Genomic DNA, 1,153,433 nt, shown 5'->3' with positions numbered 1-1,153,433 from the left:
TATATTAGCCATAAAATTAATAGACAGTCCCTTTCCTTCACTTTATTCAATACAGGATGACAAAGAGAGCCTGTGTTTTGTTCCTTATCTGAAATAATCTGTTATTCAACTTGGGATAATGTATCCAAATGATTTTTACACAATGAGCTACATAAGCCTATTGCTAATATTTAAAAGCGATAGATGTAAATGACCCTTCTATATTTCATCCTTTTGCAATATTTATTCGGCATAAAAGAGATGCAAGATGGGAAATGAACTTTACAAAGTAATTACTTTTGATCTTGACAAAATCTATTCAAAGGCCTTCAGGTAAACATCAGCTTGATGGGTGCACTGTGGTTTGCAACATTTATGTTTCATGCTTAATGGAATTGTGATGTACATTAAAAGTAACAGCTGGTCCAGGGAATTACAAAAAGTATTTAGGAAAAACAACGTGAACCACTGGTAATCTATCCACTAGAAAATCAGCAAGAGTTGCTTTCAATTTGCTTTTATTTTTGTGGAAGTAAAGAAAGCAACTTGAATCAATAGGAAAAAAAAAAGTCAATGCTGCTTCTAACGCAACAAACTAAATAAACGAGGAATATATAAATTAAAAAGATAATCAATGTTAGGCATAGATTCCACCATGTGCCACATGTTTGTATTTAGCCCCATTGTCTTTAAAAGAACAATTTAGACATATATAACATATGTTTGAGTATTTTGCAGAAGTCCTCTACAGTTCTAGTTGTAATAGTTTTGTGAACAATAAGGAAATTATATTGCTTTCAATATCTCCTGAGCCCCTTCCCAAAAGAAAAAAAATGCTGTTGATGTTGAAAATATGATTAGTTCTCAGCTTTTTTGAACTCACAGAGATGAGGATAGATCCTTTTCACCCCTATTCTTATCAATATTTCCACTAATTTCCATAGCTCTGCTTGCTCATGTGATATCTGATATTGTTTTAGGAAGAGTTTGGAAAACTTGTCAGCTAGATATGGCTAATGGAAAATCATGAATTTTATATAATAGCATCAGCAAAACTCAATTTTTACAAAGAGAACATAATAAATCTACATCAGAGTGACAGTTTGCTCCCTTAAAATATCTTCATTTTACAAGAGAAACCAAAATACCATAAAAATTATTTTTTCATAAGGCCACAAAGTGTATTGCTTTTTTATCTATTACTCCCTTGCCACTTCAATACTGAAATTCTGTACTAGCACAACTTGCAGTTGGATATCCAGACCATTGTGGTTATGTGCATTGGACTTGAACTCTGAACGCACATACTGTCTGGTTCCACTGCAGCTGTGTCTCAGTGTTCATTGTGCATTTACAGGAGATCTTGTAGCCAAAGGGAAGCAAAACCTGTCTACTAGGGGCTCACGAGAAAAAGAAGGTAAGTGTTCTGTATGTAGGAGGCAGTTCTAGTGATTTTCAGAAAGGAATGTAACCGTCCAGTTCTGAAGCTGATGCTTAAAAGGAGACCTTGCTGCAGGTACTTTCCCAGGCAGTCCGAAAACAAAACCAAGCCAACCTAGTAGTTCTCTGCTCTTGAAATGATGTAGAGGGTTGCTTTCCCTCCCCTGGCTCCTGGTCATGTACTTGGTGAGCTAACTCAGTTCACTTAGCCAACAGAAAATTATACATGTATATTGTTTTATCCCTTCAGGTTATTTTTTCTGGATTAACTCAGTTTAACAAAGGGCACCACAGTCAGTATAAAGGCAGCACTGCAGAGGTATGTGATTGTGAACAAAAATTTGTGATTATTGAGGCTTCTGTTTTTCTTGGCAGCAAGCCGTGGGAGTTTAGTCCTTAGTGTGAAGTCACACCTTTAGTGCGATTCCCATTAAGGACTTATTAGTACTTTTATTAGAAGGCTATTATTTTTGAACCTATGAGGCCTTGTGCCCATCCTACAGGAATCTGACAACATTGCTAATGGATGCTCACTTTCAGTTGGGAACCACATGTGTAATGCTGTTGGATGCTGTTTGATAGTACAACAATACACATGAAGTTGGCTGCATTCTACATTTCTGTATATAAAAGTCTGAAAAGCACATTTGGATCATCCAGAATGAAAAGTGTTCTGGAAATGTAAACGATTATAAATTGGTGTTGTTGAATCTGAATAAAATTTACTGCGAGCAACAGACTTTACATCTCTTTCACACACGAAAACACGTATACATGCAAAGAAAACTGAGCATAATGGAGCATTCCAATGGGAATAATTAGTGTCAAATAGGAACACAAGAAATTGAAAGCTCCATATTACAGTGAGCAACACTGGTATGAAATGTTTTATAGGCATATTTTCCTTATTGTACTTTAGCCATATGAAAAAAAAAAAGTAAAGTAAATTCAGTTGCAGCAGTATACTTGGTATGGTAGTTTTATGGCTCTAATGATTTTCTTCTAATTTCTTCATAGATAAGCAGCAATAAAGAAAAATTGGTCAATAAAACATTACTCCTTAATATTTTGCACATGCTGCCTACTATAGGTTACATTCTCAGTGTTCCTAAATAAAAATCTTCTCATTTAATGATCTCTGTTATTGGTTGTTATGTGAAGAAACAGAGCTGAGAATTCGAGAATGAAGAGTCTTCCAGATGGAGCTTACACATTAGCATTTAATATTTATGACATGGAAAGGCCACCATACAAAACTTTATACCAGCTGAATGAAAAGTAAATTTAGAAATTAGGGCTTGCTGATGCTCAGTTCCTGCTATGGATGTTACAGTCTGGGAAATGAAAAGTAAAATTTGGGGTATGAGGAAACTGAAAGAGATTCACAACTGGGGTAAAATTTTTGAAGAATACATTATTTAACAATTTGTGCTGTGCTGGGATAGGGAGCCTTTAATGAACTACATTATCACACTAGCTGTTGTAGAAGTGTAGAAAAAAAACACCTATGTCCAAAGAGTCTGCAATCCAAATAGCTGATAAAGAAAGAAGCAGAGACAGATGGTAAAATTCAAGAAAACAGTAAAACTGTTTTTCAGTATGAAAAGTAGAAGACTATGCTTACTGACTGTCTCTATGTTATCTCATATTTTAAATCCTTATTATACATACACATGAGATTTAAATCATTCCAATGTTACGGTATTGAGTTGCAAGCACTGTTGATGCTCATCCTGGGCCAACACATTATGATTTGCAAAAGGTCACAGATGGGTCCTGAGTATAGACCTCAAATAAAATGTCGCTGACATAACAGCATTTGAGAACTGGAGTTTGAAGGAGATGTACATGGAGAAAAGGCATCAACTTGGAGAGAAAGTAAGTGTTCAAAATATCGTGAAGGATAGTTCAGACTATTTTTATTTTTCTAAAAGCTTGTAGTTTTAAAATACTCTTTTTTATCAATCAATTCTAATAACTAACTAACCAACTAACTAACTAACTAAATAACCCAGAAGACTCTCTCTGCATATTACTGTGGAAACTGAAGTAGATTAAAAAATAATGGTTCCCAAACAGTGGCTCTCAAAGCAAGGGAATGAATCCTCTTTGGTGGCATGAATGTATCCTGGGAGAGGATCCTGTAGCAGAAGCCTCTGAAATCCCCCTTTTGCTTTTGTCTCTCTCTTCCCTCCTCCTCTCACTCCCTTGACATTTGCTTTTCTTTGGCAGGCACGCGAATAGTGTAGCATTTATTTCAAGCCAGCTGGAAAAAAAAGGATGTTGGTTTACAAACTCAGATTCTGTTCTAAATTTTCAGCCTCTGTTTCCATTTCCAGAAACATCTTTTCTTGCAGTATATTTGCAATTCTGTTACATTAATTCTAGTTTTGCTCAAGTGAAGTCTTATAAAAGAAGAAAAAGTGATGGTTTTATATAACGTCTCCTAAGAAGTCCTTTCCTTTGTGTAAAGGATCTGGAATAAGCCAACAAAGTACAAGTATTTGTCTCACTCTTACTGAAGTGCTATTTAATTTTGTCCTTATTCACTTGTTTTTTTTTTTTTACACAAAACAGAAAGGTGCAAGTGAGTGGGAAAGTGAGGAAGAACATCATATTTGGAAACAGCACTGTTTGTTTGGGAGAAAATCTGTAAGTAGTAGCTAGGGTTTATTAACAGCAACACTATGCAAAATATGCATGTAAATGATCACTTTAACTGATTGGGCAGGTGAGGATTCCTCTCTAACGTTGCAGATGTGCCCTTAGTAAAGTCTTATCTATTAAGTGAAATGGGCTAGGCTACAAATGATCCTGAAAGGCATTTTATAGTGTTGATATTGACATATCTGTGCTGAGACAATTGCTGATCTTTTGGTATCTTTTGCTCTTACAGCTTAAGAAGCCTTCCCTCTCTGCCAAAAATGGTAAGTATCAGTAAGATTTTGTCAGCTTCTCTGTACCAGAAACACAAATATGCAGCAATGCAAATGGAACTTCTCACCTTCATGCCTTCTTCCCACCACAGCAACAAGAAGAGGGCAGTGCCTGCAAATCACTGCAGGTGGAGCAGTGACAAGCCCCACAGGATGCACTGTGCAGAAAGGTGTGAGAATGAATGTCACAGTGTGAAAAGAGCCTTTCAGTACTGGAGAGAGCATTCTGGCCCAGGGTGTTTTTGATATGCCGTTAAAAGGTGAAAAACCCTATGACAGTGTTTCCCACCAAGCAGTAAACACACACATTAACAAGTGCATAGGAACATGTAGATGTATATTAATTACTTATGTGAATCATCATGATCATATCAATCATATCAGTGATCTTGGAGGTCTTTTCCAACCCAAATGATTCTATGATTCTATGCACACAATAGGATGTTCCCAGTGAGGTTTGGGAACATCCTGGGGATCCTCTTTTGATACAGAGGGAGAACAAGGAGTGTTTTGGAAACCACCAGGATTGTAAGACAGTCAGCAGTGGGAAGGAAGGAGGGAAGGATGATGAGAAGAAGGGAGAGAGGGAGGGACAGATGGAGGGAAGAAAGAAGGAAGGGATGGAGAGAAAAAGGAGGAGGGACCGTACTGCAAAATTACCTAGTAGATTTTAAATTAATTTCTAATTCCAGAAATGTTCAAATGTTTTTGTAAGACAATAAACAACATTTCCAACTGTCATTTTTATGATTTAGAATGAACTAGGCTAGCTTGATAATCTGGTTTTCTCTATTTGTTGGCTCAGATATTTGCCTTTTTCCATTTAGTATTTTCTTAAACCCTATACTAAAAAGGAAGGACATATATGTTTTGCCTTTCAGCTAGATTCAGAACTCTTCAAACAAGAAGGAAGAGTTTTCCCTACAGAGTCACTTTTTCAGAAAGGTAACACTTTGAAGGATAAAGAGGTTTTCTCACTGCTGGGGACATAAGAGCCTTGCAGGTAGAAGCTGCAATGTGTATGCGATCAATCAAAGCACCCCCATGCTGGCCCCCAAAGCAATGCTACTTTAACCTCCCTCTGCAGGACATCCTGTCTTGAATACTGCTTTGTTCCAGTATCACCAAAATGAGAATATGCCTCTGTGGACATGTAATCCTCTGATACAGATGATTATGGTTATTGCCATTTTCACAATCCACCCCAAAGATTACAAAGTTCTGATCATCTGGTTCAAATGTCTGGGAGCAAACTATATCATGAAGCAATTTTAGTAAGTGGAGACATCCCACTAATGCCATCCTTTCTGCTATTTAGACGCCTTTGGAAAACAGTTTACCATTGTAATGGGTTACCTGGTATGATTATGGAGGAGTTTCACAAAATCAATCACATCAAATAACCTATTTTACACTGTTGTTGTATTTTGTACTTAAGATGAACTGGCTAAACTCTATTCAAAATTGGCTTCAAAATTATATAGCAAATCATAAATTGATTGCAGTCCTCTTTGCCACACCAACACTGTATTGACATCTCCAGGTTACACTGAAGTGTATAGCTCTGAGTATACAAAGCACATCACTTTTTGCAACTGCAATAGCACAGTGGCTGGCACGTTATGAGCTCTGGCAAGCACCAATACTGAAGCTTTAGTAAGTTAATGCAGGTAAGAAACTGCTATGATGGCCAAATATAAAGCAGCCTTATTTTAAGGTAACTCACAGTTTCCAAAAGATAAAAACAATAATGAACTAATAATAGCTAATACTAATGAATAAACTACTACTAAAAATAAAGAGAAAATAATAGAAAAACATTAAGCTGCAGTGCTGCTTCTCTGCAGCTCATTCTAAATCTATACGTAGTCTCACAGGCCACCTCTTCCCACTTACCTGCCTAGACAGGTTTCTTATCATTTCAACATGCTATTGACACAGTGCTTATCCCTTGTCTTGTCTGTTTGTCAGCATTTTGCCACATGGTCAGCTCTCAGGTCAGAACAAAGACTAAAGTCTTGAAAATCTGGACCAAAGTAGTACTGAGCAGATGTTTGTGACTGGAAATATTTTTTCCCCCCAATATTATATGCCAAGCAAAAAAAAAAAAAAAAAAGAGTTTCATTTAGGGTCAGTCCAAGCAGAATTTATTTTTCCCTCAGTTTAGCAGCTGCATCAAAAAAAAAAAAAATAAAAAAAAAATAAAAAAGAAAATCAATTATTCACAGAGCCCTAGGAGCCTTGCTTTCCCCACCAGGGAACAGTGTTCCACTAATGATTTTTTTTGGAGTTATTTTGGTTTAATAGTAAAAAGGCTGGATCTGAGTTAAGCCAAGAGCCTTTTGTAAGGTTTGTGTGTCAGCATTACACTGCTTTTATTTTCTCTTCTCTAAAGTCAGATTGTTTGAAGCCTAATACTGTGATCATTTATTTACACATAGCCCAGAAGGAGGCAGTTCTGGTTGTTTAATATGCAATACAGCTTTCTGCAAGTGACTGTGGGCTGCATCTTCCACATTAGACATATGCTGTAAGTTTATTGTGCAGAAAAGGATGTTGTTCTCAACATGATATTATAATTTTGTAATGAACTAATTTTCATCTTAACCTACTCATGGATGATCTATTGGTAGTGAATACAACTGTCAGGCCCTTCTGGTCTTTCTAGAGCTACCACAAGAGCATCCAGCACTTTACAAGTCCTGACATTGCTTCTATGTGAACCATGCTTGTAGAAGAATAAATACTGGAAGAGGAATAATTCTCATGCTTCTTCCCAAGGAAAAAAAAAGGTAATTTTTTCAGCTGTATTGAAACACTTTCAACAATTACATGACCAATATTTTACCCAGTATTTGCTGAAACCAATGGAGCTGCCTTGATGAACTTCATACAGAACACCAAAGCCAAAAGTTAACACTCAGTTTAGATGAAAAACACCACCATACACTAGGACATGCTGCTGCCACTGACAAATACTGGTGTTGTACACACAAGCAAACACAATTAAGTTTAGCTGCAGGTGTCCCATTCATACCACACAAGTAGTCTTTGCAAGGATATATTTACCTATATTTGAAAGTTTCCTTAATTAAGAGAAAAAACAAGTGAAAACTTTAGTAGTACTTTAGCCACTGAGTGACTATTATGGAGTTGCATGCTCTCTCCAGATTTTGTGGTTGATGTTATTTTTTTCTTCTTCTTCTTTTTGCAAAAGCAAAAATTAGGTTTCTAGCTCTGGTGAAGGTTTTAATTCAAGAGCAAGAGCAGATAGAAAGGTTATTAGAAAAAAAAAAAAAAAAAAAAAAAAAAAAAGATGAGTTCTGAATATTATTTCTTTGCCTGTGGACTATTCTGGGCAGGAGGGCAAGAACTGGGTGATAAGTATGGATTAAGTATATCTGAGCTTCTCTTCTCTTCTATTCTTCTATGATAATAAACATTATAAAGATTGTAAAGTAGAGCTACGGCAATTTCATGCAGTCCAATCTAGTAGTCAACCAGCTACCCAGTCTGATTCCACTTTCAGTTTTATACATGTAAAGTTCAGGAAACAAGAATTCAGCCAGTAAGTTAAGAAGCTATCCTGAGAGTAGCTGAAAAAGTGGCTTTGAATATTTTTCACTGTATGTAGGTTAGTGACATAATGCAGGTTTTATTGCTGTATCATCGGTAAGATGTGTTAATTTATCTTGAATCTTTTTTCTGGTGTACTTGTCTTGTGGTATTTCTAAGTGCAAAAATTGTCATAGCTGATGCTCGCTAAATGCAAATTACATGCAAGCTGTTAAAACAGAGCCTAAAGGCACGCATCAGGGTGTTGAAGGTTGTACATGTTTCTTTTGGTTTGAAAGAAGGGAGCAATTACATATAGGACTGATTCAATATATATACTATACCTAATACAGCATAACTGGCATTTTATCAGCTATTTCAAGAGTATATCTCACTAGTGAAAACAATGTGACTTCTAATCCTAAACCTCATCTCTCTTCACTGCAGTGCTGAGCAAATCCTCTGAACAAGATTGTAAAGTGCATTTTTGCTTGGTGGAGTTCAGCAGCTTCATGCAAATAGGCACTCAAATAATTTGTCTAAATAGCCTAGGAGGATAATGTGACCAGAGGTCACAGAGAGACCGGAATATCATAAATTATAAAATGAAAAAACACACAAAACAAACACATAAAAAAGCCCTTTGGTGTTTGTAGGAAGAAAGAGGAATTAATTAACTATTATAGCAGTACTATATAAAAGAACTCTTTGCAGTTCTTCATCTTATGTCTATAAGCACACTGGTCATGGATATGTAAGCCTAAATAAGCAGGCAGACATGCTTACTTTGCATAATTATGTTATCTCTTGGGAAAATTATAATATTCATAAACCACGAGAATAATGGTTTAACTCTGGAATAGGTCAACTTGCTGGACATAAGAAACTCACTTTTCTCCCACAGTGGCAATGCTGGATGAATCCAATAGCAACTGGGTTACTTGGAGATTCAACAAGATCAAGATCACAAATCAGAAACAGTATATTTTAATATTTGCAATTATTTCCAAAGAAGGTTATGATTTTGAGGTGAAGTTTTACATTAGTCTACATCCAACCAGATGTTATGATTAGCCATCTTTACCCTTGAAATCCTTGAGCAATTTTTTTCTATTTCTGGCGCAAAATCATTATTCAGCTTCTCTTTAACCTCTATGATTTTATTTTAATTTCATTAAAAAAACTGTTTTGCTCAGTTTATCATCTCAGCCATGTCATCCCCTCCATCTCTTTTCCATTCATGCCAAACAATTATTTTGACATATATCTATTGAGGATCTGGTTAATTATCTCCCGAAGAATATCTTTTTCTCAAATGTCAAAACAAAAGTTAGTATGCTCAGCTGTTCTGCAGAAATTTGCAAACTAATGGACCTTTCACTCTAGAAATAAAGGACTGTGATTGACTATTTTAATGTGGTTAGGAGGATGTGGAAGATTGATGAATGAAAGTGATACATCTTTTACCAACAAAGAGTAATGTTGAGAGAATGTAGGGGGAAGTACATAATTAGTTTCATCAGAGAAGACACTTAGATTCCAGAAGGTCTGAACTAAAACAATTTGGGTATGTAAAGTTTTCAAAAGGGATTTTTAATGCTTATCTACAGCACAAGTAGTTTGGTGAAGGATGGTTTTCACAATGCATATTAAAAGTAAAACAAGTTGGATGATTTTTTTGCCAGACTTTTTTCTAAATGTTTCTATTTTCTTGTAAGGGTAAATTATTTTAAATTATATTTACATCCATTCTTATGCTAATGGCTTTCAGGAACAGCATCTTTCTAATTTCCCGCTCTGATAAGTCCTTGTCATGGGATCTCCTGCCCATGAAATGAATCATGTTGTATGCTCCTACCAGCGGGCATGAGGTATCATAGCAACAGCTGTTAATGTGGAAAATTCAAACAGAAGAAAGACGACGAGTACTGAAGTGTTATTCTGGAAGACCTCTTAGAAAGCTCCTCAACTATTGAAGGCTTTTTTTTTTTTTTAAAAAAAAAAAAAGGATTTCAAAACCACCACTCTCTCTATAACATGAACCTGAACATCAGGAATTTGCCCCAGCACTGAGTAGGGATGTGAGTAAAAGAAGCTTTCCACAGTTGGAGACCACGCCGCATGTTGGATCCCATATGTTCAAGTATCTCAATGATCAAATCAATTTTGGGGAACAGATAGCAGAAAGCTGGGTAAAATTTTCTCTGTCCTTTTCACTGCTCTGAAAACTATGCCCAAGTGCAACCAAGTTCAAAAAGTTTTTGAGCTTTAAGAACAATCCACGTTTCTCCCTCATTTTTTGCTTATCTTTATACCTCAATCTGAATTAAGTTTGTGAACATGTGCTGAAGTACAACCAAAAAAAAACCAAATAATTTTCTGTGTAAACTCTCACCTATGAGACTAAACAAGTTTTCTTTAAAATTAAAATGTGAATTCTTCTACAAATTTCTTGTAATTGATATATATAAATACTTTGGTTACAGAATGTGTGAGTGCCTGTGGGTTAGGTCTCCTGAAAGTCATTAGACCTGCTAGTTAGGTCTAATGAAGCACTTGAACAAGCACTTTGAACAAGCACTAAAAGGACTTATGCTTTCTAGTGTCAAGGGACTGGCAGAGACAGAAATGAGAAGCTTGTCTCCTGTAGTGCAAAATTATAAACAGTAAACCAAATGTCTATCCATTAATTTTTCTGACTAACTTTGTAGACTTTATATTCCTGATAATTTTGGAGTGCTTCAGAATCCATCCAGTGGTAAGAATGGTAGAAATGGAGGGAATTTATCACTGATGCTGTCAGCTAAGTCATCAAGTACAGAGAGAAACAGTCTTTCCAAGAATCTGGCAGCCATGTCCCATGTCAGAAATGTTTCCATCACTGTTTCACAGCAGTCCAGCAGTAATTAGACAGACTATAGACCAGTGCTACAAAATCCAAGAAAATGTAATGAGAGACCCTTCTCACCAGTGCACCATCTGTTCTTTCTGTGCAAGGATATAAAATTGTTTTGTTATTTACATTAAAAAAAATCCAGCAAAGATCCAAATGATGGTGGTTTGTGTTTATTAAGATCTGATGCATCATCAGGGAGATTTTCAGCATAACTAGAATGCAGATGCTCAAAATGTACTTTAGAGGTAGAGAGGCCTATATGGGACCACACTGCACAGAGCAGAGTAGTTAATACATTTTGGTGTTTTTTCATTACAACATGGTGGTTAAATAAGCTTGTTTATGATTAATTCATTTTTTATTTTATTTTATTTTATTTTATTTTATTTTATTTTATTTTATTTTATTTTATTTTATTTTATTTTATTTTATTTTATTTTATTTTATTTTATTTTATTTTATTTAGTGGGGCTTCTTTCCCAGATATACAAATACTTTTCAGCTGGTCTACCATGGGTCAATATTGCCAAGAGGCCAAATGTATAATATGGGCATACTGGGAATCCTCTATTCCTAAGACTATTTTTATCTAATTTCTATCCTCTCTAAGATCCCATGATCTTAAGTCTAGAAAATGCCCTGAATATTAATGAAAAGAGCTGAAGCTCTATTTCTTGGCTTAAAAATTCTGCATTAAAGAGAAGAATGGGTCTGTCCCTCATCCCACAGCAAAGTTTCATTTCTCATGGTATTGTCGTTTTGATAAAGCAAAATAAACATGGAATTTTTCTGTTTAAATCATAAGTCTGAGGAAAGTTATGGCAAATTGGAAGTGAATGCAACTTGTTTGTTAACAACTAATGTTTTGAAATAATTTATCATATAAACAATTCCTGGAAAACAAAAGCCACTTATGTGCAGGCAACTTATAAAATGTAACTTGTTTATCTAATAAACTACCCTGGGGCCAACAAGTACATTAGCATTGCACAAACTTTCTGACTTATTCATCATCACTATTTATTATTAAAACTTTATCTGTTTCAACTTAGTGAATAGCTGCCTTGGGATACACTGCTCAGAGCAGAAGGAACAAAATAAAGTTTACGCAATTTGCATAATATTGTACAACAGATATTAGCTCAGAACAATATGAATCCCCTGGATCATTTGCACAGCCCCTTTGGTGTTTAATGTTGGTAAATATTTAAATAACAGCAAGCCTATATAATTATGAAGATTCCTCTTCCTAATCTGCACAGATTGTACAAAATGTTGTAAATCATGTCTATTACATGGTTTTAGCTAGACTAAGAATAGACAGATGATTTAGAAACCCATGTTGCCTTATCTGGGAGTTTTATGATCCATCATTCAAGAACATATTGGCTTACTAGCAGAACGCACACACAGCTGAACACTGCACAGTGCATACACTGTGCATGTAGACTTAAGATGGGTGAGTACAGCATGCATTAAAAGATGAGGACTGTTTTCTTCATTGTTCTTTTTTTTTTTTTTTCATTATCACAAATCATATGTAAATCAATACTATTCTCCTACTGTATAAATTTTGTACTGATGTACAAAGCATTGGACAAAATGGAAGCAGAAGAGATTTTTTTACAGAATTGGGATCACTTGGGAAGGGGACATCGCTATGCAATGTCGATCAAATTATTCAGCAATGGGAAACTACTGTTAGCTTCCAGAAACACATTAAAGTGCCTAATTCTCAAAACAGCAGAACACTTTGGGATTCATAGTGTGCTGAGGAACAGAAATCTTGTAATCCTTACTGAGACTGAAATTCATAGCGTTCACAAATTACATGTTTGCACATGCACATCTTTTTAAAAATTATTTCCTTCTATGGTATGTTCATTTAAAAATCTTTTCCATCCAATACTGAGCAAAGGCAGCTCCCATGAATGTCAACAAAGTTGGGACATTTTCCACGTTATATAAAATGCTTAGTAACCACAAGGATCAAGTTCAATTTTAAGGTCCTCTGAAGCAGATTAAAGATTATAGTTTATGATCTTCAGTATACACAGTGATATGCATATTTTTGTGTCTATAGATGGTTGAACACACCTCTATTATTGTAATAAAGAAAAATAAAATCAAACCAAGGTACACACAAATTAATTTTTACTGTGCTAGTGATTCTAAATTTATCCAGTCAACACAGCTAATTTGTAATCTAGTTGATAAACTAGTCCAATATCACCCCCCTCCCCCTTTTTTTTTTGAGTGGTACAAGGTATGGACAATTATTTATAAAACACAACTCCTCTTTTTCAAATCAGTAATCATCCCATCTCAACAGTACACAAACCTGGTTAATCTGCAGCTTCTATCGTGATCAGGAAAGTCTAAAAAAATTGAGAGAAATAGGTGCTTTGATGTATCTAACACATATCACTTTATTCCCTTAAAGACAGGCACTGGGATTTAAATAGTTATTTGTTTGTTTGTTTTCAAATAGACTAAAGGGAATACCTCTGCAGTAAATAGAATATCTCACCCTTGAAGAGTGATTATGTTTCTTTCACTCATGAGAAAGGCCTTCATAATTCATTCATACCTGAGGGTCTTGTGAGTTATGGGTCCTTCACACTCTTGAAAGAAACATAATACTCACCCTTCATGGATGACATCTCCTATATGTATTTAAATTGTAAAATTAAAATGTGGAGGTTTTGAAGGCATATTCTACACGTAAAACATAAATGCAAGTATAGAATGTTTCCTTCTTGTGTTTGAAGGGTCTGTTAGACCTTATGAGAACATGACAGCATGAAATATGATAGTGGAAACCCACGTAGGATGTGCTGTATGCAAGACAAGAGAGAAGAAATAAGAAATTAAGTTTTGTATTCACCTATGTCAGCAGGATGCGCTACTATAGTTTTCTCTGCAATGCTTTGGATGTATTTATTTTATACTTTCAAATTGCTAATATAATCTGAGAATTTCTCTTGAAAGTATCAGTTTCATATTAGCAAAATGTCCTAATAATTGAGAGATATTTTAAGGGCTAAAAAGGTAGAAAATGATGTAGAGGAGAGTGAGGGAACATAACAGAGCAATGAGTACTGCACTGAATTTGTGAATATTGAAAATATCACACAGATGCCTCATTTTATTGAGATTTGCACCAAATTTCCTCTGTTCTACTTTCCTTTTACAGTTAACTTTTACTTAATTATTGCATGATACTATTTAAATGCTTAAATGGGTATGCTATCTTTCAAACTAATTCCAGAAAGTCCTCACAGAAGAGGAAGATAATGAAAGAAACTCATTTTAAGATCATACCACAGATGCTATAGTCATATCACCACCACGTCTGCTTTTCCTGAAGGTTCAAGATTATATGGATATCAAAAAATATTTATAAGCCATTATTCTTCGGCCCAGCCATTACAACAGCTCCAGAAAAAACAGATACCATTCTGTCCACCAAATACTTGTAAAGGTAGGTGTATTCAGTCAAGGTAAGGAATTCATTCTGCTGTGGTCTGTGTCAATGGTTTAACACAGATTGCCACATGGGCAAACCTCACACTACAGCAGGGCTCCAGGCAAGGAGAAGGGGGAGACTGGGCAGAGCTCACTGCCTGAAGCTCTCTGCATAGGCACTGACCCTGTTATTTCATTAGCCCCTAACCTGTAATCTCATGTGCCTTCATTACCCTGAACAGCTCCACCAATTTGAACTGGCAGAAAAAATAAAATTTGCATGGCAATGAAGCATATGTGTAAGTATATAGAGAGCTGTCCAAATAAATTTTCACTGTCAATAGCATGCATAAATGTTTTTTTTTTCTCTCTCTCTTTTTTTCTGGATATAACTTGAGTGTTCATGCCCCTATATGCATCACTAATCATTGTGATGCGTTTGAAAATACAGTATGTAAATGAATTACTAATGAGCACTTAGACATTTTGGAGTAAAATATGAAGGAAAAACAAGGGGACAGATGTTGTGCAGAAATATTTTAAATAAAAGGACAAAGTGTCACAGTAGAAACAGAACTGTCAGCCTAGAACGATACAAGATTATAGATGGAGATCAACTGTGAGATGACCAAAGACACGCATCAGTTAGGATCACGTGGCTGGAACCATACAAAAAGTCATAAGGGAATGGTGAAGTCTGGAAGGAATTTCAGTTCCAAAATAAAACAATTAGAAGGAACAATTAACTCATCCATTTTGAGGAGAGGTCTTGTCAGCACATAGCCTGAGTAACATTAAAATGGTAGTTAGCAGTGATTCTAATGTATTAAGGCAGAATAGGATAATTCTGTTTTATTGAGATCATTACTGTGCTTCTGCGTTCCCAACACTTTAATCTGTTACTGGCAGAAAATATTAATGCAATCCTTCAGACGGAGGAAATCAGCATTGTCCTTTCCTAATGCCCTTAACTCCTCCAAGTTCTCTATATCCATGACATACTAAAGGACCTGTATTAAGGTTTGGCTACAGGCCTAAAACAAATGGTGTCTGTGTAGTCTCAAGCTGTCACATACAGTTGTGGTCATGAGTCCACATGTACAAGGAATCTGTAAAACAAAGCAATAATAAATAGGGGTGGAGGAGAAAGTCTTCATTTTGCTAGTGTTATTCACTAAGGGAAGAGGGCAGCATAAGCTTTTTCCCCACCTTCTTAAAATCAGGCAGAAGAGAAAAGATTACATACTATATTCTTCTGCCTTTTCTTTCATTTACAGCGTTTCTAACAGGAGATGAGTCAATGAGGGGCATCTCTTGGTGGTGAGATATGGGCAGAACTAGATGCAACATGAGTGGCCTTATACAGATGAATTAACTCTCTGATCCAATAACCTGTTATTGGTATTGACCGGGAACAAATTGTATTCTCTTTGTATTGTAAAGCAAAAAACAGAGAAAAGATTGTGACCCCAAGGCTCAACATAAAAGATACTAAATGAAGACTAAAGTAGTTGTCTTTGGTTCACCTGATGGGAGGAAAAACAAGAACCTTCTCACTGAAGGGAATGATAATGAAAGGAAGGAGGAGAAATTGAAGCTTTTGGGGAGAAAACTATACTTTATTTTTCCTAGGGCAGCAGGAGGTTAGACGAGGCAGAAACAAGTCCTTCCTTTCTTATTTCCTGGAAAAGAAAGGCTACAAGAACATTCCCTAGACCTTATATAATGCATTGGTTTATTGGTGATTGATCATGATGGACTGATGTTGGAAGATGTTTTCTTTCTAAAAAAAAAAAAAAAAAAAAGGGGGCTAGAACAAGGGGCACTGGAACAGGCTCCCCAGGGAAGTGGTCACAACACTAAACCTGTTGGAGTTCAAGAAGTGTTTGGACAACACCCTCAGATGCATGGTTTGTGTTTTGGGTGGTCCTGTGTGGAGCCAGGATTTGGACTCAATGATCCTTGCAGCTCCCTTCCAACTCCGGATAGTCAGAGATTCTACTCTGCTGTGCAAAGGTGTTTCAAATGGAGTCAGATGGACTAGGGTAGTATTTACTTTTAAACAGGATAGCGTTTGGGTTTCAAATTTTTCTAAGTTTTGTAGAAAAGCTTAAAATGCCATGTATTATATAGGAGATATATTTAATTTTTGGAAATATTTACTACTCAAACAAATTAGCAGAGTTTTCTGTAAACAGGACAAACAGCAAATGTTGCTTTGGCAAGATATTAGAGGAAAATGGTCCAGAAGCATCTTAGCTAGATGTCTCACACAACCGTTATGGTTTACTGTTCATTAAGACATTTTGCACCTTAAGAGAACCTATGGCACAGTTGTTTGGCCTCACCTTTTGACCCTTGCTCTATGGTTTTACTATATCCGCTTTCTGTGTGGTCACTGAGACAACACTCCTTTCACTAATCTTTCTGACATGCCCTTTTTCGTAATATAATAAATAGATAATTAAAAACAATCAAATAAAATGCACTATGACAAATACGTATCATTCTTGGATGTAGACTAAAGAAGCTAAAAAAAGGTATTCCAGAAGAGGAGCTCACATGAAGCAATATTCTGTCTGCAAAACAAAAACAAACAAAAAAAAGGAGCAACTTCTTCAAAGACAAGTAAGAAATTATGAAGTTTTCTCTCAAAGTTGTTTCTTCCAAGTACATTAAATTTAAGTTAAATTAAATTAAATAATCAAATAAGTACATTAAATGAGAGGTTAATTGTATCAGTTACCTTCTCTATGGGAAAAATCTCCCAGATAAATACTTTTTTTTTTTTTTTTTTTTTTTTGGCCAGCATATAGCATTTGTATTTTCAAGCAAGTCAGCGTTTTTAATGCGCAGTGCAGGTGGTGTTGTACCATTCTTGTAGCTTCCATAGCAAATGTACTCTTTAGTACCATAGCAATTGAATTTAAAGAAAGTGGCTGCCTAGAATCACAAATGTACACTCCATGTCTAAATGAAGCATATGGTGAGACTTTTCGAGAGTATATTGGAGGACATACATATAACAATTCATATCAAAATTTTTAAAAATCTGTGTCAGAAGTTCTGAAATAATGTACACACTACAGGAAAAAAATAAAAAAAAATTGAAGCTAACAGAGAGTTAATGCAGATATTTCCATACATGGAATGACAAAGAAATACGGGTTCTTTTTTTCTGTGACAAATTTTGCTTCATATATCAGTTTTGAAATTATAGTTACTCGCAAACATATACTTAATAACAATTATTGTCATAGAAGTTTGAATTTTATTTGCAAAATGTTTGATGACAGTTTATCAAATAGCCAGGAAAATTAAAATTATACTAGAAGAAAATAACTGAAAAAAATCTAACGATTGATCAAACCCTGGTGTTGTAATGAAGGCATTTTGCTTTTCTAATTGAACAGACAAAAATGTTGCTGTTGAAAATCTACCACCATTAAAGAACAGAGATGCCAGGAGTGGCAAGGATGTAAAATCACGTCAGTCCAACAATATTTATGGTGGTGTAGCTGTATCTGAATGTGAAAAATAACCCTGAGCTTCCTTTTCACTGTCATCCATGGCTGCATTCTGAAAACACTTGGAAGGATTTGTTGTGAAAACAGCAGGTCTGTTCTTACTGATTGAAAACATCTGGGGAATGCAAAAGGCTCAAGAAGACTAAGAGGTCTGAGAAGCTAAGCTCAGATGAAACTTTGGGCACCTTCATCAGACTTCAGAACAAATGAAAAAAAAATCTCAAGACTTTATTTTTTATTTTTTTTTGCAATCATCTTACTTTTCCGTAAAAGTCTAAGGGTGAAGTCACACACATCTTCTATCATCTGTAACTGAATTTCCTTGACATATCTTACAATGAAGGGGATGTTGAGTCTGTCCTAGAGATGGCACTGTTGCATTACTGTGATTACTGCTAGTTTGGTAATGGAAAAGTCCTAATTGGGGGGAAAAAAGGAAATTAGACTATGTGCCGTCATGTTACAGTAGTTTTAATATTGAAGTTGCTTCAAAGATCAAAATCCCCTCACCTTTCTTCCTGTCTAACTGAGATAACTTTTGGTCTACCTAAACTTAGAAAAAAGGAAAAGATTATATTTGACTGTGCAACAAATTGTGGCATTTTGCACTTTGAAAAATGAATTTCTTCAAATAATTACCTTAATTTTTATAAGAAAAAAAACCAAAAAACCAAGGCTCTAGTTACATTTGTTCTACTGCTTTAGATATTACATCTTATTTTTATGCATGTGTAGGAGTGGGCATAAAAGTGTTACATTCTGGGAGCAATACTGACTGAGCACACTAAATCTGAGACATGGAGGGACACCAGGAGCTTAAGCTTCCCACCTTGGTGGTGTCATTTAGTAGCTGACAGAACAAGATGTAAAGCATTGGAAAATAAAAATGTAAAAAACTTCAGCTTTTAAAACCCAGAAATCACAAATTTAAGAGTTTATATTCTTGTTTTGGGAGCTGCCCAGAGTTCCAAAATGTGAAACTTCTCCTCTTGGAAGTAAGCATCTACTTTACCAGTAACAAAGAAAAGTCGTGGCTCTACCTGCTCATGTGTTATCCAGGTATCCCAATAATGTGCCTGGCTCTTCCACCCAGCTCATTCATAATCCTTTACAGGCACAAATACACTAAGGAGAAGGCAGAGTTAGAAAGCAGTAGATAATAGAAAAGACAAGGGGGTGGGTAGTGGGGCCCAGATCCAAGCTGATTTCTCTGAAAGAGGAAAGATCAAAACTAGACCTCTGCCTCTTGGCTTGCATGAATAAAAGTGACAAACAATCAGAGAGAGTAGATCATGTGAAATCTTGCTTTTGCTTGCTCGTCTGTGGTCAGAAATTGTCTGACCTTGTGGTTTGCTTGTTAGATGCCTTGATAAAACTGAGTTCATTCGCCAAATAGAAGAGATGTATTCTGGGCATGAACTGATCAGCTCAATTCTCTCAACTCAGCCAAGCTGCCTGCTCATGTACAGTTGTTTCAACAACTTTCTTTAAATAAAATCTACCGCTGTAGGCTTATATTTAAAAAGGAATTCAATGATGAGATGTACAGCCAAGTCAAGCTTAGAATACAATTAAAAGGATGGAAATCATTGGAAGACACTTTTCCTTGCTCAGATATGTTTACTTTTTCTCTTAAATATGATTTAATAGGGCATTTAAAGATTGTTAGCAGTTCTGCTTTGTTACAACTCAGTGTACAAAAATTATATACACGATTAACTGCTCTGCAGGATCAGATCCTCAGTTTCATACTGTTTAAAAGAAATAGCTCCTGTAGAGTCAAGAGATTAGTTAAAGGTTTTCTCAAATTAGAGTTATTAAAAATTTGCTTGTACCATCACTGTTGTAGAGCTGTACATGGTTGTTCCAAATAATGCTTAGCATATTTCGTTAACTTATTAAACATACATAGTGTTTTAAAAGTCACAGTTTTGCCAACCAAGCAATAGTTTTATTTTGCCCAAAGAATCTAGGAATGGTTGTATAAAGAAGTACAAACACAAGAAAGAGTAGGTTACTGTCATTAAAGCTGAAAAATATTAAAGAGCAGGCAAGTTTAGGAAAATAATCTTTGGTTTTTGGCAGCCAAAAGTAACAGGTGACTATACTGTAACCCTTATCTTGTGCTTGTGTTGGAAAGCAACACAACTGCATTGCAGCATCACATGTGGACTCCTGTCTCTGAAACAGACAGATGGGCTCTAAAATATCTCTAACATGATTTTAAATATCTTTTCAGTAGCAAGGAGAAGATATGCTTCCACCATAATAAAATCTGGACTAATTTCAAGATCTTTCCAAATGGTATCCTATCAGATGAACGTGGTCTTGTATGAACAGAAATTCTGTGTCTGATGAAAAATGTTGCTTACATACACTTGTTATGAATTGAACAGGGAACACATGGAAGCATCTACATTAGGAAACTTTGTGCTCTTTCCTTCATATATATATAGATCAATAAGTACAATGCTTGCATTTTGGGAGAGCTTAGAGCTGAAGTTTCATAACAAATTGTGTAAGATGCTGCAGCTGAAAAGACATTATCTTTCAAGACAACAGCAGATGAATAGCTGTAAGGTTTTCTGTCCCCTCTAACCTGTATGTCTCCCATTTCCCTTAATGCTATAGGCTATTTTGTCCACAAGTGAAAATACAACTAACTTGTCCCAGGAAGCAAGCAAAATTCAATATTGCACCTGTAAACAGTTACGCATTTCTATAGCAACTAATGTTTGCCAGTGTGGCCAAAGAATTCCCTCTATTTTATATATATATATAAACAAACAGAGCAGTAGGAAGAAAATCCATTACTGAAGAAATACCCAATTCCAGGTAGAAAGCTCAAAATTGCTTCTGGGTTCTCAACATGGGATGTACGCACCTTTGGGCACTTCAGAAATCCACTGAAGTGCTCAAACTGCATTTTTTTTTTGTACCACCCACAGGCTGCTACTTGAAGAACAATATTTTTCACAGTCATATAAAGAAAGACATTAGAGTTAAATCCAATGGACTGTAATGATTGTGTCACTTTTTTCCTACCCTTAATGTTTCAGAGATCCTCAACTGTGTTAGAAACAGAACATTCATTAAAATGTGATAAGGTAATCTGTGACTTTAAAGTTTTGTGAAATAACACTGAGAACCCTTCATGACCAAAACCCTGTATGGATGCAGCATAAACAGTTCTAGGTTGGTGGTACAAATGATTAATTATGAGCCCCAGCACTTTGGCTGTTATTAATACTGTCCCTGGAATTTAATATGATGCATATTCAAGTTAGTGGAGAATACCAGGGGTGTTTTGCAAAAGCAGTTCAAATGAAAAATAACAGGGAGAACTCTCAGAAGGTTTCCAAGTTGAGTGTTTTTCCAAGATCAGTGTTTAAGATCAGAGTTTAAGATCCAGTCTGAAAATCATGATGCCACAACAGGTTACTCAATATCTCTAGTCTCATCTGCATTCAGGAAAAAATTGCTAAGTACATAGAACACAAAGCATAAGTCCTGCCAGGTCATGGTAATGATCTGTGTTGCTACTCCTTCCAGTGATCTTGGAATAAGAAGGCAGAGGTCAGGACTGGTGCTGTACATTAGAACTGAAAGTATATTCATAGCTGAACTAATAATGGTTTGTTATAATCTGCTTTACACAGTTAAAAGCACCATCACATGCAAGATGCCATGATGCATGATGTTTTGCCTGATTTCAGTAGGACTATGAGTAGGACATATGCCCTGCAGAATAGTATGGTGTAGCTACAAAAGCAGTATACTTGAGTAAGTGTGGTGTCACCAACCCTTCTGTCTTACCGAAGTTGCCATCAAGTACCATGCTTCTGGAGTATGAGCTAATCTGGAGAACTGTAAAACAGAAATGCTTTGTGCAGCATAAATAACATTTCACAGTTTCACGTCATTTTGGAACTAGCAATCCAGAGAAACACAAGTCTCAGCTTCAGTTTTCATGTTAAGCATTGCCATGAATTTGTTCACCAGTCTAAATAGTGTTCAGACATACACTGCAGCGACATAACTTCCTTGCAGTCATGCATATTCTCAGTTGAGTGCAGTTATAGTGTAGATTAGGAAAGGCAAAGACTCCTTTCTATGCTAAGGAGCTGTACAATCAAAATCTCATGTACTTCATGTACTCAGCACACCTGACAGCTCTATTTGTACCTAAAAACTGATGATAAAAGCAAAAATCGCAATTAGCTAAGGTCAAGGATGAAATGTTGGACATTACACTGAAAATAGTTTATAAGTGGGCTATTTTTCAAAGGCAGTCTGACAGTGTTTCAACAGCAAATACTTTGGACTAGATTTTCAACAGTACTCAACACTACATATAAATCCAGTGACAAGGAGTACGCTGTGCTGAAATTAATATTTGTACAGTTTTAGCATATGATATTCCCTTCTCCAATAAATTATTGTTTTGGATCTAGAAACAGTGAAATAATTCCAGTATAATTAAGAACAACTTCAGGACTACCTACCTTAATGATAAGAAACCATACTACAAATAGCCAATAGACAGAAACAAACAAATTCTTCAGTGAAACAATACACAAGTTGTACTCTTAAAAGCTGTTTCCATGAAGAACTACTTTGTCTATTACTCTACTTTGTCTATTACTCTGTGCAAATGCCCAACATCTGGATCCATATAAATTGCCATGAAGATTCATCATGCTCTCTTGAAATGTCGCTGTAAGAAACTGCAGTTGTACGAGTTGTCTGGTATGAGATACTGCTACAAATAAATCTGACAAGCAAACAGCTACAGCAAAATGGATTGCATCTGATAGAGTGTCAGCTTGCTCAGTAATCTGTGGTTTTTAGGGTGGAAAAGAATGAAAGAACAATTTTGGGGAAACAGTGAGAGAGAGCTGATATAGTCAGTAGTCAGGTACAACAATTTTAAAACACCCCAAGTATTAACTATACGTTTACCTGCCCAGTCAAATGATATGATCAATGAATCCTACTAATACTGAGAACTAAGGTTTGATAACAAATCTGATAGATCTAGGTGTTAGTCTGTGTACCTTGAACTCTATTTTAGAGAATGCTCTAGAGATGCAAAAAAAAACCACAACACACTTACTTATGCAAAGTGATACCTAATATTTTATTTGCAATAACTTTACAAGAATGGTGATTTGAAAATGTACTTTAAAATAGTTATTAAACTGATAATGATCTCTGCCAGGGAAAGATTAAACACTATTATATAGACGTATGTGTATGAGAATTGTCTTTCCCTTTTTCCAGTAAAATATGACTACAGGTTGATGGGTTTCTTTAACAAAATACATGAAACTGAAAAAGATATCCCTATGCTGGATGAAATGCATCCACTCTGAATTTAAGGCATAAGGACAGCATATCAACTTTGAAGTATAACATTAAAGATGCCTTTTAGACTCAATATTGTAATTGTTTCACATCTTGTCTTTCTACCATTCCTTATTTTGCAGGAACAGCAGGGTTCCCCTCTCCAGGTTTGAAGCTACTGCCCTGTTCACAAGTAACAAAATGGTGAGCTGCATTTCAGAAATTATCAGTGCTGTCTGAACTAGTCTTGCTCACAAGCCTAGCCTGTCAATGTCCTGGGAAACTGTGTTTCTATCCGACATTTTCACTACTTTTGATTACAGCTGGCCAGAAAGGACAACAATGTTGTGACTTCATGCTTTCATTTTTAGTTAGGAGTGACAATGCTGATACATATAAAATTAAAACAGAATATTTATGTAGAGGCAATGTGAAATATGAAAGAATGCTTTAGCCTGAGATTCAGGAGAGTTTAAATTTGCTTTGGGCTCAGCTATTACTGACCTTCGCCCATGAATGAAGGCAGTTGCCCTCTATTTCTTCTGACTTGAGATCATATGATGCTCAAAGCCTGATGTGCTTCTCATTATACCTTGACCTTAGCACAGAAGGCAATAAACTTGGATTAATGATACCATGCAATAAATAAATAATACTTAAATATTGACTGTAGTTAATGAATTTAAATTTACTGGTTTGATTAAGCCTAAAAGTCCATTCCAGAATTAGTGACATAAGCAAATATTCAGACTAACAATTCTTAAACTGCATGAATTTTAGTCTAAGTCCAAGGTTTAACACCAAGGAAAATAGCACATATTAAAATGTTTTAAAAGACATTACATAATAATTCATGATGCTTTGATTTAAAAAATAAATATTGTATGTGCTCACCTACGTGAAGAAAATGTTATTCTGATAGTAAGGGTATGAAACAGGTTGTTGTGCATTTTTGCAACACTTCGCTTTGCTTCATGATTGTGTGTATTTGTTCCTGTGATTACTGTAAATTTTTTAAGCCCATGTAAGATCAATTCAAAATGTTTAAAGAAAGATCAAGGAAAATCAAACACCTGAACCACTCATAAAAAAGAAATAATAAAACAAACCACAACTGGAAACATATGTATCATTATAGAAGATTAGCATTTAAAAATAGAGTCTATAAAACCAATATAAATTCATGGTATAAGATTAAAAGTTTTGAATATACCTAATTCAGACTGGATCATCATTTAAATATTTTCTCATTGCTTCTAGCAGTCAAATATTAATTCAATAAGTGCACATCTCTAAGACTATTTTACAAAAAGAGTTAGAAGAATAATTCAAATGACAGCATATTTTACTTGGTATTTGTTTACTATAACTGTGTGTGTAAAATGAAAAGGTATTTCTGCTTTTGGGGTAAACGTAGGCCCAGATTTCTAGTCACTGGAATTAATTCCAGATATACAGTAGTCTGGCTTGTTTTTGCTTTGTTTCACAAACAGAAGCCTCTTGCACACAATCCACTTTGAAAGCAAAATATAATATTCTTAAATATTAGAAAATAATACACTTATTTCAGAAGCAGAACATCAGTCACAAATATTGGCTATTTAACAAGCTGTCTTAAACATAAGCCTACTGAACTACTTTGTGTCATTTTTCCTGAGAAAATGTCCACTTTTCAGTAAACTGCATAAATCAGATTAATGAAAATATGGAACGAATGAAAAAGTACAGTCCAATTTTACACCATTACACATCTTTTTATATTACATCATATAAATAAAAAGGAACTGTAGTGGCTAGCATTTGCATCTCTACTGAAAAAACATGTCACTTGTCTCCTGTTCACCCCTCTGGAATCAGAGATCAACCTTTTTTTAAGAGTGCATTGCATACAAGGCACCATGACATTTTTCAGCTGCAAAACTGTGCAGACTAGGGTGTTTATCGGAGTCTCATGTGCTAATTCCCCATCCTTTCCCCTCTACCACCACTAAAAATTATTTGCTTACAAAGGCTTTGTCTACACTGCAAGTAATTGGGTGTAAAAAGAAAGCATCAGCAGAACAAAGCTGTTGGTGATGCAGTTTGTTGAAAGCATCTGTAGTTTGGATTTTTACTCTGGACTGGATTTTTCTTGAATGGAAACCTCCCATCAGGCATATAGACCAAACCTGTCTAAAGGAACAAATGCTGGTTTTGACTCAGTGTCCACATTAATGGTTGGATGGCATGTGGTAGCAGAGTTTCTGATTTATTTTCTCAGAAAAGAATCTATTTTGGATTTATCAAAACTATTCTGCAACTGACCCAACACATGGCAAGTGGGGACAATGGGGGAATTCATTTAAATACTGCACTGCTGCTGTGAGCTGATAGGCTAATGGCGATGTGACCTGTTAGTGTGCAGTAGATCATTTTTGGGAAGGCTGGGAAAAAGTCTGAAATTACGTTATATATACCTGAAATTACATGTTATATTGCCAACAGTAGCCAGTTCAATGAAACAACATATCCAGTACAAGAACTGAAACCACTGAGCTATTTTCCAAGTTTGGGAAGTGACAAGAAAGAATCTGCAAGATGAAAGTAATGTCTTCATGTTAAAGCATTCATTTATCTGGCAATAAATAGGAGTTATTTGGTGATTGAGCAGTGTTATGCTGTGAGTTTGAGACTAACATTTGGAAGAAGGTGAGAAGGAACTCTAAAATAAAAAAAGCTGAAGAGACACTTCTGAAAGATGTTACATATAAATATTATAGAACAATACTAATTTGAAGCATGTCCTGGTTTTATCTAATGAATTAGATCTAGATTAGAAACACAGATTGTGTTTCTATATTTTTGTTTCAGGGAGTGGATTAATTTCTGCTTGTGGATTCCTTACACATTTCACTCATCTGCCACTGTTAGGGTTAGATTTGTGTCTTTTATGCTGATGCAACAGGTTTTCTGTTTATAAGACCAAATTTCCTACGGTATAATAGAGTAGGAGCATAAAAGTCTCTGGAAACATTAAGACTGTGCTGAACTATGACAATTGTTCTTGCTAACTTTGCTGCTTACAAGTGCTGAGGCTTTCTACTGAGCAAAGAATTAACATCTGCTGTCACAAGTTGATTCCAGAAGTAACAGTAAGTTGCACACTGAAAAATGCTTGCACGATTTCCCTGTATCCCTTAAAATGAAAAGCATTTATGGAATTCACTGACTATGTGAAGTCAGGCAGTGTTCAGTAATTAATGGCATATTTAAAATCCATGGCACACATCTGCATTTGTCTCTAGAATAAAATGACAGCATCTAGATAAATACTAAGCAGAATTTCACACTCACAGGATTCTTCCATCTCAGTAATCTGTATACCTGCTGTAACCAACTAAGATTATGTTTGCCCCACTGGGAAAAAAATCATCTATATTAAAAAGTTTTCTGACAGTTTGTGCTATCATAAAATATTCTTATATTCTTCTCTCTCTCCTCTCTCTCTCTTTTTTTTTTTTTTTTTTTATTTTTCCCCTTTCTGGAGTAGAAAACAATTTTCTATTTAGGAAAAGAGTCTAAAAGAAGATTTCCAACTTCAGGATGGCATGAGGTGGAGTACTGGCTGGTTCACTCTCTGTCACTTTTGCTTCTTATTTTGAAATCTACTGATGGGAGTCGATACTATCAGTTTGCTGTGAAACTGTCAGCTTTTCAGAGGTCAATAACACCTACACTCCTTTCCAGGTGAATATATGAGACAGAATGTGAGGACAGCAGACTTAAATGATCACTGCCCAGAAGTAAAATCCAAATTTATTATATTCGGCTCATGGATGCAATGCAATTGTATCTCTAGATAACATTAATAATTAAGAGAAGAGAGAATGATCTGTTTAGTTATCTATAGGTAATGAATCAGTGGTCTTGAGCCCAGGTACAACTGCACAAAATGTTCAAATAAAACTGCAATTAAACATCCCTGTCTCTGTAATTCAAAGTTTTGTGGACTTGCTGTACTGGGTCTGGCTGGGATGGAGTTCACTTTCCCCACAGCAGCCAGCATTTTCAATCTTTCTTTTCCCTTTAATTACATTATTCTTATCTCAACCTGCAAGCTTTTTTGTTTCTCATCATGCTTCCCCTTTCAGGAGGAGGAATAAGAGAGCACTTGTGGTGGTGGTATTTAGCTGTCCATCAGGGTGAAATCACTACACTACACTTGTCTTACCCCATCTACATGAAAGTGAAGGGGGCAGAATTTGTTTACATGCTTTCTTAAGTTCAAAGCTCCTTCCCCAAAGACTATTTTTTGCACATTATCTACAAAGTCAATGGATCTTTTAGAGCATATAAAGTATGGAAAAGAGGGCTTGCTGCTGTAAGGAAATAGTTGGGATGATATCTGAACTTGCAGTTAATAACTATGTTTGTTATCAACCTTTAATAGTTCGACTGCAGCCCTAAATTTGTAATTTCCATGGTAAAATTAGCCAGAAGACACCAAATTGGTGTCTGTATGAGAAAAGCTGTGCCACAGCTGCAGGTTCTCAATAGTCTCCCTCTCAAACAGCCAAGATCAGAGGAAGTATGAAAAGCCATTAACCCTAATGAAGAGCCCTTCAAGTCCACATTTAAGCATTACTGGTAAAGGGCATTAGATTTCAGTTTCTAATGCTCTCAGCTCAACACCTCTCACAGGCTACATATTATGAAGTGATCTGTTTTTCAGCTCAAGGTGTTAATAAGAGATGGGAAAAGTCTGGGTTCACTAACCTGATGTTACCCTAAGTTTAATGGCCATTGGAGAAGAAAATTGGCTCATTGATTTTAAGAACAATCTTTTTAATGTGCCTGAGTGGTAAAAGACAAATGTTTTGCACCTAGTTCTTCACAAGAATGAGAAATTACTGATGGGAAGTGGCGTGTTAGTAATAAACATAGAAACAAACAAGTCTTTAAACATACTTCATTCAGAGGCTTTAAGATAATATATTCGTCTGTAAATATATATCTGAAAATATATTCTTTCGCCACAGCTATTTTAAGAATAATATGGAGAAACACTCCCGATATTCATATAGAGAAAGGGAAGTCCAGCTTTGTCTGCTTGCTCCCAGAAGACACAGTTTGGTTGTCATTTCAAATCATATTTTAAATGTGGGTGGGAGGATGTGTGCTATGGAGAAAGGTAAGATAAATTACACTTAAATATGACAAAACCAAGCCTTTATATTTTAAACCTATTACTTTCTTGTTCCTACCAGTTCCACTTCCTTTTCTCTAAACTTTCCACTTCCTTTCCCTTGTTAATGTTTCCTACAGCCTCAGGTATTGCACTCTGGCAAAACGCTGTGCTAAACAAGAGCTACGCTTTAAGACACACAGAACATATCAGTGGTTTCACACAGGAAAAACACATTCAGCAGACAGCCTTCAACAATAAGTAGCATTAAGTAACAGCTTCTGAAACCTTCCTGGAAGAATAAAAAAACCCCTGACTGACAATTCATTCCTCATAATATGGTAAGATTGATTGCCTTAGAAAGCCTATGAAATCACATTCACGGTGGTATTATTTGAAGGCTCTGTATAATTCATTGACTACCTTGTCATGCATTGTGCATGTGATGTTATATTTTGGATACACTGAGAAGTATTAGATATAAAATTATTTTGTATGATGCAGCCCCGATGTTAAAAAGTGCACTGCTTGGGACTACATGATTCAGTGAGAAAATATAAATGGGAAATTACTGGAGCTGAAATTTTATTGCAAAGTTATTTATCTTTGTTATTATTTTCTGAATCCTTTTGTGCTTATTGTTTGCTGCAACAGATAGAGCAACTATTACTTATGCTTTAAGCTGAGGATTATGAAGGCAGTAGTAGACACTGCATACCAAAAGAGATTAACATGTGGTCCAAGTTAGTGTTTATTCTCCTAATGCCTGAAATTTTGGTATATTTTTACATATGTATCTGTGCACACGTACACACAGTCATTCAGTCTGATTTAACAGTTTCAGAATTATGCTGAACATGAATAATTACATTATTTTAAGAAAGATGTGAAGACTACCTGATTGTAAAAAAAAAAAAAAAGGGGGGGGGGGGGCGTCTAAAGTGGGTGTCTTCTGATTGTGAGAAGAAATTGCACACACACACACATATATATATATACACAAGGCCTGTCTGTCCATAGATGCCAAACTTAGAAATGCAAATGTTTATAATAAAAACATACCTATTCATGAAGGCAAATGAACATATATATATATATATATATATATTCTTATTCTAGTTCTGTAAAACACAAAGCATGCTCTTGGTTTCTTTCATTTTAATGAAAGCCCATCTTAGGATTTTGGTCAAGGTGCATCATTTGTACCATTTAGGTTGTCAAATGCATTTCAAGTTCCTGTATGTAATTAGAGCACCAGAGTTCCAAAATTTCATAAATGGACTTTTATTTGCATTCTGAATGTAAACACCGGTGATCACAACTCTACCGTAACTCAGTTGTGTGCTAGCACTACATGACAATTTGTTGTTCCTACTGGTTCCGCTTCCTTTTCTCTAAACTTTCCAAGCCAAACACAAGCCAAATTTGGCTTGTGCCAAATCTAGTTTCTGACCATTTAAACTTCTGAACTCTTTTCATAAGACTGACTAATGATGTGCAACAAGCTTGAAAATAAGATATCATTACAATCTGCACACAGTTTGCAGTGAACAAAGAATGAAGCACCAGGTGACTGCAGTATGCTACCAGAAAACATCTTTGAACCACTAATTCCAAAGCCATCCTTCCTTCTCTTTTATAGAAGTTCCCAGCATGTGATCTATCCCTCTGGAAGAAGATAGTAAGGAAAAGAACATTCATATTTAAATATGGCCTGTTCTCCCACGTGCCTGGTGACAGGACGAGGGGGAATGGGTTTAAGTTGAGCCAGGGGAGTTTTAGGTTAGATGTTAGGAAGAACTTCTTCACTGAAAGGGTTGTGAGGCACTGGAACAGGCTGCCCAGGGAAGTGGTGGAGTCACCATCCCTGGAAGTCTTCAAAAGACGTTTAGATGTAGAGCTTAGGGATATGGTTTAGTGGAGGGCTGTTAGCGTTAGGTTGGAGGTTGGACTCGATGACCTTGAGGTCTCTTCCAACCTAGGAAATTCTGTGAAAAATTCTGTGAAATATTATAATCTGCAACTGGATTTCTCTACTGCATAAGAGTAAAGGGAATTAGGGATTTACAAAGGAGGCTTCAGCACAATATAAATCTCCAAAGGCTTGCCCTTTGCTCCAGCTACTTCCCCAGTCGAAGCTGAACTGAGTTTAACTCATGCTAGTTGAAAAACATCTTCAACAAATATGAGAAAATGAATTAAAAACAGGACAGGGAGAATCACATATGATGCATACAGCTGAGTTCTTCTGCATTATTTCTTATTCTCAATAGTCTGAAAGGATTACAATAATGCTAATTTCTGTGAAGCCTCATCATCGCAACTTGAGAAGATAGCATATACTACATAGTTTTATGTGGCTTTTACAGAACTTTCTGTAGCTAAAGAAACTTAAGAGTCCATGAACCACACAGCTGTTCATATATAGGACAGCAGCAGAAATGCTGAGATACATCAGGAAACAGATTTTAATCTGTAACACGTTAGAGAGTGGAAAATATCCTGGACAACCCAGGATCTGGTAAGTATGTAAAAAGTGAATAGAAGTAAAAAAGAAATCATAGCTACATGTTTCAAAAAGGATATTTGCAAAGCTGTGCATGCTTACAGTTATGTAAGTCTGAACCTTCCAGCTGGCAACTTTAGTGCGTATTAGCCTTTGCTCAATGTATTGCTCTTAGCTGCAGCAATGTGACAATGATGTTAAGCGATCCAGTAATTTATCTCCCATAGGTACTTCTAAAGGATCTACATACTAACATGTAAGTGCAATTGCATTCGTGGTAGTGACATCTTGGATATAAATCTGAAAATTGTACTTAATTCTTACAGAGGGATTTATCAGCTTCAGGGAAATTTTTGATATGTTCCTAAAAAATAGGAACCCTATTTTTTTTCCCCAGTGAAAGGGTCCAATATGCTGATTCAGAATAGCTAATGAATAACTAAACAGATTGTGCAGAATTCCCTACCAGATTAGGGAATATATACTTGGTAGAAAGGGGTATTTTGAAGCTAAAAGGTAGTGAAGGAGAGAATTTTTGATTTGAAGAAGATAGTACCATTTAGTGCTTAGGACAAAAATAAATTATTTCTAGCCTTTCCCTTGCTTGTCATTTTCCTGTCCATGTCAAGTTGTGTGCAAGCCTACATAAATCAGTTAAAATAAAATCCAACTCACAGAAATAGTATGAAGTAATTTAAGCATACCCAGAAAGAAGATGAAGGAATGACAAGTACTGCTTTTAACTATGTAACATGTTCATATTGTCTAGCAGTTGTTCAATTAATTTATATTTTTATATATATATATATATTAAAAAGTGAGATTTACAACTCTATTTTCATTATCCTATATTCAAGTGATAGATAAAAAGTCAGGAGAATGCCTATGTTTGGTTAAGACATAGTTTGCTCAGGTCCTTAATTAAATACAAGTATTAAACCAGAATTTCTCACTATTCTGCCATGCTCATTTTTGTTCAAAACCTCATCTGAAAAGTTTTAGTCCTGCATAAGTTTTGGGGAAAAATGCATTAGTACATTGTTTAATAAAAGAGAACTATTTTAACCTTTTGTAAAGTTAAACCCATTTTCCAAAGATTAATATTTAACATGGAATGAGTACTGAACAAAGATTTTACCCCAGCCACTGTTAGCTGAGTGTTTAAAAAACACCTTTTCTGCATGAAAGGATGATTCCAAGTGACTAGACCCCAGGTATTCAGATAGCTATTTAAGCAAATTCTTCTATCTATCCATACTGATTAAAGGACTGAAACATGCTTACACATGAAGTCATTTTAATAGCAGGCTGCTCACAGTGGTGGATTGCTGAATTGGGGCTTTCCCCACTCATCCCAAATTCCACCTTTATACCCTCACTGATACAATTTTTATTAGAACTGAAACAAAATACATATCCAGAACAACTTAACTATTTATTTTGTTATAGCAATGTATGCTTCAGTCTCAACAGGAAATAAAAGCTGGACCCTACATGGAATTTCCAATAATTTAAATATTCATTGCTATGTAAGATTAATTTATTTTCTTTGCAGTGCACACAGAGCCCTAAAAAGCATATTCAAGCTCCATGCAGTTAAAAAATATATAAATAACATATATATATCTTTTCACCCTTTCTCTTTTGACTTGGATTTATATATATTTTTTTAAATTCTATTTTTAATTGTACTGTATCAGCATGTTCTTTTTCTGTATCAATTCATCCATAAAAGTGGTTGCCTTGTGAAAACTTGCCCTAGATTAGTCCACACCTGAGTTTGTGCTAACTTCTTTTATATCATGATCTCGACTGGCACCTTAATCTGAAGAGACATGTCCTCTTAAATGTGTTCTTGCTGTTGCAGTTGATTTTTTAAAAAATACTTCCCTGTGCAGACCTCCGTAGCATACTCTTCAATCTAGCACAGAGAGACAGCCTCATAAACTTTGACAGTTTTATGAAAAAGCTCTAGGTTTTCATTGTTTACTCTGCCTCATCTTTCTTTGTAGAAAGAATCTTTTTTATCTGTGATTACCAAGTTTTACAAAATTATTTTAGGTCCATGATGACTTGTATCAGTATTTTACAAGCAAACAATATTTGGAAAATACAATTGAATTTTTGATACCTTATATTTTTCCTTTGCAGCATTATAGTTTCTTAATTTCAAGATTAAATACGAAAGGCAAGAAGGGCCTGTGGCTCTGCTGCTGATTTAGCAGCTGACCAAGAAAAGTTTCCTTTGTCCATAACTCTGCTTTCCCTTTTCTGAAATTCTGAGCCAGCAAGAAAGATCAAAACCTAGGACTGGAAGCTCTAATTAAAGCTTAGGGAAAACTACCAGTAAGCACAGGCCAAACTACCTGTGCATCTTGTACTAGCGAGTCTGTGACACATGTTTGAGATGTTATGATTTTGTGTGGTGAAAAGCAATGGTTGCTCTAATTATGCTCTAATTAGTTCATTATTGTCTGCAAAGGAAAGTGCATATGTCTGTGCATGTGTTCTGCTGACAGGTATATGAAAGACAAAAAGAGAAGAGTAAAAGCACAATATTTTCAGATATTCCCAGACATACCAACTAATATATCATTCCAATAAATTTCAGTTTTGAGATGAATATAAAAGCTGAGCACATTCTATAGAATAGCTCTAGACCAACTGCCAGAAATAAAAAGATCTTGAATTCACAGTGTTTAATATATGATCACATCTCCAACTACAGTAACTCAGAAGTGGGAGGGTACTGAGGGAATGTTAAATGTAGGGCATTATATATTAATATAATTTCTTTCCTTCCCCAAGATAAAGAATATTGTTGCTCACGCAGCCTTAATTTAGATGGCCTGTCAAGTCCTCCTTTCTGCAGTGTCATGATGAAAGACACTGATGTGTGCCAACACAGGCAGTACTGGGGCTTTTCAACTATTACTGTATAAATGCTAATGAATCTCCTCCAGTAAAAGGCCCCAGCAAGTTCCCTAATCTAGACCCTCCATTATAATGTCCATAAATTACCCATTTGTTTTCTTGTGATGAATCTCAGAACATTTTGGGATCTGCTGAAGGCAACGGAAGGACTCAGACTGATTTCAGAGGGTGCTGTAGCAGTCCTTAATGCCTGGATCCTGCCATGTGTTCATGTTTGTTAACCGGTTCTGCATTAGCGCCCATGGACTGTACGTGGATTCAGATGATTATTTGTGCAAAGCCCAAGCAATGACTGCATCTATTGCAAAACAGAGATGCACGTTCAGCTGGGATTGTGCCCACTCATTCTAGCTAACATGCTTGCAGGCCATCCTTATCCTTGTGTCAATTGCTAGATGCTAAGAGGAAATGCAAGTCCCCTGACCCTGCTACCTATTTCATCTTCTTTAGAGTCCCGGCAAGCAAGGGAAACTCAAATGACTTGAGAAAGGGACAAGGCTGGGGGGGGCAACAACCAGCACCCAGAGGGGGTTAAGCATGCTCGGTGAACAGTCCACAATCTTTCCATTTCCATACAAAGAAACAATCCAGCCTTCCATGGGCCTCTGCCTCATCTGTCACGTCACCCTGTCAGCTAGAAGTCTATGTCTCAATTTGCCACATGACAGGTATGTTAGGACCTTAGGTCCTTCAGGGAGCCACAATCCAGTTTTGCCTGCACTGTTGAGACAACCTGAGCCTGCTCAGCACAGTTAGCAGTGGTGGTGGTACACTGGAACACCTGCCTTCACCTGCATCCTCCTCATTACACAAGTGTCTTATCAGAGAATGCTACAATCACACCTTTGCTGTTCAGAGTAGACAAGTGTCTTGATGCCTTTCCTGTCATATTGCAGTAGACATTTGCTGGCTTGACCACCCTAATTAAGCAGCTTTTTTATAGCCCGGCATTGCCACAGTACAAAGCCACTTTAAGCTCCTTTACAAATAAAACAGTTTATCATTATTAACTGCACGATGGGATAGAGCTCCCTAAAGACAACTATAAATATTGGTTCCCTGCTACTGACAGGCTGCTGGTGAGGATTTGCCACTAGGTGAAAAAAACATCTATTTTTTACTATCTGAGGTAGCAGAGGGGGGTTAACCAGAGCAGTAATTGCAATGATCATGCTCTTTACCTATTGATTTGATTGTGCAGAGAAATATTCAGTGACATCACTCGAGAGTGGTCTCTGCTGAGCAGGATCAGTGGTGATGCAGCAAGGACTGGAATTTTAATAACTTGCAGTAAAATCAGCCTATTTATGTCCTCATCAATCACTATCTCCACAGATACCAGAAATGCACTAAAAGAATTTCCATTGAAAGACTAGCTTTAATTAACTCCCGCCCTCACTCAACACTCAGAAAAAACGTGCCTGATTCAAACTGCTCTAAATGTGCTTTTTTGTGCTTGCAAAGTGGTTTGATTTAGCAGTGTGTGTGTCTCAGGTGGCTCATGCAGACCAGTGTTTCCCAGCTGGGAGAGCCAGGAGAAGAAATCAGAAGGGCCAAAAAGCTTTGAAAATTTTAATGTAATCTAATTCAAAGGAAACCATGTTCATCCACTGCCTTTACATTTTCATACTTCAAGGTCAAGTATTTTCTGTAAACTTTTCAACATGCATGCAGAGAAAAAGATGCAGATTTATCCTTGCCACAGAGCCACTTCAGCTCTCTCATGGTATGTGTAAAGAGTGTAACAAAAAATGCAAGGAGGGAAATGGAAAGACTGTGGGATCTGGGATACTCAATCAATATAATCATAATAGCCATTTCCAGTGTGAACAGTTTTAAACTAGATCACTGATTGTGGGCACCTTCATTTTCAGATGAAACTCTGAAGTCTGCCTGCTGCAAGAACTGGGAGCACAGAACACCTCTGAAAATCAGGTACAATGTGCTCAGATTTAGAGCACGTTGTTACCTTAGTGATAAAGAATAAGAAATCTTGCAAGTCTGCTGTGATGCAGAACTGTGAACTGACCCCCAGAAGAAACAGGAAATCGGACTGACAGACAGCAAAAGAGGCAGGAGTCTAAGCCTGGTCAAAAACCACAGTGGTGTTTTACCTCCAACAAAGAAAGTACTAAAAAACAAATAAAACCTTAAGAATGAGAAAGTCATCAGCTCGAGACATCACATGCTCACTGATTCACATCCTTTTCTTATTTTCCTGCCACCACCCTTAATCCCTGGTGTCAAGAATCTCATCTAATTCTTTCATCTATATCTTGATGCTGCTTGAATATATTCTCTTATATTGTTACGCAAGGGTGTATGCTTATTACTTGCTACATGAACCTGCTCTGTATGGTTTGTATTTGACTCTTCATTTCATAAGCTTTCAGATTAAGTCCTCTTATTGTCAGGCTCTTTTGGATCAACTTTATCAAGATTTTTATTTCTTCCTTGAGTTATTACTTTATTAAATTTAAATCTTTAATAAAGTCTCCTTTCCCCCATGACAATAAACTTAACATGAATAAACTTTTCTCACAACTTTTGCAATTTTCCAAGTCTATTATTTTCTCACCCTAATCTGAAAGATTTCCACATAAGATGCATTATTTCTTCAGTGTACAAAAAAAATAAAAAAATTACAACAGAAGCATGAATCTTGGGTTCCTGTCTTCAGTGTACTATGTTCTAGGATTTACACACAATATCTGGACTGTTACTGGAATGCCTGCTCTAGATTAGAGGCATCTGTGACAGCGTCATTCCAACTCTTACTGATTATACACACCTGCGTAAGCAAAAGCCAGCTCCTTAGTTATGCTGTGTTTATGGATGCTTTTTGCAGAATCCTTGTTAAAGAGTCTGGTATTTATAATAACGGCTTCATTTGGTTTGTGATAGAATAAAACAAAATAAGATTCTGAGATCTTTACCTCCCCTACTAAACAATGACTTGGAGCTTTGTTTTGATTTACGCCTATTCTTTATCAGCATCTAGTAGCGTAACATGGCTGCTGGGCAGTTCCTCATCAGTCCAAGGAGAAGGCAGAGGTAGACTTCTTTAAATGGCAGACTGCACTTCTTCAGGAGCATAAAATCCAAGTCAGGTCATAAAAGCAACACCTGCGGTGTTGGGGACTCCATTATTCTTTGGCTAGTTTCCCATTAGACCTACGAGTTCACCTCTCAAGTACAAGCTAATTAGAAATCATCCATGAAATTATCCAACTAGCGCCTCACATCTCTGTATTACTTCTTCAAGTACACTTGAGAGTATGTTGTCTGGATCTAGTGGTTTGTCAACTGGAACTCAAGTCTTAGTGTCTTTAATTAGGGATGTGCCAAAGTACCTGAATATAGTGGAGACGACTAGCAGACAGCTCTCTCTCCATTCCACTTCCATTTTAACAGTTTTGTTGCAGAGGTACAACCACAGGGATAGCCTGTACACACACTTTACAAAACAGCTGATCTATTGAAGTGCTGCTGGTTTGATTTATGTCCCTGCTGTGCTGTGCCACATTACAACACTTAAAATTCCCTATTATGCCAGGCCACACAGAGCGTTGACATGATATAATGTGGCATGACATTGCATAAGCAAATTAATAGCTTAATAACATGACACCTGGTGTCCACAATTACAGTGGCCACTGCTCTTAAGTTTAGCTCCCGGTAAAGGCAGGAATAATGAATTATTCATTGACTGCTCTGATCATCAGATAATTCAGTACTCATACCTCTTTAGCCTTCAATAAACCTTTTCACTATTATTTATAATAATCCTTTTGCTTTGTAAAGATAAATGCTAAGTAATTGTAAAATATCTCTGCCATTTCCTGAATAAACAGAAGATACTGAAAAATAGTACTTCCTAATAAATTTGCAACATATTCATTTTTTAATATTTGAATTAAAATGCAAGAAATAAAGAGAAAGGAGAAAATATTATACAAGAAACCAAGACACCCTGATCAGTCCAGTCTTTGACAGAGAAAAATACTCGTCTGTTGACATCAATACTTCTTATAAGTCAGTAATGATATTATTGCATTCTAAATATGAATACAAAGTGCAGCAGCTCTTAGTCATAAATTAGATGAAATGCTGATGCAATCTGCTTTAAACTTCTGTAAGTATTATTTTGTTATTTAAACTAATACATCAGACTGAGATAGGATCAGTAACTGCTACTTTTAGTCTCCATAGTGAATTCACAGGGCCAGTTTTGCTATGTGTATTGGGCCAATTTATTACTAAAAAATCTGAGTAAAGGAGTACTGCATAGTGTGTCTCAGAAAAGTTAGACACACTTTTTTTTTTTTTTTTCTCCTCAGCTCACTGTTGCTGTTTCTATGCTATACTTTGATTCTATTGTGCTTCTTACTGTAAGCACACATACATTGCAACGGAGGTCTTGGGTAACAACATGGAATGAAACTCTATCTGCTGTGCTGAAAACATGTCTTTGCCTTTTGAAAACCATATTCTTTCTTCCCTTGGTATATAAAGAAGACATACTAGTGAGTAACAATGAATTCAAAAATGCCCTTCTTCAGGTTTCTTACTTCTTTAAATTCCACATGTAAACAGCTACTTAAGTATTAGTATTTTCAAAGTCACTGGCTATTTATAGCCTCCTCTATCTAGCTGTGTTTCATTCTTTGATATTGTGTTTGGCTTGAGAGCCTAATTTTTATCATCCAAATTTCGAAATATTTGTCCAGTTTGTCCAAACAGGTCATAGACCTGTTCTGAGACTAGTTTGTAATATAAATCTTCACTGGAAGTCCATGGCAGTGTAAGATAATATTTTCATTGAGTTCTGTAAACCATGGATTGAGGCAATGTGTAAAAACATTAATCCAGACAATACAGACATTTAAGTCATTTTACAATTCATAAGCTAAAACCCATAAGAACTTTGATCAATTCAGTCCTGACTGTAAGAAGTTCTGAGCAATTCTTGCAATTCTTGCTTCCTTCAAAATCAATAGGTGGCACAGCAGCACTCAATCTCTTTTAATTTGATCCACAAGTAAGAGTTTAAGAATTTGACACCGTAAGGTAAAACTTTTTCTACATAATCAATATGCAAGACAGAAGCCATATCCAAGATAGCTCTGCTGCCCCAAACCCTGTTTTAAATTTGTATCAGTGTCTGTGCTGTAGGTAACCTCAGGCTCCGTGGAATTTCAGAAAAGCAGGGAGAATTATCAAGTATATAGAAATAGTTTTCAGAAACCATACAATGGAGCCTTTCATAAATAGGAACTTTCTGCAATACTGAAATATAAATTACTGCATAACGATATTTTTCCAAAGACAATCTCCCTCATTACTGTGTGTTTTTGACTTGTCTATTCTGGTACCAGAATCAATATTGTTCTATCAAGCACAGGACAAAAGAAGGGAATTTCCAGGACCCATAGTTGAGCTCTTTTTAGGATGACAGCACATACTCTGATACGACAAAGTAATAAGGTTCTCTACATTGATGCAAATGAATTCCTAAAGGTCACCTTAAGTTTAAAGAAAGCGTTGTGAGGAAAATCTGATTTCTCAGTGCTGATTCAATAGCACAATGTGTTAGCACTTTCACAATGTGCTAGCACTTTTCGGGAGACTTTGCCACTGGCACTTGCTATTTTTATCTACCCACCAGGCAGCTCAGCAAAACCCAAGAAACAATTTAACTTTGTTCATTTTCCCCCCTTGTGTATATAATAACATAGGAAGGAAATAAAGGAAAAACATAAAATGATCATTAAAAATGAATGAGAAGGGTGTGAATAGAAGAATTATGGGTAAATGGACTGTAACCTCATTGGCACATGTTACTTTTACTTTGCTATATGTTAAATAGAATATTAACTTTTTGCTCTAATTAAGCTGTATTATGTTATTGCACTGGAAGAAAAACAGGGAATAAATTCTGAAAAAGAGATCAATATCATGGATGGTGCTTCTCCTTTGCTCTGAAGGGGGGAGAAATTATGTATCTTTTGTTCCACAACCTACTTCTATTCTGTGCTAACTCAGTTGTTATATGGCGCATGAGGTTAGGCTATGACTCTTCACTGGTTACTTGCCCACCTGTTATTTACCCATTAATGAAAAAAAGTACAAACAGGAATACAGCATGGTGTCTGTAATCTTTTTTCCCATGTGCAAGTGGTTGGTAGGTCATGGCTCTGATCTTAAATCCACTATATGGAAAGATCCCTGAGTTTTGCCACTGACACTATTTTGGAAGATTTTTGGAAGATTGCTATTATAATACTAATATTATTACCACTGAAAGTTCTAACTAGCAAAGTACACTGCATAATTTATATCTTAAAATAGTTCTGCTGTCATATTTTGGAGTATTGGTATCTTTAAAGTGCTTCACAGCATAGTCACCGAAGACTATGAAGACTAAACAAAATAGGAATATATTTGGGATAGCAATTCATGCTATGCTAATCAACAACCTAAAAGCTCTCTTCCTTGAACAAGGAATAAGAACAGCCACATCAAAGCTTAGTGTGCAGGATTTTGTTCAAATTCACACCCAAGTTCATTTCACAACTGCTTTCTCACACAGATAAGTAGAGTTCACCAAGAATTGGAGGCAAACCTCTAACAGAGTAAAGGTGCTTGAAAATAAATGAACAACCTTTAGCTATCTTTATGGTAAAGAGGAAGCTAAGGACGTCTTTGACATGATACCAATGAAAATGCAACCTATGTGTCTTAGGCTAAGAGATGAAAGGTGAGAAAAAGCAATTTGCACTCCAAATACTTGGAAAGAGGTGGTCACCAAACGGTAACTATTTTGCTTTATTTTTTATTTTTTTGTTGTTTGCTATTGGAGTCTCAGTTACTACTACAGCTTTCCTAAGCTCAAGGAGATCAGGAGTTTGGGTATAAACTGTAAGCCAGGGAGCATTCCTACAAAGTTCAATCTATCCTACAAATCCCTGACCATACTTAACACTTAGCCAGCATTTAGTTCAAAACATGAACCTTACAAAAATAGTTTCAGTGGTGTTCACACAATATTGCAAAGCAAAAATCACAGTTCGTGGAATACATGTGAATAGCTTTCGAAGGCATTCACAAGAGCACTGATAAAACAGAGCAGCACCACAGAATACCCCCCCCCTAAAGCTGATGAACTGTAGAGCTTTAAAATTGCTTTAGTTCCAGAATGATGGTGAAACAACAGATGGTTTGACAAGCATTTTCCTGAAGTGCAGTTAGCTGACAAAGCACAATTCTACCCCCTCCCCTGTCCACCACAACTTAACTGTCTTCTGATCAATGTGAAAACTCCAGAGCTAATAGTAATACTCCAGAATGAGAGCCCCTAAACAATACACTGTATGCCAATGCATTTATAAGATGGATTTACTAAAGTTGCTGCAGGCTTCAGCTTCCTCAGGTGAAGTAAGATCCACCTGCCTGAACAGCAGATCATGCAGAATTAGGTCATCTCAAAACACCCAAACCATCCATGCCTACCAAAAGACACAAACTACAAAAAATGTTCTGTGTGGAACAATTTATGCACAAGCAGATATCTCAATAAAAGTTTGCAGGAATGCAGCAGTGGGATACAGACCATTGTTGCTTTAGTAAGTACCCAGATAGCAGTCACAGTATGTTTCAGAAATAAGTGACCAGAAATGCTCAGTGCTCAGCCTCTCTATTGGTTATGCTATTATGAGGAAAGCACCCTACTCTTTACAAATTTGTTATACTTATTTTTCACATAATAGCAAGAAGGCAGGTGGGAGGGAAGAACACATTGTTGCTTAGCAATGAGATGCTCATAGCATGGTTGATTTTTAAAAGCTTTTGCTAAATATACACTTACAAAACAAAGATAAAACTGCCTCAAGTACAATGGAAAAGTAAAATTGCATTCATAAGAACAGAAGTGCTTGGTTAGGCCCAAAGTCCATTTCCCTCTGTATCCAACAGCTTAAAAAGTCAGGAAAAGAGTACGAGAAATGTGACAAATGTGGATCGTGGTCATTTCCTTGTATGCTCTCTTTTTTTAACCTACTTACACTTTTTGGCTTCTTTGACATTACAACACAATGAGTTCCACAGTGCAGTTACACAATGAGTTAAAAATACTTCTTTTGTTTGTCTTAAAAAAAGCAGACTAGTGATTTCGTTGTCCCCTGGCTCTTTCATTGTTCCTTATTCACTTTCTCCTAACTAGTATCTCAGGCACTGTACTCCAACAAACTACCTCCTTGGAGCCACTTTGTGGCTCAGGGTTGGGACCAGCCACGATGCTGGCTGTGCAGAGAGGAAGGAGTTACGCACGAGCATCTCCAGAGCAGGTGCTCAACCAGGACCTCCACCTGGAAGGAGGCTCAGCAGCACCACCTACAAAGGGGGACTCCAAAGCTCCCAGCCAGGCCCTCCCAGGGACCTCACAGCAAAGTGAGATGCAAAGTTTTCCTGACCAGCTCCTAAATGAAAATACATATTCAAATACTTAGGAAATACATGCAACAAATGCATGCATTTGTGGTAGATGCAACAAATACAACTTCCTAAAAAAAGACCAAAAGATCCCGTTGGCCACAAAGTATGTATGGAATATCAGGCTTGGCAAATTAACAATAAAAGTATCTGTATGTAGAAATACACATAAATTTTTATCTTTCCTACAAAATTAAACAAAGTACATATTTTTCACTTAACTGTACAAATAAATCAATTTGCTAATGAAACACCAATAAAGATTTGGTTCTGTTTTGCATTACTTTTCTCAATTTTTTTTTTTCTTTAATCTTAGAATATGCTTAATCTAAGTTCACGATTTGTACTATTTCCCATAAGATTCTCTTTTGCTATGATTCAGTAATATTCAAGCGGATGAAAGAAAATCTTATCTACTTTTTCTGCCTAATTAAAACGTTAAGAATGCACAAAAATGAAGAAATAATCAAGGATATTTTTCTGGTCCTTTTTTTTTTTTTTTTTTTCTTCCCCTGCTGGAATAACATTTTGAGAAGAGGTCTTTCTTGTTTTTATGCTATTAATAATTCACCATTTGCAAAATCATCAATGTCTGCACAATTATAAGACTGTAATTTCAATTACTGGAGTATGAACAAGTGGAATGAAAGCATGAGTTATGAGGGAGAAACACTGGTTTTTTTCTTCATCATTTCACTATTAAATCAGGAAACTAACAGTCTGTGAGTGGTAAATGGACTTATTTCTAAACAGAACATTGGGTAAAATTAGATTACACAGGCAAGTAATTTCTGAAGCTAAGCAGATTTGAAGTACTATCAGCTGGGTGGACAAGTCGCACAGCTGGTGTACTTATAGAAGTTTCTAAGCACTGGCAAAGAAGAGGGACTCAAGTGAATATACAGTACTTTAAGTATTTTGGCTGCTACTCTGCTATGTTTTTCACACATCTTCTAGCCTCTGTGATGGGAAGGGGGGAAGCAGACTTCTTTCTTACAGAGATTAGCAAACGGTATTGCTACAAGTTGTGTAATTGAAACCAGCCTTACTTTAGACGCTTACATATCTTATGTGCAAACAAAAACAAACATCTAAATCGTAAGTGTACACGAGTTGATGATGATCTGAAAGCTCAATGTCTCAATGCACAAGGTGTCTGTCTTTTTAGAAACTGGAGAAAAGATAAAACACTGTCAAAACAAAGCAAAAACAAAACAAAACAAAACAAAACAAAAACAAAAACCACACACAAATATCCTGTCTTTCTTCAGAGGTATCTTTCACCGGAAAAAGCAGAACTATGAGAAACTGTCACTGAGTAAGTCCTGAAGTGCCGAGGGAAACAGGGTTTTCACCACCACTGGAAAGTACAAAGCATGACCTCCATGCGACCTCTGTTCCACCTCTCTCTCTCCAGAAAGAAAAAAGTTTTATTTGAAGTCCTTTAAGGAAGAGAATTACAAATCTCCAGAGCTGTAGAAGCCCTGGGCTAATACAAGAAATGATAAAAAACATTTGATTTTCTTTATGCAACCCAATATCATTTCATAAAGATTTACAATATAGTAAAACTACAGCGCACAATTTGCTAGTGCTGGTTTACTTGCATTCACTGCAGCAACTTCTGAAATAGGAGAGATTTTATTTTGGAGTGTGATGAGCTACATGCTCTCACAATAAAGCTCTCTTCTAGGCAAGCATCTCCTGTGGGCAATTGTAAAATAGGTAATTTAGATAGCATTTACAGCACACACACATGATATGTAACTATTACAGATTTTAACAAGGGAAAAAAAAAAAAAAGAAATGACAAAACCATCCATAGTTGTAAAAGCCTGCCATTAGCAACTAGAAATATATACTGTAACACATTTGATTTATAGTATCACATCTTAAGAGACTGAGCTATACCAGAGCAGCTGGAGCATTCCAGGAACTGAAAAAGTTTTGACTGTTTTTGGAACTGTTACCTTTAACACGAGAGAAATATTAATTTCAGAAGAAGAATGTTCTCAGCATGATTTTTTGAAACTAGCAAGTCACCAACAATGCATTAAGTCAAGCACAAAATGAACAATACATAGCACACAGAAACTGAATGCATAGGTTGACTCACAATTTTTATTACAGAATCAGGAATGACAAAACAAACAAACAAACAAACAAACAAAAAAAAACAACAGCCAAGAAATTAAGTATGCATGAAAATTTTACCAGGTATTCCAAATATCTCTGAGGCAAATTTCACAAAGTGTACCAATTGGACTGATTATTGCATCAGTACAAATCTGCTCAGAAAAAGAGAATGTCTCTCTTTAGACAGGGCAAGTAAAACATCTGTTGGGCATACATTTTGTATACCTCTAAAATTCTTTTGATGGCCAAAGACTACAAGAACTATTTGTCCTGCAGATACTATTGGCTCCCTGTTTCCATTTCCTTGTGCTACTTTCCATAAGATGATCCAACTGTCTATTTCCACACAATATCAAAAACAGAGGTGATAGATCTGGCAGGAAAACAGATTGCTTTGGATGTTTCACTTCAAGAATGCAGGTCTAAGAGTTCCCTCTTACCCCATAGTTCCCTCTTACTCCATGGATAGTCCAAAAAAGACATGCAAGATAAATAATAAGTACTATAGTTTTAGACTTTTTTTTTTTTTTTTTTGGAGTGTGTGTGTGTATATAGTTTACACTAAATATATTACCTCGTGGCCAAAGGAAAGCATGCAACTGATGTTTGGCATTAATAAGCATGTAGGTATTGCTGCTGATTTTGAAGGTATGTAGTGGAATTGTGTGATTTATTCCTGATGTATTTAGATATATATAAAAAGGAGTCCTAATTAAGTTGAGTCATTTCATGATAGATTCCATTTCTAAAATACCAAGAACCTGACAAGAAAAGTTCTGATTGGAGAAGGTGTTCTGAATTTATTCTCAGCGGAAACCACTATTTTTAATCCCTTGTCCTAATAATAAAACTTCTTGTGTTTTAAAATGAAAACTGCAGTTTTTCAAAACTGAGTTTACAACTTCCAGCCTTCTACATTCTGCAGCTTCTGTGTGCAGTGTTAATAATCATACACAAGACAGATAATTAAACAGTGGAAATCACTGCATTTCCACCCCTCATCTCTCCTTGGTTAAAAACTTAGCACATGAGATTTTGTCTCAAGTGCTTTCCCTCCCCCCCCCCCCCCCCGCTATTAAAGATGCTTCTCTGAAAGGAGCACTTGCTGTTTTCATGCTATTAATAATCCTCTATTTGTGACATCAGCCCATCCCCACAGCAACACACTGTTTCAACTACTGGCTCAGATCCTCTGGCTGGTTTTAATGATAAGATGACTAAAATCATGGAAAGCTGGATCCTCTATATGTGAGGCGGGGAATATGGCTAGTCTTTGTTTTTATTCACCAGGTTAGTGTTTTCTTAATAAGAGGAGTGTTCATCTATTTAATAGAGGAAATCTGTGTAGAAATTTACTGATGTGGTGCCCATTTGCCCTCACATACATAGAGATTAGTTACATCAGCCCTACAATTCACCAGTTAAGTTTGTGTATAGGCTGATAGTAGAAACAGGGAGAGGATTGATGCACCTAAGTGGAAATTCAGACAGCTTGTCATGTACAAGCCTATTGTGTTCTGCACAAACCTCTCTGTGGGACAAAAAAAACGAAAGAAGGAATAAAAAGAACAAATCCCCATGTGATATTTACAGTATTTTAGTGCTGAATCTCCCAAATACTGTGTTCAGGAGTTCTCATTAACATGGATTTAAATGGAAGATATTTGCCTGAGCAGCTAAGTCCTTTATGCTTACATAAGGCTGCTATTTACAACAAGTAGTATAATGGCATCTTTGAGCTTTTTAATTAAAAATTAATTAGGAGATTTAAGAACAAACTCATTGGGGGTTACTGTACAATAACATGTTTACAAAATTAGGTCTGGGCTTTTTGTTTTCGTTAAGTGTTTCAATCAATTCTGTGTCTATTAAATATAATTACGTATGATGCTTCCTCAAAATTATAATGTAGCATTTAAAGAGCAGCTGGGAAAAGTCTGTAATTTTAACTTCAGAACTAGGGTAACCATTAAAATGCAAATAGGTGGAAACAGCAGTTTACTGATGAAGAAAACCCTCAGCATAAACATTTTATCCATTAATCTTTAGATTACAAAGATTCCTTCTGCTTTATTACTACTTATTACTTTTGCCAGTTAGGTTTCCTAGCAAATGTCATATTCCCTCAAGAATAAGTCACTGTTAGGAATAAAAGCCTGTACTTAACTACAATGTGATAACACTGATACAAATATTCACTTTATTCATGTATGTATACTGACAGTGTATGTTTTACGGAAATGGTTACAGTGATTTAAGCAAAAACAAAATTAAAAAAACCCGACATATCCAATATTCATTTTTCGTAATAGACTCAACACTTTGAAAAAGGAGCTAGGTATTCCACTTCTACTCGAGATTAAGTGAATAGCCTAAATCAGACTAGATCAGACTTCAAACTCTTGTCCTGATTTAGGAAGGCATTCAAGCATCTGCTTCATTTTATTTTAAACAAGGAAAAGAAAGAAAGAGTTAAGGTTTCAGAAATATATTTCTGGCCTGGGGATTTGTTTATGTTAAATTTATTTTTTCAAAGCTTATAATAGAGTTGTTCTAATTTGCTACTGCTTCTTTGAGATCCACTGCATTCTTCAATGGAACTATCTGGGTGAGTGGGTAAGTAAGGTGTATCTCTTTGAAATAATTTATTTCATGAATTTAAGTAAATTCTGCTTTATATCAGTTTATCCAACAAACGTTACATGGATTTAGTTTTAAATGAGATTTTAATTATGTATGTCACACTGTGTTGATATACAGAGATCTTCTGAGAGGTGAAGGATACCAACTGTACACAGGTAAACAAAAAACCTGGCCATTCAACAACTCAGTTGAAGTAGAAAGCAACATGTAAATCAGACATGCCACTTCTGTTAATGATGTCGACACAAGTAAAGTATTGGTCACAGTGATACAAATTCACCTCCACTGTGGCTTTAAAGCTTGCCCTCCCAACTTCTCAAACCTATATCTAGGGAATACATTATTTAATGGTTTCAGCCAGTCAATTCCTATGTTGTGATTCCATTGTCAGACATTGAAACAAACAACCCACCACAGACACCGCCCTCGCCATCCAAGAATAGAGGATCACGTACTTAGTGCTTTGACCGTTTTCCAGGGCTGTTCGTTCTACTGATTTCATTGTCAGTATCATGGTGTTTTACCATGGTGTTAAGCCCATCTCTGGGTGTCCTTCTGTTAAAATCAAGACAAAGTGTTCTACTCTCATTATTACCAAATACAAAACAAAAAAACAACTTTTACATTGATCGAAGAAAAAATGCTAAACACACTATTTAAAAAGAGGACGTGATAACTTTGGACTGGTTAAGGCTAACTCTAACATACATCACACAATGTCTTAAACACTGGATAAAAAGAACAGACTACACCCTCTTCTACACATGCTCTGCCCCAAGCACATACTGGTCAATTGATTCATCCTAACTGTATCTTTTCTGCTTTCTTTTTTGTGTAAATTATCCTTAATTAAGCATGGTTCAACAAATTCTCCATCCAAATGCCATATCATGCAAGGCTATTCTTTCTTTGTGAGATCATTTCCTTGAAGACATTGCTTAGACTTCTGATATGCAAAAGCCAAGAGAGGGCTGTGCAGTGAACAAAGAACTTAATTACTGAACTACAAAAGGATTCCCCTTCTTGTCTGATAAATTTGTGACTCATCCAAACAATTCATTAACAGGCAGATGTTTATATTAGAGGTTTCTGGGGGATGATGAATCATTATTACACTTATAATGACAATGCTTGGCCAAAGGCTACCAGACTTAAATTTTGATGAGTTCTGGGTTCAGAAAAAATACCACCAATAAGGGATGGAGAAGGAAACAGATTTTGCTGATAGAATCCCAAATTTAGAGTAACACTTTATGACAGACAAACTTGTTCAAGGAGAGAACTGAACCGTAAAGATAAAGTTTCATTTCACTGAAGTCAGTGGGAACTTTTCCTCGCTTGGCCACATGAAAATACAAGAGAAACATTCTGGTATTGACTCCCCATCCCTTTTTGACCCCAAAGACATGAATTTTCATGCAATTCAAAAGCATAATTTCAAAGTGAAGATCAAGAGCTAGCATGATTACAGTGTATGAATACCTTCGTAAAGAGGAAACTCAGAATACCAGAAGGGTTTTTAATCTATCAGGAGAAATTATCTTAAATAGAAGTTGGCTTTTGATTTTAACAAGAAAACACAGGTGCTTATTTTCGGCAGGAATGCTAGTAAACTATAGAAACAAATTTTCAAGGGAAGAGACAGTATCTCCATTTCCTTTTGTTTCAAATTAAATTAAAATTGGATTCATTCTACTTATTTTCAGGCTTCTAAACATCTTCCAAACCTTACAGTCATATTTACAGTCAGCTTCTATGAAGTCATAGAAAGAGAGAATCACCTCCATGGAGTTATTTAGATCTCAGGATGGATTAATGCCTCTAGAGGGGGCATATGGTAATATGTAACACCTTATGCTGACCATACCTCTATTAGGAATATAAATATGTGGCATGAAACTTGGACTATCTGGTAGAAACACTCAAGTCAAACAAAAGTTGAATTTAAATTAAAGAAATACATCAGAAAACTAGTCATATGCACATCTGGCCAGTGATGTAATCATCTTAAATTGTATGAAATGATCAGTAACACCTTACTGCTGTAGAGTCAACAATAAATATTCCCAAATTAAAAAAGAATTATAGTTTTAAATAAATAAATAAAACTCACTGGAAATTGTTCAGACTGAAACTGAAGTGGTTTCTGTCAGATTTACAGCTACCTAGACACCGCTTTGCCAGCTCTTGCAAGTTATTAGACTTACCCAGGGTAGGTCACTGAGAGAATTGGAAAGAAAATTCAGACTAGAAAATATACCATATTTTCTGGGCTCTGTTGCAGATTCAAAACTTTATTCAGAATAGGTTTGCTTCATTTTTCCAATAACACCTTTTGTTCCAGGAAAACTTTTCAGCAAATGTCTCAAAGGTAAAAACTAATATTGTGTACTATCAAAACAATCTTTTTTTTTTTTAATTTTATTTTTACAGTTTTATCTCTTTTCACTATGTCACATGTATCATATTATTCTAGACAAATTAATAGAAAATTAACTGCAGCCACAAGTGCTAATGGAGCTTGCTGATACCATCCTAGGCCACTCTCAATAATCTTTCAAAGGTTGTGGAGACTGGGGAGAGTTCTGAGGATGGGAAGAAACTAGAGAGCAAGGAGGAGATCTGAGGTCTGTCAGCCTCACTTCCATATGGGAAAGAGGCAATGGGCACAAAGTGAAATGCAGGAAATTCCATTAAAGAAACTAAACAACTTTTTTTTTTTTGCTGTGAGGGTGGTCAAACACCAAAACGGTTTGCTTAGAGTTTGTGGAGTCTCAGGCCTTGGAGACATTCAGTGCCTAGTTTGACAGTTCTGAGCAACCTGCTGTAGATGAGCCTGCTTTGAGCTAAGTGGTTGGACTAGATGTTCTCTACAAAGAGATAGGTTTGAAATGTGACGTATTTTGTAGCCATTAGACTTATTTATTACATACGCAAGAAGTAAATAGATGACTTTTTCCCTCTCTGACTTTAGCATGTAAGATACTTCAACATTTTCCATAAAACAATTACAGAACGATAAATTGTTGTCCAAGTACAAGCCTTCTGCTTGTCTTCAGCTGAAAAATCAAATTACTTCAACAGCTTTATTGAACTTTAAATGGGGCAGAAATAACAGAACTATTTTAAAAATTGTTCTCTAAAACAGAGCAATTTCTTCATTCCTCCCTCAGGTTAAACTCCTATTGCAGACACTTAGAGAACAGAAATAAAATGAGATCATTTACTCAAGCTAAAAAATTCTACTAAAAATGACATGATAAATCTAAGCTGTGACTTTTTTTTTTTTTTTTTTTTCCAGCTTTATTGGTGGATAACTGAGCCAGAGAGATTCAAAGCCACACTTGAAACTTCAACTAAACTAAAACTAAACTAAAAGAATATTTTAGGAACTGCACCTTAGTCCAGTGCCTTTCCAGAAGTGTTCTGAGTGTCAAGGTTGAATCTAGTGCAAAGAATGAAAGAATGCAATCAAACCAAAGCAATAAAATCCAACTGGCAGTAGAACTGGAGTGCAGGATTCTAATAAATTGCATTTTAAACAGTTCTCCTTACTTTAAAATTCTGTAGAATTTGTTTATCAGGCTTGGGACATATTAAGCAATGCAATGTTTTCAGGAAACTTTTGCACTGCAAAGTGTATTATTTGTCTGATACTACTGAAGCTATTAACTCCTTTAAAGAAATCATGAAACCTGCAGCATAGATGGTCTTTGAAAAGGTCTTTGAAAAGCAGACATATTAAAATAGAGCAAAATGGCACATCATTAAAAAGTAGCTGTTCCCTTTTTTGGGGAAAAATTAAAAAAAAAAGTTATTTTGTCTCCTTAGAATTTGACGAAAAACCAATCTAATTAGAAGAACATAAAGATAATTATTTATATATATTCCCACCTTTAAAAACAAATTATATTTTGCCATTTTTACTAATTTTGGTCTCTGTAAAAAGAAAAAAACTTGCCAAGATTTTTGGAAAGTTGACAAACAAGTATGAAAATTCAGAATTGATCATGTGTGCAACTATTATCTTTTATTTCTAGCATGCTTTTATGCAATAATGCCGATTTCCAGCTGACTTTCACCTTCTCTGTACACTAACCTTCAAAACTAAGATTCTTGGTTGTATCAGAAAAATAGTTGTAAGAAGACAACTATTGTGTGAAATGCATATAAAAACTTGACCAAGATACAGGACAGGGTTGGTGAGAAGAATAAAGAGGAGGAGAAGTACATGCATGGGCCTTGCGCTGTGTGAAACGTGTATTTCTTATTCACAGTTTCAACAGTGTCTGGAATTTGCTGTTAAAAATTCAATTTTCAGTGCAATACCTTTAAACTAAGGCTGCATTTTTCAAGGGTACAGAGTGACTTTTCATATAGTCAACTTAATTTGTCATACTCAAGCAGCTACCATAATTAAGAGTTTAATTATAATTTGTAGAACCAAAGAACTACAAGGAAAAAACAAAATTTAATATTTTTTGCTACTACAAGGTAATAAGCTTCAGCAAGTATTCATTTGATACAACTTGTCATGAGAAAGTAGCCTTCTGGAACAAATCACTGCATGCAGAAAACTGTATGCTATTCTTTGCTGCAATTCTGAGAGTATGTGGGAGTAAGGGAAATAAATCACAAGACATTGCTAGTTAGAGTAAAGGTTGATGATGCAACATTTACTGAATGAAATCAGACTGCAGTGGTTAGCTGGCAGACAGTAGTCGGTGTTCCTAAATAACATTGTGCCCTGGGCATAAAGCAGATATGGTCTCCAAGTCTAATTATAAGAATATTAGATTGCAAGATAAGATTCTATCATGTGTCCAGAAAATAGATATACCTAGAGTCTGGAATTATGGACCACAAGAAGTTCAATACACATGTGAAATAAAAGAAAAATGCCGTAGCTTTCATTCCTACAAAGAAAGGAATTTTAATTTTCTAATTTATTTTCCATGCAAGTTTCTGCCCCCCTCATTTCTTTAGCACTACTAAACTCTTTAGAGTCAAGTAGTCAGAAAGATCCTTTATGCCTCAACTTTAACTTGCATGGATGAGGGAGACAGAGTATATTAGTCAGCCTCATTAATGTTGTGAAGAAACCGTCGGTCCCAATGAAACTTAAGACTGCCACTCTAATTCAAAGCAAGTAGTCTGCAAGAGAGAGTTGTGTTCTTTCCTTTTTCTTTTCAATAGTCAGTCATAATTAAAAAGTTATATCCTCTTATTAAAAGCTCAGTTTTCAGAAGTAAAATGTGCATCCACAGAAATGTTTGCAGTAGCCAAGAACCTATTCATTTGCTGTTATTCACAGAAGCCAAAGACATGCTTTTATTTAATGTTGTGAGGACAGAGTTGGATGAGAGAATGATAGTTTTCACCTTAGATAACTTAACGTTTTGTGAAAAAAAGAGAAAAGCCTAACTAGAACAGCATTTCACATGTGTTGAAAAAAAATCAAAATTTTTGGCAGAAAAGTCCACAACTATTTTTTTTTCTTCTGCCAAATAAATTTAGTTAAATACACATGCCCTGTTTGGTCAGAAGATACTTTCTGAAAAATACATCATTACTCCTTATTCCAGACTTTTCATAGGAACTGTAGAGATGAAGCAGCACTCAGTAAGAGCGAGCTTTACAGGGAGTAGAGCACTTGTAGTCTTTTGAAATGAATATAAATGGCAGCAGGAGGTGTTGACCACCTTTGAACAGCAGAATTCTGAATACAGGAAAAGTCACACACCTGCTGAGATATCAGTTCTTCATCCTTTTTCACTTACATATTTAATTCCCAAAACATGACTTCTAGGTATGTCATCATTAACAATTTTAACAAGACTATAGAGGCAATGTGGTGTAAATACAAAAATGTTTTAATCAAACAATATTTGACATACATTTCACTTCCTACAGTCTTGCTGTAGTCAAAAATATTGTGAGGTTAGAAAAATATGAGTAAAAGGTACAGTTTTATAGATGGAATTTATATCTTTGTAATACTTAGTACATGGTAGTGCCATGGACATCAATACAAGGTTAGTGCATTTGAATCTTGTAGAACCTGGCTCCTGAAACAAATCATTTATATTAGACTTCTAGCAAATTGTACTTCTGTGAGATTCCTGAAGTGTTCATAACTTTTTTGTTCTATTCCTCTGCTAAATTCCCATGGGGAGAGTTTATAAGTATCCATCAAAACAAACAAACAAACAAACCCAAATTATTCAACAAAGCTTTGAAACCTACTTGACATATCTGCCTCTACATATTGACACTCGTGTAGCTGACCTGGTTATAAAGTCTTTTAACCATTATGCTAGTGAAAGTAACTAGGACAGATCGTTTTTAGACAGACTTACCTTGTCCTGAATACATTTGTGTTTCAGCAAAATGATGAAGGAAGAAGTTGGTCACCCAAACTGTAAAGCAAGCATCCTTGTAGTTGAGCTCAAAGAACTTGTGGACTGCAGTTGCCAGGAAGGATTTATACTTAATATGTGTTCAAATTTTCAACTTCTGCAAAGAAAAACAGTAAGGTTTTATACTAGCTGTAAAAAATATGAGTTATACAAAATCAGCTAATCATCTAATTTTGACCTACTAATAATGTTAATGAGTACCTTCAAAGGAATGGCATATCTTGTATCAAATGTTGTATTTTGATATAAAATTTGCAACAAAAGGCCATGTTTCATGGACTATGACCTGGTAAATTATTCAAAATTATGTTAAGTAACAAGGGCAAAGACATTTACGTGTCTTGAAGTACTTTGTTTCTAAGAGATGATGTAATATAGTTTAATCAATAATCTCAACATGTGCTCATTTCCATTGCCAAAGGAGTAATTTTAAACAGGATAGAGTTTTACCCCTTAGAATTACAATAATATTCCATTCTCAGGCCTGATGCAGCCTGAGTATCTAGAAAACTTAGTTTTTAGGAGCTGAAATACTGTCTATGTTGTATGTTGGCTATTTATTTATTTATTTATTTATTTATTTTTGCTTCCCCTATAATAAAAAAGATACATATAACATTGAAATGAGTGATTTATATGAGCACATAAAAAGAACACATTTTCTGAGCAAGTTGCTGAAGTTTAATTTAGTGATGGAGGACTAGATCAAGGAATACATTTTAAAGCCATTTTTCTTTTTCTCAAGATTTACACATCCTTTTCTTTCTGGAAGCAGCCATGGTCAGTGTAAAGCTGTGTTTAGGCGTATTATGTAGAGCTGGAGAGAATTCACATAACTGATAATATAATAATAACTGATAATACAATAACCAGGATAACTGTGATTAGTCAAATTGTGTTATGGACCCAGAGGTTTCATAATATTCAGTGGATACAGGTTCTCTCATAAGAATTATTTTCAACCACATGTACCAAACTGATGGCATTACTAACCAGAACTTAATGAAATCAAACACATTTGAATAGAAACCTAGGATGTTACACTCAACAGTAGTACCAAGAGCTTTGAACAGAGTGATCCCTTACAGGAACTTGTAAGAACTTGAAATCATAAAAATACTAAATACTTTCAGTGACTACTGTAACTGAAAAACAGTAAGTCAGGGTGTTGAATGCCACCTATTTCCAAGGGTGCATGGGATGACTAAAGGCATTGTTTAGATTAACTTCATATCACCCTTAGTTCTGTATTAAGCATAGTTTGAGATTCATTGTTTGCATGCACAATGATTTGAAACAGCATGCCATCTTCTACCTCCCCCACTGCCAGAATTCAGGGCTTGGTTTATCACCTCATTGCAACTCTCAACAGGCAGTGTTACACATAGACTAATACTAAAGACTTGCAGCTAACTGTCTAGAAAGAGTAATAAAATTTGTGCTGCATAGATTCTTTTTGTCTGTTATTTATACCTTCCATAATTTCATTGGATTACATTATGGCTATACAAACATGTGAATTAAAATAACTGTACTAAAACAAGCCAGAGGCACAGAATTGCAAATAATTTAGACTGAAAAGGACGTATGGAGGTCATTGTCCAACCTCCTGCTCAAGACAGAGCTGACATACATCAGGCTGATCAGGACCTTGTTCAGCTGAATTTTGAATACCTCCGAGGACAGATATTCCACAACCTTTCAGAATGCAATATTCCAACATTTGGCTCTAGTTATTGTGATATTTTCCCTTAATGTACATTCAGAATTACCTTTGTAGCAACTTGTGCCTGTTGCTTCTTATTTCTGTGCACATCTGATAAGTCTGGCTGCATTTTCTTTATACCCTCCCATTAGGCTGTTGTAGACAGCAATAAAATCTCATTCTTGATATTTTACAATTTTTTGGATTAAATTTTTATTTAGGTCTATTCCATATATTTCTGCGGTGAACACGTGCATAACACTCATTTAACTGTATAAGAGTCTCGTTATGGCTTGGGATAAAAAACTAAGGAGAGCTGAAAACTCAAGCACAGTCTGAAAATAACCCTCAAAACTCTGTAAAGTATTTTTTAAAAACTAAAACCAATGGAGACAAAAATAGGAGCTTCAAGGATGGTCAGTAAACACAGACATAAGCGTCTGAAGACTATTTAGAGATTATTCCACAATTAGTATAATATGTGTATAATATGTGTGTGCGGAACATTTACTCCAGCAAAGAGTAAGAGTGCTATGAGATAAGAGAGTGTTGAGGAAAATGTGATCATGCTTTGAATTTTTTGATGATTTGTTGCCAAAAATATCATGTGGTATGGTAGCTTCTGAGTTTATATGGTATTTTTTCTAAAACTTCAGTATTTGATATATTGCCTTCTCTTTGCCACTATGTTAAAATAGAAATAATATTTTCAGAATGTTAGAAGTGACATACACTGTCATCTGCTCTAGCAAGGTTAGATGTTATATCAATAGAATCAAAATAAGATGCAATTTTTAAGTGGCTTAGATACCTAGTCAAATTTGCTTAGATGAGTCCTGGATTTTTGGATAAACGTATAAAAATGACTTGAGGAATTAGTGGAAGGAAATCATTCAAATAAAACACAATTATCACACTACAGAGGTCTGTAAGAGGTTTCATGATTTCTTTTGTTCTTCAAGCCCTGCATATTTGTTTTTTATGTGATTCAGGCTGGAGAAGAGCATGCTAAGACCTTCGGTAAACAAAATGCTCATCCCATCAAAATAGTTATTAAGAATACCAAATCTTCAATAATATAGAAGGTGCTAATGTTACTACTTTTCTGGGCCAAGGCTAGATCTTTGAAGACAAGTGCGATTAACTAAGTTGGCTAGAGTAATTTGCAAGAAACATGAAAATAGGAAACAGCTATTATTTCCCAGTACTTGATAGCTTTTATTAATTTAACACAAATTTTCTGCCAATGTGTAGGCTGGTACGAATTAATGCAGCCTCATAACTATGTTAAAACATACTCATTGGTAGAAACCCACAGAAGGTCTAGAAGAGGGAGATACTCCAACCAAATGTCTCTTTCAGCTGACTCTCCACTTATGCTGTTCGTATGCAGAGAATTAAGAAAGATACTTGGGTGGGCTGTAACACCAGATCTCAAGGGGTTCAGAGAAGAATATACTGTGTTTTATCTCATGCTTACTGCTGTCCAAGGAAGATAAATGAAGAATGCAAAAGTACCTCTTTTCACCTTTTCTCTCCAAGCACACAGCAACTTAGCTCTGATGTACCCTTGAAATGCCACTTCACGGATTCTTGCCACAATACATTTTGTGAGTTCAGTCCATAGCATAAATAAGCTATTAAATAGATCATCCCCAGGACACACTATGAAACCTTCCAAGTAGCCATTAGGGTATATTGTGTCAATCTGCCCTGTGGAGACATTTATAAAAGGCTCTTTTGCAGAGTACAATGTAATGGCTCCTTCAGGGAATGTAAAAATGAATAAGATTAGTCACAGTATGGAGTCTTAATAGTATGAAAAGGTGATATATATTAATACATTATGATGAATTACCATAGAGAAAAAGTAGAGAATATCTAAACATGGTTTGGTTTATGTTACATTTTGGTAAAAGAATTCTAAAAGCATTAATAAAACCACCTATTTACTTACAGTGGACTGAATCCTGATTTTTTAATTTTTTTTAAGACCTCATTTTGATGATTTTTTACCCTGAATAACATCAATCAAAGATTAATTAAGACACCTGAGGGAAAAATATCATTCAGAGTGGTTTGTTTAAAGCAATCAAGTCAGTAATTACAATGAAAGTAAACAAGAACAAAAATCATAATTGTTTGCTGGAAAAACTTGTGGTAGTGGTCTATTTGAGTAGTGAGGTATTGACTGTAGGTAAAAAAGAAAACAGCTGCAGACATTAGTCTAGTAATTTTGAATAAGTGTTTTTACACGTCAACTGCAGAGACAACTTTTTACTTTAGTTTAAGACTCACTGTCACCGGACAGAACTTCTTCCCAAGGTGATTTACATTTGAAATTTCAGACACAGTGAAAATTAACCTTTATTAACATTTAATAATAATTAACTTTAATATACCTTTTATGGTTTATGTAAGCCATGTACAGAAACGTACATTTTCAGGTGTTAACTTATTCATAGATATTTTTAGATACAAAGCTACAAGCATGGTTTGTTCAAAAATCCATCCAAAAATTCTCTGTATATACTTTTTGGGGGATGGTGTAAAAAGCACCATGCCAACATCTTTGCATGAAAGCATTTCAGTTTGGAATATTGCACAGAATTTCTCAAATGCCAGGATGATTATAATTCTGTATAATTTATCACAAAGAATCTATTCTGGAATATACAATGAAGGTAAAAAAATACTGCTTTCTATACAGTAAGCATATGATGTTAAAGCATATTGCTACATGCTACCTAAAAATGCTACAGACATAAGACAGGCAAAGGTGAGGCATCTTTCCTTTCCTCTGCAGAGCCACCCTACAACATTAAAATTCACAGTACACATTTTCAGGAAACTAAGAAATCCTACACATATTGCTAAAATAAGAGTGTCTAAAAGAAGCAATGGAGAATCTCTTCAGGCAGACTATGCTTGATTAGGTTTTATTTGAGGGTATTCCTTACCTGAGCCCCAAACTGGAAAGTATTTCTGTTAGAACAGGTCTTAAACAGGAGATTTCCTAAGGAGGGAGACTGCTTGACAGTCGGCGAACTAGCTTCTTCATACCTACTTTCCCCATATAAAAGCGAAGAGAAGTGACAGGAAAACGAGACTTGAAGTAACCATAAAACATTAACGCTGTCCCTTCTTACAGGGATGACAGCAAGTACACACAGCATTTCCACGAGACATTTATACAGTATGTTTTTTAAAAAAACACACCTAATGACAAAATTCATAACCCCACTACTGAGCATATTGCATATCTGTTCTCACCATTAAAAATGTTTTTCCTAATGTCTGTTCCCCACTATAACTTAAGCTATTACTTGCCTTTTCCACAATGCCTGTGGAAACCATTTAATTTCTCTCTCTCTTTTTTCTTTCCTTTTTTTTTTTTTTTTTTTTTTTTTCCCCAGCATGCAAAGGGTAAAAATTTCACTTTCTAGACTAAATAATCCCAAACCTTTCAGTCTGTCCTGTACATTTCTAGTGATACTTTTTCCTCTCTAGCCTGTATACCTTTTGAAGTGATGTGGCCAAGTTAGACATATTACCCCAGCTGAGGCCTCATTAAAGTAATCTCTATTGAAATGATGTGAATATCAATATATTAAAAACAGTCAGGCTTTTCCTTGAAATGCACACAGGAGCATGTATACATATACTTATCTTTCTCCTTTCTGAGAACAGAGGATGCAGCAGACAGGAGCAAAAACTGCATTTCTCTGCAGACTAATGGGGACCCTGTACATTAGAAACATAAAGGTAGAGTGTGGCCCATGGAAACTAGCAGCTTCTGCTACTCCAGATGTATTTGCACTCTACAGATGGTGTTTGACCCTACTTTCTTCTTCCTTCCTTAGACACAAGTGCTGCCCCAGCACTTCAGACATAACCACACAACTGCTCCTAATGGCTGCACACATCCTGAGCACACCCCCTCCCTTGTCTTCACAGCTACAAAGCTCTTATTCTGCCAGAGGTGGGCCAACACTGTATGTCATAACACTCTCCTCCTATAGAAATCCAACAGCAGAAGTGTAGGCTGTTCCTCTGTATGTCTGATGCAAAACCTAGTATGAATTAGAAGAGTCTGGGTCTCTTTGTCCTCCCATTATTTCAGGAGAACCTGGTTCATCTTCCTGTTCTAGTTTTCTTGCTTTGTTTCAGTGTGCAATTTTGCACACAATTAACAAACTATGAAAAGTGAACTAATCTGCTTCTGTTAATTGTTAAAACACTTCCTGTCTTTATATTTTTATTATTATTATTAATTTTTTAAAAAAGCAAAAGGCAGCCTTCATATATATAAACCTGTAATTGGCTTAATGCTAATGGTTACTAATGACTGAGTTACATGCTGCAAGTTGGCAATTAGGAACAAGGACTGCAGGCAACATGGTCTTCCTCTACCTAAGAATTAATTTATACTAAAATTAAGCTTTTATCTGGAGCAAAGTTATGTGAATTTAGGAACCAGGTTAACCACTGGGCCATACAGAAACACAAAAAGCAAACAATGCCCCCTCATTTCACTCTTGGTAACAAAAAACGTCTGATAGGCTTTACATTTCCTATAGCTACAATTAAGTTGATGGCAGTCAGGGTGAAAGATATCTATTCCTGTATTGCTACAAATTAAACAAAAATCACTTACAGAAAATTGTGAACAGAGCCCTGGAGAGCCAAAGAGCAGCTTAGCACATTTCAGAAAGTAATTTTCTGCAAGAATATTGCATGGGATAATAAAACCGCAGATAAGAACCCCATTTTAGTGCATATCTTTTGCCTCTGCTGTGTTGTTACCAAAGATTATGGTAGTGTTTTGGGAAGATAGGAGACAAAAAGGAAACCCCAAAGAAGATATGTGTCCTCATTACTCAGACATTGTGACGAGAGGTGACATAAAAATGCCTATACACAATGAATGAGATACTCAGTGGAACCCTTCTGCCAGGTGTTGTCAGGTTCAATTACCTGGAGGCTCCAGCTGGAAAATTAAACAACTCTGGCGTAAGCCCCCACCCAGAAACCTGAGAGAACAAAATTACCTCCCCTAGGTGCCCTTGACAAATAAAGCTTCTGAAAGCTCTGGCTTTACTAATTTAAAACAAAGCATGCTATCCAGTGAACAAAAGAAATTTCAGAAAACAACAGGTAAATATTAACAATTTTTCTAGGTAAGACCCTAGTGCCCTAGAATTTCCTGCCAGCAATTTTTACCTTTTTTCCCTTCTCACACACTGGAGTAGTTAATGAGGTAATGTTTATAATGGCAGTTTCTCTCTTGTCCCACCTTCTCATGCTGTTTATCCTCCAGTACTGCCGGGACTCTTCAGAAGCCCAGGTCAGAGATAACACATCCCACTTGGGAAGTTACCTGTGCTTCTGGAAGTGTTGCCTGAGTAAGGCTAGTGCTCCTGTGGGTCTAGGGCAGTTCTGTAAGTCTGGCCTGAAACCCATGATTCTCCTCTAAGGCATGGGATGTCTGTGACAGTGGAGGAGGCTTCATTCTGTTTCTGCTTTCAGCTATAGCGTTAGTGCTTGATTCAACTTATAGTAAATACTATAAAATATGCATATTATAGAAATAGAAATATATATATTATAAAATACACATATTACTATGTACCACATACCAACGTGGGTGATGCAGAATTAACATGAGCCTAAGCTGTACTGAAGCATTGTTTGCCTCTGTGTGGAACGTTTCTTCCTCATCCTTAAATTCTTTTTTCTATTGAAGGAATCAAACCAGCATTTTTACATATTAGGACTGGAGGATAAGTCCTCTGAATATGGAGAATGCTGACCATCTCAGGACAATATTATTTTGCTTTTTAAGAGGTACTCTTTTACTGTGCATTTCCATAGCGACACTGGGCAAATTGGCAACAGAAAAGGAATGCTCAGCAGCAGAATGCTTCTCACCTGAGAAGCCCACAGAGAACTAGGTTTCTAGTTCCCTTCTCTGAAACACCCAATTCAGAGACTTTATACAAGTGACATAAAACACCTACGCTGACAAGCAGGACAGGCATGCTGTGGCCAATTCATGCACAGTAATGATTTGCCAGTTTAAGAGGTGAATAGGGATAACAAAACTTGGTCCTGAACAAAAACTGAGGATTTCATTGGAGGGAATGAAATAATTCAACTTCAGCAAGCAGTAAGATAACATAATCAATAAAGGGTCATATTAGAGATTGAATACATATGGCTTTTCAGGAAAAGTCTAAAAATAATATCCCATACATTAGTAGACATCTGCTTTAATTTTTGTTAAATTAAATGCATGCTAGATTCATCTGACTTGATCTCCTGTTTGCTTTGAGAGATGATAACAAAAACATTTGCTTTTTGCATGCCTTAAGGCTTTTATTATGGGAGTAAGTTAGGTTACATTATAACACATCTATTGTGTGATTCTATGCAACAGATTGTAGCTTAATAAGGTAAGTCAGGAAATTCAAGATATAGGTAAGGTCTTTTGTGATTTGGCAATGTCTGTCAAGCTATTGGATAACTGAGCTGAAATACAAATGACAAGGAAAAGATGAGTGCAGGACAAAGATATGGTTTCCATATCTTGCTGATTTAGTAAATATCCTGCGGATTGCTCAGGCAATGCCATTACTGTCCCAAGGAATCACAGACTAATTATGCCAAAACACAGAAGAAGCCTCTGTTGCTCCTGCTGCTGTCCATAGCCAACAGAGAGACAGCGTCAGGGATATTTCATTTGTGTCTGGAACCAAAGTATAAAGACATGCAGAAAGCTAGATCATGGCATTTTCAGCATTGCTATGAGCAGGAGAATAGAAAGACAAGGACATCTGATCCGCTCTTTCTCTCTCTTTTCTCCCCACACTACTTAGGTATGCCATACAGTATCAAACAGCACTCCTTAAAGAACAGGAGTATTAGAGATGGGGTGTCTTTATATGTGTGTGCAGCAAAAGGTCCACAGTCTGCCCAGGGAAAGCAAAAACCTTCCAGACCTGGTATTTTGATCTGTGACTGAGATGGTGCTTCTAGCGAAACTAGTCATCTGCAGTCCAACTCTTTGACTGCCTGAAATACTAGCAAGCTATCCTAATAAAGAAAGAGTGGGTAGGACAAATCTATCATTCAAGCTATTTATTTTCATTTATATCTCAGACGTAGAACAGTACTAAACAATGTGCCAGCCTTAACAGCAGAAATGTTTGAACATTTAGATTCTCTCCTTTCTGCTGCTTCATCTTCAGGCTATGTCACTATTGACAGTTGCCTGTGTGTGAGAGATCTTGGCAAGAGAACATCAGGTTTTCCTGTTGGGGCACCATGCTCTTAATGTATAATTCTCACTCAATTTTATCATCTGGATCAGGGCAGAATAGATGCAAAAACAAAAGGTAGAGACTACACTGGCAGATGGATCTGGGTAACTACATAACCCCCCTTAAATTATATCATAAGCCTCTGAGACGGAAAATATAGCATAAACCTAGAACTTCAGGATTACAAATTGGAAGTGTGTAAATTAAGCTTATAGTTTGTCACTGAATGAACCCAGCTTGTTGATTTAGCAATTTATATGTAGTCAAAACTGTGAATGGCACACCTGATATTCTGACACTGACCAGGAAACTTGAAGTAATACACTTAATGCATATAAGACTTAGATGTTTATGTAGGAATCTGTTATGGGAGCACAGGCTGATGAAGAAATGTTTTATAACTGGTCCAAAGAGTATCTGTAGAATACTTATCTAAAGAAAACTGTACCACTATCATCAAATAGATATATTAGATGAAAAATGTGCTGTTACAGGGGAAGGAGTGTTCTAAACAAAAGACTATTCAAGAAAACTACACTACAGGACCTTCTAAGAAGAGTGAATTGGTATTTTATTCTCTTGTGGACTTTCAAAAGCAGACCTGACAGCTACTGACTAACTGGACTAATAGTACATACCTATGCTGCCTATCAAAATCCTCAACGTTAACTGACAATTGATATCAAAATGAGGGACATATGCAATGAACAATTCTCTAGCACTCTGAGCTTAACTCCATGTTTCCTAAAATTCCTTATGCTATATTGGTCTCACACCATTATTAAAAATAACACAATAGCTGTCTCATGGTTGAGAATCACTTTTTCTAACATGCATTAATTCTTTATTTTCATTTATTAGAAATGATATATTATTTGTCTGGCATACGTAGCTAAATATATGTCAACTGCAGCACATATACTATTCTTAATGGAAAACACTTTTATTATGTGTGAAAATACTTTCAGAATATACTTCAATGATACCCTAAATAGCACTTACTTTCAATCTGAGAAACACAGTTATTCTTGGTATAAATTCAAATTAGTGACTAGCATTGCCAATATAATAAATGAATAATTGGGGAATATTTAGATCTATCAGTGGAGTGCATGCTGTACTGAAACAGCATTATGTCCTTGCAGGTATAGAATTTTAAATCAAAGTAACATTATTATCAGTGTCTAGCTTCATGCACTTTGCTTCACAGACACTATTATGCATTGAGCAGCAATTAGTGAGTCACCAGGGATACCTTCCTAGATTCTTCAGGTCAGAAAAGCTAATTAACCTTCCTCCTGTATTCTGAACAGACTAACAATAATCAGTGCCAAATTTTATCCTTCTTCTTCTTTTTTTTTTTTTTTTTTTTTTTTTCCCCTTCCCCCCCCCCCTTTTTTTTTTAAATCTATTTTAAAATATTGGTGGCAAATTAGGAAAAAATGTACAGAAGCTCTCTTGATGAAAACAGAAAATCCACTAAAGAGGTCAAAGAGCTGAAACTGTGACCCAGGCTTGTTTGTTTATACCAGTGATTCTTTGTTTAATAGATTTTTTTACTAAGCTCCATGAAGGCAATTTAATTAACTCTCCATTTACACTACAGGTAACAGCAGACACACAGTGGTGACTGACATGTGAAAACAACTGTATTTGCTTTGACATGGTGTGCAAATGCAATGACATTTATAGTAGCTGTCCTTGGAAAGAAGGAGCATCTAACCATCCAGGCTGGTGATATAAAGTGACAAAAGAATTGCGTTATGTCAATACGCATGATGTTATGACAGGTCAAAGTGGGATGACACCACTGGAGATGAACTAGCTCCATACAATGCTGTCATGCTGTATCTGCCAGTTTAAAGGAGATAGTACTGTTTTTTGGAGGCATTTATCAATAGGTCAACAGTAGCAGCCAATGTCTCCAAGCAGGTGGCCAGAATGTCACTTCTAAAATGATGCAAAATGCTGATTAGGTGTAATGGAGTCAAGTGGAACTTGCATCATTTTTGAGTAGCTCCATTCTATATTTAACACTTTGTACAAGGAAATACAAAAATATATGCTTGCACAGAACATCAAAACTATACCACAGAAGCAAAATGACAGCCTGAGCTTTCTTGCATTTGATGAACATATGGTTTTCTTCATGGCCTCTTCCCTTCTAGTTCCTTCTGAAAATGATGAAGACACCTATTTTCTCTTCATCTGCTGTTCTGGCCATGTTGCAGACAGCTTTCATTTAATCTATAACTATATAATGATTTTTCAGATGCAAGAAGAAGAACCTCCTCCTGTCCCCACCTTTTTAAAAGTGAGACTATATCACCACAATGTTATAATAATATCTACATACTGTAGTACTATGTAAGAGTAACTGGGTAGCCATTAAAAGCTGATTGAGCTGGCAGCTGACCACAAGTGTAACCATGCTGTGTATAAAAACTAAAGCTATGAAAATCATTAACATTTATCTGACTTCATTTTTGATTAGTTCCTAAATTTTCTGATCTCTCTACACACAATGACACTTAAAGCAAACCCTGGTTAGATCTTAGTTTGGATATTCTTATTTTCATGGGACTTGTGACTTTCTAACAGGGCATGGACAATGCTGTGGATGGATCCACAAATGCAGGAAAGGAGTGCAGTTTCACCCCTGTTTCCTATGCAATGCAAAACCCATATAAAAAACTTTTATGTTCCACTGCAATTCCAGATCACAGCTATGGGGTGGATTTAGAAGGGTAAGGTACATAGTGCATCACTTGAGAATGATTGTCAGATGTTTTCTCTACCTCTCACACTACTATTTAGGCCTCAGAGATTCTACTTTGGCTTGGTATTTCAATATATTTTGTGAGCACACTGACTGCTTATTTAGTTACATCCTGTGCATTTCTGTTTTCTCCTAGAACTTCCAATTAACAACTGGCTTAAAATCACCTGTGGGCTTGAGGAACATTCATGTACTTTGCTGGCAAACTAAATACACAGATAGTGAACACCCTACAGAGGTGGAGGGAGGAGGGCAGTAATCATTCACAATGTGAAAAAAGATCTACAGTCAAGATTTTGAGAAAAAAGGAAGGAAGAGGTAATGTGTGTATGAGGAAGAGGTTAGAACAGTTTTTCTGCAGCATTTAAATATAGGAAAAAAATTCCAGATCCCAGTGAAATGTTCCAGGTGATTTAAGTAAAAGGGTCGATTTAATGTTTTCATTGTTTTACTATGCATTGAATAGTGTGAGTCACAGGACTTGAATTATATTAGAGCAGCCTGGCATATCTGTAAAACTAATGTTTCAAACTCCTATGTGATAAATTAAAATAATTCCACTCGTCATACTGCAAACAACTTGCTATTCAGAAGCCTTTGAAAAGTACTTTCAAGATAAAATATGTGCTTGTTGTTTCTGTGCTTTTTTTAAAAAAAAAAAAAAAAAAAAAAAAAAAAAGTGCTGTATCTTCTTCACAACTTCAGTGGTAGAAAAACATTTCATGTAAAATGTGTTTTTCTCTGACATTTAGACGTCTTGCAAAGTGGTTTATTATAGATCTTGTGGACGTTTGGATATTTAATTAAATGTCAGAAACATATTCTCTGTCCTCATATGAATGAATATGAAGAGTTTATTTATTCATAGTCTATTTGTTATTCTTTTTCTGTTTCTCACACAAAATTATCAGTTGGAAAGTAAGTCATCAGAGACACTTAAAATTTTTAGGGGTCAGAAATCTAATTAACCTCTGCAACTGTGCTTAAAATGGTGAATAATATTAGACAAGTTTTTGCAGGAATCTATAGAACCATTCAGACTTAGCAGTACATTTACAACTGGTTCTTTAACTGACCTTTAATGTTATTTTCAAAACACCCATGGAAGGCATTACATGAGAAGCTGAGAACACAGAAACCAGGCTAGAATTAATTTTAGCTCTTAGCAAACACATTTAGGACTTCACACTGCAGGCTTTACTCTAAATTGTGCTTATTTGCAGGAATAATTCAGTTAAAAGTGAGGACTGCTGCTGTAAGCCCTGCTAAGAGCAAAGAGCATGATACAGCTGAGAGCTGTCAGATATTAGCTGGTTTGTGTATTTAATGAATGAGTGAAGAAATAAGAAGCAATAAACTATAGAAGGCTGAAAGCTAATAATCTGGAAAGATTTAATTTTATTTAGGTTAGGTAGATATGAAGTAAATTCTATGTTTTATCTTTAACTGTGAAAATTTTGACCAGTTAGGCCAGATGAATCCTAAATTCTCTTGCACTGTAGAATGTATAGTGGAAAAATATGCATTTTTTTCTCTGTTTTCATCATAATTGATCACTCTGTAATGATGATGTGGAAGAATGTCTATATTTTGTACTTATCAGCTTAAGCAGTGACCTGTGGTTACTGTTGTCCAGTACCATCTTGTAGGTACAGGCACATATCTCAGACCTGATAAGCTGACAAACATTAAATATTGAACAAAGTGGACACTAAGAGACCATTTAACTGAAAATTTACCAGTAGAAAACAAAAGAATGTTTTGTATAATTTAAAGTTAAAATATACAGAACACAAATTGTGCAAAATAGATAAATGGTTTTGACTCAGAACAAAGGGATAAAACTATTAAGAAGCGTTTTTTTGTTTGTTTGTTTGTTTTGTTTTGTTTTTTATTTTCTACATATCTGACATCAGATCAAGATTACACACACTTATGCATCAAAATTAATGACATTAAATGTGAATGTAACTCATGGCTTGGGCTCCAACATGCATTTAAACCCTACTGAACACAGGAAAAATGCTCACGTATTTGCTGAACCATTCTGTGAGTAGTTAAGAACATTTGGTCCCAATGCAGTACTGCAGTAAGGGCAGACCAAGGTTAAACATGACCCTAACTTCAAAGATAATCAATTCTAGACTCTTTATGTAAGGGACCTTTCTGTTTCACAGAACCTTTGCCTCATCGTACACTGTGAAATAGGATAAAAACTCAAAAGAGGAAACAGATAAAGATATTCTGATGAATATGGAGACTAAAGATATTCTGATGAATCTGGTCCTGAGTAAGGAGTTACAACACTTACATAAAAAAGGATAACAGTGCTAACTGATGTCTCCAACATTATGAAACAGAGATGGTTGTTGTCTTCATCAATTACTTTTGATCAAGTAGAAGGATGTTTGAAAACTATTGTAAATAGTATATAAAAATTGTGTCAGAGATCCTGAAGAGATCACAGTATTTATATCTATGTTGAAAGCCAAGAGGTTCTTCAGATGATCTGGTTAATGTTACATTGTGCTCTGAAACTTGCACTAAAAAATTACTTCCACATTAATTCTTCTTTTTACTGTTGGAAATGAAGCAAAAATTATTCTAATTTATGCAGCTACACCCCAAAAAGCATTCAAAATCTGCTGGGCATGGTTGAATAGTTTTTGTATTATTTTTCACTGGCATATTCAGTAAAGTTTACAGCATAGCTGAAGACTTAACTGCATTGAACATTAAAATCCCTCAATATTTGTGTGTCAGTTTTTTTTGTCTCTGTGGTACACTAAGACTGACAATTTGTAGTACTTGATATTTTTACTACAAAAGTACCGAACAAAAAATAACAGAGGTAGACATCCAGTTAGGCATGATTTGATTTTCTGCTGTAGAAAAAGAATTAATAAATCTATGAAAAATAAAATTCTAACCAAGTATCTAATTGATAGACACTGGACTGTGTATGTGAGGAGATTCAGCTGCAAAAGATAGAAATGTACTGCTTGAATTATGTTCAGATGGGAATTACCTATCTTATATGTTCTGAGCTTTCTTTATCTTTCCAGGGATAGTTAAACCTAGGAAGTTTTAGGTGTGTAGGACCTGTGATCTTAGTATAGCTGAGGATCAAAGACTGAACCAAAAAAATAATATATATTATTGGATGTTACCAAGGAATTGTGTCCACTGTTCCCTACTAATTTCAGATGTGATAAAAATACATAATAAAGAAAATCCAATTAGATATATTGGCATGAATGTCTGGGAAAAAAATAATAATCAAACTTAATGCACACATTTATGTCATTATGTATGTTTTGAAAGCAGTAACTGGTCCTTCCACTGTACCAGTGCCAGTACAGGTTGCTCTGGCAACAGGATGCACAGGCAAAAAGACTCCACTCAATACAAAAAGAGAGGGAAATTTTACCTCTGATAATTATAGCCAAACATTTGAGCATACACTTAACTTTAAACATGTAAGTAGTTATCCTTGATTTTAGTTCTCCCTTCTCACAACAATGGTCAATTACTTTAACTACAACAGAACAAAAATTAACCACAAGTGAAATTTATTCTTCTTTCTGCAGTCAACCTACTCAACTGCTCAGGTTAAAGGTCAGTTAGAGAGGACAATTGCTGATAGAGTTGTTTTGTTTTTTCTTTTTTAATGGATTAGTGTTCAGTTTTTTTTTTTTTTTTTTTTTATATAATATTTTCATTACTAAACTGACAAAAAAGCTGTGACAATGCTCATGACATTTGGTGCTGAAACGCAGATGAGAGACACCAAAGGAAAGCAAGAGTGGAATACCTTACAGGACAATTTGGATGACATTGAGAACTGAAGTAATGGAAATAGGATGAAATGTTATAGTACAACATACACAGCCATTCACATAGGGATGAATAACAAGAATTTCTGGTACAACTGGGGAGCTCATTAGCTTGAAAATGACAGAGGTGGCAGAAAACCTGACTATATTACCTGATCACAGAATGACTATGAACCATCAATATGGCTGTGGCTATGAAAAAGGCAAATGTTATGTCAGGACATATCAGGAAAAAATCTCTGTCAGACTATGAAAGTGGAACTTATTAGGAGTACAGTATTAATCATAGTAAAGAAGTCTGCGAGCATATTCTTGTGTTCACAGCTCTTTTTTTTTTTTTTATTTCTCATCTGAAAAGACATTTATTGATACACGTCTTTGTCATAGACACAGGTATTTATAAACTAGACTAGAAAAAAGGTGCAAAAGCAGTTAAGTTTCATGAGAGATTCTCATACATGGACTAATGGAAGAAACTAAAAAGGGTTGTTCATTAAAATTACCTAGTATCAAACCTGTTTGCAGGGTTTATATGGTATGAAAGCATCATGGAAGACTTCTCTTCTGCTCCAGCAGCCGTACCCAACCTAGTGGATTGTAAATAAGATGAAGAAAACAGGCACACACATGACAAGTTAGATATTTAAATACTTTCACTGTCATCCAGAAGAATCAATCATGATACTAATGCATGGCTGGGACTTCAGTTCTTTATTTTAAACTCTCTATCAGAGCCCACATGCACCCCTTGCATACGCATCGTTCCACAATCCCACTAGGAAATGCATTTTGAGGACATAATTTTCAAGGCAGATTTCATCACTGCAGGAAAAATGATACTGGAGTTGATCCAATCTGGCTAGAAAAAACTGTGTTACCTCATGTTTCCCAGTGACATACTGAAACATAAATATGAAGGGCTGAGTACATAAGCCAAGCAAATAATCACACTTCTGCAAATGAAAACTGTTTCTGAGAACAGCATTTTTCAACCCTAGCCTATTTGACTTTACAGATTGTGAAAAAAAATGCCACAATTAAGACAACGATGGTAAAGCTAAAAAGTTTAATGATACAGATTATGGGTTAGACTGTAAGACCATTAAAAGATTTCTCTACATATGAATGCATGTAGTACTTAAAGAAAGAAATGCCAGTAGATGGCACTCAGAAATATGTAGTTCAGTTTTGTTTGATCACTGAAATCTATTATTGCTTTTCTTTATGCATTTCTAGAATCAATGTTAAAACTTTTAGTTTTTAGGCATATTGAAGATACACTGAGAACAATTAGGCGTTCAGAGTATGCTACTCAGTATCTATCATGGCATTACACTTCATATGAGAAAAATGTAAGAATACACATACAAACAAATTACACAAGCTTTTTTTTTTTTTTCTTTTTCTCTGTTCTAAAATATCTCATATTTTCAAAAATTTACTAGTGAAATTCTGATCTAGTAGCCCAACAAATTAATATGATTTGCCATTTCATGAGGCTTGGATGTTATCTTGCTTAATATGTTAGGGTTATATCAAGTATAAAATAAACCAAATTAACAAAGTAGTTGGATCTCCTTCAGTGTCATGGCATTCTACAATAAAGTATTCTTATCCCCTTTTTGCATGCTATTTTTCTTTTTTTATGAATACCATTGCTATTTTAGCAAAGCGTTAACACATGTTGAATTTGATCACCAAATTGCAGCCCATGTTCATTCCTATGTATTGTGTAGCAAGTTTCAAGAATGGAGACTGCTTAAAATAATGTGGACTCACTGATCGCATATAGGGGTAGGCAATTCTGTTGTTTCTAATCATGGAGATTAGAGTTGCAAAGGAAGACAAGTTTCCAGATAACTTGTGTGTATACCATAGAAATCTCTACATGGCACTGTAATAACATTGACACTGTATTTAGCGAAGAGACAAAAAGTCTTTTATATATGCTCATGGATGCTACTGCACTGGAAGATGAACAAGACAAAGTCCATTCTAGGAAAAACAGGCCATGTAGAATAGAATACCAAATGAAATACAGACCTTAAAAAACAACAAAACAAAAAGCAAACAACAATAAAAACAAATAAAACCCACACCATGCACAGGATTTAAAGAGAAACACTGAAGAAAAGACAAAACAAAAAGAGTTCATAGGAGAATGCCTACGTGCTAAGAAGGTTGTAAAACTTACATATTGGTCTTCTACAGTCTGCTTGGAATGCTAGCTAAGTACTTTTTCCCAGTGACACCTATACAAATATTTTACCCTTTAAAAAATGCAGCATGAAACACATTTTGCTTTCTTTCCACACATAGGAATGGCACACAATAGCCAAAGGAAAGCCACAATATGCTCTGAATTTTGTTGAAGAGGATCTAGATGTTCAAAAGCTGGATTCAGCATTGTGTGTAATGTGACACTCAGCTTCCTGGGGCTTAACCTTGTCCCAGATCTGCCAAGGTTATAGCTACACTGAGATCGTAGCATAGATTACTGATGAAATACATTAGATCAGGCTTTAATCTATGACAGCAGGAAAACAACCACTCAAATATTTCTGAAGTAAATAATTACATACATTCAGGATTTAATTGTGTTCTATGCCGAAACACCATCACTAATATCTGTGAATAATGAGAAGAATGGACATTTCTTATTTCCATAGTAAAACATGCACCAACCTCATGCAAGGATAGATGTGTTTTACCAAAGGTAAGAGGCTGTGACTCAGACTGCTGGATAGAAGCCATTGTCATGATAACCAGCAACTAAAACATCCCTTCTAGCAAATGATACTTCCACATCAAATACAGTCATATAAAACACACAAAACACAGCTGAGATGCGTTAAGTGGTGGAAGCTAAAGTCTTAACAAAATTATTCATGTTACATATTATGCAGGAATTGGAGGTCTCAGTAATGGTTTTCCCTTTTATAATTATTTATTTATTTATATTTATATGAGATCGTTTTTCTAATTTCAGTGATCAATCCACAGACCAAATTCTCCTGCCAGCATAGAAAGAAATCTTGAGGACAGGTGGGCAGAAGTGCAAGACATTTCTGCCTATGCTGCTGCACTAGCTAAGCACTGTGTCAGATTGAGAAGCAGCAGGTATGGGAATTACAACAGTAATGCAAGCCATCTTCCTGAGGGGACAACTCCATCCCACCTAATCATATTTGCCTGACTGCTTCCCAAAGACTTCTATTCTGCAAAGGGCTGTGTGTTTTGATTTCATTTCTCCTTAAATAGGTAACATACCTTAGCTGTAAGAACTTGTGCTGTCAGATAAACTACATTAAAAATAAATAAATCTGACAATTATATTTCTTTTAGTCTAACACTTGCACAAAATTCAAAGTGATTTTAAATAGTTTGTTCAACCATTGTTTGAATCCCTTAGTTTAAAGTCAAGTGAAACGTGTAACTATTTCTACCTTAATTAAAAATGAGTAAAGGCACTACAATAACTATTCCACAGCTGAATAAAACAATTGGTTTGACAGCATTCCAGTAATTACAGAAAATGCATTGCATGCAATTCATATACATAGGGTATAAAAAGGAGTACAAAATCATTGTACTCAATAAACAACACATTTTTAATTGTCCAGTTAGTACTGATGGAACTATAAAAAAAGTGTAAACAATGTTTGATCCAAACACAGTAGCTCCAGTTCAAAGTATTTTCTTTGAGAACTGTAGCAATGGTAGTGAAAATTGATGAAATATATTTCATTGTCTGTAATTTCATTTGTGACGTGTCAGAAAATAGCAGCTAGCAATGATGTTGAAAGGAGTAACTGCAATTTTCCATGCAAATGTTTCTTTCAAGTTCTTAAATCAACTGCAATTTAATGCATTGAGAAAAAGGTCAAATGGTAAACCATGAAGCAGTATCTACACACAGAGTAAAGAGTAACTGGTGATAGATACAGAGCTTTCTAGATTTCCAGAACAATGTTTATACACAGCTTTAAAATGATATGCAAAGCTTTAAATATTTAAATCCCATGATCTTCTTGTGCAAGTTACTGTAGAGATAGAACAAATACTCCAGTAACTTTTTCTTGAGGTAGAACAGAAGCCATAATGGATGGACAGAAAAAACGGTCAAGGAGAGCTCATACATTCCTTTGTTTTTATTTGGTTTTACTCTGTTTTGCAGAAGATCAAGCACCCCAGCTGTTTTCTGTTTAGCACTTAACATGGCTTTCAGGTTGACTTGTGTTATACTGTAGTAGCATGTAATGCCTAGTCTTTATCTGGGACCTTCCTTTGATAAGTAGTGTATGGATATTGTACAAAAAAGACTGTCTTCATACCAACATATATTAACTTTTGAGGAAAGACATTTTCTTGTAATTTTTTTTTTTTTTTTTTTTGAGTTTCAGCATTGCCTACTCTCTGAAGAAAGAGAATCTCGGGGTATCTAGAATGGAACAATATATCAATAAATCAATATATCAGTTTTGGGAGAATGTTCGCACAGACAGGCTATGCTAGAGTGGAAAAAATAAGACAGACATAAGAATGAGTGAGAGAGACATCTTTACATTTTAGAGATGACAGTTGTTTGTCTTTGTATACAAATATTGGAATAAATGTGAAAGAATGTCTTCTGTACTCTATCCTAGTCATTTAAACTCAGAGAAATTGACTGGAAAATCAACTTGTGTAGTAAATTGGGTTAGCAGATAATAACCACATATTTGAAATGTGTTTCATTGTTCTGAACATGTCTAGATTGCAGCAACTCCATTTTCGCTATAATTATAAATCTGCATTGTTCTATGTTACATATTGTAGTCTGGCTTCTACAATGAGAATTGAATTGCCTTGTGAACTCTGTCCAAGAGAGTTGGTGTGCAAGTCTGTTCTATCCTATCTTCCAGCTTATTGCCAATAGTGCTTACATTGTGGGGTAAAGCTCTGCCTTCCATGCAGTTTATGAGGAAGTGGCATAACTACTTAGCATACTCAGCTAAGACAGCAAGACGGGTCACCACCCATTCCCATTAACTGGAACTACATATTCAAAATTTAGAAGATAAAATTAGGCACCTATAATGATAACCACATGTTTAGATCATCACATAAATTGAATCTGATGGCCTGGTTTAACCTTGATGGGAGCTGGGAGAACTCAGCACTTCTAAAAACCAAGTCAAGCTTGCTACATACAGATTAAGCATCTAAACAAAGTACCAACAAAGTAGTCCCAACCCATTAGAAATTGAGATCTATTAGTAAGAGCTAATAAGATCTATTGCTAAGAACTAAATAAATAGATTTTTGCCTCTCACACTGATAGAAAGACTCAATAGATCATACCCTTCTGTTGGCATTAACAGAAACTAAAACTGATCACTGATGTGTGAGCAGTGTCAGACATTTACTGACATTCTCCTGAAAACTGTTTCAATAGGATCAATCAATAACAAGTATATATAAAAACATCTATATCATTTTAAAAACAAGGTATGAATAACACTAAAGAGCACATGACTTCCTTAACTTTGATAAATGGCCATTTTATTTTTTTTAAACAAAATTTTATCCCAGATACATATATGTTACTGCCAAGTCATAGACCAAATTTTATTAGGCAAGTTTTAAGCTCCTGAAAGCTGGTATTTATAGTAGAAATGCAGACTAACTGCCATGAATAGAGCTCTCTAATATAAAAGAACTATTACTGAAGGACACTTATTTTTCATGACTAGCTCCTTATTTCAGCAACTTTTTCTTTCAAGTATCCCTTCTATAGTGAAATAATTTTGTATTCAGCAGTAATCTTCATGAATTCACTTGGTATTCATGTAGATGTCACATGTATTTCCACTGATTTTCCACTGCTGTTTAGGATTAGTTAATGGGCACTTAAAATAGAGTGTTACCCCTGTGGGAGTAAAATAACTTCAATCTCAGTGCACATGTTTCCAAGTCGAAGCATAAATGATGACATTATATTGAGCACAGCTCAGTCAGTTGTTAGCTTTTCAAATAATATGCCAACAGCCTCTTAAAAAAAAAAAAAAAAAAAAAAAAGTAAGAGAAGACAAGTAGAAAGATAGCTTTTTATCTCTGAGAGAAATACACTTATGAATAAAATCTTTGCTTAGTCTATAAGTACAATGGGACAGCTGCTGTAAATCAGTCTGGCTGCACTAAGGTCAATGAGGCTATGTTGATTTACAACTATTTGTGAGGATATGTTTTGTTCAATTTGATTGCAGTGGTTAGTCTACAACAAATTATCTTTTATAGTAGATTCAGTCATTTTACTTGTTTTCTACCTTTCGTATTAGTATGTCTAACAGTGGTAACAAAGACACTTTACAGCCAAGGAAAAGTATCTCACTTGTGATTCATTGATTACTTCTTATAATCTGAATTCAAGTATGATGAAGAATTCTTTTCAAACAACCGTAAATAACTAAGGAACATAAATTTATCTCCCAATACATTCTGTTAATGAATACTGTATATGACCAATAACTACTAGTTTGCCTCAAGCTTTTTGGTCTTCTATTGAACGGTTACAGGAGAAAATTAATACAAGAAATGAAATAATACAAATATTCCTTTTGTAAAATATTTTGAGGCCAGTTCCTTTAAGTATTGCAGATGCAGTCTTTAAATAGGTCATCATTAAAAGACCAGAACATTCTAACAGTTTTGATAAATGCCATTTGGGACATCAATATGATTGTTGAAATAACCTTTTAGCTTACAGTCCAAATTCCCTGATGAATAGTCCAGTATTCATAATATTCAGCCTTTATAGAAGGGGAAAGATAGTATAACAATAGACACCCCAGGCATCAGAGCCCATCTGGACATGGTTACACATGTTCTTGCATGCTGTGAGCCCTGCAAAGGTAGCTATTTTGCCAAGCTCGGGAAAGGCAGACACCATACAGGGTGTATGGAAGAGATGTACAGCTGCATTTGCAGGGGCAGTGGCTTTTCAGGGCAGGCAGGCACAGAGAAGTAGGTTTCTGATTTTGCTTGTAAGTCCACTCGGCAAGCCTGCTCCTTCCTTTGGTCCCCATGTCTATGAGCAGAGGCACACGTACTCCAGTTTGGAGTCTGTGAGTGTGTGTAGACTACTGGAAATATTCAAGTCTGTCAGTGACTGGCATACAGCTGCTGGTGACTTCCCACGCTGCCAACCTTTGCTCTTGAGGACCTGTCTCTGAACCTCCCCAGCCACACTCTATAGCTATGAAGGACCACTACAGCTTTCTAGCAAAAGGGGGAATATTTTTACTCAATTCTTATTCTGAATACAGTGAAAGGAACTGGATATGCTTCTCTGCTGATGCTATTAATGAACTACTGAAGTTGCCATGGCCTGATGAGGCATCACCATACCTCTATTCTACTCTTACTATTTCCCCTTTGACTGGGTTCTGGTTACCGCATTGAGTCACTGCTGATGTGAATAAGGAGAACAGGGGGGAATACAAGCATTTACTAATGCTTTGTTCTGAATTTCAAATGATCCCAAGGAATCTGGATGCTAGATATCCATTAAAATTAATAGGAATTGGCATCCACCAAGTCTCTGTGGTTTTGATGTCTCAGCTTTAACATTCTGTTTGTTTGTTTGTTGGCTTGTTTGAAGTGTGCATAGCCTGAGCTGAATGTTGCTGCTAAGATCTAACATTGTTTTCACCAAGGCAGGATAACTGCTTCTGTATTTGCACTGTTTTTATTTATTTATTTATTTATTTTTAATTTTTTTAATCCCCTTGTTCATCGGTCAATTCTACCCCAAAAGTTCACTTCAGAACAAGTCTTTTAAGCTGTCTCTTTTTCATTTAATAGAGCAGCCTAGGGGATGTCATTGTCCCAGTGTTTTGTTACTTGGATCCTGCCATCAGTTTACACATTTGATAGATGAAGCTATGGAGAATTGTAATATTATTCATATTCACACCCCTGAGAGATACAAACAGCAAATTGAGACAGGAAATTTTGAAAGCTCTCCCAAGAGGCAAAATCACTTCTTTTTGCTGCTGATTATAAAGAAGATTGGCTGGCAGATGTTAATATTGGCAGTTACTCTCTGACAAATTTTCTCTAGGTAGGGCTAATCAATTTTTGTTGCATGGAATGAGAAATGGAGCTTGAATATTCAGATGTCTAGACATGTAAATACATTGCCTTTATAAATAGATTTAAATGATTAATATCTATGAAAAAATAAACATGACAAATGGATAAACTAGAAGTGTTGGATGAAGATTCATGGACTATTTGGATGATGGATAGTAAAATTTATACATACATTAGGAGGGTGAAATCACCTATGCAGTTATCCTATATGTATTTATAGACAATATTGGTCTTTCTAAAAAAAAAAGAGGCTCTTGACTAAAAAAGTCTGTGACTGTAAGGACAGTTTAAGGGCTGATGTTATTAGCGAGAGACCTGTTCTAGACAGAGATATTATCAACATAAAAAGGATAGTGGAATCTGACCCATTAAGAATGTAGAAATAGATGTTTCCTCAGTGCAGGGTCCTGCAAATACTTAAACTAATTTAATAGACCCAAATGGGATGCTCTGAAGGCTAGAGCTGTTTAGAGTGATGGAAATGATCCCATAACTGTAAAATTATTATTTCATTCATAAATATTCTTACTTCATGGTAATTGACTACAATCCTCTGGAGGAAAAAGATGAAATTTCCTCCCTAGAGATTAGCTGTATCATCGCAGTGACCATTCCCTGATGTGTTATTAACTTCTTTGATCTGCCCATGGGAGAAGTTTATAACACTATCATGCATCCCCAACCAAGCTACCCTGATAGTTTTACACACCAAATCCCATCACATTCCTGTAAGTGACTCTGACAATCCTTGGCAGATCGCCATAGAGCAATTCTATTATTTCCAGGTAACACAGAAGATACTACCTGCTTTACCTGCATATCTGCTCACTTAGCTATGGTAATATGATTAACCTTATTATTTCTGAATCAGTCCACTGTGGCAAATGATGAAGTACCATATGGCTTTCTGAGAATGAGAGCAACATGTCTATGTGGTGCAAGAAATTTTTCTGGATGGGTGGGTGAATTATGCATTATGATTCATTGCTAAATACCAACCTAAAAGAAAATTCTTTCTATAGAGACTATTTAGACGGTTTCTATATTTTATAAAAGGCAATGGATCAAAGAAGTCTGAAGCAGCACCGCGTACTTAATGACCTGTTCCGAGGAGTAAATTATGGCTGGATTGTCAGGGTATTAAACTTAGTAGAGCAGAGCTTATGCAACAGGCATGGAAATTTTCAAAATATAGTTCATTCTTTTACAGTGACACAATAGTAAAATAAAGTAACCTCTGACAATATGATTTATTGAATAAACTAAACAAAAGATGTTGGAGCTGCGGTGCACCAAAGTTATTTAGCTGTTCTATTACTTTTAATGAATAGCCAAGATCAGTGAATATATTCAGTGAGATAAGGCTCAGTGCATTTCTGATAAGGAGAGAAAGGTAAAAAAAAAAAAAAAAAAAAAAAGAAAGAAAAAAAAAAGAAAAAAAACCTGCATCAATTTTTCATTCAGAGATGTATTTACTGGAGGTTTATATATATAAAACACCAAGCAAACAACAAAATGAAACATCCTATTTTCTCTCTGGTCCATTTATCCATTTAGAACTAAGGTCTGACTGTAGAAACACGTGCGATAATGTTTTAGGAAAAGGTCAGATAAAAATCAGATGAGAGTTTCAGAAATTCGCAGGTGTTTGGGACATGTTTCTCTTTTTTTTTTTTTTTTAATTTTCAGTGGGACATGATGCTAAGACAAATCATGGCCTTTAGTTGTAGCTAGTGGCTAACAAAAGCATTTTGCAGCATTTTTTTTTTTTCCTGAACAATGACCTATGGTTTAATCAATAAAGGATTACCATTTCTAATGGGGCTGAGCCTTCAGTGACTGAAAAAGCTTGAGTAAGTGGACTTGCTGTCCCCAAACTGTGCCATATATACAAACAATGACGGAATTTGTGGACTTGGGTTATTTTACCAATTAACACGGTAACTTTTCCACTGTTAATGAGGGTGAAGATGTGACCTGCCTTTCTTTCCCCAAGATAACAGATCCACACAACTTTCTTTGTGTGGGCCTGCTTAAAACTGTAACATTGATTTCATTCTATTATATTTTTCCCTCTATCAGTATCCCAGGGAAATACTTCCTGCAGGTCCCAGGGAAAGTAAAAGAAACAAAACATTTCCATTACTCTCAGTTGCACAGCTGCATAGAATGGTCCATGAACTGACTCCAATGATGTTTTTAATAACAGATGAAAAAAACACGTTAGAACTCATTTAGGCCTCCTAAATATATCTGTATATAAACACAGCATACTAATTACTGATTTTAAACTGTTTCTAGGTATTGAATTGATAATTGATCTAATAAACTATTACATACTATTAATTTGATGACTAAAGTCAGTAGCCATCACAATTTTAGTAACAAGTAATGGCTCTTTTCAGACTGGAACCCCACAGTCCCTCAAGTACTGTACATTTGTATAAAAAAAAGATTCAAGAGTAACTGGAATGACAGCATTGTCAAACTCTTCATAAGGAATCATGGTAAATGCAAGTTACAAGAAAAAATTAGGAGGGTACTGTAGAAACTTTACATAGTTTCATAGGGATCACATTCCTGGCATATGAGGCAACAAGAAGATGCTTGTGGGAAATTCAACTAAAAATCTCTTAAAGCTGGCATCACTGGTCAAACAGACAAAGAATATGATGACAGCATGTAAGAACTGAGTAGACTTTATTAATAATCCATTAAATAGCTTCATAAATATATAAAGAGCTACACAAGACCTAGATTAATATATAGATCTCCTCCAAAGAGATTATTCAAGAGCCTCAATTCTGCTCCCAACTGCAGTCAATAAGAAAGCTGCTACAACTTCATGTCCAGAGACATAAAAGCCAAAGTGTAATACAATATTTTAGAAAAAGAAAAAAAAATCTCTCCTTAAAAAAAAAAAAAAGGAATAAAAGAATTCTTGGAAGCCAGAGCACTTCAAAAAATAACTGCAACAAGAGAGCATGAAGTAGACTTTCTGAATCACAGGTCTGCATGAAGGACAGATCTGAAGAAACTATCTTAAAGATAGTTTAGGAAGTTACGCAGTTTAGAAAATCCAAGCTCTATTGTACCTGTAAGGTTCAATGTTAAAACCTGCCTAACATTTGTTCTAGAAGAGATTTTTTCTGTGACAACGAGACCTGAGGTCAGGTGTTGACCAGTCTGACACTGGATCTGACTATATGAATACTACCCACTTAAAGCAGTTCTCCTGCTTCAGCCCTACAGTTCCCATGAGGACACACTGATTATTACAGCATATCTGAGACCCCTGTAGCTATATTTTGCTATTGATCTTCAGCTTTTACTGACATTAATAGGAGTTTCTGTTCATCATGGATAGTCTTGTAGAAGTATTTAGAGAATCCTACCAGTGACTGTAAAATCTTTTAAAAACTACATTAAAATAACATGAAATTAATTATTTAACAAAATATAAAACAAAGAAACAAGACAAAAATGAAGGTGAGTCTTCTATAAATCATTCATACTTCTGTGCCATGAATCACTTGTAACTTCACAATTAATCTTAAGTCTGCATTGAAAATTGACATTGACAAACATTTTAAGTCAGTTAAATGGGAAAGTATTCTGTCTGTTTAGGAAAAAAATCAATAAAACCAGTGAGGAAGCAAAGGTGTAAAAGATATGTAATGGATAGCAACTAGATGTGGTACTGTCCTTGTAACACTTCATTGTAGGGCCTTAATACATCTCACAATTAAGCATACCAGCTGGGTCCTACATACTTCAGTGTCTGAAAGTTTAATGGGAAGAGGCCTGTTCCTTTGTCCTCAGAACCCAGTGGCTTAATGGTTGACAATACTGGGAAACTCAGCGTTAAAATACTGAACCTTTCTCTTTAAGCAAGTCTGAGCATTTCTGTTTAAGAGCATCTCTGTGGCAGTGGACCTGTGACTCCACTTTTCAGTAAAGAGACTCTCTCATTTGGGACCACCTAGAAAATGATGGACTAAGAATTCAGTGAATAGTGAAGTCTCCTGTCTTGTAATCTTTACTTTAAAAAAGGGTGACTTGACTCATGCAATTTTGTGGTTTATTTTTTCTGTAACAAGTTGTGTATTTCAGATGCTATGCAGTAGCTGTGCCAGTACTTTCTGAATATGACATAAATACATCGTTTGGAGATGTTCACTATCAGGCCACTATTTGTTCAGTAGCTCATGAGGTCCACTTTACACTGCTGAAATGCAACATGGAAATGCAATGGCAATGTAATACATGACTCATTTAATGGCAGTAACACATGCCTTCCTTGCAAGCAGATTTGTAACCAGTTGTAGGAGCTTTGGGTGAATTAGGGGTATGTTTGCAATTTACCTGGGTAGGACTATTGCTCCAATGCAGTGATTCTTTAACTTTTGGCTCATGTGTCGTTTTACAACTGCCTGAACTGTTGCCACCAATTAATGGTAGCTAATAGGTCCCTGACTACTGAGAACACTTGAAGCCAGTAATTACAGCCTGATCACACTCCTCTGCCCTGTAGGAGCAGAACTGCTGCTGACTCTGCTGAGTAGCAACAGTTTATGACCTCTTTTAGAGACTTGGGAAGGTTGAGATCAAATATTTGAAAAAAAAAAAAAAAAGAAAAAAAAAAGAACAAAACATTGATCTAGTATTTATAAAAATATATTTTGTGGGAATGTGTAAAATGTGTTTTGTGTCCATTTATACACCTACATAGTAGGTGGGTGGAACAGTTCTGAGTACTTTTATTTTCAAGAAAAAGTTTGCTATATAAATTATGCATTTTTTCCCTTTTTCCTGACAACATCTTAAATAAGAAGTGGTTTAAAATTGCATCATTTCCCACCACTGAATAAGGACAGGAGAGAGGAAGCTCTAGTTTTCATGTCCTTACTACTTAAAAGCCAGTTCCTCAACACAGTGGTACTGCTGTATGGATTACCAAAGGGCTTTCTTCCTGTGCTGGATTTAGTTCTTGCATGATGGGATGATGTTTAAGGAAGAGAGTAGGTTATAGAGCTTCAAGTAATCATCCTTCCCCGGACGGCAGTCATCTCAGATGGAGCTGTAAGCAGTACTACAAGAGCTATTGGAAGACCTTATTTCACTTGTTATTGTGAAATTGAGACTTGAACTGTGGCTTTGTGAATGACAGCTGAACTCAGTGACAACAGAGGATATTCTTTCACTAGGTTTCATATATTCTACCTGCATTTGCAGGGCTGAATGTAACATCCCGGTTTTACCTTTGGTGTCCTGGGTATCTACAGCATTGCTTATTATTCTGAAACAAACCAGAATTAAGAATCAGAATTGTTTCTTAATTTCTCTGGTGTTTCACAGGTTGGGGATCTTAGTGCCAAAGAAACTGAGATGCAAATTCTCACTTTATTCGTAGTTTTACAAAACTTTCTTGTTTGCATAGCACAATAATAGACCATTTTCTCTCTAGCTTCCTCTATATAAACAAAGGCAAATCTGATGAAAAGACTGGACATACTGACATTAACCCAACATTAGTTTTCTCCACTATCCCATTTCACTTATCTTCTCAAAATTTAAAGAAGCATTGTACATGTATAGCTATATCATCTGAATACTACGCCCTGCTTTCATTTGCATCCATACCATTATTAAATCAATCGTTTTAGAAATGGTATGTGGATTTATAGAATATTTGACTCGGTTTTCCCTTTCTTCAGAATAAAAACTTTCTGGGCATTAGGAAATCACTACCAATGTACATTTAATTTACTTATATACATTTAGGCTGATGAAGGCAGCAGGTATCTCAGTCCCAATTATCCAAGCATGTTCTGCAACAGAAGGTTTTATATCCCAACAACTGACAGAGACATTAGGAGTCCTGAGGCTTTTGACAAGTTTTCATTGCACGCTTTTTACCCCCTCCATGTAATTGCATGATCCAACAGCCACAATCAGAATGACTGGGAAGAGAAGCAGTTTCCTTTGGGGTTCTATTATCCTGCCTCTGGGATCTGATGAGGAAAGGCAGAAGAACAAAACTCCAAGCACTTCTCTCTGCCTGGTGTCTACCTCCACGTTGCTCATAAAATGTGCTGTACAGCATTACAACTGTTCACAGAGGAAACAAATTCTTTCTCAACTTCTGCACAGGGAATTTTTAAACCATGGATACAATATCTTCAGGAGACTACAGCCACTAGTTAAACTCACTAAGTACTCTTTGTAGAGGAGAAAGACCACAAAAGTCACTTTCAGTTAACCAGAAGAATTAGCAACTGTATAATATTTGTATATATTATGCATACAAATATTATACAAACTGTATAATATTTGTATAATATTCATTATACAAATGTGATCTACACTGAGGATATATTTCTTTCTGCCTCAGTGCACATATTTCATCTTCATGACTTAACAAATACCGAAACCTGGGTAATTCCAAGTACAGACTTGGATAAATCTGTTTTAAACCATTTTGGCAAATTTATACTGACTTGTATAGATGTAAACTTCTGAGGATGGCTCCTAGGTGAAAAGCCTTTTAAGAGGTCATGATGTTCTTGGAGAAGTCTACCAAAATAGATAAAAATTGGAAATAATTTTACATCAAGACAGCATAGAAAGGTGCCTCAGGGTTAGCAGACTGAGTATACCTCTCCAGCAGTCTGTCAGGAGGGATAAGCTATCTTACTTAAACAACCCTATTTTTAACAAAGAGACAACTCTATTAAGAAATCAATAAAAAGTTAATTACCACTTGGTCATCTCTACTTTGCACTCATAGTAGCGGCAATCAAAACTTCCTGTAGTCTGAGTTATACAAGCTGTTTAAAAGCAACCGCTTACCCAGGAGTTCTGCGTGTTTCCATGAGATTGCTCCTGGGACTGGCTATCGCTTAGGAAGCAGCTGCACAATACAGTATCACTAAAAACAATATTTCAACCCCTTTACTCCAGAAATACAACCCTAAATGGCTGTCAAGAAAAAGAGGTACATAATCAGTTCTAATTCCATCCAGAGGAGGGCAGAATTATACATACACATAAACTAGTTTGCTGACTTCCTTCAGACACAGCAGGATCTCACCTCTCTCACATGTGTGAGACTGGAGCCTCCCCCAAAAATTCAGTACTTCACATGCCAGGTAATGACAGTGTTCACAAGGTACAACACAAACTAGCTTTTGTACACTGAAGTATTTGACCTGTTAAGCTCCCCTGGTAGTATATTTCTAAGATAAAGAAAACAACAGAAAACAAAACACAACACCCTCTAAATTTAACAACATATTTCCATTTCTCAATCAAACAAACGACCCAAACATAAAACAAGATCCCCCACCGTAATGAAATATCCCTGTCAATGTAGTATAATAAAACTTCTTCTAGTATTCAGAGATTAAATCAATCTCATGAAAAGCTTTTGATGGTTGTGAATGAACTGTTTAAGCTAAAAGAGATAGAACTTCAGTAGTTTGTACAGTGATTTTGCTCAACAGGTTTGCCGTTAAGTGTCTTCTTTCTTTTTATTAACTCCCCAAGGATCTCTGTCATCACTGAGAGAGCAAGAATGAAATGCTTCATCACTAATTTCTTTGTTTCAAATAAAAGACAGAAGTCATCAAATACTTTATTTTCTATAAGACTAGTAGCTAAATGGAAACATATTTCCAAACCACCAGAAGCTCAGCTTTTCTTGGCAAGTTCCTATTTTGCATTTGGAGACTATTTCTCATTCATATCTACCAAAACAGCTTTGTTTATCAACCTTTATGTCCTTCACTCCTATGCATTCCACTTCTGTTGCTGAATAAATGCAACAGAAATCATTAGCGCTTAAAGTGTTAGGATTTTTACCTCACTTACCACATTCATCCATATCCTTGGTTTTGCTAACAGACTTCTACACATAGTGCCTATTCTAGGGGAACTGTTTCTTTCCTACTACTATTAATAGCCTTCCTGTGCTATTTTTCTATAAATATCTGCTATTATAAATATGATGTAAAAAATACTCCCTGAACATGTCAATTTGCAGCTTGTCTGTTTTAAACTGTCTCTCCCTTGTTCTGTAAAACTGTGGGTAAATCTGATTAATGCTGTAAAGCAGTGAGAGAGGCAGATACTGCAGAGCTGAAATAAAAGCCTTTTACTTGCAGGAACTGATAGCTAAATTTGCATTTTCAGGACCCATGTAGCTTGACTGTGACTTCAGCTCAGTCCTTACACACAGCTTACCCATGACTGCTGCTTAACATCAGCATCACCTCACTGTTGCCTTGTGCGCTCGCTGCACGGTTTGCCACCCAGCATCTGCTAGGGGTTTGTAAGTAGGTTGCACCGTCTATGCTCTGCTCCACATTCAGAGCAGCGTTCTCCATGCTGAAGTGCTGGTCTCTAGCTGCTACTCACTGCAAGCAAATAATTGCTAACTCAGAAGTGGCCAGAATAAATGGGCACTGTCATCTGGGTGAGGTATGGGCAGAGCTGAGAAAGGGCCTCAGCTGCTGCAGAGGGAAGGGAAGTTCTACCTCCATCCCTACAGCAGGGAAAAAGACAGAGTCTGGTGTCAGACACTGCTCCATTGAGGTCAGCAACTGAAATCATCTTTCAACCTTCAATTTGTTTGTGCCAAAAAATCTGAAATGGCACAATGCATTCTAGCAATGCAATCTACAATGCATTTTCTTTAACTTTCACAGGTCTTCTGATAATATTTTGCAATGAATTTCAAGCATGTAATAAAACCTGAAGCAGGGCTACTTTCTCACTATTTATCTCAGAGAAAGGGTGCTGTTCAAATATATTGTGTAGCTCTCCTCCCAGTCTTTTGTGATAAATGCAACCTGTAAGATTTTTCCTATGGAATCTATGAGAACAGACACAGGAGATGAATCACAAGTATTTTCCTAGGATATCAAAATGTGTATATTTTCCTGAAACTCATTTAATAAATTATGTGGAAAACAACAGCTTGACTTGCTAAATGCAAATGAAAGTGGGTCTCAAGTTGTCTCTCATCTAACAGTCACTTATTTCAATGATGCACAAATGAGTAGTTCCCACTATACAAAATTATAGATTGACAGAAAAACTTAATAAAACAAGCTGCTCTATCAAGATGTCTAGGTAGTGTCATCTGTGATAAAACTGTTGACTTGATTTTCCTGTTTTAGTAAAGATTTTATGATAACAAAATATTAATGAAACTTTTGAGGTTTACAGCCTTACAATAAGAACATCCCACACCTTGGATAGAATCACATTCATCTGTTCACATTCATCTGATCCACAATCAAAGGCAGCTAGAGAAACAATTTTATCAATAAACTTGATAATCCCACCCAGTTCATTCCTATATATAACAGAACATGACCTACTTTGAGGGGGAGGCACCAAGAGCTAGCGTTGTGAAGCCTTTATAGTCCTCTTTCAGAGAGAAGAAAGAGTTAAACAACGGACTTAGTTTGGAGGCCAAATTCTGAGCAGGACCCTAGGTCCAGGGTCCAGGCAAGGTCATGTCTATGGTTTAATCTCCTTGTTTTAGAAGCAAGCAACTTTGTCTTTTCTTATACTGTCTCCAGATTATCTTGTCACTGAAGGTCATTAAGTTGTACAGTGAGACCAATGCTCTACCCATTCCTCAGACATGCAAATCAGGGGCTGGTGCCTTGTAAAGGCAAATATGTGTATGACAGGAATATGTGTAGGCTACATAGGGCAAGCCACAATGATATTTTTTATTTTATTTTTTCCCATAAGAAATTGGGTGAGATCGAAGCAATTGAACCACTCCATTTTATATTGCTTGAAAAATATGTTAACACTCCAATGGGCAAGTCTTCTATTTACACATTTTTGTTTCAATTCAGTAGGTATAGAAAATCCCTGATTTCAAGCACTGCAATGTAATCTTGTAAACAATAAAAACTTCATTAGGGCAGTTGTGACCCACAGCAGACAGAAATATACAGCTTCTTGGTCAGGCTGTTTGCCACAGGATTAACCACTACGTAGTGAAGGATGCTTGACAGATGACTATCAAGAATCTCCCTGAATTTCTACTCAGCAATTTATCCACAGGGATGATTGTGATCTCTTACTTTGTTTTAGAAAGAAAATCCCTTTCTGAAATATTGCTTGCTGCTTGAGCGCATGTCATCTTGTCAATGCATTCATCACCATTATCATATTCTCCTAAAAGATTGGCAAATTTGTTCAGCTGTGTAAGATAGATATTATGGTATTTGACAGATGATTTCAGTACTGAAATGATCTTTTTCGATGTGCTGTATACTTTGGCACTTCATTATGCAGCACAGGAGTGAATTTTCTCATTGTTATCAGACAAACAAGCTTTGAAAAACAGGAGTCATCAGGGAAGAATTATTCCTAAAGCCTGAAAATGGATTTTCTGAAAACCGTGGTTTCAGTTCTAATTTCCTTATTATAAGATGGCTTTGGTCACTGATTGCTTGCTTTCTGATTGGCTGGAAATAGGTTTAAGATGGTGTTGTCCCTTCTTCTTTAACTCTCTAGAGAAGATGTTGTTTGGGGAGGATGTCTCCCAGCTCATTTCCATAATGGGATTAGGATGCCTAATGCATCTAATAAGGAGCAAGATGAAAAGCAAAATAGTAGAGAAAATAAACTTGTAAGGGATTACTGCTCACAATGAAATACTTTTTCGCTATTTTTACTGTCTAAAACCTGAGAAAGAAACCCAGCTTCCTATTAACTAAAATAGTTTTTATGATTAAAATCTCTTGCAGCAGCTACACAGCCTCTTCAGAGGCTCACATGGTGCACATTATAGTTGATACAGTGGCTGGAGGGACAGCTTTCAGACAGCAGAATTCAATCTTTGTTCTATTGCAGATTCCTTATACATCCACTACCTCCTCTGTACTGGGTTTAACACTGCTTCCCTACCTTACAAGGGATTTGTGATGGTAAATACATTAAACCCTAAGTGGTGCACTGGCACTGAGATGAATTGCATCAAAAACTGAGAAAAGAGGGCATAAGGACTGAAAACCTTCACAACAATCCTGTGAGGCAAGCTGATTTGATGGTTGCCATAGATAATCACCACTTTACTTGTGTGAAAATTGGAATATATGATAGTTAGAAATGAACTTTAGGAATTTGAGTTTCACATTTGTAATTTTTTCATTGCATCACATCCATGGGAATGGGGAGAGGCATTGTTTTGACTTTTAAGACAAATGAAGGTATAAAAAGTCTCACATTTGATACTGGAAGTTGGAAAAAGTAATAGCCTGTTAAGGTACCAGCTTTGGGATAGATCTGAAGTATTTGGAAGCCAGGTCCATACGTCTAGTGCCCTTCTCTGAGCCACCTCATCACAGCAATTCCATCTTTTAATGATAAATGCTTGATTACAAACTTCATGAACTTTTACTGAGAAGTAAATTTTTTACAAGCCGTACATATTTGGAGGTAGGCAGCACCTCTAATATCTTCAACACATTCTGTTGCAGAAGAAGGAAGTAATATAGATAGCAGATGTTCAGCCTGCTTGTTAGTACCTTGCATTTTCCAATGTAGGGTGCTCTAGCTTAAGTGATTCTTCAATTATTTTCAAGACGGAGTGCTTTGTTTTGTTTGGTGTTTTCAGTTTTCCAGTAATTAACAAATGTGGCAGAACATTTGTCTTGATTGCACAATGAAAACCACTCACAATAGTAATTGCTCTATAAAATCCCATAAAACTAATCTACTTTGCTTGTGAAAAAGTACCTCCCAATAAAATATTAATGCAAAAATTTCTTAAAAAGCCTATGTTATTACCAGAAAACTTCTATGTGTAAACAACTAAGCACTTTAAAGAAGACAAAAAATGAGTGATCATAAGAAAAAGCGGCCAGTAGTGTGGAGTGTGAACCATAACAGGGATTTGTTTAAAAATACTTTATTGGATGTTCCTGTATTAGTTTTGTAGTCATTAAATTAACCTGTTTAAAGATATACTCCATTCTAGATTGAAAATAAGGGTAATGATGAAAAGAAGCCCATATAACGTGTAGATGTAGAAAATAGGGCAATTGACCACAAAATAGAGTCCAAAAATACAATGTTACCTCAGATGCATCTAGAATTCAGCAATGGTCCCAAACAACTTTTGGCTGCTTTAGGAAGGGATGTCTGAATCATAGAATCACAGACCAGTTGAGGCTGGAAGGGATGTCTGGAGATTGTGTAGTTCAATCTCCCTGGTCAGAGCAAGATCACCATGAGCAAGTTTCTCAGGGCTATATCCAGCTGGGTTTTAAATATATGCATGGGGACTACAGCCTCTTTGGGAAACCTATTATGGTATTTGACCACCCACACAGTTTTTATATATATGTATGCATATGTAAATTTTAATGTTTGAATGTGTGTGTGTGTGTGTATATATATATATATATATATATATATATATATATATATATATATATTTGCATTTCAGCTTTTGTCCTCTGGCCACCACTGGGCTAATTTTGAAAATACGGCTTTTTTATTTTTCACTTCAAAAATTAAAGCTAAATATCCTCCTAATTTGGTTGCTTCCGATTTTTCATGTAAGATCTATTGGCCTAATTTCTTCTAACCTTTCCTTTCACTTACAGATAGGAATCTTAAGAGACACAGCTGGAACTATAAATAAATCTTTTTGGAAAATTTCCATCAAGAAAAAAAAAAAGAAGAAAACAAAACAAAAGAGGCATCATGAAAAAAAAAAAAAGTAATAATCTTTACTTAGAAATAACATCCTTTTATTCTGTGATGCTAGGCTGCCATGATGAATCAGCAGAACTGCGCTGCATTGATGTGAAATGCTCCTGAGCAAGACAGTCTTTTAGAGTTTTCAGAGATTAAATAACTGCATATTTCCCATTTTACAAATAATCACTAGTACTTTCATCTGTAAACCAGGGCTGAAACTTGGTACCTCAAAAGCATTTTTTTCAGAGACGGAAAGAGAAGAACAATATGTATAAAAAAAAAATGTAATGAGATACATTTGTCTTTCTTCACAGCAACTGGAACTTAAAGAATTTCCTTAAATATATATATTCTTAGATTGTGCCTCAGGTTTGATGGTATCATCCCCTTGGTTAACTGAATTAAATCTAGTGGCAATAGCAATGACACATGATGATAATTATTTTATTAGTAATATTGACATTTTAAGTAAGATATAAAATGCTTATAATTGATTTTAAGTGTTTTCTTGATGACATGATAAAATTCCTCACCTTATCAGCACTGAGGAAAAACCCATAAAACCAGGTTTTAACCAAACTTTCCTATTTAAGTACATTCCTTGCATGACTGGATATCTCATTTAAGACAGTGGAAATAAACCAGAGGAATCGTCATGTGAAAAATGGACTAGATGCAGCCAAGACCCTGTATCTTTTTTGGACAAACAGTCAGTGCAAAATACTTCAGAAAAGATGGAAAATGCTTGAAGTGTACAATTATGAAAACATTTGTCTCTGTATTTGAGCTTTCATTGAGATTTTCTTTATACTGAAAAAAATGGGAATTCAGGTCTGGAAATTGTGTACTCCCATTGATTTTTATAGTATATATATCTATATATGAAACTTAACATGATATCTAGAAAAAGCAAGATATTCAATCTTCCTATTTAATTAAGGGTTTTTACAACTGCTAATCAAAAGGCCATTTTATGGTTATTCATGAAAAAAATGATCTAAGAATGAAAAGATCTCGTCTTACCACTCTCTTCATATTTTCAGGGTAAATTACTGATTGAATATAAAAGCTAAAGATGCTGTCTTTGAACAACAGCTTGATAATCTGAGAAAAAGTATGAAAAGATATGTATGTATTTGACACACAGAAAAAGAAAAAAAAAAAGTAAAATTTTTGATATTGTAACTTTTGTCTTATCTTTCCTACTTCTTTTCTTCACATTCCCCTACAACATATCTTTTCAAAGTGGTTAAAAATTATTTTTGCTGTATTTAAAACAACTGCTAACCTAAACAACACTTTTTGCATTAGAAACTCAACATTAGATGTTCATGTGGCAATAACAGAATACAAAGAATATGTCCCACAAACAAAGGAATTTGGGTTCATAAGACCACTGCCTCTATATGGTGAGTGACTTGAGTGACTTCAGAGTTCATTTTTGTACCTAAATTGTACGTGGAATATACATGTCATTTTAGTCTACTTATATTTTCTTCTACTTATATTTTCTATATTTTCACAGTAAGATATCTTTTCTTCTTGGGTTTGAAGAAAAGAAAGCCATAGACTTGGGTTTGAAAGCAACAGTTCCTGAAGTTTTTTCATCTTGTAGGTATTCTAAAAGCAATTCTTAACAGTCTCTTACCATATTCACAATCCCAATAACATAGTAGAAATAAAAACTAAAGATCCATAGGATCTATAGGACTACAGGAGTAGCTATTGACCTACAGATACAAGCAATTTTTTATCAGAGATCTAGCTTAGCCTTCAAACGTTGTTTTTCTCCCTAAAACATCTAATTTGTACAAGCACTATAAATGCATTTGTAAGTCATATGAAATGGCTACCACTCTCCAACTGGAGTACCTTGCTTGTTAACCTAAACATTTAGGTTTTCCCCATAAAGGTTCCAGGCACACAATGTCATCAGATACTGACAACTGTCTCATAAGTAACTTTGAAAATACAGCTTAGTGATATATAATGACACAATTCTAGAAAATCATTATACCCACTTGAAAGAAAAATCAAGACTAACGTGTTGTTGCAGTATATTAACTCTGGCATATCAGCATGTTTTTCTAATAAAGTTCTAAGTAGCTCATTACTTCATTGATAAAAACTATCACCTTTCTCATACCATGTTAAATGCCTAGGCTTATTTTATTTTTAAATTCAACATCCAAATGATCTCTAATATATTATGGAAACTAATGAGCTTTTAGCTACATCTCTCAAAGGGGCAACAGAGAATTTATCACAAAAAAATCAACTTTATATTTGTAATCTTTTTATCATAAATAGCATATATGGAAATATAGTCAAATATCTAATGTTTGAATTGCTAGAATTGGGGAAGAAAGATGGTTTCCAAAAAACAGCCATTGAACAGTTTCAAAGTTGCAGAATTAAAGTAATAAGTAGTATTATGGAATGGTATTTAATTTAGTAACACTCATTTGAGAAGGAAAATTGAAAGATGGAAGGGTAGCTGAAGAGACCATGTAGAAGAGAAGGACACGATTCTTTAAGAGAAATGGTATATTTGAATACAGACAGTAGGGCTTCCTGAGCACTCATCAAACCAATACAAACATAATATCACTTGACTTAATGGAAAAATTACAGCAAACATTTCAAAGTACAAATAGCAATCAATCTCAGGGGAGGATTTACTTATGAATAATAGATAAATGTGAACAAAATAGTGTTCTTTTTGATACTATTCAGAATGCAGAAAAAAGAGGTCAAATTTATTTTCTAAATTTTTCATTCAGAAGTATTGACTTCTTATAAACACGGGGCTGTTTGCGTGGTAGGACCTTTTGTTCATTTCTGCTGCCTTTTGCTGAGTTTATGCATTGCCATTTTTTAACACAGGCCTAGCTGTCTGATCTGTACTGAGGGACTACTTTGCTTTCCCTGATCTTGAGGATTTCTACGTCAAGAAAAATGCTACATCTGAAAAGATAGAACAAAATAATCTCTCCCATTTACAGGTGAATGTAAAAATATTTTCATCAGTAAGCTTCAAAGTTTAACCAGGACTGTGTGGACTTCATATTTTCAGGTGAAAGAACATTAGATGTGGAAAAAGCTAGGTATCAGTTAGGTACCTCCAAGGACTGTAACCTGAACTGTATTTGAAAGATTACCCAGGATGCTGTTTCACATGATTAGATGCAATTCCAAAACAATTATTTAACATAATTTGTAGAGATCTGTGATAAAATTGTACCTGATTATGATAATACCTAACTATAGGTTATCAAGTGTCATGAATCATGATTAAGACATTTAACACACAAAATTGAAGACACAGAATAGACTTAATCTATGGCACACCTGTTTAACAAGACAATTTTCCACTTTTAAAAGGCACTGTACGTTATACAGTGAGATTGTATACAGAGGGTGGAGATGGAATGAAAAGGTTGTATTTTGAGCATGAATTAAATATGCAGGTAATTTATTCACAGTCTCTCACTCCTGTAATTTTAGCTAAAAGCCTCAGAAAGCTTCTGCCAAAGTTTTTTCTGCTGGCTGGAAGGAGTTACCTAAGACTGTTCATTGACACACGGGGTGGGGGATAGGTGCATTTGCAGTTATGCACTCATGGATGCAACTTTCAGCATAACGTGAAAAATTTAGCTCCAAATTGCTGATTATTGACTGTACAATATACACAGGTAGAACTCAACTGAAATACCATCAAAATACATGATACCATTCTATTAACTTCAGTGCATTTAAGATCAGACTAGTATTCTCCATTAAATAAATAAATAAATAAAAAGTCTTAGGGCCACAGCTAGCATTTTATTTTAAGTGAAAATGTTGACATGCTTCCCAAGATTTTATCTCAATTGCTGCTTATAGCAATATACTAATTACTTTTTGTCTTTCTTGCAGATAATGAATTATTATTACCTAGACAAAATTAAGAAATTATTCTGTTCTCCACCTTAACTATGCATGCTTCAGTTCTTTTGAATGTCATGACAACAACATAATTAATAAATAGAATACCCCAAAACTACAGAATAACAAAACTATATTTAGCTTTAATTTACATTATAGTATGCTGAGTGCATGTTCTTCCAGCAGTTAAGTAGGCACTTAGAAAATTCACAAAGCTTAATTCATGCATCTGGAGATTAACTGACTAAAGAGGATGGGCATAGTTAGTAGATAAATGAAGCATTTTGCCTTTATGACACTGATACTTGGTTTATGTGAGCTTTTTTAACGTCGTGTTAGCTAGGACACAGAAGTTGGGGGCCCTTCTGGACTAATATAGAAGTAACACAAAATAAGGTCAAAAATAATTAGACTGTAAAATGTACAGCCTATATTAGGAAAAGCCCAGAAAACAGCAGCATCAGACAAGGGAAAGACAGCTATGAAGGTGAAAATGGCCAAGACACGGAAGGCATGCTAGATAACGGGAATCTGCATAGTAACCTCTTGCCAACAATTGCATTAGAATCACAAATTTCACTGCAAATCCCTCTTGCCATCCTTACATCAGGATGCATCCCAGAGTGCCACAGTCTATATGGCACAAGAAGATAAAGTTTTCAATAATGTTGGTTTATTTAGTTTGTGACTTGCAGTGACAAGGGACACTGCATCAGATACTGTCACATTAATAGTCTTTTCCCTCCATAATGAACTATTATCATTTGTCTCTTAAATAAACCTACTCTTATCAAGTGAGCATGTTTGCGTTGACTTGCAATAGATTACTGGCTATTTAATAGCTCTTTCATGGTATAGTTCTATGCTTCACAAACTAATCCCCAGTAGGATAATATTCCAGGAGTAATGCCTATTCAGAGAATGTAGAAGTTGACTTGCACTCTCCTCGTGAGCCCTATTGAAAGTATTTGTAGGCCCTAATGATCCATATGGTGCTGTAAATTTGTAATCAGTAGGATAAAATACCCCATTTTTACCAATGATTTTACTTAAAAGCTGTATTCCAAGGGATACAGGTGAAGTGAATGAATAAATGGTTTTAAAATGTTTGTCACGTTGTCTGCAAACAATAGCTATCACAAACCAGCTTTGGGCCACACAGTCATAGTTGAAATGTATTTATGTACCTAGCAGACCTTAAAGCTAGTTGCAAGAGATAGCAACTTATTTCAGTGTTCATAGATCGGAAGAACAGGAAAAATGCACCAGTAAAGTTCTCTCTTCTGCCTTTCTGTTTCAAACCTCACACATTCTCAGCCTTAGCCTAACTCTACAGCAAGAACTATTTGCATGTTAGGTCTTAGCATTATAAAGGCAAAAGTCACAGTTTTGAAGGACAGAGAAATGAAGCATTAGCAACTGAGGTTATGGAAGCAAAGCAATTCAAGTATTAGTGAAAAATATCAGCGCAACATCTGTTTGCCTGAAATCAAAACACATACTGTAAATTGGTATTATGTGATGGAAGCTATCACCTGCCTAAGATATATACCCAGACATTTGTTCTGCTTTGTGACACACATTATCATCTAAACACCGAGTGACTGTTTTCCTTCTCCTTTCTAGGTCTTGTATGCCTGCTACAACAGATTCCATACAAAAAAAAAAAAAAAATCTGCAAAATTCCTGTCATTGCTTCTAGACTGCTGTATGTACAATACTACTGGAAGTACTGCTACATGGTACCAGCTTGGAAGGATCAGAGTCTTCTGCTAACAGTGGGAATTCTTGTACTGACTTCAGTGAGCTAAGCCTTCACAAAGGATAAACAAAAGATTCAGTAATATACTCAGATAAGCAGACTAAAATCCTATATTGCCAGTGGAGAAACAAAGGTACATGAGGCAGTGAGATCTCCAACAAAATCAGTACTTGAGTTGCAATGGAGCACTGAATAATAATGATGCAGAATTACGTAAACCTTCCAACATGAAGTTGAAAAGCAAATGAAGTCTGATTTGGCTGATTTCCAAAGATTAAAATTAAAATAGGTTAGATTGATTTAAGAGCAGGATGGCTCTTCTGAAACATCAATTTCTTGAAAGTTGACAAAGAATAGGAATAAAACACAATTCTATAGCTATTTTAGCAGTTGTAAGCATGTCCTGAAGTATAGTTTTGTTAAAAAAAAGTCTGCTTTTAATATTTATAGAGATGTGTATTCAGCACTGTAATCCCTTCCTAGACCATCAGCAAATTATTCATACTTAAAAGCCTTGCAGCTTTTTCATGGCTTATTTTCATTTTTTTTTCCCTGTGACAGAAGGAATTAATCATAGTTCAAATGTTTTTTGGCAAATGCTATTTAAAAACAACAAATGTGTTTGAAAAAAAGAAATTTTCCTGCACAGTTTAGAGTTAAAAAAAAAAAAAAAAAAAAGTTAAAAAAGCTAGTGCTTCATAAAGTGTTTGGAGGCTAAAGAAAATATACACTACTAATGACAGAAAAGAATGATATTAATGAAGTTGTCCTTAACAAAAGTACCCAGTAACTAGTTTAAGTCTGTGAAGAAGTAACCTGTATTACAACAGTGACAGCAAAGTTGACTAGTCAGGGAACAGATTGGAGTTGAGATCTCAAAACAGTGTTGCAATCACCTCTGACTATGAATAAAGTAAATATTTTTCCTTTTTAGTGCTTCAGCTTCAACCATCTGTAAAATGGGAGTGATGATATTTTCTGTAAAGAAATTCCAACGTTCTATGTTTTTGAGAGAAACATTAATGTTTTCTCTTACTTGTATGCACACCAAAAAGGTGCTCGTTTATGTTTTCCAACTTGATTTTCTTGCCAAATTAAAATAATTCTTTATCCAAATTCCTTCAGTATTCATTCGTATTAACTTTGGCAATAGCAGTCTTCAACTAAATCTCCTTTTATTAAAGCTCGTTTCTGATGTGCCCATATAATTCAACTGAGATAAGAGGAATGTGAGCTAGCAGAGTGCATTTGATTAATTGTATTTCCAGAAGCCTTTACACTGAACTACCACATGGGGGAAGTGTAGATACTCTAGACTTCTCCCACAAAAAATAAGCACCCAATGAATTTTTTTTAAAAAAATCTAGTTAATGGATTATGAATGACATGTAATTATTTTCCTTCTGAAAGTCATGTTAATTTTCAAGAAAAAAGGCACAGCAATAGAATTAGCTATCGAAATGTGATAATGTAACACTGTTTATTGGTAAAACAGAACAAGATTTCCTAACCCTCTGTAAATCATTTCCATCAATCCCATCACAGGTGACACCGTTGTATTAATGAGAATGTGTTTTGTCCTCCAGGTACAATGCACACAAGTTAGTTCAGATTTTTGTGTCAGCAACTTCAGTCTAAGCTGTTCACAGATCTAGGCTTTTGGCTGAGGACTTTAACTTGAGATAGACTTAACTGTATGTAACAGCCATCTTCCATTACAGTTTGGCTTTGTCTCTCTTATGGCCCAGACCCACTGCTGAAAGACTGACAAACTTTCTATCAGACAATCCAGATAAACAGAACAGTGAAGTGGAAATACTCAGCATCGTGATACAATCTTGGAACAGCAGCTATCAGCACAGCCCACTGAAAACATACCTGTAACAAATGAAATCCTCTTCTCAAGTCTGTATCACCCAATTGTTAATTCCTCTGGTACAGGAGAGGTTAGATGATTGTAATGTGTTAAATGTTCCAAAGATGGGTTTCCACTGACACTTTCTTCTAAATGTACCAAAACCAACAGGCAATTCTTTACTACGCATACACAGTCCTCAGTAAACGTGTTATGTGTTCAGCATTGCACATTTAAAAAAACAAAAACAAAAACAAAACAACACACAACAAATCAACAACAAAAATACTGCTGCAAACTCTCTCACATCCCTTGAGGAACCAACTGTAAAGACAGCACTGACTATTTCTAGTTTTTAAAATATATTTAGTTCTTTAAGATTGTAAACTAGAAACAAAATCAGACTTGATGTCATGCTGCATTTTATTCTCATGGCAAATAGTTAAGGTTGTTCTATTGCAAAAGGACAATTATTTCATAAGTAATTGCTAAAGTATAACAGTATAGGTAATCAATCAGGTGAGATAATGATCCAGTTTCTACTTGAGTCCTGCTAAAAGCAATGACCAGGAGGAATACATTCATTACTATGGTATAATGCACATTTTCTAATTTTCCCATTTCAAAATTTGTCTACTTAATGAAGAAAAAAATCCTTAAACTTTATTTCCATTCATCCTCATTATTTTATTTAGGCTCCTCGGTACGATTGTTTTGTAGGAAACGATAGCATGTTGATGTTAAAATTCAGTTTGTAGATGCACTTTTCCATCCAAGTAGTAGAAGAATTCTGGAGCGAAAATACTAATACAAAATACTAATGAATTTAATAAATACTAATACTAAAATACTAATACTAAAACTAATGAATTTAACCCAAACTGTGTGGACTTCAGAGATTTACGGTCTGTCAGATTTTGCAATGATCTCAAAAAAAAAAAAAAAAAATCCTAAACTTTAGTTTAAATAAAGAGCAATAGCCTACCTAGCTGCCACTCTAGACATCATTATGTAAGGGAGTACACTGCTATCTTATTGAATTTACAGCCACGAAGACTGAAACAACATCACAACCTGAGCTGTGAACTTCATTTATTTCTATTTTGAATCAAACTTTAAATTAAAAGAATTAAAACTTAAACAAGCAAAACATTAGTCTGTGTAAATTACAAAACAAACTGGCAACCACTGCATGTATTGTGAAATGGGAGTACAGCTCAACTCTGTGATAATGTTATAATTAAGACGCTGATGGAAAAATGTGAGAATTTTCCGTCCAAATCAGGAAAATAGTCTCCAGAAACAGCAAACAGTTGTTTCTGCGCCTGACCTGAATAAGTCTTCTCACACAATTTATCACCAGTGGTTTGCGGAAGAGGTAAACCAGAACGTGAGGAAGTTATCTGCAATCCCTTTTGCTTCACAAATGACCAGGCTGCTTAGACAAAGCTGCTTGAGCTGTAGCCTGGGTTCTATTCAGATTTCTTCTTCATAAATCTTTTTCTTCTGCTTTCCTTCTTCATATTCTGTTCCAGAGTTTTTCCTTTTTACAAGTCTTTTATTTCATTCCTGAGCTGGGAATTTTTTGATCCAGAAGAAATCTAACTAATACATCAACAACTTGAAGTCCTATTGCAATTGGCATTATATTTCAATTAACTTGCAATTCATAAAGTCAAGGAGATATAGATGCTGAGCTCTAGCTTTTATGCTGGAAAGATGCCATGGAGAAATAGCATAAAGGATGGGGAGACAAAGAGATAAGTGCAACAGGCAGAAATAGGGACAGGACTTTAAACTGGTGCAGGGATAGTGCAGAGTTTCCTATCTACCCTACCCATCATAAGATACCACTTTCTAGTCACTTGTCAATGGAGATTTCTCCTGCCTGTTGTTCAGAATATACTGATTTATGCATTTGCATACTTTTACATTGCACCCTGAAAGACATATTTCCAAATGGATTGTAAGGTTACATATACAGTTAGCAATATCACAGAATCACAGAATTTCTAGGTTGGAAGAGACCTCAAGATTATTGAGTCCAACCTCTGACCTAACACTAGCAGTCCCCACTAAACCATATCCCTAAGCTCTACATCTAAATGTCTTTTAAATACTTCCAGGGATGCTGACTCCACCACTTCCCTGGGCAGCCTGCTCCAACATCTAACAACCCTCTCAGTAAAGAAGTTCTTCCTAACATCCAACCTAAAACTCCCCTGGCACAACTTAAGCCCATTCCCCCTTGTCCTGTCACCAGGCACGTGGGAGAACAGACCAACCCCCACCTCGCTACAGCCTCCTTTGAGGTACCTGTAGAGAGCGATAAGGTCGCCCCTGAGCCTCCTTTTCTCCAGGCTGAACAAGCCCAGCTCCCTCAGCCGCTCCTCGTAGGACGTTTGCTAGCCGCCAGTCAACTGGGACCTCCCCCAATAGCCATGACTGTTGATAAATGAATGTAAGCGGCTTGGCCAGCTCCTCTGCCAGTTCTCTCAGTACCCTTGGGTGGATCCCATCTGGCCCCATCGACTTGCGCACATCCAAGTGCCGTACCAGGTCACCAACCATTTCTTCGTGGATAGTGAGGGCCACATTCTGCTCCCCAAATATGGTTTTATTTATTCTTGCATCCAATTTTATATTTGTGTTTTTATTATACGCAGGTCTATAAAACATTTAAGACTTAAAGCAATGCCTAAAGAAATACACTTCCTCGCTTCAAAACCATCCATCCCACCAGCTGACCCTACAGGTTATCAGAGCCTTTCATCTCTGCCTCCCTTCTTCCAACACTGCTAAACCACCCACAAGTAATAATAACAAATACACTTTTTGTAAACCAAAGTATATTTTTTCAGGATTTTTAAGTTTCTTGTTGTACACTAGGCACAATGACCCATCCAGCCTGTTACCAGAATATTATGACAGAAAGGTTTTAATATTTTATCTTCAGTTCCCCTTGTTCACTCCCATCATGATGTTATGGAAATATCCACTGATCTTCATTTAATGTTTTGTATAATGCACTGAAGATAAATTTTAGAAAATATTCCTTACAAATGATTACATGCATTAACATTTCACAATAGCACAAATAGTTAGAAAACTAATTTCCTGTGAAGTACAGTATGTTTTCTTATTAATAATAGTGTCCCAAGTTGTATATATTACAATTCTTTAAGTCATAATTCAGAATAGTATTCTGTTTCTTTATTTTTAGATTTCAATAAACTTGACATTATTGAAGAGCATTCATAAATTTTGCTGAAATTCAATTACTGTAACAATTGGTTCTTGCACAGTGTCCTGACTGAGCCACTGGTATAAGTATGAGGATTATATATTCTCACCTCATTTCACAGGCAATAATGAAAGAGGATGAGATTAAATCCCTTCTATCTAGGTCTTTATTTAAAGAAATAACAAGGGATTGCTAAGATTTGCTTTCCACTCATAGTTGTTTCTTTGCTTTCAGAGCAAAGAAAACAGAAGTATTGAATGACTAATTAAGAAAAAAGTCTCAAATATTTTCTTCCTATATGATTTTTTTTGTTTGTTTCAAACACATCAGTTGAAATTAGAAATAGATGGTTCCACACATGATCATCTACCTTTTGAAGATAGGAAAGATCTTTAAAATAAATAAATAAAGGTTTTGGCAGAAACCCAAAAGCTAGCATCCCCTAGCTTCCCCATTCCTTGTTACTATATGGTTGAATCAGCAAGTACAAGGTGAGCATTGGCACTGTGCACTGGGATTCACATCCCGTTTCCTTTGAAATGGAGCAGTTTATGCCCCTGGCTAGCACAGAGTGAGGCTGCTCCATGGCTGAGGGCAACTTCAATAGCTCCTCTGTGCTCCCAGAGCTTATCTGCCTCACTTGAGAATATGGACTAACATTTTTCTGGGTTTGGGAATATTTTTACCTACTGGATTGCCTATGTCAGAATGTACTTTATTTTTTTTCCCCGGTTCCTTCTTTAGTAGGCGTAATAAAAATCCTTATTATTGTCCTGTGTTTAAAAAAAAAAAAAATGCAGAAAATGTATCTGATGGATTCTTTTCTTTAGATCTTCAACTGATATTACTGATATTCAACTGATATAACTCTTATACACACAAGGCATAAGAGTTACAGAACCAAACTCACTTTTCTATTAAATTACAGATTGTCTGAAAATTTAGGAAAAATGATCTAGCAACCGAGCATTCTAACATGAAAGTAAACAGATATGTGCTAAGTTAGGGTGGACTTTGAACCTCTGAAGTGGAAATAAACAGTGCTCCATGTTAACACCATACCTTTAAGTAGTAAGAGAGGTGTTAGAAGAACATGGTATTGTCTTCTAAACTATTTAAAGTTTTTATTACTTTTCCTTTTGATAACTTCTCCCTGGTTTTATTTAAGATAAGAGCAGATGCTTATAATCACAAAGACAGCTGATCATTCTAGAAGCATTATTCCAAAGAAAACTGTTACTCAGTATGCAGAACAGTATAAGATATGTTCTTTAGGAAAAACACAACAAATTTAAAAAAAAGTTCTCATACCACATTCATCACTAGGCATAGAAAATTCAGGCCATTACAAGGTAAGCTTATAAAGAATGCTAGATAAATCTGCTGAGTATTATGACCCATTTTGGCAAGGAAGAGTGGCAGTCTCAGCTTTTGATCAGAAATAACTGTAGACTCCCTAGGAAAATCATAAAATGAAACCTTTTGGGGAAATCTTGGACTGAAGTTCAAGTTTAATTATTGTTACCATACATGCTAAATAAAATCAAACAGTCTAACATTTCAAAGTGAGAGAATATTGCCTATTCTCAGCTATTGAATTAAATATTACTTTTTTTTTTTTTTTTAGATTTGATTTCATTTTCTAGTATATATGTCACAGGATGACTGCATTAATCTGGCTACCTCTGAGTGGTAACTTTACCATTATTGTCACAAGGCACAATGGAGCTCAGGTATTTTTAAAAATCTTATTTATTACTAGGATTCTCAGTGTAATATTTTAAAAAGGGTATATACAATATACCATATGATACCAAAGCTCTACAAGAAGTTCATCTTTAACAACACATCTATGAGAAACATAATTTCTGTTTTATTAAATAATATATATTAACTTACCTTTATTTTATTTTAAATGGTAAAGAATGTCTGACCTTTCAAAGCCTTTCATTTGCTGCAGTTTAAGAGAAACATTATAAATGCCAGAAGATACTGCTGAATGGGAAGCACAAAGGATTCAAAGAAATTAAACTTTGGTATGAATACAAAAGACAACTCAAGCTGGCATATGTACACACTTCTTGCTATTGTATTAGGTTTCTATCAAAAAGCTGACATTCAGAACATTCAAGAAATATGACTGCCCTTTCAGACTTCAAATTTGGATTTATTTCCTTCCCATACAATGTTTATTTGACCTTGTATTAATGTCAGACAGAATCATGTTGTGATGAAAATGAAATATTTTATTTGACTTTTTGATTCATATATACAGCAAAAATGTCATTAGAAGAAGGTAGTGATATTCTAGATTTAATGCACTGGTAGCCATTTGGAATCTGAAGTTTAGTACTGATATCAATTTTAGGTGTAGATGTTTAGAGCCAGAAATGCTAATAACTTATAATCAAATAAATAATAATAAACTTATTTCCTTCAAAGAAAAATCTCCAAATGTTTTAGAATGAAGGAATATGCTATTAAAACACCATCCTTTAAAGAACAGTGTTTGGGAAAGATCCCACAAGATATACATTGGGACTAAGTGTGGACCGTTCCATACTCTTTTCTTGAAATTGTTAGGGATTTTGTAACCATTCATTTTTAGATCTCCAACTTCAGGTTTTCAAAGCTTTAAACATTCCACTATTCTGCAGTTAAAGTTCCGATATCCTATTATCCAGGAAAGAGTCTTTCAATAATATAAATAAAATATTTATTACAATCATCACCTTGATTCAGCAGACGTTCAGTTATTCATTCTGCTTTTCTGCATTCATTCTGCATTACTTCAAGTCATATATGATGGCTGATAAAACTTTCTATTGGCATTTTTTACTATATTAATGTAGTCATCCAAAACATATGTAATAAAGTTTGTGTTAAGGCTACCACATTACCATACAGTTGTTATCCATCAGTATGAAATCATAATAGAATAAATGAAAATATATTTTTCCAATTACCAAATAAAAAAATATCAAATATAATCACTTAGGAAAATGGGAGACAGTATACCTGCTGGTGCAGCTATGTTTTCATTGCTAAAGCAAAATCAAACTTGTTTAGCATTTGTTTTTGCATGAATGGTAATAATGAGATCGTTTTTTTTTCTGAATTTTATCTGAATTTTGTAGTTTTAAATGTGGAATGGGACGCTAATATCATTTACACTGCTTCATCAGTTGGCTTGTCAACTGTTTCTTTATTTCCATCTTTTTTTACTAGGTATTTGAACTGACAATAACCTCAACAGAAAATGTTTAAGGTGCATCATGCAAAAGCATTAAATAAATTGCCTTAATTTTGTATTATTCAAGGATAACATGCAAATTCAAGCTGATATGAATCACACATTTTTGCACTTTCATGTGCATACATCTTTCAGAATGCATTCTGAGAGCCATTCCTTAACATATGTAATGATTCCTATAAATTGTTAAAGAAAAATCTTAGTAACAAAAGAAACTGGGATGTCAGTTTGTATAAAAATTAACAGCAAATGACATAAGCAATTTCTTGTGTTGCTGAAAGAATAATAGGACTTCTTCAAGACACTCGATACTCTGCTATGAGGCATAGTGGGAGTTTTATTAAAGAAATGTAGTATTTGACATTCTGTGTTCTGTTGATCATGTACAATTCCTCCCAGCAAGCACATTAGTTATTTATAACTGTGTATATGACATGAGTAAATTTCTGCATGACATCTGACAACAGAACTCTGCAGAGGAGATACCTGTCACCCAGTTTGTGCATAGCATATACCTCAGAAGAAACCTGCATGCAGCATAGCTTCTCAAAATTTCTTTTCATTAGTTTTTTTCTTCCACATTGTTAATTGACACTTAGCTTTAGATGTTCAGATTTTTCAAGTCAAATAGGCTTCTTCTGGTCTTCATTTGTTTTTGTGACTGATCAAATATTAGTTCAGACTACTGTACACTGCACACAGATAATATTCTGCAAAATAGTAAAAGCCATACCATAATACAGCTATCTGCCATTGCCTATGCATCTGAGAAAACAAGCAAATCCATTCCACTTACTTACTTTAGCCAAGTCCCTTCTCAATGCTCCAGAGAAAGGTTACAAAAATAGAAGTTGACCACCATACTCCAGATCAACTGCTTCCAAATTTCAAGAACAGTCATGGGTGGATACCTTTTGTTCCATGAAGTGACCTTTACCAATGCAAAGCACTCTGCAATTTTGTATATTAGTCAGGAAAGTTGGTTTGGTATAAGTATAGATAATCCCATAATGCATAAGGCTAAGCAAAAGGTTTTCTTGAGACTAGTAATATGTTGATCTAACTAGAACATTAGAGTTCTGGCAGAACCAGGAACAGCTCTGTTGACCATTCAAGTACATGTAGAATCTTGGTAAAATGCACATTTTATCCCTTTTTGCACAACAGAAAGACTTTTTTTTTTTTTTTTTTTTTTTTTTTTTTTAAAGGGTATAATCTGTATTCCTCCTTGCTGAAAACAGATGCAGAATTGGAAGCTTCCAGGAATGTTACAGGGCAGTGATAAAGCTTTAGGTCTGCTCCAGTCCTGAGAAGTTTCAGTAACAATCCCTTCATCTTCAGGCATATTAATTTACAAATAATAATTATTACCTCATTAATTTTGGAGATCATAAATAAAAATTAAAAATATCTGTAGAATAATAGAGAGAGAGAGACTAAGAGTGGGAGGCAAATACACTGAGCTACTGCAAACTAAGCATCCAGAATAATTGCCTTCTTGTTCAATTGGTATATAGTTCATTTTCCATGAAGTAAAATCATTTTCCTGCTGCAATAAATGCTACAGTTTGTGTTTATAACAATTTCTCTAGCCAGTCTTTACTTTTCTTTTTTAAATTACTCCATCCTTGCTGATTTTTCAGTCTGATTGTGATAGTTCAAGCATTATTGAAGGTTGCACCAGTGCTACTAGAATAGCAGGAGACCTTCCTAGCAGCCTCAGAATGTACAAAGATACAGAGCACAAATTTCCAAATGGAAATTTGAGCTACAAATCTTTAGCACAGCTACGTGATATCATGCTGACAAACCTTTGTGAAAGTGGACCCTGAAAAACAAATTCTTCAGTCTTTGCCAAAAGGAGAGACAGATAAACATTTCCAAAAAAAAAAAAAAAAAAAGACACACAGAAAAAGGGGTCTAAGATTGCAAATACATTTTTCTCATTGTTAACTGCCTTTTTCCCTGAAAGGTGACTACAAGTTCAAAAGAAACGTATATTAGAAGAGTAATAGATAAATTATTTAAATTGATATCTTTTGAAAGAAGGGAACTTTTAACCTTAAGAGTTTCAGGATCAATTAGAATGGCTTCAGGACCTTAGAACAATGACATCAATTTAATTAAAAACATTTTGAAAAGCCCCAAATGTTGCTCTTTGAATAACTAAGTTTATGGTAGTGCAATATTTATTTAAGAAATAGGACAATGATCATGTAGAAGCAGTGTGATTTACTAAGAAGTAAAAACTAACAGGATGTTCTACCACAATCATCCATGGCGTCCTTGGTTAGTCCTTAAAAGAAATGGAACAATTCACTAAAACTGAGTTAGACACCAGCACCAGTTCAGTGGGGCATGCTGATGGAAAGAGTAAGGCTGGGGCAACCTTGACTTCAAAGTGTTTGGGAGCAACCTTTGGGTAGTACTGTGCAGATAGAAACTAGCAAGAGCAAATCGGGGGAAAAAAAGCACGGTGTATGCATGACATCACAGTTCCGAAGAGGACAATTCTTGCACAATACAGGGCTTTTATAGCACAAATAAATGAGTCCACCAACCCTAACTAATATTTATTTGGCACCTCTGCCCTATTAGAGTTGGTGTATCACCTTGTGAGCAGGAACAATGCCATGGTAACAGATGGTATGGCTGGTTAGCCAAAAGGCCATGTCTGAGCATCAACTGTGTTTGTAGAAGACAAGATCCCTATCCAGCCATGTCAAACACTGCAGTTCAGAAACTGTGAGGGAGGAATGCAGCCTCTAGTGACAAAGCACTTCAGCTAAATGTAACCCCTGAATTAGATTAAGTCATTCAGAGGTATTAGTAATGAAGGGACTGCCTGCCTTTGGTTTACACTGTAAATCTCATACAGAAAACAGCTTCATAATATTGCAAAACTGCCTTGCGTAGAGCAAAAGGAATGAGTGATTTTCTTGTTCTTGGGAAAAAGCTGTAAGAATTTCAGTGGGACTGAAACTATCAAAATACCTATTCTTTTCCCTCTCCACACTCTTAAGCAAGAAATCAAGACAAAGAAAACAAGAACTGGATGCAGAAATGGGAGAAAACTTTCTAGACTGATAGAATAAAGAAACTGAGGAACATAAAATATCAAAAATAAAAAGCACTGAAAGCTATTTGCTACAAAAGCTACACAATGTTAAATCCAAATTAATCTTACTAGTGGACAATATATTCAGCAGGCATACACATATTCTAGAACAGTTTAAATATAAAATGAAATGCAAAGTCATGCAATGTAGTACTGTTGTATTCCATATGCCAATAGCTAGTAATATTACAGATGTTCCTGAACTATTTTACTGTTTTAAAGCAATGGAAGACCTATGATTTTTCTTTTCTATCACTGCTGATGATGCTCTGTTTTTTCTCAGACATTAAAAGCAGTTTTAGAGAGGAATAAACTGAGGCACAAAGAACTGAAGTCATTTGCTTAGCTCAACCAATAAACACGTGGCAAGTTTGTGAAGAAAATTCTTTGAACTCCAGATGAGCAAATGCACTAGTAACCTGTACTGTCATTCCCCCCCTTACTGATGTTAAGAATCAGCAGGAATTAGGACATAAAGAAAGCTTTTATGAAAGTGGATTTCAGTACAACACTGCAAGGCCTTTGCAGGATCAACACAGTTTATTTCCAGTGAAGTCCCATGGAAGTTGCTGTGGCTGTTGTGTATAAGCTTGAGGATGTATTATCTCTACAGAAATAGGGATTTGGTTTGCATGTGTCATCTTCTAAAATGCCAGTGGGAATCATGCAGTCCCTGACAGGGTGATGACTGGATAATTTCTTCTCTACTTACTACTTAGGCAACATATTTCAAATGATAAACTTACTGGACAACCTGACAACATGTTTTTATCATAAAGCACAGAAGCCAGTTTTGGGTGAAACTTTGAACACTTTAAAAACTAAAGCATTTTCAAAATGTCTCTGTAGGACATTTTCATTATTTGCACTTTAAAAGTCTACATTTAGGGAACAACTTTTATGTTCTATTAGCATTTTTTTTTTCCACATTGGGTGTAGAACAACAACAACAGTTTTGCCCAGTAAATTAAAATAGACATTCTGCAAAGAATGTGAAGAAAATTTTAATTTTGCTGGAGAGCAAAGAAAAAGGGGAATGAAAACAATTGACCATCACAAAAGTCATCAGAAATTAAAGCAGCTAAAGCAGCTGCATGTTTTGCAAAGCCTGTCATGACCAATCACGTTTGAGAAATACATGACAGAACAAATGGAAATAAAAAAAAAAGGCTGTGGTGTTCCGAATAACACCTTTGAATTTAACCCTTGAATTACAAGATTAACTATTGCTTGACCATTCATTTTTCACTCAAGCTTGACAGCATAGAGGCAAAATTTAATTGGACAAAAAAAACAAACAAGTAGGATGAAAAACAAAACCGTGCCTATTGAAGTAAACTAACCTTTAGAAATGGCTGTACTTGACACAATAGGGCATTAGACAATCCACATAACAATATGTATTCTTCGAGTAACTCACCTCAATGCTACAAAGTTGGCCTTTAGGTAAGGACTGATTCTACATAAAAAGTAGCTGAAGCTGAGTCCATACTGGACAAACATTAGAGGGCGGACAAACAAAACCACTTTGAAAAGTTTGTAATCACAAAGAAGATTTATCTGGTTGATGGAAGCAATTTATTTCTTATCTAAAGAGTGCTCCTGGATTTCTCAAGCACTGCATTTTCATTCCTTGCATCTATGCATAATCAGTATTTGGTGTATTACTTTTTAAGGCATGAACAGAAATTCCAGCTGATCTGAGCTGCAGAGAACCGTGCGTGTGTTATGCATGTATGTTTGAAAAGCTGTATCAGTAGAAAGCTTAATTTACCCTTTCTTGTAAAATCATCCTAACAACGGTCTAAAGAAACATAATGCATTCACAAAGCAGAAGTTCTCACTATAGTTTCATAAAGAAACACCATCCTACTATGTCTGGTATGAAATTTGTCAAATGACAGCAGTGCAGTATAAGTGGTAATGAAGCCATCTGTCCTTGAAAAACACAGATCTCTCAGGTTTACCAGAACCTAGAAGTAAAAACTAATGCAGAAATTTCCTCTGAATCATTCTGATTTACTTTCACTCTGTTAAAACATCTATACAAAAAATTCTCTACAAAACATAACAAACCTAGTGAAACCCAAACAGCTTCCAACTATATGCCTTCAATTCATATTTTATTCCCATTTTCCTTGATTTATTAGTTTCAGCTCAGTATTATCCCACTTACTTGTTTAAAACTATTGCAGCAAAGCAGAACCAAAGGTTTATTTTAAAATTCTGTGTTGATTCAGTTTTAAGAGCCTGAATTTCATCAATCAGAGCATAGATTAGAACAAGAAGTCCATTCACCTATTCACCTTGCTATCTCTAGGGTTACCTTTAGTAGCCTACAATGAGTCAAAAGTGTAACTGCAACTCACATTGATATACCCAAACTAGCTTTCAACTAGCTTTGATACATCCATGGGGGATGCAGTCATGCATTTGGACAGCTAATCTTTATGTCTAGGACAGAAAGTGTTAAATCTGAAATTCTCTTGGCATAAAAGGGATATTGAGATGAAAGAATAATCAATCTTTCATAAATAATATACATGGGTGGATACATTATATATTCAAAGCTACAGTCAAATGGTTGGGGAGAATGATAATTTATTCTGTTGAATTTCTTCAGAATGAATCCTAGAGCAGATCAAACAAAAAAGTTATAAAATAGGAATTACAGGTAATGAAGGGCTCCTTGATGCACAGGAGATCTGCTAGCTCTTATACATAATTAAAATATATGAGGTCAGGGGTAAGCTTAAAGGTGATTATGTCAGGAATCATTTTGTTATTCTTTTATTAAACAATACTAGGCCTATATTTATTTTACCAATATATGTATATGCAACATGAAATGTGTGGGATTGAAATGCATATTTTAAACTAATATGTTTTGATCAAGCACAGAAGACTCTGTACTTTAATGTTTGTATATTGTATCTGTGGCAGACTTCTTCCAGATCTCTAAATAATCTGCTTTATTGAAATTTTACTCCAGGAAATAGCATGTCCAGTAGTAATTTTCTTGAGAAATTTTCTGGAGAAATGCTGTGACAGATTTGCTTTTTTTTTTTTTTTTTTTTTTTGCAAGGATTTTTAGTTGGTCTGCAGAGAAGGTGATTAAGGTGATTTGACTGTTTGGCCAAATAGCACTCGCTACACTTAATTCATCTACCATGCATAACATTTGGTATGGATTATTTCACTATATTAATATACTGTATAGTATACTGATGAACAGTAACTCCAATATGACTATATCTTACAATATTCCCAAATATATAAAACAAGTAGTTCTGATCTACAGGCATGCTGATGGACTGACTGGTACTTCCATGGCCAAAATGAAAGCACAGACTTGTTTGTTTTTATACCTGTTCATCACCTGTTTGAAAATAGTCAATGGTTCAGTTCCGTTAGATAAGGACTTGTAACTTGAATGTCACCATTGCAGCAAAAGCCTAATTTCCTTGTGAAACCAAAAGGAAAAGACCAAAAGATGAATAATGTTGGAAAAAAAACTTTAAAAGTGTTTCTTGCAGAATTCCACTTTCATTTTCAAAAAGGTGAAAACAGAAGGTCTTGAAAAAGCAGTGATCTACAAAAGACAGAAGTAGGAAAGAAGCTAGAAGGGTTGGATGATAGGAGATGGACAAAAGAAAAAGAAAGGAACCTGAGGTAACATCCTCTTGTGAATTGCAACACTGTCAGAGAAAAGTAAGAGAGATCATATCAAAATTCTGCAGTCACAGACTTAAAGAGCTTGACAGTCCTTTGGCAGATGCTCAATTGCATTTGAGAGAACAGTACTATGTTTATTTGTCCCGTTCAATTTCTAAGAGACAACAAGAGGAAAAAACTTTTAAACACCTCTCATGCTTCCAACCCAGATTATAGTCTCTTCAAAGACTAAAGCATACTTTTCCAAATATTTTAAAGGATATGTACGAACTAAATTTTGAGGATTTCTATGCCTCTCTCTGACAGACCGTAAAAAAATTAAAGCAGTAAATTCAAGAAGTTTTTTTTTTTTTTTTGTCTTTGTTTTATGGTTCTTTTTTCATTGGCACTCACTCAGAAAAGCATAAACAATTCTCTTTGTACTGGCCACATAAGGACTTACTTTCTGGGGGAGATAGCAATATCCAGGGAGATAAGAAGCTTTGGATTATTTTCCTGCATTGAAAAAATAAAACAAGTCTGACTTGGTGTTAGATAGTAACCACCTTTTTCCAGATTTAATTTTGCAATAGATTAAATTTAATTTACAAATACTTTTAAATATAAATACAAATGTATTTGGATGCAAATTAGCAGAAGGGCCCACCTGCATTTCAGATCTGGATCACATTCCTTGTAGAGTCAACTGTTTGTGTGAACCAAGGGAAGGAAAAAGAACACAGGTGGCTGCACCTTTGGAGGCCTTTAAATTATTGCTGACATTTTTGGTGCTTCTTGAGTTCTGATGGGTTAGTATTGACTTCCAGCATACTGCTGACAGTCAGCATCAGTTCAGAGAAAACACTAGGAGCAGAGCGATGGATGCAGTAACTAAGTGAGCAGAAGTATAAGCTAATGAATGTAAATGAATGGAGATAAATGTTACTGTTTATTCATAACTATAGCAAAATTATGTAGAATAGATCCTGTAGGATTCAACAGCTTAATTTTAAAAATTAAAAGGAAATTGCAAGTTTCGGATGGGGTATTCAAAGAAAGCAGGAATTTCCATTTTCCTCTTTTTTTTTTTTTTTTTTTTTTTGACATAGACAAAAACTTATAGATTTAATTAAAATTAGAAAAATTAATAGTTTAGTTTTACTTCACCCCTGAAAGTCAACAAGGGAAAGATTCTAATAAAAATTCTAAATTGAGAAAGTCCTGGTTATATATAATTTTTTAAAACTCTAATAAACCACATTTGTCTGAAATCAGGTTCCACTTTAATGCAATTTCTTCTGCCTTACCTCATATCAAAGAGGACAGATTTAATATATAATAACTTGCCTCATCCAAAATCTCGTCTAATACTTCTGCTTTGATTGCACACATGGATCCCATATTCCAACCCTTTGGAATACAAGAATACATGTAAGTGATATCCAACTGTTCTGGTACTTTTATGACATATCCATTAATGTGACTACTTACTATATAAGTATTTCATAGATCAAATTAAAATAAAAACTGAATAGAACATTACGTATTTTGTGAAGTAAATAATCACACCACCAAAGTGTCCATTCAAAATAAATTCCCAATCTCCTATACAGGGATATGCTTTTTTTTTTTTTTTTTTTTTTTTTTTTTAAATAAAAAAGAAGCCCAAATACTAGGATTTGGCAACCTTATTTTCTAAGTGTTGTTTGCCAAACCAGTGTTTATCAGACGACAGATTAAGAAGTAGCTTCTGTAATAGCAGAATTTAGGTTCTCGTCCTCAAAATTCAGAAGCATGTAATTCACATTTCAATAAAATTGTGCTTAATTAAAGATTTTCAATTCCTTACAAATACAAAGATAACAAAAACTGGCATGAATTGTGCCTAGGAGTCTATTCAGAGCACAGATTTCAATCTTTTCAGATTGAAAAGAAATAGATATAGATAAAGTTGAAAACTGATGCATTTTGGTGCTTTTCAGGCATGTTTTTGCTTAGGGTCAAGATCCCCAAATTCACCAGGCTATATCCCTTACATACTTGCAAAATAACATCCACCCTAAATGATAAATCTGTTAGTGCTTACTGCTGCTTTCTGAAAGAAATTCACCACTTCTAATGTTAGAAGCTGAAGAAAAAAACACCACCAAGAATCTGTGCTAGGTTGGCTGCTAGCACGTAATACAACAAACCCGTAAAACTTCCCCTTTACACAGTCATGCCTCAGGCACAGCCTCTAAGTGATCACAGCCTATCCCCCGGGGTTTGCCAAACACACAGCAGGTTGAATGCAAAGGACAATGAAGGTATTTGTTGAAATCTGCACATGTTTTTTCTTCATCTTTCAACCTATTACATTTTATCAAGCCAGTGATTTTCAAAGCAGGGTGCATCTAAATGCTTTCCTTGTGAGCACTAAAACCGAAGCGAACACAATTACAAAGGCAGCTCTTCTATCACTTCCTATGTAGAACAAGAATTCTGATCTCCCCCCCCCTTTTTTAAAAAAACATTTTTCCTGAAGTACTACCGAACACAAGATTTCAGAATCTGACAGTTTAAAAGAGTATTTGCAGAATTAAAATGAAGAAAACAGCTGAAGTTTATCCAGCATTTACCATAAAACCAGTTAGGTCTGAAAAACCCAAGCAACTGCTCATGCTACATTGCTTCTTCTTGCATGATACTGCCTTTATTTTGACATGTTCTGCCTTTCAGAATAATGACTACTGGTGAACCTCTACAGTTTTTCAGGATTCATTTGAGGATTTTAGATTTTGTTTCTGACTTTTTCCTTGCTTTTATATTCTTCCTTGATTTTGATTAAATTCTAGCTAGCTAGAGGTTTTGATGAACATTTTACACACTTCCCTCACCCCCCCCCCCCCCCCCAGATTAGTTTCCACAGTTGGGAAAAGATTTCCTATATTACTCTTGGACGGCCTGGTTCATTTCTTGTGGTTCTCATGCCTTTAGTTTATGCTGACTCAGAGCCTGATCCAGTTCTCAGTTTCAGTCCAGAAATCAGTTTCCAGTTCTTAAACAAAGCCTTTGACCACTGAATTCAGAAAGAAAAAAATGCCAGGGTGACACAGAGACATGTCCTTACTCTGTGGCTACCGAGGTGTTACTTCCAATTTATTCCCAATTTACCAATTTACATCACAAGTGAGAGAAATGAAACCAGCCTCCTTTTTTTTTTTTTTTTGGGGGGGGGGGGTGGGTTGGGGAGGGGGTGAGAAGTAGGGGGAGTGATAGGAGAAAACCCACAAGTTTATTTTGTTACTAAATAGCCGGAACCTGTATCTGGTCAGATTAGAATACTCAAATTCAGGTCCTTCCTTACCCCTCCTGTTCCTTTCCCCCATTGCCTTCTACCACATCTTCACCCATTTAACAAATTGCTGTTTCCCTTCACAACTGTCAAGTAAAACTAAGGCACTTAATAGGAAACACAGTAATGAAAGACTTCCTTTATGCATTTATTCCCCTAGGCTCACTTGCAAAGACACTGAAATGGTCCCAGAATGCTACAAGATTTCAAACACCAAACTGACAACAGTCAGACTTCCAATGAATGCTTGGCTGTAAATGCTGCCCAAGAGGAACTTAAAGATGATATTACTTCACTGACAGCTATAATAACTATTTTAATTAAAGAAATACATCTTTGAAGAAAATTGATGACATTGGAGAATAAATTAAATGCAAAAACTCTTGCAAGCATGAAACGGGACATTAAAAAGTGGGGATTAATTAGGGTATTTTTGAATTTTTAGAACTTCTGTTCTACACTAAATTTATTCCTCTTCAGAAAAGCTTTTAAAAATTCTCAATTCCTAAGTGATATCTTTACCAATTCTTGAAGTATATTCATCCCATCACTGCTGTTAGGAGCGAATGGTTCATACTGATCATTTGATTTGATCTTCAGATTAACAGCAGGAGGAAATGCTTCTGTTGTACGAGGTGAGTGCAGGAACTCAGTTACAATTACAAAATGTGGAAAATTCAAGAAATCTGATGCTTTTTTTTTCAGAATAGCTGAGACAGGTTTGGTAATTATCAAATGAAAATAGTGATGTTCTAAGCAGTGTTTTCCAGCTAAGATTTAAGCATCATTTGGAAGAGTCAATACTTTTTTTTTTTTTTTTTCCTGTTGTTGTTAATACAATGGTGATGCAACAAGCCTTCCTGGTGTAAAATAATAGTTTATTCACAATAATTAAAAGATGGCTTCCCTTGAAGACTATTTATCCCATAGTTTTTGAAGTTGGATATTGATATATGCTAGCTTAGGTGTCGTGTCATGTCCCCCCCACATCCATTTTCTAAACCTTTTAGGGGAAATGCATATAATCAATAATTCATGCACAAGAGTTTGAAGGCTGGAAATATTGACTTGCACACAGTTTCACAGGGAGGGATCTTTTCCTTATCTGTGCTTCTTTCCTGATTTTTTAAGAGTTGACTGAGTTTCTAACTCCATCTTTAGCTCCTCAAATTTCCCCATATTCCTTCAGTCAAAGTGACTGAAGTGTATTTTATGAGAGAATAAGGAAGAAGGATGTTTTCAATGATTATTTTCCTTCAAGACAGTTTCCTAATTGTACAATATTTATGGTGTTTCATAATGGATGTTTCATTTTAAGCATCAATGCCCCAGTATGCTAAGAACTGCACAAATATATAGCAGAGCTATTGCCTTCCCTAAATATCACTTACACTGACAATTAAGATGCAAAATTAGTCATTTTATGCTAACATAAAATTATATGTAAGCAAGAAACCTTATTTTCCCGTAGTTTTAAAGCATGAGCCAATGCATGAATGCAAGGTGTAACTCATAGCTGCAAGTCCTACTGAATGTTTCTGCATCTTATGTTTGAGTGTCTGATGGAATATTTAAATAACTTATCACCAAACAAGTTTTATTTAGAAATATTAAAAACTTATCTTACCATAAGAGCCCCAAGACATTAAAATTATACTGAATATGTTTATGAATTCAATTTATAGAAGTTATAATTTTTGTTAGTAATTATTTGACAAATCATGACAAATAAACTGTTGGCCATGAAATGTTTACTCAGTTTCCACACTACATGAAATAATGCTTTGACATCATATTGACTACCCTGAATTTCCTTTGGGTCATTAGCTGAGAAATAAGCCTGGCAGTTGATTCTTGATGATAATTCTTTCCTGAAGATAATTAGTTATTTTTCTTCAATTAAAACTGAGGAAATACAGAATAGACTTTTTTTTTTTTTCCCAGTTAAAATGTAGTGAAATTCATTCTGTGATAATAATTACTCCCCAAAGGGAGATTAGTTTATTTGTAGGGTTTATATAGACAACTATTCCTATTTGGCTGCTTCACCTAAATTTAATTCAGTGATATTATTCCCTTCACCAAGCAAAGCTTGACACAGGGCTACTGGATTGCTTATCACTGACTTTAAGCACATTTTGTGAACAGCACGAATTATTAAGTCTTGAATGCTGCTTCTGAGGGCTTTATATAGCCTTCAGTGACCAGAACTTACCAGCTCTTGGCTCCTGTTTGTTATAGCACTTTTAAAAATAGACGCCTATCGCACACATGAGCAAATGCTGATTTGCTTCTTAATGGGACCTGCCCTGTATATTTTCAAGCAGGAATGAAATGAAATTTGTGAATCTCATCTCAAACAGCCACAGCAGAAAATGACAGCAGCACCACAGGAAGGCTGCAGACATCATATGGAAAGGTTTATATTAAATGGAAGTCACTTTTAAATTGCAAGGCCTCTACTAAGATCCTTCTGCACAATACTGTAAGCACAGGCAGCCTGTAAAATACTTTGAATCATAGCCTGTGAGTCGAGCTGTTCCATTTAATCTCTCTTCCCTTACTATAATTTTCTGAAATTTTGGGGGGCTCACTCTAATAAATTTGTTCTGTTCTCTTTTGGATATTCTAACTTACTGAAATACTGAAGTTCAACACTGCTCCCAGTGAAGCGCCAACAAGAATTTATCCTTGAGCTTAGAATGCCTCACTAGTTTGTACTGTTACTCCTCACTTGACTAACTTATCTGTACAATTCATAGAAGCTATGTTGGATGCAAAACTGCCTGGATCACACAAATATGAACTTGACCTTGCACTGAGCCAGTTTCTTTCTTCAATCTAAAATCTTCATGCTCAGGTAAACCATTTTTCATTCCTGAAGATAAACTAGTGTCACAATTTCAGTAGCTTCTGCAGTACTTACAAGTAAGCTCTGATTTTATTTTTTTTTTTTTTGATAGCAAGAAATGACAAAATGTGCAAGATATGAGTCACATCACTCCTAAAGGTGCTCACATACTATTCTGAAATCCTCTACACACTAGTCCAGAACATGTCTGATATACAACTTTAACAGGTAGAAAGAAAGTTAGGGTTGTTAGTTGCCAGCACTATTACAACTAGAGTGATAGTTGTATTAGTGACTGGAGATACTAGACTTGAGGCATCATTCCTTTTGTGACTCCAAACTAAAGTGTTTTTATTATTATTATCATTATCATTTTATTATTATCATTATTATTTTATTATTATTATTATTTTTATGTTCCTTTCCCCTCCTTGAATACACAAAACTACTGAGCAGAATTTGAGAACAGCAAGCTGGTATCCACTACCCTTTTTTAATTCCCTACTTCCATTTTTACATTTTATTATGTTTCCCTCAACATAATTTGTACACACATATGCACTGAAGCACATAAAACAGTGTTTTAAAGTAGCATTTATGGAATTTTACGGCAATTCAGAGCAGGCTAATGAATTCAGCCATCTTTGGGCAGGAAACATTGCCAGCCACAAAGTTTTTATGTGACTATCTTTGCTGCTTCAAGATAACTAGAAGGCATTTTTTAACTAAATGATTCTGTGGTGCTCTCATTGATGATGTATAACTCCATTTACAGTTGTAATCTGGGTAACAAAACGAATAATCCATCATTGTACTGTGAATAGCAAATTAACCCAGATAAGTGTTGAACATCCAAACACAATCATTAAGTAACCAGAAGACTAAGATTGGTGAGGACACATTGAAAGCAATTATAACTAATGAATACATTAACTTCAGGCATAAGAATGGCATGGCTGATATTCCAGTCCATCAAAATAAAATTAGATTGGGTGAGAGCAGACAATATGGAACAGTCTGTGAAAATAAGCAATTATCTGTGAGTATAATTATTTTGAAGAGAAAGCTTCCTAGCAATGATGTATATATTACATCATGGACAACCTGGTGGATTCACGGAAAGCAATGCTGTGTAAGAATAGAAGACAAGTATTAGAAAATATGCTGCGATAAGCAAACACAAGAGGTGAGCAAGAAGGAAAGACAAAACTAGTTATAAGTGCTTTCCCATATAATGCCCAAATTGTTAATTAGCCGATGTGAAGATCGACTATGTATTATACTAATTACATCAATTAACATGTAAGGTAATAATATAGCAGCATATTGATTGAAAAGTCTTAGCAGCATCAAACTGGTTGCCAAACATCACAAAGTAATTAAATGCTTGTCTATACACCTAATATATAACAAGAGGATCACTAAGTTTATATTAAGAAGTTAATTTCCTCAAGCATAAAACTTGCTTGAGGAAGTAATGTTACCACCTTGCTGAACAATAAAGTGCTTCTGGTTACACCAACATCTACCTATTCACTGGGTCTCCTGCTAGAGTCCAGAGTTCATCAGTGAAACTACTTTGTTAAAGTAAAAGTAAAGAAAAGCTTGGAAGTTGCATATGTGCCTCTGCTCATTCCAATGATAACAAATTTTGACATACCATAGCAAATGACGACTTTTTGCATGTATGAGACTGCAACATTCATTGACAGCTTTAAGTCAATAGAATTAGATTTGGGATTCAGCTGTTTTACCACAATTCATTGACAGACTTCTTCCTCTGACGGTACTGTGCAGGCTGTATAGGGTTAAACAGCTAGCCAAGCATTGTATTAAATAATCACTTCATCCAATTAAATGCCTAGTTCTTCCCCACAAATACACGTAACAGTTTGTTTACATAAAACTCACACAATTATTTCTTTTCAAGTAATTTTAAAATAATTTAACAACTATAATAATCAGCTTTTCAGCATTCAAGAAATGAGATACTGTTTTCTTGTTTATTGTTTTAGACACTATTAAAGAAATCTCAAAGATAGAACAAACTCAGGGCAATAATTAAACCATGAGATTCTACCGGAAGAAATATAGACTGAACCTTCATACCTACAACAGCTTAGCAATAAATTAATTATCTCCAATTTTCAGTAGTTAACACTTACAGTAGGTACTGAATATTAGACATTAAGGCCTGTACATTAGCCATTCATCATTTGCATTAGATACTGAAAATTAAACATAAATGCCTGAGCATTAGGCATTCACAGTGGGTTCTGGAGTTGCAGTATTTTCTTCACAAAATCAGAAGTCCAGCAGTATGAAAGCTGGAAGCAGGATCAGTAACTACCTACACAAATTTAGACTGGAATCACTGATGTTGTTATGCATTAGTGGTAGCTCATTTCTAGTTCTTTCAGAATCAAAAACAAAACCACCCACACTCAACCACCACATTTTTTTTGTTTTAAAGTTAAAGAGTTTGGCAGCTTTCAGTCATGCATCTAGATCTGGTCCCTAAATAAAATTAGAAGATTTCTTAGAAATGTTGTTCATTTGATGCCTTACATTTAATCATGAATGGTCATAAATCAGTATTACCTATTAACTATTTGGTTCCAAAATGGTGTACACTATAGAAGTATGGTTTCTTTTTCAAGACTTATTTTTGCTGAATTTCAAATAAGCTTTACATAATAGCCAAGCTGGAATTACCTTAATTAAGAATAACAGGGAAAGATTGATTTTACTTAGCTAAAATAACTTGACGTCTTCCTTGTAACTGGTTACCTGTCAGTTTTTAATGGGCTGGTAATTACTCATTTTATCTTAAGGCAAACAGCACTAACGAAGTTTTTAAAACATTGTTACTGCAGAGCTACTATTTTTGTTGTTGGCCTAATACACAAGTAATTAAGCCATAAAACTGGAAAAAAACTCTCAACTTGATACATTAGCCTATTCTGTTTTTGACAATATGATTAAAATTGCTATGAATCTTTCTCCACCACCAAGTTACTCTAAAGCTTTGAAAATGCTGAGTATTGCCATTTGGAGTCTAAGGTTTCCTTGAACAGAAATGACCAATTTATAATATACAAGGCGGCAAAAATGTTTAGAAAAAGACAGCTGGCAAAAATAGCATAATTGATTCAAGGAGACTGCAATACAGCATGCGCCTTCAAGCCTTTAGACCTCCTGAAGAAGCAGGCATCAAAATTCTTAGGAGTTGAGTCTTCAGTTCTCCCATTTCTCTAAGTCACTTGTAGTTATCCTAATTCTCAGTTGAATCTTTTAACTTTATTTAAAAATAAGTTAATTTAAAATTAAAATTAAAAGTTTAATTTTTTTTTTGTCCTATTTAAATAGACAGATATAAATAATAGTGGTTATATCAAAAAGAGAGTTGAGTTGTATTTCACTCCTTTGAGGTAATTAGAATACATGTTCTGGTCCCTTCTACCTAGTTCTTAAACTCTGTAGTTTGATTTTTCTAGGCATTAATGATTACTAAAACCTTCTAGGTTTTATAGATATTCATAACCTCCTAATTTAAAAAAAAAAAAAAATCAGCCTCTGCTAGCACAACAGACTGGAAATACAGAACTGACACAGTCACCTTTTCACTTTGTCTGCTCAACCCAAATATGAAGCAGGAAAAACAACTTATTTTTTTAGATGTATATTTCAGTTTGTACAACTGTCACAAAAATCTTGACTTGTAAGTGCTGTGTATCTGATATGAGGTCACTGATGAGGAATGAATAAAAGATACTAACCTGTCATTCTTATAGTTACTTTTCTGTTTATTGTAATATTTGAAAATAGACATCCTATTGGATTTATTTTATTATTTATTTACTTAAGTTTTTCAGTAAATATGCTTTTTTAATGCCCTGCCCAAGCACATTTCCATTTTGGAGGATTATATGACTTTTCTTCCTCAGATTGTTGAATTGATCACTTGAAAAATCCCTAGTTTTAGTAGGCTATTCTCAGTACTTTATTTTATTTTATTTATATTTTCTAGACCAAAGTACAATCAACTGAATATGACAAACCTAACTGCAGTTACTTGGACTATCCAAAAGATAATGCAATAGTTTGTTTAGAATATCATCAAGTCCAACTGCCTGACCACTTCAGGGCTAACCAAAAATTAACGTATATTATTAAGCGAATTAACCAAATGCCTCTTGAACATTGGTAAGCATAGGGCATCAACCACCTCACTAGGAAGCCTATTTCAGTGAGAAAAAACAGATGTTTTTTATAGCAGTGATCACATGAAATTTTAGAAAAACAAACAAAAAGCACATTATCTCAGAAAGGTCAGAAAGGTATGAAAGGTCAACAGCTGAACCCCCTTTGTTCTAGGATGCATCACTCGTGAACAATTTTTCTGCAGCTACTAAGCATTTTATTTTGACAATTAGAATTAGTTCTGATTATGCACAAGAAGGAAGCCCTACATGATAAATCATGCAGAATAGCATCAATCTTCTAACATTTCCATCACTGAGTCATCTTCCTTATGCTAAAAATTCAGTTATCCAGGGCAATTGCCTCCCATTGTCTGCCTTCACAGCAGTAATATTCTGGCCTTTAATTATTATTTCAAGGATAGTATACCATTCGTTGCTTACCAAAGCAAAGTTATTTAGCCCAAGGTCTTCACTCGCCAAAGTATATTTACTTTAATTTTAATTTTTATTTTTTTAAATAGTGATTAGTACATCAGATTACCATAGTGAAAGTATATCCACTTCAGTCAAGTTCAATGCTTGTATAAACTTTACTGATGGTTAAGAAACAAACTGTTCAAGGCTAAGTTTGACTGTTGAAGTGAAGGACGCAATACACTGGAGCTATCTAAAGAAACACTGTGGCATTAAATTTGTAAGAAATGTAAAGCTTTCTTTAGTAAAATGGAAATGAAGCAGTGAATTTCTGCCTTACTTTAAAGTACGGATTTCAGATACTCTTATTTTCAACAGTGGTTGAGCCATTTATAGATGAGTTATACAGAAAAAGTAAATGTGATGCAGAAAATGAATGCTTGTCTAAATTCCCATTGAGGAAACATTCTTTCCTATTTAAAACAATGCATTTTGATTTTATTTTCCTACTGCAAATTACAGAAATACTAAGATCTCACTGGACTAACACTACTGAGACTAAATGTTCAATTTCTTACATATTTAGTTATTTTTCAAAACACAAGTGAAACATCTATGTGGCTAAAATATACTACCTAGCACCATATTGCAGATTTGGGGAATCCACAGGATTCAGTATATTATTTACTGAAATAACTTCTAAGTTCAGACAAAACGAATGACCCCAATGTGGCTGGTTAAAATATATACATATACACACACATATTAAATATCTTCACCACCTGCACTAAATGCCCTTGCTTGCCTTTTTTTCTTCTCTATGGAGTTAGTTACTAATAAGTCCTTTATATTTGCCTAGTACTGCCCATTAGCTTCATTTGTACATTCCACAACTGCCAAAACAGGCTTAGTAGAGCCATTCTTATGTCAAGAAAGGCACAATTTCACCTCAGTATAAGGAAAAGTACAGCTTTTTTTTTTTTTTTTCTTCTCAATTCTATTTATTTGACTGCTAGAGTGCTGGTAATGTTTTCAGACCTAGGAATTTGATATTCCTGCACAAAATCAGTAATCTAGTCTGGTACACACATCTGCCCTGGAGAACTGGAAGGACCATCATTATCTTTTGCATGAAGTAACAGGCTTCTCACTATGCAGAAAAGACGGTAGCACCAGTTAACATTTATCTTTAAGCCTTTGCTGGAAAACTTACCATTTATCATTTGAGATTTCTTGTAACCTCAGGATAATGTAAACAGAGTAAGTTTTGCAGCTGGAATTTACTTATTTGTCCCTATTGTTAAAAAAACATAAATAAAAAATAAATAATTTCAAGGAGGTCTTATGTAGTACTTAAAATCTGAAATAACTCGTTTTAAGAATCCCCAATCTGTTTTAATTACCTTAGAACAAAATTTGTACTCTATCCAGTTTACAAAAAAAAAAGTAATTGTGATAAGGTTTTGCCACATTTTTTATTATTAAAAGACATTTTAACTCAGAACCATTTATTTCTATAAAGCAAATGCAACTTTAAGTTTTGGTTCCCATGCAGTCCTACAGAAAAAGTAATAATGACAGGAGCTCAAAGGTCCATTTCAAATATGAATTAGGCACTGAAAGCTTTCACAAAATATGCACTTCTCTATAGGCTGCCTATACAAAGTGTAAAACTATATACTACAACACCTAACTGTACCTTTATTTCAGCATATGTTTGAGTTGTAGGATAATGTACTTCATTATAAGAGGTGCATTCCAAATTCTTTGGAAGTCAGCCGTAACACTTTCATAGATTTTGGTAGAAATGCAGTTCACCTAGCCCTAAATATCATGTCCACAACGTGTCTGATTTACTGTACCATGGACGCTTAGGCTTTAGCTGCACTGATATCAATGACAGTTTTCAAGTGTTCCAATTTAAATTATCCCATTTTCAACTGAGACACATTCACATTGTAATAAAACACAGCACAGACTGCAGTTTTATCCATAGCCCTATTCATGTACTGTTTTGAAAGATCTCCATGACCTACTACAATTAAAACATTAGCATTAGCTGCACATCGCATAGATATTCTGCTTGGAAGGATGATTTTAAGTACATTTGACTCTTGTCATAGAAAATAAAATAAAAATGTCTAAATAGAAGTAATTCCATGTCTACATTTTATTGCAATCAGCCAGAAAAAAAAAAAACAAAAAACAAAAAAAAAAAAAACAAGAGAAAAAGATATATATATATATTATATTCCTAATCATAAAAACAGCCTTCATTTGAAGCCTATACTTAACCTTTTTCTATTATTGCAATTTGCTGAAAATCAGAAGCATTGAAAAATGAAATTGAGCTTAAAAGTGTTCTTGCTTGTCTGAAAGGAAATGCATCAATACAGCATCAGGCATTTCATGATATTAAAATTTTTCTTCTGTCTTCTTCTCTTTGGATCTTTGCCCTTCTGTAATTATACCACATTAATTTTCCCTCAAACAAAAAGCCAGATGTTTTCAGGCTCTGTTCTCAGACTGATTTTCTCTGAAAAAACATTAAGTCCAACATTAACTACTAATGGGTGCCCTATCTGGGTACAGGTAGCACTCCAGAAAGATGAAACTGTCAGCATCCAGTTTTTAATTATTTTCTAGGAGGATGTGAACCACACATCCACTAGTCCATTAGAACACAGTCAGGATCTAAACAACTACTTAAATAAATACCAAATACACAATCAGATAAGATCAGGGGTCTTTGTTGTTGTTGTTACAAAACAATTCAGGAACTGCTAAAATGCTGCTTCTGAGAAGTGCTTAATTTAATTAGCTTATTACTATGAAAACAAATTTGTAAAAATTGTTTTTTTTTATTACTCTAATGGTATAGAGGGTTTAAAGTATGTTTCTCGCTTGCAGTCACACCTAGTTTAACAAAGAAAAAAGAAAAGAACTTCATAATAAATTCAGTATTTACTGTGACAGAGAAGCTTATCAGATGCATGAGACAAAAGTTCAAATCTCTCTGAACCTATGCCTTTAACCCAGATTTCTCATACACATAAAAACTATTTATTTCTCTATGTATCCACAGACTTATCTCCAAGGACTCTTCTTTTGCTCTCCAAAAAAATAGGAAAATTTCGCATGTTGAGGGAAAAGATGTTTTCTGTTGAAACATACCAATGTTCTCAGCACTTCTGCTTCTCTTACCAGTAGTTCAAGTATTACTGTCTTGGCTGCTACCAACATTATTACCTCTAGACACATTAATGGATCTTGTATTAATATAACATCAAGAAGTCACCATACAATTCTGCAAGCAGATGATACAGTTACCATCACTTCCATGGATTTTTAAGTTCTATATATTTTTTTTTTTTTTGGAATGGATTCCTTCTGACAGCCTCAGTTAGTGAATAGCACTCAACAGCCAGATTCCCTGTATTAGCATCAAAAGTGATACAAAGCCAGCACAAACAAGCAGCCTCCACCACTTCAGAGGAAAATGGCAGGCCTCTCACTTTTATTTCTCTTCATTGTTTCATGAGAACTGATCTTATCTTACCAGAGAATGCCTTTTCCTTCTGGTTTGAAAACCCCTTTTCTGTCTCATTTTGTATTTTTGTTTCCCCTTCTTTCTGATGTCTTATTCCACTCTGCCTAGAGTTGAAAAAACACTGCTGCCAACTCTAATTTTAGTGATCTTATGGTTCCCAACTGAATTGTTATTAAAACCTAAAAATCTGATTAAAACAGAAAGGATTTACATGCACCGATTTAAAGGAAAACCAGGAATCTGCACTAATAACTACAAGGAGCTGAAATTGTTGTAAAAATCTGCATATAAAATGATCAAGACTTGCTGCCTGAAAATATTCATCTTGTTCAGGCCAATCACATGCTGATATAACAATGCCTATCATGCTAATCAGGATTGTATTGTTCCTGTTCCCTGTTCTATTGCCTTGTTTTACAGTTAGGCTTTTGTTTTACATTTTCTGCTTGGCAAGTAGACCATCATTTCCAGTGTTCCCTGACAGAATTTATCCATATCTCCTTTTGGAAACCTTACCCAATAAGGTTAGTATGGACTTTTCAGGTTAATTTAATAACTGCGAAGTCATGAAACTAAAGGAACAAATACTGACGAGGACACAGAGGCAAGATTAGATCTATCAATCATGCACTATGAAGTGCTCTCCTGCAACTCAGAGATAGAATACCACTACACTATCCATGTGCAGAAGCACTGAAAGATGACTCTGGCACTATGCTCTTGATATCCTGCAGAGGAAACCTGAGGTACCTCTGATGGTTGGTCCTTTTTTTCCACATATGCTTATCTGTGCTGCTGAGAGTCTGAGCTGCCAGCTACTCTGTCTTCCCTTTACAAGGATAGAGCAACCCTGGTGGTGGCCCTAGCATCCTTCTTAAAAAGGTGCTGTATATATAGCTTAGATACCTAAACTGACTTGTGGGCAAGAGGGTGCTTGTACACAGTCAAGGGCTAAAACGGATGCTTGGGAACAAACCCAAAGACCGTACTTGAAGGCTCACTCAACAAGCACAGATATAGCCAACTAGTCCCAAGCATAAACTAAACTTCTGTATAAAACCTGAACAAAATAACTTTATTTTGCTTCTGTATTTTTTCCCCATATCTATTAATTTTTTTTTTTTTTCTTCCCCTGCTAGCTTCTAGAGCTTTCTACTTTAGCTATTCATTCCAAGAACAGAAGTCACATTTAATCTAATCCATTGATGTAATTCTGAAGTCAGGATGTATCAACCACTGTGTTAATAAGACAGACTTCTCAATGGCAGCTTTTTAACGATATTCCAAGAGACCATTTCTCTGTGCTAGCATGTAGAAATACAAAGGAATGCATCAGCAATAATAGAAACGTAATAAGGAAACATTTAAAATTAAATTGTGGTGGATCAAGAGTAGAACAGTACTTTTATTCCCTTTGGATGCATTTGTAAGTTAATCTAATCATCATTCAGAAGTAGATACAATTCTAGTCTACATCAAAGCAACTAAAATACTGCTTTGATGGTTTAATAGTAGCTGGCAGTGTAATGACAGATGGCCACAACCACAACCTAATTTGAAACAAGCTGCAATCTTGGTTGAAGACAGAACTCTTTGAAATGCATTCCTTTGAATGAAGAAATAAAAATCGAGACGAGACTATCGTAAACTTTGAGTACTGTGCTTGATATACCTTCCTCATTGACACTGCCTTTACCAGCTGCTTCAGTGAGTATATTATTCAATGGCAGCAATAATATTGCTGTTTAACATTCATTTGTGTTAATTCAAGAATATGAATGAAAACTGTCATTGTAAGAATTCTGCAAGACACCAAATAATTGCATTAGCAACTGGGCATAGGCTCTTGAAAAATTAAGAAAAACACATGACTAGCCACAACGGTGTGGCTTTCATTGCCATGCCCTCCATTACTGGACACACCAAATTTTCCTTATTAGACAAGAAAAAAACCACAGCATCCACTTTAATGAGGAAAAATATTTTTTTCTACAGTTACTTTCTGTAAGTAGTCTACTTCAAAATTTCTTTAGCAAAAACTTACTATAACTGTAAGATTGCCAAAACTGGAAAAAAAAAAAATAATTACATGCACTACAAGTTGAAATTACAAAGTGCAACAGAAATTGCTTATATGCTCCAAAGTTTCACAGGAGATGATGCTTTTGAAATATTGTGATTTTGTTATTTAAGGGAATTTATTTATTTTTGCTTGCAAAATATAGTTTCTAAACTTGATCACAGTGAAGACAAAGCATCATTGAGTACTAAGGGAGTTACTCGAGTATCCATAGGTTAAGTGTATAACACTGCTACACAAAAGAAGCTAAAAGTCACACAAATGTTCCACGTTTCTCTGCCTCAGCTTAGTATGTAGACTACATTCCATATTCCACAATAATAGCAGCTACCAAAGTCCTAGAATGTTCAGGAATTTAATGGCAATTAAGAAGTGTGTAATTTTATGGGGCTATTTAAGCTAACTGACTTTACAGATGAACTTTTCATAACCTGTAATACAACAGGTTATGAAATACAACATTAGAGCATCAAGTGTGGATGGAATGGAGGTGGGTGAATGCACCACAATCCAGCTCTTCTGATTATACTTGCAAAAGATCAGGATTTCATAACTTTCCGCAACCTGTCTGAAAACCTTAGTGAAACACTAACTAGGAAAAGTGTTTTTCTTAGGAAGAGATATTCCCCCATCACAAAGAGTAGCAAAGTATATTTACCCTTCAAAATATTTTATGTATGGCATTAAAACATAACTGCTTTGAAATTCAGTAGGTTTCTTCAGGGAAATAGTATAAAACATAACAGATTAAAAAACCCTTTCATAAAGCAGTGAATTAGATCTACTTGTTATCAAAATTCTGTGAGCATTCACGAAGAAGAGAAAAAAATTGTCAAGATTAATCGGCAGAGACAAGATCTGCTCTTAGTAAAATAAATAAATAAATAAATAAATAAAACCACCCTACACTACAGTGAATCAGAGAACCAATTTCCTACAGATCTTTTACTCAAACAACAGCAACATACTCCTATAAATGAGATGCAAAGAATACATTATTTTGGATGCTTATGCTACTTTGGTAGAAAACATGTATTGACTTAATAAACAACTTCAAATGATATCTTTAAAAAAATATAGCTGGCCAGTAACACATTGATAATTACTGTAGCAGAAAGTCTTGACACTAGAATAAAGATTAAATGCCTTATCACTTAAATGAGTTGTCTCTAAAGTTCTGTTATTAAAATTAATAGGTGGACATTCTGCCAGCTTTTGAAACACATCTTCCTACAACTTTGAGGAAATCTTGACAAAATAGACAATGTATAAGATCAAGGATCTTCGGATTTTTACTACGTACTATACATCCATACAGCTCTCCCCTTAGATGTTTTTATATTGTAGTGATTAGGAGTTTTACCACAGAAAGAAGAAAAAAAAAGCAGTCTATGTATTTCCCTTAATTTATTTCTTTAGATTTTGAAATGGTGCAGTTTGACATTTCAGAGAAAAGAATGAACTGGTTGATATAATTATAGGCATTAGAAATATAGTTTGACATATTTTGCTTTGAAACATATGTTGTCCTTTGTATTACTGCACAACCCTATAAGCAACGTATTTAAAATGAGTTTATTGCACTGATCTTCTAAATAACACTAAAAAAGGGTAATAATGGATCTGCATTTAAAACTCATAAAAATCCCAATTAATGACATTGTAAACATATAATGCACACAATGGAGAAGGCATTATTATCATCTAAGTTAGACTGCTTTCAAGCTCAGGAATTTGTGACAAAATGTTTTCAAAATGCCCTGGAAAGGTCAATAACATTGCACAGGATGTAAACTGTTTAAGTTTGCTTCTTTGAACATCTCTTCAAATTATGGGCAATGAACATCTTAGTCTTCCAAGAAGCCCTCCAGACAACCTAGGAATGCACCTACTTGACTATTATTTTAAAACGTGTGCAACTTTAATCCACAGCTAGAGGAAAGCACTGTACTTTGGCAGCTCCCCATCTAGAAATATTTCTCTCTGACTCCTAAGGGCCATTTTGGTTGTGATGAATTGCAGGACACTATCTGTTTTTTCTAGAAAATGAAAATGAGGAACCCCCGTTTAGAAAGAATTATTAGAATATATTTGGATAGGCAAATTTTGGAATTTTTAAAAGCTGGCTAGAATTTATAGTCTGAGTCTTCAGATTAATGTACTACAAATCTACACGTTTATAAAGAAGCTTCAGGTCTCTGTCACTATAAATGTCCACTATATTTGTTTATCAACAATGTAAAACTAAAGTACTTGCTGTGAGAATTTCTAGTAGCACTGCTTTCTTGCAGGATAAAGAAGTCTGTATCTTGTGCTGCTTAACAAAGCTCAGTTGTATCACAAATAGGAAGGATGTATGAGTGTGTGTGGGGTGGGGAATATGTTCTGACATTTCTGTTGCAGTTTGTTTAAACCTAAGCAGAAGAAAACAAGGGCTCTGGATAACCATCTACCATCCAGTTGCACTACTGCATAAGTGGTACAGTTCTCCCATAGCTAGTAATGTGCCGGTCATCCCAATTTACAATTTCCATACAGCTAGAATGAAAGCTCTGCAGACAAACCAACAATTCCACAATCCCTGCCATCAAAAGAAGTTGATCACACGCAGAGATCTTTAAACATATGATAATCTTTCATTGTGTTTTATGTTGCTTTACACTAGACTCAAAAGACTGCTTTCATAGACCTTTGAGAACTTCTGGCTGCACTTAAATTCTAGAGTTCAGGATGAACAAGAGTCATTTAATGTACTTTTTAAACTGCTTTACTGAAGAACACTCAAAACTTAAGGTGAACCAGAGGGGTTCTTAGAAAATTTGGAAAAGTTTGTTAGTGATAATGACCAATTAAAACAAAGCAGCCTCCTAAAGCCCTTTTCTTCTACTCCACAAATATAATTAACTCTAATTCTGTCCTGTGCCCTCACTTTCAGTTTGGGAAACATAATCCAGATTCCAGCCCATTATCTTCTCATAGAGTTTTTAACGGAGAACTTGTTCTTAAGTGAATGAGGTGTTCTTAATTTTATACATACATATAAATAGCCTCAGTTCTCTGCAATACATGGAATTATGCTGTAAAATGTACACAGTCTTGTAGCTGGCAAGTCCTTGATATAAATCTGACTCTCCACAGAAAAGTACCCCAAAACAAAACCCAAGAACCTTGAACATTTGTTATATATTCTTTATTTTTTTTTTTTTTGTGAGCACTTAGCACATTACCCTTTGTTTTGATTTCTTTCTTGAAGTCTAATTATTCCATATGTCCTTTCATATTTTGTCTGATTTGTAATTGTATTTCTCATTATCATTTTTTGATGATATGTTGCTATTTCCTCTGCTTTCATTCTCTCTTTTATGTTTTGCTTGTACAAAATTAATTACATTGTACCTTCAAGCATAATTTTAACAGTGTCTCCGTTGCACTGTCTGCCTTTAATTAATGCTCTTCTAATGTAGGTTTTAGAGCCAAATGGTGCAATAGTCAGAGCATCAAAGAAACAAAAGATCTAACAAAACTGAAATGAAAGAACCAGACAAAGCAGCAGACAATGTATTCTCATTTGAAAAATATCACATCAATTTTATTTTAGAAACAATCACCCATATTTGTGGTAAACCTCACTCCAATCTGGGAGTTAATCTGTAATTTATGAAACGAGATTAATTTCTGAAATGTCAGCCTGTCCACTACACCACCCTAATCCACATCCCTGTGGTGGGATTTTTTTTTTTTTTTTAAATAAAAAACTGTCTAGTCCCAGAGTTCTCCCATCAAACACAAGTATTCATACATTCACCCAAAGCATGAAGGCAAAGAGCATAAGAGTTCTGTTGGTGGTCTGCTCAAAACAGCAAAGTCTATGGATTGGACTTCTTGCATGTTTTGAAATTTATAGTGTTCTCTTAATCATTGACCTAATACATATTCAACCAGAAATCTAAGCCTATCAGACAGTGAGGTATATAACTTGTTATATGGGATTCCAGATTTTAGACTCATTCAGATCTTTGCTTTTTGAGGTACTTCAAAGCTAAACCCTGGGTGTTTCTGTTTCTACTTGGCTTTTTTTTTTTTTCTCTTTAATTGAGGTCAGTTTTCTAATCACTAACTTTCCAAAATTCATTTTCAAAACATAGAAAACATGAAAAAAATGAGGTATTACATCTTTGAGCAATAGAAAATAATTTGTCAGTTTTACACAACTATTTACTTAAGTGAACTTGGGTAAGTACCAAGATCTGGGCCATGCTTTTAGCTGGATATTCGGATAAAAATGACAATGTCAAAAAACAAACATCTTTTACAGTTGCAGAACCCAATGAACAATAGTGTTTGAATATACCAGCCTGAATTTATTACATACAAAGGTGGTACACATTTTTCAATATGACCATCTTTTGGGCCACAATAAAAAGAAAATTTTAGAAGTAAATCATTATGGTTAATTAAAACATTAGGGATTTAGTTTCGTTGGATAGAGGTATTCCATTTCAGAACAAAAGTATGCATTTGTTTTTATTTTTTATTTTTGATATAAAGGCATCAAATTAAAAAAAAAAAAACAAAAAAAACAAACAAACACTTAGAAGGGAGGTGAGCTGCCTGACAATTATTGTGGTGGAAGATATTTTAATGGGGACAAAACCTGTCCTGGGATTTACATGACTGGCTATCACTGACTTTGATCAGCAGTGTACTCACACATCAAAAGACATAACTTGTCCTAAATCACTTTTGCTCATTGTTTGGTAACCACCAGCCAGCTGAAATGGATTTTACACACTGCAATCACCTGCCTACATTGAGCCCAAGTATGCAGAAATCACTTGAAACAAGCTTCTGGAATTTTATTTGCTTTTATTTATTTATTTATTTTAAAGCAAGTTTTGACACACTATGCATGGAAAAGAATCAAATAAGCTTTGTAATAGAATAGAATAAGAAGTAAAGGAAACAAAACTAGGTGGGTCATATTTAGAGCCTAGCACACTTGACAGTGTCTCTTTAAGGTGAAGGAATAATACAGTCAAAGTTCCACCTTTCATAGTCTTATAATGTCAAGAGAAAAGGATTTCAAAGCAGGACATTACACAGCCTCGGTCTTTTAAAGAACACAAAAAAGCCCTTTGATTTCAGAAACAAATGAAAGGAAAAAAATGTGACTCTGAAACAAAGCACTCCACACATGTATATTTTTAGTGCCATGTGTTCAGACTAAAGAGCCATATGCCCTCACATTAGTTAATGCAGGAAAAAATTATTTCCAAAAAAAATTATTTCCAAATCACCTTTGAAATTTCAATTCTTAAACAGTAAATTTGAAACTAGTCAGTAGGCAGGGGCTAGAAACATTTTGAAACATTAAATACCTTAAAAGACCCTTTGTATCCCAGTTTTGCTTTCATCCATGATCTTTTTCTTTGAGGATTTAACAATGGATTTTTTTTTTTTTTTTTTTTTTTTTTTACTCCTGCAGCTTCCTTCTAGAGCCCTAAACTTTCCATACAGTCAAAAATATGGCAGTTACTTTTCATATCCCAAAAGATCAAAGTGTTCAGAGAAAAATAAAGATACTATTTAAATATTGGCTTATAGATGTGATTGAATTAGTTTCTTCTCTTTAACCTTTGCTAATATTTGTTCTTCTAGGAATTACAGTAGTCATATAATAGTGTTATATCACCTTCAATCCAGAATATATTCCTTTTACTTTAGTATCTTAGCAATAAACACTTTCATGCCAAAGTATTTTATGCCTCAATAGCTTTCATTGTTTATGGGACAAACATTTAATAAAAGCAGCATTCCAAACACAATGTTATTTGGGTAACATCAATTGCAAATACACTGCACAGAAGAGACTAAGCAACAGAAGAAAAACAAAAGATGCATGAGATCTGCTTTGGGAATCGATAAAACATTGGGACTTTTTTTTTTTTTATTTTTATTTTTTAATACTCACTGAGTATTAAAAAAATAACCATTTAGTGTCAGATTATTTTAACTTTTTTCAAAACATTATCAGTTGTAGTATCTGAACACTCTTGAGAAGTGTTCAGAACTAAGAGTACACTATAAACTTAAATGCAACTTCTGCATGAACAGGTTTGTACTACCAAGAACACATTTTATCTGACTGCTCAGACATGTCCACACTTAAATTTAGCAACCACATATCTAACGGGCAGGATTTGGGCCTGAATATTCAGCGTATTTAACACAATTGAACGTTGAACTATATCCTCCTCGTTTTCCTCCTAGTGTTTTTTTTTTTTTTTTTTGCCATAACTTCACTTAAAAAAATCTGAGGTGAATTTACTCTAACCCTAGCTAAATGATCAAGATTAACTGACCTCCTGGCTCTCTGAAGTTTTCACTAGAGAGAATGATCCTGAAGTTGGCTAGGTAGCTATTTTTTCTGATTAGGTCAGACAACAGCTTCCACTTCAAACAGTATTTCATCTTCCAGAACAAAACATCTTAGAGCTTTGTCAACTTCATGGTGCCAACCTTTATGACTCCCTAAGTCATACTTGTTTCCTCATTTGTAAAAGAGCATTTACCAAGTCAAGCTAACTGAAAAAGCTAGCTCAACTTCTTAGCTCTTGCACTACATCAAAGCATGACTATAAATTTCTATCAACTATTTTTCAAATATTGCTGGTATTCATACCTCAAAACTCTTCCCTATACAGTGAGGAGTCCCAGGTCACACAAACTGAGCTGCACCCATAGGACAGACTGGGAGTTTTTGCAATTAGATGATGGAATGGGTAGTCTCCCAAGTGCATATCCTGCCATTGGACTGTCTGTCCAAATGTGTATCACTATTTTTAGTCAATACTTGCTCTTCCAGACAAGCGTGCAAAAAAAAAAAAAAATGTCGAAGAGGAAACTGTGATTCCACAAAAGAATCCCATACAGTTGCTAGATTTACAGTTTTAATCATTCACACAATGCACACAGCAGGATGGGTTAACGGGGAAAGGGTTTTGGAAAAGATTACCGACAAAACCGCGTTCTTACAATTTTGACCCATGTTAATAAGATTTTCCCAAAGAAATCAAACTTCCAAATAGAAATGTAAGATTTCATAATTTGAATCTCAGCCACCTTGATCACGTGAATGCTCCTTAACTACTCAAAATCAACCCACGTATACAGCAATTATAAAAAGGAGTTGGCTTACTAAGGAAATGGAGTATCTGTCTTTAGGGACAGAGGCCTATTTGCTCTTAGAGGAGGAAGCAGTCTATTTTAGATAGCTTATGCAGAATGTGTTTCTTCAGTCTGGATTGAAAAACAGCCCAAGAGGGGACTGTGGAAAGATTTCTATGATAGTGATGAACAATGAAAGAATTCTGGCTAATGTGAAATGGCATGATACAGTAAGAGAACATGCAATGAACGTTAAAAAAGGAAGAGTCAATAAAGCAGGCAGAACACTATGATGCATCAGCTTTTCTGTCTTTCTGGTTATATTATACTAATTCTGAGAAATGCAAATCCTACTTTGACAAGAACAGATTGTTACCAAAGACAGAACTTTGGTCTTTTCTGTAAGTGTAATTCTAACTGCAAATAGAGACAGATGTTGCAGCTTTCAAAAGAAAACTCTCTTGTTCTGATTTTACTAACTGAATGTTGACCAGCTAACAAAAAAAAAAAAAAAAAAGGAAACTGAAGTCAACCAACTAGCTTCAAGAGTATTATGAAGCTACTTGCCTATATTCAGCATTTACATTCTCCTACAGTAGGAAACTGTTCCTCATGCACACTAATATTAGGAACTTCTGTACCCCCTCCATAAGAAACAAAGAAACAGCCACAGAATTCTGCTGCAATTTCTACTTTTCTATGATCCCTTAGGCAGAAACTAGTAATGAAGTTTGGAATAGGCCTCTGATAACTATTACTTTACTTTATAAAAGACTACTTCATCTCTGTAATCACTTGGTATTCCATTTAAATGCAATTCGATATCCATTATTTTGCCATTGTGAATTACTTGTGCATTTGATGAGATCTATAACAAAACATAAGGGTATTTTAAATATAGTAGTGTCTGAAAACAGAAGCATTGTAACCTTATTCACTTTAGTAAATGAACTGTTGTGCATTTTGACCAATTACTGTGCTAAACTCATTCTGAACCCCAGGAGACATGTAGATAACATTCCTAAATTGGAATGCTGCAATTTTGGGGAATAAAAAATATGCCAGGATATCAGCTCCTAGTTCCCTAAATTCTATTATATGTTCAGTCATTGAGTCCCAACAATGAGACAAGACAATTGTCATGCAGCATGAGAAATGGGTTTAGGGCTCAAACAGTTTTGGCAAGAAGTCAGACTCACCTAGTCTTTGTGATCAATAGTGTCACAATACACTTCACAACAGAACAGCTAAAAGTACACAGTGATCAAAATGATCATTCATGGTATGGAATCTGACTCATTTGTCACCCTTAGTGCTGCTATTGTAACTGTTTAAAGCACTTGAAAAATCCCTCTTGTCTAGCTTCAATTACACAATTGAAGCTTAATCCTTTAATTAATTGTTTAAATGAGACAAATGTTCACTTGGTGGAAGTTTGAGGTCTGAGCTGTGTTATACAATCACTTACAGATACATGTTACCTATGTTTCCAAATTCATCATTCAGTAACAAACACATGAATTATATGCTTACCTATAGAACAAACTGATTTGGCATTGCACTTGTTCTCAGTTCAAGCACAGAAGCACTGATGTATTATGACGGGGAAACTATGATCTCCTCACTAAACCCACTGTCTTCATATAGGTATCTAATAATAAGTTAGAAAGTTCTTATTCTAATGCCAAAACTAACGAAGTACTGGAAATCCCATCGATTTCAAAATTTTCTATATAGACATCTTCAAAAAACCCTACTTAAACACCAAAATCTGTACTTATCTAATCAGAGGATTTGCATGCATTCAGTTAGCAGATATTTATATCCCAGACACATTCTAAAACCAGTCTCATGTAAGAGAAGTGAGGTAGTCTTAAATTCACAGCTTGATTCCTGCCCCTCTTCTTCCTTCCCAGCATTTTTAAAACATTATAGCTTTATGGATATCTCCTTATTCTTTTAATGGGAAATGTTTTGATTAAGGTCCAGTTCTGAAGTCAGTTTTGCCTAATGCAAAAACAGTTAATTTACTACTCTCTACCTTTAATCAGGCATAACATGAAAAGTCTTTTTTGTAGCCATATCTTTAACGGTGTGAACCATCCCCTGCATCATCCAAGTCTTTGAACAACTTCAGACCATGTTGGATTGTCTAAGACTTAGCTGACTATTGCTCTGATAAAATACATTCAGAGAATGGGGCTGTTCATTTACTCATGCTGCATCCACAAGGCAGAACTTCATTGCTCTAGACTAAGATGTGGCATTATGTCACCTAAGTAAAAGCCAAAGGATATAGACAGCTCAAGTCATGTTCAAGAATGGAGAGAACAGACAGAATAGAAGCTACTGCTTAAGCATCTCTGCATGCATTGTTTGCACTATCTACTATTTTTTTTATCTAATCTTATCTCACAACATGCACATTTCAGTGGAGAACTATATCTCTGTGGAAGAGGCTACCAGACAAATGGTTGGAGAACTTCATAAATATACCATTGCAAAACTCCAACACTTCAAAATAAGTCAACCAGCAAACTGAACAGCTTCAACACAACTGCAAAATGCTGTGCAAGATAGATCTCACAATATTTCTTGCTGCAGTTGAACAACTGTGACAACTTCGTATCCTACTAAAAGAGGACAACCCCTCATCATGAATTATTTTTGGATAGTTCAGAGAACTTACAGCACTTGAGAGCTAATTTCTAACTCTTTCACATTTAGTACACAGGCTTAAAATTCTGTACGCTTTGTTCTTTTCCTTTGCAAGAGAGGGAACAATACCATAGCGCACAAGTTCTAAAATCAAAATTAAATAAAATTAAAGACACCGTTGAAACAGATTTTTTTGTACTAAAAAAAATCAAATAGGGATAACACATCTTTGACTCAGAACAGAACAGATCAATTGTTCGACAGTTGGAGTTTGTGCAGTTTTATATAACAATGTGCTCAAGTGACAGTTCTTCTATGCTTTGTTTCCCAATGGCAATGTATGATAACAGAAGAAAAGCCACACAATATACTGTAACAATATCATGTTTTGATGCTTACATTTAAGAGAAGGAAAGCACTGGCTGTTAACTTTTCTAAGGAAGGAGACTGATGGATGGGTGGTCTCTGCAAACTAAGCCCTCATGAATACAGCAAGTATTCTTCTGTAGCTGAATCAACACAAACACTTGCATTGGAAAACAAATCAATTTGTAGGCCCTTGGAGGCTTGCTTGCCAAAAGCAATCCCAAGAACTTTTATAGGCACGGCTATTTACACATGATCATCTGCAACACATTCACTAGTATACAAATACAGTAAAAATCCATCTTCACATTTGGATGTTGATCTGACTTAGGTAACTACAACCAATATTTCAACAGTGAGTAAAATATCAAAGACCATTTTTTTAATAAAGACTATCTTTTGATACAGGTGGGGCATCTCCAGAGGCAGACTCAATTAACCAACAAACATTACAAGAGAAAGTATTTGTTAAACTCTAGCCATATAAACTACTAAGTGGAATATGCAGAAAGATTCAGGTACTTCTGAAAAAAAAAAAAAAAAAAGGGGGGGGGAGGTGGAGACGGATGTTTATTTTCCAAACCTATATATATATATATATATGAAAAATCAAAAAACCCCTCTTGTTGCAGAGCTCCCAACAAGCTGAAAAATTTGGCCCACAAAAGGAGAGATCTAAGGTATAATGGATGACTCCATCCTTTTTATCCTTGCCAAGTGAAGAAAGTAGTATGCATTTTCATGTCCCTGCATAAAGCAAAAATTCAAATTCCTAAATACATGTATCTTTTTATAATAAGATGGAAACCTCCCTGAGCCCTTATGTCATATATGTAAACACGTGTACTGACTTCAAAGCATATGAATCTGTTGATGTCTGAATAGCTCACATGAGCAACACATTTTCACTGTGAAATTGCAATATCCAGTATCCCTTTGATAAATGAATTGTACAAAATTTAATTTCATATAGAAAAATTGTTTCTTTTTTAAACTTTGAGTCCTAATTAGCCATTAAAAGAAAATACATTCTCCTTTGTCAGTGTTAGATACGACATGTTCCATTTTAAATCTCTAAAGGTATCTTCACTCAAAGTCACAGTGCATTTAACAAACAGTTTCATTTCAGCCTAAGATCTAAGGAACTAACATATTTATTAAAGCATTTTGATCCTTCAGAGACAGATTAATAAGGAGCTTGTGACAGTCCAGCATGATAAAATGAGTCAATAAACAGGAATGTGTGCTGACATTAGATATACTGATCCACAAATAATATAATACATATTTGGTTTGTCACAAAGAAAAATCACCTGAAGAAGCCATTGCCATGATTAAGTACTTTCTGCTACCTCAAGTTTCTGTATTCTGTAGAAATTTTCCTTACAAATTCTCTTGATGAGCAAAAAGTCTTTTTTATGCATAAGGAAAGTGCAGCTTTTTATGATATCTATATGGACATGGAATAATGAATCAAAATACAGCATGAAAACAGGTTTAAACCTTGTATGGATTTGAGAGCTGAAAATGGAGCACTAGTTGCTAGATGTATCCAACATTTATTCACTATAAAACCCGTGTTCAGGCTTGCCTGAATAGCTGACATTTACTTGTGAATTATTTATAGTATGCATTTGTTTTACATTAACACTTAAAATATTTAATGTGGATGTCAGTAACAATAGGGGTTCTAGATTTAACTTAGAACAGCCTTTCCAGTCTAGTGACTTCATTAGAGTGATGAACATAAAATTGCTTCTCAATCCACACGAGAAATAGTTATTTTACTATTTTGAGCAGATGTCATGACAAGGTCAAGCTAGAAGCGACCTTGTTACACAGTTCATTGTAATTTCTCAATCAATAAAGTCATTTAACTGAGCTATCGGTACACATTATAGACAAAAAGATCAAAACATGTGCATGTACAGGAGACTAATGTCATTACGTCCAAGTTTCACACAGAAGACAAACTCAAGAACCAGAAAAGAAAAGAATGATGCTTGAATGAATGGGCAGATCACGGTGAGCACTGCCTTTTTCTTGCAAGGAAAAAATTACATTTTCTGTCCCCGTTCTTGTCTGTTTGATGATTCATATCATGAAAGACAGCTTGGGAAATACAAATGCACATGCATGCTTCAAACACATTTATGCAATTAAACATTGAATAGTTGGGTCAATTCATTTCCCATTTTTACTGTTTTTACACCAGTGTTGCCAGATGACTTTCCTGATGTCCATTATGAATTATGATGTGAGAACATAATGAAACTAATTTATACCAATAAACGTGAATTGCTCCATTAACATCTATACGGTCTGGTTTACACTAACAAAGAAACCATACTGGTATACTTAGAACCATTTCAGAGTATCACCTAATGAAGATAAAATGTCATTCCTAAAACTAGCAGTGATGAAAAGTTTACAGTAGTCATCTTGAGGTTCCAACTGCTGTACATAAAACTTAATGTAGTGTACCACATTATACACTAATGCTTAAAATAATGGCTCCTGAGGTTCTGGTTATAATGATCCTGTTCTGAATATGAAAATAGCTTAATACATTTTTCCTTCAGTCATTACTTCCTAATCAACTTAATCTCTCTCTTCATCCAACCCATCAAACTGATGAGACTTTATGCCCCTTCAGGAGGGGACAGAGGAAATGGAATACATCCTACAAGTTGTTGGTCATTTGGCATAAGGAAATTCATGCTTGATTTCTCTACCACTGATGTGTAACAGTACCAGTTCACCATACTACAATGAAATACGTAGCACATCACAAAACAATACACAGTAAATAGTAAGAAAGAACAGAAAATTAAGCTGTAAGAAATTAAGTATGCAAGGTAATTAAAATCCCATAAGGCGATCACTTCAATTTTGTTCATTAACCAGTGTTTTTGAACTCAGCCTGAAACAAATGCCAAATTCATAGTCTAGAGTTTTTCATACCTTACTCTTTCTCACTGCAGAGTTTAGGAGAGAACAAACAGCTTAGAAAGTGCTGACCTCATCTCAGCATACGAATCAAACCTTCTTAAGTGACCACAGGTGTTACTAGGGCTAGTCTTTGCCTCAAAACTGTCGTTTAATTTAGAAGGCTCACTGCTGTAATCCCTTGGTCAAGATAAGCTAGAGAGCTGTTCAGACCATACAGAGCAGATTGATCTATGCTTATGTCTTTCCATTCGTTATGAGCACCATCACAACTTCATAAAGCTTCAGCTCAGATGCAACTCACCATGTTCTATCTACTGAAATGCACAGCTTCAGTAGAAAAAATTCCCACACCTTGCACAGAGATGTGCAAAGTGCTTATTTCCTTTCGGGTACAACAAGCAGCAGTAATTTATGAATTTTAAGCTTGAGAATTTTTCATCCATTCATTTCAGTTCAGGAATAGGAGCTATTACATGCAGTTATCAATATCAAAAGTTTCTCAATAACAAATGAATTTTACCTTTCAGAAAGTTGGAAGAATTTAACTTTTGGAATTTCTTGAAACCTTCATCACTTGGGCACGAATACAATTTGTTGTCTGCTTCTCTCATCTTCCAGTAGTAATGCAATGGGTTTCTCCTTATATAGATGTCCTAATTTTGAAAAGGAAAAGCCATAAGCCATGTAAACTCTATTTACTTGTCTTATTGCATAGGCTAGCAGAAGCCAGATCCTGTCATAAGCAGATGTGCTCTAGAATTCTCCTCCTATATTTTTGGTAAATTTTTTTTTTTCCAGTTACTTGGGTGTTCTCAAAGACTTTAGCGGCTGTAAATATTTGGATACAGTTTAATCATCCTTCCATACTGGCATAGAAACTTAGATTTTAAAACTAAGCAATGGTAGCTCATAATGATTAGAAAGTTGCAAAATTGTTACTCTGACAAATTGAATTACCAGGACAGTGGTATTACATTATGATAATTTATTGTAATAAATGTATGTCTCGATGTAAATACTTGCAACTCCCTTCTCTGGAATACCTCAGCAGCACACAATGCTAATTAAAATACCCTTCCAACATGCCAGTTAAATAGAGAGCCTGGTTCTCCATACATACATTTAGGAAATGGACAGATAAAAGTGTTTGATCCAAAGTCAACTGAAGCTAATGGAAAAAGTCTTACTAGTCCCAGTGGCAATTTCTCAGGCGCACTGTGCCCATAATTAAAAGCAGATGGGTGCTGAAAAGCTAGCCCTGGTAACTAACACACAACCCTGGGTCACATAATGAGTCTGGCTCAGATCTGAGAATGGAACTCAAATCTACTGAATTTCTACCCAGGGCTTTAATCACAAAACTACTATTCTTAATTTAAAATCAAGAGGTTTTGAAAGAAATATTAGCAAGGCACTAATTTTTCACTTCAGGGGAATATATTGTTTCTCAGCTAACTAGCTTTTATATTTCAGGCCAAATAAGAAACCAAAGCTCTTTGCTATTGCGTTAATTAAGGATTTTTATTCATACCCCTAAGCAATATACTAACCTCTAAATGATTTTCCAACTAGAGCCTGAATAGGAGCAAAACTGAAGTACAATTAAGGTTTGCAGATTTGCCTATATTATAGCTTTCTAACTGTAACCTTTCCACGCAGCTCTGTAATTAGCAAACCAGTTCATAAGTTCTCCAAACACTGGCATTTGTGTAAAGCTCAAGGCTTCACTATGAACCCTGGAATAACCATGCCATGAAAATAAAGCAATTTTGAACCAGAGAAATAGCAATACCATATATTGTTCCTTTCTCCCATCTTGTGGTCATTGAGATTTCCCACCCCCCAGCTTAACAGGCCACAGATTTTAAAAAGACAAAAAAAACAACTTGGACTTTTTACTTTTCAATTTTGTTATGCATACCAATTCTTAAAATAATTTTTATTTTATTATTTTTTTATTATTATTATTCCACATGCAGTTGACTAAACCAGATATGCATTTACTTTAAACACAACAACAGAGAGAAGTGGCTTCCCTCACACCTCACCTTCTTTAGGAGAGGACTTAAAGGACCACCACATCTTGCAAGGAGCCTGTGAGAAACACATGCACATGAAGGCATTGCAGGCCGCTCATGGGTTTCAACATGAAGGCACTTCTGTATTATTTCTTTGAGTCTGTGAAAGTAGGGCTTTGGGGTCAAAAAAGAAGCTTCTTCCTTTCTCCACACCCAGGAACTTATAGCAGCCACGTGTTAATAAAACTCCGGTGAGACAGAGGCTTACTGAAATCCAGGTAATTCCATGCTATGGCATCTGAGAACTTGGGCTGCTAGCTCCCTCTGTAGTAGCATCTATCCCAAAGCCACAAGCAGCACCCCAACGCAGCAGACTCTCCACAGCACACCAGAGCTACACACTAGGCACAAGCAGTGCTTACAGTCTACAAGGCTAAAAGACAGATTCGTCCAGATGCACGGCACTACTACTTGCAGACTTGGCTGACCATTTTGTCACCAAGAGGGAAGCCACAGTACAGTAAGGCCTAAACAAGTTGCGCTAGCCTTGAAATAGAAGACCCCCTCACCAGGCCTCAGAAGCACCCACAGAAACCATTTTAGTTTGGGGCCTCACAGACCCTCTTATAGTCTGTGAGGCAATATGATGAACAACAACACTTGCTGCAACCCATTAGCTCTCCCTTCCAGGTGTGGAAATTCGGTGCTCACTTCAGCCAGGCTGGAGCTGCACCTGAGTGTGTTCAACCAACACATCCTGAAATCCTAGCCAAGACTGCCCCCCATAGCAGGGTGAGGGATAACAATATAAACACTCTTCTCCCCCTTCAAAAAATAATAATTCGGGCTTTATTTCCTTGTTTTATATCCTTTTAAACTTGTCTCTGAAGCTATAAATCACGAAGGGAGAGACTAGCCTGGCTCCTGCTCAGAAGCTAGGAGTAGCTGGTTGAGGTAGGCCTTAAGAGGTTTTTCTCTCACAGAAGGTGACAGCTATACAGTAACTCAATGATGGTTCAATAAGAGCTCTTCTTGAAGCATGTTGTTTAAGCAGAAGTTTAGTCAATATTTTCAGTGTTATTGTAACAAACTGTACAGAAACATTCTTCAGCTAGATTGTTCTCTGGTAAAGGTAGCTAGGGCAGAGTAGGTGTTGGTGGAGTTGTTTTCCTGCACTGAGGTGAACGTAGGAGAATATGGTCTGGAATGTTCTTCCCAACAGGGTCCTTACAGGTATCCTGAGTGAAGGTGGTTTGTTGAGTAACCTCGATGGCAAAATAAAAGTTCAAGGCTGGTTTTGGTGGAGGAGACTGCATATAAATAGTATTGTCAGGTCACAAAGCTTGCATAAGCAAGTGGGCTATATCACCGAAGTAAAAACAACCCCAGTGCCTCCCTCTTTACACATCACTGTTGTGAAAATGTGATAAAACTGAGGTAATGTCACTGGCTGTTTAATACCATCCATGTGCTCATCTTGACAGTATTTCCCAGAAATACGTGACCTCTTCTACGTTGCACCAGGCTTGCAACACTTGTATAAAACACATGCTTACAATCAGAATGCAGCACTTACGGATAATAGCTTCATGAAGCCTAGCAATTAAGAGAAAATAATAATAAAAAAAAATCAACTTATTCAGAGAATACATTAAGAATTTTATTTTATTTTTTATTTTATTTTATTTTATTTTATTTTATTTTATTGGGGAGTGGGGGCTGGTGGTGGTGGTGTCAGGATAAACCTTTTCTTTGCCTTTCATATAGAGCTTTTAGAGTACACTTGAGTCATGCTTTCATACTGTTCTCCAGAATCTGAGAGCTAGCAATATAAGGATTTTTAAATCGAAGTTGGGATTCTCAAACAATCTTAAGAGCCTGAGAACAGGGACTGTAGGGGAAATAAATATCACCAATCAAAATATCATGAGTTTGATAACGCTGAACGGGGATCAAAACAGTTTTACAGGTGAATAGAATAGAAGAAAAAAGCTTACAATGAAAATAAAAAGTAGCTTTTCAGCCTATTTAATATTCATTTTTACTGACTAGCTAAAAGTCAAATCAGGAAGCTGCTGATGAGAAAGTAAAGGGAGAACTGAGGCACACATTCTATTGTGCTCATATACTGAAAGTGAAATGGCTCATTATCAGAGTGGATGAGAAATTGGTCATTCTTATAATCAAAAGATATCTGGCCATGCGAGATATTTGACTGCTTACTTGCAACCATAATTTGGCCAATCACATTGTTTTTGTCATTGTGTTGGATATCCAAGAAAATACATAGAGAAGATACTCATTTTATCTTGGAGAAAACAAGTTGCTTAAATAGCCCTTTCTTTGCTGTCTCTAATTGCAAGGAGTATAATAGAAATCAGATTGAAGGAAAGCATGTTGATGATGTGCCTACAATATTAACAAAGGAATAAAAATTCTATCCAGATTTGGAGGAAAGATGTTAAAAACACATTTACTATTACTTTTTATTTATATATATTTTTTTCCTCCTGTAAACAAAGATATGCTTACAGAGTGGCTAGCTTTACGCAAGCTGTTCTTTCAAACCTGTTAATGTGTCATTTGGATTTATGGCAACAACTGGAAAAGTAGGAATACTCATTCCCCTGAGTACAGGCAAAGCAGATCTGTGGCAGACCGCTATATTCTGTGCAGCATCTGCAACCAAGGTTTTATCATCAATCAGAGCTAGTGAAATAAGTTCTGGAAAAATGAGAAAACTTTTAAAATATTAATACAGCCATCATTGCACAAGGCTTTGATTTTACAAAACTGGCTCTGGATAATATTTCTTTCTTAGGAAACCACCACGTATTCAGGCAAGTTGTCTTAGCCTAATGTCATCATTTTCATAATGACTGAAAGTGCTGCTCTAACAGCACTTAGACAAAACAATTGCTTTGATCTTTGGTTATAAATTATCCACTTCTGTCCATCTATGAATTAATGGTAGTGGTGCAAAATGTGTTTGCCAAATAATGAAGGTTATATATTTTTAGTATCATGGCTTTTGTCCCTTAAATCACTGAAAATTGGATGTTTTGCTCAGTGCTCTTGTAGATCAACTATTAGAAAATAACTTGAATCTTGATTGAGTGTCCTCTGAAGCAGAAAGACCCATGCCAGAGTTGTGGGCAGTAGGTAAGAACTGTTTGAGTCATTTGGAAGCAAGTCTTCCAAAATCCTGTTTGTAGCTTTGTGATTGGTTCACTGTAATTGCCTAGTCATATGATCTGGTTGTCAGTTCACCTGACTATGAAATATGAATAGTAAGGGTCTTCAGAGATTATGTGAATTTTAGTTGTTTAATGCTTTTAAAGTACTCTAAGGGTATTTGACAAAATATGTTCCCTGCAATATTTTTGAAACATCATTATTTTATTTATACTGATTATATAAATGTATATAGGAACATCCTGTGTGAGACAAACACTGAGGCATACATGATTCAACATTTACTTTACACAGTAGATATTCGTGTGCTGCTTTTTTCTTATTCATTTGATAATTTTCCATATTTGAGCCATATAATTCACTGTATATCAAAATTAGACTCAAATTTGGAAAGGACTAAATAGTGGTCCTGGTGTTACATGACTTGTACTAGTTTAATCCTTCAATCCAATTTAACAGTGAAACAGTGTAAAGTAAGCTCTTTGATCTTCTCTTTGGGAAACTTCATTTTGCATTGTGTATATTTGGTGTGTTTTAAATACTTTTTCAGGTGACTTCTAAGAAAAGAGAACTACACAACACAAGGTGCTTCACTATTAGGAACTGGCATCATAATTCTTTTGGACTGTGTAAGCTGGCATCTGAAAAAAATACAAATAACCTTTCAAATATTAACATGAGCCAAAAGTCAACTTAGTCATCTGATGAGGCACTGACAAATTCACAACCTAAATGACATTTGTCACACTGAAGTAGAAACAATTATTAATAATTTTCATTTCATTAGAAGCACTACAATGAAATGTCAACAACTTTAAAAGTGTAGCAGAAGTGTACAAATTAATTTTGATTTTCTGAAGTGTAATTATCTTTGTAAGTACCACACTGTGTAATCACTTTTGGCGCTATTACTTGTGCAATCAATAACACTTAAATGTACTTAGCTGTTTTCAAACATGGTTTCCTAAGGTCATCCCTTACTGGTGAGGATGTTTTAGTGTTAGTATGTAAGGAATTGTTTTCCAACAGGTCAAAAATGTAGGGCATTTCTAAAATCTATTTATGCATTTTCCTATTTTTTTTTCTTTCGAATGGTTGTTTAGAAGGGTGTGTGTAATATATATATATACATATATAAAAAAAAAGTCAATGTTCATTGCAAGTCCATTTCTATACGCTGGGTGGCAGCATTAGCTCTCTCACATGTGCGTGCACCTCTTGGGGCTCATCCTACTTTCCAAATGCAACCTGACTGCAGAGTTAATTATATTCCCTTGAGCCAGGCAGTCAGGCCAAATTTGGCCTCACATTAGCCAGATGAATGGTTTGTAATCATCTAGAGAAGTACATCTAGTTCCCACAAGCTTAGCCAGTCCTCAAGTGTCAGCGTTTGTAATAATTCAGGAACTTATAATACTTAAATACAGAAAGACCACTAGAAGACATGTCTTGATGGAAAGTTACTTTTCTACCTCATGGCTTAAGACCTATGCAATTTCAGCTGACATTGATAGGTACACATCCGTGTTTGGACAATAGTGTTATCAGCATTTTGCTAATGAATTTGTTTAACTCTATTATTTTACCAAATTGCTGGAGATTTCCAGGACCAATTTGGTCTATAATCCTCTGCCAACACTATTGCAGAGGGTAGGAGCAGAGGTGGTTGCCAGTTCAGCCCACTGGCGTCAGTTGCCTGGATCAAACAGGATTTGAGTTGGTTTCTGGAATCAACAGCAGGCCTTTGTAGGATCCATTTTATGATGTAACCTGAATTGATGCTGGAGTTTTGTCTTTAACACAGCTTTCAACCTTAGCTAATATCATCTACAGAATTGTATCAGTGATATATCTGTATTGGTAGATATCACTTAGAAGCAAAGCTGATGTAACCAGTGATAGGAATGGAAGAATATACTTCTTCAAAACTACTGAAATTACAGATCCTGTGCCCATCCCTCCCTGCATGAAGCTAAATCTTTGGCTTCCAAGTTCCTTAATGCAGAATAACTACTGGCCCTATTTTTGCTTCAAAATGAAAACACTGACTTTGAAGGCAGACTCTTTGAACAGCCTATAATATAAACAATAAAAATAAATTGGAGTTTCCTTTCTGATTACTAAATTATCCATGAATATTAAGGAATAAAAACAGGAAGGTTTCTTTCTTATGCCATGGGGAAAACCGACCCTGAAAATGTATTAAACCAAAAGTATTAAGTGTCATGGTCAACAGTAACAAGTCTTGCAATTTATTCCTTTTTAGTGATATAAGTATCATTAAAAATAGCAGATCTTCAGCCATTTTTAGTAACATGTTAATTTAAGAATGCAGCAGACAAAACATTGCAGGCACTAACTTACTTAGAGGCTGAATATGCCAAAATTCAGGGCAATATTAACATAAAAGGAACAGTACACATTTTCTTAATGTCTCTAGTTTTCTTTTAGAAGTAATTCTCTGCATTTGTAATCTACATGGAAGAATAACTTCCTCAATATGTTTTGGGCAAGTGTCTTATATTTAGAATAACATCTTTCACATACAGCATAGGAAAATGCAGTTGCAATTTGGAGTAATACATGTATGAATGCACCAACTTACTAATTGTGCCAGAAAATTCCTGTCTGGATAACTTACTTTGGCAAACTTTCTGTTCAGTATGTAGCCCTCCCTACGATTTCAGTATTACAAATTTTCTTTTGATTCTTGGGACAACTAAATCATTCTTTGCAAATACTCTAGAAAATTCTTTGCAGATACTCTAGAAACCATAGTTTTTATGACTTTTTTTATGAAAGAATATCTGCTGGATAGGCCATATGTAGGCCATATCACAGGTTCAGCTGCTCTGTAACATACAAATAACTGAAGTTTTTAGTTCCCCTTCCATTGAGATAAACACGGAATTTGCTTTTGGAAGACAATTTGTATTAAAAACAAAAAAAAAAAAAAACAAAAAAAAACCCAAAAAACAAAAAAAAGCACAATACGTCTGCCTGTTTTGAAATTTATGGGTAAGAGATGCATTTGTATGCATCTTTCATTGTGTTAGCGTAAAGATGTTCAAAACACTGTAGCAGATACCAATCTTGTGTTATTTCCATTGAAGAGTTGAAGAGATTATCCTGTTTGTTTTGCAAAAAATACTTTTCTAATGAATTACAGATGAAATTTTCACTGCTAATCAGGTTTGGTTAGATACTATAAATATTCAGGATTCTGGATTACTGTTTCAGTTTAGTATGTAGCACTGGAAAAATTAAATTAAAATTTGGATTGAATTTTTAAATTTTATTTGAATTTTGTTTTTCATTACATATGCCAAAGAACATTATGAATGAAAAAAAGGATATGACAGATAATGTGCTCATCCTTCTAGGAATTATCAAGATACTTCTGTTTGATCTTACATGGATTGTATTTTTACAAATTTAATTTACATGCCTGCTGGTGACTGTGCTAACAGAAGAATATCCGTTTCATGTACTGAAATGTAATTTCAGGATAATAGTTTTTTTCAGTGAGTAAAAGCAGGAACAGTTAGCAGACTGTTTTGTCTGCAGTCCACCAGACTGCTCATGAGATGTCTGAACCATATTTAGTAGATGAAACAGAAACATTGATTGTGTGACCTGCTGTGATGCATCATAAGTCCTACAAAATAAAGTATTTCTTTTGGCCACAGAGTATTGAATTTAAAAGGCAGGATCTGTTAAATAAAAATTGAAAAACAGAAGAAATAAAGCAGACCTTGTCAGGTGCAATTATATCTTCTTGTTGCTGAAAGATAATATAATTCAATGTCTGTGTTAGCATTCAATGTTAACTTATGAGCAAGTAATTTAGATGAATTCTCAATGACATATTGAATTTCAGGTGAATCAGCAGGTAAATCAGTGTGTTCTGTAATTGAATGGAAAATAGTTGAGTCAGTGCTGGCAGTGTGCTTGATGCCAATGCACATGCCATGAAGGGACTTACTGGTTTGACATGTATTATGTTATTTCAGATTATGAAATGTGGAGTTACTTCAATAAAATATGGAGTAATTAAGTATTAAAGAAAACCTCAATTCCCAAGTTCAATGAAAAGCTTCCAACCTAGGCAGAAGCTAGGAGGTACTAATACAAGCAATGTTTCATGTGTAGAGTCTCAATGTTGATAGTTGATTCTGCCTTGGGATATGAGGTGAGATGTTTCCTGGCCCTTATGAATTTTTTTCACATTTCTGTGGTCATTAGATTGCAACATTCAAATAAACATTCAGTACGAATTTGAGTTATGGAAAGTGAGAAATGTCAGTTCACTTTTTTGCTCAACTGTTTTGCTGAGGAACAGGTGAGCTTCATCTTTGTCTAACCCAAGTACAAGACAAGGGAAGCACCTGTCCAAGGGAACACGTTTTTGGAGCACTGTAAATGCATGTAAATGTGAACAATCTCAGGAAAGGAATGACTAAAAGGAAGTGAATAAAATTGGTTTGGCAGAGTAGGAAGTCTGAGTCTGGATGTATGAGCATTTTTAAGCTGCCTATTTTTTTTTTTTCTTTTATTTCAAATAAGTTTGTAGGGTAGTGGAACCAAGTTTTTTAGGAAGGTCTTGGCTGTTCATTTAACTAGACTTGCCCATGTAAGCAGAATTGCTATGTCAAGAGTTTTTTCAGCTCCACATACTTTCACAGGCTTGCTTGTTCGCTAATTCTCTAAACGAAATGGCTAAACTGGGTGTATATTCCCATAGATTTACTTTCCCATTTAATATTGAGGCTTTAGCCTGATAACGCAGATCTGTGTTAGTGCTTGAAATGCCAATCTCTCCATTGTAAAATATGTATGATATTTCCACCTTAGTGGAAAATATCACCAAGGCAAATATTGTAACAAACAGGTAATGTGTGACAGCTCATCGTGGTTCTTGCAAAGATGTACTAAATAGCAGATGACTATCAATAGAATTACAAGGGCTTTTTTTGGATGTACAGCTATCTGCATTTTTAATTTTTGTCAAATGCTTTAAAAGAGATGCTAAAACCTGATCTAAATGTAAAAACGGATGCCTTCTTTTGAACAAGGATTAGAAAGCAAAGAATTAATCTTACATACCTGAGGATTTATGTAAGCTGCTACTTATTAAATAAAAATCATAAACATTCAAATGTAGTCTCTCTACCTATTTTGCATCCTCCTGATTTTTTTTTTTTTTTTTTTTAAACAAAAAGGAAAAAAAGTGCCTGGATTTGTCTGGTAGATGGCACTTGACATCAAACGAAAAATGCTAAAATTTTCTTGCTACTTTATAAAAAATAAAATTCTTAACAAACATATATATATATATATACACACTATGTGATAAGTGCAAATGCTGGAGCTTGTAATCTATAGTGCTGATTTTGTAAATTGGACTTGGAGTAACTGGAGGGTTCTGTAGACCTCCTACATCAATGAGGTTTAATTTGCATTCACTAACAAATTGAAAATTTGCATGAGCATTGTGAAGAAAAGATTGGTTGGACTGAACAGGCTTTTAAGTGTGATGGGAAGTGTATAAAACCGGCTGGTTTTGACTTCAAGCCAGGTGAAACCAAGTTGATTTCACAGTTATGTTTTTGAATCCTCACATCAAACCAAAATCAAAAGGCCTGGATCTGTGGGAAGTGAAAGAGAAAAACAATTTTTTGCATGAACAGCTACAGGATGAGATCACCAAGAGTCGCATATCTTTAGTGCTTAGTGCCAGTCTCTGCTGCATACTGTGAGAAAGGGCTATACTCTTTGTCCAGCTGAGTGAGTTTCTAGAAGTTCATGCCTTGAAGTGGCATAACTGTTTTTATGAATAAGGATACTTTCTCAGAAGACTGCTGGGATTTGAGGGACCAGTACTTTACATATCACTTTATTGAATTCAGACTGAACTCCCAGAGCTATAATGATCGGTTTAAGCTTATGGCAATAAGGCTACCTGAATTAACATTTTCAAACACAAAGGCCTAATTCTAGCAAAGAAAAACTGAATGACTAATCTTTGTTCAAAATTTGGTTCATATTAAATTTGTGTCCTGTTACTCCTGTCATATGCATGCTTCATAAAGCTTTTACTTTCTTTGCACTTCTCTGCCAGTTAAACCCTCAAGACACAGAATTAAATGTGATATCAGGGTGGAGGAATGAACAGAAGCACGAGGAAGATGGAAGGCCTGGCTGCCACTCTCAGGATTCCTACACATGCATGTTCTCTTGTGCTCTCATCCTATTCTGTCAGAATAATAATCCTAAAATGCTTATCTTCATTTATGAGGAACATTTTAATCTTATTGCTACCTTGTTGCTATGTTCGTGTATTGTAGCCATGGTAGTTTTATTTATTTATTTGTTCTGGGCTTGTTTTCCTGGGTTCTTTTTTAATATCTCTGATGAAACTGAATACTTGGGGTTTTAAATACCATAGTCAGATTGAATAGATGAGGAGAGAGGGTGTCTGTGAGCCCAGTCTCCACAGAATACACACAGTGTCCCCTATATTGAGAGTCTTTAAATGTGTCACTGCTTTGAACATCTCATGCTTCTGACAGTAATGCTTTTGTAATATGTAGAGTTCACTTTGTCTTGTTTGAAGGACTGGTAATGTCCCTGGAATACTTCTTAAAGGAGAAATTCTTGTATAAAGTCTTCCACTGTTTCAAAACTGCATTTGATGAATATTTTTGTTAAAGTGTTTATTTCAGTAAGTGTTACCTTATAAACTTTTAACACTGTACCTTGATAAAATAGCCACTTCAAGGTGGGAAGGACTGTATAGAATATACAATCTGCACTAAGATGGAAAAAAAGAGCAGTATATGATAGCTGGTTTTCTTTTTAAGGTATGGCTATGAATCTCCTTGTTTACAAAAGTACCACAGGATTCGTGTCCTGTGGATCCACATAGACTTTAGGCGATTCATAATCTTCTGTTTCTCCTCTCAAGTTGTGAATTTTCATGGTCTCATCAGTTGCAAAGCAAGTTGAGGGTTCATCAGAGCATCAGGGATGAAAAATTCAGTGGAAAAAGATTTGCACTGAAATCTATAGTGATTGTTTGTGATTGCAGTCTACAGAGACAGTTTTTAAACTTCACAGTTGTAAAACCATTTTTAAGCTTGTCATTTGGAAAAAAAAAAAAAAAAGTCTACAGGAGAAGACAAAAGGAATATTTTCCATAGCAGGCTGGTATGCAACAGCTATTGCTAGGAGCAGAATGCTACAACTTCTGTGAAAGGCTTTAGTTAAGTAAGTGTTTTCTAGCAGTCATTAAGTCTTGCATCTCAAGAGCTCCATAGAAAGCATTAACTACAACTAGTGCTCTGAACTTTACTGATGAACAGCAGTTTGCCTTCCAGCAATTTAAGCCTTTACACACACTGGTACATGTGTCCAAGCTACCCTTATCTTCACTGCTTTCCCCAGCTGGAAAACACATTTTGAATTGTAATACTTCACTATCAGTCTTGTGAAGAGCAAAGGCAATATACTGCTTATGTTTTCAATAAATGGGGCACATGTTGACTCTCTGAGCAGTGGAGGGTATTCATAAACCAACTGCATACTGAAAGGATAAAACCAAACATATAAGGATTAAATACTTCACTGAGACAGAAATTACTGCACTTTTTTTATAGGAGCGAACAGGTGGTGCTTTTAATCCAACCAAAATTAACCCATGTTCAATAATTTATGCACTCAAATTGACTCTAACAAATGCTGCCTAATTATGCATTCTTGGAAGGATGTGCTTTACAGTGGGTTTCAAATTGGAATTTGGATCCAACTGGAGTTGTGTTCTCACAGCAGTTTTAGTATATAATGGAGTAAGGAATTCAGAATATAAAGAATATTCAAAGTAACTTTGCTCTGAATCCTTGTGTAGTTGTCACATTTTCCAACAGTAGAAATTAATAACAAGCAAAATTCTATCTATGGTTTTCTTAAAGAGCTGTTCATGCCAAAGAGTGTCCTCACAGAAACAAAATAAAAGTAGAAAGGCTCATTAAATCTGTAGCTTGTCTCAAGAAAACATGAATGCAGGAGTTAGTCTGTGCTTGAAGTGGGAAAAGGAAGATAAATACACAAGCCATCGCTAATCTGTAAAGCCTTTCTACTATATCATTCTGAAGTAAAAAATAATAGAAACTGTTAAGATAGGTTTACCCACATCTGTAGGGCAGTGATGGGTCTTTTTTGCGAGTTCTTTTCTGTTTGCACAGGGAACATCTCTTTAAATGGCCACTGTATTCTTGAACCATATAACTGAAATATCCTTACTGTATATATTTGTAATTTTTTTATGTGGCAAGAAAGTTTTTATTCTATTTAAGCTTTACCTGTTTGTCTTAGCCAGTGAGACATCATGCCTATCCTTTTTCATCTGTTGAAGGAGTGTGACCTTATTTTAACATGTAAGGAACAAGGATGCAGGAAGATTAAATGATATTCCCAGAAGTCTATGACAGATACGGTCACAGAGCATATAACTTACACTATCTTTCCATTGCTGCCCCCCTTGACCTTCGCATCTTGATTTTCTATTTCAGATTCTGCACAAAATAAAATTAAAAAACAAAAACAAAAACAAAACAAAAAACCTAGCCATAAACTTCCGAAAAAAAATCATCTAGAGATTATTTTCACTTTGCAGTTCAATGTATGCTTGGTAGACAAAGCTGATAAAACTTTAGGCATTCTCAAATAAAAGTATAATGAAATGTTTAAGAATAGTAATCTCCACAGTATTTTTTCCTTTCAAGTGCTTAACAGTTTAATTCTCCCTTCTTCTACTGAATCCAGTGCATTTCTATGTCGATTCAAGGAGCTTTCTCCCACTATAAGATCATCAAGTACATTTATTTCTTTTGTGTGCTGCTTTTGATAAAGTGTTATTGAAGTCCAAGAAAATTATGTACTGCTCTTCCTATGTTTGACTTACCATGAATTTTAAATTTTTTTCCCTTGAAGGATTCTGTCACAAATCAGACATAAGATTTCTTGATGAATTCATACTAGTGGACTGCCTCTTTGCTGCCCTGATCAGCACTGTGCATAGTTTTTCCTTATTGAAGTAAATGTAAAAAAAAATTTATTATTTGCATATCTTGCTATTCTCTTCTGAAGAAAGTGTTTCTGCAAGATGATAAAACATAACTTTTCTTTCCAAACTGTAGAATACTGAAGATCCTGTTTTTCTGCTGCTTTTAAGAATTGTTATAGAGAATTATTTCTTTTTTATGAGAAAAAAATATTTTTTTTCTCATAATAAGAACCAGAATAATACTGTAGCAGTGAGTTAGTATTCATTGTAGCATCAATGAAATAATCATGCTTTTAGATTTGTGAGTTTGAGGCATCAGTGAGATTGTTTACATAAATAAAATCAGATGTTTTTAACTGACACAAGGCTGAGCAGTAGCACACAGATTGAGGGCCCCAGCCTTTCATTGGATCTACCTGGATGACTCTGCGTAAGCAAATTACATAGTTACTCTAAAACTGTATTCTCTGTGACTTCTGTGGGGCATGTCCTCCAGAAAGGCTCAAATTTTCTTCTACAGCAATAAAGATTTTTTTTTTTTAAACCATCACACTTCATTCTAGTGGCAATTTATGAATAATACACTCTAAGCATGTTATTAGAAAAGGACAATAGTATATTTTTAGTCTGGAGAAGGTAGTTATGCTCGTGTAATTTTCAATGTTTTGTTGTTCAGTTTCACTGAAAACTGAAATTTTCTCTTTAAGCCTAGAATTCTGCATATTTATTCAGCTAAAACTTTTGAAATAACATTACAGTAAACAACTTACAGTAATTATTATATAATTACTGAATACAAGTATTAATTAGTAAATACAATTTGTAAGTATATTGACCCTTTCAAGTTTGATACTTAGCTAGTGGTTATCATTTCCTTTGCATTCTACTTGTAGCAAGTGGAAAGGAGTTCTAAGGGGAAGAAACAAACCTTTGGGGGAATCAAGACTGACCACGGCTTTCTCTTGTTGTTCCTGTGAACAGCTAATAGTAGATTAACTGTCTCATCTCTGTACTATATTAAAGTTCACAGTGCAGAAGTTCATTTTTTTCTGAGCTCTCATAAATTGCTCAATATATGCTGTTAATTATCAGTCAGTATGATTCACTGAAGTCATAACCTGTCTCCTTAATGACTTTCCCATAAATCTGTTCTATTCATTAGAGGTCAAATTGATAACTACTAAGAAGGAATATCAATGCTGAATATATTCTATAAGGATATAATTATAACTAAAACCACCCCAACCCTCATGTCTCCCTCGTCTCTGGATCTTTGTGTCGAATTCAAAGCTCTCAAGTAACTGGTGGTTCTTAACAAAACAAGGAAAGAGCAGGAGGAACAGTGAAAAAACCTGCAAAGTTATGGGAAAAGTGGAAATTTCTTATGATATGCATTTTTAACTTATTATTTAATGCATGGGTACATGTAGTGCATCTATGGGGTGGTCATGTAATGGTCTGAACATTCATTATGGAAAGCTTAAATCTTTGACCGACGCTTTTTGTAAGTACGTTATCTGTTATAGGAGACAGTAGTGTGGAGAAACTTCACCCTGGGAAGGGAAAAATAGAAGGAATCAATATCAGCATTCAGATACTCTGTGAAGATCTACTTATTTTCTTCATATTTCAAAGAAAACCCACTTTTCTAATTTTCAGTGGTTGAATGATTAGAAAAAGCAGTTATTTCCATATGCCTTTTGCCACTGGATAGCTGGCAAAAATGTTGACACATAATTTATAAGACTAATAAAGCCTAGAAAGATTATACCAGAATGATCTCGTATATTTTCACAGATAACAGACACTATCAGGAGTTATGAGGCATGCTTGTATCCAATATGGCCATGAGTGTAAAGCTGAAACTTATTTAGAGCATTTTAAATTAGACCATTTCTTCTGTGTGCACAGGTCAAATAAATTTGAGGAAAGCAGCTTGAAAAAATCAAATCAAATTGTGAGCTGGAAATGTAATATAAACATAGTCTGAAATTAAATCATGTACTTCATATATATCATATTTTGCAAATATGAGCTTTCAATAAGAAATAAAACAATGGAACTTTTAGGTAAAATTTTAATTTATTATTACTTGAAATATATATTTAATATAAATATGCGAGTTGTTTTTGGAAAAGAGTTGATTTAGACAGATGTAAATTTTTACTTCTGAGCCTTTCTTCCAGCGTTGCTTTCTCTAATATCTGTATATACTTATGGATATTGTATTGGAGAAGTAATATTGCATCAATTTCTCAAGCTCTGCTATAAGATGGAGTGGAAGTGTTCTCCTTAAAAAAAAAAAAAAAAAAGAGATAAATTTGGCCAAAAGAAAACTTATGTGACTTTGAGAGTAACAGAGGATAAGATGTACTCGATTTTCTTTTGATGTTTTTAATCTCTATTTAAAGTGTGACCAAGCATAACCACGTTAAAATCATGAGAACCGTGTTTATGTACAGCTGTTGATAGCCTGGTTTTATGATTCAGGTGCTTCTGGAGATTTTGGAGAGTGGTTTTTGAAAGGAAAAAATGTGCACAGTATAAACGCTTTAGTATCCGCAGTTCTCTCAATGTTTTTTGATGGCATGATTTTTTCATTCAAGAGCCTTAAAAAAATATATAAAATAGGATAAATTGCAGTAAAACAATGAGAAAATTCAAGACCAAGCATATTCGAGTTCTGATGAAAGGAAACAAAAATAGTTGAGAGACGAGAGGAAAGATTGTTTTAAGTGATTTTGCTGGCTGTAGGAGACTAAGTTAAGGTGAGCAATTATGGTTGTCAGTCATAGTGATCACATATGATTACATTAAATGTCAAGACTTAGAATGCTCGTATATTATCAAGATTGAAGTAGGATGTTCACACTGAGTAATGAAAAACATTTACACAACTTTAGCTAAGCTAACTGCAGTCCTTCTTTGCTCAGCTATATTCATGTACTTCATGACAAGTGATCCTCAGATTCTTGTTTTCATTTCACTGGAGAAGCAGTGCATACTAGATGAAACTGAAGGAGGTATTGACAGAGGAGTTTCTATCTTTCCCTAAGATTGAGTGATAGGAGGTGAGGCAATGGCACAAAACCAAGGACAGGTCTGACAATGGAAGCCTACAAATTATTAACATATTTATAATTGGTTTAATGGAAACAAATATAATTGACAAAGTTGTGCATAGAATTGGGATTGCACCTGCATCAAAAGCTTAATATTGCTTGAAAGGGTTACAGGAAAAAAGTCAGTCAGTAAGTGACAGTGGTAGATCTGCTTTTAATTTTCCTTCCAATTTTTCAAACAGGAAATGCAAGCTTAAGAAAAACTCCCTCATACACAACATTACCAGTATTTGTATGCTTTGTGTTTTATCTATTTCAGCACTTAATTTGCCCGTATCTGAAAACTTTTTTTTCTCTAGGTTGGTTGTATGACAACTTTTTACTTTTGTAAGAATTTTTTCTGCCACAAATCACTTCAAATTTATCTTGAGTTTCTGTTAAAGATTATAAAGGCCCAGCTCCAGTTTCAGAGAAAACAAAACAAAACAAAACAAAACAAAAAACCTTTTTGCAGATTTTTAATTTTTTTAATTTTTAATTTTTTTTTAATTTTTTTATTTTTTTTTTTTAGGCTTTTTTAGCCATCAGTCATAGGTCTCTTACAAAAGATGCTCCAAGGCCATCTTTAACCTCTTTTTCCTTTCACTCTCTAGCTGCTGCACAGCAGGTAAGGGATTTTTAAATACATGCTAGTATCTGTGGAAAACTAATTCCTGATAAGTAACAGTCTTTATGAATTCAATTTCTCTTCACAAAAATGACTTGTATTATTTTTCATAGGTTTCAGTATTTTTCATAGGTTTCACTTTTTAACTCTTTGAAAATAAGTCCAATGGGATGCTGCCATAGTTTACTGATAGGGGACCCTGTATCAGAGGTTTTCTCAGCTGGGCACTGAAAAAGATTAAAGGATGTGAAACTCAAAGTATTCACATCACATAAGCTAAACTTGAACAAATGCAGTTGCTCTGTTTCTGTTGTACATCTTCCTATTTTAGAATTAATTTTAAAACATCCCTTTCAGTTATAAGTATCTCTTGCTGACCTTCAGAGTCTTAAGTCCTTTGTCAATCTATTGTTCTTAATGTATTTGAAAAATATCTTCAAACCTCAATCTTTTTAATTCTGTATTTTTTACCTTTGTTAATATGTTTAAAATTTCTGTGAATCTCAGCCTGTGGCTTATCTGTTCCTTAAGGGCTGTATTATTTTCATACCTTCAAGTCTTCCTGCTTTTCCTTCACTTTTTCATCATCAGTTCCCCTAATGTACTTGCTGTGGGCAAACGTATAGTTAGGGAATATACATAACCCTTGAGAGTATGTTATATAGAAATACCTCCCTGGGAATAACACAGTACAAAGCAGCAGGATAAATATTGAAAAACCACTGTTCTCACATAGCACTTAACACAGAGAAAAAAGTTAAAGTGAAGACTAAAATAAACGGTATTGCCCGTGCCCTCATCTTGTCACCTAAGTAGAGAGATTTAGGATTGGTATTCTGTGATGAACTCAATCCTTCCAGTGGTATTTTGGTTTAGATAATATAGTTTAAAAGTCATTGACAGGACAAAAGGAAATATATTTTATTGGAACATCTGATAGAATAATCAGGAGTACTTCTCAGCAGGACCTATATTAGGGTCATATTTGAGGATTTTTGTTTTTAAGTGCTACTCTGTAAATAGTCAGTGTCTGATTTGGGGGATTCAGAAAGGACATGGGGAGTGGTAAGGCTTTTGAAGACTGTTCTTCAGTATTAGGATCCCAAAATGCTAGTGTTTTCTTTAATTGTCTGCTTCCTGGGATTTTTGAAACTGTATTATATACATGTACCCAGGCTGTAAATATGACTTATTTTGCTACCAGGCCCTAGTCTACTGCAAATTTATTCCTAGACTTCCTGATAAACTAATTCTCTCTCAATTGAACCTAAGCATGGAACAGTCAATCAGAATCCTCTGTCAAGCTGGCAATCTGTGAGCATTTTGAGCTGAAAACCACAGTAAAGCACTGTGTCTCAGGGCCCCAAGAGCAGCATCTGGGATTGAGAGAGAACCTTGCCAAATCCTGTGTGATGTGGATGTGGCCACTCTCCAGAATGTGTGAGCCCTGGCAAGCGTGGATATTAGCCAGATTCATGGGTCAGGTTGTCTCCCTAAAGAAACCGAAGTATTGAAGTTACTGGGGAGAATATAAATAATTTGATAACACCTGCTTAGATGCTCTCTAATAAAAATATAAATCAGGGCACAAAGGGAAGTCTCAGAAGTGCCATGTACTGAATAAACACCCACTGTATCTATTTGTATCTATTCTATTATCTGTTTAAATTGAGAGATTTAAATTTACATTAAGTTGCTTTTTCTTATTATGAAAATGGAAAAGTCTTTATAGCATCCAACTTAACACTATTTTAAGAGTTCTGTATAGCTGGATTAGTACAGTGTATATAGAGAAAAATTCTGGTCTTTAGATCTGTACGTACAGAAATGAGGGCTGGACACCCAGTGATTCACTGCATAAAAGCCAGTTATTTTCAGATGCTAGTTCAGAGCACTAGGTTGTGGATAAATGTTAAATAAAGGAGAAGAAAGATTAATGGCAGAACTGTTATGAAGCTAATGTGGTCCTAAATAATAATAATTTAAATATAGTAGACTACATTGTAAAGAGCTACATTTGAATTGCACGTTGTGTTACTAGGAGGATAAGATATGATCTGTGTATGTCAGTGCAGGTGTAGGGGTCCCCCCCCCCCCCCTTTTTTGTTTCCTGAAGTAAATAAAAGCAGAGACCCAAACAACAACAATCACCAGCACCCAAAACCAACAATCAATCAATCAAATGAACAAACAAAAAAGCAAGGGATGGAAAATAAGATGTGTAATAAAAAAATTAATTGATATTTTAGGTTGTTTAGGATTTTGTGGTATAGGGATTGCAATTTGTGTAGGAACATTGGTACAGGTAAAACTAATACTTGTTTATTTTCTGGGAAAAAAAAATCACATTAGTTTACAGTTACATCATCAGCATGTTACAACACAGAATGAATTGTTTAACAATTAAAAAATTCTCCACATATACTTGATTAATGTAATCTTAGTAATATATGAACTGAGTTGCATGTTTGTGTATTTGTACTTTTTTAAACATGCAATTTAAATAAGTAAATAAATTTAGTAGTGGAAATAAACCGTGGAATTTTTTTATGTTCATTAATTGTACAATTATACAGAGTACTAATTGACTGTAGAATTTATAGTGAATTGGAATACTGCATTAGGGTGAATAGTTCTACTCCATTTTTTCATTGTGAACATTTTTTTTTTTGTAGTATCACCCCCTGAAATTAGTTTTTGCTAAATTTTATTGATTCATAAATCATTCCAGTATGGAGATTTAGTTTAGGAGATTTAATCCTGAAAAATATGGTTGTATCATCTTGCTCTTGCTGCAAATAACACATATTAGAATACTTTTCATTATTGCGGTTGAATATTTGGAAGTTTTGTGATTATGCAGATTTCAAAGAACAGACCAGATCAGTATCCACCTTTGGTTAAAGCACAAGTGTCACCAATTATTCAAGTGTCAGGAGGAAACTACATTTTTTTCCTCATGTTAGATTTTTTATATTAACAGAAATATATTTATATTAACAGAAATATTTTTTTTTCTTATAGAGCCCTAAAAATTTGTTTCTGGTATATTACTGCCATTTTAAAAACAAAATTTCAAAACACCAAAATCTAGTTTATGTTATCTTCCAGTTCTCAAAACGTCAAATTCACATGAATGAATGTGGTGAATTCAGTGTAAGTCAATGTGTTAACAGCTACCAAAAATAAAAACTGGTATTTAAGATTTGTCAAAGATGTACATTAGCAAATATGGAAACAGAGAGCAGGCCAAAGAAACAGATAATCTGTAGTATATTTGCTGATTTGCGTTACATTTTTTTTCAGTTAATTTTAACAAACTTCTGAATATTTGTGTCTGATTGCTCTAACAATCTGAATTAATGTGGCTAATGCTGCATAACTATTGGAGAAAAATAATCTTTTGAAAACTAATCACAACAGAATATTCAAAATAATGCAATGTACTTTAGAAAAACTGTATATGTCTGAAGATTCAATCTATAAGATGTGCCATGACACGCTGGACTGAGCTTTTGGAACCTGCCAATAACCCAATAACTTTTTTTTTTTTTTTTTTTTTTTTGATAGGCACCATTTTGTTCAGTGACACAATGGGGAAATACATCTGATTGTGGTCTTTATATATTTTGACACAATATACTTCTTTCTTCCCTTGCGAGCATTCAGGTATAAATACAATTGTTACTTGCAATGCTCCAGCTAAGCAGACTTCTAACAATAGATTTGGTCTCTGAGTTATCTGGCAGGTAGGTATGGGAAGAGAGAGTTTACATTATGAACACATGAAGTCTCTGAAGAATACATCTCAAGTTGATGAGATTGTAGTTAACACAGAGGTATTCATGTAGAGAAGATGCTCAAAAAAATAGCTCCTAAAGCTCCTAATAGCCTATAAAAGAAAATAAAAAGAAGTGTGATTCTGTGATTCTGGTTTAAAGAATAATGTTACCTTTTACTGTTAATTGCATTTTATTAGGTCTGATAAAATGGTCAGAATTAAAAGAACATAAAATAATGCTTTATGTTATTTAGAACATATAAAAGTTAAAATGACATCAAAGCTAATTGATATTATAAAAGGAGAGTTGAAGGCCAAAAAACAGTTAACAAATCTGGCCAGCTGTTTTGTTGGTACACTTAAGGATATAGTGTCTAAAGAGAAAGCAGAAATTATTCATTATGTCATACTGCATTAAGAATCTATTCTTCATTTGTTAGCAAGAACACTATGTTTGTACAGTTTATATAAAACCGGTATACATACTTTAAAGTCTTGATTCTTGGCATTGTAACTACAAAGTGGTCAATGAATTTTGCTATTCTGAAATGCGTTACATTTTAAAGAGAAAGGGGAAAAAAAAAAAAAGTTAAATATAGTCATTTCTCCAACAAAGCAACAAAAAAATTACATACAGATTTAGCGTAGCAATTGAAAACAGAAACCTAAGAAACTCACTTTTTTTTTTTTTTTCTTGGCCTTTTGTAGCACTGTTGCTTGTACAACTTCATATAGTGAGAATTACTATCTGTTTGCTGCCTTCACAGATAAACAGCTCTTTGGGATCAATATGCTCCAAGCTTCATTGATGCAGTGTCTGTCCAATAAAAATAGGATAAGAAACCTCAAGACTTTTGCTAGAAACTTTCATTATATGTTTTAAATAATCTCTATGAGAAAGCTTCAATGTACAAAGGCTTAGGGCAGCTGAAACCTTATTCAAAATATTTCTAAAGAATACTTCCAAAGAGCACAGAACCGAAGTATGAAAATCTGCAAGTTATACCAATGAACGTATTTCGCAATGGAGTTTAAGAGTTTAAGAGAATGCTGTTAAATGATGGATTTTATGTTTTGATTTCATGCATTTTCTATGCATCAGATTTGCTCTATTCATAAATATATATTGAAATATATATGCTAAACTTAGTAAAAATTAGTAGTTCAGCCAATTTTAGCTCAGGAACAGTCTATTGATTTCATAAAACTGGTATAATTTTACTGGGGGGAGTATGCCATTAAGCATCATTATACCAAAATGAAACAAATTGTCAGTTTCCAGAAGTGAGTATTGCTTGTATTGCTTTTCAGAGATTTTACAGTGTTCACTAAAAAGGTGAATTCTAAATTTTATGCGAAGTTTTTACATATTCCATGTAATCTCTTGGTTACTGAATATTATGCTTCTACTTATTCAGCAGTCATTTTTGCTACTAGTTATACTGCTGTGTAGAACATCTGAAGTATTTCAGTGTAGCATCTGAAGGATTTCAGACTAGTGGTTTTCTAAATGTTCTCATGCTACAGTGCATCGTTCTGAGAGTCCTCTTCAGAAGAGAGTTAGACCCATACACACCTATTCAGCAGAAACTTTTTCAGACATGATAAAGGTATTGTGAGGTTTTGTTAACTTTTTTTTTTTTTTTTTTTTTTTTTTTTTTTTTTATCTTTTATGCCTGTGGAGATGCAGAGAGCTGAGACATCCTGGAATAGAGTTTTCTGTTCCAATTCTTGAATTTTAGCATTGTTTACAAGCAGTGGAACAGACTGTTCTTAGTTTGTTGAAATGGATATACCATTATCTCTGAAGTCCAAACTGTAAAGAAAGATGTTTGATTCAATGAGCTGCCTTTAGAGAAAGTTTGCCTTTTTTCTTGATGATTAGGATACCTAGTAGTTTTGTCTGGAGAACATGAAGGATGTGCCAAACTCTTCACAGAGACTAAGCGTGAATATTTTGACCAGTTCAATAAATAGTTACTATTAAAATACACTTTTCACAAAGGCATAAACGTGAAGCTTGAGAGTTGGGATATAGAAGGGATTATTACAGTTATCCAGCCTAACATCTTGCATGACAGGTCAAAATAGACAACCCTGTAAATTCTTCATCAGACCACAGAGTTAAGGTTGGTAATACAATCCTGAGGAGGTAATGATGCTTAGAAAATAATGAAACCAGTTGATCTAGCACTAACAGGTGTTAGTAGCAGAGTTGAGTGTGTTCTTTTTCATTTTTAAAATTCTAGTGGCTATACTCATTTCCATCTTTAAATACAGGGAGTCTGTATGCTCATCTGTATGCTTTATCTGTATTGTGCTATGGTGGGCTGGACAGTTCTGGCTATGGTAGGAAAATAAAAAGGATGAAGATAACAGAAAGATAAAGTTTATTTAATTTGAGTCCCTGCAAAGTCTTCCGTGTGGCTGTTAGGGGAGTCAGCCTGGCTTGTTTCTGACAGTTGACTACATGGATTTCATTTGGATCAGGCAGATCCAAACAAAACATCTTCCAAGCTCACGAAGTACCAAAAAATTATAAAAATAGCTGGGAAATCTGTACGGTTTTGTTGTGTTAGAATATTGTCCAGGACTGACCAAAGATGGTTTGTACTGCAGCAGAAGTTGTAGTCTATTCATATCAAGAATGAAGAAGCAGTGTTGCAGACTGCCCTGCAGGTTAGTACATTGTGTGAAAGATAGAAGTTCATCTTAAAATTAAATACTTTCTTTATAATTTCCTCCATATCTGAAGATGGGATTTTACTTTAGAAACTGAACAGGACTCTGCCTTCATTGATTGTATCTGATGTTTGTTGCAAGTCAGTTAGATGGAAGCCAACTACGGGTCAGAAGCTAGGCACGTGCAAGCAGCTGGTTGCTGAACCTAACCTCATAAATTCTGTCGAAGTACAGACAGTAAGTTGAGCTGAGTACCACACTAATATGAATTCCACAATTTCAAGGTCAGGGCTGGTGCCTATCCAGGCAGCCTGAGGCTGCTACAGAGTCATATACTTGTCCCAGAATACCTTGAAGACATATTCTAAAAGATATTGAAGATTATTACAAAACTGGAGAAGGAAACTAAAAAAAATAAAATAAAAAATTAGAAAGTAGAGAGAGATGTACCATTGTAAATGATGATTTTGTAAGAAAGTGCAAGATTCTTAAGCAAAGTTGTTACATTTACCTTTTTTCATTTCTTAGGCCTAGTAAATAAGTTGCATCTATTTGCCTGTCCATCCTAATTAATAAAAACTGACTTAACCAGCAAAGAATATCTAGGTTGGGGTGCCAGAAAGTAGAGAGCTCGCACCTTCCATCAGCTGGTAGTGGCACAGTTCCACATTACCTTGAGCAGATAAACAGGATGAACATCAATAAACATTTGATTTGGTATTCAAAAATGAAGCTTCATCATTTATTTTGAAAATAGTATATCTGCAAAAAATTAAGAGCTGCAAGGATCCAATTAGCTCAATGAAACAGTAATTTATGTGTCATGAAGTAGTCAGAGAAAGGAAGCTAAAGGTATGTTTAGAGAGGCTGAATATGTGGCTCTTGCTGAGTCACAGCTTGAAAGCTATCATGATGTAGAACTCATTAAACATCATCAGCTTAAAACCATTCATGATGATGAATAAAACTGATATCAACTTCACACCAACAGGAGATCTTAGCCTTTTTTTTTTTTTTTTTTTACCTCAATGGAGCAAAGAAGGGATGTTTGGTACATTATATAAGGTGTATTTCTTATGTATTGAGCAGTGCAGTAAACAAGTGTTACATAGCTGGAAACTTTAATCCAACACCCATGAAGATTTTTCCTGGTGGAATGAATGAAAAGTGAAAGTCATTGCATTTGCTCACTATTTCCAGTGTGCTGGCAGTCTTAACTCCACATTTGCATTGATTTTTTTTTTTTTTTTTTTTTTAGTCTTTAGCAAAATAGAAAGATAAATTGATAATTGTCAGTTGCTGAAAACTTCAGGTATATGTTGAAGAACTGGATGGTCATCTTTATGGTAATGGAGAGGTTGCTCAAAGCTCAAAATTACCTTGTTGAATAACACCTTATATAGCAGTGTCTATATATATCGATATATACACATGGTATACATTGATAACTGGCAGGTCATTGTGAAAAGATGTTTCCTATGATTAATCTAATTTAGACAGTTTACACAATTTGTGTGCATATGTTATCATGTAAACACCACGGAGTAAGCAGCTATGTGTATATTCACACAATTGTACTGCAAATGGTTTAAAAATGAAGCATCTTGAAGCAACTTTTTTTTTTTTTTTTTTTTTTTTTCAGAACGTTCACTACAAATTTAATTGCTCACAGTAAGAGAAAACAGTTTTCAAGCTAAAAGAACAAATGACCGGGGAGGCCAAGATCCTAGAGATGAGGCAGCAGAAACAAGACATCTGCCCCTATTGTGAAAAGCTGTGTGCAGTTATCAGTAGTGAACTAAGAACATAAGTAAATAGCTGCTCATTATAATTTGAATGGGAAATGCAGAGTCACTGAGGCTGGAAGTGATACATAAAAGTGCTCTCGCATGATATACCATTGATTCTGATATCTGGAGAACAGGAATTTGGGAAGAAAGGGTAAAGAGGGAATTGTTTTTGAGGCAAGAAGTGATTAAAGAGGAAAACAAAAAAGAGCTTTACAAACTGTAGGAAGAGTAAAGGATAAATTCTAGCAATTTTTCCAGAAGAAGTGATAGGCAGATTTATAAACAAGAAAACTGTGGGAGCTGGGAGAGACATTAAACAAGAGATAGTTCTCCAACACAAGACATACGTTTTTGCTGTGGGTTGAAAGAATGTAATTTGAAAAGTGTCTATCATCTGTTTTGTGGAATTTTATCCCTCTATACAAAAAAAAAAAAAAAAAAAAGCTGTTCCTTGAGAATTCAATGAAAAATAAGTATCTAGACTTTACTTATCGCAATACAAGACCACTTTCATTTTCAGGGAGATCTTAGTTCAATAATTATCATTGATGTAAACCATCAGTCTTTTAAAATGTTTTGACTGTTTAGACCATTCAAATCACACACAGCAAGAAAATGGATCATTAGCATCAGTACACTTGGAAAACATGGTCAGCTTTGTTTGATGGAAGTCAGATGCCCTTCAGATGTCTATGCTTTATTTCTGAAATGTAAATGAAAGAGACATTTGAATAAATTATGAACCTCTACCAACATCCAACCCTTCTTTGATACCATATTGTCCGTTGATATTTCGGAAACCCACTTCATCATTTATTCAAAGAAAAATGTTAGAAAAATAAATTAAAATATCAAAACACTGTCAAGTACCAAATGTCTCAAGAAAATAAAGGAATAAATTAAAGAAAATTAGGAAAAGGATGAAGAACTGAGTTGTTTTAATCCCTTGGTGGTTGGATAAAGAACTTATCAACAGTTATATACTCTAGTTTATTACAGTATACTTTTCAGGCATACTCTAATCCACTAGTTGACCATCAGCTGTATGATATGGGGGAATTTGGGAAGGATTTTTCTATACTTATCCTGAGATGGGCTAGTTACATTTTCTTCAAAGTACTCCAGCCATTCTGATCAAGGCACTCATTGAGTGCTCAAAGTCTGCATCTCTATTCTGGTTTTGGAGGAAAGTGGTGTTTGAACATTTACATCCAGATGAATGCTTATAATAATGGTGTATAAAAGTATTGTAGGTATTCAATTCTGAGTATCTTTTCACTAAGAGTGGTTAAAGAAAATGACATATTTCCAAGAACACTAAAATTGTCCTCAAATTCCAAAGCAATTGTTTTCTTAACAATTAATAATGAAGAAATGGAGAAAAAAAAAAAAAAATAGGTTCAGGGTTTTCTGTTTATTTGTTTCCGAAAAACAAAAACTTTTATTTAAAGCTCTTTCTCATTTGCAGCTATGACATTATTCAGTAGAATGAAGAAAACAATTATATAACTCTAACATGTATATCAAGTTGTGTTTTTTTTTTTTTTTGATTGAATGTTTTTAAAGACTAGTTCAGATGTTATCTTTTTGCATTACGCTGTAGACAAAATAGGATGTAAGATTTAAAATGTCATTTTGCCTTCTACTGCCATCGAATGAACCATGCACTTGAAGAACCTCTAGGGATAGTGATGTTTACTGATTCTTCACACTTTAAAAATATTCATTTGCCTCCATGCAGTTTATTAAATTAAAAAATATTACGGTGCAATTTACAAGAATTTTACTCAGAGGATGCATAATGATATATGTTTTAGAGTCTTGTTGAACTATTTTATTTGCTGTTTCTCATGTCACTGATAAAGGACAGTTATCAATAATTTACACACTGCCTTTGCTTCAGGTAAAAGTCTGCATTCACCTGTTTTTTTGTGTTGCTAAAAGCACCAGATGGTCGCAGTGGGTCACAATGAAGTGTCACCAATGTAAGATATAAAGGAAGAGAAAAATACAGAACGTTAAAAATATCCTCCCTCCTCCCCCCCCCCCCCAACCCTCCATGAGCAACAACAACAAAACAGCAAAGCACCAACATCAACAAAAAAGAAACAAAATAGAACACATAGTGCCTTATGATTATTTAAGAAGGCAGTGTGACCTAAGATACCAGTATAAAACTGAGTGGTAAAACATTTTAATTTGTTGGCCAGGATACTTCACAAACCTTTTTGAGTAGAGCTCCCTGATGAGATCAGTAAAAGTTTAGCCTAGAATGTGAAGGCCCAATACAACTCATAGCACTACTTTGAATCATTACAATGATATATCATTATTTATCTTGCTGGTCATAAATTGTTTCTGTTTGAGTTACTTAGGTTCCCTAGCCTGCCACATCATTTGAAAAAAAACTGTTCAAGACTCCACTGAAAATGACTACCAGGTTCAGAAAGCCTGAGAAATTAAACGTGGATTTCTGACCCACAATATTTTGTTTTTCTCTAAGGACAGTTAAATATAGTACATAATTGGGATGCTGTTTCATTGTCCATGTTTTGAAGAAGCTGGTCTATGAACAAGCAGCATATGTGAGTAAATGTGAGAATTAGTCTGTTTTATTAGGGTGATACAAGTAAGGTCTCTACTATTTTGTGTTAAGGAAATGCATTCTTGCAATAAGTATGGTAAAACTGACCCCTTTCCATCATGTAGTCATCTTATCACTTGTCTATAACTTAGGCAAGTCACCCCACTTTGTTTCAGCAATTTTATCAAACACCTCTGTGTTCAGAAAATGTTATTCAAAAACTTTAATTATAACAATATTGTTTACTGAAATATTTTAGACTGAAACCTAATTAGTGTGTCATGGCACATAGAGGGCTGGCTGCTCCCGAGGGATAGCAGCTGAGAGAGATACCAGGATAGGCAGGGATTTAATCAATCATCAAAAAATCAAAACTTTGAGAAGCATAGTTAAAGACAAAACCAACAATGTTTTGATAACAATGTTGTTTAATTTCTGGCAGAATTCTGGAAATACATACCAAATTTTAGTGAGGAAGGCCGGGAAGAATATTATTTTCAGTATTTGAGCATCTTCCTGATTGGTTTCAATTTACTGAAACTATGTCAGAGTACCATAAATCGCCTTAAAAATGCAATAAAAAAATAATCTTAGGAAAATAAAAGGTAGATAACATTGAATTTTAAAGTACAATAATTTCTAATTTTAGTTAGAGAAAAAGAGCAAACAAGCAATCAATAGGCAATTTCCCTCACCAGTTGCTTATTTTGATTTATCTAAGATCTTGCCACTTATACCTATCTGATTTTCCAGATCATGAAAATCTATTATTTTCATTGTCTTCCTTCCTCTGCTGTTGAATCTTAGTCATTCTGGCTTAGCATTTAATTGATCAACCATTTATAAATTTTAAAATAAATCTCATAGACAGTTTTTTCCCCCCTCCTTTTTTTTTTTTTTCCTGACAACACTATTTTTCCCCCTCTCTCCCTCCTTTTAAAAAATGTTTTTGAGTGGAGTCTTCTTCTTTCTTTCATCCTTTTCACTGTGATCTTTTGACCTATCAGAGCTTTCCATTGTCACAATAACAATGAGGTTATGTCTTCCTGCACAAAATGAATTTTAAGAGCTCTCAACCTTTTTTCTTTCTCAACCAAAATCTACTTTTTTAATTAAACTATCAAAATATCCAAAACATAAAGCCTAAACTAAACCACAGAACATGCAATTGTTCTGAGAGCCATCTTCTTTGCTTGCTTTTCTTTCTTTCCTTTCTCTCTCTCTCTTTTTATTTATTTATTTATTTATTTATTTATTTTTATTTTCTTTCCTCTTAGAGCTTTCAGATATTTAAGCTGATAAAATTGCTGGGAACTGCAGAAATCCTGAATCCTATCAGGTACTTCTCCAAGGAAGTGTTGGGATCTCAGCAGTCAGCAATAACTAGATAACAAAACATTAAAAAAATAAAAATATCCACACTCATTTTGGTACACAAAATGGGTATTTCACTGGAAATTTTCAGGAAAACAACACATTTTCAACAGATGTCACTTGCTATTTCAAGAAATGTGTGAACTGCAGCTCAAAGGTAACTGTTGATAATTGTTAAAACTGACATGGCTATTTATTAGCAGAACAAAACAGTATCCCATACAGCCTTACTATTACATACAGTGGGAAGGGGCAACTTCTAAAAATTTGTGTTAGGTGGGGCTTTTTAGTCAGTTATCTTTTAGGGTCTGTGGTGTTTCACTGCTCTTAAAATTATCTGCACTGATCTTCTCAAGCTTGGTCTATACTTCTGGGGTAATGGGCTAATACTCCTATTAGATCAGAGTTGCAGTCAAAATTTTTAATAACTAGAAAATAAACAACAGCTTTCACCCAGAAAAACAAAACAAAAACAACAAAAAACCCTGTCCACTATAGACAAGTAAATGGCCAGTCTGTTTAATTCTTCTAGCCTCCTTGTTTTGCTCGGGACTGCCACCTTCACAAAAGTGCTTCACAAACCAGTCACTCTAGCAGTTTTACATTAGTCCAAAGATGCAGCTACATGTATCACTGGCTGTCTTGAGCCATCCAATTCTCACCCCTACTCTGCACATGTTAACATGTTGATAATCATATTTTCTCTGGGTTCAAGTCCTGCATTATCAAGATTAACCTTCATTTTATTCTTCATTCTAATATTATATCTTCAATGTTAAATCTTCAGGGATCTCTCATAATTTCCTTAACCCTCAATTTAGTAAATGCTACTTATTCATGCCCTTTTATTCTATTCAATTCTTTTAAGAATATCTATTCTTACCTAGAATTGTCAAGGAAACCACTACCTCTGGCTTAAACAACATCCCCAGAGTTTGAAAGAGCAGTGTTATTAGATGGAAGAGTGCAAATTGTATTTTAATTCCCTTCCTCAATTACATTAAATTATGTAGGATCTCTCTTTTGCTTAGTGCATCCTTTAAATTAGAAAGTTAAATAGAAAAGGACTCTTTTTTTTTTTTTTTTTTTTTTTTTTTCATTACTAGTTTCCTGATAATTAAGCATATATTGACATCTTTTCAAAAACCATGAAAGGTTTGAAGTGGAGTCTCTAGATCCCTACATCCAGAATACATCCCAACCTGTATCAATTATTATTTTAATTATTATTTTATTTAAAATGCCAGTTCAAAGTTGCTTTTCTTTTCACTTTGTAGTCAGAACAATTATGGCACTTGAAAAGAGAATAATTTTTCTGAGAGTTCCTCTTTCCTTTGCCCTGTAGAGACATTTCCCCTTCCTGCCCACCTGCTGGAAAAGAGTATTTTTCCTTTAAAACAAAACCAAAAATCATTTGTCAGTTAATAATTTTTGAAATCCAGGGAATGGATCAAATATACTGAATACATCTAATTTAAAATTGTAAATGAGTGGAAATACAATGTATAAACGATTATAATGTTATCAGGTTTGTCTCAGACATACATCATCTTGCTTAATTTCATAGTTGTTAAAAGTGATAGCACACGGAGACTTCAGCCCAAAGTTAGGCCTTCATTTCTCTGAACTCTCTTTGCTTTTAAAGTACAGGTTTGTGCTTTTTTTAAATTATTTTTTTATTTTATTTTTTCACAAAGAAATTATAATATGCAAACTGTACAAGATTACCAACAGAAACAAAGACTAAAAGGAAAGCACAAAATTTTAGCAAGTTGGTGACAATTTCTCCATGACATATATACTTGTAATGTTTTTATACAGGGGAAACTGGTGAGTAATATTTTTCTACTTATGGCTTAAGTGTAAATTGTGACCTCTAAAACTGGAGGACAGAGCGTGTCACAATGCAAAGCAAAAGTTGAGACTAGTCTGTTTATGAATTTTATCTTCTATTCACCTACCCTTTTCCTCTAGGCATTAGGCCCTAGCTGAACCTCGAGTCTATTAATCTATTGAACTTCCAAACTACTAACTTTCATACTCTTTCTAGCATTCTAGCAAGATTTAGGGGTTTGAAAGTAGTGTCTGACTTGACTTTTAGATATCATTATAGAAAGAGATGTTGTAGTCAGGAATAGTCTCTTTGGCTTCCCCAACACCATTTTTCTCCATTTTAATTTTATTTTTTTTATTGTTATTATTTTTTCTGCTTTAGGTAAGCATGAGAGGTTAAGAGCATCTAAAGTGTGAAGATTTTCACTTGTTTTTCTGTCCTCTTGGGTTTTATTAAACCATAACTGATTTGGTCTTTAGTAAACATCAATACTCCAAGCGTTTTGCGGAAGGGAAAAAAAATGCATGTATATCTTTGTAACAACACTAAACGAGGCAAGAAAAGTGACAGACATCCCATCAGGCAGTATAATTAATACCTATCACTTCTGCAATGTCCTCAGCTATACGTTTTTCTTTTGTACTTTCTCCAATCCTCCACTTGAGTGAATAAGGTTATCTACACCTACACCCACAGATGGAACATAATGTAATTATAGACTTTCTCTTTCAAATTTAATATCGGGTAACATGTGTGTTCCAGAGATGGAGCCTGGCTTTGATTACCTGTAAACATGGACTGTAAACATGGACATTTTCTTAAGCTTAAGACAAGAATATTTTTCACATCCTGACCTAAGCTGAAGCCCGCTTGGAGTGAATCACAGAACTACTTACTGAGCATTGAGAAATGGCAGGATTGACAAGTAATTGTAGCAGTTTCTTTCATTTTCTTTCACTGATAATGCAATAGCTAAAGACTAAAATGAAGCTCCTGCAGCTGCCCAGGGAAAACAAAAAGAAATCTAAGTATGGAGTTAAAGAAAGACTTGGGTATTTATATTTTACCATTTACTTTCTTTCAATCTCTGGTGAGACAGCTTGTTCGTAAAATAATGTTTCTTGTTTCATTGGCTTTGTAGTGCTAGACTTTTGTACAAGTGGGAGAGGAAAGTGAAATTCAAATTAGAAAAAAAAAAATATATTAAAGAAAGGGTATACTCTAATAATTTTACTGATAGCCATGGTAGGATTACAAATAAAATTGCTTCTGTGTAGCCATCATCACCTGCTTTAATTTAAAATCAAAAGTTTGTAATGATGTGTTTTTTATATTACTAGCACTTATACTGATGAACATATGTGTGTATTGTGGATGAGTGAGTACATAAGCTGGCATTCTGACCACCAACAGACATACCAGCAATCATCCTAATAGGATAAACAGAAACCTGAAATAGCTTGGCCTCCCTAAATAATTATGCTTCTTCTTCCAGGACAGCCACTCTTCCAGTGGGCCTACAGTGGGATGTGCTTTTTTGGACAAAATACAGTAATAGCAACCAAACACTTCCTCCTAGGCCTGTGCTTTGAGTCTGAATTGCCAAGATGAGTGAGAGGATATTCCCATCACACATGTATGCTTTGTCTGGCCCTAGGACCTGAATCTGTTGTGCCAGTGCAGCCTCATGAGATGGGTATGAAAATTCAAAGTTCTGAATCTAATGAGGGTGGGCCTCTTAGGTCCCAATTTCAGTCTGCTCACTCTTGTTTTGCCTTCAGAAACACTTAGAAGTTTCAGATATATCACAGTCATTATGTATCATCCATTCCATCACCTTGTGCTCTCCTCCAAAACCAGGCAATCTTGAAAAAATAGGTCATTTTTTTGCAAGGAGATCTTCTGGTAAAAACGGAGTCTGAAACAAGAGCTGCTCATGAACAGGAGATAAAAGCTCTTCTTCTAACATAATTTGGTGATACATATTGTTTGGTGATGGTAAAATTCAGAACAGACTTAACAGAATTTATACGTAACATAGCATATAACATAAATATAGTGCAGTAAAGGCACCTGTAATCAGGGCAGCACTCCACTTCATACTACATTAAAACAAGGAATAATGAAAGCTCTTTGATGGTGCAATCATGCATGTTTCACGTTTCTTTACATATCTGAGCTACAGAGGCCAGGATTTTTAACAAATTAACATTAAAAAAACAAAACACAACAACCACACCCAACAACAAAAATAACCAGCTTACATTCATACTGAAGAATACATCAGAAGTTATGGAGTACCAGCTAGGGTAGAATAAATCACCTGTTACCAAACAAGGTAACTTTTCATTGTCCTAGTCCATAATATATTTCAAATGAAGGGCTGCAGTTTTGATGGGCTTTTCTCCCTTTTCCTTTCTGTGGGAAGATTTAAGATGGTCATACAACTCTTAAACTACAAAACAGCAATTTGCAATTGATTGCTTGGTACTATGTTTTCTTGTCTTTATGCTGATGAGTTTTGTTAACTATTGTTATGTACTTTATTTCTTATATAATTTTTATAAGTATTTTTTTCAAACATAATAGTGGCAGTTAAAAGGAATAAACATATTATACGAACTGTTACATAGTAGTAGTACACCTGATAGTTCCACAAGGACAGGGGGAAAAGTAATATTTTCATTAATCGCACACACAAAAATAGTTTCATTGGAATATGTACTTTAAAATAACATTCTAATAGCACAGTAAATCCTCAAATCCTTATAAAACATTATTTCCAAATTGATTCAGAGTCTTTACTAAACTGAAATAGCACGTGGATTTTGATCTAGTTTGGTTTACACAAAGGATTTAGAACTGGTTGGTTCAAAACACACAGGAAAGAAGGAGGAGAAACATCTTTCTTCCCTCCCTAACCTCTTTATGAATATGTATGTACACAGATGGTACCTTAGGAAGTTTACCATGTACCTAGAATTTTACTTATTACAAATCACACTGTCTATGAGATTTTCCTTGGTTTATTTACTATATTGTAAAAATATTGTAAAAGCTGTCTGGGTTAGCCTGTAAAAAATTCTCCAAGAAATCAGCTTTGAAGTATGTAGCTGCTACTCTTCCCCTGTCCCTCCAGGGTAGTAGTAGCAAGGGTCAGAACCTTCACAGGTGCACTCATCCCTTGCAGAGACTCCAAGAGAAAGTGCTCTGATTCTTTGTGTTAGATACTCTGTACTTGAGAAGCTGGAAGGGTGAGACACAGTGGGATCTGATAGAAGACAGATCAAAACACATGAGAAAGGAACATACAGTCAATATGTATTAGGGATAAAGAAACCAGATTATTTTTTTTTTATTATTTATTCTATCTATATCAAATCACTTTTTTTTTTTTTAATGATAACTAGGGCTCTGAAATATATATTTACAGTACAGTCCTGTTGACATCACTAGAAACAGGATTAAGCTTTAATCCTGAGTAAATGGATTTAAAGCACCTAGGTCACATGCATAATCATAGAAAGGCCACTAACCAAACACTCCAGCTTGGTTTTAACACAATAGCCACCTGATACTCTAAATTCCTTAAATATGGTAACACATCTGTCAAGAATTAAACCCTGATCTGGTAGAGAATTGTGTTAAGTAACTGTAACATCTGAGCTTCATTTAAATTCCTTAGGCTCACAGGTGTCTATTGAAGCTAAATGGCAAATGCCTTAGTTTCTGTGATTGTTTCCTCTCCCTGAATCAGCGTGTGGATTGTTTTAGGTATGAAGTATTTAGCTGGAAGTATTTTTTTTGAGAGAGGTGGATGTATGTGTTGATGCAAGCAGACTACGAATTCTTCAAGGTAGTAAAATTTCATCAAATTTCCTAAGGGTTTTTTCCAATTCTTGTGATATTAATAGGGTGAAGTAGTTGTGAATATCTTTATCTCTCATGCATGTTCTTGTTTTAAAAGGTAGATGTCTTACTGATACCTTTCTTATGGGTTTGCTTTGTCTGTCCTTTGAAGATACTCATAGTGATCCTCATAGTACAGAAATAAAGATTATTGTATTGTAGTAAGCTTAAGAGCTCTTTAGCTTTTTTTATATAAACTTTGGGACTTCTGTTTATTTCTCAGCTTTCTCAGAGTTCAGATTAACCTATTAAATATTCTTCTAAATATAGCAAATACTTTGTATATCAATATCTCCATTTGCGTTTATTTTTCTTTACATCAGATGTTGTTGAAAGCAATATGCTATCCTTTAATGTTGCAACTCTCACTTTATATCTTTATTTCCTTGATCATTGCTAACTCTGGGATCTTTTCTGTACCTCCTTCCTAATTTACTTCTTATTTCTTCATTTATTTATTTTCAGATTTTCTTCTTCCCTAAAGAAGCGGGGAGAGATGAGGGGTGGGGAGAAGAGGAATATTTTTGTATTTTGGCTTACTATTAAATGGGCTTTATTCCTACTCTTTATGCTGCCTTAATTTTAAAGGTAACAATTAATGTAATAGAAACTTTTCTAGGTTGCTATGATTCTGTAATGTTTATAACATGGCAGTATTTCCTTGTTAATCTATAGCTCATATTAATTTCAGAAGCTAAAGTCAACTCTGCTTTAAGTTTTCTCTTATTGAACTTGGTCTGTGTGTTTACAAAATCTTAGCCAGGTAACTTCCCTAAAATTGCTAGGAATAGGTAGCTTACTATGATGTTTGTGGCAGTTGTTGTGGGTGTGGTTCTGTTTCTTAGTTAGCATGAACTTTTGTATAATGAGTGTAATAACTACTGTGCAAGGGCAAAACACGTAGCTGGGATATTTTTCTTTACTGAAGGCAGACAGAAAACTCACTGTCTGAGTCAGTGGGTGGAGGTCAGAACAACATCTGCTTTATCCACAGGAGTACAGCCTTTTACAGCTTGCTGTTGTTCAGTGAATCAATTGAGCATGTAATAAGAGCTCCAATATAGACAAGATGCATGGAACATATTGATTAGAGCCTAAGTAAATCTGACCACGGAGCATGTGCAGAGGCTCATTGTACCCCAGGCAATTTTCTGCCTGTGGTACAGGTAGTAGCAGCAGCTTTTCTACAATATATGTGTTTTGTATTTTTTAATAATAAAAAATAATGAAGTCTTTATCTGATAAATGATGTTTGTCTCAGATTGCTCTAAATCCGCAAGTATAAAAGATCTTCATTTCCCTGACTGAATATGTGATTCTGGGTACTTCTATTTTATGGCAAGTCAGATATGGGAAAATGTTCATCTCATGAATGTTAAATGATGTGAATTGAGGTAGACTTTGAATTACTTTCTCTGTAGTAAACTTATAAATGCCTTTTATTTTTGTCTTCACCTAAACTGAAGGAGCAAGCTCTATGTTATTTATTTCTTTGTAGTTTCTTATTTGGGCTTTGCTGGGGGGAATGATGCATTGCAAGTTATGAAAGCCATTTTGAGGTAATTTGCATTAAAACTATCAGCAGCTGAGAAATTCTGCTCTGAATTAACTGTATGTGCCAAATATTTTTACATTATTACCTAATTACCAAAAGTTTTGCTGTTTTAACAGAAAAGGCATTCTTTAAATGCAGTATTTGGAAGTCCATGTCAATTTTGCTGAGAAATATGAAGGCAGATTTTTTTTTTTTTTCTAATAATATATTTAAGTAAATAAGGTCTTCTGCTTTTTATGGTGACTCAAGGCACCTCTTTCCTTATACAAAAAAAGTGTATGAAATAGCTGACTAGGTAGATGTTCTTTTTCAACTGGCATTAACATTAATTACATCTGCAAAACTATATTATAAGGTAGGTGTGTAATAGCTCCAGTACTGATTTCGCTATTGTTAACTAAAATAATAATCTGTTCTTAAAGTTTCTTCTTTTTTCATATTTCTGCACAACTATTCCTTCTTTTTAAATTTAATTTTGGTTAGGAAAACGCTGTCTTAAGGACTTTATAGCTGAAATTCTCCAATGTCTTCAAAAATGTGGAAGTCTAAATTCAAAATTACTCTGACCGTTTTTTTCTTCCTGTGTAAGTAGATGCCTAAACACATCGAAATACACACTTGGTGTTATAGAAGTTCTACTCCAGCTGGTAGTATCTCCATAGTCTCACAAATCCCAATCTGAATTTTATTGATTGTCTGAATGATCTTTTGAGAAATTTGCCCAGTGTGGGTTTTGATTCATGCCTCTTCTTGTTTTTACTCTGTATTAGTCTTCCTTCTAAGTCCAGAGTAAAAAGCAGCTTTTTATTTATTTATTTATTTTATTTTATTTTTTTTACTGCATTGTACATTCTGTTGAAACTAAAGGATATTTTGGAGTGGGTGGGGTGAAGGTGTATGACTAGGTAAGGATACTCTAAGAAAAGAGCAGATGTAACTTTTGAAATGTGTGTCTGATTGCATAGATGATAAAATTCCTAAATAATTTTGGGAATTAAATAGATCATCTCTGCACTTTAAGAGAACTGGTTTTAGCAGTTTCTCTGGAACCTTCTGAGCGCTGAACTGACATCTTTTTCCATCTCTCCACTTTTTTTCTTCTGTTCCCAGGGGTAAGAGGAACCCAAGGTTTTTGGGGTGGTTCCTTCATGTGTATGTAACATTTCATTAAGCAGGCTGAAGTTGGAACATCGCATAGCTACTGACCGTAAATTTGTAAGTTAATATAGCAGTGGCAAATCAAAAATCTGGGGGGGCTAGAAGATAACCATACATCATGTATGTTTCAGAAGTACATGGAAATACTAATGTTGATTTTTTTTTTTTTTTTTTTTTTTTAAGAAAATGTATATAGAAGATATAGAATGCAACAGCCTGACAACTTAATGATCTTCTAGTTCACATTTTTTAAGGATATGATATGAATGAGCTTTTATAATCAATTTGAATTTGTCAACACTGTTAATGAAAATGTTAATGGCTTGTTAGCTGTTGACTAATGATAGTGGAGGTTTTCATGCCTTACTTAATGGTGGTATGGAATGTAAGAAATCATGATTTATAGCCTGCAAATGGAATAACTGAGTAAGCTTTTCTGATCAGAGAACTCCCTGAGCTTACCTCATAACGGTGCTGTACTGCACAAGGAGTGATATTGATGAATAGTTTTATGACTCATTTGGTAAGATCTATGAAGGCAGTTACTTCATAAGGTGGCATTTTATCACAGTTGCTTTCGACCTGCTGCAGTTGACTCATTGATTAGAGTTAGTCGGGGGAAGCAAATGCTAGAGACTTACTAGTGAAACTGCTGATAGTTGTATCTCTTTTTTAAATACCCTATTTCTGACAATGTGCTAATGATTGCTCTATGTATGCCTAATTATTCTGTCATTAGATGAGGTTTTGTAATTCTGTTTGGAGTGGCAAAGTCTGAGTTTAATATTAGCAGATGCTGTTTTTCTTTCTTTTTTTTTTTTTCTTTTCTTTTGCCAGGCCTACTTTGCAATGCCTTCTGGATTTTTGATTGAAGAAATTGAACTTTGAATCTATACACATTCATGCATCATTTAGTTAGCTTGCAGAACTCAGCTCCAATTAAAATTCTGAGCTGAGAGGAAGAGAGATCTGTGAAGACCCCTTTCCTGAAGAAATAATACAGGTTTAAATACTATTTTGTGGATGGGGTTTAGGACTATTGGTAAGATGAGCAGTTTAAATGAAGTACTTGCTTTCGGAACTGCGTCTTATTAAATTTGGACTTCATTCTTTAAATACTTGACACACTAAAGAATTCTTTTGATCCATGTTTGGCCTTGTTTTTAATGCTCGGTGATCAGTAGTTGTGCTGATATCTGCTTCTCAGCTCTACATAGTTCCTGAGTCTACTTTTGCCTTTGATTGGGAAGATTACTTGTTCTCATTTCAATGCCTTATTTCAAAATAGAGTGTTGTGTAGCTTGTTTTGAAAATGTAGTACTACATTTGTTCTAAGATCTGTCTAAATTTTTGCACTTAATGCACGGTTTACCATAAACAAGTAATAAATCAAATTATGGTTATTTAATATTAGTAGTAGGAAAAAATAGTAGTAGGAGAAATTAATGCAGTTACAGAAACTTTTTATTCCTCACAGCTTCTTTTCCTATCAAGCTTCTTAAACTCCTGTTTTCTGAAAAGTATGTGTTATGTATTTTGAAGATAGGTTAACAATTTGAAGCAATTTTCATGTACTGGTTTTCTGCTCTTACCAAAGTGTTTCCCAAGTGGATTTAATTTTCAAGATTTTTATATCAACCACAAATGGAGGACGATTATTTTATTTCATTGATTTATATTGAAGTTGGCATGGATTTCTTGTCTAGAAGGACTGGAAATGGGTGGATGAAATATTAACACACAAAACTAGTCTATTGTTGGATAGAATGAAATAGTTTGGGACTACCTGTGTGGAGAGAACAGATAGCTAGGTAGACAACATAAGGCATAATTTCACAAACAAATTCATGAGTGCTTTGATAGCTTTGTTCTTTTCAAAACCATTCAAAGAATGAATGGGATTTTTCTGCATCTCTCACTTAAAAATTCCTAGCCTAATGTGCCTGTATAAATGGTGGATTTCTGAACTGAATCTGAAGCTTATTTCTTGGTTCTTATATACAAGGAGGATCTAAATCCAGAAGATCCCTCTTTATAGGACTTGTCCAATAAAGTCCAAAAAGACTTGCATTTACTTCAGGAGCAGTGTTGGTTAGGAGAAATAAGTACCCACATTCAATCAGTACGTCCAGAACCTTTCTCTGGAATCTTTATTCAGAAACAGAACTCTTCATGTTTATTACTCGGAAATGATGACTATAAACACAACAGCAAAATGCTGAATTCTATTATCCATTTGTCTGTCTTCTAAACTTGTGATGTTCTGGAGCACTGAAAAACAAAGCAGTGAACGTGACTGTCCATAGCAAATTGTTACCAAAAGTACTCTATTAAAGAACTGATTTGTTCTTTTTCCTATGGGGTTTAGATTTCAGTTTACAAAGTTGTGCAGAAGTAGCTGGTTGGATATCAAAGAATTTAGATTTAAAAAGTCTATGAACAGATACTGTAAACATATGGGAATAGAGGCTGAAAGAAAAAAAATCTTTTTATAACAAGAGCTGCCTTTTTAAAAACTGGTCAGTGTCGTAAAATGGATGATGATAAAAATAAAATTAAAACTTGATGTAGCTGGTCACTTGCTGCTGCACACTTTACTTTGCACTATTACTCTTGAAGTACACTCCTAAATAGACATTAGGCACAGGAAAAGCTCTTTAAGTTCTGGTTAAAATCTTGTTTTAACAATATTCCACACTTGGGCATATTGTTTCATTTTCTATTCATAATATATTGACTAATAGCCATAACCAATACTTATACTACTGCATGGAATAGTCTCTGCATTTGTCTGGAGGTATTACATGGTATTATGACTGGAAGAAGGTTAAGCTATTCTCTGAATGCTTTTGTAAGTTTTCTAGAGCACATTTGGAAAGGAGTGGGGATGGTGTGGTTGTGGGTGTTTTTTGTGTGACAATGCAAAGGATGGGGGGGAGGGTGTGACGAGGGGTTTGTTGAACAGAAGTGCCCCTAGCTGTTGATCCAGTGGAGATTGACCTGTACTGTGCTTCTATTAGAATGATTCTCACTGGTTTTTAGAACTGCCCTGTTGTCCTTTATTTTCTGTAATGAGAGCTTTCTGTCTCCTTGGAGCTTCTGATTCTCATGTTATGTTTCCCACCCTCAGTTACATGGGGTAGCTACAAATCTAGGAAAGCTGAAAAAGACAGATAAAACTTGTTTCGGACATGTTGTACACCATCCCTTGTTTGAGAGCCACTGTCTCAGCATGAAGAATGATCTCAAGTGAGGACAGCTGAGCCATTTGTAAAAAGAACCTAACTTTGATGCAATCCAAATGATAATTGGACTACTCTGGAAAAGCAAAACACCAGGTGTTTGACAGTTCCTGTTGAATCATTGAAAGCATACAGGAGCGAAGGAAGGCAGAGGTTTGATGAATTAGTTCTGCTGGTTTTAGGGGGAAGAGTATAGGGAAATAACTAAGAAATTAAATCAGATGTGTGCCTAAACACGATTTCTCTAGTTACCTTGCAAAATACTTCTATTTTAAAGGTCAATACTTTTAATATTTTCATTCTTAGTTTTCCTTCTCATAGAGGAGATACAGTCAAGAATTCCAACATACTAGATTCATATGGAACAACAACTTGAAGTTAATCAACTAATCAGAACAGATTGGAGAGTGTCTGAATATATAGTTTTATCTTAAAATCTGATAAGTCTCAAAGCCTAGATAAAATTGGCTAGCTGTTAAGAAAGAATAGAATCTTAAAACGTATAACTGAACTTCAGAAATATAACCTGTTTGATAAATATTCCTTTCGAAGATCCATACTTTAAACTTACGGCTAGTTATCTACTTGTAGAAGGCTTTCTGATTGGTGTGGTGTTTCTTTCCATCTGGGTAGTAATTTTTCCCAAGTCCAAATGGTTAATGGACTTTTGGCTCAACTTCATTATTTAGGGGTATCTTCAACATATTAATTATTTCCATGGGAGGATCACAGAACAGTTATTAGATAATGCTTTCCAATGACAACCTTAACTTTTAGTTCTTGAGCCTAATAGAATGTTGTCGTCCACTTGCAAAAGGGTGCTGCTAAATAGTAACAAGTTTAGCAGTTGATATGACAATTGATTATCATAGAAAATCACCTACTCTGGTAGGTGAGGCAAAATCATTCCAGTTACAATAGTGGTAAACTGAAAATATTCTTATTCGTCACTTCTAAGCTGTAGCACAGTTAGGGTTTCCTAGCACTGTTTGAAATTGCAGGATAAGCAAAAGCAACCAGTTTGGAATAGTGGAACATGCTGGAGACACCCTGCCCTCTCCTTGGTAGAATGTAGGTGTGTGATTGAATGCACGTACAGGTGGATGTGAAGATCAACAGGCTTCTGTTACTTTGTGACATCTAGCCCTATACTAGGCCATTGTGTTGTCAGGTTTTGCAGCAAGGAAACGGAAGTGCCTGTTCCAGCAGAGTGTACAAAATAAACCTTTGCAAGAGCACAACAGGGTGTTTCCACAAGCTGGAAAATGTGGTGGTGGTGGGGAGTCTCATTGTATCTTCTTTTCTCCCCTTTGACTGTTGTGCTATGTATTTATAAAAACAAAATAAGCTCACAGATAATTATTATTATTATTTTTTTTTTTTTGGAAGTTGGCTTTTACAAAATCAGAGACTGTCAACCAATATCTTTTAAAATACAGCTTATTCTGAGCTGCCTGTGTTGAATACCATCAGAGTTAAAACTTATGGCAAGTAAATAAAAACATAAAACTGATGAGCCTGAGAATAAAAGCGGTTGCATGCTGTATTAAGTTAGTCAGTGCAGCAGTAAAATACCAAAGCATATTGAAGAGATCCCTACTGATATAAAGCTGAAAGTGAATTGCTCATAACAGTATCACAAGGAGGCAGAGGTTAGTCCTATGCACTACACTTACATTTCACTTATAACTTGACTGTGTATGGTTATTTAATTTTTCGTTGGGGAACATTATGAAGATGGCTTCCACCTTTTCTTTAGAGATTTGAGTGCTTAACCTATTCTCTGTACTTGTTGCTCAGAAATAAACTATGCCTGGAGTAAAGGAATGTGGCTCACCAGATCATACATACTGTGATTGTAGCTTTGAATGCAAAGTTTGATCAGCTGATGTAGTATGAAGGTCAAGCAATGTTTTTGGATGAAAAGCTTTCAAATGCTTGTGTTTTCCTGGTTTTATGATATTAATTTTCAAATCCTGACCTTAAACACTAAGGTTGGTATTAGGGTGTGGATTTACAATAGAAATGCTTTGACTAGCCTACTCTAACTTTTAATCAGCAACTTACGTAGGCTGCCATTTAAAAAATGAAAATTTGCATATATTTCTCAGTTTTCACCCCTGGAGTTATACCTGTACTGCAGATTTCTCTAAGTGCCATAGAAAGGCATCTTTTTATCTTGCTCTTTAGGAAGAAACTTAAACTTGCAAGATTGTACTACTAACCACTTAACGCAGAGAAGTCATTGTGCCAACAAATTAACTGTAGTGCTGAATTCACAGAATTGTCACTCTGTCCTTGTACCCTGAGCTCAAGGACAACACAACAGCAGACAGCATCAGATGTCAGAGCAGCAACTTTAAAGTGTCCACAGATGCTTGATGCTCTGCTCATGTGTCTAACTGGTTTATTCAGCCAATTACTTGAAGCAGAAAAAGTTCTCTTGCACACCGAGTACAATTTCTAGGCAAAGAAAGATACATTTGAATGTTTATAAGTGGGTGTTTTTAATGCTTCTGGCCTTAAATGCTGGCAAGTTATTGCTGTGTGCAAACATCCTTACTAGAGGCAATGTTTGCTTCAAAATAAAGCCTCCCACTATGTCTTGTGAACAGTCCAGGACATGCAGTAAGAGTGGTGATCTAAGGAATCTGGGTAGCCGTGAATTCTATGTGATATTTTTAATTGTATTGAAAAGAGTGTTGATAGTTAATGCATAATTACTTTCTGGTCAGCTCATCTAGTTGAGTGGTGTAATCCTGATTCAGTAAACTAATTAATCAGAAAAAAATTATTTGGATGTCCAGTAGGTACTACATTTCTGACAGAATTTGAAACTGCTTAAAAGGCAAATGTGTAGTGTTAGTGTGTGTTTTTAATTTAAACAAAAAAAAAAAAGTTTTGATCATTAACTTCAATAACAAGAGTAATGCAAAACTAGCAATGAAATCCAAGATTGAGGCTCCTCCCTGTATTTCAAATTCTGTTCAAAGTAACAATTACATTGAATTGGAGGGGAGGGATATATTTGTGAAGACCTTATGTATAAGACAGGAAAAGAAAAAAAAAAAAAGTACTTCTGCAATATCTTTTGCAAGGAATAAAGGATATTTTCTATTAGTTCAGAAATAGGACTGTAAGTTTAGAAAAGATTTTGAGAAGAATGTCAGAATCTAACCTAAATCTGTGTTAAAACCTTCTTGCCCTTCATTCTAATAGTGACTTTGCTATTGCTCACAATCCACATCAAATGAGGTCAAGTACGTTTCCATGGAAAGAGGTTAAAGTACAGGGATGCTTCCCACAGCTGCTGCTTTGCTTATTTCTTCTCTGCCTAGCCTTCATCTCTGCTGATTTTTATCCATGTCCCACTCCCTAGTTTTCATTTGCTGTTATTACGTTTCTCTCTTCTATTCATCCTTCTATTTCTTGTTTATATTCTCCCCCTTTTTTTCTCTATGAAGGTAGAATATAGATAGGCTAGTCAGGAAGTCAGACGTGTATGTTGCTCATTCTTGGAGGCTTTCCTGAAATTGAGTGAACTTGGTTCCTTGTGTGTTCTTTTTTTTTTTTGTTGTTGTTCTTTTTTTTTTTTTTTTTCCAAAGTCAGCTGCATTTGATGTATTTCCTGTTTGGGGGAGTTTTCTATGTCTTGCTCAAATGCATTCTGCTAACATGCTCCTCTTGGAGGGAAACTATGAAAACTGTCTTTCAGTGAAGAAAGCTAGTACTGGAAGAATAGCACAAGCTGGGAGTGGTGTTTTGTTTTCTTCAAATAATAGTTAATGGGAATTTAAATCATGAGGTGAATAAGTGCAGAAATTATGGCAGCTTGCCCAGTTGCTGGAATAGCTTTAGACTTGTCCCCAGGTTTGTTCTGGAATAACTCCTAATTCATTTGCCAGCTGGTCAGCCATACCCTTCATTGCTGTTTCTGCAGGTGCCAGCTTCATTCCAGCTGCTGGAATCTTTATTTACCTATTTAAAGGTTCAGTTGTTTTAAGCCTTTTTCTCTTAGCCTGTGTTACTTGTTTTGCTAGAGTGGTTACTTGTGATTATAGAGAGCAATAGAGCTTGATACAAACTCCTTGGAGTCCATAGGAAGGATTGTTTTATTTTGAAATAGCAGTTGGATCAGGCCGATGGAGAGATCAGATAAATGTTTTGTTCTAAACATATATCTATTATGATTCTTCCGATTTTCCTGGTTAGGCTAATGTGAATCTCTCAGAAAGGATTTTAGGATTTTTCTTTGTTAGATTTGTTTCTGCTGCCTTCTTTGAAAGGAAAGGAGAAAAATACATTCAAATTATTTTATCAGCTTTATTCAAACTTTAACAATTTTATACAGTGAAACTCCAGAGTATCTCAAGCTGCTCACATTTGAAATGAAAACCCCTGTAATTTGTATACTGTCAAACTTAATACAAGATCTTAGTGTTAATAGGATTTTATTGACTTTTACCACCAGCAGAGAAAGAGGTTGATAAAGTATGACAAAAGAAATGAAGATACAATGCCTATTTTACTTGCATCTCCAGAGCCATGTAAATTTGATTGCTGAATTTATGATAATCTAGTTCATTGGCCATAGCTCTTCTGAGAGAGTGGGGACAAGAGAGGATTTCTGGAAAGTGACTTTACAGAGCTGCAAAATCAGACTGGAGATTTTTTGAGGAAAATGGTTGGAAATCTAGCTACCATGAGAGAACAAAAAAATGCACAGTATAACTTATTTCATATGATTTTTGCTGATATGCTGCCATTTTCCTTTTCTCTGCTCCCATATGCAGCTTCATTTGCACAGGGTTGGGTCCCATTAATGTAATTAGTGCAGTAGAATGAATAGTAGTAGCACAGTGGAAGTACAAGACTAAGAATGTTACGGAAGTGAAGCAAAGTGACAATGTGAACTAGATGGCACTTGAAAATTAAGGTGTTTGGTGGTGCTTTTTTTTTTTTTTTTTTTTTTGCATTTTCACTAAGGCAGAACCAAATATTCTTAGGTTTTAAATACCCCGTTCTTGGGGAGTGTGAGTAGTTTTTAAGTTCAATGCAACATGAAGGTCCTTTGAGGTTATAAAGAAAAATGAGATGACTAGCACTTACTGTAACATCAATTGTCTTTGGAGAGTAAAAGATGGTCTCTTGCCTTTTTAAAGGAGCTATGTATTAAAGCTGAGTGTTACAAGTCTTTTTTCTTTTTTTTCTGTTCTGCAAATTTGTGGTTAGTGAATGTGCATAGTTCTGAGAAGGGAAACAGAGAATTTCTTCAGTGGGTATCAGTTCCTTAGGCAGCCTTACGCTGAGACTGCTTACAATTTCCAGAAAAATGATAACAAGCAGCTCTTTTTTAACTTCAATTGCTGTAGTATTTCCCATTTTTTTCATGTCTTCCTCACTTTCATTTCTTATTTTCAACACTGAAGATCTAATTGGTATTATTTTCAAACTCTACTTGCTTTACACCTGTGGTAACTTCTTATGGGGGGAAAAAAAAACAACAAAAAAAGAACTTCTAAAGTGTGTTCATCCATGTGTAGTTATTGCTCCTAATAACAAAGGAAGGGAGGGCTAGGGTGATGTATGAACCTCACTCTTTCTGGACAGTAAACCTGAATTTATTTCGGATTCCATAACTGCATCAGTATGTAACATTCAACATAAAGCTGGCAGTTGCCTGATACTGTCAAAATCTAACTTTAAAATTATGACACTTCAGGCCTTCGTATGTTATGAATTTTGGATGTCTCCTGGAAAGGAATAGCAGTTCACTGTTTCAACTCAACAAGAATGTGAAAAGTTCCCCGAATTATGCTTGTCAGACACTGTGAATAGAACTACTTTCAAAATCTGCCTTTTCACAGAAAATCAAACTCTGGAATGTTTCACATAAGCAGAACATTTCTGATGCAATTTCCACTACACGCGTGGTATCTTGGACTTTTGAGGTGACTGTCCTTACTGGTCTCCACCCTAGCTGTGTGTTTCTGACATATTCCGTCTGCTGAAGAGAAGCAGGAAAGGAACAGGAGGCGTTCAAAATTAGCTCCTTTGATTAGCCAAAAAGCTGTGTTCTCAGGATTTCTGGTTTCAGCTAGGGAATATAGAGAAATGTATAATCTCACTTAAGTACAGTATATTTCAGTACCTACTTCTTTATCAAGGCATGTGAGTTTTTAATTTCCTGTTTTTTACTGTAATTTTCTCCCTGGTTCTCTCAAAGTCCCTAGTTTTCCTCTAATGCAAACGTAGCCATAAGCTTTTCTTTTAAATAAAGGAAGATTCCAGACTCAGTTTGTGAAGGAACTGTCCTCTTAAAAGGTTCTTCGAGACATAGTTACAAGGGGACTGATTTGCTTTATCTGTTTTCATGATAGGGCTAGCTGGCATTTGTTTTGCTTGCTTCTCCAGATTTATTTTCACCCTATGTGTGCATCTTGGAATACTTTCTGTAACCTCAAAATATTGCCTACTCTACAGCCCTCAGATTTGCAGGAAATGCAGCACAGTCCTAGAAAACATATTGGTGTGCTATCACAGAGGTATGTACAGAGCAAAGATACTGAGATATGAAAGCCACACTGAGTTGGCCGTATGTGTGTTAGTTTTAAGGAATAGGCTTATTAAACAAGTATGAGAATTTTTAAAACAAAACCAACCGAGCAAACAAAAAAATAACACAAGGCTGAACAGGAACTCTACCAACCTGACTTCTTCAAGTTCTTATAATAATAATTTTCTATATTTATGAAATTTGCACGAGTGATCTCAAATCCTAGTGAAGGAAAACATATATTCCATAATTCATTATGCCCCAAAGGCTTTTTACATATATTACCATTTGAAGAAAAAACTAAAAAAAAATCTGTTAACACTTAGGGCAGATGATTTTCAGTGTAATTAAGGAAATTAATTGTGGCAGCAAAACTGCAAGGCTTGAATAACTAAACCACAATCTTTTATCTTTTTTCACCACTTCAGTGCAAATTGCAAATGGCCTGGGTAGTGGCTCCAGCAGTTCCTAACTGACCCTTTCTCAATGTGTGCAATGACTGCTCTTTCTGATAGAGTTCTTATCACCCTTGAATTACTCTGTGTGGTGGTTGTGGTAGTGAAACCCACTACCAAAGCCATACCCTTCTACAGCAGATAGAAACTTCTCAGAGGTACAGTGGCATGCATACTCAGACCTGCTTATACAAAATATTTTTTCAGAATATAAATCCCTAAAAGGAGGAACTGAGCCTGGAACCTCAATAGCTGCATTTTCATACCAATGGAATGAATGATGGGGACTTTGAGGGGCAAATTCAAAGGTTATCTAAGTCACTTTATTTTGTTGGTCTCCACAAGGAGCCCAACAAGGAGCCCATTTAAGCCTCAACAGGGAATGCAACATCTTGCTATCTTCTGTACATTGAAATGATCTAAAACTCCCATGGTATTAGAAGCCTGGTGTCTCAGGCTTTTATGTGGCTTCAAAGGATTTTAAGCAAATCTTTTAAACTAGTTTTGGGTCAAACATATAGATACCAAATCTGAGTATTTAAGTGGAATTGTGGAATTGAATTACATGTTTCTCAGAAGTAACTGAGAGAAGAGTTGTGCCCTTTTTTTTTTTTTTTTTTTTTTTTTAAAAAAAAAAAAAAAGGAAAAGTCCCTTCTGAATATGTGCTCCTTCAGCAGCAATGTATTTCCTCCAGCAACAATCTTGCACTACAGGAGAAAACAGTAAATCATTACTTTTTATACAAGGAGACATTATCTCCTGGTATTTGAATTCAAAGGAACATCTAGATATAAAAGGAATTTTCTTCTTCATTGATCCTTTCTTGACAAATATCCGTTTCATTTCTTCACCTAACATTTACTGTTAGTGTAGTAAAAATGTAGTGGAATTCATTATGTAATGAGCGAGATTGGATTTATTAATTTCCACGAATATGTTATTGCTCATCTCTTTATAAACCAAGACCACTATGTGATATGTTCTCCTATATTTGTTGCAGTCTGACCAAGACAAATAAACCCTTTTGGCAACATCTGTATGGAAGCGTGAACGCTTTTAATATAATAAGTGGCAGGCTGCATTTAAGGACTTGTCTTGAATTTTCTTGAACAATGATAGTATCAATAACTAACTTGCCAACATCTAATCAATAATATATTTAGTGTGTGTGAACTTCATGAACAGGATGCTGAAAGAGAAAATTTACTGAGCTTATAGTAGTTTTAATGACCTTGCTACTAAAGTGTTCATATTTTCATTTCTTGAAACATGAGAATTCCTTCTCCAGGGAAGGAAAATTGTGTTATTTTAACATATCATGATTCTTAACAATAGATGCATTCTGTAATTTAAAACTATGAGGCATTGTAGCTGCTAGATAAATTCAGGATAGCATTTAGATGGTTATAAGAATGATTCATAGCCCTGAACTTGGCTTTTAGATTCATTTTGAGAGAGATGACAATAGCTGCAGGAGATGTGTTGTCAGACCAAAATAAAACATGGAATTTTTTTTTTGCTGGCATTTAGACAGTGTGAACATTGACTGTTAAACAGTTATTGTTGTTGAGAGTGCATGGCACAGTAGCATTGCTACAGGTGAAGAACAACATATTCCTCAGTTTGACTAACTGCAAATGTTAAGACCCTTCCATATATTTTGTTGTAGGTGGCTTGTATAGGTCCCAGACAAAACAAACTTAAATCTCAAATAATTTTGATTTTATTGGTTTTGTTCTTTTTCTCCCAATTAAAGTACATTAGCACTTCATAATTCATAACTGCACTTATAATTAAAAAATAAAAAAAAAAAGTACAAGCTGGCAGTACATAGCAGTCTTCAATGCAGGAAGAACTGAAGGAAGCTAATTGACTTAAGTCTTGATTCCTGACTGAGAACAGATGAAGATGCCTGCAAAACTAAAAAGCCAAACTTTCTAAGTGATGCAGTCATCCCTGGTGGAGCAGCTGGAGAGGTAAAAATGTAAAAACTTTAGTAAACTTTAACTAAAGTAAAAACTTTAACTTCCTGTGTAATCAGTTTTGAAAGCCATCCAGCTACTTAACATGCTATAAATAACATTTTCAGTTACAAATTTCCCTGCGTTGGATGTGGCTGCTGGTTTGCAGCTAATCATTAAAGCTGGGTGTTTGAACAAGAAGGAGGCAGACCATAACATGAAGATGTTGCACAGTGAATTTTATCATCTTATCTCTTCTGCTGGAGAGATTAATCAAAAAACTAGTTTATTCAAAAATCAAAGCAAATTCTGAGTAGCTCACAAAGAAGATATTGATCTTCATTTCAAAACATACAGTATCTTACTTTATCATGTTCTGGTTTTCCCCTCCTGCCAACCCCATGAAATTAGGAGTTAATTTTTCCAAAAACCTGGAAAGGGCTGCTAGGATTTGGAAGAACTTTCCTGGAAAAGTTTGCCTTCTTACCAGCATGTGGCGTTGCTTGATTTAAATGCAGTCATAACTTCTGTTTCAAGGTTTCATAAACTGTCTGGCACACTGGGTGGTGCTAGATTGATAATGGGGTCAGATATTTCTTTTAATTGCAAAATTTTGTGGAAATAATTCAAGTATGTGTCTAGAGAATGCTTTTTTTTTTTTTTTTTGGATTTAGCATCTAAAATTATGAGAAGTATGCTTATTCCTTGCACAGGACTTAATTCCAGGAGTTTTAATATAGGGCTTTCTTCTAGTGTTATTAATAGTAAGCGGTGGAAGTACTGTGGTCTATTAAGAAAGTTCAGCAATAATGTTGTAGAACTGCTTATGTCCCAGTCCTGTTATTGGCTTCATCTGTTTTATTTCTTGTGGTTCAAAGGGTCTTCTGTGGCTCATTCGTGATTTTTCTCATTTATCTCAAAAAAAAAAAAAAAAAAAAAAAGGGAGAAAATATGCATGTATTTTCATGAACAATAGGTTATTACCTAGCAGATGGGCTTTTATTCCTATCACTCGAGCATCAAAAGTACTTAATGAGTTGTGGCTTAGGAGTTTCTATGCTATGTTCTATTTTCTCAAAGTTTATCTACATATTGTTAACAATAGGTAGATTTAACCAGGGTACCTTCATTCTCTGGTTGCCCTTGGTTGGTAGCTGCCTTTGTTGGAGGAGATGATGAATGGAAAAAGAAGGGGGAAAAAAAAAACTTTCTATAATAGTTGATAAAATTAATATGATGTTTGGGTAAACTTTACAGTATGAAGTTTGAACAAAGTGTGTCTTTTTCAGGTATCCGGGGAACAGTAACAACCAACTTGCCATCTAAATACCAAATAAAACAAATTCTTGACATAAAAGATTTGCTAGACACCTACTGGAAAATGTGGGCTATGTGGACTGTTAACTATGTGAAACAATGAAGTCAGGAGGGACCATTTCAGTGGTTGCTGTTAGTTTTTTTAAACTCTGTCATGGATATTTGTATCAACTTTAAAAAAAATAAAAATAAAAAAAAATTCTGAGAGGGCTGTGAGCTTTTTGTCAGACCTTAAGACTACAGTATGTATCTGCCAAGACATGGAATTGCATGTGTGTCGAGTGGCTTTCACTTATTAATTTTTTACACAGAAATTACAAGAAATTTAGTAATCCTTAAGCTGTTACATTGTTTAGTTTTTCAGCTTCATTATTCTGAGCAAAGTTTTCTTAAACAGGGTGTACATAGATGTGTATACATACTTTTGTTTATTTAAAATTAGAAAATATTGCCCTAAATTTGACAAATCGAATGGATTGATATTTTGAACACAGTTAGAAATAATCTGTGGGTGACTGGGTTTTCTGTATACCTTCCTCAGTGTTTCCATCTACAATAGTTTGTGTGAGAGAGCACACTTGTGTTTGTGTAACCTGTTCCCACAAAAGAGACTTTTAAAAACAATGATCAAATTGTCCACTTGTTTCTGCCCCATTCAAACAGTCCTGTAGGCTAGTATCTACATAATCAGCTTAGGAAATTTCATTTAAAAAAAAGATAATTCCTGAATGGATAGTACTTATTGATCCATAATTACTAAATTACTTGTTATTCTTAAATTCAGCAGAGTAATTTATAGCTCATACTTATTACTGTAATTTTGGGAACTGATATCTTTGGTAGACATTGCTTTGTCTTATGGCTATAGGATGCAAAGCTGGTAGCAGTGAAATAAAATATATATATATATATATATATATATATGTAACTTAGTAGAATCAGAATATTAAAGACTAACCTTATTCTCTTGCCCACAATTCTCCCCTTGGAGACTTCCAACTTTAGAATTAGCATCCTATCAAGAAGAAAAGCTGCTCAAGTACTTCAGAGGAAGTAGTTCAAGGTGAACAAATAAACATTTGAGGACTTGCTTGTTATACAGCACTGATCCAAACAGATTTGGTCTAGATATGTCAAGGAAACAGAAGAAAAGACTTATGTAGAACAGACATTTTTTTGTATTAGGTGTTCTGTTTTTTTCCCCCTTTTCAATAAACTAGAATTCAACCCCGCCTCACCACACCCTTCACCTCTATCTGCTTTTAATAAATAACCTTTTTTTTTTTTTTTTATCATTTCAGTCATTCTGGTTCAAGTTAAAAGCTGAACTTTGTACTAAAAATGTAGTTTCACTAAATCAATAAGCTTCTATCTACTTTTCATCTCGAGTTCTAAAGGAAGCTTGTTTGCACTGTTTGGTTTACTTTGAATGTTAAATATCAAATCAGCTTGACATACAAGGTAAAACTTCGGCAATGCCTCCATGCTTCTCAAAATGAGTTTTGATTTGTTTTCTTTAAGCAGAGACTCAAGATAAACTATTATAGATTCATTGTTCTTTATTCATATCTACCTCTTTCTGCCTCAAATTTGAGAAAATGGATTACAAGTTATGGAAAAAAAAAGTATAAAATACATGTAAATTGCATCTTGGGCTTGTTTAAGAAAGAACACTTATATACATATATTTGTTGTCTTCTAATGATTTATTAGCATTTAGTTTATTTAAAAAACAACAACAACAACAAAAACAAAATTCCTTAGCTTTTTTATCATTAGGTAATAACAACCCACTCCCAAAGTAGTTTTTACTTTAGGTCCAGTCCATAGGCATCATGTCTACAGATAACTAATTGAAATACTCAGTGTTTTATTTCTGAAAGCCAAGCTTTTACCTAATAATTTTGAACTCGGGTATTTGGCTTACATGTTGCTTATGAAAACGACTGTTGGTAAGGTTGCTTTTGGAATATGAGCTTTGAATGATTTCTTCCGTGTATATGTTCTGATTGCTCAGAACATCATAAAGTGCAAGATAACATACAGAACACAGTCTCTTAGCAGCAGCTCCTAGAAAAATACATAGGTTATAATTTTATGCAAGCATGAGAAGCATTCATTTTCTATTAATACCCCTAATATCAAACAGTTATTCTAATAGTCAGAAACAAGAGTCCTCAATAGTATGAAATACAGAAAATCCATGATAAAAACTACAGCATTTGCAACTATTGACTTTTTCCAGCTGTAAAGGTCCTTTCAAGTCACACTGTCAACCTGAAAAACATTTCCTAAGACTTTCAGAAGACTTGCTTTCATTGTCTTATTTCCAGTGAGGTGCCTGATTTGGGTAAAAAAAAATTCAAATCAGGTAATTTAGGAGCATATTTCTTTGTACTCAAGGAACAAATCTTCTGTATCTTTGTGGAACAAATTATGCTGACTGTTTAGGATATCACTTTCTGCTTGTTGAATCTAGATGAAAGATAAATGGTGCTCATAGACAGAGAAACATCCCTCAAGGCAAAGAAGCCAGCTCTGCAGTCAGCTATCCATATGTAGCTGCTTCCCTAGCACTCTTTCAGCAGCAAGGTTAGAGTTTACTGCTGAAGAGGGGCCTTTCATCTCTCTGGTATTCCATTTGATGCATATTTTAGAAATTTGTATCATTTACATGACTGAAGATAGCTTTCCGGCTCTAATCATCTCTCCATGATATGGGGCACATCACCAGCCCTGCTTTAGGCATTTCCATTTTCTCTAGGAACTTCATTATATGTTCCAGTTCCATCTTGTCTCTCCAATATAGTCATGTTAATGTTTATTGTATTATTTTTTGTAACATCCTAACAGTAAGCTTCATATCAAATATTACCTTGAAAAATAAATTATGGGCTCTTAGTTTTTTGCTATTCCAGTACTATTTCTTCTGTGATATATAGATAGTTTAACACTCTATTTGAAGTGTGTGTTATGTGGTCATCCTGTTTTTCTTCTTTGCCCCTCACCCCAGACCCTCCTCAGTTATAAATTTTCCAGAGTTGTTGTTCTCTTTCTAATGTCTGTACTGTGGCTTTTCAACCAGTTTGAGCCATGATACTATCTTTGTCTACTCAGAGTTCTTCCCTAAATTCTTTATTTTTGTATCCTGACCTCCTAATGTTTTACTTATCCTCTCACTGAATCAAATCTTCCATTTGAAATGGACCTAGCCTTAATTTGGCATGGTTCAGGCACACTCTTGGGACTTGGAATGCTAGACCAGAAAAACTTGGTTTTGGCAAGTTAGTCAGCAGAACTAATTGAGCACCTGCAGGTAGGAGATCTGTTGAATATGAAGTTGCCATGTGGACTATTGATTTTCAGAACTGTATGTTAATCTTTTGAAAGAATAAATAAATCAACCAGCATGAAACTGCAGAGTGAATATCCAGTTATTTTCGTAAGATCCACTCTTAAAATGATGCGCAGAGACACTGATTACACAACAGCAAATGCTAATATCTAGTGACACTGCTGAAAATCTTTACTAGAATATTTCATACTTACTAAACTTACCAACCCTATGTTAAGAGAGGAAGGCAACAGCTGAAGTAATAGACTAAATGTCATGTGGTATAACAGGTTTCAGTTTAGACAACTCCTATGATTGTAATGTTCAGTGGGGAAAACTGGAGTTTGATCATCCTACTGATGAGTATCTTCAATCAAATAGTGGCAAGCACTTTCCCTGCAAGAGAGTACTTATTGTTTAAAACAATAAGTGCATAAGGAAATCCTCATATAAGCCTTTTTCTTTATCTGTCTACACATTTTGTGTCTGGAAATACTTGTAGAAGAGGGTGAACTTCTGACTGTAATTGATAAAGTTCATCAATATCTTTCTGGACATAATAAGTAAAACAAGATATTAAAAAAAACAACAACAAAAAAAAAAAAACAGATGTCGGATATCTGTTTTTGGATGGATCTTCTTATCCCTGCTTGGACAGCAGCAAAAGTAATATGGTCCAGAAGCCACTGCCACTGCCTGAGGCAGCAGAGAATTTGGCTGTCAGCTTCTACTGTTATGATAATGATAATTAGTGCTAATATACTGCTTAAATAGACATTAAAATGGTGTGAATGTACATGATTGCACAATTTCTTGGGTTGCACCAAGAAATTAATCTTTCTATCAATTTTGGCAGACATTTTGTTTGGAAATAATTCCTTCATGATGGCACACCAAGTCCTCTTATATAATTTACCTGGGAGGACACCTTTGAAGCCATAAACATCAACACAAAGGATCAGAGTTTCAATAGTAGCTTAAATTCTGCATCATCTTGTTCCTCTAAAAGGAATGAGGATGGTAGTTAAGGGTATAGCTCAATAGCAATAAGTGAAGTTCATATGCACTTCGTTGAGAGTAAATTAGTTTACTAAGAATAGGCTTTTATTCAACTATATATATATTGTTCAGTAAATAATAAAACTTTCCTGCTAACAATTACTGTTTGGTGTATAAATAGGTTGAAGACAAAATTTATATTGTTGATAAATTTTCTTTTTAATGCATCAGATCTAATTTCTTCAATGTACAAAAAACCAAAACAACAACAAAAGAATTCTTGACAGTTTAATTTGTTTTTACAGTAAACACTTACATCTAATATTTTGAGCAATATAACAGTCATCTTGTCTCATGAAGCTCATGTTTCTTTCTCCTCTTTCTAGTGACAGAAATTGAGAGTTCTGTGCTAAAAGGAAATTCCTGACCTATCTGCATTCATTTAATACTTATGCTCATCTTTAATAGTTTAGTACAGTCTATAATAAATATTTGGCCAAGTTTTATATACTTCTCAATGTCAAGAAAAGAGAGGGTAGGTGCAAAGCCTCATGCCTGTGTGACGGTGTTGGCTGGCACACACAAGTACACTTTGAATAACTTTTTAAAATCAAGATGCTATTTGGTTTTCTTTCTGAGTTCAGTGAAGGAGAACAAAACTGCCTCACTGCATAAGCACAGTTCTTGCATAAAGACTATGGGATATTTTTAATGCCACTGAGAGTGTGGAACCATTTATTGCTCCCCTTGTGTTGAACTTAACCCTGAATGAATAAAATGCAATTTATGCACCATGCAACAGAGACAGCAAGGAGGTATTTCGGCATGTATTTGTGTAATTTCTCTTCCTTGTGACTGAATAAAATGCAATTTATGCACCATGCAACAGAGACAGCAAGGAGGTATTTCGGCATGTATTTGTGTAATTTCTCTTCTTTGTGACTTTTTTGAAGTGGTTCGTGCTTTCAGTTATTGGTTAACTATAGCAAGTTCTTAGAAAATAAGGGCATGGAGTTCATTGTTCTTACTGTAGGTAAGAATCAAAAAACTAGAATAAAAAAATAGATGCACCTTTTTGTCTAATAATGCTAAGAGGTAAGGTATTCTCTGAGTCAGACTTCTGAAGGCGTGTTCAACATATCTGGATTTTGATATGCCTGTGCATAAAATGGAGATGAGAACACTTTGCAAAACTTTTGGATGTGCTGCATCTATTTAAATAATGCTATGTATTCTCAGTGGACTCTCAATGGAAAAAGTGTCTCACAAGGTTGGAGATCTACCAGTCTCAAAATGTGCTATGAAAACAGAGAGCTTATCTCTGGCTTTTCACAGTGTATCAATCCCTTTTTAAATGAAAAAAGAAGCATTTTTCAAAAGCACTTGAATAACCAAGGAATCTGCAATGCTTCAGTGCTTTTTGAAAATATTACCCCAAGAAATAAAAAAGGAAACGGCATTTTTTCATTGTTTAGAATTGATCAGCAGGTGTTCCTAACACATGACATACAAACTATTCCAGAGTGTTTAAATGATCAACTTTGAGGAAATACTACATTTAAATATGGAATTTCACTGTGGAATTGGTTATACCTGCAAGAAAACTCAGACTTATGCATCTTTGATAGATTAAGTGTTTTTTTGCATGTACAACATTTGACACCTGCTAGTAGTTTGAACTATTTGTCTAGGAAGAGGAAGATCAATCTGATTTCTTCTAATTTCTCACGTGTCAGTGAAATATGACTTACTAGGCTGTCAGTTCAGTACCGTTTGGCAGGCATTTCAAACATCCTACAAGGATCTGAATTAATTTAATGATAATGAGGTCATGTCAAACTGCAAAGCAAAACAGTTTAAACAGTGCAGCCCAAAGGCTTCCAGTCAACTTCCACTGGACAGTATTCTTTCATGAAATTAGGAACATACTGCTATTGGAATAACTTTACTACGTGTATGGTCTGTAATATTGGGGTTGGGTTTTCCAAAAGAGTAGCAAAACTGAAGACTACTTTTTTTCCCTCATTCTTCTAGAAAACCTGATTAAATTTCTTTCTAACCGTTACTCCCTAGAGGTCTCATTTACTCCTAAGAAATTTTAACACTGCCATTTTTTTTCAGTTGAAAAAGCAACACAAGCAAGATTTTAATGATTACCTGGTTATATTTAACATCCATAAAAATTCTCTTGTTTAAGTAGCTCAAAATAATTGAAAATATATTGTTTTTGAATTATGTATGGACTGCAGAAGTGGAGCACAATCAGGAAAAATGCTTCTTTAAAACGGCTTCCTCTGAAAGAAGCATACCAGTTTTTATCTTTTCTTGAACAGTGCATTTTTCTAATGCGCACACTTGCACACACAAGATCTTTAATTCAAATGCAGAATACATAAATTCAATACAGAATAAATTTATAAAAATTCATAAATAAATTCAATACAGAATCTCTGTATTTAAAAATAAGTTTCTGTGCATGCAGAATCCAGTCACAAAAGACTCTAATGTTGTCCATGTGAACAGTCTTGTGGAGACTGCAGTCTTCTGGCTGCACCTCTGAAAAGAATAATAGTACTGAGCAAGCCATATCTAATGGTGGCACAGCACAGTGAGATGCTGGGAACGTTCTTCACAAGCATGTTACTTATATGCATGGAAGAACTATATACATACTTATACACTACATATATATATATACACATACTTATACACTATACACTTGACCTGTTAGGCATGTAATGCTGTCCAGGTCAGTGAATTTGAAATACCATGATGTGATATCTGTCAGTGCTAGATTTTGGTCACTACTGTTTGCCTCTCTTCAGCATACAGTAAAATTTTGACATGTTAACAGGTGGCATTAAAACAGGTAGTGGGTAACTGTTAAACTTGGTGCCCGTCTTTCTGTGGTATCAGTATATCATAGAGTCTTCAATATGTCCCTTAAATGTATCCTGTTTCAACACTTAAATACATTCCAAAAACTATAAGGTTTGAATTCATGGTGTAATTTGCTGAGACTTAGAGGATGCGCCACTATGTTCAAGCATGTGGACCAGTGGAAGGTTACATAGTTCGTGCTGGTGTCTTTCTGCCTGCCTTTGTAGCTGCTGTATTTTGTTAACTGCCAGGATGATGGTGCATCTGTCACAGCAGATGGAGTGACATAAGTGCTTTTGTAGAGAAGCCTAAGCTTTTGTACTGGATTTGAACGCTTTGTTCTGGCAAGGGATTAGGAAGATGAGAAGGAAAGTAGAGGAAAGGTGCTAGTGTGCAGAGCAATGACCAGGAGAGTGGGTGTCTGCTGCCAAATTTGTTATATATAGCCTGCTGCCAAGCTATTGTACGCGTAGCAGAGACTTTCTACATCTGAAATGTGTGTTAACAGTGAGTAGTCTTTCACATTCTGAATCAATGAATGTTTAATTACGTAAAGTGAAGCATCTGTAAGAGGACAGTAATAGGGACACTTCAGGGTAGTCAGTAACTGAGTAAAAAAGGCACTTGTTTGTTATTAATAATCATAATCTTCAAGTTTTTCTGCACTTTTCTCCCCCCACTTAAAACTGAAAGAGATTCTAAATAACTCTCATTTCATCCCTTCAACTATGAAAAGTCTTAAGGTAAGGAAGTAAGTAATATTTTTGTTATGTCTGAATGAACTCTTTAAAAGTTTTAACTACTCTTTAAAGTAGTTAGGCTATCCCATTGCTAGTGATGGTATCCATACTAAATGCCTGTGTAATGGTAAAGAAGTCCAATAATGCCTGGCTTTTGGGATTTTTTCCTCTCAGAGTCCTTTTTGGAATGAACTTATGTAAATAAATGTAGTTCATGATTATTTCTCTTATATGCACAGCCTGAAATATTTTTGGTTAATGCAGTATTATGCTAAGAAAGCAATGTTCAGATATGTGTAGAAATACCAGTGGAAAAAAACCTACACATATGTATATACTAATCTTTAGAGACTACAATTTGTTTTATGATCTCTTTCTAAAAATGAATCTTTATCTATTGGAACAGGCTATAGTAGCAAGAAAAAACGTTTTATTTGACATTTTTGAAAGATGATTATCTTAATACTGAAATAACACACTTTGGGGATCAGTATCTTCTATTAAACACCAACTGATACGACAAGAGGAAATGGCCTTAAGTTGCATCAGGGGAGGTTTAGGTTGAATATTAAGAAAAGTTTCACTGCAAGGGTGGTGAAGTATTGGATCAGGCTGCCTAGGGAAGGTCCTGAAGGTCTTCAAAAATACGTAAATGACATATTAGGGACAAGGTTTAATGATGTACTAGGCTGTGCTACATTAGAGGTTGGACTAGATGAACTTAAGAGATCTTAGAGGTGTTTTTTTTTCCAACCCAAATGATTCTACAATAATAAAACATCACATGATAGATAACACATTTTGACGGAGTAAAGCTAGTGTACATTCCCCCACCCAACCCATGCACCTTGTCTGCAAATACATTTCCAAAAAACTCTTTTCTCTAGATGGATTGTTGGTCTTGTAGAGCTAACGTAGTTGAAGATTTCATGTTCAGTGAGAATTATTTGTATTTTGTAGATGCTAAAAATATATTTGTGAAACCGTCTGCTTTGTAAGGAGTCATTTCAAAGGTACTTGACATTCATACCTTATTCAATGAGAAACACCTTCCATCAGAGAGATCTGGATCCTTTTTTATCATTCAGTTCTGTGATATTTTCAATGACTTGAATTGTCTTGACTCAGTAAGATTGTACTTGTGAATATATATATTCATCTTACTATATAAAGACCTGGCTCTTTTTCGTCTCTATTCATGATACTACAAAGACATGCAAGAACTTGGTATACCTGAAAAACTTCTGAAATAAATGCAAGTTATATTCACCAAAAGATTTCATAGTTGTCATTGTATTTTGAAAATACTTTTAGTTTTGTAAAATGGATGTTTCTGATTTTTATTTTTTTTTTAAAGGGGGTGGGGGAAAAAAACAAAAAGACCTATCAGTTGAAAACGTCTGTTCTTTAGTCACTTTTCCCTGGACTTCAGTTGAAATAGGGGAGTAGAAAAATGCATTTTTCTTTTTTTTTTTTTTTTTTTTTTTTTTTTTTTTTTTAAAAAAAAGAAATTTCTTAGTGTAGACCTTGTGAATGGTGCAGTTGAGACAGTTTTCCTTCTGCTTTGCCAGCTAAGCTGGGCTTTGCTGTTACTATGATTTAAAGTGAGAAGCTTCTGTTTCTGATGTTGAGGAGCCTTCAAGAACTCTTCAGGCAGCGTCTGATGAAGTCAAGATAAGGTGACAAAGACAGCCTGTTCCTGAGGGAAGTTAAATATTTTTTTCTGGCTAATTTATGTGACACCTGAAGGCTAACTGCAGAAGAGAAGCATTCTGTAGCATTGTGCCTGCCTACAACTGCCAGTAATAGAAAGGGACAGTAACTTGTACATTGTCTGATGCAATTTATTATTTTGTTCCACACTGTTCAGATACAGATATGTTTTTTCATTTGCATTTAGTTTTCCTTGTGCATTGGAACAGCAACCTATGAGAAGTATAAGTCTGTTTGAATGGCATCTTTAGTCTCTTGTTGGTATTTCTGTATTTTAAAATGGAAAATGTTGGTAGCCAGGCTTGTGAGCATGTGTTGAAAGATTTGATCTCAATTCATACTAGGTACGCAAACCAAGACTTCTATTAACTTTCCAAATAAATCATGTATGTAAGCATTAAAACCATGGGGGGGAGGGGGAGTTGAGGGAGTGAAGGGTGGTGAGTGGAAGTAATGTTACTGTAAATCTTAGAAATAAAGAAGTTTTTTTTTGTTTTTGTTTTGGTGCAACTCAACTGCAAGCAAAGGAATCCTAATTCTACTAAAAGCAAAGCAAAAGGTTTATCTTATTATATCAGAAGCTGGATAAAATTAAATATTTGAGAACTGACTATTGAAGAACACTGATATGAAGAAGGGCAATGGCAGCTGTGATACCTTCAGCAGTTTTCTGAGCAGATCTGGTGCCACTTGATTCAGAGAAGACATCTGTCTGTGCTTCTGCCTGCCCACTCAGATATGGCTAGAGCTTCAAAGTGTAGCTGTTGAATTTGTCAGGAAGAGGAGGTCTGAGTCATTATGGATAGACCTTGTGCTGCTGGGGAAGGTAACTGCTCTGTTCTGATGCCTTTTGCCCTTCTCTTTTGGTGAGTCTTCAGCAGGAATATGGAAGAGAAAATGGCATTCACCCTCCCTGAAATAACAGTGATGCTGAGAGGCCTTAATGCTTCCATTTTACTTCTTAAAATGATGCCTATGTTCATTAAAATCTGAAAATCAGAACTCGCTTGTTAGCAAACTGCCCATGAATAGCTTCAAGGGTTTTTGAAGTGGAAGAAAATACCTTCCAGCAATACAGGTGATAGCTGTGTGTTGTGTGTGTGTATATATATTTAAATAGCAGAAAAAAAAAAAGTTACTGTACTGTTCTGAGTGCAGAATGCTCATTACCAACAGGAAGATTGTGGAAGCAGACTTTATTTTCTTTAGTTTGGAAGTAGAAAAATAGAATGATTTTTTTCATTTGTGTTATTTCTAGACAGCAAAATAATGGATCAAAACTTTTCTTGCCTCATTATTTTGTTCATCTGTAATAGTGTATTTGTTGGCATCCTTTCAGCGCACTTTTGCTACATTTGTGTGTAAAAATAGGGACTTGCTGGTGGGGGAAAAAAAGCATGGCAGAATTCTCCTAAAATGATTGTCTCAAGTACAACCACACAACCTGTTAAATTCAGATTATAAGAATGTCATCCAATTTTTAATAATGTCACAATTTAAGGCACAAACAATAAACAGTGTTGATAACTGGATTCTAGGAGATCTGTGCAAATGTAACATGTTTTTGCCATTTGTGGGACTAATACCTACTAAAATTTTTAACTGCCCTTTCATGCTCTGAGGTTTGTCAGATAACATTTTCACATAAATAATATATTCACATGAATGTTATCGTTTTCACTCACTAAATCAATTGCTCTCATAGCTTCTATAGGTACACACTCCTAAACTCCCAGGTATTAAACTGAAGATATGTGAAGCAAGCCAGATCTGGCTTGCATCCCAAGTGGCTAGCAGAGCAACTGGTCACTTAATGTCATCTTAGTTGCTAAAAAATATCTTTGTGCAGGGACTAAGCCCTGAAGGACTGAATCTTCTAACCTGATTAAGAGCATATCTACCTATGCCCTTACATGTGTGTACCCTCTTAAACACCTGCAAATGAGAGCACAAGAGTTGTTCTAGCTTTTGTACAGTTTTGCAATTCATAACTATGCAAAAATTGTGCCTCAGGTTTTTGTATGCTGAGCAAGTGAATAAAGGTAACTATCCTCTCAAGCTTTGTGGTCAGTTTCTTAGCATTAATAAGCTATTTGTTGTTGCACCAGCCTAGTGCAAAGTCTCACCACTTTCCTCTAGTAAAATTACTAATAGTGTAAAGGTTTTTTTTTTTTTTTTTTTTTTTTGCAGTACCTCATGAGCAGGGTTTTATACCTTTTTTATTCTTTTTTTTTTTTTTTTTTTTTTTTTTTTTTTTTTTTAATGTTCTCTAAGATCTAAGCCGATGTCAAGGAGCAAACTTTAAAGTATCTGAATTGGGGTCATTTCCATTATGTGACCTGAACTGAGAAATTTGTTTCACAAAATATGATAGTTTTTAAGAGTCCTTTCTGATTCTGGCATTATGTTTTACCTCTTACTCAGTCATACGTGGTTTGAAAATAATGTAATTTTTAATATATTTATCCCTGCCTCCTTCTAGCTACGTTAGGGGTGTGCCGTGTTGAAGCAGGTTTATTTCTTTGCTACCAAATGTAACCAAGAAAAGAAAAAAAAAAAAAAAAAAGCCAGTTTCATTTTGTAGAAGCTTTATAAAAGCATTCAAATGAAACGTTCTTGTCTAAGATTTACATGCTGGAAGGTGGTAAAGCTCAGTAGGCAGGAGATACTTGGCTCAGAAGACTACCTGTCATCTACTGAATTGTTAAATAATGGCTGCCATAGAGTATTTGCAATAGAAATTTGTAGAGATAAATTGGTGAAAATGCTACTTGCTGTACTTATTTATTACCAAATGCAGACTTTTCCCACTAAGATATCTCAGCTGGAGGAAAGGAAGCATGTAACATTGTCTGGAAAAGCCATATAGTAATTTACCTGCATGTATCAACCACTGTGGCTTTTAGAAATGCTTTTACCATATGGTATACTCTGCCTGTGAATTGTTCTGATCTTTTTCCCCCTCTCTCCCTGTACAGTCAATTATAGTGCAGTTTCTGTATTTGGATGCTAATAATTACTGCTCACCGTCTTTGTAAAAACTAAAACAGCAAAGACCATAGTTAATGCTATATACATGTACATTGTATTGGATTTGCTCTGAGCAGGGCAGGGGTATGCTGTAGAACATCTAAATATCCCATCTGTCAGCAGCAGGGGGTATATCTGGGGAGAAACAGATGATGCTTATAGGACCAGTGAGGCTTTGTGATACCAGGTTCTTCTTTTAATGCCTTAAGTCCTGGAATCATGGGATTATGCAAGAAATTCAGCAAAAATTACTAAATAATACACTGATGTCAGACAAAAGTGTGAAGTGTGTAACGCTTCATATTTTCTGTATTCCAAAATCTTCAATGATCTCTGTCTTTTTGTCTCAGCTATTCTTGTTTTATAAACTTTTCTTTCCTCTTTAATAAAACTTTTTTTTTTTCTTTGTATCTTGACGAAACATTACAGGAAGAGCAAAACTGACTCTCATACAAGTCCTCTCGGGATCCTGTGGCAGAGTATTGCAATTTACAATTGAAAGTGGAACTCGGGGTTGCACTAGGGACAGGACAAGCTCAGAATGTGCTTGTTGAATAAGCATACCACCTCATTTTTATAATCATGAAGCAAAACATTGGGCTATCAGTGTAAAAATTGCAGAAGTAATTGTAGTTATTCAGACTTCTATAAACAGATGAGCTCTTTGAGAAATATTCCTTCCCTGATAAATCAGGGTAACTGCACAATGTTGATAACAACAGATAGATGTGAATGTACTATCTCTCATAGAAGGTTCAGCTTTAGCAAATTCAGCCTAATTCTACAGTCCATGCAACACAAGACATGAAAAATAGTAAAGGAACACACCTGGATATTTAGAGAGATATTTGAAACTAATCTGTCTACTTCTTTCAGGCTTGAGATGTGATCTAGAAGTCTCCCTCTTTCTCTTTTTTTTTTTTTAATTCTTTTTATTTTTATTTAACCTAGCTTAAGGCATACAGAATGCTTAGTCACTCTGGTGACACATGACTGGACTCAGGAAAGAATGGATGTGCTATATTATTTTCTACACTGTTCCCTCTGTCCCTGCTACCTCCCCAAAGAATTTTAAGGAGGTAAATCTTGGCCCAGCTCACATCAGTGAGTTTTGCTCAGCTGGAAAGGAATATTCTTGGAAATCACTTCCTTTAAGAGGATAGTTGTAGCTTTTATATGAGGCTGAAGATGTGTAGAAATTTGCAAATGATTTTGTAGGAGTACTTAATTCAACTTTTTTTGAACCTTCAAAGACGTTTATATTTGGTTCCTATCAAATTTTGGAGGCATATTCTCTAATTTAAAGAGATGGATAAACAGGAAAATGTCTGAGTTGCAGGGAAAATAAAAATCAGTTGGAAATGGTCTTAATAATGTTGCTCTGAAGTACAAATATTCAATTAAAAGGAAAAATAATGAAGCCTTTATTAAACAAAAGAGCACCAGCAGTGAATATTTCTGAAGCCCAAGGACAAGTGTAACTCTTGTACCAACAATAATGCAGATTTTTGTGCATATATTATGGATTACATTCTCTTTTCAATGCACATGCATTAGCATTAATCAGCAGAAACAAGAGGATAGATCCATTTGCGCTGCTACCCAGTATCAGCAACAAAATTCATTACATTCACGCACTCTTTGGCTCTTTTGATTCCTTCTGAAATAAATCCAAATATGCATCATTCAAGGACATTAGGGAATAAATTATTTTCTACTTCTAGAATGTCCACAAAAAGATCAAAATGATTTCATTTGGTAGTATAATTTGCTCAACAAAGTTTGCAGCTTATTTTGGTATAATTCTGTTGATTGCGGTAAAGGTTTACTGTAAAATCAGTGCTGCAAATATTGGTTGGTAATGATTGATCATGTAGTACTGTTTCTTTTCTCTTCTGACTTTTACAATGCAAGTAAGAGGAATGCTTTTATGATTTGATGCACTTTTCAATGAGACATCTGATAGAAAGATTTTTGGGAACCACTTCTCTTCTCAGCAGCCAGCACAACACAAGTTCAATCTGTATAAAATGTCTCTAAGGCATTGCCTGTGAAGTTCTGCAATTTTCTCTGACCTTCATAGTTAATAGTGGAAAAATAACTTCATTTTCTGTCTACTTCATTTGAAAAACATATTTCTGAAAGTGTTGGTAAATACCAAGACCTTTATTGTTGTTTTCATGAAAGATTTGTTGTGAGATTTCACTGTTCCATGCGAAGTATGTTACTTTTGGAGCTCTGAATGCAAGATTGAAATTTATTTCCAACAAATTTTTAAACGTCTGTTGAGCTCCCCTGCTTGCCCAGGTTGGATCCTAGTTTTAAAATACAGTGTATTAGAACCAAATAACTTGTGAACAACAGTACATCTTATGGTGTGTCTTCAACCCAGAGGCAACACTCCTTATATTAACATGTTACCAGCCTGTAGACGCATGCATTCTGGTAACAGTCCAGACGCACTCAGAACTTGCCTAGAAGAAGAAAAAGAAGAATAAGGGAAACAAAAAAACATAACACTGATTTTAGAATCAGTGGATTGTTAACAGGAAACTGAGACCCTGTGGTCCTCATGGAAATCAGAACTGGTAAGATTTAATGTATGAGGCTTGAATAGGAAATTTCTGAAAATGATATTTAAAAATGTTACTGGATTTCCATCTCTTCTGGGCATATAAATTCTGCATAAATATACAAAAGTTTTGTTTATAAAGTGCTGGCTGATCAGATCTTAGATGTTTTTCAGATTAAGAAAAATTGTGAAACTGAAATTCTTCCTAATTATGAACAAAGAATAAATTCTTTGTAGTTAACTACTTTCAAAAAGTGTGAGGAGGTTAATAGGTAGAATAGAAGACACTAATTATGAACTAAAATTTTGACTTGACTGAAGCATGAGTTAACTGGAGAATTAACTACAGCAATAATAATAATGATTATATTATTTAAAATGTAAAAGAATGAAATTGGAATACTTGGTGTTGAGAAAATACCACACACTACTGTTGCTAATAATTCTGGTCATTTCTTTAGTGTATTGCACAAGTGTATTAACCCCCTGTTTCCCTTCAGATTACACAGTACCAGCAGAAAGGGGAGGGTAGGAAAGGTGGGTTGGGGAAACAAGGACAAGGCTGGCTGAGTTTTGCAGCAGCAGAATGTCCTTGTAGAAAATGCATTATTGCAGGGGTTGCTCCATAATGGGGAAGAAGAGACATTTCAGGAAGAGTAGCACCCGACACTCCAGGTTTGTTGGAACTTTACTGTCCAGTGCTGCTATCGAGATGTCAAGATTATTTCAGTATATCAAGCTAGTGCTACAAATTCTCAGCTTGTATTTAGTAAATAGGTAGGGCAGCCTTGTAAAGGTAGGAACTTTTAGCAGTTAAATATCTGCAGAGGTGAAAGGGATAAACCATACATATCTCATTCTCAGTTCTAGGCATGCTTTAGATGCATGCATCTCCTCTCCAACAGAACAGCAACTCAGATGTTAGTATGCTTAATGCAACACTGAAATGAAAGGAACCATTTGGTATTTGTTTACAGAGCATAACTTCATAGAGCAAAGTTTCTCTGGGCTCTGTTGGTTTGGCTTTGCTGCCTTCTCTGTTAGAACACATGACAGTGCTGTCTTTAGGTGGGGAGCATTTATTGAAATGTTCAGTCTTAGGAAACATTGTAGATCAATGTGCATTGATTGTGAAGTGGTTTCTTTACTACAACAAGAATTTTTAAAGTTCCTTCTGGAAGGCAATGCAAGTTTATGCCTTTGACTAGCTAAGAGCTTATTTGCAGTGAACTGGTAACAAGACAGATAACCAGTGCTATAGTTTTTCTTGTTAATACCATGCATAATTCTTTACTTGAAGAGGATAATGAAAATAAGCAAAGATATTTGGGAAAAAGATATACCTTTTAAATACATAATAAGATCTTAAGCATGCCAGGACCCTGAATATTTCTTTCTAAGCACTGTAGTAAGAATAAATATAACATCATTATTTGAGTTTCAAGGGTGTTTATATGATTCTGTTATTGAAAGGAGAAAAAAGAAGTTAATGTAGTTTTAAACAGGGCATAGGGCATGCATTAGAGTTATTTATTATGTCATGTCTTTCTGTTATAAAAATTAAGAGCACCAACAAAGATTCTTTTGGATCATTCTTTAGGGAGTAAGTCAGATGTTTTGAACATTCAAAACCTAGATTAGAAACACCATATGCTGTGTGTGTATACGAGATATAAAAAAGAGCAGCATGAGATACTTTAGACTATCTCAATCTTGGGTGAGGTCAGACAAGTTCTTATAGGAAGAAAGCATTCAGAGAAGCTCGTGTTGTTAAATGGAGATTCAACCTTAGACCTATGGCTGAAATCAGTCCCAGAATTCGCTGGATACTACTTCTCCAAATATCTCAAAATATACTTTCACCATGTCTGGAAATGGATTCAAAAAAGTAACATTCTTTTTTGTTTTCCCTTCTCACCCTTCAAGATGGAGAACATCAGTGACATTTTTGATCTATTCCATACTGTTATGTCTTTTACATAGATAGCTGGAGCTTTTTTAATTTAATTTTATTTTATTTTTTGCTGTTCTTTATTTTTCATCTATTCATGTTATCCTGTGATATGTGGAAGTAATGTCTACACGCAAAAACTGAATACATCGACAGATTTTTTGTAAAGTCTCCTTCAGAATGCAGTTTCATTCACTGCTATAAAAAAGAGTACTTTCTACCAGTTACGCTCAACATTGCTCTTTCTAGTGTAGAATGCAAAACTTCATTCATTCAAAGAAAATATTTTCCACCTGTGCTGTGAATAATGACTTCTTTCTTTAAATGCAGGCAAGCCAACAATTTATGGAAATACAATTGCTTGGTATTTATTTAATTTCTTGCCAAGCCTATCGCAATAACACAAAGCTATTTAATTAGGTGACATTCTTGATCAGCCAAGAGGCAAAGTTCAACCCATTTATATCTAGTGTAATATTTTAAAGAGTTTTTAAAAAATTCAATTGTTCACAAAGGTAAAAATAAAGAGTGCCTCCTGTGAACAGTACAGGCCAAAGTACAAGCTCTCTGAAGCAGAAATATTTGCTAGTGAAAGGAATGCTCAACTTTTAAAAAGTAAATAATAATAATAAAAACATCAGAATAGCTTATTTCCGTTTTCCTACACAGATGAGAGGGGCGGGTACCCTTACTTAAGAACTGGGAGATATTATGGTACAAGAGAATATTTTGTCCTATCATCGAACCAAAATCAAACTACTTCTATTTATGGTCTTCACTCTGTCAGCTTCATCGTGGAGTGTATGTGTGGAAATTTTCTTTAACATTGCTTAAAGGTATTAAAAGGGCTATTTGGTATCTGAATAGGATAAAAGTAACTCATGTAAAAGAATGTTGGCCAGCTTGAGCACAGGTCATTGAAAATTCTAATTTGCCTTAAATCCTGAATTAACTCATGAAGAGGCAGGAATATACCCAAGATGATCTTGACCTCCATTATTTTAATATTTAATTATTAGCCCTTCAGGGCAAAAGTCTGGATGTTCACCTCAATATCATTCATCTTTCTAGAGTAATATTATCCTAATAGAAAGAGGTCTACATAGGATTTTTAGGATTTAGGATTAGTATTTAGTAGGATTTTTATATAGAAGTGCATGGGAGAATTCAAAATTTGCCAAACTCAACAAAGAACCATAACAGACTATAACAGTAGAATTTGGAAAAACTGTCCTTGTGTATTACATTGATATGATAAGCCTGAATCACAATAAGTAATGGAGCTGCTAACACCCAGTGATATATAATATTAGCTGCAAGTAATGGAAAGGCATGTTGTGTTCCTGTTGTTCCTTGCTGTCAATGACAGTAGCAAATTCCTGAACTCCTTAATTGTTGAAACAGTTGTTACACCAACACAAAGAACTGCTGGTAAACATATACAGGAATTAAGAGACTATTTCAAATCTTTCCACCTGTTTTAATCCACTGTGATCCTGAAGCTTTTTTATTTATTCGTATTCAATATCAGATAAGACTTCCTTTCCACAAAACCAAGGAATTGCTTTTTCGAGCAGTTGCAAGAATTTTAGTATGTAGTACTATGGGTTTTCTCATTGTGCCAGATGCTGCCAGAGAAACAAGAGGGAAGTGAGACTGTAAGATCTTTAATGGGGTAGATCCTCATGTCAGAGAGGAGTAATGTGGTGGAGGTGTAGTACTCACATCATCTGTATTTTCATAACTGCGCTTGGCAGCTGGAAAACTGGTAGAGTGCAGGTGGTACTTCGCTCTCATTTTAGAGACGAAACGCTATAGCCAAAAGGATTTTCTCAGGATGCTTTTATCAGGAGCCTAAAATCTACTGCTTCGTAACTTTCCATAAGAATGTGAAATCGATGTGGATTGGCACATTACAGATGCACTTTAAAACCTTGCAGATTTGAAATCAGTAGGTGTCTTTCTACAGTTTGGTATCCATCTGCCACTATATTAAATGACAATGGGGGGGGGGGGGAGGGGGGAGGGAGAACTTATTGGTATGTTTCTTTTATATAAGAAAAAACCTAGAGGCTGAAATACAGTTGTAGATATAAAAATACTTGCAACAAAAGGGAACAGAAGGAGAGTTCAGATTTTAGGCTACTAAACTTCTGGGAATAGAGGAAAAAATGATAAATTGAGAATCTTTATAAATATCTGAGAAGTTCTTAAAATGATGACTGGACTGGAAGGAAAAATATAAAAGTAAGGTGGAAGGTAGAAAGAAATTTTTCTAATTTTTTTCACCCCAAAAATGACAAATTTCTTTCTGTTTAAAGTCGCCATTGGCAGAAATCAGGAGAGTGGCCTAGCTGGAGATGGTACCAAGAAAACAAAATTATTTCCAAATGCAGCAAAGGAGAGAACATATTCTGTAAAACCTGAAAGGTTTTTATCAATATGTCCTTTTCTTTCTTAGCAAAAAAGTGTAATTTTTGTGTGATACAGGCCTCAGGCAACAAATATTTAGTGTCAACAAATTATGCAGGATTCATATGTTGTATTTTTTTTTGAAATTTCTGCCATTCAATAACAAAAGTTTGTTACCATGGCAACCATGATAGGATCTGAAATGTATACCATATTAGATGCAAAGAGTCAACTTCAGGATCTAATATCTCTTTATGGAAGAAAGCACCTTGTGCACCAAGATTGTTCCAAAAAAGAAAAAAAAAAGGGGGGGGATGGTCCAGTGAAATAAAGTCAACTGGTTAGCTTTTTTATCACCTTCTTCATAGCTGTGTTTGGATTTGTAGCCAAGAAAAAAAAAGTGCCATGAACCTAGGCTTATCTTCCTTTTGTGCTCCCAGATTAAGAACAGATAATGTCTTGGTCATGTAGTAGCATTGACAGCATCCTTTAAGTCATAGTGCTCTATGTTTTCAGACTTCTGTAGACATATCACTTACCCATCTGTGGCTATATTTAGGCTGTTTTCTTTCACGGATGGTCAAAAATGCAGAGCTACTCTTCTTCAGTCAGAGGCAAGCCCAGGACTAGTACATGGGACTTCCTGACATCTGATCTCATACATTACCACGTAGTCAGATCTTTTAATGTATCGCAACATTTAAATGAATGCGGATCTACTTATTACTGTATCATATCTAAATAAAACAGGTAATATTTTCTGTTGCAAAACAAGAATAAGAGCAAGGTGTAGTAGTAACTGTGTGCCTCCTCTTTAATACAGATGTTAAATGATTCATGTTCAAAACTCACTATTAGGAAAGAGAATATCATAGCCTCCGTAAGTTCTTATTAACTGATTTTACTTTCTTTAAAATGTATTTTGTTAAGCAAGCAAAACCTAAAACCTTCACATACCCTGTGATTGATTGACCTTTTTCATGGGCTCTATGAACAGAAACAACTGAAGAATATTGGAGCAATTAAGTTTCTGTGCAGGCTGTACACTTATCAAAATGACTTGGACAGGCATTCAACTGGATCATTGCCCCTTATACCTTAACTACTGTCAAATCAGGTCTAATGGCACCCATGAAGACTATTTTAGGCAAATCAGCAAAATGCCACTGTGAACTTTGAGCAGCAATTATAGGCATAAAATATATTGGCCTTGCAGTGATTTAAGATGAACTCCTCAACAGCATCTGTTCAGACATGAATATCTTACCATTTACGAGTTTTCCTCACCTTACAGGTATTAGCTGTTAAGTTAGCATTCACATTTTTTCCAGACAGAAAACAGACTTTTTAAAGTGTAAAAGCTAAAATCAAAATGACACAGGGCATTTGCGTGCAAAGGCTCCCTTTGAAATGCCAGTTATTTATGCAAGTAATGTAAAAGAAAGAAATTTAGGCCACCTAGCCTCAAAATGAATGGTTCTATTGGATATTAATATCTGATGTTCTGAAATTGTATTTTCAAAATATTTTTTGGGAATGTAAGACAAGAAGAAACCTCAGACATTAAGTCTTGCTCTTGCTATCAACGGCACTGTCATCTTCCCTGCTTTTTCCATAATGTTTTGAAGCAGTGAAGTTTGTATACCTTCCATTAGGGGGCTATTCTAAAAGCAAATGGTTTTAACACAGTTTAAAATACAATTCTAGAAAAGTTGACTGGAAGGGACCTCTTAGGCCATGTGGTTGGGCTTCCCGCTTGGAGCAGGGCCAGCATAGCTCAGGCTGCTCAGGTCCTTGTCCATCAAGTTTTGAGTATCTTCAAGGGTTAATATCAACTGAAATATAAAATTACTGGGGCCAAAACTACCCTTTAACTTGAATAGATCATCTTGTTCTCCAAGGATGGCGCCCTAATTTCGTTTAGATATTCTAGCTCAGCCTGCATATTTGTATGGGGACAATTCTCTCATTTCAACTTGTCTCTATGTTTTTATTTTTTTAAACTGTATTTTTAGTACTCTCAGTCATTGACAACCAGTTGGCTTCTAGATAATACCTAAAGTGTTCCAAAACAAACTTCTTTGTATATTGTATTCTCTCATCTCATGGTGACATCTTGTGCATCATGGTGACAAGTGAATTCCGCCTAGTAAGTCTGTGGAACTCTCATTTTTCTCACTCTGAATGTGATCTCTGGGTAAATGCTTCTGTAATATTTTGAGTATGCAAGCCTGATCAATGGTATTTTTCCAGTTACCCTTTCCAGATACTCCAGCAGTGTATAACATGAGCGGGTTGTAGGTGTCTGCGGTGGTGGTGTGGTTTTTGTTGTTTTTAGTAGACTGGCCAGTAAGATACCCTTCCATTTATTTCTCAAATTCTTTTTGTGCTGCCATATTCTGAAAATGGAGTCTTGGAGTGCTATCACAAGGGTATAGGGTAGCTTAAAAAGAAATTAATGGTACGTATTAAGCATAAAAGGGTATCCAAAAAGTTTAGCACTGTCAAGTGGATACCAGTAATGTATTTTTGAACTTGTTTTTTTCTTCTTTTTCCCTCCCCTTACAATTCTACTCTTCTTTTAAATTATTTCATTGTTTCTCCTATAACTTCACAAATTGATTCACTGTATTTGAGAGGTTTCTAAAATGGGCAAAATGGCCAATCCACTTTCCATAAAGAGAAACATGAATTTCAATTGTCTGTGGTCTTTAAGTCCTTTTATTTCTCAGGCTAAAATATCATTGCAGTTTATGAAAGAATGTTCTCAGAGTGTGTACTGAAGGCTGAACTGGCAGGAAAGAAAAATAAATAAACTCTATACTATAAAAAGTTCAGTTTAGAAAGATTTTTAGCTAGCAAAGTTATTAGCAGAATAAGAAGGTAATCATTAATCTCCTTGTTTCTCCAGCCACAAAGGAGAACCGCAGTAAGGAAGAGGGACAACTTCTTTGAGAGAATGGCAAATGCTGAATATGAAGCAGTGCTCACTGAAGTCAAGGGGAAGCAAAGAGAAATGCAAATAGAACTATCTATTCCCTGGGCAACAGTTCTGCTGTTTCCATTATGCATGTGATAACCGTACCATGATATTAGCCACTTTGTACCTTTCTATGCAATGCATATATTCTCCCTGTTCTTAGCTTACTCTTGCCATGGTACACTTGTTCTTTCTCTACAAGGCTGCAAACATAGTTTTTCTGACTGATGATGACCTCTCAGTAACTCTGTCTAGGTTGGAGGTGGAACATCTTTATCCACTAAATGAAGGAACTTTCTTTCCACAAGGGACATTGTGTTGCTTTGCTGAATGCATACAATATAAATCAAAGTATGTGCCATTATTAATATATAAGGCATTGGATAGGCTTTATCTGGAAGTCTTGTTGAAAGTACTGATTACTATCCATAACTTCTGAAAAATGCATAATTGCCCTTGGGATATTGGAGCATGGAATAATTAGAGTGCAAGTTGGAGAAAGAGTTGTAACCACAGAGGAACAATATGAATGCTACAAGTGATTAATTTTATGGTTAAAGATTTTTTCTTTCCAGACTTATCTGATATTTTTGTTTTATTTTATTGTTATATTTTTTTTCTTCTGGCTAAATAACCTAGCTATTAGTAGGAGAGATGGGGGGTGATGGGATTTTCTGTTTGTGGAGCACTGCCTGCCTGCATCCCTCCTGCCTTGCTCGAGAGGGTGAGAGCTGGTCCTTGATATACCTGTTGTTTTGTCTACTTTCATCTCCAGATCTGTCTTCTGCAGGGCAAATTGTTCACAGCTGTGAAAAGGACAAAAAAGGTGTTTAATGTTGTCTTCCATGTTATTTTCCAGTCATGTTTGTACACTTCCCTGGATATGGAGAAAAACAAAAACAAGCAAACAAAAAAAGTATTAAAAAATAAGGATAATGGAATAAAAAAAAAAAAAAAAAAAAAAAGTAAAATATTAATTTACTGGGCAAAGAATGAGCTGAAGGTAAAGAATTTCCAAAGGTTAAGCCAACTTGCAAAATCTACGGTAAGAACTGCTGCCCAGGTCCCTCTCTGTAATATCTGGTTGATAATCCCAGTACATCTTAATCAGTCACAATTTCATGAAAAAGTGCATTGCCTCATCTGTGAAAGGGATAAAGTTGGAGGTAAAGAGAATATTTAACACCTAACAATGATAAGAAAAAAACACCATGTAAGTGCAGAATAAAATTGTTTTCTGTTAGGCTATTAAGCTAGTTTAGACATTGCAGTCTTGATGTTAAAAAAAAATATATATCTTGTAATTGGCACTATTTTCTAATGGTTTGGTAGCCTTTAGGCTGACTCTTACAGTGTTGCTTCCCCACCCCCTTTCCCATTTTTTTCCAGTTTGGAAATTCTCATGCTAAAAATCTTTCAGCAAACTATACTCACTCTTTGAATCTCATTTTATCTCACAAGAAAGAATGTTACAATTTGCAATTCAGAACTCTTTATATCTTAGTAACCATGCATAAAAATTAATTCAAGCAAAGTGTAATTTAGAATAATAATAACATGCTTTCCAAATGTTTCCTACATTAATCATGATGAAAACAGTTACTATAGTACCACTGCTGAATTCTACTGAAAACAAAGCAATTCAATGTGCTATGTGTTCTCTTGAGTGAGTGTTACTGTTTGTTTAAGAGAAGTAAAGGATGCAAGTATGAGACAGTAAGAGAACCTTCTGTTTTCTGTTGAGTGAATTCATTGCTTTGTAACGTTTTGATACAAAAGCAATAGAACAGTATTTATTTTCAGGGAAAGGTTCTGAACTTTGCTATTTGTCTGTGGATATTTCCAAAATTTAGGTACATATAACAGTCAAAAAGAATAAAGCATGTGTACCAAGTTTTCTGCCAAAATAAATATTAGGCTTATGACAAATAGTTCACCCAAGTTATTAACTGTGTAGTAAATAAACCCATTGAAGTTTGCTTACTGCTGTTTACCCAAGGCATTTTGCTGACATGAGGCTGAATGCACTATCCAGACTTCCAATTAAATGCCACCAAGGAGCCTGTTAAAAGGGTTGACTCCAAAAACCTCCACAGGAGACATAGGCAAGATTTACTGATAAATGTGATTGGAAATTAGTCACTAACTTTCAAAAATGGATTCCTAATGTATTAATCAAGGTGTCAGTACAGCTCATAGATAACAGTCTTCATGGTGTTTAAAGCCTCTGCATGACTTGTATAACAGCAAGTAAACCTCCCACCCCTCAACGGGTGTTTTTGTGGGAATAAATGTAACTGAGTTGCTTGAGAACCATAATGTGATTGTCATGACATAGAATCTCATTCATCGACATAATTTGACCTCTTTTTTTTGCCTGTTTTTTGATATCTTCTATCAGTTGGATTGTCTGCCTTCCCCCTATAACCCCATGAGCTATTTGCCTTCTTTCTGTTTCCCGGCTGGAAATTTGATGTACCTGCTTTCACTGTTTGGACCACTGTTTAGTTGTTTACTTCAGCTTGTCATTTATGCTACTTTTGAATTATGTTAAACTTGATGTTCCAGGATCAGGTCTCTCTCATAGCATCATTTTAAGTACATACTACATACTACAGATATGTTAGATGCAGTCATTTGGCACTGTATGTGTCATGGTCACAGGGAGTTTCATGTCACTGAACAGAAAAGTAATTGAAGTCTTATTAATATCTGGCCTGGCATACACTGGGCCTTGAGTCAAAGTAGAGACAAAAGACCTATCCTGGTCTTTAGGTTCCTGGAAGAGCTCAAAAGAAGGTGGGGGCAGGAAGAGGCAAGCTGGAGAGTCCCCCCCCACCTGTGGAGGGGAAGCGTTGAAGAGTTGTGCAAAACTATTTTTTGGCCAGTGGATGGGACATGGCAAGGCAGAAGAAAAGAGCTTTGCGAAGGGTATTTGTGTGACTAGCAGCCAGGATGAATGTGGCACTCCTGAATGTCTCACTTTCAGGTTGGTAAGTTCTTAGCACAAGACCAGCTGGATAGCATCTTTTCTTCTTTCCAGTAGGTCCTCTTCTGCAGGTGTTGCATTTCTGTACTGTTTATGTAAACTGTTCTGTAAAATTTGCAGTTTGGGAAAGGAGACAAAAGATGAAGTTAACCTTAATTCCAGGTTAATAAAGCCTTTTCACCAAGCTTTTTGTCCAGGCTCTTGAAACACTAAAATTCATTCATCATTATTACTTAATGAGGAGCTACAAAAGCCTTTGTTTTCTTTCCCATTGTACATAGTGTTCATTAAAGTGAGATGGGAGAAGGCAACAGAAAAAATGGCCTTTTTGGCACCTACGTTGTACATGAAAAAGAACTGCTAAATCATTATCTTAACTCTAAGTGTTAATTACTTGATTTGATTCACATCACATTAAATGTATAGCTTTTTTTTTTTTTTTTTTCTCTATCTGCTCTCTGTGGGCAGTTGACAAATGATGTAGCTTTCCAAGTATTTCTTATTAGGTAATGCATGTAGTGTTTGTTTGTTTGTTTGTTCTGTAGCCATTTTATATTTAAACCTATGCACTAGGTATCTAGTGGAAATGTGAGTCTTCAGCTGAGCCTTTAATGCTTACTTAACTTCAGTTTGTGAAGAGCTTTCACAAAATCTAACTGAAAAATACTTTAGGGTCAGGTAAAGTTTCCCAATTCATAAGAAAAGTGCATCTCAGTGAGGAAATTCTTGAAAGTTTAGGCGGATGCTTGGGCAATCTGAAGTAGGAATTTACTGAAGTAGGAATTTAGGATTTATTGTTGGATCTAGACCTGACTATAGGCATCTGATCTTACACATATTTTCTATATTTTTTCTATATAGACCCAGGCCACAGTGGCCCTGTAAAGTATCCAATTTTGTTCCTTAGCTATTTCCTGGTATTCGCAGAGCTTTCATTTTCTTTCTGGCAACAAACAGAGCTGGTTCTGAAACTTTTTTTTTTTTTTTTTTTTTGTAATTCTGCAGTTCATGTCTGTATGGAATAGCTAAGACTTGTGTGACATAGAAGAGGCAATTGTAGATAAGAGAAAATGGATAGACTGTAAAATAGCACCTAGAAGAAAAGTAATTTTGTTAGATTCCTAAATAAATTGCTCTCTAATTCACAAATAATGCAGTATGTATTTAGGTTGTCATAAAGAATGATTACTGAATATGAAACTCAAAATTTGTAATAGAGCAAAAGCATATAAGGAGCTGTTGAGGAAAAACTGAACTGCAAAAAGACAGAACTTCTAATACTTAACTGCTTTCTTTCATAAATCACTTGCTAATAAATACGAAACAATAGGACAGCAGAAACAAAATCAATTCTTTAAGGAAAATGACTTTCAAAAACCTACCTGGCTATCATAAATTCTACTGCAAATAGTGGATATAAAGTTTCTCCTTTTGTGTATTAAAGAAAACAGGCCGTATACCATTTTTGATTTCTATTTTCAATCAGAAACAAGAATCGCCAGATCTAGTCAAGATAAACAGTTGACCCAATCTTGATGTACCTTAACAATGAAATCTTAATTAGATCCCTTAGATGTAAAGGTACCTATTGGGCTGCTAACAGCTTCGCAGCTCAGTAGGTATAACGAAGATACAGTGGAACCAAGACATTCAAAGTTGCTGAATTTGCTTAGTATGTAGCTACATCTAGCTGGTGCTACTCTTGACAAGTGAGAGTGTCTACCAAAATCCTACAAGAGAAATAAATGTCTATATGTAATTACAGTTTATGACAGATTCTATTAAAAAGCCCTTGTACATTTGTGTTTTAAACCAGTGTTGGAATTCAGTTTGTCCTTAAAATTGTCATATTTATGAAAAAGATACAGACTCATTCTACACTGCTTGAAGAGAACTTATAAATGTATATGTTATATATATATTATATAAGTTTATATATATAGAGAGAGAGAGAGAGAAAAGCAGAATCAGAATGTTTAAAACACAAAATACTAAGGCAAGAATTCTATGTGGTACCACAATCAGTTTTTAAAATTAAGCTGCTCTGATACTTAAATTTGAGGTCACCCATAGGAGTATTTTTGCACCTCAAAGTTGCTTCTAAGTTGCTTGGTCGATAGTAATTATTTACTAACTTTATCTTTCAGTCTTGACAGACACTTGTTTCTTACTAGTGTCCAAAATATTCTGCCTCCACCACAGAAACATCTTTCCAGACATAGCCAAGACAGAAAGCATTTGAAAAGTCTCAGAAAGATGGAAAGTTTCATAGGAATATGGGAGCAAGAAAAGGATGAAATGTTCTCTTCTGTATTTCAGTGAATCAGCTCATTTAGTAGCTGATGATTCTTGGCACAATGCTGGTGTTTCTTTTTTTTTCTTCCTCTCCTTCCCCTGCTAACCTACTGTCAGTCTCAATGGTGGTTTTATTCAAATAAGGACTAGAGCACTGAGCTCCTATCAACAGCCCTGCTGACTCCCTGAGTTTGACTCACCAGCACGTGTTTGTTATCACAGCATATTGTTCCTACTTTCTCATTTCAATATCCTTGATAGGACCTTCTGTCTCTGATACAGTTTTTGTTATTGGGAGGCAGAAAATTTTGAAACACTGTTATTGCTGCTCCAATGGCTTTTGTGCTACTCCACCCATGTAATATTGACCACCACAGACATTTTCCAGACCCCATCAAGTGCACAAGGACACTCGGAGGGAGTGGAAATAATAGCAGTGACCATCTGTGTTCTGTGTTATTGTCAGTGTAGAAACAGTGAGCCTGTTCACTATTGCAAGCCTGATATGCACCATGGCAACAGAAGGATGATTATAAGTAATGCAAGTCAATGGATATCTGAGATGTATAGAATGAAAGAAGTTCCCCATTCTGAACTCCAAAGCTAACCTTGAAACAGCTGTTGATAGTTGTATTTTCAGGACTCTAAGTTCTTCATGTTTCCCTGCCTATTTAATCTCGGGGGAGCGAAGGGGAGGAGGGGGATAGAGGAAAGAAAAGTCTGTAGAAGCTCAATACAGACAGTATTAACAAAGTTCTAGAGAGGTAAGTGGCTTTAAATTCCACATTATATTCTCTAGATTGTAATGGGGCTAAAGCTAAATGGTGAGGCCAGAATAAAGACAAGATGAGGAAAAGTAGAAGCTGTCTTTCAGAATAATTGTAGTATTCATCAAGACCTAAATATGCAAGTTTAGGGCTGGTGTAAATAGAATCAAATTAATCACTGTTTGCTTCTGAGTGGTTACTGTGGTTCAGCAAAAATTGTGTTAGAAACCAAGTCTAACTAGATGCAATTAGGAAGTCCAGATGCCAAATGAATTGTGGTATTCAGGAAGTTCCAGAAGTGTAAACTGAGAGTTGGCATAAATGACTTTGATTTCTTTAGTCTTCATTTCTGAATTATAGTGTCTAAAGCTCATGTTCAGTCTAGAATTACATTTATGATTAAGGATAGTGTAGAAGTCTGACTGCAAATTCTAGAAAATAGACTGAGACCTAGTGCCAGAATTTTCAATTTTCTTGATTGATTTATTTTTTTTTGTTGTTGTAAAAGGGCCTTATGTACATGTAATTATAGAGCTTTGCGTCAAGAATGGTAAGGACAATAAAGTGAATGGTTACAGTATTTGTTATGTTCTAAAGAGGTTTCTGAGGTTTGGGTAGTAATGGCTTCCTATTATTTAGTCTAATCAAAGAGTTGTAATAGCGTCTTACAACTTCATGCTCCTACTGGAGTTTCTGAATGTCTTTGAAAGCTCTGTCCTCAGTTGGAAAACAAATATACAGTCTTGGGAGTTAGCAGATAGGAATTCAAGGGGCACGATTGTGTTTTCTTCACGCAGTTGCTGGTTTTCAAGCTTGCATTTTGTACAAAAGGCTTTCTTAAACTTGGAGTTATGTCCTCTTCCCTATATGAGTGAAGTTTTTTGTTGTTGTTTGTTTGTTTTTCACTGATGAATTTTCATATCCAAAAGTTGTCATTCCTCATACAATCTTGGAGCCAAATGTTATGTCAGAAGCTTTCCATACAGGCTTTCAACCTTATCTTCAGATTCTCAGCAGTATCTTATAGCACTTTTCACATTGATGCTGGCAAGAACATTGTCCATTACAAAGTCTAAACCTAGCTCAAATTAAACATGGTGGAGAATGTCCTGAAGCTTCCCACAGGAATATGTGCATGCAAAAGCGTGCATCTGTTGTGTGTGCTGGTGCAAATTCTGAGCTACTGCATAAAGCTCATGTTCTTTCTATATATTGTAGTTACATGATAAGCTCCATTATTAACAGTTTCTAGTTGAAGTTCTTGTTTTCTTTTTATGAGAATCTTCCTCAAAGGCACTGACTCTATGCCACACATACTTTCAAGACAGAGTTTCAGAGAAGTAGTAATTGGTATAAAATGGAGATCCACTGACTGTTGATCATGCAGCTACTTAATTAAGCACTGTTGCAGAGTTTTGGGAGGACCTGACAAATTTTCATTATTGTCGATAGGACAATAAGGGCAGTCCTTTAATTGTGATGCAGTCTGAGTCCTGAGATGCTGAGATAGCCCTGTATTACAGCGTGCTCAGATTTCTTCCTTTTTTAATTGTCGTGGTTCAAAAATTTTGATATAATACATATATGAAAACTTGAGAGGTTTTGCAAGTGTCATTAATGCAGTGTTAAACGGAAATGTGATGTAATTTCTCCACTTAAGGAGGCATTTAAGAAGATTAAATAATGGTGTCCAGATAGGCTTCTCTTTTTCAGTGGAGGAAGTCCATATGGACGTCTCCAGACTTTTTATAAAGCTTAGTTTTTAATAGGTGGTTTCCTCAAAAATACCACATTTTCATGTCTCATAAAACAATTATGGTAAATTCTGCTTCCTTTTAACGAGGGCTAGCATTGGAAGTGCAATTTCCTTAAGATGTAAAGGACTGGTTTTAGCAGAAAAAGCCTGTTCAAGAATAAGAACTGTTTACAGTATCTAATGAAATGAATAATGTAATTCTTGTTGAAGATGGACTTTCTAGCTGCCTATTCCACAGAAGGTAAAGAGAAACATTAAAAATACATTTGCCACTGATAGGTTGAATTCATTTTAGCTGGCATAAATAGGACAGATGAGCTATTCAAATGTCTGATGAGTACTATATAATGAAATATTTATCACCTTGTCATGGTCACTGCATGAGAGGCCAATAATTTGTTTTCTCTCAGCACTGGTATTTTGTGGCGCTTATAATAAATTATACATTGCAAGCTTACATCCTTCACCCTTTTTTCTATTTACCTATCTAGTCTGAGATCTCATTCATCAAAAATGTAGCTGGTTCTGGGACAAAAGTGAAGCTATAAATTCATGTATTCTAAAGAATCATGGAATTCATAATACATAATGGTACTGGGGCAACATGGATAGAGTGTAACATAGGGAGCGGGTGACCTTTAGAGCTGTAAAGTGGGAAATGGAAAGAGCAAAATTTTGATAAAGGTATAAATAAACAGAGACATATCTTAGCCTCAGTCATGCTGTCTGCTGATCTTGATTTAGGATAACACCTCTGGACAATCAAAGCTGTTCAGGTTTTTGCCTATTACAGAGCTTAAGCCAATGCCATGGATTTAGTTCTTATTAGAACCATCAAATTCCCTAATGTATTCCTCCATGTCAGAGGTACATGAATGATCTTTCATTTGCATTGCATTAATGCAGTGGATTTAATGCAGGAAATATTAGGATGAAATGGAAAAAAACTACCCCCAAATGGCAGTCCTTGCATTCAGTATTTAGATGTAAAGTCTATGGTGCTGAAGAGAAGAGGTTGTATTTCAAAAAATGAAAACTTTATTCTCGTATTCCCTCAAAATGTTAGGAAATTTAGCATGCTTTAGATGTCAAACATCATTTTTCTTCAGTGTGTGTAGGAAATAAACTTCTTATTTTCCATTGCCGCTTTTTAGCAAAGGCTTTCCTTTTATAATTCTCAAGAATGACTGCTCTAGACATGACTGAATTGTGTTCCCGTGTAAGAAGCAGAAATGTGGTCTTAGAACTGTATCATTATGTTTTGGAAATGGAGGATTTTGCCTTATAGTTTTGCTGCTTCCAGTCATAAGTCATTTGACCTGAGTGTAGAGATAAGACCACCACTTGCCTCACTTACTCGGGAAACTAAATCATTCAATGTTGAGGGGGCTGACAAAGTTCATTATCAACTGCTCAAAAAGTCTTCAGAGATCCATCATTTCTGCTAAGTCTATAAGCCTGTAAGTTAATTTCTCATGACAAAATCATTCAAAATAGACAGCCTAAAAGATTTTTCAAATGACCTCCTACTTGGGCAGTACAGGGAAAATAAACCTAGATCCTTTCTCAAATCAGTTGAGATATTGTAGACATTTTCACCAGACAGTCCATTAGTAAGGTAGCATTTGTGGGGTTTCCCAAAGGTATGTGAAATTTATCATTCACACTGTTTACTGACAAAGTAAGCATCAGGATTCTTGTGCATATGGGAGATAGTGTTTCAGTTGAACAATCTTCTATTTCAGGGATCATGATTGCAGGTTTTGGAAAGCCACACTTATATTTTAGAAATCCCAGCATTTTGAAAGTCACAGTATGGCTACCAATCCCAACATTTTTACAAGTTGACAGGGACCAATTTTTAGTTCCAGATTTTCACTCAGACTTCTGAGCATGTGCCAACAAATCAGTATGTGTTAGGTCTGGAAGCAGCAGCTTGTTTTCATCTTGCTTTTTTTTTTTTTTTTTTTTTTTTTTTTTTTTTTTTTGACGTCCTTGGAGTGGAGATTCTATTGTAAAAAGTTTCTGTACCCCGTGTAAGTCCCAGGTTGGCAAATAGATGCTTAAATGAAACCTGTGAAGTCCATGAAACTTTGAAATATTAACTATATAGCTGAAGTAGATCCACACAAAGATGATTGGTTTCTGTAATTTGATTTTTAAGAAGGTATGCTGTACTGATATTTAAAGCTATTTGCTTCATTTTCCTTCATTTGATGCATCATTTTTGTATAAAATACTTCCAGAGGGAAGAACATTTCCAGGTATGCAGTACCTAATCTACTGGTAACCTCTTCAACTTATTATTTGTCCATCAGTCCTGTGGTCTCACTGATATAATTCACCATTTTATAAAATCCATGTGTTTTTTTTAACTTGTAATGATTCCCAGCATTTGTAATGAATAAAGGTCTGAATACTTTCTCAAAAATACTGCAGAAAACATGATATGCTAAGAATCCTTCCTTATAACTGCATAGAAAGGTTTTGTTAATGCTAAGTCAGCAACATAGTGACATCCATTAAGATTTTTTTAAAGTAAATATATCTTTATGAAGAGTGCAAATGGAGAGGGAAAAAAAAAAGAAAAAAAAAAAGAACAGAAATAAAAGCTGTTAGTCCTGCATCAGGATCTCATTGTACTTAATACTGTGTAAACACAGAAAGCACATGTGTTTTTTTTGCATATTTTATTAACACACAATTCTTTATCCCTTTAAAAACATTTGAGGAGTTAGTGGAATAATTTGTTGTGAATTATGCAGAAAGTAGGCTTTTTCTTTAGTTGTGTGTTTGTATATACACATGCAGACAGATACATATAGGTATAACTGCTGTATGTGTTTGTTACTCCTGCAGGCAATTTACACTGCCAACTATTTTAGAACTGCTCTCTTTGCAGTTCATGGAAGGTTGGGATTATGTAGCAAAAAAAAAGAGGTGCTCCAACCGTTGCTGACTTTCAACCCTAACTTACCTGTTATGCTTTCAAAAACTTTTCCTTTTCTGTCATGCTATTGCTTTCATAGTCATTTACATAAAACTTCTGACTGAATTTCATGGTTTGATTTTTCTTACACACACCACCCACCACCCTTATGTGGAAAAAAAGAAATCATTAAAGGGTAATTACTTCTTGGTAAGAAAAATATATGGAGTTAGTGCTGAAAAATTTTGGAAAGCTTGGGGAAAGGCAGTATTTTGGCTTCATGTGAAATTGTAAAATTATAAGATTATTTGGTATGACAATGTGCTCATGAATAATTTTCTAAATTATGCTACTTCATTTTTGTCTGTTGTTATAACTAGTTTAATATTTCAATTAATGTTAGAAGTCTGTTAATAAACTGTATAACTGAAAATCATTGAATCATATCCTAGAATAACAATTAAGTTCTCAAGCTTCAGCCTTCTTTCACATTGCACAAGGATAACATGAAAAAAACATACGTCTGATCTTATAGTTACCTTTTTTCTTTAGTCTAGGTTTTAGTTGCATAAAAATCAGTTTTCAAATTTCTGTCACAATTATGGCATCAAAAGGTACAATACTACTTCCAAGAAAAAAAATGAGAAAAAAAGTACACAACCAGTGTAAAATCAGACAAATGGCAGAGCATACAGATTGGAATATGACAAATAAACCTAGATACTTGTGTATTGAAAAGTACCAATATACCAATATACAATAAAGATAGTGATTATACAGTGATTATAGAAAGAAGTTAACCTGGAAAGATTGCTTTTTAAATTTTCTATAAAATTCAATAAAAAATAAATAAATATGTATTTCACAGAATAACAGAATTGAAGGGGTGGGAAGGGACCTTGAAAGATCATCGGGTCCAACCCCCCTGCCAAAGCAGGGTCCTTAGAGCAGGCTGCCCCTCCAGACAGGCTTTAAATATTTCCAGAGAAGGTGACTCCATAACCTCCCTGGGCAGCCTGTTCCAGTGCTCCATCACCCTCAGCGCGAAGAAATTTTTGCATGTTGGTGCGGAACTTCCTGTGCTCCATCTTGTGGCCATTACTCCTTGTCCTGTCCCTGCAAACCACTGAAAAGAGGTTGGCCAAATCCCTCTGTCTACCACACCTCAGGTATATTGATGAGATCCCCTCTCAGTCCTCTTTTCTCCAGGCTGAACAGACCCAGGTCTTTTGGCCTTTCCTCATAACGAAGATGCTCCAGGTCCTGTATCATCTTTGTGGCCCTCTGCTGGACTCTTTCCAGGAGATCCTTGTCTTTCTTGTACCACGGAACCCAGAACTGGACACAGTACTCCAGGGCAGAGTAAAGGGGGAGGATCACCTCCCTTGACCTGCTGGCCACACTCCTTTTAATGCACACCAGGATCCCATTGTCCCTCTTGGCCATGAGGGCACACTGCTGGCTCACAGTAAATCTGTCGTCCACCAGGACCCCCAGGTCCTTCTCCTCAGAGCTCCTCTCCAGCAGGTCGTCCCCCAGCCTGTACTGATACATGTAGTTGTTCCTTCCCAGGTGCAGGAATCTACACTTGCTCCTGTTAAACCTCATTTGGTTTCTTCCTACCCATCTCTCTAGCCTGTCCAGGTCTGGTAGCACAGCCTTCTGGCCTGTCAGCCACTCCTCCCAGCTTTGTGTCATCAGCATACTTGCTGAGGGCAGACACTATTCGCTCATCAATGAAGATGTTGAATAAGACTGGACCCAACACTTACCCCTGGGGAACACCGCTAGTCACAGGTCTCCAGCTGGACTCTGCTCCTCTGATCACCACCCTCTGAGCTCAGCCAGTCAGACAGTTCTCAACCCACCTTACTGTCGACTCCTCTATCCCACATTTCCTCAGCTTTGCTATCGGGATGTCATGGGAGACAGTATCTATGCTAAAGTCAAGGTAGATGACATCTACTGTTGTCCCCTCATCTGCCCAGCTGGTGATGCCATCATAGAATGCAACCAGGTTGGTCGAGCATGACTTCCCCTTGGTGAATCCGTGCTGACTACTCCTCATAACCTTCTTCTCTTCCAATTGTTTGGATATGGCATCCAGAACAAGCTGTTCCAGCACCTTTTCAGGGACAGAGGTGAGATTGACTGACCTGTAGTTTCCTGGATCCTCCTCCTTGCCCTTCCTGAAGGCTGGAGTGACATTGGCTATCCTCCAATCTTCAGGCACCTCTCCTGTTCTGCAGGACCTTTCAAAGATGATAGAGAGTGGTTCGGCAATCACCTCTGCCAACTCCCTTAGCACACAAAATGTGTTTGTTTCTATACTTATAGACATGTCTTCTTGGGAAAATAAATACTATTAATCTGAACATCTTCTGCTTCTTTAACCCAGCTTTTTTTTTAAAAAAGTACCTTAACATCACACTTGAACTTTGCCTTCTTTTTTTTTAATCTTCTCATCTGTGTTTTCTCTTGTTATTACAGACCACTTTAAATACATATTGTGAACATATATATATATTCACAATAAAATTTTGCAGGCACTTTCTGACTGATTTTAGTAGCAGATTTGTTGAAAGAGGGCGGGCTACAGTGGAATTCCCATCTGTGGTTAGGATAGCTCTATGCAGCTGATGTTTTGACTTATTTGAATGACAACTAACTTGAGATCTGCCTTACTGAGAACATGTATTCAGGATTACACAGTCCTGACAGACTTCAGTGAGAAATTGCTGCAATGCCCTCTCTACATCAAAAATACCTAACTAGACTGGTTTTTCAATTCATATTCATATCATAGTAACTGTCTCAAAAAGAGCAACTTCATACAACTTAACTACAGTATGCTTTTCTTTTTTCTTGGGGTGTAATAATGGAAAAGCCTTAGAGTCTGTTGAGCAGTTGCGTGGATAAATTATTTAATGGTGGAAAGGAGCTGACTACTTAAACTTACTCAGCCAAGATGAATTACCAAATTGATTGAATTTTTATGTCAGGCCACACAAACTGAATTGCTTATCTTATACACAAACCTCTGTTTTTTCTAATGCTTGTCATTGAACTATGGACGCCTTGATCTCTTGCAAGTATTTGTGCTTGTTTCTGCTGGTGAAGAAGTTCTAATATTTGTCTGTTGCACAAAGCAGTAGTATTCATGGGGGCTGAGGGTGAAGCTGTTAAGAATTTGGCAATGGTGAAATTATGCAAAGTACTGCTCTGTGTCAGGATTATTAGAGGACGTGTTGATACTCTGATCAGTAAAGATTAAATGCAGGCATGAGCAAATATTAATAGAAAAGAGACAATTTTTTTCAAAACATTTCTACTTAAACATATATTTTGCATATTTAAGTAAGAATGCTCTTTTGATGATTGACTGGCATATAGTTGCATGCCCATTGTTTATGCCTGCTTTAAGGAAAAAAATGTACCGCTATGATTATGTGAAATGAAAGATATTTTTTCTAAAATACAGTATAGGTTGTCTATGTATTCATGCTCAGTTTGATGATACAAATGTTTAAAAACCAAGCCCCTTTATCTTAAGTGATTATGAAGCTCCAACAAGAGCAACCAAAAGCCCAAGTACTATCTTCTGTGTCAGGAGAAAGCTACAATGCTTTTTCAGGAGTACCTCAGAAAGGGTATAGTAAAATAGGAGATCATGTCTTTGTGATATGTCACCTATAAGGGTAATCTAACATTTTTACACCAAAAATATTTTTAGTTGAAAACTGTCTTCTTATTTCTGGAAAGACTATTGTTATGTAGAATTAATATCAAATTGTTATTACAAGCAATTTTTGTTCTGCAGTTTAAAAATCACCAAACTCAGTTTTCTATATTTTTTAATGTCTCTTACTAGCAGATGTATGTGATGAATGCTAAAATATTACTTTTGAATGAACCTCTGCAGCAAGTCATTTTCAAGAACAGTTATTATCATGTTGTTTGTATTGAAAACATATTAAAACTTAAATAGTTTAAAAGCATAAACAGGCACAAAGCAAAGCCTATTATGGTACTGTTTACTAACACATTCATAATTACAAAATAAATTAAGCATGAAATGGAACACTTCTCATTTTCTGCAATAATAGTATGAAATATTTGATGTTTCTTTACAGATTATTCTGGAAAAGCTTTGAAAGTGAATAATTCTGAAGGTTGTCATGGTATTTTAGCAAAACCTAAACATATCTCTTTGAAAACACTCATGTCAATTTTTCTACAGATAATCAGACTGCCTGAGGAAGGGAGAGAGGCTATTCTAGAACTCAGTCCTCTAATCAGAATAATTATACTGCATAACATAATTAATTTCATAAATACAAAATGCTAATCTTTTCTCTCTTATACCTTCATTTAAAACCACAATATAAAATTACGGGACAGCTTAAATAAGAATTGTAAGATTCTTAATTCTTAAGTAAGAATGGTGCTCTTTCTGAATGTGAAGTCTGTATCTGAACATCTTTAGACCAATCTACCTACAATTCAGATAAAGAAATTCAGATTTTTCTCACTTCATCTCTTTCTTTACATAAGCAACATGCTTTGTGCATAATATATCATTGGAGATTTTTGTTTCACTCATCATTGCTCTTAAATGAAATTTGTTAGTATGCATGAAAAAAAAAAAAAAAAAAATCATTTTGAATTTGGGAACTGCATCTTCCTCTGAAAAGCAGTGTAACAGCAAATACAAGCCCCCTGCTGTATCCATAATAATAACAACAGCTACTCTTTGCATACAGGTTTATAATAACATAGCTCAAGACATTTTAAAAAATGAACAAAAATCTAAACTTTAGGTGTGGGGAGTTGTTTCTTGTTTTTCTTTTTTTTCCCTGTCAAATGAAGAAGCAATTTATGCCCAATTTCCCTGCATTGGTTATGCTTCTTGACTCTTGGGCTCTCTGCCATGACCCTTTCTGTCTTTCTGTTCTACAACCAAAGATATGCAAACCTAATTTTGATTGATGTATATCTTACATAATTTCTACTTAAATGAACTCTGCTTTCCCCTTTTTTTATGACCTTCTTTCCATGTGAACTTAAGCTTGAACTACAGTGCTTGGTAGAAGACACAAAGTAAGGGAGAAACATGCATTTGTTCATGGTAACATGGAGACTGGAAATATGAAGGTGAAATAATGTTTTGAAATGTAGTTTGAATATTGGTAAGTCTAAACTCAATCTGTCCCCCATGTTAGAGGTAAAGGAATTGAGAGAGATGCACATGTGCTCACAGGCATTCAGGTGCAATTCTTGGTACTGCATGAAGTAAAAATAAAAGGCTAGAGAGAAAGAACCCTTACTCCTATGAGCAAATTTTGCTTTTTTACACCTACCTAGGTGTAAAAGAGCTCAGAACTGTTCCATGCAAATTGAATTCATGACAGAGTTTTTTCAGATCATGTACAAGTAATGAGAATGTTCCCCTTATTCCATGTGGCTTTGGGTGTGGCCTTTTAGATCTGATTTATCTTTATATTAGAAGCCTGCATCAAGTATTTCCAAAGTTTGTTTCACTTTGTTTGTATTACTTTGTCTTTTTGTAATTACTGAGGAAAGACTTGGTATCATCACGTTAAAATCAAGTGAGGTACCTTGTAGAAAATAGGCTAAAGAAACCATGCCTGGACACTGAAATCTTGTGTACAAGCTAAATATACTGTACAATGAAAGTCATTCCTAGCTGTTTCATATCTCAGCATCCTCTTTGGCACTACATACTGCATACCTTCTCTTCAACAGTTTTATTTTTGTCCTTTATATCTTTGTGTTTGAAGAGGACATTTAATAAACAGCCTTTCCGAATTGGTCCTTAGTAGGATCAAGAATTTCATTTGTAGGATAGGTTTAAAAACCTGCACTGGTACCTTGAGCCTTCTGTTGAAGGGAATGTATGACCTTTTCAGTCTTTCGGGCTATATATGCCTTCAGAAAGCTGCTGCTTCAGGTACAACAAACAATTTTTCTGCATTCATAGCTATTGCTTGTATTGTTCACCCATGTAAAGAGCAGATATCTCCATTTAACACTTACGCAGTGTAAGTAGCTGCTGTATACATCCAGCAGTAACCGATATCAATAGCTGACTGCAGCCGGGAGCTTCCTGAAGGCCAAATTCCTGTTGTCTCGAATAGAGGATGATCTCTGCACTGTGTTCCACACATGGCTGTTAGTGGCAGGGTCATTTATGTAATTAATGCCTGAGTTGATTCCAAAGAATAGACTACAGGAAAGGCAAAGATCTCAGTATGAGTTTTGTATTTGTAAATAGCTTACCTATGTGCTGTAATCTAAAGAACTCTTCTCCTCATTTTTCTACAAATCTAGCACATATGTTTCACTCAGAGGAAGTCTGGCTATTTTCCCTGTTTCTGACATCTCCTGATTTTTCATTTTCAAACACTCATTCTAATTCAGGAAGATAATGAATATACAAGAATTCATCTCCTCCCAGATGTTAGTATTTTAAAAACCTGAACCTAGGGTTGTGGTCTTTTTTTTTTCTTTGTTCTAGTGGAGCCAAATTTACTTGATGTGTCCCCAACCTCCATAGAAAGGCTGTTCTAAAAGTTAGGCTATACCACCTGACAGTCTTGCTCATCCTTTATTTGTTCCGTTTTCTGACAAACACTTCTCTTGTTCAGTGGTATTTTTGCCTTTGTAAAAGTTTAAGAACTGGTGAAAATTTTCAAATAAAGAATTTTGAACAGTGGCCAGTGATTCCAGTATTGATGAGACCAATGTGAAACGTAGAAGCAGGACTGACTTTGCTTTTTTTCTGTGCTGTTCTTGTGCTTGACAAAGGCTCCCTGTAAACATCTGGAAAGACACATTCCTCTTCTTCTCTGCTCACCTTCAAACTCTCCTTTGCTGCAAGAAATATCACAATAGCAAGGCTTGCTGTAGCGCTGAGTCTTTTGCCCTCACTAATGCTGTGGTTTTTTTTTTTTGTTTGTTTGTTTGTTTGTTTTTTCCCTTGGACTCTACTGTTCGTTTGTATCCATCTTTATTTTTTTTTTTCTGTTTTGTAGTTTGATTGTAAGCCTTGGCCTGGGAGTCTCTTTGTTACATATTTGCACGGCACCTAACACAATGGGGGCCAGATCTATTATAGTATAGTGATAACTCACATAGGAATGGTGAGTCTGTAGAGTTCAAAATGGCAATTGTAAGAGCACTGTCTGTTTTTTTTCTTGGAGGCTCTGGGATTTAGGTACCTAGTTATCAGAGTAATTTAAGTTGGCCTGGCCAGTCTTCGGGGCTTAGTAACTTTTGTTAAAAGTAGATTTATTGTGAGGATTCATTCCCACACACTGTCTCCCATAGTGATAGGGGAGAACAGAAGGTTGTAAATCAAGCAGATTTTAGTGTAAATTATTCAGAGTTTTTTTATTTTCACTAAAATTCCCTGCAGAATATGTCTGTCTGATGAGCTACTCCTGATTATTTCTTGAAGTCCACTAACTATATGTAGCTCACATAATATATATGTTCCTTTAACAAGAAAGTAAAATGCACGTTTGCATTCCTTTCTCTCAAGAAATATAGCAAGTCCATTGAATGAATGATTAGCATGCAGTGGAAGTCTTATTGCTGAGCTAATGAATTGAAAAGATTTTGTGACATAAGCCTTTAATACATACAACTTGATGGTTCTGCATCATTGCTTTTTTTTTTTTTTTTTTTTTTTTAAGTGCATTCAGTACTATTAAGATTACATGTGGCTAGTTGCTGGCTTTATAATTAAAATACTGACTTTATTAACAAGATTTGCATGAATAAAGGTTACTCATATGCAAAAGGGTTTGTTGGATCTGTCTGTAGGTGTGGCTTGCTTAAAAGACAAAGAGCACTGTGCTTTACTGATTTCTAATTTTCCAAAGTGGTGTTGCCTGTTATTGGAGGGTAGACAAACAGTAGATATTTTAATGGCTGTTGTTTCCCAGACAGGAGAAAGCTGTTTCTCTTTACTTCTCATATACTTTAGAAACTAAATACAGGAACTCACAATGAATTAACTACACAATTTTGATATGATAGAGTGAACAAAGATGTATAGCATGTACTATTCAAGAATGGAAGTTGCTGAAATATTCTAGATGCAAAATAATGAAATTTTAAGTTCCATTAAAAAAAAAAAAAAAAAAAAACATATCAATCTCTTTAATCAGGGCAAAAATTGAAGCATCCCTTCTATAATAATAATTCAGGCACAAAAGATTAATGAAATATTAATCCTATATAGCTCTTCCAGTCTGTCTTTCAGAAAATTAAAGTTGAATGCTCAGAGGTAGTCAAGAATGCAATTTAAAATGAATGCAGCAAAGTTTTCCATAATAGCTGTGAATTTCCTTTGTGGTATTTTTGACTCATAAAACAAATGTCTGTATGTCAAGCTATAGGCATGATCTCAGAGCAAGCAGTTTTGTCCTATGTAACAGTTTTAACAAGAAAGAACAGAACAAAATGAAAACTGACAGTGATTCTGAAAATCAGATGTATGTACAGTGCTACGTTCTCCCTCTGTGGTAGCATCAAGTTTTTCAACAGCTAATAAATTTAATAATGAAACATGGAGTGTGAGTAATCAGGAAAGCAAAAATTGAATTTAAATATTATTGTGACCATTGAGCATAATTTTTGCAACAGCTGTCGCTAATATTTTAATTAACAATTGACTTTGCAACTTCAGTCCAAAGGGTTACTGAGTTGGATTGCCTGCTTATTTTGTGCTGAAGTTACGTTTTCATTTTCTGAAGTTGTCTGACTTGCTTGTCTTCAAATAGCTTACGTATAAATGTGTCTGAGTCAAACTAATTTTCCCCATAGAAACTGGACTTATCTGCAAAGGGAAATATTAGCGTTAGGTTTTAAGTAGCCAAAAAGTTTCTTGTGCTGTTCCTTTCCTCACACATATTCAGATAAAATAAACCTGCAGTTAGCAGTACTGCATCCACCCTCAACATGATTTTAAGAGAGAAAGTGTGAGGTGTGAAAAAGTGATGGTAAAAAAAGTATTTCAGCACATAATAGACATCTTTTTTGTTTGTTTGTTTGTTTTGTTTTGTGTTTTTTTTTTTTTTTGTTTTTTTTTTTTCCTTCAAACCCAGCCAGCCTTTCCTTCATTGTTCCACTGCCACAACCTTCATTTTCCCCTTCTTGCATCCCTCTTTTCACTGCCATGCTCTATATCCAGGTCTTTTTTTCTTTCTTTTCCAACTCAAGTACTACTTCTCCCTTGATAGTCCTATTCCCCACAACCCTGTATATATATTTAATATTATTTAAACAGCTAAAAGATTTTAAACAATTCTACAAACAGTTAATTCTAACTTGTTTGGGAGGTCCTTTTTCTTCCTCTTTCCTTACTCAATAGCTTTTGTTAAGCACGCTTATGGCTTTTCTTTGATTGGATGTTCAACAAATTAGTCTAAATAAAATCAGGTAGACTGAAAGAATAGTTTTGTAGTTAAGTTGCTGGAGTAGAACTCAGGAAATTATGTTCACTTCACAGCCTTGCCACTTATTTTGTGTGTGCCCTTGAACTAAGTCATTTAATCTCTACATTTTTCTATATTCCTGAAGCAGAATTACTTGTACTGCCAGGCTGGATAGGGGTTTGAGTAACCTGATCTTAGTGGAAAGGTAGAAGGTGTACCTGCCCATGGCAGCAGGGCTGGAACTAGATGATGTTTTACAGTTCCATCCAAATAAAACATTTTTATGATCCCATAATTCTATTACACACTTTAGCATATAGTCTAAATTATACTATGTACTTGAACACTGTTTAGAAAAATGGTTTTTTATCCTGAGATACCATATTCATAACAGCCACTGAAACTAATAACAGTGATAGTTGATAACTGAATTGGTGACAGGGATCTCTAAGGTAAACTGCAGTGATTAGAAATGTGTATGATACATTGAAAGAAAATATGCCATAGGAGAGAACAGGTTTTTTTTGTTTGTTTGTTTTGTTTTTTTGTTTGTTTTAGCACTTGTATAATCATTAAAACTAATGCTGAAGGTGTCATAGTATGCATGATCTGTTTCAGCATGGAAACTTGGTGCGTTTAACTGTCTCACCTTAGATGGGGTCTAAGCCTGCAAGGAAAGAAACAACAACAACAACAGCAAAAAAAAAAAAAAAAAACAAAAAAAAAAAAAACAAACAGAAGATCAGGTTGAATCACAGAATCACAGAATTTCTAGGTTGGAAGAGACCTCGAGATCATCGAGTCCAACCTCTGACCTAACGCTAGCAGTCCCCACTAAACCATATCCCTAAGCTCTACATCTAAACGTCTTTTGAAGACTTCCAAGCTAAATATTGACAAGCTAAATATTGAATATTTCCACTAAGAAAATACGAATTACACAGATTGCATACTCCATATATCACTTAAATGTTTAGAAAAAGGTCAAAGTAGAAACAGCACTTCCTGGAACTTAATGTTGATGGGATTTGTTGATTCTGTTGCTGAACCCTTTCCTCCATGGAAAATTTGCTATGGTGTTCACTGCTTTTCATGACGCTCACTTGCCAAATAATGCAGTAGGAACAGCTTGGCTGTCTTTGGAACAAGTTATCTAGCTACTTGAGTGGTAGTTTTATGGAATCTTAGAGGAGTTAAGGCTACTCAGTATCTTAATATGAGATTTCTAAGCAGCTTGAAGTGGCAACTCATTTTCTGCTACTCAGAAATATTTGGAAAATTATTACACCTCTAAGTCTTGAGTAACAATGCCAAGAAAAATGGTTTTGCACCTCCTCTGACAGGTATTGCAAGTTATGTGCTATTAACATGTAAATCAGAGGAATAATAGGGTATTTCTATTTGCTTTGTATTGCTCTGGACTTAGATGAAATGTATTAATCACAACTGAATAGGAACTGGTGTTGTATTGTGATGGAGCATCTGTATTTTGTGATAACAGTGCACACCTGTGTAGAGTTCTGAGATGGGTAAGGCACGGTGTGATACAGAAGAGGAAACAAGCAGAGACTAGGGATGCTTGTATCTTTTTCTTATATAGAGAAACATTGGATGGTATTAGTTTTGAGATCTCACATACAAATTGACCATACTTTGACCTCATTGTTGCTGAAATCTGTTATAATCTGATGAATGTTAGGTGGCTGTGCTGGCCATAGGCAGCTTTTTAGTACTGATCAAAACAAACTGTGGTCAGTTACTTATGGTATGTGACAGAATCACAGAATGGTTGAGCTTGGAAGGGATCTCTGGAGGTTATGTTGTCCAGTCTATCTGCTTAGATGACATCCAAGCAGCTTTTGAATATCTTCAAGGATGTAGATTTCATGACCTCTCTGGACAGCGTGTTCCAGTCCTCAGTCACATAGTCCCCTCTGTAGAGCTTTTCTAGTCTGTCAATTGTAAGAATCTTTTAGGAAGAGGAACTCTTATAAGAAAGGCAATTCCAGGATAGCATTGTGCAGTTGCAATCAAGGATGCAAACAATGACACTGTAGAAATCTGAATTCTGTCTTCTGGTATCTGCGATAATTTTAATCAAGAAAACTCTGTTGCTGTCATTGAATCTTGAGCCTGAAGAAGGATTGTCAGAATATGAACCAGGAGGTGGGATTTGGATCTTTGGTCTAGACTTAATGGGAAAACGAACTCTTCTTATAGTTTCAGCTTGAAGGTAGTTATTAGTCTTTTGAGCAGATAAATCATAAGTAACCAATCATGATGATAATAATTAACCAGCATCTTTTTTTTTTTTTTTTTTTTTTTTTCACCTATCTAAAAAACTGATGCCTATTAATTACATTAGTTTAACAAACTGTCTAGGCTTAGGAAGCCATTTGATCACCAAGACTAAATGCAAATACCAAGCAGGTCTGTTTGAAGTAGGCACCATCTCTGCAGGATGAGTTGGACATGCTTTGAAAAGGCTGTTTCACACAGATGTTTCCAATGTCATGTGAAGTGTATTCACACCCTTTGATTTTAGGATTTTAATGAAAGTTCTATACAACCTTATACATGCTTCGCTGCTACTCAGTTATAGTAAACATCCAGCTGGTCATTTTGAATGACTTTTTCTGCTGCCAGGAACATGTAACACATTTAGTTGTATGCAGAATTTTAACTTAAATAGAATTATGAATCAATTAAGGAAAAGAAATTATGAAACAGGAATCTCTGACACTATAGTAATTACACCTGTGTGAAAGAGTCATATCTTAATCTGCAACCACATTTTTTTTTTTTTTCCTTCTCCTGGAGTACTTGCTGCTTTCTCAAACAAGGGAAGCATGCATTACGATACTGTGTGGCAGCTAATTCTCCAGTTTTTTTCACAACTATTAACATAAATGGTGTGTTTGCAGTTGCATTACACCTTCAATTTGTGTTTCCAGTGGGGAAACTTCAAGTCATCTTCTAGCAACTAGCTTGGGACTATCTGCCAGAAGGTGGGGGAAGCAGAAAGGTGCTTTGTTTGAAAAATGAAATCTAAGTTTCTCATTTAAAAACTAAAGAACAACATGGAAGTAAAATAGTCATACTGAAAAGTATACAAGTAAGCAGCTGAATGAGTCAGATGCAAATATTTTCAATAAACATTTATACCTTTAAATTATTTATTTCTTTCTTTAGTACAGATGTATGCTTTTGGGGATAGAGTGTTGAGCTAAATCATTTTAAATCTGATTGCAAAGAGGGTAACTGAATGTTTCCTTAATGAATGCATGTGTGGTGCTATTGCTATGATTATAGGCATGGCGTGACTAGAATTTAAGTTACTCCTCCTCCCCAGACTTGCATCCTCAACTTATTTCCTATTATATTCAAGCCACCTGTTTTTCCTGTTAGGAACATAAAATGTTAGTTGAAATCATAAATGGAACTGCATGAATACATGAAAGGCAGTCACCTAGTACAATTTTAATAATTCTGTAACATTTATTAAATTCTCTGTTGAATCACTTCATGATATTGATGGCATAATTTAAAGTGACAGAAATGAGGGAACATGACCTTTAATGTCATGACATGAGTTGTCAAAAAAAAGAAAAAAAAAAAAGAAAAGATAAGCTTAATTCAGCCAAATGGCTTACTAGGAAGTTGTGGTACATAATAAACTGAGATTTTCCTTTTGCTGAGATGACACAGTTCAAGCTGTAATTTTTCTTTTAGACAAGGAACTGAATGAACTAGAAGAGGGAACTATTCTAATTTTCATCTTCATATGGTATTATAGCATGCTAATTCTAGCTTATATGAGGGGATATGTGCAGTATGATAACTTGCAACAGAAGAGAGCTAGATCCATTGATCACCAAGATGATTTCCAGAACAGTATCCCGTGTTCATAAATAGAAAAATACAACTGCTTCTTTACTGCTATCATTAGACAAACACACAATCAGCTGTCTGAAATCACTGTATTTTCCATCTATTGGTTAGAATTCTCTCCTATTGATGCACTTCCTGTAGTGGAACTACAAAAGAAAAAGTATTCAGTGATTGTCACAGATGATATTCAGTTGTCTTATAATTTTAACAGCAAGATGAATAGAAAGAATAGATTTCTTTAAATTATTCTGCTAATGCAAATGGAACAAAATCCATTTCCTGTTTAGACTTTATATCAAGTATGGAATGAGATGAAAATATCTAATGTAAAGGTTCTCAAGTCCTGCCAGCTGTAATGATTGCTGCTGGTGTTGTGGCCTTATAAGAGGACCTGGATATATGTGTAGGAAATAGTGGGTGGAAAGAACATAATGGACAAGGAAGACCATTGAGGAGAGATGCTGGGATGTAACAGAAACATTAGTTCAGGTCTTTGTAACACAGATCAAAATTAGTGTCACAGTTAAAAAATATCTCAAACTGACTTGCTCAGTTGTGAATGGGATCTGATCTGTATAAAGAGACCCAAGCAAGGGTCTTATGTCCTAGATGTTTGTCTCCATATCTACTGTATTTCACTTAATGTTTACCAAAGGCTTAAAGTATTTAAGCTTTTAGGAGGGGTGAAAAGTCTGTCTTCTATTTATTTTTGAGGTAAAAGTCAAGGCATTAAAAAAAAAAAAAAAAAAAGAAAAAGAAAAGAAAAGGAAAAGGCTGTCTTTAAAGTAAACATTGGTCATAAATGACTTCCAAGATTTTTTTTTTTATTTAACCTAAGTTTGCATAGAAAGCCAACAAAATAATAATTAAAAAAAAAAAAAAAAGTGGGAACAAAATTCAAAAATTTCTCTTATTCAAAAGATCATATAGCACCTTCATAAAAACTTGTTTTCAAAATAAACAAGTTGATTCAACTTTAAAATGTTATCATATTTAATCCTCTTCCCTTCCCCCCCCCCCCCCCCCCCCCCAGTTTTCTACTATCTTCTTCAGGATAGTATTATACATAATTCAGAGAATAACAGTGCACGATGGCATAATGGTTAGCTGATAACCTTTTATCTCTTTTATTACATTATTGAATAAGGGTTGGGGAGGGTGTAATCTGTGTCATAGTCTAGGCTAGTTGAATCTGAGCATCTTAGATTGTCTTCTAGATCTAAAAAGCAGTGCAAGCATGTTTTGCGTTGAAATGAAACACTAAATCACAGTGGATCAGTTGTAGTCTTTCCTTCTTTGTTCAAGTATTTAATTTTTCATGTTATTGACTCTTTTGGAGTTAGCTAAGCATTAAGGATTTTTGGAATTATTTGGTCAGCAGGTTTTTTGTTACAGACTGGAAGGTCGGTCTTTATTATTAAGTTGTCGTTTATTTAAACAGAATGAGAATCAAATGTTCCGGAATATCAGGAAGGCAACAAACTTGCCATGTGATATCAGTAGGTTTGCTACATACACCAGTGGGCAGCATGGCCGCATGATTACTGTTCAGCTGGCACTTAAAGAGAACCATTAATGAGCATTTTTTCCACAGCCTAACTGGGTAATGATTGGAGTTATTTCTATCTGACAAACTCTGAACAGACCTAGGATGTCTGTAGCATATGAAACTAGCAAATTCAGTATCAGTGTGTCAATTTATGAAAGCAGTAGTCACTCCAGGGCATTTACTAGCACTAACATTCATGTAGACACATATATTGGAAGTATCCCTTACCTGAACTAAGAGAATGTGAAACACAAGCTGAAGTTTAATTTTCCGTGGAACCTCAGAAGCAACCTCTAAGTAGATCTATTTACTAAGTGCTAGTTTTCTTTTTGTGAAAAATCACATTAAGAATAAAATATAAAATACTCTACAGATACAGAGTTACTGCAAGAAAGTGGAAGAAAAATTAAAAAAAAAAAAAAGAAAAATCCGGGAAAAAAGTGCTGATGAAAAATAAAATATGTACGTTTAAACTGAAGAAAACTAATTGACAGAAGAATATATCAGCTATATCATTTGCACACTGCAGGTTATTAACAACAAAAGTTGTCAATAGATAAAATATTGAACAGTAATTATAAATTGAAGTAGGAAAATAAGTACTAGCTTTATTAAAAATAAAAAGTAAAAATTAAGACAAGATAGCTTGAGGCAAAGAGAAGTCAAGAGAAGTCTGTCTAAATGAGTATGTAAAGCTTCAGTCAAAGAGCCTGAACTTGGTTTGAAAGTGTTTTTTTGCTGTAGTAAGTGTGACTTCTTCTATGACTACCATAGTTTCAAAAGGCACTGTTGACTCAAAATAAGAAGCACTAGAATAGCTGGCACATAGTGTCAGTTCTGCAGAGGCTTCAAAGAAGCTTTGGTGATGAGACAGTTTTGTACATTTGGAACTTGGTTCACAGCAGGGTCTCTTGTAGAAAGTGTCCATTCCTCTTACTTTGAGGTTACCCAGTCTACTTCTGATGGGCTTCTAAATAATACACTGTCCTGTAGTTGCCTGCAACATTCAATATTGTGTAAGACATACTATGAAGACAAAATTAGACGAGAAAGTAGATAAAAAGTTCTCGGTCTCCTTCATTAAAAACTGATTTTTTCTGTTTTTAATTCTGTTATTTAATGAGAATTATAATAGAAGACATGTAGTTCAAATAATGTAAAGGACTTTCCCCATGTAGGCACAGCTTTACTACTTCAGAAGCAAGGAAATAGCTTATCAAGACAAGAAGAGTTTGCAAGAAGAGATTCAGTTTTATGAATCTATGTGTTCAACTGTGAAAGCTGATCCCTTTTGGTAATGTGTACACTACATACTGTTTATTACAGAATTAGGATTCAATTAAGAAAAAAAAAAGGAAAAGAAGGAAAAACATGTTTTGTTTCAAATGTGTGTTATCTGCCACAGAAAACGCATGGCTACAGGTCTTTATATAGTGATATTGTACTCATCAACAGAATTATCCCGCAGCCCCTTATTTAGAATGATCCATCATTTTCTTAAGCAGGCTATTGCTTTTAGAAGATTTTATCCTGTTGGATGCGATTTTTTTGTTTTTGTTGTTTTTCTTTTTTTTTTTTTTTCTTTTCTAATTATACCAGTATATTGATGAGAAAAGTAAATTACCAACTTAAATACTGGCTAGTTTGTGTGATAGTTGACTATAGCTGGATGTTATTTGGATTTCTATATCTTTTTAAGAACAGTGCCAAGAGCTAATGACTGTGATTTGATCCCACATTAGCAGGGCTCTTCTTATTGAAAGGATTCATCATGCATAGAAATTTGTGCTTTAGCTAGAGGCCATATTCTATGCTCTCAGTATTCAGAATGGAACATGCTGTCTTCATTTCTACTCAGTTACCCGTGAAACAAATGACAGAAGGGATGGGACAAATGCAGCCTATTTGTCATTTTCCCTCTGTGCCTTCCCTCCCCCCAGATCAATAGAAGAGGGAAGATAATAAAGAACAATCCTACTAAATACATAACTGAAGAAAAAGAGAGGAATGTGAAGCGATCCTTTTGGTTGTTTGCTTTTTTTTTTTTTTTTTTTTTTTTTAGGGGGTGGGAATGGGGGCTAGGGGAATAGGCCCAAATACATATAAATAAATAGAAAGTCTAGCAATAACAAACTCCAAGCTGTTTAGAATCCCACTGCCTTCCAAGGTTATTGTGTACCTGTTAGCATTTATTATTAACAAGGGAATTGCAACTATGCTTCCTGACAGTTGAGAAATCCTAATAAAGTTCCAATAACCTCATGCTGTTTGAGGAATAAAGTTTTCTATGAGAAGCCAATATCCATTGGTATGTCCCCTACTATCCCTACTGCCGTTAAAGGGAAGTCTTTCCATATATCAGAGTCAGTAAGAACATTTCTTGTTCATTGAAGAAATACAATAAATAGATCATGCCACACACACACACACACACACACAAAAAAAAGGCACCAATACATCATGGGCATAGGTCCTTACCAGCTGAAGGATAGAACAGGTGACTGAAAGGTACATATTGATTGAAGCTGCAGTACATAACCTCTATAATGGTGAATATCCCTGTAAGTCTGTACTATAGATGTAGTATTTTTTGTGGATCTCAGGAAATGTAAGACATAAAATGTTAACCAATATTCCTTCCCAAGCAAATTAAAAATATGTTTCAGTACAACTTCAAGATCAAATTCATAAGGAAATATTTTACTGATAGTGCATATATCAACAGATGGAATAAGCTAGAAGGTAGCCTAAAACTAATAATACATATATTTAAATGTAGCAGTTTGATTTAAGTAAATTAATTAGAGATGTCAACAGAGCTTCACCACACTTAATGAAGTGGCAGTTTAAGCAAACAAACTCACTAAATACTTTATAACTTTTGGGTGTAGGTGCAAAATCCTATTACCTGTTAAGTCACCCTATAAATGATGATACCTCTGCATATATGCATTGTGCTGCTGTTGTAATCTTGTCGCTGAAAGCAAAACAAAATCCTTAGACCTTTGAGAGGGCTATCATTTTTCTCTTTCTTTAAATTAACCCCCAGCAGAGTAATAGAGACTGCACATTTTACATTAATCACGGTAGCGGAATAAATTCTATTCTTGTGTATGAATAGTTTTACATATAGCAGCCTCTGATAGTAATTGATCATCTTTACTGTTTATTTTTGAATGTGGAGAAATCTTCTATTTGAATTTTATTGACAGTTGAACATGTACTTCAAATGAATCTAGTCATTTACGACTAGAAAATGTGTCTTTGTGATAAAGCAAAATTGATCAGAAGATAGGAGGCTTAATCCACGATGTATGTCATAGATGAAGTAGAATCTGCATTTTTTTATGCTGTGACTCAGAGTGACTTGGTGCTGTTTTTCCCATTCCAATTTTATCTGTAGCCCAATTACTTCCATACATTGAATATTGAAAATCTTTCCCCTAAGCAAGCACATGTTTGGGCTTATTACTCTTCCTTGATTTCAGTAAGTGTGCTTACTGCCAAAGCAAACCCTTGTTCACATCCCCTAATATGAATAATTTGTTCTATCCAACTTAATCCTGTTACCACTTTATCACCATTAATTTTTTCCCTTAGAAATGTTTAGGTTAATGTTTTCCCCTTGCTCCTGAAGCCACACTTCTCGGGAGAGCTCTCTGTTATATTGCCACACATCGCTCTCTGGACCCTGCAACTTCTGGCATGAGCCTCAAAATGACATCCAGGAGATCCATAACAACAGCAGATTATGCTGAAAGGAAATCTTTTCTAACAGTGCCATTTGGCACCCGCTGTAGACCGTGGACGTTGTATATACACTCAGAGTTGTCATCCATATGCAGGAGAGAAACTAAATGTAACTTCTTCAGAAGAGATGAGAGTTTTGAGGCATTGCTGCTGCTTTGTATTTTTTGTCATCATCATACCTAGGAACTGTAGTCAAAATCTAGTTTCTTCTCCCAAAGTCTCAGGAGAAGAAAAAGACCACAGATGCTTATGAAGGATCTTGAATAGCCCTGGAGACGATATTTCTTAAAATGCAATACGGCAATGTCAATATTCAGCTGTCCAATTCAAGCTGTCATTGTTTTTGTAGGTCCGTTACAGCACTGGAGATTTTAAAGAGGGTTGTAAAGGGAAACAACAAGTGCCTTTGCAGATGTTACTAATCATTCTGTTCAGGGGAGCAGCAAGAAGAAAAAAGTTTTTCACACTTGATATTTGGGTCATGAAGGCTTTGCTGGAGTTTGTATGGGTCTGGCAAAGCCTGCAAGGTGTGCTTTCTTAACCAGGGCTGTTCTCATGGGCTCAGTCATGTCTCTTCACTCCAGTGTACTTTCTGATGAAATGTCATCTGTTTTCATTTTTTTTTTTTTTTTTTTTTTTTTTTTTTTGTCCTGGTGAAAAATAATGTATATATTTTTATGCATATGTACCAAAGTATTTTCAGTATACCTAGTTTGTTACCAAGGACTTCAGGTTTTATCCACCCCTTGCTATTTGGATGCTGGAATTCCTTTCTGGATGCTTCTAGCTTCCATGCTTTTGTTTTTCCATTGTCCATTCTGTACCTTTGCAAGAATCGAAAAATGGCTGAAAATTCCATCATAAAAAAAATGTGGAAGAAAAAAAAAAAAAAGAAAATAAAAAATAAATCTGGGTATTTATCTCTCTTTAGTGTATGTACATAATGTTTTTACAAAAGCATAAGAACATAATTGAGAAAAAAAATCTGAAATTCAGTGATTTTTTTTTTCCTGCATAACTATATTTTTTCAGCTGAGTTCATTTCCTTGAATATGCATAGAGCTGTTCTTCAGGATAAAGGAATATTCCTAAGTTAGCATCCATGATTTCTTCAGCTGTGGTAGAACAGAAGTACTTGCTTGCCCCATTAAGCAAAGCCCCATGGAGTTTGCGCTTATTCAGTTGCTTGTTAAACAGGGACATATTTTGCTGGAGGGACTTAAGAGTTTCTTTTTCTGGAGGAGCAAAAGGCCATTATCATCAGTAGGTTCTCTTTTCACCTTGTGAAAAATGAAACATGCAACACAGCAGGGAAGGAGAGAGACTGATGTTTAAAGGATACAGTCTATTTATGGACCCATTTTCACAAGCCAAATCTGCAAGCATTAGCACACAAACCCATCCTGGGTATAGTCTAGAAACATCAACAGGGATGTAAAAGAACAGGGCCAGAAAGAGTGCCAAATATTTGTTTAAAATGTACCTATTTCTACTACAGCTCCCTGACTTCTCATAATAATTGTCATGAGAAATTGGAAGGTAAATGAGTGCAAGTTTCAGTATTGGATACGATAAAGACAATAGGGTAAAAAAACATGAGTGAGAAATCAAATGGTAAGCTGATAGCATTTCCCTGAAGTACCATCCTACCCCTAAAGGGCTGCAAAAAAAAAATTAAACCACCACCTTTCTTCCAAGTTCTGTGTGTCCTTTTAGGCTACTTAGTATACAAGGTTGCCTCGTATATTAAAAAAAAAAAAAAAAAACAAAAAAAACAGCATACTGCATGTTTTTGTAGCACCAAGGTACTATGGTGACTTTAATTCTGGTTACAATATCAAATACAGTAAATAATTTGTTATTTGAATATTGTTATTCTCTTTTATATCTTACTGCCAAATTTTAGGACATTTGAGAACAATGTCATGAAATCTCTCACTGCTAGCTACTGTTTAAGTGTCTCGTATGGGTATTCTCTAAAAATGCAAAATGAATGGAAGTATTTCCATGTTATTTGCTTAAAACATTCACAGGACTATAGCTATGAATGTGCCATAGATCATGGTGTTCTAAATGTGAGGCTAGTTAACTAGTAAAGTTACCCAAATGAAAATGCTTTTCCTGCCCATACAGTTTCTCCTTGTAAGTCATTAAAGGCTTGTGATTAATAATCAGCTTATGTAAACACTTATTGTTTCTTTCAAAACAGATGACCCAGACTCTTCAGAACCATACATATTAAGTTTTTTTGTTTACAAAAATTCCACACAGACCTACATGGGGCTGGATTCGCTGTGCACACCATATCCTAAATAGAATGGTAGCTGGTGGTATGGAGATAATGGTTATTATTCAGAATATCTCCTCTATAAAGATATTCTGGTAGTGTCTCTCCCCTTATGAGCTATTCATCTAATTCTTTCCTAAGGCTGTGAGTCATAGCACATCAGATTTGGGTTTAAAATTCAGAACCAACTGTGCTAATATCATATAGTGTCTTTTTGGCAAACACTGCAAATTCTCAGAACACACATCTGCAATTCTAAACATGCTAGAGACTTGGTTTACAAAGTTTAGTTTAGAAGCAAGCTGCCAATATGTACAGAAAAGTTACCACATCACAGAAACAAACTGTAAGCCAGTTCCTGAGATGATTGCTAGTTCTGTCTGAATGTGGACTAAAAGCCTTGATGCTAACAGGTTTATTTGCCTTTCCAGGTAAAGTATATTTTAAATTAGGTTCCGAAATCACTCAGAATGACCACTCCTCCCCACACTGTGATGCATCCTGGGTATCACCAAACGTGTAAGATTTTTACATTACACATTTTATTGTGTGGAATCTGTATGATAAAAATGAGTCATGAATTATATGTCTCTGTTCTGCTACAGAGCTGCCCAGAGGAAAATCCAGAGAAAATATATGCAGAATTAATGATCTGCTGTTTTTATTCGTGTGGATTCCCTGTTTAAATTGTATGTAGCGACCACACATGTACTACTGCTGGATAGCAGGATCTCAGCAGTTGTGGATAGAAGAGTTGTAGCTGCATTTTGAACCTCTGCTTCTTGAAAACCTATGAACTGTTCAAACTTCATTCAACTGGTTATTGTCTCCACTGCTTGAGCTGTTGCACTCAATAAAATTAATTAAATATTCATCAAGGGATGAGAAGGTCGGATCAATAATGTTTGAGGGAAGGTGCTGAAAGTATAGACAAAGTATTTTCACCATGTTTCTCACTGTTGTGGATAATCATTCAAAGTCTAAAAACATTACAGTGAGAATCAGGCACCTAACAATCAGGAACTCAAATAAATACATGATGTATTCTGCAAGACAGCCCCTTACTGCACTGAATACAATGAGAAGCCCATGATCTGATGCTGGAAGCATTTAGCAGTTTGGTTGGTGGAATAACCTTGGATGCCCACTGAAATTTTGCCTCTTTACCTCTGAAAACCTCTGAAACATGCTAAAGTTATGTCAGATGTAATATGTATCAGGCTTATGTTTATTCATAAACACCCCCACATTGTATTTATTATGTATTTAATTTAGTGCTTTTTTTCCAAGTTCCAATTTAAATGAGTGCCTCTTTCAAGTTCTAATTTTATTGATGCAAAGAAAAGAAAGATACACATGCTATGTCATGACAACAGGATAACCATATGCCACTCAATCATTTGATTTACATTATGAAAACAACATCGGGGTTTTCTGAAAACTGTCATTTTGGAATGTCTAAACTAACAGTTAAGTCATTCTAGTCACATAACGAAGTTCCCAAGCCTGGAGTGTTTCATCAATGACACTTCAAACTGAAGAATTTTAAAAATATGCGGATTTGTTTGAAGGAAAAAATGTTTAAAAATATCTGTGAAAGAAAGTTCTGAGGAGATTTTGATTTATTTTTTTTTGCCTTTTTTGAACACATATTTGAACAGAAGTTTAAGTACTTGTCTTGAGAATCTCTATCCTTTATATATGGATAGTGATTGGGTGTATTTAAGGACATATATGTTTATGTAAGTACTTCTACAGATGTTACACTGCAGCACATGTTCAAAGTTGGAATATTTTTAGTCAAGATACACCGATACATCTCTTGCTCTCATGTCTGAAACAGCATCATAAGTAGCATGGGTCCGGTCATTACATAGGTCCAGCTCAGTGACTGCTCAGTCTGCTATCATTGTCCTTGACTTTCTGATACAATTTGCATTTGTTTACCTGGTGAAATGAGCAGCTACTTAGCTGGTAACATCCACAGAATGATGGTGAGTTATTGCCTTTCTTCTTCACTGCAAGACAAAGGAAAGTATCTCACTCTTACTTTCGAGGTGTGCTCTCCAAAGCAGTCCTTGATTTTTACCAGATTACCTTACCTTTGGTCTGAACAGGACTGTGCTCCAGGTTGCAGAGCAGTATAGGCAGAGATTTCACACTAGCAAACATCAGGTTAGGTAGGATGTGCATCCAGCCTTTCCATAGATATTAAAGACTGTAATTGCTGGGTTTGCCCCTTTATCAAAGGTTAAAAGAAGTCTTAGATTTATAATTAGACTTTTGGGCTAATCTGTCCAAGTAGAATATTTAGCATATGGCTTATGATCTTATTTACAAGAGCTCAATTCATTTAGGAAGTGAAAAGTCTTCCAGAAACAATGTTGTAGGGAATGTAGACATGTAGATAAGTCTGTTAATATATAATGAAAAAGGAAAGAAATAATAGATACAACAGCACCTTTCATACGGAGCACTCACCCAGGAATTAGGAGAACTAAATTTAAATCCTAGCTCTGTCTTTTCACCCCTATGTAACATTAGGTAGTTGTTTATTTTTTCTTTCTCTCAATTCCACACCAGTAAAATGGAGGTAATATGCAATTTACAGAGAGGCTTAGAACAGATAAAGATTGCAAGACAGAAACACCAGGAGAAAGGACCCACACAAGCAACAGAGACAGACGTATATATCATCATTATGGATTTTTCCCTCATGGCCCAGCAAGGTGGCTCTTTACATGTATAATTCCCATGGTAAAAATCATCCTAGTGAATTAGACATTTGTGTGCTGTGCCGAGAAATTCTCCTTATGTGAGAAATCTCTACCTAAATAAGAATGCTCTAGAGACACTTAAGGTACAAATAAAAAATGGTTATGTCAACTGCTGTGTATCTTTTAAGCAAGAGAAATGTTACTTTTTCACATTGCCTCAGTCTTTCTCCTGATTTAACTGTCAAAAAACTCCTCTGATCGCAACAGTGCTGTTGTATAGCTTGACCTGCTGTGCTGATTCTAAGTACTGCAATATATTTTAAGGTGGAATGAGCTGTGAGCATTTTAAATTAGGTTATGTGCCTTAAGGTGGCAGTTGCTGCTCCCAGGCATAATTAGAGTAATGAAATGAAAGCTAATTTAATGGTTACAATAAAAAGAGAAAAAATAGCGAGGTCTGGCCAGGCCAGTTTTTATTCAAGTATCTGTTATGAAAGAATGGAACTGTAATAATGTTTTTTCATATCAAGATATAGGCTGGGTATGCTTTTGGTGAGATTTTTTTTATATATATGTCATCTTTGCTATTTATAATCAGCACCAAAAATGTATTTCAGTGTTTTCTGCCATAAGGAGGCTGGATTGCATTTATCTGAAATAAATTTTGTTGATAAAGCAATAATAATATGTAGATATACACACTTGAAAATATTTTAATGGACTATTTGTCTCTCCTATCATCCTTGATCTGTAGCAAGAGGGATTTATGGATGACGGCCTGGGGAAAAAAATCTTACTGGGTTCCAAAATATGTGAATACTTTTTTTTTTTTCTTCTACATATTCTTATCTATATGTGATAATAATATCTTACTAATTATTTAGGCCTAGTTATTGTTAGATATCTAGATATCTATGTGATTTTAGATATTAAATTGGCCAGTCTTACCAGAAGACAGATAAGTAACAATATATTCCATTGATACACTGTAATTTCTCATTTGTTTCACATTTCGGTCTAGAATCCTAAGTAGCTATGAACAAACCTTCATTTTAGAGGTAATGAAGAAATAAGCTGCAAGAGCTGAGGTGACTCAAGAAGACAGCTGTCTTGTGTGATAGAAACATCTTTTAATATAGCTACTCTGTCGTAGAAACAGGTGACTGGAAAAAATGGCAATGTCCCCGTGAGAGTTGTTAACAGAGGCTTCTTTTAAGCACACAGAAGAAACTCCAGCCACACTGCTTAGCACAGCAGTCTAAAGTTCACACAGATAAGGAGACCTTTTCTAGGATGTCATGTGCAAAACAATGTCTTTTAAAATAAAATGTTAATTAAAATTGACATTTCTTTTGGTGGTAGTGCTAGAAAGTGCTGTCGTTCGTAATGCAAATTCACTGTGGACCAAATTTGTCTGCTGAATGCCTATTTTACATTCATCAAAATGACAATTAAGAATTTTAAGCAGCTCAAAGCATTCCAGACAACTCAATATGATTTCCTGTGCAGAACACCTAAAACTTAAAAAGATTATTGAAGTCTAAGTTGCAAGTTAAAAACACTTCTGTGTTACCTACCCTACTCATAGTTCCTATGTTTTCTAGGGTGGGTAATGTTGCATTAAGCAGAGCAGTACAGAGGAGTTAAACTGGGGACTAGGCCCTTCAACAAAATTTTGGAGGAATTGTCTGGGCAACAAGGGACATTCAGCCAGCTTAATGTGGAACCATCTAACTATATTACCAACAGCCATATTGGTCAAACTGTGATTCTACATGGCGATCCATAAATATATTTAGACATGTGACAATTTGATATGTTAGAGAAGAGTTGACACAAGGTATTTTTGCCTTGACTTTTCTTTATTCTTCCACACAGATAGGATTATATTTATATTTTGCAACTTCTTTCTGTAAAGCATTCCTATGATATTTTTCATTGTCATCTGCAAGTATTGTTCAAATAACTTATCACTTCATGTCCTTGTTATTAGTACAGCATTCTTTTCTCTTGTATTGACCAATACTAACTACTAACTTCATCGTCTCATTTCCATTCAGGCTATTGCTGTTGAAATCATGCCCTAGATGGTGTGATTGTCTCCTCCTCCACCACCCAGTGAACTATTAATCATTTTCCCTTTGTAAAGCCATATCCCACTTTTCCTGTCATCTTCTAGGAAGTATTAATTGACTTCTATCCCTAGCCTGACAATCTCTTCTTAAACTGTCTGTAGTTTATTGACAATTTTGACAATATTTACCATTGACAAAAATGTTTTCTTTAAAGGTCTCCTGATGGGATTTAGGCTGCTGATGTGCTGAGACCACTGCCTAAATTGCTGACCAAAGCTATGTCATAGCTTCCTTGAACTGTCCCTGTTTTGTTTGTGTGTTGTTTGACATCTTCTGCTATAAACCCTTCCGGTCAAGGACTGATTTATTTTATTTGCACAGTGTGTTAAGGCCATAGACCATAAGTGAGGCAATTTTTTTTTTCACAGTAGTGCAAGTAATAAATGTCTGAGACTGGACTATGCCATGCAGATCACACCTTTTCCAGATAAGTAAAACTTAGCAAATAAAATAGGTTTAACTTGGGAAATGTATTCTAATATATACAGAAATACATCTTCTTGTCACCAAAAAAAAAAAAATATATATATATATATATATATTTCACTTCATGACTACTTGCTTAAGTGTGTAGATTGAAGTCCAAATGTGCACTTGAACTTTGACTCAAACAAAGTCAGAGCTAAGCAGCATAATTCCAAATACTGTCCTGGGATATTTATTATTTTTTAACATGCAGATTTTGCTCCCATCAAAGGATGGATTTTGCCAGTGGTCCACTGGGACAGTCATTAAAAATAAACTGAATTAACGTGTAATTATTTTATTCCTGTATAATATATTTTATCTAGTCCTTGTAGTTATGTAACTTATAGTAACTGTGATCTCAGCTTAGGAATTTTTTCCGCTCTCTCAGGCGAGTTTTGGACCAGGTCCTCAATAGAGGATGTGCTAGTTTTGTCTGTTTTTAGCAATTAAGAGAAGATCTGATTTAATTTGTATCATCAGGAGGCAAGGTTTTGCAACTCATCCTCCTCTGGCTGCTTTCAAGCCTCTTCCTGAACTTTGAACAACCGTTATTGAAAATGTGAGTCATGATAGCATATTAAATATTAAAACCAGTTTAAGATTTAATCCCAATTTATAGTGCAGCTTTGTCTAATTTACTGCATATTACACAATTTCCTTTACAGATAACTTTTAGTGTGCTATATAAATAATAAATCGGCCTCATGATTCTCAATTGTTCTAATATGGCTTTATATTAAACTTACATTTGCCATCATTTAAGCGTTGCTAGACCAATTTATTTTATTTTTCTTTTATTTATTCAGCCTGCACATTTAATTATTTTATAATGCTATAGGTTCTATCTAGAAAATTATGGGAATTCAAGCATTTTAAGATCTTTGTTAACATTTCATTTTAAGCAGAATAGAAATAACTTTAGCATGTATAACTGCTAAAGCAAAATCATTGGTTCATTAGTTTATAGAAGTTCATCCCTAATAGGTGACAATAATTCTGATATCACTGCATTCTGCTTATACAATCAACTGAGAACACTAGATTCTCATCTTCTCAATGCTTGCACTGGCCTCTCATGTTTGGTATTAAGCACTTATAGCTACGGAGGTTACTTTGCCTTAGCTTCAAAACTTTAGGTATAAGTGTTATAGCTGCCTAACTCTCAGCTGAAATACACTAATCTAATTTACTTAGGCATTTAAAAATTGAATATGGTAGCTTTGAACAAAAAAAAAAAATAATACCAGCGATATTTCTTTTCTCTGTCAGGTGCTCTCTATGATGTGAACGTGCCATGACTTTATGATAAATATGAGCTTTTGTCTCACAACTGGATGGGTTTACTGTAGAAAGTATTAGTGGGAATGAATGTTGAGAAACAGAGCAAGCCAAAAAATACAAAAAAAAAAAAAAAAAAAAAAAAAAAAGAAGAAGAAGAAACAGAAGTATGCATTTGGTCTGATGTTGATGAAATTCTTAGATCTGTGCCCAAATGAGTATGGTTTTATATGCCGGGCTGTCTTGTTCCTTCTCAGTCTCACTTTCTATTTTTTTCCTGTTCACCAAAAAGAAATAGATCTGGCGCGAGTAATGTATGGTGGGTTTAATTGCTGCCTCAAGCTGACACTGTCTTTCATGTTTTTTCAGCATACATGCAGAATGTTGATGTTTATTTCATATTGTGTATGGTAAGTGAGGTTTTTCTAATGTTTAGACGGTAATCATTAACAGCAAGTTTTTATCAGTGGGTACTGCCAACCATTTTTTCTTCAGACGTAAAGGAATGTGTTTCTAAAGCCTGTTCTATAGAGAGTAAGAACAAAATTCTGTAATCTTTTAAACATTTCTGGTTGATGGATTTCTGTGTTGATGGATGAAAAAGAAATTAGGAATGATTTAACTGATGTTAATTTTCATATCATATGAACAAAGACATAAATGTACAGAAAGCAAGCACATTAAGGACAGAGTTTGGATCTTGAAAATGGCTAATTGAATATAGAAAAAAAAAAAAGATTGTCTTTAGGGCAAGAAAAGTCATTAAAACTTGCTTTTCTCCCAAATAAATTAAAAAAAAAATAATAATCTGAAAGCAGAAGAAAGAAGTGGTGTATTATACAAAGAGGGTAGAGCCTATGGGTATTCTAGAGAACAGAACTTGAGACATAAAAGAAGCCAACAAGAAATAATGATGTGTTTAAGGCTCAACATCTCAATATTTTTTATTCCTTTGCACTGAGCAGGTGGTTCTGACATTATGCACATAAATATTTTATTTCAGGCAGTCCTTCAACCTAAGTGTAAACTTGGAGGCGGGGGAAGATGTTAAATATTGAATACTGACTATTCTGATAAACTCTCTTCTAAGAAAATGAGTATCTATAAACTTTACTCTGTTCTTTAGACATTCATGTGTAGAGTGTGCCTGGGATGTGACCTGCTCGTAGTATCAAAGCCTTGTGCCTTGCTTCTGCAGCAGTTTTGCCTGACATCCATATGAATTAGGATTGAGAATCATGAGGTTTCACAATCTCGTTCATTGAATAAAAGTCACATAGTCAGGTACAGCACTTGCTTCTCACCCTAACGTAAGGACAGCTTACAGAACCATTCACAGAAGAAATTGCAATGTAATGTGTTGTGGAGATTGCAAAGGGCTAAGCACTTTCTGAAAATCCAGCCTGTTTTTGTTATTGTTGTTGGTTTTATTTTTTAACTTTTAATACTTTACCATTACCTGCAAAAAGTGACAGGCTTGTTTTCTGGGTACAGGAACTAGCTGAAACTCTTACACTTAGCAGTCCAGAGATCCAAATCCTGCCTAGTCTATCACAGAATTGGCAAATATCCACTTTGAGTTGTGAAATTGCTGCAGAACTTACTGAGTAAGGAAAACTTTGGTGAGAAAGCTTCAAAAGAGAGATTGGCATGTCTGGTCATCACGAGGTGAGCCCACGTAAGAAATGAGACCAAGATAACAAGCTCTCCGAAGCTCAAGAAGCAAGAGGCAGAGCTGAGACGGTTAAGGTGACAGATGCAGAGGAATGGTACAAAGGAGCTGTAACAGCACCAGGATATGTTACAGTAGGCCAGAGAAGAAGGTAACAGGATTCTAAACACTGAAGCAGGGGAATATCAAGAAAACTGTGATCTAAATGGCAGAAGCAAGGAGGGGAATGTTGTGAGTGAGACACACATCCAAAATACATTGGGGACCGCTGAAATAGGAACATCTAGATCCTGCTGATGAAATTATATAGCTTTGGTATTTTCTAAAGTTATGAAGTAAGGTGTTTACCTCCTTTGGGGTGCTATGGCTTGAAATACTTCTTTTCATCTGCTTTTACCTGGTTTATAGTAAAGTTGCTTAGCACTTGAGGTGACTCTCATAAAGAAGAGTAGTAGTCTTATTTCAATGATGACATGCAGCAGTTGGCAGGAAAAATTAAGCAGACAGCATTTTCTTATAGTGGCATTTGGAGGTGCTGTTGTAGGCAGCTCCTAGGGGAGATGAGCGTTAGGCCGTTTATCACTTATGGCACAGAATGCATCGTGGGCACACTGAGAGCAACCACAAAGCGATGATACATGAGTTACAGTTTCTGCTGTAAAACTTCACTTCGTACTGCTATTTTATCACTTGCTCATTTTATATTCTATTAAAATGGGAAGGGAGTCTTTCCTTTCTCTTCTCCGTTATTCTGAGCATAGCTAGTACATAAAAGGAGAGAATGGAGTACTTACACCTCATTTGACATCATTCTCCTTCACACAGTGTTCTTCATCGAACTGCTGAAAACAAATGGGGGACAGAGGCACTTTACCCTACCTGATGCCCATTGGTACAAGGAAGCCTTACAAGGGTGACAGTGAGGAAGTGAGCAAGATGCCTGATGTTGTAGATGTGCTCAAGACTGACAGGCACAGCCAAAAGCAGTCATGGGGGGCTGGAAGAGGAAATCTAGATTGTGGGGGTGTAAGTACAGGGGAAAGGGGCCTGTCATCTTCGTTTTCTTTCTTAATTTTCTAAACGTATCTCTGAAACTTATAGGCAACTGACTAGTGTATTCGGACCTTGCTTAGTAGTAACTGGAAGAATAGTAAGTCTGTACAACAGTCTGTAAGCTTTCTAATTTTCTAGCCATGGAAAATTACTTAATAATTAGCAATTACATCATAATACTAAAGATATTCCATAGGCTATACCTCTCTTTCAGAAGAGGTGGCGTTCAAAAAACAGCGAAGGCATTGCAGACAGATGTAAAAGAAGAGATTATAGTCAAGTATTGAATTAACTGAAATAAGAACTGATGGATTATTGATGATTTAACCAATAAATATAACTTAGTGAAAATTAAGGGGTTTTAGGGTCTGCATGATAAAATACCCAAGGAGTTTTATTTAAGCAAGCACTGAACATTTTTTGTTTCTTGTTACAGAATTTGGTATATAAGCAAGTTTTATGTTGTGATTTATACTGTAACAGAGATGTTACATGCATAAAGTGGCACACCATTGAAGCATTTATTATATTACTATGAATTACTCCAATAAATGTAGTCAGACTGGGAGAAACAATTCATGGGTAGCTGTAGTAGCCTTTTCTATGTGTTGGGCAATGCAGTAATGCAAAGGTCAGAGAAACTGTTTTCTGTGCTGACTGAAAACTTGTCAAAGAAACTGATTTTAACTACTCTTTCTTATCATTTGTCTCTGTGGTATCTAAACACAGTTCTGATACTTCAAGAGGAACTGTGCCCTTCTGAGTTATATCTGAAATGAATGCCAACATATGGAACTCGGGGGTGTAAAAATACCTATGGGCTCTAGTGGTTCCATGTTCTAACAAGGTCATAAGCCTTTATAACTATAACCTTTGTCATATGTCTGTGAGTAGGTCACAGAGTTCAGTCTCCTACCAGTGCTTCTGAGTTACAACTTCATCACAGAAGGCATGTGGTGGCTGGCAGTGTCAGCTTTAAGATGCAAAATATAACACTAAAGCTCTGGCCACCTCTGGTCATTAAAATTCTCATGAAAGCTTATTTTTGTTAGAGAAGCAGTTATCAATCCAGTGTGCTGGCAAACTTCCAGCTTGGGTCAATTACATTCAGCAAAAGTTTCCCTCCGTAGAAAAGTTATTAATTGTTTCATAATATGGAACATTTGATTTTCTGTGGAGGTGACTGACAGTACTTTGATGGGTGAGTTCTTAGGATAACTGATGCTCAATAAAGTAATTTTTAGACAGAATGAATGGAATACATCACCTTTCTGTAGCACTCTGGATCTCTGAATTACGGACTTCTTAATTGTCCCTACTGTGTCTGGTTATGAACAAAAGATAGAAGGCCGAGCTAACTTCTGGAGATTTAGTGTTGCTACCATTTACAGTCAAGATTTTCATTTTGACGTTGTAAGTTTATAAATATTCTTTTTTTTTTTTTTTTTTTTTTTTTATTAGTTCAAGTACGCAGGGGAATTGGTGTTGCTCTAGCTAATGTCCTTAAACGTGAAAAGATTTTTATAGCTGAATTATTAACAATTTTAAGGACAAATTTTTCCAGATCCACACTTTCTCTATTTATGAAGAAGCTTCTCTGTACCACAGTCCTATCTTTATTATTGGTATATATTATTTAAGACATTCCTTAATATTGCACAGCTATTATTTATCATTCTGTATACTTTTAAAATATTTGTGGAATTGTCATGTTTTCTGTGGGTATTTCATAGTCAATTCCTCAGTCTCTCCAAGTGTTCTGAACTTTGATCAATAATTTTTATGCACTGTCGTAAGAGCCGACTGCAGCAGTATCACAGGGCTAAATTCTGCTTTTATATCATCATTAAGTGAGTGAGTGCTGATTGTGCTTATTTGAAGTCAACTTAGTTTGCTGAAGGTTAGTGGCAGACAGCAAGATAAGTGGTCAGATTTTCTAATAAAGGTAGGCTTAAACTCAAATTCTTCAAAAGACAGCACGTTTGGTCTCTGGAGAGTTGTTCTGCTATCCTGTAACCCTAGATGAACCAGAAGATACTGCAGGGTTAGATTCAAGGCTAGTAGTAGAAGAGCTACATTGGTATTTGTATCTGTATGTTTATAACCACTATGCAATGTAGAAAGAACCAGGGCATCAGATAGAGTGTGTGTCAAAAGAAATCAAGCACATTTGTCAGAACAGCTCAGATCTTCCTTTCTGGGGGCCCAGTGTTTCTATAAAGTGTGTATGTTTTATAAGAATATAAGTCTGTGTGTGTGTATATATCTGACATTGCTATAATCAGGGAATTGATCACTTGCAGATTTTATTGTACTGTCAGCAAAATACTAAGTTGTGTCATTTTGGAATCTAGAAATCTACCCTTTTTCTACTGGATGTTGGCTTTTCTTTTATAATTGTTTATCCCAGTGCTGCTGTTTAATTCCTACAAATTTTTTCCTGCTAAGTGATATTCTAGCATCAGTCCAGTAAGCTGACCAGTTCTCTGTGGATAGCAGCTTCAGAGCTATCAAAACATCCATGGGATGTATTTGAAAACATGGCTAAATTTCTAAGGTAATCATAAGAGGTATCCGAGCCACATGAAACTTAGCATGAACATGCTTGTAAAAGCTTTTAAGCAGCAACCCACAGTGTGACTGCCTCTGATCATTCTGAAGGAAACTTTGTTCAAGATTTTTCAAAGACTGAACATTGATCGAATGTATTATTTGTGATGCAGAACAAGTGTGTTTACATCATGATGCCTGGAGGAAATTTGAACTTCAGTGAGATTTTCTTTAATGTTTTTACTCTATTTTTTTCAGCTTTAAAAATGCATGTGGGCATGCAGATTGTTTATCTGGACAAACTGCAGTCTTATCTGTAAACTGTTGATTTACACTGTGTTTGTTTGTGCCCCTTCATAATTACAGTAACCACTGAAGATGGGGGGCTAACCAGGGTAGAGTATTCCATGACAATCCCAGACACGCAGAAAATTAGGGGATATGAGCAGCATGTAACAGTGTTGTTAGGGTTTCTTTTCAACTTTATTTAAATTGTTGTTTCTTAATGTTGTAGTGCATGCACTAATCAAGCCCCCTCATTTAGTTTATTCCTCTTCTTTCGTAAGTGACTTTTGCTCAATGGCTAAAATTAAGATATTCTGCTGAAATGAAACCAAGAGATGTGTGGGTTTGTGGGTTTGTTGGTTTGCTAATTTGTTTTTGTGTGTTTGTTTGTTTTTGAAATGGATGACGTAACTGATTACTGGCTGGGATTAGATGTGATGAACCAGAATTAGCAGATGACTTGATGATGCAGATTCCAAAGTATCTAGATATGCCACAGATTCTTCATGATATCGATTCACTAAGCGCTTGCAAATTAAGGTATGGACGTAATGCAGAAATAATTCTTGACTTTGAGGACATAAAGCATGTGCACTCAAAATGGTCCCTTTTGGCTTTAAGCCTACATTTAGTATTTTGTAACAGTATTTCTTTTTGCTTCATATCTATGGTACGTAATTTGCAAATAATTTATGTAGCAGTATTTACATATTAGAGTTGCTTTGTGTAACTCCCCACAGGAGAGTCAAGTCAAATTTCATTTTTGTTATGTTTTCAACAAGTTACACTTAGGAATTGCTCACCTTCTTGAGTTTTATGAAAATCCTTTTGAAAAAAAAAATCAGACAAGTCTCAAAACCGTATGAAAGGTATAACTGTGGAAACCATCAAGTTAGAATAAGACCCTAAAAGAATCAATGCATTATCGTCATTCAATGCAAGAGAGCAGATACAATCAGAAAAGTCTGCGATTCATTTCATCTCAGCTGTTTTTTTTCTAACATAGTTGAAGAAAAAGAGTTTAATCTGAAAATAACAACAACAAAAAACACCTCTGTCAGTCCTGTTTAGTAAATATGTCCTAAAACTTCAAGTATTTATCATGTGTTCCTTACTCATGAAGGCACTGAATCAGTGAGATTCATGTGCCAGACATGGTATAATGTGAATACCACACATATTGTAGTCTGTCAACCAGTAAAGATCTAGTCCCCAGACTGTCGCAGGACTGTGACTGATATGGTGGGGAAAAACCTATTCACATATCTTGCTGTATTAATGTATGCAGTATCGTCTGATCACATGGGCCCATGTAACTCTTGCCTACGTTTTCAGAAGAATGACCATCTTTCTGAGTTTGTGTCCACCATGAAGTAATTTCTCATGCAAACTGGATGTTTTAGCCAGCTGTTTAATAGTTCCTTTTTTGTGAACAGTTGAATGAAAATAATTCCAAACATTAATATCAGTGACCAAAAAAACAATCTTCAGTGTTCACAAAGACTTGTACAAAGAATTGTACAGAGTATCCAGTAATGGAGACAGTTGTCATCTCTAGTGGAGGCATTAAAAATATATATAAAAAGGAAAACCTGACTTTAAACAGCCTTTATGACTCCCATGCCTTGGGAAATCTGGTAGCTTGTGTAGCTCACAGTACAAATTAGAACAGCCTTATGGTTACTGTCATCTGTACCAGCTAAATCAGGGGTGGCTGGAGCACAGCAGGGTGCCAGAGGATTCCCTGAAAAGTCCTTCTAATCTGTAGACCAAGAGAGGTCTGGCACAGAGCTGATATGGCTGACTGTCACCTGCTCAGATTTCCTGATCAAACATCAGATCAGATGTTCAGAGAGGTGGTAGAGTCTCCATGCTTGGAGATACCCATATGTTGACTGGGTATGGTTCCAGACAACCTCTGCTGGGTGCCTCTTCTTGATCAAGGGGTTGAACTAGAGGATCTCCAGAGGTGCCTGCCAGCCTCAGTCATTGGGGGTGTGATTCTGTGTAATCCTTATCCATTCTTCTGCCCACTATTAACTGAGGTTTTGGGTTGTTTTTAAATGAAAAGCCTTTGGTACTGTTCTGTACAACATTGTTGTCTTCGAATTGGAGAACATGGATGGATGGACAACTTGCTGGGTGTCTGGAAGGTCACATTCCAAGATTTGTGGTCAACAGCTGTCCAAGTGGAGACTAGTGAATAGTGGTGTTCCTCAGGGGTCTGTGTTGGGACCACAATTATTTAACATTTTTGTCAGCAATATGGACAGCAGGGTTGAGTGTACCCAAAGCAAATTTGCAGATGACACCAAGCTGTGTGGTGGAGGGAAGGGTTGTCCTACGGGGGGACATTTAAAGGCTCGAGAAGTGGGCCTATGCAAACCTCATGAAGTTCAACAATGCCAGGTGCAAGATCCTGCAAAACACTGGGAGTAGCCTCTGCCTCTGCATGAATGCACATTCAAATTCATCCTTTGTTTTAAGGAGCTTCAGGTAGTGATGACATAAGGATCTCATAATAAGAGGCATTTTAGAGGCATAATAAGAGGCATTTTTCTTACTCATGGAGATAATAATGAAGGTTCTATGTAGGTCCTACTAGCTATTGTCTGAAGCAGGGTATATGCAGGCAGGACCAGTGAGGTGTACAAGGCAAGAAATCAGGTGTGGTTGCAAGGGTTTCTTTTGTATTTTTTTTTTTCTTTTCCATTCTGCCTCCAAGACTCCTCTAGAGATTTCTCTTGAAAGTTTTCATGTTTTATATTGGCCTAATAATTTGTAAAGCATTGCTTCACTGTGAGCAGGAGGACAAGAAGCAAAGGAAAATTGTTTTATATTCTTACTTTTCAACTTTATACATTTTTCTTATCAAGTATTCACAGTTTGCTTGAAGTGAAGAACAGTATGATAAATTCATTTTTGTTTTGTTTTCTGTACAGCATAGTACTTGCCCTGCAGTAAGAATCAGCATCTCTGGATCACTTGTTAGCTGCAAGAGCATTCATTTGAATTTTACTATCGATCTGCTCAACCCTATGACTCACTTTTGTGGTGCTTAATTTCTAACACACTGCTTATATACTCCAAAGTATTCTGGGGGGGTTTGTTTGTTTGTTTTGCCTTTTTATTTTCTGTTGCCCACTTTAATCTTTTCCTAATGAGTAAGTTCAGAGAAAAACACCGCCTGCATGGATCAATATCCTAAGCAGTAATTTTGCAAGCAGACAAAATGCTATGTTTCTGAAGGGTAAACTGATGAAATTTTAGTTTGCAGAGACAGAATAGAATCCCATTTACTGTGAGTTAAAAGATACGGGCCAATACACCCATAGCTGCTTGAGTAAAATACAGATCACTGGGGATAGATAAAAATTTCTGAAGTATTTTAAACAATGTCTTGTCTTAATGTATTTTGAAATGCTAAAGTCATTAATGTAATGTCATACTTCTATTCAAAATGTTCTCAATCTCTGCTTTGGTGAAGAGCGTGCAGAGGGGCAGTGCAGACACCTTCCCAGGCACCTGAATGCAGGGAGAGGATACAACTGGCTTACAGAGTGGGCTTACATATGAAGTGTATAGGATATAGAGCAAACAATGGTACCTGTTCTGGGGAAGCTGCATGGATCATATGTCAGGCTTAAAATCATACTTGTTATATAGTGAGCTTGGAAAAAAATGTGATTTGTGTTTCACTTAACAATGTTTCAGAAAATATGTTAGTTTTCCCCCATAGCTTGCAGTCACATTGCCTGTGCGCTACCTTTTAATGGAGATGTAGCTTCTGTGTTGTGAGCTATCCTTGGCTTGAGTGCCAGTATTTATAGGATTCCTTTGGGCTACCAAATACAGTCACAATACTTACCATTTTACTTATCCAAAAGAGACTGCAGAAAATCTTAACTTTTCTTTTATTGTGGAGATAAAATTAGAAAATATACCAGTGTTCAGACTCTCTCTCAAAAAATACTACCAATAATAAAAAAATAAAATTAAAGTGACCTGACCTCTCATTAGTGTATATTCTGAAAGAACACTCTGTTCTTTTGCAGGGCACAGGTGTTGTTTTTCTTTCCCTATCATGCTTAGAGGCAAACTTCAGATGTGGAGGGGGTTTGAGAGCTGTTTTGAAACTGACTCATAAATGCAAATGAATAATAAGAACACAGTTAATGTTAGAGAAACAAATATAAATATTGTACAAAGAGAAATCTGTGGCATTGGAGTGTATACATCAGGCTATCAAGACTTCATGTAGTTGTTTGATTTATTCCAACTTCTTTTCATCCTGTGAACAGCTGTCCCTTTATTTCTAAAAGCTATTTTAATGTGACAAGGGTGTTTTTAGTTTAATCTGCTACAATAGTCCTTTTGTCTCCTTGTCATACTTTCCAGCTTTAAAATATTAATCCAAGCTAGCAAAGAGAATTTTTGATGTATTCTAAAATCCTGAATGCAATGTATAATTTAAAAATAAAAACACTTTATTAGGTTATGTTCATATTCAGATCCAGAAATGTTTTGGCTTGATTTAGGCTTCTACTTGGAGATGTTTTTAAAGAAATAAATATTTATTGGGTATTAACCATCTCCCTAAGCACAGCTATTTACTACACTGTTAAGTGCCCTTTCGATGCCTAGTCTGTAGAGGTGCTGAATCTTTGCATTCCTGTGGTAATTGTTTAAACAACTAGCCCTATCAGTAGATTTCAAATTCAGTTCTTGTCAGGAGCAAACTCCATGTATCTGTGGGTTGTGTTCTCCTCCCCACTTGGGGGTATGCAAGGCAATGCAAGTCTAGCTGAAACACTCTTCGGTCCCCAAATCAGAAAGTTTAGCACTAACTTTATTTATATAAATATGTATCTATCTTGAAAGTGATTTATTAGCCCAAAAAATGGTTGTGACTTGCTCTGAAAATTTAGAGTAATCAATTCCCTTTCAGATATACAAGCAGCTTTTCTTGTTATTTGTAAAATAAATCTCTTGGTATTTAGGTAAGAGTATTTCACAGTGAAAGGATTCCAGAAATAACTCATAATGCCACTTTCTAGTTTTTTATTTGCAGCATATTTGCAATTAAAAACTATAAGGCAGGAAGTAATATGGAATTTTCTTGTATTGTGCATCTTGACCTCACTGGTCAGAGGTTTTTCAGGAGGAAAAGAAACAAAGAAAAAACTACTGGAATTACCTATTTGTAGCATTTACCATTGTAATTGTTTTGCAAATGGCTAATGTAGGGTAAATCACATGAGACTTTTTAGAAGGGATGCTTTGCAGTGGTAGAGCTGCATTATGTGATTAGTTGAGGAACTCTCCTGTTCCAGGACTTGCAGGGTAATCCAAGGAGGAAGCCAGCCAGTGCCTTTTGTTGTCAGCACAGCTGGTCATCCTGGGACCTGACTCTCCAGCTCCCAGCAAGGCTATGATGGCTGGGGTCTCAGGCAAGCCTGAGTTGTACCTGTGAGCAAGCTCCTCTTCCCTCAGTTCTCTGAAACGTGCATCTTGTGTCTCTTGATGTGCATGTGGCCTAGCAAGTCTGCTGCTTCTTGGCTAATATGGGACCAAAATACATTGTCTGAAAGGCTAAGGAGAGAAATATGACAAACTCAAACTCCATGGTGAAGAGTAAATTTCTCATTGGTGATCATGTTAGGATCCAAGCTGATCACTTTTTGAGATCAGCACTTTACTGAACTGTATTCCGACTAGAAGTCAGGGACCATAACATCTCGAATGATATGCTTAGGATACAAGTGATTATCTGCTTAAGTGTAAACACACAATCACACAATGAAGTGTTTTAATTCAGCTCAGGGGAATTGCTTTGTTTTTAGTTTAGTTTTCTGGAACCGAGTGTTTGCCAGAAGGTTCTCTGATTTATTTGGCATTTGAGGCAGAACAGTTTGTACCTAGCAAAGGTTTAAGGTTTAAGCTCTTTATTTTTTTCCATTGCTGTAATATTCTTCAAGAAAATCTATCCATTTGAGATATCCATGCCTTTCTGGCAGAGTTATGTCAATGAACAGAGGAGCTTGCCCTTCCTGTAAGCATTTACATTTCTCCACACTTAGTCTTTCATCTGCCTCCTCTTTGAACCAGCCCCTGGTTATCAGTTGTCCTCTTTTTGGTACAGTCTCTGCTGGACCTGTTTCAAGGGAAACAAGATTACATTTCTTCTTCTCAACACAGGAATAATGTTCCTTGCACTATTGCCTTGTTAGTCTTTTTGTTGTTGTTAACAAAACTTATTTGTTTTTATGGGTCATGACTTAAAAAATAAGCAAAGAAATACTTCTCAAACTTATAAATAAATTAAGCAAATAAATACTTTTATATTATATTTATTTATATGTTATAAAAAGATAAAGGCAAAGTCCACCCCCATGTGCAGGGACTTTTGTTTTCATGAGGTTTTTAAGGCAGCATGAAATGCAATAAAGTTAAGGCTTGAATGTGCACTAACATGAAAATTAGACTAGTATGGTGAGTGTGCTGCCTCACATATCCTATCACGTTACGATGTGGTGACAGAGGGTAGCCACAAGAACTGCAGCAGCAGACAAACTTAATACCCTTTTGGTTCCTGTAAATGTATTGTGATAGAGGCCAGTTAATTGGATTGTTTGTTGATTTTTTTCTGGCCTGATGGATATTGTTTAGAAGAATCAACTGAATTTCATGGTTAGTTAGAATTTCTCTTATGTCCATACTTGGTATCCCAAGGTAAGTAAGCAATGTAGTGAATCGTTTATAATATCTGCATGTTAAGGGGGCTAGTGCATAAATTAACAGCTGGAGGTGGCAGAAGATGTGTTTGATGATCAGGAAACGCTGGTATGGAGAAAAGACCTTACCTTTGCATGTGGATTTGGACTGTGATAGAACTGAAATACCCACAGTGATTCACAGTGGAACTTTTTATATCTTCTTTAAGATAAATAACAACCTGGGAGCAGATTTTGAAAGGATGTTTTGTAAGAGGACAGAGGATAGAAAGAAATAAGGTTCATTTTTAGCACGTAGTTTTAAAGTTCCTGTAATAATTATTTCTGTGAGGCTGATGAAATATGAATCTTGACTTTATTACTCATTACACACCTGAGATACTTTTTGACTCTTTTACCAAGGCCCTGTGCTAGCTTTCTGTTCTGGATGCTGTATTTCAGTTTCGGGAACTAACCAGTGCATCCTGAGTTGGATATGAACAAACTGACTTTTTGGGATGCTCTCTTATAAGATGTTTACCTTTGAACTCAATGCTTTGCATAAACTGGAGACGACACTTGTTTAAGCTGAAAGTTACTGTGCAACTGTACTGGACAAAAATGCAGAGCAAAGTGGACAGAGAAGGGAATGGGAACTCCATAAAATGTCATCTAAAGCAGGACTTTCCAGCTCATTGGAGCTCTATTTGCTGCATGCTCAAGAGAGTACTGGAACAACAGAAAGCTCTGCATGAGTGTGTAGGAAAGAAAAAGACAGCTGTTGTGCTGTCTTCAACTAAATGAAACCTGATTGCTAGGTTGGTTGCCCTTCTCCAGTTATTAGAATGACCATCTGGGAAGTCAGTAACAATTAGTCATTGTTTGGCCAGATAGTGCCAGGAATCAGCTGTCTACATGGAGCAGCAAATAAGCTGGGGCTTAGTGCAAAATAAAAGGGGGAATTTATTTATTTATATATTTTCCAGGACAGCATGTAGATCTCTGAACATGAGGGAGTAATTTTATTCTCTAAAATAAGAATAGATACAGCAGAACTGAAGCTTTTAAACACGAGCTACAGCCCCTTTTATGTCAAAGAAACCATTCTCAGAACTTCATCCTATAACTTGTTGTAATGGCCAAAGGCCCCCACTTGTAGTAGACCTGCATGTGCTTCTGCTACTTGGAAGAGAGGGGTCAGAACAGGGTTTGTGTGTCTTGTGCCCTTCATGCTTAATGCATTTCTCTTACATACTACTGTCCATCAGAGCATGGAAGTAGTAGCTAGAGTAGCTGGAAGAGCAACAATGAGGAAAAGTGACAGATCGTTGGCTGCCTGGATCTGTTGCTTTTAGCTATTCCCTCCTCCCCTCGCCCGCCCCCCCTTCCCTGGCCTTTGTGAGGAAAGATGATTGCATTTGCAGAAATACACTTGTGTATGGGTGGTGTAGTAGAAAAGATTTCCAAGACCTCTTTTCCTCTACAAAATATGGCTGTTTCAGCTTAATAGAGGAAGGAATTTTGGTCCTTTGTCTGTCTGCAGGTAATACAAGGACCTCAGTAAAAAACCCCAACCCTGCTTCTGAGCTACAAATCTGTGTACAGGCTACTGCACACCAGTGCTTTCTACTCAGGTTCAGAATGTCAGACGTTTTTGTGCTCATCTCTGATAAAACTGTTTGTTTTTCTAATGAGATAAATTAACAAATTTGAAAGCCTTCCTTACAGAAAAAAAAAAAAAAAAAGCTGTGCAGCCACCTGTAACACCCTGACCTGTATTGTTTGCTCTGTGTGTTAGTCAATTGACAATTAAAAAAAAAAAAAAAAAGTGTTATATAATTACTCCATTATTTTTAATCCTTTAAAAGTTATTGAATTTCATTTTATTTATTTTTCATTTTTGTTTGGACTTAGCATCTTTACATTGATTTTGCATATTGTCTTATTTCAAGTAACCTTTTTCTCTGTTGATTTCTGTGTAATTTTGGTTGCTTACCTTTCATTTTTCTGCTTAAATTATATGAGTGTATATTTTCCATTCTATTTCTTCCCTCTGATTCTATTATTACTGTTTTGTGTGTTGTTATATCTTATCAATTTTATCCTCATTTTAGAATACATCTCCTATGCCCTGTAAATTATAAATGTTTCGTAATATCTTGTCGTGAGATATCTTGTCGCAAGTTGTTTCCTGGATTATTTATTTATTTTTTCCTAATAGAAAAACAGCTTTTGTTGGGATGGAAGAAGTTTTTCATTCTGATATGCTCATGTCACAATTCATGCTATATAGTTACTAACAACAATACTCTGTATCTATGATACCTTAATTTAAGCACTCTAAATTATTCGGTTTTAAACTTAGAGGTCAATGTTAAAATTAGGTGAATTGGTAGTAAATTTCCTTAGAGATAAATTTTAAATGTACCACCTACATAAATATATTACAGATTTCAAAATGTCCACATCGATGTAGATTTTATACATCCACTGGTGAAGCTTTGAGAACCTCAGTGCAAGTACAAACCCACAGTTAGTGACCTAAAAGCAGGAAAACTCAGTGTTCAGGTGTGCATTCAATGTTTTTAAAATGATTTGGCTTGTCTGAATAGAATCAAGTGTATGAGAGGAAAATAGAAAATACAATTCAGATATGAAGGATATAAGGAAAGTGAAGTGGTTGAAGTGTTCATGGTGAAAAAGAATTTTTAATCTATAAAGCAGGTTTCAAGGTTAGTCAAGTGTGCCAGTTCATTTATTCTAAAGCTCTTATTGCTTAGATTTTAATAATCATTATGCACTATGATAGATTATTGTTAATAAGAAATGTATTGGATAAAATGAATAGGTAATGGTATCACTTTTTAAGTGCTATTGAATGCATTCTTCAAAATGGAATTAAACAGTTTGAACCTTATGTAATTTTTCTCAGTAGGCTGAGTGGTAACAAGGAAAAGAAAAGAAGAGTAGAAATTGAAATGTTTGTTGCTTCCCCTAAAAATCAAGTTTTTCCACTGTTGTGGCCTTACTAATTAGAATCAGATATGTAAGTCTGAACCTTGTTCTCATCTATACAAGCAGCAGAGACTTGGATGAAATAGGTGTTTTAGTATAAAGATAATATCTTATATATCTTTCCTGATATATCTTTCTGCATGGAGTGCAGAAAGGCATCATTTAGTTGTTGGTAATTTATCAGATTTACTCTCTTGTCTAGTACAAATAGAAGGTGTGAACTACCGAAATAAGCACATTAAAGGTTAGTAAAGAAAAATCTTTGATATTATTGCTGTTCCATTGTCCTTAACTACTTAATTTTCTAAAAAAAAAAAAAAAAAAAAACTATGTATTTTTCTAGAAAGAGCGGTTATTGACAATTTCTAAAAATAATGGATAAAATGTCAAAATAGGTGATCCCTTCAAATGTACTCTAAATAGCATCTCAGCTGTTCTGAGGAATTCAAAAAGCTCTTTGTTTCATCTACAGTTTAATTCTTAAGTAAGCATTTAATAATGGTTGACTTTTTAGCTCCTGTGGGAGACTGAATATTCTCATGGTGCCTTAAAAACCTCAGGTAACCTCCTGTTCTGTCTGCAAATAAGACACTTCAGCAGATACCTGTCACAACCCTATCTCCTCTCCCATGTCCCATCAGTGCTGATTCTGCACAGAAATTGAAGCAGCCCCGCAACATTGCACTGCCAAGAAGAAGCTGGCCCAAGACCTTTGTTCTTGGCAGGCAGAAGCTGTGGGGGTCGATCAACTGTAGACACAGCAAACATGTTGGAAGGGTTGCAGGGGAAAAGTGGAAGAAAAGAGACAGAAAGGGAAAGGCTCCATAAGAACACCTCTCCCACATCTTCTCCCTGAATTTGCAGTGATAAACGCCAGATGGCGATGGCCTCTCTTCTTTCCATGCAATCTGGAAACATACTAAAAATCCAAAGTTTCTGTGTGTCTTCTTAATCAGGAATGTATCTTTGCTCCCTCAAGTTTCTGTGTGTCTAATCAGTAGTCTATCTTCCCTCCCTCTGTCTGATAGACGGCATGCATGGCAGTGTCATCTTTGTGTGTTCAGTTCTCTGGAACATACATTCTAGTTGTAGCAGTCTATTTAAAATGAAGGTGGTTTTCTGTGCAAGCATGTTCCAATGAACCCCAATGTCCTCCAGCTGTTGGTTGCTGTGGGTGGTTATCCCTATTTCTCACCTTCTGCCTCCCTGATAGAAAAGGAAATGACGAGCATAAGGTGGCTTGCTGGGATCTGGCTGTACATGGAGCCGGTGAAACATCTGAGCAGTGAAGAATGCGGCCCTTCAAATTCAATGTCAGGATGTTGTCTCAGCAGTTCACATGTGGATAGACTTGAAGCAACATATTATGCTACTGTACAGTAATGCTGTTCAGTAGCTAATTCTTCTTGGCAAAATTAAGTGATTCACTCGGGGAGTAGGACTTTCTAGTGTTGTTTTTTTTTTTTTTTCCCTGCCTGTTCCAATGCTATTTTTAAGAGTTATAGTTATATAAAAGCCTTGCTAAAACCACTGGCAATCCTCTGTGTTATAAAGTGAGATAATTCCTTCAAAACTAAACCCCAGCAGCAAAGGATAAGAAGTGAAAGGTATTACATGATGCACATGCACGTGTGCTTTGTCACTGCAATATCTACAAAGGGCTCCTTTATCTTTTCTCTTGCTCAGCAATCCCGTTGGGCTGCAGAATAACAGCAATCAAGTCACCTGACTGGGGCAGAGTCCCTGTTTGTTAGCTTGCTTTCTTCTGAAATTCTTTTAGTGTATCAAACCCTCTGTGGTACTGACATGAGCAGAAGTCTGTTTAGGAGTGTTTCAGAGTAAATAATCTCATTGAGGCATTGAAAGAAGCTGTTGCCTTCCCTTTTATCTAGCTGCATGTTGGCCACATCTGCTCTTCCTGGGTGAGCACAGAAATCATGTAATGAAGTGCAGTGGGGGGCAGAGCACTGCATCTTGGTAGCATGGCAATATAGAGGCTGCTTTTCATGTTCAGGTTCAGTTCTTGCTTGTAATGTGCTCACAGACCAAGATATGTAAATTGCACAGAACAAACTGCTGGGAAGAGCTTTGTTTGTTTTAAACAACCTTTCTAATATTTAGTGATGCTGAAATGACCAAGTTTTAAAAAACATTGAAACCATGGTCTTTTGACTGGGTTAAAAAGATATATCTGAAAATCTAGCTTGTTCTTCAGACTACAGATTCAGCTGCCAGAATGGAAAATAGTAAGTGCTAAACAATTTTCAAGCCTAGCCCAGGCTTGTGAAGACTAAGTTAACAGTCTTGGTGGTTCTTAATTGTGAAAGGAGCAGATTTTTCTTGGAAAGCTTCCTGGACAGTACAAGAAGTTGGAATTTTTTGGCACAAAATTGCAGGGAAAGCTATTATTTTTCAGTCCCTATTACTTCTGGCCCCAGTTTGCCAGAGTATTCTTGGTGTTTCTTCCTTTGTTCTTTGCTTGCCTTAGTGATACCCCTGGGCAAAGAATACATGGTATACAACACCTAAAATCATACTGTGAAATTGAAATTAACCTCATTTATCAGTGAACCTTTTCCCCTTAAATTTGATTCAGGGGATCCAGGCAAGCAGCTTTTGTTAAAAAAAAAAAAAAAAAAAAAAAAAAAAAAAAGGCTTCATGAACATTTTCTATCAGCCAAGATGCAATGCCATACTGCAGTTCAGCCTGACCTTCTTGGCTTGAGACTGCTATTCTCCCTAAATGTTTCCTTGTGCCATCCACCTTCAAAGAGCCAAGGGGAAACCTTGTCTTGTTTGAATTCACTGGCAAAACCCCCATTGACTTGAATAATGTCAAGATTTCACCCTGGGAACATTTCAGCCCTTCAAGAGAGATTGAAGCTGTTACAGACATAGAGATGCGGCTTCCTGAAATACAGAACAAGAAGCTATCCAGCCATCAGACTGAGCTGGAAATATCGTTACAGGTTCTTCTTAAGTTTATCTAAAAATTATACCATGCCTGCTGTAAGGTTCAATTCTTTCACGTCTATTAAATTGCTTTGCATGAAAGTGTAGTTCTCAGGTGCCATGGCAACCATGTTTTCTAATCTGATTTTAAATTTTTACGGTGCAATGCATAAAATATTGGTACATTTTCTGGTTTTTGATTTATAGGTGGGAGTAAAGTTAGGGATAGCAATTTAAAAGGCATATGATTCTGTAGAATTAAATGCCTTCTTTTTTAGATGATATATGGAAAATGATTTCTTATTTTCTCATGAAAGGAGAGTATTGATTGGCTAATTACAGATGTGTAGATTATGACTGGCATTTGAAGTGGTGATAACAAGTAGTATTTCTAGACACTACGTAGGATGTTTTTGACTGAGACCAAATAGATTAAGAAAATACAATTGTTTCATTTATGTCCATACATAGAGTACATACCTGCAAATATCTAACAAATCCTACCTCTTACAGAATGTGTATCTTGTGTCTCAGCAACGTAGAGATAATTTTATTGTTTTAATAATGATTCTGAAAGTCCTGTTAAATTGCATATTTGCATTTTATTTATTTATTTATTTATTTTCCCCAGGAAAATTTAAAGATAACACTTTAGATTTCAACCTTGTATTGTACTATACTCTTAATATAATCTGCAAATCATTATGTTTCCAGAAATCTATTCTATAAAGAAAATCCCATTGTGCTTAAATGATTGTACATGTGAAATGTGTCATGGTCAGTATGAAGCCTCTGTTATCAATTGAATTAAGTTGGCACAGAGCACATTCTGCAATTCAGATGTGCAAGAATGTCCCTGAAAGATGTCAAGTACAATTCATCTCAACATTTGACCTGATGCCCATTACATGTACCTGCAATGGAATCACAGCCTGCGCTAATATACAAGCTTTGAATTTTGCCTCTGTTGAGTTTTATAATTGGGGAAATTGTGGGTTAAGGTGGAGAGAGGACACAAAGGAACTTTTAGTACTGACTCTTTGCATGAGGAAAAAAGAAAGGACAGAAATATTTGGATAGTGTTATAATACATCAATTAACTTTTAAACCAGGTATGCATGACTTGCTGTTTTGTCCGAATAGCCCTCCTGTGAACCTTATTCCTGTCTCTGCATTATGCCTGTTACATTTATAAAAGTACAGTCAGTAGCACAAAGAGATAAGTGAAAAGTAAGCTTCCTATTTCAAAAATCAGTGAAGAAGAAGCCTAATTTAGCAAGAGAACTCCTAGCAAACTACTTTGGGGAAATTCCAAACAGCCTTTGTGTACGGGGTTTGTAGGAATTAATAGAAGAATCATCTGAGGTGATAACTCAGTCCTATCCAGAGAAATAACTTCTGATCAATTTAAGAAAGCAGGAGTATGTGTGTATGTCAGTTCTGCTCCTCCTGAATTAGATTTCCTTTGGCTTCATGTGTACAAAGGCGGTTAGGAGATGACAGACATGAGCATTGCACTAGAATCTATGTGTATGTCACACAGAGATGTAATAAAATCTGTAGTAGCATCTAGAGCATATATGCTGTTGTATGTTTTTTTTAGGCATATCCTTTTGTATTTTTTTTTTCAAGTCAATGAAATTTTGTTCTTAAATTTGCATTTGCCTAAGCTATAGGGTTGGTAAAGAAATAATTCGTTTCTAATTAGTTTCTTTTTTTTTTCTTTTTTTTTTCTTTTTTTTTGGTTGAGACATTCTATTGTGCTAAATCACATCAAGTTGTGTCACTCATGGTGAATTGTGTCACAGAATAAAGCAAGAGTGCAACCTGACATCACATGCCACAGTATAATCCAGGCTGAAACTCAGGCTTTCCATGAAGAGGGAAGCAGCTTTGAATGAATTGCATGCATTAAAAGTCAGTACTGCTAAGGGAGAAAAAAAAGCTGTTATTCCATTACTTTTCTTAGTCTGAGAGTACTTTTTGAGTAACTTAACTTCAACTCAATCCATACATCTATATACCGAGAATAAGTACACTGAAATCAATGAGAAGATAAGTTACCTGTTGTCACATCTGGTAACAGTCAGGCTTTGGAATTTTGACCAGTTCCATTTCTAGTAAAGTAGATAATGATGTCTTTGGAACATTTTTGCATTTTCCCCAAAACTTCAGATTTTCTGCTAAGATTTTATTGTCTCAGTTGGAAAAAGCCTCTAACTGATGTTTATTATTAATAGTGAATCTTCTAACTGTATTACAGAGTGACCATTTGAATCCCTCTTTATAAGCAAAGCTTTTTCTTCACCCTGCATTTCCACTCTGAAGATCTATCACTAAAATTGCCTCTTCAGAAATAACCTTTGGGAAATCAATAACAAATCAAGCAGCTATTCAGTCAGATTTGTTGATGTAACTAGGTGAGGCTGCCAAAATCCCCATGAATAAGTTGTTGACTATCAGGATGGTTCTAGAGATCTATCTGTGGCTATATCTGAGTTGATTTGATACACTGACCTGTGCCGTTTGTTAGTATGTTCATGACCTCATTAGTTCCTGGGGATACAATAGTATACATTATTCCAGTTATTAAATGGCTGTATCCTAACATATTTAATAAGATACAGGTCAAGAAAATGAAGTCGCACATGGAAATATTTCCATCTTTTAACTATATTTTCATGTGTCTTTTTAATATTTGGATTGGGTGATATGGATCAGTTTAAATATTATCTACTTCCTTTCTAGTAGATCATCGTCACAGCTTTTGGTGACCTGCAGTGATATGGCTTGCTAGGCATGAGTTTGGGAAATGATGCATCAAAAAATCACGGTGGAATAATTCAGAATATTTGCTCACTGAGGGCAAATCTCCTTGGCAGAGAAACCAAGAACCAAACTGTCAGAAAAAGATGTTTTCAGTAGTTAATTCAGAGTGACCAAATGGTCTGCCATTCTATGCCAGTGTTCACTAAGGTCAACGGGGAACTGAATCAGCAGTCTGAGGAAGGAAAACTGACCTTGGCCTTGTCAGAACTGTGCCCATTCTGTGTGATCGGTGAATTCTCTAGGTAGTATTTTTTTTCAGTAGCACTGTAGCTTGTTTAACATAAGGTTGTTATTCTTTTAACTTTATAACTGTTTGCTGTCAGTGTAAGTGTGGAGAGTTTCATATAAATCTGATGAGTATATGAATTTATTAAGATTTGAATCCACTGTATCTTACTGTGCTTTTTTAGATAAGAGATATAAACAAATATATAATTATTTACTGGCTTGAGTCAATCTATACATTAAGTGATGCAAAATATCTGAAATAGAATTAGTATGTATTTTCCAAAAGTTGGTTCAGCTCAGAACTTTGCAATACTGTCAGATTGGATAAATGTAGTATATACCTTCTCCTTGCACATTTAACTTATATGTCTCTAAGGTTTTATTTGTGAATGAACACTCCCATGTTCATGGGTGCTTTATGGAGAACACATGCTTTGAACTATTACTAGAGTATATGCTATTAACCTTTCATTAACATCACAACTCATTTCAGAAATGCAACACTGCCGAGATCATAAAACTTTTAACTGGGGCACAGTCACAGTACTTTGAATGAAGTCTGTCTGACAGTATCGTCTGATTCTGCCTGATCAAGTGTCAGGCCTCTTCAGGCACGGAAAACTACATTTAGAATCTTATGAACATATAAATAATACTTTTTTTTTTTTTTCCTGAAATGTTCACTGATAACAAATAGAACTCTGCATAAAATGCAAATAAACTACATGCAACATTCTTAAAAGACAGTACAACTAAAAGATAGAGATGAGGAAAGGAAGAGAATATACTTTATCTGCTGTTACCTAGATTAAATCTGAAGGGTGTCTTTCCCTGTATCCAGCTGCTGACATACACCTCGTTACAGATTCTGTACTCCTGCATCCCTGTAAGCAATGGGTTGCATTCATCAGAGCAACCCTTTTTCTGACAGAGCTTTTGTCACCGTTTTCAGAAAACTATCGAAGGTCCAGTCTGATTTAATACCCCCCTCTTTCCAGTGTGTTCTGGAGATAACTCACCCCTCCCCTACTGAAGAAAACCATTTTCTTATGTATTTGGGGGCCTATGACATTTTGTTAGATCACAGTGTTATCTCTTGTATTTGACTGGTTAAGCTGCTTCAACAGGAGGGCAGCTTCCCCTTCATTTCCCTCAGTGATGCAATGGGCATGTTTTATCATTAAGTATCTTCATTAATGGAGCTTTGAGGTTTAGATCTGGCTGTGTATAAGCAGGATGGTTATTTTTCATTTCTGGGGTTACGCTGGGCTTGGGGGAACATATTCCTCCTAAGGACTAATAATAATATGCATCAGATGGTTTTTAAAAATCGATGTGTTGAAAATCTGAAACAATCATCACTCCCTGCTAAACTTATGTGCAGTAGAATACTGCCATACCTCAGCCTTTGTACTCATGGTGTGAGATGCCAAGGTTTGTCAAAAACAAAATAAACTCCAAATTACACTGGGAATATTGAACCTGTAGAAAAGAGACGTGCATCCCTGTTTTGTAGCTCTAAATTAGGACAGATTGACTGTTCAGTAACAGTCTTTATTCTCATCTTAAAGTTGTTCAGGAGCTATGGAAACTATTTCTCTTAATCTTGTATTTTGTTTCCCTTTGCTTGCTTTTATTGGCAGACTTCTAATTTCTTAATTGGAAGACTGTCAACAGATTGTTAATGTAATAATCAAAATGAACATATATACATAATCTTAATAAGTTCAGATAAATGAGCATGGTAATTACTTTATTTTGTTTGTTTGGAAGTTTAATTAGAAAGGATTTTACAGAACAGATTATACTGACTGTGATAGTAAGAGTCTACATAAGAGTTCTGTAATTGTGAATGTCCACAACAATGCTGTGGTATCCCAGTAAAAGATTTCTTTCCCTGTGCCTGCTCTTTTGAGGAAGGCTGCTAGTCTGTCCTGAGGACTGCTGGTTTTGTTGGGATATATAGCTTTGCTTTGTTGGTTGCCAGGCTATTCATATTAATATTATAATTATTGTATTAATATTATGTTCATATTATAATAGCATAGAAATAATTCTGCATTGGCTTCTGGATCTGGATCTTCAGTGAAGGTTTTCCTTTATAAATGACTGGAACATAGATGACTTTCCTCGGCCTTCTTGGTCTCTGACCAATGTTTGTGCTTCCTGATAAATGTGTTTTTTTTTTTTTTTTAATTATAGAAGCAAATATTTTGCATACGTATTAATTAAGGGAACAGACTAGGAAGTGAAAATAGAAATCCAGAAACCTACCAGTTAGAAACCCTGTAGAGAATATAGTTACCTTCATTGTGCCCCAGCTCACCTACCACTTAAATTTGTATGTAGATTGTCAGTACTGGAGAGAGAGTTTGATTCTTTACTGGTGAAATGCCCAGAATTTTTGAGATGAAGTGCTCAGTGTAAACCCAGTTTGAGGTGTAGAGGGTGGAATTGTAAATGTCAGAATAAAAATGAATACAAGTTACTTGCAGTTGAACTACACTGTAGTAAGAAGGCAGTCTATATGCTTTTACTGGATGGGAGAATGCCTACACTTCTGAATTTGCCTTCTTTATCTAATTACCTTTCTTCCTAAACCAGTGCAAACAAAGAGTACTATGTTCATGACATCTATGCACCAAACTTCTGTCATTTGTACGTTAGAATAAGCTATCTCTGGTCTTTTCTAGTCACCTCTCACTATCAGTGGCTAGAGATATTTAAGAAACATGTCTCTGTCCTGGCTGAGATACAGCTTTGCTGAATTTGTCTGCCCTTGGAACTGGGAATATGGATTTAGCACTTGCATAGCTAGCAACCTGGCATATACTCATAAATCAGGTCATTTTCCATTCAAATGTTAATATTTGCACCAGCAATTCATGTGCAGATGGAGGTATAAATTGTACCCCCAAAATAAAGCCTTGCTTTTGAAAATGTGCATTTTAAATGCAAGCAATTATTCTTTACCACGTCCCATCTATCATTGGTCATACACAGAGAAAAAGAAGAAAAAAGGGGAAGGAGACTGCAATTTTTTAAATTAGTTCAAAACACTGTAGTCAAAGTTGGGTGAACAAGAGTACGGACCTGTAATTCTGTAGAGTATTAATGTGGTTAGGTGCTGTTCAATCTGAAATCATGGATGAAATTTTGAGTCTTTTCTTAAAAAAAAAAATAAATATATATATATATATATTCTGGCTTTTAGAATGGTCTATTCTGTACTATGGAATTAGTCCATCTTCTTGGCTTCTCTTTGTTCAGCTTTTGGGAATACATCCAGCACAGATTTAGGCATCTGTGTAATTTTGTACAGTGAATATTTCCACTGAAGCCAAAGGGAAATACAAGGTTTTTATAAAATAAGGCACATACATAAAACTCTGCAAGCCTGTGGTCTTGATCCCTGAGCTGATTTCTAGCTTCAGCTGGATCACTGATCTCAGTCCAATATTTGTTTTGCATATTTCCCAAAACATTTGCCATGACTATATTAGATTTGTTATTTATTACAAATTAATGCCCAGGCTGGTCTGTATCAGCACAATTGAAACAAAATAGTAGTTATTTCAAGGCTCCTTGTAAACATCAGGGAATCATGTGCTATCACATCAGAGAGTTGACAGATTGTCAGGGGTTTTGCATTGTCATCTTAACCCTGCCACACATAATGGCTGTTGAATTGCACTCAGTTCCGCAACTGCATCTTTGCAGATGTAGTGTACCTGTGGAGAGCTTCAGCATCTGTGTTTGATATCTGTGTTTTAGTTTGTGCAAAGCTTCACAGATATATTCTGTGTTAAGTTACTTGATAAAGAAAGGATGGTTGGTTGTTTAGGTTTATGCAGCAGTGGCTGTGTTTAACTGTTGTTTTTCTCGGAGAAAGATTTTGCTAAGATTTTGAAAGCTACCTATATTCAAAACATGGACACCTGAAGATACCACTAACAGCTTTCAAACAAGTGTGCCCTCAACACACTGTGAGAGAGCAGTGTGATTATAGTTACAGCTGACAAATAAATGAAGGCTGTTTGAGTTGTCTGGGACCATTATATTTCTGCACATACCTGTTTAATCCTGTGTTTCTCAACCATTGTAAGTCAGAGAACCAGCTACACTTTTTAAAATATATTGCAAGAAAAGTCGAAGAGCTGCAGATGATGTTGAAAATGCTGGCATCTATAACCCCCACAAAAGGCTCAAATTTAAATATTTGTGTATTGCTTCATTTTTCTTCCATTGTGTTTCTTTGTTTGTAGGATTTATAAGGAAAAAATAAAAAGTCTTTGTAGATCAACTTTAATTTCTTTCAGGATGTTATTGGGCTCCAGACAAGGAACACTGGCTTGCTTTACTTTTTTCTATGGTCTTACTATTCTGAAGAAAATTATTAGTTGCTGCTTTTTGCATAAAATATGGACTGAAACCATACTAGCCAGGCAGAGGATTTGTTCCCACCTGTTCCAGGATCAACAGTAATGTGTTTTCAGTTTGAGCTGCATTAGGAACAAGGCTCTGTGATGCACCAAGTGCCCTCAAGTTCTATTGACACCAAAGAGAGTTTAGATCTCTGAACACCTTCCTGTATCCAACCTCGGATTTTTAAGACTCTTTGCAGACCCCAATATATCCCTCTGTTTTATGACGGCTCCTAATAACTTACAGTATCTGCTACAAGTTTTTAGCAAGTGAGTGAAAGCACTAGAGACAGAAAAAGGATGCTTAAAATCCACCTGTCTTACAGGAAGCATATCCTTTCAGGTGTGAGATAAATGGCAGTTGCACTGAAACCTTCACAAAAGCTGCAGCTTAATGAGAATCCATCAGGCAGAGCTGCTTACTAACATACAGCTGAAGCCTTTCATGGAGAAAGGTGGGAATAGACTGAGTAACAACTATGGTATCAGCCTGTGTCTGTGTAGAAGATAAAAAAAAAAAAAAAAAAAAAGAGAGAGAGAGAAAGAAAAAGTCTGAACACACACAATCTTACAATCTTTCTTAGACTCCATAAGTAAAAAGGACAACATGCTGGCAGGAAAAGTACAACTTGTTATACTGATTTTGTTCACAAAACACATTCCATTAATTTAACACTGCAAAGAATTTGCAGCAGCAAGAAAAACAACCACAGAACATTTCAAGAGTTGTTGTTTTGCTGAGACAAAGGCATAAGGTTAAATCTTGGTCTTGCTAAAAAAAAAAAATAGGCTAATATGAAAATCTACTTGATATTATCAATGTACTTCAGAAGCATTAAATGTTTTTTTTTGACAGGGAAAAAAAAAATAGCAAAAAAGCTCAAAACTTAGTGCCAATAGCCAAAGAATAAGGATGCGAGTTGATAGGTTTCTGTTTAGAATCAATCTTTGTGAAAATGTATTCAATATTGACATAAGACCTTCCTCAAGGAGGCTTTTACTGCATGGTTCTTCCATCTACTAGGTCATAATCATGATATGCATAATATTGAAAAGTTATAATTGAAAATGTCTTTGTATTATCACTGCTGGCAAAATTTGTTTGAGAGCTATCAGTTGAATCTAATAATGCCTATAAGGAAAGCATGAAACTACATTAGAGACAATGCTGTGATTACCTCCACTCTCTTCCCTTCTGTACAAAAAAAAAAAAAAAGAAAAGAAAAAAAAGATAAATATAAACATTCTCTGAGATTCTTTTGTGGTAGATTAAGAAATAAATCATTATGCATACTAAACATTTGAGAATGGGACTAAATGAGATTTCTGAAACAGAGCAGGCAAATTATTATATGGCCAATAGCAGATATTTTAAAAATCTAATTTCTTGAAACAAGATCCATGCATAAGCAAGTATGTTTCTTAGGCTTATTAAGCATCTTACTACATTTCATTTTTGTTTTTCCTGGGCTATGATTTTTGAGAATCATTAGTTATTTGGTCTCTGCCCTCTGCTTGTGTTTTCAAGCTGAGATACCTTAAGAAACTGATTAAAAAAAAATAAGAATTGGATCCACTGTGATGGCTTTTTCTTCAGCTACTTTTCTCTTTTTCTACTTATCTTTATACAGGACCTGCTCAAAACATGTTCCTGAGTCAGACACCAGATCTCTTAAGAAGCTTATTGCTTGATCATGCCTGGGGGAACACTTTCATCGACCCCTTCTCACCATCTTCATCCCTCTTCTTTTTACTGGGTTTTCCATCTCAGATTCTCTAAAAACAACAACAACAAACAACCCTCAAACTCTTCTGAAATGTCCCAAACAAGGTCTTTAGAACTGTAAATTATTGTGGAATTTACAGGCCCAAGATAACAGACAGAAAGACAAATTCATTCCTGAGTACATGAAGTCCAATGCAAGACTTCTTGCTTTTCTTACGTGTAGTTTGAAAATTGGTCAAAGAGGGTATTCAGCATGGATATTTCCTCACAGATTAAATATGTATATATATTGGTTAGTTTCCCTTTGGTTTATTCTTGCTCTTCTTAATGCCCTGAATTACCAGGTGTGAGCTGTCTACTTTGCTATAATCCTTTTCAGGCTTGTGTTCCAACCTTGTGTTCCATCTGCATTACTGAATTCAGTAAACTTGAAAATCCTTGATTAGCTGGGAGGGAAGGAGTTAAGGAAAAATTAGTGATTTCCATCTTTAGCACTCTATTGAGACCCTGGTTCTTACAAAGCTTGAAGCATGTGTGCCTTTCAGGGCTTTAAAATGCTGGCAGAAGCCCCAGAGAAGTGTCTCAGAACACATCAGCAGGAGCTCTTAAACAGTTTCGTCCTAAGGTAGCTATCTGGGATTGTCTGACAGTGCTAGACAGGGCAAAATGGCACTCCAACTGGTCAGATGCAGGACAATGTTATTTTATATTATAACATGTTTTAATGCACATCTGTGATCCCTGGTAGGCAGTCACCTGGATTTTACAGAGATGTCAGCCATTTGGGGGTCCAGCGGTTCTTTTTAAAACTCTGCTGGTTGCTGTTCTATTGCTGAAAATTAATACAGCAAAAAAGGCAACTGTAGTTTTTGTTCAATGGGTATCAACAACCTTTCCTGGCTAATCCTTCCTCTGAGCTGAGCCATAAAAACTCAATCTCCACTTTAACCTTTTCCTTTGCAAGAATACAATCGGCTAAATTGTATTATTTTGTCCCTGTGCAGTGTTCTGCTGGTAACTTTGTCAAAGGGCACCCACAAAAATGTTCCTCTTTAGCTTGTAATAAATTGTTTTTCCCCAGGATGCATGTATTTGCAGACAAGGAAGTAGCAGAGTAAAGACTGCAGAATATCTATACTATCCTTTCCATCCATGTTTAAACTGAAATTTTCCCCAATATTAAGATGCAGCCCTGGAGATAAAATCTATAAATGTGCTGGGAGGAAAATATACGTACTTGTTTTTGAAAAGTATGCAGAAAGAAACCACATGGTATTGACCTAAAACCGCTCCCTCTAAGGCTAGGATTTTTATTGTTGAATTCAGTGGGTATTGAGTTAAACTGAAACCAAGTCTTTGAAAATCTAGAATATCACTTCACGATTTGAATTTAACTGGACTGTTGACCTCAGATAGTTGTGTTGTGGAGGACTGGGCTCTCCAGAATGCGTGGTTCAAATTACTTATATTCTAAAGAGAAGCAAAAAAATAAAATAAAAATTAAAATTAAAATTAAAAGTACCAGTGTAGTTATCTGTAAAAATAAATATTTGAGAATTTTTGCAGCTGCTGTTCCTACAGAGCTAGGTGAGACAGCTAAACGCTAGAAGAGCTAGAGCCACTAATCTGCAAGATTGCCTACTCCATGTTACAACAGAGGCTGTCCCACATGCAACTCAGAGCACTTCAACAAACAAGGGAAGCATCAGCATGGCCATTTTTGCCTGGGGGCTGTTCTGTGTGCGTTTTGCACAGCAGTGCAGATTGTTGAATAAAATGTGCCTCCTGAACCCTGCTCTCTTTTAGTTCTGACTGACAGTAATATGAGGACTGTTTGCTGGCTGATTTTTCAGGATCGTACAAAGACATTTCAAGCATTCCTTATGGCTTTTATTTTGGAATATTTTGGCCTTTAGAGGTTTTTGTTGTTGTTGTTTCCTAAGTTTACATCACAGAACCAAGAATAGAAACCATGTCTGCTGGACCGTGGAATAAAATTTATATCCATTTTAAAGGCTAATATAACAAGGTCATGCCAGTCCCTTGAGATACTTTGAGTGTACCCTCTAATCACACTGAAATTAATAGATGACTTAAACAACTTGGACAAAGTGACTGGGCTTACTCTAGCCCTAGATGTGACTTGAAGGATGGGGAAATTCACAGTTGGTATGAATAAGCTTTTCCAACCAAGGAGAAAAGATGACAGTTGAAAGATTTGTCTTTATAAGAGTGACATATCATTTCAATAAAAATGTTAGTCTCTTGGTTGGATAAGATGAAAGGGATCAGAATTATTCAACTAACCTCCTTCTTTTGCCTTCAGTTACCATAGTGCTATTGACCCTGTGAACTTAAGGTTATAATATTTTTTATCTGTAAGTCACCATACGTGTCCCTGATGCTTTAAAATAAAATCAAGGCAAGCATCCCTGTCCACTAGAACTTAGATGCAAATTACTCAAATATTTCACAAACAGATGAAGGGAATCGTAGTGGAAAGGTTAGCACAGTATAGAGAAATGGTTGTTTGATGTTTGGGAAGATGTGTTAGATGTTAGGGAGCAAAGACCGAACAATTTCATGCTCTTATCAGTCTGAAATCAATCAGATGATATTTCATATGAAACATTTGTATATTTGTTTCTTCTTAAAGGTGGAGTTTTTTGAAGAGCAACAGAGTTCCCTTTGAGCAAATTGAAAAGGAACGTCATAAGGAGCCATCACTTTATTTGAAAAGTTATATACTAGAAATATTAAACTATTGGAGAAATAGTGCTTCTTGAACTAATTTCGCAGCCTATGAGTAGGGGGCGCTATGTAAGCATTCTCCTATATGAGAAACAATCATTCCACTCTCCAAGTATGCCTTACAATTCTGGCCTGATTCTGGACAGAATCTTCTATCTGTAGATATATCTGTAGATATCTGCCTCTGGATGAGAGAGTAGCTTTGGAAACATTGCTCTAAGAACAAAAATCTTGATGAAACTGCTTATACTTTTCTATTGAATTTCTTTCTTGTGGTTAACATTCAAAGACTATCATACAATGATTAAATAGTCTCAAACAATTATAACAAGTGAATTGTTATGCTGTTTTTGTAATGGCTGTGCTAATCTTTCATATTTATATGGAATGCACTTATTTTGGCTTTAATCTTTTTTGCAGACTTTGCCCTTTTTACTATTTAGATGTCTGATGAAGAACTAGCCTTTTCAAGCTATTTGATAATTAAAATTTTGGTTTTAAACTGAAGCTTGTGGACAGTTTTCAGGCTTCTTGTAAGTACTGTTTCATCCCAAATCTCTTCACTACAGAAGATCTCATAATAGAATACCCTTAATAAAGCAAGTCCATTCATTTTATACAGTAGTATAAAAATTGAACAAAATGCTAAATTAGAACATTTGTCACTGCTAAAACCTTGTACATGAATGAAACCTTGACTTTCTAAACCTGAGGCCTCAAGTATTTCTAGTCTATTCTGAAGTACTTTGTCTATCTTAAAACTGTAAGCAAATCACTTGGTACTCAAGAAGCAAATTTCCAAAAAAAAAAAAAAAAAAAAAAAAAAAACAAAAAACTCTTGTACTTCTAATAGTGATTTTCAGAAATACCAGTGCTTTTCTAGCACAATAACTGCATCAGTTGAGCAGGAATATATCACTGGAAGAACCAAAAGAATAAGGATGATACCTGAACGTTTAAGCAAAACTCCTTGATTTTTTTTTTAAAACTCCTTAAAGCTTAATTAATTTTTTTTTTTTTTTTAAACAGGCTGAGTATTGGTAATAATCCAAACAGAGAAGTATTTCCAACATGAAAATGAGAGACAGAACTGAGAAACAACACCCAATTCAACCTTTTACTACTATAGTAATCTGGGAAAGTTCAGATCTGGGTCTTGACACAAATTTTTCAGTTTTGACCCTTTCTAATTAAAGTGTCGTGTCACGTAACTGAGGCTGACAATGGAGTATGTCTGGTTTGAACTCTCTGAGCTCTGGTCTCTTCTCACACTGAATGCTCTAAGTGGATTCCACCTAATTGTTCAGAAAAGGTCTCCGAGCTATACACTGTGTAACCCCTCTTCTGTCTCCTTTGTAGGGGGGAGCTAGGGAAGCTACAAAGACAGGTTCCAAGCTCTAAACATTGCAAAACAACAGCTTCATAAGGACCTACAGATTTTGCACTTTGGAGTAGGTGGGAACAGGTGGTAACTTGATGTTTGGAATGAACTGTTGCGTACTTGATGAGACCATGAAATATATTCAACGTTGCTGCTTGACTCAGTCACAGCCCCACATTATACCCTCCTGCCCCCAGGATGTTTATGTAGTCACTGTTATGAAGCCTTTATTTTCAGGCTTTGTGATAAATACAGCAGCAAATAACAATGATACGGAAAAGGCTAATTTCACCTGTATCTATGCTACTGGGTAATATTTAATGCTTCTATAACAAATAAAAATATGTGCCTATACAGAAATACACGTGTATGCTCACACATACATATATTTTAATTAATTCCTGCTCCTGTGTTTAATTTCATGCCTTTGTATCTGCAGATAGTGGCTTATAACGAAGAGATAAATTGATAATTTGTCAGGGTACCCAAACATCTTTAGGAAATCATAAATAAATTGGCACACAATATGAAATTTTATGACTCAACAATTGCTACCAAATTATAAAGTGAATAAAGCATATACCTCTTTCTAGATTTGAGTATGCTAATGATTAACTGAGAATATTTTCTGAGTGATTTGTTACATTAAAAAGCACTAAAATTACTTATGTCAATAAGTATGTTATAGTTAAACTCTATATATTATTTAAACAGTTTGGTTACTGCTAGCATGATTTATAAATTCAATATAAAAATGCTCGGATTTTTCAGTGGTTGTATTATTAGTCTCTTGATGAAAATTCCTTGCTTTTCTTTCATCTCAAGGGAACTTAATTTAAATATGAATAATGGAAAAAGCCCACTTCCAGAAATTTAAACTAATCATGCTTTTAAAGGCAGAGAAATCTTGGATTGAATTTAGGAGGTAGTATAAAAGAAAGAAATGGTAACAAATCATCTTATAACTTGACATGTGATAAAATGCTGTAGATATTTGATGTAGCATTCATGTTTTGCATGTTAGATGAGTATTTCTGTAAAATGTATTTAAGAAGATGGTAGTAGTTGATAATTAGTTTTAAAAAGTGTAAATTGACAAATCTCTGATGTCAAAGTTTTTTACAATATTCTCTAGTTGCACAGTCAAGTAATACTGAAGGAAAAGTGCAGATACAGGGTGATGAGAAAAAAAAAAATCATTATTTTTGAATAGATAAAGGTATGGGGCTATTCTAATGTGGGGGAATAGTTCAAGCTCATCACCGTAGAGGAAAGCACTATGTACAGTATAACACTATGTACTAATTTACTGGAAATAGTGTATGTCAAAGTAAGGATAGTTTGTCATCAAAATCAGATACTAAGGCTTTTCTTAGGCAAGGTCTCATTGTTATCAGCAGAAGTTCTGCCTGAAAGGACTTCAGGATCATCAAAAAGGCAAACAGTCTTCAGAAAAGAGGAAAACATTCTGCTTTAAGTTTACCATAAGCAACATTGATTCTACATATTTTTTGATATATTGAAATAATTTGTTCTTTTGAAAAAGTCCAAAAAGCTTACTCACAGGAAAACTCACTTACATGGAGAAGAAAAAAAAAAAAACTTTTGCTGATATCAAATTTATCAGATTTATTTGGTTGTCTTACTGTTGCTTAAATCTGGGGTTCTGTATGAGTAAAGAAGAGTCTGATTGACCTCCCATGTGTGGATGCCCTAAAACACATGTCAATAGTGATTGAAAGTTGGTGGAAGAAAATATCCAATGGAGTCATTAGGAAAGTTCCATAGCAGTATTAAAGTTAGGCTTAATGGGTCCTGGAGAAATAATTTTTATCTATCCAAAATTATAAGCTAGATTCAAATCTTCATTGTGAATTTCAAGAAAAAATTCTGAATGCAAACAAATGACATTTTTTGAATAATTTAGGAAGGCCATTGACTGTTCTGATTGTTGCCCTGAATTTCTTCTGCAGTACTAATGTCTTCTAGTGCAGCTTGAGTTTACAAACATTATTGATGCTTTGTCAGTATATAGTTCTTTATTTCCTCTTTCTGCCTTCCCAGACTCGCTTGTGTTTTTTTGAAGGTTTCACACATACCCACTGTCCAAAAATCACAGCGTTTCCATTGCTGGCTAGTAAAATCCCTCAATGTGATAACCTGCATGTTTTGAAGATGTAGTTACTTTTGTGAAAGTTGTATTGTTCCCTGCTCAGGATTGGAAATTTGATATCCTCTCTCTCCTTTCTTGCTTTGCCTTCATTTCCTTATTTCCATGGAATTTGTGAAGGGAGTGTCTGATAAATGAAAATTAGCAATCACTATTAATAAGCCTACTGTATATGCAAATTCCAATATGACAGCCTATCCTCTAGTATAATTAATACCATTTGCACTACTATAGATAAGGTTGTGTCAGCTCTCCTCTTATCCAGTATTTTATTATTATTACTATTACGTGGTTTTTTTAGGAGCTTAAACCCTGGGAAACAGATCAATTTATGTAGAAGATCTGTCTCTAGCAAGCAAGGACTGCATACTTCATAAAATTTGGTTCAAAAAGCATTCAGTTATTTTTCATTAGAAGATGGTAAAAGAATATTTTGTTTATGATCATGCTTAATATCACGATCATTTATTTTCTGTAACAACAAAAAAAATGTCCTTATTAAATAAAATAAAATAAAATAAAGCTTTTGGTGAATATATTTTTAAACAAATAAACATATATTGCAAAGAAATGAAGAAATAAATGACTGTGATATCACAGGTCATAAAGTCACTGTATATACACAGAAAATATTCTGTCATTTATTCCAAGAGTTTTTCCTTAAATATTTATCCTCACTGAGTACCAAATCCAAACATTAGTCTGTTGCTTTTCCTTCATCGTGGCAGCCTCAGAAGCTGTGATCTCCAGCTATATTTACTGATTGTAAATCATGTCATTTAATCTGGAGTAACTGAGCAGTGAAGTCAGCGTTCTTCATTAGCATACAGCAGATCTTGCGATGACTATGATTTCTGCAGCAGCAGTTTCAAATGAGCTATTGAGGATCCCTAGTGAGATCCCATCAGAGGGAATTACTCTTATTTAAGACCATAATTCAGCACTTATTCCTTTCACCCTACGATTTGTCTGCTCAAAAAGTGAAAAGTCCAGAAGCGTGATGTTTCCCAGCAGAGGGTCAGGTTCCTGCCATTCCATCTTTGATTACACAGTTGTTTTACAAAAACTGTGCAATAAAATGTGTTCAATTTCTTGGTCTATCCCTCAAAAGTTCTTGGAATATGTGACAGCATCTCTTCTGTTTGCTTTCAATGTGTGCATTAAGTTCCTTTGGGAGAGCAATGTCTTGTTCATATAGGGCATTTTGGAAGAAGGAGGTAACACAAAAGCTTTTGTGATTTGGATTACAAGAAAGAGTCATACTTTCTTTTTTTTTCTTTTTTTTTTTTTTTTTTTTCCCTAATGATAAAATTTTCATTCAAAAATTATTATTATTTTGTTTGGCTTCCAAAATCCCATGTCTCACTGAATATACCTTTTGGGGCACTTGTCAAAAAAAAAAATCTAAGTAAATGGAAAAAGTTGAAAATAAAAATAAAATCCATATTGAAGTGAATGTCTTACTTACCAAAATAAATTAACACAGCTCTTCATGCCACTTAGGCATGAAGATAGACTTCTATCCTTCTTTTCTCAGAAAGACACTTCTTATGGCATTTATAATAAAACGTAGATCAATGCTGTATTCAGAACAACAGTTAAACTTTTTCAGCTGATGTGTCACACTAGAAGACAATATTTCAGGTGTGATTAAACAAAGGATCCAAACATGCAACAGTAGATAAAGATTAAGGCAGTCTTTGGGGATCTGTTGAGTGAAAAAGAATTCACTAAATCACTTTGGGATTCAGTATGCTAATGATTCTACATGTTGTTTTGGGCTTTTTTTTTTTTTGCCTTTTTTTTTTTTTTTTTTTTTTTTTTTTGCACTTGTGGTCCTTTTTCTTGTTGAAGCGTGGTCTATTAGTAAAGCGATGTAGCAAACAGCCTATATTAGTGACTGGCTAGTGGAAATAAATAACCATATGTTTGTGAGCAGTCCTTTGGCTACTTGCCATGCCCAAATTATCGTGAACAGCCAATGCTTTGCAAGCTACCACATGGTCCCTGCTCTAAATGCCTCAGATTAATTTGATCACTTAAGAGAGGATTCCAGTGCGAATTTTGATAAAACAGATAAATAAGAGAATTAAGGAATGTAGTAATTTTTCCTCTTAAATTCATCAAAGCTGGGTAAGTGACCATAAAGTTATTAGACAATCAAAGGGAGAAAGATTTGGTCCAGGATAACTTCATTATGCTCTAAATTGGTGTATCTAAATGGGTGTATCTTTCCACTTTAATACAAATCTCATAGAATGCTTTGCTGATGGAGCAATAATATTAGCTTAAGTTGGAACCCAAAATGACCCTCAGTTTTAGTTATTGTGCTAGACTTGGGGACAGGAGTCAACACGTAAGAGTTCAACAAGCAATTGCTTCTAGCTGAAAACAAAGAAAGTCAACTTTAAAACTCTGTATATACAATTATATATTTGTGGTTGGTAGAACTACCTGAAATTGCATATATCTATGGTTTATTTCTGATGGTTTATTTTTAAATTTACATTTTAAAAGTCTATTTCTGGAATAAGTCTTCAACAATGAAACCTAAATATGAAAAATTAGGAAAAAAATGTGTATCTGCATTTACGAGCATATACAATCTTTTCCATCCTTCCTTCTAACTTCATTAATACATAAAAATTAGGAGGAGCAGTAATCACAGCAGGTTCTGCTGTATTCACCTTGAACTTCATACAGTCTGATTCTCAGTCTGAATATGCACTCAAAGCTTCATCCCTAATTTACACATCCAATATTCTTAGGGATGTCACCATTTAGATACTTACGTCTGCAGGTCCTGAACTTAGGTATGGCTATGAAGAGTAAATGTTCTCTTACATTTGCATATTTCTGCATAGGGAAGGAAGGAAAAATAATTTCTGTTTTACAAATGGACAAAAAAGTTCAATATATTACATGAACTATTTTGAGCATATATATCAGGCAGAACTTTACAACTCCTGCATTTTAGATTGCTCTACCTTTAGTATTTATCAGCCATGTATCTCATCTCCCTAAATCATCATTCCCAAGGGTGTGCTATATGATCTGCCTGAGGCAGTAATTGCACAAATTATGATACCATGATGTATCAGGGCAACAGGCAATAGCTGTAATCAGTGTGTAATAAAGTTCTGATGCTTCCTATCTGTTGCATGAGGATCAGTCTTCAGAATTAACAGGATTGAGTTTTCTGTCTAGATTTCATGGATCCCATTTATCAAATCTCATATGAGAGGCAAGAGTACTATGCTTCCCATATTTCAGTCCCACATCTTCAGTCCCCAAAAATAACTTTGGTGGAAACTTGGCAATCCAGCCCTTTTCTGTTCTTTAAAAAATTTTAGTGAAGTATCTTAAATTTTTCATCTGAATTCCAAGCTATTAATGATGAAATCTGGTACAGAAGAGTAGCGGTTTTGGTGTACTCCTTTGTGGTTATTACCAAGATACACTGTGTTACTCCTTTCTTCAATCTTTGAAAGGCCTAGAATAGAACAACATGCATCTCTGTCTTCTTTCCACATTGGACTGTATTCTAGTTTAAATCTCTGCTGATGCCAGTTCTGTGGTGAGTCTCTAAGATGTAGCATGTTGAACTAATCATTTTGTTTTACATCCCTGCTGCAGTGCTATGAGTAAGAATGTTTCATTTTCAGTAGAAAATAATTTAAAACAATTTATTGAATTGTTCATTCATTGTCTTACAAATTCTGATTATTCTGGAAGCTCTATAAACCTGGATGCAGGTCTTTCCCTGCTGGCTGGCTTACTGAGACCCCTAAGGTTTTTTCTATCCTTTAAAAAAAATATATTTTCTCTTCTTGTGAGTCTCCAACAGTAGGTCACCAGCTCACCTGTGCTGAAAACCAGTGAGCATGCTTTTCATAATGCTGATGAACAGGAAGCCTGAGCCAGAGATTTCTGGCCAGAAAATCTTTCCAAAGTGGAATGATTCATTTTTAAGTTCTGTGAGACTCTTCCTGCATGTGGCTTTTCTGTGCCATTATAATTTAAAAATGTCCAGTACAATATTAATTGTGTATGTATATCTTCCCATGAAAAACTGTGACTTGAACATTGGCAGGATTAGACCTCCGGTGATAGCAGATTTCAGCACGGCTGTAGCTATTTACTTCGCATGGAAAAGGATATAAAAATAAGATTTATAGAATGATGTCTGACTTCATTCCACTGTTATTAAGTAAAGGTTCATTTTTACTTAACGGCTTGTTCTCTGTTTTTCTCCATATTAGAGGATATCAATGAAAAAATATGATATTTGATGGAAAGTGACATCTGGAGCTGCATAGTAATGTTTGGTTTTCTCAGCAAACTGACTTTTCCAAAAGGCTCTGATCTCTTTCTTGTACTCTCACACTTTGAGGAGACACTGCTTCTGAGGTACTTGAAAGTACAACCTGGTGACATTATGACTTAATAAATATATAGCTTTCCACTTTTGCTGCCACTGACAGAATACTCTTTTCAGATTTCATTTACCTAACTTTTAGTATGCCTATCAGCACTGAACTGGCCTGTAGCTGCTCCCATAACAAGAGAATTTGTTCTCCTAATTCTAGCCACACTGTCTCTCAGGCATCAATTCATCACCTAAATTTGTCGTAAGTGCATTAAATAGAACACTGAAATTGTTCTTGTCAAATAATCTCCAAGAAGTATAGAGTATGACTCTGCTACATCCTTGAATTCTGCTCTGACATTTTACACTGTCAAAATAAAACAGACGTTACCCTCCTCCCCAGTAAAAATTCTTTAAGCCATTAAATTACATTATCATTTATACATATTTTTATCTGCTCTATTTGCATGGCTATAGTTATGGATCTGTCAGTATTTTCACTATAAACCCCCATTTCCAGGGATTTAGACAGTAACTCTGCCTTAATAATTTGCTTCAGGCTAAAGCTTAAAATGCAAAAAGTCTCAGGCTGAGAATAGCGTGCTTTTTTTTTTTTTTTTTTTTTTCTTTCTCCATTTTGAAAAGCAAATCATTTTGCCTGGTCTTAAATATGGGAGCTGCAGTTGTGCCCTCAGGGAAGAGCTCCCTGGAGGGCACTGGGATGGCAAGGGGGGTGTCTTCCCAGGCAAATGAGCCTGCTCAAGTGTTCCCTAAACAGTGGGGCATCAAATGGTTCAAGCAAGAGAAATCCTTCCTAGTCCTCACAGAAAAAAAAATGGGGGGTCTGGAGGGCATCTGTGTAATAATCTAAAGATTGAATGCAGTTCGCAAAAATGTATGCGAAACAGATTTAAATTAGGTGGTTGGATAGGAATGGAAGTATAGCTCTGGCAATGTAGAACTCATCACAAGTTTGAGGGTATTTTTTATTTTTATTTTTATTTATTTATTTTTTGGTAGTGTTCTGAGCAGTGTTCCCAGATAGCTTTTGCTACAACTGCTAAAACTTGACTGTGCTTTGGCATAGAAGTGGAAGCAATCCCCACAATCCCCACCTCTTGCCAGCTGCCATGGAAACAGTGTCTTGCCCTGCTATTGGAAAATCAGAGTTATCACCCCAAAATTAGAAGTGGCTTTGAAATGAGATGAGATTTGGGGTCTCCTTTTAATTAATTAATTAATTTATTTATTTATTTATTTTGAGGGGGGCTGGGGGTTCACTTTTCTGAAGCTTCACAGGTTTTTGTTCATTTCAAGCTTATTTTGAAAACATGCTTTCAATCTTTTCATTTTCAAGAAGCTGTTTTTTATTATTATAATTAATAAATGAAGTCTGAACTAATCAGGTGATTCTAGAAGCTATGATTTTAACAAAAATGTAAAAATGTATTGCAGGGCTTGAAGAAAAATTATGAGTTGGCAAGGATAATTTAAATGCTTTCTGACACTTTACACATACTCACTATCTAATTTCTCTCCCTGTCCCTAATCTCTCTCTTTCTCTCAGTGCCATAGACACAAGAGCCTAAATTTCAATTCATCACCAAGGAAATCAGATGGAGGGTGAATAAATTGATCATAAAAAGAGAAAACAGACAGTATTTGCCTGATAATTTCTGGTAATCAGCAATAATGGGAACAGAAATAGAGAAAGTTCTTTCTAATTACATTATTTTTTCTGTGCAAAATGTTACTGTTTTCATGAGAGAGGCAGCAAACATTCAGAAGAAAAGGGTGCCTTTCCTTAGAATATTTGTTGCAGGTGGCTATTGTTAAAAAGGAGAGTTTCTTTCTTTTTATGTCTCATGTAAATTATTTAAAATGAGCTGCTGTGATATTTAACTGATCTTGAATTGCAGAGGTTTCTGGAAAAAAATATTTTTGCTTTGAAGTTTAAAAAATGGGAATGGCGGTAATGAAATAACTTTGAGAAACAAGGAAATAAGGTTAGAATTGACCTTGCTGCTATGAGGACTCCTCTCAGCTTTAGTGAAGGGGGAAGGGAAAAATCAAAGATGTTAACCTTATTCTCTTTTTTCCCTTGCCTGCAGAAGGCCTCTTGGCACACACATCACATCTAATCTTATTTCTCTTTCTTGTATATATTGCATTAACCTCAGTTTGCATTTGGCTTGTTTTCTACCTTTAAAAAATGATGTGTGGGGAGTCGTACCTTCCAATTGGCAGTCTCTAGTGATTTGGATCTTAAATTTCACCAACAAATAATTTGGTTGGAGGGTAGGTCAATTGGCCTCCAGGCTAACTTAAAATTGGTTTTGAAAATGTACCACATGCATCTGTTGACAAAAGGGTCCATCAGTAAGCAGCAGGGAAAGTCAGGCAGGTATCAGGATGGCACCCGTGGCAGTTGGTAAAAATTATCTTCCAGGTTAGCTTGAGACATAACACCACATACCGCATCCTGCCATGTTTTATGACACTGTGGAGCAAAAAAAAAAAGTTGTCTTAGAGATATGTACAGATCTCACAACTGCATTGTTGTTGTCAGAGATGTTGCACTTCTTTACTAGTAGGTGCATCAGCCATTGTTCGGGACGTGGCTGATCATGCAAGACATCAGGAGACATCACTGTCTTGTCTCTGTAGTCACTGCAGTTGTTGAACAATTTGCTGATTCTTCAGGTTTTTGTTATTAATCCTCCTTAAAGACAGTGCCCTGTGGATAAACATCTGTGATTGGTGTGTGCTGAATTCTATCTTACTGCTTGCACACTGAAACAGCAGGAAGGAATAGCGCTTACACCTTAATACAGGCAAAAACCATATATCTGTGCTTGACCTTGTTGTTCGGCCAGGAAAACTACAAAACAGGTACTCTGGGGAGTCCTCTTCCTATGTGGCTGTGTGGAGAAGCAGCAAAATCCAAAGCAAAATGAAGTTATGTCATGCCTTTTAACAACAGAACCAAGGCTTGCTCAAAGGAGCAGGAAAAGGAGCTCATTTGCTTCTAACAAAGTAGTAACTTGCAGATCTGCTAACATAATAACAGAAGAGCCAAGAATTTAGGACTATCACAAAAAGAGAGCTAACCAAGGAAAATACTGTTCTGAACTCTCTGAATTTCACTGGAAATCTCACAGCAATTGGGAATGTTTTTTTCTTAGAGTCCCCATGCTCCAGTGAATAAACCTCTGATAACTGGGAATAATAAATGTGAATGATCTGAGTCTTCCCTGTACCTCCCTTATCTACTCTGAGCTTTCTGAAAAATGAGAGTTTTGGCAGTAGGAACAGATTTCGACACAGTATTTGTAGGATTGCTGCTTCTTGGCAAGGGCTCAGTTACTGAGAAAAAGATCCTTGATCTCAAAGAAGTGTGTATATATATGTATACACATTTGAGATAAAAACATTCTAAAAGTAGAATTGAACAGAAAAGTCAGCAAAGTACCTGTCAAGGAAATATTTGTGTTTTGGTCTAAGAATGGGAATATACTGCATTTGTGGTAGAGAAAACAGAGAAAATATGATGGTTTATGTTATTCTGCGTGTATTTAAAAACAGAAAACATGAAACTGACATCTACTCTATGCCTTCTGCTTTAAATGACAGTAAATTCAAATTTCAAGCTAGTGAAGTATCCAATTTTTTTTTTTTTTCCTCTTCAGTATTTGCAGCATATTTATAAATGATCAAAACATTCCTAAACCATGAAAATATTGAGGCATGTTGTTTTCTCTATAGAAATACGGGGTTGTTTGTTCTTTAAGTGAGGAAAGGGCCAGGGAAGGGTTTTGAAATCTACTTTTAGATATCTAAATCATTTGATGATTTTCTAAATGCTATGTACGCTAGGACTTTTACTGAGGCCAGTTATTATTGTGACCATCTATAAACAAACAAACAAAAACAAAACAAACCTGAACTCTCACTGCAAAACCTGTATGGTTGAACTCTTGCTTTTCATACCTGCTGAGGAACGGTATTTTAGAGTGCTTCTATTTTGTTTACTGTTGTGTATTGATTAAGTAACTCAATACTTGACAACAAGAAGCTTCTTTTCCTGAGATATTTGTTACAGAGAATTTATGCCTTTCCATTTACAATGAAAAGAGTTAACACACTCCTCACTGTTTGTATGGCTTCCTAATGGTAAGAGATGCAACCAGCACTGAGTAACTGCACTCAGTTGCTGTCAAGAAAAGAATCCAGCATCTGAATAACTGGTCAGTTCATTCACGTTTTTCCTAAAATGATATCCAGAATTATCTTTAAAAAGTAATTTCAACTTAGATAAAATAATCATTTAATGCATTTATGTTAGGTTTGTGTGAAAAAAAAATAAATCTGCTTTTATTGTCTGCTTTGTTACTTCTCCCCTTTCAATTCAGTTTCTTTGCTCCCATTATGACCACGGCATACAATTGTACAAGAATTCAGTGGTCTTGAAGTAATTCTGTCAAACAGTTTTGCTTACAAAGATCTGTAGGGTTGCATATTTCTTTATTCTTATTAAGAACTTCTGGAAGTATTACAAATGATCCTCATCGTTTTGTGAAAATCAGGAAACCTTCTGTCAGAGTTAGCCTGGCTACTGGGGTGAAAACTATATGATACAACTATATGTGAACAGTTGCAGTAACTTGTAAATTATAAATGAATGGTGTGATTCCACATTCTGTAGCAGTCAGGTGCTGCATATGATCCTTTCTTCTGTCCTTGCCTATTCTCTGACAAAATACAATATTAAGTTTCAGTATAACCACTCTCTTTTAGCTTTAGTTTATAAATATGTCTAGTAGATATTAACTATTGTCAACTCCTTTAAAATACATGTGATCTTCTCTTAAAGGATGAACAGATGACTTTTTTTTTTTTGTGTTCTTTCTTTAAATAACTTTCTTGAATGTTCTTTTGGGAGACATCAAAACTCTCTCTCTAGTTAGAGGTGGCAGTGTACATACCTGCTACATCTTTTTGTTTTGTCCTTTTCTTTCAAAGTTGTGCAAGAAACCTCATGGGCTTCTCAAAAACCTTCACACAGAGACATAACACCGGTTTTGTATTAGGGATACAATAACATGCACAGATGTCTTAAAGGGCAGGATAGGAATCTTGCAATTTGTTAAGGGGGATAAATACACCCAGAATTAAATTCAATAGGAGTAAATTCTTGCATGAATGTGCATGCATGCCTACCTAGTCATGACTTCATTAGTCAGTCATCAAAGAGAGCTGTGACTCATGTTCTGGTAGTACTTAGCTGCATTGCAGATATACAGATTAAATAAGACTTAATTCATATTTAATTGGCAATTAGAAAAAGAAGGTTTTAAGAAGTTCATTTCCACTTTTTTTTTTTTTTTTTTTTTTTTTTTTCAGCCTTCTGGGCAACGTTAGATTGTTAACTCCTAGTGAAGGTTATTTTAAAGTAGGCTGAAGCAGAAGAACAGGAAATATAGAAAGAATTAACTTTGAATGATTTCAAACAACCCATCTCTTCTACCTCCTTCATCACATGTGCACATACTCTTCTAACAAAAATAAAAAAAAAGATACACCGTATATTGTTTACCACGATAAAAGTAAAGACTGAAGTTTGATCATAAAATGTACTTCTACATCAAGAAACCTGACAGAAGAAATCAATAAAAAAGAATTGCTTGTCTTGTTTTTGTTTTTTTTTTTTGTTTGTTTGTTTGTTTTTGTTTTTCCAAAATAATGCTCAGAGAATATATGATAACACATCTTGAAGCAGGAAGGGCAAGTTTAACTGAACAGAGGCATCACATGAACAAAGCATGCGACTAATCCATATATTCCTTTATTGTCCGGGCACTCTCTTTCCTTCTCTGTTGGACCAAATGTAAACATCTTTTAACATTTTGTTTACCCGTCTCTTCTACATCCCATGTTTATCACCACTGAATTAGCAAGATGTCAGTGGCATACCGAAATGTGTCAAGTTTAATAACATTTATTTCTACTGTCGCGTGCTTGTACTCCCATCCATGCGCTGGGTGAAATTTCTTGCATGAATGTGAATGCATGCCTACTTCATGCATGACGCAGAGTCTCATTCATCAGTTATGCTCACGTTTGGTGTGTTATTCAAACAGCAGCGGCTGCAAGTGCTCAAAAAGAGGAGAAGGTTTTGGTTTTCGATGATTCTTCTTCTCCCTCCTCATACGAGTGCAGGCAAAATGGTTGGGTACCACTGTCTGTCATAACCACGTTTCATTTCTACTTTACCAACCCACTTGCACATCATCAATTCTAGCCTGTATCATTTGGGTTCTCATCTTCAATACTGTCAGTGGTCCTGCTTCTGAATTTGCTAATGTCAGTCTGCAGCCAGTCCTCATAGGTGGGTCCAGAACAGCTACCTGAACCTTCCTTGCATGCAATTAGAGACAATGATGTATGCTGTTAATATGTCCTCTAGTAGAACATGGTAGTTACCAGCTACCAGAACACTGGACTCTACCAGCAAAGCAGCTGTAGTTTGGTTTGCCAATGTTCAGAAAATGAATAGTTTTGACTTCTATGGTAGAAATGACTGCAAGAAACAAAATATCCTGAGGCAGAATTGCATTAAGGTTTATTCATCACCTGCTTTGAGTTTTGTGAGAAGTAAAATGAACATGCGAGAAGGAAGGGATTTATTTATTTTTTTCCTTTTGGCATAGTTGTATATTTGTAGCAACATCTGTGGATTGTGAACACAGTATATGATGCAAGAATGCAAAGCAGGATGCAACATGCAAAAAAATGGCAGAGTTCTTCATTTGCTATCTTTACCAAATTCATCACCACTCTTTCTCTGTTGTCTTCACCATCGTTTCTTGACAAAAAATTGCTTCTTCCTGTGGAAACAGGTATATTAGTGGAAGCTTCAGGCTCTATGCACTCTAGGATGTTTGAAGTTTAATTTAGACTCAGAGAAATGAAAAACTGTGAAGGAAAACTTGTTTTTTTTTTCATCTATTGAAAGACACTAAACTATATTAGCTTTATGCAATGACTGTTGCTCAGCCTACAGATTCATTTTGTGAAATTGGTAATACTGAAGCAACCTAGGAAATAGCTATAGAAAGACATCAATGGTGCTTTATAACAAATACAGTCACCACACCACATCCAGCTTCCCAGGAGAGTGATTAACAATTCATAATCTTCAACATTTCTTTATTTGGATGGACTAGAACTCAGATCCTGGAGGTGCTAAATCCTTTTTGTAAATATGAAGCTATTTTTCTATATATTGAAGCTTTTTTAATATTATTATTATTTTTATGTTGTTATGTTGTTTTGTTTTTCAATGGGGTGGTGTTATTTTGGCATCTTGTAAGTCCTGTGCTTTAGCAATATGTTATCATTCTCATTCAGACAATTAGGAACTAGGATATACAGAGAGGAAAGGTCATCCACAATGTATATGGCAGCCCCTTGAAATGAGAACATTATCACCTGACTGCTGGTGCAGCACTGTGGTTACAAGACCCTCTTCCCCCATTGTGTGGCAGTATGCAGATTTCTAATGACTTGTTGGGAAAAGGTCAAGAATACAAAGATAATGAATATTTTCAGTAACAGTGGTAAACATTATTATTATTATTTTTTTATTTCTTTTAAATTTCAATGAGGATTAAGCTCTGTACAGAGTCATGGAAGCCTGCAGAGCTTTAATTGCTCTGCACTGGAAAAGCTTAATTTCACTGAATAGAGTCTTTCATGATTTAGGATGTTTCTGATACGCCCTTGAAACATCACTCACAGAAGACAAATAGTCAAAAACAAAATTACAAATTTTAATGCACCTGCAGAGAGTTTTAATGAAATTTTGTAAAAACACTGTGAACTTGTCCTAAAATTAGGTAAACTATTCCGTATGTGATCCTGATAGTTTAATTAAAACACCAGTGAAAGGAGTCAGTTAGTTTTGAATTTTATGGAATTACTAAAAATTAACTGCAGAAAAAGATTCTTAGAGGAATTTAAAAAAAAAAAAAAAAAAGTATTCTGAGAGTTGTTCATCATTATCTTTGTAAAAATGTGTGATTGTAACACATTCCTCTAGCCTGCCTTAGCTATTTTGAATGAGGCAGATTCAGTTCTGTATTGCATTTGTGGCTCTTTTTCCAAGTATTATTCAGTCTATTGTGCCACTTCATAGAACAGCCTATTGGGGCTGGTCATTAGCTCCTTTAAAGATTAATCTTATGTCTGTTGGCAGAGAGTACAGAAATATTATAAAAGCACAAAATTCTGCTTTCTTTTTAACTCAGAAGTGTGTTTAAGATTTATTTGGCTCTTGATTGTCATTTTCATATTTTCATAGGTTTATATCATTTGTTCCTTGGAATTTCAATATCATCACATATCATTGTATGATCTGTTGATGAAATAATTGCAAAAAATTAATGAACCAGCCTTTCAAAATTGTATGTCTGCACATCTGAAAAGCCTAAAGTGCAGTTTTCAGAAGCTAAATAAAAGCTAAACTGAAGGGGAGGACCCTTCTTGAAAGAAAATTAAATGACACTATAGATGCTATTATGTTCTAAGAAATAATCTTTTATACTGAAAAGAAAATCTGTTCAGCAGCATAGGACATACTACTTATGACAAAAGATTGGAAGGCAATTTAAAATTTCACAAAAGGGCATATGCCAGCATATTCCAAACCTCTGAAAACTGGGATGATGTTGTAGGGTGCTTTTATTTATAGACCAAAATTTTATCAAACTCAGACAAATAGAAAGTACTAGACTAAGTACAAATCTGCAAAAATGTTCAGTATTTTAATACTCAATGCTGAGTAAAGCTGTGGGTTTTTGTTTTGTTATTTTTTTCTTTCTTGCCTCAAGACCAGCTGTAGGATCACCGATAAGAAGTTCAGGGGAAAGACAGCCTTTAGGCTACTTGTTCCATTATCTATGGGTGAAGATACCCTCGACTGTGGATGGATTTTATATCCACCTCTATCTGAAGATAGGGAAAATATTTTTCAAAAATACTTTACACTGAATAATAGTGAACATGCGATTTCAAGGACTTTTTTTCCCTCCCTCTCATAATACAGAAGTAATGTCCTTGAGGGAGGACTGACATTAAGTCTGTAATGAAAAGTAGGAGCACCTGTCTCAAAAATCGCTTCTGGATTTCCCACTTATAGCTGTATAGAGTATGAAAACCATGCAAGACATTCTCCACAGACTCACAATGGATATTACGTCTTCTCTATTTGCTGTTCATAATGACTATGCCACCACCGAAGGGTGTCAGACTACCTTGCATGTAAGCAACATGTTTTCTGGTGTAAGACACCTTGTCCATTAGGTAGTGTTGTCTGTTACACTAACCCTTGCCATGTTCAATGCATTATGGATGTCAACATTGATTTGCTGTCCTTGATTCCCTTCCAATGAGATGACAAGTGAGAAGGAGGTTATGATAGTATTGTAGTGTGAGGATTCTGTTTTTTACCTGCACTTTCATCTTTGTGGTCAGACCATTTTCTTTCTGGTCATGGCAATGATATCTGGCTACAGAAACAACCAGAATCCACGTTTTTCATAAATCAACCCATGTGTGTTTTTAAGGTTTCATTCAGCATGAGATTTGTGTACTTAAGGGTCAAAGGAGATTATGTCTCTGGTTCAAGAGGTAAATGGCTCTTGTTCAAATTCTCTCTGTTCTTCTCTCTAAATAACCTTCCAAAATTTTTAGCTTTGTTCTTGAGAATCACATGGCTGAGAGATTCATATGATGACATCAGGTGGAGTCCATCATGCATGCCTTGATGTCATTACTCTGGGGGGGTGGAATCTTTTCAGAGTGACATGGAAGCCAGCCAAGAGACATCTAGATTTACCTTAAAATATCCTGCACACTGAGGGCATTGAAAATTGTGTGTTTCCAAAAAAAGCAAATAAACAAATAAACCTACAGGTGCCCAATGGCTCTTTAATTCCTAATCCTTCTTTCCTTTCCATTTATTGTCCAGCTTCCTATTTTCTTCCCATCCTACCTCTTTGTAACACTTGCCTTGTTTCTAATTTGCTTGTCCCCTTTTCTCCATTCCCTCCTCCCCACTCAGCTAACTTCTGCCCTTCTCCTTTCCCTCGGGTACTCTCTGCTGAGTCCTCGCTAACGTGCTCACAGACATTCCTTCCACTCCTCTGCTACAAACTTGAAGATGAAGGAAGTGACAGGCAAAGTGGACAGCTGGAGTTTGTATGACATGACAGCTTTCCCCTGTGCCAAAGATTAGTATTGCCACTGTGGTAGCACAGCCAAATTTAAAATACAGCCATAGTCTTTTCCTGAAATATATTCCAGTCTTTATATTCCTATATAAATTCCAGTCTTTGGCTGAGCAAAAATTTGATATTTGGTATTTTTGGTATTTTTTGGTATTTTTTTTTTTTAATGTGAACATACACAATCTATATATACTTTTTGTATATGAGCTGCCTTTAAACCTGCACAGTCTAAGCAGTAGCTCATAAGGCTAAAGTGAAATGCAAATATTTAGCTTTTAAATCCTGGTTGGTATTCTGTGTTAATTGATAACTAATATCAGGAATGTCTGCATCAATATTTAGCACAACCAGACAGTAGCTAACAATGTTTACTCTAATCATGAAAATGAGTTAAATTTATCTTTGTGGGAAAAAACGTTTCATTTATCACTCCATAAAAATGCTGAGTGAGCTACAATATTACAAGTCAAGATGACCTGAATTTTATTTGGTACTGACATATTTTGGGAAACTTATTTAACCCTTTTGTTTCTTAGTTTGCACATATACCAGAAGCTTAATAACCTCTTTCTCACTCAAGTTGTAAAAATTAACAATTGGTAACTGCTGGGAGATTTTCAGATAAAAAGTGCTAGATCAAAAGTACCATACAGATATCATCATAACTGCAATCAGCAGTTCTCAAGAAAGTAAAAATGATATTAAAAAGATATCTATGTGCATAATAATAGTATCCAATTACATTAAATCTACTTAAAACTACAAGGAATAGCAACCTTCCTACTTAAAACATATAATATTATTTGCCTTTGAGAAAGGAGGATTTGAGAATCCCAAATAAAATCCCAAAAATTCCAGATGGGAAAACTGCACTTCCATCCCCCCCCCTCCTTTTTTTTTTTTTGTAGCTGATACTACTGCCCACTGCTTACAGCCACTATCTTCTAGCCTACGTTTAGCTGTATTCTATTATTTGGTTATGACAATTCTCTTGTTCCAGTTACAGATTTTTTGATTATTCTCTCAGTGATGTTAATATAAAGAAGCACAATAGCATCTTTATTTTACTTACTTTACAGAATCCCATCATGCAGTAAAATCAGAATCTGCCTCCTTAAACAGTTGGAAATGTAGATATAAATCTCAAACCCATGTAAGAGGTAGAAGTTTTCACTTGATATCACAAATGTTTTTCAAAATTATTTTGGACAAATTTTATGTTTTTTCCTGTACCAACGTGAAATTTCATGGGTTTGTCATAGTTGATCTAAATTAATAACTAAAATGCTAAAGCTTTATTGTCATAAAAAGATTTCTGTTTCCTAAATGATAAGAGCATTATGACATGTATTGATCTACTGAGGTGGTAGTAGTCAGTGAAAAGACGGATCTCCCCGTTTATTTTTTGTCCTTTTGTTATTACTATATTTATTAAGAACGTGTCAGAACAATTGGCACAAAAGCTTGAGATGTTGATAAAGTGATAAGCCGTGCATATATTTGATGCAGTAGTTGATCAATGTATATTAACTATGGTTATTTAGACAGGGAAATGTAATACTTTCCCCATCTCCTCTTGGAAATAAATTTAATAGTCTATCTCACCTCCCATGTGTTTCCCAGTAATCGCCTTCAGTTATTTTTTTCCCAATTAATTACAGTCATTTAGATGATGAACAGAGTTTCTCTCATGGGGACGTGTAGTCAGAATATGGCTTGGAAAAAAATCTTCTTTGAACAATGCAGTCTTACATTCAGATTATTTCTAAGCAGATTTTTTTCCCTATGTCATACTCATTAAATGTGTATCTGGAGACTCCAGAATGTATTCCAAGCTGGTTTACAACTAAAATGGAGCACCAGAAGGAAAATTTCATCAAGTTTGTCAGTGCAAGCTCCTAGCAATTCAGGAATTATTCCCTTGTTTTGGTGGGGGTTTTCTGATCTTTCCTCTGATTGAGGCAGGGAAGTGCATAGGATTTCTAGTGTATTATTTTTTTTTTCTGTTGCACGTGTGTGTGCTTCCTTCCTCATTGTTCATTGACAATGCTTGTTTATTGAACACACGATGATGGCAACATTTAGTAGCTGCAAAAGTTTTTGATTGCAGTCATCCAAGACAATGACGAACATAAACAATTGTATGTGAATTATGTTGCAGCAGAGAATATAACTGAAAAATAATAAGGAAGCAAACAGAAAATATTTGTTGGAGGTCAAAACTGGAAACAGGCCAAATTACAGATTTCTGCAGTACCTTTTTCTTAAGCCTTACACCAGCCATGCTACAAACACATCCAAGAGCGGTAATTAACTGTTTAAGAAGGTCATGTTAATGGGGAAAATTTTAAACCATCAGGATGCATGCTGTCCGTGTTTCACCACTAGTAAAAGAGGTATCATTTGGAAGCATATTATAGTATATCTGCTAAAGGAAATCTTAATGTAGACATCTCCTGACAGGCAAGAATATGTGATATGCATAAATAAATAAATACAGTGTTACAGGATTCTCATGGAAATCACCATGTTGTGGAGAATATCTTTTAAAAAATGTTCAGGATATCAAGAGCACATCACCCACTATGCTTCTTAGTTTCCTCTTGGATATCAGGGCACACTTAAAATCTCTCTATTTCTAATGCTTTTAGTAGGCCAGACCCATGGTATCTAAGTGACTGAGTCCATGTATCAGCTTTTCACTAGGATTTTTTCACTTTAATATCAAGTTAGAGTGATATTTTTTGTGATCAGATTTATGCAGTGTGGGTTTCAGTCAATAGATGAACCAGATTACAGAATTGATTTGCATGGAAATTAGAATTGATTAAAACTAAATTATCGATTATTTCAAGTTGAAAAACTCCCTCCTAAAATTTACATTGCCACAGAGCAGCTCCTAACTGATATGTTTTACCATTTTATAAATTATAACAAGATAAATGTATGCAGGTAGGTTGAAATTTGCTGATCTTTTTGAACATTGTAGAATGGACAGTCTGAATCAAAAGAATTCTTTCAAGAATTCAAATGTTCTTTAAATGCTCTGAAGGCCTTCTGATACATTCCTACATGTATATCACTTCTAACTTTAGTTAGGAATGAATAACATTTGCTGTTTCACATTAAAAATGTAATTTGATTTCTTATTTAAATATAGAATTGAAAATATTCTTCCCTCTTTTTTTTTTTTTTGTGGTCAGATTAATTTCTTTATCATAAGTCTATTCCCTACATTAAATTGCATTAAGTTTTGTTTCATCTAACCCTTCCAATTCTTTATCTCGAGTGACAAAATACTCCTCTTCCCTCCTAATTTTCCGTGTTAAATAATTCTTATTTAAAGAACTCACAACCTATGACATTTATTTGAGACCTACAAGAACAAAGTTTAATTCTTTAATTCTTAATTCTTCTTCAGCTCTGCTGTGTGATCCTTTTATGACACTGAACAAGTTAGTCAGGCTCCCTGTATACTCTTCCCTATCTATAAAAAGTAGATAATAGCACTTTACTAACTGAAAAATCTTAACAGTGAAGGTATTAAAGGTTATGTGTACTCATTCTGAGGTATAACCAGAACTTTTAAATAGATGGAATTTTTAGGTAGGTTGAGAGACATTTCCTTCCTTCATTTTGCTGCAAACTTCTGAAAAGGTTTTCTTACTGTGTTCCCAAAAACAGTTGTGTCTTTAGAAATAGCTGCAAGCGTTGTAGCTGGTCATAAGTATCAGAGATCCAATTATGAAATTGTCTAATTTAAGAAACTTTTGAAGTAAATTTGTCACATTTCACCTATTTAGTTTCCATCTGTGGGAAGTCTGTACAGAGATATATCTTGTTGGTATTCAATAATCTGGTTATTACTTTGATTTTGTTTTGGTAACTGAAGATAATAGGGAGTAGATGATAAGTTCAACAGAATTTGTCTTGCTGCATACCTCTCTTGTGATGGCTTTTCTTTGGTTATTGGGGTTGGAGATTGCTTTTTTGCCTTCTGAGCTACATTCAGGTCATCTAACCTGCCAGTAATTTGAATACCAACAAACTGGGTCTTTGTGACAGCTGGAGCTTGACAGGCTGCTCTGAGTCCCTCCAATGAATTGTTGGTCTGTCACGCTGTTTCTCCTAGTAATGGTATAAGAGCTGATAACAAGTTGAATACCTATAAATAGATGGAGAGAATAGGTCTTAAACTCTGTAGGTGGTATTTTATCATCTTGGCTCCCCCTGCCATTGCATGGTGCACTTTGACAGCTTAAAATAACTGAGTGCCAGTTTTGTGCCAAAAATATAAAATGTCATTCAGTATTACAGTATCCATTTCAGCTATGGACATTCCTAACACTTCCTACAGCAGATTTCCTAGCACTGCTAATTCCAAAGGCTGTCAGAAATAAAACTCTTGCAGGTGACCAAATTTATTCAATTCTTACTTTCAGGTAGAAAAGAAATTTCAGTCCATCTGCATCTGTGTCTTCAGTTTTTCTAGACTGTATGCATAGCATATGATCTTAGATGGTCCTTACAACAGCTGCTTTGTCTTTCCATCACAAGGCAGGCAGTGTGTTAAAGTAGAAAATCTGCCTTGCTGTTTTAGACTTTCCTCATAGTCATGAACTAATTTTTGATACAAGGAGTGCTCATGCATATAATGAATATACAGTAGATTTGATGAGCTGGAACCTTCTGCTTCAGATGGTGTTTCAGCAAGTTTAGTTGCTGTAATGCAAACAAAATGTTTTCTTGTTTTGACAGTGTGTGTATTGCTACCACAGTTTTAACATGCCTCTCCTGAAAAATATATCATGTGGTAGAATTACTCCTTAGAAAGCCAAGAGGCATTTTTAACAAGCTTAAAGATATGGAACTGTGTCGTCATTCATTTACCAGATTGCCTGAGCTACACTGCTATTAATCTCAGGATAAACGCTAGATGAGCACTTCTCATCAGCTTTATCGTTCTGATACAATCAGATAGGGGAACTGGAGGTGTAAAACCAAACAACTCTGTGTATTACAAGCCTTACTTTAAATCAGATAGAGGGACTATTTTTGCTGTTAAAATATCTCACCCACATCATTCTCTTTATCCTTCCTGTAATTTCCACAGTGCCTTTTGGTCTGCTTAGGTCTCTGCCAGTGCTCTGGTCAGAGAGGACACACTCCTGCTGGTTTCTCAAATACAATCTCTGCAGTAGAGGATGTAACTAATGACATGGAAGGGAAGAGCTAAATTTTTCTGTTTTACTGGCACAGGATTTTTGAACACTCTTCTACTGTTCTCTTGCATTTGAGGGTCTAGCCTGAGAGCTCTTGATAGGTTGAGTTTACAGGTATTTACTAGTTGCAAAGTCTTTGTAGTTTGTCTAAACTTTTATTTTTCCTCTTGGGAATGCATTGATACCTCTTGTAACTGTCAGACATTTTAGTTTTGCTGTAGTGAGGGTGGGAAGGGGTGAAACAAGAACTGTACAGTGTGTATTTTATCTTGAGAAATAATTAGTGGGTAACAGAGCTGGGCTGTCATAAATTTTTATGCCTGTCTTAAAGCAAAATGAATTGCTAGACAATGAGGGAAAATAGCATTTAGAGGGCCCTGTGTTTTTTTCATTTTTGATACTTTTGCTTCATATAGTTTCACTAGGTCCAAGTACTGCACTTCATCCTTTCTCCTCTCATTCCAATTGTTTTGGAAGTGCCAAGAGCATCTTGTTTGATTTAATAAATGTTTTGTCAATCACAGGCAGATTGTTTGCAGAGCTCTAGTTCTCTTAGGTATCTGTTTATGAAGTATATAAGCCTGTTAGTGATTATTTTTCTTCATATTCTCTCGTGTTTTGTATTTTTGTAGAGCAAAAGAGAAACATTGTATTGTGATAAAGTTGGGATTGTGACTGACTCATTTCTCTTTTCATCCTCCTGAGTGGTAATTTTTTGTTTTCATTTTTTGTTCTAGCTTGGCAAGGATAGTTTGATTATGCACTTCACACTTAGCGCTTCTGAGGTAATGTTATGGATCTTGACTCTGTCATGAATTTGGATTCAACACTTCCCTGGACTGAATATTTGGATTGTCAGAAGTGTTTGAAGTGTGGCAGGATGGCCATTTTATCTCATGAAAGTAGGTGAAAAAAATAATGAAAGAAAACATGACAGAGGCAAGAAGTAATTCACTCAGGGTGGAAAAGTTGGCTTTCAAAAGAAAAACTAACTGCTCTCCAGAAGAATAATACAGCAAGTTGCTGAGCAATCTGGCTGGAATCTAGAAAAGCCTTCAATCGTGTGCTTAATTTTAAATATTCAAGTAGTGGTTTAGCTTTACAAGGAAATGTGAATGTGTATGTGAAATAAATTTGAATACAGTCTTCATGCAATCAAGCTCTAAAAACTTACTCCTGACTTTTGTTCCATGTCTTCCAAGTGGTGATTCCACCTTGAAGTGATCTTGCATTTCATAGCACACATCAGCTTGACTGCAGAAGTCTCATTTTCTGATGGCTCCGACTGAACAATTTCCGGACACTCACATACAGAATTCTCAGAATTAAGTTTATTTCCTATGAAATAGCAACAGAATATTATTTTGTTCCTGAAACTGAACAAATCAGTTCTCCGTCCTTCTCAGAGTGACAGGTTTCAACTTTTCATTACAGGAAAAGAGGACTGCTCACTTAGAAGAAAGTTCCTGTTGATAAGAGTATATATACATTAGCAGTTAGCTGCTGTATGATGGCTAGGAAAACACACATAAAAGTTTTGCATAATAAGTTTCGTTCAGGAGAATGTTTCTAAAAGACCTTAAGGCCAGATGCTAATTAGAGAATGACAAAATTGTTCAGAAAATAAGACTAGAACTGTAAGAATCTTGCCATAGTCAGACTACCATCAGCAAAGATGCTTAATTATCCACTGCATATAATAACTCCCTTGTGAAGTTGTATGATAAGTATAAAGGGCATTGAAGTCAGAAATACTCTGAAAGTCTTTGGCCTGAAAAGCAAGAGTAATGAAAGATGATATAACAATGAAAACAGTGTGAAACAAGTTGCATCTTTTCAGTAACTTCTTTTTAGACCCTTGGAAAATAACAAAGCAGAGAAACAATGAAAAAGTGTCGTGGGCTGGAGTCTGTTCCCTTTTACACAAGCTTAATTGTGTTTCACTGTTCTATTCCTGATTTTCATTAATACTAGCAAGAATGAAGTCGGAGCTTACCATTTCTTAAGCTGTTCAGTACAGATCCATGCAATTCTTTGAAAATAACAGGAGCAAAGCAATCTTTGGGTAACATAATACAACCCCTGAACTTTGATCTCAATCAAGGCAATCTACAAAGAAACAATAATGTCATAACTCTTTTAAAGCTTGCAACCCTGAAAAATAAAACAGCTATCAGAAACCTACTCACAGAACACTGAGAAATAATTCTCCTGACCTACAGCACTATTCCATATGTTGTATATACTGAAGAGTAAAACTGGTTTGTATGTGTACCTACAGTTCCCACCAATTATAGCTGAAGTTCTTGGCTCCCTGTGTGTTTTCATTGACACAGATAAAAACAGACACAGTGAATAAGATAAAGAATATTACAACTCACAGCTTTCAAGTTATGCCATAGGCATGATTTAATTCTTTTTGTACCTTTTTTAGCCTGAAATGTGCTCTTAGAAACAGCCTGACTGGGTGGGGTCTGTGTAAAGTAAACCTTAAGACTTTGTGTATCCATTCAAGCTTGAAGACACAACAGAAGGAAAACGTGATCCATCAGGGCTAAGGGATACCAGAGTTGTAAGCCATACGTGGGGAATATAGGCACTGCTCATTAGTGGGAAATGGATCAAGACATTCTGATCCATCAAGATGACCAATTGCATAATAAGTGATGTACCTGCCAGGCAGAGGTCTGATTGTACTGGAGAAGTGGTGGCTTGAGTGGCAAATCTATCTGGGGTACCTTATTTGCCCCCTACTTCTTCACTACTGCTGCTCCTCCACAGTCCTCATATCCTCATGGAGACAATGTGCCTGTTGGGGCAGCAGAGGCAGCAGGGCGTTCCTGTTGAAAAGCCGGCAGGGCCCTCATCGGCCAGCACTGGGGGCCAGAGCTGGCTCGTTGCTTGGTTACAGCTTTCCACAGCCGCACTGGAAAGTGCTCCGAAAAGAGGACCGCTTCATCCTAGCAGCAGTTACTGGGGAGGCAGACTGCAGCTTTTACTTCAGAAACCAAACGGGCCTGCTTTTGCAGTTATCATCTCATTAAGGTGTCAGCAGGCTTCCCGTGGTACCAGATGAGTCGTAAGGTGACAACTGAGATCCTAAGTTTGTGTCAACTGCAATCCAGTTCACCTCCAAACTATAAACTGTTTTTAAAAAAGGAGAGAGGTTCTGGAAGTAGCTGAAGAACTGATTAGGATCTGACTCTCCTAAAACCACACCTTAGTCATTTCTACTTCTGTCATGCATCTCTAGAATTTTGTGAATGAAAGCCTCCTGTCCTGGATCTTATCTGCCCCTTGGTTTCTGGTAGGGTTTTGCACAGTATTTACCTTAAATAAAAAACTCAGGAAAGAAAAAACAGGACTCACTTCAGTAACTGCATGTGTGGTGCCAAAAGTCACACTTCCTGACACACAAGCCTACAATAATAACTGATTTTAAAATTAGAAGAATGATCACTACATATCAGAAGCCACGGGAGATTTGCCTAATTTTATAACCAGCTTTAGGGTTTTTGTTAGTTTCTATATCTCTTAGATTTTCTATTCATCACAAGTGCAAAGTGGTGTTTAATGACCTTTTGAAATTTGCTTTAATGAAGTCTTTAAACTGTGTCATAACCACCCTAAGTATAAGTGAAATTATTACTTTAAACTTGCAAACACAATGATCTTGATAGGTATGAAGGCAGGTAATGTTACATGGATGTGATTCAGACTTGTAGCTGAGAAAAGTTGTACCTTTAAAATGGGATGTGGGAGATGGAGTGTGTAATGCTTTAAAAAGCAATTGTCCAAAGCATATGCTTTCAGTTTAAAAACATTGTATTTTGTGGTATCAAGAGTAAATGCCAGGAGAGCATAAAGGAATGAGAATGGACAAAAAGCTTATGAAAAGCAGGTAAATTTGAGGAAATACTAAGTGATTACTTCACACTGTACTCTCCACATTTTTGTTCTCTGCAGACCTGTGGCTTAGTCCATAGACATAGAAACTGAAGGATATGATACAAAATAAGAAGTGATATTCTGAGAAATACTGTGCTTTGAGGGGAGGACTCAGATGACATACAGTACCTTTTGCTATTCTCGAAGAGATAATTTCAGTTACTATTGTAATATTAATCATAAAATTTATAGCTAAGATATCTGAAGTGATTGGCTCGTAAACGAACCAAAAATTGCATGCCAGTGTTTCAATTTAAAAATACATTCTTGGAGATTGGAACTACTTCTTAATGATTTAGAAAACAGAAGTAAAGTAACCCAAAATTCATGATGCATGTAATTTGCTGTGCATAGTTTGACAAGTTCCCACTAATTGCTACATATTCCCTGCAGAATAAATACCAGCTTTGGTGCCACTGAAGCTGGGACATTACTTATGTTGGTAAGGGGCATTTTAGGTGTCATTATGAAATTGCTGCTCAGCTGCTGAGAACTGGCTTGGGGTGACACCACCAACTACTGACTGTTTCCTTTAGCTTCAGTGAGAGCAGAGGTGATCCAGACTGGGCCAGGTCAGGCTCTTTTTTTTTTTTTCTGCAGCACAGGAAGGCTGCTTCTCAGAGTGTCTGGTGTGGTTCTCTAGGTAAATGTTTTGCTGTGAAGGAAAACTTCATCTCACAAGCATGTTTGTGAAATAAAGTAAACATAAACACTTGCTAATGTTTATGTGAAATTTCAAATCCAAGGTAGTCATTGTGATGGGAAGCACCTCCATTTTATATTTCTTTTTTTATACAGCATCAGGGGAAAAAAAAAAAAAAAAAAAAAAAGTTCTTCCTATAAGACTTTTAAAACATAATCAAGAGCACTGGGATCTGCTGATTCCTCCATCCTCCATGTAGCTTTGTGTGACTATAACTCATCCACGACATTGACAGCTGTCTCGTTATCTTTAAATGGTGGTCCCTGGACTTATTTACTAAAACAGTAAGGTTACAAATGAATGGTGAGGTTGAACTATGACTTGATTGCCATTAGTGTTTATCAGTGCTATTTGCATTTGAACCAACAAAGGAAGATTGCAAGAGGCAATAACTGTGCTGATCCTGCTCAATGCAACATAATTACAGGGTCAGACTTAACATATTTTATATCAGTATGTTCATAAAGCTGAAAAGGCTTTTAGGAGTCCACGATAGAGCTGCAGTAAAGCATTTGACCAGCTAACCAGTAAAGATGAAAAGGTCATCGCAGTCCATGTTCTTCAAGAACATTTAACTAAAAATTTTTTATTTTTAATGTGCATGACTGTGGGGATATTTTTGTGCTGTGAAAAATCAGTTTCCATGAAGAGTTCCCAGCAAATACCTTATGTAATAAAGTTTCGAGAATTAAAACATACAGATAGATGCATGTAGGCAAAGCTGCAGTGATCAGGCTTCTCTGAAGTTCTTTGCTGATACTGTCTTCAGACATTGCTATACTCACATTAGAAAATCCGAGGAGAAAAAAAAAAAAAAAAAAAAGGTAGAAAGCAAGAGCATTTAATGATGAATTCTAAGATCAATTTCTTCCCTGTCCTATCCCCTCACACCCCCACCTTACAATGGATTGTTTAGAGAAAACACCTGAGGACAGAAAAAGCACATTGCAAAGGGAGATATCTACTAGTCTGTCTGTTACCACTTTATACGACAGCATATGGTTATATATATAAAAATTCATACTGCTTGAGCACATATTCCCATTACTAGTGAGTTTCACTTTTGCAGCACAGTCTGTGGTTCCTATTTGTGGAATTTTTGTTTCCTATAATTACATGTTTCAGAAAGAAGAGATCTGAGTCTCTGGCAATGATACTGGTTTGCCTCTGTTTAAAGAGCCGTGCAAAATGTTGTGCTTGGGTTTGTTGATGGTCAGTAAAACTAAATAGGGATAATGGGTTAAGTCTGTGATGCCAAAATGGTGACAATAATAACACGTAAGAGGAAGAAGGTCCAACTGCTGTGTCACGATCTCATTTAGACTATGTCTTTTGTGAGTGAAGACTACAATCCAGTAGATGTGTTCACTGAGCAGGGGTACAGAATGTTCTGTGGGTTGAGCTGGACTTAGAATGCCACGTTTCTGTGGTGTTGCCTATTGGTGTGGATGGTTGGAAAGGAGGGGATTAGGCTATCTCTGAATTGTTTTCCTTAGAAAAAAATCAATTCACTATCAGACATTGTTTATCATTTATTATCAATTGATGTTTATAATTGATTATCAATTACTAATGAGTCAACTACTGCTTTGGTGCAGTCCTTTTTCTTTCTGAAGAGTAGGCAAAGTTCTTTTCCACAGTTAGCTGTTACTCTTTGCTACTGACTCTCTGTAGCAAAGGAATAGCCATGTTTTTCTGTGGCTACACAATACTTCAGCTATGCATCTTTCCATCTAGTATCACTTTCTCTGTTTTAGAGAATTAATTATTGGAGATTGCCAGAAATAACCACAAATCAAACAGCGTTTACCCCTTCCATTAGTATGAAAGTGTTTGCAGTCACCTTCTCCTGAATTACTAAGCCAAGAGGTCACAAGCAACAAATGCAATAGAAAGCCATTTGCTTTAGGGTTATTAGCACATTTTGGAGATAATTACATAATTTTACAAATATTCCTGGGGATTTACTTCAGTAACACAACCATGAATGTGAACTTCAGCAAAAGAAAATTATAGGTAATTTCTGTTTATTTTGCTTGTTTCTATAGTAACAATAGTAATTATTAATAAACAGAACACTCTGTTCTGGCAAGTCATGTTAGGAAAGCCTCTGAAATTAAAATGAATTCTAAAAGTAGCTTCCAAGGAGGTTATCCAGTTACATTTCAAAATGGCAATGCATCCTCCAGGCTGTTAGCAGACAGTTATACAGTCCTCATCTTCATTTGAAACTTCTGCTATCAGTGGAGCTACGCTGGTTTACATCACTTAGGGGTATAACTAGCATGTTTTAAATACACTGGAAACTAATATGACCTAGATACTTATGCCTGCTTGTACTGTGCATTGGTATTAGAAGTCTATTATTAGGTGTCTAGAGATATTAGAGCTCTAGGTAAATCTCGTTTTGTGGAAATGAGAAATATACAAAAATGATCACGTGCACATGACTTTGTTCAGAGATTGCTTTATTTAACATGAATTGTTCTCCATATCCCTTTTTACTGAGGAGACAGAAACTTGCTACTTAACTGTGGAAGTCAGAAACATTTCATAAAAGCAGGTGACTCTGTAAGTCATCAGGTGTTGGCATACATCTTGCGTAAATAGAGAGGTTTGCTCAAAGGTGTCGTCAGACCCACAAGTCCCTCAAAAATCTTGAGCCGTCTTTTATTCTCCATGGGGTTACTCATGGTAGTTCCTGGCCTGCTTTATTCACTTGTCCACAGATCTAAACAAGGACTTAAATAACTTTTTAAAAGTCTGTATCCAACAATGTATTCTCCATCTTTTGTTTCCTCTACCACCAGCTTTAGTACTACTACTTCAGAAGAGCTATGTTTTCCTTACTGTCTTTCCTGGAAGACAACCATAAATTTTGTAGGAGGTTTTCAGGACAAAAATAAATGTGTCTTTAAGTCCAGAGAACTCAGGGATGAAAGCTCAAGAAGTACAGTTATGCTCTGGAGTCAAGTCTAAAACATTAGCAATAAAATAATTTTTCTGGTGTACCAGTAGATATTGCTGTCTGAATTCAGCATTGCTTTTGCTGGGTTTACAGCACAAAACAGGGACCTGCGAATATGGGGGGCAGGTTTGAGAGGGGTAGTCTACTCTGAGTCTGGCTTATACATCAGTAATAGAATTGTTAACAGTGTTTTGATTACAGAATCATTTATAGCTGCTTACACAATATCAGAGACATTGATATTAAATTTACAAGTTTGTTTATCAGGATGGTACGAGGGAAAACTTCTTTTTCTGTGAAAATCATTACAGTTTTAAATGAATTCATTGACATAAAGCTTCTATGCCAAATTATTAGCTGTGAGCTCTAGCTCTGCCAAAGTAAATGAATTTGTACCACTTTACAGTGTCTGAGACTTTGGTCCCATCAGTTCATTTTTTGATTAACTTTTTGACTCTGTATTTTAAAGTGTAAGATGGAATAAGGAAGGATGCATTATTTTCTTCTACTCCCTTAAAAGGATCCCAGTATGGCAACAGAAAAAAATAATAAATAAAAATAAAAATAAAAATAAAAATAAAAATAAAAATAAAAATAAAAATAAAAATAAAAATAAAAATAAAAATAAAAAATTAGGCAGTTTCCAAAATTGCAGCTCTGCAAAAAGGAGGAAAGTGAGTTGTTTATATATAAAAGCATTCATAAATTGTCAAGCAAAGCAGCATATGCAAAAAAATAAAAATAAACAAAAGTGGTCATATCCACACCAATTAATCTATATATATGAGCAGCACACATGCATAAGTCCTTTGGCAGTATGCACAAAAGCTTGTGTATATACAGAAAGCTGCCCAGCCTCGCAAAATGTTTGTGGGTTTGGGGTAAGTTTTGCTTTGCATTATGCACACTTAACTGTACCTAACTGTGCACACATCAAAAACCTAACTCTTCTATCTACTAGAAAAATTACTTTGAGAGAGACATAGTCATCCTTCTTGGATATATATGAAGATGAAGATAATGTCAAGCAGTTTGGTATATTCACTTATGAATAATTCATCCAACTGCACACAGTTATTCTTTATTATTATTATTATTAATTATGTGTGTATTGCTGGAAAAGACAGAAAGGCTGTAACCACTGCCTCATGAGAGATCCTTAATGTTTGAATTTGGTTAGACCAAGATGTGTGATATGAGGAAAGGGAGAAAGACAATGATAAATAGATCACAAGACACAAAGGCTTTAATAATGTTGATGGGGAGAAATATCATTTGTTTGAGATGATAGCCTTAGGAGAGCAGGCTACTCCTAGTTGCCTTGTCAGGAGTTCAGTTTTTTGTTGTTTTCTGTGAGCTGGGTATACTTAGAGTAGGCTTGCCTGCACTACAGCACGTTTGGCTTGGATCTGCAAAAAAGTTTGATCTGTACATGGTATCTGAGTTATGCAAGTATGTTTGGAAAAAGGGCAAGAAGTGTTGCCTATTTGAAACGAAACTTCCAGAAGACTCTGCATGGGCCCACGAGGAGCCCAGGTACCAGCAGTGGTCTCGATACCACATTATTTAACTCTCTGTGTGTGTAATAAATGTTTGGAAGCACAAAACAAAGATGCAAAAAGAATCTTTACAGCAATCAACTACTCTCAGACATCGTCTCACTTTCATATCCCCCATGCAATTTAGAGGTGTCACAAAATCCTGGCTGAAATTACATCAGATGGAATGCTTGTGATGTATTTTTGTTACAGCTCAAAGAAAATCTTTGCATTTCATGACAGGGCTGAGTAAAGCCATAATAATGATTAATCTCCATAGAGATACTTACAGTACCTATTTTCTGTGTTTAGACTTTTAGGAAAATGTATAAGGATGTAAATTGATCTGAGTTCTAATGGAAGGTTATTAATCTGGAATCCTTCATTATGCAGCAAAAATGTAGCATAAGAGTGACCCTTCGGGCATCTTAATTTTTTTCATCATAACACATAAAATTATTGAAAACTTTTGCAAATGTAACTGAAAATCAACAAAATATTTCAATGTCATTTTGTCACTGTATATCTACCTTTAATATTTTTCCAGGCTGTAGAACTGCTTGTGTCCTTTAGGCGTGATATTGATAGTAACCATAATACCAGTAATCTGTATAGAATAGCATGGACCCTGCTGAAGCCTCACTTAAGTGCACACTCACGATGATGAGAGCATGAAAGACAAAATCTGATAGCCTGGGCTGCTGCTCAGGGAACTTTATGGTCACCTGTGACCAGAATTAGACTTGTACTGTGAAAAGTCACTCTGACTTCTGACTTTCTTTTTCTTCCACTTCAGCTCAGCAAGTCTGGCAGCTTACTCAAACACTCACAAGTGTACTGAGACCAGCGCAACCTACACATGACCCACTTCTGTGCTGTATCATTCTTCACCCTGCAAGGACACCCAAAGACTGCTTTTGACAGAGGTACCTCCCCTCATACATACAGATGGGAAAAATATCTGTGCCAGTATTAGATATTTTTCAGAGAATTTAATTTCAGTTGTTATTGACTAGACTGGGTCTATGCTATGGTTTTCGGGTTATGGGCAAAATATTATTTAATGATATCTATCCCATTTGTTATAAAGATGTTTTAAGTTGGGATAAAATCAGTCACGATTTGTTCTCTCTTTGAAATTAAGACTGAATCTGAAACTCAGCACTCTGGATAGTTTGTGGATTTTCATCACTCCCTTATCCCCACCCCTTGCCTTTTTTTTTTAATAAGCCATATTTGAGAAATTTAAATTTAACACCATGTACAAAAATTTCTTTAATTTTCAGTTTTTATAAGGAAAGTGGAGTATTATTTTTGTGTCTGAAAGTGTTTCAGTTACTAAATGGATGAAAGCTTCAAAGTTGCCTCAACAGGGAAAATAGTAGTTTTGCTTCACAACAAGCTAGGTGTTGAAACCATCTCCAGATTCATTAAAGCTTACTGTGGAAATAATTTTCTAGTGGGAGACGTAATGAATGTGCAAGGCATTTTTACAACATACAGGAGGCTATAAATTTTTAGAGAGCTTTTTATTATTATTTCTATGCTCTAAGTCATATTTTGCTATATGTCATAAAGGTTTGAAAACTTAGAATGCTTTGTAATTACTCAGAGAAAAATAACTCATTACATCTTAAATTCAGATAACAAAAGAAATGCAGTGTTTGTGTAGGTTGTTTACTAGTTCTGCTTATTCCAATGGGCCTAGGCCAAGGGCAAACTGTTATAAAACTGTAGCTGTGTAAAACATCCTTTGCTGTTTGAGTGCACACAAACAATAACAGAATTCATCTGAAAGTGATGGCTGATGGGATTCAAGGTGAAAATGTCCTTAGTAAGGATGTAGTTTACATAGTAAGGCATCCACCTTTTGTTTTGTTATAAAAGCTCTGCATATATTTTTGCTTTGGTGACACAATCACTTCCTTTTTTTCTGCAGAATTATTTATATGTATGTACACTATATCATTTTTAAAAAGAAGCATTTCCTCCTGAAAAATTAAAAAGCATTGATTTAACACTATTTCCTAGTTAATTTTCTAGTCAGTAAACATGCAATAGAATAACTCCTGTGCAAGATATACACAATAAGAAGGCTTTATAAGGATAGCCATGGGGCTAGTCCCTTGGTTAGCACTGGTTGGTGTGATGTACACTTCTGTATTGTGTGGTATGGCTCTTAGTCCAACCTTGAAAATGTAAGTATGAAATAGAGGGGAACATATTTCATACCAGTAACAGAAGAATGCCACCTAAAAAATATCCAGAAAGCACTGCAGATGTCAATCTGCACTATCGGTGAAAGGCTGCGGATTCAGGTTCTGAGGTTGTGTATCCCCTTCGATTGCCAACTCCTGCCAGCTGTGACACAGTGAAACTCTCCTGACTTCTTGTGCTGTTATTGTGGGCTAGGGTGCAGCATCTGTTCACACATGTTCTGAATCTCCTTTGTTTTTATGTCATGTGTAAACTAGAGAATGTTTAGCGCTCTTTATTGCTAGAAGAGCTGATCAGTGTATTCACTGCACTAAATTTAACAGCCATAATACTGAAAAAAATCTGCTTGCAGTTATAGTGTGGGTTAGGAAGAGCAGTATGTAGGAATTATAGACAAAAATGTGACATTTCCAAGGATGTACTAGTTTGAGACTGAAAGGGACAGCACATACATGGTACTTCATTTCCAAAACATCATTTTCTTTGGAACACATTTGTATGAATTGTATGTACTTAAAGTCTGATTTTGTTAAGACTTGAAGGTGTTTGTTTACATCTTTGCACAGATGTCTGAATACATTGGCTTTTGTTTTCAAGATGCTGTTATGTTTTTGGAAGTTTTAGTCTTGCAGAGAATTATTACTTTAGAAGTCACAGTGAAATTTCAGAGCCAGAGTGAAACCTTGCTTTTAAACATGTTCAGTGGAAAATAGGACACAAATCAGTAATTTGTTAAAGACAGTTCATTATATCATGTGCATGACCCTTTGTATTTCACCATCTGCAGTAAACATTTCCAAACTTTCATTTCTTTACAACATAAACCATTGGAAATAGTTGTATTAATATACAAACAAGACTCTGCCTGCCACAGAAGTTCTAAGTCTACAGAAGAGGATAGGATGCTGACATGCTTTGCATGTCAGAATAGTTGTTGTAATGCCTAATGAGCTGATCTGTTCCTCAGCATAGGGCTTGAGAACAGCAGGAAGCTCCTTCCCTGTGAAAAATTACAGCATTAGCCCTTGGAGTATAGAAAAGTGAAAATGAGTGCAGCATTAAACACTCTGTTAATGTGTGTTGGTACAAATGAACCACAGAGAGCCTTATTCCACCTTCACATCTGGAGCCTTAGAACTTTTTTAAACCTTATTTTCCACTATACTACCAAAAGAAAAAGGGGAAGATCTCTGTATTGCAACATATAAATTTCTGTCAGTGAAGGACTTGACAGTCTGGTCAGACAAGAGTGTTTGTCCTATTGTGAGTCAATTTTGCTTTATCTGCTGAAGAATAAAGGAGAAATAGCATAGGAAGAAGTAGCAAGAAAAAAAATAACAAATGGAAAAAAAGAATGTAGTGAATAATCCCAAAGTGAATTACCCAAAACTATGTTCTATCTCCTTGTCAGATAAAAATATATGTAAATATTATTTTTTGCCAGTGAGGATTAGGCTTCCCAGGGAATGAGAGAGAATTCCAGGATCAGTAAGTCATAGAATGTGATAGCATATTGCTATCCTCATCTGAAAATTCTTATTCTACTGTATTTTTGCTATCTCTTTTTTTTTTTTTTTTTTTTTTTATATATTGCAGTATAAAGGAAATCATAATTGAATGTGCCCTGGAAATATTTTAACTATAAATCAAAGAAAGGAAGGATAGAATGATGGATTTTTTATTTTTTTTTTCTAATGGCCTGGTTTAGTTTTTTTTTTTTTTTTCTTTTTGTCAGTAACAATATATCTGCACACTTCTGTATAGCTGTCTACTTATGGTGCAAAAAGCTATCATTATATACAATGGAACATCAAACAACTGTTTCATTAGTGGTCCCATTATGAGAAAGTACAGTGACATTAGAATATCAGCAAGTTGTTACTATAGATACCTGATTTCTCTGCAACACTCATGTTTTTATATACCCACATATATCTGTGTGGTTTTTATATTGTATGTGTGTGTGTGAAAATGTATATGTAGGTACATCTCTCTTTCCTTCAAGAATAAAGGTCTTCTTGCCTTTTTAAGTATTTAGCATACTTTGGTAGACAGCATTATCCAGAATGCTTGACAATCTGAATTTGAATGGTTTGAATTAGATGAAAGTGTTGTAAATGCAAATGTTCAAGAAAATAACTTTGTAATTCATCTTATCTAACAGGCAACATATTTACTAAAGACTCTCAGACTTGTCTCATCTGTTTTACACATTTGCATCGTAATATTTGCATGTTGAGAGCGGGCGTTTTAAGGGAGATCAGGTTTGGGTGTGATCGCTTTAGTTGAGGCACAGAAAATTGTTTTAAATGTGCCAGAAAATGAAAGCTATGAATAATTACCATTCTTTTCCTTAGTTGTGCTCAGATAATATGTATTCAAAGCATCTCACAAACAGTAATTGTTTCTCACAATTTGTATGAGATAGGGAAACATGGGAATACTATTTTCCTGACCATGTGGTTAGAAAAAAAATAAAAATAAAAAATGTCAGGAGCTACATTATTTGATTGAAAAGAGGGGTGGGTGTGCATGAGCGCAGGACCAGGGGGTTATTTTCATAGAGTAAATCAGTCGTGAGCAGGGATGAGATTTTGACACCTATTTATATACTATAATTACTGGACCTAGAAAGACAAGATTACTGAAGGCCTCAAGTGGGCATCAATAAAACACCCTTTGGATTTTTCATATTGGTTCATTGATTTGTTTGTTGGTTTTTTGAATATTTTGAGGGTGCTGCTATGTTTAGAGATAAAAGCCCATTGCTAAGTACCAGCATGCCACATATTGGTATTAAAAAAATGCTGGCTTCAGGAAGCCAGTTGGACCAGACCTTACTCATTAACTTGGTAACAGCTGTATCAGCATAAGAGAGGAAAATTTGTCCTCCAGCTAATGAGAAAGCCATATAGTCCAAATTGTCTATGTTTTAGTATGTATTTACTGGAATGCCTTTGAAGGCTTATTTTTTGCTCTTTTTTGCTGATATTTTTTTTTCTATATTTTACAAAAATTGTTATTAAAATGATGTGGCAACTTCTAATGTGAAATATAGGCACTCTGCACAGCTGATGTCCGGAGCATGCAGAGATTTAAGCTCTTTGCATTTCTCTGACCTTGAAGTCATTTTGTTCCTGTGCTGTCAGTTGGAGTACAGTCTGTGAGATGCTGAGCATCTCTGGCAAGCTCCCTTTACTTGACTGGAGCTAGTACTTTGTAGGATTAGCCCCCCTTTTGCACTTTCTTGTGAAAAATTCTATCAATAACCGAATGCACAAATGTTGGATCATAGTTGGAAGACTTTTTCTACTTATTCACCACTTAAGCCATAGAAAGAAAGGGAAAGGAGAAGCTCTGAAGTTGTACCACAGCAGCCAATTTTCTTTTGAACACAGCTGGATTGTGATGAATTGTGTAGTAGTTTTGTGATGTAAGCAAAAGCCATTTAGAGGTATAACTGTTATCAAGTTCCTTGAGAGAGAAGGGAGAGAGAGAAGTTGGAGAGGTACAGAGTATTCCTTCCTGTGTGCCAGTGCAGGACACAATTGCAAATTTGATTTCATTCAATGGGTACACGGAAGAGCAGAGAGAAAAATGTGGCATTAAATTCAAATCTTTATTCCTGCTGGTTAAAAATTGTGGTGTTAATGTAACCAAGTCACTTTGCTCTGACTTAAAACCATTTCTTTTCAAAAGAAATACAAGGCCTCAGAAATTACAAGTAACAATTATTCTTGATAGGCTGTACTTTATCCCAAAGTTGGACAGGAAAAGGGGATAAAATATTACATTACACTTACCTTTACAGAAACATAAATGCATATGTAATTTGTTTATGACTAATTATGCCTTCATGTTCTGTATTACTGCTGAAATTTGGAGACTTGAAAAATGAGAGACAGCATCATCTAGACTTAAATTTCAGTGCTAGCTAAAATTAAAATTAAGGGGTTTTGTTTCTGAGATTTTCTTTTACTCCTTTCTAAATGCTACCATTTCACACAAAAATGGGTTCTGTTTGGATTAATACATTTGAAAATTAAGTTGATTTATAACCAATTTTCTCCTCATTTAAACAGCGACCTGCAAGTGTTTCTCCCGGGATCAAACAGGATCAGAGAAATTATGTGCTGTTCAAGTTGTTCACTGAAGCAGAATCCCTCACAAACATGTGCATATGGTGCTAGGTGCTTTAGGGATCAAACTAATACATTTACCTTGTTGTACATTTTTCTTCTCATCTTGAACTTGTATGTTCTCCTTACTAGGAATTAAAAAAAAAAAAAAAAAAAAAAAATCTACAACAACCTCCTAATAACTTGACAGCTGCAGAAATAACATATTCATTCTTATTCTCTTATTCAAGTCACAGTCTTGAAAGAATGTAATGTGCTAATGCTGAATGCATCTGTTTGGTTACCCTGGTCAGCTGCTTGAGGACAGTTGGCAATTCCCCACCTCAAAATCAGAGGAAACTGGGCAGCAAAACTACGCTCCCTAAAGCTTTGAAATAATGAAAGTGTTTTCTCTTTATACAGTCAATATTTAAATGCAGGCTATATTTAGAAAGCATAGCCATATGTCATCTGAGAATGAGACAAAAAATAAATGAAAACCCTAAATTGTTCTCTAAGCAGCAGAATTAACAGGACATGAATCCCTTTGGTTTATTGCCTACAGTCCCCTGAAGTTGTTTCTGTCCCTCCGGTATTTTAAGTCTGTTGAATACTATTGGGCAAAGCCAAAGTGCAGTGTCTGTCAACTGCTCTGCAGAAGCTTCCTGTACAGATGCACTCACCTACAGTAACTTCTTACTCTACAGCGACCTGTATGTGCATACATTGCCTATAATCCTGAGATATATGATCTAGCTTTGATGGTAAATTATGGAAAAGAATTTGCAAGACTTAAAAACTGTCAATATAATTTCTCAAATGATCTAATCAGCTTTAGTGGTAGTCTTGTTTCTGCTAGTAGATAGTTCCCATCCCAAGTCATTCAGTATGTTCCCACAAACCATCCTTAAGGGTGTGTCTCAATGCAGCTTGTTTTGCATAATTGCCACGTGTATCCTAAATATGTTGGATGGCTTGCTGCATATAACCACAGCGGGAAGTTCGCTTGCTGCTTGGCTACCTGAAGTGATAATGCATGCCCAAAAGAATGATTTTAATGAAAATATTTAGGGTATCAAATTCAGCATCAGGGATGCCTAGAAAAGCACTTACCTATGGAGTAAGGGCAGCATAATTATTTAAGCTTTTGCAGAAAAGGTCAAGGCTTAGAATTTATCCCGTGACTTTTATGAAGGGCAAATTAACAATAACTAAAAAAAGTCATGAGAAAGCAACCCTAATTTTTGTGTATTCCAAAACTCTAAGAGGCTTATTTTCTTTATTTAACTTTTTCTAATTAATATAATGAAACAGTCTCAAACATTGCTAAATGAGAATACTGATTTGATAATGAGTATGAATTATCAAAACCTACTGTAAAATAATTCTTTCCTCTACATTTTAAATATTTCCACTGTAATCATAGGAAGGGATGTTTTATATATTGAAATTCCCTGAAGAGACAGGGCTAGATTTCTCAAGCAATTCCCTTGGCTTAGTTACCTGTCTGAAAGCTAAAATAAGTAGTCAGACTTTCAAATGTCAGGTGTCGTCAATGTGGAAGCATTTCATTCTGAGAGCTGTGATGATTTATGCACATTAGCAGGTTACATTTAATATTGATAATACCACACACAATCTTGCACTGAAACAAATGAAGTTTTATTATCCTGCTATTGATTGTGAATGATATTGTGGAGTCATTAATGAGATGAGTTAAGGTAGCCACAGATTTCAAGTGATTACTTAGAGCAATAGTGGGAGCTGATTCCAAGCTCACTGGTGCCCGTAAGCATCTGGTGCTTCTGCCAGTTTTGGATCAAACTGTGCTATGGCATGCCTCTGTAGGTTAAGATGTAGAGGTTCACAGACTGAACCAAAAGAGCTAACACTGACACACCTTGCAGGGGAAAGATTATTGCAGCCAGAGTGACTCTCTAGTGCCTTCTACTGTTTCCAACATGCTTTGCTAATTATTTCAGATGCAACGAGATGAGGGGAAGTAAGGGAGCAACACACTCTATTTGTAGTTGAATTGAACTTATGAGTGAAACAGGGAAAGGATATGAGATGCAGAGTTATTATATGAGAGAAAAGTTAAAAAATAAAAAGGACGAAAATGGCTGGGTAGGGTTAAGGTTAGTCTTAAAGCTAAGGATTCAAACTTGAATGAGGGGCTCATTAGGCTCTGAATAGGTCATCTCCTGCTTTCTGTAAAGAGAACAGTGATGTTCCCTGGTGCTCCTGTAGCAGAATGCGGGTGGAAAGAAAAGCATAGACAATGATATAATAGGGAGAAAGCAGGTATTGCTATAGAATAATGTTTCCATCTTTCAGTCTTCTGTTACTCAGGTCAAGAGCCAAGGAAGAGGAGAAAAGCCAAGAAATTTGCAGGCTTTATTTCAGACCTCAAACTGTGATTGCATTTTTTCTGATTTCTTTTTTTTTTTTTTTCTTTCTTTCTTTTTCCAATGTGCAGAATTTTAAATGGCTATTTTTTAAGATCACGTGTCTCTCATTCAATTCTCTCTTGATAGTATGCAGCATTACAGAGTAAGGCAAACAATATGAATACCAAATGAAACATATACTTAAGAGTCAGACACTTAAGGGACTTGTGGAGGAAATACCAAAACACTGAGATGAGCAGACACAGAGGCATGTGGTAGCGGGAGGCAGAACTCCTTGCAGGGGCAAAGCCAGTACTCTGACTCCTGATGCATCCTCACAAAGATACAGCTCTGGTCAGGATAGGCTCTTCACAGTCTTGGATTTCTGAGTCATGGCCTTGCTCTCTGAGCACATCAAACAATGTTTGTTGTAAAATATAAAACATTTCTTAGGGATTTCCAAGAGTTGGCTGCACTGTTCTCAGCTCCATATCCTTGTTTGATGCATACAGGGAATTGCCAGGGAAATGGTTATGTACGTTTTATATATATTTTTAACACCATTTATATTATAAAGAGACTTTTAAATGGATATAACAAGTGCTTTCTGGATGCTTCTCTGAACTGCAGTGCAGTCTTTAGAAGGCAGGAGAATATAAAGCTGGTAAGACCAAGATGGTTTACACCTGATGGAAATTTAGTCCTAAGAAATGAGGTTTAAACGGCCATTGCTTTTGCATGTTTCAGTGGAGCTTGGAGCATGTTCAATTTTATTCCTTATCTCAAACACCTTAAAAAAGGAGAGAATTAAGGACAACCCTCCCAACCTGAAATACTTCCATTTTTCATTCACTATTGTGGTCTGTATTTGCCTGATGACAGATGTTAGTTTCACTGCCATTCAGTTCTTCTTTTTTTTTTCCCTGTACAGATGTGATTTACTAGATCATAAATCAGTCACTACTTTTGGAAATTCAGCTAACAGATGTCCTCTTTAGAGATTTTAATATAAACACCGTTAACCCACAGATTCTTTTTGAAGAAATGCCAGTTCCATAGAAGAATGCCAATTGGCATGAATATAACTTGAACATTTGACATATTAATAGATTTTTTTTTTTCTGAGCAAAATAGATTTTTTTTTTTTTATAGAGAAGGCATGTCTGCTTTACTTCTCTATTAGAGTCCCAGCTTGCAATATCTGTTTGCTTACAATGATGTCATTAAATAGAAAACAGATGCACTCATGAGCATCAGAAATCAATCATTGCTGTTGGCACTTTAATAAACAGCTGCCTTCTTAAATGGTTTGGAATAAACACTGATCATCACCAGCTCTTTTTGAAGGAAGATCGGTAGGTTATAAAACTGCTGATTGGGGGAGGCAGGGGGGACCTTGAAATTATAAACTCTGATTGAGTTATTTTAGACTGTCAAAAGATTTACAGTAGAAAATAATTGCAAGATACTGGCTGCACTGTAGAGTATCTGTCATATGGGCATCGGAATAGTGCCTGATATATTTACATGAACTTTCTTCTTCAGAAATAGATCTAATATAGGGGATTCAATTGTATTAATAAGTCATTTATCAAACTTGAGCACAGCAGAATCTTATTGCTTTATTGTGCAGTTTAGAAGGAATTTGTTTAAATATATCAAAATTCCTTCCCTCGCTCTCAGATGCAAACTAAGAGAAAATGTGCCATCTTCCTCCTTTTCAGGAGATTCTTCTATATTCAGGGCCTTTTAATGACCTTTGTATGGGCCAAGGGATTTCTGTTTGAGATAGCAGCTGCAATTTACAAAAAGTGCCTGGAAAGAGAGGACCGAATATCAAACAGTGGCACAGTGAAATAGCACATCACATTTCTCGTACAGTACTCAGATTAGCTTCAACTCTACCTTGCTAAGTAGCTTATCAACAGAAGAGTTGTAAGAATAATTCTACAGCAAATGCTTCATATGGCTTAGTGACAAAAAGGAGAGATATGTTACAATATATCCTGCTGTTGCTGGTAATCTGCTTGTTCTGGTCTCTGTTGCTGATGGATGTGCTAGGTATAACCTGCCCCCTCTATAGCTTCTGTGATTTTTATGTATGCTGTATTGTAGAATCAGGTCGTAATCTGAACCCTTTCATGGTGTCCCTGGACCGTGCTAGTGTAACTCCTGCTATTGTTGCAGAAAGTTCCTTGTATCTCTTTGTCATGGTCCTGTAAAAATGTCTGCAAAACAGATTAGAGCTGAGAAAAGGAGTTTATCTGAAGCTGAGGTTATAAGCTGTGTGAAGCATAGACACGGGTTTGACATGTGCATTTTGTGCAATGCTTTGCACTTTGGGATTGTGATCTATGGCTACAGCTTTTGGGAACTAATACAGATTATGATAGTGATAAAATGGCATTCATGAAAGTCTTACTGGATCCTCTGGAAATGTTACTCATCTCACCCAGAGCACCCATATATAGCAGTTCCATGCTGCATTCTATTATGAAAAATATTTACTCTAGCATGGTTACAAATGCTATTTGAAACCATATTCTTTGGTTCCAGACTGATGTATTATTTCATATTTAGCTCCTGTTTCCAAGTGGCTTGCAGAGGCCTGCTGAACTAGTATTCAGTGGAATCAACATCACAGCCTATCCATTTCCCTGGGGTCCTAATCTCTCTCTATTCCCTATCCCCGAGCATTTCACTGCGGCTGTTTCCTCCTTCTGTCTGTGCTGCTTGGACTCTGCCAGAGGGCTTTTTTTTTTTTTTTTTTTCCTCTCAGATCTGATGTTTCATACTGCTGTAGTCCCTGGCAGCAAGGAGAAGGAAAGAGGAAAAGTCCTCAACATCTTTCTGCATTGAGCAAAGCCAGTGCAGAAAGAATTATCAAAGATTTTAGGTGCCAAACTCTAACAAGTTTTTATTGGTCATATATGTGCTGAGATTTCAGGGGATGACCCTAAATGGCAGAATATGAACAGATTTGGATAACATATTTCTTGTGGGAAGTGGTAGTATCTTTTATTAGTTCAACCAGTGTCAGAAACAAAAATAGGCTGGCGTTATGGCCTAAGAGTTCTAACACAAAAAAGGACTTTTGTCTACCAGAAACATCTCCCCTTCCACTCCCTGTTTGTCACATTTAGTTTAATAAAAGAGTGTTACTTCTGACAATAAGCCTTGTCTGCCTACAGTACTAGCTGTTATGTTCTTCTTTATAGAAGTTTTTCACAGTTTTATTACTGCATAGGAAAGCCCTGGAGCCTTTAAGTGCTTGACTGAGTGTGCAAATCAGATATTACATATACACACAGTTTTTATTTGCCTGTTGTTTATTTTGTGGACAATAGCATGTAAACATTATCAAATCAAACTTTCTCACACTGCAAACTTTTCCTATAATAAAAGTAATGACTCTAGGAAATTCTGGAAAAGCTCACTGATGCCTTTGACATCAGCTGTCATGCAGTGGATGACAAACAAATGGTTTGCTTCGTTACCGAATATTTGACTACTTTATGTCCCACTCTGCCTTCCCCACAAAAATGTCATACAAACACTTTGTCTTTCAAGTTCTGTCTCTATAACTGCCTAATGGCTGGCTGGGTTATCTGTTCTGGTGGTGTGCATTGCCATCATCGTGGACTGGTATGTGCTTCATTTATTCTCCAGGAATTTTTCACTGTATCTTAGAAATCCACTTAAAATCATGGAGCATAGTTTCTAGGTTTCATTAGCTGCAATACAAAAGAAGATTATGCTCCTTTTTTGTTGCCACTTGGACCTTGATGCACACTAAAAGCAGCTCTCCAGGAAATGAGTAGTGTAGGGAGCTTACATGGAATTGTTATTAGCACAGCTGTGTGGTGTCATGGAAGATATAATTCAGGGCTGGCTCAGATGAAAAATATTTTCAAAGGGAAATTTCTATTGCTGACTTCTTTGGGTCTGCTTGTAAAAATCAAGACTGAATTTCAGCTTTCTCAGAAGACAAAATTAATGAATTGGCTTTTACCTTGGCCTTGCACCCAGGTTGTCAGAATAAAAAGCTTGATTTACTAGTTTTTATTATGGGTGTCATTTATCCAGAATTTAAATTTTTCATTGTTAAACTGAATGGCATACCATAGAGCGTTATATTTCTGTGACATTTTTAATAATTCTAGATATAAGTCATTTTTTGTGGCTTTTTGTTCTCTAAACTCAAAAGTATTCACAAACATAGACCTGAAATTCAGGACAAGGTACATACATTTCCTGTAATGCCAAAACATTCATGGTAAGCAGAACGTATTTTATATTTGGTGCTGCTTTCATGTTACAGACCTGGATTTAAACCTAGATGATGGCAAAAAGATGATGTGGAATCTAGGACTATTTTTCTTAGAATCTGTATGAATATCCCAATGATAACACAGGCATGATTTGCTGACATTTTAGTCTGAATAAAGCAGTGTGCTTCCCTGGTTTTCATGCACAACAGAGATAAGACTGCGGTGTGGAGGATTGAGGAACAAATCTCCTTTTATGTAGTGAATTTTAGAAGTGAATTCAATTTCACAGAGACTTCTATGCATGAGTAGTCCAGTGCACTCTGTGAAGTGATGAGTGAAATTCTGGTAGTTCATTGGCACTCACAGTTGCAGCTGCCATTGTGCACTTTGCCATTGCTCACACACAGCCTTGGATATTAAGGGGCTTCAAGAGAAATAGTAGAGTTAGATAGAGAGGGAATGGCAACAGAATAGCAGATAATACAATAGCTTCTCCTTCACCCACTGCCCGCTATTCCATAACCTCCCTCCATGTCTTTGAAACTTTTTTTTACTAAAGATTGGCCTGAAACCTAACATCTTTTGACCTTGGAAAGTCCATTCAAATTTCATGACTTTTAGCCTGTATAATAAGCCAGGACGAATCCTTGTGCTTGAAGAAGCTTTGGATCTGAACTCTCACTTTGTGGCTCAGATGTCCTTCCGTCTTTTTTTTATTTTCCCTCCCAATTTCAACAGTAAGCAGGGGAGCAGGGAAGGCACAGAACATTAAAAGATGTAATAGATGATTACGCCACATATCTCTGTTACATGTGGGTGTCTGTGAAGCTTTCATTGGCATAAGTGAAACAAGGAAAAGCCTCTCTCTCCTAATCAAATCCAGAAATAGGCATTACCCTTTTTTAGTTCTTCCATCTAATACTGAACCTGTAGTCACTGTCTGATGGGTATATAACATAATCTTAGGATTTGCAAAAGATTTAATTACACTGTTAGAGCCTAAAGATGTTTCTCTCTTTTTCTAACATGTTAATTTGCCTGTAGCACTCCTGTTTTATAAGCCATCAACTTGATATGGAGGAACTGTTGAAGAAGCATGTAAAGATTAAAGATCAGTTCTGTTGTTACACATAGCGCAACACTTTAATAAGACTGTATAGGCTGCTGAAAGATACTGCATAGCTAATTCATAGCAGGAAACTGATGGGTGTCAACTAGCAGTACATCACGGGTACGTTTCCGTGACTCACCAGCTGTGCATGAGAGTTTAGTTTTGTTTGGTGCAGTTATCTTACCTGCATCGTGATGTTATAATATGCACATCAGTAGATAAATGTCATACATGGCTAATTAATTTCTTTAAAGGGCATGTATTGCACAGCATATAAATGACAGGAGAACGTATCGTATTTTGCACAACAGTATATTTTGAATGAAACATCTTGCATTTTTTTTCACATCAGATGTGCTTAATTTTGATTTAAAATATGCATGATAAATGTTTCCTTACTAGTGTTGGTTTTTAACTCCAACCTTTTATTTCAAAGAAGAGAGTCATATTTCATGGGCTTCATGTGCATAGGAGAGGGTGAATACTCTGCTATGTGTGTCCAAGCACCGCTTGGAAGGCCAGCAACTTTCTGCTTTGTTTGCAAACTGAGTGTCATTGTGATACAGATTAATAAGGAAGCATATTGCAAGTGACTGAAAAGAGAGAGAAAATCAGAAATAAGGCCAAGGACTTCACAATATGAATATTACATTTTCACTAGCCAAATCAAGGTCAAACATGGTCAATAAGAACATAAATCTAAGCACCTGCCCACAGCATTTGACATCTATTGTAGCAGCAAGCATAACATTTTAGAGGAATTAGGAAAAATTCTAGTCTAGATAGTTTTTCTGGGTTTTGATGACCTGGATCGAAGCATTCAAACTCCAGAATTACTGATCATAGCTGAGAACAGTTTTGACATGTAATTCATGAAGAAAAATGAAAGTAATGATAATTAAGCTGCAAAGCCCACCCCTCTAAATCAGTAGAAAAAAGGAAAAAAAAAAAAAAAAAAGTAAATCATCGGAGCTATGTCTTTCCTCATTCTTTGCACAGGAGAAAGTAGCATACTTAATATCAAAAGAGCACTTTAAACTTAGCAGGGTGGCTTTATTCAGTCATTGCTCTCTTCCAGAAGTCTGTCCCTTCAAAGTGAGCAATATTGTTTCTTCCACTCCCTCATTTCTTTTTTCTTTTTCCTATCTTTCTCTTGAACTGAATCTTCTGGCACTCAGGTACATGTGGTCCTGTCCCAGCGCTCTCCAGTGTGTGAGCTGTGGACAACAAGGCATCTACTATCAAAGCAAACGGGTTCCCTCACTTCACACTGTGATACTGTTTTTTCTGGCTACAAAGTTCTGAGCAGTTTGGGAGATGGGAGCATGCATCTTGCACTTGGTGACTCATCTTCAAAGTCACGCCTGTTGTTCCAAGAGCCTTTTAAGACTTTTTCCTCAAAATAAAATAAAAATAAAAATAAAAAGTTCATACCTAATGATCATGAAGTGATTGAACATAGCAAATGTGTACAAATTCTGTCTTATAAAATAGCAGTCTGGAGAAAGATGGAAGGTTGGTTTTATATCCTTTGTATTTAGAGCCAAATTCTGGTTCAGGAAAAGGATTTTGGTGGGGAAATGGATTATCTCCCAGCTCCTCAAATCATCTGAAGCTGTTCCTCTTTCAACCATACAGTTCTGGATGGAATTATAACTTATTTCAGCTTCCTCTTCACCTTTTGGCATTGATGTAAAGTGGGAGGCTGAATTTACTACTGCTAGAGCTTATTAACATTACTGCTCTTGCTCAGAAAGGATAATAATGCAAATTATGTGAGGAGACTCTCATGTGATATAAACCAGCATCAGTTTAGTGAAGTCAGTAAAGGTATGACAGTTTGCATCTGCAGAAGAGCTACTCCATTAGTCCATTTTATGATTGCAAGTTAATGAATTTCAGGATCATAAATATAACTGCACCGGTAATGTGAACATCAGTGACAGCCATCCATATCTAAGTAAGGCAGACAGTATGGGAGAAAAAAAAATCAGTCTTGTTAGGACATTACCAGAAAGAAATCTCCTTGGTATAACTGAAACTTTTGCTGCCAGCTCAGAAATTTGGCAAATATATTTGCAGATTTTTTTCCTGTATGCAGAATATTTCAGCTGTTACTGGAAATTAGAATAGTGGAGTCTTTTGGCTGATAACTAAGACAACTGAACACTGCTGCAGAATTACAGTTTTCATTTTCACAAAGGACTGAATTTTTGTTTGAAGACAGAGGCTTGAAATACAGTTTGACAGAGAAAACATTGATCGATCTCATTCATTGCAGTCCTCTATTTTATCTAATATCTTTGTCAGACATTTCTGTGACCTAGGCTCATTTTGGGAAATCCTGGACTGTGCTTGTAACTTATTGTGTATTTACATAGTTCTGTATAGAATAGCTTGGGGTGAGTTAGTTTCCCTCCTCTCCCCTAAGTAATGCAATTTTTATCAAGCCCTCAGGGAGCTAGATGCCCAAGTCTCCCTGAAATTCCCCCAACTCCATGAGGGTTCTTTGAAAATCACAGCCTAAATTCACAGTTTTTTCAGGTGGAATTCTCCAAACAAGTGAAATCAATGCCAGTGTATCTCACAGTTACACACCTGCAGCTCATTTTCTCTTAGGAACAGCTCACCACAAATAGCACAGAGAATGTAATTACTCGTAACTTTTTCTATTATTTTTCTATTAAGGAATTCCTTAATGCAAAAAATCCCACTTTTTTAATGAGGAACGAACAGAGAGATGTCTAAGCATCAAGAGGGTTTTAATTAGAAATCCTACCTGTAAGTACATCTAAACAGTCGGTAGCAGTCATGGAACACTTCTAATTATAATCATCATTTTGTTTTTCTCTCAGGTAACTTGGCTCATTAATTACTTTAAAAAAATCAGGTCTAGCATTCAATACTACTGTGCAATATAAAATTCAAATTAGACTAATATCACTACCAAAATATTATGAGCTGATTTATATTAATGATATTCCATACACACAAATATCAGTAGGTTAGTGTCTATAAATAAGTTGGATGTCATAGTCCAAATTTTTTGATTCCAGAAATTTATTTTCAGATACCAAAATTTTATTCCAGATACTTTTCTCAATTATCCTCTCTAGATTTCCATATACATATACATATATATATGCTGACTGCATGAAAACCCTTTTACTGTATGTGCATGCCACTGTAAATATATAGAGTTTGGATAACTACAGTTCTCACTAAATGTGCCACTGTGGTTCTGTAGGCACCAATTGGTCTGAGCATGTTGGTTTATATACACCCAAGGAATTCAGGACTGACAGCAATGATCTGTTTTAGGATACCCGAGCAGAAAACACAGCCTCAACAGACAGATCAGTTGACAGAAAGCAGTCTGGCCTTTGAGAGAGTTCATAGAACAAAATGGAGGTATCAAGATAATGAAAGTAAATGAAGAGTCTGTGAAAGTTCATTTTCTGAAGATGAATGTTTTCTCTAATTTCCCCTTTTTTATGTTTACGAGGAATCCCTAAATAACTTGACATGGAAAAGCTGGAAGACCTAAGAAACACAATTGTCTTAAGGGTTTGTGGGAACAAACTCATTGGGACATTATCCTTGAGCAGGTCAAAGGCCTGAAGTGGAAGGAGCCATCTCAATGTTTCTTTCTTGTCAATAAAGCCTGATATAAATGTGGATTATTACATTCTATGACTTTGAATTAGCCTCTGCATTTTGCTGTGCATCAGTAGCTTGCTTTCTCTGCAGAAACAGGACCCTTGGTTTCTGACATTGCCACATTCATTTCTCTGATGGCAGAGAAAAAGGCTCTGCTCTGGTTTAGTTGAGCTGATAGATTTAATCAATGCAAATAGCTTGATGATCAGTTTTTTATTATTTTGATGTATGCAGAGCAAAATATCTTCATGTATGTGGGCCTTCAATGCTGCTCCATGACAAATAGTGCATTACGCTAAAGTATTGCATGTGGCAGTAAGCACAGTACAGCTACACCAGCCTTTGCTTTTCAAAAATGTGATAGGATGTTTGTGAAAGTCAGTCAATGGTAGAAGGAACTCCAGGTCAGGAATAAGATGGGCACTGAATTTAATCCATTTTTTTGTGTATGACAGGGATGAACGGCATGTTTTGCAAATTGTCCATGAAGCTTTTATTAATTATGTATATTTCTGTGTTTTCATCTGTTTCATAGTCATGATTATAGATGCATTATGATACCTTTTTGTCAGATCAGTAAGCTCAGGACGTGGCAAGTGGTACAGATTTCTTTTCTTTCCTTGAAATAATGTCCTCACGTGGATAGTATCTCATGGGGCTGAACTTGAATTCCAGAATTCTGTTGGTTAAAGGAGTTTTGAGCTCAGCCTGCTAAAAATACAGGTCCTATATATTTGCTTTACTTTGCTCCTTTATGCCCCATTGACTTAAATGAGGTCACAATAGAAAATTGCTTTGAGTAAGACCCTGATAAAAACTACGGCTTTGAGAAAGACCCAGGCTAGGCAGAAAAAAGTGCTGGAAAATGGGACTACACAAAGCTTCTCACCAATTCACTCTCTCCTGTCTCTGATGGAGCCAGCATGCTCAGCCTTACAACCCCTTTGCATCTGGTGGCTTTGGAGGGTTTTGATACCTGTTGGAGATGTGAGATGACAGAATCATTGTTGCAGATTTGATATGCAGAAGTGCAGACATTTTAAGGAGCCAGACCTTCCTTCTAAGGGTTCTCCTTTTGCTGTGCTATATTCAGCCCAGTCTTCATGGAAATGTGTTATCTGGATGTCTGCTCAATGAGCCCATTATCTATACAGAAAGCATCTTTGCTTTCAAGTTAAATATTTTCATAACACAGTGCTCCTTCTGGCACTTTACTCAAATTCACTTAGTTCCATGAAGAAAACTAACCATGAAAAGTCACTCTACTTAAAGTGACTGCATCAGAATATTTTTTGTGCTAGTTTTTCTTAAAGAGCAAAGGAATGCATCACCTTCACCCCAACTTCAGAAATGCAGTCCTTTCTCCCGCTTTGTGATTGTTTACCTATTCATTTGTTCAACAGATTATTTTTGTACTGTAAACAAAGACCTGGTGTTTAACAGAATTAATTTGACAGTATGCAGTGTTAACATATCACTAATATACAGTGGTGCTTGTTAAAAGATGTATTGAGCAACTAAGCTGTATTGCATTCAATAATAATGATGCATCTATAACAATGTCCATTTACTCACTGGGTGGCTGAGGGTCAGAATTGCTTGACACAAAGTTGTCTGATTTTTCTTGCAAATCTTGGTAAAAAATATACAGGTGATGTGTTTAGTAGGTTTGAGAACTGGTCTGTCTTAAAGTAGAACTAGGCTCTCTGTAATTTCTGTCCCAATTTATGCAATGGCATAACTGGAAAAATCTATTCCCTTAAGGAGAAAGAAAAAAAAAAAAAAGAAGGTAAAAAATAATAATAATAATAATAATAATACCCATTTGGTTAAATTTATCTGAACAGTGTCTAAACGGAATGCTTCAAAGATGGCTGTATTTTGTAACTTTAGCCTATTGCTCTGCAATTTAAGTCTTAAACTAAGTCACGGTATCAGAAACCTTACACTGAACCCCTGGTTTACACATTAGTGTCAAATTCAGATGACATCTGTTTCTTGGAAAGCCACCAGAATTTCTATGGGAGATGGAGTCCTTGCTCTTGAACAAACCAGGATGAGAATTATGATTAAGACTGAAATTTAAAGAGAACTGAGAAATTGGATTGGGTGCAAAAACATTCTTAGCTACTTTCTGTTTTCAAGTGCTTGAAATAAGTATCATTTTACAGAGGGGAAAGTCATTACTGTAAACGTCTTCCAGTTCAGTATATATAATAGATATGTCATACAGGAGATAAACCATGTTTAATTTTATTTTGCATTGCTGTTTATATATTTCATCTTCTGGGGAGGAGGGCAGGTTTTTTCTCTAGCCCTATTGTTGCTAAAACTGTCATATTCTGTTACAGTGCTGTGTAATATGTGCAATTTTTTCTCTCAGGGATCCAGAAGCCTTGTGTTGGGAAGTGCTGAAAGTTTAGGAGCTTCAGAATAACTGGAGGTAGTTTAAGACCTACTGAAGAGTGTTATGCCTTGGAAGATTTTAGATTGGATTTTATTTGCGGCAATGATGTTGATAAATTCCATCATTCATTTGGAAATTATATACCCATTAAGTAGCTGGATTGCACCTGAAGGAAGTGCAATGTTGTTCACTTTCTCCTGTTCTACTACTCAGAAGTGTGTTATCACATAGGAGTAGTTAAATAAACAGCTGCTAAAGTTGGCATGGTATGCCAGCAAGAAACAGCTTCTGTGCACTAGACTGTCTGGTGCATTTGCACATTGCTGCCTTCTGCTGGAAGGCGTCAGAGCATCACAGCTGTCTCAGAACTGCAGCCAAAGCTAAATGGTCTTTTTCAAGTGTTTAGATGTCTGTGATTTAGTTAATAGAACAGGGATCTATATCTGGTTTTGCTGCTGACAGGAAGTACAACAGTTCATGTTCGTCAACAGATAAAATATCTTCTCATGTTTTATAATTAGATTTTCTCTGATAAATGCTAGTGCATTGAGGTTTTTACCTTAAAATGTCCTTATTTACAACTCAAAATCTGAAAGGATGTGGGGTTAATCAAAAATATGGGGCTTTCTTTTAAATATTAATTTGTTTACATGCTGGTGAGACTTTGCACGGGCACAATTCAGCAAGAATGTGCACTGTCAGGAGATATTCAGACAGCACATGCTGTGTCCTGGTGATGGCCCACTCACTTTAATTGTACAGGACTTTTGCTTGGAGAAAAACTGTACACGTCTGTTGCTGCACCAATAATAAGGAAATTCACATAAATTTGTTTTCCTGTTATTGTAGTTACGTTTTCTCTTTTCTGTCTTAAAACTAAACCCGAACTATGCCCATAGTTGATGGATTACCTGAATGGAACATTATGGCCCTTATTTACTTGTGGATGTCACCTGGCATTTTTGGCATGTGGTAGTAGGACTGGAGCTGCCCAGTGACTATTTCTGTGTGACTGGGTGGGATGGGCAGATTGATCCCTACTGCAGGGTCATATGAGTATGCCTGTATGGTAAGGCCTGGGGGAGGAGAGGATTCATCAGAATTTTCTCTTGGGAAGGATCATTTCCTCCCCTTCCTCTCCATGGCGATGCAGTGGAAGAACTTAATCATATATTTAAGAATTATCTTCCTGTTTGGATTTCTGTGGGATGGTCTGAGCACCCTTAGAGATGGCTGTTGCTGAATCACAGTCTTCTGGGATTTGAATTTTGACTCCTTAAAATGCACTAACATCTAGCTGGAGTATCAGCTACTAACCTTCATTAATTAATGCTAGTAACCTCTCCCCTTCTTGTCTCTGCTTCTGCATATGGCATATAGTCATTTCATGCAATCTGCCTTCCTAGAACAAGCAAGGTGTAAACTTCATTTTTATTGCTCTCCTCAGTAGTGTCTCTAGTTTATCAATGTACCTTCTGGTGAGGAGAGCCCTAAAATATATGTACTATATCAACCTTGAGCCAAGTTTGTGTAATTGGGAATTAATCACTTCCATGGTGTAATCCACTCCCTTCAGGTGCTGAGGTGCTGAATACCTTCTGTTAGATGTCAGTGTTCCCAACTTCTACCCAGTTCACCCTGTGTAAAAAGTTCTTAGCTCACAAAACTGAATCTCCTGTGTCTAGGATAAATTAGCTTATGCTTTCTATATGGAAGGACCATGCTGGTCATTCATTTTCAGTCTTTCTGTTAGTGTACTCCTATTACTCTTCTCTCCTCTTATTATTTTCCACCAACTGATGCTCTTTGTTCTTTTATTTCTGTTTGTATAATATTTTTTTCCTGTTCTTAGGAAATAAAAGGAAAAGATAAAATAGAAACTGTCCTGGATTTCTGCCCATCATTTAAAATTTCTTTGTTTCATGTAAGCTTACTATCTGTTCTCTGTTATAACTGTGGCAATTTCCAAAGCCTATCCAATTATTCTCTGTAGATAAATCCTAATTTGACTGGGACAATAGTGAATAAGATATCACACCATGAATATGGTTATTGCTTTCATCAGCTGTGTTATCTAACAAAGCTGAAAGAAACATGTCAGACAACTACGTGTACTAAGGACTCAAAAGAGATAACTTGAATGTGATTCAGTGCCACTAGATGACAAAGGTTACCCTAGCAAAAAGTCTTAACCTCCACCTGCCAGAGATCAGCAAAAAGTAGTCATTGTCTGTGTGCAACCGGAGCAAGAATTTGATACTTTCATTATAGGTATTTGCTGTAGTAATGCTTGTAAGGGAGTTGTCATCTGTCTGCCAAACTTATACTTCAGTATGGAACGTTTTTACTTTAATTATGATTTATTTTTATGTTTTTAAAGAAGAGGCTTGACGTTCTGCTCTACAGATCCAGATACAGGAGCTAAGCAAGCACATATTAATAGTACAAGAAACTCTTTCATGAATGTGAAAGGGCTACGAAGATGGTGAAAGGCCTGGAGGGGAAGACGTACGAGGAACGGCTGAGGTCACTGGGCCTGTTCAGCCTGGAGAAGAGGAGGCTGAGGGGAGACCTCATCGCAGTCTACAACTTCCTCGTAAGGGGTTGTCAAGAGGCAGGAGACCTTTTCTCCATTAACACTAGTGACAGGACCCGCGGGAACGGGGTTAAGCTGAGGCAGGAGAAATTTAGGCTGGACGTCAGGAGGGGGTTCTTCACAGAGAGGGTGGTTGCACACTGGAACAGGCTCCCCAGGGAAGTGGTCACTGCACCGAGCCTGTCTGAATTTAAGAAGAGATTGGACTGTGAACTTAGGCACATGGTCTGAACTTTTGGGTAGACCCGTGCGGTGTCGAGAGTTGGACTTGATGATCCTTAAGGGTCCCTTCCAACTCAGGATATTCTATGATTCTATGATTCTATGTGTACATAATAAGGAGATGCACAGTGAAATTGAATGACTGCGTAGCTCTTGCTCTCATTCAGAGAACACACAGTTAGAAACTGAAGTTTTGCATATCCAATTTCTGAAAACTGCATTCACTGCCCTCCACCCAAAAATAAATAAATAAATGTTGTGGTGATCCAGAAATCAGAAAGGAGAAGGAGACATGGCATCAGATATCCAAAAAACTTTTTAAATGTTCAGAGCAGTAGCTGCTATAACATTGCGTCAATACATGATTTCATCTAAGGTGATGAAAGTCACCTAATGATGAAGTGACTGCCTGCTCTGAAAAGCTGGGGGTCACTGAATTGTCCACTTCCTTTCTAGGAAGATTACAGCTTTATTTCTTTAATACTTCTGAATTTTTACTTTGTAGAGGAAATTATAGTTTAGTCTCTAATCTAGCCCATGTGTATACTCCTTTTACGGTGGACACTTATCAGGCTATTCTACTTAATGTCATTAAATAAGACAATTGGGAAACAAAGTAATTTGTCACTAATCATCTCTGCTTCTTTGACAACACATACTGTATTTGTCTGTCCTTAAATGCAGTTCTGAACCATAACTTTAACTGGGAGATGTGTTGTAACGTTATCAGGGAATGATTCATAGTATTAGATACTACCATCCTGTTGCAACGCATCTTCTCTGTTACACTTTTTTTTTTTTTGTCGCATTAATGTGAGTTGTGAGCAGAGTTCCAGAGGCAATATATTGCATACAGGAGTTGCTATAGAACATTAAGTCCATCTCATAATTAAATGCTCTATCTATTTTCTTGTAAACAATAAGACTATAAAAGAGGTAATAGAAAAAAATGATGTCCCGAGTGTAATGGTTTATACAAAATATTGCCAAAAGATCACAGCATTATAGCCTGCTAGGAGTGCCAAGTCCTTTGGCTTCGTCCTTAACCCCGTAGAGTAAAGTTAGTATCATCCATGGGCTTTTGAACACAACAGATCGTCTCTTCATGGGTTTTGAGCATTGCATGGCAAGGATTCCCCAGCTAACGAGTGAATACATTTCTCTGGATACAAAAGTACTTTAAAAAAGGAATTTTGTAATCAATTTAAAAGCTAGATCTGAATTAGTATTAGATTTTCCTTATGTTTAATTAAGTCTAATTAAACAATGCAGACATCTTCCTGTCACCTGTGGCATGATTATGTTAAATATTTAATGCTTGTGAAGGATTAGACTGCACATCTAATCTATATCTAGCAATCTGTTCTCTCTCTGGAGTATTTTTTTTATTTAGTTCTGCATTTGTATAATGAGTTGCATTTCAAAGGAAATTGTTAAATACTTTGGTGGGAAGGGGGACATGTCATGCTGTACTGTTTGGAGAGGAGAATATTGCTAACTAGGCATGCAATGTGTAGGCTGTAGTGCACTGCCAAAGCGGTATAGCAGGGATTCTTGCAGCCTTTCTGCAAGGAGAGGGAAACAAAATCAAACCTTTCAGTTTGTTTTAGGAGCTTCAGTTATACCCCTTTTCTACAGCATAGCCAAATGATTAAGGACTTTGAAAATAAGAACACAGGGTTCACATTGAAAATATCCCTTGCAGCATGCACACATTTCAAGGTTGCACATTTCTTAGACTTGTTTTCCCAAGGGGCTGTCAACTGTGTAATAGAAAAATGTATTTGTACATCTTTCCCCTTCTGAGGCCCCCTCCTCCTTCCTAATCTTTGCAGTGCTTCTGAAACACAAGAATGCATATCTGGTCACCTCTTGGAACTAACCCGTTTAAAGGAGAAGCCAAGGGTGTTTTTCTGGGAGCAACAACTTTAGAACATGGGGGTTTGCATCTGGTCCTAATAATCATTATCTATATCAAAACCAGTGAAAAAAAATATTCAGATATTCCTCAAAAGTGGGTAAAATATATTCTTATTCATGCTATAAAAAGCCTATAAAAATCCTTTGCTAACAGTTTATTTGCATTAGCCATTATTTGTATCTAAGGACAAAAGACAAATTCACATAATTATTTTTCAATTGGTTGGGTCTGTGTCTGTGTAATCATTTTTTTCACAGTGTATGAAACCTTTTCTCAATAGACCATAACAATAATAGCTATTTCTTATTTACAACTTGAGGAGAAGTTCCAGCAACCGGATTTTATTATGCAGAGTGAACTTTTCAAAATTAAATTAGCAGAGCTAACGTGGTGGCCCATAGTAAACTAATTAGTTGTTAGACTGTTGGCAGAGGTAGTATCAACTCTTTCAGGCTTCCTAACAAATATCCTTAAAATTGCAAGTAAAGCTTTTATATTATATTTTGGGTAAGCAGACACCCATATGAAAGTATGCATCCTCTTTAGTCAAAATAAGAAGATAATGTCATATAAGAAGCAGCTAAGGAGAAGAGAAAATAACACCCCAAAACACACTGATCAAAAAAAAAAAAAAAAAAAAAAAAAGCAAAGCTCAGTCAGTTGTATAACAGCTTTTCATTACTACAGTTTAAGTAGCCTGAACACTGAATGGTAGCTTTATGATCTCTAGATAAGCCCACATGCTTTGATCTACAAAAACTGTATAACGTTCAAGAGGACTTTATTAAACAGAGCTCAGTAGGGTAACCAGAGTCAAACAATGATACTCAAACAAATGAACACACCCACTGATATGTACGGGGGGGCGGGAAGGAGGGGTAGAGAGAGAGAGAAGGAGGGAGGCTATGACTTGAATAATGTCTTCCTGGCACCTGTTGAGAGGCTACATCATGTATATTCAGCAGCCTAACTGGCTTTTCAGAAGTAACTTTGCACTTATGTAAAATTAATAGGGTATTCATTATGAAATCCATGCAGCATCTTATTAAAAGTGCTCTGTCACTGAAAGGAGAAGGTGGAGGCTTTTTAAGCTGGGGTTTTGTTGCCCTCTAGTGAATGAGGTCAGCATTATGCATGTGAAATTATTTTGATCACTGCATAATTAATGTGTTCTGAATTGGTACAAAAGTGCAGCCAAATTGCATCCTGTTCCCACTTGAATTAGTTAACCTAGAGATACTGCTTCTTACAGTGTGTTGCTTCCTTTCCCGTTCTTTTCTTTTCTTTTTTTTTTTTTTTTTTCCTTGCAATGAGAATGCATGATTGTGCGGGTATCATGATAAGGCAAGGTAGCCAGAGACAAGGAATAAATCAACTAAATGGATCTGCAGCACAGTAGCTTTAATACATTGGTATATACTTAATATGTCTCCAGAAAAGAATGTCTAATTATACTGTCATGGCACAAAATGCATTTTCAATAGTGATAAATTATGCCATCATTTACTTTCTGAGAACATGCTGAGATTTATGAAAGATTACTGCAAAATTATCATGCTAGGATTAAAAAAAAAAAAAAAAAAAAAAAAAGCCAAATGCAGTTACCACTGGCATCAAGAAAGAAAGAGAAGAAAGAGAGAGGAAAAAACTTTCTGTAGTGGAAAGTTGAGTAGAATTGATAAAATGATATGCAGTATAAAAATATGCTACTATAGAATGAAATTCAGCTTTACATCGTGCTTTTATTCAGAATTCGGTACCTGCTAGAGCATATCAGTTAGGCTCAGACAAGTAGGTTGTCCCAGTCCTGGCTATGGGGCCTAATTCTTCATTGATCAGAACTTGACATTTTTGCTTATCTGGTATAAAACAAGTGTAGTACCAAGCCACAGAAGGGCATGTTAGAAACTATGAACTTATTCATACTGACCTTTACTCAAAACAGCTGCCAACTCAACACCACTCTGCAGTGCACATATGGAGGCTGCTGGTTCTGGACATACGTGTTTGTTTAAATCTTCATTCTAAGGGGTTGCTAGAATTTATCTTTTTTCCATCACATTTTTTTAAATAAATCTACGCGTTTTTTGTTTGTTTGTTTGTTTGTTTTGTTTTGTTTTGTTTTTAATTTAGTAGGAATCTGCACTGCCATTGCCATAACCTGTCTTTAGGATTGCCAGTAGTGTATGTGGAGTCACCCCTGTCTGCAGGCTCAGTAGTGACATTATCAGGAAACTCGTCGGCTCCATCACCTTCTTCACATTCAAAGGGAGCATCATGCTTCATGCAGTGTGCTTTTTTCAGCATCACATACAACCCAAAAGTGAGGAAATTCTTTGCTTCCCTCCACACGTCCTTATACTTATTCCTTTTGTGAGGTGAAGCTTTCTTCACTTGGAAGTATCTACTATGGCCTTGACTCAGAGACCAATTTTTTGAATAAGATTTTTTTTTCATTTGTTCTAATGGGATTGGGAAGAAGCATAGTGTTTTCATCATACAGGCACCACAGTCACCTCATGTGATTAGAGAATACAGTGTTGAAACAACAACTATTAAGGATGAAGATAGTCCACAATGATATGGGACTGGGTAACCCGGTGAGGTCAATTAGAGGTTTGGATGAGGTTCACAGAAAGACAGCCAAGTCCTTTATTGACCACTCTGGGAGAAAAACAGAACTTAGAAGCAAAGAGATAAATAAAATGTTACGGTGTTTGCTGAATTCCGTGAAAAATGGAGAGCGGGTAAAGATCAATATTCTCCAAATAGAGAAGGACAAAGTTAAGGCAAAAGTATTGCTTTCCAAGGCACTGAGGTGTGTACAAAATAGGGGCACAAATTCTGAATTCTCCATGCAGAACAACTTTTGCTGTCAGCCTGTGGTGAAAGCACTATGGATTCCCCCATTTAATCCCAGTTTCAGGGATGGAAGGTGGGGTTGGGGGGTGAGGGGAGGGTGGAGGAAGGGGGGAAGATGGTATTCTGATCTGTAAACTTTTATAACTTTTATGAGAATTTTATCTGCATACACACCTTGGGGTTCTGCCAGGACACCTGTAAAAATAGTCCAATCTGATTATTTGAAAGTGTATGAAGGGTTGCTAGTTCTAATGTAGCTTTTATTATTATTATCACTATTACTGAGTGCTTAGAGTACTACTGAGTGCAGAAAGCCTGGATGGGGATGGAGTGGTTGGGAGAAATAAAATATTTGATCAAGATTCTTATTTACAATAAATCAAATACACTCAGGACTACCCAAGCAGACTCACCTGCTTTCCAATAAAACAAGATACCACTGAGTGTACTGACAACATGATGGCATCTTTAAGTAATCCATTTACAAAAAAGAAAGAGAAAGAAAAAAGACTTTTCACCTTTCACCTATATTCTTACAAAATTAAAAAGGAGAACTTTTCAGCAAATCTTTCATGGTACCATTCAATTTTTCCACCTATTGGCTATTTTTATTTCCCCAGCTGTTCACTGTAATGGCACTTTCAGTACCATCACATGATAACAGCATTTACAGTAATATATAGTATACAGTTCATAGTCAATAATGTTGCTACATCCACTTGTTTTGCAACATGTATGATCTAAAACTAGGAATGTGAAATAAAAATGTATATGTTATTGACTGAAATGTTAGAATATGGGAACAGATTCTGGTCTGTGCCATGTTATCGCAGATGTGAGGTGACAGTATTGACTTTGGTGCAATTTGATCGCATTTTGTTAAGCATAAGTGATGTTGGTTCAGGCACATTTTATCGTCTTTGCTTGATGTATGCTGCATAGCCTCATAAACTGCAGCACCTATTGCTGAATTGCCTTTCAACATTCTAGCTCTTCTGTAGCCACTACAAGACATTTTCTTGCAAACAAAGGTGATTGGCAGTTGTTTCATTAGTGTAAGCTATCTAAGAGACACCAGCCTCAAATTTGTTCCTAAAAAATTTTTATTTTTTTTTGGAAGCTCTTACTTGTAGTCAGTAGTGTATACTCATGGCAATACTAAGATAAACAATTTTGGTATACTTTTTTTTTTTTTTTAAGAAATTCAAATCCATCTTTTAAATGCTTTACACTTTCTCCCTAACATTTATTTTTTTTTTCTCACATGGTGAAATTTTTTAAATATTGCTGGCTTCCTGTATGAGTCTACATACTCTGGAAAATACTAAAAATAGATGGGATGGCATTGAAAAGTAATATTTACAATATTTACTGTTTGTGAAATCTAACATATTTCTTATGCTTAAAATAAAAAATATTATTGCAAATATTACAGTGAAGGTTGGAAGTGTTTCCTAATTATATGGCAACTACATTAGGGAATTTTGTTGCTGTTCACAAAATGGCTGAAAGAATGGGCCTACAATGTGTTTTGTTTGGTTTCTATTTTTTTATATTTTATTTTTTATTATTATAATTTATTTATTTTTCTCTACCTGCACATTCAATACAGAGGTGATAATTGCCTTTTTTATTATTATTTTATTCACAGCTGGCTCTAGATGATAAGCTTTCTTTTAGTTAAGCACATACACTACTGATGTACTTGCTTAGTTTCTTGTTTCATCAGATGTGGTCTGAGCTGATTTTTGTATCTCTAAAATGAAGGATACATTTTGTCTGAGTATGAAAATTAAGTACTTTTGTAATTGAAACCCACTGATTAATATTTTCTCTGGGAGGAACAGGGTATTTTGAGAGTTAGGTATTTCTCCCATTCATTCAGTAATGAAAGAACAAGTAAATCAAATGTCAGAATACGCGATCAATGGGAGCAGGAGAGCGATCCAATCAGCAAGCCACTGAAGCTCTCCACTGCAGGAATCTTTGTGTCAGGAGGTGATGAACATCTATGAAAACAAAATTAGATGACATTTTTGTGCTTTGTATTTTTATTTATTTTTGAACATCTCTGGACAATCAATAATGGAAAAAAAAAGCAAGCAAACAAACAAACATACAAAAAAACCTTGAATGTTTCCACATTCACCAATCTTTACTTTCAAAATGAATTTTCAATTTCTTCATATTTGCAGAATCATATTTATTACATTTATTACACTGAGTACAATTTATGCAGAACAAATATTAGTTGCATCACAAACTGACCTACTAAGCTCAAAGTCTACATGAAAAAAAAAAAAACACAGTTGTGCTAGTAAGATTTGGCTTCATTTACAACACATCTGCAACATGAATCACTTGAAAAACTGCTTTTTTTCTATTACTGAATGAGCTTAAAACAAGACATTAAAAACCAAAGAGATATAATTTATGCATGTATGTTTGTTCACAAATGCCTTTCAATACAATACGTAATTAAGGAAGTCATATCTGAGTGTGTTGTTTCCACCACCCACGTAGCACTTACTTGCAACCCTAGCTCAGAAATGTCATCTCATCATTAGTGAACTTTTGTATCATGATTGCTGTAGAGCTTTCACAGTTTGCTGCATAAAGTCTGGGTGACCTACAAATTATTCTCTATCTCCGACTGGTGGGAATAATGGAGTGAGAACTTGGAGTCTGTAATTCTTTCAGACTTTATGGTTTTGATTAATGTTGTGTATTCTTATCATGGATCTATATAGCCCACTCAAATTTTGTTGTTGCAAAAATTTTGACTGAACACAGGCAATATTTGGATTTTCACACCCACCCACACAAGAACTCTTTATTGGGATGCTATTGTCATTGGGAAAGATTGTCATAAAAATAAATAAATAAATCAAGAACTTCTTTTTATTTTATTTTATTTATTTTATTTTATTTCATTTTATTTTTATTTTTATTTTACTATTTTTTAAGGAATACCTCAGAATTTGAAGGGAAAAATAATATCTTTCCTGCTGAATTATTCACACATTTTCTTGGTCAAGAAGGCTCTGATCTCCAGTTAGATTCTTTAGAAACTGTAAATACAAATAAAGAGAAATAATGTTTGCTGTCATCTCTTAAAAATCTCCACTGGTTGCTTCATTAAACTGCATGCAAAATCTTAAAGCTTGGTTCACATATAGGTCCTTTCCTTTCTGCAGTATTTTTCAGTACTCTTTTGCTGTTTGTTCTCCTTATTATTAGTGATTCTGAGGATATTTTGTACCTTGTGCACATTTTTCTGTATTAAAAAATCTAGGGGTAAATGTTGCTCTTGGCTGTTTTGGAGCAAATCCAGAATTAACTTTATGCTGTCATGGAGCTTCCTTCATTTCTGTAGTGCTTTATATCAGTGCTTTGAGCCAGAGTCCCCACATAACATGAAATTTAAATTCTAGACAGCAAAAATATTTCAGTGAAATGTTTTTTGATTTTTTTCTCATTAATCAAAATAACACATTTCAGAGAAAAACAAGCTCTGATCATTCTGTTTATGAAAAACTGAAAATGGATTATCTTTTTATAAAATGTAAATCCCTGAAACCTGAATGACACATTTCAACTACCCACAAATCAGATTTTCTTTCCCAATAAATTTCGTTTCTAGTTTTGTTTTGTTTCATTATAAAAACCTAAAGCCTGTCAAAATCTCAGAATGACACATACAACAGAAAATCAGATTGCTGCCCACCTCTATTAGTTACTATAATAGTCTTCGACTATGAGGAGGAAAATTGAAGCACTAAGAACAAAACTGTTTCAATGACAAGATGATTCTGAACTTCTTATTTTCTGACAAATAAGAGGAGTATCTTTACTTGTGCCTTTTCTACTTTCCAGTTTTCTGACAGTTATTTCTTTGCCTTCTTCAGCCCAACAGAAATGAAAATATAAATCTTCTTGATTTAAAAACTGCAAATACTTTTCTGTGGCTATACGATTGTGCATATATGTGCTAGGTACATTTTTATATGGTACCAATTAGAATTATGCATGTATTAAGGCTTATTTTTTATCTGACCCTGCCATGATATGCATTTATAATAAGAATTTGTGTGTTTTTCATGAGCACTTTTTGCTCCCTCAGAGAAGTAGTAGGTTGGTGTGTCTTACTTGACAGATAAGGGTGGCATTCACTCAAACAGGATCATCAAAACCAACATTCTTTGACAGAACAGGCTGCATAAATAATGTGCATCAGCTTCTACCCTGACAGTGTAAGTGTATATCCTCCAGTACTAGTTTCCACTTGTTTCATCCAGATTGTTTAATAATAATGAATAGATCATGGTCCCGTATACATGTATGTATGCATATGTATGTATGTATATTTATACATAATTCATGTCATAAATATCTAGTTTGGTGTGGCACAGAGACCATAAGTAAAAGTAGTGATGTGCTATATAGACTCTGGTCTTTGCTTGACCTAAATGGTAAATCAAGATTCATAATCCTGCAGATCATTTCTCTTGGCAAGAGAAATAGATTAATGCAGGTTATGATGATAGAGATTTTAGAGATTTTTTTTTTTTTTTGGTTTGTTGGTTTTTGTTTTGATTTTTTTTTGTTTGTTTGTTGTTTTTTTTTTTCCTTAAAGAACATGCAGAATTCATGATCACCACTGGAAAGTTCTTTTGCTTATCACTCCTGGCTTCCTGGCTGTTTCCAGTCATTAATTGGTCCCAAATTGATCATTAAGTTTTTTTTAGTCTACCAGTTCTTCTAAGCTGTATGTGGTGCTTTCTCTCTTTGGTTCTTCTGTCACATAAATCTTCATAAACAAGAGTCATTGTCTTTCATTCCATGTGTCTTTGGGTTTTGGTTTGTGTCAAGTTTTTCATGCCATACAGAGGCATAAGTTCTTGACATACTCCCTTTTATTTATAACACACCAAACAACATGACAAAAATAGGACACTTTTTTCTTTTTCTTTTTTTTTTTTTTCTCGGAGCTTCATTTATTGGGCAGTTTTTATACAACCTTACTTCAGTAATAGTTAATGTACATGTGATTAGTATACAAAATGGATAACGTCAGCAGAAGATTTAGTCTCTGTAATTACTACATCCTCATATGGCCTTTAAGCTCCCTTCTCTGTTCTGTCTTCCCTCTCTCCATGGGACAAGAGACAGCCTTTGTTTTATAAATCACTGTGCAAATCCCTGTTAATTTGTAAACTATAATTTACACAGCATTGCAGCACTTCAGTACTGAAGCACCTGAAAAAAAAAAAGCTGTATAGAAAATGTGCAATATTGTCTGCAAATTAGCCCACAAGATTGTGGGGTGTAAGGTCCAGATTTCTGTGTCATTTACTGAAAAAGAAAAGAATTTGTACATTAATGTACAATTAGTAACAAAAAAGTAATATCTTCATTGAACAGGAAGGAAGGAATGGAAAAGGGTCCCCAAAAGAAAGGTTTCTAACTAGAACTGTTGGCACCATTCACTAGAACTGTTGGCTAATTCAGATGCTACTGAATTTTAGCAGATATGATACATTAATAAAGGTATTTGTCCTGCTGAGTCCCAAACCAAGTGCCCTCCACACAAGAATAGATGGCAAATGAGCTTTTCTACTTTATTCTTTCTTCATTATACTTGAAATGCAAGACTTGGTCTTCTTGAACAGTTCTAGTCTACCTTGATCTCCCCACAATATGGGCCAATTCACAATACTTAAAAAGTGCCTAGTCTAACATAAGTTTAGTGTATTCTAGGACATTTGTACCTTTCAGATTAAACCTGATTATTACCACGTATTGTGCATTCTTGATGGCTAAGGGCTACTATGGGAGATTATTTTTTCAAATGCTTTCAAATAAATTGTAAGAGAAGATAGAGGAGATACATTTATCAAAGATGGCTTTAACATTTCTGCTTAGGCACCAGAGGAGGGTTTAAATTTTCAGGAGGGTTGAACACCTTCTAAATTTTTGACAACTGCACTATATTTGGATAAGCAAGTCTTTTCAGAGACATGACCCTTTTGCAGGTATCTGACTGGAAGATGAATTCTTTCCCAAAATAAATAAATAAATAAATAAAATTATCAGTCATTGGAAGAGAGAATTTTGTCTGAAAACTGGAAAGTCTAGCTTTTTTCTACCCATGTCTGCAGACGTGTTGTAGATCACCATAGCACCTGCATACCCCGCAGTCGCAGTGTATCTCTCTTACCTGGTAAATTCACCCACACTGAGCTACACACTGCCACCCCTAAGCTGTCCCAAATCCCTAAGCTAACACGTTTATATAACTCTGAAGTAGTCTGTAGCTGTGTACAACTGACTTAAATTTAGACTGTCCCACTGACCGGTATTTGCAAAATGATGCATGGAAAGTTGTGCAGATAGAAATAAAGACAGCTCTCTTTCAAACGATACTTAACCTCACCTTTTTCCTAAAAGTAGTTAGTGTCATTGTTAACTGATTATTAATGCCACCGTCTGGCCTTCTTTACTGATATGTGCCATTAACCAAGGTTGTTAAGTCCAGTTACGTGCTCACATCTTTGTTGGCCCTGGCTGGCTACAAATACCATCATTGTGTATTGCCATAGGAAGCTGTGTAATCATTCCACTACTCAGTCAGCTGTGAAAACAGTTCTGAAATCCAGCACTCAGTGCGGATTTTGTAGAGCAAGTACAAGTTAAAGCAGTGTAAACAGAAAAAATCTGCACCAGAATAGCAGTGATTCAGTGGTGTGCTGCTCTATGAAGAAAAGGATCTACTGCTGGATCCAGTATTTGTTAAGATTGGTCAGTGTTTTCCCATATATCTCTGTGATCTTTAGACATGTCTTTTGGCAATTGCCATATTTTCCATCAAACACAAGGTTGGAAGGAAGACATGCTCAAATCCACCATCAGTCCAATGTGATTTCATTACCACCACATCTAGTCTTTCACCAGTTTCAGGAATACAATTAATCCAAGTTATGTAACTGATTAGCAAGCTGTATATTCAAATTAAAAATATATATAGTAGATTGAAAATATGGATGGTAGAGGGCTTCATCTGAAATCTGATCGTTTGAGTATGAAGCAGCTTAGCAGGAGGGAGGTTGCACCTAGCTTGGGTTGCTGGTCGGTCGGGAAGCTTGGAGCAATCACTGCAAAGCAGAGCAATGGCTTTGTTTGCTGTTTGTTCTGGTGAGAGTTGCACTTCAAGGTTTTGAAGGAACATTTGCATTTCCCAGTCAGATATGGGCAATCAGTGGTCTGGTAGGGAAAAAGCAAAACTCATTTCTAATTGAATGTAGTATTCAAGGGGGAGAAACAAGACAAATAGATAGATACTTACGTAACACTAAATTCTCCCTGTTCCTTCTTTTGTCCTAACCTCCCTGGTTTCAAGTCTCAAAGTGTGAACTTAGTGCAAGCTAACTGTTTACACTGGCTCTGTACCTTCTGTGCAGTGTGAAAATTTCCTCTTTCAGGCTTTGTCCAAGAATGTCCAAACTGAGAGTTGGTGGGAAGTGCTGAGAATGCAGTGAATCCATCCCAGAGTATGCATGCTTAGATAAAGTGCAGCTAACTTAGATATGCTGCCCAGAATTCACTGGTAGGATTTCAGAGATGGGACGGGGTTTGTGCTTGGATTTGTTTGCTTCCTTGTTTGTTATTTTTTGGCTTTGAGGGAAGAAAAGTAGGTTTAAGTTATGGTCAGAAACTTGGCAAGTTTAGAATTGTTTGGCAAATCCAATATATTTCTTGCAAAGTTTGTGAAACATCAAACTGCTTGAGGTTGGAACATCTACAATAACAAGTAAGAAGCAAATCATGACAGACTGACTAGGGTGTTAAATAAAGTCACAACAAAGCCTGTTGCAGGTTTTCTGAGAAGCTTTGGAAGAACACCTGACAAGTCACATTAATAGCAGCAGTTATTGTTTGATTACTTTAATGCTGTGAATGCAAAGGGGCTATTATTTTGACTTGCTGTCTCCTCTAGAAACAGTCTTTTGGTCATCACATCCTAGCTTGCAAAAGCTGCTGAGCAATTTTATTTTCATATTAATTTACAATGTCCCTTTTCTATGGGGAGATGATTTTATTTTGACAGAGTGCAGTAACACTCCAGAACTCCTAATACCTAACGTATAGAGAAGGTCATGAATTCATATCCACTCTGGGGTGAATATAATAGTGTATATGCCAGAGATGGATGGCACTTGTGTTATGCTACACTGCTATGGAAGACAGTAAATCATAAGATGTTACTTCTCACCTTGCCGAAGTTGTAATATGGATATAACATTTTTTTCTATTGAAATATCCAGTTAGGGTTGTGGAAGGGCAGGTCACACAGAAATGGGCTTCCCAAAAACTAGCATTACCCCTTCAGGGTAACTGATGCACCTTTTGAAGACACAGAGAACAGTTTTGACAGTCAAAATCAATAAATACTTGGCTGTCCATCACTGTCTCCTAGCATTGTCGTAATGAAGTTTCCTCTTGACATCTGATTATAAACAAGAGATTGCATTGCTATTGCTGTTAACACGTTCTTGTACTGCTCTTCTTGCAGGTCAAACCCACAGTGCACAACTGGTTAGACAGTCCATGAGAAACCCCATGAAATTATACTTGGGGAATACTTCAGGGTTTGGGGATGTATATTTTTTCCTTTCCTTTGCTCCTCTCCACTGCCTTATCTAGCTGTAAATACGACAGGCTAATCGTAGGCCACAGTTACTTTCAACAAGGCTGGCCAACACATTTCCATCACCATAAAAGGGAACACTAGCACGGTGTGTCTTGTCCTTTTTGCCTGCCAACATAGAAAAGAGCAGACTTTGCTGTCTGTTGCCTCTAAATGAAAATGCTTTGCTCCTGGGGAACTCAGCTCTCCCTGAAGTCCTGAGAACTGGTAAATAGCAAAGCTGAATTTATTACATTTGGAGATACTGGGGTGGGCTTAAGTGTAAAGGCCAATTAAGTGTACAGCGGAGAGTGGGACAAAATGTTAGGGACAAACATGCTTGCAGTAGCTGAAGAAACTGCCGCACCTGAAAAAGAAGTGATGGACTGGTTTTTGTTCAGAGATGGGTTCCTGGACAGGGCTGACCATCTCTCCAGCCAAAGTCTTACATTTTTACTTTTGTTGCTTAATTTGTGTTTGACCAATAAATCATAGATCAGAATGAGAGATGAAAGAGGTTTTTAAAGAAACAAAATGGTTCTATATCCTTTCCTTCCTTTATTTTTACTGACTTCCTTCATCTGGATTTTTCTGTCTTTGTCATGTTACCCCTCTCTTTTCCACTTGTCTGCTATTCTCCCATATTTATTTTGGACATTTAATAATAGAAAAGCAGCTAGAAGATTTAGGAGACCTTGGTCTTAGGTTGCCTTTTTTGTGAATGCTGGTGGCAGAGTAATTGCACTTTGCACCTTACTTTAACCACCTTTAAAAGGAGGATACAGATATTTGACCCACAACTGTAAAACATGTTTCAAACAGAAAACAACACCTGCTGGAGAAGGTGTTGCTGATTTTATTTTGCTTACTTGACCTATCTGCCCTAATATTGGGCAGGAATACCATTAAGGAAGCATTTTAGTATTACTTGCTTTTGTGGGAGCTCAGATATTTAGCATTAGCTTAAGACAGATATGGGGCTTTGCTAAGGAAAATTCAGGTTAGTAAAATCAATTTAGTATACATGGACTAATTTCTGTTTAGCACACATCCATGTCAAAATACTTTGGTTAAGTGGAGGAAAAAGACCTAGAGTGTATTCTGTGTCAGATTGCATTCATTTATTTTGATTTATTTCATAAACTTGAACTTTTTGTTTCATTTTTGTCTTAGTTTGCAGTGTTTTCACCTTGCACTTAGAATTTGCAGACCTTTAACAGACTGCTCAATCCCCTTCATACCTTTTGCAACAATCAGCCTTTTACAGCATTCAAAATACTGTAGTGACCTAAAGATAAAATGGCTTACAAAACTTTGGAAAGCATTGATTCAAACTCAGATTTTATATTACCATCTTTATTTGCTGAAACAAATAGGAAGAAAAGGAAGCTACTGCCACAGGCAATCTGTGTCACCAGTTGCAATGTGCATCTTCACAAACAGTTCATAAGCAAATTCTTCAAAATTGTTTCTATCTATTTTGAGTTGGTTTCTCTTTTTTTTTTTTTTTGTTTGTTTGTTTGTTTGTTCCTATCATATATTTGGATCCATCCTTGATAGCATATGAAAATAAGATGGAATCCAATGATAATATAATATCTTTACCTTCAGCCAATGATTTAAATACATTCAGTTGTGGGCATAGAAGAAGAGTTGCAGAGTACAAACCAGTGGGAAGAAGGATTGGTCTCTGGGAAAGCAATTCAGGGTTTGTCTTTTATGTTTGGTTCAAGTATATATCATTCAGCAGTGAAATGTGCAGTAGTTACAACATCAGTTGATTGGATAGTTAATAACTTTGACGCAGAGAAATTAACAAAAGAAAATAGATGGCATTTCTAATAGCAGTTAAGGGGAATAATTGTTGTATCTAACAATTAATTGAACAATATGTCAGGCAATATCAACATGAAAAGGAAGGTAAATGACAAACAAATAAATGAAACAATGATAGCTTTTCAAGCTGTAATATTTGATTGGGAAATAAACAAGCTTGGCATTACATAGGAACGTGTCCACAGGGAGGAATTCATCAATGTAACTATATTGGTATAATTATACCTTTCAAAGCAACATAAGCTTTGAATATTTTTATAAGGGGTCTTATAAAAACAATTGTGAACAACTTTTTGCTTGGACAGACAATGACAGGAAAGGGGGGAATGGTTTTAAACTAAAAGAGGGGAGATTTTGGCTAGGTATTAGGAGAAAATTCTTCTCTCAGAGGGTGGTGAGGCACCAGAACAGGTTGCCCAGGGAAGTTGTGGATGCCCCTATGGTTCTGTGATGAGCTGCTGTCCCAGCTACCTTTGCACAGCCTGTGGCTTTTTTTGAGTGCATCTAAGCAGGGTGAGGCTAGATGGCATTCCCAACTCACCTCTGCCTCGTAAAACTAAAGACTGGAGTAGGGTCAGTGCTATGTGAGGATGCAAAACCAATCATGGTGTAAAGTGGCAGACCTTCATGGTAAATGCATTCGGTTTTACAATACACAAAACAACTCCCCTGTTGCCATATTTTACTATAGCATATTTTCCAATTGTAATATTATAGTTTTTTTTAACATTCTCTAACCTGCTTGGCTAGAAAGAAAAATAAGAGTCTGTTGTTTGCTGCACCATAATTAAGTTGATAAATATTATCTTGATGGCATTTGAATGAAAAGTTTACAATGAAGTCTGAGCTATATGTTTCCAAAGAGTCAGTAATTGTCATGACTCAAGTTTTGATAAGATGAATCTGAAACCCAATTAACTGGGGAGCAGTGATTTAAATAAATAAATAAAATGTAGCATTTCTTTCATTGGCACCTCACGTCCTTGGCTATGAATCTCTAAAACATTCTCATGTACACAGAATAACTCTTTCAATAGGAAAATTCAGATCTAATGCTTAAAAAAAAAAAAAAAAAAAAAAAAAAAAAAAAAAAGACAAAATTAACAGATCTGAAAATCACTTGCTGTCTGAGAAAGGCAATATTCATCTCCTGTCTGAGGGTTTGAGCACATTCAGTGTGCAAAGATGGGTTAAGAGGAACAGCTAGCCTCGTATCTGCCTGCCTGCTCCCAAGCATTTGAAAAAAAAGCACTAATACAGACTATGCCAACAAAAAATGTCAATAGTTACACTTCCTAAGAGCTTCTCTATGTTCTGTTCCAGTGAATGCAGTTAGGCAGAGTAACACCCAACCTGTACACGTAGGAGTGTCTTTTGTTTTTTGCATCTGCAGATACTGCAACCTCTACTTAAAGGAGACTAAAGACAGCGTGGCCTGTAGAATATTTTATGGTTTTAACATACTTATGTACTATGTGGACTTTTTTTTTTTTGGAATCACTGTAAATGTATAAAGATTATAGGTGTTCATGTACGCTATACTTTACAAGAAGAAAATCAATTTTTCATTCCTCTGCGGCAGCTTGCAATACAACTGGAATATTACCTGAACCAAGTAAACAGAATTATCTTCTAACCTGAATAAGAAAAATGTAGCAGAAAGTCTTTATCTCTCTATTTTCAACTTTTATTATCTAAGTTTGACTGTGATTTAAAAGAAAGAAGGGAGGGGAAGATGAGCCAAATGCAGAATTGTTATGAAAGAAGCTAAAAGAAGCCCTGCGAAAGGCCTGTGAAAGGTTCAGAATGGAAATGATTTTCAGTTTAAATTACTTTTGCAGGACTGGAATGTGGCAGTCAGGAAGCTTCAGTGAAAAGTCCATTCTTTTTTTTTTTTTTCCACCTTTGTTGGTTTGTGTTTGTATGAATTGCCTGTGGTCCAGGCTAAAAAATACCTATTTTAAATGTTCATTCCCATGTATCTTGTCCTGGAGTATTATTAATATTTTCTCTTTTCTAACATCTGTAAACATTATATTGTTATTGCTATCCTTATATTCACAGATCTAAGTTCCTCAAGGTCATACTAAAAGAACTGTGGATCAGACTTTTGTCATAAGCCACTTTCTTCTCTGTACACTTATGATGTATATTTATTTGTAACGTTACCTACAGTCCTCAAAAAAAAAAAAAAAAAAAAAAAAAAAAAAAGAAAAAAGGGGTACATTGGTTTAAAGGTCATTCCACTGGTAGCATACTGCAATGCAACCAACAGAAGAATTGGACCTAAGACAGAAGAGCCCATTCACTCGAACAAAGGAAAGAGGTTTATGACTTTTAGCTCTGAAACTCCATGAAGATGAAGTGGACTCAAAGGCATTGTCTAGGTACAAGTCTGAGTATTCAGATCATGACTTAAAATAGGACTTTTGTGCAAGAAAACATCCATGTCACCCTATACAGTGTTTCATCTCTATCAGTACATTTTTTCTTCTTAAATGTCGTCTTAAATATTCAGCAGTATACAGTTCTCTTTACTTTCGACACTTAAGTAATTTTTAAGGGTGTTGCATCTTGTTTTAAGACTTGGTACATTGTTTCCAAGCTTTGGCTACATCTCAGTGACTGATACAGAGATGAAAAACTCAGTTTGTGATGTGAATAAATTTTGTTGTTTTGAAGTAAGAATTGGGATTCTTTAAAAAAAAAAAAAAAGTTACATAAACTGTGAAAAGTTGTATCAGAATTAATAGAACTGCACCAGGGTATGTCAGTGGAGTGTTTTACTCAGGAGATTTTCTGTATTACATCCGTATCTCACATTTTGGAGGAATATTCATCCCCTTCAATAACACAACTGGCCAATTATCCAGTGCTGCATATGGAAAGAACAAATGAAAATTCCTGCTGTGACCAGATGACTTTCACAGGGAAGTAGTTATGTTTTTTTTCCTTCTGAATGTGTAAGCAGAAATGTCTTTAATGTCTTTAAAATGTACATTATATAGTCTCTCTTACTTTACTCTCCCTTATAAAATCCAATTATAAAACTTTACTTCATGAGCTTTTTTGTGCTTTAGTGAAGTCCGCATGCTCATATATTCCTAATAAAAATAAGAAAATGTGGTTATCATTTTTCATTGTATATTGAAAACAACAGAAATACCATGCTGACTCTATACATGCAATATAATAGTAGTTCTCTTGCTCTCAACGTGGAGTGATTTAACAAACAAGGTACATGATTGTCATGCATAATATTCAGCAACTATCCTGGAAACTGCTCTGTGCTCTTAACTTCATGGACTTAAGAATAACTGTTTCTTTTATGTACCCAAGATTGCAATTCTTAATGCTTTGCATTATTTATTTTTGTTGTTGTTTATACTCCCAGATTTATTTTTAGTTTAAGAATTTTGAAACAGTATTGTTTTCTTTTCTTAAATTTCTAGATGATGATTTCACCTCCTGGAGCTTTTATTGTTTCATCCTGTGTCTTGGAAATAGCTCTCTATTGATGTGAAGATGATAATTGTTATGAAAAAATGTTTTTATTTAAACTAAGGTTATTTCTCCCTATAAATATTTCTAGATTATTTTCTTTATTCTAAACTCTTTAATATATTTCTTGAGTCAGCAGAAGTTTATTGTGTGAACTTATTTATTAGTTGCCAGTGATCTTTCCTGGAAAATGGATAGCATCTGTTTTTTGGTAAGACTGATCTTGTCTTGTTTTTTAAAGACACCATCTGCTTTCCAGTGCTCCAAAGGGGACTGTGGTGTCCAGCGGGATTTTTATCATATGCTTGCCTCCTTTTCTGAACATCTGAATATTTTAGAGAGCAGCTAAAGGCATAATTCTTCCTAAACTCTATATTTCTTTATATATTAAAATCACATGGAAATATTTTCAACAAATTGAGGCTACAGTTATAACATGCTTCTTATACTTTAAAATTTAATAATGGGCATTTAGTGTATATTCATGAAAAGCAATTCTCAGTACAGAGTCATTGCAAATATATTAAATTGACAAACAATGGACACATTTCCTAAAATGGGAGCTTTGGAATTGGTCCCCTAAAATTGCTTACAAAAATGCTCTCAGAAATGCTTTTTAGTATCCATTCACATCTACATTTTTAAAAGAACAAACGAAATCTAGCTTTATTCAACTGTAAATTCTATTGACCTGATTGAGCAACTTCTGCTCCTGTGAAAAAAAATCATTATTTGCATGCTAATTAGAATAAAAACCTTTTGTCAGGATCACAACCGCTTATGGGTGAGGATTCTGCTGGAATTTTATTTCCCTTAAGTCCAACTGAGATCCTGGTCCTTTTCAGCCATGCTGAAAATGCTGACATTAAGTATGTGCTTTAGTATTTTGTTGAATTAGAGACTTGGCAACTGCCAAGGGTGCTAATCTGAGTTAAATAATATAGGTGCTTAAAGCTAGAATGATCTGAGACATAGAAACAAGAGAAAGGTAAAATATAATTACATCCCCAATCTGAGGTCCCCCTATATTCTGTGATTCTGAAACAAAATATGAGAACTGTGGTACTTGCCACTCTAAAACTATATATCTCTGTGTGTGCATATATATATATAACCAACTTTGTGAACAAAGAACAAGTGAAGTTTATGATGATTACTAATTTAATGCAGTATTTTCCTGTAGAAAATCTGAAGCAGTGGCTAAAGTATCTGAGCGGATTGTTATCATGGCTCATTCCTTAACAACGCTCATAAATTTAGTAGGTTATTCGCACATAATTTTTCTTTGTTTTCCTGTATGTTCAAGATGTGCCAGATGTCATTTCCAGACTGATTTTGCGCGTGTGTGAAAGATGCACAACATGAGGGACAGCCAAGCAAATGCATTAACGGATGCAACTATACTGATGAGCAGCAGCGTCTGGTGTTCAATGGCATCAGGCTGCATTCCCCATGGATAATCACAGGAAATGCCACCCCAGCCCCATCTGTTCACATTGAGGAGGTTTTACAAAAATGGAGAAGTCACATACCTGCCTTGTTTTATGACACTTACTTATACCACATCATGTGTAATGTCTTGCTTTATGAACAACATATTCAGCATTTGACTGTCTTCATGCCAATTGCATTGCGTGTCACTGTAACTTTCTACACTTCAGTTATGTAGATGCACACACTTGTATAGAAGATGTTAAGTACATATGCCTTCCGTACCACATTAAAAGAAAGAAAAAAAAAATTATTTTGCTGCATAAATAAAAATCTCATTGTTGAATAAAAAATATTCCAGAGAAGCAAAAAATTGTTTAATACTTAATTCTTCCTTCTTGCATAGAATGGAACAACTATATCAGAACTCTTGATACAAACCTGACCATAATACAATGAATTTTAAACCTTATTTCATCCACTATGAAAAAGAGATTATTATTAATAAAAGAGATTATTAAGGTGTGACTTTATCACATAATGCCAGTATATGTTGTTTGGTCTTTATTTTTACTATGGGTGTTAAGTAGGTGATTAAGAAGTTAAGAAGGATATATACCTGTTTAGTGACATTCTGTCAACAAGTGCTATTGAACGCAGAGATCCTGGCTAAATACTGTTCCTTTTAACTTTTCAGGTCATGCCACTCCTGTCTGTCAGACAAATACAATAGGAATTACTCAATTTAACACCATTTCAGTTCTAATTGAATTCCATTTGCTAAATCCTGAATAAATACATTACAACTGCTGCTTTGGTCAAACAGAGAGAAATAGCCATCTTTTAATGACTCCCCTGTGGATTTAATGCCTATTCTATCTGTTAGAATAATGATTCCTACATCACTGGAATATATTTAAAGGATAATAGTTATTTAAACATGCCAAGTCTTTATACAGCAGATAAGTATTTTTAATTTGCATTTATGAAATCAAAAGGTTGGCTAGAATAACTAGTTACCAATTTGTCTGTTTTCTAAAGTATCTCAATATCAAAGAAAAGCTACAGGATTATGAAAGAGTTTTGTATTTGCTTTTAATATCAGTCTTAGGTGGAGAAAAAGTATCACATCAAGGATGGGATTCATGTCACCAAATATTGATAACTACCATGTAAATACACTCCCTGCTCATCACCCTTGATAGTCTGTGGAGGAAAGTAGGCCACCTACATGTGATTCATCTTTTTGGACAGCAGATATACAGAAAAGCTTAGATGAATGACTCCATAAAAGTGATCTCAGGAGAATTAAATTTAAAGAGATTGTCTCCGTTACAGGCATCTGAAGTTATGTGAGATGACTCCCCATAAATGAGAAGTCTGTTGAAATCAGTAGGCTTACCCTGGAAAGAAAGCTTATACCTTATAAGGTATAATTTTAAGGGAAAGGAGGCAGTGAAAATACCTCACTTGACCAGAAACAAGCAAACCCAGAATGTGGAATCTTGTTTGTTTCAGACCTGTTGAATATTTCAACTCAAAATATCACCATTTCTTTTTCTTTCTTTTCATAAAAGCTCTGATCCTTTGATGCTGCTGATCTCAATCATGTATCTGATAGACCAGTGGTCAAGCATTCATCTGAAACATGGGATATGGCACTTCCCAAAATCCTTCTGTGGGCTAAGCAGAAGGAAGACTTGAACCTACATGTCCCTTCATTAGAACTGAAAGTCTTCATCACTGAGACATGGTGGGCACGCAGTCTTCTCTGCCTTGCAAGTTTTGTGACTGGTCACTTAAGTCCCACTTTTGTTTTTTAACTTAGCCAAAGATATTCACCAAATTTGACTCAAAAGACTAGAAAATTTCAGTTCTAATTAACTTTTTTTGAATAAACTATTCACAGCCTCCTACTCTCTCTGCCTCCAAAAATCCATCTTTAGCACAGATCTTGAGAAACAACGTAGATGATGAGAAAGAGAATCTAATATAAATCATGTACTTTGTAGAACTTCTTTTAAATGTAATGTGTTAAACATAATGGTCTTAAATATATGCTCTTAAAAACATATCAATGCTAGATGATTTTTAGGGCTGTGTGCCAATTAAACCCATTGTAGCTTGAGGTAGAGGTAATAGGTTGAAGACTGATACAGAACTTGTATGACACTTTCTACAGAAGTCGATTTCATCTGTTTGAATAAATGTGGTCTACTCTTTGGTTAAGGCACCACACAAGAAACACCCATTCCTGCTCTGCAGCAGGATTTCTGTGTGAGCCCTGCTCCCTTAACCTCTCCCACCCAATTAGCCAGCTGATGATATTTGTGTCTTGGTAGCAACATTTTTATGAGGAACCTCTTTGCCCTTTCTGGTGTAGCAGAGGCTGACTCTCAACAATGAAGAGTTCAAAGACTCATGTTATGTTTTGTCTCAGAAAGTTGCCTCAAACATTAAATAACTAGAATGAATGCTGCAATTGAAAGTGTTCTCTTATCAACCAGAACAGAGAGAAGAGTTACTTCTCCCACTACCTTCAGGCGTGCTTCTTTTTCTTCTTCACTATTGCCTCTTTTTTGCTGCACAATTTTCAAAATGTTCAAAAACTCCTTTGATTTTTGTTTCACCCTGAAGAATTTTTAATGTTTTACTAATGTTCTGAATGCAGATCACTAGCAGGATATAATTCACCCAGAAATTAGCTAAAATGTAGTGATGGCAAAAATATCACGTATGGTATGAGCTAAAAAATGTTTGATCTGTTGTGTGTAATTCATGCTGTTTTATAGTTTCTGTTCAGTCCTTTCAAGATATAACTTTAAAGGTATGCAGGTGGCAGAGTGGCTCATGCCCTCTTTGCCCCTGGACAGCTTGCTGACAACACTTCCTTGCTGACAACACCATAGGATAGTTGTTTTAAAATATATTCACAACTCACTGAAAATTTTATACATATATATATATATTTGTTTAATCATAGATGTCAGCAAATATACAGCCTGCGGTGCATTGACACTAAGGTGCATTGACACCATGGATTATGAAAATACGTTTAGTTCAGAGCTCTTAGCAAGTAAAGGAGTTCAGCAAGAAAGTTTTATTTGAAAGTTTGACTTACAAATGAATGAATGAAATACAGAGCTGATGACGATCTGCCAAGAGACCAGAATGCTTATTCATTTCTGAAGCTAAATTTTGATTTTACATTCCTCAGGGACTATCAGCCAGTACTACCTTCCTGATTTCCACTTGTTGGTAGACACTTCCCTCATAATACAATCTGATTCTATTTCTGATTCAGAGCCCTATGAATTCTTTCAAGACTTTTATAGAAATGGTAAATATTCTCATCAATAGCATGCTGTTATTGGAGAATTCAAAGGGTTACTTGTTGTCATCCTCAAGGTGATGCTGCTTGCCTTTAGGTTTAACAAGGAACGAGTTTGATGTGATTTTTGAAGTGATTTTTTTTTTTTTTTTGAAGTTTTTACCCTTTATTTTGGCATCCTTATTAACAAGCTTACAAAATCTTATGAATAGCCTATTCCAAAATAAAAGATCAGAAACTACTAGCTTCTGTATCTCTGTGTTGTTTTAACATCTGATGGTATTTCCATTGTGATCAATAAAAGGAAAAAAAATGCAATGATTTTGCCTCTTAAATAACTCCAAATAAACTCTGAAGTGAGGTAATTAGGATCCTCTGACCATCCTATTTGATCTTTTGAATAACGTGGTCATGTATTTGTCATGTCATGTAAATGTATTTGTGAAGAACTGCTAAGAGATAGTATACGGGTAGGTGTCCAAAGGATCCCATCTGAGGTTGTGTACTTTTATTTTTTCTATTCCTAGACATCTAAAATGAGTAAGAAAGATTTGATGAGGTAGTGAGTTGCAGTGTTCAGTTATGTCTTATGTAAGAACATATCTGGTTCAATTTTCCAGATTTATTTTAATCTTTTTCCTTTCTTTGCCTTTCTCATTGTTTTACCTTTCATTTTTCACATTCTCTCTTCTTTCTTCTTTTTTCCTTTCTCTCTTTTTTCCTTCCTCTCTTTTTCCCTTCCCTCCCCTCCCGTCTCCTTCCCCTAACTTCCCCTCCACCTCTCCCTTTCCTCCCTTTCCTTTTTTTTTTTTTTCTTTTCTTTTTCCAGGGTGACCTTAAACTAATCTAATCTATGGAGATAAAAAAAAAAAAAAAAAAGTCTTCTACCTAATGAAAAGATAAGATAAACCCACACAGATCTAAGGTCTATGATACAGTGTTATTTGCTTACAAACAACAAATGTGTTGGCAGCACACCAAAAGTGTCTTAGAAGACACACAGAAATAAGATTGGCAGGTAGAAACAATTATTGATCAAGACCTTTCGTACTAGGAGCCAAAGTTAATAACATTTTATACCCAAATCAAGTGTGGATCCTCAGGGTGGGAGATGTATTCTGAAAATGTTTACTGATAGTTAACTATGTGCAGACTTGTGGGGAAGTAGTTCATACTTAATAGCATGGGGGCTATTCATTAGCAGAAAAAAAAGAAGATCACATATACTTAGGAAAAACAAAGTGCAAATCAGTCATTATTTTTTCTTAGCAGAACTGGATTGGATTCTTTTTTTTTTGGATATAAAATTCCTTGATACACAGAACAACCATTTCAGGAAGGAATGGTCAAATTATTATATTTGCAATGTATATTTCAATTATTCTTCTCATTTGTTAATGAGAAGAAGAATGTGTGAGGAAAGGAACATGTATGGGACTGAGGAAGCCTCAGATTTTATTTTGAACCTGGTCATTGGTTAATGGGATAAATATTCTGTTTCTTCTGTGTACAGATATGACAGAAGAGGCATAAACTGTCCTCAGGTCCTTAGGGATTATCTCAAATGGACAGAAAACTTTGACAAGCATGGACCCAGTCTAGCCAACTTGTCAGCTTTCCTTCCCATGCCTGTAGTGTTGAAGATTCAGCAGCCTTAGGAGCAGAAAGATCAGGCAGGTGTAAAAAGGGTGGCACAGATGATACTGTGATGTTCATGCTGAAGTACAGCATTAGTTTGCATCTAGGCAGGGACATGGAAAAATTCCAGGATTTCTCCCTTGTTGCTGAGTGCACCATAGCCTGCATGCAGAAGAGAATAGTTTATTGAAGATATCAGGCTGTAGGAATGGTCTAAAGTAAGGTTTTTCCATCAACGTTTTGTCTCTGCCAACTAAAGTAGCTTTGCTTCAGATTGACACAATTGTGAGCAAGGGGGAAAAAAAAAAAAAAAAAAAAAAAAAAAAAAAAAGGCATCCAGGCTGCATTTAAACCTTGACACTTTGAACTAAACTAACAATACTCCAGATTTTGATGTTAGGAATCATCTGTAACTCTGAATTTATATTTTCACAGTGGGAGGTTTGAAAACAATTTCCAAAGGCTGACAGCAGTCCTGTCTATTCACAGCTCACTGTTTGAAGGTATCTTTTTCTCCCTCTCATTTCAAATTTACAAACTTTGTGTCTTTCTTTGGGTCTGACCATCTGGAGGCATGTTGTTCGTGTATTGACAGGTGCAGGATAATATTTCTTTAATGTACAATTATGAATTATGACTGGGCTACTTTTTTTTTTTTTTCCAACCAGAAGTGATTTTCTTCTTTCTATATCCTACACTGTAAAATTCTTTATTCTTTTTTCTTGCAAGCATTTAAAACTATGCTATAATTAATGGCCTTCCTCTTTTCTTTCTGTTACATTTGAAAAAGGATGCCTAGAGATGGCATTACCTTTAGGAAAGGTTTCTAGTTACAGAGATTTCTATTCTCCCAACATCACTCAACTCTAAGTTTGTTTTACTTGAACACTCTTTTTTTTTTTTTTTTTTTTCCTTTATATAAAATACCCTTCCTTCAAAGGAAAAATTATATCTGAAATTTCTCTCAGACTTTGGAGTTTCCCCTGCATAAAGAATATTTCTTGTTTCAGGAAGAAAAAACAGAAATTAACATGTTCTCTTTTTCCTGTGTGTCTGATCTGCATCACTGAAAGCTCTGAGAAAAATGGGCATTGGTAAAAAATACAGAAGTATCTAAGCGGAACAGTATTTCATCTGTTCTGGCAAATTAGAATAGCAATCCTCTGTCATACATTTGAAAAATGTGCTTTTAATTCTTTTCATCTGTAATCCACCTCCAAACTGATATTGCACTGGTCTGTTTTTCCTAAAAGGTATTTTGAAAACAGACTAATATCAGGTCTTACATGATCTTCACAAGGCCATAAAGATGCCATAAATTTCCACAGTAGCCAGATTCCCAAAGGGTCCAAACCACCACCTTAGTGGAGGAACTCTTGCACTAAGGAAAAAAATGTCTTACCACTGAGCTAATTTTAACCTAATTAAAATCTTATCTTGTGAGATTCTTCTTGAGGCTGTATCGCTAGTTCCTTTCCTTGACACCATACACAGATAGGGATCAGCTTTTGGTTATATTGCACTTGGCGTGTTTCTTTGCCCTATAAACCTTTCTGCTTTTCTGGTGACCACAGTTAAAACTCACACTCATTCATATTGAAACAGCCACATTTTTCATAGCACGGATGCAGCTTTTAGTCTTCAACATTGTGAAGCATCTTGCTGGCATTTTGCTTCTCCTTTCTCATTCCTGAGTCTGAATTCTTCCTCACCTCATCAGAATATGGAAATCTACACACAACACCTTTGATCACTCAGAGCTGCTCCCACAGAATACAACCCAAGCCTTGTAATCTTTGTAAGATCAGTTATAGATGGAGGTATTTGGCAGTCTGATTACTGCAACAACAAGATCCCTTCCTTTGTTTACAGCTGGGAATGCCACATCTGCTCTCCCAGTGCACTGAACAAAATCTTCTGGGTTAAGCAAGAGACCAGAAGGCAGAAAAGAAGCAGACAGACCCCAGAGGGGAGCCCCGCTTTGCTCAAAAGTTACCAAAGCAGAATTTAATGGTGCTACTGCAGTTTCATGTGGCAGAGCTAATTCTAATAGGGATCCTACAACGATGCTGTCTTGCAGGAATGGAGGCAATAAACTTTATAAGAGTAGGTGGTCTTGTGCCTTTAGATGTTGGAAATAGAGTCTTTGGGTTCTCATGTGTGTTTATTTACCAATTTAATTGTCCCTGCTAACTCCTATGTAGGTAAGCAAAGCGAAAGTCTCAGACTTGAGCTTCTTTTTCCAGTTAGATTTCTACACAAAGTGGGACAATCTGAACATGACCTTAGATGTTAAAACTAAATTGCATCCATGCTTGCTTCATTTGAATACATCTCTGAACAGTTGAGCTAACATACAGTGAAGATACATACTGCTTTTTCATCCAGAGAAGCTTTGCAATATGAGCTGCTGAAAGAGACCATCTAGCCACGAGTTTCAAGTGAAGATTTGTCATAAGCTGGGGCAGTTACTGTAATGACTATGCTTTCACTCTATTGATTCTTGGCCCACCTGAATAAAATTACTTTTAGCTTCAGATAATTCATTTTCTGTACCTGAATATCAGTTTACACTCTGCTGAGACCTATAAGCAAAAAATACAGTTGGTGGGCTAAATGGTAACATTTTTCTCATTCTGAAATCATCTCATTATAGATTTAAAAAAAAAAAAAAAACAAACCTACAAAAACAAAACACCACCATTGTGATATACAGACATGTAAATGCTAGCTCATATTTGTACCTTGTGAGATTTATTTTCAGGAGTCAGGCTGCTTACAGACACCACCGAAGTAATGAGAGGAGTGATGTGATGGGTCCATGAGCCAAAAAGGCACAGAGAGTTAAAGGACTGATAGTAGCAGTAGATGAGTTAAAAGGATGCACGGAAATTTGGATGAGGTAGTGTCCTACATATTGGACTTAGTCACTGGCTGTCTAATTTGTGTCACTGTTGATTAGTAATGTAGCAGCAACCATTTAGAAGGCTTGAAGAAGCATTCTAAAAAGGTTATGAGGTGTGTTTTTTGTCCAAGTTGCTGATCTTCAATGTTTGCATCTTCTCTGCACATTATCTGCGCTTAGTCCCTCAGGCACCTGTTTTTTGAAAGCAGATGCAAATCTTCAGCATTAATAATTGTACATATGCAGTGAGGTACTCTGCTGAGTTGCCTCTGTGATCATCAGCTGGCGTGAAGGGAGCACCACTTAACTTTGGTTCTGGCTCATGCAGGAAACTTTAAGGATTCCTTGAATAAAGAGGATGCCATGTCTTGGTGAATGCAGACTGATTTATACCAGTCATTGTACAAGGAAATGGAAAACACAGTCTGTAAGTTTGGCAAACAAGTTGATATGTTTAGTGCTTGTAATAGAGTTTTTGTTGTTGTTGTTGTGTGTTGGTTTTTTTTTTTTGGTGACATATCTGAATCCAATACTGTACAGTATTCAGTCATAACTGTTATTGTCTGATGCACAGATCCAGTAATCACAAAATGCTGTGCATTAATGTATGAGAAAGCTACATTTGAGATGGCTGGAAATGGAATGTTTGATTCTCCTTTATCTTGTGGTTATTTAGTACTAGTCTAACCTTCTCAGAATCAGCAATGTTTAAATTTCTCATTGCATATCCTTACTGGTGTAAGGCTGAAGGCTTCCTTGATTATTTACTGGTGGTTAAAACATAACCATTTCATTATATTGTGAGAGATGCACATAGCTCATCATATAGAAGTGCTGATATTTAACAGGTTCAAACCATTTTCCCTGGAGGTTAATAAAATGATTCCTGTTGATTTCAATGAGCATTGGACTGGGCCCTTAGTGCTGCTTTTCCCCATATGTTTTAAAATTAATGCTTCTTGCCAATATTTTCAGGTTTATTGTAGCTTCCTTATGCCTCAGGCAAGAAAAAACAACAGGACACAATGACAGCACATTATTGGAAGTAGCATGATAAATTCTAAATAGATATAATTAGCATGTGACCCACGAGAGACCTGCATATAATTAATATTGAAATATGGTGCATGCATTATATAGGAAAACATATTGTGTATTCAGAGCAGGGTATTTGGAGAATGGAGGCCTGTCTGTAAATGGCTTGTCATTTTTTCATTTTAATCAGAATTGAAATTTCTGCACTTGAAGAAATACAGCACGATCATTAAAAACACTTGGACTTTAGAAATGACACCACCTGCTTCCTTTTCCTCTTTTTTTATTGTGACAGTGGAAAAAAATCCTTAAATCTTCAACCGGGGAAATAAGCACTAATGGGGAAACAGATCTCTGAGGAGCCAGCAGACTGACAAGCTGTTCATGAGGATGAGGCTTTTCAGCAAATAACATTCGCTACTCTAGTAGCGTTTGGTAGATTATGTCGTATCTAGAAGTCCATCCTTATTCGAACCCAGCAAAGTGAATGAGTAACAGATACATAATGAGCATCCATGAAAAAGGGAAAGAACATCTCAGATATAAGGTGAAGATTAAGAGGGGTAAAGCCACAAGTGAACTGTGAATGCGTTGCCTTCTGAGTGACATTGAGTTCATATCACACAGCAGCTCATTACACATTCTGTTTATACCAGAGAGAAACAAATATTAAAGTTACTCCTTTATATTTCACATTAAATGCAAAGAGTTCAAGAGAACTAAAAGACTTCATTATGGAATCTGATACCACCCTTTGTGTTATGCAGAGTCCTATTTTAAGTAAACTGCATAATTTTAGTGGGTTTTTAAAAGAGTATATATCAAATATTTAATTAACATTTATTCCGCAACATTAGAAGCTGAAGCTTTGGATCCAGGATATAATTTTTGCCAGAATGAATAAAAATAAAACAGATGTTAAGCAGAAGCAATAAATTTCATCTTAATTGTAACTCTAGAGAAGTCTTTCTCAGCAAAACACACATTATTTTTTCTCTCTGTAACTAATTCTGGTCTCTGTAATTGACACAGGGCACTGTCCAGCTACACTTTGGGTTATATTAGTTCTCCTAGTTATATTTTTGCAGTATGAAGTGCAAGTTCATAGTTACAGATCCAAGCAGTAGTATTCACAAGCAGACTATGTTATGGTTTAATACTTAGTTGCAAATTCAACATTTTGGATTTTATGGCAATTTTGGCTGATATGGCTGCTGCTACAGAAGATACCCGGTACTTTTGCTCTTAAACTCCTGCATGTGTGGTTGTATAATGGACTAATGGAAGCCTGCTATCTGCAGGCAGACTGTCTTGCATTGTGACCTTGCTGCATTTCCATAGTTAAATGAAGTTGGATTTGAGTCAGAGCTATACAGAAGCTATTTAAGGTAAATCCAGACTGCTGGTGGAAGTGCTGTCAGTACGCTGAAGTCTGGCACTGTTCATGCTTGGGACTGATGTCTCTGGTTTTTGAACCATGGCCCAATACAAAATTGAGCTTTCAAGTGTGCGTTCATTAAAGACTGCGTAATAGTGTTCACATTAGTGGCATAATTGGACCTAATAGTTTGTTTCTCCATGTTTCATGTGTTCTGAGTGTTTTCTTCAATTAATAATTATTCCGCATTATTCTTTCCCTTTGCTAAATAGTTGTGTAATATTATGGTTGAAAACAATGAAATTCTTCCCTTACTGTGATTTTCAGCCAATTAGTTCTGGGCAACGGGTTGCCTTTGAAAACTCCTGACATGTCTCATGGCCAGAAGAAATAAAAAATAAAGCAAACTGAGGTTATTATAGAGCAAATTACAGACTTTTGCACGATATTGCTCAGCATCGTTGCCTCTTGGCAAGCAAATATTTGGATGGCTAGCCTAGAAAAAAGCAGAACTGTTTCGTGTGCATTTATTGACATTAAGTGTTTTTAGATTGAATCTGATACAGATTTAAAAGAATGCTGAATAGTTTACAAACATGGAAATACAGGGAAAAAAGGGCGAGAGTGAGGTTCTTTGTGCTGGTCAAAATAATAAATTTATTTGGAAATGTTTATTAGTTGTGCCTTCAAAGTGATCGAATCTCCAGACTGTCAACTTTTCACTGTGTGACAAAAATGTCTTTTAGAATAAAAGTTATTTCTTTCTTTTTCCAAATACATGCATACATACCTACATAAACATTACTGACTTAGATGCCAACAATCAGGTTTCTTTTGGAGCAGAGAAGTATCCAAATTTCAAGAGAATGCAAAATAAATTTTATTTTTTTGCAGAATGTTTATTAGCTCATGTCCAGGATTGTCCCGTTATTACTCAGTGCTGATAGCAAACAGTTAATCTTTGGTACATAATGTACAACATGGACCTTCAGTTTTCAGCGAGACAGAAGTGTTAATATGTGAAGTGAAACATTTCCTAGGCAAGTGTTGATTCATCCATGGCAGAGCTGCTCTGCAGTTTTTTTATGATGCTTTGATTAGCGATGAAGCAAAGAAAATTATATTTCAGCCCATTCATATTGAAATCTACAGGAGCCATTAAACTGGACAACTGAAGTGGATGATTGGACTGGACTATTTCTGAAGACCACCAAACTTCTAGCAGTACTCTGTCCAAACAGTGCATGGCTAGTACCAAAAAAAAATCCAAACAGTGCATGGGTAGTATTTACAACATTTATTGTTAAAAAAAAAAAAAAAAAAAAAAAAAAAAAAAAGTACAGTGCCCTCACAGTTTCCTTGATTTCTCTAGTCATATAGGTAGTCCACTAGTTTTGCTTCTATTGTTGTTAAATAAGAATTTTTGTCAGTAAATATTGCAAGTGTTTGTACTTTACACTTTCAAACAGTGAATGCCATTTTAAAGTCGTTACAAGGTGCTGGTAGTATACAAAATAATGTTTCTGATGGTAAAATTGTCAGTTACATGTAGTAATTCCTTCGTTGACTGTCAGACCTGTCATGTTGCAGAAAGGTAGGTCACTTGAATTGGTTATTAATGGATCTATTCAAAAATAAGCATTTAGATTTTTTACACATACACACACACACACACACACACAAAAAAAAAAAAAAAAAAAAAAAAAAAAGCTGCATCATTTTCTGTGTGAAGCAAGTAATGTTTTTATTCTTTTTAGCTGATTAATAACCTGTGATACCTAAAGCAGTAATTTCAGGATCATGCCATTATTTGCAAATTTTTCAATTTTTCATTTCTTAAGAAAATATTAAAATTGCAGTTGGACACAGTAGGACAGGCCCATGCATCATTGAAGGAATCAGTAATTTATGATGCAGTTGGAACTCTATATTAACATTTCACGCTGTAATGAAGTTTCATATCGAACAAGTTCAGGAGTGATTTTATGATTAAATAATTTAAAAATGCTATTACAAGTTTGTATTTCTCTTCAGATTTTCAGTAGGTCTTGTATTATTATTATTTTGGAGCACTCCATTAATGAAACCCACATAAGTTTTGTTAGGTCATGCTCCTTCCATCACCTATTTATGCAGGCATGTAATGATCAGGTGAAACAACGTGGGACTTTTTTGTATGGTTGGTTTAGTTTTTGTTGGTGGTGCTTTTGTTTGTTTGGTTGTTTGTGTTTGTTTTTTTTTTTTTTTTTGGTATGGTTGGTTGTTTTTTGTGGGTTTTGCTTTTTTTTTTTTTTTTTTATCTTTTCCCTAAAACCTGGGAATTAGATATAAAATAAACACTGCTCTACTTTTAATCATTTGGTGGTGGTGAGGTCATCCTTATACTCAGGCCATCACACTGTGACTTATTCCTCAACTAGGTGTCTGTACCTTTTGAATAGTTAATATTCATTAACTATTCACTTCCTTTGTTATGGAGCTCTCAAGGCACAGAGCTATGTACCGAGTAAATACTGGTGGCTCCAAACCTCATTGATATTTTGGGTATATCTGGTCCTTCAGAATCTGACAGATTTCTCCTGATGCTACCTCACAGCACTGTGATCCTTCGCATGAGGAGAAGCACGCACTGAGCTGAGAGGACAGGTCTGAGATTTCTAAGGGCTTCCTGAGAAGAGGGCATGCTTGACCTCAACTCTCCTAAATCACTTGCTTGAACCTAAGTCTGTGTTTTGGGAAATAAGTAGAATCATTCTGCATGTCCATGAAGTGCTGATGGTAACGGATGTACACCAACAAATGTGGGGTTTGAGCACAGGAGCAACTGTAGGTGCTTTTTTTGAGTAATAGACACTTCAGTCTATACAGCCCAATAAAAATAAACTGGGGTACAATGCATTAATGCCTTATGCACTTTTAATTAAATAGGAGTTTTATTGAGTTTGCTGGTTGCCAACCCCCATTAATATCCCCATTTCTCGTGTGGAGATCTGTGAAATTGAATCCTTCCTGCAAAATTATACAAAGCCACCTTTCATCCTGCAACTTAGCAAAGACCTTTGGTCCTTGTTTCTCGCCTCTTTTCCTCAGCTATAGCACTTGTCAGTTTGTATTATGCATACTTGTAAATAACAGAAAATGAAAAAAAGATATTATCTAGGTGGAAGGTGATGGAGTTTTAGCAATGTGCGCTTTGAATAATCTCAAAATAGAATTGTAGTGTTAAATGTGTATATATATATATTTGTTATGCAAATATATAGTTGTATTTTTATTTTTTATTATATATATAATTATATATGTAAAGTGCATATATACCTATATATATAAATAAATAAAAATATAACTTTATAAGCATTTACTTTTCCAGTAATAGCTAAGCACTGGTCCAGGAAGATACAGCAGGAGTTTTGCCATTGATATCAACAGTGTTGTTACCAGCATGCCAAGAGGATAAAATAAAAAATAAAACTGTCCCATAAGCTTTTTTCCCTGTATTTACTTCCATTTACTTCAGCAGTAGAGCTAGCCATGGTCTTTGTGAAGTCAAAATACCTAATGAGGAAGGAGATCCATAAATGAATGCTGTTGTCCAAGTCAATCCTGCAGTTGAGAATAAGGATTGGAAGGCTGCATGCACAAAATACAGCAGCTCTGACTTTATCCAGGAAGCTCATCAAGACAAAAAGACCTTCAAAGCTGGTGTTTTTGCATTCACAACAAACTCATAATGCCGAGAGATGTGGTTATAATCTGAATGGAATGAAATGTGGAGCATTAAATGGCCAGTCTCTGCCCTGTTCTCCTCTCTTTGTAAAGGTTAAACTCGGCAATCCGATAGGGATTTCTTGTGTAAAATTGAATTTCTGATGTTTTTAATCCACCTACCAGTGGTTTATTGCATAAGAAGCACGTCAGGGACCAGAAAGGGAATGTCTGGAGGGTTCAGCAATGCCAACAGAATGGTTCCAGATGCTGTGAAGAGGAACAGGCTTCCAGCTGTTGCAACCGTCAGTGCAGACTAAATACCCCGTCCCCCTGTCCTAAGGAAAATGCGGGTGGTATGACACCCAAGACACAGCTGAGATGGATTTGCTGTCATTTTGAATCTGAAAGTTTTGTTCCTCTTTTATCACTGAACTGTAAAATAAAAAATATGCATTTGTAGACTGTTATCTGTGGGCCTTGCCAGAGATATGTCATCTGATTATGCATGTAGGTAGCGTTTAACATAATCTGCCCTGACACATTCATAAGATAAAGACAAAAATAATATTTTATCACCATGCAGTAACAGCTCCTTATGAAATTCCCAAGTCTTAATTAGGGATTTCTCTCCAGGTTCCCACTTGTCTGATGACCACATAAATGTCTAAATTAGATAATTAATACAGTCCATACTGCATGATAGCATACAGCAATTTAAAACCCTAAGTCCAACAGAAACATTTCCCTTTTATATTGCTTGGGATTCAACTAAATATTTTCAGCTAGATGTTCCTCTTATGATATTGATTTCACTTTTAAACTTCTTTATAGTTTCTGTGAGGGAGTGCTATTGTCTCCACTCCCCATAAAATCTGATAGATGAAAGGATTGAAAGAGTAGTTTATGATATTTGGCATAAATGGCATTTTATATTTTCTCTCTGATTTTAAGCAGTATTTGTACTATTCTGTGGTCTGTAGTGTGCAGATTAGTAGACATATAAAATGTACTCCTTCTATAGTGGGAAAATCTACCTGGTGCTTCATTTATATTCCAAATCTATTATCTCTATTTTTCTTAGCAGAAAGCTTCTTGCAAATTCAAACTGGAGCTTTCAAGTTTCTTATCCATTTCTACCACTGCAGGAATTATGTCTAATATTTTAAAAAGTTTTTAGTGAGACTAACACTGAGAAGTAATATCTTAGTCTCTTAGTAGTATAAAGCCATATTTTCAGATTTTTCCCTTGATTGTTCTTTCAACGTAAGTAGTTGTATTCATTTTCCAAGTAATTACTAAAGATAAAACAGTCCATGAAAGCAAGTTTTTAGAATATTAGAACAATAATTGTAATGCCAAAAGCTGTACAGTTTATAAAAGCAATGGGCTGATGTATACCAAGCATTCTCAAAATTTATTAGTGTGAATTGGCAGGAGCTGAAAACTTGATTAAAATGTAGTAGATTTAGGTAGGCAAGATGGCCAGCCTTCAGCCAGAGTAGCATTGAGTTAGACTTTCAAAGAAGAATACATTCTTGTAGTTCCTGAACCATTGTTTTGAAGCCATTTCAGAGAGCGTATACGAAAAAGGCAATTACACAGGGTATAGCACACATACACAGCATGTTCGTGTTGGCACCAGCAATGATTTCAAATATAAGTACTGATGCCCCAACAGCATCAAACTGCTCATAAATATAGCATCTCTTTAATGATGAAGGGGCTTCAGAACTGAACTTGGGATTAACAGCTGTGGGCAAACACAGCTGTGAATTCCCAAAGCCAGACAGTAAATCACTATAGGACTGTGTTCACTGTCTAATGCACTCTTGTACAACTTGTGTCTCCTAAATGAAGAGATTCAAAAAATAACTTGAAAGTCCTTGCAGGTCCAACGAGGAACGAGGTGGATGATACATGTGGGAAAGGATTTTAGGTTAATTTTCCAGTGCAAGGCAGCTGGATAGGTGGGACCACAATTTTGGAATGCAGAGGTGCTAAGGATCTGCTCTGTGATGATGAACCCACTGATAGTCAAACGCTTGCCAGAGAAATTTTGGACCAATGTAAATATATTTTCAACTGAAAACGTGTAAATGGATGTTTAAAATATGTAAATGAAATATTTCAAAATTTGTGAAACAATATGTTAACTAATTCATATATTTGATCTAGGATTTATTTATTTACTGAGATTTCAAGTTTTTACTGGCTTGGGACAGCTTATTACTTTAATATGTGAAAAGTTTAATATGGATGGAGAATAATTTCTAGGACCACCTAACAGTTATCTGTTAGATCATTGTTTTATGCAAATTCTTGATTTCTTTTTTAATATTTTTAGAGGTGCATGGGAAAGAAGTAACTGTCAGAAGAATCATGTTGCTTCTGAATCTGCAGCTGACCTTGTCTGTGACACTCTAATTTTGCATTTCTCCTGCTCTCTCCTTAGGACATTTTAAATTAGCTTCTGCTTCTTGTTATGTGTTTACATCTAGCTACTTTGAGGGATTTAGAAATGATTTAATAATATAAATAACTCATATAAAGTTAATTGGGTGTTGTCATTTCCTCTAAAATTGAAAAGGGTTCATTCTTCTGTTAAAAGTTTACTTATTTTTCATCTCTTCTATTCATTGTTATCAGATTTTCTGGTATAAAACTGATTTACCTGTGATATTTCTTTCTCTCCTGAGAAATTCACATCTGTCTCTAGCATCTGTCTCTAACTTCATTTAAAAACAGTGGGGGAGGAACATTAATTTTATGGATATATTTGTTTCAGTGTATTTCAATAAATCATTTGTTATTTTCGAGGAGAACCTGAAACTTCTACCTATCAATATTTTCAAAAGCAGAGCTGATGCACAGCAGCTAAAAATAATCTCATGGAGCAAAAATGAAAAATATTGAGGAGTCATTGTTGTGAGTTAACACTAGCATCTTCTGAATAGTTCCACCTGAAAACAACCAAAGAATCAGCAAAGCATTGGTTTGTTTCAGGAAAATTTATAGCAGTAATCGGTTCCTGTACAGCTTTGATACCCTTTCAGCTTGTGACTCTTGATTTAAATCACTTCTCTGGGAAGACGGTGTATAAGCTGGCACCCTGCACACAAACACAGCCCACAGAAGGTGCAAATCCTCTCCGCAGAAGTTCCACCTCTTTTCCAAAGGCAGTTAGCTCAGCAGAACAACTCTATAGGCATATAGATCAGGCTTCAGAGTGAGGAAATGTTTTAGGGTCCTTTGGTCTGATCAAATATGCCCAGTCCCAGATGTCGGATTGTGTCTGGGACCAGGAGGGGGTAATGGAACATGAGTGATGGTTCACTGCTCCGTCCTTTCTCCTCATCTTTCCTTTTTCTAGGACATACCAGTAGTAGAGAAGAGAAAAGGAGAAAGCTGCTTCACCCACTGAGGCTGAATAAACTGCTTCTTCTTTAGAATAGGAGGCAAGTCTTGTGATTCCTGAATTCTTGGATATCCCATTCTTGGGATAGCACAGTTTTTTCAGCTGATCCATACCCAGGATGTATTGCACCAGCCACGACTGAGAGGCAACGTGTATAATTGCTTGGGGCAAAAGAGTGTATGGGTATCAAAATGTCAGAATAGTTCTTTTCTCTGCTGTATTTACACTTCTCCTGGGACTGAGGTAGACAAAGTTGCAAGCTTGCATTCTCCTTCCGAATTTACATCCTATTTTTACAGTGCACATTTTCTGGAGGGTGAGAGGGGGTAAATACACATGTAGATATGTACTCCAGAAGGAACATACTCTTTTTGTGTGTGTGTGTAAATTGATATAAAGTAGGGCATGTTTTAAAAATAATATTAGTTGTTTGAGAATAATAGCAAGTATTAATTAAAACCAGTTTGTTTCTCTGGTATTACTGGGTGTGTATTTCAGGTTTAAACACCCATAAGCTTGGAGAAGACAATACTAATAATTTTAAAAGGGACAAAATAAGCCAGATAAAGATTTTAAAAAATTAGAATTGTTTTCTGTAATTGTTTTCCTCCATTTTAGATGTTGCATGCCTGGGCTCAGTCTTTGGATTTCTTTAATCATCTGGATTGGCCTGTTCTTCCTCCTGATTTATCCAGTGCCACAGAAGGATTAAACCAGCATAATGGACACTTGTTAAGTGTCTACATCAGTCTAATCAGCTTGACAGTGCTCTGGTTTATTCCTCCCTGTAAATGCAGTATCATAAAGATGCTGTACTGTATATAGCACCACTTAGTGGCAGAAAGTCTACTTGAAAAGCTCTCGAAATCTAATCCGAAAAAATTTGTTCCAAGTCAAAACAAAACAAAACAAAACAGCGTGTCCCTTTTTCCTTCTCTCTGACTTTTTACATTCAGAGCCTCAGATTTCAAAATGCTGCTGGGAGTCTGTCTCCAGCACAACTGCACTTTGGCTCTGAGCAAGCAGTCAGCACACCACACTCCCTTTTCTTCTGTCCCCTGTGTGTGTGTGTGCCTGATTCGGCTGTGCCCAAGAAGGCAGACAGGTATCCTTTGCCTATGTTAGTGGCTGACAGAAACAGTAAACCTTATGTTGTACGTCTTGTGTAAACAAATAGGTGCTACCCTTACTGCTATTATACTCAGTTCTGAATACAATGCACAGAACAGAAAATAGGAAAATATCACAAAGAAGATATATGCCTGCATTCAGCAGTCAGAGCATATCAAAACAATACAGACAGGTAGTTTTCTTCACAGGAGATTGGGGTCAGGGATGTTTATCATGTGACACTTGCAACAATTTGTTTACTGTACTGCATGTTAATAGTGTTAGCATGAACTTTCTAACTTTTCGGATACAAAGAAAATCAATCAGTATTTAGAGGTAAAGGAACCTATAATAACTGATAATGCCTGGAACATTAAAACAGACTGATGCCAATATTTTCAACAAAATGCACCGAACTTTTCCAAGGGATATTGTCCTGTCATATTGCAAACCCTGCTCTGGTGAGAAGAACTGGAACATAATCAAGACACATGAAGTAAAATTTACTGTTTATTTCCAAAACACATACAGAACAGGTAATAGTAAGGTTCAAACCTCGTGCTTAAGTTTACTGTCTCTTGTTCTGTAACACTAATTTTGTTTTGCTGAGTGTTTCCTTACAGTACTTGTAGAAATGGCTCTTTTCAAACCATAAATTCACGTGTTATGGTTATAAGGAAATTGGAAAATGGTAGTGCTAGAGATGGCAGATTCCATTCATTTTGTAAAATTCATCACAAGTTTCTGCTGTTTCTTTCAAAAGTCCTATCAGATGTCGTATTTCTGATCATGTGCATCAGTTATTCCAATACAGTATCGAGAAACAATTTTTTCAATCAGTTATGTGTCCAAAATACATATGCAATCGCACATCTGAGTTGTGTGTACAATTACGGAGAATCCATGCGTGCATTGGGTAATTTCTCACATAAATGCACTTAATTAGTCATCTGTGCATGAGTTTTCCTATTTGCATACATACTTACAGCAATTTTGCATGCAAATTAAGCACTTTATATATATATATGTAAAAGTTTGACTCTCATCATGTTTACTAAACAGAAGCTTATGTTAGATCTGGAATAAAATAATTGACTTGTCTGACAGTGTACAACACAATGTGGTAGCTTTCATATGGATTATCATAGCATCTGCATCCTGCTGAGGTTTCATAGCAAGGTTATTGGGTTTATCTCTCATAAAAGACTTAAGGATCAGCTGTGTAAATGACCATTCTGTCAAAATATTCAGGTAGCTAAAGTACAGGTTCCTGATTCAGCCTGTAACTCATACCAGGCATAATTTGTGTTTGTTGTTAAAACGTTGTAATAAAAATGTCCCATCTAAATCCCGTGCTTCTTCCCAAGCTGTTACATGATTTTGCCATCCCCTAACGATGGATTAGCACAACCACAAAAACTGAAGAAATGTCATTTACAATAAGCTTTGCTGTGCCACAAGCCTGCCACCTGTAGCTCACAATGGAAGATGGTTCAGGCACCTGCCCAGCACTTCTCCCTCACAGAGACCAAGAGCACACCCTCATCCACTGCCTCTCAGTTACTCGTTGGCAGGGGATCCCTGTCTTGGATGTACTGATATTTTTAGTGCCTACACATGTCCTAGACAAAGTTAGAGCCTGGCTTGAAAGCATGTGTGTAGCTGGTGATGTGAGACCTCAGGATCCACTCATGAGTGCTAACAGGAAAATCACAGATTATAGCATTAGATGAATGCACGAGCTTGAAAAAATCATCTTTAGAGTTCAGATATTTCTAGACATTGGCAAACGAGGCGGTTATCCTGTAGACAGAACTCTTTGGGCTCATGCAAGAACCTCACCAATGTCCAGAAATAGAAAGTATCAGTTGAACAGAAGAGTTAGGTGATGACTGCCAGTGGTAGTTAGCAAAATTTTAACCCGCGTGAGTCTACACTTCCTTTCTGTATGTGTGGGTGGAGGACTTTTTGTTTTTATTATTCTTGGCTCACAGTCAGTCCATATCATTCATTTGACAATGCATACAGAATTCCTAAATAGTTCCCTTCCTTGCATCTCTCAGCTTTATTTAACGTAGGCATGTTATGTTATTAGTAGAACTCCTCCACTCCATATTATTACCCTCATTTATAGATAAACCAGGGATTCAGAGGTTCACAGAAATTTCATGCACATCTTGAACTTGACTGAAGTTATACAACGACAAACTCGATACATTTCTCACTACCTTTATAATTGGGAATATGCTGAATCTCTCTCAGTGTGATATTTTGTCATAAAGTAATCTCTTACACATCTCTTCCTCTCTTTCTCCTCTTTTCAAATTTCCTCATTTTTACAGTTCTACTATCCATGTCCATTTGCTGTCAAAGCTATCTCCTGTGAAATGCTTTGTCTTCCAGGTGTTTTTTGACCAAAAATGCTGACAGCTCCAGAAAATGACTTATTTTTTAAAAGGTAACTGGCTTTCTCCAAGGAGCTCTGCCTCAGCATTTAGCATGCACACACACACACTATTTAGAGTATCTACTGAGGTGCTAAAACTGTTGGATATATTCAGGAGGATAAAATATTTGGGAGGCATACAAACAAGCTGGGAGCCACAAAAGGTAGAGAGTGCTCAGAATGTAACTTCTATTTAAGCTTTACCAATCTGTGCAGAAGAAAACTTTTTTCTTTTTTTTTTTTTTTTCTGATAAAGAAGAAAAACACACATTGTCAATAATATAAGAAAGCCTGATCTGTACCCTGTGCTTTTGCTAAATGAAAGCATGTTTCTTTACCAATATTGTTGCTTGCACTGGACTGGAATAAATTGTATTAATATGAGCACTTCAATGTCAATAGAGCCATGTCCTCCAAAAGTGGGGGGAAGGAGGGAAGGGAAGGAAATGGTGAAGTGATGAGAATTGCTGCTATAAACAACAAAACCAGAAAATTGCGAGTCTAGAAAACCCTCATTCTCCTTCAGCAGTCCCTATAAGAACCCAGGGACATAAAGTTAAATTACATTCATATTCATTTGGAAATGTTTGTTTGTCAAAGAGTAGAAATTAGAGAACTGTAGATGTTCAGAGGTTAAATCCTGCCACTTCCTCTGGTATCTTGTTGAATTTGTAAGTGGGAACATGGCCAGAGGCAGGAATTGTTAGATAAAGTGTCCCCTCCTCAGCCGCTGAGGAGGGTGCATGGAGAGGATGAGAAGGAAATAACTTGTTTTATATTATTTCAATGATGTTCTTTTCAGATTGCTGTTATAATGCAAAGGCTACTGTGAATGCAACCATTTTAGATGATGACTACTTTATGTAACTCTTTGTTTCTGAGGTGATGGCGCAATCATGCTTAAACACATGCTTGTATGAAGAGCACCTTAAAATCAGTAAGTTTTTTGAGGCTGCTTGGGAAATTGGGAAACTATGGTCTTCCACCCACTTGTGAAGTGGCACAATGGATATTAATCTTTTTTTTTTTTTTCATTAAATCTGGTGGGGTTTCATTGTCTCTGTGAATAAGAGGCATTGCATCACAGAGCAGCCTGGGAAGTTAACTGAGTCTTGTGCTGTGTTAGGCATCCCTTGTGATTTTCTTTGTCTGAGGAACACAGGTTGTCTCTGAAGTTGTTAGCAAGGGCATCTTGACATAAATAAGCACCCATTGTATCTCCTGAGAATAACACAAATTCTGTGTATTTTTTGTTTGTTAGTTTGTTTTGTTCCTGGTTTTTAATAACACTGCATTAAAGTGCAGTTCAGTGCATTGATAGAAATCTTCAACTGCTCAGACTACTGTTGCCTTATTCCTTAATTTTTGCAAGAATACAATAAATGAATAATAATAATAATAATAATAAAAAAAAAAAAAAAGTAGTTCTGCATAGGTCAATTGGGTTTTACAATACTAAAGTAAGAATGACATTAGTTTAAGGTGTGTTAGCTCACCTATGGTGAAACATATAGAATTGGGATCTCTAAATTGATTTTAATATAGCCATTGCTGGCAAGCTGCCATCAATGCCTGCACAGTTCAGTGAGGAGACCACAGTGTGCCTCATAATTGGAGGTCAGACTGCACTAACGTTGGCCTCCCTTGGTCACTGTAATTAACTGAGCAGGAAGGTTTTCTATAGGGCCTCTGAAGTCATATTTTCCTCATTGCCATTCACACTACTAACTCAGAAGGAGAATCAATAGGAGCCACAACATACTGATGAGAAGGTAGTGTAAAAGAGAGAAAGTTCAAATTCCTTGGCATCACAGCACATCTGGCAGGACTGAAAATGTGACTTCAAAAGATCTGTTTAACCAGAAAGATAGCTGCATCGTTCTTGCCATCCCTGCACACAGGTAGCACATGCAGGGGAGTACAGAATCAGCTTAGTTAATGAATATTCTGTCCTTGTTCTGCACTCCTTTTTACTATGTATTCTTTCTTCAATTCATTTTCTCCTCTGTGACTCATCATTTTGTCTTTAGATTTGTACTGGAGCCAGATCATAAGAGAGAGCCAGGATCTTGAGCTGTGCCCAACCATTCGCATAGTTCCTCCAATTTGCTGTTGCTTTTAAGAATTACATAAAGGTACTAAAGTCTGGTTTTTACTGTTAGTTATTTTCCCTCTGTGGCTATTCTCTTCCTATTCAGGAGCTTCTTTGTTTCCTGTGTTGGCTTCTGTCTAGATCTGGTAGGTACTTACATCTCTTCCCGATATGTAATTTCTCCACAGCTTTGTCTTATCTTTAACTTTACTCGTCAGTTTCATCCTGTCCCACCTGCCCTGTACATTCTAAAAAGATCCCACATGTGGAGTAAATTTGAAGGCATTTCTCATTCACTTTGGTTTTGAACTGCTGGCACAAATTCATAGTTTGCCATTATCAATCCAGAAGCAGGTTGCACATATATGTACTCCTTTGTTATTGCTTTTGACACAACCCAAAATTTGTAATAATGACTCTCTGATTCACCAGTTAAGTAGCTATCTCCTATTTAAGAAGCAAGAATCATCAGATCACATAGAAGATACCTGAAGTGTGGTGTACGCAATGTATGTTTCATTTCTCCTTGTTTGTCAGATTTTTTAATAAAAACACTTATTATCCTTAGCATCTAGGCCATAAGTATGTAGTTGAGTTCAGTGTAACATTTACTTAACAGAGAACTGAACAGGTTAAGCCAGCAGGAATATTTCCCAAATAAGAAATTCAGATATCAGCCCTAAGCTAGGAAGGGAAAAGTCTCTTGAGACTTTGTTTTCTCACTTCCTGTCCATTTAATTTGTTATTCCCATGCTTTCATGTATTTGATAGCTGCTTGACAATTTTATTGTGTGTTGTACTGTCCCTCAGTGATCACACCTTCCTCTCTCTTTCTCTACCCATGGAAACACAGCTCACATCTGATACTCATCTCCTCTACTAACAGTTCTATTGTCCCCTTGATATGTACGTGCAACTCCCACTGCTGTCAATAGGAATTACGTATGTGCATCAAGGAGAGAAAAATCCCTTGTGTACTCTGTTCTCCTCATTATCTTGGCACAGTCAGTTCTGTAGATGTCTCATCTATGAGCCTTTTATTCTCTTGAGCGTTGTGTAGTATAGCAAGTTGGCTCTTAGGATCAGCAGTTTTGCTCTTGAGGTGTTTAGCAAGTTGATTTAATGTGCACATATACACTCTTAAATGTCTTCATCCAGCTAAATCCACATATTGTAGCATTCGTATGTTAGACGGGAGAGCTTCCTGTTTCCTTTTTTATGCAAGAATAGCAATTGATAACCAGTCTCCCAGCAGACTCAAAGTGAAATAAGAGTCTGAAGCTAACCCTCTCAAATAACGCATGTTCAGCCCCAGCTCAGTCCTGTACTCTTAAATGCAGTAACTTGTGAAAGTTCAGTAGCTACAAAAACGTAAATGGCATATTTTAATTTTCCTTAATGACATGCAGGAGGGCATTTTTTGAACACTTTACGTTAATAGCTTCCAAACAAGGAGATGGTTTAGAAGTTAGCTAATCAGTTAGCAAAACTTTAATTCCTTCCAGAACTTCATCAGTGTTGAGGGTTGATAGCAGAAGGTAGAGTGAAAACCACCACACCTATAAACCAGTGATTTCCACTGGCTGAACACTGGACTTGTATTCTCCTTTTCGGATTATCTGATCCTCCTGGAAACACCTCACTTTGTGAAATTACCTTTGGTCTCACACAGGTCAGTGTTAATGAAGATGCAATTGGAAAACATACCCAGAAAGAATAACTCACTCCATTTGCAGTCATTCCCCACGAACAGAATTAGTAACTACAGCTTAGGAAAGAGGGATGGCAAACTAGTTTGGGAAAAAAATCAATTTGCCATCAGATTAGGAATCAACTGTAAACATGTTGAAGAATTCTATTTTTTTTTCACTACTGCTCTGCCTTTTCTTCACAATCTGTTGTGGTGTCAGACTTATTTTGACAATACTTGTAGAACTTGTCATATTAACAAAGTTATCAAAGAGAGTGAGCACATGCATAGCAACAGCTGTAGTCCAGCAAGAGTCAAAATAACTGACCATGGGTATGCAGAAGGAAATATTCACGCTTTAGTTGCACAAATCCAAAATATCCCCAGAAGTCTCCAGAGTACTTGTAGTTCTATTTACATAGCATGAGCAGCTGCCCTTCAGCCTAGTACAACCTCCTCCAAACTTTGGAATTTAGGATAAAAATAAAAGGAACAAATTTAGATTATTGTATGTATATATAAGGATTTATTTTTGCTATCATAGTGTCAACTGACTATTTTTGTTAGTTTCATAAAAAAGGGTATACACTAAATTCAGTACAATGATGGAATTTATTTGATGTTATATAATGTACTCAGAAATTCTAAATTTTAAATTCTAATTTAAAAACTAAACAAACCCTATAATCCACCAAGACTGTAAATTGGTGGGATAGGAACAGTCTTTTCATTATACGTGCCTACAGAGCTTACTACAGTTTGTCGCTAACATCTCTAGGTGTTAACACAATGCTATTAAATCTACTCAATAGCAAAAGATGCAGTCAGTGGATTTATGTGTCTCATTCCTTAGAAAATGTGTGAATCTAACAGAATAGTTTAATGGCTAGATTTTTCAGCTGCGATGTCTGATTTTGCACGTACATCAGATAGTATGCATCTATTTATGCAAATCGATGTTGGATTTATATGCACAAAATATACATGCCTGAGAACGCTTATTTGCAGAGTTGAGCTGCATTCGGAAAGGGAAAAGATCATATTTGGATGCCAGGTTCAGGCTGGATGGGAATAATAGGAGCCGTACTTAGCACTTGAAATCGCTGCTTTCCCTTTCCAGAGTACTGCGCAAACCCAAACTGACTGGAGTGTTGCTTTCCAGGCCTGCTTTGATCTGCCTGTATTTTTACAGCAGGAACCCTCTCGTTTAGTGGAGTTAGCTTTACACCCTACTGATGTGAACATGGACCGGGCCTGACACGCCTGTTTCCCTTGAGGTGAAGGACGGGGTCATTTAAACCACCGAGGAGCCGGTTCCTTTTCCTCCCTTTCCCCTTTTCCTGCCCAAAGCTGGACTGAGGCGAGGGCAGTGCCCGAAGGCGGGGGACCCGCTGTGAGGGGCTGCCCGCGGCTGAAATTTGCCACAGGCCTTTGCAGCGAAGCGGCTGCGTTTCCTCAGGGCAGGCCACTTTTCCTCAGATATTTGTGCTTTTTTCTCCCTGAGTACGCTTTTCTTCTCTTCGTGTATTAGCTTTCCTCACTGACACACCGGTTTCTCCTGTGGATGTGCTTCTCCCCCCGCACACAGCCTTCTCCTCATGGCGTAGGCTGGGCTTTCCTCACAGAATCCACTCATCTTTCCCGTGTGATCTGTCCGTACAGATATATGAGTTTTTCACCTGGATGCATTAGATTTTTCCCCACTGGTTGCCTTTCCCCTGAGTACTTTACTTTTTTTCCCCTGAAGACCCTACTTTTTCCTCAGCGGATACATTTTTTCCTGCTGTTACACTAGTTTATCCCTCACTGGACATAGCTTTCCCTCAGATATGCTGTTATTTTGCCTACATACTCTAGCTTTTCTGTCAGTTTTTTTCCCTGAGCTTTCTTGCTGGCTGTCCCTGTGTGCTTGCAGAGCTCCACAAAGCATGGGCAGGTTCAGGACCAGGACCAGGACCTCGACCTGGACCAGGACCTAGACCAGAACCTGGACCTGGACCTGGACCTGGACCTGGACCAGGACCAGGACCAGGACCAGGACCAGGACCAGGACCAGGACCAGGACCAGGACCAGGACCAGGACCAGAACCAGAACCCCCACTACCACAGCCGCCTCCTCACCCCGCCAGGCGGCGGGGCGGTGCCTGCCGCTTTAAGGCGGCGCGTGCCCGCGGGGCCGGGGGGCGGGGCCTGGCGGCGGCGGCAGCGGCGGCGCGCAGCGAGCGCTTCACCTGCAGCCCGGAGCGGGCGCTCAGCGGCGGCGGCGGCAGGAGCGGGGCGCGATCGCGGCGAGCCGAGCCGAGCCGAGCCGAGCCGAGCCGAGCCAAGCCGCTGTCCCCGGCACCGCGCGGCACGGGGCGGCCAGCCGCACCGCCACAGCCCGGCGGGCGGGCGCCGCCGGGGCGATGAGGACCGGCTCGCGGCTGCTGCTGGTGCTGCTCGTCTGGGGCTCGGCGGCGGTAAGTGGGGCGCCCCGGGGAGGTTTTGGGGTGACCGGCGCTCCCCGCGCCTCCCCCCCGGGCTGCCGCCCCCAGCCCTCAGCATCCGCAGCAACTTCGGGCTCGGGGTCGCCGGGAGGGGATCGGCGTCTCGGCAGCTTGCCCGGGCTCTCCCTTCCCTTTTACCCATGCGTTCATTTATTTAATTTTATATATATATATGTTCTTTGCAGTGATTATTTTCAGCGCCATCGCTCGCCCGAAGCCCGTTACCTCCGCGGTGCCGGCGAAACTTGCCCTCCGCGCTGCGCGGCGCCGCCTGAACTTGCGGGGAGCGAGCATCCGCGCTGCCCGCCCCGCGCCGCCGCCAACTTTTATTTTCTTGCGCCCCTCGACGCCCCCAGGGGGCCTGAAGCGTGTGACGGGCTGAAAAGTTTGTTGGTTATTCTTTATTTTTATTTTTTTTCCGTGTTTTTTTTTTTTTTAATTATTGTTATTATTTATTTATTTTTCTATTCCCTCCCCCTGGTGAGGGGCTGGCTGCGGAGCATCACCGGGTGCCTGCCCGCGGTGTCACGGTGCGAGCGGGGCCGCTGCTCCGCGCCGTGCATGGGCTGGCAGCAGGGACAGGAGCCGCTTATTTTCCTGTTTAAATCCCCCAGCGCCGAGTTGGGTCGGCGATGTCCCGAGCCTGAGCCCCGGGGAGGGGCTGGGTGCGCAGGAGCGGCCCCGATGCGCTCCCGGCTAGCGAGCGCTGTTACGGCAACGGGCTGATCTCCGATCCGGAGCTTGTTATCTTCAGCCAGCCCCTTTGAAATGTTTCCTAATTGCAACGTCTTGCCAGCGACGGTCAGAGTCCCCAGAGCCGCTGCTTTCTTGCACTTCCCATGCAGTAGCTGGCATCCGTCTCCCGGGCGTGATTTTTTAGCAGAGTCCGTTGGCTTGCGTTCTGCTTACTAAGCTCGTCCGAAAGGACCCTCCGCTTCTCCTCCCTCCTGGCTCCGTAACGCTGCGATGTCTGTGCCCAAGAGCGTGTCGGCAGCCTGGGGGATGCGGGTGGGCGCCCGGAGTTGCACTTTCTCTGGGAAGTGGCTCTCCTGGACCTCGGGCTTCATCCTGCCCTGCTGGGACCGGAGGAGTCTGGAGCGCAGCCGGCATCGCAAAGCGATGCTTTGGCTAGCCCAGCTGACAGCCCAGCACTGCTAGAAATCCCTCGCCACCAGCACTTGCTTGTGCATAAATCACCTGGTGTGGATCGCAGGCTGGTGTGCTTCCAGGGAGCTGGAAGCTGGAAGTCTGGACCCTCCTTGCTTGGGATGGGTGTCCCCATCCCAAGGAGCCCCGACCGCTGCGGCCAGGCAAGCCTGTCCCTGTGGCAGGGGCTGTCCCTGGCTGCATGGTACAAAGTCAGAACGGAGCAGCTGAGCGCTGCCCCTGGACCCCCGCAGGATGTGCAAGGGGCTGCACTAATTGCTAGGTTTTAATTGGGCTCCCCTCCATCCCTCCCTGCAGCCTGGGCAAGTGTAGAGCCTGGGGGGTCACAGGGCAGCAGCCGGCAGAAGCTCAGGGGCTGCTGCAGGGGAAGCGAGGGGGCTTTAGGAGGCTGTGAGCTGCAGAGGCTGCTGCGAGCTGGGGGTGCTTCTCCTCCTCCAGGCCGGGGCCTTGCCCAGTTTCTCAATAGCAAAACTCGGGTGATTTGGGTGTTGCAACATAAGGCCTTTGCGTGGCTCCAGTGTAAGCGCTGCTCGCGTTGATGAATTGCTGCTCTTTGTTTCCTCCCCTCTTCTGACAGTGCCCAGTATCCCAGCCTTCCTACAAACAATGATTTCTATTGTACTCAGGCAACTATTTTCTGGCCCATTTTATTTTTGCAGCTACAGTATGGATCCTGTCCAACAGATAGGCACTTTAACATAAATGTTTTCTACTTGCACACTGCTTTACTGTTCACATTTGCCCGTGCCTAAACACATAGTCATTGGGCACAAGGCGTTGTACCAAACCACAAAAGTCATGGTGTGTGCTTTTCTTGCTTTGATTTTGCAGGCACGCGATGGGGATCTTACAGTTAGAGCCACATGCAAGCCTGGCTTTTCAGAAGAAGACTACACAGCATTCGTCTCCCAAAGTATCATGGAAGGGCAGAAGCTACTGAAAGGTAAGTGGAATAAAATGCTTAATGGGTGCTGCAATAACTGTGTTTTGGGGAGGTGAAAGGAGACTTAAAGATGCTGGGTTTGATGGTGAAATTGTCTGCAGAATTATGTTTGTAGGAGGATGAAACACTAAGTGGTTTACCTGAGCACAGTTTTGAATACAGATGAATCATTCGAAGTCCACGTGCTGTCTGCTTCAGGTGGATGTTTGCCTATAGTATGCGAGGTCATCACTTCACTTTTAAGTCTCGCACTCCCACCCTGTCTGAAGGGACTCTACATTTGATATTTTAGAAAGTATTTTTATGTATGAAATTCAGAGATCCTTAAATTATCTCTGCTTTGAAATGCATGATAAAGCAGACGTTGTTGTTGGAAATGTGGTAAACAAGCCTACAGACATTCTGTTCACAAATGTGGCATTCATTTTCATTACTGCCCCACTGACAACATGAAAACACAGGCAAAAAGAAACTACCAATTAGCTTTATAGTAATTGCAGGATTATAACCACTTTTGTGATTGTAAACTCTGAGACGTCTTCGTAATCTAAATAACAATAGATTATCCGGTGTATTGATCTGTCTCTCTTTCAAGTTAAAAATAATTAAACTTTGTATTTGCATGATGCAGAAAATCATGGTTTTACTCTGAAGCGGATTTTTGAAGAGCAAAATCCCCACCCTCCCTCCTTGGCCCCCTTTAAGTTAAATCACTAACCACTAGTGGATGCTGCAGCAGTTCTGAAAACATAGTACACTGCAGGAATTGAGGAGCACAACAGGTTTTGGTACTCTACACAAGGGGTTATAAACCCTTTGCTACTTTCTCCTGAGAACATTTACTCACATGCATATTCCTCTGCCAGAAAGCTGGGATTTCTGTCTTCCTCCAGAGCAAACACCTGCTCTGTTACTTTGATTTTCTAGGGAGAGGGGGAGTTGTATTCTTTCTGGCTTCAGCGGAATCCAGGACTGGATGCTTTTTCTCTACATGAGTTGGCAATCAGTTATGTTTCTAAGCTTGATTGTCTTTGTTTTGCTGTTTAGGAATTCTCTTGACTGGTCTGGCATAAGCTAGGAGATGTTTGTGAGTTTATTTTTAGTTGAGAAGCTGTGGACTGGACATAGACAAACCTAAGAATATAACAAAATAGTAAAATATTAGAGACCTAGTACCAATTGTTTACATATTTAGTAGCAATTTTTCCCAAACTTATAAATAGTATGGCCTTCCAGGTCAGTTTGTAAACTGAGTATATTTCACACATTTTAGCTTTGAAAATCATTTGATATACAGAGTACTTCAAAGACTAGGAAATCATGTCATTAATATGTGCCTGAAGAAGTAGTTTTTTTGCGGTTTAGCGCTCAATATATTGTGCTGCATGTTTATGTAGCTGGGCAATAGGTATGGAGCAGAAGGTCTGTTTAGAGGAGTTAGCTAGCAATGACAGCATAGTGGCTGTCATTTCATTTTAGCTGCAACTGATTATCTTTAAATATGAAATTATGTTTAGATAGGCTGTCAAGTTGATTTGAATGAAAGTATATATTTAATGAATGCTAATTTTATCCTTGGGGTCCAGTTGTAGTGTTATATTAGTCATGGCAAAACTGCCATTCATTTAGGGCTGAACTGGCCCTCCAAATATTATGTATGCATGCGCCACTTGGAGGACTCATGTCCTGATAACATTCTCACTAGTTACATGATTTATAAGAATTTTGTCAACTGAAGGAGAAAGAAAAAAGTGCAAATGCTGTGTTTGCTAATAAGTAAGCTATCATCTTTACACCTTCTAATCAGCAGTCAAATACATGCTGCTATTTATCATAGGAAACAAATATATCTAATTAACTTGTACAATAATGGGGGAGAAAATCTGCTGCATAAAAATTCTTCGTGCTTGTGTTGTTCTTTATATATACTCTAGCATGTAAAATTGGTAGTTTTCCAGTTTAGGTTTAATTTTACTTCCTAACACTTGATATGTCTGAAGCATAAAATGTTTATCTCTTTCTTCCATCTGGGTGAAGTATTGTACAATAGATCAGACCAAAAATGGGTTCAGATTGCTTACATTAACATGTTTGATAGATTGACATATGTACTGTTTCACACCATCTTACCACGCAAAGCTCTGCTGCCAGCTACCACCATCTTATTCATCAGCATTCAGTAATTCATCTTCAGGCCAAATGGGACTGTTTGCCTGGAGGAAAAAAAAGTAGGTAGGGATTCACCTGTCAATGATTTTATGGGTTTGGGGAAAAAGTGTGTGCATAGTTCAAATTGTTTTCAGGGGATTCCAGCAAACACAAAATCTGTATTCTGTGTAAGCCTCACTTTGTCCTTCAGAAGGAGGTATGAGGAGTCCTGGGACAGTTTACACTGCCCAAGGATTTGTTCATCAGAAATTATGTAGGATGTAGCCCTCAGCACAGCGATCAACCTCAGCCAGTGTCAAGAAGTTTAGATGCTACATTGCTCGGGGATAAACTGTGTGGCAATAAAGCAAGCATTTCCCTTTTAAGCTTTATAATATCCAGCTCTTAAATGTATGCAGTGTTATGAATGTATCAAAATAAAAGTGTGTAAAGTATTCTAGGTTTGAATCAAGTTTAAACAGATAATGGCTGCTTATAATTGACTTATTCCAATGGAAATAGCTTAGCCTTAATTTGACAACAAGAGCTTTTACAGAGTCATTGTTTTATTATAAGTATGCCATAAGCTATTAACTACTACTTTGTGGTTCATCTTATTTGCCTGAGTCAGCTCTCTAACATCCTCAAAACATACAGATTCTAGCAGGAGCTATTTGTTACACAGTAATTAACTTGTTTATGATAAATGGATGGAAGAAATGTCATGGCATTTTGTTTTATGTATAAATGAAAAGCATTTGCATTCTAAAAATTTCATGTTAATTAGACTTAAAATAGTTTTCCCCAATAGGGCCACAAATGCCACATACTACACATCACTGCCAAACATTGTAGCCTGATGATGGGATATTAGCTAAGACAATTTGTGAAGTCTGTACCTTCCTCTGAAATGCCATCTCCTAATAAAAGTTAGTGAAATATAATCAGTTGATTTTTGTTACTGTTTTTGTTTGAAGAATAATAAACTTGGAGTAATCACTGATGCATGATAATGTTTAAAAGGTTGGTTGATTATTTTCTTCCTTAGCCTTAGGAAAAATCTCAAAGCTGCTGTATGACAGAGGACAATTACAGTGTGGGTATCTTTTTCTCTTTGTTAATTATTAATGTTAACTTAAAGTGGTGAGAACATTGGTCCCGGGGGGAAGGGGAGGAGCAAAGACATGCAGTACTGCACTGAAGACAGTTCAAGACTGACTCAGGGGATCTGGTCCCTGAGCTGATGCTCAGGTGAGTGGGAACGGTGACCAGGTGGTCTCATAGGGAAAGAAAAATAAGAAGTAGGATTCTGGAACTGGTATGCAGCATGATCTAAGGGGAATTATACTGTTGGTACAGGATTAATGCCATTTTCGAAGATTTTTAAATATTATAATTCAAAAAATAACATTTTCAAAACTAGAATTTCAAAATTTCTTGACATTGGTCACTAACAGTACTACTAACAGTAGGTGTAATGACATCACACAGTTAACTGCATTATTTTTATAGCCTAGTACCATCACAGTTATCCCCGATCACCTTCCAGAAATACAGCTAAACAACATTACTAACATGCGTGTCATAGCTTTCCCTACAGCCAAGAAGACAACGTAAGCAGTTGAGACATACGGCCCCTTTTTTGTTTTTCTTTGCATCTCTTCATCTGCAGTGATTCATGTTTCTGTTGCCCATCCGAAATAGTGCCTATACAGAACAACTTTGCTTGTGTAGGCAGCTACGTTTGGGTAAAAGCGTGTGGAAGCACAGTTTATTTTCATACAGGAAGATGAATAAACTGTGCCAGCATGTGCTGCTTTAAGCGAGTGTGTGAAACCAAAGGTAGCCAAACTTCAGGCAAATGTATAAAAACATAATTGTTTCAACACAAGGGTTTTTAGTGACATACCACTTGATTAAAAACAAATAAATATATACATTTTACTGAAATACGTGTGTTTTTTCATATGAATTCAGAATGGAAGCCTTTTATTTTCCCCACAGAGGCTTCAAAACCTCCACTTTGTTCAACCCTTATCACCTCCAGCCGTAAAACTTAAGAAGGCTGTGAATGCTGTTTAGGAAGTACAGAGCAGCTAGACCCAACACCCCAGTCTTCATTTGATGGTCTAAAAGCAAACCTTCAATTAAAAGAAGGGGTGTGTGGGAATAGTGGTGGAACCTGAACAAACCTTTGCAAGCTGTGTTTGAGGCTGGTTGCTAGTGATTCATTTAGCAGTAGCTGCAGGGATATGTGCTGTACCTCCTTCTGGAGGTAAATGTGCTGCATTGTTGTGGCAAAGATGATACTGGAAACAGTGTGTCCTGTGGAGTACGAGTGAAACAGACCAACAGATCTACTTGAAGATAATCACACAGCCACAAAATACTACTGCATACGTGAAGTCTGGGCCCTGAGAAAGAGTGTTATGGGTAGGCAGGTATCTTAGGAGGAATGCTGATACGTCAGCAAAATGCCCTGAAGGAAGGAGCATGCCCTGGTCGTAACAAATGCAAACCTAGCAAGTGCCAAAGATTCACTGGGGGTATCAACTGGGAGCGTGCAGCTGCAGTACTGCATGGCTCCGACACGTGAATTGGCTAATGAGGATGTTTGTCCATTTTTATATGCATGGTTTCCCACTTCTTGGATGTAGAATCCAAAAAATAGAGAGGTACCTGACTGTGGTTAACTGTGGTGGGAGCTTGGCTCCTAAAGGCCTTTGGAGCATGGCTGGGAGGATGCCCCATGCTGGTGGCCACAGTGCCCCGCTGGTAAGTAGGTGCTCTGTTATGCCTCCGTTTTCAGAGTGCCTTTTGGTGTTGTGTGGACATTTTTAGGGAGCACGGGCTGTGAGGACTGCTAGGGCTTGTGTCAGTGTTCAGGAGGGCTTGGAACACCCTGAGGGGTCACTTGGTCCATGCTAGGAGGTTTGGCTTCAGCCTGCTGCCGTATCCAGTGCCTTCTGTGAGCTGCTCCAAGTTTAAAAGGGAGGCTTTTCCATTCATGTTTTCTTTATTTTCTGGTCTGTGATTCTGCATGAAAAGTAGTTACTGAAGTTATCATACACATAATTAGCTTCACAGTTTCATAATAAAATCTGTAAGCAGGCGTAAGTCCACCGGGAACCTGGGCCTCTTTCCCTAACCTTTCTTCATTCCCTTCTTGGAGGAAAAAGGCAGAGAGACACCAGCTTTCTGCGCTAAGCTCGTACATGCTTGAGTGAAGCTGCTTCTCAGAAACCCTTCTCCCATTTCACAGGACAACTTCTTTTTAAAGCAGTTTCTCTTGATGGGCGTGTAGCAAATGAAAATCACAACTTCAATCATGAATTTCAGGGGAGACCCCAGAAAGAGCTGCTGTAGACTGGGGAGCTGCTGATGCATATTCATTTGTAACGTTATTCTTCAGATCTAACTTCTGACGCAAAAATATGATGTTTAACTTGACATTTTTATCTAAATAAAATGCCAGTTAATGAGACCAGAGTAGTCAATAACACTCTGTAGAGTTAATCCCCTTACGCTGTTTAATAACTGTATATATTGCTTTCTAGTTCAGAGCTTTGAACCAAATTCCTCAAACCCAAGTAAAATTACTTTTTTCTGCATTCTGGAAAGGCAACTGATTTTTATCTGAATAAATCTGCTTCTCCAAAAACAGACTCAGAGCTTCTTTTTTCTTTCTTTCCTTTCTTTTTTTCCTTTTTTTTTTTTTTTGGTGGGTGGGGGGAAGTTTGTCTGAAGGATTGAGCTGCTTCAAATTAGGCACTCTGAACAAACAGATTTTAAGGAAGAAAATGAAACAACAATTTCTAATGAATAATTTATTTTTTTATGCTTAGGCTGTTAGGAAATAAGCCATGCCTGGAATGGTATAAATTTGTTGTTTATTGTGAAATACCTATTGTTTTGAAGTCCAGACCAATAAGATGAGGTCTCTTAAGGTTAGAAAATGTTAATTTCAAAGTCACTTCTGTGTTCAGAAGCTGACTGCTGCTGACAGAGCTTGCGAGCTCTGATCTTACTGGGCAGATGCTGAAAGCATTCTGGAAACTCTGTTTCTGCATCTGGTAAATGCAGATTATTTATTCTAGCAATGAAATATTTTCTTTCTTAATTTTCGTTGACCTAATGCCAGTTCTCATAGCCTAATTTCATTGATATTTACGTGCAAGCCTCTTTCTGCCTTAATTTTCTCTCTGAAAATGAACATAATATTTTTCTAGAGGTAGCTTATTTCATTGCAAACTAAAGATTGTGAACTACTTAGTTCTACAGTAGCCTGGGCCATGTGCATAGCCCACAGAATATTGTAGTAATTTAGATAGTACTAAAGTGTCTCATTTAACGAGTAGGAATAGATTTAAAGTACAGAGGATAGGATTTCATTAGAAATTTACTCTTTAATATTTTTTCATCTCATAAAATGAATTTGAATAATAAAGGGAAAGAGAGATATTTCTCTTCAATTTGAGGCTACAGGTATATGCAGAATAGTGCAACTTCTTTTTTCTTTTTTTTTTAATATTTTTTTACATAAATGGTAAGAGTAAGAGCAAAGGCCAGAAAGCAATAATTGAAAAAGACTAGTATTTGCGTTTTGGAACTGTAGTTTGGAATGGTTTGACAAGGAAACTAAGAGCCTTTACCAGGGACCAGAGACTGTCCCCGCAGGCCTGAAATAGGAATTTATGCTGGCTGGATGGACTCAAACTGTACCTGGATTTAGTGTATGTAAGACTTGTATGCACTAGATGAAGACCATTCTGCTTCACATTCAATTTTCCTTTTTGTGATTAAGTGACCCTCCACACTTTGTTTTTTCAGGTAAAGATCAGAAGTGTCATGGGCCAGCTGTGCCAACAGATGTTTCTCTTATGGCTGAGATTACAGTGAGATTTGGTTTTGATATTTTGTTTACTATTTATTTATTAGTATTTCTGCAAGGAGAGGCTGAGTAAGCTGGGATTGTTTAGTGTTGAGAAGATAAGTCTTTAGAAGATTTCATATAATCTCATATTTCATATAATTTCATATGAATACCTCCTGGCACAGTGTAAGGTCGACAGAGCTGGGTTCTTCTCAGTGATACACAGAGAAAGGGCAGAAGAAAAAAGGGGCAAACTGAAAATCAGGAATTTCCATTTAAACAGAAGAAAAAACTTTTGGTTCAAGGGTCATTAAAAACTGGAACAGGTTAATTGGAGAGGTTGTGGAATCTCCATGCTTGGAGATGTGCAGAATCCAGCTGGATAGAGTCCTGCAACCTGCTCTAGCTGACCCTCTGCTGAGCAGGATGTGGGACCAGGTGCTCTCCAGAGGTGCTTCCAGCCTCAACATGCCTTGGTTCCATGAAACACTTCACAGGTGAGTATATGAAAAGTTAGAGTGGTAAACTGAGCTTTTCCACAAATATAGATCAAATAGCTTTAAAGAAAAACATTGCAACAGTCTGCAAAAAAATGATTCTTACAGGGAAATGGTGTTTCTGTAGCTTCTTGGAAGCCTAACTTCTAAAGAGAGAATAATTGAAACACCAGGGACCACTATTCTGCGATTTGCTTCCATTAATGTCCAGACTTAACTCAGGCATAGTTTGTCTCCCGGCATAAGGAAATGTTACACTTAAATTCAAAAAGCTCTTGATTTCCTCTTTATTTTTAGTAGAATAAAAGGAGAACATATGGAGTTTCTGTTTTCCCAAAATATTTGTCATTAGTACTGGCTGCTTCTCTTCTTTCAGCAGAATCTTTCCCAAGTGAGTTTTCCTGCAACATAAAAAATAGTTGGGTTGAACAAGATTTCTTTTTTGCCACAGGCTTTGTGATTTATCTTGCTTATATTCATTGTCCCTAATTTATTTATTAATTTTGAATTGTAATTGCACAGAGGGAGAGAGAAGGAGCAAATGTTCTGGCATATGGGCTGCACTGTCATTGGAAATGGAGACTTTCAGCCGCTCTTGCTGCCCTGTGCCTTATGACCCCAGGCTCCAGATTCTCTTTTTGCCTGCCTGTTTAGATTCCTGCTTTCTGCTCCCTTCCAATACAAAAATTTAATTATTTTTGCTTTGCCCTCACTACTTTCCTGCCACTGTTCCTCACCAGTTGCCAGCATTTTGTAATAGAGAGCCAGTGGCAGTAATTCAGCACTCTGCTAGTTACGCTGCTGCTCAGAGGGTCATATATACTACAGCCTATTAACATTAGCATAGTAATAGCAGCCAGTATGTGGAACGCACAGTGGGAATGTTGGAAGCTCCTCCAAGGACCCTGAAGATATGTATGGGCCACCCATGAAGCAGAAAAAAAATGCCCTTTCTGCTTTGAAATGAGCCAATCTGTGCGTTTCATTGATACCCGGAAGCACTGCAATCATTAAGGCTATTACTATGCCTATTATAAATCACAATTTCGTAGCAGTTCATAGATTAGTCATAAAAATTACTTTTAGTCTAATATTTTGTTATACTGAGTTTTTCTAGTAGCAATTTCAATCCTTATTAAACAAAATTGTCTTTAAAATAATAATGAATATAGCAATTATCCGAAGATAAATTGTCGAGATTACAAAAATTGTTCTAGAGAAAGCTGTGTATCAGCTCCTTCTGTCAGTTCATGTCTAGAGAATCATAAAAGGCAGGTCAGTGAAATAAACATTTTTTTACTCACCATTTAGCAGGAAAAATATGTTGGGATTCTTGGTATATGAAGTTAAAACATCAACAAATGAGCTTGTGAGGTTCTTAGAAAATAAAGAAATGAATGCACTTCAATAAGTGCAAATTAGGACTAATTTAAAGCATAAAATTTAATAACCTCTTTGTTCCCAGTATGATCAAAGCAATTGTTAATAGATGACCCTGTATAAATTAGCCCTGAGTGGTTGAGAACTAGCTGCCATGCAGTTTTGTGTGACCACAGAGCATCCTCACAAAGTCTCACTGATTTCACTGAGAACTGTCTGTGATGCTACCTGAGCCTGCTCGTGCTAGTTGCTGTCTGTTCTGGGGTGTTTCATGGGCTCAGAAGAGTTCATGAGGAAGTCTTGTTAAGCACGCTGCTTTGTAATCAGGTGGTCCTCAGCATGGCCTCAAAGGTGACCCCAGCCATTACACTGTATTGCTTCCTTCTCTTTCCTTCACATTTAGACTGAAAGTCTCTTAATACGATTTAAACCCATAGTGATTTGTCATATTCATCATACATGTAGAACAGTTGTTGGTTTTTGTTGTTTTTTTGTTCGTTTCTTTTTTCAACACACTTAAAAATGTTTTCTTCTCAGCTTCTGTAGGCTGGCCCATTTACTTGTTCCATTTCATGTGTTGTGCCTGGGCTCCCTCCTCTGAGCCCTCATCTTTGCTGCTAGCACGATGACCCGAGTTGATCTGACTGTGCCAGCCAAGCCTTGCAGTGCTGACCAGACAAGGATGATTACTTCACCTGTTTTGCAGGCAATATTCCAGTTGATTTATCTTATATGAGGATTTTTTTTAACAGTATGGCACTGTTGACTCATGTTCAGCTTGTGATCCAGTATAACCTCCCACATCATTTTTGAAGAACTGCTGCCTACCCAGTTATTTTCTATGTGCACAGTTGATTAATCCTCCTGAATTGGGTTACCTTGCTGCTCTTCCATTGAATTGCATCATTTTATTTTATTTTTTTTAATCAGTCTGATCTCTGTCTTTAGAATTGTTTTCAATTCTATTCTTGACCTCCAACAGAGCTGCAGTTACACCCTGTTTTCATATCACTCATGGATGCAACAAACATATGCTGCATTCCTTTATCTGTTCTGTTAATAAAAGCAGTGAGCAAAACCAGTTCCAAACAGACTATTGCTGAGCCCATGTGATATAGCCTTCTGCTTCGGCCATGAACCATTGAAACTTATGTTCTGGGTATAGTTATTGAACTAACTAAAATTACAATAGTGATTTGTAATCTGAGCCTTTTATGTCTTTAAATCATTTGTTTGCAATCTGTAGGAACACAGCTAAATCTAAACGACTCAGTTTGTAAGTAATTCTCCTAGTGTTTGTAACATGAGTTACAAAAACTGGGATCTTCAAATTTCCTACATCTAAAACATCCCAGATTAAAAGCCTGGGATAGATTCATGCAAGTTAAATACCATGCTGTTGCTGTGGGAGGGGAAGGAGTGCTTCAGTTCTCATTCCAGTATTGGGCACACTCCATTTACAGTTTGTTTGCTTAAATGCCCCAACCCAGCTGATGGAGCTGATGGACAGCACCAGAGGTCTGGCTGTGGCTACAGGACATGTCCCCCAGGCAGGCCTTCCCCCGGGCTCCTGTGAGGTCTGCTCAGAAAAGGGCATTTTGGTTGAAGGATATGTTACTAATCCCAATGTGAGTTGAAAGAACAGGATTAAATTAAGGCCAGAGGAGTAAGTGGAAGTATTATTCCTATACAAAGAGTGTGGATTTTTAGGGTATCATCTGTGTTCTTACTGTACCAAGGGTTGGGGATTTGCAGTGTCCCATTTCCACTCCTGTGATTTATGTCTGATCTTGTGATGAGATGAGGGCAAGGCGTTTGCTCTACGCAGAACTAGTTAGATACAGCACTGTTTCTATCGTAACTGCATTATTCATTAAGCTTGTTAGAAGGCCCAGCCCACACTTAAATATTATACAGTTTAGTGTCTTCAATTTTGCCTGTTTTTTTGCTCATACTTCTGCTTTTGTGTGGTGCTTTTTTTTTTTTTTCTTTTTTTTTTTTTTATTAACTGGAAAGAGCTGGATGCATGCAGATCTGCACAAACTCCCTCTGCTGATAAGATCTGTGTCTGAAGCATCTCACTTCAGGGGGAAGGAAACAGAATAGGGCTAGTGAATTTCAAGATGGAAAATTATTTATCTAGTATTTCGCCCCAGTGAAAGTGCTTCCTTGGGGAATCAGAAAAAGTCATCATTTCAGGTCCTGCATGCCTTGCTACTTGTCTTTCAGGAGGCTAATTATCAGTGGCTGGTTGCATAGCTTACTTGAAAACAGAAGGTTTACAAAATTACACATGAAAGGCAACTGTTTTGCTCAGCTCCAGCAGCTTTTTTGTGTGTGTGTGTGCGCCTGAATTATTGAAGTGCATTATTCTTTCATTTCTTTTTCTTTTTATGAAGACTTTTTCACTTGATTCTATGCTTTTTTTTTTTTTTTTTTCCTTTTCGATTTTCTGTAGAAGATAAAAAAATGTGGGTAAGTGACATTAAAAAATGTCTTTTTGATGTTGGATTTATTTTTCTTTTCTGTGGAGAGAAGAACAGGTTGGGGATGAAGAAAGCTATGTGTACAGTTCTTTGGAAAAAGGAAGAACTATAGGTCATGGTAAGACTTCATGTGATGCAATCTTCTTCAAGGATGACAACTGCTGAAAATATTTGGATTGCGCCCAAGGATTTCCTGTTACTGTGTTCAAACTACAACATGAAACCATCATGAGGAGAAGTTTAGTGATCTCCGGATCACGAAAACTCTACACACTTGTTCAAATAACTTGATAGTAGATTGATTATCTCTGTGTAAAGTTTACTGAGAGAGATTTTTGTTGTTTGCTTGGAGTCTGAAACATAACAGAAATTGAAAATTAAAGGACTGGTTGCTGTACCTGATAATAAGCAAGCTGTTCCAGTCATACAGTGTGGTTTTTACCATGCTGATTAGAAACCATGAAGAAGGATTGTATGGGGCAGTTAGACATGTTGGGTTTTGTTGCAGACATAAAAGAGGGGTTTAATCCTGAACAGATCACTGAATACCCATTGCCTGAGTCTGTGCAGGAGTTTCTGTGAGTGGGGAATTAACTGCAGTGTTTTATTAAAGCTTGATGCAGGCAATGCATTTTACTAGAATATTTTTTCTTTGCATTTTCAATAAAACAAAGTTTTATTTTCCCTTTCTACTGTGTAATGAGACATAATGTTGGTTGTATCCTGTTAAAAAGCAGCAGAATTGAGCAGTAGTGGCACAGCTGGTTTTACCTTTATAAGAACATATCAAGTTTCATTGCCTTGGGAGACATGATGACAAAGCAAAGTTCTGTTAATTCAGCAGTAGCATCTTTTTGGCGAAGCAACTGTAAGAGGGGAATTAAACATCTGTGGAGTGGGGTAGGATCTTAATTAAAAATATATATATTAAAAAATAAATAAAGAAGGTGGTGGGGTATGACATGGAGAGAAGAGGTGTGCAATGCAGAGTGCCAGGAGTCCTGGGTGCTCCACAAACCTGCTGGGCCATGGTTCCTGTTGTGCCTGGACAACTCAAGAAAGAGAGGGTGTTACAAAGATGTAAAGAGAAGACAAGATTGCTGCCACAGTTTATTAACTATCACCAAGTTGATTTTTCAACTTTTCAGCTGCACAAGTGTCTCTTGTGACCAGTTTCTGATGGCAATATGTATCTACACCTCAAAATGTGCAGGGAATCCACACACCAAGAACCTACTGTTTGTTGTAGGGCAAGCTGTCCTAAAAAATAAATGCATTAAATAAAACTAAAGGTTATATACCCAAATCAGTAATTCACGCTCAAAAACCATTAGTATGTGATCAATGTCACTTAAATATATCCCTAGCTAGTAAATAGCTTAGGAAGTATAAAATAGAATAATTCTAATATTCTGATAGTATTCTAAACCTTTGAAGAATACTTTTACTTAGGACATTGGAAGGAGGAGAGTTAATACTCACCTGTTCGGAGATAGTACTGAAAAACATATGACAGATTGAAGCTACATTTCTTGAATATAGACACATTTTAGTTTAAGCTCCTGAGTTTAAACAATTAGCTCTTGAAACATTTTTTTTTAAGTTCTTGGGTAACACATCAGCCAAGCTGCACTAGTAAGCAGTCTTCTGTGTTTGTTTTTTGTTGTTGTTGTTGTTTTTTTACAAGCCTAATCTGAAGTGTTTCTAAATCTCAGCTGGCTTTGGAGTGGGTCATTGTGCTACAGAAATAGTGTGAAGAGCAACTGCATGTCATTTTTAACATGGCCGTGCCTGAAGGATCTGTTCACTTTCAGTCTTAAAACGTACATCTGTTACCCATCGAAGGATCTCATGTACCAGAACGATTCTCGCTTGCCTGCTGTTCTTTTCTCATCATGGTCACCTGTGATTCTGCTGAGGAAATAAATTTGATATGTGTGCATTTCTGAGGCTCTCTCAGTCTTGGATAAAGAGCTTTTTTGGTTTTATTATGGAGCTCTCCTTGATAGCTGAGTAGATAAGCAACAGAAACTGCTCTGAGTTCACTGAGACATTATGTAGTAGTTATGAGTTTATTTAGAAATCGGAGCAAACCAAACTTTGACCCAGTTGGCTTGTTTCCTGACAAGCAATACCCCCTCGTTTTTCCAGTCATGTGTTTTTTCCTAATCCCAATGGCAATCACTTCTTTGGCACTTAAAGTAGGGAGAAAAAAAAATAAAATGAGGTAATACATGGCATTTATTTTGGCCTTAGTTGTGACTCATAAATAGGGACAATATCTGTACTGGTACTTTTCATGGCATATAATCAGATCAAATGAACAAAGTTTTCATTCTTCTGCTTTTTTGTTTGTTTGTTTGTTTGTTTTGCCATTGTTATATTTATGTAGGTCCAAAGAGGAAGAATGTGTTCATGTATATTACATAAATTCAGATCTATACATCAGTATGTCTTGTGAATTTTAATTTAGCCACAGTTCTTTTTACACTAGAAAAAAAAAAAAAAAAAAAAAAAAAAAAAGGCTTATTGTCTCTCCCTGAGCTTTACAAAACTTTTTCCTTCCTGAATCTCGGTCCGTTGAAGACTCATAATACTGCCAAGTCTACATTGTTCTTTTAATTAAAAGACAAAAAAAAAAAAAAAAAAAGTGAAACTTCCAGTGGATGTAAATCCTTATAATCCTGAAATGATGTAAATCAGTGCAACTCCTGAAGTCATTGGAACTCTTCTGACTTACATCTACTGAAAATCTGGCACATAATATTCCTGCTGGTCTTTTCTTTTACCCAATAGTTGCTCTACACCGAGTTGGCACTACAAACAAAGCTTTCTCTTACTAAGTGATAGAGGGTGGCATGGCTTCCAGCACTGCTGATTCAGCACAGCAGAGGCCATTTTCCTCATTTCTTTGTGAGCTAGATTAAATTACTCTGCAGGCTGGACTGGAGCCACAGGCCATGGTTTTACAGTCTTATAACATGGTATCCCAGCCCATGGCATCTGAGTGGTCTGGCTGTGTGCAAAGCTCTTCTGCTTCACTGCAAAGCATTTTTCGATTCATCTGTGTCTTTACAAGGCTAATGCCAGCAGTGTTGAAAATATTTTGATTTTCTGGTTGATGCAAAATAAAATAAGGTTCCATTAATTGAATGAAGGGATATCATGAGGATCAGGTTAGTATAAAAACTCCACTGTATTTGTTTGTCATGGCAACGTTTCTTTAGATTTGCCTTACAGAACTACAGGAAAATAAATAAAGACTGTAGTTTTTTAATGAATGTAACACAGTGAGTTATCCTGTCTGAGTTATCCTGAGTTTGGGGGATTGTGCCATGAGAGCTGTTTGAGTGGTTCACCAAAATTTTGGGACCTGGAAATCCTTTTTGTGTGTGTGTGTGTGTCTCTGTATAGGGACATTTCTTGTCTATTCTGAATGGGGTTGGAATTGAACCAAGGGGGTGAGGCAGTGGGATGCACTTTGTGGGATGCATCTTTTTCACATCCTTGAGGGCCGAGATGTGGTACGTCTGTGACTGCAGCACATGGATAGAGAAATAAAGAGTGTTTTCTGCTCAGTGATGAGTGCTGGCTTCGTGTATTCAAAAAGTGTGCATATTCTGCTGTGCTCTCCAGTTGAGCTTCCTGATTGCAGCTCATAGCAAAAAGGCTTTCTTTAGTGGAGCATGGATGTTGCTTTGATTTACCCTTGCTCCTCCAATGTTCACGATCAGTCCAAAAAGGATTCTGTTCTGGTGAATGGAGAAAGCAACACTGTTAATGAGGGGATAAAAGGTCAAACAGATCAAAAAGTAAAAGCCAGCCTGCTTCCAATGTAAAGAACAGTTTAAGTCGATGCTGTCTAATCCAGATGTTCAAATGAAGCTGAGACCAGGCTTAAAGAATTTTCACAATAGGTTTAGAAATTTCACTCCATCTCTTCTCCCAAGCCTGAGTATCTAATCACATTGTTGGCTGTCTTCACGAACTTGCAGTATATCCAAAAGACAGGGACACCATACATGTGGTTATCTTTGACTTGCCTTACTGCTTTTCAGTGTTATCTATGTTGCTTAAACACACACAATTCTCCTGGTTTGAACACAAAGATGGATGTCTTTTTGCGATTAAAAAATATTATACAGTCAGAATATTTTTCATTACAATAATTCCCTAAGTATGGTACAGAAATAAGGTTCATGTTGCCGGTTTCAATTCCAAAACAAAAATGGACAGATCAGAAAAGTTGTTTCAGTTATTTCTATTTTCTGAGACCTAGTTCCAGTCTCACAATATCAGGTAGTGTAGCTGAGCAAAGGGTTTATCTATTGATTTCTGAGTGTATTGTGCTGTTAATCTAAAACTTCTTTCCCCAGTGGAATTTCTATTCAGAAGACTCTAGCCAAGTTCAAGAAAGTTATTTGATTTTGGAAGTTTGAAAGAATAATAATAAAAGAAGGATTGATGCAGTTGGATTTTCATGAGCTTAGTCATCTAGTAAAATATAAAGGCTCCTGCCTCCTGCACGTATCCTTGACAGTTTAGTTTATTATTTAGGAGCAAAGCATAGTACAGAGATCACTGAAGTTTTACTGTATGAGAATTTCCAATTATGAAACATTTTTGGAGGAAAGTTTCAATCTTTGGTGATGTAACAAATTATTAAAATAAAAAAAAAAAAGTGCAGCTTTTCATAAATTTGTGCCTTGTTTCTTAATAATTAGACCTTTTCTGCTAACTTTTAAACAATTAAAATTCATGCTAGAAATGCCTTAATGTAATTTCCTAATAAGAGAGTTGTGGTAAGGAAATGGCACTGTATATACAGAGTATATATTACATCTGACATTCCTTAAGTACTTAAGGAAACCAAATGTTTTACAGGAGCAATAACAGGAGAGTAGATGGTGTAAAAGAAATGGATGAGGTGTAATTGGTAGCAAAATTAGGCATTTTTGTGTTTGGGGGATACAGTCCTGTCTTGCTGAAGTTGGTTGTCTGGTCTCATAATAGGATTATCCTGTTTCATTGGGATGTTGTCAAATTAAATCAAGGAAAGGGGACTTGTGTCTGAAAGAGCTTCTTTGGAAACGTTCCCTGCTCTGGAGTACAGGAGTTTGTTAGAAATGACAATTATTACTTCTTCAGCTTTGAAAGTGTACTTGTCTGCTGCTCTTTATGCAAAAAATTGAGCTCTTTGGAGGTGTCCGATTAACCTGAGCTGCTGTCTTGTGGCATACCCAGATGGGAAGCTAGATGTTAAGAGTGTGATTGAAGAACTACTTGGTATGTGTTAATGTTGTATTCATGATACAGTTGGTTTTTGTTGGTAGCATTTACAGTTTCTTCAGCCCTCATGGTGAGTAACACAGCAAAATTTATTCCTGGATAGTTCAATTTGCTTAAATGGGCTAATTTTCTTAAGTAGGTAAATATTACATTTTATTTTACGCTTCAGATTTACTTTAGATGAAAGCCCAAAGCCAGGTTAGACTTACTTTTCTTTTCAAACTCCTATTGTAGTGCTGGGTGAATTGGACAGAGAGGATTTGGCCTGGTCAACTGTTAAGAGTAAATGAATTTACTGGAGCTAGGGTAAAAAACCTCTCACGTTTAAAACTGTGCTAAAGATACAAGTTTTTGAACCAGATAGAAAACAGTGATTTTTATTTTACTTTTTTTTTTTTAATCCCCATGTAGAAATAAGTGCTCCAGAATATCTGAAACATCCACCAGTATCATTTCACTGCTGAGAATTGGGTAACTGTGTAAAATTATATTGACCTGAGGGGATTGAAATACAGAAGTAGCCATACGCTTAACTGTGCAGGAATCAAACTGTTTTACTGATAGCATTTTATTGATTCATCTTCTCTCGGTGTTACATATAGCCTGAAGCTTTGCAAAATGACCTGGCGATGTTTTTGTTTCGTGGACATTGCAATATTGCAGCTCTTCATAGGTATTGAAATTTCATATATGGACTGAGAGCTCTCATAAATATTGAGATATGTAATGACTGAGACTGCAGATGGGTCTTCCAGAGGTTTCATTTCCAGCTAGATAGCTGGCAATTCCTCTCTTCTGTTTAAGGATCTGCTGTCCTGCCTTTTCTCTGCAGCTATTGAGGCTTCTCCCTGTGGAAAGCTGAACCGTAGCTTGGACTTAATGAAGATGCGTAAATGATTGAAATTGCCTTAATAAGGCAGCACTTCATATACAGTAGCAATGAAAATGTTTCTTGCTGTTTGCAAGGGATACTTTGTCATCTTCACAAAGGAACCATGGTTTCCAGCAGTATTATAAAAATAATAATAACAAAAAAAAAAAAAAAATCCTTCTTATGACAAAGCTTTAAGAAAATGAATGGCTTAAGAAACCACAATGGCAGATTGTAAATTTAACCTGCATATGTTAACTAATTAAATTCTTTTGAAAGAGCTAATTTCATGTATTTTATTTAATGAAGGCTTACTTAAAATTTTAATGATGTGGGTCTTTTCTCTTCAGTCGAATGCCATATTGACTCATGACATATTTTTACACAGGCTTCATTCTGCCGTGAACAACAGTAGTTGAAAATGTGAGCGCTTGATAAATTATCATTAAATTAGCGTATTGTAGTTGCAGATTTCTGTTAGGGTAGTTCAGTGTGATATGAATTGATCGCATTATACTTGCTGTTTTTTAAAGGTACAGCACTACTATTGATTACACTTTATCTCAAGTGTTTCATCAGCCTGCTGGCAGGCTTGTTCCCCACACAATTTTAGAAAGTACAAACCTTTGTGCATTTCTTTACTGCATATTTCCTGTGTGTGCATGTCCTTTTCCACTGTGCATGCTCTGAAAGAGGCTGAGCTGCTCCGAATTTGTGCTGCACCCTCGTGCACAGCAGCTCTGCCCCATCCTGGGGTTTTGGGTGCTGCTGCAGGGTGCTGCCAGGAGGCTCTCCTGGTGCCCAGTCCTCCTGGGATGACCTGCAAGACTTCCTGACACCGAGGGTGAAATCAGTTCTGCGAAGGTTTTCTGCATACGCACGTGTGATGGGGGGTTCACTACAGCAGTTGGTGTAATTGTCTGTAGCTGTGATGTGTGGCACAAATGATATCGGAAAAGCAAGAACTTACATCTTGGATAGTCAATGCTTTCAGATGTTTTTCCCCATTAACTTGAATAGTGGATTTCTTCTGTAAATCTTGGAAGATGCAGACCTATTTCAATACTAAATGTATTGGAAAAGGATTGCTGTCAAGGCTTGTCCATCTAATTAAATTGCCTTATTAGCACTGGGAAACAGTCTTCCAAAGATGACATTAGATGAATAATCTCCCTAGCTTCTGTAGGTTAAAATTGTATGGCTTTTAATTAAATACAAAACTAAAATTATATGGCCTTTAATCAAAAGCAGAAACTAAAAGTCCAACAACAAAACACAGAAGTGTTGCTCTAATCACCCGTTTTGTGTGATCTGTGGTAATTCAATATTGCTTAAATACAAATTGGTATTTCAGCTGTCTGTGAAATGTTTTCAGACTTCAGTTACCACAAGTGCTCAATGCTGTGAGGGCTCTGTCGCCTTATGCTTCGGGATGATGGCATGCCGGTGCTCACGTCTTTTGCACACTAATAAAGTTTGTCATGATTCATTTTGACGTGCTTAGCCACACGTATGAAACTTTTTGTCATAAAGTCCCATGATCCACTGGGTTTCTTTGCAGTCCATCTTGGTAATTATTGTCCCTTCAGTCCTTACTGGAGAAGGAAGTAACAGGAGTTTGACAGAAAACCAAAATCCTCAAATTTATTTAAGTAAGAGCCCTGATGTTGTTTTTGGACAGGTGGAGGACTTACCATGGGAGGAAGCTACCAAGTGAAATCAAATACACTTTGACCCTTGAGCTTTGCAAATCTGGTTTGAGTGACTGCCAGCAGATGTGCATTACCCAAATATAAACTACTGACCCTGTGGGACCTGAGAGGCCAGTGAGAGGATGAAGGGGTGCTGCTTCCCTTTGACTTCATGAGCGCCCTGTGCCTTCCACATGGGAGGCCAAGGATGTTGTGGAGGCTGAAAGCTCGCTTCCTTTTACAAATGGGAGAGAAAACTGTCACTGTGGCAGAAGAAAGGTGCATATTTGGGGCTGGTAACAGAGAGCATCATCATAATACTGAGCAAAAGACTTCTAAAATTTGTTAGAAGTTTCAAAAAACAAATGCTTGTGTTAATTAGACTAGTTGCCTGTCATCTTTATTCACTAATTTAAGCAACAAAAAAAAAAAAAAACTGAATGGTAGAATGTATTTCTTAAGTCTCCATGATCAAAGTTTACAGAAGGAGGAAGAATAGTTATGAATACTGCTCATAACTACTTCCTCAAATGCAGATTTGAGATATGTTTTCTATTGTAGCATGAGGACTTTTTTGTAAAATCTAGTTGATGGTGAAGTGTTGATGAATGTTGTTCAGACATTAGTCATCCTGATCACTTTCAGATGTACATTGTGATGACATTGAGGTCATACAGAAAGAAATGTCTTCAAACAAGCGATTAAAACCTATTGTTAATGTTTATGTGCCTACACATATTGACTAATAGTCTCACTGTGTCCTTGTCTTCCTCTGTATCTAGCTCTTTATCTTTAATTAAACTGCAAATAATCTTTGAAGTGCAGATTCTAGTTTTCCTGACCTGTGTTTATAAACCATCAGCATAGTGGGATCCTGGCCATGTGTGGAGTCTCCCAGTTTATTTCTTGAAATGAATGATTAAGAAAAACAAATTGGAGATGTATTTGGGTAACTGTTCAATTTCCTGCTCAGATATTGTGTCAGAGCAGGTTGATAAGAAAATCTGTCCAGTATTTATTTATTTACTTTTATAGGTCTGGTGTTTGTTTGTTTTGAAAGGACTGTGAGGCAGGAGAAGGAAGACAGCTGCTAGCTTTGACTAATTATGAGGGTTCTTCAAGGATGAATGGATGTAAATGGGAGAAAATAATAAAAGAGCTACGGCAGTGTGTGCATTTGGAGGCAGGTGGGAGGTGGTGATGGTGCCCGCGGCTGCCAGGCTCGGAGGGACAGCCGGAGCTGACTGTGTGATGCTGTGGGAAGCCAGCCTGGCTGGTGCCATAGCAGCGAAAGTTTCCAGTGGTCTCGTTTTGCTGTCTTGAAGGAGGATAGAAAATGCCAAGGAAACAGAAAGAAGCCTGCCATAATCATGACACAAGATAACTGGGAAATAATAGAGTACAGTGCAAGAGCTCATGTGCTGTCAGCCACTGATGTACATCTTACTCCATTCGCAGCTTCATAATTTGCAGTGAAAATCTTTAGTCAGAAACCAGCTGATTTCTTTGTTTCTTTTCATTCTGCTCCTTCTAGATAAGGGAATGAAAGGATTACTTCATAGAGACGTAATTCAAATGTTGATGTTCTGGCTCATTACAGAAAGCAGCACAGCCTCCTTAAAAAAGCAAAGCATCAGAATGATACCCCGTCTGATCACCTACCTAGCCATACTCTTAGCAAACTCAGAAACCCCATTAGCCTGGAGGATTCGCTACTATGTGAATTCCTCAGGTGTGTTTGTCTGTAGCCAATTTGTTCTGAATTACAGTTCCCAAGTTGGGTGTGCTGTTTCTGTGAGGATTACTTTGAAGTAGCTTTTAATTTATGTCCTTGAGTCCACTTATACCGCTCTACTGCTGTGTCCGTGGTCACTTTTAGTTTTTAGGTAAGTAGATGAAGGTAGAAGAGGAGGAAGTGGGTCTACTATCCTTAAATATATTATATATATTTATTAATCTGTGAAGAATAAAGAGAACATCTAAAAGTTGGCCTTCCAACTTTATTTTGGTATTGGACTTCCCAAAACTTGATTTGTAGAACTGACTTTTGAAATCATTGTCTTCATTAAAGGATTTAGTTAAATATCTTTCAAATTTAGTTGTTGATTTTTTTGTTTGTTTTTTTTCCTTCTTCCCTTTTTTGCTCAGTTAGATGAATACTTAGTAGGGAAGTGTGTGCATTTCTGCTGAAAGGCATGCCTAAAACAAGAGACCAAAAGAAAGAAAAATAATCTAGGAGAATTCAGTTAAGTGTCCACTGGGTTTCAGTGATAGTTTACATTATGATGTTAAGTTCTTTTCAGCAGTTCAGTTGCTGCGACCTTAAAGGAAACTCTTGCAGACTGAGCTTTCTCTATTTCTGGGAGAAGAAATTGTGTATTTTGTGCATGCATGCTTTTCTACCATATATGGTTCCCACTGAATTTGGACGCAAGGGGCAGTGGCTAAAGGTTTAGTTTAAGGATGAGAGTTGTGGGATGGCACTTCCTCATGGTGAGTTTCTAAAAATAAAAATAATCCTAATAAAAAATGTGTTTAAAGCTTTTTAACAGCACTTTGTCCGGTTCAGAAGATTTTTTTTTAATTATAATAATAATAAAAAAGGCATAGAAGTGTCTCCGAATAGCTGATAGGTTTGTTTTTCTTTGTTTATGGGTAAATGACAGAGGTACATCTGTTCCTCATCTGTATAGTCAATATCTCCAGTTTTTAAGATATTTCTTGACATTCTTTCAAGTTTTAAAGCCAGGTGTAAGATCAGATAGAATTACAGATATCCCCAACTTTCAAAACAATGTTCCTGCCTGAAAACTCTTTTACTTGTATTCGCGGCTTTAATGAGGCACGGTATAAACATCATACTAACTGAAGCAGTGAAAAGGAAAAAAAGCCAACCCAACAATCCACAAGATCCACATGTTTACAGTAAAGCCAAAATAATTGGGCTGTGTTTATTTAACTTAAATGCTCAGGGATATGTCATCTTATAAAAATGACATTACTGGGCTAAACCAATAAGTAGCGTGTAAGTCAAATGCCAGAACAGGAAATACTTAGCCTGACTCAAGATTTTATTATTTTTACAAGTTGCATATACTGCTGTCAATAAAGAGGGCAAATAACTGTAGATAAAGCTCTTTGTGTGCCATTAATTGTGAGAGTAAGTATGTGCCTTTAGATCACAAACAGCCTGATTTGCATGTGCAATCAGGCAGCTAGGTATCCTGTAGCTAGCCGTTCTACATCTTAATTGTATCTGCAGTATTGTGTCTGCAGCGTTGGAAGCTTTCTTTTAAAGATCACACCCCTAAAAGTGAAGAACACATAAGCTGTCTCACTGGGGATTTTTGTTTGCTTTGCTTTTTTTCCTCTAAATTCAATCACTCATTCAAGTAAATATATATACCCTTTGAAAGAATGGCCTGAGGAATCTGACACTGGCCATCAGTTAGTGGATTTTGCTTAGTAATTGCTTCATCTATTCAATACTATTGAAAATACCCTTGAGCAGAATATAGCTGCAGGGGAACAACACTCTGAAGCAGCAACCTAATTAATGAATCTTATTGCCACTTAGACAAGCATTATGCAGTTGCCCTTGCTTGTCAGTATAGATCTGTTCTTGCGACATTATATATTTGTCCAGAAAACTGTTCTGATTATTAGAAAAATGAATAAAGAGGATTTGCGAGGCTGTTGTTAGGGTCCACAAATGAAGCAGATTGTATTTTCAGCATGCAGTTGCGTTCCTAGCATTACAGGTGTCACCAACATCTTACAGCTGCGTGGAACAACAAATGAATTCTCTTAGCGTTTATCTCAGGAGCCGTGACCAAGATTATTCACTGCATTTAGATGAAGTGAAAACAAAGTCATCACAGCCAGAGTCTGAAAGCAGATAAATTGTTTTCATATATTAGAAATGAGAGCAAAACAGAAGTAAAAAACATATGTGTTGTTTTTTGTTTTTTGTTTTTTTTTTTTGTTTGTTTGTTTTGTTTAAGGTTTAAAATATGCAAGCCTTTGGGTGCCTACAGTGAGCACCTGGATTTTGTAGACAGGTTGGTGGATAAAGAATTTGTCTCCAGTTGGATATATTGGACAATAATGTCTGCTGGTGATGAGCCTTTTCTGAATATCTTTTGAAGGAAGTTACTTTAATAATAGTCATCCTAATAGTCAACAAACAATTAGTCTCTAAGAAAATAAATTATGTTTATTCTTGAAATCATTCTAGTAGCAAAAACTGTAACTTTGAGTCAGAGCTTGTATTTTTAACTGTGTTGAAGTCACAGATGAATTTAGTGACCAGTCAGTAAAAAGGTGTATACACTTTTAAGAACTGTAATTTGAATCAATGGCTATAACAATCCCCTCTTTATTGAGAGGTTCTCTTCCAGAGTACAGTTCTGCAAGTCCCCACTGCCATGTCCTATGGCTTCCATGCATATGAGACCCCACATTAGGGGGTCTAGTATTGCTTATAAATCCTTTAAATTTATGCAGCATTTTAAAATGTAAATTGAGCCTCTGTGGAGGTTCACTGAAACCTGTGATTTCTTCTTATGCTTATGAGAGCTCTTTGAAAAAAATCACTTCCATTAGTAAATTCCTCTGATGGAACGTGGACGGACCTTTACTGTGAGACAGTCACTGGGCCATTTTTCTGTTCTCTGAAGTGACCCTAGTACATGGAGAATTTTGATCCTGAGGCATCATTACTGCTTTTACTGCTTTGTGTGTTGGTGGTTAGCATGGCAGCTTCTCTGCTTCAGCCTGTTTTGGCTTCTGGGCTTCTGGAGCTCCTCAGTGAACAGCCTGGGTTGGTGTGGATCTGCCCCACTTCTGCCTTCCCTTCATAGATGAGGCGAGCATTCCTTGGCTACCTCTTACTGTCTGGTCTTTGCTTCTTTTACTTTTTTTTTTTACTTTTTTTTTTTTTTTTTCTGGGTGAGACAGCACATAACACACCTAAACATGAAATTTTGTGAAGAATTTTTAACACTTGCAAGTGGCATTTGAGTGGGTAATTCCAGCAACTTTGATAGTCAGTGAAACAGTCTTTGCCTAACGGTTTGAGTAATAAAAGTAGTATGGGTTAATATTTGTGGCTCTATATCATAAAAAATAACTTACCTAGCTGTTTTGAATCATTTTTCCCCAGCGGACATGGCCACAACATCTTTCAGTGCTGGTCAGTCATTTTCAAGTCAGTGAGCATCTGGGTTGGTTATTAGCCAGCAGAGAGATCAATTAGGGCTACTGGGGGTATGTTAGAAGGAAAGGATTGAAAAACATGAATTTTATTGATCAATTGTCCTGTACAATCAACATCGCTACAAGCAGGTCTTAAAGCTATGTGAGAACTAGATGGAAGTTCTTTTCTGCTCTTGCGTGTCTCTTGAATCGAGAGTGAAATACTCCAGTCAACGGAGACTGCAAATTACTGAGGTTCAGAAATACAAACTTTGATAAAGCAGTAAGCTAATTAATAAAGCATAAACAGTATTGTTAGCTTTAATATGCTGTGCATTGCTGAAGATCCTTTATTTTATGGAGTATATTTGTCTTAAAGTGATTATGTTGCTAATTATAAGGCTCACTAGTCTGTTTAACAGGAGTCCAAATAATTATAATTTGTTTGCAGCTCCCACCCTATGTATTTTCATGCACTAAGACAAATATTTTGCTGAATGATTGATCTTCTGCATGCCTTTTTGTGTGTTTATGAAAATTCAATGTTTCAGTTTTGTACTAAGAAAAATATTTCCAATTTTGTTGCTAGTGTTCTGACAGCATGTTAGTAAATTGAAGAAACTTGAGGATAAGGCCACAGGAGGGATGATTGACTCTCAGAACTGTAACTGAATGTGTTCCTAGTAAAGTTCATAACAAAATTCCTTTTCCTGCCAACTACTTTTGTATAATGCATTTTGCATTAAAAAAATGGATGGAAGTTCCTTCATGCTCTTAGTTATTGGTTGTCTTGAAGCAAGAATAAACCTTCCAGCCAGTTCCAGCCTTGAAAGCAATTTGGGAGACAAGTTCCACAACTCTCATGGGAGTAACATGAAGGACAAAATTCTTAACAGGCTTTTCTATGAATACTCAAGTTAGGGCCTCTTGAAATCAGCAGCAAGCATCTATAAACCTGCATGAACTTGAACACCCAGAGAATGGGTCATTTAATCTTAGGAAAAACTTGTCAAGTTTTTATAAAAAGATCAGAAAATTGAAGCTAAACCACCGAAGTCACTGCTAGAACTGGAGCTGTACTTCAGAAAATGGCTTAAGTGAGAAGTCAGCGTTATGAAATTAACTCTTTGTTTTGTGGCCAAAAAAGGTAAGTAGAGTTGTTTCTCTGAATCTAGTTGTAAGTTTGCTGAAGTTTAGGTAGCAAAATGGTTGCTTGAAAAAATACCTAGCAAAAAATTCACTACCTCAGACTTAGATAATAGTTTCTGAAAATAGCTGGGCTGCCAGAATGTCAGTATTTGGAATGAGAAGATTGCTAAGGGGAAATGGCAAGTAATAAGGGGCCTAAAGAGACATGAAAAGCTAGCAGCTTCATTTTACTTTGAGGGGAGAGAAAATTGCTTAGCACTACTTATAGCATCTTTCATTCAAAGATCTCAAAGCTTGCTGAACCAAACATAATTCTTTGAAGAGAGGTATAGACTAATGATCACTTTACTCATCATTGAAATGCAGCCGTCTGTACTGGAGCATACTGACTATTTGGCAGCAGCCATCAATGCTACCTCGAAGTTCAGTACAGAAGGTAAAGAGCAAAAATGCAGCTGAGAAGAGGCTAGAACAGCAGAATGCACTGAAATGACATCAGTTATGTCTGTACATCACAAAGCTTAATTTAAAGGAAAGAAAAAGGCTAAAAGTGAAAATACTTCTTCTCTTCTGATACTAGCATTTGTTATTCTGCCAAACTTGTCCTTTATTAGGAAAAAAATGGGGCAGACAAGGTTCTTGATATTAAAATACCCTAGTGGAACTGTTAGGATTCCATTCTGCTCTAAAACTGGAGTGCCAGTTGGCTGTATTAGCCCTTAATACTTTTCTTCTTCAGTGTACATGTAACTGCATTAATTGGTCATTTACCAACAAACTTGAAAGATGAATACAATTTAGCTAGGAAAATAACTAGATTTTTAATATATATAATGGAGAAAAATTGAGTTAAGTTGTTCTTTCTTTTTGGATGATTGTATCTTTTTTCCTCTCTCCCCCCACCTGTTTCTTAGAAGGACAGGAACTCTGGTTTAACTTACAATACTGTGAATCAGAAAAGTGCAGCCTTAACTGTGATGTATAAATATAACCGCTTTTACTCTGCAAGTAATAGCTGCACCTGTAGCTCTATTAAGAGCTGTTAAAGTGCATGAACAAGTCCTGAGAGGCTCCAGCATTGATGGTCTGGGTGCTGCAGGAAGAACCCGTGTGTGCCCTTTGCAGCACCAGGCTTCAGAGGAGGCGGGGGGTGAGAAGACAGAGTGGGAACAACTGATTAACTGCGGCATTAATCGGAATACTTTCTCTGAGTCCTGGAAAATCTTTGCAAGCAAAGTATTATTTGATCACTGCTGATTATATATTGTCAGGCGTTTAAGTACATAACTGTGTTTATGCCGAGCTCTCTGAACCAGAAGGAGAAGGAAACTTCCTAATGACCTCCTAGAGAGTCAAGCCCCAAGCATTAGGTCTAGCGCTGTGTTTTTCATCTGATGCCAGACGGTTCTAAAGAGGTCTTAATGCAGCTCCAACAGTTTATGCTATTTAATAAATCTAATCTGTAAAACAGGTCACGTAAAAAAACTAAAAACTTTTCTTCTAATTACAGTAAGATTTTATTGAATGCACATTATACATATAGATCATAATACTTATTAAAAAAGACTATTAAGATTTTACAGTTCAAGATTTTACAGGCAGTGGGAACAGTGGAAGCCTAATGCTTTCTGAGAATCATATCTGCATTAGCAAGATAAAGGACAATTTAGGAAGATTACAAAAGCAATGATTTAGAGTACAACATAAAAATCTGCTGAGAACTAATTCGTAATGCCAGCTGCTGCTAAGCTTCTTAATCTTTATCTAGTTCAATTAAAATCTGAATGTTTGGGATTTCATTAACAACTGGGGACTTGGAAATTACATGCACTTTTACACTGTATTCAACTGCTTATGCACATTATTGGAAGTTGCCTGGAATGTCTTCAGGTAGACTGAGATATAATTAAAACTTAAGTACTTAAAGGATAATGCAGAGGTAAAAGAGGATTATTTTAATTTTTCTGTCAGATCCAATTGACAAAAAAAAATCTTGCACAAGTCAAAATGAGTTACAGACCAGTAAGAATTTTAATGCAAGTGATATTTGTAGCTGATTGTGCAATCAGATGTGCAGATCAAATAGCTTCACTGGAGGGCGGAGTGAACTGGATATTGTAATTGTGGTCTGTACTGATTGTGTTTTGTGTAGGGAAGAAAATACTTCACATCTATCGTTCACTTCTGTACTGATGTAACCACGCTGCTATCAATTAATTATGCATTTCAAAGAATCTGCAAGTAGGCCTTTCTAAAATTAAACTAAGCAAAGTGATGAACAAGCTTTTAATCACTTAATACTGTGTATAAAAAATAGTTTCTTTCCATTAATTCTTCAAGAATAATTCTTCTAAAAGATTTTTTTTTTTTTCAGAAGTAGAAAGAGACTTCATTTTTTTCCCTCTTTATTGTTTTTCTTCTTTCTATTTTCTGTGAGCATGTTTGCCATCTCTGGAATGCCTGCTGGTTTAAATAAGTGGAATTAAATACATGTTGGAGTTTAGTAAATTGTAAATATTTGGAAGCAGTCCTTAAAAAGATGAAGATTTAGTTATTTGATGGTATTCTTTGATACAAGAACACTGACTGATCTTTCTTCTCCATGTAATGGGGCAGGATTCATGCTGGCAGTATTTCCAAGGAGAGCAGGATGCTGGCAGGGTGATGCCTGCTGACGGGAGTGAAGCTGGGCAGGGTTTCCCCGGGTCAGGGACAGCACCGTGGGATTTGCTGTCTAAGCTCCGGGTCAAATTCTTAGCTGGTCTAAATTTTTCTAAGTTTCATACTGGATTGGATTTCTTTCTCTTTAATTATTTAGATCTAATGATCTTGGGTGCCACTATAGGATGTGGAGATGAGAATATTTCAGAACAAATTAGGGTATTTAAGGTGGTGTAGGTACTTCAGGATAACTGGTACAAGATGTAGAGACAGCCTGGACGTGTTTAAATGGTGTATTTTGATCAAGTTAACTTTTAAAATGCTAAAATTATAAAAAAAGAAATTATTCAGTAGTGAAATTACTTAACATGTTTGGGGAAATTTTGTTGACTTTTGTCTTTAGAAGTCAAAGACTATTCTTAGCAGAAGAAAACAAGTGAGGTTTTGCCTACCTGGCTCCTTGATCTATTTTTTTTCTCCTTAAGTTGTACTTACAAAGCAAGACCAGTGTGTAGGATTGCTACCATATATAATTTCAAAAAGCTATATGCCATTTTTTTCCCCTCCATGCTTTTTAATGGAAGCAAGTATGGCAGGGATCCTCCATAAAAGTGAAGAGTACAAGAAAGGGAAGTATAAGAATTTTCACTTGAGTATGCTTTGGCCAAAGAGAATAGCAAATGTGTTCTGCTGCCCTGTTTAACATTTGTGCCTGGATGGTTTTTTATATGCTAGGTAAAAAGAGTGAAGCTACCCTCTGAAAGAAGGTTATATTTTATGCAAGCAGTTATCATGATGTTATGTGTATTCACCATAGTGATGGAAAACTTTCTTTATGGCTGTCTGTACTGCTGGAGGAATCATGGTGTGCTTCCAGTGTACAGCTCCTGCATGGCAAACCACAGCGATCCCAAGCTCTGCCAGTTACACTGTTTCCCATCCGCATTTGCACAGGGTGGCATAGGTTAGCAGTATGATGAGCACACCTTGAGCAGATCTTTCACCTCTGTTCAGAGGGGTCCAGAGAGCCTTATTGGCCCCTCTTGGCCTTCTGCCAAAAACCACTGCAGTCTTGAGCATCCCTGCAAGGTGAGTGCTACATGGGCATAGCTGGAAATGGGTCTTCGAGCTGGCAGAGAAGCAGGGCTGAGTCATTTTTGTCTGGAGTTGATCCTGTGACTTGAATGAATTCATCATCCAGCTACAGCGTTCCTCGTATATGGAGCCCAGTGAGGTATGTAGTACTTCGGCTTTATAGTTCTTAATTTGTTCTGCTATGTGCTGGGATATGTGCCCTCAAAAGAGCAGAAAATCTGTTCTCTCCTCTGACTACTGAATGCATTTAGTATATAGGGGCGTTTCTTTAATTGTAGAGTTTATTTTCTGATTTCAAATGGATCAGCCATTAAGTAGCTGACATAGTACGACAATCTGGACATAAGATCCCTCAGCTTCGGTGTTTTCAAAATTTAAGGGTTTTTATCAAAGATTAAAAATAGTAATAAAAAGGGCAAAAAAAAAATCCTTCCCTTTTTCTTTTGTATAATGAGAAAACTGAAATAAATAAAATGAAGAATATTGATATATCAGAAATGCGAACAGTAAATGTGTCGCTAGGGAGACGAGTGGGAGTTGAGAGCAAAGATAACTACAGATCTGTACATTTGGCTTCAGATATGAAAATCAGTTCCACAGATTGATCCTACAGGAGTAATAAATACATATTATCTGTAATTATTCTCAAACTTCATAAACCTTATTTTAATAACATCCTTTGCATCACTTTTTTCTGAGATCTTTCCTTTTTATGACACTGTCAAGCATTTTAATTTTAATTTCAAGAAAATTGCTCCAGCTGTTATGGATTTCGTTTCAGCTTCCATTTGAGCATTTCTGTCATTCTCTCAGAACCTGATAAACTGTCCCACTTCTTTCCTCTTGAGGCTAAGAGTTTCCTTTGGAGAGTTCTGGCAGCAGCTTGGAAGGTTTCGGTTTCTGAGTTATACCTAAATGGTGGCTTTGTTGTTTGTTCATTTCTTTGTTTTAAAGGGACTGAAGGCTGTGAATTTGCAACTTCTTTTACAAATGCTATTTTGGATGTAATTCCACCTTCCAGTATTATCCTGCAGTGGAAACTTCACAAGATTTTGAAGCTTGCACAGCTTTTGCTGCAATCACTGAAATCACGTAAAGAGTTTTATCTGTGGAACTCCAGTCGTCTGCAATACGACAAGCAAGGAATCATCAATACTACCCTGAAGGTGAAGGATCAGCCCTTTGTTAGGAGTCACTTGGTTTTGAAGGGCTGGAGGCAGACCTCTGCTCATGCATACCAGCACCTGCTGGTTGCTGAGGGCTGCATCTCATTTGTGCCGATGGTTCTACCAGCAGTAATGTGGTAGCAGCAATTGCAGTTAACAAAGAAGTCTGTTCTTGTTGTTTTTGTTTTTCTGCTTTGTTTGTTTTGTTTTGTTTTTGTCTGTGGCGGTGGTATTTTTGTTTTATTTTGTTTTGGTTTGGTTTAAGAGGATTACAAGTTTACCTGTGGAATGCTATGTCTGAAAAAATGTGCTTGTTCAAGTAGAAAAGTAGGAAAAAAAACGGTGCTCAAGCAAGTTGAGTAAGTACTTCTGAGTAGATGTGGGAGGCGACTTGGAATAAATCTCATGCAAAGTGTTGATGTCTAAATTTGGTAATATAAACAACATTTATTTTTTTAATTTACATTTTAGAAATATTTTTATGTCAAAATTTTTTGTCAAATAGGAAATACTCTTGTTGAATGTGTTACAAAATGTTCTTTTATCAACGGACTGAGTAGCATGGTATATGTGCTACCAGCACTCCTGTGGCTGCATGTTGAGCTGGGATCGGCATCGATATTGGAAGTGTTATTGGGTTTCCTCTACTGTTAGAAGTGTGATCACATTTCACGGTGTCCTGAGGTCTGAAGTAATCATGAACTGACAGTAAGCAAAATTTCAAGTGCTGCTTTTTTGAAGATCGGAAATTAAATATAGAGCAGTGTACTCCTCTGCATATCTGTTGATGTGTTGACCACGTTTTGAGATGGAGATGCTGTTAGATCTTAAACCAGTAAATTTCAGTACTAAGTTTTCTTTGCTTTCCTAGCAGCAATGAAACAGTGAAACTTAACTCATTTACATTAGTGTGATTCTCCATCTATTCTTCCCTAAGATGGGGTACCCAGGTGTAGGCCTTGTCTGCTCAAACAAAAAATTCTTTTACCCCTTAACTGCTACATTTTTGTCCTCTTTCCCAAGGGCTTTGCGGCACTTCTCTCATTGTGTAGCCAGAAGCATTTGAACAACCCGTAGACACCCTCCAGTACAAGATACAAGTAGATGCACATTCACATTCCTGTTGCACAAATTCGTGTGATGGGAGCTGCTGCAGCTTGGGTTTGACCTGGCTGTGCTTATGGCCATGTTGGAGACTTGCAGGAGGATCAAAACTGTGAATTTTAATGAAAAACTGAAATACTCCACTTGTCCAGAAAAAAAGATGCAATTTTCAGGTTAATGTCTGTCTCCATCCTGTTTTCCAACTTGTTAATAAACAAATAAAATAAAAATACATTTTTGGAATGAAAAATAAAAATAAACTTATAAAACTCTCCTGGTTTTTGTTTTTGTAAAAATGAAACTTGAGTAAATGTGAACAACATGCAAACAATTTCTGTCCTTGAATAGAGTATTTTTTTAATGTAATTCAGTTTCAATTTCAAATTTTATATTTTATATTTGTTAATAACATTTTTTTACTATATCTAAAGATTGCCATCTACTGGCATGTAATAGCTTTGGGGTCTGTTATTGTTCATAAATCTGAAAATTCAATAAAGTTATTTTCTCAGCTGATTCTGTGATTGCATTTTATTTCATAGGATAGGGGCAATAGTTGGGGAAACATCAACAGCATTTACTTTATCATGCCAACTACAGTGCAATATATGGTTAATTAAAAGGCCATTATAGCAAAGCACTGATTTTTCCCACGTGAATGAGCTTTCTCTTCCCCCAAATTAAGCCATGTTTCATATTCCTCTAAGAACAGAACACATGATTTAAGTTAAAAATGTACTGTTTCTTTAAACATTTGAAGCAATGCTGTCCTCCTAGTATATAGTGGTTTGGTGGCTCCATAAACAAGACGGGGGTAGAGCTATGCAAATTCCAAAATTGTGGGAGACTCCTCCCCCTCCTCAAGTGAATTTTTAGTTTACCCTAAAATTCCTTAGATGTCTAGACCCTAATTCATCACAGCTTCCCCTCTAGTCAGCAGAGCATGGGGACCTCTGGAGGAACGTATTAGCTGAGAAGAAGGAGCAAATTTGACCCCAGACAAGCTTTGAGCAGGTAAATAGGATTACTGAATCACTGTTGCAAGGTTCTGTGTTGATATGCACCTGAGACTACTACAGTCTTAAAAATTAGTGGCAGCTGTTGGTAGCTACTCTTACATTGATTGCAGGTTGGCAGAATGTACTCCAGGTGTGCAAAAGGGATTGGTCCCATGTACAGGGACCTGTTTTTCCTCAAGAAGGTCAGGGAGGGGTGGGATCTGGTGTTTGCTGGGATAAGCTGAGGATGTGGTCTGTATGTCTTGTAGGAGCTGCGATTCCAAAGCAGGTGAGTACACCCATAAGATAAGCAGAATTCTGGTTTTACCTAGTTCCTTTATATTTCTTAATGGCAAATTGCTCAGCATACTGGTTCTTCTGCGTCTTATTTTTAGATCTGTTTTTGTGAGGAAGCACTTAGGTGCCTGCATGTGGCTTTGCTTTCCCTTTCAAGGACACAGAGCCTAGAAACTTAGCTTTGCCTGTTCCTAGTCACCTGCGTGGGACATTAAAGCTGCGTAGTCTAAAATTTTTGAAGTAATTTGCAAAGGCCCATGCTGGTTTTTTTGGTGAAAACAGTGTACTTTTATCTGTGTGGAGAATGTTATGATTGCTTCTTCAAGAGAAAACAAACCACTTATACCAAGCAGATCATATTGTAAATGTGAACATACTGCTACCTTTTCCACTGTTATGAAGCGTGTAAAATACTACTTCACCAGAGAAAGTGGTCTCTACTTCAGGGGTAAAGCCTAGCTTTCACGTGATGTAAGAGCTGTTGCTATTCAAGCTTTATTGAACTGTAAAGGAAGTAGTCATGTAAAACTTGTGTAACTTATTGAAGCATTAACTAAAGCTGCCCTAGGGCTGCCTTCACACATGTGCTACTATTGTTGATTTCCTATCTGTTATTCTTATGTTGTGTAGGGATTTGCTACATTTGTATACTTGCAGCTGTCTTGTCTGAGGTCTTCACCTCTCTCGGTTTCTGCTTTTTCTGGTCAGCAGAGTGAAGAATGTAAAATAATTTAAAGACGACAACAACAAAAAAAATGAGTGTTTAAATAGAAATTGTCCTGAAGTTATTCTGTATGAGCCTCATAAAATATACTTAGTCTAGATAGTCAACTGTTGACATCTTACTTGAATTTCTGCTAGATAAACTACTTCCAACTGTATGTCTGTGTATGTATTTACTGGTAATTATAAATCATATTCTTGGCTGTTTAAGGCAGATAGGCTTTCCACCATTTGCTCACATAAGCCTGTTCTGTAACTTTGATATATTAGGTATTAGGCATATTTTGGACGTAGAAGAGTAGGGAGATGTACTGAGAGGCCATATGGCATGAACCTATAATCTGAAGCAAAGTCGATAAAGATAATTGAATGCAAAGAATAAGAACACAAAATTCTCCCATCTTGTGTAGGTGGAGATAATTTTTGATGTGCACCAGCTTGTGGAAACACAATATTCATGTAGTGGTGCTCCTGAACTGTAGTCCTTTGTGCTCAAGGGATGTGGCAGAGTGAGTTAAGCCATCAAACCCGAGAGCTGTTGTACTGTCTGCCTTGTGAGGGGTGAGAACTCTGAGGCAAATATTCTCTTTGGTGAGATAAATGTTGGCCTTCTCAACTCTTCAAGGCAGAGGAAGCCTTTGAGAGGTAAGTGCTGACTCTTCCCTTCTATAGGTGTCTTTCATAAGTGAACGTGTTTGCAATAGAAAATAGCCCATTAATGTGGTGATTGATTGACATGAAAATGCAGTTATAGGTTTGGTAAGACAAATGCATATTCACAGAAGCTCTGATGAAATACTGTGTAGGCCATACTCTCTTATTACAGATGGTTTCCTGATTTTTAGTGTTTTTTTTCTTATTATAAGCAGTCAATTGACTTCCAGTTACAATATGAAATGCAGTAAATCTTGCTGTTGTGGTGGCAGTTAATCGCAGATCAACAGGCATAAATCGTGTGAGGCAAGTCCTTGCTATTAAGAGGTGAGCCATTCATTAACTTAAGAAATTGCATTATTCTGGGCTCCTCTGTGGCATACTTAAGTCTCATTTCTCTTAAGATATTCCGGGTGCTTGCACTGGCCTGTAATACCTTTCAGTATCATTTGACTTGCTGTGGAGTGAAAATTACCTTGATTACACAGAATGGCAGAAACAGTTTGAAGTTTCTCAGTGATTTGCCCAAAAATTTTTCTTAAAAACCATATCCCAAATTGTTCAGGCATACACCTGTTTTGAGTGGGGGTCAGTAAGTGTGTTATGCTGACAGGAATGAAGGAAATGAATCCTACCTCACTTAGTCTTTCTTCTTGTTTTGGTGAGAGCAGTAATGGCTGTCCTTCTGCCCTCCATGCTGTTAGATGTTCCCTCATGTCTCTCATGTTCTTTGCCATCTTGTTGATCTTTGCATGTTTAGAGTTGTTCACTACTACCAAAGAAATCTGCTTGCTCTGGTGCGTTTAAAAAAATAAATAAATAAAAAAAGTTTGACCAGAGAAGAGAACAGGGATGGCAAGTGAATATGTGCCTCCTGGAGGTTGGAGTCCATAGTGCCTTGGAAGCAACTTCAGGTGCAGCCTCCTTCTAAATCTCTCTGAGAGACTTCTCATGTGCCAGACTTCCCAAGCTACAAAACTAGAGAGAGATACCTGAGCTGTCTTTTGAGATATTATGAATGTAAGTATATTTAAAGCTTGTGAGATGAGAATCATAAATCGAGAGTTTTTTTCACAGTGATAGTATCTTACTCTTGAAGTGGCCTGAGCTCGGCCTTAGCAAAAATTTCATGTGGATTGCTTCAGGTTTCTGAATCAGTGTTGCTTTTGTGATTCTTGTAATATTTGGGATGATTTTGGAGGAAATCTGATAAGTTGTACTAGTGTCTGCTGGGTAGATTTACCACAGAGGCTATCAATGAGGTACGCAGGATGCTTTTAGCACGGTCGATGCAGCAGGAAGCAGGGACTGTTCCTGCGGCTGCAGTATGCTTGTGGTGTTCTGGGCTGTTAGACGGGCTGCTCAGCAGACCATGGGAGAGGTCAGAAATAGAAATAGTCCACCTAGAAACAAGAGATGTCAGAGCCTTTACAACAGGCTGGGTACACATCTGAAGTCTGTATCCAGACTGGATCGCTCATTTGAGTAAAATTGTATTTACAGAATACATCCCAAGCTATTTGGCAGCACCTGAGTGTTCTAGCCTAAGAACATATATATAGATGGTGTTCTTAACTGTATAGAAAGAAATCCTTGGAATTTATTACTGCTTCTGTTTTGGTTCCCGAAAAATCTGTTTAAAGGAAGTATGGAAGGAATCTTATTTATTGAGGGGGCAGGTAAGCTTAATTATGGGAGATGATAATTAACAAATTTTAAGGCTCAACATGATTGTCATGTGCTACAAGGAGAGGTAGTTTATTCTCCTAAATCAAGTCTCTGGGAACAAAACAAATTTTGGACTGTTACGTAAATTAGCAGAAAAAAGAAAGATAAATTCAGCTTCTCAGCTGTTATTTATTTATTTTTGTTCATTCTCATTGAAAAATTCTGCATCTTTGGAAAAAAAATGTCACTGCTTGCTGAAGTTAGAGTGAACTGTCTGGCTGTGATGATTTACTAGGTGAAGCCATGTCAATGATTCCAATATTTGACATTAAATGAACTTGTCAACAAGTAAAATTAAAGATGAGACTGTAATTTATATATTTTCCCTGGTTTGTTCACCAGTATGAAAAGGGTTCAGTAGAATGCCCATCCCAGTCAATGGGAGTCTTTCTGCCAATTTTGATGGGCTTTGGAACAGGCTTTAACTATTTACAGTTTTTTGGTTTTGCTTATTTACAATACAGGGTGCTTATAGTTAATTGTATGGTTTTTAAGTCCTTTGGATAGCTGACTGCGGATAATGCCTTTAAACATAGCCTTTAATAACAAACAAAGCGTGGGAAGGGAGGGAGCTGCTTGGTCTGAAATGCCCTGCCTCTATTGGCAGTACTTGCAAGAGCAGAAGCACTTCTCTCAAAAATATAAATTTTCTTGCTGCACTTTGTCTGCCTCAACAGCTTCTTATCTGTGAACCCATGAAAAATGAGTCTGTGTCATGGATCATCTACCATTTGCATTTTGATTTGCATTCTGGAATATGGCTTAGATCTGATATAATGGGTTCCTCCTTTATTGTGGTGTCTGTCCCTGGCTACACGCTATTACCTCCTCACAGGCTTTTTGTGTGAGTCTTACGCTTGCCCTGAGCACCCCCTTTTCGTAGGTCTATAAATTACATGTATGACCTCAGGAAGTTCTTTATCATCTCTGTCACACATGGAGGAATTGCACAAAGAACTTCCTTATCTCATTATGGCATTTTCTGGATAAATTTGTATGGGGTAAATACAAAGCTGGTGGTGGTGCTGCTGCTGTCAGTAAACTAGTCTGGTAATGCTCATGTACGGGTTCAACTCTGTTCCATGTTTTCATGTGTGAAGGCATGTTTCCTGTTTGAAAGCATTCAGGAGGCAGTTATTGTACATATTTGCCTATTTTTAATAGGTTTAAAAATATAAAATAATTAAAAAGAAAAATAGGAACTATAGCATGCCTTCATTAAAATATCCAGCCTTGTTCCTCTTCCTGATAAAATGGTAAAGTTGATTAATTACAGTATTTATTTTATCAAATGATAGACTTCCCATCCCTAAATTCAGCACAATAATACTTAGAACATAATGTGTACCTGCAAGAGGGCATCCTAGGATCTAGTTACCTAAATTTATATTTAGGCAATTTATTGTTCATTATATGTAAGCTTGACCTCATTAGCAGTGGTCTTTCTATTTTTGTTGTCGTCCCCAGGATGTAATGGGGAGGATAACATCTCAATCTGTGCAATCAGACAAAGATTGTGTTGCAAAATTAGGGGAAATTGTGTCCTGAATAAGAACAGCAAATTAAATTACTGACAATGGAGTGAGTACAAAATGTTTCTGCATGCAGTGTTCTGGACAATGCACTGCTTCAAAAACCATGCAACTTCATCTGCACAACATTACACAGGGAAGAGTTACTGGATGGTAATCCGCTAAACTGAGGATGTGTGTTACTGAAAGGCTAGTGAAATGCTAATGCATTTTTTTGAGTGAAGCCAATGAAATAGCGAAACATCTAAAGAGCAAATATCAAACCCTGATATTTAGGTAGAAATAGTATTGAGAATGGGAACACTGTTCACCTGTATTTCCAGGAAAGCATTTTGTGTACAGAGAGCTTTATTTAAGGTGGTTACCTTACCACAAGAGCATACCTAAATAACGGTGCTGTGGTCATTCCTCTGTAGGAAAAGGGCATAGGTGTGTAAAGGCAGGAGTCACTGAAGAAACATTGTACATATAAAACCATTCTGTAATAATTCTACTTAGGAACTATCAGGTTGAGACTCATACAGCACCGTATTTCAGAGCCTGTGCATCCTGACAGTACCTGAAGGGGGGAAAAAAAAAAGAACCAGAAGTTGATTACAAGCTCTAGTTCTTCCAGGACTTGTAGAACAGCTGCCTGTTGCCACATCTCTTGCTGTCTGGGAGATGTATCCCAATGTGCTGGAGGTAACGACCTTCTGGATGCTTTCTAATAAAACAGTGAAGAGCCGACTTTATCATCCTTAAAGCAAATTACTTCTGAAAAATGTTTTACAAATACCAAGGGTGCTCTTTAGTTAGGAATGTCTCCTATTAAATAGGTTTGAATGTTTTTCTGCCCTTAGGTGGAAAAGTTCTCCCAGTTTAGCAAGCTGTGTAGGAACAGCTCATACAGGGAAGGCAGGAGCAAAGCCAGATCTATATTTCTGTCCAGATCTATCAAGAAGAGCAGGGCTATCAGATTGGTTTAAGTTGTCTCAGAGAAGACAGGTTTAGTAAATCCAGGTTCTTGTCTTCATCAACTAATGATATTGCCTTCATTCTTTCATCTAAAATGATCTTGGGTGAAGTTCAGTCTAGTAGTGTCTAAGTGTTTGTGTCTGCATGTTGGCAGGATGACAGCAATAATGCTGTCAGACCAGGACTGGCTTTACAGAAGGGAAATTGAGAGATTTCCTGATCAGTCTGAAGGACACACAGAGCCCAGACGTCTGTGAGTCTGTCTTGTGACTCAGCCACGTGATGGTGCAAATTCTGGTGTTGCCTGTACTGGTTACACAAACAGCACAGTTCGAGTACTTTAGTTATCTGTTTATGTTAATAGCGGATAACAACGAAAACATGAGGCTTGGCCCCAGTGTACTACTGTGGGCTTCCTGCTGACTTGTTTACGCCTTCTCATCCCACAGGTTTGTCTGTTGTCATAGCTCCCATTTTCTTTCAGTTTTTGAAAGCAGGACACGAGGTCTCTATGGAGACAGACATCAGTTCCACTCCATGCACTAACTGTAGGGGTTGCTGTAAGAGCAGAGCTGCAAACATGCGTCTTCCCTGTGGAAACCAAAACATTGCCACCTTGACATCCCAAATCCCTAATGGCTCTGGAAATTAACACTCCAAGGTCACCACGGCTTCACTGTAACAATACTGTGTGCTATTATCTTCATTGGATCAGTATTATAATAACACTAGCATAATTGCTTTGCTATAGAACATCAAACAACTTTCAGATTTTTTCATTACCTGCATGAAAGACACCAAACCTTGTTGATGTATCCTTAGAAGCAGGACTCAGAAATTTCATCTGAAATGAGAAAGTTAAACTTCGGTCTAAGCTTTGTGTAGGTCACTGGGACATGGGCGAAAGATATTTATTTTTAGCTGTGGTACTGCCACAGAGTAGGAGGATCACAAGTTCACTTATCCAATGTGTGTATGTACTCAAATGTCTTGTATCCAGAGGAGCTGTGCTGCTGAAGAGCCTTATATATATGTAAGGAATGCCTGATGGTGCATAAACCAGGCAAAGCAGCTCACTGGAGATGGGGAGCTATGTCTTGCACGCCATCTTGGTTTGGGGTTGGATGTTCCTTTGATGTCAGCTGTGTGATGGATATGGTCAGTAATGCAGCCAGGTTTGCTGCAAACAAATTCTAGTCACATCGCAATGAAGTAGGTGTTAGGGGTGCAATTTTCAGAAGTACCTGAGCAACATGGGAACCAAAATCCAATCCTGAAAACTCTGTTGGACCTAATTCCTCCCCCCACCTCCCCATGGAGGAGAAGGGTACTGATATTATATGAGAATTTATTTAATAGAGATTCCTTAATGGTTTGGTTGTCCAGTCTGACACGGTACTGGAAAAAAATATCATCTTGTTAGTTTGCAGCATATGCTATGGAGCAGCAATTGAATTTTATAGTGAGTTTACTGGATAGCACACACATAACGAACCATGTGTAGATCGTAGATCTACAATCGTAGATCGGCTAAGTGGAACTCTAGGGAGTATTTAACAAAATGAGTGATTGAAAGGTGACTTAGCATTTTGTTCAGTGTTTGGTTCAGTGTTGTGACCACAATGAGAAAATGATTTCTGGGATCTGGTGTCACATAAAGCATCCAAAATTTGTTAATGCAGATCAACAGCTTGCCTAAAAGAATGTCTGAATGTTGTCTTTCTGGACCAGTGGTCCTTGTGCTTGTCACTAGTAAAAACAAATCTGTGTAGCATCAGATTTACAGACAGAACGGTGAGACTGACCGTATGGTATGGGTTATGAAACGAAGGTCGTGTTCTGCCATCCGATAAATCTGCTTTCTGTCAACCTCTTTGTATGCTACAAAATTAAAATTAATTCAGATGAAGTCATCAAAGAATATTTTGGTGAGTGGAGGGTTGGTGCAATAATTCCTAACCTGCCGTGTTGCTCATGGGAGGGAGGGAGCAGTCCCCAGGGCTGCTGGCTAGCAATAGAAAGGCACTACAGCTCTAGGAGTATGCTGCGATTGCTTCTTGTTTCCCACCAGCTGCTTAGGGGCAGGTTCTTAGATCTCTTTATGCATAGGAGCATATCAGGTTAATACCAGCTCCCTTGGAGTTTTGTACAGCTCAGCTTCTTTGCATATTTTCATAAATGAAGACAATTAGGAGGACAAGAACCACCTTTACATTGTAATTTAAGTTGGTTTTGAGGCTCTTGGTGTAGTCTATAGAGACAGGAAGGCGTCTCCAGAGACATTAATTTTGTTTTAAGATTGTCTCTGATTTAGGTCGTCCCCTGGGAATGTTTACTGGAAGGACTCATTTGCTATGTGCTCTGTCCTGTGCGGATGTATTTGGTTTTATTTCTCTGAAGATACTTTTAGAATATCCCTGTTTCTTTAATACGGGTGAAACCCTTCTCAAATTGTAATGATTGCTTAAGGCTGTGACTTTGTTTGGCCTGCACGTAGTATTGAAAGAGTGTCATAAGATTGTACTCCTTACCCTAGGAGGAAAAAATTAATAGAAAAGTCTTCTGACTTACTAACATACTTCGATTTTCTAGTAACTTATAGGTATGAGCAAATATAGGAGCAAATAAGAATAGGCACCAAATCAAATAACAAAATTTTGAAAAGGTCAAATTAATATATTTTTTACAGCTATCTTTCACAGTGGATGAGGTATTAAAATTCTGATTACAATCCCCTCTCACGAGAACTTATAATGAGAACAGGAACCAGCACATTATGAATCCACTCTCCTGGTGATAATTTTAACTAGAACAGTGGCTGGTACAAATGTAATTTGCTCTTATGACAACTTAAAGATTGAAATCTGGTTGTTATCATGTGGCCTTTTTGTGCCATATCTAGGACAGTTAGACTAGTTAGAGTTGAGCATCTTACTGTTGAGAATAAGACATTGTGGAAAGGTATGGTTGTAAACTTCCTGAGTCTATCTTGTCACAACTGCTGCCTTTGGTAAAGTTCTTCTTTCAGTTAAGATTGGGTTGAAAAGGATGTTAAAAAGTAGTCCTGATTTGTGTTTGTTTAGGACAGATGGCTAATTTAACTTGTCTGATCTCAGTTTCTCATTGGACTACATCCAGTCATCCTTGGTAGTCTAATATCTGAATTCAACATTTCCTGAAGCCATCAGATGCGAATAGCAAATGTAATTAAAAGACTGCTTCAAACTGTAAATATCCATTAAAAAGTGTGATTTCTTTGCTAATAACATTTGTGGAGCTTTCGTTATTTTGAGGAGTTTTATCTGCGCTGACAGTAAAGACTGACACTAAATATGGTGAGTGGTTTTATTTGTGTTATTTTTCCCCTGCTGCTTTCAAGTATCTTAAAAAAGACACAGTAATACGCCTGATGGTCACAAAACTTCTTGCCCTTGTTTTAGCAGGGGAAGGGGAGGGGTGGAAGGATTTTAGGAGTTGGAGTTGTCTAAGATTTAGCAGTAGACAGTGTCAGTCCTATCCTCTGGAGTTCCCCATAGCTGTCTAGACAGAGATTGGAGCATTTTGTACACTCCACTATCCTTTCGGGAGCCACTGATGGATGTGACCTGTGTGACTGTCACAGAAGACTTTCCTATGACAAAATTACTGTAACCCATCAATTTAAGGCAGCTAGTTTTATTATATGAACTTTCAATACAAGAATTACGTGTGATCTGTCAAAAAAAAAAAAAAAAAGATTATAGCCCATTCTTAATAAATATTTGTGACTGGGGAAAACCCTAGAACAATTAAAATCTGCATTTTAGTCCACAGTGCGTATACATCATGAATAAAGCCCTGGCTCCACTGAAGTCGGCAACAGAACTCTTTATTGATTGTGACTGGATCATTAGAAAACCTGAAATTATAAAATCCATGTTACTTGATCTTTTTTTTTGTTCAAAATGCTCAGCAAATTTCCTTTGCCCAGAGCATCTACTCCATATGGAGTTCTCCCCATTCTGCTTGTCTGCGTCAGGTAAACTGCCTCTTGTGTATCAGGTAATAGCTTACTGTAACTGACTTTTCTGGTATTTCCCCCATGGGATGTACATCTTTATTAAGATGTCCAGATGAACTCCCATCTGAAGAACTGCAGCTGGAGAGTTTGCTCTTAGCACCTAGCTCATGCATACCAAATAATTGGTACTTCCAGGATCTGCACCAGTATTATAAATGCTTAGAGGTGTTAATGATGATCTTTATTCCAATCATAGACTTAATAGAAGATTGTTCTGATAGGCCGTAAGATGTATATAACTACTGTTAGGGTGTCTTTACAAGGATTGCTTTAAGTATCTATCTATTGGAAAGTAATAGCTGTTTTTGGAATTATTAAGCTGTAGACACTAATAGATCTTTCTCATAAATAACGTTTTTTTCATGAACTGTCCACGTTTTGTGAAACATAACATTCTTCACACTATCTAACCATATTTTTGGTGTTAATCTTATAAATGAGAATCTAGACCACCGAAATTGGCAAGTTTTGTATCCAAGCTCTCTATCCTTCTCACTCATGACAGTCTCAGTGCAGGTTTTCTGTTCTAAACATTTCTTTAGTACCAGACTCTTGTATTATTAAAAAAAAAAAAAAAAAAATCGAAATATAGATCTTGCAATAAGCAAAACTGCAGTCATAACATGTCCTGAATGACGAAATAAAGGTTCTAAGAGTATAAGCAATAAATTGCTTTCCATAAACCATAGATTAATTGAGCAGTAGCAGCAGATTATTCTATGAAAGAACACTCATGCTGTGTCGAAGTGCGGTACAGGTTGGTTAAACTGAGGTAATAAACACTACTATGGATTAATTGTTGAAAAAATAATTTTATGTGGGGAGTACCTGTGAGTAGTTAATCCCAGCAGCATGTGCTGGTTGGTGTAGCACTGTGAGGTAACGGGGCTGAGTTGTGGAGCAAGAAGAAGGGAAGCAGCTGCTGTGTGCTGCGCTTGGTAGCGCATCAATGTACTGCAGCAGCCAGGTGCCATGTGTGTCTCTGCATGGGTCCCAGCTCGGTATTTCAGGGAAGTGTGTAAAAATAAAAAGTTTATAGACCCTTATGAACATGACTGAAATTACTGCTGTAGGCTATTGAGGGAAATATGGTGTGAAAGTAGGGTGCATAATACTGAAACATCCTTATTTATGCTACTGTAAAGTGGAGAGGGGGGTGGAGGGATGTGTGTGGTACTGACTCCCTTTTGCATTTTGGCAGTTTAGGGGCTGAGACCGGAGTTCCTGTTGGTGGGTGCCAACTCTTATCTTCATGTGTGGTAGCTAAGAGCTTCAGCTGTCCTATTCCCCATGTCAGTCTGCAGTTGCCCAACACAGGCACCCTCTTCTTGCTGTGTCTGTTACATGCACTCACTGGGATAAACTAATGTAAAACTGACCTAGTATCAGAGGGCTGTAGATGAGCTCAGCAGCCCAGTTGCACAAATGCCAGACTTTTCTGCTGAGCCACAGCGCTTGAGTGTGCAGGTCTCAGCTTTAAGATGCTGCAGCAGCCCTTTAATCAAGCCTGATGCACCAGTGCTGTCTGTGCAACTTTCCTGTTGGAGCAAGATGTGCTTTGCTGTGGATTTTGCCTTTGCTGGGAGTCTATTAAGACATTAGTATTTGTAGTGTAGCTCTTGGTGCCCAGAACAATTTCCATTCCATGGGAGTCACCCTGATGGTAGATGTTGATGCTTCCTGGTATTCAAATCACTTTCTACTGTAAGTCAGCGTAACATCATCAAAATTCGGCTTTCCAACTGGAACAAGTGGGAGGTGGTTGATCTTTGGCTTACAGAGGTTCTGGGAATCCCTCGGTCTGCATTCTGGGAAGGTCACAAAGTTCTTGTGAACTGGCGGCTGCTCAGCTTCTCCAGCCAAAGAAGCTGCCGGCAGCAGAGCGGGGGAGTGAGCCATCTAATGTCTTGTTTTCTGTTATTTTCATGGCTATCTGGGCTTAACTGTGGAGTATTTTTGGTGCCTCAGAAGAGTGATGCAAGGTTTATTTCTGTCAGATGCAAAAAAGAGATAGGAAGTGCTTGAGTTTTCACTTAAACTTCAGAAGATCTCGCAAGGAAGTAGAAAATTCTGCAATGGCAAATCTCCCATAGGTTTTAGCAGGATGCAAGAACGATCTGTTTTAATAAACGTGATGACTGATAGTATTGCTGAGTGAAACTAATAAGGTAAAGTATGTTAACAAGCCAGAGCTTCATATTCGTCTGGAGTAATAACCTGAAAAGCCAGCAATACTGGACAAGTCTGACCTCTGAAAATGTGAATATATTTACATGATTTGATATGTAATGTTGAAGTCAATTGTTGGAGTTACCCATTAACAAATTGGCTTTATATATAGAATAAAAAATAATAGGTAACATAGAAATGCACATTTTATTTTGGCTTTCTGTTTTTAGGATTAAGCCACATATTCAGCGTAATAAGGTAGCAATAACCTTCTTTTGATTTGATGATATATGGCACCTTTTATGTAAACCCATGAAAAGTGCTTACTGGTATCATGAGAAAACAGCACCTTAGGGAGATCGCTAGGCAAGGCAGACAGCTGGAACCCATAATCTCCTCAAAGTCTCATTGTCTGTGGATCACCATGTCTACCCTACGGTGCTGTAAGATGCTTTTTTTTTTTTTTTTAATTATGCAAAACAATAAATTCTTTGAGAATTTTGACTTCAGAATTGCTGGTAACCGTGAAATTTAACCGTGTGTGAAGCCAGATGTTCAGCAGAAATTGTTCTTGGGTTAGTGCTTGGCAGAACTTGGTTTTGTGTGTAAATATGAGATTTCCTTTTTTTTTTATTTTGACATTTAAGATTAATTGTTCCATCAGTTTAACTGAAGTTTAATTTAACTGGAGGAATACATGTATGTAATCTATTTGACAGTAGTTTTTTTCCAAGTTAATTTAAAAGAAATGTAACTGCATCTTTAACTGAAGTGAGTCTGGCTTTGTGGGTATTTGCATTGATTTAATTAGATAAGCTTAGAAAAAAAAGAAGGGCAACTTCAGTGAAGATGGAGTGACTGTATTTTTCTGTTTCAAAGAGTAAGCCTCTTGAGAAATGTTTCTGTCTGCCTGTCAGCCCTGGTGGTTGTGCCTCCTCATTACTGCTGTGCGTTGGTGTTTCCAAGGCTGCGGTCGGCGCAGCTTCCTTACAGGGTTTACTCCAAGCAAACTCACTGAACTTATGAAGCATGAACTGTGTTTTCAAAAAGCAAAGTTAGACCAATCTTAAACCCTTTTCTCAACCATTCTTCTCGTATTTTACTTACTAGGAAGGTGAAATACCTGGACCGCCTCTAGCACACCAGTGATCCACAATAGTTTAGCGTGATGGAGGCAGTGCAGAGCCCAGTGCCCCAAGCGGTATCCTCTGCCTGCTCCCGGCTGTGCAGTACTGCACTGCTTATGTTGAGGGAGCACTGCTCTTGGTGCTAATTGCAGAATATCGAGCTCCTAGCGTGGCGAGACAGTGCAGTGAAACAAAAATTACTGTTTTCAGTCAGACATCCTGCTCCCTGTTGACTCAAAAGCTTTAATGTCACATTGCACGCTGCTGATTCCACAAGTGTTTTAGAGAGGATTGTCATGGATTCGGATACCTGCTAGAGATAGATGGCTGTGTTGTATGTTTGTCTGTCAGCTTTAACAACATGCTAATTTTTCTGGACATTGGCATCACTTTCTCCCAGAATTCTAGTGCCACTTGCAATGCTGGCTCTGGTCTGGATCTAAGGGGCACCTAGGAGAAAAAAAGGTGTTTGAGCTTTAATTGTTAAAATCTTACTTTCTGGGAGTCATCCAGGAGGGTGTTCCATTATCTCTGCAGCTAGAGGTGCTACTGAACTTTTCAAAGCCAGCTGTTGGACTTAACAATGTAATTTGCACCTGAAACTTTTTTCTTCTAACAGGTGATAATGGTTAAGAGTTGGATATTAAAAATCTGTTTGTTTTTTTTTCCAAGCTTTTATTTTTCTCACCAGCATGAGGTTTTAGCCAGTCATCAACACAGGCAGAATGGCTGTGTACCTCTGCCTCTTTCTGACATCTTAAATGTCCTGTTGCAAGCAGCAATATATGGGTTTCTATATTCAAGTCAAGCTTTTTATGTCTGACAGAACTACCAGTTATTTCATAAAGCCTTGAGCTTTCCTCATCTTTAAAGTTCCTCTGAATATGTATCCCTGAACAGAGACAACAGTTGAAGTTCCTCATTGCATGACTTCTTGTAAACATTTCTTATGTGATATTGATTTTACCTTCCCAGTATTGTAAGGTACATCTTCATGAAACTGGACTTGCAGGTCAGGCTAAAATTGTGTGCTGAGATGCTTTTTCTTAGACAATTTATATCTATCGCCTGTTGGCAAGAGGATGGATTATTTGGACTAATTGTTCTAGCCTACCTCTAATTTCTCCAGTTTTATCATAACTAGAACATTAAAAATTATAATGGGCAGTAACTTTACGTGCCAGCTGCTAGACGACTCATAAGTTCTACTCTGGGACCAATACTTTCTTTCTTACATTTTATTCATTTTTTATTCTTAGTTATTCTTGGTTTTAAAGGTTTCTTATTTCTTCTTTTCCACATTAACATGCTGTGTGATTTTCTAGTCTGTGTTGTTAAGGGATATTGGAAGAATCCGGAGGTAGAGAAGGACAGACGTGTAACCTCAATGGGAGGGATAGATGGTGCTTTAATAACCATAACGCTTGTGGAATTTTAATAAGTTTTCTCTAGGTTTGGTATGTTGATACCATCTTAAGTAACAAGAATTCATGTAATGTTGTGTTGAAATAGTGCCTTAGAGCCTCGTTGTTGTGCATAGACACCAAAATTGGAGTGAATGATCTTGTGTTGTTAGGCTTTCATTTTCAAATGGTCGTGGGTAATTGATACAGTCATTTTTCAGGAGGATTTAATGGTCATTTTTTGGTGTTATCTGAGAAGCTATAGATTCATCAAGTCTTTCTTCAAGGTCTTGATACCTAGAGTCATATGAGAATACTTAAATTAAAGGAATTATTTTGGATTCCAGGTTTCTTGTGTGCTAGTTTCTTTCCTGATGTGCCTTACCTGGAAAAACAAGGTAGAGGTGTGGGGGGGGAAAATATTGCAGAGGTGCACTGAGCAGCTGCACTCCATTTATGAGGATTGCAATCCTGCTCAGGATTGTAGGGTAGTTTAAGTTGGATGGAACCTTGGCTGGTCAACAGGTATCAGTTCTGCTCAATAGTACAGGCTGGCTAAATTAAAGCTGTTTCATGGGTTTGATGTGGCTGCATCACAGAGCTTTCTGGTGGGATAAAACAAGCAGCTTCTGCTCCCCTGTCCGTTCTTGTGCACCATTCCTGCATTGCTTCTAGGTTCTCTCTTAGGTTCTAGTCCGTTGTTAACTCACACAATAAGAACATGGATTGCAGATATAGATGGTGCATGTAACACGTGTTACAATTTCCTAAGAATGAACAGGATGACGATGAACATCTGTGCAGTTGTGAAAAGCTCCTGAAACTCTGCACATGTGCAGAGAGCAGGACATCTGTCTTGTTTGAGAGACTAAAACCCAATTGACAGAAGGATGCCACTTCGGCCAGTGCAGAATATGGGCTGCCTGATGGAGGGGCACCAGTGTGTGCGTGGCAGGAGCCTCATATTGGTCCAGCACAGCTGAGGTCAGGCAGCTTGTGCAAGTGCACTGCCTGTGCTCAGCCCACCTGCATGATACAAGTCATGGAGTTGCTTGCTCTTCAGTAAAGATGCTTGAGGTGGCTTTGGGAGACGCACATTTGTTCTTGCTTAGTTGCTTAATTTGTGTGATGAGACTTTTTGTTGCTTTTTTAATATTGAAATTACAAAGCTTGAAAAACGTGTAAAGTGTCAGTGTACCACTTTGAAATGCTCCCATCTGGGAGAATACTTGGTATATTGCAACTGTATTCTCTTTTTAAATCTATAACCTTATTTAAGAAAAAGTACCTAAAGAATTTACCTGGAGAAATACTTCCAGAACACAGTAACACAGTTCCTTGTGAAATGTTAATGAAATTCTGGCTGTGACCAGCTCTGTATTTCTCCATTCAGGAACACAGCAGTAACTCTCCTTAAAGACTAATGTTTGATTTTTATGACAACGTTGGGGGGGGAGGAATTCTGATTAGGCTGCTCCAGGCTTGCCCTTTCGCTTTCCTCTTCGCTTTACTGAGCGGAAGGCAGCAGGGATGATAGTTGCACAGAAGCAGCTCTGTGTCTCCACGTTCTTTGGAAATAAACAAAATATCCTGCCCTCACAATAAATGAAACTGCATGGGCAGCTTTCTTAGTTAAATAACCAATGGGCTGTTTTATGTTTTTTATTTAGAGCAGGGAAAGAAGTAATTTTGGAATCGGGTTAGTAAATGCTGCAGTCTAGCAATTAGGGAATTGATTGGGGACCTAGTTCACTATAGCATAGTCCATCTTTTGCCATGACTGTAAATATCTCTTTATTGCTCAATTCTACAACAGCATGAATCGGAACCCTGGACACTTGTAAGAAATCAGCAGACCATGCAGTAGGCTCATCTGTTTGTCTTGCTATCTTCTTTTAAATGTTTATTCTCAACAAAAACAAGTTGGTGACAGATTAGAAAGAGCAAATGGTACGGTAATGTGTTTGAAGCTGAGAGCTTTTAACACTTGAGCCCTTGGAGTGGAGGATTTGGGGATAAGGAGACTTTACTTATAGGTTAGATTTTGTTCTGCGCTTGGCTTTTTTTTTTTTTTGGCTTGGTTTTCCCATAGCATTAGTGGATGGCAGGTTGCTTGCAAGTAAAGATACTTAATTCTAGGGTCTCGAGCTCATAAAACACTTCTAAAAATGCAAAGGCAGCACTCACTGGAGGCCCTTTGGCACCCATGACACTGTGTCAGGATTATGGATTACTGCCAGTCGTGCATTTCAGTCTGAAAAATTGTGAGTTTTAGCTTTCTGAGAACACATTGATTGTAAGAGCAGTCCATGCCACTTAAACTACTTAAACTAGGCACCCTGGGCCTCCTGAATTCACAGTAGCTATATGCTTCACTTGAGGTTTGCAGCGTAACTTTGAAGTGATTTTGTGAGAAAAGGAATAAAAATGGGACTGTAATACTTGAAAAATATATATCGAAAAAGACCGTGTATGTTGCTTATGTACAGTGGATTTCCTGTTTGTTCCCTCAGACTTGAAAGTGGGCAATTGCAAGGCCAAGGGAAAGTGTATTTACTAGAGCCAAACAGAATCTGAATCAATTCCAAAGTGAACTTTTATACCCCTGGCTTTTGAAACCTATATTAAGCAACTGGGAAAAAGTATTAACGAAGTTAATGAAAACTCAGGCAGAGTCTTTGCTATTAGGGGCAGGACTGACACTTGCAGCAGCATCTTAGCCCTTCAGGAGAATGTGCCATGCTGGGGGGGGGCAGCTGCATGCAGCAAACCAGGGGCAGTAGTGGTGAGAGTGGGGCTCTGGGTGGGCCCCTGTGTTGCTGCTCTGTTTGTCCTCATGTCCTGGAAAAAATTAAAATAAAAAGCTATGACCTTAACAGCTAGCACCAGTGTGCCTCACTTGCAGAAGGCACAGCCCTGTCACTCTATACAAATACACACCTACCTGTATTTGGAGACAGGTTAAGAATAAGGTGTTTGTTTTTGTAATGTATTTGACACTTCTTCCACTCACATTAACAAAGAGGAAGAACAATGCTGGGTGTGGACTCCCACGATCATTCTCTGTGCTGCCTAAATATAAATATCTATGGCAAATCACACAAGGAAGCTTTAATGGCAGTTGTCAGAGACGTTTAAAATGGATTAGACCTTTTCAGTTTTCTCTCTAATAATGAATATTTAGTGAGACTTTTAAAGCTGTTAGCTATTAATTATAGTACCTAAAAATATGATCATGTTCAGTCAAGTAGGAATCGGCACATGACTACATGCTGAAGCTTCTGTCTAGCTTTAGTGATACAGCTTACTACTTTATGCTTTCTTTATAAATAGAAGAAAAATTTAAGTGATGACAGCTGGTGATGAAGCAGCCTTGCAATTGAAAGTTGTAAGCGGGCTGAGAATATTAAAACTAAGGAGGTAAAAGGATGGATTAATAGTTGAATGTCCTGATACTTAAATAATATATGGTAAAATTAGATTAGTGGAAACTTAGTTTCATTACAGACATTAATATTGTTCTGAGGCTAGAAACTCGAATGTGGAAATAAAAGGCTAGTGTTTGCATTACTAAAAATGCAGACCATTGTCCTTTGCTGGTGTTGTCGCTGCTTTGTGCAGATAAGAAATTGCCTTTCTCTTTAAATTCGTTTATACTACCAGGGGTTACTCTTACAGATTGGAAATAAATAGGGTTATATTTCTGCAGCTAAAATAAATGTTTCTACTGTTGAAATAAATGACTTATTCCAACAATAGAAAGCTGATTATACTATTGATAAAGAGGCTGTCAGTCAAATAATTCTCATTTATGTATTCAAAAATCTTAACTAATAGTGCAATGAAAAAAGCTCTAGTGGCTTTATTAAATTCTTGCTTTTCAGGGTAATTTCTTTTCTCTTTGTAGCTGGAAATCATCTTCTGTTTGCAGCTTGCAGTTATTTCCCTGAGTAAAGCGTTGGTGGGGAAGGTTAGGGTCTTTATGCTTTGGTTTCTTTGTGTTTGTGTGTTGTGTTTTTTTTCCTCCCAGTGCCTGACTAACATGGGTGTACCTGGCCCATGGGATCTCTGATTCCTTCCAATATTTGCTGGTCTATTTACTTTAGAAGAAATCAGTTCTTCAGAAGACAGCTTGGCGATACCTTTGTGCTCCAGGGAAACCTGCCCCACTAACCCCTTTTAGTAATCTGTTAGTCAACTCCCACCCTTTGCAGGCTCTGCAGACCATCCATCCTGCATCGCTGCCGGGCAGTGTGCTGCTCTTGCCCCTGGTTTCCTGGCTGTGGGACTTACCTCCTCTATGTCCTATGGTGCTAGGCAGGAGAAGTTGGGTATGTAGGCAGCACTAGTTTTGTGTGTTGTCCTGCATGGTGCATGTCTTCTCCTGGTGGGCTCATCTGATTGCTTTGTTGAAGGTGTCTTGCTCTGGTCATTGAGGCTGATTGCGACTCTCCATCCAAAGCTTAGGGTGAGATGAGCCTCACTGAAGCGTTGCACAGTCGCGTAGGATAAGTCTGGTCAACCTGAGTCCTACGCTCTGTCTTCTGTGTATCGTGGTCTGATGTCCTAGCCAATGGATCTTCCTTTCCCTGTTTGACCCAGCCAGGGATATGGCTGCTGGACAGCCCTGGCACTACATCTTCCTTTAGGGGTGTACACCTTGTTCAGGTGTACAGCCCGCCAGCTCAGCTGGTGGCAGGAACGGGACCAGAGCCATTCCTGGTGCGTTGGAGCACACTGCTCTTCTTATGGGAGCCACCGCAGCTCCAGAGGGGATGGTGGGGGAAATTGTAAGCTTGTCTCCTGTGTATTTGAATGGTTTCCCAGTTAGATTTTTGCTGTAAGAAGTGTAGAAAAAATGAGAGCCACAATGCATAGAGGGGAAACCTGATGAGGAAGAGGGGAAAAGGAGCCCAAGAATTTATACAGAGTCCACCTGTGTGTGCATGCGCATTTATTTCTACTTAAGAGCTGACACTCCTCAAAGTACTCTCATTTGATAGCTCTCAGTGCCCTAATGATAATTACATTTACACTAAATGTGGAGCGGTGTCAATACTGATATACAAATAATTCAAGTCTGCCAGCCAGCAGTCTTAACTAATCAAATGGAGATTGCCCCCTGTCTCTTCCAGTGAAGACAGAGAAGAACTCATCTTCTTTAAGCAGGAGCAACAAGCACTGTGAGTGTGATGGCCCTTGAAGCCGGTGACAGCGATGTGACAACAATATTGGCTGACTAGATGGTTACCCCAGCCTCGCGTAGGATTGTGTTTGTCAAAGGGCTATTTTGAGCATCAGAGAACTAATTTTTTTTCACTCTTGCTCAATGCACAATGTTTTCCCACTCCTCCCCTGGTAGAGTGTGCTGTTGTTACTCAGGGAACATACAGTAAAGGTTTAATTTTTGAAACATCCTGTACAAGGAATAGTAAGTCACAATGTTTTATGTATAAACCAAAAGTACCAGATCAAGCCCAAACTCTGAATCAGAAACAAATGTCTGTTAAGGGTGCCCTAACAGGGAAAAATGATGTAGAAAGGAGCAAGCAGGCTTTGTCTGTAGCCTGAAGAAAGTTGGGCTGACCAGCTGTGGGGTCTGAGGTCTAGTTGTGTAACTTAGAGAAAATTGTTAGTTTATAAATTGTTCAGATATAATAGCAGTGATTTGGATTTTATATATCTCAGACAGAAAAGTTTCCAATCTCATTCCTTGTTGCAGCCATATTCCACAAGCAAAATCTACTTCCTCTCCTTTTTGGAAGGAAAATAGGCTTTAACCTTGAGGTGCTGAAACAGCAAAGAAGATACTGTGCTCAGATACGGGTCTGTGACCTGTAACAGGTGTGAGGGGCTGCAGAAGTGACCTGCTCTTACTTCACAGCATAAAGTGGAGGGAACCTTGCTGAGTGCTAATTAATTGTTGCTTTCATGCAAAATAATTCTTACCTTCAAATGGCCTTGAAAAGAGTTTGCCCAGTCTTCTAATTGAGTAGAAGTTGTTATTCGATTACAGCTTCATAAAATGGGATCTAACTCCAAGGTCTGAGCTTATTAAAATTCTGGATTTTAAATGTAAATGTGTTTTCTACTATTTAAGCCTTATTTAATTTAAAAATAATCCTATCTGTTTCAGTGTGTTATAGTGGAAGTTGGGGGGGGGGATTGTCTTTTTTTTTCCTTTTTCCTTCTACAGAATACCTTTTTTATTTTTGATATCACCTCTGGTCTCTTGGGGGCTCTGCCTGGAAGACTTCTACAGAACTAGTAATATCATCCGGCTCTGTGTCATGAACTTGCTCCTCACATAGATGCTCACAGTGGGATGGGGACAGCACTCAAGCACCATCGGCAGGAGAAGGAGAACCGGCAGCCAAGGTGGATATGAGTACTTGGATGAGACCAGGCTTGCTCCAGACAGCCTCCATACAAGGCTTATTTCATCAAGCTCATCAGCAATTTTGAGGGTGCAGAAGTCCATGTTAGAGTACAGGTGATATAGGCCAGCTGGCACCCTGAGTTATGGGATGGCCAACTTGCCTTTAAGTGTGTCAGTAGCTATGTGTGAATATGTACACTTGCTTTTGTTCATCCTCTTGAACAGTGGACATCATCCTGAGAAATGGAAAGAGTTTTGTACAAAAGGAACCACCCACTCAAAACACACAAATGAGACTCTTTGATATGTAATACTTCAAAACACAACAGAGCACAGGAAATTTCCAAGGAGTTCCAGAGGTTTCAGTGTTTATTATGGTGACAGGTAGAACCAACTGAGTTAAAAGCCTCAGTTGGCTCTCAGTTCTGGAAGGTCCTCATTTGTGATTATAGTCATGATGATAAAGCAATTAAATGCCAGTGCACATATATTTCCATGTCTGTGAGGCTTCTGGCGTAATTATATAATCAAAAATGCCATTAAAGAGCAATAATGTTATTAGCGCATCACTTGGAAATGCACAGCTTGGATGCCAAGTGTACAAAACAACAAAAGTCCCAAACATACTGCAGTGTTTAGTGTAGGACATGCACGATTGGCTGGTGCAATTGAGCTCTCTGCTGATTCCTAACGAATAGCAATTACCTAATCTTGTATGGCACCTTGATATTTCAATGTTGCATAATTAGAGTAGAAAAGAATGTAAGTACAGCTTTTGTGCTTTATATTTCCAAGCTGATTAATTTTAGGACTATCTTTAAAACATTTGTGGTTCTGTTATGGTGGGAGCCCTGTTCAACACTGATGTGGTCTGGTCTGTTCACGAAACCTGTTCTGGATCTTGTGACCAGAACTGTCTCCCTGTACATTAAGACCAATTTGGTGCTGAGGTGAGAATTTATGAGGTCCTGGGTCAACTAATCATCATTTACATTAGAGCTTTAAGCTTAGCTCATAGGAAAGTGAGTTTTGAGTAAGTTCTTAATTTCTATTGCTGATACAGAGCATGACATGCACTGGCGTCAGCTATTCTGGCTGAACCATAACCAGTTGAAGGTACACTGATTGCTTCAAGGTTAGACAGCATTAAATCAATGAAGACCTTGATGCACATAGTTTACTTCTTAAACCAGAAACATGGATGGAGCTAGCAAGTCAAGTGAATGTGAATCCATCAACTTTATTTCACAGATATTAGGGTCAAAAGAGCCAACTAGAATTTTTTTTAATTTCCTTTGTAGCACGTCAAGGAATGAAGGAATGTCATTCTAATTCATTCATGTATAAGGTCTAATAACTGTATTTAACTAATGTATAAATGTGTTACAATAATGCCTGTGTCTATCACAGATTGAAATATTCAGCTGTATTTCTATGAATGTTTGAGTGGAACAATTCTTTTTTCTTAACCTTCTCCTTTCTCTGCAGAAAAGAAATATGACTGAAAATAAATATTTAAATTAAAATGAACATGTTACTGAAATTAAAGGCAAATAGACAAATATAATGCTTTTCTACATTTTTATTATTAAAGTGCTAGCTGAAATGTATTTGTGTAAAATATTTTGATTTGTGAACAGTGTACTTTGGAGGAGATTTAAAAAAAAATAAAAAAAATAAAAAAAAAATCCAACCATACCGAGCTTAATGGTACCAACTCCAAAACCATGGGGAGGGAGAAAAAAATCATTCTGATCTTATTTCCATGACGGGGGGGGAAGTATCTACTAATTTATTTTGTGTGGTAGATCTCTTCCTACCTGTTCTCTGTCAGGGGCTGAATTTGGATCATTTGCTTTTTTTTCCCCCGCATTGATTTCTGTGTGTGTTTGTTAGGAACACACGACTGTGAACTTAGGCACATGGTCTGAACTTTTGGGTAGACCTGTGCGGTGTCAAGAGTTGGACTTGATGATCCTTAAGGGTCCCTTCCAACTCAGGATATTCTATGATTCTATGTCAGTTTCTTCAAAAAGCATTTTGTCTTAAGTATTTGTAAACTAAGGAGAGATGACAAACAGAAATGCACTGTGACTTTACATTTAAATTAATCTGTATTGATTGTGATTAATGTAAAATACAGTTGTAAACAAACACTAATATCTCCCAGGTATGTAACTCAAACTATGAACAGAAATGTTCTGTGCCTGTTAATTTATTGTAAATACCTTTGATGCCACAGAATATCTTACATCTCCAACTAGTTAAATCCTCTTAGCTGGGAATCTTTGTAGCTTGGAAAATCTAAAACCCAAGTTTGGCATAGTCCATATTTGAAAACAAACAAAAAGATGCTTAGTGATAATGCCAGTATGCTAGCTAGAATCTCTTTGTTCAGTATAACCGTGTGCAAGATAAGCCTTTTAAAAATATAAAGACATTTCCAGAGTGCGAAGTCTATTTTATTCCAAATTCTGCATGCAGATGCATTTCTGTTCACATATATGAATACGTTCAGTCACTGGCACAATACTTTCTTGTATCTACTAAGATGTGCTTCATCACTACTGAACAACACACAGGCTGCTTTGGTCCTATCACTCCATTGTTGAGATAGTCCTGAAGTACTTGGAAGTTACTTTGAGTAAGGGAGGGGTCTCAGGATACCTAATTCCATTTAATCATATCAATGGAAGAGTACTTGTTTAAAGATAGTAACTTGTATTCCCTACCTTTAACTTTTAACTTTTTTTTTTTTTTTTTTTAACTTTTTGATGATTTGTGTGAGGGACAAACATGAAAAAGTTCTAGATGTAGAAGAGTTTGAGGGAACAGCTAAAACCGGTCATGTAAGAAACTCAGAAAATACATAATGTGTTAAGACATATCTGAAGGAAAAATATTCCAGAATTTGACCTCTTTGTTTGACTCTTGAGATCATGGTTTGATTCATGGCTCCCGCTGCTGTATCACCACTCTTTTGTATGATAGAGGAGGGCATGCCAAGAAGCAAGGGCTAGTCAGTGACTCTGAACTGATACGTGGAAGGTCAGGCTGTGACTGCTGGCCTTGAACTCCGAATCACCTCTGGAAACTTAATAGTACCCTGCATGAAAGGGGCGAAACATTTAGAAAGGAGGTCAGGCATGTAATTAAACTCCAATGTAATAGTTTTGCTTGTAGTCTTTTTGAAGTCAGAAGTTAAAAATATATCAAAAAGCAAATGAACATTGTACATTTATTTTCACTGATAAAAACAAAACACCTTTTTAGAAATATTTTAAGAAACAAATTGCCCTCTAAGTGAGTGTATATTTATGTCTTTTAAGGCTTTTTTTTTTTTTTTTTTTTTTAGATGTGAGAGTAACACCAAATAATGGTGCAAAAGACAGTCTGAATTACTTGCAATTAATCTGGCTAAAAAAGCACAGATAGCGTGGTCGGGGGGAAGAGGCAGCATGGAGCTGGTGCTGCCTGATTCATCACAGCAGTGCCAGCCCTTCTGTTGTGTCTGGAGCCTGCTTCGATTTGCCACTGACTACGGAGAGCTCTGTTCTGTACAAGGGATGCAGCCAGCTCAAAGGCACCCTGCCACAATGACTTTGTCTCAGCATGTACGTCCCAAATCCAGCAGCCTAAATAAACTTATTGTGGGCTGATAGCCATTGCAGATCCGTTAGACACACTTGCAGCCCAGGCTTTGTGAGAGGAGAGCGAGCCATGTGTGGGTTTGGAGTAGGGGGTGGATTCTCTAGCTTGGGTTTGTAACAAGCATGGGGCAAGAAGATCCCAGCTTTATTTAGACAGTGCTTACTGACACATGTAACGAGCCCTTTAATTAAGTTTTCACAATGTGACAAAAAGTAGCTCATTAAAATATTTATAGTTGGTTTTTGATTCAAGTCTTCACATACATAAAACAAAATTTGTCATCTGAGGTAAAGCATCTGGCGAGTTGGTAAGTGTTAGCTCATGAATCGAGTGGGACTATTTTGGGACTGGGGAGTTACTCAGATGTAGTAGATGTATCCCAGAAAGGGAATAGCTAGAGCAGGAGTTTGCAGGATGGCAAGTTTAGGGGATGGCAAATTTAGGCTGTGGTTTTTCTTAGGGCTTTAGTCAAGCCAATGGGTTTAGACACCAGCTTATGCAGCTGCTTTTCTGAAGCTTGTTTGCAGCTAATAGAGACCCATGTCTGTGCTGTGGTGAAGGGAAAAATGTAGAATTCATCATTATTTATGATTTGAAGTATCATGTGGTTCAATGCGTTGTCAGGAGAACAGAGAAACCAGCTGCGGACCTAAAGGTGAAAAGCAGCACCCTGGGGCCCGTCCTGGCCCCTTGGCTCCCCAGCTGGCTCATGGCTCCTGATGGGCAACCTGGACAAGGGGCCCCAGAACAGGAGCTGGAAATCCCTAGCTGAACAGAAATCTCTCCTGAGCTCTGCCTTTGGGGAGGGAGGGGAAGAGCTTTTTTCTCTGGAGTTCTCTTAGATCCATTTTGAATCCTGAAGTGAAGCAGAGAGCCAACTATATAAATTTTCTTTTAATTTCAATGGAACAGTTTACTATGTTTCTGCTTTTTAATTTTTATAAGCATTATTTGTAAATCCTTGCAGAAAGTCTTTCTTTCCCACAGCAAGTCTTTTAAGAGTGCTTGTTTGATCTGTTGTCTTATCTAAGATTATGGCTAATTACTCAATAAAGAACTTTCTTTTCCGAGGCCTTTTTCCCCCTCTTTTAAGTATCATCTCACGGGGTGAAATATCTTCCGCTTTTGATTTCACTCCATCACAACCTAGCTTTCATCAAGACATGCCTCGGAATCTGAGGGGAGCAGTTAGTGCAAAACGAAGCTTTTAGTTTTTTTTTCCTTTTATGCTAAAGCTGAAAGATGAAGCATATGGGAAAGAAAATAGCATTAAATCCCCCACTCTGAAGGGAAAGGCACTAAGGATCTGGCCACTGCAGGAGAGGTTTGAGCTGCATGCTTCATTTACTACTTTGTGTAGACATAACAAAGAATTTACTTTAGTCCCCTTGGTACTCTCACAACCTATTGCGCTGTAGGCAGAGAGAAAGCAATGAGCCTAGTGTTGCAGTACAGCAGCGAACTGGGAATTGAGGTGGTTTAAAGACAAATGTTTCCTTAATAATCTCACAGTATAGACCTAGTTCCTTTCCATTTTAGATTTCCTATTTCTAAAAAAAAATAAAAAGAGCTTTTGTGCAGTGCACTGGTAGCTGGAATTTGGATGGAGCATAAAATGGGGCCCGTAGGAGAAACTTAATAATTCAGAAACTTTAAGGGGGGAAGTCCTATGATAGGAGATCTTTCAGGATTATGTTACTGTTTTTCATGAGCTGAAATTGAGAGCGGAATGTCCAAGACCTGATGTGTGATTTTACTTGAAATTTGTGAAGTAGCTCTGTTGAGGAAGAAAAAAATGCTGGCGTGTTGCTCAGTCTAATTTTTTTATTTGAGATTTTATAATTTGTATACGTTATTTGCTTCTTCAAAGTCTTAAGATTGAAAAGCCGACAAAGCATTAGTTGCTGGGGGAAAATGTCTAAGTTTCTAGTCTGAAATGAAGCTTAATACCTTGGAAGATTGAAACACACAATGAAGCTCATCATGGTCATTTCTGTAGTACTGTGTTATTATGTCACAAAACACAGCGCTATCACTGGAGTAATGGGACTAGATAAAAAGGCTGATTTAAAGGCAAAGCTTTTGGTATACATGCATCTCGTTATATTGACAAGGAGAAAAATACTGAAAAGCACTGGAGCATTTAATTGAGTTTGTGAAAAATGTCCGGGTATGTATGGTGAGGCTGTATGTGCAATTTAAGCATTTGTGCTTGTAAATGAAGTGGGCACATCTTTTCTGCAGGTTGTTTTTAATGTCTTTTTTTTTTTTTTTTTTTTTTTTTTTTTTTTTTTTTGCATTAGGAATGCCAAGTAAACAACTCGCTGCTGTCCTACCCCTGCCTCAAGAACCAAAACAGCTTTTATGTTTTTTTATTAGACATCCATTCAGATTTAGAAAATAATGAGCAGAGGAAAATGAGTTCATCTATATCCCGTGGAGAATAAAGTGGTAGAAATAAGGGAAATTTAATTAAAAATAAGAGGTCAAATGGATTGAGCTTTCCCCCTCTCCCGTCATGTTGCCTAGGACTAAATTGTCTTACTGAAGGAAAGGTGTGTGTTGGGAAGAGGCACAGATGGGATCTGTAAATACTGACCGTAAAAATTATTTAAAGCCCACTTTAAAGAGTACTGCATCATCTACTCTGGAATAAGGTTTCCTCAGTTTCCATACAAATTTTTAGGTGAAAGACCAGTTTACTAAGGTCTCGAGTATTCCCTGAAATACTGGAGTTAAGCCCAAAAGTAGTTTTGAAACAACTCATTTATTCAAACTGAGAAAAGCCACAAGTTTGAGCATAAGGACTTGCAAGCTTAATTATTTGTTCCGCATGTGTTTGTAGAACGAGACCCAGTGAAGAAAGGATCATGTATCTCAGGGAGTACCTTTATGGTGATGCTGGGGAGAGAAGATTTAGCAGATCTTGGGGCCGGATTGCTAGCAAACACAGGCCAGTTGGCATGTACCACTAGCATCTGTCCTTGATACAGAACTTTTCCTGATTAGACATTTTGAAGCACATGTTGGTGCTAGTGAGTGAAAAAATCTGCTTTAATTTTGAACTTAACCAAATTAAAGAGTATAAATTTAAAGTTGGCTTCTGAGAAAAGATTGCCTCTTTAATTGTACCCATTTTTGGCAAGCAAAATCTGCATTTGCCTGTTTAGCCTAGTTTCAGACAGATCTCTTCACTTTTGAATGTGAAAATGAAATGAAATCCAAGAGTTTTGAGGTCTATTGTACTGTGTTTTTCCAAATTTCACTCAAATTGCTAGACTCTGTTTTGCATTGTGACCAATGTTTTTTCCTAGCTCGATTGTGATTTATGTCTCTGTGATCAGTTTGACACTTCGCAACAAGAATGTTGCAGTTATCAATGTTAGAGGTCTAATTTCATAAGAACTTTGAAGATTATTTAGAGAAATGAAAATTTAAAAGTTAATTTAGAAAATTGATTTTAAGCCCTATTTCCCCTGTGCTTCATGAAGCTTCTCTGAGTAATCTTTGGCTCTGGGAATTTCACTTCTGACTTATATTCTAGTGCTGTAATATTATTATTATTGACTTGTGATTTTGATACAATAAAAGATTTGAGAAAAGATTTGAGCAGTGGTGGCATTGAGACAGAGTCAAATGTTGCAAGCCACACCATTAAACTGCCTAAGCTCAGAAAAGGGAATGTGTCTTGCTTATTCTATTCTTGAAGAAGCACTTAAATAAGATTTTTCCCCCCAAACAGCATGTGAAATACTAGCTCTTCAAATTGAATTCTAGAAGGTGTGGCCAAAGACATGCACTATGCAAGCCATTAAGGCAGCAGCTGAGGTATCTTGAAAGCTGCTTAATAAAATGATTATGGAAAGAAAAGCCACCACGTGTACTCCACCTGCATTCTGATTACATCCTGCAGTGTCTGTTTTGACGGTAGTTGTGGCAGCCAGCGCAGACACTGTTCTGCGTGATTGTTAGCTGCAGGAAGCTGGTGCTTTCATTTATCCGCACACCACCAAGTTTCCCACAAATGTTGTACACCTGCACTACCTTGTTCAATAACTGAAAATTAGTTAAAGCCAGATGTTGGGATATGGAAAGGCACTTCGTCATACGTCTCTTATTTTTGATGTGTTATGTAGGAGCTTTCTTCAGGGGTCTAAGGCAGCGGCTTGAGAAGATGAGTCAAAACCCAAATATGTTCAGCTTGAACATTCAGAGTTTGAGGGGAAAATGTATTGCCTTTGTGGAGATACCTGTATGCTCTGTGTTTGACTACAGGTATCTTGATTCCCTGTACATTGGCTGGAATTGTTATATTAGGAGAAGCACTGCTCATCTGCTGTAAGGCTTCTGATTAAGTATGTGATCAGGTTTCTGTCATCAAAAAAAAGCCACACAATAGGGCCTTGCTTTGGTCAGTGTTACAAGTCCATTCAGGCTGTCACCAAGTAGCTGTGCTACATAACCAGATAAAACAACCCAGGTCTAAAGAAATGGTTTGACTCACTGTTAACTGTGCTGTTTAGGTCTAAAAAGGTAAGTTTATATTATTCACAAAGCTGAAGGGGAGCCTTTTCACATTGTTGTTATTCCTATAAGATGTTCCTCCATCCTATATATTTGGAGGGTGAAGAGAGGACATCTTCAGGGACTACAGTCAGGTTTAATGGATTGGGATGTCCTGTTTCCCCAAGGAGCCTCAGTACAGGAGGCGCTGCATGCTCATCCTTGTGGCTCCTGCCCTGCTTCAGCTGTGGAAAAAGCATTTTCCATGGCTATCCACAGGGATTTGCTTCCTGGATTTGCACAGGCCATGTCGATTTTTTCCCCTGCCTCTCCTTTTAGCTTTCTCTAGTTTTAGTTCAGAAAGCCAATAAATCCTCCCCCGTCTCCTGTAGGTATTGGTGATGTGTATCAGTGTTTTTGGCATGGAGGGCAAAGCTGGATGTGATTCTTCCAGTTACAGGGCATGAAGAGTAGTAATCCAGCATGGTTCATTGCAGTATTCTGAAAAACCCCTATTTACCCAACTTTGTACTCAGTAAAATTGTTGCTTTGCATGTAGCGAAATTGGTGCACTAAGTCATCTGCATGCCTCTTTGAGTACCATTATTTTTTTTGCTCAGAGTTTTAGAATGGTTGGAGATTGAAAGAACGGGTATTGAGTGGTGAAGATGTGATGACAAATAAGCTCCAGAAATGCTGATTGTATTGATTGTTTTGAACATAATTCAGTGCTACATTTTAACAGTGATGTTTTACCACAAATTCAATGAAAGCTTTCTCTTTGACTTCACATTAATTCCTTCAACTAGAGGACAAAATTTAGTTACTCAAGGTAACTTATTGTACAACAAGTTGGGCTGGAGTTAATACTCTGTTAACCTAGGAATTGCTTCATTAACCAGATTAACTTTTCCACAATCAGAGTATGAAAGTATTTATTTAATATATCATTTAATTTCAGCTTTGTTTACAGCTCTGTTGACACTGCTGGAAAACCATGATGCTGTGTCAGCAGTTATTCTTTCTTTATACTACACAGACCTTTTAATTGCCCTTATTATTAAGGAATTAATTCCTACCGAATTTTAAAAAGAGATAGCTGTTGAAGCATGTAGTCAGGTTGGGAAGCGTTCTGCAAACAAGGGTCGGTAGCTCCTATTGCAGCAGCTGTTGTACCACCTTTGTCTCTGTGTGCGTTGCAGAGATAGGCACAGAATGAGCATCGAGGAAAAGAAAAGGAAGATGTTTGACTGGGTCAGCAAGCTTCATTTCTGCATTTGGTGAATAATTACACGGTGCTAATGCTATTGTGTTAGTTGAGACAAGACTTCAACTCAGAGTTCTGCTTTGAATGGAGGTGTTTGCTATTTATGCTGCAGTGATCTGTATATAGTACCAGTACTTTATGTTTTTTTTTTTATCACCCCAAAATTAATTTTTGAGATTAAATTTCTAGTGGTGAGTCATGTTTTTTTGAGACTTTTTTCTTTGTTTTAAGAAGTACATTAAACTCTACTTGGCTTATCGGAGCATGCAGTGTGCCCTGCTGCGTGCTTGAACAGCGCACCCCCAGCTCTGTTGGTTGGTGACTCTTCTCCATCTGAGTCCCACTGTCAGCGCTAGCAGCTGTAAGGGGGATGCTGTGTTTTCCATGAAGTTTGGAAATGATACTTTGATAGGGTTCCTGGTAGCTTACAAATGTGGACTCACTTTTCTCACTTTCTGACCTCCCATAATGAGCAGAAAACATGTGGGTTGCTGAGATATCGAACGCTCAGTTCTGTTTCACAGAATGAGAACCTTTCTGGTTCTTTCATCATCCTGGACCTTTTGTGGACCTTCATGGACCTTTTGTCATCCTGTGAGTTCAAGTACTGCCCTACAACATCCTCTTGGATACAAACCCTATGGAATGGGACAACGGCTTTACCATGGCCATTGTAGCAATGTGAGCAGTCAGTATAACTGACTCCTGAGTCCTCAGAGAAATATCCAATGGTTAAATGATCATATGAATCCTTCCTAGGCAATACTTTAAGAAGAAATGTAAATAATTGTATTTATAAATACCTTTACAAATTCAGGAGACTTGAAAGATTAAACATGGGCTACTAGAAAGGTATATTGATTTTTTTTCCCTTGTCCCTTCATAGCTGATGAATAGGTGACATGACAAAACTAGCTGGATTCTGAACTTGTTAAAATACAAGGTTTTCTGGGATTCTGTAGGGAATATATGCTTATATATATATTTATATTTATATTGAACACTGGCTCCCAGAACTCCTCCTTATTTGAAGTAATCCATCAGCTTTTCTGTATGATGTTTTTGCAGCCTGGCTGTATGAGTGCTTGCTGTGCCCACTGCCACCAGCTCCCTCCTGGCGGAGCATTCTTTTGGGTCACTTTCCCTCCACTTCTGGTACTTGTGGAGGAGGAGGTATTGGCAATTTGCGTGCACTACTAACAGTAGCTTAGTAGGAAACTAAGTACAAATAGCGGGGCTGGGAAGGCAAAAATGTGGCTTTCTCTTGGTTTTGGCCAAAAACATAATGTTTTCTCAGTCGTTGTCTGGAAGAAGGATTTGTTTTTGGGGGTGAGGGGGGGGTTGGTGGTGGAAGGAATAAATTGCTATCCCTGTACACTGATATGAAGCTAGGCTTATGTTTAAGGTGCTTGGTGTTACATGCTGGGCTGGCCCCACTGCACAGAGCAGCCGCTCTTCATGCAGCTCCTGCAGGGAGGTTGTGCTTGGGTCCTGGGCAAGGAGGCATTGCCCTCACGTAAAGGTCAAGGTGGAAACTGGAGAGCCTGGCTGGACTTGTGGCTGTGTTGCCAGCAGCCGTGGCTCGGGGCCCTGCAAGGTCAGTGACCTGCCGGTAATGAGAGCCCCATGATAAATTCCTTGCTGGAGCAGCAGGCTGTCAGCAGCAAGCGCCTGACGGCTATCAGTCTCTTAAGCGCCCTCCCAAATAATTTTTTCCAAGCTAGAAGAATGAATTGGGTGCTTTTAGGAGAATAAATACAGGGTATGTAAATGACAAAATATTGCATCCTTGATAAACCTGTGAAGTAATCCTGAAATCCTCTTTTAATATTCTCCAGTGTGTTTTGTCCTATTTCAAGAAATTACACTCACTCCGTTAAGACTGTTAATTTTTCTCCCCGTTGCTGCTACTCTAACTTGTGCTGTTCTGTCATCTATAAAAGTTCAGTTTAATACTAGAGACAGGAAAATAACCTCCAAAATGCTTTTGCTATCTCTGGAGGAAATAGGGTTTTTATTTTATATATAAACATTGGATAAATGTGTGCATTGCCACTGCAACTACCACCTGTAGTTAAATGGCTGCTGTTTCTGCAGAGAAACAGAAAAGCTCTATTTTCCAATTACAAATGGGGAAATCCACAGGGTGATATTGGATTAATTGACAGGCAGCCACGCATGAGTAATCCTGCACTTCCAAATATAAATAACAAGTGCTTTGGAACAGTTAGAATAAAGATTTTTATATTTATTGAAATTAATCCAAAATTCAGAGATGTCTGTACACAGCAAAGAAGTAAGTGATCATTAAATAAAATCCGTTCCCTTGTCTATGCTGCACAGAACTTGTGTATGAGCTTTTTAAGAATCATTGTTAGAATAATTGGTTTTCTTTCTGCTCTATCATATAGCGGCTCTAACATCACAGTTTAAAATGGGAAGAAAAATGTGCTTTAAGTAGTTTTACTTAAATTATGTGCCTAACCATATAATTAGTTAAATAAAATGGCTTGATTTGTTAATAAGTTGTTTAAATTAATAGGAAGGGGGGAAAAATTGCTCCAGCAGTTCTTCTTATACCCCTGCAGTTTAACATGGTATGTTACGTTCTCCTGCTGTTTAACACAGAATACCACTTTTAATGTGACAGCTGAACTTTTGGAAGTAAAATACCAGTCTGCTTTTTTTTAAAAAAAAAAAAAAAAGATATTGAACCCCTGGTAAGATACATTTCTCCTTCTCACAAAATTAAATCGATTAAGTGAAGTCACATTATATGTACATTCTTATTTTTTGTTTACTTTTATGCAAATCAAGCAATGGTAGATGACTGTTTTAGACTTTATTATAGACTAATTTTGTATTGTCCTTGAAAGATGTACACTTGAATATTTAACAAAAGCAACAATGCCAGTGAGCAGATGACATTAAAGGTATTACTTCTGCATAATTTATGTTCTGTGGTGCTGATATCAGGCTTCACTTCATCACCCGCTTACACAGAGAGTGCTAGATGTTTCAAATCTCATTAAGCTATTTATTCATTGTAATGAATGATTTTAATGTACTGTATTAAGGTTATGCCACAATTCACCATTCAAAAATCCACCTTACTGTACGTATTTTAATGTTTGCAGCCAAATTAATACCTTTATTAGTGCCTCAGTGGTTGAGTGGACAATGTTCATACATTAATCATTGTTATCTCTTCTTAATCCCACTCCTGTGCTTAAATTTATATTGCCATATTCCTTAATAAAGTTAGAGTAATCTGGCCATCTTTGTATGCAAAGCCTAATGTCAGAGGCTAGCAGTCACATTATTCAGGTGTCCTTAGATCCACAAAACGTGTGGCATTTCCCTGTGCTTTGTCAGAAATGCACTGAATTTTGAAGTAAAAAATGTACACACCCTCCAGCCCCTGCTAACTTCCCCTCCAAAATCCTTTGTATTGTTTTCTGTGCTCAGCAAAGACAAGCAACAATACTCCAGTGCACAATGGCAGGCAATTCAAATCAACTTCTGCCACTCCTTCGAGAGATCTGATCAGGTTTGTGCATTAGGTGCCTTTTTAAAAACATACAAATTGCCAAATGCCAATATTAGGGCGGCAGTGAAGGGTTTCGTACTTCCCTGTAACAAAGCAAAGGGCAGATGTCAGCTCTTGTGACTGAACAGGCAAATTATATATGTTCACTTAATATAGTTTAATAAATGTCTATTCAATTGATTGTCGCATTCTTCCCTGGAGTTTTTTCACTCCTGGCTCTCTTTTTCACCCACTCAGTGTTGGAAATTGCAACCGTGTAAAACGGGACTGGAAGCAGCACAGCTGAGGGGAAGGGGAGAGGTGGAAGCTGTATTTTAGTGAAGAATGGTTGGGAAAAAGTTTGTTAAATGAGCATCCGTTAAGGAAAGACTGATTCGAGTTCTAAGGCTGGGAATGCTTTTGTTGGCAAAGACTTGTTTCTTTTTGGGGAAAAAAAAAAAAAGGTACAGCAAAATCAGGAAACTAAAACAAAACATCAGCATTGGAGGTCGCTAAGTAGACTGCCCAAATGTCAATTACCTAAAACCATAATTTCTCTCATGGTATTTCTGATTTTAGCCTTTGAATTATTTAATAACTTCAGATAATATCTGTGTACTGAAACAATTTGAGACTAAGGGATGTCTTTCAATCAAAAGTAGTTTCACATCATGAGAAAGCACAACAAAAGCTGAAATTCAGGCATTGAATGTTTGACATCGTATTTGATAGCTTTCCAAGAAGTAAATGCTTCTGTTTATTGATCTTCAGTTATCCTCTTTGTTCTTCCATGGTTACTGCCACCCTCGTGTAAAAATATTTTATCTGTTTTTTTATAGCTTTTTTTTAACAGTATGTGCCAATGAATGTTACATTGCCCACCTTTATGTTATAGTAAAGGGGAATGAGAAGTGGGATTTGGGGGCCCTGCTGAGTTCTGAGCACACAGGATGAAATGAGGTCCATCTCTGTGGTGGAGCCTCCCATGTTGGTCAAGCAGGGACTATGAGTCCTTCCCACGAGGAAAGGACGGTGAAACTTCTGTCCATATTAAGTTAATAAACTTGGACTGAGAGCTGTGGAAGGGCTGAGGTCCGCATTTTCTGGAATGATGTCACCTGTGCATTTAAAAGACCAAATGCAGTTTAAACTCCTGCCCAGAAATATCTCCTATCTTAGAAGCAGCCTGGTACTAAGAAGCATTAGTAAAGTTCTTGGGCTCCTGACAGTTTACGGGACCAGGCTCTTTGGGAGTTTACCCTGGACAGATGCATACAGCATTGGCATGCTGCTGTGCAAGCTGAAAGAATTCCCAGCAATCCCAAATCTGGACCGTTTTTTTTGTAGTTGACAGGATGTCACTGAGCCAGGAAAGAAATTTAAAGGGGTTATCTTCTCAAGATATTAAGCTCTTCTAGGCTGACAGCTTTGTTGCAGAGGTCAACTAAGAGGAACAAGAAAGAAGCCCTGTGATCTAAAGATGGACTGACAGATATGATTTCTTTTCCCTTTATTGATTTATAATGCCAGTGTTTGTGTCCCATTATTCCTATGAGACTGGAAACCTTTGTTTAAAACTGGAAGAGGTGGATTTAATGTGGTGAAAACACAGATTTTTGTTCACAAGCATTCTTTAAGGTAGTTCAAGTGTAAACCAATATGTGGGGTACTGACTGATGCAATCTAAATTAGCTCAGCACATTGCGTAAAGCAACATGAATGCAAGCAATGAGGGTTCAAGATTTTTTCTCAGTGATTAATCTGTTGAAGAGTCAACATTGCAGCCCCAAATAAAGGAATTTGTTTCATTCAACTGAGATACAAAATGTAGAACTTTTTTCTTGGATTGAGTCATGTGTTTGAAAAGAAATCACGAGCATGGTTTTCTTGTGTAAATTTTCTACATAGTTGCATGGCTGTAATCATAGTGGGTTCCTTTAGCTCTCATTTTCTATCAATTTATTTCACTTCAGAGTGTTGCTACATATCCAGCAAAAAGGTCATCTCGCCTTTTGTGCTCTACATTTGATGGCACTGGCTCCATTTTTACAAAGCTGTATCATCACCTACAATCAGCTTTCCTTGCGTAATTAAGAGGAGAAAATCCTTAGAAAAACTGCACTGAATGTACACAATTATTTTGGATGGTATTATGTTCAGCAAAGGTAATTGGCAAGTTTGAAAGTACATCTTTTCAGATATGTGGAATGTCTAGTGCAGTATGTCTAATACAGTAAATGTATTTAATTTATAAGCCGTTGTATTAACAGCTCTGTCCACTGAGTAACGGGATCAGCAGAGAAGAGGGAATAGACATTGTCAGACAGTTGGTCTTATGGCTTTGGAGAAACCCCTCAATTTCTCTTTTCCAGTCCTAAAACGTCCTCATCCATAAAGCTGGGAAGGCAATTCCAGGCATCACAAAGTATGTGAATCAAGCAGTTATATATAAGAACTGTTTTTTACTTCATTTATTCTTGTCACCTAGTGCTCAGAGCAGCACGAGCAGCAGAACTTGGATCTAATAATACTGAACATGAGGCTTATCTAGCTGTCTGGTGCTCATAATGCATACTGGGGCTGCCTGGAGTAGCTCAGCTAATGGCCAACTCATTCTTTTAATATACTAATAAGAGAACAATTCATTAAAATGAACACTACATAAATAGATTGCCATTTTTCTTGAAAGATGACATATAAATATTGGAATTGTCTGTCCATTGGAAACAACTAAAAGCAGAGAGGTTAATTAGAACGGATCTTGCAATAAATCCCAAGAGCCAGGGATCATGGATAGATGGAAAAAAAAAAATGATTCTTGATTTTTTTCCTAAGAACTTATTGCTAACTGCATGTGTGCATGAGATTGCAGCCTTTGAGAACTCCACTTTCCTTATTGAGAGAAAAACCTAAGTTTTGAATTATCTTCTTGTGTCCAGCTATTTTTGCCTAAGGACTGATCCAGATTTCCTTGACACCAGTGATTTAATTGAAAAGTGTGAGTGCAGAAGAAAGACAAGACTAAGCTGGCTCAATTATTATGCTGAACTAACTAAATTGTGTAATTTGTTGTGCCTTTCCTTCCCTGAGCAGGGCAAGCCCAGCCTGCACAGTCAGCTCAGGAGATGGTGGAGCATGAGGGCTCCAGTTTGAATGCTTCTGTATGCACCTACCCCTGCAAACAGGGTGGTGAAGGGGGAGCTGAAGGGCATGAGGACCTCTGTGGACCCTCATGGACAAGGGCAAAGTTGTGGAGCCCTCTTCCAGTTGGGTTGTTGGAAGAGATGCTGTTGGGGTGCCCATAGTGTAGATCAGGAAGCTCAGGAGCAAAAGGCACCTTGCAACCCCTCATCCTTACCTGTAGCTTTAATCAGTATCATTTAGAAAGCTGTTGGCAAAAACCTGTTTTGAAGTCCTTGAGGAGTGCTCCTGCTGAAGCTTTCGCACTGGTGATGTTGTGTATGATCTACCTCCTCTTGAAGTAGGTATGAACTGGGGGTACTGCTAAATAAATGGAGCTCTCCTGATTTAAGAGATCATCCAGGACGTTGGTTGAATATTCAGCTAGGTTCATGTCAGTGTATTGTCATTTTAAAGCTATGCAGTTTTATATTTTAAAATGTAGTTGTGGCTGCGTGTTATCTAACAAAGATAAAGCATCCCAAAGGAGATGTAGAGATGCGAGTATCTTGGCCAATCTCAGCAGTCTGCAAGGAAAATGCTGCTGGCGGAGCAGTTCGTACAAATAGACAAGAACCTACATCATTTGAAATGGGAGAAGGTGCAGAGAAGGCTTATTAAAGGGAAAATGGAAACTATAAGTGCTTTGCTTTGGTACCTGCAGAACACATTAAATCTGACAACGGCAACTGATGAAGAAGGCCCAGGTGCGGGCACGTGGCCCCACTGGCTTGTTGACGGAGCACTGCTGGGAATAACAACAGTTTTCGGTGGTGACTGATTACATGCGACGCTTCTGTCACTCCCTGTAGTGGACCAGAATGACAGCCTCCTGTGTCCCATAAAAACAGTTAAACCTTTTTATTGGTCTCAGAAAAAAATTAGGAAGTAGTGAAATGAGTTCTCTGTAACCCTGAATGCTTTTCATAGATGTCTTCAGCACAAATTATCTGTATGGCAGGAGAGGCAGTGTACATAACTGAGGCACAGCTCCTTTTCCTTTCTGAATGCAATGAAGTGTGTTAATGTAGTTAGATTCTCATGCAGATATTTTAGATTAAAAAATGTGTGCTGGATTTAAACTTTATTTTCTGGAGAGCCTTAAGTTTGATTTAGGGAGATAGCTTTGTGCATATAAAAAAAAAAAAAAAAAAGCACTAAAAGCACTAATGCAGGCAGAACTTTATTTGCTGTCCACAGAGGTAGACTTCTCATGAGAAGAATTCTTGCATAACTCAAACAGTACATCTGCCTGCTATTTGAAGCTAATAGTCATGTTTTCCTAAGGCGTGCTTCTGGGACTTGAAAAAAAAAAAAAAAAAAAAAAAAAAAAAAAACCACAAAGTGGCATGAAAGAAGTTAAATCAATATACAGATTTTCAGAAATATATTTCAAAAAGAATTGCAGCCGTTGATTTCCTTCCATTTTTCAGGGAGGTAATGAAAAATAAATGGGAAGACTACTTAGTACTTCATGTCTGATAACTCAGAGCATACATAGAAAACTGTAGTCAATTTTGAACGCATTTAAGGAACTATGTATTTATGTATGAAGACAACGTGGAAGGTGTCCTTGGAGGTATGTTTTAAATGGTGTGTGTTTCAGTGTAATGACCCACAGACATTGAATTCTTTCTCAGAGATTCTCATGCCACCAAGCAAAAACTCCTGATGCATTGACTGCTGTTCTCTCAGATACCTTTTGTTTTCTCAGATACCTCACCTTGGTATCAAGTGTTGGTGTAGACAGAGTTGTAACCTGTCATTGAACAATTGCAGACATTCTCTATCATGGCAACTAGAAATATTTTGAAGTTAGAGATAATTGACAGCCTATATTCGTAACCTCAGTTTTTGTGCCTTCTACCTCTTCACTGCTTAACACTGCTTTTTTTTTTTTTTTTATTCTTTTAGTATATATCTTCTGGCTGTATGTCAGCAGGAATAATTAACAGGTGCTATTTGTGAGTGATCTTGCTCTGAGAGTGGCTCTGTTTGCGTAAAAGTTGACAGAAAAGGGAAATTGTATGAACTCTTCGTCCCACCGAAGACAGTGGCAAATATGTAATGACAACCACTACTATGATTTTGCCCGTTTGCCCGTTGGGGTTCTCAGTCTCTCCAAAACTGTGAAATAATTTAGTGCCCTAAGTATCCGTGTGTTCTGATCTTGCAGTAATATTGATCCAGTTCATTGGTTTTATTTGTTCCTCACTGTTGATGTGAGTTCTATGTATTTTTAAATATATGTGTTCTCAGAGATGTAGCATCTATTTGCTTTTTCTAGTATTCTAGCTATGTTATTATATATGCATGATATATTAATATTGAATAATTAGTTAAGTCTTCAAGGATCATCAAAAATTCTTTAGTTATGTGAATTCAATTCATTAAGTAATTTTCTGAAGTCTTACCCTCCACGGTGACTAAAGGAAGCCTTGCTGAGAGTTGGAACATTTTGTAGATAGCACTATTTATCCAAAGTCCTATTATTAGCCCAGAAAGAAGGTCTCAACATGTATTTTTATTAAAAATGACCCTGTACTTAACATCTTTAATGAAAACTAACCATTGTGATATGAATTTAGAAACCTTGACACCTTATTTTATAGAAACGGAGTCCCCTAGTATATTAAAATTAACATTTTTTAATAACAAAAAGTGATATAGTCTGCTGGAGTAGGGCTAAATTTATCTTATGATTGTACTTGTCATGGCCTTGATTATTTATTGAGTAGTTTTAAAAGTTCATTAAACTCAAGAGATTAAATATTGCCCCGAGCAGTGCTCCATAAAAGAAAAAATATAGTGCTATTACTTGGTAAAATGTTGTGCTATGTTGTTAATTTAACTCCCCTGAGTTCTCATCTTCTGATTCAAAAGACATTTCCCAATGCTGTTAAATTTGACATTTTCAAAGAATCTCGGACTGTCTCAGCATTCACCAGAAACTCCATATTTCCCATTCATTTCAGAAAGGCAAAAGGAAGTGAATAACTTCAACAGACTGTCCTTCTGAAATGTCAAGTGTGCCGCTCTCATCCCTTTATCCAACTCTTGTTTTACTATGTCTCTTTGTTTACCGTGATCTAATTGTTCAATGGAAGTACATTTCCAGGCTTTTAGGTGCAAAGAATAACCTTAGAAGTTAATGCTGTCGCTTCTATCAAAATTTGAGCTTTCTTTGTCCCAAACTATAGCTGCTGTTTTCATTCTACTGAAAGTGCTAATAAAAACAGTTATTAAAAAAAAAAAAATCCACAACACTTGCTAACATCGTTAGGTGATGTCTACTGTTTGTTTTTCTTGTAATTTCCTGCACAGTAGTTTCCCACTGAATCTCCATAGGAAAATTCTTTTTATCAGTTTATTCAGTAAGATGGGAAGATGGGGTGTATTCATTTTATTCATACTTAACATTATTTATGGCCTCAGCAATAGTGCTAGATGTTTTTATACATAATTATTACAGACGTCTTATCTTCTAACAAAGTATTACCGGGTGGGGGGAATGGGAGAGAGGAGCCTTTCCAATAGGAAACATCAAGCTTGCATTGGTTACCCAGCACAAAACCTGAACTGCGCATTTTTGAACTGTGTTCTCAGTCTTTCAAGTCAACTTAAATGAAGTTTTGTTGTACTATTGTGATTTTTCTTAACAGCTTTTTGCTGCATCTTGCTTGTGAGCTTATGGGCTTTTTGATTTCTTTGCTATTGTGTACCTGCTCACTTTGGGCTTTACGTGTCTATAGCAGTTCTTCCTTTTATGCCTTATCATTGCTGGAGTTTGGGGATGAGAGAAGAGTCCTAGAAATAACAAGGTACTTTAAACCCAGAGAGGAATTCGCATCTCCAATTCATGGCTCCTCTGGTTTGTTGTAACTGTGTATCTCAGTAAGCATGGCACATGGTGAACTGATGGCTGACGTCTGGTGTTGGATAGAGGCAAAAGTTCTCTGTCTCGTGGAGGTTGTCATCGATGATTAAAAATTCATGTGGAACATTATTTGAAACTATGTAAATGGTTAGATAAATCATGTTTTGAGGCCTTTGATAAGCTGAAGGTGATGACGTATGCATGGCCTTTTTCATTGCCATTTAAAAATGCTCTGTTTGTCCTATGCCATTGCTATATCGAAGAAAACCAGTTCCAAGATCTCTGCTGCAGTTCCCATTTACAGAGCTCCCTTCATTTGCTCTAGCTGCAATCAGTTGTGGCAGATACCAAGCCTGCAATGTTAGCAAGCAAGGTACAGTGCTTCCCCTGCCGCACTCACCTGATGCATACCAACTGGCTGAGCTACGCAGCAGACAGGAGATTTCCTTCCTGGCAGAGAAGTAAGTGTGGCTTTCATTTGGGCACTTCTGAAATAATTTATCAGAAGTGCCTGCCCAAAGACTTTTTACTGCTGCCTTTACAGTTTTCCTCCAAGAAGTTCCAAACTGCATTGTTTCAGATTCTCAATCTGAGAGTGTAATGTAAAGTGCGTAAAGTAGTTTGCAATAGCATAGCTGATGTTGCACGTGATTTTTGTAAGCTATTCTCAAAAAGTCTTGTAAGAGCATCATCTTCTGGTAAAATTGATGTGTTCCTCTTTGATGACTTTCGAATAAATATCAGAGTAGTCATAAACTGAATCAGTTCTAAATGATTTAACATCACTTGCAAGAGATTGCTGTTAGCAGAAATCTTTCCATATCTTATACCGAATGGTTCTTCCTTGCAATATACCTTTGGATACCTGCTTTTATAGATATTCTAGAAACTTAGCTTGCATCTAAGACTTGCTTATTTACTGGCAAACACTTCCTGTGCCAGCTGCTTTGTATTTTCTTGAGTTTTCAGTACTAATTTCTCCTTATGCAGGTGGTTGAGAGCTTTCTTTAATTATTACTTTTAAACCCCAAGATCCATGTGCGTAGAATTGAGGTAGATAGATAGTTTTCCAATTATGTTTGTTTGTATAACAGCCATGCCTAGGGACGTACTGTTTACACATTACACATGCATACCAGTCAGGGTGCGTGTGTAAATCAAGGATTGATTTGAAAATTAAACTCACTGGCCCTGTAGCAAAATCTAAGTTTACAGTGACAAAAGAAAAACAGGGAATTAGAGAGAACCTCTCCTAAAATCAAATCAAGCTCTTGTTTTGCAGCAAGTAATTAGATTGCAGTTTGTTTCACTACAAAACTTACCATGGCCAGTAAATTAAACTATCATTTGTCTTATAAAAATAGTTGTCTTTGGACTGTTTGAAGGTGGCCTTTCTTTTCCTATATTTTCCTTTTTACCAAATCAAGTAAAGTTTATTATTTTTTCATTAGCATCAGTGGCAGCTGCTGCTATTAGATCTGTGAAAGTCTGTTTACTCCAGGCTTCATTATGGAATTTAAGCTATTACTGATCTTTCTATTAACACACGTATCTTTGAGCAACCTGGTTGCATCAGATAAAGTCTGGAATGAAAAATGCATTATACAGTTCACAGTTCAGAGAAATGTGATGTGTTAGGTAGTTTTCCACCCTTTCAGAGATTCTTCTGAGTAGGAAAAATGAACAGTTGCTGTTAGAGGTGTAGAGCCAAGCCTGTGGGTCAGAGCTGGTGCATGTCTTCAATATTATTGTTTTAATCAGTGAGGATTCCTCTTCTCAATAAGTGACTGTCATGGGCTGATAGACTTCAGTAACCATATTTGAGTGGGGAAGTAAGAACTATAAAACCATGTGGGGGGAAAAAAAAAGTTTTGGAAATACCATGACATGTTTTCACCAGAGGTTTTCTTCTGTGTATTTGCAATAATGCTTTGTATATGCCTTGTTTTTGTTTCACTGAACCGGAGATCTTTGCTAGAAGTAAAAATCGTTTTATACATTTGAATGCAAATCTCCCTGAGATACCTCATCTCTAAATCAAATGCTAGGTTTGATTCTAGTTTTGCTGATATTTTTCAGCATGGCTGTTCTGTCATGCATGCCTAAGTTTGACAGGAAAGAGTCCAGGGCAGTTGTAAATGGCCGTGTGGTTTTGAGAGGCTGGTTCCTTGTGTTATGTTCATAGTGGTGCAGTCAAACTTGGGTGCTGAGCTTCTCAGGGGTGGCAGAGGAAGGCTGCACGTCTGATTTTGTTGTGTGTGGAGCCAAGTTCTGGCACCTGACATGGTGAGACCTTCAGTGCCCACATGTTAACTTCTCTGCTGTTTCTCAGGCAGTTCCATGGTAGGTATTTGGGTCCGTGAGTGTGGGATTTGTATGCAGGGCTGTTAGCAGACACTGGCCAAACCTGTGGGGCTGTTTTTTCATGAGTTATATGGATTTTGTGGCTCACTCTCTTACAAAACTGCTGCAAAAGTCCTGTAAAATATTTTGCATGTTTCTGAGGTTGAAAGGCCATTTTTGGTCACTCTTCCTGTTGTTTCCTAGTTCTATGCCTGTAGGATGATGAAGCTGCTTCTCAGATGATTTTGTTGGAATATGGCCATTGATGGCTGTGATGGATGGGACAGTGGATGTAAGAGAGGGTGAGGAGGGGGAAATTTTGCTTTCCTGTGTTTCTCTTTATATCTTTCTAAGTCACTAAGCAACAGACTGGGCTGGACCTTCATCCATGTGCTGTTTTGCAAACATTGTGATTCTTAAAGTAAATTTGATGAGAGCCTTGTTTAGCATGTAATGAGGACTGCTGATTTAACTTAGTCTCTTTTCACTCAGTGTAATGATCCATACCATCTAAGAAGTCACATGGAATTTGATTTACAGGCCTCTTTGTTTGCCAAAACAGTGATCGAGATTCTTTAGAATTGTGAACTTTGCCATTGTGCAGGACAGAAAAAATAATGTACAGTTCATCTTTTGCCTCTCTGTCCATTTAATGCCTTGTTCTCTGAGCAAAATGTTTTTAGCAATTAACTGAGTTATGCAGAATATTTAATTTATCAACCAATTGCCCTTTTCTTTTTACTAATGTGTTTTCTGAGTCTCAAAATTGTTTGTCAGTTGTAGGGAGATGTATCTTCTGTCTGTACAAGTAAACATGAGCTTTAGCCTTTAGCAAGATATTTCAAGAGGGAGATAAATATATGTTTAACTTACTAAGTTATGCGGAAAAATGACAAAACAAAATTGGATGATGTTGTATTGCCTTTATGTATGCAGGGAAGATGAGAGATGTAGCTCTTCCACGGCCAGCTAATAAAAGCTGATGTTTGACCATTTGATTTCTGAACTCCCGTGCACCTCAAAGACCTTAAATAGCTCACAGAAAATCTAGGAGACATGCAAGTAGATGATAATTTGTTGAAAATGAAGCGTTCTACAGACATCTGCTGTTGTTACTGAAGCTTTATCCACAGTCCAGGCATATTTAGAGACTCATCTCACTGGTATGTCCGGACAGTTCCCCCTCTGAGGCTGCTGCCCCATAGTGGTAGCGCGGTGCCATGGGACGGCTGGTGCTGGAGGAGTGCTGATGCTCCTGTTGACACTGCTAAGAAGTTGACCACGACCATGTGCATCTCATAGCCCCTGGATATGCTGTCAATAATTGGTATTTTATGCATCTGAGTATGCTTTCACAGAATCAAGGTCAGTCTTATTTGGTCATTTCTGGTGTGTGATTCAGTTTTACCTAGTGGCAGCATTTTTTTCTCAAAAATCTTTTAGGAAGAATTTAGTCATGAAGCATGGGAGAGTTTCTGTAGGGTGGTGGTCATGGTCCTGCTCCTGCCAAGGCGGTGCCTCCTTCATCAGTCTTGTTGCACTGCTTCATTTGGTTTTGATTCTCTCTTAATTTGCTAAGAGTTTAGGGAACCGAATCTTTTCCAAGGGGAAAGAGTTGTGTGGTTTTTGTCTTTGTTATGAGTTTGTATTACAAACAGATAACTTTATCAAAATGGCCCAAAGATTGATTCTACCACATTAAAATTTCACTGCTGAATTTAAACAAAGTGTTTAATGACAGTTATGGCTCGACTGCACCCTTATAGCAAAATACTGAGGTGTTTCAGCTTGATCATAAAACAAGATGTGGACCCTATTGGGAAAAGTGTTCTGTGCCTGTTGTTCTTCAACTTAAAGTAAAATTAAACTGTAAAAAATATTTTTTTGTTAATTTATTTTCAGAAATAACTCCTCATGTAGGATTAGTTCTGAAAGAATGTTCTACTTATGGGTTAAATATTCAACTTTTCAATTTGTTTTGTGTTCAACGAGCAAATTATTTCTGCTTGCTTTTTTAATTAATCTAGTTCACGTCAACTGTAGCATTAAGGAACTATGGTTACACTCCTGGCATTTTTAGGTTCAGATAGACAGAGCCCTGGTACCTGAAGCAGAAAGACTGGTTTAAACTTGATGCGAGACTACAAATTCACATGTCTATCACTTCAGTTTTTCAGGTTCTAATTTTGATTTCCTGCAAATTTTTTTTCTGCAAGTATGATAACATGGACAAACATGATTTAATTCACTCTTATTAATGTACTAAACAACTTACCTTACCAGGAAAAGTATTTTTACATTTAAGTATATAGATAAACGTTTGGGATTGTTTACCTCCCCAAGTACTGTGCTTCTGTTCATTTAAGTAATAATTGCATGATTTCAGCTTGTGGTTTGCTCTTTAAGTATGTAAAATCTGGAAATCACACTTTCTGAAGTCTACATACTGTAAAGATCTTCATGCATTTAATTGTTTTATTGTAATATTTAAATGACTGGCAGCCATATTAAACTTAAGTGAAATTACTATATCCCTATCATTTATTATTGACCATAATGCTTATGGAGTTGTGACAAATACCAGGCTGCTTTAGATTGGCAGACTGAAAATGAGAAATGTTTTTGGCTTTACTTCCATCTGATTCAATTATTCTTACTCTTTTCTATGTAAAAGTTAAGAACAAGAGAGTTCCGATGTGCTTTCAGAGCTGAGGTTTCCTTCTCCCCTCCCTCACCCCTTTTATAAGCAAAAACCCTGCAATCGCTGAAAATCCTTAACAATTCCATCTTTCGAAGATTGAGCTAATTTATTTAATTTTCACGGTTAGCACACTGTCACAATGGTGAGTTGCTGTCACATTGAACATCAGAGAAATTTTATGCTTCTTAGCATTTCAGAAATGACCAGTGACATTAAAACTGTATATTGCACCTGGCTTGGAGGTAATTCTTTGAAACTTAATTGTAATTATGATGGTTGCAAAAAAGCTACATGATGATTCTTGATGATGATTGCACAGGGAAATGGTAATGCTGTCAGGTGTGGAATAGCTTCAAGAAGAATTTGCTGCTTTATGTTTTTCCTCCAGTTTTTTAGTGTCACTGTGAATTTATTATATCTCTAGTACTTTAAAAATATATATAGTACATTTAAGAGAGAAAACTGCAGGTGTAGTCAGAGATTGCAATCCTTCAGAAAGTCCACAGTGTGCAATATATCACAGATACATGAAATTTCTTTGAGTGGGATATCTTATGTATTTGGTTTATGCTGAGTTTAAGTGAAAAGACCCAATTCAGCAAAGAGCTTGAGTGCATGTGTAGTTCTGCACTGACGAGCAGCTCTTTGGGCTCTTCTTCACAGTATGTGCAGCACCTAGCACAGTCAGGTCCTGTACTAGAGCTTTGAGTGCTACCATAATTAACTTCAAAATGTATGTTGTTCTCTACTGGCATGAATGTCAGTGTTTTCTTTTCTTTTTTTTTTTTTTTTTTTCTCCTTAAAAATAAAATAAAGGAAATATGTAGTAATCAGTTACTTTGAATAGCTTGAAGAACTGGCAACAAAAATGGAAGGAGGATGCTTGTAAGAATATTGGGAGGTGAGAATTTGAGGAGACAAGTGGTACTAGGAGAATGATTATTTTACAGAAGCACAGGACTGACAATGCCTTGTTTTTTGTAAAATTGTCCTATTGGAGAGAAGCCTTTGAAGCCCCAAATAGACAGTTCAAGGGGTTTGGCTAATTAACCAGCACTGGCAGAGACTGAACGGAGCACTACTGAAGTCGTTATCTTTGGAAAACTGATTGAAAGAAGGGACATTTGTGAGAGATTTTGGAAGGAGTGCAGAAATAAGCTTTCAGAGCACCCAGAATCCAGAATGGTTTTCCCCAGAAAGCCGACTGCTTTGGGGCTGGTGGCTTGCAGAAGGCTTTGGGGGACCAGTATGTGCCAAATCTGCCACGTGCAGGAGGTGAGTGGGAGAGAGGTGGGAGGTGAAGACAATCCTGTAGGCACGATGGGGATCAGCACATGGAGTGTGAGGCTGGAAAATCCAAAATTTGATAAAAGTGAAGCTCACATAGTCAGAAATGTGGGCAAGCAGCATGTAGATAGATGAGAAGCAACAGATCAGAGGGCTGCCGTAGGCAGGTAAGAATATGAGTTTGAGGAATTGCTCAGTGGCATTGCGTATGGATAGGATTTAGCATCTGTACAAATGTTTTACACTATTTTTTGGAAAGGACGGGTTCTAGCAACGTTACGTAGGAAGAAGCAGCATGAGCTGGCAGCACCAATTCCACTGCAAAACTGTTAAACAAATAAGTGTTACAGAAGTAAACCTGTGAGAAATAAAACATCTTTGTACTTTACTGAGCCAATTAAAAAAAAAAAAAATCAGGGAACCCTTCCTACATGTATTAGAAATCTGTTTTAAAATCTGTTAAGTGGATATTTTCAGTTGAAGGAAGTTATGTTGCTGTAATGTTTTCTCATTTGTTTCATCTCAAATATGTGAAACCTGCTGTTTCCTAAATAAGTAAAAGCAGATGGAGCAGCCTCAGTGATAGGTTTTGCTGAACACTTCAGCTCTGTTAGTTCAATTCTCACTTACTTAATGCTATTACATTAGAGATGTACTTGAAGGTCGCAGTATGGAATGTCTCACAAAGATAACATTGACTGAAAAAGTCAGTGAAATATATGAAAAAATAGTATTTATCTGTTTTGTTCTCTTCAATATCTTGTAATCCAAAGGATTAATTTGGCCAAATCATAACATACTAGATTAGTGTTGTGCCAACCTCAAAATGAAAGGAGAAGAAAATATAAAAACTCATGAGTCAGTCTCCAGGTGTTTGTGAGATTGGCTGAAGGAGTTCTCAGTTGTGTTTTAGAGTTCTTTATTTGCTCCTTGTTTTCAAGAACTTCAGAAATATAGTCACTTTATGTTTCCTAGTTTTTTGTGTTGCGCTTCGCAAAGGCTTCCGTTTATTTGTTTTGAAGGAAAACTTTTCAGGTAATCTCATTTCCATGATTTACAAGAAAAAAAAAAAAAAAACAAGAAAAAGAAAAAGAAAAAAAAATGTTCCAGTGCTTATACTGTCACTGGTAAGAGTGATTCTCATAACCACTAAGTGAATTCTCCATGGTTTTCTTTTGGTTGTTTGTTTTTACTGCTTTCAAAGTGAGGTAGGGGAATCAATTATTGGAGTCTCAAGGTTAGCAGTAAATTTTTAGTCATGCACGTTATGATTTGTACACATTAAGGCTCTGACCTTTTGATTTTCTTTGCCTTTGGAGAGGAATTGCCAGTGAATGTATTGGAAAGTGTTGCAGAGGAAATGAAAGGTGAGGTGGGAAGGCTTCCAAATGGAAATCAGTCTAAAATCACATTCATGAATCTTTCTAAGAACATTAAATCCATATGTTGTAATCCTGCCTAGACCCAAGTTATCAAATTCCCAATGCTTCCAATAGGTATTTCATTCCGGAGCTCTGCTAGAGTATTTTGAGCTTTGATGCAAATAGCTGATACAGCCTAAAGTTATTGTTATGCTAATTAAAATGGATGTTTTTTGGGTTAATGAATTTTCCTTAGTAGCACCTCCTCTTTCTTCATGTACAGTAGAATAAATTACTACGTGTACAGTAGATTAAATTCATACGTTCATACAATTTTGTGTGCTGAGGATCTGCTTTGAGTTGTGCGAATATCTCAGCATTCTTTATTTAATGTATTAAACTTGTGTAATAAAAATATCAACCCTGAAATTCATCTTCTTCAAGGAATTAGTTTTGCCATCTGGTAGTCTGGAGTTAGAGGGAAACTTTATTCCCTGAGAGAAATGCGAAGGCTCCCCCTACCATTCATACTGTGTTTTCTTTAAATCCAGTAGTTTAAGTGGGGGAAAAAAAGTATCAAATTTCCATGATGGGACTGGGCTTCCATTAGCAAGACCTTGAGTTTATTTCAAGATATGTGAAGAGAACAGCAGGAGTGGGATAACGTGATGCTGTTCTTCGTTGCATTTGTTGGAAGTGTTCAGTTTCATTTATGTACACAATGCCCATGAAACTAATATATTTAAGGATAGTGGAGCAACTTGTGTTTTCTTAATGAGACTCATGATAGTCAACAGTGCAGGTCTTTTGAAAATGTTAGTGTAATAGAAGCTTTCTGTGATTGGTATTGCATCTTCTCGCCTGCCTTCCAGGCTCTATGGCAGATGGACTACAAGGAAAATAGTTTAAATGGGGACATGGGTTCAAAATAACTAGCCGTTTAATCGCTCTCTTTCAAAATCATTGTGTATCCTGAAGGTTTTACCACTAGCTAACAGTGCATTTACAGTTCTTAAGTTGTTCATTATAGAAACACAGTCAAGAGTCTTGTCTGAAGGGAGCTGGCTTGAACATTCCCAAGATATTGTAAGCTGCGAGGCACAACATTTTGTTTGGTTTGAAGCAAGGTACTAAGTGCTTTGCAATGAATTTTAATTGATTCCAGTTGCAGTTAGTTTTCAGCTCGTCATTAAGGAGAGGCTTGTTTAGTATGGGGCAAAATATCTCAGTGTTTTTCATTCTGACATATAGGACTTTATCCTCTGTTGGTGTAAATCAGCCTAAAGCTATTGACTGCAATGAAACTGCTGATTTATGCCACTTGACCTCGTCTTCTTTACATACAGGATACAGAGGGATTACTGACTATCAAGAGCCTGCAGAATCAGGCCCTCCAAAACAAATTAGTCACATCTCTGTCCAAGCAGATTGCAATAAAACAAGAAATATGAGAAGTGCTCTTAGAATAATTTTGAACATAAATTTTTTTACTGTTCCTTTTCAAAGGAACTAAAATGTGGTCTCTTACAGATAAATATAAATGAGTAGACCAGTGAATTTGGATGAAATCATACCTTTTTAAAGATGCAAATTGAAAATTAAGCCTCAAAACAATAGATTCCTCCTGGGCCTTTCAGGAAGGATTGTATATGCTCATCAGACTCTGGTGCCAGGTTGCAAATTTTATTTCATAGTGAATTCCATGGGAGAGCTGCTGGTGCTTGCTCTTATGATGAAAAGAGAAAGATCTATTGAAAATTTGTGTAGCTTTTCCTACAATCTGGATCATCTGTTTAGGCAGGAGATTCTTTTATGGGGAACGAACAGTAGTGTGAAGGGTTGAATTTACCTCACTTGGTCTGGGCCTTTGCATTAAAACCAATGTTGCTGTGTGGACATCCACATTGCTAAGGGAGAATCTCATTTTTGTCCCTGGTTTGCACCCATGGCTGTGGCAGATCTTTTCTTCTCATGCCATTGTAAAGCAAGGTTCTTTCCATCTTTTTGTTTCTCTCCATCCTTTCATTATTTATTTATTTTTTGTTTTACCCACAGAAGATTTTTTCCAAGCTACTTTGTAATGTCTTTTGACTGCAGTCATTCAACCTGAAAGTTCATCTCCTAAAACTGAAAACACAGAAGGGAAAAGTCAGTTTGGGAACTGTTCCATGCAAAATATAATAATGATAAAATTAAGTTGTTTACCAATTGGTAAACTCCAAGTGGAAGAAAGACTGTATGGTCCTGTGAGGAAGAAAAGCTCTGTAGTCTGGTTCACTTTGGTAGGGACATGGCAGTGCTGTTAGAGGTATTTTGCAGTGGCTTCATCCTGCTTTTGACATTGACTGGTGCTCTTCATGGAACATGCATATGGGACAAATATGGGAAAGATGATAACCGTGTATTTATTTGGAAGTCCTAATGGTATGCTAGAATCTTCTCTCAAACTTCTGTTTGGCCATTGGATATGTTTGAAATGAATCTCAGACTTGGACTTAAGTGTTTCCACAGATTAATATTTACTGTATATTGTCATTAAAATAAAATATGTAGAAGCAGTATATTTTCATTTTGTGTAGTATAGAAACATCATGGTTAGTACCACACAACATACTGATCACAGAAAGTGGCTTAGCTTCAAGAGAGAAGTGTAATTCTCGTTATAGAAATGTTTCCTTGACTTCTAATGCTATATTCACAAAATTCTTCTGTTTGCGTATAGCTCCAGTTGCTGCAGATTAGGTATAAACACACAATTTTACTGGACAACTCTGCAACAAAGTCAATAGTTAAAAAGGCAGAAACTCGCTGCCGGCAGGAAAGTATTCAGGACATCTCTAATTCTGCTGTTACAAATGTTTGTTGGTATTTTGACAAACCGACCCTCTTACATGTAGCTTCAGTTCGGGCACTGGTTATAGTAATTGTTGTTGTGCAGCTGCAATATTAATAAGCTCATTAAATATTATAAGTGCTGCTGTAAGCTGGCTTTTAGAGAGGAAATAAGAAAGGAAGTAGTTTAAATATGTGGCTTCGCATATGTTTTTCAGTGTGATAGAAATGTATTTTAACTTGTGAATTTCCAAGTTTAGTGGTGTTACTAGCTGAGAAGGGAACTGCACCCTGCGTAATAAACCAGCTCACTTTTCCATAGATTGATGCTTCAGACCATCTTTAAAACAAGCTTGTGTTTTTTCTGTACGCCTTTTTTTATATATATATATATATATTTTTTTTTTTTTTTTTTTTTAACTGCCAGTCCCAACCTCTCTGTGTGTCAGTGCAGGAGCTCGGTGGAAGGGAAGCACGTTGGTGTACCACGTGAAGCGTGTGGTGTGCTGCAGCCTCTTCTCTTTGCCCTGGCTGTGAGATGGGGGTCAGAGAGCTGCTTGACTGCAGGGGGCATCCTGTCAGTCATGGCAAATTCCCTTGCCACAACCAGGCTGAGATGGACAGAGGCAGGGTCCAGTGACATTTCAGGTGGATTATTCTCTGCAAGACTTTTTAAATGTTCCAATTTGAAACGTTCTCTTCAATGCAGGTAATACACTGCAATTAGAATTTAATTACAGGGAAGTACAAGAGAGCATACCCTGACATGCCTCTCCTGTAGAAAGTTTAACTTATGTTGTTGGGAAGGTAGAGCATTAAGTAAATGAAGTAAGAGTAATAACTTGCAGGTTGCCAGAGAAGTGTATGCCTAGGCATTTTAAAAGTAATGGTGATATTCCACCAGCTCCTGAGTTATATATCAAAGGTTCATAGATTTTAAAGCCAGAAGGCACTGGTAGATCATCTATTCTGACAGCCTGCATAACAAGCTAAAAACTTTTCCAATAATTGCATCAAGCATACACAAAAATACAACAGAAAACAATTTTGATTAAACAGCAAGAAGTGTGCACGTTAAAAGTATCATTGTTTCTCCAGGCTTCAGTTTGCTGAAGTTTTGTTTGCTCACATGATGCAAATTCGATCTACAGCCTGACTCATCCAGCAAAACCTGAATTTTGATTCCTTGTTTCATCATTTATAGCCTTTAGGTGGATTGGATGTTTTTATGTACGAAGAAGTTGTTTCACACAAAGGTGGTTTAGTCCTGGAGGGGAGAAGTGTGAACTGAGCAGCTGGAGCTAGCCAGTATTGCCAAGTCTGTAGACGTCCAGACTTTCCCCACACCATTGGTTTGACTTCTCATATGCATTACAAAATACCCAAGGGTTTTGAGAACGGAAACAGAAAACCTTAACTTGAAGATTTTAACTGTTTTGTTTCATTAGAAAGAAATCCTAAATAAAAGTCATAATCGCTTTTTGAGTATCGGGGTTTTGTTTGTTTCTGGAGCTAATTCCACTATTTCCTTCAGGGTTAGAGTCAGTGTGAGCTCTTTGTCTTATGCATTATTTCCAGCTCTCCTTTTATTTATTTATTTTTGCCCTTCACCACACCCCGAGTAATTCTTTTTTGTTGTTTGCTACTGAAGTATGCCTTTATGCAAAGGCTGGGAATGGTATGCATATGGATCATTTACAAATAAATCTGTGTATGGAAAATATAGATTGCCAAGTAGGCAAAACATAAAGATGTTTGTATACTCGTAATTTTGTTATTGTTGCTACAACGCTTAAGTGCTGTGAACTTTCCTGTGAAACATACATTCAAAGAAGAAAACTACCTGCATTAATTTCCATTTTCACCTGTTACTGCACGCCAGTCTTCACTGCCTGTCAGGATTCACATAAATGGCAGATGTTGCACCTGAGCATCACATGGACTTGGAGGAATGACACTATGAACTGAGGTGCTGCTAACACTGTTATTTAGCTTCTCTGAACTCCATCTGCTCAGATGTTGTTGTCAGTGCAGGTGGCCGAGGCTACTTGGATGTTACCTGGTTTTTGCTGTAGCTAAAAGGTGGGCTTGATACACGGTAGTTGTCAGATAGAAAGTATATCAAACTTTGAATTTCACACAGCACATTTTATAGAGCGCTTCTCATATACCACTAGTGGTGTGCTAATGGTTATAATGAGTTTATATAGTGATAAAATCATTCAGTGGTGGTGCCTTTTTCAACAGTGTCAAGATAATTGAAATGGCTTGCACATTGTCTCTTGCAATTTATGCTTTGAAGGAACTTATATAAACATATTTGAATTTTAAACAATTCTAATATATTGGAGAAACATCAGTTTTGTCTGCAGAACCTGTGGTAGTTAGTCCCTATGTTTTCACATAGGTGCAATTTCTATTACTCTGTGTCCTGTTCACTTGGTGTGGCAGGCTACCTCTTTCTTCCCTCTCCCAGTTTTGTTTCCATATGTTTGACATAGTTGTTCAGGCAAAATACACTGCAGATGGATGGTTGAAAGCTTACATTTGAATAAAGTGAACAAAATACTCACTAAAATCACTTACTGATGTGGATGTGGTGAGTGTTTTGCTTGAAAATGCTCATCATTTCTTGTTTAAGTGAGTGATCATGGTTAGGTTTTCCTCAGTAGTATTTAATAGTCCATTAAAGACTCTTTGAAATATGGCTTTTCTGAGAAACTGCGGATGGAAGGATGCTCTTGCTTTTAGTGCTGATTGATACCAACTTGACCAGCATCCACAACTAAAACAGCTTACAACAGGAGGTGAGATATGTGCCTCTCAACCACATTATTAACCATGAGGGGGGAAAGGATTATTCACAGATGATGTATTGTAAATTTAGTAGAGGCCACTTACATTCTGACCACAGGTTGTTTATTCTTCTGTTCACAAGGAGACTTTCAAGGCTTAATGTTTTTTCCTTATTCAGCAAACCTCACCTGTGAGAGTATAGGTTGTGAGCTGTTGCTGAAATCTTTGCAAGGCTGGACCCACCTGATGTTTGAGAGAGAAATTCAGGGTAGTGTGGTTGGGCTTCAGCATTGGTTAGGGGAGTCCATAATAGCAAGATTTCTTAAAGCTTTTTTAAACAGCATTTCATGTGATGAGTCCAGAGTTGTTCTTTGAGAGCATGTTTTAGGTAGAAATGTTCGCTGTGTTTTGAATTTGTTGGCTTTCTCCTTTTGTCTGTAGCAGTGTGGTCTTTATTTCAGACTGGTGTCCATCATCCATACCTGCTTTCTCACATCATTTCATTCATTTTCCTTGTTGTTTTTTTTTCTTTATTCCTAAATGGAACAACCACCCAATATCTCTATTTTTTTTTAAAAGAAAAAACTGCATCTATGTTAAAAAAAAAAAAAAATGTCAAAAACACTCAAATATGCTGTAATAGTAACTTATTTTTGGAACTTTGAAGAGGGTTTTCTTATCTGTGGTGAGACTTCAATCTAGAGCAGCACTTGAGAATTACAGCAAGTGTTGTAACAATGCCACCTAAGAGAAGATGCCAAGAAAGAGAGGAATAGTTATTTTATTACGAACAGCAGGTGGTTAAGTTAGAGCAGAGAACAAAGCCAAGTATGTCTGAATTTACAATAAATACGAGGGTTGAAAAATGTCTTGTTGCAGGATGGAGAAGGCAGAGTCCAAGATGCAGGTAGCATTGACAGACATCCAGGGCACATGCGGTACTTGCCCTGGCATAGATCACAATCGGAGGTAAATAAATAGTAATGAATATGTGACATTTTCCCTATGTTTACCTAAATTTCCTGCTATGCCAGCTGTTCAATTACCACTCAAGCACCTTTCTGACTTGTCTCACTAAGGCTGGCCCTGTGTTACTTACCAACAAGCAAATATTCAGAGCTTTATTGAATTTTATCAAGGTAACAACTACCCCAGCCTGCCTTCCTTGCTGGCATCTCACTGCTACCTGCTGGTGGGCTTGGTGGGGTTGGCAGCAGTGGTACTTTTGGGGGCTGTGTGTGCAGAGCTTTGTGTGTGTAATTGCGGGCAGCTTGGAGTCAAGTCAGATAGCTGAATAATCGCTGGGCTGCTGTCGGTGAGCTGCCGGCTCCCTCTCGAAATGTCTTTGCTACTTTTTGGAAGTGGAAACATGTTTTAAAACAGATAAGGTGCCCTCCTGGTTGGGAGGGCTGGCATGCATGAATGTGCTTTGGTAATTGATTTAATCAGAAAATTAAGTGTGTGTTAAATATCATTAGTTCTGAATATTTTGTGGTTTATTTATTTATTTATTTATTTTTGATTGTTTTTAAAGAACCCAAAGCCCATTTTAGGCAATGACAGTTGAGCTTTCTGAAGGTGGGAAATGAATACTAACACACCCTTGGGCATATTTTAAAAGGTCCCTGTTGTTCATGGATAGGGTCATTGGGGAGGCTGAGGAACAAGCTGTCAGTTACGGCATGCAAGGAACTGTTTGTTCTTGTTCATTTTCAGTGGCTAAATGCTGCTGCTTCATTCCTCTCTTCTTCTTCGACAGTCCCTTTGTCATGCTGTCTTGCAGGGGTGGAGGGGATGAAAACCATTTATTATTTCAGACCTGTCTGAAGACTTGTCTTTTATGTTGCTGTTGACATCCTTTGGTGAAGGGTATAATTCAGGCGGCTTGGATCCCTGCCATGTAACTCTGGTCAGGGATGGGCTGAGAAGGAGGACCATGGGCAGTGTGGCAGTGGTGGGTGTTTCCCTGTTAGTCCAGAACTTCACTCGTAGTACATCAGGAGAGGTGCAGATGTTGGTGAGGACCATGGCTTCTGCTTACCTTATTTCACCTCCTATGGCTGGTGTGAAAAGCTCAAGCATTCAGGTCAAAGCTGTAATTTCTGGATGGGATTTGTTCACAGGTTAACCAGGAAGAGATCACTCCTTCCCATTCTTGCCTCTGTAATGCTTGGGCACAGAGATGTCACTGCAGTTATGCTTGGCTCACTCTAGGGTTTGTTGTTTTTATGTAAATTGTGAAAAACATACCTGAGCTGGAACAAATCATGGTGTCAATATACTCAAATGCGGAGAGCAGTAATTGTATTTGATACTTCCTTGTTTCTGTCTTAATATTAGTCGCAGCCTTCAGCTTGCATGTTGGAAATTAAGATGCTACAAGCGTTTTGCCAGTTGTAAAGATCCCAGCCTATCAGAAAGGCGAGAGCTACATTTATAGTCTCTAAGTGTTAGCACACTTTGGGAGCAAGTTATGAAATCAGAGGATAGTGTTCTGGCAGTGTCAGTTAGAGCAATCTTGTTGGTACTACCTACATATCTCTTCGTGCCTGTATGCGAAGGAGAAGGAACTGTTGAGGAGAGAACAGAAGTGGCTGCCTTGCAGCTGCTACCAGGTTTGCAGCACCCTGCGTGTGCTGATATGCTGGCTCTGTGCAGCTTCTCACAGGTAGGTCAGGAGCTGCATCCCCTCGCTTAGAAAAGAAGTACAGCCTTGCTGAAGGTGGAGAAGGGGTCTTACATCTGAGAAATTAAACTGTTTGAAATAGCTATACCAACGTGGCTGGACTGCTTAAAACAGAGTAACAGGAGCAAGATACAACTTTGGCAGCATTGTTATTGTATATGGCAAGGCTTTGAGCATCTGAAAACCAACCTCTCCTGTCCATTATCAGTCTGGAATTCCAGGTAGCCTTGTAGCAAAGAAACAAAACAAAAAGCCCACTGTGCAAAGATGTAATGCTATAAACAGTCTTCTCGTGCAGACGGTGGCTTGCTCTTAGTGTATGCATGGCTTTCATCTCCTCTTAGAGGCAGCTCCAGTTAATGTTGATATAAAACTGCTTGTTAATTGGAGTACATGGAGATAATGATAGGAATAATCTCTAAGTAAACTCTTAAAAGCTCTGGAAAAAGGGTATTTAAAAAAAAAAAATCTCTCCCCAAAACCTGAGTTTGCACTCTGCTTTGAAGATAGACTCATCAGTGTGCGAAGCAGACTTCTGCCTCGAGGCCATTTATAGTGCCGAAGCTTGTGAAGCTAAAACAGTTTGATGTGTAATTGCAGGAGGAAATGGAAAACCTGCTGAGCATGGCAGGATGTAGTGCCTTATCACCCTTTATGTGCATCCAGTGCTTGCTGAAATTGCCAGCGGATCCGCAACATCGACAGAACGGTGACATTTTTCATGGGCCGCCGTGTTCTGAATCAACACTGCAACAGTGCGATTAGAGTAGGTAAAGTAGGGGGAACAATCAAAGAGTTGCATGTGACAGATCAGGTTTTAGTCATTCCCTGCTCCTTATTGCCTGCTGTCTTGTGTGATATGCAAAACAGCTTCTCCAGACGCATTACACCTTCACATTACCTGAAAATTGAATTTTATTTGGTGGCCTGAATATAATTTATAGCACTCTTCCAATGCACTTCAGTTCTCATTTAGCTAAAAGTGTGTTCTTTATTTCCTACTGGCAGGGAAACAGAGAAATAAAACTGAATATTCAGCACCACTTACAGTATATAAGAACCAGGCTATTGAAGTTTTAAGCTGCTTGGATAGGTTATTGACAAGAACTGTCTATTCTGGAGTTAAGTACACGATGTATTTGATTCCCAGAGGTATCATCTCTCCCTAGTAATTAATCAGGGAAAATGCACCAACTCTGAATAGCAGTACTTAAAGTTACGGGCCACTGTTAGCACTCAAAAAATAACTGGAAATTGAACATACCATATGAAGCAGAAACGGGCCCAGGGTAAGAACTTGGGAACAAGCCTTGCAGGCAGGGGAGGAAAAATACTTTAATTATTCAAATAGAGTTCTTCCTCCACTGAGCGTTTCACTATATGGGAAAATGTACTGTAAATAATTTACTGCTTGCATTGTTTTGTGTGTAGTACCTGCTGTTGGAGTCAGCTGTTAGACCAGCACACATGGTACATCCATGTGTTCTGCAATGCATAATACCTGCAGCATGGCATCCCCATATCAACAAGCTACTGATGTACAGAAGAACTGGCAGAGAAAATTCATTTGGAACATAAAATAAATATTTATAGCTGTAAGTTAGGGTCTTTGTTTATTTCTCTTCCACCTTAAAGCACAATGCAACGGGCTATAAAAGATACTAGGAAGTTTACTCAGTGAACAGCAAGTTAATTGAGTATCAGGATCCATGAAAGAGCTGGCCAATGGGCAAAAGAAGTCATTAGAAATAGAAAAGTAGATAGCAAACTGTGCTAGACAAGTAGCAAAACTTGTGACTGGCACAAAGGTAAAGCATAGGTGAAAAACGATAGCACAGCATCCCTTTTGGACCCAAAGCACCAATGTTGTCATGTCTTTTTGGGTAGAAGATTCAGATTTTAAGCTTGTCTTGGGGGTGATGCAGCTTATGTTGATTTATGCTGCCCTCAAAAAAAAAAAACATCTAAAACAAAATTTCATCAAGGCTCTTGGCATGTATTTAGGTCAAATTACAACTTAATTCGTTCTATGATACTCCTAGTGAAACTGGAGTTACTATGTTTAACAAGTAAAGTTAGCGGTGGGGGTAACCCTCATTCGTGGTAGTGCATGGTCAGAATTTTGACAAGGAGAGCCTCTGGTTTAGTTGGTGCTTTCTCCATTCATTCATAACTACTCTCCTTTTAATTGTGTGGATTCTTTTTTTCTCTTCATTTTCTTAAGTTGAATCTGCAGAACATCTGTTTGTTTTTTTTGCCTGTTCTTTGTTTATATACTTTCTGAGCTTGATTTATACAGCAGGTCACTTGTTGCAACCAAGCATTTATTTCGCTCTTGTTCTAACAGTTTGATCTTTCAAATAAAATCCTTCAAATTTGTTTTTCTTCTTCAAGAATATTTCATCCTATTAGGCTTTCAAGTTTGTCAGAGAAAAAGGAAATCTTAAGCTTAAGTGCTCTTTTGAGGCAAAATGTGTGCCATGTAGGACAACTAGCGGCACTGTGAGTTTCCAAGTCTAATTGCAAGTGTTATCAAACATGAAATTTAGGATATTTAACTGTACAAACATATGCTTTAAATGGAAAAAAAAAAATCTGTAGGAACCGAGTGCAATTCATTCAAACTCCTTCCTCAATGTTCTATTGCAAAGGAAAGTTGCTAAGGTCACTGCACGGACAGAGGTGCCTTCAGTGACCGTTTCTGTTGGACTCTGCTTGGAGACTGGCCTAATCTATTTCCACATTACATCCTGGATTTCAGAGGTTTTCTTTATCTCTTGTCTTCTGTGCCTTTTTAGTCCCTGCTAAGGCTATCCTCCATTAGAAAATTGCAACTTTCAGTGAAGAGAAATCCTGTGGATGTGAACTGAGAATCTTATGTAGTGGCATGAGGGGTAAAAAACTGTCATGAACCCTAGAAACTGCATGAAACCCAGTTAGAGGTATCCTACTTTCCATGGGGCATTCAATTACGTTACTTTTTTTTCTGTCTGGAGGATCCAAATGGCCCAGCTTTCCTTTTATCCCATAGACTCAAAGGCTTCCAATTTTGGTGATATTTTCCAACTAAATTTAAGAAAACAATTGCTCTAGATAATATGAGATAATGTTGTTTCAGATGGCAGATTCTTAATCTGACCTATGGAGTGGTGCTGCTGGATTGATGTGCTTGTTGTGCTGGATTGATGTGCTCAACTTGTTATGCTTTAAGACTAAAAAGGTCCATGTAAGCATGTATTGCCATGCATAGGAGAGACTGTGCAGTTTCTGAAGGATAGCGGGGGTAACTTGAACAACAGCTTTTGCAAAATTCTGATGTGTCTTCCAGGATATATAGCATCATAAATATGTCAGGAACAAATGGACTGGTAATATACAGCATATAAATATTAAAAGCACTCCCAATCAGGTCTGCTCACAGATCTCAGCAAATCCAGGAGTTGCATATTTACATCTAAACTATACCAGCTCAAAACTTCCTACAAGAAGTCTTCATTGTGAGATGCATATGTACGGCAGTAACAGGACAAGAATTTTATGGATATGTACTCAGTATTTTTGAGCCATGAAGTATGACTGTCTCTCACTTGTCATTATTGTGCTAGTTCTTTCTACCATGATTATAAGCTTAAGTTAACTTGCCTAGCAAGTGAATAACAGTGCTGTTTTATCTACTGATTGTATTTAGCACTGTTCTAGGATGCTTTACTCAAACTCTTTTCTGGGATACAGCTTTGCAAAGTACAGCAGCAGACTTTTCTGTTATTGTGAGAACAAATGCGGTTACCCTGTAGACTTGAATAACACCAACACAGGTCTGGTCTTCCCAAGGTGGAGCTGGCTGTGACTTTGCACAAATTTAACCATTGCACTGATAGAACTGAAAGGTTAATTTTTCCACACATATCCAGCTGTGAGGGACTCCTTGCACTTCACTTGCAGTGTGTTATCAAGATTAAAAATGAAATATAAGTTAATGTCAATAAAAGGAAAACAAAGTGTTCTGAATATGCTCAGGTCTTGATTAGTCTTACCAAAACAGGGTATATTGTTAGAGAACTTCAGTTTTAACTGAAGAGCAAACAACTTTTCCTCATGCTTATTTAAGGCTCAGTTCTTATTCTCTAATACTTTGAAAAATGCACTTTAGCAGCTTTCAATGTCCTAAATAATAAACTTTGTTTAAATTATGCATTACATCTGAAGTGCTGTTTACTTTTTAAGCTTATAGTTGCATTTTGTTGCCTTTATTTCATATTTATGTGAAGTAAACAATGAGAGAATATGATCCATCCATCAGAAATGATGAGAATCTGTATCCCTCTCACTATTGGTCTGGACTTTCCTTTTTTAACAGGCAGTCGTGCTTTCTCCTAAATTTTAGTTTTATAGACTGTTTTGTTCCCCTTGAAAGTACATTATAAATCAATAAGAAGCATTTTGCTGTAAAAGAAAATGTTATATGTAGAGTACTCCTTGGAAGATTTCTATATTTTATTGAACACTTGAAAAGTTGCAAAGTGGCACACTTGGTGCAAGAGTAACTTGGCTTTCCATTGATGCTGTCTTCTGATTACTGTATATCACCCCCTATGCAAAATTTATTGCAGGTCTGAGTATCTGTATTTCAATAACATCTCAAGAATATTTATTGGAATGTGTTATCCTCTGCCATGAGCTAGGGCAAATATTGCCTGGGAACAGATCAATACATGTCGAAAACCAGAGAAATAAAATCAATTACTGCAAAAATATTCCGGGTGAAATCTTAACCCACTGAAGTGGGAAATTTTGCTGTTGAGCTCTAATGAGCTGATGGTACTTCTGTTCTTTATGAACATGACAGGGTCCTTGGATGCTTGTATAACAGCAGTGCATAAGTCTAAGGCCCGTTCCAAGACTTTGCAGCACGATAGGCGAGGCCTTTTGAAAGAAACTTTGCTGCAGCAAATTACGCGGGAGAATTGTTCTTGGAATTGTCTATTTTTCCCATGTGGAAAATAAGAGAAAAATAAGGACTTTGGAGAAGGGTGCATAGATGCTTCCTGTTACTTAATCTTGATGATTTTAAAAGCTCAGAGGTTGATGAAGCCATGTATAATCATGTGTGCCTATATTTTTGTGGACTGGATCTGTTCTCAGCTGCCTGTCACCTCCTTGTTCCCTTGGGGCTGCTCTGAAACCTACCTTTTAGCACTGTGGAGGACCAGCAGGTTTGTCCTTGGTGCTGATTTTAAGGATCCTCTCCATGGCTGGTGGTGACTCCACCAGGAATTCTTCTCAGGAAAAACTGCCAGCCTGAGTGGGAGTCATACACGTGATGCTGAGTGCCCTGTGGTGCTGCTTACCATGCTTGGAAGGCGCACACAGATAAATGAATCTCTTATAGGTGTTTCTGATCATGCTTATAGATGTGCCTCCTTTTCCATGTGTCTAACAGCCCCTACCAGATCAGTTCAGTACAATTTCTGAGGCCATGCAAGGTCTGGATTTGGTTCTCTGGCCATAGGGTATTTTTAGATCCAACTTGTCCTTCTGCTAGCATCCATAGCAAAGCTGCTGTTTTACATTAAAATACAACTAAGCGGATACTGTCTGTGGCTTGAAGATTTTATCGAGGATAAACATGCAAGGATTGCATGCCAATGAGTGTGAAAGCAGCATGGCTTAAAGGATATTTCAAGTGAAGCCTGACTGTTGCAGTCTGATATTGTCACCCAGTGGCTGGGTGGTAGGTTTAAATCTCATCCCTGGCATCTGGGATGAGAACCTGAAGTTCATGCATCCCAGTGCACCAGTGTGGGACTGTGCTGGAGTCAGTCTGTGCTGGGCTTTCCCATTCGAAAGGTGGTGACAAGCGTGACCCTGCGAGCATGGGAGACCCTGGGCAGAGCAGGAGTATGCTGCAGAGTTGTACTGTGTGGAGGTGGTATGACTGATGGGGTTGGGGCTGAAGCCTTACGTATTTTGGAGGGTCCTTTTCAAACAGGAGCTTCTCTGTGCTGCAGCAGGGCAGCACGCTCTGATGGTCATCAGCTTTTCCTAACCCTCCTGCGTGTCAGGAGGGGCAGTGTCACAGAGCTCCAGGGTGGGTTTTTTCTCACTGCTTTTAGATATGACACCGAAGGTTCCATCCTTTTGAAAAGTAGAAATACCATAAATTTAATGGATTAGACAAACAGTTTCCCTTGGTTCCAGTAGTCTCATGACCAGCCCATTCAGTTGAATAAGAAGTAAAAATAAAAACAACCCCAAAAAAAGCTTTTCCAATTCTTACTTGTGTTGAAGCATGATGTGCATGCTGAAGGGGAAAGGAAATAAATAATTCAGGCATGCTAGAAAAATTAAAACAGCTAAATGAAACCAAAATCCCAAATCACTGAAAAATACTTTGATTGGTATTTTCCCCTCTTACTCTGCTGTGATGGATTTATTTTAGTCATCAGTAAATCTGTCAAATCAAAAAAAAAAAAAAAGTCTTAAAGGAAATATTTACAGCAGTGTTTTCATTTAGGAATCATATAAGCTAAAATGAAAAAAAAAAATCCCTTTTAGCAATGTGGTTAAAAGACAGTTCAGCAACAATAGAACACTTCATGTCGTTTCAGCTGGGTGATGCATTGCTTTTCTGTCTCAAAATTCAGTCTCTATTTGAATGCTTGACCTTTTTCTAATAAACATCTGCTATATTAAAAACCTGTGTTTTTTTCTTTTGCATTATCATAAAAGGATGCAAGGGGAGGAGAAGGGGAAGCAAGATCCAGAAACATTTGGAGTCACAACTCTTCCAGTGACACTAATGTCACTGAAATGCAATCAAACTATCTATCTTCCACATTATTTATTCAGTGTTTTCTCATGGGGTAGTGTTGTCTATCAGTATATGCCTGCATGTGGGTACTGATCCTATGTGTGAGTTTTTTCTTTTAGCATAGTAGAAAACCCTTCGGACGTGAGCAATTTTTTGTTTTGTGACTGAGGCTTTGCCTTCTGCCTTAATGCAGATAATAGAAGTTAAAACAATAGTTAAATTTCTCTGAAAACGGAGAAAAAGGACAGGGGTAGCAAACCTCCATCTGAAGCATGCTGGTGCCTCTGTGGCTCTGAAGCTGCTGTTTTCAATGGGAGAGGGGTTGTTCCTTCTTTCTTCAGAGGGAAAAGAGAAGACAGCAGAGGAATGCTGCATCATTTTTGAAGGAGTTCATTAGGAAAAGGACCCTTTTTCCTTTGCACCTTGTCCTGGAGCTCTTTGGGGGAAAAGTTTTCATTAATATATTTTGTTAGCCTAGATCAATCAAATTGTTTTTAGGCAGAATCCTCCACAAAAAGAATTAATATTTTTATGGAAAAATCAAACTTTTAAAAGCTTATATTTGTAACAATTTCTGCTTTTTGAATGAAGCTCTATATTTCAGTGAAAAACATTTGTCTAGCTTTAGTTGCAAATATTTTGCAGCTGATGTGCACCTTGCTACCTGGTGAATAAAACTGTGTCCCTGAGCTTCCCGTGTTGCCTCAGTCTCTGCATATTTTGGACTTGGCTTTCTGATAGAAAATTGAAAATCAAGGTCTTCAGTAGTGGAAGAAGCTATATATTTGGGGTTTTGTTTCTTTGTGCACATGTGCCGCATCGGTGGGCAGGAAGCTAACACACAGCACAATGAGCTTTTTGCGGCGTGGCAGCACAAAGTAATTGCACATGGACTTTTAGAGACAGCATTTCAGGTAATGAAGATGCCCTTCCCTTCTTGCTGATGTCCCTCAGTCAGGTTTTGCCTTGCTTGCTGTGCTGCAAGAGAGTAAGTAGCTGCATTGGAGCCGCCATGGATGTGCAGGCACATTCTGCCACCCAACCTCCTCGTCGCCCTGCAGGCTATGGGGGATGATGCTTGAGACAAGAGTTAAATAAGTACCACACAGGCTTGCTGAATTTCTCTTGTTAGCATAATTTCCAAAGATGCTTCTTTGCTGGAGTCAGTACTTTTAAAGGTTGTAAAGCTCTGTTTTCTTAAGCTCTCCTGGAAGCATCAGTGATGTTTTAAGGATCATCAGACAATCTAGTGTTTGGTGTTCAGACTCGCACAACTGTTATTTAACAGTGGTTAAGAAATGACAGGCTGTCAGTACTGGTTGTGAAGGAGCTTCAAGAAGCCATTGTTCTTTCAAATTAAAACATTTAAACATTTAAATCCAAAGCTAGGACTGCAGGCTCATTTTAATTATTCCTTTTGTCTTTCGGAAATACTTTCTTACTGATGATCACAGAGCTGTCACATATACATTACCTTTAGTCAGAATGCATGACAGTGCTTTCCTATTAGCTGTCATTATTTTACAAGGAAAACTGAAAACCACTAGAGCAGATATATTAATTTCAAAAGAAGACACTGCTGGCAAAGTTATTAAAATAAAAATATCTGAAGACTCGCATTCATTTGATTTATAGCAAAGATCTGCTGTAATGTCTCTTGGCAGTTGAGGTGACTGGATTTCTCAGCTGTCTTATTGAGGTGCCTACAGTCCTGTCTGTCTAATCCCACTCCATCAGGTTGAGGAACAATATTCAGAGTAGTCGGTGATGTTAGTCATTCCTCCTTTCTTTTTTTTTTTTTGGTTAGTGAGATGAATGTACTACATATAATAGAAGAGTAATAACCTTAAGTCATGAATTCTCAAATATCTCCACTCTCTTTACCTTCCTATTTTGATTTTGTGCTGTTAGTTACTGCTTATCTAACTCAACATTAAATATGAAATATTAAAGGAATCCTAAAAAAACGTGCAAATTTGGTTAAAAATGTAGGGACAGTATCAGGCCTTTTTGATGACATTTCCAAAGGGGAATCTTCATTACCAGTGTGTTTATAGCAGTTGAAGCACTTTGCACTTCCAGTATTGGGCTCATAACTGAGGAATAATTATTAAAGGGATACGAGAAGAGCGAAGTTATGTAACTGCATTTTGTAAGAGAGAAAAATGATGCTGCTTTCATCCCTTCCATGATCACAGATTCCCACCAAAAAGCTGAAAGGCATGTCCACGCCATGCTAACTTTGACTAGTTTCATAAACTGTAGTTTTATGGGAGAAAAATAAAAAATAGTGGGTGTATATGGGGGTGGGTAAATGTATTGTATTTATAAAGTTTTTCAAGGTTTTTTTTTTATTATTATTTTTTATTTTGGTTTTCTTAATAGAGTTGTGTACTTGCCTCCTGTTTTGCCTTTTATTTCCCTTTTTTTGCCTTCCCCACTCTGCAGGGTAATGACCGCACGGTAGCAGCTGCTCTGTGCAACCTTGAGTGCACAGAAGAAAGCTGTGCTTTTGCAGTCAAAGCTGTTTAAGTGGCTGTGCAATCTTCTGTCAATACCAGCATGGCCTAGTCCCATGGGTAAATGAAGGCGTTTTGTGGCGCAAGTTAAAATAATGGTTCCTGAAATTTTCTCAAAGCAATCCATTTTATGTAGAATATTTCTGGCTGTTTGTCCACTGAATTCACTGGCTTTTTAGCCACAACTAAACAGTTTGCTTTTAAGGCTTAAAAACCCACCTGTTGCTACAGTTAACTGCAGTTCAAAGTATTTTGTCTTTCCTGGGTGGATTAAATAGATGCTCTTTAAATCCTCTCCCTAGAAGAGGTTGCAGTAGGCAATCCTGGGCTCTGGCACAGTAGAAATGTTCCTTGTTTTTCACAGATATTCTCAGTTTCTTATGAGAGAACACAGAAAAGAGAAAATCAAGAGTTCAGAGCACAAAGGCAGGATGGAGTTATTTGCCATTTACTGTTCAGCAAGATACAGTTAATTACATATGCTTTTTTTCATGAGAAACCTCCTGGAAATATATAATGCTATTTTATTTTGATTTGTATTTGCTATGCTGGTTTGGAAGTAAATATATGTAATATGTGTTTTTTTTGAGAGCTCCAGAAGTATTTTAAAAAGGGCAAAACAAATTGATTTAATCACAGATATTGGTAAAGGCTTTTTTTTAATGGAATGTACTATGATTTCTGCTGATAAGTTATATTTTTTACATTGTTATTGAAAGAGAATATGCATGCTCTGAGAAAGAACTCAGAAATTAAGAAAGTAAAAAATAAACCTAACAACAAAGAAGTCATAAGAAGAAAATATTGTTGTATGGGAATAGTCTGTATAAAAACCTGCAGCATCTAAAACTGCTTTCTTGCCTGGTGATACGTGGGATAGAACTATTAGGGAACACAAGGAAACAGCAGCTTTCAGACCTCTAATAGTTTACTTAGATGCAGGGGAGATCAGATGATGACTTTTCCTGGAAGCCCCTGAGTTCAAACAGAAATATTCCGTTCCCTGGTTGTTGTTTTTCTGCAAATGTGACGGGGCAGTGTCATTGTCATTGCCACTAATGGCTTAAGAGGACTGGTGAAGTTTGGGGGAGGGAGTTGTGTGTGATTGATTACTTTATTGCAGTGTTAATGTTCATGGCTTACAATGCTGAGAGCGAGTTGCCTTAATGTCAGCCCTGCCGGTGGATGCTGCTGAGCAGCGAGCTCCTCAGGAAGCTTCAACACAGGAGTAGACGTGTGCTGAGAAGAGGAAAGGATGGCTTTAACAAAGGTCATTTTCGATTTGCTGCAGGTAGATGCCATGAGACTGGAAGAAAAGGAAATAATTAAAGCTTTAAATATCCTGTTATACCGGTTTCCACTTTAGCCTCATTATATAGGACAAGCTGCTCTTTGACAAGGACCATTTTATTCTTCTTTTCTCTTCCCCCATTACGTTAACCAAGGTGCAGAGCATGAACAGCTCTTTATATAAAGGCTATTTTCTCCCGTATTGTTTGCTCTCAAATTGCTTGGCCTGAGCTTTGTTTTCCCAGACTAGGTACTTTGAATCGTGTTAAATCTTAACAAATATTCTGTTAGGATTTCTTGCCTTTTTTTTTTTTTTTTTAACATGAAAAGCCTTTCTTCCCTCCCCTTTAAGTGAGGTTCATAGATTTAGGAACCCATATCAATGATTTTTGCCCCCATATCTCCGGGGGTATGATATCCTTACGTCGATCATAAGAGGTTGCCACTTAAGACTCTGCTATGCTATGTGCAGGAGGCATACTTGTGTCATTACAGAGGTGTTCACCCCATTTCTTTGGCTGGCTCTAACCCCCAACTTTGCCAACGCATACCAGCCTGCTCTCATGGGCAAGACTGTGTTGTTAGAGGTCTGCAGGATGTGCAGGATTTTGAAGTGGGTGGTGATCTGAGGAGCTCACTTGGGTACCTAGCCTTCTAGGAGAATACATCTCGTGTTTCCTTCAGATAAGGACACTTTGACATAAAAGAGGATGAAATGGCAAGCTCCTGTTTTGGTGTTTTCTTGTTAACTATTGGTGTCATTGCTAGGTACCTGAAAATGTGTCAGGTTTGCGCAATCTGGATACAGGCAGATGCAAATGAGGAAGAAGTTGCCTTGATGTGGCTGAGCTAAAGCATCTCACTTCTGAATTATAATCCCTCTGGTGTTCTAGTGTTCGCAACTTCTCCTCTGACTGCCAATTTTGCTGAAGTGTGCAATGGCTTTGTGATGTACACAAGCGCTCACTAGGGACTAAGGTAGGTCTTTTGACCTAAAGCAAATAGAATTTAATCTCTGGCCCTTGGAGGTTTCCTTCATAGGTAGAGTGGCTTTTGCGTTACATCAGTGTGCCTACTGATTGTTGGAAAATTGGCTTACCTTATTAACGTGTGCCAAGTGACTTGGATGTAGTACATCTGAAAATACCCAGGGGTGTTTTTTCTTATGAGCAAAGTTGGTCTTTTTCAGCTTGAAAAAAGTACTTAGCTATGCATAATCTTGTCCTTTCAAAATTTCTTGACATTAATTATGGCACTTACTCTTGCAGACGTAGACTAAGTCCTGACCAAGTGAGGACTTATGCAGATGTTTAGCAGTATGCGCTGACGGTGATCATAATAACTTCAATGGGTAAAATAATAGAATAAAAAGCTAAGATGTGTAACTGCTATGAGCTGGTGCCAGTTTTGAAGTCATTTGGTGCTTACGTTTATTTGTACTTCCCTATTCCTTCTGAAAAAGTCTGTGGCTGTAAATCCAATTGCTTTTGCTGTAAATTTTAGTGTCCACAGGAGAGAGATAATGTACTTGAAAAATATGTTCCTTCTTAATTGGGATATAAGAATAGGAACTTTTTTCATATGAATCTAAAATTTTGTAGAAGTTGTGCTTCAAGCACAGGATTGTTGTATGTACGGTGAAAATTGTCTTGTATTGAGCCAAAATTTGATTCCCAAAATCTGAAACAAATTGCTTCAACGGTCAATGAAATGACTGGGAAGATATTCCATGAAGGGTATTTTGTTTTATCTTAATGCAGCATGCCCTTCTTCAAATTGTATAAAGGATTAATTGTAATCCCTGTTATCCCACTGCAAACTCTGAAGCCTACCCTGAACCTCAGTTTCCTATGTTCCTTAAGGAAACTGCCCTAGATGATTTTCCCAAAGTCAGAATTTGTGTGCTGGTAACCACAATGAATTCTGCACTAAACAATTAGCCTTCACCACCACTCACTTTTCTGTCTTCAGCTGAGCCTTTCTCACATCTTTCCAGAGGTTAACAGCATCTCCAGATCATTTCTTTTGTCCCCAACAAGGTGTAAGCCGCAGGGAGCTGTCTCCATGGGAAACGGGGCATTTTTATTCAAATAATCACGCAGTGTTACACTACATGAAAGCCGGGGCTTATGTAAGGCTGGGATTTCTTTAGTAATGACTGCTACATAATAGGGCCACCTGGTGATTTGTGTGTTGCATTACTCTGTAGGAAACTTGAGTTCAGGAACTACTTTAGGGCTCTGGCTGACACGGAACACACAGGGCATGTATGTTCAGCTCATTTGCTTCATCTCCAAGTGAGGTCATGCTGACCAAGCAGCATTTTGAATTTTCCTTACCTGCTGGCAGATGTAACAACAGTGAGGATGACACAAGAAACAGCTCAGAGTACCTGGAAGTTGGAAAATCATGGAAATGAACAGCCACTGCAATACTGGGATGTATATTTTTCCATGTATTACCTAGCAGGAAGGTTATCACATCTGATATTGTTTTATTAAACTACTGTATGGTTTGTTTTCTATCCCTTGTATTTCTTCATATAGTGAAAGGGTACAGTAATGAACACTGCTGCCTAAGAATAAATCCATTCAAATTGTATCTTTTTTTCATTAGAGGTTGTGTTTTGATAACTCCTGGTGTGCATACATTTCTTTTCAGAGTTCATAGCTCTAAATATGAGTTTTAATTACTCTGCTTATCTTCTGTTATCAATTATATGTTCACTCTTCATGTAGGGAAAATCATGAATGCCATGCCTTTTGTTGAGAACACTCTACAGAGAGACGCAAACGTAGAAAGAACTACATCAGAGCAACATTATCAATTTATACCAGCACAGAATCAGACTCAGAAAACGGAACTGAACAGTCAGTGGCTTGGTTTTAGTATTGTGAAGCTTCTCGTAGAGCCAAGCTAGCTGCTTTAAGAAAACTACCTTCCTGCCTTTAGATATGGTCAAATTATGCCAAAGGTGCAAAGTTGTCCAGAGCATAGTAATATTTTTTCATCCTTTTTAAGACTGAATATTCTTTTTTTTTTTTTTTTTTTTTTTTTTTTTTCCTGCCTCTTTCCAGCTTATTTTCTTCAAGGAAAAGGAAGGGAAATAGGTCAATAAGGAAAGTCGCTATGGGATCGTGTCCCTTTGGGGGTATGGAGACAGGGTACCAGCGTTTGCCTCCCACCAGATGAGCTAAGTTTAGGTCCTGCACCTCTTCACATACATCCCATGTCATCCTGGACAATTAGCCTAGTCTGATCTTCCTGTAAATGGAAGATAACTTCCCTTCTACATGAATGTTTATAGGATAAAAATGCGACGTGTTTGTAAGGATTCAGCTAGTACAGTCACAGGACCCACAGATGCTCTCAGAATAAATTGTTGGTTCCCAAAATTGTATTTTCTGATCCATGTAGGCACAATCCCCAAATGAGTGAAACCTTCAGGATGCAGCCAAATTGCAGGTACTTCTAAATAATAGGGGAAAAAAAAAAAAAAAAGGAAAAATGTATTTTCCAGCCTTCCTTTGCCATAATTAGGGTCTAAAATACAGCATGCAAAATTCACCACAGCTGAATTAACAGGAGAAGAGGCTGTTATATTTAAGCTATGCATTTTTCTGTAATTAAATGGGTTTCATAGAGGGAATGTTCCTTCTTGAGGAGAAAATCTCTTAATTGGCAGTTATGCAGGGTTAATGAACTACAAAAAGAAAATAACAACCAACAAAAATTCAAAAAAAAAAAACTGAGGATACCGAACCCAAATTCATATTGAGTGCCAGAACTCAGCAAATCCATTATCAGAGAGAGGTGTTGTAACCAAAAACTGGTTACATCAGACTAGCTCTGAGAGAAGGCATTTTGCAAAAGGAATGAAAGCAAAGAGTAGGGATGCTCAGTATGAAAAGTCGACTATAAAATGAATGCTTCAGGGAGAGCCAATAATATTAAGGAGTCCATAAGTACCAAAACCTTAAATAAATAAAAGGAAGGGGGTGAGGATCTGGGAGAAGATGGTAGATCTGATTATTTTCTTTTTTAAAGTGCTACTGTGGGGAAATTGGAACAATCTCAGTTTGTGTTATTTCTGCATTTGTGAGGTTGTTCACTTAACCTGTGCAATGACCTGGAATACTCAATGCCACTGAGACAGAAAGAGTAACTGAGAGACTTGTGATTTCAAGGAAGAATTTTATTGAACAGCAGCAGATTTACTTTACACTTCAGCAGTAAGTGATAAGAGGAATTATTCAACATGCTTTCTTATTCTGGCCCTGGGAGGTGGTGTAAATTCTGAGGGCACAGAACATGGTGCCTCAAATCATGAAAGTGGAATCTATTTTAAAATTAAGATGAGAAATGCCATGTTTCATAGATGTTGTTTAAGTTTCTCTACCATTCCTCTGAACTTAAAGTTTTTAAGTCACTGTAATGCTGTTTGACAAGACGTTTCAACAAGAACAGAATGCTGAAGTGATTAAGAGAAGAAATCTGAAATTTACTTAGAAGTTTCAGAGGGCAATGGTTTTGGCAATATACATAAACACTTGTTATGATGTGTCAGTCTGTATTAGACCCTGCTTTTCCTATCTTTCCATGGGCAGATGTTGCTTTTTTCAGTTTATAGGTTTGTTAAGGATTTTGTTCTGCCTTTCTGGCACCCTCAGGCTTCCTATCTACCCAAACAAAAAATGCATGTCATATAGGATTCACCTTTTCCCATTAGATTAGATACTGCTGGGTGGTCAGCTGGAAGCCTTTTTTCTTTTTTCTTTTTTTTTTTTTTTTTTTTTTTTTTTGTGGGGGGTGGGAATAGGAGGGTAAATAGACTGTTGCTTTTTGAAGTTTTGAGTTCATAGCTCATACTCATCAAGGAAACAAACAAAGCACAGTTATAACTAGATAATCTGTTGGTGATAAGATTTGGAAAGAAAATACACACCTTAAACTGCTGTCTATTTGCTGGGTAGTCAGGTGACATTGTGTCCATCTGATTCAGTTAGTGCTGTGTGTCGCTGTGTGCACGTAAGAGATATTTTGAGACAAATCTTAAAATTTAAATCAACTTTCTGCAATTCAATAGTGAATTCACACATACAGACAATGCTTTTGATTTTCACTCAGAGCTGTAGCATGACAGAAACCTTCTTTGTTAAAGAATAATGGCATAGTTAATAGAGCTTGAATAAGACACTAAAATATCACCACGATCTAGTCAATATACCTCCTAACGGGAGGAAATCAGGTAATGTTTTTGGCAAATCTGTTTTAGACTGTGTGCAGACATTACTGGTGATATTTGAGAGCATATAAGCTGTAGATTGTTTAATGAAATCTTGGCTCAAATACTCACTTTGTTCACCAGGCTCCAGTGAGCCTTCTGCATGCATATGAACTTTTATAGGATGTGTGTGATCAGCTATACCAAATGTGTACCTTCTGATATGTGTAAATTGTTAACCTAGTTATTGAACCTGCTTGAGCAGCCTTAATATATTTTGGTATTTCCTAAGGATGTGCCTTCAGGTTTTTAGGAAGAGAAAACTTTAAAGGGTGATATTTTTCATCCTTTGACTATTAAATAGTTGACTATTAAGTAGGTTATGCACTTTTTATTAATGCAGTATTGTCATGCCAGTGCTAATATAAGACATTTTATCTGGCATTGCCACACGTATCTTTCTTATGTAAGAAATCCTGTGAATGCTGTGTTGTCTAGCTATCTTTGGCTTTATATCCAAACTAAGAAAATGAGGATGGTATGTGTTAAATGTGTCCTCCCTATCCACCTACCTTCCTTCCTTTTTTTTCCAGTTTCTGAAAGGGCAAAGATACATATATTTTGTTAACTCAGAAATGCATAGTGTTTTAAATACATATAAAAACATGTACATATCTGGTGTAGAAATGAACAATTCTATAAGAGACAGAGTAGTTTGGTGTTTTCTTTTTGTTGTTGAATCTCTATATGGCCTGTGTGCTTCTTTCCCAGCTTTCTATCTGCAGAAGAATTAGCTAACCTAGGAGAAACAAGTGCCAGGGTATGAGTAGAGCTTTTTGTAGCTGGGGGAGTCAAATGTGAAGCATAGAAGGCAGCACAGAACAACACAGTAACGTGCTGTGACTCAGTGCCTATCAGTTCATAATTACCTCTGAGAAATGGCTCTTAGTATGAATTAAACAATACTTTTAAAATGTTTTATTATATTTAGTTCTCTGTAGTGCATAATTCTGTCAAAGGTTAATTGGTTTGGGTAATGCTAGAAACTACAGTCCTTGATACATCTACTAGTCTGAGTTAGCACAAGAGTTGAAAGATATTCCTACCAATTTTGCTAAGTATCTAATAGCTAACTTGACTGTCTCAACCATCAAAAGAAGTAAGGAATAACTGTGAGTTTAATCAGGAATCTATCTAGAACAGAGCTGGACGGTGGAACCAAACTAGGTCGGATAGTTTCATTACGCAGCTTTTCATCCACTGGGGACAGAGTTGTTACCAAAGTAGTTCTGCTAAGAACAAAGTCCCCAACTTCAAAAACTTGGAAACACAGCAGAAAAGAATGATTCTTTCATCCAGGTCATGCATTTTACATTTTCCCTATTTAATAAGCTAAAGCCTGAAGATGTAGAATTTGGTGTTCATTTTAGGCAAGTCTTTGGAGTTGCTGCAGGTCTTAAAAATATGACAGTTTGGGATTTATTTTTTTTTTTTTTCTTTAACACTGTTTTAGATTTAAAGGTTGCGCTTCCAAATCCCCACTGAAAGCCAAGAGAAACTTTGATCATAGACACTTAAATGTTGGCATGAATGGTTGCTGAGGGAGAATAGTGGGCGTTCTCTCGTGGAGCACAAAACTGAATGCCCAGGGAGAACATCTAGGGGACAGGCTTTTTTTTCCCTTCCTTTCTTGTTTTTCTTTTCCAGGAAAACCCAGCTTACTAGCCTCTGAATTTTAAAACCTGCAGATAAAATTTAATAATGTGTTTGTAGGGAATACACTGGCACACTCTCCTATTCACTCATCCGATACGCCTGAGATCAGAGAACTGGCAGGTGCTTCTGTTGGTTTTGGGACCCTTCTAAATTAAGGCAATAATTCTCTTCTTTTTCTGCATGAGCCCTCAGCTGCTCACTGCTATCTGCACTGCTTTAGCTTAAGGCAGTGGGTTTGACCTGTTTACTTTCACCATAATGCTTAAATCTCACACTATAATGCAACTTTAAGCTACTGCAGTAGGTGGTTGACTCGCTTGGAATTTAAAACCCAATTCTTCTAATGGCTGAGCAATTTCAAATTTGATCTCTGAGCGAGGGTGAGATTGGAAATAGCACTGTGGTCAGTTCATTGAGAGTGGTGACTTTACTAGATGCTTTGTAAATGTTGTGTACCTTTGGGTTTTTTCATCCCAAACGTTAATGCTAACAAGATTGCACTTGCCTTGTATTGCAAGGGAGTAGCTGTTCCTTGCAGAGATGCTTGCACTTTTCTGCCAGTGAACTTATTCTTTCAAAAATGAATGAAGGTAGGAATCCAGAGACATTAAGTACAACACGCAGTACTCATTCAAGTACTGAGATAGCATCAGAACAAAGATAAAGATTTCCAGCTCTGCCCAGGCATGAATGCCGCTATTAAAGGAAAAGTGTCCAAGTGTGACTGCCTTTGATCCAAGGTTGGTGCTGATCTGGTGGAACTGACAGCCACTCAATAGAAAGCAATCATGTTTGATTCTGTGTGGCTATTTCCTTGCTACTTTAAGATAAAAGTAATTTAGAAAAGAATTATTTGAGTAACAAGTATGCATTTAACAGTGGTTAACACCACCTCAAAGGCAGGTGTCAGTGCTTGTATCTACAAGTTCAAAAGGAAGTTTGAGCAGTCCCTGCATGTGTGAATGACATATAAAATATAAGCCAGGAAGTAAAGCTTCATGTTACTTAGGCTTTGGTTTACTTTTGGAGTTGTTTGTTTTCTCTGATCTGAAGAACCATGTCTTCTCAATCAGGAAGGGCCATGCGCATTAAATCAATTTTCCACTCTGAGTGGGGTATCTGTTCCCAGTGACTCCTAGGTAAAAAGTCACCTGCCGCAACTGATGCGATACCTGCATCTAGTTCTACACTGCCTGCAGACCTTTGCTTCACTGCCCCCTTCGGCAGTAATTTTATGGTGAAGAGGACTTAACTTAGCAGGACAAAACGTGCTAATCTTCTTTGAACCAGGGGGAATGACTTTATTTTCACTATTCACATGCCATCATAATGATCTAGTGCTTTCCGTTCATAAATGAGAACACTAGCCTTGCCTCTGACCTCCATTAATGTATATCATAAAGGCTGCCTTCATAATATGCTTCTCAGGAAGACCTCATTCCCTTGTAAGCTGTTCTTTGGTGACAGTTCAGGTGGAAGTTATATATTTCTGCAAAACTTATCAAATGCATGTGATAACCCCGCTGTCAGAGGCTATGTGAGCCATGATCGACCACATATTGGGTAGTCCATTTATTACTGTATAAGCTCTTTAAAATAATGCTAGTAAGAAAATAGTTGGATGCAGTCAAACTTGTTTGGAGCCTGCTGTAATAGGTAAAATGTGCAGCTATCAGAACTGGGATTTGGAGGAGGTGCAGCTTTGAATGGAACTGGTACAAGATCAAGGTGTTTGGATGTCATTGGCAGTATCATGCTTTTACTCCAAATGCTGTTTGCACAGAGTGCTCTATGACTGCACATATTTAAGTGATGGACACAGCTTGTTTCTACTTCCAGCTGCATAATTTTACAGCCATTTGCGTAGAATTTAATCTTGTAGAACTTTATGGAGCTGTGAAACAAGTAGTGAATAGGTACTGAGCAGCACCTGACATGCAGCGCGAACACAAAATACCTACATACATTCAAAAGTAAGGACCTGAATTTTCTTGAACAAGCTGCTGACAGCTGAATGGAGTGGCCAAAGCTAGTGAAGTTCTTCATGAAATGTGTCCTGGGTTCCTATTGTTACTATTTTAGTTTTTTTCACGAATGTGATGTCAGTTAATCCTAGCTTTATATAGCCTTAGGAAAATTACTCTATAAGCTATTTTTGAGTTTTCCCTATATTGTTTGTGACATGAGATACATTTTCTTTCACATAGATGTTGTGAAATAACTTTTTGAATACAGCAGTTAAAAAGATTATAAAAAATAAATGCTTCCATCTTATCCTGACGTAATTTATTTTGTGAGAACAGAAGAAAGTGATAGAAGTAATGAATCAGAGATTGTATTGATCACACTGTCACTGTGATGATCTATTAAAATCTAGGATGTTTTATCATTCTATTAAACTGAAATCAAAATCTATACATAGCTAAGGATATAGTTATTAAATGTTGTGCTAATAATACTCATAGAGCTGAAGAGGACACGTGCCCAAGGTCACAGAACCATGGAGCAGTCGAGGCTGGAACTCATGGAGGTGATGAGTCCAACACCTGTACTTGAAGATGGTCACTGGGTGCAGGTTGCTCAGGGCTGTGTCCAACTGGGTTTTGAATATATGCGAGGATGAAGGCTCCACAACCTCTCTGGGTGAGAGAGGTTCCACATTCCAAAGTTTGGCTGCCCTCACCGGGGTGGGGGGGATATTCTTACGTTAATGTATTTAAGTTCATGTCCATTGACTTCCATCCCGTCACTGGCAGGGAGCAGCCATGGCCACAGAGACCATGGTGGCACAGCTCAGGACCCTGAAAGTCCTCAAGATTACTGAGGATGGCACTTGCATCTTTTCTGCTGTATTTTACTCATTCCACTTACGTAATCCATTGTTTTCTCCAGACAGTTCTAGTCAGACTAGTTACACTTGATGGCCCATGCTGTCAATATTAAGTATGAAGATGCTAGTAATAGTAACTTTTTCACTAAACTCTGCATTTCTTGGAAAAGATTTTCTATTGTGAAAGAAGTACTGGGCATGGAAAATCCTGCTTCGGTAAGTCGGAATGAAGTTACTGTGGAGTAAATCTTATTTAATGCTTTGAAACGTAAGAGCACATTCCTATTTTGATACATATGGACAATAAATCGGGTCTCATGAAGCTGCTATTTGTCTAAGAATAGAGAGAAACAAAATGAATTCATACTGCATACGGTTTTAAGTGTTAGTTCTTTCTGATATCCAGGATTTTTTTCCTTTAGAATATAATGACTTTTCACAATTTCATAATAATGAGTTATTATTCTAGAAGGCCAGTAATATTCCTTATAACTCATGAAGCACTGAGCTGTTCTGTTTTTCCCATTCATATGCCCACTTCAGCCTTTGACCCAGAAAATCTGGGCCAAGAGCACAGTCTGTATCTGGATTGCAGTTTTTTTTTTAATTATTTCTACTATAAGCAGCACTTTTTGCTTAACTGTGCTAAAATACCTATTGTTCATCTATATACGAAATTTCCTCTTTTATATTAAAGCTCTTGAGAATTCTTGTCCTGGTCATCTCCAAGCTCGCTAGCAGCCCTGGTGGTCTCGGCAGCATGTGCTGCTCTTGCAGGGAGGGGAGCTCCTGGTCCTGGGATGCTCTCAGGCTCAGGCACTGAACTTGATTTCCAGAATGTCAGAAATTGGCATTTGTACCAGTGGTAGTCTACAGGTGATGCAGTATTTCCACATCCTTAAGAATAGGAATCAAGTACAGTGATGATTTTTCAAAAGGAGCAATTTTGGTGTAACTCTTCACTTGTTGAAACTAAGCAGGAAAGGAAAAACAAAAAAAAAAAAAAAAAAAAACAAAAAACAAAAAACATTATTTGAGTAGGTGGTGTGGACTGCCTTACAAATAATATTTAGAAGTCTCTCAAAATAAGGTGCTCAGTAGTTTAAAGTTACAAATGCTCGGATGACAATGTCATGGTAACCAAGCCCGTTGTGATACCCTGCTTGCAGAAGAGATCTTTGTAGATCTTTTCTCTTGGGCTCAGCTTTATATAGTTAATGTACAAAGCAGAACACAAAAGAAAAGATTTCACAAAATTAACATCTCATATTAACACAAGGGTAGGGATGTGTTGTCCTCTATGGCATCATCTGCTTCTGACATTCAAGCAGTTCTAATTACTTTAATGACTCCCATAGGTCCCCTCTGTAACTGCTGGATGATGCCTGAGGAGACTCTTCATAGGCAAGAGAAAAAAGCCAGGGAGCAACCAGAGAAAGAAATACTGTCTTGCAGGCCAAAAAAAAAAAAAAAAAAAAAAATTTTACCGAAAGGCCAGATACTTTTTTCTCTTTGGACGATCACGCCTTCTTGTTCTGCTTCAAGGGAATGCTTGTATCTCTGAATTACTTTGGGTTTCAGAATCAGTGCAAACTCTCTGCTGTTTTCTGTTCATTTCTTTTATTATTCCTTTTTTAGGTAAGCTTAATTTGATCAGGATACTTTTTTTTTGATGGAGTTAGGCTGTAAAGTTTTCCTGTCAAACTACATAAAACGTCTTAATAGTTAGTGGTCCCCATTTTTCATCCGATTTTTGTGTGGTGACCTACAAACACCTGAGATGATTAGATCATTCCATCTGATGGGAGAAGATTGGCATGTTTTCTTGGGATCGCAGATACTGAGTTTTAACTTTTCTCCTTTTTCGTAATCTTAGACAGTGCTCACTTTCTTGAGATGCACTTCCATAATGGAATTGTACATTATTATTGGTGTTCTTTGATACAAAAGAAATTCAATACCTCCGGGGCTATAAATATCATTGATTCACTCCTAACAGAGAAAGATTCTGCAATCTTTTTTAGATTATTAAGACTTTTCCATTTATCCTCTGATGGAAGAGTTATGAATTTAGTAATCATTATGCCCTAGGTGACTTAGGTTAAGCAATCAAAACCTCTCTTTAAAACATAATTATGATTGTTTCCAACATTTAATTCTTTTTGTTTTCTTTTCCAAAATATTATTTTTTAATGCCTTGAGCATTTTTTGTTTACTGCTTCCAAAGAACTTCTCCTGCAGCCTGTGTTACAATAGAGAAAAGTCTTGGTGACTCTGCAGCAGATTATATATCTTACCTATAAAGCTTTTGAGGAATTATTGAGCGCTTCGAGATGTCGTGGTAGGAACCCAAGCTTGTAATAAATGTGTGGATTTCTTTGATTTCTTCCTCCCTGCTGAATGAGTAAGATAAAGCCAAGTCTTTTCCTTGTGGATTTCAGTTTCTTGACCAGTTTGTTTTAAAAAGAAGGGTGTAGAATTAGAGAGAAGAAAAAAAAAAAAAAAAAAAAGGAAGAGGGGGGATAAATTAGCTTCTGAGAGATGCTAGAATGACTCGTACACAATTGGATAGTTTTGTTGAGAAGAGATATAAAAGCATGAGCCAGAAATCCAAGAAAAGTTCATCTGGGTTTTTAAATTTCAGTCAATAATATATATATATATATATATTGAGGTTAAGAAAAGCTTTGTATACGCATGCACTCACATTCTGTGCAAAATTTAATTTCTAAATATCAATATCAATTTTTTTTGTTTGGTTATTTGTATTTGTTGTTGTTATATTAATCTACAGTTCTACAAATTGTCACGGAAGCAGGAAATCTGCACTGCATGTGCTTTTTCTCATACTGCTGGAGGGAAATGTTTAAAGTCAAGTGCCACAAGGGTAACATGCTGGTACCTTTTAAGTCACTGGCATGGCTACTTTTGAATTTTATGGAGACAAAGGTGCAAATACAAAGGAAGCCATTCAGAGTTCATGACTCCAAATATCCTGCTGTCCACCACTCTTGTATCCAAAGCAGGTAAAACATGAGTCCTGCTATTTTTTATTTAATTTCTTAAACTAGTGCTTTTGAAGACTGTGAGCAGCTGAGAGCTACACATGAAGCAGTAGCTTTGCAGCCAAATATTCTTACATGTGGAGATCAGATCTGTAGTAAACAAAAGCAACAGTTGTGAGATGCATTGCTGTTAATCCACTAGCCTTGTTTGCTTTAGGAAGTTCCAGAAAGTTGAAGCATTTCTGTGGTGAGTATGAAGCATAAGTTAAAATATAAACTCTAAAATAGCGTGTGGATATTGACACTCAGGAGAAAAGCAGCCTTAAAGCTAAAACCGAGGAGGCTGTGCTCTCGAGTGGGAGCATTCACACTGGGGTTTAATGTACTGCAACTTCTGTGCCTTGACTTCACGCTATTAGTTGATTTGCCTCAACTTTTCTGAATGTCTTTAAGTTGATGTGGCCTTTGGTCCTGCCCTCTACACTGCTTTCAAACTTAAAGCACAGTCTTTCTGCAGGCAGACCTCATTCTACAGATACGGTGCAACGTCCCCCTTACATGTCAGTCATTTAATTAACCTTTCAAATTGTCTCTTCAGTACCAGTTTGAAAGGGCAAAGTCCCATGGCCTGTTTTAATATTTAAAATGAGAAACCGATGTTCATCACTGATGCTTCATTTCCTGTAGAATGATGTGCCTTGGAGCCCTTTTATCTGCTGGACCTGATACGCATGATGATGCCTCTGCTACATTAATACACACTTCTCAGCAGCATTCTTCCCAGTTTAGGCTGATTAGGTTAAAAGAAGATCATCCAGAATGTGATGATGATTCAACATTTATGTTTTTTATCCACTGCAGGCTAAATATATTCTCAGCAGGATATTTGGGGGTAAGGAGGGACAGTGAAAATGCTCTGCTCTGTTGTATTTCTAATAGGTTTAGTAATGCTCAGTAGAAATGGTATCTTCAGTTTTCTTGGTACAGACATTTATAACTGAGTACTCTATGCTATAAAGGCAATTAATTGCCTGCCTGATGTGCTTACTGTACGTCAGAATCTGCTGTTTAATTGTGAGTATGAAACTGTGGCTGCACAAAGGATCAATTTTTGATTTCCTAAGATATTTAATAAAAGAATGGGTTATGAATAAGAAAATAAGTCTACAGTCAAGATGAGCGTTTTATTTCCTACTTTCAAGTAATTGTCAAAGTTATGAAAATATTTATGCAGAAACTAGTGTTTTAGTTGTCTGATTATATTAAAAAATCTGAACCTGTAGAATTTAGCAGTAGAGAATGATTTTTTTTTTCTACAGTATCTAGTAGCTTTAGACACATTTTACAATTAATCCAGTAGAAAACATGAGATACTGACACTGTCTCAAAACAGGCATCTAATTTTGGTGTCTGTTGGGAACCTAAGTTCTTTAGATAGTCTACAAAGTTTCCAGAGAACTGACTCATCTTTTGGAGGCTGCATCAGCTGAGTGGAAGCTTGGGTTCGTGTCTCTGCCTCTAAACTTCACACCCAGTGAAATGGTGTGAATACACTTCTGCCTATGTAAGTTGACTTTTTGTCCATATGAAAATATGAATGGTTATTAATAGTCTTTTAGCTGATTGTTGGAGATGAAATAAACATTGTTCTTGAGTATGATAGTTATATCTGGGGAAAAAAAAGATTTGATAATTTACATTCTCTTTTGTAAAACTGAAGGCTATGTTATAATGGGATTTTGCAGGAAATTTGCAAGTGGTACACTACGAATTAATTTGCTTCTAGGCTCGAGGATAGAGCAGTTTCAAAATCATTAATAAGCATTGAGGGAGAAAATTTGATTTGTAAGTGCTTTATGATCTCATTTTGAAGTAGGATGGAATCCTTTATTCTTTTGAGTTGTGCTGTTGCTGCTGATAGAAATCGGTCTACAGTTAGCCATTGTAGAGCTACGACATAATGGAATTGGTTTGACCCAGAGCAGCATGAGTCAACTGCGGAGTAAACTGGCTGAAGTTACTGACAAGTGCTCAGCAATATTCATGATTACCCAGTAAAGAAAACGTATATGTTTATCCAATTAAAGCTCCAGAAATAAATAAGCACTTTAGGCACAATCTAATTATCCAGTTGGGATTTGGCCAAGATACTGGGAGTTGACGGCCCTTGAGTTAGAGGTGTCACAGGAGATTTAAAACAGAGAGTGACGAGTTTGGGTCTGCATCTCAGCTGTGGGATGTAGGGCATTACTGACCTTCTTCTTTATCCCTTTCCTTAATTAGTGTGCCCTGAAATAGCATGAAACACAATTAAAATAATCTTGAATTATGATATTGTGTTAAGTGCCCCTAACAGCGCTATTTGAGACAATGAGATAGATTAGTATATAATATTTCTGGTTTATATTATCCTTTTTTATGCCTGTTGCATCATAGCCTGTTTATACATAAAATAACTCTTGAGGAGAATCGTGCTGCATTATGAGGTATTACAGCATTTTGGGTTCTTCATCTTCAAAACAGGAAGGTTTTTTTGAGCTTCTGTTGGGGCAATCTCTGCAGTAGGAAGCCCTATTTTTAAGAAATAATAGCAGATATCAATGCTAATACTGTTGTGTTTGCAAATGTTTTTTCACAGATTAGCTCTTTGCACTTATAGCTGTCTTCCAAAGAGAAGTTCAACTACAGAGGATAAACTGGCATGCTTCATTTTTAATGTGATAACTTTTGGCGAGAGTTTTATTCTTCAGCAGTGAAGTGAGCACCTGTGGACTCAGGGGGATGCAGATCTCAGCAATACAGTTTAAAATTCTATCCTTCCCCTCCACACCAAAAAACGGGATAGGATGGGTTGGTTTAATTCTAAGGATATTTTGAGGAGGGGAATTTAATGACAAATAACTTCCACACTTTCCATTTTCTCTTTTCTTTCTTGCTGTTGGTTTAACTGGTGTGCACTTGGGTCCATTTGGGCACACTTTTGAATTGTAGTGTTGATAATGATCACAAATGCCTGCAGGTGAATTTATATGCAGTGGTCACCAAATACAATTCCGACTTCTCTGAATACTGATACACTTTCAAAATGAGTTTGGCATATCCTTTCCAAGCCTTTTTACTTGACAGCTATTAATGGCTTGAAGTTTTGGATGCACAATCTGATCTGCATTTTTACGTCTTGGCAAATGAGACAAAAGCCAGTGTCCTGCCTACTCCCAGCACTGTTGTATGCCCTGTGGCTTGATTGTTAATGCAAACATTTAATTGCTCAACTTGGTTCTTGGATGCCATGCTTCTATTTGATTCCCATTTGATCAAGAGGAACCCTGATCACATCACTGTGTATACGCCTCGTATTAAAAGTATTTGTGCTCTAGGACTCAAGGTTCAAAAGGTCCCAGTGGGTGCTTGTAAAACTAGATGAGGTTGCTGTAATCCCAGACAACACAGACATTTATTGCTTTGAGCACAAAGCTGCATGTTTTTGTCCATGTGCTGTGGAACCTTGCTTGGCATTAATCTCTGATAGATGTGAACCAAGTATTGTAGTGTTGTACCTGTGTAATATTCTCGCAGGCTTTTATGCATCTGTGCATGTAATAAAGTGGTGTATAGCAGAGACTTTATGATGGTTGTCTAGACAGGATGATCTTTATCCATAGAGATAAGTTCCCTTCTATCAATTAAAATAAAGAAAGATAAACACTGTGCTTTGCTTAAGCAGTACAAAGAGTAAAACTATTCTCATGGTTGATTACTCAACTGTCAAGGTGATTTGGGGAGTAATATTGAACAAAGCCCAAATACCAACTGGGAATTAGCCAGCCGAGCTTAGTAACAGAGTGTTTCATACTTGGGTAGGAACAGGTTTTCACTCTTCTTTTAGGAGAAACAACTACTTTACTTTTTTATTAAGAAATTCATCTGCGTCATTGTTTATGTCCTACAAGGTTTTCTATCATAACAGCAGCTAATTCTTTCCAGACCCAGTGCTGGAAACTCTGCCTGGTCTCTTCAGCCACCTGGGTGGCTACAGTTTCCTTTCACATTAGGAAATTGGCTATATAGCCTCTGCAAGCTGACACAAATAGCTGAGTGCCATCCATTTTGTCATGCCTCAGGCACAGGGCATTCCTGGATGCGTTGCAAAGTATGGCTGTGATTTAAGGGCAAGACACCACAGGGATGGTGTCAAGGATAATTCGAAGTCCTCACAACGGTCTTTAGGGAACCAATTTCTGCAGCTGCCAGACCGCTCTAAGTTACTCCAAAACCAAGTGTTGGTCGCTGGCTGGCCTAAGGGAGAGACTGCTTTCTCTCCACTCTTTATCTGCCTCTCTCATTTACTAATGAGGCTCCTGCAATACTGCACACTACTTCTTTCAGCTAGCACGAGCAAGAAGCCGATGTGTGGTGAACAAACTAATGAATGGCTCGGTTCGTCTTCACCTGCCCCTCACTGTGAGTTGCCAACATGCCGCTCGCACTTTCTGTGCAAAGTGAATGGTCCCCGTCATAAGCGCAGGGTGTCCTGCATGGAGGCTGAAGGCTGCCCAATGAGCCTGTCCTTCATGAAGGAGATTTGTCATTTAGTTTGCCGCAGTCTGATTAATGCTGCCTGATGCTGCTGGTTTTGGAAGGACCAAGGAAATGAGCTGCTTCTCTTTTCTCTTAAGGAAAAACTGAAATGCCTGAATCCAGACTTTTTTTTCCATCTCCCTGTGAAATGCCTCAGGGCAAGGTTAGAGCAATGGTTTGTTATTTTTCCCTGTTATACAAAGTCCTATTATAATTTGGCTCAGTTTTGTAGCATTTATCTCTTGGGTATCTATTGGAGCCACTATTGCTATTAGACAGGGATCTGCTCTGTGTGCGAGTTTGTCACGAGGATGTCTTCCAAAGCATAGTGCTAAAATCTGCTGTGTTTTTTGTGAATGACAGATGGATTTTTGCCCCCTTGTTGCTTTCTTTTTAAATGGGACATTGAAAATTAATATTTCTTTAGGCAAAAAAGAAATATTTCATGTAGTTGAGCTAGCAAATCGTGGTCTTGTACAGGTCAAATAGTTGCACGGTGCATGGCACTGGTACCCCAGTGGTACTGCAGCTTTTCACTCCTACCCCCGTTTATTTTCCTACTTGCTAATTGTAGTCAGTGTGACCCATTTCTGACCAGAAGTCTTTAGCTGATGCAGGGATAGATTAAGCAGGCGTTGCGTGTAAAATACCCATTTCCATGAAGTAGTGAAATGCAGCTGAGCTCATTTATTATCTACCTCAGGAGATGAAAGGGGCCCCTGTTTTAGATTTTGTCCTGCCTTGGTACATGCAAACAGCTGTCCTTTGGGGAGTGAAGATCTTCCAGGACACACACAAATCCCAAGTACTCATTTCTTGATGGTTGTTAAGTCTTTACAATGACAAAACATTAATTTAGGGAGTTAGAACAAAACTGGTTTAAGATGTCTTCCCTTTGTCACTGCAGCTTCACAGAATGGGTTAGTTTGTACTTTGTTTCCTGGCAGGATCATATTTTTCAATATAATCCATACATCTCTGTATGTCCTCATTATTTGAATTGTGCTCCACAGCCTTTCAGACATGGGGAGCAGTTAATATGGATCATTCCTCTTGACCTCAACCACATCTTTGTCCCCATCGATTCATTTCATTTTAGAAGGTGATTCCCTTTTTTTTTTTTTTGGCTGAGAATGAGATGCATGAAAGTTTTGCTTTTTCCCTATCCTTTTATCACCTATTTCAGATGCTAGAACACCTTTGTGACTGCATTGCACGCTGTTCTGTACTTCTTGTCTGGGCTGTGTGATATAATAGAAGGGACAGCTTGAAAAATATGAAGTGCAAACAGTGGTTTTAGTCATTACACCAATCAGTGGGAGTTATTCTCCTAGTACTCTGCTCTCCTGACCTATTTTATCCCAGCAGCTAGAAACAGTCTGACTTTGTTCACATCTATTATCCAATTCATTGCAGTTGTTAAAAAAAGATTGTATGTTTTAAGGTGTGCAGACAGCAGCACTGCATAGAAACTCCCTTTTAGCAAAAATAAGATATTCTGTAAACATGGAATGCATTAAAAATTTAAAATGCAACTAGTATTTTCCATATTGTATATACATAAAGGAGTAATATAAGCCTTTGCTAGGGGATTTTGTCTTTCGCATGCAGCTGATTTGCTGTGTGCTCTGACTGCAAAAGCATCCCCATTCCTGCCTGTTAAACTTTGCCTTAATGCTTTAGCAATCCACCCCAAGCAGCTGAGCGCTCCTCTCATCTCGTGGGTAATCTTGGATGCTGCACACCAATCCTTATGCAAGTTTGCAGCCTGACGAGCCTGCGTCAAGCTGGGTGCATTTCAGAGAGGTGTTCAGCACCATTTGTATTGCTGTTGGACTGTAAATTCCGCTCAGATATTTATCACCCATGTTTCAGACCGAGCCTGCTGTGTTACACACAGCTTCTTTTCCTGCTGGGGTTTGTCTCAATACAACTTTGTGCGTAGCAGTTTCTCTGCTGGATGAGGATATTTGTTGCCACTTGAGTCTGTGGTTGAGCTCTGTTGAAGGAGCAAATGCTAGAAGTCCTTTCTATAAACAGCAGAGATGAGCAAAATACTCATCAAGAACAGAATTTTCTAGAAAACAGAACAGCTTGCTCTTGTTTTTGGCGCTGTTGCACTTTCACTGTTACTTTGGTGTCTTGTCTCACTTCTGACAGCCTTAGTTATTTTAGCAGGGAGCTAAATCAGTGAAGATCATGTTGGTCATCCTTCAGTAAACAATCAAAAGTCCACTGAGAGAAGAAAAGGTCAAGTCCGCTGGTGTCTGCTTTCCACCCTGGTGTGAACTCAGACAGGGCTCCTCATGGCTGTCTGTGGTATTGGCACCAGCACAGCAGCACTGGAGCACGTCCTTCCTCTACAAGGGTGCTTGGGTGCTGGGTTAGAGGGGTTATGGAGACAGGAAGGGCAGCTGCAGCCCTCCCTGCAGCGTGGGGTGAGCTGGGTGCATGTGGGCCACACTGGGCAGGAGGAGGCCATGGCCTTATGGCACTGCAGGGCTGGGGCTTGGCCTGACAGGGAGACGGGCAGAGAGCAAACTTCTGGAAAGGAGCCAAACACAGCACCAAAAAGCACCAAAATGAAATGGGAGAGGAGGGAGTCCTTGTCTGGTTTTGAAAATTTTCAGCCGGTTCCAGTCCCCGCTTCCTTTATGTACACATTTCATAGTTATCTACAGATTTCATAGCTCTGTATAGTTTGTAAGACTGTTCCTTAGGGACCTAAGGGCTGTTCCTAATGAATTACAGGCCTGCTAGGCCTGCTAGTTTCTGTTTAATATATTTCTCTTTTATAAGTCAAATTTCCTTTGGTTTTGTACAGGGTAGTGGGTGGAATGTTTTTTTTTTTTTTTTTCCAGTATGCACAGAGCATTATTTTATAAACTCTCTAAGAGGATTGGAGTATCAAAGCTCTGGATAAATCTTGCATTTGAATTTTTGTGGCTTCTTCACAAATGTGTCATTATTCATTTTCACCTTTACAGGAGTTGATTTCTGTATGAAATGTAGAATAACCAGCTGCTAAGTGAGTTTCAAATGGAGCTTTTCATTTTCTTCTGAGGAAATAACATGAGCTGTGGTGGTAATAGATCATACATATAGGAGGCAAATCTATTTTTTATGGCTGTGGCGTTTTGATGGCAATTGCCAAAATTACATAAAAATAAGGGTACATATTGCAGATAATTAGGTCTGAGATTTTTGAATGTTTGTACTAAACTCTTACTTCTTCATGGGCAGAGATGAAGAGATGTATATTGCGAATTTTCTCTTGGAGATCCACTCAAATGGGTACAAACAAATTGCCAAAATTAACAGGATTTATTACGAGTGTAGATGTAGAACAGAATTTTGAAGCCAGTGCCTGAAAGTAAATCCAAACTACTCCAGCTGACTTCAGCATCAGGGTAGATTGTACTGGGCACCAAACAGCTATTATATCCCAAATGAGAACAGGCTTTTGTAAATATTTATCCCACTAATTCTGCCCTAAACTCACTGAGTGATTCATTTGATGCTTTACCTGTGCCTGGTCATCCATCTGAATTCCCAGTTTTTTTGTGTTTTCACTGAGTGGATACAGTGGTCATGAATCCCTTGTAATGCAGCATGAAAAAGAGTGAGCATGGAGATTGATCTGCCAGGGTCACTGATACTGGATGGAAAGCTGTTAAGAGAATAAAGGCTGAGATACTTGTAACAAGCATTGCAAGATTTTAAAAGTTGCTTGAGTGCAAATCTTAAACAAGTATTTTCTAGATGATACCATTCTGTGCATGTGCCCATTTCTAATTTGTTCATTGTAATGTGTTTTTTTATTTGCAAAATGATGAAAAATATTATTGCCTGAGTTGAAAATGAAAATTAAATTTTTGAAGCAGTAAAGAAAAAACAGAAAAAAGGATTCTTCCATGATAATTAAAAATTATAAAGTCATTACTTAAACTTGCTTTCTGAATTACAGAAAGAATTAAACTGCTTGTTTCAGTGCAGAATCCTTGTAGCATTCCTTCATTAAAATTCTACATTGTCAAAACAGATAAAAATGCATATACAATGACTAATTTTCTTCAAACCTTGCCTCTGCTTTGGGCCTTATCTCTCTTCACAACAAAGCTCACCTTGAAGGGACTAAAGTAATGATATATATTTGCTGAGCTGGAAAAAGAAAGAAAGAAGCATCTACTTCTTGCAATCTGTATTCTTTCCCCTCTAGATACTGAGAAGGAAAAGACCTGTGGGGTACTAAAGCTCTCATGTACCATAAAGTGGTATTATAATGAAAAGTATTACTTTTTATGGCATCTCTACAGTATTAGGGAAAGGCATTTTTCTCTAAATGTTAATCTTTAATCTTTATAAATTGCACTCTGTAAGACTAGAAGGTCTGTAAAGCATTTGTCCCGAAGGCTTAGAAGGATAAAAATAGTATTGGATTTTTATTATTTTTTTTTAACTTAGAAATATTAGCTTGTTTGGAGGAGAAATGCATGAGAGCAATATAACCCATTCAACTTCCCTTCCGGGTAGCATTTATGCAGATGTTCAACTGTACATATCTACTTAAGTCCAGTTGATGTCACTGGGACTTAAGTCTGTGCTTAAATTCTGTCCTGAATAGGAAGATTAAAGAATGGAAGCCACAAATACTGAGCCCATCTCCCACATTTCTGCAAGCCCTAATCATAAGATTAAAAGAACACAATTCTTTGGGCATATGAAAAATGTACACTTACTGATGTTACAAGGAAGCTCTTTCTAAGTGATAGTGAAAATAAACAGATTTTGCAAATAATTCATGCTGTTTTATACGTTTTCAGAATTCTTCCCCATTTTTCCTTCTGTTTTCTTCTACATGTCAGTCACTGCACTAAGTCTTTGTACTGGGTACTGTTTCTGAGCATGCTGAATGTCATTGTTGGGACAAGACATCCAGAGATGGAATGGTTATGTTCAAATAACTGACTTAGGTGTCCCTGTGAATTGGAACCTCATGCCTTAATGTTTTATCTTGATATCAGCTAGCATATATCCTATGTATGGATTTGTACAAGTCTGAACTTTGTGAACAACGGGTTGATAAACCTTAATTTGGGAGTATTAACAAATCACTGCTGAAAGTTGTGATAGTTATCAACAATTTCTAGTTTTGTTGTGATTTTTGAAATTGGTTAGCCATTCTAAAAACAATCTATTAATAGTATGTTAATACTTGCTATCTAATTATCAATTAAATCTTAATATCATCACGTATTTATACTGTGTAATTGCAATCTATAATGAGTCTGTCCAATGCAATGTCATCATTTAGAAGGCAAAGCTTTATGGAAGTTTTAGCTCTGCCTAATGTGTTCTTTTTTATTTTTATCTTTTTTCCTCTAGGTAAGTGTCTTCGTTCTTAAACAGCTGGAAAGTTCTCTGAATACTGAAAAGTTGGATGACTGAAGAAGTAGAGCTCCTATGCCCTTCAGTTTTGGTAAAGTCTTTCATAGATTGGCAATGTTTTCTGAGTTTGCGAGAACACTTATCTGCTTGTAATTTTTCTGCATGCCTAACGGATGTTGGTGGGCTCCTGAAGGAGGACCTGGGCTCACAAGAAAAATGGATTTTTAATTTAAATTCAAGTTGGTTTCCAAATTCTGTGCACTCTGCATAGTTGTTCCACAAGTGATTAACTAGGGTCTCTATGCCCTCATCTCAGAAAGCTAAAGAATTAATCAGACAATTCTTCTTTTCCTTCTATTGAGAAATACTATTAAAAGCAGTATATCCATGCAGTAGTTGTGTGGGATGGTCTTCTGTGGATGATGCTCCCACTAGGTATAGAACCTCAGATTGCTGTTTGTTTTGTTTTTGATTTTTATTTATTTAAGTAGAGACACTAGCATTTACAGTTGCTAAGATGACTACAGAGTCACATTTATTGTTAAATTGTATGCGAGTATTTGCGAGTGTCTGTGGTTGAACAGCAGCTTTAAAAGATGCGTTCAGTCTTTCATCGTTATGATGGATTCTTGAAGATGCCCCAAAAAATATTATAACGTGAATATCTATACTTTTAGCCATGGAGGGGGATTGAGGGTTGTCTCAATGTTTTCTTGTACGCAGTCAGCTTTGCAAAGCATTTTGTTTTGGTGTTAGGAGTGGCATAAACTGGTTTTTGAACAGTGCACTGAAAGAGGATGGATCACTTCCATGAAATTCAACCCTTCCAAAAAGTCATGAGCCAGTGGTTGCTGACTTAGCAAGGAAAAAAGCATCCTGGTGCAGTGCTTTTAAACGTTTTGGAGTGGGAATTACTCCAAGTCTGGGAGTACTCCTCTTTCCCCTGGGTCAGAGGTTTTTAGTGTATCCATTATCTCAAAAACAAAAAGATTTGGTGCTCTGAATCAAAGGTTGTCTCAAAGGTTTCAGACAAATCCAGATGCACTTTTAAAATTTCTGATATAGTTAAATGCTGAACTACATCTCACTTCAAGATCAAAATAATGAGGGCGTGTAGGGGGGGAAGGGGAAAAAAGAGGCTTTTGTTTCCTTTTTACATAAGGTTAATAGATACATGAATTTGTTCTATGCAGATGTAAACTGTAATTGTAGCATTATGGTGTATATATTGGAATAATGACCTGAATTGATACTACAAACATAATTACATTGATTCTTTACTGATGGCTATAAACGGTGACATTTCCCTTGATCTCTGAATGGAGTTAGTTATAAAACACATGCTCCACTTTTATATTCACACATTGCATTCTCATCACTTTTGTCTCTTACTCCCCAAGGGCTTGATTTAGAAGAAGTGTCTGATTTAATGGAAAAAATGATGAAACACAGACAGCAGTTCAGAGCATTTCTAATGTAAAAGACGGTGCTTCTTTTTGGTTATGTTTCTCAGAATTTGTTGTTTAAACTTCACTATTTTGCTTAAGAAAAATATGATGCCAGGCTATTTTCACTTTTAAAATTATTTTAAATGTATTTCTTCTTTCATTTGTTTCAAAGTGAGTATTACTGCAAGAATCATTGCACTGATCTGATTTAACAAATCATGCTCTAAAGTTCTCATCAGGCTACCCGACTGGAAAGAGCTTTTATTTGAAAGGGCAAAAATTAGACACAGGATCCCTTCAACACTGCAGTTTTTACTAGTGGAAAATATGTCATAAAAATAAGAACTAAGCACTAGCAGAAAACCTGTTGCAATTATTGCTTCTAGTTTAACCTCACAGCTTCATTGTGCTGCAGTGCAAGGTTGGTAGGTGTCTTTGGGCTCAAGGTGTTAGCATTTCCAGTAACCTTTGCAATAGTTGGTAAAGCCAAGTGGGCGTGCTGGCCAGGAGGCTCTCAGAGCTTGCTGTCCAGCAGGGCAAGCACGCAGCGCTGCTCACCTTCCTCTCGTTGAAGAACATCCTTTGTAATAGGCCAGATGGGGCTTTACAGGTTGGTCTTTAACTATGAAGTGGAAAAGCAAAAATTTAGTGGTGAATGCTTCTTTAGATTTTTGCCTCAAAACTACCTTGCAGGGCTATTGCTTGCTTCTCTGTCTCATGTCTGTCTGCTCCTGTCTGTTTGTAGTAGAGTATCTGTTAGGGCAGTAGGAAATGGTCATCGTGCTGAGTCCTGGAGGAGCCTCCTAGACGCACAGAAACCAAGCTGAGACCCTGCTTACACAGTGCATTTGAGTTCTGTGATGTTTCCCATTTAACAGAGTTTCTCCTCTGAAGATACAGGATTCAGGATGTGAGAGGAAGCAAATTCACCTCAAGAGCTAGTACAAAAATCAATCTTTTTTTAATAAAAAGGGAGATTTTTGATGATGACATTTTCAAAAGAAATAAGTAAAATAAATCAGCAAAAGCTTTTGAATCATGGAAAAATCTTTTCGTCTCTCCTCTCTCATGAGTTTCCTGTTTTCAGAAGGAAAAAAAATCCACTGTGAAAGGATTGAAGTATCACTGAAAAACAAAAATGCATTTAAAAAGACTGACTTTGGTACCTTAAAACCTTTTTTTAATAATACATTTTTATAAGATGGGGAAACCAGGGCACAAGTATATTTGGGTTCCTTTCAAGTACACACAAAAAAAAAAAAAAAAAAAAAAAAAAGTAAGGGACAGTTGTTCTGAGCATTATTCTATAATAGGACTTCAACTCAGGTCCTTGGTGTTTCTGTGCAGCACCTTAATCATGAGACTAATTTTTCTTTCATATATAAACACTGTACTGCTAGCAAAAATCGGAAGTCTGTGAAACAGCAGTCAGCTCACAGAAATATTAGTCTAATAGAAAAATAGATTAGTATTAGCTATTTATTACTACTTTATCTGCTTGTAATACTGAGTATATTATTAAATACAGAATGCCATTTATTATTGTACCCTTGGATATAAAACTTGATTTTTGTGATTTAGTTTTATTGCCATATAGGAATCAATTGAAAAATAAAATTGACAGCCATCTGCTTAGAAAATAAGTACTGGTTTGACCCTACACTGAAGTCTAAAAGAAAAACAAGACATTTACAAAACGCTAGCAAGCAACATTCTGTTCTGGTACCCATGTCTGTTCTGGTACTATTTGCTATTGGACATGGGAAGAAACTGTACTCAGAGTCTACATTCATCAAAAGCAATGTGCAAATGCCTTTTATACCACTGCAGTATGTCCTAGGTAAGAGGTCCTGCAGAAAACCCTCCAACTCCTGCATGGTGTTCTTTGTTGTATATCAAGAAAAAGTACTCACAAATAAGTGTTTTAAAACTATAGGTTTTGTTCAAGGATATTGTTCCTTTAAAAATGCTTCCACTGGCTTTTCTCATTCTTTAGTCTACATTGCCAATTTGTGGTTGGGAACCACTCTCTGGGAAGAGTTCCTGATTTCTCTGTAACGTTGTCAGAATCATCATCCTGAGGATATTGTGAAATAAGACCAAAGTAATTGTAACTGTGAGTGCTAAATATACCGTCAGTGCTAAGATTATAAGTACGATTGTTCTGGCAGTATGCTGTGATCAAGCCACCGTGTTGTTTATTCTTATTTAGAGAAGAGTTTTTCTAGAATCTTATTTTAGGAGGCTACAAAAGGAATGATTAGAATGCCTTGTTTAAGGAGACAAATGCCTCTGACTGCTTAAACATGGACCAGCTTTGTGTATGGCTCTTAAAGAAGCAGTAAGTCAAGACAGTTTTCAGTCACAACAGGGAAAACACCAGGTAACGGCAGCAATAATAAATTACTTTCAAAATCTCCCGTTTACTAGATCTGCCCATTTGACTTTCCTGAAGCAGAAGCAATAAAGTTGGTGTTTGTGTGAGGTTTCTTGTGTCACTTTTTATACACGTAAAAAGTAAAAAATAATGAAAGGTGTTTTGTTTTTGTTTTTTTCACCACAAAATCTGGAATAGTGTTTGCTGGTGCCTCTCATTAGGAGATTGCAGAGTAAAGCAGATCTGTCTTGATTATAATAACTATCTTTCAGATAATGCAGCATTACATTAGCACTTTGCAGTTCTGTTTTGTAAGGAGATTTGCTTTATTTTCAGTTCTTAGCAGAAGCCAGATGAAAGGGACTTATGCATTTGACCACAACAAAGAAATTCCACCCAATCTCCTCTTTCAATGTCAACTGCTACTTTTAGAAAATGTTAGCAAGTTTTGGGGCAGATGTTATTAGTAAGTGACACTGTCAAGGACCCTTCTCTAGAAAGTTGGACCTCTTTGTTTTTAGCAAGCTGGATGGTACCATTGGGCTAAGTTTGTTAGACTTCTGGAGGTGTCCCACTGTGGAGTAGTACTGTTTGCTCTTCAGGTACAGATACTCTCTGAAATCTTTCATTGTCCTTCAGCTGAGACCTACTTCTTACATCTGGCTGAACTTTAGAAGAGGCAAATAAATATACATGTAGTGAAAGTCATTTGGCCCTTTGGCAGAAGGAAGAATGACATCTAGTGAGCCCAGCGCATGTTGCGAAGTACCTTTTCGGGGTGCGCAAGTTCATGTTGGTAGAGCACTGTTGCATGAGTAAACACAGGACCTCATTTTGCAGAGATACATGTTTATGTAGGTTTGGTTATTATAAAACATTAGCCGAAGAGGGGTCTGCATCTTTCAGTATAAAGTTCTTAAATCCTGAGGGGAAGTGTATAGTCTGATTTCGTAGTCTGATTTCTGTTTCAGATACAGCACTGGCTGTTGTGCTCTGACTGCAGTACAGGAAAATACTGCTGTTGCTTTAAATACCTGGGCCAATTATCACTGGGGTTTTAATATCGCCTGCTATATTACTTCACTGTGATTAGCTTGGTGATATATTCCATAACCTTTTGGCTATTTCTTTGAAATGTATTTCCATTTTAAAAGTATAATACTATGACCATAGTAAGAGGAAAATTACCAAGTTCAAAAGTCAGTAATGCTGAATATCTTTAATGGCACATACAACACTGGCACATTTTGCAAAATGTGCATTAAACAGGCATCTCTCCTTAATTGGATAGACCCTGTTGTTTTCCATATCACATAAAAATATTGCCTTTACGCTTGTATCCATTCAAAGGAGCTCTTGTATAGGTAACTATTTGAATTAGCTGATCAGAAAGCACTGGAAGCACACTTGGGTGTTTAAAGAATTGCATATGTGTAAATTATGCGTTAAATACACTTTTCAGTCACATCAGCATTCGTGAGGTTAGCCAATTGATTTATCTGGTGGAAGTATTCAGCATTCACAGAATACGATTCTCAGTAAATTGTTACATGCAAAAGTACCTGAATTAAGGAATATCAGGGGCTAAACTGAGCACCAAAGCCTTAAGAAATCCTCAAATTAAGATTGTCTATGCAACCTTTATTTGCATCTGCATTACAATAATGTCTTCATGCAGTCTCATGCCATTTTTGCACAGGACCCTGGTCTCATTCAGTGCACAGAAAGTAGGATGCTCAGTTAATGAAAGGCTATTCAATATGTTGTTTTCTTTTCATTAATCAATGTGTCCCCTATGCCTTATTTCTGCTCATAATTCAAACTGTGTTCTGGAGACAGAATTATTAATTTCCTTTTGAGCTCTTCTGCAGTGCTTATCATTTTAGTATTTGACTGGTTCATAAGCACGTGGGAATTTCTTTTCTTGAATTAAAACTCCTTGTGAGGTGAGAAAGTTCCAGTTTTTCCCCATGTCATGGAATTTAACTGACCAACAAAAGATTAAGGTCAAAACTACCTGTTAATTTTAAGTGTCCAGTCTGAAGTGCCTCGGATCTGTAGGTTTGTTGGATTTTTTTCAGGCTCCTTAGCAATGTACAGCACTTCACACAAGCAAATTGCAGCTCCCACTGAGTCCATTTGCAGCTGTGAATATTTAGCCCCTGCACTTAACATAATGAAATCACAGACAGTAGTGGAGAGAGTGAATTCCTCTGTACAGGCTGGCGCCAATAGAGGTGAGGAAGGACTGCATTGGCAGGGGCTTCTTAAATACGTGCCTGAGCCCATTTGATCAGCCACTGGAATCTCTCAGCTCCTGCATGTTTAATCCTTCCTGCCTCCAGGACCTGTGAACACCCATCCCCATTGCAGCCATGTTCTTCTCCCCACCTCAGGCCCCTTTTTGCCTTTCTTTGCCTGACTCCTTGCCTTGTCCTGAATCATTTTGTCTTTCATGGCAGTCACCTGTTTTCACCAGGAGCAATGACCTGTTAGGTATGAAATATTGAACAGTTACATTCTAATAAGCATTTTTGCTTATTGTGTGGGATCATGGATTCCAGTCTTCACCAGGCTAGAAAAAGGCTTATTCCATGATCACAGCCCACTCAGTTCAATTTGCAGTCACTAATCAAAATTATGCAGGTAATGTCTTTTCAAATACACGATGGCCAGATTATTTTAATGCATGCAAATATTTTATTCTCCATGACCTTGAAACCAGCTGACCTGTTTCAGACAGTAGTCAAAAACTCATCCTGGCCAAGCATCTAGCACTATGGTGAAAAATGGCTCAGAAATATTACAGAAGAACGAAACTTAATAGTAGTCAAGTTGCAATGTATCTGAAAGGTACCACATACACGAGACATGAAGGAAAGCTTTGGATTGTAAGTGCATTCCTTTTAATGATTTATATTGCACAAAAAAGCATTCTGATAACCTGACTTCAGTAAACTGTGAGAGCAGATGTTCAGTACACATTAGTTTGTATGAAAATTAAATATAATTGTTGTCTCTACTTTCTCATGTCTTTGAAAAACAGACAGTGTTTGCTGTCAGAATAACAATGTTGGTTGGTTTTCATGAGGGTGTGGGCTGATGAAGAGCTGTCTCTCTACCTGGAAATGTAGCCCAGCATAAAATGCCAGTTTCTATTTCCCACTCTAATGGAAAACATGTTTGCTTTCTCACACCTATCTTGCTTTTATTAAATAAGTGAGACAGTCACACCTGTAGTAGATTAGAATTGATCGTACTCGATTCATACTCTGCTGTGAACCCTTGTGGCATCATTATTTCATGAACTTCTGCATTCTGTGTGATGCATTATTACTGCTTTTTAAGGAACACCTGTAGCATTCATTTTTCTTACATGCCTGACAATACAACACTACGAAGGATTTGAAAGATAAACGAGGTAGCAAACCATTGTGAAAACATAATTTTGCTAATCAGTAGTTTCTGTGATGAGAACAGAGGTATCTTTGCCGTGCCACAGAAAGGAAATACATTTTTATCCAGCAATCCACTGATGATACAGATAAGGTGGATTGCTAACACTGGTCTGGAATTCTGTTTGCCTACTTACTACATATAGCAGCATATTTCATATATATATATATATATATATATATGTATGTACCGTGTGTGTTATATATGAGTCTATATATATATTTTTTTTATATGAGTCTGTCTGTATATAGATACATAAACACTTAGGGTAAGGGAAAAAAATAAATGCCCCCCTTAGTCTCTGTGCTTGGTTGAAGTCCTGAGCCATATCTGTCTGCTTAGTGGAAGTTTTTGTGTTTTTTTTTTTTTTCCTGCTCACTTCACTGAGTTCTGGAGAGGGGCTCTTGAATCTGTTTCATAAATGAGAGAGAAAATCAGGACATGCAGTATTTCCATGAGCTCACACTATTACTGTGACTGTGGCTATTCCATACTACTTGGGGACCTGTTCTAGTTTTAACACTACTTCCAGAAGTAACATAGGCAGAAGGTATTAATAAGAATTACAGACTTTTTCAAAGATTGACGAAATAAAGCTGATGGGATTTTCTCTTTCCTTGAAGACTAGGTTAAGTGATAATACCTCTGTGTCATGTTCAGAGGTAACGTTAATTTTAATCAAGCAGGGAAAAGTGCTTGTCCCTTTCTGTCTGTGCTGTGATAGACCCGAGAAGCAGGGGGAGGACATTGTTCTTGGGTTCAGGGAACAGCCTGTGCAGGGCTGGTTGTGTTGGGGGTGCAGAGGGGGCTCAGGAGGTGTGACTGTAGGATTAAGAACAAGGGATTAGGGGAATGGAGTGGCCTGGTTTGAGACTTGTCGTGGTGCTGCTTTCAGGAGAGGCAGAGGAGAGAGTCTGGGAAGCTCATAGGTGCAAAAAACCCACACTGATCTTTTGTACAGGCTGCCTGGTCCATCACGGTAGATACAGTGCTGGAGTCTGGGTTGGCTGTGAAAAAACTCTACTTCTGAATGTGTGTGTTCAAGAAGACTTCTGTGGTTTTCGGGTTTGTAAAGCAAGAGGAGACAGACTGGTGGTTATTTAAAATGGGCAAACAAACAACACTTTCCTTCTTACAAAGTGGGATATAACTAGAAAATCTGAGGGAAAAAAAGGGATCCTATTTTCAGTGCCATGATTATCCATTATCATCATTGCATAAAATTAAATACCAAATGTACTGGTGCAGCAGCTGAGTGTTTAATTCATGTAAACTGTCAGAGTATATTAATTCTAGAGTTAACTTTCAAATACTGCCCTTTAAATACTGTTTGAAGCATTCAGTAGTATTTAGACACACAAAAATAAGCACTGAAAGATCCCGAAGAATGACAGTTTCCTAGTGAAGCATATTAAGTTGGGTGCAAAACTTACCTTCTTTGAAGGTCTTATTGTACAAGGATGCCGAAGTGCTGTGAATGCCTTGTTATTAGCCCTCTAAAGTGGGTGAATTCACCCATGGTGATGAATTTCCATTTGAAATGAAATGCAAGCAACTTCTGAATAACAGCCTATGTGCTTCATCTCCCTTGTACTCACTGGGTTAATTGAGGTGGATCTCACCTGGAAAAAAAAAAGTCTTCAGAGAAGTCATATGCTGATTTTCTTAATAGTATTCACAGAGACAGAATCTATCACCTAAGGACATTGATACTACAATAAATTGGAAGGAACTATTTTCACATTTCTCATGTATATTGTATATAATGAGTCTCTGGGATGTCTCCATGCTGCTGATAAGCAGCCTGCAGCAAAGTAGATACAGCTCATTTTATCTTGATTTCAGTCTGCAACACTTGACTTCTGGGACTGAAACTCAGCAGTAAACCAAATAACGCCCTTCACAGGCACTGACTTTGCTGTGCTTCAGTCCAAAGTTGGATGATCCCAAACTGTTTTTCTGCTACAGAGCTTTGCAAAGGTGTCTGTAACTGGTGGTGAGGACTGTTAGGGTGGCCAAAGCAGTCCTCGGACCTTCAGCTGAAAGCAAGGCCAAACTTCAGTGGTTCTGGATACCTTTCCATTCTGCTCCAAAATTACATCAATGTTAATTCTGAGCATTCCCCAAAGAGACTGCAGGTAGCCTTTTTTCCCTTCTCGTTTTTGCTGTGTCTTAGATAATCTCTCATCACACAGCTGTGGCCATCGTGGTGCTGTCTGACTTAGGGAAAAAGACCCATGTTAGGACCCCATTGGTGGGATCGGTTTTGGTGCACAGAATGGCAGGATTAAGGTTGTAACAGTGAATTTCAGTCAGTTCAATTGACCATGTTTTATCCAAGTGGTACAACTCCAATTGCTGTAATAGGCTTCATTTTGAATAGAGCAGAAAGGAATGAGAGGTTTTAATAACAGGGTTCACTAAAATGTGTTTTACTACTGTATTACTTGCGTGGTGACCCAGTTCTACTATTTTAAGTCTTATAAAAGATAAAATAGGCCATCAGATGGGGATAAATCAATGGAAGTAAAATTGAATGTGTTCATAATCATTTAAGTTTTTTTTTTTGTTTTTTTTTTTTCTATGGGCAGAAGATTAATTAAATAGACAAAGGGAATTTTCAAAAGTGCTTTTTTAATACTAAGTCTCAGATAAAAAGGTAAATGGAGGAATATATCATGAAGCCTATTTTACAGGTGTAGCCTCAAAGTGTTTTGTTTATATTTGCATTCTTGAAGCAGCAGGACTGTTTCAAAAGGTCAAGGCAGCACTGAGACCTGTGTTCTTGGCTTTGCTCCTGGTTTGGCCCTAAACACCACCACTTCTCCATGCCCCATCTCACCCAGGTGAGAGGGGTGGCTGTTTACCCCTTGAAGAACCCCCCCCAAGAAGCTCGGTTGGTGTTCTGGCAGCGCTGTGTTGATTACAAGCACAAGCGTATCACAAAGAGGGAAAGGATACTGTAGGACAAAGGCAAGCATTTGTTTAGCAGTGTTTCTGCAAAACGCACTGTATGTGTTATGCTCATGAACATTGTGTTGGATGGTTCTGTGATGTCCTTCGTCTCCCTGAGAGGTATCTTTCTTCCTGCATCTTGCTAGTCCGTTTTTTTCTACAGACTTCTGCTATAGAAATCTTGCTCATTTCTCCAGAAATCCTGTTACTTCTGGAGCCACGGGAGAGCCAAGCTATGGTGGGAGCACCAAAGAAGCTGAGCATCCATGGAGGATGTTCCTCAGTTCAGACAGGCTGCGAGGCCCTGCTGCATCACCATCACTGGTACAAATCCCAGGGACTTTACCCTTGAAGTTGCTAATGTTTGGGCCTGTATGAAGGCATCTCGTGAAATGCAGACCTAACTCTCCATGCACTCAGGATGGGACTGTACCTTTTTGCCTAGTTCCTTATTAATTGCTCTAAACAGCTTGTGTCCCTGATGAAAAAGTATGAATATATTTCACCCCTTATTTTATAAATCTGTGCTTTTATAATATTAATCTATAAAGTCAAAAGCAAAATTCTGGTCTCTGATTCGTGCCACAAGTTACAGTAGTGGTCATACGTGAACTCTGTGCAGCAGTTTCACTGCAACATACAGTGATGGTGGAGAAGAATGCAGTGAGATGACACCAATTTCTTTTTTTATGCTACCAGTCATTCCCTCTGTTTGCTACTCTCTTACTGCCTCCACTCTACCCACACACATCATTTCACACACACACACACAAAAAAAATTCTTACAGATGAAAGACTTCTATTGAAGTCAGTGTGGTTTTGCAGATAAATCTTAAGGCAAAGCCTTGCCGTCAGAATCTATATTGCAATAACAAAGCAAAGCATTGGAAGCAGTGGTAACTACATGATGATTCATAACAATAGTACATCATTATCTCAATATGCAGTAAATAATACCTTTATATTCCAGTTCTTTCTCAGCTTCAAGGTGTTTTTTGAAATTGAAGTCCTGATCAGTTAACTCAAGTTGCTGTCTTTCTGCCAGCCAGAAACCCCGAACCTAAAGCACTGTACCATGTATCAATGAATAGTGATTGCTGTAATTTCTGTCTCCCTAGCCCATTTGTCTGCAAATGCCAATCGTTGGTAGTATTTTCTTGAGCTTTAGGTATTTGTCATGCAGATATAATTGAGCTGTGTGCTTTAGGTAGAGATGTCACTGGCACTGAAATTTCATGGACACAACTACAATGATTCAGCTGATGTGGAGTCAGGTAAGACTGCCTGGCTGCTGCAGGTCATTGAATTTCCTTTTTTCTGTCACCAATTTAAAATAATAATAATAAATCATTGTTTGCAATTACAAATAAATGGACCATAATTGCATTTGACTCCTTTTTCATGCAAAGGAAGACAAGTAATGGGCTTTTTTCTTCTTCCTTTCTTTTTTTTCTTAATAAGCAGTTACGCATGGATATACATGTATGCTATTTCAAGGTTTGAAGCTTATGCTTGCACTTAGGAAAGTGAAGTGTACTGGAATGGAAACATGTGCCTTATATCCCAACATGGGAGCAGATCATGGGGTTGTGGAGAACATACAAGAATTACAGGTGGAAAAATATTGTCTGGAGAATGAGATGTGTGTCACAGGAGCATGATGTGAGATAAAAGATTTCTTGATACAAAAAACTCCCAATTTTTTGATGTAATTATATATTGAGATGCCACAATGGTGACAATTTTCCATGTACTATTTGCGAAGTCATTTGAACGTCTGCATGTTCAAGTACCAGTGTGCCATGGGGACTGTTCATCCATGGCACATCGATATCACCTTGAACCTCTCACCTTGGAATTAAAGAGACCTACTACTATGCTTAAAGATAAGTACTTAATACACTTATGGGTGTTGTGTTTTTTTCCTTTTCATTTTACTTTTAAAGTCAAATCTCCAACAGCCTCCAAGATGTGATGATTTAAAATAGAATATGTTGTATATACACCTATAAATATGAAATTGAGGATTATTTTGGTGCTTCAAATGGTGCTTCTTTCTGGAGGCAGGAAAACAAGATGAATAGCGTTACGAAACTTCTTTACAAGTCTTCATCTGAAAGTTAAATGAATTCACCTCGGCCACGACTGCATCACTTTGTTATTGCTTTCTGCAAGCATTTGGTCCGTCAACTTTTACTGCTGGAATTCAAAACCAAGCTGCATTTTGTCACAGTGTGAAACCAACTGCAGAGGCCTTAGAAGAAGAGATAAAGTATAACTAATTGAATTTTAGGTGTTTAGCAAAATCAAGTTTGGGGAGGTGTTCTTTCATTGATGCTGAGGTCCTACTGTTGTAATAAATGTGCAATGAAGTCAATGGGCACCTGTGCAGGCACACGCTGAACTCAGGGGGTTGTGATTTTACAAGCTGATGACAATACATGTGATGGCAATGATGGGAGTCAGGGTTGCTGAAAATTCAAAAAATCTGTGTGCAGCAGCTTTTGGTTGGCTGTCTCCTTGATGTCCCTCGGGACTGTGCTCTTGTTGCAGTCTAGGGTGGGAAATCCCATTTCCAGGGAACAGAAGAGCATTTTCTGTGTAGCACTAAGAATACAATGCATTCATGTGTACTTTGTGTGTGTGTGTGTGTGTGTAAATAAGGTTAAAGTAATAATGACATTGCAGAAATAATAAGCAAAACACCCTTCACCCCAAGCAGCTAAATTTACAGTGCCTGCTGTTGTTAGACATTAAGCTGTTTGTCCCCAGTTGGCATTTACATAATAAGGAATCTTACTGTTTTCTACATCTTTTGTGATTTTTTTCTAATAAAAGAATTTTTGCGTTGTGCTGGCAGTGATGAAAGATGTCATACTGTTCATAGTGTTTAAACAATAGGTTCCTAACATGGCTTTGTGTTGCCATTATACTTTATTACATTATTACAGCACAACTTTAAGCTGTGGCAGCATGTTACTTTGCAAAAATGAAGTATTTCCATTATGTAGAAACTGCAGGTCTGGAATCCAGTCAGCAGTACTTCTGAAAGACAGTTTTTGGTGTCAGCCTCCTTCCCCAAAATACCTGATGTAATGCAGAAAAGAGCATTTGGTGTTCAAGAAGGGCTTGTTGAGAAGTTGATTCAGGTGGAAATTAAGTACATGCTTTATAGTCAAAAGATGTTTGTAAGGGAAAGTGCTGCTCTGTCACCTACTGTTGTGGTCATTAAAGTTTAATTTTATCTTTTTTAATATCATGACCAGGTGTTTCTATCCCAGAGTGAAGTGGTTAGCATAAATCTGCCATGTGCATTGCTATGTCGTATGTATTAGCTCTTAGTTAACTTGGTAACTTAAAGTAATTTATTAATTGAACTGCTCTCCTTCCATCTGCCATCAGGGGCAAAGCATCACTTGGAGATAGCATTGGGGGGGAGGGAGGAGGGGTAAAAATGACGACAAAACCCACCAAAACAAGGGTATACCTGAAAGCCAGGAGCTTTCTGCATCTTCCCCCTTTGCCTTTGCCACAGCCTACAGAAGCTGTTTTAATTGCATGGTGCTCCATAATCTGCCCCAGCGCTCCCTTTCTCTCCAGATAGTAATGCAGGTAGCACCTGACCTCCTGTGTGCTGCTCCTCTCCAAACACTGAGCATGTTTTGAGGTGTCTCCTGATGGGTCCCCAGATGGAAGGATGCTCCAGCTGTGCACCACAAGTACGGCTCTGCCAGCTCTGAGCACTTTGGCTGCAGGAGCCTTTGTCTGGGTGTTCACCTGAGCCTTGCTAAGCACACTGAACATGAACTGATAGCTGTGCAAAATAGCAGGTGATAAATTTAAGAAGAATTTGTAGCACTGGGATGCATTCACAGGTAACTAGCTTTGGGATGATAATCTTCACGTTTGCCCAGTGCCTGAGCTAAGCTATTACAAGCCATTCAGCAGTGCCTGCTCCAGCTGATTGATTTTTCAGGGTAGCCGAGACTTCTGAAAGGGAGCGAGGAAGATTTGAATCCTAACAGTGGTCCATTGCCTGGTGGAGAGGGAAGTAAATATTGATACAGAATGCTTATTTACTGAGCAGGAGTAGTGTCAGCAGAATTAAGGCGTGTACTTTGCTCTCCGTTTTACAGAAGAAAGAGAAGAAATTGATAGACTTCCGAGTGATGCATGAGACGTGGTAATTCAGCCCTTACTTTTTTTTTTTTTTTTCCCTTCTCTCAGGAGAAGTGTGACTGGGCAGGGATGTGAAACATCTCCCTAAACCCATCGATTTTCAAGCGCCAAATGCCAAGTAGTGCGGCGCGGGGAGCAGGTCCTCCGGCAGCGGCCGGCTGATGCTGTTAGTGGAGTCTGCAGAGGTGGAGGCGCGGTAATCCTGCTTCAGCAGCTGCCACCCATGCCTTGGGTGCCATCACCTCTTCAGCAGGCTTCCTACGGGGATAGAAATAAAAAAGCTGGTAGGGATCCAAGTGCATCGCTAGTGCTCCTCGGTTAGCAAAGCTCACTGGTCTGTCTGAAGGGCATCAGCTGCAGACTCAGCCTTCTCCCTAGGTCTGGGTCACAGGGAGGAAACAGGGCAGGGAAGAAGCAGAGCTCCCATTCTCCTGCCTCCCAGGATGCTGCCCCTGGGCAGTGTGGTCACGGCAGCAGCGGGCACTGCCCGCAGCTCAGCCTGAGCAATTGATACCCTGCAGCACCGGGGAAAATAAAGGCAGGGAATTAGCGTAGCTTTCTGACTACCCTGCTAGTAATTGCTGCTGGATCAATGCCTTGTATTAGCAGGGCTCTGCTACAAGGGGAGTTTGAGCAGCATTGCAGTGTAGGCACTTCCACTGGGAATTAGCACAGTCATAAATGTAGGAGAGCTCAGAAAAGAAGTAACAAGGGAAAAGTATTGTATATCTGTTAATTATAAACCATAGATTGTACTCGCAGAAACACTGTCAGGAATGAATAGCTCATATTGTCCTATTTCCAGCAGCACTTTAGACTATGAAAACTGATTTTATTTTAACAGGCTATTTTATTTTCAGCATTACTTCACTCAGCTTGCTCAGGGAAGCGAGACTGGTGAGGTTCACCTTCTAGTAATCATATATAAAACAATGCTTCTGACTCAGTGCTGGGAGTAGCAATAGTGGTATTTTTGCGATGATAGCCGGTAATTAAGATCAGGATTTCATTGTGCTGAGCACAGTGAAAACACATGCAAACAGACTGATAACCTCAAATTGCTTGCATTGTTACGAGCTGAATAGTGCAATTGTCCATTTAAAAAAGACTGTCAGAAGTTGCTGAGATTTGACTTTCTTCATGTAACAACAAGAATATAAGTAAGAATTCAATAACTATGGATAGGGGTGGGAGGAACATCAGTGAAGGTAATACTTACACTAAAAAGGAGGTTTTAATTACGTTAAAAATAACACAACTCTCCCCCAAAAGAAAAATTCTGCCTACAGTCAAAATTTCAAAGACACGTTTTCTTGAAGAACCCAGCCTCCAAAATTGGGCTGGCAATTAATTGTATTTGTACATTTTGAGGCTTAAAGGCTGATATTAAGCATCTGCTCCATTACTATTTAGCTACCAAAACAGCTACATTGTGGTGCTGAACACTTTATTAGTGTTTGTTCAGAGAACGTGCAGGGGAGGTTAGATAGCCTAGAAATTTTAAATGCTAATTTGTCACCACAGATTTTTTATCTATTTTTTTATTCATGTTATAAGAGCATTTTATGTAGGCATAAAAGAGAGATATTTATCACAGATGCCCCTTCTTGGCCTTAGCCCATAATCACTCTCGTGGAGTTGAATACTAAGAGCTCAGTAATTCATGAATTGAGATATTGACAGAATTTTATACCACTTTTTTTCCTTGATTTTTGATGTGATTTTAAATAGTGCAGTCTTAGATAATTTCCTAAAAATAATTTTCTACCAAATTGTACGACTGTATTAAGATGACTAGTTTTGTGTGAAACTGAAATTACATAGTGCTTACTTCAGCGACTAACTGCAAAATTATCAAATGATGTGTTTTAATCCAATTGCATCCTTACTAGAGTGAAACTTGCTGAACACTTTGCATGTATACAAGTAGGGCTTTGGTTTCTGGAGTGATTTTGTTATAAACTCAGCAGCGTTTAAAGGCTTATCAAGTTATCTGTTAATACATTTTGAGGTCTCAGGGAGAGCCATAAGAGCAAGCAGAGTCTGGTGGACTTCACGTTATGTTAAAGGAAACTAATAACCATACCAAAACATGTTTTACAAAATTATTCCCCTCCTCAACTTCTGTGGTATGTGTGTGAAAATACTTGTGAGATGTGGCCAGAGACAGAAAATTCAAAGCACTGGAAAGATTTGGTATCTTTAATGTTTTGGAGTGGAGGATAATGACAGTGAAACACCGCTTTCACAGCCTTGTTTAAGCAACGTGCAGCTGTACAGGGTGTATGAACATTAAAAATTGTAAGATGCTCTGTAAGGGCTTCTGGTTATACATCTGTGTGATCAAAAACCCTTTCCAGAAATGTAGAATCTAATTATGTCACATTACTTTTTAAATAGCTCGGTGTATGCACATGCTATGCCCCTATTTTCAGTTAAGGATTCTTGATGCTTTCCATTGTAAGACTTTTCTTTAGTTGTCTGCAACTTTGCCCGATTGAAATAAGCCACTTAAGTCAATATTTTGCCAGGTGTGTTTCTGCCTATACCAGCTAATTTTTCGAAAGCTTCAGTAATGGTTGTCCAATTATAGTCTGCAACGGGCTTTGATGAAAAGGCATTCTATTTTTCCAAGCTTGCATCACATATTTGCAGGTCTTAGGGTCTTGCATGCCCGTACCTTGGTGGAGGAACTTGACGTTTGGTGCAAGGTTGGAGAAGGCAAGGGATGTACAACTTCTGTAAGAATTTGCAACCAAATTCTCTTAGACTTCAGAAAAAAAAATGCATAAAAATGGTCAGTAGAGATGAGTTAGTTGGATTCAGTTGGACACACCAGACAGGACAAGTCTCACCTTGCTTGTGCTCACTGTCACTTCTTTGGCACTATCACAAGCTTGTGTAGCTGTGCAGCAACAGGTAACCCAGCACCACCACGCTGCAAAACAAGGCAGTGTAAAAGTTGAGCTGAGTCAGTCCCTTGGTGCCCACCAAAGGGGAAGGAAAGAGAGGACAGGGAGGATGTCCCTTCCAGTAAAAGCCAAAATTTTGACAAGAAATGTAGCTCAAACTAAGACCCATCCTGCTGTCTGCCTACAAGGTCAACGTGGAGAGGGACACCATTATTTCTCTGTTGCCTTTGTGATGAGGTTGCTTTAGCAAGGTCCCCCCTGAGAATAGTCGTAATCTTTATAAATACCAAAATACATCTCTTGCTGTATGAAGGATTTCTTAGTACATCTATAAGTTCACAGCTGTTCTAGATATTTCTATATGTGCCCTTTACATTATGAGCTTGAAATATCTGAAAGAATTATAATGAAGAAGAGCTAATTATAAAACAGGTAATAAAATAGCTTATTCAGGTGATGCTGTTTTATTACCATCTCATTATGATTAAATAATTCCTATTAAGTTCTGGATCAAAGAGAAATTTCTCACAGGAGAGTTTACAGAGTAGTTTAATGGAGTCTATTTATTGTATAATCCCAGGGTGAGTATTGGCTTTTATGCTGTCATATTAACTTATTGTGACAATTCTGTGCAGCTTTCCTCAACGAACACTGGAGAATATAAGGGTGGGTTCTTTTCTTCCCTTTTCTTTTTTCTTTTTTTTTTTTTTTGACATTGCTGTCCAACAGGCTGCAGAGTGGTTACTTCGCTGGAATATTTCAATACTGAGGCTTTAAACTAACCAAACTGACATGAGGCTGTCTTAAGGCTCAGATTAAGAAAAAAATCTGGGTAGCTTTTCACATTGTTTGTGCTGATATTTGGAAGGATAGAGGCACAAGTTCTGTCCATCAAAGAGATAAAGAGCATTTGACTTTAAAAATAAATAAAATCCTTGCAGAGCTGTGCATCCACTTACTTCGTATGCACTATGAGCTCTTGGCACTTTTTTCATTAGATTTGATGTTTTGGTGGTGTGAAAGATTTATTTATTTATTTATTTTTGCTTGTGGTGGAATGGTGTGTTTTGTTTTTCTAGCTTGTGAAACCTTCTAGGCCGAAAATTCATCTCGCTGTGTTTAGGCTGCATGGCTGTTTGGCAGTCCAGAGTTGCTGCAGCCTGGGCAAGGCTGGTCACAAGATGGGGTGGCGATCACTGCTGGGAAAGTGCCACAAAAAAGAAGTGAGTTAGAATCTAAAAGGAGAAATCAGCAGAAAAGCATACCCCCCAGATTACGCAGGAGCAGCAGCTTTCCCAGGTACCTGACGTGCCGCAGGGATCTCCCTGGAGCCAAACCTCCCGAAGCTACTTCCACGCCTGTTCTGTGTGCAGAACTGTTGGCAGCCAAAAGGAAGCGATTGCTATAGGCAGAAGCATGCCTGGCCTCATTTCAGGATAGTCTCCTCCTATCTCATCGCTGGCTGTCAGCTTTTGGGTGTGAGGCGTAGGTGACCAGGAAGCCTGGCAGTCCATCAGAGATGTGGGCAGGCTCCTACTGTCTGCATCCTGCAGCTATGTTCTGAGTGTTAGGACACTGAGAATTTATTTTCTATTCTGTTTCAGTCTGTGTTGTTTCTGCTCTGGTCTGCTCAGCTTCCTCAGTCCATGGGAATTCTGCAGTTTTTTGAGGAGGAACAGGCCAGGCTGAGGATTTGAGCAAGCAATTGTAGGCTCCTGCAGTCCTGAAAACAGAAGTGTCTTGTGGCACCGTGAGGCTGCCACTTCCCACTGGGACTTTTAGCATTGCCGGATATTGATGACATGAATACGCGAGGGTTGTGAGAGGAGAGAGGCATAAAAGCTCGGTCATCATAATGTCAAACTAGATGGAAAAGTTCTGCACGAACACTCTTGGTGTGGTCCTTCTGCCAGCATGCTGGGTGCTGTGGTAAAGCACGCCAGCGGCCTGTCCATAATCACAGTTCTCCCTCCTGTCCTCTGTGGCAGTGCCCCAGTGCTCGGAAGGAGCAGCAGCTTCTTCCTTCTCTAACAGATCATCTGGTCCCCCACTGAGGGCTTTATTTATGTGGCAGCCGGATTACTTCAGGTGAAGAGTGTCCTGTGCAGTGCCAGTGCCGTCCCGCGGTGCCACTCTCTGCTGTGTGTTCCCCCCCCCCCCGTGCAATCAAAGGAGGTGAGCGTGCTCCTGGGGTATGAACAGGCTTCAGCTCCCCTTCACGGTCAGGGAGCAGCAAGCTGGCCTTCAGGGGTCCCTTGTGATAAACTGTGTTTTAATCCTCCGGTTCCTAGTACAATCTGAGTGTGAGAAAATTGCTATTTTCATATTTAATGTATTTTTTAGCAGTAAATTTCTTAGCTGCCTTGTGTTAGAAAAAAGCAGCCTGAAAGCGAGAGATACATATAAGGTAACAGGCAGTCTTAAAAGATCCCAAGAGTTATGTGTGTATTGTGTCTGATTTGAAGTCACTGGGATGATTTTGAGGGGAGCTGACTCACGATGTTTGAGTGCTTTGGGATGAAACACTGGGCCTGGAACCAATACCGTGTGATGGATACAAACCATCTTCAAGTGAAGAAGAGCTATCGAAATACTTGGCACACGCATTTCACAGTCTTCTTGATTATCAGAAATGTTTGTACACATTTTTAATGCAGAATTTCAAATGTATGTGCAATTTGCTCCATTTAGTTCACAAACCGAGAAATGTATTTTAATAGAAAAAACTTAATGTTTTTCTCTGTGGATGTATTTGTTCAAGAGTAGGTCTTGTCTTTTTGCTTATAATCCCCAATTCTGAAGATCTGGTTTCCCTTATACCCTAAGGAGGAAAGGAATTATTCACTCTTTTTTTTTTTTTTATTATTATTATTTTTATTTTTTACTTGAAGATTGCAGCATGGAGTTCAGTGGTACTTGATTTGTTTTCGGTATAGATTATTTTCTTTCATCCTGTGTTATACAATTATGGTTCTCCCATTGGCCAGCCCTGATAGCAGGGAGATTCACGTGAAAGTCTGCATACCGAACTCTTGCTGCAGTGCACCTGCCAGTCCCGTTTGCACATGCAATTACTTGACCTGTGTGTGCACATCCTTTAACTAGGGGCACGGCTCTGTGAGCCAAGGGGAAGCAGAGCATGCTGCGAGGAGATGCTGCTCAGATCAGAAGTCCTACACTGCTGTTGGATTGGCTTCTTAAAGCAGAGCCAGCTGGAGTACAATATTGTGGTTCACAGTTAATCTTCTAAACATGGCACAAAATAAAAACCGAAGCCAGGCAGAGTTTCCCCAATGAAACTGTTTTCAAACTGTGCTTGTACTCCAGCTAATATTTGAACAAGTGCATTACAACTGCAGCTACACAATGAAGGATATTGCAGGTCAATACACATCTCTACAGCATAAATACAACCACTATAATTATTTCATAGCTCTCCTAATTCACTTCAGAAGGCCTTTGCTTGCTGTCCTTTAAAGGACAACCTTTGTGGTGCCTTTTTTTTTTAATGTGCCTAAGGGTAGTTCCCTATGGTGCTATTAAGAATTAATAAGTTAGTGGTGTAAATGTGGCTGCGTTGCACTGTCATTATAACTGCATGTACAAATTAAGAGCAATAAGATGTATGTCTCTAGGTGCTTCTTGAGCTCATTCCTTGATTAATAACTTGTGCGTGTGTTATTTGAATTAGCACTCTGGACATAGGCTCCATCTTCAAGGCAAGCCCCGGCTCCTCCTGTTACAAGAAGTGCATCACTTTAGCTGGATGGAGGGTGTGATTGTGTTCTGTTACATATTTGGTGAATGTGAACGTCACTAGGTTCCTGGGGATCTTGTGCTGAAGAAAACCTCTCGGAAGGTTTCCTTCTCACATGGGGTTTTGGGGCTTTTTCTGTGAAGGAGTTACAAGGGACATACATGGTTTCAGCGAATATCACAGGTTCTGCTCTGGGTGCCTGAAGCTGGGAATTGCTTAGTCACTGCTGAAAATCCCAAACGCAAGTCTCTTTGCAAATCCGGCTCTTCGCCATCGTTTGCTGCAGCTTCACAACCATAAAAGCGTAACTCCACTTCTTTATCGCCTGAGGGTGTGGAGGGAATAAATGTGTTGTGCTGTAGTGTGGTCTTGCAGGCTGGTGGCTGACAGACAGGAGTGAGCAGTAGGGTGGACCCTGGCATCAGGGGACCCAGCAGCACGCACAAGGGAGCCTGGAGAGAGCTAAACCCCCTGTTCTCAGGGGAGAGGATGAGGATGAAACCCCTGGCTGCTGAGATGAGCAGGACCAGAGTCCCCATGAGTTGGCAGGGGCTGAGGTTAATGCCTGCTGAATAGAGCTGGAAATTGGACGTGGTAACTTACTTCCCCTAGCATCACTCAGGGAAGCATGATTTTTTTAAAGAAGGATTTAGATAAAATTGCTTATTAGTAAAGTGAGGATTATCCAGGATTTTAAAGTTTGTTCTTATCTCTAGTGTTGTTCAAGTGTGCAAACTTAGGATGTTTCGGTCCTTCTTCATGGATCTTCAGCTGCAAAAAGCCACAGACAGCCTTACTGGGCTGCAACCTGTCTGTAGCTGGAGGGCTTCTGAAGAATTTGTAGAGAAAAGAATAAAAATTATAAGCGGTAGCATCCTTCTTATTGTTCTTTGATTCCTTTTTTTTCTTTCTTCTCTTTGGCATCAAATGGATTATTGCAGTTTTAAAGCACGAGTGAAATAGGCTTTTTTATAACTTGAACATTTCCTTTTCCCTTGAAGTGTCTTTCACTTGTACGATAAAATCCTGACAACTTCTCCCCACACCTGCTTTTGCCATCATCAGTCAGTGTGTGCGCTTGACATCAAAAAGACCTCATGGCTGTGCAGGCACTGAAAAGCCTTGCTACAGAGGTTGTTTTGCCTTGCAGTCACTTGGAGCTCTGCCCCCTGCTGAAATAAAGGTGGGGGGAAGTGGATGTGCCCTCATTCCTCTCCTCAGCTATTCCACGGCTGCTCATGTTGTACAGCGGCTTTTTTGAGGTGTGCATCCATCGTTTTCTGGTGTCCAGCTGTACAGATGGCCGAGTTGCAAAGTTACTTGTTGTTGAAAGTTGCTGGTGCTGGAGCCCAGGATGGGGACCCATGCATGGCACAGCAGTGTCTGCAAGTGGAGTGGCGGGCCTGCGTGGTCTTCGTGGTGTCCCATCAAGAAATCCAGCTGAAGGTCCCTTCCTGCTTACAAATGAATACCTGATTTTCTAAGTTGGCAACCAAAGCAAAGAGATCTCTGTTTGGATTCATGTGCTTTTGAAGAGTTTCTGCTCCCTGTCTTTGTCTTCACGTTTGAAATAAAGGCAGGGAGGAGGAGGAAGAAAAGTGAACAAAAAACTTCTGTGGGAGAAAAACTTCCATTGGACCTGATAGGTGAAAGTTTGTGGTAGAAATGGTGAGAAGCTAAACTTGAGGAGCAGAGCAGTGAAAGGATGCTGCGCTTGAACAATCTGTTGATCCTTACCTATGGAGTTCGATGTGTGCAAGACACCAGCTCACCTTCCCTTCTCCCATGTGATCTGAGTGCACCTCTTCCATGTCCATGTCACTGGGCAGGAGGAAAGGGTGCTCGCAGCTTCCCTGGCTGCTACTCTTCTGCTTTGAAAAATCAGCTGGGTACTGAGCAGATGGCTGTGTGTCTTACAGGTGCACAGTGGCCAGGTGTCTTACATCCAGGCATGTCCCAGAGGCTGAGCACCTCTTCAGAGAGCTGCGGCATGCTGAGATATGAGGGGCAAACTGGCTGCTCGCTCGGGCATTTCCAGTGTTCTGCTACACATCCAGGCTTGCTTCTCCTTTCTGAGAGTGCAAGAGTTAACAGTTCTCTCTAAAACGATATGAAGCACAGAGCAATGTTATTTTAGCCTTGGCAGAAAAGCAAGCTAAAAAAGTTGGGGAAGGAAGTACTCGGAGAAGAGAAAGCAGGAATGTGCCTTTTCAAGGCTGCAGCTCCTACCGCTCCAGCTGCTGCCGCAGTAAAAGCTGTTATTGCTGCTCCCCAGCAGTCTCTTGCCTAGAGGGAAGAGCGTGTTGTACGACTGTCCTGTAATGCATCCTCCTCACAGAAAGCCTCCCTTGCGCCCACCCTCTCACCTCACACTTCTGCTCCTTGTCTCTCCCTCTTTCATTATGAAGAGCATCGTCGGTGGCAAAGCTGCTGCTGGCTTGGTGCTGTTGTTAGCTCCCTTCCACTCACGCATAATTTGTCTCTGTTCTGTTAGGTTAGTGAGTAGGCATCTAACAGGGCTGGAAAACATCTCCATTTTTCAAGGTAGAAAAATAGGGTGAATTTCCTCTTGAGTGGTGTAGCCCAGCCAAGTGAATGTTACCCAGCCGCAGTCAACTGTTCAGCTACCTTGGCTCAAGGCATGACATTCTTGAAAGGAGATTTTTTTTAGAAGGGTCATTTGAATTGTGTTTCTGTGCTTCCAAAAGACAGAATGAACTTGATTCTTCTGCCTTTTTTTTATATTATTTTTAAACTTAGCATAAATTTAGATTTAATTCAAGTCTGCTTCACCAATAAAAAAAAAAAAAAAAAAAAAAGAAAATGCATAAGAGAGTGGAGATGTTTTTTTGTTATTGTTTTTTAATTATTGTTTTATTTTCTTTCAATATAACCATCTTGTTTATACTTCCAGCTGGCGATATTGATTTTTTAGAATTTTATATTTCATTTTACGTGCAAAGGTATTTGCACTACTCTGATGCAATATCAATCTGTGGATTAGAAATATTATTTAGATTGTTATTGAAGGAAATGATAGGCTGTAGGAAAAATGTCCTGTTGTTTCTGCTGGCTGAATTAGCAGTGCATCTCTAAAGGACACTAACAGGAGTAAAAAGAGGAATATGTAAGCTGTGCAGGAAATAAAAATACAGACAAAAATAGAGAAGAAAGGCACTGTTCTTCTGATGTCACTGGCAAATGTTAGCCTCAAAAATGGTGAGAAATTAAACCATTTCTATATTCCTGAAAGGCATTTAGGTTTAGAGAGGTAGCTACATGGAATTTAGCATTTTACTATTATTTCTACTACTGCTACTAAATTTTGTATTTTACCCTCAGCTTTGCTTCCTTCTCTTGTGGTGTCCATTAATGAAAATAGTGTATCTATAAAATACCATATCCAACGAAGGAAGCCTCCTGTATTTTGTGTTAATGAAGCCAGGTATGTGAGCCAAGTACTCCTCTTGGTAGAGTATCTTTCCATGCCCTGGAAACTGTTTGTGATCATGAAATAATAATTATGTCCCCCTTGTCACACATCTAAATTTTTTCAGCTCTGTAGCAACATGACATGCTCACGTGCCTAAATCCGACAGTGTAAGGCTGCAATTTCTTAAAGCTTAAGCTTGTGCTTAACTTTAATCATGTGCTTAGCTCCATTCCTATATGGCTAAACATTTTGACATGTGATTTTGTCCCATTAATACCAAAGAGTTTTAGGGATATGCTTGAAAATGCTTTGAACATGTGAAAGTCCAGCTAGCAATGAAGTTGCTAGTGATTTGGGTCTAAAGCAGTGCATGTTTTCTGTTTTTGTTTTTTTTTAAGTAATAAAAAATAAACACAAATAGAGGAACCCATGGGTCCTTATATGCTCATGCCCATCACAGAAATTCAGACTGAAATTAATTCCTCTGCCTTTCTACTTTCTGTTGTTATTGAGATGGCTTATAAATTGGGAGCATGTTGTAATTTAGCAGGGGAAGTGCTGACCATCAGCAGGCGCTTGAATTACGAGCAGATGTTACCACGCTGATCAGAGAGTTGCCTGCACTCTTGCTTCTCAGCACTGGAAATCTGGACCCTCTCTCGAGGCAGAACTGGCCAACAAAATCCAAGTGGTACCAAGTGAAGGTCGCCAACACACACACGGCAGTGTCCAGCAGCGGAACTTTGCTGAACACTCAAAATGTGAAACAATAAATAAAATATTCCCTCCGTGAGGGTGGTCCCGTATCTTTCATATTCCTAGGAGGTAGCGGTTGCTATGGCAACTCCTCATTTACTTGCCTTTTTTTTTTTCTTTCATATATTGATAATTATATTAAGCAGAATGTAAAGGCTGCTTGCTGGTGCAGAGCTGTGTTGCTGTCCCAGAGCTGCAGTAAACTCTGCATCCTTCATTTTGCAGATACATGCATCTGTGTGTGTGCAGATATGCTGTGCTGCCCTCATCGCAGTATGGGCTGGTGGGTCACATAGCCCAGAGCAATATTAAATTGTACAAGAGCCGTGTCTTCAGCTGGGTTCGTGAAGCCCTTCCAAAGGGTTGCCGCGGCACCTGCGTGTTCCTCTTGGTGCTTTCTCAGGACTAAAAATGTTTGGGGGTGTTCCCAAAGGCATACTTCTGTTTTCTGGGCTGGTAAACCTTCCCCAGCTTGGTGGGGTTGAGTGCTGGTGGAGGAACACCAAGTTCAAACAGGAATCTTGAAAAGCTGGAGCTGGGCTGGGATATTTGTGGGGAAACATATAAATTTTTACACCAGCACCACCAGGTGTGTAAGGCTATGTCTCAGCATTGCAGCTCAGCGCCTGCTCCTTGGCAGGGATTTGTCATTTGAATGCATCGAATGTAAACAAGGCAAAGCAACCAAAATCATCCGTTCTTCTCTGGACCAGAAGGAGGGGCTGGTCTCTGGCTGCAGCAACTGTGCCCAGAAAGTAGGATGGCCGTGGGGTCAGGAGAAGGAGACTCCTGTCTCCAGGGTGCTGCTGGTGGTGAGTCCAAGAGCATCCAGGCTTCGGGGGCAGGCTGGTGACAGGGGCTCTACCTCTCATTTGAAAGCCATTTGCTCTCGGTTAATGTCCTACCAGTTAATTTAATCCATGCTGTACAGTTGTTGCTCCCTCATCTACGGGTGCATGTACCCATTACCAAAATATGAAGGGGTGTAAAATTATTTTATATATCCTCAGTGTCATGGCCAAGTCAGCAACCTTTAATTGCTTTGGCCGTGTTCCAGCAGTGCTGCTACTGAATGGCTTCAGCATTATCGCACCACCTTCAGTTGCATATAGTCATAATCAGAATATTCAGTCAAAAGCTTTTTGCCAGTCTCTTGAAAGCTGTTTTGTCTCTGTGCATCACCTGCCATGGATAACGCCTTTTCCAAAATGAAAGTGGGAGGGTGGGAAGGGGATCTAACCAAGTAACTTGTTAATTGTACCATACCCAAATACCCTTATGGTTTAAAAGGTGTGGCTTCAAACTGAAAGCCATCACAGAAAAGTAAAAGGGTGAATTTTCAACTGCTGATCAGTATTAGTAAATTATTAGAGAGCTACTTAGTCTGTTTCTTTAGTATCAAGGTGGCTGAGATAAGTGGATTAGTTTTTTCTAGTTGTTAAGTTTCTAGCAGCAAATTTTACCAGGTGAAGAAGATGATAATTTCATCACTGTCAGATTCTTTTTGTTATTTTACAGCTGCAATACATTACCCTATGACAGTGTAAACACAGCTTTATTCTCTTTAATTTTGGTGATAAAAATAAATTGTAAAACATCTGTGATTTGTTTCTGCTAAGAAAAACAGCAAAGATATTTTGGTGAATGGCCTACTTACAGCTAGAGCAGAATAACACTACACTCTGAAATAATTTCTTAAACATTGTGTGATTACGAGTAATCTTGGAAGTGTAAATTGGCCTTTTGTAATGTTTATTTCAGCTGAACTACTGAAATGGTACTTTCTTTTACCCTAATCCTGTTACATTAGAGAGACAAACACAAACCCATTTATCATGGCACGCAGCGCTAATTTTTTTTACAACTACTTGAATTATGCTAAGTGATCCTGCGCAGGCTGAGGAACATTAGCAGAGGTTTTGACCTTGCTTCTTTCTGCGATCAGCAAAGTTGAAATTAAAATATCAAGAGAAACAATTTCTGCAGCAAAACTGTAAAAGTTAATAGAGTTGAATCTACTTTTGCATTCATGTTCCCGTTAAGTCAGTTCTATTCACATCGTGTTTCCGAAACACATGAAAAAATAAAGCTACCACTTTTTGCTATCTTTGATGTAACAGATAAAAGAAAACAGAAAAGCTTTAAATTGAATTTCCTATATGCTTATTTAATTTGCATTTGATGCAGCAGGTATTGTATGTAAATCGAATATAAAAATGTTTGTTAGTAATGGATTGCTCTGTGTATGTGCCGGTCGTTACCTGATGGATCTAGATGGGCCAAGTGGTAGAGGCCAGGGGACAAATCCTGTGCTAGTTTCTGTCCTAACCACTTTCCTTTGATTCAGTGTAGCTGAATAGCAAGAGGTGTTCATTTAGGCTATGGAAGTGTGTGCTCCTCTGTATTCTTTATGGGGGAAACCAAGGTGCAAAGAGTCCTTACGTGATTGAAAGCTGGGCTGAATACCTGCCCGTGTGATTTAATCCGATGTGGGGGTCGTCATTGCTGTGCTTTGCTCAGCACTGAACACAGCCCATTAGGGAGCACACCAGCTCCAACCCGTCCAGATGCAGGATGAGCCATTTGTTTTTAAAGCCTTAGCTCTGCTGACAAAACGGCTATTTGTTTTAGACTCTCCAGCCTGTGTAGTCTACTGTGTGACCAGATGCGAACACATGCAAAGTCGTCGGCCTCGAGTAGTAGAGGAGAATAAATTTGAGATCATAAATAACAATCTGCCTTTGCCTCGCACCACTGAGCTAAAATAGTACTGAGCTACAGCATATTTAGCTGCCACTAGTAGATGCAACAGAAAATTCACAAGAAGGCACATTTTAAGAAGACTTATCAGTAATCTGATAATATTTGTTTTTAAGGATATATACAGTAAGAGAAATTGTACTTGTCACTGTCTGGATCAATACTTTCAACAAATCATAATAAATGCTACTTACTGCTACTTAGCAGAGCATAATTAGTATTCAGTAAACCAATATTAAAATGTATGCCATGCTTTAAACTGTTTGACTGTATTAGCATTTAAATACCCTATTGTGTATTTGCTATTTCCTCTCTTCTTATAAAACTGTATTCTCCAGAGTTCAAAATGATTAATTTCCTTTAGAATATGTACAATGCACGGATTTAACAATTCCTTGTATTTAATAATTGCTCAGTAGCCGGGCTTATTATTTCGCACGAGCACTTGGGTACAGAGCCATCCAATATTAGGTCAATCCCACTAATAACGTGATCTGCGGCATGCTGCCCCTCGCTGCCGCTGGGGAGGACGAGGTTTCCCCACGCCACCACTGCACTGCTCCCTCCACATGTCAGCCTTGGTTTTCTGCTGATGAGAACGATTGGCAGCTGGATCAGGGGCCTGACATGTCTTCAGAGAGTTTTGCCCTTCTTGGCATTTGCAGACAACGGAACAGCTCTGTCTGACAAACAAAACCTTTTTTTTTTTTTTTTTTTTTTTTCTCCTGAGCAAACTGTCTTTCCCTTGTCTTGCTCTTATGAGCAGCTATTCCCTACCATGCACGTGGGGTATCAGCCACCACCAACATAGTTTTAAATCCAAGTTTAGCCTGTGTGTTATGATGAAAGGGCTTCCCTCCACTGTGATGCTTAATCAAGGTATTTATGGAAAGTCCCATATAACGCTAGGAAATTATATTCCCTCTTCGTCTCCCCCCATATAATCTAACCTTTTTTTCCTCCTGCAACTGTGAATAAGTTATTAAATACATGGCAGCTGAGCTGGTAAAGTGATTTACATCCTGCTTGCAGGCCTAGCCTTGAGTATGATAAGTGTGCCTGTCTGGAAGATCGAGCTAAAAAGGAAAATTACCCCCAAAAAAGGTTGTGAGGCAACTTTTCTGTTAGCAGGGTGCTGAGAAAACCAGGTAATAAAAATGAACGCAGAGTCTGGCTGGCTTGAGGGCAGTGTATTGTACCTACAGGCTATTTGGGGAAGCAGCTGATTTTGTAATCTCCGTATCTGTTCCCTGAAATAGAGGTGAAGCAGTTGGAGCTGCCCCTGCCGCAGGGGCCACACATATCCCTTGCTGGTACCAATGAGCGGAACTGATGTCCTCGCTGCTGACCGTAGGGCAGGTGATGTCTTTATTCCTATAATGGCTCTGTGCAGTGAGAAACGGCTTTTGCAGTCCTTTACACTAAGGAAACTGAGGCCTGCTAAGGGATCTACAAGGAAGACCTAAAATAGGGCTGACTTGTCACAGTTCTTTGACCCGGGGCCAGTGTAGGGCATCTTGTGGTACGTGGAGTATTGGCCACAGCGTCTTGATGCCAGGCACAGCTGTAGCGGGGTGCTCTGCTGGCTTCTGGGGAAGGGAATGCCCTGTGATGGGCCTGTTGTAAAAGCTTCCTCACACTCATGTCCTTTTTGGAGGTGGTGGTTTTGTTTTGTTTTGTTTGATCGTGTTTTGTTTTTGTTTGTTTTTGTTTTTGTTTGTTTTTTCCCCCTTGGCATTACTGAGGAAAAAAAGTGGTTTTGGGGGGGATCCTTTCTTGAGTGTCGGCATCCTTGATTTGGTCATCATCTTCCTGTCAAGTGAGAGCAGGACACCAGTCCCTTGTCCTCCAAATAAAAGGCAGAAACGTCACCAGGGGTGGGCTGGAGCATTTTGGCAAGGGGAGGGACAGGGTCAGCTTTGTGCCTTGCTTAAAGCCTACAAAGGAAGGCAGGGAGGAGAGCAGCACAGTTCAAGCAGGCTTACTATCCGTGGTAAAGTGCTGGGATTTCATTTTGGCAAATCTGTCTCTGGTCCCAAAGAAGTGATTAACCAAAGTGCCCCCCTCATTGTTCACCATGTAGGCTTCGCTCTGGTTCAGGTTTGGAAATGAGAATGTTGCCCCACTACCTGCGGGGGTAGGAAAGAGTGCTGCTTGCCCACTTAAATGAAAATGTGCTTCAGCTGTTTAACTAGACACAATTAATAATTTTGATGAACAGTTTCCAAGCTCAGCATTTTTTTAAATACACTAAAATCCATCTTTTCTTTGATCCAGACATACAAGCAGCTGAAAAGAGAAATGGGGTTGGGATTTTAGGAGGAAGGGGCAGGCTTAATAAAGGCACAAATTTATTAAGCTATCAAGTGTGTTTTTTTAAAGGATTGTATGTGTGAGTAGAGGTGTTTCTGCTATGCAATGACACAGGACAGTCTTGGTTCGTGTGCTGGACCATTGGTTTGTGCCCTGGAGTTCTCTTCTCCTGGAAGGAGAGGGGCAGTCACCAGCCCCCTTCTCAGAGGGCTTTGCTTTCATCTCTCATCTGTGTGGGCCTCTGGGCATCGGCACTTTTATATTAATGTTGCTGTGGGTGATTGCATAATTAAATTGTGAGTCTGCACCTCCTGAGGTGCCATCATTCCTGTGCAGTTACCTGGAGCATGGGAATTGTGCCCCTGTGACAGCGGGGGATTGCTCAGAGCTGTGGTGTCCTCAAGATGCCGTCCGCAAGGGACATGAGAATGAGAACACCTTGGCAAGCTTCAGCAGGATCGAGGTTTTTAGATGAATGTGGAAACATTTGGCCCTTGCCTCCTGAGAGATTTTTCTTCCTCACCTGCAATCTGATCAAATCTCCTGCCCTGTTAGAGGATGTTTGCTGTTCTTACACGTTTGCGTGGCAGGGATGTGTCTCCCCGCTCAGATAAGCCTCTGAGTTTCACTTTGTGGGCTGAAAGTGTGACTAAAAATCACCTATGGCTTTAGAGTAATATTTTGTTTTTCACCTTTTTCATAAACATAGGCTTTCTAGCCTCTGTCACTGTGCTGCTCACAGAGATGGATAGCCTTGAATAAGCCTGCTGTCTACTGTGGATATCATATTGATAGGTGCTTAAAGAAGCACCATGTATCCTTCTCTATCAAGTGGATTGCATCTCCGATAAGGAAAGGAACAATGGCAGTTGGATTGATATTTGATTTGAATGCAAGGGATTTCTTAGATCCTTCAGTCTAGCTAGGAGATGAGAGATAAGCTTTATGGAAGAATAGTGCATGGTCTCTGAAATACCAAACAAAACTCTGGGCCCTCTCCCGGTAGGCTACTTAGCTGAAAAACTCAGCCCTGCATCTTGTGCAGATAAAATTGCCTTTGCATCTGCCTAAACTCTTTCTGCTTTCAGAAAATGTCTCTGAGGTGAAGATTTAAATCAGGCTTTTAAATTCTACTGGTAGTGGTAGAAGCACATTTCACAACACCACATTAATTGGTGAATTACAATTGATTTCCTGTTGAAGCCTGTATTATGTAATCCATAATACCACATTATGCACCATAATTAGTATTGTTATGGTGAATTCTGAATTAATTATTAATGTCATGCTGCTTATTTTAATGTCTCTGTTCAAGTCATTTGCACCTCTGGCAGGAAAATGCCATTATCGTCCACATCACTTTCGCATGTACTTTCACTGAGATCATAACGACTATTAGCTGAGGATCTGCTTAAATAGAATCTAACATTATCGTTTATGAAAGAAACAGTAATTCAAAGCCCACGGCCCTTCATACCCCGTTGAGCATGCCAGCAAGTGTTCTGCTTCTGGTGATGGACTTCATAGGGTGGTAAGACCGCAAGGATGCTGTGTGTTTTCCTGGGCTCACCACGGGTCTGGGGGATATCTGAACGGTCAGTGCGGTGGGGAATGGTGGGGACCCCTTCCTTGTCAGGTGTAGTGCACGGTGTCTGGTTTGAATGCTGCTGTTTGGAAAACTGATTCACCTGCATCCACAGTGGATGGAAAGGAGAGGAAAACAAAATGGCCAGAAAATACTTAGAAAGCTGGAAGTTGGCATGCGGTAGCTTTAATGGACACACCCTGACTAATAGCATCTGGAGATCATACCCTCCGTGTTGTAGGCTGTGGATAAGGATGGAGACAAGAAATTATTTCTATGCATCAGAAATACTCAAGATGTTTCTGGTTTAATCTGAAATGTACTTACATTTTCCATATACCAAATAGTGGCAGTAGGTATGCAACAGGTTACTTTACCCTTCTCCCCTTCCTTAAAGTGTTTTCTTCATTCAAGTTGGGTTCTCCCTCCTCTCCACTCTATTCACCCTAACCAGTGAAATACTACTGAAATATTCTGTATTATAATATAAAGTTGTTTTTTACTCCCTTTTCTCCCTACATACTTTTTACTTTGGGACTTTGAGTTAAGCCTTCTCTCACTTCTTTGTATTTAACAGCTATAATGACTTCCTTCAAAATGACCTAGATTGTGAGAGCCTTTAAAGTGGAAAATACATTGAGCATTCATTCAAATATACATCAACTTAGGAAATACTTTAAAGACCTTCTTTCTTTACTGTATAAATAAAAATATTTGGGGGATCATGTTCACCAAGCAAGCTGATATTTATAATAATGAATAAATATAAAGTTGAGATGCTCCAGAGATCAGCAGTGGTTAAGATTTATGTTCAGTTTACTAATCGGGTTGGCTTTCTAAAGCAAGGTGAAGGTGCAGACTGTACTGGATTAATAACAAGCAAGGTACAGACTTGAAGATATGTTTTTATTCAAGAACATTGTCAGATTGAGTCTTGAGGAATACCAAATCAGGCTCAGCATCGATGAGCTAACTTTAAATATGAGGATTTTAATTATGACTGATATGGCATTAATTTTAATTGATAGAGCAGCATAGCATAGTGACTAAGGATAGAAAATACATGCTTCGTGAAACAACAAATAGGATCATTTAATAAATTAGCTATTGATATTATGACATACCCAAGAAACTTACAATGTTAATCATTGTTAATAAAGCTGAATAAAAGGCACTGATCTTTCTTTGGAAACAAGAGGGAGAACTTCACGATCATAAAAATAGGAATCAAAATCCATGCAGAATTTTTTTTGAAAGCATCTATTGTAAAAAATAGTATTTGTGTCATGGCAAGACTATGTAGTGAATAAAATTGCTGATTTAAAAAGATGAGAATTTTATTCATTATGAACTTTTCAAAGGAATATAATTGGTATCTCAGGTGCTAGCTTAAAAACTTTTCTTTAGTGATAGTCCCTCACACGTGATTAGGGAATATTAGAAGTTTGATTCTTCCCTGATAAACGCTTCCAGTGATCAATGAATGATCCTGTACACTTTCGTCAAATATTTTGTGTTGATGATCTTCTGTAATGCTTCACCCTGATGTAAAATCCAGCATCTGATTCTGTTTATATCTGATAGTGAAAATTCTGGTAGTTTGTTAAAGAGATTTGGAGGGAGAAAATTGAAGGAAACAAAGAAGTAAAATGTCTACTGGGTTGTTAAGGACATGAAGATGAAAAACGTGGAAAAAAATATTTGCCTTGATAATGTGCTATTAAATAATAATAATAATAATAATAATAATAATAATAATAATAATAATAATAATAATAATAATAATAATAATAATAATAATAGTTTGATAGGAAGACAAAAATCCATCTTTTAACCTAGATTCATAGAGAAATTGTAACTTTTCTATTTTGTTGCTACAACAATGATGTTTACCAATGTTAAATCAGACTCCTGGACATAGTCCTAGCTGTTCTTCAGCTCGGTGTCTTGGGACTCAAAGTCATCGTTACTTGTCTGGTCTTTGATACTACCACCACTGTATAACATAAGACCAATGTATTGTCTGACAGTAGTGTTAGCCACAATTTGATCTTCAGGTGAATTAGTGTTCCTATTTTTTTAAGGAAAAAAAAAAATGTCAAAACAAACCAGAGCAAACTCCTTCCCCCAGTTATTTCTGGCCAGTTTCAATCTTTTCTCAATGACAGGTGAGTGAGAGATGCTTGTTGTCATCTGAGTCTCCACCTCCTGATGAGCACACACTGCTCCCCGGCCCATGGTAGCATGAGGAGATGACTACAGCCAGACCAAATTCCTGAGGAATGGGTGGTCCTGGGAGCAAGGCAGCACACCAGGGGCTGTGATAGCTGCAGATAAACAGAACTCTGAGCCGTTGTGCTTGGACTTGCAGGAGGTGATGCTGCTACAGATATTAATCCCTAGCTTTAAGATTATTGCTTGTAATAGGGAAACCAGTTCCATGTTCTCAACAGATGGCAAATGTTTTTGTCTACTTTATTTTTTTTTTTGCTAAGTAGATTTTATCCTTAAAAACAAAACCATTTTTTTTGTATTATTTCTATAAAATTTTCTTAGACAAATACAGTATTTTTATTTCATTTTGGTTTGTACTTGGCTATAAAATTCAGTTTAAATAATGCGGGTTATGCTTGTGTTAATTTTCCACTATCATTTTATACTGGCAGCTTAAAGCATATTTATGATGCAATCCAGTGCTGGAAAATGAGCTGTAATATACATTATACTCAGTTTCTTACAATGTAAAAATATCTTTGCAGTTATATTCCAAGCAATAATTGTCCTTAGGGGCTAAAAAAGCACATACAGTTTACTTTGTTTCTTAAAGTTAATCATCGCAACTCAAATGTAAACTTAAAAAACATTAAATGCCGAGAGAAAACGTAAGGAGTATTTTGTGGTATAAAACCATGAAGGATAATACAAAGCATTTTATTATGAAAGGAACTTTGTATTTCCTTTTTGCAGAAATCCACTCTCATAACTGATGATCAAACAGATTCTTGCATTGGCCACGTTCGAAGCTACAGCAGCAGAATACCAGATGAGATGCAGCAAACTGCACCACTCTGGCTGAGTAGCCAACTGAGGAAGAAACTACTGAATTCCTAATTTCCATCCAAGTGACTTGCTGCTTTTCATGCTCTTTGCCCTATGCTCTTATCTGCAATCTATTGAGAACATAAATTTCACTGTTGTGGATTTTTTTTAAATTTATTTTAAGTGTATTTTGGAAGTTGAGAGCAAACAGCAGAAAGATGAAAGAGAAGAGGTGTTTCACTTACCTCCATGCTTTCAGCCCAGTGGGTGTGTGAATTTCCCCGGCTGTTGGCAGAAGTCAGCCGGCCAAACGCCTGTGCGGCACTTAGAGTGTTGGGCAGCCTCCTCTGACTTGTTTCCTGCATGATTCATGACAGTGCATTCAGGAGTGACTTTTTCCTCGGTATAAAAATTTGAATTCTGCTTCTTGCTAAGGGAGTTTGGGCTGTGTGTCTTCAGAGTGGGCTCAAGCCTTAAAGTGGGGAAATAGTACCAAAAGCAATGGCCTTTTGGTCAGGGCACAGTCACAGATGTCACAAATGTTTTTCTTTATGCTTGTGAAGTTCTGCACAGAACAATGGTAACAAGAATCAAATAGGTCAGGCAAGTTGGCTAAAATATCTTTAAAATAATATATGAGAAAGGAAGGGATGAACCCTTTTTTTTTTTTTTTTATTATTAAATGAGCCCAGCAACTGGGGTGGCATGGTAGAGGGATATTTTCTATTAATAAGTATATCCATATGACATGAAGTGTCTCAGTCTAAAAGCAATTTATATGTAACTTAAGGAATAATCAATATTGATTTGGAATGAAGAACACTATAATCATGTTTTTAAAAGATCCATACAACTTGCAGTTGTATGAAAACTTGATTCTATTTACACCTTCCCTGCAGTAACAGACCATAAAGATTGATCATACATTAAAATTTCACCCAAATTAATGTTGGGGTGGACAAGTACACTATATAGATTTTTTGACTGGCTTTTCTCCAACTGCTCTTGCTTTCTCCTTTAAGAAATGCAAGCACGAATGTTTTGAAGAGGGGCCGCATGCATGCTCAGACCCTGGTAGACTGATAATGCTGAACGCTTAAATGGTGCTTTACACCTTTGCAGCACTATGCAGACAGGAATGGATTAGTTCTCAAAACAAGAAGACAAACTCTTGAATATTGCATATGAAAATGGATTAATCAGCTATCATATTTGTAACTTTTCATTTTCCAGGAATACTTGTTCAAACAAGTTTGCTCATGAATAAGAAAACATTTGTAAATACTCAAGCAAAACACACTGTATGTAAAAGCATTTGCATCAGTATAATTTGATCACTTTGAAATCTTTCTTGGAGATTAGGAAATAAAAGCCAATAGTACTTCAAAAGGTTACTGACATATAGTTCAAGGTATAAACAATGTATACTCCTAGTAGTTTTGGCAAGTAGCGTATAGTTGCAGAGCTGGCTGCTATTCAGTACCGCATGGACATATGCATTTTTTCTATTTGCTGTAGCTTGTGCTTCAGAATCTACATTTTTATTATCTGCACTAAAACCACTCTCCCCCGACACGCAAATAATGCAATGTTCTGGCTTGAAAATCTTACCTTCAGAGTGTGAAAGAGAAATACGTAATGATTCATTTTTCCTTTCTGCAGCCAACCAGAGGTAGAAGTTCTGGGAAAGCCATAATTTGTTTCTTGCTATTCGTGGGCTCTCACTCAGGAGCCTAATGATGGAACTGAACTGTCAGTGCTGCTTCCGTGTCAGCGCTGAGTAAACCACAGCAAGATGCAACCGAGCAATATTGTGAAAGCTGCAGGGTCTGGTAAGAGCAGCTTTTGACCACCCAGTCTGTAGCTAGTGCTGCTGGTTATTTCAAGATGTTTCCTGGGTGCGTGGAAAGGCACAGTTTGGGGTTTCTTGTACAAATTAAAATCAGTGCTCAGGGCTGGCACTTGGATGAAGCAACGAGAATTCCTTTAATGTTCTGCTAACTTGAAGAAAGCAGCACGGCTCTACTCCAATTAGCGTGCTACAACAGAGCTTTCATTTCTCGCAGGTTTTACACACAGACCTTCTTTTTCTACATGGGTGTATTTGTCTAGGAAGGTTTTTGATTACCTTTTTCAGTCTTACCCAAATTTTCCCTAAGTCTGGCACTCGGTAGGAGTTCATGCGCTGTAGGTGTGAGCAGACCTGCCAGCTGAAATCCCTCCAGCTTTTGCCACTGCTTTATCAGTTTGTTACTGATAAAAAGCCACACTTAGGGGCTCGTGTGTTAAACAGTTCATTTGCATGTGTGCAGTAGGACTTGTTTCTCGTGCAGTTCTTATGCACATGTTTATTTGGGGGAAAATCTGCACAGAAATGTGGCAGCTTTACTCCACTGTAGTCCTCTGTCGCAAGATGGATTTTTAGTTATTTGTTGCTGAGGTAGTGAAGGTTCTGGGTAAATAGTGGGATAATACATGTCATTAGCTTGTGCCGTGTAACAAGCCATCTTTGCTGGGTCGCCAGTACCAGCAGTGGGCAGGCGGAATTGCCCATGTGTTGAGGAGGATGACGGTTATTTAATAACTGATGCGAAGTCAAGTCAAAGCCCAAAGTAAATGTGGAAGGTTTCCAATATCACTGAGATTACAAAGAAGAAGAAACTTGTACAGGCGAAGCCTAAATTGATGATATACTATTGTTCTTGTTCTCGGGACTTCAAATCAGCTGCGTCCTTCCCCTGCTATTGCAGCATGTTTTCTATTAAAGTCCCTATTTTTCCAAAGAAATCCTGCTGACCAGTTGCTGCAGATTGCGCTGTACAATTGCTCAAAGGCACAGTACCAAATACTAGAAAACATTTGGAGTACTAAACGTAGTTAGGGATGTTTGTTTGCAGGGGACAAGGATTTTGCAAAGGTTGCTAGACATCAGGAAAACTCCTTACCAGCTCATGCTTTCTTTCATTGGTTCAGGACTCAGAACTAGTGAGTTTTATGATGGACTTGGAATCCAAGGCAAGCACTACTGTGGTAATAATGTGAGATACAGTATGAAAATATAATTATTCTACATCACATAACCTTTTTTTCTTTCAATATTTCTGCATATTTTTGCTTAGCTGAGATGAGGAAGAATATCTGAGCAGCAATGTTACAATCATGGTAACTCTGAACAGATTTCAAACTGTGTTCATAAAATAGTTCTTAAGGCAAGTTAGATGTGATTTTTTTTTTAATGTACTTCTCTAACATGAGAATAACTTCCTGATTTTCCTCTTTTCAAAGTCTGACTCTTTCATTTTACATTGCATTTTATTCCCAAAGAGTTTTTCTCTTTTAAATTCAAATGATGTATTGGTTTGGAAATAAATGCATGAATGTGAAAATAAATCAATTAAAAAAAAAAAAAAAAAAAAATCAGAATATAGGAATGAATGAAGCAAACCACTAGAAAATGGGGAACAATGAAACCCTGATTATTTCCAATTCAACATGCATAAATTTGCAGTGAGACTCTATGTGCATTAAGTTAACCATGCATGTAAGTGGTTGCAGGATTTCGGTCTGACTCAATACAGTGTCACAGAAGTGCATAATTAAATGCATATACAAATTAAGGCACATATGTGAAAGTAGACTAAAATGGAATTGAGTAAACAGAACTTTAAAGTGTCCCCAAGCTTAATAGTGTTGTGTAATTCTTAAATGGAATCCATTAGAATACTATTTTTGTATATGTAGTACCGTATCTAAGCAACATGTACCCGTTCTTTATAGGATATTATAATTGGAGGAAATAGATACTCTTCTTAGAATGTGTAAAATAACTGATACGTTTTCCTTTATTTTTCAACTTCCTGAAATGGATGACTCCAAACAGGTGTGTGCTGTTATGGTATAGATGGTTTTGAAGATACCAAGATGGGGGTCAAGAGACCGTAGTTCAGGTTCTGCTAATGACTTTACTGGTTACCTTCAGCAACTTGCTTCCATCTTCTTGTTTTTTCTTCTTTTTCTCTGCTCTATATAGACACAGATTTGGAGGGCACACATTTCTGGGTTATGTTTATGTGGTATGTACTGTACTCTTGGCTCTCGTCTATAGAACAGTTTTTCCTATACCATAGTAGTAATGAGAAATGATGTTCCAAATGCCTGTTGTGCTAAAGCAAAGCTCAGCTTCAGTCCTCATTGCCTTTACCAGTGAAAACTGGTTTTGGTCTAGGACCTTATGATGGTGTAACATTGTTGTCTTCCTCCTTTGGTAAGAAAACCCCACCAAAATGAAGATGGAATACCCCAGGTTGAAAGCAACATCAGAGCATTGCTTAGGAGGACATAGTTCTCGTGTTTTAGTGAAAACGAGCAGCATTCAGAAAGTCCAGACCTGTAAAGGTAGGGCTCATTTCTGGTTTATGTACATGTAAATTCTGCGTTAAGTCAGTGTAAAAACTCACCTTTGAACAACATCAGGGGAAAGAATATAGATAGCACCATGCACAGGAGTAACCACATGCCCTGGTCCTGAAACACCAGCTTCTGTTCTCCCAGCCCACAAGCTTTTTGACATTTTTAATTTTGCCACTTATTTTCTTTCCTTTTATTTTATTTTTGTTGTTGTTGGAACAATAATAAACCTATGAAAAGAGATGGCTGTTGTCATGCTGACTGATCTGAGGTTTGAAAAATATGAGCTGGCTTAACCACAGTTGTGGGGACTCTACTCTCGCAGAGCTGGGATGGTGTGGGTTTTAATCATTCTGTTCCGCCACCTCCATGTGCCCTCCATTTCCTTCAAAAGTCTATCCTGAGTGACCCAAAGCCAAAAGTGATATTGTAGCACCAGACAGTGAAATCACAGGGATATAAATGATATATTAGGCAAGCTCTGGCTATACTGCAGACAGGTCTAAAGGCATTCAAGTAACACTGCCTAGCGAGTCACCTGTCTGTAGCGGTCAGCAAACTGTTGTCCCAGGGGTGACGGTAACAGCCAGCCTTGGATGAGTTTGTTTGGCAGCCTGCTGACCCCAGGCTCCAGTACTAATCTCTGATCAGTAGCCATCTGCTCAATGCAGCCCGAACAACTAAGCACTTCTCTAACAGTCAGGGATGACCTGGGGAAACTCATGGGGGAAATAAAGCTATCAGCCCCTGATTGGAATACTGATCGCCATCATTTAGTGTGGTGCTGCAGAAAACCAAATTATGCCTGCCCTCGCTGTTCAGCAATATTGTCAATTTGAAGTTAAATCTCCTTAATCAATCCAGGCTCAATTTTGCCACCTTTTGTTGTATTGAATTATGCTTCCTAATGCGAACAGTCTCCTGTAATCCAGTGGTATGCATCACTCTAAGAAAGTGCCATTACGTGATGTGGTGGTTTAAAACCATTTGGTGTGTTTTCTTGTGTTACTTGGGCCAGGCTCTGATCTGCGTTCTGTTTTTGCAAGTCCTGAATTACTCTTTCAGGTATGGTGGAAGCACAGCTGTGGTGCAAAGAAGCTGGGTCGCTTGAAATGATTACACATGGAGGAGAGATTTACATTTGATGTGTCCAGCTCCTCTGCTGCAAAAGCAAAGCACAAAGACTTCTGTAGTTACTCATCTTCAAGCAGAAAGCAGACTTTTGGCTGTGGCGTGCCTAAAACCATGGAAGCCAAACACCTAAAATATGAATCCTTTGCCAGGCAGCATCAGCTAGTGTACACAATTTTCTACACATCTGTTCAGTCATTACCATATTAAATCTGCAATACCACAAATGTCTGCTTGTTAAGGCAGAGATCTGTATTTTAGATGCCCTGATTGAGTTTAAATGCTATTTCATTACCTAGGTCACAGGACAGAGAGAGAAATATAGTTGTTCGCAAAAACTGGGAGCCAGATACTGCAATCCTCTCCTGGTGTTTACTCTGGTAAAACCCTGGCTTGCTCCTGCTGTGGTTCAGAGTCAGCAACACAGTATTTGCCCTCATGTGGGAAGGGCTGATGACAATGTGTTGACACCACTGGTCCAGTATCATCATGATTCCAGCCAGCAGGAAAATGATCATGCACTGGCACACGCTGGTTTTCTGTACCTATGAGGCTGGTCTTCCTGACCTTCTCCCTGCTGTCCTGTGTGACTTTGATAATGGTGACATGAAAAATTCAAACACTGGTGCATATTGCTAGGCTGGATGTGTTGGGAGAAGTGGGCAAGTGCTCTGGAGTCTTCCTAAATCAAATAACTCTGTTTTGTAAAGAGCAGTCCTGGGTAGGAGTGCATTTCTGATCATGTTCAACTTTTGGAAAAAGCAAGTGGATTTCTCAAGATGGATAGGTCACAGGGAGGGTTGGAGCACTGGCAAGAAAATTTAAAAATAAAAGATGTATGGATAAAGGAAATTCCTGCCATCTAGTTCTAGGTCTTTGAAGTGATGTTGGTCCATGGGTTTATAGGGAACCTTATGTTGCATTATAACTATGCCATTTTATTGTGTCTCCTTGGTTTCATTCTTTGGTGATGCAACAATGGCTGTCCCTTGTGCAGCCACTTGTACTTTTGTGACATTTACTCTGAGGTACATTTAATATCTGTTCATATATATGGTTCCTCTTTAGCCTGTATAGTCCTATAAATACCGAAGGGTTTCAACGCCTCTTCCCAATGGACTGTCTCAGAAGAAAATCTGAAAAGTGGACTGTGCTATTCTGAATATTTTGAAGATAACTAAAAACTTAGAGTAAACTGCCCAGAATAAGAGGGAATGGATGAGAATAGGAGGTGCAGAGACAGGGTGACAATTAAAATGATGACAAGAGATGCAGAGAGCAGAAGTGGGGAGACTTCTGTGAGAGTTCAGGCTCTGGGCTTAGGACTAACAGGAGATTTTGGTGGGATAAGCACCACAAAACCGGAGCTGGCAAAGGTTTTTGTGCAGGAGCTTCCTTGTTGTCTTTCGTGCTGCTCCTGGTGGCCCTGGTCCATGGTGGGATTGACCAAGCAGCTCCCGTTGTGCTTCTCAGCCTGAGCAGAGTCTGCGGTCAGATCTCACCTGGGCTCATGGCCAGGGGCACTGGCTGCCGGTCAGGAGCTGCTTCAGAAGGGGAGATGGAGCTCACCTCTCGGGCCTTCCCTTTCCATCGCTGCTTGTAGCATGCAAGAGCAGGATGTACCTGGCCTCGCTTTCTCATGCACAGAGGGGCGTCCACTCGTTCCTCATTGTGGCGGCGTCTGGAGGACGACCTGGCTCTGCTCCCAGCTCCAGTGGGCTGGGAGGGACTGGCTTGCTCCAGCACGCATTAGCCAAGGACTCACAGGAGGGCTATGCCAGGCCAGCACTCCAGCAGCTGGAGCTGAAAGATGCTGACCCACATATTGTGTTAGAGAAAGCCTCCCTGCCCTGCCCTCCTCCGTGGGCACTGCGCCTGGCTCTGAGTGCTGTGGTGCTGGGGCTTCACGCCGGGCAGCGAGTCTCCGCAGCCACAGCCTGAGCAGCTGGCACTTAATCACTCCAGCTATCCTTAATTAAGCGTCTGAATACCCCGATCTGCTGGCCAAGTGAGTGCTAGCCCAGTCCTACAGATGGTGAAACTGAGACACAAGGAGGTTAAGTAACTTGCCCAAGGCTGTGCAGTGGATGGTGACAGATCTCGGATTAGAGCTTGCGAGTTCTTGGCTCACCGTGGCTCCTGCGCTCTGCTGGACCGTGCTGCCCAGCCGATGGGTTTGGTCATGCATGCTGCTTGCATTAGAGTTCTCCCAGCCAGAAAATCTTGTCTTCCTTCTCCAGGGGAAAATCTGTTGCACAATCAAAATTTTTCCTTTTGGTATATTGGTTTTGTTTTAACTGTTAAGTTGGCTTCTCAGCTGATCCCCCCAGTCCTCCCAGGATCACCCAGCTGGTCATAAAGGATACTTTATCATTCATGCACTACCTAAAAAGTCCATAGGTGTGGAATAGCTTTCCTTGTTCACATGCTATTTGAAAGCCTTCACTGCATCATGCCATTAATGTTAAATCACAGGCTAGCTGAAGAGCAGTTCTTTTTATATGCCTTATGGTCAGTAAACAGGTGCTTTGCAAATGCTAGGTGGTACATCGGTATCATCATGGGTGATATTTACACAAACACTGGTCTTATACAAGAAGCTGCTATTTTTCAGAGATCCTTTGCTGAAAAGGTCACCTCTCCCCATTGCAGGCAGTTGCATTTTTCACCAGTTAAAGTCCTGGTTCATGCCAGTGCAGTTTGAGCACAGTAGTGTGCACCCCAAGCACTGGAATGCCAGGCGCTGTTTGGCCCTCAGACTTCACAGTGTGGAGCTACTTGTTTGTGTGATAATTTCCTAAGAGTTAAAAGGACCAAATATGTATATATATTTATATATTTATATTTATATATATTTGGTCCTTTTAACTCTTAGGAGTATGTGTATATGTGTGTGTGTATATGTGTGTATATATATATATATATATATGTGTATATATATATATATATATATATATTTGTTTTTTTTGGTTGTAATGCCATGACTGGATGACAAACTGCAGAAGGCAGCTCCTGGCTGTCAGGCTTCCACTCCAAACTCTGCTTCAGAGTGTTTAAGTGTTTTTCTCTTTCAGTCCACATGTTGTGCATCCCCACACTTCCAGCTTCCTGCCACTCTGACTATATGAAATGTCAAAAGAGAAGGATTATTCCTGCAGTATCTCTAGCCCAACTGGAAGCAGCAAGTGCCAGAAATGTTAGGCAAACGCCTGTTGTGACAAGGCTGCCAGCTCCATTTTGCTGGCCCAAAAGGTTCAGGTAGGTTGAGTAAGCTTTGGATAAGTACCCACGCTGCTGGGCACTTATCTGAACTGAGCAGCCAAAGTGTTTGGGATCTGCCCATTCCTTCTTGAGACCAGATGTAAACGCATATTGTGCTTGCAGGGACAGAGGGAGAGCTGGCATGCTTGTTTATGCATACTTAACAGTTTATGAGGATATTAATTACTATTATTTTGCAATATTCTGCTCTTTGAAGGCAAGTTTAAAAGGAGTGTTTCTGATTATTTGCTTTCCTTATTTCATTCTCACTTCACTTGATCAGGGCTGAATAAATAATTTAAGTGTTTTCCTTTGAGGAATTCTTTATTAAAGATTTGACCAAGACATTCCTAGAGTGGTTCCATATTTGGAATTATTTGTAAAGGTCTTTGAAGCATTATTCTGTGTTTTTGCTTTCTTTTTGGATTGCAGTTATTGCCAATTTTGCATGATATTGGATTTCTGTATTATTCCATGGTTTACTTTCTTTTTTCTGTATTTGACTGTTATACAATTACCTAGCACAGTATAAACTAAAATTTAGAATTGAATACGCAGTTGGAAATTATTTACAAGCTCAAAATCTGTTGCTGTTTTATTCCTCAATGTTTGCTACAAAACCTGAATGCTTGAATGTTTGTAGAAAGTGGTAACAAAAGCTTTGTAAACATGGTTGAGCTGAATCTGTATTTTGGCTTTCAAACTCAAGAAACCTTTTTTTTTTTTTTTTCCTGCTCTGTCTAGCTGTAAATTCTATCATAGTCCAGATTTACACAGAGCCACGGAGTTTATCGGTAAATCTGATTGCATTTACCCTACTGTAGTTTTCTGGGTGCATAATCCGTAAATATATTTTTATGCCAACGATTTACGGATACCCACCACTGCTGACGGGAGGCATGACAACAGGGTAGAGCACAGAGGGGGAAGGAAAAAGAGGGAGAAGGATCACCGTGCCCTGCAGCAGGCACAAGCGTTGTGCTCTTTCATGGCTCCAGTCCACAAGGGCTCCTTTGCCATGTAATAGCGCAGCCATGTCAACAGAACCAATAACATTTCCTATCCCTCCAAAATAAATGCATAAACAAATAAAAATAACAGCTTGAGATGAAAGGAAACACAATATGTAAGATAATTAAATTCAAACCTCAGGTACGCTTCAGGCATTTCAGGACAAAGAACGGCTCGCTTCTGGGTGGGACTGCGGGGAAGCAGAGGCCATCGTTTGTTGTTTGTCAGCACTTGGATTGAAGTTTGGAGGGTCTGAAAATATTTTCAGACGGAAAGTGGTACCATTGCTCGTTTGGCAGAGCAATAAAAGGAATACTCCAATGTACCAATTAAAAGGTGTGAATGGCATTTTTATGGCTTTGTTCTCGTGCAGACTTTCAGCAACAAATGCATCCTGTATTGTAAGCCTGCTTTGGTCTGAAATGATTCACTCTGATTTATACTCTTTAATTAAAGGCTTTTAACATTTAATTATATTGGGAAAATAGCATTGGTTCTTAGGTCAGTTTATAGCACAGGAAATAATCTTATGTTTATTATGTTTATTTTCTAGACTGTGATTGCAAAACAGAACTTCAGAATCTCCCCAAGTGGGCAAAGCTCCCAAAACGTTAGGTGTGCAGAATTGTGCATGCATTTGCACAGCTTGCAGAGCAACCCAATTATTGCAGTTACCTGCTTTGCATGCATAATCACATTAATTACTTGGGCAAGCTAGCTATGCATTATGCATACTTTTACAATCACTGGTTGTACTGTACGCTTGTAAATATAACTGAGCTTTTTTCTAACTGTAGTATATAATGTAATGAGAAAATTATCTGTGGAGTGGTAAAGTGGTAGCTTCTATATTGCCAGGAAGGATTTCCAGCATGCAGCAATTCTAGCTGTGAACATATCTGATTAAATTACATGAGTTTAGAATGAAAGTTGAATCGGTAAAAAGTGTTTTCATCTTCTTACTGAAGGCCAGAAATTTCAAGCTGGGTGTTCAGCATTCTGCAGCGATTTTTCTCTTCTTCATAATAATCCCTCCAAATAGTATAAATAAAAGACTGCATAAAATTAGTACATGTTTAATAATTTAAAAAATCCAACTGATTAACCTCAAATTGTATAGTACATATTTAGCTTTTGGGAGATGGACGTATTCTGCAAGTCTTTCTTTTTATCTTCTATTCTTGGATACAAGCCCACCCTTCCAAAACTCTCAACACAAAACACTCTCACAGGTTGTCTCTATCTGCCTGCCAAAAACTGTTGAATCAGAAAGGGGAAAAGATGAGGACTGCACAGAGCCCACACTTCTGTCACGCAGAGACACCAGGGTGGCTCCCTCTTCTCTTCCAGGCACCATTTTCTTTCTTACCTCTGGTACTATTGTTCCTTGCTGATGTGCAGTTTTTGTTGTGATTAAGTGTGCGATTTGAATATCGGTGCAAGTTCTTGTCATCCATGAGATGATGTCACAATTTCCAGGCTCTGCATATGTTGCATTGCTAGGTAGCACTTAGCAATGTTTGGATCCCCATCTGTTACCTCAATTTGGCACATTGTGCCTGCACTTTAAACTCTAAAATGTTATGACACTGTTTCCTATGTTTCTGGGTGCCAGGTGGATGGGAGCCATTCCTCGAAGGATGTGCATGTGCCATGTAGAAGAGTAAATAACTTGGAATGGGCGCGCGTCCTTGCTGTGGCGGACTCTGGGTGTCATTGCTCACTACCAAGCGTAGCCCATGAGCCAGCTACTTCCCAGAGTGCTATTCCAGCTCATGTTAATTATTTACTGAAAAGGTGACAGCTATTTGGACGTGGTTAACTCTGGTTGTATTTGTTGAGTAAATTGCACACATTTCTTAGAGAGGAGGTACTTTCCCATTAGTGAGCCTTAGCCCATTGCAGCAGTACGTGTTTGCATTAAAATGCTAAACTTCCTGCGGTATGTCTGTGTGATAATCCCCCCACAGCCGGTTCGTTGTCCATGCTAGTTCTCCATGGTGAGAACTACATTTATCCTTTATGCATACTTCCTTTCCGATGATTCCTTACCTGGTAAAGCTTTAAAACAGTTCTCTCTGCCTCTCCAGCCATCGTCACCATCTCCCTTTTTCTATATATCTCTCTAGTTTGTTAAAAGTTCCAAGCCATTTTCCTCCTTTTTTCTTCACCTATTTTTCCCTGATTTGGCTTGAGAGTTAGTCCAGGTGACCTCCCGAGGTCCATCCAACCTAAATTATCCAATAGAGGTCTTTTTCCCATGTTCTTCCTTCCTCTTTTCTCACTTGGAGCACACAGTTGGCATGGTTGCAGCTTGTATGGAACCATAAGCTCTGGAGTGGTCAAGACAAAAGCAATCATTTTAATTACTTTACATAAAAATGATGAAAATCTCTCAAAACAACCTCACTGACATTATTTTCTCGCTAATTTAGTGACCTAAATGCCCACTTCTGTCTGGATTTCTCCTAAAAATCACCAGAATTTAACTCTGTTTTGTTGGCATTCTCAAGAATTGTGCTAAAAGAGCTAGAAAGTGGAGGAAATAATAAACTAGAGTTTGTAGATAGTGCAAATATTCCAGTACTGACCCATTTCTAACACATTATTTTTAGTGTATGACATTTTGTATCACTTTGCATTGAGATTTGATGTGACAGTATTAATAAACTTAAAACGAGAAAAAGAAGAAAAAAATCTTTCTTTTTTTGTCTTTTTTTTTTTTTTTTTTTTTTCTGGGCAAGTACTGCTTAACATCCTGTGGTCTGATGGAGCCAAGGGTAGCGACCAGGACAGTGCCACCTTCAGGGGCTGGCGTTTCCCATATGATACCTATAAAAAGCTATCATGTAACAATATGATACATTTATCCAAACCTCTCAAAATCATTTTATAATTTAGCAGTCATGGCCTGAGAAGCCCAAGGGATTTAAGCACAAAGAACAGCAGAATAGAGCAGAATCCCATTAATGGAAAGGGCAACAGGGCTGGAAAAATGGAGCATTGTTTTTGATAAGCTACTGGGTTTGTGCTGGTCTCTCACACGTCTCTTGATGGCAGGGTGGTGACTCTGACCTGGAGGGCCCAGCAATTATAAAACCAAGTCTATCTGCACCATGTGGGGAGAAGCAGCAAGAAGAAAGAGCGAGACGTTTGCTATCAGGCAGCACTGGAGTAATAATTAATGGACTGCTACTGCCTGCAGCGGTGGTGCCATGTCCTGCATAAAGGCTAAAGACAGGAAGTTCTTGCAGACTTTTAGGCTGTGATCAGCTAATAATAAGAATATATAACAAAATTTCTTCCATGTAGTTGATCATGATAATATCTGTATTTTCCTGATAGATATTTTCAATGCAACAACTGACCATCCGTTACTGATTTTTAGGACGCAGTGTAGCTATGATGGAGCATGCATGTTTGCAGAATTCTGTTCGTGCAGGTCATGGTGCTCTGTCCTTTCTGCTGTTCATTGCAAGGACTTCTCGCAGTCCATTGACACACTTCTGACTATGCTGCTAACATCAGTGAGCCTGGATTACATGTGCAAATGTAACCTGGTGGTATTGAGCCTTGTACAGACTCTGGCATTTCTGGGGTCTAGCCCAGTATAAGTGTAGGGTTTTTTGTTTGTTTGTTTGTTTGTTTGTTTTTGTAGTGTTGTTTTCCACTTGACCAATGGAAGAGAAAGAAAGGTGGGGCTCAGTTTTCATGTGCAAATTTAAGTAGTCCTTGATAAAGTCAATGACTGATGGTAACAGAACTTCCTCTAGAAAATATACTATTTTTCAAAATAATATCCTATCTGTATGTGTAGTGCAGAAGTTCAGGGAAAATCTCTGCCTCTTGGACCTACCAAAGACACTATGAACTGAAACAGCTTTGCAAAAGAAGTGGCAACACCAAAGAAGCTGCTGATCTTTGACAGAAACTTCTAAAAGTCTGTATCAGAAGCTGTTAATGTTGCCCAGGTCAGGAGCATTGGAGAAAGGCCAAAGGTTTCCAGAGGTTTGAGCTGAGCTTTGCACCCTTGATGCTAACGGAAAAGCAAAACCAACCCCAGCATTCTGTGGTGTTACTCGTCAAAAATACAGGTAATACTTTGCAGTCAAAGACTATCTAGATGTCACAAATAATTTACATGAGTGCATGAAAGAGAAGAGACATTAAAATTGTTCAGAAGCCTCTGGTTTTGCAAAACAAGTATTATAATTGTATGAATGCAAAGTGGTTAAAAATACATATTTTGTGTGTTTTTCTTACAGAATTAATTGGCAGATGTAGGTGGTGCTGGTCAGTAACTCATCTAGCTATAGCATTGAGCTGCCCACATGGTAGGAATTCGGCTCAGCTCTGCTGCTATGCAGGAATCTAGTACAAGGCAGGTTCTGGTGATTACTTTGTGTTTTTTTTGTGTGTGCTTTTTTTGTTTGTTTGTTTTTTGTTTGTTTGTTTTTGTTTTTTTTTATATCATGTTTCTGAATTTTCTTACTGTTAAATATCTGGTGAATGAGCTGTTGAACAGAATTGACTATACAATAATAGTGTGGGTGGACTCAATATCCAAAATTTCATAGAAAAAGAGGAAAAGTACTTGGAATTATATTATGTCATGCAGAATTCATGCTGAAGTATAGCTTCTGCGTAGGTATGCCTGTTGGTATGTATATAGCAGACAAGTTTTTTATTTGTTTGTTTTTAATTTACTTTTATTCAGTAGCCTTTAAAGTATTTTCTCTTTTTTGTTCCCCAAAGGAGCTAGCCTCTAAATGAAGTTTACTCCCTGTGTTCTATCTATGTTTGGAACATGATTGAAATACAACAGTGAAAAATTGAAATGATTTGTCTTTTTCAGTGTTTGGTGTCTTGCTTTTTTTTCCAGTTTGCTCTGCAGAGATGTTAACTCTGCAGAGAAGTAACAAAACCCAGACACTTGGCTGTAAAAGAATTCTGCTTTTAATAAGAGTGTTTGGTTTGTGGTCATTTCCCAATTAACCACAGCTTTGTCCCCAACAGAAGCTGTGACCAAAACCAGAGAACAAATGCTTAATTGAATTGAAAAACTTACGATTTGGGCAACAATTGAATTGCTGCCATCCTGTTCTGTTTTATCTAAATGCTAATTACTTCCTTCTTGTAACCTTGTAAGTGGGAAGTGCTGGATACTTCTAAAAGTGATCTAAAGATCGGACGTGCAGAGGATGCCAAAAAATACCCCACAGCTGTTATAGTTTACAGGAAACAAACTTATTCTAGACAGCTACATAAGAGAAGGGACTTCAGTGCTGAGAAAATACATAACATTAGCTAGAGAAGAGGCTAGCTTATCCAGCATTTTAGCTTCTTTTTTTTTTTTTTTTTTCTGTTTTCCTAAATTTGGTCTGAATGCTTTCCATGATCAGTTGTTTAAGTAACAGAACTGTATTAAGCACAGGCACCCAAAGCTAATTACTTCTGCTTCTGAGAGGAACTTTTCAGTTTGTTCTTGACTGCATGGCTGTTTCCTTTATGCTGACCAGATGTGTGTTTCTTTGCTATATGTGGAGCAGAGGGTTCAGACAAGAATGTACGAATAGATTTAAAGTTGACCAAAAACGTGACCAACTTGAAATACAAATTGCTTGTCCCTTAACTCATTGCTTTTGAGAAAGCAGTGCTGCTCTCTGAAGAATAAAACTGCACGGTCTGAAAATTGTGCTGGAGTATAGGAGATTTGGGGGTTCTTGACTGAGTAGATAGTGGTGAAAGTTTTGAAATTCAGAACCCGTTTAAAGTCATTTGTATTTTTGGAAGACTCATTTAAAGCAAAACAAAAATACAGAGCTAGCAAATATAAGCCATTATGAGAATTGTTTTATTTGGTAATGACATCCTTTTCTATGTAACTGCTTTTGACTTCCCTATAGCCTGCAGTTTTAAGTACAGCTTTTGTCTTGAGTCAGTAGTGATACTAGAGCGGTTTGGTTTCAGCCTCATGTATGTACTGTACATTTAGAAAGCACTGAGCCAAATTTAATCCCATAGTAAATTCCAGAAAGTGAAATTGCACCATATGAGAAGGGTGAGTTTTAAATTGTGCCTTAGTGAGATAAACAAATGCTGGCTTCTTGCTAGAAAGAGGAAGAGATACAAGGCTAGGTTAGGCTCACCCCAGAGCAAGGCACAATATATAACCATAGTCATTGCATCCCAGCAAAACCTCTTGGAAACAGAGATGTGAAAACACTGTAATGGCTGGAAGCTTATGTACCTTGTGTCCTGAATGAGGTGCTACCCATATTGTTGGGATTGCCTCCTCCCCATCCTCACCTTTATAAGTCTCTGTAGAACTTCTCTCTCCAAGAAACACCTGGGTAGGACCAGATTCACAGTCCAAGTGTGTTTGTGCCTGTATTTCAATAGATCAGCGGGGACTGTGTCTGAACAAACCACAGCCTATGGCTCATTCCAAGAGTGTTTTTCTTGTGGATTGCCTTTCTGTAGCACGTAGGCAAAATAAATTGTCAAATGCCCAGAAATGTGCTGTGAGTGCAAGCACGTAATTAGTTTTAGACAGAGCATTCATTAAAGCAAGTCAGCAAGCTCCTTAAGAACCATGGGCCTTGAACCTCAGGGTCCTGAGCTGTGGTAGCATCCTGCTTCATCTGCCCTACATCTGGGAGAGGAGCCATCTGCTGAAATGGTCTGTAAGCTTTCCTAAGGGTTGTGGGCAATAAAAGCTCCTCTTGAAAGGAAAAGAGTTGTCTGAAGTGATGTAACATCTTAGAGACTGCAAGTGGTTTCAAGCCCTCTCTCCTTTACTCATATCGGGTTAAATTCACTTTCTACCTTTAAGTAAGTAGGAACTGTTTTAATTGTGGCTGCCTACGGGTCAGCTGCAGCTTGGGCTTGTGATTGATTGGGTCCTCCAGAGCAAGCCAAAATGAACACAGAATAGTCAGCAGGAGTAAACTCAGGCCAATTAGTTCCCAGCGCTATCGGCAATGCTATGGGAAATCCATTTTTTTTATCAGTAAGACTGCAGCTTGCATCAGCAGTCTCCATTCCTCATAAGCAGATCATTGACTTATAAATTCTTCTGCTATCTTTGGGATGTTTTTATCCTCTAGCCTATTGCATGTACTAAATTCGAGAGGACATATCACTAGCTGTAGCAGTGGCAAGGCTAATATTTTCTTTTGGAATATTGTGTTATATGTCAGCTGAAACAGCAAATGCATTTTTATGGTGTGTTTTGCTGTCAGAGAATTGCATATAAGAAACAGAACATGCTCCCGCTAGCAGCCTGCATTTCTCCTTCTGATTTAATGGGGTAAATGATCAAGGTTTCTAAAACTGGACTGAAAATTGTGTTATGTATTGCTACTCGTTTAGAAAGCAGTAAAGCTTACTAAATCAAGGCAGTTGATTAAGCACCTATCCTAAATTATAACACAACAGATCTTCAGGCAGTGGCACTGGTAATGTGTGTATGGGATTGGGCGTGCATTACTGCATCCTGCCATTTAAATGGGTTCTGATGCATAAGGAGTTCATATGGGATTCACTACGGAAAATTGTCTTTACTGGGTAGGGGCAAGAGACCAGTTAGTAGCTGGAATTGGGGTCAGCCAGAACTGACGGTTGAAATTCTGGCACATCACCTCCTGCACTTAACCTCCAGTATGTCTAACGTCCCATCTCTGCCAGTAAAGTGGCCCTGTTGTGCAACTATTTCCCATCAGTCAGCCACTGAAAGAGTATGAGGTAACCCATCACCACTTCCAGTACCCATCTGAAGAACATGAGGATTTCAATAAAAATTTCACTAGCTCTAAATTTCATTCGAAATATTTGTTTCTTCAATATTTTAAGTATCCTTGACTGCTTAAAAATGCTTGTTTGCATTGTCTTTCTGAAAGCTTTGTCAAAAAATTTAGCTTGAAAAGAGGGCAAGGAAATGTGAATTGACAGTTAACCTCATAAAACAATCTGTGAGGTTTGGTGGTACTGGAGAGGTACAACCTCCTTGGCCTAGAGAAGTTTAACAGCAGAGCAAATAATAGTGTCAAAAGCATCTTAACACATCACCGAGTCTCATAATAAATGCAGATACACCACAGATATTGCATAGAAACTGCTACACAGCAGAGTTTGTGTGCCATTATGCTTTTTTAAAGTACTTCTGCCTTAATGTTTAATATGTAAATTAGTGATGAGAAATGTATTTAACGTTTTGGTCATAGCAGAAGGCATTTAAGAAATGTGGGTTTAATGTGTACACAAAGGAAGCCAAGGCTTAAGGGCCAGCACAGCGATATGACTTTGGCAAGCATCTTGTGAAAACTAGTCAAATGATGGGAAAAGAAATGATCCCTTTCCCCATCTTCATGTTCAACTGTATAGATTTTATTTTTCTGACAGCTCCATCATTTATCGTTTGTGCCACTCTTTTTTGTTTGTTTCTGTAAAATGGTCCTGTATCCCCATGATCAGCCAATTTTTTTTGTAGGGGCTATCTTTCATCATATAGAGGTACAGTGTTGAACACAGTGGGCTTGATCTAACTTGGGATACTGTCATATTGCAGCTAACAGTAAGATAAGTAGTAAGATTTATAGTTTTAATTAAAAGAAATGAATCCATCAGCTGTTTGAGAGGCAAATGCATCTTCATGCATCATCAAGGGACAGGGGTATTCTAAACAGTGATAGATAGGCATTTGAAGTAAAAAGGTATTTTATCCTTATTATCAGTCACTGTCAATCAGAGCTAGATGACATTTCCTGTGAGTTGCATGAAAGCAAGGACACACAGAAAGAGGTCGTGGTTTTCTTCCTGAGTGTGTAGGTGAGACACATTTGCATTCACAAATACTTTAAACATGCTCCCTTATTTTCCACCCTGATAAATCTAGGACTTCAGATTATAGGGGAGGACCCTGGGAGTTAAATATAAGTAGACTGTGTGATTCAAGTGTGTAGCTGTTCGGTAACTACGTTATGCTATAGTACTTTGCTTTTATCAAAAATGGTGGAGTGAAAACAGCAAATAAGATGTTAACAAGAGACTCTGTCTTGTTTTGCACATCTCTTGCCAATGTCTCGGTTCAAGCATTTTAATTTGGATGGTTTTCCTTCAAGACATAACTGTAAGGCAGGAAAGGAAGGGCATATTTTTATCCGCTGGCCACAAAGAAAGTTTTTCTCAAACGAGAGTTATGCAGGAGCAGCGTGCCTTTGAGGTCCTGCCTAAGTGTTGGGTTGGGTCAAGTAGTGTGCAGGCTGTGTCAGCTCTCTGAGCACAGGTAGATATTTTATCTTGGTGCTTTTTAAAAGTAGCTGGTTGACATTTGGCTCTGGAGACTATATGTTTTTGTTTATCTCGATATCCTGGATATATTCATGGCCAGGATGTCTTCCCTGGGGTGCCTGTGCTGCCGAACAGCCATGGATCCAGGAACTTAATTGCTGTGTTTTCTCTGGTAACACCTGCGTGTCAGATAACCCCTTTAACAGTGCTGGGGTTTGGAAATGAGCAGTCACATAATCCACATTCTCCAGTAACCAGATAAAATCAGAGGCAGAGGAGCTACTGTAGTAAAGGGCAGGCAGCGTGTGACGAGCAGCTGGTGGCTTTGGGGAGTTCTGCGGAATCTCCCCTGCCTCGCCTGTGTCGCCACTGGGTTTTGGTGGGGCTGGGGTCAGTGGTGGAGACAACCCCAGGCAAGCACTCGGGTTTTGGCCAGTCTCTGATGTTCTCAGCCTTTTCATTAAGAGTGAATAATATTTAGACGTTTCTGCTGGGCATTGGCACTGGTTTTTCTTAGCTAGGTTTAAACAAATGAACAGGATTTAAAAGCTTAAAATCATCAAAGCGATCTCCATGCAAGTGTAGCAGAGCTGTGCTTCCCCATCATAATGTCTCTGATCAGAAGCATAATGCTTATTTTCCGTGCACTCGTCTGCCTCCTTTGTAGACAAACCCCTTGCATTAGAGCCGTTCCAAGTCCAACAGTGCCAAAATGTATTTTTGTGAAATAAAATGGCTAATTAGATCACATAAACTTTCAGAATGTAAAAAATAAAACTGTAAAACAAGCAGCTGTGCACTTGAGGTTCGTCCAACCCTTTCTGCACAAGTTATATTTTGATCAGCGTGAAGACTAGGAGTTTGTGGCATTCGCCCTTGTTGTGATCCAGCCTCAGTGAAATGCTTGAGGAACTGCCTCTGTTGAAAAAGTCGAGTATTTAACTTTGTTGGGCAGAAGCCCAGTTGTGGGAGTGTCTCTGTAGCAACTTCGTGTAAGCATCAATACAATTTCACCTCTCTGTAATAGGCAGAATGATGTCCTTAAAAAAATGGCTTTGCATAGTCATGTGTCTCTAAAGGAAAATACCATGAAAAAGGAGAGTTTAGAGTTTATTTTCCTTAACTTGGATAGGAAGAATGCTGCCACATTTCTTTGTGCAAGTTTCCATTGGGAAGTGATTTGCAAGGAAGAAAAGGAACATATTTTATTGATTAATGAAGTAAGTTGTGTATTCCTTACTGCTGTCATCTGGCATATACTAAATAACTCTTTGCATGACAAACAGTGAATATTGTCATTATCTCTGCATTTCCACTAATGCTGAATAGACCTCCAAAAATGTCTGCATGCTCCAAGGCCCAAAAGGGCTGACGTCCATATGAGGAGGTTTCTCCCCGTTACCTTTCAAAGACCCCGGACCACAATAGGCATGCCATAGTCTGTTGGCACCAACAGTTGAGCCAGGTGGGATGTCCCATAAATAGGTGTGTTGGCAGAGAGGATATTGCTGAGGATAATATCAGAGGATATTGCTGATATAAGCATTCTTCTGCTGCTTATATCAGGTAGTGTGAGAGCAAGCAGCACCCAAGCTCACCTGGCCCTGGAGCAGACACAGCACAGGAGGTCCTTCCCCAGCCCGATCACCTCAACTGCACAGAAAGCTGTTTTAAATGTAGTGAGGTCTTGGCATGTGCTACTATTTTTGTTTCCTTTTCCTAATATTCACATCCTTTGCTGAAAAAAACAGTGTCTGTTCTTAGAGTTTGTATGATCAATATTTACATTAGTTTATAAAACTATTTAAAAGCAAATAGAAAGGAAGTATTAATGCAATATCAACAAGCGGTTGTTATTGTATTGAGGGGGGAAATAACTTGAAAGATCCAATTATTAGTGTCAGGTTTTGACTTTATTTTTCAAAATAACTTAGCTTCTGAAATTATGAGTAGATGGCAGCAATAATTAGAGAGTTCTTAGATTCACAGTGCAATCAACAAGTCACTTGTGTAGTCTTCCTTACCATTTTAAACAGTTTTAGAAAGGCAGAAAATTATGTGTTTATAGAGATACATGTATAATATTATGTATTTATGTTTAATGCCTGCTAATCTCCATACTTCATAGAAAAAAAAAATCCTGTTTTCTTCTTTTGAGACTGTAAATTTTCATTTCTCATGAAGAATATCCCCAATGTATTCTGCAGCTGTTATTTTTTACCATGTATTTATTTCTATTCACTGATGATGCGCTACTCCGAGACCTATGCATGTAAACTGCTCCTGAAAACATTCTGTGCTCAGAAGTCCTATTGAAATCAATAGGAGAATAAAGAATGAATACTTGCAATATGAGCTGTGTGTGCTCACAAGTACAGCTGCGCTGTGGAAAAGATTGTAGCAGCTCAAATGTTGCTACTTGTATAGTTCTACAAAAATGTGTTATACTGCAGAGATAAAACCTCAGCATAGCTATCTCAGGTAGGTAATTAATATTGCCATCATCATTTTACAGATGGCAAAATGGCAGCAGAGGAGAAGTAGTTTCCCCAAGGCAAAAAGGTGCATCCATAGCTGATGCTGAAATTCAGCTTGGCTCGATCTCTGCTCCTGTTTTCTAAGTTTTCTAGAGCTGATGCCAAGGCAGATGCTAACTTTGTGTTCTCTCTCACTTCAGTGAGGAGCATAGTTGCTTCTCTGCTCTCTACCTTGTTAGTGAGAGGTATTTCCACTGGGCAGTTCAATCTGTTTAAAATTCAAGCTGTCGCTTTGCTCTTTCTTGACTTCATCAGGAACCAATGTGTCTTTAAGCTTCTTTAAAAGAGCTTTGAAAGTGTATGGGAATTTCAGATTTGGGGGAGAAAGTGCAGTTTGACTCACTTTCGCAGATACTCTGGAGATGTGAAGTGTCCTCCAGAAAATACAAACTTTAAGTTTGACTAAAAAAGAGTAGTGTGCAATACTGGCACAATACTCAGCACCCTGGCTACCCCACTGGCACAGGTACAGCCATGTGATGTTTATCTGAGAACCGTGAGCATCCCAGTGCTGAGGCAAGGTCCTTGCACTTGGTGATGTTTGTCTTGTGAACTTCTCTAGTCCATGGGAATAGTGGCATCAGTGCTTTTGGCGCTGCTCTTTGTTCTCTTGGCATCATCCCCAGCCCAGTGGAGCCTGCAGAACAGATCCCATTTGCTGATAGAAATGTGCTCTTGAAATAAACCAAGAGCTGGGTAGGCTGGTCACAAGATAGAAGACTGCTGTCCCAGTAAGACCGTGGTTCTTTGTTCTTGATACCCGGAGGAGTGCTGCTGTCAAAACAGAAGGTAAGAGAAAACTAGAGACAAATATCAAACTCTTGGGAAAAATAAGGGTAAGAGACAGAAGTTGATTTTCCATAGATTTCACATTGAGACAGTCTCAAATAGAAAACATTTCTCTGTATGTTAGGACTAATAAGAGCGTTTAGTTATTTATACAGAAGAGCTGAGAGTGGTTCACAAAGAAGAATAAACATTAAATTACCATAAGTCTTCCATCTTTCTTTACAATAAAATTTGTAAAGGAGCTATCAGAGCCCAGGAGAAAAGACTAAGAAAACTTTTAGCTTAAATGAGAGCAGGGGATTTTTTCCCAAGCTGAGATTTCAGAGAAAATACAATTTAATATTTAGGCCTTGGAAAGCAGAGACATTCTTTTGTCATGGTCAATTCAGTGCACTAATAGGAGCCAGCTTTTACTGTGAGAATGTTCACTGTAAGTTAGATTAGGTTTTTGCTTTGGAGGAAAGTGTTGTAGGGCTAGAGTTTAACTGGAGTTTTGTCTGTGGCAAGGGACTATAATGATGGGATTTATCTGTAAGTGGAGATATGGCTGTATTACTTTGTATAACCCGTATTCAAAGCATTTCAGTCTTTGCTTTCATTTTTGTTATCGATCCAGTGAAAGGAGGGGATCTGTGGGTACCTTCGTTTGTCCAGTGACAAATTTGTTCATGTGTCCACTTCATATGGGTCAATAAAAAGGCTTTCCTAGCAGGCTAGCACTTCAGGATATATTAAGCAATGGAAGAGGGTGAGGAATAGGCATTATTGAAGCTGAATTGGAAAGTTCCCCTAATAAGCACTTTGGAAGGTGTGATTTGAAGCCAGAATTAGAGTTGTCCAGTCCACATTAACTTACACAACCTGGTGCTGCTTAAGAGACCACAAAGGGATAAATGAGCCTACCTTGAAAGGTAGCCGAGGTGGTTTTTGTTTCTCTTTTTGAATAATCCCTTGATGTGTTGTGGAAAAGGAAGTAAGGGAATAATGTGTTTTAATTCACTGAATATTGTGCAGGAAGAACCACAAATGACTTTGTTCAATTTAAAGAAATATGCACAAATATCCACCGTTTCCCTGGTAGGCATTAGCACAACCATTAGACACTATTTCAAGTTCAGAATTGGGAGAATACGTTTGTGTGAATGCAGCTTAAATAACTAACATACTCTATCATTATTTTTGTTGTGTTTGTACAGCTCCTCGCACAATGAGTATATGAATTGACTTCGTTAGTAGTATTGCAATAGAAATAATAAACCACGTTAATAAAAGAATTTTGAAGTAGAAGGAATGAAGAGATGACAAATTTGCAGAATGGTAAATTATTCTTTGTTTTTGTTATATTTCTAAATGCATGATAAGCTGAAGGTATTTGAGTCTTTTAATCATAAAGCATTGTCAAGACAACCAGGGTAATGTGTATCTTTGATGACTGCCTTTAATTGTGGAGGGGGGGAATCAAGAAACACTCTCTCCCTCAGGAACACAGACAATAGTACTAGCAGAATAGTTAAAATATATTTTAAATTGATTTTTTTTCCACTGTTTAAGAGACGTTAGGCTTCTTCAGCACTGTGCAGGCTTCAAGAGAACAAGAATAACAGGAACTCATTTAAATTCCAAATGCATCCCTGTCTGTGTAACCAGCTTGTTGTTGTACTCTGCAGAATTGTTCGATGTGGATTAATATTGTTGACTAAATTTACAGAGTGCAGGGGGAAAAGATTGAACTTTGCTGGGATCTGGATTTTCCCTGTTTCTTGAAAGGAGGGCAATAGATGTGTAGTATTTGTGCACAGAAGAAAAAATATTAAAAAAAAAAAAGTCAGTGTCTATTTGCTAAGGGCAGAGAGAGGGCACAATTTGCTTTAAGTGATATCTCCACATTTAGCTACTGGAGGAACAAGTGCTTGGGAAAAACCACATGGTGCTCAAAGCTCTCTCTTCCTATTAGAAAAAAAAATAAATCTGTCCATGCTCAGCAGTCAAGATGGAACATTAATTAATGCAATACAGAAATCACTAGGAACAAAAATGAAATTAATCCCTTAAATATGCTATTTTTATTCCAAGACCTTAGCCTCTCTTCCCAACTTGCATGTATGTATTTCTCTATCTCCAGTGCAAGTGGAGCAAATGTGTGAATGTTGGCAGCATGAAGACATCCTTGTAATCCTCTGTCTCTCCAGGGGACAGGAGAGCAATGACCCTCATTTTTTTTTCAAAATGAGCTTGAGAAAGGGCTATTTTACCACAGCTCCTGTGCTGGTGAGCGATTATTTGATGACTGCCTGTAACAGCTACAGCTGGGATTTGAGTACGGGTTGGGAAGAGTTCTCAGACTTGGCTGGTCAAATGTCTTGGAGAGCCAGAGCAGTGCAGCACTGCCACCAAAGCAATGGGCCCAGCTGATTCTAGAGTAAATAGACTACAAAGTGTAGGTGGGACTTCAGAAACACTAGGCATATCTGCTAATTATTTTAATTTCTTATTGCTCACTGGAGCCAGATCAATTAAGAGGAGAAGGTGATAGTAATTACTGTCTGAGATGTAGAGTATATAATTCCTTCTGGGTCGCCAGGAAGAGGGGGATTGTCAGTGAAACCGAAGGCACCCCGAAGGAAAAGCTATTCTGCAGCCTCTAATTAGTCTGTGGAGCTCGCTGACACACAATATCATTGGGAAGTTTCCAAAACCTATTTGGCTACAGCAGTTGTGACGGGGAAAATTAGCAAATAGCTATAAGCAGGTGAATAGCTGAGGCCTGGATCCCTGCTGGTGTCTCTGGGAGCTGCTGCCTCTGGCGCCTGTACTCCAATGGCAGTGTTTTTGGGACTGAGTGCTCACGGTGGCCCCGTCCCAGAGGGCTGGTGGGGATGCAGCAGAAGCCGAGCTCATGCCACAGCTTTCCCCAGTGGAGCTACAAACAGAATCCCTTCCCAGCTGCCTGTTTGTTGTGGAATACAAAGTTCTCAAGATCTCTGTCTTTCTGGCAAATTCAGCTGAAATGGGCTAAAAGCTTCTGAAGGTACCCAGGGGATGAGGGGAGTGAGTCAGGATGTCACAGATACACAAAGAAAAACAGGCAGAGAGGATGCTTGAGTGCTCTTTCCACCAGAAACTAGGCTGAAGCACCAAACAGTCATACTGCCAGGGAAAGACATAATCTCCTAGCCTGGTAAATCTGCAAATTTGAATTAATGGTCATGAGGGCAGTTGCTAGATTATTCCATGCCTGCCAACAACAGACAATTTTGAACTTTGATCCAAATTAGATGTTTTGAAAGAATGTCACAGACCAGATAACAAGAGAGATGACTACAGTGCCCTGATCCTATGTGGCAATTTCTGTTGCTCCTTATTAATAAATACTGCTAGTAAATCAAAAAGTAAAAAGGGTAAGAGAGGAAGAGGGAGAAGAGATGAGGTAATGATGTTTACTCAAGGACATAAAAGCAGTGCCCTGATGCAGTCTCTTCTTGGGAAGAACCTTTCAAAAGATAAAAAAATTCCCGAATACAGTTTTTAGCCTTCAATTTGTTTATTTTGTGTTTTCCTTCCATTCTTCTCATTTCCCCAGCTGCAATGTTGTTTTTGTGACTAGTAACTCCAGCTCTCATGTTTCATGATCTGCTGGTAGGACTAAGAAGTAATTTTTATTTTTTAAAGAAAAAAGCAATGTAAATGTGTAATCTCTAGGTTGTCTCAGGGCTGATCTGTAGTGTGGAAACCATGAGAACCTGAGAACTGCTTTGAGTTTTGGTGCTTCCCATGTCACATCTGATTCTTTCTCATTCTTTCCTCAATTTACTGTTCCCACAATTTTCTCTTCTTCTTTCATGGTGTGCAGGCGTTGCCCTCCTGTTACACAGCCTTTTCCAGTTTTCTGGGGATGCATTTCTGGTTGCAGAAATGTCTGGGGAATCTCTGGGGCTGCACAACATTTCTCCTAGCACCCTTGCTCTAAGGACCATCCAACACGAGATGTTGTGTGTTGACTTACTGACAAGCCAGGTCTCCTTGGATGTGAGGCAAGTCTCTACAGATCAGTGGCCAAGGTGGCCCATTTTTTCTGTGGGTGAGAGCAGTCACTCCTGAGGGACCATGGTGGTACTTCTTCCTAAGCATGCTATTCAGCAGCCTTTTCTCCTGAACTTCCTTCCTTCTATTTCATGGTTGATTGCAACAAAAATTTCTGTGCCCATGTGTTCTTTCTTGCCAAAATGAAATTCTGTCTTATTGCCATTTACGTATGTGGTGCCATGAAGAAAGCACAGACTTTCAACCTGTGCTGTCCTGGAAGGAAAAGAGACCAGGCTAATGGTCATTTAATGAGCTCTTCCCAGCAGATGCTAATATGCCCAGAAATAACATGGCACAGACACAGTTTTAATGAATGAAGAATGTGGAACAGGTTTTATTATAATTTTCAATTTGCCTTTGAGTTCAGCAAGCTGCATGAATATCCAAAGACATTTCTCTCTATTTGTCAACAGATGAATGCCCTCTGAATTGTTAAGGGCAACATTTTGTGAGCAGAGAGATGTTAGCCCCAGGCATCTTGGCTAAATTGCAATTTGGGTAATTCTGTTTCACCTGTGTAAATTCCCCTGTAGCTCCTGTTGGATGCAGAGCTCTTCTTTGCTTCTGCCCTGCACTGCTGTGCAGTCGTACTATCCACTATTAAACAGCTGCTGCCCATAAGTAGCTGAAACATTTTGGGATCCTCTGGGATGAATAGCACTGTATAAATATAAAATGATACCATTATCATGTTTGAAGTAAGATTTAATATAAACAAACGATTGTTTCAGTAGATGGTGCTCAGCTGAGTTATAGCAGCTAAGGGGCTCTGGGGAAGCAATGGAGTACCAGCGATCCTTCCCACGTACCGCTGTATCTGTGAGCCTCTCAAAGAGGGAGTAAGGAGAGAAAGCTTCTTCCCCTTCCAGCTCATGAAGAGAATGATGCCTCCGAGGTATCAGAAGCAAGCAAACCAGCTGCTCCTACCCAAAGCAGAGCCCGCAGACTGAGGCAGCCTCAGACTGATACAAGTCCATCTCTTCTCTGCCTTCAGGAGGTAAGAAAGGGAAGATAATTTTTCTGCCTCTGGAGAGAGGTTCATTACTACCTGCTCTGTTTCCAGTGGGATAGACAAGTACCTCCTTGAGAGAGCACATCAGTTTAACAGTTTCCGTTCACTGGCTACCAAGTTACCTAGCGTATTTTTCAAGTTGTGGTGACTAGTGAGAAGGAACCGTTCCCCTGTAAGGTCTCATAGGTCAATTTTCATAGCTGCTGTTGAATTATTGCACAGCACTGTTGCGGTAATGACCCGGCAGTTAGCTTCCAGACACCAGCTTCTCTTATTTCTTGAAATGTCTTCCCACAAAAATTCAAGATGTCACTCACTTTACACTGATGAGGGAAAACTGTTGTAATCTATGGACAGGACATCTATGCTTGATGCAGACATCCAGTCATGCTGGACAAAACCCAAGCTTTCCAAACTAAACATACTTTTCAATAAATATCCATTTGACTCACAGCATACTTGGTTTAATACATAAGGTGCCATTAAAAATGTGCTATATAGTGACAGAGTCATTAATTTTTTTTAATGGCATTTTTAATAATTCCCCATTAGAAGCATTAGTAAGGATGGAAATACCATTAATAATGGCAGGGAAAGTTGTTAAGGCACTGAGCAGCACATAAAATAAATAGGTTATTTCTAGATATTACAAGGAAAAGAGAGTGGTAAATATATAGCCAGGACAGTGGAGATGGAGGTAGCTGTTTTTCGGGGGCACAGACACATCTGTCTTCTGCCCCAGAGATATGAACTGCTGGAGTCAAACCTCCTGGACCTTCTGCCATTGAACAGATGCAGCGTGATCCTGGTGTTTGTGGCTATAGCTATGACCACAGACTCATTAAAATTAGGATTTGAGAGGAGCCCTTGCAAGAATGCAGCCCGTGCAACTTCACTAAAAATATTTTTATTGAATAAATGCAGTATTTAAAAGATTACCCTGTGTGTTTCCGATGGAAACCTCTACTTCAAACAGCTCCTTCTTTGTTGCTTACAGGAACACCAGGAGAATCACTAGATTTACCATCTCATTATCACCTTCGTGGGGATGCTTCTTTTCTATTAGTGTTTTCATGTTGCCTGACTGAAAAATGAGAAATAAGTGTATAGAGACCTTTGAACAAAAGAAACCATGAGACAAATTCTCAGCTCAAGTCTAATATTTAACTGTGATTGTAATCAATGGAGATGTATTGATTGACACAGCCAGTGAATCTGGGCAGGTCTTGGGGTGGCTGCTGTGGCTTATCATTGACTCTCAGAAAAGCCTGTTTCTGAATGTCTCTGATTTTTAGCATTAAGTGCTCTGTAAGGTGCACACTGCTTCCTGATGTGTCATCTTGTGACTCACTAAGAAGGGTCTCAAATAATACTGAGTTAACTCATCATCTAACAGAAGCAAGTTCAGAGCCAAACATTCCAGGTTTAGTGCCACAAAACACATCTTCCTTAATGGAGCTTCTGTCATGAGGTCCATGCCCCATTTACCTTTTATCAGAGGGGAGTGCTTAAATACCTTCATGTAGGTCTCTAAATGAGGTGACTAAGTCAGAGGGCTGTTCTCCCCAGGTGTCCTGTGCAGTTAGTGCACAGAGAGATGCTCCTTCTGTGGATGATTCACCAACTTCCAGGTGAGCCCATCTTTCTGCTTTACAGAGGAGCACAGACAGATGTCTAAAATGGTTGAAAATGCTCCCAGAATGTGTAAGAGTATTTCTGTTTGTGGTCTCTTGCCTTGTCTCAGTCACCAGCACTGTTTCTCCTGGTACTAAAGCTTTAAGTATCCTGAATGCTTTATGTACCAGCCTTTTATTGTGGTTTGTCGCTGGGAGGTCACAGTCTTGTTTGTCTAATTATTTTCTTCTGATAATTACTGCTAGTATTTTATCCTTATGGCTTTATGCTACCACATAGGGATAGAGTCCTGTGGTCCTATGGTGCTAAGCACAACGCAAAACATAATAAAAAAAATGGTGGCTACATGAAAAATTTACAAACGTAGTATGAAGTACAGTCCGTCATTTTAATAGGCAGAAGGACTATGTGGCCTTTTGGTGGTGATTAAACATGATGGGCAGGATGCAGTCTCCAACTCCTAGTTCTGAAACAACAGCAAACACACTTGTAATAAGAGCTCATGGACAGCAGTAAACACTGAAACAGTTTTGTTATTTCTACCAAAATGGGAATGTAGTTGCTAATTTAAAATACCAAGGAAATAAAAAATAAATAACAAACCTTCCCTGTGAAAGATAGAAAGGTTGTTTAGGGCTTGGTTTTAATTACTAGCTTATTTCTTTCTGGTTAGTCAATAGCTAACGATTGTGAATATCAGATTTATCTGGAAAGGAAGGCTCAAAGTAATCTTCTACACAGTATATTATCCATACAGAAAAAATAGAACTTGATAAATGTAATGAATTAGCAAATGCAAAGGTGAAATTGGTGAGGTATGTTCATAACATAATAAAAAAGAATGCTTATTAGCCTGTTTATCATAGATTTACATAAAATGTAAGTCTGGCTGCAGTTCACCCCTTTACCCAAACAACACATCTAATTTCTGCGTCAGGAAATACAACTTATTTATAAACCATGAACAGGTTGGTAGGGCGTTCCTTAATCTTGCTTTTGAAATGCTGGTGGTAAATTTACCAAGTGGGTTGAATCAAACCAGCATTTCATAGGAGTTCCCGTTGTCATTTTTATAGTGAATAAAGAACTTGGAGAATGAAGAAAAAAGTACCAGTTAATTAGTTGTTGAAATCACCAGAAATGTTCTGCAGGCTCAATTAAGGCAGTGCAGTGATTTATAAAAAAAAAAAAAAAACTTATAGCTGCTATTTTAAGAGAAAATATTTTGATTTACGTATGCTTTTATATATATGTGTATATATATATATATATATATATATATCTGTAGATACATTCCTCGTTCAAGTAATGAATTCTTCTCTTCTTCCAAAGCATCACAAAGTACATGCAGGATTTGTCCTCGCTCAAAGTTAGTCCCATTAATTACTTGAAGTGAGGCTGCAGTTCTCTACTGTTCTCTGCTGTTTTGGTGGTACCACACCAGTCTTCCCCACTTGCTTTTCATTGCATGTTATGGAGCTCATTTTCTCTACACACTGATGCACCCAGTACTGCAGGAGATACCAGGCGTGTGACAGTAGTCACCAAGTCTTTCATCTCCCGTGTGATATGAATAAAATAGGGAGAAATAGGAAAGCTTTCCAAGCAGAAAAAGCAGCCACTGACTCATTTTCTTCTTAGGGCATGAGTGGGGCCTTCCTGAGAATTTCTGTGGACTTCAGGAAATCCAGTGCTGCCTTTAATCTAACTGTTTGATTACAGTTACTGAAGCAAGTCTTTTAACTCCACTTCCCTGCAAACAGGACTTTTCTTGGCCTTTCACTACGGTGTTTCTTTCAGCAGTGTCTGTCCATTACCTGCTATCAGAGCAGTCTGCTTTAAAAAGCTGGAAACCTCATCCTCAAGTTAAAAGGGAATTTCAGACAACTTTACTGGTACTAAAATCTGGCAGAGTTTCATGGGCTAGGATGACAAAAGGGATTGATCTGTGTAGTCAATAGGTCGTCTACCCATTTCTCCCCGCTCAACGACCAAGCCTTCGCAGACAAAGAGGTTCTGGTGAGCTTCAGCATAACATCATGCTCTCAGGCCGGTGTGACAGAGAATATAAAACAAATATGTTGAGACAGAAGTTCTGTACTGATCTCAGCATGGTACATTGGTACGCCAGAGGTCCCGTTTTAGTACTTGTTGGAGCTTTTTGCTATAATTTCACCTTTAAACAAAAAGAGTCTCCTTACAAGGCTATCAGTTGACTTCCAACATGCTGCTAACAAGACTGCTGTGTCTCTCAAGGGACTCAACCTGCCTTAACTGTTCTGGTTCAAGTAGTTTCTCACGCAGTCTTTCCTAAACATGAATTGCTTGAATTGTCCCACTTATGCCAAACTATTGCACTCATCATTCAATCCAGCTGTACTAGGGCAAGTGTTTTAGGTGAAGATCATGTTGATAAGCATCATGTCTAAAAAGGTTTAAAGAGATGGGTGTCTTCTGGCTGCTCTGAGATTTAGGTGATGTGTCAAGAGGTTAGGAAACACGTGTCTGGAAATTGTGGAAATGTTGGGAGCCATGATTCTGTGAATAGAAAATATTCCTGTAAGATTCTGCTGTGCAAAAATACACTGGGTTTTGTGATTCTGCCCTTAACAAGAAGTGGAACACTAGAAACATATACCCATTTGTAGTTGCTAAACAACTTGTTCTGATGATTAAATGTAAGAAATAGGTATGCTGTGTGTAATAACAGTCTGCATAAGTAATTATACTACCTATGGCTATGAGCATAATTTCAAGAGAAATAGAAATAAGTAGCATATAACAATTTGAGAGAGAAATCAAGATAAATATTTTATCCAGTGGTTTATATTGACAAGGGATTAGACTTTGCTCTGGCCTCTCAGGGCCAGAGCAGTGAGTGCATGGCAGCAGGAGGTCAAACCCTGCCTGCGGTATACCTGGAAAGTGAAGTGTAGACAGAGGTCAAGGCTGCTTACCCATCTTACCTGGTTTATTAATTTGTCAGCTCAAAGTACCACTGTGGTATGGCACTTTTCCAAGTTACAACTAATGTGTGGAATTACTTTGAAACCAGTGGGAATACTGCAGTTGGTTTAAGTAGGAGAAGCAATTTGCTTGTTGTAGGGTTAAATATAGAAGCAGTGCCCTCTTTCCATATTTTTTTTTTTTATTTATTGACTTCTTCTCAAAAAGCCCACTTTGAACCTTAGTGGTCATTTTAGAGCTATTAACTCATCACGTAGTTAATGGTTTAAAGAATTTTAAGGACTGTTCAAAGGTTTTTAGACTAAATACTACAGTATATCAGTTAACACGTTGCCTTGCTTTAAAAATGTAGTGTTTCCAATGCAAGTTTGACATGCTTGGGGCTACTCCAAGTCTTGATACTCAGAAGGAACTGACTGCAATATTAGGCTTTAATATTTTATGATGAGAGTCAAGCTGTTTACGAGGTATGTAAGAAAAGTGGATTATATTTTGTCACAGTGCAGGTTTTCACTCAAGGCTAGGTACATGACTCCTGTATAATGGAACAAATTTAGCTCCTCTCCAAGAGAAGACACAAAAAGTGACTATTAAAAAATAAAGAATATATTGTAAGTGTTGAATATATGCCTTGAAATATCTTTGCCATAATCATATCTTCTTTTAGAAGGCAGGGGAGTAAAAATAGTTCAGATGTTACTGACAAAGATGGTACAAGGAGGGCTTTTGAGCTATTAACACCTGGTACATGCTTACCTAATATATGCATATATGAATGTGTATGTCATGAGTGGTAAGGTTGGCCTCCCACAGAAACAGGCAGATTTTCAGTTCTGATGCAGGATAATGTTATTTCTGCCCTTTTCTGTTTGTTTCCATTCCTGCTAGTGTGCATAGATCTGGAGTGGAGCAAAGTATGCTGCTCAGCCTGAAGTCATGCCCTGGCAAGAAGTGTTTTGATGGTTGGAAGGTCCTGCCCAGTGGTGATTTTGATATTATGGCCCTTTCATGACATTTGAGGGTGCCAGAATGACTGTAACTGGACTGTAGAATGTTGTTTTTTTTTTTGTTGTTTTTTTTTTACAGAGGTTAGAATAGGCCAACAGAGATGTGATTTGATGTGATTTGTCCATTATTATTGCGTTAAGGGTGCTAGATGAGCGATTTAAGCTGGCTCCCAAAAATGTCCATTCGGTTTATCAAATGCATGTTTTCAAGTCATTTCTATATGATTTCAGGCTACCCTAGAACCTTGCGTTCATTTTTCCCCAAACAAAATGATCCTTTTAATATTTATCCATATTTAGTAATTATACAGTTTCAGTTTACAGTCTCTCTTGACTTACTATTTCAGATAATTTATTTTCCCCATAGTAGTTTCTTAGGCTCAGTTAGTTTCATATTTTTTTTAGTTGGATGTTAATATCTTTATGAATTAGAAGAACAATGGCTTGATTCTTTTTTTTTTCCTTCTAATAGTGTGACCATTCAAAACTGAACAGCCTTAGTGACTGGAGAAATATTATACAGAGCGTGAATTACTGCAAGATGACTGTAAAGTGCAGTTAGAATTTCAGACTTTGATAATAAAGATTCATCTCAGATCTCCTGAGATTATAAAGGTGTTAAATGACTTTCTTTCTGTGCCTTTCTAATATTTCAAATTTCACAGTAACATCGCTGTCGAGATCTATTTGACATTCTATAACACTTCCTCAAACAACAGGCTGTCTCTCCTCCTGACAGAGAGCATGCTTTGAATGAAAGTTCATTAGTCTATTGAAACATCTCAGTTAATTGCTAAGCTAGTACCCAGAATTGTCAAGTTCATATTTCCATCTGTGCCACAAGCATAGCAATAAAGAATTTTTTTGGACAGGTTAATTTGCCTAAAATACCATGTAGTCAATCAGAGTAACAAAGTTGTTGATGGGAGCATCTGTCAAACTGGAGCTTTCATCAGAGCTGTCCCTCTTTGCTAGATGAACATCTCTGGCTTCCACGAGTTGGCAGAAATACAGCAAACAATAACAGCAGCTGCACTAGAATAATGTTATTCCGATGCTAAACACCAAACAGCTGGGTGTTGCATTGGTAAGAATGGTTTATAGTTTAGCTTCTTATGAAAATAAAATTCAGTCATTCAGATATAGCATTGTTTTAATATTTAATTTAGATTGTTTATATTATTTGCATTTTGTTAATTTTACATTTCATATAATTTGCTTGAAAATAGTACTTTCTATGAAATTGTGTATGTACATGTGCAAGCATAAAGATTCCATGGTGCTTTTCTTTTTTATTAAAAAAAAAAAAAAAGGCAAAAACAAATTAAATGTCTGCATTAAAAGCAAATTAAATGTATAAACTGAAATTATTTAAATGGTTTGGGAACTTGCACTGAGATTTCCAAGGCATGCACTACAAGGCCCGCAGTGTGCCATTAATTTTCTGACAATCAGAAAGATCATTTAACAATTAGGTTCCAATCTTCTACTGTATTTCTCTCATCATTGGTAGTGCATACAGTGACTGCATCCAGTATTTGTTATATGAAACACATCAATGTTAATGGAGAGAGAAATACAATAACTTCATTTTCCTACAAATAACATTTTTCATGCTCCAGGAAGCGAGCACAAAACTCACATAATACCGGCTAAATCAGTGGATTTAGTCTAGATTTTATTATAGTATGAGAGGGTAAAATTTGACCAGTAGCATTCAGAGCTGCAGAACTTAAAAGGGATGAGATGTGTTGAAAATTACAGCATCCTAAAATAAGTTTGACTGTGCCTTTTCTCTAGCTCTAAGAAGAATGGAGCTTCCTTAAAACCTTTCCTTGAAAATGTCTGTTTTTATTGCTGATAACTGTAAAAACACGCATACCTGTGTGAGCTGTGTAACTGCTGTATGGAAGATAGCTTTGTATACAAGTGCTTTTTTATGGGCTTGCCTGTTTTCTGTTGCAAAATTTAGCATCTTGGAAAACTGAGTTATGGCTGAAAAGTGGTGAAAGTCCTAAATTAAGTACTGATTATTTGACTTGGTGTTATATGACACCATGGTAGGAGTTTTAACTATTAGATCTCTGTCTGCTGGTACAAGGCATTGGTTCATGCAGTACTCATGTGGGTACTTGAGAATTTTTAGTAAGCACACGGCATGTTAGAGCACAGTAGATCTCATAAATTTTATACCCTATCTTAAAAGTGTGTGTGCATTTGGGGGACATGTAAACAAGGATAAATAATCTCTGTGATGTAGTGCAAAGTTCAACTTTGCAAATTAACCATGCTTATCAAACTAACAGAGATGTTGTAGGCTGTTTATTTGCAAAGCACTCTAAGGTCTTCTAAAAGATGGTTGAAGTGTACTCAGCATTAATACTACTTCAGTCCTTCCTTGAAAAAGTGTTGTTTCTCCTTCTGAATACATCTACTTTTCCAACATGCCTGAGTTCACTGGCAACTTGTGAAGTGAAGACAAATGTATCTGAGAGAGCTTCTATTGAAGGGTGTTTCAAAGGTCTTCCATGGGATGTGGAGCACCTTGCCACTACCTCATCCTAACACTGGGAGGTTTGAGGAAAGGAGGGGAGATGATGGGAAAGGTTCAACATAGATTTGTGGAAGATTTGATTCCATCCTCCACCCACACTGTCCTGCTTATCTCCCAGCCTCTTAGATGATGAAGGAGAGCAGTCAGCAGGGAAGATTTGATCAAAAAGAAAAGGCCACAAATTGTGGAAAAGTATAAGCCTATCAGGTAGTTGGTATTCTGTGAGTCCGTGGAGAACGTAGCTTGTCTTATTAAAGTCATATAAACATGTCTTATTAATAATGATAGAACCATTCGATACCATCCAAAAAGAATATAAAAAGATCAGCTATGAGAAGAAGAGGTCAGGGCATGGAGAAATCTTTCATGAATACCAACATCCATATAAATGTCTAGACAGGTTTCTTTCTCTCTCTCTCTCTTTCTTTTTTTTTTTTCAGAGCTTTGTTCTTCACAAAGTCAACAGAGGTTTGCAGAAAGCCTCTACTGTTTTTGTTGTCCTGAAGTTGTGGGCTTTGCCCTTGGAACTGACCTGAGTTTCTTAGTATCTGCAGAGGTTTGCAACCAGGTATTCAGTGCAGTATGCTTCTGAAAATTTATCCTCATTTGCCCCATGTCTTTGAGCACTGGACTCGGTCCTCTCCTGGGAGCCATTTCCTTCCTGAATATCTCACTAACAAAACCTGTAGCTTCATTTACCAGCAATTTGCATGCACGCACATGCACCCCAAACCTACAGCTACAAAGGAGGGCTTTGTAGTTGTGGTGGGTTTCTGCAGAGCTTTGCAGATGTGCCTGTAGTGCCAGGTTAGAAATCTGGATGCTGGAAGTCTCTGTGCTAGGTATCAGGACATTCCAAGCTCATCCTAGAGGTGTTTTCTCCTTATTCTAGTGCCTATCTTCATAAATCTTCTGTGTTGGAAATAATCACTTCCAAGTTACAGCGTGAGAGCAGGTGATTCCAGATCATACAATTTTTTTCCTTGTTTGGATTATTTCAACATTAAAAAAAAAGGGGGGGGGGGGATGAATTAAGGATGAATTGAAGGCAGCTATGAAATTTTGTACATGACTTTTAGAAATTGAGTTCAGTTGTGATTGCTCACTTTATTTAAAGGAAGAATAATTGACTGGCTGTTAATGGCCAACTTTTAAAGAGAGGTCTTGATCCTGTGTTAACTTTACATTCCTGGAGGACAATTTCTCATGAAAGCAACATAATGTGTTGCTAATGATTATCGAGTCCATTCGCTCCCTGGGAGCCATTAAGCTAGAAGACCATCTGCTGCCATTAGTCCATGCATGCCATTTGTGTGGTTTGACCTGCGGGTGATGTGCAGGGAGTTTGGCCAGTGTCAAAAGTTGGAGGTTTGGGCAGGTGTGGGCTTGTAGTGTTTGCTTTAGTAAACTCTCAACCACTACTGAAGAAGTGCTGAATGTCATTAAGTCAGACCAGTTCTGAACTTGCAAGCAATCCCCAAACATAGCAAAACCAAAACAAAACAACAAAAAGTAATTTATTTTTTTTTTATTTTTTTTTTTTAAAAAGTAACCATTTTAACCAGTTTAGTGGGATTAAGTCTATAATCATAGCCAGGAACAAGAGAAAACCTAAAACTAAATCATTTCCTAGACAACAAGAATAACAGGATAGATTAGATATTGCTAGAGCATCATCTTTTAACCAACCATGCTGTCTTAATCAGCTCCTTTCACTCAATGAACTGCAACATGAGTCTGGACGTACAAAGCCCTGGGTGGCACGCAGGACATTCAGAGGTTAATGCAGTCTGATGCTGTTAGGACTAGTAGGGCACTGAGTGACTTTCTATAGATCACAGGCTGTAGGATTTTACCCAGTAACTCTGTTGCTTCTTTAACTTCTATACAGCTGAAATGCTCTTTCCAGAAAGGCAACTAGTCATGATTTGAAAGCAGTGAGATATGGAGCGTGCCCCTCCTTTTGACCCTTTGTTCCACCTCTTAAGTGCCTTCACTGTAAAGAAAGTCGCACCCTACAGCTTATTTTCTGCCTTCAGTCTGTGACCATTAATTCTTGTCATTTCTTTGTTGGGTGGAGTTCCTTTGTATCTGTATTTTCGCCTTTTGGTTTTACAGAAACCTTGAAATGTGACTGTTGCAAGTCCAGAGGTCTCACAAGTACATGCTAGCAAGCTTGCCAGCTTTCATTCTGCATATCAGTTAGTCTAATAAAACACATTACATCCTCCTATAGACCCTGATAACCTAACCTAAAATCCATTAGAGCTATGGCAGTGCAACACCGTGTTGTGTTCATATGTCGCATCTTATATCTGCACTATCATTTTGGGTATGCGTACGTTTTGCTTCCCTTATTTCTGTCTGTGAGCTCATGCACTTTGTGGCACTATAGATTATATCGTATAAGAATGACAGTTTTATTTGCTTTTATTGTCCACTGTGGAAGCATTGCGGGTTTGATTCTAAATTAATCTTTATTGTGTTTTTAAATTTCTTCTTATTCCTTGACATAACCTGCTATCTCTCAGACTTTGCTGGCTACAATCAATTTATTATTCATAAATTCTCTGTTTTGACAGCAGTAGACTGGATTCAATTACTGCCAAAAGGCCCAGTCATACCAGGCTGTGGTGTTAGAAAATGAATTGTTCAGCGACGCGATCTGTCTTAGTGAACGTTAAGTGATGCTTTGATAATTATATAGACATACATATGCAGCCAAAAAAAGAGAGGAAAAAAAGGCTTTGGGAACATTTTTTGTTACCCCCTGTGGAAAGCGGTAGTGAACAGTGGAGGAAAGTAAATTGACAGATTGTTATTAGCTGAGGCATCATGTAAAGTCAGCTATAGCTTACTGCTACAGCTCTGCTGTGCGTGCAGCTGGAGGGTGGACAGCAGCCGAAGACTGAAGACTGCAGCAATACAGGGAGCAGTAGACAAAATTAACACCATCATTTAGTTTTATTTGTTACAGTTTTAAGTGAGCTGGAAGACAAAAATGTTTAAAATAAGCCCTTGGAGAGAGACTGTGCCAGAGAATCCCAGAATCTTCATATTTTCCAAATGACAGCACCGTACCTCTTCTTTTATTTTTATGATGAAAAAGGAAAAAGGGAAGATGAGTCCAGGTTGTCTTTCAGGCTGACAGGTGTGAGGATCGACTGGAGGAGTTTTGAAGGCTGCACAGGGTGTCTGTCAGAAGGCAGCAAGTTTTGCTGACAGCATCAGATTTACACACTTGCATGGGTGCGCACATCCTGTACACCCAGACAGTGACTAAATGCTGGTTTCCTTCCTCAGACTATATTCCCCTTTCAGGATAAAAGCAATTTCATATTGAAATAAGACCCTGCAGACACTGTGGGTAAGGAAGCTATTTTGCCTGAGGGTCTTCACTGAATCTTTTTGAGTGGTTCTCTTTTTTGCTTTCCCTAACTGGAGTTGCTCATGGGATTAAGGTGTAGGTGGAGGCCAGAAGAAAGCTCTGTGCTCATATATTGTGTGGCCAGGTTTATTTGTAGAGCAAGAGCAGAGAAACTTGGTGTGTGCTGTCTTTTTTCCATGTGGAAATACACGAGTTCAGGTGCTGAGATCAGCCCCATGGTGATAGCAAGGGATGGATGGATTCTCAGGAGAAGCCAAGTCCCTGCTCCCAGCAGCTCAGTGGAGCTGCGGGAGTTTTAGGAGAACTGCTCTGCAAACGGTGGGATCCACTGTGGGCAAAACTCACTTGGAAATGCAGTTGTTTCTGAATGTCTAAAAATGTGCCAGAAATTGGAGCTCCAGGGAGCTGAATTCTTTTGAAGGTCAAGTCCTAAGCCTTTCAGATAACAATTTCATGTAACGCCTTGAGGAGGAAAACTGACTTTTCATTACTGAGTCAGCTGATTCACCTCACCAGAAGACAGCTCAGAAACTAATAATAATTATGCTCAGCTCTTCTAATAGTATTTTTCATGAGTAGATACCAAGGCAATGAGGCATTTCAGGAAGTCAATATCATTACAGTTATTCTACACTCAGAGAAACTGAGGCAGAAAGGTGCGTGCAAGGTCATTCTGTAATCTACTGGTAGAGCAGTGGATACAGCCAAGCCCTGTGCTCTGTAAGCTCTTTAAATTGTTGACTTCTTGAAATTGCTAGAGAGGTTCTGTTTAAAAGCAATTTATCTTTCATGAACACCAGCAAAAACAAAACAGAAGAGTCCAGTAATAACTCTACTCTTCCATACTCTCTCACACATACATTTCATTTCTATTTCACTTTTTTTGCTTGTTTTTGTTTTTCTTCACCAGTGTTTAAGGGAAACATTCAAGAAAAAAAAAAAAAAAAAAGAGGAAAATGTGAAGGAGAAAAATGAAAAACCCCTGCAAGTCATAGACAGGAATTAGAGAAAAAAATACTGATGCTGAAGCTAATAAATGCATTGATATTTTCAGGGCAGGAATCCAAAGGTTTTTTGTTTGTTTTTTATTATTAGTCATTCTCAGAAGAGTGCCTAACATACAGCTAAGAAAATAATTCAGAATAGGATATTGCAATTTAATCTGTGAGCCTGTCTGTGGTTGCTATATTCTGCAACCTTCTGAACCTCCCACAGCAGTTGCTGGTATGATACCGGATTTTACGCTACTGCATGCAGTTACTTCTGCACATGGACATGAACAAGCACAATCAACTTCATCTTTATTTTCTGTATGTTTTGTATGAAAGCAGCCAGTATGGGCCTTCTCTACCTGCTCAGTTGAATCTGCATCTTCTTCACTACATGCTGTCTTGCCCCTCTCTGTGACTTTCCTCTGGCACCAATGTTGATGGTATTATAGCTGCTTGCAACATTGCAGCATTTTGCAAGGAGCAAGAAGCTGTAGAGCATGTGGGCTTCTGGCTTGACCACATGCTTTGTGAGTAGCTTTTTGGTTTGGCTTTTATGACTAGTCAGGTCACTTCAGGCTTTCTTTGATACCTTCTGTTACTTGTGCTACAGTTAGTAGCTGTATTGAATGACTCTTCAGTTGTTTTTATTCATGTAATGTGTTCTGCCCATTAAAATATTTTTCAGGGGGGAAAAAAATCAATATCAATATCAAGCTCTTCCTAGAATCATGCCAGAAAATTCTAGTATAACTATCTTACCTAGTGACAAAAAAAAAAAAAAAAAAAAAAAAAAAATTCCATGTTTTCCTTGCAAATGTTTCTTGTAATGGAAAAGAAAATGGTGGAGGAAAAAAAGTAGAAACAAATCACCCTGCTATATATTTCCTGTATTAACTACCATTCTGTGAGACAGCAGTGGGTGTTTCAAACCCCAATGTTTCTCCTTGTAACTGATTAATCTTAGTCTCTAGTACAGCAGGAGTTGCATTAATTGACACTTTTGTTACTTTTTTCCCTATTCTTATGATAGCTTGACTCCAATATAAATAGGATGTTTCTGCATTTCATTTTTTGGTTACCTGGTCTAACAGATATTTGGAATTCTCCATGCATAGTTTGGCATCTGTCTGCATCCCTTCATTTTAAACTGATTATCCTCTGCTTCAAACAGTGAGTTCTCCAACTAATAAAATGGTTCCTGGAGAAGCTAAATGGAATGTGAGTGGAACTGAAAATGTTGGCAAAGAAACAAAGTATTTCCTTAAGTCATGCCATCACTGGTAAAACTCTAGAAAAGGAAGAGCCATACTTTCCTTTGGGGTTGGGGAAGGGAGATTGTGTGTGCATGTGTGGATAGACAAAACGGCATTTGCAATGGACCAAATTGGCTGAAGTATGCCAAATAATTGTGCTAATTGTGAGCTTTGGAGGGCTGCAGGTGAGCTTTGGATGCTCAGTAATGGTTTGGAATCTGTCTACTGACCTTCCAGTACCACAGCCTGGTGGTCACTAGGTACCACAGGTGATGTCTTTTTCTCAATGGCTTTCAGTCTTGTGCATTACAGATAGGGAACTTGCCATCTACTTTTCATTAAAACAATACATCCTCTCCTGAGATATGGAAAAACATTCAGCTCGAAGATCAGTTCTTTAAGGGCTGAATGTTTCAGGAGGTCTTCACATGCCACTAGATCTGTCTTTAGTATCCCAGTAGGAGAACTACTTTTGCAAGCTCAACTTTCCCTCTCCCATGCTTTAGCACACTGGAACACTACTTTCCCTACTGCAGCTGCCACTTCCTTTTGTATGCTCAGTTGTAATCCAAATTTCATGCTGTCTTTGGTCATCCACTTTACTTCCTACCAAAGCAGTTTCTCCTCCTGTCTGATAAGGAAATCATCATAAGCTTAAAGTTGATTGCAACATCTGCACTCCCCCCTTCCTCCCTCTCCCCATCAGTGACACCATCAAGTCTGGTTCCACTGATAGTGAAGAATAAAAAGAAGAAACCAAGAAACCAAGCAAGAATGGATATTGCTATCAGAAAAAAAATATGTACATGCAGCACATACCCAAGTAAAAATATTGCAGCCTATAAGATTTGGAAAACATTTCATGGAGCTCATCAAAAGAAATGAATTAAATATGCTAGATCAACAGTGATTTATTATCTATCTACCTGATCCATAGCTAATGTAATCGATATATTTATGATCCAAACTGTAAAGTGTCTAAATTACATAATGTGCATTCTGTGGTATCCTACTCCAGCAATAGGCTAAATAACCATTGGCTACATCAACTCACATGGTAATTTAACATCTTTTGTCCCATTGATTAATGGATTTTTTTTCATTGGATGTATATATAATTTGCTGTATTTTATTATTATCTCTCTTTCTCTCTTAGTGAATACTTTGTGCCTTGTGGTTTGCAGTGTACTGTAGAAAAAGAAGAATGTGTTTGATGTGTTCAGGTCTTGAAGGGTGAGAAAGGGTGTAGCATTTCTTTATATCATGATAAATTTGCTAATAAATAATAATCTTTTTTGTGTCTTATGCATGAAGTAGTTAATGAAATCTCAGAGCAAACTCTGATAGTCTTCCTCCCACTGTATCTATAGTGCAAGATAAGAACCTGTGAAATACCTGCATGGAAAAGGAGTGCAGTGCCTACAATGCGATGGAGAAGTGCCCATCGATAGGGTTTTTCTCCAGGAGGTAGTTAATGGGGTTCTGCAAGTTAAAGGAGCATGTGCGTCAGGCTATGTCTGCTAATTGCCATCAAATTGTCAGTCTGTTGCCAACCTGCCATGGTACAGAGCTATTCTTGCTAATTGTTGTTCACTAACTCTACCTTCCAAAGCCCCCTTAATGCCATGCTGCAAGGCTTTTCCATAGATTTTATCTTAGAAAAACATGTTCTCACAATATCTTCGCATGAGTTCTTTCAAGATATCTTTCTAATTGTGTTCAAAAGTACCCAAAACTGCTTTTTCTTCTTTGTTGTTGTTTTTAATCTTCAAAGCAATTTATAATACTAGCTGATAAATATTATGTTACAGTTAATACATCAACACATAATTTTGTGGTCTGAAATAGAACTGGTAGGTCATCCATCTGTGTCATATGACAGGAACTGTTTTCCCGGTCTGTTTTTCTATTGCCTTTTTGCTTTACCAAAATAAAAGACATAACTTTGTAGTGAGTCTTCAAAGCGATATTAGATGGCTTTCTCCTTTCTCCATCTCTTTGTAGGGTTTTGGAATAGTTATTTTTTAACCAGATCACTTGGTAGAAACACTGGCTAAAGAAGTCTGCGTTTTCTCAATTTCACATAAATTCAGTTCTGTCCCTTTAGACATTTGCTGAAGATCGTTAATATTACCTTATGTATGAAAATTAGGCAGTGGCAAGATCGCAATGTAATCAGAGGGAGCAGTGCATCTGAGAGAGCAGCATTTCTCATTCATGTCTTTGCAGGGCATTAGATGTGCAGCTCTCATCAGTCACATGAGAAAACTCTAAAGGTACCTGGTGATTAAAGCCACCTTTCCAAAGATATCCTCTAAAAAATACACACAGCAATTAGCTTAGTAAATCGTCTTGCTTCCTGAAATGTATTAATTCTCTCTGAATTATTGAAAGGGACTTCTTTTTAGTTTATAAAGCTAAAGATTTATTGGTGATATTATACTCTGTGTCCTCAGACTCTGAATTAAGGATAAAATTAAAGACACAAAACCCATGATGAAATGTGGACAACTGCCAGCTATGTCTGCAAAGTTTTTACAAACGGAGGTAGTCCAGTGCCCCCACCACTCTGTCAGCCTGGAACAATTTATAGTGATCCATGCTCGTATCTTTATTTAAATCTATAATCTGATACTCTTGAAATAAGGACCTTTGAAACAAGAAAGAAAAAAAAAAAAAAGCCAGACTGCAGCTTCTATAGTCTTTTATTAAACTGTTCTATGATGCAGGATCATTATAAAAAAATCTATAAGCCATCTTGAAGCCTTTACCTTGAAAAATAAAAAGGAGTATAAACAAGGAGGCTCAGTTATAAGCACAAAGTTGATACAAGAAGTGAGAGCTTGAGAACAAATTCCTGGGAAGCAGAGGGAGCTTGTACTGCTCCTCTTCTAAAACCTCAGTTCTCAGCAGATCTTATGGTCTGCTAACTCCCCACATTTGAAGGGCAGATGCTCTTGGCCCTCTAGAAAGCACAGGCACTGGTAGTGAAGGAGCTGCCATTATAATAACAGAGACTATTTTATATGTAGACATGTATTTTGTATTTCTTATTATCATTTTTTTGCTGTGCTAAGGGAGCAAACAAAATGGATTTGGTAGCCAGTTATCTTGTCCTGGACTCATGCGTGTTCCTACTGTTGCCTTACATGTGTTTCTCTTCTATCTGATGAAAAGTGTTATACTCATTTTTATTTCCATATTATGCTAAAGAATTAAACTTTGAGAACAGCGGCTGGTTGCATTCACTAGGAACTGAATTCTTTAACTATAAAATTATGTACTATTTATTCATGAAAATGGATCAATTAAAGTCAAGGGGACTGCTCACATGAGTAAATGCTAATTAACAAAACTGATGCTCTAATGAAGAGGACATGGTAACATTGCAGATAGATCCTGAATATTAAACATACTTTGCTCGGCAGCAGAAGAGGTGTTTACTCTGTAGCATATAAGCAGTTTATTAAATTTCTGGTTGTAAATAAATGCTTTTGGTTGGCTTTTTAATTGGTAAATGTTCTGTACTTTCAGACTGAAGTGCTGTCTTGTGAAGGTAGGATATATACATCCTAAGTGTCTTAAGTGTGTCTTAAGTCAGTGCTCATGGGTACTTTGGTGGTACAAAGACCACTGTTGTCATTGGTTCATCAAACTATATCAGCTTGTGATGTTGCCATCATGGCCAGGTGGCTTTTCTGCAGTAATAATTTAAGATATTTCTTGCCTAGCTGGAGAAAAAAAAATAATAAAAAAAAAAATAAAAAAAATAAAAAAAAGCGTTCTCTTTCCTTCTGAAAAAAAAAAAAAAATATATATATATATATATATATATATATATATATAAAAGCTCAAAAAGCCTAATAATATAAAGAAGAGACATCCATTATCACATGTAAGTCAGTGGGAGAGAGCCTTCAGAACAGTCTGGTAGCTGGGTTTTCACATTAATTTATTTTCCTATTCATGGAAATTCTACTTTCATCAGCAAGTGAACTTGGTGCTAATTAATTAAATATGAACTATTGATTAATGTATGAAGAACAGTAAAAGCTGTGGCTATAGAATTGGTTTATTTTCAGAGACTTCTGTATTTTAACTAATATCTTGATGTTTCATGGTTCAGGTCTAAATTAGAAGAAATAAATAACCATTTTAAAGAAAATGAGAGGTAGTCCCAATGTGTTGTTGTGGCAGGGCTGTTCCTCTAGTCATAGAATCATAGAATCATAGAATCATAGAATATCCTGAGTTGGAAGGGACCCTTAAGGATCTTCAAGTCCAACTCTTGACACCGCACAGGTCTACCCAAAAGTTCAGACCATGTGCCTAAGTGCACAGTCCAATCTCTTCTTAAATTCAGACAGCGTCTGTACTGTCTCTTCTACTCTTTCTGCTTTCTATTTCTCCATTGCCTTTCCATGCTTTTACTTTGCTTTTCACATTTTTTACTCAAATTAAAAAAAAAAAAAAAAAAAAAAAGGCATCCAGCAACTCTTGTTGACTGAAATGTCTTCCTATGTGCTGTTGACACCCCGTAAATTCAGCCTTGTCCATGTGACTTAAAGCTTAGGTGAAAATGTAAGCACGAAACCAAGCTGATTGAAGTGCCTGGGCATGCCTCTGGCTTAGAAGTCTTTCACACACATGTGGCAGGAGAGCTGAGAAATGTTAGATAAGGATGTTCAGATGTGACAGATCCTGAAAACTGGGATCCTGGAAAGAAATTTTCTCCATCTATTTTTTAAACAATGGATATTTTGTAAGAGACTATGAGATAGTCTGGGCATATATTAGTAGGGCATCATATCCATGGAAAATGTGACATACTGTTACTGAGGAGCTACCAATAAAATGTTTCATGTTGCTTCTTACACAAGTAGGTTTTTCTGATTTCTAAAATAACATTTGTATGTTATCGCAGTTCTATTATAGCCTTAGCACTGATCAGCATGAGAAAAGGACCATAATGAAGTAAATTGTGTGGAAAAAATAAAATAAAAAGCAAAAGCCAAAGGATTATATTAGCCTTCAAAAGCTACTTTTTTCAGTTGGTATCATGTTTTTTAAAGTTTAATCTTTGCATTTTCAAAAGAAAGTAAGTACAGTACCTGTACAATATCAGGCAAAATCAAGCTATCCTGTGGCATGTATGGTTGATGGTATATCCAGACATCCCCATTTTTGCAAGCCATGGTGTTCAAAACAGTGAACAGATATGATTCCCTTGATGACATTAATTTCATCACACAAAAGTTTTTTTTAGGGAAAGTCTTTCAGACTGAAGTGGTGGAAAGACGTCAAGACTTGCTGAATGTGAGATTAAAAATTAATAGCAAACAAATGATTAAATCATTTATGGGGTTTGATTTGGCTCAACCATGAAGAATGCATCTCTTTCGTAGGTGGGCTGGAGTGTTATCAACCCCCCACAACATCTGTCACTTGTGCATAAGTACGTGGCAGTGACCGAATATTCACTAACAAGGGCTCTGTGCATGTTTATCACTTGATCCCATCCTCATCTGTCGCGAAGACCTAATGTACTAAATTTGATGTATTTTCATTCTCTGTGCTGATATTACTAATGCAGGTCTCCACTGTAACTTCTAATTTTTCCAGTACTAATCACCAGAAAACTAAACATCTCTCTACAAACTAATCTCATTCTAGCACTCTCAGGACACAATAACTTTCAGTCAAAAAAGACGTCTACATTGGAGCAGGGTTCTCCAAGGTAATGCGTTGCGATACTTGGTTGGTATCGGTTTGCATGGTAGAGTGCATTTGATGCGTGATCTGTCACATGGCTTCCTACACCCCCATGGCCATGGCTAGGGGGTTGGAGCTAGGTTATCTTTAAGGTCCCTTCTAGCTCAAACCAGTCCGTGATTCAGTCTTTCAGATCTTCATAAGCCTGAGAGATGAGCAGGTGATACCAGGCATGTGATGAACACTGAAGCATTGGCGGGTTAGCTTGGAGGGCACTGCAGTGCTAATTAAGATCTCTGACATGTCTTAATCACCTTTGCTCTGCTTGTACACGTTGTGCAAAGGGATGTTGTCAGGTGGGGTCAGGACAGACAGGTTCTACTCTGACATATTAAATATCAGTTCGTTAACACAAAATGGCATTGGAAGAACTTGCAGAAAGAAGGATTTGTAAGTTAAGTTAGTGAATGAACTAAGGGCGTGGGGTCTAACCCATGTTTTATTGAAGTCAAAGGAATCTGGAGGTTCTTATTATGCTTAAGGAAATGAAAATTAGGTCATTACTAGTCGCTGTGGACAGTGATAGTGGTGTCTGGGTTTCCGATGATCATGTTCTCTGTGTCTTACAGAAAAATATGCGTGCCTTTTTTTTTCAAGGAAATCTCAATAGCAGAGGAACTTTTTATGTATTTCACAACATTTTTTCAGGATTGAAATGTGAACTTATTTCATTTTCTGTGAATGCACTGTCTAACAGAAGTATCTTCTTCCATTTTTCATTATTTTTGCAATAGCATTTATATAAAAAATAAAAATAAAATATTTAAACACAACACACTGAAAACATTTGTTCATGCCTGCTGGCCAGATTCCAACTTGCGTAATTAAATCTCGCAGCCTGTTACCTAAATACTTCCCACAATTTCTACTCAGTGCAGTCTCCTTAGTTTGTGGCCTCAACTATTTTTACTGTTGGTTTGCAGCGCAGCACAGCTGCCACGTTGTATCACAGGGATGGCTGCATTTCTTTGGGAAAAATGACTTCAATATATAAATAATTGTTCAAGTGCTTCAGAAACCTCCCTGGGGTGAAGAACACCATTGAAAAATAATAAGTCTTACAAATACATTATTAATATTGATCCCATTGCTGATCGCATTCAAAACCAGTGACAGGGAGAAGGTTTATCTTGCAGCAAGTGTTATACTTTGGGACTAGGAAACCTGGGTGTGATTTCAGGCTCTATCCCAACCTTCTCTTTGTGATTGGACAAGGCATGTGTCCCTTGGTGCCTCACCTGTCCCTTGTACTTCCTTATTCTGTGGTTTATTTAATATTTATCTTTATGCTTTTCAGAACAAGGGGTTTTTGCTCGCATGAGTGCCCCATTCTCTATTTGTGCTATTGAGGTGGAATCTGTGAAGTAGGGCTGGAGTGGGCAGCCAGAAAGTCCTGATGTGTGGGTTCAAGTATATACTGCCTTTTTGTCGCTATCCTTTGCAAGTGGACATACATTGCTTTTAATTTACAAAAATATCTATTGTTTCTGTCTCACTCTTGCATGCAAGGTATCCTCCAGAAGACTTCTGCCTTGATTTCCTGTTGTGCAGTGCCAGCATTTCAGCTCCATCCACTGTCAACTTTTTTATGCTTCTTTGCCCCTTATCTATTCTTCTGTAACCTTGGAGAGCAATTTGTAATGCACGTGAATGTGTAGCAAATACGTGATGCTGATTCCTGTAAAGTAGAACAGTTACTTATAGCTGTCCTTTAGTTTGAGTGAAGTCCTTCACTTTATGCTCAAATTAACCAATGTTCCAACTGAATTTGATGTTATCTCTCTTTTATTGATGTGAATTATTTATAGCAGAACTGTTGAATCATCAAAATGTGATTCCAGAGACTATTATTTATACTAAGATATTAATCCCATGTTCCTATTAAGATTTATCCCTCTGTTCCTCATTTTGGATTCCTGAATTAAATTTAATTATTCCATCTTTCTTTTTTGTAGGCTAAGTGCAGCTAGGCTGGTATAGTAGAAGTATTAAATTGTGGGTGACTGTGTTGAGGTCAGCCACAAAAACTTGTCCTTCTTGCTTATCTGTAGGTGTGGATTTGAATTTGTATCTACTCCAGGGTTAAAGATAAACCTGTTTTATACATGGTATATTTCTGCACTTACAGACACAATACTTGGATTTTTCCAGATAGAGACTATTACATATGTTCTTTCCAAAGGTCATGAGAAATGACTTTTAAGCTGTTGCTGTTTCCTGTGTAATCAAGTTTACACTTGGGGTTGGGGAAGAAAGGGTTGTCCGGTCAAGCAAATGTGCAAAAGCTGCCTAGTGCAGAAAATCCTTAGCCTAAGTAACAGATACCACATTTCCCTGCCCTGCTCCTTCCCCAGTCAAACAGTAATGAGAGAAGTGATACCCAAGCTAGCAGTCAACCTCCAGCAATTCATCTTTCTTTGCATATTCGCTGCAGTGTGGGACTTTCCACCTGAGATCTGCAGAACGGCATTTATTGATGGATGCAGGTTTGTCAGGGAATTGCTCCTTCCCCAAAGAGCGAGAGAACCTAGGCGGTAGCGTGAGCATAGCCCAGCAATTTTGCTGCTCATGGGGATGCTTCTTCCTCAACTGCCTGCTTGTGCCTCTTTTTTCTCCTGCTGTCCTCCTTCTGCAGGATAAAACTTCAGGAGCTAGGTGCAGGTGGCAGTTTCTCTCTCCAGCACACAGTTCCATGGTTATTTTACAAGTAGCTTCTTGGAACATGTGTTTCCCTTCTCCCTTCTGTTTTTCTCTTGCTCTGCACCAAGGAAAAATATGCCATTGGGTCTGGTGTGCAGAAATCCGTGTGCAGCCTGGAGGTAGCATCCACAGCCCACATTGCACCGGCTGAGGGAGAGGGTGTTGGAAGCCGTGCCTGGGGCAGAAACATGGGCTGAGCATGTTTTGGGAAATCCCAGCAGCCGGGAGGAGCTATGTTTGATGAATGAGCTTAATCACTCTGAGACTGTTGCAAAGGCAAGTGCGCAACTGCTTCTCTGTCTGGTAGCCCAGATGATTCTGCAACTTCAGGACAAAATGGGGTTACTTCTGTTTTCCTGTCTTGTCTTCCCATGGGCAGAGGCCAACAGGAGAGAGGATGCAGGTCTAGGATTTCTCTCCCTCACTTTGGGAAGGAAGAGTAATGAGACACAAATTAACAACTACTAACACAGACGAATGAGGAATCAGTGATGAGGAGATGCGCCTTCCCAGCACCACCTTCTGCAGGCTGAGCCTGGCTGCTCAGCACCATTGTGTGCTGCTGTTATCTGTACATCCCATACATCAGCACCATCCCTCTGCACCTGCCCTGCTCCTTTGCACTCAGAGGTTTCCCATGCTCAGGGGGATGCAGGTGACGGCGTGATCGACATTCATTTGTGCTAAGAACAGAACTAAACTCATCTTCCTGAGGGGTAGCAGGATTAAACATCTTCTGATACCATTCAATGGAATAATAAGTGTCAGCCAATAAAGCACAGCCCGTTTAAAATCACTCCTAATTATTTAAAGGAGGAAGAATGTTACCCAGAAGGACCATTTCTGCATTTTTTAAAGATTTTTCTACAATATTTTTCCCTGAATGATGTGCTAGATGCAAGCCCGTGATCTAGAAATCATTGTTATCTTCTCAGAGATAAATGGCAGTTCTGCTACGTTTTTGTGTAAGTACATGTATTCAGGTGTGGGGTACGGCGCTGCTGGAGTGACAGATTCCCTGCACTTGAAGAAAACAGAGATGTGATCATTTAAATAATTACAGAGAATATGCAGCTCGTCATATCTGTTCTTTCTGAAGACCTTAGCTGACCATTTCAAGCATTATGCACCATTCACATAACCATTACTGCTGTCAGTTGCACTTCCTTAATTTACGATTCTGGTAGTTAGGTTTGTGGCTTTGTGTTTTGCTTTTTTTTTTTTTTTTTTTTTTTTTTAATTTGAGATCCAGAGTACAGCTTGTTTGCATTGTGGTATGTAAATAAGAATAATATTTAAAACATATATTACTTTACATATTCAAAACGCTGGCAGCATTTGCAGTTGTTCTCACAACACCCTTGTGAAGTAGGTAAATACTGTAATTATTACTTTGATACAGTTTTGCATGGGAGATAATATATTGCAGTATTGCCAGATGCAGCCTTTTCAAAAACAAACATCAGACCTCCAAAACCAAGAGTGACATGAAGGGACCTGACACATTTAATGTTGTTTATATTTGTGTCCTCGTTTTTGAGCTATCAAAGAGATGACTTTTTCAAGTTTTCTTGACAGCAAGGAATACTAAAAAAATTCTCTGCTTGTAATGAGCGATGAAATGATGTCACATTTCCTGGGGCTGGAGCCCCTCAAGAAGTTAACAGCATTTCACAAGACTTACAGGCAGGGACTACATTCTGAGCCCATGAAGCTGGTGGAGATACTGTCGTCAAATTTAGTGAGATTTGTGTAAAACCCATATCTCCTGGGTAGAGTTGACAAATTTCATGGGCTGGTCATGGTAAAAATATCAGATTTCATGGTTTCCCCGAGATTAATAGAAGAATCGTACTAATACAATGTGTAATTACTGAAGATGAAAATTTCTGGGGAAAAAGTAAGAGAAAAGTGATTATCTCTCTCCATGCTGCAGTGCTATGTGCATGCCTCCCGCTGGCCCCATGCTCTCTGTCTGCTCTTCGGTCGTGACAGTCTGGGTGTGCGGGAGCTGAGCGAGGAGGCTGCAACCACAACCCCAGAGGTTCTTCGTCTCCACATAGCTGACAAATCTGTCAAAGTGAACTGTTTTCAGGTGGAGAGGATGAATCGTACTGGAAGTGACATGCCTGTTGGGTGGGAATTAGGTTAACAAATGTGCAATATGGACTGTGATGTGGTGTTTGGAAAAGGCTGGAGTGGCAGCTCTTGAACTTTGCCGTGGCTGCTCAGCTTGGGATGCTCTGTGCCAGGTTGCCTCTTATTAAAGGAAGGATGATTGCATTGCAGAAATTACACTGAGATACCTTGCAAAAGACGGGGAATTTGGCAGTGTTAGCCTTGCATTCCTCTAAGTGGATTTCCATTTCTACCAGGAAAAAATAAATGAAACAACTGCCCCATTTATGCACCACTGTCAGGAAGCGAGTGCCCGCAAAGGGAGACCAGACATCCTGTAATCTGTGGTGCATAGGAACTCTTCATTAAAAAGAAAAAGAAAGATGCTTATCCATGATGTCGCCCTCCTGTATTTATAGGGTTATGAATGCATATACCCAGTCATTGGTACTAATGAGCTTATCAGAGTCTTTAAAGTGTTTTCCAAATTAACTAGACAGAGCTTACCAGGCTGTCCTTGAGGCAGCTTTTTTCTTTTCTTTTTTCCCTTTTTGTGTGTGTGTGTGTGAAATAGATGATTATATTTCTCTCTCTAAGGGATTTACGTGATCTCCAATACTGAGTACCGATCTTCAGTACATCTCCAGGAATATAGATGGCACAGAGAGGAAATGACTGATTGGAAGAGTGGGGAATTGAGACCTACTCTGATATCCTGAATCCTAAGCGAGTATCCAGCCTACTGCAGTCATCGCTGTCTCATAATATTCATGGGGCTATATTCATAGGCAGATGGGCCTTCCCTCCTGTGCAACACTCTAAAAGTAATTTAAGCTTATGAAACAAAACAAGTATTCCACAATTATTAAGAGTTTGTCATCTACTTTTTGTAATTCTCCCCCTCCCCCATGGTAGTGAAGGATTTCAGCAGCCCTACAGAACTGCAGCAATTTGAAGCTTGCAACACTTTTAATGTCAGTTTTAGCAGATTTAATCTTTTACTTCTCTAATACTTGATACCATAAATGGCAAGTGCACATTTTTACAGATTTAGTTCATCACTAAGATCAGTAAACAAAAAAAAATGTTTTATACCAAAAGGTCTTTCAGCTCCATCTACAGCAGAGAATGTAATTATACCCATATCATTGATCAGGGACTCCTCCCATCTCTACAGCCTGTATAGAATCAGGATTTAGAATTTAAACTATATTTAAGTAACTGAGGTATTAGACAAAGGAAATCATGCAGTAACTGGATTGCCATTCTACTTTTAGCTCAGCATGCTTATTGAATAAGGGCCAAATGTACTCGTTTCCTGGCGTTTCCTTTATTGTAAGCTGAGCAGCAGTGAATAGCTGTGTGCAGTTGGAGGTTTCTAGCATTTCACTTCACTGAATTCTCTGTTCCCTGTTGTCTCATACAGACTGTCAACCATTTGTATTTCTGGGTTGGAACTAATCAGACCCATCTGGTCTTGCTGACAGTGCGAGCCAGGAGAATAGCTCTGTATCCTGATACAAGATTCTGGGACTTGGGACACTGAGAAATTTACTGCCTCGCCTGGTCCTGTTTTTTAATAAACCAAACAGTGCGATAATGCAAATGATTTTCTCCTTTGTTTTTTAATCAAAGAAAGCAATTATCTCTCAAAGCACAAATACTCAAATGCTAAGCAATCTATAGATTAAAGCATTTCCTTCTTGCATAAACTGTAAGTTGTTCTTTGCATTCGTACTGGATGGAGAACTTGGTGCTGGAATGAGGCTTTCAGCCACAGAATACATTAGAAAGCAGACAAAGAATAATGATTGTCTTTTCAGTGTTTCTTAATACCAGTCTGTAAATGAAGGTTGGTAGTGTAAGAGCGCCTGTCTAGCCTGTACTGGAGAGAGCATCCAGGCAGCTCCTGCATTACTAAAAGAATGCCAAATCAAAGGCAATGCGAGGTGCTAATGTTGCATATTGTATGAAGTGTGCGTACCTGTGAGTATTTGAATTATGTGTTCATTGTACATTAGAGGGAAAATTCAAGGCAAATCAAAGTTTGTATTGATTTTGGGACCCAGGGAGGGGTTGGGGAGGATTATCTGAATAATTCTATTATTCACCTTTCTGTTGGAAAATTAAAGTGGATAGTGCAAAGAGCACTACTGAGAGAGATAAATGAGCTGCTTCATTTCAGAATGAACTCTCTTCTCAGAAAACAGTTGATATTGTGTGCCTAAATTCCTTATGTACTTAGCAGAGTTATCTGCATAAAATATCCTCTAAATTCAAGAATGACTTCTATCAGCCTTATAATGATATCAGGGGATGATTGTGCTCCCGTTTTATTTCAGTGGGTGTACACAAATACTCCCATTGTATAAGATTATTAAATTGCAAAGGGCACATTTGGTGATTATTTAGGACAGAATCCATTTCAGCAGCTCCAAACCTTGCAAGCCTGTTCAGAGCATGAAAATAAAGCTGTAAGATGAAAAGAGACATTTTTGTCCTTTGAGCAAGCTGAAGAAGGTAAGGATCTGTAACTGAACTTCTGCTAGCACTTTTGCAAATGTAGTGGTAAAGATGCCTAATTCTATATAGCCAGTTAGTTACACAAACCGGGAGCTGGAAATGCTGGGCTCAGCTGTGTTGTAGGGCTTAGGGACTGTACTTAGAAATGTGGGACCCAGGTCACAGCTTGTGGGGTCTGGAGGTACATTTGCTTCCCTTCTCCATCATTGCTCTGCATCGTCTACTCCACCATGAAACTGCCATGCAGTTTCAATATTTTTTTTGTACCAGTAAACTTAGTTTGGCAGCATTGGTTCTTTATATTGTTAGACATGAGAAAAGGGATAGTTACAAGGTCCAAAATCACAGTCACCAATAAACATACCCGGCTGAGGAGGGGAGGATAGGGCAGGAGAAACAGGGAATTGAACTAAACAAAAACCTCAAGATGTCACGCTGCACAGCAAAACTCAGAGGTAGAAAGGGTAAATGAGGGAGAGTACACTCTGGAAATCTGGCACGGAAAGAAGAAACAAGAGCACCATCACAGCTACAGAACTACCTTACAAGGAATTTCTCAGCCTTTCTGTTCCTACCCCAAAATCTGTTAAGGAATGTGAAGCATATTTGTTCGTGCTGTAGGAAGGGGTGAAAAGAAGGTGTTATATGGGTGAACAACAGTGCTGGTGGAAGCAGGGTGCTGAAGGAAGAACTCAGGTTTCTGCAAAAGCTTTTTGGCAAGACCGTGCCACTAAAGATTTTCTGTTGATGTGAGCGTATCCCAATTTCCTCAATGTACAGAGGAAGAAGGTGCTGAAAAAAAAAAAAAAAAAAAAAAAAAAAAACCTACTTTTGAGCATCTCACAGGTTTTTCACTTTGCTTTTTGAGACCTGTCTCAAATAAGCTTCTGCTTGAGTCAATAGAAATTTGCTTTAGTCCTAATGCTATAAAAACTGAGTAAGCACTTTGAGATTTGCCCCATTGATTTTGCCAAGTTTTGGTCGAGTGAGAACTTAATAAAGATTTTGGATTGTGAAGATAAAGAACTGACTTTTGACATCCCGATTCAATTTCTAGCCAGCCATTTTACGGATTAGCTCCCATCGAGTTCAGCGGCAGCGTGTCAGTGAAGGGCCTGAGTCAGGATGCAGCCCTCCGTCTGCTGCCAAGTGGCCGTGTCAGCCTCCCTGAGGTGGCCTGGCCTTCAAGCAAGGGTTCCCAAACTTCATGAGGAAACAAGCAGTGTTTCTGGGTTGAGTTTGGTCATGGAGCAGGGGCTGTGCGGGTTGCAGGATGTTAAATGGAGCCACAGAAGAGGGGAGAGGTATGGGGAATGTTTGGTCCGTATTTTTATGGGCCATGAGGCAACTCTCCGCACTGCTCTGCACCCTCAACAGCCAAACTGGGTGGTGCTGAGAGACCAATGGGCCGAGAACACTTCATTTCTCTGTAACCCAAGCTAAGCACAGTGACGTCAAATGGATTGAGGAGCCCACCAGTTTCTTACTCATGGTTGGAGGCCACCCCACCTGGAATGACCCAAGTTGGGTCCCTGGGGGCTGCAGATTGCATCAGGGCAGCTGGCTGCTGTGTGTCTGGCTGCCCCATAGAGGTGCTGCCTTGCCCCAGCAATGCTATGCTTTGCTCTCACACCCCATAGTGTGTGACACAGGTCTGTAATCGGCCCAGGCAGCTCTCCCCAAACTGTGGGAGCAGCCAGGAGGCAGCTGCTCAGAGAAGACATCCAGCGACTCCTCCTCATGCTGTAAATATCCCTCCCTCCTTCAAAGGCAGAAATCAGACTGTTTTCATATGGCTTCCAGACTTGCTGTCATCATTATTTTTCCTTTTCTATTATTTTCTTTCATGTCTTTTTTGAATCATTTATTTCTACCCATTTGAGCATATTCTTGATGTATCCAGGAAAGATCAGATGCCCATCTGAGTTTTGTGGGATAGCACATAACATTCGTACAAGTTCTTATATATAGAAAGTACGTTTGGGAAGGTGGGAAGATCTCTAATTCTTGTGGGGGCACGTTTGTGGTTTTTTGTTTGTTTGTTGGTTTTAAAGCAAGGCTGCATGGCTTATGGTGGAGACTAATAAACCTGCAAAATTTTGTTTAAAAACATGAATTTTATTTTTGAGTTACATAAGCACAGAATAGTCTCTTAAACATTTTAAATCAATTTTCTTTGCACTCTTAGAATTCAAAAACCACGAAATGGATTTCTTTCAAGTTACTTGTATGCCAAGGTTCAGCCCAGAGGGATTTTTTTTTTCCTATGGCTTAGAATAGGGTTTTGTAATGAAAAGCCTTGACAGATCCTTTACTATACTGTCACTAGGTACAATGCTCTAATATGTAGTGTGAGATTAATTCATACTTCATAAAGTATCTTGAATAGAATAAAAGGAGCATTTTAAAGCTATTAGTCGAAAGCTCTGTTAATTTGGTTAAACCCAACATTAAGAGAATAAACCTTTATTTGTTTCAGTGATTCGCTCTAGCAAGAGCATATAAGAAAGCTGTGATATAGGGAGCTTTGGCCTTTCAAAAGGTTAAATATTTCAGTACTCTGTTCCTTTCAAAAGTTGATTCCTTTTGAAAACATTGCTCCTCTGTTAGATTCTCAGAATAATAAAAATGTGCTGAATTTCTTTGTGGAGCATGCCCCTTTTCCCAATTTCTTCCTTAAAATAATAGGGCATGACCTTTACATATGTCTATTTTAAACCCTGATGGTCTTACTCACTCAGTGAGTGTGGCACTAGGGCATGGCCATTCAAAAATGCAGCCAACAGGATAGAAAGAGCATGTTGTGCACCTCACTAAAGGGCGAATTCAGCTGACACAACAAAATGGACTCTTATGTCCAAAGAAACTAAGTACAGCTTGCAAGATTCATATGGTGATTTACTCAAGTTTTGCTTTCATTTGTTTTCACCTGCACATATGTGGGATTGCTGCTTTGTATTGCATGTTGGATTATTGAAGAATTGTAAATTGTTTGTTATTGGGAAGCTTGTTTTACATATATGTGCATTATAAGTATTCTGCATTTTCATTTACACACACACACGAATGTGCATGTATACCAATATATATGTATGTAAGTAGGTTTGTTTTTGTGCCTTTGCATTACGTGTTTAAAATATCTAGTACCAGCCCTGGCAGTGGTAAGATGTGGTTCATAGCAGGACCTTTGATCTGTTCCAGCGTATTGAATCTTACGGGACATAAAGCTTGATAAGATTTGTGAGATACCTGATTACTTCGGTAAGAAGGATGGGCAGAGTATGATTAGTAAAGACTATAAGCCTTCATTCTTTGGAGCAATCTCCAATTAAGGGAGTAATGAGCAACATCCTTGTGCTGATGATGTCTTCCGTAACTGGCAGCAGGGAGGTTGTTAGATGGGCTCTGCAGCGCAGGGTGGGCTGCAGCTGGGGGGAGGTTCTGGGCCATTGGCCTCATCTCCAACAGCAATTTCCATCTCACAGTTCACGTGGTGGACTCGAACATTAATCGCATTAACATTAATATAGAATAACTTCATATAGAGTTATTTCAGCTTTACCCAAACTAGAATCTAGTCCATACTCAGTAAAACAGGAGCATGTATGCGAAATACTGTGTGCTGTATCCTTTGTGTCACTGATATGTTACAGCCATTGGGCACTGAAGGGATTAAATATGCACTGAATTGATCTTTAAATTTTATGGGTGCTGTAAAAAACAGTTTCTGCTAGGATAGCTGTATACCACGCGTGTCTGATCCCTGTTGCACATCCACAGTGACTTTGAAAGTGGAAGTTATAATATTATGTAATCTTGTCTTGAAGGCAAATATTAGCTAATTTAACCAGATATAATCTACCCCAAAATGTCTACACTACTCACCATTGAAGCAGTGTTTTTAGAAGGTTTCTTAAAATAAGCACAAATTCTAAATTGTATGTTTAGTTCGCAGTGCAATAACACATATTTAACTTGATCATTGGTTTCCCTGTGCTGCACACTGCTGACGTACTGAAGTTGGACAAAGTAATTCCCATCAGCAGTGATTGAGAATGTCCAGGTTTTGCCTTTCAATTAATTATGAAACAATCTGTTGTCAGCATTCCCAACAGAGAGTGAGACTTTGCCATTCAGAGTCAGTGTGGCTACACCGAGACACTGGGAAGAAAAGCTGTCATGAAACTCAGACTAAACTGAACTGGAGGAGAGGGGCAGAGAGGAGAAGAAAAAAATGAGCTCATTGAGACCCTGGACAAATAGAGTGAGGCTGGTGAAATGGTTAATCCAAGAAAGCAGCATGGCTGTTGAGCTCAGAGGGATTGGGCATGCAAAAGGAATAGCTCTGCAGAAGTTATCAGAGTCTGTCAGGGTTCCATAAGTGCTCTGGGCTGGGGCACAAGAGTGGTGGAAATGTAAAACTGAGAGCTTCTGTCCTGAGCTATCCCCAAGGTTTACATGCTCATCAAGTCTTTCTAGCGCTCATCTGCAATAAGGACATAGCAGCGGCAAAAACTTTCAAAACAGATCAGGCTCACATAGCTCTATCATCATCATATCTCCTTCATTAATGCTTGCTTCTAGCTAGCTCTCCCTCAGAGTGCAGTGAGGAAGGTTTTGTGATTGCAGATAAGTGCAAAGATCCATTGGTGCTGATTGCTGACACATTTGCACAGGTAAGACCCAGGAGTGCGTTGTGTTTCACATAGGCACAGGTGTCCCTGCAGTACATGTGGATGTGTGTTCCTCTCTGGCTGTAGTTGTGCAGATGTGCAGACACGTATAGCATTCATCTGTCTGTCTGAAGAGATTCAGTTCCCCAAGGATGCAGGCGGGTGCCTGGTGGGATTTATAAAATGCCAAAACCAGGTGGCTCCCTAACACCCGTTGAAATGAGTTTGATCAGGTACGTAATTCACTCGTCACAAGGCACTGGGCTGAATCTTTGGGCCAGCAAAATGCTTTTTTGAAAATCTGACCAAGAAAAGTCATCTAAAAAGAGCTTGATTGTGCACAGGAAATGTTGCAGATCTAGCCAGTGCTATTTGCACTGCATGACACAGATACTGCATGAGTGTGCTTTTAGATGATATTTTCCCTTCGGTAACTTTAGAAGTCATTTTTGTTCTGTATTTTTAATGCCACGGGGCTTGTGCCTGCTGAGAAATTAGCAGAAAGCTATGCAGTCCATCCATCATTGTTGGTGTTTTTGTTGCTTTTTTTCTCCTCGCATTGTATATTGAAACCCATAATTAAGACTAATCTTTTAAATGCTTTTGTAGAAGAGGAACACAGCAGGCACGGAATGGACTTTTTATTAAAATTAACAAAGGAAATGAAATTTGTACGTAACAAGTAATTGCTGAACATAGACTTAATAATTAAAATTACTTCTGTAAGCCTGTTCTTATGGATATTGAGTAAATAAAATTGCTATTTGCTCAGAGATCGATATTGCTATTCACAACAAAAATTTATAACTTAAGATAAACAGTTCTTCCAAGGGAGGCTATGAAATGCAGTGGAATATGTCCGGCATGATAACAGCAACAAAAATAATTAAGAAACACCAGCCGTTATTGAGAACTGTGTATTTATAGTTATATCTGGGACGCAGAAGTTCTCTTCTCAAGTAGAAGATGCTTTACAAATATTAAGGTAGTGATGTTAGCAGTGTTGCTGCTTAGAGTGTCCATCGTTTGGACCTGCACATACCTTTTTTTTTTTTTTTTTTTTTTTTTTTTAAGCCAGAGCTTATCTCCTCTCCTGAATCTAACTAGTGACCTGTGCTGAATGAATCAGAGCACGTGTCAGTGCATTTTAGAGCCGTGAAGATGATGCTACTTATGGCTATCAAAGGAATGATGCTATAAATAAGCATTGCTTTTGTCTTTTTTTAGCCTCTCCAATTTAGCATTTACCAGTCCATTTTTTCATAACCAATAAAACCACTTTTGGTACTTATTGATATTGATCATTCCAGACTGTGCTTTAATATTGTGGAAGAATTAAGAAAATATTTTTGTCCCTCTTTAGATTGTAGCTTTTCTTAAAAATCAACTCCAGATTTTAATCTCCTTAAGAAGACATGAATGTTCAAAAGAGGGATTGGGTGATTTCTCTCTTGGGTGGTACAAGTTGATTATCTTGCTGATTGCCATTTCTCCCTGTTAAATGGTTTTAGTGACTACCTAGGAGCTGGAAAGTCCCAGATGTAGCTTCTTAGCAGATGATGAATGCCTTTTATAACATGCCCTTCGTAGGGGCTTAGACGGTCTGGAAGGATTCACAATAATACCTCAAGATTACTCTTCGAACACATACAAGAAAGCAGACCAGCTTATGTTTATTCATCTTTCATGAAGCGTGTGTAGCCAAGGAGAGCAAGGTTGATTTGTGATTCACTGGGGTCATTCAGCATCACACATGTCCATGACATGTGTGTATAATGCTAGGGATGTGCTGTTATCATGTGCAAAGATTACATTTTTATCTGGTGCAGTTTCTTGTCACGTGTCATACTGTCTTCCCCTTTTCCCCTTTACCACCTTTTTTTTTTGTCTGAATCTTCCAAAGTTATACTTGTTTACAATGACTTTCATTTTTGAATGAAGAAGCTAACATTGACAGAGGGGCAACTCTATGAGGAGCAGTTGCTCTAAGCAATCATATTAAGGTTGTGGACATTACGGAGAAGTGACTTTAACCCCCCAAATAAGTGTAATAGAGTTGCAACCTTGAAAATTGCTTTCTTGAGGAGTGCTACTGCAGTTTCAGCAAGGGGGTTTAGTTCACGTCATGCTGTTCCTTTTCCTTAATGACAAGGCTTTGGGAAACAGGGATCTCCAGGACATTGTGCATAACTTCTGAAACAGGGATTTTCATTCCTTAAAGCATGGAAACATTTGTCAGACCTTTATGGTATGCTCAAATCCTATTCACAGCCTTGTTCTGGAGTTAAGGCCTGGCACAGCTCGTCTTCTACAGGGATGAGTCTACCCATGTTTCAAAATTTTCCTGAAAGGCATGAGGAGGAGAATGAAGGAAGAATATGGCCAATAATTGCAGTTATATTAACTAAATTACTAAAATTAATCACACTGTTAGCATTCTATCTGGATTGGACCAGAGTGCATGGTGATTTGGAGATCAGGCTTCAGGAATGATACTGGAGCTCTGCAGAGACCCTAAGGGCTAATTGCTGCACTGTGGCTGCAGATTAGAAAAAGATCTAGTTGTGAGAATATCTCGCCACATTCTTCATTTACAGTAGGGAACCCTTGTTTTTTTCTGTGATAAAGCTACGGAGTTGTGTGAAACTACAATTATTGTATTACAAGTCTTGTCATCTCTTAAAGAATAAAGGCATAAAATAGAGTTTTTTGCTTGAGCATCTCTTTTATCTTCATGGACAGAATATCTGCCATGGAGTTTACTTGTTCTGCAGTATTGTCTAGGAAGCTTTTCCTTTCTTCTGTATTTTTGATATTTTCTCCTCTCTTCCAAAAAAAATCAGCAAAAAGCAAGCAAACAAAAAAGAAGGCATCTCAGCCCTGACCTTCTCCCCCTACCAACACATTGAAAGGCTTTAATGAGAATAACTTTTGGCAGCTCTGTTTGAGTGACCTATGTGGAATGGGATGTGACATCGGAGCATAAACAAAATGTATAAATGTATTCAAGATGCAATACTACAGCTGGAATAAAAGATTCAGATGCCTCTTCCTTTTGACACATTGCATTGTAAGGTCACAGACCAAGCTGAAGATGCAACTTGAGGAATGAAAATGTCCAGGTTGATGTAAACTGGTTTTAACTCCCTCAGTATTTCAAGATAAATAGCATTAACTTGGAGGAGGCACATTCTTGCTTTACATTCAGCCTCTCTGCTTCCTATAAAGCATTTTGAATCTTAGGGGCCTGAGCCAGCCACAAATTAGGGACTAATGGCGATATCAGCAAGGTTGTTTCATGGTGATGATTTCTTTAAAATTAAAGGACCTCTTGGTGGATAACCAGCAGCTTTCTTTTCTTTTTTCTTTTTTTATCTTTTTTTTTCAGGCTTTTCATTGTATTCATTTTAAAATTCTTCAGTGAAAATTGGCATGATAAGATCAAAATCAGTGCTGAGGGGGGAAAAAAAAAGGAAGTTTTTAGAGTTCAGTCCTTTTTCTCTTTTACCTGGTAAGAAAAGATGTCATTAGGAGGACTGGCAATTTTCACCTCAAATGAAATGTCAGATCTAATATTTCATATGAGTATCTACATCTTTGTTAAGGTCTCATTATCTCGTGAACATGTGGACCAAGTCCAAAAGAATTATATCTTTAATATTTGTCTATCAGTTTTACGTCCTTTCTGCTTTTGACAGAGTTGAGACAGGGAGGGTTTGTTAGTGCAGGGGTTACTTCATTAGTTTGATTCGGCATGTCTTGGATTCACAGTGCTTTCAAGAGACATCATGAAATAAATTCAGAATGTGTTATGAGGATGCCCACAGAGCAAATAACATGGGCAAATTACCTCACTGCTAAAGGGAAAATAAAAATCACATATCTACTGCAGACAATATGACAAAATAGAGCAGAATGCAGGGGGGAAATCTCCTGTAAATACTGCACATTCATATTCATGTGTTTTGCATTAAAGCAGTAGAACCCATATAAAACTGCACTTATTAAAATAAAACATTTCTAAGAAACAAAACAAATCTCGAAGTGCTGTGGAAGCAAACTGAAGTCTTTAAAGCACTGCTTCCTAAAAAAAAAAAAAAAAATCTTCTTATGTAACTTAAAGTGGCTTCTAATTATCTGCAGAACTCCAGCAAGCGGAGTGGTGCTGAACTTGGTAATACATGGCACCATTTCAGTTTTAAGTGTTACACATTTGGCAGCAATATTTTTTTTTTAAGTAAGACAGCACCTTTGTGAATTTTACTACAAGTAATTAATTTGGAAATTCTCCTATGTGCCGTAGCTGTTTTGAAAATGTATCTGTATGGATTAGCATTTTGTGTAGTGAATTAGCTTGCACAGAGTGACTCCCAAACTCAACTGGTTTGAGTAACATATGTATATGTGTGTGCGCACTCCTTCTGAAAGAAACTCATGAGATTGTTGTTTCTGGAGGTGTGGATTTGAGCATTCATAGTGTAGAGAAACTGTCAGTAAGTTTGAAGTTTGAGAAGTGTTATCCTGTAGTGGTAAAAGTATAATATTTTATTATGGGTCTGGCAAATCGGAAGCATAATGAGGCTTATAGAGATGTTACTGTTGACTTCAGCAGCAGCAAGATTGGGTCTTTAGAAGTTTGTGGGAATAATCTCTGTGGATAGCTCATTTACAAACATGAGTGGATCATTTAGACTCATGGGGCATGCTTATTATTCACATATAAGTGATTAATATGCAAGCAGAAGGGAATTTATTCTTGTTACTTGTTTGCCTTGTAGGAACTGTCCTTTTCTTCCATCCCAAATACCCCTTTCCCACAAGTCCTACCAAAAGTTAAGCATACAGGACAGCAAATGAGAGGGGCTCCATGTGACATGACCTGGGAGGGTTTGTGGTCAAGATGCAGCTTGCCCATTTAGACCAATTGCGCTTGTTTCCTGCCTAAACAGATTATTCCAGGAGTTTGGAATGCAAATTAGGTATGGGCCTTATTAATTATATATGAGTAAACATACAATTCTAGCTGAAATTGGGTTTTCCCTTCTTTCGGTCACGTTGTTATTGAAATAAACTCCACACCAAAGTAGGACGTAATTATCTATAGCAAGATTGCGTCTTCCTATTGCAAACACTAATTGTTCATATACTAGAAAGCATTTATTTAAACATTCAATTAAAACTACGCATCATTGTACTGTAAATAATGCTAAAATTGACAGAAAATAGAAAGTATTTAACTACATGCAAATTATGAAGGATGGCGTTTGGGGCAAAAATTTCATCTGAGGCCTTGCTTTGGAAATGAACATTTTCATATATATCTTCGAAGTGACAAAACCTCAGGAGGAAGCACATCAGGCAACCCAACTGCTTGGTGTTTTTAAAAAGCTCTCTGAAGACTTGGCTCCTTAGAATTCAAATGTTAAAATACTGCAGTCATTAGTAGGGGGATTGGTTATGTGCGAGCTAGCCTCTATACGCATACTGTAATTAGGATTTTTATTTGATCTTTTATATATTTGATGAAAGTAGCACGAGGGAAAGAATCATTTTGAAAATATTTCACTGTATTCGCTCCCCTCACGGTGCCTGCAGTGCTCTTCAGGAACTCCTGCTGCAGCTGGGGGCAGTGACAGCTACTGGTGAGATGCTGCAGGCATGCGGAGCTGCCTCGCAGGCACATGCAGAGGGGTGAGAGCAGCATTCCTCCCCACCTTGAGTCCTGTTTCTCACCAGGGAGGAGGGCAGAACCAGTGATTCCTTTGCAGCACCGTCCCTAACATCTACCTGTCAGGGACGGGTGCCACCCACCTCGGGGTAAATGCCATAGCCTTTCACAGAGGAGATTCCTAGAAGATAATTTGCTGAAATGGCTTTGAGTTTTACTGTTAGTACCAGGAAGGGCTACTCCATTAAATGAGTCCTCTATATTTTTACTTCTGCTTTCCATGCTTCAGGTTTATGTAAAAGCCTTCTGATAAGCTGTCATTCTGCTTTTTTTTTTTTTCTTTTCTTTATGTAAGAAGGGGAAAAAAGTCAGTGTTTGACCCAAACTTGAAGTGTTTACCTATGTCTCAGCACAGCCTCGATGTGTGCTGAAAAACTGAGTATTTGCAAACTTCCACTTTGCAGGTGCAAAAACAAAAAAACTGCTAACATTTTGACGTTTTTGGAAATTCTTTAAATAACTTGACACCTACATGCCCCAGAATTTTCTCCTGGATTAGTACAACAGATAGTTTCTGCTGCTGTTTGTGCTTATTTTTGGATTCCAGCATGGGCATTCATTGGTGTTAATGCACACACTAAAAGAGATGCAGGTGTGTGCTGACTGAAGAGTATGAATCCATCCCTTCTCCAGGATAAACTCTTTTGTTTCCTCTAGACTATATTTGAATTTATTACAGAGAAGAATGGGACTTTGCACTTCTGGAAGCCAGTACATACCACCTACTTAGCTTTTTGTTACCGTGTGAGGGAAGCATCAGCAAAATCATACTTCATTGGGTGAAGAAGAACCTGTGATATCCTGACACCCACGTACCAGAAGAGAAAAAAGAAAAAGAAAAATGAGACTAGATTTGTAACTTTACCCTCCTTTAAAAAAAAAAAAAAAAAAAAGAAAGGAAGAAAAAAAAAAAAAAGCAAAAACCACCAATGTTCTTTCCAGTGTATTTTGTATAGCTGTTTTCAGAGTAATTTGGAAATTAATTTATATTGTGTCCTATTTTGTAGCAAGGTCCCATTAATGGTACCAATATGTGGCCCTTCATTTAGGGCATCCATTTCTCCACAGGTTGCACGTGGGAAGAATGTGCCTTATTGTATAATAATCACAGACTCCCTATGCAGATATAACATTGTCATTCTCGCAGGCGTATCTTCTGTTCTGCAATACACAGTGGAATGGGAGATATAATTTAATGTGAATTACCTACAGATTGTACCCAGTGCCAGTAAGTAGCTCTTTGCAGTACCTAGTATGAATTTGCTCTTACTGACAAACTGTATAACATCTTCTTTGGATTTTTTGTTTTAAATATACATATATTCTGATGCAGTAGAATACAGTGAAATTGCGATGTGGTAAAATACGGTAAATAATTTCTCCATCTGTCTCCATGTCTGTCTTTCTTCCTCCCTCCCTGTATTTATATATATGCATATATACTTCTAATGTTAATTTGACATAATTAGCAGACACCTGAGTATCTTTCAAAATTTGGGTACTAAATTGAGAAGACCAATTTGGAAGGGTTACCTTAATGCTACCCATCGGATATTAGGCACACATCACTGGGTTTTGGCAAAATGATTGTTTGCCTGTGAATATATAGGAGCTGACTTCTCAGCAGACATGGCAATGCATGCATGAAAGGATTGAATCCGTTAAAAATGAAACAATAGTTACCTAAAAAGAGACAAGTTATTCTTCCATTAAAGCATACAGTACACTTGTAAATTTTGGAAAACAGGGTGAAAGAATGGACATTAATATAATCAGATTTGTCATCTTGTCCCTACTACGGTATGAAAGAATTACTGGAGCCGAAAGTGCTCTTGTCGCTGGTACAAGGCAGCTGCTGAATGGCTTTTAGGGCTGCGGCTGCCTCCTGCAAGCAGTCGCTGCTCCCAGCTGCAGCTCCGTCTTGCCTCAATCTTGGGTCTCACCAAGAGTGAGAGCTGGGTCTGCTGTCCTGGGGGTAGGATGTGGGTCTGGGGACTCCCAGCTGTTCTGCCTGCTGCACAAGTGGGGCAAAAAGGTCAGTGTCGGTGTGCCAGGCTCTCTGTTAGCGCATATTACGTGAAGTCATACATAATGCACAGATTTGGCAACGTGAAGTCATGAGTTTAAACGGGTGTAATCTAAAGACAGAGTTTAGTGGACCCAAGGCATCATGCAGCCACGTGGCCAGCAATGGTGTTGAAGAACTCACTTCAGATGGGCTAAAGACAGTACCACAGCCCAGTAGTGCCATGTTGAATGTGTATTCACCAGCCATATCCCCAGCTAGAGCAGAAGTTATCTGAAACTTAGCTCTTCCAGGTTGGCTAAGTGTGCTGCTGCCCTTGCATTGCCTTGGGTGCAGCGCTTCGATGTGTCCAGGTCTCTCCTGGATACTACCAAAACGTTGCTGACAAAGGCAGAGAACAAAATGGAGATTTTCGAATCATTACCCGTCAAATCTGAAATGAGTTTCATGGACCAAGGAAAAGCCTTCAGGGCTTTTTCTGAATTTCTGAGGCAAGCTGCTAACAATGACAGTGTTAAGAACTCAAAAAGGGTCACAATAATATTTTAAAGTAGCAAGTGTTAGATAGTCTAAGTCCAAGGGTTGGAGTCTGTTCTCCCTATAAATAATATATACAAACAGAAAACCAAGGGAGACGAGATCTGTGTTATTCCTGCTAACTTGCAGCAGTATCATTTTAATGGTCAAAAATACACCCAGAAAAATATGTGAAAGTACAGAAAATGTTGAATACCTTTTTCAAACCGCTCTTGAGAAACTCAGTGTCTTTGTATAAAGATGGGAATGACAGCTCATAGTGCATTAAAGTGAATAGAGTTCCCAAGTCATTCAGCAGTGGCAGAAATTCACTTAATCTCAGCTTGATATAAGGCTATTTTTTTTCTTCCCACCAGAATGATTTTCTTGGTATATGTATGTGTGCCCTCACTCCCTCTCCTTCCCTCCCTTCCTCAGGTAGGGTGTTTGTGTATGCACACATACACACACCACTTCTGACATTCAGGGTGCTAAGGAACATTGCAGTTGACTTCACTCATACCGATGTTCAAATTTACAGTCTCGGTTCCATACATTTACGGTGTTCAGTCCCTAGAATAAGCGTTCAAAATGATTTTGAAGCCTGACAAATAGTATGAACCCTGAAAACCTTTTAGTTCTTGCTATATGCCCAGGAAAGCTACTGAGAAAAATAGACATTTATTTTGTAGCTTCTCCATAATTTTTTTTCAACCACACTAGGAGATGTGGAACCTCATGAGATGTTGTTGCAGGCAGACATGCTTCCTGCCTTCAAAATTCTGCTTAATCTTGAATGTAAAATCTTTGGCTGTCCTCTTCGCATTCGCAGAAAGCCAGCTGGAGCAAATTCAACTCTGTTACAATAAAAATTCGTAGGCAAGGCTTCTCTCCAATACTGTTCTTGCTGCACTCCTATAAATCAAACCTTGGCAATCTATAAAGTTGGAGAGAGGCAAAACCCAAATTTAAGATTTAACTGTAGAGCAAGGGAGCTTGGGGTTTGGTATCTTAAATATATTTGGATAGTGAGCTGACCTCTGTAATTACACCTGCACTAGGCTGTACATTGTGATTTATATATGCGGTGTATCCAGGTGTGTGGTTTTGCCTGCTGGACCAGTACAGGCAAATAGCAGGTAATAGATACTGAAGCAGGTGCAAGTACAAAGCACGCAATGACTAATTTCTAGGATGCCCCTATAATTTCATGCATATTAAGCCAGTTATGCAAAACAGTTTCAGTACAGCCTTTACATTTGGAAGCAGAGCTTTTGCACATTCAAGTTGATCTGTGGAAATAAAGCTCATGGCTGTTTGTGCAAATTAGCATTTGAATATCAACCTAGCCAGTTTTGGGGCAGAAAGGGAAATAACCCATGTGATCAATCATAAAAGTAATTTTAGGTGGTTATTTTTAAAACTCCAGTGTCAGTAAGTTATTTTTGAAACAAAGTATTTCTATTTTTGTGGTTAACTAAACTGCATTCACGTTCTGTTGCACAATATTCAGTATCCTGCAGAATTCAATTGCCAGTTACTTTTAAACATCAGCAACTCTGTTATCCATTCCAACACCGGAGGAATTTGGAAGAGAGCTCCATACAGAAATGATCTGATCCAGCAACAACAGGGTTATGTTTTGGGGTGATTTTTTTTTCCAGGTGGAAAAAAATCCAGTATGTTCTCAAATTGTAATTTTGTATATATATATTTTTTGCCAAGATGCAGGAGAGCTTGCCAGTTTTTACTGAAAGAATAAGAATTTTCACAAAACTCCTGTAGATCTACAAACTGTTCATAAATTTATTGACAGTTGGCAGCCCTGCTGTGCGTGCTGTACTGTTATATATCTGCCTTCTTCACATCTGCTTTGTTGGGGTATGAGACAGCAAGTCAAAAGTAGCTTAAGGAAGCTTAGCAGTGTCTGTAAATAAAATGGGGGGAAAGCTTCATTCTTCCCTTCCTCCAAGATTTTCCTTTTTTTTAACATGAAAGAATTTTAATGAAATTCTTAAGTCTAAGAACAGCAAGCGCAAAACAAAAGGGTCTAGCTCCTGTATTTCATCTGAATAATTCCCTTTGACATGACATGAAGGAATGGAGGAGAGTGTACTCCAAATGCAGAAAGTAAAGTCTCCATTACCAGGAGAATCGTTCTGCTGCAATTGCTTTTCCTGTTGATTAAAATAAGTAACACTGCTGCTAGGATTCCTCTCTTAGCAGGTGCTACTTGTTTTGTAATAGTATCCTGTCTGTTTTCTTGTCTTTTTCCTTAAAAAGGCTACCAGTCACTTTCAGCATGACAGCTCAGAATATCAGTATATTTCTAAATCTTTTATTTTACAAGAAATACAGTCTGCTGTAGCTTGTCTCCTGTAAAGGTATCCTATACAGCACAAAGCCTGAGGAGCTCCTGCGGCTGCTCAGCAGTGATGCATGGCACCATGGATTCTGCTGACCACGCCGTATAAATTGCACCCCTCCCACCCAGTCCTGCAAAGTCAAATTTAACTGGTAAAATTGAAGTACAGTGTCTGGGGCTTAGTGAAGCAAGGCAAATCCCTTCTATAAGCTATAGAGGTGACCTTTTAAACCACCTCCCGCACCAAGCCTCCTACTTTTATTTTTGACACTAAATATAAAGCATAGGAAGGGCTGGTGAGAGTGCTGTAATGCTTGCACTCTGCTTGTGAGTTTTAAAAGAATTTTCAGCAAAGCTAGGAAGCTCTCCTGTTGGTGATTTGACACACTTAGAGGGACATTGGTGCCATGACAAATGACAGTATTAACTCAACATCCTAATTCAGGTGAACAGAGCCATTGGCCAGATTTGATCCTTCCTTAGGCAGTGGGTAAGTACGATGACAGAGCTGCTGAGTCAGATGATAGTTTAAACATCCACTTCGTTTTAATTTTACAAAATGAACATAAGTATTTTTAGGGAATGCTTAAAGTACAAAGGAAAACTTGTGTAAAAATAGATTTTTGATAATTTAAAATAGGTTACTACTTCCTCTGAGGCAAACAAACAACCCACTTAAGAATTAAAAATTTCTAAGCAAATGATTTGGAAACCCTTCCTTCCTGAAGCATGATCAAAGTTAAGTCTTGACAGGTAGCATTTATCACAGGTAGTACTTTCTGCTCAGTAAGTGCTTGATGAGGCAAAAAGAAAAATTAAAATGGTGGCTCCTAGTTACATACTAACTATTGTACTTTGCGCACAAAAAAGACTCCCTTCAGGGAAAACTTCAGTTTGCACAGAAAGTGCAACTCTATTTTGAATCTACTGTTTGTCATTGCGTAGCTGAATTTCTGATTATTAAAAATATATGTATATATGTAGAGAGAGAAAAGAACTGTGAAATTGCTCCTTCCTGCCTACCCAGCAAGATCATTTGGTCACTCATGTGTTCACCAAGGTGCTGGTGCTTTGAAATGTTCCACATGGTGGGACTTCAGCCTTGCTTCTACAACATCATCCCATAATCTTATACATAGCACTTAAGTGCTTAATTTTCAGCCTGGAAATGGACCAAGTGAAATGAATAAGGATTAGTTAGGGTCTGAGGAGAAAGCTTCCAAAGGTGCAAAGGACAGTTAGGGCATCTAATTCCTTTGGAATGCCATAGGGAGTCAAATGCCTAGTACACACATTCAGAAATGGTAAATCTTTCCATAAGGCTAAAGTATTCATTGAAGTGTTGTGCTGCATTAAGGGAAAGAGGCCTTCCTTAGGAGGAATTCCTCCTCCTGTCTTAATATGCAGCCTTAATTTCTCTTCATTAATTTCATTCCTTCTCTCCTAGGTATAGCAGCTGACAATATTCACTTTCTTCTTTCTTGCTTTCCTTGAGGTCAGGCTTTGAATCAGTGTATTGTGCTGTAGGTGATGAAAAGATTTTATTTTTTGTTTCAAAAAGATTTTTAAAAGAGACATTTTTGTTTCCATCTTCTTTTACTTTATTTAGATGTCAGGACATTTCCTATTCTCAGAATAATGCTTCCTCATTTTAATTGTGCAGAAGCAGAAAAATTGACAGTGAACAGGGAGATAACATGTAACAGAGATACTGGCGAGAATGCAAAGGGGCCTACGTTGCTTGGGATATTTCCGAATTGTCATCTTGCTTATAACTTTAAACACCTTTTCAAGAGGTAAGGTACAGTAGCAACAGATTTCAGATCTTGCTCATAGTGTAGTCAGTCATAAACTTTTTGAGTAGGTAGAAGGTGTACAGTTAATTGTGCCCCCTGATGAAAGTGTGTATTTTCAAGAGCAGCCGTGTCAAAATTTAGTAAGCTCTGTAACTGGTTATGAAATATAGCTGCAGTGTGTGGAAGGCATCCAAATAAATCCTATTTCAGCTCCTCAGATCCACCATTCTAGATTTATGGGCACTCATTTCTGTGCATGAAGGGCAGGATCTCAGCATAAGGAGTGCTGATTCTGATTTCTGGGTGAGAAGTGATCCTTCTCTGGATTTTACTGAGGAGCTGATGCTTAAAATAAGTGGACTAAATGGGGAGAAGATTTATTAGGAGTATTTGACAAGTCACAGCCCCACCCCAAATATAGCAGTATACAGCCTAAGCAAGCTCCAGCCTAATGGATCCAACTTAGAAGAATTTATTTAAAGAAATGTTAGTTTCTCAGCCATCCTTCACAACAAATGGGCTTCAGTCAGCAGTATTGCCATCAGTGTAAGTACAGAGCTGCCTGACGCCGGGATCCTGTGGGAACCCGAAGTGCAGAAGGCACATAGGTCTTGGGTACCTATGCCTACAACTGATGTTAAACTTTTAAAATATTTAGGAAGGTACAACTGCAAATTGCAAATAGGAGCATTACCCATGCCGTGCTTTTAGCATTTTTTGCTGGAGGTTGCAAGACTTTGCAAGGAAGGCGTTCAGACTCTTGGCTGCACTCAAATACCCCAGCTTGCACTTGCAGTGAAAAATGAAGCCTTTGAGCCAGCTATTTTCTTTTGCAGATGTAGACACTTAACTACAAGCCACCTGATTGTCAGCAGTGGTGAGCAATCACAGCTTCCATTCATCTGTTTGAGAGCTTCAGTGCTTGCTACTGTTGGAAATAAGGCCACTTGTGCTTAGGTGCCTAACTTTCAGGATGAGTTTGAAATTGTTTTGCCTTGAAAGGCAATTACAGTGATTTGCCTTCTTGAAGATTACTGAGCCTATTGACTTTCATCCATACTTGCATCGACTGTGGAGTGTGGGTTGTTCCTGGAAGGCGTCATGGATGAGTTCACGGAATTTGATAGTGCTTAGGAGATAACAATGCTTTTTCTCTCCACTGCATATGTGCTCAGTGTTAGTCTTTGACATGGATACACTGGTCAACTCTTGATTATTTTCTATGAAGCAAATGAAATGCTATCCTTGCCATGTCCGTCTTGATCAAAACAAGTAAAAAAACAAGAGTAGTTAATTTACTCAGTGTTCTCCCAGCAGCTGTTCCATGCGCAAATTCTTTGGCCTTGCACATTTCTGGAGTTGCTCTAGTTCATGCTGGTTGCAGACTTTGTCATGTCTTGCTTGTGTTCTTCCCATGCTGATGCTACAAACACATTTTCAAAGGCCACAGGTGCCAACAGCCGTCTTGTTTTAGTAACCCTGGATTACACAAACGCAGAGGGCTGTCATAAAGCTCTGTATTATTTAAGAACAAACAAATACAGAATAGACATAATCTGGCATGGAAACAAACCCAGTTCCTGGTGACAAACATCTACAGAGTTTTGGCTTTTTGAAGGAATGGGACTTCCAGACTCCTGTCATCAACATTTCATCTTCAGCCTATTGTGAGCTAAGAACCACTTCAGAGAAAAGATAACATTCCTTCATGTTTGCTGATAAATACAGATTAGTCACCTCCCTCAGTACTCACAAACCTTTCTTTATCTAGTTCAGATATCTGTTCCTTGTAGGAAAAGTCTCATTTTTCAGGCTTTCTTCAATACAAGTCCTCTTTATGATATAAATCATCAATAACCTGTTTTTAAATCCAGTTGAACAAGAGACCTTGACTGAAAGTGTGTATGGAAGTAACACCCTGTCTCACAAACCCTTCTGCTGATTCAAGCCCTCGGAGATAAAGGCATGTTTTTTTGCATCAAGGTGCTTGCACGGATGTCCAGATTCTGATGACTTTGGGCTTCCTGCCTCCTTATTCCTGGTTGCTGGGTCTGCAGAGACACCTCGCTAATTGGAAACATTAGGTGCAGGAACTCAAGTGGAATTTAGACCATCTAAATCCAGGCTCAAGTGCTTTCATTTTGCATATTTTCAGATTCGCAGTGGAAAAATAAATGAATGGTAATACGTGTAAAATAACACAATTGCTTTTTAATTACTTGTATAAATGGGAAACAATTATCAGGAGAGTAAGCAGGATTCTGAACAAATGTTTAAAGAAGTAACAAAAATTCAGTGTTCATTCAGTGTTTTTTCTAGAATGCTCTGTTTGCTTTGAGACACATGACTGCAGTGAGAAACAGAGCTCTCTAGATGCCTTGCTGTAACATATTTCAGTGGGATTTCCAGTGCCTGAAATCTCTAAGTGCTAGACACTGAGCAGACCATTCAGCCGGTTTTCCAAACTGAAGAGACTGAGATGTACTTGGCATTATTTAATGCCTTGCAGGTTGCCTGTTTGAATTTCTGCCTTTGCTAAACGTTTTCTCCTCAGGCCATATGAGGCTGGTTGTTGTCTGTCTTTTGTATTTTATAATTCAGGACTCTACATTTAGAAATATGAAACCTCCTAAATATTTCACGTGTCATTTATTGTGCCCTTTTTAGCAATTTGTACATAATGGTTCTAGGCTGGTGTGCTTCCCCTACTTCTCTCCTTCCAGGATCCTTCTTTCTCCCAACTCTTAAAATCCCATGAAAGTAACCCGTATGGAAATTAGCTTAATAATCCTACTGAATTTCCACTGACAGCAAGTGCTGATACGTGAAAAGATGGGTAAATAAGCTGAATATTGCAAGTATTTTAGAAACAACCATAATGCAAAAATACCCTTCTGTTTAAGGCCATCAAAGGCCTTGACCTCAGATTTGCTGAGAGTAAAAAGATTCCTACTTATTTAGGCAGACTGTGTATCAAGCTGTAGACTTTTCTGTGCTTTTTTATACATACTAGACCAACAGCACAAAGTGACAGAAGAAAGTCTAAAAAAGAAAAAAAAAAAAAAAAAAAAAAAAAAAAGAAGCATTAGAACGGAAGGAAATGAAATGCAGCTAAAGAAAATTGATTTTGTTTCATCAAATACTTTTTGAAGTTATGAAGTTGTGGTACTTATCTTAGAAATACTTATTTTCTGCATGGATTTCAGAGCTATAAAAATATACATTCTCCTTTGTCAACATTTTTTTTCCTAAAAGGATTCAGTTTAGATAGCTGGACATGCACTAATCCCTTTTTATTCTACAGAAGACAGAATGAAAAAAAAAAAGAGAGAGAGAGAGAGAAAACAAAATTGTTTGAGTCCTTATGAACTCAAACAATTTGGTTAAACATATTTTATGCCACATTTGCATACTGAGCTAGGAAGCTCTTGGGATGATTCATTGGGACTTCACAAGCCCAAGCATTCAAGGGGTACAAAGGACATGAAATTTGAAAAAATAGCGTATATGTTCTGGTTTTGGTATAAGCTTATATATTTTAACTTGGATAGACCTTTGTATAAAGCTTTCTGCCTATCCCTCTGATGGGCTGGCATTTACCATATGCTGTAGCAAAGAGTTCATTGCCACAAGATGTCACTGACACTAAGAATTTACTGAGGATCTTCAAAGGGAAATATGGCATTGAAATGGCTAAGAAGCACCCTCAGCTTTGAAATACCATCCTTGATAAATAGAAGACAGCTTGAAACTGCTTGGGACTGAGCTGACGTGCCATGCTTGGGGTCAGGACGCATTACACCATTTCCCTGCCATCTTCCTCCTCATCTTCCTCTGGCCCTGATAGGGTGCAGCATCTTGGGAGAGGCAGCTCCCGGGACAGATCCTGGGCAGCAGTTTCCAGCATCACATTTAGTTTCTGGGTTAGTCAGCAGTGCATTTTTGCCAGATCCTCAGTCTGTTAGATGGAACTGACAATAATTACTTGTTTCCCAGGGATGCTGAAATGCTTAATTGCCTGAAATTGTAGTCTTGAGATGAAAATACTTGGAAACAAAAGCCTTATTGGGATACTGTATTGCTGTTTTAAAAAGTGGCTTTTCTTGTCGTTAATATATCCATAACATTGTGGGTAGAAATTCACATGAAACACAACAGAAATGACAAATAATGCCAAACACGTTATAATAGTGGGTCTGTTCTGTATTCATTGCTAGATTTGTGGTTAGTCATAATGAAAAGCAAGGTGGAGGCATATCCGAAATGGTGTAGTTGGAGCACCTGGAGTTCAAAGACATATAAATACTAAAGGCTCATTTGCAAATTTTGCCTTTTGTGTGTCCATGCTGCCTTTTGGCTAAATTCTTACAGCTGCTGGGATGGGTTAGGAGAGATCTTACCATGATGCTGGGATCCCTCAACCCATCATCTCCAAACCCTTGCTAAGGAACACGTCGATGTCCATGGGGTGGGAGGCTGAGAGAGAGGTGGTTCACCCGGTGCCTCGGGGCAGGTTGCTGGAAGAGCTGGAAAGATGATGGACCTTGGTGCCTAATGGGCCAGGTTCTGCTGCCTGTGTGTGTGCTGAATCCTATGTGGGCAGGGTGCAAATATTGCAGCTACAGTGTTTGGGTCTCCTCCAAAGTACTGAAGTAGCTGTGTAGCCAGGCATCTGGAAGGACCTGGGAAATTATTCACCAGTAGGTGTCTACTGAGGAAGAAATTGGCATCACCAGTATGAATTTTGTAACATATACACTGATTTATTAATGGGAATATACTGAATTTCAGTATACCCTCTGAATCAAGGGCAGACCAAGCCTCAGGCAGGAGCGGAGTAAAATTGGAAATACCCATTGTGGGGGGAAAATTTTGGAATTTCACACCCAAAAAGGGAATGGAAGTTTCTCATGAGGTTGGGTGTCTGAAAAAAAATTCAACTAGAAATTATTTAAATAATCCTTAAAAAAGGTTTTGAAATCAAAATACTTTATGGCAACTTTGTCACTGCACTGATATACTTCAGGCTCTTTCAGAATTTTTCAAGCCACCTTTATCTCTTGTGGTAGTATGAATACTACCTCGGGGAAATAAATATAACTGAATCTCCTATATAATATTTTGGGGTGCTAGCCATCGAAAGGTTAATAGGAAACCGTACACTGCACTTCCATCAAGTTATAACTTTTTGATTGAAATTTGTAATGTGTCAGAAGAGAGTCTTCTCTGTGAGTTAAATTTCACAGAGGAAACTCTAACACTTCCAAATGTGTCTACTAAGTAAAGTAGTAGTGAATCAACAACATAAGCCAGTATCTAGTACAGCTTCATGAAGCATTCCCCAGCATCCCCAAATTGCTCCGACATCCCTGCCTCCAGGGCTCTCGCTTTCAGAGGTGCTGCCAGGAGTCTGTCACAGGCTTTGCAGAGGAGCGTCTCTCCTCGTGTTGTCATGCCGCTGCCGATTCGTAGCTCCAGCAAGGGTGCCATACCTCTGGAGGTAAACCTTCGACACGCTCTGGGTTTGTCTGGCTGTGCGGTGGGTTGGGGTGAGACGTGCAAAGTCAGTCACATCCATGATGAAGCCAGGTCTCCCTGTGATTGCCAGCTGGCCCTGTTGAGGAATGTCCCTAATTCCCATAATAGTGTGCCTATTTCATGGTACTTTAAAGTGAGAAGTCTCGAGTGGCCGGCCACATAAGCAGCTTTCACGTAAACACTTCAGTTCTGCTTCACCAAAAATGGCTTAGGTGCTGATAAGTGAAGCTACACGCTTTGACATGGCACAGAGCTGTGTAGTTTGTGTGGTACAATTAAATTGTCCCAGACAAGTCAGACCCACCAGGTTTGCATTTACCTTATATAGGTGTCTAATGAACTCCCCAGCGCTTTGTGCTTTTGGGGTAAGATCTGTCGTGTTACATTCCTCCTCATGTAGCCTGTGCCTTGGGTAGAACCAGAACTAGATGCTATGAGCTAAGCCTTATCTGCTGAGCGTATTTACTTAAGCTCAGCTTTTTGTTAAGGTATATGTGCAAATCTGCAGGTAGAAATCCCTGTGCAGCTGTGCACCTGTAGGTTGGGATCATTTCAGGGACTCTTGGTGTGAATGGCAGCGATGCACAGAGCACACACATGCACTGAGTGTGTGCAGACATCTGTCATTGAATTTGTGCATCAGTCAAGTTCTTGTTTGGATGCTTGACCTTTATAAGATGGAGTGTTTGAAGACCTAATATGGAGGTCTAAAGTTTCAATAGGCTTTACTTAAAAGGCATTTTATACGAGTTTCTTATTACTTTCTCTCAGGCTAAGTCAAGCCCTATTTGTCAAAAACTCCAATTCCACACGTTCTGTTGGATTAATGAATCAGGAGGCAGATGTACTGCAGGGTCTCACTTTTTGCTCACCCATTGTTGGTCTGAGCCTCTTGCATCCTGGGGCATGGCAGAAAGTCATTGTTATTTGGATGATAATTGTCATTTGACAATTGTATTATCATTTGGGTGATAATGAGACATTGACTTAGCAGGTGTTTTCTGTTCTTCGAAGTATTCCTTCCACTGGTGTGGTCCTGTCTGGTTTGTACTCCTGAAATGCCTGTCATCTTCATAAACGTGCTTCCTTCTCTGTGATCCCAGCCAGCTAACGAATATTGAAAGGCTCCATCCTGAGTAGCTTCATGGAGCAGGTGGTGAACTTCAGCCCTTGTAACCTTCCCTTCTTAAGCTAGTGGTGAGCAATAGGTTCAGGGGCACCTCTGGATCATTTCCAAGCTCCCTGCAGGAGGATTCCCAAGGGAGGCATGTTTCTGGCGTGCATGTTTCCCCCTTTCGTTAATGCACTTTCACCAGCATTAGCAGCCCAGTGATTATTCTTGTCACATATTTTCAGAGCCCAGAACTATTTAAAGGGACACAGGAATGAAAGCTGTTATACAGCAAAGACTTGGAGATCGTTTTTCTGCTTGTACAGCTGCAGCACAGTTCCGATGCTCGAGCTGTCAGTCAGCTTGCACAGGGGGAACACGACATTTTTGTTGGAGGACCTGCAGTCCGCAGTTTGTTCCCAATATCCTCGCTGTGCCGTAGGGCACAGCTTATAGGCACTGCCAGAAGTTCTCCTCTGCCAGGTTTTTCCAAAGCAGATGGGTTGTGAAGGATATATATGTTAAGATATTGGCGGAGAGTGGTTGATGCTAAGCTGTTAGAGTTTGTGGCTGAATGTTATTACTGAGAGAGGTCTCCTAGCAAAGCGTACATGTTTTAGGATTTTACATGTATCTGAATCACAGAGTGGACATTTTTAAAGGGTAGTAAACACAGGCAGATTATAAACCAAAACTTGCTTTGCCATGGGAAAATAACACATGGGTATTAGTGAGAGTGAGATGGTGAGACTGTGCTTGTTTCACATGCATGAATGAGGATGAGGAACATTTCCAGGTAAGTTCTTTGATTCATTCATATTTTCATGTGAATGAATCAAAGAACAGCTTTCAGCATCTCCCCTGCAGGACCACAAGCAGACGTGGTGTCGGTGTGGCCCCTTTCCTATCAGCTTTGTTTGAGGAGGTTTCAAGCTTTATCAGGCAGGGCGATAGCTGACCACTGAAGGTTGATGTCTTCTGGTATAGCACTTGGTAGGGAGGTATGTCAGGATTTAATCTGCACATCTACCCAGTGCGGCAATAGTTGCAAGCTACAGAGACAAATAAGGCTAAAATAAATGGCATTCAATTAATTTGGTATGAGTATCACTTATAGTATAAATTTGTCTTAAAGAGTTGGTCTCTCTGATATTTTGTTTTCTTCTTTGGCTTTTTGTTCCTAATAGATTTGTGCTAAAAGACTCCATCCAAAAGAAGAGGTTGACTTTATTACAAAATGCAACATTTCAGTTATTAGCGAAGTATTTAGTGTGGTCTTTTATGAAGCTAGGTCCTCTCATATGAATGCTGATACAAGCGTAAAATAATTTAACAATAAAAATAAATTGAAGAATCATCCCCAGAAGTGATTGATAGTCCTTTGTCAATATGAATTTCATAACATACATTTTCTGCCAGGGGATTTTTAGGTGGAGGACAGGCTTAAAAAAATATTATTCTCTTTCATTTTATTGTTTTCGTGTTGCTGTTGGCAAACGCCTAACCTACTGTCTGTTTCTACTGTATTAGTTTGCAGAGGGAGAAAAATAAATAGTGAATATTTAAAAAACAGAATCTTTTATTAAAGGGGAGGGATTAAAAACATATTCGTATGAATATCTCTATATGCATTAAATGTTTCATGAAGTGCCCTTGTTTTGTGGAAACAATTTTTAAATATTTGACAAAGAACCAGGCTCCTGCAGACTGAGATATCCCGGCTAAATACCAAAATACTCTGGCACCAGGGTGAGGAGCAGCTAGAAGAAACACCCTACTGCACTTATTTCTTTAGGCGGTTTGAAAGTGTTCTTTTAAAATGTAAGTCTGGTGCGATGGTGGGAGGATTTGTTCTATTTTTTTTGTAAGCTGTGGTTGTGTCCTGCCCCTAGAGGTGTGAGGCTCAGGGATGGCTGAGCAGGAATCCATGCCCAGGGCACCCAGCCCGTGGTGGCAATGGCCATATCCCGCTGGCACCCCAGAATCAAGCAGGAGGAAGGAGGGCTTCTGCAGAGAAAATCCTAAAGCAAACAAAGCCAGCTGAAATAACTTCACAGGCGGCTTTTTGCAGGCTGTCTTTGTTGGCGAGGAAATACAGTGGGAATATCCGTTCTGCGCCGAGTGGAGCGCCTTCACTTAAGAAATTCACCACCCAACTTCTCAGTACTTTAAAGGAAAGATTAATGAGCACTTTATCCAGCGCATATGAGCTGCCTATCAAGAATATTTTCAACAGTGCACCAGTGATACACTGCAGATAGTGCTGACAGAAGCTAAAGTGAAATGTCATACTTTCAGATCTAACGCTGTGTGCAGTTGGAAGAGGGCCTGTGCTGCCTTCAGAGACTGACAGCTAAATCCTTCATTCTTTCAGCTTCCAACATATGGCATGAAGTAGGGTGTGAAAGATAAATTTCTTTGGATAGGTGCAGAAAATATGTGCAACATTTTTACTGGTTGGCTGCATAGGAAGATCAAAACAGACGTGTTTTCTGAGAGCAGAAATTGAAGGCTTTGAAATCTTACATCCAGATTGCCCATATTAATGATGTACGGTGGGTACCTACTTGGAGTAATTAATAGCTTTCTCCCTAAGCTTAGCAGTGACCACTTGAGGAAAAATGGGTCAAGAGGGCTCAAGAGTTCCCTGTCGCTCCTCTTTTGCTTTGTGCCAAAGTTGTTGCTAAAATAAATAATTGGAGGGAGGTTCCAGCTATGACTCAACTTTTCTTTACATTGCCTGAAGGTGTCCACACTGATCTGTCTACATAAGCATACTGCTGTGTGGCTGTGTTCATGTATCACATATTCCCAGATTATTGCAAGATTTTGAGACAGGCTTGACTGTGAAAGAAAACAGCCAGTCTTAATCATGCACTAGACTGATACAACCCTGTCAAAAATTTGGCGAGTGCCTAATATTATGTTGCTTAAAGATTTCATCTTTGCAACTGAAGCAAAACGCTTCTTACAGGTGGGTGTTTTAGCCAGACAGAAAATAAAATATTAATCTCGATTAACTCAAAGTAAACAGATGTTCTCTGATGCCAATATACTAGAAACTATATTTGTTTCTGTATATATGAGGATCAGCAAAATTTATTCTCTCAGGAGATCTGAGCTTTCGTGCATTTACAGAAAAAGTAACCAGGCAAACATGGAAACCAACACATAAATATATTCTACGTAGAGAACATGGAGCTGTGGAATTTAAGAATAAAAAAAGGCATTTTATATTTTGTCCTTTTATAATTAAGAAAAATAATCATACCAGTCAAATATGTTCCCTATTTTCAAATCTCCTCCCTTTTACATCTTTCCCTACCCGTCTGCAGACTTATTTCTTAATTTTGAGTTCTGTAGGACAGGACTGACTTTTTGCTTTACCTTCCCTGTCCCCCAGACAGCAGCTCCACTTACCAATGGTATTGAGGTGAGATAATGGTACAAAAGATACTGTTTTTTTCTGGCTTGAAAATTAAGGAAAAATTCCATTACTTACATTTTTTGAGTGTTTAGTTTAATTCCCCATAATGTTACCCAGAACAAGTCAAATATGTAACATTACCTTTTCACTTGTGATTTGGTGACATAAGCAGCCAGTGGGGAATGTTCCCAATAGAAAATGCAAATGTAAAAGATTTCATTTGGGTGAGTGTGGAAATCATATGCCTCTGGAATTATGATTGCTATTCGAAATGTCACATTATGAAAATAGGCCTGGAAGATTTCAAATTTCACAGAATATTGGAAAATCATTATATTTATCCCTCTGTCTCAGAAACACTGTTCCATGCTGTTGTGTGTCCTCATTACAATTTCTGTCATAACAATGATGTATTTGAATTTTAATGGGAAATGTGGTCATCTAGGTCATACTTTGAGATTTTAAGTATTTTGTGTGTTAACTGGCTGACCGTTGCACACTTCCACATAGGTTACCCAGGCTGCAAACAGAGCAGTGTGGGGGCCTGCCAAACAAACAAAAATGCTGATAAAACCAGAGCAGCACACCCCACTGCTGCATTTCAAAAAATATTCAGAGCATTCAAGGTGTGATGTCCTAACTCAATAATATACATAGTAATTGAAACACATCTAGCCCCCAAGTTAATAGCTATGCCATGGATAGCAGGAAGACTGAGAAGAGGTGTGAAGTTAACTCGCACTCATTACAGCTTTCAGCTTTATTCTGCTTTTCTCCCAAACTTCTGCCTTTCTAGCAGTGAGAGTGAGAAATTGAATGCTGAACATTCCCACAAAGTGTTTACATTGTAAAATCATCTTCAGATTTATTACACTAGTTTTTCTGCAGGATGAAACCTACTTTAGAGACTAATAATAACAGCACTAATTTACAGAAAGGTGCTTTCTAACACAGATAATTCTAAAGCATTTCACAGTCATGTGTCACCTTGGTCCTGTAACACTGCTTGCACAAAAAGATAGGCTATTAGCAGAGAGGCTGCTCTAAAATGCCAGCTTTAGGGACAAGTGTGTTCCTTCCCCTCCTACCCTCTATACACATCCCTCTGCCCTGGAGCCAGCACACCTACAGATCCCAGGTCTATGCTTTAGGGAAGCACGCAGTTCTCAGGTTCAGAGACTGGCCAAAAAACACAGCCTCTGTAGGGATTTCTGGAGATCTGGGTCCATGGGAACTCTGCTCCTAGTGGGAAGCAGGGAAGGAGACAGTTCAGTTTACTGGAATGCAAACTGGGAATAATGCCAGTGAAAGCAGTGAATGTGCTACTATTTAAACTAAGGCTGAAATTAGGCTCCAGCTGCATTTATGGATATGTGCCCTGGCTATTTGCAGTATTAACCAAAGGAGCAAACACCTTTGAGTGCATTCTTCTTTTTATTTCCCCTTTTTGATTACAAACTGCCGCATTTATGTATAGTTTATTCATATTATTTCTCCGCTTAGCGCTTTATGAGCAAATGAAACTGCCCTTGAAGTTGCCAGTTAGCTCCAGCTGAGATGGGAAATGCGCCCGCCTGTGCCAGCTGTAATTTCACGTTGGCCATTGCTGTCAAAAGGGACAAACACAGCACCAGCTTTTAGTCCCTGCTGATCCAGCCTAGCTCTCACTGGGTGGATGATGCAGGGGAATACTTCATCCCAGTATTGTTTTTTGCAGCCTATCTTATATTTAATTGAAGAAATTGGGAACACAGGGGAAGAAGGTGCAAGTCACGCCATAACAGTTCACAGAACACATTCAGTTCTCCTCTACAACACGTAACCTTCCTGTCCTTCACTCTACATCCCATCTGTTTTGAAGTGGTTTAATGTGGAGCTTTGACATTTTTTGTCTGTGAAAAGAATGAGACAGAGGCAATCCCATAATGTTTCTTTCAAAGCTGTTTATGATGTGCCTCTGCCTTGCCTATCACTGTGGGATCCAGCCTCATTTTGTAACTCTCTGAAATTGCTGTCAGGAGAAGGAATAGAAAAGCAGATTGGGTTATACTGGATCAAAGCCCAGTCCTGGTGTCCTGCTAATGGTGATAAATAAAATGCCAGTCCTTTGTGCTTGGCAGAAAGTGTGTAGTGGTGGGCAAATCTAAAGCCACACATGTAAGTTCATAGATGTTAGGGGAAGTGGGAATGTCTGTGAAGTAGCACCTGGTTATCTTCATGTCATGGGACATTCCCTTTTAAATCTAGATGCAAAAATAAATCTGGTGCAGATTTAATGGAAGTTTTTTAGTATCCAAGTATCTCTATATTATAACCTTTAGGCAGGCTGGATGCTGAGCCATGATGGAAGCTGTGTGAGATGTAAAAGTTCCGTAAGCAAAGAGAATCGTGCAGCTCACTGATTTTTGCAGTTTGTGCATTTTCCAGTGTATGGCAGCAAGAAGTTAGTGGCACTTACTATTTTCATTCTTTCTAAAAAATAGATCTTTTCAGTGTCAAAAGGAACTGCACAAACGTCAAAAAGACTGTGAAGGAGATTAGTAAGCAGTTCTGAGAAAAGCCCAGGAAGTCATTACTCTTGTCCGTAGTGTTCATAGTACTGTAGGCATTAATATATGTAATTCAAAAATTGCAGACCATTAATTCATGCATGGATGCCAGCTGATTGCATTATACTGCTTGTTTTCCTTTGAGGTACTGAGTCATGGCCTTTCCGCATGCACAGATTGCATGATTTGGATACCAGTTGTGCTGACAGCTAGTTCCAGGTTCCGTGCTAAGCTCATTTTTAATGTGAGTATTTCTTAGAAGGACACCAAGAGTCTGGGAAACTAAAATAGTATCTGGACCACAGGATTTAAGTTAGTTTACACAGTATAGAAGCATCCATCGTTGTGGATGAAGGTAGGCTGTGAATTGTAATTCTGTTCTAGAGAAGTATCACAGAATGGTTGAGGATGAAAGCAGAGCTTGGGGGGGGGGGGGTGTAGTTATTGTTGTCTGACTAGACAATTAGTTTTGCTAATTAAACAGGTTGCTCACAGAATCATTTCCATGTCACAGAGGTTGGTGGATACTCCAGTTTGCCAGTTTTTCAAACTGAACTTGTGGAGCACAGGTTAACTTCACTGCTCTAGCTGTTTGGCTTGCTGGATTTAAGGATGCTCCAAGCATTTGGTTTACTGGAACCTGGGATTTGGAGAGGCCAAAGTGTTTTTCTAAAAGAGGGTTCAGCTGATGTGCTTGTAGGGTTGTTTCCCTGCATAGAAAGTGGGATAAGCAGCTTTGTATTCACTTTTCTTACTCAGCTGTAACTTTAAGAACTAATGTAACAAATAATTAAAGCAAGAAATTTCAAAGGATGCTAAGCCAATTAGACTCAAAATACAATGGAAAGTCAAGGTGAGTTAGGCTTCTAATTCCCTTAGGGTAGAATTTACAACGAAGTCTAAAAGATTATGTTAAGCCTATTCATGCAATTTGAAATTGTAAGTGTTTTATAAAAAGTTATCTCGTATAGCTATCAGTTTGCTTCAACCTGACAATGCTGATCCTTTTCAAAGAAAAAGGGAGACGACAAGGAAGAGAAAGCTGTAGAAATTGTCTGGCAGTTAAACCTGCTTGGGAACAGAGAGGAGATTTTGTCATGCTCCCTTGAAAAGCGCGACACGGGTCTCATAGGGAAGCTGTTCGTTATGGCTGTAATGGCTAAAAGTCGTGGGCAGTTTGTCACAGTCATGGTTTGCTTTGGGGGCTGGAGAGACTCTCAGCCAAATCTGATGGCCCCTGGGACCTTTGTGTTGGGTCAGGGCTTGTTCTACCTGGAATATCCCCAGCTCTAACAGCCCCAGCTGGTTGTAGTGTCGCTGCCCTATTCACAGACACATTGGGAACTGTCTTCCCAGTGCCTGCACCAGGGAAGTCCTGCAGGGGCTGGGACGAGGATTTTAGAAAAATGCTGAGTTTGGGAGCTGTTGTTGTGGCATAGAAACAAAGTGAGGGCAAAAATCGTGTCCTTGATGCCATCCAGATCTTGTAATCCTTATGTTGTCTTCTGAATCCCAAATAATGCCAGCAAACAACAGGTGGAGTGCAAAATTTCTTGAAACACCCATTGATTTTGGAGTCTAAGGACCAGATGCATGATATAATGGAGTAACAAGTTACTGTGTGCCAGCTGATCTCTGATAGCTATTGATACCTACTTAGAAGCATTAGTGAACACCGGAGTATTTCACATGTTCAGCCATCACCACAGAGTTTAGGTAAGGTGCTTAGTTTGCACGTTTTTTTCATTTTTTAGCCCCAAAGAAAGCCTCACTGAAAGCCAAAATACTTAGCCAGCTTAGCAAACTTATAAAGGCGAGGCCCTTTGATTTATTTTAGTGCACTTGCAGAAAAACTTTGTTTAATAAAGTATTCTTTCCTGTGTTTCTGAAATGCATGGAATTATTTTTAAACACAGAAATGTGAAAACATCCCTTCATATTTTCTCATGGCATGGAGAGCTGCATTTGAACATAATCACTTCTTATGTCAAAGCTTTAATTATATGATTTACACTTCTAAAATTAAACACACAAGTGCCAAAAGTAATAATAAAAAAGTGTTCTAGTTAATTCTAAAATTACTTCAGCTAGCAAACGTATTGTACTCGTTCCTCAAGTTTGGGAAATATTTTGCAAAGAATAGTAAAGGCTGAAGAATGTCATCTATAATTTTGTTCCTAAAACATCTATTGGGTGTGTGTGTATTTAAACATGATGTGACTGCAATCTTAAAATCATATGTAATTTTGCATTTGCTAAAAATACTACTCAAACACATGGATTCAGACATGGACTGTGTATGAGAAACAGCAAGTCCTGCATTGTTTTAGGTCTGCATGTATATTCAGTATTCATGTATTTTTACAGTGCATCTGCTTTGCAGGGAAAAATACTAATGGGTTAAATATGTCTCTCACAGAAAAGCACAGACAATAGTGGAGCACCCTCATTGTCATTTAGGCAACTTGTATGTGTAATGCAGGTACATGTGGCCAAGTGAGCTTCCTTTTAAAATCTTCTTTAAAAGTCATTCACTAAAAAAATTATTAGGGGTTTTGGGGGAAATGATGACCCTTTCCAAAGATCTTGCAGCTAGAAATGACCTGGCTGGGCTCTTTAGATGTCAGGGAGTGTTACAGAGCATAGCCAAACCCGTAAGGAGTTCATACAAAATACAGTTCTCTTCACCTGGATGAAATTGGAGGATTAAGGGCTTTTGTTTATATCTCTCAGTAAGAAGAAAAGTAAAGATGAGAATTTAATGAAGCTGGGTGTAAATTTAAAAAAGATGCAAAGACACCATGATCTCTACCCTGTTTGCTAGCAGAACAGCTTCATTGAGTGCTTATGACTATTTCCAATTTAGTATTTTACTTTTTAACTTTGTAAACATCAGATTTTGCAGTTAATTATTCCAGTGTACATGAAACTCTTGCATTGAGTGGATTTGTGCTGTTGAAATTAAACAGGGAAGCAAAACAACTGTTGGTAATTAGACACATTTCGTGTATCTGTGTACGCATCTTAAAACAACAAAAACTGTCTATGTTTGCACTGGAGCCTTGGATTTGATAGCGTTCAGTAAATCTAATTATAGGCTACGGGAGTTTGCAGAAGTCCCTGAATGTTTATGTACAGTTTACCATTTTTCCCCAAAGTACTTTGATGGACTTTGCAATTAATCTTCAGTTTCATTTGATTGGAATTTAGAATTGTTGGGTTACATCTGTCACTGGTTTTGTGGAGCAGGTTTACCCTACAACAGTTAACGTGGTGTGTCCTTTGTATACTCTTGTACATATTTTTTTTTCTTACATACCAATAACTTTTCTCATATAAGTTTCAAATGAAAACAGAATCAAAGAAATGAAGCTTTCTTAAGTCCCAGAAGATTTTGAGTACTACAGGCATTGTTGAGGTGCTGAAGATAACAGGGGAACAAAGAAATCCAATTAAAATAACATTTCTCTTCAACATCCTTCCTTACTGTTTTCTGTGAAGTACATGATCCTGTTAATTTTCTACCACATCATCAGGGCCCATAAAATCTGAGACGCTTCAGTTAGCTCTGAGATGTCCTTTTGCAGAGAGGACTTTTTTTTTTCTAGATGAAGCCATAGAAAAGCCTTACTTTTGCATTTGCTTCAGATACCCTCTATGTTTGTCTTTTTGTTGGCTGCTATTGCTGGCCCCTTTTTCTAAAGCTACTTCTGGAAGGAAAAATTAAGAAGAACATGCTCTGAGGCAAATCCACTTTGAAAGTCCTGTGGTTTCTCGCCTGCTGGTCCAGAATTGCAGGACAGTGAGCCTGCCTGGAGTCAGGGCTCCACAGCAAGTCAGCAGAGGAGGTGGAATTCCCTCTGTCTTGATTTGTTATATTTAATTTACCTAAGAGCCTAATATGACAGAATTCTAATAGAAAAAGCTCACCTGTAACTGGGGGGGGGTGGGGGGGGGGGAAATAAATAAATAAAGTTTTGTCTGAACACTTGCACTGTACCTGCTTAGTTCATATCAGAACTTGCAGAATTTTCCTAAACAAATATTTGAGGCCCTGTTAAACAGCATGATCAGGATTTCATTTCTTGCTATTCCTGCTTTTTGCTAGAGGAGTGCAGAGTTGCTGGTTAGCACCCTGGCAGCCCCTGCCTTTGAATTTCTTCCCAAACTGCAGCAAAGCCCTGCAAGCCTGTGCCGCTGCTTGAAGCTGGAGGAGTTTGGGCGGGCCAGGTGCCACCAGGCCCTGAGGACACCTCTTCTGTCCACAGTCTACGTCCCCCGGCACACGGCTTCATTGGGATTTCCCATTCATGATTGTTTCTGTAGCTGTAAGTATCACTTGACTGATTTTTGTGCAGGCAACCAACCTGTTGGCTCCTGGCCGATGAGGCTTTTCCCCTTCTCCATCGCCTGACTTCAGCTGCGTCCCCCAGCACCTGGGGAATCACGTGCAGTCAAGGGGGTCATTGCATGCTCTGATCACAAACTTGTGATCATCACATAGCTTCACGACTACAGAGACCCCAAAGGCTGGCACAGAGAGAGAACAGATCTGTTCCTGAGCATTGCCTCTGCTACTTGCACGGGTAATTCCCGGAACGACCTTCTGCGTTTGAACACATGGTAGAAAGGCACTTGCGAGATGATCCCAGCAGTGTCTTTATAAATCTTAGCAATACATGACAGACAGCAGTTAGCAGAAACAGCAGGCAGTGAGTGGCCTTTGAGACACCTGCAAAAGGGATACTTTGACACGTTATCCGTCAGCGAGGCGAAGTCGCTTGGGAGTTGCTTTTGTATCACTGCAGGGGAGTACAAGTAGCTGCTGAATAAAAAGTGGATTTAATCAGACTTACTTGGTGATATCCTTTCACCTCAGCATCCTGATTGTATCTTCGCAGTGAGGAGCTAGTTAATTTTAATGATAAAAGCTGAGAATCTTCTTATTGAAATTTAAATTAGGTTAATGACTAGTGATATGGCTAAAGGGTATAATTTACAAAACAGAAATCCCTTATGCAAAAGTATGTGTGTGTTCAGTATCGCACACGGAAATCCCTTAATTTTGATTTGACTCATTTAAAGCCAAAAATCAAACACACAGATCTTGTTAGCATTTCCAAGACTGAAAAATACACCGCTGGAGTGTGTATTGGCTTTTCCTCTTCCAAAGGGGTGTCTGCCTTTGAGCAGGCTGAACTTCTGCATGAACATCTCCTCCCTCGTCTCCTCCCTGGGATAATGCCTGGGTGGTGAGGAGGGTTCACTCTCCACTGCGAAAGGAGGATGGGGTCATATACTCAGATGTTCCCTTCTTGTAACTAAAACCACATTTTTATGGACAGAGCCGTCCTTGAAACGCCTAATGAAGTTACCAGGTTTATAGCAAGGTTTGAATCCGCTGGGTGCTGACCATCTGTCTGCATGTGTTGTAGTGGGAATGGAGCATCTCTGGTATGATGCCCTTAGTTACATGGTACCCATGTTTCAGCAGAAACTACTGGGAAGCTGGTCTCTTGGAAGTCTGACCTTGTTTGTTTACACTGGGCTTTTACTTCATTGCTTGATACTAGGAGATAAATAATATATGTAGGTACCTTGTTATGATAGGGATATCCAATTTAAAAGGTAATGCAGAGTAACAGTGTTCAGCCAAACTCATTGTAATGTAGTTAGGTCACCCCAAAAAACTCATACACCCCAAAATGCTACAAATGAGTGGAACAGTATGTGATGCAAGAACATAGCAGTGAAGGAGTGTCGAGCTGAATCATCACCAGTCAGCACCATTTTACCTTTCCCTTGCAGTCATTTACTTTACCACATCATGGATGCTCATTTTGTGTCTTCCCCTAGTACGTGTCTCCTAAGCTCCTAAGCTTACCTCCTGCCCATTTATGTGTTCAGTTGCACCTTTGTCAAGTAGACTGGAATGAAATGATGTATGTGCATGTTGGAGACTTACAGCTCTATGTGGCAAAACAGTACTTTTTTTCTGACTGGTGGAATGACAACAGCAGCTCCTCCTGTGCTCAGTAATGTGGGTGAAAAAGAAATCACAAGAAATAGTCCAGTGCAGAACATCTAAAGCATGGAGGCAAAGAAACCTCCAAAAACCTTCAGTCCTGTTTCTCCTCCTACCTGGCTTTGTCACCCATCACCCATTGGATATGAGCTGTTAATAACAGAGGGTAGAAAAGGGGCATGATGCAAAACTTTTGATGAACTTCTGAGCTACAGCTTAATTAAAATGGGAATCTCCTAAGCACACCTTTAAGGGACAGAAGATTTACAGTGTTCTTTGAGCAGTACATGAATTGCTCATCTTGGAACAGCACAGAAACTAAACTCGTGCTCCTGTGCTGTCCTTGTAGGTTGGTGTGCCTGCCTGTTCAGACCTGCAGCACATCGCTGGGATGCTAATGGCCAGACAGTGCTGAAGTGAACATCAGTTTGCCATTAGAACCAAATGTTTCCTGGTGTCTCTACAAGCTGTGGAGTGCATGAAATGAAAACCTCTGACGTTTATGATGCTCTTTACATTGCAGGAGCAAACATTTACTTTTAGTGTCTTAATTTCATATGGGCATTTTACTTGCCGGGTGCGTTCAGTGACATCCTTGAAGAACAGGAATGACATTAAAGCACCATAGTGAATTGCTGGTAATTTGTGTAACAGAACTCACTCTTTTCTTATCATTTCCCATTTTATGAAGATGACTTTGTGAATTGATATGACTTCAGAGTACACTTAGGAGATAGCAATGCATGCATGCTTTTCAAAGGCAACTCACACTAAAGTAGTGCTACTTTCTATCCAGTGGGAGTCTGGAAAAAGTTGTTTTAAAACAAATTAATTAGGATGTAACACGGCTTAAATGAGTACAGCAGCAGTAATGAAGGCGAGTACTCTAAAAACTTCAGCAAACAGGGCCATGCTTCCACATCCCACAAACAAAAGCAGTCAGGGGAGAGAAAGTGGGGAGTATTTTAGGAATAGAAATGAAAATGGGTCAGTTGGAGGAAATGGTTTAAGGCTTTAAAAGGGTTTAAAAGGCCTTGGACTGACAGGGCAGAGCTCAGCTCTGTCCATGAGAAGGTTGGGCAGTGGTTCTGTCAGAGGGCACGAGCTGCTGCTACGAGTTAGGCCCGGCCTGTTCTCACTGTTGAACTTGACCATTTGTAATGGGTAATTCTCTTTGTAGCAACTGCTGTTGAGAGAGGAACTGCGTTCCAGTAGATGCTTGGAGGCTGTTTGCTTTTGTCTGTGTGAATAATACAAGAGAAGTTCACGAGTGGAAAAGCACTGGGCCTGGAAATGGCAGCACTGTGTGCTCTGCTTGGCTTTAAGGCAGCAGCATTCCAGCTTGGCATTACACAGAATTGGCATTTGCTCACTGTACACTATTTGTTTTCATTTCATATGAAATGAAAACCGTTAATATGATAGCACTCCAGTACGTACTTCAGAGAGAGGAGCTGAATGGCGCACTGAGGGATGTTTTCACACCGGAGCCCACTGGGAGGAAGGGAGGAAGATTGGGAATAGCTGGGGGAGCAGCTTCTCCAGGTGTCCTGCTGCTGGTGTTCAGAAGACATCTACATAATTCAGATTCTGCTCTCAGCCCTTCTCACTGGGCTTCCACCTTCTCATCCGGGTCTCCAGCTTGGAGACGAGTGTAAGTTTGTACAGAATTTAAAATGCTAGTCATTTTTTCTTGCAAATAACCAGACTGCTTTTGCAGCAGTAATCTCTCTCCTAGGGCTAGGAGTGCTAGCAAGAACCCAGCGGGTGCAGGCTGCAAGAGTAACCTGCCCGGTCACCCCTTATTTTTTGGAGACTGAAAAATATGTGTTCTGCATCCCCACTGTGTTTAATTGTCTCCAGGGATTGTTACACAGAATCAGGTGAAATCCAGTCCTGGATACTGATAAGTTTCACTTCTGTCCCTCTGAGGCACTCATCAATATATAGTATTCTTCATCAGATGCTAAAAGCATCCTTTCCCAAACTGCTGCAGTGTTGTGCCTTCCTCCCTGAAGACCCCAGGCATGCAGCACTGTATGTGCAAGGGCAGAATACAGCTCGCCACTAAACTCAGATTGGAATGGTCTGTGAAATGTTATTCTGTCTTCAGGCCATGTACCAGGGTTCAATTCCTGTTGCCGTTTTGTGTAGGTGAGCTGTAAGAGTTGATCATGTACCAGCACTCATCACCAGTGTTGATAACTGGATAAAATTGATGTTTTAGCCAAGTATGTTCCAATGTGCTTTAAAATCTTCAGAATTAATCAGTGAATTGTCAGAGAGCTTCAGACTTATTACTTTTTAATAGCATTTTTTACTACTTGCTAATTATAAGGTGGAAAAGGTGTGAGGCACAGCTAGTATTATAGTTCCTTAAGTAAATTAGAGCAGAAGGTCACAATAAATGGAAAAGTTATTAAGTGCATACTTTGCTGGAGATAGAATACTTATCATTATAAAACATAGGAATACAGATACTCTCTCTCTCTTTTTTTTTTTTTAATGTCCACAGATGGCACAAGCTAATTATTCTCATTTGTATAGCACCTTACACCTCTGTAGATTTTTTTCAGAATGTTGAAAAACAGATGATCACGTCTGTTTTTGTAGCTGTGTGAGAGTTTTTCATTAACAAGATCAGGCAGGACCATCTGTGTGTTCTAGTAAAAAGTTTACCACCAACAGTGAATTCCAAACTTTCAAACAATGGATGAATGCATAATTTGTCATGTGTAGGTACGGTGCATTGGCTAATCGCCCATGCAGCTTAGTCACAGGTTCCTGAATGCATTTCTTGTCTGTCTTGAGAGGAAAAAAAAATGCAAGTCACATTCAGAATTGTATTAATGACAAAATGGGGTCTGACTGAACAAGGTGTTCAGGTTTGTGCCTTTCATGTAGGTACATGCATCCACCTGGCCCCTCTGCAGGCACCTCAGTCAGGGCTCTCACTGGGGAGGAGCAGCCCCAGGGGATGCTGGCTCTGGAGGAGCAGCCTTCTCTCCCCTCCATGTAAGGAGATGGAAGAAGCTACCCTGGGAAGGGAAGGAGTGAAGGTTGCCCCCATCACGTTATGTGGTTTCTTCTCTTGTGTAATGAGTCCAGCAGATGGACAGATGGATTCCTGCGCACCATGATGAAAAAGTGCTGCACAGAGTAACTTTGATCTAAAGAAAAAAAAAAAAAAAAAGTGGTTGTGAGCTGCTAATGTTTAATACAGCTGGGAGTGGAATAAAAAAGGTATATGCAGAGACCACCTCCAGCAAGCCTGGAAGTTAATCGTTTGGTAAGTGTGATACTTTAAGAGTGTCATCCCTGTCCTTTCACACTTCCCATACAATTTCACACTGTCCCAGCATTTTCACACTCCCAGGCTGTCTCTCCCACTTCTCCTAGGTTAAAGCAGCAATGTGTGTGGAGAAAGGTGACCTTATAACTTCATGCAGGACCTTGTGCCATCCAGAACCCTCCTGCTGTACAGTCTGTGCCAGGAGAACTGTCCTGAAACTGTGGAAAATGTCCAAAAAGATAGTGAGGCAAACCACATATGTCCCCAGTCCCAAGCTGTTCTGCTAAAGGGATGGGTTGTAGGAGATGGTGCTCACCACAGGGAAGTTCTTCAGAAAGGCTGATAAGCTGTGCAAACAGATGGGGGCAGAGATATTGGTGTATTTTCATTTTATTCTGTCCCTTGTAATTTCAGCATGTTGGACAGAGCCTCAAGCATTGATTGGGCACTTGACAAATATTCAGGAAATCAGTGATTTGTTGCCCTGATCACTATCAGCTTTTCCAGTGTAATCTCCGGCTTGTGCATCTCCCCTGTGAAGTTGTCAACGTTTGCTCAGAGGTTGTATGGCTTGTTAGCTCTAGATGCATGTTGCTCGTTAGAGATAGAAATGCATCTTGTCTTTTCAAGGGAAGCATTAACAATTCTACCCTGCAAAATGAGGGGTTCATTTAAGTCTCTTCCAACGGTCTCGTGAAAAATTGTGGCTCCTACATAGGCATTCTCATCCAGCCTCGTTTGCACCAGAGCACACCAATTTGAGAGTGGTTTTCATCTCAGAGTGTGGTTCTTTAATGAGAAGATGCCTTTGTGTACTACATAATCCACATAATTAGTGCATTTTGGAGTCAGCTCAGATGGGATTTTCAAAAGCTCAGTGCACAGGCTACTCTGAGCTTTAGCTATTGAGAAACTTACATCTTGACACAGGCTACAATGGGGAGCTTTCAGTAACCTCCTACCCAGTGTGAGAGCAAAGGGAGTGTTTCACAGTTTGGACCCTGTCATCTGGGCTTTCTTGGAGGAACCATTTGCTTTTCCTTCTTCTCAGGTTCCTGATTTTGCAGAGGTGGAATGGTGATGCTTTTGTACCACAAAGATTTTCTGAATTTTAATTAATGACTGGCATGTTTTGGTACTTGGGGAAAAAGTCTCACTTGAATTATTGCTTTGTGAGATTATTGTTTTTAGAATGGCATGTGAAGAATTTCTTCACATATATTTCATCTATTCTTGGTATCCTTCATCTTCCTTGTTCATATGTCCAAAATGTAATTACAAAACGTTCCCTTAGGAAATAAAAATTCTAAGTGGACTCTTTCAAGCCATGCTTGAAATTTGGGAAGAAGGAGGGTTACTTTTGTCACTTATTTTGTTATTTTGTTTGTACCAGAGTGGTATTTAGCAACTGCAGTTGTGGAAACCATTGTACAGAATAAACACAGAAAACTTGATCCTTGCCCTTGTGGCTTTGCCGTTTCAATGTACGACAGGGTATGTTTGATGAATTGAGATGGACAGATGGGGCGAGTCCTCAGAAACAGAGATAACAATTTCCACAGAAGAGGCAGTCATCCAGCACACCAGCTGCCTAACCGCTGTCAAGATTTTTGGCAAAGGAGATGTTTGAAGGAGTACTCCAAAGGGAAATGTGAAGGTAGCATTGCTGCTGTTCACCAGCAGCTCTTCCATCATTTGATGGAGCAGCAAGGGAGGAAGGGTAAGGCTGCTTGCTCGAGAAGATGACAAGGAAATGCCAAGGCCCCAGTGGCACAGGAGCAGGGCTGGGGGGGGGGGGGGGGAGGGTGAGAATTGTTCAAGGGGTTAGACACTGAGCTGCTGCTTGGTGCAATGGCAAAAGAGGGTCCAGCAGTGAAAGAAAGCAGCCTCATTAAAGCCAGGAGGCAAAATCCTAACTGGGGCTTGAGGCTGGACTCAAGCAGATGAGGATGACATCTACAGAGGTGAGAGGACGTAGGCAGGGATGAAGCTGCACGAGCACTGTTAAGTATTTTGAGGAAGAAAACCCACTCTGTCACTGAAAATGACCCAACTCAGATGTGCATAGTTTTCTGATTATAGTCCTAATTTTATTATAAATATAGTTGTTTGTGGTCCATTTTCTAATCCCTTTCCAATCCAGCTCACCCACCCCAAACAAATGATGGTGTAGTGTATTTCTTAACTGGCACATAATATTGTTATACAAATATAACCTTCTAAAAGTAATAGCCATAGCATTTAGGTACAATGTTCTCCAGACAGGGAGGATGCAAGAGTTCATTTTCAGATTCTGCCATATTTGGGGGAAAAAAAAAAAAAAAAAAAAAAAAAAAAAGGTTGAACCTTCAGGATATATTGATGTCTCCTACAATCTGGGGATTTGGGATCTATATACAAAATGTGCTTTGCTGCACTTTCTTTTACGCGCCGTGTCTCCTTTTTTTAATGATAGGCATGCTTCCAACTGAAACTCAACTTCCTGCTTTCTAATTAAAAGCAAAGGCTGAGGACAGGTAAAGCATTACAGTGAGAAGACATGTCACAGAAAAAAAAAAAAAAAAAAGAAAAAATAGCCATCTACAGAAACCATCACAGTCAGATACTTATTCTCTCTTACATCCTGAGAGATATTATTAGCTGAAGTATTGTTCCTGTATTTATCTAAAGGCATAATTAAGAATCATTTTGCAGACTGTGCTCTTTGGTATTTTAAATAAATTAAATAAAATATTTTTGTCTATGCCTTCTCCCTTACAGGAAGAAAAACCTCTGGTTACTTTTAGCCAAGGTCCCAGCCTTAACAGTTGTGCTATACGATGATCAATAGCCCGGTAATGAGCGAACTTTCTGCCTCCATAGGAGCTGAGAATATTACTATGGGTGTGATCACTTTAACTCAGTATTGTGAGATGATAAACTACCTTTTAATAGAACATTAACATTAATCTAAACAAGATTAGTGGAGCAAAGCATTGTACGAATAAGCTTGCTCAATTAAAACAGATGGTCTTCCATGCTGAATTCCATTATGTTAATAAAGCCTCCCTTGCATACCCACACACTTGTGTGTGCTCATGTGAGTTCTCTTTTTCCAGTTGCAAGGAGTGTGGTACATATAAATTTGCTTAGCTTTGTGCTACAGTACTCATTTTATCATCTATTCTGAGAGCTCTTCAGAATTTCATATTTATCAAATTATTTCTGAATGATTAACACCAGATCTTTACATTTTCTTCTAATTACACGTCTGTCATCAATCTTCACTATTTCTTTTGCCCCAAGCATTTTAGAGAAGGTGGAGAGTGCTACAATTCAGCAATTAGAACCGGCTGTAAGCATGATTAAGGCTGTCTAAAACCAGAGGAGAAAAAAAAAAAATCTGACTGCAACAACATTAACGTGTAGTGTTAGCCAAAATTAATGATCAAACCTTGCATCCTAGCATCTTAATATTGTCTCAAGCAAAATGACTTTACAATGCAGTTGCAATCTAATCACTATTCCCCCCTAGACAAGATTTTACTGTTCATTACTAGAAGAAATAGAGTTTTGTTGCTTCAAGAATTATTATTTTTTTGGGGGGCAGGAACTCAGCAAAATATTCACATGTATTAGGAGGCCCTGAGCTTTTCATTTTATTTTTGTTTTATTTTTTAATTCTTTGCTTTAAAGAAGCCTCTTAAGGGATAATTCATCTCTAATGTAATCCTTTCAGCCCAAATCAGCTAAATTAAAAGGTGGTGTAAACAGACATGATTTCACTTCTCTTGCCCACACCCTGCCTTGCTGCTAAGATGGAAGAGAATATTTTAGTATTCTGTCTACCTAGAGCTAAGCAGAATAAATCACTGAATACTGTTTAGCCTAAGTTTTAATGCTTAGAGCTAGCAGAATGCAAGAATAGGATAAGAGTTACTGCTTTTTCTCTTTGCTTATCTTAGTGTATTCTTTGCAGACTTTTCATCATCTTTTGCCCTTAATTTGCCACTTGAACACTGTCAGGAAACTGCCTAATATGAACAAATAATGTAGGAAACCTCTGGTCAGAAGGTTGCTATATAGGTGCCTACCAGCTTTGGATGCCCTAAACCTGCTAGGTCTCAGTTGGCTCTTCTTTGTTCCCTGTTAGAGTTTCCAAAGATGAAGTGTTGGTATTTGCTTGCCAAGCGATGTGACTTTTCAAAATGAATACTCTTTGGCCAAGCCAAGGACCTTCATCTTTCAGTCTTCCCTTTAGATATCAGCTTGAAAACCAGACAATGGCAACAGAACCAAGATTTTCAAGACTGTCACCACCAGACATGGGAGTGAGAGGTTGGAGAGGGCGCGAGCACTTTTGTTGGCTCTTCTGTGGGATGTGGAGTAGTAGGTGAATACAATTTAATAATGCCTTAGGTGCTTTCCTGACATTTCTAGATATTTGACTCTGCACAACTAAAGCTCTCTTTTAAATCAAAATGACCTAAGTGCTTTTCCTGTACCCAGGAATAGGGAGGTGATGTATGGAATGGAAGTAAGCCATCATTAAAAGAATGATTTTGTGTGTGCTCTACATTTCAGGTGTGAATTATTTTGGGGGGAAACATGCTCATGAGAGCAGGTCTGCCTGGAAGATGTCAATGTCAACTTGGTAAACAAGATTATAGGGTGAGCAGAGGCTATTAATTATTGATGGTCACTGGAAACTGGCAGATGGATATGTACACCACTGCTCAATCCACTGTGACTTAAATGTAAATGAAATTTAATGTAAAATCATGTATGATTGACAGCTCATCAGCTATGGGCTAAAAACAGCTAATGTGCTGGTGGGAGCGTTGGCTTTTCATTTCTCGGGTTTCCGTGGCTGGCTTCTCCACAACTAGAGTCTGAGATGTCCCTAGTTTGTAACTCAGAAATATCGGCTTTCCAGTAAAGATGAACAATAAATCAGAGGAGAAAGGAGGAGGAGGTAGTTTGGAAGGGAAAGACTGTTTCAGAGGATAAGCTTTCTACCTTTAAAGCTCATAGAGTTTGCAAGATAAGGGTTTGCTCATGAAGAAATTTATCCATTCAGTTCCTAGTAATAGCGATTGGTACAAGTCGTCAATCATTGTCAAAAACCAGCAGTGGCACACAAGGACAAGAAGTGTGTGAAGTGAGCTGCAGAGCAATAGCTCACTGTTTTCTCTTGCACCAACTGAGCATAGCCAAACGGGATATTGGTCCTTTGCTGCTTAAGCAGCCAGAAATAACAGGGTAGACAGCTAACATATAATATCACCGCTGCATGGGGGTGTCGTGTAGCACAAATACCCAAGGAGGAGGGCTGCATAAACATATGACAGTGGTTTTAAACAAGACAGCCTGTATTTTTCTTTCTGAAACTACTAGTTGGCAGGATCTTCCCCAGATGGTTACATTCCTCCCCACTACCTTTTCATTTTACAGCTTCAGTACCTTTGGTGCTCAAGGAAATAAGTGGCTAAAAAGCCAAGCAGGTAGGTGCCAGGCAGGTTTCCTGGCTGTGTACACACGCCCTGTTGCATATCCCACCTTCTTGTCCGTGTACAGCTTTATGACCTTATTTTCATCATGTGAGGACACAGGCCACATAATATTGGGGGGGGGGGGGGGATCTGCGGGGGAATATCCTGCAAAGCAGAAAGACTTGCCCATGGCCGCTGGGTTCAGCCAGGTTCAGCCCCAAGGTGCTCACATGCCTAACTGCTCAGAAAATGGAAAGGTTTGGAGATTGGCTTGTAGCAAGTTGGCTAGATCGAAATGCTGGCCATCAGGGAAAAGCAATGGCAGGAGGGAGAGGTGGTCTTGAGAGTCTGTGGTTGGAGGGGACTACCCCATAGCACTGCATCTGGCCATCACGTGCCTGGGCAGGAAGGGGAGGCTGGCAGTGGTTGCTCCCGAGGTAAGACAGACTGCAAAAGTTTGCTGATTTTACTTTGTTTTTTATAAACTTTCAGGAAGATATGAAGATTAGCTATGCAGATGTTAATCATCTTTATTCTAGGCTTATGTTGTGGCTGGTGGGGGTTCAGTGGAGCTCAATGTCTGTCCCATCATCTGCGTAACAGCTTGGTTGTGAAAGCAGATAGCACTGGCTGGTCAGATAAGAGCGACTGCAAATGGCTTAATAGAATAATTTGCAGCGTAATTAACTGGCTTTTGCATGCAAGTGTGGTGAATGAACATCAACTGGTGCTATGCTTGAGCATAAAAATAATCAAGGTCACGTATTTCAGCACTGAAATGTGGGATATCTTTAAAAGTCCAGGACCGTGATGTTTTATGCAGCCAAAATAAAGTTGTTAATATTTCAAAGAGCCAGAATCAGAAGGGTTTGTTGATGTTTGCATCCACTTCTGGACAGTTTTCAGTAACTGTAATTTGGGTGACAGACTGTGGGCTCTTCCTAGTGTTTATGTGCAAGGAAAAGAAAGTCATTTTCTGTTTTGCCAACCATGTTTCAAACAGTAAAATGTCTCTAATACTTATGAGAAACTCTTAGACATCAGAATAATCATAGGAACACCCCAGTGGTTGATAAGAACCTTCTTCAGACAATGTGGCTGGTGCTGTTTGGTGGTGGGTTTCTTTTTCTTTTTTATTTTTAAGTGGAAATTTGGTCCTGTTGAAGCTTCAGAGGATTTTTCATGGGTAGTTCCTCTTTTCTTTGCTGACTTTTCTTATCACTTTTTTTATTATTATTTGCCCAGTGGTCTGTATGCATTGTTCATACTGTTTGTTTTAAAGGTCAGAAATGTCATTAAAACTGTGTGGTTTTATGGACTGAATAATATCTTTCTTGTTTCTTATTTCAACCTTTCACATGCTTTTTATTACACAAATGTAGAAGCTGGTTACTTGTAGTTAAGCCCCCAATTCCCCAAAATGTTGTTTTTAATTAATTCAGGTATAGCACCTGGTAATAGAAATGAAATTGCTAGTTGATGCAGCATTTATTGCCATGGCAAGTATGGAACAGAAGGCAAAATTCTTAATGAAACTGTGCTAATTTCCATAATATAATATGTTATTAGGTCAATTCACTCATAGTGGTGAGGGTATTAAAAGCAAAAAAAAGAAGGAAAAATCTGCTTGCAGTCTAAGTCAATAGTATGAGCCATCCCTATACACAAATACTTGCTTTAATGGAGTTTATTCATGAAAGCAAATTTTGTAAAATATTTTCTATAAATTGAGTCTTTTTTTTTTCTTGTTTGGATGTTTGCTGTTTGTTTTTTTTTTCTTTCTTTTTTCTTATCACATAGCAGAAAAGTAATGTGATTAATGAACAACTTGAGTTAATTGGAAAAAAATGAGATAAAGGGATAAACAAGTGCCCTTTCTTCCTCATGTTTGCATATTAGCTTAAATTCAGACATGATCCACAATGAATAATTAAATATTAAAAATTAAAAGTGTGGTCATAGAAGTGCAGTATAAATAAGTGCATATGTGTTCTGTGGAAAGATTTATTTTAGTGGTTAGAATAAACCTTAAGGTGTAGTTTCATCACGTTACTAACGAAGTGTTTACATTGAGCTAGACATTACTGACAGCAGTAGCTGGCAGTCCTTACTAAAGCCTGGTTTTAAAAAAACTGCAAATGTGTGACTTTAAAGTGTTGAAGTGCTACTACCAGTGTTGGTAGCAGCACATAAGAGCCAACAGAGTGTCCTTTTGGGGTCAGTGCCAGCTGCTCCCTTCACATCTGTAAGAAGAGGATGAGTCTGCAGCTCAGGTTTCTTCATGACACTCTGGTACCTATCAGTAAATTAGGATAATTATATGTTTAGGCTATTGATGTCTGTATAGTTCATAAACGAAAGGGGTATCAGGGTTGAGTAGGGCTTTCTTTGATACCATTCATCATGCTCATTTAACCTTTAAAATAAATCAGCCAGTCAATGTGTCTTTTTCAACTAATCAATAAAAAATAAAAAAACAAATAAAAAGGCATACTTCATAGTCGACTTTTGTGGCCTTACATGGCCTGACTTCGTGATGTCAGCTTAGAACTCTCCAAACTGAATTGAAACGAAAGGGACCAGACAGCACAATGATGGGAAGAGCTAAGAAAACTGCCCTGGAATATGATTTTTTTAGTAGTATCTCCTCTAGTAAGAAACAAGAAGTAGTGGATGTCAGTGTGGATTTGAAAGAAGGGAAGATACCTGTTTGGATGAGGTACTTTAGAACTGAAAAGATGATTTTGAGCCAAAATATTTCTTACAAGTGTATTACTCCACCTCACAAGTTTGTCAGTGCGCAGACATGGGCTCAGCACGCTATCGGTGCTTTCTGCTTTCATATCTTTGCAATTTCGGTATCTGTGGCAAAGTCTATTTTTCATCATACTCCCAGAGATTCTGTCACGTGAATAGGGTCATGGAGGAATTAACGAACACAGGATTTCTGCACAAGCACTTGGACCTGAGCTGCTCAGTCACTGCATTTGTTTTGCAGGGAGGAGGGCTGCTGGTCCTCATGGCTTTTCTGTAGGACCGCTAAACATTTTCAGCAGAGTCGATCATTTAATAGAAACATTATGACATTTCCAGAAATAGATTTCAGTCTTTTTGTAAGATAAGGGAAAGGCTGGTTGGGTTTGTCACATCCTTTGTTTTTTACAGAATTAGTTTTGATGGATGAAGCAGCGGCAGAGAGATCTGAAGTTCACAAGTGGTATTTATTTATTGCACTGTGTGTTCTTTTGTGGTGTTAGTTATTCAACCATACAAATCAAAAAGTTCCTTCTAAATCAACTTGTTCCCAGAAAGATCAAGAGTTTCATGAGGAAAAAAAAAAAAAATCCTAAAAACCTCTCAATATGAAAGCTTCTAACTACTACATTCATTATTGTATTACTTTTTCCCCAGGGGAGATACGATGTTTTATTCTTCTGGCACAGTCAGTATGTCCGTTCTGCTGAAAAAGTGCCACGTTCGATAGCTTCTTTAAAATGTTGACACCTGACCATCAAAACTAGTTCAGCATCCCGAAAACAATTCCTGTGAGCAGAATGGTACAATAACAAGTGAGTTTTGGCCATTACCATGCTGGTTAACATTAGCAGCAGTAGTCAGTTTTGTGTGTCATTTCCTTTGCTTTTTTTACTGAAAGAAAAAGCAATTTCTTTGGTCTGTTCCCACTCAGGAAATCAAGTAAGTACTTGCTTGCAAAACATTGGTTTTAGTGGTACTTTTACTTTGTCTAAATATTCAGTAGAGGGCTTTCTTCAATAAAGGCCATGCACATATTTTTGTGGGTTTGTACTATTTTTAGAACTACATGCAGCTTTCAGTTTGTAGTAAATAGCTTGGAAAAACATCTTGATGGATAAACCAAATACAAATGTAATAGTTACAAGATCTAGTTATAATTAAAATCCAGGGGGAGAGAAGAGATGCAATAAATCAGAGTGTATATGAACCAGATGTTGTCTATTTTGGGCAGCAGTGGGAACTCCATGTGGCTCTGAGAGATGAGGCCGACGCTTTGTGGACAACAAAATACGCTTTTCTAACAGCATCTGCCTGCCTGTGTTGTGCCAGAATCCACCCACCTCTGTCATTAGCTGCTCTTCATCCTAAAGGTGCCTTCCTTTTAGCCTTCTGCACTTGTATAGTTTATGCGACTTGGTAGTTGTAAAAAGCTTTAGAGATGGGAAGGAAAAAAAAAAAATATCACCTGTAAGAGAGAATCTGCATAGGTAGTGGGCTGCTGCCAGAGAGGAATTGCATCCTGCCTCAAAGAACTGTGCCATCGCTATAACCATTTTGCAAAAACAGGTCTGTTTTAAAAGCAAAATGAGAAAAAAAAAAAATCTGATATATCAAGGCTGATGCTATCTGCTCTCAGGAGCAATTTGATCATAACCCTCTTTATATCTGTCTCTTCCCCTGCCTGAAGTTCCCTACCTTAAAATGAATTTGTTCCTGAGACTACTCACAGGGGTAATCTAAACTGGTCCTCGCTGTCAATGACACGTGTATAATGACATTTTACTGCTTGTCTTAGCCAGCCTGTCTGAAGAATCCTACTGCTAATTGTTGCATTATGAGCTGCCCGCAGCCCCAGGAGACGAGGCAGCACCGGGGCCGCAGCACCGTGGGATGGGCTCGTACCTGGCTGTAGGGGATTCACATCCATCCCACTAAACATCCCTACTCCCTGCTGTCCCCTCCAAAATGCCTGGCGAAACACAGGGCAAGGTGGGCTCTGCCCCACTGATCTGCAAACTGGTTGCTACCAACAGGGGGTAAAATGCAAATTTTATTGCAGCAAGACAATGTTTTCCTTTTGGATTCTGGTTTTTGTGTGCTTTTGGAAAGCATTTGGCAGCCACAGCAAGTATGTTTACAAAAAGAGCAGAACTGGTAAAGTTCAGGTTCGTGTTTGGATTCAGCCCCAGCAAACTGAAGCTGAAGCTGTGCCAGACGTTTGAAGCTGCCAGACGACAGTTCATCTCAAACAGAAAGCTGAAGAGGGGGAAAGAAATTTGTCAAATGTATTCCATGTGGAATTTCAGGCAATTTAATTTGATTCACTACACTCTGAAATGTCTTGGACTTCCCTATTGTTTCTTTACTTTAACACTAAATTTGATACCTTCTGGGATCGGCAGTGCTTTGTGCTGCATTTGTCACATCCTCTAATTTACTGGCTTTAGTCTCTCTTTGTTTTAATTGAGGATAGCGAGCCCTGCCAAAAGCACTCTGTCAACTTTAAGGTCGTTTGAGTCCCGAGGTCATTCTTCAGGGGAGGTCAGTGCTGCCTTTCGGGTGGGGACTGCTGCAGTAAGAAGGGATGAAAGGGGTACATGTGAAGGGGGGGACGAAAAATGATGGAAAAACCTCATCTGCTTACCTCCATCCAAAACACCAGCAGCTGAGCCCATGACTGCAGAGACATAGATGTCAGGACATGGCCACAGCAGGGTGGTCACTTGGCCAGTGACCAACGTGGGAAAGCATGGAGCTGTGTATGATCATGGTGCCCCTTCTGCTGTGAATTTCCTGCTGTGTGGGTGAATTTCCCATGAAGTCAGTGGGCATTTCAGCCTGGCCCCAGGACAGGAGCATCACGGCTCTCTGCAGCAGTGCAGCCCCTCTGTCTCTCGACGTGCCCAGTATTTATTACCTGTCGAAGTGCAGCTCCAGCATCACGGCCACTTCTTCAGCTCCCTCTGACCAAGTGCCAGAAACAGAACCCAGAGCCTCTGGATCTGTAAATAAAGCTGCCTGAATTTGTCCAAACGTCAAAGCAGAGGAGTACACAGAGTACCAAACAGTGTTTGAGTCCATATAATATTAATTTCTCTTGAAACCTGAACTGTGTAGGCTACAGCTGAAGGAAAGGACTATTGCTGGTTTTGTACAGACAGACAAGCAGAGGTGCACAGGCTGCAGGTGAAACATAGCCTTGATTCTTACAGATAAATATATATATATATAAATTCAATTCTAATATTCCTGCCTGAAACATCTAATTTGCTATATTGTGATTGGCCTCCCTGGATGAGTGCATGTTTGCTCCTGAGCCAGGCTCAGGAAGATAAGAACAGTCAAGCCCAAAGTTGTCATTGTTTACACGCAAGTCAAGTCAGTGAGGAGTTCAGTGTCTTTACTGGTACGTCTGATTTTTTCTTTTCCTGACATGTGCAGCCTCTGTTTCTAGGAGTTGAGAGTTTGTTTGTTTTTGAAGAGCAGGAGAAGAGAAGAGCCGGAGGCTATCTGACACAGCTGCGGTCAGAGCATCTCTTTCAACTTCTCTTCCTAGGCTGCAAATGCCTGTGTTCACATTTTTTTTTCTCCCTGAAATTTTCCTTCAGCTCCCTGTGTGTTTCAAATACCGTTCTGGCAAGTTGCAATAAGATAGATCTGGGCAGAGGAAGAATCCCTGGAGGTGCGGGGCTGTTATCAGTGGGGCTGGTGGGGATGGCTGCAGTGGTGCAGATGTTGTGCATGCTCTCCCGCCTCCCACCACTGCTCCACACCATAGATGATTCTGATAGTGGTAGTGCTGGGGCTCTCTGCTCTGCCCAGAATTGATTAGGGGAAGGTGCTTGGTGCGACACACCCCAGGTTTCCCTCAGTCCATTCCACCCTATAGCTTCTTACGGTGATGCTCCTGCATGGGAGGGTGGGGTCTTTAACCTAGAGGTTGCCCTGCAATTACATAGGATCCTCCCTTTATAATTATGGCATTAGGCTGCTGTAAAATCTGTAGCTTTTCCTCAAGAATCATGTAGTGATTCTTAAAATCATGTAGTGATGCTTAAAATCTTTTCCCATGTAGGTAGTTGGACAAACATGGGAGTGTTGTGAAAATCATTAGCGCTACGGGTAAAACGTCCAGATAAAGTGCCCTGGGATTTACGTACTCAGTGCTGTAGTAATAATAATTAAAATGCATACTACTGCAGGTAACTCCCACAACTTGCACTTTGCTCTGAAGCTGAGAAACTCATTGATTAATCCATGGGGTCAATCAGTCCATCTTGTTTGGAGAGTTAATCATAGAGAGCCTGTGCAACAGGACCAACACTGAAATAGGTTTGTTTACTGCTGCTTAATCAGAGAACCCAAACTCTCCTGTAGAGTGGTGAGAGGTTTGTTTCTACTTAGCCTTTAATTGCAAAATGATCTCATTAGTGCCATCGTGAATCTCGGTACTATCCTACAGATGCATGGAATTTAAAGAGCAAAGAGTAAAAAATGGTCGTCCATAAGAAGTTAACATTTGACAGGAAGTGCCATGCAGTTGATGTGATCAAAATATACTGAACTGGGGTTGTCTTTATTTGCATTTTTATCAAAAGCTACATCTGCTCAGCCCAATGGCTTTTGGTCTACCTTACTATTAAGAACAGAGGAGGACTGCAATAATGAAACTATGTCAAGGTTTTTAGCCAAAGATAAAAGTGTCTATTGAGAACAAGACTGGAAGCCAACAGTATATTTACTGTGGCATTCACCACAGAAAGGGGTAATCCTCTAAGTTATCCCAGCTCATGGTGCTGTTTTGCCCTTCCCACACAAGGGAATTCAGAACATATATGTGTTCTTCTTACTGGCCTCTGTCTCATTTATTATTTAATCATTTTTGAAATGTCTCAGGAGGGTGGAAGGAGAGTGATAGGATCTCAAACAGGCAAGGAAATCCCAGGCAAAGCAATTGTTGCCAAAATAGGTGCTGGAAAACCAGAGGCGAGGTTGCATACCCAGGGTAAAGTATTAAGCATAAAAATGTGGAAAGCAGCAACTGTCTCTAACATGGAGCGCTAATAGATGCAGGTTCGTGTTCCTGTACTGGGGGAAAGGCTCAGATTTGAGTTCCACATCATGCAAATCCAATACAAACTCACTGCCTTTTGAAATCTGGGTAGCATCTCTGCCTTTGTGGTAAGCTTCTGGCTTGGATTTAGAAGATTGGGGATCAAATGACTCCTCCCAGCACAATTTTAAATACCAGGAAGAGAATAGAGGGTAATATTCCCTTTACTAATACTGGTTTCTAATCAGATAAAAATAAGTGACAGTGTAGGAAGAATCCCTCAACTAACTGCCAGAACATGTCGATTTATCAAATTTTTTCCGCTGTTGCTCTTTTTTTGAGCTAGCCTCAGAGCTGACAGTGTGTGTTTTACAGTGCAGCAAGGTAGATTGATTGATCCTAAATAGAAAAGCCTTTGGGGTCTCGAGCTGATGTTTTAGCTTCAGAAAAAAAAAAAAAAGAAAAGAAAAAAAAAAAGAATAAAGCATGTTAATGTAGAGAAAGAAGCCTGCTTTAATTGGACCAACTCCTGGCTTGCTGAAAATTAATGGCTGGCTGGCTGTTGCCACAGTGATTCATCTTTTCTATCATGTTCTGCAGTCCTTCTCTCCAGGGGGTCTGTACTCCCCTCCAATTCCAATACCAAAAGTGAAATACACTTTTTTTTTCCCCCTCTTAAAAACATATATTTTAGTTGAATTGGCTTCAAGTAAATGAAAAATAGCACTGGTGGGAATATGAAGGAGGCAGGCAGTGTCTGGGAATTGGGTTTTGTTTACTGTAGGGCTGGTTTTGTTTTGTTTGAATGGGATTTAGATCTTTTTTTAATGTACTCTCAACTCCTCATTGCTACTGGCTGACTGTACAGGTGACAGAATGACTTTCTAAAGGATCCCAATTTCAGTGTGTTGAAATGTATTGTTCCTATTTCTTTTCATCTGGCCATAGAAACAGAAACCGTGTGTAAGCAAGAGCTGCTAAAACTGAATATAAAGCTGGAAAAGGCACTGAAAGCATTTAGGTGGCTCTAGAAATGAAAAGATGGATTTTCTGTACAGTTCTACCAAGCCCACAGTTTTGTTTTGCTTTGTTTTCAATAAATTACTGTGCATGAACAAGGATTGCAGCTTAAAACCTGTTGGAGGCAGTACTGGTTGTGTGAGGGCACAACATGAACTTGAACACGAGGTAGTTAGAAGTTTAATAATGTGTGCCCAAATCCTGTATGGATCATTTGATCGTGGAGGGGGTTGAGCTTTGGAACTCAAAGTGCGGAAATTCAAAATACATTTTTAAATGTAAAATACTTTCATGTGCCTTTTCAAATTTATCTTATTGCTGCTTGAGATAGATTTCTCCTCATTGGCTGCTGCAGAGGTGTTACTGGTTGACTAGCACATGGAGTCACTTCTAACACATATGCAAGAGGTTGGAAATGCCAGGATTTTTGTATTATTCCATATTCAATATAGGATGATTTACTGTATCTAAAGATTACAAGAAGATAAATAAAGAAAGATCTTGTTGTCCTGGTTTCAGTTAGCACAGAATTAATTTTCTTCCTAGTAGCTGGTGGAATGCTGTGTTTTGGCTTAGAATGAGAAGAGTGCTGATAACACCCCGATGCTTTAATTGTTGCAGAGCAGTGCTTATACTAAGCCAAGGACATCTCAGCCTTTGCTCTGTCCTGCCAACGGGCAGGCTGGGGGGTGCAATAAGAGCTGGGAGGGGACAGACCCAGGACAGGTGACCCAAACTAGCCAAAGGGGTATTCCCAACGGCCACTGTGACCCCTACGGTGGATTCTGCAGCCGCTCCAGCTAGGGGGGAGGGAGAGTGATCAAGGAGGGTACAGGGGTGGTGAAGGAGAAAGGGAGAGTGATCAAGTAAGAAAAATTATCTTCCCCTTTCCCCTCCACAGATTGACTCCCTAATGAAAAAAGGCAACAGATACAATTGCTAATAGTTTCCAAAATACAGTTTGCAAAGTACAGAATCGAAGATGTTACTGAGTACAAATACCAGGTTAGAGTCATGGCCAGGTATTTCATCATCTCATAAGCCACTGATACAACACACAGTACCATAATGGTCTGAAACCAGGGCCCGGAGAGGATAAACAACATGACAGAGAGCACATACGGAAAATAACGTGCTATAATACTCAATTTGGAAAACAGGCGCAGCACAGTTGAGATTAAAGCAATCAGCATTATGACAAGTGACTATTAAGCAGGTCTAATACTTATACCAATTTTATTTTAACACACTCTGGTCAGATCTGCCGTTATCTCAACCTTTCGAGCCCCACGTTGGGCGCCAAAAAGACTGTCGTGGTTTAACCCGGCTGGCAGCTAAATACCACGCAGCCGTTCGCTCACCCTCCCCCCTCCCTCTCTGGGACGGGGGAGAGAAATGGAAAGTGAAGCCCGTGAGTTGAGATAAAGACAGTTTAATAAGACAGGAAAATAATAATAATAATAATAATAATAATAATAATAATAATAATAATAATACAATGATGATAATAGTACTACTACTAATAATATGTACAAACAAGTGATGCACAATGCAATTGCTCACCACCCGCTGACCGATGCCCAGCCTAACCCCGAGCAGTCCGGCCCCCTCCCCCCGGCTAGCCACCCCTATATATTGTTTAGCATGACGTCAGATGGTATGGAATACCCCTTTGGCTAGTTTGGGTCACCTGTCCTGGGTCTGTCCCCTCCCAGCTCTTACTGCACCCCCCAGCCTGCCCGTTGGCAGGACAGAGCAAAGGCTGAGATGTCCTTGGCTTAGTATAAGCACTGCTCTGCAACAATTAAAGCATCGGGGTGTTATCAGCACTCTTCTCATTCTAAGCCAAAACACAGCATTCCACCAGCTACTAGGAAGAAAATTAATTCTGTGCTAACTGAAACCAGGACACTTGTTTAATGTAATTACAAATGGTAAATTGTTATGGTAATTTATTATTATTCCAGTAAGGCAAATATTAGAATTCATAGCTCAGAGATCATAAATAATCCTCAGAAAATTGGTTGTGATGTTTAACATTGACCTGAGATATGGAAAATGGGTAAAATTGCAGCAGTACTGCAAGAAAGTAACATAAAGAAAATGCTAAATCATGCTAAACATTTTCAGCAGCTGATACATGTTGGGCAGTTCATTAATTCTGCTAACTCATTCATTGTTTTTGTTTTTCACTCTGTGAACCCTTAAAGAGTAATCAATGCTTTATGAAGGGTGTGGATACGCACACTTTTTATACACATTTGTATACCAACCAACATACATCCATTTATTTCCAACGCTTTTCTGTATCAAAGCATTTTCTTAAACTGTACACTCTTAAACGTGATCACTAGGGATATGTTTATTAGTCTCTGAAGTAGCTTTTTGAATAGCCGTTTTTACCTTTTACCAGTAAAGTTGGGTTTTCCCACAGTACTATGAATATTAAATAAAGACACTAAGAGTTTATTAGTGTAATATTTTTATAGGGATGTGGTTGAAAATGTAACCCATAAAATTAGTAATGACAGGTTGAAAATTATACATTATTTCTATCAGGTTTTACAGCTATCATTGTTTCTTGTTTTTGCATTGCTTTTCTTGTACAGGAGAAGAAGGGCTCTGAGTATTTTATTAACTGCAAAGCAAATCTAGTGCTTTGTATGATAATATTGGATTAACTGTAAGCAGGAGTGCGACAGAAATAGCACTCAGGACTTATATGTTTCATTGCTTGTAAGTGGAATGGCTCAAATTAGGTTTTGTTTCCACAAAACACTGAAACAGCAACATTTCCAAGTTCTTTCACAGTGCTTGAAAAGCCTGCTGTACCTGTATGTATTTGTTCTTTTAGTACAAGGGAAACAGGATCCTTTTGTCTTCCTCTCAGCATTAGCCTTTTGTACATAAAATATTTTGGTCCCAGAATTCCACCAAGCATTTATGTTTCTCCGTAGAACTCTGCTTTATTGAACAATTTCAGTAATAAGCTGTGTAACATTTCTTAATTTTTTAACCCAGTGCTAATTTGAAAATTTGCTTTTTGAAGTGTCTGTAAAAGTCCGTTTTCCCATTTAAAATTTTTCTCTCTTACATTTGGTTAGCCTATGTATGGGTGATTGAGGCAGTGCAGTCTAACAGTTTGAATAAGAAACTGTGAGCCTGAATTTCAGGATTCAGCTCCCAGCTTTGCTGTGGGTTCCAGTGTGGCCAGCGGGAATTCTCTTCACTGCAGTTTGTTCCCACTGATGTAAAAGAATTTCCTCACAGAATCATAGAGGGGTTGTGTGAGCATAAGGAAATATGCCTCGAAAATGTGTCCCTGTAAAAGTTTGCACTACGTACTTATTTTCTCAAATTAAACTTTCCAGTGAGGCACAGCGCTCTTTGTTTAGCATTAGCACTTAACGGAGAAATCCGTTTGGAAGCATGCAGTGGGCTCACAGGGTGCTGAGGAACACGCAGGTATTTTTGCTTAACTGAGTGGTTTCATGCCTGTTCGTAGACAACAGGTTCCTGTCCACTAAGAAGTTCTGTTCTTGTTTGTTTTGTTTTTATTTTTGATGTGGTGACACACCGGCGAATGCTGACCAGGGCTACTGCCAGCCCCATGCAGGTGATGAGGGCTGGTGTGTGAGAGCATTGAGCTGGGAGTGCCAGGGCAGGAAAAGAAGCCATTTGCTAGACATCGCATAAAAGGGATGTTTTTGTACATGCTCAGGACTCTGCAGTTCACCCCAACATCCCAAATTTCCAGAGGTCGTAGTTAAGCCATCCCCATATTAGAGGTGTTTGTGAGGGTGGACTTGGCGGTGCAGGTTCATCACAAGCACACCAGGCGTACGGGAAGCTGCTCAAGAGACACGACCTGAGGGAGAGAGAGGATCCTACTATAAATAGGGGTATGTATTTGCTGCTTTGAAGTTCATCAGGAACAAAACAACTTTGCAGTGCTAATACTTGAAACCATGGTGAAAACAGAGTCCTGGAGGGACCCGTATCCTGAACCATGGGCTTATGGCATGCCAGGGGGTATATCCTAATAAATAAGTGTTATCCTTCTAGCTCTTGCAGCACTGTGCAGCTTGCCAGAGGGGGCACTTTTTAATGGACTAGGAGAAGTTAAAGGAGAATCCAGAAGGATAAGGCTTAAAGTGAATTCTTTGGTTTATACCATTTATAGTCTTATTAAATTCAATGTATTTCTCAGACATTTGGAGGGCAAGGCGGTTCAGTGTATTCGTACATCTTTCAAGATCCTCACTTGATCATTTGACTCTGTCCAGCTAGCTTAACAAGCTAAATAATAAAAGGGAACAATGCAAAACTTGTTGAATTTTTTTTTACCCTGTGTCTTTTTTGAAGAAAGATACCATTTTTTTCCTTAGATGCCCAGCAGTTTGCTGCAGACTCCTGCAGTTTCTCTGCCCATCACTCAATACCTATTTCAGCATATCAAATTGTTGTATTTCCTCCTTTCATAGAGAAGCAATTAAAAATGATGAGGGTAAAGGGTTAAACCTAAAAGCCTGCTAATGAGGGTGCCTTCTTGGTTTTCTTTTCATCAGGCATTTGATGCTGTTTTCAGCATAAGCTTTCGATAAGCATCACTGAACATTTTTCCAGAGTATATTAAAAAAAGTTGTTTTTTTTTTTTTTTTTTTTTTACCGTCCTGTAAAAATGATAGATGTGTGGCTCTGCTGTTTATCTGAAATCCTAATTACTGATGCTCCAGCTTTTGAATGTTAAATTCATGCAGTGTTCTTTAGACTTCAAACTGGTCAAAGAAAGATAGATTTGTGTCCACAGAGAGACCTAAGTCTGGTAAACAGAGCCAATGTTTGTTTATTTATTAAATTATTTTAAAGTCAAGAGTTGCATCAACTTCAAATTGCATAGATTTACAGCTTTCTAAATGAATTTAAAAAAATGATTTTCTGCCATTGAATGAAATTTTAGTTTCTGTCTTGATGAGAGCATAGAGTAGAGGTGAGGTGGAATTTGAAAATATGGAAGACACCTCCTTTCCTTGAGTTATGGTATTTAGTACAGAACAACGTGTTTTTTTCCAAATGTATACACAAATATTTGAAAAAAATATTAAATATATATATATGTGATTCTATATGTATATCCATAGAAAAATACATATGTGTGTGTGTATATACATATAAAAACTGTTTCCTAGTAGTCATGTAACATTCCAAAGAATCATTTTCACAGGGAAACAAGGAGGATGAGCATAGGATTACTAATGGCAGTCCTTGCGACCATGTTGTGAAAATGTGAGCAGTTCATCTTTACTGCATCTGTGCTGTGTACAAATGGTGCCTAGAGCAATAGCAGCAGCGGTACCTAACAGCAGCTCAACGTGGTGGTCCCTAATATTCAGGCCCTGATGAGTTTCTGAATTGTCTTCGCTCTGTGGTTGAAGTGATCTGCAAAGTTAAGCTCTCTTATTAGTAGTGGCTGTAGGAGAACATTTGCATTGAGATTTGTTTGTGGACGTCCCCCACAGCTGCCTTGCCTCAAACTGAGGGAAAGCAGAGGGCTTAGTTGGAAGGATGATTAGCAATTTTTGAGGCATTGATTGTACTCCCTTACACAAGACAATGAATGACTGTGGGTTTTGCAGTATGTTCTGGGAGTGAGGCAGGGTCTTTACTGGTGGAATAGTGGAAGTTTCTATTTGAATTTAGTACTGAGTTTTGTACATCACCTGACAGTCACAGGGATTCAGCAGTTAATTAAAGATTTCAGGTGCTACTAATGTACAGTGGGGTTTTCTGAGAGCCATATCTAGTTTTCATTGTTGTGAGAGATGCTTTGGAGTTCAGTGGTGGTGTCCTTGGAGCCACCGAAGGTGCGTTCACCCATGGCCACAGTGGTTGCAGGGCCTCAGCAGTGAGAATAGGAGCACCCACAGGGGTGCGGCAGGGGATCAGCCTAGGCTTTCTGCACTGATTTATTAAAGCATTTTTTTCTGACATGCAATCGTGTATCATCTAATTGAGAACATAAATTGCTGCCTGTCATGGTGCATCGATTAGTCAAAAACTTGTCACAAAAGCGTCGGTGCATTTCATCACGGAGAGGTTGAATTGCAGCAGTGTCGAGTTCCTACCTGGCTTTTGTAGTAGCAGCGAGGCCTAGGACAGCACTGTGGGACATGCCACGTCACCTGGCCTGGTTTTAAAACACTTCCGTACTGCCACATATGTCCCCAGAGTCCCTCCATGCAGCTTGTGGGGTGCCACTTGGGTGAGCCAGGGCCTATTTGCTGCCTTCCAAGCCATCGTGTGAGGTGCAGTCCCCAGCAGTGACTAAGTGTTATAGAATTCCTATGTCCCTGAAAGCTTCCTGTGCTTGCAGCTCCTAAAGCCTCTTCAGAGGAGCTGGCTGTGTCTGATTTATTGCCGAGCATTCATCTACCTGTGCTACCTGGGAAGAGCAATGTGGAGCAGACATGTTGCTTGTTTAAAAAATTAAACTTAATTTCTCTCAGGATTTTCTCTGTCTCTAGTCAAGTTTGTTTTAAACTAATGGAAGTAATTAGCAAGGCACAGAGGGACTTTGTCTAAGAGGTAGCCATTTTTAGATAATGGAGCATAAAAGTCGACACAGTGACATATGACACCAGAGCAGCATATTGGAGCAATGCGCTGTGTCTTAAGCAGATGTTTAAGTACTTTGAGTCCTGAAATCACTACATACATGTATAGGAAGGGATTTATTTTATTTTTTTCTCTCAGACTACTAGTACACTGTGGGGCTTTCTTTTAATCTCAATAAAATCAAAGTAAGCTCTGAATTGTTTTTAATGTGCAGTCATTATCACTCCTTTCTCTCTTCTTCAAATGTCTTTTCTTATATGATATGTTGGTACTTCAGGAGGTATAGATAGAAGTCGCTTTTTTGCACTGCCATTATATAGCAGAAGAGTGCAATAATACACCAATTGATGTACCTTCTTTCTAATAATGCTGATGGCATAGAGCTGAAAATAAATAACGCATTAGCAGCGAAGCACTCAGTGTGTTCGCACATATTTGTTATAGCTGTGAATGCAAGGGAGATTTTCAGAAGTTCTTGATAGATGAAGCACAGCAGGGTGGTCTCGAGGGGTGGTGAGACCTTCCCTGCTGGTATCAGCCACCTTGTGGGTCTCCGAGGCCGTCACAGCTGCTCCAGGTGTCCAGTGCTGGTTCTTGCAGCTGCCAGTGACTCTGTGTGTGACCTCATTCAGTGCTTTCATGAGTTGCTATATTTCAGGCTAGTCTAAACTAAATGAAGGCAATGGACAGGCTTGTTGGCTATGTTTTTACTGTTAGAGTGAGTACCGGCACAGGTCTGAGCACTGGCCTGGGATTGTCCCTATGGTCAAGTCAATGATAGCACAGCAGAGTTTTGGAGTTAATGTGGTCCATGCGTTATTCTCAGTCAATCATTTAGAAGTAAAAGAGATAAGAAGTTTTGATCTAATGGAGATGAGCCGTTGTGTGCTAGTTGACCTCAAGGCAGAGCACTGACTTGAGTGGACTGGTAGTCATTGGCACCAGTTGGGCTTGGCCCATGAATTTCATGGCATGTGAAAATTCGAGAGGCGCCTGAGCTCCAGCTCTGGCAATGCTGAAGTTTGAAGCCTCAGCACGGAGTCATAAATCTTTTTAAAGTTTTGCTTCAAGTTGTATACATGAACTTTGAAGTTTGAGATGATTTTTAGCTGCTCTGGGAACCATGGAAGTGTAAGCTTTCATGGTTTTTTTGTGTCTTCTTTCTTTATTGAGCTTGGTGGAAGTCTTACCTTCATAAGACAGAGATCCTCCACTCCAGATTGCTGAATCTTCAGTCTTCTATCTGCACCTTGCTCTGACACTCACTGACTGAAAGCAAGATGCCAAGAGATTCAAACTGTGGTCAAAGTGGCAATTAAGTTATATCCTGTCCCTTACAACAATGGGGGCCAATGTTTCATTCAGACTGTGAGTAATGCAGGAGATGCTGCTTCCTATTACACCAAAAACCATTTGTTATGCTTCTGGAGATAGAAAGCAGAGATAACTGGTCAAATGTCTGGACTAAAGCATTTCAGATGAGATAGACATGGAGGTTATTTATTGCAGGCTGAATGACAGTGAAAGATAAAGACAGGCAGTTTTGATTTCCAAAACAAAACTAAGGGACTTTTGTTTTCCTTGGCTTTCCAGAATCTAGAGCTGTAGTCTATAATGATGAAATTGCTTAAAAGCATTACCCACACTTTTTTTATATACTAGGTAACATTAGCCATCTTCTTTTTTGTAAATCAGTGTGTGACAGTTACTTTGTGCTGAATAATTTACTATTATATATATATTATATGCTATAATATATATATATTTACACACATAAAGAAGTACTAATGTGGCTTAAATAAATACAGAGCCTGAAAAAGCCTTTGTAGATGTATGGTTATGGCATGATCACAGCACCCCAGTTATGGAAAGAAGTTCCACCACGATCTGCTCCTCTCACTTCTCTATGGCATGGTGGTACTGGGGGCTTTTCAGTTAGCAGTTTCCTTGCTCCTTTTTCTTTCCCCTTTGGCATCCCCTGGGTGTTTTCCTTTAAATCCAGATTAGTCCCTGATTCAGCTCAAAGCAGCACTGCACAAGCAGTCAGCTATGGTACAGGGAGAAAGAGATGGCTGGGGTCAAACTGGCCCCAGGAGCTCCTCTAGCCTGGATTGCCTCTGCATCCCTTCTCCCACCACAGCCAGTCTAAGCAGGACTCATCTTACCTTGCTTTTCTTCTGCAAAGTGCCTGCCAAGGCAACATCAAACCTGGGCTAGATGGTATTCCTTATCTTGGAGCATTGCTGCAAAGCTCTCGGAAATTGCAGCATTACAGAGCTCATGTAACAGGACTAGCTAGGAAGCTGTATATCCATTCACACTCACTTGAGATATTTTTACGGGTACAATATGTTTTCTTTCACCACATGTGTGTTCCACCCCGTGGATTACTTGAATGGCAGAAAGTGTTTTGTTTCCTATGTGATTAGCTGCAGGTTCAATTTCTATCAGATTTGTCAATTTTGTCATACAATAGTTTGTTTTTTTTCCAGCCTAATGTATGTGACATGCTTCATAATGCCAATAAAAACAGTTTTCAAACTAGACTGTAAATGAATTTGACCAAAAAACGCCAAAAATAAAAATACCAGCCATTGGGGAGCTTGGATCTGACAGTGTAAGCTTTTAAATGACGAGTTGTGGTTTGTGAAGCAAAGTTTTACAGTTCCTCTTTGCTGTAGCTGCAGTGTGTGGAGTGGTCAGCCAGGGTGGGATGGGAGCTCTGGTTGTGGGTACCTGCTTCCAGCAGTGAATGCGCTCCCCAAAATGGTTTTAGTTTTTCTTCATGTAATTTTTTTTTGCCTCTATATTTCTGATAATGGAATTGTTCTGGGCTTTTAAATTTCAGTTAAGAATGTGCAAATAGGCTATCTGGTAAGTAGGTTATTGAAGGGTTAGGGAAATGGAGAACATTTCGTGCAAAAAAATACCCACAGTGTGGGTAATAGACTCCAGTCGAATTTAAAAGATAATGGCAACAAGGGAGAAATCCACTTGTAGAAATGGGGAACAGCTGTGTTTGAGATCTAATGAAACTGTATCAAATACTTTAAAAATGGCTTACAACTTCTTCCCCTGGGAATGGAGATAAAGCACAAGAGCTCTCCTGAAAGGTCGAAGAAACAGTTAAATCATTTCCTTGATGGTTATTAGAGATATAGAAGACATCAGTGAAAATTAAATGTCTGAAACTTGTATTTGATTGCTTTTCTTATCACGCCAATCTCACACGTTTCTTCCATCTCTTGCTCTCTGTTCTAGTAAAATTTAATAACTGTGCCGGTAACAAGGGAGTTCGGTATGAAACCAACAGCTTGGACTTCAAGGTGAGAGCAGATGGGACCATGTATGCTGTCCACCAGGTGCAAATGCCCTCAAAGCAGCTGATCCTGATGGTGACCGCCTGGGATCCCCAGACCCTGGGCAGATGGGAGGCGATCATCAGGTTTCTGGTGGGAGAGAAGTTGCAACACAATGGACACAAGGTAAGATATTTTCAGAACTTGTTTTCCTATTTCATTCTTCGTTTGCCTCTGTTCCTTAAGCCTTTAAAAGTCACGTGCAGCATAGGATTGTTTGTGTCATCTGGTCTGTGCTTCCAGGGCATGTGTCCAGGTAGAAAATGGCACAAGCAGCAGCAAATTTCATGCAAATATTCTTTGATCCTCCCTGATGTAAATGATTTTACGTTGCCAGTGGGGAAGCGTTCTCTAAGCTCATACTTTTGTATATTTAAATAACCACTTGGATCTGTTATATACTGCAGGTATATGCTATTATATACCTTGTGTTTGCTTCTCATTGCTAATACTCTACCTCAACTTGAAATAAAACCTGCAGACAGAAGGTGCCTCTCTCTCTCCAGAGGCCAAGTCAACCATAATCTTGAAAAACAAGGTTAAATTCAGATTTCTATGTGACAGTGTAGTCCTGGAGTCATGCACTGTCTGCTTCTGCTGCGCTGCAGACATCTCCCCAGCTTTCACAGTGCCTCATTGCTCTCCACGAGCACTCTGCATGGTCCTGCAGCTACTCAGGGGTGATGCGTGCACCCAGGCAGGGCTTCCAGATGGACATCTGGGCTTGTTTTCTTCCAGAGCAGCAAGGACAGGGAGCATTGCTGCTGCCTGCTAAGGGACATTTGCTCACAGGCTGTGAGCACCAGCAGGGCAGCGACACACAACGTGGCACCGCAGTGGCAAACATCCCCTCTGCTCAGTGCCAGAGTTCTCCCTTCTCCACAGCTGGAGTCAACACCAGCTCCAAAGCCCGCACCATTCTGTGTTTCAGACAGGAGTTTATCAGTGCTTGCTTGCTTGCTTAGTTTCATACACATAGCTCAAAAGCAGGAAGGATCTGTCCCTGCCCAGCAATCCGACAGCAATATTGCTTCACTTAAATACAGCCGTGGGCTGCACGGTGGCAATGAAATCAGGGACTGCTCCACAAAAACACATTTCTTCTGCTCTGCTCCTTGCATAGCTGTCTCTGGCCTACCTCTTCCATATTATCTTCAGCAGCAGTTCTCCTTCATTTTCAATGTTAGTCTGGGCTGAAGATCATGTGTGACACTGAGTAAACATGGTTATGCTGTCTGCTGCCTGTTAAAAAAAAAAAAAAAAAAACTTTGATGGATGGGCAGTTATGCTTAAACTGCTTAAACACATTGTTATAGTTGGGGTTACCTTTAGCATAAATTTGGCAGGAAATTAGCTGAGGAGCCTGATTTATTGCTGGATCTTGAAGACCTTGCAGAGCAAGGGTGAAGGTGGATGTCACCTGGGAACGGACAGGCAGAGCCACTTGACTGTGGCTGTAGACTGGATTAATGCACGGTGGTGGCTGTCAAATAGCAAGACTGGCCTCTCCTCTCCTCTCCTCTTTGCTGTAACACTTGGGCAGAGAGGGCAGAGGAGGGGAAAGAATGAGAGAGGTTTTTTGTGTCTTATTGTAAGAATGCTGCAACGTGACAGTTTGCAACATTTGGGAAATTTTTTATCACGTGTGAGACAAGATGGAAAAGACTTGGAGAGGCTTAAATCTATTAGTCACCCGGTGGGCTGACCCCTGAGGTTTTGCATGGCTTAGAGTCATATAAATACATTTCTGCTGCTCTTCAGTAAAAGTCTGGCTTGTGCAAGATAGAGCTAAGCCCTGTATATTATGTCAGCTGTATTTGCTGTTTTCTAACCAAAGAAATACTGCTTCCCTCTAAAAGTAATTAAATATTGAAGGCACAAAGTAAGGTGTCTTATAGACTGCTTTAAATTTCTTCTTGTAGCAGAAAGAAAACTGAGTAAGTACACATTTCTGCTTTAGTAAAATATTTGGTTCAACACTCATCTAATGTTAATATAAGCTGAACTCTGGTTCAAAATAGAGAGCGTTAAGCTTTTTAAAATTCATATCCCTCCTTTCTAAAAGCCTTATTAGTGTGTAGTTTGAGGCTGAAAAAATATAGAAAACAAGACTAATGACAAGGTCACAAGGAGTTTTATAGTGGGTTCCTATAGCAGGCATTTGACTTCTATTTTATTTAAATGCTTGTGCTTTTTTGCCAACAAAATAATCCTTTGTTTACTAAAGAAATAAATATGATTATGAGTTTATTTCAAAAATAATAGTGTTTATGCTAAAAACAAAACAAAACAACAATATCCAGTATAATATGTTTCAGGCCGTGACCCTAATATACTACATTTCATGGCTTTTACTAGAAACAGAATTCACATTTGTTTTTGTAAGGTATAATATGACTCAAGCATAACTACATCATTGTTTTAAAGACTTTTCACACTGTTGTGGTATATTAAGGGTATGGGGATGGCAAATGCAAGAGAGAAAGGAGGAGGTAACATGAGAGAGGGAGAGAGACCAACTCTTTGTTCTAGTGCGTGCATCCGTTTCCATTTTACTTGGTAAATATGTGACTGATTTTGTGAAAATGCTAAACAGCTCCCAGACATTAAAAATAATTGGCATGAAATCTGCCTTACTGCACCTAGTGATCTCTGTTTGCTGGCACCTACAGCACAAACAAGTCCTTCTGGCTCGCTCGCCCAGCATCTGTGTTTCAGGGTGTTTCTCCGTGACTGGTGGCCCTCAGCTGGGGCAGCTTCACTGCACCAGGAAATCTTGCTGCCCCTCTTCTCCTTCCTGAATCATCATTAAAAGGCCAAATCTGAATTTAGTTTATGGTTTTCTATGGATTAAAGCTTCAAGAATATATGATCATCACACCTTGAAAGGCCCTTGTTATACATTTGGCTTCTTGTGGAGGTTAGTACAGAGTAAAATGGTTAGTACGGAGCGAATGCTATAGGAGAGTTAATGTTGTTGAGGTAGTAGCCAAGGTTGCAGGGGGCCAGAAGCGAGGTCTCTGGTCTACTGAAAACTCAGTTTGTCCTGAAGGACCAAGCCTTGTCTTCCATAGCCTGCCTGCAAAAAGCAGCCTACTTCCCAGGAGGGCTCAGATGAGAAGACCCTCATGAACGCGATCCTTTGTGTTTGTGGTCCTTTATTATCTCTGTATCTAAGAAAGGAAATTCACGTAGCAGGTTTGGAGAGCTTTGCTGGTGGCCAGCATGTCCTCAGGGTGAGTAGCAAATCAGTTCAGGGTAGCTTCTGTCAGGATAGGCATCCCCTGGGGTGCTTTCATTGCAAAATCAGTGTTTGTGCCTGTGCCTCAGATTCCACAGCTGTGCAGCTATTCTGGGTGCAAGCTGGCATTTTGATGGCAAGTGACCCAATACAGTGACAGCTTCCCCTGCTTCTTAATGTTGGCGTAATAAATGTGCTAATTGCATTGAATAACTGAATAACCTGGGCAAATCTGCAAATTTTCTCTGGCAACTGCTTTAAAAAAATAAAATAAAATCCAATGACTACAGTAAAGTTTAATGCTAATAGGATGAAATCATGGCAAAGAAGGTAAATATTTAAAAACACATTTTATGATACATGAAGCATACATTTTTCCTTCCTCCCCAGAAAGCATTTGAAGGTAAACTTTTTGGTTAATACAAGTGGTGTTAGTAAGTCTAAGAACTTTTTTTGTTCAGTCTTGCAGGAAACCTGATAGCAATTCAATTAGAAAATGCAAATGAGGTCACATATTTCCCACAGGAGTGCCGAATTACCCCAGAGGAAACTGAGTGATATTCTAGCATAACAATAAATACTTAAGATAAAGTTTCTTACACTGTTCTTGTCTGGCTGCCTGTTGTTCCAATTGAAAGTATCAGTCAGACCTGTGGGTATAATTTGGAATAAAGAAGCAAAAGAAAGAATAGAAAAAAAGTTGTTTATGAAATAATATTAAGTCCTTGTAGCTTGTGTCAGCATTTATGAAAGATAAACTTGAGTGGGATAATTCTCCAGAAGAAAACCCAGTAAAGCCAGACCTTACTTATCTGGAATTAGCAGTGCAATGTCTTCGTTCTGAGAGCATGCTGTTATGTATAACAATTGGATATTGATTTAACCACAAGTCCACAGATGAAGATTATGTCTGTGAACAGTGACATTGCTGAAGACTTCAGTCTTCAGAGTGCCCTCTGCTTCTTATTTGCAGAAACTCGAGTCTTCCGAAGTGCATGAATGCATGTATAGCCCTTCGTGCTCCACTTACCACACTATCCCCATGTCCATACAGTCCAAGCTCCTTGTCATTCCTTGCTGCTCCATATCCTTCACTCCCAGTGCTGCTTTGTCTCGTCTGAAGTTCTGGCCCACTCTTTCATTTTGAGCTTTATTTTTCTATGGTTGCATGCATCTAAAAATGAGAAGTCATTTCTGGCATTTTTTTCTTCTTTAGTTTATCCTGTTTCTCTGTTGTTCTCTATGAATTAAAATTGGGATCACAGAAATGCAGCATAGAAAGGAATTTATAGCAAAAGAGCTTGGATATCCAGGATAAATTCAGGACATGTAGGATGACAGTCATCTTTGCTGCTAGTGATTTACTTAAGAAAAAAAAAAAAAAAAAAGTTTTCTTTGATTTTCTTTTCTTTGTTTGTGTAAACCTAAATTTCTCATTGTCTTAGCTTCTCAAATTCTGAGCATGGAAATATGTAAATTTTTGTTAAATCTGTTAACTGTAATTTTCACTGTTAAATCACTGGAAATCGTGCAATTAAAATCTTGCAAATATGTGGATATGCAGCTAGTGTTTAAAACATTGAGAAATATTGTCAAAAAACAATCCTTGCTTAAGCCTAGCTTGTGTTTTATTATGTCTCATCTTATTTGGGGCTTCTTTCATTACTGAGGTAGGAATCCACATCCATACAATATGAATGTGAAAAGCTGATTCTTACAGCCAGCTTTTTTGATTTAAAGCCTTTAAATAATCATCTCTGGCATTTTACCTAGCTGAGATTTTAAATTCCAATACAGCCTTTTATTGCTGATCACAAATACAAAGGTCTCCAGGCAAGGAAAGGCTTATTCAGCACCGATCATGTTTATGACCTCAGTTATTGTGCTAGCCAGGATGCTCTGCACAGGGCCTGGGAGCAATGAAGACGTATCCTTCCCTTGATGGAAGAAAATGACATCTTGAGCAGGAGTTGTGCTTCCATTGCTCCCGTTTACCCTGACACTTTCCAAGTGGGTGTGCTTGGAAGGAGCAGGGGGGAAAGCTGCCTCAATTATTTCCCTTCCCTCCTTCCCCTGTATCGGGATGAGGTATGATACATGGCATCAAGGGGATGGAGTTTATGGCAAGCTGTGTTATCCCTAGAGAGGGGATGAAGAAAAAGGACTGTATTTCTCATCCTGCCTTTTTATAGCCCTATTTATGCATGTTTTCAGGACCAGCTCATTATGCTGTCCAATGGATGCCCCAAGACTGCCCTGTTTGACCACTTCTGGGGGTAAATTAATACATTAGTATCATATAGCTGTTACCAGTGAAACTGATCATGGTAATTGTGGAAGTCTGCTGGAGACACATCAGGTGAGCCTGTCTGACTTCATGCTTAAGTGAATTTGAACATCTAGCATTTACTCGTCGCGTGAGCAGAAAGTGCTGTTTGTGACAGCATGTGAACTTTCTTGACCTGATTTTCAGGTGTGTTCAATCACATTGCCTTGCACTGAAACCAAGATAAGATATGACATACAGGTGCTCATTGCCTTGGAAAATCAGCCCACTATGTGAACTTTCTGAGCACTGCACTCACTGCATTTAGTTCTTAAATAGTCAGCATCTTACCAAGGGTCAGGCTCAAAGCCATACTAGAAAGATCATCCTGAAGTGAAATTCACTCCAGATCTGTCTTCCTTCAGACAAAAAGAAGTCGTAAGGATCGAACTACCTACACAGAAATAAGTCTTTGCTGATAAAACAAAGCCCTCGGACTGCTGCGTACTGCCTGCCTGTGATGTACGCCGTGCCCTCGCGAGATCAAAGCGCTTGACCTCTGGTTTCACATTCTTTGTTGTTAACTGCTTGAGTCTGACTGCTGCTTCAAAAAAACATTTTGGACTGAATCTCCTAAAAAAAACTCTTTGCTGTTGTGGTGATCCATGTTGCATGTAAACACAAGTTTGAGTAAAAGACAAAAATGCCTTCATGCAGCCACATCCTTTAGAGAAAAAAAAATAATAAATAAACAAACAAACAAACAAACAAATAAATAAATAAATAAATAAAAGCCTTCGTCAGGGGCCCTGAGAGTCCATCTTTCTTTTCTTCTGCCCAGCGAGACAGTATCACTGTTACAAGCTCAGGGTGAGGAAGAGCTTTGGATCCTCCCAGCCTCTGGAGGTCAGGTCCTTGCTGGTTGGATGCTGGTAGTGCAGCGGCTGCATGCTCTGCCTCCTTGGCATCACCAGCTGAAGGAGCAAGGAGCAGCAGGCAGCCCCGAGTGTCCAGCATAGCCGGGTGGGTCAAGCAGGCTGTCGGTACCACCAGGTAGCAGTGGGATTTCAAATACTCTCTCCGTCCAGCAAAGCATTTAAACACTCACTTAAATTTCAGCATGCAAATGGGGATAAATTGAATGTGTTCATGTGTTCAAATTTAAGCATATGCTTAGGTGCACTCCAGTACTGGGGAATAAAAGAAGAACAGCCTTTCCTCAAGAGCCTCTTGAAATAACCAAAGGATAACTTGAAAGGGCAAACTCGCATGCTAGCACTGGGGAGAAGTACCAGAATGAATTACTTTGCTTTGTGCTAAAGGAGCAGTGGTGCTTGTGATCTCTTAAATCTCTTGTGATCTTTTTACTTGCAAACATTATGAAGAGAAGGAATATTGTTACATTTAATTCGTTATGATTATTTTAATTCATGTAGCTTTTGAACCTCGTGGCTTTAGAAAAATAAAAAGAGATTAAGTAATGTTTCACAGGATTGTTAAGGGGTAGATTTTCTCCTGCTTCTTTCTGTGATGAAGTGCAGTTGTAATGGGCTGAGTTCTAGAAGCAACAGAAATGCTTTTTGGAGCAATTTTGAAAATGTTGCCCATAAAATTACTCATTAGAAGTTTTATTGGGGTAGAAGAAGAGGCTTTCCAGCCCAGATATTTCATGCATTTTTCTCGATGAGATACTTGCAGAATGAGAGAGCTAATATCAAGCTACAGTAGTGTGTCGGTTTAGGGTTTTTTTTGTGTGTTTTTTTGTACTTTATAATATATGACAAGATCCACCACCTTTATTCCTGTCCTATAGATATCAAAGCAGGTAACATGTAGAAGAGCACATAGTATTATGCAATTTAATAGCCACACTCTTGAGAAGTACTTGTAGTTCTGAAGCCATTGTGTATGGCTTCTTCCAATTATGAGAATGACATTAACTTGAAGGTAGAAGTGTCTTTTTGTAAACACTAGAAGATAGAGTACAACAGTAATTTAGATGTTTCTTAAACAATCCTACCTAAGAAGCATTGCAAGATTAGATCTTACAAAGGGAATGTGAAAAGGTCAAGTTGATGTGGGGAGCTTTACAAGGAAACAGCCTCATCAGAACTTTTCATGTTGGGATAAGATGTTCAAGCCTTAAAATGAGAAAGAAAAGTACATCAAGAGCTATGCTTTGTAGATGATGTCATCTTCTTCTGTTCATTGAAAGCTCTTGTAATATTCAGAGCCTGACAATGACAAGAAAGGATCACAGGTGCTTGAAACCTGTGGGAACCATAAAAGATTCTACCAAAGGCAGAAAGATTTCTTATGTACCTGCTTTGGTATGCGATTCTTCCAGAGAATGGAAGAGGAAGAGTGTCATTTGAAATCTTGAAAGCCGTGCACAGTACAGGCAATACCTCTAATCATCGGTGCAGTGTGGCACTATAGAATAAGTTTCAATACAATGCTGCCTCTCCAACCTAGTCAAGACTCCTCTCCCCTTAGACATGCATTTTGCATTTTGTGACTGTTTGGTAATGTGTTTGTTGCCTGCAGGTCTCCATATTCTGCTAATGCAAAAGCAAAACATCTGAGGTGCTTTGGTGATGTTAACCAAACTTTGACTTAAAACAATGATAATTTACCAAAGGTTTGGGCAAATGAAAGGTGTGGGTGAGTGCAGGTAATTTCTGAATTTCAATTAAATTGATTAAATTGTACTGGGAAATCAATGTGTTCTGTCCCAAAGTGGGTCTCCTGGTCAGCAGCCACATGAAAAGCCATGCTGGCTCAAGACACAAGCGTGCACGTTGGCTGCCGTCTGTGTCTACAAGTTACTTATCTGCACCACTAACCTTGTTAGGTTTTCTGATCAAAGAGATTAAACAGCATTTGTCATTTTGAATAAGAGTCTTCTGTGGCAACCTCGTGAGCTTTGCCGTGAGCTGGTGGGTGTCTTTTCTCTGGAGTCCAGACTTCGCATTTAATTACAGTTGCCCAGTAAAGGCCCTGCTGCATCTTCTGCAAAAAAGCGATCTTTTCCTGCCTCACTTACAAACAAGCATTATAGCCTACCTGTTTGAATATTTCCTGGTTTCACCTTGTATTATTTTTCAGCTTTTTTCTTGCTTTGCAGTCTCTACAATGCTAAAGAAGGTTTTGGTTCCTCAGTCACTCTGATCACGTTTTATTAGTTGTGCTGGTTAAAATTTTCCAAAGCCTGCAAAGCCAGCCAGGTACCTCACAACCCTAAATCTGCATGCATGCATCATTTTTCAGAAATCAAGGAACACTGCACATTCAGACAGTTGCTCAGCTTTGACACAGACTCCTTGTGTGGTTGGCATGCCTGATGCATGTGTGTGCATTTTACATGGCTCATTCTCCTCCTCTGGGGGCCATAACTCTGTTCGATTTTAGTCAAACTTTTCTTTCCCTGTCAGCTGATGTGTTCTGGAAGCTCATGCACTTGCCAAATCTGACAATTTTTCTTACTAATTGACTCTAATGTGAACTGCTCTATGCAGCCCCACTGCTAACTGATAAAAAAAAAAAAAAATAATGAATTTTTGCTTAACTAGCTGATTTAATTAAAATGTTTTATACTGTAATTGTATGGTTTCTATAAATGGAGAGGTAATTTTGTTTAATGAGTTCCTAACCAAACATAACATTCCTGACTGTATGTAGCCAGATTTGATAAAGGTCACAAATGCTGAGGTTCCACTGTTTGCTTTTGTAAGTCGTGATGATCAAACAGCTTGATTTGGCACTTGAAATATCCTGTCAGGATTGGTTCCCTCTATTCCTGTTTACACAAGGAATTATTAGTATAGTTTTAGGAGCAGAGGGGGTTCTGCTCTATATCTGAACACTGTTCATTATCTTTAAAGTAGAAGTCTACTGCCAAAATCACGTCTCATTGTCAATTAGTGGCTTCTCTGCAAACACATTAATTTAATGCCCCTGTTGAAGTACTGCGCACATTGGAACATCTTGCTGCTAAAACACTAGTTTTTAGAACACTTTGACACAAATCATTCATGAATAGCAATTTATGTCTTGATGGCAATGGGACGTGATATGATGCTCTCTTTGATTAAATTTACCACTGTGCTTAAAACTATTAGTAAATAGAGCTAATATAGATAGTCATTGCAGAATTCCAGGAGGTAGATAAGGAGAAAAACAAATTATGGATTCCTTACCTGCATGGTTCCTAAAGAATACCTTCACATAGACAGACTGTAATAAAAGAAAGTCTAAAATAGGAAGTCTCATCTTCTTAAAACTATACTTTCCTGCCTTCAACTTTGGCAAATTCAGCAATGACCTAAATACAAAAGAATCAATTACCCTAAAATAAATAAATTTGCCTTTTGTTCTGCAACCCTTTCATTATACTGTATGAAAACACAAAATGAAATATCTCTTTCTGCTAGAAGATCAAAAACTGGGAAAATGGTGTATTTTGGGAAAAAAGAGCTCATTCGTCCTCCACTGCCATCCCTGGTGTCAGCAAAATGTTGTCTTCTTAGAACAGAATTCATGCAACTGTTTATTTAGCAGTGCTCTCATGTTCCCTTTGTTAAGGAACTAAGCTATATTTTCATTGTCTTATTTTGTGTTTGGTAAATACCATTTCCTCCTGTCCTTTTCACGGCTACCATGGAAACAAGCAAAAATGCTTCAGATTAAATATTTTTAAATCGATTTTTTGTGGTAGAAAATGGTAGAAGTTTTCAAAATGTATATTGATAACAGAGATGAAGGTGAATATGTTTGAACAATGGACTAAAGCTGTCTTTGTATCTCCTAGCATTAATAAAAGTGTATTAAAAACACGTACCCTCAGTTAAACGCTAGGAGTGACACTTGAAACAAAGCAAGCCAAGTATTATTTCTTTCCTGAAAAATGTCTAGTGCAAAGTCTTAAAGATTCTGTAAAAATAATAAGACCAGTATATAAATAAAAAAAGTTAAATCGTAAATAATACTGATACTTGGGGAATAAAAGCCGTATTACCTCACCTTCTATCACAGTTAGATTTTATTTCAAATGCAGGAATAGTCTATTTTATTGCTGAATCCAGAGCATCCATCCATTTTGCGGATTGAGCCCTATAAAATTAATAATCTCTAACAAACATACCCTAAGACGCACAGTTATTTATATGCAGAGAATGGTGGCTTATTTACCCAAACATTAGAGTGATCCAAAATGTTCAGCTAAGCAGGAACACAAAATATGATATTATATTATGTAAATGGGTTTGTGATACGCTCTGCTGGATAATAACTTCCAGATGTCTTTGTAGCCAGAGGCTGACGGATATCAAAGGCAGGTTGGCTGGGAGGGGAGACATGCCAGCTGGCGAGACTGGCTACTGCTAAGTGTAGCGGAAGGTGAAAGCTGGTATTTCTTCACACTCACTGGTTTTATTTATGCACTAGTGGAAAGTCAGTGGTTCACAGCCTTCTTTTCACTAGTACACATAGGGTTTGGTATTACAGGGAACCCACACATCCTCTTCTTACTATGTATTTTCTTCAACTTCTTTTGCGAGTGGGAATTGAGCTTAGCCTGAGTTTCCCAAAAATTAAAGGTCTTAAGCCACAGACTGAAGTGGCAAGAACCTAAAACCAGCCACATGGCTATTCCCCCTTGTCTTTTATTGCCAGTGCTAAATGCAGGCAAGGAGTCTCTATGAGCTCTCGGTGTCATGGCATAAATGGGCTCCATTGGAGCACCTAACAACCTCACCCATTTGGAGCAAAGTTTGCTAAATCCATTTGGCATTCAAGCCTGAAACCCAAGTCCCTAGGGTTGTAGATAAATGTCCTCTTCTGAATGCAGCAGGTTTTATTGCATCGTTAAATGCAATGCTAGACTGAAAAGGCATTGAAAATTACTCCATTAAGATGCCACTGAAGTCACTGGCATGGACTTCAGGAAGGCCCTACACCTTCTGTAAAGCGGCCTTTGAGAAGAAAGATCTCTGCCACAGTCCTCACAGATGAGGCTGTGCTACCTTCAACTTCACATTACTTTCTGAGAGCTTGACCTGCCATTTCAGTAAAAGGTTTTGAGTTCACCTCCGTACGTCTCAAGTTCATTTTAACTGATAGACACCCTATAAACACAAGAGTTGCAAAGAGAATTAATTCTGCCACACTGTCCTGCAGTTTATTCTCCGTGTATTAATGACTTCCTGACCAAATACAGGGAGGATGTGCTCTGAGACAGACTCCCTGTACAACCACTGCTCACAATGAATACTGTAGATGCACTTTTCATAGAAAGAAACATTTTATTAGCAGAAGATGCAATGGCTGCATTTTGATTTAACCTCAGTGGTGGTGTCCATATCTGTATGGATGACAAGCCCATTGGAAGAGTCAGTGGAACACCTCAGAGCAGCACATAGGTGATCCCAGGTTTGCAGGATGTAGGTTTTAAATAATACAGCTAGCACGGAGTGGTTTGCATTGCTTCCTTAGCAAGCTTTAAACAATTCTGCCCTAACAGGAAGACTAAGGCATTAGATCATGCCAAATCCAAATCCATAAGAAATTTACATCTCAACATGGTCTTTTGTCCTATTGTTTTTCTTCATCCCACACTTCGTAATCACTTTTTCTCTTTGAACTTGAAGATTTTCATCCATTTTGGTTTAGCTGTATTTCTCTAGCTTATCAATGTCCTGAAGTAATAGACAGGCGTAATTACTAAATTATGACAATTTTATATCATAGAATCGTATGCTTGTTTAATTATCTGTATTGCCAAAGACCATGCTCACATGTTCTATGTTTGGTATTTGATCGTGTTGTAACGAATTATAAACGTCACCGTGTCATTTTCAGACTGGAAAGTGGATTTAAATTTCCATTTGGCATGTGTTTCTCTTTCTGCTGTAGAATGAGCTGTGGTATTGCAACTTGGATTTCATTACCCTTGTAGCCTTGCTAAAGGGATATCTCCAACATGATGTAAAACAAATTCAGTTGTTCCAGACATATTAGGTAGTCCTGAACTGTGTTGGTTTGTAGATGCCATTTGAAAACCACTGGAACAGAGTTCGGGAATCATGCTCAATGACAGTCTTCCTGGCTTGTGTCTTAAGGAGATGATGTGACTCTTCATCAGAGCAGAGCATGTGGGCTTTGAACAGAAAATCTGCTTTTCTTGGTTTCTGGTTTTTAGTTTCTGCCTAAAACCAAAGTTCAGATGCCAGAGACCAGGAAAAGCATGCAGTATCTTCTGGACAGATTTCCTGACACGCAAGAAGGACGGTTCTTCTAACGGTATGTCTGGTGAATTTGATGTTGAGATGACATGGACTACAGCTCATCACGAAAATTGGGAGCCGTAGATTTGTCTTCCCTGTGCTCATGAATGGATCTGAGATGTGGGAGTTGCTGAAGAGTAGGTTAGGCTGGAGGCATTTCATGAATACTGGCAGTGTTGTTTGTTGGTGTAGAGAGGATGATTTTATGCATAATACAGACATACTTATAAAAATCCAGTTGTGCAAACGCAGCCTTCAAGTATCACGTCAGGGTACAGCTTTAGGTTCTTTCCCTGCTCTGGGGATGCAGCTAGGGCAGATGGAGGAGGGATAGACAATGCTGTGCTGTAGTAGAACCTCCTGCAGCTAGACACAAGCTCAGTCTCAGCCTGCATTAATGGTGCAGAGCATCTCTTTGGTGCTGCTGCTGTCTGCTCTGCTGCTGAACTCAGCACAGTGGGAGCAGATCCTAACACATAAAATGGTCTTTCTGAGGCTGTGAGTGCAGAGTGAATTGGAGGATATCATAATTCCTGTAACCCAATAATTAAGACACTAGGTGGAGTTTTGGGAAATCATGGACTTCTCTCTATCTTGCTGCAAATGCCTGTCATCGTTTCTTCATGCATAACAGGGTGAAAGCACCTCACAAAGGCAACAGGAGGGAAACCACCCTAAAGCAGCAGCACCAGATATGGTTGATTTGATAGCGATAAGGACTGTGGACAGATTGTGTTCTGATGACACTACAAAAGGTAGAGGAATATTTTATCTTTCAAAGATCTCTGCCTGAGATTCTGGAAAGCATATGGCCAGTAAGGCAATGAGAGAAGGAGCAGTTGTTATCTCAGTGAAAACTGTTATTCAGCAAAAACAGAATTTGAAGCTGTATTTTATAATTAATTTAATTTGGTGTCATATTTTTTTTTTGAGTTGAACTTTAGATCCCTGAAAACTCAAAAGTACAGGAGAGTTTTCTGGGGCTCGTGGTTAGTTGTTGCTGTTATTCCAGAGATGCTCTTGGATGTTTCAGTTAGAGATCTGAATAGTTCTGGCATTTGTACTCACCAGACTTTGTTACTGCATTTGTCTCACAGCTTTTAAACAGCAGAAAACATGTACAACGTATTTAAACAACACCAGAGAAATTAAGGTCATGAGAATGCATCGTCAACAAATGAAGATAAAAAAGAACTGTTGTTTAAAAAAAAAATTGTTGTTGCAAGATGCTTTTGAAATTCTACATACCAAATTCAGAGTCATGTTGATGATTTATTCTAATGTAGGAAAACATCATCAAGAGTGACAAGCAAGCTAGTCACTGTCTAGTCACCTGCCAGCAAATATTTCATAAAGACTAAAAAGGCTGGTACTGCCTTGCTGAGCTGACACTAATTATTTCAGTATACGCAGAGCTTTGGGATTCATGTTAATTCTCAAGTCTGTCTTTAGTTCAGACTCATTCCACTGTGTAAACTCAGCAGAGCACAAATTATTTGACCATCCTTTCATAATCTGTCCCCACGCTCGCTTGCCAATTATATAAACTGATCCAAATACCTGCTCTCAAAGGAATCCCATTTGGGAATCACAAACCAATTAAAAAAAAAAGGGGGGGGGGGGGGTTGTATATCTACTTTTCTGTAGCTCTTGTCTGGTAGTCCTATTTCATGTTGACATTCATTTCTGAGTATCTTCTTGAGATAACATTGTTTTCATCTGTGTTCAGAAAAGATATCTTTCTGGTGATAAAGCCCCTTTTAGATGAAAACTCTATCGGAAGTCACATATTGCATCCCATAGGAAGAATGAGTTCAACAGTACCTATCAATTTCCTGAATATCCCAAAAAAGTCTCCTGCTGTTGTAGCGTGATGCTCTTTCTTTGTTCATTACACACTTAAGTGAATATTTTTAGAACAACATCTAAATATTGAGCAGTACTGTAGTGATCTTGCAGCAGCTTAGTGACGATGCTTGTTGAAGGTGTATAAAACAGCATTCAAGCAAACACAAAACACCAGTCACCTCGGTGGCATGAATTAGCATGAGAGAGGATTTGAGAAATGTGGCTATGCGCGTGACTGAAAAAGACTGCATTTTGTCTCTTCTGTGAAAACTCTGCTCTGTTCGAACTGGCTCATTTTTAAGGTTTGCAGTAAAAATAGATGCATTTTTGCACAAATGCTTCCAATAGTTGCAGCCAGTAGATGTTCGCACTCCACAGGTAACACCAATCAGGGCCACAATCAAGCTGTGAGAATGGCCTCCTTGCTGCGATGTCCAACTTTCAGCATCCAGAAGGTTCACACAGTTTGGGAACCACCGCTGAGATGCATATACTGTTTAGTTTTCAGGTGACTGCCTGCTTCATTCCACTTCCAGATCAGGAATTGAAATGTGTTAGTGGATGGATTTACATCAAACTATAAACTCCAAAGCCATGAGTCTCACTGAACTCAGTGCCTATAAATAACTGCTTGCAAATGTGTGGGGGATGTTTTAGTTTGCACCTTTGGAGTAAAACTCAAAGTTACTGTAGCTTAAAATTGTAAGAGTCTCCCAAACACCTTTCCTGTTTATTCCTAATGGTGTTCTTGGGTTTGGGGTGTAAGAGTTTACAGAGGGAAAGTATCTGCTCTTTTAACAATACCCTAAAGGACTAATGACCTTTTCCAAGGCAGCAAGGGATGACGAGAAAGAGGCAGCGATGGGAGCCAAGTGCAGGTCTCCCACTTGTGGTGCCAGCTACTGGAGTGAGTGGAGCCGAGCATCAGCTACTGGAGCGAACTGGGGCCTTCTGCCCCCAGCCCCTGGAGTGGGAGCAGTGTGTGCTCCCAAACCAGCTGCTGGGGGGACTGGCATGACTGAGGTGAGCGTGGGCTCCACACTGGCAGCCAGAATGGGGCCACAGGCCACAACCCATGTGCCTGGTGCCAGCTGCTGGCCGTGCAAATGTCCATATATTCCCAAGATGGTGCGCGTATATTTTCTAGCAAATCCTAAGCTGGACCAGCTGGTGAATAGCAGGGCATTGGGTCCAGGCTGGGGTATTTGGTGGGCAGGGGGGTCCATGCTGTACATCTGGTGGATGTGTGAATGTGGTGTGCATGAGGGACAAGTGTGAGTGCTGGTGCTGTATGTGTGCAGCAAACTTCAGGCCGGACCAGCTGGGGAGAAGGAGTGAGGTGGGTAAGGGAACCAGGATGAAGGTAGGGTTTCTGGGCTGACAGAAGGGCTGTGCTGGTGCTTGAGGAATCTGTGAATGTGCTGGAGAAGCTGGAGAACACTGTGTGTGCCTGCACTAGTGAACTTCAGTCCCTACCAGCCAGAGAGCAGGAAGGGGTCTCGGCTGTCTGTGTTTTATGTGAGCCCTGTGTGTAAGTGCTCTCAAAGGTTGCCCTGATCAAGTCAGTGGCCAGTCGTGTCAGTGACCTTTTTCTCTCTGTGTGTCTGTGTGTCTCTGGGATACGTGCTTAGCTTGGCTGCCACCTGAACCTACAAGGGGAAAGTAGCAGCCACATCCCCCAGCGTGGGCAGAGACCCCAGGGCACCCGGCTGGGCCCCAGTGCCCAACAGGGGCGGTGCTGGGCAGCAGTGGCTGGAGGAGGTGGCCATGCTCTTACCACCTCACCTAACATGAGGCATTGAGTTTTGGATAGATTGTATTTTCTGAGTTAAAATAGCTGAAAATTTTAACTTCCAGAGATTTGTATTCCCACTGAATCTTACCTCAAATCAAGAGAATTTGGCTTCCAATCTTTCTGATCTCTGAAAGTTTAAATATTTTCTTCTGGTAGTGCAGGTCATATGGAACCATGAAATTGCTTTCAACAAGCTCGTCTTTGTTATTTGTCCTTTTCTTTGGACTTTTCAGTAACTCCTGGAATCTTAGAAGGCCACAGAGTATTTAAACATTGGGACTCAGTAACTTCTGAAGGGCCTAGATTTCCAAATCTGCATTTTGTTGATTCTTTGTTCTGTAGAGCAAAAATCTTCTAACATTGTACCAGGCTCTTGAAGTCTAAAACATGGTTCCACCATTTCCATTTCTATGCTGCAGGATTTTAATGTGAACAACACCAAAGGTTGCCATGGGCAGAATCAGAAGTTTAAAAAAAAAAAAAATCACAAAGAATGACTCAAAAGCATTCCAAATAATGAAAATTTCTTACTGACTGAGATATATTACACTTCCCAGGCTACAAAGAAAAATATGTATTCGGGATTTGTATTCAAAAGCCAGCTCTTATAAAAAGGTCATTTCTCATGAAGTACTAAGAAGTTGAACTAATTCACCTTTGTAGCCGTGGAGCTGACTCTCCCTCTGGTCATGATTTGTTTGGTTTGGCAGGATACATCTGCAGAACCACAGACCACAGGTTGTTGTAACCCTGTTAATGCCAAGGAGCAGGGTAACTTTGTAATATAAAACCTGAACCCATGACATAGGCATTAAAGGAATTTTCTTCTTTTTTACTGTGTTCTGGTAGGTTGCATTTATTAGAAATTTGCAGAAATGTCTTTACCCCAAAGTGCTGCTAAAGCTCCCTGCAGCTGGTGTAATGAAGACGATATATTCTGGGAGGCATCTTGATTTGAGAGTGACAGCTCCATATATCTGTGAAAATGAAGTGGCAGCAGAGTTGCCAGTAAAGCATATTGTGTCTTTGTGATGCAGAAATATATCATGTTAATAACAATAATTTTCACAGTTACATGTGACCATTTGCACACAGGGAAGCGCTGTTGTTGGGAGAGGTCCTAAGAAGCGAGGAAAAAACTAACTGGGTTTGTTTTCTTGCTTCCTAAACAGCCAAAGGGAAGGAAGAGCATACCCGGGGAGCTGGCGCAGCAGCAAAGTGACACCCTCCTCCCGTGGCGCCAGCATCAGAGCGCTAATGGCCTCCGGCGGCAAAAGCGAGATTGGGTCATCCCACCAATCAACGTGCCAGAAAATTCGAGAGGCCCCTTTCCACAGCAGCTGGTTCGGGTAAGGCAAAATAAGAGATGGAGATAATGGTAATTTTGCCGTGGGTCTAGTGAAGTCATAGGTGCAGTCCAAGCTCGTGGCATGGGAAGGCTGATTTGAAGTAGGGGCTCTCTGTTCTTCCTTCCTTGCGCAGGAAAAGTTGCCTTTTGCACACTGCTGAAGCACTGCTTTTCTGAAGTGAATTGTCCCAGTTTTCCCTCCCCCAGCTGAACAGCAGCCTAATCGCCTCCTTCCAGCCAGTCCCCCAGGAGACGCCGGCATTGATGCCAAGATGGCACTTTGCCCGCGCTCTCATCCAGAAAACGGCTGCAGGTGTAAAGCTGGGCTTGGTGACACCCAGCACTGAGGGGGTGCTGCATCCTTCCCTTCCTGCACCGAGTCGCAGTGCAGATGCGTGGCGGGGCTCAAGGAGTTTGGCTGCCTGCCGCCGCAGATGGATCCCTCATCCTCTGCATGTTGCTGGTTTCTTTCTTTACAAGGATGATCACTGAGATCAAGTTTGCCCATGTGGTTTTCTGTGATGGTTTATTGGATGTCAGGAAAAGAAAAAGAAGGGGAAAGAAGCCTTGACAGACACATTTGGTTGATATATTGTTGCTATTGATAAGTGTTAGCAAAATACAATTACACATTGCTATTCCTCTTACGGGCGCTGGTTGTATTTTTTGGAGCAGTAGAAAGATTGACTGTAAGAAAAGAATTCTCTCGCAGGATGTTTCAGCTCTTCCCTTTGAAGAAAATGGTGACAATTATAAAATTTCAGAACTTATTTTGAGTGACAGTGGTGTGCAATTGGCATCAGGAACTTCACCTAGTCGTCTTGAAACAGTGCCTGGATTCAAATGAGTTGTTATCATTATCCATTTCACATGAATTAGCTCAAACTGTTATGCACAACCAATGTCTGGGAGCACACAAGGAGCTGGCTGAGTCTTTTAGAAGTCCAAGTGAACTTTGCAGTGACTCTTGTAATGACTGAAGGTACAGGTGCTCAGTTCACTGAGTATTAGGTACACTTGAATTGTTGGTGACATTTCTTTGTGTAATTAGGGAGATGTTACAAGGAATAGTAATAACTGAAAAAAAAAAAAAAAAAGAAGAAAAAAAAAAGAAAAAAAAAAAGTACCAGGTGGCAAATGTTTTTGTGTGTGTCCTAGAAAAAGGAGTCTGCCAAAGAGTCACTGTATGTTCTTCAGTGCTGGGTGAGGAGTGACCTGCTAATGTTTTGTCCTAGCAAGTTGAAGAAATGTCTGAAGAGGAAGATTACTGAATGTGTCAAAATATTTCCATAAATCAGATTATAGTTTAGAATAATTCCTGAATTCCTGTGAAAAATAAGTGGGCTACTTGCAAAATGATCTTATGCCCTGGCCCACTCCCTGCTGATTTCTTTTGGGTTTGACTAGACAGCGAGGACAACTTGGCACCACTGTGCCATGGAAAAATTATTGATTTATAAGGACTGAAATCTCTGTGGCAGTTTTTATTCTTACAGTCTGGAGATAAAACATGAGGCCTCGGGAATACAATACACCAGTGTTAATAAAAGTGGCAAATGTTAAATTTTATATAGGTACAGGAGAATTTATATTCATCACTTATACTACTGGTAACCTTGGAAAGGTAACCTTGGAAAGACAACCTCGCTGTTGGAAACACTGGGCTCCCAGATTGTCACGAAAATACATTCCATTGTGGTTTTTAAATACAGATGCTAAAGAAAATACTGAAAAAATAAAAATAAAAAATAGGGTAGGAAAGTGAGAATTTTTTTTATAAAGTGCTGCTTTCCTTTTCTCCTGACATGCAGAAAGTATTGTAATGACAGGGAATATCATAGCTTTGTACAAATGGTGTAATTTGATTAAGCATGAGAACCCCTGATGTTTCGGGCTTGGGTCAAGTTTCTGCTCATCTGCAGCAACTGGCCTACTTGCTGGCCCCTGAATATGAAGCTTGGGTGATTCCTAGCAGGAGTTACAGCTTTCTCTGTTAGGCTTTGCTCTTTAATTATCCAGAACAGGACAAATCGACATCTTCAAAGACCAGCACTATCTGGTTATTTCCATCCACATAATCTTCAGATTGCCCTGGAGCATTCTGCTGTCTCCTAGATCTAGGTAACAGTTTTGATCTGATTTCCCATGCTTTTGCTCACTGGGCGCTGAATATTTTTGTGTCCATCTGCTCACAAACTGGAGCTAGAAGTGCACATGTGAAGTTACAGCACAAATCTCATTTGTATGGAAAGAAGTCTGTCACAGTTTTCTCTGCTAGTTTTTATAAAGTGTTCAAACTTAATGCCAGTTCCTGGGCACTGGACTTTTTGTGCTCCAGAGAGCCCTGCTTGTATTTCCATTTTAGAGGTGTAACTAATGGAAACCAGTCCTTCCATTATCATATCTTTGGTTCTGCTTACATGGAAGGAAAGGAAGGGATGGCATGAAAAATCTGAATACTAAAAAAAAAAAAAAAAAAAAAGGCCTACCAGAGGTACATTTTCATTGTACCACTTGCTGGTTGCGTTTTTATAGGTCAGACTAATTTGAAATGCATAGGCAAATCTTTTTGGTTCCCTCCCACTCCTGCTTCCTATTGTGAAGGTAAAAATTCCATTTTATGGAAGTTGATTAGTTACTTGTCAGTATTTTTAGCAAGGCTGTGCCTGAATGAAGTTTAAATTATAGCAAAGGTGAACGTAGCTTGATGGGAGTCACACACCTCAAAATGCAGCCCTATCTGGTTCAGCTGGGATCAACTGTAATTCTGTGCTCATTAAAGCATTTCATTCTGATAAAATACGTTAAATGAAAAACTTTAAAAAAAATGAAAAAAGGAAGAAGTCACAACATTATTCCTGCCAAAAAAACCCTCTGTTAATTACAGGGTTTCTTCTTTCAAAGGAACATCCGTGTCTGTTCATATGCATCAACCACACTAACTAGGAAATGTGTTTAAGAAAAACAGTATGTAAAAAAAATAGGAATTTCTGATGAGTTTCAGTGGCTGAAAAAAATCTACCTATAAATACAAATACAAGACCAATTCTTCAGAGATTGTAAATAAACATCTTATGTATAAGGTATAATTTTTTTATTGGTATCAGTGTTTTGCAAATTTTGGTTTTCTGTTCAAGCTGAAGAAAGTTATTAAATTTTATCGGTATATGCATATTTATTTTGCAAACATTTATGAAATTCTTGGTTTTAATTTCCTTTTGCTTCATTTCCACCTTTGTATTAGGAATAATATTTTACATGCTGTGAAATATTTTACTGTAGTGAGGATAATTTCATCACTAATTGTCAGGTACTCTCATTATTAAAACTATGAGGTCCATAAAAAAGCCTATTAAAAATACAAAAACAATATGAAATCCCTATCCTTCCCCAAGCAAATGACTCATGCAGGCACACTGATCAACCAAGATAGCATATTAAATAGTTGCTTCTTTGCGGAGTACCCTCTAGTTTCTCACTGATTCATGCTTTTTAGCTACATGTGTAGCTAATTCTTAATTATCTATTATCTAATCATCTATTAGCTTATCCTGTATTTCATCTTCTTTTTAACTTCAAAAAGTTACCTCGGTTTTGGGTCCAGTCTCTAGCTTCTTCTGATGGAAATATTCTGGTAGTTTTAGATGCTGAAGTCTTAGCCAGTCTCACTGGGCTGTATGAAAAACATTCATTTAAAAGACAGCAGCTTTTAGTCGTGGCAAGCTTAGATAACAGGCTCTTGTATCAACCACTGCAACTGTATACACCCTTAGGAATGCTCCAAACTTCCAGCTTCATCTCTAGGTTCTTTCTAGAGCTCTTATGAGCTGCCTGTCTCCATCTTGATCTGCAGTGACCCTAATTTTCCCAACTTGCCTGTGTCAAATCTGGAACTGAAACAGGTGAATTTTGCCTGTGAGATCTCTTACAATAAACAACTTGTTTGTTCTCATTACGCTGGCAAGAAAATCCATTGCAGATGACCAAGATGGGATCTCAGTGCCCTTACAAACTGCCTTGATTGCGTGCTACAGGCACAGCATGCTCCCTCATATCTGAACGCTGGTAATCTCAGACACAAGAATACTATAAATAATCTAATGTGTATAACAGGGAATAAGAGGGAAGGATGCATTTTATGTAAATTTAATCAGAAAGTCCTGAAGTGGTTTGGAAAGTTGGCAGAATATAATATACCTGAAGACTCTTGCCTTGCTTCTTAGCAGAGGTGCCATTGATTGGTTGGGTTTCGTGCAGCATGATGCATGTTAATGGAGCAGAGAGCTCTTTTCAGCATGCTGGAGAACCCCAAGGTTTTTGTGGATGGGGTTTAGCACACGTTAAGCTATATGGTGAAATCAGATATTTAATATGAAAAGACTTGATAACAGAGTCTTGAGCTCTGCGGATTATTTGGGTGCTGTAGCCTGTCCTAATTCAGGAAATAGACGTAGTGAGACAGTTCTCCAAAAGTCTAAAATCCCACTGCTGGACGTGCATGTAAGGTGTACTGAGAAAATCCCCACTGTCATGGACTGTCATCCCTCAATACTGCCATTTCCCTTGCTCATCCACAGGTATTTCAGCATGCACCTTTGCGCTGTTTTTAAATAGTTTTATTGTAGGAAATCCCTCATGCCTCCTCTATCAATGACGTTGCTTACTGCTGTGAAATTGGCAGTTCAGAATCCATTAACTCCCAGCTGCAAGACAGATGGCATCTGTCTGTGGTGAGAGAAGGTTTGTTGAGAAAAGGCCTCGCAAATGCTTCCCCAAGGATGTCAGACCTCACTTCTCCTGAGAGAGACACAGACAGCCTTGATTACAAATAGGCCTAGATCTTCCTTATTCTTTGTGGGAACAGGTGTTTCTTTTGCCTTATTAGCCACAAACAACAACAACAACAAAATATGATTCTGGCTCTCAGTACATGTCATCTTTGGTACCACTATGAGCATTATCGGACAAAATTTGAAAATTAGACACTTCGGTCTCTATTGTGGCAGCCGGAGAGAGATGAAAAGGAGCAAGCCAAGAAGGTGGAGAGGAGATGGGCCATCATGCACACAGTGTTGCTCTGTAGAGCCACAGATTTCTTTGAAGGATGGTAGATGGCAACAGCCCTTGGCTGTGATTTCATGACACAAACCAGCTTGAAACCAAACGGAGAAAGATTAGCAGGAAAATGTTTCAATAAGCACGGTCAGGTGTTGCCATGGTCCCAGCTCTGGTATGAACCTGTCCTTTTGGAGTGTGCATTCAAAGCAGGAATCTGCACACTTTGGATGAACGGGGAAAGGAAAACATACTCTTGACACCTCCATTTGAAATTTTTTATAAGCAGGCAGTTTAAAGCAGGTTCCTAAATACATACCACACTATATATATTCTTCAAACTACATTCCTTTGTTTGTATTCTTGCTGGCATATGAAGACTGGATGTCACCCTTAACTCTCCCATCATTTCACAGAAATAGCAAGCCAGATCCTGATGTGAATTCAGGCATCTCTGCCAAAGCTGGTGGGGCTACACCAGCGTATTCCATTTGGGAATCTAGGTCGAAGAAAGCAGATGCCCAGTGCTTTATGGGCATTACATGCATGTGCACACACAGCATTATGGATTGAAAAGTGCAGCTACAGCATAAATGCTCCATTTGAAATTCTCTTCCAACAGCATTCAAGCCTATACTGTAATTATACATATTGTATTTCCTTGTATTCAGACCCATGGGGAATTTATATTGTCCTTGCTAAAGCCAGAGGGACTGAAGGAAAGCAGTCATTTAATGATTCAGCTGTCTTGGGCTCTATGATTTAATCAATCATATGAAAGAAATTTTTAGATTCTTTGTGTTTAGAGTTCTCTTGTCTGAGCAGAAAATGTTCCCTTTTTGAATTGCTTTAATAGCTGTATTTATGCAGCTGAAAGTTCCTTAAGAAATGAAAGTAAAATCAAATTGCTGAGAATGCCCAGATAATTTATCTCAGAATATTCAATTAGAATATATTAATATTTTAGATTTCCATCATTAATTTAATATTCAGAGATTTAATTTAGTCGTTGAATTGCTGTAGTGCCATGCGTGGGTAGATTGTTAGGCTGAGTGCTTAAAACACCTGCCACAAATGGGTGAATCTCACTTTGATTCCCAAGAGCACAAATGCCTTTCTACTGACATAAGTCTTGCAGTAAAAACTCAGACAGTAAATCTTGCCTGTGCTCTGCATTTTTCCATAATTGCAGAATGGAATAATACAATCTTCTAGCAGAAAGAAATGCAAGAGCCTTATTTATTTATGCATTCAGATCCAGACTGAGGGGGAATTCGGTGCCTTGTGGTTCTGAATATGTTGGTATGTTACTGAAGAATTCTATTTTGCCAGCCCAGTCTTGTTACTTACTCAAGGAGAACTGTTGAAAATGAGGTTGGGGTTTTAAGGTGATTGACACTTTGCGGACAAATATCAAGGAACTCCCATTGCCCAATACAGCTTAAAAAACTTTCCCTGAGATTTTGCCATTTACCAAAACGCTTTGGGAATAGTAATGTAAGCGGGAAAAAGACCCACTAAATCATAAAACAAAACCAAATCCTAAAATGCCATGCAAGTTGGAAGTGTTAAATTTTCAATATAGTCCCAATGGCTTTAAAAAAAAAAAAAAAAAAAAAAAAAGTACAAATTTTTAACCTGAGGTTCTCTAACACCATTGGCAGCAATGAGATTCTGCTCCCATTCAGATCAGGAAGCATCAGCATAAAATTTCAGAAGCATCAAAATTCATTGATAAAACTTAAGTGAAATCCTAGGATGATACGTTTTTGGTTGATTGTTCAGATGCCATTGTTACAGAATCAGTGGTTGTGTTTGGTACATTGTGTCTTAAAACTTACAGCCATGTATATGTGTGGTCACCTAATGGTACAGATCCTGGTCAGATAGGTGCTTACATACATTCCTAAAAAGCAAAGGCAACGTAACTACTAATATTGCAAGCGTGAAAACTAAGATGTTATGAAGAGTGAAAGACAGTGAAAATTTGGGGTACAGTCAGTGAAACAGAAAGGGTAGCCTGATAACAGACCTTTGGTCTGACCTCACATATGATGTTTTAATCTGTTTTGCAGTCATTCAGAATCTCCAGGGTACAGCAGAGAGGGCCACACTAATAGCTATTGGTGACCATAACACCAACTGCTACTCTAAAAAAAAAAAAAAAAAAAAAAAAAAAGCATTTTATATCTATACAGTCTTTGCTTTTCCGTACAGGGGCTGGTCCTTGGGTTATTAGAAAAATCTCATAATGGATTCAGGTTTTACTGACTATTCAGAAATCTTTTCTTGATGGCTATGTTCAGTCACTGTATTTCATGTCTGAGTTCAGCTGCAAGGTCTGCACATCTGGTCTGCTAATGTACAGGGATGCAAAGGTGCTTGTCCGCTGACATCCAGGGACTAAGCAGCAGCTCTCTTTCCCTGCTTGCTCTCAGTTGATTACACAACCCCCATTTTGCCATTACCTTTTACCTCCTGCTCTGAGTTCACCTAGAGAACAGAAAAAGTAGGAAGCACAGAAGGATAAGTACCCCTCGCCTTGAACTGTCGTACCAGCCATACTGCAAAATAGTTCATCAATCACTCCAAAGAGTATTTAGCTGTAATACCCCATTGCACATATTGCAGCATATCATTACATCCCCATCCTCTACAGAAAGTGAAATAACTGTAATAGCCGCTCAGTATGGCTGTCATTATGTGTAGAGGCAAAGGCAGGAAGGCATAGTCTGAGCTAATGTACACAGCTCATGAAAGCTATTGAAAATCTGTAAAGACAGAGGGTACACACAAACAGTGGGTTAATTTGCTAAGAAGATGATTTGGGTTTGCTTATGCCTTTTCCAAAGAATAATAATGATAAAACTAAGACACAAACAAAGGACTTGCAATCTGCCTCTCTGCTTCAATAGTTCATTATTTAACACTCATCACCCGCATTAGTAATAGGTTACTGTGGGACGAGGCTTCCTTGATGAATTGGAGTCCCAAAGATGTAGTGGGGGCTGTGTGGGTGTGAGTTTGGATTTGCAGAATGATGGTGCAGATGTAACCTTGACAGATAAGCTGTTGCTGAAATTCACTGTTTTAAGCTGGAATAAGATATGAAAAAAAAAAAAAATCCACACTTTTTCTTTCCTTACTATTGCATATGTTCTCACTAGTCTGCACCGCTGAAGAATTAAATTCAGCACCCTGGAATTTAAGATGCCAGCTTTTAAGATTTTAGAGAATTTACTCTTGGGCTAATTTTAAGCTTTCACTGCTGCAGTTAATTGTTTTATTTATAACAGCTGAGATTTTCAGAGATAAAGGTGTCACCGGCTAAATCCTTTCTCAGCTATGTCTAATGCAGACTGATGAGAGGTGTAAGCCATGCCTAGATTGGGGAGCAGCAAAGAGTGGATGTGCAGCAGTTTACCACAGTTTTGTTAAAGTCTTCATCTCTTTGCTATTTCTGTTTTCCTTTGCTGTTACCGTATTTTTAATAATGACCATATTTTTAATAAGATTCATATTTGCTGCTAATTTCCTTAATTTAAAGGACATTTTCCTCCTAGCCGAACAGTTAGACAACTGAAAAACAAACAAACAAAACCTTGGATTATATTAAGGGAAACATTTTGCCCAAGGCAGTTTGGGTATATGCAGATGGTACTGAACATTTTGGCCAATGTTCAGCAGAGATTTCAAGTACGTGCCTAAATTTGAGCCTTTACACAGTTGCAATGTCTCTTCTGAGTCTATTTAGTGACTGAAAGCTGAGGACACGAGTAGTGCCTTACTGGATTAAGACCAACCATTGAGCGTTATGCAGCACCAACCTCTTTGGCCATGCCTATAGTTTTCCTGACAGTCCCTATGTTATTCACATTTCTGTTCACGGATTGCAGGCATACAGAGGCCATGCTTCCAGATGTACACACCTCTCCAAGCCTCACATATGCTATCCAAGTATATTCCTTTCTGTCTAGCAGACACCAAGCCAGGAGCCTGCCCTGAAAAGCTAGCCAGTAGACCTCGACTTTCATACTTTGGGGACTCGGTTTCATATTTTTGGTACTAGTTAAAGAAATATGAATTTCTTTCCCCCACCCCCCACAAACCACGAGAAACTTGTGCATCCCCTGAAAGCCTCTGCAATTGCCTTTCAGACTGAGCTCAGCCTTGGAGAGGACAAGGATTGGCTGCAGGTGCAACAGATATAGTCCTCCTCTCAGGGGAGGAATGAGGTGTGCTTGACTAAGGCTGACCTAAACAGTGTGTATTCTGCAGAAAAAGCCTCTAGAAAGATCAGGGACTGTTTGTCCTTCATTAAGGATGAGGGAGAGATGCTGGCAGAGGGCTTCAAGGTGAGTGAATGTGCAGAGGGTGTTCAGGGTTCAGCTACAAGAGGCTGGAGGGGAGAGCAAAGTTGCTCTGGCCAAAACTTAAATGTCTCATGTGAAAGAGAGCAAGCTAGCTAATGAGCGGGTAGAAACTGAAAACAAGGCCTTGGCATTATTTAATATTGACAAGGGACTGCTGAGCATGGACCTAGCCTTGCACACCCCTGGTGCCATCCTGCCAGTGACCGATCACATCTTGGGTATGAGACGGTGGGAGCCCCGTGTGCGATGGCGCTGTGCTTTGGTGCAGGCTGTGATTCCAGTGAGAGAACGCTTTAGAGCACTTTTCATAAATGTGTGTAAAGGGTCTTCTCCCTTCTTCAGCTCTATGCATGATTTGGGGGATATATATTTTGGATTATACATAACATCTAGAAGTAAAAAAGAAAGTCACTCAGTATGTTCGGTCTTGCCAAAACAAACCGTCAGGGCATGGCCTCCCCCTGCAAAGCTTCACCAGAGCATTTCTGCTTTGGGCGTTGGGTTTTGGAGACCAGCACAAAGCTTCAATGACTTGAGTTATAAACCCACAAAACTGAAAGTTTATACTGGAAACATTAACAGCGCTTTAAATGCTGTAGTGCTGGCAGGCATCACAGGGACAGTTCACCTTCCAGCCATTATTCACTTGCAATCTCTGCTCATTTTAATCAAAATATTAAATGACCTGAGGAGGTGTTTGCACCTGTACTTGGTTTTACAGCCCTGCTGGGCTGTTTTGCAGTTGACTTACTTGATTTGTGCTCCGAGGCTTTGTGAGCTGTAACATTTACTTAAGCAAAGTAGCTAATTTTATTGTCATAAGAAGTGGGGTGGTTTAAGGCAGAAGAAATGCTGGGCAGGCTTGTTGTTTTTGCCTATGAAACGAAAGGCATGGGTGACACTGTGAGAAGGTTGTATATGGGGCCAGTACTTTCCCTGTTGGAGTAATTGGCCACACGTGGTCCTCCAGCCCCTCTGTGGGAAGCAGTGAAGCTGCAGCTCGCTGTGGTGCCCTGCTCAAGCAATTCAGGGAAAATGGCAGATCTGCTGTATTTCCAAGCCACTGTTGAAACTGTGGCAGCTAAAAGGCGGTATTTCTGCACACACTGTAAGCTATTTGGAGTTATTTCAGAAGTAACAGTGCTGGAAGGAAGCGTATTAGGTGAGAGAGGGAAAGGAATTAAGATTAAGGATCCTAACTAAAAAGTGTTGCTGGTTATTCCGCAACTCTCTTTAGGGATTTCAGCTAGTTGGAAAGCAAAAATAAATGTTTGGCCATCTTAACGTTTTCAGTGGTGTGGTTTGTAGTGAAATGATGACACAATTTACTTACCAGTAAATAGCATTCAGCTGCATCTAACAAAAAGAAATTAGAGTGGAAACATCAGACATCATCAGAACATAAATCTTTAACGGAAGATTATAGCTGTTATTTATTATTTGAAAGCAAACAATTGAGAAGCAAGGTGGCAGTTTTCTTTCAGTGATGGGAAATGCACCCTCTATTGTCTCCATGAAAAAAAAAAAAAAGAAAAAAGAAAAAGAAATAATGCACCAAAGCTTTCGCGTTCAGCTTGATGGCAAAAACACTATTCGTTAGCATCTGTTTTTGCAGGGAAACTCCTGTTAAGAGAGGAATTTAAATATTGGAGGAAGCATTTCCAACAACTGTCTAGGTTTACTGAGTATTTTTCAGACAGCGTTATGTTTATGGTACAGATTTTTGTATGCTAAAGGAAAAGGCAATTCAAAATTTATGAAACAGCTGCTGTGCCTTTTGAGCACCTAAGGGACAGAGTGACACAACATATATGTATTTCTGAAGTCATTAAAAGACAAAAAAAACTTTCTATTATTCCTTTTGAACCATAACCCACAGTATCTGCAAGTATTAAAATGTTTTCTTATAATTTTTTAATTAGACATGAATACAGAATTTAACATTCAGGTATAACATGCTATTAGGAAATCAGCTCTTTTCTTCTTTCTGTATCCATCCATCCAGTTGTTAAAATGTCCCCCTCCTTTTTTTTTTTTTTAACCTCTTGTTCCTAATGAGACTTCCTCCTTCTCCCCACGACTCTTTATGTAAGCAACCTTAGCTCTTGATTAATCAGTAATTAGGGAAGGAGTCATACTGATTTCAAGCCTCTAGTATCATACTCTCAAACTGAAACTCAAGACTAAAATCTAAAGGAAAGCTGTAGTGTCAATATTATGCTATGTCTGAGCATATGATGACAAAATCATATCAGAGTCAGACCAGGCAATATCTATTTATACAGGCGTGAATCTAAGCTGCTTAATATGAGGTGTAACATCATTGTAATTCTCTCCCCTAGCTGTTTTCCACACACACTCCCGTTATTGCCTATTTTTGTCATGATCAGCATTCAATATTACAGCTTAAAGTTTACTATGCCCTCTGTCATCGCAACTGACACGTACTGTTTCACTTCACTTTGTATTTGCGGAGCAGTTAGGGCCTAATTCAAAATTTAATGAGCCCTCATTAACCTCAGTGAGCTTTGGATCAATCCCTTGTAGTCTAATATTGTAATAATGCCAGGGTATTATGGAGTTAAAAGCTACCATACAGTGGTCTGAGGATAAAGTCACGGCAGGCGTGCGGCTTAATGGGGTATTAATTGGATAGAGGGTATTCATAAGTACAGAGCACTGAGTGTGTATATTGTTGAAAGAACAGAATAACTGCTGAGTGGTATGATCTTGAAGTAAGGAAAACCTGAGTTTCCCTCTCCATCAGTCTTTACTATGATTGTGCATCGGGCATTTAAGGAGTTAACCCAGATTGGGGAGAGTTTTCTACCCGGGTTAATGGATGTTGTAATTGACAATTCATCTTCTCTGGTAATCCTGTTCTGAAGTTCTGCCCATGTTGGCTGCATCAAAACTGTTCCTCAAGAAGCAAAGTATTCTCACAAAGGTGGTAGTGTTGGAAAGGATTCATCAAAGGGAGCTGCTAATTACACACAACAGCTTTTTCATTTCCCTTTTTCTTTTCTGGGATAAGGTGCTTTCAACACATAATTTAAAATAATGCAAAATGTTGTGTTGTCTGAGCTCTTGAAGCCAGTACACCTGCTGTAAGCAAGGCAGGCTCTGCATTTCTATGCGCTGCTCGGAATACTGCCTTCGGGCTGTGCTGATGGAAGCCCTGCACCAAGGCTCATCAGAGCAGTCCATAGCAAATATTTTATTCTGCTTTCTGCTTTTTACTCTGTACAGATTTAAATATATATGTCTTGGAGCTGCTATATTTATTAAGAGACACAAATAGAAGAAACCAGGGCCAGGCTGTTGGGAAGGTAGGAAAAGGTAGCCCAGAGTGGGACTGTAAGTGGACCCGCTGTTTTGCTGCAGCCTTCCCCTCGTTCTTTACACAACATTATACTTACTTCTCTGATAGCTGCCCCAAAACCCTCACCCAGAGCAGGGTTTGTTCACCGAGCATGGAGCAGAAGCAGAGCTTGCCCCTGCATTCAAAGGCAGCGGAGATGCAGCCTGCCTGACTCCGTCTCAGCGCTCACCTGCACTGCCCAGACAGGCACACAAAGTACCTTGTACCTTGCAGGGGATGGGAAGACAAATACGTTCCTGTGTTCCTTTGTGTCAGGAGCACTGCGATGATGGAAGCTACATCTGTACCTCAGGCGGTCTGCAGGGGAGCGTCGGGCAAAGCACAGAGTCAATCCTTGTTGATTTAGATTCCCTTATGGGCTGATGGGAATCGGATATCTGGGTGCGTTAACAAATCCTGTCTTATGCCCAGATTCCTTTAATGTGCGGATCTCTGATGCTCAGGACCATTTTCCACTACTGTGCTGTCAGGTGATACACCCTTAGGATAAAGAAAAACAGAAGGTAGCAATGGTGGTTCTTGTCTTTTTATACTGTTTTAGATCTTTAAAGGTAAAAGCCCTTGAAAGAAAAAGCATAGCAGCTTGGAGTATCTGTGGAGCAATTCCAACACCCTCCCAGTTCCTCCCAGTAACATGGGCTGATGCAGACCTCTGTGGACAGGGATGAGCCCCCTCTGGCTCATCAGCTGCCCAAACCCACCTGGGCCAGGCCAAGGGAAAAAAAAAAAAAAAACAGTCTCTGAAGCTGAGCATCCAGCACCATTTCCTCTGTCCAGGGGACACCAGGTCACGCCTTGGTTCTGGTCTCAGTCTGGTTCCAGCAGGTTTTGCTGTCCCAGCTTTTTGGCCAGCATCACCAGGCTGCCTCTGCCTGGTGGTAGCCAATCTCATGTGCATAGCAACTGAGGGGTTTAGTTAATTTTCACATCTTTCCGTTGGGGAGGACTGATTCCTTTCACTTATAGAGCCTAGATACATTCTGCATGCTTTGCCTTTTTAAAGAGCTCTTCCTTTCCTTCTGTGAAGCCACAGATGTAACAAGTCCTGTCTTTTCCCCCATGCAGCCAAATGCTTTTCCCTTTGGGCTGGTGACAAGTAGCTTTTTCTCCATATAGCTGGGGGGGGAAGAAGAAAAAAAAAAAAAAAGAACAATCACATATGTAACCATTATAGAAATGTTTTTCTGGAAACTCCCAGTGCATGCTAGCTCCAGAAGACAAGTCCCAATTATATTTTATTTTTAAGCAAAAGGCTGTGTAGTAGCAGTCTGTAATACATGTGCCAGTTTATGGTTCTCAGCACCAGTTCTTGCCTACCCCAACCCCATCTGTGAAACAGCCTTGAACATATATGCTAAGAAAGACTAGGAAATTCTGCTTGATTTGGCGCTGTCCATTCATTCTTCAATTGATTAAGCAGCTGCTAAAATGACCTTTCCCTCTGAGCTGTTCTGCAATGCTTTCCTCCCCTACAGAGCAATGCTGTAGCCTACATTCCTGCCTCCCTCTTCAATGAATTCTGACATTCCCTGTGCTGGACTTGTCTCCTGTTCCTCCATTTGGTGGTCATATCTGCTTCTGCCTTCACGCTTTCATTTTTGCTGTTGTGCAGTCCTGGGAACATTTCCCTCTGTGCATTCTCCATCTCAGATAGCATCGATCCTGCTGCTCAGCCATTCAGAACCAAGAGTCGGTCGTAGTCCCTGAGAGCTGTGAGGTCAGCCAAGTCTCTATTTCTTGCACTTACAGTCTCCATTTGTACTTCATTCCAAATCTTTCTTTACGTGTATAAGCGTAAGAAATATTGAAAAATAATAGTAATAAAAATTGAGTGGACTTGCGACGTCTATGGGAATTGATCATGTAAATACAGTCTATGATGAAACCTTGAGAATTCCCATTGTCATCGCTCCTTGGACTTAAAGACCAGTTAAATGTCCCAGTTACAATATTCTTGAGAGGTTGCTGTATTTTCTTACAGGACAGTGTGGGTGGAAGTGTGGACATTTTGCAGCTGAGGGTATTGCTTTAAAGATCGAATCTAAGTGTGGGAGATTTCATTAATCTTTTTCATTCAGCCCTTCTGGTTGATTTTTATTTTTTTTTAATTTATAATTATATATCTATGTGATTGAGAAAGTTGTTTATTCATTCAAATTGATGATGAATGATCAAGAAGAAAGTATGGACAGGATGTTTTTAGAGCCTTTCAGCCCTGTAGTTGTAGCCACTTAAACTGATAGCTTGCACTGGAAAATGGAATGTGAATCAGAGAAAACATGGGAAATAATAGGAGGAAAATGCAGAAGCCATTTCTGATGAGTTATATTAAACCCAAAGATCTTCCACTTCATAGAGAAATTATTTAAGTTTCATGCAGCTTTTGAGATTATGACAAGCTGAACAACTTGTTCTGGCTTGGTGCTCAAGCGCCATATGGTACTACTTCAGCAATTTGATGTGATATTATGAATAAGAGTGTATGAGTAGTGAAATGTTTTGGGTTTTTGTATCATATTGGCCTTCTGCAGTAGACATTAAAAACGAATTCTGTTCAGAGTAAGGGAAGGGGAGAAGGAAAAAAAGACCTGCAGGTTTCAATAGCGTAATTGCAGCAAGCAAAGGGAGAATGAATTTGTGGTGATTACGAAACCAGTTGCTAACAGAATCCCTTGGACAGGTGGGAACTATCCATATTCTACAGGCACTGCTTTCCTTTTAGGTGTTCTCTGCTATAATGCTAATGTTGTCTTCGAGGAAAATTTGTGTGCTGGTTTCTGTGTTCGAGTCTAGGGATTTGCAAATAATAATTGCTATGAAAGTGGAAATTAACTCTCTGTAAAAATAAAATTATGAGATAATCATTTAATCCCAGAGAAGTATTTGAAAATGATGGTCAAGACAAGATAAAATCCTGATTTGCTTGTTTGAAGAAGGGTCATCACTATTCCTTATGCTACCTCTTGACTAGTGATAGCAAGTTCTTCCCTTACATCATGTTGCAAAAGCAGTTCTTGGGGAGCAGAAAGTGAACGTGACTGCTGAATTTTTGAAGTAAGCTATCTTGTATTTATTAATTCTCTTGACATATGTAGTATGCATGCATGGTACACCTTATACATTCATTCCTTGTGTGGTTTAGGTAGTGCCATAAATTCGACTTGCAAGTACCTATGTAGTGCACAATTGATGAGGCTTTGCCAATATTCTGCATTCTTGTAGCATCTTGTTGTTGAGATTTCAGAGAAGCTGTAAAGCCTGCCAGAGGGGCTGTTAATAGATGGAACCATAGTTTTCTATTTGCAATTCATGGTCACTTTCCATTATATATAACCCTTTCATAAAGCAATTCTGAAGGACTCTACAGCAAATAAGTATACCAATTCAACCTATAGGTAAATTGAGGTTCAGATGAATTAATGGACTTGCCAAGGTCCCAGATACTAGTGGATGGCCTAGGAGAAGATGGAAAGTCAGGTATAATTTGCAGTTAGTGATCTGTACGAGTGTTTTAACAGCCAGCACATAGTGAACTCTGTACGCATAGCAAAAGCAATTTCTGAATATATGTTATAAACTAGGATGGATTTGATGTAATTGTTTGTGTAAACCATGCGTCTGAGAGTGTGGTAGCAAGACATGGTGAATGGAGGACCATGTCAGGATGTGGCTGTGCCTTGGGATGTATTAGCGCCAGCCCTAGTGAGCCCAGAAGGGATGGGACCGGACTGGGTCACCAGTACAGGGCTTCCAGGAGGAACCCCTGGGAGATGGAGGGGCAACATGGGCTGTCTGAGGATCCACGGCTTCATTCTTTCAGCAGGCCAAGACTTTCAAGTGCAGGAGAGAGATCAAAGCTGGGGCTTTGACCTGACAGTTTGTGGGATATCACTATTGGGTAATTTTATCTTCCATTTTCAAATAACCTTTCAAATGGACAATAATAACAAAACCATGACATACACAGAAGAAAAAGGGCTTCCAGCCTGTCCAGAGCAGAGACCCTTGAGGCGAGGTTGTGTGTCAGCCCTGGTCAGCTATTGCTAAAGGCAGATGAGCCCAAGGCTATTGCTGTTGCTTTTGAAGTGCTTGCTCAGAAGCAGCAGAAAGGTCTCCTGACCTTCGGGGTGTAAAGGAGCATTTATCACATACTCACCAAGACCTTGATCTCTGTGTCAGCTGTGAAGGAAGGAAGAGGGTCTGTTCCATGGGCAGCAGGACCAATGCTCCTCCCTGACAACAAAGGCTTTGACAAATGCACCCCTGTTAAATGATGGAGTTGGGCCACCCAACTCCAGACAAGCAAGAGGAATCTCCTGTGTATTATTGTCCTCACAGATTCCTCAAAATAATTGTTCTTTGCAAGGTTTAGTTTCCTTACTATGCAGTTACATACATTATAGGTTTTTTTTTGTTTTGTTTTGTTTTGTTTTGAGGGAGAGTGGGGTTTAAAAAAAATGCCAAGAGCAAATTTTCAAATCTTGGCATGCAAGATCTTGTGGAAATTTATGTGTGAAGCTTTGCACAAAACCTACATGATGGGCAGGGAAATGTGGTCAGTGAAAACACAAGCGACTGCTTAGATTGATGCAGAGCTTATCACTTGAGTGTTTAATGGGATGATGGAATAAGCAGTTGTACTAAATGCATGCCTTGAAAATTTGGCCCTAAGTTTCTTAGTCTGCATTACAGCCGGAGTAGGAGAGTTTTAATGGACAAATACTGCTTTGAACACAAACTGTTCATGTGGATAAGTGTCTATTTTTAAAGAAAAATAATAATTTTCAGGCAGTAATTTCTGGGTTTGTCGTGTCTGGATGTTTCCCTGAACTTGTTTTTCAAATGGCTTTTAGTTCAGAATAGAATTTTAGTTTATAATGTGCATAGTGCCTCATGCCACAGAGCTGACTGGCTTTCGCTGGCTGTTTTGCATTGGTTTTCTCCTCTGAGGTTTCCTTTCTTCTTGTCTTAATATATTCCCAGTTGGAATTGAGTTTCTTGGAAAAAAAAAAAAAAAAAAAGGAAAAAAAAAATGCATTGCTGCAGTGATTTTTAGCAGTTGTATCCTTTTATGCATCGTTCTCACACAGTGTGAACATTTTAACCTTTTCTTAATTATTAGCATTTCCATTCCCGCTGTTCATTAATCTACGCTGGGCAAGGACCATGATGTGTCACCCAGGGATGCTGCAGCAGCAGCCGCTCAGCTCTTGCTCTGTGGAAACCTCCACCTACCGAGATTTTCGTGGGGCATCTCCTGTTTCCCTTTTGAAGTCTGAACTTAAAACTGATTTATTTATTTTGTAATGGATAGGTTGGCTTGCCGTCCTGGTGAGTTATCTCCTTTTCTTAAGCTCTTTGAAGCACTAGATATGCTAAAATGTTGTATAAATCCAAGTAGCTCTTACTGCTCTTGAGTAGTAAACGGTGCATAGCGTATTCATAATACAAGTACACAAAACCAATTGCAGCTGAATTATGGCTGACACCTGGTAAAATGTAAAATGAGGAATTGATAGAAATTAAGCAGGGAATTTTCTAACAAGTTTGAGGTCCAGACTCTCTTCCTATGGCTCCAGTTCTTGCTTGCAAATTGATTTGTGGTTGAATCTATAGCTTTAGCTACCTGACTTTTGTTCTCAGATATTTAGTAGTACGTGGTTTCAGACTTCAGTTCACAATTGAATTGCAGACACAAATGCTGTTGATGCTGAGAGAGGCTAAATGACTTGAAAAAAGTCAAAAGGGAAATCCAGGGTGTATTTGAGAACTGAACCAAATCCCCTAGTGTAATCCCCCACTGCCTTACTTGTTTTCTGTTTGCTCTGGAGCTGTTAAGGTATTGATGGTGGTAACTTTTAAGCAGAGCTTACAGGAAATTTTCATCAAATCTAGTTTTAAAAATAAAATTAAACCAAATTGAAACTTAGTTTGTGTTTCACATTCACATTATCTTTGTTACTGATGTATTTTTCATAATGAACAGAGGTCTGAGTGTTCAAAATCTGACAGTGTTTTGGCTGAAATTATTAAGATTCTATTTTTTACACATTTTTTTTTTTCTGTTTTCCATTGCTTTTCTGCAGATAAAGGAAAAGCCCCGTTTCTCAAGAGCTGTTCTTTAGAACATAGTTGTGTTGTGCTCCTGAAATATTAACTGGTAACTCTCAAATTCATTCAGCCTAAGGTTTCTGAACTATGTATAGTAAAAATGCAACCACTTTCTTCTTGGTGAGAGTATAGTACTTAAAAATGTTCAGAAGTCCAGGGCTGGCCTAACAGTGCTGCTTTTGATGTTTACAATAAAGCTTTAATAGCACTTTTGAAATCCTCATATGCAAAACAGTAGCTCTAAACTAAACAGGAATATCATCGCATAAAAACAAGACAACCTGCAGTATGATTGAAAGAGTAATTTTTCCTTGTTCTACCCAGCATGGTTACAGCTTTCATACTTCTCTTTTAACACTTTACTGCTTGCATCGAAGCAAGAAGTGTGTATTCCCTGCCACCACACAATGATTTCCGTACTGTCTCATAACTTTGTCCCGCTCCCTCCTGCACGGAAACGCTGAAAGCTCTACTTGAATCCAAACACACTCTTTAATTTCCTTAAGATTTATCTGCAGCCAAGGCGTATTTGAACAGCTTGCTGCGTTCACGGCTTCGCTATGTTTTGAACATGTTGCCGTGTTTGGATGGCAGGAGGTTAGGAGAAGATAGCACCGCTCGGATGCGTGCTGTCATTGGAGAGGTGCTGTTTGACCTTTAACTCCTTGTTTTCATGCCTGATGTGTGGTGCTGTTGTGCATATGTAATGATATCAGCTGTGTGCTGGTAAAGCAAAAGGATTTTAAAAATTCTTAGTAGCTGGGAAACGGAGAGGAAAAATGTAAATATTGGGAAAACACTGGTTTTCTTCAGTGGCTGCTTTGACTGCACCTGCCTGTGGGTGCTAACAGGGCTTTGTTCACTTGATTGGACATTACTCAGGGGAGTTTTGGGGCCAAGGCTCCATTCTTGCCAATGGTTTCTTACTCCTCTTTAATTCATTAATTAGCAGCTATACCTGTTTACAGAATTAAGCGTGGGAGAGCTTTTATCAGCACGTCACCATATGAAATGTCATGGTGTTCTCTTGGTCAGGGTTAAAAACATCTGACCAGAAAGTCTACAGCATGTCAGGACAATGTGTGTGACTCATGAAAGTGAGCAGTTGATGGTGGTGCTATTGAAAAAGTCAGTCCAGGCATGTTTTCTCCAACATAATTTTCCAATGCTCAGATATTTGAAAGTCAAAAGATTTAATACTTTTATCCATGGGGTATTTAAATTCAAGCTTGTGTTCTCGAATGTTTTAATTCAATCACTTGGTTTTGCTGCAAAATACAGAACTGTCACTGGATTGCACGTAAGGATGGTTGGGAGTACGTGGTCCTGCCCCCCATGGTTGTCCTGCCTCACTGAAGCAGAGCATGCAGGTGCTGGAGGACCGGGTCCTATGTGGGGTTGTACGAAGTTGATAGGAAATTGTATGAGGTTGGCACCAATGTATGCTTTCATTTATTTAAAAAAAAAAAATTGGCAGCTCCCAGACAGAGTAGTGCTGCTGATCCAGTGTATGATAACATGCCAGAAGGGCAGTTCAAACACAGGCACGGGTAGTTTTCAAACGTGAGCTGCACAGCAAGCAGGCTTCCTTGCAGGACATCCACCTTTCCATTTCAGCTGCTGCCAGATGCATACAAAAACAGGTACAAATCCTAGTGTGAAGTCTCTCCAAACTGTTTGGTCTCATTAGGTCCCTCACCAGTTTATAATAAATGCTGAGATGCCAGGTTTACCTTGCTTTTAGAAGTGACCGTGATTGGGTTTGCATCTGTTTAGCTCTTTCTGATAACCAAGTGCTGACAACCTCATACGTGGAGCACGGCATATAATACCTATGAACTGAAATCACAGCTTGCATTGGGTTGTGCTAATAAGTTTTGTCTTGGAATGCATAGATTTCTGTGACTTTGGCTGGGGGAAGATGTAGGGCTGGCAGCATGGAGTATGCTTAGATGGGGGGAGACTGTTTTTTCTTTGTTTGTCAAGGACCTGCCTCACTTGTGATGTGATTGGAGATTAATTTCAGTGGATATTAGTATTTAAAAGGATTTTCCCGTCTGTCTCTTAATCCCTTTCTGCTGAATGTATGCTTCGTTTCTCTCTGTTCTAGACTGAGATTTGTTGAAAGGGATGGGGAAGAGAGTTTGTATTTGCCTTTCTTACAGCCTGAGCTCTATGTGGCTCATGTGAATTCATCTTTCAGGATAGAACACTTAAAAGCAAGAACTCCTCTTTGTGTCCATGGAAGGGTAAAATCAAGCTTCTCCTACAGTGCATTTCAAAGTGCTTCATTAGGAAACAAGAGCATTTTACATTCACATATCCTAACCAGAATTCGTTTTGAACAGGCTCGAAGGCAAATAGAAGGGTTTTATAATGTGTAACTCAGCTGAACTGCTAGCGTTCTGCAGAGAGACATCCTTTGTGCAAAGCTGAAAATGTCATAGGCTAGAATGAAATGATAGTATAAAGTAAAATTCTGAGATTTTCCTTTAAAAATATGCTTCAAACATACACAATAGAGCTGTGCTTTTAAAGCAGTCAGACCTATCCCCTACAGATTAATTAGTAGTACAACACTTCGTTTTGAAAAAGGAAGATGGTAAAGGTGCATGGATTGAAAAACTTGCCAAAAGTCTTGAAAATATGTGGAGGGACTAGCCAGCAAGGATGCTCTGCAGGGATGCAGAAAGATGTCTAGAGACACACAGAAATGCTTCAGCCACATGCCCTCTCCTGAGAAGGCAGCATTGGCCTTCTGGGGTTCGTCATGCTGTTCCCTCCTGCATGCAGCCTCTCCTTAACCCACTCTGGGACTCTCAGATAAATAATTCCTTTTCTTTCAGTCTGGGGATTATAATATCCCTTGGCCATCACAGGAGATCTGTAAGGCAGAGAGACCAAATCCTCTCTACACTCCAGCCTCTGCCTTGCTGAGAAAACAGGTCACATTCTGATCCTGAAAGACATTACTATTAAACTTTACTATTAGTCTAGAGGGAAGAAACAATATCAAACCAGATAGCTCAGCTTTGTGGAGGATTTAACATGCTCTTACAGTGACCTCATGTGGAACAAACCAGCCACCTTGGTGCCCTACACTGGGGCAGTAATGCTGCTCATCAGAGCCAGTGGCACCTCTGATCTTGCACAGTTCTCTGCCTGATTCTGCAGCACATTTCGTTACTCATCCTGGGGAAGGAAAAGTTGATTTCTTTCCAGCTGGAATGAACTCTCACCCGTAGGAAAGGCTTCTCCATTTATTGTTTCAGAGGCACAAGCTGCTTAGTTCGTGTACATTCGAGAGGCCAGAACTAGTGCTTGTGTTCAGCAGTTCAAGTATCCAACCTTGTTCTTTGCATAATGGCTTTAATAAATGTTATATTGGTTTTAATATCGTGGGTATTTCATTTACAAGGTGATGATGTGTTTGTAGAGCATGCAGTGCATTTCATTTAGCAGTTACATGCACTGAGGGATGCATTGAATAAAATATTACTTTAAAATTAAATGATTTCTTTAATTCTATATACAGGCTCTCCGGGTTGATGCATATTACATCTGATTCAAATGCTGATGTAACTTCTGTAACCTAGTTCTTCGTGCAGTGTAATTTTTTTCCATTGTGTTGTCCGGTGAATTTTATGAGTATGATTTGTTAATATGTTCATTTTTATGCTATTCAAATAAGAAGGCAAGTAATTCCACTGCAGTAACTGATCATGCTGTGAAATTAGGTTTTGAGAGCAAGCTTTAAAAAGAAATAAGGGGTCCATTTGCTTTTTTTAGAGAACTGTTCCTGCCATGGTGTTGGCTTTGCCTTTGTGAGATTCTGTAGCTCTGGAGTGTTTCATGGGAGACAGTGTTGCAGCTCCTCAAAAGCAATTCCCAGCTGAGGTTAGAGAGCGTGAACGTGAAGTCTGAGACTCACCAGTCTGGAGGACACTTGGTCCAGCAGAGCCACCACCCAAGGAAAGGTAACGGACAAGGCAGTGAGAACACCTTGGATCATGTATGATGGACAAGTGCTTTGAGCAATGCCAGCTGGAGGCCGGACAGGTTCCTATTTTCAGCCTTCCTCACATGGATGGAGCTGAGGACATGCCCTCCTTCGTGCTACCTGCTGGTTGAGGCTGCGGGGCCCCTCACTGGAGGTCCCACCTTCCCCAGCATTACACACATCACACCAGTAGCCTTCCACATTTAGGATGCACCGAGAAACATTAAATTGAGGTCAGCTAGCTGAGGGCTTTCCTTTTGAATGCCTACCTTTCTGCCTTGTTTGAGAGCGTGTAGAAAGAGAAATCAAGGTGTTCAGCCTCCATGCTACATGAGTCACTCGTGTTGAGTCACTTAAAAGACACAGGAAAAAAAAAACACATCCTGGGGATTCTTCAGCTGTGCTGCTGAAGGAGTCCACGAGACCTCTCAAGTACCTGCAGGCACAGTTTCTAAGCCCTTGAAAGTTTCATTCCTGTGGTGTTTGATATGTTATCCAACAGAATAAAATATTTCCAGTCAATGTTTTAAACATGTTCGGCACTAGCCAGCTAGTGCAGAAAGGCCAACAGCAAGCACGGATGAGACAGCCTGCATCCCAAACTGCTCCTGTTTTACACTTACCAATAGAGAACTGCTGGAAATTGCAACCCCTTCATTTGCTGCTCTCACAGGGGGTGGGAGGGAGAGGAAAAAAGCTTTTGGGGAGCTGAAGCCGCCAGCCCTGTGCTTTATGTGCCCTCCTGCACGTAACGGGGAAAGGTGCTGCTGCTGCACTGCAGAGTAGAGGTTTTGTTGCATGAAGTAGAGATAAAAGGGGAGTGAGTTCATCCTGTGGGCTCTGGTTCATCAGTTTCCCATCCAGAAGATGGTCCTTCCCTCCCTAAACTCCTGATAATTCCTCAGAGATCAGGGATGAGCCCAGCCTGACTGCTCAGAGGTAGACGGCTGCTTTTGGGGTAGGGCACAGGATCTGAACACGCAGATCCAAGTCCTGCTCCTATCTGCAGCTGGGTCCATGCTAGAGCCAAAACCAAACCTGAGAGAGAGATTTTCAGGGCTTAGGTCTAACTGAGTTGAAAGTCCAGCTCAGTATCCTGGATTTTCACATTTTAGATGCAATCCACCTGGGGAAGAACAGCTGGATTCAGTCCCCACAAACCAACATCATCCCCAGCACAGCCTGGAATTACTGCTGCAATCCAGAAGGTACCAAAAGGCTCTTCTTGGCAAAACAGACATCTCTGATTTCAAAGAGGAAAAAAATGTCTGAATAGTGGTAGATTGGCTTAAGTAGATGATACTTCTGCATGTCCTTGTAGTATGATTTCTAAGGCTGCGTGAATACATGTGTGACACAGCAGCAGGTGTTCAGCAAGTTTCCACCAGATCATTAGTTGCTTTGTAAATCAGCCTTGTCTGATGAAGTGGGGGGAGAGGGGAGGCATTCAACTCAGTGGCTGGAAAGTTGACCTCAATGAAGCTATATGTGAATTGCGTCTTCTGGTAATTACGTTAATTATATTCTCAGGGACTTCTCATTTTCCCTGTATTGAGAACAGGTAGAAGTTGATTTTGCCCCTCGTTCCATTTTCACCCTTCCTCCCCCTGCACAGGACTGCTTATCTAATCAGCCACTAGTGTTTTCTCTGACAGTCTCGCAGCTGTAGTAACACTCAGTCTCAGTCACATCAAACAACTAAATGACTTTCATTCACAGCACCTTTTGTCTGATCAAATAGGTAATTACTATGTGAAATTAAAGGCTTCTTTAACAAAAAAGTTCTATATTGTTCCTGACTGACAGAAGCAATACAAAGAGAAAGTGCCATGATTCAAATGCCATGGTGACACCAACCCCATCTTTGAAGCAATCAAAGGCATTATTTATACGCACTCCACTCATTTGAGTGAAAATAAAAACTAGGCAGAGCCAGACTGACAGTCTTCCTTTAATCTTTGCTACCCCCCAGAACGCTTTCCCTTTTTTCCTTTTTTTTTAAAGGAGTGTATCAGCTTATGCAAATAGTAAATATGACAGGAAGATCCAGATGTTTGAAATGTATTAGTAGGAACAGTGAAATTCCCACTGTCAGTAAGCAGGGTACTGTCTCTGATTGCCAAATGATAACAGGCTAATTCATGTTATTGCTTTTGGGACTAGCGCTGTTGATTTCCTTGAAGGAGAAACCAAAATAAAGGTGCCGCTTTGAAAATGAAGAATTTCAATATTTATCCCCAGAATTTCTTCTTAAAGGCAACATTTCTTCCTCTGTTCTCTCCCTCTCTGTCCTTTAATCGCTTCCTCTCTCCACTGACAAACATCATTCTCTGCTCTTTGCATTTTACCTCTGGGAGAGGTAGATTTACCACCGAGGTGCTTTCAATTCAACTTCCACAAAGGACTGATGATAGAAAATGGAACGGATACAGTTTCTTGAAATGCTTTTCTTTAACGAAGGCCACAGGGTTACTGCAGTCAGCAGAACTAATCGGGGAGCCTGGTTCTGCAGCATTAGCTGGTGCAACGGAGGTAAAGGGAAAGGTAAACATGAAGTAAATATGCCTGTTTGTCTATCAGCTATTAGCGGCACCCGGCTGCCAGAGACTGAGTCAAGGTCATGTTTGAGCAGGTATCAGTGACAAGAGATCGCAGTTCTGAATTATGCCAACAGGGAGATACACTATATTTGCACTCACCTTTCCTATTCTGTAGGCCAGGTGGGTAAACTTTAAATGTAAGCTGCTTGGTTTTTCCCGTAGTGATTCACAGAGAAGCTAGAATTTATGGAGCTGGTTTGAAGTGAGGGGAGTGGAGGTGCTGAGATCGGCACTCTGCAAGGATGTTCATGCCTCAAGCATGTCCAGTCTGTGTGGCTGGGTCAGACCGTACCCACCAAGCTGATGGGAGTCACAGAGCTGTGTATTAACATGATATGTTATCCGAACCCACACACTTACAAGTACGTAAGGAATGCTAATAGTAATGTGCTGAAAAAGTGTGATGTCTCTGTTATATGTGCCTACATAGAGGATGTGCTTTGTACCCGTGTAGGATACACCCGAGCAAGTTCTAGAGGTGAGATGACAGCTCAGGCAAAGTTTCTCGGCAGCAATCACACGTCTTGGAAAGAATAGATTCCCCTCATCTGCAGAAGTAGCACAGAGCTAGCTAAAAGCCACTACTATACAGTACCGGCAGGAATTACTGGCCACAAACCTCTTTGGATCAAACTGCAGGTCATAAATCCAGCTGGTTCACAGACTCATTTGCCATTCTCCAAGCCTGCATCTTCCATGGCCTTCGCTCTTCACTATGGTGTCCCCACTGAGCGCAATTGAGTGTGGAGTTTTATTAGAAGCAGAGCTGCTTGTGGAAGATCAAACACCAATTGTAGGCAAAAATAGGATTTTTCTCATCTGCCTCTAGCTTGGAATAGGAGGCCAATCCTTCCTCTGCTGCCCGTACTGTACATGAGGTTATTCATTAGGACTAGTCAGGAGCTCGAATTAGAACACAGCTGCCAGTCGTTGAGTAGTTCATCACGCAGAGAGCAGCCCCCCTCATGGCTTGCAGGATTGCGTGGGAGTCAAATGAACCTCAAGAGGCTGTTTTTAACCTGCACATCACCAAGCAGTGAGAGGGAGTTGCTTGAGGGGCAGCGAGTGAGCTCCAGTTCAGGATCCCTTGCAGATCAGTCCCTCCTCCCTAGTCCTGGAAGGGCTTGTGTGTGGTACTCCAGCTAGAAGGTACATGCACAAAATACGTGCTTGGCATCAAAATGCCTGCTGAAGCCTGGGAAGAATGGCAGTATGTGGATGCGGGCTTTCTCTGTTCTTGTGCAAGGTTCCCCATAGCTAAGGTTTAGCAGCATAAGGTATTGCTACCTGTAAACTGAAGGCTTTGCTGATTGACAAAGGCACCTATGGTATTTGTTGGTGTATAGGAAAATGTAATCTAAAAAGCTTAAGGGAAATGATGTATAGCAGACTTCTAAATGGGTATTTAGAAAAAAAAAAAAAAAAGTCAGAAATACAAAAAAGAATAGAAAAATGCAAAAAAATTACTTTTAAATGTCCATTTAATGATAGTTTGGGAGTGGAATGAACACATAAAAAGGCAATAGGGAATAAAGACAGCAATACACTTCACTTAACATAGCACCAGAGATCCCGTTTGCATAGCTTCTGGTGTCAGAGCTTAGCCCGTTACCAGGAAATGTGCACTTTAGCAATGGAAAGTTTGATTTCTAACCTTAAAGATACAATCTGTTTTCTTGGATTTGTTTCAAACTCTGCAGTGCCAGCTGCATAAAATACCACTAAGCTTTTGCACAAAGAGACATTTATAATCACTTTACCCTGTAGCAGAAAAAAATGTCTCCATTTAGACACTCATTTTGAGTTCATAGGCACATTAAGGACAAACTTTAGATCTTAATGAGGTGTAGGAGGGTTTTTTTTCCCCTTGAGTTCTGTTTTCTGTTCTCTTATAGATCACACTATATTTCAGAGCATTAGGAAGAGAGATGCTGAATCTTTAATGTGATGTGAAACAAAAGAAAAATTCTGAACTGCAACAGAGATGAACTTCAGAGCTGTAATCTCTTTAAATCCTGATCCAGCTCTCACTGAAGTCAATAGAAAGACTTCGATTGATTTCAGCTTCTAAAACTCAGTGGGTTATGTTGGTTTTTGTCTTGTTAGTATAACAACTTTCACTTCTTCCTTTGGAATTTAGTTCTGGTAAGTTTATCAGTATAATAGCCTTCCAAGAGTCACTTTAGTAGTATAATAAAATTGCATTGCGTATGCTTAGGGCTGGCTGGAGACAGTGATCAACAAAGAAAGGGTTAAATTGAGACCTCCTTCTCCACCTTTCCTATTCTCTTCTGACTCCTTTCATCCTGCTAGACAATGTTCCACCCATCTTTGGGAATGTGCCTTTCTTAACTCCACACCTAGACCCAGCATCAGTGGTTCAGAAATCACCAAGGGATGTGCTGTGGTCTATGTGCATGGCCCTCCTGGAATGCTTACCCATTTTTTCATGCCCTTAACACCGTGCATCAGCCTTGCCCCGTGCCAGGTTCCTTCCACTGTTCTAGTGTGTTCCTGAAATCCACCACAGAAAGAGCTTCTGAAGCTCCTGAATTTGTTTTATAATGGGATGAAAAAAAAACACTTCAGACATCTTTAATTTGGGAAAGCTAAGTTGTGTGAAAGCATTCCTTTTTTTAATCAAAAAGGTCATGTTGTTTGGGTATTTTGTTGTTCTTGTTAGATTGAATTTTCCACTCTCTGTGTCTCTGATGAGAAGTGACCACAGTTCAGTACTTGTGGACATCTTCCTATAAGCAAAATGCTCAAACTCTGGAATATTTTTCATTTTAACAAAACCTCATTGTTCAGCTAAAATACACATTGCAGAAAGCATGTTCAGAATTTTGTCTTAAAACTGCAGATCTGATCAATTATGTTAGACTATCTAGAGCATGAACATAAATATTAACCAAGGGCTCTGTTTGATTCAACATTTACTTGTCAGCCTTTGTCCCCTTGCCCATCTTCTATAGCTAAGATACCAAAGGTTTTGGTTTTTCTTCTCGGTTCTGAAGTATGAAACTCTAGAAGCTGGCTTTGATTATTAAAAAGTATCTATCTCAAACCTTTATTTGCATCTGAGCATTTTGGCTATCTTCTTTGTGTAGCTGGTTGGCTTTCATTCATATTAAATGTTTGCAAGTAGGAAGAGAATAAAGAATGCGAACAAAAGGCTTTTAAGGCTGTATCCTGCTGGAAAGCAACCTAGAAGTCATGACCGTGAAGAAAAAAAAAAAAAAAAAAAAAAAACTAGTAGCTTTTGCGGTAGCTTTTATGTGTGCTGCCTTTTACTTCTGCAGATCTTAAATGTGATTTTTTCATTGTGTTTCATGACAGACTTTACCATCGACTGTAGCAATAGAAAAGTTATATACGTGATACTTGTGTGCAAAAGTTAAGGTCTGAATGGAAAGGGAGGTCACCTCTGACTTTTTTACCATATCAAGCTTACTAGGTACTTTAGTAGGATGATCATTCTAATCCCACAATACCCAGTTTACTTAGCAATGAGCATTTTCAGATAAAAATAGTTCTTTCTGATAACTGTGAGTCAAATCTTATAAAATAAGGACCTGCTTAGGACCCAGTCCAACTGTGGCTTGCTCATGTGTGAATTGCCACTGATTTCAGTAGTCTTAGAGCAGCTGTAGAATTGGAAAATTGTTGGAATTTGCCATTAGGATTGTATAAAAAAATATGTTCTTAATAACCATGAGGGAACAATTGATGAAATAGGTTATGAAGATGTGCCTAATTTACCATGCTGTGTAGTGCTAAAGAGCAGGCACTAATTTCTCAGCTAGTGTGCAAAGGTATATTTTTTGTTCTTGTGTACCCTCAAATACAGGGGTTGTTTTAAGTGTCTAACTTGTGGATCAGCTTGGTTGCCTTAGCAGGAATTGAAATACTGTTTTGTGGTATGCGCTGATACAGCCAATGGGACTGAGTTAATGTTGATTTGAGAGTACTTTTTTTTTTATTATTTTATTAAAAAAAAAAAAAAGTGCTGGGTAGCTGGGTACTAAGATGTGCACACATAGTGTATAGAAGCTGCACAGCATACAACAACATGCACAGAGTGAGAGATTTACCTGCTGGATGGAATGGGAAGATTTATTGTTTGCAAAGGAACTAATCAGAGAGCAGCTCCAGGATGCTCCCAAGTGATGCTCCCCTTGAAACACTCAGTGACAGAGCTAGAGCCCGCCGGCTAGCTCACCTGGCCTGGGTCATGGGGAATGAGTCAGGAGCATGGAGAAATGGGTGCCTACTTCTTTGAAGAATTCAAGTTCACAAACTGCAAAGCAGAGGTTGATCTTAGTCTCTGTGAATGCAATCTCAGTGCTGCCACTGATTTGCCATTGAATTTTTTGCAGGTGACTTTAACCTCTTGGTCAGTTTTCCCTATGGAAGGACAATTTATACATGCTATACATGTGCCCTTCTATGGGAAGATGCTAAACTGGAGCCAGATCAAGGCTTCCCAACACTGCAGGTGAATTGCAGTGGCTGGATGCCACAGAGAGGGGATGGAGCTGGGAGCAGGAACAGAGAGTCCTGGGGGGGCTGAGCAGAGCAGTATTCCTACAGAAAAGACAGATGTGCATGGAAATGGTCACCCCAGCCTTTGGCACTGCCATTTCTTTCCTTTTTTTTTTTTTATTCCTTTGGTGGTAGCAGTGGCAGCAGCCAGACTGGTTTTCCAGGGCACTGAAATAACTAAACGAGGCTAAAGGGAGCAGCATTGGTTTTGTCACAGCTTCACAAATCGGCTTCCCCACATGGCAGCCTTCTGTTCAGAGCCAGCCCTGTCACAGGAGCTTCATCTCCTTTCTTACAATGTAAATCCAGAGCAGCCCCAAAGCCCAAATGGAATCTTTTTTAGATTACCCAGGTGTTACAGAGAGAAATCTATGTGCCGTTATGTGCACTCACTATTTCTATAGGTTATAGTGTGTGAGCAACCCCAGGCACAGGGGGACCTGAAACAAGCTTTGCCTTCTGCAGCATTGCAGGCCGTGCTCAGATTTCCATCTCTGAGCAAAGCATCCTGTGTACTCCTGGTGCCACCAAGGAGCACCGCCAGGGAGGGACCTTGCAGCCCCATGGTGGGTGTAGATCCAAGCCCTGCCTGGAAGTGTGGCCAGGTCAGTGCTGGCTCTGAAGGGATATTGTAGGGTTAGGTCTGGGCAGAGAGAAGCCTATCAAAAAAAAAAAAAGAAAAAGAAAAAGAAATAAAAATAAAAAAAGAAGGAAAGAAGGAAAAAAGGAAGGAAAGAATGAAAGAAAGAAAGAAAAAGAAAGGAAGAAAGAAAAGCACTCCTCCTGAGAGGGAGGAGAGTTTGCAGGGCTGGTGCTAAGGCTACCAAGCTTCTCGCAGCACAGGTCTGAGGAAGCAAAAGTTGCACCAAGGGTGATCAGTTTTTGCATCCTGGGAAATAGAGTACCTAACTATTCAGATATGAAACAGAAATCTCTTATTTAAAGATTTTTACATGCTACTTTTCCAGTTTCTTGAGGAAGGAGGAGTGTTCCTCTGTCAGGCTTGCTGGGTAAGCGGTGGCAGTGGTTTTGGGGTGGCCTCTTGCTACAGGGCATTTCCCTCTGAACGGGAATCTCAGGTTCAAGGAAGCGGTCTGCTGCTTGCAAGCCACGTGAAAAGCAAAACCCCTGTAACTCTGACTGTGTGCTAGAGTTGTTCAAGTCTTAGAAGGAGCATAATATCTTCGCCAAACACATTTACAGTGTTGAAGCTGCTCATAATTACAACCTTCATGAATTTATAACACTGTATGTTCCAGCAATGGAAAAGACTCCTACATTTGAGTGATGAGATTTTGATAAAATAGGATTTAAATATTCTATTACCAGAAATGTTATATTAAATGATGAGGAGGCATTCAAATACTGCCTGACTTTCACCATGTGACTGTGAACTACATTATGCTTGGGTCAATTAGGCTATTTTAAACCCCTGGCTTTCTTGCATTAATCCTCTTCATAGAAAGCTAGTGTTCCTCTGAATTCCACCATTTCTCTCCTGTGGCCTCCCCCTAATACATAACAATGTCTCCTGCTAGCAGACCCAGCAGCCTCTGCTTTTTTACGTTCTTCTGCACTACGCTATGAGGTGAAGTGCGTGACCACTGGGAGCAGGGTCAGCCTTGATCCAACTTGAAATAGGTTCCTCCAGATAGACTGCCAGCTCCTGCTTGTTGAATCTCCTTCCCATCTCCAGCTGCACCCGGATCAAGGTGTCTCACATTTGTCATAACCCATCTCCACCTCACGCTGCAGCAGGTATTGCTCTTGGGGGAGTACAGAGGCATTAGTAGAGCTAAACATCCAGAGAGGCTGCAGAGGGAGCAGTTTGGTCCGTGTCGTGTCATTTCTCAATGACAGGCCAGTCATTGCTCAGAGGGGAGGGGATGGCTCTTCCCGGTTATTTATTTCCCATATTGTAGCTAAAAGCTTCAGAGATCAAATGGGAGCGTGCAGTAAGAGAGGGAATTTACTGCACCCTCATTATTTGCACGCAGACAGTCTATAAGGAGTATTTCACTGTGAAAGTGGAATAAGCTGTCGCCCACAGTGACATTTCTAATGCTAATATCACCCCTGGGAGTGATAGCGGGAAATAGGCATGGAGCAGGAGAGAGGCAGGACACGTCGATGAGCTGGGTGACGCAGAGAGGTCTGTCCAGACTTCATAGCTATGGTCCAGTGGTCGGTACGTTGTTGTATTTGAGTTGACTAATATCTCATATGTCTGCATGCTGCTCTTTAGTGTGTGAGGAGCTTTATCTTTTCTTTTTCTGGTGGTCTCTAAAGCCAAACTGGTGTGCCTGTAGGTTGCTGGTGTGCTGTAATAATGCTTGTCAATCATACTGGTTCTTCGTGACCAAGAGCTGACCCAGGCCCTCTCATACACCAGGTGATTTCAGTGATGCAGTATTAAAACACAACCGCTTTAGCGGATCTCAAAAGGGATAAATCCTGTAATATTAAACATCTAGTTAAATATTTTGAAATGTGCTGAGGACACATAATTCCTAATCTTTTTTCTGTTTTTCAACAAGAAAAAAAAAATCTGCAAGGCCTAAAAGATCACTCAGTGATGTTTTTTTGGCACAGTTGGCGAATGTACAAAGGCATTGGATGAGAATCAAGCCAGAATTAAATTTAAGCTCAAGAAACTTTGTTCTAGGGTTTGATTCTCAGAGCTGCTAATCCTAAATTATCATGAGAAAACATGTAAAAAAAGAGACATAAAGACATCAGAGTAGCTGAGCTTTCAAATGGAAAGTCAAGTCAGACCTGCTGTCTGCACCCTTTTTGCTTGTTAGAGATGGAGCATTGTAATTGAATTGTGATCAAGAATAATTCTGTTTACCTAAACCTGCGATTTCTTTCCATTTACAGAAGTCTTAAGAAAGCCATTTCTGTGAGCCATTGCAAGAAAACAAACAGACAATAGTATAAATCATTTTCCACATCCCCACACAAATCAATTCTTGGGGCAACCTATATTATTTCTGGATGTTTTCTCACATCTGATTGTTGTAAATGGTACTTCATGTAGCATGAATACCAAAAACTATAAACATCCTGCAAAACTTGCATTTTGATGGCAGAGTTGAAAAGCAGAAGCCTTTGGCTTGTTAATGAAATCCAGACAAGCAAGCAGTAAGGAGAAAAGTGCAAATAATGGCAAGGGGGAGCAAAAGCATGAGAAAATTAGGGAACATCTTTATTTATTTTAACCTTTCATGTTGACATCTCAAGTAATTGACTGGGATGAACTTCCATTAGCTCCTCTTTAAGGAATAGCTGAAGGTCATGCAATTTGGCCAGGCAAGATTAACCATCTTCATAGGCTAAAAAAAAATAATAACTTTCAGACATCACAACTTGCATTTAGATGCAACGTATTACAAATACATGTTTCAAAACAGCTGTAATGCGTTGAGTGCAAATTGATCATGAAAACTTTTTAAAGGTTGTTCCATTCTTACAGGAATGAAAAGAACGTTGAGTTCTTCAGATTGCTGAATCGAGTCTCTTTCACGCGTTCACTCAAGCAGCCTTTCTACTTGTCTGTTACTGCTTCTAATGTAAACTTAAAAAGCATCCCATACAGCATGGAACAGTTTCATTTTAGTAAAAAATAAAAATAAAAACTCCTTCTAAATTAGTAATCCCAAATTCTGTAGAAGTATGTGCATGGTCATGAGCTGACGGCAGCACTAAATATTAGTTTTCATCTTCATTAACATCTTTATATGTAATTATTATTGTTTGCATTGCAGCAAACAACAAATGTCATCCCATTGCTGAAAACAAGCAGGTTACTGGTAGGTCTCCTGAAAGTTCAAATGTTTCATTAAATGGTTTTATGTTAGGTATGTAACTATGCTGGTGATAATATAGTGTAATGGTAATATAATAGAAGCTACAAATAACATTTTATGACTGTTTTGTTCTCTATACTACTAGTCTAAATGGTTTCCCTTACAAGCCAAGCAGAAGGTATTTTATAACAGTGTCTTAAAACCTCCTAATTAGCAGCAGTTTTAAGATACACACTTCTTGGCAATCTTTTGGGGATCGATCAAGTATAACTATAGCAGACTTTAAATCTTCTGCCTGGAAAGATTATCCTAATTCTTTTTCTAATTCTCTTGTCCCGAGGCGCCATGACTGGAGATCTCCTAACAAAACATTGTCATGCTGGCTTCCCTGGCATGTAGGTCAGGCACTCCAGACGCATCATTTCCCATGTCATTTATCCCATGCGGCGGTTGCATGGGGTTTAACAAACCAGTTTCCTTATCGCGTCCCAGAAGCTGTTGAACCTCAATGTTTAACCACAGACACGCACACACACCAAAACCAAACACACACACAAACAAGAAAAACTGTAATACTCCAAATGTAAAACTCCAGTTCATTTGCAATACATATTTTTTTCTACAGAAAATCTCCACGTCTTCACATTCCATGGGGTCTTTTAACTCAGTGATTTATCATGTCTCCTGAAAATACATCATTAAGATGATCATATGCATTTAGAGAGGCAGCAAAGCTGTAGATGGAACTAATCTTAGGATGACATTTCAGTCCCTGTTTTCTAAGGTACTATTTTGCCGTGATTTAGTACTTGTGTGTATCAGTTATAGGGAAGTGTCATATTTGATGTCCTCAGTGTTGTTTTTTTCTTCTTTCTGTGCTGATTGGTATAATTTATATGAATGCTTTAAATCCCCCACTGTGTGTAGTCTACTTGGAATGCACATATAATTACCAGCCCCTATTCCAGTTTTGTTTGGCCAAGTGGAAGTATTTTTAATCTATTTTAGTTCTGCCAGTGGATATGCACCCACACACACACGTTTTGGGTGCATGGCAACTTAGTCTGTATAACATACTGTGTCTCCCTGATAAGGTTTTCTCAAGAAGTGAACAAAATGTCTTAAAGATAACAATATTTTAAGGCACAATGTGCAGAATATAAAGGTTTTCCTTTTTTTTTTGGTCGTCTTGCTAGGCAAACAGTATGTCTCAAAGGAGAGAGGCTGATTTGAATGGGATTCAAGTTTCTGTTGCTTAAGTTTTTATTTAGTTTCTGAAACAGTGTTTTTAAGTACATTGGCAGCTATACATTCTCATTCTGATGAGCAGGTGGGCCATCCCTTATTAAAAATGAAGAATAAATGCTCCTTTGGATTAAGATTTTGGATTGAGATTAAATTGGGTTAAGATTCAGAAAGCTAGCCTTTGGGGGTACAGAGATGGATGAATACATACAAATGCATCACATTGTGCAGTCAATCTTTCCTCTAAAGCAAGCATCAAAATATAAATAAAATACTTCAGGCTTAATTTTTAATAAGACCTCAAAGGCTTTGGTAGTGTTGGTATCAATTTTAATAATGGAATTGGGCATCTTGTATGCCACAAACTCTGCTTCTAAAACTCGGGGTCTGGTTTTGAAAATGGGATTCACAACATGTAAACAGTCAAATCTATTCAGCCTCCTCCTACTTAGCAGGCTTAAAAATAAGGAATTGGTGTCCTTCAGAATCTACTTACAGCGCTAGTATATCGAGGATCAATATACAAATGTTGGAGCTCTAGTTCTGTGTTTCAGGGTTACTCATTTTTTCAGCTGATAGTACATCAGCCTTTAATCCCCCCAAGTGGCTTTCGCTGTTGCATGAACTGCCAAATTTGCATTTGTTTTGAAGAGTTTGTTTGCGCACGGAGGTTGCAAAAGCTGGAAAATCAAAATGTAGCCACTGGTCTCTAGATACTCTGAATTCTGCCATTTATTATTCCACTGTGGAGACTAATAAGAAAACAGATTTCATTTGCAGTGTAGTGTATAGTTTCCATAAAGACCCTATGCTCCAAGGAGCGATTGCTGCAGCCAGCGCATCTGCATTGCCCACTGGGGCTCTCCAGGAGAGAGCATCCAAACTTCCGATCCGCTTGAGTAGTCTCCCTCCCTCCCTCCTTCCCTCTCTCTCTCCTTCCCTCCCATTATTTTTCCTTCCTTTAAAACATATTTGTTAGCAACATCTGTTTTTCTAGCACGGCCGGGAAGTGTGCACCTGAATGGAAACATGAGACAGATGAACGATTGTGTCTCAGTTCTTCTGCATAAGGATTCAGAACAAATGTTAGCCATCGGGACCACTGAGTTGCTGTGGACACTCCCTCGAGTATGCGTGCTCTAAAACCGCACAAAATCTGTTTGGCAGTTTGTGAAGGCTGTCATCTGGTTTCCATATGTTTTCTTTCCAAATTCACGGCAACGTCAGGAAACTTAAAGTCACTTCCCAGCACAAAGGGCCTAGGTCCCCTGGTGAAATTCCTTTCCCACCATGACTTAAATTTGCACTTTCCTGCAAGAAGTCAAGTGCCTCTAATGGCATGTGGGGCTGTGAACAATTGGTCTATTACATGTAGCATTGCTTGCTGTGGAGAGGGTACATTGTATATCGCCGCATTGTCCTTAAGTACACTTAGGTGTTTGAAGTGCAGGCAAAGATCTGATTTTCATCTGGTGCTTGATTTTTATGACAAGAACACAACACGTTAGGAGGGGAACGCTGTGTTGTCCATGCTGAAGCACTCTTTGCCTTGCTTTGCTTTCCTGCGTTGTTGTGTTCGCTGTGTTCTGGCATGAAACTGGAATCACTGGTGACCTGAGGCATTTCAGACCTGTTTCTGCTGTTGTGGTCCTCCTGCTTCTTACCTGCAGACATAGAGCATCTGCCACTTCTGGGTGGCCATGAGTGCCATTGCGTTTGAGTTAGTGAAGAGAAAGGAATGTAACTCAAGGTCTATTTGCCAATCAGATATAGTACCTGATTTAGGATTGCCTTGTAAAAAACCTTAGCGGATGTACAATAATATGTGTGACCTTGATAACATTTTCAAGCCTGGCATAACTCTGAACTGTGCAGAGGGGCTGCACAAGTGGCTGGGGAGGCACCTCAGATAACTCAGTGCTCCCTGTAAGAAACCCCATCGGATAAAATGCTGAGTGCTGAGCAGGGTGGCCAGAGACCAGGGATGCGCTAACGTGACATTGTTTTCCTCCCTTTTTGGTATGGGAGTAGTCAGCGTTAATTTAAATGCTCATTAGAATTCAAAGAGCCCTAACATTGCCAACACTGTTTTAGGATTAGAATTTGTTAATTAATTTAATCCTTTCCCCTTCTTCATCCTCTCGGATGCGTCAGAGGCAGATGGCAAATCCTTAATACTTTGGTCAGGAAGAAAGGGTTAAAATCCCAAGGCCTGGATTAGATGGGATTGCAAAAAAAAAAGTGCATGAACAATTCTCAGCATCTTTCTTATGATCTGCTTGGGAACAAACTGCTGAAGTGCAAAGCAGGCAGAGTCCCTGGCCATTAGCAGCATTTAGTTACAGTAGGTAAGATTTGGGGGCTGCATTTCCTGAGCGTGTTGCTGTAATAATTTACTTGTTTGTTACAACTGGTTTCCAAAATCACAGGATTGTTCCCTAATGTGTTGGTGAATAATGTGTTTATTATTCTTGTCTGCAGTAAAGGGCATCTCAGTGCCTGGAAAATCACTCATGTAATAAAACCACTGCCATTTTATCATTTTAATAGAATAACAATTTTGTATAATGTTGCAAATATTACTCTCAATATACGATGGTGGCGGTAACAACAGAAGACAGGCACTTTTATGGCGCAAAATTATTACCTTGTTTAGATTATCAGATAAAATTTTTACCGTCACATTAAAATGAAAGCAAAATGAAGACCGATAAAACAAAACCAGTCCCTGTCCAAGCAGAGTCGCAGGGAGGTTGGCTGCCAGCCTCAGGCTCAGCCAGCATGCGTGCAGGGCGTGCATCCAAGGGAGCCGCATGGAGAGGTCGCCAGCCCATCTTACACAGAGGCATTTGGCTGCCCAGTGTGCCAAAGCCAAGCGAGGATAACTTTCTTCAAATATTTTCGAGGTATAGCAGTGAAAAGGAGGAACACAGAGCAAGTCTTGAGCTTTCTCCTGTTGGGTCTTTGGGAATAAGAATGAAAAAACAAGGAGGATCAGGTCTTTTGAACTTTTTTTTCGTATTTAACACTCAAGCCCTTTGGGGGGAGCAATCCAGTTTTCACTGATTTGAGTCAATACCGGAGCAACCTGGAATATGCCATGAACAAGCTGGCCAGTAGGAAAACAAGTCAGCCGTGACACAGCCCTGGCTCCTGCAGCGCCAGGGCTTTTATCACTTGGCCCCAGCTCTGCCAGAAATGGCTGAAAAATTCAAGCCGGAGCTGTCTTCTCAATCCCTCATCTTCCACCACCGCGCAGAGGAGGTGAGCAGGAGTCTGCTGTGCGAATGAGCACTGACACTGCAGCCTGCTAATTTAAAATCAAATTTATGACTGCTTCTTGCAGGTCAGTGCAAATTAAATTGTTTCTTGTGGTCTGAGAGATATAAAACACAATTTTTAGTATCCTTATTCTCTTACTGCACATTTTCCTCTCTTTCATCATTTGCATCCCATTTGGTGTCTGCTTTTGATACCTCCTATTAGATTTGTCTGATGCTCATTAATATCTTTCCTACTGACTCACAGACGTTTTACAGTAAAGTCTGTAGATACAGTGAGGTCCTTCTCCTTTATCATGCTGCTCTGTGTGATTTCTTTTCCATCTCTTCTGCCTAATTTTTCCCTGCCACAGTGTCAAACAAATGTGTACTTCAGTTCAGTGTTGGACCTACATTATGGTTTTGCTCCAAGAACTTAACGTTATACCAGCCTCACAAACAGGGGCAGATCTACTCAGCAAGAGCTGCTCTAGCAGTCAGTGATGTATGGTTTTGGAGAGGTGCTCACAAGCTTACCATCAGCTATCAGGCTGGTCAGTGTGAGCCATCTGAATATTTGGAAAACAGAGGAATAATTCTACTGTGAACTGTTTTTAACCCTGTTTCTTAAACAAGTCTGCTGAACCTCTTAGCTGGTTGAACCAAATGTTACAGAGGCATAGCATTCATTCTTACATGTACTATGAAAATGGGCAGCCAGATAAAGGATGCCTTGCTGGGATAAAAAGCCCTGTCATGGCTTCAGTCTGAGGATCCCATCATTTTATGCCTTTGAGGAATATTATGCAGTGCTCAGTTTCTAGAAGAAAAACACTTTTGGTTTTGAAAGCCTGGCTTCTGCATTTCAGTTCTTCTCAATATGTCATCTAGATCTCAAAAACTTTTGAAGTCTAAAAAGCCCTGTTTATTTCTTTGGGCTGGGTTTCTTTCCCCCAGTGCTTAGGATATCACACGCAGATCATCAGTCCCTGATGAAAATGGTAAGTGTGTTCATAACCTGCATTAGCATCAGTGGTATAACAGACAAATTCCTGAACTAGAGCTTTATTAATAGCTCTCAAAAGAGCAGGACAGGTGAGTGTTCGTTGCTGAAAGACGTTCATAGTTCAAGGTAAATGTTTCCAAGTAGAATGTGATATTCTCTGCTAACTATGTTTGGCATGTCTCCCAGCATGTCCCAGCCAATGCAGAATAAGGTCTACCACGCATCGGTGGGAACTGCATAGATAATGTATATTCAGATATCCTCTAAATAAATTACTGTACCCAATGCTGAAGCAGCGAGACAGTTTATCAGAAATAAATTGGCAGTGACCTAATGCAGTTCCCAGCCTTGCCAGCTCTCTCAGGATCAAAGTGCAGCACCCTGTCTCCTCCACGGGATTCTGCAAAAGGTAAAGCAAGCCAGTAGCTCTGGGATGGAGCCTGGGACTGCAGCTTCAGAATAATCAAGCTCATTTATCTGGTCAGAGCTTGCTTTACCAGCAGCACATGCAGGAGGCAGAGCTCCCTGTGGCACAGCCGCAGGGAAAGTCAGCTGGGCACAGGGCAGCGGCAGGTGGAGATGACTGCGGTGGCTGGGGGCAGCCTGGAAAGACTGCCGAGTGCAGGGCAGTGCCCTACCGAGCCACCAGCCCCGCTCTCAGGAGCAGTACAGCTTCATTAGTGTGGCACTCTGCCCTGGCTACTGTACCCAAATTCTCAGCAGGACTAATTAGCGAGGGCAGGCTTAGAGACACGGCTCCCCGTTCTGGCGCTAACTCCTGTGCCCTGTAGCCATTGCATCAAGTGTTACATGCTGAGTGGCCAAGCTGTGTCACTGTGCATGCCTGACCCCTGGATGTTTCCATGACCAAGGCGTTTCCTGAAGACTGGCCCCGTTTTTTCTGTTGCACTCATCCTGCCAAGTGGTCCAGGGGGGGCAGGGAGCAGTACCAACACCTCATGCCTTGCCCCAGCAGCAGCTCCCCATCCTCGAGTGTACCTGCTGGCAGAGTTAAGACACAACTTGTCTATTGCAGCACAACTGTAGCTATATAGCCTCTTATTTCTATCCTTTTTCTTTTTTTTTTTTTTTTTTTTTTTTTTTTTTGGCTTTGCTCTGCTAATTCCTTAAATTAGGTATTTTTCACATGAAAGGTTTTGTTCCGACTTCCATCCGCATTTGTCAGATTCTTAGGGCAGAGGGCAGAATTCAGAACCAGCATTCAGCAGTGCAGTTCCATTGATGTCAGCAGAAATTTGCCTGCTTACATCAGTCCTGAATTTAGCCCATAGTGTTTCTTTTGTAGCATCAGAAAGCTTTGTGTGCGTCTGATCTGAATGTCCATGCTGTAAGATCAGAGTGTGTCTGGGACAATTGGCATGTGGGTAATTGGTACGTTTCTGTAAGAGAAAATGGTTCATGATCCTTGGAAAGGAAAATAAAATAATGTTATTCCCTACTGACATATTAAGTGAATTGATAGTGTTTGAAAAGGCAGGTATTAAATCTGGAAGCAGCATGAGTGTTATGAAGTAGCTTGCAGTTTTATCCCAGCAATTTAAAATTCCTATCATTCAGCTCTTACTGAATTGAAAGTCACACATTTATTTTAGATTGTAGCCATGAATTTCTTGGGAATTACCAGACATGAAAGCATGGAAGAGTCACTTGATATGAACTGACAAGACAATATCAAAGAAAACATCTTGATACGCTTAATCTGGTTGCAAGTGACTATATAAAAGTTCTTTCATCCAACCATATAATTCATTAGTAGCATTTTGATATTAGGAAAACCACTACATTAGATAAAAACTTAGGCATCCTGTAGGGCAACAATCTAAAGCATCCCCTGAGATCTGATTTCAGACTCCAAATGGATTAGGTCTCTTGCTATCCTTGTATGCCTGGTAGTTAGTTTGCTCATGAACACAAACCGTCTGGCTCTTTATTTCCTTGTTGTGTTACTAATGTGAAAAATGTTATGTAAATATTTGGATTGTCAGGATAAGAAACTATTACTGAGGGAACCTGAGAGTAGAATATTACATGTATTAGAAAATAGGACTGAATTTTTACCTTCAGACTCTATCTGCCCCATTCTGCCTGTGTTTAATGGTCCCAGTTTTCGTGATCACTAAAAATTCACCAGCTGATCTATGCTTTGAATTATTTCAAAGTGAAGGTGTGGAAGATGAAGCAAACAGGAAAGCAGCCCAGATGCATTTGGCACGATCTGACACCACCCCCGGTCTGATGTGGATGACCAGCTGTTTCAGTGCACGGGAGATGTCTGGTTTTCTTTTGACTGTGCTGGTGCCCTGATGCGATGTCAGAGCACTGAGATGTTCTGGCTCTTGCTGCTGGGGAGCTGTCTCCTCCCATTACTCCACCAGATGATTTGGAAACCGTGACCCTTTTCCCATGTGTGTAACATCCACACCATCAAACCCACAGGCTGTCAAAGCCAGCTGTTGCCCCGAGGAAAGGGCAACGCCATAGGAGGGGAAAGGGGGCACATGCTGCCCAAGCACTCACAGATTCATCTTCAGAGGATGTGAAATGTTCTTACGGGCTTCTCTAATGCTCCTGTGGGAACTGACGGGACAGGACATTTGGTTCAGGTGATATAATGCTTAACAGTTGCAAAGAGCTCGTGCTCCCATACTCCGAATTAAAACAACTGAGTGAGCTCAGCACTGTCTTGCTATTGCTCCCTGGTAGGAAGCTGGAAGAAGCAAGACACGGAGGTATTGATGTGTTTGCCTTCCTTCCCTCAAGAGAAGAAGAAAGTATTCTGGGTTGGTGGGCTTTTTGGTTTGTTTGTTTTTTGTTTTTTGTGTTGGCTTTAAGTTTATGGTCAGCATCTGTTGCTGATGAGCAGTGGGAGCTCTGAAGTGCTGACCAGCTCTTTCAGAACTTTTAAATAACCAGAAAGACACACAAAGTAATAAAAAGAGAAGAGGAGATGAGAATCCATATTAAAAGCATTAATAACATGAACAGAAGTCTTTATTTAAATAATGTTTTGAAACACGCTGTCAAATATTTGTTTATCTTATGGTGGTTTTGACCCAGTCTTTTCTCCCTGAAGACCTAGAGACTGAAGTGCTTCAAATCACACAAGTGCAGTTCCATATTCAAGAATTTTTCATTAAAATTCTCTGGAGATATTGACATTCTTCTATCATGACCGTCAGTGGAAACATTAAGACCCTTACAGAAGGTTTTAACTACTAGCATAATGAATGTTTATTCTCTTGCAAAAGTTCTTGTGAATGTGTTTCTGTGTCAGGACTAAATAGGAATAAAGCTGAACAGTCGACAGTCTTCTCATTAGAGAGAGCAGATGTTTGTGTACCTTATACCCCTTTTTGAAAACTAGCTTGTACCTGCAAAAGATATTTCTTAAAGAATAAGCAATCAAATGTTTCCGAAGGCTCTTCTAGCTCCCTTCATGTAAACAGAGTTCTTTTTATGCAAAACATTTTTAACAGTATTTTCCAGGAATACATATTTGCACGTCTCTGTGCTCTGTTTATATGGTTTCTCATAGACTTCCTTGAACAAATAAGTATTTTGAAGATATCTACTCTGGGAAAGGAAGAAGAAAAAAAGAAAAACAAGAGCCTATGACTTCACAAGTGATAATTGTATATTCTAGGTGTTATTTCCGTTCTGTATCTCTGCATGTGCACCTCTACATCACGCCTGTCTCTGCAGTATCCAAGAACCTCAGGAGAACCTAACATGGAAGTAGACTTTTCTTAATCAAATCCATCTACCAGTTTCCAAGGGAAACAAACAATTTTCCCCCATGCTTATTTTCATACTTTCACACATCATGTACACAGAAAACGTTTCCGTTAATTTAAGAATTATGACAGTTCGCCCCTTCTTGCCTTCGCAGTACAGCAGCAATGCAGTTTGAGTCACATCAGTAGCATTCCTGCTGATCAAGATTATAGCTCAGCAGGAAAACAAGTCATTCCAAATTGTCTCCTGGCATAAACATTTTGGATCATTTTTATATTACAACTGAAAGGGGAAGCAATCTTGGGTTTCAGACTTTTTTGTGCTCTTGTCATGTGAAAGATGACAGGGCTTTTATTTTTTTCAATGAACATTACTTTCACTTCTTTTTATTGCTTCAGCAGTAGCAAATTTTAAGGGAAAAAAAAAAAAAAGTGGTTTTAGTGGGCTGTTATTACATGTGTATCTGTGGATTAAAGGCTCCCTAGGTACCTATTGATACAATAGACTGTAACAGGTCCTTTGGAGTCATGTCAAACAGTTATAATCAACCCTGTCGGTGATCCACAGATAATAGGACATTAAGAGGTATTTGAATCATATCTTTCGATCCCAGCCATGGTTATCTGAAGCAGTGTGGAGGTACGTGCAGTTTGGCCAATGCTGCTGTGGCACGCACTGAGATGACCACTGAGGTGACCATTTAGCTGAGAGCAATATGAAGGAAAGCAATAAACAGCATCTCCTGAGCTCCACCAATTCCTGCTATGCTTTGGATTTGTACTTCTCAGTGGGTTTTTATGAAGGACAGCTTTGTCTGTAAAGCCTTGGGCCTGGAGCCTAGGGTGAGCAATGTTCTGGCTCCTTTTCTACCAAAAGACCTGGTTCCAGGGTCTCTGGTAGCTACATATTTGTTGGATGTTTGTGTTCTTCTGATGATCATGGTGGTGCTGGGATTCTTATCTGTCAATTAAAAACATGTGTATGGACTGATTCTGGTACTTACTCTGAAACACTTTGAATTAAATGTCCCATGGAGTGTTGACAGAAAAAAGAATAACACAGGATGGACCGTTTTAACCCAGAATCTTTCTTCCTTTAACTACTACGTCAAAATTTCTCAAGGTGTTTTTTTTTGTTTGTTTGTTTGTTCTTGGTTGGTTGGTTGGTTGGTTGGTTGTTTTTTTTGTGGCTAAAAGAGCTAGTACAGCCTCTGCTGTCATTTGAGCACAGCACAGGAGACTTTGAGTAGGGTGTATCTGTTTACTTGCTAAACCTCTTGAGTGAATGAAAGCTGGGGAAGTATAATTCCGGAGTTGAGGAAAACATGCTGCTTCTAGTACCTACAAGCTCTTTAAAGTGCTTTCTCTGTTTAGCTTCTTTAATAGGAAAAAAAAAAAAAAAAAAAAAAAAAAAAACTTTCTTCCACAGACTCAGTACTTAATTATACCAGCTCTGGGAAGAACCTTAATATTGTGAAGGTTAGTAAAGTCATGACCACCTGGTCTTCAGGCCTGACTTTTTTTCTTATAAAATTTAAAATAAGAAATCCCTTTTATACCTCTTAGACCTTCAGATTTGTGGCTTTAATGGATGTCTGGCTGTCACATAAATACATAACCTTAAAGACAACAAAATGTGCTAAGTAATAAGAGAGAAGCTAGTTTAAAGAAATTGCTTGTGTCATGATTTCATCTTCATCTGTCAGAAAAGATGATTAGGTCCTGCAAAGACAAAAGGGTAAATGATGTATTTGTAGCCAGGAATTAAATGCTGGGGCTGGGAAGGGATCTCCTTTATCTTAGAGAAAATAAATTTGAGTGGAATGTAAAGCTAAATCAGTGTTTATATCTCTACATGCACAACTTTGAGAAGGTTTGTTGTGTGTTCTTTTTCTTCCTATATTTGTTAGTAAAGGTCCTCTGAGGCTGCTGGTAGAGCTAAAATTTCTATTGGTATGTCTCTGGTACCCGTAGCTGACTGCACTTGCTGTTATCAGGCTGTTTTCTTATTCACGGGTAGCTTTGCTGGATTTTGACCATTTGAGATGTTTGATGTTTGTCTCCGGCAGAATATTTTTCGAAAAGTTTCAGCTGAAACAGTTCTTTCATCTCATGCAATTAGGGTTAGACTAAAATGCATTTTCTTCATTTTGATACTTGCTTGTTTTCTGCGTTACAGGCTGTTTCAGAGCCCTTTGAAGTCGATGGAAATCTGTCCATTAACTTCAATAGACTCTAGTTTGTCCCTAATCGATAGTAATTTGATTAAAATAGCTTTGAATGTTCTGGATCCCAGTGGACCTTGCAGTTGTTCTTTAGGTTGCAATAGCCCCCAGCTTTTCTGTGCACAGTCAATTCTGTTTGTCAAGGTAATGTAAAAGGAGACGTGAATCTCTCAGTTCTCACCGTTCTTGCTAAATCGTGATGGACAGGTTTCAGTTAAATGAAACCTATGCTGTGAGATCTGGGTGTGAGTGGCAGAGTCCTTTCACAGCCTGTTTCCTGCAAGCAGTGGGGTTATCGTGGACACAGGAATGGGGAGAGGATATATATCTTCTTTGCTTTCCCTTTTGTCTTCCTCCTCCTGGCAAATAAGCACACAGGATTAGTAGCAATTTGTAAGACTGCTCTTCCTTTAACTGGTTCAAGAAATTTACAGGCCTAGAAAAAAATAAGTGTTTCATTGTGGAACATTTTGGGGGTTAGACCATAATCCTTTGAAAATTGACATGTCTTTCCTTTCCTTTACCTACCTCAAAAGAGTTTCTCCCCTGGAAAGGGGGCATTGATCTCCTATTGCAGAATTATAGAATCATCTGGGTTGGTTAAGACCTTCAAGATCATCAGGTTTAAACATCAACCTGACCTGGCAAGTCCCATCACTAAATCATATCCCTTAGTGTCCCATCCACATTCCTATTAAATACCTCTAGGGATGGGGACTCCACCATTTCCTTGGGCAGCTCATTCCAATGTTTGACCACCCTAAATCACCACAAAGCCCCTCGCATAGGACACCACAGGGCCCCTAGTCCATCCTCTCCTGTAATGTTGAATCACCAGCTGGTCCCAAGCACCTGTGGCTTGGTTTGACCTTGTCTTTTTGCCCTCAAGTTGACCAGTGAAACCTTTCCTATACCAAGTTCCTGAGCCTTTGAGGGAACTCAGCTCAGACAGTCAAAGACGCCCATGCTCTGATCTGTTGTTTGTTCACCATCACCCTGAAGTTAGGAGCTGAAATGCTGGCATTTCATAGATTGCCAAGGGCATCTTTTTCTCCTCATATGCTGTCTGAATGAATGTTCACAGCTTCCTGTTACTGCTTACCTTGTACCGAAGCACAAATTTCTTTTCTCAACTCCTGTGTCTTTTAAACTCAATATTGAAGTGAAAGAGAGGAAAAACAGCAATGAAGCTCTGCATTGAAATTGAAGTTCACAGTCTGACACAGATGCACAGAGTCTTCCAAATCAAAGAGAATTGATGAGCTTTGCACAGGCAGGTGCCCCAGCTCGATCACAAGCTAAATAATCCTGAAATTAAGATTGGAGCCTGCCACTGCTATTGCTGCCATATGTAGTGAGTACCCAGCTCTGCCTCCCGTGCAGCGGTGGGGAGTTGGGTGCATGAAAGCTCCAGCCTGCGGAGCAGTGGGAGCCCTGGCACAGAGAGGCAGCAGGCAGCAGGAGCACCACTCCTCTGTGGGGAAGGCAGATTTCAGAGTCCCGGGGACTTGGGATCAAAGAGCTGCAGAAATGACAAGTGTGGCGTGTCACAGGGGGCCCCCTGCTAGGCATTGGGGGTGCAGTGTGGACAACTGCACATGCCACCTCTTAATTAGAGGGAAAATGCTGTCCCCCCAGTGGTGGCCTCAGACCAAAAGGGACAGGCTAAGGGGAGCTGGCATCTTCTGAATAAAGAGATGGGCAAGAACAAAACTGCCTGGGAATGGGGCCATGGAGAGAATGAATAAGATACCTTTCCAAAGAAATGTTTTCTCTTATTATTATTATTTTTAATAAGACTAACAACAACAAAAAAGCTACAACTATTATGCACAACACAGCATTTTAAAAGTTCACATGCTTTTCAAGCATACCCCGCTAAGCAGAAACTGTGATTCATTTGGAATTTGCTAATTAATACTGGCATGGCATTGTCCCCTGCTGTTGCCCAACTTCTTGCTTGAGAGAACTTTTTCTTTTTAAAGAAAAAGGGAAATATTTTATCTTGGAACAGTAAGGTGCCTCTTCAGATGTGAAGTCTGCCAAGACAGGGCAGGAAGGGGGTGAAATGTGGGCGATTTTCTCTTTGTCTTCACTGAGTTCCTTTATCATCAGTAGCACAATCTGACTCTTAAGTAAAATGGTGACCAGCAATAGCATTGTGAGAAATGCTTGCTCTCCTCTCACCCCTGTCTTTAAGTACTATTAGCTGGGGAAGAGTAAATTGCCATTTAAACTCACGATACTGCAGCAGGCAAAATGATTTTGCCTTTTTTCTCCGTATAAACTAATGGATGTGGAATCTTTCAAAAAAAAATAAGCCAACTCCTCTTAATAAAGCTCTGCATATAGATATTTAGCAGCTAAGCACTAAATCCATGGAATAGGGGGAAAGTGCAGAAGTAGTGGATTAATATATAAAAGGATGCTTTTTCCCCTTCAAAGCCTCCTTAAGTGCTGACTGATGGAATAAACCCTGAAAACTTTCTCTGTGCTAATTGTCATGTTCCTTGGCTTGCATCCCATTTACTGTCCTTCATTCTCAGTTTAAGAAGTTTCACATAAGAGCTTTCTTCTTCTGTTTACCATGTAGCTTATTCAAGCCCAGGGATAGTTCAGAGGGTCAGGAAATCTTCCTCCTGTTTCTTATTAAAAAGAAGAAAAAAAGAGCCCTGAAGATTTAGAGTTTGGAAAAAAAAAAAAAAAAAAAATCTTTCCCCACATACATCCAGCTTCTCAAAAGCTCAAGAGCCAACTTTGAGCTTTCCTAGAAATAAACATGAAGAGATATCTCACTCTAATCACCACCAAAATACTGGGTCAGCTTGCCAGGCAGTTGAAGTCAGTGTAAAGCCACTGAACTCAAAGAAGCCATGCTGATTTGCACTGGCTTGAAGAGCAAGGCATGGCTTATAAAGCAGCTGCATGATTTTGGTATGTGACAGACTGTTTTCTTTTAATTTCCTCTGACAGAAAAAAAGATATGGCATAAAGTAATAATAATCTGTTCCTTTTCACTATCACCTTTCGAGCATGTATGGGATTGATGGATAAAGATCTATCCCAATTAAATGCTGAAAGTCATCAGTTCACAATTTTTGCACTGGTGGAGTATTTTCAACCCTCCCATTTCCCACAGGACCTATTCCCTGCACTATTATCAACTTACTTATATTGAAACTATTATGAAGGCAATTTCTTGCCACCGGTGACTTTCACCTCACTTCCTCAGGGCCCTGCAGCCTGAGAACAGCCCCTATGGCTGAATCCACCAGCGAAGGAAAATTGGATGGAGTGACTTGAATTAAGAAAAAATAAAATGCTCAAAAGAGCGTTCTATAAGAAATGGTTTTCCTTTATTCACCGCTGATGGCTTTAAAGGTCATTTTTGGCAAGGAAGAGTAGGTACACCTAGGAGTAGTAGCTGTGTGTCCAGCCAGTGTCTGTTGGGGACCATTGTTTCAGGTCCAATCCTGCCCTCACTGGTCTCTAGCAGAGCTTGATGAAGATGCAGGTGCTGTACAGGACAGCTCTGTAAGGCCTGGAGGACACATTTATGGCTTACAATTGAACTATAAAATCAGACACAACAGTGGATATCACGAACAGACCAGAGAGCATGAGAAAACACAGAAATGTTGTAAGAGCACAGATTTTGTTTGTCCTTCTAAGCAAGAACTAGAGCATAGTTTCCCTGTTTTGCTCCTGGAGGGCTGCTCTCGTGAGTGAGAACCAGGCTGGGTACTATGCAATGAAAATGTCGACAGTACAATACCTTTGCTTTCAGTTTGTGTCAAGTAAAAACCCCTTTCAGGGCTCATTTACCAGGACTTGGAGGATACATGTGACCTGTGGCCCCACTAAGGGAAGCCAGGGACAGATTTTCTAAAGATTCATAATAAGATATTTAGCGAGCCCTAGAAATAATTTGATTCTCATTGAAAGTGCTTTGGCAGGAATACGACTGTACGGAAGGTCTCACCCTGATTTGCCAGCATTGAATATCTTGAAATGTGTCACTGATGCTCTCCAATGCACAGAATGAGGTAACATTTTCTTCCAATCAGTCTTACTGTTGTATTGTGGTAGGTGTAGGCATACTTGGCTTAACGGTGACAGCAAACGTGTGATTTGGGGTTCATGGTACCGGTTTAAATGAAGTCCAGCATGCAGACTTCTGCATGTCCACCTTCTCTGGCTGTTCCCAGTGATTATTGCTCAGCCTTCTTCTCCGTATTGCCAGAGATATCTCTATTATACAGCTTGGAAAACAAACAGGAGGTCAGACTGTTTCTCTATGCTTTCCGTCTTTCTCTATTTTACTCCTCAGGCTGAGATTGACAGACCCAGCAGTGTGGAACAAAACATTGCTCCCGTAATTAACTGCTGCCTGTGGGATCCGCAGGTTATGTGCAGCTGTGGGGTCGTTCAGGGGGCTAGTAACAAACCAGAGGTGCACATAACAGAGAGGTGCCTAGGTGATCCCGTTCCTTCACGTGGGCTGCATTGCTGAAACCACTGGGAATACTTGTACTCGTATTTGGGATCTCTGGTTAAGAAATAGAGTTAGTCCCTTCCAGTTGCATTTACTGTAGTTTGCTAATCTATTCTTTCAGACACTACAAATAGTGGATTTCATTGTGCTGCTTTATTGATCGAAGGAAAGATTCGATTTGACAGCAGTTTCAGAAAAGCCTTCAAGTTGTCCAAGATGTGGTAGAATTATTAACTACCCTAAGCTGACATATGGTAATTTAGCGTTTAATGTTTGCTTTGACGTGCTGGGGAGTCATCATGCCAAGTTACCAGCTGATGCCCAGAAGTTTCTGAGTACATAAATAATAGCTGAAATAGTTTTCTGGAGCCATGTTTAGATGTAAGCATCCGTCCTTTGATTCGTTGTGTGTTATACTTAAACTTTCTTCGGCAGGATGGTGGGGGTTGGAACCCTGCTGCACTACCCACTACAGTTGGAATTCATTAATAGGATTTTGCAGCTTTTTGCAGCTGTATTTGTACAACTTCATCTTGAAATAATTTTAATTTCTGTGCCTAGGCTTGTAATTTTTTCAAGCGCGTTACACAGTTGGCTGTACATAATTATGTCTTACAGCCATAAGCACTGACAATCTGCTTACCTAAACTATTCTGCTCTAAACTTGTCATTTAACTGATGGTGAAGGAATTGCATGTAATTCACCAGATCGGAAATTAAATTATCAATTAATAATACTGCAAAAAATTAAACAAGAAATTCAGTATGTCTGTCAGAGTGTCTGCAATTAAAAAGACAGCCAAGCACCGGAATCCCAAATCAGCCTGGGCTCCACGGTCCTAATTTGCCAGGTCCACTAAGCTGCAGATCTGCACAGAAAAATCAGAGCCAGGGGGTTTGCACCTAGCTTTTATTTGTGTAAGTGCTTGGAAAGGCAAATGGCATCAGGAGATTAATGTGTACCCCCTGTAAATTAGGGGTAAGGAGAACACTACTGATTTTAGAGATTCTCAAGGTTGGTCTTTGGAGTATTAATTTGAGGCTGCCTCTGTGCCTGTGACTTTTGAGGACTGTTCCTTGCTTTGGGGGTTAAATTTAAAAACTCTGAATGTGCTGTAAAAGGAAGTGAGACAGAAAAAGCTTCCAAACCATGTCAGAAGTGATGGCATTTTTTTTCTTTTTTTTCTTTTTTTTTTTTTCAGTAAAAGCTCTATATGGCGCCATGTCCTTGAGCAGGTCTGTCTGCCCCTTGTGTTAAAAGCATGTGGACAGGGAGCACATCAATAAATTATATGAATAAGTCTAATGTGAATTCAAGTCAAAGTAAGCAAGGGTCTCAGCTCTAACCCTCACAGAAGTACAGTTAATGAAAAAGAAACATTTGCCAAAAATTCAGCGCTGTGAAAATGTTCCAAATAAGCAGAGTTCAGCTAGGTCTGAAATTTCCTAGAAGGCAATCTCCCTTCCCTAATGAACAAAGCAGATTTGCAGAAATGATGGGTGTTCCAGCATAACGAGTGCCAGAGGGAAAGATATCTTTAAAACTGGGGCAGGAGCATGGGAACAGCAGCCACAGGGAGGGAGGCATGGCCCCAGCTGAGCTGCAGGAAGGGTAGACGGGGTGCTGGGCTGATCTTAGGACTGCCCCAAAAGGGTGGAGCAAGTCTTAGCAAATTATTTTGTGGTGGATCTGAGCAGTTCTGAAGCAGATGTGATGTAGTGGTGGGGAATGCAGCTGCCATACATGTGGTCTCTGTGTGTGTGTTTGTGTGGCCTTTAGCATTTTTGCACTGGTGGTTGTGCACGGTCTGTATTAGGAGATAGACGTGCAAGCCCAGAGTGTGTGTGTGGGCACTGTGCTGGGCCGTGCGGTACAGGCAGGGTTGCACGTGCAGACACAGGTCTGGCTTCTGCTTGTTTGTTGTGACTGTGCCGGATTTTCCTGACCGCAGAGTTCTCACGGTGTCTTGCTCAGCAGAAAGAAAAATGCTGCTCTCATTCCCTGCTTAGCTGCTCCTGTCTTGCAGAAGGAAGTGTATATGTATATATCCATCCATAGACAGAATTTGGCAAACAAGAAGATCCAGTATTTCATCTGAGAGTTGCATAACATGTGAGAATAAGAATCCTAAAACCAACATCATCTCACACTGGCTTCATTCAGTGGAGAATAAATGATAGACTAAATCTGCAATGATGCCCGTTAGCATTGCTCCTGTAGTGCATAGGAAGAAATTCATTTTCAGCCTTCTCAGCTTTGATGGTTCCATTTACTGACCATTGAAATATCTTCTATATACACTGTGCGGGGTAATCAGCCCTACAGAACAAATGAATGGGTTTGTTGTTCCTATAATTAAACTTATTAGCGAGACTTTGAAAACTGTGGAGCTTTAAATCCTGCTCTGCAAGTGTCCCAAAGTAGTGTCTCAAACATGAGCCTCAGCATATATTTTTCTCCAAAACATACACACTAAAGGATTTCATTGTTGTTTCCTATTGTTAGCTATTTGCAGACAGGTCTAAAAGCTTAATTTTATGCTGAGAATAGCACTCGCAATCATGCCACAGCACCACTTTTCCATGATCAGTAATATCTGTAGGTGTTGTGCAGAATGTAAATTCAGTGCTTGGCAATATAAGGTCAGAAAAACTAATCAGTGGGGGAAAGCCAGCACTCATTATAGAAGCAAAGGTCATACTAAGACCAATTATATCCCTTGAGTCTGGGAAAAACTCTTTTCATGACGACACGAGTGTGTTTGTTCCCTAGTGGTGTTTTTTCCTGTGTCCAAGCTCACTGTTCTATCAAGAGGAACGCTGCTTGTGTTGAATTTCTGCGTGAGATTGTGCAAGGACCCTTCTTCCTTGTTCGTCTCTCGTGCAGTTTAATTTTTAAATGCTATGGACCAGATTTGCAGCTGAAACAAATTAACATGCTTGTGTTTGAAGCCAGCAAGTGTACACTGATTTATACTAGCTGAAGGCTTTGACCATTAGTTGCAGTGCTCAGGTTACTCCTGGGAAGGTCACTGTTTGCTACCCTCATTTACCTTCAGCACTGAGCACTTCTGTCCTGCTCGGTTTTACACAGAGGGCGCTGGGTTCTCTTTGCGAGGCTGACTTTGCAGCAGATGCTGCACAAGGTTTAGGGGCAGACATACTACAAAAAGAAATCAGGATGAAGTCAAACTCCTGTGATTTATTTTCCCTGGCTTAGTCTTCATTTAGGCATAGCTGTGGCAGGCAGCAGCAGGGTCAGTTGCAAGAAGACACTGCAGGATGTCCTACGTTAGGATAACAGCGTGTAGCCCTTCATAAATAGATTACGTGGAATGATCTGTTGTCTGACATGACTCCTCTATTGGAGGAATAGGCAGTGTTTTGAACTCTCAGAGGTATTTTCTTTGACCTTTTGTCATGGAACATCCTTGACAGCAGAGGAGGGCTTGTGCAGCTGGTTCAAATCCCAGTTATTTAATATCAGCCACTCGCATCTAGCACAGTATGAACCAGACTCAGTTCTTCAGGGCCAAAATTCGCCAGATAGCAGCATGTGCAGCTCCACTGGGATGCCTTCAGTCACAACACTGAAGAATCTGCTCTCTTGTAAGAGAGATAAGAGAAAGACTAGTAAAAACGAGTTTTGTTGCTTCTGCTATCACCATTCTGGCAGTGATAAGACATTGGTCACATGGCGGTATTCTGCTGATCTGTAATAATCTCTTCCCATCACTGCCACTCTCCTCCCTCTCACTCACCTTGCTGCAGTCTGAAGCATTTCCACAGCAGAGTACTTTAAACCCAAGCTGGCTGCAGAGGGCCTGAAGAAAAGCACATGTTGCTTTAAAAATTACTCTACCGTATCAGTTATCATTAGATGTGGAAGATCCATTAGCATTGGCCAGTCCCTGATACAGACACATTAGCTTCTTGACCTTCATAATAGCGAGTAATGAAAATTGCTTAATTATTTAATCATGAAGACCACGCAACAAATTGCAATTTACTGAGTTTTTGCTGGTAAAGACACAGACCTGGCAGCACTGGCATTGTCTTAGCTGCTCTCAGTCCCAAGTCACCACTTGGAAGCTTTGGCCCAACTGGAGGGTTATGTAGATCCTGCAGACCTCAGTCTCATTGCATCCAGGCAACTCGTGCTAAAACAAATTCTTTGCGCTTGCAGCATGGATGAAATCAAAATCTAAATGCAGCAGATCCTGAGCCCAGTTGCAGAGCTGCGTACCAGGTGTTCTCAGCTTGTCGTGGCTCATCTGATCACATGAGAAATTAGGCTTCCAAGGCAAGAGGATCGTTATTTCCCTTTTATCCCAAGAAGAATAATGGTAGTTTTAAATTGGGCTGTGAGTCTGACAGCTTCATTTTCATCCTGTATTCACACTGGGGGTCACACCTGGTTATTGGCCAGGACCACAGGCAGAAAGTCTCCTTTCCTGCTGCATCACGGTCTCCTTATCGAGCCTGATTTATATTCTCCTGTTCTCCATCTGCTCGATGTTACATCTTCCTCCAGGTACAGGAGAAAAACACTGATAAACAATTCAAAAAGCCTGGAAGGGAGAGAGGGAGCAAAGACTATCAAAGCTACTGATAGGCATGGGGAAAGCTCCGGAGAAACAGATCCACATGGATGTAATTGGCCTGAAGGGAGCTACTGCTTTGGCCAACAGCCCTTGGACAGAGGCAGCTGCCTGAGAGCCAAAGGACCTGTGAAAGGCTGGAAGCTTTCCGCAGCTGAACATTTGGTGAATTGCTTTAGCCAAGCACTTGCGGGGTCAGTGCAGAGGGAGCAAACTCCTCATGGTAAGAAGCAGATGAGCTGGAAGGGAATTGGGTTCCCCTGCGGACTGCAGGGACAGAGCCCGGCGATGCAGGGAGCCGGGCAGTGAGAGATGGTTTCTCTTTAGGGTTTGAACACTTGGTAGCTTCACTTCTTTCCCTAGCACAGGCTGCGTCATCAGTTACATCAGTAACTTAAATGAAAGCTTTAATATCTCTGATGTATTAGTTTTACTCTGTTTCATCACAAAAATAAATACATTATAAGTCATTTTACAAAAATTTCAATAGAAGCAGAGGAAAATACAACCTGACATGAAAAACATCCAGCCGTTAAGACAAAGCAAGCATTTTTACAGTTTGGCTTTGGATTCACATTCTATAAAAGAAGAGGAAGAAACTTAAGCTCTTGCATAGTAATAATGACAGTAGCTAAATGCTGATTGTAAGTGCATGAAGAGCAGCATTCATCACAGTGCATTTCAACCATGGAAAAATTAGGCATCGAGTCTAAGTGTAGCCCTGGGTTTTCTCTCTATAATGTGTAGAAACAGAAAACCACTTCTTCCAGGAAATTTCACGTATACTGAAGTGTTTAAGGCAAGAGGATGGATTTTCTTCTGGAAGTGTTTTTCTGAGATGTTTATTTGTCTATGTTAGACCAGACACAAAGTTTTTAGAAAGTTATGTATGAGATGAAACCAGTCCCAGCTGGGGGAAGGAAGAAACCCACAATTATAAATGTGTGTGGTGTTTCCATCCTGTCTTTCTTTGCCAATAGAGTTCTCTTCCTACTTAACCTTGTTTGCAAATAGTGCCAGCAGGGGGAATTTAGCTCAATTGACAGGAGTTTTGTCCAGCAGTGGATACAGACTTTCAGGCTGCTGCTAAACCCAGCACTGTAGTTAATGGAAGCTTTCCTTTTAGTCAAGCTTGATAGCTGTCCTTGCCATCTCAAAGCAGCCGCTTTGCAAGGTGCTGAATAGATTCTGTTTTCTCTGAAGACAGCTGAGGTATTTCAGAGGATCTTTTGTCTTTGTTTTTGTTTTGTTTTTTTTTTTCCTTTCTGGGAAGTAGGGATGATCATTGGCAGGTCTGATAAAAGGGGACAGGAGTTCATAAATATTACTTTAACCTGGTTGGGTCTCTTAATCTGTCTTAATTTTTCCCTGTCCATTTGACTTCTGCAGATATTTATTGAAACCATATGTGACTCAGTAAGCAATACGCAGTAATTTGTTTGGAAAAACAGAGCTAGAGATGTGTCTATTTACTGGCTTCTGAAACAACTGTGAAATAAGAGTTAAGAACTTCTATACAAATGACTCTTAAACATATTGCAGATTCAGTTAAAAATAAATAAGTCAGTCCTTAGCAGGGATTTCAATAAGCAGTAAGAGTAGCTGAATTAAAATATTTCCACTAAAATTAATGAGCCAATCCTGGAATGCTTAGACTGACTCTTAAGTGTGCTCATTTAAAGACGTTGAATATGTTTGCCTGTCTGAATTTCTATGGAGCATTTTGAATGCATGACAGATTATAGTTTTCAATTATTTTAATTTGGTTCTCTTAATGGGCAAAATAGCTAAGAGCTTAATAATAGAAGACACTTATTGCTTATCATTTACATTATTTTATGTTGTCATTAATAATTATAGTGGGTTTTATAAAACAAAAAGGTCAGGCCCTAGTCTCCACAGGTCATGTTAGTGCAATTGTTGCATAGTATTCTCTGGGAGATTTGGGAAATGAAGTCTTTTTGAAGGGCATTCTTAACACCCTATCCTTATAGAACAAGTTGAAGTATTTTAAAGGAAATTTATTTTTTTAGCTTGCTCTGTGAACAGAAAATGCAACAGAGTATAAATTGCCTGCTTTGCTTTCTCTTGATGCATTCCCAGCAGTTTACACATTATCATCCCAGAGTGACAGGCAGAACCCAGACCGTGTACAGCTCAGTGAAACCTGCTTGTGATTTAAAAAGGGACATAGTTAATACATCGTGTCATCTAAATTCCTGTATGTACCAGAAGACATTGCAAGTCACCAAGGTAATTCTGTGCAGAGCTTGACTGTTTGATTAATAAACATTCAGAAGACCAAGCACTAATTCCCACGAACTGTGAACAAGAGAAACCACCACCAATGTCCTGGGTCCCTGCTCTTACATGGAAATGATTAGGTGATATATCCTCAGATTTAGCAGTGAATCTAGATTGTAGCTTGGTTCTTGCTACATTACAATAAAAATGCCAACATCAGATTTAATTTTACTAATCCACATGATCACACACTGCCCCCTTAACTCAGAGGTCCTAAAACTCAAAGACAGTTGCATATCTGAAGATATGGAGACCATATAAGAAATGGGTTGATTTGCTTGTTGCCAGCTCCCTTTCATTTGAGAAGATGTTGTGAAAAAAGAAATTAAACTAAGGTTGTTGTGCACATCCACAAGGATAAAATACATGAGCCTTTTCACTGCAATTGCATGCACGCTCTTCCTTTTGCTGTGTTACTTAAATTGGGCCCCAACCCACTACCAGTATAGTGGTTTGAAAGCTGTAGAAAAACTGTGGATATCCAGAAGAGAGGAATAAACATGAGATTATTCCTGTCCTCTAAATATAGTTTGCTACATAAAGGAATGCTGTTGGTACAGCCCCCATCTTCTCTCTGTAGGCTCAGTTGCCCTCCTTTGTTCAGCCTTTCCCTACATCCCCCCTTTCCTAGCTTTCCAGGCATTTCCCTTACTACTTTCTAAACAACCTCTACTGAGCCACTTTTTTCTGGCAATGTCATGCTCCAAAACCTATGTAATTTATGGACTCGCTGGAGTTCTCCAATGTGCTGACCATGCAATTTTCAGTGGTCCACGTTCCCTGTGGTTCTTTTTGTCAGCTGCCGGGATGAGAGGATTTGTGAATTCAGGGCACAGCAGCAAGGGATGGTGGTGCTAAGAGCACAAAACGGATACGGATCAGCAGGAGCAAAACAGAGGGATAAAATCTGGTGCCTCAGAGAAGCTCATCAGTGGAAATTCTGCTTGCCAGTAAAACTTGTGAGAACAGTTTAGCTCCACGTTAAACGCTGGCAGAGATGCACGAACCCTAAGATTTTATCTGTAAAAATGGGATGCAATCCTGTGTCACAAGCTGGCTGCTTTTCAAGCCCATCTAAATGTGACATTGCTACAAAGCAGCAAGCCAGCTCTGAAGGGCTTAGCTCTGTCTTATCTCAAGATCTGCAATGCTCATTTTCACACACGTTAGTTATTATATCAGAACCTGCAGTGGAAAATACCCATCTGTGAAATCACTCTGATTTCTCCTGTTTCTGGGATCTTTAGAAATGAGAGCTGAGTAAGGCTCTCGGCATTCTGACTTGCAAACTTTGGCTGCCACATTTGGGCTCCGTTTTGTCTGGAGCATCAATTCTTAGAGGTCAGATCCCTACTTCACCCTCCAGCTGCGAGGCTGCAGGGTACAAATGGTCCGTGTGTATCTACCAGCACAGAAGGGTTCTCTGCTTCTCAGGCTGCTCACGTGGAAAATTTCACCTGTGTTCATGAGATACAATAAGATGGAGGATGGCATCTTCCACCGTAAATTGCTTTCTCTCTGGGATGTTTTTCCTCACCAGTGTAGCAATCTAATCTGAGCTCCATTCCTTTTTGAGAGTAAAAGCTGCTTTACAAGCAAAATTCTCTTACGACATTCATGAGGCATCAACCCTGCTCACAGCACTAGACGCAGGGTTGTACCGTGCCTGGCACTGGAGAAGCTCGAAGCTCTAAGGGTTCTCTGAGTGAAAAATGTATAAATACAGCTAAGGAAAACTATCCTTTTGCCTTCTGCTTTATAACCCAGAAACCTGCATAGCTATTGACTGCATTATGAAAGGTAAATGAATAAAATCCATCTGTATGTTCTCCAGTCAGAATATTATAATATGGATATGTTGCCATCTTCTCACTTCCCAGGCATAAATGAATGAAAAAGAAACTCTCTCCTGAGCTAGTAAATTCTCCCCAACCAGTAATTTTTTCTCCCATTCTAGTGAGTTTCATGGGAATAGAGATTTATTATTATTATTATTATTATTATTATTATGGTAAACTGCTCCAGTAATGGTTTCAACAAAAGAAGTAAACCTTGCATTGTATTCAGATAATGTTCTTAACTTCTCAACAAGATTTACTAAATTGCACCCTGGGAATTATGCAAATGAAACTTTTGGTCAAAATGTTACAGGATTTCTGTAAAAAAAAAAAAAAAAAAAAAAAAATCTTTTTAAAAAATCTCATTAAAAGCACTAAAATAACATGTTGCAATATAAAAAGCATGTGCCTTTGTGCGATGAATATCTCCCTGGTAGTAATGCATACTATACTTCATTGTCAATGGTCTTTGCAACTTCCTGTGACAAATGCTACTTGTATGTTTCCTCTGAGCACTTCACATCCTTGTGTTCTTAATGGCGATGGAATTAAGCACAGGTAACAAGCAAACTGTTGTAGGACGTTGGCAGTTAACAACAAATAATGAGTCATTGCTGAATATTTGCAACGTATTTACCTATCTTTGTTTTGCTCAGCGCAGTATAATCATCTCATGTATTTTTCTTAGCATAATTGGGTAAGTTGTGTGGGTCTTGTGATATATTTCATCTCCTAGATCTGCAATGATTTACATACAGACAGCTTAGACCCTATTAATGCTAATAAAGTGCTGCAAGGACATCCTATAGCATGCACTTTATTAAACTGTACATAGCTTTCTTAGAGAGCTTCTGTTTATCTCTCTTTCCTGAAAATAAAATATAGTGCCTTTAGCACTGAATATTTAAATCTAGCCTCCTTTTCCATGTTTCTGTCTCTCTCTATGCATTTCTAATGCTTCTATCACAATGGGATCTGGGTACTATATGCAACAGGAAATAGAGCATAAAAATGTCCACGAAGAACTAACAGACTCTCCCCTTCCATGTTTCAGGTTAAAATTACTTCCATTTTAGTTCTGGGAGGGAGGCTGGTTTGCTGATGCTTGTACTTAAGTCATGCCAGTAGTTGAGCCAGATTGCGGTTGACGTTGGGGGTTGAGGCTAGGCCTGGGGACACCATCCTGGCTACAGGAGGAATGTGCAGATACCTTGGACAGGTCAGGAAACGTGCAGATACCTTGATGCAGGTGCATTGATGGAGACATGTACTCAACTATGTGTCCCAAGTTACCCTTTTCTGTTCTTTCTTCTTAATTTCTAATATGGGAACCCCGTACAGACTCAAAGCTGGAGCATGAATGGAGCTGTCTACATTTTCTCTTACCTTGAGCCTAGCTGCAAACACATACATAGTGGGTTAGAGCTTGAACTCCTGACTTGAGCTATTCATTTGCACAGACATTCACATAAATTCAATTTTCAGCCCTGCCTACCTGACAGGGTGAAAGCTGACTTTCTAAAAATGGGGACTATAGACTGCAGTTATTGAACTGAGGAGCCAGTTGCCATCATTAATACCACAGCTGTGCAAGCAAAGCTTAATTTTAATATACTCTTTTTCACCCATGGATTTACTAATGAAAATTGGATTCTTGCCTGTCTACTTGAGTCCATATTACAAATACCCATCAGGCACACAAAACCCCATATAAGCTTGTGTGCAACGTGAGGGCACATTCCTAGTGTCCCCAGTATCTCTTTTAAGTGCACGTCCAGTTTTTCTTGGTGCTAACAGCCTAAACAAGCAGTGAATCCTGTAGAGAAAAGACAGATGAAACTGTCTGTATTCCCTGACCTTCAGCTCCAGCAGTGTGGGTGCAGCACGAATCAATCCTGGCGGTGCCTAGCAATAACTGACATTATTAGCTGTTAACAGGAGCAGGCTGCTCGGTGGAGGCAGTGCAAAGAAACCAGCATACAAGCTTGGTAATGATCTGGACAAAAGCATCAGAGGAGATTCTTGAAGACGCTTGTTGGGGGAACTGGTGTGATTCTGCGCCGACGCATTCAGCATCTTGCCAGCCTCCCATGTCGGGAAAGGAGGAAATAACAATAGGTTGTGTGCAGGAGGAGTGTGAAAGCAGCCCATGGCCCCGTCCCAACCCTTTGCTCCTGTGGAAAACACCTCTGCTCCCCAGACTGGGGCTGCTTTCAGGGGCGTGGGGGCCTCCTGCAACCTGCTGAGCCCACCCAGCAGCTGCCAGAGCAGAGACGCTAACGTGCCCTCAGCTACAAGATTTCTATTATCTGCCCACAACTTTGTTGTATTCATAGACCTGTTAGGGAAAAAAAATACACCACTTTTATGCTGCCAAGACAGTTTGTGATGGTGCGGGGGGTGGTAATTTATTTGTACCTTGCACTTTGTTTCAGGAATAGTCATGGTGTTGCAAGAACTTCTTTCAGCATTTGATCAGAAAATTAAATTTGGTTTTAAAGAGATAGTCAGGGTTGCTAGGACAACATATTAACCTCCCTTTTTTATTTTCTTCTCTCTGAATCCAAGGTTCCTGTAATTCATCAAGCTGTATTTGATTTGTCGTGTTTCTCAAGGCATGGGAGGGAAAGAGTTTCAAAAGCAATGTACCAAATGCATTTTTCCTCAACAAATAGTCAAATGAAATGGTAATGTCCCACCCGGCATTCCCATCCTTGCCTCATCAAGCCAGCAGGGCTGGACAAAGCAGGAGTGAGCAGCTTTGCTCTCCAAATGTCATGGGAGTGTTTGTGTGCACGGTTACAGGGAACAAGAATGTGATGGGGGAGACAGCAGAGTGTTTTCAGAAGTGATTAATGGCTGTGAGACGCCAGGTATAGCTGAACAATTTGGACATTTTCAGGAGCTTATGGTTTCAATAACAAGTAAATGGCATTTTTTGTGCATATAGATTCTTCTACATCTAAGGCAAAAAGTCGGAATTTCAATGATTCCTAGAGAATCATCATGAATAAAAGAGCAGAAAAATAACTGAAAATATGTGGAATACACTTCTACTGGCTTTTTTCCAAACCTTCAGCATACAGCTCCCTTGTCAAAATTGACAGCAGTATTACATTTATGCAGCTTTCAGGCTCAGATCTTTAAAGTTGTTTAAACATCCATATGGCTTTTGTCCAAAACTTATTGATTGCTGTCTTTGTTGTTTCATCTAGATTCGTTCCGATAAGGACAAAGAGATCCATATCAGGTACAGCATCACTGGAGTGGGAGCCGACCAGCCGCCAATGGAAGTCTTCAGCATTGACCCTGTGTCTGGCAGGATGTATGTGACTCGCCCGATGGACAGAGAAGAAAGAGCTTCCTACCATGTAAGCACAAGATGCCAAGGGAAAAAACACATCTTAGATTTTATCTAGGTTCACAGAATTGCTGGGTTCAGGGAGTCTCATCTTGTTTAGGAACACGTAATTTTGAGAATATTGGGATCTGCATTCAAAAGCAGAGCCCAGATACCAGTTTGGTATCTCTGTGTCAGCAAAGCCCTGAGGAGCTGATTGCAGAGGTGTACAAGGTTAACTAACACCACAAGTCTCAGTGCCATCTGTGCTGGAGCAATTGTGTATGTGTGTGGAGACGTTAGCTTTGTTTCTGCTTCCCTTCAGCATAACCTGCCCTTGCTTTATCAGCTGCATCAATGCAAAGCAGCATTAAACCAATCTCCTTTTCTGAAATAAGGTTACAGTCATTTGCATAAAGTGGTGCAACTTCATGCCGCTTATTAAATCCCTGTAAATTTGTCTGTGGAGCAAACCCCCCAAAACCATGAGAAACCAACCGCTACATTAGCGTGTCTTGGGAAACTACCAATTTAGGAATCATTACTGCAGTTAAACATGCAATAATTGGCATAGTCATTTTTCATTTTAAATCACTAGGAGATGTTCAGGAAGTATGATGGGGGTGTGTCAGATAGGTTTTTAAATATGCAGATAGACTAATATTGAATATGAGGGAATTAATTAAGATTAATTACACTCAAAAGTGCTGCCTTACACTACCCTAGTTGATAAAATGCCCTACCTGCAGAATACTTGGAGTGCAATTGGTCATTATGTTTTGACATAAATCATAGCCCATATATTGCATGGCATAATTGCACAGCGAATCCAGTCTCACAAATTGCTTTAAAAGCAGTGTTGCACCTTGCACGATAGCCCCGCAAAATTTCAAGCACTTTCTGCATCTACGCCTTAGTTGTTTCCCAGAGTGGTTGTGAAAGGTTGTTTCATGGATTGCTTTGTATCAGCATTAGCCACATCTATTGGCATCATAATAGCCGTTCCCAGGGATGCTGTAATGTCAGTGAAACAGTACGGGTCACTTCCAGTGACACCATATTCCTAACTGCTCCGTCGGAGATGCACATTCTGTCAGCTTTATCAGGTATCCAGTTAACCATGTTGACACAGCTTCTGGACTGGGGTGGAAGGATAAAGAAAATAGATTACCTCTTTAGTTGGGTGGAAAAAGAGATTTCCCCTGTGTAAAAGAGAATCCGAAGGAAAATTATTTTATCCTCTGTGAACAAGAACAATTATTTTGTTTTTTTGTGCCTGTGAAAATATGAAGAGAGATTGTTTTGAAAAAGAAATATTTGAGATACTCTGAGTGTCATCTTATCGTTGCTGATATTGTTTCAGCAGTGCCAGGTTATTGTAACAGTGTAGTCAATAACACAATGCACAAGTTAACACCTTTGATGGAGCTGCTATGATGTCTAGTAATGGACATTCTCAGTCAAAAAAAAAAATAAGATGAAAAAAATTTTGTCCCCTGTAATAACAAATCATGCAACGCCTTAATAACAAAGTTAATCTGCTGGTTATAGGAAATTCAGTAGACTGAATTCTCACCTTAACAAAGGCAACTGGTAAGTCTGCCTCATGCACACTGCAGGATTTCCAGTCTTTTTTTTTTTTTTTTTCCTTACAAAAACCTTGAACTGGCAATTCCATGCACAAGAAAGCATATTCACACTCTGAAGGTTACAGGAATTTATGGAGTGAATAGTTGATAAATACATTGTGAGACCTTATAGACAAGAATAGTGAGTGATAGAAAATCTTTGTTAGCAGAGCAGTAGAAGGTGATGGAGATCATTTTAGTCATGGCTGTAAACAACCTTTAGATCCTTTAGCCTCAGTAGCAGTTGATTGATGATTTACTGAATCATCAATTGTTCATTTAATAATCCTCTACAAAGCATGTATAAATACACCATCTCCAAAGCAATGACTAGTGAAGAAATTTACAGTAGAAATGGATGATCCTTGAAGCTGGAAACAATAATCCAGCCTCCAGAAAGAAGATAGAGTCCCAAGTCTTGGCTGTTGCAAGTTTCAGAGAAGTTGGTTAATAAATGCCACTTCAAATAGCCAAACCCTTAACTGCAAGGCAGACAGACTTGAAGCTAGACTCATACCGAAAAAACAGCGACTTAGGTATAGGCTTGGACCCCAATTATAAAGCTTAGCCATCTTTAAGTTGGTTTTACATCTGCTGTGGAGATTTTGTTAGCTCGGTTAGTAACTCTAGACCTAACCCTTGAGTGGGTGAAGGCTGGCAGCGGAGCTCCAGGCACTGCCCCTGGTCCGCAGCAGCACAGGGGCTGCAGATGGGAGTATTTATACAACCTCAGGTTTTCTGCAGTCCTAAACAGAATGTTCAGCATCTCTGTCACCGCTGAGTGTCGTCCTCATTGCTTTCATTCCCAGGTAATCTGGAATCTAATTATAAAAATAATAATAATAATTTGCAAGTGTTTGTGAGGCTACATATGAAGAGTTCTGTTTCATTAACTCCTACATTCTCAACACATATTTTCTTATGCATAATTATCTGCATTGCTTCAGGACTACCATTTTAAAAATACTAGTGTTTTAACTCTCCCCACATTTAGCAGGCCATTTGTCTGATGAAACCTAACCTTTTCCCTAAGGAGAAATGGATGTTTTCTAATTAGTTCAGGAGTTCTCTAGCAGAACTTCCCCATACGTTTTCATGAACTTTTAGGGAGGATCATTCTGAGTTTGATGTATGCAGAGATATATATTCCTCGGGGACTTGCTTTGTCTGCCCAGGTGCAGTGTGTGCTAGCAGCCCTGCATTAACTTCACCAGCACAATTGGCAGGGGCAGAGATCGCGAGTTCAGCCGCATTTTGGCCTCATCTGTTGTCTCGTCTGCACTAGAAACCAGAGTGCAAACTCTCCGGGGACCTTGCAGACATCCCAGATGCAGTGTCAGCTGCAAATATGATCAGGAAAAAATGAGAAGGGCTTTGCAGCCACTTAACCAGCACCACGTTGTGCTGCAGAAGCGCGTGTTGTGCTGAGCGGTGTGCTGGGAGCTGCGTGTGCAGGAACGCAGCCTCGGGGCGCGCTCCCAGCACAAGCGCCAGCTCACCCCCGTCTTGCTGCGGCAGGCACGGCTTGTCATTGCTTCTCCTACTCTAGTCAGCCCTTCATGTTTATTGCATGCCAAGTAAGTTTCAGCAGGTAGTAATATTTAATATGCATGAGTTCTCTTGGCCTTATTTAGCTGCGGTCCCAAAGCCCTGTTTGTACTGGTGCCTGAATTAATGACTCCGAATGTCTTTTCTGATCCACATGGGTTTCATAGCAAGCTGCATTTAGGCCTGGCAAGTGCTAGGGATAGCAAACTGGCAGGTTAGTTTTCCAAAGATATTTTGCAAGCTTTGTTTATAAAAGCCATCAACATGTCAATAAGCAGTCATTGCTTACGGTACCCAAGTAATGTACATTATGGGGGAACTCTAAAGCAAGTCCTAATCCAATCCCAGACACATGTATGCCTTCAGCATCAGACTAATGAAATATTGTCTCAGAAATGGCTGGAGCAGGACAGGTTAGTTATAGTCTGAGAAGGAGTTATTTGCAGTGCAAGAAGGCATAAAAGATCTCTCAAAATTCAGGGATACAAGAGCTAATTCCAGTATTTTTAACCAAGTTCTAGTGAGTAATGCCAGCCATTTGTGTCACAATGTCCTAATTTGCACTTTTAATCACAATTAAGAGCACACAAATTAGGCATGACATTGTATGCTTATTGCTTAGAGTCCCTGTCACTGATTGATAATATATATTTGTATTAGTAGTATTAGTGCATAAGTAGTATTCATATTTAACACAATTTACTCTGTTGACTTTGACTAACTACCTTCAGATACCACCAGCCTCCGGTGTAATCAATAATCATGATACTGAATCATTTGTATGCCAACAGCTACATTTACATGGGAAACTGTCAGTAGAAAAACCTCAGAGACCTGTGGTAGCTGTTGCTGAATATGATAGCAACAATTGTCATACCTTTAAGCAATGTTTGTTAAAGAATATTGAGCCAGCTCTTTGGTTGGTGTACAGTGTACACTGACTAAAGATTAGCCGGCTATACCTGTATTAATTTTTAAGAATCCTCTGCGTGGTGTTTCACTTATTATTTATTCCTTCTCTACTCCTGTCATGTTCTCCCTCTTAGGGACAATGTAAATATTTCAAGCTAACTTTATAAGTGTTTCTTAGCTGTATCTCCAGCTAGCCATCAGCTTCCCTGTGAACACTTGTGCACACCTGTGTGTAGTGTGTGTCCTCTGGTCCAGGCTGTGCTCACTGGATTTTTCAGAGCTGATTTTTCCAGCTCTAAGTGATGTCTGTGTCTGACTGAGCAGAGCCATCACCTTTTGTGCTTTACCCACTGTCACGAGCCATGGAGAAACACTCACGCACCTGCTTTTCACGCCCACCCGTCCTTCTACCTCCAAATCATCGACTTGGGTACAGGTGGGAGCAGACTGCAGCCTGCTCTGCTGAGCACCTTGTTAGGCTCTTGCCTTGCACAAATGAAACCTATCTGAGCATCTAAAGAATGACTCCAAAAGGAAGAGTGTTGTCCAGCTTGAGGATGCAAGATGAATACAGAGAGCAGGGCCTGAGGGCAGGGGAGAAGATGAATTAAGGAAAGGGAATGCAGTATCTGATCTGCCTTGGAGGTGCAGCTTGTTTCTCAGTGGACAGATTGCTGAGTTGGAGTCCATCTCCCTTTGCTCCCTCCTCTGGGAGGGATCTCTAATTAGGAATGGTCTCTAATGAGGAAGACCTCCTGCTGAGCACGGTTTATATTCCAGTCTCTGGCTCAAGCACCACATTTCCCTCTGCTGCAGTTGGCACTGACCACAGAGGAGTAACATGTTGTGAAATGATATTGAGATATTACCACGAAAAATTGTTAAAAGAATATTCATAGAGAAAATTCATGCAAGCAAGTGCAAGAGGAATAAAAAAAAAAAAAAAAAAAAAAAAAAAAAAAAAAAGATGAAAAGTTCATTGAAATGAGGCAAAAAGGGAGCAGGATAGGAAAGAGGAGTGTGCACCCAGACACCAGCACAACCCAGGACATGAAGGCGCAGTGTCTGCTACACCGAGGCAGGTAGCGAGATGAATGCCATACTCCTGGCTGCCCAAAAGCCATGAATTAGGACACCATCCTGCCTCCCATAGCTCAGCCAGGTGCAGGTGCTAGCTTGATGCAGGTGGGTGAGATTCCTGCAGCCTTGCTCACTGAAATCTTTCTTTCCTTGAGCGCAGGCAGTAAGTACCCTGTTCATAGCAATGTGTGCTAAGTGTAACAAGCAGATAGATGTGCATTGCTGAGAAATTCCTTAATCCTGGAGGTTTCAAACAAAAGCTGTCAAATGTAATTAAAAATTTGCAGGGGGAGAGTCAGATCTGAGGGGAAAGATATCAGCCTTGCTCTCTGCTTTATCTCTGAATGGAGCCATTTCCGCTCCTGGAAATGCAGCAAGAGGCAGCCCAGTGCTGCCTCAGTTTGAAGATAATAACTTTAATTTTAGCTCCGAATTACTTTTTTTTCAAAGGCAATCTGACCTCTGACTTGTAAAGTTATTGAATTGCTACATCTGACATGATGAAGGATAGCTCAACAGGTGGGAGTCAAAGCAGTTTATATTCCGGCAAGAAATGCAGATATTAAGAGCATTACAAATCAAGAAATACAAATGGTACATCCTGTATTGAAAACGAAGCCAGACTTCTTCAGTCTTTAAAGAAAAAGTGCTTCTTAACTTCCTTTAAAAAATGTTCTTCGTTCAGCCTATTTCACGTGGCAGTTTGTTCTCTTTGCTTGATTAAATGTTAATCCAGCCCATCATAACAGCGTGCAGTTTCTTTTGTTAAGCTCTGGACTTCTGAACGCCATACATGAAGGAGAAAGTTGAATCAATCACAGACACAGAGAAGTGGAAGCCGGGAACCAGTGCTAATACAATTAGCACATTTATTCGTCACGCATCAGAGAGCTGGAGACCTCCGTGGCACAGGAGCTCCCACACCGGCAGCATCCCAATGGCCCGGGCTGGTGCTGGCAGGGACCGGAGCCCTCGCTGCTCAGTAGCCACGGGCTGCTGGCTATCGGCATGCTCACAGGGATTAGATCATGCAGGTGTTTAAGGTCCCCTGTCCCTGCCCACTATCCAACAAAGAGGGGTGACTAACAACATCTGCAGCACCCCCACCAAGGCAGACGTCCCTCCGCTGCCCACCCAAAGCCAGGGGCCACGGAGCTCTTTCTTCGCTTGTCTTCTTTTGCCTGAAGCCGGCAGCGACCGTTCAGTGCTCACACCATTTAGAGTAGCCATCTGTTCCCTTGAATGAGGAAGCTATCCATTTTTTTCACCTGATTACCGATTGTTCCAGTCTAATGTTGATTGCTTTGTTTTATTAATTACTCATTTTGACATGCTGTAGCTGTCCCTTTTGTTCAGAAAACAGATGCTCTTGTTTTCCAGCATTATTACTGATGGTTATTGCTAATAAGATAAAGCTGCAGTTCCACTTTAGCTGAGGACTTAACACTGTGGCTCTGGTTATTGTAATGCTTCATCGTTGATATTTTAGTTAAGCCGGAGAAAACATTTCATTCTTAGTGCCACAGGGGCTCCCGTCATTTGAGAGAAAGGGACTGTTTTTATATCTTTCAGTGCATAAAGTGATGGGGTTGGTTGCTGTTGCTGAGACTAGAGACTGTGATTATACAAAGAATAAACAATACTAATGTCATTCTGAAATCTCTTTGCTTATTAATCCCTGTTATTGTGGATATGAAAGGCTGCAGGTTCCCACAAGAAACCTCTCAAGTCAATCTCATTTCCTCACTGTGTTTGGAACTAAGCAAAATTTGCTCTTCAGTTTGTCAGACAAGGTTCACCATGTCTTAAAATTAAAACAGAGTGATCTATTAGCAGTAAAGGAGATAGCATCGCTGCACCAGACTTAACGTGTTTCCACTGACAATATTTTAAAATATTATTTCAATATTATGTTAAGCCTTGAAAAACTGTAGAGTGTAAAGTTCAGATGGAAACCACGTCAGTGCTTTCTGCTGGAATTAGATACCCTCTTAGTTCAATTCTGAGAAGGTATTTATGGGGTGAAGTCAATTCTTACAAAGCATGGTTTCTCATTCTGCAACAAATCCAATTGCTGATATTATGCTTTCATTGTGCTTATTCCCAGCTCCGGGCTCATGCAGTGGATATGAATGGAAACAAAGTGGAGAATCCTATTGACCTTTACATCTATGTGATTGATATGAATGACAACAGACCGGAGTTTATAAACCAAGTCTATAATGGATCTGTTGATGAAGGCTCTAAACCAGGTACAGTTGAAAAAAAGTCTTAAAGTTATCACAAGCTTTCAAACATTAATCTGACTTTGTGGCCTTGCCTCCTCTTGAAGTAGAGGAAACACAAGAGAGGTTTTCTGTTGCTTGCTCCTTTGTTGAAGACTGATGGAGATGAGAATGATTTAGCTGGTATCTCTTTCTCCTGATGCAGAGAAAGTGCAAACTTGGCTTAGAGGGAACCTGGATCCTGGTAGCGCCTTCCTAGATGTGGACTTTGAAAAAGCATCAGTTGTGTAGAGTAATGCTTGGTATTTCCTCTCCCATATGCTTGTTGCAGACACACAGTGCTGTTATTCCAACTACAAAGTACAGAAAGCAAACCCATCTCTGACCGTTCACTGACCGTGTGCCCAAAATGCTGAATATCTGACTCCCTGGTATTTAATTTAGTCATTTACAAACTCTGTATCTGACACCCAAAGCCTCCAGCACAGTCTGTGTCCCAGGGTGTGAAGGAATTACTGTCTTATTTGGGCCCGATGCAGACCGATTGAAGTGGGAATGTTCCCATTGAAATTACTGGGTCACCCTCCATTCCTATGGATTTTTCTTAGAGAGCAAAATGTAGAAAAAATCTGAGGCAGATTTTCAGAAAAATTATGAGTGAAACGTTAGTGAGGATGTAAGCTATACACAGAATGCAAGTGATGATTTTTACATGAGTATGTTTATATCTTTGGAAAAATACAGTTGTAAAGAACTTTAATGTCTTCTTTTCAACTGTATTGTTGATTTGTTATTTCAGTGCAGCAGAGATGTACAGTTACCAATATGGCAACCAGGGTGGTTTTAGCTTGCTGCTGAACATAACTGCTCTGAATGTATTCATTACTTAAGCTGAAATTATATTTTGAAAACTGTCACCGGTACTTCAGTACATCTCCTGAAATCCGCGTGAGATTTTTCCAAGATAAACTGTGGAAGAATGGTTAACTGAAATAGGACACGAGGATGTTGGGCAGTTAAGAGGCAATGGGCTAGTAAAGTACCGTACTCAACTCACAAGAGTCTGGGCACGTACGCAGCTGGCTGAGAGCCAATCAGGCTCAAGGACACGATGCCCTTGAGCCATGGGGAAAGTCCCTAAGGCGGGAAGGTAGCTAAAAGAAGGAGAAACTACCTGAAAAGAGCGGGAAAATGTTAGCCAATCCTGAGCTTAGTTTTTGCAATATGTATGAGTTGATTATGTTCAAACTAGATAAAAGGCGACTGAGCTATCCATTAAAGTTGAAGTTCACTGTTCACTTATATTGAGCGTCTGTGTCTTCCTCCCGTCGACAACAAATTGGCGCCCGAACAGGGACCGGTCTGAACGGGATTTGGACACTGCTGGCAGTGATCCTGGGCCACGTGTTGGACGGAATAAGGGAGGATCCGGTCCTGCAACGCAGCCCAGGAGGTGGAAGGGACAAGCATCCCCGCACCCGCGTCGGGAAGGTGAAAGGGACGTGGAGTCCCCGAACCCGGGAGAGGATCCCACCGGTCACGCGTCGCCGAGGTCTGAAAGGTGAAAGGGACAGGAGTCCCCGCACCCGCAGCTCGGAAGGTGGAAGGGAGTCCCCGCACCCAGGATGAGCCTATAAAGGGTCCCGCCGGAAAAGCGCCGCCGAGGTCTTTGCAAAGGCTGCAACTGTATATATAAAGGTACGAAAGACAAGCGGCGTATAATTTGCTCAGATGCTTTTTAGAAAAGCGGAGTATTTTAGATATAGATTGTAGAAAAAGATTTGCCAGGGTTATTAGCATATGCAGTAGCGCAGGGTTGTTTTACAAATCCTGATACAGTTTTTTGAACAAACAGAGTGGCGTAAATTTGGAGATAAATTGTTTGATGATGTTATTAATGATATTAAGTCTGCTAAAAAATTTATTGAAGCCTTGGAGAACAGTCACTAGCGCTTTAGCTACACATCAGGCTGAGCAGAGAGTCGCTGCTGCCGCTACAGAGCGACTGGGATTGCCGGGAAGTGCTGGAGCTGGGCATTGCCCACTGCCGCCTTCGGAGAGAATGATAACGCTGCCTTGGGGCTACGGGGCAATGGGAGCCTCCCCACCCCCCTCAGTCACCACCACGAGCAGCGCTGCGCTTGGAGTTCACCGTGTGGCGAGTCGGCACAGAGCAGAGGGACGGACATCAGGACCCTGCAGCCTGTCTGACGTAACCATGGAAGCAGCGGCGGCTGTGTTGCTTCTCTCTGGCATGTTTTTGATCTGTGGAGACCGTGCATGGCAAGGAGTACCAGCCAATGCTTTTGGAGGACCGTGTTACCTAGGGCGACTCACACTTTTCGCTCCAGATTTACACTCGTGGCAGAACTCGACAAGGAGCAGAAGAATTAAACGAGAACTAAAAACTTTGGGTTCTGACTGTAATGATGATGTAGAATTGTGGGGTCCAGCAGAAAGATTCTTTGCTTCTTTGGTGCCTGGTGTGCGAACTGCACACGCTTTGACTAACATTAATAAGCTTGCTTGTTGGGCTGTTAAACAATCGAATGTAACAACACAAGTTCTTTCTGAAATGTCACAAGATATGGAGAGTCTAAGACATGCTGTATTGCAAAATAGGGCCGCTATTGATTTCTTATTGCTGGCTCAGGGACATGGGTGTGAAGATGTAGAAGGAATGTGTTGCTTTTATCTTTCCGACCATGGTTAGTCAATTCACGACCAGTTGAAATTGTTAAGGGATCATACACAAAAAATTGTAGTACAAGATAGTTGGTTTGAAGGTTGGCTTAAATCTGTTTTTGGGAACATGGGTGGATGGGTTTTCTTAGTTAAAGAGGGACTTCGCTTTCTACTTATAATTATATCGATTATAGTTGCTGCACGTATAATCTTTAACTGCCTAACTAAGAAACTAGAGCAACTCACAGAGAAGGTATTTGTAGCACAAAATAAAAACGGGGGAATTGTGGAAGAATGGTTAACTGAAATAGGACACGAGGATGTTGGGCAGTTAAGAGGCAATGGGCTAGTAAAGTACCGTACTCAACTCACAAGAGTCTGGGCACGTACGCAGCTGGCTGAGAGCCAATCAGGCTCAAGGACACGATGCCCTTGAGCCATGGGGAAAGTCCCTAAGGCGGGAAGGTAGCTAAAAGAAGGAGAAACTACCTGAAAAGAGCGGGAAAATGTTAGCCAATCCTGAGCTTAGTTTTTGCAATATGTATGAGTTGATTATGTTCAAACTAGATAAAAGGCGACTGAGCTATCCATTAAAGTTGAAGTTCACTGTTCACTTATATTGAGCGTCTGTGTCTTCCTCCCGTCGACAACAATAAACTGATCCTCAGCAGAGGGATTAGATGCCACATGACTTTGTTTTGTGGCAGCAAACATCTGTCATGGCTTCTCCACTGCCTGAGGTGTCATTGAAAAGTCTCCAGTGGCCACTATTTTTAACAAGGTGAACTGCAGCCATGATTGATTGTCTTTCAGCATCGTGAGGAATAGGCTGTTGTGGTGACACGTACTGGGGACAGCGTGTGACATTATTTTTGAGGAAGGAATATATGTACGGCTTCCTTCCTGATATGCTTTGGGTGGTGACATGCCAGGCTTCAAAGTGCTGCTCCAAAACCTGTCTGCAGAGGTGATGTGAGAAGTCTCTGAGCTGCTCATTCAGATGGCATCATCCAGGAGGACTTTTCCTCCTTTCACTTGAAGGCCACTTTGCAGCGTATCAAGGTTAGAAGATTAATACATTTCCATAGCAAATCAAATTTCTTACATCTTATTCTAGGACAAATCAATATTCAAAGTGTTCCCAGATGTTTTAACTAGCTCTGCTCATTTGTGTGAAAGAAGCAGTAAATTGCATCCTCTTGTTTGAAATCCAGATAAGCCTTTGAGCTATTAAATCAGAATAGGATACCTTTGCCTACAAAATGGTTGTGCCTCTGCTTCCAGCAGTGATTTTTGGTATTCTGTATCCCAGTCTGTTGTATCTGCCTTTAAGGCAGGTAGGTAGAAAGCAATCTGGTTTTATTCAAAAGCAATTACATTTGTCTTTGATGTATTTGTTTTTTTCTCCCCTTTCCTGTTTAATCGGTATTCTTTTAAAGGTTTATATTAGTATTGAATTTCTGTTCCTTGCTTTTGTAGAACCACCTGGGAATTTGGGTATCTGAGGCCTTCATTCCATGTACTTGGCAATAAACATGATGTTATGTCTTTGAGAGAAATGATAGAGAGGTTATATACTTACTGTGAAAGTCTGCGCGCTCCTCATTTACCTCAAAGTTATGTATCCCTGTTCTGCATAGACACAAACCTAGACAGTGTATTAGTTAAGCATAGATTTTGAAGAGATTCGGAAGCTTCTTTATAGTTCAAGATAATTCAGAATATTGTAATAACTAATGAGTCTTTGCAAAAGGAAAAATAGGCAGCCAGAATTCAACATTATTTGTGGCAGTGGTCAACAAATGAAAGGCATTGTGTAATCTCAGAGGTAGCAGCAAAATGTGTTCAATATTGATTCAAAATTAAGTTACACATGCATCTATAAATATATATGCATACGTGTGCATATCCATGTACAAAGTAGAGATTTGCTTCAAGCAAACTAAAAAATCTTATTATGTGATCCAGGAGTTCAGCATTCATTTTCTGCGATTCATTGGCATTGAAGTATGCCTGAGGACTGAAAATGCTTCCCTGGACATCCTGTGCAATTGTTATTTCTCACATCTTCCATATGCCCCTTTATAATAGCTGTGACTGAAAATGCGGTATTCCTCGATTAGCATAGTATCTGCAAAGTTCTTCATGATTTTGTACACCTTTTTTGAGAAAAGTAACTAGAGTGTTAGTATCCCAGATAAATGCTGGCTCTGAGGGCAGCTAGTATGAGCAGCCAATGTCTGTTTGAAGTCAGTAGGAATTTTGCCCAGATTTTTAAAAAAGGAAAAGGGACATATGGAGCTCGATCTCTACCCATGGAAATTTCCCAGAGCAAGACCATCAAAAATATGCTGTTGAGCAGGATGCAGTGACCTTGAGCTGTAAAGAAAGCCCCTGCAAGGCTGATTTGCAGGATCAATAGAGCCCATTGCATTCAAAGGGAATAAGAAAGGCTCTGCTGTTCTGTCAGCGCTCACCCCAAAGTACAGGGCAAAGCAAAGACACCTGGTGCGGGGGCACTGCAGGTAGGACGGTACCTTCAGGAGATGCTGCAGCTGGGTCACCTCATAGAAGCTGGGATGCAGCAAGCTAGAGGAGGGTGCCCTGCCTCCTCTGGTCCTGCAGGACAGCTGGATATCATGCCTGGCCATTGCAGGGCTGGGAGGAGGGTGGCCGAATAAGATGTGACCTACTGCATCTGCACTGAGTAAGGCAAAAGGAGTTAGCCTTAACCAGGAAAATGGGAATGCAGACAGGATGGTGTACTCCAGCCTGCGGTGTGCTGTGGTGCTGCTGGGCACCTTACCTCCCATGGAAGTTTTGCTTTAGGCATACAAATAGCCTGCAAAGGGGACTGTCCAAGAGCTTGAAGAGTTGGCAGCAGTGTGAAGAGAGATGCTGGAGACAGTCACTGGGGTTTAAGTGACCCAGCTTCCCAGACTGCAGGGCACTCAAACACCTGAGCTTCCAGGAGCATGCTCTCTGCGGTGTGCAAGTCACCTTGAAGCAACCCTTCACAGGAATAGAAGAGAAATCAAGTATTATTAATTATAATAGGTTGTAATAGGTTGTTGGTGCTGGTTAAGATTATAACAACTTAATTGAAATAGCGTCTTGCACCAGGGCATAGTGTTCTTGAAATCAAGAACACATGAAGTTTTCGATAGCATGAACATGTGTGTCACAGCCTGGCCCATGTACATCCTTAAATGTGTGCTGGCTCTTACACTGAATTGCATTTCTTTTTCATTTTCTGACACTCTCTGGAAAGCATTTTAATGCATTTCTATTTTATCTAGCCTAAGGTCGTGCAGCTGGACAATTTAAATGTGTACATGCAGGCTCTTCCAAAAATGCAGAACAGGAATAGCAATGCAGGATTCTCTATTCCACAGGACCATATTTCTTCCTTTGTCTCTATCCCCCACAAGTTGTTTTGATTTAACAAGCCACTGTTTGAAAGTGTATCTTAAAAGGCCTTGTTTTACTCATATTGAATAATGTTCTGCCTCTTTGAACTTTGCCTCTATATGAAGAACACAGACAAGTTTAAAAATGCAGCTGCAAGCTAGAGCTGAAATTCCCCTGGTCCCTCTGGCAGCCTTAATCAGCAAAGTTCTCCTGGAGCTGCCCAAGTTGCCTTTCAAGAGCTGATAAAGCAGGACGGGTTGCACAGCTCTGTGGCTCAGGATTCTGTTGCCCTTTCAAAGCCTGTGGCTGTGCACAGGTTTGGGGTGTTTTTTTCCCCCTCTGTGCAACCCCAATTACTGCCTTCCAGGAGCCCCACCACTGTGCTGGCACAGCTGGGCTTGCAGCATCCCAGGGGCATCCCAGGGGAGGGGAGTGCTACTTCAAATGAAATTCTACAGTTTCAAAAAAAAAAAAAAAATCAGGCTGTATAAGATAAAGTGAAAATGCTTAACTGCAAAAGGAAAAAAGGAATTTAATCACAAAATAAAATGTGATGGAGAAAAATTACTTGGTCACTGCAGAAGCTCGGTTTTGATGAAACCGACACAAAAAGTACCTTGCAGTGGGATGGGGATGTCTTACTTAACTGAAGCGTTCAGTTCTGAAAAGGTCAATGTGAAATGCTCTGCGGTGACTCAAGTGCTTTGCTCAGGGTTGTATCTATTTTGTTTTAACAGAAAGATTGTCAAAAATTAACACATCTCTCCAAAACAATTTGTTCCTGTCAGACTGGCCTTTTCTGTTCTCATTCATCCTTTCCAGTTCACTAACTCTCTGGATGCATCTTGGTCCCTTTCAAGTCAATAAAGCGAAAGTCCAAGTGGCTTCTTTTAAACTCGGGTTTCAGCTAGCTCTTCTTTCTTATGGTGTTGTTAATTCCAGGTTAGTTTATTCTGGCCACCCTCCCTACAAGTGATGTGAAAGTACAAATAGCCCTCCAAAATAAAGGAAAATCAGTATTTCTTATGTGAAAAATGCTGTAATTCAAAATTTCCCCATCTGCTCCTGATTTCATGGAACTCTGGTAGAATAATTGTTGATAGCACGCCACGTGAAAAATGAAATAGCTGGGAGCTAAATCTATATGTGGCAAATTGAGTTAAAGAAATCTCATAAAAATAAGCAGTATATTAAAAAAACAAGGATTTAAAAAGCCGATTATTCTATTAGTGTCCCAGTTTGTTTATTTTATATCTATGCTAGCAGAGATTCCCTCAGAGATTAACACCATGGACTAACGCACAGATGGGGCCAGAAACTTGAAAGTCATCTGAATATTAAGAATTTAAATCTTTAGCCTCAGTGATTTGAGCAGAAAGCCAATTATGAGGCTGAATTAGTTTTCAAATTAAACTGCAATTTAAGGCATGTGAAATTAATCTTTTAAGGCCTATAGTTGCATGTGTATATATATATATATATTCATGTGAAGAATTTGGATTCTGCATTTTGAGCTCCTTCCTCTGATAGTACAATTAGTGACGAGGTATTTCTGGTGCCCTGCAGATTGTTTTTACAGTGGAAAAACAGGGCGGGTGTTACTGGGTGGAACAGGATGAAAGGAAAGTGTCAGTGCCCAAAATCTGGAATCACCAAAGAGAAGCAGCTTCTTTTTTGAAAACGAGTGGGGAGCTGAGTGCAAACCCCTTTCTCCCATTATGAATCATTGCAAAAACACAGTTGTGCTGCTCATAATTAAAATGTTTAATATTCTTTTACCAGCATGAAGTAAATAAAATTTGGTATTCTTCATTAAGTAAAGCCCTGGCTGACCAGAGCACCCACGCAGGTTTGCAGACCTCAGCTAGCTCAGGCTGCTCTCTATGGGCATTGCTCAGGGGAGTCTGGAGCCTGTGCAGGTGCATTTTCCTGCTGATAGCACTAAAAGCTAGAAATAATGCAAATTTGACGTGTTTCAGAGAGACCGTGTAAAGATAAAATCTTCATGTGCCAGAATAAGCTTTGGCAATTTCTTCCAGTCTTCCCAGAGCTCTTCACAGCTTGGGTGCATTACTTCTGGGCCCGTGAGAAGCCTGAGCATACACCCCAGTGCAGCGCTATCTTGTTCATCTTGGGTAGGTGCTAGTCTGGTCCTTGCACGTTACGTGCTGTTAAAAATACCTTTGTCCAACCCGACTCTGTTACACACAGACTTGGGATACACAATATTCTTTTTAAGTTCTTTTGCTCAGACAAGCACAATTTTAAGAAATTGTTTTTCTGCACACACATTGTAGAGCTTTCCATTTTATTTCGAGGTGAGTGGTTATGAAATCCGTGCTCTTCTTAATTTCCTTTTCAGAAGCATCTAGTCCCAATGGCAAGGAAGTGAATTATAGGACTGTAAGTGAGAAAAAAAAAATGCAAATCCCCTGACTGGTGTTTTTCTCCTCCAGAAAAAAATGGTCAGGTTGATATAAAGAAAAACAATGTGGAAATCATGTTCTGAGACCACTCTTGAAGTGAGTTACAACTCTGCAGTAGTCTGCTCTCCACTACATTTTAACCAGCAGTTACAAACAATCTAGTTATATATATATATATACTATATATATTTATATTTACATTTTTATTACATTATATTACATGTATTGCTACGAAACAACTGTTCTAACAATGCACTTAATACAAGAGAAAAGGAACAAAAATTTGTAGATGATAGGGAATTACATGGTTAATGCTATTTAGCCCACCTGTAATAATACAAAAATGTAGTTCCAGTGTTTTAGGCGTTCAGGTGTCTGCATGTATAGGTGTACAAAGACATGTGCATGACTGCCTTTTTTGTCCTTCGCATGATGAACACAAGTGTAGCCTCCACCAGCCAGCAAACATTTACCACAGCTGTGGTCTGATGGCTGAATCCATGAAATCAGTGAACTTTTGTTCTTTGGTACCTCATCTCCTATTGCTACCACATCTTAAAAGAAAACACATGTAGTGTTCTGGATGGGTTTGGAAGGGGACGGAGCAGATCTCACTGTTTTCCCAGAGACCTCCTGTGATGCTGCCAGCATCTCACCGTGACGCAGGGAGGGGAGGCAGCAGCGCTCCAGCAGCGCATCCTCTGCCTCCTGCTCTCACGCTGAGCCAAGCCGAGCGCTGCTTACTGTAAATCCCAAATACTTGATTGCACCAGCAGTCTACAGATGTCCATCAAAATTTCCTGCTGTGCACTGGAAACGTTGAGAAACTGTTGCGAATCTGCATGGCTCTTACTCTCAGTCAAAATACAAGGGTTGGATTCAAGCCTTGTGTTTTGCTCACAAGGTTTTGCTCAGCCTGATCTGCGTGGTTTCACTGGTCGCATATGCCTTCAGCTATGCACAAAACCCAGCCATACTTCCAATCACAGTTTGGTGGTGGTGTTCAGGATATCTCATCCTATGTCATGGTTCCTCCGTTTTTTGTATTCGCCTGTGGGAACGGAGAGGACTCATCTGCAGGAACTCAGCCAAGCCGAGGTTCATCGATTTATGCAATCAGAACTGTTTGCTCGGAGGCTCAGTGTGCTTTTGCCCATCTTGAAGTTTTGCTTCTGTTATTTCTCTGTGGTGCTGGGGGTCTCGGCAGGCTGCAGACTGCTGTACAGGTGTTATTTTCAAATCTGGCCCTTCCCATGCGTACATTGTATTTGGTGCATCACTTCATTTTCTCTCCTGAGATACTTGTTTTATTTTTAATGATAAGAAGGCATTATTTCAGTTCCGGGTGACAGCAGCTGCTTCATCTTGCTCAGTCATCTCTCCAGACCCACTTGCTCTCTTTATTCTCATTAGCCTGACTCTTGCATTGTTTGAGGCTGAGGATCTGATGTCTCCACTAATTAGGAAGTGGCATCCTTTATGAATTAGGTTAGCTGCTTGAAAGGTCAAAATTTGCCAGTGATTACAAAAATAATGGGGAAAGAGAATGACAGCAGCTATCAGTTATGACTGAAGGAATATCATTTAGAAGGAAAGTGCTGTTTCTATTTAGTTTTCTATCCAGAGAGTGTGGGATGTAGTTTAATTTAAGTATATTTGCAATTTATTACATCTGCAGTAGAGTTTCAGGCACTTGTCATCTTGATGTCTTGCACACGTTCCTATTTACTTATGCGACTCCACTGAATACCTTTGGTGAGTTTGCTCCTCGTTTTTCACTTGAAATCTTTAACAATGAATATGTGAAAGTGCTTCAAATCACCCATTGAATAGATATTTTTTTTCACTTGAGGATGCAGGTTTATTTGCTGAGCCATTTTAGTCTTTGATGCTACAGCAGTTCTGCAAATAGTGCTCTAACATCCATACCTACTGCAAGGTAAATTCTGCCATGAGGAGCTCTGTGCTGTACCATTTAGAGTGCTCCTGCTATCCAAGTTAGGGCAGGTAAAATTATCTTCAGGACTGCTCTGCACATCACAGCCTGCATGCCTGGAGCTAGCCTCTGCCCTCCATACACTTGGAATGGAAGAATCTTGTTAGTTTTATATATCAATTAAAAAGACAAATACAATAAGCACACTTCTACATGCTCATTAGAAATAAAATAGCATTGTTTGTAGAAAAATTGTATTTAAGTAACTATGGGTATAGTTGTACTTTGAGGACTTGTTCAGGATCCCATTGTAGTTATCATAATCTGATTTTAACACTTTGCTTTTATAACATGCTGTCTTTCTGTTCCTGAAACCCTGCTGCAATGCATGAAATCGCTTAATGGGCAAAGTGTTCCTGTTGTGAGTAGGGCCATGAGATCTTGTCCTCTGTGGGGAAGAAAGCCAATATCAGGAAACTCTTCTGCACTGAAAATTTTATTTTTAGGAAGTGTTGTAAATTTTACACTACTTTTCAGTATTTAATCTTCCCCTCGACAATTATTGTCTTCTCTCTATCCAGCATCGGATGCAGAGTATTCTCTAAGTGAGCTTCTCGACTTGGAAAAAAAAAAAAAAATAGGAGGAAGGGGAGGTTTCCATTAGTACAAAGCCATTATTAACTTGAGTTAATGAAGATCTAATGTAATATGGCCATCACCACATGTCTGCACATAATGATTCAATCCTTTTCTATGGGGGAATGATTAAATTAAGTATCTTGTAGGTCAAAATTAGACTGAGAAGGTTAACCAACCTTTAATGATTCTGCAACCATTTACCAGCCATTAAAAAACATAAATTGTAAGATAAAGTTCAATAGAGAATCAGTGTTATCAGTAAAAAAAAAAATAATAATAATAATAATAATAAAAAGATAGGATGAAGTTTTAGCTTTTCTGTTTATATCACAGGAGTAGACAGAGAGGATTGTGTATTTTTATAGTAATATGTGGTATAAAGGGCAAAGTGAAAGGTTTTTTGTCTTTTTTTTTTTATTTGTATTCCTGATAAGTGCCCATTAGCTCTTTCTTTTTACATGCATTAAATCTAACTAATGGATATCAAACCAGCTTAGAAAAATGGTAATTATGAAGGAGTTGTAACAAAGACTTTAGGAGCACAACTGTGCTGATATATTGTTTGTGTGCCTTAAAACCATGACAGCCCAGTCTTTACAGAGAAATGCAGTTGCATAGATGGGAGAGCAGAGATTGCAGACAATGTGATGGGAATCAGCAGTCTTTGGCATGCTTTGGGAGCATCTGAGCTAGAAAGAATCACCCTGATTCTCAGATCCCAGAGCAATTTTCAGGAGACATTTGTTTATGCTGTGTGTTTATCTGCTCGTATATATACGGGGAAGCTATCTTCCTTGTTTTGCTCCTTTTTTACTTTACAAACATACACAGATCGAATGAGATGTAGTGCACATCAAATCTTCTTGCAGTCTTTTACAAACAGATGCAATTAATTTTAAAATCAATAAAACTGAATATACGGGTAAAAAATGATCTCCCTTTGCTTCTATCTCCCCAGTTTCTGTAAGGTATTATTTTACCCGTCCTGTAGAATGCTTGATTAATCTAATGGGAATATTTTCCATTAGGGGTGCTTTCAAGCATCTCTCTTGTTTCCTGTCTATTGTCAGGTTGAAACAAAAATATCTCATTTGACGAAATAATATCTCAGAGATGGCAGTCTCTGGGAAATAAAAGGGAATGCACTGTGAAGTTCAGTTTCTTGGGGTCTTGCCTTTTACTGATAGACTTCCTTCATCATGCCATACATTAATTTTAACTCAGGTGATATATGAACTTGGCACATTAGTTAATGAAAAGCTAATGTACAGTAATCTTGTCATCACTAGCTGTGCATGATAATTCAATCTGCTTCTTAGAAGAGCTGTTCAACATGCAACAAATGTGATTTAATATTGACATGATGTACTAGGTTAGGTGTTTCATTTAACACACCATGTGCCTGATTTGATGAGAAATGTTTTTCTTTCAACAGGTTATCTACCTGAGTTAGCAGGCCAGGTGTATACGTTAATACAGTTATATCAAACACCGTCTGGACTGTGTGTTCATTATTTGATACACAGCACAGACTTGGGCAAAATCCTGAGTTTTGTCACTTTGTGCATTCATTTTATGTTGTCAGCATGCTTGTAAGCAAGTCCTTCAGAGCAGAAAATAAAGCTAATGCTTCTTTCACACACCAAATGCGTGAAGACCCTCTTGTCATGTTTGTACACCTCTCTTTTTTCTCCATCACCAGTGGCCAAGTCTGACCCAAAACTGGCACACTTTTAGGATTTTTTCACTTGAATCCTAACAATAGCAGTCTCAGCCCTCAAGTGTATAAGAAATGTACAGTCTGCCACTGTATGTTTGCCTAATTTGTGTAGTAACGGGCTAGATGTGAGGATGTATTTCCTTTATTTTAATATAAAGTATATGAAGATATATCCCCATGCATGCAACATAGAAACATGGCATTATTTACCTTTATAGTAGGTAAATCATCACCAACCACCTTCCTGTAGTGGGAGACTTTATATAGCACCCGGAAGATGTTAGGCTCTGTAGCAGCATATATCCACAGCACTCTACTGCAATTCTTGTGCACAGATATATGTTTATGTCATTCACCGCAGCACATCGGTATCCAGAGGATATGTCTTGCTTAAAGACAGAGTAAATATACAGAAAACTGAGTGGAACATTGACAGTGAGTGCAGGTTAGAGCAACGGATCCCCTGGGCGCAGTGCTTGGGAATAGCTCTCAGCAGGGGAACAGGAGATGCCATCAGGCTGCTGCACTTGGGTCAGCATTGCCAAGTGGGAAATGTGTGCACATAGGGATGGGAACGGACATATCAGCTCTTCCCAGCCACCATCCAGACTGCAGAAAGGAAGAAATAATTTTCAACTGGTTTCCAGCAGACTGTGGTCAGACAAGCAGCCCCAGGGAGCGGTGGAGAGCCGGGGAAGGAAGCGGCTGCTGGATTTCCACCATGTGCTGCTGAGTGCTGCAGTCACACAGGGCCCTTTGCAGAGGATACTTTATTAAGTTACAAGTTAGTAATTAATGCCAAGTTCCTCTATTTTCTCTGCGGTTGGGTTTCATAAGGGAAATTAAAGATATGAGATGGATAGGGAGCAGATTGCCCCTTGAAATACAGCTCCCTGGTGTCAGTTCATGACATTAGAGACATTTGTCCACTCCCATCTCCCTTGTGGAGACGTAGGTCAAATGCTGCCAAAATAGTTGTTTCTTTTAGAGCAGATGAGCTCAGTCCAGTGGTCAAAATACAACATTGCAGAAAAGAAAGAAGGTGAGGGAGTGAGTGAAAGACATCTGCTGTATATGTGTCCTCCCATCCACAACAGAACTGCTGTCAGGTCACCCCCATGCCCACCACAGCTGCAGCCTCTTGCCAGGGTGGGAACCCCCCATCTCCTATGGTGCAGTCTGAGAGACCCTGAACGAGAAGGGACCAGGACTGCAGGAGCCCCAGTAACTTTTCTTTCTGAGCTTTTTCTTGCACTTAAAATGAATCACAAAATACCACCTGTTATTTGGAGTAAGTCCTAAGATTGCACATGTCCTAAAATAGATTCTGTTTTCCTCTTCCACTTCTGTTTTCATTAGCCCCAGGTTTTGACATTCTGTTCAGAGATATTTTCAGTATAGAATGCATTAAGATAACATAGATTTCAAATCAAACATCTCCTCATTCAGCATATTTCCTATTTAAATTTCTCCTGTACGTTTCCCCTGTACCTATCTAAGGAATGGCTTCTTTATTTGTATCAGTTGTCTCATGATAACTGGTTTTGCAAAGGAGAAAAAAAATGCTTGAAGAGAAAGGATAAAATCCATTGCCTGTGCAACCTTGTTTCAGTGCAGTGTTCCTTCCTACTCCTGAAGTTTATTGATTGGAAAAATGTTAGTTGTTGAATAGTTTGTTTTCATTTCACAAATGTGAATCAGGATTAGCACAGAAAGATAGGAATGTATTCATCATTAGAATTTGCCTTACACATTCATTTATTTTTTAATCTATAATTCCTATTGAACTAAGAAAACTCACAGGGATACATTATCACCGCAGAGAACAAAAAGAGCCTGAGAGAGCCAGATGGAAGGAGTTCAGGAAAGCATTTTCCACATTGCAAAAATATGAACTTAGGAAGCCACTAATACGGAAAAATGTGTTGTTGGGTTTTTGTTTTTGTTTTTTTTTCCCCAAAGTTGGGGAAGATACTGGGGGCATTTGGGAGCATTGCCTACATGCTGTCTTCAGGGCAGTTGAGTAGGCTGCAGTTTTGGGCATGCTGCGGCTGTTGATAGAGCTGCCCATTTAGAGCAAGGGGTAGCTCTTTAATTCTCCTGCAAACAGATGCAAGCCCTCTGGTTCTCTGTGCCTTCTCTAAACTGGAAGCTGGTTAACTTTGTGATCAAGCTGGGAATCTGGGTGTATTAGGTCAGGCGTGATGCAATGCTGATGTGGCCACATGGCCTCAAGTTTGCCAGCAGTTCACATCAAACCAAGTGGGCAGAACGAGCTCAGCTCTTTTTTTGCAAAACAACACATGGCCATGTCTTGAGCCCAGGTTCTTGTCGGGACCGCTTTGCATCTCCTCCAGCTTGGCATGCTCATAAGTTGGTTCATTGTGTTCAGAGTTCCCAAATGAGCAGTGTACAAGCGGTACTTTCCATTGATGCTGTTGGGTTCTGATGGTTGTTAAGCAAGGTTATGTCTGGTTTCACTGTCTCTTTGCCTCCCACTCCTCCTTTTCAGGTCTCATATCATTAGATTCATACACTGTTGCAGATTGCTTTTTGCAAGCAATATGTGTCTGCCCTTTCAGTCTTTCTCTCCTACCAGTATAACGAGCGTAAAGCTGGGCCCTATGAGCTCAGGGGGGTCACAGGACCATGCATCTGCAGGAGTCCATCCAATCAAGTAACATCTTTTACCCTCATAATGATAATTTCCCACTTTAGCAGAACACCCTGCTGCCAAACTCCAGTGATAATGAGCCTGTCAGTGCATCAGTGCGCTCCCAACAGTATCTAGAAAGTAGGGATTTCTTTTTTTTTTGCAAGGCAAATGAAGACACTGATGATTAGCAAGAAAACCAATGATTCAATACATCACTGGCCACACATACCAAATCATTGATTTTCTGTCCTGCTGGGCAGCAGCTGTTCCATTTGCTCTGCAGAAATGTTGTTTTTTCTCTGGAAGGAGCTGGAAAGGTGGACGTTTCTCCAAAGACAGGAAGAAGCAGAAGGTTGCTGCACTGGGCATCTTGATGGGGTCCTGGGCATGTTGGTGGCATCCTTCTGAAGCTGTTGAGAACTCTGACAGGCTTTCTTCCATTAAACTATAGAAATACTTTTGAGTATATGTGAATGAAGTGATTGGCAAATGGGAAAAAAAATGTCCTGGGAGAATTTATATGAAATTGCAGGACAAAAAAATACTGCCCTTAGACTTACAATCACTGAAAGAATTATTAGTTAATCATAGATATCCTCATATAACTTCTCTCCATATATCGGTGACATGTAATCAGTATCCTTACTGATCATCTAGTCTCGGCAGTGTTGCTATTTTCATAATCCTCACAATGTCTAGATTGAAATGAGGTATCTACTGTGTGCATTTCTGAGTAAAATGCACTACCCTCAGTCAACAAGACTGAAATCTGCTGTGCCATGTGATAGTCCTGATATTTTGTCTTCTCTTGTTCCAAGGTACCTATGTGATGACAGTGACTGCGAATGATGCTGATGACAGTACTACAGCGAACGGGATGGTGAGATACCGAATTGTGACTCAGACCCCACAGAGCCCATCACAAAACATGTTTACCATTAACAGCGAGACAGGAGACATCGTCACCGTGGCTGCTGGCCTTGACAGAGAGGTGAGTTTGAAAACCATCACACCACGTTTCCAGTTGTTGAGGGTTACTGACCTGCAAAGCCCAAATCCTCTCTCTAATCCAAACCTTCCAAAAGTTTGCGTTGCAGTGTGGAGATCATGGTCTTTGCTCCTGCAGTGACTGTGGGGCATTGTGGCTTCAGTGTGATACTGTTGTCTTAATTCACAGTGGTCAATGAAACCCTGGGAGAGTCTTCAGACTCGAGATGCTTGTATATGCCTTGTGTAAATGTGCACAACTCAAAGACAGAAAATACTCCAGAAGGAAAAGGGGATGAATAAGTTGGCATTTCTCCCCCTTCTGTCATGGGACAGATAAAGAGGTTTATGACTATAGGCCTTTTTAGACCTCTCTGTATGTTATTTGGAAGCAGTTACACAGCCTATATTCCACACATGTAGTGTGTTTCATGACGGCATCCTTGTATTGTTTCCAAACTAGATAAATTTCTTCTGGTGTATGTTATCAACCATGTGATTTTGGTTTTGTCTGCAGTCCTGTTTCTAATAGCCTTTCTTCCTGGCATTTTACAAGTTACAGCTCTTCTAAATACAGAAAAAATACCATTACAAAGGACCAAAATGTGGTCTGGTGGTGTAAGCTACATAGTATGATTCTTAGAGCTCTGCCTTCTCTGGTTGTGAGTATAACTCAAGGAGAAAGCATTTATACCTCACACATTAAAAAAACTCGAGGGTGGGTTGGAGTAGAAGGAGGGGACAGCAGTCTGTGGTTGTGAAGTGAGAGGGGAAACTTAAATTCTACTTTGTTTTTTTTTTTTTTCCCATTGGACTGTGTCATTCATGGAATGTCACCTGTCCACTGCCATTAGGAGATCTTTGATCAGATTGTAAGCGATAGGAAAGGTTCACTGAATGGATAGCCACCAATAGTATGGCTATGCAACATATACAAAAGTAAGGACTTACTTTTAGCCATAAGCCAAGATATTTGAGTTGAGGCAGTCCACAGAGACAAGAAGTCTTGCAAAATCCATTTCTGAGAGCATCAAGTGTGCATTTCTAAGAGAAAGCACCAGAAATTGGTTTTGTTCTTCTGTTCTCTTCTTTCCTCCCCTGTGACCAATGGGGACACCAGCCTTGAAGGAATGAAATCTGTGTCCCCCAGCACATAAGAAATTTTTTCCCTTACAGTTCAGCCCCAGTGACACCGTCAGCCCTGCTGCAACGCTCTGACAAGCAATAGCCAATGTGCGTTGCTGTGCACATCATTAATATCATGAAAATACGCGTTCACCAACATTCATCACACAATCTTCACAAACTTCACTTACATCAACATAAAAATTTCAATGGCTTGTGCCCATTTCTTCGCATACGTGGGGCTGTTTTTCTGCTCCAGGGCTGCATGGAGGCTGCGGGAGAGATTTCTGGCTGCCCTCAGGGGACGGCAGCAGAGGACTTGGAGGAGGGATCTGAATTCTGGCAGGAAAAAGCTGGCTTTAAGGAAATGACAGAACTTTTATTGCCCCCCTGACATCAGTGGGGGCCAGCACTGCAATGTAGGGCCTTACAGATAGAGAAAGGTCATAGGTTTATATTAATTTCAGAGACATGGATTGCTATAGCGAGTTGGGCGAGAGGTTTTAATCTCAGCAAATCAGCTGAAAAAAAAAGAGGCAGGCGATAAATAGGGGAAAAGGGTAAAGCAGAATGGTGATATTTTTTCAGATTTATCTCATTGCGCTTGAAGTATATTAAAAACTTCAGGGGAACCATATGCTTCGTGTTAGGCCTGCTGTTGCACCGGGTCTGGGAAGTGACGGTAAGTTGGCACTCTGTGTGTGTGAAATGCAGCACTGAGCATCCCACAGGATGGGCGAGGGACACTCAGAACAAGGCAGAACAAGCAGCCCTGGGCACAGACCTGGGGCTGCCCTGCAGCTATGGGACATGCTCGTTCCCAGTGCTCTCTGCTGCCTTTCAGGATTACATCTGGAATTGGCAAAAAGTTTCTGTTTTATTAACATAAAATTATATTAGGGCTAAATTGAAAAATGTGTTTAAGCACTACCATGGCTTTATCACAGATTGTTTTTTTGTTTTTGTTTGTTTTTCCTCAAATCTTGAGAAAGCTATTAGAGGAGTAAATTTGGTTTTGCTGCTGACATTTTCTCGTTGTTAGGAAAAGGAGCCTAAGAGCAGTATTTGGAATGCAGATTTGTGTAAATTAAAATGTTAACAAATCTGACCTATTCAGCTGAAGCTACTACAACCAATATAAATTCCCTGGATACCAGATATATCTCCAAATGCTTATTGACACATTTATCAGTGCCTATGACACTGTTATGTTAAGCTGTGTTGAAACAGAACCAGGTTGGCAGTCTCAGTTTGATCCTTCTACCTTGCTCCTGTGATGCAAAGGTGCCTTAAAGAAGGTGTGAAAGTAACTGTCAAAGCTATTCTGTATCTGAGGGATAGGTCCATCGTGCAGATCCAACATTTGTCTTTTAGCAGGGAGAAAAGTCACTTCAAAACTGGTATTTCAAGCTCAGCATCTCTTGTGTGCTCTCTAAGCAACGCTTAGCAGTCATCTCAGCATCTCCACTTAAGGATTGGTTATTTACTGTTTTCTTCCATTATGTTCAATTCAAGAAATGTCCGAGAAGTTGGACTAAGCTTTCCAGGTTGCTTTTTATCACAAGAAGTGTTTCAGTTAACCTGCAAGAAACCTATTTAAAGACAAATTCATGTAGTTTACTGCTGTTTCTAAACCCTCATTTCCACAAACCAAGGAGGAAATTAAAAACTCAGCCTCTAAAATTGTGCTGGTCTCTCTAAATGTGTCTGACATAGAAGATAGCAAAATGAAAAGCCAAGGTATTAAAATATTGATGGCTTTAAAGTTATCTTACCTGGTTCCCATTAATCTGGATGTAAATATGGTTACAATGCTCTGTGTCCATTCACTCATTACGACTGTGCTTAATTGAATGGATCCCCAAGGAAGATAAAGATAATTGGACTGCACTTCATAAAAATTATTAAAGGAGGATAGTTTGGCAACAGTCTGATTTAAGCTCCTGGATGCCTAAGGGTGAAAAATGCCAAAGGTGGAACAAAGAAATGTCTACCCCTTGAACTAATAGGGAAAATCATAGGGATTTAGAATGTGACAGAAGTTCAAAGGTACATTCAAACAGCCAGGCTGAGATGAGAAGGTTAAAAGTAGATACTTGCTCTAATACAGGAAAATGTCAAGAAAATGTAGCTGGTTTAGTAAAGCTAGGAGGGAAAGATCAAATAGTGGTTGGAACACAAATTTATGGATTAATAGGGAAGGACACGAACATGGAAAATGGGCAGGTTGCAACAAAGTTCAGGGCAGGGCGGGGGGAACCATGCTATTTAATTCAGTTTATGGCAGGCTGCTGCAGAAATGGGTTACCTGGAATTGCTAACAAAGTGATAGCTTAATTTAGCAGTTTATCTGAATTCAAGATGTCCTTGCTCTTTTCTACTGAGAAGAAAATAACAAGGGGTAAAAAAGGGTCAGCTGTCCCCAGCTGGGGCTTGGAAACAAGCAGAACACTGATATTTCTGTTTTCCATTCTGAAAAGGAACATTTCTCCTTATAAGCATTGCAAAGGGACCAGATCTGCTATGCACATTCACTTATTTTGTCCACCACTGCTCTGCTGGGGTCGTGGGCAGGGATGGAGCCCAGAAGCTGGGTCTGACAGCCACCAGTGAGCTCCCAGTGCAGTCACTCAACTAGATCAGCTCTTCTGATTTCTCTGGTGGCAGAATATCTGTCTCACAGTAAACCCACACTGGGGCTATAGTATAGGCAATATCATCCTCTGAAGAGCTTCCACTAAATATTTGATGAACACAGACTTTGAGCAAGCAGGGGAAAAGGGAAAAAAAGATCGGAGAGAAAAGGAGCTGGTTGATTCCACATTCTGCTGGCAGGCCAATAAACGTTGAGATATCTCAAATGTCATCCAGCCTTATATGAGATAATAAGTATTTTGGCTCCATGGTGCTTGTAGTGTAATGTTGCTAACTTTCTGAGGTCTTCTTTTAATGGGGACCCTTCCCAGCACGTTCATCTGGTGTTAAATGAATGAAGACAGTCGGGAGCTCTAAGTTGCTTCCTCAGAATTTCTGAATGTTTGTATTTCTTTTAAAGGTGATTGGCGCTCTGCTGCTGCAAATGTTTTTAAAAATACATGCAATCTGATTCTATGATTACTACACTTGGCTTTCCAAAAATGTGATGTTGCTAGCCTTCCCGAAGCGAGTGAAAGATAAAAGGGAGAGTTTGCCAGCAACTGAGTTAGTGCCTTATTCGATTTCTGAACGAAGTGGCAGGATTTTTGCAGGGAAGAGGAGAAGTTCTTACTGGTAGAGACAGTTGATTTCTTTTCCAGTGCTATGGTTTTGGTGCAACTAGACATTTCTTGTAGAGCAGAATTTTTAAGTGTTAGGTTAAAGACAACAAAAAAGTGGTGCTCTGCTCCTCCAAAACTAAGCTGTGATTGGTGTTTACCACCTGCAGTAACCATTTGGGGTACCTGTATCTCCAGGCCATTGCAAGATCTTTTCAAAATCTCCTCGTTAACTTGATTTCAGATGTTGACTAGGATTAAATAAGGTACAATGCTGATGATAGGAATCAGTTTAGCCACTGCAACTGCTACAATTTGTCCTTTGTGGAATATCCCATACGGTGTTTTTTATTTGGGTTTGCCAGCCAATCTAGGTTTGTTTTTTGCCAGCCAATCTGGGTTTGATCTGGATTTTGCCATCCAGCTGATACCCTAACTGTAGCAGACGGAGAACACAGACCAAGCCTTGCTTGCAACACCAGGAAATTTTCCTGTGACAGGACAGTGCTGCATCTTTCAATCCCTTTTCCGCCCCTGGAATACAACAAAAGGAATTTATTCTGTTCTAAATCATGGTCACCTGTGTTAATTATTCCACCTCACTGCATGTCAATGCGATGTTCTGCAAAGCTGCACCTCCTCCCCAGAGCGGGGCTGGAGGAACATCTGCTGCAGCACAAGCCTGAAGGCTCTCTGCATCATGCAGGTGAGACATGGTGAATCCAAGCAGATTATCAGTCGTGTATGTGTACTGACAAAATACAAAGAGTGAGGGAAAGTGACATCTAGATGAATTTCTGTTTCTCATTTACCATGCTCAAATTAGCCATCTCCAAGGAGCAGTGAGGACTAATGCAGAGCTGGTAAGAGGATATCACCTTCTGACAGGCACAATCTAGTGTGCACAGCATTTGCTATTTGTATCTATTGCAGGAGTTCTGTAAATTTAGTAGGATTCTGGTTTTCATGTTCTCTCTATTATTTTTCCCAGAGAAGAACTAAAACGAGGTTGTTTGATTTTGCTGAAGACAAGTATCATGCTTTTAAAGATGAATTTCCTCTATCACTGCATTAAAACATATGCAGAAAAATGCATCTGCAGCTGAACTCACAGGAGGAGAATGAGAGTGAGAGACTAGCAATTATTTTACCTGTAAGGCGTATCCATTTCTGTGAATTTGGACCACAAATCTCCATATTTAGCTTCTAGACCTGAGGGCTCCCAAAGTATTTTCCTGTGACTGAGATGATGAAGGACTGTTACTTCCAAGGGTAGGTGGCTTCTCCACTTCTTGCAGTATTCAAATAATGGTTGGAGGTCTTTCTTGAATATATCTTGTAGACAGACATATATTACCAGAGTCTTAACAGGGGTAAGCAGGTAAAATATAATATTCAGTACAGCTGGTCAGAGACCTTTACGTGGCCCTTCTTGTCCCTTTTTGCCTGCTTTGCTATTGAGAGACATTTCTTCCCCACCTGCCACACAGCAGGCTCTGCCCTCGCTGGCACACGCCGTCCTGGGGATTTGTGAAACACAAAGTCTTTCTGGGGAATGAAAGCCACTCAATAGATGTCACTTATCACCAAATGCTGTTATTCCTGATACGTTGTAATTTCTCAGGTCCATGTAACAAAAATGTAAATACTAAGGCTTTATATATTAATATGTCTGAAATTGTTACTTAAAGATAAAACTGGTTAAATTATTCAGTTATAAAATTATCCCATTTCCACAGCAGCATATCCTGTCAAAGGAAGAGCTGATTAGCCATAAGCTGAATTTAGCCAGTAGATTTATGCTTGATTCTGGTTTATGTTTCTACATCGTATGTAGGACTGATTTGAGCTTGCCTCATCATTCCAGCATGCATTTCATTTTCTCATTACAGGCAAGAATGACCTTTTTCAGCAAATTATGGTGAGGAGCACTCCCACTCATCAGTAAAGAAGGTTCATTTTATTAACCCCATTTAGTGCCTTTGGAAATGCATCATGCACCCAGTGGAGGGCCACTTGTAGTAATTTGAGCTACCAGAAGTTAGCAGATGGGGAGGGCTCAGGTCTGCTCCGCACGCAGTTGGCCCAGCATCACTTAGTGGATTCCTCGGTAGCTGTCATTGCAGTATGGGAGAGATGTGAGCAAAGCCTCATCAAAGGAACAATGCCTTTTGTTTTAAATTAGAATGGAATTATGTCAGTGGTTCTGAAACCTTGGTACTGTACCTGGAAAGAATATTTCTCCCCATTTGCATTTCCCAAAGAGCAGTGGTGGTTTGTCTCTCTGGTAGTTGTTTCCAGAGTCACCTGTACCTTTCTGTCTTATGCTGCAGCTCTCTGAATACAACACTGTCAATCAGTTTTCAGAGCTCGTGTGTATGGAAAGTTATGTTTGATTGGTTTTCCTTGATAAAAAAATGATAGGTAGATTGGTAAGGCTGATAGAGATGGGGCTCTGAGCTGTGGGCCTGGAAGACAATAGCGTGAGTATGTGTTTCTCACACATACAAAAAAGAAAGTAGTTTTTGGAGATGGTAGGAGAAACTTTTCACAGAATTTATCTTAAAAAAAAAAAAAAAAAAAAAGGAAGGAATTCAAGATGATCAGGACACATGTAATTGTCTGGAGACTATCTGGTTGTACAAATGGTGATGATCTGTTGTCAGAGTTCAAGAGGGGGTTTGTGTAAGCAAATGTGCAGCTTAGCCTAACTCTTGTTTCATCTGCACACATGCACTCATTATCCTCTCTGTGCCTAAACACTAATGGCCCTGTTGTCGTTGGGGGCTTTAGGAAGTTCATAACACTGACAAAGATAAACACTAATGAATTAAGACAGAGAACACATATTTAATCATATTGCCTGGACAGGCAGAGCATGCTTTATGGCAGCCTGTATTGCTAGCCTCTGATAGATGTGTGTCTTTTAATCCTTGATGTCTCTGCTTTTGGGGAAGGGGCACTTTGTGTACCCTGCAAAACCATGGCTGAACAATGCCTGTTTGTTTAAGAGAGCTGCTTGGTCTGATAGTTTTCATGAAACCTTATCCCACTCTTCCTGTTATTTTATCTATGCAACACAAAGTCTTTGGGATTCAGAAAATCATGGTCAACGTTTCACCAGGACAGCAGTCCTACAAATCCTCTCTGCTCTAATGTTTTTGTTAACAGTGATTTTGAACTCATCTTCAGCAATTCTTTGTTTTGCTGTTGTCGTTGCTTAGGTGCCTAATTCATGACTGGGGTGTCCTGTGGCTGAGTTGTTTGTGAGGGATGAGGAGGGACCCGTAATTTTTTTGCCATGCAGATCAGCTTCAAAGGTTGGCTTCATGTATGCAGACTGGTAGCTGAGAAGGCTTCATTTTTCATGATGAGGAGTTTTATGCCTTAGGCTGACAGTCCCCATGCTCCAGTGAAATGTGGCTGTCAGAAGAGCTGACGGGGATCCCACCTTGGCACCATAGCTCTTTTTTCTACAGTTAGTATCTAGCAAGGTGATATGCCACACGTGGCCTGCATTTGTCTGGCCTTGCTCCTGTCCTAGGGTATTTCGTCCCCATCACGTTACGTTTTTAATAAAGAGGATCAAACAGAGCAACGGTGTTGCTTTTATCAGTCTAGTTGTTCTGTGAAGTTTTTCATCTTGAGTCCCTGTGCACTGAGTGTCCTGTCCAGCGATGCATTCAGGAGGATGTTCTAGCCACAAAACAGAAACTGGTTAGTATAAAAGTAAACATATAACCAGTTTCATCTCCTGTGGAGCTGATTCCACCACGAATGAGTCCTACCCTTTGGCTAAAATGAAGAGTTTCTTTCCACTCACACATTGTGTATGAAGCTATTTACTGCCTGCCAGAGCATCTCCCCAATATGTGGGTATTTTTTTCTGTTGTTTGGTTTTTTTGTTTTTTTTTCATTTGGCTTGTACTTTCTTTTATACACTTGGCTTTCTTTAAGTATTGCTGGCATTAAGATGCTATAGCTTCTGGAGGAGATTGTAACCGTTTCACATTTTAAACTGTAATGACTTCTTATTCATATTTGGGCAAGCTACTGAAGAGCTATTACCAAATTGAAAAGCTACTTGATTTGGGGTTGACCTACTCAGATAAAACAAACCTTTGAGTTTAATTGGATCCGATTATAGAGTCTGAGCAAGAATAGGACTGATACCCAACCTAATCAGTTCTTTTTTTTAAAAAAATGTGGAAATCTTCAGAGCCTCTCCTGTAAGAAAATTCCATATATACTAATAGTCTATAGACCCTTTTCTTTCTTCACACACATTTTAGTATGTTCAGAGAGTTCTGGTTCAGTCTGGTTGCACTTGTTTCAAGTTGCTCGTAAAATCCCACCTCTGACTACAGTGAGTTGGTTTATACATTATTCAGTAGTAAAATCCCAGCTGAATGGGGAGAGAAAAAAAATTTAAGTATCGGAGTGGAAAGCTCACCAGGTCCTTAGCATAATCTCTCTAGTTCAGACCTGCATTTCTTTTTCCATTTGAGCTTGTCTTACAGTAGAGAATAGTGTATCATTCCAATTTTAGATAGAAGACTACCCGCTCAGCTCAGGCAGATTTGAAGTTTTTTCTCTGATACATCACATACTTTCCAACAGCCCCTTCCCCTCTCTAAAGGGATTATTGTCTAAATCTGCACCAGGTCAAGTGAAATAATTAAACACAAGCTGGCTCCGCTAATTAACTTATCCACAGACCATTGTCTGTTATTAGCATTTTAAAGAGAGACTTTGTTAACTTCTTCTTTGTAGACATAGTAGTATTTTTTTGATAATACAACCCATTCCTATGAGCATCTTTTTCTACATTTCTTATTAAAATATTAGCAATGACACATTTCCTAGAGCGTGAATGAGTTTACAGGATGTTTCAGTCTGCAGCAGCTACTTTTCTTAACAAAGCATATGAAAAAGGCAGTGTAAATGCAAAGGTATGTAACTGTCAGAAGGCAGATAAAGAGTCTTGTATTCTGAAAGTATTCTTAGAATGGAAAGTTATCAGTGTAAACAAAGGAGAGACTATTATGTGCTCTGTAAACTGGAATTAAAACGGTATATCTGCTGTCTTTATAGAGCATCTCATCAGAGCTTTGGAATAGTGTCAGGATCACAGAGCATGTAGTTGCTGGGGAGGTAATACTTCCAAAAAGAGAGAAATGTGTGAACAAGGACAAAAATGTGGGAGTTCGTTATTCTGCACCATGAATACTGTCTAATTCCTTGAGTTCTGTACTAATTAGTACCAAAAAGGTGGCAGAAGGTAGCTCTTTGAAGAGAACAATTTCTCTTGTTAGACACTTCCAAGCATCGCTGGAGTGGCTATAAATAACCACACACAACTTCATGTTTGGGATATTCTCCATGGCCACAGACTGAGAGAAGATCTCTTGGATAAGGCCAACCAGGTGTCATGTGCAGGCAGGAAGGAGCTGTGTGTTATCTTTCCCAGAATTGCACATTAAAGCATCTAGGAGCTCGTAGTAGCAGAGTAGTAAGGCACTTTGTTCTTTTGTCATAATAACCTCTCTTTATTTTCCCTAAACTTTAGGGTAAATATTTTCCTTTTCATTGTTGTTCTTTTATTCCGATTCTACAAAGCAGTGGGGATTTAATGTGAGAAATCCTCATTAAGTAAAGTATATGTCAGTACAATTATGTTTTATTCAAGCCGTTCATTTTTCGCACTTAAAATGCTTTCTATTTTTGAATGACTTTCTAGAAAAATAAATGTAGTTTTCAGTTAAAATAAACAGGTCACATACTGAGAGACCTTAAATCGGATGGCTAAAATTTAGAAGGGGAACTAATTGGATAAAATGTGGTGACTCATATTATCCAGGCATTCAATAAGTCAGCCTTTACAGTCTTAATTATGTAAGTCTATGAAAAATAAATAGATTGCAGTTTCACATTCATACCAACATGGAAGTTGTATCAGTTTAGAAGAAAGAATCTCATTTTAGTGCTTCAAAGTTTGGGCAGATGCTCAGATGGGTAGACTGGCCAGGCTGATTTCTGTTGCCCGAGGAAGGGAAGCAGAGTCTGTGATTTAGCTGTGAGTGACTCTTGCAGAATCAGTAAAACTTTTCTGGTGGATACTTGCTTTTCTAAAGGTAGGATTTTGTACCACCCAAGCAAATGTGTCAAATTAAAAATAAAATGCTTATTTAGAAAGAATTGTCTTCACCTTCTGAAAGTGGATTTTGAAGAGATAAGAAGAGCAGCAATACATCCTTTTTTGTTTAACTCCCTGCAAACCCTGCAATGTGTTTGCAGCAGCTTAGAGCTGTCCCAGCTGTAGAGATCTGCAGGGTCTGAAATATTCTACAATATATTGTATGTGTTTTGCTCACAGGGGAGCTTGTACTGAGGTGAAGTGGAGTAGTAGATGAGAGGCTACTCCACACATTATTCATTCTGGAAGTGGTTTGTTTTGGAGATGTGTATGTTTCTGCAATTATTTTAGCCATTAAACTTCAGCCCTGAAAATGCTTTCATCTTGGCTGATTCCATCTTTTTGTGGCCATGGCAATGCAGAGGAGTGTGATGGGAAATGCGTTATTAGATTTGTAAATTATGTGCATTTTTCCCCCCTTGATGTTTGATATCAGAAGACATGATGTTTGGCAGAAAAGGTAATGAACAGTATTTGCTTGTAAATCAGCAGCTAGATGTGGTTTGAATGAATGCATATTTAAGCATAAAGAGAAAATCTGAAAGGGTTACCAGGGCTCCTCACTATCCCAAAATCTGCCCTACAGATGACAAGAGAAGACAGCTTCCCTCAGCATGTGCTGGAGAGGCACTGAATGACTGTGTGACTCCAACATACCAGCTATTTACAAAGCAATCACTGCCCTGGCTGTGGCTCACATAGACATATCTAAACTGCCATTCCATGAGTTAGTCTTACGTGTGCTAGTAAAATAGCGTGAAGTTCAGGAAAATCTGCAGGACATTGAATGGATCTTTGGTAGATGGCCCACCTGGAGCTGCTTTTGTCATGGCAAAGTTTCTGTGAGCACACAGACTGGAGAGCTGGAGAGTATCTCAGCTATATCCATGTGATTGCAAATTGAAGCAGCAGTAGCCATTTATGTAAATGGTCCTGATTAGGCATGAAATGCCCCCGTAAGAGTTCCACAGTCCCCAGACTAGAGCAAAATAATAAATCTTAAAAGTCATAATTACCAATCAGAAAAAAATCTGGAAGAAAAAAAATTATTTCAATAGCTGCAAAAATGTCACATTGATATTGGTCTTCTGAAATGATGTTTGACATTTTAAAAGATCAATTCTTTAAAAACATGTCTCAAATCATTAAAAAAGAGACTATTTTGCAACATATAAATAAATTCCAAGTAAGAGAGAGATTTTGAACGTCCTTCCTTGGAAGCAGTCACCATTAGTGACTTTGATAAAAAAACACTTTGTCATAATATTCTCCACCAGATTTCATCCTCAGGCCGCTTCAGCTCTCTATATGGTCTCTGCCACTACTGTCATCCCACCATATCAAAAAAGGTATTTAGGGATGTTCTTCTGAGAGCTAATTCCACTGTTCACAATAAGAACCTATTAATGTAACTCGGAGTGACCATTGCCTGCAGTATTAGCATCTTCAAAGGCTGACAGATTTGAAAAACGGATTTTGCATTATTGTGCTGACCCCAGATGCTATGCCAGAGCATGTTTAGAGAGGAGCACAGGCACGGTGCTTTTCGTACAATGTCCATAGGAAATAAGGTGGCTAAATGGCATAGTTAATAACTCGATGTGCAAGGGAGCATTCAGAGAAAATGCATCAAAACGTCTTGCAAAAACTCATTTGAAGTTCCATAAATTATTGTTTGTGTTTTCGCAGGCAGTTATTTTCAAGTCTAACCAGCTGTATCTCTCTGGAGTGGCCCTAAATACATGCACCATTACATAAACACGCAGTTTGTTGAGGGATTTTTTCTGATGAGGTCCAGGCCCTGTTTACTTCGCAGCATTGCACAGACTGTGAGAAGGAGGTGTCTGAATTTCAATGGGACACTTTGACACAGAAAATCCTAGTTTTGGTGTGTTTTTTGTTTCTAAATGGTATGGTAACAGATACCTTAGAAGAAGACACAGTAAATAACATGATAGATTTTTGCTAGAGAAATTTGAATGTAAGTAGAAAGTCCAAACAGGTGATTACATTTCATTTAACATCTTTCACCCCCTTTCAGCACAGCAAGATGATGCCTGGAGCATGCTGATTTACAGTATGGGGGTTTTGCTGACAGGCTTCCCAGCAGCATATTGGTTCACCATGTATTCAGCAAGCCAGATTATTGCTATTCAAGGAGAGTGCTATGTCATGATCCGCAGTGATAATACCACCCGCCTACTGCTGGTGCATCATCATCTCACAGGATGCAATTACCTGATAACCACTAACGCTTTCCATAGTCATGCATTGGTTACACGCCACTGCAAGTCCAGTCCACGAAGTTCAATCCAGTGCTCAAAAGTTCTTAAGTACCGCTGAAGTGTTCTCCAGCGGGTCCCTGGGTTTTATAAATGAGAAAATAAATGAAGTGACTGAAGGCGCAGAGAGGCTTGTCTGCAACTTCTCTGTTCCAAACAAGAATAAAACATGAAAGAATAATCTGAAAGACATGGTGGTTTTTATTGAAGAAATAATCAGAGAGTCACTTATCAGAATCAGGAAACCTGCAACCTGCTTTATCCTTTGTTGCATTATAAATAAGAATTATATTTGTTCTCGGGAAACAAGCCTGAAGTGCACTGCAACATGTTATTGTGAGTGACGCACAGGGAGCAACTGAATAAATTCTGCCTGTCTGTTCCATTAGGTGATTTTGTTTCTTATGTTTCTCCTCTTTCCTTACCAGGAATGAGTTGCTTTATCATTTCAGAAGTGCACTCTGACCATTTATTGAGTCAGTTGTTATAGGGTCTGAATTCAAAGCCAGCCAAAGTTAGGATCCTGACTGCAGCGCAGGGAGACAGGGTGTGGTGCTGGGACTGGGGTCTCCACTTGTGCCCCCAGTGCAGGACTCCCCACTCATCTGCAGGCAGAGCACTGCAGCCAGGAGATCCCATAGTGATGTGAAGGAAGGGAGATTGGAGAAAAAATCCCTTCTGCACCCTTCTGCTGCTCCACAGGTGAGGAGATACAGGGGAGGACAACGACAGGGAAGAGGAAGAGGAGGAGAAGGAGATATTTGCAGGGATTAAGGAGTTTGGCACAAAGGGCTTACTAGCAAAGCCTGATCAGGTTTAGGATCATCTCACCAAAACTATCCCAGTGCATAGTGACTGTGATGATGGGACATAAACAGCATTGATCAAAATCAAATCCGGTTAATATGTAAATGGTGCTGGTAGCATAGGGTGTCTTATGTTGAAGGAAGAAAGCTTAGAACCCATGAAAGATGTGAATGCTCACAACTTCAGGCTTGGAAAGAAATCAAATTAGGGTGAAGCATATTTAGGATGCTTCAGCTGAAGCTCCCTGTCTTCCGTGCATAGTGATACGAGTTTCTGCAGTCACTATTTTTGCCCTTTTTCCACTCCTCCTGTGAACTCTGGCAAAAGTTATGAGCTCTGGATTCAGAGGGATATAGAAGATGCCATTCTAGATGGGACAGCCCATGTAACTCAGCATCCTCTTATGATACAGTCATCTGTCAGTGCTTCAAGCATGAGCTCTTTGAGCTGTGTGCTTGGTGGTTATGTCTCACACTAGCTGATTAGATGTAAAATTACACGGTATCATCCTAACTTGGAACGTAAAACCACTTCCGTGCTCTGTCTTGACTGTTCCTATGTTTCTTGGCAGAAGCTGTTGCAGACACCAGCGTTCAGTCCTTTCAGATTAAATGTCACTTGATGGCGCAGTCATTGTCAGCACGAGCGTCCCGCTTGCTCCCTGCTTCCCCTGGCTCTGGAGAGCGGCTCTGCACCTCATGAGCTGGCTGATGAGCAGCTCATCGGGGAGCAGTTTTGAGGGAGATCTTTGACTTTCTTTGGCTTCCCAGAGGAATTCATAATTATTTCCTCCTTTATCATAGAGAGCAGCTGTAGGCTTCAGCACCATTAGAATTGCCCTGGTAATTTCACAGTGTGAAATTTACAGCAAACAAGGGACATTAACGTTAAACAAATTTATGCAACAGCAACCCTCACCCAAGTCATTAAAAGTGTGTGCAATTTTTAATGGATGTTTCAGCATGGCATTTGATAAGTTTGTTCATTTCTTTTCCCAGTCCGTTAAGTATACATATATACACCCACACATACATTTTTCTGCCAGAGGTATCGGGAAAAGCTGGTTGGAGCTTCACATGTCACCTCCTTGCAAACACTTTAAACGTGGCTATAATCCCGACTGCAGTGGAGTGAACAGAGACTGAAGGGCAGATTTGTGTGCGCGCAAGTGCAGGTCTGTGTGCAACTAAAATAATCCAATTGAACTATGTAGTGATTCTGAATTATGTCTATTTGAAAAGACAGGATATCATAAAGACTGCTAATATGGTGGAAAATTATATTAAGTTGAGACAAGACAAAGTTGATTATGTGCTAGACCAGTGCAGATGTGCCTGGCGCTAGTCATTTATGCATATTGATTGATCTTAAATGTAGCAGAGCAGAGGATGGGAGTGGTGTTTGTATGGTTATTGATTTTGTTTCAACTCCTTGGGCTGTCATCATAAGCTTTCAGATCCAACTATCTTGACTGATGCAACTCTTGATTAGAAAGCTTGATAAGAAAGCAGACATCAGGCTGATGTCCTACCCAAAGAGAATATACCGGTTACATCCTTTTAGAAGCAGACTGTTGTCCTTATTTCATGGAGATATTCAGAAGCATGACAGATCTTTCTGTTTCAGTGGAGCATGAATGTAAAATTCATCGGAACACTGCAGCTGGGCTTCAGCAAGTTTTGGGTTGACCCTAGACTTGGTGTGTGTTACTGACCTGTGTTGTGCATTAAACAGTTTGAGTGCTCACATGAATCAGTTCACTGCATGATTCTCTTTTCCTCAGATCGGTAAAAGGAGGTCATTTGATTTCTTAATTGATTACTTCTTGCTTTTGCAAATTTGCACAAGCAGAACTGTTGTTTCTCCACCTCTCCTACACTCCAAGCAGTTAAGCTGTAAACAGGAGATTTTTCAATACCATTCCTCAGTTATATTCCTATTCCTCGTGAGTCTTTATTAAAAACAGCATTTGTTAGTGCTGCTGTGCTTCAGGCCACTGACCTTTGCCACCAGGAAGCCTGCCTTGCAGGGGCTCTGTAAATCTACTGGCATCATTTGCATGGAGCTTGAAACATGATGTGAATCAAATAGGATACTGGTTTTCTGATAAACAAGGTATTTAGGAGTAGAGAGAATTAGACCTTAAGCAGTCAATACAATTCGTGGCTGTTTGCCCTAATCCAGGGTGTCTGTCCATGTGCATGGCCATCTCCATCCACCTTGACGCCAGTGTGAGCTCTGTGCAGGGGAAGTCTGCTGACACAGATGAGTTTTGATGTCGATGGTTCAGCTCGATGTTGAATTGAGTGCATACTCTTATTTTGAATTATGTTTGAGCTAAGGTGAAAGAACGCTCTCTGTGATTATAGACATCAAAGACAATATATTGAAATTCAGTTATTATAATGTACACATCATTTATCAAGTCCCTGCCTAATAATGCCAGCAATTGCTGCACAGAAAATATATCTTGATGGATTATCTGCTTCTCACCATCTTTCTGAATGCCAAGAAAGGCAAACACAGAATTCTTTCAGAAATGTCAGGCTCAGGCTCTTTCAGGCTGGAGAAGAGGGGCTGAATCTGAAAACCACAGGGCAGTCAGAAAAAATTCATAGACTGGGGGAAAATTTCAGGGAGCTTTGCTTCCTCCTCTCATCAGGAGCAGGAGCAACCCACTGAGTACACGTAGAGCATGTATGACCTTTTGCAGAATTTGGCCTGTTTTAGTGCCTGCTCTTGAAATGCTCCTGATCTAAAAAAAGCTCTTTTTCACATTTAAAGCAGCAGTGATCTGGACTTAGATCCATAATAGCCAATTTTCACCTGGGATCTAAAAACTGGGTTTGAAACATGAATTTAAAAAAATAAATAAAAAACTTAAAAAAGGCAAAAAATAAATAGCAGAATATATTTTTATTTCCTGCTGAATTCTATTCAGTTCCTGTTTCCTGTTTTGACAGGGTAAGTTATACTTGGGCAGGAAAAAAAGAAAGCCCACAAACATAATTGCAACCATGTCTAATTAGGCAGAGCTATGTAAATTTAGCGTTTCTACATGATTATAAATGTCAGGAGAGCCTTAGATAAGACATGAGAGTTTTGAGTATCTCTTGTGTACCTAGTCTAAAATGTCCTTATTGCTAATCCTATTCATCTGGAGTTGCTTCCTAATTAGAATATTTATGGGCTAATAAGGAGGTGAACAAGACACTCCAGTTCTGTTCCAAAGGTGAGAGTAGGGATTCATTAGACTCAGCGTCTCTGTTTTGATTGCTGTACAATGTAATTAACATTGTGCTAGACAATCATTTTAGATTTACCTTAACAACAAATATTTAAGAAGATTCCTGTTGTTCTCTCTTTGAGTCTAAGACTGCTGAAATCAAGAGCAGTTATGTCATCAGCTTTGAGGAATTTTGAGGTTCCAGGAAGGTTTTTTCCTATTTTATTTTGCAAACTGTTCTGACCTCTGTTTGTCAGTTGCCAATGCTTCTGAATCTTGTCCTTACTAGCTAAAAGTGAATCTGTTTTGCATATTTCATGAAAGCGCATTATATCACTGAGATGTATTTTATAGCAAATGCTTATTTCCATTTTTTTCCAGAATTTTCAGTTGCATGGCTATATCCAGTGACTTGGTATAAAATAATAATAACAATTCTAAAGTCAGGGGTGGTTCAGCTGTTCTAAGTTGCAGTGCCATGAGAGCACAGTTAGTGGCTGATGTACAGTGCCTGGCTGTCCTGTACAGACTCTTCTCAAAGGGGCTCTCCCACCAGAAGTTGCTGAGCTCTGGCACAACAGCAGCAGCACAAAGGCTTCCCACTTCCAGATCAAGATGGCACCAGAGCTGAGCCTTGAGTTTTACCCCACTGGGTTGTAGTCCTTTGTGATCCACCACTGGAGGATGCAGATGCTTCCCTAGTGGAATCTGATTGTCTCCACTTTTCATCCTCGAGGCTAGGTCCAGGCACTCCGACCATCCCAGCCTGAGAGCTGGGCTGCAGAAGACATTTTCCAGACCAAAAGGCAGTTTCAGCTCTCCCTCTCTCCATCTCCTTTTACTTTGAGCCTTATTTGGGTCTGAAAATGATGTCACTGTAATAAATACAAGCTAAATTGCTCTGAAATAGATTCTTGCCAATGCTGTGGCCAGTCTCAAAATCAGTTCTTTTTCATGAGTAACCTGCTCATAGCAAAACCTGGAGGTTTTGATCTCCTCTATTTCCTTTCCTTCACGTAACAAGAAATGGACTCTGTTGTCTGAGAAAACAATGTTCTGTTACTTTAAAGGAGTTGTCAGAAAAGTTGTTAAGACAGCAAGTCACGTTACTTCAAGTCTCTGTATAAATTATTTAGGTACGAGAATCTCATAGATAATGATAAATATAGCATCATTCTACTGCTGATGGAAATCATTACCAGCCATTATCAACTTTAATTAATATATTCACATTATTCAAATCCAGGTAGAAAATGTTCTTTGGCATTGAGGCTGGAACAACATGGTTCATGGCTTTTGTGCAGCCTGAAAAGCAGCTGGCACTGGGAAGGCAACTGGGGAAGCACTGCTTAGACACAGGGTCCAGCACATCGTGTGTCCTGTAACCCTCACCCGTCTCCCATGCCTGTGCCCAAGGGCAGGGAGGTCTCTTGTTTCCGAAGGATGTTTCTCTCCTTCGCGCGCTGCTTCCACACCTGAAGAGCCTTGCTGTTGCCTGTGACAGCTCAGTTGTCTCCGTAGCAACCAGGGTAATGCTGGGGAACAGACAATTGAAGATGCTAGGAATGAGCATTGGTAGCAAATGTTCTTTGCTATGAAAAATGATTGAAAACAAACAGAAAATATGGGCTAAATAAACCTCTGCTAGTTCTAAATGGAATGTTTCTTGAAAATTTCCATTAGACCTCAGCAGCTCTTTAAATAAATAACCAGTATGTCCCCTTCCATCTGAGGATTTCCATCTGTTGGTTTTGTTTGTTTGCTTCTTTTCCTTTTATAAAAACATTGAGGCCCAATTCTGCTGCATGCTGTATACACAGCCCCAAAGAGCAGCAACCTGGCCCCAGAGCATCTGGGAACCACAGGCTCAGTGTTACGTACCCAGTAAAACAAATGAGAAGATTACCTGAGGAGATGCCCCTGCATCCCCTCTCATCCCTTTCATGCCCACTCTAGCCTGCTGACAGCATGCCAGGGCCTCAGCTTGAGCTCACATCGCCTCTCCTCTGCAGGCAACACGGTAATTCCTGGATAATTCTGCCCCCCTCAGATGCACGCCTTCAGCATTTAGACCAGTGGAGCCCAGGATGGGTTTTGAATCGAGTGGTGAAAATAGCATCTGTATGATGGGCGTTGTTTTCTCCACATCTACCTTTCCAGTGCCAGGACTGATTTTGTTTGGGGCAAGGTCTATCATCTAAATCAATGATTCCGTGAGCTAATGGTGTAGTTAGAGACCCTAAGGACTCAAAGTAAGGACCTGTTACAGCTGGTTTGAGTTAGTGCTTTGTTTCTGCTGTCAGATAATAATGTTTCTAAACCTGGACTGTTCTGACATTTGCTATGAGAAAAGAGAAATAAAAAATCTATACTACTCCCATTAACTGAGCATAAGGTAAACACAGCAGTTGGTGGGATGAGATAAAACCTTTTCACCTCTGGGACACAAATGTGAGTGCAACTTATGATAAAATTAAATATATTTCATGATCTTACCTTATTCCCGATAGGGAGTTAATCCATCTCACAAAAACCTTGACACATAGTTACACAGCCTCCAGCTTTTTCTTAGGAGAAACCAAGGATCAGAGCCCTCCATCCCTTCACAGCCTGTGTGAAGAGGATGGTCCCACAAGATGCTCAGTTTGTAGAGCATGGGGCCGCAGACACTCCATAGGTAGTCCTACAGCTGAGAAGGTTTTATTTGAATTCCCCATAATGACCAGGAATTCTTCATACCACAGCATACCATTTCCTTTCTAATTGTCAGAAAGTATCAGAACTAGAATAAGGACTAACATTTGCAGCTAAGGTAGCCTGGACAAATAACCGCTAATGCATCATAGCCTGAAGTGAAATGAGTTACCCAGACTTTCTGTGGGTGAAGGGGTGAGTGGAAGCAGGTCCTGAGAAGTGACAAAACCACTGTATATCCATACCACAGCTTGTCTCAGAATAAAATTTTTATATATCCTTAGTCTGCAGTTAACTTTTATTGGGCTAGTTCTGTCAGTTAGGAGTATAAAGCGATGAATTGCTGCCAAAACTTTACAGTAGATCTAGTTACAATGGCAAAAAGTCTCTCCCTGCCATAAGGAATTCTGCTCAGGAAACTGGTGCATCTCAGCAAAAGGACTTTTCTTGCACATAGAAACAGGTCTCAGCTGAGAGCAAGGAGAAAGGAAATAACATTGCCAGGATGGATTTGATCAATATAGCTTCACTTCTGTGCATAAAGGCGGCTTGAAACTGTATTCAGTATCCCAAACTGGGCTCCCCAAACTGATGAATGACACTGAAAAAATAGCCTTAATTCCTCTGGCTGTTCCTCATTTGAGAAATAGGGATAATTCCCAGTTCACAGAAGTTTAATGAGTATGAATTTGTCAATATTTATGCCTACAAAGAAAATAAAATATGCCAGCATTATTTATAGCGTACCAGAAAGCTCGTCAGAACAGCATCATATATGATCAGGTCATGGGTTAATTATCTTGGCAGAATTATGCATTGCAATTTTTCATTCCAGTCTGTTAGTTTTGAATGTCTTATAATGTATGCTACTAAATTCAGGGTCATTTTGCTTCTTGTATGAAATTCAGCTTTTCCATACAAATATATTTTTTAAGAGAAAATGTAGCCAGAAATGGAGAAAACTGAAATGTTGAAACTCCCTCTTGCAGCTAATAGCCAAGAAACTGTTACATTTCTCCAATTATATAACCGCAAGAATTACATTTTATCACATAAAGATGGTTGGCATGTTCCACTTTCATACCTTCTGGCAAGGTGAAGTTAATTCCACACTGTGAGAATCTGGGAGGTTGTCAAGAGGTTCTCTGTGGTGCTGACTCCTTTATAAGATTTCCCCTGATCAGAAGAAACCAGCTCCTGGTCACTTAAAGGCCTTTGACACTTGCAAAGATCCCATGCATCTCTTAGATGACAAAAAGCATTGCAATTAAATGCTGCTTGATTAAGGCTCTGATCTGAGAAAATTAAATTCTGCCTTCAATTATTGGAATGGCTTGTGGCTACCATGCAATCCTCATGTTACACATAGTCACAAGAATGAGCCCAAGTTACCCTGCCAAAGGTCTCTTTTACAGTTGGGACCTTTGAGGGTCTATTCGCTCCTATATCAAATTAATAAAAATGGCCTTTACGTTTCACACTTTGTACATCAAAACACTTCTTCTGGAGTACTTTATGAAAAAAAAAAAAAAAAAAAACCTCTTCTGACCTGAGCTTCTCCTCCCACAGTTGACATTGAGCATGAGCAGTTTGTTTCCAGGATAATGATTGCTCTTTTTGTAGTCTCACCTGGACATACGGTGACTCGGCTCTAGGATATTTGATTAAGGCTGACAGGCCCAATATGGAGAGGAAAACGTCCTGCTCAACTCAGAGAATGCTCGCAGTGGCGCTGTGCCAGCCTGCCTTTTCAGTCATTTAGTTTATCAGCAGTTTCTCAGTTTATCATGAAGCTGTTCATTCCAGTTCCTCACTTTCCCAGGCTGAAACCTTCTCTTGTCTGAAACCTCCTGAGCAGGCAGTGCCTTGAGATGTACAGGTCGTTACTCTCCAGAGCAGCAAGCACCCACCCTGCAGGGTGCTGAAGTCCCGCTGAAGCTGGGCTCCCACAGAGCCAGCATCGTGTCCATCATAGACATCCATAGGTGTCTGCAAAGCCTCTGAGTCAACAGGGGCTGGGTTTCAGACCTCACTGCAGTATTTCTCTGCTGAGTCTTTGAGCACAATTGAACCCAAAACTCAAAAGTTGCAGACATCATCATCAAAACCTACGTTTGCTCAAATGCCCTGCAGACACTTTCTATTGCAAACCTATGATTGTTCAATGTATCAATCAATATCTTCCCGGGATCTATCTGCTTCTCATTCCCCAAATGTTGTATTCCAGAGAGCAGGGAGCGCTGCGAACATCAGCAAGCTCCGTGGGAAGCGCTGCAGTATTGACTGCTCTCTGCAAAATTTCTTTTATTTTTGGTGGCCTTCCTTTTGTAAAAGTACACATATTCATTCATGACTTGACTCAAATTCACTAATGCTATGTTTAAGAAAAAAAAAAAAACTTTCTTTTGTATTATCTAGTACATCTACATATAAACATTAGGATCGTTAGCTTCTAAAAACTACTGAAATGCTTTACTTCAAAAAGTGTAGCATTTTATCCTTCATTAATCATAGACCCTGTTCAGTGAGTGATTTGTAACACCTAAGTGATTGTAGCTATGTTGTATTTTGTAAGTTGTCCCTAACTTTATTACTGTATTTTGCTCTCTTCTTGCTTATTTTTTTCTATCAGATTCCGTCTGAATTGTATCCCTTCTTCTACACTGAGACAGAGTGCAACCATCAAGTGTTGAGTCAACTGCACATTTTCATTTCTTGCACGTTACATCTTTGATGTGATTAATACATACAAAGTGAACAAGATCAAATCTTGTTCATGTTCAAACATCGTCGTTTCATGGCATGGGTCACAATTTCCAGCCAGCTAAAAATTCTTCCACTCGCAGAATAAGCTTCTGGCTACTTCTCCCACAGCATTGAGAATTTTCTCCTTTGCACCTGTTTTCTCATAAAATTTGTCTTTTCCATACCAAGCAGAGCTTACAGGTTAGCTCTAGGATCATCCATGCTGCAGTCGGAGCAGGGGCTGGATCATTGCCATACAAAGCAACCCAACAGTTTCTGCTTTAACTAAAAGGTTGGCATATTTTCATGGGGCTTGGGGGCTCAAAGTTTGTGGAGGAGAGAAATGGTGGAGGCATACAGGACTTTTTGGGTTAAGTGCTCAATCCCCAGCACCGGTCCCATAGACAGAGCGTAGTGATCTTCTATAGCACCAAGGCATAATTTTCATGATGGCCTTTAAACCAGGGTCTTCCAGTTGTGCCTCCACTAACTTAACTAGCTCAGTTGATCAAATCCGAAGTATTTGTGTATTATGCCTAGAAGATCATAGCCCTCTTAAAAGCCAGAGAAGCGAGGCCATTTGCAGCTAGAGCTCTTTCTGACAGAAGCCCCCATTAGTATTTCCAGCTTCACAACCCAGCCGAGTTTCTTTTCCAGTAATTCTGTCAATCAAATTCTCTCTCAGCAAATCGACACAACATGACCCTACCCATACTGTGTAAAGCAGCTCTTAAGGGAAATACAATAGGGAGCATCTCACATTAATCTCTTCTCAGTTATTTGATTGTTTTCCACTAACCTTTCATTCTGCCAAATTTAATTAAATCAGCTGCTTTTCCGACTATAACATGTTCCTCCATTATTTGGATGTTCCTTTCAGTTCATAAGGGTGAAGGCATATACGATATGCAGCTAGCAAGAACTTAGCCGAGCTATTTTCTTGAAAGAGAGGGAATTATTCTCAGCAGTGAATAATGAATAACACCAAATTAATTTATTTTATCCTGACCATAGAGTCAACACCCTACAGATTCCCAAGACTTGTGTTCCTCTTCTGACTGACATAAATTTTAAAATCCAGGATCCTTGTTATGGTGTGCATACCATGTGTAAACACATAGGAGTAGAGAAATGACTTGAATATATTACATCGAATATATATTACATTGATTTTATTTTTTTAATTGCTGCATTGATAGGATTTAGAAAACCTCATGCTGCTAAGAATAAAAAGCTCTGACTATAGCAGAAGTGCCATGAGCACAGAATTTCGAGCCTATCTGCAAAAATGAGACCAAGTATAAATTATGAGCAATATTATGAATATTTATTGACCTACCCTGATCTTCTTGATGATTTGTTTCAAGCTTCTAGCCTAACAGAGCTTAAAGAAGAAGGCAGTTTTACCTGGATTGTAAAAGTTTTTTTCCTCTTTTTAATCAAGCCAGATATACCAGAAAACAAATCAGGCTGATAAAAACAGAAGTCGGGCTTACAAGAAAAAGAGCTGTAACAGCTAAATGGCTTAAAGCAGAGAAAGTAGGAAAACAGCATGTGGGGCTAATGATGGGTGGTTTTCAGGTTTCAGAATACATTAAGGCATTCTCCCTGTTTATTAAATTGCTCTGGCAGCATTTGACAGAAAAGGTTTTGCAGATTATAAAAGTGCAGTGGACATAACTAGGATTTTTTTTCCTAAAGCCTGGCCTTTGGGTAAGCACCAAGAAGATACACACTAGAGGAAGAATGTGGTTTTGCACAAGTCCAAAGAAGGTTATTTTTTATTTTCAAAAATGTTTCTTGGTTTGTTGTTTACTTTCCCTTTTCTGTGGTCTGCCTGGGGTTTTTGTTTTTTTCCCTTTCTCTCAACACTCACTCCTTTTGTCAAAAAGTGGCAGACACAAACTGGAAGCAGCATCAATTTACTGCTGGCAGATTTTCCAAAGGGCACCTCTCAGCAGTGACAGTTGCTGTGTGACCACCTAGACATTGAACTATTGCTTGTCTCTTCCTGTCCAAGAAAAGCTGGACGTAATTTCATGGTTTTACAAAAATTGCCTCAGCCAAAAGATAGAAGGCTTATTCCTCAGGTCTCCTTTTAAGTGCTTTGCAGGATGACCTGGCATCTCTGGGGCATAAAGGCTGCAAAATATTGATGTGAATTGAAAGCAGTGTCTGCTAGGTCTGAGCTGCTTCCTGTCGATGTGGAGATACAAAAGAATACCAACTCCTGCAGCAATACCCAGCACGGTTACCTCCAGCAGAAGGGTGCTGGTGATGGGTCCTTCTGCAGCTCTCCTCATCGAAATGTCTGAGTGCTTCTGCAAACTAATGGATTTTATTCTCACGATATCACTGTAAGATAAGAAAGTGTTTTCATTTCATTTTGAAGTGTTATTTTCAATTTCTTTGAGGCACAGAAAAATTAAATGACCTACTAAAGGTCACTTGGGGAGTGTTTGGGAAAATGCAAAAGAAATCCAAGCTGCAGCCTGTAGCCTTAATCACAGTCCTACTCTTTTTTGGCACCGACTCATTGGCTGTAGTCATAATCAAAATACATTATCATAGATATTCGTCATATCTCTTATTTTAAGTGAAATTTACTTGTAGCTCATATCAGCTCACTGTCACCCCCTCACATGACTATCAGTGGTGACAATCAGAAGTATGTAATTTATTTTTCTTATTCCTCTCCTGCTTCCTTGTGGACTTGTGTCTGATCTGTAGTTTTGATCACTGAAGAGTGAGATGTAACCTATTTCTAATGATCCTTTGATTCTAATTTACGCATTAAATATGAACCATATAAGAAGCCCATTTGCTGACAGTCTTTCTCAATACTGTCCAAGAACTACAGATATTCTTACAGTGGATTTTCTGATAACAATTTGGTTAATAATTCTGATAATAACTTTGAGGTAAGTCTGTAGTGCCTGAACATCTTTAATAGACTCAACCCAGATGCCTTCATAGGACTGCTGGAGGCATGGAAACCTGTTAGGTCCATCAGTAGCAGCATCAGTAAATAAAACATTTCAAGACTAGATAAAAAAAATGCTGCAGAACAGTGGCTACTGCTTGAAGTTATTGTTGTTTTCATACTTATCTTCTGAAAACAGCCCAGTCCCTATTTTCTATTTGCTCCAGGCTTGGTGTCTCATTTGCCAAGGTTGAGTGGAAAAACAAAAAAAAAAGGCTCAACAAATATTGTGTCCATGTTATAAAACCTCCCAAAACTGGAAAATGCTGTCACAATCTTCAAAACAGAGGTACCATTTAGATTTTGAGTGAACTTCAAAGAATGAGATTGATTTTAAAGCAGTATTTCAGATCCAAAAATATTGCGTGGGCTGAAGTTTTTCCAACAGCTGCATTCGAGTTCTGATATTCTCCTATGCTGACATATCAGATAAAATATTTATACCTCCAATCCCCACCCTTTGCAACTCAAAATCTAGAATAAGTATCAGGTTAAACAGCCCCTACTTTGGTATTAACCTGGTATATAGTATATTTGAAAACGTGCCATTGCCTTAAGAGGGGGCCAGCTAGGGCGAGAGTGTGGGGAACCCTCTGCAAGATGCATTTGGGTCAGTTGACTGTTTTGGTGGGTGCATTTTCCAGTAGGTGCTCTCCTCACACAGAAATCTCTGCATTGATATTCCTCATGTGTTCCATGACAATGAGGTTTCAACCTGAGTTTTTTCGAAACCTCGATAGCCCAGGCTCAGTGCCTGATCCCCAAGGAATAAAAATAATTAAATAAAATAAAAATCAGATGGATCACACTCATCTCTGATTGATAAATACAGTCCTTCTTATGGACAGTATTGCTAGCACAAAGCATTAAGAAAATAACTAAAATGGTCCACCAGGACAACCAGTCTGTGTTACCATTTTCAGTTATTTTGATGTCTGCTGTTGCTTTTTTTTTTTTTTTTACTTGTTTTTGTTTCAGGGCTTTTTAGTGTTTGGAGTTGATATTTCTAAGCTTCCCTTTGTATCCCTGACAACTAGCAGATCGCTTTCAGAGATGAGATTCTCACTCAATAACACAACTCCTGAAGCTGGCTCTTCAGCAAAATCATGACTCTCGCAATAAAATTAGGGAGGTGAGTGATTCAGTTTGGCTCACATAACTTCTGTCCTGGGGGCTGTGGACACAGCCAGGACGCTAGAAGGCTTGTTGTGTGGCTGTCAGGGTCTCCTCTGTACCTGGAGTGTGCTTAGGGAAGGTTTCCACTCACCGCTTCCAGTGCCTGAGTAACAGAAAAAAAGCAGCCAGAGGCAACAGAAGCCGAACTGCTTGGTCTAACACTACTAAGAGGCCAAACAGAGTAGGTTCCCAAAGGGCTTTCCAGCTCTCTGTGATTTTCTAACCTCTTTGTGATCATACTCGCTTTCTTTCAGGTGACTTTTAAAACACTTCCTCGTGCTTTCATATGAAAGCTAAGGTACCTCTCGCTGGCTGTTACACACACCACCAGGCGTTGTTGTGCTTTCAGAAGCCACCACACAGAAAATAGCTGCTGAGCTGGAACAGGGAATATTTGCACTTCAAATTCAACACCCACCCTGGTCAAAGCTGAAAGATTTGATTGTGTACCTTCTGGTTGTGAACAGGTTAAAAAAATCTGCAAATTGCAACACATTAAAATATTGTCTTAAAGTGCAGTACCTTAAGAGATCGGTAAGGTATGAGATCCCCCAGGTTACAGGGCCCAGGTGCTGCGAGGAAAAGCATTAAAAGAAAAGCTTAACTCATGGTTGTTAATCACACTGCTAGATGAAAGCTGCTTATTAAAGGTCGATTGTCAATATATGTGCAGTACCAAATGAAAATCCGGAGGTTAGCTTGTGGCCTCTGGACCTTTATTTGTCTCAGAAAAAAATTGGCATGTGTTAGACTGATTTATAAAGATCTGTGGGACAGTTCTCCCAGCATAGTTTCGTGGGTGAAAGCCGTCTTTGTTTCAGCCAGTGAGTCAGAGCAAACACTGGAATTGTTCATCAGGATGACTCCTGAATAAATATTGTCCTTCTGTCCTTCTTTTTGAGTCACAGCAACTCCGTTCTGCAGGCAGAAATCCCCCACTGGGTGGATGCAAGGTTAGTGGGAGAAGGTCTTCACTCCCTGCCTCCTCTTTCAGTCCCAGTTAAATAAGTCTTATGGGGCAGCAGCACAGTGGGAGGTGGATGAGCCATGGCACAGGGCTTCACCCTTTGAGAAGAGCAGAGAAAATCTGCTGAAGTTGGCCAAATGTGCACCAGCGTTTCCATGCTCCCAGTCTCTGCGCTGGGCCACCAGGCTGGAAGGCACTGGATGATGGCTGTGAGCTGTGGTTTGGATGGCACAGGAGCTGTCCAAGGCACTGCAAAGCCCAGTTCGGAGAGCTGCAGGTGGTGGAGGCTGGCCCTGAGCTTTTGCAGGGATGTAGAAATGAGGTGGGAAAAGCAACACTACTCTGCAGCACTCCAAATGCAAGGCTGCTTCTTGCCTGCTTCTAGCAGCACAGCTTGCAGGAGGGAAAGGGCTGGAGGCATTCATCGATGTGAGGATGGCAGGCAGGTCAGTCTGATGGGAGCATGAATTCAGGGCTCAGACCTGCATGTCAGAAGCCAGGATGTTTCTCATCAACACCTTTTTTTTGTGGTGGAAAACAAGCTTAATTAACACACCACCATTTCCAAGAGAGGAGACTCAGCATCACTAGAGTTAGACCAAGGCACCACTCCTGCCCAAGAGCTCTGCAGTTGCAGATAGCTTGTAAAATCAAATATGCCCAGATGCTCACAGCCAGGGTATACTGTGCCATGCTGGGAAGAAAAGCAAACACAACCCCAGCCAAATGGAGAAAATAAACTTGTCTGTTTGCTTCCCGGCTAGCTGTTGTGCAGGAGCGTGTGGCCTGGTTCATTTTAAAGCTGGGATCCTCTCCCTTTTTACAGTCCTAGCGGAATGTGAAATGCCTCTGATAGCAGCCGGACCTGTATAGAGACATCGGGATGGAGCAAACTGCATCCTTTTAGCTCAGGCAGCAGCAGCATGTGCATTAAGATTCATGGGCCCAGGGTTTGAAGTCTGCTGAAGGTGCTGCCTACATGACACGATGCTGCACCGCATGTAAGGAAGGAAAAGGTCAAGCTCTATCAAAGGCTCGGCTCGGGCATGAAGACGAAGCTCGCTGCCCACCAGTCCCTGGGGGGGCTGCCAGAGGTGTCAGGCATTCTGGTTGTTCTGTGAAAGCTGCCTTCTGCAGTGAGCTCCCAGCACAGGGGTTTCTTCTGGGAATCTGTGTTCATATTTAGCCATGGCTAAGTAGGGAGCGTTATGGATGCTTTGAAAGGTCTGCCTGTGAGTTTTCTTTAAACAATGGCTAATTAGGTCTTTTTGGATAAAGTGTTTCTGCTAGAGTCAAGTGACTGTTGGGGTATTTGTTTTCAAATTGGCTTTCCCAGCCATGTTACACTGTTTATTACTAATGTGTTCATGGGCAACTGTCTTATACCAAAAAAGCAAACATCAAAGTTTCACTAGCAAGTGAAGAAATGATTTAGAAAGCAAGCCAGAGGAACATGCCATGCCCTTCTCATTGGCAATGTACAAGTTAGGGGACATGAAAAAATACATAAATATAAAGAAGAAGATGTAAGGCTAGCCAAGAGAAGAAATACAACCTTTTTTTTTTTAACAACTTCAGACTTTCTTTCTCCTTCACCAATAGCTTCCAACTCAATAAATCCCACAGCAACATCCTGGTAACCTTATTTGCTTTAACAGACAGGATGCTAAATTTAGTTAGTCATACATTTCTCAGGAAGTGGTAATTAATTGGACAATATTTGTACAGAGCTTTGAAAATGTAGGTCCTAATTTTGCAAACCCTTTGTCCATAATGCAGATTAATTTAATCACATAATTACTGCATTTCTGGGCTTCGGCTTCCACAGTTACCCAGCACGTGTATGATATATAATAATTGCATGTGTAAACCAGGAACGGCCATATTCCTAAAAATATTGTGCATGCAGACTTGGAAATTGGGATCACAGATAGCACTTCATTACTACAATTTCATTTAGAAACTACTTTGCTCTTTTAGAATGTCTCTCGGAGTGTGATTTACTTTGGTTTCTAACCTCTCTCAGCAAGGCAGGGGATGTGAGGTATTGTCTGCGGTGCCAGCCTACACTGCGATGGGCAGAGCTGCTTGCAATAATTGCAGTTTTAGGGGGGCACCTATTCCTTTGTTCATGCCTTTTTTAACATTCTGCTTTGACGTTACTGATCGGTGTTAAGTCTTAAACCATTTTCATCCAAACAGATTGTGGTATATGGACTGAAAGGGCTTTTCTCTTTTTGTCTTCAAGAGTTGTTTGAAGCTAGAGAATACTGAGGGAACTGATTTCTGCTCTAGCTCAATTTGTTGTAATTTCTACCAAGACCAAAAAGGATTTACCCCTAATTTAATATACTCTTTTGAACATTTTTCTCCCCAGACCTTGTGTTAGATAGTTCCTCCAGCATCTCACAGGTTTAGTGGTGAAGGACCTACTAATTTCCAGCCTAAATTTATTCAGGGACAGCTTATACCCATTCATTCTTGTGTCAACATTGTCCTTTAGTTTAAATTGCTCTTTTGCCTTCCTAGTGTTTATCCTCCTGATGTATTTATAGACAGCAATCATATCTGCTATCAGCCTTCATTTTGCTAGACTAAACAAGCCAAGCTCTTCTAGGCTCTTCTCCGGTGATGGGCTCTTCACTCCCAGCACCTGGTCGGATCCGGGTTGCTCAGCGGTGAATACAAGTGACCTGGATTGTGCTCAGCATCCAGATGAGCCCTCAGTGCTTGGCACAAAGAAATACTATCATTGTATCTGCAAGGCTAATACTGTACATGGTGCATTTGCCAATGCTGTTTGTCTCCTGCTGCACAGCAGGGAGTTGGTGGGATGTGGTGCCAGTCCTTCCTGCTCACGTCCACTAAACCAGCTGCCACAAAAGTCCTCTTGTTGGTCCCTTGCTGCATTATGTTCTGTTTTGTACTAAGAAATCCTATCTTGTTTCTGTTATTTAATTCTCTGTTGACCCTTCTTCCAAGCTGCTACCTCTTCCTGTACAAGGCACTTCTAACTTTTTCACCAAGCCCTGAATCAACTTCCCACTAACCAGCTTAAACCAATTCTTCAGCTAATTCCCATCCTCTGGAATTTAGCTGATGTATGTCTTTGTGGCTCTGTATCAGATGATTGACAGAAGAGCAGACAGATTAGATCTGCCACAAGTGCTTAAATTATTCTTTTCTTTGTAATTTTTTTTCCTTCAAAAGCCCTTCTTAGTTTTTAGGTCAGACTAAAAGCTCAGCACTTATCAAGATCAGCTTTTTTTTTTTTTTTTCCATGAATTAAGTAGAAGTAGCACATTCACCTTCATCTAGCACGAGGACTTGCTAGATTTATTAAAAATACTGGCCACTGGACCTCCAGTGACTTCACTGGGGCTGGGTTTTTAGTCTGCCCCAGCCAGGGCGGAAACTTGTTTCTTCTGTTCCACAGCATCACCACCAGAGCAAACATATAGGAACTATTTCACTTTTCTGGGTTAAGACTATTCAGCGCTACATCCATGCTGTAGTTCCTGCCCTGTGCTACTTAAAATGTCACTTCTGCAAAGAAAGGGAATATCAGAATTATTCTGTATGATCAAAACCCTATCAAGAAAATGTCTCGTATGCTTGGGGGCACCGGCTGTCTTTTTTTTTTAATAGTGGTAACAATAATAATAATAGTAGGACAACAAACTAAGATGCCCCTGGAGATGCGGTGACAAATTGGAAAGACATGTTGAAATTGAAATTGATTGAATAGTTCAATAAAATCAGCTTAATGCACAAAAGCAAAAAGGTTAGCTACAGAAAAACAAAAAATCAGTAATTTCTTGTCTGCTGGGGCCAATCTCACTGAAGATTGAATTAGTTATAAATTTAAACTAGGTACTTGAGTGTGCCACCTTTATATGCCCACGCTGGAGGCTTTCAGATGAAACTGGATGTGGATGGCAACCGAGTGCCTAAAGGTCTGACAAATCCCCGTCTACTTTCATTTACATGTTTTCCTGTTTGACACAACTTTACATGCCAGCCAAGATCTTTCTCTCTGTCAGACCACACTTCTGCTCTAAATAGGATAGTTGTGTCTTCAGCTGAGGAAAATCAGAGCACCTTTGGTGAAGTTTGCATCAGGACTTTAGCTCTGGCTTGGTCCCTGATTGCTGCAGCTGCCTCCAGCCCTGAACACCTGTCTCAAACTTCTCTACTCCCAAAACGATCCCAAAATGATCCTGTCCATGCATTTGCTATCTGCTATAATTCCTCACATTTTCTCATCTGCCTCTGTGCTTTCTTTCACATATGCAGCATTCCTGTGTTTTCCTTCCCTCTTCCCACCCGTGTGAACCAGCTCTTTGTGGCTGGTACCTTACTAAATTCTGGGCATTTTCATTTTTGGGTTTGTACTATCTGATAGATACAATCTCTTTTTTAAATTTCTTTAATGTAGTGTTCTGAATTTGTTCTGGATTTTTTATTAACACTGTGCTATAATGCTCGGTGAACTGCATTTTGTTAAATAAAAAACCCGATTGTAAATCTGAGATTAATAAGACAGAGTCTCTGAGTACACACACATGCAAGCATGTCATCAGAGTGTGTATAATTTAATATCTGTACATGGAGCACAATGGCGAGGCTAACAGAACTCTTAAATGAGACTTTCTAGTCCCTTTCCCCCTCATGTATGAGAGGATTCTTTTTTTTTTTTTTTTTTTCCCGGGGGAAGCTTTGGTTAAGGGCCAAACGAAGCCAACTAGAAAAGAGCTGAAGGCAGCGGGAGGCTTGTAGCCCAGGTCCCAATACAAGTCAGTTCTGTGCAGACCACATGCGACCTTACCCAAGGTCTGCAGTTCATTCTCGGAGCTCAGAAGAAAGTTTGCCTGGCAGTGGCAGGGTTTCAGGACCGCTTTTGGCACAGAATTCGAGCTGCCTCGGCTCCCACAGCCCTGCTCTGCTGCTGGACCTGGCCATGCGACCTCAGTCTACAGACAGCAGAAAACTGAAAACTGCAAGGTTAAAAAAGAAGAGCCCCCACTGCTGGAGGCTGTTTCCTTGCCCTCTTTGATGGGAAGAAGGAAAGTGTGTGGGTTTTTTTCATGTGGAGGTTGTGGAAGTACTGGAGCTTTTAAAATGCTGGGCGACAGCTATGCCATCAGATAGGAAACGCCACGTTACACGGCTCCGTCTCACTGCAGCCAGGAATATTAGAGGTGGCTTTGCCATTTAAATGTACTATTGAATTGTGGTCTCTAATGTGGGCCTCCGACCTGGTTTTCTAATTTCTGTGGAATCTGATTGCCACTATTTTTTAACTATCTTTCCCCTTTCTATGATTTAAACCTAATTTGGCTTGCAAGCATTGGGCCGGTTTGGGAATACTTCTGTCAGTCTCCTAAATTGTCTGTAAGAGGGAAGGAAGGCAGGGCAAAATATGAAATAGAAATTATGTTCATTAATAAGGACATTTCAGCCTTACGATTACTCGGTGCTTTGCAAATGGAGCAATGAATGGAAACTTTTTTGCGGGAGGAAAAACAAGGGCTAACAATAGTTTCTCCCTCATGTTTTATTAGACAAGGTAGCAAGAGATAATGAAAGTACATTTCCATAATATATTCCAGTCGCAAGGTGCTGATGGATCCTTATGTGCGATGTCTTGTCAATTTAGCAGATTAATATCTGTCAATTAAATGAGCTGGAATCAAGATAAAGCTAAAAAATTCAGATCTCTGTTATTCTAGCAATTCAGAAGAATTCAAGAATTAAAGCAGTTACAGCAGTTCAAGAGTGTCTGTATGGGAGTAAACAGACCTAACTGACCTAATTCTCACCCTTTGAAGTTTCAAAGGACATCTGACATTTTACACAAGCCTGCAACATCTGCGAAGGAAAAGGGCAGCCCTCAAGTAGCTGAACTGGACTCCAACAGCAGGAAGCAATCCAGCACACGGCTGCTCTGGGCAGGTCTCTCCTCCCACCGAAGTCCCTCCACTTGGCTTTGCGAAAAGCTTTTCCTGCATAACATTGTGCCTCCATCTCATCTTCACACCCCTTGGGCTCTCCATTGCTCCACCAGGGCAGCTTGATCCCCATGTCCCAACTCACAGCCATAATTACACCGTAGGCATCCAAAGCAAATCCTGCAGCATCTCCAACTTGTCCCCTCAAAACTTATCCACTCTGCGAGCACACAAGTTGTAGGGTTTACCAAGAGCAAGGTCCTGGGGGGGTAGGGGGGTTTAGTTTTCCTCTCAGCCACACGGATTTGGGCTGGATCCCTCCCTGGTCCTCTGCACATCTCTCCAGCTGCCTACAGAGGACAGGAGCTTTGCCGCCATATCTGCCTCTAAGAGCAATGAAGCTGGTGAAAGGATTACAAAACAAGACTTACGAGGAGCAATGAGGGATTTGGGCTGTTTAGGCTAAAGGAGGCTGAGGGGAGATCTCATTGCTCTCTACAACTACCTGAAAGGAGGGTGCAGCGAGGAGGGTGTTGGTCTCATTTCTCAGGTGATATTCACAAATAAAGAGTCATTGCAGGGAGATGTACAAACATGCAAGATCAGGTGCTGCTCTCCTATTTTATTTTATTCAGGTTTGTTTTCCTATTGTGTTAACATACAGTCTAAATGTCTTCCAGAAGAACTTTTGTGAATAATTTTCATGGCTTGCTCTGTAAGACATTTTCCTTGATAGCACAGAATTCCTCCAAAATTCCTCAGGAATTTAAAATAGTTCTGCTGAACTTTTGTTTATTGTATAGATTTTTTTTTTCATACTTAACCTAAATTCTTCTTTTTACCCAGTTTGTGTTAAGGATTGAAACAGGGAGGATATCTTAAGTGTTGCTTTGTGGGCCTCAAACTGTTGGCAGAACCACCTGGAGTGCCACCAGGCAATGTTGCTCTCAGCTTGGGGGGTATAATGTTTTGGTGATGTTTTCAGTGAAAACACATCAGCCAAGTTTTTACTGGTTTTCAAAAGACACAAACTAATGTTGCTGAAAATGATTAAAAATTAACAAAAACATCTGTTTGAACCTATGATTTCTGTATTTAAGATTTTTATTTTTCCATAAAATTGGTGATAACCTCCAATCTATGCAAAAATCCATTCAAAAATATGATAGGAAATTTTATGTCTTCTTACTAACATTTTGAGTCCAACTAACTTCATAATAACTGCACTTGTGTATGGAAAATAAACCCAGGCATTTTACACGCTGTATTTTTGTTTCTCTTCTTTTATTTTGCTCCAGAAAGTTCAGCAGTATATAGTCATTGTTCAAGCCACAGATATGGAAGGAAATCTTAACTATGGTCTCTCAAACACGGCAACTGCAATCATTACGGTGACAGATGTGAATGACAACCCACCCGAATTCACTACGAGCACTGTAAGTATCAATATATCAGCACAGCAATGCGTGGACACACAGCGTGTTTAGAATTCATGGATTTATGTATCAGTCATCTCCCTTTGCTGGTCTGGCAGACGGGAGGAACTTGATAGATCTGTGGGACAAAGATTTTCGGGGGCAAAAAAAAAAAGGGGGGGAAAAAAGGAAAAGGAAAAAAAAGAATGATCTATGAGCTAGCAAAACTATATGGCAACCAATTTCACTGAGGTACTAAAGGAGCTGAAATAATGTGGCAAACAGACTATGTCTGATTGCACCGAAGAGGATACAGTTGTTTCACAGCAATTGGCTGTAGATGTCTCAGAGTTATTATTACTTATAAGTGAAATCCTGAGCAGTAAGAGATATTTTGGGTTTAGTAGCTTGGATACGATTTCAAAGAAGCAGTAAATACTCTAAATGGTAACAGTTATTTGGTAAAATTTGTATTACACTGATAGCTCTAACAGATGTGTTTGTGTGTGCCAGCAGTAAACGCACAGACATACTTCAGTACATCTGGTTTTAATCAGTGTAAGATCTTACTTAAATTAGTACAGTATTTCTCTATCTCAATCTTACGTGCTCCAAGTCTTTATTATTTGGGAGGAAGTGGAAAAGATAAAGAGATTGCAAATGACAAATTATTAGAGTTGGTTAAGATAAAAACAAAAAGGCAGAAGGAGAAATGATGTGGTCTGGTTCTTTCCAGCCTTCATAATCCGTAGAGATAGACACCCAAAACATGGATAGTAACCACAAAGGACCATAGAGGTCTACATGCTAATAAAAGAGAAATCATTGTGTAACCACTGTCTATATTCATATCAGGGACAACCAGAAGTGGTAAATGATGTATCTCAAACAGATACCAGATTACTAAAAATACAGGAAGTCAAAACTGCATTGTGCTTATGTCACTGAATATCATTTAAGGAATGCATTTATTATTTATATTGTTATGAATTTTCATTCCATTTTACAGGACATGCAAATATTTATTCACATAGTGTCAGAGTTTCCCCTTATTTATACCCATAGAAACTATGAATATGCAGCAGAACTCAAGGAAGTCATGCAAAAGCCCACTTGATGCCACCATGGACCCAGATGGGCTCCATGCCAGCTGTGGGATCCTTTCCTCCCATCACCTGAGCTCTTGGTCACATTGTGCTCAGTTCCTGAGCAGTGACAGCATTTTTTTGACTAGGACAAAGATTCTCAGAAAAAGAGCGGCACTAAATTCCTCCTGAATGAGAGAGAAATGGGCACCCTACACATTTTCAGGTCTGGCCCTCAGCCTCCAGTCTGTTGCTGTTGCAGCGGGTAGAGCTTGGGTTTTACAACAGCACATGTGCTTCCTATCTGTTGCGGTGAATACACTGAGCTTTGTATTGTGAAGCTGTCATTACATATCTCCTTACATATGATACATATGGTTGTGGAGAGCTGTAAAAATGCGATGCAGATCTTGAGTCATGTGGCCCCTTCTCCTGCCAGTATGGAATTGTTTTCCCTGGAAACTTTTGTAGTGGCTGGTCTTACACAATTTGGCATCTCCCAGGCAATGGGACTTTCTACCACAACAGTACTTGTGCGTGCTAATCTTGGGTGGGGGGCTTATTCTGCCAGGTAAATATCTCTTTAACCTTCATTTGAGTGAAAAAGGAATGACATCTAGTGGCCACATCATTTAAGCACAGGTTGTTCTGGATGACCCGGGTTGCCTGATCCTTAGCTCCAAATGAAAGGTAGGAAGCGAAGTCTCTGGTAGTGCCTTCTGCAGGGCAGCATCCCTTCAGGTAGTGATCCACATCTGAAGGGGATGTATTTTGAAGTCTCTCCAAAATGTTTTCCAAAGCTGAATCAGATGGAAGGTTAAGATAACAAAAATTTGCTTTCAGGTGAATTCTAAGTATTTAATGTTTCAGTGTTTGTAAGGCCTAGGAGGAATAAAAGTCATCAAGAGAATTACCCATAGGATTGTGTTAAATGGATCAAAAAATGTTACTCTTCCTCTAAGCAGGGCTGATGTGTACCATTATTTCTCTAATTTTAATCACTAAAGAAATAGTTCTGCAGAGGCCAAAGGGCTTTATACAATAGCACAAGGGACTTGATAAAGATTTGAAAACCAAGTGTGCCTTGCAATAATGTTTTCTGATTCTATGGAAACAAATATCTTTGATATACTCCCAGGTATAGTCAGGATGAATTTCATGTGAGTATGAAAGTGTAATACGATTTTTCCCTGACTGGCATAGAGAAAAGCATGAGGCTAATCAGTTTCTTTAAACCTAAGCTGAATCTCTTTGCTGTCCTCAAATAGTCTGATCTGCATTTTAACACCTCTAAAAAAAAAGGCAAAATCTCTTTCCAGAAAATTTACAGCTCTCAGAGGATAAGAAAGCCCATGGTGTCTTTTAAAACCAGAGACTGTTTGGAGAGATACGGTATATTTTTATTTAAAATACTTCTGTATTGAGATACTGTTGTAAAAACAAAATAGGCTGAATAACTGAAATAATGGTTTGCTCTTGGAAAGTTGCCAGATGAAAGGAACTGGAGCAACTATATTCAGCTCTGAAGCACACAAAGGCCAACCCTATAGCGCTCCTAAATTACCTGCCATTCAGCCAGGGTGGTTTTAGACTTAATCGTTTCTGGATAAGAATGTTGCTCGGGAGGACGCTGCTCCATGCTGGTGTCACAGCTCATGTGTTCAGCAGCAGGAATTAATGTTGCTGTGTAAAACTTAACAACAGGACCGGAAAGGGAAAAAACGGCCCCTGTGATGGTCAAGAAATTTGGATCACATTGGTAGTCAGGCACGGCTGAGGAGGCTGCATGCACAGACCAGGTGGAAGGCCAGACACAAGCGTATGAGTGCCAGCATCACATGTCCACGGGAGGGTATGGGCTGCCCAGGTGCTTTGTTTAACAGCCATCCAAAACACTAAGCAGGCAGTGATCACGATGTAGTGCTAGAGGAGAAGTCAGAAACGAGTAATAAAATCACACAGAAGATCCTTAAACGTTTGAATTAAAGATAGTCAGATAAAACTCTGAAATGATTGTTTGCTTACATGAAAGTGGATCGATCTATTTTTCATATCCTTTCATACATTACATGAAAGGCCAGGGGAAGAAGAATCTTCACCTTCTCACACAAAGGATTCTGAAGTTATAAGATGGGAAAAAATCACAATCTGTAAAGGGAATAATTCTGAGTTGAAGTCTGCTGCTAACGCTAAGCCCAGTCCCCATCAGTGGAGTCACGACCAGTTCTGGCCATCGTGACCTGGCCTACCAGCATCAAAGCAGGAGGCACTGGGGCACGGCAAGGATGCGGTGACCTCCCCTAGTCCTTTACAGCTCTGATTTTTGTGATGGTGAATGCATCCTCAATTTGCTTTACTACTTGACCATGCTGAGAAGCATCAGAGAGCAGCTAACGGGGGGAAATGTCTCGTGAGATATTGCCACAGAGTGGGAAACAGATCTGTGCCAGAAGAGTGGAGCATCCTATGGTGCTGTAAACATCATAGACAGCTATTTTGGGCAATTTTAATGATTTAGTGCAGGACAGTGACCCAGGGAATGCTCTTCTGGCTAGCTAAGGGACTTCAGCAGCCGGCTCTTTGTGTTGTGTTCTTCATGTGACTTTGCTGCTTGCAAAAATAAATGGATGGAGTTGATTTTTCCCTCTGCCAAAGAGCAGTGACATTAATTCTCCACGGTGTGCCCAACCAGCCTGCGCCCCCAGGCTCTGGGTGGAACGCCTTGCAAAAGTTTCACCTCCCGTGACCAAGTTTTCCTTTTGGAGTGTTTCACTGCACTCATTCATTCTTGTGGCATTTTTGATGGGTTTGTACCTCCCAGATCATCAGTGGTATAAAATAGTAAAATTTTAACTGGTCTGCATTGCAAAGACCTTGTAGCAAGTTTCACTGGGAAACTTGCTCCCTAACTGCTACACGATAAAGATACCGGTATCAGCATGCCCTCTGCTATCCAGAGTCTCTGCTACTCATAACAGGGTCATGTCCTCTGACACTTCTTGATGTAGAAATTCCTCTGCCTCCCTTCAAATATTTATCTCCTGTGTGCAGGCGAGTTGCGCTTTCTTCACATTAATATAGATCCATGGCTGAGCCTCTGGCCAGATGCTCGTCTCAGATACAGAGAAGGCACAGTGAAATTAGTGTTGGTGTTTCAAAGATTAAACATCAGCTGAGACAGAACAATGCTGGATAGTCTCAGGTGAGATTTTATGCAAGGGAGAGGCATTTTTTGGCTCATGGAAGGAATACCTTTAATGTCAATGAAATCTTTAGCTCCTCTCAAGCAGGATGCCCTTTCCAGTCTGACCCATCATACCATTAATAGCCATCCAAGGGTTTCCACTTTATCTGAGGAAATGCATAATCAGAGGGGAGGAGAAGTAAAAGGAATCCATGCCTACACTTGACTCTTACAAAGTCTATTTTTATCGTATTCAATCAGGAACAATCAGGCGCAGAGAGGAGACGCAGATGAATTTGCATGATCAGACTTCTGTGTCTTAAATGTTAATTAAAAGTTATTTTAAATTTGCCTACTGTGCAGAACTTGTTTTTATAGTAGCCCGTGTAAGGGAAATATTATTTCATAGGGCTGAAGTGCTCGTGATTAGTTGAGCTTGTGGATTCTTGGAAGAACCTGGCTGGCAATCAACCTCTCCTTTAAAAAAAAAAAAAATAGAAAAGAAAAAAAAAAGAAAGAAAGGGGAAAAAAGAATCTGGGCTATTCAAGTTCTTTAAGCTCCTGAGCCTTAGGAGGTCTTATTTAAAGCTACTTTAAAATTTGCCCTTTGGCACTGCTTTGAGAATCTTCTCTTGCGAGGCTGAACCCAGTGGAGCATATTTTAAAGCATCCTCTGTAGGACTGCCTTCACTGCCACGCCACCTCTCAGGCTTATCTCCCATTAAGAACAGCTCTGAAGGTTTAGGACCGGACTGTCAGGCAGTGGTGAGTCTTGTGGCCTGGGCAGGCAGTCTGGTCAAAGGCTGGGCGTGAAAGCAGAAGAGCCAGTACAGAATAACTCAGTGCTCAGAGAGATGCTCATCTCCTAACAGAAAGGGCCGTGTCGCTGGGTAAGGTTAATCTGTTTGCAAAGTGGATTTGGCTTATCAGTGGAGGAACAAACACTTGTTGCAAGTGCATCACGAAAAGCAGTCTTTGCCAGTTTTTAATGGAGCTATTTAATTACCAAGTGTCAGATCAGGCTGATCTCAGAGGTGGTAACCCGGCTCACCCAGGACGGGATCAGTCAGCAGTGAGCTCGGTGCTTCATGAGCAAAACGACAAAGAGAGAGTCCCAAGTTAAAAGGGCTTCTGTTATTGGCAGTGCGCTGCCAAAAATTTCTGACCTCTGTCTCTGCAGGTATTTTGGATCCTCAGAGCACTGTGGAAAATGTTAATGAGCCCACTCTGGGAAGTGCTTTGAAATTTGAAAGTGAAGCGGGATCTCAGGACATCATAGGTGCACTAACATAGTCCTTTACTGTAAATAGTTCTTCTTTCTCCCATTTCGATGTTTCCTTCCCATTTTCTCCCATCTCCACCCTGATACACCAGTGGACAGTATTTTGTGATGATAAACAAGCCACGCTCCTCAAGACCCATTTTACATCACAGCTTTCCATTCCCGTGGTTATCTCAGCAACCCTGCTGTGCACCAGATTCTGCTCAGATTTCTTTCTTTTGACCAGATTTGTATATAATAATTCAGATGAGATTTTCAGTGTCTTAAACAAGAGTTCTGCTCTGCAAACTTGCCAAAATTCTGGAAAAGCAAACAAAAGCAAGCCAAAATCTCATTCCTTCCTCTATGTGTATTTCTTCTCATGTTAACACTGAAGACAAAATAAAACCATGCATCAACCAGAGAAAGAGCAACACCGTCCAATATTGCAGAAAATGCTGACTTGAGCTGTAAAAATGTGATGACTTCTTTTCAAGTGGCAAAGAATTGAGAAAATGCTTCACCTGGTCTCCAGCTCCCTGAGTTGAATCCTGCTGAGCTCTGTCTCTAACAGTGACTTCAGAAATAGCAAGTGCCAGAGAAACCCCTCAGTTTTTCATTCAGGCTAAAAAATATTGATTTTCAAATGGCTACAGTGCAAAAATGCAAATAGCCCTAGTTTGGAGAACTAATATGAAACGGCCACAGGAAACCAGAACAGGAAGCCGAGTAAGCCCGCTAGTGGTTTGGGGTTTCCTAAGCACATTTATAGCCAGATGTACCAGGAAGCATTCAGTACATGTGAGCATTATGAGAAATCCCTTTTACATGCATGCTAGTGTTTCACAAATTAATCTTCTGCTGTGAAGGGAGAATCCAGCAGGAATGGGATTTCAGTAGGTTCCCACGGAAAGAAGAACAGACCAGGATGGTCCAAAATGGACCAAGCAGCATCCTAAAGAGAGGTCTTAACATACCCGATGCAGGGAAAATCAGTGGACTCGGACAGTTAACTACCTCCCACAGCCTGGGAACATGTCCAGATCTGGAAAAGATCAAGGGTTTCAATCCTGAGCACCACACACCAATTTCCCAGCACAAGGACTAATGCTGCCGGTGTGGCAGGGACCAAGTGCCTCTGCCCCTTCAGCTCACACAGTGCTTGTCGTTACACCTGTGCCATTCGGTGACATTTGAATATAGATTAGCCTGCACGCCACAGTATTTTAAAATCATCAAAATGCCCATGGCATAATTTAGAGGCAGTTGTCACAAGAGCCAGAAATCAAGGTGAACAGCACAGGTCATGGCTGGCAAGGGGAAAGACCTAATACCACAGTGAGAAAATTTAACAGGACTGTGTTGTTTTACAGCTAAAAGGAGTTCAGTATGGTCCTGCAGACAGGATTTATTGTTAAAAATCAATTGTGCTTTCATGGAAAATCCCAGGTGACTGCCGTTTGCTTGCTATTTTCCAATCAAAACAAAGCTCAGCCGAACTACACAGTAAAGCTTGGGCTGTTATAGAACTGTCATCTTCTAACTGAAATAAATTATTATATTCAAGTGAATCCAATATGCCCAGTAGCATTTGAGTACATGAGTATCTACCTAATTCTGTGTGCATTTCAATTAAATACATAGTCAGTGAAGTCTAAAAACTAGAAATCAGTTTGCTTCTCCTAAATAAGAATTCGGTGTTCATAAATTGAAATGGGCTTTCTGCCTCTCATTACATTTCGAGTCCTGATGAAAGCCATTGCTTATTGTCATAAAACAATGAATTAGAATAAGGATGTTGGGTCAAGAGGTAGCAGTAACAAACAGAAAAACAAAAATTGTTCTTTCTTCCTGTCTGATTCTATGATTTTATGATTCTTGTCTCAGCCTTACCCAGGACTCACTACACTAACGTCTGGAGGCTTCACTGCCACAGACAGGCAGCTTAGCCTTGGTCAGGAAAGCAGTAACGCTGTGGTGAAAATTGCTGACAGCATGACCTGCTTTTTGAATCAACCAGCCTTGGGATATGAGTCCCAACCTAAACCGCAAAGCCGTCCCATCAGCGCCCAGGAGCTGTGATGGCCACACAGTTTTCACTCTGATAAGGACCGAAGGAGAGCCTCACCTCAGGGTGCAGGTTTTACAGCTTGGCACAGTTCCTTGGGGTGGTGTCAGGAAACCTGGTAGTTTGTCCTGTTGAAACCTCACCCCTCATTCTTGCTCAGATTTCTGCACAGGTGCAAGCTGGGGCTGCTGGGGCTGAGCACCCTTGGGTGGGTCCAGGGGTGCTAGGGCAGAGGGCTTCTGGTGCCTTCTACCCTCCTGAGGTTCCTGGAGGCCTTTTCAGTGCCTTGCTCTGGAAAACAAACCATGCCGCATACCCCCTTGTGGATACTCAACTTCTGCTCTTTATTTTCTCACCTTTCATCTATAATGAAAGTCAGTTCTCACTTTATGAGAAAACAGTAATTCCCCGTGTCTTAATGAAAAGAGCATCAGCCTCTTCAGTGATTTCATCAGCGTAGCATATGACAGAAGGGATTGAAATAATGTTAAGACTACTTAGGGTAGTCTACAGGATGGATAGATAGGTACAAAGACGTACGTATACAAATACACAGTGATAAATATACACATAGCTAGGTTCAAAGCATAGATAGACACTGATATAATGTGAACAGTCATCAATGAAACCCAAGTCCCTGCTCCCAAATAAATTGCAGTTATGTGAATTATTCCATTACATTGTGGGGGTATATATGCATTTATTAAAAGAACGTGGTCTCCTTGATAGAAGTCTCTAACTAATAGACGCCATTAATCAAAACCTAAATTTACAATGGCTTCTGTTTTGTTTATTTCCTTTCAGTACATTCATTTTCAAATTATCACCAGATTAATCATCTACAGTACTTGAAACCAACTGCCATTTGGTGAAACAGTTCTGGTTCCTCTCCATTACACTGAGCATTAGTTCTTAAGGCATAGTTCAAGGCTCTGTTTAGCCTGATTCTGTCCTGAATCTGACTGAAATCAGATAGATTCTTCCTTGTAAATGGGTCAGTCACACAGAAAAAAACATCCAATGTAATCTTAAGATTGAAAAAAAAAAAAAAAATGAAGAAAGAAAGAAAGAAAAAGGAAAAAGAAAAAAGAATATAATTTTATTTCTCTTCATTGATACCTGCCTGGTGGTTAAAAGAAGGATTAAAATGAGGTCATTAAACTTTCCTTGGAGACAAGCCCCAGACCTCAGTGGTAATATGATTAATCAAATATAAAAGTGAAGCTACCCTGAATGAATAACTCATTTTTATAAAATATCTAATTACTGAAATGTCGTCTGCTGCAGAAAAAGAAGGGGGGGAAATTAATTGCAATAACAATTCAAGAAGATAAAGTTTTTCTGAATTAGGTCTACACAAGAAGCTAAATTGAGTTGATTAAGTAATTTTGGTTTCAGGAACACCCTTGATGGAAGTTAGTAGTAATGAATTTTTCAGACCTTGGAGTTTAAATTGCCAACGACCAGTGAGTTAAAAAATGGGGACGATAGTTTCATTACAGATTTCAATTTTCTGTCAAAAAAAAAAAAAAAAGGGAATATTAAAAAAACGCTCTATTGGTCTCTCTCAAATTGGACACATGTACTGCTTGGTGTAAAATCAAGAATAATGCCACCTCTGCTCTCTGTACAAGAGAGCACAATCTCAGCCAATTACAGCTACAGCAGCACCAGGGGGCTGAGCCCACGGCGCTGCTCATTTTTTGCTCCCCAGCACGTAAGTGGTCAAAATCCAGAAATTACGGCACAGTCTCTGTGCCTACATACCTCGTAAATATATTCCCACCTGTAATGTATGGCTCTTCACTCTCCTTTCCTTGTGGTTCTTGTAGGAAGCTGTTGTTAATGGGAAGAGCAGCGCATGCATATCCATCAGCAGCAGCATGGTAATATGTAATAATTTGTTTGGATGTTTGAGCCTCCTGCCTGCTGTTTTGCTGCTTCGTATGGTCAGGTTAATGTTGTCAAAACACAGGCAGGAGCTGTACGCTGGCAACAGCACCCCCAACCATGCGGTGTGACACCACACATCAGTTCTCCCTTCCCGTCACCCATCTGTCATGAGCCCCTTCATTTGCAGCACCTGGCAGAGCTGTATCTCCTGGTGGGGTGTCTCATTCTGCCGTCACTTCTCTCCTCCTTCTCCCTCCCTGTTTAATGTGTGTGGGGTCTGGAGCAGAAAGGTGGAGACCGCACCCCCAGGCCATGCTTTCTGTACCAGGCATTACGTGCATGACATAATCCACAGGGTCAAGCAACATCTCTGCAGAAAATCACCCACCCTTCCTGCTCTGTGCTGTGCTGTGATGGAAATCCCTGTGTTCTCCACTGCCTGGTAGGTACACGTTGATTAGAGACCATTCCCATGCATCAGTCAAGCTAAACCTCAAGGAGAAAATCAGATATTAATGCTCCCATATCTACCTGTACCAGCAATTTTTTTTCTCTAAAATCTATCTGAAACATCTTTCTCAGATCGGAAGGATCTTTCATAGACTCTGTACCTCTTTCTGTTTTTGGATGAATACCCAAATCCTAATTCTCTTCCTGAGCCCATCCCTGGAATCAGAGGGCACAATTTGGCTGCCCGAGTGCAGCCAGCCAGCTCCAGGGGTCCTGGTCAGGCAGGACGTGCAGCCAGCCCTGCCAAGTACACCTCCGTGTCTGCCAGGTGTCCCAGGCAAATACCCGTTGGAAATGGATTATTTCATTATCTTAAAAGCACACACCGTCGCAGGCACTGATGCAGGTCTGAGAAATTTAAACGTGTTTTGTAACTCCGTCATTGCGAGGAGCTAAAATAAATCCCCTTCTGGAGTTGCTAACTTGTTTGGGTCGGCAGGTTTTTAATTCCTCAGTGTTCTGTTGCCTTAAAAACAGTTGCTTCCAAGGGGTGTCATTTTAAGAGGATATGTATCTGGAATTTCATTAAGCACGTTTTGGTTCTGAAATCTTTAGTGACATACAAAAAAAAAAAAGAAAAAAAAAAAGAGAGAGATTTAGCACAGGATTTGGCAGTGCTGTGAGTTTTCTCTTATCAAATATTTCTAACTGTCCAGGATGCCTTAACACTTTCCAGCCGTAGAAGAAAGGGTCAGAACACAGACTGCAGCGAGAATTAAAAACAGAGAGGAAGTTTGAAAGATTTCCCACAGTTTTTTGAGCATCATGGAGTTTTTCAAACTGTTCCTGCTTTGTGCAGGAATGTTTTAATTGCCAAAAAAATAACAGAGAAGAAACAATGTTTTCCTTCCTAATTTTACAAGGACCCACCACCCTCCCATTTCTCACTGCTTTCCTTTTCTCTGTTACACACACTTTGACTTCCCTGTAGCTCTCCCTTCTTTTCCAGCAAGAAGTCTCTTTCTCATAGCAAGTCTGATGAATTGCACAGCATTTAATTTAGTTTTCATTCTGTGCTCTGAATTACTTTAAGCAGGCGGGCATGCATTTTTCTGTTGTTTCTGCCTGATTTTAGCGACTCGGGGGCTGTGCTGCTGCTGCATCTGTCTGCTGTTGTCTGCAAACTGTGGGGACCCTTCAGCAACCCCTGCAGCACAGAGATGGTGCATTTCAGGGTGTGCTCCGACCTGCTGCCTTCCAGACCACAGGGCTGACCAGAGCATAGCGCATCCTCCCCTCCTGGCCACCTTTCCCTAGAAAGCACAGCACAGGGGTGCAGACGGGGGACCCACAAATCTCCCTGCAAGCAGAAGCTCTCAGCCCCACTGATAGGCAGTGCCTTTACATTTCACTCAGCAGTAATAATATAAAGACCATCATGGCATCAGCTGAGGAAGTCACAACTTTAAACCAGAGTAGTAGCACTTCTAAAATAAAACCCATTCTTCCATGCCTGTCTCCTACAAGGATGCTGTGTCTGATCAGGAACCTTGTTTATGACCAGCTCTTGTGGGTTTTGCAGCACCTGATTGTGGAGTTCAACACTAGTCATTAAAAAGTAAAAATAAAAAAAAATAAAAAAATAAAAAAATCCTTGGTATGCTAATTCTGAGACTAATCTGGAAACAACAGAGATTTCAATTGTAACGCAGAGAAGGTTTGAGCTGAAGTCATCATGCAGTCTGGCTGAGCTGTGCTACGCAGGAAACTTGTTAAAAATCTCAATACCAGGATTATGGTGTGCATAAAAAATTCAGTTTCAGTACTCTCAAAATTCTCTCTCTCCTGACTATCCATCTTCAGATCCCAAAGGCACAAGAGCAGCTTTTATATGCCCTAAAATTTGAAAAAAATAAATTTAATTTTAAAAAAAATTAAATTAAAAACTCATTATTTTATTATGAAGTGGGCAGTTAATAAGAAAATCCTAAACCAGATTTATCAGCTTAAGGCCTTTCTTTATGAAACTTCATTAAAAGGCCCTGAATTAAAACATTCTCTTCTATACACATTTCACCAAAAAATACAGGTCAGGCCTGTGAAGTACATTTTGCTCACTTAGGAGCTTAATGCTGTCACGCCATTTTTGTCAGTCTGGTTCACATGTAAATTGGGAAAAATGCATTTTCAAGGTTTTGTTCAAAACAGTGCAGTTATTTTCTGCTTTGGGCTTTGAAGAAAGAGAAAGACATTTGAGACCTGACATTTCTACAGATTAAACAATTTCACTTGCTTTTAAGGAAATTTTTTATTTTACAGAACTTACACAGGCAGGAAATTTGGACACAAATGACCATCAGGTCACTTCAGAAGTGTTCATAGTTACATGCCTAACTGCAAGCACAGGGAGTTGAGCACGCTGGCTAGCCCTGTGTGGCTGTAAGTCTCTTCTCATACATCTGAAGTATGTTCAGGTTCCTCCATTGAAGCCAACACGTTGCAGAGACTGGGGAAGAGCAGTGCTGGTTATCCAGCTCATCCCCCACATGGTGCCCACCATTCACAGGGTTCACTGCCAGCCCTCCTATCTTGAAGCTTCTCCATAGCTCAATAGGTATCACAGAGCTACGACACAACACAATGGGGAGACCAAAAGACTGATCTGGGCTGACCGAATGGACTTGTCAAGTAGCACATGATTTCACAATGTTCTCAGGATCCCAACCCAGTGCAGGCACTCCAGCACCAGATTTAGGACTCGTGAGACAAGGGCAACTCACTTAGCCTACAATGCTGTTGCTAAAGGGAAGCATAGGGCTGCCAGCTGTTGTAAAGCACTGATGTATCTGTGCAAAAATGTTTTATTATATGAATGCATGCATTTCTTTAAGAATGCGCCTTTTGTAGGCAGTTCCAGCTGCTTTAAAATCTATGCCTTTATTTAAAAGATAGCATTGCTAATTACACCTGACAATCAAACAGTCTGCAGAAAGGTATCAGCTACCTTTTCTTACTGTTCATTCTGTAGGCAAGAAACAAAGGTATGTTAGGCAAGAAAGCAAATTAAATGTTCAAAGGATTCTTGTCTAAAACTTGAAAATAAAAGGCTGTGCTATCAGATCAGAATTTTAACATATACTGTTTCCATTGGCTCCTGAGATGATAAAATCTTTTATGGTTGAGTATAACCATTGTTAAAGGTCACTGTTGCAAAGGCTACATCATTTAGATGAGTTGAGATCCCATTTTGGATAAATTCACAATTTTTCTTCCTAACAAGGAGATAGTATCAGGATTTGAATGTACAAGAGTGCTGGGTTACAGATTAAAGGCTTTTGTGTTCTGGAAACCACACTATGCCAGATTTCATGAGTTTCAGTGAGACATGCAAGTCCCCAAAGTCAAGTAGGTTGATTAAAGTGGTTCTTTATAGCCTTTGAAATACAGATAAAGTACAACTTTCCTACACGGGGTTAATGTACTTTTTTTTTTTTCCTTGACAAGGCTATATGCCTTTCCAAGGACTTAATTTTAATCTCTTTTTAAACCTTTCATAAGAATGTTGTAAAAAGCTCCTTTGTGTTGTAATGCATTTTTATAAAATATCTAAATTTCTATGCAAACTTTGAGCCTCATTCCATAAGATATATTTATCTGGAAATGGCTATCTTGCAGCAGAGTAGTGTCTTGTGTCATCATTTCTCTGGCATCTTTTCAGACTGTCACAAGAATGTAACATCTGATAATGAAGAAAATTAGTGCTCATTGTCAGACATGCAAACTTTTTTCTTTTTTTAATATCCTTTTACTATTGCGTGCTCTTGTCTCTGAACTCCTGGCATGTACTCGAAGAGTCTTTGAACCAAGGTGAAAGCTAGACCTGCACGTTCCTTCCTCATGCCGGAGATGCTGAAATGAGAGGGTTTTCATCTGCTGCTTCTGAAAGAAAGGATATTGCTTTCTTCTCCTCTGTTATTGCATTGTCTTCATATTTAAAGAGTAAATCTTGTAATTTAATTCAAAATTAGTCATTACTCATGATTTCGAAAAAATAACACCTTTAAAGAAAAAGCCCAAAGCCAGTGGTTGTTGTCAGCTACAGGCACCAAGTGGATGCTGTCTGCACCCCATCATAGGATCACATTAGAAGTGTGAAGTTTAGGGCTCACTTTTGTGTTTCTAACTCTTTTTGTTCTTCTTTTTTAAGATCTGTCATCCAGTGTTCTTGTAGAACCTTTTGGTAAACAAGCCTGGCCCTACCACACCATGTGCAGAGCCTTTCCCCCAGGTTGGAGAGCTCCTTACTGGCATGGGGGGCATTTTAGTGGCATGAACTGCTGAAAATGAAGGCAGAACTTCCAAAAGTTGGTGAGCTGGTTGTCATGCCCTTGGCTGGATGAGGCTGACTCCTGCCAGACCATGACAAGCCAGTGCCTACAGCCTCGGCAGTTCATTTCTGATTGAGCTCTGTGACAGCTGGGCTTCATACCAGTGGAGCAAAACTGCGAGCTGGCAGGAGCGCGTTGGGCTTTATAGATAACGGTTGGAGAAACGTTTGCCACATGGCATTTAACTCATCTGAAGTTATCTATGTGTGCGTGGATTGACTGTGGAGTAGACCCAAATGAGCACGGAGTTGAACCAGGGATGTTGCGGTGCAGGGTCTGCTGTGGGCATGAACCTGAAAAAATCAACAGCAAACACAGGGGCTTGCTGCCTCCGAAATGCAGAGCCGGACACTGGGCTGTTTCAGAAAACCATGCAGACTTCGGTACTTAGAAGACGATCATCGTTCACAAGCACACAAGAGTAGTTCTTTAATGAAATGTGATTAAGAAATTTGCATTTTAAAATCAATTTGCATGCAAAGTACGGTCGACTGTATGTATCGGATCAATTTTTTCAGAATACAGAGTTTCAAATGCATTTGTTGCCTCTGTTGCACTGTGGCCAAGGTGGAGCAAGAACCTGGAGTTCAGTGTATTGCTGTCACGGAAACTGATAGCCCAATGCGACTGTGCAGCGTAGATTGGGCAGGATAACTTGCAGACCTAGTACAGTCATCCATACAGCAAACAATATTGGAAATTAAAGGTCAGAGAATTGATAGCAAGGCTTAAGAAAACAGCAATTAGGCATCTAGGAAGAAAAGCTAAATTACCAGTAGTAGGAGTAGGGGAAAAAAAAAAAAAAAAAGAGGATTATTGATCTAAATATCAAGTTGGCAGATACACAGAGTACAATCTAGAGGTTTTTTACACCTCTGGGCTTATTCAACCCCCACAATAAAAAATGCAGGCCTATAAAGATGGAATAAGAAGCAATCAATTAGGTTGGCATTTGCTTGTTTCCGTGCTGCAGCTGGGCAGGCACATCACAATTAATGATTTATTAGGAGATTTTCGCCTTTTTTTCCATTTTACACAGATTGCTGCAACCAGACTGCAGTGGCTTATTAATTTGCGTGCTATTCAAGCATCCTTGTTAAATATCATGTGGAAAAGGTAAACATTTGGCTCACAAGCCAACACTTCAATGGGAGTATATCACAGTTTATGTAGGCAAATGCAGCCTGGCATGCAGCTCTGGGCATTGAGTTCCCCAGCTGCACCTTGTGAAGGTCCCTCAGGTCCCCAGGGTTTGCTGTGTTATGGGGTGGCCCAGCAGCAGAAGGCAGTAAGAGATGGACACCCCATGCCACATGCCCACGTGTGCTTGTGCCCTCTCATTTGGGCTTCTCTCTACCCAGGGGACCCAGAAAGAAGTAACACTTCGTGGTAATTTTAGCTGTCCAGGAAAGGGTTCAGGATCTTATATGAGAATGAAGATGCCCTTATTCTTCTAAGTGAATCCATAGCTATAGGTGACAAAACACTCTATGCTTCTATGCAATCCAGATTTCATAACATGCTTCTGCCTATGGCAAATTTTGTGTCGTCATTAGCAAACACAACAAAAAAATCTTTCTCACAGCTGCTCATATGGACAAATCATTGCTTTCACAGCTTTTTATCAAAAACAGCTAGGAAAAGATATGAACATTGGAAAAAAAGGAATTCCCTTTAGAAGAAAACCTGAATTATCGCTGTATTCGTCCATCTCAATTCAACACCTTCCTAGGAGTGGCTGCAGTGAGCTAATTGGTTTTATTCTGCTGTGCGTGGCTTCACAACCCAGGCTCCAGATTTATAGCACATAGTCAAGTCACTGTGTGAATTCATCATTTGTCCCCCCACATCAATCCCTGTCTCTTCCCGAGTGATACTGGTCTGCGTGTTTATGTGCTGTCAAACACTGCATGAGACAAAAGACAAACTCAGGAATTAAACAATTTTAGTAGAATCTGATGCAACCAGAATATCAGAATGAATTATTACCTTTTCAGCAAGACATGAGTTCAGACAGGCCAGCTCTACAGGAATGAGAGAGACTTTTGCCAGCATATACTTTTATGGTAAAAGGGACAAAAAAGACCCTACAGAATTTAAGAGTTTAAAAGCACACCAAGCTCAGAACAAATTCTTATCTCAGAAGGGAAACAGAGTGTGTAACAATCAGCCATAGAAATCCTTGCGAATGGTCTTTAAAAAAGCACTCTGGAAATTAAGGACTTCAAATGCAACAATTGAAAGTGAAGCCAAATGAATTACAGGGGAATACGGGTAAATGCTACAAGTATAGGTCAAGTGGTGTTTTATCAATCTTGTGTTTACTCCAGCAGCTCCTGCGTTGCCCATTGTTTTACCTTGTTTGAATAGATATGCTTCTCTTTATTTAAAATCAATTGTAATCTTATGAAAGAAAACTTACAGCAGAGGGAATGCTGTAAAGCAGCACAGTGAAAGATGGTATTGTTCATTATCCTAAATTACTCCAGGGTAGGGAGGGAATGATATTAAAGAAGTGTGGGTAGCTCTGAGCTGCCATCCTTCCTTTAGCAAATGTAATTTAATGTCATTACTTAATTTTATTAACGGTAAAGACAATTGTGGACAATGCATGTTACAGCATTTACTTACACTAATGATAGTGGGGGAGTGTTAGCAGGAGGAAAGATGGGTTACGTTTTGGATTCCCAGTAGCTGCTGATGATAGATGATAAAAATTTGTTCTCTTCTTTGTGGTGCATCTCCCCGGTATTTGCTTCTTGACCTGCACAGCTTTGGATGGGTCTTTTGATTCTAGAGTAGGTATTGTTGTCATCAGAAAAATATTTGGCTTTATAAGCATAATAGACAATATTTACCCTTAGCGCTGAATAGAACTAAAAGAACTAACTAATGCCTAGTAGGTATTGCAACTGGATCAGCTCCTGGATTCCTCAGTATATGCAGAGCATTTTGATCTTTACACTAATGGAAAAGCTTTATAGAGGGCTATGATCTTCCTCTAGACTTTATATTGAGATGTCCTTGTGTACTTATAATTTTTTTTTATATCTCCTATATTTAAAATATGTCTTTACTACATTGCTACAGGCCAAAAACAGGTATTGTGATGGCTTTTACAAAAAGCTTCTCTAAAGTCTGGTGGCAATTGTGTGGTATTTTTCCAGGTGACTCAAACTCATTGGTGACACCTGGATTATGATCTACTACAGGTGTTCAGCAGCCTGCAATTCTGGTCCTCTTAAGTGTCTTAGAGCTTTTAGCTTGCTCTTAATGAATTAATCCTGTTTGGTTCTGCAAGGTGTAAGCCTAGCAGTGGTGGATAAAGAACTGTGGCCTAAGGTCAGAGATTTGATATAGATGCATAAAGTACTAAAATCTTTTGAAATTGCAACAAATATGATGCCTTGATGTTAGCAGTGCTGCCATCTCCTAGAAGAGACCGGAGGCTCATCAACTTGTCGTTGCTGGCATGCCATACAACATAAAATTCATGTAATAGGCAATAACTAGTGTGGATTTAGTAAGAGACAATCCTACTTAACTAATCTCCTTGAGTTCTGTTGAGCAGGATTCAGAAAAAAAAATGGTAATAGGAGTGTACATCTGACATAATCTAATGGATTTTTCAAAAGGCTTTTGATAAATTTCCATATAAATTTTCCCCTGCTTAAGCTGTGTGCTGCAGAGATTCCAAATTGGGCACGAGAATGGGTAAAGAACCCGTGAAATCATGGGAAATGAAGAGACAAGAAGAACTGTAGCATGTGCTGGAACTAGAATTATCTCGCAGCTTCCCACTGTTCTTCCCCACCACTCAGCATGGCTGGAAAGAGATGCCATCTGCATTCACTAACAAAAACTTGTTTAGGACAGGCGCATACCAGAAAAGAGGGCAAAATGCCATTCAAGATACCACTAAAGGGCAAATTTAAATCTACATTAACATAGGGCAGATTGAGTATTTTTCCTGGAGAAGTGCAATAATGTATACTAAATATAAGCACACATAGCTGAAGGACTCCAAAGGATGGGTATGGGTTAGTACTGGAAAGGGACCCTTGTGCTAACAAAGGAATGATTTATTATCATTTACATAACCTGGCATTTGTGCACACCAAAGGCCAGATTTTCAAAATGCTCTGCTCCTGCAGTTTGGGGCCAGGCTTTCAGTTGCAGACTCAGAGCCAGCCGCTCCCATCGTTTCCCCAGTGTTTAATTTGCCATATGTCAATCAGAGTGTTGATTTGCAAGTGCTGATAATAGGCAATGTTGAGGGATGAGCACATTTGAAAATTTGGGAATGTGTCTTACTGGCAGCTTCTGAGCCCCAAACACTGGAAGTATTCGCAGAGCAGGATCCCTGATCAGCCATATGATAAATCAAGGACTGGAAAGCAGAAAAGAATGCAGCTAATGCATCAGGATATGCCTGAGCTGGACATGCTCCATGAAAATCAGTGCTAAATGAGAGAATTAAGCACCGGGAAAGGCTGTGGCAAAATCACAAGAAACACTTTAAATAATGAGACAAAAATCAAATCAAGTACAAGAAAGAAAGAAAATGAAATAAAATCGCTGAAAAAGCAAATGCCATGACGGGAATCTGAGTGAGGCAAAATACCTTGTTTTAAAGGGACATAGTCATCATAGAAACAGCACATTTTAGTCTGCCATTTTACCCTCTAATGAGAATTAACTCTCCAATTGCTGTAAATTAATGAGAATGTCAGGAACATTTTCGTTTTGCTTCAAGCATTTGCTAAAATGTGGGCAGTGGCTGGGTGATAGCAGGTTTGTTCTCCTTTGGGTTAAAAAGTGAGGCTAGAATTAAAAAGGTTTGGAAAAATATTCAAAGAAAAACAATACGCAAAGCAGAGGTGAGAAAGGAACATGTTTCTCACAGCATGCACCCGTGTTCCTCTTCATGGGACTGATATCCTTGTTGGTGTGCTGGTTAAGGGGATGTAGCCACGAGGACCAACAAAAAGATCCCACTGTGACCGCTCCTGTCTTTTATTTGCAGTATTCAGGGGAAGTTCCTGAGAACAGAGTGGAGGTTGTGGTTGCAAATTTGACGGTGATGGACCGGGACCAGCCTCACTCCCCCAACTGGAATGCCATCTACCGCATCATCAGCGGGGACCCCTCTGGGCACTTCACCATCCGGACAGACCCTGTCACCAACGAAGGCATGGTAACTGTCGTAAAGGTAAGTGGGAAGCCAAAGCAAAGATGTATTTGTCACCTTTTAAGCTCACTAAGGCCAAAAGGACTGCCAGAGGCCTGCTGTTATTTCATGCCTTCCCTACCTGGGAGTACAAGTGCTTCAAGCTGTTGTTTACCCACTCTCTCTGTGCAGTTGTCCTGAATATTTTTGTTTTGAGCTATGCCAGTGATTCTGGGTTTCTCCCACCATAAGCCTTCATAAACTCTCACGTGCCAAAGGCAACTGCCAGCATCAGCGCCTGACCTGCTCCTTTTTGAGCTCTGGAAGTAGGACTGGTGCCTGGACTGTCCAGTCCTGCCCTGCTTGGCAGTTCGAGGCAGAAGCTGTGATTCTCCTTTCTGAGCCAGAAATTTGCCAGCTACCTGTGAAGCAGTGGGTAGCACTTCACTGTAGGGGATCGGCCAACTGATCTGCAGGGAGTACAGAAGGCATTTCAGAAGGAGAGAATTTCTTGGTAACAGAAGGGAAGAAGAGAGAAGATTTTCCTCTGAGCTATTCAGAAAAAAAAAAAATAAAAATAAAAAGCTGGAGAAATGTTCCTTTCCTAGTATCAAGCAATAAACACACAGTGTGGACCACATCCTCAGTGAAGGCTGCTCCACACGTTAGATCATCAGAGGATCTTGTCCAAAGGCTCTGAGAAATAAGACTATAAATATTCTCTACCCCTTCTTTCCTCCATCCATTGCCTTCCAGATTAGGAGATCACAGACACTCCAGGTATTTCCACAAGTATCAAATTCAGTTTCTTTTCTTGCCTCCAGAGAACATGCGTTTATCATCATTTGAGAGTTTGCTCCCCACTCGGTTATTGAGACCAGCAGCCCAGGCAATGAATGCTTCTGCAGTAATTACACGCAGTCAGAAACTAACCAGGTTCATTCAGCATTCCCTGAATCTCTTCCCAGATAAGATGCCTATGGATGCTCCCACTGACTACCAAGAAAGTGAAGGCATCATGAATAGGCTGCTGTGATCAGTAGGGCCTTGCACTGCACATGCCGTGCGCTGCTCCCAAAATGGATAATACATGCTGGGATGGACAAAGCCTTTATCTTCTGACAGGCCTGGCCTTATCTAACAAGAAGTTGTAATCAACTACTTAGGATGGAACGCTGGTGTTTAGAGAGCAACCTGATCAAAGAATACCTTCGTGTTGAAAAAAAGAGCCCCACTCCCTTGTGGCTAATAAGTTGCAGTCATTCTTATTTCTTACAGTTTGGATATGAGAAAAAATGACACCAGGGAAATGCCAGTGAGGTTACACTGGTGGAAACGTGTGAGCTTGTGTGTTTGTCCTGCTCCCTGGCCCCTAGGCTATGTGTGTGTGTCTGCAGATGCCACTTTGCTGAAACTTTAAGGAAGACATCATCTTACCTGCTAGATGATATTTCAGCAGGGTTCCTGTATTTATCACTCTTTATTGCTCTGTAATGACATTTGACAGCCTTATCTGATGCAACGTTATAAAACATCTTCAGGCCTAGCAGTATTTCTGGACATGCATGTGTATGGATGCATTTATGCATCTAAGTATGCACTTATCCATATGTATGTATTTTCTGCTTAAACAGAAAACATTCAACAAAGTAAAATGGAACAATTTAACTTTTGTTGACATCAGCAGCCAGTTTGAAATCAAAATGCCAACACTATGACTGAAAGCAGGGGAGGACTCCTTAGACTTAATCTAGTAAAGTGTCACAACTGCAGTTTAAAGCCACATCAAAGTGAAGAACAGGGGATTTACAAGATCATCGCTGCCACACAAGAACTTTTGCATAATGAACCGTCCCTTATTCAGAACTTGCAAGCAGAAAGCCGGGCAGATTTGTCAAGGCACCACTGATGCTGGTGTTGACTTTCCACTGCTGTGTAACCCACAGTGATCACAATGCAAAGAACCACCCGAAAATCCCATCTTGTCAAGCTGAGCTCAGAGCTTGAAATTGCGTTGAATGTCTTTACTGTATACCCTCACCTTATCCCCCTGGCTGCCCGGAGTTTCTTCCCCTTATCAAGCTGAGAGGTTTTTTGGTGTATTTTCAGCAAGGAGAATAAGTGAAAATGCTTGTGATTAAATTTTCATGGTGAAGAAGGGAAGACTCTTAGGATTCCACCTTCTTCTTTGAAATATTTTGTTCTCCGTTAATAAGTGAATATGCTTAAAGGTTAGGGGAATGTATGCACACCAAACTGGATGGCCAGCCAGAGCTTGTTCTTCGTGGCATGGGAGCAGTCTCTTGCTGTTTTCATCCCTGGTATAGGCTGAAAACACAGGTAACAACACAGTTCCCACAACTGCAAGCAAAAGGGTTTATGTCTAGGCTGCAGCAGTGGCAGACACAGTGCAGAGAAGGGCATGTTGTGGAGAAACCCACTCCTCTAGCAGCAGTTTGGGGCCAGAAATACTTCCAGACCAAGAAGCCCTTTGGAGTTCACACGACGCTCATGATGGCCATTTTGCAGCTTCTCTCAGCAAAACCTCATCTGCTGCTCTAGCCCAATCACTGAAAGCATAGCATTTCCTTTTTCTGTTCATGCCTTTTCTAAACCATTTCCATATCTGTGCAAGACCCTAATCTTCAAAGAAAGCCTTGATCAAGGAGAGAGTAACTTCGCACACAGCTGAGACATCGCAGAGTCTGGAAACAATCTCCAAGAGCAGCAGTGGCTGCCCTGTGGCAGCCAGCTGAGTAAAATGTTATTATAAACTCTGCATGGATCAGAGCTGTGAATTTATAATGGAGATGCTTCCAAAGCTTCAGTTATTATTTGCTTCAACAATAACATAAGGCAAATTTGTTCCCTTTAGTTAAAAGTACCTTGAGTAAAGGAAGACACGTGGCAAGCCCTCGGCTTGACTCTGCTGCATCTGGATAGGAGATGGGCGTGAGGGAGGGGAATTGCAGGCAAATGTTGCAGAGAAAAGAAAAGATGTGAAACGGGACCCTACTGGGCACAGCTGGGAGGGAGGCAGATGGACTGTCCCGTGCAGACAAGTGTCAGACACTGGGCCACCACAGGCCACCATGGGGTACAGATGCCTCCGTGACAAGTCAGTGGGGTGGGTGTTATGGGGTCAATCCAGTCCCTGTGCTGCATTTCTGCATCCCTGGTTTGGGACTTCCCAGAAAAGAAGCAAAAGAGGCTGCTCGGATCAACCCCTGGGTGCTGCCCAGCCCACCCCAGCCGAGCCCCTGCAGGGACTCAGTACAGACTGTGGGCAACGTTAGCAAACAGGCCAGCACACAGAAAAAAAAAAAAATATATATATATATATATATATATACACGTATATATATATATATAAAATGGGGGAATATAAATTAGAGGCGCTTGAAAGACATTGAGGAAATGTGTTAGTCAAATTGTTTCAAGGCCGTGAATAGTGTTTAAATGGGAACTTTTACCATGCATCTTTTCTGAATGCGGTTGAAGTCCATGAGTCAGTGCTGGTGGGTGTATTGGGAATCTTTATGCTTCCTTTTATTTATTAAATGTTGGCCCTGTCTGTCAGGAAACCGTTTAGCAATAGGAGCATTTGCACTTCAATTGAATAGAGATTCCACTGTTTTACCTTTTGCCCCTGAAATTTGTTTCTCTCTTGTAGCCTCCTATGATTTGATTTCTCTCCTGACAATACTGTATTTTAAACAGAACAGGGAAGCCAGCTCTTGCTGATGTAAATCAGGATAGCATTACCAAAGTCAGTGTAGCTATGGCGTTTTACACCAGTGAGGGTACGCCTTGCAGACTCAGCACTAAGGAGATGTTACGCTTCTAAATTCATAAATTACAGCAAAGCATTTTTTAAGAAGCAGAGGTGTGATCCCGCATAACTCAAGCATCCCTGGCAGATGATTAGTGACTTCCCTCACAATAATTAGTGGGATGGGTTAGAAATTATTATTATACTGCAGTTCAGTCAGTCATGCCAGCAAAGGCTTTTCACTCCTCCTGGCTCCTAAGGCACATCACCTTTATGTGCATTTTGAAAGAGATCTGTAGCCACCCAACAAGTGTGCAAGCATGCAGGCAACCTCCAGAGATCACAAGGCAAAAGGACAAGAGGTCCCACTGGAGGGGCCACCTGAGCAGCAGGACCAAGCATTGCTCCTTGCAGCTCAACCTTTGCTTATAATCTCACTTAAGAGGGAAAAGGAAAAGCACTTCAGGCTCTTGGGTCCACCTAGACTGTCCTGGCTACTTAGTCAGAAGCTTTAAGTGCTAACAGAACCGTTAAGTACTGGTCCAGTTCCTCTGACCAGGCTCTGCCTGTTGGTTTTATGGCAGCCCTCGGTGGATTTGTTCATCCAGTGCTAAACTAGCACTGGCAGCTTCTGTTCTGGAAACAATGGAGCACTGGAGCAAAACACAATGCAAATCCTCCCTGCAATTTTTACTTTGTGGGTTTTTAACTCTTTGGTCCTCCAAATACTAGAAGGCCAAAGCCTCACAGGATTGAACCCAGTCAAAAGAACTGGGCTCAGAAAGAAATGAGATGAGGCAATGACTTTGGTATCATCCACCGTCTAAATCTTGCAGCTTTCAGCCAGAAGGTTGAATTTGTTCTCTGCTTGGCTCAATTCTTGCTTGTTTGTTTGTTTTAGGCAGTCGATTACGAGATGAACAGAGCTTTCATGCTGACAGTGATGGTATCAAACCAAGCTCCCCTGGCCAGTGGAATCCAGATGTCCTTCCAGTCGACAGCAGGAGTCACCATTTCGGTTACAGACGTCAACGAAGCGCCGTATTTCCCAACGAACCACAAGCTGATCAGACTGGAGGAAGGGGTGCCCACAGGGACAGTCCTGACAACGTTTTCCGCTGTGGATCCTGATCGCTTCATGCAGCAAGCAGTAAGGTGAGAGACCAGCCAGCCACAGGAGCTCATGTACACGAGGGGAATTTCAGCAGGAGCTGAAATTGAATTTGTGAACTAACTGATGTGGTATCTGTTAAATACCTGGCAGGTACTTGCAGCCCCAGTCGAGTGTTCACAGAACACCCCACAAGCTGGTGAACATCTGATCCTCCCTCTGAAAGCCAGGCTCTGGTCCAGGAGGGCAGGCAGAATGGGATCCCATGTTACTGGATAGCAAAAGGGCAGTTCTCAGCTTCCCATGAAACCAGTCACTAGCAGGGGTCCCTGTGTCATTACAGAGACAGGGATCAAGGCTACATTTTATGAAATGTTTTTTCACGGCTTTGTCATAAAATTGTTGACCTATGTTGATTTTGCACTTCATAAACACAATATGGGAAAAGACAGCTTTGTTATTTCTGTTTTACGGAGGGGAAACTGAGGCGCAGAAGGGGCTAGGGCTAGATTTCCAGATGCAGTGACTGTGATTTTTCATTATGTCTGGTGTTGCTTATGGAGGCTTTAGCTTCAGCCTAGCTTTAAAAGCACAGTGTGAGCATACTATGTGACCACAGCAGAGGCCTCTTAAACCTACATCAGTTGTGACATTTTGTGTCAGGAAGAGTTTGAAATATTTCACCTGCCACTGCACTGCCTGGTCTAGAAAATGATTGTTTATTCACTGCCTCATCTTGTTGTCTTTAGACAGGTATTGCGACTTCTAAGGAGAGAGACCCTCCTAACTAACAAGCCAGTTTTCCTTTTATTCTTGAAATATTGCCCTTTGAAGAGTCTTTATTTCCCTGATGTCCATAGGAAGTCTGGTTCTTCACAGGAGAGAGCAGTTTCTTTCTGGCTGAATGCTCCCCTGATCCAGAGGTGGTCAGTCTGTAACCCCAAACAAGCATCCACCATTTCAGGGGGTAGGACTGGCTCTGCTGAGCCCTTCCTGGGATCGCACAGTGCCTGTGCAGGCTCTTGTAAGACTTGCTGTAAATACGAACAGCAAATTACTTGAGCTGATTTTTCGCAGTGCTCCCAGGACACATGTTTTGTGAATCCAGGAGTGCTTTGTTTCCAAACAAAAGCACAGTCTCTCTTACCCTCTTTTCATCAGGGCAGCCTGATGCCAAGGCTTTGCAAGAGGCAGCACAATGCTGCTAGGGTCCTGTAGCTATCCAAAGGTACTTTGTTTTTCCTTCATCATTGGCACTGGTAAATTAGGGAAAAAAAGATACCCTAAAAGCTAATCCTATGGATCCATGGTGAGCAGTTCTCAGAGAGCTGGTCCAGCTGTTATAGCCTTGCACACTGTTTTCAGAGCTGTGCTTTAAACAGTCTTTGATAAAGTGGAGTTTTTACAAATACAAGGTAAGGAAGCAGGAGCATCTCCAGTAAGGCACAGCTTGGCATGGCCAATGTCACACCTCAAGTTATCCTCATTAGCCACAGATGCATTCACAAAGCCAGCTTTGAAACTGGATCCCTGGTCATTTAGCAGTGAAAGGGCAAGAGACTTACAGCAATGATATTAAAAAGAAATGAAAACATCCCAAAGAGTCTAGCTCCATGAAATGTAATTCTTTCCTTTGGCAGGGGCTTGTGCAGCTGTGCTGTTGCTTTCCTGCTCACATGGATTCACACAGCTCAAGTTTCACTTTGAGTTTCAGCTTCAAACGGCCCATTTCTGGAAATGGTTACTCACCAGCAGCTGGAGGTTCTCCTGCTTGCATATATAAAGACAAAAAAAATAATATCAAACCATCAGCAGGTCTGAGTTACTCATAAAATAAGCTCATCTTTCGTGTGCTTATTTCAGTGATTTATAGCTTGGCCATTTATTAGCTTCCAGTTGAACCACAGGTGATAAGTGTCCATCTCAACTCAAGCCTTATAAAACAGAGGTAGAAATCCAAAGCAAGGAAGAAAATGGAAGCAAGAAAGCAAGTGAGAAAGGTAAACAGAACATGTTGGTCCAGAAACTAGATTGTCTCTACTCCCTGGTCCCACAGAAGGCTTCTCCTTGTGCTTTTGGACTTTGTTGATCCTGAGATCACTGGTGTCAAATAAGGGCTCTGTCCTCATGCATCTATTCCTGCTCACAGCCCCACGTTGCTGCCCATGGGGAGCACTCTTACAAATGTGCCCCTTGGCCCTTCCAGCCATCTCCTTGTTGCTGTTCTCTGCAAACGTCCCTTGTGCATAGCACCACCTCACCCGCTGTATCAAAGCCATATAAAATACTTCAGGAGAGGCTTCAGCCTTTGGTCCATGCCTTAATAGAGCTGTGAGTTCCTGTTATACTCCTGAGGATGTGATTCTGATACAAAGGAGTGGCGTGGCCAAAACAGTGTTTAACACATCTGAAAACTGCCGTTCTTCCCACGTGCTATTTCCCAACCTGTTGTTTATTTGTAAGCAGCAGAAAACAGGAATGTCCATGGATTTAGAGCACAAGCTACTTTATGAAGAGCAATATAGAGCAAGAATCTGTCCTCTAACTCAGGCAAACATATGCAGTGGTCATTGCAGACCCCATTTCTTCTTGGCTGCAGAGTCCTCAGGCTACATCCACTCCCAGTAGGAGGAAGCTGGCGTGTAAGTGGCACTTAGCAGAAAGGAAAACCTTTAAAATGAAAGAAATAGAAAAATTGAATAATTGTGGAGGTCAAAAACCGGATACTCAATTAGCATTTTGTTTGTCAACAAAACCAGTTATCTAAAGGTCCTTTGAATCATGGGTCAGGAGTCCAGAAAAACCTTATTTCAAGCAATATTAAGGATATGTCAGTGAAAAGACTGCCATGTATTTATTTCCTTTCTCTGTAGATACTCTAAGCTGTCAGATCCTGCAAACTGGCTGAACATTAATGCCACAAATGGTCAGATCACTACCGCTGCTGTCCTTGATCGAGAGTCAGACTACATTAAGAATAATGTCTACGAGGCCACATTCTTGGCGGCTGACAACGGTGAGCCCAGGCTTCACATTGTTCATGCTTCAATAAGACTCTAATGTGATGCATTAAGAGAAATGATGCCCTGACAGAGTTGTCAGTATAAGTTATCTTTTCCCCAGGTTTTTATGGTCAAAAATGTGAAAGTGGGACGGGAAATTGCTGGAGTAAATTAAATGTGCACAGTATACAGAGAGTGTTATTAAGGGAAAGGGAGGGCAAATGGAAAATCGATTTGGGGAGTTCAGTGTAGTGGTGTAGCCTGAACTTAAAAAAATATCAAAGGGATGTGATCTCCAAGGGCTGTTGAACACACTGGTCCTGGTAATCGTCCCAAAGGCACTGATCAGAGCATTCAGGAAGCCTTCCACTGGGAAACCAGAAATAATTGCAGGGGATGGCAGGAGGGTATTAAAAATAAGCCAATCCATTGAATTGCTATGGCTTTCATGAAAGGTGTCTGTCTGTCATCAGTGCTAGTCTCTCTCTGTCTGTTACCATTTCTGAAATGTCCAGCCATCATCAGAGCATCTGGATGCTGGTGTACTTTATTATCAAAGTCACTGAGACCAATACAGATCTTCTCACGGAGAACTTAAGGCTTGATCTTCTCTACTCATTAAAGATCACACAGCACTTTTGGCCAAATTAGCACTGTGAACCTCAGTGCTGGCCTCACTCGAGGGCAAGCAGTCCATTGCTGCTGCAGTAGCTTCCCTGGGCAAGCAGAAGGCTTTCTTCCCCCTCTCCCACCCTCGCCTTTCCCCTCAGGGTGCTGGGTGCTCAAAACGAACCTGAGTTATGCTTCAGCAACAGAATTAAGTCTAGGCTTGGCTGTGGGCACCTAAGTGTGTTGTTCATACCCTGTAGGTGCTTCAGGCTGGTTTCTGTGTTAGCTGTTGCCATCCCTCAGGCTGGTGGATGCTGTGTCTGCTATAAGTAGATATGGGGATGCTTTCAGGGCTAACAAAATCTTTGTTGGTTGGGATTAGGTCTTTGTTGGTTGGTTAGGATGCAACTTAATTGCATCCTGAGTCACAGGGGCAAGGCAAAGTCATAGAAGAGTTTGGGTGCTAAGCAGCAGTACCAAGCAGCAAATTTTACTCCACCTTGGTGCCATCAGTGGTAGGGCTGGTGTGGGCCCATCCTAACCTTCTTCCCTGTGAAGGCAGCTGGGGCAGTGAAACCCAAAATAGCCCCATGAGTTCTGGCAGCGTTTGTCTGCGAGATTCCCAGGGCAAAATGGATCAAATGAGTTGGCTGAGGCTATACACAAAAGCAGTGGTAGAGCTTGAACCCATCAAATTAAAACTCAGCATCTGACCTTGCAAAGCCAGAGCATTTAGTACAAGGGGATGTGGAGTTAACCCCTTTCCCTGGATTTGGTGCTGATGCATCTCAACATCAGCACCTCCACATCCATCATTCAGCAGCTCAGAAAGTGAGGACCTACATAAATCTGTTATTCTGAAAAATTAATCTATTACTGGTATATTGCAACTGTTAAAATGCACATAAAGCAACACCTTATTTAAAATTCTGTCTGGAGTGCTTAGGATAACAGCAAAAGTTTCATCTAGACTAATAGACTCTCACATCTCTCCCAAGTTCCAGCTTCTCCGGCACCATGTACTCATCAAAGAAAGGCTTTGGTTTGGGTGTTTTGGTGGGGATTTTTCTTTCTTTCTTGCAGCAGAAGCATCTTGTTTCCTCAAGTTCTTTTTGCTATTTTCAGTGTGTGATAAGCAGTTTAGCCAAATACTCCCTGGAATACAGCAGTTAAGTGTAGAAGTAGGAGTGGTATGTTCCCTTTTTTAAAAAAAATAATATATATTCTCATTACTATTTCAATCTTAATTCCAGGCAATGAACCAATTTCTCCACTGAAGCCAGTAGCACTGTGCTAGTTTACATCTCTTAGGCATAAAGTCCAAGGATCCCTTGTAATACATCAGTACCTGCTCTGTCCACACCCTTGCTCTCTCCACATAACAGCTGAAATTATACAAAATGTTACTTGGTTTGCAATAATTGGACATCAAAACTTTGCTTTTTTTAATTTTTATTTTTCCTGAGCCTGGCCCAGAATTGCACTCAGGAAATACCCAGAACCTGAGCACAGCGATACCCAGATACTCACACAAAACTGCATTTGTGTGTGAAGAGATTGCAGGGTATTTCAGCCACACGCAAGTTAGAGTTTCTCAGGACTGCTAGTTTGCTTTCAACCTATCTCAGAAGCTGTGGATGTGTGGGGGCCTTGCATTCATCCCAGAAGATACTCTAGGCAACATGAAAATAGCGCAATCACTTTTCTTGGTCCCAGAAGTCTCTTTTCTTGTTCAGCCCCGGTATCCTGGTGAGCTGTCTGTCTCTCCAGAAACTTTCAAGGCTGATCAAAGACATTGTTTTAGAGGGAGACCTACCCAGTGCTTACAAGATGAAAGGGTGAGATCAATGAGTGAAGAGCTAATGTAGGAATCATGAAAGAAGGATTTCCAGGGCTCCTTCAGAGTTTTCAAGGCTCCCTTAAAAAAAGGAAGCAGAAAGGAGAAGAATATAGGCAGGAAAGCCCATGGATGCAGAAGCAATGTTTGAAAGTCTAGCGAGGGGATGGTTTGTGTAGCTTTGTATCCAGCACTGGGAAGAAGAGCCAGAGTTAAAAATACAAACTTAAAAAAGAATTGCTGAAGGAAAGCTGCCTGAAAAGGGAGGCAGTGGGCAAGCCTGAGCAGAGCTGCTGGATGTATGCATGGGGAGAAAATTTAAAAATACCACACCATTTCTGGAAAAGCTCTTCTTTCATGCCAGGGAGGGCCTTACTTTGGGTAACTGGTCACCAGTCAGCCAAATGTGGCTCTTCACCAGCAAGAGATTGGAGAACCAAAACTGTTGTGCTGTAGCATCCCCGGTGGTTGGGACAAATGTAGAATCACAGAAGAACCCTATATTGGGACGTACTGTTGCTGCCATGGGTTAATAGCAGCCCAACATGTTTGGTGATGGTTGGCTCACTCTGTAGGCTTTGAGCAAGGACCTTTCGCTAAAGCTAGGACTTACTGTGAGATGGGCTGTAGAGGTGGACCTTCTTTGAAGCAGTGTAGTAGTCTGCTAATTTACAAACTGGCTAGCCAGTGCCACAGTGAATGTTAACTAAAGGATTACACCATTTATTTTTTTCTTTCAAGCCCTCTTCTTCCTCCTTTTAGCTATTTTTTCAGATGTTATTTTCCTCTTCAGAGCAACAGTTACCAAAATTTACACTAACAGTCTGGCGTCACCTCCTTGTATTTTTAGAATTTGACTAAAGACATTGCTGTAGGCTACAAATCTGCAGAGCTGAACATCCATGTTCTGCTGGAGCAAAAAAACAGCACCATTAGGAGGCTTGGGGAAGTTTTAGTAATGCCTCTTAAAGCAAGGGACCATGAAAGTGCAGCATGTCCCTAGTAAGGTCCAAGGAGGGAGGGAGAAAAATCCTGATTTATCAAAATTGGAAGGCAGAGAGGGGGCTGGCCTGTGGTGTTGTTGCACCCACTGCTTCCCAGGTGATGGTCATCGGTCCTTGTTCAGCTCTGCCTCTCCCACTCAGGTATACCCCCAGCCAGCGGCACTGGCACGCTGCAGATCTACCTAATCGACATCAACGATAATGCTCCTGAGCTCCTGCCAAAGGAAGCACAGATCTGTGAAAAGCCGAACCTGAATGTCATCAACATAACAGCCGCAGATGCTGACATCGATCCAAACGTTGGGCCCTTTGTCTTCGAGCTGCCAAGTGTGCCATCTGCGGTGAGGAAGAACTGGACCATAACACGGCTGAATGGTAAATGGGGCAGGCAATCCTGAGGACATTTGGACTCTGATTTGCTAATGAGGCCACGTATGGTTTCAAACTTCCAAACTTTCCTACTTTTTTTATCTGATTTTTATTTTTTAAAGCACATTATAGCTGACATTATAGACAAGATAGTTAATCAGAAATGATTTGTATCAGACCTGCAGCATAACTCTAAGAGCCTTGGCACTTGGCTTTTTTTAATGCAGTTCATAATTATGAACGGTTATCAGTACTGAACAGAGTATAAATCATCCATAATGGCCAAGGGGAAAAAAGCTATTATCAGTCTTCCTTATGTTCCAGTGTAATTGTCATAAGCCACAATCAGGATCAATGTTCATTTCTCTGACCATAATTGCATAAAGGCAGCCTTTTAATTTACCATGGAACCAGGAGGGCTAGGTAAGTGTGAAGATTACCAGTATGTGAAGGATTTTTATATTGCAGCATGCAACCACAATTGGCCCTAATTGCTTCTCTGATTGGTAGTTTCAGCAGAGGATTGAAAACATCCTGGAACCTCGGGCTGGTTTTGTCTTCAAAGCTGCTCCCTCTCGCCGAGGTCTGGCACCTTCTGCCAGCCTTGTGCCCTCGTGGTTTGGGGCTGAGCCCCCAGCTCTGGTGCAGCAATGGGAAGGAACACAAGGAGGATTACATGGCTGAGCATGTCCTCGATGGGTTTTGGGCTTCCCTAGAGCCCCAGGGAGGGAGGGTGGGCAAGCAGAGAGCCTGCAGAGAGGCCAGGTGCAGCCCAGACCAGGGGACCACCATTTGCGCTTCATTTTTGGCATTTCCTCCCATTTTAAATGCATGCAATGGGGTTTGCAAATGGCACCAAGGTATGTTAGCGTGGTGACGGAGACACGCTTTAGTTTACAAAGCACAGGCTGACTGCTGACTGAGCATTGGGGCCCAAGTGTGGTATTGGCAGCCTCTTCTTCTGGACTCCATAGCCTGCTCCGACAGAGGAGCACTGCCCGCGTGAGTACGGCTGCAGGGCTCTGCCAGTGTCTGCCATCCATCTGCCTGTCTTGATTTCTCCAGGAGATTACGCCCAGCTCAGCTTACGAATCATGTACCTGGAAGCCGGTGTGTACGACGTGCCAATCATCGTGACAGACTCGGGAAACCCTCCCCTGTACAACACATCCGTGATCAAAGTGAAGGTGTGCCCGTGCGATGAGAACGGCGACTGCACCACCATCGGGGCAGTAGCTGCCGCAGGACTGGGCACGGGAGCCATCATTGCCATCCTGATCTGCATCATTATTTTACTAAGTAAGTGCCGCAGGGGGTGACGCTGCTGGGAAGTGTCACATTTCCCGTCCTGTTCCCCTTGGTCCCATTATATGCTGTATTTTTCACAAGCTCCATGAAAAGGGCAGAGCTGTGAGCTTTGTGCTGCGGGTGAGGATTCATTTATCTGCATTCCAACCTCCTTCAGTGCAGTGTCAGCAAAGCGAGAGCTGGACCATGGACTGCGTGTGCCAGACTTCTCTTTCTAGGACTTCCAGGAACTTTACAAACATTCATTGCATCTGACAACATCCTGTAGGTAGTGAGTGTGATACGATTCTCCCCGTTCTGCAGAAAAAAAGTTGAATGACTTGTCCCCAGTCCTGTGGCAGAATGCCCCACAGATCTCGAGACACTGCCTGTCCCTATGTGACTGTGGATTTACTGGTTCCCAGTTCCAGATGCACCATTTATGGGAGTCCAGCTGGTCCCTGCCAGAGCCAGTGCACAGCTGTGATTTTCCAGTTGTTCAATGCAAAGGGAAAAAAAAAAAAAAAAAAAAAAGGTAGTTATTCCTATTGCTTCTAAAATTGTGAGGGATTGGAGAATCAAGGTGGATGGTTAGCGTTTGCAGAGGAAAGATCTTCCTGGTTTGTAGGGAGAGCTCAAGGGCTGGGGGTGCTGTCAGCCAAGGCAGAGGCACAGCCCTCCCGATTGCCCAGCAATGCTATTAGTCCCGGGCTTTCATGAGCATTGCCAATAACCATGTGTGCGCACATTTAAAAATAAAAATGATATCATTATAACTTCAAGCAGGAGTTGGCACAGTAGGGATAGATAAAAATGAGCTCTGAAATGAACAATGAGGTAAATATTCATCAAGAAACACAGGATGAAACCATGGGACTCCCATTAAAGCTAATGGGAGTTATGGTGTTAAATCACATTTAATTTTTACCCCCAATGTGTTTAAACAGAGAACAGACAGAGCAACGTATGCTACAAATGTCACCTAATGCAGATACGATATGGTACATTAAGAGAATGGGTCATCTCTGGGCAAACATCCATCCTCCTGGGCCAGCGATGGAATACACAGTCATATAATTGATTTACCCTACCAGTCTGGAGAGGGAGCAGCAAAGCTGGTGCCTGTGGCTGTGCAGCCCCCCAAGCAGGTGCAGACATCCCCGTGCACAGCTCTGATGCACGCTTTCTGCCCTTTCTTGGATGTGGGGTCCCAGCAGCGAAACGTTTGAGGCTGTCCCCTTCATCATGCACGTTTGTTGTGAATGCAAGCACCTGCAATTACACACCTTGAAAAAGGAGTGGCTTTCATCAGTTCCCAACACGTTTTCTACAGCAGGGCTTGCAGGCATGCTTATGTGCCTATGCACTGATGCTCTGCAGGCTTCACCACCCCATGGAAGATCAGTTCCTAACTTTAAGAATGAGGGCACGGGAAAAGTTTGCACCACAGGTCCCAGAGACGATAAAACACAGGACTTCTTTTTGCTTCCCTTGTTTAAATCCAGTCCTAAAATATGATTTAAGCAGTTGAAAATCCTATTGACTGAAATTAACATCAGCTGAAGGACGTTTGATTTAAGAGATCCCTCTTTTCATTCGCAGATACATTATCCCTTTTTAAATTACGGGTTTTATTACAAAAGCTTATTTTTACATTCATTGTAATTCTAATTGACTTTTTTTTTTTATCTTCAAGAGCTGCAAAGCACTGTATCAGTGATGAAAAATGTAATTTGCGATGAACGGAGTTTTTCAGCTACATCCTTCTAGTGTTTTGCCGCCTTTGTATCTATTTTATATCGTGACCTCTGAACAAAAGCCTGCAAAAAGGCAGATAGGACTTTTTTTTGTGCTATTTGTCCATTTTAGAGTCAGCAGGTCAAAGTTTGATGGCTTTAAAAGAAAGGAGCAGCAAGGGGACAGATCTGAGGTTGCTCAGGTGAAGGAAGTTTCTGCCTTTACCTTTGCTCAAAGGTTTTTTCTTCTTCCTAATACCTGATGTATTAGCTGCACGAATAACACATTTAGGAGAAGAGCAATGCAATAAAAAATTGTGAAGGGTGAAGACAATAGATTTCAAGAAAAACTACATGCAGAGTGAAAATGGGTCTAACAGCAGTAATAGCACTTCCCATTCTGCAGAGTGAATAAAAGGAAGGAGAGTGCACTACATCCGCTATTGACACTTTGAAGGTCTTGGTTTTTTTCAAGGTAGCTGTAAAGGCGTTAATGGCACAGTTTTTTCCACAAGTGCATGAAAAAGTAGCATTTGAAAAAAATAAAGGGAAAAAAAAAACTGGTAACCATTATAATATTGTCTTTGTGGACTAGGCAGGTATCTTGTTGTGAGAGACTTGAAAAGGAAAGACGAGAAAAGGACTTCAATAGTCTGCTAAATAGCTGAGGTTTTATATTGCAGATAAGAGTTACATTTTCTTCCCTTTTTCTTTTTTGTCTCCTGAATAGATCTAGGATAAGCATTAAAGAAATGCTGAACTATCTGAAAACAATTCTGTTAGCTAGCAGGCAAGGATGGCAGCCAGTTGGCACACAATGGCGGTAATTAGCTGTCCAGTCCTCTTCTGCTCTCTTCAGTGAATTCCTGTTGGGTATAAACGCTTTGGTGCTGGGAGGAAAAACTCAGATCCACCTAAACCACCTCCCCCTGTGGCGGGGGCTGCCAGCTGGGCTGCCCGCCTGAGCCCCCACGGTCCAGGAGGCCTTGAGCTGCTCCCCTCTGCTTGCCCTACGTGCTCCAGGAGGAGGCAAGGGGAAATAAAATAGGGGATGGTGGGAAACAGCAGCTGCTTGTTCTCCTCATGCAGCTAACAGCACAGTGATGGTCTGGGATCTTCCATCCTACTTGGGTTTCCTTGTGTTGGCTGCATTGATTTGGCATGGTTGAGGTTAACCCTGGTGAGATAAAGCCAAGCCACCCATTCCCAGCTACACTGTCTGTCTGTCTCTCCCTTCTCCTGCTGATTTCAAGCACCACAGCTCACATGGGGAACAGAGGGGAAAGCAGACACCAGGAGGTGTAGCTGCAGTTTTTGTTGCATTTCTCACAGCTACTGAGGATGAGGATGAAAGCTAGCAACTCAACAAGTTCTTGGAGAAGACAAGGTCTAGTTGCTTTGCATTAGTGGAATATAAAGTTCCCAAAGCAACTTACATAGAGGAGGTCTTATGGAGCCCACAGCCTGTGGGCTGTGGCCATCTGAAGAAGGTGGTTATGGAGCAGGGAGCCAGCTCCCTTTGGGAAAAGCTGTTAAAGCTGAGAAAACTTTCTCAAAATGCAAGTGTTCATTTCTCTCTGTTACTGTACTGAGAGATTAGCCAGGGCCTGGCATGCAAATGCTGATGGCTGAAGAGGTTTGCTGTGTGATAACCAGATTTGCTCTCCCTTCTGCAAAGCTGAAAGGGTTTCCCGTGATCTCAGATCTGCTTTGCAAGTCGATGGTAAAATGCACATGCTCATGCCTGGCTAATATGATTTTAGAAGTTTAGAAAGCCACCCTCACTTACCAAAGAAGAATATGAGCGAGTATAAATCAAAGTACACAACCCGGCATTACCCAGTCTCCCCAAATCAGTCTTCCTTAGCAAACTACAGACAGCTCAGCAGGATGACTGCCAAGGCCAGGGCTTACAACCCAAGCTGACATCAGTGTGCATGCTGGAAAGACCACCACTAGTGCAAAGGTGCTGTTCATTTGCCTGTCCCTGTTTGCTTCTCAGCAGCTCTGCAACTCTCTTTCCTTTGTTTTTATTTTATGCTTCTTGTAGAAAACTCAGGATTTAGATCAAATGTCTTCAGAAAGCTGCTGTTTTCACACTTGCCGTTTTCTTTTCCTTTGATTGTGTGTTTTACTTCTGATAAACATCAGCTCAATCAGCATTCGTGATGGAGCTTAAAGAACTGTTTGGAGGAGGCCTGTCACAGCATTTACAGCTCTCACTGATCTCTCCCTTATAAATTAGAACATGCAAGAGGATAACATTTTTTTCCTCTTACTAGCAGTCAGTGAAGTTTCTTCCCCAAACTCATCGTGGTCTGCAATCTACTGTAAGTTGCAACATATGCAGTTCATTCAACATTTGTTCAGCACACGCTGACATGTGCAGAGGATTCTTGCATGGGAAATTATTCAAAACATCGTTAGCCTTTAACATCAGTGTATGCTTTGTCTTCATAAAATGGGGCTGCTACTCCAAGAGGGGTATTTATTCCCTCACCTGGTGGCTGCATAAACCCAGGGGACGTGCCTCTCAACTAGCAGCCAGCCTCTTCCACAGCAGAAGAGCGCAGGCAAGGTGTTAGGAGGTGCCACCACGCTCTGACCCATGCAGCCTGGGACATCCTGGCTCACCCAGCTCCTTCACTCTTACAGCCATGGTGCTGCTCTTCGTGGTGTGGATGAAACGCCGGGAGAAGGAGCGCCACACCAAGCAGCTCCTGATCGACCCCGAGGATGACGTGAGAGACAACATCCTGAAGTATGATGAAGAGGGAGGTGGAGAAGAAGATCAGGTGAGAAGGTCTTGGCCAGAGTAACTGTGCAATCTCTACTCTCAAAAAAAGGCAGAAACCACATCATTTTCACTAGTGTATTTGCAAAGGACTGTATCCCCTCTTGTTTATGCCCGGGCAGCCTTATTGGCTTCCCCAGTGTGGGGTGGGCATCGATGAGAGCCACCCTAGATCCAGGGCTTTCACCATGTTTCTGGAACATGCTCCTGTGTAAGCAGGACCATGCCAGGAGCACGGTGCCACATGGATTTTGTTATCCCCAGCCCAGCTTCCTGGGGAGGGGTTATAAATCAATCCACAGACACTCATGTTCAAGCAATATTTCTGTTTTGGTCATTAAAGGCATGTATTTTCCCATACCCCTTCAGAGATCTCAGGAAAACCAACTACTGGCTACCGCCCGTCCCAGCTCTGTGGCTGGAGGCACCTGCCTTGGTGTGCTTGAGCATAAAGCTTTTTTGACTTCCCCTGTATTTTCTTAATGGTCCCTGGTGTGCCTTTAATTTCTTTTAATTTCTGGACATGGTTTGTGAGAAATGTCTAAATACATTTGGGGATTTTCTTTCTCACCACAGAGCTTGTAATGGCAAAGCTTTGCTGGGGGACAGAGCCCTCAGCCACGTCTGCCCGAACGCGTCAGCTCTTCTGCGGCGGCTTCTTTTTACAGACAGCGCTGCTGATGTGGCATGTAGACATCCCTGGCCTGCACTCTGGGGATGTGCTGTCCCTCTGCTAAGGATGTATTTCCTTGGCTAAAATTCCAAAGTTTGGCCTCTTGTGTTTAGGTCACTGGTTTTTTATTTTATTCCCACCTAACATAAGAGCCCAGGACACTCTCAAATATTTTGTTCATGCAAATGATGTCTCTGCATCATGTCACAGCTTCATTTTTTCTTGCTGAAATGGACCACGTAGTAGTCAGGGCTGGTGTCCAGGAGTCCCGAGGTCAGTGGCTGGCACTGACCAAGCCACTGCAGCACGTCTTGCCCTGGAGGTCCCCCAGTACCCAAAAGCAAGCGAGGGAGCACAGTGAAAGCCCCACAGGGATCCGAGGCAGGGACTTCGCCCAAAATTTGTAAAGTTCTTATTCAACAGAAAAATCCTTGCAATTAGCATTTCTTTTTTCTTGTCACTGACAAGATATTTATAAATATTGCTCCTGGAGATTCAATCATCCCCATCTGAGCACAAGAACAGTTTTACCAGTAGAACAAAGTACTGTTATAAACATTCAAACTCGCTGAAGTATCTGGTTTCAGGCAACTACACTGTAAGCTTAAATATTTTAGAAAGGATTCGTTAAAAATAACAGCAGAGGAAAAGCAGCAAAACACCATTACCTACATGAATACATTTTTAATGGAATATTACCTGGTTCTCATTCCCTGATAGAAACCTATTCTGCTGGGATTTTTCACAAGCAGAAAGAACATAATTACTTTAAAAGGCCTACATGCATAAATGCAGTACACATTTTAATGTTTTTACTTCTGTACAAATGTAATTGCAATAATATGTCTACCAACACCATGTATTTACATTATATTATGTATTTCATCCAAAATTTATGCACATATCTAGGCACATGCAAACCAAAGCTAATTTTTTATCCCAAAGATTTGGACACTGTGTTAAATATTCAAAAGGTATTTAAATATTTGATTTAACTTATGTTTTAAGATACAGTCTTATGAAGTCAATTTTATGAGCTACTCAGAGGTCAGGTTCATCTGTAATTTAGATGGAGGTGCTACATACCCAGGAACAAGATTTGGCATCGAACTTGAGCTGAGAAAAGATTAGCCTCCTCAACTTCTTTGTATGTTGATGCGATGTCAGGAGCGTAGGTGATCTGAATGAAAAGCCTTGGTTTCACTTCGTGCCTTTCCATTTGTCACAGGATTATGATTTAAGCCAGCTCCAGCAGCCAGAGACCATGGATCACGTGCTGAACAAGGCACCTGGAGTCAGAAGGGTGGATGAGAGGCCTATTGGTGCTGAACCGCAGTATCCTATAAGACCAGTAATCCCACATCCCGGGGATATTGGTGACTTTATAAATGAGGTATGTTCTTAAGGGTGTCCTGTGTCACATCTTAAAAGCTTGAGCAGCCAGCTAGCATCAGCTGTGTAACATTTTCCTGGCTGTTTTATGGACCAAATGATGCTATTCCTCCCATGAGAAGTCTGATCAGAGCACGGGGAACGATTACGATGAGCAAAGGAAGCAAGACTTGGTCTAAGAAAGGCTCCAAGCCTATAAAATCCAAAGTGCAACCAAAACCCCGAGATTTCTGGTTTGCAGATATCAAAAACAGCACACTTTTCAGCATCCAGGCAGTATAACCTGCTCCTGCTCTCCCTTTGATTGCTCTGAGTGCTGCAGTTGCTGTCAGTAAATACTCTGCCTGGATGGGGACAGAGGAGGAATTTCCTTGCCATGTGGCCGGACAGCCGGATGGTTTGCCTAAAGCCAGAAGTGCCTTTTGTGGCTCTGGACTTGCAATTATTTCACCAGTCTGTGTCTTCTCTATTTGGTCTCAAACTCAAAGAGTTTGCAGAGCACAGAGATTCATCACAGATCAGAGAGGGTTTCTTTGTTTTACCTTAGATTACTGTTCCTTTATCTACTTGTACAAATATCTATCAATTTAGCATCTCACCTCATTTTTAGTTTTAAAATTAGTGATTGAGTGGTTGCAAGCCAATCAATGCATTATTTCCTCTGAGACAAAAACCACCATCCATTCTGCAAGTCAGAAAAATAAATGTTGTGGCGATTTACTTCTATTATTATATCAATTTCCTGCTGTGCTTTTTCTCATTTTCCTCCCTAAAATGCCTTCTTCCTTTGTTTCCGTCCATCCTTCACACTCACAGTCATGCACATACATACACTTGGAGGCTCGCTCTCATGCATGCTCCGGCTGCTGTTTGCTGCAGTAAGACGGACTCCGTCTCCCCACACTGAGGCTGGAGTTTCTGGACGTGTGAGCGCAGACCAGGTTTCTTTATTGCAGGTCTATTCCACGCGGCTTTTCCCGGTGCTGGGCTGCAGCAAAGCAATTCTTTTTCTCCGTATCCCAAGGCCATTTCTGGTGCTGGCCCAGACTGCTGCCCACACCACACTCGCTTAGCACAAGCTGGAGCAGCAATGCTTTTCTGCCTCCCCCGGGACCCCCTGCCCAGTGTTTCACACCCCACATCTCTGCTGGATGCAGAGCAGAGGGCGCGCGTTGTGCCCCCACTTGCTTGGATCCCCAGGAACCACCCTCCTTTAGCTTTGCTGCGGGCATCCCAACCCTCCCAGCACCCTTCCCCAGCACCATCACCATGAAACATGGGCACTAACACCATCTGTTTGCCACCCCAAGGGCCTGCGTGCGGCGGACAACGACCCCACGGCCCCCCCCTACGATTCCCTGCTGGTCTTTGACTACGAGGGCAGCGGCTCCACCGCCGGCTCCGTCAGCTCCCTCAACTCCTCCAGCTCCGGGGACCAGGACTACGATTACCTTAACGACTGGGGCCCCAGGTTCAAGAAACTGGCGGACATGTACGGGGGAGGCGAGGAGGATTGAACTGACCTCACTTATTTAAAAAAAAAAAAAAAAAGAGAGAGAAGAAGAAGAAGAAAATACAAACAATTAAAAACAAACCCACAGACGACAACGTTAACAGAAAGAGCCGATGCAGAAGCAAAGAACTGTACAGATGTGGCAGCTTTTTTAATTAATATCCCCTGCTGACTGTATTGTTATTTTTAGTGGTGATTTAGGAGGTTTATTTTTTTTTCCTTTTTCTTTTCAAATTTTTTTTTTTTTAGAATATTGAGCTGTCTCGCATGAACACTTGTCTCTGCTGCAGGTTTTTTTGTTTTTGTTTTTGTTTTTTTTTTAATGTCAGCTGGGATATTGCTCGTTTATCTGCTTTATGACTAAAGAGAGTGAAAGGCACTCTGTCTTAACTTGAATTTCTTAGAACAGAAGCACTGTTTTTAAAATATATATATATATATATTTGAAAGTGCCTTTTGGTGCATGTATCAGATTCCCTTCAATCTCAGGAGTGATGAAAACAAACATACAACCATCCTGGGCAGCACTCCCTGTGACCCTAAGCCAGTTCTAGCTGGGAAGGAGTTAACAAAAAGGAACTGTGGAGATTGTTTCTTTTTTGCCTTTTTTTTTTTTTTTTTTTAAGGGGGTGACTCACTCTGGGGTGGAGAGGATGGGGGGCGGGAGGGGGAGATGTTTTGAGTGGAAATCTTAACAGCCATCTTTAAGCCTCAGCAGGTGGTGAACTAGTCATCATGTTGTATATAATTCAGTGTTATCAGATGCAAAATACCGACTAGGGGGCTCTGCTGTAACCTGGTCACACTCAATGTAGCTGCATAGAACTATAGCATTGATAAAGCCTTTGGTTATTGCCACAGAACTCTCCAACAGCCCTTGCCTAAACCCTACAAGTAAATCGTGAAATGACCAAAGGCCCATTTGTTTGTTTTTATGCTATCGGCGTGTTTTGGTTCCCACGAGTGGTGTAAATACCGGCTGGGTTACGTGGTGCTGTCCCACGTCTCCGGTGGTGCCGTAGGCACAAAGCCGATGGTCTTTTGCCTCTCGCGCATCACTGCCCCACTGCAGGCTGGGGCACGCGAGGGGCAGAAGCCAGCGCTCAGCACTTTTGCCATCCGTAAGTATGGAGCTAGCCTAGAACGACATTAATGCCTTGGAGCATCAGTAGCCAAAGCTCAACAGCATCATGTAACTCAGCTAATGTGTGTCCTTTATATTCGATGGGTAGGCGCTGCTATCTGTAGTAAATGTTTTTTTTGGAGAAGAAGTGCAACGAGGGCCTGTTAAGTATCTTGTGGTTAATATGCTCGAGCATTGCCAAGCAAGCAAGAGGTTTTGCAGCATCCAGGCATAATTCAACATCAGTATTATAAATGGTAGCATACTACCTAGTTTATATGTAGGGTCAGTTTAACCAATAACAAATAGTTATTAGCTTTTTTTATTACATTTTTCCTTTACTGATTTGGACTAGTGGGTTTCTGTCTAATGTTTGTAAAATGATTTAGACTGCATGGATGTGTAATATAAACCACATTTAATGGATTATGAGCCACTTAATTAATGTGCTATGAAATCTTGGATTACCTGTGTTTTATATTCTGCAGACGATTTTGCAGTGGGTTCGCTAAAAATTGTAAAAGTGCTTAGATATATTTTCATTTAAATCCAAGAATGTGCACAGTACTGGAAGGTGATTATCCAGGGGATAATCATGCTTTTTTGATATCTTGATTAATTCTCAAGTTGAATGCTAAGAGTTAAACGGGGGGGCGGGGGGAGCGAGCGCGTGCACGCGAGAGAGCGCGAGAATGAGAAGAAGAGAGCTTGTGGTAACGAGTGGACGTTGTTTCAGAGGGTATACTAGGCTGCAAGATCGTCTCTATAGATTTTTGAAATGCTCCTAGTGCATTTTATATTTCACTGTATCATATTTTCTATAAAATGCAATTTCTGTAAATTAACGAGCATTTGAAATGTGTCTTGTATGAAGTGGAATGTGGTAAAAGTCTGCCCAAGGGGACTCAAACCGTTACCAGTATGTTATTAATTACCAAGGGTGTGATCTTTCTTTTTCTCTTGGTCGGTCAGTTAGCCGCCCGGTCACTTTGTCCTTTCACTGCCCAGAGAGCAAACACATGCTCAGATGAGTTTCTGGAGGAGCCCCAGGGGCGATGGATGGCTCAGCCCCGGCAGACCCAGGAGCGGTGGCCGCAGCCAGGCGAGGACACGGCTGCAAGCAGCACGCACCCCGTCCTCATGAAGGGCGGCCTTTGCAGGTTTCTATTCAAGAGCTGGGCACTCAATTGTCTCATGTAACCACCATGAAGGTCTTGGCGTGCTTCTGCCATGAGCCTTCCCCTCCTACTGGCCGCCCTCGTCCCCCCCAGCCTCTGGCAGGCCTGGCAGCTCCCGGCCTCCAGCTGCTGGGATCCCTCTGAGCCTTCGGCCTCCCCCTCCTGCTGCCTTGGGCTTTCCCCTTGTCTGCAGGCTGGCACCAACTTCAGTGTGCTCCTCCTCTGAAGCCACCCGGCCACAGCAGCAGCATAATAAATAACAATTCCCCAGTCACGGCCTTGCTTTGTGCCCATCACCATAACCTCACCACCAGGTGAAGGAGGCGGATGGAGGCCAGGAGGAGCCGATGGCGCCCGCTTCCCACAGCACTGCCGGCCTGGATGCCGAGAGGTGCGGACACCTGGCTATATCAGCAGGAGCTGAACATGGGCTCCAGAGCACCTGGTGCTTGATGCCTGGCATGCTGTTGGCCATGGCAATGGCCTACAGGTCGTGGTGTGTGCCCAGGGGCCATACCCAGGGCTGCAGGGGGCAGCCGCCCCCCTAGCACTGCAGACAGGAGCAGCTCCCTCCCCAGCCAGGAGGGAGACGCTGTCAGACTTCAGCTTGTCTAAACAGTTCAGGATTTTAAGAACATTTTATGCAACCTAAGTCAAACAAAACTGTCGGAGTGATTAAAAATAAATCAGCCTGCTTCCATTGGAAACTTTTCTTTAAAAATCAGCGGATATTTTTCTGCAGCATTTGCAATCCAGACATTCCAACCCCATAAGCCTATAAATCAAACCAACTAGTTCATTATCTTTTGACCCAGTTCTGCTCAGTCTCCCTCCATAGGACAACCTCCTCCTGCTCCTCCTCCTCCTCCTCCTCCCTGCACCCTCTACACTCACCTTTGCAGTCCCACAAGCGTGGCCACAGGGTCTGGCCCCTTTCCTCGCGGTGCAAGAGGCAGAAGGTAAGCGAGCAGCACATCGAGCAATGAAAATAGAACACTTTTTGCAAAGCTTTTTGCTTGTTAATATGAATTACACTTTATAACCAGCCAAGATAATGCAGTATACATTAATCTGAGGGGTCCCGTGGAAGAAGTGGCATTGCCGTTCGTGGCTGGAGGTGGCTGCAGCTTACCAGGAGCTGAGGTGGGGAAACACCAACTTTCCCTAAACTTACAGGTTTTTCTTACAGGCCACACAAAGTTATTCTCTGAATAAATTGAAGCACCGACTTCAAGAAACTATTGAAATAAGCAGCGCCCACACATTGGAGCCCCCACTTTTTGCCCACCACGAGGCGGCGGGGGAAAGAGCACTGGTTTCAGACAGATGGAGGGGAGCCCAACCCAAAAAGAACATTTTCACACCCAATTTCCCCCCATACCACGCACCACTGCCAGGAGCCAGTACCACAGCTCTCAGCAGTGTCTAGGGGACAGGGACAGGGACAGTGATGCTTTGTGTGGCTCCCACCTCCTCAGCATGAAGCTTGCCCATCTCTGAGCCAGGACCATCCATGCCCTAGGTCCCCACTGTGCCCGCAGCCACCTGGGGCATGGCCCCAGTCTGATCATTGCACAGCCCGTAGAAAGAGAGAAGCATCTGTCACGGAAATGCTTTGCAAGGCAACAAGAAAATTCAGCAGGTAATTAATGACAGTAAATAGGCAAGTCTGTTATCGGTGTCCTAAGTGCTACTCATAGTTCTGCTTATAGTTTTGCGTTTTCCTGTTTGTTTGTTTGTTTTTCCTGTTTTTGCTGGACCAGGCAATGCCATTGATGGTTGTAAGGGGGTGGTGGGGAGCTCATGCCTGTGCAGCAGGCACCTGAGCCTCCGTGGCTGGGCTTTTGGGGATACTTGGGTCCGAATTCACCCTCCAGCAGTAAGTGGGCTGTAGGAGGTGGCTGTGTCACCTGCACCCACTTGGCATAGGGTCAACGTCCAGGCATTGGAGAACTGTAATGGGCAGGGCAGGCAGGGTCTGTACAACACAATATGCCAAGATTGCGACTTTGTTTAGTCTCAAGAAACATATTAAGGTAAAATACGGGACTTTTATTTGTGATGTCTTTTGAAGCTCTTCATTGTAAGTGTGAAAAAAAATGGGGGGAATGCTGTGTAATGATGAACATGATGTTTAAAACAGCAGCTAGACAACGTAGGTGTCTCCCACGCAAAGTTAACTCAGTTTCATGGGGAAAAAATCAAAGTTATCTCAAGTACACACAAACCCCATGCCCAACTGCTCACCATGATGTGTACATAATGTAGTTAGTGCTTGAAGCTACAAATCAAATAGGTGAAAAAAACAACGATGACATATAGATGTATAATTGGAGCACTTTCTTTTAATTATGATTTTGCATGTTTCCTTTAACGATGGAGAAGCTGTGTAGCAGCCCGCATGACTGTGGTTGTTCTCGAGGAAGACTTCTGCTGTTCTGCTGTATTCACGCTGAAGCGCAAAAGCAGTTTGCGTCCGTTAACCAAGTTCAAAAACCATTTTTTGTAACCGTCAACAGCACAAATATTTTGTATTGTTGTTTGTACCATTTTTGTACCAAAATCAAAAGAGGGAAAAAAAATAGGGAAGAAAGTAAATGTTTTCAATGTGTTTTTAGTGCCACTGCAATCTTGGTTTCCAAACTGAGTAACAGCTTTGCTGATTTATTGTGTATCAAAGCTGAACTGGCGCACTGACGCCTGGCTCCAGTGTAATAAAAATAAAGTCCCCCTTTTGAATAGTCTCACTTGCTTTTTTTTTTTTTTTTTTTAATTCCATTTCACTCTCCCTCACGCCCAGCCCATTGCATTTGCTGATGACAGACTTCCTCTTGCTGTGAGGCAAATAAGCTCAATGGCCTGGCCACAGGTTTGGGTCTGTGTGCATGGGCATCAATGGTATTTTCAGAGTCCCCGGGTGCTTCTGCACTTGTCTGGGGGCTGGCAAGTTTGCATTCCTTAAAGCAAGGAATGGCAGGCTGCTGGTCCCCCAATGCTGCACACCTCTGAGCCTGTTTGGGAGCATGGGTGGTGGTGATTTCCTTTGACACCAGCTGTTTGCATTTTAGCACCTCGAGACCACGTCAAGGGGCTGGGACAAGTGGCCTCTGCCCGCCCTGTCCATCCTCCAGCATTTTCCTCATTTCATCACCCCGGGGTGAGTATGGGCCGGGAAGGATGAGCAGTTCCAGCACAGCACAGAGCTGTTGCAGGCAAGCACGTGGAAAGCAGCGTTGTCTCATTTTAATAAACATTAAGATGAATACAAATCCTGTACGTAGCTATTTACTTCCCCCCAGAGTCAACTAAGAATATTTTATTGCTGGTTTTGCTAATTCTCAAGCTGTTCTGTTTCTTAGAATTATCTTTAACTACTGAATAATGCAAGACTGTTGCATCACAAATATTAGTTTCTGCTATCTGTGGAAGTCTGTGCTCTCATCATCCTGTTATTAGGCTCTTATCTGCCTGGAGAAAGTCTTGTTCCTAAAATGATTTAGCTTCATGCGTAACTTTGACCATGAGGATAGCTTTACTAAGCTGATGAAAATGGCCACCCTCCTCTAAATCCCTTGACTTTTGTACTAAAATTAAAAATAATAACAAGTATTATTAATGATATTATTATAGACGGGTTTGGGGACAGCTCTCCCAAGTCAGAGGCAGACGCTAGAGTTTGCAATAGAATTTTGTTCAGATCAAGCCAAAGCACACAGGGTTTTGGTGTATTTCTTCCCAATAAACTAAAATAAAAAACTATTATTTGTTATCTGGACTAAAACCCTTGAGTTATCTGGCCCTTTTTTCTCCAATTCTCTTTAAATCAAAGGCATTTTTTTAATCAAAGCCTAAGTTAATAGACACATTATGCAGTTTTACAAGACAATAAAATATCTAACCAAAACTCTAATGCCATATCACTGTCAGAACAGACCCCAGGTTGGGAGAGGAGGAGTGTCAGGAGGATGAAATGCCTTTTTTTAACCACTGGCCAAACTTTCTCTGTGTCACACAAACTTTCTCTGTTCACGTGTGTGAGCCAGCACATGTCAGCTGCGTGCTCTTACCTTGGCAGCCTCTTGGTATGCACATCACTGATATATTATTATTAATTATTACAATTATTATATTTTATTTTATTTGTGCACAAAAATCATATTGAAGGGGGCCCCACGTGCAGCTGAGTTAGGTACCGATCCCCCAGGCAAGCAGGGTAAGAAGTGCTGCAGAGGAGCAAGGTGCCTGTGGGACACACGGGACATGGGACACCCAGACACGGGTGGGAACCAGGCAGCTCCCCAGGCGGTGCCTTGCCCCACCCCATTAAAATACCTCTGGCACGGCTCCTAAGGCCTCAGCAGTGGCAGCGACACACCACGTGCTCACGTTAGCCAGAGCAGCAGCATTTCTCTCAGTCCTGGATAAACTGCAAGGAAATATGGAGAGGTGAGGTTAGCAAAGGGGAACAAGCCTCGCCATGCCTGCCCACCAGCACTTCAGTCCACTCACTCGGACGATGCTCACGATTTCTTCACAACCACCTCATTGCCCACTTCCAGCAGATCTTGGGGGGCGCAGAGCCAATGGCCCATCACGGACCCGAATTTCGGGAGCAAGCAGAGGGTGCGGGGTGCGGAGGGGAGGCGTTGGAGCCAGGGAGCAGGGCACAGGCCCCGAGGCAGGCCACCCACACCAGTTTTCCACAGCGAAAGCTTTCCCCTGATAGAGCTGTAGGAGCTCTTCTCTTCCCCCTCCCCTCTCGCGATGATTAATGTGCAGCTTCCCCGCACTCATCTCAGCACCACAGCACAATCCATCTCGCCCGCTTCTTGCCTCTCCCTCCCCACCTCTCCACCTTCTTTTTTAATGAGAAAATGTTTGCGTTTTTTTGCTACGATGTTTTTGTGTTTTGTTGTGTTTTTTTTCTGAGCAGGGAACTGGTGGTGGGCAGGTGGCTCTGAGCAATGGCTGAGGCCTCCGACAGGCCTCAGCAAGGCACCAGCCTCCCCCTCACTTCCCACTCAGCCCAATTTGGATTTTTTTTCATGGTTTTGCAGAAATTCACCTGGGGGACAGCATAGCCATGACAGGCACACATGGCACAGCCACCCAGCCTGCCATATAGCAGACACCCAGCATGGTGCCAAGGACCTCACGCAAAGGCCAGGGCTGAAAAGTAGAAACAAATGCGATGAAGTTGCTATTGATGGTTTTTTCCTGAAAGGCCGTGGCTTGCTGTCAGGTCTGCCTCCTGGTGCCATCATCCAGCCCCTCTGGATGGAGATAAGAGGCGTGGGAAGAGGGGAGCCTGAGCTGACATCTTTCATCTGCCTCTCGGAGAGGTGGTTTTTAAGCCAGCCTAACCCAAGTGACCCCGAAGCTTTTTTTTTTTGAAAACCCTGGAAGCTTTGGCGAGCTACACTCAGTTAAGAGGGCTGGATGGGGAAAAAAAAACTCACTTCAAGCAAGGCCGTGGGTTTGCGTTAATTATTGTCCTGCTGGCTTCAGGCAGGGCCGCTTCCAGCTGCAGAGAGGGGGAAGCCACCTGTCCCTCCTGCATCGTCAGGGGAACACCGCTGCGTCCAGCCTGAAGCACACAGCTCCCCTGCCCTGTGGCCGACAGCACGACTGGGCATTGTATGGGTAACAGTGGAAAAGGTCACAAAAAAAAAAAAAAAAAAAAGGCTGAGTTAGAGCTAAGGAGATATATATATATATTTTTAAGCCACCACAGGTTTATGCAAGAAGTCAAATAACTGCAGGGAGCATCAGCACAGGAAAAAGGCAGGACCTGTCCGTGTGGGGATGGAGCAGCCAAAGGCTGTGTCCCCCTGCTTTGTGAGCAGCATCTCAGCTCTTGTACGTAGGATTTGGCTGCTCACAGCCAGCAACCAAGAGCCCTGCTCAGGCAGCAGGACCTGCAGCTCGTGCAGGAATTTAACCGAAAGCAACAGCTGCCACCAAGAGCATTTGTAGTTATTAAATCGCTGGGTGCTCGCTTGTCGTTTGCACTGTTAAAAATCTGCCTCTAGATCTGGCCAAAAAAGAAAAATAATAACAGAGGGATCATTCTCTGTTGCTCGATGGTTGCTAAACCAAGCTGGGGCAGCTGCAGTGGCGATGCTGGGGCTGGGCAGAGATGAGCAGGCCACGCCACACGGCATTTCAAAGAGCTCAAACCTACCACGGCAGCATCAGCACAGCCCCCCTGGTTTATGCTTACCCTTGCTTGGTTTTAGCCTCCCAACACTTGCTTGCAAATATAAATCAGTGGGTTAACACTCACCCTGTGTGCAGGAGCTGCCGCGTTGTTCAAAATAGCAGTTTTCCTCGGAGAGATTAAAGTCTCTTTCTATCTGTACTGGAAGCTGCCAGAAGTGGATTGTCAAAAATCCCTGAGAAGCTGCAGGAGGAATAAGGAAGAATCCAATCTCTGTCAATATTTCCATTCTTAATAAACCAGATTTATAATATCTGAGGCCACAAGGAAGCTTTATCACTGAGTACATAATGGCCGCGCCATTAACCTGTGCTATCTATAGCTAACTCATTACTTTATGAAGTACTTTGAGTTACCTTAGAGTACAAAAGGTGACATAACTAATCCTCTTCTGTGAAAAACATATTGATTGGAATTTAACTGCCAGGTAATACAAAGAGCATGTAAAACCCTCTGCAAAAATGCAGTTTTAGTGATCACACACAACACTCAGCCCCGTCGGTGCAAACCAAGGGTGTCGCTGTGCAAACAAACACCAGCAAGCTCCATCCCCAGTGTTGGCAGAGCCAAAACTCAAGGCAGAGCCAGATGTTGCATTAACCAGGACCAAATTTAAGCAACGTGCACCTGAAGCATCCGCCCCAGCACTGAGCAGTATTGCTGAGCAAATCCTGTGCTTTAGGGGTTTGACATCCCATCCTGGGGCTTCACGGCACAGCCCACATGGGGATTCCTGCAACATCCCAGAAAGCTTTTCCCAGCCAGGGGGTAAAACAGTGCCAGGCACTGCTGGGGATGCCTCATACTGGAAAGGCGGGCAGGTCTGGTGAGGTCAGTGCTGTGCAGGTCCTTTGGTTTTGGTCGAAGGCAATTTGTTGGCTGCACAAAGCGAGCCAGTATATTTTATATAGCACTGACACCGTGTGTAACAGCCCCAGCCTTCTGGAGTGTGCGCTGCATCCGATGTGCCTATGAGAAGGTCGCTGAGCCACACACCTCTCAGCTGGGGCACCAGGAGGTGCAAATCAGACCTGTAACTGTACTCATCGAGGTGACGACTAACTGGCCTGTCAGCCAGCCATTCCCCAGCCGAGGTCCCTGCACTGAGCATGCAGGCTGCTGTACAGGGGTGCATTTATCATCTGGGCTCTCCTTTCACACCGCACCTCGAGAAGGAGCAGATACCTTGCTTTAATATAGCACTATTGATCCTGAGAGCCTCAAACAATAACCAGCACATGATCAGAATGCAGTGTTTTCCAGGAGCAGAGCTGGAGTTGCTCTCACTGTTTTGCAGGGACAGAGAGGGATCCTGAACGGAGCCCAGCAGGGCCAGAGGATGGGCAGCAGCTCAGGGCAGGAGGGTGCCAGCCCAGGCAATGAGCAGGAGCCCAGCCCCAGCCCCAGACAGAAGGCAAAGTGTGCTACGAAGGCAAGACATTGCACTGCTCTAGTACTGTATAAAATATTTAACTTTTGAGTACATTATCAAAGTGGTTTCTTTTGACATTACATTTGTGCCCTTGTAAAAGACGCGCCACCAGGAGCAAGTACCCGTCCAGAACAAGTAGACATCGCTTCAGCGCAGTGGCCGTGCTGGCTCTGGGGACCCAAAACAAGGCTGACACGAAATCTGCATTACCTGCTGCTCCCGAGGAGGGGACATCCCAGGGCCTGCAAGCAGGATGTGCCACCACCCCGCCTGCACGGCCACCACACGCGGGTGAGACATCCTCTGAAGTACATCAGAGCAGCAAAACACACTTGTACAGCAGGCTTTTGCTGTTAAAGTGCCGCCGATCAAAAGCATTTTAAAGTCTTCACTTGAGGAAATGAGTAAATAGAAGGCAAGGCTTTGCTGCAGATACTCAGCCCTCCGCAAGCTGGTAGCCTCTCACTTCTGAGCCTTATAATAAATAGAAGAGGTACAATCTTTGCCTTGCTCGAAATGGCTTGATAAATATTTCACCAAGCATCCTGGTTTTCCATTTGTCCTGGTCCTGTTCTCTGCTTGTCCCTCCTGCTTGTTCTCCCACGGCTGCAGCTGCAGAGAAGACCCAGTGGCACAGAGGCAGTCTGCAGGAGCACAACGGGGGGAGCAGCTCAGCCAAAAACCAGTAAATGAGACCTCGTGTAAAAGGGAAACAGCACCCAGTCCCTGGGACAGCCCCGGCCGTGCCACCCACTGCAGACTGCATTGACTGGGCTCTTTCCTGCTCTGGGGATGCAGAAGTAAGCCCACAGACTTCAGGCCAGGCAGGAGAGGTCCCTTTCAAAAGCAAATCTTCACTGCAATGTGTAGGAACCACACAGATGATCAGCCAAAGGACCGAGGCCAGGCTCAGCCTGCCTCCTGCAGGGGTGTCTTAGGGCAGGGACCTCCAGGGTCACTTTTCCAAAGCACCCCACCAAAGGCAGAGAAAAAATGCTGAGACTCTTTGCTGCCCGAGCACAGAGCAGGGGGCAGCACAGGGCCGTATCCAGAAAGGAGATGCCTTTTTAGCAGCGTTTCTTAAGAAGCAGCAGCCTTGCTCTGCCTGCATCCCCACTCCCCTGACTTGCCTCGCTGAGCTCACGGATGGGGAGCAGCCAAATTGGCCACAGTCAGAGAGGGAATTAAGTCCCTGCACCTTTTGTGGAAAATAAAGGGCCAGAGCAGAGCTTCGTCAGTGTTACCTCCTACAAACGCTTCATTCAAGGAGCAGCTGAAACATAATTTATACATGAACAGGCAAAAAAAGACCTTCTGTGGCGAAGAGACCTTAATATGCCCTGAACAGGGAAAAAACTTCCAACAGGATTTGCAGCCAGCTAGAAGGCCCCCGACTTTTCCTTGCTTTGGCACTTGTGAAATGGCTTCTTACGAGGTTACGGGCCAGAGCCTGGCAGTGTCCCACCAGGAGCTGGGATTGCCAAGCCCCAGCTGGAAAATGAAGCCAGGGCCCAAGGTTTCAAATGCCCCACGTGCAACAAACACCCCAGGGGCTCACTCCTGTTGATGCACGAGACAAATCTACAAAGCCTCCAAAGGGACGGGGCCCTGCTGTGCCAGATACCACACACAGACCTCAGGCTCACTTCTTGAGTAGCAATATTTGCCTGGGAATTCACTGCAGACCTCGAACTGTCCATTGTCCTGGCTGTGGGTTTTGTTCAGGGTTTATCCAGCTCTTCACAGAGAGAGTTCTGTCTGGGCAGGGCGATGCCAAGGCTCCCAAGGAGCGCACTCAGGGGCTGATAACGTAATCTCCCTGCCCAAGAAATGCAGTTTCCTGGTGAAGACAAAGCAGCTGGCCCAGGCTGGGTAATCCTGCACAGCCAGGGTGGTGTGGTGCTGCTGCTTGCAGACAGAAGGTCTTCCGGACTGATTGCGTTATAATTTAATCCATCCTTCAGCAATTTTAGCTCTCCAGATTGTTGTTATTTTACACCTCAGCAGAAGTTCATGAGGAAAAAAAAAAAAAAAAAAAAAAAAAAAAAGGAGGTTGGAATCCTCTGGGGGAAGCTGGCAAGAGTCACAAATCCATCTCTGTGGAAAGAGATTTAAGCTCAGGTCCAAATAATTAGTTCTTTACCAGGCCTTAAGCTAAGGAGCCGGTGAGTTCAGCAGCTTCACGGGGAGCCGCGCCATGCTCCCATGTCCCTTACATGCACATCTCCCAGAGGGGCTGCCCTCAGCTCACAGGAACAAAGCCCAGCTGAGGGGTGTGGGACATGGAGCTGGGGGGTCCAGCCGCCCTCCCAGCACATTGCTGCCTTTGGAAACTTGCTGGTTGATTAACACCACCTCGGCGCCTCTCGTCAGAGAGGCAGCTGAGAAAAGCCTCGTGGTGGTGTGAACAGCGTGAAAGCCCCCAGAGGTGCAGTGTGGAGTCACGGCTGCCCTCCCACGAGCTGCTTCCCACCAGCACCCCGATAACCTCTTGGTGGAGGAGTCCCAAACCCAGCCCGGCAGCAAGGCGCAGAGCTGCTTTGGACCAGCCCGATGCAGAGCATCCTCATGGCAGAGCAGCCAAAGCAAAGGCAGGGCCAAAGGATCGCCGGTGCATGAGCTTTAGGAAGAGGGACTGTGCTCAGAAAGCATTTTTTATCGTTGCTCTCCTCCGTCACAAGTGGCTGAAGCTCTGCAGGGGAGGAGAGCAGGGTGAAACAGGGCCAGGTAAGGAACAGATGAAGGCAACCATCTCCTGGAGGCAAGCAAAGGGAAGGAAATCTCCCCAAAGAACAGAAAGTTAGCAACACCAATTTCTTGAGTTCGGGAGGCAGGATCAAGCTCAAACCTCCCCAAGCAAAGAGTAAAAGGATAAAACCAGTCCCATTACGCTGAGCCACTTAAAGCCATTTGAAAGATAACCGTGTTTCCTGCCCTTCAGACGGCTGCCACATGGGCAGGAATCCCCTCGCATGGACAGAGCCTTTCCCTGGCCTTTCCCAGCCACACGCTGTGGGATTTCTGTGGGGAGGGTCCAGCCCCACAGAGCCCTGGCACAGCCACGTCCCCGGCTGCTCAGCCTCCTCTGCTGCTCCTTGGGATGGCACGACCGACCCCAGAAAATAAAGCATCTGTTAAAAAAGCCCAGACAGCTCAGTCCGGGCCAACAGCGGATGTGAAAAAGCCGCACAGGTCAGCAATGGCTTAGTTCTGTTGTTAACAGCAGTCAGTAATGGAAGGTGTCAGTTTGGGAAAGGGTGGGGAGAGGGCTGGAAACCGCCATCGAGGGAGAGCGTGCTCATTGCTGCCAGGTCTGGGAGACGGGGACAGGAGGATCCAGCCAGTTTTAACAATAACCTGCACCCTGAAGCCCCCCCAGGCCATGTTAGCAGCTAAGGACAAGGACGGGGCTCCTGGTCACCAGGGCAGAGCTTAACGGGGTTGGGAAGCAAATGAGGTTATCGGGCCAGACCCTGCGGCGAGCTGTACACACGCCAAGAACCCTCGGTTTAAATACACTCCGGTTTTACCTTCCTCGCTGCCCCCGGGGAATAAGGCTCTCTTCCTTTTTGCTGAAAGCTGATTGAGTTGGAGGTTTTGTCAATATCCTGAATGCAAAAATCGTCCATTTGCTGGCAGAGCGGCTCGGCGTGCAGCAGCACCGGCAGCCCGGGACCACACTCAGCTTCGTGGGCAGCCCCAGAGCCCCTGTGCGAGGTGCTGGGGCCGTGGGGGCTGTGTGATGCTGGGGACACACACAGACCGTGGGGCTGGAAGGATGAGGACACCAGCACCAGCCCTCCGGGGCCTCCTGCTCACCTGCCATAGCCTAAACTTTTCGGGGGCATTAGGAAACCTTGAATGGTTTCTGGGGCTGCAGGGACACCAGGGGGATGCTGTGGGGACACCGTGGGGACACACATCTCATGCTGCCACTGCTGAAGCTGCAGCTCGCCACGCTGCTCCCAGGAGCGAGTAATTGCTCTATCAACTTTCCCCAGCCCCAGAAAGGGTTGTGCTTTTTCTTATTTATTCCCTGCTCTGAGCTGCAGTGTGTGACTGCAGAAGTTTGTGTAAAGGTTTTATTGCTTCATTTTTAACCTCTGCACAAATGTCGGCATCATTAGCTTGTTATTTTTTTTTCCCCCTTTATCATCCTCCCCTGCACACATTTCTCCTCCTGGCCATCCTTGTACTCCTGCTGTCTGCCAGGCGGAGCAGGACGGGGCGCTGGGGGGGATTCATCAGCACTGAGGCCACTTTGCTGAGCAAGGGATTTGCCCTGGGGTTCTTCTGTGCCACACACCACGCCGCACACACTCAAGGTCTGGTTCTCCACAATGCCATTTCCTTGTCTTTACCCCACAACCGCAAACAAACCCACCCTTTAACAGGGCCCTCACCTGAAATTGTATTTGCAGGGGCGGAGGGAAGATATGCAGAACAAAAGTCTTCCGAAATAGGAATTCTGCCTCTGCAAATATTAGTGATTCAGGCATCATATCGGGGATTATCCACCGTCATGGCATGTAGAGGGAAGATGGATTTCAAGATGATAATAGGAATGACACACGTTGCTTTTTCTCCCTTTCTGCTGACACACAATTTAGCAGCCACTGCAGAATTTTCTTCCCATTTAAAATTTCCGTTTAATAGCCAAGAAGCTCATGTTAATTCAGATGATCTTTTCCGCAGAGCGGTGAGGAAGGGCATCTCTTCCAGAAGCTTTTTATGACTCTGGATGGTTGCGCCTAACCAAAAAAAAAAAAAAAAAAACCAAAAAAAAACAGCAGCAACAAAAATCCTCCAGTGGGTTCACAAAGACCAGCAGGTTCATGTCCATTAGCAAGTGCCACTTGGCCCCAGCCTGGGCAGAGGCAGCAGTGTTCAAAACAGAGACTCACCTGGGGGCATCTCCTCCAAAGAGCCTGGTGCTCCCTGGCCCCAGGCCACAAACTGCCCTCCTCGGAGGGTGGCTCAGTGCTACGCGTATTTTAGATGCACTTCTTGCCTTTATTCCAAATTCCACCTTTCTCCTGACCATGCCCCACGGGCTGGTGGACTTCAGTGCTAGGTTAAAGGTTGGACTGGATGCTCTTAGAGGTTTCTGCCAACCTGAATGAGTCTGTGATTGGGATAACCCCATCCACAAAGCAGAACCGAGAGGGGATGAGAGCAGCGATGCGGCCTCCCCAGATAATCCGCCTTCCCTCCGCTGCAAGCTCCGTCTCGGCAGCTGGTGCCAGCTGGGAAATCACAGCCTGGCTTATTTATTTATTTTCCCAACTACATGTAGCTTGCGGTAAGGCTAACCCACAAAGTTAACTTCCTGCTCAGTTAAACAAACAGAAAAATCATTACAAAATTATCTCCTGTGCATTAGAGTTGCATATATTCACTTATCCTATAGAGCAGAAACGTGGGGCATTGCTTAATTAAAGATGTGGGTGTACAGGCTCCAGGAGCATAGATTTAGCATGCAAATCTCTGTGCTGTAAGCGTACAGCCAGAGTACATACGGAGCATATTAATGTTTTGTGCGTCGAGCCCCGCTGTTTGAAAAGCACCGGCTAGACCTGCTCCGAAGGAAGGAGCGCAGGCTCTGATTAATTCTGGGCTCTCTGCTCTTGCTGAACTTTATTTATTTACAGAAAAACATCCAGTGGACAGAGCCAGAGAAGCGAGGGCATCCTCACGCTGACCTCGGTGAATGCCATCCGCTGTCAGAAACCCCCTCCCTCATTTCTTCCCTTGGCCTGAAATAAATATATGAAAACATCATTTACAACTTCCTTTTTGTTCCACATAATTCAGGTTATTGCCAAGAATTGCAAATTGTTTACCAGCCTCATGCAAACAAAGGCTCCCGATCAGCCACGGAAGCACAGCCCTGGGGCTTTCCAGCAAGCCTCAATTCTTTAATTACTTAACAAAAGCTCACTCTTACCTTGTTATTTTTTTTTTTCCTTTCCTTCGGCTGTTACCTTGGAAAACCACAACCCTGGATGCCTTCCATACTGCATGCTGCTAAAAACCTCGTTTAGGTTAATTTTTGCCAAAGTAGTTTCAAATGTGGGCTGGAAGCAGGAGCAAGGCCATGCCGTGGCAGAGAGAGCAAGGTGGCATCGGCACCAACTCTCCTGCTGCTGTGAGCCTCTCCCTGGCACACGCATGTGCGCACACACACAAACACACGTGCACCATGCACACACGTGCCCGAGTGTGAGCAGCTCCCCCCAGGTGCACCACCAGCGTTTCACTCCCATTTTGTGCCTCCATCTTTGCCCATTTCTGGTTTCCACCACCAGGACCCAAAAAAGTGTTTCTGAGAGGAGTCAATTACTCACGATTCACAAGTGTAGCTGGAAAAGGAGAGAAGACACTGGAAACGTACGGGGCTATTCTCACAGGCGTTCAGTCCTGTAAAATCCAAATATTGCTTTTCCAGCAGCAATAGGAGTGAAAAAGGCACACAGCCATCGCTCAAATCCCTCCTAGCATTTACATGCCAATAGCTAGCAAAAAGCAAGACAGGTGGAAAGTAGAATTAGTAAACTTTTTTAAGACGGCTTGTTTTGTTGTTTTTGGGGTTTTGTTTTTGTCTTTTTCATCTAAGAAAACCCTCTAGCCCCTTTCATTGAAAAAAATAATAATAATTTGCGCATTTTTAAAAATCATTTTTTAATGAAGAGGCAAAATTTGCATTGCATTAAGTGAGTAGCAGTTCAAGGTGCAGAATAATTCACTGTCAATCTCGGGAAGCCTTCTGTGGAGGGTAAATAAGCCTCGTGCACAGCCGGTTTGGTGTAAGCTGTCATTGCAGCCCATGCATCAGTCAGGAGAAAAACATAACGTTGGCGGATCTCTGAATACATAAATAAAACATGCTTACCACTTGCCATCAGCAAAAAAAAAAATAAAATAAAAAGTAAGGCTGCCTTTCTAACTTCCCCCTTCCCCCCTTATCTATATTACTTCTGTTTGAAGCATAAATTCGGTTTTCGGCATCTCTGCTTTCAGAAACCCAGACGGGCTCTGAGGAGAGGGGGGAGGGATTGAAAAACCAAGGGGAAAGTTTGGCAAAGCTGAGGAAATGCCAGCACAGCATCCTCTTCCTGTGGGCGAGACCTGACATTTCGGCATTTTGGCATTTTTGGCATCTTGGCTGTGGCTTTGGTCCTGTTGGGGTGCAAGGAGCAGGTTAGGGTGCAGGGCGGGTGGGGGAGGCTGAGCCCACCACACACCCCCAGCCCTCCAGCAAACGACCCGTCAGTTCTCAATCACACCCCTGGCAGCGCCGGTGTCGCAGTCGAACACGGCAAATTGATTTGCCGTAAGTCATATTTACTATCTCAGCCATAAATGTGTCAAACCCAATCTTTTTAGCTGTAAATAATGCCAGAATTTCCCCCCTTTTAGCAGCCTCCACTACAAAACCTCCAGCAGCGAGCTGGAAGATCTGTGTTAATGTGTGGAGGTGTCAGGGTCATGTTTACAAAAGTGATGTGATTGAGACAAGTTTTGCTTCATCCTGCAGCTCTTTCATCCTTCAGCACGTGGGGGATTTGCACACCCGATGATTTGCACACACAGCAGCTACAAACCTGAGAATGCATCATTTTGGGAGGATTCAATAAAAGCACAAGTCTCTGAGACCTGCTGGCTCTTTCCCCATGTCCTGGGTATCACCAGCCTTTTTTTCCAGGGCTCCCTGTGGTTGCATGGATCCCTGCCCTGGGAACAGGGATTTGAGAAGCTCTTCCCCCATCGAGGCCACAGCTTCTTGTTCTTTCAGTGTTTCAGTTCCCATTTTAAGGCATATTTGAAGAATAGAAAACAAGACTATGGGGCTGCTTGGGAAGGCATTGAAATTGCCTTTTCCCTCAGGAGCATCTCCCAAAACAGCAGCCAAAGCACGGGAATGTGATCACGGGGCTGAGAGGGAGAAAACCCTGAGAAGGAGCCTGAGCCCCCCTGCCTATGTAAGCAGCTGAGGGAAACATCTTCCCCCACCCCGCTACCTCCTCCCCATCAACCAGGAGCACCTCGGCAGCATTCCTCACCTCCTGCTCCCTTTGTCGCGCTCTTTTCTCTTCCCATCACTCTCCTGTCTCCACTAACAGGATCAAAGCTCTCCATCAAAACCCACCTAGTTCATACCAGACAATCATCCCCATTTCCATGGAGCTACACCAGGAAATCGGGCCATGCAGCTGCAAGAGCCCAGCCTCTCACCACCCCACGATCACCACGAGCAGGATCACATCTGAATGAGACCCAGGCCTGGAGGAGGTGGCTTGGTGGCACCTCCAGCTCTCTGCAAGCCCTGCCCCATGCCGAGAAGCCCTCTGCCTCCATCAGGAGCCCATGACCATCACCCATGGCCATTGTCACCAGCTGCCCCACCAGGCTGTCCCACCAAGGCTCCTGTTCTCCCAGTAAAGGCCACTTTGGGACAGGGAGACCTGACACGGGCCTGCTCCTCCTGCAGCCCCAAGCCATGCTTTCACCTGGCCCAAGCTGAATTCCTCTGGGATTAACGCACACTGTGGCAGGATCCAGGTTTCTTCTGCTGTTCCACGAGTGCTGAGGCAGAGCCAAGCCTCCAGCATAAGTGCAGGAGGCATCGATCCCACCCGGCTGTCTCACTGCGCAGTGCTTGGCTGGCATTGCTATAGGCACCATCATTCCTGCAGCTGCTGTGGAGCCCCCTCAGCTGCCCCAAAATCTCTAACACACCACCAGGGGCATCCTGGTGGCTGCAGGACTGATCCTGCTGAGTACAGCAGGAGGCCGAGTTCCCCAGGCACGCAGATCTCTAAGCGCCATCCCACCACGCTTGGCCAGCAGCCCCAAATCCTGCTTCAAAGCCCAAACTGATGGCAGCAGCACCCCCCATCCGCCACCCGCCTGCAGCTCCCCCATGCTATTAAATCGCAGGAGCCGCAGCCAGAAGTTTGTCCTGGAAATCAGAAAGAAGGGCGCCGCTTTGTGAACCTCCAGCTCGCTGGAGCTTTAGCTGATCATTAAAAGCCTGCATCCTTTCAAGCCGAGCACAAACCTCCCACTTGCCATGCTAGAAACCAGAATGCACGCAACAGAGACAGCAATTAGGAACAATTGCTGCATAGACAGAAAAATAATTGATCGGTGCTTCTTCTGACGAGCCCGGCGTTGGGAGCGGGCTCCCTGTCCGTCCCTGGGGTTTCAACATTTTCCACAGCTTCATGCTGGGGTAGAATTAAAAAAGGTCTGTGTAGGGTTCTGCTTGCTAAATATTGACAGGCGGTGAATGCCAGAAAGCCTTGGGAAGGGCGCTCAGTCCAGGTGAGAGGGACAGGAGTTTTTGTGCTGAGCAAAGTGAGGCCTAACTGCTGCCGTGACCTGAATGCACCTCTGGCCTCGCCGGCCTGACCCTGCAGGTGTAACACACCAGCTCATTTCCTGATCACTGAGCTGCTCAGGATCCCTACAGGACCATCTGTGGACTCTGAGATTTTTAAGAAATGGGCCATTTGTATTATCACTGTTTTTCACACTCAGAGGTGTCAACACTTTTGTAACACAAACGCCTCCGCAGAGCCTCCTGACCCCTCGGCAGAGCTTCCCTACCCTTCCACAGAGCTTTCTGACCGTCAGGTTTAGAGCTCCTCGTCCTGAGCCGAGGCAGCTCTGATCTCGAACGAAGCTCCCTGCTTCCCTCTGCTGTGCCAGCCCAGAGCCAGCCGGCTGCAGCCCAGCCAGCTCGCATGGCAGGGTGCTGAGACCCAAACAAAGCCTCAGTACTGGGGCCCAGCAACAGCAGGGCCTTTCTTTATATCAAATTAGGAAGATGGGCCCTTCCTTCCACCCAATAACCAAGTTTTAAGTACAAGGATAATGTCTGATGCAAATTAAAAAGAAAAACAAAAGGGAGATAGTGGCGGTGGATATAAGGTGGCAATGAAGGAACAGCATGCTAGGAAGCTTGATTCAATTTGGACTGCAAATTACACGCTTATCTACAATTTTTTCATAGTAATTGAAAATTTCACAGCTTTCCAGGGTTGGGCCACAGATGACTGCAGAGGTTCCTGTTCCCAGGCGGCCACGAAACCGCACCACAGAAGAGCTGTACCTCAGGGGGACAGAGGCATCTTGCTCCATCCCCAGCTCAGCGTGGACACGAGGATTCAGAGTGGTTCCAGCCACTCCAGAGCCAGAGAGCGAGGACAAGGCTGTGCCCAGTGGGACTTCACCCACCGGGAGACGACAAGGAGAGCAGAGAGGCCTACTGCTTCACCAGCAGCCCCACGCCTGGCGTCAGCCACACAGCTCAGCATTGTGCAAACCCTAATTAACTGTTCTGACGCAGGCTGAGCTTCAAAAGCCTGGCTCGGTCATGTTAGGGCTTCTCTTCTGTCATACAGTTGGGTGTGATTATATTAAGGGAAGAATGAACACAGGTAAACACTAGAAAGATCAACGGCGTCATGTTAGATGCACTAAGTGTGTAGAGCAGTTAGTATGTTAGAGGCTGCTTTCATATAATTTTGCATGTTAATATATAATCAGACATAAATCCTATATGTAAAAGAGGCACTACAGAAGAAAAGCGCTTGAAAGTTGCTTATAGTTTTGTTCCATAAAGACAACACTGATCTCCAAAAACATGGGCATTTCAAGGTGCAAATGAGCCTTTCCTGCCTCTTACAGGCTTTTCTAGTGCTTTGACTTCGTGTAAGCAAGGTTAAAGAAGGTGTGATAGGCATTTAATTACAAACACACTGAATTCCTTTGACAAGTTCAAATGAGAGTTTGCCTAAGCAAGAATCATTTCAATCCCAGCACAGAGCCACAGCATGCTCTGAACCATGCACGGGGAGGTGAAAGCAGAATAATTTAAATAAGAGTCAGGGAAAACAAATCCTTTGACTGCAAAGTTCAGCATGGAGAGCTGCTGTTTTTATACAAAGCTACTGATCTTGGGGAGGGAGCGGGAGGAAGAGTTTGCAGATGCAGTGAGGGAGAAACACCAAAAATTTGCTCAGAAGTCCGAAACACAGACCCAAATTAATAGAGTGCGGGAGCGAACGCTTGGGTGAGTGCTGCAAGAAATAGCCTCTGAATTTTCAGCCTGAATTTTTAAATGAACTCACCTCATTTAGGCTTGTGCCTCTCTTTGCATTCACTTTCCATGAATATTCAAGCAGAGCAGAGAATTTGCTGGCAGGAATATTAGCAAAAGCGGTGCCAATATCAGAGCATATATTAGCCAGCACTGGAACACAGTCACAGAAAAGTGCATTTCAGCCTCGTAATTGCGTTCGATGGCGCCCGCTCAGCAGGGCTGGCAGCGCCATGACTGCTCCTGGGCACCAAGCAGAGGAAGCCACCCCGAAGGGTGCAGAAAGCAGGGACAGGGGGAAAGGAGGCGGAAAATTGGGTGGCAGAAGTGAGGAGGGAATAGTCGGATGGTGGTGGCGCTGGGAGGGGGTGGGAGATACAGTCCCCACCATGGGATGGGGCTGGGCACCCGACCGACCCATCGAGACACTGTTAATATTAACAAAGATGAAAGCCGGTGGGTTTTTGACAAATCCCATTCTCCTCAGGTGGGAAGGGAGCATGCTTGTCCCCCCACGGCAGCAGTAACTTATTAATGCCCTTGGAGCCTTTTGTCTGACTCACTCCAATTTCTTTATCCATCCAAGTGTTACATGGAAATGCAAACCGAAAGCCATGAAAAATGTCACATAGGACAGGGCTACACTGAGGGCACTGGATATTAACAGGGATGCTCAAAAAACCCCACAGACGTGGGGGTGCCCACAGGAGCTATCACAGCATGGCCAGGGAGTGGAGCTGAGTGCCCTGCCTACTGCTGTGGGTGGCAAAAGCCCCCCTGGGGTGCAAGTGTGGAGCTCCAAGAGCTCAGTGAGCACTAGGGAACATCTGCAGAAAGCTGCAGAGGTTTCCTGCCAAGCAGAGCATTGCAGGGACAATCCCAAACTTCTTGCAGCATTTACAGAAAGCAGTCCATGGAGCACAATTCAGGAGAAACCCACCATCAGCCTTCAAGCGTGGGATTTAGCTCACTCCTAGCCCTGCTCTCCTCGTCGGCCATCTGAAAACATTCCTTGCTGCAGCAGGAGGAGGGCTCGTCCGCCACTCCCTTTCTTGGCAATGTCCATATACCTCAGGAAGCCTATAGCCGATGAAATACGTGACATGCCAAGGGAAGTGGCACTGAACATATGGCTCCGCGGTGTAATATATTCAGAGAAGTCTGATTTAAACGTAGAGGAGAGGTGGGTGGAGGTCCTACAATCTGCTTAGGGGAAGCCATGCCCTTCAAAGGATTTCGAGGTTATTTGTGACTAAACCAGACGCGACACCGAGCTGAGCTCAGTGAAGCCGGTGCTGGGAGCACGGGGATGACATCAACAAAAACGAGATGAGATGCACTTCTGTTGGGCATTTCGGGACCACCAGGATCAGATTGGACTTTCCCTTTCTTAAGAGGTTGGGGAGCAAGGCGCCCTGTTCCCACTCTGGATAGAAGGCTGGACCAATGCTGAGCAGCTTCCAGGGCCTCTTTTGAGCTCCCAAATGTTAAAAGAAATAAAAGAATCATGAGATACCATGTGCTACATCCCTAACAGCCCCTGTGCTGGCTGCTGCTGCAGGAGCAAGCTGATGCTGAGCCCCCAGCCGGCAGCACGGACATGCCGCTCTAACTCAGGGTACCCATGCAAGGTTCAAAAAAAATAATTAGTTAGAGTAGTTTAAAACAAACCCAGCAGCATTCTGCTGGTTGGATGACCTTAATTAGACTATAAAGTGGGAAAAGCGTTAATAGGAAATGATGCCTGCCTCGAGGTGATGACTAAAATGTATTGATCTCTAAGTACCAAGCTGGCAACTCTTTGTTTGGAGGAAAATGTATGATTAGAAGCAGTCCAGCAGTAAATACAGGGCAGCCTCTAATTCATCTGACGGTACGGGTTAGTCAAGCGTCTGCATTTAGTGCAGGACCAACAGCATGATGCTGTGGGCCAGCTTTGTGTATAATACGATATAATTGCCCTTCCTGACCTCAAAGCGTGGATCTGTTCATGTCCTGGGACTGAGGTGAAGAGAGATTTACCTGTAAAATTACACTTTAACCCACAGATGCCAAAACGGGGAGGCTGTAGCTCAGCTACCTGTGTCAAATATAGATTGTACCTCATGGTAGAAGCACTCCCTGAAAATTTCGTGCAGTTGCTCACTGGTAGAAATGCAGCCACTGCTTCCTCACTGCACACACAAGTGGCCTCAAAGCCAGGAGGGGCATTGCAATGGGCACCTGAGGGTGGATGGAGCCAGGTATTTAAGACTTGCTCATTGCTAGGCTGGCTATAAACTGACTCTCCGCAGAGCCCAGGAGTTCATTACCGGTGTCGTTCACTACAAAAGCAATTGCATTTTCTGGGGCACGGCTGCGAGAAAGCGATGGTGAATCTCAGCCAGCGGAGAAGCCAGGAGGGTCTCAGCTCCTTCTTAACTCACACGCATCCTCTTCTCCACCCCGTGCAGCTCAGGAAAGGATTTCCCCCACGAAACACCTTCCTGCCTATTAGCATGCGTCCTGCAACGCGCCGCAGTTTTGTTCCATTTGCACTTAATGGCGCCGTGATTGCTGGAAGCATCTGAGCGCCGCGGCCCCTTGTTTGCTGGCAGCGGATGCGTGTCCCAGGGGAGCAAGCATTTGCGGAGAGGGAGGGAAGCAAGTGGGGAATTTATTTTGTTGTTTCTACCATTTAAGTAAAGTCATTTTCTCAACCACACAGCTGAGGAAGTCAGAAACTCTTGGCAAAGGAGTCAACAGCAAGCAGGATTTCTTTCGCTGTTCAATATTTATGCCTTTCCATGTTGCCCATATTCGCAGGGCATGTTGCAGGAACATGCTGCTCCATTTTTCTGAGCCGGAGAGGATTTGGAGGGCAAATGCCCTGCGGCGAGCTGCAAGCTTCCCCTTACTGGAATTAGGAAACAAAACCCTTGACACCTCCTGGCAGGCTGATCTTGCCCTCCACACCAGGACCTTTGGTGGGCACGGACATCTTGCAGCACAGAGCTCCAGCCGTCCTTTGGGCTTTGCTCACATCAGGGCACCACCAACCCCCCAGCAGCAGTGGTTTAGGTTCCACACCAGAAACGCTCAAACCATTAACCAGGTTCAGCTCCTTTTTAGCTCACATGCCAGGAATAACTGTCCATGAGCAGGCCCATTCCCATCTTGTTTCTAACTCCCCCGTGTCCATCCGACTGTCCCTTCCCCACCTGCAGCTCCCGCAGAGCTGGCCAACACTGCCACCCACCTGCACCAGCTGCCAGCCCTGTCCAAAGCCCTGCTGAGAGCTCAGAACCTGGCACAAACCCTGGGATGAAAGCAAGCATTGCATCCACACCTCAGCTACAGGATAACGGCAGGAAACCTGGACCAGTGTCCCGGTATTGGTATCCTTTCAGTCCATCACACCCCTCCTGTCCACCCTTGTTCAGGCTGTAGCATTGTTTTTCCACGATGCGTGCCTGTTGTAGGATGCCTTTTAAGGCAATTCTCTACAGAAGTGTGTCTTAGATTTCTCTCCGATTCGTGCTTGTTTCGATATCAGAAGCATGTTATCATACACCAGATGGAGCCAAATAAAAATACCACATGAGTGCCGGAGTATACTGATGTGAGAGATATATAATAATTAGGATGTGCTGTAAAGCTATTAAGGCTGCAAATCTGAAAAATCTATTATATTTTCTCCATTTCTATTTCTACAACATTTCTCAAAACATGGTGACAACCAGCAACGTTAGCATTCAAATACATCTTTTCAAGGCACACACAGACTGTAATACCAGCGTTATTTATCCTGGTGTGACTCAGTGTATCTGATTTAGCAGAACTAAAGCAAAATCCTTTTCCCAGGTACGGATATGCCAAGACCTGGTCCAATCCTTCCCCACCAGCGGGTGCAGGAGCAGCGGAGCATCCGCACTACAAGAACAGACAGGGACAGAGGGACAGCAGCCAGGGATAAAGTTTTTGAAGGTGGAAGTGCCACCAGCAGTGATCGATGTGTCCCACCCCTCCCAGCAGTTTAAGCTTCAGCCTATTTGTTAGACGTGGGAACACAAAGGCTGTCCGGCCTCAGAGCAGGCTGTGGTGTGACGAACGGGACCTGTAAAAACCTTGGCAAATGCCATTTTATGGTGTTTTTCATACTGGTTTGCCCAGTCCTTCCCACCTCCCTGAATGTTTTTTTCTCCACGGGTGCAGGTGGGAATGCTGCAGCCAACCCCCTGCAGCCGCCGCAGCAGCGAGGCGAGGCTGTGTTGGTGCCTGAGAGTCTGGGCTTTGTGCTGCAGCTGCCAGCATGGTCCAAACCCCTCCAAAACGGCTCTCACAGATGGTCGGACCCGCGGCCGAGCCCCAGGACTGCCAGCGGGTTGGGAGAGCTGAAGGAAGCACACACAGGTTGAGGCTGCACCTTTGGAGATGCGATGGGAAACGAGAGGCTGCAGCAAGCAGCCCGGCCCCCTGCGCTGCCCTCCTGCCTTTGGGGTGCAGCTGAAGCAGAAAGGTTCACTTTGGGTTGATTTTGGTTTTAATAACCTGAAACACGGCAATGAATCGTGGCTCTCCCAACGCTGGCCTCCGCTGTGGTGGGGCCATACAGGGAGAGACAGCCCTTCCTGAACGAGATCACAGCACGAGTCAGGTAGGGAGACAGAGAGGAGAAAAGCACGCCAAAATCCTGATTTTTTTGCTCTTCCCACCAGCTGCTTTTTGCTATCTGCCAGGCTCAGAGCCCACCTAAGCCCACCGGCCCCTCTTTGCTCACGCAAATAACCCGGCTGCAATTAGCTTGCAAACAGCCCCAGCGTTTAATCACACGCTTGACCTCCTCCACCTCCTCACGCTCCGCAATCTCCGAGCATTTCATTATTACCCGAGATTATTTATTTTATGTGACTCCCCACTTCAGCCCCGCTGGTACCGCATTAACGTCAGCGACACGAGCCCGCCCCGTGTCCGCTGGCCCGCTGCTCCCGTCCGGCAGCCTCTGAGCTGCTAATTAACTCTCCATTACGATGTAGAGCAAAGTAAAGCAATACGACACAATTCAATTAAAATGACAAAAGGAGGGAAGAAATGACATGTGTTTCCCCTGGTGTTGTTTTTTTTTTTTTTTTTTTCCTTTATTCTAGGGAAAGGACGAGCCCATTTCTCTGCATCATCAGAGCCGGGGATGTGGGAAAGCCTTTGCATGGGCAGGGTTGGCGCTGGCCCTCAGTTTCCCTGGGGAGAAGCTCTATGACCCCTCTGATCAGCACCCCCAAAACCTCTCCTGGGTCATCGTGGGGCCCCCCAGCCCCAAACACCCAGCCCCAGGCCCCTTCTCTGTGCAGGGAAGACCCCTGGGCCTTTTCCCGCAGGTCAGGGATAAAGTACTGGGGGAAGGAGTGCTGACAGCGCCTGTTCTGGAAGCGCTGGATGGAGGGTTTTTTCCTACCTGTTTAATTAAACATGTTAAGAAACTGCAAGGGGGAGTTTATTGGATTTTTTTTTTCCCTTTTCAATGCACTGGAGCTCATTAAAAAATAAAGGGGGTGGGGGGTGTTTGCTGCAAACACAGCTTTCAAATAAGTCTTAATTTAAATAATTAAACGGGCAGCATTTATTTTCCTTGTCGTTTTTATTTCCTTACCAGCTTCCTTGTCAGTTTAGCTCAGATTTAAGGGGCTTTGCAGCGGCGGAGTGGGTGCAAGGCAAGGAGGGAGCAAGGTGGAGCGCAGGCGATGAGCACCGGCCCCTGGCAGTGGCTCCAGGAATTCAGCACACGCGGCCAAGGGGGGTCAGGATGGTCCCAGCCCACCTCTCCTGGACAAGGTTTCTGCCCTGATAGGACACAACGTCCTCTCTGCCTGCTGGTCTGCAATGACTGCAATGAATTAAGCATCCGTCCCTTTTCCTGCAACTGCAGCCAAGCCTCTGGAGTTTGTGTTTTTGGTTTTTAAAGAGCTCTGGGATACATTAGATGGGATAAAAATTTTATAAGGGAAACATTATATACACTTTTATACATATAACCCTCATGTTTCAGGATAAAAGGCACCTTCTAACTGCCTGGGGTGAGAAGGAAAGTCCTCCACTGAGCACATTAGAACCTAATTGTTTGTTATGGATGCTATATGCTGCCCTATATATTTCTACAAAAACCTCCAAACTTTCCTGACCAAAAAAAAAAAAAAAAAAAAAAAAAAGCATCAGCAGCCTGATTTTTCATCCTTTTGACTCCCATCTCAGCTGGGGCTGCCTGCGGGCTGTGGCTCTGAAGAGTCTGAAAAGCCTGTGCTCTTCCCCACAGCCACACGTCCCCCCTGGTTGTGTCATTTGTCCATCATCAGCCTCCACCGCCAGCCCTGGCAGGCTGGGAGTGTGCAGCTCTGACAGCACAAGCATGGCACCACTCAAACAGCCCTGCAAGCGGCAGACAAGCAATTCTCAGGAATCCCTGTTTTAGTAACAGCTCCTTCCAAGCGCCATCCTAGAGATGAGAAACCTCAGCTACGGAGGTGGCTGGTGGCCACCCGCAGCTGTGACAGGCTGGCACTCGGCTGGGACACACCATGGGGTCCTGGATCCCTCCCTGACCACCAAAAGCCCCCAGTCCTCAGCATTTGCAGAGCTGGTATTTCGTAACTACACAGGGAAAGTGCTAATGAAGCTGCTCCAGCAGCAAGTGGCCAAGCCGCAGGATTTTGGGAGCCTTCCCCCAGCAGGTCTTTGGACGGGAGAGCTCGAATCCAGGAGACTCGACCCCTAGAGGGCTGCCCCAGGACCCTGGCACATTGGCACCAGCCCTGCTCTGCTCTGCTTGCCCCTGGCCAGCAGGAAAATCACCAAAATCTCCCTCTCCGGTGACTTACAGAGCCAGCATAAGCCCATTTTCACTCTTAGAAGTGTTTCTTCCTCTCCAAAGCTCAATCTGCCTCTTCCTTCAAAGAGGCAATTCTAGACCTCATTCACTCACGGAGGTGGCCCTGCAGGAGCTTTGGTGCTCACCCAAGCAAGTCAAGGGTCAGCACGAAGCAAAGCACGCAGAGAAAGCAGAAGATATACTGCAAGCAAGGTGATGTCACCTGCCTTTCCCAATGGAAAGCACTAGGAGGTTGAGGTTTTGTCATCTCCCATCGACCTCCTATGGAAAAAACCAGCATCACCTTCACAAGCTGAACCTCCCTGACCTCATGGGACAGGAGATGGTGATGCCTGCCCCGAGCAGTGCCCACATCAGCCATGCAGAGGTGACCGTGCACCCATGAGCCCAAGGAAAGGCCCACGTCACCACTGTCCTTCTCCGCTGCCGCCCTTCACAAAAACACAGCCTGTTTTTCCTATTAGCAATTGCAGTCAGCTAATACCTTTACCTTTGCGTTGTGAACGGTGTCACATCTCCTAAGTGTCTTAAAGTAATACTTGATGATATTCTCTCCCTCAGTAAACATATTGATTAGATTACAAATCAGATTACCACTAAACATGGCCCTTTGCAGAAAGCGAGGCAGCTCTTCTGCTTCCTCCTGTCAAGTAGGTTGGAGTTTATTTGTTGCAAAAGCTCTTGATTATTGTGATTTAATGCGACTCTGCTCTTCCTCTCCCCACGGGGACACAGAACAATTAGAGGCTGCATTCTGGGGTGATTATAACACACCTTGGGGGTGTTCACGAGGCAAAAAGCTAAAGAGCAAAGGACTTAACGACCTAGAAAACACAACGATTCCCTGACACTGTGCTGCCCTTGGGGCAGTTTGACCTGGAATCGATGCTGCTGTTGGGGCCGGGACACAGTGGTGCTGGCAGCCGGGGCTTAGACAGCCCAGGAGCTGTGGGGGGCCGTGAGGGCATGTTTGGGAGATCTGCAGCAGCCCCAGTTCCTGCAGCAATGATGGGGTGAGCATCCATGGAGACAGACAGCAGAGCCAGCTTGCCCCTCTGCTTCCTGCGAGCGGTGTGGATGGATGGGACCGAAGGGGGCTCACCCTAATGCCATCTCACCCTCGCCAGGGGCCACATCGGTGATGGCAGAGTGGCTCCATGCCCATCTCTTCCCATCTTGGCATCCCACAGCGATGGGCGAAGGGGGAGAAAATCCCCTGTATCAGCTCATTGCAGATTAACTGGGATTTAGGGCCAAAGGAAGCCCAGCTAAAACAGGGACAAGCAGGAGAGCTGCGGAGCAGCGCATGTGGCCTCCCGTGCCTCTGTGCACAGGTGTCCTGCCAAGGCGCAAAGCCGTGGTGATGCCAACCCAGTGGTGATGCCAATCCAGCCGCTCCCACCACCTGGCAGCACTCACAAATCCCATTCCTGAGATGTTTGGCATTTTCTCCCTCCAGCAGCCGCAACTCCTGGTTTCGGCTTACCTCGACCCTCTTCAAAAGGATCTTGCATCAAGCCTTACAGATTTGTAACTTGTAGAAATCATAGCACTTGAAAGAAGAAGGGAAATTAAAAGACTGTGGTTAAAATGTTGATTCAGTGTGTACTCTGCTTTCTGACACTGATTTTCTTACATCTTGCCATCACCAGAAGCTCCCTTTGAACAGCTGTGTCCCGTTTTGTAAACGGTTCTAATCTCGCAGCACGCTTTCTTCTGCACCTTGACTAATTCCCCCGGCTTGTAAGAGCGCTTGCACTTGTAAGCTCACAGACATCTGCTACACTCGGTGACTGTGCCCTCCAAAAAAAGCCTTAAATACATAAATAAATAGTCTGGGGCAGTCGTTCTGATCAAAGCCAGCTGAAGCACGCAGGGATGTCCTCATTATTTATTATAATTTTTTTAATTGGAGTTCTCTTTTTTTTTTCTTCTTATCCCGTCGACTAAATCACACCCGCCCTTTCTCCCCTTCCCAGTTGCTATTATTTAGCGCTCGGCAAATTAATAATTTAGAGTTTATGCTGAGCTGAGACGCTCCCCTCCCGCTGCGGCAGGGCCGCTATAGGGAGTAGGGGTGAGGAGGGCCGGGCCTGGCAAGGCCGGGCAAGGCCAAGCAGGGCTGGGCAAGGCCAAAGCAGGCAGGACAGGGCCGGGCAAGGCCAAGCCGAGCCAGGTAGAGCCGGGCAAGGCCAGGCAGAAACGATCTGAGCCAGCCAGGGCCGATCCGAGCCGGGCAGGGCCGGGCTCTCTGCGTGGCCGGGCTCGCAGCTCCACCTGCCGCCCGCCGCCATCAGCTCGCCTGAGCGCGGCTCTCCCTGGCCCTCCCTCCCCGCAGGGGCTTGGGAAGGGATAACGGCGCCTTATTAATGAGATAACAGCAATTACAGAGCATTTCCCAGCCCAGGGGTTTCCATGCTTTCCCCCAGGGTGATTGCAGCCGGCGGTGATGAGGCAGGAAGGGGATGCAGCGTTAATCCCCTCAGATGGCAGAGGCACAGGACATGGAGCACCACGCAGTCCCCAGACCCACAGGGATGTGGGGTGGGGGCTGCAGCATGAAAATCCTCCTTGCCCCCATGTGTGGTGTCAAAGGGGATGCAGCCCCAAACCCTGGCACAGTAGGGATGAGACAGGCAATGACCATGGACCACACACCACAACCACCCCAGCCTTTACTTGCTACAGCAACAGCTGCCTTCATGTCCCCCACTCCCTTTTTTTTTTTTCATGTATTTATTTTTCCAGAAATCATTTTCTTCTCCATCAACTCACAGGGCTCCAGAAGGCCACCGCTGACCTCTTTACTCCTTGCCCCAACTCCACACTGTCCCCTGGTCACTGCCATTAGGCTCGCACAGGGCTTTATGCTACTTCTCCAACCCTTTGATTACCTTTTTCTCATTTTCTCCCACTTTCACCTCTGCCTTTCCAAACCCAGACACAAAATGCTTTACAGCAGATGTGTTTGATGGGTATGGAAAAACAGTAGCTTTTCTCAAAGCAGCTGTTGCACCCCCAGTCCCAGAGCAAGCATCCCACTGCACGTCTTTCATGCAAAAGGATGAAACACCTGCGAAGCTCCTTGCTGCACAGTCAAAAACCATCCTCTCTTACACCTCTAAGCAGCTTTGAGCGACAACTTACACTCCCTCATTCTGCAAAATCAGCTTTAGGCAGGGCCGCGGGCGCAGCAGCCCGGCTGCCTCACACACCTGGCCCCGCAGCGGGAGGACCGAGCTTCCCTGCAGAGCAGACTTTACATATTTGCATTTTTAATTATTTTTTTTAATCAAAACTGAAAAAAAAAGTTTATCCTCCCTGCATTAGAGGGAAGGGTACAATCAAGCTGTGAGCTCTCTTTGCTTACTTGGCTTATTAAAGGTGCCCCAGTGCCTATGTGTATGGGGTCAGGGTTGGGGTAGGGCAGGGCCCTGGGAGCAGGGCAGCAGCGGGACGTGGCTGGGGCAATGGGGAGCACAGTCACACAGCACACCCTGACATTGCTCTGTGTCAGCAAAGCAACTTCTGAGGCTCACAAAAAAATCAGCCTGGGTCTGTTAGAAACCCCCAAGCCCTCAGTGCACAGCTCAGCGAGGCGGTGCTGGGAAGGAAAGCCCTGGGCCATACGCAAACCTGGCCAGGCAGGGCTCTAGCCCCGCTCACACTCACTCGATTACACTCACACTCACTCGATCATGTTCACACTCGATCACGCTCACGCACTTTCCCCTGCACACTCCTGCTTGCTTCAGTTGCCAAGGAGACAGCGGATGCTCGCATGGCCCTGCCTTTCGCAGCGTGCAGGTTCCGGGTGCCCAGTTTAGCTATTGTTTTAATATCATTTCTTTGCAGAGACCATGCCCAGGAGGAGCTTCTCTCCCATTTAAACCAACCAAGCCATAAAACCAAGCAGCGGGTGCAGCCCCAGGCCCGTCACTCATCGCTGCCCCAGCTGAATGATGAGCTGCTTATGGGGGCAAGGCCCCAGGTTCCCTCCTCCCCGACCACCAACTGGGGTGGGGATGGGGCTCGCTTCCACCAGCATTCACACCACTCTTCTAGGGCTGTGCTCTGAGCAGAGACCCTGAAATAGGGGCATTAAGATTAAGAATGCACACACCAAACATACTCCTACCTTTCCAAAGGGGAAAAGCTACTATATAAAGACAAAAAAAAAAAAAAAAAAATCACACACCTGGAGTTAATGCTGCTCTGCATAGGTATGAAAAGAGCAAGGAAATCTAATGGTTTGGGCATTTAACACCTACTTTTCCGGTGTGAATCATTAATCCCACCAGTCCACATCTCTGTGAAGAGCCTTCAACCCATAACTTACCCAGAGTTTTCCCTAGTCCATCCCACAGTGGAGTAAAGGAGCCTGGACGCTAAATGGTGACACCGTCAGCATCTTCATTTCTTCTTAAAGAGCCTGTATCTAAACATCACTGAGTTGGGCCGTGAAGAACAATATATCTAATTTCCCAGGAGACCAATCTGCAATAATTGGGCAATGCTCCAACGTGCTTGCTTGAAATTAGAGCACCAAATGCATCACAGTAAACTAGAAAGCAACTAGAAAGCACTTACAAGTGTGGTTTTGTTTTTTTTTTTTTTTTTGGCAACTTAATTTTGTTATTGCATTGAAAAGTACGTAAGTGCTCAAGTAAAACCATATAGTATTATCACAGCGCAGAGACGCTGTAAAAGTGAGATTTGTTATGTATTTATGCAGTACTTTTAGAGAACCGCCGCACATATCACAGCCCAAGCGCTGCTCGCGTTGTTTGTACAAGTAGGCAATTGACTTCAGAACAGGGAAACTCCCGGGAGGAAACCAAACTGGGTGCAACCTAGCTCCTTTTTAAAAAAATAACAGTAAATATGCTGTGCAGGAGAAAAAAAATAAATAAAGAAAAAAGAAAAAAAAAAGGAAAATATACCGTGTTTCATGAGGAAAGCTATTTCTGAAGTAGAAGAACAAAAGTAAAATCAGGCGGTGGCTGTGAAGCGTGAAGCCTCCCCAGCGCGCTCAGAGCTCCCACCTGCACTCCCACGTCAGCACGAGGCAACGTTCAGCAGCCACAGAAACACGAGGACTGCGACTGAATTCCTAAAAGCAAAGTTTAAAGAACGTCCTCCCTTTCACGTGGCTCGGTGTGTTATCAGGTAGTCTCAGTAACACAAAATAAAGGAGCACTGGCTTGCCCAGGAGGGCAATGGGAGAAGGGGGAGCTGAGAGCAGAGCAGATTTTGGCCACAGCGGTTCAGTAGGGGACAGGTCTGTGCTACTAAAATACAATTTGAAGTAAAGGCTTCAAATTTTACTTCACAACTTACCTCAATCTGCAACCCGAGGGATTTTCTGACTGGGAGGACTTGTGTGTAGCCCTTGTTGGACAAACTAAAGACAGATTAGCAAGGCCGAGCAGGAGCAGCATGCTGCCCTCCCTACCTAGCCCTTCAGGGAATGAATATCCTCCAAATAAATCACCCAGGCAACTTTTGCAGATGGGGAAATGTCACTTGCTAAATAAAATCTCCCAAAATACTGAGGAGTCTTATGCAGGGTGCTGTCTCCCTGACATTTTCAGAAATCTAAAGATTAGGATCAACTTGTAATACCTTAACTCCCTCTTCGCACTTTCTACCACATGCTAATACACTAGGTTGGCCTGCACCTGCCTGAAGCCCTGATACATAAATATCCTTGCATATACACTGGAAATCCCTAAAGAGACCCTTCCCAGCTCAAACCCACAAGTGTAAGGGTTTGCACACTTATCTAGACACACAGGCACACACGCACAGTCCAGGGAAAAAATGCTGCTGAAATTGTAACCATGGTTGTGTAACCAACCATGTTTCTAGCTTACCCACAAAGTTAACTCTTCTCTACAGATGGACAAATATCTGTAAACATAAGAAAATGGTTACAACGCTCACTGCATTAGACTACTCTCACACCATTCTTTTAATTTAGACAATCAGAGAAATATAGGAAAATTTCTTGGATCAAATAATCTCTAATGAAATCTTAACTGTTGTGAAATTGATGGCATTTGCAGTGTTCAGGCATGCATCTTTCATTACATATTTCAGTAGGTGCCTTGAAAGCACGTTAATTATACAGCTCTGAAATATGAAAACCTGAATCCAGAGTGCCTTATTATATCCTAATTGTTCCACTGGCTAGGAGAAGAATGATAGTGATAGTTCAGGAACATTACAGCTACGCGCTACCTAATCAAAGGTGTTAAAACTGAGATATCAAGGCTAATGCAAAACAAGGTGCAGAGCCCACCTCTAGGTCACTTGCAGAAGTGCTGTAAAACTCAGAAACGAGAGACAAGCAAGGTGTTGCTGATGTGGGGCTGAAAGTCTAACAAATAACTGTGGGGTTACAGAGCAAGAGCCTGCCAGTTGCGGCAGTCTCCCCAGCACGCACCTCCAGCTTCAGGGGTGCCAGAAATCACAGCACACAGCCCAGGACAGGTGCTGAGGGGACAAAGGAAAGGGACAGCCTTAAGCTCAAGCCTGGTGGCAAATGAACCTTTGCATTTTGGTGGAGCTGTGCAAGCTTTGGGGCCAGGTAAAAATCACAGCTTCTCTCTTTACAGGTCACTAACGTGCTAGGTAAGTGCTGCTCTACATACACGGTTCCTGTAAATGTCAGTCCTCCTCGGTTGTGGGTTTGCTCTGGAACATACAACTCCTGAGATGCTTCAAAAGGGAGTCAACTATCTTTATAATTAAAACATAAAATCAACAGCTGATCTGACACAAGAACATCTCAGAAAGTATGCCAACAGCCACATAAAGCAGCAAGCAATCCAGCACCAATGATAGTTGAGGGCCAGTATTTCAGCCAAAAATTATATCCATTTGAACTGGAGAAGGGAGATGGGCCCTACCAGCTTCTCTCTCTCTAAAATAAAGCCTTTTACAAGCCAGGAAAAAATCGTGCAGAGTTAAGAGCTGATTGTGCACTTAAGAAGATATTATTTAAAACCAAGTGCTACTACCTCTACTGCACAAGGAAGACACAGTACAGCACACCATGTAATAACTTAAATTTTTCAGACATGTCTTAGTCCCTACTTGTTACTGGAAGCCATATTTGAAGGTCAGTTTCTTCTCAACTTACCTGCCACAGCTTTGCAGTTAGCGTGCTCACTCGCTGGATGGTCAGTGGTGATTAGCATTCACAATTGGTTTTTTACAATTAAAGGAAGGCTATGACAATATTTTGGCCAAAAGTCAAAGTAGTTTCTTTCCACTTAATAACATTACATAATTCCAAAGACAGTTTGGAGTTTACAAACAATTAAAATCTTCAAGTAAGTGTCGCGCATGATGTCAGGTGAACACATCACTGTTGGAGCTAATCCATTTTTTCAGCGAGACAACCGGTCTCACGTGGACCACATCAGTGCCGGGCCGAGTGCCAGTTCACTAGCAGTGTGCTTGCTGCAGTAGCCTGTGGATAGGTTTGTCCATGTACAAGAAATAATTATCAAAATAATATGATTTTTCTATTCATCTAATAGCAGGATTGGGCCCTCAAAATTGTGATTTTTTTTTTATAGCTGCCCATGTAGAGGGAAAATAAAAAAAATAAAGCTAAACATTCAGTAAAGAGCATCAGAAATACACCTCTGACTTTCATATTAGTAATCAAAAATGTGTTCCTTATTATAATATTCATAATTGTGTTCCAAATTCTTTGTTTTATATCACATCTTCTGAAACCCATTGTGGTTAATTGTGTTTGAGGGAGTAGGCTTGCCCTCAACAAGAGGGTATTTTATTAAATCTTTACTGGATCAAAACAAAACACTTAAGATCTCTTCAAAAAGTTTCCCTGCTTAAAAAGCAAACAAAACAAAACCACTATCCATTGATGTTTGTCCAAGATCCCTAAGACAATAATGAAGTTTTAAGATTCATAAAGTTTCATACCTCCAAAACACTTGACAAAACAAAACAATATAAAAAACCAAAGTGCATCTTTAGGAAACAACATCCCCTCAGGTAGACTAGTATTATACTGTACCAAGAAAAATAAATCCAAGAAGAGAAAAGATTTAGAGAGAAAAATACATTAGCAAATACAGATAAATTTGTTTTTAATAAAGGAGTTAATTTTCTTTCAATCCTATATAAAACAATAGCAATTAAAAACTTCATTTTTGAAAGTAAAATATTTACATATGAACAAGTAACTGTGCAAAATTTACATGAAAAAAAAAATGGAAAGACAGGATTCCTAAAAGACAAAATAAAAGGGGTGTAACAGTTGTCAGGTGTTGATAAAAATACTGATCAGCATTCAGTTTACACGCAAGAGAGTTAAATTCTACCATGAGAGTTCACACAAAGAAAGCCAAAGTATTTACAGTCATAAAAGTACTATCAATAGACAATTTAATACAATAACCTCTGAAAATATAAAGAACCAATTAGTATATTTGTAATAAAAAAATAGGTACAAAGAAGGGACTTTGCTCTGGACATCTTTAAAGTAGGCCCACAGCTTGCATACAGTCTTTTAGCAAAATAATTATAGTTTACATAGCCATTTTTATGTTATGTGCCAAAAATTATGTACAATTACTGACAAAATACACCAACCATTTTTCAACACTTGATTCACACTGAGAAACAGTCTTTTGATGATTCCTCTCAACTTTGATTTTATTTAATCTAAGCTCTCACTTTAGCTAAAAAACACAGTGCAAGTAAAATATATTTATGCTGAAAAGGTTTCTCTTTTTTTCCTTTTTTTCCTTTTTTAACTTTACAGCTTTACAAACTATAGCAAATAAAATGCATTTTTACAGATGCTGCTAAAACATTCAGAAGTAACCCTCCTTTATGGGATTTCAGGGCCTCTAATAAGCAATAATGTGATTAAAATTGAGGTTATGTTTAAAATTAACTGTATATCCCTCTAGATTTTGAACATTTTGGGGAAAGATAAATATTCTTAAAAAATCAGTTTGCTTTGCTAACTGACTGTTTAAAAAAAAAAAGCTAAATGAAATGAGGTCATCTGCTGTAGACATATGCCTATATAATTGATTTAGTTGAATAAAACTGAACTAAAATGCACAATTAATGTCAAAACTGCTACAGGGCTGACAAAGGGTAGCTAGTTATTTGCTAAACGATTCCATCAGTCTTTATATATGGCTTGTTTGGCAAGAAGGCCACTCAATCAAGAGATGAGTTAAAATTTAATTGTCCTTTTATAGTATCCACAGGCCTTGTAAGTATCCTCACTGTTACAGAAATGTATTTCTCTTATACTGAAGAGTTTATTTATAAACAGGAATATAAAACTGTTCCATGTAAAGAGGTGGTTGTTTTTTAAACAATATCCCATTTGCTTGTTACAAAAAGGCGTAATTTGCAAATATATAAAAAATGTCCTCAGGCGGCTCTCCGTCAAAAATACCTTGATCTTTTCCATTTTACTTAAGGAATGCTTTATATAGCAATAGTGAATGGCTTGTCTCTCGCTCATTTTCTAAACAAAATATGAGGTCCCTGAGGTTCACCCGCGTTATCCTTTGTCGCGTAAACTGTCTGGTTGTTCCAACTCCAGAGCTGCCTGGGACTGCTGCATTTGAACCAGATCCCTGTAAACAAGAAGAGCAGAGAAATCAGAACTTGGTAATGCCACAGGTATTCCAAAACTGTTCAGAGAAAATGCGTGGGGTAAAAACTATGTCCAGGAGGCTAGCAAACAGTGTATGCTACAAGATTAGAGACTTCACTTTAATTACTATTTTATAAACAATAGTTGAATGAGTAGAAGCTATCGGTGATGTTTAATATAGATTTGTTTTGAAAACACACAAGCAAAGTGCTGTTCTGATCTGCTGGCAGGCTCTAGTGACCGACAATCCCAACAAGCACAAACCCAAGAGCAACTACTCTCAGTATTCTTCACCAGGTTAGCAGAGGGATCCCAGGGGCAGCCCTGGAGTTCTTGCTGAGCTGGGAAGCACTCCTAGCAGCCTGACTGTGAGGTCGCAAGGAATATCCTCGATCTCCCCTGATCTTCCCAGTAGAGTGCCACGAGCTCTGCCTGTTGTTGACACCAGCTGTAACCAGGCTCAGCATTAAATTAAGCAGCAGCTATTCTGGATACCGGCAGACATTCCCTAATGATCTCTGAATTCCTCTCTATCATTCAGCAGCACTTATCGCTCATCGGTACACAGCAGTAGCTTGCCACACAGGATGAAAGAGAAACAAGCAGAGTGTTATTTGTTCCTTTGAAAAAACAGGAGGAGAAACCTAAGATTTCTTTAGAGATGCCCAAACTGTTTAGATACAGACTGGTTGGTGAGTGAGTTTGCAGAGCAGCTCTGCTGGGGCGAGCTCCCCATGCGTTCTCACTTGCAGCAGTCACAGCTCTGGTAGGATACGTGTGATAAATACAACTCTTTTATGTCTTTTATGCTTTTGTTTACACCAGCAAGGAAATCCTGTAGTGCTTTAAAACCATCAGATTAGGCAGGAACGCCATCCCATAACAAAGCGTCTCTTTCCAGAAAGCCTGGGGTTTTCTCACAGCCAGGGTTCTCTAGCACATGCAGCAGAGACATTTCCTTGGTAGCACCGGGGTGCAGCCTGGCTTGGGGCTGGCGATAGCTAAAGAGCAGCAAGCATCAGAGGAGCAGCCCCCAAGGAAGTTCTCAACCAGCCTCCCTGGCTCTTCCTCGCCTGCAGGGTGGAAGCAGCAGCAGTGAGGCACAGTCGCCAGTAGATGGCACAAAGAGACCAGAAAGCCAACCTGCAGCTCAACTTCTAAAATCAGAAATATTTTGGGTAGTTGCTTTTTGCTGATACCTTTTTATTTGTCTGTTTATATAGATAATGAAGATGTTCTGACGATTAAGAACAGTTTATATTTCTATCACTTACTTCTGGATACCTTTTTTCCCCATCCTATTTCGTTTACTAGAATAATCTAAGGTTTCTTTTTAAATAAAACTTCAGAACTAGATGACACCAGAATTCCCAAACTCAATCTACTAGTGGATAAAGATTCATCTGCCTGCAGTTTAGAGAATTTTAAAAGTGTTCTGAATAAGAAAATTCCAGAGTGGAGAAAAAACAAAAATATTTAGAGTAGCACCAGAGCCATGTGAATAAGCTGCTGAGACACACACTAGCACAGCCCTCTACATGGTAAAGTAATGCATTTCTGATCAGTTTACATTAGTAAGAAACCATCTCTGAGGTGGTGGCATACTGGGTTCACTGCAGCCCTTCTTACACCAACACACCACTAACAGCAAAGGACACTTTTCAAAAGGTCACTTTAAAGCACTTGCACAATTTAGGTGCCTAATTTCCATCTACTTCAACGGACATCAGAAGATGCAGGACAACATTGGACGCTAGGTAAGTTTTGTCAAATGCATACAGGTTAATAACCAAAGGTCTATAGATACAGTGGTTAGCTGTCTGCTTTTAAATGTACCTTAGCTCAATCCTGGTTATATAGACTACAGCATTTTAAATAAAAAAATAAAACATCAGGAGTTCTTTTAAAGACAGAACTATTTAAATTATGAAGCTTTCTTACAACATTCAATAAAATCAGTTGGACCTAAAATTCTAAAACCGACAGCAACACGTTTTGTTGAATTTTGAAACAGTACGATTATTAGAGGTGATTTTACATGTAATTAAGATTCCGCATCCCTAGACAACAGAAGCTTACATTTACAAATCTGTGTCTAAGTAGATTTTTCCACACTTCTTCTAACATGCCTTAACTACAAACTGCATACAAATGGTGACAAGTGGAGCTCAATTTAAAAATGTTAAGTGACACAGCAGCAAAAGCACAGCTGTGAATCTATCAGATCAAAAGCAGCTGGTTCTTAATTAAACAGACAAAAAGATTAGATTTCCAGGGAACCTGTAGTTAATTGGTTAACCAGTAAGTGATTAATCTAGGATAACTAAATTAGTCAGATTTAGATGAAATACAAACAAGTGTTCGTAGTAGATGCAAAATACTTTCCATAACCTAAGTGACATTAGCAGACTATTAATGTTGCACAGTTGAGCGTGCATAAGCAGGCAATGCCAACATCAACACTCCATGAAATATTTCAGGATATTCCTCAGAGACCACATCATTTATAAACATATTGATCTTTCCAAGTGCTGCATTCTGCAATTTTTCTAATTTTACATTATGTTTATAAAACTTTAACACAATAATTAATTAACTTATATAGAAACAAGTCTATCAATAAGCAGGCCTGATATATTATTAATAGTATCAGGCATTTCAGTAACATTCAAAACACAAATTTATTTATGAGGATGCTCAAAAGGTTTGATTTTTCAATATAAAAATAAAATTTGTTAGTATTCAGATTGTTTTGTAAATTTTATATCAAGCACACAAATTATTGCTTCTAGTAACTTAGTATAAAAGAAAGTGAACTATCCTGAAATTAGACTTTTCTATAGAATGAGTTGCATTAGCAGCAAAAATGTGGGATGTTCATGGAGTAAATAAGCAAAATTATTAAACTATTAGTAACCTGTCACTTGCTATCAGATACAAAACTCTGCATCAAAAAAGTCTCAAATTATGAAGAGAGTGCTTTTCGACCTGTTAATGATAAGTTTCAGAAGACTTTGTTCTTTCCAAGCACTAGAGATTCTTCATTCAGTATCTTCCATGCAGAAAGTAATTTTATACTATTTTGTGTTCATTAACTTGTTTACAAATATAGCAGATAGTCTATCAATCTACCTGAACTTAAATGAACATTAAACCAAACAAATACTGAGCATCCTAATAGCTTTGTCAGGAGAAGCATTTTTAATTTTTAAAACGCAAGATTAAATGGTAGAACATACAAGGGATATATATGAACTTGCTAATCAAATAGAAACGGTCAAACAGATCTGCTGTAGAGATCCTAAAACTACAAGGCAATCAAAAGCTGAAGAAATTAGGCAAGTCCCTATAACCCGAAGGTCCAGATGTAAACTTCAGCAGTGATTCAATTCTACCACTGCACCCACCTCATTAAAGGCATTAGTGTGCTCTCGGTTAGTTTGGATACAGCTGTGACAATCTGTTTTAAAACCAGGTCTAAAGCAGCACAGACTTGAGAGAACAGCGATGGCTTTCTAACATTCCTCAAGTTTCATGAATTGGGAAATATGACTACTCAAATTCTGTCCCTTATGCCACCACACTGATGCTAAAAATTGGTTCTGGCCTTGAAGCAAGCAAATCTTAGCACGTTTCAAAATACACTTCTGCTACTCAAAAACTTCTACAAACTAGTAAAGAAAACTCTGAAGAAAAAGACTTTTAGAGTGACACAGCAAAACCAAGGACTGCAATTGCACTGTACCTCTGTCCCTGATCCAGATCCGGGTGAATCCACTTTCCTCTTCTTTCTGGGACCAATTGCAGCTAATGCAGTCAAGTTGGCATCCCTCTGTCTCATCTGTGCTAGCTCCTGTTGCTGCATCTGCATTTGCCAAAACAAGTACGGTTAATCTTTTTTCTTTTAATTTTGCAAAGAAAAGTTTATGTTAAATTGAACACTCACCTCCTTGGCCTTCTGTTTCAACCTAAGCTGTTCTGGATCTTCTTGTCTAGATCGAGACTGTGTTGATAAACAATGAATATGGAAGAGACAAGGAAGAAGAAGAAAAAAAATTGTTTACAAAAGCAGGAAAACATGTTAAGTTTTACACAGTGTATGAAAGCTTTTCTTAAATTTCTGTGGGAACTGGATTAATAACACAATAACACAACATAAACCTATCAGAAATCCTGGATTATTTTGGGAATTGTCTCTAGAGTGGTCCTGCCTAGGTAGTCATACTCATCCTATATTCTGGTCACTGAGTACAACCACAAAGTCTAGTGCTTACATCAACTGCTTCACATCTATTATATTTCATCATCCTGTCAAAATCTTTCTGAATTCTATTTCTATTCTCCAACATACTTGTTGCTTTTCTATACCATTTCATTTATGCATACCACCAAGATATAAAATAAACATTTTTCCTCAATGAAAAAGGCAAGGACTAGTTTTTAGAATCTACTAAATCTGAGAAAAAGCAACAAGCATGGTAGAGCAGCTGTCTCACATGCTTTACCAAGGAAAGCAGAACACAGCTGTATCTAAAGAACACATTCATCAAGTTCTACCTCTGAAGATTAGTCTTTCCCTTCATCACATGTCCTTTAGAATGCAAAGAAACTCTGCACTTTTGACGTCAAAAATGACACTGTAAGTGTGTGTGAAATCCAAGCACTTGCCTTTGCTGCACGCATTAAAATTTCCCTTTCTTGTTCATCTTTACGCTGCTTTTCTATTTGATCAAGTTGTTCAAAGAACTTGAGCTGTGCCCGAACGTCACTTGCTTGTTCATATCTTTCATCATCCTGAAAACATAGCAAATATGTTTCTCATTATGTATCTTAAAAACAAAGCTGTTAGCTTGTACTGTAGAAGAACATATACATTTAAAGCTAAGTGTTCACTTTGTCCTTTTCAAACAAATAGCAAGTGTATATTTACACCAGTCAAACCAGCTAGAGCTCTTAAAAGCATTTTGTTCCATTCCATGAATTCATCAGATTTTGACTTTTATGCTAATAATGTCACGGCTTTAACCTCCCAGACATATTTCAGAGAGAACTGGTTTTTGTTATTTTTTAATGCTTAGGCATTTGCATCTATTAAGAACACACATCTGTCAGATAGAAGTCTCTTGAGAATTCAGAGCAGTGCTCCCTAGTCCCACATTGATCCCAGCAGCATTAACAACAGGTGCAGTCTGTTCATTCTAATACAAAGTGGCCACATGCACGAAGAGCAGGTGAAACAGCTCATTTTACATTCAGTCACTGCGTTCCATACAAAGTGCCTTGTTTAACAAGGGGTTACCACCAAAAAGGAGAAGAAAATATGATATATTTTTCTCTCCTATATGCTCACATTGGGGGAAGAAAGGATATAACGTGGCGTAAGCCTCAATGCTAAATTTTGCTGCATCCTCTTCATGCTTGAGCAGTTGTAGAGTTGTACTTCTGTGACTTAGTGTATACCTTTTTGGAAGGTCAGCATAGCCAAAGAATATTTCCTTGAAAGGGAATATTAACTGCATGTTCAATGATTCACCTTCCTCCCCCCAAATCTTTCTCTCAGGACCTGCTGGGCCTATATAGATTGAATTACAGAAATAAAAGAACACAAGGACTCTACAAATAGATCATCACTGAGCACAAAAGAGGCTTCTGGAGATGAGCACCTCTATGTAGTTTCAGAAGAAGATCAAAAAGCTTGTTTGCAAAGATGCTGTGCACTTGAAGAAAGGAAATGAAAAATGCTCTTCCATCACATCATTCAGCCTTACACTGGGAGACTTGATGCTGACTGACCTTCACCAGATGGCACATAATGCTTGGGTGTGGTGAACAATACTAAATCACATCTTTTATCTGCCTCTCTCATTGTACAATCACTCAGACTTCAAACATTTGACATAATAAAGGGGTGGGGACAGCTCCTAAACATGGTCTTGAAAAAAATTTTGCAAGGCAAGCTGAAGTATTCTAATCATCTATGTATATTAATAATCTTAGTCTAAGGTAAATCAGTCAGAGACAATAAACAAATGAACTTTACAGAATGAAGAACATCTAAACACATGTATCACAGCACGGAAACTGTGCAATTTTATCTGTGCAATTAAATACAGTTACCTTATAAGAAATGTTCTTTTGTTGAGCAGTCTCCGATAATTTTTCCACGAGGTTTTGTAGTCTTTGTTGTGTAGCATGTGAAACGTAGCTAACTACATCGGGATGGATTTCTGTTATTCCATGTTTTTTACCTACGATCAGGACAGAAAGTTGTAAAAAAAAAATTATAACATGCAGCTAAACATCTGGACAATCTCAATCGTGAAAATTTAAGCACTTCAAAAAAATTAGGCCTTCACGTATTTCTGAGAACAAGCATTAGACAGGAAATGGTATGCATATGAAAGTTTACATTAGCTTAACAAAATTTACGACTTAACAAATGTTGCATGCCACAGTAAAGCAAGTAACCTAAGAACATTTTTAGTTATACTATCATTTTTAAACTTGTACATAAATATGATAAAGTTGTTTCTGGATTTATTTTTTTAAAAAACAAATTTGATTATTTTAGCTGCTCTATCATTTTATACAGTCAGAATTTTAACCAGGTCCAGTAATTTTGATGTTAAGTTGCCATCATTTTAGGAAATATTTCTATAGCTTTGTTATTGCTTACACTGTTTTTCTACTTTCATAAGCTGAATGACAGCCCACACAAGCATCCAAATACACAAAAGGTATTCTAGCAACTTCAAAATTATTCAAATCAATTTCTATGGAAAATGTCTTCAAGTACACCCAACACTAGTGAAATTTGTTTCTTAAAGCTCTAGAAACATCAACATACCTATTTCTAATATCCTTCTTTGTAAAGGTGCTGAGAAGAGGAAGGTTTCATCTTTACAGGACCTTGTTAACGTGCCCACTAGCTCAGAGTTTGTTGCCAATATTCGAGCGCTTTCCTCTGACAGGTTGACTCCAGCCATTGATGCAACATCATTAATGTCATCATCATCCCTTAAGAAACGAGAATTCATTACAACCATAACATTTCATGATACTTCTTTTATCTACACACACTGCTACAAAATCTCAACTGCACATAAGTTCCACAACAAATCTGAATATTTTATTTCATTTTTACATTTTATTTTTTATTATACACTAAAATAAAACTAACATTTGATTCCAAAGTATTTTTGCCATTTTGCACTTCCTAACTGTTTTTCTTAAGCTCTTTTCTTATGCAACATTTTAGCATCTTGAGAAACAGGAGACTAGACATCACTACCACCAAACAATAATAAACTGCACTCATCACTGTACAACAGGCCGTACATCCAAACGACCTGAGCAGAGTTGGCAGGAGCAGAGGAATGAATTCTATTTGCTTGTCCAGACAAGATTTGTTTGTGAGGTTTGATATCTATCCTTAGTGCCAGCTAAATGCTAAAACCAGTCTGGCACAAGTATACCCACAGCTGTTTGTACAAGTCTTTAAGTAGCAAACCTGCTACAGAAAATTCACTTCTAGTTCTTGCGAGTTTACCTAGCCTGATTCAGCACCACTGGACTACACAAAAGGATCCCATTGAGCTCAGCAGGTTGCCCAGGCAGTACAAGTACAAATAAGCATATGGTTCCTCACCTAAAAGAACCTCCCCCAGGTTCTTTCAGTTTATTCTTCTGAGCAGCAGCTACTTGTGTTGAAACAGTGGCAATAGCCTTGTTTCCAGGTAATACTGTTGGTTTTACCACAGGTACTGCAAGAAGACAGACAACATTTGTACATCAAATTTCAGAGTTCAGATTTACATGCCAGTCATGGGTAGTAATGGCAGGGGCCTGGCACAAAGACTCAGTTTCTACCAGCATTTCACCCACCTAAGGCAGGACCCTCCCATGCACTTCCAGCTCCCAGACATTTTACTTGACTGTAAATGCTGCCCTAACATATCCACACCCCCAGCCACTACGGCAATATGCACTGAAAATTTTATCTGTACTGTAATAGCCAGCGTACAGCTACGGGGCACTTAAGAACTGACAGTAACAAAACAGACCTCAGTTAGTGCTATCAATGCAATATGTACTAAATATCTTGACCTCCTACCTGTCTGAAGTTGATTCAGTTGAATTTGTTGAGGAGTAGTAAGCATAATACGACTATGTGGTTGCCGCAACGCTACCATCGGTGTCTGTGTCAACGTTACCTGTGGAGGCCTTATCAATGTCCCTGCTTTTTGAGACTGTTGGATGACCTGCAGATAAGTAAAAAGAAGAACTGTGAACAATCTGAAACAACTAAGGCTAAGAATCTGTTGGGAAGAAAAAAGCCCAACAATAAACTTATAAATTGTTATAATCTTAACACATCTGTTCATTGATTTAGAATCAGCACATTTTAAGGTATGAGTTTCTTTAGACAAATTATTACTCAGTGGAAAAGTAATCCACTTTCTGTGATATAAAAAAAGCCTTACTGCTATTAAAAAACAAAAAACTACCTATAATCACAACAACCCTGGTAAAAGTTCTACCTGTGATTTCTGCATTAGATATAGAAACATACATAGTGTTCAATTTCTTTTTCTTCCCTAGGTCCCTAACCCTGTGCTGTAATGCCTAGGCTATAAAGACCATAAAACTGATATGATCACCAATTTTCTTTCAAGTTAAGTAGAAAGTATTTATAAATTGACAGAAGCAATCTCTTCATCTTATTTAAAAATTTCTGGATAGAGAAGCTCAGATGAATGGCAAATGTTCTACACACAATGCTTATGTACTAAGCAGCAAGAAACCCTAGCAATTTAATAACACATATTAATACATATCCTAGAAATAGCTTGGGTGCAGATACCGCTTTGTTATGAGAACAGGAAAAAAGGTGGTGCATATTGTAATATTCTTATATGGTTTTCTTTAAGGTTTACATGCAGGCCTAAGAAAATTTTTCTCTTTTCTCTTGGGGTAATTTGTTGTTAGACTTATGAAATGGGAAGTGAAAAATGCTCTGTAACCACTGCGCTCACGGGATGCAGTGATTGAGAAAATCTGTCAATATTTCTTGGTAAAGCAGGAAATACAGTACTTTAATCGTGAATGGATTCTAAATTATACCTTTTTTCTTCTTAGTAGCTCTCTTCTCTAAAAAGGTTAAAGATCCGACTGAGGTAAACAACCAATTTGTGAAGCAAACTCACTGCATTCTGAAAAAACAACTGTGTAGTAACAGCTGACGCGCTTCAACTTACGTACCAGTGGTGTAGACTGCCCTTGTTTACTAACACCAACTTGTGTAGGCTGAGTTAGGCTGATTACAGGTTGTTGGAGAGTACTCGTTACAGTTGCAGTCGCCTTCCCTGCTGTGCGCTGAACCGACGGGCTTAGCATCACTGCCGTAAGTGCAGTCGTTGCTTGCGTTGTTGGCTGCTGCTGTTGACTTTGCTGAATGAAAGCTGCGGAGTCTGGTGTTAACTGTCTCAAGGCAGGTAAACTCCTCTGAAAAGAGGAAGGGAAATAATTTGTTTGAGTATCTTAATGCTAGATAACAGAAGAAAACATTAATCATAAAAAGCAATGCGTTTAATGTCAGTGTGCTGCATTGGTCTGCATGGACATCTACATTGGAAGAGAAAATATGACAGCAGCACACAAAAATACCATGCCACTTCACGTTTAAGGCTAGACAGAGCAACAGGACCTTTAGTTGTGGAAACCTGGGCATCAGGCATCTAAGGATATTGAGCCCATCTGGAACCCTTGGTACGTATTTAACAGTCTAAGCTCATGCTGCCTCACTTGACTGCATATAGCAACCTATGAGATGTGATGGCTTAGAAGACTGCAGAGTTTTACTGAATTCTTCCATTAGCTACCTGTGGTTGCAATTTTTGTCCTTGCGAACAACTCACGTATGAACAAGTATTTAAGAATCCAGAAATGTCAACACACACCTACAACTATATCCCTTAATCATACATTAGTCAAGCAGAGTTATACTCTTACCATAGTGCTGTTGTGCTTTCTCTGATTTTTCAGACAGTAAATGTTTCAGAATAAACAATATTTTGAAATGCGTCGAATTACTAAAAAGTTCAGGACAAATGGTGTTTATTATTGAGATGACAAATTTCCTATTCATCTGTATGAATATGTGGCATATAGAATAAGAGCATGAGTTTGTCCAGAAGGTACAGTTTTATGTATCATTCAATCCCTACTTTTTTTTAAGAGACTAAAGAGATGATAATAAATCAATTCATAGGCTTAATGCTATGGAAGGAAACAGCTTGTAAGTAATAGAAAGACAACCCACACTTTTCAGATTTCTTAAAGTAGCAATGATTTGACACTACTAGAAATTGTATTATTGGTTGTGCCAATGAATCACGCTAACAAACCTTTGGAACCAAGAGATAAAAATACTGTTTTAAGGGAGCAGAAGTCTAACCAGGCACTGTTTAAAACTTCCATCTATATCATCTCAGAATTCCATCGGTACTGGTAAAAGATGTGCTTGTGCTCATTGCTGCAGGCAGATAAGCACAGTTATACATGAGGACTTGTGAACCCAAGTTACCTTCAGGAAAGGCACAAGGTAAGGTTGAGGTGAAGAATTAAGTTCTCTGTAGAGCCTACTGGTGAAGTCTTCTGCTTCAATTTTTCCATCCTTCAGAACAGAAAAACAAAATAAATGAACTTGCAGAAATTACCTTTAACATTTATTCAACAACAAGTAAAAAATTTAAGTCTTAGCAATCTATAGAAATAAGCAGTTTTATCATCCCCCGCTAATTTTAGTTATCAAGTTTTATCATAGCAATGATTTCTGAATGCAGTTTTAAGACGTCAGCCACAGAGAATTATCAAGAACTGTCAACTGCTTTGAACAGCCTGGCAGCCCCATCTCTGGTGTTCTCTTTTCCAAAGTACTACAGCTCCTCCACTTCAAATAATTAAAGGTGTGCCCATCATATACTAAGGTGGCATATCTTTCACAAAACTAGTTGTATATTCCTCTTAGGAGGATACTTTGACTTTTGGTCTTGTGACCACCTCTGGTTATCTCATAACATCCGGAATACACACCTCTGCCTTAAATTGAAGGCTGCTCACAACTAGGATAAGTAGTATTACTACTCATTCCATAAATATTACGTAAGTCAAGCTTTAACATTAGCTTTAGATAATAGTATTTATTATTTTGTAAAAGTTTGTGGTTTCCTACACTTAGCTATTGTACTAGCTGCATTGTCTTATCCGACATTTCATAACTCATCTCTTTATTGCTTTATCAATAAAAATCATAGAATTTAAAGAGTCATCATTTATATTATTTGCACTTAAATTTAACTCGCATAGGTCCATTACAGTAAGTTAACAAACGTCATGGCTAAGTTCTCATGCATGAATATGAGCAGCAATGTCTGATTTACAAGCTTCAAAAGAAAATTTATGCATATACTGTAATACATGCAAAGCAGTATTTGGTTTATCTCACATTTTAGAAACTTCTTCCTCATCATAAACACTCAGTTTTGAGTGTACATTTGCCCACATATTGTTTCTTACAACTTTTAATGAACTTTCATATGAGCTTTCCTTACCAGTAGGTTCTGTACCAATTCTTTCACGTTAGCTGCAGTCTCTGAAGACTGTTTTCCAGATGATGCCAGTTTTATTAATGTGGATAGAAAGTTTTTGCATTTCTTCACATTTTCCATAGTTTCCTGATGGAGGCAGGCAGGGGAAGTAGAAGGGAAACAGAAAGGAAAATAAATTATTTGTCATAAATACTCTGATCTGAATTCTGAGAAATAAAGTCCTCCTCTAGTTCATCACTGAATAATAATATTTATTAATTCAGGTCCCTGAATTACAAAAAGTGTTCACATTTTGTAAGTTATATTGTACTGCCAAAAATTTACTGTTTTCCCAAGGCCATCAGATAACAGAACTCTTACACCTTTACTACTCTCCACTCAGACCAGTGCCTGTGTGTGTATATGTGCATAAATATACAAACATGGTTGTAATAAAAGGGTTTTTAAATGCACTCAGTATCTTACTGTGGCAGCAGTGGAGGTTGCCGTCGTTCCTTGCACTGTTCTCTGAGGAGTTCCAGTTTGTACAGCTGTTGCTGTCCCCAATGTAGTTGTTTGTGCAGTACCACCCAGAACAATCTGAGGCTGCAGAGAATACAAACATAAAATTATTATACTTGGAATGTACCTTATTGTTTCCTATCAGACCATCAAATTAACCATGCCTCAGGGCAATGGGCATCTTCTTTCACAGCTACTATAAAAAAGAAGTTGCTCATCTACTATCTGTTGCAGTGGAAAGAAAGAGCCACCAGATGGCACAAAACACTACACATTCAAAACTGAAATGGCCAAAGTTGATTAACAATTGCAGGATTTTTGGTTACTCAATAAAAATCGCAAAATAATACCACAAACATACCCTTGTACTCTGTTGTTTCACAACATGATTTAAAAAAGCACTATGTTTCTATCAATGCAGTAACTATTTTTGCCTGTTTCCTTAAATGCTACTTTCAAAAGGAGACTTTTCTAAAAAGCACAATGGGCACAAATACTCTGGTCTTCTCTAGGTCTTTTTGATAACCAACAGGACAAAACATTTTTCTACTTTCATAGACAAGTTGGTAATTCAAGGTAGGAATACCACCTTAAAAGAAACAACACAAGAACTTTTCAGATGTACAGTCCGACTCAGACTTCCAACACATTCTAATAACTAATGACAACCCAATCAGAGAAACAATAATTCTTATCAAGCTAAAGCCAGCTCACAGAACTTTAACAATTTATTTGTAAACTTGCTCTTTATACAAATATACACAAAGAAAAAGGCTCCAGTGGTGCCAAAGATAACTTTCATTGGTATTTGGGAGACAGAAAAGGAGATAAGGATTTAACACATCACATTATTTTGTAATAAGGATAAATGAAGACTATGATATGCTCATTACAGGAAAAAATATGCAGATGGAATGATTTTTTTCCTCCCATACAACAGCAGCGTAGATGAGTGAGACCCGGGTAAATTAACTCTTAGACTTGGAAAGACCACTGGCATAGGCAAAGAATCTGAGAGGGAAAAAGGTTAACAGTGTGCACAGCAAAACCTGCATGTATTAAATGAAAACTCTCTAATCCTCTCTACTCCAAGGATGAAGAAAGCACTATTATATGATTAGGCAACAGCAATCACATCGTGTTGTTGCCTGGAAGTCAACGGGAGAATTTCACACTTCTGTACCGCGTCTTAAACTTGGCATTCCCCTTCCTCCCCCTCAAAAAAAAATAAATCAACAAGAAAGCCTTTCATTAATACAGGCTGATCAATTAGAAGAGACCTTGCCATACTAAGACATCACAGTTTATCCTAGGGCTATTAGAATCTCCACAAGTACACAAACCGAAGCACAAATTCAGAAGAAGGAGAAGGCTTGTGGAAGAGAAGGCTACCAGGGCAAGTTTTTGTTTGTTTGTTTGCAATTGTAAAGTTTGTTGCAGGATTTGGAGGACTTCAGATCCATCAGAGGATTACTGCCAAAGCTCCAAATCTAAAAGAAAATAGTGTCACTTTTTGGAGGAAGAAGGCGTAAAAGTTCCTTTATTTTGGCTAGTTCTGCAATTATAAAAACTTATACCAGGACACCTTTACATACATATGCAGACAGGTATAATATGAAAAATATACATATTAAAAAATCGTATATGTATATTTATAGCCTCATCCAAAATCTAAAGTAAATTAAGATCTGCAAATGGTTTAGAAAGGATAATCCATAAAATATTTCTTCCATGCACGAAGCTTCCAATTATAATTCCTGTATTTCTGACAGTTTCAAGGCTTTCACCTTATCTTAACAAGTGAGGTACCTCAGGCACACCTTCCATTTCTACAGACTTACTTGCACAACAGGAGGACGCTGTAGCGTTGTGGTGGGTTGCACTGTTGTTTGAGCCTGAGACACTTGCTTGATAATAGTAGTTGGTGTCACCTGTCGTGCAATGATAGACGTTCCCGGAGCCTAGGGAGAGAGAAAAAATAATCAAACATGGTAGTTCCTAATTTGAAATATAATCTACCAATCCCTTATTAACCATATTTGGTCTTGAATGTTTTTATTCAATTAATGTTATAAAGAAGTTTTAGAATTAATGCCACGCATACAAGTAAAAATATTTTTGATGAAGGCCAGCCAAACTGTAACAGATTCAGAACAAAACTCAATGCCCATGCCACACGGGAAAGTCTGTATATCACCAGTTTCATCGATGGCTTCTTCAAATCTTCAAATACACGTTACTTTCTGGCATATTCTTCTCAGGTAAAGCCTTTTTTCTGTTGTTTTGTTTTGTTTTAAACACTGCAAATGACTGAACAAACCTGCACCGTCGATATCTGTACTGGAGGAGCACTGGTAGGTGTAGCAGGACGAGGAGTCATAGTATTCTGAGGCTGAGACTGGGCATGCGCCTGTGCTTGCATCTGAGCCAAGGCTTGTTGAGGGATCATCAGCAACTGCCCATTCTCACTACGCACAAGGACCATGCCTGTTAAAAAAGAAATTAGTCAAGAAACATACCGTCTTTTTCAAATGTGAAAGAACACATTTTTTTGGTTTATCCAAGTTGGATATGTAAACGGAATGAATGCGCTGTTGAAGTACTACACAGCTAGCAAAAGTAGTTTGGAATAAAAGCAAAATACCTTGATGTGTTACCATATTTTGTATAGAATAGCTTAACTGCAGAAGGACTCTTTGTTCATCAAAATGCTCTGCATGGTGTGCATGAGCACATACGAGTCATATCCCTCCCGACCAAACATCTCACAAGACAAGAGGTTAAAGTTCGTAATCACATAAAAATTGCTGTTTTTCTAGTAAAAGATGCTTTATTTAACACAGCAACTAACACAAGATCTTCCCGTTAAGCAAGATTCCTGTTACTTTTTGAGAAATTAAAATCAAACTAGGTTTCACCAGCAAGAGGAACACAATTGTCTAAGTTCTAAATTAATTTCCCTGCAACAAATTTAGTAATGAAAGCGGTTATAAAATCATAATTTTACTCATGTGCATCAGCAACAGACTGTACTGTGCCATGTTACACCCCAAAAGGGAAATAAAACGGAGAGGGAAACGAGGCAGCCATTCCCTGCTCAGTCACTCCGATCGATGCACTTCACCCCACCGGAGAGCTCCAGGGAACCAGACCCAAACAGGCAGATTTTCAGATGCTAGTCTCTTTTTCTTGAAGCACGTACAGGATCAGGACAACAAGAACTTTTTTCAAGGGTTCATTCATTCCTCATGTCTCAGTCTGTGAGAGTCTCAGGAATTTGTGAGCTCCGAATAAGCCAGCCAAGAAAACAAACTGAGCACCCAAAACCTGTTAGCCTGTTGGAGCAACGAACTACAGGAGGAAACTTCACCACGACAATGAAGAGGCACTACTGAAACCAGGCATTTTTAGTTGTTACTCTGTGGATAAAAAGCCTATATGTGTTCCATGGAGACAGATCTCTTCTCTGGGATCTCATAGCATGACTACCACAACAGAATCAAGTTTTTATTTGGTTTTCTAGTTGAAGTGTTGAAATGTCTACAGACAGCGCCTTAAAAAGTTTGCTTGGATGGTTTGAAAATTAGTGTTCAGCTACAAAATCCATATACTGATTTTTACAAATATGAGATCAAAAGGAAAACATTATTATATTAGTATTACACAGATGTTAATTTACATCAAAAAGCTCATTTACATAAAATGGTAAATTTCTATCACAGCTTGTTTAGAAGCATTAAGGTGGGAGCACTACGTGCTACGGACAAGAGCTGTATCTAGAAGTACATATTCTCAAGCTGTCTTTCTGAAGGAATGGTGGAGGGGGAAAATGCTTATAATCTTGAAGACTGCAGAACTAAATATGCTTAAGTTTAGCTGTCAAGCTTGGAAAACCATTTTCCATGCCACCACAAAAAGCAAGGTCTTTTTTCCTGTGACTTATGTCAAAAGATGCATCTTAATTACAACAGCAAAGCCACTCATCACTAGCACAGCTTACAAGAAATTTTATAACCTCAGAGCTTGCTCCTCTCTGCTGCTCATTAGAACCACCAACAGGTTCTTAACAAAATCCTCACAACACAGGAACAGGGTTACCAACACCAAAAAAAAAAAAAAAGTAAAAAAAGGAGAAATTCAGTATTTTAAAGCCTAAGAAGTGACTTGCTAGCTTGCCAAGTTCATTCCTGCACAAAAAGAACTTGGCAATAATCTCCCAATGTGTAAATATGAAATCTTAGGTGATGAATTCTTGTTGCCCAATGTTGTCACCTTTCTTAATAATCAGCTGAAGAAACTGAACACCGCATCAGTGGAAATCTCTGGTATTATTATAGCTGAAGACACAAGGACAGTGGAAGCCTGATTAGAGGAGCTATTTTCAAGACAACGTCAAATATTAAATCTGGCTGATTAGCGTTTAACTTTTAGCAAATCAAAAGGTCAAGCACAATTATACAGGGCTTTGCTTAAGCCCTGAAATGCACAGAAGTAGACTGACATCCATAACAAAGTTTTCTTAAAAAATGCAGTTTTGGGATTTCCTGCTACACTGAACACACCGCAAGCTCTTTAGGGGATTTGTGTATTCTCTCCTTCCAGAAGCCTAGCGTAACAGATACCACCTGGAGATAAGCACCAAAGCAAAGGTGACCAGCGCTGCAGGGCAAGCACCGTGCCAGGACCATGAGATGCTCTCCCGGAGCTCCACGCAAACTACAGCATGCCTACACGGTGACACAGCACAGCTGCTGACACAGGTGAAAAGCAGGTTAGCGTAAGCCTTACAGAACATACCAAGGAAGTTCAGGTCTTGGCAGTCGACAGACAAAACAATGAGCTGTAATCGAAGCCTTGGCTCAGGGCACTGCCCTGTTAGATGTCTACCTACGGCAAGCCTGAATCTTCACTCCAGTCCTGAAGTCATAATAAAAAAGTAATTCACGCACAGCTACATTCCTATCTGTCCTTGTTTAAATAGCTCCTTTATACTGCACTCCTGTTTGATACACAGTTATTTTCAACTTATACAGTTTCTAATATATCTTTAAGTTAGGGTCTACCGCTGACAGATAAATTGCTGTGCAATAGCACTTCACCTGCTACGTGTACGCGCAGAGACAATTATAAGCAGCAGCCCAGCCTTGCATAAGCTTTAATCACAGCGCGATGATTTCACACATATTACCTGCCTGAAATCGTGTCTTGTTGGAATAGAGATAATTTCAAAAAAGGTGTAAGAATTTACATGGAGATGAAGTTTGTTAGTGAAACTTTCGTGCAGAAATTCATCCGTAACACAAGGAGGGCGACTAATTTCTGACTGACCACTTCACAGCTCTCCGACCTTGCTGGCAATTTGTAAAAGGGAGCTTCATGTGTGAATATATACATCTTTTCAGTTCCAAAAATGTATATTTTAAATATTGATATACAAAGAAATACCATAATCTCACACTCCATAGCATAAGGGTACAAATGCTGTATGATCAGGACCAGAAAGGACCAGCAGGTACTAGACGACAGCTAGTACTGTACCCAGGTACTTCACTTCTCCATTAAACTCAGCATCACATTTACTTAAGAATTAAAAATGCTTTTTGTTTCAAGCTTACAATCCAGGTTTTTGTTCCCCAAGTGGCTGAATCGCTGTTTCAGGCCAATCAGTTAACAAAGATCATTGCAGATGTTCTATTAGAAAGAAGTGACAATAAAATCCCTGCATATATTAAATATCGCTGCCTTTTTTTTCCTAGAAACTCTAATAATATGTACTACAAAAATCATATTCGTTGTTAAAAATGCAAACATTCAAGCATTCTTTCCAAAGCCCTCATTAAAAAACTAATTAAAATTAAAATTAATTACTATTTTTGTTAGAAGTTTGAAGCTTAACAGAATCCTGAAAGAGGCTCCTATTTTAGTTTGAATTAAACAATTCATCACGGCTCCAAATGAAGGATTAGCAAAATTGAGTTGGGTTTCTCCTTACACCGACAAGGATTTGTCCTCCTAACTAGTGCAACGGTCATCTCACATACTCTTGTTGCAGAGAACTTTCCAGATCTTGCTAATTTTCAAGAGACGTTTTGGGTGGAAAAGTTCATTACTATATGGCACAGTGGCATGACTCTACATTGTCTTCTTTGCCTCTTGCTATTTGTATTTTATTTGCTAATGGCATTTCTATTTTCAAAGGGTTTTGTTCTTTTTTTTTTTTTTCTTAAATTAATAGAAGTTGTAAAATCGCGCAGTGGAATAAAATGCAAAGAGCTCTGCCCATATGACATGTCAGAGAAACACAAACCAGGCTTTCTTCTAACGCCTTCCCCTTCCTTTGAAAGATGTCATGCCTTAGCAAAGGCTAAAGAAAAAAATATTCCTATCAGAATAATAAAGATAGAAAAATAAAAAGCGATCTTGTAGCCTTTGTAGACCACCCTGGGTAACTCCTGAGACATGCAGCTTCTCTCTTGCAGGGAACCTCTATATTTGAGAGAACCAGAGATGTTTTCTCTGGTAAACCTAGAAAGCTGGATTAATAACACGTACAAGAGCTGGAATGACAGAATTCAACCTTCCAGCAGGTACAGCAGGCATCTGCAGGGTACAGCCCTGAGGAGCTGCAGGGTCCAGAAGTGTCATCCTGATGAGCACACCCAGCAGACACAGCCAGGTGTCAGCCCAGCTCACAGCAAGCGCTGGATGCGCTGCTCAGGGACTACTCGCGCACCAGGCGGTGCTGAAACTGCAGCACGCACCCAGCACGAGGACAGCAAGCACGGGCATTCCTTCCTGTCATACCTGCATGAAGGACTGAAACTCTTCCGTAGCTGTGAAATACAAAACCTACAAAGTGTCCTATCAGATCAAAAGCAACTGCAGCATTTCTGATACCGACCTGAAGAACAAATAGATTGAAACTTAGATTTTGCTCACTACCCACAGTACAGCCCATGGTCTGATCCAGACCTACTCAGAATCATCGTTAATGAACATAGACTTCTAATAATTTATTTATTTTTTTTTTTCGTAGCTGAGACAGACACAGAGGAGTTAGTGGATGCGTGCTCTTGGAATCACACAGAAGATACACTTTTCCAGTCTTCGGAGGAAATTCTCTGAGATTCTCTTCTCAAAGCAAAAAAGGAACTGAGCTTTGCTTCCAGGAAAAGAAAAACCACACACCCTTAGGCTCAGGAAGCACTGTTAGACAGCACAGCACCACCTTCAACACACAGCGCCCATGTCAGAAAAGACATCCAAGCCCCATAGAATAACTAGAGGATTGATAGTCCAGGTGCAGGAAATCAAAGTTCGAACAAATATCTCTAGAAAAGAAGGTAATTGATCTTAAAGTTCATTGGAACCTGACAAATCTTCAAATCCTATCTAGATTTACCAGGAAATTTCATCTAAGAGGTTATCTTAATGCCAAAGCAGTTAGCACCCACAGCTCTCAGGCACACACTCAGCTGTGACAAGATGTTACCAACTCTGAGCTGGCATAAAAATCTGACAGTAATTGTACACGGGCAGTGCCCTATTAGCAGAAGAAAGCTTTATGATAGTATCAGTATCCTTTCTGTGTTGTCAGAAGAGATTGTTGCAATGAACAGGAAAGCAAGTGTCTGTAAGGGTCTGCAAGTTGATCCCCTACACGCCAGACACCCTAAGAAGCAGGGGGGTGAGTCAATGCTCTTTAGGTGATTTGATCAAGCTGCACAGAGACCCCTGGAACGACAAAACCTTTACAAAAAGAAGTTTTTAAGATTTTCCCAATATAAAAAAGGTGGAAGAAAAGTGGAGAGACAGCTGGAGCAAAGGATCGCTGCCTGGATTAACCACAGGGCAAGCATTCAGCAGCAATTACATCTATGCCAGTGGTCCCTCGTACAGGGAGGGAAGGACAGCCTGGTGCTGACACCAACACTAACTCCTCTTATGATAACTGGCCTGCCTATAAAGTTCTCACTCTGCAGGAATAAGAAGCCAGTAAAAGAGGGAAGAAGCTACCGAAGCCAGCTAGTGTAGGCTACGGGTCTGCAAGCTCCTTGCAGCTCCGTGACAATCTCAGTAAGCCAAGGAAGCCTCCCCTCGCACAGGACAACTTTAGACAGGTTTGGAATTGCTGATGAATGTCAAAGAGCTTCTGTAATAAACCATCAGGTGCACAGCACTCGTGAATGACCATCTGCACAGCAGTTCACAAGAAATATTGGTTACAAACACGATGAACAGCACAGAACTTTCAATGGCAACGCAGCCGTGCGCTGGATGTTACCAGGGATGCGTTGTTCTGTACCTGCTGAGAGCTGTGCACCATCATCAGACGCACTGCCACTGCTGGCAACCTCCAGGGCTTCATGCTGGCACCAAAACCTCTCACCGGCTTTATCAGTGACTTGGGATGGGATGGAAAACACTCATCGAGTCTGCACAGGGCAACAAAGCGGGGGAGCTGCTGATATGCTACAAGGGAGGGCAGCCTTTAAGGGAGAATTCAACAAGTTAGAGGATTAAGACAATAGGAATTACACCAAGTCTATGGACAAACAAGTCCTGAACCTGGGACAGAGGAACCCCATGCTATAGCACAGGCTGAAAACCAAAGCTCTACAGAAAAAAAAGAAACACAGGGGTCCTGGTGGACACAAGCTGAAAGGAGCCAGCAGCATGTCCTTGCAGGGAAGGCAGCTAACCACACACTGGACTGTATTAGCACACGTGGAGCCAGCTTCATCAGGGAAGTGTGAGTCTCATTAAATGGCACTTGCAAGGTCGCATGTGGAATATCTTCAGTTCGGGGCCCCCCGGAGCAGGAGAAATACTGACGAAGTGGAACAAGCACAGCACAGGGCACTGCAAGGTGAGGGTGCTGGAATGGGCCCCAGGCAACCTGACCGGGCTTTGAAGTTCACCGTGCTTGGAGCTGAGGTTTAGTTCAAGTGATCTTCAAAGGTCCCTTCCACCCTGAATTATTGCACAACCCCACCAGAGAGTGCCAAGTACTAGCCACAGATTCAAAGGGAAACTGAAAGTCGCTTGGATTCAACATGACATATTGCTGGGGCTGTAAAAACGGGTCAGGACTTCGGCCGAGCTTCCATTAATTGCATTAATAATTTCCATCCGTTTTTCTGTCGCATGCAGACTGTGACAGCAGTTCATCAAGAAGGGACCATGCCACAAAGCAGAAGGGGAGCCAGGACCTAACAGCGGGGCAGTTTCTCAGCCGCAGCCCGGACCCCTCCTCGCGCCGTGCATTTCCTGGCACGCTGTGGGTACGGGCGCGGGGCGGGGAGCGAGCAAAGTTTAGGTGCTCTGAACCCCAGGCGCTGCACAACCAACCCGGGAAAACCTTCACCTGAATTTTCTTGCCCAAATCTCTGAGGTGTTCAGCAATGCAAGCTCTAAAGCTTCACGAACAAACCTGGGTGGTTTGGGACACCTGTAGAAGTGTCTCGGCCCTAAAAGCGTTACCGCAGTGCTTACAGCACAGCGAAGGTCTCAGACCCCACAAAGCTGGCTGAAAACCAACCCACGGCTCGCTGTGCCACACAGCCTGTAGGAACACAAACCAGCAGCAGCAAGCCTGCAAGCACGAGGCTGCCAGGCGGTGCTAGAGCTGTCCAGCACACCGAGCCCCCGGACCACGTCCACCAGAGCTACGGGCACCCTACAGCACCGAGTGCCAGGGATTTGTGCAGCTGGACCCAACGCACAGCCATAAGATGCTGCGCACACCTTAAGGCTGGCTGTTAAATGCTCAGCACCTGCTGGGCTTAAGGTGGAACAAACACAGATTTCACCTCGCTACAAAGCCTCAAAGTTTTGGTACTGCTCTAGTTTCCTACAGCCCTCCAGTCCTTTTGCCTGACAGTGCTCTCCCCTCGCCTCCCATGTGCACACACAACACAGAGCATCACTGAAACTCTATTTCTTGAATAGCTGACCTATGGTTATTACTAAAATAGCTGAAACAGACCTCAAAAATCACCATGAATCCTGACTACAGCAGAAGAAATTTAAATTATTTTTTTTTTTAAGATGAAGTACACAAGTCTGCATCATGAAAAACTTCTAATAAAAGATTATTTTATAATAACTTTCTTTGTAATAATAATTTTATAACTCCTAATAAAGTGTTAGGAGAGAAAAGGGACTCCATTGCATAGGAAAAGCTTTTATTTACTCCTACTATGCAAGAAGTTAGTTTCAAACTACCAAACTTCACCATATTCTCCAAGTAGCAAAGTGAACAACTTGTCAGTATTGATTCCCAAGTCTTTCAAGAACATGCTGAAAGGAATAATGTCAGGCTGGAATGCCAAAAAGCCACAGTGTTCAGCAGTGACCCCATACAGGGAAATGTTACCTGCTCAGCTGGAAAGGTGTGCTAGTGCTCTGACAAACACCTCTGTTCTTTATAAAGAAGTATTTGACAGATGCTTCAACACCATGATGTGAACTGAAACTCTTTTGACTGTTCTGGAAAGCCATATTCCTTGAAGGCGTGTTAGCTTTCCTTCCTGGTCAGGCAGATTGGGGCAGAACAGCAGCGAGCTCTGTCGAACTGCAGCCCAACCAGCACACAAATCTGCCTTTCGTCTGGTGCAGAAAGAACTAAGAAAGAAAAACACTACCAGGTCCTAAACCAATTACTTTAATTATTGATCTCGAAGCGATGCAGACTTAGCTCCGCTGCTAATTTCAGTGTACTCACAGCAAACACCACCACGGTGATGCCAGAATCGGATTTGCCTTTGAGAAAGGAAGACACCGAACAGAGGGTTGCTAATTCTTTTGATGTCGTTCTGAATCGGGGATTTTACAACCCAGCCAGCCTTCCTTTCTGGCCAACACATTGCCTACACCAAGGTGTACCAGCACACGGGAGCTGTTCAAGCATGCGATGGAATGGAAATGGGCACGCTGCTTTGAGCTCACCACAGCCTGCACACAAACACCTAGCGAGGAACGCTGCAGTCAATGCTCATTGCCCTCCTGCTAAAAGTGACACCCTAAAAGAGCTGAGTGCCCTGCGAATGCCCTGTTCTGGGTACACCTTGGCAATTTCAGCAGGGACACAAAGCTTTGCGGGTGCTGCCTTTTCACATGGAGCCACAGGGACCCCACGCTGGACAATTCCCTAGACAAGGGCAGCCCCAGTGCAAGCTTTCACTTCTGACCTTCCTCTGCAGAAGCAGCCTGCGATTTTATGACTCCCGCTGCCGATACAGGAGGTGTTCTGCCTTGAGAACACACCAAACACAATGCCTGTGAGTTCAAATACAAATGCTCACCGTGGACGTGATGTTGCACGTCACCTGGCTGATAGCAACGCTTATTAAACAGCGCTGCTGTTTCAGCCGGGGTATGAACACAAAAATAAAAGTATTTTCACACCTGTAAGCTCACGCTCGCAACGCTTTTAAGCGAAACGAAGCCTAGTTTTGATTTTACTAACCGTCAAAAGCACAGTCCTGAGTAATGACTAAGCTTAATGACTGGGTATGACTAACACTTATAAATAATTAGTGCGTGCTCTCCCCCTCCCCCACGGAGGGGAGGGAGGGAAGAAAACCCAACTATACGCTGAAAAAAAAAAAAAAAAAAAAAAAAAAAAAAGGAAGAATGCTAGGAAATAGGAGCTCCAAGTTCGTGGCGTGACCACTTGCCTCTTTTCCTGGTCCACTCTTTAACACCACCGCAAAGCAAACATGACACATGGCTGCTTGTGAAGAGCTCACGCGTCCCTACAAACTCGCGCAGAGTTCGGCTGCTCTGAGCCTTCGGACTCGAGATCCCTTCCACCTCCTTCACCAATCCCTCAGCAAACATTCTTGGGTCACCTCCTCTGCCTCTCGCCACGGGTGCTGCAATTCCTGGGAGCTGCGCTTCTGACTCACAGGCGTGACTGGTCCCACTCGCCGCGCCGCCACTCAGCTGCAACGCACCTGATGCTGGTACCGCTGAGCGCCGGGCTACACCTGACCCTCCCTCACCGAGCTGCTCGATTCATAAAGTGTGAGAGGCGTGGAGACAGCTTGCCCCAGCCCCGCTGCCCCCCAAGCCGTGTAAGAAGGACGGGGGCACGGCACCGCAGCTCAGCACTGAGCTTTTGTTTATTCGCTGCTCAGCACCCAGCACGTGCTTTGCTCTGTGCAGAAGGCCTGGGAGGGCTTTTACCAGCGTAACTCAGGCGGTGTGAGGTTCTCAGAGCAGGTGGAATAAGCTGGACTGCTTTTACAGGCAGGCAGATTCGAGGCAAGATCTTACAGCAGTCGTACTGCCACGTGAAACAACGCCGCTCACTCATGCAAATGTTGTGTGGCCAGTTGTCCAGGTACCGGCTGCAGTGCATTACTGGGAAAGAAGAATTGTTTAGGAATGCATTTTAAGGAAAAAAGCATCACAATTAAAGATAAGTGGTGCTCGTAACGTATGGTTCTGATTCATCAACTTATAAATAACGTATATATATTTATAGAGTTGTACGCTAACAAGTTACTCGATTTTTCTCAATATACTTTTCTAAATAGCACAAAGAGCATGGCAACAGTCAAACCTTGTGCTAAACCCCATACAAATATTGAGTAAAAGGACTGTCCCTGGGTACAAGGATTTACAGCCTACTTCTGCACTCTGCTGAGAGTCAGCCCTTTATAATCCAAGCGTAACTTTCTCATCACTGGTAATACAAGTGCAGAAAGTCGTATTTTTAACATGTTATTTCTAACCTGACGAAAGCTCCAGGACAACAGATTACGTCTGTGTTTGTACAGGGCCTTAAGAACAGCTCTGCCAAGGCAGTGCTGAGCCTGCTCTCAGCTCCCTATAGTTATCACTTCTTTCTTGATTATATATTGATAACCTATACCGTTACATAGCAATGATAATCAACGATTTGTCCTCACTGAAAAAATCTATATTAAAAAAGCACTTGGTTAAAGGCACAACTAAGGCTTCAAGGAGACTTATTTTACCTTAAATATTCCACTAAAGACATATGAAGAAAATTACTCCAAGGCAGGAGGCTTTGTGGTAAAAACTTGGCTCTCGGTTCCTCAAGACTCCGGTGCCTCCAGAAAAAGACCAGCATTTCTGGAAGGAAATTACTACAGAATAGAACTGGGGTGAAAAACTGAAATTAAGTTGAGGTAAAACTGTCCTGGAAGGGGAAAAAAATAATCATAATTTGCTCCTGAGGCAGCAGTTTTTCTACACTAACCTATTCATGTGTCTGTGGTCTCGATGAAAAAGGTCTCGTTTAATTTGAAATATGAGTGATCACACGATCTTTACAGCTGTTTAATTACAGCCTCATCTGTACACAGGTTTTGTACTTCTCTCAACGTTTCAGGTGGAAACGGGACCATTCTGCCCCAATATTTCAGGGTAGCCACGTGCAGTGCGGACACAACTGTGTCTCTGGAAAAGCCGCCTGCTGTATGAACCGTTTCCCTTCTGCTGCCAGGAGGAAACGTGCAGGAGGGGTGATGCAGCAAAGCCTGTGTCCAGACAAAAAAAGGTTATACAGCTTTTAGGAAGCCTGTATCAGTATAAATAAACTACAGCCTGTTGCGTTTCGTCAAGAACTTAATTAGTTTAAAACCAAACTCAAGTCAGGGCATTAACAACTCGTAACAACACAAACACAGCTCCTGAGTATCCGCACAGCCACCGTCTTGTTAAAACAGCCACGTGCAACCTGTCAGAGGTGTGCTGAGGCTTCAGTCCCGACGTACAGGAGGGAAAGCTGTGATACTCATGGGTGACACAACTTACGAGCAGGAACATCCCAATGGTGGACAGGCACTCACAAATCTCCTGGTAAGCACTCTGAGCTCAGTCTTCCTTCAGCTTCTCAGTTTATGATACAGACCAAGCAGCTGCTTGCAAGGTACCACTGAAAATTCTTTCCTCTCACTGCCTTCAGTTGTGGGAAACACATTTTTCAAAGTTACATGTTTTCATCCAGCTGCTTCTTCAAATCTTTTCTCACAAGAGGTAGCACACCTACCAAAAAGTTAGCTCGGCAACACTTAGTGCCTTCCAACTGGCAGAAGCATTCTTGTTAACATCAAGCAGTGACAGCAAACTGAGGGAGCAGATGCAGACAGATAAATGGAGTTGTAAACATTCATAAAAAGTTTCACCACACCAAACAACCCTGACGAGAGTTGACAAGATGAGTTATTTTCAGGTTAAAATGTTCGTCTCAAATATTTCTGACGAGAACTGCAAATAGCAGCCCTGAAGCGTTTAACGTGCCCTGCCTGTACGTGGTTTCTATGCCTGTTTCATACCAAAGAGACTTGCATTATTTGTCAGTTTTGGTGAGAGCAGAGAGCAGGCTCTCCACCAGCCCATCTCTTCTCTTAAAACCCACATGGGCTACTACCAGTATTTTATCTGTGCTCCTGAACTCCTTCACGGACTTCTTAGGATTATATTTACATATCGTTTCCCGAGACAGAGCAGACAAACAGGAAGGACTTTCATACACCAAAAGGTTTCGTTTGAAGAGCGTTTGCATTACCTACTGATTTGTGTCTTATCACATCAGTGTCCAACGCTGGTACGTTTTCATTCTCAGCTGCTAGCATTGCTGCAGTGCCCTGCATTAGTGACTCGAGTCCCAGGCAGCACCAAATTGGTGGTCCTCTAACCAAGAAGTTGCACTTCAGTGTAACCCACGGACGTTTCCAGAGATGGGAAACTCGTTCCGCTCACTGAGCGTGCAAACACCATACAGCTTCCTACAACAGCAGAGTGCAAAATGCCCCAAAAACACCACGTGCTCACTTTTACTCACCTATCAACATCACAAAACTAGTGATATCCAAGCCATAGACAGACGGTGACCTGAAGTGTGGACAGGTATATAAAACAAATCCATGCGTGCTCTTCTTGCAGGGAGCAGCAGTGTTCTCCATAACAGAAGCGAGCAGTAAGCAAAGTTAATGTCTTTCATAGCTCAGCTTAGTCGAATCACAATTATATTTCCCATTAAATCTCAACATTTAAAGAGACACCTTTATCAGATGTGTACAAACAAAGCATTTGTTTGCCTTGTGACATTCGCTGTAACAACAACAGAAATCCTACCAGGCACCCCTCTCATTTTCAGGTTCCTTGGGGTACAAAGCTAAGCATGCAGGATTCCTTAATTAGAGAAGTCGCAGCGAGAACTTTCAGCCTGGTGACATATGGCAGATCTGATGTAACAGATTTCAAATAAAGCAGAATGTTCCTTTTGCTGATGCATGATTTGAACATGAAATCCACCCCGCACTCAGACGAGATCCACGGTTACCCTTCAGAGAGCGAGCTACCACTTCACGCGCCAAGTACAGGACTCCCAAAGCTCTAATCTTGGCTCACTATCGATTCCCTCATGGCCTTGGGCAAGTCAGAACTCCTCTCACTCGCTCTTTCCCCCAGCTTTAAAGCAGAGTTCATACTACTTTATTTACCAACCACACGGGCATGTTGCAAGGATCAAGTTTTGTAAAATGCCTTGAAAGTAAAGCAGACTACGCGTGCTGCACAAAATTCCCGTTATCACTTTATGTTCGAGATGTTTGGAGCAAAACACAGCCATGCCAACACAACTAATAGGCAAAATATTGGCAGCACGTGCGTGATGCAGGGAAGCTATAATCAGGATATGTTTGAACTCGCTTGATAGTAAGAAATAGAAAGAACAACATTCCACTACTTCGTAGTTTTCTTCTGTTCCTTTCTGTATTTCTTAGAGCATGGAAGGCTGTAGATCCCTTACGTATTTATATTCCTATTGTCTAATTATTTTAGGCACTTCTGGGGCATACTTCAAGTACAAAGTAACCCGAAAAATGCCACCTCGGACTGAAAAAGCGTTTTACAAAGCATTTACCAAGTGTTTTACAATGACAAGGTGGTCTGATTCTCCTCGACCTGACGCCCTTTTCCTATCCCTACCCACTCTTTTGCCTGACAGCTTAGCACCCCAGCTCCTTACTGAAGAAAGCCAAACTAGTCCTGTAAAAATTATTTTTCAGTGATGCCAGCTCCAAAAAATATCACCGCTCAAGCTGACAGGACCTGAGCACATTTTAAATTAGGCACGTGCTTAGGTACTTTTCCCATCCTAACGCAGAATAACCAAGGCCTGAGGCATTACAATCCTCACTGAACAACTGCCACGAGCTAAGAAACGGTGGTTTCTACGAAAGTTAACCTCCCATTTCAAACCAAATTCAGTATCCAGCCTCTCGGGCTGTAAAGCAAACCTTCGAGGTATCCCCAGTGGTACGCCATCCTCCAAGGTGTGCTGACGCAGGGCCCCGATTTTCGGACAGCTCCCCTTGCTCCTCGGAAGCACCAGCAGGAAGCTGAAACCAACGGCCGGGGCAGCTGCACCAGCACTGCTCGGAGTTCTGGAACACTCAACTTTTCAAACAGCCCCATGGTTCCCAGGGCTGAGAAATGACCCATCCCGGAGTCACCACACACACACAACAGGAAAGGCCCCCGCAAAGGAAAAGGTGGAGAAGCCTACTCTCACCCCCAGCAGCAGCTCCTGGCAGATTCAACCGAGTCTTGTAGAAGCAATGAAGAAGTTTTATCATTAGGTACAAAGCAAAACAAGCCTGTATAGCTGCTCTACTATAGCTGCACAATTGCGTTACTGCTAATGAGAATGCTGATCAGGAGCTCAGAAGTTTAAAAAAAATTACATAAACTATAAAAACAACCTGTCCTATCTTCAAACAGAATTGAGTGTCGCAATCTTGCTTAATCAGGAAAAAGAAAAAAAAGCTTTAGGATCAAGCTAGCAATTTTTTGTGTGTACTAATACTCGCTCAGAAGGTAAAAGAAAGAAAAAAGGGGACAGAGGGAAGTGAAGGTTTCTAGATTTCATTTTCATCTAAGCTAGATGAACTGTCCAAGAGAGCTACCAGCTGCGTATTGTTCTTACTGCATACCTGCAGCAATCTCTCCAAGCTGCTCCTTTCTCTAAGCAGACACCTTAAAGGTTGTCAGGAGATGCTTGGACATAAAAATGAAGCAGAAGAGTAGCAACAGAAAGCACCTCCACCAAGAACAGAAACCAAATCTTTGAACCCTCAAGCTGCCAATACTGCTAAAGTGAGCATGAGCTCCTGGACTTTGGTTTTGCAATTGTATTACAGCATTGCAGGAGGAGATAGTATTTTGAAAAGGGATTTTAAAGCACACAAGTCAGTCACCTTACAAGATGATTCTACTACATGCCGGTGATGGTCTCTAATCACTTTATGAACCCCTACATTGCAAAAGATTAATCTTACAGCAAAGTCTCAGTTACTCAGAAGATCAGCAGAAAAGTGTTAACAGCAAAACACTGACAATGTTTTTAACAAACTCACAAGTTTTCCTACCTCTTACCAGGTGATTATACACAACACATTTCGTATTATTGCTTGAAGTACTCCAAAACAAAGAACTGGATCTAATTTATTTTCAGTCACAATTTCAAAGATGCTGCATCTTCAAAGTCACATGCATGAAGAGAAGCATGCTTGCGTTACCCCCTCCCTGTTCCCTAGCAAGTTACCTGTCAACATTTCCACATCTTTGCTATAAAGTAATAAATAAGGTTACTTTTGGACCTTCGATACCCTGATCTGTCCAGCTGGACCATGAAGCTACTGAAGAAAAGACTGAGCAGTAGCTCTCTTCCAGATAGACGTCAGTGGGAAACTGTTATAAACGCACAGATGCTCTGAACAGTCCAGTTTCTTTGGGAAACCATATACCAAAATCCTGCAAGGTCACAACAACTTTGTCCTATTAGCAATTCAAACACCTCCAATTTGTTATTAATAAATTTGCTACATGATTTGTTTGTTATACAACCACCTTGATGCGATACAAAACACTATCCTAAAAGTGACGTATTTTAGAGCGTGCTGATCAAACTTATGTTCCACATGCTCTTTTTAAGAGAACATTAGAAACCTCTAGCCAAAGCACAGGCTAATAACACTTACTGACATTTTACATTCTGCTTTTCATACATGAGAAACTGTAACTGTACTTTGGAGGGCCAGAAACAGTGTATCAGGGTATGAAAATAACTCTAAAACACGGGGTGCTTATTGGTCACACCTTCCATGAGGATTTTGCAGGTATTTGTAAATAGCAGTGTAAAAAGTGACGTGTTCAGTCTTTAATCTCCAGCTCTTTCATGCACTAAGTCTCACCACCTCTGGTACAGACACACCACTAACTTTTAGGCACAAACTTGTGGATGCAAATGCGGTGCACGCAGTGGCTGCCCAGCGTACAAGCACTGCAGTTGCAGCTTCACGCTGCCAAGCTGCCTTTAAAACTCTGGCCTATCACAATGTAATTTGAAATAAGATTTTGAAACCATACTCATCTATTCTGCTTTCACTATGAATGTAGATGAACTCTGCTAAAGATTAAAGCAGTTGCATACGGTTAGGTTTTTCAGAAGTGCTTAGCCCTTGCACCTGCAAGATGTTAAGAGCTCAGCATCCATCAGTTCTCAAGTTGTTCTTTGCTTCGTGCAGAACATTTGCAAAGTTGGCTTTTTTGGCAAAGTATAAAAATGTAAACCAAAAGAATTAAACACAAAACATTCCACTAAAAAAAAAAAAATCCTTTCCAATATTAAGTCTGTCTTATCATGCAAAAATCTAAGTTCCTATTTCTATTTAGTCATGAATATACGCTTATATTAGGAGTCGTGCTATTCTTTTGAAGTTATAAATATTCTTAAAAGTGTAGGACAGACAAGAAAAGTGCTTAATAAAAAACCCCAAGCGTTTAGAAACTATATAGCTTTACTTTGATCTATCAAGACCTCCAAAGGAGCAATTTCTGGTCCAATTATGCTTAAGGACTGGCAGGGCTGCTTCAATGTGTAACACATTTCAGTATGCAATGGTGGTTTGAAAACATCAGCTACCTGGAAAAGAGGTCCCATTGGGCTCCACAGTAGCATTTGTCCCATAATCAGATTTATAATGCAGTATTAGTGAAAATGGACGTATACATGGCAATAGATTGCAAACCTGAAAAATCTTTTGATACACTGTGGCAATAAATAAATAAATAAGGCTTTTCCAGACTATTAACCTATAGGCTTCAAATTAAGCACTAGGAATTCAAGGTCTGAGTTGCAGTGATGCTTTTTAAATTAGCACGTCTCAATCAAATTACTCATACAGAGAATAGCTCTCTCCACAAAAAAACGTGGAATATTTATGCCAGTTACAACTCAGAGGTACTGAATGCTCGATAGACTTCATCGAACTACATGGCATCACACGCCATAAATAGCATGTTTGACAAAAAGCTCGTGTGCAGTCACACGGTGTGGTTGCTGCTCTACCTTGTACAGCAGGTGCACTGCTTTCATGTTTGTTAGGTGTCTCAACAGACACGCTTTTACTAAGACTAATGAAATAGATAATATACAAATAAAACTGATTCCATTAGGTACTGGTAGTAAAATTTAATTAGTTGTTCTTTGTACACTGCCCTGCAAACAGTAAGAATCTACCTGTTATCACACACTATTAAAAACACAGGGAATTATGTGTAGGCTTGCACTCCTACTTTCAGTTAGAAAGGAAGCATTGATACAAGTACAAGCCAGGTTCAAAATACTAGTAAATAGATAACCTTCCACCTCCAAATCTGGGGTATTCCGGAAGGGACAGAACAGTTCTCAAAAGAGAAATGTTTCTCATCCTGCCTTTTACTCGCCCACTGAGGTCAGGACTCGATTGCGTGCCCAGAGATGCTCTGCACTGAGCACGATACTAGCTACTACTACAAAAGCTGCAACCCTAGACACAACAGGGTGAGGTAAGGACATAGGAAGACTGCCTTTTGTATCAGAACTCCAGTGACTAAAAAGACGATCGTAAGCTTCAAATCTGGGAGTTTTTAAGGCAGACTTTGAAGGTGTTTAAAGGAAAAGAAGGTGGTTTTCTTGTGTTCTATCTGCCGCTCCTCTATTCAGGAGTGCTCTATGGTACTGGGGGCACGCAGGGACAGGGAGGGAACAGAGCAGCACGCAGAGGTTATACAAACTACCAACAAAACCACCCTAAAACGCCTTCTGTGAAAATGAAACAGCAACGTCTCGTTTGATAATTTTTCATTGTCACACTTTGGCAGTTTGCAGCTTCATCTACAGCCAATGCTGTAACAAAGATACCAGACAGAATTATTTCCGAATTATTCCTTCTCACAAGACTTCCTGGCCACCTGAAATCATACCCTTAGTAGTAGAATGCTACTACACTACTGCTCAACACCAGACAATGCTCATTGTTAAATGCGATGCCTTTTCCACAATTCACAATTAAACAGCAAGAAATCTTATTTGGACATCTTCCTCCCTGCAAGTACGTTCCCGAAATAAAAGCCCTTGAGCTTCTGCTTACCTGGTGGTAACTGAAAATTCTGAATGTTTGTTGGATTCTGAGGTGGCTGAGGCAAACGAGGTGCTAAAACTGTAGGAGTCAAAGTTGCTCTGATTCCACTCGTCGTTGCTGTTGGAGTCCTTGGCAGAGTTTGTGCCACGGTGTTGGCAGTGCCTTTAGCCATTCCCGTCGGGGTGCCAGGTGCTGCAGGAGGTATCCCACCAGGATTGGGAGCAACATTGGAGAGCCCAGCTTGCATAGTTTGCCCAATAATCATGTTACCCCCTGTAGTACTGGGCTGGCCAGCAGTAGCCAGCGTCTGCTGTTGGGACACTGCCTGGACTATCGTTTTAGGAGACTCAGCTTTGATGACCTGCGTGGCGGGAGCTGCCGGTACGGTGGTACCAGGCTGGCTGTTCACAAGCGACGTCTGGAGGGAAACTCCAGATCCCACAGTGGCTGTAGCAACAGCAGGAAAACTCCCCACGCTGATGGTTGAATTGATCACAGTATTGCTCCCATTCTGAGTGGCCGCCCCAGCTGCGGCCACTGTGGGTCCTGCTGTGTGGATCGGTGGCCTCACAAGCGTCACCGTAGGGGCCCCGCTTCCAACGCTCGGTGGCGGCTGCGAGGAGATAACTGTGGGCGAGGAGGAAGATGCGGAGGACACAGCAGTATTAAGGAAAGAAGTCTGGATGACAGTATTGGAAGCTGAGGGCAAAACGGCGTTAACAGTATTTCCTTTTCCCACAGATCCAGGTCCGTTGTTAACAAGAGGGGCAACAGCAGGTGCAGAAGCGGGGTTGGCAGTCACAGGAGTCCCAGAGAAAGCAGCACTTCCCGCGTGGTGAGAGTTCATCACCACGTTACTCCCATTCAGAGTCTGCACTGTTGTGGTCCCGATCTTGCCATTCCTGGTGGACATGGCAGTCGCCATGGTGCTGATAACCACCGATTTGCCCTGACTGAGGGTCCCTGGAGCAGCAGTGACTTCAGATCCTCCTGCTGCTGCAGTGGTGGTGCTGGTGCTCGTCGTGGTGGCTCCATCCAGAGCTGAAGTCTGGGACCTGGTGTTATGATTAATAACACCCCCTTGCACCGCTCCTGCTCCTGCAAAACAACAACAAGGTTAAACAGAGAGAACGAGCAGGAGGAGAACTCCAGCAAAGGCAGAACGTTCTCCCTCATCACCAAGTCTTCTCCATCTCCGAGGCTACTTGCACGCAGCCGAGAACGAGATAGAGAAAAAACTGAAGATGGATTTAAAGACATTATCCTCAAACCCCCAATTTCCCACCAAAGATTGGTAGCTTCAATACAAGCCATAACACCCTCACCCTCATCGCTACAGTAAGAGAAAATTGGGAAAAAAAGATTTGATATGATCTGAGGGAAGGAAGAAGGAAGATCATCTCAGCCCTCTTCCCCATTCTAGAGCCTGATACCACATTTATCAACAGGACTGCAACTGCAAGAGGGGCAAATGGCAATAGACGACACGTTAATAAGACATATTCCTTATGCCCAGCACATGTTATCCCCTAATCCTTTCATCTCCTACAGAGTCAGTCAGAGCAGGAGGCTCAACACGAGCAAAATATGAAAAACTGAAGAGAAACAAAAACATCAGCCTGCCAAGGTAAGAAGTCCTGTGAGGCCTGGCGCAGGCTGCAAGAAGCCCCCTCCCCCTTATTACAGGATTTGTTCTGCTGGATCTGAAGTTCCCACAGCCAGAGATAGCCACGAAATAAACAAATGAAAAGCAAAGCTGAGTTTAAGAAGGGACAAGATGATGTAGCTTCTTGTCCTGAATAATCCTCACGCCCCCCTGATGAGGCCTGGCGTTACCACAAGTACAATCACAGACAGCCTGGGTCCTGGCCCTACGGAGACAGAAAGGGGAAAAGAACAGTGACAGGCAAACATCGAGATGCACGTTACGAGGGTCGAGGAGATCCTCCTAGAAGAGCTTCATTAATCATGACGGAAGGTCTGTAACATCTTCTTACACTTCAGCAACAAGAAAAAAAGCAAAAAAAAAAAAAAATAATGGGGGGAGGGGAGGAATTGCAGAGAGATTCTGGGGAGACATTTTTTTTTAATTATTATTATTATTCCCTGGAAAAACCTCTTCCCTCCATTCCCATGGAGCGAGCCCTCAGCCCCTAGCATCGATCCCACCCCCTGGGATCCGCATGAGGCGAGGAGGGAGCACACAGCCAGGTAGCGGGGTGGGGGGGACGGGGAGGGGGGCAGTGCACCAGGTGGGGTGCCATGGCCTCAATTCCCCCTTGCCGGGGACCCGGCGTTGTGACAACCCCCCCTTGAGGGCAGAGGAGGAACGGGAGGTGGCGGCTGCCCCCTGAAGCCCCCGCAAGGAGGGAGGGAGAAAGAGGGGGGGGTGGGGGTGTGGGGTGGAATACCCAGGTTGGTAGATTTTTTTTTTTTGGGGGGGAGAGCGCGTTTTGAGGGACTTCCTCCCCTCGTAGATCCCCCCCTGGCTTCCTCCCGCGCAGGAAATAGGTGTCATGATTAATAACACCACAACACCCCCTGCGCTCCAGGGAACAGGGCCGGGGGAAGGGAGGGAGCGCTGCCCCAGCCGGCCCTAAGGGGAAGAAGGGGGGAAATCCCCCCAACGCCCCCCCCCCAGCAGCCCCTAACCCCGCTCAGGGCACGGGGGGCGCCCCACGAGGTGCAGGGGGGTGACCAGAGCCTCCCTCAGCGCCGGGGTCACCCCAAACCCCTTCATAGGGGAGTATGGGGTGTGGGGGGGGGGCCCTAAAGCCGAGGGGGGAGACATCGTGAGGCGAGGAGGGGGGAATAAAAGGGAAGGGGCGCCCCGGGGGGGTGCACGGACACCCTGAGGGGGCACACACAGCCCTGAGGGGACACAGGGACACCGTGAGGGGGGTGAGGGCTCTCCCCACACAGCCTCCATCCCCCCCACCCCACAACCTCCCGGCAGGGCGAGGAGGAGGAGGAGGAGAGGGAGGAAGGCAAAAGGGGGGGGAGAGCGGGGGAGGGGAGGGCCCCGGCGCCCCCCAGCCCAGCCCAAGCCCAGCCCAAGCCCAGCCCTTGCCCCGGCGGTACCTGCTTTGGCCAGCTCCGGGGCGCTCAGCCCCATCTTGCCGCCGCCGCTCTCGGGCTGGGCGTTCGCGGTGCCTCCTCCCGCTCCTGCTCCTGCTCCGGCGGGGCTGGGGCTGGGGCTGGGGCTGCCGCTGCTCACAACATGGTTCCCCAGCAGCCCCCCAGCGGCCCGCAGGGGCTCCTGCGCCTTGTGGTGTTGGTGGTGGTGGCCGGAGGCCGCCAGCTGGGACTCCAGGGAGCCCACCAGGTCGCTCACCACCTTCTCGTCCACCTCCGTGTTCAGGAAAACCTCATCCAGCAGATCCGAGCCCGCCGCCATCTTTTTTTTGGAGGGTTCCTGTGAGCGGCTCCCTCCTCCCCCCCCCCCTCCCTCCCCCTTTCCACTCCTCCCCCCTCCCCCCCCCGCGCGCACACACACACACACGCTCAGGCCTCTCCCCCCCTCCCCTCCGCGCTCCGCCACCGCGCATGCGCGCGGGCACGGCCTCACCTCAGCGGCCGGAGAGGGATTCCGCCCGCCGCTGATTGGCCGGCGGCCGCCTATAAAAGGCGGGGCAAATGGCTGCGGAGGCTCAGTTGGGAGGCGGGCGGCGGCGGCGCTGGTGGCGGAGGGGATGGGGGAGGGAAGGGGGTGATAAGGAGGGAGGGGGGAGGATGAGGAGGGGGCCGCTGTGGGAGGGGGCGGGAGGGGAGGTGGGGGGAGAAGAAGGAGAAAAAGAAGGGGGGAGGCCGCGGCTCTTTGTCTGCCCCGGCGCAAAATGGCTGCGGCTCCCCCCGCCGCTCCCGGCTCCGAAGGGCGCCCCGCACCTGTGCTGGAGGCGTGTGACGGGAGGGGGGGGGAAGGGATGGACAGACGGGCGGAGAGACAGACAGACAGACAGACAGGCGGCTCCGGGTTGGGGGGCAGCCCGCTGAGGTGTTGGGGGGTGGTGGGTGATGGGCCCGGCACCGTCTCCCCCCCCCCCGGGTTTTCCCTTCTGGGGCCTTGCTGCGGGGACAGCTCCGCGCCCATGGGGTGTGGGGGGGGGTTGAGGGGGGGGCCGCACTTTGACCCCGTTGTGCAAGCGCCATCAAGGAAGTCAATAAATAGGGTCGGGGTGGAAAAAAATAGGACCTGGCTTCTCGCTAACGCTCTCTCCGGCCAGGTGCTGCTTTCCAAAGGCAGCTGAGGCGTTGGAGCGAAATGAGCGGGAAGAGAGAGCACGGGTAAGTTCTGGGAGGTAGCGAGCCTGAAGCAGGGCCTCGTGTGGCAGTGTTATAAGGGTCCAGGGTTATAAAATCAGCTCTGCTCTTGTGTGCTGGGAATGGATGGCATTAAAGGCTGGAACTGCGTGGCAGGGATCGACTCAGCACCTGCTAATGCCCTGCCCAGACTTCACCGGCCTGCTGGCTGTGGCAGCAGGGCTGCAGCGGTGGAGACTGGTCAGAGTAAGTGCTCTGAGCTCCCTGAGACTGGATTGCTGTAAATAGGTCAGGGATGAGAGGATTCTCTGCTTAGGGTGGCCCAAAGATGGGTGCCAGTGCTTTCTGTGTGACAGTTTGTGGAGATCACTTAACTCCTAGTGCTGTGACATGGAGCAAATTGGCCCACTCACCAGTTGGCCCAGTAAGCGATGGGAACGGTCCTGAAGTAGTTCCATATCCTACCCTGCCCCCAAACACAGAAATATGTCTACAGGAGATGTTTGCCAAAAGGTCACTCAAGAAACAGTAAAAACTGATAGCTATTCCTAATAAGGTGAGTAAGTATCTTTAAATCAAGTTTTAGCCCTTACCATAAACTATTTCAATAACTGTTGTGGTTTCTCACATCTCCCTCTCACCTGCACAAGGCGGCTGCTGAATTAAAATTACGATGCTGAGCATTTCCTACAGCTCTGAGCCCTTTACAAGGAGGCATCACTAGAAGGGACTGCATAGCTCCTCTGAGAAGTTTTAAATTAGGGTTTTATAATCCTTTATCCTTGTTCTCACATATTTTATACTTCGTAGGTTTTTTTTGTCTTCATACTTTTTCTCAGTCATCGCTCAAAACTCAGGGAGAAAAAGAAGATACCCCTTCCCTCTCCACAACTTTTACCTTCAATTTTATCTGTTCTTTGCCAAATTGTAATGCTGCAAAGTAGTTGCCCACTTCTTGCAAGGCAGGAATGCTGCTTCAAGCAGAGTCACGTCTACCGGTTTGTTGCTGCCACAGTCAAGCACACTGCCAGTTTTAGCTGTGATGAAATTCTATAAGCAACATACCAAAGAACTATCTAGAATAGAAGTCTCTTTGCATTCCCCAAACAGTGGAAGAATTAATCTACATCAGCTGCTCAAATGATTTATGGGGGGGAGCTAGGCTTAAGCTGAAGCAGCCTGAAGGTGCAGAGTGGCTGCACATCCTTCTTTTGCAGCACCTAAATGGGTGTATAGCCCAAAGCTGGGCTGGTGAGAGTGATGGAAGAACAGAGTGAGCGACATGAGAGATGGATTAAATTATCCCATGGCAGCAGTAGTCAACACGAAGGGTTAGAGCAGCCTATGTTCTTCTACTGCTCATATTTTAGGGCAGCTGGAATGCAGCTTACAGTTGTATTACAGAACTAGAAATAAAAACCTAGAAATCATCAGTCTTTGTTCTAGCACTCTCGTTAGTAGACCATATGGCACATTTACCATATTAGGTAAACAACTTTACCAAATTACAAGAGCAACTGAAATGCATTATGACTTGTGTGTTGTAAGTGTGTAAGATTTATTACTGGATAATTTATCTTTTTGCACTCTGCCTTTCATTTGCTATTGGAAGTAATTTTTTAGATGGGATTCTTCAGGCCCAGGATTCCAGCTCCTCTGTATTGTACTGCCCCCTTCTTACTCTAAAAGTTGCTCTAATGTTCCTCAAATCTGATTCCTGTAATTACCTCAAACCTGAATCAGAACATTTCAAGAAGTGGTTGGAGCCAATGGAGAATAATTTGTTGGTAGCAGGTAACGCAGAGGGACACTTAATGTTCATCATTCTGACATTTTTGTACAGTTTTCATGGAATTAAGACCTATTTTCAAAATAAATGCTTGCTTTACTTCAGAGTGTGTGTTTATGAAAGCGACTGTGTTTCACCTAGTGTGGCTGTAGGAGAATACTTTGTCCCACTGATGTCCATACCTTGGTTTCATGGTGCTCTGGGCTTGTTACAAAACTGAAGTTCTACTGCAGAAACACTTTCTTTCCATGCTTGCCTCTGTGTGTGCATTTCCAAATTGTTTGGAGGAGCACAGGAGGCTAATGGACAATTGCAGAAGTACGCAGTGTCAAGAGAAAGAGACAAAATAAGGGAGCTCTGGTTGAGGATGATGCAGACCTATGCAGAAACAGTTTGTCAACTTGAGAGTCTGCATGCTGATCCTTCTGCAAAGGAGTGTCAGTCTGCACCAACAAGCATTCAGCTAAAGCAGCAAGGCTTCATGTGCATCTAGAAATAGAAAAGTTTGACAGTAACCTGTACAAAAAGTATTCCCCTTTTGAACATTTTACTTTGAATTGAGGGGCAAATGCAGTCTTACTGCACCCAAGCACATGCAGATAAATAAAACAACTTTAGTGCCTCCTTGCAGTTTGTACTTTGCTGTCTCCTTCTTGGAAACTCAAGGTACTGTTGAAGTCTTGGTCATCTTAAAATCACAGCATATATTTCAGCTGTCACTTGGTGGATCTCTGAGTAAGTCTAATAGTCAGGGACTGGAAAATGTATACCAAAATCATCCATTTGTTTGGGTTTCCATCTACTATTATGTAGATATAACTTCAGAAGTGGTGAAGAAAAACTTTTTTCCATAGAAGATGCTAGTAAGATCTATAGTGACATATGCTTGAATAAAAATGTGACAACTTCATGGATTTCCTCCTTTTAAAAAAATAAATTATTTAACTGTGCCTGGTTATTGGGAAATACATAAAAACAATCTCTTAGACTACTAATGAACTAGATTTAAAAAAAAAAAAAAGCTGAGCATGCAACTGCCTTGTGAATCTTTTCTAGTTTTTAAGGGACAGTTTGAGGAGTGTATCCCTGCACATGCAATTCATGTGGGAGTTACTTAAATATGGCTATACCAAAGTCCATGCAGCCCAACATCCTGTGCCCAAAAGAGGATGCCCAGAGAATATACTGTGGGATAAAGGATCATTGTTTAAAGGCCTTCAAGGCTTTCCAGTACAAAAGAATTGTGGAATACTGGTTTTCCTTCCCAACTGCTATTAATCTAACTTGTCATGCTTGCTACTGCATGCCAAGATAGGAAGCATCAAAATCCAGACTCATCTACAAGGGAAGAATTAGGAAATTTACTAAGAAAAAGGAGCACTTGTACAAGATGTAAGTTTCCAACTATGCACTCAGCAGCAAGCAGATTCTTTTAAAGCAAATCTTCTGAACAGAGACTACTAGCATATGTCCAGAATAATGTTTGTAGAAGAGACGAGAAGCAGCCACGTCAATAAAGATTTATGTTTTATATGTTATAAAAAAAAAAAAAAAATCTTGTGCAAATCGACATGATTCAGGGAAGAAAAACTATTGTTAAAGGATGAATGGTCCTTCTTGGTCATGACAGCTAGTTTCAATAATTTTCTATTTTGAATTTAGCAAACGATTAGAACTGACTGGGCAAAATGAAAATGCTTTCCTCTCTAAGTAAATTAAAGTAAGTTTTGGAAACTTCAATCCCTCCTTCCATGCAATATTCTGACAGAATATGTCAAGAAATTGTGCCTAGTGATGGGTCTCATTACTGCAAATCCAATTTGTACATTTTACGGTCTGGACCTGTTAGAATATGTCTGAAATACTTGTTTTTAGTGTGAGGTGGTCTTGGCAGTTTCAGTTTCAATCGGTATTCTTTGTGAGCAAACTGTTACCCTGCCAGGGATATTTGTCAACAATTATCCTCAGAGGTCCTTGGTATAATAATGCAATGGATCTTTCAGTTCTGGACTCTTTTGAGCCCTCTAAGCTCAGAGCTGCTTTGGTTCTTCTCTGACTTTTGCCAGTCCTCACCATTTGCTTTTTGAGCAGTGCAGATCACTGGCCCTCTTCCTCCTTTACATCTCCATTAGGCTTCAATTTTCCACCTCCCAGCATCGCAAAACCAATAGGTAAATCAGTTGTTGCCTCCAGACACCAGCTTGGTAGCCCACTAAGGTCAGAAGGCAGCTTCTGTCCTGTTTACTGTTCTTTCCAGTGCCAGTAGCTTTTGCCAGAGGTATTTTGTCTGTTAACAGGCCTATGTGCTTCCCCTCATCTTACTCTAGCCCATCTGGAAAGCACGTGCACTATCATCAGCCCTATCTCCTGCTAAGGGTCGTGGTTAACCAGAATAGTTCCCATGCCTGGAACCAACCCTCATCTTAAAGTGACTGGGAGAGCAAAGAGCTCCTGGAATTCAGATTTCCCTCACAAGGGCCAGTCGCTTTTGACTTACATAACTTTGAGAACAAAACTATTCTAAGAAAATAAGCTGAATTCAACAGGCCCCCAAACACTCTTTAAAAAACAGCAGGTAAAGGTGTAACTTCTTCCTTACCTCCCCAGCCTCTGCTGTGCTAGCAACTGGACAAACTGGCTTGCATTTCCAAAGGCCACAGCCTCACCTTTCTAGGTTGGATCATCACTAGAACCCTGCAGAAAAACAAAAACAAAAACCTGTCTTCTCTACGGTTTTCTTTATTCCCTGGTCTCCATGAATTCTCTTGGGATGCAACGTATTTCTGCCACTTTTACACACGACATACAGCAGGCTCTATGAAATTTGCACTCTTAAAACGGAGCTCCCTAGAGAGCTGAAGGCTGCTTCAGCTTTTCCCAGTCAATACAATGATACGGCATTCTTAGGTTGTTGCCTTTTTGCCCTCTCAAAAAGAGTTTTTACCAGACCCTTGTTTAACAATTGGCCGGTTAAGGCAAGCAGATTTATCCCCTTTCTTCACATGCTGCCCTCCATTCACTCGTCTTCAAAAATACGTAATAAAATGGATCATAAATGGAATAACTGAAGATAAATCTTCACATTGTTTGCTTCTGGTCAGTGCCAAGAACAGGTACAGTTAATGGCACGCCAGTTGTGAAACAGCAGTTGCTGTAGATGAAAACATTTGTCCCATGGAATTTGATAGGCATTTGTTTTATCACAATGCCTAGAGACCATAAGTTACAGGAACAGAGCTAGGAGCATTCTCTGTCCCTCTGCCCTTACCTAAATCATTCAATAGCCCCGTGGTACCCTTCTTTTAAATAGAGGAGTTGTTTCAAAGGAGGGCCATGTGCCTGAATATGCACGTTGGAGCTCAAAAAGGAAAAACCATCAAATGGAAACAGCAGGCCAAAAAGGTGGTAAAATTTTCAGTGTACGTACAGCACATAGGTCAAGATCCAGATTCTTGTAGATTTTAATTGGAAAAATAGTCACATGTACAAGCTTTTCTGAAAGTCGTCTTCAGATGACAGAAATGGCTAAGTCATTTTCCTTACTCCATCTCTCATCCGTAGTCTGCCAAATGCTGTTACCAAGCAGTATGAGATGATAGGATTCCTCAGAGCAACCCAACTAATTTTAGTGACAGTATAAAGAAAACAGACACGAAAGACACTGAACTGGAAAGCCAGTGGAGACAGAAGAGGTATGGAAACATCATCACGTAAAGAAAAAAAAAAGTGCAAGAAATGTAGTAAAGGAGGTTTGTTTTGGTTATGATGAAATGAGATTGTATCTAAACATTTTGTGGATTTGGAATGCAAAACGTATGTAAGCAAGATTTTGCCAAGGTTTTTTTATTCTTACTTTCTAGTGAACTCTCTGTATTAACTGATTAAAATAAATCATGCTGTATCTTCTGTTCTGAGCTGCCTCAAGCTTTATGAAAGCACAGCACGAAAGGCTATTATATAGTGTTTTCTTCTGAATTCTCCAGCAGTCCTAAAATAGTTAGGGATATTACTCCAGCCTATAGGTTACTTTCTTACACTACCTAAAATATATCCTCACTATCAGAGTTCAAGGACTGGCCCCTATTCCTTTAATGAGCTTTTGCTCATTTTTGAAGCTCCAAACAAATCCAATAACTCAATTAAATATGGGATGAGTTCCCACAGTTGAGAGAAGGAACTAGTACAACTTTTGAAACAAGTCAGACAGATATTTTCTCTCAAAATACAAGATGGGGAAAACTGCCAACCCAAAGGAAATGACACCCCAGATGGAGGGCCAAGTTTTTTATGTCAAGTTATTCTTTATTGTCATTTTTTTTCTGCATGGGGTTACTTGCAATACTCTTTCATTACTGCAGAGTTATATATAGTGAGTCATTGTTACTTAGGTTTCTAGCTAGGACAGCAAACCCATCCATCTGTGTGAGCTAACCAATTATTAACAACTGGACAAAATGCCAAGCAAGAAACACCACACCTTGGTTAAAGAAAATGATTACTTTGGGAAGCAACAATTTGTATGTTCTTCTGGAAGAAAATGAAGTTGTTTTTCCAAAACTGCAAACCTTGTTTCTCTTAATTATTTTCAGCAGAGCAGAAGAGGGAGCTAGTTTTGCTGCTCTGTACAGTTTAGTGGGCCAGTAAGTTCACTCACCCATTGCTATTCCTTGACATGAAGCCGTCTGTGTAGAATTGTAGGACTTGGCAGCCTGAAGCTGTCTCTGCTACACCCTCATCCTCAGCAAGAACTCATCAAACTTAACTTCCTTGTGACCCTAAAAGCTATGTCAAGTTGCACACTGTAACAAGTGCTGGTGTGATCACTTTACAGAACAAAAACGCGGTTTAAAATTGTACTAATAAACCCCCTGCCATGCCTCAAGCGATAGAGAAATGAGGTATGAAATACAAATAATGCAAAAGCTTTGGAACAGCAAAGGTCAGAAGTTCCAGGTATATGTGGAAAATGTGCACACAAATACCACAGCAGTGAGGAGAACTGACCAACCGGAGTGACGCTGCCGCCTTAAGTGAAGGCTGATTTATAGTTTAGCTTCTAAAAGACGAAGGAGATTAAATGCCAGTTTATTGTCATACAAAAATAAATTACTTTCTGAAGCTGCTCTAAAATCCGATTGCTATGATTTAGCCTTACCAGTCTTGGGATCTTTAACTAAAAACATCAATTAAAACCTATAAACTTTAAACTCGAAAGCCTGTTTAGTCTTCCTTTAAGGAGTCAAATAACAACCATAAAGGAAGAACACTCTAGCAGATGAAACAACAAATAATAACTCACGTCCTCAAAGACGTTTCTGCAACATGCCTTTTAAAACCAGTCAAAGAACAATTCGAGCTATGAAAACTGCAGCAGATGTTACGCAGGGAAAGAACAGCATCCAGCCGAGGCTAGGTAAAGCGATACATTACCTAGCTGCAGAGAGAGAAGCTGAATCTACCAGTTGTTTGCAAAGCACGCAAGGAGAGGGAGATTCATTTCTGTGCCTCGAGAACAGAATCCACTGTAGACAGTTGATGCAAAAGAGGTCCCTGAACTAAAACATCAAATAAAGGAGCTCTTTCCTCTCTGTTCTCTCAGCCCAATGCCGAGGATATACAGAGGCTTGCAGTTCACTTCAGCACGCCGCTACCCAAGAAAAAAACAGCCTATGCAGCAAAACAAACAGTCAGATTTTTTCTAATGGAACTTCATATTTTAGGCTATGTTCAGTGCTCCCCAGTGTCCCAGATAGACAGCTATCTCTCTTTATGTCCTAATTATTTCTAAACTTAGGTCTGAATCCTCTTACTCATCTGAATGGAAGATAGATGCCTAAACACCTTTTTTAGAATCTAGGTCTGGCTTGTGAGACTTCATCCTTCAGTTTTTGTGAACAATTTGCAAACTTCAGCTTCATCAACTTTTTTTTTTTTTTTTTTTTTTTTTTTTTTTTTATCCCCTATATTATCCATTTCCCCAGCTTCATGAAAGGATCTCATAAAATTATCTCCAGCTCCCATACCCATGAATAAATCACCATCCGGTAACCCAGGATAACTTCACCTTGCCATCTTTGATTCAGAAAATGTGCACCTCAATATAAAAGGTGTTTGCACATCTCTAACTGCTGTACTCCCCCTCCGCATGCTTTGATGACGAGATGAATCACAGGAGTGGACAGGATCTGGGGTTATGTTCTTGGTCTTATGTCTAGTGCTGTGGGTGTTTTTTTAGCCTCAGTTTCACAGCTTGTAAAGTAGGCACTGTAGGGTAGTGAGGTGAGTGCGAAAAAAGTCTGGAATAGCAGTTTGTGTTCATTCTAATAAAAGGTGCTATGCATGTCAGAGATATTTCAGTTTTATTAAAATAAGTAAACGTTCCCTCCTTACTCTGTTGCATCAAAAGCATCGCATTGACTTCTAACTTCTATAGGTCAGGTAATGAAACATAACTTCTACAAGGAGGCCCTGTGCATTTGTGAGGTAGAAACAGCAAGGACTGGGCAGGTGAGAGAGGCACTGCTGACTTGCCCCATAAACGTATGTGAAGATATCAAGCTCCTCTTAAAAAATGTGAGAGTACAGAGGCAGCCTGGAAGCATTACACAAAAAGAATAAATCCCCAGCAGTGTTTTTTTTTTTTTTTTTTTTTTTTTGTAATTTTACCGTTGCCTTTCACAAATAGAAATGAAAGTGTCATTTTGCTGTATAGCAAAGAACTGTCTTTCCCCGCAGAAAATGATTGATTTAGCAGGGAAAAGAATAAACTGACTACAGTACGAAAGTGCATACATGGAACAAGAAAAGAAATACATGCTATTTTAATGAGAATGTATTTATAATAAAGCTGGTTAAAAGTATTAAGAACCTGTTAAATCTAGTAGGTAATTCCAAATGCTCCTTTTACATCTCTATAGCTAAAACTTATCCTTAGATACTGAAACTCTGCGCTATAAAGGCTGTGTGTCTGTACAGCCTAACTCACGCAAACACTTCCTCCTCTTATATTTATGTTTTTTTACAGTTAGACTGTTGAAATAGACGCTGGGGACGTTTCAAGCATAGGACCAGAGTCGAACCTTTGTGGCTAGATACAGCGCACTGTGGCCAGGGTTAGGGGTTTTGGTTAGGGTTTGTAGAGAGAGAAATGCCCAAATTATGGTCTTGCTTTGATCCTCACAAACTCTGTGGGTCTGGATGAGAGGTTTAAGCTCTCTACCACAGCATCCTTATTGGGGAAATAGCTTTTGTCTTGACTGCGCAACACATATGGACTGCTGAGAAATGCAGTGGAATAATGCAGATTTTTGCTGGTCCCACTAATTATGCAGTCAACGTACCAATTAGGAGAGACAATCCCACACAAGCCTAAAACTATGGATTTTATAAAATATTTCGTTTAAATCCAGAAGTTAAACTGACTTTAAATTTGATGTATGGGGGTGGAATGAAAGATGTCAAAATTGAAATGTCTGAGGTACAGACTCAAAACTGAGAAAAAGAGAGGAACAAAGGGGGAGAAAGGACAGAATAGCATTACGTGCACTAAAATATCTGTATTTATTTCTGGAACAACAAAAAAAGAAAACACCTATTGTTATGACATGTATATTTTTCTTCAGAAGAGATACCCCTCTCACTGAGATGTAGGACAAACTAATGTAATGAAGCAATATTTCCTACATACATCATCGTGTCTCCTTTTTTTAGACTACAGGACACTGAGAAACTAACGGTATGATGCATCCATTATCTAAATAAAAGTTGCCAAGTTTTCTTTTTTTCTACTTATTCATATTGCTATTTTTCCTTTTCATTTCCTATCTAATTCTTGTTCCTTCTCTTTTCTCTTTATTCTAGTTTTCTTCAGTTGACTTTACATATTTTTTCTTTATTCTACTTCATGTGCTTTTCTTTTAAAAGATAAAAACATTTACATGTGTGGATCCTTTTTTTTTTAATCTCATCTTTCCTGCATCTTTTCAGTTCTTTTTCTCGTCCCTCCTTCATTTCTGGACTCTTTCCTACTCCACATTCCTCATATCACTATAGAATTGTGTTCTGTACTTGGTGACCTTACCCTCCTTCCCTGCAGCTACCACATTTTCTTTGAAACTACCAGCAAGTTTCTAACATTTCTTCTCCTAAGGCTCATGCTTCTGCCTTCGTTTATATAACGTGTGCTGTTTCCCATATCCAAACTCAAAACTCCATTCCACTTTCACTTCTTCCATTTTTACGCCAGCCTCTTTTCCCTCCTCTTCCCTCTTCCTTCCCTGGGGAAGGGATGCAGGCCCTTAAGACCCAAGCCTTCCTGTGCCACCTCTGGTATTTTTCCGTCCAACCAAATTCTAGAATTTATACGGCAGCACAAATTAAATCACTACCTCTTTCAGATACTCATCTTTCTCCTACCAGAGAATAGCACTTGTAGCACTCCACATCTCTCCTCCAGTTGCAATGACAATCCTCCTATTGTTAATTCTCCCACTTTATACGGAGTGGTATTATTATTGTACTCGAAATTCCACTGACGTCTTTCCATCTGTCAAGCTAACAAAAATTTACCTGTCCTGTCACCAGTTTTCTTCCAGTTGCTACAGGTTCCAGTTCAACCACTGCTACCACCAGCAGCCATTTTCTCAGCAGCTGTGAGTATCCCAGTAGTTCCTACTACCAGCAACTAACTGCCAACATATCCCGCTGAACCCAGGCACAAGAGGAGATGTTTCAGCAGCCAGTGCCTGGCTCCCTTCTTCCAGCAGTTGGAGTTTGTTACAGACGTCTTTCCAACAGCTGCCCTCTGTCATTAACTCTGCCAGATGCCAGTTCAACCTACATTGCCATGGACGCTGCCATCAGTCACATTACTGTGATCCCTCCATCATAAACCCCACAAATTTTCATCACTGCTCTTAGTCACACATCTCTTTTTTAGCTATTAGATAGTTAGATTAGATTTTAGATATTAGATCTATCAGTGGTGACCATCCCAAATGCCAGTGGTTGCATTCCAACTGTCATGGGAGTCTTCTTAGCTCTGGCAACATAGTTTTCCTCTGACCGTACCCTTTGTCTAGGCTCCAGTGGTCACTGGTGGTCCAAAATGCTGTTCTGTGAGAGCTGTGTCTGCTGCTATCATCAGGTACCAACCACTCGGTGAGGTTTCTTTCTGGTACCAGAATGAACTGCAATCAGCTTCTTGATATGAAGCTTAATCTTCCCTCTTTATATGAGGGATGCTCGGGATCGCATACTTGTCATGAATTTAAACAGTGAAACATGTTCTTTTGGCCTCCCTTTCAGTGCTTAAGGGATGAAGAACTGTATTGTTTAGCAGAATAAATAAAACTAACAGGGCATTTAAAATGTCAGGTGTCATCTTCCGTCCTGCTGCTCACTTGTTATCTTTGACTGTTGTCAGAAGATACTGAGGTAATTCATTATAATAAGGGCATCTTCCAGAGACGGGTCGATTTATGGCCATGATGATAACTAAAATTCCATACGTTTACATATTTCTCCTTACCTGTGAATAGTTTATGCCACTTTCATGTATCGTTCTTTTTTCACGATGTTTTAATTAGGCTCTCTGCAGGATCCACACTGCTGGATGGTCCCTTCCCCTACTGCTATTGCGAAAAAAAAAGTGAAAGGGTAAAAGTTTGAGAATATAAGCCAGAAGAGGAAGCACTGCTGCTCTGCCTTGGGTTACGTTATCTTTACTAATATCATTTTCCCCACTCAGAACAATTATTTGTTTGCCTGTGAATTGAGCATTTGGTAATTCCTTCTCACCCTGCCTTTTCTCCATTTGAGCTTTTCCACATGCTTAAATGAGACACTCCTCATATAGGGACGCTAGATGAGTTGTTTTTTTTTTTCCATTAGGGAAGTTTTTAAGCAGCAATTTGCCCACTGAGGAGCACCATTTACCTCAATAAAAAAGGATCTTTCTTGCTCTGCATAGGTTGTACCCAAGGCCGAGCTAAGGACAGGTACGCTGAATTTGTATTAAAAAAAAAAATACTTTGCCCGATTCGGATGTCACGGAACCATTTATTTGATATTTTAGCAACTGTCTCCAAGCTAAAAAACAATGAAGATTTAACAAGAGAAAGCCTGTGGCCGTAAGGGAGAGCGAGGCAGGCGCCGTTCCCCTTCAGGCTGGGGGGGGGGGGCAGCTCTTGGGGCCCCACAACCACCACAAAAACCACACCGGGGTCATCCAGAGAGCGGATCCCAGGCACGGCCCACGGGTCCCGGTACCGGGAGGCCGGAGCCACCTCCTTCCCTTGCTGGAAGATGCAACCGGGGGCTGGAGGCGAGCCGCCTGCCGCCCAGACAATGGCTCCCGCTGCATTGTCTCCAGCTGCCGCCTTTGACTCCGCTCCCTTCGCGTCACACGAATTAGCGACCCGCTCCCTGAGGGCGGCCGCCCTGCCCCGTCCCTCCCTACCCCCCCCCCCCATCAGCGCCTCACGGAGGCTTCACCTCCCGCCACCCCGGGCCGCCAGATGCCGCCGCTTGGCCCCGGCTGCCCCGCAGATGGCCGCGGAGCTCCCCGGGGGAGGCGGCGGGCACGGCCCCGTCCTCCAGCTGCGGCCCGGCTCCGGGAACAAAGGCCCCGGGTACAGCTCCGCCGGCCGCACGGAGCCGGAGGATGAGGGCGAGGGGCTGGGGAGGCGGCCATCAGCTCCCGGGCTGCTGTCAGAGCGGGATGAGGGCTGAGGGGGGGGGGGAGCGGCTCCCGTCAGGGCGCTGAGGCGATGGCAGCCCCCGGGGGGGGTTGTGTGAGAAGGGCGTGAGTTGTGTGAGGAACCCCCGCGTTTTGGGACAACCCCTCGTGTTTTGGGAGAAACCCTGTGTTTTGGGAGAACCTTGAGGTGTGTGACACCCCCACGCTGTGTGACAGAGCCCCGCTTTATGTCTCCAACCAACCCCCCCCCGCGGGCGGGCGGCGCAGCGCGGCCCTGTCACGCCTCCCCCCCCCCCCCTTTCCCCTCACAGCGCGCGGGAAGGGCGGGAAGCGCGCGAGCCCTCGCCCCTCCCCTCCCCGCCCCGCCCCGCCCGCAGCGCACGTGGCAACCTCGCCTGGGCCCGTCACGTGACGCGAGCCGCGGGCTTCCCCCCCCCTCCCTCCTCCCTTCCCTCCTTCTCCTCCTCCTCCCCCCCCTTCCTATCCCTCCGCGTCTGACCCCGTCTCCCGTCTGGTCAATAGCGGCGCGCAGACGGCGCATGCGCGGCGCGGGCCGCAGCACGCCCCCGCGCTGCCTCCCCCCCAGCGCGTCTCCCTCCGCCCTATATAAGGCGGGCGCGGCGGGGCTCCCGGCTCCGCAGTGTGCGTGGGCGGGCGGCGGCGGCGGTGGCACCCCCCTTGCGCGCGGCCTCCGCCCCTCACAGCGGCCCGGCCCCGGTCCTGGCCCCGGCCCCGGCCCGGCGGCGCCATGAGCTCGGGGACCCCTTACATCGGCAGCAAGATCAGCCTGATCTCCAAGGCGCAGATCCGCTATGAGGGCATCCTCTACACCATCGACACCGAGAACTCCACCGTGGCGCTGGCCAAGGGTGAGGCGAGGGGGGGGTGGTGGGGTGGGGAGGGGGGGGTGTCGTGAGGAGATTTTGGGAAGCGGGGGGGGGAGGGGAGGGAGGCAGGGCCTAGGCCGGCGCTGTGAGGGGATGGGGGGGGCGCCTCGGGCCCGGCTGGGCCTGAACAATGAGCCTGGGCCTCGCCGCTGAGGTGCGGCCGGGGGCTGCCCGAGGAAGCGGGGGGCGGCTCCGGGTGAGTCAGCAGCAGCCGGAGCTGCCTCAGCCCCGGGGGCTCCCCCCCCAGCTTGGGGGCTCCTGAGGGGCTGGGGGGGGGGGGGTTACCCCCCTGCCCGGGGGTGGCAGAGCTCTGAGGGGTTGGTTCTGTCCCCTCGCGTTGTTACCTAAAAAATTATGTGGTGGTGTTAGGGCTGGGTTTGCCCCTCTGGGCTCCAGCTGTGTGCCAGGCAGCGCTGGGGTTGGGTAGGGATGCAGGCCGCTGCTGGGGGGAGCAGCACGGCTGTCGGCGGGTCTTTGTTCCTCCCGTGATCAATAATTGGGCTCTGCTCACGGGAAGGGGTTGGGAGCGGGCTCGCAGGGCGCTGTGGGGTGTCTGCACGTGGGGCTGGTTCGCCCTACCCAGCAGGCAGCTCCCCAAGGCGTTGCTCTTGGTCCCGTGTAGAAATAGTGATCTGTCTCCTGCTGTGTGGTGTAATCTGCATTTGATTGTCACCTGTGCTGGGAGCCTCCTGTATTTACTCTCAGGAAAGCCTGTCCTATCTTGTTTAGTCTCTCAAACAAGGTCTTAATTCTGTATTGCTTTTACGGTCCAGCTCGGCTAGTCCAGCTAATGCGTGTCAGCTTTTTGTGTCCCTGAGTTATGTTCTTCTCTGTTCTGGAAGTTCAAACCTTCATCACTGCCTTCAACAACCCATCAGGATAGTCCAGAAACCAAACATTTTTTTTGTCTCACATGACTATCTGCTGGAACAAGCCGCTGGCTTGCCTGCTTCTTAGCTCCACCTGAGGCAGCCTAGGCCAGTCTGGGTTCAGCATTCTGGTGTTTGGGTGGTGTTGACCACGAGCACCTGAAACCTGCTGGTATTTAATCTGGAGTTAAGGATGTGAGTTTTCATGAATTCACCTTTTTTTAGGGCTGTTTGTCTAAATGTATAAACTGCTATTAATTGAATTAAGTGAGATACCTCAGAAAGGATGCGGTTCCTTTTCTGTACGTGCAGAATGGCCTTCACCTTCCTGCAGCAGAAAGCAGGGATGGTTTCTCATGTAGCTCTGGCTTCCATATAGCACTTGCTACTGCAGAGCCGAAGTGGTATGTTTCAAAGGCATATGTGATGAAATGTTTTATGGTGTGAGAAAGCAAGTGCTCTTTATAATATATCTGCCAGATCTTGTGTTTATCGGGCTCTCAGCGTTCAGTTTTGAAGAACTGGAATGTCTGAGTATTTATGATACATGGAAAAATTCTCATTTTTCCACTTGCTGCTTTAAACTTTACGGTGCAAAGCCTGCTTTTTGTTGCAGCTCAGAGACTTTTTAAAATTTGGAGACTTCATATCAAAATTAGCGTCAGAATTATGAGCACAGCAATGGTGCTGAAGTCAGTGACAGCAGCGCCAACACTGTTTGGGTGGGTTTGGTTGAAAGCACATGGTCTGGAGGGTTAAAAAAGCACTGCCACCAAATACTGATGGGCAATTGATGTCTAGATAGCGGGTAAATTATTGTTAATCCCCAAATGCCAATGTTTATGGTTCAGACAACTTTAATACAGACTGCATGTATTGTGCTGTGCTTTTATCCTGATTTTTATCATCCCAAATAGTACAAAGAACAACCAAGGTTGAAAGGAACCTCAGGAAGGAATCTGGTTCAGCTTCTTACTCAAAGCAGAGCTCACTTCAATTGATTTGAACGTTGTTCCTGTTAAATCTCAACACGTGCAACAACTTAAATGCTGGATAAGAAGATTCCATGTGCTTAATTAAGTGCTGAAAGAAAGTTGTCCATCTCATTAGATGTTAAACTTAAATTACAAGCAGTGGTCAGAACACAGTAGATAATGAGCCTCCTGCTGGCAGTGAGCCCCAGTAACTTCACTTTCTGCAGAAGTCTGAAGAAACTACAGGTTTTGAGCAAGAAACACCCGTGTGAGCTCTTTCTAGGCATCCAGTCCCTCTTGTTCTGTGTGCTTCCTGACCCGCCAGTGGTCTAGCTTTGAGTCCTGCATGTGAATACAAACTGTGTCGTGGAGCACTAGCTGCAGCACAGTGTGGGATTGATTTCCTGTTCATCTGTAAACAATAGTCACTGTAACTCTTCATGGGAGACAGCCCTCCAGTCCTCCCAGAAACCCGAAGCTGTGCTTTGGGCTGTGCCAAAAATCATTAAACACTTCAGATACAGGGGTGGGTGTGCTCAACTCCTAGAGGCCTCTCAAATGCCATCACTGCTGTTTTGTCTACAACAAGGACATCGTTTTCCACCCTTTCAGTTGTGAACCTTGAGCCCAGCCAACTGAGAGGCTGCCTGCACAGCTTCAGGCTCTGCAGGTCCAGAATTTCTCCATGTGGCAAGTGATGGGCTGAGAGAAGGCATTGTGCTTTCCCAGCTAGCTGTGGGATTCTGTGGTAGCTCCTGGGTAGCTTTAACATCCATTGCCCTGAGCTGGATGCTGTAATAATCTAATCTTGACCAGGGATATCAGTATGGTTCATGTCTAAAAGGCTGTAAGTATTGCTTTCAGTTTATAATCTGCTTCTAGTTGACTAGGTTACAGTTGTAATACGATCAAACAGCAGCTGGAGATCTAAAATAACTTGGAGGCTTTTCTACCCTAGTAACTAATGGAAGATGGCATTCAGAGGAAGCAACTGACTGTGCTTGCACCACTTAGGTATAAGCTGAGATGCTAAAACAGCAAGATGGGGACAAGTTTGCCATTGACCTGAGCTTAATGCTCTGTGTGAGCTCACGTGTGTTGGGCATATGTGGGACTCGAAGACTGCGTGCAGTACGAACCCTGGCTTGGTGGGGGAATTTGCCTGGGTGCAGCTTTCTGAGGATATCTGACAGGCAGTCCTGCCTCCAACCATCACCACTTGTTAATAAGTTAGTGCTGCTGCAGGATAGCAGGGATGCTCAGCAGGAGGATTGAGCTGGTCCAGCTCTTGCAGCCCTCTTTCTGGGGGAGCTGTCCCCTATCGTCTACGTGACGGGGCTGTTGGTGCTTATCTGTCCAGCTGGGAAGTCGGAGTGGTGGCTGGCTGCCACACCACCACGGGCTGTGATATGGCAGGTGCTTGGGAAAGGTCTGGTTAGGATGGAATTTGTGAAGGTATTGCAGGACTGCTGCTGGGTCCTGGCTGAAAGGCTGGGTAGTTATGTGGTAACCTGCTCGAACTGAGTGATGCAACTCCAGCCTGGAATTCTTCCAGTGCCAGAGTGCGTATATCAGGTGAAGTTGTGCTGGTGCTTATCTGAATCGACCAAGCTCCATGCAGATGGAAAACAAACCTCTCTAAGTTGTGGCAAAAAATCTGCTCTGCAAATGTGCTCATTCTGTAGCTAATTCCAGACTTTCATACTCCAGTGTCTAAAGTGACTGCTGCCTGTTTTCCTTCCTTAACTAAGTAGTAAGTCTGAGTCTGACCTCTTCCTGTTTAATAGATTGAGTTAATTTATGCTCCTCCCTGGCAGCCACACACTCAATTACTGCCTTTTTTTCCACTCTAATGTGTGACATCATTCTGTCTAGTACCTGCTCAAGTCTTCTGGTGCCTGAAACTGAGCAAAGCCTCAGTAGGTGCTAAGGTCTTAGATTTATCCCTTAAAAAGCTAAATATGAAACCATTAGCATGGAGTGAATTTCAACAGTAACCTCTTGTTATTAATAAATATCTGTATGAACTTATCTGTAAAAATCTGTCTGTGTAACAAATAACTGAAACCAAAGGTACAAATTTGAGCCCTAAAGTCTAAGAATTTTTCCCTGCTGCCAGAGGCCTCTCTGCAGTGGCAGTTGTCTCAAGCTGTGTGTGTATATGGGATGGGGAGGGAAGGTGACTATGGCAGTACAGCACTGTGGGGAAATCCTCGGGTTTTTGGTAGGCTTCTTTGCAACTGGTCTATGGTCTTCACCTTCACAGATAGTTGTAAACAAATATGTTTATGCAGGCTGCTGAGAAAGTTGGCATTTGAGAGTTGTGTGGGATAAGGGGAGCCAAAGCATTACGAGAGCACTCTAATTGTGTAAGTTTTAACTTGTGCAGTGTTGTAAAGGTAATACTGGACTAATGGTAATCTTTCTAATGCTAAAGTGCGGTCCTTTGGTACTGAAGACCGGCCCACAGACAGACCTGCTCCTCCAAGAGAAGAAATCTATGAATACATTATTTTCCGAGGAAGCGACATCAAAGACATCACGGTCTGTGAACCTCCAAAAGCTCAACATACCCTGCCACAAGATCCTGCCATTGTTCAAGTAAGTTAGCCCGAAGTGGAGCTAGGCAGCTATGGTAAAACGCTGGCAATGAAAGACTGGATTTTGATATAAAGCGATAGAAGTGAAAGCCAGTCAATGTCTCCTGAATCTTCAGAATCCAGAATCTTCAGATTTTGGGAAGCATTCTGAATTTCATTTTAATGTTTAGATTAGTAGGATTAAAGACTTCTGTCAAGAAAACTTGAGAGAGTTTACTAGCTGAGGATGCGGGCAAACTAACGCTTCTCAGTGTTTTCTTAAGCATTAATAACGCTGTACTGAAGTAAAGAATCACTACCAAAGCAAGTTGACTTCTGGACACTGTAAATGGAAATGTACTTTGTCTTGTTACAGTCTTCACTGGGCTCTGCCTCCACATCCTCCTTTCAGCCACATGTGCCTTACAGCCCGTTTAGAGGTATGCCACCTTACAGCCAGCTTGCTGCCAACTCTTTACTTAGCCAGCAGTACGCAGCTTCATTAGGTTTAGGTAAGTAAAGTTTTTTACTTGCTAGAATAAAGGTACAGTCCTTGTACACAGCTACCGTGACAGCAAATAACAGTAACTAATGCTGAATTCCTTGCCGAGTGTCAGGCTGCAGCAAGCAGTGAATAAGTTAACACCTTTGTGCAGCACTCTTACTGCAAGGAGGCCCATCTTTCATTGACGCATGCATACACGAAAGAGACTAAAGAGTTAAAGTTTTTTTCTGAAAGTAATGTGAATCCCTAACATTGAGGCCAGTTTATTTCTAGTCTAACATACCTTACACACACAGCACACGTGAAAAGAACTTGTGTTCCCAGAGAGGACTAAATAAGCTGCTCTAATGCTGTTCTAGAGATTCTTGTATCTCTTTTCCAAGTCCTTCAGATGTTTCACTACCTTGTATCTTATCCATATATCTTTTTGCTTTCTCTTCTTCCCTCTATCTCTTTAGAGAAATTGGTAAGCCCTCCAGCATCAGCAGCTGCTTCCAGCCCTAGTTCTTCTCCGTCTCCACAACCTGTTTCAGAGCCTGACATGTCTTCAGAGCCCCATCAGCTCTCTTCCAAGGGTAACAGCAGTTTGAGGACTCCAAATATTTGGAAGAACTGCATGGCACTTGCAAACAATCTGTTCTTGTTAACCCCCTCCTAGAACGATAGTACTTACATGGGTAATGCTAGTCAAACGAGTTTGTTCTTGGCTGTTGTTGCTTTTCCTTACATGAAGTATTACTTCCTCCTGTTCCAGAAGTATCAATTAGAGGAAACAGGAGAAAGGAAAGTAAAGGACTGTGGATCGTCCTGTGTAAGTATCAGGAGAGGGCTGAGGCTTAGGGATGTTGTGCTACATCCTGCCCAGGAGCATGCATCAGCTTAGGGACTGGGTGAGGAATTAGTTGGTCTTTCCTAGAAAGACAAGCACACTGCTTAAATTGTGGGTGGCCTTGCTGTTAAAAAAAAAAATAAATAACCTAGTAGAAAACTTAGGGGAATTGTTGTAATTGAGGAAACTTCAGGATATATTTTGTGCATGATGGGGCAGTGTCCCTTGTCAAGACTCCCAATTAGCAAAGCATGACTAACAGTAAGCAATTTCTGAGTTGTGATAAGCTGAGGTAACAGTTCTGGGTGCCTGCTTCTATGCTTAAACAAATTTTAAAGGAGTTTGAGTAGGGATAACTAGACTGACCATCCTCAGAGCAGAGTGTCCAGGTGCAGCCTGCATTTAAACATGGTAATTAGTTTCATCTGTTTTTAACTTAAGCATGTATGCTTGTGTTGGCATGAAACTGTTTCTACTTACTTTCTGGTTTTGGCCATCCATCTGTATGTACCTTCCCAATATTCTGGCTACGCTTTGAAACTTTCTCATGTTAAACTTGCACAGCAGCTTTGTCCTGTTGAATAATCCTTAGGCTGTGTCTGTCTTCCTTGCAAGTTTTCCAGGTGTACATAACTGGGAACCTGCATGATGTTACCTACTGGGTATATCTCATGTGGACTTGGGTGACCCAGAAGTGTCAGTGGCTTGGTTTGTGTGTACTCTTCAGCTTTTTCACTTTTCTTGCTCGTAAAGTGTATTCAGTTAAAGTTTGCTTCCAAGTGGTTCCTATGCATAACTACATAAAGCTGTAGCGCTCCAAAACTTCTACTTAAACCTAGAATGCAGTTTTTCTTCTGAGTACTGAAGACTGTCACTTTCTAATATAATTGGTGTAAGGTATACCAAACCATGAAAAGTATTTACATGTTTTGTAGTGTGAATAAATAAGCCTGGATGGAAGAGCAACAGAAGTCTTGGTAACACTTTGGCCTTGACCAAGAAGGAATTTAAAAGGGTAACTTTGAGATCCTGGTCTGGTTTCAGGTTTTCTTTATTGGAAAGCTAACAATAAGCAATGACAGTACTTCAAGTAGTTAAAGGGCTTCTAAAATGGCTTACAGAATGGGATACTTCTGAGGTTGTTGAACTTTTGCAGCAAACTTTTTTTTTTTTAGACAAAGTGGGGAAGTTTTCTTGAGTGATTTCAAAGTGGCAGGGTGTTTTTTTTTTTTTTTTTTTTGCTTCAGATATAAAGTATCATGTAAAGTACAATCCTGCATAACCAAAGATAGCAAAACTTGATTTCTAGGTGTATAAACTCTGAGACTGACCTGGTTTGTTTATCTGAAGTGTGTCTCTGAACTTGGTTTAAGAAATGTGTAGTTTTTTTTCTGATTTAAGGCTCTGGATTTGAGAGCCAAGGCTTGTTACAGCAGCAGTGCCTTACCTAGCGTATATGCCACTTAAGCATAGCATGCAATGATAAACACAAGGTTTTTAGTAATTCTTGACAAAATGGCTTCTCTGTAGGAGTGAGTAGGATTTGAATAACATCGGCACGCTGTCTGAGAGGCACTTAATCATTGGAATTTTTTCCAGGTGCTGGCTTTCCGCCTGTTCACCCAGTCCGCAAAAGCCCCATGGTAGAGCAGGCTGTTCAGACTGGCCCAGTCGACAACATGAATTCACAAAAGCCGCCCCCAGTGAAAGTAACTCCGGGGGTTCAGCGCAACGGACGGCAGGTTCCGCAGAGCAACACTAAGACAAACGGTGCGTACGTACTGCTCGAGCCTTGAAGTGCCATTTTTAGGCATCCTTCAAAGGTGCATAGCAAGACTCAACTCTTCCAGTCTTGCTCTTGTGCTCCTTCATTGAGTTGCTTTCTTGTTCAGTAGATACAGTTCAGGCACCACCTGTGCAACCCCAAGGGCAGGTGAATGATGAAAACAGAAGACCTCAAAGGAGAAGATCGGGTAGGTTAATCTGACACCAAAGATGTGCTTTAGCATATAAAAGCAAATGTTAATTTCAACAAAGGATTATTGGACAGAATGCTAAGGGCAAAGTAAGGCTTGATAAGTCTTTGGCCATCTAGAGGTGCTTCCCTAACAAAATAGCTTCTGGAGCCATAGAAGTTCAGAACCTTCCAGGAACAAAATTCTGGTGTCTTCTGGAAACCGGAGGTACATCACAAAAAACTGATGCTGTGACTTTAACTGGGAAGGGCAGCCTGTTTAAAAGTTTCATACTTTTAAGTAGAAAGATCTCTGGGAGTTCTTGTTCTGTAGAACATAGTTCTTATAATGACTGCAGTTTAAGCACAGGTCAAAAGAAAGTGAAGGTAACTTCAAGGAGACATCCCTGCCCAAGCAACATGAGAAAAGGCAGGAAACAGAAGTTGAGATGCTGGGTCTTCAAATTTGGTTGACTGAAGGCAGTGCTTTAGAAGGGGAATTATATATATATATTTTTTTTTCATAAAGGAGCTGATAGCTTCTGCTTTACAACTAAGAAATTATAAAGTACAAGCCCCTTTTGTGGGTAGATGAGTCTTGGGTATTGTCCCATTGTAACAGGTTTACAGACCATAGGTAACATGCTCGCAAATCAGCAAGCAGACTTGATAGCCTGTCCCTTCCCTTAGCTTTACCTGGTGTAGTACTTCTTTTGTTTTCTGTCCTCATGCTGAAGGGAAAGTTGGACATGCTCTGTCTTAGTGGTAAGAGTGACGTTCAGGAATGCTTTTCAGAAAGGTAAAATATCGCTGTAATATGTTTTCTACAGCCAAGTTCAGAAGTTACTTTCAAAGAGGTGTGGCCTAACCACAGGACTGGAAGCCAGAAACTCCCGAGTTCTAATCCTGGTTTCCTCTGGTCTTGAGCAAGTCATTTAACCTCCCTGCACGTTACCAAGTGTTTAAACTCTCCTGCTTTCAGGAAACAGGAGAACCAGAAATCGTTCTAGAGGACAAAACAGACCAACTACTGTGAAGGAAAATACAATAAAGTTTGAAGGTGACTTTGACTTTGAAAGTGCAAATGCACAATTCAACAGAGAGGAACTTGATAAAGAATTCAAGAAGAAACTAAACTTTAAAGGTTTGTGGCTTCATTAAATATGAATTGCTGAGCTAGTAGTAAACACTGCATAGAAAAACTCATGCTGAGAAATCGCGTGATTACATGTGGCAGCATCTCAAATCTTGTATGAGGGAGCAAGAGAACAGATGGCTCTTCGGTGTGCCTCAAGGAGGTGTAATGCATTTTATTATCTTCAGATGACAAAGCAGAGACGGGGGAAGAGAAAGGGGACCCTGGAGTGGCAACCCAAAACAACGATGGTAATGCAGAGGAGGACCTTCTGGGACCCAACTGCTATTATGATAAATCCAAGTCTTTCTTTGACAACATCTCCTCAGAACTGAAATCCAGGTGAGTATGTCTAATAAAACTTGAATTATAACTAAAATTGCGTAAAAAGCTAAACATGTAGCATGGTGTAACATGCAACTCTTAAGTCTTAAAATGCAAGAAGAAAAAACAGGAAAATCAACAAAATCTTCAGAAGGGAGTATGGCCACACAAGTCTGAATGGTGTCTTGTTCAGTTCTAGACGTACCACATGGGCTGAAGAAAGGAAACTCAATACTGAGACGTTTGGAGTGTCTGGCCGGTTCCTTCGTGGCCGCAGCTTTCGTGGTGGATTTCGAGGTGGAAGGGGTACTGGAGCAGCAAGACGGAACCAAACCACTCACAGAGCTGGTACTGGCAGAGTGTAACTGCAGAGGCAAGTTTTTTAGCAGGAACAAATACTGTCCCTGAGCGAGGCTTGTCTCTTGTTCTTTACCTGAACTGTCTTTGCAACCTCACCTTGCTCTCCGGTCTCTGATGTATCAAGAATCATCCCTTACTGTGTCTGATCTGCCTTTATAAGTCATGTAAGGGAAATACCAGTGGTTTTAATTTTTCTGGGGTTAACCTTCTGCCTGTTCCAGAAAGTGAGAGCTGTTTGTTTCAGTGAGACTTTCCAGCCAGGCATGTCAGTTGATAAATATAAACTTCTGTTGCTTTTTCTTAGGCTTGATATCCAGGGGATCTTCCCTAATTCTGCCTTTTTCCTGCATAGGTTCGAACTTCTCTCCTGGGAGGATGAAACTGTACATAGAAAGAAAACAACCAACTGCTGCACTAATGTGGGAAAATGGTTCATATTGTTTACTGTCTCAGCTCAAGTGACAGAACTTCATGTACTACTGCTTATATTCTGGACTTTTTTTGGACCAGCAACTGTCAGCTGGAGTATTCTTTGGAAGAGGGAATGTGTTCAGGGGTACCTTCTTCAGGGTGTCTTTTCTTTATTGGTTTTTTTTTTTTCTTTTTAAGTGCAGACTAACTTACATGGTTCTTCTTTCTGGGTCTCTCAAAGGCTGCTATAGTCTAAGCTCAAAGTCAGACTCCTTTTCTGAACCCTGAAGAAGATAAATCATGGTATTTTAACATGGAACCAAAGCTCACTTGAAATAAACCAGCTAACTTGTTTGTTCTGAGTAACCAAATGAATTCTTTGGTGCTGCTGGTCTTACTGTTCTTGGCAGCATGTGTGAAGTAGCACTTGGCATCTGAAAAAAAAAAAGTGGATTCCTGGTGCTGGGGAGTTATGTATATTGTCACTTGGGAATACTGGATTGTTGATCATGTAGTAGTGTAAACGACTGTACAACTGTTTGCCAGCTGGTACTGATGTGGAGGTACAGCAGGTTCATGCAGAACCATGACTCTCCCTCGAGTTAAGGGTGCTGGGCACTCCTCAGAGGCTTCGAGCCTCTCACCAGGGCAGGGCAGGGCGGGAGGGCAGCGCGTTGTGTCCTCAACAGGGTGGAGCAGCAGGGACACTGCTGCTGTGTGCACCAAGTGGATGTGCACTGAGTGGGGAGTCCGTGGCAGCAGCTGGCTGCCGGGGGGGCTGGAGCTCTGGCTCCTCGCCTCAATTTGTACCTTGCTCATCCAGTACTGAATGCAAACAGTTCTCTGTACACTAGTAGACTGTGGTGGAACACTATGGAATGTTTTCATTAAACTAGGAATGGGGAGTCCATATAATGAAGCTTAACAGACGGGCATGTTTAAGTTGTTTCCTCTATACCCCCATACTGTAAATAGTTTAGTTGTTTTTCTTTTTGTTTTTAAAAATCTGTATGTGGGGAGAGGGGCTGGGAGGGAAGGGGTTACATTTGTTTGCATGAATAAGTGGGTTAAATTGCTATAGGCATGTGTCCCTTTTTTGGTTGGTAGGGAATTTTGTTGAAAAAGCACCTTGATGACTGAACCCCTTACATAGCTAGAATTTTTTTAGTTATGCATTGACTTAGGTTACTGTAAAAGCTTGGATTTATTTTTGTAGGACTTTCTTGCTAAGAGTTAGAACATAGCAGTGGGGCTGCTCTTTGGAGTAATGTAAATTGTAATTATAATAAACATGTAAATGTTTAATGTTTTCCTCCTACTTTGTTCTGTCCGTAGCTTGCTAGCATCAGCCTGTACAACTTGTCAGATGTCCAGGGCTCAAACTGGTCGGAGGAAACTGATGGGAAGGGTCGTGCAGTGTTTAGAAAGGGTGCTTAAAACCTCTGGTACAGCTACTGAATGCTGCTCTTACTGGTATCCTGTGTTCTGTCCCCTGTGGGAGGTCTGGGTGGTGAGAATTTGCCTGAAGGAAGGGTGCTGTGACCTGAAGGAATGGTGCTGTGGCCCAAACTGCCCTGAGCCTGCAGCCTGAGTCTGTGCTGGTGGAGCTTAATGAGAGCTTGTTCTGGGTGGTGATGCTTCTGGTTTGGTAGCCACAACTGCCTTTATCTGGGCTCAGAGCAGCACACAGGGTGTGTGCTGAAATAGCTTATTTGGGAGCTGCTGCAAGCCTCTCATTTCTGTGATGGCAAAACAGCCACTGGGGCGCTGCAGTGTGAAGATGGAATTGTGTTGCCAAAGTCAACGGAGCGGTGAGCGCTTCAGAGCTTGTCCTGTGTGACTGTGGTGAAATGAGAACTCAACTCCAACGTCCCTGTAATTCCTTTTCAAGGCAGTAGCTCCCTTTGTGCTGCGCTTGACCTCAATCTGATAGGTAAGACACAACCGGTGCTGCTGACACTCCTGGAGCTGCTGTCCTGTGGACAGATCTTGGCCCCTCTGAGCTGAGTGTGGTACCTGGCTCACTGTGGCAGCGATGTGGGGACAAAGGGTGGCTGCTGGATGCTGGGACTCATTCCCTGCTTGTCCTCATCTGCCAGGAGCGCTCATTCCAGCGTGGTCTGAGGCAGACAGCTGCCCACAGGGCTGCCTTGCAGCACTATCAGCTTTCATGGGGAAAATTCCTGACACGAGGCAAAGATAGTGCAGAATAACTATCCATTCCTTTCAAAATTCCAGTCTGAGGACTGATAAATGAACTGACACGGTACTCTGGTAACTCCATTTCTTTTGGTTTGTGCTCTGCTGCTTTCCTGAGCAGGGGACGGTAGCACCGCAGCTTCCCTGTCCTTGATTCCTGTACCACAATCAGCCCACACTTTGCTTTGCAGGAGTCAGCTGTAAACAGCTTCGTTGTGGTGTGCTGGGCCAGGGAAAGCACGTGAGTTAGCGCGAGTGGGATAGTCAAACAGGAGCCTGCCTCGCCTCCCTCGCAGGGAGCGCTGCACATCGTGCTGCAGGTCCTGCTGCTTGGCTCGGGGAGCTGAGCTCCACATCACAGGGTGCTGACAAGATGCTTTGGCTCTCTGATTTGCTTCTGGTACAAGTTCTTGCTTTATACCTGTAAAACCCTTTGTCGGTTACAGAAGAGCTGCTTTCAAAGGCTCTTCTAATTCCTGTTTCAACCCCTCAGCAGATATAAATATGGAAACTTTTATAACAAAGCAGCTCCCTCACTGCTGCAGCAGGTAGTGAGGAGCCCTGTAGGTGAGAGCTCCTGAGGGGAGGTTTCTGTGCAGTGGGAGCAGGGGTAAGCACTAAGCCACGAGTGGCCCCTTTCCTGCCAGCTTCCCCTCAGTGCTGGGAGTAAACAGATTCCCTCAGGCATACAGATGTGATGGGCAAAGCCTTTTATTGTGCACAACTTCAGGGCTGTAGGAAAAGACAAACAGTGCTGCAGCAAAAAAAAAAAAAGACAATTTTTAATGTGGAGACAAGGAAAAGGGGCCAGGGTCAATCTTGATGCCCTCTCTGCAGCATAAAGGATGGGAGACCCCTCTGCTGTACACCCACCTCCTGCTTCAGAGCAGCACGGACCCAGAACCCCACCTGGTCTAAGCACCACAGACCCCATCCAGGCCAGCAGGAAAAGCCTCACCTGGGCTAAAGCAGGACTCCAGCTCCACCCCTGCCCTTTTTTGTTGTCTTTGTGTTGCAGAAAGCCTCAGACTAATCAACAGGGCTGAGCTCAGACCTGCTGGGATCAGCTTCCTTACAGAGCAAGGCTGTTGAAAGCAGGTGAGTCAACTGGAAATGGCCTTTCAAAGGCCTCAGCTGAGGATATTGGAGGTGCTATGGTACAGATAGCTATCCAGCTGAACTTTCCTAGTTGGGTATTCACTCATCTCCCCTTCAGGCTATTTTTTTTGTTACCTGCCACTTTTAAATGTATTGTTACAGTTTTGTTATACACACTGCTCACTAGTCAGTGAATAGAATAGGGACTGCACAGAGCAGATCCTGTCTCAAGTGCAATGCGACTTTCTCACGCAGTGGTGCAGAGGTAGGCCTGTGTTATCACTTACAGGAGAGTGACTGATTTACCTCTGCTGAAAGGCAAAGAAGTGGCAGAGGAAGCTCCTTTAATTGTGAAGAGGCTGGACCAGAAACAGCAACATCTGTCCCAGGGGTAAGGTGTGTGGAAGAAGCAGGATGAGGGTAAATACAAAAGGATAAACTGGAGTAGAGCTTTATCGTTCAGCTGTTGCATGTAACATTTCTGGAGTTATTTTTAGCATTAGGAAGCTACTGGTCTACAAATCCCCTAGTGGGCAATCACAACACCAACACTTTATTCTAAACCCGATGAATCATGCAAAGTCTATGCAAGTAGCAAGTCATGCACTCCTCTGTTATGACATGCTTTCAGAAAAGCCAGGGCCCATGCTGCTTCCCTCAAAACACTGCACCTTGAAGTCTTTAGTGTAAGTCAAGCACCTAGCGCAAGTTGTTCAGAAGCTTCATGTTTGGGCTCTAACCCTCCAAATGTGAAAATGCTGGGGGAAAGCACAGTTCTGTACTAGTAGTTCTATTAAGGCCAGTGCACGCTTGAGACAACCACTAAAAAAAACTGAACTGAGCCTGTTTGATGACTCTCACATTAAGTGAGGTGTTAGAAGAAAACTGCAAACAAAATCTTCCTCCTTTAATGGGTGGCTACTGCTGTTCTGTAGCCAATCAATCCTTGGTAATTAATATAAGGAACAGACGGATTTTTTTAAAATAAGAGCTTAAAAAAAATCAGTAGGTTTATTGTAGGTCTCAAGAGGGGCACAGTATCAATAATGGAATGCCTACATGGTGTCTATACAGAGTAACCCATTGCTTGAATTAAAAAGCAGCTAAGCAGTTGAATTTTGTTCATCATGATGTTTTCTTCTGTTTTTTCTTTTCATTTTCTTCCTTTTCTTTTTCAATCTCAGCAACATACTTCTCAATTTCTTCAGGGCTTAGAATCTTAAAAGAAAAAAGTGACCCTTAAGATACTAATACATCTCAGAGGCTTTTATTTAAGCGATTCTAACTCCGACATGGAAAGAAAGTTAACTGCTGTTTATAGAGACACAGGTACATTGTGCAGACACAACAACATTCCTTGGCCACTGACATGAAATAGAAATATTTGCCAGTGCAGACTGTGAGATTAGGGACTGGAACTTGGGGCGGCTCTACAACAGCGCTATCAGGGAAACAGCCTACAGGGGGAGAAAAGCAAAACAAGGCTTTTACCTTCAGCGGCTGATCTCGTCTCATCACAGCCAGCTCGATGTTCTTCCCACCGGACTGCACAACCTTAACAACAGTTGGGGGCAGGCATTAGGAGTAGGTCTGTTAATTAATCTAACAATCCCCTTTCAGAGGGCAGGGAAGTTCCTTACTCCTCAGCTCTAAGCTCTCTAGCCCAGTAGTGTAACCACCCTCCCCCCCCCAAAAAAAAAAAAAAAAGGGCCCTCCTGCTGGCCTCAGTGTACTCAGGTGGTGCTGAAGAACACCACAGTTCCACAATTTGACTTTGGCTTTAAGTTTTCTACATCTTAACACAAAAGCCGAACATGCACTAGGCCTCATATGCAGTACCTTCAGTTATTTTAGTTGCAAGAACTCAAATGTTTTCTTCCCTGGACAACTGCAAGCAACTTCTTCCATATAAGCTATAGGAATTGTTACCTGAAGCACTCTGAACCTTGAATTTAACCCTGCAGAACATGTATTTATAGCCTACAATTAGGACGGTTTTCATAGGTACTTTTATAGTACTGTATGAGGATTTTGGTGTTCTCACATTTGAGGAGTTAATCCAGACATACAGCGAGGAGTCACACAAACATTCTGAAGCTGACTCACCTCAAGAAGAGCCTTGATAACGAGTTTAATAGTTAGATCATCTGTTTCAATGGCTTCATCAGTATAGTTTTTCTCCAGGAATTCACGTACAGATTTAGCTCCTCTGCCAATAGCATTAGCCTGGAAACGGTGAGGGGAAGAAAAAAATAGCACAGAAGTTTAGGGAAAAAAGACCTAATTTATACAGTAAGCAAGAAATAGGAGTTGTGCAATTACATGATCCGAAACCCTTTTGTGGTCACCACGTATTTTTCAGGAGACTGAACATGTTTCTTCCCCCACATCACTCAAAGACAGTAGCCAGGCACAGGTATGGATTTGGTAAACAAGAAACACAGATGTCCCCAGTAGAGCTGAGCTGCAGACTGCCATTCCCAGTCAATGTGATCGTTACGGATCTTTGCTGCTGTGAGCCAGCACCATCTGGTCAGTTAGATCTCCTTTCTACGTCAGTCCCTCTTTAAAGGAGGCATTAACTCCCTGAATATTTAATTATTTCTCTGTAAGAGATGGAATCAACTCACCTTCCAAGCATGGTATGTGCCAGAGGGATCAGTCTGGTACAGCCGGGGGGTTCCATCAAAGTCAAATCCCACAATCAGAGCAGAGATACCAAAAGGTCTGCGACCGTTGCTCTGAGTGTACCTCTGATCAGAAAGAAGAGATTTGATTTCGTAAGCAGTTCTAAGCGTTTTTGAAGTAAAAAGCAGAGTCTGTAGGTGTTACAACCAGAAAAGGCATCAGAAGTATTTTAGGAGGCTGGCTTACCAATCTACCTATTAAGATCAGGCTTCCATATCCTACAGAATGCTGCAAGCAAAGTGAGCAAGTAACTGCTCAATCCTTTCTCCTAACATCTGTTCAGGTTTTCTGCATGATTACAGCTATCAGGAAGAATCTCTCCTGGCAGCTGCTGTGAGACAGACAGATCTAGCAACACCGTACGTTGACAACATGCTCAGGAAGCCAAGAAGGAAGATGACAACTGAACACAAAGCCAGTTTTCACTAACAATTTGCAACAATTCCGTGAGTTACAAAGCATGGAATCATCTCTGATGAATGCTGGCTGCAGGAAAACCGGTGTTAAAGCCCTTTTACTGGTTTAGCAAAGTAGTTGCCACATCAGGCACCAGGAGTGCCCCCAGGCAAGGAGGCCCCAGGCTCCATTATGGCAGTGACAGCGTGCCAGAATGAAAGACAAGTGTGGAATTACTGTGACGGAACACTGATGTTTTGGAAAGTGGTATTCTGCTCTGGCAGGCAGGTAATTATTACAAGATTTACACTATCACTATACTAACATGTCTGTGTAAATTAGATTTTTGCTGATCCCAAGTAGTGCTGAAAATTATTGTAATACACTAGAAAATAACTTTAAATCATAGAATGTGGTTGGGCATATTGTGATGCTAGTTTGTTTAAAATTCATAAATATAAAACGTAAGAATATGTTAAGTGCTGCACTGCTTTGCTTCCCTCTTATCACTCCCTGCAATGTCTCAGTGGAAGGAAAACTACAGCAGGAGCCACGAGGATGTTTTGGCGGTAACACAGCGCTGGCACCCTGAGAGTGCACTGAAGCTGCAGATTAGCGAAGTGTTCCCGATAACATCACAAATGTGCTCACGCAGCCATTACAAGTACCAATTCATTTCATCTTTGGAAGAAAACTAGTGATCGATCCCATTACAACATTTCTGTTTCCAGAAAGCCACCACAATGTGCTTTGTTGCACTGCTTTTTACCAGCTAAGCAGAACGTGGCCAGCAGAGACCTTTTACTCACGCAGTCAGGCACTAATCACCAGGACATATTTTCAACATCTCCACGCAGTACAACTTACCTGCTTCAGGCTGGCGATGTAGCGTGTGATGTACTCCACGGTGACAGGATCCTCCACGGTCAGCCGGTGGCTCTGACACTCCACGCGAGCTCTGTTTATAACTATTCTGGCATCAGCTGTGAGCCCTGCAACGACAGCGCATTCCCTATGCTGAGACACAGGCTCCGTACCACTCGCACACACAAAACAACCACACTCGCCCTAAAAGGCTGACGAGGACAGTGTCAACAGCAGTGGGGAAAAAAGCAAACAAGGGCTCATCATTTCTTAGGTTTGCTGAGCAAGGACAGCATTTAAGAGACAATAACAGGAACTTAATGCAGCAAAATTGCACCATTTTTGTTTACAGCTTTCACTTTTGTGAGTTAAGTAACATGCAATTTTGAGCTAGGCAATCAGACCTCTACTGACAGGCTGAAAGCACTCCATCTAGCAGCAAAGTATCAAAGCAATTTCAGTTCTCACATGGCTTTGGTTCTATTTCTTATGCAATCTGCCACTCTCACAAGTTTTGCGACTTGTTTCTACTACACAACTCCAGCTTGTGACCCCACCTGCACACGTGAGGATCCTGAGCTAAGGAAGCAGAGCAGCAGAAATTGGCCAAGCCTATCACTCCTGCATGCTACATCTAAAAACCACTACTTTTGCCTGCTAAATCTCCCCTTAAAGCATTATTGACTGAAAGATTCTGAATTACTTGAGGATGAGAGAAACTTTCTGAAATACATTTTCTCTCCAGTTATGTTGGTTTTAAACTTTCATGCCTCCTGTTTAAGCTCTGATCAATGGAATTGAGTCACTTGGAACAGGAAGATTGTGGAACTAAACTATTTATGCTTCAAACATAACTGTTCATTTAGAAGGAATCTTCTGAAGTTGAAGATGAAAGACTATTCTTTGTTTTATGCAATTCAGCTTTTTTGGCTTAATGCTTGTGGAAAAAAAAAGTCCCTGTAACTGATGAATGGTTCTTACACCTCCTGTAACACAGCTAGCCAGTTATACCAACTATGTTATGTCCTCAGAACCCATAAACCTACCGAAGGTGCTCCCGTAACTGCTGCGCCTAACCCAAAACCCTGGGAGTTCACACACCTGCAAAAGCCATGCAGACATTGTCATCCAGAGCACAGATCTTCCGCACAGTCCTTTCATCCTGAAGTTTTGCCACAGACTTCTTTTCCACTCCTAGAACAACAATATCCTTCCCTCTGACTCCAACCTTCAATGCAGTAAAAGAGAAAAAAATAAAAAAGTTAAGCTAGGCCTGAAGGACCTCATACTTGCAGACTTTACTGAAATGAGTATTAGAGGGGGGTGGGGGAAAAATCACACAAAAACACATTATAAGCATGATTTCAACTTGAAGCCAATATTTTTTTTCCTATTGCTACAAGCTGGAAAAGAACTGATGTAACCAAAATTGCATTAGGTTCCCGAGTTTCACAATCAGCTTTCACCAATTTAAATCCGTGCAGCTCCTGAGAGATTCCCTCTCCTCCCACTGACCGTTTTCCCCGACACCAGGGGAAATCTGGCTGATCTCTGCAGCCAGAGGCAGGATCAACAACCAAACTGCCACCGTGACTGGCCCGCTGATACTGCTCGAGTCACAACTAAAGCCACTTGAGACTAGAGCAAACAAAACGTACAAGCAGCCGGTCAGCGGGCTGCTTCTTTACTGTACAAATGCATACTTCAAGTGTGTGTTTTCCAGCATTATGAAAGGGAAAAAATAAGTCAACCTTTCATACTTTTCTTTCCACTGCTTTTCACAGGGTGACAGGAACCAGTCATTTCTTATGAGTGTCCCCAGTTATATTACAGATGTTTCTAAAACATTAAACTCAACCAACTACCTGACAAGAGACAAGACAGAGGTAGATTACATTAGGTGTTAACTCCACTTTTACAAGGTTTTTCTGGGGAAAAAATTCCTGGGGGGGGAAAAAATGGTGCCCAGTGCCAGGATAAGAAGCCACGGGCACAAACTGGGGCGCAGCAAGTTGTTTCCAAACACCAGGAAGCACATCTGTGCTGTGGGGTGAGGGAGCGCTGACCTGCACGGGCTGCCCAGAAGCTGTGCAGTCTCAGAGACCTTCCAGTCACGCTGTGAATTACACCCATCCCAAAAGCAGTAAGTTCTCTTCCTGGCGTTTTGTTATTTGGGAATTAACAGTCTTGTTTTGTTTTCCCCAATGATAAAACTCTTAATTGAGCAAAAGTCTGGAGCAACTGGAAGACTGAAACTGGCAGCCAGAAAGTCGTGTCTGCTGGGAATCTGCGCATTTCACTAGGATAAAACGTTACCATTTTGACCGCGTGCAAAATTACAAAGTCGAGGCTCATTATCTCCTGTAGCTCTGCCAGTCTTGCAGGTACGAGGGTCTTGCTCCCTGAGGCAGATACGAGGCTGCTCTGCTAACTCAGCCTCCCCGAAGCCGTGCAGCACAGCACAGCACGCCGAGAAGCAGCCAGCCCAGAGCTGCTGTATCACTCCCACCACCCCAGGACATCCACCTCAGCGAACAAAAACCCCACCGTGCCCCCTCCAACAGGTGGGGAACTGAGGCAGAGCCCTGCACACAGCGCAGAGCCCCTCCTGGAAGAAAGAAGCAGCACTTTTACACAGCCCTGTTGAGCTGTGAAGCCCCCTACCAGCAATGTCACCCCCTAAACCATGTCCCCAAGCACCACGTCCAACCACTCCTTGAATACCCCCAGCGACGGTGACTCCACCACCTCCCTGGGCAACCCGTCCCAACACCCAGATGCTCTTTCTAAGAAATATCTCCTTATTTCCACCCTAAACCTCCCCTGGCACAACCTGAGGCCGTTCCCTTTGCTCCTACCCCCGGCTCCCTGTGAGAAGAGCCCAGCCCCTGGCTGCGGGCGCCCCAACCCCGGCGGTGCTCACGGCCAGGCCGGACGAGGCCCTGAGCAACCCGACCTAAGGGGCAGCTTCCATACCTGTGGCAGGGGCCGGAGCTCGAAGCCTTTCCATGCCCTTACCCAGCCGCTCCGTGCCCCCGGGAGCCCCTTTCCAGGCCCCTTTCCCCGCCCGCCCCCTCCTCACGCTCCCGGCCTCTCCCTCAGGCCCAGGCCTCCCCTCAGCCCGCCGGGCTTCGGGAGCCTCCCCCGCCGCCTCTCGGCCCTCACTCACCGCCGTGGAGCCCTTCTTCACCGCCTCCTGGGCGTACTCCACCTGGAAGAGGTGCCCGTCCGGGGAGAAGACGGTGATGGCCCGGTCGTAGCTCATGGCCGCCACCTCCCTCAGAACCGCACACTCATCCCCCCGCCCGCTTCCGGGATACGCCAACGGCGCCCCCTGCGCCAACAGCGTACGCTGCAGCCTCGGCGGCTAAGGGGAAGGCAACGCGGCAGCGGCTGCGCACTTAGCGTACGCGTGCAGCGCTGCGCACTCGGCGTAAGCAGCCGGCGTAGGCGGACGGGCGGCGCTGCGCATTCGGCGTAGGCGGCCCCAACCTGGCGCTGCGCACTCGGCGTAGGCGCAGCGCCCGCCCCCCGTTTCCCCCGCTCTCCCGCACTTGGCGTAGCCGCCGGCCGCCTTACGCAGTTGGCGCAGCGCGTCGGCAGGAGGCCGGCAGCAGCCGCCCGGCTGCGGCAGGGAGCCCGGCGGCTGGGCCGCACCATGAGGGAGCGGCCGGCGGGGGGGAGCCGGCGGCCGCCGCTCGGGTTCTTTTCCACGACCTACCCAAATCCTCACCACCGCCTCCTCGCCGAGAGCCTCCGGTACAAGCTGAGGGCTCCGGGCGGGGCGGGGAGGCTGGAGGAGAGGAGCCCGGGGGTGTTTTCCCGTTGCGGAGCGTACCATCGGCGTTGGCTCCCCCCGCCGCGCACTGCGGCTCCCCTCGCCGGGTAATAACAACATTATCGCAGCCCGCCCGGCATGCGATAGGCACTTAGTGCACCCCACCATGTCGGTCGCCTTTGCTTCTGCTCGCCCGAGGGGCAAAGGGGAGGTCACCCAGCAAACTATCCAGAAGGTAAAAAAAATAAAAAAATAAAAATAAAAAATTTTAAAAATTTAAAAAATAATAAAATTAAAAAAAATAATAATAAAATAATATATAAAAAAAAATAAGCATGCTTTCGGTGCAGGCAGCGCTCTGCAGGCTCCCGGGGAAGGCTCCTTCATGGAGGTGCTGCCGAGGTGGGCAGGAGGAGGAGGAGGAGGAGGAGGAACAAAGCCGAGGTGCGGGGATGGCTGCGGGGGGGCGCGGGGCAGGGGCGGGAGGCGCCTCGCCCGCTGCTGGGGGGGGGGGGCCGTGAGGTGCTGCCGGGCATCCGCAGTGCGTGACGGGGGTTCGGGGGGTTTCTGCCCAAAAACGGGAGGAAAAAGGGCAAATGAATGAAAACGGGGAAATTGCGAGAGGCTTCTTTTGTATCTGGCTGCGGGGTTTGGGTGGCGGGGGAGGCGGAGGGGAGCAGCGGGCGCGCATCCACCTGCTGGGGGTGTGCGGGGCGACAGAGCTCGGGGAGAGGCAGCCCCGCACGGCTGTGCTGAGGGAGACGAGGGCAGGGAGGTTTTGTTCCCCAGGGCACACAGGGGATGCACGCAGCCTTCAGGCTCCTCTGCAGGAGGCAAAGCTGCGAGGCAGGGCTGGAAATGCCGAAGGAGCCCGGGCACGCTTTGCTCCGGCCGCCCCTGGGCCTCGGTGCTCGGGGACATTGCCTGGTGTCACTTGGTGGCTTCAGGGGGAAAAAAGTCCTTGGAGGGCTGGGATGGAATAGATGCAGGGGCAGAACAGCTGCTGGGAGAGGTGGAAGCGTGAGGGAGAGCTCAGGATGTGGTTGGGAAACGCATCCCGCGTTGCGTAGCGCTTGCAGCACGTGTGTGCTGGTGGCCGGTTCATGCTAAATAATAAAACATTCCCGTGGCTCAGCTTTTCGCTTAACCTCCAAATCGGATGAGGTTAGGGCAGAATTTCCTAATTCAGATGGTTTGTACTTAAAAGCACCACCATCATATCCATAAGCAAAGGGCAGCCGAAGTATCTTCATTTCAATTTTCAAGCACTTTCCAATTTTTTCATATCCATAAACTTCATGGAGGCTTCAAAATGTTCTTTCTTTACAAATAACACCCAAAACCGTTCCCCATCTCGGGTAGGCTTGTTGGCATCTTCCTTCAGGACAGCTCCCCGGTGTTTTCGGGCGGTTTCCTTGTTTTGAAACAGTGCTGCTGGGCAGGCACAGCAACCGAGCAGACTTTGCAGCCAGGTACAAGGAGTGGGGCACTCGGAGGGGGAACAAATGCTGGGCTATGGACTCCTTAAAATTCTTACTAAAGTGAGCTTTTTAGAACACACCAATTTTATTGAGAAACAACATCATTCTTATTTGCATTTGTAATGTGTAAGCTGCGTATTTTTGTTTGTTAACTCAGTTTTAATAGTCCGTTAAAGCTTTTATTATTCAAGTACACGCTATCATCCTAAAATAAATCATGCGGAGGAAGTTAGAGCTTTTGTCAACACAGCAGTGATGGTGATGCTTTAAAATGATTCACCAAACAGCATTTTTAGGGCAGCGAACTATCATTTCTTGTGTGCAACAGAGATCAGAACTCAGTTCTTTTTTCCTAGGAAGCTAGGAAAAGGGTTATTCCTGTTTCCTTTTTTTTCAGTAAGCAAAATGTTCTTCAGCTAATTGTGGAAGAATAATAACCCTTTTCTGACAGATACCTGTGATACTGCCTGGACTCTTGGTGTGGAGTACATACCTTCACTGAATGTGAAAATGCTTTTGCCAGTGAAAGTTGATAAGGAGAGCGTTAAATACTTCGTTAATTCTGCATACAGAATTTCTACTGGCATCGGTGAAAATTCTGTACAACGATGAATACAGACTTTGAAGCCAGGAGCTGCACTGTGAGTCAGGCAGGAGTATTTTCTCTTAAGATTACCTGCTGCTCCCAGGTGAGCTCAGGCACACGTGCGAGAGGAGCAGGGATTCATCCAACACAATGTGAACGTTCCCCGCCAGGGCTGAGGACACCACCCAGGCATCCTGCTGGTCCTCGGCCCCTCACTGGCTTGGGTGACAAGGTCGCTGCAGGTGTCAGCAGCAACCGGTGGTAGACGGGGGTGTCCAGCGAAGTTCTGGCCAATTTGCAAGTCCTGAGCAAGGAGCAGGATGAGCTGAGCTCACCAAAGGAGTTGCTGACCAGACCAAGCACAAAGAAAAAACTCTCCTGCTCATTTTCCTATTACCTAGCTCTCTGCCTCTAAATGGGTCAGGAACTTGTTCTGATCAGAACATGCACCCACACAGACGAATTCATATTTAGCCTGTATAAAAGATGTTACACTTTCCTGATGAGTTCTTATGTCCTGATGCCCAAATTCAAACAAGCACTTAATAGCAGTGGAACCCACAAATTGTATTATGTAGTGGGTTTTTCCTAGAGGCAAATATAAATTTGTAAATACCATTGTTATTTTTCCGTTCATTCACCTGCAGAAAGCTTGCCACCTTCTCAAGAAAGCTGGGGGCAAGAGGCAAACGATTATCTTTGAAATTCTGAAGCAAGCATAGGATATTTTAACTTTTTCTACTGCGTAGTAAGTTCATTAATTAAATGAGAGGTGGCATTTTGTCCAGCAGCCCTGATTTTTTTTGCAAATAAGTCAGTGACTAGATTTTACTGAATGAAGCTAAGCTAGCAGCCACTGATACATGCAAATTAACTGCAATATAGTTACTCTGTATTTTCATTTGAAGCCCTCCCTGTATTTCAGTGGAACTACTCCAAAGGGCTTATTGGAATGTAATTCTCCTAAATGTGGTTTCAGTGGATCTAGCATTGCAAATTTTATATTTTGTCAAAGTTCAAAAGTCTGCAGGCACAAGTTCCATGCAGGAAAACAAGTAGGTTTAAATTGTTTGAAAGTATGTCTCCTGTTTGAAAATAAGTATCTGAAGTTTTTCAAAGGGTTGGGTGATACTTCAGAATGGGGGAGACCTATTTTGTAGGGGAAGTATTTTCATTCTTCAGCATAAAATCTATCTGGCATTTAGTTAAGGAGCAAAAAAGGTAAGTCCATTAATTCTTCTTTATTGAGTATTTCAACGAACTCATTTGAAGATAACTTCATAAAGGAACGATTTGAAAAGCACTTTGTAATATCCCAAAGGAACAGTAGTGCACAAAACACAATCCATGGTGAAGGAGGGTGAACGTGAAATGTCAAAAACATGGGACTTGAATATGATTCTTTTAGTAACGTGTTTTGATCATGTTTCTTTTATGCAGATGCTAGATGAAAACCACCACCTAATACAATGTATTATGGATTACCAGAGCAAGGGGAAAACTGCAGAATGTACTCAGTGAGTATTACAAGTTTTCGGGTATGTTGGAGAGTTTCGGTGTACTTTTTCTCAAGAACAGTACTATGAACAGCTCTGCTTACTGGCCACTAAGAAAATACCTGGACTATTTGCTTTATAGGTTCACTTGTATTAAGAAATGCAGATTGTTCTTGGGACAGAGGTTTTAGTGGTTTTTGTTTTTCCTCCAAAATATTCAAGAATGTATTATTTTGAATATTTTTAATAGATCGTTTATTAAAATAATTATAGAGGATTATCACCCTGGTGATGTTAGATCTCTTGCTTTCTGCAGACTCATTAAATATGAGTAGAATCAGGTACAACACAGATTTGTCAGAAAGTAATGAAATGTTAAGGATCACCAGTGGTTATCTATGGCTAAAACAATATGCACATAGACATACTGGTTTGTTTTACTTACTATTCCTAATCTTGAAAGTAAAATGCTTTTATAAACTTTATGGGTTAAATCTCAGGAATAATAGCCAGTCTGTACCATGACAGGTCAAGTTGTGAGACCAAATCCAAGAGCTGTACTTTCCAAAAAATTGTCTATATGAGTTTATGATTCAGCTCTCGCTGAATTCAACACACGAGATTTGAATTATTTTTAATAATGCATGCACTGCCTGCTTGGAAATTAATCCATTGAATGTTTTGAGCACTGAAGGGTCAGCACTGAATGCTTCAATACTATGGGAGTATGTGTGCATTTGGGAGGAGCCTACCAAGTTCCATGCTTCTTGTATTCATATCACCATCCTGGTTTTATTTTTTCCACTTTTACCGCTTTCCACACATTTCTGCTGGTCATAAGAAAAATCACGCTAAAAAGTATTTTCTCCTGCCTTGTTATAGAACCCTCCATGTCTGGCTCTTCACTTTGCTCAGTGGTGCAGCTGTAGTTTGCTCTTGGATGCTCTCCTGTTCTTCCTTACGAGCTTTTCCAGTTCATCGAGAACTGTGAAGAAGCATACATGGTTCTGGTGGTGCTTACTTGAGTAAACACTCCAGTTAAAGCACTCTTAAAAAAAATCTTGTTTATATCTTGCTGGAAAGGCAAACGGGTTTTGGGTTTTGGAGTTTCATTACTACTAGGACCCTGGTTAAAGAGAGGAAGAAGCTGTGGCTGACTGTTAGAGCAGCTAACCCAGTGTCAGTACTCAAAGAAATCCTGAGATCCCAGCTTTACATATCACTCAAAGTGCTTTCAAAAAACTGTGTGCTTTTCTTGCCCCTTCCCCCCGGGTTCACCCATTTGTAAGTTGGGTGTTGAACCCGCTGTTGGAAAGCATGGCAGCACGGATATAGGCCAGTACTATTTATTACGACTGATGTAAAGTGGGCTAATGTAACTTCACTAGCCATTTGTAAAGACCAAAAAAAAAAAAAAAGGAAAAAAAAAAAAAAGGTTGTAATTTTCTGTATTGTTAACCCTTTCCAAATAAGCTTTGCTCCTTATTCTGTAGATACCAACAAATCTTGCACAGAAACCTCGTTTACTTGGCAACAATAGCAGATTCTAACCAGAATATGCAGTCCTTGCTTCCTGCTGTAAGTACCAGTGCTACCATCAGAAACGTTTACAGTGCCAGAGGGAAAAGTTCATTCATACTGTTACTGATCACCATCAGCAAACCATTTTTTAGTATTTTTCCAGTGAAAAGTTTTGAAGTGGTCATGTAGACCACTAAACAAATCAAAAGTTACTTTAACTGTATTTGAAACCCATTCTTCAGGATGTTAGTGTTAATATCTGGCTCTGTGACCTAAGGTCTATATCCTATAAATGCCGCAGTGTCACAGATCTGAACAGAATCCACTTGTCCCAGATTTCTTATTCTTTAATTATTCTTGCTATATTCTTTACTCAGGAAAAAAATGTCACTGTTTTATATCAAAAATCTAATTTAGCATTTGGGCATTGTGTTGTTTTTAAACGTTGTGTTATTCTTGCTAAAGCGATTGAGTTTGGAAGTATCCCACCTGTCACAAAACACAAAATAGCTTTATGCTTGACAAGGGTCAATTTGTCAACGCTCTTCTGTATAGCTTCTGCTAACGCTTATACCCTCAGCGGTTACTTTCAGACCAGCACAAAATGAAATTCACGTTAGTACAGAAGAATGGGCACAGAAGCCAGGCTCTATTATAAGCCCAATTTTGAGATCTTCGCTGTGCTGCCTGCTGGCTTCCCTGTGTCATGCTGAATGTCATTTGCACATCCTAGTCAAATGAAAAAAGGTTTAGTCAAGCAAGCCTAAAAAGTGAGGAAAGCACGCATTTAGTTGAGGCAGCTTTTAGTCATAGTCAGGCTAATTTGGGGGGCTATTATTTTTCTAAATAAAACCTAACCAAAAATTTGCTTCTCCTCCTTGTTACTTGCAGCCTCCAACGCAAAACATAAACTTGGGCCCAGGAGGAATGACTCAGAGTGCATCCAACCAATCTCTCCATTCACAGAGCAATCTCAGTGATGCAATTGGGACGGGCCTTCCTCCTTCCTCCCTCATGCAGAGTCAGATTAGCAATGGTGAGCCTTGGTCCCCTTTGTGCTGCTTTGCTGTTGCTTGGCAACAAAATCATTAATGCAGAATATACTTAGAGAGCTGTAAAAGACCTCTCCTAACTCACCTTTCAGGCATATGGAGATTTCAGGCACATGCTGAAATCATCACAAAATGGCTACAGTCAGTAATGATGTTGGCTTCTGCAAGGACTCCAGGCTGCTCAGTATTTCTGTAGGGGAAATTGAAAAAAAAAAATGTGTTTGTTTAAAAAAAAAAAAAAGCATAATGAAAACCACCAAGTAAAGATGCCTTCAAGTTTTAAGTTTTTTAAAAAAAAAGATATATTGCAGTATTTTTATCTTGAAGGCGGTGGTGCTGGCCAGGGTAAATTAGGATTGCTTGTATAACTGACTACACAACCAAGCCTTTAGATTGCAAAGGCTTTCTAGGAGAAATGCCTTTTTAAAAATAAAATGGTGTAATGTCAGTCTTTGTCCTCTGCAGAAGCTTGCAGGGATTGTACTATGTAGCCAAAGAGTTTGCACAGACATTTTATATGGATAAGATAAATATACAACTCTATCTATTTGTTTCTTTTGTGCTCACAACTGAAAAGAAACTCACTGAAAGACTTTTTTTTTTTTTTTTACTTTGTGCATTTTATAGTATGAATAATCTGTTTATTTATTTTGTATTTAACGATTATTTAGTTAGCTCTTGTTTATGTGGGTCTTTCCCAAAGTGACGGGGAGAGAAAAACAGTTTCTATAAATAGAAATATCTGACTGTAAAAATCACAGACCTTGGCAGGGGGACTCAAGAGCACATGCAAACCATGAAATTACTTCGGACTTTTAAAAAATCTATTTGTGGTCAAGCTGATGGTACCTTTTAAACTAATGGATGAGGTATCTACTTTAAACAGTTCCAGCTGTAAAAGGAACTTCTTAACTTTAGCTGAGCCTTCTTTTTGAGGGATTTATTAACTAGTACAAGTATTAGAATAAATCAGTCACAATATCATTTTGTTTTTTGCTGTGTGACACATCACTCGATGTATAGACTGAGAAATTATTTAACAATTGTTAACAGTTAGTGGACAGCATTTTTTGCAAGTTAGGAGTAAGTATGCACAAACAGTTATGAATACATGGAATTGTGAAAATTTTTCATCTAGTGGAGATGAAGATGTGTAATGAGCAGGTAGAACATGTAGCAGTATGTGTATCTCTGGCTCTGCTGATTTCTGTAGGCCTAGATCTGTTCGTCTGCTGTTAAAAATGCTGCTTGCTTCTCTCCATCAGAGGAAAATATAATAATCAACAGCAATTTTTCTCATTTTGATGTCTATAAATATCATTAACAGTAATTAATCAGGTTTGCACTAAGAAAATTAGATACATTTTTCAGAGGCTGGAGATATGCTTAATAACTGAATTGAAATATCATTATCTAAACATTGCAACACAATGCTATCTCTTCTAGGAATTCTGCATGTCTTCCATTCTATCTAAATTAATTTAGATAGACACCAATACATGGTTGAGTTTAGATAGGCAACAATGCATACTATCACAATTTATACAGTAACAATACCCAGCGAAAACAACTTTCCAAAACTCATTCATAAAAGTATTTGCAGCAACTAACAGCAAAAACCAGGACCAGTTTTCCCCAATGTTAGTTATCCAGCAGCAATAGAATTTATTACAAATAAGCATACTGCCAGGTAAGGAGGAGGATAACTCACAAGATCAGGATACAATTGGAGCAGTGGGATAATTACATACTGGGATATCGGACTGGGAGTGCTGTAACAGTAGTGATGATGATTATGGTGGCTTGGAAGATTTATCTTCTGAAAGTCTGGGGTTCTGCCAGGCAAGCTGAAGTAAATAGAGAGGCAGGCCTGTCCTCGTGGCCCTGGGAGGGAAGGGTCCCTTGGTGCTACTCAGTCTCAGCCATGGTTATAGGCCTGCCTGAATGAAGCAATGTGCAAGGAGTTTATCAGCCACTGCTGTGCCCCCCATCGTCACCATTCGTGTGAATGGGGAAGATGAGTTGGCAGCAGGACAGGAGGAAGGAAAGAAACAAATTTCAGAAGGCTGGGATGTTACCAGAGTGTGTGTGTTTTCTGAAGTATCTGAAATTACTTTTTACATTTGTTCGTTCTGCTGCCTGCAGGATCTGCAGCAGCCCGTGGAGAACTGGCTGTAGGCTGGTGCTGCTGATGTTTTTCTTCTTGTCTGCAATTCTGTATACCTAGATTTGGCAGCCAGGAAGAGGAAGATCACTCTAATTTTTCAGGAAGGCAATTTTAATCTGTCTGTACATACCAGGGAATTTTAATAATGAGGATTTTTTTCATTTTGTTTTGCCTTATCATATTTTAGAAAGGCCGTAAGGGCTTTAATGCTCACTGTACATTGCCAATAATAGCACAGATTTTCTTGTTGCTCTCTTTAATTTTTCTAGGTCCTAATCACGTGTCTATGCAGCAGTCAGGCCAGAACACTATGCCCACAACCTCTCTGAGTATGACTGTCAGCAGTCATGGAACTGGGCCTGGTTATAGCCATACAGTGCCTGCATCTCAGAATGTGCCAATGCAAGGCCAGGGGTCAATAGGCAATTATGTCTCTCGAACAAACATCAACATGCAGTCTAATCCAGGTAAACTCCCTCTTCCTCCTTCTGGGCCAACTTGACTTTTCAGTGACCTCAGAGGTTTACCACACGTGAATGTGTTCTGTAAATATTTTCTGTAGACAGGGGCAAACATGCAAGAGGAAAAGCTTTTAAGATGTCTCTGAATTTTAAGGTGTCGGGCACCAGAGGAAGTGAGAACGGTTTCAGACTTGCTTCAACTTCCATTGACTTGCCATGGTTAACAATGAGTTGTGCAAAAGAGGATTAATTAGCTAAAGGTGCAGCGGTGCTATCCAGTAGGCCCTGGCAGCAAATCTCATGCCTGTGGGAGGGCTCAGAAAAGCACCTTTGGCCTAGCTGAAAGGGCCTGCCAGCCAAAGGGTATTGCAGATCTACCATTTATACGTTACTACCACAATTTTTATGCATAGAGAGACTAGCAGACAACTCAGAAGTTACCTCTTGACTTGTAAAAATGATTGCTACTGAATATTGAATGGGATGTCCAATACTTGTTCTTTCAGACAGTATGAAATGTAGGGAGCAAATAAATCCTGGAATGTCAGTTTATTTAAACTGTATAATCATCAGGTATGTAGTAAGATCGAAGTAGAAGGAAGAATTGACTAGAAAACAAATGCAGCAATGAATGAGTCAGGAGTGAGGAACAAATATCAGTTCTTTCTTTAATCCTACTGTAATAATGATTCCATTATTTTAAGTAAGGTAATAATTATCAAGGATAGATGTATTTTCAAGTGTGTGACTGAAGTGAATGGGAAGAACTAACCATGTAAAGAACATCGTTTTCTGACTACAGTGCAGAAGAGTTAAATGCATGTTGTAGGAAAACATCTCCCCCTATGGAAAAATCACAGAATGATCAGGTTGTGAGTTAGTTGAAGGTTTTAATTTGATTCCAAAGAGATTAGGGAGAGAACAGTTATATCCTTTTATAAAATGGTATTTTCCATGTACATTGTAGTCTCCATGATGCACCAGCAAGCAGCAACGTCACATTACAACTCGGCGCAAGGAGGGAGCCAGCACTACCAGGGCCAGTCCTCCATTGCCATGATGAGTCAGAGCAACCAGGGCAACAGTATGATGGGGCAGCGACCGATGGGCCCCTACAGAGCTTCACAGCAAGGTAAAATCTATCAGTAGCTTACTGATATAATTACCAGTAGGTTGATGATATTCCGCCCATCATGTAGGGCAGGTAAGTCACCAAGATTTCCAAGCTACTTCTATGAATAGAGAACCCGTCTGGGAAGACAGAAAATCTGAAATGCTGGAAGTACCGTGACAGCCAGAACTTTAATCTCTTTTCAAGTGTATTTTTTTTAATTATTTCAGGTGTTTAGAAATAATTCTGTCTAGAAGAGATCATATATCTCTAAAGAAAAGAAGAAAAGTTTGATATACAGCTCACTGAAGTCATTGGGAACCTTTTTGTTTCTTTCAAATGGTATTGGATCAGCTGTAAAATGGCAGAGTTAACAAGGAACACATTCCTGCAAACAAGATATAGTTTGCCAGCAATTAATAAGAAAAATTAGGCCAAAGCAAGGAAAATTCCAGAGGATAGCCACCATGTTCTAACACCTCTGGAAAAACTTCAGAGAGGTAATAAAACTGCTAGACTGATTCTAATATAAAGTGAATTTTGCTAAGAAATAAATGAATACATTAATTGTAATATATTTAATTCTGTGTTCTTGAGCATGGCATACGTTCCTGTGCTTTCTAATAACTCAGATTGGTAGATGAATTGTAGCCTTTTCTTTCGGTATTGACACCCAAGTGAGTGGTTTTAGGACGTGTTGCTGACACTTGCATAATTTCAGTTTCAACTAGCTTTTTTTCCTGAAAATACAAAGTTATTTCCTTTCTCCAGTGAGCAAAGCATCTTTGAAACCGCTCTGAACATACATAGCCTGCTTACTTATCCAGATGTAAACATTGTTTTCTTAGAAAGAAAATTAGATAAGAAAAAACATCCCCTAGGAGTCCACAGGCTCAGTGTGCTCTCTCTTGCCTTTGCCTTGCAGGTTCCTCACAGCAGTACATGGGTCAGGAAGAATATTACAGCGAACAGTACAGTCATGGACAAGGCTCATCAGAACCTATGAATCAGCAATATTATCCAGACGGTAATTCCTCTAAGCTCTGGTCACTGTAATACTGGTAAAGCATAGACCGGCGTGACTGCCACTTCCAAGGACGTGGCAAACACATTAAGATTTGTTTCCAATTTAAATGCTAGAAAATTTTAATTCCACTGCATGGAAGCCTGCATACCCACACTTCAGAAAGAGCACGAAGCCAAGCTGGGACTCATATATCCAAGTGATTTCCCTGGGGGTGTGACTTTCCTTGCCACATATTCAGAGTTTTTTTGGCCTCATACTTGTGCATAATCAACTTCATAATATATGGAGTCAACAGGGTATAGGAAGTTATATTAATAATGTATGTGATAAATCTTTGCAATTTCTTATAGGACATGGTGATTATGCCTATCAGCAGTCATCCTATACAGAGCAGAGCTATGACAGATCATTCGATGACTCTACACAACACTATTATGAAGGAGGTAGGAAAATACATTGGTAATTTTCATAAAACAAAGCTCTGTTCCTCTAAAATACTGACCAAGGATACAATGTCCTTATCAAAATACAAAACGTGACTTGCAGTGTCTGCATTACAAGGCTGCTATTTAGCGTCTAGAAAATAGAATTGAGCTCTGTATAGCATTTTTGTAGAAATACCATATCAGACTGTATCCACAGTATCATGTCAGTAATGGTATGGTGAGGTAGTTATGCTCTGCAGCCTTGTGGGATCACTAATAGCATAGCCTGATATTCATTAGAAAAAATGATCCTCAGGTGTAGCTGAGCCAGGTGGAATTATCACTATGGATAGTGAACCTTTTTTTGCAACGAGAGAATAAACTTCCAGGATCTGAGAGTGTGCTCCCGTCTTATAAAACTGTTTAATGAGCATTTTATAGAGTGCAAATAAAAATGGCTGTATTAAAGTAAAAGGTTATGCTTACTAAAGGTAAACTAGTCTGCTGCAGTTGAATGCAAATTTCCCTGGAGTGACAAAGCCTACTGGTTTATTCCAGGTCCAACTTTGTTTTGGTCTTACTTAATTCACCTTACAAATTGTGAAAAACATGCTAAATGAAATTGATCCTTGAAAATCACCAAGATTTTGAGTCTATAGTTCAACCACTACAAAACTGAATCAGTGATGCTCAGGCGTCTGACCTGTAAATTAACTGTAAAAATATTAACTTTATTATGATACAGCAGGGTGGCAATTTGGAAAGGCAATGTCTTCCGTATAGTCTCCGTTCATTATTATTTTAGGATACCACAAATGGAATTTCCATTGTAGATGTTTTTAAAAATATCAGTAACGACTAAATGTGTTGTCTGTCTGGGCTGTATGAATAAACATCATTATCTGGAACAGAATACAGTGGGAGGGCTTCCTGAAAAAACAGCTATTTACCCTGGCAGCCTTATCTTTGTAGCTCTGACTCTTTCTTCTCTGAAACTCTCACAGAGTAAAACAAATCCTGGTGGAGCAGGTTGCTTGTTTAATGATGTGTATAAACAACTCTCTCCCATTCAAAAATCCTAAAAGTCACTAGAGAAATAAACTCATTGTGATTGGCAAAATGCAAACATCTGCTTCTGAAAAGAGTACTTGTCTATGGGTCCCACACCAGCGTTCCTCACTCCCTTCTTTTCTTTATGATTAGCATGTATGATGAAATACCTGCTTCATCCATAACCAAACTATTCCAATTTTTCCCCCTTTAGGAAATTCTCAGTACAGCCAGCAGCAGGCAGGATACCAACAGGGAGCTGCACAACAGCAAACGTATTCCCAGCAGCAATACCCGAATCAACAAAGTTACCCAGGACAACAGCAAGGATATGGTAAGGAAACTGTCACTGACCCCACGAGTGTTTGCAGTACTTCAATCCGATGCTTCCACTCCTAATCTAAAACATGGTGTAAACTATTTTATTGATTAACCTTGGACATCTACATGCTATAAATAGCCAAACAGCATAGCATGAAAAGGAATTCTGGGCAGTAATATCATTAGCAGAGCACTGCATTTCATACTGTTATGTTAGCATCCTGAGTCTTCTCTCTTGATAAACTGAGAAAATTACCCAGTACACACGCCTCATGTTGACTTCCTGACAAGCCTTGGTAGGAGGTCACTGTATGCATTCTCAGGCCTCCTACACATCAAATAGTTCTGCAACTGGCGTAAAAGATAACATCAACAATCCAGAGAATCACTACTCCCTCAATTAGGTTTCTTGCAATGTCATGTTAATCCTTGGTAAACTTGGAACTGAGGTGAAAAGAAAAATGTGGAAGTGATTTGAATATGCAGCTAACACTGGCACAGGGCTTTGGAACCATTCTGGTCACCAGGAGCTGTGTTCCCCATCGTCATCAAATTAAGTCTGATAGCTGCCTTTGAGTTCTCTGGACAGCTGCATGCATCCTGAGTCTCTGAAAGCAAGTAACCATTTCAGGTTATTCAGGACAAAAATGGGCTGGAGAGAGTGGGAATATTCTAAATACTAGCTTCAAGGCAAAGCATTTCTATTAAACCCAAAACTCAGTTTTTAATGTTAACGTTTGGATTCTTCTTTCTGAAGGTGCAGAATATGCTAATTTTTCTTAGGTTCATAATGATTGACACTCCAAACAGCTTCAGTACTCTGCTCCTGTTCTGTTTTTGCAGGGGGAAGTTGTGGCTGGGAGCTTATTGATGCTTCTCAAAACCGTAGATTCAGGGTAACATTTTAGAAGACCAGAGAAATAAAGGATTTCCCAGAGGGACGTAGAACAAACCTGGGGAAGTCTAGGCAAAATCTACTCACAGTTCATACTCGCAAAGCTTACTTTATTACCATCATGTTTTACATTTTGTTAACCATAAGAACTCCCCCCAGCAAATCAAGCCCTATTAATAGATTTCACTGTCTTCTCAGGTCCTGCACAAGGAGCATCTTCACAGTATTCCAGCTACCAACAGGGACAGGGGCAGCAATATGGAAGTTACAGAGCTTCTCAGACAGGACCATCCGCCCAGCAACAGAGGCCTTATGGCTACGAGCAGGTAAATCATCTAAATCTCTGCTAAGAAAGCAGATTGATCTATTAGCTATTATCAGTTTATCTGATAACTTGGTGCAGGCATATTGGTGATACTTGGGTGGGTCTTTCAACATTAATAAACCAACAGAAAATTAACTCGCTGTTTGTAAACCACTGATATGTTATTCTCCAACATCTTTATTTCTCTCTTTTTTTTTTATAGGGACAATATGGAAATTATCAGCAATAAGAGAATATGATCCTGTGTCAAGATTCATTTCAATAGTATATCCATCTTTTGAACTGGATGTACCGACAGTTTTGATTAATTGTAATATGTTGGTTACCCCTTAGCACAAAGCAGCGTCTGTATGTGAACAGTGTTCATTTCATGCTGGATATGAAGCAGTGCACTACTGGTAACAAGACAATGCTTTAATGGTTTGATATTTGGTGCTGTGTATAGTACTGTATGTTGATACGACGCAGAAATTTTTAATTTCACCCTCCCCCCCCCATTCTTGATGTTTCTAAATAGCTTTAGGATCATTTGATCACAGTTGTGCCCCCCCGTTCTGGAAGACAGCCAGGCTGTTCGGCATTCTGGCTAAATACAAAGCCATTCAGTCATATCTCAGCCCGAGGAAGTATCCTACAGTAGGTCATTGATCTTTTTTTTAACTAAATACATTGCAGATTACCTGCCAGCTGCTGAAATCCATGGCTCTTGACTTTAGTTCTTAATAATAATGGGGAGGTCACATTCTTTATGTGAAGACAGTTCCATGCTATGTGATAAAAGTAAGACTAATTGCAATTTCTGCAATACCTACCAGAGCGAACTGCCCAAGTCTTATAATTCAACAATCTGCATAAATCCTTGTTTTTATTATAAATGGTACAGAAAGATGATCAAAACCTATATTTAAAGATACATTAATCACTAGGCCCACCTTTTATATATGCATATCAATAAACTAAGATGTTTCTATTATGGAAAGAAAAATAGAAGGGAACTCTGAGATCTGCAGTGTCAGCCTACTAGATGTCAATATTGCTTCATATTGTGCTTAGCTGAGAAAAACATCTGGCAAAATTCCGGTCTTAAATATGCTACTCCAATTTTTACAACTTGCATATATACATTTTCATGCCAAATTTCACAGGCAGGTGGCTGGCATCCTCCTTTATTTCTGATTCTCCCATAGCCCTTGCTCAGATTTTCCAGCAAGCATTATAACCATAAATATTGTCAATTTTATGGTTTATTGTTCTTACAGCTTAAACGTCACATTCATTTTTCTCTTGTACCTTGACAGAAATAGTTCAGAAGAAAAAAGAAAAATTCTTTTTTTTTTTCTTTTCCCAGGAAAACAACTAAATTCAGCTTTAATTGTGAAACAATATACATATAGAGAGGGGAATTGTTAATGGGGTCAACCAGTGAGAGAATAGAGGGAGATTTTAGAAATATGAACTAGTGGTATGTAAAAGCCAGTATGAACAAATGAAGTCACTTCTGGTTTTATATGTCCTTATAAAGTGTTGAATAAAGCACTTATAAAGTGCTTATGTAACTGCTGAATGAAGTAACATGTCCAAACTTCTCTGTGGCAAAAGGCTAGGATGATTATAATCCGTGATCAATTTTGAATAGAGATTAATTGAAAATTTACAATATAGAGTAAATTTGCCCTATGTTGTAGGATGTTCTCCTTTCATTTGTCTGAACTGGTGTATTTATGGGATTTTGAGTTTTGGTACTTTGTATTTTGAAAAACCAAGACCACAAGTAAAATGAAAAAACCTCTCACTTCATTACTTTTTTTCCTATAGAGGAAAATCTTTTAACTGGACAGCTAAAGATCAATGTTGCTACCAAATGTGACAGCTATCAAATGTTGTCCAAGTACTGCCCCTGCAACATTAGCATTTTTAATAACTGATAAAACAGAAGATATTTCTGGTCAGTCTTCATGTCTCTCATCTTTCCTGCTGGTGTTTTCATACAAATAAGTACTCTCAAATATCAAGGAACGGAAAGGAAATAAGATCGTTTTCTTTACAATATGTTAATATTACAGGTAGCCAGAAGAATGCAATATTGCTCTTTGCCAGCTTGGAAATATGCCTTTTTATGTGGTTTTTGAAAGTGCTGAAATACTTTTGAGAGAATACAATCAACACAAAATGAAACAGCAACATCACATCAATCTGAAATGTCTTACATTAAGAACTTCTTGAATGTTGTGTATATAATGTATTTGAAAGAGCACTTTGGAAATAGTTTGTACATTTATTTCCTAATTTATACATGATTTTGGTGTTAATATTTCTAATTGTTAATAACAAAACGTTTATTTAATGTGTTGTTCATTTTTATGTGTCAATGTGGAAACAAAGTGATGCCAGCATTTTGACTTCTCCCATTAATTGTATCATCTTCTGTTTTGTAATACAGAATGCTTGACAATTGTTTAGGTTAAAAATGATCTGGAAATGAAGTTGGTGGTGCTTTTCTTACGACGCAGACTTCTTGAGGGGAAACCACAGAGGGGCAAGGGGAGATGCCTTGGGGTCGCACCCACTGGGTGCGCCCAGAGGTTGTCCCAGCTCCAACGCTGTAGGGCGGTGGGTGGGTGCCTAATTAACGCCCAATTAACCTTGGGTAGAGCGAGGCGAGAGCGCTGACAGACTCAAGAGGACCCCCGAGGCAGACAGCGACGCCCGGCGGCATCCTTATAGGCATTATGCCGGTGTCGCGGGCTCGCTGTGAGGGCAGCGGCCTCCGAGGCGGCGCTGAGGGGAGGTGGCGGGCGGCGCCTTCCCGCCCTTCGCCAACGGCCGGGGCCGGGGCGGGCCGCGGCTGCGCGTGGCGGCCGTGGCGGAGCCATGGCGCTGTGTGGGGCCGTCATGGGCGGCCGGGGCGCTCCACTCCTGGGGCTGCTGCTGCTGGGGAAGCCGGCTTTCTCCACAACACGCGTCGCTTGCGGGAAGAACAGGCGGCTGAGGCAAAAAAGAGCCATTTCGGAAAGGAAACTGGTAAGTGCTGAGGTAAACGGTGTGCCTTGGGTGGCATCAGCTGCCCGGCTGGCTGCGCTTTGTGTACGAGGTGTGCGGAGAGCTCCTCCCTCGTGGTCTTTGATTTAAATAGAATTTGTTATGTCCGAGTGAGCGATTCGTCGCTTTCAGTTGGCAGCGTTAGTTTCCCGTCTTGCCGTATGGTGGTGCCAAACGCTTCTCTAAGAGGATTTTTAAGAAATCTCAGGGCATGACGTGACTTGAGTTGTGCGAGAGTTCTGTACTTTTGCAGTTGTTTATATAACAACGCTTCTTTATCCCACGTATACTCATTGGGCTATTTAATTAGCAAAACCCTCCTTTGCTGACAGGAAAGCTGAAGCACAGTGTGGGACAGTTGGTTTGCCAGAAGTCGGGTACCGAGTTCCTGTCAGAAATAGGGCCGGAACCTGAAATCCTCTTCACTCTGTATCTTCTTTACCCCCTAAGCAACTGGTTATGATATATGTTAAAATTAATTCCATTTACTCTGTTTGCAAATAAGATTATTCTTTTACTTTATAACAGTTTTCTTAATTGCTCAAAGATTGAAGTTTGCATTACTTTCGTCACCTGGTATAGAAGGCAGTGAATCGCTGTGAGAACATCTCTCCCCCATGGGCACGATGCCCTCTTTGTAAATTTTAGTTCAATTTAAAAAGACTTTTTTCCATTTTGATTTTCACTTGTAGGAACACAATTACTGGGTGATTCTAGTTTGTGGTGTGGTAGTTCTCTTAAGCCGCCTGTGTTAGCAGTATGTAACTGTATTAAAAAGATACTTTCCCTGTTATTAGCTCTCCTAATGTGAGTTCTGCACTTCTTGTATCTGAGCTGCTTTATTAGGTTATATCAGCATAACTTCTGGCATGTACCTTCAATATTTTAAGGGGGTTCTTAAAATACTTTAAAAATCTAATTTTCTTCAGTGTTATGCTTAGTAGGCTATATTTAAGTGATTTGTGAATGACAGCAGAGTTATTTTTCACCTGTTCAGTGCAACTCGTCATGACAGAAAACAGCAGGTCTGCATATTATTACATTCTGTAGAACAGTCAGCTTGCTGGAAGATGACTCTGATGAACTGCACTTACAAGGCACAAACCTCATCCTCTTTGCAGACACGCTATTTTGTGGATCACCGGAGAGTGCGTGTGGTTGGAGGACAAGGAGGAGATGGCGGTCATACCTTTTATAGTGAACCTCGAAAAATATTTGGAGGTCCTGATGGTGGAAATGGGGGTGATGGAGGTCACGTTGTTTTGAAAGGTAAAAGTGAAGTAAAATCTGTTTTGTCTCCTACCGTCTTATCTTTTAACATCTTACTCCCCTACCTAAAAAAAAAAAAAAAAAAAAAAAAAGGGGGGGGGGGGGGGAAGGTAATTTCTCTCTAAGCTGCCTTTGTTTTTTATGCTTTGTCCTGAGCCATGGTAAAAAGGACATAAATGACAGCAACAGCCTTAGAAGAGTCTCTAGAAAGCATTTTAAAAAACATGGTATTTTGCAGAAGTTTTAGTGGCTGGTACCTGCATGTAATGGTAACCCAACAAACTTTACTCTTAAGTTAGATAAAGCTGCTTCTGCTATTGCCCTCCTGCAAAATCTGCTAATCTGTCAAATGCATTTCTCAGAGTATTTAGTGATGGTTCTGTCCATTTTGGAATGGCCACTTAATGAAATGCATTGTTAACAAACCTAGGAAGATAAGTAAAGGCAGTTAAACTTAATCACAACTTAAATTAATATCAGTATTCCTTGATATGCTACATTGGCACAGTGAGTCAGATATTCAGAAAGGAAAAAACAGCTAAGAGGTTGTTCTACTTTGCCTGTTGTACTAAAACAATACATTTAAGATCCATGTGTTTTGCTTTACAGCTGACCAGCAAATGAAATCACTTTCTTCAGTCCTCCCTTTCTATCAGGGTGTTCATGGAGGGAGAGGAGGAAGCAAAAACTGTTACGGAGCCAATGGTGCAAGTGTGTATGTTAAGGTAAATTCTGGCTGTTATGTTAGCTTTATATTGACGTTGTTGATTTTCATGGTGGATGAAAGAAAATTCTCATGTACATTTTTACAAGGAGCTTTGTATGTATATAACATTCAGCAAATCTGAAATCAGCTGGTTCTGCTGAAGGCTTTGTACGCGTTACACTGAATTGCATCTCCCTTCACTTTAAGGTCCCTGTAGGTACAACAGTTAAGGAGGACGGGGTAGTTGTGGCTGACCTCACGCAACATGGTGAAGAGTACGTTGCAGCTTACGGAGGAGCTGGAGGGAAGGGGAATCGCTTTTTTCTTTCCAATGAAAACAGAGCTCCGATGTTATTCACTCCAGGAGAGCCAGGTCAGGAAAGGGTGCTCCATTTGGAACTGAAGACAACAGCTCATGCAGGACTGGTGAGCGTAGTAGTGGTTCTTCAACTTCCTTAGCATTGTACAGTGACATTTGACTGACTGAAGAAATAATGTTTGGTAACATTTTTGTTAGCCTTCTGGTGTTCTTGTTTAGAGATACGGCTTGATGCTTTCTTGCTGTTGTTTGGTAGAAGGGTGTCCAAAGCGATTTGCAGAGCTGTCACTGTCTTGCTATGTAATGTCATCCTACTTCTGCTAAAATCAACAGTATATATAGAAAAGCAGTGCTCAAGATTCACCAGTGATTAACAGATTCACTGATGATGTACGGCAGGCTTTTTCTGGAAAATCTGCAGATGGACTGTGGAAAACTCTTCTAAATTAGCTTTTGTTTTCTGTTTTTTTTTGTTTTTTTTTTTTTTAAATAAAATATAAAGTTATAATTATCTTATAGTTAATACTCATATTTATCTTTTTTCACATATTAAATGTTTGAATTTTAATTCCTGGTTTAGCATCCTCTGAAACAAAAATACCATTTAGACATGAGTGCCAAGTCAATTTAGGGCTTAACCTGATTTTGTATTTAAGTATGGTAACATTTTGACCCTGTTTGGTAAAACTGTTACAATCACGCATTTCTGCCAAGTGTTATTGCTGTTGTTCGGGCAAAATAACTGTCTAGTCTAGCATAATTTCACAAATTTATTTAGAGTAAGAGTGTCGGTGGATCAAAACATCTAATTCTATGTCCAGCTGGACACTCGGTGCCAAAAATGTGAGAAGTGGACCAAATTTTGAAATGTGATAACATTCCGTACCGTATTTCCTCTGACAAGTGTTCAGTGTGTTTGGCATCAGTAGATGGGAGAATCTAGGATTTGATCTACTTTCATCTACGGATTATTGGCCATCTGTCTATCTGTGGTATGTCAACTCTAGGATATCCCAGAATAACTTCCTTTGTAGGATAGGTTTGTTTAAATTCTTGTCTTCTTCTTGGAAGGCCAAGCTCTTGGATATCAAGACTGAGAGCTGTAAGATTGCAGACTTGTAAGCATTCTGGTTAGTTACAGGCCTAGCTACATTACTGAATTGGTTAGGGTCAAAACCAACTTTTGGATCATACAATTAGCAAATAGGTAAAACATGAACTGCAAGACAAAGCCATATTTTTTTTTCAGGGTAAAACATTTTATGGTATATCTTTTTGAGTCAGAACAAAATAAATACTTAAGCATTGTGTGCACACAAAAAAAATTAAGGTGATCCTTCTGTGTTTTGACCTTTTTAATATTTATGGGAATAAATAAGAGGAGTTAGGAAAAATAAAAAAGGAAACTGAGTTGCTTTTAGGAACTGAGCATGCAAAATTAATGTTATATTCTTGCTAGAAGGATCTTTCCACATCTAGCAAAAGCTTACAGTTTTTGCCGTTTTTTTTGTTTGTTTGTTTTTTCCTTTGTATTAACCTAGAACTGTGGCTTTAATAAATGCTTGTATTCCAGGTGGGCTTTCCCAATGCTGGGAAATCATCTCTGTTGCGAGCCTTGTCCAACGCGAAGCCAGCAGTGGCTGCCTACCCATTCACAACCCTCAACCCCCACGTTGGCATTGTCCACTATGAAGACTACGAACAAGTGGCAGGTAAAAATTACAGGATGCTGTCTGTACCTTGATAGCAGTCGGTGTCAGGTGGCTTTATCTTTGAAATGCTGTAGGAGGAAGTTTAGCAATTCTATTGAAGTCCAATAAGAATAGCAAGAATTCAAGCTTAATGTAGCTGAAAACAATTGAAAGCCCATTTGTCATTCACTTCTACGTGCCCCTAATATCAAACCACCAATCTGAATCCTGTCTTCACTGGAATAATCTAAATCTGGGGGTTGTAAAACATGATAGCTAGACTTAACATGAGGTATGCTCTGGTATTGATTCATTGAGATGTCATTCTGAAAGTACTTGCGCTGGACAGTGAAAGACTTTGTTGTTGCTGAATGTGTTCAATTCACTGTGAAATTTCTCTCACTGTAGTTGCTGACATTCCTGGCCTCATAAGGGGTGCTCATCAAAACAGGGGCCTCGGGGTGGCCTTCCTAAGGCACATCGAACGATGCCGCTTTCTCTTGTATGTGGTGGATCTCTCTGTGCCTCGGCCGTGGATTCAGCTGCAAGACTTAAAATATGAACTGGAACAATACAAAAAGGGATTGTCGGAGAGGCCGTGTGTTGTCATTGGGAATAAAATTGACCTTGCTCAGTCCAGGATTAATCTCCCACTCCTTAAAGAGCAAATAGATGACCGGGTCATTGCGCTGTCTGCGTTGACAGGAAACAACCTAGAGGAACTGTTGTTGCATTTGAGAGAACTGTATGACATTTATGTGAAGACAGAACAATCACAAGGGCAAAGGCCAGTCAAGTGGTAGGACACAGAACTACTATGAACTGTACTGGAAGGAAAAAGAGTCATAATTTGGTTAGATAACATCTGTGTGTAGTGTTTTTTTTTTTTTCTCCTGGTTGTATTTTGTTTGTTTTTAATGCATTGGACACAGCTCGTGGATATGTTTTGGAGTGCTTCATTGGAAAGTTTGTTTTTTCACCTCTGAGGTGTCTCAAATGTTTTCCAACAAAGTTTGAAAGTTTTAATCGTGCTGGAAGTTCATTTGGAAACTGGGATTTTGTTTGGCATTAGGTGGTTAATTGTGGAAATAAAAGAATATCTGGTGGAAATTACTGAAATTCACAAGCTGCAGGGTATGTTGGCTGGCTGGCTGAATTGGAGTGAAGTCTTAATTTGTGTTTGTCAAAGATTCTAAAATAAAAATAAGGTGGTTCTTCATGTCTATTTCTGTACCACAACTACTTTCAGTTGTCTCAAACTCTTCCATTTTTTCCCCCTCAGAGGAGGAGGTACAGGTGCTTAGCATCTTGGAGGAGGAATGTGGTGAAACAACTGCAATTAATGATTGACATTATTTCCTCATTAGCATAAATAACTATCTTTAAATGCTGGCAGCAGGTAAATAGCTGTATAAACTAGCCACAGAACACTCAACTGAGACTCAGTTCTGAGCTCTCTAGTTTCCTTGAGGAATCTTCAGTAACGATCTGAGGAGTCTTAGGCTTAGATACTCCAAATAAAAGAACAATACAGCACTTTCATGATTTGGTGTCAGCTCTTTTTTTGTTTGTTTGACTGTCATACTTTCTACTGTATCACCACTAGTGGGAATTACTGTGTTTAAAGAAAATAAAGCTGTAGCGCTCCTTTAACTTCTGTCTATATGTACTACAGAAGAAGTGATAATTCTGTTTCTGTCACTTTGCATGTTTTGTTTGATTTCATCTCATGTCTTATTAATGCTCCTTAAAATGCTGGCTTTCTTGGATGATGTCTTCTCTCCTCCCCCCCCCCCCCATAACTCTTTCCCTATGACTGGAAGGGAGCAATCTTGTTCAATTTCAATATTAAAACTCAATTCATCCTCCTGCTGTTGGGATTAGATATGTGATTATGACTGAGTTAGAACTGTGTGTGTGTAAGAAAGCAGGTGCGTGCCCCTTCTTGTTAAGAGCAGCAGGTTTTTATTCTGAACAAGGTTAACTCAAATAGATTCTTAAATTAAAGAAAATTGTCAGAATAAGTAATTATGTTTCTTAAATTCCTTTTCTGCATACTTGTATCTGATCAGATGTGAAAAACAATCTATGCATCGTAAGCAGTGATATCTTTATAAATATGATCAGGGAAAAAATGAAAACAGAAGCATTAAATCCCAGAGCTGCTCTCGTGTTTTGCTTCCTACTTGCTTCATCCCAAGGATTTCCCAGACTGAATTAGGTGGAAGTGAATATTCACTTCTGTCCTTCTGACTGATTTTGTGCAGCACTTCTAGGCCTCACTGGTTTTCTCTTCTGTTCGTGTATGCTTTTCAGCCACATTTATTAAAACCTGAAGGTTGCCTGAACACAAAAGCTGGGGTAGCTGCTTCGCAGGCTGTTCAGTACTTACAGGTGCTCAGCGCTTTGACTGCACTGTAGTGTTTTGCCGTGTTTGGGAATGACAGAGACCGTTTTAAAAGCCCCTGTACTCAAAGGAGCTTTCACACTGCCTTCCTAGCACTCATGCAGCCTTAGCGCTGAGAGTGGAGAGTGTTTTGTGTAGCGATGTGCAAACAGCGCAGCGGGATGCTAGACAGCTTAACAGAATGTCCTATTGATCGTGTAATTGGTTTCTTTGTTCTTAACGTGTTCAGCCACCTGTTCTGAAATGACAGATCGAGTTCTTAACCGCAGGCTTAGAAGTTTCAAAGAGGTTTTACAGGAGCATGTATCCCTTCATCTCTTGATGGAAAGTGCCAAATAGCTCCAGCTTTGTTGCTGGAACAACTGTTCATAGGAGCTTGAACTTTCTGTAGCCCATATAGATCTTTATCAAAGTGAGCTCATGGTAGAGGTCCCCAAGTTAATGCCAACCAAAAGGTGTGACTGCGCGCTGCTCAGCCCAGCGCTCAGTTAATAGCTTAGCTCACCTTTCTCCACAGTGCTCTTTCTGCATTAGCGTGAAGATCTCCTGTAAATAATTCTTAGGTGGTACAGAACCAAGGAGTAACCTCTGTTTCTGCTGAAAATAAGGCATTTACAAAGGAAACTCATCCCACTTGAAGGAGAAGAGGAAAAAAAATATTCAGATTAATTGGGTGAATGGTTTCAGAGAAGAATGATGCACTGCAGGCTTTCTTCCCCCTTTTGGAGGGGGAGCATGTTCTTTTTGTTTTAGGTTTTGGAGTGGTTTCAGTGACTTTCTTCTAGGTGACTTTCCCTAAGTAGCTATTGCTTTCCTTTACTGAAACCTTTGATGTTGTCTGTGCTTTTCAAGTTGACGAGAGGAAAGAGATGGGGGATTTTTTTTCTCATTCTGACAATAGGCCTTACTTTAGTGCAAATTGAAGCTCAGTCTATTTAATATTTCATAGAGAAGCTTGAACCATAATTGAGTTTAGCACTTTGCAGTTCTAGTACTCCTCATCTTTTTTGATACGATTTTTAGTAAATGATGACAGGAGTATTTTAGACGTAATTGTTTTTTCTATATTTATTTGTAATCTCCCCCTTTGTAGATTCATGGAAAGTGTAGGTAGCATCAATTGAACAGAAGAAGAAATATTGATGTAAAAACACAAAAAACGATCACACTTTTTAAACATACGCTTATTGAGGACTTGCTGCAGTCCATTATGTAAAATGTATTGGATCAGTGTGTTTAAGCATGGCCTAGTTTGCAGTCTGTTTACTTACACTGTTCTGTTAAGCCCTTTTTCATGTAGCATCATATTTTTAAGGTGAAGCAGGACATCTTTGCAGTGAAGTGAACTGCCAACAGTAAAACGGAGTCTCACTGGAACTGCACTTAGCATTTCTGCTCAGGGTCTCAGCGAGATGCAGGAATGATACCAGATACAGTCTGATAATATGTATGCTTAGAGGTGTGGTACTGAAGCAACAGCGGTAGGTTTCCATTTGCTTGAACGCAGGGATTGCGGACCTTTCACTTACAGAAAGGTTATCAAAGACTGAAATATAAAGTGGCACCAAAACAGCCCTCAGAATGAAGAGAAGAGAGAGAAGGGCAGTAACCAGTGATACAAGCAAATGGAATTCCTAGCAGCTAGAAGCACCTGTAGAGATAATTTGTTGATGGTTTTTTTCTGAGGTGCATCCAGATGCTCCATGTTAAATCTGTGTAAGCCTGCTCCTTGTGTTTTGCCCTGCTTTTGGCCATTCCATGGGTTGTAGGGCTGGGACCTAGTGGTATCCTAAGCTGTGGTCAGCCTGCCCACCCTCCTGTGTCATGGTTGTTTGGAGTGGAGAAATCTGAAATGGGAGAGGAGCAAACCAGGCAGTCCCTGAAACATCGTGGGAGGGATGTGGGAGTGAGATATGAAAAGCCCCCACAGCACCTGAAATTCTGACAAGAGCTATGGTTGATGAAAGGCAAATGGAAAATGGTGATGCTCTCCTGGGCTGAAGAGCTTAGCTGTTACTACCGGTGAAGCTGGGTTACTAACACTTCTCTTGATTTATTGTAACAAACAATTTATGAGGTTTGGGGGCAGGGGGAAGGCTACCAGGGGTATCGAATCTCATTTGGTCTCAGGATTTCATTTTCTGTTGCAAGGAAAAGGTTTTGAACTTACTTTTTTCATTACTGTGTGTGTGTTAGGTGATTTTTCTTCATATTTATATAAAAAATATTTGCTTATTTTTAAGCAAATTTGTGATAAGTGAATACCTTCTCTGACTCAGGCATGTTTAAAGGCTTGTAACTTGTTCATTTGCTTTTGTTTTTTTATAAAAAAACTGACTCAAATTACACTTTTCCAGGAATGGCTATGAAACAGATACAAGTGGTAGTAGAACAGGACTTGGTCATGGTTTGTACAAACATTTACGAACAACTGGTTGCAGAACACCAGTCAAACTCCTTGGCTGTCTTGTCTTCAACATCATGTTGCTAAATGAGCTCCTTGGTATGCTGACACCTGTAATGTGAAGCTGATGTTGGGGCCAGGGGCTTGGTGCATTGCAGGTGTGCAACTCAAATGCGTTGTTAATTGAATGGCAGGTGGAACGTAAATAAGGGGCGGAAAGGTCTGGAATGCTGTTGAGTTGCATGAACTGTGAACTCTGCAACGGAAATTAAAAGACAATGAATAAATGTTTTGGTTTAATCACTGTAAGGAAATTATCGCTGTGTAAAAATGGACTTTTACCAGCAGCAAGATAACTTTTACATGCAGAGCTCTTATTTTGGGGGGGCACTCTATAGTCTGTAATCTGCAGATTTTTGTCTTGCATAAAGGCTGTGAGAGGGAAGGCTTTAGAGGAGAGGTAATCTCCTCTATTGGACCTATTGCATAGCGTGCACAGGGAGAGTTGGTAAGCTTTGAGCTTAGCATCTCTTCAGTGGGTCTGCAGCCCTGTCATGTCCCTGGAAGTCATATTTTGTTTTTAAATGGATGGGGATGTGGACTACCTCTGTTAATAATGAAATTCATCACCACCATGAAATTGGCTTTGGTATAAATTAAAACTTCACCCCAGTACTGCTGTGTGCCTGGCCTTTAAAAACCAGCGTTGTTTTCTTCTCTCTTCCATGCTGCAGTTGCCAACACTGTTCCCCATTAACAAGTTTCCCCATCTTGTTAAACAGGGATTAATTGTGCCCGCACTACAAAGGTCTGGAAAGACTGCAGTTATTAATATTTGGAGGGCAGGTTATGTATGTGTGCCAATAACGATAAGGGATGATTTGGTAACTCTTGATAACAGAACAAAGCTACCTTCAGGCTGCACTCCTGATTTTTCTCTGTGCAGTTCTGAGATTTATTATGTGGTATGTGCCCATTTTTCTGAGGTATAAAGCATAGCTGGTAGGACAAAGGCAGGGAGATTTTTATCGAGCTCGTTTTAATATTGAAATTGTGTTTGTCCTTCATTTTCCCACAGAGAGTAATTTTTCATCTCCTATTTCCTTATTGAAATAGAATTGTCCAAGGAGACCTTAACAGCATCTGATGCCTTATCCACCAGGTTTGCTGGGTTTATTCCATTTTTTCGTTTGTTTTTTCCCTCTGCCCCTGTTTATCCGAAGTAACACTTGGACTCCTTGAAGTGTGCATTCCTTGTGAGGCGATATTCTTCCTGTCACCAAGATGGAATTATTCCTGTGTTACATGTGGATTTCCCTGGAGCAAAGACAAAAGGCTGGCCATGCTACTAAACCATATAATTACGGTTTAATAACTAGCTCATCTCTGCGTGCTCAATTTCAGTAAGAGGTAATGGTATGACTGGTTACTTTGTTACAATTCATTTTATTCTGGTAACATTCCATTAATTTTAATTGGAGTCACTCTGGCATAATGCATTGGTGACCCAGGTCCAGGTTGTTGCTTGCTTTTGTGGGTTTTTTGTTTGTTTTTCCTTCAAAATGCAGCACTGCAGTGTGCTCAAATGCCGTCATTTTGTCATGGTTATTGGGTAGAATAAGACACACAAAACATGAAGAGTCTTGTGCTTATTCACATAGGCTGAAAATGTTTTATGCAGATTAAATCACCTTTCAGAAATGCACTTAGATCCAGACATATTAACACTGATTGAAAAGCACGGCTGAAAAACTACCTGCAGAACAAATTATCTCCTGTTATTCAAATCCTTAGTGGGTGCCTTTTTATTTTGGTAACCAGAGAAATGCACAGCCAATAAATGCATAGGGAAGAGTCAGCATTTTAGAAAACATAAAGGGCTTGGATTGGTTTTGCTGTGGAAAAGCTTGGTCATAATTTTAAAGATTTTTCATTTGAATCTTGACATTTGGTTCCTCAGCGCTTAGTTCCCATTGAAATTGGAACATCACTGTTTTCCAAAGACATGTGAATCCCCACCCAGTACATCCTTTGTACACACGCTAATCAACCATTGATAGAAGTTAGCTATTCATTGTCTAAATCTAGATAAATTAATCTTCCACTAAAAGTGGAAAATGCTTATGAAGAAAAATATTTGCATGAGGCAATGTAATTGCTAAAACACTGGTTGTCAAGAAGACATCTGTGATATTACAGATGAAGTATCCATATTTTGATTATCTTATTCATGAAATCATATTGTTTTGTGGCTATTCATTTCCTGCTGTTTTCCTCTGTTACAAATCAGGAAGATGAGTTTGGGCAGCTAGTTTGCTTTGTCCAGACAGGACACACATTTATCACATTTAAAAAATAACCTGGTAAAAGGTCACTGCATGAAATCAATGTTTTTACTGGATTATTTTAGAAAATGTTTATTTTCTTCATTTACCCGCCCCCACACCAGACATGTAATGGAAATTTAAAACATCAGTTCAAACAAACTATTATTGGGACAGTGAGCTCTGTCTAGAAAAACAAAAACTGATAAGAGTTGCTAAATGTAACTTCGGTGCCAGCAGTTGTGGTTTTGAAGCCTTCACATCCACGCGATGGGTTATGTCTATGCTAGCTTGGAAAGGTCCATACAACCCTTCTAACTATAGATACACTTGTTTCATTTCTATAAGTGAAGATGTCTCTATATCAACAGAAATTTTGCAGCTTCAATAATTTATTGCCATCAGGAAAATGGCTTTGAGGGATGAAAAATTGATATTTTGCATCCTGCCTTTTCATTTTCCTTTTTTTTTTTTTTTTTTTTTTTTTAATACAGTACCTTATGTTAGTTGTATTAACCACCTTTTCCTGGTGGAAACTGAATCACAGAAGACTGAGGTGCAAGTCTAGCTGTAAGAAGCCTATGTCCTGCTAAATTTTAAGAAATTGGTATTTAAATATCCCTGTGGATCTGTACCCTAGTGACTTGCAAAGTCACACAGGAAATGTGTGACGAGACAGAGGGCCTGGAATTTGGAAAAACTTGAGAATAGTGCTAGCCCTGCAATAACACGATCTTTTATTTGTAGGAGCCTTATATGAGTATAACTTAGAGCTGACCAGATATGTCACGTTTGTATTTGTAGCATCAAAGCACTTCACCTAGGTGTTTACAGAGAAGCACAGAAATACCTGACTTACTGAAGAGGTGGCCAGTTGTGTGTGCTGCTTCATATCTGCCTTTCCCAGAACTGGCAATACTCTTGTGAGGTATTATACTTCTTCAGTACCCATTTTACCATATTCAGTGTCCATATTCATGCTATTGCAGTCCGATTTAGCATTTAGGAGCTTTCTGTGAGCTGACTTCAGTATCTCCTATTTTTTCTGAAGGCATTCAGTTTTTTTTTCCATGGTAAATAAACCTTGATTTGTAGAAGGGCAACGATATTGCCACATCAACCTGTACAGCTTATTAACTGGTGCTACTAATTCATGCAAGTTCTAAAGATAATGATTACTTTTTAAATGCTTGCTAAATGTATTCAAGTGGTTTATGAAAGTGATCGATGTAGAACAGTTCTAGAATATACTAAAACTAAATGAAGTTAGTGCTACATAAGTCAATTTCCTAATGTACTAAGTCTGGAACAAAACCAATAATACATTTAACTAACTGGGTCACTTCATTCATCACTTGATTAATGAGTACCCAATTTGAAATTTGCTTTTAGTGAATATTCAGACTAAAAAATACTGGTGTGAAAGTGGGAATGCTACTAAAGCCTTGGTGCCTCCATGTTAAGAAAGGAAATAATTACAGAGAGTCACAAATGTCATGGAATAAAGAATAAACTTTTTTCAGATTTAGCAAATATTTTATGCTTGCTCTTCTTTTAATATATCTATTTTTCTAACATGATTTGGAGGATCCTAGCAAAACAAATACCTCTTTAGACACTGTTGTCTAGCTTGCATTTAGGCTAGCTAATATTCACGTTCTGGGTTGGTTTGGTGTGGAGGAGGAAATTCTTCTGTTGTATTATTTGCTGATTTCATACCCCATCATGCCAGATTTGTGAGTGGTTAACATTGATTAGAAAATGTCCTTATTTATGAATTGTGATTGAATGGCACTCCATAAAAGTGAGTACCTGGTGAATTAATTGCTGAGATGAAAACACAGTTACTTGGATGAGTTGGTCGTGATGACCTTAAATAGCTGATTTCCACTTTTGTAGTCTTTTGTTCAACACTTCAGCTGGGGCTAGCTCTCAAGAGATGAGTGAAAAAGGTTGTGCTTCTAGTTTATTCCAAGGAAATTACTCAAACCTGTGTTTTCAGAAAGCATTTTTGAGATGGCCACTTTGAAACTGCTCAGAAGCCGTGTGGGATTTCTGAAGGGGAGTTTCTAGTGGATTTAAGCTCCTTATGAACTGTTCTGCATGCTTTTGTCTGCATGAGTTCTTCCTGCTGAGAATTTCAGAAGGGATATGTTGGGCATTTTGTCTCTCTGTCGAGGTTTTGATTTGCTGTGTTGCTCTGTGCAGGCAGTGCCCGTCATCTGTGCATGTTTAACTTCAGCCTTTACCTTACTCTAGAAGGAGCTACCTGTCGGCATTCTTCTGTCCATGTGGTTCTGTGAAGCACTTTGCCACTGTTGTATAGATTCAAGTACCAAAAGCAACAACAAAGGATCTTCCTGCTTGTTACCTTCATGAAAGCTCTTGAATAACAGCTTAATTCCTAATTATGAGACTGCTTAACACAGGCTTCATGCAAGTTTTATACATATTATTTTATCCCTGTATATTTTGAATACAAGCTGTATCAGAGATATTAAACAGTGCTTTAGCTGTAATGGCCTATTGAATTTGTGCTTTTTGGAGAGTAAATTATTTTCATAATGGAGGGTAATAGCTCTGCTTTGTCAATCCATCATCAATTCATGAACGCTGCAGGGTGTCTGTGCAACCTCATGTTCAAGGAATTATATATGCAACTCCCGTCATTGTTTGTTGTTCAATAAACAGCTTCAAATGACTAAAGCTGTGTGTGAGCTGTTACTTAAAGGCTAAAGTATTTGCCAGAACTGTCACTGCCCTTCTAGCAGAGAGCTTGTTGTTTGTGAATGCTCAGAGAGATATCTTGAATTGAGATTATTAACTACACAGCAATCAGTTTTCCTTCAGTGTTAATTGTGCTGCTGAATCCCGGGATACTGTGTTAAAAAAAGAATTCAGAAGTCAATGCCACATCATGGATGCATTTTTGTGCTTTAAAGGACAGGTGTCAGCTTGTGGGCACAGCCTGCCTATAAAAACTATTTTTGCCATGAACTTTACATTTTCGTGCACAGGATGGATGCTTGTGGTGTTTGTACACATATGCACCACAACTGCCTACTTCCACGGCACTGCCTCGCCATCTCTAATGTATGATCATTGTCCGTTACGGTAGGGGGGGGGCTAGGAATTACTGACAGGTTTCTGATGTGTAAGAAAAGCCTTTACATTACAACAAAAAGTCCTGCCTGGTGCATCTGAGTCACTGTTAAATGGTATCAAGTTGTAGAATTTTACAAATGGAAAAATAATAGTCCCGTTCTTCCCCCACAAATGTGTATGCATAGCACTACCGATAATGCTTGGTAATTGGATTAAATATCAGTTCCCTTTTATACTCAGGCTGTGCAAACAGGTTGTAAATTATGGAGTAAAAGTGTGTGGTTTGTAAATACCTAGTAATAAGTAGTATTCATGCATCCTGGACTACAGCGTCAAAAATGGTGCTGATTTAATGAGTCATAAGCATTCCTGAGCTCACAGGAACGGGCTGCTGACAGACCTGGTTGTCTTGCCTTTGTGGTGTGTCCAAGTCTTCCTTTCCCTAGGCAGCAGTGGGATTTGAGTGCCCATGGTAGCTGAATATCTTGATAAAATTGTGGTAACAGGTTATAGATGATACCTTTCACCCTGCACAATTCCTGATTGCTTTTTATAATATAACATTGCCTTAATGCTGCAAATACAACTGTACTGGCAGAAAAATACGTTGTGCAAAGGTATGGAGGAAAGGGAGGTTTCCTTCAAGGATGAGGGAACACAGCAGCATTATGAGCTTCCTGCTATCCACAAGTACGTCTGTGAAATCCTTCATGAGAAATGCTAGTTTCATGGTGTCAGAAACCAAGTGAGTTTTTCTCTCTTTTGGCTCTCATCCAGGGTGGCAAGTGAAGTGTTTTTGTTCTTACCTGTGTTTCCTAGGTCAGAAGTAAAAATAATAATAGAAAAATACTCCTTGCTCTGTTCCATCTATTTGCAGAATAATTTCAGTAGGGTGAAGGAGAAAGGTCTCTTTCAAGGCCAGTTCCAAATTTCAAAGTTGTTCTGGTATCACTGCATAGGGGCTGGGGTTATGAAAAATTGCTCCTCCCTCTTAGAAACCACATTGTTAAACTTCTCTGTATGAATGAAACTAACTTAGTGTTTTTCCGTCCTAGTTCTGAGATTGAATGTTTCCTTCCACACAAGGAAGGAAAACGTTAGCACTCTTTCAAATCAAAATAAAATCACATCTTCCTGATTTCAAAGCCTATCCCTCTTGGCAAGTCTCATTGATTATCCCAGACAGGTGTTTTTCAACAAAAGCTCTTCTTGCATTGTCTCTTCCTGTGTAGCCTCCTACATGAGCTAATGAAGCTTCAGTGATGTCTCTGGAACACAATGCAGCAATTTATATAACTACAGGTTGGTGAGAACAAATAAGGAATCATAATTGAGGAAGGGCACTGAAGAGAGGCTGTGTGAGCAAGGATCTTCTATCTGTGGAAAGAGATATTTCATTATTGGTGATTAGGGAGGAAGCATCACAGAGCCAAGAAGAAAGTAGCTGTGCTGAAAAATGTTCTTTGATAGTTTATTGATATGCAGACACTGCTCTATGAAAGGACCACAGACCTCGTTATTGTGCCCTTTCCATCCTCTAGTTAATGGAGTGTAGATTTGTATTAAGGGAGCTGACATTGCCTCCAAGCGGGTCTTACAGTAAGTCATTTAGCCTGTTTCTTTAAAAAGCTCCTGAGTACAATTTATAACTGCATGAATACTGTTTACTAACACTCCATGCATAAATTGGATCCTTCTCTCTGGAAATAGTTGTTTGTTTGTTTGTTTTTTTCCTCTGTGTCTGTGCTTCCACAACTACTTGATGCATATTCAAAATTACAGCAAATCATCTTTCGTGTCTTTTTTTTTTTTCTTTTGAAAACAGGTCCTGTCTGCTTTTTTTGTGTCTAGACAATAGAAATTGGGCAACTTTTTTAAGAGGTACGGTAGCAGAGAATACGTGTGTGTTTTGGTAGGTTAGTTGATGAGGAGCCCTGCATTGCCTAATGGTAATGCTTTTTTCACAGTTCATATTTGATTATGCCGAGGTGCTCCCTACTCCCTGCCTCTTCCAAGTGCATATAGACATTTATATTCCGAACACTAAAAACCAGCAGAATTCCAATACTCCTTTTACCTTATTTGAATTAATCATCAGCTACCCTGAAACTTCAAACTAGCTGATAACATTCTGAGTATGAAAACCAGGCTCAGGTGTGACTTCACATACAGGCATAAGTAGTTATTTCGCTTTTGTATTTGGCAAGGCAGGAGGAAGGAATGGAAGTATCTTCCCTGCAAAATCTGCCAGTGAATAAAATCACTTACAGCTAAGTTTAGGTAAGTATCAGAAGTCATCTTTTAGAACCATAGGATACAGACAGATAGAGAAGGGTTTTTATTTAAACCTGCTGTTTTGAATACTAGGTAAAACAGACAGGAATGATTCCTCCTTCCTTTTCTTTAGGTGTAATTTAAAGTAATGTAACTTTTATCAGACTGAACAATATAGTAGTCCTCTCTTTGTGAACAAATGAAGACAAACACAGCTGGAAACTAGTCTCTTGTTCACGTTCTGACTTTGTCTGTTTTTAGGCAGACTAGTGGATTTCATGAGTCACAGGAAGAGAGAAGGTTAATGTAATGTTTTCAGATCTAAGTTTCGTGTAATGTGCTCTGGAAAAGAACTAGAATTGGAAAGAATTAAGTGCTATGCGCTCACCACCAACTGTGTGTGCCATCAAGAACCTACTAATCATTGGTAAGCGAAATGCAGCTGTTTGAGGAGCTTTTTTCTACTATTATTATTAAAGTAAATTGTATAGGCTTTAATTGTCTTCTCAGACAAACCCAAAGAGGTTTTACTTTCAGTTGGTTTTCGTTGTTTCCAGCAACACTCTGGTTACCATACAATATTCGGCAAGTTTTGTAGAAAAATACTTTATTGGGGTTCTCAGAAGGTAGCAGACACAAGGAAAGGTACAAGCAGGCTCAACTGTGCATACTGGCAGTTCTTAGCACACTTACTTCAAAGCATATATTTGAATTCATACATAATGGTCTGACTGAACATGTCACAAGACTGAGCTATATATACAAAACAAGACTTCATTTAAAACCTGACTTCAGACAACAATATTGATCTACTCAGCAAATGTCACTGGAAAAAAAGTTGAGTAGTGATTTATTTTATTCCTAGCAACAGCCAAGAAACAGTTTGCTCGCAGTAGCCAAGTGTAATGGGCAATCACAACATCAGAAGCTTTTGGGTTCTACTTTACGGCATTTGGGTTTCCATTTGTAAATGTAGTTTTCAGACTTACAATTCTGAGCTTCCTTGTACAATACTGTTAAATATGAGAGTTTGCCATGGCAACTAATTACGTATTCGTATTACTATAGCACTGAACGATGCCAGCAGAGATTGGGAGTTAGTCTTTCACTTTATGGTCATTCTGGCTCTGTTCCCAAAGAGGTTATAGACTGCATGGGCAAGCATGATAAAGTGTGAGATGGGAAGCAGAGAGAAAATGCCCCAGATCTCCTGTTAAGACTGAGGATAGATCCCTGGTCTCTTGAATCTGGTGCTTTATCTGTGGAATTAGTTGACTGCTTTAAAAATAAATAATAGTAAAAAGATATTTATGTTGCTTGGAACAGCTTGACCAGGGTCTCTGTTCAAAATAATGTGCTTTAAAAGAAAGCATGTGAGAGTTCTGGAGAGCTTGCTGAAGTTAGGAGGTCTGAAACTACCTTAAAAATTGGAATGCAAACTTCACTTCTCCCAGTACTTGTCATTGGTAACGCATTGCTGGAAGAGTAAATATGAGGTCCTGCAGATGAGACTTAGGAAGGTCTGAGGGAGAGCCCGTGGAGAAGCTGAAACCCTGCTGACGCCTTTCCTGTAGGCTCAGCAGCCCTGTTCTTCGAGGCTGTCAGGGTTCCCACCATCCTGCAGGGCCAGTGACTGTGCTTGTTGCTCCTGCTGCACGCCCTTGGGCTGGATGCTGCTCACCTGGTGGTGCTGTGCTGCTGATCCACATGGTGCACGGCACAGCCGGTCCAGCAGCTGACAGTCAAAAGGGGAGAAGGCAGACAGCTGCTGCAGGACACAGGGCAGTGCCTGAGGAAGGAGAGCTGCTGAGAGAGGAGAGGAAGCTTTGCAATGGAGGAAGAGACAGGAAGCTTTGGCGAAGGGCAGGAGAGAAGCGCACCCACGTATCATGGGAGTAAGGGCTGGTGTGTGGCTGGACGCAAAGGGAATCAGATCCGTTTTGAAGCAGGGAATGCCAACAGAATGTTTCAGGATACCTGGTGCCCCTAAGTCCATCTGTATGCTCTTCGTGGCAGAGATTTGCCCCTTCTCGGGGAGTGGAAGGGACATCTATTGCAGCACCACGTGCAGTGGGGACCCAGCTTATGGCTGAAGCTGCTGTAGTAGCAATGATAAATGAGGTGGTTTTCTTTCTGAGGTCCATTCTTTTATTTCAGTATAATCATGTAATATCCTAAGTGTAAACTGTAGTTTAGTCCAGTGGTCTCAGGTTACTTATTTTAACAAAACGTTGTTGCCACGCAGGCTGACTAGGTGGCAGCAGAGCTCTTCTGTGCTCTCTTGTGCAGGTGCAGGACACAGATTTATTTCACTGTCCGTGATTAATGTAAAAAAAATAATAAAAAAAACAACCGCCTTACCCTTCTATTCCGTTTGTTTCTATTGGTGATGAACTTGAGTTATTTAACAGTGATCTCACTTCTGCCTTCCTCATGTGTGCCAGACCAGTGGCCCCAGCTTCTTCCAAGGAAGCAAGCTACAGTACTGTTCTTTCATAAAAACCTGTGCTACAGAAGGCTTTTCTCATCCGCACACAGGGCTAGCTTTACTTCCAGCAGTTCTGGAGAGGATCGTGAGGTTGGATCTTTAGCTTCTTCGGGCAGAGGAGTTTAATAAAAGCTCTTCTGAAGCTGTAGTGACAGAGAGGGTATAGGACAGGGTTGACAGCTGAGTTGATCCACAGCAGCCAGAAGGAAGTCTCATACCAGTAATCAGAGATGCAGTGGCCATGGCAGCCGGCACGGATAATCATGAGGAGGGTGTATGGTGCCCAGCAAATTCCAAAAATGCCCACAATGATTGCCAGTGATTTGGCCACTCTCTTGTCTCTAGAGAGCCTGAAGCGTTGAGTCATGCTCTGGGAAACTATCTTCATCCGCTTCTCTAAGGACAGAGTGCATGCTGAATTTTTACAGCTCTTTTTGTGGCAACACTTGGGTTTCTCAGAGCTCCCTGAGCTGGGCGTCTGCAGGTCTTTTGCACCAAGGCTGGCAGTGGAGGCTACTGCTTGTGCTTTGCTGTTAGAGAGGTTGAGGGTTTCAGCGGGCTCCTTCTGCTCCCACTTACAGCATTTCAAAGAAAGCTTGGCTTCTGGGCTCATTTCCATCTCTTCAGTGAAGGATTGGTTGTGCACTTCATGGAAAACATCCAGGCGTAATTTGGTGCGCTTCTGTATGTTCAGGTAAATGCTCAGGTTGAAAAACATTACGCTGATGAAAGGGGTGAAAAACTCCAGCGTGGAGGCTGTCATGAGAAAATACCAGTTGTAGAAAAATTCAGCGTAGCATTCCCCGGTGGGTATGATGCTCTGGCCCGAAATATACTCCCAGCTGATGATGGCAGGTCCATAAAGCAGGAAGGCTAACACCCACACCATCACCATCTTCAGCACCGCTCGCTTGGTGTTGCCTTGCTGGGCTCTGTAGGCGACCTGCAGTGGGGAAACCTTTCCTTAAGGATGGCCACAGACACCAACTGGTTGAGGCTCTTCACAAATGAACTGTTAGCGTTTCTGGTAAAGTTGCTAGGCAATCTCCCAGCAGTGTAACAAATTCATATGCCATAGGCAACGGGAGCAATTGCTAGATAAATCACACTCCTGCAGGGAAGACTTAGAACCCTCGTCTTGCAGCTCCAAAAACAGACGTGGCTTCTGCTCAGTGGAAATGTACTGACTTGGTTTGAGCCCAGCAGGCTGCTGCTCCCAGCCACTTGCATGAGTTGTCCCTAGCTACACCCTGCAACTCCGGGGGAGAGGCATGCCTCAAACTCTGGGCTAGGCAGGTGTTTAGCTCTGGGTCTCTCTGAACCCAGGCTCCTTGTAGCTAATCCGCTTCGTACTTGGAGTCATGGAAAAAAACAAGCAGCCCGTGAGCTGCTCATTTCTTCCTGCAAAAGGCTGAGCATTTTCATCTCCCCATGCCCAACGACCTCTAAGAAGTGCCCTGCTGAAGTTGGTACTGAAACCTCCTCGGCTTTGGTGGCCAGGGAGAAGCTGAGAGTCCAACCGCGATCTGCTTCTTTGTCCTGGAGATAACAAGCCCCTGGAAGTTAGCAATAGGTCTGCTTACCTTGCTGACTCACTTTGTACACTGTCCTGTTATCTGAGAAGGGAACACCTGCACAATGCGGTCTGAACCTTAAACGATTTAATTATGCCAGAAATAATAATCTGAGGCCACAACTGAATTATGTACTTGTGGATAATTATTGCTTTCCATCACCGGGCTAAAAGATGCATAGTTCCTGAAGGATTAAAAAAGCTTTTAATTATTGCAGCGAATCTGGGAGGATAAAGCAGGGGCAGAGTTATTCCCCTCTCAGCTGCCATGCCAGGACTCACCGCTCTTGTCACCGAGAGGAATCTGTCATAGCTGATCAGCACGATGTTGAAGACCGAGGAGGTGCAGAGCAGGTAATCAACCACCAGCCAGAGTTTGCAGAGGCTTCTCCCGAAGATCCATCTCCCCGTCAGCACATAGGGCACGTAGAGGGGAATGCAGAAGGCACCTGCAACCGGAGGGGGCCATTTACACCGAAACTGGGGGCACTGCGCGGGGGAGGCCACGGGGGCCGGGGACGACCTCGCAAGAGCCCCGGGGCCGGAGCGCGGCCGCTGCCGGCTCTGCTCGCCCCGGGGCTTCAGGGGGGGAGCCCGAGGTGCAGAGGGGTGCCGGGGGGAGAAGCGGGGAGCCCCGGGGGTGCTGGCTGGGATGGAGCCCGGGTGCCTGCCCGTCCCGTCCCGTCCCGTCCCGTCCCCAAGTTGCAGCCGGGCGCGGCGCGGCGGGGCAGCACTTTACCCACTAGGAAATCCGAGATGGCCAGGTTGAGCAGGAAGAAGTTATTCTGGGTTCGCAGGCTGGAGTCCGCCACGAAGGCCAGCATCACCAGCGCGTTACCGGCCACGGTGACAGCGATCAGCAGCGCCATGAGCGCTCCCAGCGCCGCCGTACCGCCGGGGGCGAAGCGCCCGGAGGCGGCGGCGGCGGAGCCGTTCATTGCCCCGCCGCCCCCCAGGGCCCCGCCGCTCTCCATGGCCCCGCCGCTCCGCACCCAGCCGCAGCCGCGGGGCTGCCGCCGCCGCCGCCCCTCCCCGGCCCGGCCCGGCCCGGCCCCGCCTCCCCGCCCCCCCGGTACCGAACCCCGGCCCCCCCGGGGGGAGCCCGGACCTCCCCTTCCCCCCCAAAGCCGGTCGCATCCTGCGCGCCCCCCCCATCCCCGAGCATCCCTGCGCTCCCCCGAGCCCCCCCGGGCCGTGTCAGCGCCTCCCCGAAGCGCCCCCGGAGGCAGCAGCGGCCGTGGGGAGCGCTCCCGGTGCCTGCCTCAGGTCCCCGGGGCTGCGGGGAGAGACGTTAAAGGCTTCATTTGTCCTTTAATTAGCACCTAGCCAGCGGCCCTCGAGCACCGGGGCAGGGGGCGATGCTCTTGCCCCCCCTCCAGACCGCACGTGTTGGGTTTCTGGGAGTAACTCGGGTCTGGTGCCGCGGGATGCGGCTCCTGCCGCCGGCACCCGGGGCCCGGAGCGCACGGGGCGGCCACCCCAGAGCGGTGTGGGGCAGAGCCGGGGCCCCGACCAAGCTCCTTCTCCTCTGGGGAAGTCGGAGAAGTTGGGAACGTCTCTGAAGAACAGAGACCAAACATTAAAGCGAAGCAACAAAATTCTGGGAACCCAGAACCGCGCACGAGGCTGCCTCGCGGGGAGGTTTGTCGCCTCCAGGTTCCTCCCAGAGCCGTTTTCCCATCAGGAGCTGTCGCAGAGCTCCCCTTCAGTCCATCCGGCCCTGCAGGGGGGCGGCCGAGGGGCTCTTGTCAGCCCCGCGGGGCTGGGGGCGAGGGCACCTCGCAGCCGGGCGCCCCCGAGGGACCCCAGCCGCGTCCTGCACCTTCCCCTTCCCTTTCCCCTTCCCCTTTCCCTTTCCCTCCCCCTTTCCCAGCTCAGCTCCCAGCTGGCGGCACCCAACATTGCGTGGAGGCTCCAAGCTGTGTGTGTGTTGCCTCAGATGGGACAGAGAATCGCATTTAGTTAGGTTTTCTTTTTTGGGGGGAGGGGGGATGTCGTAATGAGGCACCACACCGCTTTTATTCTGTGGCTGTTTGGGATCTCGTGTTATTTGTAATCTCCAGCTCTTCAGACAATCATTAGTGTTCATTAAAATGTTTACAAATGCCGAATGATTGTGTGCGTGCTGCAGCGCGATCACTAGGAGCTGTTTGCTGTTTGTTAGCTGTCACTCATTATTCAGAGTTTTCGCCATCTGAACAGAAAGCAGGAATCGTGCTTTGTACCTAAGGTAATTCACAAAGTGATTTGTAAAACGTAATGTGGACGATTCTCAATTACTGTTTATCCAGACTAATTTGCCTGGCAGGTCAGATAAATAAGGGATGAGAGAGCCGAGCAGACTATAGTTTTGCTGCTCGAGATATTTCTCTCTTGCTTCAGCAGCAGGACAACTATCTGTCTACTGCCCTCAGGAGACGTGCTGTTCTGGTGATGAAGCAAAGGCGTCAGCCAGCCGAGGAGCGCCAGTTAGAGCGGATCACGTAAGGCCATGCAAGCAGGCGGTACGATGGCTAACGTGCTGACCTGGCCTAGGCGTTACATACATCACGTGGAGATCCCATAAATGTTCACAAGTGCTTAGGTATGTCCACACGGGGTGTGTTGATCACCCTGTAGTCACCCCTCGGGGTCCTCTTTGGGGCTGGGAGCCCCCTGAGCCTCACAGCTTGTAGACTGCTTAGTCCCCAGGTGGATACAGGAGCAGGCGCCCGATGTAGAGCTCCTAGCCCTGTGCTCCCCCCTGAACCCAGTTCCTAAAGGTGTCCATGGAGTCTCATCTTAGTGTGATGAAACTCCTGATCAAGGGGACTGGGAGCTCTCCTCCCCTCTCTGCTTCCTTCCCTACTTGATGTTTGAGAAGAATTTAGCTTGAACGTGAATTCTGCAGATGATCTATGCCTTTAAAAAAAGACAGAGGTTATACATGACTTTTTTAAGGCTGCTTTATAAAGAAGCAGAAGTCTGCCCTTGCAAGTTCAGATTCAAGTGGCGAGTGAAGAAGGGGTGAATAACCCTCCTGGAAAATGGTTGTTCTTGGGAGTGTCTCTGTAAAGCCTCCAGGCTGAGAGACAAATAGCTTCTGCAGCCTCCTGATGTTTAAGGAGCTTTGGATGTAATTTTGGAGTTGGCCCTGTCCTGGATTGTGGGCACTGCAGGATTTGTGCATTGCCGCATCACAGCATTGCCGCAGGACCACCGACTGCTGCCAGTGCCCAGCGCCTCTGCTGGTGCTGGTTGCAGACAATCGCTCGGTCTCACCAAGTGGTTTGTACACGCTTTGTATGCGTATGGCTTAGTGCCACTGGCTTCTGTTCCTCTTGTTTGTTATTTTAGTTTGGAGGTCCTAGAGGGACCAATTTGGAGTTTCCTTTGCACAGATGCATTTCCTCTGTAAAAGCATCTCATATTTGTTTTCTCCTGTGACTTGCAGAGTTGCACATAGATTTACAAGCTGGACAGAGGAAGTATGGAGAAGTTCTGCCTTCCCAAGAACTCTTGTACAAATAAATGAAGTCTCCATGTGGGCTGCTTATTCTGACCACCAAACACAGTGCTGGGATTTGCTCATCTCAGCGGAGCACCTTCTTCTACAGGCCAGGTTTAATTATTCTTGTTTCTCAAATTTAGCATCACATAGTTTTATTAAATCCCCATAACTTGTGTAATAAAACCCATGGTTTTATTAAACCATGATGTTTTCCCTGTAACGCTTGAGGTGTTCCTTGGTCTACAAGGCATATGCTATAGTCCATGCCAAATCTGAGCTATTACACATGCATCTGTTTTGTCTTGGGGCACTGTCACTTTCTCTTCTGGTTGCCTCATACATTTATTTGCAATTCATGAAAATCTCAAGACAACATATGCCAAAACATTGGACTTGGAGCAGTGCACTACAAAATTTGTTTTCAGCTTCTTAGAAGAGTTGTAGAGATGCTGATGCTCTGTTAGATGTTTATTCAGTTCTTAGATTGTCTTGGATGCTCTGTATCTTTCTAATGAACCAGGAAATCCAGATGCAAGGAATTGGATTTCTCCCCTCTCTGGGAGGCATGTCAGTATGTCTGTGATGAGATAACTTTGTTGGCTTGCTTTGGTATTTTTATCTAATCCACTTAAGTTTTATTCCATGAAATGTCTTTTTAGAAGAGTCCATTAAAGAGTTTCTTAAAACCAGCACCTTCTTGGCCCACAGAAAGCTTTTCAATGTAATAAACCTGGAGCTGGGAGGATATTCCTCCATAGCCGGCTGATTACATATGGCTACATAATTGACAACATCTCCCACCTTCAGAGCCTGTGATCTTTTACAAATGACAAAGTGATAATCATGCCTGAATCATTAAGACAAAAACACAGTCTCCCTGTGGTTTGTCTCGGAGAATACATGACCTGGAATCGTTGTCACACGCATCCCAGTCAAAACCAATAGCGATGGCTGCAGCCAAGCTCTACGAACAAACAGCCCCCGCCTCCACCAGGCAGCAGCTGGCTGAAAAGGTTCAAAATTTTCCTGCCCCTCTGTTCCAGGCACATCTATAATTCAGTGCTTGCACTAACGCGCTTGGCTGCAGCTCAGGAATCCTAAGGCGCTTTGACATCAGTAAATGTTGTGGGGCACAGGTGTTTGGGCAAAATATCCCACCCTCGTGCGAGCTCAGCTGTGCAGGAGCAAAGGTGTGTGTGAGTCTGCGTGCTGCTCTCGCTCGCTTCTTTGTGAAGGGGAGAGATGGAAGCTCCCACCTCTCCTGGAACAAACACAATAAAACGGGTTTATAAGGTGCTGACGATGAGGGGGTTATCCATAATCCACATGGATGGATGTAACTTCCCCTGGATGTTGATCAGCCTCTTCCAACCCTTCCATGGAGGCATTTACACTTTGGTGCAGGCTTAGATACGCATCATTGCCATTACACGGTGAGGACAGCTGTGTCCTGAAATCAAGAGAGATGGCAATCAGAAGGCACATTAGCAACAGGAAGATTTAAAGGCGAAACAAGAGCTTTCTTGACACCTTCTCTTGCTGCATGTCCATCTTTGCATTTTCACCAAGTTGGCACTTTCACACTGAGCGGTTTGCTCTTCTACAGAGCAGTGAGAAAGTGCAGGGCTGGAGGAAGGGCAAGCCCCAAACCTCCAGAAGAGATGCTGCTCTTGCTATGCATGATTGTAGTTTTTTCCATTGCTTATTTTTGCCCTGTGAAACAAATTTTAAAGAAAGAGATGATTTAATAACCTCTTTGTGTTCATGTCTTTACTGATGAGGGTTTAAAGTGCTCTGGCATTCACACAAGTATCTGTCACTATGGGACCCATCCCTTTGTTTTATTTCTTTTTGTTCTGCTTTTCGTCATAGGAAATGTTTACTCAGTTTGGAAAATTCCCTTTTTTGAGATCCTCTCAGAAGTTACCAGCACACGTGGGTGAGGGTAAGGGCAGTGTGGCGGAGAAAAGAACTCGGCGCAGCTAAGGATGAAATCTCCAGAGGAGGCCTTGAGCTCCTGCTTTGCCAGACCACCGAGCCACTGCACAAACAGGGAAGCCAAACCCAAAGATGAATTTTTTATAGCTAGGATAAGATGATAAGGTAGAGAAAATGCCAGGGGAGCATTTCCAATGCTAGAGATGCCTTTCCAGCGGGATGCTACTCTTTGATATATACAATAAAAACAACAGCTTGTCTGTCAAAGTTGGAGAGCTATTAGGGCTGAAAAACAGCATGGCAATCCAAACCTGGATGGGACGTCATGAAATCAGCTCCTGGGCGTGCTTCATCCTGCTGCTGAGCCGGATGTCAAAACAACTTCTGCTGGTGGCAGGAGGTCTTTGCCTTGTTGTGTTGCAAGGGACTTAATTGAGCAAGTTTCACGTTGGATATAGAGAACGATGACGGGAATAGTTCTCAAAAATGAGAAGATGCACTTGTGAACTCAGCTTTCAAAGAGGCAGGGACAGCGCTAGTATCTCTCCTTTCAAAGTGGTACAGCACTGAGAGCCATACAGCACAAAGCCAGCAGCACCTGAAGAGACCCCAAACACTGGAGAGGATTTGCCTCCAGCCTGGGCAGGCTGTGGTCCATCAGCGTTCAACAAGCCCTATACTTTTTTCTTTTCTCCTTCCTTCTTTTCTCTTTCTCCATTTTTCTTTCTCTCCACCCCCACCTCTAACTCTAACCTGCCAACCCAAACTCCCAAAGTGTACAAAAACAACCAGATCTTTTAGCACAGGGGGATGTTTGGTACTTGGACCTGTCCCTAACATCAGTGACTGTTGGTCTCTTCGTGGGAACTAACTCCCTAAAATTACAAATCACCTTGTCACCAAAGAAAGTCATGTTTTGTGGAAACCAACTGCACTTCTATGAGCAGGAAGATGCTGAGTTTAGCTACTCTGGGAGAGGAAAAGGCAGTAGAGCAGGATGAGTAATACGGACAGTAATGAAGTAACTGTCTGATCAGAATTAACACCTGGTTCTTGTCAGGGCCAATTCGATATTGCATTTTGAAATGAAAATTTCAGAGCACAAGGGGAATAAAACCAAAAGTCATTCTGCATCTGTCAGCTTGGACTGAGCTGGCATCAGCTGTTACGGCCAATAGATGTTTGCAGAGAGAGGCAGCAGGATCTGAGTAACAAGACATGAGATCCACATACAGCTGTAACCAACGCCGCTGGAAGCATTTTGCCACGTGGAGGAGTAAACATTAGAGTTCTGCTGGAAAAATATCACTTAGATTTGGTACTCCATCAGGAGATGCTTTAAAAAAAGCAGGGCTGGGCTTCATTCCTAATGCTCTTAGTGGTGGTAAGTAGGGTTGGTTAGGAGCTAATTGGGAGCATTTGAACAATTTCTTGTTGCAGCCAGTGTTGTTCTTGGAGCAGCTGTAGAGAAACCAGCTGGGCTCCTCTGGACTTTGGCTGGTGCAAGCTGCAGAGCAGTCTGCTTCTTAACGCTTGATCAAACTTTATAAAACTAAATGACATTAAGCAATTAGAGGGGTAGAGTTTAATAACACTTATGGAGCCCACGATTTTCTTCCAAGCTGCCATGAGGTTCTTATGGGAGAAGATCTGCAAATGTCAACTCCCTCGCTTCCTGCTGGTCTGTGGGGCCCAGAGGCAGGAAACCCATTGGTAACCTCATATAATATTTAACAGATTTCCTGGGCTAATTAATTATATTACTTTATATAGTAACTAACATCTCTCTAATATGTACCAAAGTTTAATTCAGTTTAATTCATTATCACCACTTCATGTGAGCCCAATTCTCTCCTCTCTTACAAAGGTGCAACCATATTTATTCACTGTGGGCAATGGGGAGAAAAGCAAAGCTCTCTTTCCTCCAGATGCTTTCCAAGCAGAAATGTAGAGGCAATTTTGCTCTCACCTCTGCGTGACTTGATTGAACCAAGGGAGTTCCTTCTAAGTAGCACTGGTGTCACTGAAAGCAGAAGCTGTCCCCAAATCCTCTGTCAGGTGCTCAGTGTCTTGCAAACTGAAAGGCCCTTCGGGTACAATACTTGAAGAGCTTTTCTGCAATTTGAGGTTTGGATTTGCAGTCTGGTATTTATTTCACAAACATACTCAGCTGTAGAAGAAATGCAGCACAGAAGTAGAGGTAGTTCTGTACAGCAGAAGGCAGACAAAGCCTTTGTTGCTAAGATCAGAAAAATCAGAAGTCTGACTAGCTTTAACTCTGCTTTCTTTGACCATTTGACTTCTGCAAGGCCCGTGATAATGAAGTCTGTTGTCTCCAGGCTGCTGGACAGTGTCTAGCCAACAGGGACTGAAGCTTGTTGCTGTTCTCCAACTCCCCAGCACCCTCTGTGAAATGTTCAAGCAGAATCTGTCCAGGTCCTATGGAGAGAGCTCTCATTCACCAGAACCCCTCTCCGTGCGAGGGTGAAGGCACTATTGCACCCAGAGCTGTCCTTGCTGTTCTGGGTTGGGCTACACATCCTGGGGTAGAGGACTCTTCATCTGAACCAGCCACGAGAACCAGAAAAGTCTCCTGTTTGCAAGCAGCCCCTGAAAATGATCTGACACTGCACACACTGAGCTCTGAGCTTGGTGCATGGGTCCCCCAGACCCAAAAGGAAAGAGAGCAAAGGTGACATTGGATTTAGGCCACCCCTTCCTCGGTAGAGGCTGTTTTGAGGGGTCTGATTGCAGGAGGCTGCTGTCTTGTCACCAGTGACCTCCGTGGTGGCTGGAGACCTTGTCTGAAGTGTGCAGGTTGCCCCGAGAGGGGAGGACAGGGCATCAAAACCTCTGCTCTGCTGCCTGGGAGGACAGGAAGGAGATGCTGGGGAGATGCAAGTGCAGAATCAGCTTGGCTGGACTGAAGCTGCTTTTGCATCCAGTATCTGAAACATCTCTGTGCAGTCATGGGCTGTGACCAGCACTGAAATGTTGCTGTGCAGTCACAGGCTGTGATCAGCACCTTCATCAGAAGGCTCACCTGCTCACCCTGGGCTCACCTGCTCACCCTGGGCTCGCCCCCACATCCATCTCCTGAGGGTGAGGGGCAGACCAACGTCACTGGAGACACAGCTGTTGCCACTTGTAGCAGGTCTGCAGGAATTTTAAGTGGCTGTGCTCCTAAAAGTACTTTCAAGGGCAATCTGTGAAAGGCATTGCACAATTAAATCCAACAGCTTTGTGGTCACTTCTCAAAATGCACTTCCTTCAAAGGAAGATACCCTTCCTGCCTGTCCTTTTAGCCCTCATCTGCTCTGCTGGATTCCCTGTCCCACCCCCTGTGAGTCACGGTCACCCTTGGCTCCTCTGCCCTCCTTTTTTGCTGTTTGAACAAGCCAGATCCTGCTCAGCTCCTCAGTTAAAGTTTGCCAGCAGAAGGATGCTGCTTCCTCCACCTGCCCATTTCCTCCTGCAGCCTGAACTATGCCTCACTGGTCTCCAGATCAGTGTAATTGAGAAAGAATTTCATCTGTGCAAGGATTTTCCCTGACTCCTGGCATTTCTAATAAAAAACCTTTTTCTCAGCCACATCTCTGACTGCTCACGTCGATGTCAAGCCTGCACTTAGATCTGTCTAACAAAGGTAGATGGAAAATGTAGTTCATACTGAGCCTCAGTGTGCCTAATGTATTCTCTTCTATTAGCTGTTGCTCTAGGTTCTGATCTCTGATTCCTCGTCTTTTCAGGCTTTCTTTTGATGTTTGTTATAAGCCAGCAGAGACTAATAGAGAGTATGTCAGGCACCCGACTACAAAAGCACGGCAAAGAGGGATTAAAAGGGATACGGCGACAGGAGGAAGGTAAAGCATTTAGGAAGCATCAGCTCACTGCAGGCGAAGCAGCAACAACACCCAGGATGTTTGTGCCTGTGCTGCTCTCGGCTGTCATTCCCCTTCCAAGCACAAATACACGTTCCTGGGCTGCTCTGGCCTCCAGACAAGCCAGTAATTTGGAGTCAGACTGGTGCAGAAAAATAGGAGAGGACAAAGAAACCAGAGCTCCCCTGGGTCCAGAGAAGAGCTGGAACCCTGAGCAGAACTGTTTATTGGATTAGCTTGCAATGAATAGCATTTTAGCAACAAAAGCCACTTCAGCAGCCAGCCTGGTGTTTGCCGAGGTTTCTGGCCTGTTGTGCTACCCTTGCTCCCCTGTAAAGACAGGGAATTTGCTGCTGCTGTAAATAACAAGATTCTCATTTTCCTTACCGCAGTTATGGCACTCTTCTTGTGAAACCACTCAGCTAAGCTGTCTCCGGAGATTCAAATGTTACACAGCTGCTGCTGAACGCAACAGGCACGGTGATTTCTCCAAGTTCAGAATGTCCTGGAAGAAACAATGGGGAAAAAAAAAAAGAAAAAAAAAAAAAAAAGAAAACTGAAAGTCCTCCCCTCTGCAGTAAGAAATCAGGTCCTGCAGTGCTGACCCCCCCAGGCAGGGGTGCAGCTGCACTGGAAGTAGGATGTGGTGTGCTGGGAGAAGCCAAGGACAAGAGACAACGTTAGACGCCTCCTGTGTGAGGGAAGGTACTGAGTCACACAAGGGGTATGAAAACTCACTGCGGGGGAGCCCGGTCTTCCACCTGGAGCACCTCTGCCGTTACCCCCTTGTCGTTTTCTGTCTCAGCGTGCCCCGTAATGCACAGGCTGCAGATCTGATCCCTGTGCCTCCAAGGGATGATGGTCAATCAGCAATTTTCCTGCGCTACATGAGCCAAAATTTGGGGATTCTGGGAGCCAGGTCTCCTTTAAGCCTGCCTGAATGCCCCGTGCCTGATTATCTCAAGACCGACAGCCACAGAAATTCTGCTGGCTCTGTCACTTCCCACACGTCTCAGTTGAGTTGAGGCTGTGAAACATTGCCTGTTAGCAGGGGATGGGAAGCGAGAAATAATTCCCCACCTGTCTCTCTTGCTCTTCTTTCCAGGGCATATGAGACACCTGTGAGCCTGAAGATTTGTGGCAAGCAGACAGAAGACAACGATGTGCAATTTTTCCATGTGGAAGTAGCTAATGAAGGCTGTAGTGGTGCGAGGTGAGCAAAGGATTCCTTGATAATTTGCTTAGAAAACAGAGGACAACAACAAAGCTTGGAATGAGGTGAAGAGCCGCAGCTGGGGCGAGGGCACTGGGCTGGGTGAAGGAGCATGGTTGGGGCACTGGGAAGGGAGCAGGACCAGGCTGGCACCGGTCACCTTTGGTATTTCCCTGGTGGGTAAAGCTCTGCCAGAAGGCGAGGAGCTGGGGTTTTCATCTCCCTAGATGCGAGCATCCACAGCTTTCTGTCCCACCAAGCTGTCCTCGCGCATTGATCTTTCTCATTTAATTCCCTTGGTCTTGCTCTGATTTACGCTGTGAGTTTGGTGGTTTGCAGGAAAGGCTTCCCTGTACTATCAGATGCTGTTCTCCCCTTCTCTTTGTTTCGTGCTGTCCTTCTGCATTGTCTGACAGCACGCCGTGGTGCAATGGAAAAGGGGAGGGGACGCAGAGCACAGTGCTAAATTAATTGCATTTATTCAGGTACAAGATGAATTGTCCAACTCAAATCACAGTCTCTAATTTTGCAAATAATCGTGTGTAGAGGCACTGGGGGTGGCTCTGAGAAGTTTTTTGGAACAGAGTTCATAATTCCTCTTGTTAATAATGCACCACACGCAGCTGATGCTCTTTGCAGTGCCCACAGCCAGGCTTCGTGGGTCCCACTTGTCTGCGAGCAGGCTGTGAGCAAGAGGGAGGTGGCTCTGGGTAAGGTTTCATGTGACGCTTGGCATTTACGAATGTTACGGCATTGGCTTAAAGCAATTCTGTCTGAGCCTGCATGTCTAAAAAAGTGCTCATTTGTTTACTTCTGTTGATGTTAAACGTGTGATTTCCCCAGCCTGCCACAGCCCTTTCTGAGCATCAGCAGACACTGACGGGGTTTTATATCCCAAGTAATTGTGCAAAGCGTGGGTATTTTGAACAGCAGCTCCTAGAAACTCAGGGTTGAGCAAGAAATAAAAGTGATTGGGAAAGCACACGGGGGGCCATTTAGGGCAACTAGACTTCACAAAGTTCTAGTCAGATACAGGCCCTCATGAAAGCAAGCGGGAAATTCTCCCTAGCTTTCCTCTCATTCAGTTATGGCAATTAAGATTTTTTTCCCCTTGATGATCCTAGTTTTAGCAGCTTGGACCAGATGCAGTCAGCCTGGCCCCTCCTGCGCTGGCGATGCAGCCCTGCCGAGGCTCAGCCATGGCAGGGGCGGGCGGCCAGGGCTGATGGGGATCCAGGGGACGTGCTTCCAGGAGCCTTCCCACTGCTCTGCTCGCCACCTTCGCAGCTCCGGCTGCTGTGGCAGGCTCATGGCAAGCATTTAGCAGTGGAAAAAGCAGTGCGAGGACAAGGAGATAGGATTGTGTCAGTAATTGCTTGGCTGTAATTATCTGCCATTGTGCATTCTGTTAGCTCTTCCTGCTACTCATTAGCATAGAGTGGAGAAAATATTTAATTGCAACACTGTTCTGTACGTGGCACTATCCACAAGCAGAGCAGATCAAATCAAACTGCCTTGTGGGGACGAAGCAGAGGTTAGCTTCTCCGGGGCAGCAGGGTACAGCTGACAAAAACGAGCAGCAGAATACAAATCGCTGGGTGTTGCCCCCCACAGTCTGCAGTTGCAGAAGTGCAACCTCGGGCAGGCTTTTTTCTCTTCTTTCTGCCGATCACTTGGTGGAGGCAGAGTCTCACATCCCAGTCCGGATCCCAAAGCACTTTGCAACACGAGACCGATTTTGCAGGCTGCCCACTCGAAGCTTTACCCTGTCTGCAGGACGCAGCCAGCGTGGGGACAGACGTGCAGCACAGTGGCTGCTGGAAAGCTGTGTTGGAAGTGGGGGTAGGCTTTGGTGTGCCTTGTCACCGTGTCCTGTGCACACAAACACAGCCCTGGGGTTGTGCAACCACAGCAGCTCGTGTGTAGGGGAGAGGTGCAGGACCAGGCTGCTCCTCCCAGGAGGCTGTGTGAGGAGAAATGGCACTGCAGAAAGCACAGCAAAGTTGTGTTTTGCAAGGCACAGTCTCTCTAGTAGTGAAATGCACTTGGTCACAGACTCTACTTTTATTGAAGCCATAAGAAACAGCTGCTGCACACTGAGCTACCAGAGGTGGAGGCAAAACCACCCAGACTTGGACGTGAAGTCTGCTTTCCAGCACAGAGAAAAAGATGCAGAAGCTGCCCCCTTCTCAGTCCCCACTCCTTTTGCCTGTGCTGGGAGCTCAGATCACAGCCAGGCACGGACCAAAGCATGCAAGAGGCGTAGGTGTCTGGGGCTGAGCTGGCACGTTGGTGCCAGGGGACGTTCGAGAGGCCTCTGACAGTAGTTCTCTCCGTGCCTTGTGCCATGAAAAGAGGATTTGGGTTTCAAACCAATGCTTTCTGCTCCCAGCCATCCTCTTCCCTGCAGGCAAAGGAGCCGTGCCCTGGCTAGATCTGTGCTCCCCATCGATCTGATCAGCAAGTGTGGTAATATCAACTCTATTACTCTGGCATATTAACTCAAACATCCAAGTCATCCCACAGCTCCACAGCCACCTGATCTCCTGTGCCGATTCCCACAGCCTCTGCGCCGCCGCCCTGAAATGCTGCCACCAGCGTTAGACATAACAGCAGACTTAATTAAAGGGTGGCAGCGTGCCAGCATCCAAGAGGTAGAGCTGAGCCGGCTGCGCTGCTTTCAAAGGGGCATTTTTTAAAAACTCTGGAAAATAGCAGGGCAAGCCCTGCTGTGCTGATGCCGGCGTGGGTCAAGCATCTGTTTTGCCTCGGGTCCTGGCCCCTGGGAAGAAGCGCTGTGCGGTCTCTGTGGCTGACACCGCTTTGGTCACGCTCACAGGGCCCTTTCATGCATGCCGCGTCTCTTCTCCATCCCGTCCCGATGTGAAAGTGGGGTGCCCCCATTTCTGCAGGCTGAGGTGGAGGTCACTGGAGCCGCGGGCTCTTTGTCCTGTGTCCCTCTGGGTGTGACCCCCTCATGTGTTCGAGGGGCTGCAGGGCCGCTTTGCTGCGCTCCAGGTGTGCTATGGTGGGCCCTGCGCTGCCCTGCAGACGCGCTGTGGCAGAGGGATGAACGCAGACACCATCCCTGCCCCTCTCACCTGCAGCAGCCCCAGCGCAGCCTTGCTAATTCCTCACTTTGTAGTCCCACATTTATTCACTTCTACTACAAAACGAGGAGAAGCTTCGTATTTCCATGCCTATCAGGGATCTAAACATCTCCTCCCCAGAGAGCCCAGCAGGCACGATGGATGGTGACCATCTGACCCGTTCCCCTGCCTGCGCTCCTTGTCCCAGCCTTGCTGCCAAGTTGTCATGGCACCTGTCCCCCCGGCCCTCCCCGAGGCCACGCGGGCTGTGACAGCACTCGGCGTTAGCACAATCTTGATGCTGAAGGATCCCCACGGGTGGAAACTCACTGTCCCTCCACAGAAGCGTTTTTGCAGCTGTAGCCAACGTGGCACAAAAGCGGGACGGGGACGGGCTGGAGGCAGGAGGCGGAAGGTGAAGTCCTTGGGCACCACTTTGAGGCAGGCAGATCCCCGCGGCACATGTGCGTCGCGGCTCCAGTCAGATAACAGACAATGCCCTGATTATGGGAATGAATTTAGCATTGTGCACCAAATTGTGTGAATGCCTGGTGGAAGAATAGATATTCGAACAAAAAATGAGGAGCGGAGAAAAAGAAATCAGCCTTTGAGTCATCGCTTTGCTTCGCACTCAGGATTTGGTCCGCTGTGTGTCCAGAATAATTATTAAGCAACTTCTGATGGAAGAATTTTATTTACCTAGCCTCAGAAAGGAAGAAAAGAATCCTTAATAGTTGATTAGATCAAAAAAGCATCATTTATTTTTCAATAAGTGCTTTAGATGTAAGATCAATGGCTGGAGGTTGATTGATAGGAGCTGTTTGCAAAGACCTTAGATCTAATTGTGCTCAGGCAATCACACAGACTTTTCTTTGACTAATACTAGACACCGTCCCTCTTGTACGGCTGGGGGAGGCACCAGAAAATAGCAATACTTTGCATCGGAGAGTTGCTCAGCAACTGCCCCATATTATTTTTTGAGTTGTCTCTGAATATAGTCTCCTTTCTCTTTGATCTTCGTGTAATTTTTGTTGCTGCTACTTCTCAAAAAAAAAAAAGAACATTTTAAAAGAATTGCACCTCAATTGCACCACAATCTTTTTTTTTTTCTTTTTTTTTTTTTTTTTCTCTCCAAGCACAGCGAAAGCCTGATGCCATGGGGGAGAGCAGTGCATTTCACTGCAGAGGGAAGGAAATTAAGGTCCATCTACTCTGCTAGAACCTTTGGGGGCTTACTGGGGAGCCTGGGCTCCTGCAGAGCCCTACCCTCTGCTTCTGTCTGTGCCCCACACACCATTCAGATGCTCAACAGCGGTGCTCAGCTTTTGCCACTGAGCTGCTGCACAGCTGGGTTCAGGGCTGGCCAGCACGGCAGCTGAGCCAGTACCAGCATCCCTGGTTTGGCACTGTTTGATTAAGAAATGGTGAGGAGACAATTTGTCCAGGGAAGAGAGAGCCAGAGCTGGGATTTCTCGCTTCGCTGTAATTCCAGACCAAGACACACGTGGAAGGCTTTGCTTGCCAGTCCTGATTTGGAAAGAGCATCACATCTTGGCAGCCGATGATTATCAGCCCTGCCTCCTGCCTCTTCTGAGATAAAGGGCTTTACATGAAGCAAAAAGTGATTCAGCCTTGAGCTGCTCTTCCCAGAGCAGTGTTGTTCCATGCTCTAGATGTCACTGACCCCTTGCAGAGACCAGCAGAAAGGGTCTTCTGTTTTTGTAGTGTATCTGAGCCTTTTCTCCCTTTCATTTATTTTCTGGGACTGCCACGCACAAGCGGGTAACAAGAGATCTGCATCGTGTTTGGGTCTCTCTTGGGTCTTGCACACAGAACAAGAGCAACAAGTAAAACATCAAGTCTCCGCGATAGGAAAAAAAAGCCCTCCCCAAAATGGAGAAGAAAATAACCCATGAATTTAAACAGCACTTGCAAATGAGATTCAGGAGCATCTTCTATGCAGTCTCTAGACAGCAGAGTTGTACAACTGCTGTCAGTCACGCAGATTAAAACTGGAAGCACTCAGCGAGCATTTGCACAGCCCCTGTTCAAGCTGAACACACAACTCCGGAGCCAGGTCACATCCCAGCTGGAGGATGTCATCAAGGGAAACAAGCAATTTCTTCATTTCCCCGTGCTTTCAGAGCAACCACATTAGGCAATCACGACTTGGGCACCAGCTACAGAACCACAAGCTGGGGGTTCCTCCTTGCACGCTTTCCCCAGTGCCTGGTGGCAGAAAGCAGCAGTTTTGTTTTGACCAGGCAGCACCCAAAAGTCAGAAACACGAATCCGGAAACTTTGAGTGCGAATTAACTTCCAAAGCAGCAGAAGGAGCAAATTTCTGCACCTAGTAAAAATGTGAGCTTGAAAGGTCTAAAAATAGGCTTCTTGCCTCGGGAATTCTAGCCTTGCCTTGTAACTCGTGGTGCTGCAGATTATTGCATTCACAATTTAAATGTCGGATGGGTATAAAATTACTCGTGTGGGAGTTATTCGATTTCTGGTAAGTGCATTTACATTAAATAGCGGCTGCACATACAAAAGATAGGAAAAAGCCCTTCTGCATCTATTCACCTGAAGCAACAAGAACATGTGTGGCACTCCAAGGCTGCTGTTGCAAGCAGATAATCTGTTTTTCTTCCTGAAAACCTGATGAAGTTCACCACAGCTGAAAGGGCAGCCGTGTCTCCTCTGCCACTTGGCAGGGAGCTGCTCCGGACTAATCCCCCTTTGGGCTAGAAGAACATCCAGTGCCAATCTGAGCGCTGCCAGGGGTGGCTGTTTGTCTCATTTCCACCTATTGCACTTTGTCACCTCGGTGCCTGCAAATCTGGAAAACCCAACACTGCAATCTCCCGGAGAACGTGTCTGTTCTCTGATCCCCTGCAGCTGGACAGAGGGTTGAGCATCAGCTCATGTATGGCACAGCCGAGTGTTTGTGCACCTTCTTCAGGAATATTTTTCACACATATGGAGCCATCCAAAGCAAAGTAGCAGAGGTTTCTCCCCAGAGGCTTTTCTTCACCAAAGTCTCTGTGCTGAGCTGATGGAGGGCACATGCTGGTGAGACTCTTGGCTACAGCTCCAGGGGATTCCCAAACCCAAAGTGATTGTGGGATGAGGCTGGAGCTGAGCTTGGGGTTGGCCATAGCAGGGAGAGCTGGGTTGCTGCTCCTGTGTGCACATGGTCCAGGCTGAAATGTTTCCTTGGCTGTTGTGGCAAGGATGGGGCTAACACAGCTCCTTGTACAGGGAAGATGTATGCAGGGGAGGACAGGAGAGGGTGGGAGCAAAGAGCTCTGCTCTCCAATGCTTCTGGGTGCTCTGGGAAGGTATGTCACAGCTGGTTGTGGGTGAGTGAAGGGTTTGGACAAGGTGGAGATGATGGTAGGTCTTTAGCCTTTAGTTTGGAGGCAGGAGTTGGGGTTTCCTTTGAAGTCCATCCTTCTGCTGCTGCCTGAAATCCTTCCTAATCTCTGCTCTCTGCTTCTGGAATGGATGGTCTGTGTTCATGACAACTGAAACGCTAATTTGAGGAAATGAGAGGCTAATTGATCCTTGTTCCTTCCTTCTTCTCCCTCTGGCCTGGCTGCATTCCCTCCGCTCCCACGCTCCCAGAGCAGAGTTAGTTCTGGCCCTTGGAAGGCCCTGCCCGAAGCCATATGGCTGCACGCGGAGAGGTGGCAGCCGTGGGCAGAGCCCAGCTCAGTGCCCGGGGGCTGTGGCAGCCGCCTGCCAGGAGCCGTCGCCATCCCCACCAGCACGGCAGGGTTATCGGGGTATTGCTTGCCAGACAGCCTGGGGGGTTCAGTGGGTTTTTATTTATTTATTTATTTATTTTTGTAATGCTGGTTTAATTCAGACTGCGCAGGACTGGTAATGAATCACATCTCGGTCAATTAGAAGTTTCCTGTGAGTTCTGTCTTCTTGCCCGTTATTCATGCCAGTGTAAATGCCGCGCTTCGAGCCAAAGCCCTCCCCGCGTGCCAACGAGGAGAGAGTACCTGCAAAATCCGCTTCCTAAGTGGCAGGGCTTGAAAAATGGCAACACGCTTTGTGTACGGAACGGCCAGGCTGAGGAAACCCAGCAGAGGTGAGCCAGGTTCCCCTCCTGCCCTCCTGCCAGGTCCCGTCCCCGGCAGAGCTGGTGACCGGGAATAAATCCAAATGTGAAGCAGTCCCTGGGCAGTGCCGGGGGAGAGCAAAGCTCTTTGTCTGGGCTTCTCCCTGCTGGAAGCCCTGAGCTAGCAGCCAGCTGGCGAGGCTCCTTCCTGCCTGCCCCGGCCCTTGGGGCTGGGTGGCTGGAACACAGGGATCGTGCTCTGGGCTTGGGAAATGGCAAGCAGGGCTGTGGTTTTGGTGGCAGCACAGAGCTTGGCGACTGCGTTGTCCCTGGCCTTGGCCACCTGCTGGCGTCACAGCCCCCAGGGCTGCAGCAGGTTTGGCTTTGGGTTCAGGACTTTGGGTTTTATGCATGGAAATGGGGATGTGGAGAGGTTTTAGCATTTTTATGCTGGCAGCACAAGGGAATGGCTACTTGTCAGCTGCAAATTCAACCCATCTGCCTTGGTCATTAGAGACTTCCAGTTTGGCATTTAGCTTAGACAAGGTAATGGACTCTTTTTTTGCACTGTGCTCAATCTGAATCTGTCTTTTCAGTTTCCAAATATATACACGATAACCAAAATGATTCATGGTACTTTAATACCTAGAGTTATGCAGTCCCTTCCTTCCCAACAGTCCTTTCTTCAGTTCTGATGGCCATTCTTTTACCTAATAACTTTTTTTCTCACATTTTCTGGAAGAGCTCCCTTAGACAAAAATAATGCTGAACATGTAAGACATCCTTGTGAATATCAATTAAGGGTTTTCTTCTCCTTCTGCTCCCCATTCCTCCTCTGGGCTAAAAGCAAGCACAGTCAGCTGTAGCTGACACAGAAGCTGAAGAGAGAGGCATCGTAGTTACTCTGCCTGTCGGGGTTGCTTGTACAGCAGACGTCAGATCCTGAGCCAAACTTTCCAACTCCATCTGGGACAGGAGCTGATTTTTTTGTTCATGCTCAAATATTCCATATATTTCATGATTTGCTTTTGTGGAATTTCACAATGGGACCATTTTTATACTTCTTTTTTAACCAGTCTGCAAATGAGAATCATTTATTTCTGGAAAGTTTACGTGATGATTTTCAAGCACAAAAGATACTGAAGCACAAAATGAATGTGGATCTTATTTTGATGGATGTGTGTGAATTAGTGGTTACTAATTAGTTCTAGTGGTTGCCTAGGGACCAGTTAACAGGACTTTGTTACATTCAGCACAGAAAACTGTCCCAGCAAGTAATATGTGCGTATAAATATTTGTTGGATTGATGGTGGTAATTTTGCAAAGATAAAGAAAATTACATGCTGCACTGACTCAGAGCAGCCTATAGTTTATCAGTAAAAAAGCTTATCTGCAATACACCCCCACCTTTTCTTTTTTCAGGTGTTATTGGCAGCTACAAGTGGTAAGGTTAAAGTCAGGGACTTTTTATAAAATTACAGAACCTGTTCCCAGGGGTAGTGCCTGCCTGAGCTCTATGCTGCGTGGTGAGGAGGTGGCACCCTGCTGGGAGGGCAATTGTCCCCATGCTGGGACCTCTGCCAGTCCAGGTGGCTCCTCCCCGTGCTGTGGGGCACAGTGTGGACGTGTCACCAGGTGTGCTTGAAAATATACAGGAATGGTGCGTGCATGCTACAGGAAACTCTCCTCTGCTGTCATTTCAGCCACAAAGCATGTGGAGAGGGAACTGGTGCTGAGCTGGGGAAACACTGAGCTACTGAATTAATAATATCTAATTCTATAAGGAACTTACTGGAATTAATTTACCTGACATAAGCAACACCTGTGCATTACCTGGGCAGTAGAAATCTGTTTGACTTTCTGACTTGATGTGGGGAGGATCCAAAGGAAAGCATCCCTTTTGCTCTGGGCTGTGAGGAGCATCCCTTCGCCCTGCCTCGTGCACACCTATCCCGGTCAGCCGCTGCTGATGGTGAGATCCTGGAGACAGAGACAAGTTACCAAGGAAGCGCTCAGTCAGGTTAAATCTTACTCACACATCAGTTCTGATCTTGCATCAATAAATACAATTAGCTTCTACTGACTTAAATTTCCAGAAAGAAAGCATCATACAAGCTGTTGAATTAGTCTCTGATGTAAATGCTGACATCCATAGGTAGAAATTTGGTCCAGAGAGTACAAAGGTGACTTGCCACGCTGCTGTACATGTAGCTAAAACCAGACATTGTAATTAGTTCTAAATAAGGCACTCTCGTGGCCAAGTTTGACAAATAAACCTCTATTAGGATAGAAAGCATCATTGACTGCTGGCAGATAAACTGGTGGCAGCGTGCTGGTGCATGGGCGCTGGGAAAATGGAGCATCCTCAGGTTTGCTCCTGAAACAGAAAGAGCCGAGGCACGTTGGTGCCCAGCCTGCAGCAGGAGCAAGTTTCCAGAGATTGGGCTCTGCAGGGGCTCTTCTGGTGCTTCCCAAGCCCTGTACAAATGGGGGGGTGATTAACGCTGGGAGCTGATCTGATCCATCCCCATGTTCCCTTCTGTGAGGTGGAAGAAAGGCAAGGACCATCCTCCCAGGGAGGGTGAGGCGGGATACGGAGCTGACCTAGTTTTGCACAACTGTTCTCACCCAGAGCACAGCCTCCTGCTCATCGCTGCTTGGCTCCGGGAGTGGAAGTGTCCAGTGCCAAGAGCTGTATCTGGAGTTAGAGGAGTTCAGGATTCGGCAGGGCAACCTCTAGACTTCGTGAGAAAGCAAGTATTTTAAGAAACGCTCTCACTTACCCTGGAAAGTCCCCGTACGTTCAGCTTTTGGCTTTTAAGCTTTCACAAGTTTGGCTATGCAGAATTTCAAGACTTTAGTTTACATTGAAGAGAAGTGGCTCAGACCCTGCCCTGCCCTCAGCTGAATGTGTGCGGCTCCCAAGGGAATTATCACTGAAGCGGAGGACACAGCCTGTTGTGCCTTCTCCTTTACGTGCCATTACAAAGAACATGCTTATTCAGCCTTTTAACAGGCTGGCTATTTCTACTTATTCAGCTTTTGCCATGTTCCCCATTATTTATGGATTCCTTTTTCTCTTGAATTGCTTTTCTTTGAGATGCTGGTTAAAATTCATGTGGTTTCAGCATTACCGTGTCCTCCGCTAAAGCCTTATCAGTATTACCAATGTCTGCTTTTTTAGTGTCTGTTTTATATTGAATACATTCATGTGACAGTAGCTGCTTAACAATATCTTCCTTTTTTTTTTTTTTTTTTTTTTTTTTTTTTTTAGTGCCAGCAGCTTGAAATTCAGTATTCCAGTCAATCGAATTTATAATGTCTGTCTTGCAAGATGGGACAGGCTATAGAAGGAAACCTTCATTATTCAGACCGTGGAACATTTGGATGTTTCACATTTTGCAAAGTTGTGTCTGCCTCACTTGTACCTGGATGCACCCTGCTCTCATTTGGAAAGCGGGAGTGCCTTCAATGCAAGCTCTCAGAGGCAGAAAGTTTCTTCCCGTTCCATGTTTGCACAGCCTCCAGCACAGCGTGACACGGGGTGTGCCGTCTTATTACCCGAATTATCACGATTTAATATTTAACAAGCAAACTGCAGGACTGCAGAGAACAGGAAGGGGAAAACCACCACCTCCACCTGAGTCACAGGCACACTGCAGTTCTCCAGGCTGGCATCTGCCCACGCAAAAGGCACCACCCAAGGGGCAACAACCAGGGTCTGTGCTCCTCGCTGCAGTCCTGTTTTTCTCCTGGGGCTTGTTCCTTCCCCCCATCCCACCCAGTTCCCAGTCTCGCTGTGTGGCTGATGGCACAGCTCCATCAGGCAGGAGCTGTGGTAGGAGACAAGCCCCAGGCCCCGCAGCCACGTCCCTGCCATGCTGCACAACCCTCTTCTCTCCTGGGTGCACCGTTTGGGGCATTTCTCCGCTGATCTTGCATTTAGCGATGGTGTGTTTAATCCATTGTTGTGATACCTTGGGGTTTATCTGCTCAGAGATATTTCTGGATCGCTACCGCGCTTTTAATTCACACCCTCCCTCAGAACAAATTAGCCTTCAAGCACGGACAAGCCCCATGCTCCTGTGAAGTGTAGCTGTTGGTAGACAGGAGCAAGAATGCTTCCAAGCATGCTCAGCACATACCCACAAGGACAATGCCGTGTCTTTGAAACTCTCTGATGCAAGGGGAAACTCCAGATTCGTTCTGGGTTTCCCGTAGCACGAGTGGGTCTGGAGAAGTGGCGTGCGGGGAGCCTGGGTCAGCTCCAGATGAGCACGGCGTGGAGGAGGGACTGCCGGTGTCAGGCAGAAGTCACTGGAGTGCTTGCTAAACAAATGGTTTGGGTTTTGAAGTGCCCTTGCTAGAAGTCATCCAGTGGCAGAGGTGAGCACTTGCCCAAACACGCCATGACTGAAGTGGCTGCCTCTGCAGGCTGGCTCCCTTTCAAGGAGGAGAGAAGAGGCATTTGTCTCTGCTTACCTGCGACTGGTGAAGGACTATGTGTATTATTTGTGCAGTAGCACGCCACACAGGAATGGGATTACCTCTAGAGCACAGGATCAATGCGTTTTGTTTCTCCACTTTGCCCTCCCTTATTCTGTTGCAATTTGTCATTTGTAAACCTGCTGCAGTGACAAGGTTTTCTTGGAACAGTTTTGAAGTGGATTGCATTGCTCCACGGTAGGTGAACAGTTGGGTTTATTACAGGTGGAGCTGACAGCTACACCTAGGTCTGAGGCAGCTGCTCCGTACTTTCCACTGTAAAACCCCATTTCAATTATGTTTAACATTGCAAAACTTTTGGCAGCAAGGCAAAATTTTCAATGCCATCTCCTCTATAAGGCAACTGCTCTTTCCCCTCATTGCCAGCACAAGAGGGAAACAAATAAGGATCGAGATTCTTGTTGCTGCCCCATATACATACATACATTTGATTTAATACTGCTAGAGAGGAATAACCCTGAATGTTTAGCAACATAAGAAAATTTCAATTTTATTTTTATTTTCTCCTAAGCATGGGAATTTAGCTCAAATGTGCACACCTTTAATTAAATCTGAACAGGTACAAGAAACCAGTACTCCTTAGTCATATATCAGTGGATTTCCCTTTCCATGATGGTTTTGGAGAACTCTTGGAGATCAGCTGCTTACTCATGACAATGGCTTTGCTTAAAAGCTGCAGTACAATTATTTATGTACTAAATGGTGAGCTTAAATTCTGATGGATTGCTGAATAATGACTTACTGAAACAAACAAACCAACCAAAAAAAACCAACAAAAAACCACCACCTTTCAGGGCAAATCAGTAAGATCTTGTAAAAGGATTTAGAATGAAACGAATTATCCTCTCCTCCCAAAGCTTTGCATTCCCAAAAGATAAGTCCAACAACACCTGCCTTGCAACACAGCCTGCATCCCTGCAGGGCTAAACCAACGTGTGGGTGTAGCAAGACTGGATCCAGAGAGACCAACACATCCTCAGAGCCAGCAGTGCTCCCCCGAACACTCCTGAATCCCAATGTGTGTGAGAAATTCTCCAGAGAGATTTTATTTAAGAACTTATATTGGCTCCAGAGCGAGGAGCATTGTCATTGTTAATTCATGTCTCATGTATTGTCAGCATGTGGCTGATGGCCAGGGGCTGTCAGCTCGTTTAGGAGTGAGTAATACTCCAGAATTGGCATACAGTGTGCCACGTAAAGTGCTTGGAGATAGTAGGAGGGAGCCAGGTAGCAAAGGAATGGTTTGTGGTTTTGCTATTGAACCTCTGAAAACAAACTCACTTTATACAAGTGCAGGTGGAGGAAGAAACTGTCACGATCAGGGTCTCTGCCTCCAGTCTTACCTCTGACCACCATCCATCCTTGCAAGACTTCCTCGCTGCCTACAGCAGATAACCAGATAACCCTGCCCGGCCCTCCTGTCCTTAACCCCAGCCTCGACACAATGCGTTGTGCTGGTGGCAGAGGTCTCCAGCAGTGATTTCCTCACTGGCCTTGGAGTCATTCCCTGTTAAAAGCATTTGTAACTTCCTCAGATGAAAAACCTCAGTGCTAAAGAGTCAAAATGCTCCACTTGCTTTGCATTCAGAAGTGCATCAATTGTTGGGAAAGATCATTTAGAGGATAAGTATTTCTGTGACTCATCTCCCTCCTTCGCTCCCTCCAGTTCCTTGTTCAGTCTCCAGCTTGTCATTCCTGACTGGTTTTTCTTAACTCTTCTGCCTGCTCCTCCTGATGTCCAGGATGATTTCCCGTTCATGAGGACAACGAGGCTTCCCTGGGTCACTACCAGCGGGTCTTTTTGTCTTTGTGATAGGAGACGTACTTCATCCAGACCGCCTGGTTTCCTAACTCCTCGGAAGGATGCTTTTTATGGCTGGCTGAGCTGCAGCACTTCGCTCTACGCACGCTTCACATTCTGTTTAGTTTATGCGTATTTTTTTTTTCCTTTTAAAGTCCTGGTTGCTGTGTCCAGTGAGAATCCATTTGATTGTTAGCTTTCAAGTATGAAGAGGGAGGGCGGGAGCCATTAGGGAGGATGAGAGTTTTGAGTCTCTTTGATCATGAAAGACATTTAAGCGCATGTGAAGGCAAAGCTGCTTGCAGGCTCAGAAACGAGAAGGCAAATAAGAAGAGCAGAATAGGTGTTATCTAAGAGAAATGTTATGAATCAAATTCATTTCAAGCTCCTGACTCAGAGTTTTGATACTTGCATCAACATTTACAAACAACATCAACTGCTTTAGTCTGCCTCTGAAACGAGGGGGGCGATTACAAACCTGCCTCGAGTTAGCGGCTGTGTACGAACAGGTGTGAGTTCAGGGGAGAGAAACGAAGGCACCTGCTGGCTGCTCTCCTGGTGACACAGCTCTGAGTCCTGAGCCCGTTTTGCTGAGGATTTCGCTGGGCTCTCCAGGCACCATTAACCTGCTCCGAGGCCACAGAGGGTGATGGAAAGGCCTGGACACTGAGGCCTGTGGGTGACGCGCTGTACCCTAAAACTAAACGGGATTTACCACATAAAACAAGGTAAATCTGAATTCTGTAGGATAATTTGGATTCTATAGGCAAACCTTGACATAAAATATGAATTAACACCAGAATGTGCACAGCCCTGAGGAGAACACCCCGTGACAGAACGCCCACATAAAGGTTTCTAAGGGACCAAAAAACTCTCTACTCTCCCCGTCCATCAATCAGGAGGTGGCTTTATGCTACTTAAGTTATGGTGATTTGACCTCCCCCCACAGACACGATACCAGCGCAGCCACCCCACAGAGCACACTCGCCCACACCCCGTACAACCCCTCCGTGCTTGTTTTGCAGTGACCACGTCCCCGTTCCCCCATAAACTCGCCGGGTGCCCCCCTTAGCGCCGCGGGGGCTCACGGTACCCACCCTCATCTGCATATCCCCGCCCTCCACCCCGCCCCATTGGCCAGCACCCACCCCCGCGGCCGTGCAGCCCTCGCGACGGCGGAGCTCTCCGCCTCATTAGCATTAACCCCGCCCCCTGGCGAGAAGGGGAGGGAAGCGATTGGTCCGTCCGCGCGGCGGCGGGGCGAGGCCTCGCTTTGCGATTGGCGGAGGGGCACGTCGCTCCGCCGGCGCGAGGGCCGCACTTCCGCCTGGGTGTCAGCGGGGCGGGGCGGGGGGGCTGCGGCGGCGGCGGGGCCAGGTAATGGCGGGGCCGGGACGGGGCTGAGGGGGGCTCGAGGGGGGCTCTGGGGGTTGGGGGGGGCCCGCCCTGACAGCACGGCCCCAGCGGCATCCCGGGGCTACGTGGGGCCGGGTGGGCCGGGCCGGGGCCTCAGCAGGACGGGGGCAGAGCCTGAGGGGGACGGGGATGGGATGGGGACAGGGAGAGGGAGAGGGAGAGGGGCAGGGAGCAGGCCAGGGACGGGAATGGGGACAGGCACAGGGACCGGGGTAGGGACAGGGATGGGAATGGGGTCAGGGATGGGGACAGAGGGATTGGGACAGGGACAGGGCACAGGATAGGGACAGGGTGAGAGTGGGGCCAAGGACAGGGATGGGAATGGGGAGAGGGAAAGGAATGGGGACAGGGATGGGATGGGAACGGGGACAAGGACAAGGGCCAGGACAGGGGACAGGGACCAAGACCACAGCAGGGCCCAGGACAAGGACAGGGCTCAGGCCTTTCTGCGTGCAGCACAGGCTGCGAGGCACTGGAGCTCCGCGAGCCCTGCCATGGCAGATTGTTGCTTATCTTTCCTTCTTCTCCCCTTCTCCTGGCTGCTTTTGGAGCCGGGTGGCTGCGGGAAGCAGTCTGAGCCCCGGCCCCTGAGGTGAACGCGCTGAGCCCGGCTTCGGCGCAACGTGGGAGCCTCGAGGGGCCCCTGAGGCCCCGGCTGAAGGCTGGAGCTGTGGGAGCTTGCAGGAGTCTGGTTGTCGCTCTGCAGTCACCTCCTCGATGTTTCTCTTACAGAGCTCCTCAAAGGGAGGCGAGCAAGATGGGAAAAACAGCAGGAAAAAAGGCTTTTGTTTAAATAACATGCCACCAGAACTTCTGCATGGTTACACAGGTACAAGTTACGTTGCCACGTACTTAATTTGGATATTAATGATGCTTGTGCTATCTGTTTAGACTCAGGGCTCCTTTCAGAAGCGCTCATCACTCTGCAGCATTCGCAGGCCAGAATTTCGGATATGTGCTGAAATTCACTGTCTGTTTTCTGGCTGCTCTAGTCCAGCTTTTCCCTTCAGAAGTATTTGGCCAAAGCACGCTCAGTGCAGGCAGGTAGTAGTTTTGTTCACTGTGAATTTTCTTGATTAAAATACACGGCCTTCACTTAAACTTTCAAAAAGGGACAGGGATCTGCAGCCTGGGTTAGCGTTAGTGCACTACTCATCTCATAACATTTCCTTTTTGCAAACATACGCATGCGAGAAGAATTAAATTTGTTTAATTCCAGCTTAGCCTTCCAGAGTTCGGTAACCCCACATTCTTCTTGTTACTGGGGGCAACCACATCTGTATCGTCTTACAGACTTCATGCCAGCGTGCTCTGGGACTTCTAAAACCTCAGGGTGATTTCTGGAAGCAGTGACTTGGGTAACTTCCAAGCGTAAAGCCGTGGGATGGAAGTAGGAGAACTGGCTAAACTAGCACAGAGGCAAGAAATTCCGAGCAGAGACTTATCCCTGAGTAATCCCCTGGGTTTTCAGTTTCTGTAAACATAGCTTTTCTTTAAAATACTTGTCAAGTCATACAGATTTCTGACCACATGACAGAGCTGAGGGCAATCTGGGTTAAGATCAGCAGTGATTCTTGGTGTTGCTTTCCTGAACCAACAGCAGCACCTCGTAATGAACTTGTCTCGGAGTTTCCTTTGAGCTCTCCCTGACGTGACATCTGCTGTCCAGGAATAAATAGGCTGCTTCTTCCAAAATGAGCTCTTCAGCCACGCCAATGTAACGCTGTAAACAGGAGACAAAAGTTCAAGAGAGAAAATGATTCAATAACGAACCCTGCCTGGAAGTAGTTGAAGGCTGGACAGGTTAAAGGCTTCCCTTGATGTGATCCTGAAAAAGGAAAATTGAGCGTGGTGCAGGGAGCTGTTTGTTTGCTAACATCCGTGCAAATGGAGCTGGTTTGGGAACTGTGGTCCCGGGGGGTCCTTTTAAGGGTTGGGTGGTTTCTTTAAATCAGTTTGAAAACTGGGACTGCTTTCTGTGGTGCGCTCTTGCTCCAGCTGCTGGGTCGTCCGGTTGGAGCTGTTAATTCTTCCAGCCTTTCTTCTTGTGAATCCGACTGTGTGAATGTCACACATGCTGACCTAGAACAACGGCGAAAAGCTCAGCTCTGTGCGAGGTTAGTGCTGGCTGGAAAACATCCCAGGCAGGCTTTTTTCGCTTTGATAAGGCTGCGTTTTTACATAGCTATTTGTAGTGCCAGCCAGATGATTTTTTTTTTTGTTTGAACGCAGGATTCGCTTGCAAGTCCGCTGATTGTTTTTCGGCAGATAATTCTTTACCTCTGGCATCTGAAGTAACTTGGTCTGGAGCAGTGCAATGTTGCATCATGCTGCTCGATGGCTAGGACCTCATTTACCAGCTGGCTTTTTTTGTAGTCGTTTGCTGAGCGTCAGTGCTGTCACCTGAGCCACAGAGATACCCGAAAAGAAACATCTGTCCTTGACACCGCTGTGCTTACTGGTCGGTCTGTTTTCTGTGAAATACCTGAAATGGTTTCTCTCAGTGTTCTTGAAAGCAATGCACAACATCAGGCCTGCAGAGAGAATGTGTTAAATACGGAGTGCTCGCCTCGAATGTTTTCGCTGAGTTTGAATGTACAGCTGGTCACAGGGGCATCGTCATCCAGCGGAATAAATCGGGAAGTGGCAGCCCTGAGAAAGTTGGTCACTTTTTATCTCCTGCTTAGGAAGATGCAGGGCTTTGATAGGCTTCCTGTGGCAAAAAAAAAAAAGGAAGGTTATATATTGTATTGATTCATTTACGTGGTTTTTGTTTTTAAGAGGCCACTATGGAATTTGGAATTAAAAAAGACTGGATCTCAGACCTCTAATTCTTAACAGCTTACTGTGAGGAGAGCAGATGATGATGTAATTATTTACTTTGTAGGCTCAGAGCCTCGTTGCGTGAAAGCAGCAAGCAATTAGGATGTGTCAAACGTGGCTGATCATTGCTTTCAGTTATGCTCCTCAAAAACGTGTTGTAGATTCAGTGCACAAAGATAATGGCTTAATTTTCAGGATCAGTAGGGTACAAGAATAGACCCAGCTTCCTTAAATTTGCTTTTTTTTTTTTTTTTTGACACGGTTGGAAATTCATTTCCTTGTCTAGACGGAGCCTTAGGTTATTTCGGTGTGCGTTGTTATGCACGTAATCAATTCAGACAGATTTCAGCGAGTTACAACTGCCCTCCCTTCAGGAAATGCAGCAGGCTGGGCAGTGTTTTCCTCCCGTGATCGTTTATAATCTGTCGGGAGCGGGCACAAGAGGTGAATTGTTCGTGCAGCTGCAGGAATACGTCTGGGTGGGCCTTTTAATCTTGGCCCTCTTGCCTTGATAGTCCCAAACTGTTGGATTTGTAATGTCCTTGCTTAGCTTAGTGGAATCCTTGAGCTGTGGGATTCCTGTTCGGGTTCAGTTCCTTTGCTCTGGTGTTCAGATATGGATGGGGTGAGGTTGGGGCCATGGGGATGGGGTGAGGTTGGGGCTGTAGGGATGGGGTGAACCTTTGAGGAGGAGTTTCCATGCTCATGGCACAGTCTAGAAGTGCGCGTTCATGAACTGGTAACTTGGCTGTATTTTCACTACCGTTGCTTTAACTCTTCTAGGTCAGTTTTTAGGGCTCCCAAAAGAAGCCGGTACCACAGCTCATTGTATTTTGGCTCTTATGATAGTTCAAAACTAATTATTCTGTGAAGGTCTGACGACGGGAGGCATGTGAACCCCACCGTGTCTCTGCTCTTCGTGTCACTCGCCTCAGACCTACCCAGCAAGGGGCACGTAGGTGGCAGAGGCCAGCGCAGGCTTTGTTCCCTACAGTGAGCGAGCAAGTGGAAGCAAGGATCCTTTCAGTAACCCCCAATTAAAAATCTTGCGTGTTGTGAGGCTGCTGAGGAGCCAGCTCACCGAGCGTGGTTGGTTGTGGGACAGCTGAACTCGGGGAAGAAGCTGTGCTCTTCTGCCAGGGCGTGTTCTGTCCAGGCTTTGCAGAACAGCAGAAAAGCTAGTGGACCCTGTGGTTTAGTAATAAAAGAAAAATGCTATCTATATACAAAGATGCAAATAACTTTATACACATGGCCTTATATACGTGGCTTTAAACATGGTGCTGTACAAACTTATTATCAAAGAGGATTAAGGCTACTAAGGAGACAATTAGGTGGATTTTTTATTAAAACTGAGCAACAGAGGTGAATATCCTGGGTTATGAAGTCAAATTTTAGCTTTTTTTTTTAAAAAAAAAAAACAAAACAATCACAACCCTTGAAAGTTATAAAAGTAATGCCTGTACTTTCTAAAACTTGTGAATTTCTGGTATAATCTTAAAACTCTTTAAGAAACGGCCTGCCAGCTTCACAGCAACGTTTCTGTGCGCTGTTTGGATGAGCTGGTGCTGCAGAATTTGCGTGAGGAGCTGTTGGTAGGCATTAAAATACAGCTGCTTACATTGTGGGGCTTTGCACTCGGTTAGTCAGCTGTGCGGTCCTGCTTTATTTAGAGTATGATCACTATCCGAATTGTTCACAGGCTCCTGAACATGATTTGTGAGTAGAGAAGTAGCCCAGTACCTCGCAGAGAATAAATGCAAGACTGTGCCTGCTTGGAGAGAATGGGTCTGCGGAGACAAAGCTTAAAAAGCACCCTTGAGTAGGAAAACCTATAAACTGAACTGGAACGGGCTTTTCTTTTCTCTGGTGATCTTAAATGCCGTAACTGCCTTCGTATCCTTACATTCCAAGGATCACTTTACAGGGGTGGTCACAATATTATGAGAAATACTGAAGCACACTTAATTTTACCTTCCAAGTAAGTTTTGCTTAGAAGATAAATAGTTCATAAATGGTTGATTGTATGTCTATTGACAAAGATAGATACACCAAAAGAGCCTCTGTGCTTGGAGTTACTGATTGCTTCCTACCTTGTCCTTCTTTCAAGTAAGATGATAAATCCTTCAGGAGCCCAGTAACTAGTTTTTCAAGGCAGTTTTCAATTACTTTTTTTTTCTTTCTTTTAAACAGCATGGCTAAAAATGAGCTGGTGTGTCAGTCACCATCCAGTCTAGCATTATGCACCATGGGTAGGGAAGGCGGGTAAAAGAGAATTTTAGGATATTTTAGCATCGTGAACAATGACCTGGTTTCCAAGAGGAGACTACAGACTCCAAAGAACGCTGCACCCAAGTGTCTCAAATATTAATGCAGTGTTGAAAGTCAGAGCATTTACAAAAAAATCAGTGTTTTGCATCAGAAAATACTGATCTGCTGGAATCGTGTTTCCTTGGTCTGTTTTGTTAGGTTTGGGACCAGTTCTGCAGTTCTGTTTTTGGCTGGAGTGGAGCTGGGGATAGCTGTCGGTTCCTAACGCAGCGGCTCACCCTTCTGCTAGGGTCTGCTCTGTCTGGTTTCATCTTTACAAGTGTTTGTGCTCAATAAATAATGCTGCTGACAGCAGGGCTGTGCTGGGTGTGTGTGCAGGTACTGGTGCTGGTTCTGATGCAGAACGAAGCCAATTTTGCAGCCTTCCCTCAGCTGCAGAGCAGAGCACTGGCGTTTCAGTTGGCTGTGATCCTTGTGAACTATTACCAAAAATCTATAGCCCTGAGAGAACAAAACGCGATTCTCTCTGCTGTAAACCTGCTTGGCACGTGCCTCCAATGCTGAATTTTGGGATGTTCACTTTGCTGCTACAGGAGCAGGCTGAGGTAAGTGCAGGGGGTCAGCGGGCAGGCAGCTCGCCCCCACGCAGCTGCCCACCCCCCAGCGTAATAAACAACAGGGGAAAAACCAGAAATAAAATAAAATAAAGCCAGGTGGTGCAAAACCACCTGCAGCAGGGAGAGCTGCAGCCTTCAAAGACCTGGAGGAGTGGCAGGGGGCCAGGCCTGCGGCCGATCTCTTCCCAAGCCCTCCGTGCTCTCCGTTTGCCAGGTTTGAGAAGTTGCCTCCTCTTGCTGGAAGCGCTGGGTGAGCCGCATCGTGCCGAGATATCTTGGTGGGAGATGCTTTTACGTTCGAACTTCGGAGTAAGAAAAAATTCCTACTTGGTAAATAAAATCCTCTTCTGGATTCTGCCATCTGCGGAGCTGTTCGCTGGGTGAAGAGATTTCAAGTGCATAATTACAGCAGGCATCTAAATTGCCAATTAAAATGACTTCTTGGCAAATTTTTATAGATGTTTTAGATCCACTGTTGTCGGTAACCTAATTTCGTGAGTCAATTAAGATTCATCCTTGCTGAAGCTTTCATTCAGAGATGAAACACTGCAGTCTGATGCTTTCAGGAGATACAGAAGAAGCAAAACCACATTAATATTTATCTTCTAGTTCAAGCTGTTTATTTCTGTCCCTTGAAGTACTACAGCTATGCTTCATTTCAGCTGGCAACTTGAGGAAAGGTGGGGTTGGCTCTTATTCACCAGTCGTGTTTTAGGGCTGCTGTCTGGTGGTTTCTGTGTTTTTGTTTCAAGTGTGGATGTGAAGGCTGGATGTATTTGATCTTCCCCTGGCTCTTCTGGAGGTTGTTTCTGGACAGAAGCTGTATCCTGGATGCAGGATATCAGACTAATGGAAATGTTATTTTTTATTAACGTACGCTGTCGGGTGGATTAAGCAGGCCATGGAGTTATTTTTCCTTTGTACCGAGCTAATTTTGAATTCTGACCAAGCTGTTTCCACTGAACTGAGCCTGTGCCCTTTTGACCCATTAAAGAAAAGCAAAAATCTGAAAACCGAGTGTCCTTTCAGAGCTCGTGGGATTTGCCCCTGCTCTGCCTCCCTGCTGGCAATATCTGTGTAGCATTTTTACCATATGAGACTGGAAAGAAAATTCTCTTTTTTTGTGTGATGAAAACCTTGCTTGATTTTCCTTTTTTTTTTGTGTGTGTTTTATAACTTTTTTCTTGCTTGCAAGTATTTTCCTTTCAAGTTAACCAACTCAACTTGTTTTAAAATTTGCTCTGGAAGTGCACATCCAGCAGAACCTTGCCAGGCATGTGAAAAACCTAATGAATGTGCTGGTTCATTAATTCTTTGGTGGCACGTTAATTCCAGCGGACTGAACTTCTAACACCCTACCTGCTTATGCTGGTGAGCGCCTGGTTATGTGTATAAGTGCTTGCTGTTCCCGTGTGTGCTTTTACTCCAGTGCTCCTCCATCTGACGAATAGATGCTGTTTCTGTAGTCGCTGGCTGTACGATGAACGTGTCCGTGTGCTTTATTTATTTCTCACAGGGCAGAACGTGCACTTTAAGAGCGAAAACCCAGGCCTTGTGAAGGTGGCAGGACGGTGTCAGTACAGCATTTGCTTCCCAGGATGGCAGCATGGTGTAGACCTTCAGCTTCAGGTCTGGAGGACTGAAACAGAGCAGGTGTAGTTGTCAGCTGGACCTCAAAGCAGCTCCTGCTGAGCTGCATTCCAGGGCAACAAGCTGCTCCAGCTGTGAAAGCTCCCCTTCCTGCAGCGTGGAAATGCTGCTTCGAGGAGGAGTGACAGCTTTTGGTTAACCAGCTGGGTCTTTGTTGGTGATTAGTGTAGAAGAACAAGTTAGTATGGAGTAACTCGTTATGTTAGATCAGCTAAAGCATGGTAATTGCATGTTTGGCTCTTAGGGGTTTATTTTTGGACAAGGCTTGGTGTTGTTTCTTTTTAAATTGGTGTACAAGTGGTCAGGATCCAGAATCTTAGCAAGACAGACATAAAATTTTCTGTTTTTTTTTTTTTTTTTTTTTTTTTTCTTTTCTTTTCTTTTCTTTTCTTTTTTCTGTTGAAGAATGGAATTTGAGAAGGAGCAAGCATACTTAGTGACAAACTTCAGGAATTACCAAACCTGGCTAGGTAAAAGGCACAGTAAACTTCAACTTGTAGCACTCAGTAGTGCTGTAAGCAAATGCAATGATGCTCTAGACAGCCTTTGCAGGTAATATTTGCAGCCTCAGCCAGCTCCTGGTGTTGGAGCATGCAGCTGCTGAGAGCATCCCCACACCTTTGGTTCCAGGGAATGGACCAGTCTCAGAAACAAGTGTCTGTGTCTGCTCTCCTACCGGCACTTGGATGTGTTTCACAGAGTGTCCTGAGCACACGAGGCGCTTTCTGAGGTGACTTGCAAATTCTTGTGCCTTGCTGTCCTGGTTTTTATAGTAAATACACGTGAGAGTTCTCGCCTGGAGAGAAGCACGCTTTCCCCAAGAGCAGCCCTCTGGGGTGTGCTGTGGTGCCTGCTGTGACTGTCGGTGTGCCGTGTGTGTCTGGGGACAGCTGTCGGTTCCAGTTCTCCTGCTGGATGTGCTTCTGGAAAGCAGCAAGTGGTCTGGGGAATCCCCTCCTCTCTGTGGGGGTTGCAAGGTGTGGGACAGGCTGCTGCGGGAATCGGCTCCCGTTTCTGCTGGGTTTAATGCAGCTGCGTGCTTCTCCATCTCTGCTGTACCTGCATTCTTATTTCCCTCCCTGAGAGAAAGGCAAAGGGGCTGCTGGGCAGCTCGCTGCCTTTTATGATGCTTTTCCTCAGGAGAGAGCAGGGCCCTGCTCCTGGTCTGCCCAGTCCATCTCTTAGCTCTTAGGATGCGCTCCTTGTGCACCATCCCAGCTGATGAGCATTTTCCACGTCTTCTTGCAAGGAGTTTGCACTTGAAGGAGGTTTTTTGTTTTTGTTTTTTTTTTAACTACCTGTTAAAAACCAGGTGAGTGTTAGCTCTTATTTTGGCCACCCTCTGCATGTGCCTTACCCTACGTGTGTCCCTCAGGGCTTTCGCACATGCTTATTGCAGGTGGATCCCAAAGGGAGCACTGCCGTGCCCCTGCACAGCATCCTCACGTCCTTAATGAAAAGGCCTGGCCCCGGTCATGGGGCAAACAGCAACGTGCAAAGCTTCCCTAATAAATTGTGAGAGTTGAAAGGCGTTTAATGAAGATTTACTTGGTTTTGATGACTGGTTTTGCAGCACTGATGACACCTTTGGGTAATGAAGGAGCAAACTAGAGCTCGTGCCCGGGTGCCTGGTAGGCAGCTGTATGGCAGCCCCTCACCTTTCAGGGCTACTTGCCTGGGACCAACAAGGAATTCTTACTTCAGCACTGGCATTCACGTTTCAGATTGTGTTATCAGAGAGCATCGGGTCTTGTTGAACCTGTTTGTGGATGGCTTTACAACATCAGTGAGGTGTGAAGCTTGTGTCAGGGGACCCGAAGTGGTAGTCCTTTGATTTGAAGATAGCCAGAAGATGTTCCAAGTTCTGGCCTCCACATGCAATGCGTGGCTTAACTCTTGCTAGGCTGGTTTTGCATATTGCAGTCAGTGCCATGCAAATCAGCAAAATGATCAGGAAAAGCAGCTTCTGCCCAAACTGCTTGTTCAAGGCTTGCTTGAGTAGATTATGTTAAACTTTGTTGTCTTCTCTTAATTGCTTTGCACCCACTTTATATATAGATTTTGAGTAAAATTGTCTTCTGAATATTCTTAATAACCTTATATAGTGAATTTCTCAGAGCAAAATACAGGCTGCTACAGCCTGCAGGACAGATTCACCAAGCAATTACAAAGTTGTTGTGATGGGCGTTAGGCTTTTTTAATCTGTTCTTGTAGTGTAGCTGTAGTCTCTTCCAGTTTGACCTTCAAAATAGCATCTCTTCTGTAGGGAAATCAATCTATTAGAAAAATAAAAGTAAATGTGGCACTTTATATGCATGCGCACACGACCCGTAATAAATCAAATTAGCATTTACCAACCTGTAGCCTGAAATAGGAGAAAATAGATGAGCTTTGTCATTTATCTTGTGAGCCACGAAGCCTGTGCTGCTTGTGGTCAGGAGTGTGTTGTCATCATTAAATCTCCAATTTCCAGTGCTGCTAAATGCCTTTACTCGCAGCTTTTTCGTGTTATTCGTAAAGTGATTTATGTGCAGCCTGTCTTTAGCCATAAATGTGGCAAGACAGCCAGAGCATAATCCCCAGCCCAAAGCACCGTTCTGGGTGTCGGGGCCTCCTACTCGGGCACAGCCTTTTGGCACTGGCTGTTACACGGAAACCCAGCGAGCTGATTTCCACCTGCCATCAGCAGGCACGTATGGCTGGGCTGCCTCTCTCTGCATCCTTAATTTCCCATGAGCGAGTGGGAAGGAAGCCCTATGTGGAAAACCGTTTTGTTTTGATGTCCCACACAGTGATCGTCGGGAATGCGGAGAAAACACCGGCGTGTGCTTTGTGTTTCATCCGTGCTGCAGGACGAGGAGTGAGCAGAACCTGGTGTCTGTGCTTCAGAAAAGGCTTTCTGGGCTGGGAATCAGTCCTGAGCCCTCGAGGTCTGTCTGACGTGGGAGTTGTGCACCCTTCCTCGAAGGGAAGGGCTCTGTGGCGGCTTTGAGAAGAGCTGTTAGCTACAATTGCTAGTGTGGAAGTGAAATCTTTTCAGAACACGATGGGCACGGGGGAGGAAATACAGATTACAAGCACTGAATCTGAAGCAAACAGGATGTTTTTGTCTTCGGGCATTTCAGCCTGGTGGAAAGTAACTTTTTGCTGTTGCTTTTAGAAAAAGAAAGGGACTTAATCCTAGCTTTTTGGCTCATGAAAGCCAAATGCTGATATCATTGTGTGTTTGGATGCATGCAAATTCATGGTAATCTCTGCTAAATAAAAGAACCGAATTTAAAAGCAGTGGTAGGAGCGTTAAGTTATTCCTAGTGCAGCTCTGATGCAAAACACGTTGCTTTATCCTTTTCAGAATGCTCCTAATGCTTTAAAAGAATTTGTGGCTATTATTTAAAGTGACATCCACGAATATTTTGGTTTTTAGGGAGTAGATCACTGCTTGTATGCAACTCCCAGGGATATGGCCAAGTTTTGTGCTCAGTAACAGTCCTTGTAGGGTGAGTTGTGAGGTCTGTATCACAAGGAGAACGTGGCATCACTCCTTGTTCTCAAGTCTTTCACTGCACTTTTCTTATGTTTGGAGATGGGAAAGCGTGGAGGAAATCAGGGAATTTGTGTGCTGTGTGTTGTGCTGGGCCAGCTTTCTGGCGCTGCTGGCTGCTGTTGTGCTGGCAGGCTGCGGTATTTGTGGGCAGTTGAAAGCAGTAGCTTCCTAGGATTCCCTTTTCTCCCCCCATTCCCAGCTGAAAGGTTTATGTAGCTGCATCCTCAAGGGCATATTTCCCACAAAGACACGATGGAGATGGAGACCTGGAAGAGAGACTTGCAGGCACCTTGCTGGTGTGGCTGGAAAGCTGGGAGAAACTGCTGGTGGCTTCACTGTGAGCAAGCTGTGCTTACAGTCAGCACGGGCTGCTGGGTGAGGTGAGGGAGCAGCAGGGCCGCTGGCCTCCACCCTTTGTAGGTAGAGAGTTGTGGATGCACATTTCATCGAGAGAAGTAGGCATTTAAAGACCACAGTTAATGCTGCTGCTGTTTTGAGCAGGAGCATGGCATCCTGATCAGTTCACCCAGAGATCTGGGCCAGCTGCTGCTTTTGCACCAGGTATTAGTTCAGTTCTCCCTTCCTCTGCTTCTGTCAGCAGCCCGAATGCCCTGGATCTTCTCGAAGTGAAGCTGCTGCTGCGTTGCCTCTGCAGGCAGAGCACTTGCTGATGGCCCTGGCTGGAAGTCTGCACCCATCCCTGTCTGTGTGTGCATCTTTTGAGCTGTTGCATCCTTCCCGAGAAAGAATAAGGCAGTTTGACAAAACCAAATCAGAAACCTGTTGCTGATGAGCAAGAAAGTTGAAGAAGGTTTAAAGGGCTGTGGCTGGAGCCCAGGGAAAAGGGAAGGAAACTTCTTCAGCTGAGAGCGATTGCAACAGCATGGTAGCAACAGTCAAGAGAGGCAGCTGCAGGAGGTGCAGGAGGTTTCCTCCTCGTGGAGATGAGGATTTGTAAAGGGGGGAAATTGCTGAAGATTGTGTGGGAGCTCAGATAGTAACTATGATGCAGAGATTGATGTAAAATCCTATGGTGCTGGGCAAAATAGGTGGTTCCTAAGGAGAAACTGAGATACCTGGCATTGGGAGATGTAATGCTCTAAGGCAAATGCCGCGTTCGTTAACTTAGCTGAGGTCTGAAATAGGCTGCTCCTGCTCCTGAACAGAGAGCTGGGAGGACTCTCTGTGTGTGAGGCACTCAAACAGCTTTTGTTCTGGGCAGCGAGGTGAAAAGCCTTGAAGTACAGGGGGAATCGTGTAATTTGGTCTCTCGCAGAGAGGAGGAATTGGCTTGAAACATGGCAAGCTCTTCTGCTAGGAGCAGAGTGCACTTCTGGCTTTGTTCCTCTTAATTGGGATGGAGTTGTGCAAGTTATAATTACGCTGGAAAAGCTACTCTCGCAAAAGCAGTGGGATCGTCAAGGGTCATAAAAAATTGTGACTGACGTATTGAGGTTGTTTTGGAGGAGATCCCGGCAGCAAGCCGTGCTGCTCCTCACCGTGTGCTTGGCTCGTCCTTGGTACCTGCTGAGCACCGGGGAGAGTGGAAACTCAGCTTGTTGATGAGTCTGCTTTGCCTAAAAGTGGGTGAAGTAAAACTGCCTGCGTTACACCACCGCCAGCCATCTGGAATAGATCTAATTCGGTCTGTCCGTAAAGTAGAGCTGGAATGCTTCACCAAGCTGTAAGTTATTTGCAGCCTGCTTGGCTTCGCTGAGCAAAAGTTGGTGTTTCTTTACGCTCTCCATCTCGAGGGAAAAACCTCTTGTGGTTCCTTTGAGAGATCACAGCAGCAGCCCGACAAAACTTCTGCACTTGTGGTTAGATAACAGTTGCGTAATGTGCATGAGGCTCTGTGTTTTTATGCAACACTGAGATTTGGGCATGTAAAGGTCTTTTTCTTGTTCCCATCTTTCTTGTTAAGGATGCGGTAAGGTTTATCCTCTTGTTGAAGAGGAGAATTTTTGTTTGGCCAGCTGTCCTTTTCTTCCTTTTGTTCTCCTCTTCAACCTGGACTTGCCTGAACTGTGACTTGCAGTAAATAAGGTGTATTTTCCAATAAAGTATAAAATCTATTTATATAGAGAGAACAAGCGTGGCGTAGCACATCTGTTCTTGTGGTAGGTAGTGATCATCTTCAGAATGACTTTGGTGTCAGAAGTGACTCTTTAGCACGAATGCAAGAATCCAGGCGTGTGCACTTCCTTTTGTTGTGGAAGAAATAGGAAAATGAGTATTTTTCAAGTGTGTGTGTGCTTGTGAGTACAAAAAGCGTGGACATTGCTAATTCTTTGTTCCTGTCTTGTCAAATAGATCATCTAAAGCAGCTGGATATTTGCAAAAGAAGACTTCAACAGCGTACAGATACTTCATCTCTCAATCAGATTCAACAATGCATTAGAGGAAGCTGGCCTGGCTGTACAGAGATTTCACACTGAAGGATGAATAGTGAAGAAGAGTTCTATGATGCCGTTACGGGTGAGTGATGGGCACACTACCAAAAAAAAAAAAAAAGGTGTGGGGGGAAGGCATGAGCTGCACTACGTGTGTGGTGAGGTGTTAGTAGTGTGTTACCATTACAGGTTAAAATAAAAATGTTTCTGGTGAAACTTGTAGCACCCTCTTCTGAAAAGAAGAGAGGAAGAATTATAATTGAGGTTCAGGCTCAGACTCGGAAATTACTTAATTTTTTTTCCTTAAAGCTCAATGCTGGCTATTATTTTATCATTGCAACAGTCCTTCAGTGCCAGAGTCTTGCTTTCATTTTCAGTAAAATGCAGGTAATTTTATAGCAGCTTGAGAAGTAATGCTTTTAAGACCCTTTGAAAGGTGAAACATCTTCTGTAGATTATTTTTACAGTTGTGTAATTTATTTATTTATTTTAATAGAAAACTTATTCCCAAGAATTGAAGTAGAAATGTGTTTTTACATTTCTACAAATTGCTGTGAAAGTGGCTTTCAAGATAGGGAGCCCAAAGTCTTTGCAATCCAGTGTTGCTACTAGCAAAGCAAACGGTGATCACCTCGCACTGAAGCAGTGTACCAAATAGTACTTTTCTTTGAACTAATAAGAATAAATGGTTATTCGTAAGAGCTTTACATGTTTTTAGCTGTGAAACAAAATGCTTAAAGTATTCTAATAAAAAAAAGCCCTCTCAAAGATCCTGAACAATATAACTTTCCCACTTGTCTCCTTAGAAATCCTGTAATAGCGGTGAAATGAGAAATGCTGGCAGCGGTGAGTGTAGAGCCCTTAATGTAAAAGCCAGGGAATGAACAGAGAATAATGGGAAAGCTGAAGGAATGGAAGTAGCATGTAGATGCAAGTGGGTAAGGTGGACTTAGGTTGGGTGAGGGCCTGGGCAACCTGATCTGGTGGGTGGCATCTCTGCCAGTGGTAGGGGGTTGGAGCTGGGTGAGCTGTAAGGCCCCTTCCAACCTGAGCCGTTCGATGATGCTGTGACTTAGACATGGTTGAAGAGGCCTATGAGGAATAAATGGTGGGAGCTGGGTCACCAGTGTGACTGACAGCAGGCTGTACGGGACTTGTCACAGTTATGTCAGGGGGAAGAGAAGGATATTTGGATTGTGTTCATACTATCTAGGAGTGATAGGGGCTAGAACTCCAACTTGCTCTGTAAAATCTGTAAAGTGTGCTGTAAAAATCTTAAAAATACTATGGATTGTTCCAGTGCATCTTTGGTGATCTTATAATTCCAGGATTTCAGGACCACAGCCATGAATGAACTAGGAATTACTTAATTTGAAAAGCTGAACAGAAATGTGCATCTAAGCTTGGGTTCTGTGGCTTGCTGTTTTGATGTTGGTGCGTTCCTTTGCCTCTTGCTGCAGAAACACACAGCCCTCGGTGTTTGAGCAGTTGAATTTTCTCTTTTTTTCATCTTTCCCCTCTTTCCTCAACCCCAACAGGCTGATTTGCCCTACAAGTGCTGAAGGAGGTAATGACTTCTGAGCTGCTGTACGTGAGATGTTCTTGTGCCTTGCAGTCTCTGCTGGCTCTGCTCACGAGTGAGATGTAACACGTCAGTTCTGAGAGCGCTCCTTGTCCTGTCCTCAGCTTGTTCTTCTACTAGGTGACATGTGATGGGAGGAGAGAAGCTTCAAAGCAAAAGAAAATCAGATGTCTTGATGTGCTCTCAGCACAGCCCTCTTCTGACGGAGGGTGTTGGTTTGCAGCAGCTGCTCCAGGAACTAAATGAGGTTGAACTTTTTCCCTAGTCTGTGTTGCCCCGGAGCATGCCCCACAGGTATTTGGTTTACCAGGAGTGCTCAGTTTGGAGAAGCTCGTTGCAGATTCTTCCTCCCTCGATACTGTCTTTAAAGACAGGTGTTCAATCTCTTCCTCCAGCTAGATGCTTTAGAAATTACTGACAGTTTGATGGATTACTTGCATGAACATAATGAAATCCAGACCTACGTGTTTGTAGCTGTGTCTTGTCCAAGTCATACAGAAGTGTGATGCTAAGAGCAGCTCTGACTGTGTCTTTCTGCATTTGTGTTCCCAGCTGCTGGTGCCTGTAGCAACTCTTTACTCCTGTTAATTCCGTGGACTGTGTCTTTCAGGCAGCGCTGTGTTGGATTCTTTAGACTCTAATGGGTCCTGATTGTGCCTGCCTATTCTTTTAGTTTTTGGATGGTCTGGACACAGTAGCTGTAGACCTAGTTCAGCCAGGAGATCAAGTTCATAACTGAGGTCCTTTCTGAGTCAAGGTAAGCTGGGGTTCCACAGTGAGAACCTCAGGATTTGGGGTTGCAAATTCTGATTTAAAAAAAAATGAAATGCCATTGGCAGACTCCTCGGTCTGTTCCTTCCAGGAACATTCTCCATAATTTAAGTCAGATCAGTAGATGGGCAGAAGCCAGTCCTAGATGTGTACTTGTTTTCCTCTAAGTCTGTGGCTGGGACGTGGCTACCAGGAACAAGCACATTCTCCAGCTGTGCCTCACCTCCATGTGGAGATGAAAACAGTGTGTACCTCGTGCTCTTCTCCACTTCCTCCCCCAGAATCCTTGGCCCTGCATTCCCCAGGGGGAGTTGCAATGTGTTCCCACAGGTTCCCTGCTTTTAGTGATTGGGATACTGTGGTTTCTGCCCTATAAATAGCAAACCAGGCTTACGAGGGCAACAGAGCTCCATCAGAAGTTGTGTTTTAGAATTCTGCAGCAATCTGAGCAGCAGCCCTTGTAGTGTGTTCTCTAAAACGTGAATTGGCTCCTTGAGGAAGCCACAACTCTTCTAGTTATAAAATAACTTCTAGTTATTCCTTGATGATAACCACTTCTAGCATGTAAACCTCTCCTAAGGAGACACCTGGTTTCTGTTGTGATGGATTTCATCTCGTAGGCTGGGAAGCTTCCTGCTTCTGACACTGTCCCCATCACAGCCAGAAGTCATGCTCATGGGATGGATTTCCGTGCTGCGTGGCTGGGACTCACCCTCCTGGTGGCTGGGTGATGAGCACACTCATAAACGTCCAGGACAGGCCGTGTTGTACAGGTGGTGAGTCAGGTTTGTGACCGATGGAGAGAGTTTCCGTAGTGAAGTTTCCTCGCATTCAGAGGTGATTGTCATTGCCGATTAGCTGGACACGTGGCATCTTACTGCAGCAATGAGTACTTGCCGTGGGAATCTTGAAAATGTTACCTGCAAGGTCAGTTAGTTCTTGGCAGCACGGCGTCTGCTTTTTCTCAGGTTCGGGAGGCAGCCTGCTCTGAGACTGGAGCAGGCAAACCGCCTGGAGGAGTCCAGTTTCTGGAGGAATGCAGATTCTTCGAAGTCTTCTGCGAGACAGGGAGCACGCGGCTTTGATCGCTTGCCTCTGGCCTGTGTCACTTCGGGATTGATAATCTCATTACAAACTTGTTATGGACTGTGTGCCATCAGCTTCTGCCGGGTCGGACCTGTATCTTTCATTAATTCTGCCAGATCTCTCTCTGCCAAGGTGTTTTGTGGAAGGATTGCAATAGAACAGCAAAATGTTTGGCTAACAATTTCATTTCATTCTTTTAAATGACCTGCAGTTCCAGGGAAATCTGTTGTGTGCCTGTGAGGTTCATCTGGCCCGGAGCATCTGTGAGCGTGTTGCCCTTCTGCTTCCTACTGCTTGGCTCCTGTTCGCTGTAAACTCTCTCTTGGGGAGCAAGAAGTGAGGTACCTGCTGCCAAACGTATATATTTTCACGATGTTTGGATTGAATCAGCAGTTTCTGCCAGTTTTTAAGTACTGCGAGCCTTGTGGAAGCCCAGCCTGCCTCCTGTTGGAAGCAGCGTGACACGGCTGCGGGTGGCGAAGGCTTGGGTTGAAAACCAAAACCCAACCCTGGCAACTTCAGGCAGGGGAAAAGTTACCTCTCCTTTTACTTGCTACGTACACTTCCAGCATATTTCTCCCTACTCTTTATACCCTTTTCAGATCTGAGGGCTCCCAGGACGATGCTGTTTTGATTCTCTTTCCGTCTTGAGTGACAGCGCTTAATTAGTATGTGAGGAAGCTGCTGGGCATGCGGGGCAGTCGTGTGGCTGCCGGTGACTCAGTGCTGTGCCTGCGCTCCCTCCCAGGTGGATGTGTAACGTAGGCTCAGGGGACTTGTTTCATTTGCAGGATGGGGAAGAAGAAGACCACGAAACTTAGAGTTACTGGCAAGTCCTTTTTCTTTAAGCTCTTGAAGTAGATTAATGCTGTCAACCAGCTTAGATATCTGACTTTAAAATTTAAGACTTTTAAAAAGCTTTGTTTGACCCTTTCCGCATGTAAGTTGGGGCTTTTGATTATGCTAAGTTTTGAAACTGTATTTCTCTGTGCGATTTCCTCTCCCACTTTTAAATCCCAGCTTTTCTCTTCACTCCTAGTGGCCTTTCACTACAAAAACTAGCCTGTATTAAAGCTAAAGCTCGTTTTTACAAGTTCAGGGCTTTAATAGCAGTTGGAGAAAGACTTTTGGAAGTTACTGAAACTGTACCAAAGCATTTCAGTAAAGTGTTTCATTCTGAATCAGTATAGAGCTTCAGGGAGGAACAGCTTTTAAAACTTTGTGGTTGGGCTTGTAACAGCTGTTAGTGAAGATTGAAAGCACAGTTAAACACTGGGCTCTCAACTAATTGAAATGCCCATTAAATGTGATGCAGTTCCATATGTTGTGTGCGCTTGATCAGCCTTCTGGCTGAGGGCATGTGTGCCGGAAAGCTCTTGTGTCTTTCCCCCGCTTCATCAGTCAAAGTTATTTCCTTATGGCCTACAGAATTTGCCTTTTCCATCTCCTTGCACCATAACAGGTTCCAAAAAAGCTAATATGTGGTTAGAAATGACATTTTGAAATGATAAATGTTGTTTTGTTGTGGGGTTGGCTGAAGATAGGCATGTTGTTTTATTTTTTAAAGACAGGTGTTTCAGGGTAATCTTCATTTTCATAACCTGAGTATCTATACCCATCATACTTTCCAATTAAGTACTACGACCTTTTAAGGTGGGGTTATTGCTGTATAATTACATGCTTGTGACATCAAAATGTAGGAGAGGGTTTAATACATTACATCACCCTGTATAACTGCTGTTTACCAAATAGCATTGTATCAGTGGTACTTCTTTTTCCCAGTTTTGGATGTTACTGTTTTTATCCCTAAAAGAAAAAGTAGCTTTTTGTTTCTCAGTGTACACAGGGCTGCTCGCTCACCCTCCCTGGGTAGGATCACGAAGAAAATCAGAAAGAAAAGCATGGGAGCTCACGGGTTGAGATAAAGACAGTTAACTAGGTAAAGCAAAAGCCACGCGTGCAACCAAAGCAGAGTTAACTTGCTGCTTCCCATCAGCAGGCAGATGTTCAGCCACTTCCAGGAAAGCAGGACTCATCATTCACAATGGTTTAGTGGGTTAAAAGCCTGTTTCCAGTAGCTGTCTACCCAAGTGGATGGAATTGGATGTAGGAAACAAAGAAGTTTAGATATCTTATGTTTCTGTTGCTCAAGTAGTCTGGATGTTTGCCGCTGGATTGTGTAATGCATATTTTTTCCTCTTTATTGCTCCTTGGCTGTTAGCAGTGAGTAGGCAAAGTAAATTTTTTTTCGAGTCTTTAAGGAAAACTACATAACTAAACAAAATTATTGCAGTCACGCTGCAGCTCTGAAGAAGAGACAATACAGCTAATCTGATCAAGAGCTGCTGAAGAACTTGTAGGATTCAGCAGTGTGAAAAAATGGTTGAGAATCCTTGATCCTAATGCAATGCTTAGCTCTAAATACTCTTTGGTCACTTAATAAATGTTCTTCACTCTGATGTTTTTTAAAATAAAATAACCTGGTGTAAGTGTACTTATGCTGCGAGTTGTAAAATGTGAGTGGCACTCTGTAGCGTAATAATGTTCCTAAGGAAATTACCACTTTATGGTTTTTCTACAGGCTTTGATTCTGACAATTCTTCGGGAGACTTTTCAGAAGCAAATCACAAAGTCACAGAAATGCTCGATCTAGATCCGCACCAAAGCAATAGGACTGAAAAGCATAACGGAGAGACAGAGATTCAAGAAAATGGAATTAAGAGACACAGGTAAGCACACGGTACTGCCTAATAAACATGAAATGAGTACGTGCTGGCTGATGATCTCTTGGGGCATTGCTGTTCTCACTGTTGGAAGAGGTTATTCTCTGGAACTGAACACAGATTTCACCTGTCTGCTTCCTGTGTCAGCTGTGGGTTAATGCTTTGCTTTCTTTGTTAAGTACTTGAGTCCCTGTACATTAAAATATCTTGTTGTTTAAGGGGCTTATGGTGACAGTTCTTTTTTCCAATTACAGGACATCATTACCTGCCCCAATGTTTTCTAGGAGTGATTTTAGTGTGTGGAGCATATTAAAAAAATGCATTGGACTGGTAAGTTAGTCTAGATGAAATATGCTGATGTTAAGTCTCCTAACTTCAACTCATTAACTGTACTGCTTAGAACTTGCCTACAGAATATACCTGGTACCTTTTGTGTTCTTCCTGTAAGAAACTGCAACTCTATTGCCTTACTTGCTTTAGCTGTTGGAGCATATGGTTTGGCATTTCTAGTGCTGTCCTGAAAGAACTGGACTGAAGTCATTAAGAATGTAGTTCTTGGTGTTCTACACTGATGTCTTGCTGCCACAGATGCTTTTTGGAAGCATTAAGCAATTACATTCATATCTTCTCTAGGGCTGCCAGTGCAGTACCATGTGAATGCAACAGACAATTTTTTGCCATTTTAGCTTATGTCCTCTAAGAGAGAGAAATACACTGTCTAAACTCCTTTTGTTAGGATGAGTACACATCTGCTAGAACAATTTGCTTGAACTAAATCGAGTTAGTTTGGAGTTGCTTTTCCTTACTGCCTGTGACAACGTGAGGAAAATGTTTTATTCCTATCTGCTGGCATTCTCCCTTCCCCTAAGTTGTAAGCTGTGACTGAAGTGCTCAGTCATGAGTGCAACTTTTTTAACGACCAAACAGATTTGCTTGGATATGGTGTAAGACCTGGGGAGCTGGAAATCTGCCTGAACTCTGTCTCTGTCTTGTATCCACATGCGAAATGAGAAACGTACTGACGCAAGGAACAGGTGGATTTAATAAAGCCCCTAAAATTTGTTAGAGCGCTTCAAATAGTATTCTTTATATAACTGTTCCTTTGAAAAAGAATTTGTGCTTCCTGCAGTAATCTAAAATAGTTAGATTTTATGCAAATAGGTACGTGAGGTTTTCAAAGGAATGTGGGGTACTTAAATACCTTTAATGAGCTGGTTGACACATCAGTGCTGCTATCTACATAAATTTAAACCTATTCTGTTTTAAGAAGAACACAGAACGGAAGGTAAATTTTTTTCTTGAATTTACTGGGTTAGCTGGATCAATTTTTGAAGGTTTTTTATTCTTTCAGGTTGCTGCTAAGTATCTGCAGTGCTTTTAACCCCTTCCAGCTATAGCAATTAGAGTTATGCTACAGCCTTGCTTAATGTCTTTTGAAGAATGCTACGCTGACATTTGTAGATGTAGAACTCGGTAGTGTGGTGCACTTGTCAGTCCTGCTTAAAGGTTGGACCAGATGATCTTAGAGGTCTTTTCCAACCCAAATGATTCTATGAGCTAAATTAACCCACAACTTTTCAAAATTCTTCTCAGTTGGTAACTTAGTATTGTGTCTAAAAAGCTAACGTATCCTTCTGTTACCTAGGAATTGTCCAAGATTACAATGCCCATTGTGTTCAACGAGCCATTGAGTTTCCTTCAGCGGATAACAGAATATATGGAACATATATACCTCATTAATAAGGCTTGTAGTCATGCAGACCCCTTGGAAAGAATGCAGGTGAGTACCAGCTACCAGCTTCTGTTTGGTTAGAAGTTGCTCTCTCCCAGTCACCTTTCATTTTCTAAAAAACATCGACTGGAGTGCATTTCTTTTCTCTGGTGCTATCATAAGAACAAGGCCCTAACTTTTTCAGGACTGCTTTCACTGTGGCTCCTGTTATGTCTTTATTTGTTGTGAAAACGAGATCTTGGCTTTAAATCGTTTTAAGTTGATTCGTTCAGTGGCTCCGTGATTTTTAAGTTACTGGATGAAAAATTGTTGTAACAGAGACAAACTTCACCATTCTTCTTCTCCAGACTGGCTGTTGTTCTGCTGTTCCAGTAACTGTTTTTTATTCTATGGTTATGTGTAATCCCTGATTCTGTAGTACTAGCCTCACAACAAGAAACTGAATGAGTATTGTGATACCAGGCCTGGGTGTTGCTTACAGCTCTGTTTTACATGAGTGAAATTGAAATGTACTACTTGTATTTTGTTTTTGTGTATGTAGTACATATCCCTACTTACCAGCCTGAAAGAGATTCCAAGGTTCATTTGTATCTGCTAATATTCAAGAAACCTCATCCATGTTGGAAATGATGCGTGCCTGACCAAGGTTTTGGCCTTAAGCATATAGAGCTTTCTTTTGGTGTGAATAATAAAATACTGCAATATACAACAAATACATTGAAATTACAAGTTTAATATACTGTTCTCATACCAATGTGTTTTTATTTGCTTATAGGCTGTAGCTGCTTTTGCAGTTTCTGCTGTAGCTTCTCAGTGGGAGAGAACTGGCAAACCATTTAACCCACTGTTAGGAGAAACCTATGAATTAACCAGGTAATAATTAAAGTGGGAGCTGAGGCTATTTGTGGGAGCACACTCTCAAACTAGTTTAGGTGTTTATTCAGGGAAACAAGTAAAAATCTACAAACATATATTTCTGACTAAAGCTAAAATTGTTTTCCCCAAACTAATTCTAAATATTTAAGAAGTTTCATAAAAGCTAATAATTTTGTGTTTATATATTCTTTGAATTATTCAGAAAAAAAGGGTCTAAATTCTTCTGCCAAAGACACCTGACCAAAGACTCTAAACTAATTTAAAGTGTGTTTTGCTGATCAGGTCAGGTAGAGGAGTTAGTCTGGGAGACTTACCGTGTGCTTAAATGGGTGGTATGTACATGGTGAAGAAATCAATTTCCAGTCAGATCTTCTGCTGCCCAAGCAGTTTCAGTGTTTTCAAGAGTTATTTCAGTCAAACTTCTTGTAAAGCCTTTCTGGGTAGAAAGCCACTTAAGCGTTTGAATGGGGATTGTTTCTTTGTATAAAGAAGTGTTTAAAGGGGAAAAAGTATTAAGTGTATAATTGCTATCATTTTATTAAATGTAAAAGTGTCACGGAACTAGAAAAGGGAAACTCTCACCTTCAGAGTAATCTAAAAATCCTTTTAAAAAAAAGTTACTTTTTTATTCTGTAACAATAAAAAAAAAAAAAGAAAAGAGGTTGATCTAGGGGTTAATGTTCTTTTTTTTTTTTTTTTTTTTGTGTGTGTTGCTAGGGAGGATTTAGGATTTAGGTTTATATCTGAGCAAGTCAGCCATCACCCACCTATTAGTGCATTTTATTCTGAAGGCCTCAATAAGGACTTTATTTTTCATGGATCAATCTATCCCAAACTAAAATTCTGGGGAAAAAGTATAGAAGCGGAGCCTCGGGGAACAATTACTTTGGAGCTTCTAAAGTGAGTATAAGAAGTCAATATCTTTTATGCTTATATCCTTAACACTTAACTTGAATAAAAATATAGGTGATATCCTCTTTTTGGCTCTTCATTGATGAATATGTGAAAATCTCTTGCTGAAGAGATGGTAAAAAATTATTTACAGGTTATTTTTCACTCCTTAATTTAAGAACTCTGGTTTTGGAATTGTGCCATGCTTGTGTAGCTGTTTCAATTTGACCCAGTTTTTGCACCATGAAAATTAACATTTCCTAAAATGGAATGCAATTGAAAGCTAGTTCTGTGAGGGCACTTAAAATTCAATCAGAACTAAAATTCTATTACCAGGCTATTCAAACTCGTTTCACTTTTAAATATTGTTGCTGGTTTTGATTGTTTGCGTGCATGTTTGGTTAAAAAGAACTGCTGCTTCGGATTAGCTGCTTTATGTGATGGTGAATGCAAGGAACTTGTCAGGATTTCTATCATCTATTTAATATTCCCTGTGTACCATCACTTTCCAAGTAAAATCATGAGTACCCTTCCAGGTTACATGCTTGATTGGAGACAAGCCTAGCAGTCTTAAATAAGGCAACCTTGCACAAGCTGTTTTGTGCCCTGGTGGCACAAAGACTCTGGAGCTTTCCAAAATGGGTCACAAGCATGTACTATCACGGAACAAGCATTCTGCAATTGAACACTTGAAGGTGCTTTTCCAAAAGTTTTCCTCAGGCCTGACTTTGAGGTTGTTTTTGAAATATCTTATGAAACTTCTAAACATTTGGTTTCAATAATCAGGCAACTTGACTGCCGCATCAAGCATCAACTCTTCCTGTAGTTTCTTTTGAAAGCACAGTTTATTTGTCAAGCTGCTGGCATCTAATCTTCCAAAGCTTACAAAAGTACGAGCTTGTCTTGAATATAAATGGTGCTGTAAATAGAGGAAATTTCTTCGGAATGTAGAAGTAGCTATGAATCTCAACGTAGAATGCAGACTTGGCAAGAATATTCAGTGGAGGGAGAGCCTTTATGTAGAAGACTATTAAAATTCTTGCTCTGCCTAATCAAATCACAGTACAGATTTAAACCGGAGTGTAAACAACTAAAGCACTTGTTTTAAATATTTGCACAGGTTAGTAGCAGAAGCTGAGCTCAAATTTTGAGCCTGTTAATGTTTTGATTCATCCTGCTCTGTTGGTTTGAGCGGTCTGAGAATTACTCGGGGCCTGAGCAAAATTGTAGTCATTGTTAAGTACTGTATTTTTGCTAAAAACAACTGTTTTCGGTGTGTTAGAAAACACACCTTCCTCGCTCCTCCAGCACAAACGAACGTTTCAATTTGTCTGCACAGGGCATGAGTGTCTTCTGGTATATTTTATGCTACACAAGATTTTGCTGTCAAGTAGTTCATGAATAAAAATGTACACTAAGGCTGGTGCGATGCAGGGTTTTTTTTTCCACTTGAAGAGTAGTCATTATTCTAAAGTATGCTTGAAGATAGTTTGCTGTGGAAAATAGTCAGACATCATTGATCTGTTTTTTCTCTGTGCTGAAAACTGACAGGTGGAAATATTTAATATGTGTGCTCTCTCCATGCTTAATGGAAGTAGAAGCACAAGGCATTTGTCACAGAGGACGCTACTTGTTTCTGTGTTTTTGGTACTAAAATAGAGTTTGCAAGCTTTTCTAAGATGGGTTGATTGCTAACCAGGTAACTTTTGTATTTCTTTTATCGGTATTGAAAGAGGCATAAGAATAGGAGGCTTTGATGCTGCCAGGCTAGTGATAAAAGGATTCCTGTTACTTAACATTTTGAATGTTTTTTTAAGGGTTTAGGATCTGTTAACTCATCTTCGTAAAGCTTTTTACAAAATGTTACAAAACAAACAAAAAACGACAAAAGTGGAAAATTCCTCCATTTTTTGGATTCTTCCTCCTCAGTAAATCTTTGGGAGAAGGAAGGAATTGAATAATAAATTTGACATTTAAACATTGTGCTTATGAGACTGAACGTAGTGCAGTTTGTTTAAAATCAACTGATTTTAAACAAAAGTTAATCTCACCCCCCAAACCTGCCTTCGGTGAGGCCCACCTTCAGGCCTCACACACTGATGCTGTGTTTGTGGAAACCATTTCTGCAGTTTTCTGACTCCTATTGTACTCCTTGGGTTCGAAAGCCTTTACCACCCACAGTTTGTATGAAAAATTGCCTGAGTGGTTAGTCTGACCGACCCTCGAGGAGTGCCTTTGTCAGGTCTGATGGTGACTAACCTCTGCTGGAGGACTCAGACATCCATCTTCAGCAATAAAAGATCCTCTCTAGGTTATGGTACAGGTTTACAAGAAAGCTTTAGGGTAAAATTTGCAATGCTGCTGCAGTAGCTGAATAGAAGACAGTGTTAGGCTTTGTCTGTCCAGTTCTCATCTGAGCGTTACCTGTCACGTATAGCTTTAAAAGCTCAGATGAAGATGTATTCCTGGGCTGCTCTTTAAGCTGAGCTGGAATTTGTAATCAAAAGTGCAGCAACTGTAAAAACTGACTACTTCAACTATGTAATGGGGAGAAAAGTAAAGGGGATATCACTTTATGAACTCACACTAATGTTTACATACAGCACATTGTTGGCTTATAAAGAAAAGTCTGTTTCTTTTCTGTTTTGAAGTTAACTGTGGGCTGTTCACAGGAGTGCTAAATATTTTGCCACAAATAGAATTGTAATAAGGCTTACATTCCGCCTCAAGCTCAAGAACCTGATTTATTTCTCTACTTATGTTTTTTACAGACATAACGAAGCCTACACGTGGACAAATCCAACCTGTTGTGTACATAATGTAATTATTGGTAAACTGTGGCTAGAACAATATGGAACAGTAGAAATTGTAAATCACAGGTAATGCTGACCATGGGACTGAGGGCTGGCTTATAGGGCTGGTGCATTGTCATTACAAAGCAGATACTTCTAATTTTTCTCAAATATGCACAGACCTTTATAGGTCTGAAGACTTTTTTTTTTTCCCACCTTCTAACAAATGCAAGCTACTCACTGGATTGGGCTTAGTATCATCATAATATAGAAGGAAAAGGGCTAGATGGCTTACGGGCTGCAAAGGTTTTACATTTGAGAGTTACCTATTCACGTTCAGCCTTATTGGCAATGGACAGAAATTAGATTTAACTCCAGAACCATTAAATGGAATAATTGTTGGAGGTTTGCAGTAGTAGACCTCCCGTTGATTGACCTGTTGATTGTGATTTGTCACTCACTTTAGTTTTAATAATAGAGAATGCCTTAATTTAAGGGTGCAGCACAGAAAAATGACTGCAGAGTAGGAAAATGTGAACTTAAAGCATGTCAATTGCTCTGCCAACTGCCTATGTAAAAGCTTTTTACCTTACAGAAAATAAAAGAGAGAATGACCTCTTGTAAGAAGGGAGGATTTTATGAAAACTGTATTAATTCTGCACCTGTTTTTCTGTCAGTAGATTAGAGCTTTAATTCAGCAGGGCTGCTGGTTTGATGCTTCTCATCACATCAGATCTAAGTTTCTGTCTCTTGCATTCACACATACCTGTAAGACTTGGGATGGTCTCTGTGTGCTTTGTGCTTAATGTAGCAACTTGGCCAGAAACCTCCCTGGGAGACAGTATTTGCACATGATTACCTCTCAGATGCTGACGTATAATGTTGCTTTGTGTTTGTAAAATATTTAGTTCAGAATTTTTGACATGCAATTTCAAGGTGACTCTTGAATGCCATTAACGAGATTCCCTGTGTAGGTCATTCATAAAGCTTTATTTGATTCCAGTTAGTTGTAAACAGATGTTAACCTGAACCTTGGTGTGTTAATAGTGTATGTTAAGCTGTATGCAAGACTGTATTCCATTTTATTCCTTACATTTTTGGTTAATTTTAGATATGCATGAAATTCAGAAGCACAGTCATGTTTTCAGTTGGCTTTCACAGGCTTGTTTTGTCTTCCTGTGTGCATTTTCTTTTTTATTTTTTTATGGTATTTTGAAATGCCCTAATAAAATAAAAAAACATGGTTAAATAAAAATAATGATATGAATAACTAATCCACAGTGCTTGCATAGAAAAAGCTAAAATAAGGTGTAGTTAAAGAAAAAAAAAGGGAATTTATTAATGTATCTCAGAGCTTGCTTATTTAACTGCGTGCTTATTTCCTCTACAGTACTGGAGATAAATGTGTCCTTAACTTTAAACCGTGTGGACTGTTTGGGAAAGAGCTTCACAGAGTAGAGGGATACATCCAGGACAAAAAGTAAGTGATAAATGCCTGTTGGCCTCTCTGTTTCTGAGCACCGTGGCATTACTTTAGTGCTGGACCACAACTGATGTGACTGCAAAGTTGCTAGCAATGCAGATTATAATCATTTGTTCTCGGCATCGATTTTAAACTCCTTGATTCAAGGATAAGCATTTTAAGCATTATTAGGAGAAATTTTCCAGTTCAGTCATTTGAAATAAAGGTATTCAGGGAATATGCAGGGTAGTTGCAATTGATTTCACTGTTTCACAGTCACGGCTCCAATCTTCAGTTTAAAAGAATGAGAATACAGTTATTGGAAGTACTTAATCAAACCTGAAGCTGTGATGTGACTCTGGGGGTCTGTATGGTAAGCTGCTGGCTTCGCTGCACCCACACTTGTTTTAACAGTAACAAAAAGCATGTGACTAAGTCATGAGGATGCGTTCTGCAAGACTGCGTAGCAGAAAGACTAGAATAAGGTGAATTGTTTTCTTTGCGTTAATCAGGTATCTGGCTACTAAGAAATTTTGCAAAGAAATATAAAATACAACAGTAGGAAGCTGTGTATTTAATATAGACTAGAATCTGAATGACTCATCTTAGGCTTTATAAGAAGCAAAAGCTAAGTCTCCTTCGCTCTCTCTGCAGCAAAAAGAAGCTGTGTGTGATCTATGGCAAGTGGACAGAATGCTTATGGTGCACTGATCCCACTACATATGAGACTTACAAAAAGAATGAAAAGAGAGGTGGTGAGCAGAAGAAATTGAAGCCGGTAAGATGAAGGATTCTTTAGGGAGTAAAGAATGCTTAAATCAGTTATGTTGGGCTTGCAGCCTTCTAGAGTTTGTGATGCAGGCAGCCTTGACAACAAAGGGGTCTGGAGACCTGTGGGTTTTTCGTCATGTGTAGACCAGGTCCGACAAGTTACTCCCAAGCCTTAGCATTAGAAGAAAAATGCAAGATGCTGTATGGTGCAGAGGACTGTTGGGTTGCCCAGTGGCAACAGAAGTCTTGCAAACCCTGGTCATTCGTACAAAATGAAAATGATAACTGAAGAGTGACTAGCCGCTGTTTAAGAGACCTGAACTTTCTTTTAGATATTCACGAGAGGAATCTAGAGCAACAACAGGCCTTGTTTTTTTGCTCTGGATTCTGTCACGGTGCAGGTTTATATTTTGACTTCTTTTAAATAATAATATTTTGTTCATCTTAAGAAAATCAACTCTTTCTTTCCTTCCTTCCTGCTGAATTTATATTTAGATGGGGAACTGCCTGACGGTAAACCAGATGTTGACATGGAAAGTAGTCAAAAAGAGTCTTTTAGAACAGTGTCTACTCAAACCAAAGGATTGAAGTTAGAATTTTAACCGTATGGAGCTATTTTCCAGTGTATAAAACAGGCCCTCTTTAACTTAATGGGGTGTTTTTGAATAAAACAAATGAGCCATGTCAGAGGAGGCAGAAGGAAAATAAAAGGGGAGAGGAAAAAGTGATGCTGTAACTCTAGAATGTTCTTGCCTCTTCTCTTCTGGATGGTGTGGTTTTAAATCCGTTCTCGTGGTGAAATCCTCTGAACTCTCACAACATGGCTGTGTGCTAAGACAGTCAGATTCTCCTCTGGTTCAGGCTGATGGCAGGAACCGAATATGCAGAAAATAAGTTTTCAGGCAGGTGGGGGAAGCTGCCCTGTGATCTGTGGTCTGTGCAGTTCAAGTAGGTGAAAACACATCTGGTGGTACAGCCTGACAGCCTTGTGTTGTTTGGCCTGATCCTGTGCAGAGAGAATGCTTAACTTGTGTGTGCTCTGCTTGCTTTTCAGCTGTACAAGGAAGATGTTATTTTCCACTGTGTTCGTGCTGTGTGCAGCCTCTTTCTTTCCTCTAACTGCTTACAGAACCAGCTTGTATTTTCTTCCTAAAATAGATAAAGCCAGAACAAAAGTGATTGAGGTCTGTGGAGTGAACAGTGGAATAAAAATAGTGAGGTGATCAAATAAAACTCTTCATTCTGTTTTCCACCCCCATGCAGCATTTTGAAGTGACAGTCCAGCCCGACGAGATTGCCCGTGCTGACACACGGCTGTCTTTAACTGTAGCATTGAGAACGGGAATGCTGGCCACAACCACGGAAAATAGACTTTTTTTTCTTTTTTAGCTGTTGAGTTCTTAGTGCAATTTAGGCAGCACGTGCATTAATGTAAATGCACTGAGGCGAGGTGTGAGTCCTGATGTGAAGAAGTGGCTTGTTTTAGGTTGAGGTAGATGGAATTGGTGAGGCCTTCTGTCACATTAAGCACCTAGTTTAGGGAATTAATTATTCTGCCTCCACGGAGGCACCAAGAACAGCAGGGAATTTTAAGTGGCAGCAACTTCAAGAAAAGAACAGGAAAAATAAGTAGAAGTAAAAGCAGTGTTAGAATGTCAGCCTGCATTAATGTCAGGGGGTCCTGTAAAGGCTCACTTGGTAGCAGAGAGTTGTACCGAAGGTCCTAGGCAGAAGTCAGCAGCTGTGAGTGACAGGAGGAATCATTTACAAGGACATAATTGTCTTTTCCAATGACACTCTTAAAGGTCCAAGTAGCTTCTGAGATGCGTATCTGACCTAGAGTGTGGGGATAAAAAGGCTTTTCTGTGCTTGGAAACCTAAGAAATCACTGTGTTCCTGTAAGAGCTGCAAGCCCTCACTTTTGTTGTCCTTTCGTTTTGTGCAATGAAAGGGAGCGGGGAGCAGGTCTGCTGTGACTTGGCCTTCTGAGAGCAGCCTGGTGAAGAATGTTGCATTTGATTTTATGGATTATAGCAGTGCGTCTGCTAACGAAGAAACTTGGAGAGAGAGACACCATGTTTTTAACTTCAGTACCAAGTCTTCGTAGTGAGAGAAGTGGCAGTGATAACAGCTAATAGAATCTGTATCATAGAAAATCAGATTGGAACAGGAGCGTATCTGTTTTTCAATCCCACATCCAAATCTTCTGCAAGTGATGAAGCAATACCCAAAAGCATGCGTGTGCTGTTTATCTTTCTTATGCCATTATGAGAACTGGTTTAAACTGCTGCCTTGACTCATTTAAACCTGAGGAAGTAATAGGCAAAATTAGTAGTTAGACAAAATGAAGCTCTGGCATGGGATAGAAGGGAAGCTCATTTCTGAAAGACATTACTGTTATGTTTTTTAATGGATGATGAAGCTGCACATAGGTGGTGAGAGACTCTTCTATATTAGAAGCAAGAAGTTAAGATGAAAGTTGGAGGAACAGTGTAAAGAATGAGGAAAAGCAAATGTGAAGGGTGATGCAGCAGTACAGGAGCGAGAGTAGCATCTCAAATCTGAACGGGTTCTCCGGCCATCACCCTGTAGAACTCTAGATGAAACTGTCTAATTTCCCTCTGTTCCCCTGCCAAATGTTACCTCTGTTTCAGAGTGAAGATGTTATTAAATCTGAAAATGATGAGGCTGATGATATGCCAGAAGTTCAAGACACCGTGCAGTTTGTGCCAGGCAGCAAATTGCTTTGGAGGATAAATTGTAGACCACCAAACTCATCGCAGGTAACTGTTTCCATCAGTCTGTGTGTTCCTATTAGTAGTGACTCATCCCAGGGAACATGAGCAATGTTCAAAGGAAACCCTGGAGAAGTGTCTATCTGTAGCCTGCCTATTGACACATCCTGGCAGTTCTTGCTGCAGCAGCAAAATTAAACTACGGCAAGCTGTCTGCTTCATCCCTGTGCTGAAAGCATCACTCCTGTGTCAAAGGAGACAGAATGCGTGATCTGCCTGCAGCTGCTTCAGAGTGGAGTTTGGGGTCATTTGTTTGTCTGATCTGTCAGGATCTTTGCACCTGGAGTGGCTAAAGTATGGCTGCATGTTCCCTTCTGCTGACCCTGCCGTTGGGAGACAGGCTTACAAAACGTGCAGTAACTGTCATCTGGCTGTTAACTTACATAGTTGCAAGTAGACTTTTTGGAAATTGCACAAACAGGTGCTTACAGAATTAGCTATTGTCTTGAAAAAGCCCAGAATATTGTCCTCTGAAAGGAATGAAGGAAAGGATGTCTGCTTTCCTGAGAAAAACGACTTGCTTTTTTAGTTTTAGGTGTGGATTATTTTTTTTTTTAAATCACTGTACTAAGTATCAAGCATGAGGAAAATGCATCTTGATCTTCTGCAGCAAAGCCTGCTTAAAAAATTAAAGGTGTGATTTCCATTCTCTTCTTCCCTTCCTTGTTCCTGCCTTCTCTCCACTTAAAAAATTAAAATAAGTCAGTTTTATTTGGGACTAAACTTGCTTTCAGGGTAGCCAGAGGGAAAAGGTTTGACTCAATAATTTCTCTTGGAATCTTTGTTGTGTCCATTCAGTATAGGAAACTTAGTGCTACTTTGCCAAAATAACCTGTATTTAATTTGCTTTTAAGATGTACAATTTCACCAGTTTTGCCGTGAGTCTCAATGAACTAGAGAAGGGCATGGAAGCAATATTGGCTCCCACCGACTGTCGGCTACGTCCAGACATCAGGAATATGGAAAACGGAAACATGGGTATGTGTTTGCTGGAGGAAATACTTTAACGTTACTAAAATTTGGGGGGGATGACCGGAGGGATATAGGAACACTGTCTTCAGTTTCTCATTCCCAGAGCAGCTTTAACTTTATTTCATTCTGTGCTAACGAGTATGCTTTTGAACAATGTGCCATGTCTGTTTTCTCTCTGAAATGCCTGGGAGAGCAAGTGTGTCCAAGAGGGATCCCGAGACTGCTGCCCTGGGTTACAGTGTGTTTGCATGTGTGTTTACTCGGGGAAAACTGCCAGACCTGCTGTCCTGCTCTCACGTTTGTTGGGAAGAACACAAGATGAAATAGTGGAAAAAGCACTGTTACGCACATTGTAGATTAAATTCTTCCCTGGTGTCTGCGTGCAGTATTTCTGAAAGATAAAAGGCCGTAATTTCAGTTTGTAGTCACAACTTTTCTGAAATGACAGTTTTACATTTGCTACCTGCAGCTGTCATTGTGGAGTGAGATTGTGTACAGCGAATGGCTTCTCTTGTTTAAACGAGCTGTGTTTTATTTCTCTGCAGTCTTTTCCATTTTTTTCTGCATTTTTTTTGTTTCAATTTTACTAAATAACCTATTCCTATTGAAATGTTTGCTAGATGTGGCTAGCAAAGAAAAAGAGAGGCTAGAAGAGAAACAAAGAGCTGCTCGCAAGGAGCGTGCAAAAGACGAAGTGGAGTGGCAGACACGGTAAGGAGGAGGGAGTTGGGCATTTACTGCTTGGAGTGGTGGGGTTTTGTTGCCTGAAATGTTTTTATTCAAGACAACGTGTGTTTGATTTCTTTCATGACAGCACAATTTGTAGTGTCACTTAAAGCATTTGCTGGGTCAACATTTAAATAATGTAGCTGGAAGGCAAAATTGCTGATAATTTTGTCCTAGAGAAATTATTTTATAATAAATGCTGCAACCTGTCATAAGTAACTGGTAATGCTGGGTTGTTGGTATTTATTTTTTGGTGGTGGTGGTGGTTGTTTTTTTTGTTCTAAAGCCTATGGAGGTCATCTTTTTTGATAGAATAAATAAAAAGTTAAGTCTCATCTCTTCTTTAACCTATTTCTGTCCAGCTTGGAAGTTGAGTAACATGTTGTGGCTCTCTAGGACCTTTTACTTTCAAACTCCTTTGGATTTCTTGGCTTGGTTACTTCAGAAATCGCATTTTTTATTGCATAAAGTGACTTCTCAGTCATAGAGTGCATCACAGTGAGGCATGATTTGGCTCCTGTTCCTGCTGGCTGTTCCTCTCAGGAGCCAGTGCTGTACAGTAAGGTGTACGCTGAAAGCCAGCTGCTGCAGGTGTCTCCTTCAAAGGCAAGAACTCTGGGCTGCTCCGATGATCTCATGGAATTCAACGTTCTGTTTCCAAAGCCTGGGGATCAGTTACAGACTAATTCCAGTTAATGCCTTTGAAAATCTGTTTGAAAATGTAGGAAGTTTAATGCCCTATTTTTCATGTTTGAATATTTACAGAGTGTTTTTTTTTTTTTTTTCCAGTAAGAAATACCAGTGTCTTTTAACAACGTTCTTGTGAAAGAAACAAAGTCTTTTTTTTGTTTGTTTCTTTCTGCTCTTCTAACAGTTTGCCTTCTTTTTATTATTTTTTTTCACAGATGGTTTCATCAAGGCACTAACCCATACACTGGGACTTCAGATTGGCTGTACTCAGGTGGCTATTTTGATAGAAATTTCTCAGACTGTCCAGACATATACTGAAATTACGGAACCAATTGCTCATCTCATCTGGACATCACTAGATTTCATTCTAAGCCAGTTACTCTGGTTTTGTTAATAGCAAAAAACAGCTTTTCTAAGTAAATTTTAACAAAACATCTATCAGTCAACAATCAAGGATTTAATTATCACTAATGTTGGATTGCCAAATATTTAAATACTGTTGCGTTCTTCCCATAAAGCTGCACCTGAAATCATCATGTTTTCACTAATTTTTAAAGGGACCTTTGGTTCTTCATTTTTTTCCACCGTCATTTTTGTCAGGAAGGTATGCTGTATCTGGTAGAGCTCATAACATCCTTGAAAACTGTGTAACTTTAATAAAATAGAGATAATATCCTCTTAGTACAATAGTGAAGAATCTGAAGTCTTCTGAACTTGGAGCAGGGATGAAAAGTTGATATGGTACCAATGTGATAAAATCTAGTACTGTTCCTGTGAAGAGATGCATGTGAAACTTTCATACGGTATGTAGCACTATTATGGGGATTGGAGCTCCTGGCCCCTCTCTCTCAACATGATTTAATAATTCAAAGACTTGGAGAAACAAGAAACAACTTTAGGTTCTCAAACTGTAGTTGTCTGTTACAGAGTCTTCACAATTTTTGGACACTGTGAGCATTAAGCTGTATACCTGTGATAAAATTACATAAAAGTATATGTTAAGAGAAGAGAAAGGTGCATTAAAAATTATGTGCTTTTTCTGAAGTCAAATGCTGTTCTGAAAATAAGAGAAGCTTCAGAAGCAATTGTAGGAATGTAGAGGTGGTTACAATGTAAAATATATTGCTTGCTACCACTTGGAGGCTTAGATCTTCCGCACTACTTTTGGCAGCTTTGGCACTGTGTACGCTTCTAGACTAAACTTTTATTTGGAAGCACTTGGTATATATATCCACACAGGTTCATATTTCCAGGATGTTTTTGTTTGCATGTTTTTTCTTTATTAGGTCATGTCTGTTTTGTATGTTGTGAAAAAGCAGAATCAATTTAAAGCTGTGGCATAGTTATACCTTTTACATGTTTTCTGTGAGCACGTGATGTCATAGACGTGGGATTTTTTTGTTCCATATCGAAACATCGAAGCCAGATAATATTGGACATAACTGAGCTACAGATCAATTACTGAACTGATGCATTCATTTTCTTTCAAAGTGGTATACTTCTTGGGGGGGAGAGGGGGAAAGGAGGCTTGAAAAAGTAGGTCCAGTAATTAAAACTAATCCTATGGTAGCTTGTTCTTTTATGAAAGCTTCTAATTGAGTAACTAGGCAAAAATGGAGAGTGGCTACACTACTGTTAGGTTTACGGTAAAATTCAGCAATTGCTGGTGTTGAGCATCAGCACCTTGAGGAATATGTGGAAGAATCAATCCAACTGACACCTAAACACATTTGTGGTTTCATCGAAAGAGTAGATTGTTCTTCCATCCCAGCTACAGGATAAAAAGCAAAAGAAAATGCACATACAGAGAAACATTTTTATCTCAAAGTATGCATCTAATGATTGGATTAACTTTAAATTTGGGGGATTTTTTCTTCCTCATTAGAAAAATGGGAGAAATTGTAAAATTTCAAGGCAATAAAAAGGGCTGAATCTGAACTGTGCTCATGGCAACTTTATTCTGTTGCCAGAAATCATGCTTTGAGCTGATTGCAAGTTTTTCAAACACACGAGCTAGACATGGTAATAAGGTACAGACAGTAAGTTTGTATTTTCTCCTAATAAATGCATAGACACGTTTAAAAAGTCCTTGCTGATCTGTATGGGACAGCATAAAAACACTTTCATCCTTTTTATAAAAAATGGATTTGAATGACTGTTCCAAGCACTGTAATCCTCCTTGCAGACTCCCTGCAAGCTGACTGGGGAACCATTTATATTAGATGAGGATTGAAAACATTCAGTTTAAGCCAGTTTAACATCTGGGAGTTTAAAACTTGCTTGAACTAAATAATATGTTTAAAGTTTGAGTCATGTTTCTAAAACAATACATATAAATAGAATTACCAGAATGGAAAAGAGTAATTGCTAAAGAAATATTCTGGTTTTGAGAAGGAATGTACAGGTTAGCATCTCTCTCCTCTAGGTTGTAATTCTAATTCAAAAACCTAAACCCTTTTCATTATGCAAAACCAGAGACAATTGTAACAACACATTTAATCAAAACTTCAGGATAGAATTTTCATGGAATTTAAAAATGAACTGGAAAGGTTTCTAAAATAAGAACACTTCTTTAGTCATGTCTTTACCCCCTTCTCCCCTTCCCTTAGTGTAATGTTCTTAGTGAAATTTCAGATTGGTTCCAAATCTGTTCTTTTAATTTATTGTTCTTCATCGAAAGCATTAACAAAATATTTTCTCATCGCTGCCAAAAAAAAATTTTGCCTGGCTAGCCGTGGGATGCCTAAACCACATTGTGATTGCTCTGAAAGTGAAAAAGTTTTATTTTAAATGCAGATCTCGCCTCAGTAGTTTACATGTCAAAACTTTAATAACTTTGCACCTTTTAAAAGAATGTCACTTTTATAACTTGATTAAACACTGTATATAAGATAAATGTGTTAGTATATGTTAATACGACTATGTAGAGAAACCATCTAGAAAGAGATTATAATAAATACTTAATTCCCTTTGGGCCTCTAGGTGGTGAGAGAGAGGTTTTTGTGAAGTGAGACTCGCGTTCTAGGGCAAGAAAACTGTTGGGGATGGCTCTGGCTTTGCTGCTCGGACAGGGCCAGGTCCCTTTTTGTTATCACAGTGATGCTATCGGGCAAAAAGCGATTTAAATCGCAGCTTGGGACACCCACTGTGGTGTCCTGTGGGGGACCTGTGGGGTGAGGGGTGAGAGCAGCCCCTGGGGTGAGCTGTGGTGATCTGTGCCCTCTGTCCAGGGACGTGCCCAGGGCTGGGGCTTCTGCTGAGTTGTGGTGGGAGGAAAAAATTAATTGTGTGGCTTTTGAGTTGTGTCTTTGAGGCGATTTTAGCTGCAGGGGGGGAGCAGCTGCTTCCAGACACCAGCCTCTTACAGAATTGTTGGTACCCAAATTAATGCAGATGGGAAGTGTATCCCCTAAATTAGCCAGGAAGAAGAAACAGGACTAAACAGCAATATTTACTGCTGTTTAGTAACTGAAACCCATTTCTTATCGGTTTGAAACCCAATGTTGGAAGTAAAAAAGAAAAAACCCTCCTGGGACCGCTCAGGTAACCGCCTCCCAGAGGTGTTACCACAGGCCTCAGCCCTGCCCGGCCCCGTGCACCCTCCAGCCGCTCCCTGAGTGGGATTTATTTTTAATAAACGGAATTTGATTGACTTTTATTGAACATCTCTGTTTCCACATAGGGCCGCGCGGCCCCTCACGGGGGGGGGAGAGAATTGGGGGGGGGGGGGTTGGGGGAGGGGCAGCGCCGCCATCTTCCCGCCGTGATGACACAGCAGGCGGGGGAGGGGCGGGCCGCCGCTTGAGTGACAGCCGCGCCGTCCAACCGCGGGAGGCCGAGCGGCGTCCGCCCCGCCCACTCGTGGGCGGGCTTCCGGCGCGAGGGGCAGGAAGCGGCAGCGGCGCGGGGCCTGAGGCAGACGGCGGCGGCGGCGGCGGCGGCAGGTACCGGGGGGGGGGCGGGGAGCGGGGCCGGGCCCTGAGGGGGCTGAGGCGGCTCCGGGGCCTGAGGGGCGGCCTCGGGGCTCGGTGAGGGCGGAGCGGGGCTGGGCCGGGCGGCCTCGTCCCGGGTCCCTGAGCGCTCCCCTCACCCCCCCCCCATCGCCGCAGGATGTCCTCGGGCGCGCTGTTCCCCAGCCTGGTGCCGGGCTCCCGGGGCTCGTCCAGCAAATACCTGGTGGAGTTCCGCGCCGGGAAGATGGCGCTGAAGGGCAGCACCGTGACGCCGGACAAACGGAAAGGGCTCGTGTACATCCAGCAGACCGACGACTCCCTCATCCACTTCTGCTGGAAGGACCGCGCCTCGGGCACCGTGGAGGACGTGAGTGGGGCGTCCAGGGGAGGCCTCGGGCCGCGGCACCGCGCAGGGAGCTCCCCCGAGGGGATCCGACGTGAGGGGGGCCCCCGGGGCTGGTGGAGCCGCGGGGCTTTGGGACAGATGGGAGGAGGGCAGGGGGCTCGGGAAGGCTGGAAGTGACATCCCTGTGACGCCTGCTCCTCCCTCCCGCCACCTCTTCCAGGATTTGATCATTTTCCCCGATGACTGCGAGTTCAAGAGGGTGCCGCAGTGCACGACCGGCCGCGTGTACGTATTGAAGTTCAAGGCGGGATCCAAGCGGCTCTTCTTCTGGATGCAGGTTTGTGGCAAGTAAACGGTAAAGGTCCGGGGGTGACCCGCTGCCAACTCGCCTTGTACCAAGAGCGGCTTCCTTGCAGGAACCGAAGACTGACAAGGACGAGGAGCACTGCCGCAAAGTGAACGAGTACCTCAACAATCCCCCAATGCCCGGCGCTTTGGGTGGGAACGCGAGTGGAGGCCACGAGCTCTCAGCGCTGGGAGGTACAGTCTGTTCCCTGCTCCTCCACGCGAGGCCCTTGTTTAGAGTTAGCACTTGTAGCTCCTTAGGGAGGCATTGAGACATTCCTGCTGGCTTTGGAGGGTGAGTTGGGGACAATGTTAATGCCAGAAGTATAAACGGGCTTTTAGCAAAATAAACTGCGCTGTTGTAATAGGTGCAGGCTGAAAGTTAAGACTGCCAGAAGAAGGAGCTTGATTCCAGCAGATTCTCTGGAGTCTTACCTTTTTATGAAGCCAAGTTGCATTTATCTTTTATGAGCATCATGAATCAGTAAACACTTGAAACTGTTTTTTCCGTACAGAATGTGATGCCAATTAATCTCCTGCTGTTTGAGCCGGAGTGCTGTGAAAAAAACCTCTGTGAATATGTTGTGTTTCAGAATGTTTTTGTTTTTAGGTGAGGGTGGCTTGCAAAGCCTTCTTGGAAACATGAGCCATAACCAGCTCATGCAGCTGATCGGACCAACGGGCTTAGGAGGACTTGGTAAAATGCTTTAATATCTTTATGCCAAAATGGTATTTTCTCCTGCCAGGTTAAATCTTACCTGACGGTATTTTCAAGTAGTGCTATTGAGCTGAATAGCGCTTCTTTCACGTGAGAAGCAGCAAGGCCCTGCCTCAAACGTGAGCTGTGGGGCAAAAAAAAAAAAAAAAAAAAAAAAGGCAGGAAATGAGGGGTACCAAATCCAGATGGCACTCATCTTAGGGTGCTGCCTGCAAGGAACATAGGCTCTGCTCCTTGCTCTGCTGAATCTTCTGCCTTTTTGTTGTTGTTGTTCTTGTTTTTAAACCCCTGCCTCTTCCTCCTAAATATTCACTGGAGCAGGAACTGAAAACCAGGGGCTCCTGGGTGAGCATCCCAGCTGTGGGCTCTGGCTTGCATCGTCTCTGATCCAGTGGATATTTGTGTGCAGAGTGGAGTTCATGAGGAAGGTTGGAGCGCACCCGCCCTGCAGCAATCTGTAGTCAGAAGAGGACAGCTCAGCTTAGGGCTTTTTCTTCTGGGGAGAGCTTGAACCACTGCTCTGCTTTTCCTGAAGGGAGTGAGAGGGGCACTGGAGTCACTGCAGCGGTGTTCTCAGCGCTGCCTGTGCTCCAAGGCCAGCAGAGCATTTACTGAGAAATCAGACCCCGGAAGGCAAAGGAATACCTAGCAGCAGGTGGCAGTGACTGAGGTTCTGTGCGTAAGCTCCAAAGTCCATCTTTGTGGCTCTAGCAGTAGTGTAATTAATTGTAGGCTTCAGATACAAATCTGGCGCTGGTGGGATGTTCGGATGCAAATCTAACGTTAGCGTTGAAAGGTTCTGACTTCCTAGGATGTGTTTGGAAAAGACCTTCTTGCTTCCTTCTTGGAGCTTCACGTGACTCCTGAAACTTCCTTCCTCTTATTTTCAACACGTTTTTTCAGCAGCTCTTCTTTCTTTGCCTTTACATCTAGCCGTAAGACAGCTCGACACGTAACTCAGAGCCATCTGCTTGCCTCGGCAGGCAGTGGTTGTGGTGAGTCCGTGTGGATCTCTTCCCTGGGTAGCATCGGGTTCTCTGACATCTGGTTTGCATCTCTTGGGACTTTGCTTCTGTTGCAGCTCCTGGGTAAACTTTTCTGAGCGAGGCCAAGCTGGGCAGAGCAGCACGAGGTGCGGCCTGGTTGTTTTTTTTTACCCTGGTGTTCCTGCTGCTGTGGGAGCGAGCACAGGGCAGGCCCTGCAGGCTGGGTTCCACGCTTCAGGAGCACTCCTGTACAAAGCACGGAGCGCACGAGGGCAGCAGGTGGCTGCAGCTTGCTCTGACTGCCTGCGGTCTGTTGATCGGGGTGCTCAGAGCGCTGCTGTTCTGCCCTCCCTGCCTGCAGAAAGTTCCCAGGAGCTGGATGATGAAGGCAGGGTAGAAAAGTGCGTCCAAGCAGCTGTGTGGTGTGAGAAGGCACCGAATGGGAGGCGTGTGGCGAACGGGGCATTTGGTGATCATGGCTCAGAGGGATTGTAGGGGACAGTCGGTCACTGACAGCTCCGCTGCACCCAGGAGCTGAGCCTCTCCCCAGCTCCTCAGCTGGTGTTTGCGGGGCTGCAGCAATTCCCTGGTGGCTGGACGTGGTGTGGGTGAAGGAGGCTCTGGGCTGATTTCTTGGCACGTTGGCTGAAGGTCTGGTGGTGGTTTCTTGGTGGTTTCCTGCTGCGTTTCTCGGTCGCTGTCCTGGGAGCACTTTGGTCCTGTGCGGGGTTGTTCTCACTTGGCTCTGCCTGGGGGGTGTTGAAGGACTCTGCTGGTGCTGCTGCTGCATCTCTCCGTTAGGTGTGAAGCTGCAAAAACTGCAGGTGTGGGGGGGAGGCAGCGGTGGTGCCTCAGGGGCTGCCTCTGCAGTCTTCTGGGAGCCTTGGCTTTAAAATATAGGGACCGGTTGGATTTTTGGAAGCTAGCAGATAAAGGGAGAGAGAGAGAGAGAGAGCTCTGTTGCAACAGTCACGCGTGTACGGCACGAACCAAAGTCATTTCATCCTTGTGTACATCCAGAAATTGAGTAATTTCTAAAATGTGCAAGTAAGGCAGGTTTCTAACGGGGATGCAAGCTCAGGAAACGAGAGCTGTTTAATTACAGAGCGGTGGGTGGGGGTTGGTCTGGGCTCTTTCACCCCCTCCTTTATTTTAGCAATAAAACCTTTCAGGTACAAGAGTGACCTCTCTGGACCAGAGAGGTGCGGGAAACCTGAAAAGAAACAAATCTCTAAACCCCTTCTTCTCTTATGTTTGCGGAAGGTGGGCTGGGTGCGCTGACAGGTCCCGGGCTGGCCAGTCTGCTTGGAAGTGGGGGACCCCCGACCAGCAGCTCCTCATCAAGGTAGGGCGCCCCTTTGCTCCCAGTCCGGAACTTCTTCCGAATTCCTGCTGCTTAAGTGGGAGGAATCGTGGCCAACTGAAGGGAAAAATGATGGGAACTAAGACTGCTTGTTACCTCGCTGAAATGAGGTTATTGGTTTTCTAATTGTCTTTCCAGCTCTCGCAGCCAGTCAGCTGCTGTGACACCATCTTCCACGACTTCTTCTACGCGCGTCACGCCTGCCCCGTCCGTTCCTGCGGCTGCCTCCGTGACCAGCCCGAGCCCCGTCCCAAGTTCGGGTAACGGAACCAGCTCGGCCACGAGCCCGACCCAGCCCATCCAGCTGAGCGACCTTCAGAACATTTTAGCTACCATGAACGTGCCGTCTGGAGCAGGAGGGCAGCAAGGTAGCGGGGTTCTGGCCAGGCAGAGCTGTTTTTACTGTCCTGTCCTGTTCCAAATGGGTTTGAAAGCTCTCTTAAATGTTTATATATTTATTTATTTTGAGTGCTGATCTTCTTGGCTGCTTCAGGAATCTTATTCTCACTCCAGAACTGAGAGAGGGAGGGAGGATGGCAGCAGTGTGCTAAATGCCTTTCAGTACTCTGCTGGAACATTTGGTTATATGACAAGATGTGGGGTTTGTCTGTAGTCTAACAGCCAGCTGTTTATTTTCTTCCTAGTTGACCTGGCAACTGTTCTGACTCCCGAGATAATGGCTCCCATTCTGGCCAACGCTGAAGTTCAGGAGCGGCTGATGCCTTACCTTCCCTCCGGGGAATCCCTGCCGCAGACTGCAGAGGAGATCCAGAACACGCTGACATCTCCGCAGTTCCAGCAGGTAGCGGTCAGGGCGCAGTTCTCCTTCCCTCCTTCTTAGGGTGTCCCCTGGGATTCGTCTTGCCTGGCTTTTTTAGGTCTCTGCCACTGCTCAGAGCAGGAATTTGATCTGTAGAAGTGAGAGGGAGGAGGGACATGATGTAGTGGAGCACTGGTTCATCCTGCCTGTGGCCACCCAAGGGCAGATCACAAAGGTTTTTTTTTTGTTTGTTTGTTTTTTACTTTCTTTTGGATTTGGGCTTTACCTTTGCCATTGTTATAAATGCTCTCTGGCAAATGACAGCAGAGTAGCAGCAAATTCACTATTGCCTGTCAGAGTGGGCTGTAAGCAGTCCCTTTAAAGTTCAATCATTAGAACAAATACATAGAAGGGAAGAGAGGCTGATGTTTATAGCACTACTTCCTTTTTCCCTCCTGAAACACTAGTATGTAATTCCAAGACTGGATGTACTGCTCAGATTAAACGTGTATTTTAGGCCAGCCTGAACTTACAGTGACTGAAATTTGTCAGTATGCAAAATTCCATTGGCTAAAGAATGTTTTTAGCTTAAACCGTGGCAAGTCTTGTGCAGACAGGGCTTCAGAAATGAGGGCTGTTGTTGAGCAGTGACCTGCTGACAGCGCATCCTGCACCTAAACTGGGCATCCCCGTGCTGGGGTGCCAGGAGGTTCCGTCACTCTGATTGTTTCCTGCTCGGTCCAGTACAGCTTGTTCACTTGGGCTTACTGGCATGTAGTTGTTCAAGAACAACCACTGCTCCTCCTTACAGAATGCTCACAGGGCCTGTGGTGTAGAGGCATTTCCAAGCCTGGCCCCAGTGCAGTTTGTTGGGTTGCTGTTTTGGGTTTATTTGTTCTAAAAAGGGCAGAGGCTGCTCCCAGGTGGGCCATGTGGTCAACGTGCCAAAACAGGGAGTGGAAACAGCCAGGGACTGCTGTCCTCACAGTTATTGCACAGTAGCCACAGACACCTGGTGATGCAGAAGCATGATGCAAGCTTGGTTTTGATGCTCCTGACTCTTGTTCACAGGCATTGAGCATGTTCAGCGCTGCCTTAGCTTCAGGACAGCTCGGCCCACTAATGAGCCAGTTCGGCTTACCTGCAGAGGCAGTAGATGCAGCAAATAAAGGAGGTACGTACCAGTGCTGTGGGGAACGCGATGAAGTGGTTGGGTTTGGTTCTTTCTTTTGTGTGTGTGTTTTGTGTTGTGTGTTGTTTTTTTTGCACTGCCCATACATAGCCCTTGACTGCAGAAGGTAACGATTCTGAGCAACTGTCAGAAGCTGACTCTTACACCGCTGGTCTTAAAATCAAAGGGCGAGTGTGGCTCAGGTGTTGTGCAGCAGCCACGGTGCTGATGTCAGGCTTGGGGTTAGAGAATTCAGGGCTCTGCAGAGGGATGTGCCAAGCAGCCTTCTGGGTGTTTTCTTGAAAGGGCTCCAACTGGCTGGAGATGTCAGGCAGCTTGTTAAGCAATACTTTATTTTTGTGAGAGTCATCAATGAGTCAGCTAAAACAAGTTCAGAGCTTGGGCCTTTAGTACTGGGAAAGGGGGAATGCACCGCTTTTTCTTGAGGAATGTTTAGAATTTTTTCCATGATGGAAGTAATTCAGTGCTTAGGTCTGCCTGTGTACAAGCTTAAATTGCATAAATCCCAAAGTGCACGGGATGGCCCATGAGTGTTAATGTTTTCTTCTCTGCTACTAGGCTCTCACTGTTGAGCAAGGGTTTGCTTTCCAACTAATGACACTTAACCTCATGCAGACAATGAATTCTGTTCCAGAAAATGCCAAATAAAGTAACTAATGTGTTTAACTTCTAGATGTAGAAGCGTTTGCCAAAGCAATGCAGAACAGTGTGAAGTCAGACCAAAAGGAAGGAGACTCTAAGGACAAGAAAGATGAAGAGGAAGATATGAGTTTAGATTAAGTTATTTGCTCTTCCTTACAGATATCCTAGATACTAACTTAAGCAACTGCAGTAGGATTACTAACTTCATATTATGCTTATATAAATCTACAAATAAAGGAATTTTCTTTATCTGCCATACTGGTTTTGTTTTCTCAGTCTGTCTGACCTGCACTTAAGCAGTACATGCTAAAGTACTGCTTGTGGTAAATGCAAAGAGGGCATCCTTGTTGTGCTGCTCCCTGAGGTGGGGATTAGTCCTATTACATTAGTCTCATTCTTTCTCTTCACCAGGAAAATGAAAGAGAATAACATAAAACTTTATTTGACTCCAAAGTATGTACCAGTGATTTACAAAGACCATCTTTAATACTACAACTTAAAAACAGGTCATAATTACATTGAAGATGGACATGTTAAAAACCCATTTTACAATATTTACCCCTCATAAAAAACAATATGATATAAGTTATAAGTCCATTTCAGAAGCAAGATTTTGTCCCCAGGTGGCTAGATATATATACACACACAAATATATAAATGATGTGTAAGTGCACAAGTGAACTAGGTGTCTTGGGAGAAAAGGTGTGGTGTTCAAGTGAAGCCTGCACTGTAACAGGAGTGAGTTAGGCTGAATGGGAGACGGCAGCTGGTGGCAGGGGAGGTGATGGCAAAGTGACATCGCCACTCCGGACAGAGGTAACCTTTCTTCAGTACTTCCCTTTCAAACAACAGGTTCTTGCTTCGTACAACAGGACTTTTGTCAGTGGTAGCAAAGAGCTGAATGTAACTGCAGAGAGCTCCGTGGTGGCTGTGACGGCCTGCTTTCGCTCAGCAGTTCTTCCAGCCTAGTTTGTTCCTCTTTTTTTTTAAATCTTATAAATTAATCTGATAGGCAGATGCTAATTCTGAGAGCAGAATTTTGTCTGAGGCCCCGCCCTTGCAGAGCTCTTTATTTGTGTAGCGGCAGCAGGTGAACTGAGCCTGACCTTGGGGGCAGCGTTAAATGCGGCCTTGCTTATAAAAACACAAAAGTGACGGAATTAATCCAGTTTGTCCTAATTGCATTATAAACCAGAAGCTGCCTCCAGCCTTTAGCAGAAGACAGCCTGTGACTGTTACTAACTGCCTCAAGTGTTCTGTGACCTAAACCTACGTGCGGTGTGAGGGTGGGGTGAAGGGAACAGGGTTCGGGACACGATGCACAGCTGCTGTGTGCTTCAGCCCACGTTCAGCAGGGACAGCTGCTCCTAACACGAGCTGTGTCAGCACGAGTCCTGTTGCAGATGCTGGACCACTGGGGAAGGAGTCGGAGCTGTCTCCGCATCCCGCTCCAACTTTTTGGTTATATTTGTGAAAAATGCCTCTAAAGTGCCCCCTTCTCTCCACCTTCCTCCCCTGCCCTCCTTCCCCGTGGATTCGTGGCCCCTCCGTGGTTTTGGCCCCAGCCTGGTGCCTGGAGGCTCGCGCTGCATTCGCTGCAGGTCAGGTACGTTTGGCCACAGCTAATGGCAACGAGGAGGTGACGGTGGGGGCCCAGGGAGCGGGGCGGTGTCTGTCAGCCAGGCTGTACGCTGAGGTGCACTTACAGCACGGGGCAGCCCCTAAGGCCCACAGAGCCCCTGACGGTCCCGGTTTGCTGCAGGTTCACGTGGCTCTGGTTGATCAGCAGATTCCTCATACAGCCCACGTAGTGAGGGAGGGGAGGTAACGATGGCGCTGTGCTGGCCTGCTCTGTTGCTGCTGGAGGAACAAATAAAACCAAGCATTAGTGGGGCTAGTAGCAGGGCAGGGGGTTAAGGACATTTTATTTGCAAGAGCAGGAGTATTACTTCAGGGAATTTTGTTCTGGATTGCATTTTTCCCCCCTCACCTGGCTGCCCTCCCAAGTAGAAGGTCGCCCTTGTGCTGGGTGCAGGAGGCTGGCTGGGCCCCATTGTGTATTTTCGTTCCGTGTCCACGTCGAGCTGGAGGACGTTTTTCCGTTTGGTAACTTGGAAAGAAATCAAAGTCAGTCAGTGCTGCCTCCTCACCTGGAGAACGAGTCCACCACCACCGGCCAGTGCTGGAGCACAGCAAAACCGAGCTGGTCAGAGGCCCTGGCATGGTGCTTGAGAAATGCTTGGGGTCAGGAGAGCCTCCCCCAAACCTGCCTTGTGGCACTGCAGCTGCCTACAAAACATTTTGTAGGCAGCTACAAAACATGCAGGGCATTTTCCTGTACAGCAGAGCTGCCCTCCCCCAGCAGGGGCTGTGACCCCCACCCCAGACAGGCCCCGGTGCAAAAACCTCAGCACTCACCCGATGGCAAATGCATTACAGGCTGAGCCCAGGCAGGTGGGGCTCCTGCTCAGTCACCTGGCCCCGTTGCAGGCTTTGAACCCACTGGCCCAACCTGCACCCAACCGAGCCTTTTAGCCCCCAGCCTTTCACCCCCAGTGGGATGGAGCTGAGCCTGCGGCTGGCCTGGCAGTGTCCCGGGACGGCCCTGGCCTTGCCGGTGGCTCTGTGACCTGGTAAACGCCCCGTCCCTTGGGCTCACCAGGTCTGACAGCACTAACGAGACTGGGCAAGGGCTCTAATTAGGAAATCACTTAATTGCAGCTACAATCTCCCTGATTAACTGCATGCAGGTGGGAGCTGGGGTTTAAATACCCAAGGAGGGGCCCCAGGCTCCACCTAGGAGGTATGAGCAGAGCAGCAGGAGGGGAGCAGCACCCCAGAGCTGTCACCTCACCTGTGATGGTGTGCCACTGCCCGTCGCAGAGAGATGGGCACGGCACCGATGTGTGGAACTCATCAGACCCAGTGTTTGCTCTCACGGTGACCTAGCACGGGAGACAAAACCATCAGAGCTCACTGAACTGAGCGTGGTGGGCAGGAGATGCCTCTGACAACCCAGGGGAAGCCACCCTTCCCGCTACCTTCGTCTCCTCCATGTACAGCAGGAGGTGGTGGCTCCTTCTTGTGCCAACGTGGAAGATGAGCCCTGAGGCGCTGCGGGGACGGACCTCCAGGGACACCTCCAGGTCCTGCCCAGTTGCCACTGCATCAGCTAAAAATGAAATGCTGCTGGTGAGAAGGGGACAAGGCACCTCCCGGAGGCACATCCCTCCCAGGGCCACGGGAACCAGCCCGGGCTGCTGTGGGGTACCTAGGCTGATGGAGCCACCCTCTGCAGCAAAGAAGACCCCGCTCTCCAGAGCACCCTCGTAGCATGGCGTCACCCCAAAGGAGTAGGAGGGGGCACCCAGGGGCTTTCCATCCAGCTGCGGGTTCCTCAGGCAGCCATCAAAGCTGGAGGCTGATGTGTCCTGCAGAGAGAGGCCGTGAGAGTGAGTGCAGAGGGGCCAAATACAGCAGGCACGGGGCCATACCACAGGACCAAGAACTGCCAGAGATGGCATGATGCCACGGGACTGCCGAGCCCTTACCGGCACATGAACCTTGGCTTTTCCAGCTGGGACCCCGCCCATGTAGAAGGGGCTCTGGGCCACGAAGAGCCCTGTGGTGGCCACTGCAGCATCCTGGGCTCGCAGCCCGTCGATGACCAGCTGGGCTCGGTGCTGGTCTCTGCCGAAGAAGACCTGCAAGGACCAAAGGTCAGTGCCGGGCTGGGGGCTTCCTGGGGTGGGAGGAACCCCAGAACCGTGCCTGGGGAAGGGGGAGGCTGGCTCAGAGGTTCAGGCAGCCCTGGCCACAGCTGTTAGAGTCCCACGTGCAATTGAGAAGGGATGCTCAGAGCAGGGTTGTGGCAGGAGGGGGGGGAAGTGACACGTTTCAGCGAGGCCTTGCCAAAACCCAGCCCTCTGCTCACCGTGTGCCACCGCCGGTCCCGGTACTTGTCTTTGCTGCGGATGCGCAGGCGCTGCCTGCCCACAGCCACCACGAAGACGAAGCGGCCGTTGGAGACAAAGAGAGCCATGAAGGTGCCCCGCTTGCCCGCCACGTAGAAGAGCAGCCCGTTGGAGGAGTTCAGCTTCACCTCCAGGGAGAAGTGGGACCTGCAGGGACAGGGGGGTGATGGGGGCACCCTGCCAGCCACAGCCACAAGGAGCCACCACTCCCCAGGCGATGACTCTTGGGGCTGTGAGTGTGTGGGGTGAGCACGGAGGGAGCCTCACCTCTGGCTGAAGGAGGCCGTGATCTCCTCAAACTCCCAGCGGCTGCTCGGGGTGCCCCCAAAGCGAAAGGTGCCCTCAGCTGTGTGGGGCAGCTGGCAGAGCCCCTCCCGGTTATGGCGGCGGTCCTTTGAGAGGGGCTTGCCCGATACCTACAGGAGATGCACCAAGGAATGGAGTGAGGGGAGCATCCCTGCGAGTGCTGCAGGGCAGAGGTGCCCAGGAAGGGGGTGATGGTGGTGCTTGGAGTGGATGGGGGGAAGGATGTGGAGAGGTCTGACAGCAGCTGGTACCTTGGGTTTCCTTCTGTCCTTCTTCAGGGCAGCTCGGAGCTGCTGTGGCTGCTCTCCCCAGGGACAGCTCATGGTGACGTTGATGCTCTCCACATTCTGTTGCAGGTCCACCACCATCTGTGGCTCTGACCTCCTACGTGCAGGGAGAAAGAGGTTTTGTTACTGGGCCAGCCAGGCAGGCAGATGGGGCTGAATCTGTGCAGAGATGCTTTTACCTCTTGACAAAGACGTTGGCGATGCAGCCGGTGAGGTTGCTGAGGGCACCTGGCTCTGGCGAGCCCCCGAGCTGGAAGAACATCCGTGCATCCTGCCGTCGCTGCCGCCGGCTGGGCCTGGCCCCTGCCGTGCTGTCCTGCAGCTCATCATCCACGTACAGCCGCACCCTGGCAGGGAGGAGCAGTGAGGGCTGAGCAGGTCCCCGTGGCGGCTGGCCCCTCGGGCCCCGCGCACCGCCGGGACACGTACCCACGGCTGTCACTGTAGAAGGCCACGTAGTGGGCCCGGCCATCTGCGTAGGCGTTTTCAGTGGTGATTTTGGTATCCAGCAGGTTCAAGGCCAGCTGGCCCCTCTGGAGGGACACCTGGCACGTCCCCTCCTGCAGAAAGCACAAGGGTCCATGGCACCGCCACCCTCCAGGAGCTCAGGGTGGAGATTTCACTGTGGATTCACTCCCTGACTCCCCCAAAATCCCTCCCTTTCCCAAGGAGGAGCACTGCCACCCCCAGAGCAGGAGTTAATGTTTCTGCCCCACCCCAGGATAACCGGGGGGACAGCAGATGCCCACCTGGGTCGCGTGGTGGTACAGCAGCCCCTCGTGCTGGTTCGTCTGGAAGCTGAAGCCGCTGTAGAAGTCCCGCAGCCCTGGCACGTCCCTCAGGGCCAGGGTCAGGTAGCCGTGGCCGTGGACACTGACTGAGCGAGCCACCTGCAAGGAAGGCCAAGGAAGAGAGGTGAGAGGCAGGCCCAGCATTTGCAGGCTGCTGGCAAGAGGAGCAAGGCAGCCAGGCTCTCAGTCTGCCCGGTGCTATGGCTATCACGTGGGGCACCTTGCCCTGCCCCCCTGCACTGAGGGGCCGTGGATTTTAGGCACCTTTCTGCACGGACAGGAGATGGGGCCTGCCCCAGGGGTTCTCTGGTCCTTTCCCCAGCTGCCAGAACATCGTGCTTACCAGAAGGTCTGAGGTGCACCCGTAGCTCACGCCAACGGTGTTCATGCGCTTCAGGTCAACGTATTTGCCAAGGGCCTTCAAGCCCTTCATGCAGCCCCGGATGGGCCCACCCGTGGGGAAGAGTGCTTTCAAGCTGCAGGAGGAGCAGACAGCGTTATCAGACAGCGTTATCAGACAGCCCTGGGCGGGATTCTGGCCCTCCAACCCCTCAAACAGAGCACTTGGGACCACGAAGGCCACGCGTGTCTCCAGTGCCTTATGCACAAGGCTGTTTCATAGCACCCAGCTCGGCCGAGGAGGCTCAGTGACACCCATCAGCACCTCATCCCTCACTGGAGATGTCCCATCCTCAAGCCCATGGTGATGGGGAGGATGAGGAACCTTCCCTGCAGAGTTCCAGCAGCCCTGGCTGTGGCTGGGGAAGGGCCAGGGCCACCCCCAAGGACTACAGAGATGAATATCTGGGCTGGACCCACCTGGGGGGCAGCAAAGCTGGGGGCACGCCGCCCAGGTAGTAGGAGACAGCATTCTCCAGGGAGTTCTCCTGCTCCACCATGAAGATGGTGAGGCGCTCCAGCCGCACCAGGATGCGCTTCTTGTTGTTCATCTTCAGCAGGAAGATCTGGATCTGCAGACAGAGGAGAAAAAGGACCTGCCAGCCTGGGGCAACTGGATCCATCACAGAGGACGGCACAAGGTGTCCGGTTCACATTTCAAAGCAAAGAACACCCCAAAGGGAGGCCCGCAGCCAGCAGGCTTCAAACCTTCTCCCAAAACCAGGGGTCAGGTGCCCTGCTTGCCCTCTGGATGAAGAGCCAGCCCCCCACGTGAGCCATGCACCCAGCGCCCTCCCTTACCGCTTTGTTCGTGGTGCTGCTGACGGTGAGGGAGGACGAGTTGCTGCTGGGTTTTGCCACCTCCAGGCCTGTGCTGAAGTCGTAGTAAAGCACCAGCTTCCCGTCCCGGATGGCCAGACAAAGGAACTGACCCTAGGGGAGGCAGGTTGGGTGCTCAGCACCATGCCCTGGTGCCTGGCACACAGCCCGACCTGCCTCTCAGCACTGGCAGAAGCAGGTCCTGGTGCCTCAACCCATTGCTGTGGCAATGAGGAGGGATTCATGTGCAAGGAGCAGCCCTGTGTGGCGGGCACAGGGATGGCACTGCGAGGTGGAAATGCTCCTCACAGCACTGACTGTGCCAGTGAACCCTGGCCTAGCTGAAAAGCTCTTGGAGCTCAGGGGAGGCCCTCAGGCACCAGACAAGTGACTGCCTTGGCTGTGAGGTCTGCATCCAGCCCTCTTGTGGCTTTTAACAAAAGTGCAGAAATACTGCTCCAAGCAGCTCTCTGCCACCTCCGAAGCCCTCTCCTCCCCACTGCCCCAACCCACTGGCAGAGGGGTGGAGGCTCCCTAGAGGAGCGGGCACCTGCCTGATTCTCCAGGAAGAAGAGGATGCCGTTATAGGAGACAACCCGGATCTCCTGCTCGAAGCGCTTGGTTGTACCAAACTGGCTCTCAAACTTGATCTCTGCATACCCGGTACCATCAAAGTAGGAGCCGTCGGTCAGCCAGGGATCTCCTGTGGACTTGGACCTGGACCATGCAAGAAGAGGCACAAGGCATCACTCCAAAGCCGACTGCCACGCTCTGGGGCAGCCAAGGGTCAGGGTAAGCCCCCGGGACAGGAGCTGCCCTGGCCTGGCTGCGGTGCCTTACCTCGCACAGGGCTTCTCAGAGGTGGTGTCCAGCTGGAAGGTGTGCTGGAAGTTGTACAGACTCACCACCTCCTCGTTCAGCGTGTCCAGCTCCAGGCACCCACGGTAGTTGGGATAACGCAGAGCGGGAGGGGGCTGGGAACGGAACCAGATAAGGCAAGTTTGGTCCTGGTTTCCCCACCATATCAAGGGCTCTCCCCCCAAGAAGCTCCAAAGATAATGCTGACACCTCCCAGGAAACCGTGCCTCCCTCCCTGCTGCCCGTCTCACCGTGAAGCTGGCGGGGTAGCCGCCCACGTAGAAGACCACGTTGTGCGGGTCGAGGTTGAGCAGCCCCTGTTCCCCCTTGGCCACGCTGTCTCCCTTGGTCTCGTGCACCGTCTGCCTTTCCACAATCACCGACATTTGCCCGTACTGCAGTATCCTGCGGCAGGGAGAGATGCTCAAGGTAAGTGGAGATTCCTAAAGACAAACCAACCTTGCCCTCCCTGAGCAAAGGGCCTCCACATGAAGCTCAGCCAAAAAGGGTGCAACCCCCACCAGGGAACCCCACAGCAGCAGTGCATCGAAAGGAGTCAGCACTCCTGTTATCCGTGCTGCCACCAGGCTGAAGGGCCTCACCACGGACAGCATCATCTTCCCTTTCATGAAGGCACCCCCCAAGACCTTCCATGAAGCGGTAAGATAATTTCCCTGCCATTTTTTGAAGTTGATCATTTAGAAATGAATAGATGCTGGAATCCACAGCACCTCTGCAAGCCCGAGGCCTGCATGGGTTTGGGCACAGCACCGCCACGCACGTGCACTGCGGGGACAGGCTCCCAGTGAGGTCCCTCAGGCCGTGTCCCATCAGTCTCCTACCGGTTAATGCTGATGGTGGCGAACTGCTCTCCGATCTCCTCATCGACCGTCAGGGAAGCTGGCTCCTCGTTACCCAGTTTGTAGACCCACTGCACTTTGTGGTCCTTGAGCACGATACCCAGGTAGTCTCCAGTGGCCTGAATGCGGGGAGAGACAGGGCCACGTGTTGGCAATCAGGATGCACAGGGGTGCACCAAGCGGTGCTCCCCCTGATGCACCAGAGCTGGGGGAACAGCAGGGCATGGGGAGAAAAGCTCCTGGTTCCCCAGCTGCTGAGGGCTGCACCGAGGGCATGATGCCTAGGCAGAATCCCCCGCTGACACTGCTCCCTGTCTGGGCTCCTGCTGCCCCCCTCCTGCCCGTGCAGTCCCATCTCACCTCTCGGCTGCCCAGGTACAACACGAACCGCCCCTCTTCTGCCCCATCCTGCCGTCGCTGCCGGCTCCTGGGCTCAGGATTTTGGATGTAGAATTTGAGAGATGTGTAGGCTGCCAAATCCTGCAGGTTGCTGGGCATCCGGACCTGCACGCCTGAGCTGCCGTTGAACTTCATGGGTACTTTCACCTGGAGGGAAAGAAATCCAAGCCCAAAGGGCTGAAACCACTGCTGCTACCTCTTGTCCACGACCGCTCTGCCAAGTCCACTTTCTGGAGTCTTCCCTTGAGAAAGCAGCCATGCCTGGTAGCCCCAGAGCTCTTCTAGCTCCCTCTCCCACTTACACACCACCCTCAGGTAAGCCCTCGCTCACCCCAAGCCCCTCGCCCCCTGTGCACAGCCCTCTCCCTCCCACAAGCCCACCTTGCTGGCAGCGTTCCTCGCCTGCGTGATGAGCTGCCGGATCCGCACGATGTTCTCTGACACGGTGGCATTCTTATTCCTCCTGTTCTCCAGGCTGCTCAGCGTCCCCAGCAGGAGCGGGATGGTGCTTTCCAGGCTGGACACTGGAATTACAGAGGAGCCAGTGTTTTTGTGTTAGTGAGGAAGGGAGATGTGAAGATCTTGCAATTTCGAGATGTGCAAGTCCAAGCAGGGTCATGCTATCACCCCCCAAGCACAGCAGCCTCGACGAAGGGTTTAAAGATGCTCCAGTGCATGCAATCTCTTGCAGTAAAGGCCCAGGTGATGCACACACTGCAGACTGAGATTAAAACAAAGGAGCACTCACCGGATTTCTTGGCGTCTTGGACTGCTCGGTTCAGGTCTTCGTTTCGAAGGCCTCCATACTTGTCCTTCCACTCATCCAGGTTCCTCCTCATGGTGCTCAGGGTATCTTCCACTCTTGAAGCTGTTTCGTTGGCCTCTGTCGCTGCTGCTTTGGCTTTCTGGATCTCTTCCTTTGTGTCCTCTGGAAAGACAGGAGAAGAATCTCTGAGGTGGCCAGGAGAGGAGAGGAAGCAGTCTTGGCTCACAGCCTGGACTTGAGAAAGGAGGCAGAGAGCACCAGTGCCCACCCAGGACAAACCTTGGTCCCGTCCCAGCATGTCTTGCACAGACTGCAGCTGGTTCAGAAGCTGCTCCTTTTTCGTGCGGAGGTCGGCCAGCTTGTCCTTCGCTGTCTGCAGAGTGCCTTTAATAGCTGCAATTAAAGAAATGTAGAAGCACATACTCTGCATATTGGGTCTCGGTCCAGCCCAAAGGACATTGTGATCTGCTACTTCTGCCCAAAGCCTCCATCCTGCAAGGAGTTTCTCTCACCTCCATTGAGTTTTCTCTGCTCTCTCATCACAGACTCCTCAAGATTGCTGCTGTTCCTCTTCAGCTCTTTAGAGATAGCCCCGAGATTTTCTGATATGACATTCTGTAAAAAAAAAACAGGTGCTGCCTGGGAGTCTTGAAGAAGAATTCAAGTCTGCTCCTGACCACCCTCAAAAAATGCTCATTTGGACAACGGCAGTACGGTGTCCTGTGGGATGTGATGGAGAAACCCCAACCCCGAGAGTCCAGCCCTGGCCTCAGCAGATCTTCTGTTTTCTGACAAAGAACAAAGTGCTGAAGTCTCAGAGGGAGGGGGCAGCAGACCACTATGTGTGGGTGTGAAAAGCTGCAGGACCATTGAGGGAATTTGTCTTTTGCTCATCTGCACAGCACGTACCATCAAAGCCTCGCCTGCTGCCTTGTCGGCATCATGGGCTGCTCGCTCAGCTTTTCTCACAGCTTCAATGATGCTGGCATAGGCGTTGGAGGCATCAATCGCCCTCTGGATAAAACCATCTTGGTTTGTGCCCTGGATAATGCTGTGTTGGAAGACAAAGCTGTCAAGCCTGTGGAGCTAAAGCCTTGGAGACAACACGCCACTGCTCCCCTGCTGCAATGTAGGGGTTGTGGTTTCTCATCCCCAACCCTCAGAAGTGAAGGTTGGGTGGTGACAGACTGAGAGGCAGGACCAGGGAGCTGGGGGGATGTCTCACCTGGACAGGTTCTTGGCGAGCTCGCTCAGGAGCCGGGCATGCTCCTCCGCCTGCTCCACGATGGGGATCTTGCTGCTGGCTGGGGAGAATTTCTTGACCCGCTCTGTAAGGGGCAGCTTCGCTCCATCCAGCAGTGCCGCCAGCTTCTCGTACGCCTGCAAGGACATGTGTCACTCCCCAGGGCTGCCCCACTGTGCTCTGCCCATACCAAAGCAACTCCGTCACTCACCTCCTTCGCGGTCTCCATCTTCTGTAGGAAGTTGGAGACCTGGGCCAGGGAGTCCTCAGCCATCCTCAGGGTCTCCTGCACCAGCCCGTACTGCTTCTGGAGCTCATGGCTCTTTTGCTGGACACAGAGATGTGGAGTTAGGAGCGAGCGGGGCCAGGGCAGGAACCCCTCACTGCTGGGCAGAACATCTGGTGAAGGTCTACCTGACTCTCCTCCAGGTTGTTGCGGTTCAGACTGTTCAAGTCCTCTGTCTGCCTGGTCTTGTTCACGGCCTCGTTGAGGGCATCGCGGAGATCCATCAGCTGGGAGCTGTGCTGGGCCAGGCGGTCCTGGATGCTGCTCACCAGGTCCCGGTTGGACTCCCAGTGGGAATGAAACTCGTGCTTCACCCGATGCAACACTGAGAATAGAGGAGATGAGAACTGTCACTAAGCCTTCCTGCTGTGTTAAAGGGCTCTTTCTGTGCTTGGTTGTGGAAAAGCCCGATGCTGGTCTCACTTTGTTGCTATCAAGACCCGAAGTGACTATCCTCCCTCCCTTCCTCTTTCAGCATGGGATCTCATCTAATATTGTCTAAAAATTCTCAGTGCTGGTGAGAGAGAGCGCATCTCTTTCAGAAAGATGCTCAGCCATGCCTGTAAGGCTCCATATGATGGAGAACCTCTACCTGAGTCCCATTCCACTGCCTGATTACTCCCATTGCACTTACTCATTTCTAGTGAGAGACATTTTATAACTCCAGTTGACATCTGCTCAATTATGTTTTGCCACTGTCTGCTAATCAGAAGCACTCAACTCCCTGCAGTAGCTGGTCTGCCTGGTTATGCAGCAGAGCTTTGCACGGGAGCAGAATGTGACCCCTTGGTCCTGCAAGGGAAGCCCTCGGGATGGCAGGGCTGCTGAGGATGGCGGGCTGCCAGGTATTATTCTGAACCACTCTCTTGGGACAGTGAAGAAACACAAGGTGACTCATTCACATCCACACACGATGCTTACATGATAAATGCTAACTCCTGGTTCTAACTTTTGTCATTTTTGGTCATCAAACCAAACCACTCAGTACAATTTGCTGTAAAATTCATTTTGAGGGGAATAAAAAAAAAAGCGATCCCCTTGGAGTGTCACAGAAGACCCAGAAATTACTGTGATACTTGTTAGGGGTGTCTGTTTGAATAACCACACCCTCCAAACATGACCATGATGTGTAGTGTCTGCAAGGGCTCCAAACCAGGCTGTCAGGAACAACCAAACCAAGCAGGGTCTGCACAGCTCTGTCCCGGACTCACGCTTCTGAGCTTCCTCATGCTCGCGCCTCGCCAGCTCTTCTTGGCTGCCCAGATTCCGCTCCTTCATCTCCCTCAGCATCCTCTCCACCTCAGCCATCTTCTGCCGAAACTCCTCAGTGGAGGTGGTACTGGCGTTTGCCGCCCCAAACTTGGCCATCTGCCGCACCAAGTCTGCAGAGAAATCCAGTCCTGTTAGCACCAACGGACCCCGGTCCCTTCACAACCCTCTGAGACCTCCCATCTCTCACATCACCCTCACCAAAATGCAGACAGCCTTTGTTCTGTACTCAGGCACCCAAATTTCAAGATTACACAGGTGTATTGCCACGTTTCTGTCTTGTTGACCACTACCACTAATACACGCTACATCCCGAACATCTTCTTGTGATTTTGCTGCCTCTCTGCAATCCAGTCACTCCCTGTTTTGCTAAATCTCTCCTGAAGCAACAGTTTTATGCATTTTAATAACATTTGTGCTCAAGTTTCACGTATTTTTTCCAAAGATGGCATTCAGTCAGACAGCTGGGACTCACAATAACCTCTGGTTTACCTAAACAGCCATCAGTCTGGGAGGATCTCCACTACATTTGCATCTCCCCTTCTTTTATTTTCTTTTTTTTTCCATGGCCCTTTCTAAGTGATGCAGCACTCTGCTGTTTGCAAAGCAAAATTCCCAGCAGGAAAAACCCACAAAGCAGGGACGCTTCTTTACCTACCTCCAATGCTTTTTTGAATACTCTGGACATCCAGCAGGAGTTGCTCCCCTCTCTGGTGAGTCTCTCTTGTATTCTTATCTAAATGGTTTGCTTTTCTGGAAGTCATTATCATCTAAAACACAAAACACTGGCTTAGCTCAAGTGTAAGTTACGTTTAATGTGACCCATCAGAGGGTATGATGTTCCTAAAAAATACAGGAGGCTGGGAATACACAGCTTTTGAGCTCCTTGAAATCACACCTCCTGCAACAGCTACCCGGTGCTGCGCTCCTGTGATGTGTTGATGGTCTTATTTACTACCTTACAGGAGCACAAGTGAGAAGTGAAGCTCCTGGTGCAATAGGTTTTGGATCCTGAAATGGTTCTAAGACCACAGAGGACATCTCTGTCCTGTGCTCTTGCTCGTGACACAGGAAAAGGTTTAGAAACCAGCGCTAGGCCCACCTCAGTCCTGACCAGGGAACAAAAAGAAGTTCAGGCCTGCAGTTCAGCTGTTCGAAGCATGGGCTTTTGTATACACTGAGGCAGATATTCATCCATGCAGCTGCTCAAGGGACACCCAAAAGTCTCAAGTAGCGACTTTTCCCTCTCCCTTAGATTAAAAGCAGGGAGATTATAAATTAAATCAAATTCTGCTCAGTTTACAAATTCTCTGAAGACACAGGTAGTGTTTCTAGACTGTATTGATTGCACCTTGCAAAATGTGTGCAGTACTGAGGCCTCTAAGGATAGCTACAATAAAAAGGGTTTATTTGTTTGCTGACGGAGCATGGCTTCTCCGGGCCACAGGGATACAACCAAGACAGACTTGGATATTCATGTTCCCTCCCATATGCTACTTCTGTAAATTACATTTTATTGTATTTATTTTTACTGGTTAAATACAGAACCCCTTCAAAAGCAAGTGTTAAACTAAGAAACAGCCGTCGATATCACAAGAAGTTTAACAGCCCTCCAGTGGAGCAATGCAGGTAATGTAACTCGGGCACCTGAGTAAGACACCCCAACACCTACAGCTGGGCTGAGCAGCAGATCCATCCTGCCAGAACTAGGTTCCCCACAGCCTTCAAAGCCCTCATCTTAGATAAAAGGGGGGGACTCTTGCTCTGGCAAGGGGAGGGAGATGGAAAAGTGTCCTACTTTGTGCTGCAGTGCATTCAAGTCCTGCGTGAGGTCCGTGTTCTCATCCTCCAGCTCATCAGCCCTTTGCCTGACCTTGCTCACGGCTCTCTGGTACTCACGCATCTGGTTCTGGAAGAAAAAAAAAAAAAGCTGAAATTAGGCCAACAGGCCAGCAAGCACAGGCAAAAACCAGCATTCTACCTTGCACGCACAGCGATAGCTGCCATAGTACTGTTGAGGCCGTGGAGGCGAGCCCAGGCGATGGAGCTGGCGTTGAGGTTGACCAGCTGGTTGCGGATGGAGGGCAAGGACATCTCGATGCTCTGCAGATCCTCCAGCAGAAGCAGGACACAGCTATCGCACACTGCCAGGGGAACGCAGCACTCAGCGCGGGGCCCTCTCCTGGGGCTTCCCGCACCTCGTTCCCCAGCACTGCAGGACACAGACCTTCACACCTCATGCTGTCCGGGCCGTTGGCCACCGGGATCTCGTAGTCGTGCATGCAGACGTCGCACTGCTTCCCCGTCAGCCCGTTGGAGCAGGTGCACTCCCCGGTGCGCGGGTCACAGGAGCCCCCTCTGCACTCGCACTCTGCCAAGTGTAACAACAGGGAAAGGCCCGTGTCATCACTCTGTGCTGCTGCCATGCCGGAGGGAGGGGAAGAGGTGGTTTTATTCCAGCTGTGCAATTGCATCTCTGGATATCTACATGCATGGCACTACCGGGGGCTTCCCTGTGCGTTCTGGCAACGCGCACAGGACCCCAAATAGCAGTTAGTTGTTTTCCTCCCCTAACAATCTGACAAGCACACATGCCACCAAAACCTCGTCCCACACCTCCACGTGAGGAACCCAGCAGCAGGACTCACTTCTGCAGCCCCTCTCGCTGAAGCCCCAGTAGCCGGGGGCACACTGCTGGCAGCGCAGGCCGCTGACGCCGGGCAGGCAGCTGCACTGTCCCGTCTGCACGTGGCAGCTGCTCCCCACAGCACCAATGTCACAGTCACACCTCTGGCAGCCGGAGCATCCCTCGAAGCCGTAGTACCCCTCCTAGGGAGAAGCAGGTCAGTGGGTGCCCCGTTGACAGAGGGCAGGCGTGTGCCTGCACAGGCACCGTCACGGCACGCAGGTGACCCTCACCTGGCAGCGGTCGCAGTGCTGGCCTGTCACCCCGGCCTTGCAGAAGCACTGGCCAGTCTGTGGGTGGCACGAGTCGGTCCCGCAAGGCGAACAGTTGCACTCTGCCAGGGAAAAGATACACCCAATTACGTGCTGAACCAAAGAGACTGGTCAGCTACTCTCCAACCCCCTTATTCCTGACAAGGAACCCCCAGGGAACGTTTCTGACTACCACAGAGCCTCTCTCCTCTTGGACCTGCTCCAGCTGACTATTTATTCCCATTGCCCTCGCCCAGGACAGCCCTTTTTTTTTCAAGCTGCTGCTCCTGAGCAGTGCTGGGAGTGGGCTGTGCACACCCACACTCCCGGGGAAGCACCAGCACCGCTGCTGCAGTAGCTGCTTGGAGCAAGACTGTTCCAGCCTGGGTGCGGCTTGGCAGCCTACAGACGGGTGGATTGGAGGTTTTGGAGTTGTGATGCTGGAGGGCATGTTTTTAGAGCTGTTTTTTTTTTCTTTTTGTTTTTATCATCATCTTTAGAGGCTGCCTGTCCTGGCACGTGTGTAACTGAGCGCATGACTCATCCAGGCAATGCACAGCTCATCCAAGGCACTTGACATATCAAAGGTCTGCCTGTCCACCTTCTCCCCACAGTGCTTGCTGCCTGCCCCACTCACGCGTGCAGTTCTTGGCTGTCACGGCATCCCCATAGAAGCCAGGGGCGCAGACCTCGCACCGTGCACCGGCTGTGTGGTGCATGCACCCCGTGCAGGCACCCGTCAGGGAGTCGCAGCTGCTGAAGAGCATGTTGGGATCCGTGTTCCTGCTGCAGTCGCAGGGCTGGCACGAACTGCCAATCACCAAGGGATTGCCGTAGTATCCTGGGGCACACCTGGAGAAACACAGCAAGTTCAAACACAGCCAGGGCACCGCGGGGATCCTCAGAGCTCTTGCTGGCACCACACATCAGTCTTGAGCAATTATAACAGTGAGGGCATCCAACACTTGCAAGTGATGCAGCCCTGGGATCTCAAAGCACTTTGTGTTTTCCCTTAGGATACCCCAGAAAGGTGCCTTTATCACAGGCTGCAAGTTAAGGCAAAGCCCAGCTAAGCAATGCAGCCCCAGTAATGCAATTTATCAGCAGTAAAGACAGCCATGGGGTATCTGCAGGCTGAAAGGGACAGAAAGGATTCCTGCCAGAGCAAATCACACTGGGGGCAAGGCCACTGTTCCCTCTGCAGTTTCTACTAGAACAGCTTTTGTTCTGCCACAGCATGGGATTAGCGTGGCTGTGGCCCCAGAAACGCGGTTGCCATCACCCTTACCGCTCACAGTTGGGTCCCGCGTAGCCCGGCTTGCAGAGGCACTGCATGTTGGAGCCCTTGCGGACACAACCGACAGCAAAACTGCAACGACAAGGGGTGAACGGGAAGGTGCAGGCACCTCACTGACGTGGTGCCAGGGGGTCAGTTACTTGGTGTGGACTGCTGGGACCTCGGGCAGGAGAGTGGGTTTGGGGCCACGGACAAGGCTCACGCCCCAGCACCAAACCAGTGCCCTGACGTGGGCCACTCTGGTTCCCAGCAGTTAAATGAGGGGAGAAACGGGCAATTCCACACAAGGGTGCTCACTTGTTGGAGGCAACGGAGAGAGGACACGGACATCCAACACACTGCAGGGACCCTTCAGCAGAGTGGCTGCCCACGTAGCCGTCCTTGCACTGCTCGCAGTGGTCTCCCTCTGTGTTGTGCTGGCAGTTCTGCAAGGACAAGGCAGGCTGCGGGCTCAGCACTGACAGCAGGAAACAGTGGCTCGCACAGACAATTCCCCACCAGATATCTGGATGCTTTGGTCCTTCCTCTTTCCTAAAACTGTTTTTCACCTGAGGCTGACCCTGAGTGGGACCACCCCTGAAATAGCACGTGCAGCTAATGCTGTGATTCAAGCACGGTCCCACTGACGCAGTTTGCATGTGAAGAGCTTTTTTAATCACACACTACAGCTCTTCCAAGCCCAAAATACCATGCTGGTGCACTGTTTACTTACAAGGCATATCCCAGACCCTGGCAGGCACTGATCTGAGTGGCCGTTGCAATGACATGGGATGCATTTTCCCAAAAATAGTCCCTTGGTGTCCCTGTAGTAACCTGGAGCACATTCCTGAGGAGAGAGGAGAAGACAGAGACATGAAAAACAGCCTGACAAAGCAGAGACTGATTTAGTTTCCATGACAGAATTTCCACAGGGCTGTATAGATAGAGAAGAGATTAAAAGCAAACAAAGATTTTTTCCATGCAGCTCTTTTCCGTTCCTCATCAGTAAGAGATAATTGCGCAGGCAGGAGGACCTACTCCAAGATACTGCTAGAACTTGATTTTGGTCTTCAACACCTGAACAATTTCCCCATCCTGCCTTTTCCAAGAGGCCAGATGCAGCTAATTCATGTCTCCCCAGTGTGCTGTGCTGTGGTGGAAGGGAAGCTGTGAGCAGGCTGGTGCGGATGAGCTTGAGAGATGTTTTTCCTTCCTCAGACACAAACTGAGCTGCGATTAAAACTAAAGCCCTCAGGGGTCAACAATCCAAGCCCCACGGACTGCCACCTGCACCAAGCACGATGGGTGTCTGAGGCCCCAAATGGTGGCTGCTCAACTACTCTCTGCCTGGAATTGCATGTGCCCTTTTGCCCCTACCTGGCAGGAGTCTCCCTGGTAGTTAGCTGGGCAAAAGCACAACTCCACGTTGCTGGCTTGGATGCCTGTAGCTGTATCCGTTGCGATCTCCAGGACCACACGGCGCAGGGACACAGATGAGGAGAGTTGGGAGAAGAGTGCCCGTATTTGCAGCTGCTCCAGGTTTGCCAGCACCATCATGAGCTCCTCTCTAGACACAGGGTTGTGCGTCTCCGTGTGCCTGAAGTTACCCTAGTGGGAGAAGACGAAGACCTGACATTACTGGCAGAAAACATAAGCCTGTATTTTGTCCCAGGCGCTTAGACATCCAGCCTAACCTTCACTTCCCTGCTGTTGGGATGTCTCCCCTTTGCACAGGTAAAACAGTTCCTGGATTTTCACAGCCAGTTCTGCTGCAACAGGCAGCAATAAAAAAACTGAGCTAAACAATCCTCCCTTCTGCCTACATGCTAGTCTTGTCCTTTCAGTAGCATCTGAACACAACATGGTGCACACGTGTGCACAAACTCACCTCCACCAGCTGCAGCTGACCTTCATGTACTCCCCCTGGGGATGGGTAGGAGCTTTCCAGAAACATGATGCTCATCTGATTTCCCTGGGAACAGCAAGGAAAGTGTCAGTCACCACCTCATCCCGCTCACGGTAGCAAGAGTCACCAGAGAATTTCTCGGGCTGCACCTTCAGGATCACGTCGGGGCGGGACTCCATCGGAATGAAAACGTCGCCCCTCCGGGGGTCGGAGTGGAGCTCGTAGCGCAGGTGCCCACCGTAGGAGGAAACCTGAGGGAGAGACGGATCACATACGTTGCTGCAAGTCCAAACCAGGACCTGAATCAGAGCTGTCCGTGCTCAATCATGCGTGAGCCGTGCCTGCACGCTTGTGGGCACGCTGCTGGCATGCACGTTGATGTTGTCGGGGATGTGTGTGGCTGCTGGTCCTGCTCTCGCTGTGTTCTTACCCGGTCCCCGAGGTAGGAGCTGGGCGCAACCCAGTAGAGCTCCTGATAGGCATCTGGGAGGTTCTTGAGATCAGCGCGGAGGAGCTGCTCCTGCAGGCTCAGGGATGTTGGCACTTCCTGGCGGTCACTGCTCAGCAAGAGCCACCCGTTCATGTCGATGAACTGCAGGGAAAGAACAACCATATGTGTTTTCCAGAGAGCCCTCACTGTGGCCTGGTGGAGCTACAGAATGTATTTGGGCGCTGACGCTTTCCAGTACAGCTGAAAGGATGCCAAGAGGGTCACAACCTCCCATGCATCTTGATGAAGCCACTGGGAAGCTGAGCATCAGCCCCACGTGGCACAAACCTGCTATGCTTTCCACCCTACGAGGCCCCAGGGACCAGAAAAAAGGGCTGAAAGTGGGAGATGGGCACAGGATGACAAATAACCTTCCTCACAGCCTATCCTCCAGAGGGTTAAGCTCAGTGTGGGATGGAGACCCCGAGGCAGCAGAGAGCCAGGCAGATGGGAACACAACTCATCAGCTCCCTTACCTCGGCTCGGTACTTCTCAGCACTGCGGCAGCGATCGGTTGCACCGAAGCAGAAACACTTGGTGCAACCCTTGGGGTTACTGGCGTCCAAAGAAAATGTCCCCAGGCGGCACTGGTCACACCTCGGGCCCTCCACATTTTCCTGGAAGACAAACAAAGCTCAACTGCGTCAGCAGCTCCTTCCTAGGCCTTAACAGAAGACAGAGACGGCTGTATGAGTGGTACAGACTGCCTGGCTCCCCAGCAACTGCCTGATAAGTGAGCCCTTGCAGCCAAGAAAAATAGGGAAAAGAAGCCTTTCAGGGTGTTCTGAACAAACTACTCCTTGAGTCCGGCTCCCTCTTGGCCCACCAGACACCCGTAGCCCCCAGTGCTGAACATTTTGCCAGAGCAAGGAGACTCGAGCCGAGCAGAAACGCACCACGTGGAAGTGCTGGAGGACTGACCTTGCAGTGACACTGCCCTGTGACCGGATCGCACGTGCTCGCTTCCGTGCCAGCTGGGTGGCAGTCGCAGCGCTGGCAGTTGGGGTAGTGGTAGTAGCCAGGGGCACAGAGGTCGCACTGACGCCCTATGACATTGGGCTTGCACCTGCACAGGACACAAGATGCAGCATTAGAAACCTCACACGCTGCTGTGTGAGGATCAGTTGGATTTTTAGAGCAGCATCCGAGCTGGCAGGGACGCAGTGCTGACAAGGACTTCCCCATCCTGCCTGTTTCCTCCCTGCAGCCTGCCAACAGGTCCAGTTACTGCCCCGGGGACTGGAGAAGCTGCCAGGTGTGCCCTGGGCAGGGACAGAGCTTCCTCACCTGCACTGCCCGCTGTCCACATCGCAGCCTGGCTCTGTCAGCTCCTGCACACCCGGCCGAGAGCAATTGCAGTCCTCGCACCCGATGAGGGGGTGGCAGCCAAAGGTCTGGGGCTCACAGACAACGCATTCCGGCTTCAGGGTGTGCGGAGGGCAGATGCATTGCCCCGTCACTTCGTCACAGAGACGTGTCCCACAGTCACAGGCTGGAAGAGGCAGAAAGAAGCTGTGTTTATGAGGGCAAGACCCAGGCAGCCAAAGGCAAAACGGCCAGAGCAGGAGACAGGACAACTTACGCCTGCAGTTGGGGAAGCCCCAGTAGCCGGTGGCGCAGCGGGAGCACTCTCGCCCGATGACGTTGGACTTGCAGGGACACTGCCCACCAAAGGGCTCACACTGGCTGCCCCGTGCCCCAGCCTCATGGCACTGGCAGGGCTGCGCCCCGTTGTTGTAGAAGAGGGACAGGGAGATGGCGGAGTCGCGGCAAAACCTCGACGATGTGCTGGGACTGCAGGGGAAGGCAGGAGGAGTCACTGTGGCATGCCCTCCCAACCTTCCCACCACCCCAAAATCCATCAGGATGTCCCACAGAGACACCGAACTGGTGGGATGGAGAGCCCTGTGACACTGAGATCCCCCAAACACCCATGGGTTTGGTCAGTAGATAAGAAAAGCATTAACCAGAGCCCTCCCCTGCCACGCACAGTGCCTGCAAAAGGAAAAGGCTGTTGCTTTCTGTGGAGCATGCAGCCCTCGTACAGCAGAGCAGCCACCCAAAGGTCTCACTTGATGTAGAAGCTGTTAATGCCACAGCTGCTGATGAAGTCATAGGACTTGTCCAAGGGTTCCTCCTGCAGGTACTGAGAGCTGTAGCTGTCTTCTGGCACCACAAGGATGTAATCCTGCAGCAAGGACAAGATGGGTGAGGCTGAGCTGAGCTGGACAGATGTGAATCCTGCCCTCAATTGTACGCCACTAGCACTGGAGATTGCAACTTTCGGAGGTAGTTCAGAAACTGAGGATGGTGGGAAACATTCTTATGGTGACACAGATGCAAAAATCCCCAAGCCCTGCTGGAGCCTGGTCCAGCATGCCAAGGAGCTTCCCAGAGTGAGACTCACCAACCACAGCTGCTTGCCCTCTGGCACTCGAACTACCACAGTCAGATCATTATCAGTAACGTCCAGGATAATCTGGTCCTCAGAAACTACCAGGCTCCGGCACCCATAGCCATGGGGACAGAAGGTCGCATTGGTCTGACCTGAAAAAACAACAAACCTCTTGGTCTCATGTTTCCCTTGCAGACCCCACCACACCCTCCCAGTCTGAAAGAGCTGAGTCAATCTTCATGCTTACATTCCTCAGAGAACCCAGTTATTCTCTAGCAAGAAAACTTTCTGGGGCCCCTCTTATAGAGCTGCTGCCTATCAATAGCTTTCCCCAGGGCTCTGCTCATCTCACCTTGCCAGATGCGCCCCCCGTTGATTAACACTTCCACAGGGAAGGTGGGGTGGTTGGGCTGGTAGTAGTGCAGGATGAAGGCGTAGCGTCCCAGGTTCTGAATCCGGCTGTTGAACACAACAGCATCCTGGCCCCAAACACGAGAACAGAGAGACAATAAATAAATAAATAAAATTAAATCTGATGCCCGCACTTACGCCTGCTTGTTTTTCATTTATTATTGCACAGACTTGTGCTCCTACTGCGCAACTGTCAGGTAACAGTCAGACATTTGGTGAATCAGCCTCCCTTTCCTCCTCACTCCCCTTTCTAACAGTACCACCTGCACAACTGGGAGTCCAAAAAAACAAGCAGGGCAGGAGGGAGGTAAGACAGGAGAGCCCACAGGAATTACAGGTTCAGGGACAAGTTTAAAGTCCTGATTAAATTCTGAAAAGACTAACTGCTAAATTGTTAAAGCTACCGAATAAAGAATGAAAACTGTTCCATGCCCCAGCTGTCCAGTGTTACAGCACCACCACAAAAGCCCACCCCATGCTCATGCTGCTACCTGGGGCTGTTGCAGGAGGATGAGTTTTGCAGCGGGGTCCACAGCTGTGGGAGGCCGAGGTGCAGGCTCCAGCGGGACCCCGGCTGGAACCACGTGGACTGCCTGAGCCAGGGGAACATCAGAGGCAATGGGCAGAGCCTGCCCCCCCTCCAAAATGATTGACTGGGAGAGCTTCATAAACCTTGAGGGAATGCAGGAACTGCTGCAAAAGAAGAAGATGGGATGTTAGGAGAGAGGCTTTGGTGATCCTGGCAGGATAAGCACACCCTATAACACCTTTAGGATTATGAAGGACAGCTGCTGAGGGAGAGCTTTCTACTGGGACCTAAGGCTCTGGGACACAGGTTCAGCAGGAAGGACAGAAATCTTGCAAAGGCTAATCCCTCTGCAATTATTTATTCAGAGCAGTGTTAAGAATTTGGATACATTGAGTGTCCCTTGTTGTATATGAGCAAGCACAGGAAAGCCTGTTCATGACGACAGCTGAGGATCTGCCCCAGGAGGCAACGTGGAGTTTAGGGAAAGGAGCAGCTGCTTGACTTCCAGTCCTTACTCCATCACTGCCTGCTTGGTGGCCATGGGTGAGGAGCTTCACTGCAGCCTCCTACACCAGAGACTTCTTTCTCCAGTGGTAAGAATTTAAGAGGGCTTTTGAGAACAGCCACATTCACACTAAAATCCCGAGGGATTCTGTTACCTGTTGGATGAGAACGTGCCATGGACGCTGATGCAATGCACCTTTGGCTCAACAAATTCCATGGTGAACTGTGCAGCGGGTACAAGGTACACCTTGTGCTGTAGGGCATGAGAAGGAGAGACGCTTGGTTACACAACAGCCTTTGCCACCGTGACTCCACAGCAGCTTTGGAGTCCACATCAGCATACTGAATACCCCCCTCATCAGACATGTTGGCTAATGCACAGCAGGCTGCACCCCTGCTTACTGCCCCTCCTTCCCTGGTACAAGCCCTAAGGTGTTTAGGAGCTCCATATATTTATGGCTTCTTCTATCCTCAGCTAAGCAACCACAAGAACGCCTCCAGGTAAAATGGGAAGAGGCACTGCCACATTGCTCAGAGCTTCCTCTGCAAAGGGCAGCTTCTTCTGACCATCTTCTCCCAAACCCACATCTCATGATCTATTTCACAACACTGCTGAGCACACTCTCCACCTTGGACTGCTCATGACTTGGATGGAGATCTAGTATCCAGCCCAGTTAGGAGCAGAAAGCCCTTCCACGGACTAGGTGCTGCTCCTGCCTCTCCTCCTTGCAACCTGCAAACAGAGCTGCCCTCGCAGGGAGCCTTACCAGGAAGAAGTCAGCCAGATCAGCGATGAACCGAATTGTGGCCTCCGAGGTAAGTTCAAAAGTTGCCAAGCGGCTCTGGGAATCTACAGCAATCCCTCGACAAAGGAAACTGGGAGACAAACACAGATTTTGAGGCCAGCCTTGAGCAGGGTCACAATCTATTTCTTGTCTTGCCAGCTATATGTCCTGAAGGCATTTACACAAAGTCCCTGTAAATCTTTTTTGATGCCTTTTCTGGCAAGTCATAAGAGTGAAGTTTCCCAAGGACAGCCCAGACATTTGTTTCCTATTGCAAAGGTTGCAGTCTGAAATCAGACACTTCTGTTGTAAGGGACAGGGTTTGACCTGCACCATCAGCTCCAATAAACCCACTGTAGGCTGTTCCCTAAATCGGGGCCCCTAACAACGTACCCAGCTGTAAAGGGGAGCAATACATCTCTTGGCAGAGGTACTATAGGACTCCATCGGCACAGGTAGTATTCCAGGGGTACCATGTAGTTCCTAGGGACAGCCAGTCACTAAAACTGTGTCCAGCTAGGCTGAGTTTGGAGGTACACAGCTTAGATACACAAAGCTGCAGCATTCTTTGTTTATGTGATAAAGCAGAAAAAGCTCGACTGAGGGAGTCTGTCCTCACCATGTCACAGGAAGATTGAAACCTTTGTCTCAGAGCTGCCCATACCTGTAGACACATGGGTAGAAGGTGAAGGTGCCCTGCTGCATGGCCAGGTGTGGCGAGCTGACAGCAACACCGACTGTCTGCAAAGCGTTGGTGTTGGCGTACTCCACCAGCAGCACGTATTGTCCGGGCTGAGCAATAGGCAGCGACAACTGGACTTCCACCTGGAGGACAGAGAGACAATTGAAGGGGGTCTCCCGTCCCACGCCCCATAGCGAGTGCATGCAGGGTGCCTGTGCTGCAAACCAGCCTCCTCTGCACAGCCCATGCACAAGCTGGAGTTTGCACCTCTCGTGGGAGGAGATATGTCCCAGCACTCATTTGTGGTATTTCAAGTGATCCTGATTCCAAAGGTGTTCAAAGCTTTACTCCTCAAATCGATCTCCCTCTGCCCCTGTGGAGCAGTTACTGCTCAGTGAATCAGGACAGGATAACCCATATTCAAAGGCACGTGCTGCTTGTTTGCTCAGAGAGATTTGTTCCAGATTTACACCTTGAGGTTTGTCTTTCTGTGTTCTTTGGGCTGCAGAGTATCATCACTCTGCTACCTGCAAGCTGTAGTCTCTCAGAGAACACTCTGGGGGTACAAGGAGAGACTGAGGGGACGAAGTGACCACAGTACGTGTGCAAGGAGTGGAACAGAAGTGCTACTCACATCGTTGCCGCTGCATGTCGCCATCCAGGGGTGGAAAAGCGTGAGCTGCTCTGTGGGACACGCTCTGGGTAAGCGGTTATCCAGCCTGCACACCGCGTCCACCCCGGACACAGCAGGGAAGCCGTCCACAGACAGGTACTTATACAAGAGGCAGCTAAAAGCATTGAGAAAGAATTTGGGAAGTACTGCTGTTAGATCAAAGTTGTAAGAGTCAAGAGCACCCGTGTGACAGGATCCCAGCCAGGTCTGAAGAAGGCTTTAGTTCAACATGAGGGCTCCAGCGCCCAAAGGAGCACCTCGGGGTAGTGTGGAGCAAGACAGGGTGTATTATAGGGCCACCAAGGGCAGTAACAACAAAAAGCTTCTCCCCTTGCAATGTTCTTTATACTGATGATCACTGCAACTAGCGGAGGGGACAACTAATGTCCAGAATCCAAGCAGCCTTCCTGCCAACATGGACAGAGAGGTCCTGGGCACTGGGAACACATTCCAGCATAGCAAAGGGGCTATGGTCTTATCAATCACGGCAAGATGTTATCAACCATGGCAAGTACTCCACAAAGCAGTTTTACTGCATTCAGGCCCTCACAGAACGTGGACTGTGTGTATTTCTTGACCTCATGCCAAGAGGAGCCAGAGAGTAGATCTCACACAGCACAAAGACGTGGGGACTCTTACTTCTGGGTAGCTTGTTCTGGGGCTGGCTGGTATGTACATGGCTCCGTGACCTTTAGCTGCAGGATTGGAGCTTCATAGTATGAGCTGGGCAGCAAAACCAGATAGTCCTAGGAGGAGAAATAGGAGAGTTAGTTCTATTTGGGACACCTGCCCCCGGGGAGCTGCTGAAGCTCCCCGTGGTGGACGGAGTGCAGGGACTGGCCCTTACCAGCAGCACACCCTCTGCTTCAACAACCAGAGACCAGGTGTTGGGGTTGAGTACGAATGGCTCCCCAAAGCTGTTCTGGGGGACGGTGACAAAGGCTGGCTCTGTGCTGGGTGCAAAGACAATCTGCTTGGTCTGCTCTGTACCTGGAGTGGGAGGGACAAGAGGCTGTGAAGGCATCGGGGAGGAGATGGGAAGCCTGGGGCTGCAAATCAGAGGGTATGCTGAGGGGAGCGGCTCTGTAATGCAGCAGGGAGTCCTGGGCTCCTGCTCTTTTGGTGCTGCTGTAGCAGAGGCACCACAACCCCACACCAACCCGTAACAGAGGCATCCACTCTAAATCTACTCAGTAGCTTAATGGGAGAAAAAAAATGATCTCTGCAATCCTTGATGATAATCCACGGCTCTCACAGTGTGCTCTGCCTCCCTGGACTGCAAAGCACAGAGTACTGCATCCCAAAGAGCAGTTTGGCTGCTAGAGAAGGAAGTCCTCTGTGAAGAGTTTATTCTGAGACAGACAAAAAGAATTGCCCAGGTACACTTTTCCTTAGGGGTATTCTCACCCCAGCTCCATGGGCAAGATACCTGCCTTCTGGCAAACTCTCAGCCCCTCAGTCTGTGCTCCTTTCTTGCCAGCAATAAACTCTCTGTGCTTGAGATTTAGACATTGATTTTAACTGACAGGACAGAAGAGATTTTAGTCCTGATCCTGCTGCAGTTGAACAGCTCCATGGCTCAGCTGACACATTTCTCTAACCTTTGAATTCGTTAACTTTGGATGCAAAAACGAAAACAGCACCTAGGAGCAGACTGCCTGCCTGTTTACAGTCTCAGGAGGGTTTTGAAGCACACGATTAAGAAGGATTCACTGAGTGTGGCTGCCAGGGGAGCAGATGAGATGAAGAAGTGGAGAATGTCACACTGACAACCCTAGTATGGTACACGGGCATCAAGGCATAGTGCAGAGGGTCAGAAGCTATAGCAAGGACTTGTGCTGCTGCTGGGGTAAGGCAGTCTCTTCTCCTGTGTGCTAGGTCTGCAACACGCCTGGCACCAGCTGAGGCCAAGCCCTCACTTTCTCAGATGGGAAGCAAAGGTGAGGACGCAAGGAACGAAGACATTTCCCTCAACAGGCAACGGGGCAGATTTCCTGAGCAGCTGCAGTGTGACATCCCTTTGACTGGATGCACAACTCAAACTGAGAGGGGTTGTGGAGGCGGGGCAGGACAAATTGGTCAGTAGATTATATACCTGGAAAAGGCTTCCCTGTTTGCAAGCCACGTCTTCTCACTTATCTTCTTCACGCAGGGAGAGAGAGAATGGTTCAATCTGTCCTTTCAGTTTCTTTCCAAGTCACTTGTCCTTTACCATCAGAAGCCCATTCTACCCAGGCAGTGTTTCTGGAGCCAGTTTGGCCTACCAAGGAAGCTGCCCCCCTAGATATCATTGCTGCTGTATTGGTCAGGCAGTTTGCCTTCAACACTACAAAAATCAAGTGTTGCCTTTGAGCAAAGAGGGAAACCCATCATAAGGCAAATGAGCTCTGCTGCTGGATAGAAAAGATTAAATACTTCCAGACCTTTGGTCAGATCCTGAAGCATGAGTGTGGCTCATGCTTCTCTGGGCTTTCTGCTGTGTAGTATGGCTATAAAAATAAACAGCTTTTTTTTTTTTCCCTCAAGAAAAGGTAGAAAAATAATATCTTGGCATTTCAAACCTTGCATATGATATCAAAGGCAAAACATCTTCTATGTCAATTTAAGACAGACGACAGAACTTCACACTGATACATTAGTTAGCTGATCTCAACAGCGTTGTACAGCAGGACAATGTCAACGCAGAGTTGTTAGAGTGGTAAAAATAATCAGCCAGCTGTGTCCTAAGGCACTTGCATGGCTTCAGCTCTGTCCCCGTGCCATCTTGCTCACACTGATTCCCAGAATAATCGATTCCCAGGTCTCTAGGCTTGTTCAGCCATCTTTTGGTGTCTCGTCTTCCCCTCCAGCAGCTCATGTCTTGGCAAGAAACTAACTACCTGAGTGCATTGCCTTTATAACACACGCAATTCCAAGTCACTTCCAAAGCTTGCACTCTACAAAGCCAGCAGCCTGGCTTGAGAGAAGCACAAGGCAAGGACAGGCCTGCCACATGAGGGCATCTCTGAAATAAAACCATGTCCTGCAGCCAAAGTTTGGATCCAACTCCCAGCATTTGGCCCAGCATTTGGAAACTCAGCTCAGTTCTGCCTGGGGCACTGAGGCGATTCTGACCCTTGCTGGAGAGACTGCACCTAGCTGTACAGCAGCCTTACCCAACAACAGCCTGGCTGACAACAGTCCTCAATGCACAGCCCCAGGACTGGGACCAGCCTGCCACTGCTTTGTTAAATAAGGGGGGCTGCAGGCTGAAATCAGCCTGAATTGGAAAGGCAGGACTAATGGGATAAAGCCGTATGGAAGTGTCTTCTGGAAAGGATGATGCAGAAGGTTGCCTGGGATGGGGAGGAGGTGGCGATGGTGCAGGGGAGCAGGGCAGTCTGGGATCCTTACCTCTCCTTCGTGGCTGATAAGCTGTAATTTTGCCATACACAGTGGCCCCTCCTGAATTAATATACCTCAGGATGACATGGAACAGATAGAGCTCTGCCTCCTTCACGTCTACAGTGACTCTGATTTTATTCTGCAAAAAGCAAAAAAGCACATGGGGCACACGTCACTGGGAGGCCAGCTCCTGGCCGCTCACCCACGCTGCGGGAGAGCCTGACCCGCCTGCCTGCCTGCCTGCCTGCCTGCCTCGCTTCCCCCTCCCTTGCTACCCCAGGGCACAGCACTGGCCGGCCGTCTGGGATGGGGACGCTTGGGATGGGCACACCTGGGACAGGAGAAGGGGCGGAGGAGTAGTGTCGCAGTGTGGGATGCTCTGAGTTAGGCTAGAAGCGAAAAATGCACTTACAGTTGTCACAAACATTAAACTTTCCTTCCTCAACGACCGAGACCCTCCCTTCCACACTGGCGGGCCCCCGGCTGACGTAGCGGAAGACGAGGCGGAAGAGGTCGGGGGAAGTCACATTGAGGGTCACCACTACCTTGGGCTGGTGGAGAGAGAAAGGGGAGAGAAGCAGAGCACACCTTCAATTACCTCCACCGCCGACAGCCACCAGCCTAAGCGCAGCCGCTCGGCTCACTGCTCCCAAAGCGACATGCCACAGCGCAAGGAGAAGACAAGCACATCGGCCCTGCCTCGCCACGCTGTCCCTTCCAGGGCCACCCACGGAGGGAACAAACTGCTTTCAGGAGTTGGGTGGAGAGGCTCCAACCCCACGGGGAAGATTCTCTGGCACAGCGGGGTCATTCGGCTATCCTGGGGCACGCGCCGTGCCAGAGGAGAGGTTTTAAGAAGTTGTTTTTCTTATCTGTGTGTTGCTTCTGGGCTTTGTGACATAACCAGCTGGCAGGGACCAAACACTGAAGCTCCTGTGCTTACAGGTCTCTGCCCAGATGCCTACAGAGAAGGCTACAAATGGAGCTGGTGCCTCATCCCCAGAAACCCGCAGCGCTACGAACTAGTGGTGCCAAGGGAATGTGCCACTGAGGGACGTGTCAGCCCTCCGCCTGTCTGGACACTGTTTGGGAAGGTACCAGCTAAGTAGATGCTTCATCCTACTCATTTTAAAGAGATCTAAGCACCTGCTTAAATACCCTTCTGCCTAAAGAGCAAAGCAGGGGCTATGCCTGGGGAGACTCCCTGAAGCTCCAGTGACACACCTTCTCCCCACTGGAGAGCAAACTGGAAGGACCTTGCAAAGAGCAAACTACAGGAGAGACCTGCCAGCAGAAAGCCATGAGCTTGACCTTCTGCCAAGGCCTATTTCTATCTCATTGCCAACGCTGGATGTAAAACAAAGCCACGAGCTTGAGCATGAGCTTCATACTTAAACCTTAAGGCTAGGGTTTTCTCAAGGCAGCCTACAGCAGTTTGTTGCCTAGCTCTCATGTACAAATTCAACGGGAAATGGCTCATTTTTGTCCCCTCTGTTATTTCACTTAAGCATGTAAAAAGCCAAGAAAACTGAAAGTAAATGCACCAGAATAAGGAACATCTTACATGGGACAAGACTGTCAGAGAATCACTGCCCTGCACCCCATCCCCAAACACGCACACAGGTGATGCTTCTGCACGTGCCATGCAGAAGAAGAATCCACCCAAGGAAAAAAAAAAATAAAAGAAGGGTCAACAGATGAAATAGCTTCATCTGTGGGGCTCAGACAACTCCCGGTTAGTGTAAACCATCATTATGGCAAACCATCTATCAGCAAGAGCAGAGGCAGACCAGTAACAAGAGATCCAAGCCAGACATGGCAGCAAAGAGGGATCTAATTTATTTTTGGAAAAGGGAGAGAAGGTTATGCAGAGAGATGCAGGAAAGAGCAGAGTCAGATGAAATAGCCACAAGGAAACCCAGATACAGTGTTTACAGACATCCCTGTAAGTAATCACCAAGCTACCACCTTTATCTAACCGGATTAGGATGTCAGGGGACTCCCAATTTAGGATCTTTCCCCTCATCAGTCTATGCTGTCCCTAGCACTACAGGAAATATCTGCACAAACAGGCTATATATATTCCCTGTGCTGTTTATGTTGGCTGTCATGTGACTTTGGGGGTTTGAGAAGCACTTGGGGTAAAAGATGTGTGCCAAAAGCACATCAGCTCTCCATACCAGCCACATCCTCCGCAGTGGGAGCTGGGCTGGGCCGGAGGCAGCAGGCGTACCTGGATGGAGGACATCTGGGCGTATCCTCGCCAGCTGAACCCCTCAAACTCCAGGGGGTTGTAGCCGAAGCGCACGGCCCGGCCGGCTGGCGTGGTCCCTTCCTCCAGCTCAAATTTCAGGTGGTGAAGGTCAGGGAAATAATGGTCCCGGGCAGGTCTGCGGAAGAGAAGGAGCACCGTTACCTAGTTATCTGGAAGGAAAGGCTCCTGACCCGCTCACCAACGTTCCCTTGAGCCTTTTGAGGTGTTAGATGTTAGTGACGGACCCTTCTGCATGCCACCCCTGCGGGCAGGAGGACAGCTCTACCATGCACGCGGCTGATGTGGCAGCAGCCCGGAGGGTCAGGTCCCCATCCCAGTGGTGGCAGAGGCCACCAGCTCCGAGACAGCGAACGAGAGGCCGGGCACCCTGAGGTGCTAGCAGCTTACTGAGCGCAGGTGGGGCCGCGTGTGCTCTGACGGCAGCGACAGGCTCCGCTCCGCTCCTCGCAGGATGGCCCCAGGGACCCGCCAACGTCGCAGCGGCAGCCTGTGGGCAGGAAGCGCCTGTTTACATTCCCCCCGTGCTAACGAGCTCCTGGTCCCTAATCAAAGGCGCGCCCCAGCGGGTGGGGAGGCTGGGGCCACTATTTTTATTCCATTGTATCCGTTTTCATATTGGCCCCGGCCCCACTTGGACCAGCTCCTCTTCCACCTCAGCGCCGAGCTATTTCCAGACGGCTGCGGGAGTAACAAGGTCTGCAAACCCTCACGGCCGGGTGCCGCAGCCCTGCCGCCAGCAGCAGCCTCGCTCCCTCTTCCCAGCCCTTCCGGGACCGTGTGGGGCCAGCCGACAGCGGCCGGATCTCCTCCTTCCTCTCTTCCCATGGGCACCATGGAGAGCAGCCAACCCCACGTCCACCTGCTCCCGGCAGGAGGAAGATGGGGTGCAGCTGCAAGGACGCGAGCGATGGTTTCAGCACACCAGTTTCTGAGGCAAGCAGCACCCAGAGGTGCCTTCCTGGCCTTTCGTTCCCCAGCGTGATGGACATTTGTCCTTTGTCCACTAGCATCTACCCAGTTGGGTCTCCAGATACACAGCAAGATCCAACACCTGCTCTGGACCATGGTTTGTTCCAAAGCAGGAGGTGGGACATGCCCTGCTCCTTTCCTCCGAGGCCACCAGTCAAGGGGTTATGTGCAGACACATGTTTTAGGGCCAGCTTTTGTGCCCTCCCCCCTTCACCTGACACACCAGAAGGGGACTCACCTTGGCAGCCAAAGTAATTTGCATTCTCCATGCTGAAGTAGCCGTCCTTGCACGTTGAGCAGAACTGGCCACAGGTGTTTGGTTTGCAGAAACACTGCCCGTCGCCCTAGGAGAGAGCAGGCAGAAAGAAGAGCTTGTTCCCTCCCGCTGCTTGTCATGGCTGAGCCATCCCTCAGCTATTTGGGTCCTCGTCTGGGATACTGGAGGAGCATTTTGAGTTTCATGCTTCCTGTGCGTGGGTGGGCCAGATAAGTGCAATTACCCAAAAATGCAGGCAAACAAAAAACCAGGCATCCTGGGCCAGACACAGAAATATTTAGGTGCCTAATTTATGACAGGTCTTAATCCTATGTTCTCATGCAAGCACAGATTGTGGTGCAACCTTTGAGAGCTCAGCGTCAGGACAGGCTTCTCCAGCAGCAGCTGCTGGAGACAGAGACAAAACGTTCCCAGCACAGCACAGACTGGGAGGTGCCCAGAGGCAGAGAGGAGCAAACTCACCTGCTGGCACTCTGCGATTCCGCTGATGGTGCCCTTGGTATCACACTTGCAGCCTGGAGAGGGGGAGATGAACAAGAAAGCCAAGAAAAGCAATCAGCACCTGAGGAGAAGCCTGACGGGTGACAGTCCCCAGCACATCAGAGGACACCGACTAGGACAAGAGGAGCTGGGAACTGGGCGAGCAGGGGGTAGCGCTGCACAAGGGCTCCCTTGTCATTTTGGGGCAGTTACTGTTGCAGACACAGCTGTGGAAGACACTCAACTTTTCTGCACAGCAGGCCATGAAAACCTAAGTGTGCAATGTCTGCAGGGAGGGCTGAGAGTGGCACAACTCACTGCACGAGCCCTGCGTTCTGTACCAAGCAGAAAGATTTGGGCTCTAACCTCTCCCCCTCCCCAGACACCTCTACCTTTGACCTGTGTCTCACTGGGAAAAAGGAAGGAAAGGTATCACATCTATCCAGCAGTGATGATCCCCACAGGCTTAGGTGTGGGTCTTGCACCATTACAGCACGGAAGGGGCTTTTTGAGGCCATTTCCTTACTCGTGCAGCCGTAGGGATTCTCCGGGGTCAGGTTCCAGTACAAGGGCTTGCATCTGTCACAAGCTGGGCCTTCAACGTACGCCCGACATGCACAGGAGCCCTGGAGAAAGGGAGGAGGAGAAAGGAGCAGGTGAGAACTCGCAGTACAGTGGCTGGGCGTGGTGTCTGCTACCCTTGAGTGGACAATGGCTGTTTTGAGCACTGTGCTTAAGGAAGGATTCATCCCAAAGTGAGAAAAAGGGGATCAAGCGAAAAAATGACCCGAGCTGCTGGCAGGTTCGTTTGGTACTCACCAGGGCCAGTGAGGGATCTGCAGTCACCAACCCCGCAGGGTTACAGGAACCCACTAGAAAAGAGAGGCACAAGGAGGGATTGATAAAGAGACAGCTCACACCCTGGCTGCTCCTCGAGGTGGTTATTTCTTCCTGACGCAGCTGCTGGGGAGCGACATGCCCATTTCCCAGCACCACACCACGTCCCAGAGCAGAATCCCTGCCCCAGGGAGGAGAAGGGGGCTACCTTCACAGTGTGGAAATCCATAGGCGCCCGGCACGCAGCTATCGCAGCGCAGTCCCGTCACTTTGGGCCGGCAGCTGCACTGCCCTGTTTCCTGGTCACACGTGCTGTGCAGAGAGCCCTCCCTGGAGCACTGACAAGCTGCAAAAGAGGAGAAAGCAACTGCTGGGCCTGCAGGGCACAAAGGCTCCTGCCTTCAAGGCTTCCCACCAGCAGCCTCTTTTGTCTGCCTGACCTTCACCCAAGCAGTCAAAAGCACAGGTTATAAATAACAGACTCGTTCTTTGATTTAGTTTTAAAAAAAGGTAAGAAAAACAATGCTTTTCACATTTTTATCACAGCCTTTCATCTATAGTGAGGTGTTATTTCGGTGCTGGGAGGAGTTCTGGTTAAAGAAAAGGGGACTGCATGATCTCACCCCCAAAAGGTCAGCAACCAGTGAAAGATCAGACCCTACAGAAGCCTAGGCTCCTAAGAGCAGCGTTCAGCCATCAGTGTCTGCCCTGGGGCTGTTGAGGACAGGCAGCAGGTCTGCAGCACCAGACACAGCCGTGGCACTGCCAGCAGCTGAGGGCAAGGCAGGGCAGTGGCTCTGCAGCTTCCTGTATAACCCAACCTGCCTGCTGCGAGTGCACGGAGAGATCCTGCGGCCCTATCGCATGAAAGGTCAGCAAGCTGTCGGGCAGCTCTTGGGAGCTCCTCAAATCCCTGCTCTGATGTCAAGGGGGGAGGTTTTAAGCTGACGCCTTGGACTGGCACAGCAAAACACTGTTAATTAAGCTACAGATTAAAAAACAAACAAACAAAAACATGTTCTTCTCCTCTTTCCTTGCCGTGACTCCTCTACAGCTCTGCTATCTGGATATTGCTGTAGGATATTAAAAAAAAAAAAGACTACTGAATTCCTGCGAGACCATTTCATCCATGTCTCCAGCCTCTTCAAAGGCATACTGCCGGCATCAGCATTTGCTAGGAGTGCTCTGCCAGCTGGCCGTGGCTCAGGCATCCACATTTAGTATGGTGCAAGAGGGTGATGATGCTCTTTTGTTGCTTCAGGGAAACTGTATCACAGATTATTTTTTAATGAGCAGTAAATTCTTGCCGGGAGACATAAGAGTACATCTGGCTTCCAGCCGGACTGCCGACGGGGAGGGATAGAGGACACTGCCCAGAGCTGCAGAAGGCTATCCAGAATTCCTGGGGCTGCAGGCACCTGCCACAGGCATCGCTCAGCCCTGGCACCAGCAGGAATGATGCAGCACCCAGGGAATCTGCTGTGAGGCTCTCACCATGCCACCTTGAATTTGAGGCTGACTTGAAACCCCAAATCCTGATCTGCGTTGTTCAGCCTGTTGTGCAACTGTACTCCAGCTGGTTTCAGCACAGTTGCTGTGCATTGGCATGAACTAGGGTGGAGCAAGCCCTGAAGAGCCTAATTGTGTCCTGTGAGCCACGTCTGAACGTCTCATGGCACCAAAATGTAATCTGAACACGTGGTTTGAGACTGCTGGGAAAACATCAGCCTTCTCAGACCCCAGGACAGACAGATGCAACTCAGCAAGTTTTATGTTCATCTGCACACACTTCTTCCAGAGAGAAAATCTGACCCACAGCTGCTCCCCAGTTCAAACTCTGTAGGTCTGCTTCTTCAGACCTCACTGGTACAGAGGCCATATATCCAGACCGGGCTGTATCTCCAAACCAAGCAGGCAGACCCAAGCTTCTGCTGTTAGTGACTATGAATGAACTGGGGGAGCCAAAACTGCACAGCCTCTGGGAAGCACTCCTTAGCAATATTTGCCCATTATAAAGCACACCTGTCAGGTGGATAGCCAGGTGAACCGTACACAGGAAAACTGATCCCTGCTGCAAGAGCCAGCTGTATTCGTGTATAACCCTTAGCCATGGATTACGGACAAGAAAACCATTTCAATAACAACAGCAGCAGCTCCTCCCCTAGGATCCTCTCCCAAGGGTGGCTACTCACGTGTGCAGCTGGGGTAGCCGTAGAAGCCCAGGGCGCACTGGCTGCAGGTGTGCCCTGCAAAATTCGCCTGGCATCGGCACTGGCCAGCTGGGCTGCAGTTGTTGTCCACCGCACCTCGGGAATCACAGGAACAGGCTGCAAGAGCAAGACTCTCGGTAGTCTGAGGGAACACACGAGCTGTGGCCAACCACTGCTGCTCTGAATTGCTGTTCAGTCCCACAGGAAGTAGCTATTTCCATCAGAAATGAATTAATTTCTTAATTCCCCAGAGAGACGGGGAATACTTCCATCAGAAATGAATTTTCTTAATTCTCCAGAGAGATGGGGAATACTTTAATTTAAAAACATAGCCATACCAGGAAAATGCCCCTGAGAGGTTTTTACAGCCAATTCAATGTTCCTCAGCAGTTTAGTAGATTAATGCACCAATGAGAGACAAAAAGGCAGGAGCTGAGACACCAGGTCACAGACGGGTTGGGATAAGGAAGCGTGACTGATAAAAAAAAAAGCTTTGTCCTCCAGGCTTTGGCACGATCCATAACCTCCAGAATAAGCTTGCCAAATTCATTGTGCAAATCACATGGGTTTTCATTTTGGGAAGCACCAACATCTGAGAAAAAGCGTGTTTTTTGGAAGGTGACAGGCCAGCAGGAACTGAGTGCTAACCCTCACCAAAACATCCCACGTGAATAACAAGAATTTGAGGCACGCTCATGCGACATGCACGGCTGATGGGTGCTGAGCAGGGAGCCAGGATGGCTTCTCTCCTCTGCGTTCAGCTACACATCACCTCACTCTGCCATGAGGAAACCTCGTATGCCTTTCAGCTGCCTTGCCAACACGGAGCCAGCTTGTTCCTCTACTGAGAGGTGTTTTGGGGAGAAAAACCACCCCGTGCCTTTCAGGGCAGCACTCTGACACGTGGACATCCCCCCCTCTTCACCTCAACGCCGTGCTCTTACCGTAGCAGTGGGGGTAGGAGTGGTGCCCAGCGCTGCACTGCTCACACCTCGGCCCGGCAAACTCAGGCCTGCAGAAACACCTCCCAGAGGAGTCGCAGCCTCCCGGCAGCGTCCCGACAGCGCTGCAGCCGCACACTGCAAGAGAGAGAAAATGTCTGCTCTGCTCTGCTCTGGGAGTACAGGACAAAGCTCATGATAAAATGGGGCTTTTTATGGGGCTCTCAAATGGGCATGTAGGTGCTGCCCTAAGCGTTCAAACTGTTATCTCTGCAAATTTTTGCACATTCTCCAAAATGCCCACAACACCACTTCTGGTATTCCTTCAAAACCCTACCTGCAGGCTGACTTTGCTGTAACATCTACCCTAAAGTTGGCAGAGGCAGACTGCTGCTGTCACCCTGACTGCCACTATTTGTGCTCACTTCTTACTATCTTTTTTCCCAGTAAAGTATCTGTAAGCAGGGCAGAGACTGTCTTCAGACAGTTTTTCAGACCTGATGCACTCTGACCCATTTGCAGAGCAGAGACACGCACGCCCCCCAGGCCCCTGGAGGGACGGATACTCACGCTGGCACAGCGGGTAGTTGAAGTAGCCGGGAGCGCACTGATCGCACGAGTGCCCTTCAAATCCCGTTCGACACAGACACTGTCCTGTCTCGCTGTCACAGGTGCCATCGTACTGACCGGGGCCGGAGCACTGGCAGGCTGGAAAGCAACAAGGACACTAGTTAATTAAGCAGTTACTAGTTAATTAAGCGGTTTTTCTTCCTAGGAAAGGAACCAAGCTGCCCGTTCTTCTGGGGTGGAAATGCAGTCACTGGACACACCACAGGGGACACGGCTGACAGTTAACATGCCCAGCCCATAGCTCACATCCCTACGGAATTTCTCAAGAGCACCCCGAGGCTGGATGGACACTGGAGGGTTAGGGCTGGGTGGAAAATACCAGCGAAAGCCCTGGGAATTTGTCACTTGGAAGTAGGGCTGGAGAATTCCTCCTCCCCAGCACAACCCGAGGATGGGGAGAGGCATGCTTCTCCCCGGGAGGGAGGCCAGCAGGGGGAGGCTCGAGGCAGCTAACCCGGAGTCACTCACGCTGGCAGCTGGGTCCATAGTGGCCTGGAGCGCACTGGTCGCAGTGTGTCCCCTGGAAGTTGGGTTTGCACACGCACATCCCCACCCGAGGGTCCTTGCGACAGGCGTTGCCTTCTGTCCCACCGGCGTAGCAATCACAGTCTGCAGGGGGACACAACGAGCAACAACACTGTGCTGTCGGCTGAACTCTGTGCCCCAGAAGTCAGGGAAGGGGTTGCAGTGAGAGGTGACAGCTTAGGCTTGCCCCCTAACTTAGGTTTGCCCCCTAATAACGTTCCTATCAGATGCAAATCTTTTAACCAAAGCCTGCTCAGCCGACCAGCACGGCTGGCTCAGGGGGTCACAGGGTGATTTGGAAACATCGGCATCACGCAAGGTGCAAGGTGCTGGCCTGCAACAGGGCAATGCACAGGGCAGGCAAACAATGACTAAACAAACCCAGGAGGCTGATTTGGTGCAGCACTGCCCAAGAGCTGTGCATGAATACCCAAACTTCAGCTAACCAGGGTGGGGTTTGGGCTTCTTCTCTGGCCACTCTGTGCTCAGCTGCATCTGAGCCCTTCTCGCTGTCAGGGCAGGCTGGTGCCCTGGGCCAGCAGCGCTGAGGCCCTCAGCCAACCCTGCCTTCTGCAGTAGCACAGGGGGACGGGCTGGGGAGGGAAGTGCAGAAATCATCCAAGAACCAGAGGAAGGGGGAGGCAGGGAAATGGGAAGGGAAGTGAGAAGTTCCAGCTCAGGAAAGAAAAACCTGCCTGGAAGATATAGAGTTTAAAATATCAGAAGGAAGGAAAAGGTTATCTCTAGCACGCTGGGGAGCATGAGACAAAGGAGGACTCGGTGGGAAAAGAAACAAAGTAAAGACAAAGGATGAGATCAACTGAGACGGGCGATCATCAGAGAGGAGGGAGTTGGAGGGGAGTGTGGATGAGGGCATAGGTGAACACTGAAAACAACACAGGAAGCAACACAGAGCGAGCAGCCGCCTGTGGATGCTTCCCAGGAGTTTGTGCACTTGTGGCTTTGTGCAGCAGGGCTGTCAGCGTGGACCCACTGTGCCTTCCACCACACGGAGAATGCAGAAAATGCAGGTGTGGCACAGGTACAGCTGTGTCCCAAAACCCAAAGATTAAGATCTGGGAGAACACAGCTCAAGTTCCACCTCAGCCACAGCCCCTCCATGGTTTTAGGGTGTTCCTTACAGAGGGGGACATCCCCACTTGGCCTGGACCCACAGTTACTTTCCCCTACAGCTGTCTCCTCTCTCAGAACCACTCTGTTTCAGGGCTGTCCCTTATAACGTACAAGGCCAGTAAGCTGAAGACCTGATCTCACATTAGGCAGCAAGGTATAACAGTAATAACAGCACGGTGATTGCCAAAGCAGCAAGGAAAATTGCAGTGCTTACTTATTATCTGTCCCGCAGGGAGCACTTGTTCTCCGGTATCGTTGTAAGCGAAAGCTGGAACAGCTATTTGGAGAAAGAGACACCGCACAGGTCATCGCACACACTCAAAGAAACCCTGTCAGAACAGCAATGGGTTGAGGGTCCCAAAACTCAACAGGCTGAATGTGAAACACGTAACAAAGTGCAGACATCCTGCTATATAAAAAACAATTACAGCCATTTCAGAGCCGGGCTCTGGAAGGATGTCTTTCTCTCTCCAACACAGAAGTCAGCAGTCAGACTCTAGACAGATGGGAAGTTCCCACTGACTACAGGGAGCTGGGTTCAGCTCTGCTCTGCTCCAGCCTCCACTGAGGCCGAGCACAGCTCCATCCACACCAGTGGGAACCACTCCCGAGACTGGACTGCCAATGTGGTGTGAAGGAAAGACCTCTAAAGAGCAGCCACAAAGAAAGCTTTGACTACTTCTGTGCCCGCTGGGTCCATGAGGTCCAAGACCTTGCTGTACTTACGGTAGCAGTGGGGGAAGTCGAGGTATCCCTCGGCACAGGCATCACAGCGCTCCCCGGTGTAATTGGGCTTGCAGTAACAGCGGCCGGTGAGGTCCTCACAGGTGCCATCGGTGAAGTCAGACTCGCAGTTACAGCCTGCAGGGAGGGACAAGCAGCAGTGGCCATCACTGATCAAGACCCTTGGCAGCCACAAGCACAGCAGGGGCATCGCTACGACACAGAATCTCTGCAAGAGCCCCCACCATCCGATACAAATTCCTTCCAGAAATAAAAAGAGTGATTTTGAGAGGGTCTGGCTTAGAGGCACAGCCAGCAGTGGTTTGTAGCTACTGGCTGAAAGGGCACAGAGACAGCAGCTAAGATTGGATTTCCGTGGGGGTACAGCAGAGGTGACAACACAGTTTTAGGTCACTCCAGCCTTGGACACACCACCACTTCTGATTTCATGGGTGCTGCAGACACGTACAGGCTGCGTGTGCACACACGCTTCCATGGACAATGCCAGCTGCAGCAGGAACTGCCCACGTGGCCCCACTTCTCATGGTGCTGGACTCCTTACGCCAGAAAAATCTCTCATGCCAATTCCCAAACCACCCTCCCCAGCATCACCAAGTCCAGGAGGGTGTCTGTAACCTGTGGAGGAAATCACACTCACGATAGCAGATGTAGGGAGAGTCGATCGGGTGGTCAGGGGAGCGGTAGTATCCTGGGATGCACCTCTCACAGTTAATGCCAGTGGTGTGATGCTGAAAGACAGGGGGTTACACGGGCATCAGTTCCTCTGCCTGCAGGACAAGATTCATGCTCATCTGCCAAATTTACTAACAGCTCAAGGGCCCAGAGGGAGTGACTCGGGAGTGTCAGCAATGACTGCAGAAACACACACACAAGGATCTGCAACATCTTTTTCCACCAGAGCCCCTCAGGCCTACCTGGCAGTCAATGCAGACACCTCCCCCTTCGTATCTGTCTTCACGACTTTTGCTGGCTTTGTGGCGATCCACCTCAGGGTCGTAATAGCAGTCATAGGCATGGCCATTGCAGTTGCAAGCTGAAAATACAGAGAGATTTTAGCCAAGTCATCAGCCCTTGGAGGTCCTTCTGTCACCAGCTGGATCTCAAGATATTAACGCTTCCTTGTGGGTTTGATATCGAATGGGTTACATTTCCATGAGGAAACTCGCTTGAATGTATCTGGGGGAACACCCAAGCTTCCAGGGATCTTCCAGTTCAAAAGCACAGAAGAAACAGCTCTTTCACAAGGTCTAGTATAAAAATGAACCAAAAAAAAAAATACACAAAAAAAAAACATGACGGCAGGCACAAAACCAGAAGAAAAATATGTGCAGGCGTGTAGAGACGAGAAAGAGAAATTACCCAACTTTGGGGCCTCAAGTAGCCTGGCTTAGAGGGCAACATTCTTGCTTCTTTTATCCCACCCAGGATGGAGGTGAGCTGTAAAGTTCAGCCTGCTGTCTCTACTAACCCACAAGAATAAGATCTAACTGTCCTTTGCTGCCCTGCACTTAAAAGAGATCGTGCAATGTAGCTGTGCTCTGTATTCCCAGTGCTGCATAAATTCCAGTGTCGGCGTTTACCAAAGGTTTCTCTGGACAAATAAAGATGTCCTGTATGTAAACAGACCCAAATGCAATTCATCTTGGAGACAGAATTGAGCAACGAGACTTGCCTGTGTGAACCCTTGGATATGGAGGAGGAACTGGAGCGTGAGCAGAATCAAAGCCCCGTACAGACCTTGCGGGCCTCCCTGTGCGAGCCTCGACTAAACAAAATTAACCGTCGTGTAAACTCTCTCAGCAGCACTGCTCATCTACGCTGCACCCAGTGCTACACACCACAAACCACATGATTTTGGTGAAAGACTTCGCTGCGCTGCAACGCCGAGGGGCCGGGGAAGCGTGGCCAACCTGTGCTCTGCGAACAGCTGGGAAAAGGAAGGAAAAACGCGGCTCCAACTTACGCTGGCATTCGTTTGCGCTGTCGGCAGTGGCAGGCTTCCACGGGAACTGGTTGAAGCCCGGGCAGCAGCGGTCGCAGGACCCGCCGCAGGTGTTGTGCTGGCAGTCACACTGCAGCCTGCGGGGGAGAGGAGCGAGGGTCAGCTGAGCCTGGCGCACCGACAGGGACCTGCCGCAGAGCCCCCCTGTGCGTAGCTGTCACCAGGCAGACAGACCAATGAGCAACGTTTTGGTAAAGCAAATATTTTGGGTAAAAGGCTTCTAAGGCATTTTTGTTACTTCTGAGTTTCCTTTTTTTTTTTTTGGTGTGGAAGGAATAAACGAGCGCGGAGGCAGAGAGGGATGGGGCCACTCGCGTCCCATCCGCTCGGCCAGGTGTACCTGTGCTTGCAGAGAGGAAGGCTGGGGAATGTGAATGAAGTCTTTTAGCAGACGCCAGCCCACGCTCCCCGTGCAATGCACCTCCTGCTTCCCCAGCCAGCACGGGCAGGGCTGTGCTGGGTAAACAGGCGGCTCCTGAGGCGCCGGGCAAGAAATCTTGACGGTTGACCGACAGATCTCATCCCTGCTCGACCACGGCACTGATTCATTAACAGCAGTGACATCATCTCCAAAACCTCCACTTAGCAGAAGGCGATCCCCATCCAAAACAAATGCTTTCTGTTGTATTAGACTTATGGATAATACAGCATGTTCCAGCTTTTATCTGTGCAATTACTCATTTCCCCTCAGGGCTGGCCTGCCACTCCCCTCTCTCCCTCCTCCACTGCTTTTCCATTCAAAAGCAGCGTTTAAAAATAAATCTATTTTTTAAAAAACATCAGGCACAAATGGCGTAGTGACTCCGGATGAAATACAGAGGTACAGACACACTCCGATGGCTGCAGTGAGTTGGGAGTGTTGTGTTTTCCACCTACACAGATTTTGAAGATGTGGGACCTGCAGGCATGTGTACGGTGAATAGCTAGGCAGAGGCGGCAGCATGGGGCAAGTGAACTCATTTTAATGAAATATGGAATGACATGAAAGTCTGGGAGAAAGTTCAGGAGTTTGTTTCAGCCAGAGAGGATGAGGCAGCTCCCACCTCTGCTCCCAGCTCCACGGGCAGCCCCCTCCTTGCAGATGCCATGAAATGCTCAGCTGCAGTCGGCTCTCTGCGCACTCATGCCCTGTCCTTACCCACATTTTTGGACTGAGCCATGGCCAGGAGAGTCCAGGCAAGAAACCACATCCCTTAGGGGCTGGCTGGAGTCTATGTGGCAGAAATGAGCCCCAAAACATCCACTGCAAACTTAGTTCTTCCCATGTTTTGGAGATCCAAGAGGGAGACCCACAGAAAGGCAAACATTGGCCCCGTCTCTGTAACAAAACCACCCACAGGCCTCTTTCACCTGGCTGACCACTGCCCAATGCCTCCGAGGAAACAAAATCTTCTGATGCTTTTTTTCCATGGCAGCAGCTGGAGACTAACCCCAAAATATATACGTGTTGAAAAAGATGGTCACTGAGTCAGGGAACTTATAAACCTGCTGAGCAGTATTAATCTCCCTGGCAGGAGGACATGGCTCCAGCTACTCATCCCAGCTCTTTAACATCTGAGATGTTTGAAAGGCATTGGTTCAGTTCCCAGAAGGCGAAAAGATGGCCCTCAGTGAGTAAGAGGCATGTTTCAGATGAAGAAGGAGCTATTTATTTACTCTGCTCCACAGAGTTAGCAGTGACCTCTCAGAGAGCTCATCTATCACGGCAGCTTTACTGCACCTTGTGTCGGGTCCATGCTGCTAATGAATTATGGACGAACGTTCACAAGCTATAATATTTACATGTTTCATTGATTGAATATATACAAGGAAGAAGAGGGAGCGGCTGCGTTCACATAGCACACGTATTTCCTGGCCATCCAGCCGTAAACATAAAACCACAACCTTCCCACTCAAACTGATGCTCAACAACTGCGGGTAAACAGTCTGCAGAGAGTGTCTGTGTCACAGCTGAGAGTGGCACATAAGTGCTGCTGTATCTGGATTGGGCCAGAACAATATAAATTGAGTCAGAACAAATTGGGCCAGAACAGGATAAATCCAGCAGGGGAAAGCATTCCTGACTTCCTCCCACAGATCTGCTTTCTCAGCAGCCAGGCCTCTGTCTTTAAATACCACCTTGCTGGTTATCTTCAGCATCGGGCACAGAATCAGCAGCTCCTCTCTCTGGTTGTCTCTCCCCTTGCTCGTACGTCTGTGACGGAGCAATGAAGGCACAGAAACAGGAGCTCTTATCAAGCAGAAGCAGAGCACTCGCAGGGTCCTCCTGAGCTCACATCCACGGCAGCTGCATGTCAACACACGGCTCCTGCCCGGGCCCTCGGTTTGCAACATGCCGAGTCCTTGCTGATGCTTATCTCTGCTCGCAGGGTCTGCCAGGAGCAAGGTCTGTGCCTGATCCTGCTGGTGCTCACCTTCACCCAGGAGAACTTTACTTCCCAATGCTAAATTCAGCCCGTTTGACTGTCGTGTAAATAGAGATGGGTGTAAAAAGTGCAACAGACCCTTAAGGGGGCTGTATCTGCCCTCGCAGCACAGGGCCTTGCACACACACACGCTCACGCCAGATGTGCTGCCAACATACCGTGTCTGGAAGTGCAGCCTCCGTAACTTGGCACTTGAGAAAAACTTTCCTAAGCTGGATAAACATCATCATTTATGGCCAGGAAGTCAGCTCACGAACATGCTCCATCATGTCCTAAAATCTCTGCCAACATTTCTAGCTCACCTCACTTCTATCAGAGTGCTCATCCTGCCTTTCTGGGCAACGGGAACAAAAAGCGGGCATGTGCTGGAGCGGGAAGTTAAAGCGAGAGGCAGAGACCTCCCAGACAGGCTGAGACATAACTGGGATTTTTAACAGGGCTGGGCCAAATCACATTCCTTGCCTCCCTCTGTTTGCATTTCCTTGCCCTTTCGCCGTGGCATGTCGGCGTCTGAGGAGGCAGGACATGTGCAGCAGACACCCCGCGCCTCCCACTCGGGGTTCTGGACGAATGACACAGTCCTGACAGCTGAGGCCGAGGACACGAAGGGACGGCGTGTTCCAAGCCCCAGCTGCCCCTGTGATGCCTCGGGTTGTGCAGGGTTGGGGTAGGTATTGCTGTGCTGGCCCCGTGCTGTGTGGGGACGGGAGCGGTGGGATGAGGCCCGGCAGTGCCTGCCTCAGTGGGAAGGCTGCACACAGCTGCTGCTGAAGCCTTGGAGAAATGGCAGGGCTTCACCAATTACTTGTTTTCTCAATCAAAATGCTGCCCCCGGTATCATATTTCCGCTGACTTCTCTGGGCTTGCCAACAGGGTACAGTAATGCCATGAGAAGCTCTTCATTTGCCCAGCTTCTTTGTCCTGATGGATCCCCAAGGGCCTCACAGATGTTGTGTGCTGGCTGTGCAAAGCACCCAAGGAGGAGATGGCTTCTCCTCTAGGCAAGTGCGATCTGCTCTGGGTGAAACGCAACAGCTGCTCGCTAACAAGTGCTGCGGCTTTAGGAAACAGCTTGGGGCCTAGAGGGAAGATGCCAAATGCATGCACATGTGAGTGGACGAGATGAATTCCGGGAGGCAGCGCAAGTCATCAGCAGAAGTGGCATCGAACAATGATCCCAACACATCTCTCCTCCCTTGACTCCCCCTCCCTTCCTGGAAAACCCTGAGCCATCAACAGCAAGGCATTTCCATGTTAAAAAATGACTCTGCTCTGGTACACGGGTGCACAGTGCATCCAGCAACACCAAAGTCTAAAATGAAAACAAAGAACCATGCACTCAAATATTTATGAACTTTCCTTTGTCGGGGAGTTAAGCACACTGATGCAGACTTGCTTTTCAATACATCTTTGTTTTAACGCTTAGCAGCTTTTAATCTTGGCTGGGACTCACTGGAATTTTATTTTAGAAGATCCAAAAGCTCTACATGATCCTTATGAGAAAGTAATATAAGCTTCCCTCGTCCAGCTGAATCTACCCATCCCCTTCATAAAGGCAACATTCAGGATGCAAACAGATGGCTAAGATGCAACACTTTCATGGTTTAAAGAAGCTCTTTGGCATTTCAAATTGCTGAGGCGGATGGGAAGAGCCCTATGAGCCAAAATTTAACTGTTTTGCATGCTCTTGTTCTTTGCAAAGAGTATTTGTTTGGCTACATACACAACTTATCTATGGTTCTGTGAGTATAACTGAACTGCAGTCTCTATGTTCTTGGGAGACCATCCACGTATGAGGGCATTGCCCCAAATCTTAAGAAGCCATGTGGGAAGTAAGAGTCTTCTAAGAACGTGTTCAGAACACAGCCCTGGGCTTTGATGAGAAACCTCCTTGTTCAACAATATTGGCTCTGCGTGCTCACCTTCCCACTCCAGCACTCTGTCCCCATGGGGATGGCAAAGTCACGTACAGGGAAACCACACCAGGGAGCTCATCTGTCCGAAAGACAGATGGGCAAAACATCTTTCACTTTTGCTACTTTGGCTGAACTGGTTTCTAGCTTGTTCCCAGGACAGAGCCAAGAGCAACAACACCAGCACAATTACGAGCTCAGGACGGGACTCAGCTCACACTGCTGTATTTCATTCGTAGCACAACAATTAAAATGCTTTTACACAGAACTGGTACTTTGAAAAACATACCTGTAAGGGTCGTTGGGGTCTTTGGCATCACAGACATCTGCATGGCCATGGCAGACACAGCGCCCTCCAATGCTGATATCTTTGATGCTGTAGTAATACTGGAGAGCACAAGAGAAGTTGGCCATTAATATATTTATGAATAAGCTTCACAACTCTCCTCCTCAGGATTCAGCAGGACTTTATTCAGTAAAATGACACGTTGGAACATTTTCCTTGTATCAGAAAGCCTGACCTCATAGGGTGCAACATCTGCCTATGGTAAGACCTGCCACTGCTAACAGAGCCCATGAGCTACAAACCAGGTGTCCCACACAGCCAGAAAGCTCTGTGGGACACCAGGAAGTGGTTCCCAGTTTCATGCTGTTCGTGCTAAGATCAGCTCTTCCCAACCAGCCTCCAGCTCCAGCCACAGCAGTGGTGGCACCCACTGCAGACACCTTCTGCATGGGGAGCCCAAGGAAATTCCTTCCCATGGGCAACATCCAGGGATGTCCTTTCCCTAGAGGTGGCACCAGACCCCTCAAACACTTCCTCCTCACGAGCAAGAAGTATCAAAGTCCGCCTTACCCTCCTGGTCACTGTAGGGTCCCTTAAAGCTTTGCCCATCAGGTGCCCAAGCAGCGTGTTTGTCTGCAGGAAGCGCAGTCTGATGTTGGTGGCCTTTGTGAAATTCCGCAGGAGAGGAGAGTAGGAGAAGTTCATGGCTCCCGGGCGCCCGTTTACGAGTGAGACAACAATCTGAGAACACGAGGAAGGAAAACAAATCAGCGTCATCCTCTGATACGGGAGGAAAGTAATCTCTCCCTCAGCTGAACCCAAGCTTTACCCTTTTACAGGACAACTGAATCAGTTCCCTGCTGGTCTTTTATTTGTCTTAACACTGAACAGTGTAAGTGGCGTCCAAAAGCCAAGTGGGAACCATTTGATGTGAGCACTTTCAGTCACTGAGAAAACAAAACTAGAAATCTGTTGCCTTTTTACACAATTTTAACAACTGCCAACAAAATCAGCGCTGAATGTTTATTCCCTAAGCAGATTTCTAGCATGAAACATAGCACGGCTCTGTCCTTCATGCCCAGTCATTGTTTGTACCAAGGCTGCTGCCTTCCCCTTGGAGGATGAGCAGTTCTGAAGTCTCCTGTCCAATGCAAGCACCTGCCCTGGTCTGCCTGCTTTTATTACCTGCCCTTATGGAGGAGTACAGATTTTAATCCAAGCACTCCCCAGTATCCAAGTTTTTATTATCAGGCTCTTTCTATTTTCTCCTCCACTTTGCTGTCCTCCTCAAAAGCCTCCTGCTGACTTACATTTCTCTGTAAAGAGAAATACCCCTGGGTTATCCACACTTTGCTGCCACTCCTCTGGGTTAGCTGGGCTGTGGACAGCAGCAGGGGAAGGGCTGAAGAGCTCCCAGGACTCATGCCCTGAGCACAACCAACTGGAGGCAGTCAGGTCCCTCTGGACTGCTGCACCCCATGGCTATTTTTCCACGTAAATAGAGGCACAAAAAAAGAAGCAGGCAACAGGAACGCTGCTTCCATCAGCCTGGTGGCACAGCCACAACCCAAACGTCCTCTGTGTTCTACCAGGGTTTGTGCGCTGGGAGGACAGAGGACTTTCTTCATCCATACAAGGAAGAATTGCCCCATGTCTCCTAAGAGACTTTTCCACCTATTTCAGCGGTCAGTCACTTCACTAGTGTTTTTTTTACATCCACAGAAGCCCTGGGAGCCCCGGGGGATGACCATGTGCAGCGGCTCACCTCCCCATTTTCTAAAGGCACGATCCGGGAATATTCAGTAGTGCAGATAGCGTGGTCATCCTTGGTGATACGATCCACGGTGTGCAGTCCAAACTTCTCAATGCAGTCCCTCTTGGAAGCTGTATCAACCAGAGATGAAAGCAGTAAGAGGAAAGGAACAATTCAAAGCACTGTACTGATTTCTCCACGCTGGCCAGCAGGAGAGAAGGGTCTATACTCTTTGTTAAGTGCTTACTAGGTAAAGATTGCTTTGCATCAACTCTCTTGTTGATAACACACTTGTGCTCCACTGCTGAGAAAGCAGGGAGTTGCTGTGAGAGTAACAGGCATCATCAGAAATTCCTCCAAATCACCTCACTGCAGTGAATTAACTCACAGATGGAAGGTAGGAAATGGGCATTGCACTGACTGTGACCACCTACCAAAAACTTGCCCTGCAATTTCAGCATTAAGCTGACAGTTTGAGCTCTAACCCTAGTCTGAATTTGTTGTCTTCATTTGCTGATGTGGAATTTGCGACGCTGCTCCTGCTGAACTGAAGGGCTGATTGCTACACCTTGTCTCCAGCAGCGTGGCCCTGCTCCATAAACACTGCTGTGGCAGCAGCAGGGGCTGAGCTGCATCCTCGCGGAAATATTTTAGCTCTGGTGTCTCGCCCCCGAGCTCTGCTCCACCAGGTGCTGCTGTAAAGGCAGCTTATCCGAAGCCCCGGGCGAGGAGGAACCTGTCACTGCTGTGAGATGATTGATCTCCAGAGCACTGCCGTGGCTGAGCACGGAGATGGGATGCTCAGCAAGAGCAGCTCCTTAGCAAAACCAAAAATCTTTTCCAGCTACCTCAAATCTCCATGGCTGCATGAGGTAGAAGTCAGGCACTCTGGCTCTGGCACCAGCTGGGACTGGGCATCCTTCATGTCCTGTCCCCATCTGAAACGCTGCGTGGGGAACCCTTCACGGGGATAAACACCACCACGAATCTCACCCCGGCGCTCCCACTTCTTTGGTGGCCAAGGAAAGCAGGGAGGATCCGCACTGCCATGCTCCCTGCGGCCCCGCTCCCCCAGACCCCATCAGCTGCCCTAACAGATGCTTTCCACAGCGTCATTTCTGCCCTCCTGCTACAGAGCTGAGCCCAAAAGCACTTCAGTGCCCTGCCTGGGACAGCCTGGAGAACCAAACACCTCCCACCAGGGCCAGTGTCACCCCCGGCCAGGCTGGCTGGCGTCTCTGCAGAGCGCTTACAGCTCTGCCAGCTGCTTTTAACCACCCTAGCGAACCGCACAGTGTTTTTGTTAGACCACCTACAGAATTCCCCAAGCCTAAAATAAACCTCTGCAAAGGACTTGTCGTGCTAGCGAAGCCGGCACGTTTCGGACCAGCAACCTCTTTAATTCCAAGGGAATTTTCCACTGGGCTGCGTGGTTACATCTCGCTTCTTCTCAAGGGGGGTTGGCGTGGACAGGGCTTGGGGTTGCAGGAGGGAGGAGAGCTCCAGATGTTGCAGCGCTGCCACTACAAGCAGGAACAAGTCTGTAGGGCAAGAGCTCTGCCCCAGACCGTACAATAACAGAACTGTAATGGGCCCCAAGAGAGGCGCTACAGCTGGGAGGGAAATTCTCCTTACAGAAGAAAAAAAAAAAAACAACAAAAAACAAAACAAGCAACTTGACAGCAGTGACTCGCCCCTAGCACACGGCAGAGGGGAAAATCTAAGTGCTGGAGAGGAGCTGCCATGCCAAGGCAACGTAGCACACAAAATGCCTGCGGCTCTTTCCTGCACAAGAAAAGGCCAGCAGAGCTAAAGCACGGGCTGACAGGTAACTCAGAAATACGAGCCCTGAGGGGCAGCCCAGGGCAAGGCTGAGACCCCTCCATGACAGGTTTTAAGCTCTGGTTGTAGATCTTAACTCTCATCTTCTCCCAATTAGTGCTGCTGCTTCTGGGCGGGGGACAGTGGTTAATGCGCTCCTCAGACCTGGCTGCCCCACAGACCCCGTGGGACAAATTGCCAGAGAACCAGCTGCTCCTAAAGAGATCAGGCTTTAATCAGAGAATTGGGAAGGAGGGAATTCAAACGCAGATGGATTTCTGGAGCCTCCTTGTCCAAGTGCCTCCTCTGATCCCATCCAGCCAGCAATAGGGCAGCGGCTCCCCACCCTACCCAGGCTGCATCCCAGCTCTGGTAAGCAGGAAGGGGAAGGGGAAGGGGGCTGCTTTCTGCCCCCAAACTTTTGGGTTCCTGCAGCTGTCTGGAAGTGAGCTGCGGGTTTGTTTCTGGGGAGCCGAAATCTGCTAGTCTGGGCATGGTAAAAGGCAGGCAGACAGAGACAGGAGATGGAAAGAAATCTGAGGTTCTGCACCTAGACCAGCAATGCCCAAGCACTGACACCAATGCCAGCTTTGGCATCTAGAGATCTGGGTGGGCACCAGTGACAATACCTTAAAAAATACATTTAGAAAAGCTGTTCTCCTGCCCTGAGGAGCACCACAACCTCACCCAGCTGCTACAATCCGAAACTCAACTCTTGTGGCCTTACTGGGCAGGAGACACATATCACATCATGGCAGTGACCCAGAAACAGCTCCAAAGCAGCCTGGTGCTTGCACTTGGGCTTTCTTTTGGCTTCACTACGCTGCAGCTCTCTCGTAACGCTGCCGTACTTACAGGCAAAATACTGCCAGGGCTCGTAGGTAAGGCCGAAGTCAGTAGATCGCTCCAGCACCCAGAGGTCAGGACGAGGAGAATTTGCGAATTTGATCAGGACATACGCCACGTGGAAGAGCTGAAAGAGAGGAACACGGAGTTAGTCGGCTGCTCAAAGCTTCGTGAAAAGCAGGGGGAGCCTGGGGGCTCCCAGCTGAAGAAAGGAGCTGCCGCTTTGCAGAGCCCGCTGCTCACAGGCAGCTCGTGGAGCTAAATCCTCCGTATCTAAAAGGATGCTGATACGACACGGCTGTGGGAGAGAGACAGATTAGGGAGCTCAGCTCCCACGAGTCCGAATACAAACAAAACTCAGACTTTGTGGCTACGGGCCCTGCTCGGGAGGCTGTGCTGGGCGGCTCCTCTGACTTAGCCTCGACTGAGCAGGTGGCACCAGAAACCAGTGCCCATGTCCTGCTGAGGAAACTTGTGCTGGTCCCACCACCAAGCTCTGCAAGGAAATCACAAAACGCTGCAAAATGCTACAAAGCCTCAGGCTGCTCTTGGGGTACCAAGTGACACCCCGAACTGTTAACATCTGCCCGGAGCCTGGAACACCCCGTGTGCACCTTGCACGTCATACCTCAAAACTAGATTATTTTTTTTTTTAAGGCTCTACACTTGGCAGCTCTGCTGAACCCACACAAGCCACATTTTGAAGGTGGTTGCAAAAAAGCCCCGTGACTGCTCCTCTCCCCCAGGCACCGCAGGTACAGGAGGGCAGGAGCCCCACTTGGCTCCAGCACAGCTCCAGCGCCGGGCTGCCCCCGTTCGTCTGGACACTGACGTGTGTGCACGCAGCCTTGCCAAGAATAAAATAAATGTACTCTGTAAAGAGCTAAAATGTCAGTGCTAGAGAAAAACAAAAGCCCCAGCAGAACTTCCCTTCCCCGGCTGGCACGGGCTTGCTCCAAGAATCCCCACTCCATCATCCTGTCACAAAGTGATATTTAAAGGCAAATAAAGTTCTCTTATCAGAGAAAATTCCTAACATCAAAACCAACCCAACAGGGAGTTCGGCGCTCGAGAAATGGAGATTTACGGCTCAGCAGCCCCTCCTCATACAAAGCTGGTACTGTACGAGCATATATCCCCCAAGGATTACCCGGGACACGTCTGCAGGGAAGGAGAAGGCTCCGTGCCTGCCTCAGCGCGGGGGCACCAGAAAGCTGCCTGCACCTCGGCCTGCCCCAGCTGCACACGTCGCAGAGTCAGAGGGCGAGGATTAATCAAAACAGGCCTCCAAAACAGCCCTGCCAGTAACTAGGCTTTATAAGGGGAATGGAAGAGGCAGGGAAGATGCATTTAAAGCTACCAGGTCAGCCATGAAGCACACGCCTTGCTACAGCCACGCAGATGAGGGGGTCTGAGCGCTTTTAGGGTACAGAGAGGGGACGGCGCAGCCCTGCAGGATGGTCCCGGCTCTGTCTCAACACCAGCAGGATGCTGCTGACACCAGGACAGCCTCTGCTCCACTCCCCAGGGGCTGCTGTGGTCCCACTGCGGGCTGCTGGCACCCACACTCACACCTGGGGGATGTTCGGGGAGCCCCATCGGGCTGGGGAAGCCGCGGGTCCTGCAGCACCGCGGGGCTGTCGCAGGTCCGAGGCCGTTCTCTGGCTGCCAAGAGGCAGGAGCGTGGGGTTTGTGAGCACCGGTGCAATCCAGAGCGAAGAAATCAAAACCCAGCACAGCTCCCGGCTGCCAAAAGCCTCGTGAGCGTGTCCTAACTCCATCAGGTCCCGTCCCCAGGGTCTGCCTTACGAGCTACCAGCACTGAATTTAGGATTGATTTTGCAGTACCCATCCTGAAGTGGCAGAAAACACCCGATAGTGGAAGAAGCCACAGGGTAAAATTCCTTCAGTTGCCTTTAATGCGCTGTGATGGACACCACCAGTCAGGTCTGAAACACACTTGGCGTTGCCCTCAGCCCAGAGGACACATCCCTGGCACAGCAGCACCGCGGAGTTTTGCTCGTGGCATTTCTGCCCTGCTGGGGGACCCACGCAGGCACGATGCTTCCCAACAGGACACGTTGTTTTGGGCACTTCCCAAGAGCAGCGTTCGCGTTCCTGTTCTCACACTTCGGGGGAAATGCTTTCAATGAACAGCAGCAACCCCAAACACGGAATTAGAAACATGAGGCACGTCCCTGTCCTCTCCATTTATCTTCTCGCAAAGACAGCCAGCCACGAGCTTACAGTCAGTAAATCCCACGGAGTTTCTGTGGGGTCCTTCTCGCCTTCCAGCCCAATGCTGGAAAGAAATGTCCCTACCCAAACATCCTCCAGTCCGAACTCCTCGCGTCCTTCTGGCTCTCAGCAGTGCTCTGAGTCACGATGCAGCCACAGCAGTGCCTGGTGAGAGGCTGAAACTCGACTCGAAGCCAAGCCTGGGGCTCAGCGCTCTGTAACGGGAAGCCAACAGCCAAAAAAAGGCCTCGTGCTGCCGGCTGCACTAAATACCCAGCATGCTAACTTATCTCTTACTGCAGCATTTTGCAGGAAAGAACCAGAACTGCTGGGTCCTCGCTGCTTCAGCCACGGCTCAGCCAAAGCCCAGCTCAGGTTCTCCTACCCCGCTCCTGCTCCCGGGGCCAAACACCATTCCCTGCTCCATGCCCCAGAGCAACGTGAGCACTACTGCACGATGCTGGGACACATCCCTTCCAGCTGGGACTGCAATTTTGGGACACAAAGCAGGCAGCCAACATCTCACACCCTCTTCTTTCCAGCTCGTACGGGCTAGGCCCATCTCTAGTCAGAGCACAGAAAACATTCAGGAGGCTGTGACCGCAGTGAACCTCCCCCTGGAACGAGACCCACATCCTGGTATTCAGAGCGATGTCTCGTCAAATCTGCTGAGTCCCCTGCCTTGCCACCCTTATCTCGTAGAGTGCGACAGCCTGCCGGAAAAAAATCAAGGCAGATTGCTTGCTTCAAGCGCACGTGCTGAGAAAACTCACAAAGATGGAGCAGTCGCTCCAAAAATAGAGCTGGCAAAAAAGCCAGACTTTTTCGTTCCATGTTTAGTTCCAGTACAGTTCTGCCCCACCAATATTGCAAGAGAAATGGTTGTGTTTTTTTTTTTGTTTTTTTTTTTTTTCCAGAGCCTTTATTTAGCTCCTATTATCAGGCAGATGAATAAAAAGCTCTGTGCTCCCAGACTCTTGGGCAATTTCTTTTTCCCTTCTCCACAGGGCAGGGAGGTGCAAACCAGCTCTGATGCACACACTTGCCTCCAGGCAAGCAGATCTCAGGCTCTCAACATCTCCAAAAAAAACACCAGGTGCAACTCAGCCCCCCTTCATTTCACACAGTGAATCCTCAGCCAGGACACTCAGCCAGGGGTATTTTATGGTGCCATCTCCCTGCTGGCAGTGGTTTTGGAGCCAGTTTCCCCAGGGACCATCGCTCGCAGTGCCTGGAAGGACGGAGCCAGTCCCGGAGCCAGCAGGGGAAGGTGGAGGTGAGGGCAGTTCCTCCACCTCCCTCCCACTCTTCCCTCTGCTTATCTGGGCACTGGGCAGCTTTACGAGCACCAAAACACCACGGAAATGTAATTCTGATTACTGCCCACTGCTAAGATTTTGAAGAACAAAACTGAGGACCTGGGAGGCAAGAGAAACCCCGCTGCTGTTGGGGCAGCGCATCCTCTGCCCACCCATCAGCACACGGCAGCGAGCTCCCCCAGCTCCTCGTTCCCTCTCTCCAGGCACCGATTGCAGTTTTCCAGCCCCGGGAGACACACGTGAAAACAAGGCAGCAAACCAGAACCAGCCCCATCCCGAGTTTCTTTGGTGAGGTCTCGCTCACACTCCTCCAAGGTGCCGCAAAGCCACACAGCAGCATTTAGTAAACAAACTACATCCCGGAAAGCCAGGGAGCTTCTGACTTGCCCTTGAATTTCTCCAGGTCAGCACCCTGCCCCTTTTAGATCTTCTGCCTCTAATCATTTATTGTCATTGAAGCAATGGGTTTACTCATTAACTGCCTGGCTGAGCTTCAGCTGTCCCAGAGCAGCGTTATTTCCTCCTAGCCCAGCCTTCAGAATCCTTCATTAAAATATCTGTGTTGAGCTGCTGGGAGGTACGTGCCTACATTTAGTCACATGAGAACAATTTCAGCCCTTCTAGAAAGCAAAACGGTGTTGGGGCTGTTCCGACGTGGCTGCAGGGACAGGTGACCACCAAGACTCGGGGGAAAGGGACTGAGCTCTGCACTGAGCCATTTTCGAGTTTTTCTCTTAAAACTCAAGAGTTTGAGAGAAATCAAAGAAAACCCTCTCCTGTTCTCCACGGGCTGGGAACCAGAGACCAGCACGAAACCTGCTCAGTGTCATAAGGCAGCAGCAACCCAATGTTTTATGATGGTATTTTCTGAACGGTGCCTGTTCAGCCCCTTCCTAAGCAGCATGGCTTTTGTCAACAGCCGATGGACAGCTTTCCACAAAGGATTTTTTTCTTTAAATGCCGCTTCTGAGAAGGATTTGGCTTGTTCGCCGATCTCACACACAGCTCTGCTTTATCTTCGCAGCATCCTCCTGGGCGAGCTGTCCCTCCCTGGGCACTGCCACGCACGCCTCCTGCCAAAAATCCTCGGGGGACCAAATCCGGGCACCCGGCACGAACCAGGGCAGAGCGGTGCTGCTGCGAGGCTTAGGGAGCATCCAGCAAGGTCCTGGGGCTGCAAACAGCCCGTGCGATGTGGCTACACCTGGGGGATGCTGATGCATCAGCCTGGATGTGCTTCAACACATACGTGTGCTCAGCCCCAGCTCACAAGCATCCCCTCTGAATTCAGGAGCTGGTTTCTGTGCTAGCCCAGCAGCCAGCCCAGTGTCGCCGAAGCCAGACGCGCTCACGGGGCGTGCAGGTAACTGGAGGCATCACAGCAGAGCAAAAAGCTGTCAGGGCGGGAGGGGATGGCTGGAATTCCTCGAGAGGATGCTTCAGCCACTTCCAGATAAGGATTCGCCCACCCCAGGCTTTCACTGGGCATTAGGAGATATCCGGCACTCAGCTGAGATGCCCTTTGCACTTTCTAGGCTGGTGGGAGAGGTGTAAGGTATCTGCTTAGAGACAAGACTTAAATATTTGTCTTTAGCCCAAACTTGAACTAGCACAGCCCCAGGGAAGGGCTAAGTGGGCTTTTCTGCCACCACAGAGCAGATGCCCTTCGGTACCCCGCACAGGGGGATGGATGCTGGCCCCCAAGGCCAGCCCAGCCCTGGAGCAGGCTGAGGCACCCCGTGGGACACAGGGAGGAGCGGGTGCCCCCACAACAAGGACTGAAAACCTCCCAGTTGCCTTAATCCTCCTGCAAACGCCAGTGCAAGCCCAGCACCATGGGGCAGTAAAGATGCCCTTAACACTCCCTAATCCTTCAGTGATAAGATGGATAAGATCCCATGACCGTATTCAGGATTTCAGGATCTCAGACTATTTACCTTGAGGTGTCGACTCTCTGTGACTGTCAAATGCTTCCAGGAAGATTCTGGGAATGGTTTTTTGGGAGCCAGCTGTTCTGGGAGAGCATCTGCATCGTAAGCAGCTGGCAGGATTAGGGGCAACTCCCACTGGGCTCCTCCAAAGGGCTGCGCTCCTCCCAGGAAGGCCTTACTTGGAAAGAGGGGTAAGGAAAAAGGGACTCAAAGAAGAAAAGGGGAAAACGAACTCGTGCAGAGCCACCTGATGTGCACAAATGAAGACGGTGAAGTGCTCGCCAGCAGCTCCAGGCAGCTAGGTGGGCAACGATGCCCCCCAAAGACCTGCTACTGCAGAGGAATTTCACTGGGAGTCACTCAAATCCTGCCGGCTGACCCAAGCCAGCCACCTACACAGAGATGGCTTTGAGGACACACACAAAAAACGTTCTTGGAGCTGATTTTTCAAAGGCTCTTTGTACGTTGCCTTAATTCTGCTCCATGCATCTACCAGAAGCGTGCCGCTGATTTCAGCAAAAAGAAAACTGTGCTAGCAAAGAGTCTACTCGCCCCAAAATATACGGAAAAACGAGCTTCTCTATAAATAGAGGGCTCAGGGAGTTCCTGCTTGCTAATCCTGATGGGAGTGCTTGCATCCTAAATCTGAAATCGCTCAGAAAGCAGGACTGGGGGATGCGATACGACAGCAGTTATTTGAGGCAGCAAGACACAGCTCTCTTCAGGGAGCTGTCACTTCTCACGTAGGGAGAGTCTTTTTTTGGTAACTCCGCGAGAACTGGTCTCTCTCTTTGCTCTGTTATTCTTAGGAGGCTTTCTGTATGGATTTCAGCACGTTTCTGAAATAGCATCTCGCACATTTAATCACCGAATGCATTCAGGACGTTCGTTTTGCATAATACGAAGCAGTAAATAAATGAAATGAAGCAGTATATAAATGAAAAAGATAAACCGTGAAATGAGGCCTCCAAGGGAAAGTTTTTTAGAGCTATTGCTTCTAAATGGTTATTAATAGAGATCCAGCCGCCTCCTTCTTTTCCATGTCATGACAACAGCTGGAAGCCAAAACCAATTGCGAAGAGCAGCAGTGGAAGACCCAGTGGGCAGATGCGCTTTTATTTGTGCCCCATGAGCCTCAGAGATTTACTAAAGGGAAAGCATTGATGCAGTTTTTAATGCCAGACAGACTTGAAGAGCTAAAAGGGAAAATATCTCCAGGTGCACCAGTACACCAAGGAAGACTTCACCACCAGACAGCGCGCATGTATGGAGGAGGGAATGGCACAGTGTGTGCCACTACATCACGGTTACAAAACCAGCCATCCGCTGCTCCCTGGGTTATAGGAGCTGGTTGGGGAGGCTGAAGGCAGACCTACACTCACCACTCTGCAGCCAGGACGGCGAAGTTCAGTGGCAGCATCCTCCGACAGCCCTCCCCGAGCTCACAGCCCATCTGGCCCCGGAACAGCTGACGGAGAAGGCGTCTTGGCGCAAACAGCCATGGGATGTGGACTGAGACAAACCAGGCACTTCTGCTGCATTTTTCAAAGGGTTGTGGAGGAGGGAGAAGGTCTAATTTTAATGAAAACCATGTCCTCCTTTCTTTCCCCCAGTAACCGACCATCTCTGTGCAGCAACCACTAGCACGGCCTGGAGGAGAGCCCGGCCCAGGCCCCATCCCCTGCTGCACTGACCGGGGCTGTGGGCACAGGGTGGGACCTCTCAGGGCATCCATTCCTCAGACAGAGAAGAATGAGCTTCATGTTGAGAGCTCTCTTGTAACAACTGCCTGGTATCTCCTCTTTACCAATGTGCAGTCTAATAGGGTTGAAACTCTGACCTTGAGCACAAGGAGAAGAAAGAATCCCATTAAAAGATCGTGTTCATCCCTCCTCCAGCCCAGCACAACACTCCTATGAGAGGATTTCACCAAGAGGGTGTCAGATTGGGAGCAGCACCAAGCTCTTTCCCATCTCCTCTGACTGTATTTTAACAGCTCTTGGTTAATTTGGTTAATGGCTCACCATCTGTGTGCATGCCGAGGTGCGGACAACGAAGCGCCCACAGTCACGGATTGCTCTGCTGGTAAAACACACAGAAGGAATCCGTGACTTTGGCAGCAGCCATAACAAAACTCATCATGAGACACGGCACGTTGCTGACCAGGTGTATGGGCACAGCTGGCACGATGCAAAGCGTTCATGTCCTGACAAAGTGAGGCCTCAGCGGACCTGCGAGCGGAGCGGCCTCCCCCAGGCCGAAGGCTCCCACACAACCCAGGAGGAATTTCAGCCTGCGCTGGGCCAAAATTCCTCAACTTCCTCCCAGCAGCAAGCAGCAACTCGCTAAGCAGTCTGGTGTGACCTTTCATCCTGCTTCGTTTCTGCTCCGCAATCAAAGACAACCAGCACAGCGCAGCGCGGCCTCCTGGGTTTGCCCAATTTCTGTATGGGAACGGTGTGGGCACCTGAAGATCAGCTTGGGAGTGCTCATCTTCATAAATAAAAATAAATAAAAATAAAGCACGGTGGTGTAACGCAGGGCACCTTCATCTCACAGCTCACCCCCAAGCTCAGTGATCACCACTTGCGGTTAAATGGCATGAGAAAAAACGGGGTTCCTGCCGAGGAGGAAGCCCTATGAGGGACCTCGTGACTCAGGGCAGGTATAAGAGGAAATCCCTTAATTTGACTGAGATTTAAGTATTTTTAGAGCAAAGTACGGATGATGTCATACACCTTTGAACACAATGGCCTCATGTCTAATAGCACAGTGCTCTGAGCTACCCCAAAGCTGCCTCGGGCACATCGCGCGCCCAGCTGGCTGCCTTGAACTTCCAGTGCCGGCTCACCCCTGCTCCCTGCGCAGCGTTATCTCTGCTCGCAGGACTTACTCCAGCCTTTTCTTCTCTTATCACCAGCTCCTTCCTGCCCAGCTTCAAGAACGTTTAACATCACAGAAAAGAGCGCGAGCTAAAAATATATATTTATATGTATATATTTATACACACGGACACCAATCTGACTGACAACCTGGCTATTCAGCACCGGTGGCAGAGGCAGGCTGGCGTTTTGCATGCATGGAAGAGGAGAAGATGTCTCCTCTGGCCAGTAGGGATGGGAAACCTGCAAAATTCCTCCGGTCCCTTGAGTGCATCGTGGTGAAGTGTTGCTGTGAACTCAGCCCGAACCAGCCAGACCTACCTGCGGCCCATTGTTAATCTCACACAAGCAGCAGCGCTGGGTTTGAAGGAAAGGGAGAAGAGAAAAGGCAAACGTCTCAGCTGCATACATATATATACATATATATATATAATACATACATATATACATATATATGTATGTATATATATGCATATGTAAAGAAAATAAATAAATGAGCAAATAAACTCAGCCCCAAGCTCCCTGGTCCCAGCACTTCCCCCATGGGTCAGGGTTCCTGAGTCACAGCCGCAATCCGAGGCCAGGCTCCTGCTGTGGGATTTTTGCTCGAGCCCTATCTCCAGGAAGAGCGCGGTTACGACACCAGAGGCACCATGCAAGACAAACGCTATCTCCTGAGATAAGGCTCGTCTGTGGTGAAAGGAAATTGGCTGCTTTGTTCCCAGCCAGAGCCCCTCTCCAAGCACCTTTCCGCGTGCGCTCCCATCTCCTCCGCTGAGCCTCGGAGCGCCGTGGGTCGGGGCTGGGGCCCGTGCGGAGCCCAGGAATAAATAAATCAGGGAGCGGGCTCGCTGCCAGCACAGCCGGCAGCCAGGGCTGTGGTTGTTGGTGGGACAGCCTCCCCAGAACCCAGTTAATTGGGCCCTTTAGACTCGCTTCAGCTTTTGAAAGGAGGCCACCGTCCCGCACCGCTGTTTGCCTGCTGCAGAAGCGAACTCGGCAGCCCCATCCATCACAGCCCGGTGCTAACGAAGGCCAGCGATCAATTAGCAATCCCCACCGCAGAAGTTTCTGAAGCCCAGATGTGCTGCGGGGTGTTCACCTACCCTGGCTACCCTGCAAGTCTCTCGCAAAGCAGCTTTGAGGTCATCTGGGCCATTCGAGTCCGGTGCTATTTTTAGGGCTCCAAATCGTGGCGGGATATCCGGGAAGACTTCACAGATTGAGTCCAATTCCCACAGAGTTCAAGACCCAATTGCTCACCAACTCATTCTATCCTCAAGGGCTTTTTCTTAGCATTTGGCTTATGCCCTCCTGCTTTCATTGGTATTTTAATTCTTTTAAAAATATTCTTATTAAACATCGCTTTAAAGGGAAACACATGCTGCCGTCTTTGCGGGCAAAACGTTTTAAAGCATTCACCACATTGGGAAGGAAAATCTCAAACGTGAGAAGCCCTTTCACAGCCCACCTCTCCTGTTAGCTTTGGGCTGGGGTAAGGGAAAACGGGAGAGGCCAAAAGGATGGAGATGCCTTCAGAGGTTCTCAGGCAGGAGAACACCACAGCTGATTTCTGCAATTTGGTGTCAGCAGAGAGAGCAGATATGACACACACACACACTTACGAGCTTGTCCCATCCCACAGCAGCGTTCAAGCCTGTTCCCATTGCCATAGGGGTCTCTGTGTGCCCCTCACACCCCAAACACCACAAGGGCTGTGCGAGCGCTGCCTGCTCCCAGCTGCAGAACTGGGACCACAGCAGAGACTGGTGCCTCAGGCCAATGTCCCACTTGAGGGACCACGGCTTCCTTTCCTGTCTGAGAAAGATTTTAGTTGCACTTTCCAGCTCTGCTCTTTCTCTGTCAGTGACCTCATCTCTCACTGGGGGCTTATTCTGATTCATACTCTTTTGAAATTCAATTAGCTCATGGCAAAATTTTTGGTATTTTTTCCCTCTCACACCGACAGATCACCCACAGCATCAGATGAGATGTTGCCTCGTACTGCTCCAAGGGCTTGTTCAGGGATGCGTCCCCATTACACCACTTTCAGCCGAGCTGAGTTAGAGAAGGGATTGCTGCCAACCATTGATGACAGCCCTCTCTCTCCATCTTTCCCTACCCTTCCAAAAAGACACTTTCTTTTCTTTCCAAGAAGACCTGTGTGCTGCCATCAGTCCCCAGCGTCACCACAGGATCTGCCGGGGGGAGCTCACCCAGAGGCAGCCACCACAGCCAGCAACACCGGCAGCCACACGAATTCATCTCCTCTAACCCCTGGCACCTCCTTGACCAAAGAGGGGAAGCACGTGCCAAACTTGGGAGCCTTAATTACCCAAGGTTAGGAGGAATAAGTGGAAGGCTGTATCCTGGGACCCCCCTGGTAGTGGAGACGCCCTGGTCATGCTGGCCTGGCCAAGACCACCAGAAGCGCGCAAGCTGGAGCCAACCTTGGCAGAGGAGGCAACGCTCCACAAAACTGGAATTCACCCCTCCTCCACCTCCTAACCCAAAATAGCCCCATCGCTGGCTCTCGAGATCACTCCAGGACTCGAGGGCTCAGGGGTCAGATGAGGAGAGAGGCGCCGTGGGCTGGAGAGGTGCCACCGAGGCAGCGACGTGCAGCGTGCTCGCTCAAAGGGGCTGCTAAAAATCGCTTATTTCTGCTTTTAATTTTTTTTTTAAATTAATGCAAAGCTGCCTACAGGTAGACCTGGACACTCGGTTATTGAATCTGTACCCAAATAAAAAAAGCGACTGCACTCAGCCTAAGCTGATGTATTAAGGCAAGACCCCAGCGCCTCCCCGGCCCCTTCGTCATGTCAGTGGTTGCTCCCCGCCGCACGCTGCTGTGCGGAGAACAAATGACACTAACCCGCTTGTCTACAGCACATTATGCTTTGAATTATTTATTGCCACCCCAATCGGAAGAAAGAAACATTTCTCTCTCGGACATAATGAAGAACACATTTCCAGTACTTAACAGCTGGAAGCCGGAAAGGTAGCCAGAGAAAATCCCTAACTATTTTTTTTTTTTTCCCTTTAAAGTAAGCAGCTGGAAAACTCATTTGCTGGGGAAGAGGAACCCTCCCAAACCAACTCGGGGAAAGAGTCAATTAAACTCGGTCACAATTCACAGGCAGGAGCTGATAAGATCACATGAGTGTGATATCAACCGTGCTATTGATAGTTTCTGATATTTTCTGACGGCAGCGGGATGAAAAGAGGCGGCTTGTATGGAATGAACTCCAGCAACACCCCCTGGCAGAGATTTTCAGTGTGGTTTCGATCAGCTACTGAAATATCAGGGGATTCTTTAATCCCTTCCCCACAGCTCAGCAACCGATGTGCTCCGGGTGCTGCTTCGAGCTGTCCCTGGGCCCAGCCCCAAACAGAGCAGAGGTGATGCTGAGCACGACACGCACACAAAATGCTGCTTTGGCTCGTGCTCACACCAACCCTGCAAAGACCAGGGACCCCTTAGCACTTTCCTGATTACACATCCCTCTCTGCTCCTTCAGCACACGCCAAGGGCTGGAGGCAGTCACTGACTGCAAATCCCAGGGCAGGGGCGTTGAGGCGAGGTGGGCAGGAGCGGGGCTGTGCTAGCTGCCAACAGATCTGTGCCCTCCGTCGTGGCTGAGGTGTGACTTCAGCTGGTGTTAGGCTGCCCAAACCTGGCCTTGCCAGAGGCACTCCTGGGGTCCTGGGGGCTGGGCCTCTCGCCCCTTGCCCCCAGGGAAGCTCCCCCTGTGGATGCACCACTTGCTTTTCCCAGACATGTGAGCAGCTGACAGCAAGGTCCTGCTGCAGATGGGCTGTCTGGGAAAACGTTTCTCCTCCAAACTTCAAGACAGGTTCAAATTCTTTCAGAGGGAGGACTCACGCGGGGTTGTTTTCTAAACACATGCAGTGTTATCACAACTAATAACATGAAATTAGGGGCTCGCTGTGTGGCAGGAGGACAGGCAGTCCCTCGGGGGCCGCAGCCCCCTGGCTGTGCAGCAGAGGTGCCAGAAGCACTGCAGAGGTCTCCATGGACCCAGCAGCAGCTATGAGGGAAAAGAGAAGGTGTGATCCAGCCAAAAGCCTTCCCATGCGCCATCCTACATGCTCTGTCTCCTGTAGCTATGGGACAAGAGACATTTAAAGGCGTTGTCCCAGTCTCTTGCCAGCACCAGACCCCATAGGCAGGTCCAAAAGGGACTGTGCCATCTCCTGTGCCCTGGGGATGTGCGGTGAGCCTCCCCTTCCCTGAGCTGCTCCCTGGCTGCCACTGAGCAGGCACGGGGAGAAGAGCTGCTGCTCCTGGCAGCCGCAGGGAGAGAAGTTTGCTCACGCTGTGCTCCAGCGCTCAGTTATCTGTCTCAGCAGGCGATTGGGCTGTGCCAGAACAAACAGGACAGCAAATAAACAAGGCGTTAAGAAGAAATGCGCTGCAGACACGTGCGGTCACTCTGGTCTTCAGCCCCAGTGGCTCCCGGGGCTCAGACATCTGCAGAAGCTTTGCTTTGCTTGCCACAGAGCCTTGCTCCTCTCTGACCCGCCCCAGGACCGCCGAGCAGGTAACCTGGCTGCAGAAAGCGCAAACGCAGTGGTTTCACTTTGCTTGAGGGCTGATGCTCTCAAAACATCTCCAGCTCTCCTGGTCAGAAAGGTATCAGCACACAAGGAAGAGGCCAACTGCAAACAGCATCACTCCCGGGAGCACTTCTGCTCAGGCAGCCTCCAGCAGCACCAAATTTCTGGCCTGTGAGGCACGGAGGAGCCCCAGCAGCCAGGCACTGTTGGACTGAACTTCCCCGGGCCGGAGGAGCGGTGTGTTGTGTTTGAGGCCATGCCCCTGACCTAGTTTCGTGCTCGCAGCAGTGCACCTGTTCCCCCCTCTCCCTTTCAGCAACCCGACCCCAGGCAGCTACACCACCAACCTGCTCGCATCCTGTCCCCCCAGCCCCGTCCCAGCCCTGGGGACATTGAGATGCACAGGACAGGAGCGCCAAGCCACACTGGGGCTGGCTGCTGACGTGAGATGAGGACATCGGGATGTGGGTAAAATAAACCCCAAAGCTTTTCCACCGAAGACAGAGCCCCAGCCTGCACAGCACCCAAGCGCCCATCCCTGCTCCCTGCCCAGAAAATAGCACTGCTGGGGTGGAGCGGGGGATTTACTGTGCTCCAACACAAGCAAAACAGACAGCGATGCAAGGAGGGGTTGTGGAAGCAGCATAAGCTCGGGGTTATAACCTCAGCGTGCCTCCAACAGCCGCTGCATGTCCTCGCTGTCCCCTGCAGCTCGCCTCTGTGGGGATGGGGGCAGCCACACGAGATTAACGAGGAGCTGCAGCACGTTATGCCCCCACGAGATTAACGAGGAGCTTTTAATGACCCGGTGTGAAGAACCCGAAACACTTCTACAGCGGCAAAGAGCAGCAGCCATCGCACTTCTGTTCCTCGCCCAACACTCACAGCTCTTCTACGGCAGGGGACTTGGGAGCATGATTTAGTGCAGAGCTGTGCACAGCAGTGACATAAACACCGGGGGGACAAGAAGCAGCTCCTGGAGGACAAGCAGCAGCCCTCAGCGGGACGCAGCCCATCCTGAGAGGTGCTCTGCAGTCCATGGGAGGCCACTGCACTGTACGGCCCTGCTCCCAGGGGTAGGTTTATAAATATTTTCCAGGATAAACATTTGTAAACAGCGCCTTTCAACTCAGCCGAGAACTGAGTCTTGATCTCCTGCTCTCACAGAGAGTCGTCCTCTTCAAAGGAGGGGAGGCAGAGCCATGCGTGCACACGGGGCAGCTCCAAGCAACCCGCCCTGTTTGGCACCAGCCTCCAGAGCTGTCGTGGTGGGGTTTGTGCTCGTGGTGTGTCCACCAGACGCAGCCCCAGCCTCCCCTGCCATGCCTCCCTGCACCGCTCCCAGGCATGGGGTCCGTCGCCCTGGTGGCCCTACAGAAAGGGGATCTGCCCGGGGAAACACGATCACCTCTGCTGCGAGGGACAGGGGTCAGATTCTGCTGAGATCAGAGCAAAGCAGGCTGGCATCCGACTCCGAGCCTCACAATTCCTGAAATCAATACACGGCCCGCCGTGGTAACTTCACCTCCTCTGCTCTTTGAAGAGTTCCCTCCCGTCCCCCTCCACCGGCCACGAAAGCAGGCACTGGGTGGTCCCTCCCAGTGCTGTAAATTGGCTTGTTGAAAGCAAAAGCAAGGTCAGCCGCCTTATAAACTGCGCAAAACCAGCAGTGCTGGACAGCTATTGGCATGGTATTCAGGGATATGCATGGCCACACAGCTGCTTGCACCACAGCAGGTGTACCTCGTCCAGGTACAGCCACAGACACACAGATTTCCCCCAAATGGTGGGCAAAGATGCAGCTCTTAGCACCATGCCCCAGACCTTCAGCTCTGGCTACAGAATGAGGTAAAAGCGTTGTAATTGTTGAGCTGCTGCCCATCACGGTGGATAATAAACCCTCCATGCATAAAACACACCCTCTGGGGAAGCAGAGCTCCGGCTCTGCACTCCTTAGCTCCTGCCATCAAACAACTCAGGTGTCCTTGCGAGGTACAGTGATAAACCCACAGCTTTTTCCTTCAGGTTCAACCACAAGAGGGCAACAGCCTGGGCACACAGCTGATCAAAACCTGAGGTCTGCCAGGAGGTGACCGCACGCTGCAAAGCCACCGCTGAATGCTCGTAGAAGGAAAAGGGAAAGGAAACACAGGAGTAGCTGCAATGCTTCTCATCAGAGACGTTGTTTTTGTGAGCTGTGCAGGAGAACTGCAGCTGGGCTGCCTCTCCTCCCAAGAGGCAGGACGCAGTGCATGGGGCTGCTGAGACCCAGCCTGGCTGGAGCCACTGACCGAAGGGACCGGTGAGCCCTGTTCCACCGCCCAGACCTCAAGTGCGGCTGCTTGCTGGTCCCCCAGTCCGCCTGGGACTACTGCAAGCACCTTCCCAGAACCTCACAGCATCCTCATTCTGCTGGCAGGCAGAGATCAGGGCACAGAGAGCAGAAAGAAGGCCAGCCAGCCACTTGGCAGAGAGCTTCAGGCCAGTTTTCAGCCCCATTCCATGAGCAGACCTTCACATGAGGATCCGCAGCTCTGTGCTGCAGCAGCACGCTCCAAACCCTCCTTCCTCAAACCCTAAAACTACGGTTTCTTGTAAAACCCTAGCAGTTTGGAAAAACCCAGCTGTCCTGCAGGTATTCCCACCGCTCTCAGCCTTGCCTTTCGCGGCCAGCCTGCGGCATCGCTGCAGGGCAAACACATTTACTGCTTGCTCAGCCCCTCCTGCCTCCCTGCTCCCACTGCCCAGCCCTGGAAAGGAACAGAGATAAGGGGAGCGCTGCAGAGAACACAAGGGCTTAAGAAAGCTGCGATTGAGTAGAGATAAGAGCTCTGGGCGTGTAGGCACGCACCACTGGAAGAAAGACCACCGGTGAAAGAAGGGAGCACGTGTGCGCTGGCACGCGGCCAGGGTGGGGGCACAACGTAACCACCCCACTTACCTGGAAGGTTAAAAAGTTTTTAAGCAGCGGCATTATCACCCTCAGGGTGCCCCTGCCTGATTAAATACATCTAACTGATGCTTGCCATTGTGGCTCCGTGCAGATGCTTGTGATGTCTGGGTAGCCCGGCACGGTGGAAAGAGGCGCACGGCACAAACGAGCATCCTGCTCCTCTGCCCCACGGCCTGGGGTAGCTGCTTGGGCCTTTTGGGGGAAAAAGCAGCAAAAAGATGGAAGTAAAAGGATCAAGGCTGTGGCCAGGACCCATCCACCCAGCCTGGGAGCAGAGCTGTTTGTGGCTGGGCAGGCACAGCACCGGCACTGAGGCTGTTTGATGAGTGGCACGTGGTGGCAGGGCTGCACAAGGCCCCTTTTTGGTGCGAGCACTTTGCTCACCACAGATCCCAAGCGATTCGCTGTGTCTTTGTGCGGTCTGATCACCTCCAAGGAGCAGGCTCTAGGCCCTGTAATCTCTGTGTGACCCTAAACCGTGCTCTAGATCGCAAACGTGGTGGTGGGGACCGGGGGAAGGAGAGCGCTGGTGCACGGCAGAGGCCTTGGAGCATCCTCCTCCCCTGGTGCTACAAACCCAGGCTCCCCAAATGCTCCCAGCCTGCTGCTCCGACAGGCACCCTCTGCAAAGCCCTGCTACCAGAATTGTCCTACATAACGTTGTTAGCCTCATTCAGCCAATAAGCCACAAACAGGGGGGAAAGAAAAATGAGGAGTTAACTGGATACAAAAATGACACCTCCAAACGCCCCTGACTTGCAGCATCGAGATGCAATCCCCTCCCTGCACCACGCTCAAAGAGCTGGGCAGAGCCTGCTGGAAAGGGACCTGGGATGAGCGGGGCTGTGCAGAGCCCACACCAGCTCCAGCTTCCCACCTGGTAAATCCGAAGCAAGCATTTCAGCGGCCAGCCCCAGAACAAAGCAGTTGCAGGAACTCGGTGCAGCCCTCCCTGGGAGCACACGATCCCTGGGTTCCTCAATGAGACCCGCTCATTTTTCACACCGTTAAGGGAAAAGCAAACAGCTTCAACATTTCTGTGCCTACATTAGGCTCTCAAGCACATTTGCTGCCTATCTTATCAGCAGGGCTTTAGCAGCCTTTCTAAGTTGTTTCAAGACTTTGGCCTTCAGAAAGCTGGAAAGGGGGGTGGAAAAACCCTCTATTCATACTTACCAAAGCACAGCACATTTTCAAGAGGACATTCCTCCCATCCAGAGCAAACAAATGCTCCTGCCTGTATGTTTGATGCATTGTTTAAGTTACAGTAACACCAACCCAGATTCGTTGTGCAAGACAATTTCAGTTTTCTTAGGAGTTCCTGGACCAATTTACAAGTGGAACGGAGAAGCCAGACAAAAGAACACTTGTCTCTGCTTTAGAGAGGATGCAGGATGATTTACACCCCGGTTTTACAAGCTAGGACCACAGCCTCGTTGGGATGGGCTCTTCAGAGCATGCAAAGAGGTGTACAAACCTGGGAGCTGCTCCATGAGCAAACACTCTAGGCTCTGTAACACTAAAAATTAAAAAAATGCAGTAAGAGCTGTAGCGAGACCCTTTTTAGTAGCAAATCAGCAAGGCTTTGTTGTTAAGTTTACTCAGGAAGGCCTTGGCTGAGCCACTGGCTGACAAAAGGAACAGCCAAGTCCCCTTAAAACTCCAACAACTCCCTGCTTTTCTTGCCACCATCACCGTGGGTCTGGATTTGTTACAAAAGGCTTTCTGCAGTCACAGCAGGGCTTCGGTGGCACCACGGAGAGCCTCCAGCTACAAGTGGTGAACGATGCAGGGGAAGCCGACAGCCACGCAGCTGAATTCACAAGCTGACACAAGCTCAGCACTTAATTTGCCAAAAAACCACAGAAGGCACAACTTGTAGAGCTGTGACACAGCAATTTCACATCAAAGAGGATTTCAGCCCCAGCCTGTCCCCAGCCCACCCAGGTTCTCTCTTTCCTTGCATTTATGGGATCAAAAAAAAATTCCAGTGTCATACATTTCACTCGCAGGGCTGCAGCAAACTCACTCCAAGTTGCATGCCAGCTTCAGCTCCGAGCGTTTCCTTGGGCTGTCCTGTCCTTTAAGAGACTGGGAGAACAAAGAAATCTTGGCAGCTGGCCACGCTACAGGCAAATATTTCCCCCGTTCTCTTGAATGAAGTGGATATCCTGTCACAAACCTGCGCGCTCGGGAAGGGTAAGGAGGAGAAGGAAAGGGAAGAGGATGACTTAGCTAAAGATTGGCACGAAGCGAGAGGTCTCAGCATGCCACCGAAGCCACTGAAAGGATTTCATTTTACACGGCCAAATGCCGAGGAGGAATAACTCACACGAACCTCAGAGGAGCTCCGAGCTCACTGCCACCCAAGAGCAGCGCACCTAAATCCTTCTGAGCGGGTCTGGAGGGGGATTCGGATGTCTCGTTCTGACACCAATTTCTGTCTGGTTCTGACCCAGCTCCACAAGGACACAAACACCATTCCCTTTCTGTTCTCCCCGTCTTTTATTTCCACTTTGCCCATTCCCAGGGCCAAGCAGTGGGTTTGGAAAGTCCCTTTCAGTGCCACCATCAGGCAGCAGCTCCAACTCCCACCCGTACAGAGACCCGACCCCAGCAGGGTCCCTCTGCACGGGCACGGCCAGAACACCGACGTGCTGACATTTCAGCAATGTTGCTTTTTTTTGTGTTTCTTCTACGTGGTTCCTGCAAGCTCTGGCAGCGCTGCGTTTAAAGCTGTTGGTCAGCTGTTAGCAGATTTCAACAATACCAAACCTGGCACGTGCGAGCAAGCTCATTCTTCTGAAAGTCTGCCTTGGAGCCACGCAGCACGTTAGCGTTGGTCAGCAGGTTTCCCACCATGACACTGCCATTCAGAGCCGGCTTCGCTGACCCAACAGCAGCGCATACCAGGGGCAGGGCGGGATTAACATTCCCAATGCCACCGCTAACCCCAGAGATCTGCAGGCGCAGCAGTTGTATGACAGTTTGTGCCACTGCCGGGACGCGCAGAGCTCGCAGGTTTTGGACTCTCACGAACCCCAGCAGCGCCCTCGTGTTCACGGTCCCGTTTACGGAGACTCGCTGTGAACTGATGCCAAGGCAGAAAGCAATGGCTGGTAAATAAAGGAAATAAAAACACACAAAACCCGTCGTGGACTCCAGCCAAAGCCTTCGTGCCCACTGCATTTGGGTGAGCGCAGACTTTGCAGAGGACTGAAGGAGGATTAAGCGGCAGCTTTAGCAAACAGCCAGAACAACGCACGATGAAGGCAGTGGTAGGATTTGTTTGCAGTTGTATGGCTGTTTACTATTTGCAGCTGTGTGCAAATAGCAGAAAGCCATTCTTTTCCCCTTCCGATCAGGCCTTGGCATCATCTGCATTTGAGTGTACCCAAGAGCTGCCTCCAGCAGCACGCCAGCTGGGTTTTGGTTACAGGGCGTGCTCTGATCACTGCAACGAGAACCCTCAGGAAGCCATCAGCAGAGCTCAGCTGAGGGTTTGTGCGTGCAAGAAACAAGAAAGAGCAACTAAATGCATGTGGGAAAAGCTGGGGAAGCTCTCAGGGTTCGGCTGTTTGCTTGTCACTGCACGGGTTACACAAACGACCGAGAGCCCTCAGAATGACCAGCAGCAGATGCGTGATTTACTCTCAGGATCAGCTAGAACAGTTACACGGGCAAGCTTTGCCAGCAGGTCTGCTCGAAAGACATGGTTTTCAGCAGAAACAAGGTATAATGTAAAAGCCCTCAATGGTAACGCAACTCTTCCAGGATAAAGGCACCTTATTCTAACCCCTGGGTAAGCCGGTGTACCATCCAACACAGACACACAGCTCTGCGACCAGGGCTTGGCTAATTTAACCCTGCTGGCAGGGCCACATCTTCCCCAGGTAGATCTGGTGGGCAACGAGAGGTACGGAGCTTCCCACTGCATCCAGGAAACTCAAGTCTCTCACCAACATTTTGCCTCATGCCAATGTTTCCCCCAGCCCTTGCTATTCAACGGAGGGAAGGACAAATCAGACAATCCCAGCACTTCCCTCCAGGAGGCTGAGGAAGCATCCAAGAAGAGGACTAAGGAAGGAAGAGGGTGCCAAGTCCCCAACCTGAGCTACCAGCCCCACCTCTGCTCTCCCCGTATCTGGTGGCTCCATTTCCAGGGCACGTGGGGCAAGCCGAGCGCTCGCAGGAAGGCAGCCCCGTTGCTTCCTGCACTGCACAAACAGGAGCTGGCACGATCCCGACCCACCTCCCATTAGCGGTGACCTCACGTTAACAAAGGCCTTTTTATAGCCACACTTGGCAAGCCCTTCTGTGGGGCACCAAGTCACTCCTCCTGCCCTTGTCTGACTCGGGTGACCTCACCCAAGGAAGCCCCAAGCCACCACGCTGCCCTCACCTCCCGCAGCCATCCACAGGCCACCCTCGAGGCCTCGTCCTCCTCCCTGCATCTCCCCCATCACCAATCCCTGTTCCACCCTCTCCTCAGCACGCCTCTAGAAGCAGAAACTGTGGCCTGTACACACAGATCTGGGACATTTTCCCCCTTAGCTGCCGCAGGCCCTCAGGCTGCTCCTAAGCCATTTGAAGGCTCCCCAGTGCCATCCCACCAGGCTCGTGCCTCCCACCTCGCCCCTTCCTACTCGTCTCCTTTTTATTCTGTCAAGCAGGAGGCAACGTATCATTTACTGCACTGCTTGGCACCCCACACAGGAGGGGAGCTCTGGAATTCGAGGAGCACCGAGTCCAGAAAACAGGAAAGGGCTGAGGATCAAGGCTGGGCGCAGCCCAGGGGCCCCCGTTTACAGCTCTAATAAAAGGATGAGGCAGAGATGAAAGCAGGGCTGAGCCAGGCGTGGTAAGGCAGAGAGGGAAACGTGTGGGGTGGGGCAGGCAGAAGAGGCTTGAAAGAGCAGACAAGCTGACTAGGCAGATGATGAGGTGCATTTTTGTGTGTTCCTTGCCAGCCCTGTGGATTTGAGCCAGGACAGGGCTGTGGCTGGCAGGAATGGCTCCAGAAACCCACCTCGGGAAGCAGGAATTACCCACTCGAGAGACTTCTCACCGTGACCTGGACGAGCATCAAGGACCAAACGCACTGTGCAATGCTTCCCAGCCCATTTCTGGGTCGCAGACACCGGCGCGCTCTGTGTCAGGGCTGTGACCCTCTCTGCTTCCCTTGGGCACGCCGACCTTTACAAACGCTCCCTGCCACGTCTGTCTGCAGCAGGAAAACACAACTCCCCGGCAAGGCAGAGGCCCGACTAGCTGGGTCTGGTCTGTTTTAACTTGCCTGGAGCAGCCACAAAGGGGTCAGCCAACGCCGACCCCGCAGCACGTGTATCTGCACACATTCACACCCGACTCAAGGCACACTCTTGTTTACCAGCCCAGCCAAGCAGACACTTTCCAGGAGAACAGCAAGAAATTACAAGGCTTGCCTTCCAGCTATTCATTGCAAACCAAAGCCTCCCCTATGCCAGCTCCCAGCTTGCCTGACCTCTCCCCGGCTCGCGCTTGCCTTGAGGCTTTCTCCTAATCTTTGAAGAATCCCAGGGAGCGGAGCAGGACCGGGCAGCCTGGCAGGGAGGGAGAGCTCTGCTGCAGGAAACCTCACTGCCAGCCTCCTCATTTCTCATCGTGCCGAAATTTAAAAATAAGCAGTGATACCCAGGGAGAAATCACCCTGGAAATCTTGCATGCGATTTTTAGAAGCGGAGTAATTATCTTTTCATCAGTCGTTACCCGGAGCTGTCCTAGGGGGAAAGCTGAGGCTGAATTTTAACACCTGAATTCTCCTTAGCTGGTTCAGGTCCAGGCAGAGCAAGCAGAGCCTCTGGGAAGATTAAGCAGCTGAAGCACAAGGGTTATTTGTTCAAGATGCAAAGGCCAGTCAGAAATAACCCCTGTGGAAATCACAAAAGGTGCCGCAACGATGAGTGATGTGCTCAGAGCAGATCCTCCTCCACCAGGAGTCTTCAATTCTCACGGCTCAGGGCCTGGCGGGTCTTTGGGGAATCAAATGCTGCAAGTGCAATGCCCCCTACTCACTGCAGGCCTGGAAGACTGATTGTAAGCAGTACTGGTTCATGACATAAGTAAACATAACAGAATTAAAATTCACATGTCGCCCATGATTTACCTCAAGGGATGTTCTGTGTGTCTTCTCGCTTACAGCAACCAGCACAAGCAGTAACAAAGTAAAAAGGATCAGCCTTGCCTGCTCTGGACCCTGGAAAAGGGAATTTGGTATCTGACTTGGCATGGCTGCTCAGAAGGGAGGAGATGGGTTTGCTCTCGCTGCTGGAGCAGACAGATCCCCACCTGTTAACAACTGAGCGCTCCCTTCCCGCTCACCTGAGCGGCTCCTGCGCAGCCGCTTGAGCCAGGAATCCTGTGGGAGCCAGCAGAAAGCACAGAGAGGTCAAGAAAGGCCAAGCAACGGCAAAAAAAAATCCCCCCTCATCAGGAGAAAAAAAAAAAAAAAAAAAAAAAAAGCTCCTGGTCTGGGTCAGGGGAACTGCAAGTTTGAAAGAAACAGAACAGAATTCACAAGCAAAGCTATTTCAAACAATAAAAAGGAAAATATATTGGGAGAGAAGATGCACACACTGGCTCAGTGCCAGCTCTCAGCCTCACACCTTTCCAGCTTCCCCCTGGGAAGCACCACAACCAGGCACCCTGCTTCCACTAGATGTTCACGTTAAAACACGGCAGCACTGACCAGGATCCATAAGCAGAAAGGGTGCCACAAGCCATCTCACACCAGGGAGCTAGAATTCTGAAGCCTGGAAGTGAACAGAGATCTTGATCTGCTTTTGGAGGATTTTAGGCAGTTGTAGAGGATTCTACATAGGAGAGGAGACTGTTGCCCCAGCTGTTGAAAGCAAAAAGGATTTCTGCTCAGCCTGCTTAACAGGCTTTATTTTAATACTGCTTTTGCTCCAAGAGCCAGAAAACACTTTGGAGAAAGAACGTCTTTGTTGGAGATTTTACGCCCCAGTCCTTTACTTAAGGTGCAAAATCTCCCAGTAAATGTCACCGGGCCTCCTACCCCTTTCCAACAGTGGCACACCAGCACAACGAAGAACTAGAAGTCCTTGCAGTAAATGATTTTTTTTTTTTTTTTAAATAAAGACTATGTACAGAAGTCCTGAAATCTTCATCTGTTTTTGGAACGCTCTATGAGAAACTTGTGCCAGGCAGCTGAAGCACTGTGTGGCCCCGAGACAAATGGAAGCTGTGCATTTGCTATAAACATGTGTACAAGAAGGACGCAGAAGACATCTCCACCAAGGGGAAGAAAAGGAAGAAACCCATCACAAGTCTCCCTCTGTGTACAGTGAGAATGAACAGGATGCCTTGGAGGAAAACGTCGGCAGCAGTGATATCATCCAGAGACAAGTGAGAGATCTCACAGCAACTGAAACAAGGGTGCAAAAGGAAGAAGGTGAGAAGCTTTTAGCTGAAAATTCTTCTTGGATGACCATAACCCTTACCCCATGCCAGGTTTGGGTAAGCAGCCACTAGAAAAGCTCCATTCCAGAGCAACCACGAGCTCTCTTCTTGGGATTTCATAAATTCGCTCATTAAGAAGGATATTTGAATTAACTAAGCCAGGGAATAAACATCAAATTCACGTGTGCTGACGGCTTTTGCTGGCAGCAGGGAGGTAAGCTCAGCCCATCGGCCTGCAAGGCTTTCCTTCCAGCTGCCTTTCAAAGAGGCTTCCTGCACCACCAGCAGCTCCCGTTACCATTCCAACTCAGTGAAACCAAACGGGAGGCTAGAAACAAGTGTAAGAAGATTTTAGAGTGCTGTGAGGTGCCAGGTGCTGTGCCCTGCTGTACTATGCCCTACAGCGTTCCTTTAGCATGGGGCCAGGCACATTTCCACCCACTGAGCCCAGCCCAGAACTTCAGGTTTGTCACCAAGAAAAGGGATCCCAGGAGAGGGACTGACTTGCCCCTGCAAGCCGGGCCTCATGCCCAGGACCTGAAAGCATCCTGCACGGCTAACTTCTGTGCAGAGCAGGGCCCCGGGGGCCAAGTTTGCAGTGCAAGAGGGAGAGGAAGCAGGCTTATGCCCTGGAAATCCACCACAGGAAAAGACACCTCCTTTTGAGGTGCTTTTCAGCTGGCCAGGGGCTGAAGCGCCCAGCGTGCCCTGTGCCAAGCGACACCTTCGCTTCGGAGCTCGAGGAGCCTGGCACGCGTAAGGTAACCAGCCCAACAGCAGCCAAAACAAATGCTGGCTTTGGCACATCCTGCTGTAATATGAAACTCAAAAAGGAGGCTTCAAGGCACCCAGTAAGCTCTCAGCCTGCTCCCTCACCTAGACACAGCCCTTAGACTGCAGAAGGCACCATCCCGCTGGCCCAGGAGCTCAGCTCAGTGCTCTTCATCTTCTTTTCATCTTCCCAATTTACCAATAACTGCAACTTCTTGTTTATTCATCTTCAAATCCTCTAAAGGGAACTACTTTTTAAGCAGTTAACAGCCCAGATCTCCCTGCTGGGTGGCAGAGGTGAGGGGACGCGGGTGTTTCGTGCTGGTGACCAGGGCAGAGGGGACACCGCGCAGCCTCCGAGCTGCCAGACCTGGCTCACCCCTTCCATGGGGGCTTTCAGCCATAAAGCCTGTTCCTGCTGAAATGAGAATTAATCACCTTTAGGGGCGTAACTCCAAACTCCGCTGTTCTCCAGTGTCCTGGAGCCGCTGCCCAGCCACCTTCCCACCGCAGTAATTAACCCCGGGCAAGCACTGGCACGAAGCTCCCGCTCTCGCATGACGGCGAGCATTCCTCTCCCCGGAGTTGATGATAAAGCACCAGCTATCCATAAACAGCCCTGGGAAGGGCTGGCCCGGGTTCACCTTCACGCAAGGAAGATGTCAGGCGCTGGCAGGGAGCCAGCCATTCATGGTTCTGTAAACCTCCTGAGTTTTGTCAGCTCTGACTCAAATGACCTACTTGGGGGGGGGGGAAATAAATAAGAAATCCATCACACCCTTTCCTCCCCTCCACCCACTGCGGCGCTTAATCACGGCGAGATCACAGGGGACAGTTTCCAGTGAGGGTGAGTCACGGCCTCCTGTCCCTGTGCTCAGTGAGCACAGCACAATGCACAATGGTGTCCCAAAAGCACAGCACCCTGCAGCCCTTCCACCCCATGAAGCCGGCCCCATGCTCCACCGTGGTGCCACGGAGCTGTAGGATGCAGCAGGCAAAGCCACGCGGTCACCCAATCATTCATCCTAAACACGTTAAAGCTTTAGGCATAAAGTCAGGATTAAAAGCAAGGAACAAAAAGAGAGCCTATTCACACTCCCCGCCCCAACAGCTCCTACAATCCATTTCACTTCCCTCCTTGGAGCTGCTTGCCTTAGTTCTGGCTCCCAAATTCAGCTCTTACAAGGGAACCCTCAGTGACTTTTATTCCTCTCCAGCTTTTCACCCTACCAACTCTTCAGAGACAAAGCTCCCCTTCCCAGGAAGGCAGGCACAGACACAGCAGCAGGAGCAGCTCAGATCCAGCCCCCGGCAGATCAGCAGCCACAATCCCTTCCCGTGCCGGGGCAGGAGCTCTGATCTCCCTCGCCAATGAAGTTGTTAAGATTAGGCCACTGCTGGCACTAAGATGACGTGGTGCAAGTATTTAATACACTCCTGACAGCTGGGAGGCCAGCCTGAGTGGGTTTTACTGTTTTTTTTTTTGGATGTTTTAGAAAAGAAAATCTTACCTGCTGGCTGTGAATTATATCCCCCCTCTCTCCTTCCCATAGGATTTTAACAGCCCTGTGAGGAGAGCAAACTCCCCGGCAGCAAGAGCAAAGCCCAACAGGCTTCTTAATTAACTGCCCCTCTCCCAATTGCCACAGCCTTGCCAACTGCTGGAGAAACTCAATTCCAGCTGGTAATTAAGCAGTTACGGCTCAGGAGGGACAACGGCAGCAGGAAAGCACCGCAGCAATGGGACAGGGTTGACACCACAGCCTCCTGTGCCAGCCCCTGCTGAAGGGCTCTGCCATCAGCACGCTGGGCACCAGCAATTCCCCAAAGGGACAACAGCTTTTCGTGGCCATCAGTACCTTAAATTAAAACTTAATTGACCCAAGAGCTACCTACAGGGTTACGTGGAACAAGGAGAGGCCTCGTCAGGCAGCCAAAAAGAAGAGCCCAGCACTCAGACATGCCTCCGAGGGTGTTACCTGCACCTTTCACAGGTATCCAAGGAATTTGCAGAGCCTGGCTGCCAGGTCCACCAGCCCGCTCCAGCACTCACCCCGCAGACCCCACTGGGTCCCAAAAAAATCCTCTTTACCCTCCTCCCTTTCAACCAGCCTCAACTTCAAAAGGAGGAAATTAGCAATTTTCATCTTGTTTCTATTGTCCGACCCACCAAAACAAAGGAGGGAAAAGCAAAGAACTGACTCTCACCAGGAGCATAACCGATTATTAAAGCAATTACGTACAATAAGGGCACGTATTAAGAAGAAGCCACTGAAAATGGGCTGATACTCCAGTTTGTGCTCCTGTTCCAACGAGCTGGGCAAGCACTTACTTTCCAGAAGCAGGAGGGACACCGAGAGATCTGTGAGGCCAGAGGAACTCCCCATCAGATGAGACAAACTGCGGCCAGCACCATGCCAGTCGTGCTACCAACCTCGTATGAGCAATGGCGAGCAAATACAGGGGGTTAGGAGACAAGGTGAGCTTCCAGCAGCTCAGTTTCAGCAGAACTGCAGCCCCCCCAAATTATTCCAGGCTCTGTCTCCCACCACTGCAGCTCTGAGGGCTGCAAACCCACAGATGAGCCAAAATCACCAGCTTGCAAGTGGCTGGCATGGCTGGATGAGCTCTGGCCCGAAGGCAGAAAACTGACAGTGAGTGACAAGGAGGAGGAGAAGCTCTCCAGGAAAGCTGGGCTTTGAGAAGCCCTTTCCTGAGCGCGGCGAGCAAGCAGAAACCACATGGCAGGCTGCCCCTTGGTTGAGGGGGAGGCTGCAAATAATCCACCCCCCAGCACAGCCCTGCCAGCAGGGAGGTTTCTGAGAGCCAGCAGATGCCACCTACGTCGGCTAGCAGGGCCAGCACACTGTGTGCAGCCCCAGAAGGCTTTGCCCACACAGCACTGTGCGATGTATGCTGTGCCCCAGGCAGTCGGGGACATTTTGGTGGGGCTGTGTATTGGCACGCACGGGAGAGAACAGAGCCGGGAGGGTGCTGAGAGGCTCGGAGCAGGCGCTGTGGGACAGCAGGGAGCAGATCAGAGACAATCCTGGGGATTTTGAGTCTCCTTCTCCCCATATCATCCCCCAAACAGAGGTGCTGGGGGCAGTGACGAGGCAGCACAGCACCACCAAGGAAGGGGGATCCCACACAGCAGCTCCCCGTCCCTCAGACCTCGTACCAGTAAGCAGAGCCACGTCCTGCAGCCCCTCAGGCCTCTGGTTTCTGACACTTTCCTCTTTCCTGCAGCTTCGGATGGGACATCTTTCCCGCTGCTTCCCCTAAGCCAAGGAAGGTCTGAGAGAACAGCCTGCTGCCAGAGGAATGGGTTTGGGGCTGAATAGGAGCAGCAGAGGGCTGGCAGTCATTGCTATTACGATGTTAATTCCCTTTGACTTGCCAGCATTAGAGACCGAGCAGCCATTGTCACCCTTTGTCTTTTACAGGAAGATCTTCAGCAGGGCTAGCTGTCTTCAAAGAGCTTTAAACACGCCAGTTAAAGTTTTACAGCACAACCTTAAATTCCTCAGGGCTGTATTTTTGTGTTCTAAAACCTGCACCCCTTCAGGAGCCAGGTACTCCCCCTCTAGGGGAATGGCACCTGTGTGGTACAGGAGATTTTCATGACCCAATTTTTAGGAAAAAAATAAACAGTAACAGCAAATACCACAGATGACAGTTAATACTACGAACAGACAGACGAGGTTTTTCCCTTCCAAGTTTTAACAGAAAATGCCATTAAATGAGGAGGTCTCATCTCAGCCTCACAGCTAAGGCCACTAAAGGACTTCAGAAGCCCAGAAGGGCCGGTCCTCGGCAGCACAGCCTCCAACACACCCAAGCAGGACTTGGCTTACCTGTCCGAGGTCCAGAGTGACGTTGACCTGGTTGAACTCCAGCCCCCGGGACAGCGGGGGGCTCTGCCACCAGCGCTCTGTCCCATCGATGGCGTTGGTTATGGGGTGCGCCTTGTTGCTGTTCGCCGAGGAGCAGATGTCGCAGTACTGGCCCTGGTGGAAAGCACAGAGACAGCACTTAATGGTAGCCAGGAAAACACGACCCACTGTGCCCAGCAGCAGCCCGAGCTCCATGGCCACCAGCCCGTGGCTCCTGTGCTGAGGCTGCCACTCACAGCCCTGCCAATACCCGGAGATCCTGACCTGGGCCATTCAGTCATCCCTACGAACCCAGGCTGCCAGTTCTCCTGTCCAACTCCGCAATCTGTTCCTTGTCAACCCATGATTTCACAAGCACAGTCCTTTCAGCTACGTTTTCAAGCTTAATGGTGTAGCAGCCAAGTCCCTTTTGCTGGTGATGCTTCAATGCAAGGCCCGAAAGGGACAGCCCCTGCTGTCACTTGGCCAGGGACCCCACTGCAATCACTCTCATGAAGTCTTTTCTGCCTTGCTTTTGTGGTGCAAGTGTCTCTGTCAGCTCCCTGGACACGCTGCCAGAAAAAAAAAAAAAAAAAAAACCAACAAAAAACCAACAAACAGCTCTGCAACTTTAACAGCACCTCCTGAGCAGGATCAGACAAAGCCCTGAGCTGTTAAGGGCAATTCTTTCTTTCCTATTTAACGCACAAATGAATCTGACCCACTCGCAAGGAAACCTGCAAGGAACTTGCTTTGTGGAGCCCCCGTTCTGTCACTCGACTTGCTGCTACAGAGCCTGAAAGGGAACTCTGTTGCAGGCGATTTGCCTTTAAAAGCTGCAGCTATTCCCAGCAAACAAGCTGCCCTTGCCTGTCCCAGCTGCAGCCAGCTTTAATATTACACCAGGTACACGATTTCAAGACTGGCAGTCTCCTTCCTGCTTGCTCCACGTGCGCCCCTAGGAGGGCTGAGGCAAGGCACAGCCACCCCAGAGATTTTCCAGATGCCCCAAACTTTGGGAGAGTTGCAGTGCAAAGGGAACTGAGAATTCCCTGCATTCCTCCCCACGGCCATGTTATTTGCAGGCAATTATGCAATGCAAATTGTGCCAGACGAGCACACCTCTTAATTAACTCCCCCAGGAAGGTGGAAACAGCAGATGGGTAGGCACCAGGACAAAGAACAGGGCAGCTGAAACCACGCTGGTGCCAGGCAGGGAGCTCCTGCTGGACGGAGAGCTCAGGATGTGTCCTGCTGGAGCACGCCCCGAGCAAGGAGGGCGAGCAGAGCAGATAAAACTGACCCAGTCCTGAGCACAAACCTCAAGGGGAACCGGTGCAACTGGTTGTGTGGAAAGCTCTGCTGCACGATGCACACCGCTGAGACCAGGAGAAATGAGGAAAGGTTACAAAACGGGGATAAAAAACAAAACCCAAAGTGCTTTCATACTTCAGATTCTTGCTACGGATGCAAAAACTGTTTCGAACCGAGCGTTCGCGCTGATGGGTGGCAGCCAATTCAAGCTTAATAAGAGGGGACTAAAAATTAGGCTCAGCTGCTATACATTTGTAATGCTGATGTTATCCCTCGGCACCGCTGAGCAGCCTGCATGTGTTAGCTGCCAGGGGGCTGGTAACACGTCAACAGCTGAGCTAAGCTTGCTGTTAAAAGCATCACGGCCCCCCCATGCACCAGTTGCTCATTAGTTGTTTCATTAGAGCTGGACCTAGATCTGGTGAGAATCGTTTCCAGTTATTTGTGCATATTAAAGCAAGTTGTGCTCCTGTGCAGCACACCAGGTCTCTCTGGGGAAAGGGAAGCTCTGCCATCAGTGGAGGATTTTAATTAAAAAACAGTTGAGAGGCACTGGGTAGGCGGACAGCAGGTTACCAGAGCAGGAGAGGTGTGGATGGCACCAAGGTATGCCACAGAAAGAGCTTCGGCAGTGCAGGGAAGATGCAAAGCAACTCAGGGAACACAGAACTGCTGCTATCAGAGCAAACTGCAAAGGGAGGGAGATAAGGAGGAGATGTGAATGGAGAGCAGCTTCCTGCAAGGCCTGCTCCTGCTCCCACTCCCATCAATAGGAGCTCTGAAGTTCCCCCCAAGCACAAAGCCTGGCCCGGCACCCCGCTGGCAGGGCTCGCCTCGGGGCAAGCAGATGGCTTTGTCCTGGTTTATCTGGCCTTGCCATGACCCAACCTCTGCTCTCCTCATCTCATTTAGCGGAAAACCACAGGGAGCGTGACCCAGCCCAGGCGGTTTGGGCTGAGGTAAGCGGGGCTGGAAACGGGGTGCAAAAAGCTGTATTGCAGGCAAGGCAAGGAGGTGCTCCACGAGCTGTTACCGGGGCTGTCCTCCCAGATCAACCAGCTGCTCACCCCGAGCTCACCAGGCGTCTCCTGCAAGCTACAGCAGCTTGCCCTAAGAATTACTCCATTTCAGCTGCAGTTAAGCCCCCAAAGCCCAGTACCTTCACACACAGAAGCACGGAAGTGAGGCGTACAGCACTGCAGCCACCCAACCAGCTGTTGTGTGACGCAGCGCAGGATGAAGAAATGCTGCTCACTGCTGAACACAGGGCAGCAAATGCCACAACATTCAGGAATCAAACAGATTCAGACCTCCTCTGTTACACCCAGGCAAGACCTCCCGTAAGCACCAATGCCGCTCAGGTGCAATTCAACACGCAAACCAGAGCCCTGTGGCAGCAGGGCTGAGGTGAGGGCAGGTTTCAAATGAAAGCACCCGAGGTGGTGATGTGAAATCAGTCCGGCTTGTTGCACGTTTTTAAGTTTTAAGGTAATTGCCTCAATTAATGCCAGTAGCTTCCCTTATTGTTGTACTGCTAATCTCCTGAAATCAAGCAATCATCTGCAGCCCCTGCTGGCTTTGGCAGGGCTCAGGAATAGCCCCCGGGGAACTGGGTGGGATGGGGAAGCTCCGAGCACCCCGCTGTGCCTCTGCCCCTGCCTGGGGAGACAGATAGCTTACAAGCATCTTCGGTAAAGCCTGATGAGAAAAATAAACCTGTAATCTCCCCTTTGTCTCAGCTTCAATAGGTGGCTCAAAGGCACTTCTCATTAAGGTGGGCCTGGCCCCGCTGATTAATGAGGGGAAGGAGGGGAGCAAACCTTCCTGGGAGTCCCTTTCAGCGCACCTCAGCACCGCCTCGCCTCACATCCTTACAGGCTGAAAAGCCTCCCGTGGTCAGAAATGCTGTCTTCTGCCAAAGAGCCCTCAATAAAGCAAAGGAAACTCCTTGAAAAGGTTTAGAGCCTTCCCACAAGCTGTGCCAAGAACACTGCGAGTGTCTTTAGGGCAGCATTATCTTAGAAAGCTCAACGATTATCGCCATTTTAACAATATCATGTTTTAAAAGTGCATGAATTCCCTTTCCTAAAAGTCTACGACGATATCAAATGAAAGGCAGAAAACACGACGGCTGCGTTAATGCTTTCCCAAACTTCCCTTCACCGCCACAGCAGGTGGAAATCCCTTGGAGGGTCCCAGGAGGCATTACTCCTGAGTTCCTGATGCAAAGCCCCTTTACACCAGGGCCCCAGCACACACAAACGGCACCGAGCAGGTGAATGGGTAAGGGCAGGCACTGCGGTGGGACACACAAATACCAAGGACGTGTGTGTGGAGCTCCTTATTGCCACTGCAGCCTGCCTAAATTGAACACTTCCCTCCCACCCCCCTCTTTGCTTTAGTCACCGGGTGGTGCCAAAACCCCTCAAGGGGATGAATTGGGAACTCTGACCTCTGCTCCCAGCCTCCTGCTTCCTCCCCTCCCCTCTAGGTGCTGCCTGTGGTCACGGAAAGGAGCCACTACAAAAGGAGTTTTCTAAAGCTTTCAGCCCTACCAAAGAGCACTGGCCTGGGAAGCGGTGCTCAGATCAAAGGATCCTGTGCCGGAGCTGTGCAGGGGACAGGAGGGGACTGCAGCAAAACCTGCAACCAAGGAGCCCTGTACGGCAGCTGGGGGAATTCAGGAGGATTTGCACACCCCGTGGTACCAGGAAAGGGCTGTACGTGGAGGATGAGTTATCCCCGAGGCTGGCACAAGCCCCCGTGGTTTATTTTAGTCACTAGGCCCCGTAGCACAGTGTGTGGGGCCAGCATACAGACAGAAGGAGAGGGATAAACACAGACCCACACCTGCCAGCTTTTCTAAGTAGCCTTATCCTCCTACTTCTGCTTGAGAGGTTATTCACATCTGTTTGTAACTGCACACAGCAGCAGTTCATTCTTTACTTTTCCTTTCTTTTTTATACATTAAAAAAAAAAAAAGTGCATCCCTGTAGGCAAAATGACTTCAGGTAGCTCCCGAGGGTCTCCCCGTACTGCTGCTTAAAGCAAAGCTTGCTCCAGTTGGTGTTTTACAGCACAGCAAAGTGAAACAGATCACTTTTAAACTCTCAGAGGAGACTCCATCAGCTTTTTGCCCTCCAGTAACATCCTCAACAATTTCTCTGACAAACGGGGCAAAATTCCACCTCGTAAACACAAAAGCCAGAAAATTCCTCGTCAGGCACAGGCTCAGGAGAATGCGGCCAGAATGAGAAAAATGCTTCAGAAGCTCATCTTACAACAAAGCCAACCCCAACAAAAGGCCGAGGAAGGCTCTCTCCCAGAAGCTGACGCTTCTCCCTCGCTCCTCATCCCTGCTGCCTTCAGAAGGGACAATCCCATCGCTCTGCTGCAACAGGTGACCTGGCACCACCGACCCCACAAGCAGCACACGCTGGTGGGCAGCAGCTGCTGGCTCTGCAGAGGGTTTCGTGCTGCAGGAGCATTTCGAGGCAGAGTTGCTTCTCCCTGCTCAGGCTGCCCCGAGGGGGGCAGCAGGTCCGGCGTTCCTGCAGCTAAAGCAAGTGTTTTACAAGCCTGTTTACAATTCTTCTTCCTTCTTTTTAAGAGGGCCGGGGCAGTTAAGCTGCACAGCAGTTTTTACACCATCTGCATTCCTGGCTGCGTGCTCCCTCCGGGCTGCTTAAAATGGGACCCCTGAGCTAAGTCACCTGATGCTTGCTTGTAAAACTCTCCTCTTAACTTTCCCTCTGCTCATCCTAATGCCCCAGAGAACACAGGGGGGATTTCAGAGTTAACCCCCCCCAAAGCTAAATATTACCACGTGTGGCACAGCGATTCTCGGGCTGGCAGAGGACTTCAGGGGCTGGCTCACCCAGGCCGTAGGGCCATAAAGAGCCAACCCCTGTGCAAATAACGCCCTGGGAGCCCAGCGAGCCACGCTTCACGTGTTCGACTTCTGGGGAGCCCGGCAAAGCAGAGCACGTGTGCTCCGTGCCCTGGCTGCTCCAGGGGGCTTCCCACAGAGCCCAGCCAGGCTGGAGGGGGGTGCCTGGGGGCACCCCAACCCGCCCCTCACCCCCTCCTGGGGTGCCCAAGCCCCCCATGATCCGGAGGACACCGGCTCTGCATCAACTCCGGCCACATGGGAAAACACCAGTGGGGGTCCTGGGGGTTTGTGCCCCTCACGCAGCCTCCCCCCCTCCTCTGGCACCCACAGCAGGGTGGCAGGGCTGGGACAAGGCAGCAAGGGCCAGAGGGGCACAAAAAGGGGGCTCAGACTCCCTTAGACCCCCCCAACCCTTCCAAAAAGGGGGATCCCGGGGTGCAGCTCCACCACCCCACCCGCGTTACGAGCCTCCCCCTCGCCGCCCTACCTGGATGGTCTGGTTGGGGTCCCCCCCGGCCAGCGGCCCCCCGACCAGCTTGCAGTACAGATCCTCCACGGCTCGGCGGCTGCCGGCTCCCACCGCCTCCTCCCCGCAGGTGGCGGTGGCGGAGATGCGGGTGCCCTCGGCCAGGTTGAAGTAGGGCGGGTGCAGGCTGTGCCCGTTCACGTCTCCGGGGAACGAAGCTGCGGGGCTGGCGGCAGCAGCGGGCGGCACCACCAGCAGCACCAGTACCACCAGTATCCCCAGTAACCCTCTCAACACCCTCCCCGGCCTCTCGCCTCCCTGCTCGGCCTCCCTCGCCATCTTCCCCGGAGGCAGCGGGGGCGAGCAGCGGCTTCCCCCGAGCCCCAGCCCCGGCTGTGCGCCCCGGCGCGCCGCGCCCGCCCTACTTCAGCCCCGGCAGGCGCCGCCTCCGGACCCCCCCCTCGCCCCCCGGAGCCGGCCTCGCCCTGGGAACCCCCCCCCTTAAAGGCTTTAGGGGAGGAGAGGCCAAACGGGGTGAAGCAGGTTTTTTTTTTTTTTTTTGTTGGTTTTTAAGGAATGGAAGGGATAGGATGTTCGCGGGGAACAATGTGGGCATTGTGTCTGCGGCGCGGCGCTGCCGTGGGCTCGCTCGCCGGTGTTTTCAGGGCGTTAATAAACTCCATTAGCCGATAGGTTGGTTTATCTGCAGGAAAAAGCCCTATTACTAATTAACAAAGCGTTAAAAGGTCCCACACAGAACCCGACTTACTCTCCTCGAGAGTAAGAGCTCTCTCCTTACTCTCCTGCTCCCCATCTGCCCCCCCCGGTGCTGTCCCCCCATGGCACGACCTGCAAGGGCAGACGGGTTGGTGGAAGGCACCTTTGGGGTAAGAAACTGAACTCTGCAGTTAGTTGTACGCATCCCCAAAGCAGTGAGTTATATGCATCACCCAAACAGCAAAACACATCACCAAAACAGTCAGTTACACACACCACCAAACCCATCAGAAACATGCTTTGATTTTCCACCACGTGCAAGCTCCTCTTCAATTCCCAAATCAAGCAATACGCTGTTCTGATAAAAGGTGTGCCTGAACTGCCTCGTGCTCTTTCTTTACACTAAGAAAATACAGAATAAATCAACTGAGATCAGGCCTGGACTCCAGACATTGGAGACCTGTCGTGTCTGAACCCCGCACCACAAGCACCACAAGCTCCTAAGTGTGCCCAGGTCCTCAGAGGCTGCTGCTGAGCATTTGCCCACCGCCTCTCATCGCCATCTCCGTGTCCTTTTGGTGGCCAGTTTGCAGGAGCCATCCTGCTGAGAAAAGTCACTGCTGCCTGTCCCCGGGCACGCACAGCCCACGCTGCACCAGGACACCAGGGCTGAGCGCAGGGTGCTGCAGGGTGCCCGCTGCCACACGGCCAGCAAGCACTGACCACAGCCTCCAAACCCCTTCAGCTCCACAGGGTTCCTAAAGGGCTTCCAGGCGTCTTTAACCCATTCCTGCTCATCTCTTTGGAGGTTTTCCCCCTGCTTTTCCCACTTAATGCCGGGTCTTACTACTTAGCAGGTGAATATATAATTTAAAAGCTAAATAGAACCCTTGAAAACAAATTATTTTAAAAAGCACGGGCAGCCTTTGCCCTTTGAAGTCCACATTAAGGTGGGCAGCTTGCTCTGGGGAACGTGGAACAACCACCTCTGAGTGTACCACCTCTGATCTGCAGTAATGGTTAACTAACGTGTTTATGGACAGGAAACCAATACGCCACAGAGCTGGAATTAAAACTTCCTCAAACTTTATCTAACGCCATATTTCATTAGCTGCTTATACCCCATGGCATCTGCGAATACATGAAAGGAGTTAACAAGGAAAGCAGGGCACAGATTAAGAAAATAGCTTTCTCCCACCCCCACAAGATTGTTACAAGGCAAAACACTCGGGCCAGTCTAATATCTGTAATCCCTCTAGTGGTAATGTTGTGGCACGTAATTAATCACCCCTCCAAAAGGCAATTAAAGGAAGTGAACAATCCATCCAGAGCGAAATCACAGCTAGCACGTGGGTTTTGTGGCACAGGCTCAGCAGCACCCTGCAGGAAAAATGCCCCTTCTGCAGCCCGAGCTGGCCTCAATCAGCCGCAGAGCTACTCTGCAACAGCAGCTCAGGGACTGGAAACACGCCGGGGCCACCTGTATGGGAGTGCTCAGGGAAGCAAGGGAAATGCTTTAAAGAAAGAGGTTTCTGAGTGTTTGTTTTTTTCTTCTCAAATCACTAAAAGAAAGGGGCAGTGGGTTTATAATGGAGCTAAACACCCAATTTTGAGGTTAACCAAAAAGCTGAGGTTACCAGGCTTGAAATCCCATCCCGATGCCAGCCACTAACAGGAAAACAAGGCAGGATGTATTTGCTAATCTGGCCCCGACACAAGTCCCCTGGCCACACATCTCACCCGAGAGCCACCAGCAGCAACCATCGCAGGTGACACAGGCAGACAAAGAACACTCTGCTCCCAAAAAGACCTCCCTGGTCTACAACAGCTGGAAATCTGGTTGAACACCAAAGCCTTTCTTCCATTTAGGAAGCTTTTTTAAAGCACTAAATTCAACAGCTCTGGACATTTACTATTCACGTTATCTACTCCTGTTCCCCTTTGAATTTTACTAGCGTCTTGAGCCAAGCAATGGTGCTTCTTCGCTTGGCTTCATGAAGCTGTGGTGATAGACTCTCACACTGGAGGTGCTGAAGCAGAAAAGACCTCTCCGTTTAAATCCAATCCACCACCGACTGCAGAAAGAACTGAAAAAATCCCGCCCCTGGCAATCCTGCTCAACAGTTCTCCCAAACTACGTGTAGCGACATGACTTCAGCCAGGCTGCTATCCATCTGCAGCCACTAAAGGCATCTGAATTCCACTGGAGTTTTTCGTTTTGCCTTCCTAAAAATTGTAGAACCATGAAGAGCTTTCCAAGAAGCTGCCACCAGAAACCACAAACCTGAAGAAATGCCAGCATTTGGGGAGGGTGATGGGAAAGAAAGAGCTTCAGAGAGGTCTGAGAACAAATGTAAGGCTTGGGCTCCCCAAAGCTTACCTCAGTTAGGGAACCCAGTTTCTAAACCTGAACAAAGATTCATCAAATTGCAGTCACCAGCCTTCCTATCTACTTGTCCCCTTTTAACCTCTGCATGTCCCACAGACAGAAGTGAGGCCGATCGAGTAATCCGGTGGGAATACCAACAGGTTCTGCTTGCTGGTAATAAATTAACTGGCTTTGTGTTGTCTATTACACAGAGAAATTACACAGAGAAAGCAAAGAAGCTCCACACTCTGAGAAAACCAACGTATGGCCAGTGGAAGGAGAAGTGTTGCCTTCCTGCACAGGACTTCCTAGCAAGGTAGCACTACATTCAGAGCTGTCAGTGCAAGCAGGGCCTGAGCCAAGAGAAATAACCCAGCATATGGTTTCTGTACCGTGCATTATGTGGGGTCAGGAACATGTTGTCTTAAGGCAGATTTAATTACTTTTCTACTACTCTGCTGCAAGCGGTGTGAAGGAATGTGTTTCCTGAGCTTTGCTGGGTGGTGACCTAACAACATGGCACCTACATCACCATTTTCATAAGCAGGTCATGTCCCGACACACGTGCGTCAAGATCAGCTACTAGATGCTGCGAATTAATTCCACATGAGCTGGAACTGAACCAGCACAAGCCACCAGAGCAATCAATAGCCTTCAAGCACGCCTCCAGCTTCATAATTTTACAGGCTGTACCTGAGAGGACTGTAAAACAGCACAAAGCAGAAGACATCAGCAGGTTTCGAGTCCCTGTCTCCCAGTGTGCTTGCATTGGGTTTGCTCAGCTCGAAGAAGCGTGAAGAGGAGCTCCCTGTTCACACAGCCCCCCCCACGCCTGCACACACAGACAGTTGTGCAAACAGCCCCCAAACAGCGACTCAAAGTACATTTTCCCTGTTTGTTCTCCAAACTGACAGCTCAATTACAGCTTCTTCAACCCTCCTGCATCTTGGGGGATTGGGCACGGTTTGGGTCTGCGCTGGGAAATGGCTGCAAAGCTTCGCTGAAGGCATGAGGAATTTGAGCACGATCTGCCTCGCTTTCTCAGCCTTGTTCTTAGGAATGCACAAAGCCGAAGGCCAGAAGGGGTGAGCAGACTCCCCACACTGCTTAATCTGCCCCTCTACTGCAAGCCATAATATTCTATACTGTGGTGTTATACAAGCACCCTCTACTTTGATTAAAATACTCCCAATGCTGGTTTTGCAATGTTAGCAGAAGCACAGTTAAAATTGGACAAACCCTACCAAAGCAGCCTGATACAGTGATGCAATGGGAAACAGCTCTTGGAAAGGCAATCTCCTTTGTATCTCCTCAAAACTGAATTGCATTATGTGAAAATGAAAACTCCTAAAACTCAGAAGCTCCAAAAAAGCAAGAGCAGGATTAAAAGACATCTGGAATTAATAGCTTTTTTTCCCCTTTGTAAAATCCCTTTAATGTATCTTATCTTTATTTCCTGTACAGCGTTCCCACTTCGACATTCATTCAAATTTGAGAAAGACTATTTTGATTCATAGCTGGTCAATTCGCCATGCCTGGGCAGCACCTTTTAGTTAAAAACAAACAAAAAAAAGGCACGCATCTGTGTTTTGTCTGCGGAGGACACTTGCACGAATAGATCAAGAGGTTTCATAATCTAGCAGGACATGTTACTCTACACCAGAGAATTCAATTCACTTTAAGGTCAGCCTGTACCTTCCCTGTAATCAACTGCTTCCAAAACCCTCCCAAAGCCAGAACAGGTGTTTCATTCATGCTGTCTGTCTACCTGGCAAGGGCCCAAATACTTTCCTTTAAAGCCCGACCTCCATATTACTCCGGCGTGCACTGAAAACGTGCGCGTGTGCCGTCTGCTAGGCATGCTTTAGGCTTGGTCATCGTTAGCTACGTGTTTTTTTTTTTGCACAAATCTAACAGGAGCACAGCTGCTTTTTATGTTAATAACTAAACCACGCTTTAGATTTACGCCACACGGCTCTCCCTTCAGCCAGAATGGCCCTGAAGGGCCCTGCGGATTTAACGAGCTGACATGTCAGCAGAGATCAGCTCACCCACCAGAAAAGTGCGGCTACTTCTAGGGTGAGGCACGGTGGCTGCGCAGCACCGCAGGAGAACGGAGGCTACCGGGTCAAATCGAAGCCCCAGAGGAAGCAGGGGGATGAGCAAATGTGCTTGGGATGAAAAGCAGCAGTGATGGGAGCTAATGCAGCCCCTCGAGTGTGGACAAGCAGTGGGGGAAGCCAGAGACGCACAGACAGAACAGGCTGGTACTGCCTGCACCCAGGGTGGGACGGATCCAGCACTGCACGAGGGCGACTGACTCAAGGCTGACTCAGAGAACAGGATTTCTCCTAGCCTGTCACTGTAACTTCTTGGAATACCAGGAAGTTCACTCTCCCACAGATGACTTCACCCGCACTTGTCCCTGTGCCCTGTGGCTATGTGCAGGAATATTCTTCAGGCACGGGGGCATGACAGACCCCTGCTGCCCTCTAGAAAGATCAGATCCCATCCCGTTTTTCAAAACCCAGGTGGTGATGATCAGGTGCAAGGTTCTTCGGGGATCTCAGAAAGAATAGTTGGCACTTCTACTGCACATCCACACATTTTTTTGTTGCTGCAGTGGGAGGAGTAATTCATGCCAACAAGGACTGCTTGGGCGAAATCATCCGCTGCATTTCCATTCAAGGGGTTTCTTTTCTCCTAGCCGTTCTTGAGAGCTCGTGCTAATGTCACAAATAACTCTGGAAACAATGGGTCCTGGAGCAAGTTAGTAGCTAGCATAGCTAAAGGAAGATCTCACCCAGATGAGAAAGGCAAGGCACAGCTGACTGCTGCATAGTTTCCCTCTGCCTGCCCTGCCCCTGTGACTGCGTTTTCATTAACTGTGCCTCCATTCAGCTGGAAAGCTGCGGGTTTGCTTACATCAGGGAAAAACTCTGATTTTATTAGCACTACTAAACCAGCACAAAACAGAGCTCGTGGGCTGTTTGCTAGGTTACTGCAGCACAGCACGGACACAAATTACACCTGCTCCCCAGGACAGCACAGAGCTGCTGCTATGAGAACAGCTCCTGCCTCCCAGCTGGCCTTTTGTCAGTAACTTTTCACCTACACCTGGGGACTTGGAGGTCAGATTTCTTTCCTGTAGTCAGAGTGATTCAGAACTGCTTATCTGATTGTGTTTGGGGAATCTTTCTACTTACAATCTAAACTTGACCGGAGGGGTGTGCTCAGATCCGTGTGACAGCCGCAGGTTGCTTGTTTTGCCTTTGTGCGCCGTGGCTGTGCCTCACCTGCCCAGACACACACGCTGCGATGCTCCCCGGGGTGCTGCCCTCCAGCACCAGCTGAAATCTCCACCAGCCCACCATGCCTGCACTAACTCCCTGTGAAAACAAGGAGACAGGTGCCCACTGGTGCCTCTTGCTAACTGGAGTCCCAACACAGCAAGGACACGTTCAAATACTCTTCTGATCTCCGCAGTGTGAACATGCTTGGGTCCTGTTAGGGCTAACTCTCATTTATCAGATCACACAGAGCCAGTTTCCCCAGGACTGATGAGACCTAAACCGTGCCTTAAAGCCCTACCACTATCAAATTCTAGTACATGGACTTGATAAACAGGCTACCTTCTCTGCCAGCCAGGATAATAGGATTGGTATTTTCCTATGAAGTCCCATTTCTTTAATGATAAATTACAGATGATTAATGAAAAGTGTCATTAGGGACAAAAAAAAACAGGCCTCAGCAACATTTCAAGAACCAAGCTCATCCCACAGGAAGGGTCATCTCAGCAGATATACCAGACCAGAAGATATCCTTTGGTTTGTATGTGTGTTTTGCCAGCTTAGGGGGATGCCCAGCCTAAAACACCCTGGCTGTCAGGAATAGCTCTCATGTCAGTCATAAGGATAAGAATTAGAGGGATGTGCACGGACCTAGCAATGCAATAGACTTATTGAACAAACACTTAAATTTGGGATCTCCCTGCTACCTCCAATCAGCAGCATTTAAAAAAGCACCAAGCTGAATGAAGCGGGGAAGCCACGTTCTGGCTGTAAAGCTCCAGTTTTTTGCCGCTCCTCAGCAGCTTTTCTAATTGCTCTGCACATGTTTTCCCAGATGAAATCAGAACCGTGGGTCTTATAAACAGTGCCAGCTGGTAAAGAGGTTAGATGCAGTCTGAAAAAAAAAAAAAAAGGTTGAAATGAAGCAGTTCAAAAGCAGTTTCAAAGCAGTTTTTGAACGTGGGAAATAACCTTATTCCCCAAGTCCAGGAAATTGAATGGCTGGTACCAGTGACACTGGTGTAGGGAGGACGTGGGGTCTCTGCCACCCCAGCAGGCTGTGCTGGGTCAGCAGGCAGCCAGGGGGATTTGGCTGAGGGATGGGAAGCAAGGAGCAGCCACCCTGACAGGAGTTACCCTTACTGTAACCTTCTGCAGACAAACCACTGAGATAAAAACCAGTCTCGATGCAGGGCTTTTGCATTTTCTTCTCACTCCAGAAAGGGCACGGGCAACAGAAGGTGTGGGAGAGGGCAGCTCCTCTGGAGTAACAAAGATCAACGCGGACACACAGGAGTCAGCACCCTGGTTTTGCACCACCACCACCAAATGCCCTTGTGTTTGCATTACTTTGATTTGAGCATGAGGAGACATCCATACCTGCATTGCCACTTCAGAGCTGGAAAGAGGGAGATTATTTATGGCCCAAGACACTCCACAGGGCACAAGGAAGTGACGGGTGACAGAGTTTAGCTCCAGCTGCACATTGTGGGTTTTGCCTATGGAGAATGCTTTGCCTTTTTATTTTTTTATTCTTCCCGGGGATGCACTCAATCCAAGCACAATATTGACAATAAACTCTTCTTTCCGAGATTCCCAGTCCTAATCCGTGGGACTTGGAGAGGGCGAAAGCATTGTAATGAAATATTAGCAAGAGTTGCCTTGGTAACTGCCCAGATGAAGCCCTCTTATATTCACTGAAGTTCTCCCAGCGTGACTAATACCTCCTGGGCTATAGTTACACCACTCCGAACGCCCTGAATGCACGACCAAGTAAGCAGAGCAAACACACTCAGGCCCCATTTACACAGTTATGGCTTAATCTGATTATTTTGTACTTTGACTGAGTGCAGGGGAAATTTGCAGGGCTTCACTTTGCAATCGTCCCTTCGCTTTCATCTTGCACTTCTCGCTAATTCAAGCTAATATTTCCCATCCGGCGTTTCCTAAGGCAGAACAAACCCCAGCCTAACAGCTGAGCGCAAACTGCACTCATCTGTTAAAATGCATTTAGCAACATTTTCTTTCCCCTGCTAACCTTATCAGCGAGCGTAGCAGGTGAGGAATGTGGAGGGCCCTCGTGCAATGCAAAGCAAGGAGCGCTGCATGCACGGCCCTCACCAGCCCCTCGGCAGCAAAATTCAGCTCACAGTTTTCAGCAACATAAAACCATCGGTGTGAAAGAAAAGCAGCAGAACCCCAGGACACAGGGAAAGGCACCGGCAGAGATCCTTACCTGACCTGAACAAGCCACCTTTTCCCATCACTTCCCTCTCTGCAAGCTCCCAGGCACCGCATGCACGCTGTTACACTTCTGATGGGTGGAATCCGAATTGCTCAGGTACGTGCCCTTGGCCACGTAAAGCTTAAGGCTTGCACAGATCAGAGATTTTCTTTTGCTTGAGTAGGGACCTGCAAAGATATCCCCCGAGCTGCAGTGCCGCTGTTCCCCAAGAGGCTGGGACGGTCCCACATATACAGGACCGTGACAGCAGAGGGAACATGAGTGGCTCCTTTGTAAACCACAGCTGACAGCAGCAGGGTGCTATCACCACTCCAAACTCAGGCTCTCTCCGTGCACTGGCTCCCTCCATCCCAGCCATCCAGATAACCCTTTATTTTCCTGTTGCAAAGCTCCTTTCACTGACAGAACTGAGGATTTAGAGGTCCCTGAGAGGATAACTCTGCACCCCTGCTCTTCATAACCCACAGTCCAGCTCTTGCTGCTGGGAGTACAGGTCTGACAATTTGCTTCCCTGAGTGGGATCAGGGGCACAGCGCCTGCGAGAGGGGAAGACTGGCAAGACCAAGAGTTGTCACATATTTTCAGTGTTTTGGAAATGCATAAAATGTGTTCATTTGGGGAATCTCAGAATTCAGACACCTATTTTTTTCCAGCACAAAAAGCTTCCAAGATTCCTTTTGTAGACGTGAGAGAGGGCAACTGCAATATCAGGGGCAGGCAGAGCGACAACATGCGCTCTGATTTCCTTTCTTTGGTTAAATGGGGGAATGTCAGTAGCTCTCCAAGCATTTGAGCTGAAAGGCTGAGGACAGCTCAGCTAACACCCTGTAACTCCTGTGTGGTGACCACTGAGCTATATCCTATTGCAGCTACACGATGACTTGAGTCTCCACACCTGCCTGTGGGCTTTCATCTCCGAGTGGGCCACGAGCCATAACCACGTCCTCTGCAGGAATTAGCCTCGGCCAGTTAAGGCCTTGCTTTCCTGGTGAAAGCAAAAGGTCACAGCAGATTTTGATCTCCTTCCTGCAGCTCAGGGTGTGTGGCAAAGGGCTGCTGCGATGCTGCAGCTGTGGTTCTGCAGACAAGACACTGAAAAGGCTTGGAAAGAGGCAGCGCAAGGTTTGCTACCAGAAGAGGGGATGCAGAACAGGGGCATTTTGGCTGCGATATTTGCCTGACTGGTGAGTAAAAACTGCAACCTGCACAGGATATTCACACCTCCTGGTGCCTGCCTGGGTTGTGCCCATCACAGCATATTGCTGAAAAAACAAATTATTCAGCAAAGAGGAACAACGGATACAGCAGCACAGCCTCTCCTGGCACCAAGGGCTCATGCACAGTTCGGTTCTGTGCTGCATGCATGGATGGGCTCCTCAGAGTCAATTTATAGGGGATACACGGGAACATTACTGCTCACTCCTAAGCCTTTCACCAGCACCAACTGGCTCACCCTGTTAGTGCCCAGCACAGCCTGGGCGTGCTGCAGTAAAGGTGGCATTTACACCTTTCGTCAGTGTTTGTCCCTTCCACGTAGCACGAGCTGCTTTTTACACCCGTGTCCACCACAGATAAGAACTCGCCATAGTTTGGGCTCCATATCAGGAAAAGATTTTACATATTTCCATTGTCACAGGCATTAATCTGAAATCTAAATTACTTCCTATTTGGGAAAACATCTGAGCTTTTTCCATGCACATTATTCCTCCAGTAGCTTAATAGGAACAGCTAGCTATTTGACACTTAAAAATATTCCCCCCCCCCAGTAGGAAAAGATATCAAATAGGAAAATAGGAGCTTCCTCCAAAGCAGAAGAGCTGTTAGCCTGTTTCTAACACCCCGGAGAAAGATGGTGCCACAGCCAAGAACCTGGGCTACAGCTGAGGCTCAAATCCCTTCCCTGCTAGCTTCCTGCATTACCCTGGACACATCATGTAGCTTTATCTTTGCGTCTCATCACCAACTCAAAATCAAAAGTAGTAGCAGTCACAGTGGGGTGTTATGAGAATAAAAGCTGTGAGAGCTGCGCTCAGCCATCAGCTGGTGATGGACTTTTAACTTTGGTAAAACCAGCTAAGCCCTGCTTGATTTTTTATGTCAAATAAACTGCAGTGAATATCCCACACGTGCGGTCAGGCCTCTCCAAGTCACCTTCCTGGAGATTAAATAGCAAGCACAAAAACT

The 1,153,433-nt window shown here is 40.7% G+C and overlaps 11 protein-coding genes across 26 annotated transcripts; 6 read left to right on the top strand and 5 right to left on the bottom strand.

Moving 5' to 3' along the window:
- Positions 1–386,469: 386,469 nt before the first annotated feature.
- CDH4 (cadherin 4) lies at positions 386,470–844,083 on the top strand. Its single transcript, XM_082773208.1, has 16 exons — positions 386,470–386,658; positions 388,684–388,795; positions 664,427–664,650; positions 682,130–682,306; positions 744,125–744,280; positions 751,525–751,669; positions 767,934–768,106; positions 802,807–802,944; positions 822,279–822,464; positions 827,096–827,349; positions 830,179–830,321; positions 833,899–834,132; positions 835,192–835,425; positions 839,805–839,944; positions 841,845–842,009; positions 843,319–844,083. The coding sequence occupies exons 1-16, from the start codon at positions 386,605–386,607 to the stop codon at positions 843,523–843,525; spliced, it is 2,742 nt and encodes a 913-aa protein (XP_082629334.1). The 5' UTR covers positions 386,470–386,604; the 3' UTR covers positions 843,526–844,083.
- Positions 844,084–878,808: 34,725 nt separating this feature from the next.
- Positions 878,809–917,058, bottom strand: TAF4 (TATA-box binding protein associated factor 4; the record flags this gene model as incomplete). The annotated part of the gene is made up of 16 exons (XM_082772959.1): positions 878,809–881,084; positions 884,850–884,969; positions 885,051–885,107; positions 885,773–885,898; positions 887,222–887,352; positions 887,952–888,121; positions 888,753–888,867; positions 889,218–889,365; positions 890,366–890,608; positions 891,690–891,779; positions 892,717–892,839; positions 893,179–893,298; positions 895,056–895,175; positions 895,535–895,701; positions 913,671–914,759; positions 916,743–917,058. The coding sequence occupies 16 exons, from the start codon at positions 917,056–917,058 to the stop codon at positions 880,917–880,919; spliced, it is 3,303 nt and encodes a 1,100-aa protein (XP_082629085.1). The 3' UTR covers positions 878,809–880,916.
- Positions 917,059–930,953: 13,895 nt separating this feature from the next.
- Positions 930,954–941,590, top strand: LSM14B (LSM family member 14B). Of its 5 annotated transcripts, none has more exons than XM_082773540.1 (10): positions 930,954–931,278; positions 935,577–935,740; positions 936,095–936,158; positions 936,682–936,798; positions 938,652–938,822; positions 938,945–939,025; positions 939,989–940,150; positions 940,330–940,483; positions 940,659–940,838; positions 941,178–941,590. In XM_082773540.1, exons 1-9 carry the CDS (start codon positions 931,158–931,160, stop codon positions 940,828–940,830), a joined length of 1,206 nt encoding a protein of 401 aa, XP_082629666.1. In that variant the 5' UTR covers positions 930,954–931,157; the 3' UTR covers positions 940,831–940,838; positions 941,178–941,590. The 5 variants fall into 5 exon arrangements, with proteins under 5 accessions (XP_082629666.1, XP_082629668.1, XP_082629665.1 ...); XM_082773539.1 differs by having other exon boundaries at positions 930,955–931,278; positions 936,095–936,230; positions 938,948–939,025; XM_082773538.1 differs by having other exon boundaries at positions 930,955–931,278; positions 936,095–936,230.
- Positions 941,591–944,128: 2,538 nt separating this feature from the next.
- Positions 944,129–951,808, bottom strand: PSMA7 (proteasome 20S subunit alpha 7). The gene is made up of 7 exons (XM_082773348.1): positions 951,651–951,808; positions 949,583–949,709; positions 948,485–948,609; positions 947,164–947,286; positions 946,640–946,759; positions 946,025–946,087; positions 944,129–945,751 (listed from the first exon to the last, which is right to left on the bottom strand). Exons 1-7 carry the CDS (start codon positions 951,744–951,746, stop codon positions 945,659–945,661), a joined length of 747 nt encoding a protein of 248 aa, XP_082629474.1. The 5' UTR covers positions 951,747–951,808; the 3' UTR covers positions 944,129–945,658.
- A 317-nt stretch (positions 951,809–952,125) lies between these two features.
- On the top strand, positions 952,126–968,578 carry SS18L1 (SS18L1 subunit of BAF chromatin remodeling complex). 6 transcript variants are annotated; one of them, XR_014318618.1, is made up of 12 exons: positions 952,126–952,494; positions 955,767–955,843; positions 957,316–957,400; positions 958,235–958,379; positions 960,832–961,029; positions 961,991–962,155; positions 963,060–963,161; positions 963,512–963,604; positions 964,851–964,970; positions 966,051–966,178; positions 966,380–966,575; positions 966,695–968,578. XR_014318618.1 is itself a non-coding variant. In XM_082773303.1 (11 exons), the coding sequence occupies exons 1-11, from the start codon at positions 952,426–952,428 to the stop codon at positions 966,404–966,406; spliced, it is 1,209 nt and encodes a 402-aa protein (XP_082629429.1). In that variant the 5' UTR covers positions 952,126–952,425; the 3' UTR covers positions 966,407–968,578. The 6 variants fall into 6 exon arrangements, 4 of the variants coding, with proteins under 4 accessions (XP_082629429.1, XP_082629432.1, XP_082629430.1 ...); XR_014318619.1 differs by having other exon boundaries at positions 966,380–966,817; positions 968,245–968,578; XM_082773303.1 differs by having other exon boundaries at positions 966,380–968,578.
- A 39-nt stretch (positions 968,579–968,617) lies between these two features.
- MTG2 (mitochondrial ribosome associated GTPase 2) lies at positions 968,618–974,420 on the top strand. The gene is made up of 6 exons (XM_082773307.1): positions 968,618–969,198; positions 970,338–970,485; positions 971,095–971,210; positions 971,399–971,617; positions 973,084–973,222; positions 973,610–974,420. The coding sequence occupies exons 1-6, from the start codon at positions 969,049–969,051 to the stop codon at positions 974,002–974,004; spliced, it is 1,167 nt and encodes a 388-aa protein (XP_082629433.1). The 5' UTR covers positions 968,618–969,048; the 3' UTR covers positions 974,005–974,420.
- An 11,906-nt stretch (positions 974,421–986,326) lies between these two features.
- On the bottom strand, positions 986,327–990,752 carry HRH3 (histamine receptor H3). Its single transcript, XM_082773008.1, has 3 exons — positions 990,516–990,752; positions 990,059–990,225; positions 986,327–989,146 (listed from the first exon to the last, which is right to left on the bottom strand). The coding sequence occupies exons 1-3, from the start codon at positions 990,748–990,750 to the stop codon at positions 988,262–988,264; spliced, it is 1,287 nt and encodes a 428-aa protein (XP_082629134.1). The 5' UTR covers positions 990,751–990,752; the 3' UTR covers positions 986,327–988,261.
- Positions 990,753–1,015,116: 24,364 nt separating this feature from the next.
- Positions 1,015,117–1,051,457, top strand: OSBPL2 (oxysterol binding protein like 2). Of its 2 annotated transcripts, none has more exons than XM_082773207.1 (15): positions 1,015,117–1,015,137; positions 1,015,909–1,016,005; positions 1,028,395–1,028,559; positions 1,034,495–1,034,642; positions 1,034,891–1,034,966; positions 1,036,282–1,036,416; positions 1,037,144–1,037,241; positions 1,037,962–1,038,144; positions 1,040,907–1,041,014; positions 1,042,318–1,042,407; positions 1,043,044–1,043,167; positions 1,045,815–1,045,943; positions 1,046,810–1,046,933; positions 1,047,548–1,047,638; positions 1,048,559–1,051,457. In XM_082773207.1, exons 3-15 carry the CDS (start codon positions 1,028,523–1,028,525, stop codon positions 1,048,659–1,048,661), a joined length of 1,446 nt encoding a protein of 481 aa, XP_082629333.1. In that variant the 5' UTR covers positions 1,015,117–1,015,137; positions 1,015,909–1,016,005; positions 1,028,395–1,028,522; the 3' UTR covers positions 1,048,662–1,051,457. The 2 variants fall into 2 exon arrangements, with proteins under 2 accessions (XP_082629333.1, XP_082629332.1); XM_082773206.1 differs by lacking the exon at positions 1,015,117–1,015,137 and adding an exon at positions 1,015,598–1,015,768.
- A 771-nt stretch (positions 1,051,458–1,052,228) lies between these two features.
- Positions 1,052,229–1,058,904, top strand: ADRM1 (ADRM1 26S proteasome ubiquitin receptor). Of its 2 annotated transcripts, XM_082773238.1 has the most exons (10): positions 1,052,229–1,052,287; positions 1,052,453–1,052,663; positions 1,052,863–1,052,979; positions 1,053,059–1,053,182; positions 1,053,598–1,053,684; positions 1,055,955–1,056,036; positions 1,056,193–1,056,422; positions 1,056,699–1,056,856; positions 1,057,886–1,057,988; positions 1,058,680–1,058,904. In XM_082773238.1, exons 2-10 carry the CDS (start codon positions 1,052,454–1,052,456, stop codon positions 1,058,784–1,058,786), a joined length of 1,218 nt encoding a protein of 405 aa, XP_082629364.1. In that variant the 5' UTR covers positions 1,052,229–1,052,287; position 1,052,453; the 3' UTR covers positions 1,058,787–1,058,904. The 2 variants fall into 2 exon arrangements, with proteins under 2 accessions (XP_082629364.1, XP_082629365.1); XM_082773239.1 differs by lacking the exon at positions 1,053,598–1,053,684.
- Positions 1,058,905–1,059,064: 160 nt separating this feature from the next.
- LOC309884339 (laminin subunit alpha-5-like) lies at positions 1,059,065–1,091,483 on the bottom strand. Of its 5 annotated transcripts, none has more exons than XM_082773201.1 (63): positions 1,091,405–1,091,483; positions 1,090,861–1,090,913; positions 1,090,360–1,090,465; positions 1,089,540–1,089,639; positions 1,089,111–1,089,267; positions 1,087,290–1,087,428; positions 1,084,341–1,084,483; positions 1,084,133–1,084,239; positions 1,083,455–1,083,608; positions 1,082,803–1,082,963; positions 1,082,121–1,082,229; positions 1,081,509–1,081,606; positions 1,080,812–1,081,013; positions 1,080,262–1,080,388; positions 1,079,922–1,080,061; positions 1,079,587–1,079,702; positions 1,079,097–1,079,308; positions 1,078,802–1,079,006; positions 1,078,436–1,078,580; positions 1,077,991–1,078,131; positions 1,077,455–1,077,616; positions 1,077,174–1,077,275; positions 1,077,007–1,077,090; positions 1,076,496–1,076,726; positions 1,075,852–1,075,965; positions 1,075,437–1,075,564; positions 1,075,131–1,075,211; positions 1,074,480–1,074,694; positions 1,073,825–1,073,925; positions 1,073,554–1,073,734; positions 1,073,133–1,073,276; positions 1,072,898–1,073,049; positions 1,072,704–1,072,814; positions 1,071,564–1,071,675; positions 1,070,848–1,071,018; positions 1,069,765–1,069,961; positions 1,069,562–1,069,678; positions 1,069,333–1,069,487; positions 1,069,017–1,069,158; positions 1,068,620–1,068,722; positions 1,068,387–1,068,500; positions 1,068,090–1,068,269; positions 1,067,723–1,067,865; positions 1,067,303–1,067,488; positions 1,066,925–1,067,061; positions 1,066,334–1,066,487; positions 1,066,065–1,066,198; positions 1,065,779–1,065,941; positions 1,065,207–1,065,338; positions 1,064,826–1,064,977; positions 1,064,350–1,064,482; positions 1,063,965–1,064,105; positions 1,063,645–1,063,775; positions 1,063,395–1,063,562; positions 1,063,180–1,063,312; positions 1,062,890–1,063,038; positions 1,062,583–1,062,769; positions 1,062,200–1,062,352; positions 1,061,920–1,062,079; positions 1,061,690–1,061,820; positions 1,061,503–1,061,593; positions 1,060,639–1,060,758; positions 1,059,065–1,060,508 (listed from the first exon to the last, which is right to left on the bottom strand). In XM_082773201.1, the coding sequence occupies exons 3-63, from the start codon at positions 1,090,388–1,090,390 to the stop codon at positions 1,060,351–1,060,353; spliced, it is 8,640 nt and encodes a 2,879-aa protein (XP_082629327.1). In that variant the 5' UTR covers positions 1,090,391–1,090,465; positions 1,090,861–1,090,913; positions 1,091,405–1,091,483; the 3' UTR covers positions 1,059,065–1,060,350. The 5 variants fall into 5 exon arrangements, with proteins under 5 accessions (XP_082629327.1, XP_082629329.1, XP_082629328.1 ...); XM_082773203.1 differs by having other exon boundaries at positions 1,059,065–1,060,505; XM_082773202.1 differs by having other exon boundaries at positions 1,080,812–1,081,010.
- LOC309884430 (laminin subunit alpha-5-like) lies at positions 1,090,684–1,142,968 on the bottom strand (the record flags this gene model as incomplete). Its single annotated transcript, XM_082773384.1, has 20 exons — positions 1,090,684–1,090,785; positions 1,090,861–1,090,913; positions 1,091,405–1,091,504; positions 1,091,698–1,091,750; positions 1,091,924–1,092,061; positions 1,093,908–1,094,042; positions 1,094,870–1,095,004; positions 1,095,437–1,095,574; positions 1,095,965–1,096,105; positions 1,097,370–1,097,432; positions 1,097,882–1,098,016; positions 1,098,537–1,098,627; positions 1,098,814–1,098,932; positions 1,099,863–1,099,978; positions 1,104,530–1,104,627; positions 1,105,097–1,105,267; positions 1,106,292–1,106,410; positions 1,108,956–1,109,073; positions 1,136,940–1,137,092; positions 1,142,651–1,142,968. 20 exons carry the CDS (start codon positions 1,142,966–1,142,968, stop codon positions 1,090,684–1,090,686), a joined length of 2,496 nt encoding a protein of 831 aa, XP_082629510.1.
- Between the last annotated feature and the right edge of the window lie 10,465 nt (positions 1,142,969–1,153,433).

This window comes from Aythya marila (genome assembly GCF_965140915.1).
Source record: "Aythya marila genome assembly, chromosome: 16".
In the NCBI taxonomy this organism is placed as follows: Eukaryota; Metazoa; Chordata; class Aves; order Anseriformes; family Anatidae; genus Aythya; species Aythya marila.
This window is presented reverse-complemented; position numbering and strand designations above follow the sequence as displayed.

Excerpts from the sequence above, each read along its gene's own strand:
- OSBPL2 (XM_082773207.1), top strand. The coding sequence starts at position 1,028,523 with ATGAATAGTGAAGAAGAGTTCTATGATGCCGTTACGG. Across the intron at positions 1,028,560-1,034,494 it reads GTTCTATGATGCCGTTACGG|GCTTTGATTCTGACAATTCT; the intron begins GTGAGTGATGGG and ends GTTTTTCTACAG. Across the intron at positions 1,037,242-1,037,961 it reads GAAACCTATGAATTAACCAG|GGAGGATTTAGGATTTAGGT; the intron begins GTAATAATTAAA and ends GTGTGTTGCTAG.
- ADRM1 (XM_082773238.1), top strand. The coding sequence starts at position 1,052,454 with ATGTCCTCGGGCGCGCTGTTCCCCAGCCTGGTGCCGGGCTCCCGGGGC. Across the intron at positions 1,053,685-1,055,954 it reads AACGGGCTTAGGAGGACTTG|GTGGGCTGGGTGCGCTGACA; the intron begins GTAAAATGCTTT and ends TGTTTGCGGAAG. Across the intron at positions 1,056,037-1,056,192 it reads ACCAGCAGCTCCTCATCAAG|CTCTCGCAGCCAGTCAGCTG; the intron begins GTAGGGCGCCCC and ends TTGTCTTTCCAG.
- HRH3 (XM_082773008.1), bottom strand. The coding sequence starts at position 990,750 with ATGGAGAGCGGCGGGGCCCTGGGGGGCGGCGGGGCAATGAACGGCTCC. Across the intron at positions 990,226-990,515 it reads CATCTCGGATTTCCTAGTGG|GTGCCTTCTGCATTCCCCTC; the intron begins GTAAAGTGCTGC and ends CTCCGGTTGCAG. Across the intron at positions 989,147-990,058 it reads TCCTCTCGGTGACAAGAGCG|GTCGCCTACAGAGCCCAGCA; the intron begins GTGAGTCCTGGC and ends TCCCCACTGCAG.
- CDH4 (XM_082773208.1), top strand. The coding sequence starts at position 386,605 with ATGAGGACCGGCTCGCGGCTGCTGCTGGTGCTGCTCGTCTGGGGCTCG. Across the intron at positions 768,107-802,806 it reads CTGCTGGCCTTGACAGAGAG|AAAGTTCAGCAGTATATAGT; the intron begins GTGAGTTTGAAA and ends ATTTTGCTCCAG. Across the intron at positions 827,350-830,178 it reads TTCATGCAGCAAGCAGTAAG|ATACTCTAAGCTGTCAGATC; the intron begins GTGAGAGACCAG and ends CTTTCTCTGTAG.
- LSM14B (XM_082773538.1), top strand. The coding sequence starts at position 931,158 with ATGAGCTCGGGGACCCCTTACATCGGCAGCAAGATCAGCCTGATCTCC. Across the intron at positions 938,823-938,944 it reads GAGCAACACTAAGACAAACG|TAGATACAGTTCAGGCACCA; the intron begins GTGCGTACGTAC and ends TTTCTTGTTCAG. Across the intron at positions 939,026-939,988 it reads ACCTCAAAGGAGAAGATCGG|GAAACAGGAGAACCAGAAAT; the intron begins GTAGGTTAATCT and ends TCCTGCTTTCAG.
- MTG2 (XM_082773307.1), top strand. The coding sequence starts at position 969,049 with ATGGCGCTGTGTGGGGCCGTCATGGGCGGCCGGGGCGCTCCACTCCTG. Across the intron at positions 970,486-971,094 it reads AGGTCACGTTGTTTTGAAAG|CTGACCAGCAAATGAAATCA; the intron begins GTAAAAGTGAAG and ends TTTGCTTTACAG. Across the intron at positions 971,211-971,398 it reads GTGCAAGTGTGTATGTTAAG|GTCCCTGTAGGTACAACAGT; the intron begins GTAAATTCTGGC and ends CTTCACTTTAAG.
- PSMA7 (XM_082773348.1), bottom strand. The coding sequence starts at position 951,746 with ATGAGCTACGACCGGGCCATCACCGTCTTCTCCCCGGACGGGCACCTC. Across the intron at positions 946,760-947,163 it reads GCACATACCATGCTTGGAAG|GCTAATGCTATTGGCAGAGG; the intron begins GTGAGTTGATTC and ends CACCGTTTCCAG. Across the intron at positions 945,752-946,024 it reads GACGAGATCAGCCGCTGAAG|ATTCTAAGCCCTGAAGAAAT; the intron begins GTAAAAGCCTTG and ends TTTTCTTTTAAG.
- LOC309884339 (XM_082773201.1), bottom strand. The coding sequence starts at position 1,090,390 with ATGGAGAATGCAAATTACTTTGGCTGCCAAG. Across the intron at positions 1,082,230-1,082,802 it reads TTCTACCCATGTGTCTACAG|TTTCCTTTGTCGAGGGATTG; the intron begins GTATGGGCAGCT and ends TTTGTCTCCCAG. Across the intron at positions 1,069,679-1,069,764 it reads ACAACCTGGAGGAGAGTCAG|CAAAAGAGCCATGAGCTCCA; the intron begins GTAGACCTTCAC and ends CTCTGTGTCCAG.
- SS18L1 (XM_082773303.1), top strand. The coding sequence starts at position 952,426 with ATGTCGGTCGCCTTTGCTTCTGCTCGCCCGAGGGGCAAAGGGGAGGTC. Across the intron at positions 961,030-961,990 it reads CAACATGCAGTCTAATCCAG|TCTCCATGATGCACCAGCAA; the intron begins GTAAACTCCCTC and ends TGTACATTGTAG. Across the intron at positions 966,179-966,379 it reads GGCCTTATGGCTACGAGCAG|GGACAATATGGAAATTATCA; the intron begins GTAAATCATCTA and ends TTTTTTTTATAG.